The sequence below is a fragment of the Puma concolor genome, chromosome E3 (assembly GCF_028749965.1).
Source record: "Puma concolor isolate L17-30 chromosome E3, mPumCon1.1.hap2, whole genome shotgun sequence".
Lineage (NCBI taxonomy): Eukaryota > Metazoa > Chordata > Mammalia > Carnivora > Felidae > Puma > Puma concolor.
Window position 1 is genome coordinate 32,231,664 of NC_141682.1, and position 1,142,836 is coordinate 33,374,499.

The 1,142,836-nt window shown below is 50.5% G+C and overlaps 11 protein-coding genes, 11 long non-coding RNA genes, 3 other non-coding genes and 1 pseudogene across 34 annotated transcripts; 13 read left to right on the forward strand and 13 right to left on the reverse strand.

Annotated features, from left to right (window-relative positions):
- Positions 1-41,198: 41,198 nt before the first annotated feature.
- LOC147573109 (elongation factor 1-alpha 1-like) lies at positions 41,199-45,245 on the reverse strand (annotated as a pseudogene).
- A 5,068-nt stretch (positions 45,246-50,313) lies between these two features.
- SNX29 (sorting nexin 29) lies at positions 50,314-548,266 on the reverse strand. Of its 4 annotated transcripts, none has more exons than XM_086691206.1 (21): positions 548,136-548,227; positions 529,994-530,058; positions 528,223-528,275; positions 507,718-507,842; positions 486,943-487,123; positions 484,116-484,186; positions 482,702-482,950; positions 480,378-480,753; positions 473,194-473,312; positions 466,808-466,883; positions 465,518-465,600; positions 425,869-425,932; positions 423,676-423,804; positions 349,978-350,060; positions 288,796-288,902; positions 221,962-222,078; positions 187,807-187,862; positions 184,835-184,916; positions 128,402-128,542; positions 88,741-88,880; positions 50,314-50,641 (listed from the first exon to the last, which is right to left on the reverse strand). In XM_086691206.1, exons 1-21 carry the CDS (start codon positions 548,140-548,142, stop codon positions 50,512-50,514), a joined length of 2,454 nt encoding a protein of 817 aa, XP_086547332.1. In that variant the 5' UTR covers positions 548,143-548,227; the 3' UTR covers positions 50,314-50,511. The 4 variants fall into 4 exon arrangements, with proteins under 4 accessions (XP_086547332.1, XP_086547330.1, XP_086547331.1 ...); XM_086691203.1 differs by lacking the exon at positions 50,314-50,641 and adding an exon at positions 50,643-50,960 and having other exon boundaries at positions 548,136-548,266; XM_086691204.1 differs by lacking the exons at positions 184,835-184,916; positions 187,807-187,862 and having other exon boundaries at positions 548,136-548,266.
- LOC112853365 (U6 spliceosomal RNA) lies at positions 310,922-311,028 on the forward strand. Its single transcript, XR_003222904.2, has one exon. It is a non-coding gene; the product is annotated as a U6 spliceosomal RNA (small nuclear RNA).
- Positions 408,576-414,463, forward strand: LOC147573110 (uncharacterized). Its single transcript, XR_015245215.1, has 3 exons — positions 408,576-408,698; positions 409,498-409,583; positions 410,851-414,463. It is a non-coding gene; the product is annotated as an uncharacterized LOC147573110 (long non-coding RNA).
- LOC147573111 (uncharacterized) lies at positions 523,530-527,797 on the reverse strand. Its single transcript, XR_015245216.1, has 2 exons — positions 526,413-527,797; positions 523,530-523,965 (listed from the first exon to the last, which is right to left on the reverse strand). It is a non-coding gene; the product is annotated as an uncharacterized LOC147573111 (long non-coding RNA).
- Positions 548,267-552,257: 3,991 nt separating the features above from the next.
- TNFRSF17 (TNF receptor superfamily member 17) lies at positions 552,258-565,328 on the reverse strand. Of its 2 annotated transcripts, XM_086691207.1 has the most exons (4): positions 565,203-565,328; positions 562,386-562,440; positions 554,619-554,750; positions 552,258-552,772 (listed from the first exon to the last, which is right to left on the reverse strand). In XM_086691207.1, exons 1-4 carry the CDS (start codon positions 565,308-565,310, stop codon positions 552,492-552,494), a joined length of 576 nt encoding a protein of 191 aa, XP_086547333.1. In that variant the 5' UTR covers positions 565,311-565,328; the 3' UTR covers positions 552,258-552,491. The 2 variants fall into 2 exon arrangements, with proteins under 2 accessions (XP_086547333.1, XP_025772619.1); XM_025916834.2 differs by lacking the exons at positions 562,386-562,440; positions 565,203-565,328 and adding an exon at positions 555,104-555,410.
- LOC147573112 (uncharacterized) lies at positions 552,694-571,428 on the forward strand. Its single transcript, XR_015245217.1, has 3 exons — positions 552,694-552,824; positions 556,977-557,325; positions 571,065-571,428. It is a non-coding gene; the product is annotated as an uncharacterized LOC147573112 (long non-coding RNA).
- Positions 569,580-573,632, reverse strand: LOC147573113 (uncharacterized). The gene is made up of 3 exons (XR_015245218.1): positions 572,984-573,632; positions 570,231-570,615; positions 569,580-569,935 (listed from the first exon to the last, which is right to left on the reverse strand). It is a non-coding gene; the product is annotated as an uncharacterized LOC147573113 (long non-coding RNA).
- Positions 573,633-575,105: 1,473 nt separating this feature from the next.
- On the reverse strand, positions 575,106-583,786 carry LOC147573114 (uncharacterized). The gene is made up of 3 exons (XR_015245534.1): positions 583,374-583,786; positions 578,022-578,101; positions 575,106-575,218 (listed from the first exon to the last, which is right to left on the reverse strand). It is a non-coding gene; the product is annotated as an uncharacterized LOC147573114 (long non-coding RNA).
- A 40,631-nt stretch (positions 583,787-624,417) lies between these two features.
- On the forward strand, positions 624,418-658,901 carry GSPT1 (G1 to S phase transition 1). 2 transcript variants are annotated; one of them, XM_086691210.1, is made up of 15 exons: positions 624,418-624,442; positions 640,038-640,082; positions 640,197-640,238; positions 640,972-641,199; positions 642,436-642,469; positions 645,384-645,461; positions 647,688-647,868; positions 648,499-648,653; positions 649,052-649,192; positions 650,272-650,365; positions 651,371-651,451; positions 655,231-655,404; positions 656,280-656,369; positions 656,545-656,713; positions 658,407-658,901. In XM_086691210.1, exons 3-15 carry the CDS (start codon positions 640,217-640,219, stop codon positions 658,457-658,459), a joined length of 1,500 nt encoding a protein of 499 aa, XP_086547336.1. In that variant the 5' UTR covers positions 624,418-624,442; positions 640,038-640,082; positions 640,197-640,216; the 3' UTR covers positions 658,460-658,901. The 2 variants fall into 2 exon arrangements, with proteins under 2 accessions (XP_086547336.1, XP_086547335.1); XM_086691209.1 differs by lacking the exon at positions 624,418-624,442 and adding an exon at positions 625,263-625,889.
- LOC147573115 (uncharacterized) lies at positions 645,958-647,168 on the forward strand. The gene is made up of 2 exons (XR_015245219.1): positions 645,958-646,453; positions 646,692-647,168. It is a non-coding gene; the product is annotated as an uncharacterized LOC147573115 (long non-coding RNA).
- An 8,784-nt stretch (positions 658,902-667,685) lies between the features above and the next one.
- RSL1D1 (ribosomal L1 domain containing 1) lies at positions 667,686-676,408 on the forward strand. The gene is made up of 9 exons (XM_086691211.1): positions 667,686-667,847; positions 668,578-668,717; positions 669,987-670,125; positions 670,774-670,922; positions 671,012-671,113; positions 672,256-672,349; positions 672,437-672,562; positions 674,960-675,256; positions 675,787-676,408. Exons 1-9 carry the CDS (start codon positions 667,749-667,751, stop codon positions 676,111-676,113), a joined length of 1,473 nt encoding a protein of 490 aa, XP_086547337.1. The 5' UTR covers positions 667,686-667,748; the 3' UTR covers positions 676,114-676,408.
- Positions 676,409-687,707: 11,299 nt separating this feature from the next.
- Positions 687,708-687,792, reverse strand: TRNAP-UGG (transfer RNA proline (anticodon UGG)). Its single transcript has one exon. It is a non-coding gene; the product is annotated as a tRNA-Pro (tRNA).
- Positions 687,793-714,142: 26,350 nt separating this feature from the next.
- LOC147573117 (uncharacterized) lies at positions 714,143-717,806 on the reverse strand. Its single transcript, XR_015245220.1, has 2 exons — positions 715,157-717,806; positions 714,143-714,998 (listed from the first exon to the last, which is right to left on the reverse strand). It is a non-coding gene; the product is annotated as an uncharacterized LOC147573117 (long non-coding RNA).
- ZC3H7A (zinc finger CCCH-type containing 7A) lies at positions 717,625-753,827 on the forward strand. 4 transcript variants are annotated; one of them, XM_086691214.1, is made up of 24 exons: positions 718,397-718,816; positions 725,402-725,623; positions 727,823-727,924; positions 729,051-729,090; positions 731,280-731,477; positions 732,873-733,031; positions 733,280-733,360; positions 733,474-733,512; positions 734,170-734,203; positions 734,694-734,977; positions 737,459-737,663; positions 738,751-738,815; positions 739,389-739,575; positions 740,275-740,436; positions 742,020-742,216; positions 742,492-742,592; positions 743,049-743,230; positions 744,133-744,209; positions 744,828-744,961; positions 745,425-745,530; positions 747,925-748,033; positions 749,959-750,092; positions 751,927-752,090; positions 752,912-753,827. In XM_086691214.1, exons 3-24 carry the CDS (start codon positions 727,857-727,859, stop codon positions 753,099-753,101), a joined length of 2,916 nt encoding a protein of 971 aa, XP_086547340.1. In that variant the 5' UTR covers positions 718,397-718,816; positions 725,402-725,623; positions 727,823-727,856; the 3' UTR covers positions 753,102-753,827. The 4 variants fall into 4 exon arrangements, with proteins under 4 accessions (XP_086547338.1, XP_086547340.1, XP_086547341.1 ...); XM_086691212.1 differs by lacking the exons at positions 718,397-718,816; positions 725,402-725,623 and adding an exon at positions 717,625-717,777; XM_086691215.1 differs by lacking the exon at positions 725,402-725,623.
- Positions 753,828-757,785: 3,958 nt separating this feature from the next.
- On the forward strand, positions 757,786-817,995 carry TXNDC11 (thioredoxin domain containing 11). The gene is made up of 12 exons (XM_086691217.1): positions 757,786-758,178; positions 764,727-764,943; positions 768,456-768,553; positions 772,128-772,257; positions 782,045-782,138; positions 798,991-799,103; positions 801,175-801,375; positions 805,622-806,414; positions 808,882-809,024; positions 809,344-809,453; positions 812,619-812,699; positions 817,238-817,995. The coding sequence occupies exons 1-12, from the start codon at positions 757,922-757,924 to the stop codon at positions 817,878-817,880; spliced, it is 2,880 nt and encodes a 959-aa protein (XP_086547343.1). The 5' UTR covers positions 757,786-757,921; the 3' UTR covers positions 817,881-817,995.
- SNN (stannin) lies at positions 817,919-827,903 on the reverse strand. The gene is made up of 2 exons (XM_086691218.1): positions 827,750-827,903; positions 817,919-820,984 (listed from the first exon to the last, which is right to left on the reverse strand). Exon 2 carries the CDS (start codon positions 820,895-820,897, stop codon positions 820,634-820,636), a length of 264 nt encoding a protein of 87 aa, XP_086547344.1. The 5' UTR covers positions 820,898-820,984; positions 827,750-827,903; the 3' UTR covers positions 817,919-820,633.
- Positions 827,904-828,085: 182 nt separating this feature from the next.
- LOC147573118 (uncharacterized) lies at positions 828,086-894,521 on the forward strand. 2 transcript variants are annotated; one of them, XR_015245222.1, is made up of 5 exons: positions 828,086-828,207; positions 838,580-838,758; positions 890,540-890,817; positions 891,222-891,397; positions 894,152-894,521. It is a non-coding gene; the product is annotated as an uncharacterized LOC147573118 (long non-coding RNA). The 2 variants fall into 2 exon arrangements; XR_015245221.1 differs by having other exon boundaries at positions 890,540-891,397.
- On the reverse strand, positions 888,283-888,367 carry TRNAR-CCG (transfer RNA arginine (anticodon CCG)). Its single transcript has one exon. It is a non-coding gene; the product is annotated as a tRNA-Arg (tRNA).
- Positions 894,522-899,721: 5,200 nt separating the features above from the next.
- LOC147573120 (uncharacterized) lies at positions 899,722-900,591 on the forward strand. The gene is made up of 2 exons (XR_015245224.1): positions 899,722-899,951; positions 900,271-900,591. It is a non-coding gene; the product is annotated as an uncharacterized LOC147573120 (long non-coding RNA).
- A 5,036-nt stretch (positions 900,592-905,627) lies between these two features.
- Positions 905,628-933,093, forward strand: LITAF (lipopolysaccharide induced TNF factor). Its single transcript, XM_086691219.1, has 4 exons — positions 905,628-905,706; positions 925,697-925,921; positions 928,598-928,754; positions 931,462-933,093. Exons 2-4 carry the CDS (start codon positions 925,702-925,704, stop codon positions 931,568-931,570), a joined length of 486 nt encoding a protein of 161 aa, XP_086547345.1. The 5' UTR covers positions 905,628-905,706; positions 925,697-925,701; the 3' UTR covers positions 931,571-933,093.
- Positions 932,334-935,849, reverse strand: LOC147573121 (uncharacterized). The gene is made up of 2 exons (XR_015245223.1): positions 935,011-935,849; positions 932,334-934,337 (listed from the first exon to the last, which is right to left on the reverse strand). It is a non-coding gene; the product is annotated as an uncharacterized LOC147573121 (long non-coding RNA).
- Positions 935,850-954,024: 18,175 nt separating this feature from the next.
- LOC147573122 (protein APOLTP-like) lies at positions 954,025-967,428 on the forward strand. The gene is made up of 7 exons (XM_086691235.1): positions 954,025-954,161; positions 957,974-958,027; positions 959,156-959,316; positions 963,261-963,331; positions 965,110-965,275; positions 965,350-965,484; positions 966,240-967,428. The coding sequence occupies exons 1-7, from the start codon at positions 954,107-954,109 to the stop codon at positions 966,459-966,461; spliced, it is 864 nt and encodes a 287-aa protein (XP_086547361.1). The 5' UTR covers positions 954,025-954,106; the 3' UTR covers positions 966,462-967,428.
- Positions 967,429-968,309: 881 nt separating this feature from the next.
- Positions 968,310-1,098,075, forward strand: LOC147573123 (protein APOLTP-like). Its single transcript, XM_086691834.1, has 66 exons — positions 968,310-968,373; positions 968,460-968,605; positions 974,034-974,137; positions 976,465-976,630; positions 982,759-982,944; positions 983,060-983,212; positions 984,904-985,048; positions 987,163-987,321; positions 988,075-988,199; positions 991,099-991,272; positions 995,185-995,340; positions 996,108-996,292; positions 997,245-997,427; positions 998,394-998,485; positions 1,000,496-1,000,659; positions 1,002,659-1,002,818; positions 1,002,944-1,003,023; positions 1,004,083-1,004,269; positions 1,005,056-1,005,211; positions 1,005,579-1,005,712; positions 1,006,782-1,006,940; positions 1,012,366-1,012,546; positions 1,015,808-1,016,019; positions 1,017,744-1,017,932; positions 1,018,372-1,018,511; positions 1,019,482-1,019,644; positions 1,019,768-1,019,854; positions 1,023,529-1,023,666; positions 1,023,761-1,023,880; positions 1,024,805-1,024,897; positions 1,029,785-1,030,002; positions 1,031,814-1,032,007; positions 1,042,173-1,042,481; positions 1,043,250-1,043,479; positions 1,043,555-1,043,716; positions 1,044,688-1,044,765; positions 1,045,684-1,046,043; positions 1,046,921-1,047,277; positions 1,048,428-1,048,781; positions 1,050,693-1,050,824; positions 1,053,341-1,053,490; positions 1,053,595-1,053,711; positions 1,055,750-1,055,957; positions 1,058,598-1,058,764; positions 1,059,991-1,060,103; positions 1,061,173-1,061,248; positions 1,064,236-1,064,373; positions 1,065,674-1,065,836; positions 1,067,961-1,068,082; positions 1,068,713-1,068,853; positions 1,070,307-1,070,420; positions 1,070,517-1,070,645; positions 1,071,193-1,071,354; positions 1,073,398-1,073,562; positions 1,076,208-1,076,376; positions 1,076,750-1,076,934; positions 1,077,161-1,077,253; positions 1,077,428-1,077,632; positions 1,078,721-1,078,860; positions 1,078,942-1,079,039; positions 1,082,012-1,082,193; positions 1,083,629-1,083,834; positions 1,083,993-1,084,646; positions 1,084,836-1,084,949; positions 1,085,101-1,085,242; positions 1,097,864-1,098,075. Exons 1-66 carry the CDS (start codon positions 968,310-968,312, stop codon positions 1,097,878-1,097,880), a joined length of 10,965 nt encoding a protein of 3,654 aa, XP_086547960.1. The 3' UTR covers positions 1,097,881-1,098,075.
- LOC147573124 (uncharacterized) lies at positions 980,011-981,188 on the reverse strand. Its single transcript, XR_015245539.1, has 2 exons — positions 980,943-981,188; positions 980,011-980,454 (listed from the first exon to the last, which is right to left on the reverse strand). It is a non-coding gene; the product is annotated as an uncharacterized LOC147573124 (long non-coding RNA).
- Positions 1,098,076-1,122,428: 24,353 nt separating the features above from the next.
- Positions 1,122,429-1,126,806, reverse strand: RMI2 (RecQ mediated genome instability 2). Its single transcript, XM_025916920.2, has 2 exons — positions 1,126,444-1,126,806; positions 1,122,429-1,123,652 (listed from the first exon to the last, which is right to left on the reverse strand). Exons 1-2 carry the CDS (start codon positions 1,126,748-1,126,750, stop codon positions 1,123,504-1,123,506), a joined length of 456 nt encoding a protein of 151 aa, XP_025772705.1. The 5' UTR covers positions 1,126,751-1,126,806; the 3' UTR covers positions 1,122,429-1,123,503.
- Positions 1,126,807-1,142,836: the final 16,030 nt, after the last annotated feature.

The following is a 1,142,836-nucleotide window of genomic DNA, read 5'->3' on the forward strand; positions in this document are numbered from 1 at the left end:
TTTCCTTCTTTGCAACTGCTGTGCTGTACATGATGGTACAGATACACCAAGGTTGATCCAGCCATCCACCCAGCACTGAACCTTTGGGTTGTCCTCTGACTCACTTTTAAATTTTTTTTTTTTATGTTTATTTATTTTTGAGGCAGAGAGAGACAGAGCATGAACGGGGGAGGGTCAGAGAGAGGGAGACACAGAATCCGAAACAGGCTCCAGGCTCTGAGCTGTCAGCACAGAGCCCGACGCGGGGCTCCAACTCACAGACCACGAGATCATGACCTGAGCCAAAGTCGGCCACTCAACCGACTGAGCCACCCAGGCGCCCCTGACTCACTTTTATACGTGATACGATGACCACTGTGTTTCAGGCTTTCTGGGCTGATGTGGGCAAATGTTCTTCCACGGGAGACTGTGAAAAACAGAATGGCTCCATCCTAGGTAGGCGCATAGCATTACAGCTGACATGGTCTCCAGAGTGTTTCTAGCAATTGCCGGCCAGCCATGCGTGAAAGTACTGTATTTCAGGTTTTGGCAATGTAATGGGTAGAAATGTTACTTCGTTTAAATTTGCATTTCTCTGTCGGCTAAGTAGGGTGAATGCCTCTTCATGTGATGGCTGGGTTCTTGGATTTGCTCTTTGAACTGCTCATTCATCACTACTGCCCACTTCTATTTTGGCTCATTTTTGTACTTCTAATTTTTAAAATCTTTAAATCCAAGTTTACACGTAGTGTAGAAATGACTTCAGGAGTAGAATTTAGTGATTCATCACTCACCTCTAACACCCAGTGCTCATCCCAACAAGAGCACTCCTTAATGCCTGTCACCATTTAGCCCATTCCCACCCCCCATCTCCCCTCCCGGAACCCTCAGTTTGCTCTATTTGAAGAGTCATTTATGTGGGTACCTGGGTGGCTCAGTTGGCTGAGCGTCCGACTTGAGCTCAGGTCATGATCTCATGGTTCGTGAGTTCGGGCCCCACATTGGGCTCACTCCTGTCAGTGCAGAACCTGCTTTGCATCCTCTGTCACCCTCTCTCTGCCCCGACCTCTTCCTGCCCCTCCCCTTCTTGTGCACTCTCAAAAACAAATTAAAAAAAAAATAAAGATCTTAGGGTTTTCCTCCCTCTCTCCTTTTTTCCCTTTATTTATTTTATTTTATTTTATGTCATTTTATTTTATTTTATTTATTTTTCATAGGCACCTGAATTTTTTTTTAATTTAATTTTTTTTTAATTTACATCCAAATTAGTTAGCATATAGTGCAACAGTGATTTCAGGAATAGATTTCTTAATGCACCTTACCCATTTAGCCCATCCCCTCTCACGCACCCCCTCCAGTAGCCCTCTGTTTTCTCCCCATATTTAAGAGTCTCTTATGTTTTGTCCCCCTTCCTGTTTTTATATTATTTTTGCTTCCCTTCCCTTGTGTTCATCTGCTTTGTATCTTAAAGTCCTCCTATGAGTGCAGTCATATGGTATTTGTCTCTCTCTGACTTATTTTGCTTAGCATAATATCCTCCAGTTCCATCCACGTAGTTGCAAATGGCAAGATTTCATTCTTTTTGATTGCCGAGTAATACTCCATTGTCTATATATACCACGTCTTCTTTATCCATTCATCCATCGATGGACATTTGGGCTCTTCCCATACTTTGGCTATTGTTGATAGTGCTGCTATAAACATTGGGGTGCTTATGTCTCTTTGAAACAGCACACCTGCATCCCTTGGGTAAATACCTAATAGTGCCATTGCTGGGTCATAGGGTAGTTCTATTTTTAATTTTTTGAGGAACCTCCATACTGTTTTCCAGAGTGGCTGTGCCAGTTTGCGTTCCCACCAGCAATGCCAAAGAGATCCTCTCTCCACATCCTCGCCAACATCTGTTGTTGCCATTCTGACAGGTGTGAGGTGGTATCTCATTGTGATTTTGATTTGTATTTCCTTGATGAGTGATGTTGAGCATTTTTTCATGTGTCAGTTGGCCATCTGGATGTCATCTTTGGAGAAATATCTATTCATGTCTTTTGCAAATTTCTTCACTGGATTACTTGTTTTTTGGGCGTTGAGTTTGATAATTTCTTTATAGATTTTGGATACCAACCTTTCATCTGATATGTCATTTGCGAATATCTTCTCCCATTCCGTCGGTTGCCTTTTAGTTTTGCTGATTGTTTCCTTCACTGTGCAGAAGCTTTTTATCTTGATGAGGTCCCAATAGTTCCTTTTTGCTTTTGTTTCCTTTGCCTCCAGAGACGTGTTGAGTAAGAAGTTGCTGCGGGCAAAGAGGTTTTTGCCTGCTTTCTCCTCAAGGATTTTGATGGCTTCCTGTCTTACATTTAGGTCTTTCATCTGTTTTGAGTTTATTTTTGTGTATGGTGTAAGAAAGTGGTACAGGTTCATTTTTCTGCATGTTGTTGTCCAGTTTTCCCAGCATCATTTGCTGAAGAGACTGTCTTTATTCCATTGCATATTCTTTCCTGCTTTGTCAAAGATTAGTTGGCCATATGTTTGTGGGTCCAACTCTGGGTTCTCTATTCTGTTCCGTTGATGTGAGTGTCTGTTTTTGTGCCAGTACCATACTGTCTTGATGATTACAGCTTTGTAATATAGCTTGAAGTCTGGGATTGTGATGCCTCCTGCTTTGCTTTTCTTTTTCAAGATTGCTTTGGCTATTCAGGGTCTTTTCTGGTTCCATACAAATTTTAGGATTGTTTGTTCTAGCTCTGAAGAATGCTGGTGCTATTTTCATAGGGATTGCATTGAATATGTATATTGCTTTGGGTTGTATTGACATTATAACAATATTTGTTCTTCCTATCCAGGAGCATGGACTATTTTTCCATTTTTTTGTGTCTTCTTCAATTTCTTTCATAAGGTTTCTATAGTTTTCAGTGTATAGATTTTTCACCTCTTTGGTTAGGTTATTCCTAGGTATTTTATGGGTTTTGGTGCAATTGTAAATGGGATCAATTCCTTGATTTATCTTTCTGTTGCTTCATTGTTGGTGTATAGGGATGAAACTGATTTCTGAGCATTGATTTTATATCTTGCCACTTTGCTGAATTCATGGATCCGTTCTAGCAGTTTTTTGGTGGAATCTTTTGAGTTTTCCATATAGAGTATCATGTCATCTGCAAAGAATGAAAATTTGACCTCCTCCTGGCTGATTTGGATGCCTTTTATTTCTTTGTGTTGTCTGATTGCTGAGGCTAAGACTTCCAGTACTATGTTGAAAAGCAGTGGTGAGAGTGGACACCCCTGTCTTGTTCTTGACCTTAGGGGGAACGCTTTCAGTTTTTCCCGAGGATGATATTAGCGTTGGGTCTTTCATACATGGCTTTTATGATCTCAAAGTATGCTCCTTCTATCCCTTCTTTCTTGAGTGTTTTTATCAAGAAAGGATGCTGTATTTTGTCAAATGCTTTCTCTGCATCTATTGAGAGGATCATGTGGTTCTTGTCCTTTCTTTTATTTATTTTTTTTTACTTTTTTTTTAACATTTATTTATTTTTGAGACAGAGAGAGACAGAGCATGAGCGGGGGAGGGTCAGAGAGACGGAGACACAGAATCTGAAACAGGCTCCAGGCTCTGAGCTGTCAGCACAGAGCCCGACGCGGGGCTCGAACTCACAAACCGCGAGATCATGACCTGAGCCGAAGTCAGCAGCTTAACCGACTGAGCCACCCAGGCACCCCGTTTTTTATTTTTTATTTTTTAACATTGTCCCTTCTTTTATTGATCTGATGAATCACATTGATTGTTTTGCAGATATTGAACCAGCCCTGCATCCCAGGTATAAATCCCCTCACTCGTGGTGAATAATTTTTTCAATGTATTGTTGGATCAGGCACACTAATATCTTGTTGAGGATTTCTGCATCCATGTTCATCAGGGATATTTGTCTATAGTTCTTTTTCATGGGGTCTTTGCCTGGTTTTGGAATCAAGGTAATGCTGGCTTTATAGAAAGAGTTTGGAAGTTTTCCTTCCATTTCTATTTTTTGCAACAGCTTCAAGAGTATAGGTATTAACTCTTCCTTAAATGTTTGGTAGAATTCCCTTGGAAAGCCATCTGGCCCTGGACTCTAGTTTTTTGGGAGGTTTTTGGTTACTAAATCAATTTCTATATGGGTTATGGGTCTGTTGAAGTTTTCTATTTCTTCTTCTTTCAGTTTTGGTCATGTATACATTTCTAGGAATTTGTCCTTTTCTTCCAGATTGCCCATTTTATTGGTGTATAATTGCTCATAATATTCTCTTATTATTGTTTTTATTTCTTCTGTGTTGGTTGTGATCTCTTTCATTCTTGATTTTATTTATTTGGGTCCTTTCCTTTTTGATCAAACCAGCTAGGGGTTTATCAGTTTTGTTAATTCTTTCAAAGAACCAGCTGCTGGTTTCATTGACCTGTTCTGGGTTTTTTTGTTTGTCTGGTTTTTGGTTTTTGGTTTCAATAGGATTCATTTCTGCTCTAATCTTCATTATTTCCTGTCTTCTGCTGGTTTTGGGTTTTATTTGCTCTTCTTTTCCCAGCTCTTTAAGGTGTAAGGTTAGGTTGTGTACCTGAGACCTTTCTTCGTTCTTTAGGAAGGCCTGGATTGCTATATACTTCCCTCTTATGACCCCGTTTGCTGCATCCCAGAGGTTTTAGGCTGTGGTGTCATCATTTTCATTGGCTTCCATGTACTTTTAAATTTCCTCTTTAACTTCTTGGTTAGCCCATTCATTATTTAGTAGGATGTTCTTTAGTCTCCAAGTATTTGTTATTTTTCCAAATTTTTTCTTGTGGTTGATTTCGAGTTTCATAGTGTTGTGGTCTGAAAATATGCACGGTATGATCTTGATCTTTTTGTACTTGTTGAGGGTTGATTTGTGTCCCAGTATATGATATATTCTGGAGAATGTTCCACATGCACTGGAGAAGAATGTATATTCCTCTGCTTTAGCATGAAATGTTCTGAATGTATCTGTTAAGTCCATCTCTTCCAGTGTGTCATTCACACACTGGTGTTTCCTTGTTGATTTTCTGTTTAGATGATGTGTCCATTGTTGTAAGTGGGCTATTTAAGTCCCCTACTATTATGGTATTATTATCAATGAGTTTCTTTATGTTTGTGATTAATTGATTTATATATTTGGGTGCTTTCACATTTGGAGCATAAATGTTTACAATTGTTAGGTCTTGTTGATGGATATACTCCTTAATTATGATATAATGACCTTCTTCATCTCTTGTTACAGTCTTTATTTCAAAGTCTAGATTGTCTGATGTAGTATGGCTGCTCCGGCTTTCTTTTGTTGACCATTAGCATGATAGATGGTTCTCCATCCCCTTACTTTCAATCTGAAGGCATCTTTAGGTCTTAAGAAGGTCTTTTGTAAACAGCATATAGATAGATCTTGTTTTCTTAACCATTCTGTTACCCTATGTCTTTTGATTAGAGTTAGTCAGTTGATGTTTAGAGTGAGTACTAAAAGATATGAATTTGTAGCCATTATGTTTCTTATAGAGTTGGAGTTTCTGGTGGTGTTCTCTGGTCCTTTCTAGTCTTCGTTGCTTTTGGCCTTTTTTTTTTTTTTTTTTTTTTTTGTCTTTTCTCCCCCTCAGAGAGTCCCCCTTAAAATTTCTTGCAGGGCTAGTTTAGTGGTCATGAATGCCTTTAATTTTTGTTTGTCTGGAAAACTTTTAATCTCTCCTATTTTGAATAACAGCCTTGCTGGATAAAGAATTCTTGGCTTCATATTTTTCTGATTCAGCACCTTGAATACATCCTGCCACTCCTTTCTGGCCTGCCAAGTTTCTGTGGACAGGTCTGCTGCAACCTGATCTGTCTTCCCTTGTAGGTTAAGGACTTTTTTCCCTTGCTGCTTTCATGGTTCTCTCCTTGTCTGAGTATTTTGTGAATTTGACTATGATATACCTTGTTGATGGTCGGTTTTTGTCGTCTGTGCTTCCTGGATTTTGATGTCTGTGTCTTTCCCCAGGTTAGGAACGTTTTCCACTATGATTTGCTCACATAACCCTTCTACCCCTCTTTCTCTCTCTTCATCTTCTGGGACCCCTATCAGCCAGATGTTGTTCCTTTTTAATGAGTCACTGATTTCTCTAATTCTTAAATCATGCTCTTTTGCTTTAGCATTCCTCTTTTTTCTGCTTCATTATTCTCCAGAAGTTTGTGCTTTGTTATCGCTGTTCTGCCTCATCCATCGTTGCTGCCGTGGCATCCATTCGAGGTTGCAGCTCAGTTATAGAATTTTTTATTTCATCCTGACTAAGTTTTACTTTTTTTAATCTCCTCAGAGAGGGATTATAATCTATTTTTGACTCCAGCTAGTATTCTTACTATCATGATTCTAAATTCTGGTTCAGACCCCTTGCTTGTATCTGTGTTAAGTCCCTGGCTGTCATTTCTGCCTGCTCTTTCTTTTGGGGTAAATTCCTTCATTGCATTATTTTGAGGGAAGAAAAGGAATTAATAAGGTAAAAAAAATTAAAATTAAAACAATTAAAAAAACACACTGGCCCACAGGCACATGCACATGCGCGCGCGCACACACACACACACACACACACACAAATCAAATAAATGATGCTAGATCCTAGGTGCGTTTAGGTCTGGGTGTTGAAAGGAGCTTGACAGATGAGAGAAAAAAAGAAAAAAATATATATATATAAAAAGGAAAACGTTTGAAAAGTTGAAAAAATGAATACAGTGAAATAGAATAAAATGAAATGATGGAAGTAAAATAGAATTTGAAAATTTCACAATAAAGTAAAAAATATATTAGAAAAAATTTAAAATATTTTTAATAAAAATTGAAAATAAAAAATTTTTCTGTTTTCAAGAAAAAAGAAACAAAAAGAAAAAAAAATTGAATAGATGGTCCAGTGAACAGACTGAAATGTGATTGGAATTACATCATTTTCCCCTAGAAGTCTAACCAGGAAGCACTTTATAGTCCATAAACTAAGCAGATGGAGAGACTTGTGTTCTTGAAGAGCGAGGTTGGCCCAGTGGGTGGGGCTTAGTGTAATGACTTCATTCTCCACTAGATGGCGCTGCTCAGTTTATTGGACGGGACTGTTGTGGCATTTGCAGGTGTGTACGCTCATGCACGGGAGCAGTGAAAATGGCACCAACCAATTACCCAGTCTCTAGTATCAGAACTCTGTTCTCCCCGAGCAGCAATCGCATACCCGGCCTTCGTCTCTGCCTTTTTCCGCTCCTGCTTTTACACTGACTCTTACCAAGCCGTCAGGTTGCCAGGCGGCACCTCCTTCCTGAGTTTTATCTCCGTTGTGGCTGTGTTTCCCGACCCCTCACTTCTGAGGGACTGCGGCTCAGACCCCCTCAGATCCTCTGCCCCAGGGTCTCCCTGAGCAATGGCCGGGTGCCAGCCTCACCCAGAAACATTCTGGGGACCTGCTGATGCCCAGAGACTGCGGCTGGGCACCAGCTCGCCCCAGGAAAAGTTCATGCCGTTGTGTAGCATTGGTGTTTCAGGGATCATGGAAAATCACAACACGCATCTGGCCACAGTCTTCGCCTTTAATGACCTTGTTCCAGCACCCGAAAATGTGGTTGTTCTCCAGGGTCTGCTGGGACTGGGTGGCCACACAACCCCCACCAGATGTCCTCCAGCAGGGGCACCACCTCTCCCCATGTAGCCTGAGGATAACTGGCCTTCACTCTGCTCCTGGGGATCTGCCCTTCCCACCAGAGCCCCACCAGGTAACAAGCTGCAGAGTTTCAGACTCTGCCATCCCCTGTTTTTAGAGTCTTAATGGAATTTCTCCTTTCTTCCTTTTTAATTCGGTCCCTGCAGATGTTTCCACTTTTCCACTTTCTGTCCAGCTCCTTTTTCAGGGGGGAGGAGTGCTTTTCCAACACTGTTTTCTTTCTAAAATTCCATATATGCATGAAATTATTTGAAAAACTTTTTTTAATGTTTATTTTTTAGAGTGAGCAAGAGAGAATACAAATGGAGGAGGGGCAGATAGAAGGGGACAGAGGATTCAAAGAGGGCTCTGCAGTGACAGCAGATAGCCTGATGTGGAGCTCAAGCTCACAAACCATGAGATTATGACCTGAACCGAAATCACAAGTTGGGATGCTCAATCAACTGAGCCACCCAGGTGTACCTGAGTGAAATAATTTTTCAACATAAGAGGCTTTATCCCCTTTTCCCCTCAAATGAAATGTATATAATTATTTTGGATTGCTTGTCACATGTGTTAATATCTTCTGGGGAATGTTCCTTGCCTTTGAACTTTTCTTTTTTTCTTTTTTTTTTTTTAACTTTTTGAAGATTTTACTTTTGAGTAATCTCTATGCCAAATATGGGGCTTGAACCCACCACCTTGAGATCAAGATTCACACCTTGTACTGACTGAGCCAGCCAGGCACCCCTGAGCTGTGCTTTTCTTCTGTGGAACCCTAATGTCCTCATATGCTCACAAATACCAGTCTTGTCTTCCATGGCTTTTAAAACCTTTTATTTGTAAAGGGTTTTAAAACCCTAAAGTCCTCAACATTTGTTCATTTTATTGTAATAGTTTTCGTTTTTATTAAAACTTAGTTCTGTGGGTTATGAGGTAGGGCTCCAACCTTTTGTTTTGTTTTGTTTTTTAAATAAGTACACCCAATTGTCTCTACACAAGTTACAGAAGAATCTTTTTCTGCTTCTGTGAAATCCCTCCTTTAACACAATACCCCCCCCCCCCACACCTGGGTCTGTGTTGTCTTTCATAGTTACGTATATTTCTGCTTTGTAATCTCTTTTTGGTATCTGGTGAGAGCAGTCTCATTTGTTTATGTTTTCCCAAAACTGGTCCTGGGTCTTGTTTTGAATTTCAGAATAATCTTGTCAAACTCCATGAAAAATGTTCCTGGGACTTTAACAGGGACTGTATTACATTTATGAAATGACTTGGGAAGAAAGGACTTGCATTCTTGTGATCATCTTCTCCTTCATGAACACATACCATCCCATTAATGAGGCTTTTGGTAATCAGGAGACCTTGATCCTGGTCTCTTTAACCTCTTTTTTTAAGTTTCATTGCTACCCAATTCTTAAATTTTCTATCGTGTCTTTTTGGGTGTTTCTACCATCTGCCCACTTTGTTCTCATTTATAAATGGTATGTAAATTTCTTCCTAGGATTGTATTCTATGTTGTAGACTTTGTTTCTGATTCTTCGAGTTGTTATGTGTGTTACAGCCTCCAGTATAAGCCTGAAAAATAGTGATCCCATGAATCTGTGTACCTAACTTGTACAAAATTCTATTGGGGGCCCATTTTAAAGCTATTCAGCTTCATTGACTGGAGGGTTAATTCTTAGGTTGACCTCCCACTGCTCTATCTTTTGCAGCTTTATATTGTATTGTAATATGATGGTTTAGACCACACTTGTTAATGTTTTTCTTGACTATTGCCTTAATCTTCCAGTAATGCCTTTTCCTCTGCTTTATGTACAAATAACAGCTTGGCTGGGTGTAAATTGTTAACTCAAGGCTTCTCTCAAACTCCTTCAGATTTTGTGTTACTCTTAACTTTTCTTGGAGAAAAGTCTGTGGCCTATTGTGGTTAACCTTCATTTTATCTTCCTGGATGTTCTCAGAATTGCGCCTTCTAACCTAGAAACTTGGGGCTTTTCAGTTTCTTGGGAAAACCATCCATTCTAGGACCCATTCTTATTTCTTCTCTTCCTTGTCTGTTGCCTCCTTTGCTTTCTGGCCTTTGGCATCTTGCTCTTTGTTGGATAAATGAATTAACATCAACTCTGATGGTGACCACCATGCTGTGGTTTCACTGAACCCCATCAGCTCCCCTCTGCTGTAATGAGGGACTCTCCAGGCATGGCTGTATTTAGACAAGAAAGATTTAAGGTCTTTCTCAGTGCCACGAACCTTTAAAAACTAAGACTGAGGACTGACCGTGGCATCTATTTGCACATCTCTAATGGTTTGAGGGCCCTGTGCCACATCTGCCATGTCACCATGGTCCTGCATCGAAGGAGTCCCCTCCTCGTTCAATGCCTCGTTTACACAAGGCAAACTAAGGATTGTCTGTAGCATCTGGAGATGTGACGACTCCAAGAGAAGGCAGAGGCTAGGTTTCTTAACTCCTGGTTCTCAACTTGGCTGATCACTTAGAAAGGTTCCCAGATGATTCAAAATATCCTTGCCGGGGAATGTTCCTCCAGTGTGCTTACCGGAAGTGCACTGGTGTCCAGAGAAGGCAGGATCACCTGGTGGTCAGGAGCACAGGCTCTGGACCCCGAATGCCCACTGTGTACCTCGTGCCTCTATTTCTATGTGAGGTAATAGTACCTCCCCACGAGATGGTGAGGAGTAGATGAATCCATGTGCTGTGGACTGAATAGTCTTCTCCGTGACACAAATTCCTAGCCCCCAATGTGACCATATTTGGAGACAGACCTTTAAGGAGGTACTTAGAGTTACATGAGGTCCTGAAAGTGTGGCTCCAATCACTACAACTGGTGTCCTTCTAAGAAGAGACGAGGACCACACCACACAAGGGAAGGGCTGTGTGAGCTCACAGTGCTTCTCTAGGAAGCAGCTCTCTGGCACCTTGATCCTGGACTTCCAGCCTCCAGGTCAATGAGAACCTGCCCACTGTATGCACCCAATACATTTGGGCCACTTTTAGTTACTCTAGCTCTTGTTATTTATTCCATCTTTGGGGCCAGAAATAAATAAATTGCATTTGGACCACTTACCCCCTTTTGCCAGTCCTTCTCTGTTGAGTATCTGAGTATCTCCCATTGGATAACCTCCCACATGGACTGTGAAGTTACTTGTGTGTGTTAGATAACTTGGGTCATTGAAGATGCAGACCATGGTCATGGACTGTTTCCTGTTGGAAGGAGTCACACTTGACCAGGAAATGTGAACTGTGTCCCTGAGAAACTGGGTGTCATGCATGCCCAGATCCCAGTCCACACTGTGAAACATGCATGAGATTTCAGAATCGGGGTTCTTGCGCATCTGTGGTTACAGACTGGTATTTCATGAGCTTGCCACAACCCACATGTGTGCCTCAGAAGCAAACTGCTGAGTGTGGCTGCACCTTTGCTCCTGAGACACCAAGATGCTTTGAAGTTTCTCTGCAGATCATGTACACTAGACACAGCAGCCACAGGAAGTTTTCTGGTGAGCCAGCGGTGGTGTGGGGTGTAGAAAAACATGAGCAGCAGTCCCATATGTCTGTCCTTGAGGTCAAGGGCGCAGGCACCCAAGTGTGTGCTAGGTTACAGAACTAACCCCTCCTGGTCTACACTGTTCCCCTTGGAGTAATGACCTTCCTGATTTCCTGCCTCTCTGGCTTCCCTTGATCTTCACCAAAAGGCCCAGAAGTGATCTTGTCCTTCTGGCTTGAGGGTGATGTTCATTTAAGGTACAACTTGTACTCTAATGATCAAATCTTAAAGTTAAGAGATTTGAACCCCAAGCACCATCTAGCCAGGGACTTTTGGGGGAGCTCCTTGGGTCTTTCCATTCCCACCTCCACTACAGCAGCTCCCTTGTCAACTTTAAATATTGTGGTGTGGACCCTGAAGTCAGCTGGACGTCTTCTTGCCCTTAAGATGCAGACGAGGTGGATTTTTTTTGAACCCCTGTTCCACGTCTGGAAGTACCCTGCAAAGTCAAAATAAAGCTGGAGTGGCCATACTTATATCAGACTAGATTTTAAACTAAAGGCTGTAACAAGAGATGACGAAGGGCATTATATAATAATTATGGGGTCTATCCATCAAGAATACCTAACAGTCATAAATATTTGTGCACCAAATTTGGCGGCACCCAAATACGTAAAACAGTTACAAACATAACCAATCTTACTGATAAGAATACAGTAATTGCAAGGGACTTGAATACTTCACTTACAACAATGGACATATCATATAGACAAAATTTCAATAGAGAAACAGTAGCCCTGAATGATACATTGGACCAGATGGACTTGAAAGATATAGTCACAACTTGTCATCCTAAAGCAGCAGAACACACATTCTTCTCGAGTGTACATGGAACATTCTCCAAGATCACATACTAGGTCACAAAACAGCCCTCAATAAATATAAAAGAATTAACCATACCATGCACACTTTCAGATCATAACTCTATGAAACTTGAAATCAACCACAGGAAAAAGTCTGGAAAACCTCCAAAAGCATGGAGGTTAAAGAACATCCTACTAAAGAATGAATGTGTCAACCAGGCAATTAGAGAAGAATTTAAAAAATATATGGAAACAAATGAAAATGAAAACACAGCAACCCAAACCCTTTGGGACGCAGCAAAGGCAGTCCTAAGAGGAAAATGCATTGCCATCCAGACCTACCTCAAGAAACAAGAAAAATCCAAAACACAAAATCTGACAGCACACCTAAAGGAACTAGAAGTAGAACACCAAAGAAACCCCAGCAGAAGAAGAGAAATGATAAAGATCAGAGCAGAAACAAACTATTTAGAATCCAGAAAAAAAGAACAGATCAATGAAAGTAAGAGTTGTTTTTTTTTTTTGAAAAAATGAACAAAATTGATAACCCCCTAGCCAGACTTCTCAAAAAGCAAAGAGAGAGGATCCAAATAGATAAAGTCACAAATTAAAATGGATTTATCAGGGCACCTGGGTGGCTCAATCAGTTAAGTGTCCAACTTCAGCTCAGGTCATGATCTCACAGTCTGTGAGTTTGAGCCCCGCATCAGGCTCTGTGCTGACAGCACGGAGCCTGGAGCCTGCTTCAGATTCTGTGTCTCCCTCTGTCTCTGCCCCTCCCCTGCTCATGCTCTGTCTCTCTCTGTCTCAAAAATAAAAATGAAAACATTTTTTTAAAAATTAAAAAAAAATAAAATGGATTTATCATGATCAATTCCTTGGTGATCCAAGCATTTATCAGATAATACTCTGGAAAATTATATGCCAACAAACTGGATAACCTGAAGAAATGAACAAATGCCTAGACACCCACACACTACCCGAACTCAAACAGGATGAAATAGAAAATTTGAACAGACCCATAACTAGTGAAGAAATGGAATGAGTTATCAAAAATCTCCCAACAGATGAGAGTCCTGGGCCAGATGCTTCCCTGGGGAATTCTATCAGACATTTAAAGCAGAGTTAATACCTATTCTTTACAACCTGTTCCAAAAATAGAAATGGAAGGAGAACTTCTGGACTCATTCTACAAGGCCAACATTCCTTTGATTCCCAAACCAGACAGAGACCCCACAAAAAAGAATTATAGACCAATATTCCTGACGAACATAGATGCAAAAATTCTCAACAAGATACTAGCAAATCAAATTCAACAACATATAAAAAGAATTATTCACCATGATCAAGTGAGATTCATTCCTGGGCTGCAGGGCTGGTTCAATATTCGCAAATCAGTCAATGTGATACATCACATTAATAAAAGGAGAAGAACCATGTGATCCTGTCAATAGATGCAGAAAAAGCACTTGACAAAATACAACATTCTTTCTTGATAAAAACCCTCAAGAAAGTCAGGATACAAGGAACGTACTTAAACATCCTAAAAGCCATACATGAAAATCCCACAACTAATATAATCCTCAATGGGGAAGAACTGAGAGTTTTCCCCCTGAGATGGGAACAAGACAGGAATGTCCACTCTCACCGCTGTTGTTTAACATAGTGTTGAAGTCCTAGCATCAGCAGTCAGACAACAAAAGGAAATAAAAGGCATCAAAATGGGCAAAGAAGAAGTCAAACCTTCAGTTTTCACGGATGACATGATACTCCACATGGAAAACCTGAAAGACTGCACTAAAAGGCTGCTAAAACTGATACATGAATTCAGCGAGGTCACAGGGTAAAAAATGTACAGAAATCGGTTGCATTTTTATACACCAATAATGAAGCAACAGAAAGAGAAATAAGCTGATCCCATTCAAAATTGCACCAAGAACCATAAAATACCTAGGAATAAACCTATGAAAGATATAATAGACCTATATGCTGAAAACTATAGAAAGCTTATGAAGGAAACTGAAGAAGACACAAAGAAAAGGAAAAACACGGGCACCTGGGTGGCTCAGTTGGTTAAGCATCTGACTTCGGTTCAGGCCATGATCTAATGGTCCATGAGTTCAAGCCCCACATCAGACTCTGTTCTTACAGCTCAGAGCCTGGAGCTTGCTTTGGATTCTGTGTCTCCCTCTCTCTTAGTCCCTCCCCCACCCATGCTCTGTCTCTCTCTCTCTCAAAAAGAAACATTAAAAAATTGAAAAACATTCCAAGTTTATGGATTGAAAGAATATTGTTGATATGTCAATACTACCGAAAGCAATCTACACAGCCAATGCAATCCCAATCAAAATTCCATTGGCATTCTTCTCAAAGCTAGAAAAAACAGTCCTAAAATTTATATGGAACCACAAAAGACCCCGAATAGCCAAAGTAATATTGAAGAAAAAAACCAAAGTGGGAGGCATCACAGTCCCAGACTTTAGCCTCTACTACAAAGCTGTAATCATCAAGACAGTATGGTATTGGCACAAAAACAGACACACAGACCAATGGAATAGAATAGAGAATCCAGAATTGTACCCACAAATGTATGGCCAACTCATCTTTGACAAAGCAGGAAAGAGCATCCAATGGAAAAAAAGACAGTCTGTTTAGCAAATGGTGGTGGGGGAGACCTGGACAGCAACATGCAGAAGAATGAAACTAGACCACTTTCTTACACCAAACACAAAAATAAACTCAAAATGTATGAAAGACCTAAATGTGAGACAGGAAGCCATCAAAACCCTGGAGGAGAAATCAGGCAACAACCTCTTTGACCTCAGCCACAGCAATTTCTTGCTCGACATGTCTCCAAAGGCAAGGGAATTAAAAGCAAAAATGAACTATTGGGACCTCATGAAGATAAAAAGCTTCTCCACTGCAAAGGAAACAATCAACAAAACTAAAAGGCAACCGATGGAATGGAAAAAGATATTTGCAAATTACATATTGGATAAAGGGCTAGTATCCACAATCTGTATAGAACTTAAACTCAACACCCAAAAAAAAAAAAAAAAATAATCCAGTGAAGAAATGGGCAGAAAACATGAATAGACAGTTCTCTAAAGAAGACATCCACATGGCCAACAGGCACATGAAAAGATGCTCACTGTCACTCATCATCAGGGAACTACAAATCAAAACCACACTGAGATATCTCCTCACACTGGTCAGAGTGGATAAAATGAACAACTCAGGAGACTACAGATGCTGGCGAGAATGTGGAGAAATGGCAACCCTCTTGCACTGTTGGTGGGAATGCAAACTGGTACAGCTGCTCTGGAAGACAGTGTGGAGGTTCCTCAAAAAATTAAAAATAGATCTACCCTATGACCCAGCAATAGCACTACTAGGAATTTACCCAAGGGATACAGGAGTGCTGATGCCTAGGGGCACATGCACCCCAATGTTTATAGCAGCGCTTTCAACAATAGCCAAACTCTGGAAAGAGCTTAAATTTCCATCAACTGATGAATAGATACAGAAGATATGGTTTATAAATACAAAGGAATACTACTTGGCAATGAGAAAACATGAAACTATGCCATTTGCAGCAACATGGATGGAACTGGAAGGTATTATGGTGACTGAAATAAGTCAGTCAAAGGAAGACAGATAACCTATGTTTTCACTCATGTGTGGATCTTGAGAAATTGAACAGAAGACCATGGGGGAAGAGAAGGGGAACAAAAAGAGTTACAAATAGAGTGAGAGGGAGGCAAACCATAAGAGACTCTTAAATACAGAGAACAAACTGAGGGTAGAAGGAGGGGTGGGGGAGAAGGAAAATGGATGGTGGGCATTGAGGGCACTTGTTGGGATGAGCACTGGGTGTTATATGTAAAGCAACCTGACAATAAATTGTATTTAAAAACAGAAAATGTACCCTACAAAACTTCCCTGTATCTTCAGAGTTTTCCTCTGGGCTCATGATGACCTCTTCTGATTCTTGAGCCTCTATCCCAGTCTTACTGGGCTGACTTGTTCAGCAGGAAGCCTGGGCTACCTCATGTCTCATGCCAAGAACCTCAAACAAGTGAACTTCTGTGGTGTTGGAGATATACAAGCCCTTTCTTCCCAACTGTGGCTGGAAATAGCATCCATCGTCTAACGTGAAGGCTCCCCCTCCTGAATCCTTGTGTCCTGGGGCCAGCCTCCCCTTCTCCACCTCCCTGTATGGACCGTCTTCTCTAGGCAGCCGATCCCTTGTTGCACTGCTGTACCCCTCCTCAGTCAAGCTCCCCCACCCAAGCGCCCTGCCCGCGGCCTCCCAGTGTGGACCGGCCATGGCAGGTGGCCCCGCTTGGTGAGCAGGCCCAAGGCGGCTTTCCAGGTGGGGACCACAAACTGACAGCTAAGGGCATTGCCACGGATACCAGGGTCGCTTATGCTCCATCCTAAAGACTGTTCTTCCAACTAAACTGGGGTCACCAAGCCCGTGTCCTCGTCCTTGTCCTGCCCCTTCCCCCAAAGCGCCAGAGCAGATGGTGGTCATTTTCTCCCTCACCTGCACCCCTCCTAACTAACACACCTCTTCCCTCACTGGTGCCTCACCCCGCAGATGGTAAACGACAACCCCTGTGCCCTGGTACATGTGCCTCTGGGGACAGGGACATGCAGCAGCTTTAAGGAGTACAGAACAGCTTTTGGAGACTCCCAGTAGGACCCGGTGAAGCCCCTGCGGTAAAAGGGATGTGCCAAGAACCTCCAACAAGACCCCACCTGCCTCTTTCATCGCCCCGCCCACCCACAGTCCTTGCGAGCAGCCACCACGACTGTCCCCTTGGTCCATCCGTGAGTCTTGTCCTCTGCCAGCACCTGTCCTGGCCTGTCCCCTTCTGCATGGATGCTGTGGCAGCCTCCTCCATGGTCTGCTTGCCACCAGCACATGGGCTGGGTGACCCTGGTGCCACCAGCACTTCCATCGCTCCGTCTGGGGTCTTGTGTTCCCATAGCACCCAGCACCAGGGAGCCTGGGAAGGTTCTGGGCGCGTTCATGTCCTGTTGCTGTAGGAGCAGACTGCCACCTTTACAGCAGCTGAAAAACTCCGTGAACTTCTCTTTCAGTTCTGTTGGGCACAAGCTTGAAACGAGGTCCCGCTGTGCTCAAAACGAAGGTGTTGGCAGGGCCTCGTTCTCTTCTCAAGGTTCATTTCTTGGCCCTTTCCTGCTTCTGGAAGCCACCTGTATTTCTTGGCTCTGGTCTTTCCTCCCCCGTAGCCCGTAGCCCGTACCCGCAGGTAGAATCCTCCCTGGGCCTCTCTGTCCCCTTCAGCCTCCCCCTTCTGTTCTACGGGCCCCTGCGATTATGTTGGGCACAGTAATTCTATCTGCGTACTTCCTTCCCCCTCGCCACGTGCAGGACCTACCCACCACCCACCCCCGATTTGGGGATGGAGGCGCGGGTATCTTGAGGAGCTGTTTTTACACCTATCACAGTCTGTTGCTCGACTTAATTTTTGCCTGCGTGGCGTGCGTGAATGGGTCCTCTTACCTCGGATTTGCTGGAGGCATGTTTTGGGCTTAGAGGCAGCAATACCACACTCTTAAGAGTTGTTGATGTTGGGGGCGTCCTCCTGGCTTGGATCCCGCGTGGGGGAAGCATGTGGGAAAAACACCAGATGTGCAGTCGAAAGCCCTGCATTTGAGTTTGGATCGATTGGCTGTGTGGCCCCGGACCCACGCTTACTGAATCTCCCTTGTCCCCTCAGAGTGCTTTCAAGAAGCGTGTCTTTGCCTGATGTAGCCGAACCAGGGAACAGGGAGTCTTGTGTGTGAGAATGAGTGCAGAGGTCCCTGAGCTAAGCCATTGCACCTTTGAGAACTCTGCAGAACCAAGGCCCGGCTCTCTGCCTGGGCTTGGTGCTACGTTGATCCTCTGCCCAGAAAGGATGACGCACTGTGACCCTTGGAGCCGGGCCAGTTACGCATCACTAGTGTTCTCCACGCAGCAACAACCCCTTAGCCATCCTCCAGGAGTGGATTTTTTGTTGTCTCAATAGGGCTTTCATCCGAAGGACAGTTTCACAGAGGCAGGCTTGCCATAGCCAAGCTCTACATGGAAGGCAGAATTCTGAAGGCTTTTATTAGCTCCCCTCGGGTGGAAATCTGTGGCCTCTGTAAAGCCTGCCACATGTGGTTGGGGAGGTGACCTTCAGCTCTAGGATGCCTTGTCAGTGCGACAGGTGGGAGATGGCATCCAAGCCCTGTTTCTCTCGTCCTGGCGAGGGTCCTGCATGGGTGCATGGGGCTGCCTCTGCCCAGGGAAAGGCCGCCTTCTTTCTCCTTTGCACAAAGGCATGTTATGGGTGACTGAAGCTCTCCACGCATGTAGGGTAGCATGGCAAGGTTCCCCCCAGTCTCCAACAGAGACCTGGAAAGCAAGCCTGCCCTACATCTACACAGACAGGGACCGTAAAGCGCTGTGGTTCGTATTTTGGGCCACATGTAGAAATGGACACGGGCATTCGTGTGCTTCAAAATAATGGGCTCTGTTTATAATTGATTTCCAAAGAGCAATGGGAAATTTACATACCGATGTCCCCAGACCTGAGGGTTCTCCTCACTTCCTTCCACCATAGCCTGCTGGGTCAGGTTTGTTCCTCATGGGCTGGGTGGGGCTGTGGGAGGACTTGTTATGGCCCAAACATGTCCCCTGAGGTCCCTGGGCAAGGAGGAGCCTGTCTCACCAAGCATGGGGTCCTGCCACGTCCCTCTCCCTAGGGGAGCCACACAGCCTGGGCTCCACAAAAACCTGTGTTTCACTCTGGGCTTGTAAGTCCCGAACCTGATGTACAATACGAAGCGTGACATCACCTCGCCAGCGGCAAAGCCGTTCCTCCCAGGAGCTAGGGGTCACTGTCACTAACTGAATGCCTTCATTAAGTGACTCCCAGGTGAGGCCCTCAGTGTGAATGTGTGGGTCAGCTTTTTCCACCTGTTAAAGCAAAGTGAATGTCGCAGAGACTTCATCAGTCTTGGGTGGTTAATCTCTCTGAGGCACTTAGAATAGTGCCCGGGACATCGTGCTCCGTAAGGGTGACCTGCTGTGACGAGGATCCTAGGATCCGGTGCACTCTGCATAGGAATCTCTGCTCGAGATGATCTGAAATCGTACAGGTGGCAACAGTATGTTTTCTTCCACTGAAAAGTTTATTTTGAGGGTGAGCGAGCGCAAGTGGGGGAGGGGCAGACAGAGAGACTCCCAAGGAGGCCTCCTGCTGTCAGTGCAGAGTCCGATGCAGGGTCAGTCTCAGGAGATCATGACCTGAGCCAAAATCGGGAGTCAGATGCTCAACCCGACCGAGCCACCCAGGCGCCCCCTCTAATTGCCGAAGGGTATTGCAGTGTGAACATAATGTATTTACCGCTTCTTGGACATTTGGGTTGTGCTCAGCTTTGGGCTATTTGGACACAGCACCTTTATGCCTTTCTTGTACAAGACTGGTTTTGGATAGGGATCTTCATTTCTCGAGGGACTCTCTGGTCCTATTTTCGTTTTCCACACCTCCACTGGTGGTGGGGGAGGTGAATGGCTCCACATGTCTGCCCACATGTGATGTTTACGGTCCTAGACCCTCCTCTGTAAAGGGGTCTTCAGGTCTTTTGTTCCTTTCTTTCTTTCTTTTTATTCGTATGTAATATTTGTTTATATGCCATAGATGTAAGTCCTTTGTCTGGTATATGTGTTATGACTTTCTTTTCTAGTTAATGGCTTACTTTATTTTTTTAACCAGTGTCCTTTGATGCATGGATATGTATATACATTTTTGATGAGGTATAGTTAAACGTTTTACAACTTTAGTGATTAGTTCTTTTTGCCTCTTGGCGAAGAACTCTTTATCTCAAGATCATGAAGTTATGCTCCTATGTTTCTTTTTTTTTAATTTTTTTTAACGTTTATTTATTTTTGAGACAGAGAGAGACAGAGCATGAACGGGGGAGGGTCAGAGAGAGGGAGACACAGAATCCGAAATAGGCTTCAGGCTCCAAGCTGTCAGCACAGAGCTCGATGGGGGGCTCGAACTCACGGACCGCGAGATTGTGACCTGAGCCGAAGTCGGCCGCTCAACCGACTGAGCCACCCAGGTGCCCCTATGCTCCTATGTTTCTAGAATCTCTGTGGATGGCTTTGGTCCATCTTGTTCTAACCCTTGTGTGTGAAGTGATCTATGAATTCAAAGTTCCCTTCTGTTCTATAGAAATACCTAGTTGTTTCTGCACTGCTCATTAATTGTCCTTTCCGCGTTAAATTGTCCGGCAACTTCTTTTCGGAACTTTATTTTGTAAGTGTGGGTCTATTTCACAGCTTGTCATTCTGTTGGTCTATTGGTCCTTATGTCAAGACTCTGCTTTCCAAAACTGTTTGGGTTGCTTTAGGTCACCTGTCTTCTCCTATAAAACTTACATTCATCTTGTCAGTTTCTACCATAAAATCTTGCTGTACATTTTGAGATTGTTTTAGATCTACAGGGGAATTGGAGAAGAAATTGACCTCTTAACAGTGAATTCTCCAACCCATGACAGAAGAGAGATCTTCATTTAGATCTTCTCTAGGGATGGGACATAATTTTCAGTGAAGCTTCTTCTAGCTCTTGGAATTTATTTGAGTGGTTTTTTTTTTATGCTATTTTAAATGGTATTAAGTTTCATTTTTCAACTATTCACTGCTGATATCCTAGGAAAAAATGGATTTTTATCTTCTGACCTCCTTTCCTGCAGTATTGCTAAATTTGATTCTTATATCTAGTCAGGCTTTGTTCTGTTTTTGATAGAATGCTTAGGAGTTTTTACATACACAGTGATCATAATTTATAAATAAAGTTTTAGCTCTTGCTAACTTTTGTGACTTGCATGTACTTCTCTTTCTATTGCATTAGCTACGATCTCTAGTAAAATGTTAAATCCAGCTGGCCAGAACAGACCTCTTTTCCTTGTTCCCGATGTTAGGGGGGGAACACAGTCTTTTCACCAAATTATGATAGCTGTAGGTTTTTGTGGATACACTTTATCAGGTTTTCTGACAGTTGTCATAAGTGTATATTGATCGTTTTTCGAAGCTTTTTCTGCATCTATTGAAATAATTCTGTGGCCTTATTCCTTTATCTCTTAAGGTGATGAATTTTGTAATTTTCAGATGTTAAACCAATATTGTATTCCAGGATTAAACTTCACCTGATTGCAAGATTCAATTTTCTGAATATTTTGTTGAGAATGTTTGTGTATCTGTTCCCAAGCAATAGTGATCAGTAGCAGCTGTTTCTTGCAATGTCTCTGCTTGGTTTTGTGTTGGAATGATGCTGGCTTCTTAAAATGAGTTGGGAATATTCTTTCATGAAGGCGTTGGTATGGCATCCTTTTTGTCTGGTAAAATTCCTTAAATGATGGACAAAATTCACCAGTAGAGCCCTCTTGGCATGGAGTTTTCTTTGCGGGATGCTTTTAAATTATGGATTCAATTACTTTAATACATAAAAAAAAAAAAAAAAAAAAACTCTTGAGACTTTACATTTCTTCCTGGTCAGTTTTGGTAATTAGTTTAATTCCAGGAACATAGGGACTTAAAAAAAAAAAAACTTGTCAAACTTATTGAAACAAGTGTTCATAAAATTATTTTTAATGTCTATAAGACGGTAGTGATGTGTTTTCACTTGTAGTATTCCCTTTAGACTGTTAATCCTTCTAAGCTAGTAGCGTATTAATGTTAACTTTTTCAAAGAATCAACCTAAAAACTTTTCCCTGTTACGTTTCTTCTGTAACTGATTTCTATTCCCTGCTTTAGAAGGGAAGCTGCCCACGTCTTTGTTCTTCTGACGTTCCCATTGCACGGATGTTAGATGACTTGATTACCCCCCCCCCCCCCCAAGGGCCACCCAGGTGGCTGTTCTCTCTCTGCTTCAGTTTGGATCATTTCTTTTTTATTCGAGTGTAATTTACTTAGTGTTAGATTAGCGTCAGGTGTACAGTGACTCAGCATTGCTGTACGTGACTCAGCGCACACCGCGGTAAGTGTTCTCTTCATTCCCTTCACCTATTGTACCCCTGCCCCCACCCACCTCCCCTCTGGCGACCATCCCTTGTCTCTATTTATGAGTCTGTTTTGTTTCTCTTCTCGTCTCTGTTCATTTGTTTCGTTTCTCAAATTCCACATAGGAATGAAATCCTCTGCTATTTCTTTCTCTGACTTCTCTCACTTAACTTTAAACCTTATGGGTCTATCCATGTTGCAATTGGCAAGATTTCAGTTTTTTACGGCTGAGTGATGTTTCATCCTATACTTTACCCGTCTGTCTACGGATGGATGGATGCTTGGATCACTTCCGTATCTTGGCTGTTTTAAATAATGCTGCAGTAAACATAAGGGTGCCTGTATCTTTTTGAATTAGTGTTGTTTGTGTTCTTGGGGCACTCAGTAGGGGATTATTGGATCATAAGGTAGTTTTATTTGTACCTTTTTGAAGAACCTCCATACTGTCTTCCACGGTGGCTGTGCCAGCTTGCATTCCCACCAACAGTGAGTGTGTGGTTTCTCCACATCTTCCCAATAATTACTTGTGTGTTTAAAAATGTTTTATTACTTATTTATTTTGAGAGAGAGTGAGCCTGAGAAGGGGAGGAGCAGTCAGAGAGGGAGAGAGAATCCCAAGCAGGTTCCATGCTCAACATAGAGCCCAATGCAGGGTTTCATCCCATGACCATGAGACCATGACCTGAGCTGAAATCAAGAGTTGGACGCTTAACAAACTGAGCCACCCAGGCACCCCTTTGTTGTTTTTTTTGATAATAGACATTCTGACATATGTCAGGTACATCTATTAAAATGGTCATACTTTTTTTTTCATTCTTTCTCTTATTGATGTGATATATCACATTGATTTGTGAATATTGAATCACCCTTGCATCCTTGGAAGAAATCCCCCTTGATCATGGTGAATGGTGTTCTTTAATATATTTTCGGATTTGTTTGGCTAACATTTTGTTGAGGGTTTTCCCATCTATGATCATCAGAGATACTGGCCTATAGTTTTCTTTTTGTGTAGTGTCCTTATCTGGTCTTATTATCTGGGTAATGCTGGCCACCTACAATGAATTTGAAAGCTTTGCTTCCTCTGTTTTGGAATAGTTTGAGACTAACAGCATAAGGTGGTCAACCCATTCATTGTTTGGTAGCATGTTCTTTAGGCTTCATGTATTTGTGTTCTTGGTTTTTTTTTGGGGGGGGGAGTTGTTTGCTAGTTTTACACTGTTGTGCTCAGAAAAGATCCAGGATATGATTTCAGTGTTCTTGAATGAATTGAGATTTGTTTTGTGACCTAGCATGTGATCTATTCTGGAGAATGTTCCATGTGCACTCAAAAAGAATGTATGCCACTGTTTTGGGATGGAATGTTCTAAATGTGTCTGTTTCGTCCATCTGGTCCAGTGTGTTGTTCAAAGTCCTTGTTCCCTTGTTGAGTTTTCTATCTGGATGATCTAACCATTGATGTAAGTGGGGTGTTGAAGAGCCTTAGTATTATTGTATTATTTTTTTCTTTTGTTTGTTAATAGTCGCTTTATGTATTTAGGTGTTCCTATGTTGGGTGTATAGTTACGTTGTTATATTCTCTTGTTGGATTGTCCCGTTTGATTATGTAGTGTCTTTCTCTGTCTCGTGTGAAAGTCATTTTAAATGATAAAATATTGATATTTTATCAGATATCAGTATTGCTACCCCAGCTTTCTGTTTACTTAATAAATGGGTTTCCATTCCTTTACTTTCAATCAGCAGGAGTCTTTATTTCTGAAGTAGATCTCTTGTAGTCTGCATATAGATGGGTCTTTCTTTTTTATCCTTTCAGCCACCTTCTGTCTCTTGATTAGAACTTTCAGTCCCTTTACGTTTAGTTATTGATTGGCATATACTTACCGTCATTTTGTGACTTGTTTTATGGCTGTTTTGTAGTTCTTCTGTTCCTTTGCTTTTGCTCCTTTCCCTCATGGTTTGATGGCTTTCTTTAGTGATCTGCTTAGATGCCTTTTTATTTTTTGTGGAAGTATGACAGGTTTTTGATTTGTGGTTACCATTTGGTTCATATATAACATCTGCCTGTAACAGTCTGTGTTAAGTTGATGGGTGCTTAAGTTTGAACCCCTTCTAAAAGCACATTTTTACCACTGCCCCACTGCACATCGTATGTATATGATGTCCTACTTCACATACTTTTATTTGATAAATCCCGTGAGTGATTTTTACAGGTAAAGTTGCATTTTTGCTTTAACCTCCGTACTGGTTTCCTAAGTGATTAGTCTGTTGTGTTTGCATTTGTGTGTGAATTTTTTTCCCCCTCATTTCCTTACCCTGTAAAGCCTTTAATTTCCACACAAAGAATTCCCTTTAACGTTTCTTGTAAGGCTGGTTTAATGGTGATGAACTCCTTTCATTTTTGTCTGGGAAACTGTTGATCTCCACTTCTATTCTGAAGTTTGGCCTTGCTGCACAGAGTATTCTTGGTTGCAGGTGTTTCCCATTCAGCCCTTTGTATATATCCTGCCACTCTTCTCTCGCCTGCAAAGTTTTTGCTGAACAGTCATCAGATAGCCTTATAGGATTTCCCTTATATGTAACGGTTTTCTTTTGTTGCTCTTAAAATCCTCTATCACTATTTTGGGTGGGGGCATTTTAATGGGTATATTTCTTCTGTGGACTTTCTTAGGTTCATTTTGTTGGGGGTTCTCTGTGCTTCCTAGATCTTGATGTCTGCTTCCTTCCCCAGGTTAGGGAAGTTTACAGCTGCTATTTCCCACTTTTCTCTCTTCCCAGGATCTCTGTACTGTGAATGTTATCACACTTGAAGATTTCATGGAGTTCTCTTAACCAACTCTCATTTATTACTCCATTTTCTTTGTGATGTTCAGCTCTGTTACTTTCTGTTACTGTCTTCCACCTTGCTGATCTATTGTTCTGCTTCCTCTAGTCTACTACTGATTCCATCAAGTGTATTTTTAATTTCGGTCACTGAATTCTTCATCTGATTGGATCTTTTTAAAAATATTTTTGTTGAAGTTCTCACTGAGATCCTCCCCACCCTTAAGTCTATTATCTTTATGACCATAACTTTGGATTCTTCATCAGGTGTATTGTTAATCGGTTTCACTTAACTCACTTGCTGTGGGTTTGTCGTCTTCTGTCATTTGGGATCTATTCCTCTGTCTCCTCAATTTCCGTAACTCCATGTTTGCTTCTACGTGTGAGGAAAGTCAGCTACATCTCCTGATCTTGAAGGTAACAGCCTTATTAAGAAGAGATCCTGTGGTGTCCCTTAGCACAATGACCCTGCTCACCAGAACCAAGCACTTCAGGGCTTATGTGTGCCCTACTATTGTGGCTGAACCACATCCACCTTCAGTCCAGTCTTCTGCAGTGGCCCCTTTTGTTGACACATCAGGCAGACTTGGGCCCCTGTGCTGTTAAGGAGCCAGTGTGAGGCTGCCTTAGACTTGTAGTTGGGTGATGTGAGCACTCAGACCAGACACCTGGCCCCAGTCCACCTGCTGAGGCTGCAGTCCCTAGTTAGCAGTATGCTTTCTCTGTACTGCCAGCTCTCCAGTGTGGCTGCTAGGACTGTGGGTACCCTGGCATATGTGCTTATCTTCCCCTCTTCCTGGGGGCAAGAGTCTCTTTGGAGTGGGTGGTCCTTGCCAGGGATGCTTACAGGACGCAATGCACAAGGAGCCACTTTAGAGGGATTCCTCCTGAATGGTGTAGGTTGGATGGGACAGATCTGCAGGGAAATGTAGAGGTGGGGGGTCTGCAGTGTTAGCAAGGTCAGGGTTGGAGGTGTTCATGCTGGTTCCTGCAACTGTCAGGCTGTCTAGGTTGGGGGCAGGGTGGAGAACTGGGGCCTGCCAGCTCTTGTTGGAGAAATCTCAAGATCCTTGCCCCTTCAGGACATGCTCTGAGATTAATAAATAAATCTCCTTCTTACCCAAGGCACATGTTTCTATGTTGTATCTCAGCCCAGTTCTTGTAACTGGCTCTTAAAGGATGGGACTCAGTTTCCTATTGTCCTCCAGCTCTCCAAGAGCTAAGCTCACCAATTTATAAGTCCCCAGAGTTGTAAGCCCTCCTGATTAGAGAAATTCATCAAGTTAAGGCCCACTGGTTCTCAAAGCCAAATATTACAGGGACTTCCCTCCTCAGTCCAGGTCTCCATGTCTGGGATGCCTGGTATTGGATCTGTTTTCTCCCTTCTCTTTGCTTATGGTATCCTTCCTGTTCGTGGTTCATCTCCCCAGGGATTTAGGTCCCAAGTGTGTGTCTGCCCCCTCTACCTTTTTGACACGGCCTCCTGTCTGCACTTAACTGGGGAAGTTTGTTAATGCTGGTCCTCAAGTCATTTTGTGGGTTAGCTGCATTGACATGGGTGTTGTCTCAGTGTGTCCGTGGAATGAGTTGAACTTAGGATGCTCCTATTTTGCTATCTTCACAGAAACCTGTAAAATTTCATTAAAAAAAAATTAAGTGGCTTTAAAGGAAAATATTAGGTAAATAATGGTATACATGGATATAGCATTAGGCAGCAGGGCAGCTAAAGGATTAAAAAAAAACCCACTTTATTGAGAGATTTACATAACCTATAATTCACCTCTTTAACGTATATTTCAGTAGTTGGACACAATCTTTGTGATCTCTATCATCAGTATCTAATTTTAAAATGTTCCCTTCATTACTGCCCTTAGCAACCAACAATCTGTTTTCTGTCTCCATGAAACTGCCTCTTATGGACATTCCATGGAAATGGAATCGTACCGTATTTGTCCTTGAGCATCTGGCTTCTTCCACGTAGCTTGTTCTCAAGGTTCACCCATGTTGTATAGCGTGGCTGTGCTTTTTCTTCTCCTGGCCAACTAGTGTTCCACTGTATGGATGGACCACGTTTTGTTTAAACGTTCATCAGTTTATGGACATGTAAGTTGTTTCTACTTTTTATTTTGGCTCATGGGAATGTTACGTGCCTTTGTGTATAAATTTTGTACCAGTGTTTATTTTTAGTTTTCCTGGGTGTATTCCTAGGTGAGAATAGTTGGGTTGTATAGAGACTATGTTTAATCTTGTGAGGAACTTCCAGATTTTTCCAAGCAGCCTGTTTCACAACCCCACCAGCAATGCATGAGCTTTCTTAATTCTCGAAATCCTTGCCAACATTTGCTGTCGTCTCTTCTATTTTAGCCATCCTGGTAAGTGTGGAGTGGTGTTTCACTGTGATTTCAGTTTGCATTTCCCTAATGACGAATGCTGTTGAGAATCTTCTCATGTGCTTAATGACCCTTAGTCTACTTTGGAGAAAGGGAGGATTTTGAATTAAGGTGCACATGGTGAATGAATTTGTAGTTTGGACTTCATATTGGATGGGACGGCCTTGCAAGCAGGATGCTGAGCACCTAATGCCTTTCCTGGCATACAGTAGTTCCTCAATTAAACATTACATTCTTCCCCATTAGCCTCGCTTGTTCAAAGGGACTTTTCTTTGTGGAATCAAAATATGCCTTCCTGAAACTTGTACGTGTCAAGTTTTATCCACTCATTCATCAACCAATTCAACAAATACCTGGAACTCACCAGAGCAAGACCACCCTTTCCCTGGGGACAGCTGTCTGGGCGTCTGAAGCTAGCTGCCATGCTTTGCCTTAATCTTCTCTCCCCTGAGCTAAACCTCTGTTAATGCCTTCAGATATCAAGACATAGGCCCCCCAACCCCACATTATCTGGTGGACCTTTCCAGGATTTTCTCTAGCGTAATAATGTCTTGTTACATAATTTCACCTGCAAACAAGATCACCAAATAACAGGAGCCTAAGCCAGCTTGAGACCATCTCTGCTCTGCAGGTTGTTCGAGGGCCCGGGATCTTCCTGTCTTGTTCCTCTGCCATCCCTGATGTGTTGTTCTTGTCCTTGTGGCCCAAGAAAGTGTCCCCTACTGGCCACATTTTAGCCAGCACGATGGGGAAAGAGGAGGACAAGTAGCTCTCCCTTGAAAGAAATCGCAAACATGGGGTGCCTGGGTGGCTCATTCGGTTAAGTGTCACATTCTCGATCTCACCTCATGTCATGATTTCGTGGTTTATGAGTTCGAGCCTTGCATCAGGCTCTGTGCTGACAGCATGGAGCCTGCCTGGGATTCTCTCTCTCTCCCCATCTCTGCCCCTCCCTCATTTGCGTGTGCTTGCACTCCCTCTCTCTCTCTCTCTCTCTCAAAAATAAATAAATAAACTTAAAAACCGTAAACGTCACTGATGCTTATACCCTCTTGGCAAGAACCTAGAAAGCTCTAGAAGGGGGTGGAAGAAGAGGCCAAGGAGGTACAGATGAAAAGAAAGGATGGAAATGGTCCCAGATGCCTCCCGCCAGGTTCTCTTGTTCTTAGGTCCAGAGTCCCTGTCGTGACCGAATGTGGTTGGTGACAGCTGTGAGGCTGATGACCCTCTTAGGACACAACGTGGGTTGCTTGGGCTCCACATCATTTGCTGTGATTGCTCTTATGGTGCCAGTCGAAGAGAATCTCCATCTAATGCATCGGTTGCCAGGATGGAGTCCGCGTCCACAGAGGGCGGTTAAGACAATTCACTGGGAAGAACAACAAATAGAAAAGTTCCACTTCCGAAAATCTCATTCTTTGAAAATGCCTCTTCGGGGGTATGTATTAAAAATAGCACAGTATTTTTGAACACATCTCATCGCTTCTAAATTTAAGAAACTTTTGCAAGTTCATGCTCAGAAATCTGCAGACCATTCCCGTGAGCCAGGACATGGGGAAGCAAGCACTGCATCAAAGAGGCTGACGTCAGAGCCTTGCTCTTCAAGCTGAGGCCCCTCGTAGCCCCCCTCCCCGCGCTCCTGACCATCAGAGATGGCCCAGGTTCTCACCGAGACCCCTCCTGAAACTCGGATGTCACCATCACAGAGGGGGTGTGTCTTCCACACCAGTGTTAAAGTGCCCACTTGGCTACTTCAGGGAGTCCAGATCATTTAGCGTAAGAAACAGAAGCTCACCATCCCGCACCAAGTTTCTCTCTAGGCCTTCATGGGCTTTGCATCCAAAGAGTGCCGTCTGTTTCCTGAACGTGTGTGGTCTTTACCTCTGCCTTTCCCTCCCCCACCCCGAGTTTATGGGCAATAATCTGCCTGGAACAAAAACTACAGTCAGATTTCAGTCGTGAAGCACACAGACCTTGGAAGCAAACTACTTAGAACGAGTAGGATACAGGCAGAGGAGAGGCCTTCCTCTCAAAGACTTGGGTGGTTATTGGCATCTTAACAATATTCACGCACCTTTCAATTGAGAACGAATAAAAGTGCCAGGCACACGGTGAAGTTTGGTGACTTCCCTCCTCATTTACTGTTTCCTTCCATCCAACCGGTGTCGGTTGAGCACCTGTTGTAGGGGGCTAGGGATGTGGAGAGCAATCACAACTCACTGCCTTGTGAGTGTATATTCTAGTGGGTAAAGGGGAGACTGTAACAAGTAGAACAGTGTGTCAACTGATGGTAACTATTATAGAGAAACAAAGACGTGTGGGGAAGGTGTGCCCTCTTGAAGGCTCATGTAAAATCTTAACCAGGGTGGTTTGGGAAGGGCTCCCTGGGAGAGTGGCAGTCCAGCAGACTTGAAGGAAGTTGGGGACTGAGCCATTGTGATCCATGGGGTGGACTTAGTCACCTCGGCACTGTGGACGCTCTGTTGGGGGGGGGGGGACTGTCCTGTGCATCGTAGGATGTGTGGCGACATCCGTGGTCCCTGCTCGCCAGATGACAGCAGCAGATCGCCAGGCGTGGAAGTCAAAGCTTTTTCCTGACCTTCCCAAACTGTCCGCCAGGATGTCGAGAAGTGCTCTGGGGCAGGAGACTGCCATGTGGAGGACAGAGCAGGTGCCAGGTCAGGAGAGAGGAGGGTTCCTGCTGCGTTCAAGAAACAGCAGGGAAGCCAGTGGGGGTGCAGCCAAGGGAGGCGTGGGGACCAGGGAAGGTCGGAGAGACCTCGGACGGCCAGGCCATTGTACATCACTGTGAATGATGTGCGTGTGGCATATGGGATTGTGTAGCCGTGTCTGTTGAGTATACACATTCCGGAGCCTGACTGCTGGACCACAGGTTACCCATAGGTTCAAGTTCAGTAGATCGTTCGTCTTGAGAGTATGTTTGCCAAGCTGACCTCCTCCAGCAGTGTAGGAGGATCTCAGCTGTGCCTCATCCTGGCCAACGCTGGGTGTTTCTTCGCTTTGTCACTGGTGGGTTTTGGTGGGTGTGAGTCCTAACTTGTTTCAGTTTTCATCTTTTCCTGATGTTTGTTAGCCCCTTGGGTATCCTCTTTGGTAAAGTGTCTTTTCAGGTGTTGTGGTCCTTTTCTATGGAGTTGCCTGTATTTTTCTTTCTTTTTCTTTCTTTCTTTCTCTTTCTTTCTTTCTTTCTTTCTTTCTTTCTTTCTTTCTTTCTTTCTTTCTTTCTTTCTTTCTTTCTTTCTCTTTCTCTCTCTTTCTGTCTTTCTCTTTCTTTCTTTCTTTCTTTCTTTCTTTCTTTCTTTCTTTCTTTCTTTCTTTCTTTCTTTCTTTTTCTTTCTTTAGAATTTCTTTATATTCTGGATCTGAGCTTCTAGGGTCTATGAACTGAAAATATCTTCTCCCTCTCCAGAGGTTTGAAGATTATCTGTATTTTTTTTTTTTCTGTTGCTGCACATAGAATTAGCACAAACTATGGCAGCTTAAACCAGCACGCCTGTATTGGCTCAGTTGTACATCGGGAGTCTAGCATCGTCTGGCCGGGGTGTCTGCTCAGGGGATCCCACAGCCAAATCACTGTGTCCCATGGGTTGCATTCTCCTCTGGAAGATGGCAGGGGGCGAGAATCTCTTTCCTAGCTCCTCCTTGCCACTGGAGTAGCTCGGTCCCCTGTTGGCTGTAGGATTGGGGCACCCATTTCCTCGCTGGCTGTGATTAGGGAGCTGCTTGTGTACCCCTCCCACATGGCCACCACCACCTGCAAAGCCAGTGGATGGTACGTCAAATCCTGCTCATGCTTCAAGTTTCTGGCTTCCTCTGTCCCCCACCTCTAGAGCCAGATGTAAGAGGCTTATCTCATAAGGCCAGACCCACCCGATAATCTCCATTTTTAATTGACTCTAAGTCAACTAATTAGGAACCATAACTATATCCGAAAATCCCCTTTTGGCTTCATGTAACACGGGAGTGACAGCCCATCATTTCCTAGGTTCCGTCCACTCTAGAAGGTCACTGGGGTCTTAGCAGTCTGCCCACCACATTACTGAGACTGGTCAGATTGGGGTCAAAGCAACCTTAGCAGAATATACACCAATTGCAAAGGCCCTGAGGTATGACTGTGACCCCCCACCCCCACCCCAGGAGGTGAGTGTGGCTACGGGAATGAAGGGAGTGTCTCAGGAGACCAGGCCAGGGGGTTGTCAGGATGGATGTTTCCTGCATTATGCGCTTTAGTTAAGAATTTTGGATTTTACTCTGAGAGAAATGGAGGGAGCTAACCAGTGACGTTTTCCAATGGATTTTTTTAGGCTGCTGGGTTGAAAATGATCATCACTGGGTACGGGTGGAAGCAGGGCCAGTTAGGAGGCGAGACCACTAATCCGGGTGGGAGTCCACGTGGCTTGGAGCAAGCAGGTAACCAAGGAGATGGTGAGAAGGGAGGTACCTCGGCAGTGAATGCTCCCAACTAGGATACATGAGGCAGGAAAGGCAGGAAGGAGTGAGAGGTGATTCCAGCGTCTCTGGCCTCTGCTCGTCTTGAGGACTCGGGGACAGCGAGTGGGGACAGACCAGGGGTGGAGCCCATCTGAGGGGAAGATCAGAAGCTCTGTGTGGACGTGTTAAGTTTGCTATGTCGAGGGGCCACCAAGTGGAGTTGCCAAGTGAGCAGATGGAAACACAAGCTTGGGGGCCCCTGGGCGGCTCAGTCGGTTGAGCATCCGACTTTGGCTCAGGTCATGGCCTCACGGTTCGTGAGTTCGAGCCCCACCCCGGGCTCACTGATGGCAGCGTGGAGCCCTCTTTGGCTCCTCTGTCCCCTTCTTTCTGCCCCTCCCCCACTCACCATCTGTCTTTCTCACACATTCAAAAAAAGAAAACACAAGCCTGGCATTCAGTGGAGTGGGATGGGCTGTGCACATTAAACTGGGGCTGTGTGTCATTCATTCATCTGTGGATTTGTTTGCTTAACAAACATCTGAGTGTGTATGTCCCAGCGGTAGGGATGGAATGGCACCTCAAGCCAACATGCCCTCTTAAACCTCGCGGCACCTGATTCAGCATGTAAATGACAGACGCGATCATCTGGACCACTGAGGGGAGAAGGTCTTGAGGGGCAATGGCATGGGGACCAGCTGGCAGGCTGTTGGGGCTGTTCCATTCGAGGCTGATGGGAACTTGGAAGACAACACTGGCACAGGTGGATGGGTCTGGATACCGCCCCCCTTTCTCCTTAGGGCTGCTGTAACCACCACAGACCTGATGGCTTAAAAGAACAAATTCCTTCTCCAACAATTCTGGAAGCTGGAGGTCCCAAACTGAGGAATCTGCAAAGGCCCCGTGCTGCCTCTGAAGGCTCAGGGAAAGAAATCCCTCCCTTGTCCCCCTCCAGCTTCCGGAAGGTGGCTTCTGGCAGTTCTTGGGGCTCCCTGGCATGGGGCTGCCTCACTTGGACCTCTGCCTCTGTTTTCCTGTGCCTTCTCCGGGGGTCCTCTTCTCTCAGAAGGACAGCAACCCATTGGATTTAGACCCCCCTAGTCCGGTAGGACTTCATCTTCATTATATCTGCAAAGACCCTGTTTCCAAATGAGGCCACACTCTGCGCCTTGGGTGGACCCGGGTTTTAGGAGGACGCTGATCAACCCGTGTGGCTAGATTTTAGGAGGCCAGAGCTGAAGGGATTTGCTGATGCAGCAAATGCAATAGAAGTCAAGTGTGACTCAAATTCTAGCTTGAACAACTGGGGGAAGGCGCCTTTGACCATGCCATGGGACAACTGGAGGAGAAGCAAGGCTGGGGCAGGGGGAGGTGGTCCCCAGGGTTCTGTTTGGGGCACAATGAGTTTGAGATGGCTCTCAGACATTCCCATGGAAGGCTCTGAATGAGTCAACTGGGGAGTCACGAGAGTGTAGACGGTGTCCCAAGCACTGGATCAGATCCCCTGGGGAAGAGGCAGCCACCTGACCTTGGGTCTCTAATGCTGGGAGGGAAGAGGAGAAGAGAACCAGCAGAATTTGTGAGCCTTCAAATATACAGAAGCAGAAATGCGAGTGAGAGTCACCATAAATAAAAGGGGCATGGCGAGACCTTGCAGTTGCCCTGAGGTCAGTCAGAATTATGTTCCACGCGTTCATGTGCATTGACAAATCAACAATTCATCCAATTCATCTAATTCATTTCATGTGGGACCAGGAAACATGTCTGTTATTTCCAAGAACGGAAAAGCTATTCCGTTAGCCTCAGGAAATTTCCAGCCTCTGGTTAACGGAGGTTTTGTGTTCCTCGTCCAGCATCACTAGTCACCCCCTAGCTTCCCAGGAGAAGTTATTCTGCATCTGACACAGAATGCTCTTGGAACAAAATGCAGGGAGCCGTCTGGAGGAGTGTGGACATGAAGTTGAATGAGGGCTCGTGGTCCCATATCTCAAGGTCAACTATGTTCTAGCAACAGGGTTGCAATGGTGCATAACCCCAGCACAGTCCCTTCCTTCTAGAGCAGTGGTGGCCGCCATTACAAGTAAGCAGACTTGTTGGTGTCAAAGTACATATATGCTACAGGGTTTATAAGACAACGATGGAGAGGGGGCCGGGAAGTGGGGGAAGGCTTCTCTGGGAAAGTGATGTTGAAGATACAAAGGAGGAAGGGGCCAGGCAGGAAGAGCGATCCAGGCAGTGGGACTGACCTGTGCAGAGGGACTGGGGTAGGTGAGGGCTTGGCATACTTGAGTCATGAGAAGAAGAGGAGAAAAAGGCACAATTGTGTTTAGACAACTAGGCTGGGGCCAGAGTATGAACACAGGGGACTGAAGACGGGTGCGTGCACCAGGGAGGATTTGTAGGAACAGTGATCACAGGTTCAGAGGGTCCCCCGGATGCCAACATGGCTCTCGAGTTCCCAGGCCCAGGTTTCAGTCCTGGCCTCACCCCTTGCCATCTGCGCGACCTTGGGCAAGCCCCTAACCTGTTTGATCACAGGGATCTTGCCTGGGAGAGGGGATGTGGAGGTATTTGGAGATGAATGTGAGGGGCATAGCATGTGCCTAGCATGGAGAGATTGCTCTGTCCTTGTCACATGGGGCATGGCCGAGTCCTCAGAAAGGAAGGGGCAAGGGCAGAGGGGGGTTGGTCACCAGGCCCTAAAACCCGGGGTTCATTAGCTTCTGAGCCCAGCCCCTCCGTCACTTGCCTGAGAGCCAGCCAAATCCAAGTGCTGAACGTCTCTCCTCCCAGTCACCAGCTCTTCAGGCTCTCATCCTGGTGCTCCTGTTCCACCCTAGCCCCACGCAGCCCCTGACCCTGACCCGTTCACCCTCCCACCTTCTGAAACATCCGAAGAGTATCTGCTGGATACCTGCTCTGTCTAGGTGACTTGCCTACTGAACTTGGCGAGTTTCCAGCCACTTCGGCTGGGTATCTGCTCACCTGGAGACTCCTCCCAGTGGCCACCCCCATTCTGGCCCCTCAGGCCCTCTCCCCTCCCTACAGGTGGGTGTGGGGTGGAGGGTTGAGGCATCCCTTGTGACCACATGTGGAAGAAGTCTTTACTCCAAGCCTTGTGATGATGCAAGGATATGTTGAGGACCCCTGCACCTGCACAGGGGCATGCGAGACCTCGGGGATCAGAGTCTGGCTCCCTCCCCTCGTGGCTTAATCTTCCTGGGCTTGATTCGGTTTTTAGGCTGAGGATGCTGAGTCCCACCACACGGGGCTGCTCAGAGTGTTAAATGGGAAGGCACAGAGAAAGCCTTTGCTCAGAGCAGGAAACAGACCCTGCCTGCTGGTAAGGCAGGTTACAGCTGGGGTACAGTGATCTCTGCAATCGGGAAGACGAAGGCTGGAATCCCCAGTGACCCACTCACTAGCTGTGCGACCTTGGGACAGGTGCTCAAACCATCTGAGCCTCACGTGTTCGTCTGTAAAATGGGAATAATTGCGACTACCTCAGCTATTTTGGGGAGGATTAAATGAAACAGTCCACATTCGATCCTAAGAATGGGATGTGGCACACGGCACCCAAATATAGTACAATTACTAGAGTGAGCTAGACAAAAAAGCCAAGATCTTTTGAAGCCCTGAAGACCTTGCAGCTGGGGGGACAAAAGAATGGTCAGTTCAAACCTGCAAGCCGACTTGGTCCTTGTTGAGTTTTCGGCCTCTGGTTGTGCACATGCTGTTCCCTCGTCCTGACTACTCTTCCCCTCGTTTGTGCTAGATTAGCTGCTGCTTCTTCCCCTTTGGGCCTCAGCTTAAATACTGCCACCAAAGAGCCTTTCCGTGTCCTGGCTTAAATCCTCCCTGTGTCACGTGAGTGTAAAGCAACCACCTGGGGAGAAATGTGCAGGTTTGGGACCCAGCCGTGCACTAATCCTGCTTCCTATCCTAGCTGTTCAGCCCCAGTACCCGGGGGCCACCCCACCCAGGGAGCATGGCCTGTGGGCATTAAGGCAGCGCTTGGCCTTGGGGTGTTTTTCACCCCCACCCCTCCCCGTGCCAATCTCATGTAAATGGTGCTTGGATGGAGTTGTTCAGGTTCAAGACCAAATAGAATCCCTTTCCCATAACCCCCATTGCCCCTGCAGGGCCCCAGATGTCTTGCAACCTACTGGTTCCTGACCGGAAGAGCATGTGAATAGGGAAAAGAAACACACAGGACCTTTAGGAGGACCCCCCTCTAGGAAACGTGGCCACACAGCCTTGGAACAGGTGCCTCTGGGGGAGAAGGAGTCATGAGGGCCCTCCACCTCGCAGCCTCAGTCTCCCTGATGCAAATATTCTTAGACTCTGCAGCAGTGCTGCTTACTGTGGACTTAATCTCCTTGTGCCTCAGTTTGCCCATCGGCGAGATGGGGATAGTAATGGTGCCTGTCTTGCTGGGGCGTGGTGGGCACTGAATGGTTTACGCAGAGGCTCAATGCCCAGCCAGGATCTCACAGGCGTGCAGTGGATGTTGGTGCCCAAAGCCGGTCCTTCCCTCCCCACCGCTGGGATCTCTGCTGCCTGTGTTCTCCAGCGTGTGCCCAGGTCTGGGGAAGGGGTGTCGAGGGAGCTGGTCGGAGATGCACATGGTCAGGCTGGATCAGCCAGCCGGGGTCAGGGTGCTGGGGGCTGGCCTGGGCATCTGAGCGATGGTAATGCCCACTTAGGATGTCCCTCCAGCCCTGAGACCAGGGTGCTGGGGTTTCTGCACATGATGGATGGGGGACAGGAAGCTGAGGGCCTGATGCCCAGGACTGAAGGGTGAGACCCCTTGGGGCTGCTGCTGCTTCAAGGGGCCGGGAGCTGGACCCCCACTACTGGCAGGGTCTTCCCTGTCACAGCCTGGAGTGGATTGAGCTCCGGTGTCCCTTTAACGGATGAGGAAACAGAGGCTGGGGTGTGGGTGCCTGACCTGAGGCTCTACAGCTGATCTGTTGCAAACTCCCGTCTTTTTTATTTTAAAGCTCTTTACTTTTAACATGTGTTTTTACAGTGGTGAAACATAACAAAACTGTATTAGCCACTTTAGTTAATGCTTACTTTTTCGGCCAACAGAGTGCAAGTAGGGGAGGGGCAGAGGGAGGGGGAGACACAGAATCCGTAGCAGGCTTCAGGCTCTGAGCAGTCAGCACAGAGCCTGACCAGGGGCTCGAACTCACGAACCAGGACATCATGACCTGAGTCAAAGTGGGACGCTTAACCGTCTGAGCCACCCAGGCGCCCCTTAACCACTTTTAAGCATATCGTTCAGTAGTGTTAAATAGACCTGTTAGGTAAAAGTGTCCCACCCTTCCCCTCCAAAGGCTCCCCACCCTGCACAAAGTGTCCTCTGTGTTGTTAGAGGACGACTCCCATCCCTTCCCCCCAGCCCGGGGCAACCCTTGCGCTTCCTGTCTCTGATTTTTGACTACATGTCTCACCGTAGGTACAAGAAGCGCTAGTCAGAGCACTTCTGTGCGTAGGACCATGTTGAAGACAAGTGGCGAAATTAGGCACTTTTGTCTTGCTTCGCATCTTAGAGGGAAAGTGGTCAGTCTTTCACCATTAAGTAAATATGAGGGTTACTGTGGATTTCGCATATATGGCTTTTATTATGTGGAGGCAGTTTCCTTTATTTTCAGTTTATTGAGTTTTTAATGTTTATTTTTGGGAGAGGGCAAGTGGGGGAAGGGCGGAGAGAGACAGGGACAGAGGATCCAAAGTGGGCTCAGCATTGACAGCAGTGAGCCCGGTGTGGGGCTGGAACTCACAAACTGGGAGATCACGAGCTGAGCCTGACTCTCAAGGTCACGAGCCTGACTCTCTATCAAGAAAGGTGTGTTGAATTTTGTCAAACATTTTTTCTGCACCTGTTGAGATGATCCCGTGGTTTTTTTCCTTTCATTCTGTTGATGTGGCACATTACGTTGATCTGTTTTTATATGCTGAACCATTCCTGCATTCGAGGAATAAATACTATTTGGTCATGGTATATAGTTCTCTTAATATGCTGCTGAATGTTTGCTAGTATTTTCTTGAGGAATTTTACATCAATATTCACTAGGGATGATGGTCTGTAGTTTTGTTTTGTTTTATAGTGTCTTTATCTTGGTTTCACGGCAATGCTAGCCTCATAGAATGTGTTAGGAAGTGTTCTCAATTTTTGGGAAAAAGATGGAGATTTGGCATTATTCCTTAAAATTTCACCAGAATTCACTAGTGAAGCCATTGGGTACAGGCCTTTCCACTGTCAGACTTTCGGTCACTGATTCAGTCTCCTTACTGGTTATAGGTCTCTTCAGATTTGCTACTTGGGGGTTCAGTCTTCATAGGTTTTTTTTTTTTTCTTCCAAGTTTTTACTTAAATTCTAGTTAACATACACTGTAACATTAGTTTCAGGGGTAGAATTTAGTGATTCAGGGTTTTGTGTTTCTAAGAATTTGTCTGTTACATGTAGGTTATTCAGCATCTGGCATGCAGTTGTTCACAGCACTCTCATTGTCCTTTTTATTTCTAAGGAATCCATAATACCATCCCCATTTTCACTTCTGATTTGAGCAATTTGTGTCCCCCCACCCCCTTAGCTTTGGGTTCAGTTTGTCCTTTTTCTAGTTCCTGAAAGGTCTAAAGTTAGGTTGATTTTAGATTTTATTTTTTAATGTGAGCATATAGCTATGAATTTCCTCCATAGCACTGGTTTTGCTGCCCCGGAAGTTTAAGTATTTTGTATTTTCATTCGGCTCAAAGTAGTTCTTTTTAATATAACTTGTCAAATTGGCTAACATACAATGAGTACAGTGTGCTCTTGGTTTTGGGGGTAGATTCCCGTGATTCATTGCTTCCATACAACAGCCAATGCTCATCCCAACAGGTGCCCTCCTCAATGCCCAACCCCCATTATCCCTCTCCCCTACCCCCATCAATCCTCAGTTTGTTTTGTTTAAGAGTCTCTTATGTTTGCCTCCCTCCCTCTCTGTAACTTTTTTCCCCCTTCCCCTCCCCCATGGTCTTCTGTTAAGTTTCTCAAGTTCCACCTATGTGTGAAAACATGTATCTGTCTTCCTTTGACTGACTTATTTCACTCAGCATAATACCTTCCAGTTCCATCCACATTGCTGCAAATGGCATGATTTCATTCTTTCTCATTGCCAAGTAGTATTCCTTTGTATATATAAACCACATCTTCTTTATCCATTCATCAGTTGATGGACATTTAGGCTCTTTCCACCATTTGGCTATTGTTGAAAGCATTGCTATAAACATTGGGGCACATGTGCCCCCTAGGCATCAGCACTCCTGTATCCCTTGGGTAAATTCCTAGTAGTGCTATTGTTGGGTCACAGGGTAGATCTATTTTTAATTTTTTGAGGAACCTCCACGCTGTTTTCCAGAGCGGCTGCACCAGTTTGCATTCTCACCAACAGTGCAAGGGGGTTCTCATTTCTCTACATCCTTGCCAGCATCTATAGTCTCCTGATTTGCTCATTTTAGCCACTCTGACCTGTGTGAGGAGGTTATCTCAGTGTGGTTTTGATTTGCATTTCCCTGATGATGAGTGATGTTGAGCATCTTTTCATGTGTCTGTTGGCCATCTAGATGTCTTCTTTGGCAAAGTGGCTATTCATGTCTTCTGCCCATTTCTTCACTGGATTATTTGTTTTTTGGGTGTTGGATTTCCTAAGTTCTTTATAGATTTTGAATACTAACTTTTCATCTGATATGTCATTTGCAAGTATCTTTTCCCATACTGTCAGTTGCCTTTTAGTTTTGTTGGTTGTTTCCTTTGCAGTGCAGAAGCTTTTTATCTTCATGAGGTCCCAATAATTCACTTTTGCTTTTAATTCCCTTGCCTTTGGAGACGTGTCAGGCAAGAAATAGCTGCGGCTGAGGTCAAAGAGGTTGTTGCCTGTTTTCTCCTCCGGGGTTTTGATGGTTTCCTGTCTCACATTTAGGTCTTTCATCCATTTTGAGTTTATTTTTGTGAGTGGTGTAAGAAAGTGGTGTAGTTTCATTCTTCTGCATGTTGCTGTCCAGATCTCCCACCACCATTTGCTAAAGAGACTTTTTTCCATTGGATACTCTTTCCTGCTTTGTCAAAGATTAGTTGGCCATACTTTTGTGGGTCTAGTTCTGGGGTTTCTATTCTATTCCATTGGTCTATGTGTCTGTGTTTGTGCCAATACCATGCTATCTTGATGATTACAGCTTTGTAGTAGAGGCTAAAGTCTGGGATTGTGATGCCTCCTGCTTTGGTGTTCTTCTTTAATATTAATTTGGCTATTCAGGGTCTTTTGTGGTTCCATACAAAATTTAGGATTGTTTCTTCTAGCTTTGAGAAGAATGCTGATGGAATTTTGATTGGGATTTCATTGAATGTGTAGATTGCTTTGGGGAGTATTGACATTTTAACAATATTTATTCTTCCAATCCATGAGCATGGAATGTTTTTCCATTTTTTTGTGTTTTCTTCAATTTCCTTCATAAGGTTTCTATAGTTTTCAGCATACAGATCTTTTACATCATTGGTTAGGTTTATTCCTAGGTATTTTATGGTCTTGGTTGCAATTGTAAATGGGATAAGTTTCTTTATTTCTCTTTCTGTTGCTTCATTACTGGGTATATAAAAATGCAACCAAATTCTGTACAATGATTTTTACCCCATGACTTTGCTGAATTCATGTATCAGTTCTAGCAGCCTTTTCATGGAGTCTTTCAGGTTTTCCATGTAGAGTATCATGTCGTCCGTAAAAAGTGAAAGTTTGACTTCTTCTTTGCCCATTTTGATGCCTTTTATTTCCTTTTGCTGTCTGACTGCCGATGCTAGGACTTCCAACACTATGTTAAACAACTGCGGTGAGAGTGGACATCCCTGTCTTGTTCCCATCTCATGGGGAAAGCTCTCAGTATTTCCCCAGTGAGGATGATATTAGTTGTGAGCTTTTCATATATGGCTTTTATGATGTTTAAGTACGTTCCTTCTATCTCAACTTTCTTGAGGGTTTTTATCAAGAAACGGTGCCATATTTTGTCAAATGCTTTTTCTGCATCGATTGACAGGATCATACGGTTCTTCTCCTTTCTTTTTTAATGTGATGAATCACATTGATCGGTTTGGGAATAATGAACCAGCCCTGCAACCCGGGAATGAATCCCACTCGATCATGGTGAATAATTCTTTTTATATGTCATTGAATTCGATTTGCTAGTATCTTGTTGAGAATTTTTGCATCCATGTTCATCAGGGATATTGGCCTGTAGTTTTCCTTTTTTGTGGGGTCCCTGTCTGGTTTGGGAATCAAAGTAATGCTGGCTTCATAGAATGAATCCACAAGTTTTCTTTACAATTGGAACAGCATGAGAAGTATTGGTATTAACTGGTAGAATTCCCCTGGAAAGCCATCTGACCCAGGACTCTTATTTGTTGGGAGATTTTTGATAACGGATTTAATTTCTTCACTAGTTATGGGTCTGTTCAAATTTTCTATTTCCTCCAGTTTGAGTTTTGGTAGTGTGTGGCTGTTTAGGAATTTGTCCATTTCTTCCAGGTTGTCCAGTATGTTGGCATAAAATTTTTCATAGTATTCTTTGATAACCATATTTCTGAGGGGTTGTTTGTGATAAGTCCAATTTCATTCTTGATTTTATCTATATGGGTCCTCTCTCTTTTTGACAAGTCTGGCTAGGGGTTAATCAATTTTATTTTTCAAAAACCTAGCTCTTAGTTTCATTGATCTGTTTTACTGTTTTTTGGATTCTATATTGTTTCTTTCTGCTCTAATCTTTTCTTTTTTTCAAAAAATTTTTTACATTTATTTATTTTTTGATAGAGACAAAGCACAAGAGGGCGAGGGGCAGAGAGAGAAGGAGACACAGAATCTGAAGCAGGCTGCAGGCTCTGAGCTGTCAGCACAGAGCCTGACGTGGGGCTCGAACTCAGAAACTGCAAGATCATGACCTGAGCCAAAGTGAGACACTCAACTGACTGAGCCACCCGGACACCCCTCTGCTCTAATCTTTATTATTTCTCTTCTTCTGCTGGCCTTGGAGTTTCTTTGGTGTTCTGCTTCTAATCCTTTAGCTGTGCTGTTAGATTTTGTATTTGGGATTTTTCTTGAGACAGGTATGAACTGCAATGTATTTTCCTCTTAGGACTGCATTTTGTTGCATTCCAAAGGGTTTGAACTGTCATGTTTTCGGTTTCATTTCTTTTCACATATTTTTAAATTTCTTCTTTAATTGCCTGGTTGACCCATTCATTCTTTAGTAGGATGTTCTTAACCTCCATGCATTTGGAGGTTTTCTTGTCGTTGATTTCAAGTTTCATAGCATTGTGATCTCAAAATGTGCATAGTATGATTTCAGTTCTTTTATATTTATTGAGGGCTGTTTTGTGACCCAGTATGTGATCTTTCTTGGAGAATGTTCCATGTGCAGTCAAGAAGAATGTGTATTCTGCTGCTTTTGGATGAAAAGTTGTGAATATATCTGTCAAGTCCATCTGGTCCAGTGTATCATTCAGGGTCATTGTTTCCTTATTGATTTTCTGCCTAGATGATCTGTCCATTGTTGTAAGTGGAGTATTAAAGTCACCTGGCAATTACCACCTTTTTACCAATAAGATTGCTTATGTTTGTGATTATTTTATATATTTGGGTGCTACAAATTGGGTTCATAAACATTTATAATTGTTAGCTTTTCTTGATGGATAGACCCCATAATGATGATATAATACCTTTCTTCATTTCTTGTTACAGCCTTGAGTTTAAAATCTAGTTTGTATGATATAGGTATGGCTACTCTAGCTTTCTTTTGACTTCCAGTAGCATGATAGATGGTTCTCCATCCCCTCACTTTCAATCTGAAGGTGTCCTCAGGTCTAAAATGGGACAGAAAATAGATGGGTCTTTTTTTTTTTATGCATTCTGATAACCTGTGTCTTTTGATTGGAGCAATGAGTCCATTTACATTCAGGGTTATTATTGAAAGATACGGATTTAGTGTCACTGTGTTATCTGTAGGTTTCATGCTTGTAGCGATGTTTCTGGTCCTTTGTGGTCTTTGGAATATTGCACTCACAGAGTCCCCTTCGGATCTCTTATAGGGCTAGTTTAGTGGTGATGAACTCCTTCAGTTTTTTTGGTTGGGGGGGAAACCTGTGTATCTCCTTCTATTTTGAATGACAGCCTGCTGGATAAAGGATTCTTGGCTGCATATTTTTCCTATTCAGCACATTGAATATTTCCTGTCACTCCCTTCTGGCCTGCTAAGTTTCTGTGCATAGGTCTGCTACTACCCTTATGTGTCTTTCCTCGTAGGTGAATGCCCATTTGTCCCTAGTTGCTTTCAGAATTCTCTCCTTATCTTTGTATTTTGCTAGTTTCACTATGATATATCATGCAGAGGATGGATGCAAGTTACATCCAAAGGGAGTTCTCTGTGCCTCTTGGATTTCATTGTCTGTTTCCTTCCCCGCAGATAGCTTCACATTGAAGCTCACATTGTCACCAGGCAGGGCCTCAGCCAGGGCCCCATGGTGCATCTCTATAGACTTGACCTCCATGGTAGTGTTACAGGAGGCAGTGGTCACCACCGTGCCTAGCCTGAGGAAGCTCGTTTCTACCCGGCCCATGGGCATGGTGCCAATGCCCCCAATCTTATATATAACCACAGGGGCTTGTTCACAGGGAGGGCAGGGGGCATGATGGAGTCCAGCGCTTCTAGCAGGGTCATGCCCACCACGTTTCCTTCCTTCCTGGTGATCTTCCAGCCTCTGAACCAGGGCATCTTGTTGCTGGGTTCTATCATGCTGTCCCCATGCCAGCCCGAGATGGGCACGAAGGCGACAGCTTCAGAGTTGAAACTGATCTTCTTGACTTAGGCCTTCCTCTCCTTGCTGATCTCCTCAAAGCGTGCACGACTGTAAGGAGGTTCGTGATGTCTGTCATACTGACTGCCACAATGAGCTGCTTCACACCCAGTGTATAGACCAGCAGAACATGCTCACGGGTCAGCCCTTTATTGGAGATGCCAGGTTCAAACTCAGCTACACCACTTGCCACAATCAGCACAGCGCAGTCTGTGAGGTGACTGATCATGTTCTTGATAAAGTCATGGTGACCTGGGGTATCGATGACGGTGAGGCGTAGTATTTCTTGGTCTCAAACTTCCACAGGGAGATGTCAGTGCTTCCTGCTCTGCCTTCAGCTTGTCCAGCACCCAGGCATACTTGAAGAAAAGTAGAAAAAAATAGAAAACAAAAAGAAAAAAATATGTAAGAATTAAATCTCTGTATCACAGATATGGAGATGTAAGAATTAGTACCAAGTTGTTTGATAGAAACCGACCTGGATTGCTCTGGTCTGAACTCAGATCACACAGGACTGTAATTGTTGAACAAATGAAACTTTGCTGAACCATCGGGATGTTCTGATCCAACATCGAGGTCATAAACCGTATTGTCAATATTGACTCTAAAATAGGGTTGCACTATTATCTTTAGGGTAACTTGTTCTGTTGATTAAGTATTTTGGATCAATAAGTGATGTTGCACTTTTGACTGCTAAGTCTAAATCTAAGTCCCTCGGAGGTTATTTTATTCTCCGAGGTCACCCCAACCTAAATTGTTGGCCCATGGGGAGGTCTGTGGTCCCTATTGGTTGTACTGGTGTAGTCTCTTTGGGCCAGTGAATTAATGCTCTATAGGGTGCAGTTTCATGGATTGGAATTAAGAGACAGTAAAACCCTCATGTGGCCATTCATAGGAGTTCCTATTTAGGGAACAAGTGATTATGCGACCTTTGTACAGTCAGGATACCATGGCCGTGTAACGAATGTCCCTGGGCAGGCAGTGCCTCTAATACTAGAAATGTTAGAGGTGATGTTATTGGTAAACAGGCGGGGTCTGTGTTTGTGGAGTCCCTTTTACTTCTTTTAATCTTTCTTTGATTGCATATCTGTATTGGTTGACAACTGGTTTGATACTTATAGTTATTTTTATCTTCTTGTTAACTATCAGTGGTTATCAGCTCTGATAGAAGCTTATGCAAGGAGAAACATTTCTTGTTACTCATACTAGCATTATTGCTCCTATTGTTCAATTAACCCAGTATTAAGTTAGGAATTGGTTGCATATTTTTGGTATTAAGACCTTATGATTGTATACCAATGCCTGAGCCCAACTAATAGTTTTGATGGCCACATCCCTCAGAGCCGCCTACAGCACACGAATCATATTCTTCTCCCTTCTAGGACAGGCTCGTTTCAATTCCTTACTGGAACTGGCCTATCCGGCACAGCCTTCTCCAGCCCCCAGGGTCAGCAGCGCCACAGAGGAGACCCTACCCCCACCTGTGTGGTTCAGAGTAGGTCCCGGGTCCTGTTCTTGGCTCCCCAGGCCCAGCTATTACTTCGTGGTACCTAACACAGGCTGTACTTACCTGGATGGCTGACTTAGAAAATCTTCATTCTTCATGGTCTCACCTTGAATACAAATGCAAGATGGCGGGGGGGGGGGGGGTGGTGTGCCTCTGTCATGTCCTCTGCTCTTTGCCCACGCCTGGTATACATTGGGTGCCCAGTAATGGTCTAGGTGAATAGGAACATTCAATGAGGGATTTTGTGTATGGTATTTTGATTCTACAGGGCTAACGACTCAAAATGGGATTCTGCTCCATTTTGGCTGAGGTTGGTTTGAGCAAATTCTGGTTCCAGGCTCTCCTATGAAATGGGGGAATGACCTTTCTGGAAATATTCATGATGTGTATATTGAAAGTTGACCTAATCCCCAACTGCTGAAAAAGAACACAGAGAAGCCAACTGTAAGTGGGCCATCTAATTTATAAAACATGATCATTTTTATTGTCATTGTAAAGAGGTGTGTCTCAACCAGAGTGTAACAAAATTACCACAACTTATTCCAAAAGAAAACTTTAATATAAGAGATTTTAGAAAATTAAACACATTTGTTTAAAAATTCTATTGTGTAAACTTTAACATAAGAGGGCAGTTAACATAATATTACACGTTTCAGAGCCAACCTGTGACCTGCTAGCCCCACTCACGTCCAGACAGTGCACGAGGCTCTAGATACGTTGCCGTCTTACCCCCCTGCAGAGGGCTCACGGGGACCCAGACATTGGGGGTCCTTCCCCCAGGATGTGATGGCTCCTGCATTCCGAGATCTCCCTCCTCCGAGACATCCGTGTCTACTAAGGTAATCAGAGTGTTGTACCAAATGACTACACCGGGGATGGTGCCACTAAGGCTGTGGAGTAAAGCCATCCTTCCTAGGATGAATCCTTGATCATAAAAGCTCCTCAGGAGGTCCACACCCCCTCACTCCTGGAAACTCCTGCTCTCCAGCTGATTTCGGCCCCTCTGGGTGCAAATGTGCAATCTGCCATTTTGGATCCTTCCATGGCCCAGTCCCAGTTTTTGCAAGGGCCTCCCCCCTGCATGGCCTCTCTTGATGGTGATCAAGGATCTTCAAGGTGAAGGAGTGGCCACTCCACTTAATTCATCGAGGTGGGAAGCAGACCCTCCCTGGTTCCAAGGGGAAGGGTGGTACCTGGACAGGTCGGTAGTGGTTTTCCAGTTATGATGAAGCATTCATGTGCCCCCAAGAACTGACCCCCTGGGCCTCAGGACACTAGTTCAGCCTGTTCTACCAGTGGGTGTGCTCATCCACGCTGTAGGCTCAACCGTCTTGTAGAGAAAGCGGATTTCTTTTTTCCGCTAAGGAAACTGATTCAGGATGGGGATTGGGATTTAGACACAGAAGTAAAGACCTCTGGGCCTAACTTCCAGCTATCAAAAATCCAGCCCGTACCCAGCAATGGCTCAAGGCTGACGGCAAGGGGTGAAACCCGGAGGGGAATGGGCCAGGGGGCATCGGGGCAGCGGCAGGGTGAGCTTGTAGCTGGTCTTCTCTGAGCAGGGGCTGGGGGGACCGATGTTCCCCCCCTCTTGCCTCCTGAGCCCGTAGCTCAAGTTGTATTTAAGAAACCTAATCAAGACCACGTGTTACAGAAACATGGAAATGAACTTTCTGGCACAGAAGTGTTAGATAAAATATACGGTGCTACAATTGTGCAAAATTAGCACAGAAGCCAAACCGAACAGCAAATATTTAATGTTCGCTTTAATGAAACAATGCAAAATACTTGGAGGAATGATCGCCGTGCGAGACCTTGCTCAGGAGCAGATGCCTGCCTGCGGGCAGCCCCTCCGGGGTCCTCCACGCGTGGCAGGCCCCAGTGAAACGCTGAGGAAAGCTCAAGACAATTACTGCCTGGGGGGTTGAGAGGGAGCCTGAGGTGTGACCCTTCGGGGACACTTCCGGGCCAGCCTGCTGTTGCTGCGCAGGCGGGGCCCTCGCAGTGTCTTTCTCTGGTGGCTCCGGGCGGAAAAGGGAGCCTGTTCTCTGCGTCAGGTCCACACCCCGGCAAGGCGAGTTGTTCCCGGGGGAGCGGAGCCCCTCACGGGAACGGGCTCTGCCCCTGGTACAGAGGGGCCAGAGGCTGAAGCATAAAGGCTTCTGGAAGAGCCTGGTGGGGAGGGTGGCTGCCGGGACCTCAGAGAATAAGGCCTGGCTTCCGTGTGGGGGGCTGGCTGGTGCCCCACGTGAAGGGGAGCGGGTGGAGTGGGGGTGGGGTGCGGTTCAAGGCCTAGAGACCTGGGCCTCAGGCTTGCAAACTGTCCCCTGTGGAGCTGAGAGAAAAAGGGGACACTTAGTGTGACCCGGGTTCTGGGAGCTGGGCAATCAGGGTATTCTCTGAGCAACTGGCCTGGTGGCTCTTCGTTCCTGTTTCCTGCCTCTCGGCCGCAAAGTGGATCAATTACCAGGCCGGCCGTGCCTGTCAGCTCTCAGCATGGGCCGCTGCTGCTGTATCCAGCCTGCGGTGTGGACAGGTTGGGCCGCCTCTTGTTTTGAAAGGCAGAAGCCACACCTGCCGGTCGGTGCCAACTCTGAGTGGTTCTCCGAGAACTCCACAGGGCCAAGCCACGGAGCAGAGCCCGGCATGTGCAGTCACACCCCGTCCACAGACCATGGCCCGTACCCCTCTCTCTGTTCCCATCTCGTGCCAGGTGTCCTAATACGATGGGTTCTGTCTTTACACCTCAGTCAGGTGAGCCCTCTGTACCCAGAAAGCCCTCGCATGTGCCTTGTTATTGGTGCTAAAGGTAACGGGACAGAATGTCCTCTCCCAGGGGAACACTGCCGCCCCTTCCTCGGATGCCACCTTTGGAGGCACCAAACGATCTTACTGGATCCAGGAGACAGGAACGATTTCTGGTTCTTTCCTTCTGACAGGGCATGGGGCTGAGGGGGGCTTGTGCGTCCGATCCCAGCCTGCACCGGGCTGGACCTGGGTCTCTGGTTCTTTCTCCAGGAACCAGAATTCCACTGCTTCTCCATCCATCCCGCCTCACCAGACAGTAGGGCAGGGGGTCCTAAGCAGCTGGATAGACTGAACCACAGCCGAACATTCTCCGTGACTCCAGAGTTAAGGCTCGGAGGAGCTGCTGTTGTGTGTCACGTGCGTGTCTGAACTGAAATCAGAGGCGGTGGTCTGTGTGTAGGGCCCATGCTCCATGAAGAGTTAAGCTTTAAAAGACAGGGATTCTCTGTAAGTGTTTATCCAGGCCTGGCATCTGTCCGTACAGTTCAGGGCACTTGGATCCCTGCACAGAGTGTCAAAGCCTGTTCCTGGGAGGGGTTTCAGACAAGGTGAGGTCAGATTTACACGCAGACTGGTTTCAGGTCAGGTCCCCACCAGGCTGGGTGATCCGAACCCTTTGCCCGTGGGTGGGGATGGCGGCGTGGGGGGCAGGGCGGGGGGTGGTCAGACACAGGGGGCTCCACTCCGTATCTGATGCAAACAGGGGACAGCGCAGGGGTGGGTTCTGCTCCCAGGCCGGCAGTGCAGGACCGTCCCTCTGTGGGCACCACACACCTGCCTCCCACTGACCTAGGTGGAGGCAGGCCTGGGGCCGCTTGAGCTTTCAGATGGTCCCCGATTCAGTCGACGAGGACTACAATGGCACAGCAAGCGACGGGGGCCGCCTGGCACCGTGGGGCTGGAGCTGACAGCAAGGCATGTGCAGTGGGCACATTGGCCAACAACACCCCGTGGTGCCATTCGGGGACTTGGCGTCTCAGGGCCTCTGAACCCCCAGGAGCTGACGGCGGGGCCCCTCTGGCTTCCGACCGCCGTCAACAGGGCGTTCATTCTGGACCGGGGCCTGGCTCACCTGGCTGAACGTCCCCTCACAAGCAGCTCGGGCCCATCGGCTGCCCTGCAGAGCTGTGCGTCCGCGGTCTCCGCTTCCTTCTGGCGAGCAGGGGGTTGCACGCAGACCTTCCAGAGTTCCCCTCCACCGGGAAAAGGCTCGATGCTTACCGGGTGGCTTGCCAAGTCTCAGGCTGACTCGAGCAGCCCCAGGAGGCGGACGTCGTCAGCCTTCCACTGGCCATTTTTCACAAACACCTCAAGCCCCATCTTCCTCCTGCTCCGTCTCACATCTGATCTAGTATGTCAGCATTTCCCCCCGAAGGCGCAAGCTCCGCGTGACTATACGCACCAGCTGAGCATGACAGTTGTGTGATTCTGGGTGTTGACACTGTGAAAGGGCTCTGGTTCTCAGGTGATCTGATGCGGGAGCAGTGGAGCGTGAGCCGGGCAGAGCTGCTCCTTTTCAGCCCCTTCCCCACTCCGCCCCAGCCCACGGGGCCTGCTCTGAGATGGGGAATCAAAGAATCCGGGCCGGGGGCACCAAGAGCACGTGGGGGGTAGAGAGTCCAGCACGAGCATGTCTTTAGGGAAGGACCACGATCTGTTCAGAGTGGACACGGTCCAAGTTCGCAGGGAGCCACACTGAGCACCACAGGGCCCAGGTGCTAGGTGTGCAAGGCCCCGGGGCCACAGCCTCTTCCACGATGGTTCGCAGAACGGAATGTCTCTTATGACCTCGAGGCCTCTTGGCTAGTGAGGTCAAGGCCCTGGATTCTGGCCAGCCTAGGGTCCCTGGGTTGCTGCCGAGGGCTGGCCCAGATGGTGGAGGTGCCACCAAGCCCACGGAGGTGCGCGTGGGCCCGGGGCGGCCTCAGGTTTCCTACGTGGGCCGGTACGTCCAGAAGCCAACCCAGGAAGGCAGGGAAAGTGCTGCAAGCACCCCAGTTCAGCATCGCTAAGGGCTCCTTCACAAGGAGGCCGCGTCGGCCACTGCTGGCCACGGGGGCCACAGCAGGTTGTCTGATGACCACTGGTGGAGAGCGAAAAGGGAAGGGGGAAGACCTCCCGCTCTGCACCCCACGTGTCCAAAGGTTACAGCAGGCAGTGACATTAAAGGAAAAAGGGTAATAACAGTCCTTCTAATTCCCACGTGGGAAAGAGTCAAGACAAGGTTTCTGACCCAACGGAATCTCAGAGTTGTGCACGTCACCCAGCAGGCTGCGAGCTCGACCTGGCGCCCACCCTCCCGCTGCCCCGCGCCGGCCCTGGGAGAGTGTGCGTGTGACCGTCCAGCGAGGAGCCTCCTTGCCCTCTGAGACTGAGCAGTTTAATTAGGGTCCTGGAGCCGGTGGGGAGGGTGAGCTCCCTGGGGGGTCACCGGGTGGACATGGCTGTCACTCCAGGGAGTAAGGGACCAGCCGCTGCGGCCAGGCCGGACGCAGAGCTGCTGGGGAGAGGCAGCTGGCGCGGCACATAGGGCCCGAGTCTGGGATGCTGCTGAGGTCAGAGGTCGCCGCTCTGGGGCTCCACGTTGCGTGTCTCTCTGGGGTGACCTCGGGACAGCTTGGGGAAGCGGGAAGCCGCTTTGGGTCGGCTGTTCTTGGTCAGTGGTTCTCCGGGAGGAGTAATGTCGCTGTAAGACAGAGCAGGGGAGAATCTGATTAAGTCAGGGCTTCCAAATGCAAACGGCTCCAGGCGGGGCGTCCAACCAGCAGGGTGTGAGGACGGCAGGAGTGGTCTCAGAGGGGACAGTCGCTACCCAGCTCTGGTGAGTGCAACAGGGGAAATGGAAAACCCGGATCATGCGCATTTTCCGTCTTCAAAAGCCCCCGAGCGTTAGGTGTGCGTCCAACTAGCTTTGGGGGGGGTTAGCTCTGGCCCCAGTTTGAAGGCTGTGAAAGAACAGGCCGGCCGTGGCTTTCCTCCCCCGTCGTCACTGAAGCGTGCCCTGGCTGGGAGACGAGAGAAAAAGAAAATGCTTTGGAGAACATTGCATTTAACGTCAAGGAGGGTGTAGCAAAAATGGGCGCTTCTGGTGGAACTCATCCTGAGAGAATAACCCGGATTTAGACCAATGTCTAATTATGAGGACGCGCCTCACGGCGTTGTGTCAAAGAGCCAACGAGCCACCAGAGTCCAACTGGGACGATTACTTGGTTTCAAATGGTCTACGTGACAGCAGGACAGCAGAAGCGCTACAGACTGGGGAGGGCGGGTCATGAGGACCCAGGACGCAACGGGAAGGGCGTGCGACCTACCAGGCACAGGAAGAACCTGTGGGATGTGTCACTTTGTCCCTCTGTTCTGTGGTTGAGCACCCATGTGGGCGGGACCCTGTTCAAGCCCCTGCAGCTACAACAGTGGACAAAACCCCCAGGCCCCGGGGAAGGTGGACGTTACACGTAAGATAAGTCACAGAGGTGGCCAGAGCAGCAATGGGCAGGAGGCTGTGGCCCCCAGGAGGGCAGGAGCTGCCCGACAGGGTGTGCGGGCCCAGGCGGGAGGCTCTCGGCTCCCGGGGACAGGGTGGAGGGCTGTGAGGTGGCCCCGCCTGCAGGCTCTCGCCAGGGGAGGCCACGGTCCGGATGCACTTAAAGTGACCCCTGTCTGCCAGGTGGAGGGGGGACTTGAGAGGTCCAGGCTGTGGCCATGAACGCAGAGGTGGAGAACTCGGTCTTATTTCCTACGGTTCTTGTAACCTGTGACCCCCTACTTAGTGGCTTTAATGCACAATGTACCGTCTTATGGTTGTGGAGGCTGTACGTCCAAAACGGTCTCACAGAGCTCAGCAGAGAGTGGCGGCACTGCTGGCTCCTTCCGGAGGCCCCGGCCGAGAGTGCTTCCTCGGTGCTTCCAGTTCTTTCTCGCTGCTCAAAGGACCTTTGCGATCACACGAGGCCCACTTAGGCCCTCTGCCTTTTTCAAGACCCTTAACCACATCTGCAGAGTCCCCTGCACCGCGTAAGGGGACACAGTCCTAAGTTCTGGGCACTGGGACGTGGACATTCTTGGGGTCACCCTGTCTGTCAAAGACTGAGATCTGAATAGTGGAATCATTAAGATTTGGTACTTGAACAAGAGTGCTCTCTGAAGGGTGAGCTTAAGCTGGTCAAAAATGAGAAGAAAAACTTCTACGGTACACATCTTACTGGCACAAAATACCTGCAAAAAAACAGGCTGAGATGAAACTCAGGTCATGAGCCTCCCTGTGCCAGCACCTTTCCAGATGTGTGACCTGGGTCCCCCCAGACTCTGCAAGGGAAGACGGCCCATCTACTGAGGAGCACAGAGGCTCGGCAGGACCGAGGCCACCCAGGTGTAGGTGGCAGACCCGGTCAGCCGGGCCCCATCTAGATGACTTAGGGGATGGCTCACGTTCAAAAAGAATCTGCCTCTGCCCCCGGGGGTCCCAGTGAGTTCTGCGCAGTCTCCCAATTCCTTCCTGCCACTCGGCAGTGGTCGTGCTTACAATGATCTGATTGTCACGCCGGTTCGGGGACATAGGCGTTGTGCTCAGTGAGAAGTCCCTTGTTGAGGACAACATCTCCAGTACAAAATGGAAACTTCCTTCGAGTGTCTCCCTTCTCCCTCAGGAGTCGCGCGGGGGGGGTGGGGGGGGTGGTGCTCTGCTCTGTGTGCAGAGGGAGAGGACACACATGACCTTGAACAAGGGTGAGCTGTGGCTCCTCATTCCTGCGGCCTGGCCAGCTGCTTAGCCACACAACCCTCCTTCAGAAGGACATTTGGCCATAGGCCCAAGGGCACCCTGTCCTTCTCTGTCGGTATTACCTGAGTTACCAAAAGGCCTCTTTATCCCAGAAGGCGCCTTACATGATGGGTAGAAGATGCTGGAAGGAATCGTGGTGCTCACAGGAGGACTTGGATATAAATGTCATTTGAAACTACCCCTCCACCCCGCCCCTGTTCAAGATCCAGGGTCCAAGTGGCTGCCCCTCGCTCTGTGGCCACCCTTATTGGGCACGACATGCGAGGGAGGGGTGAGTCCTGCCAGAGCCTGTTGGCCCTGAGGTAAGTGACTCTTGGGAGGGAGAGTTACAAGTCAGTAGGAACATCATTCTGTCGAGAAATGGCATCCGCTGTGTGGGGACGCAACCTAGCCTTTGACATTAGGGCCGGGCTGGGAGGTCCCAATCCTGCGGCCCACGGGCAGGGCGCCTTGCTGTCTGAGCCTCGTTCCCCGACCTGTCACAGGGGGATGAGCATGTGGCCGTCAGGATGCTGTGGCCAGGAATGGGGAGTCGGCCACATGGAAAGCCACAGGCTGGCTGCATTTCTTCAGGCAAGTGCCTTGTTCTCGAACCTTAGCTCCCAGGACACACTAAAGGTGGAGCTATTTTGAGAGTTCCAGGGACAGTTAGCCACTCTGACCACGTGAGTTATGTTGCCAGATACTGTGCTAGGTAGAAAGGGGCCCCAGCCCCACGTGGGACAGGCAGGGCGGACCCCAGAGAAGTTGCCCCAGCAGGGATAAACACAGGGTGTTGTGAGCAGGGCACCAGACTGGGTCATCGCAGTGGGTAGAGGAGGAAGAGCTGAAAAGGATGAGAAGAGAGTTGTGTGATTCATGGTGCAAAGGGCCCTGGGCCAGGAGGGGTGGGGTGGGAGCCCGCCAGACACAGCCAGCTGCTTCTCCTCAGGAGGCAGGATTTTCCACAGGGCTGCAGTGAGGTATCACTGGGATGATGCGTGTGGCCTCTCAGAGTTGCCGCTGGGGCTGAGGGCCTGACCGTGAATGTAGGTGGGACAGGGGCCAGACTGGGGCCAGGGACAGCTCCATCCTCAAGGCCACGGCAAGCAGTGACCATGAGCTAAGCCGCACTGCTGGTTGCGATGGGCAGAAGCTTTTGCAGTGACTTCCGTAAACCCAGAGCCGTGGAGGCCACTGGAGGAGGGCGGCTGGCCTCATACTGAGTGTGTGACCTCCGGAGAAAGTCCGGGGGGCAGGAAGCTGTAGTAACAGCTGGGGAGACCGAGAAGCAGTTGGATAAGAGCTGGCAGCCCCTAAGGCCACAGTTTTTGTAGGTCAAAAACTGTCCCAAATAGTTTCCTATACCCGTTGGCCATTTGCACGTTGTCTCTGGAGAAACGTCCACTTTAATGCCGAGATGGTCCTGCCACTGGGGAAACGCAAATGAAAACCACAATAAGGTCTCGCCTCACACCTGTCAGAATGGCAGTTCTCACAAGACACCGAGTTTCACTGAGCAAGTGTGGGCCCGGAAGCCTTGCACGCTGTTGGTGGGAGTATCAAACGCTACGGCTGCTATGGGAGACGGCATGGAGCTTCCTCGAACGATTATAGAGGGAAGACCGCATAGTCCAGCCATCCCTCGGGGTGTGTACCTGAAAGAACTGAAATCGGGATCCTGAAAAGGTATCTGCACCCCCGGGCTCGCGGCAGCCTTACGCACAACAGCCAAGACCTGCAAACGAGCTAAGTGCCTGCGGCTGATGAATGGATGAAGAAAACGTGTACACGTATGACGGGATGTCACTCAGCCTTAAAGGAAATTCTGACCCATGCGACCCCACGGACGGACCCGGGGGACATTATGCTAAGTGAGGGGAGTCTGCAGAGAGTACAACTCCGTGGGATTCCACTTACAAGTGGTGTGGAAAACGGTCACAGTCCCGGAATCAAGAGTGGAACAGCAGTTTCCTGAGTGCGGAGTTAGGAAGCAAACCCAGATCCTTTCTAGAGCCCTTAGCTGCAACACTGTCCCTGTGAACCCCCAAGAACGTACTGTACTCTTAAAATGGAGCAGGGTAGATCACATGTTCTTACCACCGTACAATGATTTTTATGTCAAACACTGGCAATTGAATAGTATGGGAAGACCGGAGACAGTGGGTCTGTTTCACCCGGGAGAAGCAGGGGGTGCGGTGCCTGGAGCACAGCTGAGCTCCCTCTGAGAGGGAAGGAGAGCTGCCCACTCCCTGGGTCCTTTCCCTTGAGAGTGCTGGGGCCAAGGTTGTTGCACAGGCCAGTCCAGGGAGGCGGGAAGCCTCACACTGATGGAGACCCCCTGAAATAAGGCAGATTATTGCTGGTGCTACTGTTGTTTTTACTTTATTGATTTTGAGAGGGAGACAGAGCACATGAGCTGGGGGAGGAGCAGAGAGAGTGGAGCCTGATGCAGGGCTAGAACCTATGAACCATGAGATCTTGGCCTGAGCAGAAGTCAACAGCCAGATGCTTAACCGACTGAGCCACCCAGGTGCCCCAAGGTAATCTTTTTAGATCTACTTCAGCACGAAGGGGCGTCTCTCCTCTGTTCTGCGTCTCCTGGGAGACCATGACCTTGTCCCCTTGCCTGGGTAGAAAAAGCAGGGGACCTGAGGACAGAAATCTTGCACTGTATCATTTACCAGCTGGACTACCTGGACAGGTCACTGATGCACCCTGGGATTCCGAGTCCCCTCCATAAGCTGGATCATAGTAAAAACTGCCATTCAGACAAGTGAATTACAAAAAGAGCCAAAATCTGAAAAGACATTTCTCCAAGGACAATATCCAAATAACCCAGAAGCACGCGAAAAGATGCTCAACGTCATCGGCTTTCGGAACGCACACATCCAAACCGTAATGAAGTATCACTCTGCAGCCCCAAGGTGGCTGCAACAAATGTTGGGGAGGATGTGGAGAAAGCAGAACCCCACTACCCATTGGCGCGAATGCTAAGTGTGGTGGCTGCTTTGGAAGACGGTCCAGCTGTTCCTCAAGTGACTACAGTGACCACAGGACCTGGCGGCTCTCGACGCTTGCCGAAGAGAAATGAAAACACGTCCGATGCAGAAAGCTGGACGTTGAGCGTTAGTCAGAATGGCCAAAAAGCGTCAACAACCCAAACATCAGCAGGATGGAGGACGTGGCCTAGCCGTACAAGGCAGTGTTGTCACTCAGCTGCAGCAGTAATGAAACTCTGCTCCGAGTGACAAGTGGCAGAGAACTCCGCTCCAGAATACCGCTGTGGCCACGCGTTCGGAGAGCGGCAAATGCAAGGAAAGGACTCTGACCTTCCTTTTCCTTAAAAGCAGAAAATAAAACTCCCCCGTGAACGACGTCCCCTCTCTACTAGCAAGTAAAGTCACAGTGTGATCAAGGAGGAGAAGCTGAGGCCCGGAGTGTTCTGTACAAAAAGATCTTGTTAAAATTCTTCTCTTCCTTTCGCATCCCCACAGGACCCAGTTCACTCTCACACCTAACAGGAGAGCACATGGGTCTTGCCAGTGTGGGGTCTTTACTTCCTTATGCCCCTGTGTCACGGAACACCTAGGAATCCGTGTTCCCCCCCCCCACGCAGGGGGCACGTGCTAACTGACCTCTCAGGCCAAACAAAACCCCTCGGGGGGAAAGGGGAACGGGGCCTCCTCCATGCGGGATGCAGCAGGGCCAAACCTTGCAAACGCCTGCTGTAATGGATGCCAGCCTCCAAAGTCTGCATACTCGGTGACTCCATTCGTCCAGATAGCATGATCTGGAGAAACAGGAAGCATGTGGCTGCCGGGAGCCAGGGAGATACGGGGTTCCTTCAGGACGTGATAAAAATGTAATTTGTGCATGCTGGAAGTGCCTGAATTGCATGGAACATGAACTACATCTCAAGGCTGTTTTACAAAATGGCACAAAAGAGTTCAAGGAAGGACGCTGCAGGACCCTCTCTGGCAGGTCTGTGTGACAGAGCACGACACTGTTTTGGGTGCTTGATAAAAGTCCCCTCCTGCCACCTCCAGCAGGGCTCATCTCGCCTCGGACAAGATGGCTCCCAGGTCCAAGTGGAGTCCTGTCCTTCTGGTCCTGGTGGAGCCATCCTGGGGTTCACGCAGGGATGGAATGTTCCAACCAGTGGGCGGGAGGCCAGGGAAAACATGGTGGAGAAGCTTCCTGCCCCCGGCCCGCAAAACGTGGACTTCCTGGGCCAAAGGGATGCACTGTCATGGAGACGGGGAGCTCGGTGGGGACATCATGTCCCGGTGATGGACACTGTGCACCTAGCACTCAGCTGGAGCCTGGCCCAGGCCCTCAGCTGGAAGGGAGTATTGCTGGTCACCCAGGACACAGCCCAGATGTCCCCCACGTACGTACTCCTTGACCTGTAGGGTCTTCTGGACCTGACGTGTCCACTTGGCAAACCTTTCAGAAACTCCCTCTTCTGCTCCCACTGGCTACTGTCGCGGCACCAAAGGAATCCACGTCTGCGTGAGTAGTACATGCCGGGAGCCCTATGATTGCCTGTTCTTTTTAATAAGCCACTGGGGTGCTTCATCGTGGCATCCTAGGCCCCAGCACATGGGTGCCATCGATCCGATGGTCTCAGCCGCTCATCAGTGAAAAATGGCCACTGAGAGAGATTTGCTTTTCATTTCGCTTATAAACCAAGTGTAGAGACCCGGTCAATATTCCATTTGCTGGGAGCTGCCTTCCATAGCTGGGGGGTGGCTTCACATGGCTGCTGCCACGCTGGACCCTGGAGCACTTGTGGGACCGAGTTGTTTGCTGCTGAAGCTGTGGCCATTTATTCCATCTGGAGCATTTTTAATTTCACTTACTGTATTATCTGTGACTGGCTCTTTTTTTCTTTTTTTATCTCATTACGACTCTCACAGATATCCTCCAGTTTTTTCAAGTCTAATGAGCATTGTTATGACCATGAAATTCCCTACCGACATATGACTTGTATCCATCTCATCTGTGACTCTGTGCTGTGCTTTCCTCTGGGACATAGTCTTCTGTCTCCTCCGGTCCAACTCTGTGTCCCGTGTGTTGGAATGTCAGCTACATCTCGTGCTCTCGGAAGTAACGGTCTTAGGAATAAGGGGTGCTGTAGGCCTTGCAGTGCAGGGTCCCCTGGCCCCCAGAACCCGGCGCTCCGAGGGGTGTTTCCTCTGCGAGCTGCATGCACCCGGTTTTGTCCGGGCTGCTGCCTCCTTCAGTCCAGTCACCTGCAGAGGCTTTCCTGGCCTGCTGGGGGCGCTGTTCGGTCCCAGGGCATGGCGTGCACTGTCAAGGAAGTCTGCTTCCAGCCTCCACAGGGCCTGCCCCCACTGCCCCCCGGGTGAGGCCCCGCAGAGCGCGGTGTGGCAGACGTGGTGTTGGCAAGGTGTGCACCGGTCTTCTGGGGGAGGGGACCCGCAGCACGGGGACTGGGGGCAGGTGACCGGAAAGGGCCCATGTGCCAAAGCGCAGGGGGGTGAGGCTCGGCGTAAGCAAGTTGGGTGGTGGATGCTGGCCTCGCACTGGTCCCAGCAGATGGTCCCGTGTGGGGGTGGGGGACAGAGATGGCACCCGCCAGCTCCTTTGTTCCTGGTGGATCCTCCCTGGGATCTGCTTTGAGGTGAGTACATAACTGCCCCCCCACCCCCGGCAGGCCCCAGGCATTATTCAAACTGCTGCTTCTATGCCCTATTTCCGTGGGCTGTTTGTCCAGTTCTCTCTTTAGGGGTGGAGACTCCGTTTCCTGTCTCCCAGAAGCTGGTGATTTAAAAATTACGGGCTTTAAACCCCTCTGGTTTTAAAACTCCCAGAATTCAGCACATACCACTTTCAAAGCCAAAGGTTACGGGAATTCGTCTTCCTCCTTCAGGCTCCCTGGTTTGACTGTCCATTTCTTGCCCTTCTCCACAGCCGCTGCCCCCTCCTGACCGTGGACAGCAAGGGCCTGTTTCGTTCCCCACCACATCTCTGCCCTTTGCTGTCCTCTTTAATGCATCGTCTTCTCTGCCAGTACCTGCAGAGTCTGTGGGTTATTTATGCTGATGTACCGTCCAGTTGTACCCATGGGACAAGGTAAGCTTAGGGTTTTCTAACTCCACCACCTTCCCAGCGTCTCCTCCAACACCTCCCTCAAGCTGGGGTTCTCCACCCTGGGTACCCTTAAGAATCACCAGTGGGACACAGAAATAAGAAGTCCTATGGCACCGTGCAGGGCTTGACCTCTGTCTTACTAGACCCCTTCCGGGTGGATCCAGTGCGTGCGCCACGGCTGTGAGCCACAGATTGAAAGTAACCAAGTCACTTGGGGGTGATTCTGCAAACCGGAAGAGTGGCTAAAAGGAGAACTGTTCCATTTATCCTTGAGGTCAAGGGCAGGTATTGTGGTGAGATGGCAAAGTGGTTGAACGTCTGATTGTATCTGGACCTTCTGGAGAAAGAATTTTAAGCTCTCCTTGGAAGAGGGCAGATCTGAGCACGGTCCGTGAAGGCTGGCGGGTATGAGATCCACATGGCTGGTGAAGATTTTCTGGTGTTTTCCTGGCCGATGTGTGCCCTGTCTCACCATTCAAGACCAGATCAGGACTCATCCAAGGAACGAGACGACCATCAGAAGACGAAAAGGCTCTGTTCCCCTCACCAAAATGGCACTTTGCCTACAGGGATGCCTCGCGCAGCTCAAGAGGAAGACAGGCTTAGATCGTTCTCTACGGTGCCCCCAAGCCTTTCCACCTCGAGGGTTCAACTAAAAGTTTATGTGCATTTCAGTATAACCAGCCATTCCAAGTTTCTCTTACAGCTTTCTCTCAAGTCTTATGAAAATGCCATTCAAATAAGAAGCATCCCACGTATAAAGAGACAGTGACTACATCTTCCTGAAAAAGGCAAATAAGGCAAAAGATACTCCCTTCTCCAGGGAGTCTTCCTTATCTCCACTCTTCAGCTTCAGTGTACTTTGGGACTAAATTATTTTCTTGAGTAAGAAACACAAAAAGTGGTGCAAAATAAAAAAGCATGCAGAGATAAACGTACGAAGTGAGGCTTCCCACCCCCATCCTCCAGGCCACCAGTTATTTTTCGGTGTATCTTTCTAGAACGATCCATTGCATATAGAGCATGTACATAAAGACAGGTGAGGGTGTGTGCGCGTATATACTGTTTGTCTCTCCCTGTCTCAAAAATAAACATTAAAAAAAAAATAGCAGAGCATGAACGGGGGAGGGTCAGAGAGAGGGAGACACAGAATCTGAAACAGGCTCCAGGCTCTGAGCCATCAGCCCAGAGCCCGACGCGGGGCTCGAACTCACGGACCAAGAGATCATGACCTGAGCCGAAGTCGGACGCTTAACCGACTGAGCCACCCAGGCGCCCCTGTTTGCTATTTTTAAAAGTGGAAACGTGTGCACTGTGCTCCTGCTTTTTCCCCTGAAAGACGTACCGTGGCGAGTTTTCCATCCCACCCCAGGCAGGTCAGCCTCAAGAGTCTCGGGATCGGCAAACTTCTGAGTGAAGTCAACATTTCAGGCTCTGTGGGCCACTCCCGTGACAACTACTCAGCCCTTGGAGCGTAAAGACACCACAGACAGTCCGTGACTGAATGTGTGTGGCTGTGTTCCAGCACAATTTAGAGAAACGGGCAGTGGGTAGGATCCGGCCGGTGGACCACACTCTAGAGCCAGGGAGCAGCTGTATCCGTCCGTGGCTGCACGACACCAAGACGGCACGGCCTGCCGGCCCCAAGCACGAGGACCAGCAATGGGCTCTCTCCTTTAGGAGTATGTGACCGCCAACAAAATCACCACCCAACACGTCTCACGCTAAACGCTGGAACAGACTTTGCCTGGTGACTCTCCTGTCCCCCCTGAGCATCACCCAGGACACCAACATGCCAGCCCCCGGGATCACCTCAGGCTGATGCAAGCAGTTTTTGTTTTTAGAGACGGTTGTGGAGGTGGAGAGCTATGAAGATGCAGGAGGCAGGGGGTAGCGGACACACCGGCCTTAGGGCTGGGCTCCTGGGACAAGGAACGAAACCCTGCTCCAACCCCTTCCCAGCTATGTGGGACTCTTCTAGAAGACGCTAATGCTCAGTAGCTTCGGGGGGCCTGGCACCCAGACACTCCAATGGCACAGATGATGAAAAAAACTGTTTAGGTCAAGGTCCTACCCCAGGATTTTCCTATGTCCCCAAGAAACCATCATTTAACATAAAGCTGAATGCTATGATTAATACGCAGCTATAGGTGTGGCCATAAGTCCCAAGATATTACATGATCTGTCCGTGCTCGCCCCTCTGGGCCCTCCTCTCCTTGTCCTGGCTGCTCCTTGTTGAAATGCCTGCCCAGATGCCCTTAGAGGGCCCACTTCTCCCTTGTGAGAAGTCGGCCCTGACCCCTTGCCGGCAGGTACAATCGCCTGTTCAAGTTTCTGCCCCCAAGCAAACCAAGGCCCCAGGAGAGCAGGACTTCCCTGGTCCTACCGCTGGCTGTGCCCAAGCACCTGCTTGCCCACACTGCTGCTCCAGCGAGACCCGGCACCTTCCGGAAGCATACACGGCCAGAGACGAGTAAGAGCCGGACAGAACCAGGCCCACCCTGAGTCCCCCAGGGCTGAGCCAAGAGCGAGGCTCATATAGGGCGGTGGAGTCCAGGAACGCCACCTCTCCCCAGCAGCGCCCCGTGGCGCTGGGACCAGATGGGCGCTGGGCCCCGCCCACTGTCCTGGCAAGGTCATGGGGCTGGCTGGGTGGGTGGGTGGGGGCTTCAGTTCAAGCCACCTTGGAGAACTTCTCGTGGGCACCAGACAGAAGTAACTCCCAGAGGGCTCACCCTCAGGGCACACAGCTTGGAGGGGAGGGAAACTGCAACCAACCATCTGTACGCACCCACTGGAGCCAGGCGGCAATGGCACAGTCACTGCAGCATGAGGAGGTGCCAAGGCTGGGCGAGGGCCAGCCGGGCGCGGGGCCGTGGGCCTCGGAGCGCTCGCTGAAGGGAAGCAAACTTCTGAGCCTGCCGTGTGGCTGGCCACATGCCAGGCCTTAGGTCTTGTTTAACTGAGGAAGCAGACGGCCAAGGGCAGGTCTCCGCTCAGAGACGGAGGGACCCGGGCCAAGTTCCCCAGCCCTTTGTGCCCCCCCTCCGTTAGGTGACGGGAGGGGCAAGTGAGTTAACACACCTGAGGTGCTGAGAGCAGGCTCCGCCCCACAGAGGTTTAAGTGAGATGGTCCCGCTCCCACCTTTAATAAGTCCATTTCTAGAGGAGGGCCCTGAGGCTCAGAGAGGACCCACAGTGAGGGGTGGCCCATCTGGGCACAGTGCCCGCACTCCCCGCACAGTCTCCCCTGTACCGGCCGTTTTTCGGGACGCACCGACTCCACGCAGCCGGCCCCACGCGGCTCGAGGAAGAGGAGCCGCCAGCCTGGGTTCAAATCCTGAGGGACCAGGTGGGAGGGACTCCCGCACCCTGAGTGTCAGGCCCCTCGCTTCTTCAATGGGGCTTAAAAAGCAGAGCGCCCCGCGTGAGTGATTGTCCAGAAGGACTGAGAGCAAGGAGAGCAGCGGGCCTGGCCCTCGGCCGGCAGCACACCAGCCGTGTTTCGCCGGAAAGCAGCCGGGCAAGGTGCGTTCTGCCCCGGAGCCCGAGAAGGGGGTCTTTCCAGGTCAGGCAGAGAAGGAGGTCTCTGTGCCGCCCTCCTACGCATAGAGCGGGCAGAACATGCCGCAGCCACACTGCGCTTTTAGCCCTGGCGCGACAGGGCAGCCCTCGCTGCCTTCTGGGGGGTGGGGTGTGAAGAGGGGAGGTGGCCGGGGCCAAGAAGGCCCGGACGCTGGGGTCAGGGGTCAGGCCTGGAACCTCAGGCGAGTCCCTCCCCCCACAGACCCATGACTTGCTCCCCTGGGAGCCGGCAACGAGGGTAGCTACTTTCCGGGGCTGCGGCCGGACCAGAAGGGGCCAGGGCAGCGTCTCCTACGGGTCCACAGACGGGGGGGTGGGGACGGGCAGGAGGCCCCGGAGAACGGACAGCTCTGATGACCACGGTCCCTGCCCCAATTATTTTGTAACGGCCACGCATCCGTTCCGTGTTCAGCCCCACCCCTGCTCACACAGCCGTGGCTGCCCGGAGCCTGGGCCCGGAGCGCGGGCTCCCGTCCCCTCGGGCTCACCAGACCGGGGCGCTGCTGGCGGTGGGAGGAAGGGGCGGCCGCACGTGGCACGAGTCCCGCACCGTTGGACCTGGGGTGGGGGGAGGCTGCCTCCCCCGAGGTGAACCAAGTGAGGGACTGAGGCGCAGGTGAGGACACGGGGAGGTCTCCCTCCCGCTAAGGTCCAGCCCTCCCTTTGCTCCCTGGGCCATTTTCCTGCCGTCTGGACTCGGCCCAGCCCGGGGTCGTCCTCTGGCATCGGACAGCCTTTGGGAGCGCCGTTCCGTGGGCAAGCCCCGGGGAGGCCTGGTAGAGGACGGGACCTTTAAGGTCTCGGAGGCCCCAGCAGAGCCCCGTGTGGTGGTGACACGGCCTAGTCTGACAGATCCCGCTGCTGCGTTTTGAAAACCAAACGAGCCATTCTGAGAACGGTGGGCAGGCCCCGGGCCGGGGCAGACCAAGCTCCTCACGGAGGTGACGGAAGACGAGGCGCGCAGCTGTGCGGAAAGAGCTCCGGCCACACGTCAGACACTGTGTGCGGCATCGGCGGGAGGCCGCTGGCTCTCCCAGGGGTCCGAGATGGCACCTGTGAATGGGTCCTGGGCACGGAGGACCAAGGAAGTGGAAAGGAAGGTCGCCAGGGTCCCCCTTGAGAAGGGTGTCAGCATCCTGTGACGGAAGAGGCTCGCGGAGGGTGAGGACCTGTCCGGGACGCCCAAAACTGGAAAGGGCTGCCTGAGTCCCAGAGGCAATTCCCTTCCACACGTCGCTGCCTCCTGGACACAGTGCAGAGGATGCTCCCGTCAAGGGTGCCGAGATCCGGTTCCGTGTGCCCTCCTGCCTGGTGCACCTTCCCCTGGGGCTTCTGGGTGGGGGTTCGTCTTGAAACTCCCTGGATCTTCCTCCTCCGTCCTCCCTGCTGCTCCCTCTCAGGGCCCGACTTCTACAAGGCGGGCGGGCGGGGGTCCGTCCCCGTCTCTTTCCTCAGCCACTTTGCCCAGTCTCCTAGCATGACGTGCCACCAACACGCGGTGACCCCTGTAAGTCGGTTCCCAGCCCAGACCTCCATCCTGAAGGCCGGGCTCTTACGCTGAGGGCCCTTCACCATTTCCCCTGGGATATCTGACCAGCATCTCAGGTGTAACGTGTCCCGAGCCACCTCCTTGACTCCCCCATGGCCATCCCCACTTTATAAATGGCAACTGTCTCCTTCGTGTCCCCTACACCAGCAACCGTAGCACCGTCCTGACTCCTCTCTCTTCATGCCCCTATCGACCCAGTGGCAAATCCCATCCTCCCTACTGCCAGAGCACCTCCTGAATCAGTGCTGTCTGCCCACACCAGCCCGGCCCGGCCGCCCTCTCCCGACGCCCGAGTGGCCACATGACCCTCCACCTGGCCTCTCTGCTCCCTTCTCGATCCCACATCCTCATTCACAACAGAGCTCTTCCCTGTGGTGGCTCCCCTGTCACTCCACGTGGCAGCCAGCGTCTTCCCTGGACTGCGTGGCCCTATGTGACTGGGCCTCCTCCTTGCCCCCCTGACCGCCCTGCCTCTTCCCCCTTGTTCACTCTGCTCCTGATCCTGGCTGCCTGCTGTGGCCAAGAAAGCTCTGCCTCAGGGCCTTGGCACATGCTGTTTCCTCTGCCTGCCACATCCCTGAGGTCTCCACACAGTGTCAAACTCTCCTGGTGGCCTGCCACGGCCGTACGCAACGCCTCCCCACCAGGCCCCTTCCCCACGCACCCCCATGGGATGTCTCTGGCCATTTTATTTTTCTCCGTAGCAATTACCATCTGACATGTCCCCCTTTACTTCTTCATTTAACGTGTCTCTCCTCCACTAGAATATGCATGAGGGCAGGGACATTCATTCACTGCTAAGTAAATACTAGTATCTGAAATGGTCCCAAGTAGGCACACGGCAGTATTTGCTGAGGGACGGGGGGACGGATGGAGGACTCTTGCTCTGGTCCACACCTGCTCACGTGCTTCTAGGGCTGCAGGCTGCTCTCCCACCCCAGCCCCGGGTGCAGCGGCTGTGCCTGTCCCTGGAGCCCTGGCAGACCGGGGCGGGGGGGGGGGGGGGATCTGCCTTAGCCCGGTCTTACCTTTTAGAGTTTAGACTCATTATCTCTCTATATTTTACATATTTTAAGGCAATCTTAATCATTTATATTTAAAATTCCTGGGGCGCCTGGGTGGCGCAGTCGGTTAAGCGTCCGACTTCAGCCAGGTCACGATCTCGCGGTCCGTGAGTTCGAGCCCCGCGTCGGGCTCTGGGCTGATGGCTCGGAGCCTGGAGCCTGTTTCCGATTCTGTGTCTCCCTCTCTCTCTGCCCCTCCCCCGTTCATGCTCTGTCTCTCTCTGTCCCAAAAAATAAATAAATGTTGAAAAAAAAATTTATATTTAAAATTCCTGTAAAAAATTTACACGCACAGAAATAGGTGCTTAAATGCTTCGTTTCTCATTGAGTTTTCTTGGTTTTCCAGTCAAAAAGACCGCTTTAACGGCAGGGGTTCTACGTGTACTAACAAGTAAAGATTCCCCCCTTAGTTCTGTTTACAGTGACCCATCTGTATTTCTAGGCTGCTCGCATTATGCTGCTTGGGTTGAACCAAGGCTGGAAAGGGGGGCTTCATTTCTCCTCCACGGAGCTCCACACCGACTCCGGGCCGGGTGGTTCTGTGTCCCCTGCGTCAATCCCCACGGCCACGTTGTGAGGTCTGGGTGATTAGCAACTTTCTGTGGATGAAGAAATGGGAGGCACAGAGGGAACACTGCCCAGGGTCATGGAGCTGAGAGACTGACTGGGAAGTTGCCCCACTTTCCACTGTGCACGTGCAGATTGGAGGCCAAAACGACAAACTTGGGTCCCCACCAAAGCATAGGTCTCGCCCTTATTGTCAAATTCCCCCAAATACCTGGGCTGCTCAGGCTCCCCAAGGACTCGCCACTTCCTGATGTTTCTTTACTCAGAAGCGACTTGCACCCTAAGGTGGTCACAGACCTCCAACCTCTGCCTCCTGGCAACGAGCCAGACCCGAGACGGCCCGTGTCCTGCTGAGGCTGGAGGAGGCAGCCGGGGGACTAGAAGATGACCCGGCCTGGCACCTGCAGGGCTTTGGTGGCTCAGCTGGACACAGTGGGGGGCCTGTCTGTGTCTGATGAGGAAACCGGCCCAGGAGCCCCTATGCCCCGAAGGAGGAAGGGGGCTTACCTGCCCTGGCTAAGGGGCTCGGGGCCGCTCCCTGTATGCCGGCTGTGCCAGGGGGCCGCCCCCAGTGCCGTCACAGCAGGAGGCAGGCAGACCCCTCCCCCGACTGCTCCTCCTGCCCCTCCCCGAGCCTCCAGGCTGACCCACAACTCCCTGCGGCCAGAGACGGCTGGTTTGGTCTTAGAGCCTGGCTTGGTGCCTGGGGCCTGACGGGGGAGAGGAGTCGAGGTGAGGAGTTTTAAACGAAGGAATGAATCTCCAAGTAGAGGGACCGCAGGTCTCATTTTCACCCTGGCACCCCCGGCACGGCTGTACTGATGTATCACAAAAAAGACTTTACATCAAAAAAGGTACAAGAGACGAGGAAGGCCGTTACAGGTTAAGAAAAGGTTCAATATAGCAAAGAGACGGAACAGTTACAAACATTTACCCATCAATAACGGTCCACCAAAATACGCCAAAATGGACAAAAGTCAAAGGAGGAACCGTTCTACAATTATAGGTGAAGAATTCCGTATCCACTGTTAATCATGCACAGAATCACCAGACAGAAGTAGAGGCCCGAACAGCCAACTGACAGATGCACACAGGACCCCACCCAGCAACGGCCGATTCTTAAGTGCACGAGGGATGTTTTCCAGCGTAGACCGTATGTTAGCCCACAGAACAGATCTCAAGCGATTTAAGAATTATCTTCTCCGACTGCAACAGGATGAAGTCAGAAATCATGAACAGAAGGAAAACTGGAAAATTCACCTATCTGTGGAAATTCAAACGCTCTTAAACAACCTGATGGATCAAAGAAGAAATCCCAAGGGACATCAGAAACTGCTTCCAGCTGAATGGAAATGAAAACACACCATACCAAAACCTCTGGGATCCAGTGAAACCAGTGCTGAGGCGGAAGTTTACAGCTATGAACACTCGCCTTAAAAAAAACAGATCTAAAATCGACAACATAACTTTACACCTTCAGGAAGCAGAAAAGGAACAAACTGAACCCACAGTTCGCAGGAGGAAGAAAATGATAAAGGTGAGAGCAGAGACAGACAAAATAGGGCAGGGAAAAGAAGGAGAGAAAATTAATGAAACTAAAAAAGTTGGTTCTTTGAGAAGATCCACAAAATTGACAAACCTTTAGCAAGATGGACCAAAGGCGGGGAAGGCTCAAATGACCAAAACCTGAAATGAGGACATGATCACTGATGCTACAGAAACAAAAATGACCATGAGAATGCTGCGAATGACTGTGCCATACGTTGAATAACTGAGATGAAACGGACCAATTCTTAGAAACACAAAGCTTACCAAGACTGAATCCAAAAAATAAAAAATCCAAAGAGACCTGTCCTGGTAAGAGGATGGGATCAGTGATCCAGAGTCTGACCAAGGCCAGGCCTGCAGCTAATGGCTTCACTGGGGAATTCTGCCAAACATTTAAAGGACTAACGACAACCCTTCTCAAACTTTCCCCGAACATCAAAGAGGAGGGAGCACTTCCTAACTCCTTCTACGAGGCCAGCATTGCCCGGGTGACGAGCTGAAGACACTACAAGAAAACTGAAGACCAGTATCCCTGATGAACACTGATGCCAGATTCTTCAGCAAAATACCGGCAACCTAAATTCAGGAGCATATAAAAGGATTCTACGCCATGATCAAGTAGGATTTATTCCTGGAGTGCAAGGATAGTTCAACAGACAAAAATCACTCACAGTGTAATATACCACATTCCCAGAATGAAGGGGGGGAAGTGATCATCCCAACAGATGCAGAAAAAGGATTAAACAGAATGCGACACGTCTGCAGCAAAAACACCCTTGATTTCCGAAGCACAACCCGGTGCCTGGCCATGAGGTAACCCTCTTAGCAGCCCCGAGAGGGAGGATGTACAGTTGTGCCCACGTTTTGGAGCAGGTAACTGAGACCCAGTAAGGTCCAGTAACCTCCCCCTGCGCACAGGCCTGTTGAGCAACAGGACTTAGACCACGCGCAGGAAGCCATGCCTGTGTCGTGGACGGTAATTATCATGGAAGCAGCAACAGAGACGGCGGGAATGTGCACCACGTTCACGATGGGCCAGGCAGTGGCCCGAGGTCAGGCCTCACTCCAGCACAACCAGGCATGGGCTACTGATAACTGCATTTTACAGACAAGGGATCGGAGGCCAGAAGAAGGGAAGGAACTCGTTCTAGGGCGGGAGTCTCCCGGCCCTCGGTCACTGTCCTACACTGTCTGCCAAGGTGAGGACCAACCTCCCTCTTTAACGTACACATCTGAATCATAAAGCCGTCCTTCCTTGCGCAGATCACCCTGGAGGACGTTGCTGCCGACTGTTCAGTGCAGAAGTTGGCAAGCTTTTTCTCTACAGGGCCAGACAGTGAGGAGTTTAGGCTGCAAAAGTCATACGGGCTCTGATACTCATCTCTGCCACTGCCATGTCGCAGCGGCCATGGACGGTATATAGTGGACGGCCATGGCTGTGTTCCCATTAACCTTTTTCAAAATAAGTAGCAAGCCAGATCTGGCCCCCAGGCTGTAATCTGGGGACCCGTGGTTTAAATTTTTTTGTTAACATTCATTTATTTTTTGAGACACAGAGAGAGTCGGAGCGTGAGTGGGGCAGGGGCAGAGAGAGAGGGAGACACAGGATCGGAAGCAGGCTCCAGGCTCTGAGCTGTCAGCACACAGCCCGACGCGGGGCTTGAACTCATAAACTGTGAGGTCATGACCTGAGCCAAAGTCAGTCACTTAGCCGACTGAGCCACCCAGGTGCCCCATGTGGACCCGTGGGTTAGATAATAATGCGGCCAGTTTTGAACCATCTGATCTCCTTTATTGAGGCTATGAGCTGGGTGAGGGCCAGTCTGGGCTCAGAGAACAGAAGAAAACGGCCTGGTCTTTGCTTTCTTTATGTAAGGATTCTAGAGGAAGGGAGCTCCTCAGTCTGTTCGAAACTAGCTTCTCCAAAAACCCCTGCTGGCCAAGGCCCTCACCACCTCCAACTAGGAGCTGAGCGCTGCTCTCTCAAAACACGCCGCCTACAGGAGGGCACGGGCTCGCTCAAGGTCGCCGATCAGTCCCTGAGCTCCGGCAGCAAAAGTCCCAGCGAGAAGAAGCCAGGCAGGGCGCGCAGGGACGATGACTGTGCACCTGCCGTGTAACAGGGGTTGCCGCCACCTGTGCGCAGTGGGAGTCCCTGTCACGCCCTCCTTAGGGGGCTGCAGGCCCTCCGTGTTTAAAGGGATGCACTTGGTAAGCCAGTTACTCAAGGGAACTCTATGAAGCTACTTGAGAGCAGGGGCTGCCCCCTTGTCATCTGTCCCCACCGCCTCTTTTTCTGATCGTTTGTATTTCTCTGAAGGCTACCGACTGTCTGTGCTTAGTAACTCTTGGAGTAAGGGGGGAAGAGCGTGCCTGGGCCTTAGAGTCTCGGAGAGCTGGCTACTGAAAGCCAGTTGTGATGCTTCCAAGCTGTGCGAGCGGGGGCAAGTTGCTCAACTTTGCCGACTCTCTGTCTCGTCTGTGCATAACATCCAGAGGCTGGCCATGATAGTGTCTAACATCTGGTGACTCATGTGCCAGGGACTGTCCACACAAGTTGGGTGACATCTCGCTGACCCCAGGATTATCTGCGTAGGAACGATCTGTCGTGACCTTCCTCAGTTTCTTGATTTCTGAGCCTGCTCGGCACTCTCTACTCCACTAATCCTTGGGACTTGCGCAGCTCTGACGTTCTACAACAGGATTGCGAATGAGCTCGTTACCACCCTTCCCTTGGAAGCCGTGGGCATCTCACCAGGGAGGCCTTGCCAGATTCCCTGCCTGAGTCCCTGCTTTGGAGTCTCGGCTGGGCCACTCACCAGCTATGCGACCCGGAGCAAGTCGTTACGCCTCTCTGGGCTTCATTTTCACCGGAAGCAGGGTGAGGGAAGATGATGACCGAAACAGTCCTCTTAAAGCCGTTAATGGGGATCTCTCATGAACCGCTGACCCCAGGGTCAGTGAGGAACAAGGAATGGAAACTGATGAAAAAATTCCTGCTGGGGTCACCTGGGTGGTTAAGCGTGCAACTCGTGATTTCGGCTCAGGTCATGACCTCACAGTTCACAGGATCAAGCCCGGTGTCAGGCTCTTTGCTTGGGATTCTCTCTCCCCCTTTTTCTCTGTTCCTCCCTCTTATGCTCTCTCACTCTCCAATTAAGTAAATGAGTATTTAGAAAAATTCCTGTGGAACAAATGAATCCCTTAATGGAATTGCCTCTGCTGATGTGAGCAGTTCCTGTGGCTTTGGAATGTGGCAAGGCAGCTGGGTCTAGAGTCCAAGGCCTCCTCTGGGAACTCATGGTGTGCCCAGGGCTTAGCCCCTTCCCACCTGCCTTGACCCCGCCCCCTCTCCCCAGTGGGTCTGTTCCTCACCCTTAACGTGAAGGCCCTGGTTCTCCCTGCAGGGATGGGAGAGCTCCTGACAGGTGGTAAGAGGACCTTCGTCCCGGACGACTCTTCCACATTCAGAGTCTCTCCAGTGCCCAGCCCACGGGCTGGGAGAAAACTCTACAGCAGCAGTCACACCTGGGGTATCTACAACCCTAGGCAGCCCCCTGCAGCCCCCAAGTTCATTAATTCATCCTGGTGGATACAACCAGACTGCCTTGCCAGATAGAAGACGCCTGCTAAGGAGGGCTAAGGCACACTTCCCGCTCCGTGAGGAGTGATGAGCTGGGGACGTGCAGAAGATTCCATCCCCGAAGCAAGATCTCGGGGCTCCCTGGGCGTGGATGCCCGGCCCAGAGGCGTCACAGGCTTCTTACACAAATGCTTGCTGGGGTAGCTGGCTGTGGCTTGACTCACAGCTGGAGGACAGACCCCCAGAATGGACATGTGTGTCCACTCCCCTTCTCTCCTTTCAGGGGACGGCCCCCACTGAAACCACGTTCAGTCCAGAAGTTGAGGTGGCTGAATGCCCCACCCCTTCAGCCCACAGTTGGCAAATTTGGCTAATGGGATTCCATTCTCCAGGCCACAGTCAGACGGCTCAGAGACGAGCCGATGACACAAGGCTTGGCCCATCAGAAACTTCGCTGGAATCTCGGCTGGGCCTACTGGGAAGGACGTGATGACTAAGTCTTCTCTAGACTCTGGCTGGAGCCAGTGAGGGAGTGCACATTCTCAGGACCCGCATCTACAGGCTCCATAAGGGCCACAGTTCTGCCAGATGGAGGACACCTGCTTGAGAAACGAAGGTTGACAGTATGTGAACCTCTGGATCCAGCCACTGAAGCCACACTATCCCTGGGCTTTGCAGTTACGTGAATCAATCAATACTTCTCTTCAGCTTAGGCTAATTCAAAGTGGGTTTCAGAAATTTTGCAAACCAGAGTCCTTTGAGACACACAGCATGCTTCTGGGATCTTTAGAGATGCAGACAGCATCTTGAGTGCCTGGCATGGGTCAAGACACCTTACTAGATGCCTTTCTCCTATTTTGCCATTTAGCTAATAACTTATTTTTATTTATTGTTTTGAAGTGTTTTTTTTTTTAAAGTTCTTATTTATTTTTGAGAGAGAGAGAGACAGAGCACAAGTGGGGGAAGGGCAGAGAGAGGGGGAGACACCGAATTTGAAGCAGGCTCCAGGCTCTGAGCTGTCAGTACAGAGCCCGACGCAGGGCTGGAACTCACAAACCGTGAGATGATGACCTGACCCAAAGTTGGATGCTTAACCGACTGAGCCTCCCAGGTGCCCCCATTTTTTTGAAGTTTTTTTTTTTTAATGTTTATTTATTTTCAGAGAGGTAGGGAGAGACAGCGAGTGAGTGTGGGAGAGCGCTAGCAAGCTGGGGAGGGGCAGAGAGAGGATAGAGAGGATCCCAAGCAGTCTCTGCGCTGTCGAGGTGGGGTTCAAACTCTCACCTGATGGGAGCGGTAATGGGGTGTCAGGACAGCCAAAGGACACTCTGTGAATCCAGAGACGTGGCCAAGGTCTGCACTCAGGAGGGAGGTTTAAAACTGCAAGAGGGAACGGTTACAGCCTGGGGTCCCCCAAGTCACACTGATCTGGTGTGAGATACAGGCACCATCACTCACTCAGTATGGATCTTTGGCCAAGTTCATTAGCCTCTTTGAGCCTCAGTTTCTTAATCTGTAAAATGGGCCAAAACATGGTAATCACTCTCATAGGGAAAATTATAAAAACTAATGAGCACAAAGTGCTCAATAAATGCTGACCACCATAATAGTAATATCCCCGTTACTGAGCGTTCACTCCCTGACATAACGCATGTTCACAAAGCATATCCCTTGTTCGCATGCACAACTATCGCACAACACTTTGGTGGAGAAAACACTGGAGATTCCAGATCTGGGTAAGATGGGAGTAAATGCCACCAAATGCAGCTACGAAAACGTACAGAGTACATGAGGCAGCTACTGATGGGCTCTGGAAAGGAAATAATGGCGGTGGACTGGGGGGAGACGACCAGAATTTGAGGTACCATCGAAGCTGCAGCGAGTTTACCACCGTTTCCTTCAAGGACCGTCCAGCCTGGACTCGAGTCAGCCCGACATCTGGAAATGGCGCGGGGCACACACAGGCCTCCAGGCGAGCCCTCTGTTTCTGGCTCAAAGGGCAGGAACGTGGCCCTGAATGCTGGGTGTGGTGGGGAAGGGGAGCCTGTGTTTCTCTTGCTTTTCTCTGTTCTGTTGTGCCTCAGTCTGCAGCTGTCCTTGCATGCCCAGAACTCTGAGAGAGGGTGTGGTAAGAGGAACCAGGGCTCCCCCGAGGCGGCCATGTCCTCACTGCTGTTGTTCATATGACAAGAGGGACTTTGCAGATGTGATTAATTTAAGGCCTGGAGAGGAAGAGGTGATCTCAGATTTTCTGGGTGCGCCCAGGGTGGTCACAAGGGCCCGTAAATGAGGGAGGCACGGGAGCAGAGTCTCAGAGCAGCCGACAGAAGTGGTCATCCCTGGACAAAAGGAGGACGCATTGCGGTGGTTCTAGAAACTGGAAGGGGCAAGGAAACAGATTCTGCCCTGGAGCCCTGGGGAGGAGCCAGCCCTGCTGACACCTTGACTTCACACTGATCTTGGACTTCCGACCTCCAGGACTCTAAGAGAATAAATTCCTGAGTTTGTGGTGTTCAGTTTCAGTGGCCACAGGAAACTCACACAGGAGGAAACTTTCCTCTTGCATCAGAAGACCTTGGGCCTGGGACCCCTGGGTGTTTCAGTCGGGTGAGTGTCTGACTTTAGCTCCGCTCATGATCTCCTGGTTCATGGGTTCAAGCCCCACATTGGGCTCTGTGCTGATGGCTCAGAGCCTGGCGCCTGCTTCGGATTCGGTGTCTCCCTGTCTCTCTGCCCCTCCCCCGCTTGCACACTCTGTGTGTGTCTCTCTCTCAAAAACAAATAACCATTAAAAGAAGAACGGTGGTCCTTTTCCTCTCTGGGTCCCCTCCACTTGGCTCTGGGCACGAGAGCAGTCGTGGGGAGTATGTCAACCTGACCACATCCTCACACCTTACAGAGAAGTTAACGCAAAAGCAATCACAGATCTAAGTGTCATATTGTAAAATTTTTAGAAGGAAACCTGAGAGAAAAGTCTTTGTGACCCTGGTTTAATCAAAGAGTTCTCAGGACACCGAAAGCATGATCAAAAAAACCGAGGTCTGGATTTCATCAAAATTAGCGAGTCTTGTCACAAACAAGACACTGTTCAGAAATAGGAAAAGAAAAGCTACAGACTGGAGAAAATACGTGCAAATGACCTTCCGACGAAGCACTTACACAGAGAATATAGAAGGACCATCAAAACACAACAGGAAAAGAAAAACCACCTAAGTTTTAAAAATGGGGACAAGACACGAATAGACCTTTCCCAGAGAAAAGAGGCTGAAGAAAAATCAGCACACGAAAAGATGCTCAGTATCAGGAGGGAAATGGCGAGATCTCCACCCCCGGTGCACAGCGCCTGAAACCCTACGCCACGCGGGAACACGGGCTGGCCGTTTTCGTACACTTACCACATGACCCAGCCATCCCCCGCTGAGGTATTTACCCCAAAGACATGAGCATTTTAGTCCACATAAAAAGCACACGAGTGTTTGTATTCGCTCAAAACTGTCAACAACCGGAAACAACGCAGGCGCCTTGTGAATGGCTCCACGGTGGTCTCTCCACACACTGGGATGCTCCTCAGCCATCAGAGGACCAAACCTCAGGTACACCCAACTCGCGTGCATCGCAAAGAACGGTGGCGAGTGAGAGAAGCTGGTCTCCAGAGGGCACTGTGGATTCCACGCAGAGGACATCCTCGGGAGACAAAACCACAGCGATGGAACAGATCAGGGTTAGGGCTGGGGAGAGTGTGCGACCGTAAAGGGACAGCATGAGAGCGTACTGGTGGGCGACACAACTGTCCCGTATCCTGAGTGTGATGGTGTGGATACTCAACTGACTACACGTGCATTCAAGTTTACAGACCTCAACTCCAAGCCAAAAAAGCTCCTTTTACTGCGTGTTAATTTCATTTTTCTTTTGGCCACGTCAAGGCAGGCGGGACTCTGGTAGGTACATTGAAGGCCCTCGTGTGGCCCTTTCTGGAGCACAGTGGAGTGAGCCCCAGTGCAGGCGCAGTCGTCCCTGGCCTCCCTCTTCCTTCTCCCTCAGTGAAATCTCACTCACCCTAGAGACCCACCCTCGTGCGCCCTCCACCCCATCTCCCACACTCCCCTCTCCTCCCTAAAACAAGTTACTTGTCTGTGCTAGTTGTAAAATTGGCCCCAATTTTCCACCACTTGCTGCCTCGTCCTCTGCCCTGTGACTTTGCAGGGCCCTCCCACTCTGACTCTGGTCTCTACCTGGGGAACGCCGGGGCCAAGGGGAAAGTTAGCGAACGTGACACAGTCAGAGCTTGGAAAGTGCTACAGGGGGTGGGCCTTTCCCGCTCTCGCTCTGCCACGCATACCTGGCCAGCCCGAGGGCCCTGGCTGCCTCATCATTCACAGCCGAGGCCATCCTGGACCAGCAGACAGCCAGCCGATCCCCAGACCTGGAGGCAGACGAGGCCACGACCGGCCGGCCTCCCGGGCGGAAACCGGCCCACCGAGCGGGAAGTGACGGCGGATCGATCGCATTTTGTGGGAAGAGGCCACCTGGTTGGCAGAGGGCCAGCAACTTCCTGTGTGCCTCGCCTCCTTGGGACCAGAGAGCTTTTATTACTGTCACTTCTTTACTAACCCCAAAATAGGACGGGGGTTATTGTGCCCAAAATAACGTCATCTGCTTCCCTCGCTCCAGACTGAATTTTCAGATGCTCCGACGTTTAAAAATAAAAGACAGGAAGTAGGACAAGCCAACTGTAATACAAGACAAGCTGCCAACTCGACTCGTTCTGGGACTGGAAAGTCTGAACAAAGGGTTACCTGAAATGTGACCACAGTTGAAGCCCCTTGGAGAAGCCCCTACTGGGTGACGCCACATTTAATCCTCTTGTCAAACCCGAGAGGCCTGTGCTACTGGCCCCGTTTTACAGATGGGGAAACTGAGGCACAGAGCGGTCCAGGCCCCAAGCCCGGTGGTACAGCTGATGTTTGAACCCGGGTCCGACTCATCCAAGGTCTTGCTCTCTCGGTTACGTACCACACTGCTGTTGCACAGCCGGGAGAAACTCAAAGCTGAGCTTTGCCGTATCTACCACAAGGAAATCCACCCATGAAACAGAACCACTGACGGGGGTGAAAAGGTCTGCTGTCTGGGGGGAGCCTCGTACTTTACAGCCTGGATTCAGCAAGGGCGGGCTTGGCCACAAGGAGGCCATCTTCGTGGAGACGAGATCACAGAGCATTGGCTTCTCAGATCAACTGGACGATATTTGGAAAGTAAGGCAGGAACAGTGGTGGGGAGACACATCAAGACTCACATCCCCCCAAAGTCCTCAGTGAATGTCCTTGCTGGGTGTTCCTCTGAAAGCCCCAGCGCTCCAAGGCATGCGCTGGTTCTAAGAACGCAGATAGGAGCTGCGTGTACTCGGCCAGCAGCCGAAGCGGTGGCTGTCATTCCTGCGGCCACAGCCACGGGCCTACTTTGCACCTGGTGTTCATCACTGGGGGAGAGACTTGTTAAATCTCTGAATCAGCCTTTTGAGGGAGGAGGGCCTGTTACCAGTCCCCGTTTACAGATGGGGACATCAAGGCACAGAGTCCCTCAGAGGCCTCATTCAAGATGACTGGGCTGGTAAACAGCCTGGCCTCGAAACCCAGGCCTGTGGGACTGCACAGCCCTTTCTCTGAACGGTGACGCCACGCTGCTCATCCCTTCAACGTCAGACTCACAAAACGAGCTGCATCCCAAACCCCGACAGCATGGCTTGTTTCCTGGTGCATTAGTAATTTCCCAACCTGCCTTCCCAGGACAAGCTAGTGAGAAAAACATCCACAACTCTGTCACAGCAAGTTCCCACGTGTAAAAAAGAGAAATGAAAACAAGGAATTGTGTTTTCCCTCAGTAGGCCGTGACCTGCTTCATCCTCTGAGTGATGCTGGCTAAGCCACTGATTGCGCAAAGGATGGCATTCCTGGGGCCAAAACAGCACGTGGCTCTCTTCCAGTCCCAAGAAAACATCGCAGGTATATGAGATTCACAAGGACGGGAGGGGGCCACGGGACAGGAGCAGACAGGGAGGAAGGAGATGGCTGGAGAGCGTGTGTGGGTAGGTAGGTACACCCACTTCTCTGACCTGGGTCAAAACCCCCCCTTAGTGCTTTACCCCTTTCAGCCCCAACCTCCAGGCCTCTCCGCAACACCCACTTTGGGAATTAACCCCAAGTAGGGGGAGATGGGTTGGACCTTGGGCAGCACCAACCAGTGGCACTGTACTGAGATGTGTGCACTCAGAGGCCACGGGGGGGGGGGGCAGGTTTAAAGCCAGGGACATGAGCCCCACACTGGACACCCTGCAGAGGAGAGGCGGCTTGGCCACAGGCAGGTGCGACGGAGTCCAGGCTTCCCTTCCCAGGGATGCTAAGACCTACAACCCGGAGCTTCAAAATCACCGCCCATGAAGCTATTTACCAACACTCTGTTTCATTTGGACACAATGGCCACAGAGGCTGGACAGCCACGTGAACTCAGCCTGAGCTCCGCACCCTACCCCGTGGCAGCTGCAAGTCCCCGTCCCACGGCCAGGCCCCTTCGCCGTGGGAGGCTCCGTTTCCTCTCCGGGCAGCAGGGCACGGGAACGCCGACTTCCAGGGGGAGATGTGAGCACTTAACGTCAGAAGAGCTCGTGGCCTCACACCTGGTTCCTTCTCGGCCATGGGGCCACACAGGTTTGCAGCCGGTTTTACGAGAGTCAATGACAGACCAGCTTCTTGAACAAACCGGGGTTCTCACCGCTGGGACTCCTGATACCTTGGGTCAGAAAACTCTCTGTTGTGAGAGGCCTTCCTGTGCACTGTAGGACGTTCAGCAGCATCCCTGGCCTCCGCCCCGCTGGATTCTAGTAGCATGCCCCCCTCCCGTTGTTGTGACAATCAAAACTGTCTCCATTCACTGCCAACTGTCCCTGGGGCTGGGAGGAAGGTGACAGAGCTCCCAGTTGAGAACCTGGGGGTCAACAGAAACAGAAGGGCCCACTGTGGCTGCTCTGTGCGCAACCCCTCAAGGCAAGTTTTACTTGTGAACAAGAGTGGTTTCTTGCACTTCATAGGTGAAAATACCACACTTCCTTTTCAACCCCGGTAACTTGTGACCAATTCCCCGGAAAAGACACAACTGCCCTCCATGGACCCACGGCACGGTTCTTGGAGAGCTTCTAGAAGGAAAACCACATCATGACTGGCTGTGTTCCTTCTCTGTAGGTAAACAAGTGCCACCAAGAGGCACCGAAACATGGCAAGGAACAGGAAGAAGTGCCACAGAGAAGACGGAGACAGCTCGGGCAGGTGCTCTGCCCGCAAGAGACAGACATTTGGCCGGGCACTGAGCCCGCTCTGGGGATCCAGAAGCTGCCACACAGGTAGAGCGCAGGGCAGACAGGCTGCACTTGGATGCTGAGCAGACATCTCCTCCCTGTGGACTGTTCCGATGACCCACAGCTTGTCAGGCCCAGTGCTGGGGTACCTCGGTCAGGACCGCGGGCAGTGCTGTGTCTTGAGGGCTGGTTGTCAGTTACCCTGGTCGGTATCCAGTGGTCTTCGTCCCCTGGGATTGAGGGGGTTGCCGCCTCCTTCCACCCTACCCTGCATTTCTTCGTGTGCTGAGCAGATTCATCTAACGCATATCCCATTTGTCTGGCAAGCCCTGCGATATACCAGGGGCCACACGCAGCCCACGCACAAATCAGCAGACGCCTAATTTTCAAATCAGATTTTTTATTGAGATATAGGTTTCTGCCATGTGGAGAAAGAGAAAGTCTGGCCACCTGCAGATCCACATACAGGAAACTAACGGGGGGGGGGGGGCAGTGGCCGACCCTCTCCCACAGGATCCACACCCCTACCTGAGGTCACACGTCAGTGGCGTTACTCGCTTACACATGACCTGCCTGGCCCGACAGGCACCTGTACTTGCCGCCATGCCCCAGCTGACAGGGGTGGACTTGGAGACGTTTGCTCTCTTGCTCCCAGATGCGGGGAAGGTGCGAGGCTTCACTAAGCAAGAGGCTGTGAGATCACAGAAGCAAGTCAGGAGGGGACGTCCCACCGGGGCATTTATGTCCCAGGTAAGGGTGTCTGGCCGGGCGGTGCACTGCCTCCTCCTACGGATCGCACACCTGGTTAGGAATGACGTGGCAAGATGTGGAGGCTAAGGAACAGTGACCACGGCCGCCATGGGTAAGAGCTTCCCCTCCATACCAGCCTGCTCAAGGTCCCCTGTGAACTGGGGGTGGGGTGGGGTGGGCAGGGGGCACGTTAGTGCTTGACCCCTGGTGTGTCCCAACAAAGCACCAGCGTGTCAGAAAACGGGTCAAAGGTTCTGCAAGCCCCAACGGCTGCCAAGTTGCTCCAGGACCAAAGGGCACACACTCTGAGGAGGGGGCCGCAGCCACTGAACTTCCAGGCAGAAGCTATGAACTGTGTCAAGTGCCCTGCATAGAATACGCTGCTCCCTTGTGCAAAACCAGGCTGGACACAGCTGCCAGGTCCAGAAGCCGGCTCCTGCAGAGACAGGCCTGCCTGGCAAAAAGCCCGTCCCTGCCCGGAGGCGTGACAGGCAGGCTGCGGCCGGTGAAGGTGCTGCCTCCCCTGGGCTGCCCTGGATGACCTGTTCACCGCGTTCTCCCCAACGAGGGTGACAGGGGCGCCACCGTGGTTGTGCTGAGCCACCTGCTCTGAGAGTCAGCCAAGGTGGCAGCGGAGGCGGCGGCCAGCTGGCTGATCTTCCTGCTCGGGGACTCGGTGCTAACTTCACAGCTCTCGCATGCGGAGGACAGCTGCTTCAGAAGACACCCTGCCCTCGCGACCCCGCCCCAGCTTCCTCCCAGGGTCCTGCCTCCCCGTCCTGCTGCTTTGCTGGCTCCACGGGGCCTGCCCTGGCCCCGCTTCTATCCTCAGCCCTCTCCTCCTCTCCTCTCCCTTTTTCTTTCCCCACCTCCGTGGTTACCGGTGCCAAGCTTGTATCAGGAGACCGGATCCCAAGCAAGGAGTGTCTCCCCATTCCTGCAAGAGGGGACTCTCCAGGGTTCCAGAGCCACGAAGCAGGGTTCCGGGACATTCTTGGCAACTGCCCAAGTCACAACTTATTCTTCAAATATTCCCAATATTCTTCGTACTGTTTATTACTCTGGAGATCTAAAAAGATTTACCTCTTAAATAAGAAACAGGAAGTTTGGAGGTATATGCCAAGACCCGCAGCCGAACGAGCCCTGAACAACGGATGACACCTGCACGCGTAACCGGGGACTGTTCCCCTAACAGCGCGGTGCACGGATCTCCTGCCAAAGTGGACAGCATCGCACGGAATTGTGGGTCAAAATCAAAGTAACGACTTACTGCGCTTCCAAACTTATTTCTAGGAATACCATTCACATCAAGCATACTATGCACCTAAGCCGATTAGCATTTATTTCATTTGCAAGAAGGACTCATTGTTTGCCGCAGACACAACCACAAACATGCGCCAAAGACGCGGTGGCAGCTAAAAGCAAGACTGACTGATGAGACCGTGACCATTTCTCGCCTCTGAATTCCTGCCCTGGTTCCTGGAAATGTTACCCTTAACCACGTCCGTGTGTCGGGAATCTCCCTTTTGCCTCCTTGGTGTAGATTCCTTCAAACCACGAATGGTGATCGCTGCCCTTTAATTTCCATGAGAGAAATGCAATGCTTGCCCCCATCTCTTGACAGATTTTTCTTGGCATGTGAACAGGTACGTTTCCTGAGGAGCGCCAGGAGGGCATTTCCAGCTCATGTGAAGCTCGGCACACGCACTCCTTGGAGACGCTTATCCCTCCTTACCTGGCTCCCAACTCACGTTCAGGACCCAAGACCAGCTTCTAAACCCAATGCCTTGTTTTCACCTTGTCTGCTCCCAAACCAGCTTCTCTTCTGTCCCCTTGACCATCATTTGCCCAGACATTCGGCCTCAAACACTTGGCATCATCTGGTTCAGGCCCATCCCCACCATTTCTCTGGGTTACCGCGAAAGCACACGGCCACCCCCCACCACTCCACTCTCCCCCAGCTGCCACTTTGTTCCTCCTAAAACACAGACCTGAGCCCAAAGGCCTGCACGGGCAGCACTTCCAGAGACCAGGACAGAAACTCTCTCGAGACCTGCACACTCCCAGGTCCCAGCCTTCCCGTCTCCCCTCTTGACACCTATTGAAATTCTGCATATCAGATTGGTACAAGGGGGTGGGGTTTAGTGACATCTGTCAAAATTTTTAAATGCACCTGCCCTCTGAGCCAAACTGGCTTCTAAAGAAAGATCAATCCTCCCTACCTATCTGCCAAAATGTAGCTCTACTGCAGCATTCCTGCCAGCACTGTTTGAGGGAGAAAAATCTGGAAATCTCTTCAATCTTCCAGTAGAGCAATGGTGAAATAAATGACAAAACAGCCCCTGCACTGGATGCTGCGTGGCTTTCACAAGGAATGAGCCAGCTTTATTAAATTAAAAAGGCAAACTACGGAATGCGGTGTAGGATCCGGCTTGGACATACAAAGGATTAACAGTTTCTACAACGTTACATAAGCGGCTTCACGGCGGTCACGGGGGGTGGGGGCACAATACTCGGCAGTGATGTTTACTTCTCAATCTCCTCTCGTTCTGTAGTGTTTCATTTTTTTTTAATACCTTAAGTTTATCACTTCCTCCAAAACGTCTGCTCCCCAGACTCTCCTTCCCCCGTGCTTCCTTTCTGCTGGTAAAAATAGTGGCACACATACGTGCTTACTACGTGCAAAGGGCTGTTTGACGAGCCTGACATACGTGCGCTCGTGGAACCCGCGTGGCCCCCCGCGAGGCGGATGCTACGAATATGTCCATTGTACAGATGAAGACACTGAGGCCCGGGAGAGCTTCAGTGACTTGCTCAAGACCACACGGCCTGTCCATAGCAGAGCTGGGACCCGAACCCGGCACTGTGACACGTAACGAGGCACTCTGCAAGTTCCTAGTGAATGGATGAAAGACACATGGCCCGATGATATCAAGCCCCATATGTATGTGGGCCCCGGGTGCCAGGTCCACATATTAATCATCGGTTTAGTAGTCCTGCCAACCTCTCTGCTAACCCAAGAGCCTGGACACAGTTGGCGCTCAATCATGTCTGTTGACTTGAATACCGAGACTGTCCCCATTGAGCGGACGTGGGGGCGTCGCTGCATCTGCCCGGCCTGGCAACATGCTGGGTGCATCGTCACTTCTCCCCACCTGGACAGCCGGTCCTCAAACACAACGGGGTCCACTCACTGCTCACCTGCCCTTCTCATCACCTCCGCCAAGATGCCAACTCCTCCTGTGCACACCCTACAAAAGCCGTCCCACCTGCTCCTCTCCAGTTTCATTCTCTATCCCATATCCAGAGTGAAGTTTTAAAAATGCAAACCAGATCCTTATCACAGCCCTCCCCCAAGCCCTTCAGGGGCTTCCCAACTCACTGAGAATAAAGCCCAAAGTCATTGTTATGGATTTCAAGGCTCCAGATGATCTGTGATCTGGCCACCCTGGCCTTACTCTGACACACTCAGCTTGCTCCGGCCCCAGGGCCTCCGTACTTACTGTTCCCTCTAACTGCATACCCTTCCCCCAGAAATTTGCAAGATCCTTCCCTGACAGAGGCCTTTCCTGACCATCTGCTGGAAAATACCACTGTATGACTCTCTAGCCTCTGACTCTGCATGAACTTTCTTCAAAGACCTTATTATTTGGCAGTGTATGAGTTTGTCTATCTTTCCACTCCCCTACTCCATCAAAGCAGAAGGTGTTGTTGTTTTTTTTAATCTTCTTTGTTTTGCTCTTTACGATAAACCAGATGGGAAAGACGTCCGCTGAATGTAGGCTCCTTTGAGGGGTACTTTCCATGTGTCCAGTCAGCAGAGTTTCTGTCCTGGACGTGTGCCAGAGTCCCCCACTTTTTCTGGCACTCGTTACAGTCACACCATCCTCCTCCTCCCCGCTCTTGTCCCTCCTCTGTGGAGCTGACCTCTCCCCATTCCCCACCAAACAGAAAGAGACGGCAGTCAGACCCTAAGTACTGAGGGTAGGAAGCCTGGGGACATGAAGGCTCTCTGAATGTTAGACGAGAGCTGTTGTCCTTGTCACTTTCAAACAGAGGGACTCGTTCCCCTCTCCTTGGACTGGAGCCCTGGGATCTGGAGGGCCAGCACCCTGGGGGCGGCACTGCCTCCACGTACCCTAGCAGCAGCCCCAGAAATAGCCTGGCTGGGGGCGCCTGGGTGCCTCAGTCGGCTGAGCATCCGACTCTTGGTTTCCGCTCAGATCATGATCTCACGGTTGTGGGATTGAGCCTTGCGTCAAGATTCTCTGTCTTCCTCTCTCTCTCTGTTCCTCCCTCCCCTTCAAAATAAATAAACTTGAGGAAAAAAAAAAAAAAAGAAAAAGAAATAGCCAGGCTTGGCTGCAGGTGATTGGGTGGCATTTTATACTTCCTGTCTCCAGGTGACAGGGCGGTAGGTCGCTGGGGAGGAGCCTCTGGTGGTGGGCTTCCAAGAATTGGGGGTGCCTTCCCGTGGGAAGAACAATGTCCACGGGCCCAGGCCGACCTCTCGGGCACCCGGAAAGCCAGAGCTCAGCTCCTGCAGCCGCTTTCCCTGAGGCGGGCCCTGAGTTACTGTCTAGAGTGTGGGATCCCTAGTAGGGGGACGGGAATAATTCAGAATGATCTTGGGCAAATCATTTAAACTTCCTGGGCCTCCAGTATTTCACTTGTAGGGATGGATGCATATGTGGCTGGATGAAGAGACACCCAGAAATGTCCGTGGGGTTTTTATAAGGATTCTCTCCTCCTGTTTCTCACGAGCGGACATCTCAGACAAGACACTGTACTGGGCTCTCTCACGTGAGCTCACTTCACCCCCGACAGATCGGTGGTCCTGCCACTGTTCTTCCTGTTGTACACCTCACGACACGAGACACAGAGGCCAGACCCTTGCCTGAGGCCATCCTCCACCTTAGTGGGAGAGCTGGGGAACCTCAGACGCCACACTCCCCACCCTTTCTGTTTGGCTAGAGGGACCTCAGACCCATCTGCCTTTGAGGGCCTGGCAGCTGATGGAAATCAAGGAAGCCCGACTGGGTAGTTGGAAAGGTGCCAATGTGGGGCATAACCGTCCCATCAAAAGTCACTCACCTTCATGTTTTACTTTAAACACTGTCCACACCTAACCAGTCTCCCAGGTCTGGCCACACATTTGAGATCTGTCAAATAGGGTCTGCACTCCTCTGTGGCATCTGGGCCACGGTGAGGACTCTGGAGCCTGGAAGGTTTAGGCTCGTCCAGAGAAGCAGTGTGAGTTAAAAGTCCCTAGCAGGGAGCTAAGTAATTTCTATCAGCGGCAACTTGCAAAGTGAAAGGTCTCAGCTTGGGATTCAGGTGATCCTTTCGTGGTGAGCAGCGCAGCGGGGGGCATTTCATCCCCAGGCTACACCCCTGCTCACTGGGAGAAATGGCAGCTCCTATTTCGGCAAAAAATACATTCAACAAGCTTTCGGAGCAAGTGCAGCAGCAGAGGGGGTGGTGAGAGGGGCAAACATCGGCCACACTTTTTGCTGAAAATTCAGTTGGGAATTGGTGCTGTGACCTACATTACTCCAGCCCTCACCCCTGTAACTTTTCCCTCCCCTTCACAAACAGCCGACCGTGATGCAGTTCCCCAGGATGAATTGCTCTGCAGTAAACATTTTAATAATGCGCTAAATGCCAGCACAAGAAATCATGTGAGCCTTCACCAATGTGCGGTCCAGTTCCGCAGGATGAGTTCTTGGAATCCAAGCCTCCCTCATTAATGCACTTTCAAAAGAGCACCTGATGTCCCCGCGGCGTCTGCTAACCTCTGCCACGCGTCACGTCTTGGCGCCCACCTTTCCCTGAAATGCTGGGGGGTGCAAACGACACGAGGCTCCCGAGGAGGGGGCCAGAGGGGGCTGCTCTTCCCCTGCTCACCATCTTGGGGCGGGGGGGCGGGCAGACTCCGGTCCCCATCTGACACACAGAGTTCAAAATGGGAAAGAAACGGTCTGCTTCCCGCCGCCCGGCTTTCTGATTCGGCCTGCTGACGGCCCTGGCGGGGACGGCGGTGGGAGGCGGGGAGGTTTGGAGAACAGATCCGACCAGCCGATTCTTCAGCTCCCAGATCGGAGCAGATGGCAGATTACTTGGAGGTCGGGACGCCCCTTGCAGAACACAGAGCAATACTGACACCCGAAAGAAGAAAAACAAAGTGGAGACGTGTGTGCAAAAGCGAGTCCTGCTGGATGCTGGACCCCACAAGCCTAAAGGCTCTAAGGAAGATTTATGAAGAAAACGGAGCAAGTTCTACGCACAGGCTTTGAGTCCCCTGCCCTCCGCCCCTCGCCAACCCCAAATAGAGAGGGACCACCTTTCGGAAGTTTGGCAGTGGGGCAGCTCTCAGAACACGCGCAAGAGCAGCGTGCAAACCGAACGCATCTTGGGTGACACAGGGTCCGGTCTCCCATCCGGCCTGTATGGAGAGGCCATCTGAGCGGCGGGTGAGAGGCAGGACTGCGCGCCCGAGTGTCTGCTGGGGGCCAGGCAGGAAACGCAAACGAGCGTAGGAGAAAAGCAGCCAAAGGCCAACAGGGGAAGGGGAAGGCTCAGCTCGGCTCAGGGTCCAGGAGGCAACGGGGAGGGGGTCTCGGTGAGGGCAGGCAGCACTGCTCCGCGGCAGCCAAGGGTTGCGGGGCGCTGAATGGGGGCGTATGCGTCTGCCCCCTGCCGTGACACAATACCACGGACTGCGGTGGCTTACTTCAACAACAGACACTGATTTCTCACAGTTCTGGAGGCTAAGAGCCAAAGTGCTGGCAGATTTAGTTCCGGGTGAAGGCTCTCTTCCTGGCTTGCAGATGGCTGCCGCTCACGGTGTCCTCACGTGGCAGAGAGAGCGAGTGAGCGAGCAAACACCAGCGCCTCTTCCTCTCCTCGTAAGGGCGCTAATCCCATCGTATCGCCCTTACGACTTCCTGTCAACCTCATTACCTCCCCCAACCCCCACTTCCAAATACCATCACGCTGGGGTTAGGGCTTCCACACGTGACTTTGGGGAGGACACACATGTGCAGTCCCTAACACGCGAGGACCAAGTCTCAGTTTTCCAGAGAAGCCTGATACGTGATTTGACACTGCTATTCTGAGGTTGAGGACACTTCAGTAAAAGTAAACAAAAACCAAAACTCCACTGGACTGGTCAGATAAAAGATCGGGGGTGGGGGCGGGGCAGGCTCATTCCACAGGCTCCAAGTTTTACCCCGAAACACGGGATGTGGCACCGAACACCTGGGGCTCCCCGTGCGCTGGCTGGGTAACCTTGGGGTCAGCGGGGGACCTCTCTGGGCCTCGCTCTGCTCAGCAGTTTTGAGTGGAACCTTACAAAATTGCCACTTTTATCGGCAGGTTTATAGGGTGCCACCTAATAGGTTCTCAGGAAGACTGGGAAGATGAGTTCAAGTAGGGGACCCCTGAGCCGGTGCCTGTAGTCAGCAGTCAGCACATGGAAGGGGACCGGAGGCACCTTCCTTAGTAAACACGCCTACTTCTGTTCAGTAGCTGAAAGGGGCTTTTAGAATCCTGAGTCAGCATTTGAAAGAACCGAGGACGTCTGTCAAGCTTTATGACAATAATTATCCTTTGTAGGGTTTATGCCCTTAACCAAGAAAGATCTGGGTTTTTCAAATCAGAAATTCCTCAGGGTGAGATGTGAGCTGAGCGCCAGGCACGCACAAGCAGGAGATCATCGCAAGGAGACTTACCAGCAGCGACAAATCGGGCCGCTGCTCACCTTCTGTCTACCCCAAGATGAACCAATCTACACACTCCAACCTGGAATCCCCACCTCACTCACAAAAGACAGACATGGGCCGGGCAGCATCATCTGGACCCCGGGAAAGCCAAAGGGAGCAAGTGGTTTAATTCTGACCGGGGTCTAGGCTAGCGTTTCCGTGGAAGTTTGGCGTCAACATGGTGTCATCTGCCACAATCTCTGACTGAGATTCTTTGTGCTTTTCTGTTCTCTGTGCTAATTACACACAGAAGGTTTCTCCCTCAGCTCTGATGAACGTAGCCGCACGGCCGAGCTCCCCCAGCACACTGAGCTGCTCGGTGAACATACAGTTTCCACGATCCCGCAGGCCGCTGTTTGGTAAAAGCCCAATCAGAGAAACCCGGGCTGCCCACGGCAGGCAGGAGGGACGCCAGCCGGCCCGCGAGCAGTCTCTTCTCCTCAGACTGGGGCAGGCGGCCTGGCTTCGCATCAGGGTCTTAGGACCGCCTAACTTGGTTTTCAGTGGGGAATTTAGCCCAAACTCACAGGACTCAGGGACAGGTTAATTTCCAACACATATCGCAGGCCAGGTGGCTGCCTTTAAAAGAACGGGAACTCCCCTCACGAACCATTACGGCGCTTTCCAAACAGCGAGACTAAGCCCCAGCATCACCAGGGAATGACTGCAAAATGTGGTTTTCCATAGCGAGCGTTTAGAAAAAAAGGTGGCTTGTGGGGCGCCTGGGTGGCTCTGTCAGTTGAGCGTCTGACTTTGGCTCAGGTTATGGTCTTGTGGTTAGGGAGTTCGAGCCCCGGCGTCAGGCTTTCTGCTGTCAGTGGGGAGCCTGCTTTGGATCCTCTGCCCCCCTCTTTCTTCCCCTACCCCCCACTTGCACTCTCTCTCAAAAATATACCCTTAAAAAAATAAAAGAAAAAAAAGGTGCCTTTTACCAGATGCAGAATACAAATTTTGTCGTCTTACAAAAGCCCTGAAAAAATCAGGAAAACATGAGCAAGCTGCAATCGAGAGGGGCAGCTGGCCAACGTCGGCCTGGTCGGAAGTTCAAGCTGGAAATGCCGGGAGGTGGGACCCAAGGCAGACATAAACAGGGTAAGCCCAGCTGAGGTCACAGCATCACCGTTAATGAGGACAGACCCCTGGACCTTCAGCGGACTGTTCTCGAGAGCTACGCTGAAAAGAAACACTTACTTCACCCCAGCACGTCACACAGCCCCAACCAGCGCATCTCAACTAATGGGTCCCAATCCCGCTTTTGGGGATCCACAGGTTTGCCGTACAGAGTTTTACATCTTGAGTTTCCCTATGATGCTAACATTCTAGAAATGATACGATTATGTTCTATAGCATCTAAAGGCTCTAAAGAAAAACAACTATTCCATCATCTCTGTTCCAGTTCTATGGTATAGCGGACTCCTCAGCGATCAAGTAGTGACACCAAGGGACGGCCACTTGCCCCAAGGTGCTGCACAGACATGTCCCCAGCAATGTGACCAGAGAAGAGTGGGGGGCATGGAGCTGGCCCCCAGACACACGGGCGCCGCATGCGGCAAAGGAAGGAGTGTGCTCCAGGCCAACGTGAGCAAAGCTTCGGTTTCAAAACAACATCAGTATCTGTTGTGCTGACAGTTTTAAATTGTGATGATTTTGTAAGTGCTTGACACGTCAACAAACGTCTTTCAATTCCTGTTCACTTTTTTAAGAGATATATGAATAAGAAATGTATACCTAATTTTTTAAGTTAGCTCACACTTAAAGTTATTTTCATATTAGTATTACTTAAGTCAGCAGCAGTGGGAGTCTGAGAATTTTCCCTTGCATCCATTACCCGCTGAAGCAACCGTGACAGGCTGATTTGGTTCTGGAAGGTTCTGTGAGCTGCAGAGAAAATTACTCTCTGCTTTGATCGAAAGGTGGAAGGTAGAAAGCCACGCAGGCCTGCATTTATTTGCAAACCTCAGCTCAACAGCGCTCATCGGCTGACCCGCTGTCTTGAAGCCCTTTCGGAAGTGCACAGCGCCTCAGCTCATGCGGCTCGGGGAACAACACCTGGGCCCCGGTGTGTCAACGATGGCCACGCACTTTGCCTGCCAACCTCGGAGGAGGGGGAGGAGGAAGTGCTGGGCAGAGCGCCCATGTGAACAGTACTTACACAAAGAAGGGCATCAGCTGCACCAGGGTCTCCTTCTTGGGGCTGGCGGCAAACTCGGGGGCCACCTGGATGACCTTATTCATGACGCTGCGCAGGTAGTTCTGCAGCTGCTTCCTCCGCTCCTCCACAAACTTGGCATCCTGAGAAAACAGACACACAGGGCCGCTCAGGCGCTCACTCTTTCCTCTTCAGAAAACCACCCATAGAAGATACAGCGACCGGTCATCACCACCCAGACGGCTGAAGTCGACCTGAAAGATTGCCGCGAGCAAAGGGTGTACGTAAGGCTTCCCACGTGCGATCCTGTTGAATCAACAGGGAAGACGTTCGTGATATTATTACTAAGAGGGGGACAACAGATCCATGAAACCACCTACAGTGTGTTCCCATGAATAAATGAAGTCTTAGCAACTGTGTCTGTTGTTTACAGAGGACCTACAATGTGCCAAGGCGGTGAAGGGGCCAGGGGACCTAACAGTGAGCAAAGCCGGTCACTGCTGTGTTGCTGGTGGAGGTCACAGGCCAGTGTAGGACTCACAGATAAATCCAGGCACCACACAGGTCCAAGCTGCTTCCCAGAGACAGTGTTTGATTTACCATCATAGGAAGTTTCTAAAATATGAATCAGTCATCACTATTTAAGAAAGATTTTACTGATGGGGCACTTGGGTGGCTCAGCTGGTTCAGCGTCTGATTTCGGCCCAGGTCATGATCTCATGGTTTGTGAGATCAAGCCCCATGTCAGGCTCTGTGCTGACACATGTCTGCTCGGGATTCTCTCTCCCTCTCTCTGCCCCTCCCCCAATGGCACGTGCACATTCTCTCTCTCTCCAAATAAAATTTTTTTTTTTCAACGTTTATTTATTTTTGGGACAGAGAGAGACAGAGCATGAACGGGGGAGGGGCAGAGAGAGAGGGAGACACAGAATCGGAAGCAGGCTCCAGGCTCTGAGCCATCAGCCCAGAGCCCGACGCGGGGCTCGAACTCATGGACCGCGAGATCGTGACCTGGCTGAAGTCGGACGCTTAACCGACTGCGCCACCCAGGCGCCCCTCTCTCTCTCCAAATAAATAAGCACACACACACAAAAAAAGATTAAAAAAAGAAAGAAGAAAGATTGTTTTGAGAAGTTCCATCTTCCCTTGAAAAACCAGGATACCGGGCGGCACGGGACCATGCCAGGCTGGGGGCTGTGCAGCATGGCTCGGGAGGCAGGCACAGGGCCCCAGGTCTATGCAGTCTCTACCCTCGGTGTTCTGGAGCTCCGTCCTCTGACCCTCCACCGTCGTGTCTGCTTGGCCCTCGGCGGCGGGGCTGGTGGCCCAAGCATGCCTGCCAAGAACTACAACTGCGTGACCATCTGCCGTCCCAGGGTTGAAATCCTTAACGATATCGAAGCAAGGGTCCCCAGAGATTGTGTGGCCTGTCCTGCTCATGCAGATCTGCACTGGGGGGCCGTGGCTCATGACAAAGAAACCCTGGCCACCGTGAGGGGCAGGAGACTCCTTCTCTGTGAGAGTGATGCTCTTCCTAGATGGAAGAACCACATGAGGTAAGGGAAGGGGAGAGAGAGAGCAGGGGGAGGAATGAGGTCATCCGACCTCACAAGAACATGAGAAGAGAGGGGACTACTCTCATGTGACAAATGAGGAAGTGGCAGCCTAAGAGGGTCTGCGTGAATTGTGCACGAGGTCCCACGGATGGAGCATGGCCCTCAGCCCCGCCCTCTGCCCTGTGCCAGCATGGAGGTGACCTCAAAGAGGGGCTCAGTCAACAGTTAGCTGAATGAGGCCGTGCCCAGAGGCGCCCGATCCTGGTATGTGCCCGGATCTCGAGAGAAGAGTCCCCACAAGGCCCTGCCAAGGACCTGAGCACGGCAGGAGGATTCTTTTAGTGCTGCCCAATTTGGCAGATGAAAACACAGGATGCCTGGCGATATCTGAGTTTCAGATAAACAACGCATAATTTTTCAGTATTCATAACTCAATATTCAATAATTCATGATTCAAGAATTTTTCAGTATTCAACTCTACGCCACACACTGGAACTAAGAAATTACTCACTGTTTATCTGAGATTCATATTTCGCCGGGCATCCTGTATTTCACCCGGCAGCCCTTCCAGGACACGGGGTGGGAGGAAAGGTCACAGAGCTTCTGCGGCCGGCAGGCTCCCCAGATCCCTTCCAGGTCACAGCAAGGGGTTCCTGCCCAGGGCCACCCCCGCGAGCTGCCTCAGCACAGCCCTCCTCCAGAGGGTGAGAGCACTAAGGGCTGCCAAAGCCACTCCGAGTCCCGGCCCAGCGCGGCCCCAGACGGGGGCTCGGGGCTCCCGCGGCCTGGCGGGAGGCGCGCCAGGCCGGAGACCAGCGGCCAGTCATGGCACAAGCTGCAGCCACTTGTGCTGCGTTCCTGGTCTGATGGCCAGGTGCTGCTCTATGGCTTCTGAGTTTCGACCCATCGTTAGGCACTGAGATGCTCCTTCTGGGGAAGGGGGTTCACGTGGCCACGTAGTGCCAAACGGAGTCCATCGGGCCTAAGTTCTAAGGGGCGCGAGAAGCCCACAGGCCCGCCTGAGAGGCTGTCGGAGGACCACCAAGGAGCCTGTGAGGCCCAGAAGTCTCTCTGTTTTTGCAGCAGGGAATACTCAACACCCTCTCAAGCAATAAGGGGAGACGGGGGAAGGCTCCCCACTCTGCCTATGGGGCTGGGCTGGGCAACAGGATCCTAGGGAGGCCAGAACGCTCAAAATGAAGGTGGAAGGAAGCTACCCAGGGGTGGAAAGTGTCTATTTTCCCTGGTCTCAGTGCCTCTTCTCACCAAGGTCCCAGGGGCAGGAGTGACGTGGCGGAAAGATGATCACCCTGGAAGAATCCCAAATCCTTCCAAGAACTCATTGCTCCAGAGCACCGGGCCCTGGAACCCTAACCAGCCCCTGAGAAAACCCGACGTGGCAGCACCGAACTTGACATGTGGGCAAGTTTTACCTGAGCCATTCAGAGCAAGCGCGGGTATTTGCGGGATCTTTACTCACGCTGTGCACTGAGCTCTTTCCTTGGGCCGCACGCTCCCATCTGACGCTGGAGACGGAGGCTCAGAAAGAATAAGGCACATGCCCGAGGGCTCAGAATCGGGAGACAGATGGGCAGGGTCCCAGGTCTCCAACCAGTGCACAGTCAGAGCCAGCCCCAATCCAGAAGACATTCTCCAATTTATACCAGAGAAACCTACGGGTCCTGCAAACCACAGGCTTCCCTAAGACAGAACTCAGTTCAGAGAAATTCCACCTGGGGTCAGCTCTGGCTGAAGCCATGTATCGTGCAGAGGGAAGGAAGCCTGTCACCTCAACGCTGGTGCCCGACTGCCAACCTCTACCAGGGACATCGCTTCCCTCGGGTCTCAACCCGCTTCATGAGTCCTCGCCCGTGATTTTGGCAGAGCTCCGTGGGGCAGGGAAGAGGGCAGAACCGTTCACGAAAGACCTTTTTTTCCCGTGACTGTCCTTTCATTTTTACCTTTTTTTTTTTAATTCTGGAAATTGCATAAAGCGGAGCAAATGGTACCACAAATCCCCACAATCCTTTATCTAATAAAGTCTTAGCCCTTTTCCGCGTTTGCCTCACCGTTGCTTTTGGTGAAGGTATCTTACAGAAAATGATAACCACCGTGATACTTCACCACTAAGGGCTTTGGTAAGATTTCAGAGCTAAGCAGTCCTGCCCTCGTTGGCTGGAAGCACAGACCCAGCATGTCTGCCGGCCCGCTCTCCCTGCCCCTGGCCTCCGTGGGCCCCTAGAAAACCATCCAAGAGACCGCACTGCAGGATGATCACACCAGATGACAGTCCCTCAGGCGGGAAGCGCGACCCACACTGCCATCTACGGTCAGGTGGCTAAACCAGTAGGAGCCTCAGGCTTCCCATCCATAAAATGGTGGCAAGGATGGGCCCACCTCATTCAGGACAACCCAGGTTAAGCGCCTGGTAATCAGCATCTTCTGGAGGCTGTGACTGATGCCGATCCACCAGCAACTTCTATGTGGATGAGGTGATGACCCATGCTCCTGATGCTTTAGGCCTTTCCCAAGCCGTCCTCTTGGCCTGGAATACGTTGACATTTAAGTCTCTACTCTTGTGCCCCCACCACGGAGAGACCCTCCAGGATACCCCTGCTAACGATGTCCTGTTCTCTGTTCTTCAAGGTCCTCACCACTGCTTCATCATGTGCCTCTAGCTTCCCCACCTTCCTTGAACGATCTACGTCCCAGGGAGGCAGGGCCATTACCTGTCTGGTTCCCCCCAGTATCACAGAGCCCAATGCAGTGTGTGGAGATCATGAGAAGCCCCATAAGCATTCACTGCAAGATAATAGAATAAACATAGGGGATGAATTCAGGGACGGAGAAGCAGGCCACCAGGCAGAGTGGTTGGAAAGCTGTTGCCAAGTCCAAGGAGAGAGGACAAAGACCCCAGAGAGGGAGTGGTATGGAGGAAAGGAGGCTAGCCTCCAAATGCCCTCAGGCAGGGAGAAGACAGAAGGCCGGGAGCTGGTTCTTCAGAGACTCCAATTGTCACACGGGGGCGCCCTGGAGGAGATCACTGTCCTGTCAGAGCCTGTCCCCACAGGGTCGGTTCAGTGCTTAAGGGGACAGGACAGATTTCCATTCGTTGGCTGGGCTCCTGGGGCTGCAGTGTGAGAAGTGAAGGGAGGGGATGGAAGCCAGCTCAAGGAACCTGCCAGACTCCTCTGGGGGCCCCCTCCTGAGCTGTGGTGGCCCTGCTATTGTTTTGTGACCCTAGAGCCATTAGCAGCGCTGGGGCTGGGTCCTCGCCTCCGCCTCTGAAAAGAACACTCAGGGCTATCTTACTATGAGCATTTGCCTTCCTCCAGAAAGGTTCATTTCATTTTGAGCCTCGAGAAGACAAGGATACCGTCACATCAAGAGCAGCAATTTTAAAAACGATGGCACACTGTAAACAAGACAATAAGCCACGCTTCCTAGAGCAAATGCTCGGCCCCCCCAGCCCCTCCACTTTCTGGCATGGTCTTCCCTGGGCTGGCCTTCTCAGCCAAACGCCCCCCCCCCACCCCCTGAGGGGACCTGCCCTGGGGCCACCCTTCCTGGGAGCTGCCTGCCAGGTGGGCAGAAGTGACTGTGCATTTCCAGAGTCCGTTTTTATTTTCATCGAAGAATGTCATGGCATTTTATAAAATGAATTGGAGGTCTGGTTCCATCAGGAGGAGTGAGAAGCTCAGGCCTTGAGAGAAGCAGCTACTCCAGAGTCAGCTGATCTGACACTGTGTCACTGGATGGAGAATTCTGCAACACTGATTAGACTCCCAAGGCGCCCAGCATGAGGATCCTCTGGCTACGAGAGTCCCTCCCAGGCCCAATTCTGAGGGGAGTGGCTCACGTAGCCCATTTCTTCTTCCTGGGAACAAGACAAGATTCCTAGTGTCCTTGTGGAGAGGTGGGAGCCACAGACCAGGCCTGGTGGACGCCACGTGAGGCAACCATGTCCAGGGCTTGCCACAAAAAGGCAAGCACCCTGTGACCCTCCCCCCCTCTCGTCTTCCTCTGGGAGTGTGGAGGCCACACGGGCAAGTGGCAGAACCACCTGCAGGAAGGAGGGCCACCGGAGCCACCCTCTCTGCACCAGGTGTGCCCTGAATGAGAGATTAACTTCGCTGCCAAAGCCACAGGGTTCCAGATTTGCGCCACGTGCCGGGAGAGGTACTCGGGCCAATTCTGCGGATTCACGCATGACACGCTCACTGGTGTTCGGGGTATGCCTGCCTTTGTCCGAGGCGGCGTGCCTCGAAAGAATGTGCACCGGTTAACACACGGGGCCCCTGCCCTCGAGGAGCTTCGAGGCTCCTGGGGAAGGAGACCAGGAGCGGGCAGACGAACACATCCCAGTGAGTGCTCTGGGAGAGATGGGTGTGGGCTGGACAGGAGGAAAGAAGACAGACTGGCCCGGGTGGTGGGGGTGGTGGTGGTTACCACTCTCCCGGGGAGCGCCTCTTCCATAGGCGCTTTAATCCACAGAGGCCCACGGAGACGGCACTTTGGAGAGAGGAGGCGGAGGCAGAGGGCGAAGTCGGCACCTACGTGCTCACAACTCCTGCGCCGGCTTCCTGGGCCCGTGCGCATCCGTCTGCTCTCAGGCTGGGGGACAGAAAGGTGCCGGTCAGGGAACAGCCAGGGCGGGCCAAGGGCCGCGGCGGGATGGAGCCCAGATGCAGGAACGAGGGTGGGGGGGAGCCGGCAGGGGCGGGCCAGGAGGTCAAGTTAGAGAACGTGGACTCTACCCTCGGGACCATGGGTGTTTCCAAGCAAGAGAGTGACCATCAGCTACTCCTTCCCTGAGACAGAAAAGCAATTCTGACTCTCAGACTTGACGAGCTCTGTTTGGTCTCTGTCACTGGGTTGTATCTCAGGAGTACTGAAAACCTGCCTTTCTCCTTTCACGTATGGGTCAGCCGGGAGGTGCAGACGCCGCCGATGGAGGCCGCAGGCCCAGGCCCGCCCTCCTGGGACACGGGGACAGGCCTCAGCGCCCCCCGCAGCAGGCACAGCTCGCGGGCTGCAAAGCAGCAAGCTCTACTGTGTTCCGGGTGTGATGCCTGAGCACTTGTTTCCAGGGAGACTGTTATGCAATCGCTAATTGGGAAGGGAGGAGAGAAAATTCACGCAATTGCCACTTTCAACACTTTCCATGGAGGCAACCGAGAGCAATGAATTGTCGCACACGATGGACCCCCGTACAGCTTCCTGAACGCCACCGAGCCCCTTGTGTAAGCCTCTGACCGGGTATCTTTAGCGAAGCTACAGGAAGTATCTCTACTTGATTAACTCAGGGAAACAATAAGGGTGCAAACTTGAGAAGGTAACTGTGCTTCTCATCTTTACGCTGAGACCGGGCTCCAAGCAGCCATGGTGGGGCGTGGGGGGTGTCCCGAGGATCACACCGGGGCTGAACAGCCGGATGAGTGACCTGGCTGGTTCAAAGAGGCCTCGCTTAGGCTGTTTCCCAGGTGCTCCTGCACTGGAATGCAGAAGCCAAGAGGGGAAGGAGAAGGCTTCATCTGGAGAGTTCGGGCAGGGGAGGGAGAGGAAGGCTGCGATGTGTCTCTAAGGTGTCCCTGGGGAGGACCCCGTGCCCTCAGTCTCCACAGACACCCACAAATTCAGGAGTCAGAGTCACTGCCCTTCTGAAGGGACAAGGGGAGCAATGTCCTGGTGATTATAATTACTTTACCCCAGCAGCTCAAGCCCAGCATCAATCACTGAGCAAGTAGTCAGTGATGGGCCAGGAAGGACAGAGCAATCCAAGAGACAGGCGTAACCCTACAGACGTCACAGTCTCCCTCTCCGACAGCCCACGGCCAGGAGATGCTCTACACATCGTTCATACATCCAAGCAGCCGGCAGGCACCAGACACTGGACTCCCTTCGCCAGCCGCGCTCCCTAGACGCCAGGCTGCACCAGGGCCTGTGGGGAGAAGATGCCAGAAGAGGCCACCATGAGAGCGCCCCGAGAGATGCAACCTAGAATCCCTTTGTTCTTCTAATGTTTCCAGGAAGCCGATGGGCCCAGCGCTGAGCTGGGGGCCCACGAGACTCATGACAAGTCTCGGCACCAGCGCTCGGGCCCAGTGGTGGGCAACAGGCAGGAATTTCATCAACAAAACTCTGTGGCAAAACAGAAGAGCTTCTAGGGGAAGGTGGTGTTTCCTTCTAGCCAGCCTGGTGTGGGAGAGGGTTTGGGAAGCAGGAGGCACTCTGGGCCTTGGTCTGGGGAGGTGAGTGGGATTTCCATAGATGGAGGCAGGAGGGAGGCCCAGGGATGAGGGCCCAGGGGCGAGGGGAGCCTCCCGAGGGGGAGGCAGGGGGGAGGCCCAGGGGCAAGAGCCCAGGGGTGAGGGGAGCCTCCCGAGGGGGAGACAGGGGGGAGGCCCAGGGACCAGGGGAGCCTCCCGAGGGGGAGGGAGGAGGGAGACCCGAGGATGAGGGTCTGGGGGAGGTGGCAAGCAGGACTGAGAAAGCTGGGTAGAGGCGTGGACAGACTGAAGCAGGGCTGGAGCTGGGCTGTGGGGAGAGTCCCAGGTTAAGGCCGGAAGTCACTGAGGTGTGAAGGAGACAACAGGTGCACACGGGGGCTGGGGAACTCGGCAGGGGAGAGGAAGGGGGGACGGTTTGATGCTCCCATCTCACAGGAACCACTCTGAGAGCTTTCCATGAATTTACCCCTTACTCCTGGCTGCCTCCTGTGGGGCTGGGACCACCACCCCACCTCACGGCTGGGGAGACGGAGGCACAGAGAGATGAACGCCTGCTAGGCTCACAAAGAGTCCGGGCGGAGCTGGGATTTGAAACTGGACGGGGGTGGGGGGGGGCTGCGGAGCACACCCACCAGGTCCTGCGGCCCCAGAGTGCCTCTTGAGTCTGGTGGGCTGAGAATGGGCCAGTCGTGGAACATCAAGGGCAGACCCTAAACCCCTCTCGGCCTCCAGGATAAACGTCCCAGTGACTGGGCAGAGGTGCTTCGGCATCCGGTGCAAGGAGTCACCTCAAGCTCCGCTCCCGTCCGCTTCCTGGGCAGAAACCTCCAGGGGCTCCCCGGGGCCTCCGAGGTCAACCTCAAGGTCCCTCTCACGGCACCAAAGGCCCTTTGTCACCCAGCTGCCACGGGCCTGTCGGCCGCCCCCTCTCACCTGGGCAGGGCTCTGGTCCCACACCCCAGGAAGAGGCTGTCACCTCCCAACTCAAGCTCCGTTGTCTAACGTAAGCGCTTCCCCCAACCCCCTGGGACAGCTGGTTGCTACCTTTTGGCCACAGACCCCGGACCCAAGCGCACGGTGGCCTCACGTCACTCCACACGGAAGTCTCTCCTGTCGGCCAGGAGCTTCTCCAGGACATGGACTGGTTTGCTCACTGCCCTCTCCATCTGCAGTACCGAGCACCAGGCATGGCTCTTGGCAGACGAGGGGCCAGAACGCCTCCTGCCCCACCCAACGCCCCCCATCTAGAATATCCCCACGTCCTCATTGCGGCACCAAGGCCACCAGGCCCCAGCTCCTCCCATCTTCCTGGGTCCCATGTCCGCCCACTCCCCTCACTACTGGGGAACCGCGTGGACTCCACCCACTCTCATTACTGGGGAACCTCCCAGAACACGCCAAGCCTGCTTCTATCTCTGAGCCTTTGCACTTGCTGCTTCCGTCTGGATGCCCTCCATCCAGATACCTGCATGGCTCCTGTCAGCGTCTCCCCATCTCTTCCCAAAGTCCCTTATGCTCAAGTAAGAGGCCCTCTTATCCACTCTGGCGCCTTCCCTACCCCTTTATTTTTGTGCGGTGATGACAATAATGTCTCCGGTGCCTGGTGACAGTATCTGGCATCCAGCAGGTGCTTGGTAAGTGTGGACTGACCAGACTCTGCTGAACCTTTTGATGCATGTGCCGCTCCCTCCAAGGCCCCTTCGGCTCCTCTCCGGCTGCACAGTTAGGCACGGAGAAGCTAAGGAGTCGGCCTGAGCTCGCGGAGCTAGTGGGTGAGCGGTCTGGAGGTGGAACGCAGGCCCAGGTCACGGCTCGGTGTAGAGCCCACACCACAACCACTGAGCTGGGGCTCCAGTTCCCCGCAGCGGTGCCGCCAGAGTCCCCGCTAACATGCACTTCTGCTCCCGGAAGGGTAAGCCGTTCTCAACTGTCAGGTGACGGCCACGAACGAGAGCACGGCCCCTAGGCTACCTGGAAGAGCAGACTCCTGGGGCCCCGGTGGGGACGTCACCAGATGCAAACTGCATCTGCCCTTAGAGGGGTCCCAGGCTCTACTATCGCAGGCTTCTGGGTTGCCTTGTGGGTGAGCTCTGGTGTACCTCTTGTCCAGCCTGCATTTCCCCATGGATCCGTTCTGCAGACCCAGGCGGTTCCCAGAGAAGCCTCCTCCTACCCACTGCCCATCCCTTTCCCACCGCGTCTTCCCACGGCATGGAGCTGGCGTGAGCTCTAGAGGTGAGTGCGGGGCAAACCCTCCAAGCTCACGGGCATGAAAAACTAGCGACTAGAACTCTCCATTACGAGGTGACACCAGAGAGACCAGTGTCTTCACCTCAAGCCCGGGGTGACAACCTATCTCAGCTCCTTGTCTCATGCAGCTGAGGCTCCCTGTGCCTTGGGGCAGGTGAGGGGTCACATGCTGGGCACCCGGGTCCTGGTCTCATGCTGCCCCCCATGTTGTGCACGTCCCTGGGAATGCCGGGTTCCTTCTGAGCCTCAGCTTCCTCACGTGCGAAGGGAGCGGACAGGTCCAGGACCCCGCAGCCTCCTTCCCGGGCAGAGGGTGGAGACGTTACTCGCCGCACCCAAAGGCGACAAGCGGTACCGGGATCTGGACGGAGAAGGAGTGTCAGGTCTCAGAGACAGGGAGCTCGCAGAGTCTGCTGGACTGCTGAGCCTCTGCGCAGGTGGTAACGGACGACCTCCAAGGTGATCTCGCTTCCCGAATCCGTAGGAAACACGGAAGGCTGGAACTGAGAATCTGGACTTCCAGACCCAAACTGTACCCTGGTGTCTGCACTCGTTCAACTGCCCTCAACCGCCTCTCCCCATTTGGTGAAGCACCTGGGTGTGGGGAAGGCCAAGGAACCATGAACCCTGCCTGTCTAACGAGTAACAGGGCTCCCACGACCTGAAAACATCTGCACAGCAGAAGCACACAGAGTAACAGCAAGCATAGTAATATCGAACACAGGAGTACTTACTGCGTGATGTGTTTTACGTGCTTTGTACCTAACTATCAAGCAGAGTTTCCCCAAAATGAGTTTCCGAGGTAGGTCCTACCATGAGCCCATCTCACAAATGGGGAATCAGAGGTGCGGGGGGCAGAAGGGCCATGCCCAAGCTCTGGGATCCGGTCGATCACACAGGTGGAGTGCGAACCAGGTCGTCTGACCCTGTCAAAAGCGCATGCTGACACCCCCATGGAAAGGCCAAGGGGCTGCGGACAGCCGGACTGCCCCCCCCGTATCTGAATCAGGACTTTCCGCACGACGCGCAGGCAGATTTAAGACTCTGTCGGCGGCCCAAGGCTGTGTTCTGACGGTCTCGGGGTGAAATATTGCCTGTGGTGGCAAGAAAAGGGCAGACTCAAGAGGACTCTTGGACCCGGATCCTGTCCACGCTTCGTTCAGGGAAAAGACCACAGGCTTGGCACCCTCGCTCCTCCCCTTGGTCCCAGAGCCCCTCCTCCTCCTGCTCACACCGCTGAGCGTGCTGTGTTGAGCCCCACGGGTGATGAGACCTAACTAAACGGGGGAGGCAGATCGGACCCCCGGGGCTGGCATACAGCAGGTACAGCACGGCGGCTGGCCATCAGCACTCACCCGCTATCGGTGGACTTCGCCGAACGTCAGAACAGAAAGCACACCCTGACCCCGCCTGCATCAAAGGCGTACCCACGCGAGACGCCGACTGCATGTTCAGGAAACAAAGCAATTCGCTCTTTCGGAAAAGCAACAGAAAACCCACACAGGCCTGAGCTACGTGTACACCCTCCTCCCAGAAGCTTCTGAGAGCAACAGAAAGAGCAATACTTAGGTCACGGTTTACTGTGAGCTTCCTGTGTGCCACCCCTAGTTGAAGTGCCTCCTTGCATTATCTCACTGCAAGGGTTTTAGGAACTGGCTACTCACACCCCCATTTGGCAGATGAGGAAACTGAGGCTCTAAGAGATTAAGCGCCTTCTCTACAGTGAGGGGTTGGTGGGGAACAGAGCTGGGCTCAGCTCACAGCCACGATACTCTCCTGCCTCTCGGCATCAATGGATTCCCAACTGCAGGGGACCTACAGCTTTACTAAAGACAGAAATCCAAAAGAAACTGGTCCTATAGTTCGCACACAGGGAACCAAAGACCGTCATTCTACACACTCCCCCGGCCCCCGCTCCACACAGTGAGAAGTGGCTGTGGCTGGATGAATTCTCATCTTTGTATCAACAGAACCAGAGGCTTCGCCGCTTCCTCTTTTGCTGGAGACGGGTTGGGTATGGCGGCCTGTCTTCCCCCTCCCCCGCCACCCGCCCAATCCCCGTGCCACACAGGAGCGGCATCTCTTACCCCCTCCACGGTGCCGGGCACAGGCTGGGCCCTCGGCAGGACACGACAAATGATCTCCTGGCAGGCCAGGAGCAGGCTCCGCTGCAGCGAAGCACAATTTTTCTCCGTCACTGACTTTGCAGCCGAGGGACAGTGCGGGCCCAGCAGCTGGGGACGGGGGAAAGGCTGGTTCATGCATTTAACAGGAAGAACTCAGAAAGGAAAGAAGGGTGTTGCCCACAGACGAAAATCTCTTCCAGAACCACAAACTCGGCAGAACTGTGGGTGACACGAGCCACAGGATGGGCGACGGGGATGGGGCCAGCTGGGAAGGGGTACTACTCCTGTAATCCCAGAAACTTGGCCTTGCATAAACTCGGGCCCACTGTTGCCGGATCGCTGAGATTTTTATGTGAAACTTCAGATTTTAAAATGTTAAAAAATTATAAAAATATTTAAAGACTAGGCAGAGCAAACAAAACACAAAGAGCATGCCACACAAAGCCACTGGTGTGAGACAGATGAGCCCGTCAGAGGCTCCTGAACTCAGGACGCTCTCCTCAAATTCACAACAGCCAGCCCCAGGACCTGGGATTCTTTCGGGAAAGTCGCATCATGTGCCCACCAGAGCCACTCAGAGGCGGGCTCAGCTCCTACCACTGTTTAGCCGAGTAATCACGGCCAAGTCACTAGCTGTCCCTGGACCCCAGCTTCTCCAGCTGCACGATGCAGATATGGAGAATGCCAGACTCGGAGAATCGCTGCGTGACCGAGTGAGATCATGCTTGTAAAGCAGAAACTGGGGGTCCTCTCAGTACCCAGTGGACACTCCACAGGCAATGAATTTCCTCTTTTAGAATGAAGCTCAACTCAGGTTCCCTCTGCCTCTACGTTTTTTTTCAGCGACCTGGCATTATTTGGTCAAATTAAATATAGTAGACTACGCACCAGACTGACTCCATCCTGAGATCTATCCTGGAAGAACGCTCACGCAGGACCACAGGGGTCACACCCAGCGAGATTCACCGCTGCCTGGTTCTGGAGTCAGGGGCCACTGGGTGGCCCCTCCAGGCCACAGGGGGAGTGAGACGTGGCTCACGCTCCCCGCAAGACACAATCACCACGTACAGGAGCAAAGTGTAGGTAGAGGCAGCCCTGTGAATGGAGCTGAGAGAGAGTGCTGAGTACGCCAAGTAAAGGAACAGAGACTCACGCGCAACACCCGTGAAGGCAAATAAAAAAACACAGCAACTGCAACACAGTCTAGAAGGAAACCAACATGTCTGCAGCCACAGCCAAACCCGCTGGAGCAGCCGCTGGCGGCAGGCAGGGGGGAGAGCGGGAGGCGGACGGGCTAAGAGAGGAGAAACACAGAGCTGGGGGCCTCCGGGTGACCAGCGGGGTCAGGTTAGCGGAGCTGTAGAACAGCATTCACTTGCTTTTTCCTGTACCCGAGGTAAGGAGGAAACAGAAAGGAGAGCGGCAGTATTTTCCTGCCCGCGCCCGTTTACGGCCAGGCCCTGCCTCCATCAGACCCCAAGTCCCCAGCAGGATCTGGGGTGCACGTGTGTTCCGCCCTGAAAAAGCTCCGAGTCTGACGACCGCAGACACGGAGACCGAGCCGTGACGGTCCAGCTGGAGATTCGGAGTGCTCTCCCGTAGTTTATGTTCCAGCCTTGCCTGCGGGCCCCACGGGGCCCCGCTCTCCTCCTGTCCACAGTCCTCCATGCAGCCCTCGGGCAGAGATGGCACACAGAGCCGCTCCCTCGTGACAGACAGGCCGGTCCCCTCACGAGGCCCCAGACCATTTCACAGTCTGGTGGCTACAAGTGTGATGGTCGCACGGGGTCTGGTTTGGAGATTCTCAGAGGTTTTAAGAGCAGCGACAGCGGCATTATGGGGGACCATCTCTGCCTTAATTGCAGCCTCTATGATGACTATCAATTCTTAACTGCTCGTGCCACAGGCTGGGAGACGCATAATGAAGGCAAAATCTCTCAATTCTCAGATCAGTTGGCCGCTGACTCAAACGCCTAGAGATCATGGTGCAGACCAAAGAAAATACATCTGCAAGCCATCCAGAAACAACAGAAAAAAAATCGATAGGTCATCAAAAAGAGACCCCTGTAAGGCTGGTTCCGTGGCCCCCACCCCACCGGCGGCCATCAAGCTGGGCTTTGAGAGGGGCTGGTTCCAGGCTTCTGCAGGCCGAGCGGCTTTCTGGAGAAAGGCTCCAGACACCCTGGGAAGGGTTGGGGCCTGGCTCACCCACCGCAGCAGGCCTGGGGCTGTAACAGGGCCCTTGACCGTAACTGCTATAGACTCGACAGCAAGCACACCCACCTGAGGCCAGGTGTTCAGAATATGGCATTGCATTAACCCTCAAAAACACACTTCTGTGGTTGGCGGGGGGGAGGGTGTCTCTATTTTAGGGCGCTGAGACAGAGAGAGGAATTAACTTGTCTATGCTCATGCTAGAATGGTCCTTCTAACTTCCAGGCCCAGCCACTCTGCTGTCCCACACCATCCCCTTTCTCAAGAGGAGAAGTTTCCAAAAATTCCATTCAGTTCACAAAGCCTGTGCACTGGGCCTGCTACCGAGCTGGGCATTGGATGGGTGGGAGAGGTAGAGGGCAACAGCCTTACCTTTGAGGACATTTGAGTTTCATGCAAACCTGAACTGTGTTTCTCCACGATGCTTCTGATACCATATGGGGAGGGGTTTTTCCTCTTTTTTATTTTTTTCTACACCAACAATCAATTCTCCAGCTTTCCAGACACTAACTGGTTGTCGAATGATTCAACTCCCTTCTGACACTAATGGCCTCAAGTCTGCATAGGACCACACGGGTTAAGGGCTCTGTCCCGAGTCTGCCTTCACTTCTGACGCCAATCCCAAGTCCCAGGCTCCCGTACATCTGACCAACTGGCTACACATCAAGGATTCCCATAATTCATTCCTCGGGTTCAATAATTAGCTATAATGGCTCACAGAACTCAGGAAACCAATTTACTTAACATCACCTGTTTATTATAAAGCATACAGCTCAAAAACAGCCAAATGGGAGAGAAGCATAAGGCAAGGTACTGATGAGGAGGAGAGGTGTGGACTGTCCCTGCGTCCCCTGGGGGCACCGCCCACCCAGGTCCTCAATGTGTTCACCCACGTGAAGATCTCCCAACCTCACAGTTCAGGATTTTTAGGGAGATTCCAGTGCATGGGCACAACTGATTAAATCACCGACCGCTGGGGAATGACTTAATCTCCAGCCTTCTCCCTCCTCAGAGGTCAGGGGTCGGGGCTGAACGTTCTAACCCTCTAATCATGTCTTGGCCCTTCTGGAGGCCAGCCCCATTCCACAGGCTTCTAGGGGTCCCAGCCACCACTCATCTCATTAGCCTCAGGAGATCCCCAGGGTCTTAGAAGCTCTTGGGTCAGGACCCAAGACTGAGTCCAACACTGTATCAAAAGATTCTCCCCTCACCCCATCAGAAAATTCAAAGGATTTTAGGGGCTCTGTGCCAGGAACCAGGGACAAAGACTAAACATATATTTCTTATCGTATCACAATATCAAAAAAAAACAAATGGGGAAGATAAAGCAGGAAGGATAAAGGGATTATTTTCGAGTTTTACTTGGGAGTTTTATTTACCTTGGACAAGGACCCTGGAGTTTTCTTTTAAGAAGTAAAAATAAGATCAGAGTCAGATACGGACTCAACCTAGCTAGTCAAGACACGCCCCAGCTGGAGGTCTTCGCTCCTTTCTCTGTAAGAGAGTGGCAGCTGTCATCGTGCCTTGACTCAACCAACATGATGTGCCAAGCAGGTGCTAGGAGCTGGGGCACACCAGTGCATGAGACTGTAGCGTAGGAAGCTGATACACACAAAATACCTCTCTGCTCTACACGCTCTGCAGGGAGTTTGGGGTCAGGAGAGCAGCTCTAGCCAATGGGCAGCAAGCAGAAGGGACATACACTGGCTGGTGGGGTCCGAGGTCAGGGATGCTGTGTCTCTCCCGTTTCTCTGTCGGGCATGCTGCAGAGACCCGGGGGCACTGCGGCCCCTTCCTCTGGCTTCTCTCAAACCTCCTCCAAAAGATGCTCCCCTCCAACCTCAAATAACCTGCTAATGCCAAGACAGCCATTGCCAACCCCACTGCCAGAGGGGGCTGCCAAGGCACAGACCTGCCTGACAGCCAAGACTGAATGCGGGCTCCTCAACCTCGTCCCTTGAAACCAAAGGGACTTCTGACGTTCAGGAGTCTTCTAAGGAGGTCCCTGCAGGGGCGCCTGGCTGGCTCAGTTGGTGGGGCGTGTGACTCTTGACCTCGGGGTACTGAGCTCGAGCCCCACGATGGGTGTAGAGATCACTTTACAAAAATCATTTCCAAGGAGGTTCCTGCAGAGTTCCCTAGAAGTGTCTTGGGTGGGGGCTTTAACTGGGAGTTGAGGGGAGGGTCTAATTCAACAAAGCAGCTCCCCTTCCTCTGTTTAAACCACTGGAGGTGGTGACAATAGCAGCCATTTACTGAGAGCTGATTGGGTGTGAGGCTCGGTGTTAACACAGTTTTTCCACTTGTTTAATCCTACCTTTGGTGGTGGACACTATTATTAAACCCATTTTACAGATGAGGAAATCGAGGAAAACCCATTTTACATTGAGGTGAAAACATCCTTTCAACGACAGGAACCTCAAGTCAAACCCGGGCCCCTCTGACTTCAGAATCCACGTATCTAACCATGCCCTCTGGTCCCGTGAGGGTGCCAATGCCAAAACTAAGGGAGTTAAAAATGAAACGGTGGTGCCCACACCACCTCTTACAGAAGAGGAACTGAAAGCCCAGCGTGGTTTATCCTCCCAATCCGCAGCCTGGAACTCCTTAAACGAGATCGCACTGAATACATCTCAGGTGCTGAGTCAGCGGATGTCCAAGGAGCCACTCTACGAAAAGAACTTTTACTGCAGTCAGCAAGCGAGTAGGTGATGCAAACCAACTTAGAAAAATTCAAGCTATTTAATGAAAAGAGGCAAACCTCAAAGCTGGGCCCAGTGATATTCCAAGTCTACGCAGGGCCCTTGTATAAACCACTTGCTGACCACAAACGTCAGACGACAAGGTCAACAAGGAACAAACTCAGAGTCTGGGGTTGAAAGTCGTTGTGGCAGCTAGCCCTACCCCAGCTAATTCGAGCGGAGAAACGGAGGAGGCAGAGGGCTCGATTCTACACTGGTCATTGCCCACACCTGGGACAATGGGGCCAAGTGTCACCTGCTCTGCGCAGTAAAGATTCTTCTCTGACTGCAAACAGTAGCTATCATCTACTGAGGCCATACGCTGTGCTCAACTCCATGATTTGCCGGTAAAGAAACTGAGCTGGTGGTGGTTAGACCACCCGGGTTGGAATCCCGACTCTACCACTTACTGGATCTGTAGCCTTGGAAGAGGTGCTTGGTTTTATCATCTTTAAAAGAGGGATAACAACAGTAGCCGCAGTGCCTGCACAGAGTAAGTGCTCCGTCTGTGTTATTACCATTGCTGTTATCACTTTGCCAGGGCATTTCTATCTCAAAAAAACATGTGGGTTTAGTACAATCATCATCTCTACTAGCTGATGAGCGCATGAGACGTGGCGTTCACTATTTCACAGCTTTGTCAGACAAAAGAATGCAAAACTGAAGATTAGAAGGAACAGACATGTGTTGCATGAAGGAGAAGCTTCAGGAGCGGCACCTGAGGAAGGCGGAATGCGGTTTCAGTGAATGCACTGTTTGTTTGGGGGCGGAAGTGGGGGATGGTGTGGAATCAGCCTAGGCTGTCTGGGCAGGGAGATCCCACCTCCCCAGCTAAGCCTTCACTACCTCCATTCACTGACCAGAGTTGACATGCCCAAACCCACCCTACTTTAAATCCCTAATGTGCGGCCTTTGGTAAGTAGAAGATTCCACAATCTCACTTCTGTATCCTAAGATGCCACAGACCTCAGGGATTTCTCTTCATGTCTTCTTTTATGGAGGAAGCAAATGGACAAGAGCCTTTTAAACCCTGGATCCAGTGCCTCCATATCCCTTTAGGTGCCTTTACTGAAGCCTCGATTTTAAGATATTATGACCGACAGTTTCTTCTTTTTGCCTGCCCAGCAGCCATCCCCTCCATGCCACTGGTAAGAGCACTGTAACAATCCTCTCAAAGATCCCCTGCTCCCTATTCGCAGTCCACGTGGTGGGGGAGAGGCTGCCCCCCCCCCCCACTGCTGCCGCTCCCCATCTGTAGAAGCAGACATGACACCTGAGTCAGGTCCAGCTACTGGAATGTTCCATACCCCTGGCCACAGAGATTGGCTCAAGAATGTACATATGAGCCAAGGAACCACAAAACTCAGACTCTAAAAACTACAAAACATTGCTGAATGACTTAAAGATGACCTAAATAAATGGAAAAACATCCCACCTTGTTATAAAAATCACATCCCTCAAATTGATCACAGATTCAATGTAATGCCTTACCAAAATCTCAGTTGCTGTTTTTTTTTAAACAGTCTTTATAAGCTTATCCTAAAATTCATAGGGAAATTTAAGGGACCCAGAGTAGCCAAGCTAACCTTGGAAAAAGAACGAAGGTGGAGGGCTCACTTCTCAACTCCAAACCTACTACAGAGGCTCTAGTCATTAAGACATGATGGTGCTGAGGTAAGGATAGAGATTTAGATCAATGGAAAATAACTTCACTTCCAGAAATAAGCTCTCACATTCATGGCCAACAACTGATTTTCCACAAGAATGCCAGGACAATGCAGTGGGGGAAAGAATGGTCTTTTCAACAAACAGTCCTGTGACATGTGGATATCCACATGTAAAAGTTAAACTTGGACCTCTTCCTTGATAACATACAGAAAATACCTCCAAATGAGTCCCAGAACTAAATCGAAACATTGAAACTGTAAAGCTGTTAGAAGAAAACAGGAATAAATTGTAGTGACCCTGTTTTAGGCAAAGCTTTCTTAATAGACATCAGAAAGCCTAAGGAACAAAAGAAAAAATACATACATTAGATTTCATCAGTATTAATGAAACCTTAGGTTCTGCAAAGGACATCATCAAGAAAGGAGAAGACAACTCACAGAATGAGAAAAAAATATTTGTTTTTTTTTTTGTTTTTTTAAAATTTTTTAACCTTTATTGATTTTTGAGAGAGAGAGAGAGAGAGAGAGCATGAATGGGGGAGGTTCAGAGAGAGAGGGAGACACAGAATCTGAAACAGGCTCCAGGCTCTGAGCTGTCAGCACAGAGCCCGCCGTGCGGCTTGAACTCACGGACTGTGAGGTCATGACCTGAGCCGAAGTTGTACACTCAACCGACTGAGCTACCCAGGTGCCCCAATATTTGTTAATCATATACCTGATAAGGGACTTGTATCCAGAATAGACAAAAACCGCTTACAAGTCAACAATAAAAAGACAACCCAATTTTAAAACAGGCAAAGGATCTGAATAGATATTTCCCTAAAGATATACAAGTGGCCAATAAACACACAAAAAGATGTTCCATCAGTATCATTTGTCAATAGGGAAACACAAATGAAAACCACCACGTGACATCACTTCATACACACACACACACACACACCACACAGTAACAACCAAAGATAAGAATGTGACCAACTTAGAATCCTCATACCTTGCTGATGGCAATATAAAATGGTGCAGCTACTTTGGAAAACAGAGTACTTCAAAATGCTTAATACAGGGCTACCACATGACCGTACTTCACTCCTACGTGGAATAAAATCAACAGAAGAACGAAATTAAAGGAAAAGACAAGCGTGTGTCCACGCAGAAGAGTGCACACGAATGTCCATGTTAAAGACTCAATAACAGTCAAAACACGGAAACAACCTAAATGCCCGTCAACAGACCACTGGATAAATATGTGGTCTACCTATATAATGGAATAGTACTTGGCAGTAAAAAGAAACACAGTTCTGATGCATACTGCAACATGGACAAAACAGTACGCTTTTGTGAGGTCACATAAGACGAGCGCATGAATCCATTTATATGAAATTTTCAGAATAGGTCAATCTGTAGATACAAAAAGTAGATTATGGCTGTTTAAAACAACAACAAGAGGGCACACGGCCCAGGCAGACCAGTGAAATCTACTCCTGGACTCTGCTGGAACCACCAGGAAAGGCAGTGCTTTGTTCCTGAGCTGCCGGCGGGGTGATATAAACCTGGAACTGCCAGAGGCAGCTTCTCCGGAGAGAGCCTGTCTGAGAAAGCAGCCGGCAGAGAGGAAAACAAAGGAGAATGGGAAGGAGAGAGAGATCAAGTTCTGACAAGATCACGTGGGCCCTGGAGCCAGCTATGCCTGAAGCTGCAATGCATTCCTGGTCTTTTCAATCACGTAAATCAAGTTCCTCCCAGGATTTCAGTGTGGGAGGATGTTAGCTCAGCTCCTCACTGAAACTGTGATTCCTCCTTGGCATCCTCCACTCACTGTTCAGGTCACCCCCCCCCCTCACAGGACTTCCCACCCTGGAGCCCCCCTGCCCCATACTCCACCTTTCCCAGGGCACAGGCTTTCCTGAAAGTCCTCTCCCTCCTGCTGGCCGTGGCCTCCCATCCACCTCACAGAACCTCCTTTTCAGTCAGAGACACTTTCCCCACCTGGGACGCACCTGGAGCAGGGCTCTATAACTCAAATGCTTAAAAATAAATGCGAGCTGTGTTATTTCCAACAAGTTTTCCCACCCTATTAATTATTTATCTAGCACCTGCTTCACAAAAAAAGAACCTGGCAGAGAAGGAATAGGGAGAAGAGTCTGGAAAGAGCAAGGCAGCCAAAAACAGCAGAGGTGCCCTAGCTGGGAGTTACATGATGTGGGGGAGAGAGGGGTCCCCAGGGAGGGTCATCAGCAGGGTTCTCTGTATGGCCTTGATGAAGCCTACCAGCTCCTAATCAGAACTGTGTTTTGTTTTGTGTTTTTTAAATGTTTTTATTTAGTTTTGAGACAGAGAGAGACAGAGCATGAGCAGGGGAGGGGCAGAGAGAGGGGGAGACACAGAATCCGAAGCAGCCTCCAGGCCCTGAGCTGTCATCACAGGGCCCGACACGGGGCTTGAACTCACGGAGTGAGATCATGACCTGAGCCGAAGTCGGACGCTCAACCGACTGAGCCACCCGGGCACCCCCAGAACTGTTTTTAAATGCACGAAACAAGGTAACACAGGTTTAGACAGACAAGCACTTATAAAATGTTGATAAAGCAACACAAGAACTTCTTTGCTGAGGCCTTGGATAACAAGATGCAGGGGCAGGTCTTATCACCACTGTAACTTCAAGGATATTTGAAGTGAGCTTTGAGGATATTTGGGGCCATCTATGGCGACTGTCGTGTGATATGAAAATATGTAAGACTGATTTCTACCGCAGATAAAGCCACAGGTATTAGGGGTACTCTTACGGTTTGTGGCCCGAGTTCATGTTTTAATTAGATGTTAGGGAAAATAAAAGTGTGATTCTTGTCTGAGGATTTGTCTGAAGATAAATGCTCAGACCCTAGAATAAGAACTCGTGGGCTGGATCAGGCTGAGCCCCAAGCAGGCCTCTCTGGAACGGTGCACTGCCCATGTGGGGAGGCGAGGCGTTAACAGGAAGTGTGGCTGGGAGAGCCCTGTTACCACCAACTGTGGCTTCTGAGCACTTGGTGTGGACCAGGATGTGTTCTTGGCCTGTCCCCTGAACTTCCTCACTGAAGCCTCACAATAGCCTCGAGCAGGAGCCGCCAGAATTCTGTGTAAGTTATATTCACATAAGAGGGCAGCAAGGCGCAGAGACATGACAGGCTGATGTGCCCTGGTGTCGGGATTCAAACCCAAATACTCTGACCCCAGGACCCATACCCTTCTCCATTGCCTCTCACCCCCTGCTCCCCCACCCTCACTAGCGTCCCAAAGAGGTAAAAGCCCAGAGGAGACAAAGAAGAGCTGGGTCGCACTTAATTTTGAGCTAGAGGCCTCTGTTCCAAGCCTTGCATATCTGTGTGGAACATGTGTTCTGCCTGGGTCAGAGGCAGTCCTGAGCCCAGAGACAAAGCCGACTCCGAGTGTGCACCAAGAACACCTTTCCATTCCAGCAAGACGAAAGGCCGTATGAGCCAGGCAGAGAGAGAGCATGTGTCTGGCCCGACGTCCAGGGTGGAGCTGCATGCAGGCCTCCTTTTGCCTGGAACACACTTCCCAGGTTGTTTGCTAGCCAAACACCGCACAGCCTCTACATTTCAGTTTAAATGTCCCTACCTGGATTCCTTCACTACATCAGGTCTTCTGTGTTACATACAGCTTCCTGCAGTGTTCCTGCATAGAAACTTGGCACCATTTGAAGGTTACTTATGGTTTATTTGTTTAATGGTTGTCTCTGCTAAACCAGAAGTTCCAAGAGGGCAGGACCCATATCTGTCTTCCCCACCATCTTAAACACAACTGTGCAAACTGAGTAAATATGGTGAATATCATACAGGAAGAAAAGAAAAGAAAGCAACAAGACACTAGGCCAGCTGGCTGCTGGGAGCTTCCTGTTCCAACCCAGGAGGCTGAGACTGGACACGGGCGCATCCCGATGTACCAATTAAACACAGGGTGACTCTGCCCACTGACAGGTGTGGCTCAAAGCCTGATGACCCGATGACCTGAGCAGCGATCTTCACCCCTTGAGGGGATCGAGGTGAGCAGGACAGGAAGGAGATGGGCAAGTGTGCTGCTCCAAGGGTCCAGGTATAAACACAGAAATAATATGGAACAGTGCTTCTTGGACTTCTGGGTACACACAAATCACGTGCATATTAACATGCAGATTCCAACTCAGTAGGACTGGGGTGGGGCCTGAGATTCTGCATTCCTAAAACACTCTCAGGGGAGACTGATGCAGCCCACCCGAAGACAAGATCTGTAAAAGCTTTCTTGGAGGTCCTAACTGATACTGTTAACCTCAAGCCAGATTACCAATTCGTACAAATATCCACCCCTGTGTTCTTTGTTCCTCTGCCTAAGAGCACAAGATGGAGAGCGAATGAGCCTGTGGAGATAATAAGTGGAGATAATCAGAGCTCCAGTCCTGGCTCTCTGAACACCTCACCATGCAATCCCAGGCAAGTCATTTCCTCCTCCTGGGCCTCTGGTCCGCGTCCCTACTCATTGGTCTGCAGACTAGCTGTGCCAGCATTATCCAAGAATTTTTTTTTTAAATACATACTCCAGGGCTTCACCCATAGAGTTTCTAGTTCACCACATCTGGGGTGTGGTCTGAGCATCTCCATTTGTTTAAACCCTATGACTCAGATCTGCATCCAGAGTGGGAAACCATGAGACAAAAGGCAGCTGAGGTGGAACTGTCTGTGGTGCTGACCGGTGACTTGTAATGTGGCCTAAATACAGACTTAGGGGACCTGGGAGGCGATAATTTACCATATTGTTTGAGAATCCGGAAAAGATGCTGACATTTTTGCTCTGTTTAGGTACTGGCATTATTGGCATATCCATCAGTCACCTGTAGCACAGCAGTGAAGCCTAACCCATTGGAAAAGGGAAAACAGTTATGTCCAATTATTTCCAAAATCAATGCATCTGAGGCATCTGCAACGGTCCCCGAAGCCAGAGTGAAAGGCTTGATTTACAGCTCTCCAGACTTGCTTGCACACTAATGGTATGATTGAGGGGGAAGGCCCCACATAGCAAAACCATTTCTTATTTGTTGCTCTAGTTTGAAGAATGCCTACACGAAATTCCAGTTCGTGCATTCTATGGGGATTTCCTGCCATGGGAGGGAGGAACGAACAGAGGGAGAAGTCGGGGGTGGGGGGGGAGATAAAAGGTGGAAATGAAGATTAAGCAGAATGCCAGGTCTTCCTGGCTAGCTCATTTTTCTAGCTTCCCACAAAGATTTATGCACCTGTCCAAAACACACTACAGATCCATTACCCAGCACAAAGAGCCACTTCCAGCGTCAAGCAGAAGGTCAGGCACAAATGATGGTTCAGTGCTAGCTGAAAACCCACCATCTCTCTATCTTTACCCTTGTGTTGCAGAAGGAGCTGAGTAATTTTACTTTGGTTGGCAGCAGTGAGGAAAAAAAATATTATATATATATATATATATAATATATTATTTAATATATATTATATATAACATTATATATATACATGTTATATGTATACAACAATATATAATTGTTGTAGCAAACAATGAGCCCTAAATGCAATAGACAGATAGATAAGATAGATACATAAGTAAATAGATAAGCCCTAGATGCGACCAGGCCCTTATTTAGCTTCCTGCCATCTTATCAGTGGCTGGCACACAGTAGGTGTTCAAGAAGGAAGGAAGATTTCCTGAATGGAGATATGAGTGAATGATGTTCCTCTTGGTATGTTTGTAGCCCTCTGGGGATTTCTCTGGGCTATTCTCTCCTACTGACATTTATCCTCTATGTTGCTTTCCAAGTGAGCGTTTCTAAAAAATGCAAAACCATCTTTTAAAACCAAGTAATTTGCTTTCAGGATAAAAATCCAAACTCCTCAGCTGAGCATGCAAGGTAACTGCTGCTGCCTAGCTCTTTGGAGTGGTCCCTTCACATGCCACACAGTGTCACGTACATCTGGTACATGTAGTACCTGCCATTTGCTCAGGAGGCATCATGGGCCTGAGGGGGTAGCTGCTGCATAAACTCTGCCCCCCAAACTGTGGTCTCCTTTGCCTGGAGTTCCCCATGTCACTCAACAGCTGGATCCTGTTCACCCTTCAAGGCTTAATTCAGGTATTACCTCCATCCTGAAGTTTCTCTGAGTCTCTCCTTTCCTTCTCCACCCACCCTCTTGGCCCCCACTCCCACCCCAGGCTGGCTCCTCTGGTTTCTCCTACTCAGCACCCATGTCTTTTTCTCCTGGTGGCAGCACTATCATCTTACCCTGGGCAATCAATGTTTCTCACTGTCAAACCATGGTTTTGGGATGGGACTGATTCCACCCCTTGACCCAGGGCTCAGCACATGACCTGGCCCACCACAATCATTATTATTGGTGTTAAGGTAGGCATAGGACTCAAGCTGAGCCAGTGAGCATTGGCACTGAGACTGGAACTATTGGGAAAGAGATTTACTCTTTCTGCCAGGGCTACCACAGTAGTATGAAAGAAGTCAAGAGGTATGTGACCATTTCTGCTATGAAAGGGATGCCTGCCTGCCTGCCTGAGAACACAGCCAGCTCACGGAAAAAGGCAAGTAGAGAGAGAAAGAGACAGGGAGACAAGTAAGAAGCAAGAGAGTAAGTAAGCAAAGGCAAAAGCGAGTGGCTGAGCTAATTACATCATATGAGGTCATGGAACTCCTGGGTCCAGCCATTCCTGAAGTGAGACCTAAACTTCCCAGTTACACAAGACAATTCTCTTTTTAGAGTAAAAATAGTTTGATTCTGGTTTTTATAGTTGCAGCAGAAAGCATCGTAGATGATACACTGTTCCCTGTGCTCCCACAGAATCCTGATTTAATCTCCCCCAAAGCACCTACTGGGAGGTGATCTACCAATTGCCCTACTGGACTGTGAGCTCCCAGAGGGCAAGAAACATTTCATTTGCCTCAGTAGCCCCAAGACTTCTTGTATCATAAATACCCCAAAGGAATTTTTAAATTAAAAAACAAAAATTAAAGGTGGGGTGCCTGGGTGGCTCAGTCCGTTGAGCGTCTGATTTTGGCTCAGGTCATGATCTCACAACTCGTGAGTTTGAGCCCCGCGCTGGGCTCTGGGCTGACAGCTCAGAGCTTGGAGCCTGATTCAGATTCTGTGTCTCCCTCTCTCTCTGCCCCTCTCTGCTCCTGCTCTGTTTCTCTGTCTCTTTCTCTAAAAAAAATTAATAAACATTAAAAAAAATTAAAAAAATAGATTAAGGGTATGTCTAACTGGAAAGAAACATTTACCTGAAAGTTAATGAAGATTTCCATTTACTTCAGAATACTTTCATGGCCTTCCTGGTAAGAGCTCTGAGACTTCTCAGGTTCTTGACCATTGCTAGTATTCTCTACTCCCCCGAATGCTTGTTTTTCAGTTCTCCAAAGCTGGAGATCCTGGAGGTAACAAGTGGCAAGTCGAAGGTTGTGAGAAAGCACCCGGCCCAGAGCCCAACTACTGCTGCACCTTGCTCACCTGGACCTCAACTGAGGCTAAAGCCAGTGCTGCACCCCTATGCTTCCCCCGTGAGGGGCTGGAGCCCTGGGACATAAAAACTCCAACATGCACCCGAACGCAGCGATTTGTCATGCTTCTGTACCTCTGATGCTTGCCCTCTGATGGGAACATCCTTCCCTGTCTTCTCTACTCATTCTTCAAAGCTCAGATGAAAAACCATCCCCTCCAGTGAGTCTACCCTCAAGTTGAAGGGTGACAAATTCAAAAGCTTTCAGGGACTAGGAAATGAGAGAAACAGGGCAGACTGGTGACCCGGGGCACACACGCCCCTTGTTAAGGGCCAGCCCCCAGTCAGCTTCTGCCAGCTGCTGCCACAAGGAAATCTGAGATCAAGAGAAAGACCAGCCTCTCCTTGCTGGGGCATGGGTGGGCTCCAAGCTGCAGACAGGGGCTTACTATTATCACTATCATTGTTACTGTCCTCACCATTCGGCACCTATCTCAGGTGGAATATGGTCTTGTGGATTGCCAGCTGACCACCTCTGAGCTGGGGCTTTTGCCCATGGAGTGAGTACAGGACCATCACACCACAGGTTATAGTCACCTCTGCATGTATCTGTCTTTTCCGTAGGACCCTGTCTCTGGGAAGACGCCACATCTCCAGGTCTGCTAATTTCGCTCTCCCAGTCCTCAGGGGCTCTACACTGACCCAAACCTGTTGGCACCAGGTATAGACATTCTGCCCCTGCCCCAGCAAGGGTCTCCCTGCTTACCCCCCATCAAGCCATCCTCCACATGGCAGCAATGTCTCCAAAACACAAATCAAATCTTGTCACTGCTCTGCTTAGAATCCTTCAAGGGCTCCCCCTCCACCTGCCATGTTTAAATGAGTAACTATAGCTGATGCTTCAAAGGGAAAAAACAAGGGGCCAGGAAAGCCCACTGTGGGGAGGGGGCAGGGCCGGGGGTCATTTATGCGGGACAGCTGGGAAACGGTTCTCTGAGGAGGCAGAGTTTAAGCTGAAGCCTGACAGATGAGAAAGACCCAGGGGACAGGTGGAGGATGCAATATTCTAGAAAGAGTTGTGTGAGCAAAGCCCCAGAGGCAAGAAAGAGCTAGAGGGTTCAAGATCTAAGAGGGCGATCTTAGGCACAGTGGCAGGAGGGGAGGCAGGGATAATAATTCCTGGGCCCCCAGGATGCTGGCGGGATGAAATGAACGGTGCAAAGCCCTTGTCGCCCCACGGGGCATGTAGTTAGCACTCAATAAATAGTCACTATTCTTAGGAAGATGGCAGTGATGATGTGAAGAAGGGTTTGTTTACTTCCTGCTGCAGAGAAGAAGGCTGCCCAGTTCATGAGGGAGAGCTAAAAGCCAGCATCAAGGGTTCCTTTATAATATGAAATGGTTCCATTTCCATGAGCTTATGAGGATCTGGGACTTAACTCAAAAAAGCTTCTAAACTCATTACAAAAAAGAACTTCACTTTCCCTCAGAAAGGGGAAGAGCTGAGAAATTAAACAATGAGAAAGTTCCAAGGGAGCGGCCAAGCTTAACCTAGTTGTAACTGGCAGGGAACAGCCGCTCCTTGAAGTGGCAGAGGAAATTGTGCCCAACAGTCCGTGGATGGTCAAAGCTTTCGGGACCTCATCTGAGAGACAGGAGCCGGGAGTGGGTCTACTCTGGGTCCACATGAGAGAACACAATGCGGGGCCTAGTGTTCTCTCATGCAAATACCCGCCGATGCTGCCTTCCCCAATCGTGACACCACGCCGGCATCTTGCTGTGTGCAGGACGATGAGCGGTTTGTTGCTCGTGGAAAATCAGTCCAGCAAGGCAGCATTTAATGTGCGCACTAAAGCGTTAGGGGGGAGGGGGCACTGCGGAGGGAAGGGGAGACACATGGAAGGAGAGGCAGGCCAGCAAGAGGGGCTTCTTGGAGGAGGACGCAAGAGTCATGTCTTTTTAAAGGCAGGCACGGGGGCGCCTGGGTGGCGCAGTCGGTTAGGCGTCCGACTTCAGCCAGGTCACGATCTCGCGGTCCGTGAGTTCGAGCCCCGCGTCGGGCTCTGGGCTGATGGCTCAGAGCCTGGAGCCTGTTTCCGATTCTGTGTCTCCCTCTCTCTCTGCCCCTTCCCCGTTCATGCTCTGTCTTTGTCTGTCCCCAAAATAAATAAACGTTGAAAAAAAAAAAATTTTAAAGGCAGGCACGGAGGCTGGCGTCAGGAAAACAAAAGGAGACGCTAAAACCAGCCCGACAGAAACTCCAGCAGAGTAATACCCCCAAGGTACAAACAGGCAAGGAAGGGAAGGGGAAATCTGAATGGCCCGAACACATGAACGGATCGTCAACCTCTTCGGTGACCAGGCAAATGGGCATTACAACCACGAGGAGCTGACACTCTGTACACAGTGTGTTAGCAAAACATGAATCAGTTGTAAGTCTGATGATGCCGAGTGTCGCTGACATCGTGAAACATTGGGAATCTGATGCCCCTGGCTGGGAGCGAACAACTGGCACCATCCCGTTGGAGACCAACCTGCCCACAGCCAGGAAAGGTGAAGGTAGGCAGGCGCTGTGAGTATGCAGCCGCTTTCATCGGTGCGTACCCGGGAGAAACTGAACAGAAAACAACTGTGAACCGTCTAACTGCTCATCAAAGAGAGAAAAAATAAATACGACGGTGAATATTCATACAACAGAATGTCAGTAAGTACAGCAGCTAAAGTTCACGAATTAGAATGCTAGGCATCTGAACGCATCAACCTCAAAAAGGGAGTACTGGTGAAAAAGACAAGGAATGTATTTTTCATACAGGAAGGATACACAGACACTAAGGACACACAACAACTCCACCGACCCATTCCCTGTGGCAGGGGGAGGGTTCCGAGAGGATTCAGCTAGATCTGTAATGTTTAACTCCTAAACACTAACTTTATTAAATGAGGATGACGATACGTGTGTGTGTTCATGATATTTGGCTATGCATTCTGGGACACATTTGAAATACCCAGTGTATTTGAAAATACATTTTTAAAAGCTTAGAAGCAAATTGGAGAAAACGCGAACAGCGGTTAAATCTAGGTGGTGGGATATGGGTGCCTGTTACCTTATTCTTTGCATTTCCCCCCTCTTTCTGTAAGAAATCACCACTGTGTGACCCCTTCGGGAAACTCTTCAGCACTCTCTACTGATGTGGAGCGTAAGCGTCCCGTGATCCAGCAACTCCTTTCCCGTGTGTGGACCCACAGAAACCAGCACTTAACCACCACAAGAAGACATACACAGAGGTGTTAATTACAGCAGTATGTGTAACTGAGCCAAACTGGAAGCCACCCAACATCCATCAAAGGAGAGGATAAACTGTGATAAATCCGTACAATGGAAGTCTACACGGTAATGAAAAAAACCAGAACAATTGCTACCTGGAACAACACGGTTGAATGTCAACAGATGTAACGGTGACAGAAGCTAGACAAAAAGGAGTCCATGCCCTATGGTGCCATTTACATAAAGTCCTATAATGGGAAAAACCCACCTGTGGAATAGATAGGGGGATGGTGGCCACGCTGGCGGGGTGACAGAAGGAGGCTTGGAGTCCTGCCAATGATGTATTTCCCGGTGTCCGTGCTGTTCGTGCAGGTACGCTCATTTTGTGCAAATCTGTCATCTATACACGTTAAGACTGAAAGCATTTATAACTCAATCTTTAAAATAATTTTTAACAAGAGGAGAAAGAAAACACATACCCCACCGTATCAAGGAGAAGAATGAAGAGGGGAGGAAGGAGAGCCAAGCCTGGTCAGGTCAGAGCACGAATTACAAGAGAATGGAAACCCAATTAGCGAGCCTCCACTGAGACGTAGTTTTTTAAGCTAGCACTTGAGGGTTCAGGATGTGCTGGGTGGATCATCACAAGATCCCATGATGCAATACCTACAACCCACGTGACAGCCGAGACAGCTGCGTATCGTGGAGGCCGATGGCACGCGGAGGTCATGCAGCCAGTGCGTACCAGAGACCGCATCTGAAGTGAGGCCAGTGAGATGCCAAAGCCCAAACTCTTAACCCCTGTACCGTACGCCTTCTAAGAATGCAAATGGTCGAGGGGAAGGACGCAACTTCCTCCATACACGAGGCATTCCGGACTCTCACAGACCAATGGGGGCGACTTGAGAAACTAAACATGTTTTTCTCCGGCTTGCTGAGGATGAACCAAGACTGTAATACACAGTCCCCAAATATTAATGGCAGTCCTGAGCTGGGAGGTAGCAATTATTCTCAATTATTCAAGAAGCGAGTAAGAGCTCACAAGTACTCTTCTACGTTGTGATTTTAATCAGCTGTCCAAAAATGTGAGGGAAAATAACAGATAGAACATGGGTTAAATATATTCTGAAGGCCTTCAGAGCTAGGAGGAGGAGTAAGTAATGACCTACAAGTAATTTAACAGCCCCAGAAATATTTTGGACAACACTTCATGCTCAGTGGAGAATCAAGTGCCTTGTAATTCACGTCAGTTTCCAAACCAGTGGGTTCACCGCTGCTGCATCAGAGGCCTTGAGCTCGGCCTGAGATGGGCCAAGTCCAGGGAGGCGGCCCAGTCTGGCTGGTGACCTGGCAAGGCTGGACCCCAGATCTGTCACGGAGCTCTCATCTCTGTCACCAGGCGTGGACAATGCCAACATTCACGGTGCAGTGTTCATATCCAGCGGGCCGCTAAGGCCTGTGCATCCTTCATCCGAACGGTTACCAAAGACCTTGAAGTTAAGGGGAAGGAGGGAACAGGGGAGAAAGGGAACCAGTAACTGCACAACAATGGTCCGGCTCACCAGCTCTTACGTGGCTTGGGTTTTACGTTCATCAAACATGTTTCACTCAGCACCTACCACGGGCCACGCACTGTGTCAAATGCCGCAAGACTGAGACCCAACAGGCCAGGTGCTGTTCTAATTCCATGGGGCTGGTGGAGAGACAGAAGGGTGCATCAGGCAGCCATGAGGGAGTCTGGGGAAGGAACCTGAGGTGGGGCAGCCAACACTCTGAGTCTGGGGAAGGCTTCCGGGATGGGGAGGCGCCTGCAAGGTCTGTGGCCCGAGATCACCGAAAAGGTCAGCTTGGATTTGACCTCTCCACGTGTTACACACAGAAAACAGGCAGGATGCCAACAGAGCAGCAAATACACTCTAGTTGCCGGCTCTGGACTTTTGGTTTATCAATGGACCTTAATTTTTTTTATTGGATTTTAATTTGATATTACAGAGAAGCACTCCCCAGGAACCCCCCCTTATTAAATACCTATGCATATTTGCATACATATCCATATACACACTCCAAGCCTGAGGCTCCTCCGTGTCTCTCTCCCGAGACCGTTGCTCTGGCAAGATGGTTTTAGCAACTGCTCTCCTGGAAAATATCTTAAGAGGCTTTTGCTGTATTAAAGAGTAACACAAATGTGAGATGTATAATGAGCCCAATGTCATTCTTCTTCTCGCTTAATGCATTAAGTACCGGGACTGTTTACACAGCGGTTGGCAGAGTGTCAAATGAGAAACAAACTAGAGTTTATGGCTTCATTCAACTGGAGCTTCTTTTCTCCCCCCAGTTTGCATGGTCTTTGGGATGGGCGTGTGACTCAATTCCGATGGGGGCCACAGGACCCCGGGCAGGATGCTTACAGCCTGAGCCCAGCTTCCTCACCTCTAAGACCTCTTGCATGGGACTCGACAAGAAGGACACAGGGAAGGACTGAAGACACAGCTCCCACCGTGCACACGCCTGGCACGTGATGGCTGGTATTACTACACACAGAAACACAGGCTGTGAGGGTTCTGGAAGGACCACCTGTGTCAGGCTCACCCACTGCAAACTCTGCCATGAGGATGTGCTCCCGTGTCAGCTTCTTCGGCCTCACCGCCAGCCTCTGCACCCCTTCAGCAACACGTACACAGCACTGACCCTGTGTGGACGCTGTTGTGAGTATTTTAGCAATTTTACCACCGTAAGTCCTTATGACAACACTAGAGAGAAGCGGTATGTAGACGAGAAACTGAGGCAGGGACGATCAAGTACCTCGCCCGATGCCATCCATCTAGTGAAGCAGTAGGAGCCTTTTCCTTTCTGTGTCTGATTGTCACAGTTGGCAAAGTCCTGTTGAATGAATAAATGGACAAATGGACAAACGACCATCCCTCCAGACGCTTCAGTTTGCGAGGAAAGCTTATACAAGCTTCTATCAACCATGAGGGCGGCAGTTTCTAGTTGTACCAATGGCTCCTGAGTCAGACAGGGCGGGGGGGTGGGTGAGGGGGGTGGAGCCACAGAGGGAGAGGCAGATTTCCACATCGGCGGGGTTGAGGGAGTGACTTCCAGGAGTCAATGTCAATCTACATTCATCCACCCTCCACGGAGCTCTGTGGATCCCTGCGTGCCAGGGGCTCTGGAGACCATCTGCCTGGAGCCGCTTATCACCTTAAGTGGCCAGCTCAGCGAGATGGCCTTGGTTAAGTCACTTTACCTCCCCGTGCCTCCCCCTCCCCATGCGTAAATACCTATACCTCAGGCAAGGAAAGAGAGCTGTGAGGTAGGCAGAAAAATGTCCCCCTAGCCCCTGCCAAATTTCCCTGCCCCGATCGCTGTGAATGTGCTATCTTACATGGCAAAGGGGTCTCTGCAGAGGGGACTAAGGTGATAAAAGAGGTCACAAATTCAGATGGGGAGATTATCCTGGGTTATGTGGGTATGCCCAATCTGATCACGCTCCTTCAAAGCAGAGAACCTTTCCTGACTGTAGTCAAAAATTACTACGCAAGAATGGGCGTAGAGATGGGGCACCGAAGATGGAGGGAGACCCCAGGGATCTGGGAAGCCTCCAGAAGCTGGAAAAGGCGAGGAAAGGGATTCTCCTCTAGAGCCTTGAGAAAGAGACGCAACCCTTGCTGACACCGTGATTTCAACCCACTAATGCCCAATGTCTATTTTGGACCTCCTCAACTCGAAGGTACATGCAATACATGTGTACTGTTTAAAGCCACTAGATTTGGGGTGACTTCTTACAGCAGCAATATGAAGCTAATATGGGGCACAAAGAAGGAAAGAATACCCATGAATTGAGCCTGCTTTCCCACTGGTAAGCTCTGTCACCAGGATCCTGCTGGCCTGGTGCAGAAGGCAGCCCTGCTCACCGCCCCCCTCCAGACCGCCCCAGGGGCCCTGGTTCCCCTAGTTCGCAGGACTCTTCTGCGAGGACCTATTTACTAGTCTTTCTCCCCACAAAGTCATGAACTTTGTGAGGGCAGAGACCTTGCTTTGGACAACGTTTGTCCCCCTCACACCTAGCATGACAGCCCTACATTCCAGAAGCTTTTCTAAATGGAAAATTCGACCACCTTCAACACTGTTCCAGGTACCCACTTGTTCCCACCGCTGAAAGTCCCTTCCGCTGGGCGCTGGACACCCCCAGAGCTGCATTTAAATCTGCGCCTCTCAGCTGCAAAGGGGCTTCCATGGCTCCGTGAGTGCCAGCTGGTTCCTCCAGCACACACTGGTCTATGTGTTTTTAATGAGGATTTTGACGCATAATTCGTCCAACAAGTTGAATTATCTGCGGCTCCGGGGAAAGCGATTTGCCCTGCCTTAATGCCAAATGAACTTTCAGAGACTGACTCCATTACCCTAAGAAGGAATGACAGCCTCTCAAATCTATTTCTTGCTGAGCAATAAGGCAGACGTGCAGTAGCATCATCAGAAATGAGTCTTTTTCCTTAACCCCTCATGCTGGCCGAGTCTCCCTAGACAGGGAGGCTTGACGGCCAACTCCCCTGGACCACTGGAGAGCCACCTTTCTGCTCTGCAAAAGCTTGCCGGCCTCTGGCCCATTCTGCAAAAGCACCTCCCCAGTCACCCCCAAAGCTATTATACCCAGTGGGGCAATTCAGTTTTTTAAAAAATTTGTGCCAAGACCCAGAAACTTGAAGAAGAAAATAACAGGGAAACTTTTCCATTTAATGTGTGTTCCCTTATTCCTTAATTCAGGCCATAAGTCTCTCTGGGGGGCAGAAGCTATTCTAGGAGCTGGCGAGAGAGCAGTGAACAGACCAAGGCCCTGTTGTCATGAGCTTCCATTCCAGTGCAGAGAGACAATACTACTCAAGGTCATAAATCAATCACTTAGAGTGATGGTACGTGCTAGGGGACAATTACAGCAGACTAATGGATTGGAGAGTGACTCCAGGGGCAGCACTGATGAGGGCAATTGGAAGGGAGTTCTAATGACCTGCAGGGTCTGTCCATGCAGAGGTGGGGGAGCCAATCCATGCAGAGGGAACAGCAGATGCCAAGGCCACAAGGTAAGAACAGCATCGAAGTCTGAGGAGGGCAGTGTGGCTGGGTATAGAAGGGAGGACGGGGCATGAGATAAGGTACGGGAGGAGGTGGGGGACAGGTCAGGAGACATCTCGAAGGCCATAAGGAGTCCTGAATTTAACTGCCAAAGGTGATACTGGGAGGGGGGGTTTACGCAACAATGACATCGTCTGATTTGATGTCATACAAACCTCACTGTGGCTCAGCATGGGGGATGGATGGGAGCAGGCAAGAGTGAAAAGGGCAACCATTGCAAATGCCCACACCAGAGAGGACCAGGCTTGGGTGAGGATAACTGAAGCAGGGGTAGAGGGACGCACCTCAACTGGGACTCTGTGGAAGGAGACCCACAGGACCTGGCATGCCCATCTTGGGCTGGTGGGGTCAGCCTCTCCTCTTATCCCCACCCTGCTCAGAAATGTGGCTCGAGACAAGTGCCCCCCCACCTTGTAGGGGTCATGAGAGCTGATGGTAAAAACTCGAATTCTCCTGGGCACATGGGAGGACTGGACTCCTTCTCCCCGTTGGCATTACACAGGGCTGAGTAAGTGGCTTTGGCCAATGAAAAAGGAGTGGAATCGACACGTATCACGTCTGGGCAGAAGCTCTAATAGCCAGTGTATGATTTTCCCTTGTCCTTAGTTTCCTGATGTCATGATGGGCAGAGCTCCCAGCCAACCCATGATGGGCATAAAACACGAGCCAAAAATAAATCCTGGTTGGCTCAGGCTGCCAAGACTACAAAGTCATTACTTCAGCCTAATCCAGACTATCTCACAATGGATACAAGCCCCATGCCTGTGATATTTCAGATTTAATGAGTAACGTTAATACACAACTACTGCGGCTTGTTTGACTCAGCTACGAAGAAATGAACAGCAAGCGGTGGACTGATGTTCAGGAAACTGCCTCAACACAACTCAAGTTTGATGTGATACCTAAAGGCATGGGCGGCTCTAGTGAGTGCTGTGGGTATTTATGATTGAACACATGCATGGCATACTAAGGCAAAAGAATCTGTGCTAAAGACAAATCCTGCATCCGTGAACTACACAATGGGCTGTTTCACCAATTAAGAAAAGTTCAAACTGGGGCGCCTGGGTGGCTCAGGAGGTTAAGTGTCCAATTCTTCATCTCGGCTCGGGTCATGATCTCACGGTTCATGACTTTGAGCCCCAAGCTGGGCTCTGTGCTGGGGGCATGGAGCCTGCTTGGGATTCTCTCTCTCCTTTTCCTTCTGCCCTCTCCTGCCTTCTCTCTCTCAAAAAATAAATACACATAAAAAAAAAGTTCAAACTTGGGGTCAGATCACATTTTGATCCTGTAAGTGGCAATCGACAATGGTGGCACCATTGGGAAAATACCTAGAAATTCAGGCTAGGAAGATATTCATATGACGAATCTGAAAAAACTATAGTTAGTTTTTCCTATCCAGGCCCATGGATCCCAGATTGAATCACTTAATGGGTCCAAGACTTAACAGCAGCAACCTACTTGTAACTCAATCCACACAAAGAAGTCATGCCTGAGTACCTTAATGGTACAAGAGGCAAGGGAGACCTTCTTGAAGTGACCTGGTCAAGGGAAAGCTTCTGAGGTGGCTGACTTCTCTGGACCAATTTAGAAAGAAAACTCACCCTCAGGGTATCAAGGCAGGTATCTTGAGCCTGTAGGTCCTGGTGAGGCGAGTGCAGGCTTTGTCTCTTAACAGGATTCATCAGTAGCTTTTGTCGGATGTTGAAGTCCTGCGTGCTAACTCAATCTACTCCTGACAATCAGATAAACCCTCAGATCTGTCCTGGAGAGCAGCCAAAGTGTACTTCAGGGAAGTGGGTAAGTCTTAGTGAGCCAAATGTGCAGGGAGAGAGAGAATCAGAAGCCAACCAGCCAACTCTAAAGCAAAGGGCCACACAGACTGGACAAGAGGCAGAGGCCCTGTGACTGCAGGCAAGCTGTCAGGTCCACCCCTGAACATGGGAAGCAGGATCAAAAATGTAGTGAAGAACCAGGCCAGGCCCACCAGCATGGTATCTTTAATTCCCAAGTTCCTTTATTTGCAAATAGGGTCGCACTAGGGTCGGGGGTGGAGGGTGGACAGAGCCCTACTCACACAGATTTCACAGGGCAAAAGCCCACAGCTGCTGAGTCAGTTCCAGGATTGACAAGAATGGGACAGGGTGAAGCTAGGCTGGGGATGTCGCACGCAGAGGGGAAAGTCACTGCATCCCTGTCCCTGGGAGGGTGGTGTTGGTAAGTTTCTTAGGTCTGAAGTAAGTTTTGCATAACTATTAGGCTTGCCTGGAGATCCAGAGTGGGAGGGGTCACTTTGCTCTGCAGAGAAAGCCTGTGGCACCCAAAGATGCCTAATCCCAGAACCTGAGAGTATAAAATACTCTGTTTATTGAGCAAAAGGGACTTTGCAGATGTGATTAAGTTAAGGATCCTGAGACTGATTATGGTGGCTATCTGGGTGGACCCAGTGTCATCTCGAGGGTCCTATAAGAGGGAGAGGAGTCAGAAAAGATACTATGTGAGGTACTACACAGAGATACTATATGACAGAAAATGAGGTCAGCATTGCAAGGTTGCTGGCTTTGAAGACACAGGAGGCCTTGAGCTGAGGAATGCGGACAGGCTCCAGAAGCTAAAAAAGGAAAGGACTCTCCTCTGGAGCCTCCAGAAACAACCAGCTCCACTGACTCCTTGATTTTAGCCGCAGGAGATGGATTCTGGACCTAACCTCCAGAAGTGTAAGAAAATACATCTGTGTTTTTTAGACCCCTAAACAGGGGCCACGTTCGTACGGCAGCCACGGGAGGCAAAAAGAATGCAACACATCTCGCCACCTGAACGTCTCTGGTTCAGCCTTGTCCTAATTTCCCTTAGTGAGACACAGACAGGCCGAGCTCCCCGAGGGTCATGGAGTGGCTGCTATAGCAGAAGGCTTCCTGCAAATGACACTATCTTATCATGATAATAAGCTGCTTACACAGAATTCTGTTTTATGACATTCTCAGGCATTCTGGATGGGTCCCAAGATTTGTATGAGCCTGCAAGTCATTAGATTAAACCAGTATATAATTTTTCCCCCTTTTCATAAGAATTATTGTCCTCCTTGCTCTGCATAAGTGTAGAATTTCTAAGCCTTCTGTTTTTATGGGCTCAACTTCATTTATCTTCAGGAAAATAATGGAATGGCACATTTATTCTAGGCCTCAGATAAACTTGCTTTATAACTGTTTAAATTAAGATCTAACGGACCCTGACATGATAGGATTTCTAATCTAAAAGCAAAGAAATCCATGAACACGTAAACATCATAGACAGTAACAGTATTCCCAGCAGAATTCCCAAGTGTTCATAGTGGTTATCGAAACTTTTGCTCTGGTTTTCTGGGAGACAAACATCCAAGGAAAACTCTAGCAAGGTGGCCCTTCAAGAGAGAAACTAGGAAATTCATCACACACAGGATCTGCCACACGACTCTGTCAGTGCGACAGCATCGTGGTTCTTACGCTTGCTGAGGCATCACCACCACACAGCTCTAAACCCAGATTTCTGGGCCCCAAGCCCAGAGCTGGTATTTCAGTAGGTCTGGGGTGGGGCCTGGGAGTTGGTGTTTCTTTTTTTTTTTTTTTAATGTTTATTTATTTTTGAGAGCAAGTGAGCAAACCAAGGGCAGACAAGGGGAGGAGAGGGGAGGGGGGGGAGGGAGGGAGGGAGGGAGGGAGGGAGAGAGAGAGAGAGAGACAGAGAGGAGAAAGAATCCCAAGGAGGCTCTGTGCGGTTAGTGCAGAGCCCAAAGCAGGGCTTGACCCTACAAACCTCGAGATCCTGAGCCAAAATCAAGAGTTGGACTCTTAACCAAATGAGCCAGGCACCGGAAGGAATCGGTATTTCTAACGAGTTGCCGGGTGATGCTGATGGTCAGGGGCCACTCTCTGAGAACCACGGTAGGAGAGGGGTGCCTCGTGCAAGGCCCAGTTTCTCACCTGTCCTCATGAGGGTCATGATCTTACCTCCTCTGGCTCAACTGTCCCTGCCCAGCTCGTCACTATCCTGCGATTGCACAAGTGTCCCCGTCCCCTATCAGACACGAAGCCAGGCGTTCTCCAGCGTGGCTGCGTACTGCAGCCCTCTATGCCCCTGCCTCACTTTACCGGGAGTGAGGGACTAAGGTCTTAGGAGCTTTTAAAGGTACTCATGGGATTCCGAGTGTGGCCCAGACGGAGGAGTGCCGCTCTAAGCAAACGTGAAGGACGACAAAATGACACCAGTGGCCGAAGCGGGCGATGCGAGGTCCCCCGACAAGGCCCGGGCCCGTCTTCCCCGCCGCGATATGCGATGGTGCTCAGGAGACACTTCTGCACCAACGAGCACTCATTGGCTGGCAGGCCGTGGAGGGCTAGCACCTCCTTTCTCCAGGGTGGCTGGATGAACCCCCAGAAACACATGACGTCATTAAATCACTAACCTTCATAAGGAAAACAACCCTATACTGACACAAGTATTTGGGAAGTAACCCCACCCACATTCATGAGTCCAAATAACTAACCTGACAACTACGGATAAAAGCCAGAAAACATCTTTTTGGTCAAGAACAGGCATCAGAAAACAGACCCATCAGCTAAATCGAGCTGCCACCTTATGAATCAAGTTTTATTGGCACTCGGCCACGCCCATCCAGGTCAGAACAGCCTGTGGCTGCTTTCACACTCCAGTGGCACAGCTGAGTATTTGCAGCTAAGGGAGTATGGTCTGCAAAGCCAAAAACAATTCCTCTCTGGCCCTTTAGCGGAACATGCTTGCTGACCCCTGTCCTAGAGAAATAAGAGGGCGTGCACAAACAAAACATGACGCGCTGTGGAATTAAAGGTGTTTTCTCTGTCCCTGTTTCTTCTTCTATGTGCCAACCTCCGAGACCTCTGTCTAGAGGGGCACGTGCGTGTAGACCAGGCACTAGGGTGATCACCGGGGTGATCAGGCACCGGGGTGTCCCCGGTTCCCCGTGGCGACAGTACCTTGTTTCCAATGGCCTTCTTGGGTGGGAAACTGTAGCCCCTCACTTGAGGGTACTTGTTCTGTAACTTGTGGTGCAAACCCCTGAACTCTGTGTACCGCCGATACACGTTCCACTCATCGTCTTTTATCCGGATGTAGACCTGCGGAGAAAGGCACACAGAAGGAAAATGTCAACCTCTCTTAAAGCTCTCGTTACAAAGGGGTGGGGTTTCGGGGATGCTCCACCCATGAAAGCCAGCTCTGCGAGAAGCAGGGGCCGCGGCTGTCCCTCAGGCCACTGGACGCCCAGAGCCTGGCAGAGGAGGGCCTCAGTGGTACCACGTCAACAAAGGGGTCCACAAAAGAACAAAGCAGGCAGGTGACGGGAACAACACGCCGTGTACCAGTTCCCAGTATCAGCAGAGGTGAACAGTCCAGCTGATCTCTGAGATGGTCACATGCATGCTGTGGCGGTGACTGCTGCTGAGAATCCAACTCCCCCCAGGCGACACATGTCATCATCTAGGAGGTGGAACTGACTAACAGCACCTCCTCCCAAGGAGCATTCGGACACACAGGCAGGGCAGCTATGCCTGGGATGGCGTAGACCCCCACATAAAGGAGGGGGAAGCCAATGTGGGGCGGGAGGGAGGGAGGGGCCAGAGGTGACATCAACCCAACGGGACGGAAGGTCATGTCCAGAGGGGACAGGCACACTGGGAGCATAAAACTTCTTTATTTTCAATCAAGATGGGACTCTCAAGAGAACATTCTGGGGGGTGCACAATGTAAGGGCTGTTTCTTCAGCTTTTGATAGACTGTAACACCTTCTAGGGACACACACTAACCACATCTCGAGGGAAAACTGAAGCGGAAGAGGGAACGATGCATTTAAAAATATTACACAAGAACAGCCCAGAGAGCAAAGTTCCCAATGATAAACGGCTACTGTGACCGGTCATCAGCGAACGTCAATACGCATCTCAAAAACCTCTCATGTAACGGTAAACATAGGTATCCCTCATGTGAGCGACAGATTCCACCTCTACGTGGAAACCACCCAGTATTCCCAAATCAGACACGATACATCGGAACTTTGGTTAAGACAACCATTGAGGCCTCTTGTAATCCTCTTGTGAACAAGATGGACGAACGATATAAACCAAAGAACTTCAACTAATGGACCCAAGTTTCCAGCGCAATCAGATAGAGAAATGGAGGTCTATCAAATTCATTAGAAGCCCCCAAGCTAAGAGAGGCAGTAAATGCACTGGGGGGCAAACAAGGTGGTCTCAACTGGCCTGAGGGATGAGTCTAATCCAATGTGCTGAAATTCAAAAAGACCAATGTCGGGTTGTACACTAAAACTCCAAAAACCATCATCATAAGTAAAAGGGAAATAGGGCACAGGAGTGGCCTGTGGGACAAAGACTTACAGGTTTCGGTAAATTTGAGCTAAGTAAATAATGTGGGAGGGCCACCAAAAAACCTATGTAATCTTTAGGCCTCGTTAAAAAAGCTGTATGCTAACTTCTGGGATAAGCGACTTGAGAGTCTTGCTCTGTCCTAAATCGACCACAGCAACTTAGTTAGGTTTTGGCTGCCACCTATTAAAAGATGAACTATGTTCAGAAAGGCCCAGGTCACTTGCTACAAGGGCCGTCCCTGGGCCGGGAGCATCGGCATCACGTGGGAGATGTCAGGAATGGAGCGTCTCGGGCTCCACCCCAGATGTACTGCTCGGAACTAGAACCCAGGCGGATCACACCACACACTGACTCTGAGAAGCACGGGCCCCAGGAGAGGATCTGCAGCCACATTATAAGAAGACAGGCAGTGGAGGGCAACAACCCAAGCCTCAGGGTGGAGGGGGCAGAGGTCTCAAAGTTCCTGGAAAGGCTGTACGGAGAAAGAGGAAACCCAGGATGACGTGCTCTGGATGCTCACAACTGTGAGCAGGTACCACCTGGAGGAAGACAGATTCCATAGGGACAAAAAGCTGCCGAGAGGAAAGGCTTCTTGGGACTGAAGGTCCCCGCAGTGGTATGATGGTTACCCCGATTAGCCAGGTGTTTGATTTGCAGAAGTAAAGTATACATGAGACCCAAAAGTATCTGGAAGGGCCTGGCTAGTTGGGGGAGAAAAGGGACTTCAGGCTCTCCCAGTCTCTATAAGCTGAGACATGATGAATCTGCAAATAAACCCAGCAGAGCTCAGGGGAATTTCACACAGCACATTTAGGGCATTTGCTGGGTCCCCTCAGGTCCCAGCAAGTGCTAGTTGCCCACCCAGCATCCATTTCCCCTCACCATTTGGGGGGATAGCAATGTGTTCAGGGAGACTTAACTACATTTTTCTGTCTGCCTCGCAGGTAAGAGTAGCTCATGAGATGTAAGCAAAAATCACTGGGGCTTCTAAGAAAGTCCTTAGGAGAGATCTGCCTCAGCCTACGGTGCCTTTTTACCTTTCTCCCTCTCTTTTTCTTTCTTTCCTACAGATGTGATGACTGGAGCTCCAGGAGTCATTTTACGATCACGAGATCATCTTGATGATGGTAGAAGACAGAAGGGATTGTGGGGTCTCTGATGACACTATGGAGCCATGACGCCAATTACTAGACTATCTACTCGATTTTTTTTTTTTAACAAAAGAGAAATATTCACCTTGAATTTACTCAAGCTTAATGTTTTGCAGGTCTTTGTCCTGGTGGCTGAATGCAGTTCCAATCTGCCACATCTCAAATGGACTGTATCTGCTTGCATATTGTTACACAAATGCAGGTATCCCCTAGAGAGCGTCAAGTTCAGCTACTTGCCTGATCATCATGCACAAGGTTAATTACCTAGAGCAGGAGAGGCAAACTATGGCCCATGAGCCAAATCCAGCCACATCCATTTGTTTACCTATTGTTTATGGCTGCTTTTGAAATACAATGGCAGAACGGAATGGTTCCAACAAAGACCATATGGCCTGCAAAGCTGAAAATACTTATTTACAAAAACACTTTACAAAAAACACTTTGTCCTCCCTCTGATCTAGATACTCAGCACTCATTGTTGTTATTTTTCCACTGACATAGCCAAGATCTGGTGTGGAAAGGGGCAGGGCTTTCCAAATATTACCAGCCCCTGGGTGGGATGTATTACCCATCTGGGACCCAGGAATCTGTAGTGTTCCAAAGCTTCCCTAGTGATACTGATGTGTAGATGGTCTGAATGCTTGTGTCCCCCCAGAATTCACATGTTGAGATGCTAACCCCTGATGTGATGGTGTCAGGAGGTGGGGGCCTTTTCGAGGTGATTAGGTCATGAGGGTAGAACCCTCAAAAACAGGATCAGTGCCCTAAAAACAGAGATTCCCCCAACAGAGATCCCTCACCCCTCCTGCCATGGGAGAAGATGCTATCTATGATCCAGAGAGTGGGTTCTCACCAGACACCAAACCTACTTAATGCCTGGACCTTGGACTCCCCAGCATCCAGACCATGAGGAATAAAGGTTGTCTAAGGCCCTCAAGTCTACAGTAGACTGAATGGACTAAGGCAGCAGGCAACTTGGGTAACCCCTGAGGTCAAGCACAGACTTAGGTATCAGGCAAAGCATGTCTCCTCTCTATGGGTCTCCCCATCTATAAAATGGAATTTACCAACAGCACCTCCTCCCAGGAGTGTGGGGAATACTTGGACACACAAGCAGTGCAGCTATGCCCGGGATCGCGTCGACCCCCACACAGAGGAGGTGGAAACCAATCTGGGGCAGGAAGGAGAGGCCAGAGTTGACATCAGCTCAGCTGGATGGATGGTCACGTCCAGATGGGATAGGCACCACAGGGGCATAAAATTTATTTGCATCAGAATGGGACTCTCAAGAGGACATTCTGGGGGTACACAATGTAAGGGCTGTTTCTTCAGCTTTTTACGGGCCTTAACACCTTCCAGAAACACAGCAACTACACTGGAAGGGAAAACAGTAGGAGAGAGATTGACGCATTTTAAAAAATTACATGAGCTAAGAAGAGCCTAGAGTAAAACCTCCAGTGACAAACAGCTAGTATCATTTGCAAGCAGTCAACATCAACGCACATCTTGAAAACCTCTAACGTAATGATGAAAACAGTCATCTGTAGCATGAAGGACAAAGCATGACTCTATGTTTTTCGGAACACGTTCAAGAGCCAACTGCTTCATACCATGGAAATGTTGAGTCCCTCCCGTTTCTCTGATGGCCCCTTCTTGGCCTTCCACACGGATGCCTCCTCTTCTGCCCATGCCACAGGTGGAGATTTTCGCTCACCACCCTCTCTCCCCTACACGAGCACCCAACTCTCTGGTTTGCACATTTCACGTTAGGTCAAATCTGCGTCTCTAGTTTGGACTTCTGCTATCAATTCCAGGCCCAGACGTGGTCAAACTCATCATGTCTACATCTGATCCCCCAAACTGCACTGGAGATCCGCTCCTCCCTCTTCCTGGGATCTCGCTCTCTCAGCGAATGGACCACTCAGCTGCCTGAGTTAGAAACCTGGGCATCACCTTTGACCACTTCTGTTCTTTCACCCACATGTTCAAGTACTGAACAAGGCCTGCTGACCCACCCTGGAGTTGTCCCTTCCTCTGCCTGGGCCACTGTGAGAGGCCGCTAAATGGTCTTCTGGACCTGCATTTTCCCCTATGCGATTCGTTTTCATCTCGTTGTTCACACTCCTTCAGCGACTGTCCATGAGGGATGTCTGCGAGCCAAAGACAGGTCCAGAGCAGGTACGGCGGGCGGCCTCTCTGGACTTACACGGCTCCTGCTTAACCGCACTGTCCTCCTTCAAGCTCCACCACAGGCTGTGGCAAAGCAGGATGGCGCCAGTTTGCCTGCATTCTTTAAAACATTAAAAAAATGTTCGGATTAAAGGAAATGCCCTGACCTTCCAACCTTCCCTTGGTTGTATCTCCTGCCAGGGTGACAGGAGGCATTCAACAAAAAACCCATGAATGTCTCTGTGCCCTGCTTCCTCCCTGAGCAATGAAGATGGTAACATTACCACCCTTGCTGGGTCTTAGGAGATTTAAATATGTTCACACACGTAATAGGCTTAGAACAGAACCTGATACACAGAAGGTGCCAGGTGAGTGTTCGATAAACAAACAAAAATGTAAACTTATTGGTGAGGTCGCCACCAGGAAATGACAGAGATCTGGATTTTGGAAGTCTCTGACCTTGCAATCAGCTTTAACATGAATACCCCCCTCGTAGTCCGAGTGACGGAGACTGGGCTGCAGTGAGACATCAGCTAATCTGAGCCTGGCCCAGAAAATACGGCGGCCTCCCAGAAGCTCCGTACCTCCTCCCCCCCACCCGAAAATGGTTCCTTTCCGGGTCTCGGTTTACTCATCTGAGAAGCGGGTATCATCATCATAATAAAAAGATGTCTAAAAGCAAGCATAATAGCGCCTGGCGTCCACAAGTGTTAACTACAACTGCTGTCACTGTCGGTGTCATCACCATCAAAAGCATGACATTCTGCAAACTTTAAGAAGCACTGCTGTTGAAGTCAACACCTGTCTTGGCTTTATGCTCTCTACTGTAAGGGTTTTGCTCAGCAAATAACTGCGTAGATTACCACTAAGTCTTAGACCTAGGGCTTAGAACAAAGTATTCTGTGGGTCACTGAAAATTTTAAATAGAAACACAAATCAGAGTGCTCCTGACCTAAAGAGCTCCACAAATACACAATGCAAAACCTATTTCCTGGAAGTACCAGTGAGACCACATGTGGCCCCTCCTAGCCATCGTGTGCGCTCCTGGAGCATCCCTGCTTCTTCTGGGCCTTGTTTCCCAGTGCGCAAAGTGCGGGGGTGGGACCAGATGGTTCCTTTACTTTACAGTCCTCAAGTTCCTACCCTCTGAGTCCTCAGGTGATTTACAAACTCCACGTACTTCGACGGGCCTCTCCCCAGCCACATCCCACAGCCACCTCACGCTGGGGACCAAGGGCTTCCGAGAACCAGGCAGGGGGCCTGACCTGAGCTTGACTTAGGACGATCTCATACTCAAGGGAAAGGCCAATGCCCAACTATCCTTGGAGCCTCTTTCTTCAAAGCTCAGTTGTCTGAGACTCACTCCACCAAGCCCAGAGTGTGCTGCCTGTGAACACTGGGCACCGAGAACAGACAATCACCAGAGAACCACCTGCAGAGGGGGTTCTAGATGCTTCTGTCAAGACTGGTGACTGTCCTCACCTCTGCCTCTGCCAGCATTAGGCAAAGGTGAAAAATGGCCAATGGGTACTTTCAGCACCACCTTTATTATCTGGAGACCACAAGGTAGCGAGGGGAGAGGAGACAATCACCCACTCTCAGATTCTGCTGTCTGGACGCTCGTCAAATCCTAACCTCCTCGGTTGGCAGGCAAAGTTAGGAAGCTCCAGGAGAAAGTGAGCGAGAGTGGAGCTGCCCACCGCCAGACCCAAGAGAGTAAACTATTTTTCAGAGCTCCAATAAAACATAATTATCTTCAACACTCCCGCTTGGCTTGCCATTTACGAAGCACCTACTGTGTGGCAGGTACGATGCTGGGCACTCCCTCCGCCTCACCTGCTGTCCTCATCTCAATCTGCAAGGCAGAAGGTGCGACCGTGCCGCCTTCTACAGATAGGGTCATGGACTCCGAGGCGGATGTCACTTGCCCCGGGAGATGGGGAGATAGAGGATCTGGACTGGGTCTGCCTGACGCTAAGGCCTGGCATCTTCTATTGTAGCACGTTGCTGCGGTACTCAAGGCCCCTGAAGATCCAAGAACCCCAAGCCAGTAGTGCTGGCAGCTGGGAAGAGCAGCTGGCAAGGAAGATCCCTGCTCGATACCTCTGGGGCCCAAATGCCCCTTTTGTGGGCAGATCACACGTCCTCAACAGCAATGCTCTTAGCATCCACAACTGGGAAACTTTCTCTGTAAATTAAGTTGTCCTTGAATTACACTTAACCAAATTGTGCATTTATTTCACTGAAGAATTAAAAGCGCTCATGTCCAAAATCATTGGGATTTTAATTTTTATTTTAAGGGCTCCCCGCTCCGAATTAAGTTTGATAAGTCTCAATTCCTTCTGCTTGAGCTGTAAAGATAATTCCTTGGAGGAATAACAAGAATTGACCTCTTCCAGCAAAAGCAAGTTCCCTTTTAAAACAAGCAATAAAAAGCTACTTCAAGTCCAATCTCCTCCACTCAGCAGAAGCCAATAAAATAGGAGGGTAATATCTGTGATCAGGAATCAGGGCAAATGGTCTCTTCTCTGTTTTAAGAGGAAGTCTGAATCTTGAGGTTTCTCTTCCAGTGGGAAGAATGACCCTAGCGATGCCTGTAATAATGGGGGGTAAAGAGAGGTGGGGCGGGGGGAACCGCAGTCCCTCAATGAATTGAATCCAAAAAAACGCCTGTGTACACAGGGCCTCCTGAAACACTTTTTCTTTAGATTGGCAACATGCGATGGAGCAGTGCTCTCTGCCCGCTCTGTGCCCCTCTCAGCAGTCAATGCCATTTGGCTTCTCTGCTGGGCACCCCGCACCCTTCACCCTCTGGTTTCTTCACCTAGTTTTAAACTTCGTCTAAATGGACTCATACAGAGTGTATTCCTTTGTGTCTGGTTCCTTTCGTTCCAGACTGTGTTGGGGGGATACCTCCCTGCTATGGTGCATGGCACCCTTGTGTTCTCGTTCGCTGCCATCGAGGACGTTCTGCTGTAGGAACACACCCCGGTTTGTTGACCTGCTCTGCTGGAGTGGGCATTCGAGTCAATCCCAGGGAGGCTGTTGTAGGTGAGGCAGTTACGGGCATTCACGCGCCTGGCTTCTACACTCATGTCTCGTGGGATCATAGGTCTCAATGTGAAAGGTAAAATTGTAAAACTATGGGGAGAGGACATACGAGAGTACCTTTATGACCTTCAGGGTAGGAGAGGTTTCTTACACAGAGCCCCCACAAAGGCATGAAGAACCTTCTGGGTACTGGAAATGGCTTGTATCTCCGTGCAGTAGTTACACAGATATGTAGAGAAGTTAAGATTAACTCAACGATACACTTATGGCGTGTGCACCTGATTTTATAGTAAACCTGAATTTAAAACCAAAGCTTCACCCCCCCCCCTCAAAAGCCAGGTCTTCAGTATTCTCAGGAGATTGAGTTTTTACCCTAGTTTGTGTTCTCAGCAGGTTGTGAAGAGACTGTAGGAGGCGGGTGTCCACGAGGACCTGACATGCAACCAGATGTCAGAGTCGGGAGATGGGGTCCCGGGACCAGATCCAGGCCTAAGGCAGATGTGGGTTTGAATTCCAGCCCCACCTCTTGCTAGCCAGGTGACCCTGGGTAAGTTAACTCACCTCTTCAAGCCTCGATTATACATGGAGGGTCATATACACACACACATACACGCACACATACGTATACAGACATGTATACATATACATATATACACACACGTATGTATAATGTATACATATTTATTACAGTATATATAAAGGAGGAATAGGGAAGAGGGAGAATAAAGATTTAAAAACTTTTCAGGAGACTGAAGTTCCAGGTCTACTTTAAGGGTCTGCCAAGCAGAGGCCCTGTTGGGTCTTAGCCACACCTGAGGCCTCCTCTGCTAGAGGCAGAATGACAAGCAAAGGGCATGGGCTGGGCAAGGAAAGGGGCCTGGGTTCAAAATCCAGCTGTTCCCTTTGCTAGCTGTGACCATGAAGGTGATACTCCACCTCAAGACTCAGCTTCTCCATCTGTAAAATGGGGACAATAGCAATTGTGTTGGGGCGTTGTGAGATGCTGTGCCTGGCCTGTGCCTGGCAGGCAGTAAGCAGTGGCAGCTGTTAATACTCTAACACCGTCACCTCCGTCGTCATTTGCCTTTGTGTACATGAACTTCCCTATTACAGAATTAGGGGTAATTATAGGATGTGCAATCACAAAATTACAGCAGGTAATTACCATGCCTAATTAATTGTCAAATGCTAGGCAGGCGAGGAAACATAAACATAATGCACAGTCTGTGGGTTGGGCAGTTAAGCCTTCCCTGTGCTTCCAAAAATCTGTCAACAGAAACAGGAGAGTTCAGTGCGTGACCTTCTTGGGTGGGTTTTCGAGTATTGAAACAAAACCTGGGATGTGTTCTTGGGGCCTCTGACTCAGAATGAGCTCAGCATACCTCTCTGCTGGCTGCAGGCTGGCCTGGCAGTTATATAGCCCCTGCCACACCAGCACCAAGGATTCTGGACGAGAGTGCTATTTTAGGAGGAGGACCTCACAGGAGATACTTGATGGTTACAGCAAGGGTCAGACCCCACAGAGAAACTGCTGATGGGAAGGCAGCAAGACCTCGGACATGAACGCTCACTGACACTGACACACGGCTGGTTTTGCAAACAGAACGCCAGGTGGCCCGGCTTTCTTCGCAGCCTAAGTCAAATGCATGCCTCTCCATTTCAAACTACAGGCCACTTTTCAGTTATCCAAACTCCCCCACCAGGGCACCAAACACTTCTTTATGCATGTCGTGATACTCCATGGCATTCACGGTGAGAACTCCTCGGACTTCTACGAAATGATGTAACATTTAGTGGCCCCTGTCATGTGACAGGTATCTTCCCTACAATTTTCACCACAGCCCTCCAATTTTATATGCCCTCAAACAGAGACTCGGAACAACCCAGAAACATGCCCAATATGACCCAGGGAGGGAGGAGCAGAACAGGTGCTTAAACTGAGGTTACACCCAAGAGCGATGCCGTCTGTAACTGAAAGGAAAGAAAAGTTATGAACTCCCAGTTCCGATGCCCTTTCTGCACATGGCTGAACGCAAAGACAGTCCGATGACATCAGGATGACAAAGACTCTTTTAAAAATGCCTTTAGGTTCCTAATTCATCTTGCTTCCTTAATATCCAACGAATGATTTGTGTTTTGGTTGGTGGCCTGTGTTAATGTGTCCTAACAAAACTTCCCGTTTAATGAAATGGCTTCATGTGTTATTAACTCTAAGTGTCCTCGTTGCTAGAACAAAATGCCTGAATTACCGTATGACCACACTGATGGAGCGATATTACAGCAGCCCAATGCCAAGAATAGGATGAATAACTTCGCTGGAGAAACATGACTTTTCAGTTCACTGGGTTATGGAAATGCGGCAGGCTAGCAAAGCAGGAAATGCATTATTTACTAAGAATTGCCAGCACAACCCCGGCACATCTTTTAAAGGAGGAGAGAGAATGGACGCTTCCGAAGGAGAATGGACGCAGCCTAGTCTCGGCTCTACCTGGAACAGTGACCCCACGATCACGGGCACTGGCTGACCTGTGGACGGCTTCTTTCGCGGAGAGGATCGTGGCGCACCGGGGATGCCAACTGCACTCGGGCCCAGGCTCTGCCATCTTGGACACTGGACAGTGGTCTCAGTACTTCCGCCAAAGACCAGCCTTCCCACTGGACTGCACCCAAGTGGCTTCTGCGCTGAGGAGAACTGGACCCAGGGTTCAGGGCATTCGCTCTTCCTTTGAGACCCTGTCTCCCCAAGACCAAGGGATGCTAATGAAAAAGGTGGGGACTCTGGATCCCTTGACTATTGAGTTCATGACCCACCCCTCACACCGCGGCTCAAAATTAAAACCTGGCACTAGATATAATCATGGGCAAGACCACTTCCACTGACGGCCAGATGCAGAGGGGCTCTCACAGGGGACTGGTGGGCCCAGGCTCCACTCCCTGCCACACCTGCTAAGTGAATGCCCTTCCGGTCCCCTCAGAGCCCACCGAGGACCCTCCGTCAGAGACAAGGGAGAAGCTGCCAGTACTGTGGATTCCTAGCCCGCTGGCCCTGGGCTCCAGGCAGAGCCCTGCCCCGGGGCGGGGGGAGAAGCTGGCCCTTTCAAGAAAGTCAGACACCAGAGGCGAGGCAGGGAGACAGACTTGAGAGACTCCTGAACACCGGCCTGGACTTGAGGAGAGCGACGCCTAGCAGCAGGAACTCAGAGATCTCCCCAAGCTGTATTTCCTGGCACGATCCCTACACTGTTGGCACAGTTTTAATCAAAGTTCTGGCCTGGTCTTGCTTCTTGGCCTGGAAGGAGCATAAGGAACAGCCACAGAGGCCATATTTGGGTTGGAACAGCAGAGACGAGATAGCACGGTAATCCCTCCCCCGCCCCAAGCCGGAGGGGCAGCGATCACGGGTGGGCAGCTGGGCCCAGGGGCCTGGCCGCCTCACGATGGTCACCTTCAGCATGGCCGCAAGATCGGGGGCCACAGAGAAAATCACAAGGAGCGAGTCCCTAAGGGTGCGGGAGACAGTCCCTGGGGAACTCAGAAATAGCTGGAGCCATTTTGATGGGAGCTAATTTCCGGCAATCAAGCTGCTGGGGGCTCCAATGATCACATTTAGGGAATTTTAAAAGGAAATATGACTTCATCCAGTGGTCACATGTTGCCATCTGAATATTTGAGTCATGCATATTATATCCCCTTGGCCATGTGCTAAGAGACATTCTCTTGTTGAAAGCTGGTTACTCCGCAGCACAGAAATTACAAAATGGCATTTCAGACTCACTGAGAAAGTAGAAAAGTCTTCTGGCTTTTTCTTCCCAGATACTAATACTAGCTGAGTCTTCCTGGGGTAGGGGAAAGGGGGGAGCAGAAACTGGGTATCTGTTTATTCTGAAATAATTCAGGGCCTACTTATGATGTACTGAAATGGAACATTCCAATCACATGTACCAATATGTGCCATTATCTTGCTGAAAATAAGGCCAGAAGGATTCAAATCAAAACATTTACCGTGGTTATTTCATAATGTTGATGGGTTTTTATTATCTTTATGGCTTCTTCAATGTTTTCTGAGTTCCTCAGAAATTCATTCCTCTACTGAATATCAACTTTGGTAATAGAAAGCTTAAGTGACATTTTTCAAGTAAATGGGACTTCTGGTTGACCCTAAAGAGACAGCTGACCCTCGTTCTTTTCTCCAAATAAATTGGGTAAATTTTCAAACAGAGAGACCTTCTGAAATGCACGGCCTGGTCCCAAACCCAGAGGACTATCTCTGCCATTTAGGAGGAAAGAGGAGGAGCCTCCCGTCCCAGAGGGAGCTGGGCCACAGAGCCAGGCCAGGAACGCTCAGTGCAGCCTGGGGAGCGGCCGCCCGCCCGGGGCCAGGAGACCAGGCTGAGCAGCCTGTGCGAAGCCACAGCCGGGGCCCCGACGTCGGCCCTACTCACCCCCGTACGTGCCTGAATGCAGTACAGGGCAACTGGAAGTAAAACCCTCTTGGGAGATCTGAGGCTCCAAACTCGTCTGTGGCCCCCAAACAGCTAGCTGTGATATTGCTGTGATACATAGGAAGTTGCTTTTCCCTCTGTGGGCTCACCACTAAAGCCTGTAAGAAAGCTGCCGGCATGGGAAAGAAGTTCCTAAAACAGAGTAGGTCTCTGTGCCTTGCTGAGGGGAAGGGCCGGGGTGAGAACGTGCTCTCGGACAGCATGCATGCCTGTAGTGAAGTGGGCACCCAACCTGCCTCTAACTCCCGGTAATAAAAGCAGCAAAACCCCCTCGGATGCGGGCCTTCCCCATGGAGCAGGGCAGGCAGAGCACAGGCAGCTTGGGACCATCTCCTTCGGGTCACCCCGTGCTTAATGAGCACCTACTACCTGCCAGGACCTTCGCTGGCTGCAGGCACAGAGAAAGAGGTGGACTGACAGCTGGAGTGATGATGCTGAGCACAGTCTGGGGATAAGGAATGCCTCGAGTCAAATACTGACTTCACTTTATCTATTTAGCGATGTGACCTTACCCAATTTAGGAAGCCTCTCCACGTGCCCTGATTTCTTAATGCAAAATGAGGACGATTTTAGCACCCACCTTCTAGGATTGTGTCTGAGATCAATCACTCTGCTTGGCATGTAAACATTTCACAAAAGTTAGCTATTATTAGCAAAAGCTAGCGGCCTGCTCTCAAGAAGGTCACACGTTTGTGAGGCAGACGAACAGACAAAAACTACGGTCTAGTAGAAGAGGTGTCATGACAGAGGGAAGCACAGGAGGCCAGGAGACAAGGAGAAGTGGCAGATGATTTGGTGTGGAAGGCATCAAGGAGGGCTTCCAGGAGGTGGTGGTATCTAAGCAAAGTCTTGAAGGAAGAGGAAAAGCTGGCTGGAAGGAAGGGGGAATGGGAGGGGCTGTCCAGGCCAAAGCTACATACAGAAGGAGTTTTCTACTTTGCTGGAGTACACGATGACCTTCCCACATCGAATATTCTTGAGAATAGAAAATTAGAAAGAAACCGTTATAAAGGAACATGGCATCTGAACAAGCAGTGAACTCAACTCCGGAGGCAGCAGAGAAATAGCTACTACCCCCACTCCCCAAAGATGGTTTCAGGGCTTCTGAAGCGTTTCAGCCATGCGAGGACTATTCAACTGCACTGGCCTCTGAGATGTGGGCCGTGTGATCAAGGGTCAGGCAGGCAAGCAACTCTTGTATAAACGAATGGGGAAGGGAGGTCATAATTCACCAAGGAAAACACGGTCACTTTCTAACGTGATTAAGAATGACCCTGTTTCTCTTACTGCTGCTAATTATCCTTTAAGGAACGGAGAACTTCCCTCACACATACCCATGCCGGGCTCTGCTGGGTCTCATCGTGATTCTGCTATGGGCACCTCAATCTCCACCAGGACTAGGAGCCAGGAGCCTCTCTCCTGCAGAGAAACCCCAGGAGCTGGTCTAACAGTGTCCCTGGCCCTTGTCTTCTGAGTCATGGACTCTAGATCGCCAGGAAGAGAAACCAATTCATGATGCCTTCGAGGAAATGCAGACGTACCGGAAGGACACGAGGGCATCTCCGGGAGCCAAGGGATGGAGATGCTGCTGGGCCCTCTGAGGGGCTGGACCGGGAGCCACAACGCCGGGCACAACAGGGGCAGGGAGCTGCACATCCCACACTCTGCTGCTCTCTGTGCACCCACTCAGTTCTCTCTCCACACAGCTTGCTTTCACTACTTCTGAGCTCATGGTCCAAACATGACACCTCTCAAACCCAGCACCACATACATTCAGACCAACCCAGTCAAGGCTGCCCAATCTCAGAGGTCCAGGAGAGAACATCCACAGTGAACAGGGCTGTTTCTCTCTGCCTGACATCAGCTACTCTGCTCTCCTCCAGGGACCCGCTCTCCACCCAATCTCAGTCTCTGGGCTTCCTATGAATCCCAGGCCAACTCTGACCCTACAGGTAGGCGTGATATCAAGGCTTGGCCAGTTAAAGTCCTGCGTGCACTACAGTACAGGCATTTTGCCTAAGCAAGGCCAATCTGCAGCCTGGGTGACTGGGGAAGAAATGACAGTCTTTCATTATTCTTGCCCTGTGAGGTTATAAGCTCAGTACTGCTGATGACCACAGAAGGGGAATCTACCACAGAATAAAGCCAATGCAGAGGAAAGCAGAACTGTGGGCTAGGGAAACAGAGGGGGACAGCACCTGGATCAAGCCACACCTGAACGCTTCTGCTGCAGAAGCCCCTAAACTAACTGTTCTCTTTAAGCCAGTTTAAGATAAAGTTTTTGCCACCTACACTCAAAAGAACTCAGACCAAAAGAGAATGTGATAAGGCCAGTGTCCAGATCGGTTTTCCCCTAGTTGGGTGTCCACCACGAGCCAATGAGTGTGGGGAGTGTCTCCTCTGTGCCTCTGCTCAGTGTGTCTGCGGAAGGGAGGGGCAATTCTCAGAGAAGCAGATAGTAAAGCATTCTAAAGGACACCTACTCCTTTTTCCTCAAAGTATTCCCCTTTCTACGTTGAATGGGTCCTTTAACTCATTTGCATAACAATGCAAAGCTTTTTCAAGTACCCCTCCCTCCCTGGAGCCTGGCTACCAAGGCTGGGACTACCTTATCACCAACAGCAGGAGTACAAATACTTCCCTCCTCACTCAATACACAGGAAGAGCGGGACTCTCTACCAACCACCATAGTCTGTAGATAATGACTCTCTAACTAGATTCTCTAATTAGAACTGATCCTTGGGGCGCCCGCGTGGGTCAGTTGGTTGAGCGCTGATTCAGCTGATTTAGTTCTTGATTTAGGCTCAGGTCACGTTCTCGGGGTTCCTGGGTTCGAGCGCCGAGTCGGGTTCTATGCTCACAGTGCAGAACCTGCTGGGGATTCTGTGTCTCCCTCGCTTTCTGCCTCTCCCCCACTCATGCACGCTCGCACTCTCTCAAATGAATAAACCAAACAAATACAAAAAAAAAAAAAGAACTGAGCCTTAATCAAACAGCTACAGATTCTCAGGCAGGTGCTGAAGCAAGAGTACGTTTCAGCCTCCTGGTCTTGGCACCCGGAGGACCATTCCCCATGAAATGCAGTTCAATTATGCCACAAGGACGGCTGAGGAAAATGCCACAAGATGTCAACTTAGCTCCACGCAGGCTCCCGGAAGGAGCATGGCGGGCACACCCCCTGCACCTGGGGGGAGAGCCCAAGGTGAGGCCGCCACGGCTCTGCCCGGAGCGTCCCACAGGAACACAGATGCACGCTCCTTTTTACACAGCTGCAAGCCTGTGCTTATGGGCTTTAATCTTCTTCTCTGAAAAGCATCCAATTTAAGAATTTTTGCAGTAATCATTTCAGAGTAATGAAAAACAAACAGAACAATAGAACATTTCCGACGTGACGCGAGAACTCGGTGCACCTCTCTCTGATGCACGCTCAAGGAGACGTAGTAGTCATTAGCAAGAACCTCTTTTGTCTCCACACACGACCAAATTGTGCCGGCCTGGAGACCACAAACGCCATAACACGGTTAATTCGCTCCACGTACTCATGTCTCCCTCATCATGACATCCAGAAGGGAGCGTTTGTTCCTTTAAAAAGAAGATGCAGGGGCACCTGGGTGGCTCAGTCGGTTAAGCTTCCGACTTCGGCTCAGGTCATGATCTCATGGTCTGTGAGTTCGAGCCCCGCGTCGGGCTCTGTGCTGACAGCTCAGAGCCTGGAGCCTGTTTCAGATTCTGTGTCTCCCTCTCTCTGACCCTCCCCCGTTCATGCTCTGTCTCTCTCTGTCTCAAAAATACATAAACGTTAAAAAAAAAATTAAAAATAAATAAAAAGAAGATGCTGATGTCTAAGATGGGGCTGGGATGAATGTTTCTTCACATTTATTCACGTCTCGGGCTTGCAACACTGGGTGAGCCCTTCCTGACGGCCCAGAGTGAGGAGGGCCCTCTCCAGGGAACACAAGTCACAGCCCAGGGCTCATCCAGCTGGGGAACTCAGGCCAAGCAGCTTCCTAACCTTTCTGAACCTTGGTTTTAGCATCTGTACACCGGGGACACGCTAGCATCGACCTCACAGGATGGTGTCCCAGCCCAGTGACACAGTGCGGGACACATCTATCGTGTTATGAGTAATCCAATGAGGGACTGAATTCTTGTTGGATGTGAGAAAGACACGTGCAGGACTGGACTCTCCGTGAAGGCACTGGAGCTGGGGAGGGAGAAAAGGGGAGGCGGGCCTTGTCTGAGACCTACACTTACTGCCCAGAGAAGGTGGCATGGGGGCCAAGGATCTGTCACAGTGAACTCCAGCAACTTGAGCCAAACACTCCTTTGGCCCGGAGATACACAAAGCATCGTCTGGCGGCCTTCATCGCCTAGATGGTGAAGGCCCACCGCCTGCCAGGAGCTCATGTGCAGGGGGAGCCCCTGAGCAGCTGTCGTATCCTGCCATGTGTCCCTGCAGGCCACCATTTGGAATCTTTCCACGCTTCCTGGGGACTCCCCGAGAACACTCACAAGGCCTATGGATTCTCTTCTGAGAAGACACTTACACGCACACCCCCACTAGGTGCACACATTTCTACAAATCATCTCAGAGCATTTCAGAAGAGTCCTGGGGCCCGGCTGGCCACCACCACGAAGTCACAAAAACTAGGCCACGTCTGACAACTAGAGTTCCTGCTCAAACTCGCACAGCTGGAATGCGGCAGAGCAGAGATCCTACCTCTCTCTGTCCGGCCTTCAGAACCTGAGCTCTTGAGCCGCTGTGCTACGCTGACTTTCCTTTGGCCTCCACTATGTTGACTGTGAAAGGGGCAGAGAGGTGATGTCACCACAGGATCCTGGGTGAGAAGGACGAGAGGTGACGACCAACATTAACGATGTGAGCGTTGTGTATCCACAACCATGTGAGGTGCTGGAGAAGCAGCCGGAGAGGAATACACGGGAGAACCGAGCCTACAACTAGCATTTGCTGAGCATGGACCCTGGAACGGGCTCTCGTGCGAGTAAGCACCTCACTGTGTGCCCTGTTTAATCCTCACGAAAACTCAAAAAGGCAGCACTGCTGTTAGCCCTCTTTCACACACAAACGGAGGCCCAGAGAGCCAGATCCGAGGGCAAAAGCCCAGATGGCTAGTAACTACGCTCAACCCACAGACCTTCAAACGTCCCTCCCCACTCCCACTCTCTGCCTGGACCAGACACTTTGTGTAGATATGACTGATTTAAGAGACGAAGACAGAACAGCTATGGCAAGAACACGGGGGGTGGGGGTGGGGTAGGAGGGGAATCAGGCCCCCCCCACCCTGCCTCTCTTTACCCAGGGGGGGTCTGAGGCATTAGAACAGCTATGGCAAGAGCATGGGGAGAGTTAGGCCTCCCCCGCCCCGCCCCTCTTTACCCAGGGTTGGGGGGTGGGGGTCTGAGGCACGTCTATGCAGCACTAGGCCACCACAAACCCAGTGGAAGCCCCCTGGTTCTAAGATCAAGTCCACACCCCTGGACAAAGCACATGAGGTCCCTCCCCCATCTCCCTGCTGCCTGTCTCGGCAGCCCCATCCCCATTCATACTCCAAACTGCAGCCTGGGCCACCGCCACGCTGAGCTGTCACCAGAGACCCCTGAATTGTCCCTCCCCCACATGGGTGCTCCACTCCAAGTGGCCTTTTCTATGCCAGGACCTCTGCCTGCAATGCCTTTCCCGCTACGGTCTGCCTGGCAAAGCCCACACATCTCCCACGACTCAGGTCACACAACTCTGCTCCCTTCTCCTCAGGTGGTTGTCCCACTGGACTCTATAAAAGGTTTAATCATCTCCTTGCCCCCAATTCATCTACCACGGTATTCTGTTTCTTCCTAGCATGTGGCATCATTAATAATCATTATGCATGTTTATTTATTGACTGCTGTCTCCTCTCAACTAGCATAAAAATTCCTAAGTCTTACTCACTACACCGCAGGACCTAGTACCCACACTCAGTTCCCAGTGCCTGGAAAATAGCTGCCCAATAAACACGGTTCAGGGATTGAAGGGACAAAGGAATGTCACCCGAACATTTACCTGTATTTGTACCTGTACAAGTCTTTGTAGCTTTACCATGGGTACATTTTTTTGAGGTCAAGAGTCCATGATTTAGATGCTCCTAGGAATTCTCAGGGCCTCAAGGTACTCAAAGGCATCAAGGGCACAGGAGTGCGGGGATAGATGGATGTTTGGATGCAGGGATGAACACAAGGAAAAGGAGACAAGAACGAAGAAGGCAGGCAGGCACGTTGCTCATCCTCTGCATCCAGCCACCCACCTACACATAAAAATGCCCATCCTCATTGGTGACTGTCTGACAGTGAGCCAGGGATGGAAGTCTTTGATAGGAAGGACCAAAGTCTACGTATGCAGACTGTGTGATGCCCCATCCGGTCCGTGGTACAAATAAAGACTTTGTAAAGAAGATACACGACGCTAATAGCAGTGAAAAGTGCCAAGTCCAAAGGGACAGCATGTAAGACAGAGAGAGAAATAGGTGTCTGGATCCAAAATCCAGGGAGGAAAGAGAAGGAAGACTGGCTGATGGGGGGAAAGAGGACTTTCAGCTGCCATGGTATGGAGAGCGGGAGCGGCAGCAGGCAGCCACTGCCACCTAGAGGTCAGTTATAGACACAGCGGATGCCGACCAAACTTCCATTGTTTGCCCGGCCTGTGGCTGACCAAGAAAGGACAAGGTTCTCAATTAAAATGCCTTTGACAGGGGCAGACCTGGGACCAAGAAGGCCCAGCCCACAAGGTCAAGAGCTGTGGGGGTTTTAGAAAATGCCAGAAATATACTAAGGTCTGATTGGTCACCCATGTAAAATGTAAGACTTAGGGCTCTGGTGTAGAAGGTGGGTGGGTGGGGGGTCTCAGAGATGGCTAGCAGGCTCACATCTTCTAGGAGGGAGAAGGAATCCTCGCCAGCATGGATCAAGTCAGCTCTCTCCCGTCCTGCCCCTGCTCCATGCCACACCCAGAAGAGAGGTTCCAAATGATGCATTTAAGTCCTTCCGTCGCTCTCCATGGTGCTCAATTCCTGCACATGCCTTCAATTCCTGAATTCCTGCACATGCCTTCAAGGGTCCAGCAGGATATTCCCTTGCTCACCTCTCTTCCAGGGTTCTTCTTCGTTTTCCTTGGTAAACCCAGCAATGAGCCACAGTGCCCAGCAGCACCTGGTACACGTGGGAACTCATGAAGAGCTGTCAAATTAATTAAACTCCAGATCCCTAAATGTTCTGCGCCTAACATCTCTAGGGTGCTGGGCATACAATTCTCTCAACCTCTTTTGAAGAAATCTTTGTAGCTGTTAGGAATTGCATTTGGTTCCAAAATAGCAGAGGCCTATCATTTGGGGTTTATTTTCTCAAGTTCATAGGGAGGCAGGCCAGGATTGGTATGGCCGGTCCACCAAGTCCCTGAGATCAAGTGCCTTCTATCCTGCTCTGCCACCTGTAATGGTCTTCTCACGGGCGGAGACGGCTGCTGGAGCTCCAACTATCGTGTCTGAGTTTCAAGCAGCAGGAAGGAAAAAGAAGAGAAGGGCGAGGCACGTACCACCCAGATGAGGCTCCTCTCTTTGAGCCAATCTCCTGAGCAAGACCCACCACGAGTGTATCTGGTTGGCCAGGTTTCAGTCACCTGGTCAGCTGCAGCTGCAAGGGAGGCAGGGAAACTTAGGATCTTCCACTTGGGCACATTGCCCAGGGTTCTGTGACCAAGAGTAAGTGAGAAATGGGTGTTCCGGACAAGCCAACAGCAGTCTCTGCCACGTTCCTATAACCTGCTACCACATCTTAAGGGAATCCTGGAAGATGAAAAGGATTCTAAGCCAGCATCCTGTCCTGCCCAGGCCACATTCTGAGAAAAATGCAGCGGAGAAGATGAATGACAAGATCAGGTCGGAAGAAAACGGACCACGAGTCCCGCTGCAGTCTAGGAAGGGGAAGTTCTATGCACACAGGAAGGCAGTTGACAATTACTGGGCACTTACTGTATACTGGAGGGCTATGCTGGGCACTTTAACTCTCCAGTGTTCGTAACAAGCAGGCAAAGTAGGTAAGTATTCCCCACATTTTGCAGGAGAGGAAACAAACTTGGAGGGGTCATGTGATGTGCCCGGCGCCACAGGGTCAGGAAGGGTCTAGAATAAAGTTGGCAGGTCTGCCCAGTCTAGAGTCGCCCGCCTACTCTAACCCATTAGTGCAGCTGCCTGGGGCAGGGAGTGGCATGTGGAGGAGGATCAGCTCCCTGAACAAGGTCCTGATTGATTAGCGATGTCTGCCACAGACACAGTGGTGGGGTGGGGAGTGCCGTGTGTGGAGCACCCCGATCTGGGAGACTACTGGTGGTGGCTTTGCCTGTGGAAACACCGCATCTGAACGCTGCTGTCTGTCTGCAGAGGGCGGGAGGGGAGGCACAGGCTGCCATGCCGCGAGGTAGCCCCAGCTCTTGCTGCTAGGAATCCTTTCAGCATCTAGGGCCCCTGTGCCTTCAGAAAGTGGGTGCTTAGCAACTTGCCAAAATGAAGGCCACCTGCGAGGCCTAAATTATGCCTCTTATTAGCAAATAGCCTCAAAAGTAACAAAAGCAGCGACAGCTACAGTCAGAACAAGATGTTATTTTATTTTGCAACCCAAGCTTACGAGGACAGAGCCGTGATCTCAGACCGGAGCAGAGGTGACAGTTCCCGTCCTGGAGTGCCAGGCCTGCCAACACACTCGCCGCCCAGCCCCTCCCCCATGGGCCCAAGTGATAGACACACAGAGGGGTCCAGGAGTCACACACGAAAGCCGCCCGCCTCTCTACCCCAGCGCCTACGGCTGGTGCCCCTCCTGTGACATCGTTTGAGCTCTCTTCCTCCACCAAGTGGCCTGTGACCCCCTCCCCCACTCCCACTCCCCCACACGCCGGGTCAGGTGAGTCTGCTCTGAGCTCTGGCACTTTCATTCCGACCATCCAGGGGACGACCGTCTTTGCTCTCTGCCTGTCTAAATTTAGCGCAGTCGCTGACACTCAGCACCCACCACTGGATAGATGCCCTCTCCTGAAATACTTGCAGCCGGGCATTACACTAAGTATTTCCTGGGTGTGTGTGTGAGAGAGAGCTTCTCAGCCTCAGCCTTACTGACATCTGGGCCAGATGACTCTGTGCAGTGGGAGTCGCCCCGTGCGCTCTCGGATAGGCAGCCTCTCCAACCTCCACCCACTGGAGGCCAGCAGCAGCCCCCAGGTTCGGACGCCCAAAGGTGCCCCCAGGCATTGCCAAACGCTGCCTCAGGAACAAGATGGTTCCTGGTGGAGAATCGCTGAAGGACATCATCTCAGAGAAGTCCCGCGACGTGCCCGAGTCATACAACTAGTACCTGTGCCAAGCGCCTCTACAGCTGTTCTCGTGTCTCTTTTAAGCTTCACGATAATTTGACAGAGCGAGTACAGCTACCCCTGGCCTACAGATGACTAAACTGAGGTTCAGAGGGGCTCACCAGCTTGCCCACACAGCTGGAAACTGCCCTTTTGCAGAACTGGAGCCGAAAGGCCCGTGGGGCTCAAGCTGCTGGGACGCGGTCAGATAGATTATCCCGTTTTAGGACAGGGAGGGTGGGAGGCACTCAGCAAAGCAGTTGGCGTTGGAAACCAGCTGCTTGTTGAAGCGAGGCCATCACTGCATGAGGGCCTTTTGTTTGCCTCCGAGGGCCCAAAAGCTGCTGCAGGGGATAGCTCTTCGTTGGTAAATAAACAGAGAGGGTCACGGGTCACCCCGCACACCGGGCCACCACCAGATCGTTAAATGATGGCTTATAGGAGGCGGCTACCGCTCGGCGATTAGTTACTAATACTTCTAACCCGAGGGCGCCTTTCTGCCCCCCACCAAGAATGCTGCCGTCAAAGGAAATGAAGTCGCAACCCGCCGGAGCCGGCAGGGAAGCTCATTTTCTGTCACCGTGCATCTCCGTATTCTCACAGAGCCCTGAAATTGTGTTTATGAACCTAATGTGTACTTTAGAGCAATGCGCTGAGTAGTAATGAGAACATAAATCTCAAGAGTTTGGGGGCCAGTGGGCAGAGCATTGTGGACTACATAAAAATAACAGTAAGCCCCTCAGGAGATCTCCCATTCAAGGAGAGAGCGGCCGCTGTTTTGGCAATGCGTGGACTCTCTCCCTTGCTTGCAGAAGGTAAGCCTTTGGTCTAAATTCATGATCAAAAGCCTTGCCTCCCAGGGCTAGGTCCCCAGTGTGACTGCTCAGTGCAGCTCAAACTCTGTCTTCTGGCCGGCAGATGAGCACATGGAGTGTGGCCAATTCTACCTCCTCCTGTGTTTCGGGTTTACTCCCTCTTCTCCACTCCTGAGCTCAGTCCCTTCATCAACTCCTGCCAGGACTCTCAAAAACGGCCTGGAATTGACCCCACCTCTCCACTGCCACAGCGATCGGCCTCAGTCACCAGTCCCACATGTCACTCCCCTCTGTAACACTCCGCGGGGCCCTCATCATGTGCTGCGTAACGCCCAACCCGCTCGGCACAGCAGACGAGGCCCCCCTTGCCAGCCTGTACCGGACGTGTGTTGCTTTGGGCCACCTGGTTCAGCCGGTTCCCTCTGGTTACCGGGGCCTGCCAGCTCTTCCGGAAGCTGCCATCCTCTCCTCTCACACTGCATGCTCCGGGTGGTATCTGTGACCCAGGCATAAGCCCATCGGCTCATGCCTTCATTCCCCTGGCCACGGCAATTGGTTCAAGAATGGACATGTGACCACCTATGATGTGGTGAGGCTTTGGCTGCAATTAATGGGAAAGAGATTCTCTTTCCTCGCTGACTTGAAGGGGAGTGTATTTAGAGCTCCTACTGGCCACTTGTGCTGACGAGAAGAACCCCACAGAGAATGCCCGCAGAGAACACAGGACATGCTGAGAACAGGCCCACTTGTCTGTGCCCCTGGTCAACCCGGAAGCCAGCCCTACACCAAGGCTGTTTGCTTGCAGGGCTTCACACATTCCCTTTTGGCTGAAGCCAATTTCGGTTGAGCTTTCCGCCATTTCCACGTGAAAGGGCCAGATGGAAACCTCGCTGGCCACGCTACACCGCATCATCTAGCTGGCCCGACTCGTTCAAGCTCCCCACGTGTGCCATGCTCCCTTTCCTGTCTATGCCTCTTCTCAGCCTGAGCTCTTTACCCGTCCCCACGCTGCCTTCTTCGCCCGGTGAGTCCTACTCATCAAGCACCTTCTCCTCGGAATGCCCTTCCCTGCTCTCTCCTCCTCCCTGGGGTAGCCTACTTGCATTTCCCGATGGTGCCCTAAGCCAACCTCTGTCACCGGCTGCCGGGCCTGTCTTCTCTGTCTCCCCTAGACTGGGCACCATCTGAGGACAAGGAGCTGCGTGTCCTCATCTCTCTACCCCTGTTTTGAGCACCACACTTGGCACTGAGTGGGTCACTTGGACAACGTTTTTTGAATCTGAACTGAGTTTTGCTCCATTGGAAACCTCAGGGCAGCCGGTAAGCGTTTCAGTACCTTGAATAATTGACCACGGGGAATCAAACTCTGGGTAGGGTTCAGTGACTGTGAAAGCTAAGAAATCACTACTGTCCAAACGGGAAAGGAAAACACTTAATGAAGTGAGGAAAGGGACAGGGCTGGAGACGAGGGCCTCATATTCAAAGCAACTCATCAGAATGGCTTCCTGTGGTGGAGAAAGACAGACATACATGACTCCGAACCAGGCACATGGGAAGTCTCGGCTGTGTCTCTGGGTGTTGGGCAGCCACTGCTATAATTAGCACGATATACCAACATCTGAATGAACAGGATGAGGTCCTATGACGGAGTCAGGCTTTTCCAGGCAACAAGGTGGGCCAGAGGATTATCTGGAAAAATCACCTGCTTTCTCCCCCTCATTGGCTTAGAACCTGGAGTATTTCCCAGATGTTGAACTGCACATAAACAGGAGATGTCACAGTGAAAGATGATTATAAGTCAAGTGGGATCGCTGGCTGGTGGTTTAAGGACAAAAATGCCCAATTGACTTGAACAATTTTAAGAATCTGCAGTTTAAGAAAGATGTTCTGCAGCAACTGAAGTGTCACATAAAAACACGGTCAATACTCAGCTGGTGTCAGTGACAGTCGCCGTCACCTCTAAGAGAGGATTTCAGCTACAGGAACTGGGGTGGCCCGCTGTAGTTGGGGTGGGGGAGGGTGATTTTCAGGACATGCACAAGCTCTGAAATAAGACAGATTGGATCCAAGCCTGGGTTCTGTCACTTCCAAGCTGGGGGGGCTTCAGTCAGCTTGCTCCACCTCTCTGAACTTCGACGCCCTCCTCTTCAGCAGAGAGGTTCTCACTGCCGTTGCCCTGCAGGGCTGTTATGAGGCAGACGCACGTATACTCACGATGACCAGCACACTCTCACGAATAACATCTTAGTCGTCCCTGATCTCTCCAGGATCTCTCCCGGGCCCTGGGCTATGTGAGAGCAGTCTCAGCGATTATAACAGGATTTGGAGGGGTTTTTATCTTAGGTAACCACGTGAAGCACTTTCTCTGGAAGCCCCCCCCCCCCGCCCCATCTCTTCCTGACAACGGTGCTATCCCTGGAGACTTTCCAGCTCTGTGGAGTGGGGCAGGGAAGGAGGGGCTCTGTGAGTGGCAGGGCTATTTTAGCTTTTGTTCAGTAAAATGAAGCATTGTAATTAGTCACATCACAAAAACAATCTCCGGAATGAGCTTTGAAAAACAACACATGACTTGACAGCCTTGTCTGTTAACCTGCATTTCAACTCAGAATGGGGAATTTCCAAAACACATCCAATTAGGCCTCCTGACCAACCGGTTTTCATTTTCGATTTTTAGACTCCGCTAACAACAAACACCCACTAACGTGAACTTCTGTCCATTTATAGAAAAAGGCCAGGTAGAAAAGTACCTGAGGTTCATGCTAATGCCCTGTGGGCCTTCTTCACCTACTTAAATACTTCAGGAATCACAGTTATTATTTGAAGGAACGGCCCTAGTCTGTGGTACTTACCATGTTTATATCCTGCCCTGTTAAATAAAGAACTTAAGGCAACTTACAGGGATACATTTCATAAAGCAGGATACCCCAAACAGGCATTTTATACAGAAAGCTCGGTACATAGGGGCATCGGTTCGAAGTGCTTCCCCTGAGTTAACTCACTGAATCCTCACAACCTGAGGTACAGAGAGGTGACCTCACTTGTCCAAGGCTACACAGCTAGCACAGCCGGGCCATCAGGACCCAAAGCCCGACCCCCTGCCCTGGTACACACCCTAATCAGTGCCATTTAAAAGACTGATTGTGGATATGCTGTAAGGCAGGCCCAAACAGTCCCATGGGGATGGAGAAGAGGTGACATCTAGCCAGGTAAGAAGATTCCAGAGGAGTCACAGAGGGCAGGCGGGGAATGGAGAGGAAGACAGGGAGAGAAAATGCAGTCAGAGCGAACATCATCTGAATTCCACAGAGACCAGAGGAGTGAGAGAACGAACAACAGTGTGGCCACAATGCAGAGGAAGGAAGCGCTGATGCTTCAGACCTGACTTAGGGAGGACGTGTTCACATCAAGTCCACGTCAAGTCCACGGGGCCACCATGAATATCTGGCCTATCAAATGTCAGTGAAGTTGTCTTCAGTTGGCAGGTAAAGGTAACGGGAGACATCTTCCCCAAGAGCCTGGAGAGCTGGAGGCGGTGGCTGTCCCCGGAAGCTGCAAACAAGAGATCCAAGCACGGGATACCACCTTCCACAAAGGGAGATGCCACCAGCTTGCAGGATCAGCCTGGCACCTCCCTACAAGCAGGTGTTAGGCTGGGCCACATTCTGTAGGTGTGACACAAAACCACAATGATGATGTAATTCCACCTAACAGTTTTCTAAGAAGTACTGTGTCGAGCTTAAGGAAGTGGGAAATGGCACTGCCCCTGTCACCATTGTCCCGGGGAGACAGAATTTCTCCCAATGGTCATTCGGACTGCACTGGGAAGCCCTTCTCTACCGGGAGGTGAAACATGCATCCATCCTAGCTCAGCCCTAGCGACAGGCAATTCACCTAACGGGACCCGGCGTCTGAAATATGCAGCAACCTTCTACCTAGTGTCCGACCACCCGGGTCACAACCAGGTTTCCCATGAAAACAAAGGATGGGAGTGTTTCGCACTCAGCCCTGGACGCAGTTGATCAGCGTATTTACGGACCGAAAGAATGAATGAACAGAACAATAAGACTGCAGGCACGTGTAAATACACACCTTGCAGTAGTTCGGATCCCGTCCCCAAAACGAACGACAGGAGCCAGCCTTCTTGTTTGTGCGGTTTTGATTTTTCTTCCCAGGGTGTCCCCAGGCTTATGATCACAGCATCCTGGTTTTGCTTTGAGGGTCCTGTCCCTCGACCTTACTTTCAGCCAACCTGTTACTACACCTCCAGGAAGGGAAAACCAGGGCTCCTGGGGAAGCCATGAATGCTGCTCTGCCATGAAACCCTGCAAAGAACCTCCTCCACACAGCCAGCTCCTTCAGAGGAAAACATTTACTGCTCGCTATTTCGAGAAATGTTCTTGACAAGCTCTTTCAACTCTCTCTTCTGTTCATCGAGCACACAATGGGTGCCTCTTGGAGTGCTAGATCAATCCTGAATTACTCATTCAATTAAAGAAGGTTAACGCATTAAATACGCCACCAGATGATAAAGAACAATACCGACTGTGCTATGCTTTTAAGATTTGAAGGAGAGACTCTGAAAGGAGCTTCCTGGTCTTAAAACAAATGGAACAAGAAGCTACTGTTTCAGCTGCACATCCGGGCGGGGGACAGGGGGCTGCGCAAGAGGCAGGATGTGCACGGCAAGGGGCGTGTACTTGAACCCAACCGTGTGGGTCTGAATGCAGCCTCCTCCGCTCACACACGCATTTACTAGCTGGCTACTCTGGGGAAGCTGCTTAGCCTCCTGGTGTTTGACCTCCTCGTTGTAGAAGAGGACCAGTAACAGTACCTCCCTCCGAGGAGGGTCCCGAAGCTGGCGCTGGTAAACATCCAAGAGGCTCTCAGTAGACGGCCAGACACACAGTAGGTACCGCGGTGAGGGTCAGCCACTTTCATCGGTGACACCCACTGATTGTGAGGGTAGCTGAGACGGGGCGGGGTTGGGGGAGCTGACACACGGCAGATGGAGAATTTCTGGGCCAAGTCTACACGGAGGCCACGTTTCTGCAGATGAGAAAACTGAGCTTAGGTTCACCCAGGAAGCTTCCAGCTAAGGCGTCAGCTTTCCTCTGGGCCCTTCCCAGGTTGATGTCACCCTAGTCAACCATTCACTTAGCTTGTTCATGCATTCAGCCAGGCATCCAGCCATCTCACAGGCACTGAGCATCTCACAGGCTACGTGTCCGTGTTACGAGACATGGGGCCTGGGAAGAAAGCACCCTCAAGGGGCTCACACTTGATCGGGAGACATACACAGACTCGGCCTGGGAGGATACAGCTTGGAAAGTGCAGAACAGAGGAACAGAGCCCCAGTGTGTGAGCGCCCTGAAGGGGGACATCTAGCAGGGAGCAGTGTTTTCGGTAAAGGACCAGACAGTAAGTATCAGGCTTTCTGGCATATACAGGCCCAGTCACAAAGACTCGACTCTGCTGCTGTAGCAGAAAAGCAGCCAGAGACAATATGAAGTGGGCATGGTGCCCCCCTCGGCACACTATGGGGAGTCCACACTGGCACGGTTGTCAGGAAGGGACAAGGTAAAGGTTTCTAGAAAACGTGCTTCAAATGGTTACTGGAGATAAATACCACAGACTAGCAGCATCCTTCAAATAGAGTCTAGGATTCCCAAAGCATTCACGTAGTTCAAGGAGGCCCACGGGACATCTGCATGACCTTCGGGTACCTTTCTACCTGGCTTTTTTCTGTAAACAGACAGAAGTACACATCATTGGGTGCCTGTTGTTAGCGGAATTTTAAAAAATCGAAAACAAAAGCTTTCCAGTTGCGCAGCCTCGTCTCAGGTACCCTGCAGACTCAATCGATACTTTATGAATCAATTCTTACCTGCACGAACAACAAAAGAAAAAAAAAAACAGATAAACTGGACTTCATCAAAATTAAGATCTTTTGTGCTTCAAAGGACACCATCAACAAAGTGGAAAAACAACCACAGAAGGGAGAAAACGTCTGCCGGCCGTGTATCTGATCAGGGTCTTGCATCCAGGATATACAAGAGAACTCTTACGGCTCAAAAATCAAATTAAAATATAGCCGAGTTTGAAAATGAGCAAAGGACTGCAACAGACATTCCTCCAATGAAATTATACAAACAGCCAGTAAGCACACGAGAGGATGCTCCACACTGTTAGCCAGCAGGGAAAAGAAAATCCAAAGCTCAGCGAGACGCTACATGATACTGCCGGGATGGCTGCGACCAGAAAAAGTGATCCACGACCCGGCAACTCCAGCCCTGAGTGTAGACCCGAGAGGACAGAAACCCAGCACCCAGCAAACACAGCCCCGTTATTCACAGCAACCAAAAAGGAGGAACCCAAAAGTCTGTCAGTGGATGAACGGATACCCCAAACGAGCTATAGATCCCTACGATGTTTTTAGCTGTAGAACGGAACGAAGCGCGGACACAGTAAAAGCGTTATGCTGACTGAAAGAAGCCAGACACAAAAGGCACGTGATGTACGATTTAGATTATTCCACGGACACGCAATGTCACAAAAAAGGGAACCCGGTAAAGAAAGTCAATTCCTGGTTTCCAGGGGTTTGGGGGAGAGGGCCGGGATGGGGAGTGACATCTAATGTGCCCAGGGTTTCTTTTGAGGCTGAGGAAAATGTCCTGGGATCAGATAATGGGACTTTTTTTTTTTTTAATTTATTTTGAGAGAGAGACAGAGAGAATGCATGAGCATGAGGGGAGGATGGGCAGAGAGAGAGAGGGAGGGAGAGAATGAGAATCCCAAGCAGGCTCTGTGCTGTCAGTCTCAGCCCGACTCAGGACTCAGACCTATGAACTTCGAGATCACAATCTGAGCCGAAATCAAGAGTCAGACTCTCAGCCAACTTAGCCACCCAGGTGCCCCAGACAGTGGGACAGTTCTGCACAATCTTGTGAACCTACTAAAAAGTGAGTGACCTTACACTTCAAAAAGGTCAGTTTTATCGTACGTGATTTCTACCTCAATCTTTCAAGAGGGAGAGAAAAGAGAGATGGTCAGAGGCAAGGAGGGGATCACGGGAAATCGGCCCTGCTCTTTGCTGCGTTCTGACTTTGGCCTTCATGACCATCAGCTTGTCAGCCTCAAAACGCTCCAGGGAGGTGGTGACAGGGCCTTCTTACCCCTCGGGCTCTGAGAGGCGATGCCGCAAGGCCATGCAAGTGGGGAGGCAAAGTCGAGACGTCTGCCCGCGCCCCCTGCGCCACTACGAGCTGGACGGGACGGACGCTCTCCCCGGTGCTGTGTGCGGTCTGCCCACCAGGCACCAGGACGGAGCCGGAAAACCAGGACCAGGTGCTGGCGAGCATCAGCCAGAAAACGCACTGGGCAGTTTGGCGTTCTGACTCCCTCCAGTGGGGATGACCTATCGCTGCCTCTGGGCAAAAGGGGAGACTCAGGTTCTGGGAGGTAAAGTGACTAGAGTCAGAAAACCAGACTTCGGGGCCCAGCCAATAGGGGACCCGCCCCGACCGCACCCCTGCATACTGGGTGCTGCCGCTTCCTGTGGAAGACTTCAGAGGGCCTTTTAACTCAGTGCTCAGGCTGAGACCCATCTCTCAGCAGGTCAGACCCTCCTGCTCTGGGCCCACACTGGCTCCCATCCTCTTCCTGAGGTGGCTTCCCACCTCCTGCAGCAGCTTAATGACCCTGGAAAGACGGGCCACATTAATGAGAGCAGAGGGGAAGCCTTCCTCTGGACCTGGCCACCCCCCGGACGCTGGGGCTGCCGGCCTGCGGCCATGACAGAAAACAGGAGTCTACACGGCCAGCCAGGGGGGCCCCGCCGCCCTCTCCAGCCACACGGGCCTCCACACGGCGCCCCCGCACCTTCCAGGAGTCTAGGGCGCCCCTTGCACCCCTACACCTGGTGACCTGCCCCGCCTCTGCTGTGAAGGTGCTCATGGAGCTGTGGTCCTGGTGCTCTGAGCAGCCCCTCTGCTCCCTAATGGTGTGCATGTGACCGTGCGCGCCCGCAGAGAAACTAGCTCTTCCCCCGGTGCAGAAGCTCCCAAAGGTCCGTGAGTACGGGAACCGCGTTAGCTTTTCCTGTCTCCCACGTGCTCGGCCCCCGGCCCCCCTGGCACTCGGTGAGTCCGTGCTACCTTCACCTGAGGGGCCCTGGGGGCACACGGCTAACTGGGTGTAAGGTGAGATCAAACCATCACTTAAAATACAGAGTCCGTCGGAGCAACTGGGCCAGGTTAAAGCGAGAGGGGTTAACGGAAGGTAGACACAAAGTGCCCGGGGACGAGAAAAGGGGAAGGAACAACAGAAGGACAAGGGGGCACGGGGTCCAGCTGAACTTACGAAGCAGGTGCAGGGGCCCAGAGGAGGGATGATGCCTCCCCTGGAAGTCGGGTGGGGACAGGCGGGGATGGGCGGGGACGGGCAGGCCTGTACTGAGCCTGGGGGCCTCGCCACGCTGGTAGCCACCTTGGTCACCTGACGCCACTGAGCAGGTTGAGAATGAGCACAGCCAGAGGCCCCACAAGCCGGCCCAAAAGTTAAGTCCCCGGGGCCGTACGAGAGATCAGCAGTAAACTCCACTGTCCTGGCAGTCGCAGGCTCAGACTCTGTCATCTGTTGCTGAGCACAAGGCTCTGTGTCTGCCCGCCACGCACCCGCACGCCCAGAGGGCAAGCTTTGAGTCTCCTCCTGTAAAGGGAAGAGGGGCGGGGAGATCCAGGGTGCTGGTGTGCTCCTGGCATCTCCCGGAGCCTTTGGGCCTGGCTGGTCAGGAGGGTGGGGAAGGAGCCAGGGCGACACGGCAAAGAAGGATCGGCGCAGGGCGACAGACGTCATCCTCGCTCCCAGCCCCACCCTTCCCCCTTTTTTTTGCCAACCTATTTCAGACGTGCGGCCCCCAACTGGGCTCAGGTGACACGTGCCCTCCACAAAGACCTCCCTGACTCCCAGGTCTGGAAGAGGCCACCTACCCCTGCACTCCCACTGCCCCGGGACCCCCTCTCTCTCCATGCCTGACCCGCCACATCACAAGGACCTGATCACGTGATTCTCTCCCCCTCCGGAACAGGGATGCGATGCAGCAGGCCTGGGGCCCTCTGCCCCATCCTCAGCAGAGGGCACAGCAGGGGCCTGCTACGGTACTCGGAGGCTACGGAGAACGAATGAAAACAGGAGGAGCGAAGGAGAGAGAGAGGAACAGAACAGGAAGAGGCGGAGGGAGAAAGAAATACATCGCATTACATCTGGCTACGGTGAAACAATATAGGCTCTCAGCAACATCGTCCAGAACAATATTGTTTTTGTGTCTTTGCAGACACACTCTGTCATTCTAAGCCCGACAAGAAAGGTCTTTCAGAATCTTAGGTCCGATAACTTCTGTTCATATATTCCCAGATGCCACCCCCCACCCTTCCCCCCGCGCCGGGCCAACCCTCAAGTTCACAGTCCAGGAAAGCAAAGTGAGGCCTGCAGAAGTGAAAGGGCCAGGCCAAGGTCACCCAGGCAAGAAGCAGCATGGACCAACAGCCAGGGCACGGCGGCCAGGGGCCAAGGACCCACCAGAGACCCTTCAGGCCCAAGTGGGGTCAGAGAGGCCCCCTTGGCCTCCCGGAATCCTCAGCCAGGTCAGTGCCTGAGCAGTCGGGGGTGTGAACGCCTGTCTGAGCAACACACGTGCCTTCCTGAAACGGCATCTGGCGGCGAGGGAAGCAGCCAGGTGCTCGCTCCCCGCTCCAGCAGGCAGCCGCACACCTTACACGCTCAGATGTCACGCATCGTGCCGATGCCAAGCTGTCACGTCTCCTTGTACTAAAAATGGTGCCGTGTTCCTGTCTTCGTTCCTTTCCCGCTCTCTGAATAGAAACGTCTGTCTGTGAGCTCCCTAACCCGCTGCCTCCCGTCCCAAGCCTGAGGCCGGGGCCCAGACAGGGGATGTGGCCCCCGACTGTGCCTCCGCTGCTCATGCAGATCTCGGGCAGCACCCTCAGGCATTTCCCACAAAATGGCTCTAATTCCTCTGGAAAACGCATCTTGAGACACGGTTGCATCTCAGTCTAAGACTCCTGGGGTTGCGTGTGGGCCCCAAGCGAACACCACGGACCCCTTTTCCACCTGATCCCAGTAGCTGCCCAACGAATGAGGCTGATCTGAAACCGAGAGACTAGCCCAGGGCCCTTGATTGCACTCCAGGGGGGACATGCACTGTAGCAGGCGAGTCAGGCAGAGGCGATGGTCCTCGGAAAGGAAGCAGCTAGGGTTGGAATCTAAGTCCAGAGAGAGTGGGGAGTGGGGGCTGCTGAAGGTCGACCTCTGTTCTGCATCTGGGAATGTTCCCTTGCAATCACCAGGAGGCCAGACGGGATCGACAATTCTCATGACTTTCCTACCAGAAGACCCACTAAGGGATGTATTCCCGTTAGCGGACACGACAGCAGGGGTGAAGACTCATTACGTCTTCACTGCTATTTCCCCTCAGGACGTCCGCCCTGCACGGTTTCTGTTCTTAACTGACAAGAGCCGCCCAGAAGCCCGGCTAACCCAGACGGGACACTGGTCACCCCCCCACGGCAGGAGCAGACCTCTGCGACGGCCTAAGAGGAACGGGACATGCACGCTTTTCAGGAGAGCACGGTGGGTTCTGTCTGCCCGGCACCCCTTCCCCTGAGAACGCCCTCAACGCCATTCCGTGTGGCATTGCCAGAGCTCACCTCCACCCGCACCCTGGCCTCCAGGACATGGGCCCAGGCCCGGCAGACCCTGCCACCCCACGCCCTGTGTCCACAGGCTGGCCAAGTTCATGCAAGAGGAGGCCCTCTAAGTCCTTCCGGAAAGTAAAACCGTCACACCGTGGGTGGAAGTTCTCTGCCCGCTGGCCTGGCTAACCTGGAAGAACAAGTACAAACACACTCAAAGATCCGCAAGTAACAATGACCATCGGCTGAACCTCAGAGTGGGGAGGACCGATTCACTTGGTGGCCAGTAAGCTTAAAGGCCACGCCAGCCAATACAGAAAGCTGACCCCGCGTGCAGCAGCCTGTACTGGCCCACACCCCGGGGCTCCCCCCACGGCACCAACTTTATCTGCTTCCTACAACTAACTGCTGAATGGAACCACGGGGCTCATTTACTGAGTGGGCCTGTTCACTAGGATGTGGGCTCAGTGGCCACAGGGATCGTATCTAGTTGGCCTCGTTAGAGTATCCCCAGAGCATACAAGAGAAAGTGCTCGATAAATACTGTTGGCGGTTCCCTTGGTTGGTTAATTCAAAGAATGAAAGAATGCATGAATGAAGGAACAAACTTCCAGAAAGGAGCTTGTGAGCCGTCCGTACATGGTGAGCAGTAACTGATCTCATGGGGCCCAGCTAAGAGTTCAGGTAACAGCTCAGAAGGCACTGGGCACTAAATTCTCAACACTCTGAAGCAGAAAATATTTACGTCATTATTCTGTGATTTTGTTCAACTGAGGGAGAAAATAAGAGGGCACTGTATGGGATTCGTTTTCTGAAATTCTTGGCAAACCATCACATTTCTTTTTTTTCTGCTTTTATATGTTTGTTTTAGTATTATTTTTTTATTTTTAAAATTTTTTTAATGTTTTTATTATTTTTGATAGAGAGAGACAGAGCACAAGTGGGGGAGGGGCAGAGAGAGAAGGAGACACAGAATCCGAGGCAGGCTCCAGGCTCCGAGCTGTCAGCACAGAGACTGATGCGGGGCTCGAACTCACGGACTGTGAGATCATGACCTGAGCTCAAGTCGGATGCTAAACCAACTGAGCCACCCAGGTGCCCCTAGTATTATTTTTTAAAATCTACATCCAAGTTAGTTAACATGTAGCGTAATAATGACTTCAGGAACAAAACTTACTGATTCATTACTTACATATAACACCGAGGGCTCATCCCAACAAGTGTCCTCCTAAATGCCCTTCACTCATTCAAGCCCATCTCACCACCCAATATCCCTCCAACAACCCTCAGTTTGTTCTCTGTCTCTAAGAGTCTGTTACGGTTTTTCTCCCTCCCTGTTTTTAATTTTTTTTAATCTTTATTCATTTTTGAAGGAGACAGAGAGACAGTGTGCAAGTGGGGTAGGGACAGAGAGAGGGAGACACAGAATCCGAAGCAGCCTCCAGGCTCTGAGATATCAGCACAGGCCCAAAGCGGGGCTCCAACTCATGAACTGAAAGATGGTGACCTGAGCTGAAGTCGGACGCTTAACTGATTGAGCCAACCAGGAGCCCCTCCCTCCCTGTTTTTATATTATTTTTGCTTCCCTTCCTTTATGTTCATCTGTTTTGTATCTTAAGTTCCACATACGAATGAAATCATAGGATATCTGTCTTTCTCTGACTGACTTATTTCACTTAGCATAATACATTCTAGTTCCACCCACATTGTTGCAAATGGCAAGATTTCATTCTTTTTGATCGCTGAGTAATATCCCAATGTATTTTTAAGGGGGAAGGAGTACTTCACTTTTCAATGTGTTGCATCAAAGGTGAGTGTTTTCATCACAACCCAGAGCTGGAGAGCATCATCCATACACCGCAGATCGATTACAGCAACGGGAGAACCCAAGAAATGCTCCAGCCCCTGAAAACAAAACCATATGAATACTCTCCTCTTCCTCCAGAACCTTCTGAGCTCAGTCTGTTGGAGTCATGCCCTCAGGGCCTGCACAGATCTGACACTTGCTTGGGGGTCCTGGCCATTCACCTAAGGACCCCTTCTCACAGCCGTCCCATTTGGTCTCATCTGGGGGCTGAGAGCCTCTCTCACCCACCTGGCTCGTCCCAACTCAGAAGAAGGACTGGTTCAGGCATCACTTCCTCCTGGAAGCTTCTGTGACCTTCCACGACCCCTTTCAAAGAGAGTGAAGGGTCTGTCCTGATTCTCCCATGCCAGCATCTGTAGAGTTCGCCGACACCACTGGTAAGAATAAGGCTTAGAGAGCAGTACCAATGGCCGCCACGCAGCAAGTATGACCTATAGTCTGAGTACTATGCCAATTATACACATGATCTCATGTTGTCAGTCCCTCAATCCTCATGACCACTTGGGGAGCTTTGTGCCACTATTCCCATTTTACAAATAGATAAACTGAGCCTCAGGGAGATTCTATAACTTTCCCAAGGTTACAGCTCTCTCAGGGCAGAACTGCAATATGAATTCAGGAATGAATGGATTCTGAAGCCAGTGTGTCTGATCTGAAGGTCATGGCCAATCAAGTCTTCTGTTCCTTGTGGCTGATCACCTATCAAGTTACCTAAGTGTCCCTTAGATGTCGGGCACCTCACAGTCATTATTCGCAACTTCATAATGACCCTGCAAGCTGCTTGGTGATCCTGCCCCTGCTGTGCAGCTTCCAAAGTCACCTGTGGTCCCAGAACAAGAAAACAGTAGGCCAGGACTGGAATATGTATACACCTGAGCTACTCCAGAAGTCCTAAGCCCCTCCTCCAACCACAGACCTATTGAGAAAAAAAGAATCTAAAATCCCTAGTAGGCCCGAAGGATAATCTGTGACTGTTTACGGACAGGGAGAAATTGGAAAAAACCTGAATGTGGAACAAGAGGAATTGTTCAGTTAACAGAACAAGGGGGCCAGGACACTGAGGTGGCCGTGGCGCGTCAGGAGCCCACGTAAGGAAACGGAAAGCCATGCCAGAACCTGTCCTCGTAAATGCCAAGAGGTCAAGAAGAACCACCGATCTCTAGCGGCCAACCAGCGCCCCCCAAATAACGCAGCCACCAAATCTGCAGCCAAAGATTTCCCTGCTTTGCCTCTGCGTCCCGTCTGCTCAACCACTCAACCCAGGTCCGACAACCACTTCTGGTTTGGCACTGCTCACCGGACACCCATGTTCACCCCGATAAACTCTGGGAACTTTCTACAGGACAGAGTTTGCCTTTTCACGGAGGGATCTGAGAAAGTGTGTGACATCCCTGTGGTGGAATATTACATGGCTGTGAAACAGGACTCTGAGGTCGAGTGTAGGGTAGTGTGGGAAACATTTATGTTACATTAAAAAGCCGGACACATAAGCTCACGCATGGGATGATCTAGAGAGAAAATACAGAGAGGAAAGACGAAAAAGAGACATGAGTTGTAATTGTAACTACATATTGGAGTCATGAGTCAGTTGTTTTCCTTCTCACTATTTTCCAATTTTTCTGTAACGAGCATGTACTACTTTTAGCCTTTTTTAAAAGTTTTTTTTTTTTTTTTCTTTTTAAGCAACTGGCTATTATCAACTAGGGCTGAGTCCTAGCTTATTTTAATCCTTGGAATGGTTGCCATTCTGAGTTCTGATGAAGGGTAATTCAGTCCTTTCAAATGTCCAAATTGTCTCTGTTGATTTTTTTTGAGGCGAATAATCGCATTTTATACTAAACTTATTTGCGGCTCCCATACAGCTCAAAGCCTTGTTTTGATTACTTGTTTAGGGAGAGAGTAACATTAGAAAATGCACAAGAATCACATTTGCATGATGGGTGGTGAGGCAGGGAATTACAGTTGGGGAAGAAGAGAAATGAAAACCAGCCCTGAATATTCAGCAGCCTGAACCTCCAGCCTTCTCCCACACTCACATCCACACCCAACCTATCTCCCTTTCCCACTCTGCGCCATGTCGTTGAAGGTGACAGGTGCTTGGTAAATGGAGCCACTGCAGGGGGCCATGCTTCAAATTGCTCCCAAGCAGGAGCCCCAGGACGTCACCCGAGTTCCTTCAGCAAGCGCTCTGGGAGCTGGTCCGCACAACGGCTCGCCTTTCTCCCCTGAAGACAGCTGCTGGGGCTCCCCAAACTCAGAGTCACCTTCAGCAAGACACGCAGGGGGTTAACGGAAGCCAGCACGGAGAAACCTGATGCTGGAGGTCACCAAGTGACCTCCACTTGGTGGAGGTGATGCGAGTCCAACACAGAAGGACTCTGAGCTTCTCTTCCCTGTGGCCTCCTCCACCCTCAGAAAATCATTTTCGGTTCATTATCAGAGGCTGCAAAACTGGTAGCCCATGCAGGTTAAACATTTTAATGACTTGCCAACATTTCAAAACCAGAGTTTTTCACATCTAAATCCAGATTCCCGTGTCAAATAAACATCCTGGAAGATGGGGAGAAACGAGGCCCATATTCCTGCGTGGTGACAATCAGTTGGTGATGAGAGGCAGCTGGCCTGGTTCCCTTCCTGCCTGGACTCTGCAGACATGTAAATTTCCGGCAAAAGGTCTAGATCTTTCCACTTTATCCTCCCAAGCTAATGCACACACTTTTAATATTATTTCTTAATTTTTAGCGATGATTCATTTTGCAGACAGAACTTGAGCAAGGGAGGGGCAGAGAGAGAGGGAGACACAGAATCGGAAGCAGGCTCCAGGCTCTGAGCTGTCTGCACAGAGCCCAACGCGGGGCTTGAACCCACAAACTGTGAGATCATGACCTAACCAAAGTCAGATGCTTATCTGGCTGAACCACCCAGGCACCCCTAAAATTTCTTTTTAACAGCACTCTATGTTCTATTTAGTTACCCATTTCCCCCTCTTTTGTGAAAAATAACCTTTCAGGCTGCCATATAAAAGAATCTACATCATCATCTTTGATGGTTATACAGTATTTACCTACCTTTCCTGATTTCTCCCTAAGGAGGGAGCGTTTACTTCGCGAGGTCTATCATATTACTCCTGTACCAGACGGTCCAGCTGTCCTCTCTGCAGGGCCCTTTCCTGTAAGAGGATTACTCTTCCCGTCCCCGACCATCAGGCTTGACCAGGTGGTCTTGTGGAAGTGATGCCTGCCACTTGTGAGCGCAAGCTTCTAGAAGCAAACGTGGTCCGCTATCCTCTCATCTCCCTCTGCCGTGAGGAAAGAACGCCCCAGCTCAGGGCTGCTTCTTGGTTTTAGGTCCTGGCACAGAGACAACGTGGAGAAGATCCGCAGCTGACCGGCAGTCATGCAGCACGAAAGGGAAATAGGGATCCTCCCCAACTTACAACAGCGGTATGTCCCAATCAACCCATTCTCAGCTGAAAATATCGTAGGTGGGAAATGCATTTATCACATCTCGCCTGCTGGACATCACAGTTTAGCTCAGTCTACGTTAAATGTATTCAGAACGGTTCTAACAGCCTGCTGGTTGGGCAGAACCACCTACCACAAAATCAGTTTTATAATTAAGCGTTGAACGTGTCCTGTGATTTGTTGAACGCTGTACTCAAAGTGAGAAACACAACGGTTATATGGCTACAGGATGGTTTTCGGTGTGTTGGTCCTTCACCCTCATGATCGCGGGGCTGACCAGGGGCTGTGGGGAGTGCCGCCACCCCACATCGCCAGAGAGGACCCCTGCCACCTCTCACTAGCCCAAGGAAAGACCCAAGCACAAAAAGCAAAGTATGGTTTCTACTGAATGACTGAATGCCTATCACTTTCCCGCCGTCATAAAGTTAAAAAATGCTAAGTGAAAGCATCATAAATCAGCAACCCTATGCAGACAAGTAATAAACTAGGTATTATAAGCTGCTGAGATCTGGGGACTGTTTACTGTGACAGCATAGTACGTTAGCCTCAGCTGACTGATACGCTCCAGTATTAAAAGATTCTTTAAAATAACTTCAAATAAACCATTAACAAAGGTCTCTGGGGGTGCTTGGGTGGCTAAGTCAGTTGAGTATCCAACTCTTGCCAGCACAGAGCCTGCTTAGGATTCTCTCTCCCCGCCCCCCCCCAAATCAACTTAAAAACCAAAAACACAAAGGTCTCTGGCCAGTGCCCCAGCCTGGCCCTGATGGGGCTGGCAGCAGTGGGTCTGTGTGGTCTGCTGGCTGCAGGAGGGGACGGTCCAGCTGGCCTTGCAGAAAGCACACCGAGTGTCACAGCTGAGACAGAGGCAGTTGTGTCACCGGTCGTTCGTTACTGTGTCCAAAGGCTGAAGAAGGCAGAACCCCAAACAGGCAGCTTTAAGCGGCAAGATGCTCACAATATGAAAAGAACTCAGGAAGGAAGATGGACCAAGGGAAGAGGCGGTATCTGCCCTCACCCCCGTGTGGTTCTCGTACATTCCAGGGCACATGTTCTTGAGTAGAACAGGCCTCCCTCAGATTCAAACGAGGCCATATATCCGTCTCTCCACTGCACACCCCCTCCCATTTTCCATTCCTTAAAAAAACAAAACCATTGTGATCAATGAAGAAAGTGAACTTCATCTCAGTGAAACTGCACCGGGAACTACCTGTGCACCCAAGGATCCTGGTCGTTCTCCTCCTCCATGGGCCCTGCGATCTCAGAACCACAACGATTTGCTGTTCCCTTGACTCAATAATAAATATACGAGTGATAACCCGGGGGCTGGAGTCCTCAGGGGGACTCTGTAACTTATGACATTTGTTGAGCTAATGACCATCAACAGGTTGCCATCTGCTTAACCTCTCTGGAATGTGACACGCCCTGGCTCGGTCGTGGTCTCCAGGCATGTCTTGGGTGCTCCAGCTTGCTCCTTTCTCCTAGGCCTTCCACTTTTACCCTGAGCCCCCCACTTAACCTAAGTGACCCATACTAGCCACACCTTACCACCAGGATCCCAGAGGTCCTGCTTTGCTTTGGATTTAATGTTGAAAATGTGTATATTTAGAATTAGCCAGCTGGACTATTTATAGATGATCCCAATTTTGTTGGCAACGTCCAAAGCATCAGTCAAGAAACAACGGAGCAAAGGCCCTTCTTCTTCAAGCCATCAGGCTTGACCACAGCGCCGACCACAGCCAGGTCAGTGTCACAGAGCTCCTTCAGAGCCTGCGTGATCTGGGGCTTGTTGGCCTCGACAGCCACATGGAATGCAAGAACGGGGTTGTCTTCTGTCCTCTTCAGGACTGACTCCGTGGTCAGGGAGCTTGATGATGGCACAGGTGCCAAGCTGGTTTCTCCTGTTAACCACTGCACCACCAACAGCACAGAGTAGTCTCGCCTGCATATGTGTTCAGATAAATGCAATCACCTGATATACATTTTTTCATTCTTTGGTATCTGGCTTCTCATGCAACCGGGTTGCGAAATGTCTGTACTGTTGCATGCAATGATACATCTTCATTCTTGCTGTCCAGTCTTTTATCGTGTAAATACGCCACAGTCTATGTGCTCATTCTCCTGTGGATGGACAGGTCGTGCTCGTTATTTTGCACTTATTTACGTGGTTGATATGTTTTCCCCCCAGTAGACTGTGACTCTATGATGACAAGAAACTGGTCTATGCTTTCTCGTTACTGTAATTCAGCCCTCAGCACAGTGACTGACCCATAATGGGAGAGGAAGAAAGGAAGGGAGAGGAGGAGGGAAGCAGACGGGAAGGGAATACAAGTTATTAGTGTGCCCAACGATAGGACCCCACTCCCAGATACAAGGTCTGTTTTCAACAATCAAGATAATTTCCCAGTTTCTGCTTGCTATAAAAATTCTTCTCTCCCTACATATGTCACATGAAATTAACCCCCTAGGCTCTTACATGATTCCTGCCTCTTACTGCCAATAAAGATACTTAGTTGTTGTTAGTAATAATTTACTGATACCAGAAGAGTCCGGCTCTTGAAATAGGGTGCATATCAAGATCCGACTTGCCTGAGGACAGGCCCTGAGACAGAACATTATCATCCTCATGTTAACAGCACGTTCAAGAGATAAAACCAGTCACAATTCCATTATCTCTTTCATTTTCTTTGTAAATGCACAAAGGAAAATGAAAACAGAAAACACAACTCCTCTAACAGGTGGAAGATAGAAAGTGCTAGCAAGGCCTCCTCCGGGCCAGGGACTCAGGCCTTGGGCGACGGCCACGCCCCAACTGGATTCCACACTCAGATCTTGAAGGGTTCTCGCTTTTACCTCTGACAGAGGTTGACAGGAGGAAACCACGGCTCTGCCAAATGGAAACAGAAATGAGCTTCTGGAATCTGAAGAGCGCACGTCCATCATTCTCTGAAAACTCGTACCCGTGAGGCTCTAACTCGGATATGTGCATGGCGGAGGCTGCCCGCGGTCCTCAGACGTTCAGAAACACAGCTATTAACTTCACTTTGTGGGACTCACGCTCGAGAGTGAAAAATACGAACGGCCCAGACACAGGGCTCAAGCCCACCTCACTAGCTTCATCGTTCACCTCCACGCCTTGACTCCTGGTGCAAACACTGGTTTCCCCAGGCCATATGCTTGCCTATCCATTCATTCTAGAGACATTTCCCACAGGCGCTAGCCTACACGCCAGGATGCAGCAGAAAAGTAAGAGGGTGTGCAAGGACCAAGTGTGACAGACAACAAGCACATGAAGATAAGCAGTGCAGAGTGACGGCAAGATGGGAACACAGGTCTATGAAGCATCTACCATATGCCAAGAATGGTGGCTGGCACTTTTCCTCTAGATCTCACTCAATTCTCATGCCAATCCCATACCTGAGGCGGTTGGCAGCTACATTTTACAGACGAGGAACACGTGTGGTAAACACACAGCTGGTCAATAACAGAGGCAAGTAAATAACATCCCGATCCTGAGGGGTCGAAGGCCCAAGGCGTCTAAAAAGCAGACCGACGGCAGCCAAGCCAGCCACCTCTTTCTGGTGAGAAGAGCTGGAAGTCCAAAGCGTTTGAGCGCTACTCCTCAAGGCCAGAGGGCTGGAAACGAAGAGGGGCCTGCTTTGTGCTTTGGGCAAGTCCAGGCCAAAATCTAGCCAGGGAGGTTTGGAGACAAACCAGGGCTTTCAGCTCCCCAGGCTCCGCTAGGCCCCTGACGAGGACTACTTGAAAACCAGCTGTAGTGTGTAGAAAAATTTCTCTCGGCTGTGAAAAGATTCCGGATTCTTTCTTGATAAGCTTTTCCTTAACACAAATAGGGTATTCAGGGAAAACATGGGCCTCTTCTTGTTCCTGCCGCTATAATTAGAACGTTCCCATCAGAGTGTTGTGAGAGTTTAAGGAGATAAAACATGGAGAGAACTTGGCACAGTGTCGGGTGCACGGGAAACGCGGCTGCTGCCATGTTACCAACCACCCTCCTCACCAACCATCCCCCTCGTCAACCATCATCACCATCGTTGTCCTCACCAACCCTCATCGTCCACGTGGCCCGTCAGGACCAACCATCGATCGCCATCACATCACCAGCACCCTCGTCATTATCTTTATTCCACATTTACTTTGGGGGAAAGCCCGTCAATAAGAACACAGCAGCCTTCTTCTCTCAAAGAACGTAGGGCTGGAGGATCATCGCAACCTAGGCTTGCAGTGTGCCCCTGAGACCGAGCAGCTGTGCCACCCTGGGCAGTTTGCTTCACCTCTCTGACCTGTGAACAGAGGTGAAAACGCTTCCCCTCACAGGGTGGCGGCAAGGGTCAGAACTGTGTGTGGGAAAGGGTCAATAAATATCGGGGCTCACTATTCACACCGGCCTGATCTGTGTTTCGCCTATGTTGTGTCTCGCCCAGAGGTTAACGTAAAAGTGGGCAGGGGAGGGTCAGGCGTGATCCCACGACTCACTGACTTCTGCAGTCTAGCACGTAGCTTCCTCTCGATCACATGCTGCAAAATACAGCTCGTCTTCCTCTCCGTGATTCTGGCAACTGAGGTGTTAGAGACTGGTTTCCCTGTAAGTCTTCAAGGGGCCCTCTGCCGCCACACTGGCCCGGCACCCCCTGGGCCACCGTGGACCATCAGCCACATAGCGCCGGGGGGAGATACCCCTCCCCCTGTCTCCATCACGCTGCGCTCACAGTCCTAAGACCGTTATGAGCCTTCCTGAGACCCCAGTTAGCACCCACACACTTCTCACACACCCCTCTCCGCCGGCCCTGACACGCAGCCTCCACAAGGCCACCAACTTGAGCTGCTTCTTCCGACTGCAGACAGCCAGAGCAGTCTGACGGAATTTCACTTCGCTGGGAAGTCTGGCAGGGAGCTGGAATTCACAGTCTCTCGGGATGAGTCTGCCGGCGGCACAAGGAGATAACCTTTAAAGGTTGGATTCAAAACGCTTTTCTGTATCTGCAAGGAGTAGAAAAAGATCCAAGGCTTAAGCAACAGCCCCACCCTTCCTACTTCATTATGAGCCCCAGGCTTCTGAAAAAGCCCAGCTCAGGGGAAAAACCAGCGGCCTGGATGTGTGGGGGTGCATCCACTCAGGCGGAGGCTCAAGGGGGTGTGAAAGCCCTCCGACACCAGTATGGCTCAAGTCCTACAGATCCGAAGAGGGCTCACCCGGGCCAGGAAAGGCATGTACTCCCCAATGCAGAGGTACTTTTTTAAACACAGAAATACGGGAGTTATTCCACGCCCCAGGTCTCGGGAAAACACACATCACGTGAACATAAATGATCACAGTGGACATCTGGGCAGCTGCCTAGCTGCTCATCAACTGTTTCCATGTACTGCCTCCCTTCGACCTCAGGACGTGCATGGGGGGTGGGGGAGAGGGCCTGCGGGGTGGGGGAGAGGGCCGCTACCCGGTTCCCACTGAGGAGACGCAGCACAGCATCGCCCAGCCTGGCAGCTCCGGGCTGTCGTGCGGGTCTTCTAGCCTCAGCAAAGCAGGGACCAGCAGACCGCGTGTCGACGTGCTCAACCATGTGGAATGAAGGAGAGGGTCATACGGGTCTGGGTTCCCGCTGGAGAGGAACACATCTCTAAGGGTGCGGACCACTGTGTGTCTAGGAGGGCCTACTTGCGCGTGTAAAGACTCACACCACACACGTGTATCTCAAGTCACAGGTGCGTGTTAGGAGCGTGCCTGAGCTGCACACTGGTTTGGCTGAACAAAGCGGCTGCACCCTCTGGGCCCTTCCCATTCACCAAGTAGGCGCAGCACCGGGCCGAGGGCACTAAAGAAACACACTCATCGGGGGCTCTCAAGCATCTTATGAAGGACGCAGCATCCCCCATTCTGAAGGTGAGAACGTTGTGGCTTCAGCAGAACGATAAAGATGCTGTCATAAAAGGTCATCCAACTAGGAACCAAGAGGCAGATCGGGGATTGAAGCTGGGACTGAGGCTAGAGTCTACATGTGAACTGCTAGCTGTCCCAGGTACCCGAAACCCTGATGAACTCACACCTCAAGACATAACATCTGCTCTGCTGTCATGGCCATTTTGCACGTCTTAGCTACCATCTCCTTTCACCTAGGCTCCTGCAATGGTGATCAGGTCGGCAAGTGGATGGGTAAGTGGACGGGCGGACGTGTGGATGAACGGGTAGATGCCTGGACAGCTGGCTGGCTGCCTGGGTGGAGGGATGGCTGGCTCCGTGGATGGACAGGCAGGCAATCAGGCAGGCTTCACTACAAAGCCTTGGAAGATCCAGCTGGCTGAAGCACCCTGAGCTTCTGTCTTCTCCCCTCTGTCACTCCACCTCAGATGCAGCAGCCTTCCAACTCCTCTAATGCCCCAAGCTCTTTCCTACTTCAAGGAAATCCCCTCTGCCTGGGCTATTCCTCTTCTGTTGACTTAACTCCAAATTGTTGTGCAGGAATGAGCAGATGTTCTCAAAAACTCCATTCTTAATCCCGGTGTAACTGGGCCTTTCTTACAATCTCTGGAACCCTGTGCAGCATTTGTTCATAGCAACAGTTTGTAATTATAGATTTATCTGTATGTTATGCGTACATTAGTATGTTTAATGCTCTTTTCTGGTGGGATTATAAACTTCAGTGTGGGGGTACCTTGTACAGTGTTCACTGATGTATCACCAGGACCCAGCACAGTGCCTGATTCATAGGAGTTCAATGAATCCTTACTGTTGGACCTTGATAAGGCCTTGCCTGCCAATCCTGAACTCTTAGTCCCAGTACCTAAAATGTTGGGGCAGGTGCTGGGACTGGAGCCCCGAGTGTGCACAGGTGATTCTGGGAAAGTCCGCGGATTACAGTCAGCAGTACAGACCGCCCTGACCACTGAACTCTAGAGAAAACTAAAACCATTACTACACCATAAAACAGCTTATTACCTTCCTGAACCAGGGCGGGGCTAGTAATAAACAATGCGGGGAGTTGTTTTAATCAGTGAGGAAAGTGAGGCAAGGCTGAGAGTGAATAACAAGAGAAATGATCCAAGAGGACCAAGGAGTTTGGGGAAGAGTTTGATAACAAATCCAAAGTGAGAACTCTGAAGACAGGGGCCTATCAGAATCTACTGGAGAATCAGAGTCAACATGGTTTGTTGATCCATCCACCCATCCAACGTGTACTGAGCCTGCTCCCCAATTCTAGGCACTGGAGATACAGGTGTGAGTAAAAATGACACACAGCGGTGGCTTTGTGGGGCTGACCTCCTGCCAGAGGACCAGCAGGGATTCAGGAGAGCAGGGCCACACGAAGCTATAGGTTACAAACTGCACAGGGTGGTGCGCTACAAGCCTTGGGTCTAGACTTCAAGTATAAACATGGCAGCCAAGGCCATGATGACCACATGAGAACCATGGAGAGAAGCTGGGCTTCTGGCTTCTGCTGAGCCACCATGGCATGGAACGGGGCTCTGGCACACCCCTGCTCTGCAGCACCCGGCTCTCTGGCCAAGTCCTAGTCTACAGTCCTAACTCTGCTGGCTGTGAGGAGCCCAGAAGGTGCTTCCTCCAAGCAGTCCAAGGCTGGGGGCAGTCGGCATGTTGGCTGCTTCTCACGCTTGGGTCAGTCTCAAGATGGATGAGCACCTGTGTGTCTGCTTTTCAGGCTGTGAAATCAAAATCAGAAAAAAATTCCTTTTTTACCCATGCAGACCAGAAAGATCAGACAGTCAAGTTTTCACAAACTGATAAACTTGGAAAGGGGCCTCAGTGGTCATGTGGTCTCTCCCGCACAGTCGAGATCAGTAGTTGATAAGCCCACTCTGCCATTAAACAGCTCTCCACATTCAATCTTATATCAAGTCGTCAATGGCCAAGGCTCCGTCTCTATCTTTCACAATATCCCCAGCACCCAGCCCGCTGCAGGATGGATGGACACACAGAGAGATGAACACACAGTTGGAGAGATCAGTAGATGAGCCCAAACCTGTTTGTCTCCAACTTCCCCTCTCTGGTCTCCATTCTGTCCTCTGGGAGGCAGCTGCTAGTCCAGGTGAAAACCCCAGACTTGGGGTGGGGAGACCAACAGTGAATCTGGCTCTGATGCTTTTGCGCTGAGACCTCGGACAAGTTATTTCCTTACCATTGTGAACACGTCTTTGTCCACCTCTAAAATGGAAAGAACATCCACAATACCTCAGGGCTGGTGAAACCACACGTAGAATAAGTAAGGCGCAGTATGCTTCGGTAGGTCAACCAAGAAATTCCTGGTTTCCCGAGATGTGAAGACCAGGAAATAGAAGAACACTCAATAATCCTCATTATAAAGCTAAAAGACAAGCAAAAGCCTGAAACGTATAGTACAAAGGATTACTATGCAGAGCACTCTTACAAATGGGTAAGAGAGGGATGAACAGTACCATACAACGATAGGGAAGGACACCAGCAGGCAATTCACACACACGCGCAAAACACAAACGGCAGATTAAAGTACAGACGTATGCTCACCCTCCCTAGCAATAAGGAAAATGCAAATCCAGACAACGATGGAATGTCATTGTTCCCCCTATCAGAATGGTCATATTTAAAAGATTGATAACACCCAGTGACGGCAAGGACATGGGGACAAAAATATTCCTTTATGGCATTGGAAGGACTGAAAATTGGTTCAGCCTTTGGGAAAGCAATTTAGCTAGGCCTATTTAAAATAAAAAAGGTATACATCCTGCACCTTGACAAATCCACTTCTAGTCATTTATCCTAAAGACCTGCCTACGATATGGACAGAGAGGTCTGTACGAGAACAGTCTGGGAGGTTTGTCTGCAATGGCCAGGAAATGAAAACAGTCTAAAATGTCCGTCATCAGACCATTAAGTAAAGGCTCCCTCATACTGGGAAATAATGTGGCGAAGTTTAACAAGAGTAAGGAAGAGAGAGGTCTGAGTACTGAGAAAGAAGGCATGTATCACAGGATCCCATCTACGTTCAACAAAATAACACCGTAACAGCATTCGGGGGATCCGTGTGGAGCGGTACCTGTCAGCCTAGAGAAATTATGCCCCCAGGGGACAGATGCGGAGCCCCTGATCAAGTAGATGCTAAATAAAGCCTTTTTTCAACGTATGAACGTGCCCAGAGACGTCCAACTGACTGTGGGTTGTCACAACCGAAGAGATGGCGTGGGTGGTGAGTGGGTAGTGGCCACGGATGCTTCTCAACATCCTTTCATGCACAGGTGAGACCTCCTCCTCCCCCCGACACCAAGAATTATCCAATCCAAAATGTCAATTGTGCTGCAGCAGAGAAACCCTGGTGTGAAGATGTCTTCTAGCAAGCTGGCTCCTGAGAAGCCCAGGTGATGCACAGCCCAAGTCCCCCCACTGCCGGTCAGAGCATCCTCATTTTCCTTTGGGGAAACACCCTTATTCCACTGCCCTAAGCGGCAGGAGTAGGTATACAACCCAAAAGCACGCCATCCGCCTGGACAAGGCAATGAGCAGACAGGGGTATGGCCCATGCCACCGAGAGTCAGAACCAGGTCCGGGACTGCTGCCAGCGTCGAAAGGAACAGGGGCCTTTTCCACTGGGGTCAGCTGAGCCGAAGGGAGGTCAGCCTGTAGGTGCCCACCGACACTCGTGCCACTGCGGCCCGGCTGGGAACAAAGCCAACGCAAGGGAAAAATTACTTTCTCAAAAGATGGGAGACCAGCCCTCAGGACACAGAGTCCCTGAGATTCAAGCTGGGTCTGCCCTCGGTCTTTTCCATGAGGCAAGCCAATGAATCCCCTTTGTTAAGTTCTGTTAGTCAGGACTCAGTGCAGAGTTGCTGGGAGGACTGAAAGCTATCAGCAGGAGGGAGGAGGGGACAGAGACGAAGGCAGAAAAAGAATGTGTCTGGTTTGCAGAAGCTACAGCTCCTACCAAGGACACATATGGCCAAGTGTTCCACTGAAAACCCCCTGCGTGAGACCGTCTGAGCCGGAAGGGAGCTCAGGGCCTGCGCAGAAGCCCCCACGTTGCCCCAGTTACCTGTAGCTCGTTACAGTCTCAGCTCTCCTCCTACGGGCGGGGGTTTCCACCACTGGGTCGAACATACGATGTGCACACTAGCAGGCTGACGGGCATGACAGAAGCATGACAGGCGCAGGTGAACCTAAGCGTCTAAGTAACAGAAAACGTACCGATTGCTTATGTACCCAACTCCCTGCCCTTGCCTTGTGATGCGTTGAATAAAAGCTTCCAGCACTAACCCCAAGGAGAGACGGTGTGTTGAGACCCGTCTCCCCGTCTCCTTACCTGTGACAAGTGACACAAGTTCTTTGCTTTCAACACTTCCTTGCACTGCGTTCGATTTAATGTGCCCCAGGTGGCAAAGCCCTGGAGCTGGGTGTCGCTCTCCTATGACCAGGAGAGGGCAGGTGTTACCTCGGGAATTAGTATCCTGGTCAGAAGAGGGGTGGTCAGCTCGTTCCCACACTGTCCCGATTTGAGAAGCCCCGGCCTGGTTGCAAACGGGGGTGGGGGGGGGGTCACGTCAGAGGATCAGGCTGGGTTCTGCTGAGGTGATGGCTGGATCCTGAGGGCCCTGCCATCCAAGTACCCGGGACTGCCTCCACTCGTTCCCTCGGCCCAAGTCACGGCTCCCCACGTAAACATGCCCACGAGGGAACAAGCACAGGGGCCAGCAAATGGGAACATCGGAGTGGGGGGCGGTACCCATCTGGAAACTAGCCCCCAGCTGTAGTTCGGGCAGTGACAGGGACCGAGGACACACGTGCGTTTGGGTCTGCACGTTAGCCCCGCTCACAGCTCCTGACAAAGAAGCTGTATCAGGAAACCATCTCAGGAAAACCTCTCCAGGAAGGGCAGAGAAGGAATCACGAACAGGCACCTTGGAGATGCTGACAAATAATGTCACTGGTCCAATGCAACAAGGAATTTCGGTCCATACCAAGACTAAAGCCAGCACCACGTGGGCACGTCCCAGCTGGCCAAACTCTCAGGTACTGGGGCCTGGGCATTCAATACTTCAGGCCTCTATGCAATCCCATGTGATTTGGTATTTGTTGATATCAGGTATTTGGATATTAGATATCAGGTATCTGTTGGGCACTGGCGCCCCGGCTGGAAGAGCTCAGCCCTGGGCAAAGCCTCACAGAGTTTTGCACGGACACCGTCTTCCATTTCAGCTGCTTGAATGGCGGTCCCACCTCCTCGGCAGCCCCGGAAACGGAGGACGAAAGTATCTGGCTCTTGGTAGCTCCTCGGGTAGACGATGCAGAGGCCCTGATCAAGTAGATGCTAAATAAAGCCTTTTTTCAACGTATGAACGTGCCCAGAGACGTCCAACTGAATGTTCTTTTAATGTCTGCTTCCAGGTATAGTAGCTTATCACGGTCAAGCAGTTACCGGAGTGCTAAGGGTAGTCATCTCACAGGGGCGTGTCAGACACCGCACCCAACACGGGACCTGTCGCTGTGCGAGGTGAGTGGCCTTCCATCCCTCCCACCCGTACCTCTCTCCCGAGCCCTTACGACGAGAGGTACGTTTACTCCACAGCATGTGTCTCCCCCACAGACGGTCAGGTCGGGGAGGGCAGGAGGTTTCGCTCACCGCTGGCTCTGCTGAATTTAGCACAAGCCAGGCATACAGGAGACCCTCGATAAACAGCTTTCGGATGGATACAGGATTTATACTGTGAAGCGAAAAAGTAGTTCCTCCTGCTTGGGAAGACACAAGCAGTAACAGAGAGTAACAGGGACCTGTACGTCCAAAGGGATGTGCTTTTTCTTTTTGCCGGTCTCAGGCTCTCTCGGAAGCCCTGAGCATCCCAGAACAGTGGGAGGCCGACGTGCCGTGAACCGTAGAGGCGCTCAGGTGCTGCACTTGGTGGGACGGTTCGTTCTCAAGGAGAGGGACCGCAAGCACCAAGGCCAGCCATCCCAGGGCGCTGCCCACCATGCAGCACAAAGGCCGACGGGGCCAGAACGACACTGAGCAATCCCAGGGCCTGCCTCGGGCACAACAGGGGTGGCAGGAGGGAGCAGACGCGGACGAGAGAGATTCACCTCTGCCTCAGAGCCGGTCCGTTTCCCCCCAAATCCGGAACTGGGCAGAGGCTTCTCAGAGCCCATGTTACTGCAGCTGTGGGTCCTGTGTCTGTCTCATCCGTCTCCACTTAACGAATTCCTCCCTCTCTGCAGAGCGGCAGAGCGAGCCTCGAGACAGAGCCGCAGGGAAGAGAACTGGAGGGCCCGCGGGGTAAGCCTCTTAGGAAAGCAGATGAAAAGGAATGGCTGAGAAGCCTGCAGCCTCGAGTACAAACGCGTCACCCTCCTCCACACCCCGTGCAGCCCACCTGGACCGTGTGATGTGTTATTAACAGGGGAAAGAATGGATTCCCGGCCTCACATACAAAAACACGCCCCGATGGAATAAACCTGCAAAAGGACTGCCCAGGTGACACGGGGTCCTTCCGGGTGAGACCACAAATACTCACTGGGCCTTCCTGGGGCACCTTTAACCAACACCACACGCTGTGGCTTCTAGAAAAGGGGACCTCTTCCATCCAGAAGGGAAGAGCTTGGCTGAAACAAAGCAATGATTTTTTTTTTACATATGTACAAAGGAGACCTAATTAGCTGTGCTGTGCAAATGGAGTATTTCACAGTAGGCAGTGTTTCCGGTGGCTGAATTCAAAGTCTGAAATCAATCCCACACGGAGGACGGGTTTCGGCTGTACTTACACCAACAGTACTTTTCAAAGGCAAAGACTTAAGGGTTCTGAACGTAAGCACATGGATGGATTATTTCATTCCAATTTAGTGCCTGTAATATTTGCTTAAGAACAAAATAGGCAGGTTGTTTGAAGGTCTCCCATGCCTTCATGAACACTACAGCAGAATATTAAAGACGGCGGACCTCAATCTTCTTCGGAAGCGGGGGTACTTGGAGAAGAAGATCAAACAACTGCTAAGGTACAAACCAGGTGCTAAGTGACTAACAACAAATGATATGGAAGTGACAGAAAACCGAGCCCACAAGCACAATGCTGTGTAAACACAGAGAGAAGAAGGAGAGAGAAACTAAGAAAACCAGTTATTAAACAGTTTCTCCCATGGGACGCCTGGGGGGCTCAGTCCGTTGAGCGTCCGACTTTGGCTCAGGTCAGGGTCTCGCGGTCCGTGAGTTCGAGCCCCGCGTCGGGCTCTGTGCCAACGGCTCGAAGCCTGGAGCCTATTTCGGATTCTGTGTCTCCCTCTCTCTGACCCTCCCTCATTCATGCTCTGTCTCTCTCTGCCTCAAAAAGAAATGAACATTAAAAAAAATTGAAGATATAATGAAATAAATAGTTGCTCCCGGTCACGTGTTGCTGTTCAATCACTGTGTCTCTGGCTGGTGTCTGTTAGCAGCCCAGCATCAGCAGCGGCCAGAAGCATAAGAGACATTCACGGACACAAACCTTCCACTGGGAAGGTTCTGGACACCCGTTTTACCTCTGTCCTGAGGATTGCTCAAACGCGGCCATTTCCTGCTAGTGCCAGAACACCCCTCAGCCCCCGTTTCGGACTCGGGGACAGAGCGTGGAAATCCTGGCGCTCAAAGGCGCAAGCCGCTTTTTAAGACCTTGCATTCACCCCCGTCCGGGGATGGCCCGCCTGCCAGAACCCCGTGCGCAAAATAGAATTCCAGACCTCTTCCCGCCACACCAACGGTGAAAGCCATTGGTACCACGTGCATCAGGTGGGCTATCTCAGCGCGTCTGGCATTTAGGACTACCTTTGCCAGGCGTCCGGGCAGGCTCTCCAGGCCCTGACGCTGCCCAAACAGGAAGCTCTGAAGGAGCTTCCCTGAAACCCGCCCACGGCCAGAGCAGCCAACGCCAACACCTGCTCGGACAACTTCCCTAAGCAAGACCGTCTCGGCCCGGCCTGTGGAGGCGGGGGGCTCGATGGGTAACATGTCTGGGCCCTGCAGTGGCCACCGCAGTTCTGGAGAAAACTCCCTGCTGGGCTGCAGCGGTCCACCTTCTCAGAAACGCGGGCGGCCACCCAGGCAGGCCGGGCCCCTCCCTTCAGATTGAAGGCAACTGTCCCAATTGCCTCTTGGGTTTTTAAAGAGCTTCACCCTCAGTCTTAGAACCTCTGGAAACCAGCACCTTGTGAGAAAATGCTATCTGGGCTCCAAAAATGTTACTGAATGCCACGCTTCTCCGTGCCTTTGTTTTCTCATCTATAAAATGGGGAGAAGAAGAGTTTATTCACAGGGTGCTTTTGAGGACTCAATGAGCTATTTGACATAATGCACACACACCAGCGAGAGGCAGCGGCTGCTACGGCTTCTTGTTAGTATTCTCCCCATTACTGTTTTATTGCAAGCGGTCTGTTCCCTCAGCGCGGTGTTTCCCAAATACATAACACTGTCCCAAACTCTGGCTGCTTGCATTATCGTTTATTTAGCATTGTTCTTCAAGCAGAGTCTCTTTGTTTCTTCTTAAATTTATTTTAGAAGGAAAATGCAGGGTGCCTGGGTAGCTCAGTCAGTAAGCGTCTGACTGGATTTCTCCTCAGGTCACGATCTCACGGTTTGTAGGTTCGAGCCCCGCATCAGGCTCTGGGCTGACAACATGCAGGCTGCTTGGGATTCTCTCCCTCCCCCCACCACCTGACCTTTGCTCTTCCCCCATGCACCCCCTTGTCAAAAAAAAAAAAAAAACTTAAAAAAAATGCATCACTGTGGTAAATGGAAAACAGGATTCTGTGCCTTAACTAGAAGGGAAATGTAAAAACTAAACACAATTAAAACAAGACAACAAGTAAGATCAAGTTCAAGTCTGCTCCTTCCTGTCACCGCCGAACAGAAAGATTCAAGGGTGTGGACGGCACAAGGTCAACACTTGAAGACTTTCTCCCCCTGGTAATCCCAAACCGTGGAAGAGCTGAAAACGGAGTGGCTTTCTCCCAGCAGGATTTGTTAATGTCCAGCCTCTGTCTTTCTAGAACCTGGTTAAGCACACATAAAATTATCCTGCTTTCCGACACTCTTGGAGACACTGTTTTGCCCAAGAGGACTTTCTGCAATGATGGAAACTTTCTATAACTGTGCTGCCCCATAAAGTCGCCACTGGCAGCATATGGCTGTTAAGCACTTGAAATGTGGCTAGTGGACTTGAACTGAATTTCTAAGTTTACTGTATTTTAGTTCATTTAAATGTAAATGGCTATGTGTGGCTAGTGGCTGTCGTATTGGAAAGCACAGATCTACTGAGAAAACTACACACGATGATCCCTTGATCTTGGCTCTTCGAATGAACTGATATCTGTTTGGAGGTTACACGCTTGTCTTCCTTTGAGGGAGATGTGATGGAACCTGACAGGGACTTGTCACAGGCATGTAACTGGGGACTGTCTACTACATCCCTCAATATTGCTTAATCTACAGCTCTGTGTGGAAATTTCTTTTAGAGCTCCCTTTGAGGAGCTCATGTATTTTCTTCTCATTAGCAATGGTAGTATCCAAAATAGGCACATTTCCATTTTCACCCTGGCTGCCAGGAAGCCTAGAGGAAATACACAAAGCAACGAGAACATTGGTGTAGGATCTCATGACAGAGTTCCGTGATTTCCTTAATGGGAGTGTTACCAGTTTACGTTTTCCCAGGCCCTGACATTTCATTTTTTACGTCTATGTTATCATTCTTTTACAGGTGTTCCTCTAGAAATTATCTCAAATCTTTTGGGGAAATATACAGACGGCATTTTTTAAACTAAGAAAAATAATGTCCAATGGTACCAGCGTTTTCAGTGACTTGTTCTTTCGCTTATCGTTTACGGTAAGAACCCCGTAAAAAGCTTTCTCGAATGTCTCCAAACATGTTGTGTGGATTTTGCTTGTGAGATACTGACCAGAAGCACTGTTAGCTAAGAGGAGAAAGACAGCTGCATTCAAGAGGTGCTACCTCACACCCCCCATATCACAATTCAATTTTGGTCTAAGATAAAGCTCTCTGCTTCACTTTGTTCACCCCCTGGGCAACACCTCCCGGCTCTCGGATGGCCGCAAAGCAGAACTGAAAGGACACTCACCGAAGACGGTTTTTGGTTGGTGTGGCATCGAAAGAGAAAGAGAACCAAGGAGATGTATGGAAATCTGTCACGTCTAACTCTCTTCTTAAGCCAAAGGTGAGAGCATCCGGAGCACTCAGATTCTCCAACACTTACTGACGAGTTACTTACTAAGTGCCGTTGCCAAACAAGTAAACTCCAGTCGCTTTCTGGTGCAAGCTTCCTTGCCAAACCCTAGCTCACCTGTCTGTGAGATTTCAAGATGCGTGTCCCATACAGATGCCTGTTCCTATAAACCACACACCTGCCACCACGCCTGCCACCGAAGGCTACACAGGGCGAGCATTTGGGAACAGCAGAAATTCCAAGACGAGAATACAGAATGTGTCCCACCCGCCACACGCCCCTCACGTTGACAAGAGCTTTGCAAGGCAAGGAGTGGTAGTATTTCCGTCTTACTCGTGAGGAAATGGAGATTCACTTAAGGTTACAAAACTGAAACCAGGGCTCCTATCTTCAAGGTCAGTGTCTTTTTTTTTTTTTTTTTTTTTCCCTAACCATCCAGCGTCTGGAGAAAAATATCTTAATAGGTGAGAAGATGTCTTCTTTGATGGTCAATTCCCCACTTAAGAAAAAAAAAAAAAAGCAACAAAACTCAAGACTTTTCACAGAGCTGATGGGGAGTAAGAACAAAAACGTGGGGCACCTGGGTGGCTCAGTTAGGTGTCTGACTTCAGCTCAGGTCATGATCTCACGGTCCGTGGGTTCGAGCCCCGCGTCGGGCTCTGGGCTGACGGCTCGGAGCCCGGAGCCTGCTTCGGATTCTGTGTCTCCCTCTGTCTCTGACCCTCCCCCGTTCATGCTGTCTCTCTCTGTCTCGCTCTGTCTCTGTCTGTGTTGTCGTGACACAAGAAGACGGAAGCAGGAAGCAGCTAAGAGACAGTGGTGAAAACAGAGCAGTCCAGGACAGGTGAACACCACTGGCTGGAGATCAGAATCCAAGGTAAGAAAAGTAAAAGACAAGAGAGGAAAAGATGGTAGGAAGGCAGGACAGAAAGAGGCATCGGGAAATCAGGAAATATGGAAAACTGGGGTCCCACGTGTTGGGGATAAACCACCCCCAAAGCACGCACAGGCCCCTCAGTCCCCAACACCCAAGTCCCAGCCAGGAGCCGACCAGTTCTCCCCCGAGGAGGAGGAGACGTCTGCTCTTTGGGTTACGTCAAGTAACTGTTGCCCCTTCTGCTGAGAAGAGTACCCGGCTTTTCATTCAGAGAAGAACTCCTCTCCCTCCATCAGACACACCCCAGCACCAGCAGGGGTCCCATCCAAACCTGGCCCATCCCACGGGTCCATCACCCATCCCTGAGGATCAGGAAGGGGATCCTGGTCCAAGACAGGCCCGGGAGAGACACTGAAACACCCAGACAGGCTGAAAGCCACCCATCAACCCGCAGAGAGCACCAGCCCGAGAAGGACGCCTGAGCAAAGGACAGAGCGGATGGCAGCAGGTTTCCGGCCACGGGCCCGGTCATGCCTGGGCCGCACGTACACTCAGACTCTCTGGCTGCAACACAAGCCGACAAATCCCATCTTGGCTCCCGCTGTCCAAGCTCAGATCTGCAGCATCTGCACCAACGGGCCTGACCGACACGAGGAAGCTCCACCCCGGCCCCTCCTGTCTGCATGAAGGAAGGACCCCTTCCTCAGGGAGGCCCGGCAACTGGGAGGCTGGCATCGGGAGGCCGTGGCCAAGAGGCAGAGGCACCACAGTGCAACAAAAGGCTGTTGGTTCCACCCCAGCAGTGACATCTGGCCGAAAACCAGACGCTCACCTGATACACGTGGAAGGCATTCGCCGCTTTGCCCCGCAGAAACACTGACGGGATCCAGACGTTGATCAGCGCCCGGTTTGATCTGACCAAAACCAAAGATCAAAATTAGTCATTTCAATTTACAATGAGGATAGCAGGAAAACAGACTTCTCCTCTAAGAGGCATCACACACCAGAATTTAGGACAACATCGATCATGTCTACGAGTAAGACGAAGGGCCTGGGTAGGCGTGTTCGCCCAGCCCCCAGGATCATTCTTCAGGGACTTAGTTTAAGTCTATGTGTATTTTTTTGTTCAGACACACAGTGTGTACTTTGGAATAAGAAATGGACTTTAGCTTTACAACTGAGTCACCGTGACTCCTACTTTCTCTAAACCTGAGTTTATTCCTCTGAAAAGAGGGATAATAATTGGAGGCCCCCACGGCGGTGTGGAGGGTCATGTGACCTGATGACTGCAGGGTACCTGGGGCACCCAGAGGGGTCACACTGTCTCCTCGCTGTGCCCCTCTACACCCCGGCCCCCGTTTTAAGATCAGACTCCACCCAGGGGCTCAGGAGACCGACATCCATGGCGATGCAGGTAACGGCTCTTTGGGGTGGGGGTAGGGGAAAGAGAAAATGGCAGGCTGGGATACCAGGAAGCCAGGTGCAAATACCCGCCTTGCAACTCTCCAAAACCACTGTGTGTGGCTCCAGTGAATCAAGATTTAAATTCAAGGGCAAGTCATTTCCTGAGCACCTACAACGTATGATTTCATGATTTCCCTGGATTATCTCAGGGAATCCTCATGGGATATTTAAGGGGTCCTTCAAGGGTCCCCTGGGGTATGTGAGCTCTGCCTCACATGACGGCTGTCACCTAGCTGTGAGTCGCTGGGTACACGGGCCCACTCCAGTGATCTTCCACCAGGCTGAAGGCCAGACGTGCAGGCTGGAAACCCTGTCTCTAACACCTGAGGGTCAGTCCTGACGGGTATCACGAGGGCACCGCACAACTCTGGGAGGGGCCTCCACCTCGCATTGTGCCCGGGCTCAGGGCCCCCTCCTGAACTCTCCCTCTCTCTAAGGAGCAGCCCACAAAGATGTACCAGACTTCTGTGCTTACAACACAATCTGAGACGATGGGGGAAGAGCCCGGGACTCAGTGGTCTCCCCAACTCAGGCGTAGAGAGCATTTTAGTCTCACAGAGAGATGGTTCTCTCCTGAGGCGGCATCCTTCCAAGCTCCGAGCTGAGGTGCTGACTTCCTCCACGGGGCAAAAGCATCCATCAGCTCTCAGAGCTCCAAGTCCAAATGGCAATTCTGAGCCGTCAAGCTGGTTTGCACATTAATGGCACCCCTCCCATCCCTCCCCGTCCCTCCTGGAAAGGTCCTCCCAAGGGTCCTAGCGCCTAAAGTGTTCCCTTGCATCTCTGTCCGGGGGTGGGTCGGGCACCAGCGGACCCAACGATCTGCTTTGCATTCACCTTCCTGATCAGTGAGTGTGAGACATCCCCGACTGGCTTCAGCATTTCTCCGTCTCAGAACATTCACCCCACAGCATGAGAACTGTTTACAGGGCCATTTCCCTCCTTGATATTAACTCACTTGTTCCGTCTTTTGTTGGCTCACTCATGCATTAAATAAATGCTGAATGAGAACCTACTATGTGCCAGTGGCTACTCTAGGTCCTGGAGACACAGCATGGAAGCAAGATGACCCAGAGACAAATCCCTCTGGTTAGTAATTCACTGTGGTCCAAGAAGGTACTTTCTAGAATTTCCATCTTTTTTTTTTTTTTAATTTTTTTTTTCAACGTTTATTTATTTTTGGGACAGAGAGAGACAGAGCATGAACGGGGGAGGGGCAGAGAGAGAGGGAGACACAGAATCGGAAACAGGCTCCAGGCTCTGAGCCATCAGCCCAGAGCCTGACGCGGGGCTCGAACTCACAGACCGCGAGATCGTGACCTGGCTGAAGTCGGACGCTTAACCGACTGCGCCACCCAGGCGCCCCTAGAATTTCCATCTTTTTAAGGTGAGGGAGACTTGTTTTGTAGTGTAACATAGGATCTATCCTGGAGAACGTACCAGTACACTTGAGAAGAGGGGCTCCTGGGTGGCTCAGTCAGTTGAACATCTGACTCTCGATTTCAGCCCAGGACATGATCTCATGATTGGTGGGATCGAGCCCCAAGTCTGGCTCCGTGCTGAGAGCATGGAGCCTGCTTAGGATTCTCTCCTTCCCCCTCTCCCTCTGCCCATTCTCCCCACTGGTGCACACTCCCTCTCAATCAAAATAAACATTTAAAAATATGTATTTAAAAATAAGAAGTAAAGTATATACTGTTCTCATTGGGCTGAGGAACTACGCACGAGTACCCGAACCCCAAAGCAACCTGATTGTGAAACAGTCTGAAGACCAACTAAGTTCTTTAGGAGCTTATCATCAGGGGCACCAGCCAGAGTCACATCCAGTCACAAATCAGACCCATGCACCAAACCACTGCTGTTTCCATTAACTCAGGGGTTGCGAACTCATTCTTCCAGGAGACACACAGAGAAAGAAATGAGGGCAGCAGGCCAGAGTCAGGCAACAGGGAAAAGGGGGGACTGTGGTAAGTGAAAGAGTACTTGCCCTGTGTGAAGGAGGCGGCTGCTACTCGGCTCTGACTGTGGCCTGGTAGGGATCGGAGCCCCCCTTGTTTTCTTTTTAAAGCGAAATTTAAATTCTTATGTGATAGCTTCCAAGTCTAAAATGTCAGCCAAAAATATAACTGTTTTCTAATACCCAAGAAGAGAACCACGGCACATCTGAAGGCCAGACTTGGGCTGCAGGTGAACAGCCTCTCCCTCTATGATAACCAAATTGCCCTGCGCAGACTGAAACAGTGATCTTTGTTTCCCCCCACCGTGGTCTTCTGGGAGACAAGCCAAACCACTGAGTCCTACTTCTAAAGGGGCCCTCGTGAGTAGATGCCGTGGACTTACATTTCAAAATCCGACAAACTCTGGTCTTCGGATGTTTGGCTCAAATCTCCGGGCACCTGCCATCAGGAAAGGGGAGAAGGGAGAGAGAAAATGCATCCTGGTTACCGTGGTTGGCATAATCATGCAAGAATCCTGCCTCCCAATGAGGCTTACACATTTCCTGTTCAGAACAAGGTGAGAAAGCAGTTACTGGAAAACAAGAAGAGACTGTGTGGAAGGATGGTTAGGGATGGTGTTGGGGTAATAAAAATATGTCACCATGAGGAATCTTGATTACCTTCACAGAAAAAGGACTGTTAATCCTATCGGGATAATAGCAGGCCTATAAAATCGTGTAATTTTGGAGCTCTAAAGACCTGGTTAGGATCTGAGATACAAGATACCAGATGAGTAGTGGACAAAACAACCACTGCCACCATGATGAACACAGACGCACCGAGGACATAAACACAAAAGGTCAACGTCTGCCCCCAGACAGCTCCATCCTTCCCTGTCACGATACACCAGCACCTGGAAGGCACAGCACAGCTGCCGTTCCTGACCCAGAAGGGCCCCAGGAGAACACGATTCGGTCCAAGAAACTCCACTACCTGGCAGGATGGCAGGTACCCCGTAAAGCAGGTACTGAAATGGTCAGCACCAAATGTTCAATAAATGGCGGTATTACGGTCACGGCCACGGCATGAGCTTCTGATCGGATCTGAAGCGGCCAGAATTTAAGGATGTGGATCAAAACCAAGAGGAAAGAGTGCAAAGGGGGAGGGTGTGGGCAACTGAGGAAGAGAGCATTGACTTCACACACTACACCTGTCAGAGCTTTCCTGTTACCACAGTCTGCATCGTTCTTCATAACAATCTGCCCCCCCCCCAACCCCTTCATAGATGAGCAAACAGGCTCAGGGAGGCTGAGACCTTGCCAAGGCCACACATGCAGGAAGTGGGTCTGAATTCAGATCTGTCCGACCGCAAAGGCTTTTCTGCCAAACAACCCTCAGCAAACACAGGGAAAACCAGCTGTGGGGTGGAAGGAGGTGAGACCTGGACCCTTTCCTGGGGGCTGGAGATGCCAGAAGGCACTCCTTAAAGACACAGTGGGTTCTCTCCGAGGCAGGAGGATGCCGTGATTATGGAGCCTACACTCTGGGGCCACAAGGCTCAGGGTCAACCCCAGCCCCAGCTGTTCTTGACCCTGTAGCCACGAGCAAATCACTTGCCCCCTCTGGTCACACTGCCCTCACCTGTAAAACAGGCAGGACAGTCATAGCACTCAGAGTTCACCTACAGACAAAATGAGCTGATGCCTACAGAGTACCCAGAACAACACCTGGGAGGTAGGACGTTCACGGTAACTGCACTGTATTAACAGTATGGCCGTTACGGAGAAAAGCTCTATGTTCTGTTATCCTTGACACAGAGAATCTGTCCTGCCAACCCAAAGGCCGTCTCTCCCCACAGCCCAGGGGGAGGACACCCAACCTGAGCCCTGGACAGATGTGTGCAGCCAAGCAATTAAAATGGGCTCCATGAGCAGGTTTGGCTTAGAAGCTGCTATGGAGGGATTCCTTCAACCCCAACAAGGAGGTACATGCCTACCCCGCAACCTGAGAAAACTTCAGCTTAAAGGGACCAGGAACTCACTGGGCTGGTTGGTGTGGCCCTTCTGTTATGGCGTCCGTCATTTTTCCTGTGGACGGCTGGGAAGACGGTTTAATCTATTAGGGAAGCCATGACACTGTGTCCCCCAATCCCTAAGAACATCCACATGCTCTGACCCAGATACCTCATTCCTACGGTTTCTCTGGAGGAAATAACCAAAGACACAGACCAAAATTTACATCAAAGATCATTCCTCTTTCGATGGCTGAGATTTTTGCAAATCATCTAAAGGTCCAACTGTAGAGAAACCATTCAGGAAATGATGGCGTGTGTGTACGAGATGGCCAGATTGAACAAAAAATAGGTTACACGTGCACACTCATGAGGGTACAAAGCATGAAAATGATTCTGGAAAAATACAGAAGAACATTAACAGTGGCTATCATTGATAATACAGTAGGAGTGGGAGTGGGGAGAGAAACAGACCAAATTTGCATTGGCTGTATTTCCATAAGACTAAAATAATCTATCTTTCGAATGAACTGCTTTAGAAAAAAATTTTAAATGTGCTTTTGAAGAACAAAATAGCTTTCCGTGTGCGGTCATGAAAAGATCTCCAGGAAAGATCAAGAGAAAGCCTAAGCAGGGTGCAGGTGGTGGGTCTAACGTACTATCCTTAACGCACAAGTGCAGAGGTAACTATCAAGCTGTATTCGTCTGTTCCTGCATTGAGAAACACTAGCAGGGAAATTTAAGACACCCAGAAAAGGAGCACCCAGTGGGCACCGGGGTGTGGGAGTGGGGGCCTGGGCAGCCGGCAGAAGACACTGAAAATGAGGCTATTTGGAGGTGCCTGGGTGGCTCAGTCGGTTAGGCATCTGGCTCTTGATTTTGGCTCAGGTCATGATCTCACGGTTCATGGGATCAAACCCCGCGTCGGGCTCTCTGCTGTCAGCACAGAGCCCACTTTGGATCCTCTGTCCCCCTCTCTCTCTACGTATCTCCTGAGCGCTTTCACTTGTACTCTCAAAAATAAAGAATAAAATAAAACATTAAAAAAAGAAAACGAGTCTATTTACTAAATATCCTTTTACATCATTTGAGTTCTGAAATAACATACTGCCAATTGAACATTTAAATAAAAGTGTATTATCCCGCCAGAAGAGAGCTTCTGATAGATTTTTAATGGCATAGCCAACAGCTCCTTGCCTCTGTTTCACAAAACGCTGCTTGGAACTGTGAATTCTTAAGCACGACTTAAGACGTCCACCCATCAGTAAGGTCAGAATGAAACGAGGGGAAAGGGGACACCGGGGAGAGAGAGGTCACATGGATTGCACTTTTCTGGACTTTCTACACTGAAAGTGCATTGATCACGTAACCGTAAACAGACACATATTATGTGTTAAGTGTCTCTCGTGTAACTGTGTAAAGTAAATAAAATACTCTGCCTGATGCCCAGCCCGCCCCCTGCAAAATGCACTTGGCTGAAATGTAGAAAGCCGTGAAAAAAGTAGAGACTTTGCCTTCAAATGCTCTGGAGTCCGGGATGCAGAAAGACAAGGGGAGGCTCTGAAGGCCCAGCACCGCGCACACACCACGCTCCCCTTGGCTCTTCCACACGGAACCCCGTGGCACGGCCAGGACTCTAGCACCTTCTCTGGCATGGCCGTGGGGGCGGCCCTTGGCCTCTCTTTTCCGAGCTTCCCCCTTGACACCCGGGTCTGGGGAAGGTTCCTCGGGCACGACAGGAGAAGCAGGTACGCATACTGGAGAAGGGACTGCCAGACTGAAGACGGCTGCCACACCATTTCGTGCATGGTGACGCCATCTTTCCATCAGCCTGGTTTCACACTGGAAGCGAACAGAGTTCGGACCCAGGGAGCTGCACTCGCAAGAGGGAAGGTTCTGACTGGATCGACCCCACAAAGCTGAAGGAAAGGAGACCAGAAGGACTCAAGGAAAAGAGAAGGTGACGGTGTTAAGGACAGACATCACTTTACAAGGCTAAGAACAAAGAAAGCCGCTTCTAAAAAGGAATCGATTCTCAGAAGGCAGTATTTTCTTCACACATACGTTAACTCTCAGGGGTGCTGATTTTTAAGAATCATCTTGGGCAATGGATCTAAGTAGCCGGAAGGTGTTAAACCCTTCTGAATTAGGACATGGGCCACAACATCCCTTGTGACCGCCCGAAGCTACAAGGAAAGCCTGGAGGGACACGTCTCTAGGATATGGCCTGTGTTGGCGTCACCCTCAACAGGGGGCATAAAACAGGGATCAGCAACACGGATGTTCTCATTCACTTCTCTCAGGCCCTGGAGAAAAGGCGGGTCCCCGCCTGGCCTGTGGGCTGGGGACTCACGTGGCAGCATGTGGGTGCAGGAAAGGCAGAGCCCGTTTCTGGAGACACAGAGCAGCCAGCATTCCCGGATCCTCCTGGACAAACACCCCAGGTGCTGCACACACACGGCTGGGGGTGGGAGGCAGGCGAGGCTCACAGAAAACACTCTTCTAGGCTGCGTTAGCAAAGAAGCTTCCCCAGTCTTTCCAAACTCAGGATTTCACGAGCTGCTTGGGGACGGGGGAGCAGAGATAGGCCAGCTCACCGTAGCCCCTCACAACTGGGCCAAAATGGAATCCAGACGCTGGTTCACCCTGCTGTTCTGACCTAGAATTCCTCAGACCTGGGATAAGGGCTCAAAGAACTGAGACTTGGCCAAAAAGAGTAACAAACATACTAAGTAAGTGCTTATTTAAACAGGAAGGGAAGGCAGGAGGAAGAGAGGAAAGAACTAATTATATTATATATTATAATTATTATATTATATAATATAATTATTATATTATAACTATTATAATATTAGTTATCATAGTTAACTACTATTAACTATACTATTTAATAACATCAAGCTCAGCCCCTTCATCCCCACTCAAAGACAACTGTTCAAAATGTAAAAGAAAGGCAATCTTTAAGGTCTATGAAAAACAAGTCCATATATAGACTTTACTCATTCCAGTTCATTTTTTATAACTCAACAGGTGAACTAAAGTGACTTCGCAGTGAACAGTTCATTCTCAGTGAGCAGAGGGCAGAATTCAAAAAAAGGTAACAGAATGAAGACAAGGGCCAAGCCCAGCAAAGGGAGGTGGAGGTCCTGCAGAGCCAGCTACACTCCCATTTCTAGAAAGAGCCCTAGGGTCTCCCACAACTTGGAGAAAACTGCCTTGCTAGAAAACTGCCTTTTTCAAGCCAGGAATTCTACAAAGGAGAATGTAACATGGCCCAGTTTCAGAAAAACCACACCTTAAGCTCTGAGTTTATTATCTTGGGTTTTGGGGACCTGGGTGAACTGCAAATCTTCTTTTTTGGACTCTTTCTAATCATGCATCTTGTCACCCTAGCAGGGCACACAACTATTGTGCTCATCACCCTCGTTGACTCCTGCCTCCAGACCCCCATGTATTTCTTCCTTCGCAATCTGTCCACCATTGAAATTTGCTATAGAGCCACAGGAAAATCTCTTCCCTCCTCCCCCTTTCAGAATCAGGATGCAAGTAGGGGCAGCGAGAGTGGACAGAGAAACTTCCCTTTCCTTGGAGCTGTCTTGACTTCCAGTCCCGAGGGGCTGCAAACACAGACACATCACCACCAGGCATCATCAAAGGCTTCCTGCGTCACAAAGTGCTTTCACATCCAAATCATCCCAGATCCTCCCCATCCCAGCCCTGTGGGCACAGGGGTTCCCCGTCCACCCCATTCCGCAGGCAAGGACAAGGGGATTCAGCGTGAATAAACAAAAGCAACAGAGATGCCAGGAGGCCAGCACCAAATACCAGATGAATCAGCACGCCATCGTGGATGTCCAGCTCAGGTGAGCCCCAGACCGCAGCGTATGGTGGAGCAAAACCACTCAGTTACACCCAGAACCATGAAATCCAAGAAAATGGTTGTGTTTTGGTGTCATTAAGTTTTGGGGTGGCTTGACATGCAGCAATAGGTAGCCCAAAAAGTAACTTTCCCAGGGTCATTCGGCTGGTAAGTGATCGAGGAGGGAATGGCACTTTTTACCCCTAAAGCTACGCCGCCTCCCACTACAAAATCCCCGGTCTTTGCATTTTGCTTCTGCAAAAGGAGAAGCCCAGGAGATGAAGTAACCCAGATTCACCCAGAAGGGGCTCTGCTGGTACAGAGACCTCGGATGGAGTGAAGGAAGCCCGGAAGGACTCAATCGCTCAAGAGCAGATGTGCACAAGTGTCCACGTGAGTCTAAAATCCGAAGCCTTCCTTAACAAGCCTGTTTTCTTTGACGGGACAGGGTGATTTTTGGCAGATGCCCGGCCTGGAGGAACAAGGCGCGGGCCTGACCCAGTCCAAAGTGGCTGGCTCTCTCCCAAGGAAACCCCAGGTCCTTTCCCACCTTCGGATAATACACGCGTCAGCCTAGAGTCTGAGCAGAATGCGTCAAGTCTCAGTGGACTAACAAAAAATGGGATGTTCTGCGAGAGAAGTCACCTGGCTTCAATAAATCCCGGTTTCTTCCTCACCTACCCCGTGACAACCTGTCTCCGGGTGCCCTATTAGAGACAATCAACAAAGATGGGAAGGACCACCCAACATGTGTTGAACACCTACTGTGTGCCAGTGTGTTCCCACATGTAATCCTCAAATCGCGTGTGCAGCAAGTAACATCCTAAGTCACGTTCCCCTACCCCTTTCCCACAACCTGTTTGTACGCCCTTCCAGATTCAGCTAAAATGTGCGTTCCCGGGAGACACCCGCCTAGACCACAGAAACTAAACACATCTCCGCTGCCACCTCTATGGTTCACGCTGTGCGCCTGGCCATTAATCCATTCCGGTTAGTCTGTGTACCGGTCCCTCCTTGTGAGCTGGGGGACACGCGCACTGTATGTCACGGCAGCCTCGCCCGGCACCCGTCACACTGAGGACGCTGAATAAGTATTTGTGACTGCCAAGACGGAGAATGATGTGAGCTGTCTTTCCACGCTGAAATGTCTATTTTTAAACTGCTTCGGAGCAAATTTGCAATCCTCGTGCATGATAAGGATAACTTAGTTTGGAGTTAAGAAAAACCAGAGGAAGACAACTGTACTCTCTCTCTCTTCTAATTACACGGCTTTCAGATTTACCGCTCAGAAGAAAAGCAAAAGGCAGACGTTCTGGAGCAGCAAACCTGTGTCCCAATCACGAAATGACACCCATGGTTTACATTTTCCACAGTCACCTTCTCCATCATGGTTCTTGTCGAAAAGCCTTCCCTTAAGCAATTAGCTCTCACTTTGTGTTGCCAAACACAACTATTTCCCAGCCCAACTGTACCCCTGCTCTCTCGTCTTGTTTTTTTAATAAGGAACAAAATGTGCCATGGCACAGCTGTCTTCCAGCGTGGCTGGCCAAGCCAGAGAGCAGACAGACCCAGGGCTGTGCTCTGAGTACTAAGTTGGCCTGGGCTTCCCGGCCCCACAGGAGGCAACCAGCCCAGGGCTGGACCACTTTCAGGCTTCTGGGTTTATCTATTTATTTGTTCTTTTGTTTTACAAACAATTAGAGGCATTTGCATGGTTTAAAAAATCAGCTGAGGTCAAAGACCCTCCGTGGGGAGTAGAGAACTGGCAACGAAGAGCTTCGGAGAGTTTTTTATGCTGTCCTCCGGGAAACTCTGGAAGCCTGAACAAATGCGGACTATTACATTTCTGTGATGTGGGTTTTCATGTGTCTGCTTCTCCCCAAAGACCATGAGGATCTCAAGGACAATATTTCCAGAGCCCATCCTGGTCCCAGGCACTTAGTGATTGCTCAATGAATATTCCCATTGGCTAGAAAGATGAACACACACAGAAATGGATAGTGGCGCCTGGCTGGCTCAGTCAGTTAAGCCCCCAATTCTTGATTTCGGAACAGGTCATGATCTCACGGTTCGTGAGACTGAGCGCCCCCATCAGGCTCTGCGCTGACAGCATGGAGCCTGCTTGGAATTCCCGCCCCGGCTTCCCCTTCCCTGCCTGTGCTCACACGCTTGCTCTCTCTCTCTCTCTCTCTCTCTCTCAAAATAAATAAACAAATGTTAAAAAAGAAAAAAAGAAATGGGTAAATGGGTAAATGCATGGTTGGAGGAGAACAGGAATTTCAGGGAAGGGGCATGAGGAAAATACCCAGTTAACTAAGAACGGACAACCAGTTTCTCTCCAAGTAATAAAGATGCATGAATTACATAGGTACACTCACCTGTCCGAGAACATACATTGCAGCACCATTTACGGCGGTAAGAGCCAGGGAACTAGCAATGATACGCAATAAATGACCTCTAGGATGTAGTGTCAAATGACAACAAACACACAACACAACAGGCGACCTGAGGTACTGTTTTCATCAAGGACTTGGAAGACAGACACGCATGTGTGCTTTTGCATCTGCATTGACCATTTCTAGAAAGACACACAGAAAACTGGCAACAGTGAATGCCTTCAAAGGAAGGACACTGAAAAGCAAGGGTGTGAGGGGGACAGAATTATTTTTTACTGTACAACTTTATACCTTACCAATTACACGCAGGAGTAAGTTACCCTTTCAAAAAATAAATGTAACAACCTCGACATTTTGTCTTAGCTTTTATTTACTTATTTTTTGAGAGAGAGCGCGAGCGAGTGAGTGACGGAGGGGTAGATAGAAAGGGAGAGAGACCATCTTAAGCAGCTCAGTAAGGACCCTGACACAGGGCTCAATCCCATGACCTTGGGATCATGACCTCAGCCAAAATAAAGAGTTGGACGCTTAAACGACTGAGCCACCCAGGTGCCCCATAACCTTGAGATTTTAAATTAAAAATATTCTACGATGGGGGGAAACATGACAGTGACTATCTCTGAGGTAGAGGTGTAGGGAGTCACCAAGAAGGAGCATCAAAGAACATTCTGGGGAGACGGCAAAGTTCTGAGTTTTCTGCTACACAAGTGTGTTCAATTGTCAGAACTCAGTGAGCATACGGTCAAGATGTCTACATTTCACTCTATGCAAACTTTCCATCAAAAGCTTTTTTAAAAAAGTAAGAAACACTGAACTCCAGTCAATGATATCCTCACTAAAGTCATTAGGAAGAAACATATACTAATAACTGTAATTTAGTTTGAAATGCATTTTTTAAAAAAAATTGTTTTTAATGTTTATTTATTTTCAATAGACAGAGCACAAGTGGGGGGAAGGGCAGAGAGAGAGGGAGACACAGAATCTGAAGCAGGATCCAGCTTCACAAGCTGTGAGGTCATGACCTGAGCCAAAGTTAGAAGCTTAACCGACAGAGTCACCCAGGCACCCCGAAATGCATTTTTAAAAGATGAATCGATGGGATATAAAGGAAGAGAGCGAAAGGGATGGGTGGAGGGATGGAAGAGAAATGTATAGTCAACTGTTAATGGTGGACTCCATGCAATGAGTATACAGGTGCTTATGGCAAAATTTTTCAAGATAACTCTTTTAAAATTTTCTAATAGAATGTTAGGAAAAAACAAGTTTTGATCAACCACGTAGAACAATGGAATTACCTTTCTAGTCTCTGCAGAGAAAATGACAAGATATTGCTGTCTTACAAAGAAAATATCAGTTTATAGCTTAAAAATGTTGGAGAGAAAGTATTACAGAAGTGTGTCAGGTGGTTAATAAAACTACTTTGTTTCTCTGGATTCTGAGACATTAGTGGTATTTATCACGTGTTTAAAAATGAAAATGTGAGGGGCGCCTGGGTGGCGCAGTCGGTTGAGCGTCCGACTTCAGCCAGGTCACGATCTCGCGGTCCATGAGTTCGAGCCCCGCGTCAGGCTCTGGGCTGATGGCTCGGAGCCTGGAGCCTGTTTCCGATTCTGTGTCTCCCTCTCTCTCTGCCCCTCCCCTGTTCATGCTCTGTCTCTCTCTGTCCCAAAAATAAATAAAAAAACGTTGAAAAAAAATTTTTTAAAAAAATGAAAATGTGTTGTGATTGATCAAATTTGTTTTGTTTTTTTTTTTAAAGGAAGGGATTGGGGCACCTGGGTAGCTCAGTAGGTTAAGTGTCCGACTCTCGATTTCGGCTCAAGCATGATCTCACGGTTCATGGGATCAAACCCCACATCGGCTTCTGTGCCGATGGCACGGAGCCTGCTTGGGATTCTATCTATGCCTCCTCCCCGGCTCGAGTGTGTTTGGAGGTGGGGGAGGGGGCGCGCGCGCGTGTGTGTGTGCACGTGCACACAGGCACATGTGCTCTTTCAAAAACAAATCGCTGTAAAAGGTAAAAAAATGACTGGGTCGGGACATGGGTCAGCTGGGATGGAGCTGACTTCACTCGTGGCCAAGAACAAGACTCTACCCTTCTCTGAGCCCTCCTTCCTGCTGCAGAACAGGGCAAAAGCAGCTGCCCCATGGGGCTGCCGGGAGGGCTCAGAAGGCCCCCCCCAGGACCTACCCCACCGAGCATCTGGCGGAGAACAGACGCCCCCCGCTAAGCGGCAACCACTCCCATCATTCATGGGTGGAGTTCAAGGGTGCTGCACAGACAGAAGGTCAGGACCCAGCAGCCCTCACCCACGAGTGAAGGGCCAACTGCCCCATTCTACAGACGCACACACCTGCCAGTGCTAGATGTTTGGTCCACCAATCTATGCTAAGTTCCTCTTAAGGGCCAGACACTCTGGTACCAGGGAGGTGACAGCCAGCAGGGACAAAGCCCTGTGGCTCACATAGCCTACAATCCATAAGGAGAGACGTTCTCCAGATAAACCCATCAATGGCATCAAGTGTCCAGGTCCGCATAGAAGCAAAGGGTAAGTAAGGCTTCCAGGAGGGGGAAGGGCAAAGCGGCTGGAGAGAAGGCTGAAACATGAGGGAAAACAGCAGGACTCTGGTCCTCGCTTGGACAGTGAGAAGTCCCGACGGGAGGGAAGCGAGGGAAGCCTGGGCCAGCTGGAGTTTCGCTCAGTCTCTGCGGCCACAGAGCGGTGGCTGGAGGCCGGCAGGAGGGAACAGCCGGGGGCCCCCCGCACACGCTTCTCACACACACCCCTGATCGTGAGTGTGTACAGGGTCATTTGCCACCCTCTCTGCCTTTCCATCGACATACTGTTGTAAGCCTCGGCTGTAAGAGAGTACAAATCACCAACTGTCTACAGTTTCTCTGGGCTTAACTTACCAGGACATAAAGCAATTCTTCAGAATCCTCAGCAATCTCCAGTGAAAGGTGCAGGAGAGCTGGGAGCACCAGCTCATCTGAGCTCACTCCTGCTACAGAGGAGGGCCCTGAGGCCCGGCGGGGTGGGGGTGGGGGGGAGCTGGGACACACGGCCTCACCGGGGCTCCTCGCTGCAGGCTCCTATAACCTCACACCACGTGCGGGCGGTGGGAAGGTGCTTACCTGCTGCTGACAGGTTCCCAGCTTTCTACTAGCCGTGTCCCTCCCCCAGGCCCTCTTTAGCAGGAGAAGGTTCCTCTTTGATCGGACCCCCACTTTGCATATCTAAGGAAGAGATCCTCTTAAACAAAGAGTTAAAAAAGCGTGATGTTTTCAAGAAGAAAAACGTTCAGAGACCACTAGGGAACCACCTCATTCATTCTCATTTCACCCTTACCTCCCATGGAGCGGCACAGGGCAACCAGGAGGTGCAAACACGAGCATCCAAAGCCGGCCTCGCTAGGATCGTGGGGAAGTGGAGTGTGCGTGCAGGACTTCCCCAAGCACACGCAGACACAACAGTGATGGTCACTTACAGCCCAGCAGAGGCCACCAAGCAGCACTCAGGAGCAGTAACAGGTACTGTGGATGTTAGAGCACCAGGTCTGAGCAGCTCAGTATCGCCCAGCAGCGGATGAGGGTACATCTAGGTGAACCCATTGGAGACATCAGACTACAGGGACAACAGAAGGTTCCTGCCACGTCTATCACCTCTGATGCCGTCTCCTTGCAAACAGCACCCCCTTCTCCCCCCCCCCCCCTTCCACCGCCCAGCCCCTTGAGTGCACAAGGGTAAGCGTGTCGCTGGGGCAACCCTCCAGGGCAGAGACAGTTGCACATTCACATTGCCAATTCGAGCCTGAAACCCAGGGCTTCCCCATACGGCAGATCAGGGACCGGCACACCACGGCCCGTGGGCCAATCCCAGCCTGCTTTGGTAAATAAATTCTCGCTGGAACACAGGGATGCTTGTACAACCTTTATCATCTAGGGCGGCCTTCACATTACCTCCACAAGGTCGAGCAACTGTGACAGAAACAGTGTGGCCCGCCTTCCTAAAACACGTGCTATCTGGGCGTTTACAGAGAAACTTGGCCAACTCCTGATCCACTTGATGACGGAACAGCCAGAGAAAAATTACTGGTAATTTCAGGGTAACAGTCAACTCTTCTTGGCGGGGAGGAACCAATGATTTGATTTCCACAGCCCAATGAAATGATTCTCAGAGGCTAAAGAGCGAAAGGAGGGCCTGGATCGTGCCCGAGAGGACTGATGATATATGGCATTTAGAGATCCAGTCACTTACTCGCTTTTATTCATGAAATGCCCAGAGGGAGCTCTCAGTAGATGGTGCCCCACATCCTGCCAGAGGCTCAGAGAGGCTGAGTGATGCGCCCAGGGACACAGCGAGAATTCAAAGCCAGGTCTGGCTGAATTCCAGGCCACGTTCTTTCCACTACACCTGCTGCCTCTCCACCAAGAAACGCGGGTCCAAAACAAGCATACAGGCTCATCTGGGAAGGAAGGAACCCGGAAGACTGAGCGCCTCTGAAAGGCGGCTTCTTGTAACGAGCAAAGAAGGCGCTTGGGTGGTTAGAGCACGGCGCGCCCAGGCGGGTTGCCGCTAACGACACACAGGGACAGTATTTTTACCGTCGCGAGCGCAGTGATCCCATCAGCGCTGAGCAGGCGCTGCTCATGTTCAAGTAAAAGCCAGATGGCTCTGGAATGTCTCCTTCGGGGGTCTCACTTCTACTGCTTACAAACATGAAAGCCACACCCTGGACGCCGCTTCAGGCACCTGGGGGCAGGGGTAGAGAGGTCTGCTCCTCAGGAAGCTCTGTACTGATCACTTTGGGCTGCAGAGGTCCTCAGGGACACACACGGCCTGCTGTCCTAAGGTAAGGCAGACCTGGGTCTCGCCACTTACTAACCAAGAATCCTTGTGCCTTGGTCTCCTGGTCTGTAAATTGGAGCCAACACCCACGACCTCGTCATGTCTGCACGCTGCCCAGGGCACTGCCACTCTGCTTTCGTCACCCTCCCATCCCAAGCCGCCCTCCCACCTCCCTGCACAAGGACAACAGGAAAACCATCACAGGCGGCTCACAACCTCAGTCTTTCCCTTGGGCTCATGTTTGATCAGACCCCATTTTCCACTTTTCACAACGCACCCCATCTCCTCATCTGTCCGGGGCCCCTCGGGGCCCGCTCACCGGCCACGCCTGAGTGCGCCAGCCCCCGTGGGGAGGTCGGGACGCGACAGCAAGCTGTCGGCTTTTTCCCCGGCCCCTGCATTTTCTAGAGCCTGTCGGCCGCGCCGTGAGGAGTGGAGAACTGACACGGCCCGCCTTCCCCACGGGGCCAGAGACACGAGGACTGAACCCGGGCTCCACCTGTCAGAACAGAAACCCAGCTGCCGCACCTCTTCTTTGCTGTGTCCTCTCTTCTGGAATAAAGGCTTTTTATTCTCTTTCTCACCCTTCACCTCTTTTCCATTTACACTGAGCTCGCATCTGCATTTGCCACACGTGTGGGAACGATTTATCCCAGGCTACAAACGTACCCGTGGATTTTCCATTCCTTGTAGTTTCGAGGCTTCCAGTGGTTTTAAGGCAGACCCCTCCTCCTGAATGACATTTTACCAGGAACCCCAACCTTAGTGGCCACACCGCAGCTGCTCGACCGGACAGCCATCTGGCAGCCACAGGCTGGGGGGCTCAGGGCAGGGCAGGAGGAATGGCGGTCACGGATGGGATGGCCAGCAGCCGCCAGGGACATCAAGGAAGGATCCGCCCCTGGAGCCTCCAGATGGAGCCAGGCCCTGCTGGTGCCCGCGCTTGGATTTCAGGCTTCTGGCCTCCACGACCGAGAGACAACCAATGCGTGTTGTGCTGTCGTCAACCACCAGACCTGTGGTCGTTTGTTACGCTGACCCCCCTCTCATTCCAGACCAGGCCTTGTTATGCGTGCATTTTATGCACAGATGGGGACGAGGACTCAGGACTCCGAGAGGTGACCCGACTTGCTTAAGGGTGCAGGGTTCCTGGGAGAGGACCCAGGCAGCGTGGGGTCCAGGACCCACTCCAGGACAGGACACTGTCTCCACACAGCATGCCCAAAGTCCCGGCGTCCCCAGCCCCGCCCTTCCCAGTGGTGAAGCAGGCAGGCACTACTCCCCTGCTGGGCTTACTATGGATTAAGTCAAAGAAATTACATACCGGTGGGTTGTATCCCAGGGCCTGACACACAGGAGGCACTTGGAAAGTATCTCAACGCATGAGTAAGGGAGGGTCAAGGTGTCCCTCACTGGTAAAGATGGTCATTTCCAAAGACCAGGGGGTAGGGGCTGGCTGGAAGACGTGTTCTTCTATGAGGAACGTGGTGACTACAGAGGCAAATCGTGTCCTAAGTTCACCCACCTGACCTGTCCCACTGTGCTGTCAGCTCCTGGAAAGGCCAGAGGGGTGGGAGGGTAAATAAATACCACAGAACAGTTCACGCAGGTGATTAGCCTTAGGAGATCCAGTCTGCACGACTCAAAGATTATGGCAACGAGAGAAGAAATTGGGAAAGGATTCTTGAGCTGAGCGCTCTGTCCTCAAACACTAAAATGGCACATTCTGGAACACGCCTCCTGGACAACCTGCACCGCGATGCGCAACGCTGGAGACTGGCAATAACTCCAGGACAGCCACTTCCGGGAATACTCACCCATGAAAGTTAACTGCCCCACTCCCCCCACACCAGTGCCTCCCACAACCAGCTTGACAATGGCCTCGTCACCGCTGGGCAGTGCCCACTCGCTGGTACTGATGACCGAGGGAGCCAATCACCAAAACCCTCCATCAGAGCCCCAAACTGCCACCCACACAGACAGGACATAAGACATAGTCCTGCCAGGGAGAAATCTGCCTACTTTTCAATCTACTATAACCGGGCAATAAATAATGAAGTTTTGCTGATTAAAGACACCAGGCACAGTATCATTTAACATCTGTGGTATAATCACATCTCCCAACATGGGAAGTTTCCCCGACCCCTTGAAACGGGCAACTCTTCACGAAGATGTTTCTGGAACTAAGTCAAAGCAGCAGGAGCGCACAGTCCTAGACCACGGCCAGCTCCCGCTCTGTCTCTCATGTGCCAAGGGGCAGCAGGCAAGTCACTTCGCTGCTCTGAGCTTGTTTTCCCCCAAGGAAAGGGAGGGACAAGATACAGGTGTAGACCGTGGCTGTCCACAGCCTGGCACATTCCCCTCCTGGGAAATCACCTTACAAGAGATCTGGGTGGAAAAAACCCTACGCCTCGACCCCAGAAGAGGCACTAAATCTCTTAGGTCAAACAGCACATCCTGCCCACGTGGTCCTAGTGACCAGTTCAAGACTGGCCCACGACAAATCTGGTTTGATCGGAGACAATGTTGGGGATGTGCGGGGCAGCGCTGGACAGAGAGTTGTATTCTTTCTCTTGAGGACGACTGACAGGAGGAACAGCCAGGCACACTGCTCACCAAGCTCTAAACTTTTCAGTCATCCAGCAAAACCAATTCCTGGCTTTGCTGAACCTGCTTTAGCTTCGGTTCTGTGCTTCTGTCCCCGAAAACACCCTAAGTGGTACAGAAACAACGGCCCCTTCCAGCTCCAGCATTTCTTGTATTCTGTATGGTTCCCTACAAAGGTCAAGCCATGAAAATGAAAACCCAAAGGAAATCCTTCCATTTCCTGCTGCCAAGGACAGACTGTGAGCGATCTGAGGACACAGACCACGTCGGTCTCGCCTCCGATCCCCAGTTCAAAGCACAGTACTCGGAACTCAGGAACCCAAGGACCCCACGACACAGGCGCTGGAGGAAAAGATCACGAAGACAAAGGCTTGTCAGCCGGGCCCCTAGATAAGCCTGACCTGTCTGCTCAGCATCGTTACCACGGCCATAACCACAGCATCACTGCTCACGAGCGGGAACTGGACGCCAGGCTGTAGCGCTCTGCACGCGTCCTCTGACGGAACCCTCACCACCAGCCTGAGAAGGTGCCCCCTGCAGAAGTCACCAAGGCCACCCGCAACGCTCCTTCCTGATACTGGCAATGCCGTGCTCCCCCTCCCGCCTGCAGTGACATGCGTCCGTGGGCCGTGCTCTGCCAATGGAGAGGGAAGGGACGTGTGCCCTACCTGGGTGGAAGGTCTGAGACGGAGTGCGAGTGCCTGGCCAGACTCTTTCCCTCTCTGTGATGTGGGTCTGGGTGCGAAGACGGTGACGATGCAGCAGCCCAGCCAACCGTGAGGATGCGGAACGTGACTGAGAAGGAAACCTCTGTGTTTTCCGTACCGACCTTTTAGAGCTGTTTGTGACTACAACACAACACAGCCTCCTCTGACTGAAGGCCTACACCCCATTTTGTAGACGGGAAAAGTGGGGCTCAAAGAGGTAACACGCCTTGTCCAGAACCATGCTGTTACTGCAGCAGAGAGGCTTGCAGAACACGAGAAGCCGTGGCCACCGTTCCTCCGGTTGTGAGTGGTGATTCCGCGGCAAGCCAACTAGCGGGGGGCTTTCAACGCCAGCCTCGCCCGCTCGCTCCTGGTTGGAGTCCCCAGGCACCAGGACGGAGGTAATATGGTCAGCTCTGCGCCTGAGAAACCCACAGCCCACCCTAAACAGAACGCAACTCCCAGATCCCACGTTCTCTAAACCCCCAGACCCGTGAAGTTTCAGGCACGTGACAGTATCTGCAACGGGGTAGAATAAAGCAAGCCACAAGGAGACAGGGACGAGATAAAGACAGAAGTAGGACTTCCGGACTGGAGCGGAAGGCTCTGCACACAAAGTCCGGCCACGGGAGCTCCAGGTTGTCCATTTCTCCACAGCCGATCGCTTCTTTCTACACAGTCAACTGAACAGATGCCTTGCGACCAAAGAGTGAAATAAAACCAGCCCCAGGATCCTCTCAGTCCACAAAATCACCCACGATGGCTTCAAAGTGGCACATCTCCTGGCATCAGGACCTGCAAGAAGTCTCCCCCAGGGGCGCCCCTGCAGGTGACGGGGACACGAAGGAGCAGGTGTGTTCGGCAAGCTTCTTGTGCTGAGCAGCCTCCCCAAATGCATCCCGGTGGCTCCCGTCTCCTGACCTTCCTGCCCCAGCGTGGCCCCCTTTCCCTCAGTGTGGGGGCCCCGGCGACTGGCTCCTAATGAAGAGGGAGGGTAGAGGTGATGGGGTGCTACTTCCCCGAGTGGTTACAGGTAACCCCCGTCTTCCTCGTGTCCGCTGCTTTCTGGGCTTGCTGACTTCGGTGAGGCAAATGGCCACAATAAACCCGTGTGGGGAGGAAGGAGGGTGGCCTCCAGCCCACAGCCCAACAGGGACTGAGCCTCTGGGTCTGACAGGCCGTGAGAAACAGAGTCCTGCCAGCAACCACACTCGAGAGCCAGGAAGCAGACCCTTCCCGGCCCGGGGCCTTGCGAAGTCTGCAGCCGGGGAGGCTGAAGGCCAAGCGCACCCGGCTTCCTGTGAAACCATAAAGTACGGTTATTTCAAGATGCTGTTTCTGCCTCTAAGTTCTGGGACCACTTGCCACGCGGAGATGGATAACCAGCAGAATCCCCGAGGAGATGTGCTAACGAGCTGTGGGCGCTGTTTCCGGGCTACTCTTGAGGGGGAATCAGCCCCAGGGATCCTGTGGGAGCCAAAATACCGGGGCCTCAAATGCTGACACTGTGATCGACCCGAGCCCGTCAAGAGGCACCAACACGACTGCGCCACACTCGTGTACCATCTGCACTACTGTTTACTAATGTAGTTTCTCAAATCAACCCGCCTTTTTTCTTACAAAGTCTACTTATAAATGGAATCACTCTAGCAAAGAGCCGATCGATGTTACTTGCTATATATAGAAAGCCAAAGCCAACGAGTGCAACTTTCTGAAATTCAAAGCGTCAGTGGTTCTGACCCCTGCCTGCCTTAGAAGCACCTGAGTCACCAAGGGATGTCCTGGCCACGCTTCAGAGACACCCCTCCAGCTGACCTGGGGTTGAGCCACAGCATCTAGACTTCTAGACGCCACGGCTGACCAGCACCCTGCCCCTGAGGCCCCTGTTCACTGTGTGAGGGGGTCACGGAAGCAGTCAAGACACCAGCACTGCTGAAAGCCCCAGGCAAAGAAAACCACTCCCCTCCCTTGCAGGGCCCATGTTAGTTAACACTGGGCTCATGAGCCACTTGAAATGATCCCGCCTAAGAGCAGGACCACATGCCTCACACCTTGGGGAGCACGGATCCGAGGACCGGGCGTTCCTCCCTGCTGTGTCCTCTCAGAACACTGAGATGCAGAAGAGCAGACACCCCCAGGCTAGGGGCAGACCTCAGCGCACGTGGGGTGTCCTCCGCAATGCAGGCTGAGGGTCCAGGAGACAGTCTGGGACCTGTTCTCTGCATCGCCAGTGCCCTGCTCAGCCCCCAACTCACAGAGGGCGCTAACTAACGAGGCACCATCCACACTCGATCTGGGGGATGGACAAGACTGGGACCAGTATCCGGGGAGAGAAGCAATGTTCCAGAGGAGGGGCTGGGGGGCAGAAGGGGCATGTCTTCCCCAGCGAGCCCTTACTCTCCCAAGAGTTGTCTCTCCAATTAAGCTCTGGCTTATTCTGACGAGCCACCGAGGAAAGCACGAGTTCGCGCTGTGACTGATGGATAATTTCATACTCAAATTGGAAACCGTTTAAATCGAGACCATCAGGAAAATCAGGGGCGGGAGACATATGATAGCTCCTCACACATGACAGCAAACAAAAAAAGAAAACAGCAATGTTGATCGTCTTGTGACACATAAATCCACAGTCCCTTGCTGGCGTAGGCAACTGGCATAGAATGTTTAGCTTGAGGCAAATTCACCGAGTATTTCCTGGGCATCCAAACTTCAGACGCTACAGTGAGGAGCGGAAACTAATATGTATTCATTCAACAAATACTTAAAAGTCTCTACCCGGAGCTGGGGACACAGTGGAGTATAAAGGGATTAAGGGGAAGACGGCAATTAAACAACTCTACCCCGAGCAGGGTAAGTGCTATGTAGAAACATAAAGCACGGGGGTGCTATTTTATTAGGGTGATGACAAGGCGGTATCTGACCCCCTGCCGTGCATGATTGAGAACCGTTATCTCCTTTAACTCAAGCCTCATACAACTCTCTCTGGTGGGCATCCCCAGTCCTGCTTAACTTTTTGATTTTTAGTTTATTTGAGAGAAAGAGACAGAGCGCGAGCAGGGAGAGGGGCAGAGAGAGAGGGAGACGCAGAATCCCAAGCAGGCTCCAGGCTCTGAGCTGTCAGCACAGAGCCCGACGTGGGGCTCAAACCCACGAACTGTGATATCATGACATGAGCTGAAGTTGGATGCTTAACCGACTGAGCCATCCAGGTGCCTCCCAGTCCTCTTTACAGACTGTGCTGAAAAAAGCGGATACTTACCAGCTCGGTCCCTTACTCGTCACAAGGACTTAGGGACAGTATCTATTTCACTTGCACCTTCATTTCCTCATCCCTAAAAGGGATAGGAGAGCACTTACTCGGGCTTGCTGCTGGAAGTAAAATACTTGCGAAAGAATTGGGTATACAGTAAGTGCTCAAAAAATAGTAGTTGTAGGGAGGAACATAAATGCCCCTCCCATTTTTAAGGACCTCATTATCTGACACAGAAGCAAAAAGATAACCCCACCAAAGCAGCGGATAATATCCACACACAAACCGTGCTGACTTACACCGCTATTTCCTCTAACAGGCCCATCCTCCTGACCGATTTCTACTCATCCTTCAAAACCCAAGACAAACATGTCCCGTTTGAAGCCTTCCCAGTCAATCCCAGCGGTTAACTCACCCACCCCTGTGCCACCATTACACCCACTTCTACAGAAGTCTTTCCAGTTTGCTCATTCATTCAACAACCAGGTCTGGAGAGCCTACCACTTGTCACACACAATCACACGCCACTGCAGATACGTGTGAACGTATCTCTGGGCTCCCCCCATTGTACAACTAGCCTCTGTTGAGCGGCAGAAGCAATTACCTGAGTGTAATTCAAGAGAACAAATGAATCAACAAAGGAGGCCATAAGAAAAGTAGACAAAATGGGTGGCCCAGCGGAGAAAACAGGATTACAGAAATTCTGAGCAAGTTAAAAATACAAACCACTCACTACCGACAAAGCCACAAAAAGCGCTTGAGAACGAGCTGGTCTGTGAGGGACGGAAAAGATCTGGAAGACAGGGAAGGAAGGAAATGCCAACTCATGCTTATGAATGGAGAAAGCCAGTCCCAACTGGCTGTTAAAAATAGTAAAGTACAGGTACATACATCTGTCTTTATGTAGATGCATAAGTATATCTGGAAGGATAGATACCAAACCTCTTCACAGGAAAGATCTCTGGGAGGGGGACACCTGTATTTTGTATTCTGTCCAGTGTACATTTTATATATATGTATTATTTAATTTCTTTCAAGAATATATTCCTATTTATATAACTTAGGAAAAAAAAAAATGGAAGCAGGTCTTCCGAAATTCAGAAGGCAGAGGAGCAAGGCCCTGCCACTAGCATGGAGATCAAACGGAAGGGGCAGAGCTCCGTGACCCAAGGGCCATTAGTAAGAGGCGAGGAAGAAGGTGACAGCCAGGTCCTGCTTCAGCATCCACGAGATTCTTTGAGCAACAGAGCTAAAAAGACATCAGCACTGTATCAAGGTGTTGGGGCCAAGAGATGGCTGTGGACCTTCCTGTAACGGGAAAGAGGCGATTCCCATTAGAGGCTACACACCCCCATGCCGCCACAGGCAAGAATACCCCAGGACAGCAAGAAGAAAGCCACTTGCCCAGAACGGAAATAAAAGCCCAACGGGACCTGAGGTTTTTCCAACTTCATCAGAATTGTTGGCCAAGTCAGATCACAAATGCCCCGCTAGAAACACCACTCAAATCACAACCCCTCATTTTGGTGTGGACAAGCCCCTTGAGTATCTGGGAGAAAACCACTCGAATCCTGGTCAGTAAAATCATTTTCCTCAAAAATAAGCGCAGCAGCTCTGCAGTCCCCATTGGCAAGGGGGGCGCTCAGGCAAGGGGGGCGCTCAAGAACCCCATGGATTCCAAGATGACGCTGTATATCAAGAGGTCGTTTCCAAACGAACAGATCAAGGGAGGCAATGGCTTGGCTTTGTGCCAATTCATCAGGAATCCCTTTACCGAGATGCATCTGGTTCCAATCCAGTCGCATAATCTCCCAAAAGAAAGACAGCAACATATCCAGCCATCATCAACTCTGGATCCCACAAACCAACTAGCCAGAGACTCAACTTGCAAGAAACACAGAGCAAAAACACCATTTGTTTTTACGGGGAGATTACATAAATCTACTTCAAGAAGACGGGGAAAGCTTCCAGAGCCAACTGGAAGATCGTTTTGATGTCCAGATGCCACTCAGCTCAAAGTGTTCACTGCCCAACACAGCAGCCCTAAATTTATAACGGGCCAGGAAAGCAGGAAGTACAGATGGGCCTTTATTTTTTAAAAAAAGATTATAAAAATTAGGAAGAAACCTAAAAAATAAAAATGGAGAAAGTCACATGTAACTGGTAGGGAAGGGAACTCTATCATCACAAAGAAAAATTTATTAAATTAAGGCATAAGTACATCTAATATATCTAATTAGAGGGTTTGTACAAGTGTAATCATGTGGTTCTGTGTCCTCAGAAATACGGTGTTAATGTAACAGAAATAAAAGAAATTACATTAGGGTTTAATGTCTTGGTCAGAAAGATTTATAAGGCAGGGTGGGGACAGACTAGAGCAGGTTGGGGAGGTCTGCAAAAATGAGTCAAGGACAGTGCTTCATTCCCACCACAAGGGACAGAGGTCCTGGCCCAGAACAACCCATACAGGAGTCCCACTGGAGGCCCGAATCACAGGAGCCCCTTTTCTGTGCTAATGACATCGTACTGAGAAACTTACAGGCCGATAAAATACACAACAGTGGGGAGCAAAGCAACACAAGGTCCTTTTGTGGGAGGCAGGAGTGGAGTCCGGGAGCAGCTTCCGCAGAGGGCAGAGTGAGGTCACAGCCACCCCATTAGCCAAGTAAGAGCGGGCCTTGCTGGTGCCAATCACGTGTGTGTGTCGCCAGCGCAGGACTCCGCTTCATCCAAATGTGAACTTTCGGGTCAGGTGGAAACAAACAAGGAAGATAGGCTTGTTTCAGAAGGACTTGGTAGAGAATCCAATGGGGCACAGTGCCTGTCAGCACAGGAGCATCTTGGCTGCCAATTCTGCTGGTGGAGCTGTGGGCAGCAAAGTCAAACGAGCCATTCGCAAAGCTGTGCTGGGGAAGGGAGAAAAGGTAACAGGGGGGCCAAAAGCCGCCTTGTAATTGTGGCTTCTCTTTCTTCAGAAGCAGTGGCAGGAAAGGTGCCAGAGTCAGACCTCTGTCCGTGTAGACCTCTGTCTCCAAGCCAAGTCACAATGCACGTCACAGAGAACATATTCTCGTCTTTGACCTCGTCAAAGCCAGAGCCCCTTTCTTCCACGTCTGCCACCTCCCTGCAATGGGCCCACACTCTATGTAAGACAGACACACAAAACATGAGCGACCCACAGGCAGCCTCAGCCAGGGCAGCCAGTGCCTCTCTCAACGCACAGCTGAAATCACTGTGGAGCACTAGGTGTCTAAGTCTGGACTCTTCTGCACCTTGCCAGTGTTTCCTGGTTGCATCCATAGGAGACCGGCTTGGGGGCAAAGCTTGCACGTGCTGCATTTGCCAACAGACACAAAACCCTGATCGTCACGAAAATGTGCTTTCAAAGTTCCATACCCGTATGTCCCAGGTAGCCAGGTACTGCCCACCTGGACCCCAAACTGTAGCCCCTCGGGGCTCTCCTATGGAACTCAACTATCCATGGTGGTGAGCAAGCCAAGCTAAACCAGGGGCAAGAGTTTGACCTGGGCACATGTGGGAAGACAGACTGGCGATCCGAAGAACCCTTTGCTTTAAAGCCAAGGAGTGTGTGATCACTCAGGGTCTGTGCCCATGGGCAGAAAAAGATATTGGACTGAAAGAGGGGTTTTGATTCTGGGACACAGAGAGGTCTAAAGTGGGTTCTGCAATCATCCTTCTGGAGGATTCTGTGTCAAAAACTAACATTTCTAAGCTAAGCCTCTATGTGCGATATATTTTTAGTAGCCTCTCTTAAATGGCACTTTTAAAAATAATCTCCTTCAAGACGGTAGACGATTAAAACACCAATGTCCAAGTGCTGAATTTAAAAGCCTCTTATAATTTGGAACTCAACGTTTAGAGCTGCTGTGGGGCAGCAGACAATTTGGCACTTGATCATTAGATATTCTGCAAGTGCCGCCCAGCTGAAAAATATATTTCTTATTAAGCTTCTGTACTTAAATAGCATCAGCCCACAAATGAAAGCATTCCCTCTGAAGGTTTTAACGATCCCAAGCAAGTCCCAGGAAGCATTTCATTTCAAAGTGAGCCATATTAAAAAACTTGGGATGAGTTTCTTTTTTTTTCCGCCATCGATCTCAACCTTGAATTTTAAATTACTTGTCTTGCTCTCCCACCAGGCACGGTCATTTCCACAGTAGAGGAAGGGTGCCCTGTGGAAATGCCAAGCAGCTTAGAGCAAGGATTAACAGCAAGTCTGTTATCCTGCAGGATCCAGGAAAGCACCTTGGATAACCAAGTATGGTGGTTAAGAGAGTGTAACCATGGATCCTACAGGTACGTGGTCAGATTTACACATCGTACGCTCCGGGAGTGACTCCGGTGGCAGCCCAAGGAGAGGCACGTGAACACAGACCCGTCTCGAGAAAGCTACCAGTCTGCGTGGGAAATTAAGTTCAACACAAGAGAGGGGAACCGTGTTGCAGCAGGCAGGAAGGGACAGTCTGCAAAGGCTTTTGGGAGCTTGGTCCTAAGGTATACCACCACACAGGGGCCCTGTGCAGAGCACACAAGTCGGGCAACAAGGAAGAAACGGAAAGGCTGTGAGCTTGTCGAGCCGGCTGCAACGCACAGCAGGCATCTTCCCATCACCAGGCAACACGAACGCTCACCCAAGGAGAGAAAATGGGAAGGAGCGGGGAGGGGAGACACAGAGTGAGCCGGCTGCAGAGAAGGGTTCAGGCATGAGCAAGAGACAGACAGGCAGACGGAGACCAAGCACACGCAGGAAGTGGGGTTGGGAGGTCAGAGAGAGCCAGAGATCAAGACAGGCAGACGGAGAAAGAAAGGAGCAGAGAGAGAGAAAGAGAAGCAGGCAGGAGAACAGCAAGAGAGAAGCGCAATGGGACAGAAGAAACAGAGAAAGAGTTAATCAACCAGACAGAGCAGGAGAGAGAAGGTAATCTGAGCGAGAATAAGAAGTGCCAGCTCCTCGAGAGCACCTGTGCAAGAGGCCCCGAGCGCCAGGGTTCAGCGCTGCTCAGGTGACCGAGGCCCCGGCCAGCTGGGGTGAGCGGAGAGCCAGTCGGAGCCAGGACCGAAAGACCCCGCTGCACCCCACAGCCACACAGCGTCACTCCCTCCCCTCCAGCCCCTGCACCCTGCACGCCCAGACAGGCCCATGAGACAAACCGGGCTTCCCTGATCCCCTTGCCAGCTGGTGCGTGGGTAACGAAAACGGTGTGTAACTGGGCCCTAACTTTCCCAAATGCCTTCCTCCAAAGACATCTTAGAAAAGATGCTCCTTGGGGCGCCTGGGTGGTTCAGTTGGTTAAGCGTCCGACTTCGTCTCCGGTCACGATCTCACGGTTCAGGAGTTCAAGCCCCACATTGAGCTCTGTGCTGACAGCCTGGAGTCTGCTTTGAATTCTCTGTCTCCCCCTCCCTCTGCATCCCCCCCCCACCCCACTCTTTCTTTCTCTCTCTCTTTCTCTCAAAAATAAACAAAAGACCCCAAATAGCCAAAGGAATATTGGAGAAAAAAACCAAAATGGGAGGCATCACAATCCCAGACTTTAGCCTCTACTACAAAGCTGTGATCATCAAGACAGTACGGTACTGGCACAAAAACAGACACAGAGACCAATGGAATAGAATAGAGAACCCAGAAGTGGACCCACAGTGTATGGCCAACTAATCTTTGACAAAGCAGGAAAGAGTATCCAATGGAAAAAAGTCAGTCTCTTTAACAAATGGTGGTGGGAGACCTGGACAGCAACACGCAGAAGGATGAAACTAGACGACTTTCTTACACCATACACAAAAATAAACCCAAAATGGATGAAGGATCCAAATGTGGGACAGGAAACCATTAAAACCCTAAGAGGAGAAAGCGGGCAACAACCTCTTTGACCTCAGCCACAGCAATTTCTTGCTCGACACATCTCCAAAGGGAAGGGAATTAGAAGCAAAAATGAACTACTGGGACCTCATCAAGATAAAAAGCTTCTGCACTGCAAAGGAAACAATCAACAAAACTAGAAGGCAACCGACGGAATGGAAAAAGATATTTGCAAATTACATATCTGATAAAGGGCTAGTATCCACAATCTGTAAAGAACAAACTTCAACACCCGAAAAACAAATAATCCAGTGAAGAAATGGGTAGAAGACATGAGTAGACACTTTGCCAAAGAAGACATCCAGATGGCCGACAGACACATGAAAAGATGCTCAACGTCATTCATCATCAGGGAACTACAAATCAAAACCACACTAAGATACCACCTCATGCCGGTCTGAGTGGCTAAAATGAACAAATCAGGAAACCGTAGATGTTGGAGAGGATGTGGAGAAAGGGGAACCCTCTTGCACTGTTGGTGGGAAGGCAAACTGGTGCAGCCACTCTGGAAAACAGTGTGGAGGTTCCTCAAAAAATTAAAAATAGACCTACCCTATGACCCGGCAATAGCACTGCTAGGAATTTACCCAAGGGATACAGGAGTACTGATGCATACGGGCACCTGTACCCCAATGTGTATAGCAGCACTTTCAACAATAGCCAAATTAAGGAAAGAGCCTAAATGTCTATCAATTGACAAATGGATAAAGAAGATGTGGTTTATATATTCAACGGAATACTACTTGGCAATGAGAAAGAATGAAATTTGGCCATTTGCAGCAACGTGGCTGGAACTGGAGGGTATTATGCTAAGTGAAATAAGTCAGTGAGAGAAAGACAGATACCATATGTTTTCACTCATATGTGCATCCTGACAAACTTAAAAGAAGACCATGGGGGAGGGGAAGGCTAAAAACAGTTACAGACAGGGAGGGAGGCAAACCATAAGAGCCTCTTAAGGACTGAGAACAAACTAAGGGTAGATGGGGCGTGAGGGAGACGGGAAAGTGGGTGATGGGCAGGGAGGACAGCACTTGCTGGGATGAGCACTGGGTGTTGTATGGAAACTAATTTGAGAATAAATTATATTTAAAAAAATACACAAACATTAAAAAAATTTTCAAAAAGATGCTCCTTGGGGAAATGATCTTGGGAAATAATGCATGTAACGCATGCTGTACCTACCCCCTTTGGAGAGCGGGGAGGCACCATTGTGGGAAGTGCTACAGCAAGGAAGCCCAGTGAACACGCTCTGATCTAACATTTTCTGGATCCTTCCACCACTGCACTCCCGTCTTCTAAAGGCACCAGCTTTGCATGCCCTCTGAATCAGTGTTCTGTTTTTGGGAAACTGCCTTCTCTAGATTCCAAGTTTTCCAAAGAGCCCTTTCTGAGATGAAGATGAAGTGATTAGTATGCCTTAAAAACAAAACAAAACAAAAACTACTTTGATGTCCAGAATGAGCTGGAGACAAGAAAGGGACAGATTCATCTTGCAGGTAGGGAGTGGGCACCACAGAGGAATCTGGATCTTTAAAACCACCCAGTGTGTCGGGCCTAGAGCACATCAGACACTAAATTTTGCTTGAAATGAAAAAGCAAAAATGAAAGAGGCAGAGGCACGGTTTGAAAAAGGAGAAAGGCCCGGATTTGCATGGGGTGCCACCGCAAAGCCATGTGCCTCAGGCTGGGTCATAAGAGCTCCCTGCATCTCTGTCAGCTCGTGTGACCCCTGGACCTAAGACACACATTACACAGGGCTGCTGTCGCGGGGAGAGGATGTGAATGCCGCCTCAAGTCACACACACTGGGCCATTTCTGCCGCCTGGGTGGAGGGGGCAGACGCAATTAAAGGATGCTCAGGATGGAGAGACAGAGACCCAGCGCAGGAGCAGAAGAAAGAGAAGAGGAATCCAACTTCAACGACGTGAAGTGAGACCATGTCTGCTCCCCCAGGGGGAACGAACCCCCACGTGTTGACTAACTCAGCCCTAAGCTTTCCCCTCTAATGGACCCGCACGCCTCAAAATCTTACAAGGCTCTATTTCCCTGTCTCCATTTATTATTCAAAGCAGGAGCCGTTCTCCCAGAGAGCTCTCAGGGCTGTAATCAAATCCCACTAAAAGTGGAAGGAAAAAAAAAAAAAAAAAAGAGAGAAAAGCAAAAAGAAAAAGAAAAAACTCCGGCATTCATTCACATCTTATACCAGAGGGGGAGAAAAGAATAATGAGCAGAGTCCTAAAAATACCTACATTCAAAAAAAGAAAACGAAAAAACTTCAACCCCTAATCCCAAACTCATTCTTAAAATAAGCAACTTGGCTTCAAAGTCTGTAACATCACAAAAAGGTAGCAGTGGGAGCAAACTATGTCCCTGCTCCTATCTTTGAAAACACCCATCCGGGCCACACACCCCTCCTGAGCTCTGTGCAAACGAAGTTCTCACTCAGCAAACGCTCAGCAAGCACCTACTACGTGCACGTCGGTGCTAGGCACTGGCGATTCGGACATGAAAACGGGTCAGGCCACCGCCACGAGCCCACGACCGAGCGGTTTTACTGGCAGCCTCTCCACGAGCCGCCCAGGGGAGCCATGTTATCCCCGCTTGGTACAAGGGCCAGGTGGGGCTTCCAAATACAGCAAAACCAGGGCTGCCCTTGACACTCTGGCAGTGTAGGAGGAAGTCAAACCCAAGGTGAGCAGAGAGCCGGGCCGAGTGGAAATGAACGCAGGAGAGCCTGAGCTTCCCAAGGTAGACGCTTCTCACAAAGGCATAGAAGGCTCCAGAACTGAAGCTGAGCTTACAACTTCCTCCTTCCTTTTGCCCCAGTGGTCTGACTCTGGGGAGGTAAGCAGAGCAGACCCAGGGCAATGACAAGGTCAAGCGTGCCCTGGGGACCACTGCCCAAATGGCCAGCTCTTCCCACAGTCTTCAGGCCCTTAAATGACCTCTCTTCTCTCTCCTCCCTGTGTCCAGCACCACCTGCCTCCAGGAAAGGATCCCATGACAGTCAGAGCTACCTCTGTGTGAATCGATGCCACTGCCCTGAAGGACATTCAGACAAGAGACAAAAACATGGCAGGGCAGAGAGAAGGTGGGCTTACACGTCAAAGGTTCCAGGGAAGTCTGGACTCCAGCACTTCCTACTTGGGACTTTCATTCATTCATCTGATGATTCACTCAACGAGCCAACCCACATGAACTCAGCACCTACTGCATGAATCACTGGGCCCCAAGCAAGCAGGAGACATAGAATTTGCTCTTCCGGAGCAGGGAAGACAGATAACAATCAGTGACAGATCCACATAGAATTACATTAAGAGAAGAAGGGAGAGAGGCTTGTAAGCATCATACTCTACAGGGAAAATGTGACCTTGTCGCGGGCATCAGCATGGTTTCCTGAGGAAGTGAGGAGTTGATATTGATGGTTTGAGGCCTGAGCACAGAGCATTATTCAAGGCAGAGGGAACAGCAGGAGCAAAGGGTACATAGAACGAGGAAGCAAGGGCCATGGAGCTGAAGACGACCGACAGGCTGGAGGCCCACCACTGTGGGGCACCGTAACGAGGTGGCAGATGGGACCTAAACCCTTCTGTACTTCCGCTGCCAGATTTATAAAAGAGGGTGACACCCCAACTTGATTCACAGGCTTCTCTCCAAAATTAAGTGAGGATGACCACGAAGACCCAATGTGTGCCTGACACACTGTCAGAACTTGATACATCGTGAGCTGGTACATGGCTACATGGATGCTGGCCCCCCAGACGGGTTTCCTGCAATGAGGTCAGGGAGGATGGAAGAAGGGGGTGGTCCTCCCCAGTGCCTTGGAAATCTTCCAAGGCAAGGTTTCTGGGGATCAGCTGGCTGAGCTGAGTCCCATAGACTGCCCGACAATCTTCTAATCCAAAAGTAGGATTTCACAAGAATGTTATGCTAACATTGTCATGGAAGTAAAAACGAGAAACAACTCAATATCCATCAATAGGGGCCTGGTTAAATAAATTATGGTATTGCCACTTTAAGGGAACATGACATAGTTCTTCAACAGAAGAATGAGGTAGAGCTACATGTAAAATAAAAAGATCCCCCCCTGCTAAATGGGGCTGGGGGGAGTCCTATACGGAGTCGGCAGCTAGTTACGAAAGCATGGAGGACTGTGTGTGTGATGCCCCCAGGCATCCCTCATCTCTGAAAAGACAAACCCAACACTGGTCATTGTTAGTGACTCCAGGCAGAAAAACGAGGGGGCCAGCCACAGGAGGAAGATTCACTTTTCACTAAACGCTCTTACACTGCTTGACTTTTTAGCATGGGTGTAACGAGATTTGTCAAGAGTCCAAAAGTCTGCAAATTTCAATTGTTTAAAGCAAAATCCAGTCTTGCAAGGCAGACAGAGCCCCCACTTCTTGCTGTGGGGGCTTGGCTGAGTTACTTCATGTCTGAGCCTCAGGTGCTGCTTCTGCAAAATGGTGTCATAATGGTAATCACCACTGAGGTCGGTGAGGATTAAATGAAGGGCTAATACTTTAGAGGTATTTAAATTTGAGGTACACATCAATTAATAAATGTCACCTATTAAAATCAGAGTTGCTTATTTATAACAACTAGTTAGTAGTATTTGTCATTCACACAGAGAATAATGCACCAAAGGTGCACTCTGAAAATGCATCTGCGGCGACAAGAGCCACCTATCTTTCTTTCAGCATAAAGGACACATGACAACTCCTATAGGATCTGACCTACACTAAGGAACGGGAGCCTTCCTGGGTCTGCACCTGCTATCAAGCCCCCTCCAGTAAGGTGGGCCATGGAATATGCCAGGACCCCTTGCACTGGGCAGGGATATGGGAGACACTTGCCTGCACCCCACACCAGTTCCACCCACACTCTGAAACACAAGTCAACGCCGGGAGTTCTCCGTTACTACAACCCCACTGTCCTTTCTCAGCTACAACCCCACTGTCCTTTCTCAGCTCAAAGACCTCATTGCCGAGGTCTTTAACATGGGGCACAGCGGGAAGGACACGCAGAGGGACCTTGGGATCTTGCTTGGAAGGCTGATGGGTAACACAAGGGAAGCCCCCTTACTTGTTCCCCCGATTGCCCAGAGTTGGTGGAGCGTAAGAAAGAAAACAGACTTTGTGATTAAATCCAAGTTTGAATCCAGCTCCACAACATACTCAGAGATTCGGGGACCTCTCTGAGCCTCGGTCAACCTATAAAACAAGGATGATATCAACTGCCACAAAGGGTTCTTAGTGCACAATAGGTACTTACGAAATGTGTTTCCGTCTTAGGAAAATGTGCCTCTCCCTAATGAAAGAGCTCCACAGAGATCTCGTACAAATCTTGGACTTGTGAGGAGCGAGGGAAACAAACTCTATCAGGGATGCACCACAGGGCTTTAAGCACAGGAGGCAACATTCACACGCTGGCATCAGAGAAACAAAGAGGGTCTGGTGTGACGGTACCTCCAGTGGTGCCTTCCCACATTGATGCCTACGTGCACCCTGATTGGAAGGACAAACCGCCACCTGTGAAAGCAAGATGTCCAAAAGAAAAAAAAATCAAACCTGAAACTCATCAAGACTCTACAGTTAATGATCAATTCAAAGGAAAGGCAAAGGACAGAGGAACACGGTAAGGATCACCATAGGGTCGCAATCAACAAAATCCTAAACAGGAAAACCTAGAGTTCAAAGGGCCAAGTTTGTCAATAGTGGCAACACAAGGTGGGGAAGGGAGGACTATGGAAGGGAATATACAAATTAAGAGGCTTCAGAGACCTATCACCCAACTGCAACGTATGCACTGCATTAAGACCCTGATTACAGTAGATAAATCAAAAACATTTTTTTCAGATAACTGGAGAAAATTAACCACTGACTGGATATCTGAAGACACTAAGGAATTATCACTGATTTTTCAGGTACGATAATCGTACTGTAAATATCTTTTAGTGATAAATACTCAAATATTTATGTCTGAAATAGTATGATGACTTGGACATGCATCCAAATAATTTGAGCTGGGAAGGGATTGAATTGAGTAGGAATGAATCAAGAATGACCCAGAGCTGATTACTGGGAGAGCTGAGTGACGGGGTTTCATTAAATGATTCTCCCTTTCCCATAGGTTTGCAATTGCCATTTTATTAAAAGTTCGTGAGTAAGCCCGAGGCTGGTAGGGAATATTCACAACGTGCGTAACTGAAAAGATATGTGAAGTACTGTTAGAAATCAGCAAGAAAACACACACACAGCCCAGTAGAAAGTGGACAAAGACTACAAGTCACAGAAGGGGAAGCCAAAATAACCAGGCAGCAAATGTCAAGAAGGCCCACCCCGCTCGTGATCAGAAAAATCCCAGGGAAACCACCTCACACCCAGAAGCATTCGTAGAGACGTTCAAGTGTTGGCAGGAACTCCTACACACTGACAGAGGGATAATCAACAGGTGATAAACAACAACAATAACACGGATCTCAAGGAAACATTTGCGTAGTGGAGGCAGGAAGTGCTAATAAATGGCCACTAAGATAGTAAAGGGAGACAAGCAGAAGCTATCCATCTCCTGATAGAAAACACCACTCCAGCGACAGGCATGTTAGCGGGAAAATTAAACCAACATCCAAGTGCCCAGACCCAAGCGCCAAGTTAAGAAAATAGAGGCAACAGAGGGGCGTGCGGAGTAACACTGTAGAGGTGCGATCTGCGAGTCTCAGGTGGTGACACGACCCGGTCTTCAGCAGACACATGTTAAGGAAAAGAGAGTTGGAGGACTCCATAGATGAACAGAAATATAAGCGAGTGGTTCAATCCAGACACAAAGGGAGCACAACACTGGTTGCAGGGGATGCAGGAGGGAGGAATGGGGCGTCGGGGTAGAGTGGGGCAGAGGTTCAGCTGGGGAAGATGAACACGGTCAGGAGACAGACGGTGGTGTGGGCTGCACGACAACGTGAGTGTACCTAAAGCCACACAACTGCACACGTCAAACTGGCTAACATGGTAAATTTTATGTCGTATTTCACTAAATTCAAACAAGGGTTTTAAGAAGAAGAGAAACATAAAGGACATAACCAATTACAACATGTGGACCTCATGTGGATCCTAATTTTTAAAAAGCTATAAAAAGGTATGGAACAGTAAGAAGTATGAACACTGATATTTGATGGTATAAAGGAACTAATGGTCACACACAGGGGACGATGGTATATTCATGGTTTCCTATTTCTAAGATCTACACGGAGTTGTGTACAGATGAAGTCACACCCGGTATTTGATTCAAATTAATACAGAAGGGAGAAGCAGGTGCAGAACTTCAAACAAGCTGACCTCGACTGAGGACAGTTCTACTTCACAGGGATACAGGACGTGCTTTAAACTTACCTGCCTACCTATGGGCATTTGACATTTAACATGATAAAAGCTCTGAGATGAAGAAGCTATCATAAACGTGCACAGGAGGATGAAACACTCTCAGCATCTGGGTTTGTGACAGCTAAGTAAATGCAAACAACCCAAATGTCCAATAAAACACGACGGGATTACAAATACTGTGGTACTGGGGCACCTGGGTGGCTCAGCTGGTTAAGCGGCTGACTTCAGCTCAGTCATGATCTCACAGTTAGTGAGTTCGAGCCCCGCGTCGGGCTCTGTGCTGATGGCTCGGAGCCTGGAGCCTGCTTTGGATTCTGTGTCTCCCTCTCTCTCTGCTCCTTCCCCACTTGTGCGCTGTCTCGCTCTCTCTCAAAAATAAACACTAAAAAATGTTTTGAAAAAAAAAATAGTGCAATACATTGTTCAATAGAGAACTAGAGTCAAGAAAGTGAATGAACTAGACCAGGACTTCCTAACCAGGGTGGTTTGGCCCCTGCCCCTCAGGAAACGTCGGGCAATGTCTGCAGGCCTTCTTGGTCACTGTAACAGCCTGGAGTGCTGCTGGCCTCCAGTGGGTAGAAATCAGGGGTGCTGCTAAACACCCAGGATGCATAGGACAGCCCACAACAAGTAACTACCATCGCCCCCCCTTACGTATCTGCAGGGGATACATTCCAAGATCCTAAGTGGATGTCTGAAGCCATGGACAGCACTGAAGCATACACATACTGTGCTTTTTACTACATATGAATACCTATGACAAAGTTTAATTTATAAATCAGGCACAGTAAGGGGTTAGCAACAGAAAATAACTGAATAATTTTAGCAATATACTGTAATAAAAGATGTGAATGAGCCCCTCTCTCAAAATCTTACTGTCCTGTACTCCCCCTTCTTCTTGTGATGATGTGCGATGACCCAAGGCCTAAGTGACGGGATCAAGGGGGGTGAGTGATGCAGGCATCGTGATGTAGCATGAGGCCACCGCTGACCTTCTCACAATTCACCAGAAGGAGTGTGGGGTGCTTCCAGACCACGGGAAGCAGAACCACGGCTATGGGGGGACTACCGTAAGTGGCCCCAAGTATCGAGAGAGCCACAGTTTAAAGATCTTTGTGAGACAGTCCTCAAACCACAAAATTGAGTTAAAAACCAGCAAAAACAAGGGGCCACGGGATTTACACAGTGACATCATGCAGGTGAAAGTTAAACAGAACCAAGACTGCTTATGGCTAATTGAAACGTATGTATGTAGCAAAGTATAAAAATAGGAAGGAGAAGGCTACACGCCCATTTCAGAATACGGATTATGGGGTGCCGGGGCATGAAACATTACAAAGGGGGGCTTCAAATGGAACTGGTATCATCGTGTTTATTCTACCCCCTTCCATCCAAAGAAAACCAAGCGTAGTGAAGGTTAATGCACATGTAACAGCTGGACGGCGGGTACACGGAAGCTCACTCTGGCCATCTCTGTACTCTTCTTCTACACCCCTGACACAGTCAACAACGAACAAGCTGAGGAGCAGGGTTGGGGGCCACGGAGGCTGGGCAGACAGACCGACACAGCAGGCAGGAGGGCAGGGCTGGGACCTTCCCGGGGGGGAGCACTCACCGGCCCGCGCAGGTCGATGAGCTCCTGCCTCATCTGGGACACGAGGGCTTCCTTGGCCACCAGGGCCCTGTGCAGGCGCTCGTTGAACTCAATCAGCTCGCCATGCATCTCCGCCACCTGGAACACACAAGCACCGAACGGTGAGGCTCAGAGGGCAGACTCCCCTCACCCAAGTCACCTGTCCCACCTTCTCTGGGCCTGTCACTTGTCAGCAAGGCACCAGGAGGTTGTTTGGGCTGGAGACAGAACGCCATTCACCTGTGAGTCGTGCAAATCCACCTGTAAGGTGAACACGTCTTGCACTTGGTTCATTTTAACACTACAGAATCTACGGTCGACCGTTCACGGTCAGGACGGTGCTGTTATCGGGTTATTTGGGGCCTAAGGTTTTTCTCCTTTGTGGACACTTTTCTAGCGAAGGCTTTCTTGCTCATCTGAGTTGGGCCTGCCAAAAATCACGCTGCTGATGGTACAGCTGGACTGACTGACCATTTCTGTTCCTCAGGAACTTGGTTCTGAAACCCGAGAAAATAGAACCAGAGCTCAAAGCCATGAGAACAGTAATGATGACAGACAGAACTGCAATGGCACAGCTACCCCTCAGTCACTGCTTAGTCAACGCCAGGAAATCCTTTCCACGCGCTGCTAACATCTTTGCTATGCGGGCTCTATAAGGCAGGCATTGTCATTTCTGCCTTAAAGAAGGGAAAGGCTGTCACAGAGTGGAAGAAGCTAGCTCAAGGTCATACCGCTAATGAAGGACTGACTCCAGGACCCTGGCTCCCGACCACTGGGCTACCTGCCACGATTCTACCACTTCCACCGTGCCCCATGTGCAGCCCACTTGATGGTGGCCCACGGTGAGCCCTTGAATTTTTGCACATTTATTCAATGCCCCCAGCTCACCCCAAAGACACAGAAACAGAGGTTGCCATACGGTAGTCTATGATTGATGTACAGAATCAACAACAGACCTTTCCAGCTATTTGTTTACAAAGATGTCTTCCTGTAAGGCCAAAACATAAAGTAATTTCCCTGATTACATGAGCAATCTTGACCGGGCTTAAAATCAAATTCAACTATAATTTATTTAAACTTTTTAGAGAAATGTGAGACGTCCTCTTGCCATGCTCTTCAGGAACGTTCAAAGAAGAATCTTGCAAGTATCTTAAAGAGAACCCCTCTCCAGGGCACCCAGGTGGCTCAGTCAGTTAAGTGTCCAACTTGGGCTCATGATCTCATGGTTTGTGGGTTCACCCTACACTGGGGTCTGCACTGGCGGTGTGGAGCCTGCTTGGGTTTCTCTCTCTCTCTCTCTCTCTCTCTCTCTCCCCCTCCCTCCCTGCCTGTCCCTCTCCCTCCCTCCCTCTCTGTCCCCAGCACCACTTGCGCTCGCTCTCTCTCTCTCTCTCTCTCAAAAATAAATAAACAACAACCACAAAAGAGAATCCCTCGAGAATGCAGAGGTCAGGAGACCCTCACCTAACCCTGTCTCCCTGCTTTTCCCAAGAGATGACCCCCTCCTACATACCACAGACTGAAGCCAGGTACTTAGTATAAACACTAGTCAAGACAAAAATATTACCAGACCATTTGTAATAAGTATTATATATAAAATATAAAACATACCATCAGAATAAAGAAGGGATCTAAGGACGCCTTTGTGAGAAAAGAAAGGATCATTAACCTAAGTCCTGATGCCTCAGGAGGAGTAAAGAAGGGCCCCACTTTTTTTTCTATTTTTTTTGATACGTCGTTATATAAAAGGTAAAAGGCATAAAAGGAAATACACAAGATATTACCATTAGTCAAGGGACAGATTTTCTTTCCATTATTTCTACTTTTCCTTACTTTTTAGTTTCCTGATAATGAACACTGTTCCATTTACCAGCAGGTATAATCACTTGGGCTCTTTAAAAGAATTAAAATTCTTGGCCTGAAACTAAAGGCAGCCGTGGTACAATCAACATGAAATGTACCGAGCTCCTGATCAAATTCTGAGGCTTCCTTCGACTTGCTGTGTGAACCCCCACCCTGTCCACAGTGGCCCCCGTCTCTCAGGTGCCCACCTCTTTCAAACCAGTGCGACATGCACGGTGAGAAGGGCCGGAAAGACACTGCAAATCCCATGCAATTAACAACGGGAGAGTAAGTCAGGGAGCCCCTACCCAGGGTCCTTGTATATAGACCCAAAATTAATATTTCCCCGTTGTCTTATCCCTTTTGTATTTAAAAAAAAAAAAAAAAAAAAAAAAGCTTAGGATGGTCTTCTTGTGGCCTTTCACAAACACACACAGTATCGCTAATAATGCGTGTGTGGATCCTCCATACAGAAATCACGTAAATCCCCCATGAGCCTCCTCGGGCCTAAGAATCCGTTTACCACACAGTAAACAGGAAACTGTGACATAACTACCCATATCACTGCTAAATACCTGCCAACGTGCCCCCACAAAATAGAGCTTTAAATAAATGCCGCTGTCATTTCCAAAGCAAAGCAGGGCTTTCGCTTTGTTTTTGTTTTGCTTTGTTTTGCAGGGGCAGCCAGAGTGTTGAAACAAATTTTCCATAAATGCATAAAACATCGACACATCCCAGCTTCAAAGGGTATTTATCACGAGCTGTTCTCTTCTGCAGCCAGAAGAGTGAGTTGACCGTGTCAGATGAAGCTTTCATTTCACTAGGGAAGGAGGCAGGGGGAAGGGGTGGAGATCCAGGGGAACAGAGGAGACAAAATCTGATGCGCTCATTTCGAGCAGCCATGAAAACTACAAGGTTCCCTGCTATTCAGCCAGGCTCTGAAACTCTGAATTTCTGTACGAGAGATCCCTACACACAGGCACTGAGACACACAGCTTTCGTCTTCCACAAACCATGCCGAGCATGCTGTTCCGTGAGTACCTCCTTCCAAGTCCAGTATAACTAAAAATGGATTCAAGTCTCCCAGAGCCTCCAGACCAAGCGGAGATCATAAAAACGAAAGCAGGAAGCTCAAGCACTGCCTGCTGGAGTTTTTATTAGGCTCTGAGGGTGCTTACAGGTCCCACCTGACCAATCCTGACTTTCAGCAGCCACAGAAACTCGCAGGGAATGGGGAGGGAGGGACATTAAGTAGCTACCCTTCAAGTCCCTCCTCTACCGAGCAGACCCAGTGATCTTCCCAAAGCAACATCTGATGCTGTCACCTGCTGTTTAAAACCTTCAATGCTTCTTGCTGCCCTGAAGATAAATAAAACCCAAACACCTTTGAGATCTGGTGCCGGCTTCTCTCTAACCCCCCATCGCTTGCCCCCTACCTTTGGCATCTAAAGTCACTCAGACCCACAGATCTACATCCCATAAACGCGCTGAGCTCTAGGAGGATGCCCTGTAGACAGGGAGGAGAAAGGCACATTCAGCAGAGGAAACTTCAGGTGCAAAGGCCCCTAAGTTGCTGGGGTGGCGTGGGCAGCTGAGACAAGGCAGTTAAGGGCTCAGATTCCGGTGCAAGATAGGCTTGCACTTGATCACTTACAGTCAGCTCTAGGGCACATCACTTAACGACGAGGAGCCTAGAGCCATTCACCTACTAAATGAGGGTTCAAAACCATACCCACTGCATGGGGCCACGGAGCTGCTGCCTTGAGCGGGTGCACTGTGTCTGGGCATGGTGAGCGCTCAGTGAGGGAGAGCCGGCCTTCCAGGATGGGTGATGGCATGGAAGGGAAATAAAGGAAAAGGATGCCTGCTGAAGCTGGATACAAGGGGCCACACGTGCTCTACCAAGGAGCTCAGCTGTGGAGACAGACTCCTTGTCCCCCACTGAGGCAACGTCACCAACAGAATTGCTAACCACGTGTCAGGCCCTGTTCCACGTGTGGTGGGGGGAGGCAGGTATGTCATGGGGTTCACACCCTCCAGGTCAAACAAACTTACAGCTCAGGGAGAGAGAAAGACTGGGGAAGAGGACAGGGTGTCAGGGAAGGCCTCCCCCAGAGAGAACAAAGATGGAAGGTAGAAAGACTCAAGAAGTGTTAAGTCATGGGCGATCTGGCAACATCTATCCAACTTTTACATCACTCACCTGTGACCTGGCACATCTCTGTTTGGGAGTTATCTGGTGCCTCTACTTGCCCCTGTGCCCAAAGCACCAGTTTAACTCCAAACAGCTGGAACCCACCTAAATGCTCAACCACATGGCTTGGTAGACTTCACCAGGCTCACCTCCTATCTCCCACCTCCAGCCCCTGGCAGACATCACTAGCTGCTTGCTGCACTCCTTCCTCAAGAAAACACTCAGGCAGCCATTACCAACCGATCAGCATCTGGGTCCGTGGGGGACCCCTGCTTGGTATCCCTGGCCTAAGGGATGTGGGAAAGTGCCATCAGGAAGGTGACATTTGAGTCGGGCTTTGGAAGACGATGCCTTTGGAACGTCAGGGGACTGAGCAATCCATTCCAGCTGGAGCATCAGAGAAGATGATTTCCAAAAACAAAGTGGCTGTGAAAAAGCCTTTAAGTCTGTGAAAATCCCAGGAATTATCATAATTACCTGCCAAATCATGAAAGAATTATAAATTTTTTTTTAAAAAATGCCTCTGGCATTTCCTTTGATATCAGAATGTTCTATCTAATCACATTCAGAGCAAATCATGCTTCTCCCTCCCTCAGCTACCTGATTAGACACTTCCCTGATGAACGACACCAAGACACCCCCCAAAGGTTAACAGCAACTGAGGCTGTTCTGGTCACACCCCCCCAAGGATCCAAAAACATTCACTGAGAGGTCTCAGTGTCCTAAGTTTTATCAAACGCACAAGCTCTTCTTTGGTCCCATGTACACAGGCTGCAGGCAGGGTTCGAGAACCTCTCTCTGGGATGAGGACACTGCACCTGCTCAGTGAGGACCAAGCCCTGGCCAACGCCCACCTGTCTGCATCGGCTTTTGAGCACCAACTGCATGCCACGCCTCTTCCAGGCAGTTACATCCTTCGTTCACAGGATCCTCGCTCTGCCCACATGCCTCCTGGAGGCCGGGTGAGCCTTCCTAAAGATGAGCCTCGGGCTCAGAGAGGCGGGGCTAGGGGACTGAGTGTCAGAGTCAGAGTCTGGGGAAGCGGCAGGCGGGAAGGCCCCTGTCTGCGCTCTCTGCGCTCCATCTGGAGCTATGGTAGAAAGCTGTGCCCCTTGAGGGTGAAGGAGAGGAGCCTGCCCCACGGGGTAGAGGGAAGCAGGGCAGTGCGGGCCAGAGGCTCCCGAACCAAGCTGATCATTAGCCACTTGGAGGGTGTTTGAAAAATACAGATTTTGAGAGGGCGCCTGGGTGGCTCAGTTGGCTGGGTGGCCGACCTCAGCTCAGGTCATGATCTCACTGTCCATGAGATGGAGCCCCGCAGTGGGCTCTCTGCTGACAGCTCAGAGTCTGCAGCCTGCTTCAGATTCTGTGTCTCCTTCCCTGTCTGCCCCTCTCCCTATTTGCATTCTGTCTCTCTCTCTCTCAAAAATAAAATAAAATAAAATACAAAACATTAAAAAAGAGAAAAATACAGATTTGGGGGCCTCACCCTCAGAAATTTTGACTCACTGGGAGTACGAAATCCAACCAAGTACTTTTTGAAGGCCCCACCGGCCATGATGATCACTCAGTTCTGGGAGCTGCCTTCAAAGTCACACACAGCGTATCAACTGCAGTTGGGCTGGTCCTGACTTGCAGAAAACCTAGCTTTTCAGCTCCTATTTGCAAAACAGCGGTGTCATGGAAGCGTCTCCACTTGTCGGCTGTCCACTTCCAACTCCTTGCGGGGGTGAACCAGGCCACGAGCCAGAGAACAACTACCCCAGGGCGCTAAGAGCAGCAAGTGGCACGCGCAGTGTGGCGGGTGGAACGCTCAGAAACGGTGCAGTGAGCCTGCGGCAGGTGCTACCCAGAGGGGTCCGTGAACCGGGGCCGAGATGTGGAAGGGGGACCGTGGGCTACCAGAGTGGGACTAGGTAAGAACAGAAGTTCACAGTAAAGAGCTAAAAATATTTGACACAATTTCATATTGCAATGCAATCCAGGAATTCCATAGATTTTCTGGGGTTTTTTTTTTGGGGGGGGGGGTGTACATAGGTGTCAGTCTGCAAAGAATTGGAAGTTTAAGAAAAAAACCCAGTTCTGCCTTGCATTAATAATTATCAGAAACAATGATGAGTTAATGATGATAAATGAAGCCCAACTATGATCGTTTTTAGATGAGATTTGAATTCTTTAAAAAGAAAGAAAGAAAGAAAAGAAAAGAAAGGAAAAGAAAAGAAAAGAAAGAGAAATAAAGAAAGAGAAAGAGGAAGGAAGGAAGGAAGGAAGGAAGGAAGGAAGGAAGGAAGGAAGAAAGAAAGAAAGAAAGAAAGAAAGAAAGAAAGAAAGAAAGAAAGAAAGAAAGAAAGAAAGAAAGAAAAAGAACGAACGAACTGGGATGCCTGGGGCGCCTGGGTAGCTCAGCTGGTTAAGCATCTGACTCTTGATTTCAGCCGAGGTCACGATCTCACAGTTCTGTGAGTTTGAGCCCTGCATCAGGCTCCGGGTGCTGACTGCGAGGAACCTGCTTGGGATTCTCACTCTCTGTCTCTCTGCCCTTCCCCTGCTCGCACGGCCTCTCTCAAAATAAGTAAACTTTAAAAAAACAGAGACAGAACCAACACTATCAACTGTCAGTCCATCAGATGGATATGCGTTTTCTTTTTCAATTTTATTTTGCAGCAAGAGGGAAAGAGGGAGAATTTCAAGTATGCTCCCTGCCCACCTCGGAGCCTGATGTGCAGCCCAGTCCCACAATCCTGGGATCATGATCCGGACGGAAATCAAGAGTCGCACGGTCAACCGAACGATCCACTCAGGTACCTCTGTGTTGTTTTCTTGTACACTGTCACTCTGGGCTTGAAAACTAAACAAATTTAGGGAAGTTGACTAAAATAATGAGGATGCAGACCCAGCCCAGGACACGGGTCTCAGAAGTTCTGGGGAAAGTATAGCTGCCGTCACTTTCTTTGACCCCCGTGTGTTGAACTTTTCCTACCGTTGCCCGATCATGCCCATTCTCCAGGGGAGGGAGGTGGGGCTCAGGAACTAAGGAACAAACTGTCTCGGGTCACAGAGTTCACGAGTGACAGCCGAGACGAACCCAGTCATCCCGGCTCCACAGCCCACAGTCTTTCCATCACGCGGCCCTTCAGGCGACGGATAAATTAGCCAGCAAGAGCAATATTGAGACCGTGTGGGGACAGAGGAAGCCCGGGCTAAGAAAGGCTGAGAGCCCCGTGTAAGGGCACAGGGCTTATTCCTACCAGGGCCACAAGTCTAGACCCGGTCTCCTCCTCCTCTGCCGGGGCCATGAGACTCCCAAGGTGAGAAATGAGGGGGCATTTTGGACAGCGACCGTGGGGAAGGGGCGTCCGGCTCACAGGGCAATTCCTCGGCACAACAGCTGCTCTAGCAGCGCTTTAGGAAGCACCTCATCGATGCCATGGCTCCCTGGGAGGTGATGTTTTCATAGCTTGGGAGTTTCACAGCTAAGGAACCTGAGGCACAGAGAGGATAATCAGCACCTTGCCCATGACCACACAGCAAGCCGGCTGCGTCAGAACCAAGATTCAAAGTTCTGAGTCCTCCTTTTGGACTCTCCCCCCTGCCTCTCCCTCCACCATCACCAGGATGCTAGCGCAGTCTCAGCAGCACGGGGCCGCCAGGAGTGATGGACCCGGACCCAGGACGACAGCACCGGCACACTCACACCCCCCAGGGACAAGGTGCCGTCACACACGCACACACCCCCCTTGAAGAACAAGCACCACCAGACACACACCCTCCAGGAAAAGACACCATCAGTTCTACAGGGCACGCTGTCACCAGCATGGAGACCTCCTCCCACTGCCCTCGGAGCCTCCAGACACCCGGCCTCGGACCATTTTACAGACACCCACCCCGAGAGACCCTGGCAGTAAGGGAAAGAGCACCCAGAGGGAGTCAGAACCCCTGCTAAGGCAGACCCTCCTGGGGAACTCAGGGTCCAAGGGAGAAACTCAGAGAAGATTCCGGGAGCACTCCAGCACCAGGAGGTCAAACCCAGGCTCTGTCTACTCGCTGCTGTGTGACCGCGAGTAAATAATTTCACATCTCTGATTCTTGCTATGTTCTTGGTCAATTGAGGACACTGTCCCTTACTGTATAGGTTTGTCATGGGGAACAGAGAAAGAGAGTTCGGCCGCTGCCCAGTGCCGGCCCCAGGGAACGAGCCCTAAGTGATCACAACAAGTACTTTCTGGGGTCAGGCAGCGTTGCGGGGGCTTCATACATTAGCATATACAACCCGCCTGGGAAGTGTAGCTCTGCGCCCATTTTACAGACGAGGAAGCCAAGGTTCAGAAAGGGCAAGCGATTGTCTGCAAGAAGGGGTGTGTGAGTCCAGAGCTCACAGTACTGGGTCTCCTATCTTCCCAGTCTCTCCAGCTTCCTCCTTCCTTTGCTCCTTTCGCTTTGCTCCTGCTGGTGGGAAGGGGGGGCTGAGCCCAGGAGCCGTCCACACCCTCCCTTCTCGGCGAGGCAGCAGCTCTGCTACCTTGACACTGGGCCTCCTCGACAGTACGTCATGCTGTCAAGTGACACCCTCGGCCGAAGCCTGTGAGGCAGACCCACCTTCAGGTGCCACCGAGATAGGACCGTGTGGGCTCCGTCTGCAAAGTCACTGAGATAAGTAGTGACTGGGGAGGAATCCCTAGTGGTTAGTTCAGTTTGAAAGAGCTTGCCTTCACCTCCTCTGTAGCGAGCCCCGCTGTGCCTGCAGCTCCAAGCTTTCGAGAAGTAATACTTGGAAACATCTGGCTGGGATTACGATTTCATGGAGGGGGGAGGGGAAGAAACACCCAGAACTAACAACAGCTCAATTAATACCGGGATGTCGCTGAGAAACACATGTTCAGGTAGCTGTGACAGGTCCGCCACAGAGCTGCTGGGTCCCAGTCCCTAACACGTGGGTCCTCACTTCTCTTGACGCACGACTTTTCCGAGAATACACAGAGGCAAGCTGCGGAGAAAGGTCACAGGGAGCAGCAGCTGCGCACAGCCCAGATAACACCTTTTCTTCCCTGCCTTCGCTCATGGCCCTTCCAGAGCAAAGGCAGAATATTGAGAAACCGCGGTAATAAAGGAGCAGCCGACACCTTCACAGCGGTTGCTTGAGACAAATGAGGAGGAAGAGCAAAGCCCGACAAAACCACGAAAGATGCGCTCTCCCAGGAACAGCACAGACGCGCCATGTGGCCGCGAAGCTTTGAAACAGGTGCCGCCATCCGTCCCCCCTCCTGCTGGAGCATCAGCACAGAGGCTGGCCGGCAGGGTGTTCAGGGCGTGCTGCACCCAGAACCGGGAGACCTTTCCCCCTTCCTGGCAGAGGCTTCAGGCAAGTCGCTTTTCCCTCTCTGAGCTTCAGTTTCTCATCCATAAGATGAGGTTGATAACAGTGTAAATGTCACAGGGCTTCTGTGACATTTAAAGGACTTAACACGTGAGGAGTGATCAGCCTGGAGCTTGGCGTGCACTAAGTACTCCACACTGTTAGCCGCTGCTTGCTATTAACCAGGTGCTCCCAAAAGCAGCCAGTGCCAAAGGCCCTGCACGATGTACAGCTTGAACCCCTTCCAGATGCGTTTCCTCTCTTCCAGCCAGTCCCCCAAGCCTTGGGTCAGAAGCAGCCTCATATCCCACCTGGACAAACAGGGCAGCCCCTGCTGCCCGACTTGTTCTCCGCCCTGCGCGTGAGCTGATGCTCAAATAGTCCCCGTAAAACCCAAACCAGACCACACTCCTCTCTGCCTGACACCTGTCAATGAGGTGGACGAATACGACGACAAGATGCCTGCAATTTACCTCAAGATCATACGGAGGGGGTGGTCAAGGAGGGTCAGCAGGCAGCAGGACTGGCCAAAGAGAAGGTGCCGGGTGAGCAGGCAACGGGCATGGGGAGATATGTTATACCATTTTGTCTGCATTGAAATTTCTCCAGAACCCCAAATTTTATAGTAACTTTCAACAGCACCCCATTAATTTCCTTGGCATAGCATATAGCCAATAGAAGGAGCAGAGACGTGGGAAGGGGAGGGGAGAAAACATCTCAAGGGAAAGATGGCCACTGACCAAATGAGACTACATGCTCCCCCTCCAACAATCCTATCTACCCTTCAAACCTTGACTCAAATCTCTGTTGATCTCCTTCCCCCACTCTTCTGATCCATTCATCCACTGTCTCCATAAATGATTCATCAACAGTAGCAAAAGTGGCTACTGTTTTCCTAACACTTAATACAGATGAAGCATCTGCAGGGGCATAGATAAAGGATCTTTTGCAGAGGTAAGAAGAAGGTGTGTATTCTGAGTAGCTACAGTCTCATGAAGCCTAAGCTCGGTGAGCGTGGTATGGGCTACATATAGCTCCTACTGGTCCCCGAGCACATGCCCTTGTGCAGTATACAACCTGTACAGCTGTACACAATGGCCTGAGACATTCTGCCAGCTGCCACTGTTGCTCCCATTTCACAGGGGAGGAAAACGAGGTCCAAAGGGGCTAGAACGCTTCCCCATAAGCACAAAGTAGTTACTGCAATAGCTAACACCCGGATCCACACACTCTTTGTTACACAAAACTCCCACAGAAGGAGGTGCAGCAATGGTGTGACCAGTCTTCATGCACCCAGCAGACAATGCTGTCTCCCACGCAACTCACAGTGTCTGCATGGAGTGCAGATCTCCGTCTCCATACATCTGACTTGGGATCACTGCCAAGTGACCCAGAAACTCCCAGGGCTTATTTTTGCGGGATTAGGGGAGGGTCAGCGGTAGAGAAGAGGACAAAGTCTCCTTTCTGGTAACACAGGAGATAATGCAGTTCACCTGGCATCACACAACGGGTGCAATTATAACCCATTACAAGTACATAACCCTGGGGAAATGGATCCAGAATTACGTTGAACAGCTTTGCTGGTCTACCCTTTCAAAACTACCGCTGTTACAGCTCACAGAGGCCGACTACGGATTCCCAAGGACCCCACAGTTGGAAGGCAGCTCCACAGTGGCCTCATCCACCTCCGAGCACAGAACACCTTGTCCAGCCTGCAGGCCAGGCACGACAGGCAGTGGAGGAGGAATACGAAGGGGGCGCAGGGTGGGGCGGGGGGTTCCTTCCTCACTAAGAGCCAACAGGTCCTCGGCACGTACTCTGGGCCAGACCTGGTTCTTAGCATCACCCACTCATTAGCTCACACGCAGGCAACCTGTGAGGCCTGGTCACAGCATATTCCCTTCTTTGGAAACGCCTGAAAATGCGCACACTCATCCCTTCCACAAGTTTCTCTGGACCGTCTACTGTCCACGAGGCCCTGTTTTCAGTACTGTGGACAGCAGCCAACACGAGAGAGAAAGCCCTGCCCTGGTGGTTTCTGTGTTCTAGCTCCGTCTCCAGGGAAGAGACGAGGAAACCGAGGCTGACAGAGGTTAAGTCCTAATCAAGACGGATCCGCAGAGAACTTGGAATCCAAACCCGGAGCTCATGCTCCCAGCTACCGCGGGTACAATCTCTTGCGGCTCTGGGGTTGTTATTTTATACAGCTATTATTCCTGAGGCCAGATGCACCTCCCCGCACACTTCTAGAATTACTTCTTCATTTGCTCATTTAGCCACTCGCACTGTCCTGGGTGCCCCGCATCAGCGGTGACCCTCAGGGACCCCCGGTCTCCACAGGATTCAGCCTCTGACAGTCCTCACACCGTGTGGCCTGTGGTGCGGCAGGAACATGGAGGAGACGCCCCTGGGGGCCTGGTGAGGGGTCCGCAAGTTACATCACATGGAAGTTTGCAGGACAGGAGGCATGTGGAACAAGATGAGAGCCAGGCCCCCATCCCCAAGCCCCTGCTCTGAGCTCTGCCTGCTCAGCTGTGAGGTGGGGATCTGTCACAGGGAACAGCCTTCAGGGCACCCAGGCCAGCACACAGTAGGGCCTCAGCACAGGACAGCTGCTGCTTGCTCCGCAGAACTAGCTGCCAGACCCAGGAAGTTCTACAATATCACGGATCTAACACTCGCTCCCCATTCCAGAGGTTTCTTCAAAAAATATTTCACCCTGGAGTGTTGCTTTAACATTTATTGTGCAGGGTGCTGGAAAGCACAGAATTTCATATAAAGATGTAAATTCTGAAATTATATGGCTCTTTGTCATATTCCAATGTCTTCGAGAAATAAGGGGAGTCCAGCCTGCATTCTTAATCATGTTCCTTCAGAAGGACTACAGAGACCTCCTGAATATTTCAAACACGGCTCTATGTATTATGCCCAAGTTTCAAAACAAAGACAGTAAATGAAAAACATTAAATTTTATGAGCTTCAGAAAAAAGTCTGTCTCCCTGGAGAGTCCCCTTCTCATACCACATGGCACTCGCCTCAAGCTGAGAGAGGCCCCCTTCGGGTAATGACCGCCCAGTTTCTCCCTGCGTGGAGAAACCAAGTCACTATCCATGGGTGAGCTGGGGCCATGAACACCTGTACAGAAGGAAGGGCGTGCTCAAGTTTCAGCAGGCAGTGTAGGGTAGTGGTCTGGACGATGAACTTGGACCTGGAAGACCAGGGTTCAAACCCTTATCTGCCAGTGACTTGCTGGGTGACATTGGACAAATCATTCAGCCTCTCTGGGTCTCAGCTTCTGTATCTATGAGATGGTGGCAACAGAATCATGTAAAGTCATAGGGTTGCTATTAGGATTCAGAGTCCAGACACAACGAGGGCTCAATAAACAACGGGGCAATTAGGATTCAGATTCTCACAGCCTCTGGTCACACATGAAAATGTGTGCACCTGTAAGATTTCTTTATGCGCCAAGGTTCTCACAATGGAAAGACAAGACAGAATGGTTTAGAAAGCAAACAAACCAACAACATGGAGTTTCAAGGCAGACAGACTGGGTTTGACTCCACGGCCACACTCGGCCAGGTGTGTCCCATGAACAGGAGATGCTACTTCCTTACAGTTCTGAACATTTCTAAATCTCACTGTGGACACCATACCCTCTTCCCTCCAATGGGTGCTCGTGATGTAGCCAAGATCCTGTGTACTTTGAAATACCGAGAATATGGCCGGCTGGCAGCAGGCGCTCAGCAAACATCAGTTACCTCTCCCCCTTCTGCAGAGGCCCACAGGGGATGCAGCTTTTTTCTCTGGGTCCCTTAAGCCCATGACATATTTAGTGAAGATAAATGAAACAGTAACACAGTCCTTCTCCACAACTGACCCCAACAGAGGGCCTCAAACGTGACTTGTCCGGGTCTTCTATCACTTGAGCAACTGGTGACCAGGCGAAACCATGCCCCCTTCCCCAGAATCTGGTAGAAGCAAAAGGCAGTTCACCTGCTCAACACGGAGTACCAAGGTGGAAGGGTGGGAGTGAGGCCTAAATCTCTCTCGCTACCGGCAGAAAGCACTGGTCTGCAGGCGGCCTGAAGGCCCAAGCCCATGGCCGCTCTAGCCCCGAGGTGGCAATGACCGACCGAGGAGTCGTTGTGGCAGGGAGACCAGCGCTCACCTTCCCGCCCCGGGCTCAGCTGGGCACGGGCACCTGGCTACTCTGGCTAATGGACTCCAGGGAGAAGTCACACGGGTCCCTTCTGAGTCTCAGCCAAGGGCTGCTGCTCTGTGCCACTGCCACACTAAGTGAGGAGGCCACAGTCTCCACCCGGTGTGGCCGCACAACAGGAGAGCCTCCGGCGGCCCAGGTTCCTGAGTGAGTTCATGGGGCAGAACACTCCCACCCTTGGCCCTGGACAGCTCGTGCTGGACATCGGTGTCAATGGAAGTGCGCTTTTATTACATTAAACCCCTGAGACTGGGGAGTGCTCATTACTGCAGCAGAACCAGGCCTATCCTAACACAATCCTTTCAGGTCACAAGCTTGGATGTCCCGGACTTGTGGGCCTGCAAGTCTGCAGAAGGGCATAAAGCCTGGAGAAGCATGTGAGAGGCTGCCTTACAACAAACACCCATGGGAAGTAGGGATCACGTTCCCCCCCTCATGGCCGAGGAAGCTAGATGGGACAGGTTACATCAACCTCTCCATTCCACATGTGTGCAAACATCTCCTCAGATGTGTGCAAGCTTTCTGCTTCACAGACGGAGATTCTGAAAACCTCTTTCGATGCCCCCGGCCAGGCGTGTGGTTTTAAACACCATGTGTACACTGAGGACCAATCACTGTAAATCTTCGGGGGAAGCCCGGATGCCCATATCCCACTGCTCGCCCATTTCCTTCAAAGTAAACGGCCCGAGAACCAAAACTGACTTTCCTCCCCTTGCAGATGTCCCCGTTAGACCGGATGACGATTTACTGCCTTCCATTTGCGTGGGCCAGAAACTCTGGAATCCTCCTAGGCTCCTCCTTCTCTTGTGGCCCATATGCAACCCAGAGCAAACTCAGATAGCTCTCCTTCCAAACCAAGTCTAGAACCGGCCGCCCTCCCTCTCACCGCTCCCCACCAGCACGCTGGTCCAAGCCACCACGCTGTCTCACCGGGACTCCTGCAAGAGTCCCTAGGTGGTCTCACCGCCCTCTGCCCTGCCCACCATCCACCTGCTTTCAACAGAGTGGCCAGTGTACCCGCACCGTCACTGCTCAAAATCCACCAGCAGCTCCCACATCACTCAGAGCTAAAGGCATGTCCCAACAAGGGCCTAGGAGGCCTGACCTGACCAGGCCCTTCCATCTCTGCCCTTGTCTCCTACCATGGCCCCCGACACCGTTTCCAGCCTTATGGGCCTCGTTTCTGTTCTTTAAACACAAGGGCCATGGGGCGCCTGGGTGGCGCAGTCGGTTAAGCGTCCGACTTCAGCCAGGTCACGATCTCGCGGTCCGTGAGTTCGAGCCCCGCGTCGGGCTCTGGGCTGATGGCTCAGAGCCTGGAGCCTGTTTCCGATTCTGTGTCTCCCTCTCTCTCTGCCCCTCCCCCGTTCATGCTCTGTCTCTCTCTGTCCCCAAAATAAATAAACGTTGAAAAAAAAAAAAAATAAATAAACACAAGGGCCTTTGCATAGGACTTTCTTCCCCCAGATAATTAACCACCTGGCTCATTGTCTCTTCCACCCGTGGACCTTTATTCCTGGCTTATCTCAGTATGACCTTGAATGTCCACACTGTACAAACTATTTCCCCTTACCCCCATCACTCCCCACCCCCGGTCTGATTCCAGTACAACCCTGCCTATCAGCCAATTACGCATCTTCATGGTCACTTCATCCACACAAAAAGTAGGCAACAGGAGGGCAGGGATTCTGGTGGTGTTCACTGCCATACCCCCAGGGCCCCAAACAGTGCCTGGCACACAGCAAGTGCTCCACAAGTGTGTGGAACACGTGGAGAGAGAGGAATATAAATCACTTCTAAGCATTTTTTAGATGTGAGCAATGTTAAATGTTTAAGTGTTAGAAAAGCAAATACTAGGGGCACCTGGGTGGCTCAGTTGGCTGAGCATCCGACTCTTGTTTTCGGCTTAGGTATTGATCTCAGGGCTCACGGGATGGAGCCTGGCACCCGGCTCTGCACTCGCGGTGTGAAACCTGCTTGGGATTCTCTCTTTCCCTCTCTCTCTGCCCCTCCCCTGCTGGCACACACACACTCTCTCTCTCTTTCAACATAAACATTTTTTTTTAAAGGGAAAAAAAGAAAGGTGAATATGAGGCACCCGCACAGTTCCTTCCACAAAGAATGATCTGCACCCACCACCGCCAGCTGCAATGCAAGTTAGTGACGCAGACTGAATGTGTCCCCGGCCGAGAGTCCTGTGTCCAAGCTTACCGAGCATGTGACGTCGTTATGAGGTGGGCCTTTGGGAGGGGACCGGTCATGAGGATGGAATCCCATGAATGGAATTCGGGCCTGTCTTCCACCATTCAGGCTGCTAGAACAGTATTTGGGTAAATTCCAAAAAACAAAAACCAAAACGCATTCCTCAACTGTTCTAGAGGCTGCAGGTCCCAGAGCAGGGTGACAGCAGGGCTGGGCTCTGGTGACGGCACTTCTCCGGGCAGCAGACTGACACTGCTCGCAGTGTGTGCTCGCAGGTGGAAGGGGCTGGGGGCTCTTGGGCATCTTTCATTGGGGCGCTAGCCTCCCTGCTGAGGACTCGTCCTTATGATCTAACCGCCCCCCATAAGCCCCACTTCCGAATACCACCCCCGTGGGCACTAGGTTTTGGCGCAGGGGGACACAAACGTTCAGACCATAGCGGTGTCCTCAGAGGAAGGAGCAGCAGAGCTTGCCGTCTCTCTCCACCGTGTGAGGAAACAGGAAGACGGTGTCTGCAAAGCAGGAGGTGGGCCCTCACCAAGACATGGACCCGCTGGAGCCCTGACTGGGGACTTTCCAGCGCCCAAGGTCTGCGGCTCACACTGGGGTATCATTTCAGCAGCCTTAACAGACCCAGACAGCTCACTCAGGGGAAGAGGTGAGTCCCGTGTGGGGAGGGAACCATGAGCCTCAGGCCGTCGCCAGGATTCTCCTCTCTGGCTGGCGCAGCTCACACGGGTTCTGTCGATGGCGCCGGGACTCCTGGGTCCTATCCTGCGGGCAACATAGCTCAGCTCACCGAATCACCCACGGCAATGGGAAGGTGGCCCTCTCTTCCTTTGCCAGATCGTAGCGCTGAGCCTGCAACCTTACCTCTTCTGGTGCACTGGGGGCTCACGCTAGACCAGAGGTGGTACGGTTCAGGCAGGGACTGTGCTTTTGTTCACCGCTGTATCTCAGAGCCAAATCGTGGTGCCTGACACCGATGAGGCTCAGAAATCACCAATAAAGGGATGGGGGGGGGGGGAGGATCACCAAAAGAGTCCAGCAGGTGCAACCATCATGGCTGCCCTCATTCCTATCTGCTTACAGGACCTTCTTCCACATCAAAACGAAGCCTCTCTCTATGCCTGTTCCATGGGTTCTGGCACCTTCTGTGGTGATGTTTTACATGGACACCAGGGATGCTTTCTGACCCAAGACTTTTGAGGAGGGAAAGGAGGTGTGAGGTGAGCAGAAAGGGGGCAGGCTTGCAGGCAGGGGGGCCTCAGGGCGGACCCACCTCCACGGCCCCCAGTGTGAGATGTGGCAGGCTGACGGAGCTTCTGGGCCTGGGGCTCCGCCCTGAAGGAGGGCACTGATGCCTGATCGCTGGGGGGTGTCGACGGTCAGACCGTGTACACAGAGCTCCAAGGACAGTGCCTGGGGTATTACAAGTGTACCACACACAAGAGTGAGGAACAAAGAAGAAAATAAAACACAGGCCACCCGCTCCTGAATGCGGGCTTCCCAGAGGGCACACGCACTCACAGAGGCTGGTTCTGAAGCCAAAGGAAAGTTCTGGAGCCTTTTCGACAGAGGCAGCTGTGAATTTCCGAACGTGACATCATCTCTGGACCGTTCCCATGTCGGAGAAATCTCCCTGACACTCTGGGTCACCGACCCGGGCCCTCCCAGGCACAAACCACGTCCAGCCCCACCCCGTCTGTGCCAACAGCCCGTGCACTGCTTTCCTGAGGTCACGGCTCGCATCCTGCACAGGGAGGATCTCCGTCTGGCAGCCCACAAGGCAGACGCCCTCAGGGCTCTCTCGTCCAGAAGCCTCTACCCACCTGTCCACGGGGCGTGATCACTCTGCCTTCACACCTCAGCGGGCCACGCGTCTCCTACGGAGCGGCTCCTGCGGCCTCCACCTTGTGCCTGGATCCTTCTCTCCAGCCCCAGAAGCTCCCCCAGCTCAGGGACACTGTCAGGCTGACCTCACTATAAATCCCGTGATGCCCGGCCCTCTGCACTGCACACGGGAGGCCCTCCAAGTTCGTGTCTGTGACTCAGGTACAGAGGACCAGGGCCAGGCACCTGCAGCCAGTGCAAAGACGACCAGTCCCTGCCCAATGTGAGAGCAAAACTCCTGATGTCGACCTTTACCCCTCAACAGGACAGGCTGCTCTGTAAGGCGGTGAGCTCCCTGTGACCAAAAGATAGCTACAAGCAAAGGCTGGTCCCTGCCAACCCTCCCAGCCTATCCTCACACTTATTTTTGCTTTTAACTCACTACGCCCTGATACGATGGTCTCCCGGTCCCTCTGCTGAGCCCTGCCCCATTGCAGAGTCTCCCTCAAGCCTCCTTGCTCTTCCGTCCCATGACGGAGAACCCAGCGCACACGTTACCTCCTGGGAGTGGTGTTCCCTGACCACCCCGTCTACAGAGCCTCTTCCCAACAAGACGGGGTTCTGTGCCCCTCGGGCCTTCAGGTCGCCCCTTCCCCTTACGTGTGGGCTGCACCCAGGGACGACTTCCGAACAGCTCATGGCACAAGTTCTGTGACCCCACCGCTAAGGGAAGTTACAGAAGACTGACCCCGTCTCGCTCTCACCCTCTCCGCCTCCCAGCGGCGGACACGTGTGAGCTGTCCTAAGGGGACGCCCCAGTGACCAGGAACGGAGGGCTGTCTGTGGCCCCTGGCCAGCGAGGCCCTCAGGCCCAAAGGGGAACAGGCCGGCACATTCACATGCCGGATGGCAAACCTTGCCACAGAACAACAAAATGTCTAAAACCACTAAGCGTGGGAGGCATTTGTTTGGGTTTTTTTTGCACAGAAAAAAAAACCCTAGACTACCTTCTTGATTGACGACTTGTTTTTAGTGTCTTCCCTGTGCTACGACATAAGCTCCAGAGAGGCAGGACCCAGTGTGGCTGGCATGCCCGGCAAAGGGACTCGCCATCTGTGAAACGGAAACAACGCCAACGGAATTTCCGTGTCAGGTCAGAGCAGGACGTCTCTGGACTCCACTCCCTCCGGCGTCAGGGTTCTGGGACGTCGGCCACGCTTGGACGTGAGGCCCCGGCACAGTCCCCCGGGGGAGGCTCCTCACGGGGGCTCCGGCCATCGAAGCCAACACTCGAGCGAGCCCAGGAGACCGGTGGACACGGCTGACTGTGCCTGCCTTAGGTGAGCGGCGTCGCACAATCCTGTCACGAGCGGGGAGGACTCCTCCTCCCTCGTTTAACCGACAAGAAAACGGAGACCCACGCTGCTCAAGTAACGGACAGCCACCTGCTGGTCAGACTCGAAGCCAGGTCTGTCTGATTCCCCACGTGGGGCACCTCCCTCCACACCAACCTGAACTTCACGTTCCTGCTTCGGCAAAGTTACTCGGAAGGGCGGGGGCAGCTGTGCAGGCGTCCCCTGTCTCGGCGCCATTTGTCCTGGAGAAGGCACGGGCGTGTGACCTCAGCACCAATACACTGAGGCAGGCGCGTGTTGCTTTGTAAGTCAGGCCAGAAACCAACAACTAAAACGGGTCTTTCAACACGACCCGCTGCTCTCCCAGGGGCACGAACACACCAACTGTCACTGGCTTTGGTACGGGAAACAGCAATCCTCCCAGGAGGACCCTGGGGATGGGCCGGGGGTGGGGACGGGGCTGGACCCCATCAGGGCTCTGCCTGAGGGGGAGGTGTTCTAGGACCGGGACCACGTTGAGCCCGTGCCTGGCTGCAAAGGGAGGTAAGAGCTTCTCTCTACGGAAAGGATGCAGAGCCTCCACTCAGAGGAGCAGACTGGTCGACGCACTGACTGTGCCAAGGTAGGGTCTTCGGGGGAAAGCTGTGCCACTGCAACAGGCACGACTGAATCAATACAGTGGCGAGAGCCACCATCCCCGCATCTGCCCCATCCCTTGACAACACCTGACGCCCACACACACGGCCTCTGGCCTCCTGAAGGCGTCTCCCTGCCGTGAACTCTGCGAACGACCGCCCAGCACGGACTCCTCTTCCTCACGACGCAACCTGGACTTGCCTTTGCGGAATCCAGAAACTAAAACAAAAGGAGACCACGTGTCACTTGCTATGGAAATGACCGCAAACCAAGTCAACAGTCGAGGGCCGACTTCACGGGTAGGTGACCAGCAGGGTGGGCCCTTCACTCAGGGCTTGAAGCTCTGTGCTCAGCACCTTGAAATTCTTAGTAATTTCACCTGTGAACCGATGCTGAGTGAAGCGTGAGGGACAGTGGGGTGTGTGCACGAGCAGAGGGACACGCGGAGTCCTGGCTGCCTGCTTCCCGGCCCCCATCTAGGAAGGGCCGCCAGGCTCCACTCCCGACGGGGCCCGCGTATGGCACAGGCCCGCGCAGGTCACGCCATGGCACTGGGCTCCTGGTGCCTGCGAGGGTCCACAGCCACAAGGAGTCTGAGGGTCCCCAAGGGAACGCAACGTCCAAGGGCCAATAAAAACTTTAAAAACCACGCTGACAGGTCAAGAGAGAGAGAAAGGGTGGAAGGCAGGAAGACACTTTCATGCTACTTTTTCAACAAAGGCCTGCATTTTCATTCTGCACTGGGCCCTGCAGACCATGCAGCCGGCCGTGCCAGGGGCAAAGGACAGATCCAAAGGAGATATTTCTGTAACGCAGATGACGAGTTCTTATGAATCATCGAGTGAAACGGTCCCTGCCCCATTTCTCACCACAGGCATCTGGCAGGACTGAGGCCGCCCCTATCCCAAGTGACTGGCTCAGGGACAGCCACATCACAGTGCAGGAGAAGGCAGGAGACGGCTGCAGAGGCTTCTGGAAAGACTGGTGGGCTCCACCTCCCTGCGGATGGTATGACCCGAGGCTGGGAGCTCCAGAGCTGCGAGGAGGTGCCGTCCAGGGATGGAGGTGCACACCCTGGGAGCTCAGCGGACAGCAGCGAGGGACGTGAGTGCCTTGGTGACCACTCCCGAGCTGCCGGACTGTGCCTCACCTGCCGTGGCCTTTTCTAGGACATTCTGCAAAGACCGCTCTGTGCTGAAAGCAGAGTCAAAAATGGTGCCTTGGGAAAGGCAGACCCTCATTGGGAACCTTAAAAGATCTCCGGCTAGCAGCTCTGGGGACAACGTGGCACTGTGACGTGAATGGGGCTTTTGGAGGGAAGACAAACCTAGATCTGGATGCCAGCTCCATCACGTACTCGCTGACCCTGAACAGGTGACACAACTTACGTTCAATGTCATGTACTCAGGGTCCTTGTCTATAAAAGAGGCTACTGCTAACTGCTGCCTAGGGTGGTTAAGAAGGTAAAATTGAGAGAAAACCCTCAAGAGCCTGGCCAAGCCTGGTTTTCAGTTACTGTTCAGTCCCTTTGCCTTCCGTGGCTTCCGCTAATGCCCGCCTCAGGGTACGGCTACAGGAAAGAGCACTTCCTTGCACGGCGGTCCTCTTCGACTACAACGGGAGGATCGAGGATTTGTCATTTGCCACCCTTTCAAAATACCCTTTTTTTTTTTTTAACATTTATTTATTTTTGAGACAGAGAGAGACAGAGCATGAACGGGGGAGGGTCAGAGAGAGAGAGGGAGACACAGAATCTGAAACAGGCTCCAGGCTCTGAGCAGTCAGCACAGAGCCCGACGCAGGGCTCGAACTCACATACTGCGAGATCGTGACCTGAGCCAAAGTCGGACGCTCAACTGACTGAGCCACCCAGGCGCCCCTCAAAATACCCTTTAAGAAAATACACAAGTCACTCGTTTCAGCACAAACCCCGGAAACAAAGAAAACACAGGATCACAATCATTTTTCGATAAGAGAATAAAATTCTATGGTATTACAGTCAACACAATGAAAGGAACAGCCAGTGAGATGGGCCAACACGCCCAGGCCGATCTGAACAGATAAAGGGGAGAGCGAACAGAGCTTCACGTCCCCCACTGCAAGTTTTGGTTTCTGTTTTTTTGTTGTTTTTCCTGCCAAGAACGCTTCTGCAGTCAAATTCATTTCCGGCTCCCATGCCATCCTGGGATGCTGAGCAGAGACTGTGTTTTGAATACCGTGACTCTACCTGTGTTACAGTGAAATCCGAAACAAAACTTGCTCCCTAAGAGCTGAAAGACTGCAACACTAGGTAATCTCAACCTTCTGCTTCCTGCTCTATGAACAGCCAGTGCCTCTGGGACTCTGGTGATGGTCTCCTTTAACTTGATCTGAAACGTAAATATTGTTTTTCTACCTCACTGAACGCTAACCGGTTCTTCTTCGAATATAATGGTTCAGCAAAGACAAAGTGTCCTCGCCCCCAGACCCGCAATGTTTGTGAACGGAGGCAGGAGAGGGTGGAGGGGGCAGGTGCCATGGCCGCGTTAAAACCCCGATCCCACCAGCTGTGGGCTGTATGAGCTTGGGCATGACGGATGCTCACCGGGCCCTGACATCCCCGCAAGTGAGACCTGGATAACCGTGGTAGCCACAGGATGGGGCGACCATTCGAAGCAACAGATGCGATCTGAGTAAGGCACCGAGCGCTGACACTAGGACGCACACTCTCGCAGCACTAGCGGCTACTACTGGGACGAATGAACACCGCTGCACGGAACCTTCTTTGAGTGGCGAGCGAATTCTTCACCCAGCGACAGTTCCAAGTAAAACCGATTCTCCTCCATGTCTGTAAGAACCTTCCCACCACGCCCCAGGCCTGCCTGGAGTCCAAGGCTCTCAGAGACCTGTGACCTACGGCCCAGCCGTGTAAGACAAACATGACTGAGCCCAGACGGTCCACAGAAATCTTGCTTCCACGGGACATCACCGTGGGGATTGCTGCTGAGGGTCCTGCCGGCCTCTCCCCGTTACAATTTAAGTCATTTCCCACAGAAAGAGGCAGAAGACAGCAGTCCATCTCCCTAGAGGCACCTTGGCAGATTCCATTTTCTGGCACATAGTTGCTCAATCAATGTTGAGTGAATGACATATCTCCAAGTCTGTATATGAAATCAAACCTGAGAAACTCTTGCTTTAAAAGGGGTTGGGAGGCTGATTACTTAAAGCAAATGCCCACAGGGGCCGGGCAGGTAAACAGCTACACAATCAGGCCAGACAGGGGACCACCTCCTAGAGAAGGGGCAGCGGATACTTAGCCCCAAGCAAGCACAGACCCACTCCTGATGGATCTTTCCACGTTTTTTCAAGAGAAATTGGAATTCAAAGATTTCATGGGGAATGTCTTGGTTGCTGAACATTGTCAGTAAAATCAATTAAACATTTTTTAAGTTTAGGGCATCTGGGTGGCTCAGTCGGTTGAGCATCTGACTTCAGCTCAGGTCATGATCTCGTGGTCCTTGAGTTCAAGGCCCACGTCCGGCTCTGTGCTGACAGTTCAGAGCCCGGAGCCCGCTTTGGATTCTGTGTCTCCTTCTCTCTCTTCCCCTCCCTCGCTTGCACCCTCTCTCTCAAAAATAAACAAACATTTACAAAACTTCAAAACAAACAGGCCTGTGAACAAGCCCTTACACTGGAGCTGCCCCAAGTTAAGAAGGTTCATCTATGCTGTGCTTCCTTTTGAAACAGCCCATCCCAAAGATCTCCTGAGGGAGGGTTTTAAATCAACATACACATCCTGTCATGCCACTCTTCAGCCAAAACTTTAAAAAATGTGGAAGGGGGGTTTCAGAAGAGACACTCTCTTTGAAATACAATTTACTCCTTATTTCTTTTTGGCTGAAAGCAATGATCCCTTTGTTTTTATCTTTCCTAAAAGGGTCTCTGAAAAATGACCACCCCCCCCCCCCCCCCGCCAACGGTTAACCAACAGACCCACCAGCTACACGAGGAAAGAAGCACTCCCACGACACAGCATTACGGGCAGGGACATGACAGCGAAAGGCACGGGGCACAGGCAGGCCGGGTGCATCCAGTCCAGTGGCTGCTGTTAGGACTCTGCTGGGGCTCTCAGGACAACCCGACGACTCTAGTTAAACGTGCTCTTTCCGCAATCAACATGCAAGAGCCATGTGACATCACGGGAGCGCCCCACTCCTGCCCAGTCCCCCAAACGCAAGCTCTGTAGGGGGTGCGGGAAGCGGTCCAAGGAGGGCCTTACCACCTGCTCGGGAGGAAATCCTCATCAGAGGATACTGTGACAAAGACAGACAGAGATGTGAAGTCCGACAGGACTGGTCTGGACCTGGACCGTGAGCCCCCCAGGAGGGAAGTTCTCGTTCGCAGCAACAAGCCCAGCTCCTGCATTACTGCAGAGCCACCACGGGCACCTGACGAAAAGGTGTTGAATGAATGAAGGAATGAATGAATGAATGAATGAATGAATGTAGTCTGACCTCCTCACTTTGTCATCTCATGTCACTGGCGGAATAACATCACCTCTCTGAGCTTCAGGTTTCTTATCTCTCAAACAGGAAAAACACCACCACCATACACACAGCAGTCAGGGGACGATACAACAGGGCGCCCGGCACTCCCCAGGTGTCACACATTCGCCTGCCTCCTTCCTCCCGTTCCCTCTGTGTGAACTGCCAGAGGGAAAACTGGTGTAAGCAGGCACAGACACCTGCAGAAGTACAGCCGGGAGGGTCTCAGAGCCGGCCCAGGAGAGGAGCTGCACCGGCTGGAGGTGAAGCTTGAAGGACCAGAGCAGGTATCTCGAGGAAGAAGGAGGGTGGCTGAAGCCAAGAGAAAGTCAAAGAAAAGCAGACAGGACTGTGAGGGCTGAGGAAGAGTCTGCAGAAAAAGTGTGCAAAACGGCAAGTGACACAGGTCAGGCTGAGTGAGTGACGCAGAGACAGGGTGCCCATCCAGGGGCTGCCGGTGCTGGTGAACGTGAAAGGCAGGCCTAGAGTTGGTGCCCTCACGAGCCAGAAGCGTCTGCTGAAGGATCCCGGGGGAGCCCAGAGCCACCCCACCAAGCTCCAGGTCTTTCTCAAGTTTTTAGACCATGGCCTTCACTATGATCGGGACGGGAGAGGGTTTGAAGGCCTTATTCCAACAGGCAAAAGGGATACACAGAGAACAACACACATTTTTAAAATACCGCCAACGAAGCTGCTTTAACCAGACATTCCTGACAGGCGCGACCACTAAGGAGCTTCTCGGCTACAAGCAAATGTTAAATGTTAAATGTTAAATGTATTTAAATGTTAAATGTTCCCCAACTTCCGTAAAAGGAAAAGGATGGTGCTTCATGCAAGGAAAAACCAGAGGCAGTCATGTGGCAACGAGGCCAGGACAGGCACACCTGTGTGCGCCTGTTGGAGGCACACACGCACACACACACCCCTGGTTCTGAGCCAGACTACACGTTCATCCTCCTGGACCATCACATTTTATCCCAAGGGGAACGGTAACAATGTTGATGATAGCAGTAGCAACCAAAGTAACAAACGCTTATGCTACAAATGGCTTAATTACCATCGCGTCCTGAGAAAGGTCTTCCGTTGCTCCCGCTTCACAGACGGGGAAAGTGAGGCTCGGGGAAGCTAAAGAACATGCCCACAATGACCCAGCATAGGTGATATAACACCCACGCTGCTAGCACCTGTATGGAAGACAAGCTGCTTCCGATGCTTTTCAGAACAAGAATTAATCAGTTAGTTAGTTAATTCTGGGGCAGCCTCCAATCCTTTTTCGGCACACCCAAGTCAAAGCAATCTGTGCCCAAGGAGACCGACCTGGAGCACAGAGAGAAGGCACTAGTGTTTCTTCCGCCCCGTTATCTCCATGCAGGAGGTTCTGAGAACGAAGCCCGACCAAGTCCGGGAGCCTGGGAAGTCGGTCTCAAGAGCAGCTGAGGCCAAGACGCTGTTTCTGGAGAAGGCCGGGCAGGCCTGGCACGTGGGCCCTACCCGTACCCAGCTCCCGTGTGCCCGGGCCCAAGGTGGGAGGCTGTGGGGTGAAGCCACAGCCCTCTGCCAAGTACGGATGCAACTGTGGACCAAGAAGCTGAGGCTGGCTTCCCAGGCCTCAAGATCAACTGAACTGTTCTCAGCTTGTGGAAGGCGGATAAGGAATCCTCTGGTAGCTTGTAAGAAGAGGGAGCGGGCGTGGGGTGGACACCCATGTTCTGTATCCAAGACTTGGCCCGAATCTTAACAAAGGAAGGAAACGTGGGGAGCAAGCCTTTCTTTTCAAAGATAAAACTTCCCCCAAACTTACCCCACTGAGTAATGAGAACCCGTGGCTAGAAATATTTGACGTGACTTCCTGAGAGCCGGGGTGCTGACATCAGCTCCAGAGCCTGCCACAGGCACAGGCACGGAGAGCTGGAAATTGAGTGGTGGTGAAGAACCAGGGCTCTGGGATTCGGCCGCCCGGCCCGGCTACCTGCCTGGAGGTCACCTGAGGCCGCTATTTGAACTCTCCAAGACTCAGTTTCCGTAGTGGTGACAACAGTGCCCGCCTATCTCCCAGAGCGGTCGGATTACATGGTGCACGTCTTACAGAGAGTCTGGCTCTGAGATGCACTGTGGGGGCCTTAGCCATTATTGTCTGGAACCACCAAGCCCATTCCACAGATGAGGCACGTGAGGCCCAGGGAGGTTACGTCACTTGTTCAAGGCCCCGGCGGAGGGGGGGTGGGGGGTCACTGTTTCCTAGGCAACATCTGTGTACCAGCTCCCTCGTAAGTCCCAACACCGCCGCGAGGTCAGCACTACCGTCCCCGTTCTACGGACGCAGACCGGAGTCCGTGACAAACTACGGCAAACTACCACCCACGGGCCAGATCCAGTCTGTGGCCCGTGTCCCTACACAAAGTTTTATGGGGACACAGCCACGGCCATCCGTTTACATACTGTTTATGGTGTGCGTCACAATGACAGGGCCCACAGGGCCCGCAAAGCCTACCATACGTCCCATCTGGCTCCTCAGAGGAAAAGTCGACCCACCCCCGGCTGAGAGTAACGGTCAGGTGGTGGCTGGGAGGTTCACTAGTGCGCCCAGGCCAGCGCAGCAAGGAGAGCAGGAACTTGGCCATCAGGCCAACCCTGAGCGCCATCTGGACTCTACCACTCCCACTGCATGACCGGAGGTGAAAGACCAATCGTCTAGTCGTCCTGCACTGGTTTCTTCACGTGTGCGACAGGGATAAGACCGGCCAAGGGTGTCCCGGCCTCAGCACCGCTGACGTTTGCGGCTCGACAGTTCCTTGCCGTGAGGTGTCCTGTGCATCGTAGGATGTTAGCGGCATCCCTGGCCTCTACTCACGGGGCCAGTGGCACCCCCTCCCGACGTTGCCGCACGTCCCCTGGGGCACAGTCACCACCACCTGCCACCACCACACAAAGAATCCCCAGGCTGGCCGGTCACAGGCACGGGCGCGAGGTGGGCCGGGCGAACCGAGCCCTCTGCGTGGGCCCCGAGCCTGGAGTCCTCATCCGTGGTAGTGGGTGGCTAGGAAAGCTTAGCGAGGTGGCATCTGAGGACGAGAACCCAGGGCCACTGGAGGCATCCACTGGTGGCATTTTTTAGACGGAGCAGGGGTATATTCTCACGATTTTCTTCATGCTACTCAGTGACATCTACTTGGGTCAAAAGGGTGAGGTGGGCCAGCTGGGGACCAGATCACACGTTTACGTCTGCCTGTGGGAAAAGGCCCTGCATAACCCAACTCAGGACGGCACCTGGCACGCACCCCATTCTCAGACTGGAGCCCCGCAGGACACACAGGCACCCTCAAAGACACCAACATCTGAACCCCTCTGGGAAGAGAGCCCTTTGTCAAGGGTAAGAATGACGAAGGAACACGCTGAAAAACATGAGTTCCGTCTTTCCACGTTGGCTCAACAGGCAAGAGCCGCTCCGCAGGTGAGCACACGTCTCTAGACGGCCCTCTTGAGGGACATAAAGCAGGACTCGGTGCCAGGGAACCGTGAACTCGAGAAGGCCGACACCATCCAGGGAAGCGTGCTCCCCATTTGGCAAGCAGAGACGCTAAAATAATGTGTGTTCCTGTTTACTGCACAGGCCTGTGCTCGATACAAATCACTCGGGTCATTGTGCCACCGAAACACACCATCACAGAAGCCACCGGGATCCAAGTTATCTTCACGTGACAACTCTGTTCAGCGCGTGGGATTCATTGGCCAGGACTCCGCCAAGGGCCGGACCACATAATCCAGGCAGCCAGAGCTCCCCGCTCTTACGGCGTGTGAGCGGGCGTCAGCTGCCAGGGCAGCCTGACATCTCCATCCTGTCTACTGTCACAGCACGAAGGTTTTGGGGAACCGTCATCTGCCCACCTCCAATGTGCACGACGGCAGCCCCAGCCGGGGTCCCACCGGCCCCCTGCCCCCACCAAGGCCACCAAGACCCCATCCCACGCCTTCAGCTGGACTTATGGAGCTGCCAGGATGGAAGCCTGGAGCCCCTGCCACGTGAAGCCTGTTGAGAACAACACCAGGGTGAGGGAGCAAGCTAGGAGAGGCAGGGAGGTGGCGTCCTGGTCCGTCGCCGGGGCACCCGTATCCAGCGACCGCCCCTCCAAGACTTCTTTTTTTTTTTTTTTTTTCAACGTTTATTTATTTTTGGGACAGAGAGAGACAGAGCATGAACGGGGGAGGGGCAGAGAGAGAGGGAGACACAGAATCGGAAACAGGCTCCAGGCTCCGAGCCATTAGCCCAGAGCCTGACGTGGGGCTCGCACTCACGGACTGCGAGATCGTGACCTGGCTGAAGTCGGACGCTTAACCGACTGCGCCACCTAGGCGTCCCCCTCCAAGACTTCTTTATGGGCGCCAATCAACTTGGCTGCAAGAGCACCAACATCGTGTTAGGACAGGTCTCTGGCAACCGTAACAACAAGAAGCCGAGCGAGTGAGACGCATCCGTGAAGAGTAAGATCCAAGCACAGTCAGCAGAGCTGTGACAGAAGGGGAATCTGGTTTAGCGGACGCCCAAGGGAAGGGACCGACAAGCCTCCTCAGGAGAGGCTTGAACGTGGCGAGACAAGGGAGGGGGACCGAGGAGTCAGAGCGCCGGGTCCTCCAGGGACGCAGAACCACAAATCCCAAGCACACCGGAACCAGGCACACTCCACAAAGCCTTGCCGTCCGCAGTCTCCCCCAGGGCCGAGAGCGAAGAGCTTCGGGGCCGGGCTCACAGCCCGTACTTCTGCTTTCTGAGTGCTGCTGCCAGCACAGAAAATGGGGTCACTGGGGATACGAGGCGGCCAAAAGCTTGCTATTTCACTTGTAGAAGAACTCTCTTTACATTTGCTAAGCTGCTCGGAACCATCGTGGGGTCCATTTCGAGAGTAGCTGCTTTAACGAACGCTTTTTATCAGAAAGACCAAGGGATGCTAACAAGCCAGAAGCATCTATGGTGGAGAGAAATAATGCTAGTGGTAAAACGACAAAAGCCAATAGTCACAACGAAGCAGCTAACATTCACGGAGGAGTTCTCGGCGGGAGCTGCGGAGGTACACACACTGTAAGGTCGATGAGGAAAGGGAGGCTCGGCCAAGTGGCTGCCCGCTCCAGAGCATGCAGCGAGCACAGCCCGGCCAGTCTGACCCCACGACGCTCGCTGCTATGCCACCAGGTGGCGGTGTCTGGGTGGGGCTGAGCTTCCTCAGGGAGGTCCTGGAGGAGCCAAGAGGATGCTGCTGTGACCCGGGCTGGAGGCACAAAGGGCTCGACCTACCCGGCGTTCAGTGGAGTGTTGTTCAGACCTAATCCGGAAGGGTCGCCTCAATGGAGTGAGCCCAGCAGGTGGCCCAACTGGGGGCCCTTCCTCCCTGCCCTCCCTCCCTACATCAATGCACTCGAATTCGAAGGTTTCTGTGCACTCTGTCTCACAAAGAGTTTTTAGGCACTTAGAGATTCCTTCCACCTGTTGTGGGCTGAACTGCGTGTGCCCCAGCCCCACCACCCCAATCTTAGGTTGAAATCCTAACACTCCGGACCAGAGAAGGCAACTGCTACAGACAGTATCTTTAAAGAGGTGATTAAGGGGGCACCTGGGTGGCTCAGTCGGTTGAGTGGCCGACTTCAGCTCAGGTCATGATTTCGCGGTCCGTGAGTTAGAGCCCTGCGTCAGGCTCTGTGCTGACAGCTCAGAGCCTGGAGCCTGCTTCTGATTCTTTGTCTCCCTCTCTCTGACCCTCCCCTGTTCATGCTCTGTCTCTCCCTGTCTCAAAAATGAAAATAAAAAAACGTTAAATTGTTTTAAAAAAAAAGAGGTGATTAAGGTAAAAACGGGTCCCTGGGGTGGACCCTAATCCACCTGGTGAGAGATTAGGTGTCCTTGTGAGAGATTAGGACAGTGACACGCATGGAGGGATGACGAGGAGAAGGTGGCCGTCTGCAAGCCAAGCAAAGAGGCCTCAGAAGCAACGGGCACGGATGACACCTTGATCTTGGACTTCCTGGCCTCCAGAATCGGTAAAAAATAAATGCCAACTGTTTAAGCACCCTTTGTCACCCTTTGCTACTTTGTCACGGCAGCCCGAGCCAACAAATACATGGTCTCTTCTGCTCAACTGGAGGAGCTCCCATCCTGCTGCGAAGGCTAAAAGCCCCCAGAAGCCTGGGAGGACCCCATCATCTACACAGGCAGCTGGAGAGCAAGGGGACGTTCTGTCATGAACGCCGACCAAGGGTAAGTGCCACCAAGAGAGGAGCCTTGAAATCCCGCCCTGTGGGGAGAGACCTGCCTGGACAGGCCGACAGGATCACCCCTCCAGTTCTCTGTCGCAGCAGCCCAGCCTACAGGACCCCCACCCCCACAACCCCAGTTCTCTGTAGCAGCAGCCGGGAGCTCCCATCAGCCCAGCACAGAGCTGCAAGGCTTTGTCTCTCCCCACCTGCAGCAGCCGCTGCCACCCCCTAGCCCAGCATTTCCCAAATGTCCCTGACAGTGGCTCACAGTGACAAATACACTGGGTTCCACCTAACTAGGGCTGCCACATGGACCCCCGCTAGGCACACACGCACTCGCGCACATGCACACACACAAACAACACGCACACCCCCCACATGGCTTCAGGCCTCTGTGCCTCCCGTACCACATGCCCCACGTAGGTACTATAATATTATCCCCATTTCCGCCCAAGAAACCTGAAGCACTTCTCCAGGGTGGCAGACAAGGGAGTGACCTAGATTCCCCCCCAGGCCACAGAGTCCAGGCTCTGGGGGGGGGGGGGGGGGGTCGGCAAACTCTGGTCCGTGGGCCAAACCCAGCCCTGCTGTTTGTGCATGTAAAATTCTCCTGAAACACAGCCCGGCCCATCTGTTTCTGTGTGGTCTATAGGAGCCTGTGTACAGAGTAGATACATGCAGCAAAGACCTTCTGTCCGTTAGGCGGAACTTAGTTATTATCTGGCCCTTTTCAGAAAGTCTGCCGGCCTTGTCTAGACAAGGGACCCCACACCCTGTCCACCCAATTCAACCTTTCCAGGACTCTCCCCAACCCTCACATCCAGAGGGGGGTGGGAAAGAAGGAAAACACAAAAATTGTATTTAAATATAATCCAACTGATGAACTAAAGAGAAAGCAAATTTCTCTAGATTCTTTTGTTCTCAGAAATTGCCAAGATGTCAACGGCGCACAAGATAATAAATAAGAAGAACCAGCAAAGTGCCTCCCAAGTATTTAATTAAAGCATTTTATCTGCTTCGCCACCTGGGAACAATGGGCCACAGGTTGATAGATCAAGTCTAAACCTTAATGTTGAATTCTTGGTTTTATAAAGTGCTTGTCACAACCTTAATATTACTTAAGTGTAGCTTTTTTTCCCCGTTGTTATTAATTAGGTTTTCCCTAACAGTCAGTATCACAATTACCCTTCCAAGAAGAGCTACCAGAATGCATTTCACTAATTTTTGCAAAGCAAACCTTTTCCAAATCCCCTTACGAGGGCTCTCTAATGCCCCCTTCAGGCACAGTCTCCTTGCCAAATTGAAATCTGCCAGGACACTGAGCAAATACATGTCCTGTGACCTTCCAACAAGGCTGCTCCTTTTCACAAACGCCTTTCAGAAGGGGCGGACGGGAAGGGCTATGGTCAGAATGTAGGCATTTCAGACCTTTCTCCCCTCTTCCCAGAGAGGGGCCTGCAGACGTGCAGAAAGGGGACAGAGTGCCAGTCGATGACACATTTTTGCAAAGGAAACACAGTTAAAACTTTGGGGCAGTTGGATGTTTTCAGTACCTTTTCTGAGGTGGCTGTTCCACAACGTCGCTGTGATGTGCCTACCGTCACGGGGGATTATACGCAGGGCCAGGAGGAGAAAGAGAACCTTCTGGGCGAAGTCGCTCTGAGCTTGAGTCCTGGCTGAGACTCTGAGGCTGCCGTCTCTGCTGCTCTCATCTCCCTCGATGGCTGGCATTATCTGATGCTGTTACAGGGGCTTTAGGATGCTTGGGGGGCTTAGGTCATTTCCTAGATAGATAGATCACTAGGTCAGCAGGAGCACCTGCCAGCTCTGAGCTGTGTTCATGGCACTGGTTACCATCAAAGGGGCTAGGAGATGAGCAAGGAGCTAAGAATTGAACTCCAAGGTCAACGATGTGGCGACAACGAGGAGGATGAAATGGGTAAGAGATGGGCTCAGACAACAGAGTGCCCATAGCCTTGGCTCGCCCGGTCTATCTTCGAGAAAGAGAACAGCAGCCAGGTGCCAGCACTGAAATGCCAAAAACATACCCACAGAGCAAGAATCAGTTGGAGCTGGAGGAGGGTCAACCTCTTAGGACATTCCTCTCTCTCTCTGTTCTCCATCCCCGTGGAACGCCGCCAGCCTGGACCCTCTGCACTGCCAGGGCCTGCCTTCCCAGCTCCCTAGGACCAGCTGATGAGGGGCTACTGCTTCCTGAGGTTCCCAGGATGTCGTCCTCAGGTAAACTAAGGGCAGCCCAAAGAGCCCAGGGGAGGCTGGTTTCCCATGAGAAAGTCATACGGTGAGAAAACCAAATACACCTATGACGGCTCGATTTGGACCTCTGAAGACCAGCAGGATCTCAGTTCCCATGGGGAAACTGGCAAAGTTTGCTAGATTCTTCTATGGGGTCAGTTGGCTCAAAAAGCACTTAAAATCCATCTCTGTTTTAATATTTTTAAACTAAAAGTAGCTCTTAAAAAGCATGTTACAAACTCAAATAATTCAAACTAATAACAATAAAACCTTATATTTGTCAACAGCATACTACATGTGAAGAGATTTCAAAATAGGATTCCATTCAACCCAACAACCCTGTGAGGTAGACTCCTATTACAGATGGAGAAACTGAGGCACAGCAGTGAAGTAATAAAGTCAGTATTCAGACTCCTATCCACCCCTCTCGGGAGCCCAAGCTCTTAACTAGCCCACTGGTATTGCCTGCAAGCATGTATCTCACACACCAGAGAGATGCAAGACCAGAGACAAAGCTCTTCTTTTTACACTCCCAGGCTCTCTGAAGATTCCAGAACAAAATCTCGGTCCAGGGCTCATCTCCCTTTTTATCTTGGGGCAGCCAACAGGTTCTGGCTGGAAACAACCAGTTGTTTGGTATTCATCATGGTGCTTCTGCAGGCCTTTTTTCTTTGTGGCAAACGATACTGCTTTTCTTTATAAATAAAGTGACTTTGGGCAAAAAAAATAAAATAGGAGCCCATTTGAGGAGAATATTAAATCAGTACTGGTGGGCAGACAGCAGAAGTCATGACAGCAGCAGGGGAATGACTCAAGGTAGCAGCAGTGAACTCAAGGAGAGGAGAATGACTCAGCCTTAGGTAAGGGCATCACGACAGGGCCCCCCAGGGCAGGGTGCTCAGGGCAATCCGCTGGGACACTGAGAAGTATCAGAGCTCCAATCCAGAGTTACTTTTATTCATCATCTTTAGGTTGCCAGGTTTTGTTTTGTACGTTATAAGTTATCTAGCTACGTACAGTGCAAACAAACATGCATAGTAGTGAGGGGAAGGACGGGGGGGTGGGGAAACACATATACCGCAGTGGGGGGGGGGCACATACACTGCAGTGGGGGGTGAGGAAACATGTATACTGCAGCGTGTGTGGTGGGGGGGGGTGGGGAATACGGATACTGCAAGGGGGGCGGTGGGAAAACACATCCACTGCAGATTCCTTTTCTCAACGGGGATCCACGATCAACGGAGCCTGTTCACCCCAGGACAAGACTCCCCGCATCTTCCCACAGACAGAAACCCACCAGCGCAGTGAGTGGTCACTGGGCAGCCTCCCCAGCATCCATTCCTGGCCCCTCCCTGGGATGGCCTGTGATTTCCCCCGAGGACCCTGTGTAACTCCGGGCCTGTGACCTCACCCAGCTCCGGGGTGGAGTGCGGGATGAGGTTAAGCCAACGAGGGCAGCCTCCCTCACTGCTTCCACCAGCACGACTGGCCTTAGGAGTTCCATCTCAGGTCCTCTGCTGGGAATGCAGGCACAGACACGCGTCCTCTGTGTCCACCCCACTAGGAAGTATGCTCTACCCATCTGCTTTATTCACTGGTCGATCAACAAACATTTTGTTGAATACAAGAATGGTTTTCTCAATGAGTCAGCCTGGAGCCGCTGATTTAATTCACTGTCGACCCGGGGTCATATCCACTGTGCTGGGGTCATGTACTGACAAGAGGTAGCCGGTCCTGCAGAGCAAGGGAGGCCAGGGGACAGAGTCCTGGGGCCGGCAGGAGCGGGGACCTCCTCACGACACTCTGAGTTCTCTCTGTGTGGGAGGTTAAAGAAACCCACCACCAAGAAGCCAGTTATGGCTGAGCCCTAGCCATAGGGCTAGGCTATCACAGCAAGTTTCCTTGCTGTCCAGGAAACTGCCCAGAGAAAGAAGTTCCTCCCGACCTAAGTCCTCCACAGCTCACAAAGCAAGTGAGGACGCTCACCTCGCAGCTCTCTTGAAGGGATGTGAGCTAGCACACGCGAGGAGCAGGTGGCTGCCAACAGTATGTCCTCTCCTCCTGCGACATCGGTCTCCCCGTCTATAAAATGGGCACCTGATCGGTTCCTCTCTTGGCTCCCGGGATGGGTCAAAGCAGCACCACAGATGAAGTGTCGCCCTGATTCTCAGAACACTGTCACTCGACCCATGACAGCTAAAACGTTGCTGTTACTTTCGTGAGGGTCCCTCTGAAGTGGGGGGATGGGATCCCTCAACTTTTAAACTCTGACCTCTCTGCTGCCCTGGGAGAAACTGCACATCCTAAGAAAACAGATTCTAACTGCTGAGCCTGCATCTTCCCCACATCCTCTCGAACAAGTGACAAGAATAAAGCTGCACGGCTCTGCCTTCCCGGCTCGGTCTTCTCTGCCCTGGAAGCAGCTCTCCCCTCCCTCCAGGGAGTCTAAACCTAAGCCACACGCACTCTCCCACGTGAGGCAGACAGCAAGCTGAGGCTCTCCACCTGCTGGTTCCCTTCCCACCCGAGCAGATGATGCACCCGTGAGTGGGCAACACCCAGCACCCATGGGGTCTCTGTCATCCGGAGAAAACCTAGAGTAACGATGTCTAAGGAACGTCAGCAGCCTGATCCAAGGTCGCTGCTGCTTGCGGTCCAACAGGGGCCTGGCTGGCTGATTCTGGCCAGATCACAAAAGCTCTCCAAGCGTGTGCATCCCCCGAGCGAGATGTGAATTTCAATGCCGGCCCTGCCGTGTGGGACTGGCTTCCCGCCACGCTCGGAGGGCACTCTCTGGGAAAGCGGCTCACACTCTCATCTGTCAAACAGGCTGGCGACGCCTCCGTCGCAGAACTGGTGAGAGCCAAGGGTGTGAAGAGCCAGCAGCGGGCCTCGCTGGAGGTCAGAACTCCATACAGAGCGTGGCCGTACTGGGGATTTCTACTGCTGACCCAGCTGCTGTGACCACCGAAATCCAGTGTGGCTCCTCCCACAGCAGCTGGAAATACCAGTATGAGCAGGTCCTAGGCCAAGCGCCTCCTGGGCGGTATCTCACTTCAGCCCGGGGGGGAGCTGCTGATCTCCCCCACTAGATCGCCAACTCCACTCCCAGAGAACGTGCCTAATTTACCGCCTTCGATCCCAGAGCAGGGAGGGGTGTGCTGGGACCACCACCATCTTGCAGATGAAGCAGCTGAGGCTTAGAAAGGTTCAGTTACATGTCCAGGGTTGTGCAGTTAATAATGCTTATCTGATTCCTCTCATGTTCGTTCCACAAGTATTAGGTGTCTACTGTGCCCAAGTCACCACACATACAATGGTGACTACACACTTAGTCCCACACTTAGACCACATCAGGTATTAAATGAACACGGAGTTGCCCACTAGGTGAGGAAGTGAGCACATCACAGTGGAGAATGTAGGAGTGTAAACCCTGTGATTTGTTCTCTGTGGCTGTACAAGCAGCATGTTACCATCTTTAGGGGATGAGAGGCTGGCGGTTAGTACGGGCCTGCAGGCAGAACCCCAGAAAGGCCCCCAGGTCCTCAGAGCTCCTAGGATCTGTGGCCCCAATGCCCCAACCCCCACCTCTAGATGAGTCACTATGCCCTATCACAGAAGGAACGGGACAAGGAAATATGGGTTATTTGTGGGGGCTACAGAAAAGAACCAAGGACAGAAACCAGGAGAGGGGATGAGGGGATGGAGGAGAAGGGCCCCCATGAGCTCAGGGGACCGGACCCTGAGATGGGCAAGGAGGGGGAGCCTCATGTACTGGGGGCCTGTAGAAACGTCCCTGTGGCCAAGCGTGGCAGGGAGAAAGGATCAGCCCGCAGCAGAGGCTCCTGCCTGCACGTGGCCTGTGCACGGAGGCCCGGGACCAGCCGCCTCCGTGCAGGGCAGTCCAGAAGACCACCCACCAGCCCCCTCTCTGGAGAGGCCCTGGGTCCTTGCACAATGCCAAGGTGGAAAGAAAAACTTCTAGAGATAAAAGGAACAAAAATGACTGATGTGATATCCACCACACAGGGCAAGTACGAAGCAAGGCGCACACACAGAGTACAAGTCAAATTTCTTTAATAAAAATAACAATACTAATAATAAAATGTGAGGTTTCTAACTCCCAGAGACATGGGGCTTCTGTCCCTAGCCACCACTCCATAGTCCGCTTTCAACCCAACAGCCAGAATGAGCCTTTTAAAACCTGTCTCTGCTCCAAACACTCCAATGAAGCTCCCACGTGGCCTCGAAGATCTCACTTTCTGCCATCTTCCCAGCTCACTGGGCACAGCCCTGCCCTTACCTTCGTATCCACACGAGCGCTGGAGCCAGGAGCCAAAAGGGAACAGCAGGCAGCATAACAGGGAGGAGGAGGAGCAGGGGACAGAGGAGGAGATGGGCCCACTCTGTGCCCACAGTGAGCAGGGCCTCAAAGCGGGCAAGCGAGGACCTTGGGGCACAGAGACAGTCACCCAAGTGCGCAGGGACAGCCCCCGAGGTGGTGGAGAGTAACACCTGGATTCGGTCAAAAGGGCCTTTTGCAGCTGACGCTAGTCTAGACGCAGGTCAGCCCCCTCCCTAGGGAAGTTCCCCCAAATCCTTCCATTTGCGAGGGCACTGCCAGTCCCTTCAACTTACCAAGTTCGGTCCTGCTTCTGGCCTTTGACCTTTGCTGCCTCGCTGCCTGGGGCACTCTACTCCGGGACCTCTGCGCTTCAAGCATCACCTCCTCAGAGACCCCTGACCATCCTCCGTCCACCCCCGCCTCCACCTAGTCACCTGACCACACGTCACCCCTGTTTTCTCCAGAGTAGTCAGTTCTACTTGCTCTCAGCCAGCCTCGCTTCTGTGCATTTGTTGGCCGCCAGTCTCCCCGCGAGAGCGTCAACTCCATTCCAGCAGAGAACCTGTGCATCACCTATCACCCCCTTACGTCCCCAGCACCTTGCTCCGGATGGGTGCTCCAAACCTTCTTACTGACTTCTTTACTGCTGGCGATCGTCTAGAGCACGGTCAGCAAAGTACAGCTGGTGGGCCAAACCCAGCACGCCATCTGTTTTTGTAAATAAGGTTTTGCTGGCACTGTGGCAAGTGTCCCACCGCTGCCATAACCAAGCACTACAGACAGGGGTGGCTTCAACCACACCAATTTAGGGCTCACGGTTCTGACGGCCAGGAGCCCAAGAAGGAGGTGTTAGAAGGGGTGGTTCCTCTCCGGACTCCAGATGGCCACCTTCTTGCTGTGTCCTCACGGGGCCTTTCTTCCGTGAGCACACGGCCTTGATGTCTCTACTTGTACCCAAATTTCCTCTATGGTCACCAGTCCTAGTGACATAGGGCCCCACTCATGTAACCTTAATTACCTCCTTAGAGGCCCTATCTCCATTCACGGTCACATTGGGGGTTAGGGATCAACACAGGAGTTGGCGCGGGGCGGGGGGGGGGGGGCGCGTGGTGTATGTAATTGAGTCCCTCATGGAACACAGCCACGCTTGTTTGTTTACACACGGCCTCTGAACGAGGAACTGCTGCTGCACGAAGCATCAGACACACGAAGCATGAAAAATTTACTCCCCAGCCTTTCACAGAAGTCTGCAAACTCCTCTCCGGAACGCAGGCCCGTTACGTTTGGCATGTCACAACGGTCCTCATTTTCCCCACGGCTGGATCAGAAGATCCCACCTAAAATCCAAGCCACAGCACCCGGGCACTTTGCTTTACCATCAGCCACAGTTTTGTCCCTCCCAAGCCGGTTACCAAGTCTCTCGAGATTCTGGACCAGGAAACTAGAGATGACAAATGCAAGCCCACGAAGTCAGAACGGAGATAATACCCGGGGAATTGGCGAACAGAATCACCTGCCGAATGCTGGCCCCGGAGCGGTCTGGCAGGGCACGAGGTTTGCTAACGCCCCTTCCGTTGTAATTCAGAAACCAGTCAAGGACCGTTCCCAAGACAAGGGACTTGGGTGTTTCGGGCCTTCTGGTACGAGACAGGTTAACATCATGCGTGTCATTTTTTATCCACCAACATCTATTAAGGGCCACAGACACGACTGGCTTCTATTTCTCTCGTCTTTTTTTTTTTTTTTTTTTTCCCTTCTACTCAACCGCAATTTCAATTAGAGTCAAAGAGCCTTGGTTTCAAAGGCTCACAGGGACAATACTAAGACCTGATTTTAGAGGTCTTTCTTTTTCAAAAAACAAACACTTAAACCGTGCTTCCTGGGCACCAGGCAATGTTCGAGCCTCTTCATTTCCATTAACTCGTTTAACCCATGACGAAGCGATGAGAGGGGAGCTGTTGTGATCCTCATTTCACAGGTGAGGAAAGAGAGACTCAGGCAAACTAAGCAGCTCGGCCATGGTCTACACAGCTACGAATTCAAGGAGCGAAGATTCCAGCCCAGGCTGTCTGACTCTACGGTCTGCTCCCAACCACCATTTCCTTCCTCTTGGTCAGCGGCAAGCAGCACGGACAGGACCCGTTTGTGCTTCCTTTGCCCACCGCCTATTTCTAGAACACAGCCGTGATGTGTAAAAGAACAGTATCGCCCTGGACACCAAAGAGCTGGCTTGAGTCTGGGGTCTGCCACTGACGGCCTCTGAGCCTCAGCCACTGTAAAATAAGATCATCAATACTCTCTCTGTCACAGGAACTCACTGCTGTGGGACTCAATTCAAGCGGCTCCAATTTCCTGAGCATCCATTACTATCACGTCCGGACTCCTCTCTCAACCAGTAGTAACGGGACCATTACTCCAGGGCAGGGATTCAGGGAGGTGGGGCTTGTGGTCACGAGGTAACAGACCAAAAAACAAACGCTCACACAAACCGCCACAAATTAAGACCTGAGACGGCTCGCAAAGGGAAAGAAAGGACAGGACGCCAGCCAAGGTATGACGGGCCCTGTCCCAGTGTAGACTGTGGGTCACAGAAGGCGATCAGGAGATGCCCCCTGAGCCTTCAATTCCCGTCCCCCTCAGAACGGAACCTGGTGGATGACACCATGACACGTGTCCGGCAGTCTCTGGGAGGACTAACACTCGAGAGGAGGGAGGAAAGTTTCCTCTTCCAGGCGGATTTAGGAAAATGACTCCTCCAGGTCCCCAACCGCCTTCCAGATGAAGAGCTTGGTTCTCTAGCCACAGACCTTTGCCCCGAGGAGGTGATTATTAACGACCAGCGCTCGCTTATGACTCTCGAAAGCAAGCCTTGTTTACGTTCTTTTGACTGCAATTTGTCACTAGTTACGGGGCTCCCGGAGATACCTCGCCTCATGATCTCCTCCCTCCTCGCACAGTGGTTACTGACTGACAGCCTTTCCTCTGGGGGACGTGCCGCGTGCTCACTGATTTCTCCCCAAACCCTGGGGTTTGAGGAAGTCGCTCCTGCAGTGGAGCCAGTGTTCCTCCACCTTCCAGGGCAGCCTAGGTCGTTCTAGCCTCACCGTTTTTCCCCTAAGGCAGCTTTACTGAGGTACAACTGACATACGATAAGCACTTAATTAGCGTCACGGGTGAGCTCTGACACATGTTCACGTGCACAAAATCACCACCACAATCCAGGCAGTGAACAGACCCATCACCTCCGAGAGTTTCCTCGGGCCTTCCGGATAGCCCCTCCTTGCACCCCCTAGCCACGCCCTCACCTCCAGCAGCCGCTGTCTTCTCTCTGTCTCTGAGGCTAGACTGCATTTGCTAGAGTTTTCGATACACGGAATCACATAGTATACTCTGTTGGGGGGTCGGGCTGTTCTTCACTCAGCATACCCGAGATCCATCCGTGCTGTGGAGTATAGTGCTGGTTCATTCCCCTCTGTCCAGGCAGACAACCAGGGGGGACCTACCCACCAGTAACGTCCATGTGGGTGCTCACAGTGCGGGTCGATCACCAGTGAAGGTGCCCAGAGCGTTTGTGCACAAGTCTTTGTACAGATGTGTATTGCCTTTTCTCGTGGATAAACACCTCAGAGCACAAGGCCAACCTTGGCTTTGAAGGTGCAGTATTATCCCTGTGGTGCATCTTTCGTTTTCAGGCTCAAATACCAGGATCAGCGTTCAGCTGAGTCTCCAAGTACAGCACAACTACGATCTTGGACAGGAGAGGGAAGCTGCATCCGAGTGAGGGCAAAGGTAAACGTTTCATCCTGTTATTACCATTAACCTTTTGAACACTTGATGTATATCTCAGGCCATGATAAGCTCTTTCCAGTTGTTGAGCGAATTAATCCTCTCAAAGTCCTATGAAGCAGGTATCATTCTCATCACCACGCTGCGAACTAGGAGGGGCCAGACAGCTGCAGCGGGTACGGGTAGAGGCAGGATCTGAACCCACCGCCTGGCTAGTGGCTCCGCATGCTCAGTCAAGATGCTAGGCCGGCTCTCAGGGCTTTATTTTAATGTATTTTGTGCATATGCTCCTGCAAGACTCCACTTTCTGGGTCTACTTCTCTAGTGTGCAAACTTCCTCTGTGAGGGAGGGTCTGGCCGTTTCAGGGCGCCCGTGGCACCACGCCAGCCGTTTCAGGGCACCTGCGGCACCATGCTGGCTGTTTCAGGGAACCCACCTCAATACGCTGGCTGTTTCAGAACACCCAAGGCACCACGCTAGCTATTTCGGAACACCTGAAGCACCACGCTGGCTGTTTCAGGGAACCCAACCCAGTACGCTGGCTGTTTCAGGGCACCCGCAGCACCATGCTGGCCGTTTCAGGGCACCTGTGGCATCACGCTGGCTGTTTCAGGGAACACAGCCCAGTACGCTGGCCATTTCAGGGCACCCGTGGCACCACGCTGGCTGTTTCAGGACACCCAAAGAACCACGCTGGCTGTTTCAGGGAACCCAGCCCAATATGCTGGCTGTTTCAGGGCACCCAAAGCACCATGCTGGCTATTTCAGGACACCCACAGCACCACGGGTAATGAAATGAGAACTGCCCTGGGCCTTTGGCTCCAGTGTGGCTCCCAGGATGCTCTTGATGTCCCCAGCTTACATCGCGCTGCCCTCCCTGACGGCCTGCCCTTAGGACTTCATGCCCCGACATGAGAGTTCGACAGCAGCCCTACGAGTCTGCTTAACCGACTCCTGCCGAGTGTGTGAGGTCGAGTTCCCGTATCAAATTCCTTAATACATACACAGACAGATCTCTCAGTGGTTCTGCTTCTCTGACTGAACGCTGATCCCTGCATATTTGGCTCAAGAAGTCGGAGGACAAAACATCAAGTAGTTCTGAGTTGTGACTTAAGCCGTGGACTTGAAGGAGGTGCACATAAATTTCAGGCCAACACCGAGGAAGATCAGAGGCACTGCGTGACCTCTATGGGGCCCTCAACTGCCCTGTCCCTTCTAAGGCCAGTCTTCTGGTTTCTCCAAACCACACACCTCCAGCCCCGTAAAAACTGGCAGGAGAGACTGAAGTTGTGACTCAGCCCCAGGCCCCACAGTCCCTGAAGACAATGGAATCCACCCCCAGGAGTCCTTGGGAGCCTTGGTTTGTTCAATCCACATCTACCAAGTACCTACTATGTGCCGGGAACTGGAGCAGACTCCCAGAGAGCACTGTGCACAAAGCAGTCCTCGCTGTCACCAAGCGGACAAGCGAGATGATGAAGACAGATGGGCCACAAATAAACCAATGTGGCAGGTGCAGGGAAGAAAAATAAGTGTGCGGAGGGGGGCAGAGCACAATGGGTGGAGGCAGGTGATTCTGGAGGGAGCATGGAGGAAGAAGGACCTCCAGAGAGGCAGACATTTGAGCAGAGACCATGCGATGCCTGTAGCGCTGTGTACCCTCGCGGGTTGCGGGTTGCTGTTATCTTATCAGCCAGAAACGCACGTAATGGGGTGTGGCTGGCCGGACCTGAGCGAGTGTCTGTGCATCTCCCCCGTTCGAGCCCCTGGGAGGCAGGGGGAACCTCTCTGCTCGGGGCTCACACAGCCCTTGGTTCAGACCAAGGGCCGTGAGCCGAACACAACTCCAGTGGACCCTCAGCTCTTGGGGGACGTGCTGGTCTTCACCCCTCCGTCTCAGGTTACACAGGAATCACAGCAGGGCCTCGGAAACCAAAATCTCTCCCCAGCACACTGGGCGGATCATCCTCTCTTAGAGCAGCGTCTGCCAATGCTAAAGCCCTAAAGACTGACAAGCCTCCATCACAGGCTTCCTTTTGAATAGTCTGCTAGAAGCATTCATGTCGGTCCCATGAACCCTAGCCAACTGTGACCTGCATCGCCCTGATTTGCCCCTCTCCCCTCTCCCTGCAACAGGTTTCCGGGATTCCATAATCGACAGCTTACACAATCACGCGTACGATCGCCGTGCCTTGCAGGCATTGTTACTGCTTTTGCTTATTAGGTAAACAAATCCTTACGTGTTGTCAAGACCCTCCGGCTAAAAATCTGGCGGGATGGCCTGTCATTTGTACCCATCTAGAACGTCGTTTATGTGTAAATCGCAAGAGGCAGTATTACACACGCATTGCGACAATCTGCCTTCCACCTTCAAAGTCAAGGGTCCTCTCATGTTTTGCTCAGTTTATCCCAGACACCCAGAGCAGGGACTGGTGAGCCGCGAGCACGCGGTATTCGTATAGGAAGTCAACACACGCAAGGCAGACACGATGATGGTACCTTACTCGCGAGTGTTTGAGGTTGAAGAGGATCACGTGTACAGGGCCCAGAGCAGCGCTAGGCCACAGCACTCACCTAGCACATGGATAGTACACAACCTGGAGCCTGTTCCAAATCTGGGACAACCCCAGGCCCTGTGGGGAACAGTCACGATGGGACAGGGTCTGCAGGTCCCCAAGGTCCCACTGTGAAAAGAGGCTGGGTGGCCGGCCAGCTGGTGGTATGATAGATGAGTCCTGGGCTTTTGCCTGTCAGGTGCCACCACAGCCAGTGAAGCGTCACCCCTGCTGCCGGTGGTAAAAAACAAAACAAAAAAACCTCAGAGCACAGGTGGCTGGTGGGCTGAGAGTCCAGAGGGTCAAGGTCAGTGGGGAAGTAAAGGACGACATGGGAAGTTCATGACAGCACATCGCCGACAGGTGGGGGACGTAGTTCACCACTGTCACAACTGGCACAGCCACATGAGTGCTAATCCGGAGCCCTGACCAAAGGCGGCTGGGCACAGACCATCATGCGGATGGGCCTCCACCCTCCCCAGAGCCGCTCCAGGCTGGAACACACTCGAGACCATGCAGGAGACCAGGAAGCCTCCACGGATTCCACCAGTGATGGCTTCTTGTCCCTTCTTGGCCTAGATGTGCACATGGCAAGTGTGCACCCGCTGAGCTGCCCCACTCCGGGCCAGACTCACGGGATGAAACAGCGGACAGAAACGAGCCCCTCGCGACACAAGGACTTTGTGCATCCGTCCCCCCATCCGACATTCCAGCAACGTGGGTGTGGGGCCAACTCCACACGCCTGATGCTGCACACTGTTTGTGATATCATCCCGCGTGGGGACAGAAACCGTACCCATGGGGCCCATGAGAGCAAACAGCTCCCTCAGCCCCAGCAACAGAACACACCGGCCACCCCACATCCTGTCCGCCAGGCACCCGATACAAATCATCAGTCACACTCATGACAACACGCACTTGGGATCACTACTCCATTTGACGGAGGAGAAAAAGTAAGATTCCTAGCAGTGAAGCGTATCCAGAATTTGAACCCGTACCTGTCTGTTGGGGCTTCTGCAATCCTTTCGCAGAACAGCCTGTTTGGCCGACTAAGGACGAGGACACCGAGGCGCAGGGAAGGAGAGGGACCTGATTCTGGTCACCTACACACCCACCCTTGAAAACACCAGGCTCAGGATCCAGCCTGGACCCCTCTGAACGTCATGCTCTAAGACACCACTCTGCTTCCCCCCTGCCTTCCCCCCCATGGCACACGTGGCCCACAGCCATGTGCCCACAACCCCAGATGCGGTCTCAGGACGAAGCTTCAAGAGCAGCGATTCCACCCACCCCCAACCAAGACAAACATTCTGTTTCAACCAGGGGCTCCCGCCCCCAGTGAGTTCAACAGGACAGCTCGCCCAACAAGTCTGTCCTTTACTGTCACACCCAGAGTAACTTTTTTGAACAAGTTCCAAAGTGCTGGGGAAGCGAAATCGAACATTCTGCCATTATCCCCGAAGGCCAGGCCACTGCAGCAGGAGCTCTGCCATTAGCAGTGGGCTAACTCCCAGCAATCATCATCAAACACGGAAGCTGCCTTCAATTTCAGCCGGAGGGAACGTGGTTGTAAAGGCGGCGAAATATGCACTCAAAGACATTCACACACTCTGTCTTCGCAAGAACAGGACAAAGATTGGAAACGCTCTGTAATAATCTAATTCTCCAGCCAAAGATTTCAACAAATCACAAAATGTTATTTAAAGGCCTATTATGTGTCAGGATAGGTTATCGAGCTGGTTGGAACTCTGCCTTGCCACGTAAAAGGACAAGTGATTTGACAAAATTCTAGGTGGAAACACAGTCTCTTCCTCCTCAAAGCCCAGGGAGCCTTAATTGTAAAACTGGAATTGCACCATGTCAGAGGTTTCTGAGCCCAAATGGGCTCCAACGTCAAAAGCAATCCTCTTTTGCTTTTCGGGGTGGGACTGGGGTGACCAGGGGCCAGGTGCAAAAGTTAAGGGGACGCCAAAAAACTCCCCCATCATGATAATGTTTTCGTGCGATATTCTGAAACACCAAAATTAAGGCCTAAGGGTCTCTAACGAACAAAAGAGCAAAACTGTAAGGAAATATGGGACCAGTATTATGGTTTCCTCCTCCTGCCTGAGGCTCGGATATGGCTGGGCTCTGCGCTGCTCCTCTTTCTGGGGATGGTAAGACACACACAGAAAAGCAAAGTGACTTGTCACAGTCACACTGTCACTGGGAACTAAGATACCCTCCACCCTGTGCTGTCGGGAGTCCAGGCACCTGGGGCAGGGTTCCTGTACCAAGCGCCCTGTCCCCACTCCAGTCATGGCGTCACAGGGCTACCAGCAGGACGGGTCGGACACACCTCTGCTTCCAGTCGGCAGAGGCCACTCCCAGACTGACGGAGGGGTGCAGGCAGCGGGCGCAAGGTGAACCCAGCAACAACTGCATTTTGTTGGTGTCCCTGAGTGTTTCCAATTAAAATCGCTCCCACCATTTTGAAATGAAGATTTCAGAAAAAACCCAGATGTTCGACTCCTCTTAAAGAAGTGGTTCTGGGGGCGCCTGAGTGGCGCAGTCGGTTAAGCGTCCAACTTCAGCCAGGTCACGATCTCGCGGTCCGTGAGTTCGAGCCCCGCGTCGGGCTCTGGGCTGATGGCTCGGAGCCTGGAGCCTGTTTCCGATTCTGTGTCTCCCTCTCTCTCTGCCCCTCCCCCGTTCATGCTCTGTCTCTCTCTGTCCCAAAAATAAATAAACGTTGAAAAAAGAAAAAAAAAAAAAAACAAAGAAGTGGTTCTGGGACAATGAGCCCAACTTTCCCACGATGGGGGCAGGGAAACAAGAGCTCTCCATGAAGCGTCAGCCCCACCCCATGTGGGCACTCTTCGAGGCACTGGGCACACAACAGTGGACAAAGGGACCATGCACCGTTCACATGCCAGTGGGGACACACAGTCAGCAGAGCAGTGACACGGAGAACAAGCCAGAAAATAGCAGATATGGAAGAAAGCAAAGCAGGGTTAGGGGACAGGAAGAGTTGTCTGTGGGGAGCAGGAAGCAGTTGTGAATAGGGTGGTCATGAAAAGAAGGAAGTTCTGCCATTTGTGACACCAAGGATATACCTTGCGAGCATTATGCTAAGTGAAATGACTCCGAGAGCAGAAGACAAATTCCACAAGGTCTCACTCAGCTGCAGTGTCTCAAACAGCTGAACTCCCAGAAATAGGAAGTCGAGGTTGCCAGGGGCTCAGGAAAGCGGGGATATGCTGATCCAAGCGTACCAACTTCCAGCTGTTAAGATGCATCCTGACGATCGATGGACAGGACGGTGACTGTCATTGATGATACGTGCCACATACTTGAAAGTTGTTAGGGGAGCAGATCATCAACGTTCTCTCCGTGGACACACAAACGGTAATTATGGGAGAGGATGGAGGTGTTAAGTAACCTTTTGTGGCCAGCTTTTCATGCCACACACGTGTCAAATCATCCCCTTGTACCCCTCTTCCACGCACACAACTGATGCATGAGTAAGAACTCGATAAAGCTGAGTCAACAACGGGGTGTTGAGGGAGGGGCTCTGTGCGGGGTGGACCCCGGTGTGAGTGAACATCCAAGGACATGGGCAAGTGAACCCCTATCCGTCTCCTTTCGCTCCCGTCTCCTGAGAAGGTACTTAGCTTCCTCATCCGCAGAAGGGAGGATACCGAACACCTACCCCCACGCGGTTGCTATGGGGACTGAATTGCGATCACGTGTGCCGAGAGCACAGCACAGTTCCGGGCACATCTGAGCCCCCTAAACGCTGCAGCCAGCACCCCATCTCCCACACGGCCGCCTCCATCATTTCCGCCACCTCCTCTAGCACCATCAGGATAAGGATGAAAAAAGAGACAAGCGTCTAAAACAAACCAGGTTGTTTCAGGCCTCCCTCAATCCCCCCCCCCCCCATCCCAACCCACCCACACTCCGCCTCCCAGGGGGCGGCGCTCCTTCCCGTGAAAGCGACTTCTTTCAGCTACTCCCTTCGTGCTCAGGCCAGAGACCAGTCTGTGCTCTCGCCGCTTCTTCAAAACCTATCTATTTACCTTCTCATGTGCTGCTGTGAACCAAAAGGCGAGGCTTTTCCCAGCACTCAGGTAGGCACTGCCTAGTACGTGTTTGGAGAACGGAACCCTTTCTATGCACAACCCCTTTCCGGATACGCTTCTGCCCAAAATCAGGTAGAACGACTTCTAGGCGCTCATAAGACCTATGTATACACTGCACACAGACTCTCAACTCTGGTTCCTACAGACTGGAAATCATCAGAAAGCTGAAATAACCAGCCTTTTTTTTATAGTGTCACACTATCCTAACTGATGTTTGTAATTATGGCCTTGAGGCAAGGCAAGTTCCTTAACTGCCTTCCAAATTATCAAAGATCAAATTATGTTCAGTTGCGTTTTAGCGGTAAGTGTGTTTTAATTATATTCTCATTCTTGGGAAATTAGTAACCCACATGGCTGAAATAGATCACCAAGGCAGCTTTGTAAATAAAACATTCTGGATAAAACTCAGATTTCCAGAATGTTCTCGCAAACCCATATTCTGCCATCATTCTAAGTGAGAGGTTTCTAATTTATATCCTCTTTTTTCCCCAAAAGAATAATGGCCACTTATAAACGGGTATATTATGGAATAGTATTTTTAAATTAAGTGAGGACACAGAGGAGGAAGGAGAGGCAGGAAAATAGACAGAGCCAATAGTAAGGTCGGAATCAAAGACACATGCCTCAACACCTCCATTTTAGCTAGAGACGAGCCCACATTTGTCTCTGAGCTTCCTAGCAGCCAAGGTAAAGAAGCAAACACCAGTGACAACATCCATACCACACACAAGAACGGGCTACTTAGTCAAAAAAATCATTCCTGGTCCATCTACCAAACTCAAGTTTCTCTCACACAAGAATCACACACAATCTGACTGAACCACGACATCCTTACCTCCATGCTGCAGGAAAAACCACGATGATTTTCAGTAAGCCGTACTCCTCTATCAGCCCAAGGCCAGAGATCAAAATTCAAGTGCCAATGGAAATGGGGGAGGTACACTGAGCCAGGGGCACAGCAGAGGACAGGAGACAGTTAGGGGCTCTGACAAGCTGGGAAGTCTGCGTAGCACCTAACGCAGGAATCTGTACCTCAGCTCCAGCCAACGGCTACTGTGTGGGAATATGGGCCCCATGCTCCCGACAAATCCAATTTTTAAACTACGAAAGATTTCAAGCAACAAGAACACATACGACTAGGAAATAAGTAACCATAATAAAGCAAACATCTGTATACCTACTCACTTCCTATATCGCTTAAGATATAGAACCTTCTTGTACTCTTGAAACCCTCTCCCCATCTATTATCACTACCCTAATTTTTTTTTTACTTTTTAAAAATTTTGTAATGTTTATTTTTGAGAGAGAGAGACAGAGAGTGTGTGCAAGCAGGGGAGGGGCAGAGAGAGACAAAGACACACAATAGGAAGCAGGCTCCAGGCTCTGAGCTGTCAGCACAGAGCCCGACGCGGGGCTCGAACCCACGACCCGTGAGATCATGACCTGAGCTGATGTCGGACGCTTACCCGACTGAGCCACCCAGGCGCCCCAATCACTAGCCTGGTTTTTAAATGCGTCACCCCCTTGGGGATGTATGGTTCACCGCATGTGTGGACTCCTACCCTGTCTCCTGTTCCATTCTACACTATTCTGGTCTTTAATAGAAACAGGTTTCTACTACAACTTGCTTTCTTCAGGCCACACGTTCTTCATGAGACCTACTCTCATGATGCACCAGCTCAACAACATCCATTTTCACCGCTGCACTGATTTCTACATGACATTCCACTTCTTTTAACTCTAATCTGTTGCTGATGGAGGTGTGAGTTGTAGTGAATGTGTCACCTAATAAGCAATACAATGGATCTGACTGTACATGTCTTTCCTGGTGCACGTGGACAACGCTTCAAGGTAGGGCTAAATTCTAGAGTTCAGTCATGGCCAAACTAATTCCAACTCAGAAAGAAGAGGCCGACGGCTTCATGGTGAATTGTGAAATAATTCTCTAAGCAGTAAAGCAACTCAGACCACATTTGCTCCTGCCCGTGATCTAGCTTAATTCAAGGACAAAAGGGTCTCACATGGACAGACCAGAGGACCTTTGGGCAGGAGTTCGTGAATACCATTTCTTAAATGAAGACTTTTGGACAGCAGAAAGTTTCACCTTATACTCATCCCCACACACCCAGAGGGAAGACCTATGTGCTGCTGACCAAGGACAGGTCCCTACCCTTTCAAAGCCTACCAAGTCAGAGGGCAATCTGACAGCCTGTTGGAAGGTCACATTATGCACCCAGAAGTGGTGTTATTAAGCCACTAGCTACTGACAACGCCTCCAGAGTGGGAATCTGATTTCAATGATAAGTTACACACCTCTGCAGAGAGTAGGATTCCAAGTTTAAAAATTCAGTACATTGCCGTCAAAAATAAGTGTATTATGTGACAGATAATACCTCTATTTATATACCTATACAAGACATAGATAACCGTATCTATGCATAGAAATAAAATGTTGTCGTAACAAACCCCGACGTGATGATCTCCGCGATGAACAGCAAGTGTGTTTTCTTTCCTAAGTTTTACTTCTCTGTATTTTTTTCAGTGATAGGTTACTTCCCTCCTAGTGTCATGAGAATGTGACTAATCAAGTTACCTTTCATTTTCAATGGCTTTTCTCCTCAAGAGCCCAAAATGGATCCTCTCCAACTAAAAGTTCTTTTTTTTTTATGATGAGATTTCTTTCAAAACATATTCACCCTAAAATGTTGTCTCCAAGATAGTCCACTGTGCTTTGCAAAAGGTACCGCACCTAACACAGAGCTCCCAGAAAGCTGGCAGACAATACAATCGATAACAGAAAAGTCTATCAGTGCAAAACACACATAAGAGTAGGTGTCCTTTGAACTGTAGATTTTTCACGTTTTCACAGTTTTCATAAAGTTTTATGACAACGTAGCTGAACCCCACTTTATTCTTCTGTAAAGTGGCAATAATCACTCTCACCCTCCCTTCAAGCATGCAGGAGCGTGAAACATGCCTACTGCCTGGCCCATGACAGGCACTCAAAACGGTAGCCAATTCTAACACACAATGCCCCCCATCACCGCCATCGCCAGCATCAGGCAGCTGGAGAACCACCTAGATCAGGGACCGGCCCACGGCCACCTGATTTGGTAAAGAGTTTCCCCGATACAGCCACACCCATGTTGGCTTACTGTCTAGGGTTGTCGTGGGGCCTCCAGTGGCAGGGCTGAGAACCTGCAATGCAGACTGTGTGGCCTGCATGCCCCAGATATTTATTATTTGGCACTTTATAGAAGTCTACAGGCCCACCCTCTAGCAGCTGTCAAGTGCTACACGTGCACACACTCGTGCACAAAGTTACAATTCTGAGGTGTCAAAAAAAAATGGGGGGAAATTTACATTTCTTTCCCTACATACATAAAAGCTATTGGCAGAAAGTTTCAGACGCAAAATGGCATTTTAACGGCTGACAGCCGATTTAATCCACTCGATTTTATCAGTTTTCATCCAAATTGACCACCACCTTGCTTTAAAATATATGCCGCCGCAGCAATTCAAACCTCAAACCCCAGGAAGGCAGCAGTTACGTTACTGACAGAGAAACCAGTACCTTGTTCTCCTCCTGAGCTACAGCAAAGGGATAGAGGAATTTTCCATTAATTTTAAAAGCTTCTTCCACCGAAAGCAGAAAAGATCTTTCAAGAAAACAAAAGGGTAATGTTTCAGCATTTAAATTCAGTTCTCTTCCCCAAGGGAAAAGAATTTCTCCGTGTTGCAGAGCGGGAATTGGATCGTTCCCACCAAACACGTTTCATGTCGAGGAGGGGAAGGGAGTTTTAAAGACTCGTTTTCAAGAAGCGTGACTCTCAGGCACCTGGAAGTTAAAGAGCTGGTACACAGAAGGTGCAGTTTGTGGGAGAAAAAGTTTCTGTAAGGCTGGTCTCCCTCTTTTATCTTTAAAATGTAAAAAAAAAACAAAATCAATTTTCTTAAGCCACCTGGACAACGTGGAGGAGAAGAAAAATTCAGCAAAGCCCACTCTCAACCTCTTCTGCTCCAGTAACCGGCGACGGAGCTGCCTGCGTGGCCCAGGGACGTAAGTGAACCGGGGCAGTCCGAAGTTTCCGTGGAGGGGAGAAGGAACTTCGGGAAGCTCCTGTCACCACGTCAAAGTGGCGGACGGCCGGCGCCCGCGAAGCGCAGTCTGCGGCACCGGAACCAGAACGGGTGGCTCACGCCGAGGAGGAAGACGGAGCCGGGCTCGCTCAGCTCCTCCTTCACCCGCTGCAGGGGTGACCTTCACCTTCGTCAGCGGAAGCCGCGGAGAAAGCAGGGTGCCGGGGAGGGGGGGATCAGCCTGAAGCTGTGCGAGAGAGCTGTCTGGTGAACGGCAGAACCGACAAAGGGCCGGACAACTGCGCAAGCGAGCGCCCTTGGTTTGGCAGGAAGAGGGGCTCAGGCGCGTGGCCCAGAGCACGAGCGGCAAGCGCTCTAACACAGCAGGCTCGTGGAAAGCTCAACTAGCGGCTGGCGCAGGGGGACGAGCAGGCGTGGACCTCAGCGCCCCGTGGCGGGTGTGGGTGCCCTAGGGGGAACAGTGACCCCGACACACCCCCCTCCCCCGCAGTGCTCTTCATCCCCGTCTAGTCAATGCCCGGAGACGTGGACGATGAGCTGGTGGGAACGGACAGCCAGCTCCTCCCTGGCGCCCCGCCTGTCTGGGCCTGGATCCAGAGACCCAGAGAGACCCAGAGCGGTTCCGGGAGGGACGCGCAGTCCTCGGCCGTGTGATGGCAAGCCAGAAGGGAGGCAGGGGCCGGCCTGGGGACACCGCCCATGGAAAGGTCTGCATTTCCCCAGAGGGGAAGTGTGTCCTCATCCCCTAGAAGAGGACGGGGCAGGCAGTCAGGACCAGCTCTCAGGGAGCAGCGCAGTAGCTGTGGCGGGAGCCCAGAGCCTTCCAGATTCCCGCGCAGACTGCAGAGAAAGGAGGACCGGGGTCTTTCCCGGTCTCGGGTTGAGCGGTGCATCCACAGAAACCAGGGATGGCCCCCTGTCCCTGAGTAAGCACGCTGGGGCCACTCTCAGCCCATCAGCAGAGACAGGCCCGCGGCACGACTACACCCACAGCTGCTCTGTGACGGCTGGAGCTCAGGCTGCTCGTGCAGGAGGGACACAGTCTGTCCCCAGCAGGTAATGAGACGAGAGAGTCCTTCTCTCACCTATGGAGAAGAGGAAGAGCGTGAAGAGATGCCTATCCCCGTTCAACACTACGCCTCAGAAATGGTTCTTCCCAGGGGCATCCGGGTGGCTCAGTCGGTTGAGCGTCCAACTTCGGCTCAGGTCATGATCTCGCAGCTCCTGAGTTCAAGCCCCGCATCGGGCTCTGTGCCAATGGCGTGAAGCCTGGAGCCTGCTTCGGATTCTGTGTCTCCTTCTCTCTCTGCCCCTTCCCCACTCACGCTCTGTCTCTCAAAAAATGAATAAATGTTAAAAAAAAAAAAAATTAAAAAAAGAAAAAAGAAATGATTCTTCCCAGGCCATCAACAGGGGCAGCCAAGGCAGCCAGAGGCTAGGTAACACGGCCAGGGCACACGCCTCAGGCCATGTTGGAACCCTCACACTCTGGCCAACCTAGGGACAGACCACCTCCATCATCACTTGTAGTTCAAATTCAAAAATCAATTCTTTCCAGCAGGGATTGGAATGTAACTCCCAACTCTGCCACCAAGTACCCGTGGGACCTGAAATGGGAATAGTGTCACCACGCCTCAGTTTCCTCCCCCGTAAAATGCGGGGCCCAGTAACACCACCACAGGGAGTGATTTTAAGCATCAAATGACACAAAGGGCTCAGAAAAATGCCCAACACAGTATAAACGCTGAACACATGTAAGCTAGCCAGCCTGACAAGGACCTTAACAATTATGAAGAAAGACACCCGCCCAAAACAACAGGAAGGCTGAAAACTCATGGATAAAATGGATTCTCTGTGCTTTTATTTTTTTTTTTATCCACTCAACTACGCCCCCAAAGTGGATTAAATAAAAATGTTCCACTCATTCTTTCTACAGAGCTATTGGATCAAAGCGAGTTATTAGCTGAGCTACATAATTCATTTGATTAATTTGCACTGTAATGAGCAAGGAGGAGGCAAGAAACCTCAAAGCCGCTCCCGTTCCCGTCTTGGGGCTATTTCGAATTTTAGAAAGGTATTCCACTAGAGGACAGTCCTAAAATGTGTCAGGAAACGAATGCTAAGCTTAACCTCCAAAGACGGCCGTCCAATCCCAGGGGCACCTCCGTACACAAAGGCACCGTCTGAAGGGTGAGGTGGCAGGATCACAGCCTCCCCCCCCCCCCCCCCCCGCCCCACCGGCATGGGAACGGAGTTCCGATGTCAGCACTGCCACGTCCCAGAGGTGTGACTGGGGAGGGTCTGCTCAACCTCTCTGAGCCTGGGTCTCCTGACCGGCTATGCTGATTAAATGAGAGGGTGTGTGGGATGTCCCAGTGCAGCTGTTGACACACAGTAGGGGCCTATTAAGTGCCATCAACTGTATTCATTTGCACCTAACCATTCATTCATTTACGGCTCCATTTCCAGGTGCGTGAGGCACTTTGGGGGAAGGTTTCTACCTGTTCCACATGGGAAAGCGGTTGGCACGGACGTCCGCAGCAATTCTTACACAAAAGCTAAGACAGTCGAACCTCGGGCTGTTGCAAACCTATCCCCAGAGCCACGGTGCTGCACCAGCCTCTCCGTGGTGGAGAATGGGCAGGGGAGAGAGGGTTTTACTTCCTTTTAGATAAAGCAAACAATGACATCAAGCTGTTAGAAGCCGGGCCCCGCGTCTAAAATGACAGGGCCCCCTCAGACAACGCTTAGCACAAAATGTTGACCAATCACACCCGAGCCAGAGGGCCGCAACCCCCTCCAGCTGATCGTCTTCAGGCGTCGACCCCCAGGACCCAACTGCAGAGCGATGTTAAGAAACCAAAGTCTCTCGGCACCACCGCCCGAACCCGGAAAACGACATCTTCCTGCACGGTTGGAGACGGCCGGCCGGGCTCTGCGAGGGGCTTGCTGTCACGGGCCGAGAGCGGCGAGCAGGAGGGACGTGTGACAGCCCACGGATGCCCGTGTGAGGGGCAGGAGGAGAGGAGAAGGCCAAGGGAAGAGAACATTTTCCAATCGTACCACTTTTGGAAAAACAAATCTTAATCGGAGCCAGCGAAAAAGGCGCTAGCAGGTGTGTCCAATGGATACAGCGCTGATAAAGGACGCTCGGCTTCTGCCTCCGTCATCCGCCAGCCAGTGTCCTCCTGACAACCTGGTCAGACCCCTGTACACACTGCTCCCGCAGCCGGGACCGTCCTTCCTTTGTCTCTCTGGTGAATGCCTGCTCCGCCTGCAGGCCCCAGCTTAGAAATGGGAGAGTGCTGGCGTTATCTTGCCCGGGCTAGGCCAAACCATGTCCCCTCCACCACCAGACCTCGCAGCTAACCCTCTCTTCTCTATGGTACTCGTTTTGGTTCTCTGACCCCTTGCTGCTGGAAATCACGGTTTGACTCCGCCACTAGGCTGTGAGCCCCTAAGGCAAGGACGAGGGTCATTCATCTATGTACCGACTCGGCTGGCAACTCAAGACGTTGTTTGTTCTTTCATATACTCATTCAAACGTTCACTGAGCGCCGACGTGGACGCTGGCATCCACCTCTCTGGCACCCATTTCCCGTCTAGCAATGGTCTCAGTTTTCATGTGGGGCCCCCTCTCCCCAGCCTTCCGCCTGCGTGTGTGAACAGGGCCCTCCCTTAGCCTAGCACATGAGTGAGATCCTGGCTGGAAAGGGAGTGTGGGATCTAAGCCGGCTCTATCCGAGTCAGCTGAAGCCTCTTGCTGGGAACGGAAGGAAACTCTTGCTTTTTCCTCTGCATGGGAACCTCAAACAAGAACATTTGTCCAGGGGTTATCACAGCCATGTATGACCAGGCCGAGGAGAGGGGGACATCCACAGAAGATGATGCCAACTCAGAAATGGTAGAGGCGGGGGCCAGACAGAGGGCAACAGGCACCTGGTAACACAGCTCGCATCTCACAATTCAGCCACACCTCAAGCCGGTGTCTCCCTGGGATCAAGGAATACTCTTCCTGGGGACAGTCAGGGTAGGTGGTGCTCTGACACAGTAACAAGCAAAGCCTGGCAGATCCGGTCTGCTCCTGCTCTCACCCAGCCTGTAGGGGGCCCAGCGGCGTGCCCGTGCCGCACCGCGCCCTCCAAGCAGCGACTCGGGAACCCAGGCTAGTGTTGTCTGTAGCCACGCCACACAGAACACACAGCTTCCAGGGTCACCACAGGAGAAATGCGAAGAAAATCCACTCCAGCCTTCAGCTTTGGACGACACTCGCCACTTCTACTGACAGCCCAACGGCCAGCAGCCGTCACAGGGTCCTGACCAAACCAGGAGGGAGACAGGGAAGGCCCCAGTCGTCTTCGTCCTGGAGGACAGCAATGACACAGGCCAGGCCTGATAAACACACAGCAGAGTCCCCGCCACCTGCAACCAAAAGCCTCCTCTGTGAGACAAGCACCAGCACCGGCCAGGTGGCAGGGGTCACGGCAGGTGGCAGGACAAGCACTGTGAACAAGGCAACGGAAGAGGATGAGGGGGAGGGGAAACAAAGACACAGGCAGGCCAGCACACAACACGACACTCGCACGACAAGGATAGCAGACAGGGCTGCGACGAGACACCTGGCCAACCGAACCTGGCCTTGGGCAGGGCAGCCGGGTGACGGGGAAAGCTCCTGGGAGAAGATCTGAAGGATGCAAGGCAGCAGCCGGGGCAAATGGGGAGGGAGCACGGAGAAAGAACAGGGATTCGGGTGAAGAGCAGCCTGTGGGCAGGTCTGGAGAGGAGAACACACACATCTGGGAACTAAAACAAGCTGAGGGAGGGGAGACCTGTGTCTCAAAGAGAAGGCACGAGCTGTAACACACAGGGTCTTACGGTGTGAACATGTTAAAAACACGTTTCGTCTAAATCCGTCTAAAGGCAAAGGTGAGCCATTTTGAGTTTTACGCAGGGAAACAGACTGGACCAACCCGGCCTAGAGCCGTTTTTCACCATTCCATCCTCGAGCATTAAAGTCAACCCCTCCCTCCTCCACGTCTCAGCCTTTGGCCCCACCCCCACCTGCTATAGCTCCACTCTGCCAGGGATACCTCCTAGATGCTACTGGTGGGCTGGCTGGTGGCCTGGGGTGGGACACTTCTGTCCCTTCACCTGGCCTATTCTCAACACTGAGCCCAACCCCAACAGGACAATGCCTCCTGTACCCACTTCTGTAGAGACGATTCCTTCTGAGGACCCAGAAGTAGCTCCAAGAAGCCACTTCCCGCTTCAAGGAGGAAAGCAAATATAAAACAGGCCCAAAAGAGTGTGGGTCTGAAAAGCTCAAAACCAGCCACCCCAATTACAACTTTTTTTTATCTACGTCCCAAAAAGGAGGAGTGGATCATTTTCCCTGGTGTCTAAGAAAGTTTCATCCGTTCACTGTCAAGGACACCAGACTCCCAGATCAGAGACAAAACCAGAAATGAGACTTCAACAGAACGGGAAGGCAGCCAAATGGAGACAGTGAGCCAACCGCAGGGCTTGTCACCATCACCAGAGGGCAGTGACTCCACCAGGACATGGGAAATGAGAGGCCCGAAGGTCTCAGAGAAATCAGAAGATGGGCAAGGCCAGACGCTAACAAGACTGGGGCGTGCGCGTGCCACACAGGGACACCGATGTCACCTGCAGCTGGCGATGCCCTGCCTAGGGCAACGTGCCCCCGAAAGACCAGGGAGCCAGAGCGAAGAAAGCCGGCCCGCCCGGTGAAAAGGGGCGCTGAGAAGAGTGGAGCTCCTCCTTTGTCGCACTGGGTGGGGAGCGTGTGCACACAGGAGCAGGTTGTGGACATCTGCTGAGCACGACCGACACCAGGAGCCGCCCGCCGTGTGAGCAAGCACTCAGGTTTGTTTGTGGGTATGGAGCGTGTCAGTGAGAATTTATCTCTGTGACCCCTCCTCATCCCTGCCGTAACTCCCGGGTCTGACAAGCTGATGGCCGGCTCACTGGCCAGTGCCTTCACGGCCCAGGCTCTGAAAAAGCCAAGTGAGAGCCAGCCAGGAAGGCCCGGCTCCTCCTAGCTGGGCATCAGGAGGCCCTAAGAGCGAAAGCGCTGGTGTGGGAGTCAGACGGCCAGGGTCGCGTGCTGGCTCTTCGCACACAAGTCCTGTGACCTCGGACGGGGCTCTCTGCTCCAAGCCTTGGTTTCCTCATCTGTGAGGATGTACCAAACATTAAACAATCCAAGGTGCCACCATCAGCACACGCCTAGAAAGAGAGTAAGCCCTCAATTGATGCTAACTGCTGTCACCATCATTATCATAGATTATTGGCTGCTTTTCTTTACATAAATGTCACCAGAAGCCAAACAGATCACAGAGTGTTCTTACCAGCTTTATGCTTCAGCTTACTTCCCATTAATAGTAACCTGCCATCATAATGAGAATAAATGCTGCTAATATGCCATTTATTTCACCCATGAGCAAAATTCAGGGAATGACTACATTCATACGATAAACGATAAGCATCCTATAATTTGAAAAATCAAAGTACATAATAAGCCCTCAAAAACACTGGTGGGAGAAATTCTCCAGTTTCTTCAATAAATTACAAGTAAAACAAGGGGGCCAGGGAAGATACAGGTGGGAAACCTGTAGTTTGAGAGACCTTAGGGGTCTATGAACCAATCACAGTATGTGGATGGATCCTATCTGGACATGAGTCAAACATGTGTCTGGACTGGAAATCTGAACACTCACCAGAGACTTGATGATATTAAGGAACTATTGCTGACTTGTAGGTAGGATAGTGATATGCGTAGGCTGTTTTTCCTTTTTAAAAAAGGGGAAACCCTATGTTTTATAAGAGATTAAAATACTTTGGGATGAAATCAGGCCATCCTTTGGATTTGCTTCCAACACAAGGAGAAGATGGGGAAGTGGAAAGATACACGGACGAAGCAAGACTGGCCACGCGAGTTCACAAGGGTGGAGGTTCACGGACCGTACGCAGAAGCTCATGTGTTGTCCTGCCTACTCTTAAATACATGTGAAGAATCCACAGCACAAACACCCTTTTAACGACTACCGGCAGAGCCGCCTGTGGGAGACAGCCTGTCTCTTCTGAGGTCATCATCAGGGAATGAGCTCATTCATCAACACACGGGAGGCCGGGAGGCCCAGGGCGCTGGTGGAAACTTCGTAAGCCCCGGTCACTCCTCTCTGAACTCCTCAGTTCCCAGCGCTCCCAGCGCAGGGCCAGTGTGGCTGTGCTGGAGACACAGCCATGGTCAGTAGCAGCTGTAATCAATGTCTGACAGAAGCAAGGGGCACAGAGGAAGACAAGACCCAAGCTGGGCGGTCCTCAACGAACTAGAGGCTAAGCTTCCTCTCCCAGGCTCCTTCTGCCCCGAGGAGGGGGATCCGGAAGCAAGGGGCCCTCTGAAAGGTGCTCCGTTCACAGAAGTTCCTCTCTCCGATATTCCCATCTGAGATTCACCGGGACTGTGTGTGTGTGTGCATTTTAAAACCTCTTACCTTTTACAAATACATTCTGGAATAAGTGGGAATGAAGTTACATGAAATCTTGAGTTTGCTTCACAATACCGTGAAAGACTGCGCAGGAGACTGGGACAAAGAAGACGCGAGAGTGGTGAAGAGGTGGGTCACTATTGAAGCCAGGAGATGGGGACACACAGGCTCATGAGACTATTCTGGGTTTTGTACATGTTGCCACGTCTCCAAAATAAAAAGATTTAGAGAAGTCCTTAGAGGTTTAGTCTTGTCTGTCATTCACATTTTAGTGAGAATTACACCTACCCCTCCAGAAAAGAGAACTCCTTGCCAGGTTTCACTCATAGGTGACAACACTTCAACGGTCTTACTTTCTGAGAAAACATTTCCACGCCCCACCACGAGGGGAGAGCCTGGTCTTAATCACTCAGCACCTTGTGACTAAAATAACAAAAACAAACTCACACCCTATTTTTCATTAGGAGCAGAGGTCTCATGTAGATCTCAGCTCAGGGTTCTTCACCCTGAGTCCTTACATGGAATCTGGTACTCCACTGCAAACTTCATCATCCTTCTTTCGTATAAAAAGGACTCTCAGATCCATCAAGATGGCCTGATGCCACTAGGGCCAATTTATGAATCAAGTGCTGGCGGTCTGACCGTTCCCAAGGTCCAGGTCGCCTCAGGGAACTTTTCCATTATCTCCAGCATGTGGCTATGAATGTGTTTTTTTTTAGCCAGCTGCAGCTTACTTTTCCATTAATAGTAACCTGCCATTATAATGAGAATAAATGTTGCTAATATACCATTTATTTCACCCATGAGCAAAAATTCAGGGACCAACTACACTCACACAGTAAATGATAAGTATCCTATAATTTGAGAAATCAATCAAAAGCTAGCTGAGTCCTGACACACGGGAGGAAGTAAAAACCTGTTTGCAGAGAGGAGGGGCTGGCAGTTCTGAAGCAGGTGAACCGGCGATTTAACAGCAGGGATGCAGGGCCATACCTCAGAAGTTGGGTACGGAGGGGAGTGGGGGTGGCTCAGTTGGTTAAGTGTCTGACGCTGGCTCGGGTCACAATCTCACGGTCCGTGGGCTCGAGCTCCACGTCGGGCTCTGTGCTGACAGCTCGGAGCCTGGAGCCTGCTTCCGATTCTGTGTCTCCCTCTCTCTCTGCCCCTCCCCCGTTCACGCTCTGTCTCTGTCTCTCAAAAAAACGAATAAACGTTAAAAAAAATTTTTTTAAAAAAACCAACTTGGGTACAGAGAAGGGAGGTATAAAGGAGGCCTGGCAAGCAGAGACTGTAAGGGGAAATGAACGGAAATGTCATCTACTGCTAATACACACACACAGGTGACCTTGAACGACGTGGACATTACAGGCGTGACCTTCGCACAGTCAAAAATCTGCATGTAACTTCCGACTCCCCCAAAACTTAACTGCTAATGGCTGACTCTCGACCAGAAGCTTCACCGATAACATACCCAATTAACACGTACGGTGTATGTTATATCCTGTATTCTTACAATAAAGAATGTTAAAAGAAAACTCCATTTACAGTACTATACCGTATTTACTGGATAAAATCCCCATGTAAGTGGACCCACACGGCTGCTCAAGGGTCAACTGCATATATACAGCTCCTTATGAGCTGGGGTACTTTGAAGGTAAGTAACAGAAACAGACTCTAAACTACTGAGAAATCATCACTGTGAACAGAGAAGTGGGAGAAAACGGGCTCCGGTAAAGGACCGGACCCAGAATAGTGCTGCCAAGTTCAACGGGAATGCGGAGAGCACACAGGCAGCCGCTTCTGAATGAAGGGGCCTCCCACGCCCCGCTGCTGTTCACGCAAGAGTTAAAGCCCCTCTGCCTTGGCTCAGGCACCCTCCCGCCCCCGTGCCAAGGAAGGGCAGAGGACTTGGCTTTTCTCCCCTCCGTGAAAGCAAGCTGTGCCGAGGTCAACCCTCAAAACGAAACAAAACAAAACAAAAACCAGAAGGGAGAAAAGAAGGCCCGAAGATGCCTCCTCAAATTAGCCCTACCCGTTTGTATCACTGGCTGCATTTTACTGACAGAGAAATGAGGACTTAGAGAGGACAGGAGCGCCCCGGAACACACGGCAGGGAGTGACAACCTGTGCTCCGTCTCTCTGATGGGGGACAGGTGTGGTCTGCAGGCCACAAAGCTGGAGAAGGAGGGGCTGAAGGAATGCAGGAACAAAGTCAAATGCCACAGACATTTTACACTCTTCTTGACATACCTGGCGGAAAAGAACCGGGAAACCTCTACAAAGGACTCTAAACTGAAGGAACTGTCCTTAAAGGAGGTAAAGCAGACTTTTAGAACACATCTTCCTTGGACGCATCCATTGTCTTTTACCCTCAAGACCCTTGGTGAGCACAAATCAACTGCTCCTCATGGCTAGATCCTCAAGATAGATACGAAGTTTACAAAAGCAATTTCAAGCGTCCTTACTAACAGTAATGGAAAAAAAGGGAGGCACATTCTAGAAGCTCCCATAAGGTGCCTGAGCTCTTCCTCATCCTTGTGACCCAGGACCAAGCCCGGGGGCAATGAGGAACCAGTGGTACCCACCCGTGAGACATCAAAGACGCCACCAGGAAAGAAGGAAAATGCAATCCAGGGAAGTAAATGCCATTTGAGAGGCGTCTCTGCCTCAACTCACATCTTCTATGACCACCTCCTGGAACCATCAGCCATACGGCTCCCAGAGATGGGAAGGCCACGAGAGGAGGAGGAAGGAAGGAAGAAGGGGCTGGACACTTAGAAGGTCCTCAATAAACACGTGCTATAGGAGTTGGAACGGTCTGTCTGTCTGTCCCTCAGTGTCCTCTCCAGGCTCAAATTCCTCCTGAAATTGAGGGCCAGAAACAAGTCTGCCTCCCCTGAAGAACTCTTGTTTCCTCTCATCACATATCCCTCCTGAGCTATAGCAGTGCTCCGTATGACACCCTCGCAACCCAGGGCTTCATTAAGTCACATCTACCACTTTCTACAAACTTCGCAGTGAACGGCTGATTCCGCTCGAGAGACCGTCATTCGGCTTACTATTTAGGGAGCTCCTACTGTATGCTGGAAACACGTCCGGCAATTAACAAGCAGTTAAAAAGAAAACATCTACGGTTCCCTCGAGGAGCTCCCAGCCTGGGGCTCTATTCCACTCACTACAGAAGCAGGTAATTGCTGCCGCAACTAAGGAAGGGTGCGCGGTGTGCCCTCCCCGCAGCACCGCTGTGAACGGCGGGCGCCGTACCATCCCTGTTTTCTACCGCTTGTTTTCCTCCCTCCACACATTCTCTCCAACACGACCAGGGACCACCCCTTCTGTTCGGTCAGGCCCAGCCTCTGTTTCTCCCGTGAGAGCGGCCTTCCAGAGCGTGGCAGACAGATTACAGGTGTGCGCTCTCGTGCTGGGCGGCCTGGGTGATTGGAATCCAGCTCTGCTGCCTAGCAAGCCGAAAAATCTTGGGCACGTTCCTCAACTTCTCAAAGTTGAACAGCTGTGAACAGCTTCCTCCTTGACGAAGTCTGCTGAGGATCACATGAGTTCATCCACGTAAAGGCTTTCTTAGCGCGTGGCCCGGAAAGAAGCGTGCACCCAACAGCGAGCTGTGAGTATCACAGTGGCTGGCAAATAATCGGTGTTTTTATATTCGTGTTCTCCCTCCTCGCCAGGTGAGCCTACACCTGCCAGCATTCTCCCTTCCTTCTTGCTTTCAAAAGTTAACCATCACAGGGTGTCAAGAACCATCTCTCGATTGCCAGTCTTTGGTCCCTGATGCTCTCCAGCCATTAAAAGGCGACTCACGGTGTTGACTTTGGGTCCTGAGCTGCCAGGGGTGTGGGATCCAGGTCACTGAGCACTGATGTGTATGCAGTGTGCACGGGTGGACGAGGCGGCTTCAACGCTGAGAGACATCTAGGAAAAGAATGTTCAGGAACTCCCTTCTCACTGGAACGAATCACGAAAAAGTAACTCAGTTGTTGGGGTTCTTCAAACAGTCCTATTATTTAAAATGGAAGGTCGCTTCTCCCTCTGCTCCTGAAATTAAGGAAGTGCATCAACTCTTTCCCCACATGCTTTCATTACTTCACACAGACACGTGTTTAGAACCCCTTGGTAACAACCAACCATAATGAAATGACAGACAAGCATCACAAAGAACATTGAAAAGCACTCAATTACTGGTAACCTAAAGGGTTCGGCAAAAGTCTTGGGGTAAAGAGATGCCACGGACGAAAGATCACTGACACACGGACCTCCCTGTGCCATCAGAAACATAACGAAAAATCAGTCTGGGGGACCGAATGCCTTTGGAGGACCACCTCTGCTCCAAGCTCCCGTCCCTCCCCGCTCCTCCGCCATGGCCACCAACTCTATTACTGGTCCTGGAGTAAGGAGGTTGCAGACCACGAGACAGGAAGTTAAGGCTGACGAGACCAATTCTTAGCCCCCGACCACCACCCCCTCCGACGCAGCAGCTAACGAGAACGACAACGCAAGCGCACCCCACCGCCACCTTCCCTGCACGTCACTAACTCCGTTCAGGGAGATGGGGAGACTCTGTCACAGTCAAAGCAGGTGGTGGCACGGCCACACACAGCCTCCCAAGCACTGTCATCTGGCCCACCGACTTCAGCAGCCACAGCGCTACATCTCTCCACATGTCTGCTCTGTTCCAGACATGAGGGTCTCCTTTCTGGTCCTAGAACCTGCCTGTTCTCTCCCTGGGCAGGACCTTCGTCCTTGCCGTTTCCTATGCAGAAAGCAGGAACCCACCAAACACCAGATCAAGCAACTACTGTCCCACGGAACAAATGAACTACGGTGCTTCGCTCAGTGGGCCAAGCAGCCAGCCAAGGTCTTCTCGAGCCTTCACAGCCAGAGTTACCAAAAAGCAGGTCAGCTCTCCGGCCGGACGAACCTACAGGTGGATCGCTGCCTCAGGCCTGGGGCTGAGCATGCTCAAAGGAGTCAGGGGACAGGAGCACTAATCTCCGCAATGTGAGCAGGTCTGACCAAGTCCTTACAACTCAACACTCGGCCCTGGTTTTCCTGAAGGGACACAAGCTACCAACCCACTTCCACTCTGAGAAGAACCCTGCCACCGTTCTGAGCTCAAGAGCTCTTCATTCATTCAACGAACCAGAGACATGCCTGTCCTAGGAGAACTTAAAAATACTCGCATTACCACTTGCCGATAAACGGTAGCTGGGTATACACAGATGAGAACAGATGGTCTCTGCCTTCCGGGGACTCGAGGTCCTGGGGGAGACAAACACACAGGCTACCACAATCCTGAAGGAAGGGGGCCCATTCGCCTCTCCACCCAGGCTTTCTGGGAAGGCACTGATGGCCCAGCACCTGAGAGCACCAGCAGCCAACTCTGGTCAACGACCCCCCTGAATAGGGCTTCAAGGATAGGCGTTGGGGTGACGAGAGGCCCTGAGGGGACAGTCTCCTCAGGCCCTTCCATCCTGGTTTGGAACTCTTCCCCTATCAGCCTATTGTGCTAAGACCCCAGCTCTTTCCCCTTTGAGCTCCCTTGAGTTAGAATTCAAATTGTTTCTCACCTCCCTTCTTTAGATTTCATTAGCACCACAATGAAACAGACCACAAGGCTGTCAGCGGAAGCAGAGATGAGCCTAGGGGCTCCTCCTCAAAGACCCTGCCTCAAGGTCAGGCATGTCTCCAGGGTAACAATGGGTATTTTCCTGATTCCCAAAATAAAACACACCGTAGAATATTCACAAAGTACTACAAGTAGAGTTGTATACTTATAGGTGTATATGTGCATGACTTCTGATAAATACTATCACCATGTGACCACAACATATACAACATAGATATGCACTTATACAGTATATATTTTACATATGAGTTACCTAATTGAAAACTTAGCCCTCCAGCTTTACCACTGAGTACGGTGACAATTAATGGTTTCTTATTAAAAAAAAAAAAAAAAAAGTTTATCCTATCAGAGAAGTCCCTTTAATTTTTTTAAAGATTTCTTTTTTTTTTTTTTAATTTTTTTTTTCAACGTTTTTTATTTATTTTTGGGACAGAGAGAAACAGAGCATGAACGGGGGAGGGGCAGAGAGAGAGGGAGACACAGCATCGGAAACAGGCTCCAGGCTCCGAGCCATCAGCCCAGAGCCTGACGCGGGGCTCGAACTCACGGACCGCGAGATCGTGACCTGGCTGAAGTCGGACGCCCAACCGACTGCGCCACCCAGGCGCCCCTAAAGATTTCTTTTTAAGTTTATTTATTTTGAGAGAGACAGAGAGAGAGAGAGAGAGAGAGAAATCATGAGAGGGGGAAGGGCAGAGAGAGAGGAAGAGAAAGAATCCCAAGCAGGCTCCGCACAGTCAGTGCAGAGCCTGACATGGGGCTCAAACTCACGAACCGGGAGATCATGAGCAAAGCCAAGTCAAGAGTCAGAGGCTTAACCAACGAGCCACCCAGGTGCCCGCCTTTATTCTTTATCAGGAATATTTTTATCATAGAGCTGTCAACTCACTACTGAAAGGGCGGGCCTACGCCAGCCGACTCCATCTTGTTCTGTGTCCTTCACCTTGACCACACCTCCTCCCCTTGAGTAACCCCCCCCCCCACCTGCCTAACAGGACTCGGACCCTTCCCCAGGACCCTTCCCCAGCCAATCGGCTGAGGCCATAGCCATTACCTCACCAACTGCCCCCAGGCCCCAATAAAACCTTTGTCCTTTTGAAACTCGCTCTCTTTCCCTGGTATCTCACCGCTGCGTCGGTGCAGGTAGGGGATTGAGCTCGAGCTAGCTCGAATAAAGGCTCTTTGCTTTTGCATCGGACTCGGCTCCCTAGTGGTCTTTGGGGATCACGAATTCTGGGCATAACAACTACGTTGTACACTTGAAACATTATATATCAACTCTACATCAATGAAAAGTATTTTTGTTAGATATAGATAGAGATGATGAACATTATCAAATCACTTTTTAATACCAATCAAGATCACTATCTGGTGTTTCACCTTTAATTATTAATAAGCTGACTTGACTGATTTCCTAACATTAAGCCATCCTTGAAATTCTAAATAAGTCCCATTTTAATGTGGATTATAGATTTTTTATGCCGTCTTTGTGATTTTTTGATATTGGCATAATGCACATTTGAACCAAGATACAGACACGTGGACATAAAGACAGAGATGATGCTTTAAGGAAGCACAAAGAGCAAAATGGCCATAAAAGCATCCAGCTTTGCTATCTCCTAGGGACCCCCTCTATGTTCACAACTTTCTCCCGGTTGTTTGGTGCCCTGCAGGCAAGCTGGCCTCGTCTTCCATTCATGTGGATAATCCATGTTATCCTCGGAAAGAGACCATCTCATCCACGTGTGCGCACTGCTGAGCACAAAGTCGTTTGTCATATTCTCTCCTGTCTGTAATCTCCAAATCCAAGGGTCCATTTGTTTGCTTACTTTTAACATCACATTTTCGTTTTCTCTCCTTCCTTGCCACAGGCACCAAGACTTCCTAATTAAATATTTTCGAAGAACCCGCTCTAGGTTTTCTTCACCAAGCACAATGCTTTCACCATTTTGTGTTTTGCCTTGTTGGTGGGGAAGGGGGGGTAGGATCTGATTGCTCTGCTACCATCTGTGTGACAGGTTGGACCTGTTTCCGGGAAGTCCATGAAGCAGCCACCATGGGGGTAAACGCACAGGGACAGCCAGCCTTACCTCGATGAGCTTTCTCTCGTAGGAGCTCGCCAGCTCCTCGGCGACTTCTCCCGGCTTCTGCTCAGTGACTGCAACTTCTCCATCAACGTTCCAAAGGTTTGGGACAGCTTTAGGAAAACAAAGAAACCCCATAAATATTTTCACAGTAACCAAAAGTTATTCTCCCAGTGAAAAAATGTTTTGGTCTTTGCCAAATGGTTTCTCCACAGAGAGAGTGCTTTTGATGAGGCAGAAAAAAGATCCCAACTATTAATGACTTCACCCCTCCAACATTTTCACACAAGTACAGTGAAGTGAATGGTAAGAATGGAAGTGTCACAGGGACAGACGCACAGAAGTCTGGGGAACCGCCCGGTCACCACTCCCCATCCCAGAGCAAAACAGACGACGCACGGGCAAGACGTAGGAGCCTCCGTTTCCACCTGTTACGTTGGTCACATTTCTTTTTCTCCAACAGCACAGTTCCCCAGCGCAGGACCGCCCGCCTACAGCTGGACGTCAACGGCAGGGGTCAGGGCAGACGCAGAGCCGCTAAGAATGAACGTTTACCAACCGTGCTTAGGGCGGAAGCTAGGCAGCTTCGGGAAACACTCGACAACCGATGCAGAATCCCCAGAAAGGCCATCCAAACAAGAGACTGGCTCCCAGGCCAGCGCAGGAGTTAGGAGCACAGAAGACACTGGCGGGTGCCACTCCTCCTTTGAGAGTCGCATCCATGAATGCTTGCTTTGTAGAAAAGGACAAGAAGTGAGAACTGGGAACAAGCGGGCGAATTCCAAGAAAAACAAGGGAACACGGACAGGAAGGAAGTGCCCCACTGGCGTGGGTCAAGAATGTGGATTAGCCCCAAGCCCAGAAAGAAGCATCAGGTAAGCGGATTCCATCTCCTGCGTGTTCCAGGAGACGGAACTCCCGGACACCCCATCGGCTGAGGAGATGGTAGTGAAGGCCAGCCCCCCTCTGGCACCAGCAATTGGACAGACTGGGGGAGGATGAGAAAGTGGGCCAAGGCTAAGCAAAACTGGGGGTACTGAGTCTGCACCGACTGCGGCTCCGCCTTCAGCCCTCTCCCGGAGGCTCCATCAGGCCACGAGATAGAGGCCCAGAGGCAGCAGGGCCCTGAATGACGACACACATCCCACTGGAATGCGTCCTAAGCTGCTCCCATCCCAGGAGTGACCGCAGCCCAGCCAGTGCTGAGGACAGTGACCCAGGAACCCTCTGCAACCTGAAATAGGTACTGAGAAAACCTTTAAAGGGCTTCCACTTCAAGGTGACAGACTGAACACATTCATTTACGCTCGCATCCTCTGAGTCCCGTTGAAACACCAATTTTAAAAATTCTAGCAGCATCACCCTTGAGAAAGAAAGGGAGTGAGAGAGGGGACAAGACGACAAAATTCTAGAAGCCAAGAAGCAGGCCAATCACTGGCGAGCAACAAGACAGACCTGAGAGAGTTTCCTTCTGGGCTGCAGGTGCACAACACCAAAATACAATCTCATTCAAACGGGACAACTGGCCAACAGCTGACAAAGTGCTAATACAAGACATTTCTAGAAGTGGGGGGGAAGGGTAAACATGGGGCTGAATGTGAAGAGGAAAGATAAAAAAGTCTGTTTAAGAAGCAATTTGCAGAGGTGCCTGGGTGGCTCAGTCAGTTGAGTGTCAGACTTCGGCTCAGGTCATGATCTCACAGCTCGTGGGCTCGAGCCTTGCATCGGGCTCTGTGACGACAGCTCCCAGCCTGCTTTGGATTCTCTGTCTTCCTCTCCCTTTGCACCTCCCCCGCTCCTCTCTCTCTCAAAAATAAACAAACACTGGAGGGGGAGGGGAAGGGGGAGGAGGGAGAGGAGGGAGAGGAGGGGGAAGGGGGGGAAGGGGGGGAAGAGGGGGAGGAGAAGAAGAAGGAGGAACCATTTGCAGAAAATTAAGGGCTTATTCTCCAGAGAAGGTGAAAACAGTGGTGTGGACTGAGCTGAAGGCACGGGTACCCCAGAGGAAAGAGAGTGCGAAACAGTACTGCTGAACTTCTTCCATTCCTCCTTTCCCATTCCCCAGCAGCAAGAAGCCAACATAGTACAAAGGACTGTCCTGGAATTTTAACAGGCTGAGGAAAAGACCGGAAGGGGCTGATACGAGGGGCTCTGCAGTGACACAGCACAGCCAGATCACCCCACCAGGGCACGAGCACAGCTCCTACACAGAGAGCTCGGCTCTGTGGCACCCCACCCCTATCTCGGAGCACATGGCCAGAGATCGCCTCATGTCTGAGACAGGCACCTAAGACGGAAAACCCGGACCAGAATCTACAGACAGAAGAGAACATCTTGTAAGGGAGAGACACAAGTTAGGGAAAAATACACTCGAGAATCTGCAAACTGTCGGTCACAGTCCCAGAGACAGAAGATGACGGTATAGCTGAAAACAGGAACAGGGAGGAGTCTAAGAAGAAGAAAAAGAGGCACACACGCACAGAGTAAAAAGACAAACTCGTTTGGAAAGCCAAACTGGGACGGAAGTAAGGGAACACTAGATACAAAGGACAGACGGTAAGAGAATGTCCGGAAGACAGAGCCAAAGGATAACAAAAGGGAAAAAAAAAAATGAAACGGAGAATTACCATTTGAGAGAAACCAAGAAAGGGAAGGGGGGAAAGAAAGTTAACAGAGACCAGGAAATCAAAGACTTCATTCAAGTAATGTCCTAGAACCAGAGAGGCGGGTGTGGGGACAGGAGAGCCCAATGGGCACACAGCACGAGGGGTGAACCATGCTCAGGCACCTCACAGGGAAATTTCAGGTCAAGAGAGACAAACTGAAGAGGGTGCTAACTTCCGGAGCGGAGGCAGAACTTTTACAGATGACAGAAAGTTCTAGATGACCTTGGATTTCCGAACAACCCTGTAAGCTAGCAACCGATCAAGTGATAATGGCTGTCAACACCCTGAGGGCAATTGTTTCCACCCTGGAATTAGGCACCAAGCCAAACCCTGTGGTAAGAAAGTAAAAACGTTTTCAGACATGCAATCTTCCAAAAATCTTAACCCGCCCCCAACCAAAAAAAAAAAGACAAAAAAAAATCCAAGAAAAAGAACACAGTTTCTACGAAAGAGAAGATACGACACAAGAGCGAGATTGTTAATAACCAGGAAGTGGAAACCACGCACACAGCCGCCGTGGAGGACTGGTGGATCAACAGAAGCCGCTCGTCCCTGCAGCCGAAGACCACTCAGCCCACAAAAGGAGTAAAGCACCGACACCGCCTACAACACGGACGAACCCTGAGAACGTCACGCAAAGGGCGAGACGCCAAGAGAGACACAAAAGGTCACGGACGGCAGGATTCCATTTATACAAGACGCCAAGAACAGGTATGGGTTTCCAGGGGCCGGGAGGAGGAAGGGATAAGGGATGACCGCTAATGGGGATGGGGTTCGCCTTTGGGATGACGAAATCGCTCTGTATTTAGAGACAGGGGACGGTCACACGCCTTGTAAATGCACGGAAACCCACTGGACTGCACACCTTGTAAGGGTGAACTGTGTGGCCCGCGAACTACATCTGACCGAAGAAGCGGTAAGACCAGAGAGCTGGTGGGGACAAGCCCACGGAGCAGCCAGGCTCCCTCGGGCCACGGCGGGCAGAGGACTGCAGGAGAGACGGCCTCACAGGGGCCCGATTTTTCACATATTCACATTTCCGTAAGTGAGAGAGCACGTGCATTTTGATTAGTAGTAAGTTCACACAACACCAACCATGTTTGTTTGGTTTTGTTCCAGTAGGAACTCAAAAGAAATTTAGAAGTTGTGCCAAAATAACGATCCCGTACCTTGCAGCTCGGCTAGATAGCATTTTTGGGATCCTAGTAATGTATTCACCGAAGAGGGACCAAACTAAAAAGAGGGTATGTCTGTGCTAGAGGATGGGTGGGGAGAGGGGTCCCTGCAGGGAGAGGGACCCAAGAGCTATCCCCCCCCTCTCCACAGTGAAAAATCAGTCAAGAATACCTACAACTGAGAAACCAACAAGGAGCAGTAGATACGTATTATTGAGAGACATTAAGGTAAGTACCAGAACCGTAAGGTAAATGTTTGAAGCAGCTGCCTGTGGGGTGTGGGAAATGGGGGTGAGGGAGGGGTGGCGGCTAGAGGTACCAGGTCTTTTACGGTAAGGCCACGTGCCAGCGTGGGACTTAGAAAACAGAAGGGCGGAATTGATTTTAAGGAAAAGAATCTGAGAGGAAGCTGCATTTAGAAAAGTTCAGACACTAACAGTGCCCATCAAGGCAGGGCAGACGCCCCAGCACGAAGCTGGCTGTGGCTGATCAGCGCAGTCTGGGGCCAGTCCGCATCTAAGGTGTGACGGACGGGCTAACGGCACGGTCCGCAGGTGCTCTCCAAACGACCTGATCTTCGCCTGAGCGAGGGCGCTTTCCGCCACAAGGAGATCCCGCTGCTCAGAAAGACGTGGCCTTCCAACCCGCTTCAGGTCTGCACATCTCTTTAGAAATCCAGCCACTGGCCTTCCTTCCTCAGATACCAGCCCCTCTGTAGGTTCATGTGAGAGCAAGCCACAGTCCCCTGCACTGAAGGAGGCAGATGCATGAATAAGCTTGTTAGCCTTGAAGACTAGGAACCAGACCCTGGACAGTCGTGAATTTATATAAGGTCTCTGAGAAACAAACCAGCCAACCTTCCCCTGCAACTCTCTGACCTCCTGGTGCCCTGGTCCAGCCCCTGCAGCTTTAACAAGCATGTCAGAGACTTCTATTCCATGCACGAAATAATATATAGCAAATCCCAGCTACACCGCGATCTTCTCACTGGTCGGCAACCTCCAAGATGGCTCCCAGTGATCTCTCCCTCCTGGCACTCACGTCATTGGATCTCCACCCCTGCGTATAGGGCTGGACTTACTGACTCACCTCGAAGGAACACGATGTGGTGGAAGCGAAGGGATGTCACTGTGGAGATTAAGTTTTAGGAGACGGTGGCTTCTGTCTTGGGTGCCCACTCCCACTCACTCCCTCTGAGGAAAATCAGGTGCCGCCTTGTGAGCGGCCTTATGGAGAGAGCCATGATGCATCCCCCACACACAGCCAGTAAGGCCCCGGAGTCTGCCGGCAGCCACACGAGTCCTCCTCCCGTCAAGCCTGGAGAGGACAACCGCAGCTCCGTGAGAGACCCTGGGCCAGAGGACGCGGCTAAACCACGCCTGGATTGCTCCTCCCCACACACTCAAGGGAGTGAGTTGAGTGTTGTGTTAAGCTGCTGAATTTTGGGGTCATTTGTTACACACCAAGAGATCAACAATACAGTACCTTTAGTCACTCAACAGGTAGTTCCTAGAGAGCACTGTGGTGAGACTCTGACTTAGGCCCTGGAGTCCCAAGGACGATGGTGGTTCCCCACAGATGGCATTTACAGAAAGGACAACGATGGTGTGGTTCCCCGTGGATGACGTTTATGAAAAGGACAACGACAAAGTGAACTTGGCCGGTATATCTCTATGGCTTAAGGGTTACTAGGAAAGTGAAAGGAGCCATTTCTCGGTCAGACACGCTCCACCTCTCCGCTGGCAAGGAGCGCACACCGTGAGGCACGAGAAGCCAGCCATCCCGTTAGTTCACGTTTTACAGGGCCACGTCTCCTTTCTTTACTTTCCAGTCAGAAACACTTCATCTGCCTGGGGAGCAGGGGGATGTTTGGGTGTTCAAGGAAGGCAACGCCATCAAAGCCCGAGTAACATCAAGTTGTGGGAGAGCCAGAAATAGCACGCTACACCCCCATTCCGGACTTTCTGCACACTCCCCAATACACCAATCAACGTGGGGAGCATCAACGTGATTCATCTCTGAAAGTCACACCCACACGACAAACACAAACATTTGTGACAGATCCAACTAAAAGGGAGTGACAGGGTGTTTTAAAGACACGCATCTCCTGAATGATCTATGAGTTTGGAAGGGGGAGAAAGACAACTTAAGCCCAAGAGGAAAGCACAGTTTTCTATTCCTATCAAAAACAGCTCTTCCTGAATTCAAGAACACAAGGCTAGAAAAGAGGTTAGCAATGCAGTCTCTCTTTTTTAATGTTTATTTATTTTGAGATAAAGAGACTGCACGTGCACACACGAGTTGGGGAGGGGCAGAGAGACAGGAAGAGAGAGAGAATCCCAAGCAGTCTCTGTGCTGTCACTGCAGAGCCCAACTCGGGGCTCGAGCCTACAATGGTGAGATCATGACCTGAGCTGAAATCAAGAGTTGGACGCTTAACCGACCGAGTCACCCAGGCATCCCAGCAGTGCAGTCTCAAATCTACAATTTCATCATTCACATTTCCAGTCCGTGTTCTGAGTTACTTTGACAGCATTCAGAACTTCACGGCCTGCCCCAGTCAAGGACTGCAAGTCAAGTGCAGCTGCCAGGACCCAACAAGACAGAAACTTCCATCTATGTGGTTGGCTACTTCCACTGGGATGAGGAACTTAAGTTATACTGAAAAGGCCAAGGCACAGAGATAGGTCCAAAAGCAAAAGAAAGAACTGTATTTAATGTGCTAAAAAAATTTGAGAGCTACATCCTCGTACAGCAGGTGCCCATAAAAATGCGACAGTGACAGTGCTTCCTCTGACGCAGCACTTTATGACTTACCACGCACCTTCCAATGCGTCATCTCACTGCAGCCTCCAGGCACCGGGGGGTCTGGCCATCGTATGCTTGTGCCAGAGGGGGAGAGATCTATGTAATGTGCACGGTAGAGGAGACGCCCCATCAGCCCAGGCAACCCGGTTAACATCCACATCATTCACAGGACAACCTACACTTGGTTTACATGCGTCCACTCTGAGAGGTCCGCCATTTTCTCTTGTATTTCCACCATGGCCTAATTATAGAAGCGAGACTCCAAACGGGAATGTTTGGCCAAACCGGTAAGCCTTTTCTTTGTAAATCTAGTAGACAACTAAAATCGTGTTCGGTAGGAGCACAAACATATTTACTTTCAATCAGAACCATTTTTTCATGTTCCAGAAAAGCTGTGGGTTTGTGAGCACCCACAGGTCATTTAAACTTAGTGAACATGACGGAGTTTTCACCTCCTCGCAGCCTGCCATTACAGTCTGGAGGTGTCTGTGGTAAGTCATCTGAAAGAGGCAGCCGCTATGCGGGTCTCACTCGCGGGCATCGGGGAACACAGGAGGTTTTCTGCCTCAATTATTTTAAGCAAAAACTCCAAACGCCACGGAGAGCGGCACGGCAAACAGCACGATAAGGCCACCGTTTTACTTTCAAATGCAACAAGCTTAGCAGGACCCCAGATGCAAACAGCGTGTGACGCTGGTGGCAGAAGAGGGTAAGGAACCACTTTAAATTCAGAGACGGTTCCCCGGAACGTTCTGATGGACAAAAGGAAGGGTGCGGGTCCTGGAACAGCAGGCCAGGTTTGGGGTGATGGGAGATCTGGGACACTTGGAGGTTCCAAAGTAGAAAGGTCCCTCCTGGGTGAGCGACGATGATCCCTACAGGACAACAGGTACCCACCACTGTTCCAGCCAAGGAGACGGTCCTCATAAGGAAAGCATCCGCCATTTTCCAAGTGCCCGCTGTGGCAAGGGGAGAGCAGGTTGACGGTGAGAGTGCGGGCTCCGCAATCAGAGACCAGGGGCCAAGTCTAGCTCTGCCACTCCCCAGGCAGTGACCCTGGGCAAGTCTTTTATTTCTTCACGCAACAACTAGCTCCTGAAGATTCGTTACGTGCCAGGCACTAGACACTGGACCTGCAGGCACGTACTAAGGGGGGAAACTGAATGCCAACAAGAAGCTTACGCTGCAACGGTGGGCCTCGGCAAATGAAGAACTACGTAATGCATCAGGTCGTGAAAAGTGCTGCAGCCGGAGGTGGGGGGAGGTTAAGCATGAGAAAATGATGGTGTGAGTGCAAGGAAAGGCTCACCAAAGAGATGCCATCTGAGCAGAGACCAGAATAAAGTGAGGGAATGAGCCATACGAGGCCCTGGGAGAGAGCATTCCCAGGAAGAGCAAGGGTGACAGGACGGCTGAAGGATAACGGACGAGAGAGAGAACAGGAAGTGAGACCACAGAGAAGGGGGCAGGGGGATGGAGGGGAGGATAGTTTACTGTGAGCAAAAACAGGAAGCCCCCCAAAGATTCAGAACAAAAGGCAGGAAAATCAGACATTTTTTAAAACATCATTCTACCAGCCACACGAAGGGGCGAGTGGGGAAAATGGGAGGGCGTGTGCAGGGCCTGGGGGCGGGAGGCACGGCTCAGGTCGCCCTTCAGGGAAGAACCTGCCGTTCTGTTTCCAGGAGGGCGGTTAGCCGACAACCTCCAGCTACAGCACTCCCAGAGGTGTAGGGAAGACGCTAACATATCCGATGTGGGGTTAGAGCGAAGACAGGAGTCGCGCTCCCACCACTATCTTTGGCCTCAGGAACCTGAACGCATGAGGCCATCATTTCACCGAGCTGGGGAAAGGGCGGGTGTGACAGAGAAGAGGCGGGTGCCCACCAGGGGGCTGGTGTTCAGACAAGTCAGGTTTGGCACAACCACCGGCCATGTGAGAACAGGCGGCAGGAGCCCGGGAGCGTGTGAGTCCAGAGTTCCAGGGAGACGGGAGGCTGCGCATCTCAAGTCAGAAGTCAACGGTGTAGACACCGTAACACCACCGGACTGGACGAGATCGCCCATCCCCTGGAAGCGGAGTCTCCTCTGTTGTGAAACAGCAGGAGCCCAACCCCCGAGAGCCGCGGGAGGAGCCACCCCGACGCGGGCAAACACTCAGCTCAGCGGGGCTGGGAGCACCGATGCTCTCACTGCCGAGCTCGCCACTGATCCGTGACGCGTCCTTGCCGGCCATGCTACTCGGCACTTTACGGCATTTCCTGTTGTCACAACAGACACGCAAGGTGGGTACTAACAACCCCCAAAATGACCTTCCAGGGGGTTCCATGACTTGCCCAAGGTCAGACAGCTATCAAGCAATGGGATCAGAAAAAACTCAACCCGTGCCCTCCCCCTGCCACATGCTGCCTGTCCATCCCCGTCAGCAGCTGAGTAAGTGAGCATCTTGCTCACGTTCTCACTCAGTCCTCAGTCCAGCAGGCATTGATGGGATCCAAAGGCTAAGGAGAACTCGGGAAAGAAGGGGGCAGGGGACAGGGGGCACGGTGGTTCTCGCCCCGCCCCAGGGCTGTGACAGAGACGGAGGAAAGACGCTGCCACCGGCCCCCATGTGGCCCCAGGTTCACCAAATCAGTTGCCGCCTGCCCGGACAACAAGCCTGGAGTCTCTCAGGACAGATGCTCTGGGGGCCTGCTCATTCAGCACTCAACATGTCATGCCTTTCCAGGGACAGGGCAAAAGATGAACCATGGATGCCATTCAGCTACTTTTGATCTTGGAGTAGGAAGTCCCCAAAAGCTAAGACATCCTTATCCAACCTTGAACTTCTCGTGAGAAGCCAGGCCCTCATCCTTGGGAAAGAAGGTGGCTTTGAAAAGCCGGCTGTTCTCCTGGTGCGGGAACGGTTCGCTCACATTGACTCCGCCACACGCTCCAGCCCCAACACCACTGGCAGCAGTCAAGAGCCAGATGAGCTCCTGTTACCCGAGCCCTACACACCACACAACTCCCACGTTGAGTCGCAGCCTCTCATTTAAGGCTCAGAACATCGCTGCCCAAAATCTCCATTTCAGAGATGAGAAAATAGAGGTTTGGGTTTAATTACACACACACACACACACACAGGGTAAATGATCGGCCCTGTTATACAAACCCCAGTCGGTCTGGTCTCAAAACCCCGTGCTACACACCCCCCCTTCACCACACTTGCGTCCCTGCCATCTGCAGGAGCCTACTCACCAGGGCGGTCCCCATTCCACAGATGGCAGAATTCCAAGGCCATGCGCCACAACTCCAAGGGAGACCTACTTTCCTATGTGCACACACACCCCCTAATGGTTTTGGTTGCCTCATGGTGTAAGAATACTAAAAATTTCCAGTTCTCCTGAGAGTTGCAACCAAATTCTTCCAAAACTTCACATAAACCCACCCACCTCACAGAGGATTCTCTGGTTTAAAAAAAAAAAGAGTGAGAGATAAGCAAAAAAGCAGGGGGCTTGTGTGATAGTCAGGCCAAGAGAAAGTGATCTAAAGAATGCCCTAGGAGGGCACCTGGGTGGCGCAGTCAGTTAAGCGTCCGACTTCAGCCAGGTCACGATCTCGCGGTCCGTGAGTTCGAGCCACGCGTCAGGCTCTGGGCTGATGGCTCGGAGCCTGGAGCCTGTTTCCGATTCTGTGTCTCCCTCTCTCTCTGCCCCTCCCCCGTTCATGCTCTGTCTCTCTCTGTCCCAAAAAAATAAATAAACGTTGAAAAAAAAAAAAAAAAAAAAGAATGCCCTAGGGTGGGATATCCATGCCAGCATGATCTATCCAAAGAGTGCGGACTCATCTGTATCCCTGAAGATCAGAACCAGGAACCAAGGGATTGAGAGACATAGGTTTTTTTTTTTTTTAGTAACAGGCGACGCATTATGTATGACGGGAAGTGTGTGCAGACACACGGGCATCCCTAGGTTCACATCTTGGCCCTGCCACCAACTAGAGTGAGACCTTACACACATCACTTTATTTCTTTGAGCCTCGGTTCCTTCCTCTGTAAAACGGGGAGGGTACCTCTTGTGAGGATTTAACCAAGACAAGACTACAAAGCATCTTATATCCCCACTCCAAGCATTAAAGATAGGATAGGTTCTTAAAAACAAAGGCAAAGTAAGAGCCTGCCTTCTTTTTCAAAACAGAAAACCTCTTCATTAGAAACTTCCATCCCGCCTAGGTCTCTCCAGACAAAGATGCTCACCTGTTCAGACGCCGCATCTCTGTTCCAAGAGCTCATCTAAATATACAACACGGGCACAAGGGCAGCTGGGAACGACAGCAGCGTAAAACCAGAACTGTTTTCACACCCTCGCCGAACGCATTTTCACCTGCTCATGTGATGGAGCCTAGCAGAGGCTCTGAGAGAAACTTTCCCCTTCAGTGAAAAGCATCTGGACAGTGAGACAGGAGAAAAGCTGTCACCCTACTGATGCAGGTCTTCTGTGAAAGCCAAGGGCAAGACACGAACTTTCAGAAAGCAGGGATGCTCTCCACCTGAGATCATTTCAGCTGAAGGAAGCCCTCCTAGTAACACCCTACCTTTGGAGAGCAGGGAATTACACGAAATGTCCAGAACTGGCAAACTCACACAACCAGAAAGTGGTTTCACGGTTGTGACCACTAACGGGTTCAGGATTTCTTTTGGGGGTGATGAAAACGTTCTGGAGTTAGAGCGGTGATGGTCACCCATCCTGGTGAATATACTAGAAAACACTCAATAGTGTACTTAAAACACGCAAATTGTAGGTGATGTGAATTCTACCTCGATTTAAAAAAAAAATTCCAATGCCTAACTATAGAGCAAAGCAAGCACCACGGTCTCCCCTTCCAACCCAAGCCCGCCCCTCACTGTTGTTACATGATTCTATGTGCACATATGTACATGCTTGCGTGCTCTTACAGGTTGGGGCACACGCTGCATAACCCCCCGTCACTCCACAACCAGCCTTGGCGACCACCCCGAGCCAGCACAGGCAGACGGGCTTCGTCATTCATCACAGGGTGCAACCACAATCTTTTCCACCAGCGCCTGGAACGGATCCCAGTTCAATTGCCACAATCCACAGCCTTGTGCCTGTCTTTACGCACGGTTAGGAACCTTTCTCTGGACGCCTAGGAACACAGCCGCTTGGTCAAAGGGTATGTACAACTTAAATTGTAATAACTGACAAAAGGTTCCCACCGCCCAGATTTCCAGAGTGTTCTGTGACCCTGAACTGTCACCTCACTGCCGTGGGCCTCCGCATCATCGTGGATGAAACCAAGCAGAAGACTTTTGAGTCGATTTCAGTTCTGATGTTCATTTTGCAGTCCAGGAGATCCACAGGAAGCATGACAAGATAGGAGGGGCGCTGGGGCAAGTGGCAAACCAGAGCTCACGGCACGGCCACCGCAGCCAGGCACCCGAGAAAGGCCAAGGCAGCAGGCAGAAGGACAGAGATGCCAGAGGGCTGAAACGCATGTGCTCGGTGCCCCCAGACTGGAGAGCTGCAGGGCAGGGACACGCACCCCCGAGGTGAGGGACCGGAGCCTGGGCTCGGAGGAGCAACCTCTCCAGCCCACAGGGAACAGCAGCACGTACTTTAAGCAGCTACGGGACACTCACCACGCCTGAAGCCACAAGGACACAGCCAGTCAACAAAAGCCAGTAACACAAAAGATTTAAGGAAGGGACTTTTGTCAAGGGGAGGAGTTTTTTTGTTTGTTTTTTTAACGCTCACACAATTCATGTTGAAAACTCACAATCTGTCTCTGTTCCAGGCACCCACAGCAGGGCAATGTCAAGGCTGAAACAGGGACGCCCAGAACAGAGGCAGGAAAGAAAAATCCACATCCCTGAGACTCAAGGTCAGAGCTGATGTTTCAGACGGGGTGCGGGGGTGGGGGACTACTGATGGGTTTAGAAAAGAAATCCTTCTGAAAGCTCACCTCGCTTACAATTCTCAAGAATGCTACAAGGTCAAGTCACCGTGGAAAGAAAAGAGGGATCACAGAGAAGCACAGGAAGAGCCTCAACGTGGCAGCTGCCTCCTAAGGGGACAGAAGAACAGGGAACATCCATGTTCATGGGGAAGAGCAAAGGTCCAAGCGGGACAGAGGCCAATGCAGCTAGGGGGCAGGAGAGATGAGGGAGGGAGGGAGAAGGGAAGGGTGCTCGTGGACAAGGCGGTGACACCACAGGCAGGTCCATTAGATTGGTGGGACTCTAAGGGTGGACCGTGGGCCACCCTCATCAGAATCACCTGGCGAGGGATGGATGGGAGTGGCAAGTGGTAAAAGGCAGGTTCCAAGACCCAACTCCCAGAATTATTTCAATCAGTCTGAGGGGAGAGTCAGAAAGCTGCATTTTGACAAATACTCAGGTGATTTCAATGCATGAATTTTGAACCAGTGCAGTAAGCAATGAGAGAAGTCCTATGCACAGCAACTAGGAACTGAGAGAACAGGCATATCCCCACACTCACCCGTAGGGGCCACAAGGGACCCTCCAGGGCTAGCCTCAATCATCCGCTCCTCGGGGCTCCGCGGAGCTCACCAGGCACAGCACCTTCAGTCATGGCTCTTACCCAGGCTGCTGGGCCAGGGAAGCCAGAGACATACCTTGGCGGTGGCCACAGCACAATGCAACATAATGAGGGCTTGTTCTAGCTGATGGAAGGCAAAAAGAGGGAGGGCTCCAATCCACCAGTGACGTCACCAGTCCCACCCACACTGGGAAGGAGCCCATGCCACCTCCCCTCAAAGTTGGGGCAGACGGACCATGCGGCCTGGCCTTGACCGCTCTGTGTTCTCAACAATTCCCTGGATATCTAGAAGCTGACCGTTTCCTTCCCACGTGCGCAACAGACTTTGACATATTTGGAACATGATAATATATGACAAACCAGGAGGCTATTTCAAAAAGACCACAGAGATGTTCTGCAACCCTGACAACTTTCAAAAAATCTTAATTACATCTAAGAACCCAAAGCAAGGAAGATTTGGAGGAAGCCGACGATGGAAGGGACAAGAGGAGGAATCCGGGGAAGGAACTGGAACATTCTAAGCCAGAGGGCTGAATCTACCTCTCTCTGCATGGATGGGCTGTTTCTGGTCCGCATATGGTAGTGTCTTCATACATGACTATTACATTCAGATAATGATGGAAGAATAAAGTCCTCTTCATACTGAGAACCAAGGAAACTTCCTAAGGGAGGCTAGAAGTCCTCTAAGGTGTCTGACTGTGTATTAGATTAAAGTAAATAAAAAAATAACCACTCTCTCCATACTTGGCGCCCCTGAGGAGACGTTGGATGTGCGAACTGACTCCCAAACTATGACAAGTCCCATGGATCATGAGCAGATAGAAAGTGTTTCTTCCTCTTGGCCAGGAAGGTAGAAAGGCAGACAAACTGTGTAAGACATATAAACACTGGTCTTAAGCACCCCAGTTCCTGACACAGGGTTCCCAAGTCCCTTGGAATTTCCCGAGAGAAGTATCCTATGTTCCAACGAGGTAACTCTTGGTGGGCTGCAGGAAGGGGTCTGGTCACCAGAAACACCAAGCGGTGATTAGAAGCTTGGAACGTCCCGTCCCACCCCCGTCCTCATTCGAGGGGAGAAGGGTCAGAGGTTGAGTTCATCATGATCCATCATGCCTATGTGATCAAGTACCCACAAAAGTTCCTAATCTAGAAGGATCCGAGAACTTCAGCGCTGGTGAACACGTCCATGTGCTTGTAGGGTGGCACACCCCAACCCCATGGGGACAGAAGCTCCTGTGCTCGGGACCCAACCACACCTCACCTTGTCTACCTCTTCATCTGGCTGTTCACCTGTATCCTTTCTAATATTTTTTTACACCATTCAATGTAAATAAATATTTCCCTGAGTGCTTGGAGCCATTCTAGAAATTGCTGAACCCGAGGAAGGGGTGGTGGGAACTCCAATTTATAGCCAGTCACTCCAAAGTGCAGGTGGAGACCTCGGACTTGCGACTGGCATCTGAAACGGAGGCCACCTTCTGGGATGGGCCCCGAGGCTGTGGTGTCTGCACTAACTCTGGTTCATCAGAATTGAATTCAACTTCAGGACACCCGGTTGGTGTCCCCAGAGCTGGGGAATGGTTCGTGTGGGAAAAATCCCCACACGTTTGGTGTTGCAGTGTTGCGAGTCGAAGAAAGCATATTTTGCTGTTACAGACACAGCTCATTCTCCAAAAGCATTCTAGGATCCTCACGCCAGAAGCTCGTCTGTTCCCCTAGTACATGCACGTGGAGTGGTGGCCATGGGTCACATGCTCTGGACCCCACGGGGAGCAGGACACAGTAAGCTGCTGCCTTCCTAGAACTGGCACCTGATTGGTGGCAAACGAGCCAAAAAAGGGTATAATTTCCGGTGGTAACAATGGCCATGCAAAATATAAAAACCAGGAGGAAGTGCCATGGGGAAGAGCTCCTCAGACAAGGGGAGAATTCGGCTTCTCCGAGGAGACAAGACGGGTTAGAACTACCGCAGGGGACAACATTCTGGCAAAGGAACAGTGAAGGCTATGGCACGGGATAGAGGGGGCTTCTTCGAGGACATAAAGGAGGCTGGTGTGGCTGAGGCATGGTGAACAGGGTGTGTGGGGGGAGAGGAGCCCAGAGGGCAGGCATCAGGTGCATCACACGGGGCCTCAGGGACCATGAGGAGAATGTTCCACCTTATTCTCACGAGCAAAGCCAGGGGAGGGTTTCTAGAATGTCATTTGTTTGCTTATTTTTAAGTTGCTCTGATGGTTGTGTGAATTATGGATGACTAAACAACACAACTGGAAGAGAAGAGAGCAGTTAGGAGCTGCTACAACGTTCCAGACAAGACACAGTGGCAGCCTGAGCCAGGCTCATGGTGGTGAGATGGCAGAAGCTGCTGGCCCTCTTTGAGGTCGGCTGGGGGCGGGTTATGGAGGAGACAAGACCTCCTGACCACAATGGGAGAGGTGCAGTCTGTCGAGAATCTAAGGTTGACTCCCAGGTTTGAGCAACCAGTTAGCGGCACGCACGGAGACAAGTGTGGTAGGCAGTGTGGTTTCGGTGGTTTGGGTCTCCCTAAAGTGACCACACGCGAATCCCTGGAAGCTGGGAATGTGTCACCTTACATAGCACCTCCGTGACTCTGAGTTGGGAGATTATCTCGGGTTATGTGAGTGAGCCCCCTCTAGTCACCCAAACCCTTCGAAGAAGAGAACTTGCTCTGGCTGGAAGGCAGGGGATGCTGCAAAGGAGAAGTCAGACTCCGTGTGCGACAAGCAGTCAGTGTGCCACTGGTGGTGTGGGACGTAGAGGCTGCGTGCGGGGACTGGAAGAGGTCTGCGGGGGTGGGAATGCCCGTGACAGCCGGCAGAGAAACGGGGACCCAAGTTCTATGATCACTGGGAAATTATTTCCGCAACATCTGGACAAGCAAGGAAATGGGTTCTCCACCAGACCTTCCGGAGAAGAACCCAATCCTGCAAACACCTCAGTTTCAGTCCAGAGAGATCCACATCAGACTTGTGACCATCAGACATTTAATAACACGCTAACATGGCTTCAAAGGCTGTGACGTTTGTTACTGCAGCAAAAGCAAACTAATACAACCGGGAAGACAGAGGAGGAACCGGAGGCCAGGTGGCAAGACCAAACCCTCTGGCTCCGCCATCGCAGACCCGCGGAGCAGGCCAGAAGGCAGGGGGGCACGGACAGCTGGAACGACAGCGGAGAGGCCTCAAGTCACACCCGCCTCCTCCACCATCACCTGCAAGAGAGCTAAGACAGACGGCGGCACAGCGTGTCCTCCACAAATCCCGGCGGCGTGAATGTGGACCGTCACCCGCGGCCAACCTCCTCCAAGAGCCGCCTAACCAGGTCCTCGTGGCACTTCTCCTCCCACTGTCCGAACGCTCTCCCACCAGGCTCTCCCCGACCTGCTCCAGCCCACGTCACTGCTGGCGGGCGCTGGATTATTCCACAGGTCACCTGCCCCCATCTCATTTCGTCCATCAGCAACATCTGACACCGGCGTTCACAGTCTCCACCTTCAAGCATGTTCTTCACTGGGCTTCCAGGGCCGCACACTCTCCCTCGGTGTCCACCCCTCCTCCCAAGGCACTGCCTCTCCGTCACCCTAGCTGGCACGTCCTCCTCCTTCCTACAAGCTCTCAAGGTGGAAGGCCCCAGCGCTCAGTCCTGGCCCATCTACACTCTCTCTCCCAGGGATCTCATCCCATCTCGGGGCCCTAAGCATCTCGGTTTGTCCACACCTTCCACGTGTATTTCCAGCCCAGGATGCACACGTATCCTTCCCGTCTCCTCTCCCACACCCAGCCATCTCCAACACAGCACGTCTGCACCAGAACTCCCGTTTGGTTGCTCGAGGGCTGCTCTGCCCAAAGCCATCCCCGTCCTGCTCAACTGCAAGGAGAAGCTTCTGGTTGCTCAGGGCAAGCTCCTCCCAGCCATCCCGTGCTGCTCTCGCTCACACCTCACCGCCCAAGTTTCGGGAAATTCTTTCCTGGACACCCAACATCGACACCCAGCCAGAGCTCACCCAGGTCTCGGCCACCACCTCCCACCTGGATTCCTGTGGCCACCGCCTTGCTCTCCTCCCTGCTTTGGCCGTTCTCGCCTAGACACTCGTCTCTGGACAGCAGCCAAAGTGATCCTCAACAACTAAGTCAGGTGATACTCCTCTCTCAAAATCCTTCAGTGGCTTCCCCTCCCAGCCCCCCCCCGCGCCCCAGTTTCTGCACAGAAAAAAACACAACCTCCTCACAGCAGTGCACAAGGCTCTGCAGGAGGTGAGCCACTGGAAACTTCTGTGACTTCACTTCCTTCCTAGTCACTCCTTGCTGTCCCTGGGATGTGCCAGGCACACTCCCACCCTAGGCCGTTTCCAGGCCACCTCCCTCTGCCTCAAATGTTCTCCCACCTGCTGGCCACGGCTCCCTCGTTCAAGCTCGCGCTCCAGCAGCACCTTCTCAGCGAAGCTCCTCCTTGCGTGCCTCCAGTCAGACACTCCCCGTCCCCTCGGCCCGCTCCGTTTTTACTTTTCCCCCAGAGCAACTATCACCTTGCAACAGGACATACATTTTTTTTACCCTATTTGCTGATGACGGTGAGTCTCCCCCAACCAGAAGGTAAGCCCACCAAGACAGGGACCTTCACATGGCTCATTCACTGTGAGCCCAAATGGCAAGGAGAGTGGCCTATGATTGCCAGTTAACGAGTGTTTTTGAAAAGGAATTAATGGATGAAAAAATAAACAAATACTTCCAGGTGAATGCCCGGTCCCCAGAGGCTCACAGCCCCAAGGACTGTGTCCCACCCCATCTTTGAGCCCAGCGCGTGGGAGGGTTGGAGGGCACCAGCTGAACGGACAAATGACTACTTCCTGTGGGTCAGACCCACCGAGATGAGCCCCAGTACCACCAGCTTCTCCGTGTGGGTCTGAAAATTCCTAGAACCCCACACGCAAACCCTCCTCCACCCTCATCCCCAGCGGGCGGTCCAGATGGCGAGGACAAAGCCGGCCGGGGCTGAGGTTTGCTAAGCTGGCGCCCAAGTGGATCTGAGGAACAGTTACAATGGTGGAAGGGACAGGGGCTCCCCCGCGACGGGCGCCGTGCCACCTGGAGGAGCAGCCGGTGGTCCAAAGGCTCCGAGTGGCTGGGCGCCCGGGGCCCCTCAGGCAGCTGCTGCCTCTCAGAGGTGTGACCAGGGGACGCAGGGAGCTTTCCCAGAGACGCCCGAGGACTGAGGGGAGGCCGCCAGCACCAGGAGGAGGTTACCAGGCAGGTGTCGGGACAGGGGCGAGAAACCCAGGGCACGGGTTCCTCCAGGGCTGAGCCCATGTTCACGGAGAAGTAATAAGCGTGCACGAGAGTGTGATTACAGCACCTGATTTAATTCTCTTCTGCAGCCTATCAAGTTCATACAGCCCCCCGTTTTGGAGAGGGGAAGACCGGATTCCCGAGAAATCAAGGAGCCACTGGGTGGTGAAGCAGACCAAGGAGGTCTCATACTTTCAGAGGACACTGGATGAGGTCACCAAGGGGGAACCCCAACCCAGAATTTCTCAAGCAGGACCTCCCAGTTTTCCGGCTTACAGACAGGAAGTTCAAATGCTTTGGGACCTGGTAGGCGTGGGTGGAAGGAGGGGTAAAAAGCCCTCCTTTAAATCTGTCACTCTGAGGTTTGAGGATGGGGCTCGCGAACAGTCTTCTCTGTCATTTAATTCCGTTTCTGGAAGTCCTTATGGATCATTTGTGACAAGGGGGTCTGGAGGAGTGCGGCGATTTTCTTTAAAAATATTGGGGCGCCTGGGTGGCGCAGTCGGTTAAGCGTCCGACTTCAGCCAGGTCACGATCTCGCGGTCCGGGAGTTCGAGCCCCATGTCAGGCTCTGGGCTGATGGCTCGGAGCCTGGAGCCTGTTTCCGATTCTGTGTCTCCCTCTCTCTCTGCCCCTCCCCCGTTCATGCTCTGTCTCTCTCTGTCCCCAAAATAAATAAAAAACGTTGAAAAAAAAATTTATAAAAAGAAAAAAAAATATTTAGTTGGGGCACCGACTAATTACTAGTTGGTGTCTCGGTCGGTTGAGTGTCCAACTCTTGACTGTGGCTGAGGTCATGATCTCACGGTCTGTGGGTCTGAGCCCCACACTGGGCTCTGCACTGGCAGCACGGAGCTTGCTTGAGATCCTCCCTCCTCTCTCTCTGCCCCTCGACTGCTCTCACTCTCTCTCAAAATAAATAAAGAAACTTAAAAAAAAAGTAAAGTAAAAACTAAAAATATTAAGTTAATGGCTTCTGCATCACAAACTTCAGGCATTAAAAACCCTAAGAAGTCACAAACTGCAGGTCCGTGTCTGGGGGACTGTGCCCGGCCCTTCCTGACCCTAACTTTTCAGTCCCTCTATCGACCATGCTCCCTCATCCTCCTCTGGGCCTTTGCACATGCCCTTCCATGTGCCCTTTCCTAACTGGAAACTTCTGCCCACCAAAGCCCAGCTTATCCTTCAGGGATTGTCTTACGAGATTCTCCACAGGAAGTCTTCTCGGCCCGGCCCTGCCCCAGCCCAGGTGAGGGCGTTCACTCTAGGCTCCCCGAGCCCTCCAACCCGGCCCACGACACGCTTTGAGAAGACTTCTTGACCTCCCCACATGCCCTCCCCGGCCTCCCGCAAGCCCCACGAGGGACCTCCTGTATCCCAGAGCCCAGGCACAGGGCTGGCACCCAGCAGGTGCTTAAGCACCTGAGGTGGGCTCAGAGCTGTGGGTCTCACCTTTGTCCACCTTTCTCGGAGACGAAATGAGAGCGTCACTCTTGCACAACTGCAAGGCTGGAACACGAAACACACGTGGCCGCCATCACAGGTCGTTTGCTTTTGGAAGACACACACTAATGGTACCTCCCAAGCATGCCACCTAAGGAGCCCAATCGAAAGACAAGCAAACCTAGCCTGGAGACCGCCTGAAAGGGGGACTTTTTCAGCCTTCACTGAGCCTGAAAATAAACAATATTGTAATGCTCTGCTGGGTAAAGCCACTACGAAGTGCGGGTCCTGCTGCGCGTTTTGTAAATGGAACACTGAACCGACGGCTCTCCGGGAGGAAACGGTGCGCCTGTGTCAATCACGGACCATGGGCGCCTTCCTCGTTACGAGTCACTGCTCATTTCAGTCACTCACTTATTCGCTTCATCTGGAAGAGGAGCTGCTCTAAGCAGGAAGGTATTTATTTTTACCCAAAGAATCATTTTCAGGGAAAAGCAGGAGGAAAGAGACCGTGCGAGCCATAGGGAAATGAAGCAGAGGCAGAAAGACTGAACCAAGAATATAGTCTGAAAGGAAAGGGTTCGATCTAAAAACATAAGACACGGAGCCCTGGTCGTGTCCGTTTCCTCGGCCAAATCCTTGCATCTTCCCTTAATTCCCATCGTCCTCGCCCCAACTTCCAACCACTGCACCTGGCTTGCTGAAAGCTGCAGGGGCCAACAGCTCAAGTGGCACAGACCTTGGCCGTCACCAATTCTCTCTCCGCAGTTGGACAATGTAACAAGTTTAAAAGGCCAACTTGATCCCTGTTTAGGACTCTTGAAAGACACTCCATTCTTCTTAAAGCAAAGACCAAATCCTTTCCCGGAACCTGTGGGGCCTGGGGTGCTCTGGGCCGCCCCCCCATTCCTTCACCCTGGGCCCTGACAATACCAGCCTCTCCTCGGTCTTTCTGCCACCTGTTCCTCCTCCTGCTTTGGACTTTCTCCCCCTGCGAGGCAATGAGATAAACCTGGTGTGGAAGGGGAATGCCTTCCTCTTTCCGGTCTGAGCTCCAACTCCTCCTCACCGGAGCTAGACCTGACCCACACCCCAGTCCGCAAACCTGAGTAGATGCGTCACAGCTCTGGTCTTTGACGGTGACCACGGTGGGCCGGGGTCATCGGTCCCAGCACATCACAAACTGGCCCTTCCGTACTGCTGATACTGAAAGGTTCCTCTTTGACTCTAGAACTCAACTTAGCGCTGTTTTTGATCCAAAGACCCCCAAGCTGTGACACCCCCCCAAAAAACGGAGGAGGGACTAGCTCTAATGATAATTAGTTGTCTCCACCAGCATCCTGTCCCTTCCTCACACCATCCAAGGTCATACGTCACAACGTCTGCCAGCTCCACGTCCTTGGAGACCTCAAGAGCTGTGCGCTTCTCCGAAATCAGGCACCACGTGATTTCACACCAAACTTTTTTCAGTGTTAACCTGCAGCAGTCCAAATTACCAACTCCAAGGAACAAGATGACAAGATCAACACGTGGGGTGCCTCTCTCAGTCATCCTCAGAACTTTGCAAGGAAAGTAAGAACAGAAATAAAAACGCAACAGCTAACATTTATGGAGTGCTCTCTATGTGCCAGGCACTGTGTTCCTTATCTTTTGTGGGCTCCCTGAAGTTTCACAAAACTCTACAGAGTGAACACTGTGAGTAAGATCCTTATTTCACAGATGAGAAAGGGGAACCTTAAGGAAATGACTAACACTGTGCCCTCCCCCAACCAACTCATCTCTCTAGAACACACCATCGACCACCAAACCAGCCTGCCCCTAGAGCAGCTAACTCATTGTTTCCCATAAAAGAAACAGAAGCTGCTTCTGCAGGAAACAACTTTTATTTCAGAATTCATTGACCAAGGTCTCCGTCATCATCAGTCAGGAGAGGTGCAAGGGTTATAAGCTAACCTTCAACCACTGGTTTCGGTTTGGGCAGGAAAAAAATAAAAACAAAATTAAATGTCTTTAAGCGCTATACTTTTAACCATGTGGAAGAGAAATTTCCCTTACATATCTAGGAAAAGTCCACATGGCCTGTGCTAGGGGAAACACCTAAGTGGACACTGTCATTCAAAACACAAGCAGATGGAAAGAATTAAGACAAAGTCATCATAACATAGTCACAAGTAGTGCTCACTTCGGCAGCCCATGTACTAAGACTGGAACGATACAGAGAAGATTAGCATGGCCCCCGCACAAAGATGACAGGCAGATTCGCAAAGCTTCCGTATTTTTCTTAGTATCCAAAATCCACAGAAAACTTATCCAACTCAACACCCTAAAACAAATAATCCAGCAGAAGACAGGACTAGACACTCCTCCAAAGAAGACATCCAGATGGCCAACAGACACATGAAAACGTGCTCCACATCACTCATCATCCGGGAAGTACAAATCAAAACCACAATGAGATACCACCCCACACCGGTCAGAATGGCTAACATTAACAAGTCAGGCAACAATAGATGTTGGTGAGGATGCGGAGAAAGGGGAACCTCTTGCACTGCTGGTGGGAACGCACACTGGTGCAGCCACTCTGGAAAACAGTGTGGAGGTTCCTCAAAGCATTAAAAATAAAACTACCCTACGACCCAGCACTACTACGTATTTATCCAAGGGATACAGGTGTGCTGTTTTGAAGGGGCACATGCACCCCCATGTTTATAGCTGCACTATCAACAATAGCCAAAGTATGGAAAGAGCCCAAATGTCCATTAAGAGATAAGTGGATAAAGAAGATGTGGGACATATATACAATGGAGTATTACTTAGAAATCAGAAAGAATGAAATCTTGCCATTTGCAGCTACGTGGATGGAAATGGAGGGTATTATGCTAAGTGAAATTAGTCAGAGAAAGACAAATATCATGACTTAATTCATATGAGGACTTTAAGAGACAGAACAGATGAACACAAGGGAAGGGAAGCAAAAATAATATAAAAATTGGGAGGGGGGACAAAGCACAACAAACTCTTAAATATGGAGAACAAACAGAGGGTTACTGGAGGGGTTGTGGGAAGGGGGGTGGGCTAAATGGGTAAGGAGCATTAAGGACTCTACCTCTGAAATCACTGTTGCACTATAAACTAATTTGGATGTAAATTAAATAACTTTTTTTAATTTTAATGATAAAAAAGAATAGTAAGATTATCAACAATAAAAAAGCCATCTTTTTGCAATCATCAAAAAAAAAAAAAAAAAAGACAGTAGTCACACATATTGGGAGACGGGCACCACACTAGTCAGTGATTGACAGCTCGGTCACAGTCCGCCACAGACAAGGAAGTGTCCTATCAACCTTCTGAGGAGCTCCTCTTATCTCACCATTTGACAGGTGGTAAAACTGAGGCTGGGTCACATCACATCCCAGCCAAGGGCATGCAGCGAGTAAGGTAGAGCGTCAGGATTCGGCCTTAGACTGACCGATTCCATGGCCAAAGCTCTCAACCATCACATAAAGGATCCCCCAAAAAAGGGCAACATTTTTCAATTTAGCTTTACCATTTAGAAGCAATTTTTACACAGGGGGGAAATATCCAGTGCTCTATATCATAAGAAAAATGTGTGATTACCACTTAGGTGGGCCCTCCACCCGAGGCCCCACCAAACATTGTAATTAGATCCACTGGTAAATTGCCACAACAAATCTGGAAGGAGAAACGTGACTGTTCTTTTGGGAACACAAAACTGTCACTTCCAATTAAGTAACAGTAACAAATGGTGAGAAATGTGGCTCCTGGAGCTACGCGCATCTGTGTTTGCACATGAACCAGCCACCCTCCCGTGCGAGCGCGCCCGCATCGTTCCCTCCAGCCGCAGCCAATTCTCAGAGACGGGGGACGGGTTCTCAAAAATGGTAAAACCGTCTTTCATTTACACAATACTGTCCCAGTCAGTACTGAGAGGAAGATTTTTGCTTCTAGGAAGCACAAGAAACTCTGTTTAGCGCATGTGACTTATGTGATTGTATGAAGGAAAAAACAGAATCTTCTTCCACTCTCAGAGCTAGACCCACTTGATCACCCTGAGGGGGCAAGAGGAACCTCCAGGGTCATATTCAGGTTACCCAGCGACCTCCCATCCTGTGAGACCCTCAGCCCCATGTATTCTCAGCTACACATTCATCAACTCATCACAAGGCATCGGAGTTATTATCTGTCTGCAAAGGAGACGCCAGGCACGGGAGAGACACCAAGAGCCAGGCGGCAGAGTGGGAGAAGGCTGGGGCTCAGGGGTCGGCGGGGCCAGACGGGAACCCTGCCCCCAGCACTCGCTCTACCAGCTACGTGACCACCTGGGTGAGGGGACTGGGCTGTGGTTACGTGCAACACGCGTCCCAGAGTGACATCAAACGCGCAGTTCATGCACGTGCAGCTAGCTGCACGCACCGGTGTGTACATGATACACCAGACCCGCACCGAGAGAGAAAGGAGAAAGGAACACCACTACCGGGTGCCACCCCACGTTTCCGCTCGTCAAGCTCGGGCACCAGGACGTGTGCACAAGAGACGCGTGGCCTGCTGCTCCCCCGGAGTGTTGGCGGCCACGTGCCCCCACCGTTAGGAGGCTCCTACTCAACGAGAGGTTGTAGGGCTTGACATTGTGTGAGAGTGTGGGTGCTGGAACGACCCAGCTCTTAAGTGCCCGCCAGCCACCACGTGTGGGCTCTGACTTCAGAATCAACCATCCGTTCCGCTGCCGGAAGCACCAACACCCACAAAATGATACGTTCCCAAGGGATTTCCCAGAACAATTCTAACTACTGGGGGTTCCCACTGTCCACGCTGGTGAGAACCCAAGCCCTGCAAGAGCCACAAGGGACCCTGTGACACTGGGTGCAAAGTCTCAACAGGGATCCTCCGACGTCACCCACGTGACTCACGGAATGCCGTCCACGCACGGTAACGAGCAGGGCTTCCGGGGGCTGGCGATCCCACCCACATCCATGAGGACAGAGCCGACCCCGCCATCAACGCCCTCGGAGTTTTCTAAACGGACCCAAAACCCGACCGAACAACTGTTTAACCCAATTAAATGCCCAGGGGTGTCTGGGCCAGAACAAAGGCCCAAACAGGCCATCAGCATCCTTGAACAGACAAGAGGCATCTCTTGAGCCCACCAGTGACTTGACTACAGAGCCTCTTACTGAGAGGCCCGGCCAACCCTCTCTCAGGAACACAAAATGCTACCCCAGGTTGTGGAATCAGGTGCTGGAGAAACACGAATGACAGGGAAAAAAATCGTAAAAATTAACTCTGCGTTTTGACAGCGGGGCCTGTTTCCACTGAACCTCGTGCTTCAGCTGATACTGACCGGCCTCCTCGAAGCCTCTGTTTTTCCTCCTGCCTCGTGCACCCTTAACCTCTGAGGTCCTGACGGGATTTCATGCGGACCGACCAGCAGCACCTCGCTCGGCTCTGCTTGACCCTTACATGGAATCAGCCATCAGGAGAGCTGGAAGAAAGTGGCAAGATCTGGATTCTCTACCCGTAACGGAAGACAGCCAAGGCAGACGTAGGTCAACTCTGGGATCGATGCCCTTCTTTGTGAAACTCAGCGGCCCAGGGCTCCTCTAACCAGGGATGGGGGAGAGGCAGCTGCTTTCCAGAGAGAAGACCAGAGGACAGCAAACATCCGTGCTCACCGGATTTGAGGTCGGGACCAAGAGGAACCCCCTGTCCTGAAACGTCAGGGTGCTGCTGGCTTCCTCCGACAGGCACCTGGCCTGCCCTGGGCTCTCTCGAAGCACGCTGCTGGAGAGCGCTGAGCTGCTCGCAAGAGACTGTCATGGGCAGGTGCTACGTACTAGAAGCACAGACCCCATTTCCTCAACTTCTGGGGAAAGAACACCCAACTTTCCGGCACGTTCTAGGTACTGGAAGCCTGGATCCCATTTTCTCACCTTCTGGGAAAGAACACCCAACTTTTGTCTGGAAGGCCAGTTCTCCCCAACCTTCCCTCACCACGGATTCCACCCAGGGCCTGACTCTGGCCCTGGGCCAAGGCTGGCACGCAAACGGGGCTGGGCCAACCAAGGCGTGCGGTCTCCCAGCCAAGTGCTGGTTCCAAGACGCGCACGCTCGGGTCAGAGAAGCTCCAGGAAACTTGTGCGCAGCCGTGCGATGCCGATGCAGGGGCTCTCCCCCTAGGCCACACTGGACGTGAACTAAAATGGCCCAGGTCCCAGAACTGCTGCAATCATCTTATATTCAGGAGGGGAGCCTGGCCTGTCTGATGATGGAGCCAACGTGGAGCAGAAGCAGGGAAACGCTGAGACAGAGACAGAGACAGAGACAGAGAGACGGAGGCAAACAAGGAGAGAAACGAACACTTACAAATAGCCATACAAGCACACACAAATTAGGCCCTAATAATAGCCGGTCCTTGACCAAGCAGTGCCTAAACCCAGAAAACTTGTTACCTAAGTCATCAATAAATTCCCTCTTAATATAAAACAGTATTAGTAATTTTTAGGGTTTCTTGCCTTAATACAAAGTCAACTTCCCCCGCTCCACAACAATGACTTCCACAGGACCACCAGGCCAAGCCCAGGCAAGAATTTTAATCAATAATCATTAATCCTCTTAAAAGCCACCTAGGCATGTTATGAGATCACAACTGGAATCCTCATTATTTTTTTAATCTGACCAAATTTTAAAGCTTATCTTGACAAGGAGCAAATAAAAGGTTCTTTTTAAAAGAACACTGAATAGGGACTTGTTCCCACCCACGCACATACTACAAGACTATATTAACATGCTACGGTATGGCCTCAAGAGTCCATCAACAGATTCAAGGCAACAGAAAGATACCAGACACAGACCCTAGAATGTTTTTTTTTTTTTTTAAGTTATGAAAAAGACAGAAAGGAAGCATCACAAACCAAGGGAGACCAAGTGTTAGTGAACAGCGCAGAACGAAGTAACTGCTTAATTAGCGAGCTGGAGGGAGACAACGGGGACCAAGTCAGAATCTCTCTCTACTTCTAACACTAAAATAAACTCCCAATGTATTGCAGAGACTTGAAAATTTTAAGTAAGTCCAAGAAGTAAACACTCGTTCTCAGGAGCTGTAACAACCTTCCAAATCAACAGACAAAATCAGAAAGAAAAGTCCAACAATGTGATCAGGTGAAAAATTTTAAATGTTATATAGGTCAAAACACATGACACAGATGGGCGCCTGGGTGGCTCGGTCAGTTGACCATCCGACTTTGGCACAGGTCATGATCTCACGGTTTATGAGTTCGAGCCCCGTGTCGGGCTCTGCGCTGACAGCCCGGAGCCTGGAGCCTGCTTCCGATTCTGTGTCTCTTCCTCTCTCTGCCCCTCCCCCACTCTTGCTTTGTCTCTCTCTCCTTCAAAAATAAATAAACATTAAAAAGGGAGGGGAGGGGCGCCTGGGTAGCTCAGTCAGTTGAGCATCTGACTTCGGCTCAGGTCATGATCTTGCAGTTCGTGAGTTCGAGCCCCGCGTCGGGCTCTGTGCTGACGGCTAGGAGCCTGGAGCCTGCTTCTGATTCTCTGTCTCCCTCTCTCTCTGCCCCTCCCCCACTCACACTCTGTCTCCCTCTCCTTCAAAAATAAATAAACATTAAAAAAAAAAAAACACATGACACAGAAAAATGAAGGGAAAACAAGTATTTGCCACCAAAGTGGCCACGTGTTACCACAATTCTTATAAATATGAAGCACAACCAAATTATAAAGAGAAAAGCCTAAAGACGTGGTAAGAAAAAAACAATCAAGACCAGCAACAAACGGACTCTTCACACCAACAAAAACAACCATAAACGGTTAACACTTGGGGAAAATCCCATCGCCACAGACACCCAAGACGTGTCATCCGATTAGCAAAGTGGAAATGCTACCACCCCATGTGGGAGAGAGGGAAGCAGAGCAGGCGAGCACACGAAGCCCATGTCGACGCGCTCCTGCTGGAAAAGTGCTGGCCATCTCTGTCAAGGGCCTTGAATGGCCCAGGGACCCGCTTTGTAGGAGCTGACCCTAGAGAAATCATTGGAGTCACATACGAAAATGTGCACAGAAAGATGGTCACCATACGGGGCGTCTGGGTGGCCGAGTCGGTTCAGCGTCCAACTCTCGGTTTCGGCTCAAGTTGCGATCCCAAGGTCATGGGACTGAACAGCATGTCAGGCTGTGCACTGAGGGCGGAGCCTCCTTAAGACTCTCCCTCTCTGCTCCTCTCCCCCTTCTCATGCTCTTAAAAAAATATTACAAATGTATGTGTATATACATGTATGTATAAATGTATAATGTATAAATATATGTATAAATATGTGTGTATGTGTGCGTGTGGATAGATACAGATATAGAGACACAGATACAGAAACAGACGAGGGTCAGCGTAACAATAAAAAACAACTCCAATTCCAGGCCGTAGCAAGGAGGAGACGTGATGTGGCCACACAGACTGCTAAGGAAAAACATTTAACGACATGTAAAAATGCTCATGATGTAATCCCAAGTAAAGTGAGAGAATTCAAAATGATATACATAGAATGCCCCAAATTTGTTTCACACAGACACACAAAGATAAAAGACTGGAAATAAGCACTTCGAAAATGTGAACAGTGGCTCTAAACTAGTGATGAGATTAAAAGCGGTTTTTTTCCTCTCGTTGTTCTGGTGCCTGCTTTTAAAATTCTAATGAACGTACAGCTCTCGGCAATCAAAATACACACACACACACACACACACACACACACACACACACACACACACACTTTTCAGTACAAATAGCCTTGGTTTAGTAAGTCCACATTCGCTGGCTAGCTCCTGGGTACATAACACCGAGCTAGGTAAGCTCTGGGGGACAAAAGCGAATCCTCCAGTCTTCAAGGAGCTTCGAGTGCAGGGAGCTAGGTACAACCCAGGAAATGGGGTTGAACGATTATCAAGCCTGCTAGCCAACCACACACTAAATGCCGAGGCAGACGTCAGCTCCGTCTGGTTACCCACGTGCCACGCGCTTAACATGCTCGCTGTTCGTCTTGGTACACAGCGTCGCCCGATGAACGCTAGTTACCGCCAGCAACCCCTCTACGGCCAGGGCAGGCCAGCGTGCCTCCTTCTTCTGTCATGGCAGAAGCCCAGCCTTATTCAGGAAGGCCGTGCTCCAGGCCAGAAGATCGCGTCACACCTCCCTTACGTGAGTGGTGCCACTAAGAGACACCAGCCAGTGAGCTGTAAGCCCCGGTTGTTAGATGGGGCCTCCAGGAAAGCTCCTTAACCTGAGGATGGACAGCAGGCATCACCATCAGCCCTGTTCACGCAGACGCGCGTTCAGACGAAGACTTTTAAAGTCAATACTCGCCAACCGAAACGACTGCCTTTCTTTTTCCAGTCCGGTCTTTTGGACAAACCAACAACAAGCAGTAACTGCTGGAACACACCTGATGGATATTTATTTAACAAGATTTGTGTCGGATTGATGCGAAAAAAGCGGACATGTAAAATCAAAACCTATAGTACTGGGAAATATATATGTAAAGTAGTTCTGAGTTATCTCTGAGACCAGAGGTAGCTGTATTCAAGGGAGAGATCAGTTATTAAGTCACGCATATCCCTCCCTATCCCCCCCAGCGCAGACACAAGTCCTACGGAAAAAGAAAATTGTACTTTTCCAATAACCCCTAAATTGTTATTATTTCCAAATCCTTACCTGCTTCTCTTCAGTTCCCTGAGGCTTCTATACCCTGCCAAAAAGAACTGGGAACATAAATCAGAATCTATACTCCAAACATATACATATACACCCAGATCAAATTTACAACCTAGGTTTTCACCCACTCTCTATTATGTTTAAGTTTTTCTGTTCCAAACACTGATTACTTTTCCTTTCAATAAAAGAAGTGTGGAGTGCAAATCTGTTTTACCCAGAGGCTTTTCCATTCCTTTCCCGTGGGTTAATTTGAGGCTTGCCACTCAATCAGAAAGCAAGAACCCTGAAGAATATCCCAACATTGCTCAGGTGAAAATATATCAATACAGAAGAGTAACACGGGAAAATGCAAAGGCAGAAGCAGTCATTTCCATAATAAAGCTCCTAACGAACTCTGGCAGGGGTACACACAGGAAAACTTGCCCGCGCTGATCCCACCCGACATGCCAAAGATGTAGCTCAGAAAGTGCAAAGGCATCGCTGCGGCTTCGTAACTGAATCTCAAATTAAGTACCGGAGGCCTAGGGGACAGGCTCGCACACGGCAAGCTGCAAACCTGAGCACTGTGCCAGCTGGTTCCGGAGTGCCTCCTGCCAAGCCGGGGGCGTAGCAGGGACGAGGAATTCAACAGTTTGTGTCTAAGTTCCCCAAACTTCTAAAACACTAGAGACAACCAAAGAGAAGAAAGAAGGAAAGAAAGAAATGCAGAGAGAGGGTCACTTCCGGTCACCTGTTGTAGCCATCTGATGGGGTAAAGTGGAAGAAAAAGGTAAGGAATAATGAACAAAGAGGCACGGCAGAGAGAGAGAAATACTTCGAGAGAAATAAAAGAGACCAAGCCAGGGGCACCTAAAGAGAGGAAGACACAGAGGAGGAAGGGGAGGAATGAGAGAAAGACAGGTGCATGCACACACTCAGAGAGACCGGGGGCGGGGAGAGGGGGGAGAACAACAGTAACTGAAAAACAAAGAAGGGACACAGACATGCCACGTGAGGAATCGAGACCCAGAGGAAGCATTGCATCATTCGGTCATGTGGTCAACAGGTATGTTCCAGGCGCCCGCTACATTGCTCAGAAGGGAGACCGCTGTACCCGAAATAGCGTGTGTCCCCGGCACAAGAGGTATGTCCACGTAGCACAGTGGTGAGTCCAGAGGGGGAATGAACAATTCCCCAAATGAACCCCAAAATCATTGGGCCAGAGCCAGAGTATTTACTCTCCAAATAGTGAATCATTCTGAGGCGTAATACTGCAACACTGATTTTTAAAACAAACTCAATTAGGCAAGACACCAAAAATATGAGGGCTCAAATAACAACAACAAAAATAAGAATCAATGAACTCCATCCAAATCAAAAACCAGTGAGCTTCAAGGATACCAGCAAGAAAGTGAAACGAGAATGAGAGAAAATATTTGCACATCATGCATCTGGTACGGGCCTACTGTCCAGAATATACAAATAACACACAGTCAATAAAAAATACAGCTAATTGAAAACCAAAGGGCAAGGGTTTGAAGGAACAGCTCTCTAAAGACAATACACAAATAGCCAGAAAGCACGTGAGAAATCACCAACATCACTAGCCATCACGAAAATGCAAGTCAAAACCACAATGAGACAGCATTTCACTTCCACCAGGACATCTATAGTAAGAGGGACAGATGATAACACGAGCCGGCAGAGACGGGGAAGAACGGGAATCCTCATTCGCTGCTAGCGGGAGGTGCAGTTAGGAAGACAGGGGGGCAATTCCTCGACAAGTGAAATAGTTACCATGTGATCCAGCAACGCCACCCCTAAGGGCACACCCAAGAGAAATGACATGTCCACAAAACAACTTGTGCATGAACATTCAAAGCAACATTGTTCACGACAGCCAAAGACAGTACCAGAGTCCGCAAAGGAAGAATGGATAAAGAAAATTGCATACAGCCATGCAGTGGAATATTATTTAGTTGTAAAAAGGAACAGAGTACTAAAACGTGCTATGATTTTGGATCAATCTTGAAAACATGATGCTAAATCAAAGAAGACAGACACAGATCATACCATTCAATTCATAAGATAGGCCCAGAAAAAGCAAATCCATAGAGACAGAAAGTAGATTAGTGGTTGCCTGGGGCTGGAGGGAGGGGAAGGAGTGTCTGCTTCCAGTGAGAAGACAGAACTGGAGCAGAGAAGCACATAAATGACAACACAACTGCAATCCAGCTAAGGGTCACCAACAACCCACCCACGTGCTGGAGAAATCATCTGTCCCTGCGCCTTCTGACTGCCCCGACCCTCAAGCCTTGTACCGTCGGCTGGGGCCTACAGGCCAGTCAGAAAGGTGAAGGAGTTGGCTGGTTTTGATTTCCTGGGAGGTTCAAGCAAAGACTATGGTCAGTGCAAACGCCCTGAGAGGCAAAGTGGTGTGGTCCTGTAATGGGAGGAAGAGACCAGTCCAGGGGGCTAGAGCGGAGAGAGAAGGTGAACAGGTGTGTGGATGTGGGGAGGGGGCTGAAGAGACCACAGGCCGGCCTATGCTGAAGACAGCGGAGATCAGGAGCCATGACAGGGCAGTGAAGGGTAGGACTCAGGGACACGATGGTATATATCGATTTGCATGCTAAAAAGACCAGAACCCATCAAGTTATCTGAAAGAATCAAACAGGTGGTAGACATGAACGCACTTCATGGACTCTGGGCACCTCCGTGCGAGACGGGGAACCAAGGAGAAAAACTCAAGAGCAGAGTCCGCCCCAGGCAGTGCAGGGCTCGGCTTGAACTGGCTCAGCTCTTCGCATCTTCGCAAGGACAGTTCTCAGGGAACAGTGAACCATACCCGCTCTGCAGAGCGGGGCGATAAAGCTCAGCAGAGTGGCCTGCCCAAGGCACAGAGCTCAAAAACGGGCACGGCCTGGACCCAGCTGGCAGTCAGCCTGATCCCGGAACCTCTCCCCTCAATGCCTCTAGGGCTCACACAGCAAGCGCTCATTACGCGGCGGCGGTCAATCCGCACTCCTCCTGCTCCAAGCCCCTGCTTTGTTCCTACAGTCAAGGGTTTCACAAGGCAACTGGGGATCAGCACCCTGGGAGCTTAGGGAGAATGACGCTCCGGTCAGTAGCCAGATTTCCTTCAGTCTCAGCCACCCACCGTGAGGCTCAATGGGAGATTACGAACCAGAGCTGTTCTTTCGTTCACCAAAGGAAAAGTGAGCCCAGGATTCAAGGTTTTAAACCACATCCACTACGGAAGTAATTATACCATGAGAAAGACGGCAGGGGGATTTCAACATGGCTTTACACGTCCTTTCCCCCCTTAATGACCATAAGCCTTTGTAAGTCCCTTCAAACAAAGGCTTGAAGGTTTCGCTCTCAAAATCCTGACCGTCCGAGTGCCTACACCAGGCCAACTGCTGAACACCCAAACCGAGGACATTCCAGAAGGGGAGGAGAAGTTAGAACTATGCCAGACACTTGAACGGGGAACGGACTAAAACAGAGCCAGCTACTATTGTGCTATAGGGTTAATTCACAAAAGAGGCACAGCTGGTTAAAACACACAGCCAGCAACTTTACTGATGCCGAGCCCTCATATAACCCCTAGGAAAAATTCTTCTACATGCCAAGGAAATGAGCTGGCAATTCACCAAAAGGAAATTCAATTTATAAATACAGAGAAAAAAAAAAAGTATTCCATCTCCATAGCAACTCAGGAAATACAAATCAAATACAATCAGTTAGGTTTCTGCCTGATGGTGTTTAAATGGTAACCATTCATTAATGCGGCAGAGAGCGGCCAACTAGACCTGTTTCTGGGGACACTTTCAAATGGATAGATCGCCAAAGAGCAACATGGCAATCCATCACAGGAGCCAGAAAAAAACATGCCATTTCACCCAGCAGTTGTATTTATGGTACCACTCCTCCTAAGTAACTAGAAACATGGGAAAATTCTGTATACAAAAGACATTCTCTGCAGCATTTTTCAGTAAAATAACGTTTAAAAAAAAAAGGTCTAACACAATAGGAAACTGACTAAATAAACCCTGGTCTATCCTCTAGATCTAATAATATGCTGTTGTTAGGAATTGGGAGTTACACAGTCTATGAAAGACTTAAAAATTCTTGAGATGGACAATTACAGAGAAAAGCAATGTTCAAAACTGCATGCACGGTGTGAGTTCAATATCTTTTTCAAAGTGTTAGCGGGAGGAAAACTCTTCTGAAGGAAGTCCTGTTTTATTTTCTCTAATGAAGTGGCATAGTGTGGCAGCAGAAGACCAAGCTCTGGAGCCCAAGAGAGTCAACGTTGTACCCTATTTAATCAACCTGGTTAAAGAGTGTTGTCGTCAGCCAGTGTAACCTTTAAATGACTTGTTGCAAGGGAAAACTCAACCCTTATTCTTAAAAGCCGCTGACGTTACTCACAGCCCAAATCATTCCCAAGGGATAGAGTAATACTTTGGGTTTGGCTTTCTATTTTTCTCCAACCTAATTCAAAGATCAGCGTTTGGGGCATTCAACGCCTACCGACTGTTCATTTGTCAAAAACACAAACGCTGACATTGGTCCACGTGCAGGGTTTTTTTTTCCCCCAGTCTATCTCATAGGAGGTTGGCATTTCCAAGAAAGCTGAATGGGCCCTCCCAGCATTCAGGCAAGGATGATGGACCCATGTGCAAAGCAATCCAGTTTCCAAAACAGAGCTATCACTAAACAACGCAGGTTAGTTGGATTATGCGATCCTGCTACCATGTTTAAGGATGAATCTTTCCTCACACTGCTGATGGACTGGCAGGTGGGTTACTCATGAGAATGCGATTATTTGTTTGAAAAATCAAAACTATTTTTGCAAGTGATAAATCACTGCTTGACTCTTTGCCCACACAGAAAGTTGCCAAAAGCAACTCTGTTTCTTAAGTTTAAGAACAAGTTCCCCATCCAAAGAACAGCACCCTTGAAGTCATCTTTCAAGGTACGTTACAAACAAATTTGAACAAATGAAAGCTAACTTTTAAAGTTCTTTGGTTTCGATTTTTAATTTGGACATCCCAGAACAGGGGTCTGCAAACCATGGCACTCAGGCGAAATCTGGGCTGACAGTGTTTTCGTAAATAAAGTTTTATTGATATCCAACTATGACCACACATTTCTAGAAGGTCTAGGGTTGCTTCTGTGCCACAACAGCAGCGGTGAGTAGTTTTCATAGAGGTTTGTGTGGCCAACAAAGCTGAAAATGTGTACTAACTGGCCCTTTATATAAAACATTTGTTGATCCCTTTCCAAGAAAGAATCAAGGCAATTCACATGAGTCACCCTTATGGGTCCAAATAGACTTCGTAGGAGACAGGACTGGGCTACGGGTGGAGGTCTCAGCAAGAGACAGCAATAGCTACAGAAGTCAGAGGCAACACAATTCATCCGTTCGGATTTGGCTCAGGGCACACCCCATGGAGACTGACTGTTCACCCAAGAAAAGCAGACCCCCTACTTCAAATGCTAGGTAATTTACTGATAGGAGATCTCTGTGCAACACAGAAAGTATCTTACTTGATTGAGGAAAAGGTTATTTGAATGTCTCAAAAGATACCGTTGTTCAAAGGAAGTAAGATAAAAAAGGGTAAGAAGAATAGGGTATTTGGGGCTATTTGATGTGGCCCACTGGGAGTAGGTAACTTTAAAAAGTATCCTAGTATTGAAATAAAATCACTCTGGATCTGATGAGCCACTTGACCTCAGGAAGGTCAGACCTCTGTTTCTTGGCTTTATTGTGTACATAATGTGGAAACCACGTGAGACACGGTTCTGGGTCCAAACCAAGCCTAAATTTTAGGACTGTCCTCCACTCTCATGATCCATTCATGCCTAAGCCCAGATTACATTTACTAAATACTGACAATGTGCCAGGCACTGTGATGGTGCTGTGGGTACAGGGCCAATAACGCAAACAGAATTTCTGCCACCATGGACCTTAGACCCTAAGCAGAGAGACTGAGAACAAGTCAAACAATAGATATATAAAAACCAATTGTGAATTATGACAAGGGCTCTGAAGCAAACTACTGGGATGCTGAGATAGAACGATGGGGGCTGCCTGACGACGACAGCCAGAGAGGGCCTATCTGAGAAGGTGACAGGCCCAAAGCCAGCCCTGACAGATAAAGAGAAGCCAGCCACATAAGGCATTGGTTGGAGAGAGGGGGAGAGAGCAACATTCTCTTTATTTATGCATTTGTTTGTTTATTTATTTTTGAGAAAGAGAAACAGACAAAGAGAGAGAGAGAGCATGAGAGGGGTAGGGGCAGAGACAGAGACGGAGACGCAGAATCTGAAGCAGGCTCCAGGCTCTGAGCTGTCAGCACAGAGACAGATGAGGGGCAAGATCATGACCTGAGCCAAAGCTGGACGCTTAACTCACTGAGCCACCTAGGCGTCCCAAGAGAGGAGCATTCTTGACAGTGTGGATACAGGAAGCACAAGAAGACTCAAGGACCTGCTGTGGCTCCCTGGTGTGGCCACTGGAGGGGGTTAACTTCCACAAGCAGCTCAGGCTTGGAGACGAGCCTGCCGGGGCTCTGACCGCCATGTGGCCTCAGGCCAATCAAAACTCTGCCCTCCTCGGCTTTCTCACACGGACAGCGGAGACACCTAGGGAGACGGTGACTTCGGTATGTCCCAGCTCTGCAGCACACCGAGTGGGCGTGCTCCGAAGACAGATACAAACAAGGCCAGAGGGGCAGTGATGAGCAGGCAAGTGCGGGAAGAGACCCAAGACAGGGCTAGGAGGTGACCAGGGCCTGGTCAGGCACAGTTTTACTTTATTGGCAACGGCAGGTCACTAAAGGGTTCTAGGCAGGGCGGTTTTGTATGTTTCAAGGAGGACTCTAGGTTGTGGAGAGGAGGAAAGAGGGGAAGCAGGGGACCAGGATGCTGCTGTTGTCCAGTAAGAGAGAAGTGTGGACTGGGGTGAAGAGGCTGAACGTGACCTCACGGACCTGCTCTGAGCAGCTGGAAGCAGCCGCCTGGACCACTGCTCTGAGAAGAGCTGTGAGGTGCAGACAGGGCTCACTGGGAAGAAGTATCCAGTGTGATTAGTGATGCCTGCTCCAGGAACAGGAGGAGAAACAGCAACCTGTTTCCGTACCTGTCCTCCATTTACAGAAACTTCCAGTAGTGTTTCTCGCACGGTAACATGCTGGCAACTCACCTGGAGATCTTTACTCAGAGCACCGATCCTAAGAGAATGGGGCTGGGGTGGGGCTGGGGTAGGGCCCGAGGAGCTGCACTTGTGTGCTCCCAGTTGACGCCAGTCCTGCTGGCCCGGAGGCCTCACTCTGAATAGTGGGGATCTCGAGAACTTGCGCTCTTTTGTCCCCACAGATTTATCAGATTGAGCACCAGCTCCCAAAGCTTGACACAGAAGGACACTGGAGAGGTGTTGACTGAATGGAGCTGGGGTGTGTGCATGTGTGTGTGACTTTCAGCCCTCAACTGCTACGAAGATGAGTCCCAAAGATTCCAGGGATAGCTGAGCAAAAAAAAAAAAAAAAATCACCCTAGAATACGACAAACGTCATATGTATGTATCGTCCATTTTCTGCGGGCCTCTGTATCCTTATTGCATTGACGATCACTGCGGGGATGGGGGCGGTGGGGGGATGCTAGCTCTTACAGAAGCCCCCAAGGGTAGTTTACATCCTGTGTGTGGAACCCCCCAACACTCCTGGTCCATAATCCTAACTGTCATGGACATCAGCTAAGTCCAAATTTCCTTCCTAAAGACAGATGCAAATCAGCTCGGAATCCAGGGTGGGAGCCAGACCCAGCTGCCCGCACATAACATCAGATGGCCAATGGACTCCGTGTTAAATAAACATCCCCAAAACCTGGAGGCTCAGTCCACGGCACTGAGCTTCCCTGGAAACCAAAGCCCTTTTCTCAAAGAAACAGAGACCCAAGGCTCCAGGCCATCCCTGTCGGCCCCAAGAGCCGCGTCCCATGCATCAGTCTACAGATTCTCTCTCTCCCTCTCTCCCTTTTAAACTCACAGAATGTCAAAAGCCTTAATTTTTAAACAGTTTACCTTAATAGAGCACGTTCATTTCGGAGAGCCATTAAAAAATCATGAGAACATTCTCCTGCTGCAGAGAGGTGATTCATGCTTTCTCCCAGCACACACCTCACTTTCGAGCCTCTGCGGGTTACGGCAGCCCCAACTCCCGTGTACTCTGTACATCTCGGAGCGGCTGCGTATTAACATTAAACACACATAGCACTTTTCAGGTCTCCAGAGCGCTGAACAAGATTGCTTGTCAGATAACGTAAGGGTGAAAAGATTAATCATCACCAGAATTAATGGTTAGCAAGGGGTGGGACGACAAAGAAGTCATCTGTATGCGAGGGATTTCGCACCATGCATGACGCTGCCTCTGGCCAGGATGCTGGGGGAGAGGGCTGGATTCTGGCTGGTTTCCAAGTACAAAACACAGAGTTCAACTACTTCATCTGTCTAACTGGTGTTAGTTAAAAGGCACGAGGGTCTCATCATCAGCTCCAGGGTATTACCACAGGCTTAACTCAGATGAGGACAGCCACATAAACACAGGCGGGGTCGGATGCTGGAGAGGCAACACTTTCCTAACAGATCAAGGAAAGCCTGCCGAGTTCCGACCTAAGAACAACCCCTCTTCAGGTTTTGCTGAGATCTGGTCAGAACCTACGTCAGCTCCTCGAATCTTCCAACAGCTCGGGGGAAGAACTTCAACCTTCCATGCTGCATCTACCCTGCCTCCGGGTCTGCGTGGACCCAGATGCCTACTGTAACTCTACGACACATCGCCAGCCAAGTACGAAGGATGCAGACTTCAACCGTCTTGATCCCTGACCGCCAGCAAAGGTTTGTGAATGAGAATAATGGGTGTTAGTAAAGATTTTTCATGGAAGGAAGAGGAGTTCAAGGCTCACAGATTAGCTGGCAACATTGTGTAGAGACACTCGGTCCTGGGTTGCTTTGAGTACAACGTCCAGGAGCCCCCACAGCGTTCACCCTTTGGGAGGTACCCGGGCTGGATTCTGAACGGGCCCTGTGTTCAGGCCCGGATCTGAAGCCCGACTCGGTGTTGACTGCCCTAGAGCACCGTCACTGGCCCTGGGCTCATCCATGAGGTACCGGGGAGGAATCCAAGAGGACACAGAGCTGGGACCCATTCAGCTTGTCTGGCGCTCTGCCTGCTTGCGACATCAAAAGAAAAAGTCTTGGCTGGAGAAAGATCGGTTGGTCAGTTGCACTTAGCCTCCCGCTTGTGCCCAATCGGGTTCTTCAAAGTGCTCAGCATCTCACCCCTCCTCCTTCCACCTGGACAACTACTCACACTTCCACCCTCAAAGCAAACGGCACTTTCTCCAAGAACCCTTCTGGTCACACATGGCCTTTCCTCAGGGACACCTCAGGGGACACAGCCTGTGGTGCTGTGACCTCCCTACTCGTCTGCCTGCCCTTCTCGTCCATCAGCTCCAAGGACAGCGACCGTGTCTCGTGTCCACAGCGGGCCTGGTCTGCAGCAGGCCCTCCGTACGCGCGTCAGATAGCAGTGACGTGAGGAGAAGGGGCGAGGGAGGAGCAGGAAGGACGCAGGCGGTGGCCACGGGGGAGGAAGGGGCAACGGGAAGAGGGCGGGCCGCTCGCCCCATCTGCTCCGTCCACTCCGGTCTTCAAGTCTGACGCAGACGCCCCGATAACGTACCCCTCGAGGGGATGCGTACGTCACACGGTGAGAAAGGAGATGGGAACAAGTTCACCACAGCCGCCCAAGAACCAGCGACTGGGCGGCGAGGAGAAGCCACCAAAAGCAAAGCGAGTCCCAGTGCCAGGGTACAGAGCCGGCTCCGGGGTGGCCCTGGGTATCCACACCGGCTCTGCCCCTGCCAGCCACGGGACCCGGAGTCAGCTGCTCAGGCCCTCGGAGGGCCCGCACCTTCACACGCCATGTGGGCAGTGAGAACACACAGCAAACTCCCACGCCGAGGCTCGTGCCAGGCGTTCGCCATCAAGGGTTTGGCCCGCACCCCAGTGAGGAGCAAGCGCTTCATAAATGGAGGCGCCATGACAGCCAGGGAGGGACAGTCCCTTCTCCGTCGAAACGGCTTGGTCACAGGCCTCGTCCCAGAGCACGACCACTGGCCGCGGATGTCGGGTGCAGCGTTCAACAGCGTGACAGACATAAAGGAAAAGCACAGCAAAGACCCAGGTGGTGGGGAAGGAATGGGGAATTGTTGAACGGGTTTAGAGTTTCGGTTTTGCGAGAAAGAGAGAGTTCTGAAGATGGGGTGCACAACAGTGCGAATGTGTTGAACGCGCCCCGAGCGCACACATAAAAATGGTTACTCTGGTGAATTTTGTTCTGTGTATTTTCCTACTAATTGTAGCAAAAAACACAAACTACGGAACGATGTAGCGATGAGGGTTACTGTTTACAGAGCGTGCTCTCACCGATTTCGTTCTACAGTCATAACAATCCCGTAAGGGCAGTACTACCATTATCTCGATTTCAGGTGTAAGAAAGCCGGGGTCCCGGGAAGAGAAGTAGCTTCTCCGACGTCACACACAGCGGCTGAGCTGCAGATCTGGGTTCATCCCTTCAGAGTTGGACTCCAGAAACCCTACTCTCAGCCTCAACCCACAGTGGGAAAAAGCATTCCAGAACTACTGGGGTGTCAAGAAGGCAACAGCTGGAAGCCCCACTTTTGAATCCCAAGACCTGGACTCCATTTCCAGCTCTGCCCCCTGCTGGCTGCGGAACCCTGTGCCAAGTAAGGAAGCCTCAGCTTGCTCACATGCCAAGTCAGAGGAACATCGACACTGGTGACTGCGTGAGGTGACCACACCATCAGTCAGACGACGGCACTCTGTAACCCATAAAGCTTCACGCCCACATGAAGGGCCCGACCCAACTCCTCCTCTAGCCTACACGGGAAGCTCGGGGGAAAGCCGTCCCAAGCGAATATCCCTTTCACGTTGACACACAGGCTAGAGGTTATGTTTTAATCCAGTTACTTTCTGATGCAAGTAATGCCTGTCTATCATGGAAACGATAGCATGAAAAAGTAAGGAACACCCTTAACCCCACTACCTCCGTATCTCCGAGAAATTTCTAGAGCACCGGTGTGGCTGGAGTGACGGGAGATGAAAGGCGAATGGGAGAAAATACAAAGGTGGGTTGACAGCACTTGGGGACAAAAGAAGACATCATAAGAGAAGAAGAACCAGAGGCAAAAATCAGACCCCCAGGAACAAGGACAGTTAGATTTCTTAAGAGGCAGTTTAACACCAACAAATGTCTGTAACAAAGGCTGACAAACTACACCCTTTGGGTGAAATCCAGCCTGTGGTCTGTTATACTGTGAGTAGTGCACATTTCAGGGAGAGGAGCGGGAGGAGGGAGAGGAGGGATAAAGGCAGGAGAGGGCAAGGAGACAGACCATCCACCATGCCCCACATATGTGCTTCTGGGCCTTTACCTCTGGTCTGAGATACAACACACAGTGAACATTCACCTCCTGTCACCTGAAGGCAGAACGAGGTTTGTGCACATTTTGGAAGAAAACCCAACAGCAAGGAAGGCTGCTCAGGCACAAGGCAGGGAGGACACCAAGCCATCTCTGTCCTACAGGGACGTACAAGGGACGGCGGGACCAAACTCGGGCAGAGCTGTAGGCAGCACAGTGTGCGCTCAAAACCTGCCCAGGTAGCGGGAGATCCAGGATGAAATCTAAAGAGGTAAGAGAGAGGGGGGCCTGGGTGGCTCAGGTGATTAAGCATCCGACTTGGGCTCAGGTCATGAGCTTGCGTTGGTGAGTCCAAGCCCCACATCGGGCTCTGTGCTGACCACTCAGAGCCTGGAGCCTGCTTCCGATTCTGTGTCTCCCCCCTCTCTCCCTCTCCCTCTCTCTCTCTCTGGAATAAACAATAAATGAATGGAAGAAGAAAGCAAGCAAGCAAGCAATAGGTAACAGAAAGGAGAACTCTAGAAGAGCCGCCTCCACGAATAAACCCAAGCTTTTCTGCTAACCTCCTGGATGAGCACATCAGGGGTCTCTCCTTGTCCCCACCCCCCAACCCCATCAATGCGAATCCACCAGCGGTGCTTCCCCTTCCTAACTTGCTGTGTGACCTTGGGCAACTGACTTAAGCTATGTTCCTTATTTGCAGAACGAAGATCCACCATCTTGGTGGTAACAGCATCCACCATCTAAGATACGAGGATTAAGCGAGTAAGTGGACAGGTCTTCATGCAGTACCTGACAGAGTAAGCACCACTTAAATGTTAGCTCCCCCCCCCCCCAGCACCCTCCCTACCCAACGCTTTGCTGAACGGTGCTATTCAAAGACAAGGAATTAAGAGTCCACTCCGTTGGCCTTACTTGTGAGTAGAACTTAGACTGTAGAGTCCATGATGGCCCCCTGCCAACCACCCCCTCTCTCAGGGGTTCTGCCATACAGCCCCCAACGAGGGATGGGAGCGCCCAAGAGGTAGAGAGGTGGCATTAGTGACAGAGTCCTCAGAGAGGCAGGCAGGGCCAGGTCACAGGGGGCCACGGGCACCATGGTTCTAGACCAAACACGATGGGCTGCTCAGGGCTGCTCCTCCCAGCATCTCCCTACACAAGCACCAAGGCTAGTTCCAGGAAGCCGGGGGGCCCCTAGAGAAGCCAGGACCATCCCACTTGGCCATCCTCAGGACCGGAAGGAGAGCAGGTCCTGATTTCTCGGGCTCAGTTGGCCAGAGGACCACGCAGGGCGCCGGGATGAAGACTCGCTGCCCCCACCCCCCCCCATCTCTCCCCTCCCCGCTCAGCTGTCTCCGCGACAGGTCTGCCGTTCCGCAGGACCGTCAGATTACTACAGAGCGCCTTGCAGAAAATGCTGAGTGGAAGGAAGGAGGAAAGGGAAAAAAAATTCTCCTTCGTGCGATTCATATATGGGCAAGAGTGACAAACAATTGGGGGCGCTAAAATTAATTTGCTCCCTTGCCGATGAGGAAAAGGTAAGCATTGAGGCAGACGCTAATAAAAACGTACTTAATGTGTGCAGCACATATTTATTCATCTTTAGAAAATCTGCAAAGCCGCCACCCTCCCCGCTCCCATAAAATCTGACCATCCTACTCAGCTTCTATTCTTATCCCCTGCTCATTTGCGTAATTTTAACAGTGCAGAATATAGCTAGCCTAAGAATATTTTTTTATAATTACACCCATCACAGGACCTGTCAGTATCTAATGAAGGATAATTTCAGCTATTATAAGAAGCTTAAAAGATCATTTTCATGAATAATTCGTAATATGAATCATTAAATTCAAACAATGTCAGAAATTTCAAAAAAGGGGGGGGGGAAAAAAATATTTTCAGTGTCTAAAAGTAACCAGCCCTCTAAAGGCAGAATCATTTTTGTCGTGCACAGAAACAACACATGGGGCAGATCTTCGTCTGAGGGGAAGAAACATGCCAACTGGCTCATGTCCCTTCCTGCTTTTCTTTTCTCACCAGGCCCCCCGAGCCAGAGCATAAAATCCACACCGCTGGCAAGTCATATGGAGTGCTACTTGCTCTGACCCCCTGCTTTGCGCTCTTACCTCTCTCTCCCTCCAAGAAACAAGACCTGTCCGACAATGAAACAAACCTATATTGGAGACAGAACCAAGGGGCAGAGGGATACATGTTCCTGGTAAACTGTTTGCATGCCTAGATCGAGCCACACCTGCAACCGGGAGCCTACTTCCAGTTGCTGGGGTCAGAGGGTCTTCAGGATCTATGTAGGAAGGACTGGGCTGGATCCCAGAAAAGACAAATCACCTGTGAGGTGGCCTGGCTCACAGGTGCCCACAACGCATGGCAGTAAAGCTCCCACATCCACTCTCCCCCGGGAAATGTGAAGAGACCTAACAAGTCCTATTTCTAAAAGAAACTGGTCTGTTCCCGCCTTGCAACTATAAACACATCATGTACTAAAATCTGAGTGAGTTTTCGCTAAGAGAAATAATGTTTACACCTTAAATAAGGGAGGAGGGAGGAAACGTCTTAACCAACAGAAAAAATACTGAACGTATTAACTAGATTACAAGATTCTGGAATATTACCCCCTTCTATAAAATGATGTTTCTCAAACTACAGATTGCATCCCTTTAGTGGGGTGGTGAAAGTAATTCAGTGAGTCACAACTATTTGTTATGATGGAACAGAATGGAATATACAACATAAGAATGTTTTGCACACAGTAAAGGTTAAGTAAATAATGTTCTAGGAAGGCAGTGTCTCAATTCCTTAATGCATGAACGTGTGCACTTAAAAGCCTCTTTCTTATCGTGAGCCATAGTCAAAAAGGATCGAAAACCACTTTTGCTGTTAGGTTTTAAAGCAAAAGGCAACTGACGGGCACCGAACTCACGTCTACACAGAGTGACTGTGCTTCTGTACATCTTTATATTATAAAAGGTACCTTCTATAATTCATATTTAATTGGATGTCAAGAGCTCTCCGGCTACAACTTGCCAAAAAAGATGAGAAGAGAAAAGAAAGTCAGAGGAAACCAAGATGAATTTTATTTTCCTCTCCCCATGGGAGGCCAAATGATACACAAAGAGTAATTTAATACTTAAGCTCAGGGACGCCTGGGTGACTCAGTCAGTTGAGCATCCAACTCTTGATTTCGGCTCAGGTCACGATGCCAGGGTCATGGGATCAAGTCCCATGTTAAGTGTGGAGCCTGCTTGGGATTCTCTCTCTCTCCCCCTCTAGCACTTTCTTTCGAAGGAATGAAGGAATGAATCTTACCAGGTGGGCATTACAGGCGGAGTGGCTCAGTTTACATCATCCCAAAATGACAGCAGCGAGCCTTAAGTCAGGGTTTGCACCTGGGCCTCAGAATTCTAGTTCAAAGTCTTACAGTATTGACCAATAGCTGGTCAACAGGACAACTGTCCGTGGTAATTCCGATTCTGCACGCTACAAGGGCACCCTGGACTCACAGGGCAAATAAGCATGGGACACAAAGGGAACGGCTTAAACAAAGAGAAGGGGGACTCCCGTTTGTCCTGTTTCACACAAATGGGGAGAGTTTCAAAAGGGGTGAGCACAAAGCATCTTTCACATTTTAGTTTTCCCCATTTCTCCACTGAAACAGACCCCACTGCTGCCCTGCTGGCCAAGCCAGCACGGCCGCTCCCTCGGGTAAAAGCTGTGTACCTGCGAATTCCGAAGTGTGGCACAAAGGGCTCACGTCCCCTCCTAGCCATTCTTTCTTCCGTAGCAAGAAAAATGTTTTGCCAGGCACCTGACCATCTGGATGGAAAACAAAGACAATTTCCCAGCATCCCTTGCAGCCACGTGAGGCCACATGAACGTGTCATGGGCAAACTGCAGCAGAAAAAGTTCGTGAACGGGAAGACTCAGGAGGAGAAACTACACAAAATGAAATACACACACAGAAAACCAAAGGCCAGGTAACCTGCCCAAGGTCACGCTTCTGGCAGAGGGCAGACCTGGGACTTTCGGAGCCCGAGCCATGGTCTCATGTTCATGTTCTAACACTTTCGGGTAAAGGCTGCCTCCGTGAAGGCTGTCCCACCCTACTTTGGAAAAGAGGTGAGAAAGAAGGCAAGACAGCCAGCGGCAGCCAGCTTGCACCCCATCAAACCCTCTTTCCAGTCACTCAGCCCACATGTGACTGGTCGCCAACACTTGATGCACTTTGCAGGTACAGGTGTATTTCACCAATGCCTGACTTTACTATCATTAACTGTGGTTTTCTTCCATGCCATCAGCTTTTCTCTTCACCCATCAAGTCCACGTGTCAGAAGGGGAAGGGGGTCACAGATCACAAAGCCGTCTTCAGGTGGGGGTGCTTACCCCAGGAGGGGTCACACGGCAAAGCGCTGTACCTACCCGGAAAGGTGGGCTCCAGATGGTTAATGACACCCGAGGGTTTGTCAGTGACTTATTTTTTTGCCTTCCACCTCTCTGTATCGTCTTACATTCTCTACAGTAAATATGGCCTCTTTTTTAACAAGAAAACGCAAATTGTTGAACGTTCAACAATAAAGTTGCAGGAAAACTATTTTTAAGCAAGCTGCCAGTTCCGCAGACTGCTTTTGGCCCCTGGATGTACGTTTGCTTCCTGTCTATTCCAAATCCTTCATTTTACTCATCGGGAAGAAGCCAAGAGCACAGAAGCAAGGCCTCAAACTGCGCGGGCACCGCTCCTGGTTGCCCAGCAGCAGGGACCCCTGCACTCTGCTAATGGCATTATAATGAGACGAACCAGATGCAAACGAAGGCACAAGTAATTAAAGGTAGAGCCGACACTGGGTGTTGAACGGAAACCAATTTGACAACAAATTTCATGTGTTTGCAAAAAATAAAAATAAAAAAATGAAGGTAGAGCCGAGCTGGGCCTCATCGGCTCCACCTGGGGGAAGGAGGGTGTGTTTTTGGAGGGACCGGGTCCCAGGAAAAGTGTGAGGATGAGTCAGAGGGAAATGAAAAGGCCAACGGGGAGCCCGGCAAGATGAGGAGTCTCAGGTACAGCACGTACCTGGAAAGCCTCCCGGGTCCCGTGGTCGAGTGCACCCAGGACGCGTGTCACGTGGCTCAATGTCCGCATCCGGTCCTGTTCTGCCCACTGGCTTGGCTGCCCGGGAGAAATGTGGGTGCTCCGTCTCCTGGAGCCCACCAAGTGTACCCACCCAGTCACCCCTGCCTGCGGGCTCCAGAGGGGCACACATTGTGCGTCATTCCCCTCTGCATCGGGACACCATTCACCCACTGTGCACCTGGGCAAAGCACTCGGCCACGCCGATGACAGGAACAACAATCTAAAACACAGGGGATGGCAGGGGCCGTAAGCCAGTTCGTCCCCTCTCTATGTTCGGGCCTCTTAAGTCCCAGTTCCCCCACCTGCACAGCAGGGACAGTGAAGCAGTCAGCCCGCAGGAAGGGTGCCTATCAAGCAGTTAGAGCAGGGCCTGGCATATGAGGCTTAATCCACATGAGCTATTACCATAAGGGGCTCAACACATTTCATTCTGTCACTCATTCACCAAAAAGCGATTTGTCACCTCCCAGGGGTCAGGCATCTGTCTTTGCAAGGTGTCTGCCCAACAGTATGAAAACCAAGTCAGTGCTCCTCACAAGGAACCCGAATCCTGGTATAAACGCTTAGTGAATACGTCACTCAAGAAAGGAAGAAATAAAAAAGTACATATAAGTACAAAACAGGCAGCAATACTACAGAAGTGAGGGAAATCAAGGTGGGGCAGTGAGGTCTGTGAACAGGGGGTATGCTGGGCAGCAGGAAGATTCTAGACAGAGTCAACAGGAGGCACACGGGTAAGGACGCCTTCCAGGGCAGGGGAGGGGAGGGGAGAAGGAAGGGGATTTCCACCCAAACACAGTGTGAAATCGAGGCCGTAAACCCGTGAAACAACTCCAGATGGAGAGATGAGCTTTATCTCTTTACAGCATGTCTGTTTTTCTATTCGGTCCAAGAAAAACCATTTAGACAAGCAACTCTCACCTGAGGTACAAGGCGTCATTACCCACACAAGCAAAGCACAAAGACCCGATGCCTGATGAAAGCTCTGATTAGAAACTTAGAGCAGCTTTCAGAACTAGAGTGGCATTTAACAAAACAAGCCACCTGTCAGCTTCCTGGCAGGAGAGGAGCCGGACACCAAAGAAGACGCTGACTGACAAACTGCACAACAACCCAAGGCCAAGGCGGCCCTAAAAAGTAACAGCAACAATGATCCATGGACCTCTGGCCATGGCCTCCGCCTCCGAGGAGGGAGCTGAAGCCCTCCAAGTGCTCCTATTCTGTTTCTGGGCCTTCATCTCCCACCGAACAATAAAAAAGAAATGAACAGAAATCACGAATCGATACTTGGTATTTCCAGGCAATTGCTCTTGCAATGACTTAGCAGAGGAAAGCATCCTGCAGGGGATAAAATCAGGGCGAGTAAATAAAATGTTACCCTTTATGGCAGTCCCCGGAGAGACCAGGGACCAGATCCTCTTGCAATGATGACCCCTGTGCCTTTGATGAAGCTTTTCTTAATGCTGACAGCACTAAAGGCTGGTTGGGGATGGTGGGAAACGGGGGGGGGGGGGGGGGGGGGAGGAGCTGTGGCAACCCCCCACCCCTGCCACATAGTTTCCATCAGCCTGACCCTCCCCCAAGCCACCTGGGGCCAGGACTGCCGGCTGCCTACCCAATATCCATTATCCCTCCTTCTTGGTGTGCCAATGACGCCATCACATTTCCCAGGTTTCCTTGCCATCAGGGGAGCCCAAGAGCTAGAAGCAGAGGCCCTGGAGGAGGGGCGGTACTCTGAAAAATTCCTTAAAGATTGTCCCTGAAGCTTTAAATCCTTATACAATTCAGCTACAAAATGCAGGCTCGGCCATTCCCCACTTCCCACTTCCACCCGCCTGAAATACAGATGTAAGGGCTGGAACACCAGCTGCCTTCTAGGTGCCATGAGGCAATCAACACGATAAAAAGCCACGTACCGCAGATGGCAGAGCAAAAAGAAAAAACAGCCCGAGTTCCTGATGATCATAAAACCATCACACCAGCCCCAGACAAGACGATGTATTTCCGGACTTTTGGTAAGTAAGAGAAAAATCTTGTACAAGTCATTGTTTGGGTTGGTTTGGTTTTTTTAAGGCAGCCACAGGTTGCCACCTGATCCACTAGCCCAAATGAACATACAAAATTCAGAGTAACAGAGCCCATGTTATGCAGATGCAGTGTCAAGACAATGCCTCCAAACCCCTACCCAACAAAACCACCAAACCTCTCCTGAGTAAAAATTCTGGAGAGGTTACATTCCCCACGTCACTCGGGCTGCATGGCGGCCTGTGCTTCTGCTACCCAATGTGCCCTCTTCATTAGTCTCCCTTCTCATTTCAGGGGGTTGCCTCCCTCCCATTCTCAATCCAGTGTGCTGGGTAGAGCTGCTCCTACCTCACCTCCCCCCCACCCCACCAGGAGTGGGCACTCGAGGAGCCTGGAATGGCCCATCAGAGTTCTAACCCTCCTCTGAAATCCACAGGATTACCATAAGGGAGGCAGGCGACGCAAGCTGGGGCACAGGGTTCATCTGGGAACATATGGATGTCATCAGTAAGGACGTCCTACCTAAATGGCACTTGAAACTTAATTCTTTTCCTTGATCTGAAATAAATACGGAAAACTGTCCAGTGAATCTGGGGGGTGGGGGAGTGAATACACTGGGTATTGGGTACCTTATTCCCCAGGCTTTTCCAGTAAATTCTAATTAAAAAAAAAAAAAATCAGAGTTTGGGCCACTGTCCCACAAATGGCTCCCTGGGTGCTGCCAGTACTGATCCCTGTGTAAGGGGCCAGGTACTGAGCTACTGGTTTAGGTTATTTATTTGAAGGTCAGTAAACTAGCTCATCACACAAATCATTTACCAGGACTGCAAGGCTCTCAAGGAGATCGACTTTACGATTATCCCCACAATTATTCACCCACTTTCAGAAATTAACATACAGGTGTTCTGCTAATGTGCCTTGACCTTCCGCATACTAGACGCCCTGCAAAACGCACCTCCGATCCAAAATAACGTCAACAATTGCCTGGTGCTTTACACATGTCACCCGTTTGAGACTTCAAATAGCTGCACAAGTCAACACTACATTACTACCTCTGCCCCCCAAATGAACACACTGAAAGCTCTGAGTTAAAAACTTATTCTAAGAATTTGGAACTAATCGAGGAGAGTGTGGAGATTCATCCCAGACCCCACTGGCTGGAAAACCCAAGCCTGTCTTTGCCTCCGTGTTCTACTGTGGCCTCCTCAGGCACCTCCTCTCCTTTTACTGTGGGAGGAGGAGCCTTCGCTGAGGAAGAAAACAAGGCCAATAGCCCGCCTCGTCTCCACTGCTACTAGAAGTGGTTTCTCCCCAAGTCTGATGGCCAGTCCCGAAGCAGTCACGTTCTGACCCAGCAGCACACATTAGGTTTCAGTCGTCCAGGGAGAGGAGGGACAGGGAATGGACCTTTCTCAGGATAAAGTTAAGGGGTACATGCTACCCCGCTGAGCTACCCCACCCCAGGCTGCCCCACATAGGCAGGCAGCTCCTGGTCAGCAGCTACACCCCACCTCGGAGGTCCAGGGTGACACAACAGATTTTACCACCTAGGACACCATTCTCCCGCTAGCATAACGGACGTGGAGAAGCAGGAAACGCATGCACTCAGCCTAAACCTGGCTAAGACCCCGGCTTGGCCTCTGTCTAGGCAGAGGACTCTAATGGTTAATTTCACATGACAACGTGCCCGGGCCCTGGCACCCACGTGTGTGGTCAAACGTTCGTCCAACTGCCACTATAAAGGTACTTTTTAAAAGGAGATTAACATTTTAACAGTAGGCTTCGAGGCTAATTCCTCTCCATAATGTGGGTGTGCCTCATTCAATGCATGGAAGGGAAGCAGGCCTTAAGCTCTAAGAGGAAAGACGGAGCTCCCCCACAAGGAGGAATCCTGCCTCCAGATGGCCTCGGACTCAAGACTACCACATCGAGTCTTCCCTGGGTCTCCGGCCTGCCCGCCTACCCTGCAGATTTCGTAGCTCCCAGATTCTACAAGAGCATGAGCTAATTCCTTAAAAATCGATCAGTCACATCACACAGAGATAGAGAGGCATGTGCACACAACTGTATATGGACATAGACACAGCTCTATATACATGTGTTTGTACGTATAACCCGCGTGTGTACGTGTATATACACATATGTATGCATGCATACATGCGTGCTTATGTGCGTGTGTGTATATATGTAGCGGTTTCTCTGGAGACCCCTAGTACGGGGACCTTGAGCACACCCATCTCTCAGAGCCGCGGTCTCGTCACACGTGTCCAGTGGGAGTACCAACAGAAACGCTACAGGCCGAAGAACCCGCCACAGGTCCAGCACGTTACGGGTACCCACTGAATGGAGGCTTCTGCTTTCACCATCGACCGGGTATTTCTCGAGGTGATTCCAGGTCTCGTCAGAAAAGGCAGAGCTGTTTCATGGCCTGCATTTGTAGTTGTGTGTCTACTTTTCACTGTCCGTGCCCTCACTAAGCAGTCAGCTCAGGCGGACAGCTTGTACCTGTCAGTCACTGAAGCATTCCCACAACTGTGCCTGGCACACGCCCAATCTACTGAGAGAATCACAGGGGATCCTTTCTTCCCATCAATAAGCCAAGATTTGCAGGGGACACCAGAAACACCTTTCAACACGGGGCAGGTACAACATGGCCTTTCCACCCCAATTAATGACCGGCAAGGCCATCAGGCTTCCTCACAGACACGTCTCGGCCACATTCCTGGACGCTCTTTCTACTGCAGACCCTTACAAGTTACCAAGCACTCCTTCCAAGACTCTAAAGGCACAAGTCCCACAAAAAGCATACTGGGTTTGAGGTCCCTTTCTCAGGAGCCACCCAAGTGGCTTAGGAGACAGACCCCCACATGCATCCAAGCGAGTGCCCACTATGACTGGCATGAACCTCTGCTCCCCTTCCCTTGTACTGAACTCCTGCTGGGAAGCAGCCACCCAGCCAGAGAAGACAGTCCCCAGACCCGTCCGCATCCAGCTGGAACCCCAGGCCTAGTCCCCGGCCGTGGGCTGCGGGCAGAGTGGTGCGGGCCACTGCTGAAAGAAGGGGGAACAATGATTCTGTTCCTTTTCTTGAGTGACGCTGCTTCCCCCCAACTTCTCCTCCTCTCAGAGAATGCCGCTCCTGTCTCTGCCAACTTGCCCACTACTCCAAAATCACTGCTGAGAGTATGTGGATGGAATGTGGCAACGAGTTTTATCAAATACTTATTGTGCCCGTGGTCAACACACACACAAACTAAAGTGTCCTCTGTGCCGTCAGACAGACCACATACCCGAGACAGGGCCACAAAGTCCTGAGGGCGGGCAGGCAATCAAATGCCAGGGCTAGCTTACTGCTCCCCAGGGCAAGAGGAGTTTAGCAAACCGAAGACCAGTGTGATTACATTTCTTTATGGGGACAGAAGAGCTGGCTCTTATAATCAACGCAACATCTGGCCTGGCCACGGAGAAGGGAGTGGCGCTTCCAGAAGAGGAAAGTGGATAAGCCAACAGGAGGGATCAGAAAGCGGTCAGGATGGGGGCACATGGCCAGAATGCACTGAAGCTTCATGAGCGCCACCCAGAGGGGAAGGACGCTGGGCACGGAGGAGCAGGGCCACGCTCCTGGGGGGAAGGGAAAGGTCAGAGAAACAAGGGAGACGGGCTTGACGCCCCCTGTGGGTCCTTGGGAGGTGGGAGGTGGCAGGGCGGGCACAGTACAAGTACCGTGTTGACTCAGCAGTGGGGGCGAACACCTTCCATTACACACCCACCTCCCTAACCACCCACCCCCTTCATAATTGCTGGAACCTATCTGGAGACGAGTCCTGAGGTCACACCTGGACTGGAGATGAAAGACAGAGCTTTGATTGACCTGGGACGCCTGCCGCCGGCCAGGAGCCAGAAAGCGGTCACATTTGTAGCCTACCGGCTGGCCCTGAACTTCATTCGTGTGCAGGTGATAATCCGCCAAGGGAGTGGTTCCTGTGGGCAAGCACGGGCATTTTTACTCCCCAGGTGACTGAGTGTGGAGCCAAGGCTGGGAAGCACCAGTCTGCTCCACGTGGGGAAAGATGGCAGAGTGGTTTATATGGAAACTGCTGGGGAAGAGAAGCGCTCTCTTCCGCTCGTTTGCCGAAAAGATGAAACCCAGAGCTGCGGGCAGCCTCTTGCCGGCATGAGAAGGCCCGCTGAGAACGGGCCAGGGCCCACTGGGGCACGGGGGCTGGGCCTAGCAGTCACAGGAGCCCAGGCTGTGCATTCTTCTCTACGCGGCACTCAGCAACACAGGGTTGGCAGCCTGGGTTCCGCCATGGGGGGAGCATCAGCCAGCACCCTCAACCGGAGGACTTCTCCCCCAGAGGACTAGCGGTCTGACACGTAGCAGCACACACTGCCAACACTAGGGGGAGAAGGGTGGGGGGGAAACCAGACCTGAGAAATGGGCGGGGGGGCGGGGGTCCTGTTATTTGAACCCCTGGATCAAGACATCCCTGAAGACAGGCACTTCTAGACTTTTTTTTAGGCCAGATAAAATCGGACTGTAGGAGTCCTACCCTCAAGACCCCTGAACGATGAGACCAGAGCAGAGTCAAAATCGTGTGCTAACCATAGGCACAATAAACAAGCAACACGTGGTAAGAATCTGACTGGAGGCCAAGCATCAGAAGCGGTTACGTGGGGTCCAGCACACTGGCAGCGTGGCACTGACCCACCAACCCGCCCACGGCCGCGCCCTGCAGAGCGGCCACGGGTCTTCTGTCACCTAACCTGCCACGAGGTCCTACAACAGCCCCTCTGAAATTTCTACTCATTCATGTGAACACTCATGGAGCACGTACCTGAGTCCAGCACTGCTCAAGGCACTTTGAACACAGGGGAAGAAAGAACAGACAAGGTCCCCGCTCTTGTGGATTGCACAGAGGGGCACAGAGGGGCACAGACAGCAAGCACAGGACGGGGTGAAGCGTCAAGATACTCCGAGGTCCCGATACACTCTGTGATGAAGTAACATGATAAAAGAGGAGGGGGAAGACACAACATGAGATAGGGCGGTCAGGGGAGGGGACCCCTGAACAGAGACCTGCCTGACGGGGTGAGTCAGCCGTGCAGACACGGGTAAAGAGCATTCCAGCAGAGGAACAACCACAGAGGCACTGAGGCAGGAACGAGCCTGGTGCATCTGGGGAAGAGCCTGAACGCCAGTGTGGCTGGGGGAGAGTGCAGGGGCGGGGACAGGCCAGGAGGAGGTGGGGTTGGAAGGTGGGCGGGGAGGGCCGGGCCACAGCCAGCACTGGAGGCCAGCATCAAAAGGCCTGGAGCGGGTTTTAAAGAGCACAGTGATGGCATCTGGTGGATGCTTCCACGAGGTTCCACACCTGTCCCACTACACCCAGACACAAGCACAGGCAGAGTCAGGAGCCAGCCTTCCTCGTGACCAAAGCCGCCCGCCGCAGATCAAGACATCTGTGCACACGGGGGGCAGGACGCAAGGCCACCCAAGCAGAGACGGCCCAAACCTGCTGTGGTTTACACTACTGGACACAAAGTCAGGCCCCCCCACACCCAGGGACACACGCAGGCTCTAGCAATACCCCACCCATGGCCATCCATCTCCACAGAACCGGGGCCTCAACTGTCCTGCCCTATTTTCTGGGAGCCCAGAGACACACAGGTCCCTGAGAGTAAGAAGCACACACCATGTTCAACGGGGCATCAGCGAGCAGGCCACACGCAGGCAGACATGCAACAAATCAGAGAGGCTGAGGACTTTTTTCTTCTTCTTCCGTTTCTTAAATTTTTTAAATTGCTCCCAAACTTCCATCATCTGTCAAGTTCCTCCCACTGTACCTCCTGCCTCACCGCCAGTGACCATGATGGCCACTAGCAACAGAGCCCTCTGTCCCTGAGCCCATGACATGTTAATTAAATGGAGCCACCGACAAGAGCGTGCAGCCTTAAACCCATCACTACAGGAGAAGACGACGGTGGCCAAGGCAGGACAGTGGAGGGAGCCCAACGAGGGGAAGGCCAGGAGCAAGAGCCCCCGACACACCACAGACAGGGGTATTTGCAAAAACAGATTCCGAGAATTAAGAGCCCTGTCCCAGGACAGGAGGGATTCCGCATCCAGTAAAGAGCTGATCGTTCACACAAGCCTATGAGCTACCGAAACCCAACTCAAGCTTGAAAACGGGCCGGGGAGCGAGGGTGGGAACTCAGGGCTGCACTCTCCTGTCAAGTATGGCTGGATTCAGAGGCTCAAAGGACATGATCAGAACCCAGCTCTTCCCTGCCACCCAGCTCAGCTCCTCCCTGTGCGCGACGGCCTCACATGGAGATGAGAGAACTGTAGTGGCCCCAGCCCCCCAGGCCCCAACAGGAAAGAAGGCTGCCCCTGGCAGGAACACCGCTCCTCCTTGGCCCAGAGAGCCAGCTCCGATTCACAGGTAAATGCTCCTCAGGGGAGCCCGAGAGAAGGCCGCCACTGAGCAAGGTTCTGCTGAGCGGCAAAGAGCCCAGAAGAAATCCCACGGGATGCCGAGAAAGCAGCCTCGTTGACCGCACCCGCGGCCACCGCCCACATCTGAAGAGTAACACCAAGGGTCCTTCCAGCAGTGAGGTCCCAACCACACGGCGTGGGGGCTTCGCCTCCGGCGTCCGGGGCAGGCGGTGACGGGAACCATCCACAGGGGTCGGCACGGGTGACCCCAGGACACACGGTGCACAGGCACGCGCCGGGGCAGTGAGCTTTCCTGTCCCATGTGTGCCACCCAGCAAAGGCCACAGCTCTCCTTTGAGGTCTCATTGTGCCCACGGGGAAACTCTGACAAAAAACCCCACCTTCGAAACATCAGCACCCCGGCTCAAGCTCCATAAGACCGTGATGACGATGGGCCCAGGGCCTGTCCACGCTCGAGTCAGCACCTCGAGTCAGCTTAGTTAGTAGCTGTGCTCGTTTCCTGCAGCTGCTGTAACAACCACAAACTCGGGGGCTTAGAACACCCCAAAACTGTTACCTCACGGCTCAGGAGGTGAGAAGTCTCGAAGGTCCTACAGGCTCTGGTCAGGCCAAAGGCAGGTCCGTGCTCCCCCTAGAGGCTCCAGGGCAGAGCCCATTCCCTGGGTCTTCCCAGCTTCTGGAACCTCTCAGACCCTCCTCCTTCCTTTTGTGAGGACCCTTGTGAGCATGCTGGGGCCATCGGGAGAAACCAGGGTAATCTCCCCTCGTCAAGATCCTTCACCTACCCACAGCTGAAACGTCCCTTTTGCCAGAGCAGGTAGCATATTCACAGGTTCTGGGGATCGGGACACAGATGTCCCTGCAGGACCAGCATTCTGCCCGCCACAGTATCTTCCAGATGCCAGACTCTGATACGAGCGTGTGATCTCAACCCCCTCATCTAACACATAATCCTCACAAGGGCTTATCAGGTACATACTGTTTTCATTCTAACTTTAAGACTGTACCAAAGGGCTGTCAGAGGTATATAAGGAGTGACCATAATGTCAACTACTAACTCGTACTGAACGGTTACAAGTCAGAGAGGTTCTAAAGGCTTCGTACTGATCTATGTCTGCTTTCCCGCAAAGCCTGCGAGGAAGTTACTACGGCAATTCCCCTTTTACAGAAGAAGAAACGGAGTCACAGAAAGGCCACGTGGCCCGTGAGTCAGCTGTACAGGGGCGTCCTCAGTGTTCTTACACAGAAGTCACTCATCCACCCATGTCCATCGTGAGATGCCAGGACCAGGTGGGATGCCAGGTCTCCCCAACGCTGTGGCCGCAACTGTCTCGCTCCGGGGCCAAGGGCGGGATGAAGCGGCACCTTGGACAAAGACACCAGCCAAGGGCAGGACAAGCCTTCCTTCTTTCTCTGACGGCCAAAGCAGCAGAGCAGAAGCCCTGTCGCTACACTATGCTCCCGACCCAGCCCCGCTAGCATCTCCCCTCCGGAGGCCCCTCCGTGGCTGCGGCCCTCACAGCTCTTGGCAGGTGGACTCCATTCGGGGGCTGCGTTTCCCCATGGAGACTTCCATCAGCGAAATACCCTCAGCCTCACCCCCCACCCTGTGGCTGGGTGGGGAGATTCTCGATCGTGTGCAGGGCACTCAAAGGTCCCCCATGGACTCTCTTCCCTCCCGGCCCCCACTGGGGGAGAAGGAATTCTGCAGACCCGACAAGCCCTCACAAGGGGAGTCCCTGGGTCTACACGTGGGGCAGTGTGTGAGGGACGGTGACAATGGCTGCAGGTCACGCTGTTGTTTCCTAGAGAGTCCTGTGTCTGTGTCTTACAGGGAACTGGAGAGACAGGGAGAGGAGCCTTCGTTAAGTAGCATCTCGAAGCTGCAACAAAGTCATCTGCTGGCTACTGGTTAGGAGGCAAGTACAAAACATGTAAGTATCTCAGAAGATCACGTTCTCTTCTTCGCTCTCACCATCAACTACCATGTGACACAACTAGCACAGCACCCTGTTAAACCACAAGCTGAAAAGGAGAAAAAGGACCACGGAAAGACCAGCAGGTGACAGCGTCTCTCCAAGTAAAGGCTTACCCCGGTCGAGACCTTTCCCTCACCAGGTCTGGGACACATTAAGCCACTGAACAGCTGAAGTGCCCAACCAGTCCCCCCTTCTCTGACTCAGCAGGCCACCATCAGGGCAGACTCCAGCTCCCCAAGTTGAGAAGGCCAGAGGAATGAAGTACCTGAGCATCAGATCTGGGCCTTCCAGCTTCTCCCTACTGATGGATGAACTGCATCTGATTGTACATCATTCCCTGCAAGTTTGGCTAATGTGAGTCGACTCTTGAGAGAATGAGCCGGTCTTGCGGACACAACCTATCAGGGATCCGAATAGGTTCACCTGCTCCTCAGCCTCCTCGGGCAAGAGTCCAACTTGTCAGAGTACGCTTCAAAATTCAGTGAAGCCTGAGAGGAAAACATTCGTCTGGAGAGTGATCTCCTTGTGGCCCTCCCCTCCGTAAGTGCCAGCGCCCGGTGCTGGAGAGGAGAGGCGGTGCCTCGACTCCTTAACACAACTGCTCCCAGGCCCAGGGAGAGTCACGCTGTGAGCCTCACTGTCCAGCCAGTTCTCTGTGGATGTGGAAGCCCTTACGCCACAGCTCTAAGGCTGGAGGGGAACAGACGACACACCCGGGGATGACAAGAGATCCAAAACCTCAGGTGAAGGTGTTTTAAGCTGTTGGGAAAGCTGACCTCACTGAGGAAACCTAGCACTTGAGGGGAGGAACAACCCAACCTCACTTCTGGACATTAAGAAAAAACAAAAATTTTCCTTCAGTTATTTCATGAGGCCACCAAAATCCTAGTCCAGACTTTGCTGACTAAACCATGGTTTTCCTGGAGGAATTATACCATTCTTTTAAAAAAGGAAAAGGGTGCAAATCTGAAATCTAGATCCAGAAAATTAAAGGGTGTCAACAATCCATTCTCAAGGTTCGTTTTTTGCTTTTGTTTTAACTCCCAGAGGCATTTCCACAACAATGAAGGTGGGGGTCTCAACACAGCCCTCAGACTTCTCTTCAGCCCTGAAGGCATTTAGGGCTTAAAGTGGTTTTTCACTCTTTTCCCTACTGATGAGTGCTCACACTTTCATAAGGAAATTGTTGCCAAAAGACAAAAAGGATCCTTAGATCCTTGAACTAAAAGACTCATATTGTGGAAAATGCATTCTGAATCCCCACCTGGAATCTGGGAAGCTGGCACCCATCTCCAGCTCCAGCCCCGTAACACCAGGAGCCACGGCAATCAGAGATCAGAACGGACTCTCGGGCTCTCCTACTGCCCCTGCCCCTGCCCCTCCAACGCCCCACACACCCCACGCCATCCCAGCCTGGCCAAGACACCCCAAGCTGCCACAGCCTGATAAGGGTCCTCGCTCATCATTTCAGCGTGAGTCGGCAACTAGCTGGGCTTGAGCACGGAGTCCCACTTTGCTGGACTAACAGAGGGCATCACGTGAAAGTGAGGTAAAAGCTCTCTTTTGGGGTTTTTTTTAAGTTTATTATTTTGAGAGAAAGAAAGAGAATGAGCAGGGGAAGGACAGACGGAGGGGGACAGAGGATCCCAAGCGGGCTCTGTGCGGACAGCAGTGAGCCCGGAACTCACGAACCGTGAGATCGTGACCTGAGCTAAAGTCGGACACTTAACCTCCTGAGCCACCCAGGTACCCCCCCCCAGAGAGTAACTTGTAGTGAGGCTGCTTCGCGGTGCTGGGCACGGAGGAGGCACTCACTAGCATTTCTGACTGCAAACTACAGCACTTAATAAGCAACAGAGCCTTCGTGAGGGTATGCCGACGCCCAAGGGCTTTCATAAAAACCTTCTGCTGACAGAGGACCCACAGGTAAAGTAGATGGTCTTGAAGGGCATTCCCGGTAGTAACAGCAGTTAACAACTGCTACCACACGGAGTACAAAATACGCTACACGGTCTCAGCTCCAATCCGTTCCAGGGCTGTCTTGCCTGAAGGCACATACCCTGCTCTGGCTCAGAACTCTCAGCCTATGTCTTAGGACAGGGAACTTCAGCTGCAAACGAACAACAACAACCAAAAAAACTATGCTGCACACTGCAGGTTCCATGGACCCATTTGCCGGAGGAAGACTCCCAAAGTGCTCACACGCCAAAATGCATTTTACAGCGTTGAGGTTTTTAAATCCAACAAAAGCCCAGCAGGGGTCCTTTTTTCCTAGGTTTAATTTTCTTACTGCACCAAGTCAAAGTTCTGAGCAGGCAGAGTACAGATATCTCCAAAGGCAGTGGGGTGCAGACTACACATCACGGGCGTAAGAGTCACATATCTAGACAAGCAAACGTGCGGTCCATCCGAGATCCAATGCAACAGCTCCTGAAAGGAGGAGCCCTCTTCTCCCCTGAGAAGCGGCATAGTTACCAAGTTCCTCAGGTACTTCCCTTTGCACACAAGAGTTTAAGAACTCTGCAAGGCAGGGGCGCCTGGGTGGCTCAGTCGGTTAAGCGTATGAATTTGGCTCAAGTCATGGTCTCACGGTTCATGGGTTCAAGCCCCTCATCGGGCTCTGTGCTGACAACTTGGAGCCTGGAGCCTGCTTGGGATTCTTTCTCCCTCTCCCTCTGCCTCTCCTCTGCTTGTGCTCTGTCTCTCTCTCAAAAATAAATAAATCTTAAAAAAATTTTAAAACAAAGAACCCTATAAGCAAAGAACCAGGGATTTGGAGAAAATGCCCTGAGTTCATTTCCACCTGAGAATCACATACAAGCCCCTTAAGCTCTCCTGAGCCTCAAATAAGGAACTTTTTAAAGTAGAGCAAAAATACCCACTCCTCACAGGGTGATGGAGTCAAATGAAAAAGGACTTGAAGCTGCCTGGAAATGGTAAAGGACAGACAAATACTACTCATTGAGACACGTCATGGGTGGGCCAGGCAGCTACAAAGCTAGGTGCTGGGGACACAAAGATGGGGAGCGAAAAGTAAAAGACCCACACACACCTAACTGCACGAGGTGAAATGAATGCAGGGCTGTAACAGCAGTATCTGTTTGAGAAGGTGATGAGCCCTTGACAAGGTGAGGAGGCCTCAACTGACTCTGTAGTGATAACCCCCTAGACTGCTAACAGGCACAGACCAACTGGAAATGAAGCGAGGCATGTGATCAGAGGAAAAAAGAAAAACACACACACATTGAGGCCGATCAAACAGAGACCGTAATAAACACAAAAGCTTTAAACAAAACTCAAGCCTTTCTGTTATTAATATACAAACCACATCCCGATTCCAATCCTGTCTCCCTCTGTAACAAAGAAAAATAACTACCATTTACCGAACACTAATTACATGCCAGGTGCAATAATGGAAACTTCTTCACGTTCATTGTTTCAGGAAAACCCCACAACAACTTCTGTGATGTTGGTGGGATGTTTCCACTTATACATGGCAAAATAATTCCAAGACATCAAGTTATACTGGCTGAGCCTGGCTTCAAGTGTAGGTCTGGCTGACACCCAAGACCTGGGAGGCCGGAGGGTCTACCCCTTTGTTAAAATGTCTACACTCCAAGAGCTCACTTGCATGTAAGACAGTCTTTTAATGCTAAGTTGGCTGAAAGGCTGCAGGACGTTTCAGCCAAAGTTAAACACCCTTTCTTCCTGCTGAACTGAGAAATGTTCTGGTTGACTCATGACAGTTCAACTGTAGCCAAAATGCAGACAGGAAGCATAGGGTATCACCTCATTTAGTGAAATCTTGGTCAAGAGATCATTTTTCTATCCCCTTTTATTTCTGACTAGCTACAATTTACTCGGTACTTAGCCTATAGTAGGCAATATGCTAAGATGTCTATGTACCTACCTCATGAGGTAGGGACTGTCAACTAACCCTATTCTACCAATGAAGAAATTATCATACAGAGAGCTTGAAAACAAAACAAAACAAAGCCAGAATTGGAGCTAGAGCCTGGTCAGCCTAACTCCACAGATCTGATTCTCTACCACTTTGGGGTTCTGTTGCTTTCACCACTAGCCTGATGGGACTTAATCATTCTATAAGGTTTGCTATCTGGCAATTATCTCAAGACCCGAAACATATAAAATTCCTTAAGTATACAAACAGATACAATTGTTGCTAGTGATCTAGCAAGGATGTCTTACCGGATTCAGCAAGAAAACACAACAGGATGTTCCATCTGATTAGTTTTCTAGAATCCTGACCAGTACTGTGTTTGTGATTCACCTGCATATGCAGTCATCACATGTTGAGTGCCTACTGTGTGCCAGGCACAGAGGCTATAAAGATTAAAAAGCTTGGCCCGCTCCCCACCCAAGCTCAGTCTCCTCCTCACCTTCAGCTGTTTGACCTTCTCTTTTCAGCATCTGGACAGCTCCTACATATTTCTTCAGTTGGACTTTGAGCACCTCGTTTTCTCTGCAGGTACAAGAATGTTAAAAAATACGTTTTTAAAAAATGGTAATATAGACCGAAGTTGGGGGGAGGGGGAAAGTGTGTAAAGAAAAACACACAAGGTGCATCTTATAAATATTATTACATTTTTCTGTTTTAGCGATCACCACTGGAGAAGACTACACCACATAGGGCACATTTGAAGAATCCCTTCAAAAACCATTCACTCATAATGAAAATCAGTACTAACTGGTTCCAGTTCCCACAAAGTCAAGATGCTGACGTGTGTTGTGCTCTATTCTGTATCAGGCACTAGGTAATATTCTCTCCATTTATAGAAGCATGTACTAAACACCATGTACTCAACCTAGGGAATACTCATTATTTTTATTAACTGCTACATGCAACAAACATTTAGTATTTGCCAGGCATCATGTGAAGTCTTTATCATCTAACGCTTCCAATGTGTTGTCACAATGCTCATTTCACACACGAGGAAACTGAGGCATAAAGAGGAGAAGCAGCTAAGCCCACACCTACCTCCACATAAGACCATACTACGGAACACAGAACTCAGGCTGCAAGAAGACTCTACAGAATTCACTCCCCAGGTATACTGGCTAAGGAAAAGAACACGAGAACCAGGAGAAGAAAAATGCTGTTTATTATGTACCACATAGATCAGACTTTACCCAGGTCACTTCAGTGAATCAAGCATGCATGCATTCATTCATCCTTCATTTGTTTGAAAAATGTTTGAGTGTCTATCATGTATTAGGCACAATGATCCAATATTATGCTTCTCAGGTGACAGAGCGGAAATTCTCGGGGCACAGATACGGTCTGTGACTAAGGTCACATGGCCAAGGTCAAGGTCAGAAGTAAGGCACACTCCCAAGACACACACCCAGGTCGCTCTGCCCACAAGGCCCAGAGGATCTTTCCTCAGTCTCCTTTGGGAGTTGGACTTGGTTTCTCATAAGTACCACCACCCCCCTACCCTCCAGCCACAGTGAGAGGTGCCTTCTCCCACATTCTCTGCTTGTACTCCTCCCACCCAAAGGTCTGGAATCTGAGTGCCTTTTTTTTTTTTTTTTTTTGTAATGTTTATTTTTGAAGTGGGGAGGGGGACAGAGAGAGAGAGAGAAAGAGAGAGAGAGAGGAGGGCAGAAGATCTGAAGCAGGCTCCAAGCTGACAGCAGAGAGGCTAATGTGGGGCTCGAACTCACAAACCATGAAGATCATGACCAGAGCCAAAGTTGGACGCTTCACCGAATGAGCCACCCAGGCGTCCTGAACCTGAATGCCTTTATTTAATTTTTTTTTTTCAACGTTTATTTATTTTTGGGACAGAGAGAGACAGAGCATGAACGGGGGAAGGGCAGAGAGAGAGGGAGACACAGAATCGGAAACAGGCTCCAGGCTCTGAGCCATCAGCCCAGAGCCTGATGCGGGGCTCGAACTCACGGACCGCGAGATCGTGACCTGGCTGAAGTCGGACGCTTAACCGACTGCGCCACCCAGGCGCCCCCTGAATGCCTTTAAATACCAGAGACCATTTCCTCAGTATGACTGGGTTTCTTTTATAAATATAAAAATTTAAATGCTCACCACAAAATAATCAGAGGAGATTTAAGCAGGAATGTAAAAGTCACGTGAGAGCCCAATACCATGAAATCAACTCTGGTGACGTTTTTATAGCTGTCTGTATCACACCTCTCTCTAGGCACGCACCTATATACCAATTAAGTATCGTTTTTCCTGGATGAAGCATCTTTCACACTCTTTTCTTTCTGAAGTCTTTTTTCCTTTTTTTACCGCTCCACTCACCATCCTTCCTCATGACAATCAATGTGGAAACCCAGCAAACCAGCTGTTATAAATCTTGTCACAACTGGGTTGCCTTGTTTAACAATTCGCCACAGGAAGCTTCTAACTCAACTCAATCCATTTACGGATGGAAATGCCAGTCCTTGGTATGATGTGCACCACACATTTACGCAGTGTAAAAACTCTAGACTGCCCATCACCGGTTCTGTTTTCGATGCATCCGGCTACACCTGAGCCCTGCATTTGCTATTTCGTTTTCCTGCACTTTTGGTGGAAAGAACATCACCAAGTAGAGACTCTACCCCATACTCGGACAACCGCTGAGGACACTGCATTCACCCTGGAAGCTCTAGAGAGTACACCACAGAGGGTCCCTTAATCACCCCCTTCCCCTCGCAGACAGCGCCTCTCAGATGTTCCTCAAGGCGTCCACACTCTCCCCACCTGTGACATGAACAGCCAATGTCTGAAGCTAAGCACCAAGTCCTGGAAAGGCCTGTGGGAGGGAGACGTTCCCAACACACGTGGACTGTACCGCTTATTTTCTGGAATTGTCTCTGCAGGGTCTTGTCACTCATCCCGATCTGTTCCTCACCCCATGTGGGAATTCAAGTCACACAGGACCTGAAAAGTAGGGAACGCTATTTATCTGCATTTCTATATGGCCTCATTTGACAAGGGTTCGTGGCAGATCCATCCTCCACATGGGGGAACACGCAGGCTGGTTTGGGCTGACGGACAGGTGAACTGTGTCGAGTTCTGGCTGCTCAGGCTCCTGTCATGTGCTCACAGCACATGGCCCGACCCTCAGCCCCCTTGTTCCTCAGTGACACCGCAGCCAGCATGGAAACATCTCAGGTGCTCCCTTTTCTGGTTTGGATCTTTTACTAGTCTCTTAAGATTCCATGTAAAAATTAGATGTGAGAGATGAAAACCAAGGTTTTTAATATAGACGGATTTCCATCAAAATGATGAGAAACTGTGAGAGTACATCAAACCACTGGATGAATACCTTTGAGAGGCACAAATTCATCCCAGACAATTCTGCAGCAGTCAACTTATCTGCCTTTTGCAGGAAGTTAACACTTTCAGGTCACTAGGAATGAAGTCCTTTTCGTTCAATTTTTTTTCTTTATTTTTTTTATGTTTATTTTTGAGAGAGAGAGAAGAGACAGAGTGTGAGCAGGCGAGGGGCAGAGAGAGAGGGAGTCACAGAATCAAAGCAGGCTCCAGGCTCTGAGATGTCAGCACAGAGCCCGTCACGGGGCTTGAACCAACCAACTGTGAGATCATGACCTGAGCCGAAGTAGGACACTTAACCGACTGAGCCACCCAGGTGCCCCTTTTTTGTTCAATTTTTATTTTGAAAGAATTACAGAGATTCACATGAAGCTGCAAAGATAATACCAAGAGCTCCTATGCCCTTGGCCCAGTGTCCCCAGTGGTTACAGCTTACATCCTACCTACGAAGCAATAGTAAACCCAGGAGTCTGACACGGGCATGAAATGTGTGTGTGTGTGTGTGTGTGTGTGTGTGTGTGTGTGTGTGTGTGTTTCTGTCCAGCCCACTACCTTCATTGATGCCCCTAAGAATCCTCTCCCACAGTGTGTCTCTTAACGTGGAATACAGACTAAAATGGCACGACAGTCACACAGGCTACACCAACAAGTAAAGCAAAGCAGCTCTAAAAGGGAGTAGGGGGCAGGAGGCTATGAAAACCAGGGAGCTCCTGCCCCACTACAAAATTTTTTTAAAACTTAAAATATTACTGGGATGCCTGGCTGGCTCAGCCACTTGGAAGAACAAGCCCCACAGTGGGTACAGAGACCACTAAAAAAAAAAAAAAAATAGTAATAAACTTACACACACACACACACACACACACACACACACACACATTACCAGGCCAAGAAAATAAAAATAATTCCCAGGCTCTGGACGACTAATATGCAACTAGCTGACAGGACTTTAATTTGTAGCCAGAAGAGCCACAGAGAATCCATTATTCTTATTACACAGGTCTGTTATGATTATCAAATTAAAAATGCCTTTCTGTTTGACACCTCATGAGACAACGGAATGGGTTAGTCGATTAAATGAGCCCTAACTAGACAAGGGCTCCAAGATCCTCTGAGCGTGTGCAAGACGGGGGTGGCCATGTGGGGCCATTTTCACGAGGGCCTTCCAGCCACCCCATGCCCCACCGCCAGGGGCCGGTCAGCCTCAGCAGCGAAGGGGCAAGGGGAGGAGGGCAGACCAAAGCCTGGGGGCGGCTCCGGGTGCATCGGCTCACGGGCAAGGTGTCTTCAGAGCTGGGGGGACCTAGCCTCTCTGCTACACCCCACCCACTTCCACACAGCCCAGAAGGTTCTGCATGCAGGCAGTATTCCAACAGACTCCTCTGAAGGATGAGGCCACAGGGCTTTTACCTTTAACCCTTTCCTCCCTTGGTCGATCCCTGATTTTCTAGAGCTAAGTCATGTTTGCCAACGAAAAACACCCGCACCGCCTAGTCTCTTAAATTGGAGATGTAAAGAATCTGCTCAGAAAACGTAAACAAAATGCTAAACAGGAAGAGGAAGCTGCTAGGGAGCAGGCCACCGCTTCACCTTCTGGGTGTGGGGAGGCACCCCCACCCTGTCTACACTGGCGACATGTGGCTGGAGAGCCTGGGAGGAGGAGAGCTCTGATGGAGGAAGCACGGATGGTTGTCTCCGTGTCCAGTAAGACCGTAGAGCAAGCCCCTCCTCTCCCTTTCAGAGGACTCTCCCCTTCTTTGCTACCAGGGTGCACCTCACTCAGACGAACATCACCCCACCACATCTAGCTCTCTTTGTAACCAACGGAGTTGATTAAACCCTGAGGTGCCATCCAAAGAACCATCTACAAAAGTTTGGGGTGGGATGCTGTCGTTGCTAAGAACTGCCCACACCCAGACCTTCCAGGGGCACAGGCAGCTCCAGAGTCCTGAGGGTGTGACCACTTTCTCCCCATCCACCCGAGAAGTTACTGCTGCTGCAGTACAGCTGGGAGCTCCACACCCTGTATGGGACCAGTCAGTGACCCACTTGTTAACAGTTGGCCTCTTCCCAAGGATCTGGTCTTTCAGCTCTAACTCACCCTCTGCCTCAAATGGAGGGGGGGGGGTGGGGGGGGCGGCTCAGTCATCACAATGGCGACAATGAGAAAACCACTCAACAAGGACCAGGGCGGAGTAGGGGCTCCATCAGGCAGACCCACTCTTCGGGACCCAAGCAACTGTAGCGGGAATCTAACCTCACAAAGGTAAACTTACAGAAAGCCCCCTTCCTCACCCCTTGTCCAGTTCTCCCCCCGCCAGTGGGACCCAACTCCCTCAATCAACGAGCAAACACACAGAAAGAGAATGAACCAGAAATAATTTTCCAAATGTGGTACATTCCCAAGACAATTGAGCGATTCACCAAAGTTTTTTAAAAAAAATATTCAGTCTTCTATATTTTTTAAGAGCTGATTTTCCATATATTGCAGTGATATACAGAATATTTTGAAAACAAAACAAGTTTAAAGGTTTGCAAAAATCAGTGGAGTGAAAGAAAACTGAGAAGTATGCAGGGGGCATGCAGGCGTGGCCCAAACCATGAACCTGATACACAGTGACCAAAATCTGGAGAAGCAGATCCTTAATACAGAGCAGTATTTTAAGTGTACTTCCTAAATTGCACTCCAGGGGGTGACAAAGGGCGTGGAAAGAGGACCATGGGGATTACAGTTAGACACAGTCACGGAAAGATGTGCCGAACAACTTCCTTCTCTCACCACCCCCCACTGCCCACCCCTTCCCCCATCGCCTCAAAGCTCCTCAGAGGCCCCAATGTGTTTATGCACACTGGCCACCCAGTAACCCCTCCAACCCTGTGGTTTGTGAGATGCTGCTTTTTCAGATTGGACACAGCCCCTTAAGACCGGGAGACAAATTTTAGTGGCAAAGAACCAAGCCTCTGTTAGAAAAGTGTGGCCCGTGTGGACGGTGGCAAAGGTGGGCATTTGAGATCTTCAGGTCTTCCTTGAAATTCCTCCGTGCCAGCCAAGAAATGAGAAGCACCTCAGTGCCAAGTCCTCCCACAGGGAAGCCCTGCGCCTCACTCACAAGCGTCCCTCTCGTATCCACAACACAACAGGTTCTGCCTGTGTGAAGCACCCAATGGCAGAGACGCTGCAGACAGGCTCTTGGGGAGTCTGCACAGCAACCACGCAAGATGGGTCAGGATGATCCCCCAATTTTATCACCTTCATCGTACAGATGAAGAACCCGAGGCTCCAAGAGGTTCAGTCGCCAACCCAAAAAATCACACAGGAAGTTCCAGGCAGGGCCACAATTCACACAGAACCATCTCCAAGTCCTTGGTCTTTTACTGTGTCAACACTCAATCTCAGCGGATCACCTCAGGAGGCTGGTTTCACTGTGCCCATTTTACAGATGGGGACGCCAAGGCCCGGGGAGTCAAACCTGAGATGCAAACCGATGTCCCTTACCTCCCAAGTCTCATGTTGCTCCCTATACATTTAGGGAATTAAGCAAATGGGCAGAGCCAAAAACTTCAAGCCCTGAAGGATTCCACTGAACAAGGAGGGCTGAAGAGCACAGGTATGCACACGCCCTCGGTTGGTCAGGTCCCGGGCCAACATGAACAGGACAGGACTCTCCCCACCGCCAAGCTTCGTTCAGAGGTGGACTTTCCAAGAGTTGCACAGCAAAGCCTCTGCCATCCATCATCAGAAACCTCACGAATGGAAATGGCAGGTCAGAGGTGAGCTTTAGCAAACAGGAAATCGACAGCCTCAAGAATTGTACACCTTTTGACCCTACAATTCCAGGTCTGGGAATCCACGCTCCGGAAACGAGGAGAAGTCTCAAAACACACACAAGGGTGTGATGACTGTATCTGCAAGAAACTGGTTACAGACTCTATGCGTGAGTATGGGGGGTGGATAAATTACAGAGAAGTCATGTACAACAAGACACCGTGGAGCTGTTACATGTATGGTTTGGTACGTACCACAGAAATATGGAAACCACACGTCGGCAGCACTCATTTCTCAACGATGCTATCAGGAGACAAATTTAAGTTTTCCATCAATATACTTTACCAGGTGAACTGGGGGGGGCGACTTTAAAATAAGATTAGATCTAATTGGGGGGGGAGGGACCCTCCATCTAATGCATCCACTTCACAATGAAAGACTGAATGCCTTCCCAGAACAAGTCAAGGAAGTCACCCTCATCACCACTCCCACTGAGCACAGTGTTACATGTTCTAACCAGTGAAGGCAAGCCACAAAAGAGAGCATCCGGTTTGGAAAGGAGCAAGTGAAACAGCCCCTCCTGGCAGATGACCTCATTTTCTACACGGGAAATCCCCAAAATCAAGCACCTTTAAGTTGCGTGAGTTTTTAAAGGTCACGTGCAAAAAAATGCATTGCTATACGTTAGCAGTGAACAAATTAGAAGGCAAAATTCTAAGAGTCATTCATCATAGCTCCAGAAGAGGAAATGGATGGGTGTAAATTCAATAAAATACATGCATGAGATGGAGGCTGGAAACTACGCAGCACAAATGGAAGAAATAAAAACATAACTACAAGAAACATCAGGTTCATATGTTGGCAGACTCTGTATAGTTAAGATATCAATCAACAAACTGATCCATCAATTTCATGCAATCAAATACCTGATTTTTTTATAGATAGATATGCCCTCGCTGATTCTAAAATACATATGAAAAGGCACAGAAACTACAACAATCAAAATCATTTTGAAATCGAAGCACAGTTTTGGAGGACTCACATTACTGAATTTTAAGAGTTTCTATAAAGGTACAGCAATCAAGGAATATGGGAGACCAATAGAATAGAACCAAGAGTCCAGAAATAAACTCACAAATCTGGCCAGGTCATTTTTTTCTTTTTTTAAGATTTTACTTTTCAGAGGCACTTGGGTGGCTCAGTTGGTTAAGTGTCCGACTTTGGCTCAGGTCATGATCTCGCAGTTTGTGAGTTCAAGCCCCGCGCCAGGCTCTGTGCTGACAGCTTGCTCAGAGCCCGGAGGCTGCTCCAGATTCTGTCTCCCTTTCTCTCTGGCCCTCCCCCACTCACACTCTCTCTCAAAAATAAATAAACATTAAAAAAAATTAAAAAAATATTTCACTTTTCAGTAATCTGAGCACCCAACATTGGGCTCAAACTTACTACTCTGAGACCAAAGTTACACGCTCCACCGACTGGGCCAGCCAGGTGCCCATGGCCAAGTAATTTCTGACCATGGTACAAAGGGAACTCAGGAGAAATAATGGTCTTCTGGACACTTGGTTTTGGAACAACTACACATCCATTTGCGGAAAACTCACCTTCAACTAACACCTCACACCTTTTACAAATACTAACCTAAACTGGATGACAGATAAACATAAAACATACAACTCTAAAACTTGTTAGAAAATCTGCACGCCTAACCAGGATTAGGCACAGAGTTCTTCTATTTAACACCAAAAGCAGGATTTGTAATAGAAAAAAGATGTTAAACTGGATCTGCACTGCAAAAGACACTGTTAGCATGAAAAGACCAGCTACAGACTGGGAGAAAATACTTATAAATCATACAGATGACGAAGGACTTGTATCCAACATTTAATAAAGATCTCTCCAAACTCAAGGAAATACTACCACCCAATAAGAAAAGAGGAGAGGCAAACACATTTGAACAGACATTTCATCAAAGATATACAGACAGGGGCGCCTGGGTGGCTCAGTCGGTTGAGCGGCTGAGTTCAGCTCAGGTCATGATCTCGCGGCCCATGAGTTCGAGCCCCTTGTCAGGCTCTGTGCTAACAGCTCAGAGCCTGGAGCCTGTTTCAGATTCTGTGTCTCCCTCTCTCTGACCCTCCCCCCTTCATGCTCTTTCTCTGTCTCAAAAATAAATAAACGTTTAAAAAAAATTTAATAAAAAAAAAAGATATACAGACAATAAACAAGCACATGAAAAAATGCTAAGTATCATTAATCATTAAGGAAATACAAATTAAAGCCAGGGAGAGAGCACTACAAACTTACTAAAACACCTAAAAAACTTTCTAAGGACAGTAGTAAGTGTGGAGGAAGGGACACGGTCCTACACGGCCGGTGGAAATGGGGGAGAGCACAGCAGTGTTTTACCGGGTCAAACACATTTGTCAAATAACCCAGCAACGCCCTTCCTTGGATTTTTCCCAGAAAAATAAAAATTTATTGTTCATACAAAATTTCTACATGAATGTTGAGAACAGTACTATTCACAATCCCCAAAATTGGAACCAAGTATCCTTTGGGGGGTCAAGAGTTGAATAAACGAGGGCCCATCCACACAAAGGACCACCACTCATCATGCAAGGCCATGTACTACTGATGGGTAGCTCCTTGGGTCAATCTCAAAAGCGTTTGTTAAAACCAGTCTCAAAAGGCTATACACTCTATGATTCCATGTACAAGACATTCTAGAAAAGGCCCAACTACAGAGGTAGAAAACAGGTCAGCAGCAGACAAACTTGGCAGGGGCACCAATGACCACAAAGGGGAGGCAGGTGAGACCTTCTGGAGCTGATGAAACTATTCCGCGGCGGCAGGGAGGTGACACTCATCCACGCAGGTCTTACAACTCCCAACTATATGTCTTTAAGAAGTGAATTTCGCCGTATGTACATTAAACCCCAAAACCGGTTAATATAAAAGAGTAAGTTATAGAGGAAAAGAAGGTAAGACCATATTCACTACTGGCCCAGCCACGGGGCATCCCCCCACTGACCCCCATCCATCATATGGGCACCAAAAAAAGACACCGTAAAGCTGGCTGCTAATTGCGGGCAGGAAAATAAACTAAGAGTAACAAAGTCACCTCCTTTCCACTATCTCTGTACCTTTTCTGCATCTTTTCTTTTTTTTTTTTAATAAAATACACACAACATAGAATTTACCGCCTTCAGCTATTTTTTACATGTACAGTTCGGTGGTACCCAGTACATTCACAGTGTCGTGCGGCCATTTCCAGAACTTTTGTCATCCTGCATGGACACTGTACCCACTGAACAACTCCCCAGTCCCACCCCGACCGCACACCTCGCCAGCCCCTGGCACCCACATCCCACTGTCTGTCTCTGTGACTAATACCCTTTTAGCTTTTAAGGGGAGGACTGGCCCAGCGTCACCATCAACAGTGGTACACCTGTGAACAGAGCTTTGGGGAATGAGGCGGCCTGTCGCAATTCAAAACTCGGTTTGAAACGTAGCTCCCAAGACTCTGTGAGCCATGATCAAGAGCCATTTTAGGACCTCTCAACAAGACAAGCCCCCAGCCTAGCCGAGCTTGCTCAGGCTTCCAACGCACAGAGGTGCACATTCCCACGCTGGCTCAGCACCATCAAAATCGCTAGATTGGGTAGAAGCCTGAGGTCTCCTTCTGAGACCCTGACTTGACTTTAGAATCCAAGAAGAAGCTCAACTCTAGATTCGACTATTTTATTGCCACCTTTCAATTCTTTGAAAACTGACACCTCACATCCAGAACATAACTTGTCTTCAATTGCATGCAATACAAACCAGCGCGAGAACAGAGCCGGACGATTGGATTTAACCTCCACTCAACACTGCACAGTGTTACCCACAACCTTCAGTCCATCCTGACCAGGGAGCGGCCGGACTGTTTGCCACAAGGGGCTATCAATTCATTCTCGTTCATTCAGCAGGAATTGACTGAGGGCCAGGCACAATGTAAGGAGAAGGGAATGCATCAATAAACAAAAAAGACAATTCTCTGGCCTCCTGGAGCTGCATTTATTTCTCAATTTTATTTTTCCAATTCAATACGTAGAGGGTACAGTGCTGGTGGGTTCTGCTAACAAGGTTATCAAAAAGCATCTACTACACAGGGCTGGGTGCAGAAGGCCTGAGGTTGCACAAAACAGACAAGGACACTCTACCCTCCTGGGGTTCACAAGGCAGTGGGCCAGAGACACCAGCCCTGGCAACCACGAGCGGAGCAGAAGAGTCAACTCCAGCGGCCCGCATAGGAAACCAAGTATCTAGGGTCAGACACACCTGGATTCGACTCTCAGCTCCAGTTTTTTCTTTCTTTCTTTATCTTTCTTTTCCTTCATTCTTTTCTATCTTTACCTTTCTGTATCTTTATCTATCTTTATCTTTCCTTTCTTTATCTTTCTTTCTTTCTGTCTTTCTATCTTTATCTGAGGGGTGCCTGGGTAGCTCAGTCAGTTAGGCATCTGGCTTCGGCTCAGGTCATAATCTGGCAGTTCATGAGTTCAAGCCCTGCACCAGGCTCTGTGCTGACACCTCAGAGCCTGGAGCCTGCTTCAGATTCGGCGTCTCCCTTGCTCTCTGCCCCTCCCCCACTCACACTCGGTCTCTCTCAAAACAAACATTTTTATTATGCTTATTTGAGAGAGCAAAAGGGCCCATGTATGCACACAAGTCAGGGAGGGTCAGAAAGAGAAGGAGAGAGAGAATCCCAAGCAGGCTCTACACTGTCAGCGCAGAGCCCAGTGTGGAGCTCGAACTAATGAAACCATGAGATCACGATCTAAACAGAAATCAAGAAGCAGACACTTAACCAACGAAGCCACACGGGCAGCTCTCAGCTCCAGTTCTTACCAGTTCTGTGACGACACCTGAAGGGCAAGGGGGGGTGGCAGTGGTAGGTGACGACGGGCGGCAGCAGCAGGGACAGCGGCACCACCACCTGAATGCACCTAGTGCTCAACGGGCCTCAAGGTCTGTCCTCAACGCCTCCAGGTGGGCAATCCCTAAAGGGCAGCCGTGGAGAGGCCCATCCCGCGACGGAAGCAGTCTGCCAGCAGCCGAGTAAGCGAGCTCAGAAGATGGTCCGGGGCCGACTGGTGCCGTGAAATGACGGCAGCTTCCCCCAACACCTGACCGCAACCTCCCCACAGCCTGAGCCGCAAGAGTCCAGCTAAGTCGTGTCCAGATTCCTGACCCATATAAACGAGGAGACGAAACTGTTGTTTTCATGTGCTACGTTGTGGGGTCACTTTTTACAGAATTGATAACTAAGATGCTTTCCATATATTCATTCATTTAATCCCAACAATTCTCTGAGGTCCTTTTATCCCGGATCTCAGAACAGAGGTGAGGAGAACAGAGGACAAGTAACGTGCCCGAGGTGATGAGTTCCTCCGACCCATCTCTCATCTGTCCATGTCACGGTCTCACAGTCAGGGCGACGTCTCAGCAAATGTGTGCAGCATGGATGTCCCTCTCCGCGCTTCAGTTCACTTGCCTCAATAAGGTAAAGATACTGAGGACTTAACCAGGACGTTGTAGAAGGTACCCGATTTGTTCAACTCATTACCAGGCATGATCTCAGGAACAGAGACGGTGAGGGGAACAGGACAGACAAGGTCTCTACCCTCAGGAAGGAGACAATCACAGAGGGGAGGTATGCAAACCAGGAAACAAACAGCCTTTAGAAACAATGAGGACTATAACAGCTAACCCAAACCACACCGACAGAATGGCGGAAACCCAGAACACTGACAACACCAAATGCTGGCACAGACCTGGAGCATCAGGAACTCTCATTGCTGGTGTGAAGGCAAAATGGTACGGTCACTTTCGAACACAGTCTGGTAGTTTCTTACGCTCTAAACACACTCCTACCATACAATCCAGCCATCACACTCCTTGGCATTCATCCAAAGGAGTCGCAACTATGTCCACACAAAACCTTGCAGATAATATTCATAGCTGTCTTCCCCCTAACTGCCACAAGAGAGGAGCCATCACACATCTTTCCCTAAGTGACTACCTAAACAAACCAGCATATGCAGACAAGGAGTGTTACTCAGTGATGAAAAGAAAGGAGCCACAACCGCCAGGAGAAGACAGAGGAAACTGGACCGCATACTGCTAAGCAAAGGAAACCAATCTGAAAAGGCTACAGACTAGGATTCCAATGACATCATATCCGGGAAAAGGCAAAACTATGGAGACAGTAAAAAGATCAGTGACTAGGAGGGAGGGGTCAACAGGCAGAGCACAGGGGATTTTTAGGGCAGTGAAATTACTCTGTATGACACTACAATGGTGGACACGGGTCCCTGTACATTTGTCCAAACCCACAAAACATACACAAGCAAGAGCAAACACTGATGTCCACTATGGACTTGAGTTAATAATAACATATCAAGGGGTGCCGGGGTGGCTCAGTCACTTGAGCATTCGACTTCGGCTTGGGTCGTGATCTCGCAGTTCCTGAGTTCAAGCCCCATGTCGAGCTCCCTGCTGTCAGCGCAGAGCCCTCTTCAGATCCTCTGTTTCCCAACCCTTTTTCTGCCCCCCCCCCACTTGTACGCTCTAAAATAAATATTAAAAAAAAATAAACTATCAATATTGGTTCATCAATTCTAACAAACGTGCCACACAAATGCAGGATGTTAATAGGGGAAGTTGGGGACAAGGGCAGAGAAGGGTTATGTGGGAACTCACTACTTTCTGGTCACATTTCTGAAAATCTAAAACTGTTCCCCAATGTCTATTTATTAACAACGCAAGGAAGGAGGGGAAAAAGAGATAAGGTAAGTGAGCATTTCAGACAGGACAGTCTGAGATGACCTTTCACAAAGGGGACAAAGATGTACCACCTGTAGCAAGTAAGGAAGGGCGCAGTCTCGCTAAAATGCAGGTTCTGGTTCAGAGGGTCTGGAGTGGGGCCTGAGAGTCGGCACATCTACCAAGCCCCCAGGGGATGCCAGTACTCCCAAACAGTGGAGGAGAAAGTTCTGGGCAGAGGGACCAGCCAGGGGGTGGGGCGGGGGGGAAGCCCCCAGGCCGGCCTGCGTCTAGCCTGGACCTAGGACTCAGGGCAGCCAAGGCGGCCGAAGCAGGCGAGGAATCCTGATGGACCCCAAATTACGAATTTCATTCAGCCAATAAAAGGTGTTCAGCAGGGAAACGACATGGTGAGTGAGAAAAAGTAAAGCGAGTAGGCGACAGAAACGAGTTGGGCAGACCAGACGAAAGCGACTGTGGCCACTCATCCAGGCGAGAAAGGACAATGGTGGTGACAGAGGAGGCAGAAATATTCGGATATTCTTCTGCAGGATTGCAAAACGTCTGGCCAACTCCCACGCCAGCCCCGAAAACACCTGGCTGGCCACCCTGCAGTTTTCTTCAAAAGCATGAGTGAGGGAAGCCAATCACGGAGCAGGTGGTAAGCACCTCTCCAACAGCTCCCAGCGACGGCAGTGATTCATCTTTGTAAGTGAAAGCAATTACGCCTGCCCCAAAGTCAGAACCAACAACCAGCAACCCCGGACAGCGCTACTCAAAAGATAATTACCCCAAACAAAACCAAAGAACTTGCTAAGTGCATGTGGTAATTCACAGGCATCAAAACATCACAGTTAGAAACACCTACAGGAATTGCGCTTCCGCCAGCCTGAGGCTAGAGCGAGGCTACCTCACATCACCTATCTGCCGGGTACCAAGCAGGCACTCACCACAGCCACACCTGAATATTAAAAAGCATGTGGCTAAGTGTGGCCAGGCTACCCGAAAGGACAATGATTGTCCCAAGAAGCCACCGGTAAAAGGCAGGAAGGGTGGCGTCAATGGCTGGGCTTTGGGGTGTTAAACAGCCACTCCTCAGCATGCAAGGTCAAGCTCGCTGCAAAACCACTCAAAGCGGAAAAATCATTTTTTCCTAACTGTGTGCTCCCCTATGAGTCTCCTCACCAATTCTAGCGCCACCACCTTTTGGGGGCATTATGATCTCTCAAGCCTGTTGCTTGGGAAGGAGTTCAGGACAGGTCCCCCTCCTCCAAAAGGTACCACTTCGACGTTGACCTTATCTTGAACTGAAGGCGATCTAGAAAGTGTGGGCTCAAGAAAAACTTTAGCCACTCCCTTAACTACATAAAAGAATCTCAGTTCAAGGGTCCTTGCAGAGTAAGTGGTATTAGCAAAGTTAACTCTTGCCTGGATGACCCATCTGTATGGCAGGGCAAACATCGAATTACGAAACATCTTTTCATCTCATCGCCCTGTGAGTTCCATTCCTTTCCTCTGAAGTCCTAGACGCCCACCCCCTTCTCCTTGGTTCAGGATGACCACAGACACCTCATTATGCCTGTCTTTGGAACTTCCATCCTGTGTGGATTCCCTGTGCGCACACTATTAAATTGTATTTTCTCCTGCCCATCTGACTCAGATCAATTTGATTCTTAGTCCAGCTAGAAGAACCCTTGAAGTGGCAGGAATTCCTGCTCCCCGGAACGAGGATGCATACTTGGGCATTCACACCCTCTTCACTCTTCACCGTGATAATGACAACAGAAGCTAACACTTATCCAGCACTGACTGGGACAGCAGAGAAGGGGACCAGGGTCAGCCAGGGTTTTTAGATCTACAGAGAGACTCCGTCATTCTCCTGGTAGCTAACAAGCAGGCAAGCAGCAGAACCAGACCCCGGATAGGGGCCATGTGGCGGCAGAGCCAGAAGCCAAGCTCTCCCTACGCCGCCTTTGTAACACCATCAACGAGGCAAAGAGGTTCGGGGGGATAAACTGAGGTGGCCAGCCAGCACCCAGGCGGTAATGGGCTCAGAGGTGGCCATCGAAGGCCACTGTGGGAGCCTATTCTAGGCTTCCGTGCAGGCTTTTGACCCCTGCAACACACAGGGCTCTTCAGGCTGGACCTGTCCCCATCCCCTCTTGCAACTGCCCAGGGCTCCCAGAGTAGCTCAGATGACCGGCCACACAGAACCCTACCCTGACTCTGGGATTTGGCAATCAGCTCATCACTGCCACCCACAGCAGCCAGGCTACTCCTGACACCTGTGCCTTGCCAAGGCTGATCTGACCCTCTGTCTATAACACTCCCCACCCCGCCGCGCCCCCCCCCCCGGCTCCCTGGTGAACACTCCAGGTTTTGCAAGAGTCTCTTCAAAGGCATGTTCTCTCTGAAGCCCTTCCTCCCCCATCAGAGGTTTGAGACCACCCCTTCTTCAGTCTCCACCATATCCCAGAGAAGCTTCCCTCCTGACAAGGAAAACACATTAATACCCCTGGCCTGTGCTCATCACCTCAGTCTAGACTGTGAGACCTTGAGGAGAGTGGTCAGATCCTATCTCTCTTCTTTTAGCCCTTATAAAATAGTTAGTATTACTAATGCCCACATGAAAGGGGGGCTCAGCAGGGTCGGGGACTAGACAAGGTCACCCAGGAGTGGAGATAGGATTGTTATCTCGGCAACCCCCAAGTCTACACCTTCCAACAGGCCAGGGTTCTTCTGACATGCTCAAAGAATGGAGAATGCCCTAAAAGGGAATCAGCGGGAGGAGTTTATCCAAAAATAGGGATCTTCCAGCCCTGCTTTTCCTCAACCACTGGAGACCAGTGACATACAGGAGAAGTAACAAATTAACTAAACATAGCCTGATATGTTAAGGTGGCAGAGCAGGGGAACCCTGATCTCACTGTGTCCCACGTTTTCAAGTAGATATCATCCACATCCAAGTCATTAAACTGGAGAGCCACCTGAAGACTGGCAGAACAAACGCCATAACTAAATACAGAGAACAAGCTGCATCTGAAAAGTTAGGAAGATCACAAAGGTAGAAGGAGGCTGCCTGAAGGAGGGCAAGAAATGGGCCCTCACACAGAGAAGACTAATCCCCCTAACTTTTGGCTTTAAAAACCACAGGGGCTGAATTCTTTCGGTTTGTAAAACCAACAGGGTGTGGAACCTGGAGCTCTGGAGATCAGCTGACTCGGCACAGGGGGAGCCGGGAAGGCAAGTGACAGCCCTTAAAGAGATAGCAGCCTGGGCAGAGAAGCAAAATAAAAAGGGCAGTTTACACAACACCAGGGGCAAAGAGAAAACATCTGTTCATACTGATTTCTAAGCCTGTCGAGAACTTTTCCAAAAATGAGGGAAATGACAAGAGCCATTTTCCTGCCCCCACCCCAGAATAAGCACAGAGACCCATGCTGGAGGCAGGGCTGTGTATACACTTGCTACCTAACCCGCTAGCAGTGTGCACAACACCCTGAGTTCTCGGAGGACTCACCCACCCCAAACCTGCTGCCCTTCATCTTGGGCTCAGGCCAAACTTTGTGAAGGCCTTCCAGGCACCCTACCAAGCCAGCCAGGTAGACAGATGTCACCCCACACATCTGCTGCATCACACCGAGCTCTAAGCCCCTAGCCACCCTTGTGTGTCTTGCCCAGCCACACATCCCAGAGGAACCAGTTAATGACCTAGAAGATAAAGGAACAGAAAGTAATCAAGCAGAACAGAAGAGAAAATAATTATAAAAAATGAGAAGAGACTTAGGGAACTCAGTGATTCCATCAAATATAACAACACTCATATTATCAAAGTACCAGAAGAAGAGAAAGGAGGGCAGAACATTTATTAAAGAAATAATAGCTGAAAACTTCCCTAATCTGGGGAAGGGAACAGATCTAGGAATTCTCGAGAAAATCAACAAAAGCAGAGCCACGCTGAGACATAATTACATTTGCAAAATATAAAACAAAAATTTTCAAAGCAGCAAGACAAGTCATTAACTTACAAGGGAAAACCCATAAGGCTAGCAGGAGATTTCTCAACAGAAATCTGGCAAGCCAGAAGGAAGTGACAATATATTCAAAGTGCTGAATGGGAAAAACCTGCAGCCAAGAATACTCTATCCAGTAAGGCTACCATTGAAAATAGAAGGAGAGGGGCGCCTGGGTGGCGCAATCGGTTAAGCGTCCAACTTCAGCCAGGTCGCGATCTCGCGGTCCGTGAGTTCCGTGAGTTCGAGCCCCGCGTCGGGCTCTGGGCTGATGGCTCAGAGCCTGGAGCCTGTTTCGGATTCTGTGTCTCCCTCTCTCTCTGCCCCTCGCCCGTTCATGCTCTGTCTCTCTCTGTCCCAAAAATAAATAAACGTTGAAAAAAAAATTTTTTTTTTAAATAAAAAAAAAGAAAAAGAAAATAGAAGGAGAGACAGAGTTTCCCAGACAAACAAAAACTAAAGGAGTTTGTGACCACTAATCCAGACCAGCAAGAAATATTAAGAGGGACTCTGAGTAGAAAGGAGGGACAAAAAGTGACAACATAAAGACAGGAAACAAAGCAGTAAAAATGATTATTTCTGTAGAAGAAAAAAAATCAGTCAAGAAACTCTCAAACAAGGGATTAAAATATAGTTACCTATATCAAAAAATGTGGAGAACAGAAAAGAATAGGTTCAGACTTGAATGACCATCAACTTAATATAGACTAATTACACAGAAGAGGTCATGTATGAATTTAATGGTAACCATATGCCAAAAAACACTAAAAAACATGCAAGTAAAGAGAAAAAATCCAAATATATCACTAAAGAAAATCAGCAAAGCATGAAAGAGAAAGATAATAAACGTTCAAACAAAATCTTCAGAAACAACCACAAAGTACAAAATGGCAATAAATACATATCTATCAATAATTAGTTTGAATGTAAAGGGACTAAATGTTCTAATCCAGAAGACACAGGGTGACAGATTAAAAAAAAAAAAAATTAACAAGACCCAGCTACATATGTTGCCTACAAGAGACCCATTTTAGACCTACAGACACCTGCTGAGGGAAAGGCAAAGAATGAAGAAACATCTATAGTGCAAATGGATGTCACAAGAAAGCCAGAGTAGTAACACTTTAAAACAAAGACTATAACAAGAGATAAAGAAGAACACTACATAATAATAAGGCGGGGGGGGGGGGGGGACAGGTCACCTGGCTGGCTCAGTCGGTTGAGCATCCGACTTCGGCTCAGGTTCACGGGTTCACTCAGGTTCTCACGGTTCGTGGGTTCGAGCCCCGCATCGGGCTCTGTGCTGACAGCTCGGAGCCTGGAGCCCCCTTTGGATTCTGTTTCCCATGCTCTCTGCCCCTCTCCCATTCATGCTATCTCTATCTCTCATAAATAAACTTTAAAAATTAAAAAAAATAATAATAATAAAGGGGCCATCCAACAATAAAATGTAACAATTTTAAATATTTTTGCACACAACACAGAAGCAACTAAGTACATAAAACCATTAGTAACAAACATCAAGAAACCAATTGATAATAACACAATACTAGCAGAGGAATTCATCAAAATACAACATCAACAAGGAAACAATGGCTATGAATGACACACCAGAACAGATGGATTTAACAGACACATTCCAAACAATCTATCCTAACGTAGCAAAATATACATTCTTTTCAAGTGCATACAGAACATTCTCCAGAAAAGATGAGCTATTGCTCCATAAAACGCACCTCAGCAAATGCAAGATCAAAATCACCACGCCTAATGTCTGACCACAACTACTAGGAAACTTGAAGTCAACCGCGAGAGGAAATCTGGAAAGACCACAAATACGTGGAGGTGAAACATGCCACTCAAAAATGAATGGGTCAACTGGGAAATAAAAGAAATAAAGAAGAACATACAAACACGGAGATGAAAACAAGATGGCCCCTAATCTCTCGAATGCAGCAAAAGCAGCCCGAAGGGGGGGGGGGGGGGGGGTATAGCAATGTATTGCTCAGGAAGTAACAAATACCTCAGACAACTTAACCTTATACCTAAAGAAACTAGAAGAGGAACAAAATCTAAGACCAGCAGAAGGAAGTAAGTAATAAAGATGAAAGCACAAAGAAATGATATAAAAACTAAAAAAATAAAATAAAATAATGGAACAGATCAATGAAACCAGGAGCCGGTTCTTTGAAAAAAAAAAAAAAAATCAGTAAAATGGCTAAACCTCTATCCAGACTTATTGAGGGGGAAAAAAAAAAGAAAAGATTCAAAATCATCAATGAGAAAAAAGAAATAACAATCAACACTACAGAAATACAATCATAAGAGATTATGAAAAACTACATACCACCCAATTGGACAACCGAGAAGAAGTTGATCAATTCCTATAAACAAACAGAAGTGAAACAGAAGGAAATACTGATAACCAGCAAAGAAATTGAATCATAACTAAGTAAATAAATAAAACCTCCCAACAAACAAAAGTCCAAGACCAGATGGCTTCACAGGCAAATATTCTATCAAACATTTAAAGGATACCTATCTATATCCTTCTTTAAACTATTCCAAAAAATAGAAAAGGAAGGAAAATTTCTACATTCTTTCTACAAGGCCAGCATTACTCTGACACCAAAACCAGATAAAGACCCCACTAAAACACACACACACACACACACACACACACACACACACACACACGCCAATATCCCTGATGAACACAGAGGCAAAAATTCTCAATAAAATACTAGTGAAATGAATTCAACAATACATTTAAAAATATCATTCACCACAATTAAGTGGGATTTATTCTTGCGTTGCAAGGGTGGTTCAATATTCACAAATCAGTGTGATACATCACATCAGTAGGAAAGAGGGTAAGAACCAGATGATCATTTCATTGATGGAGAAAAAGGATTTGACACAATACGATATCCATTCATGATAAAAACCCTCAACAAAATAGGTTTAGAGGGAACATAATAAAGGCCACATATGAAATAAAGGCCTCGACATAATAAAGGCATACACGAAAAACCCATAGCAAACATCATCCCAAGGGAAAAACAGCTCTTCCTCTAAGGTCAGAACAAGACCGGGATGTCCACTCTCACCAACATATTCAACATAGCAGCCCACGTCCTAGTCATAGCAATCGGACAACAGAAAGAAATAAAAGGAATCCCAATCAGTGAGGAAGAAATCAAACTTTCACGATTTGCAGAGAACGTGATACTCTATACGGAAAACCATAAGGATTCCACTAGAAGACTGCTAGAACCAAGACACAAACTCCATAAAGTCACGGGATACAAAATCAATGTACCAAAATCTGTTGCATTTCTATGTGCCAAAAACGAAGCAGCAGCAAGAGAAATTAAAAAAAAAAAAAAATCTCATTTACAACTGCACCCAAAATAAGATACCTAGGAATAAACCTAACCAAAGAGGTCAAATACCTTTAACTCTGAAAACTATAAACTACTGATCAAAGAAATTCAAGACACAAAGAAATGTGAAGATATCCCATGCTCATGGATTGGAAGAATATATACTGTTAGCATCTTCACACTCACCAAAGCAACCTACACATTTAATGCAATTGCCATCAAAATACCAACAGCGTTTTTCATAAAACTAGAACAAACAATCCTAAAATTTGTATGGAACCACAAAAGACCCCAAATAGCCAAAGCAACTTTGAAAGAAAAAAAAAAAAAAAAACCAACAAAGCTGAGGGCAACACAATTCCACAGTTCAAAACCTACTCCAAAGCTGCAGTAATCAAGAGTATGGTACTGGTACAAAAATAGACACACAGATCAATGGAACAGAACAAAAAATTCAGAAATAAACCCACAATAACATGATCAATTAATCTTTGACAAAGCAGGAAAAGATAACCAAAGGAGAAAAAACATAGTCTTTTCGACAAATGGTGCTGGGAAAACCGGATATCAACATGCGAAACAATGAAATCGGACCACTTTCTTACACCACACACAAAAATAAATTCAAAATAGATGCAAGACTTAGATGTGAGACCTGAAACCATCAAAAATCCTAGGAGAGAGCACAGGCAGTAATTTCTCTGACACTGGCCAGAGCAACCTTTTTCTAGATAGGTTTCCTGAGGCAAGAGAAACCAAAGTGACAATCCACTACTGGATCTACATCAAAATAAAAGGTTCTGCACAGCAAAAGAAATAACAAAACTAAAAGGCAGCCTAGGGGCACCTGAGTGGCTCAGTCGGTTGAGCGTCCGACTTTGGCTCAGGTCATGATCTCAAAGCTTGTGAGTTCAAGCCCTGCGTCAAGCTCTGTGCTGACAGCTCAGAGCCTGAAGCCTGCTTCGGATTCAGTGTCTCCCTCCTCTCTCCCCCTAAGCCATTCGCATTCTGTCTCTGTCTCTCTCAAAAATAAGTAAACATTAAGAAAATTTTTTTAAATAAATAAAATAAAGGCAGCCTTACGAGAAGATGTTTGCAAATAACATACCTGATAAAGGCGTGGTATCCAAAATACATCAAGGGCTTACAAAACTCAACACCCAAAACCCAAATCATCTAAAAAATGGGCAGAAGACATGAACAGACATTTCTCTAAAGAAGACAGGCAGATGGCAAACAGACATATGAAAAGCTAACCAACATCGCTTATCATCAGGGAAATGCAAATCCGAACTACAATGAGGGACACCTGGGTGGCTCAGTCAGTTAAGCATCCAACTCTGGACTGTGGTTCAGGTCATGATCTCATGGTTTGTGAGATCCAAGAGCAGCATCAGGTGCCGGGCCCTGCTGGAGATTCTTTCTCTCCCTCTCTCTGTCCTTCCCCCATTCGTGCTCCCTCTCTCTCTCTCTCACCCTCAAAATAAATAAAATTTCAAAAAAATATATTTTTAAAAACTACAATGAGTTAACACCTCACACCCGTCAAAATGGCTAAGCTCAATAACACAAGAAACAACAAGGGTTGGCGAGACTGTGGAGGAAAAGGAACCCTCATGCACTACTGGTGGGAATTCAAACTGGTCCAGTCACTGTGGAAAACAGTATGGAGGTTTCCCAAAGAAGTTAAAAACCGAACTACCTTAAGATCCAGCGACTGCACTATTGGATATTCATACAGAGAATACAAAAACGCTAATTCAAAGAGACCCCTGATGTTTATAGAAGTATTACTTTTAATAGCCAAGATATGGAAGCAGCCCAAGTGTCCTGTGACTGATGAATGGATAAAGAAGATGTGGCGTATGAATACAATGGATTATCATCCAGCCATGAAAAACGATGAAATCTTGACATTTGCAATGACATGGATGAAGCTAGAGAGTATAATGCAAAGTGAAATGAGACAAATTTATGATTTCACTCATATGTTGAATTTAAGGAGCAAACAAGCAAATGGAAAAAAAATGAGACAGGAGGATAGAAAAACAAAGAGAAAACATCCTAAATTATACAGAATTACCCAATGGGTTACCAGAAGGGAGGTGGGGGCGGGGGAGGGGGGGAGGTGGGTGAAGTAGGTGACAGAGATTAAGAAATGCACTTGTCATGATGAGCACAGGATGATGTGTGCAACTATTGGATTATTACACCATACACCTCAAACTAGTATTACACTGTATGTTAAATGGAATTAAACCAAAAATTTACGGTAAAAAAAAAAACAACAAAAATAAACATAATGATAACTTTAAAACAAATCCCTAAACATACAGACAGCAGGAGCCGAGGTTCTCACTTCAAAGAAGGGAGTCACAACATAAACTGAGAAGACCAGAGGTTGACAGTATGGTGTTGGATTGGAATTCAGGGTGGGTGTCAGTGTAAGCTCATGAGGTCATTTCAAAAGGACACAGAAGCCAACTCATCAGCACTGCCACCAGACCAATCCAGGACGATCTGACCACCAAAATGTTGAGAGTAATGGATGATAAGCCACTGAACAAAAGAGACCTCCACGAACCCAAAAATGAATTCGTGGAAAGTTTAATGCCTCATCAGATATTTACATTGGCTCCAACTACCTCCCCACAAAATAGTGTGCAACTATAAAGGGGGGAATTGTTCACAGTGGGGAAGGAGGGCAGCCGCCATCAGATCCAGGGATCAAAGTCAACATGATCTCTCATGGAACAAATTGAAGGCGTGTGCCACCCGCGAGGATGCTCTCACAAGAGCATGCATCATGCTCTTGAGGTTAATAACAAAGATGCATAAACTGAAGCTAATCGTGGAAACAACCAACCAACCGAGGAACATTCTGCAAAATCAACTGGCCAATAACCTTCAAAAATGTCAAGGTCATGAAAGTCAACGGAAATGACTATTCAAAAAACAACTGTTCCACACCTAAGAAATTACATGTTAACAACTCATTCTGGACTCAATCGTTTTGCAAGAAAGGCCATTACTGGAACCACCAGTAAAGATTGAACATGAAAAAGGGACTGGATGGAAAAATCTAATGTTGATCTTCAGATTTTGACGAATTGTATGCATTATGGAGGAGAATGTTTTGTTCATGGCCAACACTAGTACAGTGAGGAGTTAAAAAATAATTCCAGGCCCCGCTGCACAGCTCAACATTTGCACTCTGGAGTAGATCTGAAATCTGCATTTTAACCAGCCCCCAGGTCACTTCCGGGCCACACGTGAACCCAAGAACCACGCACGGCCCTGTGCTCTCCCAGCACACCCCATCGGAACCAGAGTCCAGAGAGGCACAATATACCTCTCGTGACGTGGTTCAGGAAGCAGTGGTCCCTTACCATGCACAAGAAATCTGACCACTTCTTGCTTTCCAGCCATTTTCTCTAAAAAGACAGTGCAAAGGCAGCCAGGGGGGCTGAATTCTGGGCAGTCTGCATTTCTCCTTGAGCTGTATGGTGTCTCATCTGCCAGCTGGAGGGGGGGCGGGGAAGAGGGTCGTAAAAAGCTTGTTTGATTTTTAGTGCTTGCTCCCTATTCCCACCATTTCACTATTTCTTTTATAAACCCCATCTCATTAGCCACCTGGTAAATTCCACTCAGAATGGCACGATGGCCCCACATTTCATATCCAGAGCCAGGGAAACAGCCCAAACAACGCCAGCAACTCATGAAGGTAATTAATTGCAGATGATACACACCCAAAATATCCAGAGCACAACAGGAAAATCATAGGGTTCCAAACTTAATAGCTGCATCATACTTGACTGTCATTTATACTCAAAACTCTTTCAAGTTACCTCTTAGGGCACTGACTTTTCAAGTGAGCAGTAAGCTGCCTTCCCCAGTCCTCTGTGTCATCCCAGTGTTTGCTCTGAGGCCCAACAGGCATAACACGAACACTGTCTTTGCCTCTGTGTGACCTTGGGTAAGTCACCTGACCTCTCTGGGCCCTGGTTTTATCACCGTAAAATGGGAGACTAGTACCTACTTTAGAAACTGACAGGGACAATTAAAATAAGTGTGTGTGCGCACAAACACATGCACACAAATGCAAATATGTATCAAGCGACTGGAAAAAATCAAGTACTAAGTAAATGCTAGCTATTCTCTTCTGCTATCATTATTCATAAACTGTAAAATGGAAGCTCCACCATCATGGTCTTCTAACCTACAAAGGTCTGTTTTCTCCATGCAGCTGAAAGGCGAGGGATGACGCACAGCAATGCCCAAGTCCTCCCTCAAGTATTTCCAGGTCAGGCATCAACAGGCAGTGCTCTTCCGGAGCTCTCTGGCAAACACCAGTTCAACCTCCCCTGCTCGCCTGACTTCCCTAGGCTGCTGTAGGCAACACCCCCCGCCCCCCGGCTCGGGATGGAGCCTCTTCCACATTGAGTGAGGGCTTGAAGGAGCCTCTCCCTCAACCGGGCCTCCTTGGGAGCCAGTTTAGGACACCTGAAGGTCCTCCATGTGCAACCTACCTTTGGGAACAGTGAACACGAGCAGTTTCACTGCAGGGGGATGACAAATATAGCCAAAAAACCAACCTCTCAAAAGAGGCAAGAAGGAGCAGAAGGAGCTGTAATGCAATGGCCAATTATTCCCTCAAGAAGGATGTTCCCGAGAAGAACACAGGACTTGTGTACAAGAGCAGAATAGAGAGAGAGCTTAACTGCAAGCCTATTCTAGAGGTTTATTCTAGAGGTTTCAGAGTCGCAGACCCACGGAGGCCAGGCAACTAACATGCAGGAGTGAAGCAGGCAGGAGAAATGCACGTTGGGCATCGTGTGTGGGTAAGGGTCACAGAAGAGAGCACATGCCCGTCTCAGGGGCCATCCGTGACCCAAGAGCAGGCATGTGGGACTGTGACCCCAGGGATGCCAGATCTTCGAGAGCAGCTGGCAATCTGGATTTCTCTGTCAAGCTTTAAGGTCTTAAAACACTTTAATTCACAACTTTTTTAAAAAAGCAACTCACTTGCCCAGCAAGACCCACCTGTAAGCCCAATTCTAGCTGGGGCCCCAGGGCTCCCATGGCTTTTCACTCTCATGACCAGAAGTCTACTTGCTAGTTAGTGTCCCTTTATTAGACCAAGACGAAACGGATTTAAAACCCTTCAGGGCCTGTCAAAAATGCATCACCTGAATCTAATCATGAGGAAACAGCTGACAAACCCAGATTGAGGGATGGTCTACAAAGCAAATGGCCAGAAAGGAATAGAGACAGAAGGTCATGAAAAACACAGACGCTGTGGAAGGGCTCCAGATTACAGGGGATTTAACAGATGCAACAATTCAACGCAACGCCTGATTCTGGATCAAAGAAGATGGCCATAAAAGGCTTCAGTAGCCTCAGTGGTAAAATAGCTTTACACTCTATCACATCACTATCTCCTGGATCTTATCATCACACAATAGGTCTCTACGCAGGTGCCCTTGTTCTTAGGAAACATAAGCACTTAAAGGTTAAAGGTCATGATGTTTGCGACTCTTAAATGACCAGCAAAAAGGTTCTTATGGGCAGATATAGAGTCATTAACCTCAAAGATGGTAAAATACTAATGACCAGTTAATCTGGCAGAAAAGGGAGTCCTTATTATTCTTGCAATTCTTTAGCAATTTTTAAATCATTTCAAAATAAAGAGAAAAAAAATTTTAAAGGTTCTCAACCAACAATAGGGGTTTATAAAAACAACCCATAGAGTAAGGTTTGAAGGATTAAATAGCTTACAACTGGCACTGAAAAGTTTGCTTCGTCAAGTAAATACAGCACATCGAAGGATCTGAGAGTAACAAGGCCCAGGTAGTGCGTTACATGGATAAATGCCACGCAGTTCAGGGGGTGCGGTTCACGAAATGTCCCCACTTCCTTGGTGCCAAGAACCTGGCCAACACTTCTAGGGGCACCAGGGAGCAAGGGGCCACACTCACCATTGCTGTGCTGCCTGCGTACGAGGAAGGGTAGGAAAGGCCTGGAACGGTCCCCCTCCTTCCGGGTGGTGTGGCGTCTGGGAATGTGATGGACTGTGGAGGAGCCTTGGGAGACAGACGCATCCGGCACGTGAATGCCAAGTTGAACACTCGATTTGGCTCTTGAGTAGGTCACAATACCCTCACCCAATCCCAACCTCTTGAGACCACGAGCAGGAAATGTAGACTATGAAAAACGCAAAATTTAAAAGGCAGCCACAAAATAACAACAATGGAGGCCAAGTAGCAGAGAGAGAGAAAGACAAAGGTGACTGTAGAGGGCTGTGTGGCATGGAGACGTGCTCTGTTGAGCCTCAGGGGGTGTGGATGGCATGTGTGTGTGTGTGTGTGTGTGTGTGTGTGTGTGTGTGTGTGTAAGAGAGAGAGAGAGAGAGAAAGTGTGTGTGTGAGAGAGACAGAGAGAGAGATGCAGTTTTATTAGATACAAATCATTACAGATCGAGATCTCTCCCTTATCTTTTCAGCTTATGCTGAAAAAGCCCAGGGTCTGACCACACAGGGCGGCGGCCTGGTGGCCACTCGTGGGTGGTGCCGGGGGGTGGCAGCTCCTTCAGACAGGACAAGTGCTTTCCAGCTTCCCCAAGGCTCCCCCCGGTCCCTCTTCTCTCCTGGGGCCTGCTTCATTCACTTCCGTTACCCACTTGGCCCCTCTAGGAATTCCAGTTTGAGACCCCCGCCCCCCAGCCACCCAAGCCCATCAGCCCATAAACACGGCCACTCTGACCAATTTCAAAGACGGCTATGGGATGAAAATCTCAGCATCAAAGCAAAGACAGAATATAAAAATCAGGTTCCCCCAGGGTTGTAAATCCACGTTCACACACACGGCCCTCCATACGCGATGGCTTAGGGTTCAGTGGCCACAGCACAACTTGCTCAAAAAGGCACATTCGCAGGGATGCACAATCAGTCCCAGAGGATTTCACCAACTATAACGCATTCCTGAGGAAACACTTTTCTTTTCCCCTGAACAGCTAATGACTACAAGTTGACAAAGCAGAAGAGAAAAAAACAAAACCCAAAACCAGGCTCCTTCAAGCTGCCCGTCACTGTGGCTCGTCTGGACGTGATGCCAACAGTTTGCTGCTGTGTTCGATTCCGCCCCACACCTTGGGGATGAATTACTGAAGAATGACAGAAGATGCTCCTAAACGTAAGGAGTGTTCATTCTCTGGCCTCCAGGCTCCCTGAGAATTCTCAAGGGCCAGAACCCTGTGCCTGGAAAGCTCTTACGATGGCTTTAAAAAGCCAGTGCCCAAATGCGAATGAAATCCTATGCGTTCCAGGAAGCTGACGGCACACAGGGGTCTGGAAGTCTAGCAGGGACTGGATGGCCTTTGTTACCAAGGGGACTCAAATTCAGGAGCACAGCTACCAGCGGGAAGCTCTCGGAAGCCCGAATCTTCATAGCTTTTATTTGTAACGCAGCTGTTTCCAGGCAGAAGCTCCTGAGAAGCAGGACCCTGACCCTGTGCGACACGCAGCGAGGGCACAGCACAGAATCCAGGCTCAAAGACGGTCTGATGACAGCCCAACCAAAGCTAAGGAATGCAGCCATTTCACGGAGGTCCTGACTCTATGGGGGAAAATAACTAAAAAAAAAAAAAAAAAAAATTTTAGGAACAATGAGGGAATTAGGACGATGGACTGTATGTTAAATATTGTAGAACTCTCAATCTTCTCGGGCATCATACTACAGTGGTAATAGAAGAGACTGTTTTTATTCTTGGGAAATAAATGTGGAAGGACTTACGGGTAAAGAATCACAAGGTCTGAAACCATTTTTCCAATTGCTGAGGGGAAAAAATGTGTACACACACACACAATTTATTCATTTATTAAGAGTGGAAATAAAGACCAATGTGCCAAGTGGGAGCCACGGGTGAATCTAGGAAAAGGGCATGCCTACCCAAATCCATGGTACTAGCCTTACACCTCTTGGGAAGGCCTGGAATTTTTCGCAATAAAAAGTCATGCAATTCTCTTTTAATAAGGAGGGTTTAATGAACAAAGCGATCCATAACCAAGGCTCACTCAAAATGACTTTTCTATGCCCCACTCAGGGTGGAGGTGACTGGCCAGGGGCTCCTGCCACCTCGGTCCCGCTGGCAGCCCCTTGGGCTGAAGGCATCGCTATCCCTGCCTCCAGGAACCGTCTGCGTCACCCTGCGGGGGAAGCACTGCCGCGGATGACAGGCGGTGCTTGGGAGTCTAGAGAGGCATCGCTCGTGTGAAGGAAAATGAGCTCTGATCCACAGCAAAACCCATGAGGCTCTGACCAGCTGACCATTCAGCTGCAATTTCATGTTCACTGGCAACTTCCTTCTTTTGTGCTTGCTCTGGTGGAATCACTGTTAAGGGGGGATTTATTCGTGTTATTTTTTTTAATATTCACTTATTTGGGGCGAGCACAAGCGGGGGAGGGAGAGAGGGCAAACGAGGATGGGAAGCAGGCCGTGCGCTCACAGGCTGACCGCAGCAAGCCCAACGCGGGACTCAAACTCACAAACCAGGAGATCGTGTCCTGAGCTGAAGTCGGACACTCAAGCGACTGAGCCACCTAGGTACCCCTATTAGTGTTACTTTAAAGGTCTGCTCAGCAAGGGATTCTAGGAAAACAGCAGTGACAGCAGCCTAATTTGTTAATCTCTCTAAATATATCGATAGCTAAATGGCAAAACCGAAGCCTATCGATGAGGTGAAGGTGGGTGATGAGGCACCCCACAAACCCCCAAATATAAGCAGGAGAGGACAAACCAACTGACACCATGGCGTGAGCTTGTGTGCGTGCAGGCGAGTGCAGAGGGAAGCAGCGTGGGCATCTGAGAACATACCCTGCAAAATGAACCCCTCGGTCACCAGCGGATGCCCCCTGGAAAGGACAACCTGCTGAGCCGACAACAGAAGCGCTGGGGCAGGTTTCCTTTCTCCCCACAGCAGGGGGAGGGGAGCAAGGGACCTACCGTGACCCTGAGGGGCGCACGCAGGCTGGCCTCCGCTAATCCTGCACACTGGCCCAGAGGATGCCCTTCCCGGGGAGGGCCCTGTGGCAAGGGCACCATCCACTGGTGAGAATCGTAATGGAGGGGAGAGACACCAGAGGCAACCTAGGTACAAGCAGGGGAGCACAACACGGGCAGAAAGCTTCGGGAAAAAGTGTGCCACACGCCTGAGCGCACCGTCGGAACAGAAGAGGGAGCTCTACCAAGCTGGAAAATGCAGCCCTCAACCTCCCCTCCTTCCAGAAGTTTACTTTCCTGCGTCTACATAAAGAGCAACAGAGAAGGATCCAGATAAAATCCCAAGTTGTAAGAAGTTAAGTGGAACATACCCACAGGTAATGAAAGCATGCCAAAAATACCCATGTAACTGTGACCTTCTATTTCCGAAGAAGCTCAAAGACACGCGGAGATGCTACACCACAGCAAAGAACAACAGGAACTAAATTACAAAGACTCAGTCATGAGGTGACAAAACTGAGGCAATTAAAACATTTCACAAATGAAGACCATCCCAGAAGGAACACCTAGAAGGTCAAATAAATAAATAGACAAAAGCTTTAGAAAAATAGTAAGAAAATGGGGCACCTAGGTGGCTCAGTCGGTTAAGCATCCAACTCCCGATTTCAGCTCAGGTCATGGTCTCACGGTTCGTGGGGTCACGCCCCTCGTTGGGCTCTGCACTGACAGCACAGAGCCTGCTTGGGATTCTCTCTCCCTCTCCCTCTCTCAACATAAACATTTGAAAAAATGAAAAAGAAATAAAGGGAAATAAAAAAAAAGATTTGAGAGAAAGTGACAAATACGAACAACAAAGAAGATCCAGCAGAGAGAAAACAGAAGCCCCTGGAGGGCAAATAAACTTTGTTGCAAGAAATTTGAAATTACCTATTGCAAGAGCATACCACATACCTGGGAATACAAGTCCTGAGTGACGAACACCAAGATTCAGTCAGGAAAAATTATCGAACATCAGAAAAAGTGAAGAACACCCTGGGGCAAGGGACTTCTCAGAATAAGAAAATTAGATTATGATCCAGCTTTCAATGCAATACTTCCAAAAGACATAGTAACGTATTTAAGATAATTGAGAAACTGAGGGCTTTCGAGAAATCGAGATCTAAGGGCCTTCAGATCCACCAAATTTACTTTCAAATATAAAGAGCACAAACCAGTAACAGCACGCAACAACTCTGAGCCTGCTGTTCCCATAAGCGCCACCCCACCCGCCTGGCCCCCCACAAAATATCAGAGCCTAAGCTTGTGAGAGCCCAAAGGACTGGCAAGATAACCAAAGATCTGGGGAAAAACCTTACGACTTTACGTAAGCTTACGGAACGGAGACTAAACAAGGATTAAGGAGAAACAAGAGGTTACTGGCCATGTGCTCAGGGAATACAGATGCAGCAGGATTGTTTTTCAAGAACGGGGAAAGCATCTGTAAAAATGTTTCTGTTCTAAACCATTATACTGTAGCAGTAGCAAGGGTGTTACTCTGAGACTTTACAAATCATCTACACAAAGGAATATACACACGAGTATCTCTTCTTAAGATAAAATACCTCACTATTCTTATTGCTATTTCCGATTCAAATGCAGTTTTATGGAGTTTATTTCTTTGACGTTGCCACTTCTATATCCCGTGCTCCTCATACAGAGTATGGCAACGACACATAGCATGCTGGCTCTAGGGTATCCTGGGGCAACTCGTGGGCTTTGTACCACGATATATACACAACAGTCCCAGAATGCCACTATTACCAGAGCAGACACTCGAGGAGAAGTCCACGTGACCATTTGGCCAAATCAATCCTTCCAAATCACACCCGCTTACGTGACTGTACAGAAACGACACAACACCACTCAAGCTCGTTGGAACTTTTTGAATTCTGAGGACTCGGATAGGATTTCCGGACCCACAAAGACAAGTGACCATGGCCACAGAGCGGAGGGTGAAAAGGAGAGGAGACTGCGGTATACAATCCAAAGTTCTGTTTTGACTCATCTTTGGTCCATCTGATTACGTGCCCTTCCCCTCTACAAAATAAAGACAAAAAGACCTATTCAACGAGCTTCCTGATTGTTTAGGGTTCCATGTTGTTTCCATGACCACAAGGCCTTTTTCTGGGGGGGGGGGTTCGCCCTTTGTGGTCCTAGCTGACCTGAAAGATGATGAGAGCAGAGCCAAGACGGTTTGTGGAACCCTGGGATCTGGTTGATGTCCTGATGGAGCTCCACGTGCCACAGCATCACAGACAAGGGCTCCCTCCTAGGTCACTCTCACATGAGTGTGACTCAGCCTCCCGTCGCCCCCCACTGTAGTAAGAGCTCAGTGCAGCCCCCTTTCACCACCATAAGCAGCCACAGATCACGGCAAATGCAAGACAACGTGGTAAGAGACCAGAGCGGCCGACCCTCCACTGCAGCCATTCCCCGTAACCCAATGTTCATCCTGGGCGGTCCCCTCACATGTCCTCCTCGGAGCTCGCAGAAGCATGGAACCTCCACCCCGGTATTTCCTGCCCTCGGTCCCCTTCCCCACGTCCAGTGAATACTGATCAGATGAAAACTACAGTGACAGCCGACGTTAGCAACTTCTGGAACGGCAGAGACGATGAAATGTAAGGTAGAGTAGACTGAGTTATTGCTAGGCAGCTCTGTTCAATAGCTAGAGAGCAGTTCCATGACAGAGGGAAGGCCAAACACGACCAAATCCTGGCCTGTGTCGTCCCGAGTTCACAAGAACGTGAGCCCCACGAAGGCAGACCATCTCCTCCGACTGGGACACAGCTCGATCCCCAGGGTTGAACTAGCATTGGCCTTGCACAGAGCAGGGATACAGCAAACAATGACTGACCCAACGAAGGCTACACATGAAGCGCCGAAGAATTCACTCCTTCGTACTCAAACATCGAGAAAATAACCGAATGTTGCCGATGTACTCAAAACCACAAAACCACATTCTTGAGGTAAATGAATTCTGGGATGTGTGAAATGTGTATCAATAAAACTGAATAGAAATAAGTGGGCATCCACTTTATACCAGGCACCAAGGATGTGCAAGAATCTAAGCCAACCAGGTCCACCTCTAGAGAAGACTGATCAGTCTTTATTAAGACCTTCTATATAGGGGCATCTGGGTGGCTCCATCGGTTAAGCGCCAGACTCCCAATTTGGGCTTAGGTCATCATCTTGAGGTTCGAGGGACTGAGCCCCACATCGGGCTCTCTCTGCACTGACAGCATGGAGCCTGCCTGGGATTCTCTCTCTGCCCCTCCCCTGCTCACACTCTCTCCCTCTCAAAATAAACAAACTTTAAGAAAAGACTCTCTACCTAGTATCATCCCCCAAACAGGGGAGAAAAACCACAAGGACAGCCTCGAGGGATCTCGTCTCACGCAGATTAAAATGGAGTCACAGAACCATCGTCTGTACAACACGGAAGAATGCCAGCCCAGCTCCACTCTGGCCCCATTATACAGCTGAGCCAACTGCGGCCATGAGTAGGAAAGCAGCCAGCCGGAGGTCCCACCCAACAGAAGCCTGAAAATCCATGCAGCCTAACCCCAGAACTAGCTTATTTTCCCACTCTACTACTCCACTTTGGCCATAAATCCGAGGGAGAGGTTTGCCTCCGTCACTGACAAATGTGAGTCACTGAAAACCAGTCAAGATCCTGCGGGGACAGGGAACACCAGCACACAGGTCATCAGGAAGCAAGGCTCAGACCGAGTCAAACCCCTTCACGATTCACACTACAATACCACACAATCACAGAACATGCCATTTCTGGGACATACACTATCCCCCCCCCCATTCTACAGGAAAAGAAACTGAGGCACGAGATGTCCCAAGCACTCACAACTAGTAAGCCGTGAATCCAGGATTTGAACCTGCACCTGTCAAAAGCTGGGACAAGAGCCATCGGCTGGCAAGGTCTTAGCCTGCTTAGGGGCGGCCATAACCAAGCAGCACAAACCAGGGGGCTGAGACGAGAGCAATTTATTTCCCAGCGTGCTGGAGGCCGGAGGCCCAAGACCAAGGTATAGGAGGTTTGGTTTACTCCCGAGGCCTCTCTCCTCAGCTACCAGAAGGTCGCCTTCTCCCCGTGTCCTCAACACAGTCTATCCCCTGTGTGCCTGCATTTCGGCCAGTTCTTCATCTTCTCGTGAGAACCAAAGAACACCCATCGTATCGGATCAGGGCCCCACCTGGATGACCTCTTCTAACCTCAATTACTCCTCCAACACCCTATTTTCTGGGGCGCCTGGGTGGCTCAGTTAAGCGTCCGACTTCAGCTCAGCTCATGATCTCCCAGTTTGTGAGTCCGAGGCCCTCTTCGGGCTCTGTGCTGACAGCTCACAGCCTGCAGCCCGCTTCGGATTCTGTGCCTCCCTCTCTCTCTGCTCCTTCCTTGTTCTCATGCTCCCTCTCCCTCTCTCTCTTTCTCTCTCAAAAATAAACATTAAAAAAATTTTTTTAAGACTCTATCTCCAAATACAGTCACATCAAGGTTAGGGCTTCAACATATGCATTTTAGGAGGACATAATTCAGCCTGTAACAAATAGTGACCCACTTCTGACGGGGCCAATACCCACGTCAAGTTTATAAGACAGGCGGTGAAGAACATGCCGGCAAGTAACAGATTAGTAACAATTTAGTTAATCCCTGAATGTCAGCACTAAAAATAGAATAATCCCCAAATAATTATTCCCAAACCCAATCTCCCTTTGGAAGTTACCTAAGCGGTACACGAAATATAATTAAAGTTTTTTGTTACACTTCTGCTCAGGAGAGAACACTAAGCTAGGTCCCTCCTAGCTCAGGAACAAAAGAATTAAGATATGCAACAGATTCATATTTTCAACTCCTAGAACCATTTTCTTCCCCTCCAAAATCCCAAGAGCAACACCGCCAAACACACAATCTCCTTCAACATGCTGTTTATTACTCAGAGGGAGGACTTAGCAACTTTCAAGCAAGCCACCCAGCACAGATTCCATTTTCATCTCATTCTTAACCTCCTAATCGTTTTATTATTCGTATTTCTCAAGAACCAACAGTGTTATCTCATGGAAAATACACCTATTCCTTCGGCTTTTAAATGAGCCTCAAGGATTCTTTTGTGCCGGTTCCAGGTCTGCCCTGACAGTAGGCGAATGCCACACGAGGCGTTGTGCTGTCACCGTTCAATCCTCTCCCCGCCCAGCCCGGGTCACCTGGCACTAACTGGCCACGGAGGTGGAGTCAGCAGGAATCCAAGGAGAAATCCCTCTGCCTCCCGCCTCCCAGAGCAGACAGTGACAGCAACAAATGCATTCTTTCGCCCTTTCCTTGGAGCAGAGGTCAAGGCTGAAAGACTCTAATGACTTCTTCTTGCCCCGATGGGACCTTCTTCTTCTTGCCCTTTGAGCAGAGTGTTCACAAGATGACCGGGAGCCACCTGCTCTCCCGAACGGTTTCACTCCACCCCCCTTCCACAGGGATGTTCCAGCAGCTGAGGAGCACAAAGCCAGCCAGGGCCCCAGCTACCTCCCAGGAGAGGCCGCTGGAGCCTGCTGTGTGGCAGCGATGGGCCACCAGGGAGGTGCTGACCTGGTCTCAGCTGGCAGCTCGCGGGAGCCTGCCTGCCCATCCAGATGAAGACTTCAGTCCATCTCATTCACCTCTGCTGAACCATCAGCCAACAGCAGCAGGGCGGCAAAACCCACCTAAGTGTCGAAGGAATTAAAATACATGAGGGGCGTCTGGGTGGCTCAGTCGGTTAAGCGTCCGACTTCAGCTAGCTCAGGTCATGATCTCACGGTCTGTGAGTTCGAGCCCCACGTCCGGCTCTGTGCTGACAGCTCAGAGCCTGGAGCCTACTTCAGATTCCGCGTCCCCCTCTCTCTCTGCCCCTTCCCTGCTCATGCTCTGTCTCTCTCTGTCTCAAAAATAAATAAAAACATTTAAAAAATAAAATACATGAAGCTCTCAAGAGAGGAAACATCTCGCCAGCGTCTCACAAGTTGGGAAATGAAGCCCTTCCCTTCTCCCAAAGGCTCCCACCGGCTCCCAAAGCAGGTGTTGGCCCCTGGTGGCAGACAAGCTTCTCCTGATTCGCATGTAGAGGAAGCTGCATGTCACAGTGGGACGCAGCTAGAATCTCAAGTCTCAAGACCTACATGCAAGTGGCTAACTCAGCACCTGGCAACTTACCAGCTATGGGGGGCGTAGGGGGGTGGGGGGACAAAACGAGGCCCTCCGGCCAAATGCAGCCACAACCATCGTAAATTAAGTGTTGTTAGTAACAGTATCTTGCAAATAAACTTTTACTGACCCAGAGCCACAACCACTAGTTGATGTGTCACCTGTGGCGACTTTTACAGGACAATGGCATAGCTGAGTAGTTGCGACAGAGATCATGCGGCCCACAGATCCAGAAGTATTTACTATCTGGCCCTATACAGACGAAGTTTGCCAACTCATGAGCCACGCAAACACCTCACATAAGCTACTTTCAATCTTCCAATCTTCATGTCTATTTCCCTTAAAATGAGAATTGCACGGCCATCTGTCCCTCCTATCTAAAACTCACAGTCATTCGTTGTAACATTATACTCTCAATGACAATTCTTTGAGAGTTCTGAGCACATTGCCCAGATTTTATTTAGTCCATACGACAATGCTATGAGGAAAGTCATGTTATGAATCCATTTCACAGACGAGGACACGGAGGCTCAGAGAAGAAAGGTGACCAAGGCGACACCTCTAAGTTCACACCCCTAAGGTAACAGTGGAGCTGAGGTTCAGCCCAAGCTCCTAACCCACTTCTATTTCAGGCCCTGGGGACACAGGTGGAGGTGCTGACCACTGGAGCAGGCCAAGGACAGATCTCAGCCCCACCCAGGCACCTTGACACCCCCTGGCCTGTCCCCGTGCTCTCCCTCCAGCCTGGCCCCCTCTCCTTCCTGCCATTCCCTTCCCCCTTCAATAGCTAAGAACAGTTAGCCATCTTTTATTTTTTTTTTTTTTAATTTTTTTTTTTCAACGTTTATTTATTTTGGGACAGAGAGAGACAGAGCATGAACGGGGGAGGGGCAGAGAGAGAGGGAGACACAGAATCGGAAACAGGCTCCAGGCTCTGAGCCATCAGCCCAGAGCCCGACGCGGGGCTCGAACTCACGGACCGTGAGATCGTGACCTGGCTGAAGTCGGACGCTTAACCGACTGCGCCACCCAGGCGCCCCAGCCATCTTTTATTTTAAGACACATACGTAACCTACTTCTCCTCAACGGGTAAGCAAAGCCAAACCATCTGAGAGGCACCTGGGGGACGATTTGCATTTCCTTCTCGCGCAACACTTCACATTGTTAAGTAGATAAAAATAAGTACGATTTTACCACACACATACACACACAACTTGTCCGAGAGCGTAATACTTCCCAAACAAAGTTTCAAAACTTTTGGTGTAATTTAGGGAAAACAAAAACAAAAACCATGCGTGCCCCAGACCATCACCAGCAGGCAGCGGGAGTGGGAATGTCCTCTAGGAACTTCACAGTTAACCAAGTCTGGGTTCCCATCCGGTCCTCACAAAGCACCATGAGGCAGGTAGGCTGGGTATTCATTGGAAACTGAGGCAGAGATAGAGAACAAGAGACTTTCCCGAAGGTACACAGCCTGTAAGGAACGGGGCTGAGAACTGAAACAAAGTCCTAGACCAGATTTGACAACCTGCAGGCCCCAAGCCATGAGTCATGGATTCAGGAGACATGAGAGGCAGGTGTCAAAATTGAGCACCTGTAACAACTATCCTACAAACCTGAATTGGACCTAAATGCAGTATTGAGCCTAAAAGTAAGGCTTCCTACCCTTCAACCGGGTGAAGTCCCTCTACTCTTCAGAGACCTGAAATCCAGGATCCTGGGGTATTGGCATTTGCCAAGTTTCTGGTCGAAGAAGCTTTTCTGCCTTGGGGGTCATTCTCTTCCTTCTGGAGACTGCCCTTCATGAGACTCCAGTGGGCCTGTCAATCCATAGCCCCATCTTCCCTACCTACCAGGGGTGGGCATCTGACTCTGGCTAGCCCCTCTCTCTGGAATGGACGACCACACCAGGGGAGGGCCTACTGACCCATACAGCCTGAGCCAGGGGCCTTTTGTGCAGGAACAGGGTTACTCACTCTGTGGAAAACCTTCAGGAACCTAAGCCTGGAGCTGCTCAAGGTCACATGTGCCACCTTTTGAGAATCCCCACCTGAGTAAGACGTCACTCCAGAAACAAAGTCCAGGGGACAGACTCAGAGGCCAGGAACTTCATTACTGTTCTGGACCCACATCAGAAGCTGACACCACCCTTTCGGGCTTCCCATTACACTGACCAACGTTCCTTGGTTTTTTGTTGCTGTTTTTTTGTTTTGTTTTGTTTTGTCGTGTGGAAACTGACTTAAGTTCAGATTTTTTATCGGTAAGCCTCACACACAGTGCTTCCTCTATATCTGCCACTCCTAGAGAGAGCACCCACAGGCTACAGCCCTCAACGACTCTCTCCTCTTTGGCAAAGACAACCGCGTGGACTTCGGAACACGGCTGCAGTCAGAGCTGGGGGGCTCCCGCCTTCCCGCCCTCAGCAGTTGGTTTTCAACAGCACAGGCTCAAAATAAGAGAACCCACCCAAAGCACCTAAAAAACCTATGTTCTGGGAAAGATCTACCAAAAGTATACATCTCCACCTGACTCAGGATGATCACAAGATGGCAATAACCGAATGTTTTTATCCCCTCCTTTTATTTATTTTTGTTGTTGTTGTCGTTAATAAACCTCAGCCTTCTGGCAAGGCTTTAGTGATACAGAAGCTAACTGCAGAGCCAAGTTCAATGTGGTGCTCTCAGCCTTAACACAAAGATGACGTGGGCAGTTTTCTGAAACTGCCAATTAATGGCAGCAGTTATATGAGCCTGTAGCAAACCCAGAGACTAGCAGAGAGCCTTGGTGTTCTCCTGTGGGGTCTGTCCGGAGCTAGAGAAGGAATCAGACCACCAGCAGGCACCCTGGCCCCAGTGAAAGGTCCTCCTAGCCCTTCTCCAAACCACCCGAGTGATCTCAGATACGAAAATCCCCGAGACCTGAAAAGCACCTAAAAGCCGTGATTTTTCTCCTGAGCTCCAGAGCCATCAATAAATCCTACCACTGGCATTGAAGGTCTCCTGGATGTCTATCAAGTCCCTGGCTGGCATCACCAACACACATATGCACACACATGACCCACAGGCACATGCACGCGCGTGCGCACGCACGCACACACACACACACACACACAGGCACACACACCTCCAGAGCCCATCATCCTCCACTGCTCCCTGGTCATAACCCACCCATCTCACGGAGCCTGCCTCCCAAGCTCCTCCAACAGCACCTTCCACACCCGCCCCAGCACATCCTCAGGGCAGCCCATCTGACCCCCGGGATCACCACCACCCTCTCTGCCTCCACTCTGCCGTCCCGTCAGCCCTGCCCCCACCAAACAGCACAGCCCTACCGGCCACCTCCCTCACGCTGAACCAGAAGCAGCTGCTGGAACGTGCCGCCGTCTCTCTGGGCTCTGAGCACTCTTCACGGGACCCGCGTGCCGGAGAGGCCTTCCCTGGCCGCTCTGCCCAGCAGGAGGGGCGTACACACACCCGCCCGCACGCAAGTGCACGTGAGCACGTGAGCACACACCTGCACACAAGTGCACGCCACGCCCTCTCAGCCCAAGATTCCCAGCGATCAAAGGTCACGTCTTCCTAAGACCCTCCCAAGCCCTGGGCATGTCGTGGGCCCCCCTCACCCTGCACGTGCCTGCCTCAAGCACATGACATGGGCAGGCACCCTCGGGGCCACACACCCACAGCCCTTTCCTTCCCACGCCGGCGCAGGGGACAGCGTCCCCCCCACTCACAGCTGAAACCGGCTCGCAGGGCCCCGGAGAGAAGAGGCGGAGCCAGGGTTCCCCCAAGCGCCCCACTCCGGGGCTCTCACGTGTCGCGCCCGCCGCTGGCCTTCCCAGGGACCACCTCGCGTGCAGAGCGCCAGAGCTCACCGGGACCCTGCTGCCCTTCATCTGTGGGGCGCCTCCCGCACCCACGCACGGCCAGCTTCCTCCGGGGCAGGGGCGTGGTGCAAGGTGTCCCCCACCCCCCGAGCCCCAGAGCTAGTTCTCAACCAGGCCAATTCCAACCCGGGCACAGCGAGCTATGTTCGAAGACATTTGATTGTCACGATTAAGAGGAGGGTACTACTGGCATCTAGTGGGTAGAGACCAGAGTAGCTGCTCAACGTCCCGCAGGGCAGCGGACAGCCCCCAACACAGAATTTCAACCCCTGACGTCAGCAGAACGAGGGGGAGACACCTCCCCGTAAACTCAGCTCCCCTGGGGGGAGATCCTTCCTCCCTGTTCCACGACCTCCCCCAGTGCCCGGTGCACAGGTACCTGTACACCGAACGTGAATTCCTCAAGGCCCACCACGCTCCCCCATTCAGACTGTGTCCTGCCCAAAGGCAAAGGACTGTACCAAAGTCCCTCAGGTAGAAGGTGGGAGAAGCCTGACCCGACCCAGGCCCACCAAGCCTGTGCCCCACTGACCAGCCCCACAAGGCATCCCTGGGCTCCTTCCCGGGGAGAAATCCCTCAAGGGTTCCACATACAGTAGGTGCCTTCTGGCATGTTCCATGTCCGTGCGGGGCCACGAGAGGCCTGTGTACAGACCAGTCGGCCTTGTGCTCTGAGTCCACCATAGGAGCCTGTCAGGCTCTGTCTGCAACGGGGGTCCCATCGGCATTATCGACACGATGAGAGCCTCCTAGAATCAGACACCTCTTACACCTTCTGGCCAATCACCTGGTATGCCACTCACACTCGTGTTTTGAGCCTGGATGAGCTGCAGGAGGGGCTTTCTCCTTCCCGTCCAGTCCCTTTTCGTTAACTGACAGCTCTACGAAGATGCACTTCACATGCCAGGCAATTCACCTACTCCAAGCCAACAATAAATGATTTCTAGGGCCACCAGCCCCATCATCTGTCTTCAAGAACTTCCTCATCTTCCAAACCCACAGCCATTAGCAGAGGGCTGGTGCCGAGGTCACCCCTAAAGTCCTCCTTCAGTTAGGACACTGTCCCTGGAGACGCAGACCCTTTCCTGTGACCGTCCTCCCCAAGCGGTGCAGGGGGGAGGGCAGTGGCACGTCCCCACACAGCCTCCGGCCTGCCACGCTCAGCCTTTTCCAGCAACGATTCGGGGCAAGAATAAACCAGCCTTCCAGTAACCTGAACTCACTCACATCATTTTTCTGTGAATTCCTTTTATCTTCCAAAAGAGCTCTTCAGAGGGCAACCTACCAGAATGCATTGATAAGAATTTATGTTACAATCTAGTAACTCAAGGTGGTTCATTAAGAAAATTCTAGCAGTTGGGGCGCCTGGGTGGCGCAGTCGGTTAAGCGTCCGACTTCAGCCAGGTCACGATCTCGCAGTCTGTGAGTTCGAGCCCCGCGTCAGGCTCTGGGCTGATGGCTCAGAGCCTGGAGCCTGTTTCCGATTCTGTGCCTCCCTCTCTCTCTGCCCCTCCCCCGTTCATGCTCTGTCTCTCTCTGTCCCAAAAATAAATAAACGTTGAAAAAAAAAACAAAAAAAAAAAAAAAAAAAAAGAAAATTCTAGCAGCAAAGGTGAACTCAGGAATGCACTCTACTGGCCTCACTGTGATGCAGGATGAAAAGAAGACACGAGCGGTCGCTCTTGAGGAGGAGAGCGGGAGAGTGATGCAGGTCAGGCCCTAAAAGGCACTGGCAGGGCCTCGGAGACCCCGTTCACCTGTGCTGCTGTCAGCTCTGTGTCCGGGCTTCATCCCAGGGTCACTGGGAGACCCCTCGGCCTCACCCGTTCAAAGAGGATTCCAGCCAGGATAAGGCGTGTAAGGAAAGGGACACTTCACGTGCAGGAACACACAACACAAGGAACCACCTAGAGTTTAGAATCAAAGGGGGTTCAACTTCAGCTTCTGAGCCGCAGTTTCCGCATCTGAAGGGAGAGTTCTCTCCTCATCTGCTGCTGTCTCCCCCGAGGACCCCTCTCCCCACCGACTCTGTGTGCTTAGGCATGTCTTCCCCAAGAGCCTCCTCCCGGATCCCTCCACCTTATGTACAAGCACTATGCGTCTCTTCGTGGCCCTCACACAGCCCGCACGCTTCCTTCAGAGCGCGAGTCTGCTCGTAAGCAGACATTTGCTAAGGTGTATGTAAGGCAGGCAGGCACATGGCCTGCCTGCCCCACCGCGGCATGAGAAACGTCTGCCAGTTCATCACCGTCTCCCGGAGCCTGGCACCGCAGCTGGCACACCGGAGGAAATCAGGGACTTTATTTGTCGACGGAGAGGCGGTGCGCATGGTGGCTGACGGCCTGGACTCTACTGGAGAAATCCGCCGGCTTCCGCTCTACGGGGTGAGGCAGTCAATACCTCAGGCTCTGTGAGCCCGACGTTCTCTGCTGCCACCGCTCGGCTCTGCCGTGGCAATGCCAACACCACCGTGCACGATCCAGAAATGCATGTGTCACAGCAGCACCGTGGGCTGCGGTTCGCCAGCCCCCGGTCTAGAGGCAGGGTCTGCACTCAAACCCCAGTTCAGCCACCCCCCAGCAGAAACACCTTAGACAACTCACTCAAACCCTCTCGGCCTCAGTCCCCTGTCAGATGGGATGGATGCTAGTATTTACCGCACTGAGCTCCGGGAGGATTCAGTGAGCACCCAGAATATAGTAAGCACTCAATAAACTGAGCTATGAGAGTCATAGGAGTCATCGTCAACGGTGGTAGTGACAAGAGAATCCCACCCTAAGCAGCTGGCAAGTGGTGGCTGCCACGCTGGTGGCCGCAATGACAAGGATGACGAAGCCAGTCCCAACAAGGAAAGAGGCAACCGGGGGAGCCCGGGGAAGGAAGGTGATTCCAAGACATCTACTTGGGTGCACAGAACCTCCATGACATCTGACACCTGCACAGTCCGGATGGCCAGACGAGTGGGGCTCACCACAGTCACCTCTGTGCAACCGACCCGCCTGCTTTCCTGGCAGAGGTCAAACGAGCACCACCGGGTGACGCCCGCTCCGGACTGGCCAGGCAGCTGGTGCAGTCACGGGCCACCGCAACTGCATCTCTCAAGCGCCAGGGAGACCAGGAAAAAGGACAGGACGGTTTCCATTTCCAAATGAGGACAATGGCCAGGAAGTCAGTTTTCCTGGTCCAGCCAGCAAAGCTGAGACTTGATCACAGGGTCCCCACAATGTCAAAAATCCCTTTGGATGCAAATGAGACAGGCGTGGCACTAATGAGCCAAGGGGGAAGGTTCTAACACCAAGTAGCTGGTTCACCACCATCACAGATGACTGGCTGACCCCACAAACAGCAGGAGATCCATGCGGCAACCCCAAGCAAAGATGGAAACATTTTCATTGTTTAAAGTAAGGCTTTACCTAAATGTCCATCAACTGACGAATGCATAAAGAAATTGTGGTTTATATACACAATGGAGTACTATGTGGCAATGAGAAAGAATGAAATATGGCCCTTTGTAGCAACGTGGATGGAACTGGAGAGTGTGATGCTAAGTGAAATAAGCCATACAGAGAAAGACAGATACCATATGGTTTCACTCTTATGTGGATCCTGAGAAACTTAACAGAAACCCATGGGGGAGGGGAAGGAAAAAAAAAAAAAAAGAGGTTAGAGTGGGAGAGAGAACCAAAGCATAAGAGACTCTTAAAAACGGAGAACAAACTGAGGGTTGATGGGGGGTGGGAGGGAGGGGAGGGTAGGTGATGGGCACTGAAGAGGTCATTTTTGGGGATGAGCACTGGGTGTTGTATGGAAACTAATTTGACAATAAATTTCATATAATAAAAAATAAATAAATAAAAATAAAATAAAAAAATAAAAAAAATAAAGTAAGGCTTCAGTTCTGTTTTGCACAATAAATATGGAAGTTGCCCCAACAGACCAATAATTGCAATTATTAAATTCACAGTGCTCAGCTGGATCAGGGATTCCCTGTAATCTTCCAATAAAGCTGTATCACATCCTCCTGATTTTAAACACACACATACTCACATGTACACAGACACCACACTCTGGATGTCTGAACCTATTGGTGGCAATTCTGAAAAGAAATAGGTGGGTCTCCAAGGGAGGAAGGGCACACGGAATTTTCTCAGCTTTGGGGCACCTTGGGGGGCTCAGTCGACTGAGCATTCGACTCTTGATTTCGGCTCACGTTATGATCCCAGGGTCGTGGGAATGAGCCCCGCATCCACACTCCGCACAGAGCCTGCTTAAGATTCTCTCTTTCGGGGCGCCTGGGTGGCGCAGTCGGTTAAGCGTCTGACTTCAGCCAGGTCACGATCTCGCGGTCCGGGAGTTCGAGCCCCGCGTCAGGCTCTGGGCTGATGGCTCGGAGCCTGGAGCCTGTTTCCGATTCTGTGTCTCCCTCTCTCTCTGCCCCTCCCCCGTTCATGCTCTGTCTCTCTCTGTCCCAAAAATAAATAAACATTGAAAAAAAAAAATTAAAAAAAAAAAAAAAAAGATTCTCTCTTTCTCTCTCTGCCCCTCTCCCCTGCTCACACTCACCCTCTAAAAATAAAATTTTTAAAATAAAAGAATGTTCTGTTTCTGCGAATTGCACAACAATGTGCCCCCTTGCTAGGCCCCCAACAGACAGCAGTCCCCTGGGAAGCAGGTGGGAAAGACTGTGATGAAGAAATCTCCCAGACGACCTAGCTGCAAATGCACTGAGGGCCACACGCCTGCCCCCGGCACTCCAGTCTTGCCGGCAGGCTGCAAGATCGAGCTGTTGATGCCTTCAGCCTTGACACACGCCAGCCCTGCTGGGTAGATGGCCCTTCCCTCACCCTGTTTCCCTAGCCAGTTCCTCCACTTTCAAGGCAGAGCTCCAAAGCCCCCTCTGGCCTTTGCCCTCCGGGAAGGCTTCCTCCTCCGTGCTGGCACACACCCTCCCCTTAACGCCTGAGAACACTCCCAGCACGGCTTCTCCGCTGTTCTCTCCCGCTAGGCTAGATGCCCTTCCAACACCTATTCACCTCTGTATCCCAAGTACTCTGCTCATCGCCTGGCACACAGTAGGCGCTGAGTAAACATTTATTTCATGAACGAATTAACGTGTGTGTTTCACTGAACCTCCTCAACACATTTTTAACCTTGAGCCATATCTATACTGCCACTACTCTTATTAAAAATAGCTGCCATCCGCTCGACATTTACCGCGTTAACTGTGGTGATAAGCACTTTACGCATTTCTCCTACTCTTCTTCCAACAACCCTCCAGTTCACAGGGGGAAACAGGCCCCACACAGGCGAGGCAGCGAGCCCAAAGTCATATGGCTCGGGTGAGGCAGTCAGCTGACCCTAGGCAGTCGGCCTCAAAGACCCCCCACTCTTAACCATTACCGGGCCAGGCCTGCACACGCATGAGTCATAGCCTATGGCACCTGTGCTAGGATTCCCTTAACGGTTTTAAGTCAACCCACATTTTAACATCACCTTGTCCTAAGCAAGAGAATCTGCAACATCACACGTTTGGTGGGTTATGTTTTCTAAAAACCCAATATAATTACAGAAATAAAAAATATTTGTACAACTAGAGAAGCCCTCCTAGTTCCCCAACTGGAGGCCGCGGCCAGTGCCACAGCGCCCCCTCTGGCCGACCTGAGCACAGTCTAACTGGCAGTCTCAGGTGTAGAATTTGATTCTGGGGACACTCACTGAATCTAACCGGGACCGGCAGGGCACTGCGCTGGGCACATGGGGGCCAGGGAGAAGGGATACACACGTGAAGAGGATACAACTTCAGGGGGCAGTTCATGTTTCTGTTCACAGCAAGAACAGGACCTCCATAGATCTTCCTCCCACCCTATGCTCACCTGAGAGCTGACCCTACCTCACCTCCACAGACAGATAATTCGGAGCTGGCTAATCAGGCCTTCACTCTCCCCCAGTAACAGGGACTGACTCAGGGATGGGCACACATTTGGCCGGAGTATAAGCCAATGAGAGTCAAGCCTAAGAGTTCTGTTTGACTACAAAGAGCTAAAGCTCTAGCCTGCCTGTTGGATATAAAAGTAAGACCATGGGAAGTCTGGGGCCCACACAGAGAGGGGAACAGGGGTGGACTCTGGATCCAGCCATGCCTGAAGACAAAATCTACCTGGTTCATACAAGCCCACGAATCCCCTTTCTGCTCTAGCCAACGTGCATTAGATTTCCTGACACCGTCGAGAGCCCTAAATGACACAGAACCCCTCCAGAAGTGCTCAGGGCGTCCAAGTCTCTTTTTATCATTTGAATGATAAAAACAGGCCTATGAAAGCAGGCTTATAAAAGACGGTGAGCTGAGTAAGCACTCAGAAACTACAGCATGGGCAATTTTTACCACCTTCGTCACTTTCCCCCTTCCTTAGGCGTATGCAAGCTGAGCAGAAACAGAAAATGACAGGCAAGTGACCTTTTCATGCCACTCAACTGCCGAAGGGCTCGACAGGCCACACACGTGCCACCTAACAGCTAGAAAGCGCGGTGCAACAAGGAAAAAGGTGTTTGTGGAGATGAGCATCACTCAAGCTACTCTACCCTTCAGGAAGATTACCTAGAGAAACCACGTTTGCAGGGCCGACTAAATGACAATGACTCGAAAGCCAAAACACAGGCCGACATGGTTATACTCCCTTGCCTGTAAAACCATACACGTAAAAAGTTAACCTCTCCCTGAAAGTTGGGATCAATGTTCCTCAAAAGCCTCAACAGGACAGATTCTGGATTCATTCCACAGTGGCTGTGCAAATCCACGAATAGCCATGGGAGCAGGCAGTCAAGAAAGCATGAATAAACACATTCCGTACAAATCTCACTGCCCAAGGAAGAAAATTCCATGATTAAAAACAAGCCAAATGCTCAGACTGCTCCCACAGCTTTTCCCATGCCAGCCCATTTTCAAGTGAGAAGTTGAAAAAAGACACAGATCATCATCCAGAAAGGAACACAGCCGTAAACAGTAGTGAATCTTCTCAAAGTCGGGACACGGGGCCAGAAGGGCAAATGTACTGGCTCAACTTCTGAAAGCCTCCAACCCACACAGCCCAGGGTGCCCAGGCACATCTTATAAATCTGTTAACGCAACTCTTCACTACCATACAGGTTTTCTGAAGCTGGCCAAACTAGGATCCTGTCAAACCACAAGTCACCATTAACTGGAAATTCTACTTCCCAGACTCCTCACAGTGGCCTCTATCATGGGACTCCTGGAGTGTCGTCAGCCTAACTCTGCAGCTCACTCCCCTCCACATGGTCTATTCTGGTCCCATGGGCCTTTTTTACTTTCCTCGAATACTTTCCATGCATTATTACCTCAGGACCTTTGCATATGTCCATCCCTCTAAGTCAAATCGCCTGCCCCCAGATCTTGGGATAACTGGCTCCTTTTCTTCCTTCCAACCACCAAGAGGATTTCCTTAAGTAGGAAAGTGGTGGCCTTTTATCAGAGAATACTATGAAAAATTACATGCCACCAAACTGGACAACCTGGAAGAAATGGACCAATTCCTAGACACCCACCCACTTCCAAAACTCAAGCAGGAAGAAACAGAAAACTTGAACAGACCCATAACCAGTGAAGAAATTGAACCCGTTATCAAAAATCTCCCAACAAATAAGAGTCCTGGACCAGATGGCTTCCCAGGGGAACTCTACCAGACATTTAAAGCAGAGTTAATACCTATCTTTCTCAAGCTGTTCCAAAAAATAAAAACAGAAGGAAAGCTTCCAGACTCATTCTATGAAGCCAACATTACCTTGATTCCCAAACCAGACAGAGGGCCCACAAAAAAGGAGAATTATAGGCCAATATCCCTGATGAACATGGATGCAAAACTTCTCAACAAGATACTAGCAAATCAAATTCAACAGCATATCAGAAGAATTATTCACCACGATCAAGTGGGATTCATTCCTGGGCTGCAGGGCTGGTTCGATATTCACAAATCAATGTGATATATCACATTAATAAAAGAAAGGATAAGAACCATAAGATCCTGTCAATGGATGCAGAAAAAACACTTGACAAAATACAGGATCCTTTCTTAAGAAAAACATTCAAGAAAGTCGGGATAGAAGGAACATACCTAAACATTATAAAAGCCATATATGAAAAGCCCACAGCTAATATCATCCTCAATGGGGAAACACCGAGAGCTTTCCCCTCTGAGATCAGGAACACGACAGGGATGTTCACTCTCACTGCTGTTGTTTAACTAACGTAGTGTTGGAAGTGCTAGCATCGGCAATCAGACAACAAAAGGAAATAAAAGGTATCAAAATTGGCAAAGAACTTAAACTTTCACTTTTTGCAGACGACAGGATACTCTAAGTGGAAAACCGGAAAGACTCTACAAAGACGGTGCTAGAACTGATACATGAATTCAGCAAAGTCAAGGGGTACAAAATCAGTCCACAGAAATCAGCTGCATTTCTGTGCACCAATAATGAAACAAAAAGAACAAAGAGAAATCAAGAAATTGATCCCATTTACAAGTGCACTAAGAACCATAAAATACCTAGGAATAAACCTAACCAAGATGTAAAAGATCTATATTCTGAAAACTATAGAAAGCTTATGAAGGAAATTGAAGAAGACACAAAGAAATGGAAACACAGGGTCACCCGGGGGGCTCTGTCGGTTAAGCATCCAACTTCGGCTCAGGTCATGATCTCGCGGTCCGTGAGTTTGAGCGCCACATCAGACTCTGTGCTGACAGCTTAGAGCCTGGAGCCTGCTTCGGATTCTGTGTCTCCCTCTCTCCCAACCCCTCCCCCACTCAAGCTGTCTCTCTCAAAAACAAATACACATTTAAAAAAATATAACAACATTCCATGTTCACGGATTGAAAGAAAAATATTGTTAAAATGACAATACTACCCAAAGCAATCTACACATTCAATGCAGTCCCAATCAAAATTGCACCAGCATTCTTCTCCCAGCTAGAAAAAACAATCCTAAAATTTGTATGGAACCACAAAACACCCCAAATAGCCAAAGTAATATTGAAGAAGAAAACCAAAGCTGGAGGCATAACAATCCCAGACAGTATGGTACTGGCACAAAAAGAGACACACAGACCAATGGAATAGAATAGAGAACCCAGAATTGGACCCACAAACGTATGGCCAACTCATCTTTGACAAAGCAGGAAAGAGTATCCAGTGGAAAAAAGTCTCTTTAGCAAATGGTGGTGGGAGACCTGGATAGCAACATGCAGAAGAATGAAACTACACCACTTTCTTACACCACTCACAAAAATAAACTCAAAATGGATGAAAGACCTAAATGTGAGACAGGAAACCATCAAAACCCTGGAGGAGAAAGCGGGCAACAACCTCTTTGACCTCAGCCACAGCAATTTCTTGCCTGACACGTCTCCAAAAGCAAAGGAATTAAAAGCAAAAATGAACTATTGGGACCTCATGAAGATAAAAAGCTTCTGCACTGCAAAGGAAACAACCAACAAAACTAAAAGGCAACTGACAGGATGGGAAAAGATATTTGCAAAAGACATATCAGATAAAAAGTTAGTATTCAAAATCTATAAAGAACTTAGGAAATTCAACACCCAAAAAAACAAATTATCCAGTGAAGAAACGGGCATAAGACATGAATAGACACTTTTCCAAAGAAGACATCCAGATGGCCAACAGGCACATGAAAAGATGCTCAACATCACTCATCATCAGGGAAATGCAAATCAAAACCACACGGAGATACCTCCTCACACCGGTCAGAGTTGTTAAAATGAACAACTCAGGAAACAACAGATGCTGGTAAGGATGTGGAGAAACAGGAACCCTCTTGCACTGTTGGTGGGAATGCAAACTGGTGCAGCTGCTCTGGAAAACAGTGTGGAGGTTCCTCAAAACATTAAAAAATAAAACCACCCTACAACCCAGCAATAGCACTACTAGGAATTTATCCAAAGGATACAGGAGTGCTGACTCATAGGGGCACTTTTACCCCAATGTTTACAGCAGTACTTTCAACAATAGCCAAATTATGGAAAGAGCCTAAATGCCCATCCGTTGATGAATGGATACTACTTAGCAATGAAAAAGAATGAAATCATGCCATTTGCAGCAATGTGCATGGAACTGGAAGGTATTATGCTGAGTGAAATAAGTCAGTCAGAGAAAGATATCACCTTTTCACTCATATGTGGAACTTGAGACACTTAACAGAAGACCATGGGGGACGGGAGGAGGAAAAAAATAGTTACAAACAGAGAGGGAGGGAGGAAAACATAAGAGACTCTTAAATATAGAGAACAAACAGAGGGTTCATGGGTGAGGGGCAGCGGAGAGGGGAAATGGGTGATGGGCATTGAGGAGGGCACTTTTGGGATGAGCGCTGGGTGTTGAATGTAAGCGATGAACCACAGGAATCTACCCCCCAAACCAAGAGCACACTGTATACACTGTATGTTAGCCAATTCGGCAATAAATTATATTAAAAAACAAACAAAACAAAGAGGTGGCTTCTCCCCAGATGTCCCCAACAGCTTCATCTCAACCATCTTTTATTGTCTTCTCAATACTTACACTATCCAAAATCTTATATTTCCTATCATTCTTATTTCCCCTCTCCTCCCCATCCCAACCCGCTGCATCAACTCTGAACACATCTCTGCCTCATCCACACCCACCTGCCCTCCTGCTCCAGGGAACAGTACCTCCATCCACCAAGCTTGAAACAGTCTATATGAACCTATCGTCTATGTCCTCCCATATCCAAGTTCTAAGGCAGGGAACAGTCTCCAGACCTGGTGAAGCATAAACTTTAGCTTTAGGAAATCCACGTCCTCCTGAAACCCTGCCCCAGACTAATACCCACTCTCAGGCAAGAAGCTTCTCCTCTCCTGGTCTCCCGCTGCTACCAGCCCCCTCCAACCCAGTCTCCCTGCTGCTCTCAATGAAAAACTTCTCTGATCATGGGAACTTTTCAGTTCAGCCTCCTCCAGGGACCCTCCACAACCTATAACACAACGAGCGAACCAGAAAGCACAGCACAGCAGACTTTCCATGACCTGGCCTCTGCCCAGGCCCCCAGACACACACCTTGTCCACCTGCCAACCCAGTCATCATCCCTCTAGATGCACCCTCGAGGTTCCCTCCACATGGAGGCCAGTCCCGGACCCTCCCAGCAGAGTGAGCCGATTCACTTGGGGGCTCCCATCAGCCATTTCAATCTCTCAGAACCACCAAGTAAGTTGTACAATCAACATGTTTGTCTGTCTCCCTGGGACCCCAAGGACAAGGATTTGGTCTTTCTCTCCCGTTGGTATCACTGTCCAGCACAATAACCTGCACAGGGCAGGCATTTTTTACGTGTTTGCATGTGGTGAACACTTACCACCCATCTCCTATGGGACGGTCCACAGGCCAAGCACTGGGGACCAAAATCAACAAGACAAATAAGGTTCCAATGCTCATGGAGCTTTCGGTCCAGTTGAGGGTTCTCCAACTACGGCCCGCAGGCCAAATCCATCATGCAGCTTGTTTTGTTACTACCCTAATAGCTGTAGTAAGAGGGCATGTACCTACCGCAAGTTTTACTGGAACACGGACATGCTCCTTCATTTAATCTTTGTGACTGCTTTCTTGCTAGGACAGCAGACTTTACCGGCCACAGCAGAGACCATCTAGCCTGCTAAGCTGAAAGTATTTACTTTCTGGCCCTTTATGGGAAAGGTCTGCTAACCCCTGGTCTATTTAGCAGAGCCACGATGTCCTCGACAAGACCAACCAGCCAACCAAGGAAACGAGGATTTCAGGGGTCCAAGCGCTATAAAAAAAATAAATAAGTCGGGTCCTTGGATAGAATGAGTAGGAAGGTACACAGGTGAGGTTCCCCACCCCCTGCCTGAGGTGATACCATCTGCACGGAGCCTGGGTATCCACCGAGATCTGGGGAAAAGAGTATTCCAGGAGAGCAACAAGCAAGTGCAAAGCCAGATAACTGCATCGAGCCCGGCATTTCAGTCATGGCTCAGCAGAAAACAGAACACAAGGGGGAAACCACGGGGTTTCATCAAGAAACTCTTTACACAGGCAAAGTGAAGAGAAACCAACAAGGGACGGTGACTGACTCAGGAGCTGGCGATGGGAGGAAGCCACCCAGCCCACACTCCTCCAGGCCTGAAGGTCAGAGGGAGGCAGCAGTTACCAGAACCCAGCAGGACACAGGCCAACACCTAAGGTCCTGTGATCTCCAGGACAGGAACACGACCACCACCAACCTGAAGCCTGGCAGGGACGGGGCCAGAGGACTAAATGCTCGCCCCTCCCCCGCCTTCCTCGGGTCACGGCCTCCCATCCACCAAGCAGACCAAACCCTCCCTGCAAGGTGTGGGGAAAAGGAGCCCAGTGATGGAGTCCATCAAGGTGCATTTCCCGGGGTACAAAACGAGGTAGAGAAGGGAGGATGTTACATCCAGAGGAGAAGACGTCATCTCTATGGCATCGCCTTACCCACGTGAAGGTGAAAATGTGGCTCCACAGGCCATCGGTGGAGACAATGTCTCCAACATCACAGGATGTCGAGAGGTACCAGAGAGACATATTCTTCGGGAGGACGAAGGGTTAGGCGAACGAAAGATCAACTTTTTCCTACTGCTCTGTCAAAAAGGCCATCGGGTGTGTACCCTGCTCGGCTGGAATGTGTCCACCTTCCTGAGAGGGACCGGGAAAGCAGAGGACAGTTTGCCTTTCTCCAAATCACATGCACGTTAGCTGTTCTCTGTGCGAGGTCAGAGACAAAAGCATTCACCTCTCCGCCACGTGGGACCCGCAAGGGAAAGGCCACCATCTTCCTGTCCCCACAGTGACGTTCTGGAAAGAATAAACGGGGAGTGGCACAGCACTCGGATCACCAAGTCATCCTCTACGTGCTCAACAAAGAGTAGCCGTTAGTAAACCTGCACTGTTTTGCTTCAAATCCCCACGTAATCTTCCCACCTTTTTCCTTAGGATACGACCCACGACTCACTCTTTGAAAACGTGTACGTCTGTAATGTGTCAATATGCCCAAGTATATATACCACCAACTCGTATTCCCGAACATTTCCATCCACCCCCCAAAGAAACTCTGTATCCATTAGCGGTCATTCCCAACGGCCCCCCAACCCCCTCCCCAACAACCAGCCGTCTACTTTCTGTCTCTACCAATTTGCCTATTCTTGACATTATCTTTAAATGGAATTGTAATAGCTCTAAGTTATCGTTAAAGGCTTCGAGACATCTTGCTGGCTAGGACCCTTCAAAGTCGGTGGGCCGGGCAGGCCACGTGAACCCTCTGCTTGTGTATCTCAGGAGGCAGACACAGAGGCTGAAATAGGCTGTGAATCCAAACCAGGTGAAAGCCAAGCATACTCCACCCAGACAAGTTTCTTCATGTTAAGACTGGACACTTGTCCCTACCATGGCCACCTGCAGGGTGAACACAGTGAGGAAGGGACATGAGGCGGTCCTTGGGGGCTGATGGGACGGTCAACTCGACCAACGCCTTGGCATAAAGACCGGGCCTGCTCATCGTGACCACCTCGGCGCTCCTCCCAGCTCCGGTCAAGCTCATCATCCCCACGCGGCCTTAGAACCATTTGTCAGAGATGTTTGGCTAGCCTGCCCTTTCCGGAAAGGACCTGTCTCAGGGTTCAAAGAGACAGTAAAGGTAAAGAACCAACTCCGATCAGAAGTGGATACCTGGAGGTGGGATTACGAGGAATCTGGGGTTCATCCACGACTCCAGAGATGGAGGACTCAGGTCTGTCACGAGCGAGGGATGCGGGAGGAGTTGCAGACTCCGTGTACTTTCATCCCCCGGAGATGCGCATCAGGGGCAAGGAGGCCAGTGCCCGCGAGGAGTGAGCTCAGCATTCGGTGCAGACTTCCATTCTCCTCCCACCGGTGAGGTCATCTCCTCTAACACTCCACCGTGTCTCCAAAGAGATACAGTCTCCGGTTTGGCGAAAATTCGCCATCTTTGGGGATGTACGTTTCCTGAGAAACCTCGGAAGCCACAGCCCGGCACGTGAAGCGGCTGGGGGTCTCCAGGCCCTCTTGCATCTGCCCCACGCCGGGCCCTCAGATCGCCGGCCACTCGCTCTCGCCTCCTTTCCGAGAGGTGGCCAAACCCACCGCGAGCTGAGCTGCCGTCTCTGGACAGGCGGGGAACGCAGCCAGCTGCCCCATAATGCTCTGCAGGGTCCGCCAGGAACTGGGGTGTAGGCAGGACCGGGCCTTAACCTCGCAGGGGGTCTCCACACACTTGTAGACACGACAACCACCTCTGGGAGCCGAAAAGGCCTTCCGTTGGACCAGTGTCCCTGGGAGAGGCCACCCGCGGCTTCATTCGTCGTAGTCGCTGAGACAGGGAACAAGAAGGGCTCTCCACAGACACCCACGCATGAGTCTCCCTGCCGGAAGGATGGACAGGACCCAGCAGGTGCTGCCAACACGCCCTCCACCCACTCCCCGGGAAGAAGGGAACGACTCAACTGCACAAGCGGAGGACTTGTTTTCAGGGGAGAGTCAGTGTCAACAACTCACTGGGGAAGTAGGTCAAAGTTCACGATCTTGTGGCCAAGAACCACGCACTGAGCACAAGGCTAAGGGCTCCATTTCCTTTCATCCCCATACTCCGCCTTACAAAGAAGGAGCAGGCTCTGAGGGGCCCAAGGTCACACGGCAGGAAGTGAAGGAAGGGGGCTCCACACAGGTCAGTCGGACTCTCGAGCACACGTTACATCGTACCCGTGGGCACGGGTCCCTTCCTCGTAGCGGTGTCACCACGAGGGCAGGGGAGGCCACCGGGCTCACGATCACTCAGTGCCTTCATGCTGGTGTGGCCACTCCAGAAGGGCAACCAAAGTCCCGGGTCCACGTCGCTCTCAGCGCTCAACCAGCTCAGTCCACCCTTTCATTTTCCATCAAAGCACAGCGCCAATGTCTACACCAAGGCCACCGGAGAGGTCTGGTGTCCTCCACCCCGCCACCTGCCCCTCCCCTGTACCTGTGAGGGACAGTCCTTGGCTCACCTCGTTCTTCTGCTCCCAAGAAGATAAACACTCAGGAGCTCTTGGTGTCAGCGGTTCCCAGAGACTTGCTAAATCCTACGTGTTCTGAATTCACCGACTTAACACGATATTTTTCTCTCCACAGAATGTACAGAATATTCCAAGCACTCGCAGACACATAATTATACTGTCCCAACCTTTCTCACCAAAGTCCCTTCCTCCCGGCCGGAGTTTTCTCCTCTGATCGGCACTGTTACAGCAGGCACCAGAGTGGCTTGCAGGGGAGGGAGTGGTCAGACAGCAGCAAGAGGACAGGGGCATCCAGCGGGCTGTCATAGGTGAAAGGACAGGGGGATGGGGAGTAGGATGAAAGAAGACAAGCCTTAGTCGAACTTCATTCATTCACTCCTCAAATATTCAAGGTGCCCAGCATCTGCTGCGTGAGGTGTGGGGTTCAGGTCGGAAGAGTCAGAGCCGAGACAAAGAGCCAGGACCCTCCTTCTCATGGGAGTCTGAGTCCCACAGCAGACAGACCATCATCAGAGAGGCCCCACATATGTAATTAGAAGCTCACAGTCGGGGCTATGAACAAAAGCCTGCCAGATTCTACACAAGCACAGCCTGTTCCATCCTGAGGGTCTTGGCGGGGAGGGCACAGCTGCCCCAGCAAAGCCCCTCAGGTCTGGAGGTTTCCAACTCCAAAAGCCCACGTTTTTTCTCCTTCTCTGGGCGATTACAGGAAGGATGCCGCCAAACTCTCCCCTGAAATACATCTTCTTCCAGCGTTTTCCGAATTCTTTAAAGGAAGAGCAAAAGAGAGAGCCAAACTTCCAATTACTTAAGTGTCAAAACCTGCAAAAATAAAAAAGGACTCCGCATCTAATTGTTCTTAATGCTTTAATAGAACGTTCCCCAATAAAACACCGCCTAGCAGTTTAACCTCCGAAGCGAGAGGAAACTGTCTCCATAACTCAGACTCGAAGAAGGCAAAAGAACAGAACTGGAACGCATCAGACAAATTGCCGCCTGTTTTTCTTCAATTTACAGCCCCACGATCGGTCTTCCTGTCAACATGTCTTGCTATATAAAACTTTCCGGGAAAGCTGCATTCTCAAGTTCTCCGTGAAGATTCAGGGAAAAGCAATACAGGGGACAGTCACCAGAAAGAAGCTTTAAGCCTGCGTCACACGTAGCAGGAGAGTGGCCGAGGTGTTGAGAGGGGCAGCCAGACAGAAGCTTCAGAACCAGGCCCTATTTTGGGACTACGAAAATGCAGGAGGCGACCCCCTTTCAACCATCATTATCCTGGACTGCAAACAGCCAGGGTTGGGACAAAAACAAATCACAACGTTGCAAGAGACCTACTGTGACTCTCACACGATGCTAAAACCACCCTGATTACCATGAAGAGGGATGTCAAGGGCACCTGACAACAGAGTCGGGAGGCAGACACAGGTTCAAACCCCAGCCCCGCCTCTGTGTAGGTGTGTGAGTTTGGCCTCCCTCCTGTAAACGGAGAAGCACAGGACCCGACTCACTGGCTGCTGTGAGGAATAGCTGAGCTGATAGACCAAACAATCCCTGGGGCACAGAAAACACTTCGGAAAAGGGGGGGAAGAAAAGTAGTTAAAAAACACGTTTCAGCTCCGGTTAACGGACAGCATCTGTTCAGGGAGCTGTGGCCACGTTCGTTCATCTCCAGGCCGGACACAGTCAGCAGTTACAGCGGCCCTTGTGCAGCACAGAAAGAGCCCGGGGAAGGCCCTGCTGGCCGCTGCTCTGGAGGTGCTGGCTCGCCCCACCTTCTGCAGGAGCAACTTGAGGTCCTCAGAAGGGAGGCACCTGGGGCTTGCAGCACACAACCTGCAGGCTCCCCCAACAGTCCTCCTGTGAAGCCCGGGGTGCAACCCGTCAGGCCGCACGGTCTACTCTCCGGATACCGGGAGGCCAAACCTTGAAATGACCACCCGTCAGGGTCCTGACTTCCCAATCTGTAACCCGGTTTCCCAGCCCGAATGTGGGAGGGGAGGATTCAAAATCTCATTTGGGACCTCCTCTTAATGGGAGAGAGTTAGAGAAACCAATGATGCTACTCTGCGTGCCCTACAGAGTATTATTCTGTAAATAATAACTATGATATGTTATAAGGTAATTATGTTTATAATGTATAAAATTATATTGATATAAAAACAGTATTATGTAAATAGTAACTATAATATATTGCCAGATAAATATACTTATAATATATAAAATAATACACTATCATGTAAATAATAATTAGCATGGCTTTTTCTGAGGGCCTGACCTACCTGTGCCAACATTATGAGTACAAAAAAAAAAAAAAAAGACAAAGGGAAGGCCAACTCCCTTTATGAGTCCTCCCTACAAGACGTGAGTGCTCCTGGCTCCCAGGCCACACAGTGCAAAGGCGCTGTGCTCAATAATTGTCCACTCATGTAACAAGTGCTGGCTGAACGGCTCAAGTGCCAGGCACTGGGGGAACAGAACAGCCAAGCAGGCCTGGGCCGAGCCCTAGGTGGCAGACATCCGTGAGTGGAAGGAGGTCTACATCAAACAAGAACACTAAAGAAATGTCCAAGGACAGGCAGTGTGAAGAAGTTTAAAACCAGGAGGGATGGGCGCCTGGGTGGCACACTCGGTTAAGCGTCCGACTTCAGCCAGGTCACGATCTCGCGGTCCGTGAGTTCGAGCCCCGCATCGGGCTCTGGGCTGATGGCTCAGAGCCTGGAGCCTGTATCCAATTCTGTGTCTCCCTCTCTCTCTGACCCTCCCCCGTTCATGCTCTCTCTCTGTCCCAAAAATAAATAAACATTGAAAAAAAAAATTTTTTTTTAAAAAAATAAATAAAACCAGGAGGGAGTTTGACCTCAGCCATGGCAAATTCTTACTAGACACGTCACCAAAGGCCCGAAAACAAAAGCAAAATGAACGATTGCGACTTCATCAAAATAAAAAGCTTCTGCACAGGGAACAATCAACAAAAAAAAAGGCAGACTCGAGCATGGGAGAAGACATTTCAAAAAGACCTATATGATAAAGGGTTAGAACCCAAAATCTACAAATAATTTACCAAACTCGACACCCAAAAAACAAACAACCCAGTTAAGAAATGGGCAGAAGACATCAACAGACACTTTTGCAAAGACGACATCCAGATGGCTAATAGACACATGATAAAATGCTCAATGTCACTCACCATCAGGAAACACAAATCAAAACCATGATTAGATACCACCTCACACCTGTCAGAATGGCTAAAATTAACACAAAAAACAACAGGTGTTGGTGAGGCTATGAAGAAAGGGGAACCTCTTGCACGGCTGGGAGGAATGCAAACTGGCAAAGAGTGTGGAGGTTCTTCAAAAAAAACCTGAAAATAGAACTACCCTATAATCCAGCAACTACACCATCAGGTATTTGCCTAACGGATACAAAAATACAGAGTTGCACCCCGGTGTTTACAGCAGCGTGAACAATAGCCAAACTACGCACCGGGCCACCATGTCCATCAACTGAGGAAGGGATAAAGAAGATGCGGATGTATACATACACAGACTATACAGGGGAATATCACTCAGCCATCGAAAAGAATGAAATCTTGCCATCTGCAATGACGGAGCTAGAGTATACGATGTGAAGCAAAGTAAGTCTGTCAGACAAAGACAAATACCGCATGATTTCACTCTTACCTTGAACTTAAGAAACAAAACACGTGGACATACGGGAGGGCGTAGGAAACAAACCAGGAGAGACTTCAAGATGGAGAACAAAGGGAATTGAAGGATGGGGGTGCGTGGGGATGGGCTAGAAGGGGGAGGAGCTCTAAGGAGGCCCTTGTGGTGAGGAGCACTGGGTGTTGCGTGTAAATAATGAATCAATCAGTTCTACTCCTGAAACCAATATTACCCTTACATTAACTGTAGTTTAAATAAAATTTTGAAAAAAAAAAAAAAAAACAACAACAATAAGAAAGCATAAGACCAGGAGGGAGGGAGAGAAGAGGTTAGGAAAGGGAGATACGCCTGCTTAGATGAGGCTGCCCTCTCTTCAGAAACCAGGCAGAGCAGCGGCCGTGCCAAGACCTAGGGGGGCAACGTTCCAGGCAGAAGAAACAGCAAAGACCCCCAGCAGGCAGGCTCAGGCCAGATCGTGCAGGGTTTGCAGGCCACGGTAAGGAGGCAAGGTTTTTTTTTCCTGAGTGCACAGAGTTTGAATCAGGAGAATGGCGTGAGCAGATTTACACTTTTGAAAGTAAAATCAGAATAGATTCAACGAAGTCACTGTAAGAATTTGAGACAACCAGTATCTTTGAATTTAGAAACTAGAGGATACCAAGAGATCGCTGGTATTTGTATTAAATGCGACTAATTGCGCTGCATATGGTTATGTTTCTCCCTCCGAGTCCTTATCTGTTAGAGATTTATATATAACCCGTTTTACAGGTGACGTGGTATCTAGAATTTAAAGTACTCCAGCACAACCCCAAGCAGTCAGTGAGGAGGAACAGGCAAGACAAGAGTGACAGCATGTGAGTAACTGCTGGGCACCTGGGTGGTAGGTTTGACTCTTCTAAGTATTTGAAAAATGCCTCCATAAAAAAGTTAAGAAACATGAGCAAGCAGATATCCCAAGTTTCACCGTACAGCCTTGTGGCAGAGAAAGGCAGAGCCCTCTTGGTTCGGTTCAGGTCCTCTGAAAGCCAAGGCCACGTCCTGATGAGCAGCCCACCCGGGCAGAAAATCCCCGCCACATCTCCCCCCACCACCCCAACCCTGGCCACAACCGCAGTGCATCCCTCTGCAAAAAAAAAAAAAAACCAAAAACAAAAACAAAAACAAAAACAAACAAACAAAAAAAAAACCACATCTCTTGACCAGTTGAACAATTTCCAACTCAGATAAAAGAGTCAAAACAGAGGAGCCTCAACATGCACAAAGGGGCCCAAATCACAAGCTGTGACCGCCCTGGTGACCCAGGGGCAACCTCCTCCTTGTGGGCTTAGGGCCTGCTGACGTTGACGACCACCGTCATCACAAAGGGGTGCAGGACCGCACACCCGACTTCGGGATGTGATCACGGGGCAGTGATGAGCTCGGCAGCTGGGGCCTCACGCCATCACGGGCACAGGGCTGTAACGTTTCCATGCTACCTCACTCTCCCAAAGACCAGGCACTAGGAAGGGTGCTCAGGCAGGAAATGCACATCGCAGAGAAAACACTGGGGCAGCAATGACCCGGGTGGGAGATGGTCTTCTGCCTGGAGGAGCTCCTCAAGTCCTTCATCTACGGCTTTTTAGCCTCCCCTCACCCCCAGGAAATGGTGTCCACTGGACAGACAGACCCTAATCCAGTGCGGGGCAAGCAGCACCACACCCCTCAGTGCTGACCCACAATGGTCTCACCCACCGTGTCTTCTCTCTGGAAACGCCAGCCCTACCTAGACGTGGCCACTGCCACCTCTTGCCCGAATGGCTCCAGTCTACACTCAGACCTCTAAGACCGGCCTTGTCCCATCCAGTCCTCCACAGGGCCTGGGACAGGGAACGACGCACAAAACAGACCTGATCAATTACTCTCCTTCTTAAGGGCCTTGGCCAGTTCCCCACCGTTCACAGAACCAGGGCCAAACTCCTCACTGGGACCTTGGGAATCTGTCTACGGTTTGCTCTTCCAGAACCTTCCGTAGTCATTCCCCAAACACACGCGGGACTCTAGCAGTCCGCGCTGTGGCCATCCCAAGCTACCTGCAGCTTTCTTCAACCTAACAGCTGTGTCTGTGCCTCTCTCCCCTTACAGCGACTCTTCTCCCTGCCCAGCATGCCATTCTGTGAGCTTCTGGAACACAGAGACCACGTCTGTCACACTTGGATCCCTGGAATCTAGACACCACAAAACAAGCTAAGATGGTGATCAATATGATGGGGGAATACAGATTCCTTTGCCAAAGACACCCTGCCATGTTTCTTTATCCCATCATCTCCTTCAATCCTTGCCATCATGCGTGAAAATGCTCTAGATTATCACTGTTTTATAGACTTTTAAAAATTGAGGCTCAATGAGGTAAAGTGACTTTACCCAAGGTCACACGGCTAGTGCACTAAGCCGGTGCTTAGTACAAAGATTTGAGCCAAGGTCTGACTCAAAAGCCATTCTGCTCAGCACCTTGGGGGCAAGTGAATATACCACTGACCACAAAAAGCAACCTCACCGTTGTATGTAACAAAAGTGACCTTTTCCAACGCAGGAGGCCTACACGCAAGGCACTGAGCACAGACCACAATCTGCCCTCCAAAATATCAACTCTTCCCTTCCGCAGTCTGTCTGGGGTGACGAGGTACCCTATTAAAAACAAGTATTTTTCACCATCCCTAACAGAAATAGTTCAAGCCACTTAAATATAAGAAACTTTTCTGAGTGGTGGGTGACCTCCTTAAAACAAGTCAGAATGGTTTTGTTTTTTTCCCCCTTCCCCTGCTTCATCCTTCCTGCTGCACAGAACGCAGATATAACGGCTAGGGATCCAGCAGCCTTCTTAGACCATGACAGGACCTTAGAAAGGTAAGCCAAACTCAGCAGAGCAATATAAAGGAAACTGATACCCACTTGCTCTTTCAAGAAATTTCTGGGCTCTATCACGTGCCAGGCTTTGTGCAGGCCCCTAAGAAAGATCAGTCAACAAAGGAGACCAAGGTCCCTGCCCTCACGAGGCTTGCAACTTAAGGAAAAAAAAGGAGCCAGACTGCACATCGTAACAGGGCTAAGGGGGAAAAAAAAGCAAGTAAGGGGGACTGAGGAGACAGGGAAGGAGAGGGATCCCACTGGGAAATTTGACAGACAAATGTTTTTAGTCCATGAAGAGAAAAACACGATCCCAAAAGACGCCCTTAACTTAGAGCTCGGTGAAGCCCCCTGGGTCCACCGTCGAGTGGAGAAGAGGTGTAGAGGCCACGTGTGGTTTCAGCCCCACGAGGCAGCAGCAACAAGGCGCAACCGGACTGAAAGGCCAACCTCTTTCCACTCTAGGTAATCATTTACAACGTGCCTTTTCAGCATGGTTCACGATGGAGTTTTTATTAAAGCTCAGGAGGTGGTGTTCCGGGACCCCCGCCCTCCAACTGCGCGGCCCTGCTCTCCGTGAGGCTGCATTTGGAGCGCTGGAGACAGACCATGTTCGAAGAAACAGTTCTCCCGCTTGAAAGGTTTCTGCGAGGGTCATTGGGCCACAGGAGCCGTGTGGCGGGAGGGGAGTGTCTCACGCGTCTGTACGTTGTGTCTGGGACCCAGCACGAACTCAATTGACTGAGCAAATAAGCTCCGCCACCTTCCACAAGCCCTCGACTTGACGGCTGTCGCTCTTTAAACCGCATTCCTGCCGCTGCCAAGAATATCTCCCCTCTGCTGAGCTTCCTGTTGTTCCCCTCCCCGGCTCCAAAATAACAAGGCGCTGCTTGGCAGTGATGTCACTGTCACTGTCACCGCCTGCAGGGCATCCACATGCCAGCTATATTTAAGACCCAGGCTTCACGCGCGGGGACATGGAAATTGCCACCTCGTGAACCATACCGGAAAGGCAAGGCTTGAAAATTTCTCTACGGATAACCAGGTTACAAACTCTGCCTCTCCCCAGGCAAACAGGCCAGGGTGTTCAACTGAGCACCAGGCTCCAGGTTCTGGGGTCAGCCAGGTCCGACTGGGGCCTTTCAACCACTTCCCTCGAGTAGCACAGACGCTGACACTCGCTCGGGGGAGCCGCTCTCTCTTCCGATTGTTCTCCCTTCCCCGGCTCTGCTTCGGTTTCCCCTCAAAACCCTTCTGTTATTTTTATTGACTCCTCCAGACTTCTCTACTGACTTCTCATTAGAAAATACAGCAAATGGAATGTTAATGAACGGTAAACGCGTTCCCCTCCTCCATGGATAATCACCGTGACCTTTTAATCAGAGTTCTATCACAGTTACTGGTTTGGGTAATTTTTTTTTATCTCCGGCTCCTGTGCTCGGATGGGGAAAGTGATGGGCTGCAACAATGTTTCAGACACAACCTTCTCCCCGTTCCCTTGGCAGCTGCGGATTTTTTCTGCATCTTGATGAACCGCCCAAATCCATGTTTGGTGCACATTTTGCGGGGAACATCTGGCACCGACCGCTAATGGCGCTAACGCCTAGCCGTTCGACGTGGGCACGTGCTGCAAAATGCAGCTGTTCGTGCAAATATACCTTGCTGCTTCCTCCCCCTAAAAATTTTAGTTCATCAACAAAACCGGAGTCTTTGATTGGGTTCTAGAAGCTTTAGAGAAAATAAACAAGCACATGGCTTTCTCCCTTGTACGTGATTTTGCTCTAACAGATGCCACGATGCTCCAGTTCCTCTCTTCCGGTCCCTGATTTTCATACGGAAAAAGTGTCTAGGAAACTCACATGGGTCATGGCATTGTGAAAGGAGGATGAAAGAACCTTTAGGACCATCCACCTCACACGGTGTTTGAGAAGGTTGTCTCATCATTTTTGGTTCAGGTGTTAACACGTTTGGTTTCTTCATTTTTCTGTCTGGGGAAAGGATGATCCCCATGTCTCTACTTCCTAAAGAAAAACCAGCTGGAAAATCATCCGTGCCAAACACACCTTCAACTTCTGCACTCTGAGAAGCAGGAGCTGAGAGGAGAAGGTTACTAAACCGACTGAAGCTCTCTGGGTGGATCCTCCTGCCTCACCCTGGAGCCAGAGCAACCCAGGACTGGGGCCATTAACACATTCCTATCCTTTGCCCAGCGATCCTTTTCCTGCCCATACACACAGAGGAAAGATGTTGAGAGAGGCAAAAACAAATGAGACACGAGGCTATAATCTCAGAAAACCAGAAGCAGCCGAACACTGGCCCATGTGGAAACTATTTGGTCAGATATGGCGGCCTCCTTCACAGCCTTCACAAAGGACAAAGAGGCAGGCCCTCCACCTATCACCAAGGGGCTATCAGGTGACACCTCTTTCCCAGGAAGGACTTTGGCCCTATGGAGCAAGGGCCTTTACAGATACCTTCTAACATCGAAACTCAGCTTCTAGAAGTCTAGATTAAGGACTTTAAAGAGCTTTACCAAAAAATACATTAGTAGAAATCCTACTCCGACAGTGGAGGGGGGTGGTGTGGGTGTTGGAAAAGAGTGGAGAGAAATGGTTAAGGAAATAGTGTGAGAAACAAGGCCAAAGCCAAACAGACTTCCACACGGCCTCTGAAAGGGATGCCCACAGAAGTGAACAGCGTGAGGAAACCTGCATGATGGGATGCTAATTGCTTTTCAAAGCAGACCAACTTGCAGATTCAGAATGATCTGAATTATGTAAAATGAATACATACATAAGATGAATTGGGATAAAGGGCCTCATCAGTAATAAATAAAAGACATGAACGGTAATTGCGTCCAGAGGATTTTCTTCTTTAAACCTCTCTTAGTCTCAGACTTAAGGACTACAATTTGTACATTTTTATATTCTTGGGGGAGGGGGAGATCTCTAAACATAATTTGAAGTCTACAGAGGAGCGCAAGAAAATGTTATTTAAAAATGCACGCACACACTGATGGTGGTAGAACCAGGTACAAATCGTACTGAAATGGACTAAGTGGGGAGAACATCGTTAGGCTGGTGTTGGGAGATTTGGGATGCTCTCTTCCATTTCAGCATATGGTACTTTTACAATTTAAAGGTGATTTAAAAAAAAAAAAAGCATGGAAACCAGAGCTTTCTCAAGAACTCTCCAGCTGCCTAGTCACAGCAGAATCCTGCCCTGGCATCCCACCTGCATGCATCTGAACATGAAAGCATCCAATTCCACATCAAAGGAGCAAATCAAGCCGCAGGATGCTGGGCTCATGCTAAAAGCTCAAATGCAGATCCTTCAAAACCCACCAAAAGCAAACCTACATGGTATTCTCATCATTAGCTTAAAAATAAAAGCAAAAGCAAAAATGGCAAATGGGAATGGTAAATCATTCTTGTAGTGGATCAAAGTATTCTAGTTTTCAAACTGCAAACAAGAGGTGCCTGGGTGGCTCAGTCGGTTGAGCGGCTGACTTCGGCTCAGGTCATGATATCACGGTTCGTGAGTTCGAGCCCCGCGTGCGGCTCTGGGCTGACAGCTCAGAGCCTGGAGCCTGCTTCGGATTCTGTGTCTCCTTCTGTCTCCCCCTGCCCCTCCCCAACCCCTGCTCTGTCTCTCTCTCTCACTCTCTCTATCAAAATTAAATAAACATTAAAAAAAAAAACCTGCAAACAAAACTAACTCCCACTTTGGCACTGAAAGAAACAAAAAAACAATCACAAGAGACTTGAGCCTTCTACAAGCCCAGGTGGTTTCAGAGAACTACCCCTTTCACATCCCTACTGCTTAGAGTGTGGGTCAGGAACCCAAGGCATCAACAGCACCAGGAGCTTGTGAGAGACACCTGCTGACAGGCCCCACCCAGCCACGATCGCCATGGGCACTGGTGGAGACATTCGGGTTTGAGGAAGGCTGCTCTAAACCTCTACCACCACCAGCCACCTTGGCTACACCCTGGAATTACTTACTGGGGCAGGGTGGGTTTTGCTGCCAGTGATTTGGACGTAATTGGTCTGGAGGGGCAGCGTGGACAGGTTTTTCCTAGGGGACGGTGGTGGGGGGGGAGCTCTGGGAGGGTTGGGTAGACACAGTTTTCAAAGCTCCCCTGGTGAATGTTAATATACAGCCAAGTCTAAGCGAGGCATTTAGCACTTCAACCCCAAGAATTCTTTATTAGAAAGTTAGTTACATCTGAGCAACATCAGGCTAGATCAACTCCAGACAATGACTCTTTGCAAGCTTGGACGGAGGCATAATTTACTTCCACGAAAACACTAACGACCATGGCTGGCTTCTCCTAAGTACTTACTCAGGGTACTCACTGCGCTTAGCCCTCTTCATTCATTAGCTCTTGAATAGTATCTGTAAGAGTGAGAAGATTATCCCAGTTTTCTACATGAGAAACATTAGGGGTACAATTACCACCCGAAATCACACAATACAAGTGGCCAAAGTACTTGCATGACCTTCAGATGGAGTTTCTCACTCACCTTACCCTACTCTTGACCTTGAGAAGGAGGGCTCCAATGCAAGACTTGCCCCAGACCATTACACTACGCTTCCTGCTAAGAAGAGCCAAATCTACTGGAATACAAGCAAAAATGTCAGCCAAAAGTTTAAAATCTTTACATACATACGTATATATACATACACACATATATATGAAGATATCTATATATCTGCCCCTCCATTGTCACACCTACAGGTTACAGCCAGCTGCATCTGGTCTCTGACTCCATCCTTCACTGAATTTCGGAAGCATTAAACTTCAGGAAACCGGCTCCCCCGACCATCTTGTCTCCAGCCCCGACGTGTGCGTCTTCTACTCCTCCCTGCTCCACCCCATGCACTTAACTCTCCTTGGCTGCTCCGGGGTAAGTCATAAAGGACTGTCAGCCGCTGACAAGGGCTTGTGGAGAATGACGAAGAGCACACCTTATTCAGCTAATGCGACTCAGCCAAGTGTAAGAACCAGCGACCTTGGGGAAAGCAAGCTTCGTGTTCAAGGGGAAGTGAGGGACAAGAGCACCAGAGTAGGCTGGCACACACAGCGGGGGCTCCACAGAGAATTCAGTGTGGTCATGGTCTAGTTCTTGGCTAAGGACTCTCAAGGACTCAAGCAAGTGAAAATGGACCAGAAGGCTCTTCAACACCCAGTTGTGATGGCACATTTGCAAGTGGCATTGAAATGCCTCCTAGAGGTGTGGACGTTGGTGTTTCTAAAGCCCCCCTGGTGACTATGGTGGGCGGGCGGGGGGGGGGGGGGGGATTGGGCAGAGACACCAGCAGTCCTGGTGGCCAAGGCAGCCCCACACCCTAGAGCAACCTACATCCCATTGTCCTTTCAACTGTCCTAGGACCCTTCACATGGGTGCAACGTTCATCTACAGTCTGAGTCTACAATTCATTTCACATACACACAACATACTAGTTTTTACCCAAGAATCCACCCACGTACACTCTGCTCTGTCATTTTCTGTTCTTATCAAGAATGCCTGGTGATCTTCTTACTGTACTGCCTTTAAAACCAAATTCATGCGTTGTCAGTAGGTGCAAGCACTCAACCGCATCATGTTCTCCATCAAAGCCATGCCCGGCCAATAATATATTGAAATCTACCTTTTATTACATGTTACTTTCCTCAGCCTTCTCCTTCATAGTAGTTAGGGAGTTATACTCAATTTTAAATAATTAGCTCCCATCCATAGGTTATTGTAACTGTGCATTTCATTGCAGTAAAGGGAACCTTATCAAAAATTTTTTCCCAAATATTTATTTTTAAAAAAGAATTGAGATTCTTCTAGAGCCTGAGAACCCCAAGTCCACAAGATTCGGTGACTGCTGACGAGGTCAAATTATCACTGGACATTAAGATCCAACCAAGGAAAGACAGAAAAGAGGACGTAGGACCTGCGTGTGACCTTCTCAACGCTGAGTATTGGACTCTTGGGATTAAAAACATCATCAGTGTGGGTAGGGCAGCATCTATATGATGAGCACTGGGTGTTGTATGTAAGTGATGAATCACTGAATTCTACTCCCAAAACGACTATCGCACTGTATGTTAACTAGAATTAAAATAAAGACTTGCTAAGACAAAACAAAACCATCAATGCCTTCAGATGGACGTTGAAGACACATTGTGTCCTTTTCCACAAAAAGCATATTCATCTCATTTTTCTAATTTAACAACGAGAAAAAGGCAGAGACAGACTTAGGGCAGAAACAGATTTAAAGCCTTCATAGAAAGCCAATCAAAGTCTCCCAGGGGACAGCGAGTGGAATGACAGGATCGAGGCTCCCAAGATCCTCATCCAGCCCTTCCCTTACAGATGGTGTAGTACAGTTCTGGCCACCAACAGGACACTGTCACAGCAGGCAACTACTCAGCAGCCCCACAGGGACCAATAAAGGGACGCTGGGCAATAAAGGGACGGGGCGGCAAAAATCACACCGGGAGGAGCTGAAGGTCAAGTGAAGGCCAGTGAGAGGCCAAAGGCTCTGAGGTACTCACTGCAGGGAGAAGCTGGGATAAGGCAAGAACCCGCAAGCTCTTGTTCTAGCCTCGGCATCTGTAGCCACCCATGGCCAATGCGCCAGCTAAGAAGAAATTAGGGACGACGTAGTGAGCGTTTACAAGGAGCCTGGAACTCTGCTCAGGGCTTGAGGAGCAAAAAAGCTCATGTCCTTGTCCCCACCAACTTAGGCCAAAGTGCAACAGACAGGATTTATCTGCCCATCGCCGCATGGCAGTCAATCATGGCCTTCTGCTCGCTGCTGCCCACAACAGGCCCAGTGGAGTAGAAGATGTTCTACCTGGATATCAGGACAAAGTCTCTTCTCTTCAGAGCCCGCATGAGGCTTGGCGTTAGCAGAGGCCCTCTTTACTGCTACGTGCCAAGGCCCTGCCCAAGAACACTAACAGAGAGGACACGGGGCCAAGGGCAGAGCGAGGACCTCCCCAGAGAACCCGGGTCCTGAAGAGAGGGACCGGTCACATCAACATAAAATTGCCCTGTTGATCCAAGCTAGTTTGGTTCAGGTTCCTACAGCCAAAAGCTTAGTGACATTGGTTAAGATTATCATGCATCAGTTCACAGACAGGGAAAGGGAGACGTGAAGATGTGCGAGGTGGCCCAGCCAGGGGAAGGGTCGCTGCGCTGCTTCCCCAGCCAAGGGTCAGACACAGCCCTGGCACGCCAGCCATCACTACAACACATCACACAGCATCCTGCTTTTCGTCCTCCCACAGGAGGCAGGGAAAGGACCCAGGCACACCCACCACCTCTTCCATTTTCAATAGATGAGGAACCAGAGGCTCCGAAGTGTAAAGGGAATGGCTCCATCACACAACCAGCTACACGTTCTTGTTCGCACACCAAACGTCCGGAACAGGAGGTAAAGGTGTGACCAAGAGTAATAGTGGGGCTGGTGCTGACGGAACACAGGAAGACAAGGCCTCGAGCAGGGCTCCGTCAACCCACCGGGTTCTCCTCAGGACATGGCCTTCACAGTCATGACCAGATGCGCGTCCCTTCACGGACCTGACAGGTTCATGGTTAAGGCAGCGATTTTACTTAGGTATGGAGGAAACACAACTCACTCCAATCCGCTATTATCCAAAAAAAGAAGCCTGGTCAGATAGGACTCAGGATTGTTAACAGAGAAGACCAGTTACAAAGAGGCCCAAGTAACAGAAGGAATGTATTAGTTCATGTAACTGCCAAGTCCAGAAGAACAACAGCTTCCGGAAAGGCTGGATCCAGGAGCTCGAGGTCTATCATTACAACCTGCCAGGTTGTCTCCATTTTTCACTGTGTTGTTGCCATTTGGGGTCAGGATCTTCCCACATAGCAGCAAAGACTGCACCCAACAACTCCTGGCTTATAGTATAACCTTCTCAAGAAGGCCCTCAAGAAGACCTCATCAACCTGGCTACATGACCTTCTGTGAGCCACAGTGACCAGGAAACAGAACAAGCCGGCTGCCCAGGCCTGGTCCACCTACCCTGCTCTGGAACCCAGCTGGGCAGTGGTAGGGTCGTTTCCACCGAATCACACACAACGGGAACGAAGAACCACACCCACCAAGAAAGACTGGGATAGGGTCTACCCCAGGGGGTGAAAGAATCCTGGTGGGCATGGAGGGCAGCCTCCAAACTGACCTCCAACGACCCCTGCCTCGTGGTCATCACATTCATGTGTAGACTCCTCCCACACTCAACCAGGGTTGATCTTTGGGACCACAGAGAACAGTGAACCTGATAGGGTCTCACTCCCAACATTAGGTTGCAAGAGACACCGTGGCTTCCGGGTGGGGGAGGTGCTCTCGCTCTCTGCTTACTCACTCCGGGAAGCCAGCTGCTGTGTTGTGAGCAGTTCTACTCGAGAGGCCCTTGTGGCAGGAACACAGGCCTCTCACCAGCGGCCACACCAGTGAGCTCAGAAGCTGACCCTCGAGTCCCAGCCAAGCCATCAGAGGACTGCAGCCTTGTGATCGACTCTGACGGACCACCTCCCAGCTGAGCCATTCACAGATTCCCAACCCACGAGAATTGTAGAGGACCCTGGTTTTGCGTTTTAAACGGCCAAGCTTAGAAATAATTTTTTACACAGCAAAAGCTACCTAATAAAATGAGCCTAAACAGACAACAGGCCAGCAAGCGTCCAACAACCCAGGTCACTTGCTTCTCTCCCAGGCAGTTCTCACGGAAAGGTCTTCTTCCTGTGAACACCTGTCTCATCACTTGAGCATTCTTAATTCAGTAGGAAGGGAGGCAATCATTTAGGGAAGGAGATTCACATGCCCTGACGTGCTGCTGACTGTAAATACGTCCACCTCAGGACTGAGCAGCGGCTTGGGGCCCTAAAAGCACTGGGCTGGTTTAATGACCTTGTTCTTGGCTGAGCCACGACAGCACCAAGGAAAGCCATTAATTTTGAGCAAAAAGGAATGTGATAAAATGCTGGATTTGTTCTGGGGTTTTTCACTTGTGCAACCACACTCAGAGCCAGTAAAACACACATCCACACGAACACCCTGAGTACTCCAATATATACAGCAGAAATAATTTCACCTCTTAGGGTTTGAAAGAGCCTAGCATTTAATTCTTTCTGCACCACTGCCATTAAAATTTAGGTTTTGATTAGGTAAGGTTTCTTAGTAATGTAATTATTGTACTAAAGAAAAATGATGGTAACATTTACTGAGCATTTATGAGGCACATTTACTGAGCCGACATATGGGTTCTCATTTAATCCTGCAACAACAGTGAGGTACAGGATTTTCTTATCCTCATCTGACAGCTAAGAAAACAAAGAATTTAAGGAGCACCTGGGTGGCTCATTCAGTTAAGAGTTTGACCTTGAAGGGAGTCTGGGTGGCTCAGTAAAGCATCCGACTTCGGCTCAGGTCACCATCAGGTGGTTTGTGGGTTTGGGCTCCAAGTCGGGCTCTGTGCTGATGGCTCAGAGCCTGGAGCCTGCTTTGGATTCTGTGACTCCCTCTCTGTCTGCTCCTCCCCCACTCTCTCTCTCTCTCTCTCTCTCTCAAAGATAAATAAACATTAACAAAAAAAGAGTTTGATTCTTGAATTCAGCTCAAGTGATGATCCCGGGACTATAGGATCGAACCCCATGTGGGGCTCTGCACTGAGCATGGAACCTACTTAAGATCCTCCCTTCCTCTCCCCTTCCTTCCATTCACACCCTCTCTTTTTAAAAAAAATTTTTTTTTAGTGTTTATTTATTTCCGAGGCAGAGAGAGACAGAGCATGAGTCGGGGAGGGGCAGAGGGAGAGGGAGACACAGAACCCAAAGCAGGCTCCAGGCTCCGAGCCGTCAGCAGAGAGCCCGATGCGGGGCTTGAACTCACAAACCATGAGATCAGGACCTGAGCAGAAGTCGGTCGCTCAACCGACTGAGCCACCCAGGTGCCCCCACTCACACCCTCTCTTAAGTGAGGGGGAAAAAAAAAAAGTTTTTCTTTTCCACTCATGGGCTAAAATTCTCCCCAGAATTATCAGGTCCTGAAACACACTTACTGTAAAATACACCTAACCGCTTGTGTCTAGGGCCTCATGTCCTTTCAAATACAATCATTTTGTCCTTTCTGTTGCATACGACCATCCTAGTTCGCAAACGAGGAAATGCACACTCATTCCCACTAAGAAATCACCCAGAAACACACAATCTGCAAGCGATGCAGCGGGGACTCCAGGCTAAGCCGACTCCTGGCACAACCCAAGAACGACCGAGAACAGAAGTCTGTGGCTCAGAACCAGAGTCTCTATAGACGCCAACCTTTATTGTAAGCAAACACAATGATAACACGGTTTCCTGGCGTGGCCAGGCTAAATGGTGGTCCAGGGGAGAAAACCTAGGACTGGACTCATCATAGTCCTTTAACTGTCGGATGCTCTTGAGAGGTCACTGTAAAACATGAAGACGTTCTAATTAAAGTTAGATACGGGATCATGGCACCACCTCTCGAGGACATGTATGTAACAACTCCATTAGTGCCACATCACCCAGCAGCACCAGGGCAGTAAATGCTGCTATCGGTTACCGAGCTCTGGACTCCCCTACATACCCAGACAACCCACCTCCTGGTTTTATTTTTAATGTTTATTTATTTTGAGAGAGAGACAGAGAGAGCACGCACGCACAATCAGGGAAGGGGCAGAAAGAGTATGGGGAGAGAGAACCCCGAGCAGGCTCTGGGCTGTCAGGGCAGAGCTCGATGCAGGCCTCAAATTCAGGAACCGAACATGACCCTGAGCTGAAATCAAGAATCAGACGCTCAACCGACTGACCCACCCACGTGCCCCTGGTCTTATTTTCAAGTAGCTTTAAAGAACCACCAATGAACTGCTTATCTTACCTACAAAAGGCAACAAACCCAAACTCAAATGTCCAACAAATGGAAGTTATTTTAATGTGGGACATTAACTCAATGAAAGGCCACATCCGGGCATGTAAGTCATTAACATGAAATGGAAGTTGTTCAGAGAAGCAGACTGACAAAGCGGAGTACCTAACGATCTTTACACGTGAACAAATTCAGGAAAATCCACATTTTTATCCGACTGGAGATTATGAGTTTTCTTTAATGAAATATAAACTAAATCACAGCCAAGGAAATAAAATGGCTCTTTAACAAGAAGAGGCTTAACCTTACTCTTCATCAGGAAAACGCAGACGAAGATTCTGTCAGGGCCACTTTTTCCCGGTGATGTTGTCCGGGACCCACAGGGGGGGGACGCGGCCCCTTCGGGCCCAGATGGGCCGGAGCAGGCCTCTTGGCTGCTGTTCCAAGGTACACGTTGGCCCAGCCTCCGAGGAAAGGGGACAGGTGCCCTCCACTCACCTTAGAAAACTATGGCACCTGGACCCAGCAATTCTACTTCCGGCAGTTTTTCCAATAAATATAGTCATAGGAGAATCAAGTCACAAACGCAAATCACTGCGGCATTACTACAAACACCATCATCAGCAAAGGGTCACAAACCACCTCCAATGGCTGGCAGTCGGCACGTGGGTCGGATGAACTCTGGCGCAGACCGAGAAATGTCAAGAGCTTTCACACAGCCGGCAGGCCCCCGTGCACCCCCACAGAACAAGCTCCGTGAGGCCAAGTGAGTGCACTGTACAATACACGACCACTTTTCATGAAGGGGGGAGGGGGGAGGGGGGAGGGGGGAGGGAGGAGGAGGTGAAAAGAAGAAACAAAGTGGCCACATGGAGCTAAGGAGTGTCTCCAGAATCGCTCCCACGGCCCGCCTCCGGGGGGCCAGAGGGGCGGCTGGGGATCACTTAGCCCTACCTACTGCCCCTCGCGTTTTGAACTGTGGGCACACACATCATTCGGTACTTATGCAAAAAGTTACATGAAGGTTTCAAATGCGCTGATTTCCGTTGGTTTCTTCCTTTTCTTTTTTTTTTTCATTCCAAGCGCCAGTGAAGGCCGTGCCTGGGTTCTTACCCGGCCGCCGCCCACGCCCGCCTCTCGGGCCCTCCGCCCCCCTACCTTGCCAGCGCCTGGACCTTTGTGACGTGCCGCTCTTCCTGCTCAGCCACCTTCTTTTTCAACGCGTCAACCTCCTGCCGGAGTGCAGCGGAATGCTCCATCTCACCGTCGAGCAGGTTCCGCAAGGACCTGGGAAGAGGGGGCCCGATCCGTTCAGATGCCGTCGGCAGAGTCCACTGGGCCAGAACACAGCTGTTTACGCAAGTCCTAACCCCTCCGTTTTCTCCAGGGGCCCCCGCAAACTGGAATCTCGCATCAGGGTATTTACAGAGATCCCAAACTCGGCTTAAGGGCCTCAGAGTAAGGAGGAGGACGTGGCCCGGGATCTGTGTCCCCGACAGCCCATAGGATGGGCCCATCAAGGGGAGACAAAGAGTTCAGAGAATCCCAGGCAAGCCCCTTTCAAGGCATCCCACCCAAAGGGGCGGCACATTAAGGGAGACCATTTTGTGACAGTCACTCCAGAAAAGAGACAGGAGCGGGTACCAGGACAGGCCACACGCGTCCTCTGAGACGTCCGTGAGGAATACCGACAGAGGCCCACCCTCAACTCCAAAGCTGCCCCAACGTACGCTGTAACCCTGCCCCTTGCCATCTCCAGGTGAAAAAGACGGATACAACGTTCTATGGAGCGGTCTAGTTAGACATCGCGTGGATCCCGTTTCACACTATGTTTGGGAGCTCGCCCTCCAAAATACGTCCATTTGTTGGCCACCCTTGGTCTTGCAAAGCAAACAAGATGGCAGCTCTTCCAGAAATAACCACAGGTTGCCGCCAAGGAGTGAGCCATACATGGTTCTGATGGTCTCGTGGACCTCAAATGGCTATTTCTGGCAAACATGTACTGACTTTGGGGCACCTAACATCCTAAATCTGTACACATGCCAGCTGATACCAGGATAGATGCACAGGGATGGCGGTGAGCTTGGCACGCACCCAGCCCTGTCGCTCATTCAACTCTGAGGCCTGTGTTCCTTCAGGGTTTTGAGAAAATTCCCTTCCTGGGGCCCGGAACCCCCCAACACAAACATGGTGTGGTTCTTGTTTTTGTTTTCTGGAAAGGAGAAATTAACAGACAGGGACTATTTTTCTTCATAAGGTAAGACAAAACCTATGGCTTCTTGCAAGAGAACAGTTCCAGCTGCAGCAAGGAAAAACAATGCTCTAATATCTACAAGCCCCTCCTTTTAAAGCCCCTCCTTATTTTAGTTGGACAATCGTGCTGTCTAAAGATCTCTTTTTTAAAAAATTATCTTTTGTTTTTAGAAATCATGCTTGTTTGCTTTTATGGGTTTCCATACAGGATGGGGAAGAAGCTTGGGAAGCAGGGCCCAAGAGGAGGTTTAAAAAGGACAATTGTGATGGGTTGGCACCACGGACACCGAATTCCTACTCTGAGGGAAAGAGTGAGAAAGGCCCAGGAACCCGCACGTGCAGGCTCACGTGGGCACCTGCCCGAACGCCCCAGGACGCAGCACTGTCAGGCTCATAGAAGCCTCACCGACAACTGCGGGCAAATCCTTCCACCCACCGCCCTGTAGCCAAGACAAGGTCTTGGCGGTTGAGAAGTTCACGTTCAAGGCAGCCAGGTGGCAACGACGTGGCCATCTACCATTGGTTTCAACGGGAAACCACACACGAACAGAGCCCTGCTCCTTTCTCCATCTGCAGGGGGCCTTACTCTGATCAAGCAGCCGGATTCCAGCCTGCCCTGGGTACCCCCGATTCGAGAAAACTAAGTGTCTGAATGCTCAGAACACAGAAAGATAGGCTCTCAGTTTGAAGATCATTCTAAAGACTGCTCTAGGGGGGGAAGGAGGAAGACTTCAAGGAGGGGAGAACGTTCTCAAGCGGACCTTGGTGATGGCTGTGTATGTCCGCAAACACCGAAAACCACTCAACTGTACCCTTTAAGTGGGTCGATGATGTAATGTGTGAATTGTATCCCAGAGGCTCTTTTACAAGAGAAATTTTTTAAAAGACTGCTTTACCAAATTCTTAGTTTGTTCCAAGGTAGAGCCCGGATCGTAAGGTTTCCATCCTCTGCCAACAGTAAAGTGGCTCGTCTCACACTAAAAGGAACCACCGATCACAATTCTGTCACCCAAGCACGCTTCCCTCCGTCTGGGACCCCCCACGTTCCCCAGGTGGGACGTCGGAGAGACGACCCTCCAGGCCTGACGGTCAGGCTACCTGTTCTCTTCCTCCAGCTCGTCTTTCCGGGTCATCATGGCCACGATGGCTTGGCGCAGCTCGTCTGAGGGAAGAAAGCACGGTTGAGATTAACCAGCAGACCCCGCGTGTTACAGCTGTCCCCTCACAGACATGCATCGAGTGCTATGGAGGGCAAGCTGTCTAGACGAGCTCCCCTTTTCCCTTTCAAGATTAATTCCTGTACAGTCTGCAAGACCCAACGGGCCCAAGCTGATCACTTCTCAGCCCCACGAAAACGGGAGGGCGGGGCCGCACGAGGAGCCTGGAGGGCTCCCCTCGGTCGGCTGCTACGGGACGAGACGGCCTTGCAGCTCCTAAACTCGCTGTTCTGAGTCCCTGCTACTGGACAACATCCGCTCTGAACAAGGATCCCCCCCACCCCCAGTTATAGCTGTTTATCAACAGAGGAGAAAGAGCCGATTGAGAGACATAGGGCTCCACGCAGACCTACAAATACTTACCCGAGTTTACAAAGAGATCTGGTCTAGTCCTACATGGCTCTCTCTAGTTCGTACACAGGCGACAGTGTAAAGGGGTTGCCTGTCCAGTGCACAGTCCGTAATTATTTATGGGGGCTACTCTTCTGGACACCTTCAACTTAAGAAAGCATGGCTAGAACACCATGCTTTTAGATTAGCCTCCGAGTTTCTGATCTGCAAACATAACTGTTGTCTCAACCCATCCTCATGTCAAAGACGTCGTTCACCTATCCCTCAGATCTCAAGACCCAGACCTTCTGGATTTGTTTTGTTTTTCAACCCCTGACAAACCTTGTGAATGGTTTCCCCCCTTGGGACTGGCTGCTAGGAAGCTCCCAGCCAAAACTGCCCATCGGGGAAGTGCTCACATCCGTGTGGCAACCACAATGTGCCCTAACCCTCCCCCGCCCCTCTTCTCCAACCTGTATCTCCACCTCGGGCCAAAGTACTCACAACCTGTGGCACGTTGCAAAGGCTATCTTAAGACGCTACTTCAAATCCTCTTTTGGAAAGAGATAGGAGTTTTGGTTTCTTCCTTTTAGTTAAAATTGAAATCCTTCGACTTGCCAAGCTCTAGTTCAGGGCCCTTGGCACTATCTCATTTAATTCTTTATGCACATCTAAGAAATGCACGTCACCATCCCTGCTCCCGGGGTATGAAGAAACTGCAGGAGTGGAAAGAGAAGTGGGGGGGGGGGGAGACCAACAGGTGGGTCCTCTGGGTCCCCTCATACTCAGAATGCCCAGGGAGAAAGACGCCCGCCAAAGACCCCGAGGCAAGAAATGGGGCCACAGGACTAATGCTGTCCTCAGGCTGCAGGAGGGAAAAGGATATTCCACGGTCCGGGGCTCAGGGCAAGAAAAGGAAGGAAAGGTATTAGAGAGGCTCCTCCTCAGCCTCTAGAGGCTGCTCCATTTGGATGAGGTGGCAACAAAGAAAGAGACCGTCCTGTCTCTAAAAGCAGAGCAGTCCCCTGAGCACCACATGGACACAAGTAGGAGGTCATCACCCTGACTCCCCCATCAAGCTTCTGACGGTACGAAACCTGTGCATTGTACTGGGACAAAGTGGACCCTGTGAGGTGTCAGTGAGGAGGGAGGTCTGAGGTGTCCCTGTCCTGGGTCACTGAGGGGTCAGTGCGGAAGACCCCAAACAATCACTGGGTCGACACGTAGGCACTGAGCCCGTACAAGGTACAAGCACTCTTCTTGGTGAAGGGCAAGTGAGCAGAACAGACCCACGTCTCTGCCTGCAGGAGGCCTCCTCTCTAGCAGGGGAGACAATCCAGCCAACAGGCACACGGCACCGAGGGTGGTCAGGGATGCCAAGAGGAAAGGAAAGCAAGGCCAAGGGCAAATGAGGGGACAGCAGTGTCACTGCACACGAAGTGCTCCGGAAAGGACCCTCCGAGCAGAGCCGGCCACGCTGCTACATGGAGGAAAAACATGCAACATGGCAAAGAGCACATGCAAAGGCCCGGAGACCGGTATGAGCTTGGTCACTGGGCCAGGGGGGCGGGGGCACTCCTCCAAGGGACGGGGGTGGGGAGACGGAAGAAGCAGCACACCAGGAGGGCCGAATCCAGCAGACAGAGACCCTGCCAGAGTCCGGGGGCATGGAGGGAAGATGCAGCACGCCGCCCTGAGTTCTAGAAACTTCCCTTCTGGAGGACTGGATGAGAATGCCAGCACCCCCGGCAAAGCATTTGAGGCCCACGACCTCACCAGGGCCACAGAGCAACTTCATGGGTCCCTATCTTCCAGTCCTCTTACAGACACGCCAACGAGACGAAGGAGATTCAATGCCGAGAGCAGCGAATTCAAATCCAGATCCATCCAATTCCAAACTCTGTGTTTGACCCCAGAGAACAGTTAACTGTTACGAGTCACGTGCATAGATGTAAGAACTTGGATTTTATCGACGCCTCACAGGGACATTAATCCATCTTACAGTGGAAGTGCACACTTGGCAGGTTACGTCACACAAGCACACACGTGTGAACGTCAGAGCCCTGCCCTCGGAGACGGGAACCAGCACGCAAAGCAGATAAAGCCGAGGAGCTTGTACCTGCCTCAGCTGTGCCCTGCCTGGAGTTACAACAGCCCAGAGCTCACATATTCGTTCATTCATTCATCGGTCAGCACCTACTGGGCACCCAGTAGGCACAAGATACCTTCCGAAGAAGAGAGCCAGGCTCCCAACTGAACTAAGGAAGAAATGTCTTTAAAGGAGAATCTCTTAATGGAGAACAACACACATTCGCATATGCCCATCATGAAATGGTCTACAGGACTTTGTCTTCTGAACTTGACCAAGTGTCTACACTCCTGGCTCTCAGCCTCCTACCAGTGGCTCAGTGTCTCTGAGCCTTTCCCTTGTGTACAAGCAGCAAAAACAGCACCCACCTTCCCCAATTCCCTGGGGTGCTAGGATGTTCAGAGGAGCAAGGAGATGGGCAGGCCCTCGGTCGAGGCACCGACTCTTACACACTGCAGCAGGTGCATTCAGAACTCAGAAATCATCATGTTAAAAAAAAAATTATCTGGGAGTGCCTGGGAGTCTCAGTCGGTTAAGCGTCCAACTTCAGCTCAGGTCATGATCTCACAGTCCGTGAGTTCAAGCCCCACGTTGGGCTCTATGCTGACAGCTCAGAGCCTGGAGCCTCCTTCAGATTCTGTGTCTCCCCCTCTCTCTGCCCCTCCCCTGCTTGCACCCTGTCTCTGTCTCAAAAATAAAAAAAAATTTTTTAATGCTTTTATTTAATTATCTGAAAAAGCTCAAGAAAGAAAAAAAGCCACACATAAGCATAACCCAGTAATTTGTTCCATGATGTCATAGCCATGATAGGGGGCACCTGGGTGGCTCAGTCGGTTAAGCATGATGTCATAGCCATGAAAGGGGGGGGGAAAAAGAGACTTATTAAGACCAGGATAAGATCTGTCTTTCTCTTCAAGATGCCCAGCACAAGTGGCGAGCAGCTGTGGACTGTGGACACAGACCTGGGAATCATTCCTTTACTCCAACGACTGCTTGAATCCTGAATCTTCCTACAAAGCTGCCTTCCTGCTGAGGTTTTCTACTGGTCTCAGCTTTCTTACAGGGACAAAGGAAGAAGATATTCATTTGCAGGGAGTTGCCAGGAGGCTGCAAGAGTGAAATTTTTTCTTCAATAGACTTTTTAAAACCATCTCAGGTTCACAGCAGATTGCAAAGTACACAGATTTTCCAGGCACCCTCTGCCCCCCCCACAATCCCAGCCTCCCCCACTGTCAGCATCCCCACCACAGAGGGGCATTTGTTATGCTTCATGAACTCCCACAGACACATCATAACCACCCAAAGGGGACTTGTAGATCACAGGAGTTTGGAACATTGTAGGGACATGTATCCACCGTTATAGTAACACACAACATAGTTTTACTGCCTGGCCAAATCCCTTGGACTCCGCCCATTAATCCCTTTCTCCCCGAACCCCCGCTGAAATCTTCCGTGAATCAGAGAATCTCCACTCAACCCATCAGCCTTCCATTCGGAAGTTGCACATCACACACAGGTGGGACTGATGCTAACAAACCACTTGCTCTGGATCTAAGCTGAACTCTGCCGAGCCCATGTGCACAGCAGGGCCTCCCCACCGCCAGAGTGCTCAGCACAGGGTGCCCCCGACTGCTCAGTCCACCGGCTCTGCTCGCCTCTGCAGGAGGGAGCCCTTCACCACCCAGAAACATGATCCTTATGCTGAGCGGTTTGCATCAGGCCCCTCCTGGTGTCACCAGGCATCGCCAGCCTCTGTACCTGGCCTCACCTGCACGGACAGCAGCCTCTGACCAGGTTTCCTGAGAGACCCTCTCGATTTTAACTATTTTGACCCTATCCATGAACTGGTTCATGGATTTCATGGACGGAACCCGTCTTTTCTCAAGTTCATGCCCAACTTCCAGTCTGATAAAACCCAACTCCTTTATTCGGGTTCAGACGAAAAGGTGTCATGTCCAGGAAGCCCTCTGTGACTTCCCTAACCCTCAACAAGTTGCAGAGTGTGCAGTAAGTAACCACCTGTCTCCTGCACTTAACTCACAACTCCTTATAGACATACAACATGTCAGGCATCTTGGGTCCCCAGAGGCCCAACAAGTCGGGTGCTTGGTCAAGGTTCACGGAAAAGGAGTGATCCAGAGAGACTATTCACATCCAACGACAATACCCCTGAAACTAACAAGAGTATTAGCGGCTACGTGATGAGTACTTTCTACGTGCAAAGTCTCAGCACCTGACAAGCCTTGTTTCAGTTTTCACAGCCACCTATTGAGGGCGCTGAGTACAGAGCCGAAACACAAACCAGAACAAGGCCTGTAGGGTCTCAACTCACCTTCCCCACCCTAAGGCCAAGAATTATGGAAAATGCCCTTGGCAGGACCAAGAGCTGGAGAGGAGGTGCTTTCGTGGGGCGTGGGGAGTGGCAAGATGGTCAGGAATAGGTTCTAGCAGCTTCCACTCCAATAAGAGGAGTACCCAAGAAGAGCTGTTGTCAACAGGCTCCTGAGCTGAGAAGATCGGAGTTCAAACCCCAGCTCAGCCCCTAATTGCCTGGTAAACTTAAGTTGGGCTTGCATCTGTGCAAAATGCAGAATGGTGACCGCACCACACTCCCTGGAGACTGGCTCCAAGACTCACGGGAGTTCCCCACCTGGTGGACACACGGCGGCCAATGCAGAGAAGTGGTTCAGGATCCCGAATTCTAGAGCGTACGACCGGGTTCAAATTCTGACTCTGCAGTCAGGTGGCTCCGACCAAGTAACCCACCCTCTCCGAACACCGATTCCCTTATCTACAAAATGGGATCTCAATGGGCACCAGCTCATACAAATGCCATGAGAACTCAATAAGGTAATACGTAAATTAGGTGCTTAGAAAATGCTCAGCACCCCCTCCCCCACTCACGCTCTCTCAAAAAAATAAACATTTAAAAAAAGAAAAGAAAAGAAAATGCTCAGCAAATAGAAAACATACGATGCATTATCTATCCCTATAATTAGTGCCTTTTCATTCAACAGCAGGGGACAGAAAGACAAGGACAAGGTAGCAGAGACTGCCCAAGTAGGAGTTGGTGCATTTGAGCACATTTTCAGGAGTTAGGAGATTTCACTGAGTTCCTGTATACCTCGACCTTGGGAAATAAAAGATTTTTTTTTAAGTGGTCTATGCCCTAAAGCAGCAGACTAGATAATAGAATTTTCTAAAGTGTCAAACAAGATCACCGTGGGCCACGTGGGAAATCAAACCCAGAGAGGGAGGGGTCACTTAGAGGAGGCTGAGTGTCCAGGTTCTGGGGACATACGACGTGCAGGATCCCAGATACCGCACTCAGACTCTGCCCCTAAAAACTGCGTATTCGGTGGGGGAAAGACAACTCGGAACGAGAAGCAATCCTGACGAAGTCCCAACAAACATATGTGCTCTTCTGGCAAGAGGAACCACAGTAGCTGGAATGAGAGCTCGACCACAGGCTCGCCTCGGAGGGGCCCCGGTCCCACGAGGCCGGAGCCACCATGACAAACACCGGGATGACCAAGGCTGAGCTCCCCATCCCGCTGACATCACCTGCCCCACACACGGTGCATGCCGGCCTCCTGGACCATGCCCCTGCGTCTGCTTCAACATCAGGATGATGGAGGACAAAAACACAAGTCAAACAGTACTCAGATTCTGGGAATCACAAGAGAAAAGGGTGTCGTCAGACAGTCCCTCCCACCTTCCACACACCCACCCCCCCCCATTGCCATTCAGAGTCAGGGTTAAAAACAAAATGTCCCAAGAGAGTGGCATTCCCTGACAAACACTCTCAACAGGCTTTATACACGTTCACCTTGCTGATTTTTCTCAGGCAGTAAAGCCAGCAGGTAACGTTGGGGTTGGTTTGCACAGATCACAGAAATACAGTATTTCTCTGAGCAGCAGTGACACAGGCCGGCAGGGCCTCCTCCCAAACTGGTAATTTTTCTCCTCTCCCCAGCACCACGCATCCCATTATTGGTTTCAGGTCTAGCATCGTGGCCTTCCTCCTCTTCGTTACCTGCCACAACACACGTTTCAAGGGCCAACGGAGACGCCTCTCTACGGAGCGGGGGGTCCCCCCTCGCCTAGGGCTGAAAGGGGGAGGACCATCCACCTCAAAATCGCTTCCTTGCTCGGCTGCAGAGGACTGAATGGCAAATGCAACCCAGCACACAGGAGAATGTTCATTTTAACCGCAAGAAACTGATCTGGGCAAATGAGCGGCATTTCTAACCACTGTGGAAAGGGCGGATTCATCTGTAAATGTTACTGGGGCAGAGAACCATTCTGGGAGCAAGAAACAGGACTTCATCCCTGCCTCTGTTCTGTATCCAAATAAATGTCAGAACGCGTCATTTCAACGTGAGCTGCGGCAACCCAACAGTGTCACTATGCGAACACACGTTTACGCCACAGCAGCAGAGACCTTGACATGAAAGCAAACAAGCCCATTAAGCAAATTATGCTTTGTCTTGCTCGTGTTTTTTGGCTTTGTTTTCTTTTTAACTTCTGCCCATGGAGGGCCAATCTAACACAACACCGATCCACTATGGAAACTGGACACTCTTCAAGGCAGTCCCGGGCAGAGTAGAAAAACCAGGTCTTCCCGTCAAATCCCAGACCCCTCAAGTCTCTGTTCAGGGACCCTGGGCACCCTCTGGCGGTCAGGCCCCTCGGCTGGAAGAACGGTGCTCACACCGCCAGCCTCACGGGACAGGGCGGGGGTCGGGAGACGTTCTCCTGGAACTCAGCCACCCTCCTCTGTCCGGGTCTACGCCTGCTTCTGTGCCGCAAGGGCAGAGCTGAGCTGTCGTGACAGACACGGAGGGTCCTGCACGGCCTCACCTGGTTGCCATCTGGCCCCTTTCAGAAAAGGTCTGCCTGTCGTCGGAGGACGTCCAGGAACTCCCCCTCGCCTGTCCCATGGCCAGCCTCCTTCCATTCCGGGCTGGGGGCAGCGGTCTGCGGTGAGGAACGGGCCTGCCGGACGCTCAGGCTGGCCAGTGGAGCTCACTGGCTGGACCCCAGTAAGACGGTCGACCAGACTGAAACGGACGCGAGGCGGCAGGGGAGCGGCTCCTGCTTCAGATACTGCGGACCACTCCCCACCCCTCCAGAGGTCTCCTCAGCTTTGCCGCTGGTCCCTCCGACTGTCCTCATTCAGCCTCCTGCCCTAGATGTCCTCCGTGTGCCTTCACCGGCTCCCAGGACAGGCTGCATCTACACCCAGGGCTCAAACACCACCTGAACCCCATGGACACCCAAAGCTCCAGCACACGTGCCCCACAGCCCCTTGGACAGTTCGCACCTTGACCAACTCCACTCTGCCCTGCTTTGTCGGCCGCAGGGCGGACCCACTCCCCTTCTCTCATGCCTCTGCGTCTTGGCACAGGCAGCCCTGAAGGACTCAGAGCCTGCTCCAGGCTTGGGCCAGAGAGCACCTCTTCCATGAGGCCCTCCCCCACCAGCAGGGGGAACAACAAGTCTTACCCATACCCTCCTCAGGAGTCCGCCCCCACAGTCCTCCAACTACAGCCAGGGAAATCTGGGATGGCTGGTTACCCCAAACCGAGCCAATCACAGGGAGTCCTCCAGAAGTTTGGGATGGGCCAGTATTGGACTCGACCAGATGCATCTGGCCAAGAGAGAACCGTTCTAGTTTGCTCCACCAAGATCCACATGCCGGAAGCTGAGCAGAGGGGCCACTGGCCAGGCCAGGGACAAAGGAGCTAACAGACACAGGGGCAGAAGGCCCCCCAGGAGAGAAACCAGTATAACCCCTCCAGGCAAACCCAGCACTGAAAAAATATGGAGATTCACAAAGGGAGTGGTGTCTCAAGTGTCTAACGTGAGCCACAGAGTGCTGCTTAACACCGGGGCAAGGCCACAGGGAAACCCAAAGTCTACGAAGAATCCCTACCGACCTGGGAAAGGCAGCAGTGGCTGACCTGGTCTCTTACTGCACAGATGTACGAGCCAGCACAGCTCTCTGAGGGTCACTTTCTGAGACACAGAGCCACAAGAATGACACGGGGAGAGAGGAAGGGCCACCCCAACTCCTGCCAGGCTCCCGGAAGCCCCTACCGTTCTGCCCTCATGTCCGAAACCTCAGCTGTTCTAAGTCCTCACAGCCAATGAGGCCAACTGAGACCCGGCTCTCCCTAAGCCCCGCCGGCCCTCGTCTACACCTCCACGGAAGCAGCAAAGCCCGGAACGAGGGAGTGGGGGAGCAGAAGAGGAAGCCCCCCACCTGCCCCAGCCCCTGGCCACAGTATCCGCAAGACCTTAGGAATGAGTGAAGGGCGGGATGGATTAAGGAGTGAGCGACACCCACTGCCGAAGCCCGCTCTTCTTCAGGCGCAGAGCATACGATGGGCCAGGCGGAAATGTCAACTGCGTGTAATCAGAAGTTCACAGCCTCCCCAGAAAACACTAACCAGCAGATTCACAGCTATAATTTCCTGTCCCCATGACACAAGTTCAGGCTCGAGCACACCTTTTTCCTATGCATCTTGGGAATGGATACCCACAGAAGGGAGGGAACGAATTCTTTTATCATTACCAGGACCTAAAACTGGACCATTCCCCTCCTCCTTGGCACATGAATCCACCCACATGAATCCCTGATTTCAAACAGATCAGCAGAGCAGGGACCAACATAAACGCGGATGCACACCGTGGATAACCCCATTCACACGGTGATTATGGGGGTCGGGTTAGTATAGAAAGTACTGAGACAGCGATGTGGCAGGAAGGGGACAGCCCTCCCCTGTTCAGACATTGAAGGCCCTTCAATGAAGGGGGTAAATTATCTTGACAGTAATTTTGAAAAGGGAGTTAAAAGATCATTTGAAGAGGGAGTCCAGGAATAGGCGAACTAGATGTGGTCTATCAGGGTGTGCACGTGGGCGTGCACACTCACATATGCATAGATCTGTGTAATAGTTCTTTGCCTTTATAAAAAGCACCTCTTCCCAAAGACCTCAAAGAGCCTTTACAAATGCTCCCCTGGGGCCCATACTCCGTTCTATTTAAAGAGACCGCTCATGAGGGCACATGCACGGAAATAAATAATACGCTTCTATCACTATATACTTAACCTACACCGTCTTTTTTCAGACTTTACTGCTTTTTCTAACTTTGCCTGTCTACCCGCTCCTGCCCAACTCCAGGACAAAGGACCGACTGTATTGAGCTCCACTGTAATTTCTGAGATGCATCCAGGCCCTTGCTGCTTTCTCTTCCATTCCCAGCCTCCCCCTTCCCCTGCCCACCCAGGGTTTCCACTGTGCGATTTGGTTAAGTTGGGGATGAAACGGCCCCAGACCAGCTGCCTGAGCTCCGAGGGCCAGGAGCTACCCTGCAGAGAGTTTCCTACGGGCCCAGACAGGGGAACGCACTTTCTATCCACAATCTCCTTTAATTCTTGCTACCTCCAGAAGAGCAAGGCCTACTGCACCAATTCCGTGCACGGGGAAACAAAGGCCCAAAAAAGCAAAGGCACCTGCCGCAGGCCACAAAGCCAGGGGCCGGCCTCCCTGGGAAGCCTGTCCCCGACCTGCAGTGGCAGCACCAGGCCAAACCACCCCTGGGATGGGGCCCCCAGCCTGTGGCCTGCGCTCCCCCAGCCTCGGCTGGCGAGGGAAACGTGAGGAATCGATTCAAATCTCCACCCGCCCCACCCTTCACTCTACTGTTTCTACAAAATCTAGTAGAACAAAGGAAAAGATTTGAGAAACCCAAGGGAACAAAATGAGAAAGTCACAAGGGAAAGAAAAATACCTTGCAACAATCTGATCAAGTTCTAGACCTTTATCATCCTCTCCGTAGGTGTAATTTGGGGGTTCTCTCTCATCACACTCTCACACACACAGTGTATTCACAGCAACTGTAACACAAACTTTAAAGCAAGTGTCCAAAAAGCAAAGGCAGACCGGGCCCCACAAGTAACCGTAGTGGACACAACAGGGTCCTCAAAGGAACATGGGGAAGCTGGAGGAGGGGAGAGCATGCCCCCCACCCCCAACAAGGCAGTGGCCCCTGCCTCCAGTCCACTGTCCCACACAGGGCACATCCAGGGCTGCCACCGATTTGGATTTGTCAAGCGAAGCCAGCAACCACATTTTTAGGTAAATCAGATTTTAAACAGGGTTGACAAGGCCTCAACAAACAGGCCCAATGCATCATGGCCACGGGCCACCACTTTGAGAGCCGTGCCCTGAAGCTGGAACTCCTGACTGCCACCAGCCTGGAGACGCAAGATAAGCGGGGCACACAGGTGGAGCCATTGAGACACAAACAAAATGGCTTCCTAGAGAACATCCCAAGTGTGGAGTTGGAAGGGGCTGGCATGACTCAGCACCCCAGGAAAACTCCCCAGGAACCTCAAAGCGATGGACTTGGGGAGCAGCAAGGGTCCAAGCGCCCCCGCCCTCTCAGAGACACCTCGAAAAGCGGAACACACACACACACACACACACACACACACACACACAAAACCATCAGCTTAGAAGGAACGAGAGGGACTCGGGGGTGGGGGCCGGGGGAGGGCTCTTTCCACACATTTTTTTCCCTATCAACAAGTATAGTCTCTACATTTATTTTCTCAAGTTAAAAAGAAAAAGAGAGGTATCGGGATACCATCTACCTTTAAAGAGGCATCTGCCTTAAGAGCTAAAAGCAGTTTTAAAGGGTGCTTGAAGCAGAAAAAAATAGGATGTAGGGACTTACCTGGTGAGACAGTAGATGGGGGTGGGGGGTGGGCATAAGGTTGTGGTTTTGTTTTTTTTTTAATAATGCGCTGAGGTGAAACTTTTTAATGTTTATTTATTTTTGAGGGGAGGGGCAGAGAGAGAGGGAGACAGAGGATCCGAAGTGGGCTCTGTGCGGACAGGAGAGAGCTCGACGTGGGGCTCGAACTCACCAACCATGAGATCACGACCTGAGCCAAAGTCAGATACTCAACCGACTGAGCCACCCAGGCATCCCGAAATCAACTTTAAAGTGACGAATTCAGCGATGCCTAGCACACCGCACATCGTACAGCCACCACCCTGACCTAGCTGTCAAACACTTCTCCCCGGCCCCTTCCTGTGACGCACCCAGCAACCACCCATCTGCTTTCTGGTCCTCTGGAATTTCCTTCCCCAGACGGTCCACAAATCCAAGCCTCCAACATGTACTCTTTTGAGAAGGGTTTGTGCCACTCGGTTGCCGCGGCTCGCCCTGGTGTCAGGACCGCGTCCTTTGTAGGGTTGGACACCAGTGGGCCGCAGGGATAAACCACATCGGTTCGTCCGTTCACCCTTTGACGGACATGCGGGCTGTTTCTACCGCTGGGGGATCGTCAACGGTGCTGCCACGAACATTTGTGTACGCAAACTTGATGGAGTCTCTACTTTCAACTCTTCAGGGGTTGACACCTAGAGTGGAATTGTGGGGTCACAGGGGAATTCTGTCGCACTTTTAGAAAAACTGCCAAACCATTTTCCGCACTGAGGCAGGAACTGTTTAAAACCGCCACCCCTCACAGAAGAACTCAGATGCGTGTGGCAGCCACCCGGGCCCTCACCACCCAGGCTGGTCAATTCCTACCATTCTTATTTTCGTCCTCGTTCACTGCCAAGTATTTTTCCAACAAGAAACCACTTCGGACACAGTTCAGAAATGGATTCTGGAGAAGACGACAGGCAGTGGAGACGGAAGGGGCAGGAGGCCACTGCTCACCCAAGGGGATTCCGCAGGGAGGGGCAGGCGCTTTACTTCACCATCCTACCTGGAGCCTGGGCTCTTCCCCTTCAGTGTTACGGGCTCAAGCGTTTCATAAAGAAAAGCCCGGTGAGAAACACTGAGTAGAAACCAGGCCAGTGGCTGGTTTTAAGGTGACAAGGAGGATACAGGTGTTAATTGGATGGCATCGGATAAATGTGAAGCTGCGGAAAGCAGGGCCTACCTGCTCGTCAGTGCACGACAGCTGGGTCAGCAGGCGCCCAGAAGGAGGTGAACGTTCCACAGAGGAACTCGCCTGGCCCCACGGGTCACTCCGTCCTGCTGCTGGGCCGGTGGGATTCCACCTGGTTACCCCCCTGCCCTGCGCTGCAGGAGGCCCAACCAAAACTCATCTTAGAGCAGGTCCTGTCCCGCCGGGCCGGGCCCCGCCCCGGCCTGACCCCTGAAAGCACTCGGGTCTCTGAGCCCCAGGTAAATGGAGAAACCACTTTCTCCCTCTGCAGCTGTGGAGAACACGATCTCCACCAGAGGAAAGGATTCTCACCATAAGGAACACAACCCTGGCAGCACTGTGCCCTCCCCACTACTCCAGAGACACCACTGCCAGAATTGTCTGCTCCCACAACGTCACCAACATGCAGAAATCAGAAGTAGACCCGCTCTGGAAAACGGTCTCCTGGGACTGACCCAGATCCGGTCAGCATCCACAACGTTCGTGTACTGCCTTAATCAAGAGACAAAAGGACACCACCACCCCGTTCTGTTTGGTGTGGCTTTTCCACGGGTCCCAGAGTTGTGCTCTGGTGCTACATCATGGGTGTGGACAGAGAATAAAGTCTCTGCTGGCAGAGGTGGCTTCCCTGGCTTCAACCCCTGGGAAAAGCAAAGCCTCCCTCCCCAGATCTCACTCTCCAGGAGCTGGACCTGGCAGGGCTTAAACAGAGTGAGGGAGCACCCAGGTGCTGAGGGAAGGTGGGGTCAGCACCACCCTGGGACAGAGCAGGGGACAGCAGATGTTGGAGGGTAATGGCTCTCCAGCCTGGCTGGGCTGCACGCTGGGAACACCTAGGAAGCTATTAAAAATATGGGGCGCCCGGGTGGCTCCGTCAGTTAAGGGTCTGACCCTTGGTTCCGGCTCAGGTCATGATCTCACAGTTTCATGAGTTTGAGCCCCACGTCAGGCTCTGTGCTGGCAGTGCGGTGCCTGCTTCAGATTCTCTCTCTCCCTCGCTCTCTGCCCCTCCCCCGCTCATGCTGTCTCTCTCTCTCTCTCTCTCTCTGAAAAGTAAACTTTAAAAACACATTGTTAAAAAAGCATGCATACACACCCACACCACCCAGGCTCAGACTACGTCACAGAGCATGTAAGCCAGAATCTCCAGGGATGGGACAAGGGCATCAGCGTCAGTGTAAAGCTCAGCCGACGTCAACACGCAGCAGAGGGTGGCCAGGAGACCCCAGGCTGCAGACGACTCAGCACAGCAGCAGAGGGCCACATGCCGGTATTCAAGAGCCCCCATTGGGGGCCAGCCACTGTCCACAGAACTTCGCAGACGTTACCTCAGACGAGCCCCCCAGTAATCCCCAAAACTACAAGCTGCCGCTGTTCTTATTTTTCAGATGAGCCAACAAACGCTCAGGGAGGTTAAATGACCTGCTCAGGGTCACACAGCTAGGACACTGGGGAAGCCTGCCAGGCCAAGGGCCTGTGTTCCCCATCACCAGGTTGCATAGCCAGCTGGGGGTGGGGGGGGGTGGGGGGGGGCTCTGTCCTTTGTCATGAAGGAGGCCCCTTCAGGCAAAGGTGAAGGATGCATGTACCCCGACGCTCAGACAAGCCCAGTAGCCACTCCAGCCGCTCTCAGGTGTTCATGAAGAGCAAGCCGCCCGTGGCAGGGCTACAACTTAAAGGGGACACAGCGCCCCCAGAGGCGGCTTGGGGTTTCAGCGTGACCGGCGAGAGAGCCAGAAGGGCAGAGCCCACAGGGACGGACCAGGGCCCCGGGTTCTAGCACTTGTCCTGCACGCGATAATTTTGCCTCTACTGCTGACCTGGGAGTGAAGGTCAGGGCTCAGCTGTATTAAAGGAACCAAGAAGTTCCTTGTTTCCTGGGGCTGAGGGGGTCATCCCCCACTTTAGAGGTGGAAGAAACAAGAAGTCAAAGAGCTCTTCCAGTGACAGCAGCTAGCAGGATACTTGCCCGTACGCACCAGACGTCGGATCGGATGCAGCGGAAACGGTCTCATTAAGTGCTCCCAACAGCCTTATGAAGCAGGTTCTAGAAGCAAACCCACTTTATCGGTAAGGAAACAGGCATTGATCACAACCCAGGCGACCTGACAATGAGACACACACACAACTGCAACTACCATGCGATACCTACAGTCTCCCCAACCCCACAGCCCCACGGTGGGATCTCACGGAGGTCAGGGCTCCGTACCGGCGATATTTACCACGCCCCACACACACCCCCAAACAGGTCAACATTCCCGATTTTCATCGGGGACAAAGCCTCGGCAGGGTCTAGGCAGCCTCCTGGGCCAGGGGTCAGGGCACACCTTCCCCAGCTCCTCCTCATTATTCCTCTACGAACAGAGCCCTCAGCAGGGAGCCCCGGAGACCACCTGATCCCAGGGTGCCGCGGGAGACAGGAGAGGAGCGTTCCCTTACTTGACTGAAGCAGGTTCCCATCCCCTGCAAACAAACGGATCCGGCCCCACAAGCTGCACCTTGGAACCTACAAGGAGTGGGCACGGGAGCCAAAGGGTCCAGAGAGCCGAGAGACACGCAGGACGATTAAAGGCTGTCAGCAAAGATGGGAGATGTGACAAGTAACAAATTACTTGTTGGGCTGGATTCCCAGCCCTCGGCTGGCTCAGCCGCTAAATGGCAAGGTGCGTTAGGCATTTTACAGCCCCTTGGGGCTGGAGACGTCCCATCTGGAGAGTGAGCTGGTTAGACACGCTGGTCTTCTATAAGCCCCCTAGCTCTGCAACGCTGGGGCTCTCCGGGAACAGCAGAGGGGCCTGGCTAGTTTCTGCCTCCTGGAGGCAAACACAGACCGCCGGGCAGCCCCGTCATCCACTCTTACCTACCGGCTGTGTTCAGCGGGACCGCCAAAGGTGACCAGCGTAAACATGACCTCGACCTGTCGGAAGCACCCGGTCGGCCACGGCCCCGAGGGCTCCAACGCCAACATTGGCTGCAATTGGCCTCACGCTCAGCGGAGGGGTGGGGTTAACTGACGGCAGAGAGCAGATGAATTGCATGTGAAGTGCCCATAAATAATTAAGACATCAGCTGCACAGCTTCCTTTGGCCCTCAGGCTGTGCTAGCCTATGTATGGCCAGTTCTCAGAGAGATTCCCACACTTAATCTGCAATTAATTAGAAGCACACAGCTACTGAGGGGACACAGGCCAACCTCACACCAGACCGCGTCTGCCACCCTCTGCTGTTCTCCTCTATGCTCAGACACTTCGAGGTCTGGAACCCAGCACATGAGCTCCACATCGCCAGGACGGACCCGGCTCCAGTCCCAGCTCTACTGCAGATTTCCTGAGGCCGCCATGGGCCTCTCACTTGCCTGGAGTCTCAGTTTCCCCGACTCTGAAGTGGGAATGATGGCACCTACCCTCCCCCTCTAAAGTGAGAGGTGATCTGATGGGAAAGAGGACAGGAGGTGCTCTGTGAATGAACGACGGGATGCTAATGTCTGGCTAGGAAGTCACCCCCCAAGCTGCCTCCTCTCAGCCATGGACAGCGAGGAAGGGAAGCCTAATAACACTCCCAAGTTTTGGCAGGGAGGCCCGAAAAGGTGGAGGGACCAGAGACACTCAGAACACAAGAGGCTAACACACAGTGGCCATCTTTGTTTTGGGGTTTTTTTTTTGTTTGTTTTTTTTTTAATGTTTATTTATTTTTGACAGAGAGAGAGAGACAGAGACACAGAATCCGAAGCAGGCTCCAGGCTCCGAGCTGTCAGCACAGCCTGACGCAGGGTTCGAACCCACGAACCGCAAGATCATGACCCGAGCAGAAGTCGGACGCTCAACGGACTGAGCCACCCAGGAGTCCCAGAGTGGCCATCTTTGGACCCTTGTGACCCCACGTGTACCACACAGTCTCTGAGTAGCAGGGTTTTCAGTGGCTGCGCACCAGGCAGCCACGCTTTCAGGGCACCAAGGACTCCGCTGAAGGGCGGATGTCAAACATCAGGCAGAACACAGGCAGGAGATGGGAGTTACAGGTCAAGCTGCCCCCGGGGCAGGGAATGGAGACTCGTGAGCTAAGAGCAGGACAGGCAGAACCAGTCAGCTTGGAAGAAGAAAGCAACTGCACACGGAAAATCATTAGTGATTTGGACTCACTGTCCTTTCCCTTCTATTTCACCTGTAAAACCTGGCTCATATACCCTCTCCCGGAGGAAGCCTTCTGAACTCTCCAAGATGAAGCCAATTCCCCATCCTGGGGCAGCCCAAGGACCTCAGCCCTAACTCTAACAACCTCCCCTGCTGGAGGGGGAGATCTGTAGGAGCAGAAACAAGCCTATCCTCTCTCAACATCCAGCCTAGCACACGGCCTGATGGTTTTCCTTGTAGCTGGAGGGGACCACGTGGCTCAGTTCTGGTCACGGAGATACAAAAGCAAGTCTAGTAAGTAGACGGACTGGTGAGAGGGCTTTTATTTTCCCAGGAAGAAACAGCAGGGGCTACCCTCTCTCCCTGGCTTCCAGCTCGAACAGGGGTCTGGCAGCTTGCACCCAGGGAGCAGCAAACACGAGAATGGAAAACTAACAACCTAAGAAGTTTGGGGCAACTTCGGTATCCTGGTTGTTTTAAGTAATGCTGCAATCAACATTGGGGTGCATAGCTCTTTTCCAATTAGTGTTTTTATTTTCTCTGGATAAACACCCAGCAGTGGAATTACCAAAGCACGTTGGATTTCTATTTTTAATTTTTAGAAGATCCCCCATGAGGTTCTCCACAGTGGCTGCACCAATTTGCATGCGGAACTTAAGAAACACAAGACAGAAAGAAAGAGACTCTCAAATATAGAGAGCTGGGGGTGGCCAGAAGCAAAGTGGGTAAACAGATAAAAAGGATTAAGAGTACAATTATCTTGACGAGCACTGAGAAATGGAGTTGTTGAATCCTATCACATACCTGAAACTAATATTACACTCTGTTAATGACACTCCCATAAACATAACAAAGAGGGGTGTCTGAGTGGCTCAGTCGGTTAAGCACCCGACTTGGGCTCAGGTCTCGATCTCACGGTTCATGAGTTCAAGCCCCACATCGGGCTCTGTGCTGTTAGTGGGGAGCCTGCCTGGGATCCTCTGTCTCCGTCTCTCTGCCCCTCCCCCACTCATGCTCACCCCCGCTCGCTCTCTCTCTCTCAAAAATAAACATTTTTTAAATAAAATAAAGAAGATGGGGCAGAAGAAACTTGAGCCCTTAGGAGCACTGAGCGGCTGAACCATGCCAATGAGCACCCACCTCCCCACCGTCTGGTACAGGAAGAAAACAAGCTTACTTAAACCACCATGAAGGGGGCGCTCGGGTGCCTGCAGCTGACAGCGCCCCTGCCTGACTTCCCAGCTCCGCCCAGCACCCCCAGCAGGCCCACCTGGAACTCAGCAAGGACACGGGCCCTCTTGGCCTCTGAAGCTGTCTCAGCTCCACCCTGAGCCCAAATCCCGCTCAGAACCGAGATAGGGGTTCTCTCCGAGCCTTCGAGCTGCCATACTTTACAACGGGGACCGCCGCAGGTTGGCCTTGGGGACTAAGGGAAAAGAAATCCTTGGTAGAATGTGACCACCTCTCACACAGAGTAGGTTCTCAATAGTTACCGATTTCCCTGGAAGGCAGCACAACACAGCCAAAACAAATAAACACTCCTGCTTGATGCTCAGAAGAGCTCAGATCGGTTACCAGCTGTTCTACCTTGGGCAGGTGATTTAACCTCTCTGAAACCAATTCTCGCCCGTAAAATAGCAAGAATCTTCCCCCTCCTGCAGCAGTTATGGGGATTAAAGGAGACTACTGGAAGACACCAGGTGGCAGCAGGAGCTGGAAGGCCATTCCCCTCCCCTCTCCTACCCCTGCCTCCACCCGCTGCCCCAGCTCCCCCCCCCCCCCCCCCCGGGGCAGAATCGCCTCACAACAAATCCTCCAAAGGAAGCAAGAGGAGACCAGCACCTCCCCTCAGTGCAGCCCAATCTGTTGGCTCCCTTTCCCAGGAGCAGAGAGGTGGAAGGGGAAGGCACTGCACACAGTAAACAGGCAGAGAAACCGTCCCGGCAGAAATAGCCCCCCAGACTCAACAGGGGATCATGTACCCAAGACAAAGTGCAGCCCCAGAGAATGTACTCCCTTCTTTCATGCTAAATGCCCGTTTCCAACACCTAAAAGGAAGGCCATCGTACGTACCCTCAGATGGTGCAGAGGCCAGCAAGGAGACAGCGTGAGGAACACCACCACCATCATCTATTTCCTCCGGGAGGGGGGGAATGACCCCCTCCGTGGGAACCCGCGGTTTGGGCGTTCTCTGTGCGAGAGTTACACATGCTGAGCCCCGCCGATCACTCACGGAGACTCCTACAGGGAGATGCCACACCACCAAAGCCACCTGCAGGGGAGTTGGGGGGGCACACACCAGAGAAGCCAAAGGAGCACCCCAGGCTGCGAACCAAAACCAAAAGTCCGGCGTCCTCCCGGCTTGAGAACACGCAAGGAAGGGACCAGGTGCTGTGAACAGCCCGCAGGCACGAGGGCACGGGGCAGCACGCCCACTGACCCCAACAGCGCAGCACCCTGGTCGGGTGAGGCTGCCCCGACGCACCCACCTGGACCCTGGGGTCGGCCCAAGGTCGCAGGGCGAGCACCACACAGAACTGAGCTGCACCCTGAGCCCAAATCCAGGCTTCTGCCAAGCACGAGCCAACGGTTCCTAAAACCACGGAGGGGAGGGGAGCCGGGCAAAAGACGCCACTATGTTCACGGCCTCGGGAGGGACACCCTGGCCTCCACCCCCTGGCCCTGCCCCTCCTCGAAGGACAAGCTCACAGTCACCTGCTCCAAAAAGGGCAGCTCCTTGAGGATCAGGCAGCTCCAAACTCTCACTGCTGTCCTCCCTGGGCGGCCACGACACCACCAGGCTGGTGAGCACTGGCCCCTCCCGGGAACATTCATTCATTCATTCATTCGCCAGTCATTGCCAAGCCCCTGCTATGTGCCATCCATGGCGCCAGTCGAGGGGGGGAGGGGGGGCAGGGCAGGGTCCCCCTCAGAGCCTGCGGGGAGACAGATACTACACAGGCACAGAAGAAACTCACCACAGAGAGGCTGGGAAGGGAAAGATCAGGAAGGAGAGAATTCTGTGGGGGAGCAGGCAGGCGAGCCTGAGGGAAACAAGGCAATAACTGGAAGGTGATGGGGGGGGGAGGGGGCATCCAGGCAGAAGGAAGGGCCAGATTCAAGGCCCCCAGGCAAGAATGAACTCTGCACATCCAAGGAGCTGCCTGAAGGTCAGTGTGGGGGGAGAGTGACAGGCACGGCCTACGGGAGAAAAAGGCAGGGTTGTGTAGCGGCAGGAATGTGGATGTGGCCCCAAGTGCAGAAAAAAAGCTCCTGCCGGGTTCTGAGGGGGGCAGGGAGCCAGGGCAGGAGGGGCGGACATGCCCATCTGCCAGGGAAGGGGCCGTCTCCTAAGGAGGATGAGAGTGTGGTGGTCTTTCTAGGAGTCCCTGGGCCCCTAGAGGAACCACCAGCTCGTATTAATCATCTGCCTCCGGGGCCGCCAGCCTGTCTTAATGGGGCTGGAGCCACAGACCTCACAGAGGCGGCTGGCGGGACAGCTGACGGCAGCACGTGGGCTCTAGACACCAGGGCCTGTGAGGCCACCAGTGGGCAGGTCCGGCCCAGTCCTCTCTTCTTTTGGAAGCCACTAACCAAGTGTCCCTGTGGCTTGTCATGGCATGTCCCCTGAAGAGGGCATCAGCACTGGCATCCCAGCCCCAAGAGCCAGGTGGCATTCTCCCCGAGCCTCACGTGGACCCCTTCCTCATTTCCATCAGTGCTTCTCAAGGGGTGTTAGGCAAGGTTAGGAAAAGTCGAGTTGTCCTGCCACCGAGAGGGCTTCTCGCATCCTACGGATGGTCCAAGAAGATCCTGGCCTTCCGATGCCAAGCCCGCCTACCACCTCGGCTAGAATGTTGTGATTATCCTCTTGCGGAAAGCAAACGGCAACTCATATATCAATAGGACAATCTCTATGGTTTATCCCAACATTGCCCTTGCTCCTGTCTTTTTCTAGCAATTTCTAACACAGTTCTACACCTCATTCCAGGGCTGTCAATCAATTCTTGGCCTTAAAAAAATATCCACGCCAGAAGTCTCCATAGGTTCTCGGTAAGAAATGCTATCACTGCAAACAAGTTCTTTCATCTCTACGGACCGTGGATCGTTCACTTGTAAGATAGGTGACAAAAGAACACATGCCTGCAGCGTCAGGGTGCAGATGCGCAAGGGTGACGGTCAAGGTCAAGCAGAGGCCTGGCACCCGGTGAGCAGTCGACACCCGCTGATTGATTCGGCTGCGCTCACTGGGCCAACCACTCACCAGGTGCCAGACACAGTAAAGGTGCTGGAGACATGCAGGCAAATGAGAGAAGAGAGGGACTGAGTGGGAACCCGTGCTGGACCTGAGGGGCCCTGCCACCTCTCTGGCAGAAACCTAAATGTGATGGGCATGTGGACCAGGGCAACGCATGAGAAACAACGGAGCAGCCACATACAGGGGGATCCAGGTCCCAGACTCTGACGTGGGGAGGGGTGAAGCTCCATCTCGTTAAACCAGCTCTACCGCGGGTCTTTGTGACAGGAGCCGGAGTGACTTCCTGCCTCGCGTGCTACCATATGCATTTCTCGACAGGGCCACCAACGCACTAGCAAGGTGGCTTTTCAGTGGCATCCCACAGCCCACGCAAGCTGGGGATGAGCAAAGGAAATTTACAGAAGCCAAACTCCTCGGGTCCCTGGTGAAAGCAGTGCAGATTAAGCCGTGACAATCGTGCTTCCGCGTCTCTCCCTCCTCCCCAACGAGATTCAGATGGAGACGTAGGCCCTGTCTCTCCAGAGGAACCATCTTAGTGAGGATGGATGGTGGAGGGCCACCTCCGCAAAGCAATCACTCTTCTCACTCTTCACCTCCTCCCACGCTAGGCCAGGCAGCACGCCCACTGTGGAGCTCTGTTAAATACGGTTGGGGTCCCTGGGCCCCAACTCCTCAACTCAATCACCTGAACTTCATATCTGCACAAAGAGAACTCGGTAAAACTCTCCTCTCCACAGTACTCTCTCCACTTCAGGGACTGTGACTCATCTGTGTGACAGGACCACACTGGTGCATCTAAGGGCTTCTGGAAAGAGAGGGAGGAAGGACAGGAATCCCCAGACAGCCAGCCCCTGGCACCAGTTTGAGTTTTCCACGGCTCACGTGTTACCTGGAGAAAAATGAATCTACTCTAAGTTATCCATCCTACTCGGGAAAGAAAAAATTCTAATGTAGACTAAAGGGTCGAGTTTCATTAAAGATATGTTGGTGGATTTTTTTTCCCCAAAAAATGCTCTTTTCAAATCAAATTCTTAGAGCAGCCTGGCTTTGTATTTGAGTTAACTGTGGCCTTACCTGTGAACACCTGCCCAATGCGTTGTCCCAACACTCTGGGGAGATAGGCTGACTTCCTAGAAACTCTCAAAGCAAACCTCAACCTCCCTCCTGCAGCTATCCGCCAGGGAACAGGCAAAAAGAAGCATTGAACGGGGGCGCCTGGATGGCTCAGTCGGTTGAGCGTTCACTTCGGCTCAGGTCGTGATCTCACAGTCCGTGAGTTCGAGCCCCGTGTGGGGCTCTGTGCTGACGGCTCAGAGCCTGGAGCCCGTTTCAGATTCTGTGTCTCCCTCTCTCTGCCCCTCCCCAGCTCATGCGCCCTCGCGCTCTCTCTATCTCTCTCTCTCTCTCCCTCTCTCTCTCTCCCCCCTTCAAAAATAAATAAAAACATTTTAAAAAAAAGAAACATTGATCGGCGCAAGTGGGCCTGAGTTCAGAGCCAACTCCTCCCACCTGCGGAATTGGACCACGCCCACATTCCGGGCAGACATCCCCTTTTAGCAGAAACCACGGTCTCTTTCCGGTTCCTTTCCCCCAGGAGGTTTTTTCTTTTGGACCCATCTATGGAAGGCAGAGAATGCTCTGAATACAATATACAGCAATAAGGACAAGGGTCAGCAACTAATTTTAACAAAGACAGGCACAGAAAAATGCAGATTTCCAGTATTCCTGGGATCAGTGCCTCAACTATTTCGTGTGCTATAAAGAACACTTCGATTATAGCTCACCACATGCTGGCCTCAACCCAAAGCTAACCCTGGAACAATCCTGGATGAAGCCACACCACCAGGTAAATGTGGGTGACAAGAACTGTTTAGAAAGAACTGGCCCAAGAGAACTCTAGCAAGGGGTACCTCTGCATTTGGTTTCCCTTGAAGAGATTCTTCTGGCATCCAAGTGCCCATAAGCATCGAACTGTGCCTTGATTTTTCAAATAAGGCACATAACTGTCAGATGGCCTGAGACCAAGTCGTGGCCACAGTTCGAGAAAACCAATTCTGATTTTTTGCTGCCTCATCCTCATTAAAAAAGCCTCAGACGTGGTTTCCAATTCCAGGAAACTGAAGTAAGGAGAGGTGATTGGTTTTTTTCGAGCATAGTGCATCTTTTTATCAGTGAATTTCAGAAGGGCCCTAATCACACAGGCCCCTAGGGATAAACGAATAAATTAACGATTACAAGAATGCCACGGAGGAATGATAAATGAAAACAAGGACACGTTCAGAGACACTTTACTTTTTCATTATTATCAAGGGCAGCTGTGACGAAGGTTACCAATATAAAGTGATTAAAATTAATTAGGGGATCGATAAAACGCAGTTGTTGGAGAGAGGAACGTAACTCGAGGGCAGCTGAAGGCCCGCAAGGCAACTTGAGGCAGAAAGCTATCTGGGGGGGGGCTGGGGGTGGGATGCCTGAGCGGCTGCGTGGGTTAAACATCTGACTCCTGACTGGGGCTCAGCGCTGGATCTCACAGGTTCGTGAGTTCAAGCCCCGTGTCAGCCCCTGAGCTGATGGCGTGAAACTTGCTTGGATTCTCCCTCTCTCTCTGCCCCTTCCCGACGTGCATGCCCCTGAAAACAAATAAACTTTAAAAAAAGAAAAAGGAAAAAGCTATCTGAGGGCAACTGGATTTGAATGAGACAAAAAAAAAAAAAAAAAAAAAAAAAAAAAACGGTAACCTTAAGAAGCACAGAAGAAGATGCTTCCTTCAGCCCATCAGGGACCTCAGATCAGGAAACACAGTGCCTGCCCTTCCTAGCAGGAAGCTAACTGACCTTTTTTAAAAAGTGCTGGTTCAAGAAATGGGGTCAAAGAAAAGGACTGAACTGCAGAAGGAACAGCTCAAAGATTAAGAGGCACACTCTCAGCTCTGGAAGGGACAGGACTAGCCGGGGCTGGCCGGGGCTTTCAAACTGGGGCAGGGATCACAATGATTATCTGAATCTCAAAAGAGCCCACAGAGCATCCTTTCTCTTTTTTTTTTAGTGTTTATTTTTGAGACAGAGAGGGACAGAGCGTGAGAGGAGGAGACACAGGATCTGAAGCAGGCTCCAGGCTCTGAGCTGTCAGCACAGAGCCTGACGCGGGGCTCGAATGCACGGACAGGGAGATCGTGACCCTCAGGACGCTTAAGTGACTGAGCCACCCCGGCGCCTAGAGATCATCCTCTTAAGCAGAGAGCCCAAGAGTCGCCTCCGGTGTCTGGGTCTGCTGCCTCGACCCCGACCATCATCTGCCAGCGTCTCTCCTTTGCCCCCCAGTCGGCCCATCGTCGACTCTCCACCCAGGGGCTAGAGTGATCCTCCTAAACACAGGTCTGGGTCTCTCCCCTGCTCCAGAGCCCCGGTGGGTGTCCCATCCCATACAGACAGCTGAAGCCATGCCCACCCTCTCTGCCCTCCTCTCCCCCTGCCCCTGGCTCCATCTGCCTATGCCCCACTGGGCACTCTCCCACCCCAGGGCCTTAGCACTGGCTATCCCTCTGCTAGGAACAGTCTTCCTCCAATATACTCACGGCTCCCTTTCTCACTGCATCAGGCCTCTGCACAAAAGGTCCCTCACCCGGGACGCCTGGGTGGCTCAGTGGGTTCAGCATCCGACTTCGAGCAGGTCGTGATCTCACGGTTCCTGAGGTGGGGCCCTGTGCTGACAGCTCCGAGCCTGGAGCCTGCCTCGGATTCTGTGTCTCCCTCTCTCTCTGCCCCTCGCCCGCTTGCGCTTTGTCTCTCAAAAATAAATAAGTGTTAAAAAAAAAAAAATGTTAAAAAAAAAAAAAGGCCCCTCATCAGAAGGGCCTTCACAGACAGGAGGCCACAGCAGCCCCTCCAGTCAGCCTCCATCTGTGCTCCTGTTCTGCTTCATTTTGCTTCAGAGGACAGAGCATCCCCTGATAGATTTATTTACGTTTGTGGTCTCCGAAACTCTCCAATAAAAGGTAAGCTCCGTGTTTCCTGCTTTCCCCCCTAGAGCAGTGGTTTTCACCTGAGAGGGGGCGGGCTGCCCACCCCACAGGGCACCTGGCCATGTCCGGAGACATCTCTGACCGTCACAACTGGAGTGGAGGTGCTACGGCATCGAGGGGGAGAGGCCAGGGACGCTGGTCAGCATCCTACAGTGCACAGGGCAGCCCCCACAGCACGGGATGACCCGACCCAAAGGTCAGCAGTGCCGGCGCTGTGGGAACCTCTGCCCACGGCGGGTTCTCGGTACTTGCTGAATGAACGCCCGAGTGGATACACACGGCCGGAGGCGGCAGGGCACAGGGGGGGAACCCAGGCGCTCCCGACAAGCACTCAGCGCCTGTGTGAGGTGAGGCACGCCCCCTCATCTCCGAGACTCAGCCTCTGGCTGTCAGTAAGATGGGCAGGACAACACCTGCCCCGTGAGGCTGGTGGGAAGGGCAGAGGAGGGGGATAAATGGAACACACTTAGAGTGGAGCCTGGCACCGAGGACACACTGAGCACACACGTGCTCACACGCGGAGTCCCTGCGGCCCGGCCTTCACTGTCCCTAACGCACTCCGGAGGCACCGGTGTGTGTCCAGGGTCCCCTGCTCCCAGCCCCTTTCAGAACCAGGCCAGTGCAAGGGCCCGAGGTCCCAGAGAAGTGGACGGCAGGGCAGGATGTGCCGCCTCTGGGAGGCACAGGCACCCCTGGGCGCTCCGCTTTGTCCCCCAGAGAAGCCCCACTGGTACGCATTCCCCGCACCAGATGCGCACAGGGCACCCGTGCAATTCTCGCCAACAGCGGTGGACGTCTGAGAACAGGCGGCCAGTGATGGCCAAAGCAGGCTCCCTTCTTAAAGCCAGGAGTCCACCGGCAGCAGGAGCCAAGACCGGCAGAATCCTGTAGAAGGAGCCCAGGCCAGGGAACCACCACCCTAGAGAGGCTGTGTCTCCTGTTCCCTGCCACCTCCTGATTTCCCCTAAGCTCTGACTTCTTGGCTAAACCCATCGGAAACTCGGGAGAATGTGTGTGTATGGGGAGGGGAGAGGTCAAAACCCACCTGGGCCCTGGCCGAGTTCTCCCTCCCATCTCATCTAAGCCTCCCACAAACACCCAGCACGTGTGCTGCGGCCACAGAGGGCACTAGGGCAAGCGTCACTAGATACTGACTATGACCTGTCACCTGATGTCCCAGGACCGGAACCTAACTTCCCCTCTAGACGTAAGTGGGAACCCCATTCGGTAGCTGCCCTTCCCATCTCCGTGCTTCAGGGACAAGGGGAGGCGGGCCTTTCGGGAAGGATCGGGGGAAAAGGGTGGCACAACGAACCGAAGCCTGGACGCCAGTGAAAGGGGTCCTGGACCTCACACTCGGCCTGCACCCAGCAGATTCAGGTACTCGACAAGCTCTAGTTTGTCAGATGTTGCCAGCAAATCTGTGAGGGAGAGATTATGGATCCCGTTTTGCAGAAGAGAAAACAGAGCCTCGGGAAAGTCACCCACCCAAACCACAGACCTAAAAACAGCCTGAAATCTAAGTGCCTTCTCACGTGAGGTGCTCTGTGTTGGAGAGGTGCCACCACGCCTCCCACTGTCCACCTCCATGTGGGACAGATGTCCCCACCTTCCCACCCCGCTCTCTCTGCCCCTCACTCCCTGCTCCCCGGAGGGAGGGAGGCACGGGTGACGTGTCCCGCTCAGCAGCCTGCGAGGAGGGGCGGCACATGCTCAGCCCTCGCAGGTTCCCTCTCTCGGGGCTCACATGTAGCAGGATTCTCGCACAGAGTCCTCACAGCTACTCCTGCCAGCACCGCTCAGCTGGGTTCGTATCAAAGAGCTGAGCCCCAAAGGCCACGTGGCGTAGTTTTTTGTATATTTTTTTACTTCGTCGCCTCCCGTATGTGGTAACATACAAACACGTAGTCTGATTAAGGGGTCTCGGGTTACAAGGTCGCGAGGGATGTTGTCCCGTTTGTGTATGACCAGGTTGCCTTGGCGTTTTGTTGTTTTCTTCTCTCCCTAGGGAGGGACCCTCCCACACACCCACCCACCCACCCGTGGGGGACACTCAGGACCGACCCCAGCGGGGTCTCCACCTGAGCAGTGAGCGCAGGGTTGACATTTTGGCAAGCCTGAGTGCTCCCGGCTTTACTGATAACGAGGCGGCCATTTGTGATGTCTCTGCGTGTAGAAGAGGTGACACCGAAACTGAGTCTTAAAAATGAGCCAGCGCTCTCCAGGCCACCAGCTGGGAGGCAGAGGCGGTGGGCAGTGCTCCCAGCAGAAGGACCAGAGGGACGGCGTCATGGGCACCAGGAAGCTGAGTGGGTGCAGACGCCTGAGGCAGCTGGGTGTGCTCAGAAGAAAGCTGACACCCTGTCCCAGGGCAAGGGTCAAAGGCGAGGGCCAGCCCTGTCCCTGCAGGCCGGCAGCTGCACTCTTCCAGATGCTGCCTCCACAGAGGTTAGATTCGGGGGGGAGGCTGGGAAGAGGGGGAAGGCAAACCCTTACTGCGCCCTGTTAGTATCTTCAGTTTCTTCCGTGCAAATGTATTCACACACAAATAACAAACTTTCATGGTTGCCCTTGAGGCGCCCGCGTGGTTCACTGGGTTAAGCGGCTGACTCTAGATGTCGGCTCAGGTCATGATCTCGGGGTTCCTGAGTTCAAGCCCCACATCGGGCTCTGCACTGACCATGTAAAGCCTGCTTGGAATTCTCTCTCTCCCACTCTGTCTGTCCATCTCCTATTTGTGCATGTTTTCTCCCTGTCTGTCTCTCTCTCTCCCCCGACCCCATCAAAATAAATAAATAAAACTTAAAAAGGTAATATTGAAGATCCCGCAGAGAGGAAAGAGATGGAGGTAAAGGAAGAATTGTGCCAGAACCCCTGGCACGCCTCCCGTTACCCCCCTCCCATTATCGATCAGGCCGTCTCACGGGGGGGTGGGGGGGGGGACTCCCACCTTTAAGGACTGGAATCCCCGCTGGAGCCTGGGGCATTCTCCAGCCTCACTGCTCCAGGGACCCACCACTTCCACGGGATGCCTGCCCCAGCAGGCCACCTCCCCCGCCAAAGTCACACCTGGTAACTGCCCCTGTGATGTGACCACACACTGAGCTGCCCCGGCTCTTCTGGTGGCGCATTTCCAGCAAAGCTGGCATTTCAAACAAGTCTAACCGGTGCCTCACCCCCTGAGCAGGAAGCCTCTGGATCAGCTCAGAACTGCAACAAACGGTTACATTACCTAAGCTGCTGCCCACCAGGCTGAGAGCCCACTGGAGAGCTCAAGACCAAACAGTATTCCTGGCTGAGGGGCGATCAACACCCACCCCTGAGCACCCCTGTCCGTAAGCAAATCAGGAGTGTGCGTTGCTAAGGGAGCCGGCAGGAACACAACAGATCTGAGACTAGAAGCATGAAATCCCAAAAGGGGGTAAATCATGTTTGGCTCAAAAGAACCACGAGCACAGACATGATGCTGAGACCTGGGGAGGTGACGGTAGTTCACGGCAGCCGCGGTGATGAGGGTCAAGGGAGAGCTTCACGGGGGAGCGACCCCAGCCTAAAGCAAGAGGTCACCCTGGAAGAGAGACTCCTGGCAGTACCCCGGGGGACAGGCCAGCTCCAGCCAAGTCCCTTCCCCTCTCTGTAACATGAGGTGACAGCGGCTCCGCCCTTACGGGGGTGTTGCGAAGGGTGAGTGCACGTGGCAGGGGACCGAGGGCCTGGCAGCAGGAAGAGCTCCTCCAGACCCCAGGGGTGCGGGGCTGGGTGGACTCCTCCCTCAGGAGCCTTTGCACACAGCTGCCCTCTCCCTGGAGTGCCCCCCAACCCCCTACACCCACCGCTGAGCCCTTCCCCCCTGTTGGCCTGGACAGCAGCCTCCATCTCAAAGCAGCAACAGGGAAACAGCCATGCAGGTCAGTTCCAGGCGGCACCCCACGTGGGGCCGGAGGCCTCTCCGGTTCTGGGGGGGGGGGGCATTCAAGGTGGGGGTGAGGGAAGGTCACTGTGCCAGTCACTTGGTGCCCATAGGCAACAAGGAATACATCACCCCGCGTGACCCAACTGCCTTCCTTGCCCCGTGCAACCCTTCTGTGTTTATTTCTGGGCTTTCTCACCGTGGCTGCTTCCAAGAGACCCTGAACTTCTTGTGGGCCGGGTCCATGTAGCAAGAACTCACAGATGCTGAGCACACTGGCATAAGCACTTTAGATTAACTTAGTCCTCACCACGACAGAGGATGCTGCATTTTAATGATGGGGAAACTGAGGCACGGTGCTTCTGAGTGGCAGAGCTGAACCTCCTTTACCTTTGACTCCCCAGCACCTACAGCAGGGCCCAGCATGTGAGAGATGCTCAGTAAACGTTGTGGACTACATAAACACATCAATAAAGAAGTGAAGCATGTCTAAATTCCATCTGGAACATTCTAAGTACCAAGACAACAGCTGAAGGTCTAGCAGATAACATTCAGTGGGAAGTTTCCCCTTTAAAGAAACTTTCCCAATGTGTGTTGGCTGTACCAACCAGATGCACTCCATGTGCTTAAGGGAGTGGGCGAGGGGCTCAGAGTGCAACCAGGGCAATGGCCTGTTGGCCCGCCCTCCCCGCCTGAAGCCGAATCATCAAACGCTCAGCCAAGCAATGGGCCGGCTGTCGGGCCTCGCTGCCCCCTCTGAATTGCTACAAAGCACTCTTCAAGCTGCAGGATGTGTGGAATTGTGTTGCCAGGCGATGAGCCAGACCTCCGCGCTAGCACTGAGAACCCCTTCCAGGAAGAGCGGGACAGAAGAGGGCCCGCTCAACAAGGCCTATTGACAACCAAGGAGGTGTTTCTCACCCTCTGCCCCGGCTCATTCTCAAAAGTGAGGAGCCATCAAAAGGAAACAATCGAGTAGATTATCTGGGCTTACCTCTCTCTATGACCTATCAATCACTCCCCACCCCCCAAAAAAAGGAAAAAGGAGGCAACAGTTAGGATTCCAATGCCGAGTAACACTCCACCGATAATGAATTATACCTCGTGAAAAGCAGTGACAGAGGAGAACTGTTTTCTAATTAGCTGTATGATGCCTTTTCAAAACAGGGCCAGACACCTACCCCTCCTCAGAAAGCCGCCAGCAATGTACAACTGTAGTCACGCTAACAGCAAATACAACGTTCTGCGCGTGCCTGATGTTTGTCGACTAGAAAAGACCGCTGCTCCCACTGCCATCACCACCCCCACCTCACAGTTAAAATAGGGCACAAGCACGGGGCATCCAAAATTGAGACAGTAACACCCCACAGCTGCAGAAGGGAAGCGGTCTTGAGCAAAGCAGAGAAAGGGCCAGAGTGCCCCCTGGTGGCCGCAGGGCTGCCCTTCCTGCAATCAGCGGGAATCAAGGCTGAGCCACTTCAACTTCCTGTTTCCAAATAATCATATATTCAAACAAAGAAATTAATTCAGGAGTAGAAACTCATTTTTACAGGGGAAGTGAAGGAATGTAAGGCATGAATACCAACAAGGACCAACTGAAGGAATTGTGAATAAGTGGAGCCCCAAGGAGCTGCACGTTCTGAATGTGCATGTCTCTACAGCGATCAGATCCAGCTATCATTTATTCCAGCACAGTCTACAGGTGTTTATTCTTATGCATCTACAGCCCCCCCCAAATCATCCTCATTGCACTGATGGAACTCAATGGCTCCCAAGGTCATGCCCAAGAACAAATGCTCTCTGAGAACGATCATTTCATTTGGGTTCGTTTGGAGTCCATTTATCTCCCAAGTTTTAGTCCCTGGGCCATGCAGGAGGCACGTGGTGAAAAAAAAAAAAAAAAAAAAAAAAGGAAAAGGTTTACAATAAAACACGGATCCCGGAAAACAGCCCCACTGCCTCCCTCTCCGGCCTTAGGGTTTCGGGGCCCTGGGCACTGCTGTCTCCAGAGCTGGACCATTCTCTGCTGGGGGCCGTCCTGTGCACAGGAGGAAGCTGACAGCATCCCCACCCCAGTGTGACACCCAAAAACGTCTCCAGGTGTTGCCCAAGGTCCTCTGGGGATGAAAGCACCCCCAATTGAGAACCACCGTCCTTCCAATCACTTCTTTTCTCATGGCCCCCAGCCTCTCAGACCAACCACATTCTTCTCCTCTTAACTAGGAGGGAAGACTCAGGAGCAAAAGCCGCATAAAGGGAACTTTAGGGGCCTGTGCAGCAGGGAGGATTTCAGTAAACCAGGAAATCAGGCCTCTCCCTTTGCAGCTCAACAAGAAGGCCCAGATGCTGCCTTCAGGATGATTAGCCAGAAATGTACCCTTTGAGGATGTTAATAACAGAGCTACCAGTTACTGAACACTTAATATGCCAGGCGCTCTCCCAAACATGTTTTTTCCATTTTTTCCTACCAAGACGTAATTTACATAAAATATCTTCAGTAGTTTCCATGTATGTATTGATTTAATCCTCACAACCCTATTCGACAAGTACTTCTAATAGCCCCATTTTACAGATGAGAATACGGAGGCACAGACAGGCTAGATACCTTGCTCAAGCTCCCACTGCTACTCGGGGCAGGGATGTGGGTAAGAACACAGCGAGCCTACCGGTAGTAACATCAGAGCAGAATTGCGACAGCAAGGGTAACACCACCATACCCACTAGGGCTGCTGCAGATATCGTGTGTAATCGCCACACACTGAGCACCCACGTGTTTCTGACTTTCTTCCAAGGTCTGGAGCCCTCTGAAGCAGAATAACGAAAGCAAAGAAATTCTCCCCAGGAAAAATCCATGTACGAGCACAAACTCCCTAACACAGTTTTGCACACGGCGGCAAGGGCTTCTGCAGTCCGTGAAACTATCCCCGGGCTTCCAGTAAAACACCACACATAATATACTCGAAGCTCTGTGCTACACATTTCACACAGCTTGTTCAGAATCCTGTAAGCAGGTGGTATTTCACTTCGTTTCAGGGATGGGGAAACCGAGTTCAGAGAAGGTAAAGCATTTGCCCAAGGTCACACAGCTCTTCAACAGCAGCACTGTGGTCAGCTTGACCCCAGTGTTCTTCCCACCCCAAAAGGCTGCCTTCTCAACTCAATTCATCTGCGACCACCCACGCCAGAACACTATAAAAATAAAGGACGCGTAAAGTACAGAACGGATTTATATATCTCATCTTCCAGCAGCACTGGTGATAGAAACTTGGCAGTGACCATGTAAAAGGGGCTGCTGGCCACTCAGAATTAAAACCTGAAGGTGATATTTGCCTCTCACCAAGGTTAATTCACCTTGTACCAACTCTGTAAGGCAGTGTCTTTTCAAAGCAGTCCGCAGGCATCCGGGCACTCACACACATACCATCCTGCCTCTTTCCAAATGGCCATGCCTCCTACATCGGCCAGCACCTGGCCTAGAGGAGGAAAAGCTACGGGCCAGATGTCAACGTCAGTGTGCTTGTGCTTACGAGTGTACCAACCAAAGGTCGTGCAAAGTCAGCTCCACGGTCAGCACATTTGCAAGGGAGCCAGTCAGCATGGGGAAAATGACAAGGTCTGGCTTTGACCGCAGACCAACAAGCCCAACAAGACAAGACACTAGAAACATCCAGACTTCAACAACCTGGCTTTCACAGCTGCACAGAACACAGGGATCATGACTCCCTTCCCAGAATAGATGGGGAGAAGCATAAGGAATCCTTGAGCGCAGTCTCCTCCGAGTCAAAGCTGGGGAAACTGAGGCACGGGGACATCGAGGGACCCACTACTATCAGAGGCAGTCAGAGCCAAGGCTTCCTGACTCTCAAGCCAGTGCTGCCTCTACCACCACCAGCTGCCTCCTCCGTGACGGGGGCGGGGGGCACCGCTCACCCCCATGTGTACCTCACAGTCCCGGGCTCCTGCTGCATGACCGAGCTAGAGACGGAGGGGTGACGGGGGAACTGGCTTTCAGGTCACTCCAGCAGAACCCTTTCCAAAGTCTCCAGGTTTGTCAGAACTCGAATAAACACCATTCCGTTCCTTCATCCACTCCACGAAGGTCTCTTGAGCCACAACGACATGTCAGGCAGGATTACAGGCCCTGGGATGCAGGCCCTAAGCGAGCAGGCAAAGCGCCTGGCTTCAAGGAGCTCACATCCCCGTGGGGACACGCAAATCCAAGGAAAAGCATATTCAGGTTTCAGGTCAGGAAGGCTTTGAAAACCTGGAATCTGCAGACGTGAAAATAGCACGGGTGGTGCAGGAAAAGCTCTTCCAGACGAGTGCTCGGGAGGGAAGCCTCTTCAAGGGGGGACAACTCGGCAGACCCGAATGCTTTCCTCTGAGGGCGGAGCACTCCAGAAGCCCTGGGCTTCCAGGAACAGCAAGGAGGGAGAGAGGAAAGCCCGGTCCCACCGCATCCTGGCACTCAGGCCTCCCGCGGCGCCTCTCGGCCTGTTTCTTCAACTACGAACCGAGGCCCAGATGCCCGCCTGCAGGGATGCTGTGACAATTGGGCAACAGCGTAAATAAAGCCTGGGTCACAGGAGGCGAAACAAGCGAGGAGACAGCATACCATGAACCTCTTCGGGGCACTCCTCGAAGGAGACTGGAATTGCCCCAGAGACCGGTCTGAACCCGCGGGTGGGGTGTGCCATCTGAAGCCAGGCTGGCAGAGGTCACCTAGAAAGAACCAGGAGGGAACTAGCCAAGGACTAGGCTCACGACCCTAGGAGTTTGGGCTCCAACTAGGGTTCAGAGCTTGACCCCTGGGGCTACTGAATGGGTTCCAAACTGACCCCCACAGAGGGTCTCTGGAAATAACTCCAGAAAGAACTGGCATTCCTCCAGAGATGCCACCCAAACATCATGACATGATGCTGGACACTCATGGCGATTCTCTCACTGTCCTCAGTCTCGACCTGGTCCCCACGCCTTGCTGGGCGACGAGCAGACTCGGGAACCCAGAACGGCAAGGCTCACCACATGTGGGGCTTACAAGCACTCGGAGGGGCGCCCATCCCGTGTAATGCCTGGTTCAGCACTCGGGTTTCCTGCCGTGCTAGGTCAGTGCATTTAACACTCAGAACGGCCCTGAGAAGCCAGTGTAAGTGTCTTCATTTTACACATGAGGAAACGGGGCCCAGAGAGTCTGGGGGGAGAAAAAAGCAAGAGAAAGGGACGCCTAGTCAGGAAGCACTGGAGGGAGGGCCAGACCCCAGGCTGTGCCACCCCCCCCCAGCTCTCCGCAGCACCTAGCACCTTGCTGTATTGTGGGTGTCCGTGCACAGCGCTCAGGGCACCGACTGTGGATTGCTGGCAGCTTGAGAGAGTGGGGGCACGCACGCCAACTCAGGAGTCCCAGCCTGAGAGGCACAGGGGAGGCCTTCACGAACCACCAAGCAAGGAAGGGCCAGCGGGGACTTACGGGGAGGACTGGAGGCCTGGAGGGTGTACTACTGAGGGTGCCCTAGGTGGCAGACGAGCCTCCCAACCTGCCCTTTGCAAGAGCAAGCGGGAGCCATCACGTCACTCTGCTTAACACCCTGCCCCGGCTTCCCGCTGCTCTTGGCATAAAATCCGACTGAGGGCCGTCTCCAGCATCCTCCAGCTCAGGGCTCCCCACTTCCCGCTACCCAGCCATACCTCCGGCATCACCACCCACCAGCAGAGCCCCACCGTCCCCCTCACCCTGAAGGCCTCAGCTGCGCCATCACCCGAGACCAACCTGTCTTAATAATACACCCTGAAACAGCCCCCCTTCCAGCGCTTGAGATTCGCCAGCCAAGTTCACGTGTCTGTTAACGTCGCCACTGTGGGTCTTCCCCTCTGGCTGGCAACTCCTCGGACCAGGCTTTTTGGCTCCTTGCTCACTGACATACAGGCCAAGGTTACCACGGGGAGGTGGGGGCCGTCGGCCTGTCCTCTTGGCCTTCTCCCCGAGCCACACGGCCACCGCTGTGAGCAGCGAACAGCGTCCTGTGCCCCCCCCCCCACATTTCCTCTCCACGTCAGGCAGAAGAGCCAACGGGAGCACCAGAGTCCCCAACAAAAGGATAGAAACAAAAGGCGGGGGGAGGGGGGGGCTACAAATGTCATACAAAAGCATGGAGAGGGGCTGCCCCTCCAGGGAATGCACAGCCACCCAGCCTCAAAGCCCCATTTTTCCAGCTCTTCAAGTAGCAGACTGCATTAAACTATTCGCAAGTACTGCTGGTGAACTGACAAGAACCCGGCAGCTGTCACCAGCTGTCACCAGCTGTCACCCTACTGGCAATGCGGTTAACTGAGAACATACAAAGGCTACTGGTAACAGGCCCATAAATACAGGATTCACCTGTGGCCTGCTCACGCCCCAGCCCAGGCACTAACCAGGAAGGAACACATAAGCAGAAAAAAATAATTTACTACAAGCCTGGTGCTGCCCATTCTTTCCTTAAAATGAGTGAAGCCTGGGTGGCGCAGTCGGTTAAGCGTCCGACTTCGGCTCAGCTCATGATCTCACGGTCTGTAAGTTCGAGCCCCGCGTCGGGCTCTGTGCTGACAGCTCAGAGCCTGGAGCCTGCTTCCGATTCTGCGTCTTCCTCTCTCTCTGCCCCTCCCCTGCTCGTGCTCGCTCTTGCTCTCCCTCTCTCTCTCAAAAATAAATAAACATTAAAAAAAATTAAAAACTTTTTAACAGAAAAAATTTTTTTAACTGAGTGAAGACAGTCAGTGCAAAAACAAAAATACCTGGCTGGCGCACCCCAACTGCCCAAACAATCCAGTAAGTCGGAATATTACAGTCGTGCGGCAGGATGATCCGGGAGATGAAGGGGGTAAGGCCTCGGGAATAACGTTAAGGAAACAATACAAACAGGCTCACTGATAAGAGCTGCTGCTCACCGACTCTCAGCTCTGACCCAACTACTCTTCTCAGCAAAAGACGGGTGTTGGCAGCATCCTTGGGTTGGGATGACAGACCCCAAGAGGTTCCGTCCACCCAGGGGAGCCTGGGGAACCAGGCGGCCTGGTTTCAGAGTGTGGCCTCCTGGCTGGGACAGCACATCACCCGCCAAAGCAACAGGCGGGCCGCGGTTCCCACCCCTGCGCACCCGAAACACAAATACACACAAACTTAGCTGTGGAAATGGAAGTGCCTGGGCAGAACTGCGGCTGTTTTGGGGTGCTCCAGACTGCCTCTAGTACTTCACGAAATAACCGTTTCTTCCCAACAGGCCTTGTGTGCTCTCAAGTGCCAAAGGGCCTGCAGAAAGGTCAGCAATGTAGGCCTGGCCACAGCATCCTCTCTTGGGCCCTTAATAACGACAAGCCGACAAGCCAAAAAGCCAAGGACAAAACCCTCTGCCACATCGAGAGACATGTCTCGAGAGGAGAGACAGACACAGGAGAGAGAGAGAGAGAGAGAGAGAGAGAGAGAGAGAGAGAGAGAGAGAAGAGAGAGAGCTCTCGAGGAGAAGGCTGCTTGGCAGGGGACCTGTGAGTTATCCCCAAGCACCAAGGATTCAGGACTCCAGTTTTGTCACAGCACCGAGGCAGCCGCCTGTACTGACCAGTAAAGGAACTGGGGAAGCCGCTTGGCAGGATGTGAGGGAAATGCTCCCTGCTTCACAGAGCAGAGCTGGGGCCCCCCAGCCAGGCTCTTCGGGGTTTTAGAGAGGCAGGCATCTCCCCTGAGTGGAATCCTACGTGCTTCACATGCTGGGATGCAATCCTTGAACTGGAGGTGGGCAGCTCCTAGGACACCATTCTCGGGACTCCCCAGGACTGCAGGTGCCCCCCCCCCCCCCCCGCCAGCCAGGCAGAATTCATATGTGAAGCCCTAACCTTCAGTGGGACTATACTGGGAGGTAGAGCCTTTAAGGAGGTAATTAAGGTGAAATGGGGTCCTAAGGGTGGGACTCTAATTCAGCAGGACAGGGGTCCTTATCAGCAGAGGAGGAGACACCAGGGATGCACAGGCAGACAGAAAAGGCCAGCTGCAAGGCAAGGACGGCAGCCCTGCCAGGAGCCGTCACGGTCACCTGGACTCCCAGACTCCAGAACTGCAAGACAGAAGTTTGTTTTCAGGCCGCCCAGTCTGTGGGGCTCTGTTAGGGCCACCCCAGCTGACACCCAGCTGACACCCTGGACACCCGGACCGGCTCACGCTTCTCGTTTTTCTACAACGACACGGTGCCAGAGGCAGGATGAGGGGGCCACGAGTCAAACCCACCTTCCATCCGAAATTTCTAAGGATCCTGACCTCTCACCCGGAACACACACGGGCAATGCAGGGCTGCGTCCAGAAGGCTCGCTGAAATTTGCCGCCACCTCAGCAAACAGGGCCCCCACCCCCTGCCCCTGCCCCAGGAAGCACACGTTCACCACCACAAAGTACCGAGGGTCAAGATGCGGGTGTGCTGACATATCTCCTCCGAGACTCGAGTCACGAACTCTGGGTAAGTCCCTACTTGCCGAAGATCGCAAGTCATACAACCGGATTTACGTTTTCGGAAAACCGTCTGAGTCAAAACAAGGAAAACAGAGCCTAAATCTCAGCCGTCGGCGCAACTGCAGTCTGTCTGGACGGACGACCTTACTGCCGGTGGGCACGCAGGGCCAGCTACCTGCTCCGGCACAAAGTGGCTGAGGGAGACCCACAGGCCAGCCGGCAGCGCGGCCCGAGCTCGGCGGTGGTGGAGGGACTTCATCCGGGGAACACAGTGCTGGACAGCTGCTGGGGTGCACGGAGATGCCCGCACCCCAGTAAAGCACCCACGGCAAGGCCCCTATGAAGCATGGTACTCGGGTGCGCGATCTCGGGGTCGCCGTTCTCTGCAAAGCAAACGGAAACTCCTTGGAGGGGACACACCTCAGGGCCAGAGTGAAGTCTCGTCCCTCTATGTGAGGTGGGAGCCACACAAACAGAGAACACTGCAGATGCAGAAAGACGAGGCATGAAGTCACAGGGACTCGGACAAGACGCCTTCTGTCCCTTCTCAATCCTTCTGGTTACTTCCAGGAAAAAGATCGGAGTTTAGCACTAGGATATCCCCAACACCCTCCTTGTGCTGCTCACTTACTCGCCTCCTTTTAACAATGGGAGGGGGTCTCAGACAGAAGCTGGGACAGGCAAAGACATCCAGGCCGACTGAGCATTGGCTCCTTTCTGCTGCCTTTGTTTTCAGTTACCTGCTATTTAGGTCAACTAAGAGTGACTCTCCATTTACTACAATCATGGAAAGTTCCCTTTTTAAATAAAGGCACTCAACTTTTCCTAAGTGCACCCATTAAAAAAAAAAAAATTACAGGATAAATACTAGTACAGTGGTAAATAAATAACTGAAATTTGAAAGCCAGCGACTTCAGTGTTCTCCCAGCCCGTGCGCCCCACATGTACAGATGGACAAATATCTGCCCAGCCGAACTCAAGCCTGAGAAGCGCCGTAATGAACTGCACGCTTTCACTGCACAGAGGGAGACTGGTCATTCCCACCGACCAACCTCATTTCCTCCTTGATCCCTGACTCAGACAGTGCTGGCCGTCTCCCAGACCCCGCTCTTCCTCCCTAAGCAATGAAAACCCTAATGACGGGGTGGGGAGCACTGCCTCCCTAGCAGTCGGGGAGGCCATGGGACTGATGTTGGCCAAGTCAGTGGGATACTGTGTGCACTTCTAGGAAGGGTCCTCGCAGCTGGGGGGAGGCGTCACCTTTTTTGTACCCCGTGGACCCGTTCTGCAGTCTGGTGAAGCCCACGGACCTCTTCTCAGAAAAAGATTTTAAAATACAGAAAATAAAACACACAAGATTTCAAAGGAAACAGATTATACTGAAATAGGATTATCAAAATGTAAAAAATAAAAGTGACACAAAAATACACAGAATTCTTTATTATCACATTTTAAAAACTACCCTATTTTCCAGCAGAAACAATAATCTGAGATTTTTTTTTCATGTTGCAGCTCTCACGGGGGCCTGCGACTTCTATCGGCGATAAAGTCACCCATTTTGTTAACACGAATGTGGTTTCTATGGTTTGCCGGTACTTTCATAATTGAAGGAAATGTAAATTTCAGTCAGAGGCTAGAGGAAAAAGTTGAATCCTATCGATGGAGATGGAGGAAATGTCTCCTTTGCTCCCTCCTCTTTCCTGCTACCTGGGATGAGACTGGAATGGCTGGAGCTAAAACAGCCATTTTGGACTACGAGGCAAGATGGAAGGAGTCCCAGTCTCTTGACGAACATGGAGCCACATACCAGCCCCAGCCTGCCTACTTCTGGAAAGAGAGACGAATTTCTATCTCCTTAAGCTACAGCTGGCTTTCTCTTTATTATATAAAACCACACAAACCTAATCTTGTTATATCTCTAATACTTTTTCCCCAGCAGGAAGGTTCGAAACCATTTGAACCTGATCTTTAACAACCTTCGCACTTAAGAGATACACTCTTCCTTAATTATAAAAATGATTCCTCCAGACCTACCCAATCAGCACAGTTCCTCTGTGGCTGATGACCGTACAGGAGGCAAGCCCCCAAACCCCTCAAAACTCAGTGCCGCTCCAGCTCTGAAGCGTGTCCTTTAGAGCGGGCACACGCCCAAACTGGTCATTAACCACAGCTCAGGAAGCTTAGAAAGGCACAGCACACTCACACCATGGACACACACACCTGACTTTACCCCACATCTCGTGAAGTCCACAGTCACGCAGGGGCAAGCGCCACGGCACCCGCTGAGGCGCAGGCCCGAGAGTCACCCGGCCTTGGGGGAGGATACTCAGCAGGTACTTACTAATTGTCATCGACTCTGGCACCGAGGAGGAAGGTAGCAGGCTGCTGAGAGGGCCTCCCTGGCCAGGAGGACTGGCTTCCACACTGGGAAAAAGCAGACGGGAGCAAGTCACACTCGGCCACTCAAAATGAACACAGAACTAGCAGGGACTCAGCGTTTTCAGGTACAACCACCAGAAGGCGCAGGAGGCAGCCCTTCAAAACCCCGGTCAGCCCTCATCATTTGCAGACTCCCTCTTTGCAAATCTGCCTGCTCGCTGATGCTGATTCGTGTCCCTGAAATCAACACTCAGTATTCTTCTAAAACAAACAGCAGGGGTGCCTGGGTGGCTCAGTCCAACTTCAGCTCAGGTCATGATCTCACAGTCGGTGAGTTCGAGCCCCGCATCGGGCCATGTGCTGACAGCTCAGAGCCCGGAGCCTGCTTCGGATTCTGTGTCCCCCTCTCTCTCTGCTCTCCCTGCTAGCACTCTGTCTCTTTCTCTCAAAAATAAATAAAACATTAAAAACATTTTTTTAAGAAAGAGCAGAAAGGACTCTGCATCCTGGATGGACCTGGTGACACCCGTCTTCCCTGACAATGTACTGACCGTGCAGGAACCTACAGGTGGTGTCACTGTCACAGAGCAGAGCCCCGTCGACTCAGGGAGAGACAGTAACACCAAGCATGGTTTGATGTAACCAGTGACTCCCACCCTGGAGCTGAGGCTGAAAATGCAGGTGTGATCGACCCCTGGTTTGCGCCCAGTTAAAACCGTGAAGAGAGAAGAAGAAACAACTCTAAGAGCCGCAAAGATCGCGGTGGCATCAGGGAGACTTCGGTGTCCATCTGAGCTCTGCCACCAAATATCCAACGACTTTGAGCAACTCAGTTTCCCTTTGAGATACTTTTACTTGAAAATCAGAAACCCGACATGGTGCTTACTACTCTATTCGGGACGAAGCACTTCTCAAATACGTGAGAGCTAAGTGGCTCAAGTATTCCACAATATTAAAGTTGCCTAATATTGTGACCAAATGTTAAAACTCAGTAAATGACAGTAGACGAGGTACCCAGATATGCCCCCAAAATCATAACAAGTAAAGGAGGTCCACGAATGAAGTCTGGTAACACGCCGTTTCTCACGCGGACACCCTCGGGAAGTTCCCATCTAAACCTGAACAAAAGTGTGAAATAAGGCCTTGACCTTGAATCCCAGCAGGTGCGCTCCTACCTTCAAAAAAGCATCAAAGGCACAGCAGTCAACAGGACAACTCAATCCCAAAGGCGATCTGGCTTCTGAATACTAACCTGTACCGGGACCCAGGCTCCGGGAGAACATGGTCTTCTGGTCCGGTCCCATTCTCCAGGCTCCCAAGGGGGGCATCTGTGCACAGAGAGCAGTGGCGGAGAGAAAGTCAGCAGTCTGTTTTCATTTCGTTCTCTCCAGGAGGCACGGGCACGGTGCAGACACGGGCTCCCCTCTACATCAGTCGATTTACAAATGTTTCCTGGCCTGCACGCCGGATTTTAATCTGCTGCTTGTTTCGTCCTTTTGGCCAGAATCTCAGATTTACCACCAGGCACTGACACAAGGCAGGGGGCCCCAACATCCCACTTAACCTTTTTGACCTTGAGCCACCTGGAATGGTGCACCAAGTCCATATTCAGAGCCAGCCTCAGGATCAGAGAACAAAAATCAGCTTTCTGTTGGACAAAACCGCTTGCACTGTACTGGCTTATGACAGACACAAGGGGGCAGCACAGTCCCATCACCGACAGCGTCTACATCAAAACCCAGGGCCCTGTGGCCTTCTGAAAAGCTACCACCCAGCACAGAGAGTGGTGTGTGAGAAAGGCATTCGGAACAAGTGAGGCCACAAATCACCTCTAGAGGCACTGAAGATTTTCATAAATGTGTTAGTTGCTGTTCAAGTCTCTTTTCAGAAAAAAGTGCAAATCATGGCCCCCTGGGCTGGACGGTGACATTAAGGCCGGTATCACCCATGGCTAACACTTGCCCAGTGGAGAAATTTCTGGCTTTTCGACCCCCATTGCAGAACCAGGCCCGGATGCAGGCACGGGGCTGAGGCGGGAGGGAGCCCATCTCACTGCCCTAAGCTAGGCGGCCTCCTGCCTGTCCCCTCCTCCCGTTTTGGCCGGAGTTTCATCCTGCTGGAGATTCCCCAGCTCTTAAAGGGGTTGCACTTGGGGAGTCCTAAGGAGAGAATGTTTTGCCACCTTTTCTTCTACCCTGCCATCCCCATCAAGCTATTCCACTCGCTCCTACTTTTTTAAAGGAGTTTGAGGGGGAAACGTCACCCTACAGCCCAGCCTGCCTACCACAGGCTCCATCGCCACCACCAGCATCATCCCCGCCCTCCCACCTTCATCTTTTCTGATTCCTTTGTCACCGTGCCTCTGGATCCCGGCTCAGGGGCCCCCCTTGGCCACTCCAACAGGGTCTGGGCCCTGGCCCCTGGCTGTGTAAAGGGGACACGTCCCAAGCAAGCGCCTCTGGCTGAGACCTCAATCCGGAACCCGTGGCCCACGGTGCTAGCCGCCCGCCTGAAAGCTCTACCGGGCCACCCTGCAGGGCCCACCAACTGATCATAACGTCCAAACTGCTGCCTTCTGTCACCCTCTCCACTGGGCCTTCTCCCCTCAGAGCGAGGCGCCCTCCTCCCTCCACCATGGAGCCAGGGAGCCCCAGACCTGCCGGCTCCACCTCATTATCGCCCACTCCTTGTCCAGAGTCGTCTCCACTGCCACCCTAGTGCTGAGGCTCAATACCTTCCAGGGGTCTCCTGCAGGAGCCCCCACAGTTCTGCCTCACCCCTAATGGTCCAACCCACTCACGGCTATCAGATTCCCCTCCCTGGAGCGGAAACGGGGACTCCAACATACACAGCGGAAACCCACGGCTGGAGTAAAGGCCCACATCGTCCGCCAGCATTCCAGACACCCTCCATCCGACTCAGCCCAGCGATGTCCCACAGGAGCACAGGCCGCCCAGGCTGCCTCACTCGCCCTCAAGGCGCCCTCGGAGGTGCCCGCTACTATTATCTTAATTTTTCAGATGTGGAGACGGCCCTGGAGTTCAGTGACCTGTCCGAGATCACAAGCTAATGTGTGAGAGTCTGAACCTCACTCTGCCCAGAGCCAGAGCTAAGCCCTTTCCCCCTCCGTGATCTCTCAACACAGCTGATCTGGGCCGCGTGCCTCTCTCTCTAGGCGTCCTTGAACTCCCCACCCCATTCCTCTGTCTATACCGTGTCCCCACCTGGATATCCGTTTTCCAACTACCAGGTGTCCACTCCCGTCGGCAAGCCCCACCCCCAGGTACTCGGTCCGCCCACTGCGCCCCCACTCAGCACAGGCTTCCTGAGCCCACACTGTGGGCCCGGCTCTGACCAGGGTCAGGGTCACACCGGAACCAGGGCAGACACAGCCCCGCCCTCGAGGACCTCAAAGACTAGCAGGGGGATGGGCATCACCAAGTAATTACACAAATACACGGTTCCAAGCTGAGGTGAGGGCATGGGGACACACGAGGTTTATGGCAGTGTGAACAGGACGCCCGGCTTGCCTGGGAAGGGGGCGGAGGAGCCCTCTGCACGTGACACTTGGGCTGCCACCCGAAGGACGCGCACAGGCCGCAGGAGGCAGGAGGAGAGAGACGGCGGTGGGCTCGGCTCGAGGAAGCAGAAGCGGGCTGGTGTGGCTGGGGCATCGCGAGGGCATCAAGCTGTGGGGCAAGCCGGGGCCTCGGGGGCCACAGTGAGGGTTCCTGATCTTATCCTCAGGGCACCAGAAGAGCTTGAAGCAGGGGAATGAGGCGATCTGATTCAAGTTCTAAGACATTACTCCAGTTGCTGTGCGAAGAGTGGCCAGGGTGGGGGCAGGGGTGGCAGCAGAGGGAGCTGTCGATGTCCCTTGTCCCCTCCTTGCACGCAAAACTCCGGGGGCTGGGAGGGCTCATCTCCGGATCCCCCCAGAGCCCAGCACAGGGCCGGTAGAGAGCAGGACACCCACTGGTTGCGTAAAGAAAACCACGAGCCCTGAGTGGCACACGACCTTCATGAGCGGTGTGGGGACCACACATCATGCGGGTCCAGGGGCACCACAGGGTCCTGACATCCCCAACAGTAACACTACCCACTGGGAGCCAAGCCCCGGATCAACCGTCTCAGGTCAGTGCGGTGCTACAACAGAGCCTCCTAGATCCCAACAAGCAACCCCAAAGACCCAACGTGAGACAAGAAGTTGAAGAACCGGGGAAATGAAGGTTTGAGGACCCAAGGTCTCAAATGAATGAACAAGGCCTCAAACGGACCCTGGAGGGCAGCTGGGGGGCACCTGGGGGGGGGGCTCAGTCGGTTAAGTGTCCGACTCTTGATTTCGGCTCAGGTCATGATCTCACAGTTGGTGAGTTTGAGCCCCGCGTTGGGTTCTGCACTTACAGTAGGGAACCTGCTTGGGATTCTCGCTCTCTGCCCCTCCCCCACCTGTGTGCATGCTCTCTGTCTCTCTAACATAAATAAACAGAAAGAAAGAAAGAAAGAAAGAAAGAAAGAAAGAAAGAAAGAAAGAAAGAAAGAAAGAAGAAAAGAGAAAAGAAAATAAGAGAAAAGAAAGGAAAGGAAAGGAAAGGAAAGGAAAGGAAAAGAAAAGAAAAGAAAAGAAAAGAAGCTAACTAACTCTGAAGTTGCTAAGACCCACCACCAACCCCAGGACCCTCGATGAGGACAGGAGCAATAACAATTTCATGTGTGCAATGGGTAGAAATGGGTGTTCACCTCCGTTGAGTATTCTTGGTTGAAAGGAACTCTGGGGCTTCTTCTCCCATGCAGCTTCAAAGAAATGGTAAATGTGCTTTGCTATGTTGCAGGTGACAGACACGCCCAGAGGAATGACTGTATCTAATCCCACACCCTGGTCCCATGTGACCTGAATGGTGTCTTCCTTCTCTGAGCCTCCCACCCCAGCTCCAAAGCACGGCCCCCTAAGCCACAGAGCCTCCCCGTCCACGAATCAGGACAATACTTCTGTGTCCGGAGTCCCCTTCTCTGCCACCTTCTCTCTCTCCAGATGTGGCCACCAAAACACTCCTCCTCCACCACGTGCCTCCCTCCATCTTCCTCTAAATGTCCCCACGGGCAGTGACACTACAGATACCAACACTTTCAAAGATGATGGGAAGGTCTCCTAAGAGTAGAGCCATCTGGGTCCAAAACTGTCACTAAAGACACAAAATGGCTCCCTGGCCAGAATGAGAGACTATGTTAACCCTGCTCAAGTAGAAGGGTGTCACTCAGAAAGGAGAGCGGTCAGAAGTCACCAGGAGCAAAGGAGTCTGGGACAGAAATGCCGAGAGCATGCACTCAGAGCCGCCCAGGGAAAGGCCTCCCTGACAGGTGAGTCCTGACATCAGAGGTCCGCCCACCTCCCAGGGAAACGGGGGCCAGGCCGGGAGGGACTCGATGCCACCTGGCCTTCCAGTCGGGCAGCAGATCGACTCCGGTGCTGTCTCTCCTGTCTTCTGCAGCCTGAGCATAATTGTCTTCCTATGCAACTCCTACCCACGGCGAGTCTGCCCAAGGCTGTCACAGGCTCCCGGGACTCCTGGCGGCTTTGTTACCACAGTAAACTAACAAGCTGGCAGGCGGCTCACACACAGCATGTCTGATGAGGATAATGGAGATAAGCTGGAGCTCGGGGTCCCCCAACAGTGACAAGGTGAAGCCTCGGGTCTGGAAGGCTGACAAGCAGAGGCGGGACCAGGGGAAAGCTTCCCGAGAGGATGCTGGAGGCTGGCCAGAGGCCGCTTTCCCCGCAGACCCTGGAGGAAGCCCGCAGAGGGAGGAGGAGTGCTGGGTTCTGGAAGACTCCACCCCAGCACAGAGGGCAACAGGGCAGCGCCCCTGGAGCAGCCAGCCCCCAGCCCCAAGAGGAAGGGGCTGCCAGAAACGAGACAGCGTGCCTAGTGCGGGCACCTGGCAGCTGGGCAGAAAGGCCCCCTTGGTGGGGAGGGCGACAAGGTGAGTAGGGTGTTGGGTCACCAGCTGGAAGTCCCACACGGGTCCCACGTGGGCGTCAGGACCACCTGCTTTCTGTGAGCCCCCACGTGCACCGTGCTCAGTGGACAACGGCGAGGCACCCAACCCCACCGCTGGCCGCTGGGACCACGGACGGCCACCTGAGGGAAAGGAGAAGCCGGGCCCACCAGCCGGCCCCTCTCAGCGGTTTCAGCGGAGACCCCAGGAGAAGCGCTGGCTGGTAAGAAGGCCGCGCGGCTGAGGCCGAAAGGGGAGAGGGCAAGAGAGAGCAAGACTGTCAAAGGGCAGTGGAGACAGGACAGACCACATGAGGAAGTGCGGGGCGCGGGATGGGGGACACACACGAACGCCCTTCTTCGTTCCAAGTCCCCAGCACGAGATGCCCACGTGGACGGCAGGCTCTCTCGGGGCCGCGGCAGGTGCCTGGCGCCTCTCCCCACATTCACCTGGGAGTCCCCGCCACAAATCTAGAGGAAGGTGAGAGAACACGCCCAGCCCTTCCTCACGGGCCGTGGGCGAGAGGGGACGTGTTCATCCACACCGGCTGCCCTGCAGTCCCGGACTCGCTCCAAGGGCTTGGTACGCCTCAGCTGTCAGGATCACCACCGGCTGCACCTTCTGAAGAGGAGCCCGGCCCGGCGGACTGAGTCACTCAGCCACCACGCTCTGGAGCCTCAGTTTCCGCCAGGAGCACTGCCACCCGGAGAGGTGACCGGCTCACGCAGCTCCTGGAGCCAGGTTCCCTGACCCCCACTCTAGACTGCCAGCAGTGAGGGTCCCGCCCGCCCGCCCCTGCGCTCCAGCTACTTGGAGGGAGTTTCTGTCCCCGGCTGGTGACGAGAACAGTCCACCATCCGGTTCACAATGTCAACAGCCTCCTGAGCAGTTGGTGGGCCCTGTTACGTCCTCTCAGACCCGGCCCTGGGAGGGTGAGAAGGGGCCTATACGGGGGGTTGTGGGCAGGGGAGGGGATGAGGCTGGGGCGTCACTAACCCAGTGGTGTCGCGGGGCCGTGACAGCCGCCGGGCACCGTACCGGCTGCACCACACGCCCACCCCTCGACCAACCGGGCTCATCCGCGTCCCATTCGCCCCTCTCCCGCTGCTCCCTCCCATTCGCCCCTCTCCCGCTGCTCCCTGTGACCTGCTCTAGCTAAAGAAAAGAGTAACAAACCACACAAGAGCACACTCAACCAAATGGAAGGGGTCCAAAACGCTCATCCACTCTAAAGGCAGGTTTCAAGCAAGCTACTCTCCGACCCCAAGCACTTGGTTGCAAAGGGTGCTGTAACTTTTTCCCTAAGAGGCAACAATAACCGTCACCATTGGTGGTCTGCTTGTATATGACCAAGTTCCAAAACAGAATCACTGGGGAGGAAAAAACACAGGCTTGGGGGCTCCTTCATGACGTGTCAGCTGGTTTGGCCCAGCACTCGCTCAGGTGGGAGCAAGTCAAGCCCTCGGGTTCAGCAAGAAGAGAAGCCAAAGCCTCAGGCAGTCCCAACCTCAACAAGCCTCTGCAGCCCTGGGCCCCACACCCCTTCGTGCAGTCCTACTGCAGAGGGGACCCGGACCCTGCTGCTGGCTCCCGGGGCCCAAGCTCATGAATGGACGGAACACGTCATCGGGGAACACCCACCTGCAGGGCCATACGAGCCCACTCCGCTGACCGGAAAGAGGACATCGGCGTCACCTTGGAGCACCTGCAGTGGGGCCCAGCTGTGCATCTGGGCGAGGCGGGCGTTCGCATCCAGCGGCCTGAGGTGAGAGAGTACAAGCTGCGTGACAGACTGAAGAGCCTCTGAGGGCCACGAGCATCCGCCAGCCTCCCTCAAGTTCCCTCTGGGGAACCAACCAGACCATGACTGAGCTGAAGACAGGAGGCCCAGGCTGGGAGCAGGAGCGTGTGGTCCAGACCCAGGCCTCGTACATTCGTGCCTTCAACCAGTGTTTCCTGAGCCCCTACTATATGCCAGGCTCTGTGCTCACGTATATTTTGTGCTGGCCAAAGAGCCAGCAAATAGTGTTTATCCCGCCCTCCGGCAGCTTACAAGTCATAGGGGGACCAGGACATGAACCACACGATCCCACAAGTAGACATAAGACAGCAGCTCAGATCCATGGAGCTGGTCAGGAAGGCCATGGAAAGCTTCCTTGAAGAAGACAGGTGACAGATGAGAGCTGCAAGTGAGACCGCAAGGTCAGCCAAGTGAAGAGAAGGACGAGAGGAACGCAGGCAAGGGAAAAGCATGTGCAAAGTCCTGAAGCAGGAGGAAGGATAGAGTGTCCCAGGCTCTGGAGTGACGGCAGCCACGAGACCCGGGGCGAGTGTCCCTTTGCCTGGCTGGTTCTCGAGCCCTCATTAGTAAAATGGCAGAATCAGACCAGATCGTGTCTGGGTCCCTTCCAAGAAAGGGGGTCAGCTTAAACATAAAGCAGGCTCATAAGAGCTGTCATGCTGTCCCCTTATCCACAAAGTACAAGAGCAACCTGGACCATCTTTGTCACACCAGCTGGTTCAGTTCAGCGAGTCTGAAAAAGGATTTCCCCACTGCAGCAGTTGTCTCTGGGCAAGTAGGAGACATGAATAAATACCAGAATGTGTTTGCAGAGGCTTTAAAGTTCAAAGAATCCTCCTTCCATCCTTCCTTCCTTCCCTCCCTCCCTTCCTTCCTTCCTTCCTTTCCTTCCTTCCTTTCCTTCTGTAACTCAGTTTCTTTTCTGGGACACAGTTATAAAGAAATCCAAAGCAAACCATGGTCATGCCTACTTAACAGAGGGAGGGAGGGAGGGAGGGAGGGAGGGAGGAGGAGGAGGAGTAAGAGAATGGGAGAGGAAGAGGGGGAAGTGAGGGGCGGGAGAGAGGAAACCAGTTCCAGGAGGTTATGTCACTCGTGCAAGTTCAGTATCCTGGACAGAACCGAGGCTTCAAGGATCTGAGGCCACATCTTCCAAATCCAATCACATTGGGCCCCGTGGCTGCCGCCCACCATGTGGCATGATGTATGCAGTTTTTCTTTTGGTTCAGGGCAGGGATCAAGAATAATTTTTTGTAAAGGACCAAACGGGATACATTTTAGGCTTTGTGGCATAAGTATTCTTCTTTGTTGTTGTTGTCCTTAGCAATCCTTTAAAAAGTAACAACCAGGGAGGTGGGAGGGGTGGGTGGGGGCTGGGCTAGATGAGTGATGGGTACTAAGGAGGGCATGTGATGAGCACCGGGTGTTGTATGGAAGTGATGAATCCCTGAGTTCTACTCCTGAAACCGACAGTTAACTAACTAGAATTTAAATTTTAACAAGGGGTGAGGGGAGAGGGCCTGCCTCTGGGGGCAAGCCTGTGCTGCTTCCAGAGTCGGTTAGAGCTTTTCCTTTCAATCCTGTCTACCTCTTGGTCAAACATTTGGCTCAGAGCAACAAACGGGAAATAATCCTACCAGAATTTTGCAAAGTCCGTCATTTAACCATGCAGGTCACACCCACAACGAGACGCTCAGCAGACTGGGTGGGGTGCACCAGCAGAACCAAACTTGGGCCGGGCTCTGGGGTGAACTTGGCTGTGCCTCTAGAATCCGTACAGAGCCGCCCTCCTGGGGCTCCAATCTAGCAACTGGTGACCCAGGGGACTCCCAGACACCCAGAGGCGCTCAGGGGGGCCCTTCAGGAGGAGGCGGCAGAATCATTTGCTCCAGGCAGATGGGATTTTCTGCTCTTTCTAAGGGGAAATTTTGCCACTTCTCAGCAACACAGGCAGAGCACAGGTGAAGCCAGGTCCCCTTAGCTGAGATTCAGAACCCAAGCAAAAGGGCCCAAGGGCCACCACCTCCAAAATGACTTAATACTGAAGTGATTCCTAAGGCACAGACCCACTCAGAACGTGGTGCCACATCTGGCTTAAAACCAGTAATGGGTGTTGCTTTTCATCAAAAAAGTCAGACATTTCTTTTAAAAGCTAGAAAATGCCAAAAAGCGGGGGGTGGCGGGGGGGGGGAGGGGATACACCAAAAGCAAAACTGCATTAGACACCATTTCCGTAGCGGCTTCGTTCTACACGTATTTTTCTTTAAGAGGTCATAACGAAACTCAATGTAAGATTAATATTTTGCTCTTTCCCACTCCATATTAATTCATAAGTTTGTGTTCACACTACTAAGACACTCTTAAATGTCATTTAAGATGTTCCAGATCCCACTGGGTCCTGTATGGAACTGCTGACTCCCTATATTGTACACCTGAAACTAATGAAACACTACGTTAACTACTGGATTTAACGTTAAAAACTTAAAAAAAAAAAAAAGATGTCCAAGATCTGCATCATTAAGACGTTCGAGTTTAAACTACACAAGAGCTGAGGTCAGCTCCAGTGTTCTACTTCTGTGAGCAAGGACTTTGGAGTCAAGAGGCAGCAACGGGTTTTCCTTTCCGGAGGCTCATTCCTCAGGTAGATTCCCCGCAACAAAACTGCTGAATCAGGTGGGACAAACATTTTGGAGGCTCCTGAGGTCGTGTCAAACCGTCTTTCCACAAGGCGGTCAACATGAGGGACGTGATCTGTGAGGATCCAGCGGCCCTGTGCGCCAGACTCTCCCCATCATCCACTCCACAGTTAAGGCCTACTGTGTGCCTAGAAGGTACCAAGCAGCTGAGGACACGCGGAGAGCAAGCCCTCCCCACCAGGGCACTAACCTAGGGCTCTCCTTTTCTCCGGTTCTCAGTTTAAATTCCGGGGAAAATTCCAGCTGTCTGCTGCACTCTGCATTTGCTTAATTGCTAGCAAGATGTTAACAGTTTCCCCTATGTTTGTATTTCTTTTTGAATTATGCTTTCACCCCACTTCCCTACTGGTTGTCCAAGGACACACGTCAAGTGACAGAAAAACCCCTTTCTATAATAAAGATATTATCCTCTTGTAAGAAAAAAAAAAAAAAAGGCAAACCAAACACTTGTAAATATTGAGGCAGGAGGGACAAGATTTTTTTCCCTCGGTCATCAAAGAAGCGTTTTAACTGCCAGCAAACAGAAACATAAACCCAGCTTTTGGCCAACAGAGCATTTTAAAGACAATCAGGGCACTGACTGGCCAGAGGCTGTCACATCCACAGAGAGCTTCTCCAGAAAGGGCCACTTTTCCCTCACAAACCTGGCTGTGCTGCTCAACTGCTAAGACGCTGGCCCCTCCAGCTCCCAGACCTCTCCTATGAACGTGAGCTTAGAATCAAAACAAAAGTATTACTCAGTGGGCCATCTCATCATTCTCTGCTCTTCGCCAAGGGGCTCTGCAGAATGCTCAATCAAGATCCCCCGCCTTACGCCAGGGAGAGTCCGTCCAGAATGTGCAGGAGGCCCAATGGCCTAGAAGGGCCCGGGCCCCTGTAAAGGTCACCCTGCACTGTTTTGTGTCTTACACATCACAATGCCGGCGGTGGCTACCTTGGCTCGCAGGCTGCCCTCCCGCTCAGGCTGCCCTCAATGGCCCCAGGCTAATAGGAAGAAAAATGACTGTGTCTGGGGACAAAAAATACACAGGGTGAATCAACTCAGAGATGCACTCACCCACAGAGACACTGAATGCAAGTGGCACGTCCCAAAAGGCCCTGCTTAAGAACAAAGGGCTTATGTGGATGTTATGTGGCAACGTGGCTAGGCCACGGCACCAAGATATCTGATCAAACGTTGTTCCAGTTGCTTGAGGAAGTATGTTCAGATGAGATTAACACCTAAGACGGTGGACTCTGAGTAAAGCAGATCACCCTCCATGTTTGGCTGGGTCTCATCCAATCAGCTGATGGTCTTAACAGGAAAAACCGAGGTCCCCCAAAGAAGAAGGAATTCTGGGGGCGACTGGGTGGCTCAGTCGGTTGAGAGTCCGACTTCGGCTCAGGTCATGATCTCGCAGTGTGTGAGTTCGAGCCCCGCGTCGGGCTCTGTGCTAACAGCTCAGAGCCTGGAGCCTCCTTCAGATTCTGTGTCTCCCTCTCTCTCTGCCCCTTCTCTGCTCATGCTCTGTCTCTCTCTGTCTCAAAAATAAATAAAAACATTAAAAAAAAAATTTTTTTTTTTTTTAAAAAGAAGAAGGAATTCTGCCAGCAGCCTGCCCCTGGACTGGAAATGTAGCTCCTCCCTGGGTCTCCAGCCCACTGGCCTACGCCCTACAGATCCTGGACATGTCAGGCGTCCACAATCACATGAGCCCATTCCTTAAAATCTATCTAGACAGACAGATTCAGACAGACGGTAGCATCCCCCTCTCCTTATCCGCAGGGGATACGTCCCAAGACCCCCCAAGGAATTCCTAAGAGTACACACATTGCTGAGCCCTCTATAGATATACTGTGTTTTCCTATCCATACACACCTATAGTAAAGTTTAACTTATAAATGAGGCACGTTAGGAGATTAACAACAGTAACTTACAATGCAATATGACAACTGTAACCGTGATCTGCCACAAAAGTTTCGTGAATGTGGTCTCTCTCTCTCTCTCAAAATACCATACTGCACTGTAGTCACCCTTCTCGTGATGACGTGAGATGACCCACTGCCCACGTGATAAGGAGGCAGGGAAGCTGAAGGACTCCACAGAAATCAGCTTTTTGCTCCCCTTCCTGCTGCTTTTCCTGCTAGGACCCGCAACCCCACGTTACACGTGCCTCAAAATGCAAATAGCAGACGTCCTCCTTGTAAGGGACAAGGAGCGAACGATTTCTTTAGACCAGATCACATCCAAGGAAGGACCAGGCTAGAACAGCCGGAGGAAGGTCTCAGAGAGTATTCCAGACCACCGGCGCTAGACCCCTCGACGCCAAGACCCCCCTGGCTCCAAGGCGTAACACCTGGATCCTGGTCTTTGTTCTAAGCGGTTCCCAGACGCCCAAGAGGTAACATACCCCAGAGCACAATCCTCAGTAAAAAACCCCGGGCTCCAAGCAAGCACGTGACTCCGTCCTTCCCTTGCTGTGTCTCCCAAACACACCGTCCCTGTACTCCACGCCTTCAGCGAGTTCTGTCTTCCTCTGCTGCTGGCTCGAGTTTGATTTCTAGCCTGTGTGCAGCCAGGGTCGCTCGTGGCTGGTCCTGTGGGAGCCCTTCTGGGTCCTCAGACCCAGCCTGCCGGCATCAGTGAGATGAAGCAGAGTGAACGTGGGCGCTGTGATGCAGCGCAAGGCCACTGCGGACCTCGTGATGAGCCGGGAGAAGGAGCGCCACTGCTCCAGGACCACGGTTGGCTCCGGGGGAACGGAAACCGTGGAAAGGAAACCGTGGCAAGTGGAACCGCGGACAAGCAGGCAGGACTCCTGCCCACACGCAGACACACGCCGCCCCCATCGGTTCTGCTTCTCTGGAGACCCGGACTCATACAGCGGGTCACAGCACGTGGGTCCCAGGTGGCCAACGCTCATCCCTCTGGACAAGAGCAACACTCCGGGGGACCTACCCCAACACACCCTCCAGGAGTAGAAGAAACGCTCGTGCGTGAACACGTCCAGTTCAGAGTGGCTGATCACAAGAAAGGCAAAAACGGCAGCAACAACATCAAAGGCCAACAACCTAAATACTGAACGCGGGGGAAAGAGACGTTAGCAAATCGTGACAAGTTGATCCGACGGACTGTCAACCAAGCGATATCCCCACGTCATGTAGAAACGTGGAAAACAGCTGACAGTAAAAGCGTGGGAGCGTAACCGAACCTTAGGGCCCGCCCTGCCGCTGCTCTGACACAACTCTGCTGTCTGCCTTCATCCACCGAGCGAGCGTGGCACCCACCAACCTCCCAGGGCGGCTACGCGAGGAGCCCGCCGTGCCCGGCCTATCACAGGTGATCGATACGGTAGCGCTGCTCCGACGGGCACCCGTGTGAATGAGGGCAAAAGAGCAGAAATCAGAAACAGGCACCGTGTCATGAGACAGAACGAGGCGGGACATGAGAAGCTCACAGCCAGAGACGCTGTGCCCCCAATCCCACTGCGGGGTGTCGGCGTCTCCAGGTGATGCTGTCACGGGCTGGGTGTGAAGCCAGCGTGACGATGGCCCCGTGCACCGCAAGGCCCAAGTGAAGGGGCAGCTCGTTCATCTGGTGCTCAGAGCAAGACCAAGCACAGGAATGGGTACAGAGCAGCGAGAGCAGAAGCAGCTGACCTGTGTGCCTTCTTGCTGCCAAAGGCCCCACGCACGTCTGCCGCTAACTCAACGACTCCGAGAAGCAGGTGCTGTTTTGCTCCCAGGTCTCAGATGAGGCCTGAGGCTCTGGGAGGTAAACGTGTCCAAGCAAAGCCACGCAGCTAGGAAATGAGAAGCCAGGCTGTGTCGATTCCAGGATCCACGCTCTGCACTGTGCTGTTGTGCTTTTCTGCCCCCGTGTGCATCAGGGCCCTTCCAAACATCCACCTACCGCCAAGTCCACTGTTCAAGAGGCAAGTGCAGGCAAATTCCTGCTGTTCACGCCCCGGTACATAAACAGAGAAACTGGCAGCCTGCGACTGTGCTCTAGAAAAACCCTGCCTCTCTCCCGAGCTTCCTGTGCGAGGAGCAAGTTAGAGACACAAGCAACATCCAAGCAACAGGAATGAAGGACACGTACCTAAGGCGAGAATGTCAAGGCACGCGTCTTGATACCAACTTTAGAAGAAGGACCTTCAAATGCACTCCCTTCCCTCGAGTTCGTTCTCAGGAAGACAGTAAGCTAACGCTCCTTCCTCCTAACTCAAGATCAGAAAAGCGAATGATACCTCCTATAAACCGTGTGTGCGCTCACTTCACCCGAGGCTGCAGAAAGAGAAAGCCGTTAACGCGCCAACCCTATGCTAAAAGCTCCAAGTGGAACTTACTTCTCAGGCGACCCCGAGTGTCCCAGGCACTTCCTTCCGGACATGCTCCCTCCGTACACATCATCCTCGTTGTTATCCACATCCTCGTCATCGATGCTTTTCACGTCGAGCTTCTGGTACCCAAACTCCCCGTTCAAAGACAGAGAATCAATTTTCCATGAGTTGCTGCTCTGACTTCCGTTGGAATTTGGCCCGAAGGGGCTTTCAAAGGCCGACAAGATGTTGACCGAGGAGCGGTCGGAGTTCTCCTCTGAACTCTCCCCGGCCCCGGGTATCTTCTTAAAAACATCGCCAGAGTTCTCCTCTTCGTCATCGTCAAACGAGATGATGTTGGTCACCTTTTTCTTCTTCTTCCGCTCCTTTTTACATTTGGCATCTGGTAAAAGAACATACGGTGTCACAAGAAGTAGGCAAGATAAAGCCACAATTGAGCCATGTGGCGTCTACATCGTGGAAATTCCTCCGCTGGTCAACGGAAAAATACACTTCAGATACATTCAGATTTTTTTTAATCCTCGAGGGAGAAAAACCTGTCTACAGGAGACTGAACAAAATGGATGTGGGACTACACTTCCGGGGTAAACAAACACACCACAGAGCACACATTACAACTGTCCCTTCTGAGCACTTTGATTCAGAGGGTGCTCCCACTCCTGAGACAACTTTCACTTTGGAAAGCACTCTCCTGGCTGACTGATGAGACCAAGAACAGCCGTTTGGGGTGGTGGTCAATGGTCCCCTTTACAATGGGACTCGGCTGCTCCTCCTTCTGAGGGTGTGTCTATTTCCCCACCCCCTTGAGCACGGGCTGGCTCAGTGCTCACATCTTCCCGGCAGCATGTGGCACAAGTAACGGGGAACTCTGGAGGCCAGCCATCAGTAGGTGCTGCACCCCCTCGAATGCTGCCCTGAAACTACCGGGGAAAGAAGCCAGTCTAGCTTATCAGAGCAGAGGAGGCCACGTGTAGAAAAACAGATGCCCCAGCCAACAGTGGGCACTATTCCCCGGCACATGAGTGAGACCGTCTTAGATCTTCCGGCTCAGCCACCAGCTCGGGACAGCCCCATGAGGAAGCCCAAGCGACACCAGCAGAACTATCCCCATCAATGCACAGTCATCAAAAAAATAATAAATTGTGGTTGTTTCAAGCCACTACACTTTGGAGCTGTTTGTTACACAGCAAAGACTACCTGAAACAGAAATCAAGGCTGTCTTGGTGACTAGTACTTATGTGAACCGGTTTGTTCACCCATCTTAATCGTCCAACTTGGGTGTGAGACACTTCAAGCTGACTCCAGACACTCCTTCCCGTCTGAACCACATGGGGATGCTTCACCAGTGTATCAAACGCTGAGACAGTGTCAAAAGCAGAGTCCCCAAAATGGATGGAAAGAACGCTCCTTGGGGTATACAACTTCCAGGGTCTTTGCTTCACAAAGCCCCCAACGGTCCTATTTCCTGTCATTTGCTGGGGGTCTCTGCCAGAGAAGGGGAGGACCAGACAGATAAAGCCAATGTATACCAAAGACCCCATGGGTTCTGAATCTTCACCGTCAGTAATAATTCCAAAGAGATGCCCATGATCACTGCCTTGTTTAAGAGGTTTGAGAATACCAGGACTACGTACTTAAACCCCACATCTCCAACTTTGCTGTAGCAACATTCTGGACGCCCCGGAAGGCTCAAAGCGTATCACAGACTTCTCATAAAACTGATCTCAACTAAATCAACTTTGCCTCCCCACAGCCTAGAGTCAAAGCTGACCAACTCCTCCCTCCCCCTTGGCCTGCACCTGTCACCTCCCCCTCCCCCCCGGCAAGAGTACACATTCTCTTGATAGCACTCCCTGCTTGGCTTTTATCCCATTTATCAAGAGGATACTCACTTATTTGTATAATTTGCCATCAAATGGGTACCCCTACCCAGCCCAAAGGACACTGCGGTCTAAATGTTAGCAATCTTCCTAGTTCCCCACTGAGCACACAGAACGCAGTGAAACAACATGTGAACAAAGGAAGGAATAAATGCATGAAGTTCCAGCTCTTCTGTTTTCATGCGACTCACACACCCTCACGTTCAGTGTGCTCTCGGTGAGCTGTCTGCTCTCCCACCATATCATCTCCACAGCTCAGCAGGGCTCTCAGCCCCTTCCAGAGTGAGTTAGCGGAAGAAAAATAAACACAAACGTGAACTAAAAATGAAGGGAACATAGATTTCATTCCCCTTGGGACTTTCAGACCACCAGATGCATCCCTCTTGGCCGCGGCCAGTCGTCCTTTCACCCGAACCCCCTGTTCCACCGCACACGCCCCATCCTGCTCACCGGTGCTGACGTGCTTGGACACGACGGGCAGGGGCTCCGTGTCCTGCTCGGGTTTGATAAGGATGGAGACAGCAGAGGACGCTGTGATCTCCCTGAAAAGGCTGCTCACTCCTTGCGTGGATTCCTTCAGCAAGGAGGTCACGTTCTGCGTGGACTCCTTCAAGAGGTCTGAGACGGTAGGAGCAAACTTACTCTGCCCATTTAAGTCCTTGTTGTCGATGTTAATTGCGAAGAGGATAGAGTTCAGACCTGCCCCAAAAAAGGGAAAAGTCTGGAGTGTCTGCCATGGGAGAGTCACGCCCCCACCACGATGAACACGTGGGGCCTGGCAGAACACGCAAGAGGGGACCGGCTGATCTTAAACACGGATTTAAAAACCTCCCACAAAATGGGGTCAGTAGACACCAGCGATGGCAGGAGGGGACTCTTTCCAAATCCTCTCCCTATCTGTGGAAGACAAGAGGTCAGCCTGGGGGGAGGTTAAGATGTAAGCCCTGGGGTCAGAGGGCCTGCGGTGAATCCTACCACGTTCTAGGAGACCTTGGTCAGGCCATGCACCACCTGAGCTTCAGCTTCCTTATCTGTAAAACGGGGCCAACAGCATCGCTTTCACAGGGTGTCAAAGACAATCACCCACCAAGAACACTCAGCTCAGTACGCAACCAAAAATGTGCGCCAACCAGTATCATTACCACAATTACTTTAGGTAAAAGCTTGCAGAATTCTGGCCTACCCAGAATTCACGGTCAGAGCCTGACTTCTCCTCCTCAGTGGACACGACTAACATTAACTCTCAATATGTGGGCCTTAGTGTGAAACTTCAGGGGGAAAAAAAAAAAAAGGAGGGAGGCAAGGAAGGATTTTAAAGAAAGAAGCAAGTTACCCACTTCTGTTGGGCTCACCCTTTGAGTGAAAATCAAATGATAATCTAACGATTCACCAACTAACATCAATCCAGGGCTCTCACGATGATAAATCACATGTTACTCTCGTCACGTGTGATTCTCTCATGGCACTATGAAAACAATTCCCATGCTATCAAGACCCCTGCCTTGCAGAGGAGCAGGCAGTAAGGGTGACAGAGCTCACAGGATCTGCCCCAGGCCACCAGCCAGGTAGGGCCAGGCTTCAAAGGCAGGTCTCCTGCTTCCAAATCCCCAGGTCTTCATGTTATACTTGTAAAGCCATGGCCAAAGTCCCCACCCCCAGGCTTTCCCTACCAGGGTATCCAATTCAAGACAAATGGGCTCAGTAATCAATTCCACCAAAGGAAGGGCAGTGGCCAGTGACCCATTAAGTCAGCAAGGGACAGGGAAATGGCAGCATCCCCTGGAGTTATAAATTCCCTCCCAGGTAGCCGACTGTGCTCACCACACTTCAAGGACTCATCAATCCTGGCCTGAGCCAGGCTTACCAGCTGCCATGGTGGGAAGCATGCTAGATCTTTCTTCATCCATCACAAAAGACCAGTCTTCATAAAAAGTGCTGCAAATTGAAAGAGAAAGGGGAAAAGCTCTGAACAGCAGTTCTCTGCATCCATCAGCCAAATAAATTCCCTTACATGGCTCCCTGGAAAATCCATGCCCGGTCATCCCAGAGCGGAAATCCAAGGTCTCCATGGGGATGAAGCTTCTGGTTGTAAAGGACTGAAGGTATATATCCTACGACTTCCTCATTGGTGCCCTGAGCTCCAGTGTACCGAAATGGGCAACGTAAACAGGGTATTTATATCAAGAAGCAAAGGGGAAGGACACAAACAGAGAGGTAGGGCTCACTCAGGGAATGTCTGTAAGACACACAAGAAATCCAAGCTGGCCCCCTGACCAAGCTACCACAAGAAACAACTTCAGAAAGAAATTCTAGAATTCTGTGGCTCCAGCAACCACAACATTTGCATGAAATACTTCCTTGGGCTGCAGACCCAAAAGCCCGAGTTATCCCTGGAAAGGGCTGGGAAGCTAAAAGGGCCCCATGAATCTAAATGGCTGTAGCAAGAGGTCAGCAAGGCCTACAGGGATTGTCCAAGGTCGTTGGCAGTAATGGTACAGGCAGGGCTTGAAGCAGGTCTCCCAGCCCAGTGCCCTGGCTCTTTATCCAACCCCTGCTAAACCACAGCAAGCCAATATCCTCAACCCCTGACTAGGCCACCAGGTAGGAGAACTCTCAGTTAATTGCCTCAAAGCTCAAATCACTGAAGCACCATCAGTGGTGAGGGTCATGGGGTTCAGCAGGAGACGGGATGCATTCCCCGCTCGAGTGACTGAGGACAACTAACAGGAAAGAAGAAACGCCCCACTTTCAACAGACTCACCCAGCAGAACGTCAGCGGAAGCATAAACGTGTTTGAGCTGGCATGCCAACTGTACCTCCAATTCCCAAGACCGTGACTCTTTAAAAATCTAAGCCAGGTTCCACGTGTATAAGTGAATTTGGTTTTCCCACAGCTAGGTGGATAAGTGGCTAGTGATTCAGCTAAGTTCAACTGAGATTCGGCTGTTCGTTGTTAACAGTCCACCTTGAAATGGAGTGGGACAACTCGGAACTACTTGCAAATGATCTGCTGGGAGGAGCTTCCTGGAAATGTAAGAAACGGGGTGTGCTCTCCTCAACTAAAACCGCTTAATGCTCAGGGTGGGGTTGGGGGGGTGGTGCACGCAGACGTTCACAGCCTCCCAGCCCAGAGCTGAACAGCACACGGGTGCTGTCCAGCATGGCATTCCTGGCCCCCATGCCTCCCATTTCAGACCCACAGTCTGAGTGTCCAGCCAAGCGAGGTGCCAGGAGCATCATCACTGGGAGAACTTCAGGGGTATTTGTAAGGACCTGACTGGATCATCCCAGAACACATAACAAACTGCTGGTAGGGAGATGACCAGAAGCAGCACACACACACACACACATACACACACACAAAAAAAAAGAAACAGAAGGGGAGACAAGCCAGGGAGCACGTGGCAGCAGATAAAATCGTGGCCATGCATCACAACACTGAGGAAATGCCAGCTTACTGAATTAAATGAGATTAATTCACTGAAATCAAATCCTCACTACTGAGGATCTGGGCACTGCTAATGTGGAAGCTATTCAGGTCACCAGTGTGGGATGGATCACCGTCCCTTTGCATCATCAGGTGACACAAAACGACATGTCTCATCCACCATTCTCAGGTGGTAAATAACAGCCACTAACACAGAGATATCATTAACACCACGAGTATAAGAAAATGACAGCGCTGTCACACGGTTTTGAAAGGAACGTGGCTGACCGTACCACACTTGACCCATATTCGGTGCCCTCTCCCCACTGCTCTGTGACAGCCAGGCACCCCCACCTTGCCGAGCTAGGCCGCCGCCATGTGACTTGCTGGCCAATGAAATGTGAGTGGAAGTGAAGGTTCTCTCTGGGCAGAAGCTTTAAAAACCAACACTCAGTTCAACCCACATCCCTTCTTCCTACCTCAGCGACCGTGGAAGCAACGTTCACACGGAGCCTATGTCAGCCTGGAACCCTGAGATGGGAAACCCAGACTCATCCACGACAGACACGTAGCAGGGGGAGAGGTAAATGTGGCTATTATCTCAAGTCACTGAGGGTTTTATGATATTTGTTTTGGCAGCAAAAAATGACCTATACTAACTGATGGAGTGAGCTTTAAGTCTACAATCAAGGGGAAAACAAAAAGAGGAAACATCATAAAATGGCTAATTTTAAACTAACAATTGACTTCTATCCCCTACACAAAACTTCCCTATTTCTTTCAGTCAGTATGGGATTAACCTCAAAAAAAAAAAAAAAACAAAAAAACAAAAAACAAAAAACAAAAAAACAGAAGGAATTGTAAAGAACCGAGCACAAAGGAAAAACACACATGAAACTTATTCTGAACACCCAGTATCTGAAGAGAAAGAAATTCTGGATCTGAAAGAAGCCCAGATTAAACCACCAAAGGAAGAGCAGGCTATGTCCCGGGATGACAGCTCCCTCTGCGTCCCACACCTACATAATAATAAACATTTATGGAGTGCTTGCTGTCTACAGGTGCCATGCTGAGCCCTTTAGGAGCTTCCACTCTGGCACTAATTCTCCGACCAACCGTGCCCACAGCACAGCTGAATCAACAGGGACTATCGGAGGGGAACCCGCCCGCCCCGATGGGGAGACTGGGAGGCAAACCCGGGCAGTCAGATTCTGCAATTCCAAGCGCTCGGCTACCCCTCCCCGCAGGTGCCCATCCCGGGTACCTGAGCCTGCCGCGGTCGGCCAGGAGCATGTGCAGGTACCGCTCTAGGGAGTGTTCATTGAGGGCACAGCGGAGCCAGGCCCGGCCGCGGCCCACGTCTGAGGCGATGTGGCGCAGGGAGTAGAAGCGTGGCAGCTCGTGCTTGCTGAGGACCTCCTTCACGTAGAACCAGAACACGGGCTCTGCAGAGAGAGGGACGGACACTGTGGCACTCAGCCTGGGACGCGCGGCATTTTACAGTTCCCAGTCATTTCTGCAAAAGAGTTACTTCCTTAGCACAGAAAAAGAAAGGTACCAAAGAGTGTAATTTTGAATCCCGGTTTGTTTCCTTACTGATCTGGATCACAAAGTTTTCCTATAACATTTAAAAATCTTTGAAGACATTCGGGGCACCTGGGTGGCTCAGTTAACTGGGCGTCCAACTTCGGCTCAGGTCATGATCTAATGGTACGTGGGTTCAAGCCCCGTGTCGGACTCTGTGCTGACAGCTCCGAGCCTGCAGCCTGCTTCGGATTCTGTGTCTCCCACTCTCTCTGCCCCTCCCCTGCTCGTGCTGTCTCTCAAAAATAAATAAACATTGAAAAAAAAGTTTTTAAGGTCTTTGAAGACATGGTATTTGACAGCCTCCCAGTTAAACATAATTGAACTATTTCTCTTCTGCTGGAAACATGATATATTGCCAATTATCCCTACTTACTGCTTTGAACATTCTTGTACATAACTGTCCGCATTTCTACTTCCCTACAAAAGATTTCCATATGACTGAAGGAGAACAGACTTGAGGCTTTAAGGAAGAGCTAAGAAAGTTATTGTATCTCCTCACCTCCTGCCTTTTTCATCCACACACAACAGATTTTTTCATAATTCTAATTCTAGTATCTACCTAACCTTGTGATCAATTTTCTGCACATTGGCTCGCCAACACTTTTTCATGCTGCCAATAACAGCAGCAGCAACAACAGCAGCTGGAACTGTGGATGGACCCTTATGAGCTAAGTCCCAGCCACCGCACTGAAGACTTTACACCTGACCTCAGTCCTCTTAAGCACCAAGGCCATCTCTGTGTCAAAGACAAGGTCCAGGGGCGCCTGGGTGGCGCAGTCGGTTAAGCGTCCGACTTCAGCCAGGTCACGATCTCGCGGTCCGTGGGTTCGAGCCCCGCGTCGGGCTCTGGGCTGATGGCTCGGAGCCTGGAGCCTGTTTCCGATTCTGTGTCTCCCTCTCTCTCTGCCCCTCCCCCGTTCATGCTCTGTCTCTCTCTGTCCCAAAAATAAATAAACGTTGAAAAAAAAAAAAAAAGACAAGGTCCAAAGCCTGACCAATGTGTTAATTTCACCCAGGGATACACGATCAGTAAGTGGTACAGCAGAATGGGACCAGGGAGCCGCCTGACTGCAAACCGCTAAATCAGAGAGCCTTGCGCAATGAGGGAGGGTTCTACCTTCATCAAAACGGTCATGTTCACAACTGCTTACTATCCCAAAGGGGGAAATGCGGAGTCTCTGCGGACAGACGTCGATTCTACTCCTGGAGCCAAACAGGATCACAGACCCCTCTGAGAAGGAGACGTGATCTTTCCACCTTCCTTCTAGAAGAATGCAAAGACACGCATCTCCATAAACTGTATCCCAGGTTAGTAAGCTCGCTGGAAGCATTCAGTTCAGCTCAGTCAGCATGGACTGCATTTGTTTTCAAGTTTTCCTCTACTTACTTATTTTGAGAGACGGAGAGAGAGAGAGAGAGAACACAGGGGAGGAGCAGAGAAAGAGGGAGAGGATCCCAAGCAGGCTCCATGCTCTCAAGTGAGGGGCCCAATGCAGGGCTCGACCTCACAAACCGTGAGATTGTGACCTGAGCCAAAATCAAGAGTCAGACACTTTAACCAAATGGGCCACCCAGGTGCCCCTGTACTGCATTTTTTTTTTAATTTTTTAAGTTTATTTATTTTGAGAGAGAGAGAGAGAGAGAGAGAGAAAGAGGGAGCACAAGCAGAGGAGGGGCAGAGAGGGAGTGAATTCCAAGCAGGCTCAGCATGTCAGCACAGAGCCCGAAACAGGGCTCGAACCCACGAACTATGAGATCATGACTTAAGCCGAAATCAGAAGAAGGGCCCTTAACCAGCTGAGCCTCCCAGGCGCCCCTGGACTGCTTCGTGGGAGCTGCCACGGGCCGGGCAAGGCTGTGGGCTACCAGGTAGATAAGGATTCACGCCCGCCCAACAAGCTTCCAGTCCAGCAGGCCACACAACAGTGAAGAGACCAATCAACAGAATGGCCCTGGTCAGCTACCTCGGCCACGCTAAGCTTCAGATTCCTCTCCCTTCAAATAAGCCCCAAAGTGCAGAATCACTCAGAGATTTCAGGGAGACCGGAGAACAGGGAAGCAAAGCCTGAACACGACGCCCGGGCCATGATGGCCAACCACCATTTGCTCAATGACTACCTTCTCGAACCAAAGCAATTGTGTTGTTTCCTCTTCTCCTTTTTCTGGTAACAGCAACTGAATGCGTACGTAGGGGGACCTGTGGATCCAGCTAACCTCCAGGATCAGACGTAAACGAACACCTCGGGAATGACTGGAAAAACCAACGGAGCCACTCACTCAGGACTACCTCGTGTCTCAATCCCTAAATGCCACACAAATCCCCTTCCCGAGCCCGTGAGGTCAGCCCAGACCACACGTGTGCATCACGGCCTTTCTTCCGCTCAAAGCCTCCCTCGGAAACCAGGACTGGCGACGGTGAGAGCAAGAGCCCAGGCCGAAAGGCCCATCGCTTGTTTTGAAACATGCCGAACAACTGTCTGCATCTCTGTCATGACTCAAATCAGGTGACTCTCACCTGCATCCGGTCTTTCTCGAGAACTGCCGTGACCTACCTCTGACCTTGAATGTGTACGCAGCACCTGAACATGTGTTTTCACCTTTCAATTTCGTAAATTGCTTAGCGCTACAGAATCCTTCTAAAGCCTGCCAAAGTGATGCCGGCGATGATAAGAATTATCCCGGCAGGGTCCACCTGCACTGCCAGCATTAATACGGTCTATTTCCAGTGCCTCTCACCTCACCTGCCACTTAAGGCTTGCAGTGTCCATAACATAATTTCGGGATTAACATCGATCCCTTATGGCCCGAAACCAGGGGCTGATTCCAAAAGGGGGTGAGGGCTCCTGGTTCTCCAAACGCCGGAAAGCCGTCTGCCCACACAAACGAGAGCCATGCAGGGGGCGCTGCGGCGAGCTCCCTCCCGGGGCACCTTTCACAGAGGACCACGAACACCACAGGCCCTTTGGCAAAGTTTCTAACAGGACTCAACTTTAATAGATGCTGAGACGCTTTGTACAAGGACAAAAACCCTGACTCAAATTCTAGTTCAGGCACCGTGTGGCCTTGGGCAACTTATTCTGTCCTTCATGTTCCCGATCTGTAAAATGGGGATAACAGTACCCGCCTTTACGGTTTGTGACAAGGGGAAAAAGTGAGAAAATAAAGCTTAAAAAGCTTTGGGCCAAGGCACCACAGCAGGCAAGCAGTATCCCTTCCCCCCTTTCTTCCAGGAGCCGTGTCCCTCCTTCCTAGGAGAACCGCATTCCATCTGGTTGCCTGTGAAGCTCTCCTCCCACTGGGGTGGACAGGTAACCCAGCAGGGCAACCACCTGGAGGAGCAGGGTGTAGACCACAATTGGCCTCGCTCACCACTCTGTGCTCATCCCGGCCCTGATTACTATCTTGGGCGTCATTTTTTTTTTTTTCTGTATTAATTCTGACTTTTTAAAAATATTGCCCGAAGATGTCATTTCTCTTGGTTGCTAAATTTTTGGTGCCCCCATAAATTTTGAGGCTGCAGCAAATGCCTTACTGGCCTCACCCTAGTCCCAGCCTTGGACCACAGGCTTCTCCCCACAGCTTCTACACGAACCACTAGAGAAGAGACCTTGTCTCTTCCAGAACCGAAGTCAGCAAACAGTGGCCTAAGGGCCAAACCTGGCCCACGACTTGTCTATGTAAGTGAAGTTTTACTGGACCGCAGTCGTGCCCATGTGTAGACATACTGTCTGTGGCTGCTTTCCTGCTACACAGTCCTAGCTGGGGAGTTGCCCACAGACCCCCAAATACCTACTATGTGATCCCTCAAGGAAGAGGCTGCCATCCACTGTGCTAGAAGCAGGAGCTCTGATAATCCTGTAAACCTGGAGCCACCTGGGGCTCTTTTCCTCCCTCTCCTGTAGACTGCACCCACCTGGAAAGACACCCCCCCAGACAGAAGTAGGGCTGAGAGCCAGAGACGGGTGCGGTGGGTGCTGAGCCCCGGAACCCAGCTCGCCCTCACTTTCCTGTTACCTGAGTTAGAAGTGCCCTGTTTTGCTGACATCTAAGGGGCTTGCTGTCCCCTGCAAGCAGAAGCAGCTTGATGCTGTGACAGAGAGTATGCTCTTCGGTCACCTGACAATCATTTACAGGGGACAGGGGACACACCAGGCACCGAGCAATAGCCACATGCAGAAAACTGAAGAATGCATCCCTCAAAAATAGACAAAAACAAAAAAAGCCCTGCTCAACAAGAAACAGAAAGCCCAACAACAGGGGGCCAGGCTCCTTGTAGACGAAGAAAGGATTGTTCTTCTCACACACTTAGTCTGGAGGTAGGCAGCGGGTTCAAAGGCTCTGTCGCGGGGAGAATCTCCGAGCTCCTGACCTTCCCCTCACTGTCTCGGAGCGCTGCCACCACGCTGGGCATCACATCCACAATCAGAGCACAAAGAAAGAGGACAGGATAAAACCAGCCCCATCACCCCTTTTTTTTTTCCAGGCTGACGTAAGGAATCCCAGAAAACCAAAGGGAGCAGAGATACAGACTGTCAAGACTGGCTTAATCACTTAGGATCCATTGCCTAGAAGACATCCCACAGCCCCAGGCAAAATCAAGATCTGTGAAGCCAAAGAAGAAACGGGTCATGGATTTTAAGTAAAAAAACTAACAGGGGCACCTGGGTGGCTCAGTCGGTTGAGTGTCCGACTTCAGCTCAGGTTATGATCTCACGGTCTGTGGGTTCAAGCCCCACATTGGGCTCTGTCCTGATGGCTCGGAGCCTGGAGCCTGCTTCGGATCCTGTGTCTCCCGCTCTCTCTGCCTCTCCCCCACTCTCAATTTGTCTCACTCTGTCTCTCAAAAATAAATAAACGTAAAAAAATAAGTGTTAAAAAACTAACAGAGTCACACATACACGCTGTCAATGATTCCAGGGACAAAAGGCAACCAAGCACCCCCTTAGTCCAGCCTCAGGCTTAGGTGAGCACAGGTGCCCCCCAAACCCAGTCACATCCAAATCTGGATGAGCCTGACTATGAGACACCACTGGCTCAGCAAAGCGGAGTCCCCAGTAAGGGGCTGCACCCAGCCATCCCCCAAGCAGCCACAAGGCTGCCTCCTGAAAGCAGGACACAGGAAGTGTGGTTTAAACGTCACATCAAAAAGACTTGTAAAAAGTACGTAAACTTGATTTTTTTGCTTTTTTAAAAATCGTGGTGAAATATACATAATGAAATGTACCGCATTAACCATTCTTTTTAATTTTTTATGTTTATTTTTTTTATTTTTGAGACAGAGCACAAGTTGGGGAGGGGCAGAGAGAGAGGGAGACACAGAATCCCAAGCAGGCTCCAGGCTCCGAGCCGTCAGCACAGAGCCTGATGTGGAGCTCGAACCCTTGGAATGCGAGATCATGACCTCGCTCAACCTACTGACCCACCCAGGCGCCTCTAACACGTTAACCATTTTTAAGTTAGAATTCAGTAGCATTAAGTACAGTCACCATGTTGTACGACCATGACTACCATGTAACTTTTCCATCATCCCAAACAGAAACTCTGTACCCATTAAACACTAACTTCCCCATTGTCCCCTGTCCCCAGGGGCCTGTATTTTACTTTCCGTCTCTGGTAATGTGACTATTCCAGATACTTCTTCTGTGTGGAATCCATTCAACATACGACCTTCTGCGTCTGGCTACTCTCATTTAGCATCACGTTTCAAGGATCATCCACATTACAGTATTTATCTGTACTTCATTTCTTTTTGTCTGAGTAATATCCCCACTATATGGCCATACCACGTTGCATTCATCTATTCATCTGTCGACAGACATTTGCCTTTTTTGCATCTTTTGGCTCTTGTGAATAATGCTTTTAGGAACATTTTTGTATACAAGTGTCCATTTGAGTCCCTGCTTTCAATTCTTTTAGGTCTGTATTTAGGAGTGGAATTGCTGGATCGTACAATAATTCCGTTTACTTTTTTTTTTAAGTTCATTTACTTTTGAGGGAGAGAGAGAGTCTGAGTGGAAGAGGGGCAGAGAGGGAGGAAGACACAGAATCCGAACCAGGCTCCAGGCTCTGAGTTGTCAGCACAGAGCCTGACATGGGGCTCAAACTCACAAGTGGTGAGATCCTGACCTAAGCCGAAATCGGACACTTAACAGACTGAGCCACCTGGGTGCCGCTATTTACGTTTCTGAGCAGCTATACCATTTTACATTGATATATTTTTTATTAATAGAGATGGAATGGCCTTTATTTCTGTGCAACTGAAATTAACTCTGCTATTAAATTCTCTCTTGGGAAAAAAACCTTAAACTTGCCAATTAAAGGTAACTATAGCCACTTCCAGATTTTTTTTTAATTTTACAGAGAGAGTGTGTGCACACGAGTGGGGTAGAAGGGCAGAGAGAGAGAGAATCTCAATCAGACTCTCAACAGACTGCTCAATCCCACAACCCTGGGATCATGACCTGAGCTGAAATCCAGAATCAGATGCTCAATCGACGGAGCCACCCAGGCTCCACCCTAGGTTCCTTTTTTAACTGTGGTAAGACTTACTTAACATAAAATCTGCCAATTTAAAGCTTATAATTCAGAACTTGGTACATTTTTAAGAGTGAACAAATGCACAATAGTCACAGATACTGGATCACTTTTGAAGACTCCAGTCTATCTACATCTAAAACCTAAACATCCCGGGGTGCCTGGGTGGCTCATTTGGTTGAGCACCTGACTCCTGATTTCAGTTCAGGTCATGATCCCAGGGTCATGGGATCGAGCCCCGTATTGAGCTCTGCACTGAGCATGGGGCCTGCTTGAGATTCTCTCTCTTGCCCTGTCTCCCTCTGCCCCTCCCCACCCCCCCACCCCCCACCTCCCGCCATCGGCATCTCTCTAAAAATGAATTGATAGATGGATACACACTAAACATCCCTACTGACTCCAGAGAACAAGGGCCAATTATCTTGGTGGAGATGGGTGGAGATCAGAAAAACAAAGCAAGATAAGGAGGATAAACTGCCACCTACTGCCCGGCTGTGGCCTGGCTCCTCCCCCACCTGTGGGCTTCACCCTGTTCCGCTCTCCCCCCCCCGCCCCCCGACTGACCCTGCTGCAGCCTCGCTGATATGCCTGACACTCGTCCAACATGCCAAACACGCTCCACCTCGGGGCCTCCCCGGCCATGAACAGAAACCACACCAGGGAGTCCACTGAAGGAATTTCACACAGGCCATTTGTTACGAAGACTTGGCAAGAGCTACGAGGCCAAATAAGAGAATAGTGAGGCCACAGAAATTACTAATGGCAGAAAGCCAATCCATCCCTGAAGCGAGAAGAACAAAAGCAAGAGGTAGTGTTCAAAGTATAAGAACCAGGGTGTCTGGGTTGAGCGTCTGACTTCGGCTCAGGTCATGATCTCGCGGTCTGTGGGTTCGAGCCCCACATCAGGCTTTGTGCTGACAGCGTGGAGCCTGGAGCCTGCTTCGGATTCTGTGCCTCCCTCTCTCTCTGCCCCTTCCCAACTCGTGCTCTGTCTCTCTCTCTCAAAAATAAATAATAAACATTAAAATTTTTTTTGTTGTTTAAAAAAGTGTAAGAACTGAGGGGCACCTAGGTGGTTCAGTCACTTAAGCCTCCGACTTCGGCTCAGGTCATGATCTCACAGTTCGTGAGTTTGTGCCCCACGAGTTTGTGCTGACAGCACAGAGCCCGATTCGGATCCTCAGTCCCTCTCTCTCTGCGCCCCTCCTCCACTAGTTCTGTCTCTCTCTCTTTCAAAATAAACAAACTTTTTTAAAAACCTTGAAAAAAAAAGAGTATAAGAACTGAAAGGAGATTAGGGGCGCCTGGGTGGCGCAGTCGGTTAAGCGTCCGACTTCAGCCAGGTCATGATCTCGCGGTCCGTGAGTTCGAGCCCCGCGTCGGGCTCTGGGCTGATGGCTCGGAGCCTGGAGCCTGTTTCCGATTCTGTGTCTCCCTCTCTCTCTGCCCCTCCCCCGTTCATGCTCTGTCTCTCTCTGTCCCAAAAATAAATAAACGTTGAAAAAAAAAAAAAAAAAGAACTGAAAGGAGATTTAACAGCAGAGTTAAGTTCAATTGCAAAGAAATAAAGGCAATCCCATCTCTACTCAAAAAAAATTAATTATCAACATAAAACAGCACGGCCACTGTTGACAATAGTTCGGTGGTTCCTCAAAAAGTAAACACAGAATTACCGTATGGTCCAGCAATTCCACTCCTAAATACATGCCAGCCGGGCAACAGCTGGACTGTGGCAGTGGCACCAGAGAGGACGGTGAAACAGGAAGGCCAAGGCCTAACCAGCAGACCTCATGGGACCTCGACAGACCACAGAGGAAGCACGGCATTGCTACAGATGCCGTGTGAGGCCGGGAAGAAATGCTCTAGCTTCCCTTATTCCTACCACCTTCTAACCTCATCACTATCTCCCTCTGGACGAGTGTGAAGACAGCGGGCAAGGGAGCCTGGGAAACACAGTCTGCAGGGAAGGCCGACAATAAATTTGAGAGCAAACAGGCAAAGGACTACAGGCTTCTCAATGTGTTGAACTACCTAAGACGTCTTCCCCCAGGTAACAGTATGGCTCCCTCCCTCCCTCCCTCAGGTCTCTATTCAAAAGTCCATAGAGACGGTCTCTGACCGCTCTATGCAGAAGACGGAACCCCCACCCCATCCCAGGCTGCTAGCTGCTCATCGAAATCTCTCTTCGTCCTGAACCCCCAGACAACCCTTCCCAGCCTGCTCTGCAGCGGCCAGACAACTCAGTGGGCACCAACCCAGGTGCCTTTCACCGGCCTGACGCACTCATCTCTGTCGTCTGCCTGGCCCCCGCGCGCATCCGGGGTTGAAGTCCCGAGCTGTAACAACGCAGCAGAGAGCACTTGGCATTCACCCACAGAACATGCGAGTCTACACCACCTCCTTTACTAAAAAGGGGGGACGGGCCACACAAAGGGCTTCTAAGGCCTGTGCCTTGTTTCCATTTAGGGATGGACCCCATCCTCTGCTGAAGACTCGTGTTCATGCTGACAGGAATAAAGCAAAGGACTCATGGGTCCAACAGGCCAGGCAATTACGGATTGAAAACTGACAACTCTGAGGACAAATGTGAGTTAATTTACTAGACATTAAAATCAAACACTTTTAGGGGTACCTAGGTGGCTCAGTCAGTTAAGCATCTGACTCTTGAACTCAGCTCAGGGCCCTGAGTTCAAGCCCCACGCTGGGCTCCACACTGGGCATGAAGCCTCCTTTAAAAAATAATAATAAAATAAAATGAGACACCTTTCAAACAGCCAAAGGTTTGGCCCAGAGGCCTCAGTCCGGCTACAGCAGATCCTTATGTGCTGGGACGGTTTCGTGCCCTTTAGTAAGTAGCCACTGGCCCACGCCCTCAGCCACGCAGACTGTCAAGGACCCTCCCCAGGACACTGTGGACATCCCTGTAATCAAGGAGCTCGCAGGTGCACACCTGGCCCAAGGGGGCTAGCATTCTGGCTCTGGCTTCCCCCCAAGGCCAGCGTTCTCTACCAGCTGTTAAACATGTTTATCACCACCCCTGGACAGAGCTCAGTGTTTCCTTCACACCTTCCACAGACATCCTTCCAAGGCTCTTTGTGCCAGAACTAGCTGATTTGCAAGTTTATAAACATGACAGACAAACACAAAGAGGGAACTGAAAACCTTACAGGGGTGGGAGGGTGGGGAGTGGACTTCCCCTCATGATCAAAAGGATGGGCCCGGGCTTCTCCCGGCACATGAAGCTTCCTCCAAAAATACTCTTCTACAGAAATGAAATTGTTACCCAAGGTGACCCAATGAAGCAAAATATAAATTCTGCTTTGAGCTAAATGCAATCAACCATTTTCAAAAAGCCCCACTGAGGATCAAGGAAGTCGGTTTCTCTAATTTTACAGCTGGGTGTATATTAATACCACCTGCTTCCAGCTGACTGTGAAGAGATACAGACGGGGGGGGGGGGGGGGGGGGGGGGTCAGGCTTCCCAGGACCATGAGCCCCACGTCCTGAAGTCTGGGTCCTGGAGTCCTTGTTTTGAACATCCTTTTTGGTGGCCAGGCACCTTGCAATACACTGGGGCTACAAGAAAGAACAAAGGGCAAAAATAGATCCAGCCCTTGACCATCGAGAGAGAAAGTCAGGAAAAAACATAGCACCAGAAATAGGTTTGATGAGACAAGGACTCAAGACTATTGGGTGTGAGAGGTGGGGGGAGGGCAGAAAGGAGAAGAAGACACCTAGAGGATGGGCAGAGGCCAGGTGAACTGGGTGAGGAGCTCACGAATGACTTTCTGGGGGAGAAATCTGAAATTGCAAGAGAGAGCAGATCAAAACCACAATGAGATACCACTTCCCAGCCATTTGAATGGGTATCATCAAAAAATAAATTAATGGGTGCACCTGGGTGGCTCGGTTGGTTAAACACCTGAGTCCTGATATTGGCTCGGCCATGATCTCACGGCGGTGGGATCGAGCCCCACATTGGGCCCCACACTGAGCGTGGAGCCTGCTTGGGATTCTCTCTCTCCCGCTCTGACCCTCCCCCCCCCCCCCCCGCACATTCTCGTTCTCTGTCTCTCGCTCAAAATAAAATAAACTTAAAAAAAAATAAATAACATCTTTTTTAAATAATTACTTAATGAATGAAAATAACGAGCGTTGGCTAGGATGTGGACAAACTGGAACCCCTGCCTGTGGCCAGTAGGAATGAATGTACAATGAGGCAGCCGCTCCAGAAAACAGCATTACAGCGTCTCTTGAAAAAGTGAAACATAAAATTACCACCCGATCCAGCAATTCTACTTCTGGGTATTTATCCAAAAGAACGGAGAGCAGGGATGCAAATAGTTCTGTCGACACCCACGTTCATGGCAGCATTACTACAAATAGAAGCAACCCCGGTGTGCAGCCAGAGATGAGTAAAGTGGGGTGTGTGTGTGTGTGTGTGTGTGTGTACACAATGGAGTATTATTCAGCCTTAAAAAGGAAGGAAATTCTGACATACTGCAAAGGCGCAAACCCTGAAGACATTATGTTAAATGAAATAAGCCTTATCCACGTGGAGTATAAGTACACCTTACTTACAAGAAGTACTGAAGACACATCCATAGAGACGGAAAGGAGAATGGCGCGTGCCAGGGGCTGGGAGGAGGGAGAATGGAGAGTCCGTGTTTAATGGGGATGGACTGTGAACAAGGGGAAATGAAAAGGTTGTGAGGTGAATGGTGGTGATGGTCGTACAGCGAACGGTCATACTTAGAATGGTTACAATGGTCATCTTTAAGTTATATATGTTTTGCCACAATTTATTTTTTTTTAATTTTTTTTTTCAACGTTTATTTATTTTTGGGACAGAGAGAGACAGAGCATGAACAGGGGAGGGGCAGAGAGAGAGGGAGACACAGAATCGGAAACCGGCTCCAGGCTCCGAGCCATCAGCCCAGAGCCTGACGCGGGGCTCGAACTCACGGACCGCGAGATCGTGACCTGGCTGAAGTCGGACGCTTAACCGACTGCGCCACCCAGGCGCCCCTGTTTTGCCACAATTTAAAAGCGAAAGAGAAGTTTGAGTCGTTAGCGTTTGAGCGAGGGCTAGGGAGGAAGGAGGGTAATGGAAAGGTAAGAACAAAGTACACTTCCAGACTCGACAGCGTCAGGACTGCAGAGACCAGCAGTGCCGTTCAAAATTTAGGATTTAACCATCTAAAGCGATCACTGAGCAATGAAAAGACAGAGGTACTGAAGACCTTCTCCCCCAGAGAGTCTAGCATTAACACTTTAGGGGCTGAATCATGAAGAGGTCCAGGAGCCCCACCCCCGGCAGGGGCTGTGGCAGGGGGGAACTCACAAGGCTCGGGTCGTGGTTTATTGACTGGATCCGAGTGTTGCAATGTCTTACCTGCCGTCTCCATGTCAGCCCTGGGTGTGTGGCAGGGCTCAGAGGAAGGGCAGAGACAGACAAAGCAGGGAGGGGAGAGACCTCAGAAGCCATGACAAGGTGTGTGTCCTCAGGCCCCACTCTGAAAAGAACCGTGACAGAACTTCAAGTAGGAGGCAGGGGAGCAGGCTGGTCACTGAAGACACCCCCGCCCCCGCCTGGCACAACGTGCACAGTGGACTAGAGAAGATGGCAACGGATGGCAGAAGGACAAAACAGGGCAGAGGGGAAGGACAAGAAGGCTGCAAGGAAGCCCAGGGGCTGTCAGGAAAGCTGGGTGAAGGGCAGAGCCATTCGCTAAGCAAGGAATACAGGAGCAAATGGGGGAGGTCAGGAAGATTCCGTCCTGGAACCTGCGATGAGCCTGCGGTACATCCAAACAGAGACACGTAAAAGAGGGGGTCGGGGGAGGGAGAACTCTCAGTAATGAACACACGGACAGCAGTTTTCACCAAGGAATTCGGGCAGTACTTGTATGCGCAGAAACAAGAGTGAACAAAAGAATGAGAAGACGAACGATATTTAATATGTGAGGGTGTAGAAATGATAGAAGGATGCACAAAGCAGCAGTAAGTATGCCAGGACGTGGTGGCAGAGAGGGGGAAACTGTTTCAACGTCAGAGGGTCCTTGCCGCCCAAGGCTGCTGAACAGACGAGGAAGATCAGACTTACGCTCTACAGGACAGGCAGATCCGTAACAGCAGGTGCGACTCTGGTATGTCCTGAACCAAGCGTATGAGCTTGTCACAGACCGCCAACACATCACCTCATGACGATATGTTAGTGATTCACAAAAACAGCAAATTCCAAGCTTTTGCAGAGAAATGTCACCCATGCGGTCTGAACGTGTCCCTCCAAGACTCCTGCCCCTAAAGTGATGGTGTTAGGAGGTGGGGCCTCAGGGAGAACGCTTAGGCCAAGAAGGTGGAGGCCTCGTGGAATGGGATCATGGCCCTTAGGAAAGAGGTTCCAGGGCATCCCGTGCTCCTTCCACCCTGTAAGGACAGAGAGAGGCACCGGCTATGGAGCAGAGAAGGGGCCCTCACTCAACCATGCCGGCACCTTGATCCTGGACCTCCCAGCCTCTAGGACTGTGAGAAATAAACTGCTGTTGCTTCTAGGCTCCTCCGGCTGTGGTCTCTTGTTACGGCAGCCCAAGCAGACCAAGACAGGCACAAGCTGCAGTGGGTCCGTCTCCATTCTCCAGTACAATGAAAAATAATTCCTTTTTCCACACCGCATTCCACATTGACAACTTTGGGCAAAACCCTCCAATCCCAAGCCAAGCCTATGCAGAGCTCTCTGCCGCTTTTAATTCATCTTTAGTAACTTTATTATTTTTTTTTTTTATAAATTTTTTTTTTCGACGTTTATTTATTTTTGGGACAGAGAGAGACAGAGCATGAACGGGCGAGGGGCAGAGAGAGAGGGAGACACAGAATCGGAAACAGGCTCCAGGCTCTGAGCCATCAGCCCAGAGCCCGACGCGGGGCTCGAACTCACGGACCGCGAGATCGTGACCTGGCTGAAGTCGGACGCTTAACCGACTGCGCCACCCAGGCGCCCCTTTAGTAACTTTAAAAATGGATCTTTGCTCTCTTCCTTGGTAGCACTCTGGTACCTCAGAAATCACGAAAGATAGGACTGTGCAAATTGAAATATCGCATTTATGAATACATTTTTATTGAAGTACCTACATCTTTCCCAAAAACTCTGCTAGGAGCTGGAAAGTCAAGAGGAAGTAAGACGCACATGATACCCTGCAGTCCCAAAGCTTACCATCCAGTGGGGGTACACACATGTGAATATGGTGTGGTAAGGTAAAATGGAATCCCTGTCCTTTGTTCTCAAAGATGGGGATTAGCGAACTTGTTCTGCAAAGGGTCAAATACCAGATACTTTAGACTTTATGGGACCAACAGTCTCAGTCACAGCCGCCTAAAAGCCACCATGCAAACTAAGTAGATAAACGCATGTGGCTGTGTTCCAATAAAACTTTATCTATAAAAAGAAGTAGCAGGACGTAGTTTGCTGACCTCTGCCCTAAGTGATCACAACTTAATACTTGCTGCTTAATTTACTCATGAATTCAAATGGGGGAAGGGAAGGGATCAGGATCTCTCAGAGAGCCCTCTTTCTGGAAACATACCATCATGAATAAAAGAGTAGGAGCTACACAATCACAATCATGTAGACCTGAGTAAAAATCCCAGCTCTGCCACAATCATTAGTTCTGGAGCATTAAGAAAACGACTTCATCTCTTTGAGCCATATTTTCTTCACCTATAAAACGGGGACACTATCATTCACTATGCACAGACGTTTCAAGAATAAAATGAAATCAGGAACGGAGGGTCTAACGAATCCTCTGGCTCACGGGAGGTGCTCAGAATGAGTCACTAGCAAACAAGGAAGCCAGGCCTGTGGTCAGCCAATTGATTAAAAAGGAGAAAGCATCCCAGTGTTGTTTCCAAGATTAACGTGCTATGCACAACTTTCCTCTCATTTCTGGAACACAGGCCTTTGACTTTTTTTTTAAGTTGTCTTGCTTTTCTCTACTGTTTAAGTTAGGACGTGTTTGGATGCATGTCAACAGAGATCCAACTCAAGATGGCTTAAACCATTAGGAAACGTTTAGACATTTACACATCAAGTCCAGAGGTAAGGCAGGTCTGGAGTTGGTTAATTCAGAAGCTCAGTGACACTACCAAGGAACCAGGTACTTTCCATCTTTCTGAGCTGCTCTGTCCTCAGATCTCTCCCCCTTCGTCACAAGATCATTGCCAAAGTTCCAAACATCACAGTCTCAAGCAACAACCCAAGGCCACAAAGTAAGTCTTCTCTCCTATTTCCGTTCGGGTAGCAATGAATTTTCTCAGAAGCCCACAGCAGACTTCTCCTTCCTTAATGGCGTCTTGGGTCTGTACTAAAAGCAGCTACTGGCAAGCTGATCATCATTACGGCTGGCCTGATCTGGTCTGGATTCACTGCCCCTGCAGCTAGCTCCAGGCCTGAACCTCTTGGCCACCCAACATCTGAACAAAATCAGCACTCTCTCAGCAAGAAGGGACAGAACTGCTGGGGGAGGAATAACCAATGCCTGCTGTGATTATTCACACTGACCTGCCTCACTGCGAGGCACATAGACTGCAGGCCCGGACTCTGAAAATGCAGACTCCCCTCTCGCCATCCCCAAATCAATCTTTTGTGTAGATAAATCCAGCCACATATCAAAGAGGAAACAGTTCCCCCAGACACAAGCAGGCTCTCACATCTGGGGTTTAAATCCCAAAGACGACATACTGGGTAACCTCATCCCAAGCATCTCTGGGTCCCACACAACCCACATGTCTGCACGATCTATTCGAGGAGATCTCAGCGAGGCTTGGACACTGCTCCCACACCTGCAGACAATGCGCGACGAGACAAAGCTGAGCTGTAATCACGTCTGCCCTACCAACATTTCACAATTCAGGGATGTTTGGGTAAAAACTCCCCAAGTCAAAAAACAAACAAATGAACCCTGAATGCTAAGCCAAAAACAAATCAAAAATGCCTAACAGACAAGCAAACTAGGGACCGGGGGGCGGGGGGGAGGGGGGCAGAGAGGTGGATGCAGGTGCTGGCTAAAAACCTCACAAAACTGGAGGAAATCTGCCTGCACAACCCCTGTCTCAGACTACAGTTCATCACAGAAGGAAAACCTGACGCCTGACTTACAGGAAAGTAACCGAGACGGCCACACGTGAAGGGGGCGGGCGATCTAGCAACAGGAAAAGGCACACACTCCAAGTGTCACTTCAAGGGGCCACTTTCTCAGCTTTGAAAGAGGAGTCCAGACAGACCACCTCTCCCACAAAACAACTGAAAACACTAGGCAGTTATTTAACTGAAACAAAACGGAGGACCTGGGAGGTCCTGAGGACCTTGCTGCCCAGGCAAGACTTAAGGAACTCAGATCCCAAAGACAAGGGGAGTCCACGGACAGTCCTACGCCTGGGGCCTTGCTTCGCCCTTGAGGCTTCTTCCGGCTACGGAGTTTCTGACGAGAAGCTAAACAGAGCTTTCAGAATTTCCACAAGGTCTGAAAGGAAAAAATTAGAGCTCAGAACCAGCAGACGAGGATGGAAACTGGTAAACAGCTCAGGGATCCAATGTGGGTTGGACGAAACAGTGCCCCCCGAAAGTTCCTGTCCGTCTGAAACCACAGAATGTGACTTTACTTGGAAAAAGGATCTTGCAGATGTAACTGGTTAATTTGAGGTAATACTGGAGTAGGGTGGGGCTAAATCCCATTGGGCTGCTGTTCTAAGGAGAGAGAAGGACAAGGAGACAGAGACACAGAAGGAAGAGGCCACGGGAAGACACAGGCCCAGACTGGACTGAAGCAGCTACAACCAGGACCGCCAAGGACGGAAGACAACCACCGGAAGCTGGGCACGCATTCTCCCTCAGAGCATCCAGAAGGGACCAACCGTGCCAACACCCAGATTCTGGCCTCTACACCAGAATCTGGATTCCTGGCCTCTACACCGGGAGACAATAAATTTCTCTCTGCTGTTTTGAGCCACCCAGGGTGTGGAAGTTTGTTATGGCAGCTCTAGGAAACAGATATACGCTGGAAACCCCAAATAACTAGTCCTAGCAGTAAGGGAAAAGCAAAAATAGATCAGCCCTCGCAAATGCTGAAGCCCAGGCATGAAATGCTCAGTCCTCGACAGGAGAAAACTGATCTTCCTCTATTGTACTTGCCTGAGCAGCAAGAGTGAATTCTCTCTGAAGAAAGAGAACATCATCCCAAGCTTCCAACAACACCTGGGACTCAGTCACATACACAACATACACAACACCTGGGACTCAGTCAAAACTACCAAGCACATGCCAAAGACAAGAATGCACTCAATATCAAGACGACAACAAAAAAATAAGGGGCTTCTGGCGATAGCCAAGTGAGAAGTTAACAAATCCTCTCCCTAGAAAGCAAGTTTATAACTAGACAGAAATGAAAGAGACCACCATTCCGCACTCTGGAAACTGACTTCAGGGGTTTACCATCTGAGAAGTGTTTCTGTTCGAAAACTGCTAAATTTCAGGTAAGAACAGCAAGAATGCTAACAACACAACACTATCTCAGCTGTCAGGGGCATAGTCAACAGTAAATGTGGGCCCAGAGCCAGAGATCCTCAAGCTGAAGAAAAGCTAGAAATCCATCTTTCAGCACAAAATCTCATCATTTTTAAATGTTGAGAACTTAAAAAAAAATTTTTTTAAGCACACTGTACCAGGGCACCAGTTTCTAAACTCAGCCCAACGTGCACCCCAACCCCAGCTGAACAAACGCAGTCCTGACCGGCAGACCCTCAGTACTATCGACTGTATTGTGATTTTCGACAGTATCATTATGTTCAGTCATTACCTTGAACTCCGTTCTCCTCTCTTCAAAAGGTAATGTTCCTCATGTGTAAACAGAGCTACTGCAACAGCCTGTGGGTTAATTCACTGTTATCCTATTGTCCCCTGTCGCTTCCAGTCCAGTTAACTGAGCTACAGTGGTCTACAGAGGAGCAACAAAGGGCAGGGCACCAGGGTTCCTGCCTGAAGAGGGGGGAGCTGACAGCAGCCAGGAATCTGACATCAGTCTGACCTGGTTGGAAGCCTCAGTTCTGCCATTTACTAGCTATGCGAAAGTGAGCAACTTATTCACTTATCTGAGCCTCGGTGGCATCATCCGAAAAATAAGGGCATCATCACCCAGCCTGGAAGGCTGCTGCCAGGTTATCAAGCACCAGCTCTGGCAGCTCTGTGCCCAGGCCTGGGCTCTGCATGCGCTTTCTCATCAAGCCCCCACCACAAAACCGTGACCTTATTTTACGCACGAGGAAATGGAAGCTCAGAGAGAGGATGTCCCAGGGAGCTCACGTGTGACGAGTCACAGAGCGGGATTTCTAGGGTCACACGTCACCGGCTCTAGGGTCTGGTATTAACTGCAAAGCTACATAAAGGGCCCAGGCCAGCAGCCAGCAGGGACGAGGGAGCACAGTGACACTCATTCACATCCAACCCTCCTCTCAAGATTTCATTTTCTCCATTCCGCCTGCTACGGTCATTCCAATGGCTTTACGAACAGCTGTAAACAGCCACCAATCTGATTCCTCCTGACTCCTAGCAGCTGAAAACCCACCACCACCACCACCCCCCCATACGAGGATTTAATAAAACGTTCAATAAGAGGAAAGAGGCTCTAATCAGCCCAGGACCATGTGTACCAGTGACTGGTTAACTGCACCACGACAAGACTGAAGGAAGCCCTTGGCAGCCACTCGCGGGCTAAGCCAGTTCGGTCTTTCCCCCGCTCCTAATTGCCGGGAGGCCCGGAACCTCTTCCACGGCAGAAAGCAAAGCAGAGACCCTGCTCACCGGCCGGGGTCTGTTCCGGATGCAGGTGCGGAAAGGGCGCCGAGACACCGGGAAGCGGCATGAACGAACGGTGGCCACAGCCTCACACGTGTGCTGGTGCTCCTCTGGTCACCAGGCCCAAGTAAGAGAAAGACACGAATCCTAGTCCAGGTAGGGCCAGACAGAGCCATCCTGCACGGTCGAAGGTTGGAGCCCCCGTGGGAGGAGACAGAGGAAGAGTCTACGCGTTTAAAGGGTGTTGGGGAGAGGAGGGTAACTGGTTACATGGTGACTAGGCTCTAGGAACCGAGGCGGCCTCGGCGGAAGCCTCCGGACAGCCCCCCAGGGAGACGGAATGTACGTCAGCCTCACCGGTGAAAACAACGAAGGCGCAGCAAGGGCGCTGCCCTAGGGTCTACCAGCCTTACCCTCAGGGCCTGACTCCAAAGCCAACGTTGCCTCCCACTGGGCCAGCGGCTGCCCTCATCGGACGCAAGCAGACCCAAGGCCTCGTGGCCTACCCCACACTGGTTTCTCTCAAGTAGCTGCACACGGACAGGGAAGAAGGAAACGAGAAGAAACACGAGGGCCCATCATGGTGAGGAGGACCCTGGGAAAAGGTACGTCCTCCAGCAGCTCATCAACCAGCCCAGAGCACTGAGCCAGCTGCATGTGGAGGACAGAAGCCACCAAGACGGCAGAGGCCAACATCCTAGGCGACCAAGGCAGCAGGCGGTGGCTACCATGAGGAATGAGGCCCTTGCAGGCGGCTCCTGTCTGACCCGGCCCCGTATGTCCCCAAATCTTAAAGAAGGGACCCAAGAGCACAGAAGAAAAATCAACGGTGATGGGAATCCCTCTCGTGGCTGTCCCCTGACCCCAAGGGGAAGCACGTTCGCTTGTGAACAGGAGCAACTGGGGAGATGAACGACAGAGCTGAGAATCCAAGGAAGGCAGACACACAACACGAGGGAGAGGGAGGGGGAGAGGGAGAGGCAGAGAACTGTCTTGTCTGGCAGAGAATTCCCACAGACGCCCCGGCCAGACACGGCGAGGGCCAACGGTCAGCTGTGAGCGAGGGGCCCTCTGAGCATTTCGATCAGCAGTGACACGCACGTCGCCACAGTGACAAGATTCAGGAACTAAGAGCAGCACCCACAAGCAGGGTCTGAAAGAACCTACTCTTTAAAATGTCCTGGAGGGGGGCCCCAGGGTGGCTCGGTCGCTTAAGCGTCCGACTTCGGCTCAGGTCATGATCTCACGGTCCATGAGTTCGAGCCCCACGTCGGGCTCTGTGCTGACAGCTTGGAGCCTGGAGCCTGTTTCAGATTCTATGTCTCCCTCTCTCCCTGCCTCTCCCTGTTCATGCTCTGTCTCTCTCTGTCTCAAAAATAAATAAACGTTAAAAAAAATTTTTTTTAAATAAAATGTCCTGGAGGAAGGGCAGAGTACGTATCTTATAGGACATGAGATGCTTCTAGGTTCAGATCCAAAGCAAATCGCTTCGAACAGTTTCCTCATCTGCACAATGGAGAAAATAAGGTCCCTGCTACTCACAAGGCTGCCGAATGAGCTAATTGACATAAAAGACTGACGAGGTTCCAGGCTTGTGCAAACTGCTCCTATGTGTCGGTAGCCATTATTAACACTGGCCCCGTCGGTCAGACTCACAGGAGCAGGACACGCGGGAAATGCTCTGGCAACACGCATACGGACGGTAGCACAGGCGTAAGCTCAGAGACCTGCTGTCGCTGTTGCTGAAGACAGACTTGACCGCGGAATGGCATGCTATCCCCACGCACAAAATTAGAACACGTTGAGTTCCCAGCGATTGCCAGCCACGCTGGTCACATATGCACCTTGGCTGCAGCACCCCGAGCCCCCAGAGATGGCAACCCGCGGCTCCAAGGGGTCCGCAAAGGACAACGCCAATAGTAACCACGGGTAAGACTTTCTCACTCGTGGATTTCTGCACCACCACGCTCCCCCCACCCCCGTCCCACACGATTAAAAAATAAATGAAAACTTTTTAAAAGGAGGGCAACAGAAAAGACCTCATCCTCTGTGCTGCATCAGGCCAAGCAGTACCTGTTTCTGTTTTGCTGGCGAAGCCTGCTGCCTGTTTGATTGCGGCCGCCGTGAGCGCCAATCCCCGGCTCCTCTTCAGGCCATGCTGCAGGACGGCCTCAAACTGGGCGCACAGACAGGTCACCCTGCGAGAGAACCAGTGATTCATCAGTCCGTCTGTGAAGGGAGACAGACAACCAGGGCAGCCCCAGCACCTCCGGGGAGGGGGTGTGTCAGCGGTTGTAAAGCTCAGCGGGAAGGTACACACTGGACAGCTGGATTGGCAGTCAGGTAAGTGACACGGAATTGACTGGGGCCTCTCCACACACCTCTCCCCGTTTTTGTTCATTTCACATAAGTCCAGGAAGCCCCACAAAGTCTGGCCATATTCATCAGACTCCTGAACGCATAGTAACAATTCACAGGAAACAAGGGAAATGGAATTGGTGCCAGCCATCAGAGGAGAAAAGAATAAAATCCAATTTAAAAACAGATCAGTTAGGCTTAGGGAGGGGCTGGCTGCTAACTGTATCCAATTCACAAGTTCCAACTCTAATTCATATCACATGTACTTTAAAGAATTAGATTATCTTTGAAGAGATTGAATGCACCAGCCTGCCAAATTGGAAACATTGTATAATTTCATGGCCTGTTACATACACTAAAAAAATAATATGAATTCTGATTCTTGTTCTTTATTTTGTTGCAAGAATATTGTGAAGTCAGATCCAGAGTTAATGGAAAGAATTTTCAATTAAGTTACAACTACTGTGGATTCAATTAAATTTATTTCTCAATAACCAAGGAAATAGGAGTTTCAAGATCATGTTGGCAAAGAGAGGAGGTCACAGCTACTATGTCCTATTCTTAACAACCATCCCAGGGCTCTCGGGCCCCAAGGCCCATCGGGTCTGTGGACTTCAGAGACCCTTCCATTCACTCATACAACATATGTTAAGAAATCCTGAATTCCTCTGTGCCAGGCTCTATTAATCTAGGTTCTGAGGATACAAAGACATACCAAGGTCTCTGCCTCACCACATCTGCATGGTTCTAACAGAGGGAGATACACAAAGTGAGCAGACCATTTCAGTTATGAGAACTTTGAAGAAAATAAAACAAGACGAGGTGATAGGTGGAGACACGTCAGGAACAGGCTTAGATTCGGTGGCCCAAATGGAGGTAACCTTGGAGTTACGACCTGGATGTGACAAGACATAGCAGGCTGGGCAGGGGGACCCAGTGCAAAGGCCCGGAGGCCATCACCATCTGGCTCAACCTTGCCTAACTTCAGGCATTTCCTGATCCACTCACCTCCACACCTGTAGCAATAATACTCCAAGAGTTTATTGCTCTGTCGGTGGTAAAATATTTTCATAGCCATTATTTAATTAACTCTTTCCACCAACATTATGATACAGGTGGTATTACGTCCATTTTACACCTTAAAAAAAACAGGCTAAAGACATTTCAGAGACAGTAACATGAGTACATAATAAGCAGCAATATAAGACAGTACATAATTAACAACATCTGTACTCCAGTCCTGCCCAAGCCTGAACTGATCCAAGGTAGTTTCCAATACACCCCATACCAAGACAAACATGCTTATTCTAAGACAAATGTCCTCTCTCTCCCATACCCCACTTTTACTCGAGTCCTCTGCCCGCACCAGAAAACCCTAACAGAGCATCAAATACCCAGCATTCATACATTCACTCTCCAGCCTGTGCTCATGACAGACATCACTAATCCATCCCAGCATTCCAGGCGACCACTGCCAATGATCAAAGCTGGCCCTCCACAGGAAAGAAACCTATGTGGCATCCCAAACCAAACAAGTGTCCTCAACTATGCTGGTTTCCAGCTCCTACCTTGGCTCTCCTGCAACTGGCTCAATGTCTGGTACACAGGACGTGCTCCCTAAATCCTTTCTCAGCGGGCAGGAAAATCAGTAAATAATCTTGAACCGTGAGTCCCAGATTACTCCCCCACACTGGAACAACCCTCTTCGCTGGGCAGATGTCACCCTTAAAGATGAGCTGTGCCTATGCCAGTCTCTCTACAAGTTTACCCAGGCACACATTTAAGGGCTTCCTGAAAGCTGGGACACCTAGCAAAACTATCTAAATTCCACAGCAACCAAAAGACGTATGGCAAAATGGAGCCCAGCCAAAGCCCCATCCCGGGAGGAATACACCAGAATTATTATTCTCCATAATAAACCACAGCCTGTACCTTTAAACAAATTATCGGCAAATATGGTAATGAAATCAACAATCCCTGTTAGTTTGCTTGGTTCTAGTGCACAAGTCAGTAACTGCCCCGCCAACTCTAGATAATATCTGGCCCCTAAAGAGAATGGAATGCAGGTGAACAGCACAAACCCAGTCCCCAAGGCTCAGGTTACATCATCAGTATTACCTTGCAGATGCAGACATGTCACAATCAACCTAATACAGCAGAAAACCCACAGGGGGTACTAATCCTATAATTAATTCATTGCGATGACCACCTTGCCAAAGGCCATTCTGTTTATCACCCTCCCCATGTCCCCTTTTCACTTCCCATTCTACCTGACCTTGTACCTACTGGTCATTCAAGACTTGGCTCGAGGGTCCCCTCCACCAGGAAGCCTTCCTGAGTGCTTCCTCATTCTGAGCTTCTTTCTAGTACGGCACTTGACCAACCTCTCTGTTAATGAGCTGCTCCCTAGAGCTGTCCCCTCTCGCTAACTTGAGCTCCCAGACACCAGGGATCATGCCTCATGCATCTTCAGTGTCCCAGTGTGTAGCACATGCCTGTCCCAGTATGTAGCACAAGTGTGGTAACCGTGGCCAAAATGGTGCCTCCCCTGGGGGACTCAGAATACAGACTTGCACATTCAGGCGAGAGACGCGTCTCAGGAGATGTACAATTCGTATTTCGGGCCCAGGTCGGTTGAATCAGGCAGAACACACTTGTCCAACCACACGCCATCTCTACCTCGTTAACGCATGGCGGACACACTACAGGCGCTGATTTATGACCTCACACCCTAAGGCTTCCATTTCTTCTCATCTTTACTCATTTCTATGATAATTCCTGCAAAGCAAAGGGGCAGCTGCTTGAGCGGGGCTCTTCATTTTCTCAGCTTGGTCTCTCCTATTTCCCAGAATGCTCTCTGCTAAATGCTTTCTGGCATCACTGTGGTGGGCTGGCTGCCTCCATGGCATTTCATCACATCCAACTTCTAATGTAAGTCAGTGAATTGGGCATGTTTTTAATTAAGTGGGGGGACTTAAGTAAATGTTTTCATATTTTTAAAATTTTTTTAATGTTTATTTTTGAGAGGAAGAGCGCAAGTAGGGGCAGGGGGTGCAGAGAGAGAGGAAGACACAGAATCTGAAGCAGGTTCCAGGCTCTGAGCTGTCAGCACAGAACCCAACGTGGGGATTGAACTCACAAACTGTGATATCAAGACCTAAGCCAAAGTCAGACACTTAACTGGCTGAGCCACCCAGGCACCCCTGTTTTCATTTTTTTATTGATTTTTTTTAAATTTACATCCAAATTAGCACATAGTGCAACAATGGTTTCATGAGTAGATTCCTTAATGTCCCTTACCCATTTAGCCCATCCCCCCCCCCCAACAACCCCTCCAGTAACCCTCTGTTCTCCATATTTAAGAGTCTCCCTGTTTTCATATTTTTAAAATCACCAATCAAGAGGCACCTGAGTGACTCATTCGGTTGAGCATCCGACTTTTTTTTTTTTTTTTAACATTTATTTATTATTGAGAGACAGAGAGATACAGAGGGTGAGCAGGGGAGGCGCAGAGAGAGGAAGACACAGAATCTGAAACAGGCTTCAGGCTCTGAGCTGTCAGCACAGAGGCTGACATGGGGCTTGAACCCACAAAATGGTGAGATCATGCCCTGAGCCAAAGTCAGTCGCCCAACCAACTGAGCCACCCGAGTGCCCCAGCATCCAACTCTTGATTTCGGCTCAGGTCATGATCCCAGAGTCATGGAACTGAGCCCCACATCAGGCTACACACTAAGCATGGAACCCGCTTGGGATTCTCTCTCTCTCCATCTCTCTCCCTCTCTCTGCCTCTCTCCCCCACTCCCGCTCTCTCTTTAAGAAAAAAAAATTTTTTTTTAATTTAGGGGCACCTGGGTGGCTCAGTCGGTTAAGCATGCAACTTCGGCTCAGGTCATGATCTCATGGTTCGTGAGTTCAATCCCCACACTGGACTCTGTGCTGATGCTCAGGGCCCAGAGCCTGCTTCGGACTCTGTGTCTCCCTCTCTCTCTGCCCCTCCCCTGCTGATGCTCTATCTCTCTCTCTCAAAAATAAATAAAACATTAAAAGAAATTTAAATAAAAAGCACCAGTCAAAAAAAAATCACTTCAAGTTTTTACGCATACAACTGTTTACCAGATGAAGAGATACATCGACTGTGGTGTATCGATGCAGAACACTGCTCAGCACCCCCTACAAAGGGGTGAAAAACTGACACTACCACGAAGATGAGCCTTGGAAACACTATGCTAAGGGAAAGAAGTCAGACCCAAAAGGCTACACAGCGCAGGATTCCATGAAACGCTGAGAAAAGGTAAATATATACAAACCAAAAGTCAATCCGTGGTCGCCTAACGCTGGAATCAGGGGTTGACTATAAATTGGCACAGGAGGAAACTTTGGCATGATGAAAACGTCCTAAAACTATATTGTGGTTAATGGTTGCACAACTCTATAAAAGTACTGAAAAAAAAAAACCACTGCATTGTACCCTTACAAGAGGTAGATTTGTATGGTATGTATATTAGACTTAAAAAAAAGCTATTTAAGGGGCGCCTGGGTGGTGCAGTCGGTTAAGCGTCCGACTTCAGCCAGGTCACGATCTCGCGGTCCGTGAGTTCGAGCCCCGCGTCGGGCTCTGGGCTGATGGCTCAGAGCCTGGAGCCTGTTTCCGATTCTGTGTCTCCCTCTCTCTCTGCCCCTCCCCCGTTCATGCTCTGTCTCTCTCTGTCCCAAAAATAAAAATAAACGTTGAGAAAAAAAAAAAAATTTTAAAAAAGCTATTTAAAAAGAAAAAAAAACGGTCCTCAAGGTGCTCAGTAAAGCTTGATAAAGGAGTTCGTGTATGGAAAATCAAATAGCCTGCTCCGGCTGAATGTGAAAGTTATCTACCACCAGCACAGGGGGACAGGGCATGAGCTTAACTAGTTTACTGCTGAAATTCTGCAAGCTGCGACCTCTATTTCAAGACTCCTTAACCTGCCACATCAATCTACAGTAAGATTCTTAAGAAGCCTCTACTTTTTTATGGCAAACGTTAGAACAACAGACAGGATCAACAATGAAAGCAACCTTATGAAGGAGGGCACATTTCAAAGCGTTCCTTTCACGTGTTAGAGGAACCTCTTGGAGAAAACCAAGTACAGTTATGAAAATGGACTGGATTATCCTCATGTGGAAAGCTCCAATGTCACCTGGAGTGGAGTCAACTGTACCCCTAAAAATCAGGCAATTAACAGCATCAGCCCTGTGTCAGATTTAAGGCAGTACGATCACACCAGCCTTGCTAAGGCAAGGCCGTGACATGACAACCATTTGCAGCGGCTATGCTCTGTATTTGTGCCTTATGAACTAACTTTTCCAAAGGGCACATCCTGTAGCCTGTGAATTTCACTGGCAAAGACCAGTCCTCCGCTGCAATCTACAAGTCCGATAAAGATTTACAAATGAAAATATTCGAAACACATTATCTGCACCTGTGGAAAGTTAAAAAACACCTAAAGAGCTGACACTGGGAACTAGTTGAATGAACAGTAACAGAGCATATCGTCAAATGCTATTTAGCCCTTAAAACTCATACCAAGAGCTTCTAGTGAACACCCACAGGTTTAAAATATAAAATGAAAAGTAAGCGGGATATAAAACTACATACTGGGGCGCCTGGGTGGCTCAGTCAGTTAGGCGTCCGACTTCAGCTCGGGTCACGATCTCGCGGTCCGCGGGTTCGAGCCCCACGTCAGGCTCTGGGCTGATGGCTCAGAGCCTGGAGCCTGCTTCCAATTCTGTGTCTCCCTCTCTCTCTGCCCCTCCCCCATTCATGCTGTGTCTCTGTCTCAAAAATAAATATTAAAAAAACGTTAAAAAAAATTTTTTTTTAAAAACTACATACTAAGTATGCTCTCAAGCATGCTAAAAAAAAATCCTAAAGGGAATTAGGTGAAAAAAATTAAGAGCCACTTTGTAAAAGAATTACTGCTGATGTCTTTCTTGCCTTTATGCTTTCCTGAACTTAGCTCCTTTCCAAAATAAGCATTAAAGAAATATTCTTATCTCAAAAACCAGAAATATTGCTACCTTGAGCTACAACAAATGAAGAAATATGATTTAAAAGTTATGATGAGGAAAAAGTGTACAACTATTTTAAATGCTTATAGAGAACTTGAAATGCATTTCTTTTTAAGTTTAGATGATAATGTTAAGCAAAAAAAAGAAGATCTACAAAAAGATTTTAAAAAGTGTTTCTAACCCACAAATAAAAAATACTGCAGGGGCACCTGGGTGGCTCAGTCACTTAAGGATCCGAGTTTGGCTCAGGTCATGATCTCACGGTTCTTGAGTTCCAGCCCCACTTCAGGATTCATCATCCTCTGCCCTCCTGAGATTCTCTCTCTCTCTCCCTCTCTCTCTCTCAAAAGAAGAAAAAGAGGGGCACCTGGGTGGCTCAGTCGGTTAAGTGTCTGACTTTGGCTCAGGTCATTATCTTGTGGTTCACAAGCTCAAGCTCTGCTCAAGCTGAGCTGACAGCTCAGAGCCTGGAGCCTGCTTCAGATTCTGTGTCTCCCTCTCTCTCTGCCCCTTTCTGGCTCACGCTCTGTCTCTCTCTGTCCCTCAAAAGTACATAAATGTTAAAAAAAAAAAAATTTTTTTTTGTAAAAAAAGAAGAAAAAGAAAAGATGCTCAAGGGGAACCTGGGTGGCTCAGCTGGTGAAGCACCTGACTCTTGATTTCAGCTCAAGGTATTGATTTCAGCTCAAGGTATTCTCATGGTATAGGAGTTTGAGTCCTGCATCAGGCTCCACACTGACAGTGTGCAGCCTACTTGGGATTCTCTCTCCCTTTCTTTCTGCCCCTTCCCTGCTCGCTCACTCTCTCTCTTTCAAAAATAAATAAATAAACTTTAAAAAAAAATAAAAACTAGTAGAATTAAAAAACTAAAAATAATTAGAACGATTATTGGAACCATAACTTGGAAAGGTAACCATAACTTGGAAAGGGTTCGGCCAAGAGAGAAAATGCAGAAGCAGAACGTTACATATGATTCAATTTTCGTAAAACAATAGCAATAAAACCCGTGTTTTATTTGTAAAAATTCTGAGAACATGGAGAAAACCGCAGAACAAATAAATCTCGGTCATGAACACAAGGTACCCAGAGGGAGGGAAGGGAGTAAAAAAGAGAGCAAAAAAAAAGCTGACACAGAACCAGAAAAAAAAATGCAAGCCTGGTGAGGGCGAAAACTCACAAGGCGATAGTTTTCAAGACAGTGTCAAGTGTGAGCGTTTGAGGGTGTAAAAAGAAATTAAAAAAATCAAATGTATGTTCTACCAGAAGAGCGAGAAATCAAAACAATGAGCAATTCTTAAATGGGTTAAATCGTAATTTCTGACCATTTTCACAAGTTACTAACACCAACACAGGATCTGTCTTCTCTGGGGTGGACAGACCCCAGAAGCAAACACTGTCCCGGCTTCTCCTGGCAGAAGAGACGTTTCAAAATCAGGAACAGGGGCTGGCGGCTGGGAAGGAAATCAGCTGAAGGGGCTGGTGACATTAAAAGGGAAAAAGAACGGAGACAAGAGTCCCTAGATGTAGAAGGAGGGAATAAATGGGAAATGAGACACAGAAGGGACATTAAGCCAGTGGCCCACGGGTCTCCAAGCCTGGTGGGAACCCACAGTCTGGGAGAAAGAAAACTTCACGCCAAAGCCTGCTTTCAAACAGAAGGGAACAATTGAAAACCAGTTTGTTCTGATTTCTGGCCGCACCTTAGAGCCAGAGAACGGACGTCTCATCCTCCGTGTCCAGTCAGCACCTCAGGCTTATCAAGGCTCAGTCACAAAGCTTCTCGATCCTTCCGTCTCTCCTCCCAAGAGCACTCCCTCCACCCAGCCCCCCTGTCCCCTGCTCCCCGGACCCCATCACACCCCACCCATTCCCCCCACCTCCTCGGGAAATGCAGATCTGACTATATTGTCCTTTATTTCTCTCTCACCCATGCCACACTTTGCCATGGCATACAGAACATGACACAATTTCAGAAGGGACACAGATGGACATTTCTATGTTAATCACTTCAATGCATCAAGAAAATCTATAACCAGCCGTCCGTCTTTGATATCACTGATGCTGTTACTTAGGACAAGTCCAGAGTCATAAGACAGGGCCTTCAAATTCCACCACAAGCCAACACGTGGCTTAGACGGTATAGAGAAATGGCAAAAACTGTGAAAATGGTATGCAAATAGCCACAGCCTAGGAAATGACACCCTAACTGGGGTGCCTGGGGGGCTCAGTCAGTTAAGCATCCAACTCTTGATTTCAGCTCAGGTCGTGATCTCACAGTTCATGAATTCAAGCCCCATACTGGGCTCTCCGCTGACAGCGTGGAACCTGCTTGGGACTCTCTCTACTTCTCTCTGGCCCTCCCCTGCTCTCTCTCTCCCAAAATGAATTAAAAAAAAAAAAGAGGGGCACCAGGGTGGCTCAGTCAGTTGAGCGTCTGACTTCAGCTCAGGTCATGATCTAGTGGTTCATGAGTTCGAGCCCCACATCAGGCTCACTGCTGTCAGCCTGTCGGCACACAGCCCGCTTTGGATCCTCTGTCCCCCTTCTTTCTGCCCCTACCCTACTTATGCTCTCCCTCTCAATAAATAAATAAAACATTAAAAAAACAACAACTTAGGGGCACCTGGGTGGCTCATCAGTTAAGCAATGGACTCTTGGTTTCACGTCAGGTCATGATCTCACTGTACAGGAGTTCGAGCCCCGGGTCAGGCTCCGCACTAACAATGCTTGGGATTCTTCTCCCCCTCTCTTTCTGCCTCTCCCCAGGTCCTGCTCAATCGCTCGTTCTCTCTCTCTCTCTCTCTCTCTCTCTCTCTCAAAATAAATAAATAAGCTTAAAATAAAATAAAATTTAAAAAAAAATAAAGAAAAAGAAAAACAATGATACCCTAATGGATAAAGTTCAAACACCTAGTGACTTTCCAGATCACCTCCCAACACCTACAACACATCATCCACAATCCCCCCTTTTGCTCATGCCTGCCTCCACCTTCGCACTTGCTACTCCTACTGCTGGAATTCCCATTCTATCCATGTGACCACTAAAGACCCAGTACTCACCTCTCACATCTATACAATGTAATTGTTACTACAGGCCTCCTTGACTGTCCGCAATTTACATGCCCGTCTCCTGGACTCAATCAGAGAAACATCTCGTCCAGCCAACACAGTAGTCTACCAATAGGTAACTGTTGCACAGAGGAATTAATGAGCGGTCATTCTAGCCTTTCTGTTTCCAAATTGGCCCAAACACTGGTATGTCAAGTCATACGGAGACAATGTATTGAGTTTTAGTAAGTTCTTACTGGCTGCGCCAAGCAAACATTGTTATATACAAGGAAGCCGGGACCATGATTATCATCTGATGTTCCGGATGATACAATAGAGGCCTAGAGAAGATAATCAAGTCCAAAATTACACAGCTGGTAATTGGTGATTTGTGGCTGGGTGGGCCTCTCACCTCAGAGCTTAGACTTCAGGCTCATGGCCTCTCTCTGCTATCAGGACAGTGATGATGATGGTGATGGTGATGACAGTGCTTACATATTGTTTCCCCTGGGCCAAGCACTATTGTCAGTGGCTATAAACAATACAAATATTTATTGATATTCAGACATGGAAATGTGCTCAGACTTGCTAAATGCCCTAGAGTTCCCCTATAGCTAAAAATAATCTTTTTCCAAAAAGAAATCAATTCATTTGATCACTACAGTAAAATAAAAGAATATACAACATGAAAAAATATATATATACAGGGGCGCCTGGGTGGCTCAGTTGGTTAAGCATCCGACTCCGGCTCAGGTCATGATCTTGCGGTTCGTGGGTTTGAGCTCTGTGTTGGGCCCTGTGCTGACAGCTCAGAGCCTGGAGCCTGCTTTGGATTCTGTGTCTCCCTCTCTCTCTGCCCCTCCCCTTCTTGGGCATGCTCTCGCTCTCTCTCAAATAAATAAATGTTAAAAAAAAAATTATTTACACACACACACACACACACACACATAATGTGGAACCACCTACTACAGATCCTCAAAGTGGAAATGAAGTACTCAAGATAGGAGGATAGAAAATCCAATTAATGAACCCCAAGATTTTTTGCAGGATGAGAAGAATTAAAACATCCAGGCAACACCTCAAACTAATAGCTTGGGAAGAAACCCATGACAAACTGAAGACAAAAATCACATGATGAACAAGACCTTTAAAAGAAGAAAAGGAATGCCTGACAAAGCCATTTGGTTTCATAAGTGTCCAGAGGAATCCATAACGACAGTTTTCAACTGTGCTGAGAATAACATTAAGAAACAGCAAAGGTCAGCTGGTTTTGTTTTGTAACTTCCTGAAAAGTTCATGAATGTTTCTAACTCTTCACAGGTAAAGAAAAATCACCAAAACAAATCACTCTTCCCTGGCAAGCTTTCAAAGGAGAAGAAATGCTCCTTTATCCGACTTCTTCTGACAACATTCCCCGAAAGGATCACAAAAATGTACATTTCCTAAATGTTCTGAGACAAATACTCAAAGCCAACCCATTGCCACCCATCACGGCAAAGAGACCCAGTTGCGCAGAGAATATTTACCAAGTGCCCGGACACTTTACATAAAATTACAACGACAGTAACAATAGCTAACAATTTCTGGAAACATACTAGCTGTTCGGCTTCACATGAACTGACTCAGAGCTCTACTGAGTCGATAAAGTTACTGCTGTTCCCATTTACAGGTGAGGACGTTGAGGCACAAGAAAGTCAAAACTTGCCCACAGTCCAACATGACTGGGGACTGGCGACACGAGGATTCAAACTGAGCTCCAATTACCACACTCATCCTGCCGGCCCCAAGTTTGGGTCGCTGCCGATAATTCCAAGGGACACCTTCCAGACGGTGTTCTGTAATTCCACGGAGGAAGGAGACGCTTCTGAGGAACAATAACGTATCTGGCCCTTGAGGTGACTTCCAGTGCCTGCTGAGTCCTTGGGCCATTATTTCCGGAAGGCAAACTATTCAAAACACACATTACAGCCTCTCCCAAGGCCAGCGTGACTGACAGTACGTGGAATAATTTTCATGAAGCACAAGAATGGGTCTTTGTTCTGAGGGCCAAACAGAGCAGGACCGCAACTCCAACGGGAAGAGGTGAGGAGAAACGCTGCGCTCGGCAGCCTGCTGACTGCCCCACTTCCTCCTGGGGGGCTTTCGGAGGACAAAATCATGCAAGGAGCCTCGCCTGCCATTTCCTTTCATGTCCGTGGTGTCTGATGCTTTACATGAGGCCCGTGGCATCTTGCTGTGTCATCTCCGAAAGATCAAACACATCTGCCTCCCACACGCTCACACTTTGCGATTTCGGCTGTAACAGAATAACATTGTGTACAAAAGGCGCAGGGGCAGCGCTCTTTCCCAGACTTGAGCCATTCACAAACAGATGGGCAACTTTTGTTACATCGGAGCATGGGTAGCCTGGTTTACTTGTCCTGGGTTTGACTCCTGTTTTCCACGGGAGAGACGCCTGTTTGAAAAGGGAAAACTCTATTGCTGTCGCAGCACTGGGCCCCACAGAGCAAGCCCCTGTGCTGCTCTGCTGGAGGAAGGCTAAGCCCGAAGCCTCTGTTTAGACAGGAGGAAGGGGCTGTGCTGGACACACTTTGAACCGTAGGCTACTGTTGTCTTCGCAGGTCAAAAGGACCAAGTATCAGTAATTTCATTTCATTCAACCTCACATTAATACCAAACCAGGTCTCTCCCCCAGTATCGCTGAGACTGGAAAACAAAAGTCGAAACACTGAGCCACTAGGCAGCTGAGGGGAATTGAATGCCCTGACATTTAACACTTAACATTAAGTACTTTTTGGGGAAACGGTGTGTTAGGAAAACCACGAGGGGCTATAGTGTCAGAGAACAGGACCACAGTAGGAAAACAAAGTCTGTCTCCAATCCTGTTCACTACCTACAAACCACGTGACCCACCTAACCAAAGTGCATGCTCCAGCACCAATGGGTACTAGATACAAAGTCAAGGCTACAAAAATGACCAGCCTCCAAGGTTTTACAGCTGTAAGAGCAGGGAAATTACCCTGCTCCTGCTTGCCTACCCCTCAGGGTCATTGCAAGGATCAAAGGACACCGATCACATAGACATGAACATTTTTATTTTTTTGTTTATTTTTTAATGTTTATTTAATTTTTTGAGAGAGAGAGAGAGAGACCGAGCACAAGGAGGGGAGGGGCAGAGAGAGGGAGACACAGAATCCACAGCAGGCTCCAGGCTCTGAGCTGTCAGCACAGAGCCGGATACGGGGCTCCAACTTGTGAACTGCAAGATCATGACCCGAGCCCAAGTTTGCTGCTTAACCGACTGAGCCACACAGGTGCCCCTAGACACGAACATTTTTAAACCGCATGGTATTGTCACAAGAAAGCCTATCACTACAATACAGCAGCAACAGGGGACAACTGGTGGGCATTATGGCCACCCTGTGTTCATTCATAACAGCCACCTTCATAACAGCACCCAGATTTCACTTGAAAGTTTACTTCTGCCTCACTGGATCCTGTCTTGGGATGGTGACCCGAGGAAACACCTCGCACTACACAAGCCAGCGGGCTCCCAGGAAGCTCCTTCAGCCAAATCCTTCTGCTGGTGGCGAGCAGGTGGTCATGGGACCTGAGACTGAGACTGGCCAGTCAGGTGTTTCCTCCCTAGACCTTCAATCTTGACCAGAATGAGAGTCACTCTGGCAGCGGCACCTTAACTGGACCAGCATTCCTGCTAAGAGACATCTCTGGGCCCCTGTGTCCAGCACAGGAGCCTTCCAAAGTTGTCTTGACTCCTTCCCATCTCCAAACCCGGCCTTCCATCAATTCTACAAGCCCACAACATCCTTAGCTGGAGATTCCTGTTGCTTGTTGCCCAAGAGTCTTGGCAGATACAGCTGTGTGCCAGCCTTTCAAAAGTTCCTACTGGTGGGGCGCCTGGGTGGCTCGGTCAGTTGGGCGTCCGACTTCAGCTCAGGTCATGATCTCACGGTCCGTGAGTTCGAGCCCCGCGTCGGGCTCTGTGCTGACAGCTCCGAGCCTGGAGCCTGTTCCAGATTCTGTGTCTCTCTCTCTCTCTCTCTCTGACCCTCCCCTGTTCATGCTCTGTCTCTCTCTCTCTCAAAAATAAATAAACGTTAAAAAAAAAAAAAGTTCCTACTGGTGTTCATCCAACCAACTGGAATCTGGCTATGACCCTAAGCCAACACTCACAGTCATGCCCAGAACTTTACCTACGACAGTCAATTTTCAATGGCCTTCAAAGGTAACACTTGGCCTTTTAAGAGAAGATCCCTTCCAACTATCCATTATATCTTAGTAGTCACTTGTTCTCAGTTTTCTATAGGAGAATGACACAGAAGAGACACGTCTCAGGACGTGGGGTCTGAGAACTGTACCCAGAGTTATGTGGAAAGAAATCTTCCACCTTCGGGAACATCGAAAAGTCTCGCTAATACACATTTGCCCTTCCCTTCCATCTGCAGACTGGTGCCTGCATCAGTAGACAGCATGGCAGGAGTCCCAGCTGAGTGAGGACCGTCCCCACCAGACTTCACTCCGTATGGAGTGAAATTAACACTCTGACATGTCTGGCACTTTTACACACAGTATCTGACTTAATCCTCCCAAATGGCAGGGCAGCTCTGATTCTGACCACCTTTTCAGATGCGTGCATTTTCCCCACACCACCAAGCGATTCTCTGACACCAGCTGGGTGTCCTACACCTCAACTCAATTCTGACATTTTCCACCTGGAGACAACATTAGAGACCCCACAGGTGAAGGTCTGTTCTGCAAAGAAGCTGTTGGTGTGGCCCGTCGTGCATTTCCGCCCAGAGCCGCACACACACAGTCATGGGGGGCTTACTAGTCAGCTTGTGCTCCATATCCGGGCTCAGGATCAGAACTGGCCCTTCTGTCCCCGACGCCAAGAGGAATTAATTCGCCTCACCTCCTGGAAGGGATCAGGGAGGGATCAGGGAGGGCAGAGATATATGCACACACCCGGGCTCCAGAGATTGTGAGATACAATAAGAGAAACAGAGGAAAAAACGGCTTGCTCAGGACCGCACTCAGGCAGACTTAATAAATCACATATGGGTAAGTGTATATGTTGCCCCGGTGGGAAGACTTAGTCGGAAGTCCCACCTGAGGGGAGGGCGCTCTGCTCAGGATGCTCCATTGGGACTCCAACGGGGCTGCTCGCCGCTGGGCTCCCCCAGCCAGAAGGCTGGATGTTGTGAGTACCCGATTTGATGAATTTAGCCTTCTCTGTTCTTCTCTGTATTTTTCTCCCTCTTTATGTTTACTGGAATTGTTGAATTGCTTATATTCCCTTTCCCTCATAATTAATAGAGATTTCCTCCACGAAACCAAAAGTGTGGCTATCGTGAATTAGTACTATTCAGAACAAGTTCTATGAGACGCCACACATCCCCCCGCCCCCCCCAACCCCGGTCACAAGCCCAGGCTGTCACCTGTACTTCTGCCTGACCGGCTGTGTATCTCAAACATTCCCACGACCTCCTCCGTGGGTTAGATGAATTTGCCACAGCGACTCACAGAACTCAGAGAAACATTTTACTTACTAGATAACCGGCTTATTATAAGAGGATGATGTGAACTCAGGAACAGCCGGGGGGAGGGCTGCGTGGGGCCAGGTAAAGGAAGAGAACATGCAACTTCCGTGCCCTCCTCAGGAGCACCTCTCTCCCTGCACCCCTGTGTGCTCATCAACACAGGAGCTCTCGGGACCCCATCCTTTTGTGTTTATATGATTTCATGACATAGGCACAACTGATTAAATCACCAGGAGCTGGCAACTGAACTCCACCTCCAGCTCCTCACCTCTCCCTGGGGGGGGGGGGGGGGGCTGCTGGGAAAGAAAGTTCCAACCCTCTAATAGCGTGGCTGGTTCTCCTGGCCACCAGCCCCCAACCTTTGGGACTTTCTAAAAGTCACTGTATTCACATAACAGAAGACACCTTCATGGCTCTCATCGCTTTGGAAATTCCAGGGGTTTTACAGCTCAAGGCCAAGAACGGCAAAGAACAAATATGTTTCCTGTTTAAATCAAGATATCACAGTAGACCTAATTCTTGGGCTCTGAGAAGTTAGGCAGGTGGCTCAACCGCAAAGGGGAAGAGCCAGACTCGAAGCCAGGCAGTGAGAGCCAGAGCTCTCTCCCGCCAGCCTGCCCAGGGCACATCCCCAACCTCCTAGACATAGCCCTCAAGTCACGTTCTGTAATCACTGCCTCACTGGGCTATCTTCCCCAGTAGAAAGAAAGTAACCTGAAGGGTAGAAACACTCCTGAAATACTTGAGAAGGCCCCGTGTCCAGCTCAGAACCTGACACCAGCTAAGCATTCAGCAACTAACTGCTGAACAAATGAGTGATCCAATAAATATTTACTGAGCACTTACTATGTGCCAGGCACTGTGGACACAGTGTGCGCAAAATAGGTTTATTTCCAGCTTGTCATGCAGTTGAACAGATAAACGTAATCAATCCATCGTACCAACGCGTAATGTGAAACAGAGATTTCTAGACTCTGACAGTATTAAGCAGGGGTCACAAAGGACAACCCCTCGCAGAAAGTGTGCAGATCCATGGTACAGAGCAAGGAAAATAGCTCCAGATAATTGGGACTTCGGGGTCTGGTGGGGCAGGGGAAGAACTGCAGTCAGGGGACCTGAAGACTTCCCCGACAATTATTCAAAGACTTTGAAAACAAACAAAACAAAACAAAACAAAACCAGAAAAGGCCAGGCCAGAGTAGCTGGAGCAAAGAGCCAGACTGTATCAGGGATGCGAGTCTTTTTCCAAAGAGCGAAGGTTCTCTATGGCAGAGTGAAGGGACGGCAACTGCATTCTTCGTAAGTCTCTCTGTGCAGAGGAAGCAGGACAAAAAGGAAGGGAGTCAGTCGATGGCAGCCATCCTATGGGGGGTGTGGTGACCGGGACAGGGTGATAGCGGGGAGCTGGAAAGCAGTGAATACATGTGAGGTGACCTCTGGTGCTGGGCCATTTGTCAGGGGTGAAGAAGAAAGGGGACTCATCTATCTTTCCAGACCCCACAACAAAATGTTCTTAACTGCAAGGTTAAACTTTGTCACAATATAAGGACAATGATGTGGCCTTTCCTGTATGAAGGTGGTGCCACCTCTACCCAAACATATTGCAAAGATAAGACCAAGACTCTGAGTCTTGGGGGAAAAACAATTTTTTTAATGTTTATTGTTGAGAGACAGGCCGTGAGCAGCAAAGGGGCAGAGAAAGAGGGAGACACAGAATCCAAAGCAGGCTCCAGGCTCCAAGCTGTCAACACAGAGCCCGACGTGGGGCTAGAACTCACGAACTGTGAAATCATGACCTGAGCCACAGTCGGATGCTTAACCAACCGAGCCACTCAGGCGCCCCAAAACAATTTTTTTTATATATATATGAAATTTATTGTCAAATTGGTTTCCATACAACACCCAGTGCTCATCCCAAAAGGTGCCCTCCTCAATACCCATCACCCACCCTCCCCGCCCTCCCACCCCCCATCAACCCTCAGTTTGTTCTCAGTTTTTAAGAGTCTCTTATGCTTTGGCTCTCTCCCACTCTAACCTCTTTTTTTTTTTTTTTCCTTCCCCTCCCCCATGGGTTCCTGTTAAGTTTCTCAGGATCCACATAAGAGTGAAACCATATGGTATCTGTCTTTATCTGTATGGCTTATTTCACTTAGCATCACACTCTCCAGTTCCATCCACGTTGCTACAAAAGGCTATATTTCATTTTTTCTCATTGCCACGTAGTATTCCATTGTGTATATAAACCGCAATTTCTTTATCCATTCATCAGTTGACGGACATTTAGGCTCTTTCCATAATTTGGCTATTGTTGAGAGTGCTGCTATGAACATTGGGGTACAAGTGCCCCTATGCATCAGTACTCCTGTATCCCTTGGATAAATTCCTAGCAGTGCTATTGCTGGGTCATAGGGTAGGTCTATTTTTAATTTTCTGAGGAACCTCCACACTGCTTTCCAGAGCGGCTGCACCAATTTGCATTCCCACCAACAGTGCAAGAGGGTTCCCGTTTCTCCACATCCTCTCCAGCATCTATAGTCTCCTCCAAAACAATTTTTTTAAACACAGCTTCAAAATAAACATAATCACTAATTATAGCCTAACATGGGAAGAATAGACTTTGGAGCCCAAGAAACTAGGGTCCCACTTTCAACTCTAACTTTCTCAGATGTCTAACCTTGGCTGCATTACTCTACTTGACTGAGTCTGTTTTTTCGTCCGTGGAGAAGGAATAACACCACCACTCCAGACACTGTGTAGGAGACTAAGCGTCAACATGCACAAGAAGTGGCCAGAGACGTGAGAAGCAGTAACTATCGGGGCACCTGGATGGCGCAGTTGGTTAAGCATCTGACTCTTGATCTCAGCTCAGGTCACCATCTCACAGTTTGTGAGTTCAAGCCTCCCATCGGGCTCTGTGCTGATGGGGTGGAGCCTGCCAGGGATTCGGTCTCTACTTCTCTCTGCTCCTCTGCCATGTGTGTGCATGCAGGCACACGCTCTCTCTCTCTCTCTCTCTCTCTCTCTCTCTCTCTCTCTCTCTCTCTCCCCCTCTCAAAATAAATAAGCAGTAACCATTATTATTAACATAAAGCAGCACCCTCCTTTTAGCCATAAACCACAGCTCTCATTGAAGGAATTAACTTTCTAACTTCTATGAAATGTAATATTTTACCTACTAAAAACTTTAGGAGTATATTCTATTATATAAGAACACATTCATTTAACATTTAGAGATGGATTGTCTCTCTCAAGAAAAGAACAGGATAATTACGAAAATAAAAAAGTGATGGAGAAGTCCTGAGCACACACACCCTCACCCATCCACACACATGCATGCACACGCACTCACACACATATGTGCAGCTGGTCTAGGATGGGAGGGAGAATTGCATCATTAATGAATGAGCCTCCCAGATGATTCTGATGCAGGTGGACCTTGTGTCCTCAAATCAGGACCCCCGTGCTGACCAAGGCCAGGCCCCATAGTAGAGCCTCAAGAACAACTGTAAAATGCAAATCATAAAAAAAAAAAAAAGAATTATTCTATATTTACACTTATTAAAACTGTATGATACGGGGTGGAAGGACAGACAAAAAGATCAATGAAACAGAAACAGACACTGACAAGTAAGTAAATAAAAATCTCAGTAAGGATACAGCTTTTATACTCTTAAGGATAAAGCTTTTGCTCTGGCACTTTCCATGGCTATTTTATCTTCCAGCAAACACCTACAGATTTACGTCCGTTTTACTTACTGCTTATGAGTACTCCGCTGGGAAGGAGAGAGGTCAGGACCCAGGGCCTGCCTGCTGTCTCCATGTTCACAGTCAAGGCACAAAAGCATTCATAAACCAGTTATTACAATGCAACATGGCAAGTTCTGTAATAATAATAATTTCATCTACTGAAACAAAAGAGAACTGAAACAATAAATCAGTCTAATGATCTGATGCCACAACCACATACTAAGAACCAAATGTGCGACAGGCACAAAATGTCTGTGCAAAAGAAGAGAGATACACACTAGAGGAGTCGCCCCTCGGCCCTCAAAGCTCACAAGCCTCGTGGTGCCACAGATTAAACAGCTGACTACGATACGATGCCGTGCACGCGCTCACCCAGTCGCTCACCCTGACGGGTCTTTCCTAAGCACCTTCTACACGCTTCCAGGCACCAGACTTACATCAGTGATCAAGACAGCAAACATCCCTGTCTGCACAAAGCTGACATGACAACACCCAGAGACAGAAACCAACAAAATAAACAAGCCTAACATACAGGCTGTCAGCTGGTGGTAAGTGCCAGGGAGAAAAACCAGGTGAAGGAGAGACAGGATACGGGAGGGATACAGTGTTAAATCTGCACCAGTTTCAAATAGTCCCTGCAGCTCTATGACAATGTGGCGCTATGCGCTTTGCTCCGGCTGGTACAGTGTGTCACAGACATGGGTCTGAAAGGACAGACCAGGAACGGGCTCTGCTGGGCGGGCTGGGGTGAGTGGGCCGGGCCACGGCCAGTCTCCGGAATGACATGAGCACTGAGCAAGCGAGTTCCCTCATTTCCCTTCCTTTGCGGGGAATGTTCCTCCCGCCACCATGAATCACTGAATGACTTCACAAAGCAAATGCCTGTGTGTCTCTTACCTTTGCCAAAACATTCCCATCTCCTCCCAGGCAATGTGAGAAGCTTACACGATTATGTCAGTCCTTCCCAGGTCAGGAAAGTCAATGCCAATTTTGGGGCTTCTTTTTTATATACACATAAAGGAAACAAGCAATCACAGTATAAAATATGAAGACCAACAGAAAGTATAAAGATCCCCAATATTCTTAGACCCAGGATTACCTGTGTTCACATTCTGGTATGTTCTTCGCCAGAGTGGTGGTTTAACATAGCTAGCATCACTCTGCATCGACATAACTTTATATCCTGGTCTTTTTGTTTTAACTACATAAAATGTAAATTACTACATGTGCATTTCTCTGCTTCAAGTCAACGCTGTGTGGACGTCAATTTCATGGCTATGTGACATTCTGTTCTACTGATGCTCTGCTTAGATTTCTGACTTGCCATCATTATCAATTACCCTGAAGATAACCTTATGCAGAAAGGTATTTCAAACAATTCCCTCAGAACGGACTACCAGGGGCGCCTGGGTGGCGCAGTCGGTTAAGCGTCCGACTTCAGCCAGGTCACGATCTCGCGGTCCGTGAGTTCGAGCCCAGCGTCGGGCTCTGGGCTGATGGCTCAGAGCCTGGAGCCTGCTTCCGATTCTGTGTCTCCCTCTCTCTCTGCCCCTTCCCCGTTCATGCTCTGTCTCTCTCTGTCCCAAAAATAAATAAACGTTGAAAAAAAATTAAAAAAAAAAAAAAAAAAAGAACGGACTACCAGAAGTAGTACAGGAAGCCGCGAATACGCGACACGAGCCGTCACTGCGTAGGTGGTCCACAGCTTACCCAAGCTGAATCACCGCACCTCTCGGCTGCAGAGACAACACAGAAGCGACTCAGCCCTGGCCGCCTTTTTGGTCTTGACAGTAGATGGTTTTAGAAGCGACACGTTTACCTGCTGTCGGAATCCGAGGCGATCTCCTTTCTCCCTCCAAAGCGGATCTGGCACTGCACGGAAACAGAAGCCGCTGAGATTAGCGGCTGGGATGGGACACTCGAACGTCACTAACAGCCCACACAGGTCTTCGGGGTCATGGGACACACAGGGCCAGAAACTCCAGGTACCGAGTCGGGGTGTCCCCTTGTCCCAGGTGTCAAGCCGAGACGTGAGGCAGCCTTCCAGCCGCCACCTACTGAAGCCTTTATCTCCCACTTGCACAGAAGGAAGGCGTGTGGGAAAACAGTGCTAAGAGGAAAACTGAAGTACACAGCCTTGTGCAGATTTTCTAGGAAGCTTCTGTATGTCAGCAGCTGACTGTCTGAACACAGAGCTCCCCACGGGCGACAATTAATACTTACACAAATCTGTGGTGATGGGTGCCTTTGGAAAGGGCCCCAGAGTTGTTATGACTGGCTAGAAAATTATGGCAGCATGATTCAAGCCTCAAACATGTCATCTGGTTGTGCCGAATGACAATTCACCCAGGGTGGATACAGATGAAAGCAAACCATTCTTTCTTTTCTAATTGTGGTAAAATATAGATAACGTAAAATTCACCATCTTAACCATTTTTAGTTACACTATTCAATTCACAATATCGCCCAGCCATCAGCCACTCTCTCCCCTGTGGGGAACAGGCTCGCAAGATTCCGGAACTTATTCATCCAAAGAATGAATGCATTAATGAATTTAAATGATGTATTTGTCAAAACACGTGGGACCGCATACTTAAAATTAGTGTATTTTATTGCATGCCTCAATTATATGTCAGTAAGACTGATTTTTAAAAACCATATGTACACTTTCACCCACTAAAATATTTAACAACAATAATAATAACAGCAGCTCTGGGCATCAGCTCCAATTTATTTCTGTTCAACGGCTACACTTAAGGTGGTGCCAGGGGCGCCTGGGTGAATCAGTCGGCTGAGCGCTGAACGCTTGATTTCGGCTCAGGTCATGATCTCCAGGTCCGTGAGTTCAAGCCCTGCATTGGGCTCTGCACTGACAGGGCAAAGTCTGCTTGGGATTCTTTCTCCCCCTCTCTCTTCCCCTCTGCACCCTCCCCTCAAAATAAATACACTTAAATATATAGATATTTAAATATACGAATTAAAGATACTTAAATATACGAACTGCCTCAGAGGCTGGTGGGAAGGATTCAACGGGCAGCGCTTAGCAGGGGGCCTGGCACGTGACGAGCGTGCACTAAATGATGCACGTGTGACTCACGCAGGCCAGGCCGGCACGCTGATGCCAGCCTAAGCCAAAGCTTGCTTCCAGGCCCGACCAAAAGCCAGACGCCAAAAGCGGCACCGAGGAGAGCCCTCCGGGAGGGCCCTCCGGACCCTGGGCGAGGCTTCCTCCCTCCTGTCTGCCCTGCTCTTGTGCCCAGGAGGGGCTAACTCCAACCACGACCTCAGCTCCTGGAAGCGTTGCCATCAAACTGCCTGGAGGGAGACTTCGAAACCAACACCAACGCTCCTCCCACGGGGACGTCACGAAGGACGGGGGCCTCCAAAGGTATCAGAAAGGACGCGGGCGCCCCTCCCTCGCTGTTTCGGACTGCCTCACCTGCCCTATCGTTTCCTGGGGAACACCGCCAGCCTCACTGCTCCCAGAAAGTGGGAATAAGTCCGCGCACGTGGAAGGGCAGAGATGACCCCATGTGAATTGCCTGGCACCGTTACTCGACCTCAGAGGCAAATGCGAGCTTCCCTCTTACCTGTTTCACTGCATCCAGGAGTCGCTCCAGCAGAAACTGTCTTTTCAAGTCATTGTTCTGTGATCCTAAAATGCAACAAGGCGTCATTAGTTCTGTTGCACGTAAGCCTTTTATCGAGACTTTCTGCCACATGGTGTAGGGCTGTCCCCACCTAGCATCAGCCGCCTCTGCGAGGAGAACAACAAGACCAGGTACCAATAATCTACATCATTACAATGGAGTCTGGCCATCTGCCTGTTAGGCATCACAGGAAAGCAGCTAAACTAGTATTCCCCGAAGTTGAAGAACATGTCCAGCATAGTCTAACCCAGGGTTACCCCACCTTGGCGCTTTTAACATTTGGGCCGGATCATTCTCTGTGGTGGGGCTGCCCTGTGAACGGCAGGGTGTTTAGGAGCATCCCCGGCCTCTACCCACCAGATACCGAGTGCACACACATACACACACCCTGGCTGTGGCAACAAAAATGTCTCCGTATGTTACCAAATGTCCTCCGGGGGACAAACTGCCCCCCCAGGTGAGAACCCACAGTGTAACTATAACCGAGGTTCCCTAGTATGGCAGGCACTGCCCACTGGCTGACCTCACTCTCTCCAGCATCCTTTCCCCAGGCCACCTCCTGCGGTACAAGCTGCAAAACCAAATTACTCCTTTTCTCAGCCTCTTTTGGAAGGCTGGCCTTAGAGAGCAGAGGGCCCTGGGCATTGGGGAAACCACGCCTTCCTGATCAAAGAACAGATGGTAATCGCTTCATTCCTCCTTCCATCCTTCACGCCTTCATCATAAACACCCTGGGGAGAGCCAGAGCATCACCGGGCAGCCATGAAGCAACAAGCTTGGAAGGAAGGTTAAGGGAATCACAGAGACTCCAGCCCTGATGCCATTTCACTGCTGAACCAATACCAGAAATCTCCCACCTCTCACACAGCAAACAACCCTGTTTGCTCAAACCGCTGTATGCCGGGCCGTTACTTGCGGCCAAAAGCATTCCTAACCAATGCACGTAGCGTGTGCTCAACTTCCATTTATGAGGGTCAAAGGCAGGCACACTTTAAAGCACCAAGCAGAACCCTGTCAGAGCTACATCTGCGGTCCCTTGCGAGGCCCAGGGACCCCAATCAACAGAGACACGGCTACGTACTGTGACGCACCAAACACAGAACACAGTCATTCCAAACGAGACTCAAATTCAGAGGTACAAGAGCAGACGCCCCACGCCATAAGCCTGGAAGTGCCACCAAGCTGCTTCTCTCTTGGGCAACTAAACACGGGCTTCACCAGGGAGTACCAGCTGGGCATCACCCCACAGACAGTCAGCGACTCATCCAAATCATGCCAGGGCCACTGGGCTGACCACCACTGTGACCGCGTGTGGAGCACTTCCTGCGTGCCAGCCACTACACTCAGTGCTCGGCATGATCACACCCTGTAATTTCCACAACCACCCTGCAACCAAGGGATTGGGACCCCCCCCCCCCCCCGGCACCACACCGCAGACGGGGAAGGTGAAGCTCAGGGAGAACAGCATTGTGGGCGATGCACTCAGTATTAATCTAACTTCTACCGTGTGCCAGGCAGTGTCCCAAGTGCTGTGGACACAGGAGTTAAGTGGTAGACAAGAGCCATCTTCTCATGGAGCAAAACTTGTATTAGGGAAGAAACCCAGAGCACCTAAGTAAACCTACAATGGGAGGACGTGAGAGAGTCATAGTCGGAGGAAAAGCAGATGGGGTGATGAGACAGGGAGGAAGCAAGAGGCCCCGGCGGCCAGGGTGACGGTGGAAGGCCTCTCCACCCAGCCGACAGGTGAGCTGAGCCCTGTACGGGGACCAGGAACAAGCCTGGAGAGCTACGGCAGCCCAGCATTCCAGGCAGAGCAGGCAGCCAGGGTAGATGCCAGAGGCAGGAACAAGCTTGGTTTCTAGTCTTCCAGGATCAGAAGGAAATCAGCTGTGACTTGAGCAAAAAGCCAAAAGGAGGAAGTAAAGAGGAGACAGCAGGCAGGAGCCGGTTACAAAGGGCCTCTCGGACCAAAATCACAGGCTTGGGGTAGGTTTTGTTCTCATCTGAATACCACTTGGTGGAACTGTGATCCTCAGTCAAGACCATGCCCCTCCAGAGTCTATGTCCAGGCCACCACACAAGGCTGCTGCCTCACTCCAGACCCAGAGATGAAGCCAGTCACGGACACACGGTGATACAACTGACTTCCCGAACTGTGCCACTGTTATTTTTTCTGGAGGGCTCTGAGAAAGGATGGCCTCCATGTCATTCCCACCTCACAAGGCCATGATGAAGCATCATTCAGGACGCCTGAAGATGCCACCTGCCCAAGACCCCCCAAACAGCTCTCTTGATACCTGTGTCTGTCAACAAATCCTACTCTTTGTTTAACATGTTTGGCTCCCGCGCTTCTCTGTCTAACGCCAGGACGGACAAGTCGGGCTCTCCTTCTTCCTTCTTCCAAGTACTGCATCCAACAACGCTACCTGGCCTTGGGCACTGCCAGCCGGAAACTCGACAAGGCTTTCCACCCCGAAATGCCCTTGCCATTTTCTTTTATCACAAAAGTAATTTATGTGATAGAATTAGCATATGACCCATCTATTCCACCTCTGGGTCGACACCCAAAAGAATTGAAAGCAGGGTCTCGAAGAGATACTTGTACACCCATGTTCACAGCAGCATCACTCACAGTGGCTGAAATGTGAAACAGCCCAAGTGTCGATCGACAGATAAAGGGATAAGCGAAATGTGGCCTATCTACACAATGCATTATTATTCGGCTGCAAAAAGGAAGGAAATTCTGCAATCTGCTAGATGGATGAACCTCGGGGACATTATGCTAAGTCCCCAAAAAGATAAATACTGCAGGGTGCCTGGGTGGCTCCGTCGGTTGAGCGTCCAAATTCAGCTCAGGTCATGATCCCGCAGTTCATGGGTTGCAGCCCCGCATCAGGCTCTGTGCTGGCAGCTCAGACCCAGGAGCCTGCCTCGGGTTCTGTGTCTCCCTCTCTCTGCCCCTCCCCCACTCATGCATGCGCACGTGCTCACGCTCTTTCAAAAATCAATATTAAAAAGGGGCACCTAAGTGGCTCAGTCGGGTAAGTGTCCAACTTCGGCTCAGGTCATGATCTCGCGGTCCGTGACTTCAAGCCCCGCATCGGGCTCTGTGCTGACAGCTCAGATTCTGTGTCAGATTCTGTTTCAGATTCTGTGTCTCCCTCTCTCTCTGACCCTCCCCCACTCATGCTCTGTCTCTCTGTGTCTCAAAAATAAATAAACGTGAAAAAAAAATTTTTTTGAAAAAAGTGGTTACAATGGTGAATTTTGTTATGTGTATTTTACCACAGTAAAAAACAAATCAGGAGAAAAAAATGTGCCAAGAAAATAAAAATCTCCATCATCATGCTACTGGTCATTTTTAGCACAGTGATTCTCAAGTTTTTGGATTCACACAAATCTCCTGGGGTCTTGTTCAAAGGCAGGTTCTGATTCGGCAGTTCTGGGTGGGGCCTGGAATCTGGTATTTCTCACGAGCTCCCGGTGATGCTGAGGCCGCTGGTTCCTGACCCACACCTGAACAGCAAGGACGTCACAGCCTATGCTTCCTGACAGGCATGATGATCCCATATCTCTTCTACAGTGTCTTGAGCCACTGCTTTTCCTAGATGAGATGTCAGCAGCCTCCTCTGCCCTACCTTGCAAAGCCTCTCTTTGTGGTGCGAAAAAAGGTCTGTTCACTGCGGAGGACCGATCTGAGGTTGTGCGGGCCTCAGCCCTCCATTCACCCTTCCTGGCTGTAATCCCTCTGCGGGTAAGAAGTGCACTTGTGTGACACCATCCTGACCTCAGAAGAGGCACCCGTGGCCATCCTGGCCCTAACTGCGGACTCAGAGAAAGGAGTGTCGTAGGGCAAAGGGAGCCCAGGCGGCCTTGGGGGCATGCAGCCACTGCAGGGGGTGCCCGGGAGGCCACGGCCCTGAGGAGCAGTGGAAGGAGCACCAGTGGAAAGTCACAAGGCATCATGAGTTATCTCCATAGGAGTGCTTGCTGGCCATGTGACAGGGACACTCACTTCCCTTCTCTGGGCACTGGTTTCTGCATGAGATCATGTTCTCCTAGCTCTGCAGTCTGGAACACGGGGCCCTGGTGGAGACAAGGCAGGCAGAAGAATATATGCCACCAGGGTCCTTCCTGCCTTCTTCTGGTGAAGAAGGGCGGCGGGGGGTGCCATTAAGGGATGGACATTTAACCCTTGACACAGATAAAGTGGCTCCCTTCACCGGAGCCCTGAGGCTCAGTGGGGAGCACCCAAGGCTGGTCTCATGGGAAGTACTCAAGGAGAGATTCGGTTTCAAGTCCACTAGCTCCTGGCTCGGCCGTCTGCTGAATCTTGCTGGCTTCCAAGCCTTGTAACAAACCTGCAGTCACAGCCCCACTGCCGACTCAGCAAGGATTTCTCTGTGATTCTCTGTGAAGCAAGCTCCAGCCTTCCTGCTCTCTGCCTTTTCCAAGGGCAGCCCTCAGTCCACGCCCTTGACCACAAGGGCCAGAACAGGCTTCTTTTGAATTTCTTGGTAGATCACTATCAAAATGAAAATAGAAAATGGAAAGGTACCCCAGGGAACACCCCCAGGGGGCCACAAAACTGTCGGAGACATGCAGTGATCCCCTGAGGCTCTAACACAGATATGACATGTGTATGTGCATCTTTGTTGTTTTTAGTGTTTAGAGTCCTGAGGATCCCAAATCAATTTCTACCACAAACCTCCAGCCTTCAGTTACTTCCTAGGGACAAAGAGCAGGGGTTAAGAAGGCCCAGGGGCGCCTCAGTAACTCCCTCGGTTAAGACTTCAGCTCAGGTCATGATGTCGCGGTTCGTGGGTTCGAGCCCCGCATCAGGCTCTGTGCTGACAGCTCAGAGCCTGGAGCCTGCTTCCGATTCTGTATCTCCCTCTCTCTCTACCCCTCCCCTGCTTGCACTCAGTCTCGCTCTCCAAAATAAATAAACATTAAAAAAAAAAAAAAAAAAGGAAGAAAAGAAAAAGAATGGGATAGCTCAGATTCCTTACCACTGGCTATGTGACCATAGGTAAGTTACTTATCCTCTCTGCACCTCCTAGATCTATTCAATAAATAAGCATCCACATTGCACCTAAAACAGTGCCTAGTCTACACCAATCACTTTTTACATGTTAGCTATTATTATTGCTGTTGACAGCCCTATACCCCCCAGGGGTGTCAGACATCTGGCTCTAAGAAATGCTTTCAACTGGCTGCTTTCTCTCTGAAGCAAGGGGAAGCTACGCAATCCAGGCCTCTGTGCTCACTGCCCTGAGGGGGATAAAAGTGATAAAGTCCCCACGGACTCTAGGGAGGGGAAAACAATCAAGATATACCAGGAACTCTATGTACATTCCTTCTCTAATCCTTGCAAGGACCCTGGAGGTCAAGGTTAAATAAAGGTGCCACTCTCAGAGGAGGTAGGTCATTTGATCAAGGCCACATACACACTTAAACAGTAGTATTTCCCTGGCTCTCCATGCAGCGGCAGACGTAAAGTCACGCCAGGTATTTCTCTGGTTGAAGGCTAATCCTTGCAATGCACTGAACAGGTACTTGGAAGGCAAGAAAAGGACAATGTTCTTTGGGTGCCCGCTGCATGCCAGGAATTCTGCCCAGGGTCACGTGGCAAAATCAGTGGTGCAACAGAGGCTAAGCCCCTGGTCTGCCTGACTCCTGACTCCTGGACTAGTGCTCCCCGTACCATGCTGCACTGCCATTCTGCCAGGGCCCAGGGAGGCTTACTGAAAAAGTAGGAACTTGAGCTGTGCTTTAAAAGATGGAAAGAACTAGAATAGGTAAATCCACACAGACAGAACACAAGTGCTTAATGAGTCCGGGGTCTCCTTTGGGGTGATGAAAATCTTTTGGAACTAGACAGAGATGCTGGTTACACGACATCATTAATGTAGTAAATGCCAGTGAATTGTTCACTTTGAAATGGTTGGTTTAAGAATTGTTAAGGGGGGGGGGGGCAGGAGGGCAAAAGACTCCAGATAGCAGCACCCAGCCCCCGCCTCACTTCCCTTCCATATTTCTGGTTCCACTGAGGGGGTCTGACGCTAAGAGGTCCTTCACTTCTGCATCATCAGCCTAATAACGGGGAACAGGCACAGTCCAATAAAGCAAGTTCTGAGAGGTTTGGTTATGAGGGGCCCTACGAACGGTGGGTGGAGATACGTGGCTCTCAACCAGGGTGATTTTGCCTTCACCACGGGACATTGGGCAATGTCTGCAGATATTGTCGGCACAAGTCGGAGGGGGCACGGGGCAGGTGGAGGCCAGGGATGCTGTTAAACCTCCGACAGCACACAGGACGGCCCCCACGTCAGAGTTATCTGGCCTGTCAGCAATGCTGCAATTAGGAAATTCTTCCTGAAAGTACATGTGATTATCCCACTTCAGAGATGAAGAAACTGAGGCTCTGAGAGGCTAAATAACTGAAACCTCCACTTGTGCTCTGACTCCTGTCTCCTCTCATCTGCTCAAGGACATATCCAGCAACTGCCCCACCAAGTCAGTTTTTTCTTCTCATCTGTGCAATTCTTTTGTTGTAAAGTTTATTTATTTATTTTGAAAGAGACAGTAGGGGAGGAGCAGAGAGAGAGAGGGAAAGAGAATCCCAAGCAGGCTCCACACCTTCAGCGCACAACCTGACGTGGGGCTTGAACCCACAAAACTGTGAGATCCTCACCTGAGCGGAAACCAAGAGCCGGATGCTTAACCGACTGAGCCCCCCGGGTGCCCCTCATCTGTGCAATTCTTACAGCATGCGAGGATGTCAGAATATCTCCCCGCAAGTTTACCAAAAGCCACGCCTGCGCCTGCACATGCTTCCAGCTGCCAGCACAGCTCTTCCTTCACGGGAGAGCCAGCCCTGCTGTGACTGCTGCTCCGGGCTGTGGCTCTGTGCCCTTCTGTTCCCATGGCCTTCACCCTGCACCGATTACCTACACAGCGGCACAGGTGGCAGCAAATGACTGAGTGATCTTATACAACAAACACACGATACACTCAATGATATTATATGAGTTGTTCATGCAACGCACCCTGCAAAAGTGCAGCTAACAATGAGTTTCTATCAAGTCCTAAGCATGTGATGGGCTGTCTCAGATGATTTGTATTTCTGGTTTTCACTGAATAAACCTGCACCTTTAATGTGCCCCAGGACAGAGGGCAGCAAACTTTTTCCGTCAAGAGCCAGACAGTAAACATTTCAGGCTTTGTGGGTCATGGGGTCCCAACTCCTCAACTCTGCTCCGACATCTCAAAAGCAGCCAGAGATAATACATTACGGAACGAGCATAGCTGTTTACAAGAACAGGCCTTGGGCTGGATTTGCCCTACGGGCCATAGTTTGCCAACCACTGCCCTAGCAGAATTAATCAGATGGAGGTTTTAAAAATTAACACAACACTGTCTGTGTTTCTAGACGTTATGGCTACCCAGTAAGCAGTAAGACGGTTACACGTTAGGGATTTCCGGAAGACTACAGACCAGACCCACCCCTTAATCTTCCCTCACCCTATAACCAACGGCCCACATCAGAGCCTGGCAAGGGACGGGTACACCACCAACGCGTGGCCACCGCTGCAAGGCCGGCTCGCTCATGTTTGCAGGCATACAGGATGCTTGGCCCTCTCAGCCCAGTGGAGAGTTTAGTGCCGTTGTTTGTTTAGTTTCCACGATGCCCAAAAACCCACCACCACTCCAAAGCGGAAGCAAGAGAGAATGGGCACAAAGGGCGGCCTCGTATAGGCCAGAGAGGCATGTACCAGCCCCACATCAGACCTTCCCTCCCAACCCCCACGCCTCCAAGGTCAGGCGCAGGATGGAAATGAGTGCAGTGGGCAGGGAGGGCAGAAAAGAGAGACAGGAAGGGACTGAGGGGTGCCTCTGCAGAGACGGCAGCTGCTACCGGGCTCCGGAGGACAGCACCGCACAGGGGACAGCACCGCACAGCAACACCAACTGCACTTGTCCCATCTTGTGGTTTTTCAAAGGAGACAGAAACTCAGGTCTTCACGTCAATCAGTCGGCACCTAATTTTACAGCAGTGTTTCAGCCACCTCTGCCTGAACCAGACACAAGACACCCAGGGGCCAGATCTGCTACAAATCTTCTGTTCTGAGATACACATTAAACCTTTATATCCACCCATGAGATGTGTGCTCGTGACCCCTTCCTAACGGATAAAGGAACCGAGGTTTGGAGACATCGATCCCTTGTCCCAGGAAGAATGCCCCAACGCTGGACCCCAACACCCAGGCCTTCCAGCCTCCACAAGACCAGGCTAACCTCGGGCAGCCCAGCTTGCATGCAGGCAAAGGGACTCCACAAAGGGCCACTAAAGACAAACCAACCTCCCAGTGGCCGGCTCAAGTGTCACCTTCTGTGAGAAACCTCCCTGCCCCGGCACAATACACTGCCCTCTACAGGGTGTCCCCACGACCCTGCAGCCACACCACACCCCTGGTATAATCGCCACCACACAGAGGATTATGGGGAATCAGAAATCTCCTGGCACACGCCTATCCTTGACTGTGAGCCTGCTCGCTCAGGGGGGAGCCAGCGGCAATACGCCCCCACTCATGGAAGGAGCTCAACAGTGGTCGATGCAGGGCTCTGGGGTTAGGTTCTGTGGCTCCCCAAGTGGCTGCTTTAAATGGAGAAGACACAGCGAGCCAGGACACGGCAGCAGCCCCACGTGGGGGTAACGGGTGGAGTGAAGCAGCCGTTCTGTCTGCTCAGCGTTTGCGCACGAAGGGATAAAACAGCCTCCATTCTTCCCCAAAGTCCAGGCGCTAGCTCCCTGTACTGTGGGGTAAAGTGGCACAGCTGGGCCAGGACAAAAGGACAGAGTGTCGTCACCACACAATGGAAAGGGGCAGGCTCTGCTTCAAGGCAGAGAGATGGCCTCAGGCCATCCAAGTGGCCTTGTGATGTCTAAGACCAAAGACTAAGTCAACAGCATATTCATCAACAGGCAAAGAATTCACTCTAGAGCAGGGCTCAGCAAACATTTTCCGTAAAGAACAGATGGCGAATATTTTAGGCTTTGCAAGCCATAAGGTCTCTCTGTCACGGCCACTCAATTCTGCCACCGGACAGCGACAGCAGTTGTTATCGAGAGTCAATGAACGGATGTGCTTGTGTTCCAATAAAACTTTATTAATGTTAACACAGGTGCCCGGCACAGTTTGCCAGTCTCTGCTTACAAAAAAACACTATAATGGCACTGTGCAAGCACTCTGAAGGGAAAATGAATCTTCCCTCAAGGCTGGAGAAATGCAAATTATAAACCTACCAAATTAGCTGCCACATGTTGCCATTATATAACTACTCAATTCACCAAGGAACACTGAGGATGCAATTCTCCACTGCCGGTAAAGTGTGGGGAAGCAGGCACACACAGCACTCACTGCCAACAACGTATGGCGGCAGTAGGTTCTGAAGAGCAAGGGGGAAGTCCACACAAAAAGTTAACAAAACATCCAAATACCTTCCTGACACCCTGGAAACTAAGCTAAAGAGGAGGAAGAGGGGAAATGAGAAAAGGAAGAAGTGACTATTTCACCAGTTCCTCTATGCTCCAAATACTAAGGAACTACAGGTCCATCGCTTGCTTTAACTTGCATCTTCTGATGAGGGAATTAAGAGTCAGAGAAGTTCCAGAACATGCTCAGGTCCTTCCACAGGGAGTTCAATCCAGGACTGAGTCCCAACTTTATCCCACTAGGCCACAGTAACAGCCCAAGCACAGCATCAGGGGCACTCAGACTCCTCCCGGGGTATTCTGGAACGGGGGTCAGCAAACACAGCAAATCCAGCTGCTGCCTGTTCTTCTAAATAAAGTTTTATTGGAACACAGCCACATCCTTTCGTTTATTGATTGCCTCTGCTGCTTTTATACTCCAACAGGGATGAGTAGTTGGGATGGAGACCAGATGGCCCACAAAGCAGAAAATATTTATTATCTGGGTCTTTACAGAAAACGCTTGCCAATTCTATCCTTGAACATCATAAATGGAATCTACTCTCTTTTCCTACAATGGTACATCCATTTGGTGGAACGTTATGCAGCCTTTTTAAACAACGGTGACAGGAAGACACATGGATAAATGCTATAACGTAAGTGGAAACACTAATTCAGACGTAGACTCAAGGCAATTATGTAAAATGCATATGCACTGAGCAGAGACAGAAGTGCAATAACTAAAAATCTAAATATCCTAATGTTCTTGGAAGGTATGTCTATAGGGATATTTCCATGTATTCACAATCATCTTTAAAGTCATTTGGGGTTTTTTGCTTTTTTATTTTTTATGTATTTATTTTTTAAGATGAGGGAGAAAAGAGCAGATCCTAAAACATGCAGACAGGCAAGGAAAAATAAGATGCGATGGACAAGGTTCCCTCCAAGTAAAGCCTGGAGGGAGCACAGCCCAGCAGGGCGCTGCAGGGACGACGGGCAAAGCACCAGAGCCAGACCCCTGGAGGGCTCCCAGAGAGGCAAGCAGAAGTCAGGGCACAGGAAGAGTCCTCACTCCCCCTAAGGCTTCCGACTGCTACCGCCCACGCCCCAAACTGATGTTCCGCCACCCTCCCCACCTCAGTGAGAGGCAAGGCTTACCCCCCCTTCAGCTGCTCAAGAGCAAAACTCAGGAGCAACCCTTCCCCTCCCTCAGGTCTCTGCTCACAACCCACCTTCCTCACAGCCCTCTCCCGTCAGTTCCTCCTCTATCCAGACAACAAGTAGTCAGATGCCACCCTCGGGCTCTGGACTGGGCGTGCGACCCAGACCCGGCCAACAAGAGCCACAGTGATGGGTTCCAGGATGACCACATAGCCTGCCAGACTGCTGTGAGTCAGCCCCAGGACTTCTGCGGGAGCAACTGGGAAAGAGGCCCACCCTCTGCTTGGGTGTTGCTACACGGTAGGCTGTGACCCGAGAGCTGCGGGCAGGCATCTTGCCTCCACGGGGTAGACAGAGGCTGCTGGAGGAGAAGCCAACCAAGAGGAAAGTGGAGTTTCGAAACAGACAGAAAGGTCGTCCTGATGATGCTCTCAGCACCAGAATGCAACTGGGCCTGAGGACAGTCCTATCCCTAGACCTCTCCATTGCAAGATGTTTTAAACTCCAGCTTTTCCCAGATCAACTTCTGCCACAGGCAACTGAGGAGTCCTGGCTGACATGTCCGTTACTCCCACAAAACCTTTTGGTCCATTCATTCCATGTGCTTCCACAGACACCAACAGTGCAGCCCTCTGCTAAGTGACGGATGAAGCATCAAACTGTCATTCGGTAAATGTCTGCTGAATGTTGAACCCTGAATTTCCGGCCAGGCTCTGTGGCCACCCGAGCCCTCACGCCTCCCAGCAGCATTTCAAGTTACTGCAACCACTTCGAAAGCAAGAACAATTAAGAACTATCCACATTCCCATGTTACTGCTACTTCAGGGAAATCATCCTAAGGACATATCAATCAAAAGGAAAGAACACTACCTTGAACAAAAACGTTCACTGCATCATTATTTATAATAAGAACCAAAAAAAGAAAGAAAAGGGAAAATAACCTAAGTTTCCAAAAGTAGAATCAAATATTACGGTTTAAAAATTACGCTACATGTGGGGCACCTGGATGGCTTGGTCAGTTGAGCAGCCGACTTCAGCTCAGGTCATGATCTCACAGTTTGTGAGTTCAAGTCCCGCGTCCGGCCCTGCACTGACAGCTCAGAGCCTGGAGCCTGCTTCAGATTCTGTGTCTCTCTCTCTTTCTCTCTCTCTCTCTCTCTTTCTCGCTCTCTCTCTCTCTGCCTTTCCCCTGTTCATGCTCTCTCTCTCTCTCTCAAAAATAAATTTAAAAACACGTTTTTAAAAAATTGTACTACAAGCAGGTAGATGGATTGATGGATTATGAAGCCTATAAAAGTGATCAATACAAAGATCATGTAGCAATGTGGCAAAGCTTTACCCAAAAATGTTAAGGGTAAAAGCAAAATGCAAATTTCTACAGTAATGGTAAAATTACTTCAGTTCTTATCAGTGTTTCTCAACCCTTTATTCGTTACCTTCCCCCTTCAGATCTCGTTCAGACATTTTTTTAATCATCCCTTCACGAACTTTCAATACCGCAAATACAGTGTATATCTGTTTACATACTGCATACATATCTGTGTTTTCCACATAACATTAAAATTTCTTTCTCTCTCGAGAACCACTTTTCACCCCCATTGAGACAAGATGGCAGCGGGATGGAAGGCGCTTTATCCTTTATCTAGAATCATGTCTACATTTGCCAGAATTCAGAGAAGGCCATAGATTCTTAGATTTTAGTTCCCATATTTTAAGAACTCTAAGAACTTAATTTCCTATTGGTTACAACAAGGAAGCAGGAGAGGTGATGTCAATGGGTTTTAGTCCATTGCCACTTACTAGCACAGGACATGGTCAAATATTTGCTGACGGTAGAACACTTACTTCTTGCAATCTGCCATAACAGATCAACCCAATGCCTTCATTAGAGGGGAAAAAAGTTGATATCATCACTTTTTCTTTGAATGAAAACCACACACATTCTTTTTTTCCATTCACTCGCTTCAGCTGATTCTTCATCCCAAACACAAGCTACTGCTGAAAATAACCCAGTCAATGCCAAAGAGAAAACCATGAGCCTCAACATTCCAGAAAAACAAGATAAAGCTGCCAAAAATGTACATAAACATCAGGCAAGAAACAGCAGCAAATGACCCACGAAGCCCCAAACTCGGACATATGTGACCTCTCTAGGTTTAGCTTTCCCCACCCTTGAAACGGGGTTTTTAGCGTCTTAACTAACTTAAAGATCCTTGACAGACTAATTACTGATGGAAATGAGCATCAAGGTCCTTCAAACAGTCTTACAAAAAAAAAAAAAAAAAAAAAAAGCTTGAGAATCATGACTTTCTGGTCCTTCAAGTTCTACTTTCTAAATAAGAGCAGAAGAATTATCTGGCAATCATAATTCCTTAGCTCTCGCAGGCTGGTCATCAAGTAAGTATTCCTACCTACTGGATTCTTTAAAGAGAAACAAATAAATCATGACCAGCTATTAACCTCTGACAACCACCCACACGTAGCAGGCATCCTTCCTACTGGCTATGTTACCTCTACACACACATACGAATCCACAAACATTGTTTCATACACATGGTTTAATGTGCATCAAGGTATATATTTGAGTATATTTCTGCACTCTGCTTCTTTTTAGAGAACGTTAATGTTGAGATATAGCCACAGTGATATGTATAAATCCATTTTATTCCTTTTAACATCTTTGAGGTTTTCCATCATGTGACCATACCACATATATGTCTCATCTACCCTGTTAATGGTCATCAGGGTTGTTCGGCCTCACGACACCCATTTATCTTGTGTATGCATTACCTAGGCATTCCACTTCCTGGTTATTTGCACTTAATGCATTTGGCCTTGAAACCAGCTGACCTCTGACTCAAACGTTTTCAACTACAAAATACAGAAGACTCTAATTGCCAATTTACAGGAAATACAAGAGACTGAGAAACATGTCAAACCACACTAAAAGGATGCAATCAGCAAAATCCCACAAAGACATGAACTATTTCCTTCATCAAAAATTGCAAGGGGTAAAAACAGACAGATGAAACGGCAATCTATTAGTTTAAAAAAATAAAATAAAATAAAAATTTAATGTTTATTTATTTTTGAGAGAGAGAGACAGAGAGAGACAGAGCAGGAGTAGGGGAGGGGCAGAGAGAGATGCAGACACAGAATCCAAAGCAAGGTCCAGGCTGTGAACTGTCAGCACACAGCCCAACACGGGGCTTGAACTCACCAACTGTGAGATCGTGACCTGAGCTAAAGTCAGATGCTTAACCGACTGAGCCACCCAGGCACCCCTAAAAAAAAGATTTTTTGCTTCAAAGGACAATATCAAGAAAGTTAAAACACACACACAAAATGGGAGACATTTTTATAAATAATACATCTAAGGGACTTGTACCCAGAAACTATACAGAATTCTTACGGGTCAACAATAAAAACAACCCAATTTAAAAATGGACAAAGGAATCTGAGCAGACATTTCTCGAAAGAAGATACACACAAACAGCCAATAAGCTCATGAAAATATGCTCAATATCATTGATCATTAGGGAAATGCAAATCAAAACCACAAAAAGGCACCACTTCACACCCACTCAGAATGGCTATAATCAAAAGGCTGTTGGCAAAGGTGTGAAGAAACCAGAACCTTCATGCAGCGCTAGTGGGAATGGAAAATGGTGCAGCTGCTTTGGAAAACTGTCTGACCGTTCCTCAGACGAGGCAGGCAATTCTACTCTTAGATATCGACCCGAGAGAAATAAAAAGATATGCTCACACAAAAACTTGTACATGAATGTTCACAGCAGCATTATTCCTAAAGGGGCCAAAAAGTGGAAACAAGTCAAATGTCCATCAGCTGAAGACTGGCTAAACAAAACAGAGAACAATGAGATGTTATTCAAACACAAAATGGAATGAACCTGAGTTCCATGCTACACTGTGGCAAAGTTTAGAAGGATACTTTTAGTGAAAACAGCCAGACACAAAAGGCTACATATTGTATGACTCAATCTATATGAAATATTGGCAATAGGTAAATCCATAGGTAGAGTAGATTAGTGGTTGCTTGGGGCTAAGGGGAGGGAGAATGAGGAACCACAGTTAAGAGGTACAGCGTTTCTTTCTGGACTGATGAAAATGTTCTAAATCCGATTATGCTGATGCAGGCACAACTCTGTGAATATACTAAACACTAAAAAGATAGCAATTAAACTAAAAAAGAGAGAGAGAGAGATTTGAAGACTTAAAAAACACAACAATCTGCATTGTTTAAACCTTGTTTAGATCCTGAGTCTTAAAAAAAAACTCTAAAATCATAAGGCAATCATGAAAATTTGAATCTTGAATATCTGCTGTTAATGAATTACTGCTAATTTCTTACAGGTATGATAATGAAATTGAGCTATTTTTTTTTTTTAAAAGAGTCCCAATATGTTAGAGATACACATTAAAATAGTAACAGATGAAAGGATCCGGTCAGTGTCTGGGATTTGCTTCAAAATAAACTGGGGACAGAAGTAAGAAATAGATAGGTACAAAGGGGAAGTGATCATGAGATGGTAAGTGCTCATTAGACTATTCTCTCCACGTTAGAGATGTTTGAAATTTTCTATTAAAAAAAAAAAGGAAGGACAGAGGGAAGAGAAGACATACTTCCATGCAACATTATTTTATGGTGCCCAATCATCAACCCCAAGGGTGGGAAAACCTTGTTTTAACTGTATTCTCAAGAAACGTGAAGGGGGGCGGGGCACCTGGGTGGTTCAGTTGGTTAAGGGTCCTACTTTGGCTCAGGTCACCATCTCACAGTTCATGGGTTCAAGCCCCACATTGGGCTCTGTGCTGACAGCTCAGAGCCTGGATCCTCCTTCGGATTGTGTCTCGCTTTGTCTCTCCCCCGCTCGTGTTCTGTCTCTCCCTCTCTCTCTCAAAAATAAACATTAAAAAAAAATTAAAAAATAAAAAAAAAAGAAACGTGAAGGGGTAATTGGAGAATGGGGGTCAAAAGTTACAGAAGTCCGGTTATAAGATATGTAAGCATTAGAGATGTCAAGGACAACACATCGACACAGCTGTACGATATCTAGGAAAAGAGCTACGACAGGAAATCCTAAGAGCTCTAATCGCAAAGAGAAAAATGTTATTTTCTTATTGTATCCAAAGAAGATGGATGTTAGCTGAACCCATCAAGGTAATCATTTCACAATAAATGGCAATCACGCTGCTCGCCCTAAACTTACAGTGATGTATGTCAATTATTTGCCAATAAAACTAGGGGAAAGAAAAAAATTGAAAATACCTCGGACTTCCCTTCTGCCCTCAGCAACCATTTTTTCTGCCTCAATCACAATCTTTCCAAAAGAAGGCTGTCATCCATCCTGAACACTGCTTCCTTAAAAAGCCATCTGTTGGTTTCCTTTTGTAATGATTTTTTTTTAATAAATTTTAAAACGTCCTTATCTTTGGTATTAAGTTGGCTTTTGAAGGCTACCTTGATCAATTTCCCTTGGCTTGTCAATTTCACTGGCACCTGGGATCAAGGCCCGCGAATGGTCCAGAATTTGAGGCACAGTCTCCTTGGTTATATTAAAAGCAAGAGGTTTTCAAGGCGTACTTAGTCCCAGCCCTTGTCTCAGAGCTGGGTCAGAAAATCACCCCACCTGAACCTCGGCTGGGTCCTTACCTCCACAACAACCGCACTAAGTTCCCATCTACACACCACACGAAGCACAGTACCAATAACCCGGTAGAGTTATTTAGTCATCGCAACACAACTAGGTGACAGGTACTATTATCTACCCTCATTTTGCTGGGACTTCCAGAATGGTCAAATCACACAGCTTTTTATAGCAGAGTCAGGATTTGAACTCAGGCTGTCTAGCTCCATCCAGGGCCCACACTTAACACCAGGGTGTATTATCTCCTGGGTGGAAACCAGCTCATCACATCTTTGCTGCAGGATCACTGACATTCAGGGGCCAGAAACTTTAATTAGGCCAAAAATCATTTGCTCTGACAACAGAAGCTGGCCTATCTCCCAGGAAACCCCCTTCCCAGCTCCCTCACCAGGACCAACAATTTCACACATCTTGCTCTGAAAGGCAAAACAAAAGGCGCATGTCTTGTAAAAAAAAAAAAAAAAAAAAAAAAAGTGACCCATGGAGATAACTCAAACGTTAAAAACTAAGAGAGACACATCCTCACCTCTTTGCCCCCACCCCCCAAACTCCAGAAATGCCTGGGTGAAAGGCTAGGGCTACGGGCGCGGGGGGGGGGGGGGGGGGGGGGGAGGGGGGGAATGCAGGGACACTTCAGAGGCAATCCCACAGTTCAGAGGAAAACAGGCAGGGAGAGGGTAGGCGGATCCTCCTAAGAAAATGCAGATCCCAGTCAGGGCGGGCTGAGAGGCTTCCCGGAGTCACTGTGAACGTCCACCACCACCCAGGAATGACTTAGCACCAAAACACCGACAGACCGCTTCAGAGAAGGGCTGAGAACACGCGTCCAAGTCTAGGGACTAAACTTCAGAAACACGGAGGACAAGCGGTCCACACCCACCTCCCTCCCACTCCCGGCCTCCCCACCAAAACCACACCCCTCCCTGCGGGCGGGAGGGCGGTGGGCTGGGACCTGCGACGCGTTGGTCCCCAGATGGGTTCGGTGTGGAACCAGAAGGGAAGGGGGTGCAGGACAGGGCCAAGGAGACCTCAAAGGAGCTAGGAAAAGAAGTGAAAGGGGCGGGAGTATGAAACAAATAAAAATAATAATAATAATAACCAAAATGTAAGAAGCAAGGGCCAGTAGGGAAACTGAGCGAGTAACTGGGAACCACTGGGGACTGGGACAGCAAAGCACCGGGGGACAGGGCGCAAGGGAATGGGAGGCGCGGGGAAGACAAAGAGGCTGGAGCACTCACAGTCCTCTGGGGACCGACAGCCACGGGGGCTCGGGGCTCAGGGGCCAGCAAGCTAAGAGTGTCTGGAGACGACACCCTCCCTGCCTGCCTGGAGACTGGAGGGACCGCACACACGGGGCCTGGGAAGCGGGAATGATGAGGGAGCAGAGGGCCCTGGAGCTGAAGCTGGGACTGGGGGCGTCCAGGAGTTAGGAGGGACTGAGACCCGGGGGACTGAGGACGGGGAGAGTGGTGACTGGGCACGAGGGTCGGAGCGCTGGGAGAGACTGCAGGTCTGGAGACAGGTGTCCAGGAGCGGGCTAAGTGGTGGACGGGAGGCTGGGGGCTGGGAGTGCCTGGGCTCGGGTCGCCAGAGAAGTGCAGGTGACCAGGGTCCAGCCCCCGGGCGTACACAGGGGTCTGCGAGCGACGGGACAGGGGTCGGCCGGCGGGCGGGCGGGCGGGACGCGGGGGCTCGGGGGCCGGAGTGTGCAGCTGGAGCGGCGGGAGCCGGGGCGGCCCGGCCGGGTGACAGCGGCGAGGCCGCCACTCACCGCTCATGGTGCTGCTCCCGGGCCGGTGCCTGCGCCGCGCTGCCGCCGCTGCCGCCACTGCCGCCGCCGGGCTCCAGACAGGCCGGGAGACAGCGCGCCGCCCCGCCCGCCCGCCCCGCCCCGGAAGTGGGGCGCCGCCGCCGCCGACCCGCCCACCGACCCGGAAGGTAAACAGGAGAGCCGGCGGGGCGGTGGTGCGGCGGGGGCCGGGACGGGTCAGAGGCGCCCGCAGGGCCACGCGGTGGTGCGAGAGCAGCGCTTTCCTCCTGGGCCCACGTCCCCGTCGGGAGACCGTGGCCAGGCCACGAGAAATGGGCCAACACCTTTCCAGAGAGTAATAGGAGCTGAGAAGGGAAATAAAAAAGGGGAATGGGCCAAAGCGTGGGAACGGGGGAGGCGGACGGTTCTGGAGGGCGCCTCTAAGGAGACGACCTTTGAGCCCAGACCGGGATGATGGCTGGGAGACGGTCGGGGAAGATGGCGCAGGAAAAATGTTCCAGAAGGAACGGCAAACGCCAAGGCCCTGACTTGAAGGGTTGACTGGAGCCAGAGGGTGAGTGAGAAGAGAGTGTTCAAAGAGAAGAGATAGGAGAACTGGGCGGAGGGCCTTGAGGGCCGTGCTGAGGGGCCTGGACTCTTCTGTGTTCTGTGTAGCTCTTACGTAGGTAAGGGAACTAGAAGGATTGCAAGAATTGAAGCAGAAGAGTGACACGATCTGAATTAGGTGCTAAGACGATCGCTCTTCCTGGATTGAGAATGAGTTTTAGAGGAACAGGCTGGAAAGAAGGCAGCTGGTTAGGGAGCCATTTCAGTCAGTTGCCCAGCGAGAAATAATACGCCTGGGGCTACGGTGGTGACATTGGAGATGAAGTCGGATGAATGATGTGCCAACACGTGCGCATAATATAAAGCCCAGGTTACTGCCCATTTTACAGATTGGGGAGAAAGGACCCAGAAAGGCTAAAAGGGCATTTTTCCTCTTTGTCCTGTCCTCAACTGGGAGTAACAATGTATTTTACGTCACAACCCAGTACACGCATGCGTGGTTAAAGGAGACGTTTTAACAAAGTTCTGTGGGTAGTGTATTCTCTCCTGTTTTTTCTTTCTTTCTTTCTTTCTTTCTTTCTTTCTTTCTTTCTTTCTTTCTTTCTTTCTTTCTCTTTCTTTCTTTCTCTTTTCTTTCTTTCTTTTCTCTTTCTTTCCCTTCCTTCCTTCCTTCCTTCCTTCCTTCCTTCCTTCCTTCCTTCCTTCCTTCCTTACATGCTGACTGAGACCGTTGATTGATCCGCTGATATATCTTGACCCACAGTTAAGAACACTGAATTGAGGGACCAGACCCCACAGGGAAATGGAGCCGGAATTCCAGCCCAGTTCTGTGTGATACACAGCCGGCTGGTCTTCCTACTACACTGCCTCTCAACACAAAACCTCTGGCCCCTGGGAATTGATCTTTTGGGTTCAACAGAGGTCAAGGGCTCTTTGGAGAAGGTTGCCGGGCAGCATTATTTATGATAGTGGGGGGCACCTGGGTGGCTCAGTCCGGCAAGCATCCGACTCTTGGTTTCAGATCAGGTCATGATCTCACAGTTGCGTAAGTTCAAGCCGGATATCGGGATCTGCACTGACATTGCAGAGCCTGCTTGGGATTCATTTTCTCTCTCAATCTCTCTCTCTCTCTCTCTCTCTCTCTCTCTCTCTCTCTCTCTCTCTCCCTCCCTCTCCCTCCCTCCCTCCCTCTCCCTCCTTCCCCTGTTTACACTGTCTCTCTCAAAAATAAATAAACTTAAAAAAGTAATAATATGATAGCGGAAGAGGGGAAAGCACCAAAGCCCAGCTACAGAAGAGCTAAGCAGATCATGGCCCACTTCACAAGGAATCTCTTGGAGTAGTTGAAAATGCTAATTATAAAGTCGGAAACCCAGAGAAAAGCCAATGATAATACATTAAGTAAGAAAAAGCCCACGCAAATTAGTCTGTATGCCATGATTACAAACATGCAAAATATGGCTATGTGTAGGGACTGAGAGAACGTAAAGATGAAAATACTTTAAAAACAAAAAACAAAACAAAACAAAAAAAAAAAACCCACCAGACAAGAGGAGAGAGGGAAATAAGCCATAGGAGACTGTTAAGGATAGAGAACAAACTGAGGATTGATGGGAGAGAAGTGGGTGGGGGCTGGGTATTATGGAGGGCACGTATGATGAGCACTGAGTTGTGTGTAAGTGATGAATCACTGAATTCTACTGATAACCAATATTGCACTGTATGTTAACTACCTAGAATTTAAATAAAAATTTAAAGGAAAAAGAAGGGCACCTGGGTGGCTGAGTCCGTGAAGCATCCAACTTGATTTTGGCTCAGGGCACTGTCACATGATTTGTGAGATTGAGCCCTGTGCCGGGCTCCTTGCTTGGGATTCTCTCTCTCTTCTCCCTCTCTCTGTGCCCCTCCCCTGCTCCCTCTCTGTCGTTCTCTCTCTCCCTCAAAATAAATAAACTTGTTATTCTGAAGAGTCTGTGTACCCCCTGCACACCCCCACCCCTAATTAGGTCCACCTGCCTCTGGAACCTTCAGTAAGGCAATGCACACCTGCTTCATGGAGCTGTTGTGAGCCTAACTTGTTAGACCCCCTCGTAGCACTCTGTGCCTTTTCTTCTTGGCACTTGACGCAGGGTAAGTCATTGACGTTGCAGTCTGTGCTTTATGTGTTCTGCCTCCACTCACCCCCTTTAGATACTGTGATTCCTCTTTTCTGAGATTTTAGCCCAGTCCTCAAAAACCAAGAATCAAAAGCTTAAAGTCTACAACTCTTCTTGGCCTTGAAAAACTACTTATTGAAGAGATTGTACTGGGGGGGAGGGGAGAAGGAAAAGGGTCTGTGAGAAGCTAGGAGCCACGTTCCGTATATTAAAAGGGAACGTATGCCTGCTCTCAGAGATACTACAACTCAAAGGGACTAATCATTACAGCAGCATAACTGACTCAAAATATTATGAACCAGATAACTTTCATGGAAAAAATATATGTACACGTGTGTATACAACTGGGTGTGTCAGTGTGTTTTCATTCAATCCTTAAGACAATCTTATAAGGAGATACTATTATCATTCCCATTTTACAGATGGGGAAACTGAGGCATAAGTGTGTAAGTCACTTTCTCACAGTCACCCAACATTTATAACTTCTAGCAACAGAGCCAGGATTCAAACCCAGGCAGTCTGGCTCCGAGAGCCAATGCCTTAACCACTGTACTGTATTGTCTCCCGTAGCCCTCAAGAGCCTAGAATGGAACCACTATGGGCCCCAAATGGAAGCCCATATCCCAAACCTGACACAAAAGTCACAATGCCCCAAGAGATCTATGCTCAGTGTACCAGTGAGCATCTTAATGATCAAAGTCAACATTACCAGAAGGCATCACCTGTTGCATAACCTTGCCATAGCACCCCAGGACCTTTATAAACAACCCCGGGAGAGGAATGCTCCCCAGTAATGACTAAAACTGTAGCCCAAAAAGATTTCGGGGAATTCGAATGGACTTCAACTGATATGAAGAGAAAAGAGAAAAAGATCAGGATGCCTGGGTTTAAATCCTGGCTCTGCCATTTACTGGTTATGTTAAGTTGCTCTGACTTAACATCTGTAAAACGTCTTTGCCATCATCTATAACGTGGAGATAATAATCATCCACATACTTTGTGATTTGCTGTATGCATTAAGTGAGTTAGTACAGGTAAAGCATATAGAACATTCCTGGCACATTAGGCTAGGTTTTAGTTATAATTATTACTACCTGCATTCGGGTTCTGAAAGTGATACCTACTATGCCTTTGTCACAGTTTGCGGTTCCACGTTTATTTATACAATTATAATAATGCCTGATGTCTCCATTAAGCTGGAAGCTTACAAGGTCAGGAACCTTGCACTCCTGCCTCGCGCACTAAATTACTGTGGTTGACTCTAGGCTCCTCCCACCTACAGGAGTACGTAGAACAACCTTGCTTCCGTTTAATAATAAAGAGAAAATTCCAATCTGGCCTTAAATGTATGCGTGCAGGTCTAGGAGAGAAGGTGGCTACCAGAGAAATGTGTGACTATGCGATTTACACACTGCAGGGCTTTTTTTCAGTGAGTCAAGAATTTAATCATGAAACCAAGGAAATTTATGCAGTTAGGCTCCCAACAATGAAGTAGGGAAGTATAGCCAACATAACGATTGGCTGGAATTACAGGACCAAAAAAGCTCTATCGGCAACTGACACATACAATCATCCTAAAGAGATGGGATACATCGCCCTTCTGCCTTCTGACAAAAGATGCTCAAAGCAGCTCGATACCAGGCGACATGGTCAATTATCTGGTAAAAATGGATCTTTCCATCTCTGTGACACTAGCTACCAGGCTATTGCAGTAGTCATTTGTTTTCGTGGTGACGAGAATGGTTGCACCTTCCTCCATAGCCGGGAGCGGAAAGGAATGGTCAGAATCGACCGTGGATTTGTTCTTGACACAGTCTTCACAGGTACATTCTTCGACTGTGTACTCCAGGCCCCTCGAGAGGAGTACTTTCGCTCCAGTCCTGCTCTCACGGCTCTCGCGTTGGTCAGCTTCTGCCTCTTTCCGGAGAGCCGATCCTGGTGATGCGGAAACAGAACCGTTAACCTAAACTCCCCAGGTGGTTGACAGGTGGGTCACGACAGTCTCAGCAACATACATTAGGGCTCAAAGCAATGCAGACAGATCTACAAAACAAGTGAGTATGTTTGCACCAGAAGTCACGAACCGACAGGCCACAGCGGGTTTGGAGACAGAGTCTGTTTAGGCCACACAGTGTTTTCAAGTGTTTGCTTACATGTTCTGTTGGCCCACGTTTAGAAATCAAGAGATGTTTTTTACAAGGGGGGGGGGGGGGGGGCGCCAGGTGGCTGAGTCCGTTGAGTGTCCAAATTCGGCTCAGGCTATGATCTTACGGTTGGTGGGTTCGAGCCCCGCGTCGGGCTCTGGGCTGACAGCTCAGAGCCTGGAGCCTGCTTCCGATTCTGTGTCTCCCCCTATCTCTCTGCCCCTCGCCCGCTCATGTCCTCTCTCTCCCCGCCTCTCTCTCTCCCCCTCGCCTCTCTCTCTCTCTTCCTCCCCCCTCCCTCTCTCTCTCTCCCTCAACAATAAGTAAACATTAAAACCGTTTTTAATAAATAAATAATTTCTACAAGAGTTTAAAAAATTCCAGAGGTGTCCCATACAAATCTAGAGGACTGGTCTCTTTAAAACAACAACAACAATAAAACGTGGCAACTTGGAGCTAACATTCCTCCACGGAAACAAATGGCCAGAGTCAAGAGCACCAGTCTCCTTCAGAAGGGCATCCACGGCTGAAGTCTCCACCTGGCCCACTGCATTCACTGGGTACCCACTTGGCCCTTGGAGGCATTGAGGCCCCACTTGACACACGCAAGGTGACAAATTACCATATGTTCTAGCACACCAAACCCAGCCTTTGGGCCACACTTCAGAATTCAAAGTAAAGATGCTTCTCTTACAGAGCACTTGGTAGCATATCAAATTTTTTTGTCATGAATCTTTCATGATCACGTAAGGTAGGAGTTTCTATTATGTCCCCATTTATATGCCTGTGAAGGCAAGTTTCACTACTTCTCCAAGCTGCCACAGAATAACTCCATCTCCCAAAATGTTCTACTTAAAGTCACTCCCCACCTGTCTCTCAGACCCCGGCGGGAAGGGGGGGGAGGGGGGAAAATAAAAAATGAATAAATTATGTAAAACAGCCATCCAACTCTCTTCACTGCACTAGGAAGCAAATGAGGTGAGTGCTTTACAGGTTATGGACAGAAAATAAGTGCATAAGCAAATAAGCCAATGGCTGCAAAGTGTTTGGGGATCAGATCACAGACAAAGGTGCTACAGAAATATTTTTTTCTTAAAAAGCCCTTAAGTAGAGCATTCATTTCTCTGAGGCCGCTTCTCTACCGCCTAATAAAGATAATAATCTTTGAAATGACTCCTCAAACAATCTAACGACAACTGGTTATTATTCATTTCTAGCATCGTTTGGGCAGCAAAGTGTTCACCCAAGCAAATAGCACTTAACATTTGTATTAAAAATATGGCCAGGGATCTTGCCAAATACATTTTTCCTGATGGTCGTCAACCTGGCTAGCAGTTTCTGCACATCCAGTCAAGGTGCGAACTTTGGTCAAAGAGCTGGATGTTTGCCAAGAAAACCTTAGTACGTCAAAAGAGTAATTACCAAGGGAAGAATCTGGGGGAAGGCTGACATTGTAGGGTACCTCCAGAGAAGATACAAACACCGAAAACGCCAAAAGTTCGTTTAACATAACTGTCCTCTAACACACTCAAAAGGACTCTAACCAAATGAAATAACGTGAAAAAAAGGACAAGGAACTGAAACTCACAATAACCAGCTCTTGGAAATAGATTTCAAAGAGGGACCATCAAACCAACCTGTGTTTTTAAATGCGTCCTTTGATGGTTCAGAGCTCATCTTCCTTAGCAAGAACATCAACACGAAAACCGTCAAAGAAACTGTCAAGCTCAGGCCCAGACAGGTCCAGAGAATTGTATTTGTTCCTTTCACTGCATTAAAACAATATCAGAGAGATAATGAACTGACAACGGGATATCCACATCAAGCAAAGGTGATCTGTCCTCCAATCCCCCTAATTCATCAGCACGGATTTGTAGATTCTAAATAACACTTAATTAGAAGAGTCGGTAAAACCTATGTTGCTAACGGTGCCGAATAAAACTGAGTTCACTTCTGAATAATTACTTGGCTCCGCTTGGCAGTTAAACGCTCGCGTTGTTTCCTTGAACTTTTTGATTCAGAAGATCTCACCATCTTTCCTGTAACGTTTCTTTGAGTAAAGAGCCGACGTAGAGAAACTCCTTGACACGAATGAATTAATTGTTTAAGCGGAACTACTTACTTGCGTTGCAATATCGCTGACATGGTGAGGGAGGGGTATTAAGACATCGAAGGTGACAAGGTTTGCAAACATTAAGCAACCTGTCAAAATATTCATTTTGGAAGCACGGCTGAGCCATCCGGAACTGGATCGCAAAAAGAAAGAAGCAAACCTCAGAACGAACAGCATGGAAGGACAAGTAAAATCTCGTCAAGAAGTCCGCAGCAAACGTTAACGACAGCAGCTAGGGTGTCGAGGGTGAAAAAGAACTTCACCACGATGACTTAGTTCTTGCGGGGGCTATCTCCCCGTACTGTGGTGAAGGATTTGAATACCAGCTCCAATTCCAGATTCTAAGTTTGAGACCTAGGGGTGGGGCAAGAGGTAGAGTGGAAATACCAAGGACAAACCAGACCTGAAACAGAAACTGCTTATTTATAGAGGAAATGTCTATAAATAAGCCAGGTGACAGTTGCAAGACGCAGGCAAGCCTGAGGCGTCAGGCAGAAAGGTTTGAAAACCGTTTTGGGCCCATCTGTTGAAGAGCTGTGCTGTGTGATCGGCCCCAGGGAGATAGATGAGATGAGGCCTGTGCCCCTTAAGAACTTAAAATCTAACGGCGGGGTGGGGGGAATAGAAATCCACTCAACCACGAAGCGTAGTAAAAGCTGATGGCCTGTGAAAAAGGGAAAAAGGAGTCAAGCTCGGCTACCACATTTCCGACCCGTGAAGAATTCCAGAATTCCAACAGAAACAGGGACGTCTAGGCTAAAAGCGAAGTTGGGAAGAGGGTTGAGGGGAAGAAAAGTTTGGGGTATCAAGAGTAACGCGAGCGGTAGAGGTAACGTAGCCCACACAACGCTGTCGAAAACTTAGGAAATGCAAATGAGCAGACAGAAAAGTTATCCACAGTCCCAGCATCCAGAAAGAGTCAACGCGTTGATGTACCAGAGAGGTTGCAAACAGGCCTGCTGCCGTGTCGTTGGATCAACCGCTGATATAAATCTTTCTGGAAGGGTTTCTGAAGATCGATGATGGATAGGGCGCATTTTCCTCTTAATCTAAATGCATTTGCATTTGCTTTTAGCCATACTGAGTAGGATACCCATAGAGAGATATCCGGAGAGGTCAGCCAGAAATTCAGGACTCGATTAAAATGCAAGAAAATGACAAACTCCAGATCCAGTACAGTAATTATCTCTGGGGTACAGGGAGGATACAAAAGAGACTCACATTTTTATTAAGCCGAGTGGTGGATACATTGATAGCTGCTGTGGAATTCTTTTGTTGCATTATTTGTTATTCTTTTTTTTTTAATGTGTTTATTTTGAGAGAGACAGAGACAGAGCGAGTGGGGAAAGGGCAGAGAGAGAGGGAACAAGGGAGAGAATCCCAAGTAGGCTCCAAGCGGCCAGCGAAGTGCATCCCCCCACACCCCATGTGGAGCTCGAACCCACGAAACCGTGAGATCTTGACCTGAGCTGAAACCAAGAGTCAGATGCTTAACCGACTGAGCCACCCAGGTACCCTTATTCTTTGTTATTCTTAACACCTTTTCATATTTTTTTAAATGGTACATAATAAATATTAAAATAGTGATAATAGGGGCACCTGGTTGGCTCAGTCGGTTAAGCCTCCCACATCGGCTCAGGTCATGATCTCACAGTTCTTGAGTTCGAGCCCCACATTGGGCTCTGCGCTGACAGCTCGGAGCCTGGTGCCCGCTTCAGATTCTGTGTTTCCCTCTCTCTCTGCCCCTCCCCGTCTCGCACTCTGTCTCTTTCTCTTTCTCTCAAAAATAAATAAACATTAAAAAAATTAAAATAAATAAAAGAGTGATAATAACATAAAATGCAGGAATTAAGAACAACCCTTTTTTTTTTTTTTAATGAAGGGTTGGAGCCTAAAAGAGAGCGTGAATTCAGATACTGATCAAAACCCCATATTCCTGTGGGGTCCAGGCAGTGAGGTAAACACATGTGACGCCTGGGTGGGCCAAGGACTGACCCAGAAGGTTCCATTCCATCCAGCTCCCGCCAGACAATAAGGCAGACAAAGGTCACAGGAACAGCACACACGGAGAAGCTAGGAGGACAAAGATCATCTGCCGTAGGAGCCAAGCGAGGAGACTTTCAGAACGGGACGGGCAGTGAGGTCAAATCCTACAGAAAAGCCGGAGCTGACACACCAAGGCACGAGGTCACCGGTGTCCTCCGAGGATATCCATGGGCGGAAGTCATATGGTAAGTCTTCAACGAGTGGGGAGAAAGGGAAGCAGTCAGTGTGGGCGATGCCTCGGGGCGACCAAAGCTGTGATAACTCTGGGGAAGGAAGGCACTGTTGTTTGTGACAGATGGGCTCGCTCAGGGGCCTGACATCAGGTGCAGAAGGATGTTCGCTGCCATGTCATTCGTATTCACGAAAGCCTGTCCGTCGGTGGGGGCCTCACAGTGGAGTACTATGCAGCCGTCCAAAAGAATGCGCTAGATGCGTTCTGATACGAACACTACATCACTGAGTGGAAAATCCAAGTTACCGAGCAGGTGTGTAATGCGTTCTGCTGACAGCAGGTGGACAGAGTAAAATATAGAAGGTATATAGAGGTAGAGACACAAGATAAGTCTGGAAAGATACCCAGAAAACTGATCGCAATTACTGACAAGAGACAGGAAGTATAGGCTGGGAAAAAGACTTCGCTTTCGTTGAAAAATCGTTGGTACTGTTTGAATCATTCTTTTGGAAGAATCATTCTTTAAATAAGAATCGCTTTTTTAAAGGATGGTGTCTTAGTTCATTCAGGCCGCTCTGTGCAGAATACTACAGAATACAGTTCTGTTACGGAAAACAGAAATGCAGTTCTCACAGATTCAGCACCTGGTGAGCGCCCGCTTCCTGAACCTAGGGAGAATCCCAGAATTCAGGCAGAAATAGGGAAATCTAAGGGAAAAGCTAAACTGGCCACAATCCTCCAGCACGGAAGAAGCAAGAGATTTCTCTACAGTCTCTTTTACACGGACACTAATCAGGGGTGCCTGGGTGGCTCAGTCGATCAAGCATCTGACTCTTGGTTTCGGCTCAGGTCATGATCTCACAGTTCGTGAGTTCCAGCCCCGCATCGGGCTCTGTGTTGGGCAGTGCAGAGCCTGCTTGGAATTCTGTCTCTCTCCCTCTCTCTCTCGGCCTGTCCCCCACTCTCTCTCTGTCTCAAAATAAATAAACTTACCCCACCTCCCAGTACCATCACATTAATGATTAGGTTTCAACATGAACGGGGGGCCGGGGGGAGGGGAGACACAAACATTCAGTCTGTAGAAGGAGGAGCTTTTGGAAAAGGAAAGAAGGTAGAGCAAAAGGCATGAACAGCCTGGACCAAGGGAAAGGGGGTAAAGACTAAAGATGTCAGAGAGACCCCTGATGGGCAGCATCTGGGCCACCGTGAGTCCTGAAAGCCAAAAGCACCAAAGGAAGCATCTCCCAGCCCCCACTGGGCTCCCACTGAGCAGGGAAGGCCTGCACAGGTTGTTCTTAACCGCCTGCGAGCCTCTCGGCTTCGCTTCGAGAAGCCCAGGGACAGCTCCACCCGCAGAGAGATCTGGCAGACCCTTCCTGGCGGGCCACCAAGCTTCTCCGATGTGCAGGCTAGGCTCCTGGGAACCAGGGCCAAGAGGCTCATCTTGCGTCACGCCTTTGTCCTCAGAACATGTTCTCTCTCCCAGTCATTCCAAGCTTGAACAGAGAGAGCACCAAGGCGGTGGGTCAGCCCGGAAAGGGTTTTGATGGAAACCTGCTGAGACTCCCCAGGACGCGCACCACCCCCCCCCCCACTCCGCTTCCCCAAGGCTGCTGTGCAGTGTGTCCAGCTCTGCCTTTGATCCTGTGGGGGGAAGCCTGTGATCCTTCCAATAAACTCCCCTTGCGGCTTGGGTTCGCCAGAGTCAGTTTGGGTTGGCGGCTAGCAATCTAAAACTAAAACTAAAATCTTTAGCCACATTAACCGATTTTTAGCTGATCGCTCCACTTATGTCTGAAATGACAACAGACACAGACTGGGGGAAGGCGTGCCCTCTCCTTTGCTCCTCAAGAGGGGAGCGACGAGTTAATTCTGACATCTCAGGGTCAGTTGGTCCACCTGCGGGACAGGTAAGGAGATGGGGAAACAGAGACTAGGAGGAAACAGAGATAAGTGTGCAAAAGAGGTTGGGAGATGTCATACTAGTCAGGACACAGTGAAATCACATAAAATCACATAAAAACTCAAAAAGGAATTTATCGGCGTCCAGCTGAGAAATCCAGAGGTAGAATCGGTTCTAGTAGCTTGAGTTTTGTCTTAGTATCTGGTTTCTCTCTGTCACTTGGTTCAGCAATGCCATCTTCTGGGTCTTGCCTCAATTCTTGGGCCCTCACCTCATGGTCACAACAAAGCTGCAGCACCTCCAGACCTCACGCCTCCTATTCCTGCCAAACCCTCTCCAGGGTCATCTCATCTGCTTCTCTGTGAGTGGGTTTTTTTTTTTAATGTTTAAAATGTTTAATATTTATTTTTGAGAGAGAGAGAGAGGAGAGAGAGAATCTCGAGCAGGCACTACGTTATCAGAGCAGAGTCCGATATAGGGCTGAAACCCACCAACCGTGAAATCATGACCTGAGCCGAAACCAAGAGCTGGATGCTTAACCGACCGAGCCACCCAGGTGCCCTTGTTTCCATGGTTTTAAATGTGTTAACTTCCGAATCTACAAATGCAACAACTTTGCCCCTGAAATCCAGACCCATCTACTAACTGACTACTTGATATCTCTACTTCCAAGTTTCAGAAGCACCTCAAACTTTATTGAAGAGCATTTGGATTTGCGACAAGGGAGAGAGTGCACGCTGCCTTTACCAAACGTACCTGGTCACGGAATCCCTTTTTTCAAGGACCACCTATGAACATTTAGGAATGTATGCTTCATGGACCACAATTTGAGAAAAATGAGTCCGGATTAGCTCCACGATTCCCCCCAGGTCTCAAAGACTGTGACGTAGGGACTTAGCGGACCAACATTTAAAATAAGGATTTTTTAAAGTTTCACGATAGAGTTTGTTGATGTGATAACATCACCAAAAGACTGCTGGGTCTGACCTCACTCTACACAGGAGGAAAATACAGAAAAAAAAAGAAAACAAAACAGGTGGAAAACCAACCTCCCAAGTCAGCCCCAAGCTTCTGTGCTTCCTTACAGCTCTGAAAAAGCAGAGACGCTCCCTCAAACTTGAAAAGCCATTAGCACTCTCTGCAAGGAGAACTCCATCCAACCAGAAGATTCTTCTCCCTATATTATTAAACTATGATCAAGTTTGCACAGCAGAACACTTTGAACTTTAGCTCTTTTTTTTTTTTAATGCTTCTTTATTTTTGAGAGAGAGGCGGGGAGAGAGTGTGAGCGGGGGAGGGACAGAGAGAGAGGGAGACACACAATCCGAGGCAGGCTCCGGGCTCTGACCTGTCAGCACAGAGCCCAAGACGGGGCTCGAACTCACGAGCCATGAGATCATGACTTGAGCCAAAGTTTGACACTTAAACGACTAGGCCACCCAGGTGCCCCTTGACCTTTAGCTCTCAACTTCAAACCAAAAGTACACAATTTCTTCCAGGGACTTTAGTAGATTTTTCACCTGGAGAGAAAAATCTAAACCTGAATTAGGGTTCTCCAGAGAAACACCACCAACAGGATGTGTGTGTGTGTATGTGGGTGTATAACCAAACATATACATAAATATATACACAGAGACAGAGAGACTTTTTATAAGAAATTGACTTACAATTAGTGAGGCTTCTAAGTTCTAAGATCTACAGCTGTCCAGCTAGAGACCCAGGAGAATCAACAGTGTTAGTGTAAATTCCAGTCCAAGAACTGGCAGGCTTGAAACCACGAAAATCCAAGAGAGATAGATAGATAGTTTAAGGAATTGGCTTACACAGTTCGGGGGGCTGGCAAGTCCGAAATCCACAGGACAGGCAAGCAGGCTGAAAATTCACAAAAGACTCAAAGTCTTGAGTCAAAAATCCAGAGGCCAAGCCAGGCAGTCTGAAAACCCAAGCAGAGTTTCTAGGTTGCAGTCTTGAAGCCACATTCTTTCCTTGGGAAACTTCAGTCCTTGTGGTTAAGGCCTTCAACTGATTATATGAGGCCCACCCACATTATGGAGGGTGATCTGCTTCCTTCAAAGTGTGCTCATTTAAACGTTAGTCATACCTTAAAAACACCTTCACAGCAGGGCATCTGGGTGGCTCAGTCGATTAAGCATCTGACTTCTCGCTCGGGTCGTGATCTCGCGGCTCGTGGGTTCAAGCCCCGCATGGGGTTCTGTGCTGACGGCTCAAAGGCTGGAGCCTGCTTCAGATTCTGTGTCTCCCTTTCTCTCTGCTCCTCCCCATGTGCTCTGTCTCTCTCTCCCAAAAATAAATACACAAACTTAAAAAAAAAAAAACTACCCTCACAACAACACCTAGACTGTCACACTCTGGTGATCATTAGAGCTGTTACACAATATACTTCTTTCCTCTGAGTACAAGGCCAGACTGTACTTCCCATACCCCTGTTTGAAGGTACACGTGCATGTGTAACTTCCTTTGATTGAGGGAATGTAAACAGAAGACACAGAGGCTGTGCTTGATTCATCACATTCTCTTCCCTCTGCCACACAGAACGGCAAGGCCCCGATGGGCCCAAAATGTATTTGTAGGATCTCTAGCCACCAGGGTGATGGTATCTGGAGGGGGAGCCTTTGGGAAGTGGTTAAGTTTAGATGAAGTCTCTAGGAGGAGGCCCTCGTGATGGGATTAGTGTCCCTAAAAGAAGAGATACCAGAGAACGTTCTCTCAAGCAATCTCACACCCCGGGAGGACACAGTGAGAAGGCGGCCAGCTACAAGCCAGAAAGAGAGCTGTCACCAGAAGCCAAGTCAGTCGGCACCGTGATCTTGGATTCCCCAACCTCCAGAGAGAAATAAAGGTCTGTTGTTTAAGCCACCTCACCTATGATATTTTGTCACATCAGCCCGAGCTAAGACAGACACACGGCGTGAGTGAAATCTGGGTGTGTTTGTTACTGCGACATGACCTCACCTCTCCTGACTGATACAGAGCCCCAAAGCCATGGAATTAACCACCGCGCAGCGCAGTCTCCTCACTGCCACTAAAAACTGCTTCTGGAGACCTGCTCTTATTGAACAAGCCCTTTCCAGCACAGTGCAGTCCAAAACGAAAGAAATCCCAAAGAACACAAAGGAACAGCAAACACTTAGCCAGAACCATTGGCTCACCAGAGCGTCCCCAAACTCCAGACGGTTTCATTTCTTCTTCAACCTGAAACAGAGCCTGGGGGAAGCGGGCCTTCGCTGAGGGGAGCTGGAGGAGATCCCCCCCCACCCCCCCCCCACCCCCCAGCTCAGAGCCAGGATCTGAGGAAGCAGAGCCCAGAAGCCCCGCTGAGCAGCCCTGCACCAGAAGATTCCAATGCAAAGACGCTACTCCAGCCTTCTCTTCCCCTCACTTAGCTCTGGGCACATCACTCAGAAGCCTTGTTTGCTTGCGGACATGAAAAGGCTGATTTGATTCAGGGCCAAGCCTGCTCCTTCTCAGGGAAGATTCCCTTTGAAGAGGAGCACGTCTGAACTCCTGCTTTCCCTCTGGGCTATCAGAAGAGCCACATCCTGTCCGCTCTTTAGAACTTTTCCAAGTGGCTTCGCTCTGATTTCTCTGATTTCCAGAATGTCCTGCCTGCTTGCCGGTCTAAGGCTCACGGTGCGGGGGAAGGGTGATCTCTCGTTTTGCAAATCGCTGACGTCTCCCGGTGACAGTTTATGTCCCCACTTGAAACACCAACAGCCCCAGGCCCCGGAACATCCTGACCGGGGTGTCCACATCGCTGAGGGATTGGAGAGGCAGAGGAAAGCCTCCCAGTCGACAGATATGACAGATACGGACCGCCTGCCCACCATGTGCTAGGCTCTGTGCTGGGCACCAGCTAGAACAGTGAGTTCCTTGTAGACGAGCTCCTGCCCTAACGGAATTGATGGTCTGAGGAAGCATACCCGACCGTGCAAGTGCTTTCAAGGAAAAAGCACGCTACTGAGACCAAAAAAAGTGGGGCAGGGGTGGGTGCAGAGAAATTTCAGTGTTAGCTGGGGGTCTTCCCAGAAGCAGTAGCCATGATGGAATTAGACCATAACAGGTTCTGCGGGGGTCGTGCTCGTGAAGGATAAAGGGAGGAAACCAGAGGAAGGGGAGGAGCCAGGAGGGGGGAGGGAAGGGCACTCAGGTTAGGAAGGACCTCAGCCTGCCTGCAATGCAAGGGCCACAAAGGTTTGGCCAGTCTGATGGGGAGTTCTCTTTCTCTCTCTCTCTCTCTGTCTCTCTTTTTTATTTTTTATTTATTTTTTTTTCCCACGTTTTTATTTATTTTTGGGACAGAGAGAGACAGAGCATGAACGGGGGAGGGGCAGAGAGAGAGGGAGACACAGAATCGGAAACAGGCTCCAGGCTCCGAGCCTTCAGCCCAGAGCCTGACGCGGGGCTCGAACTCACGGACCGCGAGATCGTGACCTGGCTGAAGCCGGACGCTTAACCGACTGCGCCACCCAGGCGCCCCTGTCTCTCTTTTTTAAATAAGGGTTTATTCATTTTTGAGAGAGAGAGAGAGTGGGGGTGGGCAGAGAGAGGGAGAGACCCAGAATCCGACACAGGCTCCAGGCTCTGAGCCATCAGCACAAAGCCCGATGCAGGGTGCAAATGCATGAACCGTGAGATCGTGACCTGAGCCGAAGTCAGATGCTCAACCAACTTGAGCCACCCAGGTGCCCCTGTTGGAGAGTTCTTGAGCCAAAGTTGGCCATCAGAGGAATCCCATGTCTTGTAGAAATGGGCCCAGGGCACTAATGCGTTTACCGTGCTCAGGCCTGGCTGGAAGCAGGCACGGGAAGCTTGGTCTCAGTGTGAAAGTACTGGTGGGGCCACCTGGGTGGCTCCGTCAGTTAAGTGTCCAACTTCAGCTCAGGTCATGATCTCACAGTTGGTGAGTTCGAGCCCCACATAGGGCTCTCTGTTGTCAGCACAGAGCCCACTTTTGATCCTCTGTCTCCCTCTCTCTCTGTTCCCCTCAAAATAAATAAACATTAGAGAAAGAAAGAAAGAAAGAAAGAAAGAAAGAAAGAAAGAAAGAAAGAAAGAAAGAAAGAAAGAAAGAAAGAAAGAAAAAAGAAAAGAAAAAAGAAAAGAAAAGAAAAGAAAGGTGACTGACACAGCCAGGGCGGTCAGTCAGGCGTGCTCCCTTGGAGCACATCCCTGAGGTCATTTTCATGGCTGACACTTGGACTTCTCGGGTATGTTTGGGGAGCAGCCCACCATGACTTCCATGGGTCTTACTCCCTGAGGGAAGTTCATGGTTCAAACCAAGGTCTTTGTTGGGGTGCCTGGGTGGCTCAGGCGGTTGAGCATCTGAGTCCTGATTTAGACTCAGGTCATGATCTCAGGGTCATGGGATAGAGCCCTGCATCAGTCTCCACTCTAAGTGTGGAGCTTGCTTGAGATTCTCTCTCTCTCTCTCTTCCTCTGACCCTCCTACCTTCTCTCTCTCAAAAAATTAAAAAAAAAAAAAAGTCACACTAAGGCCTTTGTCACTGCAGTTGGTCTTGAGGTTGCACCTGCTGATGTGGCCCAAACCTTCGCTCCTAAGAGGTGTGAACTCCTAGCGAATCACACCTTTCTCGGGCCCACTTTACTGCACGTGTTCATTCACAGTTTCAGGGGGGCAGGGAAGTGCCAGGAGGCTCCCCAACTAGATGCCCTGGGTTTCACACATATTCCTCCCTTCCTCCATCACATACAAGCACCCGTGCCTCTTTCAAGGACCAGGCCAATCACCCCCAGGAAGATGGTGATTCCCCATCTCCCCACTGGTCTGGGCACGGGTGTCCAGAGTGACTGGGCACAGCTTGTGCGGACCTCTGCTGCGTTCCCAGTTGACAGTGCATGCCCTATGGGGACCAGGACCTACCACACTGCAGAACACCCAGACTGGCAGAGACAGGAAACAGAAAATCCCCCAGTGACTCATGCTGAGCAACACCGTCCCTTGGTACCTGCACCCGCATATGCTTCCGGTCAGGGACACAGCACCCTCGGGAGGTCTCCGATTTACTGCATTTGGAAGGATGACAGCCCATCTTGCAGAGGACTGCATATAACATGGCATTTCAGCCATGACTTCAGGTGGCCTTTCCAACTCTGTAGGCGACCGGCTGCTTCTGGATGGTACAGAATATAATATGACCGGTGGTCACAGGCCCCCTCCCGGGCCTCCTTCACTGTGAAGCAAGTCCTCTGGGTGAATGCCACGTTGTGTGGGATTCCATGCCCATGGATCAGGCATTCCACGAGACTCCAGGCAGTGGTGTTACCGCCTAAGCATCTGCCAGTTGGAAAGGCCATGCTGTATCCAGACTAACCCAGGGCAGGTACGGATCCCTGTAAGGATAAACCACTGGCAGCAGCTGAGACTGTTCAACCCCGCTCCCCACAGTGGGGATCTGGGGAGCACCTTTTTCATGGCCGTTCAAGCCCCCTATATAGAGTTAAGGAACACGTTTCTTCAGGACTTGTGCTCAGAGGAACCGTTATAAACAGGTGGTAGGGGCTGAACTGCGTCCCCCCAAAATACATGGAAGTCCTAACCTCTGGCACCTGTGAATGTGACCTTATCTGCAAATAGGGGCTATGCAGATAGGATCAAGTTAAGATGAGGTTATATTGGATGAGGGTAGGCACTAAATCCAGCAACCGGCGTCTTTCTAAGGTGAGACAGATACAGAGACACAAAGGAAAGAGGACATGTGAAAACAGAGGCAGAGATGGGACTAATGTGTCCACAAAGCAAGGAACACCAGGCGTTGCTGGCAGAGGAAAGGACGGAGTCACCCCCGGAGCCTTCAGAAGGAGCCTGGCCCTGCCAATACCTTGATTTTGGACTTCTGGCCTCGAGAATGGCAAGACCATCAATTTCCGTTGTTTTAAGCAATCACTTTTGAGGTACTTTGTCACAGAACCCGGAGGAAACGAATATAAAAGGTAATGTTTAGTTTGAGACCCACCAGATTGAGAGAAGGCAGTTGTGCAAGCCTCCTGGGGAGAGTGTTCCCGGGAACAGGAAGGCCAAAAGCAATGCCCCGAAGGTCAGGAAGGAGGCAGATGAGCTGGAGGACCTGGAAAAGGGCAGAGGGAGGTGAGCAGGGCACAGACCAGGCAGGACCCCCTGTAGGACGAGAGGCGGGGGTTTTACAACAGGTGTTGGCCACAGGGGATGGTGGGGGTTCATCCACATCTGAAAATTACAGGAGGAGCCAGAAACTACACTGCCAGCTGGTCGACCTGGCTGCAGGGGTGGGTCCAGGACTCCTAACGCAAGTGACTAGTCAGATGTAGCTAGCCGGTGAGGGTTCAGGAGAAGGGCATCGAGGTCCTCTGAGCAGGACGTACTTTGTGTTCATTACAGACACGTGTCTCTTGGGAGGTCTGTTGTAAGAATTAAATAAAAGTATGACTGCAATGGATGAACACAATGTGGTCTATCCATGCACTGAAATATCCCTCAGCCTTAAAAAGGAAGGACATTCTGACACGTGCTGCAACATTCGAACTTGGAGGACGTGATGCGAAGTGAAAGAGGCCAGTCACAAAAAGACAAGTACTGTATGATTCCCCGTATATGACTCACCTAGAGTTGTCAACCTCAGAGTCAGAAAGTAGAAGGGTGGTTGCCAGGGGCTGGGGGAAGGGGGAATGGCGAGTTAGCGTTTAATGGGTGCAGAGCATCAGTGTGGGAAGAAAAAAAGAGTGTGGAGATGGATAGTGGTAATAATTGTACAGCAACGTGAATGTACTCGATGCCACTAAACAGTACACTGAGAAATGGTTAAGATGGTAAATTTACATTATGTTTAATTTACCACAATTTTTAAAAATTCACAACCTGGGGCGCCTGGGTGGATCAGTCGGTTAAGCGTCTGACTTCGGCTCAGGTCATGATCTCACGGTTTGTGAGTTCGAACCCGCGTCAAGGCCGACAGCTTTGGATTCTGTGTCTCCTTCTCTCTGCCCTTCCCCTGCTCACTCTCTGTCCGTCTGTCTCTCTCTCTGTGTCAAAAATGAATACACGTTAAAAAAAATTTTTTTAAAGATTTGAATAATAACCAGTTCTGATTTAAGTTCTTCAAGATGTTCTCTAAAATTATATGAAGGGCTCTGCTTTCTAGCTAAGATGGAGTAAGGATACTCTTGTGTCTCCCACTGATTATTGCAATAAAACTGGATGGAATGTAGCTACTTGAGGACTCTGAAATGTAAATAACGGCCGTAAATGGAGATGAAAAGAAGATTAAGTACTAGCAAACCAGAGAGGAGCCCTCCAATGCTTTTACTGTTTGGGCCAGAACGTGGATGCAGCCAAAGAAGCACATGGCAGTGTGTGATAACTAAAATGTCGGATTGGGGCCCTAAGAGCAAAAAGGGGCCCTCAGAGGACTAGAAAGTACTGAGGATATTACAGAAAGGCAAAGTGACTCTATAAAGTCATTTATGACTTCCTGAACTTCTCTATGTTGAAGAGACTTTGAGAACATTAAGACTAATGCCTTGTCCAGATCCCATGCTGGCCATTTGGTGGCACACATATGAGACAGATCTGACTAGCATTACAAAGCTTGAAAGAATGAACTGATATTGGGACCACAACCTACAGAACATGGATAAAAATGTTTACCCTAAACCTAACTAGCTTGATTGCCGCCTAGAGCAATGTCATCTTGACATCCATTTATTTATTTATTTATTTTTTGAATACTAGCAAAGTGTTTAACCCAAGCTGAAAAGGGAAAACAGAGGAGTTAAAGACAAAGAGAACACATAGGAAACAAATAATAAAGTGGTAGACTTAAATCCAAACACGTTAATAATTATATTAAACGTAAATGGTCTAAAAAAATCAATTAAAGGCAGAAATTGAGAAAATGGGAAGATTGGTGTTGGTGGAGCATGACCCAATTATGCACTATCTATGAGAAAGTTACTTCAAATATAATAATGTAAGTACCTTAGAAAAGAAGGGCAAGAAAAATAAATAACAGGCATAATATACATTGGACAGGAAGAAATGAAACTCTCCCTATTCACACATGACATGATTGCCTGCAGAAAAAAACCAAGAAAACTACCCAAAAAAGCCTTATTTCAGAACGAATAACCGAGTTTAGCATGGGATACAGGGTCAACACGCAAAAATCCATTGTACTTCTATGTACTGAAAATATGTAACTGGAAACTGAAATTCAAAAAATGATACATTTACAACAGCCCCCCACCAAATAAATGAAATAATTTGGGGCGCCTGGCTGGCTCTACTGGAAGAGCATATAGCTCTTGATCTCTAGGTTGTAAGTTCAAGCCCCATGTTGGGTGTAGAGATTACATAAAAAAAAAATCCTTAAAAAAAGAAAAAGAAAATGAAATAATCACATAGAAAATTAACAGAACACATACAGATATGAGTGTTGAAAAACACCAAACACTGATGAGAGAAATCAAAGAAGACCTAAATAAATGAAGAGATATACCCTGTATGTGATTGACTTGCATAGTAAAAATGTCAGTTCTCTCCAAATTGATCTATCCATGCAATGCAATTCCAAGCAAATTCTCAGTGGAATTTCTGGTAGATAAAAACAAGCTGATCCCAAAAAATTATACGAAAAGGCAAAGGAACTAGAACAGCTAAAACAATCTTGACAAAGAAAAAAAAAGAAAAGAAAAAGAAAAATGGAAGACTCAAGCCATCCAATTTTAAGACTTACAATAGTTAAGGGGCGCCTGGGTGGCTCAGTCGGTTAAACGTCTGACTTTGGTTCAGGTCATGATCTCGCCATCCGTGGGTTTGAACCCCATGTTGGGTTCTGTGCTGACAGTTCAGAGCCTGGAGGCTGCTTCGGATTCTGTGTCTCCCTCTTTCTCTGCACCTCCCCAGTTCATGCCCTGTCTCTCCCTCTCTCTCAATAGAAAGAAACATTAAAAAGAAAAAAAAAAAAAAAAGACTCATGATAATTAAGACCATGGAGAGGTGAACACATATGTTAAGGAAACAGAATAGAGGGGTGCCTGGGTGGCGCAGTCGGTTAAGCCTCCGACTTCAGCCAGGTCACGATCTCGCGGTCCGTGAGTTCGAGCCCCGCGTCAGGCTCTGGGCTGATGGCTCGGAGCCTGGAGCCTGTTTCCGATTCTGTGTCTCCCTCTCTCTCTGCCCCTCCCCCGTTCATGCTCTGTCTCTCTCTGTCCCAAAAATAAATAAACGTTGAAAAAAAAATTTTTTTTAAATAAAAATAAAAAAAAAATAAAATATATAAGGAATAACCAAAACTCAACAGTAACAAAGGTGGTATGTAATAAAACAAACAACGCGGGGTGCCTGGGTGGCTCAGTTGGTTAAGCATCTGACTTTGGCTCAGGTCATGATCTCACAGTTCATGAGTTTGAGCCCTGCATAGGTCTCTGTGCTGACAAGTCAGAGCCTGGAGCCTGCTTCAGAATCTGTGTCTCCCTCTCTGCCCCTCCCCTGCTCACTTTCTGTCTCTCAAAAATAAATAAATATTAGGGGCGCCTGGATGGCTCAGTCTGTTGGGTGTCCAACTTCGGCTCAGGTCATGATCCGTACAGTTCATGGTTTCGAGCCCCACATCAGGCTCTGTGCTGACAGCTCAGAGCCTGCAGCCTGCTTCAGATTCTGTCTCTGGCTCTCTCTGCCCCTCCCCAGCTTGTGCTCTGTCTGTCTCTAAAATAAATAAACATCAAAAATTTTTCTAAATAATAAATAAACAAAACTTAAAAAAAAAAAAACCCATATAACCCAATTTTAAAATGGGCAAAGACTTGAAAAGACATTTCACCTAAGTAAAGAAGCCAATAAGTACATGGAAAGATACTTGGTATCCTGAGCCATTAGGGCAATGCAAATTAAAATCACAGTGAGCTATCATTACAAACATATTAGAATAGCTAAAGATAAAGGTATAGATATAGATACAGATCTAGATATCAGCGATACCAAGCCCTGGTGAGCAACTTACATCAACAAACCTCTTCTACGTTGCAAGTGGGAATGCAAAACCGTGTAGCCATTCCGGAAAACACTGTGGTACTTCCTTATAAAATCAAACCCAGGGCACCTGAACTGTCCCAGTAGGTAGAGCATCGGACTCTTGATCTCGGGGTTGTAAGCTGGAGACCCACGCTGGGTGCAAAGATTACTTAAAAAAATAATAATAATAACAACTGGGGTGCCTGGGTGGTTCAGTTGGTTGAATGTCTGACCCTTGATTTCGGTTCGGGTCATGATACCAGGCTCGCGGGATTGAGCCCTGCGTCTGGCTCCGTGCTGAGCATGGAGTCTGCTTAAGATTCTCTCCGCCTCTTCTTCTGCCCCTCTCCCTTGCTCTCGCGTGCTCTCTCTCTCTAAAGTAAGATAAGATAAAAATAAAACCTTTTTAAAAAACTAAAACACATGCTTACCATACAACACAGCCATCCCATTTCTGGATGTTTATCCTAAAGCAGTTTCTCACCCTCTGTACTACTGAAATCTGGGGCCAGATCATTCTGTTTGAGGGGCTGCCCTGGGCATCGTAGAACGTTTAGTGGATTCCCTGACCTCCACCCACCGGAGGCGGGCAACGTTCCCCAAGTAGCGGCTGCATCCTGTGATACAGTATGCATTGCTATTTTATCACAACCCTCTTCCATGAAGCTTCCTCTCCGGGGCACCGGCAGCCACAGAACCGATACTTGCGATGAAGTGTGAAGGGCGACACTCTGGCATGATTCAAGGTGTCACGGGACACAGAATGCAAAGTTGCATCATGCTTGTTTGCTTCACCTTCCAACCCATTTCTTTTCGTCCCGAGCTTTGCTCTCAGTTGAACGCAGGAGCCACTTCAAACCACAGGAAACATTCCTGCGTGGAGTCTCCCTGCCCTGGAGCCAGACCGCCTGATTTGAGATTCCGCCAAGTTGCCCGTTACCGGTCACGGGGCTTCGGTCAAATTTCTCTAACTTGTCAGAGAGAAACACTAAGGATAGCACCTAGCACCTGGGTCAGTGGGAAGATTAAGTGAGATTATATTTAAGACACCACCGCTGGGGACTGTCAGCTGGGCGTGGTCCCCCCAGAGGGGAAGGAGGCACCCACAGAAACTGTTGACTTGGGACACCGTTGTAGCTCGGTACCTGGCACTAAGTAAGGACTCAATAAACAGTCTTGGATGATGATGATTTGGTTTTCATTTTTGTATTATTATTTTTTTTTACCTTTTATTTATTTTTGAGAGAAAGAGAGAGACACAGCACAAGTGGGGGAGGGGCAGAGAGAGAGAGGGAGACACAGAATCCGAAGCAGGCTCCAGGCTCTGAGCTGTCAGCCCAGAGCCTGACGCGGGGCTCGAACTCACAGACCGAGAGATCATGACCCGAGCCACAGTCGGATGCTTAACTGACGGAGCCACCCAGGCTCCCCTGATGATGATTTGGTTTTTAAACTATGAGCAAGTACAACTTAGAATTTTAAAGGACACAAATGAGAAATCACATACTACCTTGGGAAACCTGGGTGAGCACCGGACTCTTGATTTTGGCCCAGGTAATGAGCTCACGGTTGTGGGATTGAACTCCATGTTGGGATTGAACTCCACTGTTTAAGATTCTCCCTTTCCCTCTGCCCCTCCCCAGCGCATGAGCACGCGTTCTCTCTCTCTCTCTCTCTCTCTCTCTCAAATAAATAAATAAACTTTAAAAAAACAACAATAATTTCCCAAATCAAACAAAAGCAGCTTCTGAAAAGCAGCTGACCACATCAGTTCAGTTCAATTCTACAGAAAGCCTGATTTCTTGAAAGGAAGCTTTTTTAAGAAAAAAAAGTTCCCGGGGCGCCTGGGTGGCGCAGTCGGTTAAGCGTCCGACTTCAGCCGGGTCACGATCTTGCGGTCCGTGAGTTCGAGCCCCGCGTCGGGCTCTGGTCTGATGGCTCGGAGCCTGGAGCCTGTTTCCGATTCTGTGTCTCCCTCTCTCTCTGCCCCTCCCCCGTTCATGCTCTGTCTCTCTCTGTCCCAAAAATAAATTTAAAACGTTGAAAAAAAATTTATAAAAAGAAAAAAAAGTTCTGGGGCCCCTGGGTGGCAGTCAGTTAAGCATCTGACCCTTGATCTTGGCTCAGGCGATGAGCTCATAGTCTGTGAATTCGAGCCCCACATCAGGTTCTGTGCTGATGTCACGGAACCTGCTTGAGATTCTGTCTCATCTTCTCTCTGCCCCTCCCTTGCTTGTTCTCTCTTTCTCTCTTTTTTTCTCTCAAAATAAATAAACTTAAAAATAATAATAAATAAATGAATAAGAAAAGTTCTCACCTTGCCTTTCAAATCAAGGAGAAATTCCAATCTTATTAAATGGCTAGTGCTTGGGCGAGAGTTCTGACTCAAGAGGAAGGAAGTTAGAGTACTTAAATTCATTTCACTTATGGACTTTTTTTTTAGCAGCTAATGGGTATTCTCTTTACCCTGCAGTTGATTCCCCAAATCTGATGTGCTATAATAAAATTATGAATATATGAATAATTTGCACACATTAGATTTTGGAATTGCTCTGAAATGTGTTACCATGCATTTTAAACATTTTTTTTTGAAATTTCCTGATTAAGAGGTTTTCATAGATGAAGAACATCAATTCTGAGTCATGATTAAGATGAATCCCTTTATTTCTATATTTATGATTATGCCTATGGTACAAATGATATGATTTTAATATACATGTGAGCCTATTTTAAGTTTTTCACTTACTGTCTCTGTGTTGTTGGTATAATGATATGCAGACTCACGCTCTCAAACTTCTTCTCCAAACTTCAACGGGCCAAAATGCTAGGCAAACTGCTTCTTCATTATTTTTGAACAGTCGTTGGGCAAGCCAGCCTTGAACATGTGATTTTTCAACTGCTTTTTTCCATCTTAACAAAGGACTCATTTTATATAGCCGTGGGCCTCTAGCCTCAGTCCAAAACAAATGCTGAAATTAATCGAGGGCTCTTGTGATGTGCAGGGCACTGCATTCCACGCTTTGCAATGATTCTCAGTTCCTGTGCATATCAATCTGGTCAGGTAGATGTCATTGTCACTCCTATTCCACAGATGGGAAGACTAAGGCTGAGGCTCAGAGTTTATGGAGCATGCCGGAGGTCCAATAGCTAGCGTAGGATAATAGGGAAAAAACAGAGTTTAAAGTAGAAAACTGAGATCAGGGGCACCTGGGTGGCTCAGGTGGCTGGGCATCCGACTTCAGCTGAGATCATGATCCTGCAGTTTGTGGGTTGGAGCCCCACACTGAGCCCTGCGCTGATAGCTCAGAGCCTGGAGCCTGCTTCGCATTCTGTATCTCCCTCTCTTTCCGGCCCTCCCCTGTTCCTGACACTCTGTCTTTCTCTCTCTCTCAAAACTAAACATTTAAAAAAAAATTTTTTTTAAAGAGAAGTGAGATATTTATGGTTTTTTTTTTTTTTAATGTTTCTTTATTTATTTCGAGAGAGAGGTTGAGAGAGAAAATTCCAAGCAGGCTCTGTGCTGTCAGCACAGAGCTCGACACAGGGCTGGATCTCCCAAACAGTAATAGCACGACCTCAGCCAAAATCAAGAGTCAGACGCTTACCTGAACCACCCAGACACCCTCAAATTTGTGTTAAAAAAGGGTGAGAATCTTAGATTGGGATTCTTTCTCTCCCTCTCTCTGCCCCTCCCCCACTCATGCTCGCTCTCTCCGCCTCAAAATAAATAAACGTTAAAAAAATCGTAAAGAGTAAAAGAGGGTGAAAGGTGAAGCAGCAAGGAGAAAGCATGGAAGGTTCTTGCAATAATTGAGAGAGAGATGATGAACCAGAGCAGAAGCAATACACGTAATCCAGAGCGATGAACAAAAGACAAGCTCAAGTTGGTACGACGCTGTGGCTGACTATGGGAGGGAATCGATTCATCCGAAACTACACGGTGGGCACTTACTCTGTGTTAGACACACAGCTGGACGCTAGGGATACGCAACAGAACAAAGACAGAAACTTCTTGTCGAGTGGAAGAAAAATCATAAGCAAATAAGCAAACAAAATAAAATTGCCACCAATTAGTTTCCTAGGTAACAAATCACCACAACTTGGTGGCTTCAAACCACAGAAATTGATGTTCTCACAGCTCCAGAGGCCAGAAGTCAGCAGTCAAGTGTCTGCAGGGTCATGCTCCTTCTAAAGGCTCTAGAAGAGAACCATCCCTTGTCTCTTCGAGCTTGTGGCGGCTGCCAGCAATTCTTGGCCCTCCTTGGTTTGTAGACACATCACTCCAGTCTCTGCTCCTATAGTCACATGGTGTCCTTGTGTCTGTCTGTCTCTTCTCATAAGGACACTAGCCAATGGATTAGTGCCCACCTTGATCCAGTATGACCTCATTTTAACTTGATTCTATCTGGAAAGACCCTATTTCCAAATAAGGCTGCTTTTCACAGGTCCCATTGGTTACAACTTAGACATACCTTTTTGGACAACATAATTTAACCCGGGGGTAAATTACAGGGGGAAAATGAATGCAAGTGTATCATTTAAAAAGGGGGGGGGGTGGAGAGGAGACCTGTTTAGATGATAGAGATTAAAGGGAAGCCTGCTCTGAGCAACTGTCACTTCAGCGACTGTCACTTCAGCAGCTCTGAGTGACTGGTCCTGAAGGATGAGAAGGACCAGGCTTATAAGTGGTATAGCTGAGAAAGCTACAAGTGCAAATGGCCTGGGGCTGGCTAGACGGTGATAATCATGGGAGCTGAAAGAAAGCAGACCCCAAAGAAGCCAGAAGTCATTGCTCACAGACTTCCCACCAGAAGGCTCCAGTGCCTGAACCCCACCTCTACCTGGAAAAGTGTCATATGCCAGTATTCATGTTACCTCTTAGCTGACATTAGTTCTCTTGAGTTCCCCAGGCTGAGCCTCAGAGGTAGGTTTTATCAGGTGGCGTCTCTACTATGACCTCTATCTGATTTATTCGTTCTAAAAAAAACCACAAATCAATAGGTAAGACAAAGCGCCTGGGGTCAGAATTCCAGCTTACGGACCTGGGTTCAAATTCCCAGTTCAGGACTTGCTCATCCTGTAACTTTCAGGGAGTTGCTTACTCTTCCTTTCTTTTTTTTTTTTTTTTTCTTTTTAATGTTTGTTTTTTGACACACAGAGAGAGAGACAGACAGACAGACAAAAACAGAGTGTGAGTGGGGGCGGGGCAGAGAGGGAGACACAGAATCCGAAGCGGGCACCAGGCTCCGAGCCATCAGCACAGAGCCCAACGCGGGGCTCGAACTCACGGATCAGGAGATCATGACCTGAGTCAAAGTTGGGTGCTTAACTGACTGAGCCACCCAGGCGCCCCGCTTACTCTTTCTGAGAGCCTCCTACTGTTGTTGAGTAAAACAAGAATAATTAAATGCTCGTCTACAGGGTACGGGAGGCTTCAGTGGTAAGGCCCCGGTGCCACGGTGGCTTGCCCAGGGTCGGAGTCTGGGCTCATGTTACTCATGTAGAGACAGTCAGGCTGTGGCTCACGTTTCCAGGCAGACAGCTGCAGCAATCTCCAGGCTTAAAAAAAAAAAAAGAAAAGAAAAACTCTGGATATTGCTTCAGTCTTAAGGATTCTCTGCTTCCCAAATCCTAAGGACCGGCAGCCACTTTGGCAATAATCGGTGCTGTGTAGACGAAGAGGCAGGGGTGGCCGTGAAGCCCTCCTGAGGACCTGGCTGGCCACGTGCCTGCCCTGCACCCCTCGGCACCCGGTACCCCTGTGGGGAAGCCACCCAAGGATGGAGACTGGGAACTTGTCCAGAGCAAGCAGAATTTTCAAAAACCAGCCTGGAAAGTCCAGGGAGGAGGCCGCCTGTGCAACCCCAGTAGGAGGTGCTGTCACTCGGTCATTTATTCACCCTCCCGAAGACTGTATTTGACATTGTTTCCCATCCAGGTGGCTACTGGGAGCAGTTCCACAGGGAGGAGCCGTTTAGGAGACGAGATATAGGTTAATGGAAAGAGCCCGCAGAGCCACGCTCGAACCCTGGTTCTCTGGCTGGCAAGGCTGGGAAACTGTTCCCTCCCTGGGTCTTAACGGCTCAGCCATGACATAGACAGAGCCCCCCACCGGCCAGATGTCAGTGCACATCCAGATGAGATGGCATGGGGCGGGGGGTGCCCATCAAAGTGGTATTGTTCAAGGAAGCAATATCCAAATGGCAGGGGGCAGAGCAAAGTCTCCTACGTGATTGACAACACTGCCAGCAATTTCCTGCTGGCCTCTGGGACCGGATGAATCAAAACTAAGTGAAAACTGATGGTCGAAGCAAAGCTTTTGGGTCCCTGGGGCTTCTGTACTGGACCAAAGTGGCCCGGGGCTGGCTGAGTCATCCACGTGGGCAATCGCTCTTTCCTGTCTGCAAAAGAAGAGTGGGGCTTCGCAGAAGGGGCCCTTGGGGTGGGAATGCACAGTCACCCCCTTGCATCCCCACCCCTCCCCCCACCGTGGAAGGTTTCCAAACAGCAGCGTTGGGTAATGGGTAACTTTCCCTTGCCACTCTCTGAAAGTACTGGGAGGGGAGGCGGGGAGTTTCTCATCCAAAGATAGCTTCTCTCTAAATCCTTCCATCTTGATGCGTGAAACGATTTGCTTTGATCCAACGAGAAAGAAGCTGAAGCGAGTGGGAGAACAGATTAGACCAGCCGGTCTGGGTGAATGGCGAGCACGTGGGGGATTTTCTTTTAAACCAATGAACATTTGCTGTTTTAAAATTTAACAGAAAGAAAGAAAGAAAGAAAGAAGTATAATATCCAAAGCCCAATACACATCAAAAGACTTTTTAAACATTCTGTAACCAAGCAATTGCACTTTTAGGAATTTAGCCTAGATTTAGAGATGCAATGCAGAGTGGTGGAAAGAGCTGTGCAGTTTATAAAAGCAAAAAGTTGCGCTCAGTAGGTAGGGCATGTCACTCTTGATCACAAGGTCGTGCCTCAGAGCCCCACATCAGGTACAGAGTTTAGTTAAAAAAATAAATGAGGGGCGCATGGGTGGCGCAGTCGGTTAAGCGTCCGACTTCGGCCAGGTCACGATCTCGCGGTCTGGGAGTTCGAGCCCCGCGTCGGGCTCTGGGCTGACGGCTCGGAGCCTGGAGCCTGTTTCCGATTCTGTGTCTCCCTCTCTCTCTGCCCCTCCCCCGTTCATGCTCTGTCTCTCTCTCTGTCCCAAAAATAAATAAAAAAACGTTGAAAAAAATTTTAAAAATAATAAATAAATAAATGAAATGTTTATAATAGCAAAAGGTTGGAAACAACCAAAATGTCTAGAAATGAGAGACTGCTTAAAATTACGGTAGGACCATTTAATGGAATACCAGCCAGCTGGTTAAAAAAATGATGTGAAAACAAACAATAAAGGTGCCAGGGTGGCTCATTCGGTAAAGCATCTGACTTCAGCTCAGATCATGATCTCAGGGCTCGTGGGCTGGAGCTGAGAGCCTAGAGCCTGGAGCCTGTTTCCGATCCTCTGTCTCCCTCTCTCTCTGTCCCTCCCTCGCTCCCGTGCTCTCTCTGTCTCAAAAATAAATTAACATTAAAAAAAAAGGAGAACAAATAATAAACTAAGAAAAGATATTTGCATTTCAAATCACAAAGGGATAATTCCCCTAAACGTATAAAAGCTTCTTCGAGATCAACAACTCATAAAAAAAAAAAGGGCAAAGGATATGAAAAAACAAGGTGTGAGTGTATGTGTGTATTTGCACAGGTAGGCTGTGGGGAAATAAGTTCTACTTACATAAGTGGGTTAGAAAGAAGCTTAGGGTGGAAAGCCTCCACCATGCCGCCAACCACGGAGCGAAAAGCACGCGAGGTTACCTAGTGAGATATTGTAATGCAATCGTGAGTAACTTGTTGTATCACCTGCAAGAAATTACTTTCCACCTGATGCCAATATACGATCGTGCTTTGATCACAAACTCCACTGCCCCCCCCCCAGACCCTTTGCTTCTTACACGTACAAGTTAATGATTACTGTCTGATTGTTTTCTCCATGTTCACGTGTGTAAGATCTTGGTTTCCTCACATTCACCACGCAGGTAACATCCTGTGAGCTCAATAAATACGGAGACTGTCTCCTCCTGGGCATTAGCCTCTCTCGTATTCAATTCTGCATCGGCACTCTTGCTGGACAAGAGAGAACTCCAGACTCACAGTATGCGACAGTAAGCAAAGATCATAATTTGCTAGCACATCTTATCAGGAATGAAAATTAGTACAAGCACTGTGGAGAGAATTTAGCAGCATCCATACATACTGCAGTATCTGTGTCTACAGCAGCATCTGTTGCTAAACTGACCTAGCAACGCGACTTCTAGCAATTTATTCAATGTGCATAAAACAAAGGATGAACAAGCTTATTCAGCGCAGCAGTGTTTATAGTAGCAAAAGACTGGAAACAACCTAAATGTCCATCAGTAGGAAACTGGTTCAATATATTGTGTGGAATACACAGCAGAAGCATGGAAAGACATCATAAATGACCATGAGAACACGAGCAATCCTAACCTGACCCTGAGAATCTACAGGGAATAGATTCAAGCCAGTCTTTTCTAGATTCCAAGGGGCAGAAAGACCCCGAATAGCAGTTGGGGACATGTAAACACTGAAGTCGAATTAAAAAAATTTTTTTTCATGTTTATTCATTTTTGAAAGAGAAAGAGAGAGACAGAGTGGGAGCTGGGGAGGGGAAGAGAAGGAGACACAGAATCTGAAGCAGGCTCCAGGCTCCAAGCTGTCAGCACAGAGCCCAACACGGGGCTCGAAATCTCAAACCATGAGAGCGTGACTTGATCCAAAGTTGGATGCTTAACCAACTGAGCCACTCAGGCACCCCTGAAGTCAATGTTTATGTTCTAACATAGAAACATGGCCAAAATACACTATTAAGTGGGGCGGGGAGGGGGGGGGGGAGTCACAGGATACCATTAAGGCGTGATCTTCTCTCCATCTAAAATTGAAATATCATGTATATGTGTTAGTCCATGCATAGGAAAAAACCTGGAAGAGCAGTGTATGCACCAAGCCACCAAAGCAGTTATTAAGTGCCTACTATGTCCTAGGTGCTGTGAACATACAGATAATTAAGAAATTAGAAGGTCAGTTCCATGGAGAAAGAGAACTTGGCTGTTTTGCCCCAGTGTTTGGCACATAACACAGATTCAGCAAACGTGTATGGAGTGGAAGGAACGAAGGAAAGGAGAAAGAGACAGGGAGAGAGTTCCTGTCCCCAAGTTGCTCGCAGTTGCTCACAGTGCCGCACAGACACAGTCGTTGGAGCAGACGAGCTTTTCTGGGAAGTAGAGAACTCTGGAAGTAAAGGGTTCTGAGCTACCGGGGCTTTGCCTAAACCATCTCTCATCACTCCCCCATGAACGGAAGAAAAACCAATTGCAAAGTCATGACTGTGGAGCCTGTTTTCAAACTCAAAGCTTATCCAGCTGCAGGGAGACTTCGTCCAGGACAGTGCTTTGGCCCCACAAATAAAAACCAGATTAGCCATGCTGTATTGGGGGCATGAGTACCGGTGATGGATACCTCCATATTGGATCCTACAGAGACAGAAACTCTGGGAAAACAATGCACTTTGTCAACGTCCAGGGGACGAGTGGCTTCAGACAACTCAGAGGTGACACCCAATGTCGCCAAGGGGAACTACAGGGAAATCGTAAATAGTGATTCCAGAAGAGGGGGCAAAGCGGGACCCTTGGCTTTCACTTCTCCAATTAGCTCCGTGAAGTTCTCAGAGGCCTTTGCCAAACGAGGCAAGCTCGCCAGGACTTTGTGCAAAATTCCATGACTCAGAAGCCTGCCCGGGGAGCGGAGCGAGATGAGCCCATTCTTCTCGGGGTTGCAGTGGCTTTTCTCTGCCTGAATAAGCCGTTAACGATTTCATTACTGGGTTCTTCTCCAGTTCCTTTCTGATGGCATTTGCTTAATTACAGCTGCATTTGAATAGCAGAAGCCACCAGAGGACGTGCCTATTCCGGCTGAAAACCTTCCCAAGATTAACACTTCCAGAGGGTCTCCAGAGTTACCCAAGGGGCATCTCTGCCCTGCATCTTACCAAGGATGGAGCCCTGCACACCTTCCTTCGCCTCCAGCAGCTTTCAGTTTTGTGCCTTGTAAAATGGAGGCGATGAGACCTATTTTGCAAGATTGCCAGGTACATTAAATAAGATCACCTACGTGCACATAATAAAATAGGAAAAGCTTAGTGAGTGTTGATGGCCTTACCATTGCAGGTAACATTCGAGTCCTTACTAAACCTTTGACACGCAGTGTTTTTTTGTGTTTTGTGTTTTTTTTTTTTGTTTGTTTGTTTTTTTGAGAGAGAGAGAGAGAGAGAGAGAGCATGCTACACAAGTTGGGGACGGGTCGGGGGAATGAGAGAGAGAGAATCTCAAGCAGAGTTTGCACCCAGCATAGATCCCGATGTGCAGCTCAATCTCACAACTGTGGGATCACGACCTGAGCCGAGATCAAGTGTCACTTAGCCAACTGAGCCACCAAGGCACCCTGGCCTTTTTCGATCCTTATGACAACCCTGTGAATTAGCTAACGTTTCTATCCCCATTGTGTCTGACACACTGAGATCCAGATGAGTGGCCGATGTCATGTACTATTAAGTGGCCAAGCTGGGATCCTAATCCAGGCCATCAGCTTCAGAGTGTCCACTGTGAACCACAAATCAATAGTGGTTCCAATGTGTAATTGTTATGGAGACTATTCAAGATTAAATGCACCCGGGACGCCTGGGTGGCTCGGGCGGTTAAGCGTCTGACTTCGGCTCAGGTCACGATCTCGTGGTTCATGGGTTCGCGCCCTGCCTTGGGCTCTGTGCTGACCGCTCAGCTCGGATTCTGTGTCTCCCTCACTCTCTGCCCCTCCCCCGTTCATACTCTGTCTCTCTCAAAAATAAATAAACATTAAAAAAATAAAAAAGGATTAAATGCACCCAGTGACAAAACGGGCAAAGGATCTGAATAGACATTTCTCTAAGAAAAGTATGCAAGTGGCCAATAAGCACATGAAAAAATGCTCGACACTGTTAGGGGGGTTACGTCGGGGAAATGCAAATCAAAACCACAATGAGATACCGCTTCAGATCCACTGGCATGGCCATACAGACGATCAAATAACCCTCACCACAACCACAAAATGGACAATGGCAAGTGCTGGGGAGGATATGGAGAAATTAAAGCCTCATACACTGCTGCTGGTAAGAGTGCTCAATGGTACAGCGGCTTTGAAAGACGAGAACAGTTCTTCACAAAGTTCAACCCAGAGTCACCATATGACCTAGCAATTCTACGAGTAGGCGTGGCCCCAAGAGCACTGAAAATATTCATTCATGCAAAACCTTGCCCATAAATATTCATAGCAACTTTACTCTCTACACCCACATTACTCTCTGCGCGTAGCCAAAAAGTGGAAAGAACGCAAACGTTCATCCACCGATGCGTGGATGTACAGAAGTGGTATATCCATACAAAGGAACATTATTCAAGACCACATATTATATGATTCCATGTATATGAAGGGTCCAGAACTGGAAACCCATGGTGACAGAAAATAAATTAGTTATTGCCAGGGCCGGGGGAGTGGGTACGAAAAGGAAATGACAAGTGACTGCTAAGAAGTTTGGAGTTCTTTTAGGGGATTAAGAAAATGTTCTAGGGCGCCTGGGTGGCGCAGTCGGTTAAGCGTCCGACTTCAGCCAGGTCACGATCTCGCGGTCCGTGAGTTCGAGCCCCGCGTCGGGCTCTGGGCTGATGGCTCAGAGCCTGGAGCCTGTTTCCGATTCTGTGTCTCCCTCTCTCTCTCTGCCCCTCCCCTGTTCATGCTCTGTCTCTCTCTGTCCCAAAAATAAATAAACGTTGAAAAAAAAATTTAAAAAAATAAAAAAAAATAAAAAAATAAAAAAAAAGAAAATGTTCTAAAATTGATCAAGGTAATGGTGGCTCAATTCTGAATATGCCCCCAAAATTGAATTCTTTAAACAGGTGGGGGCACCTGGGTGACTCATTCGGTTAAACATGCAACTTTGCCTCAGGTCGTGATCTCAGGGTTCAGGAGTCGGAGCCCCGCGTCGGGCTCTGTGCTGACAGGTGGGAGCCTGGAGCCTGCTTCGGATTCTGGGTCTCCCTCTCTGTCTGCCCCTCCCCTGCTAGTGCTCTGTCTCTTTCTGTCTCTCAAAAATAAATAAACGTTAAAAAATTTTTTAAAAAGAATTACTTTAAATGGGTGAATTGTAGGCTGCATGAACTTTACCTCAATCAAGATATTTTTATTTTTCCTTTTTTAAGATTTTATTGCTAAGGAATCTCTACATGCAACATGGGGCTCAAACCCACAACCCCGAGATCAAGAGTCACGTGCTCCAACTGAGCCATCTAGGCACCCCTCGGGAAAGGTTTTGTTTTGTTTTGTTTTTAACGTTTAGTTTTTAAGAAAGAGAGAGTGCAAAGCACGGGATGGGTAGAGAGATAGGGACTGAGGATATGACTCGTACTCTGGGCTGAAAGCAGAGAGCCCAACCCTCAGCTTGAACTCACAAACTGTGAGATCATGACCTACGTGGAAGTTAGACATTCAGCCGACTGAGCCACCCAGGCACCGGTCAATAAAGCTATTTTTATTTATTTATTAGCAGTTATTTATTTTTTGAGAGACAGAGCTTGAGTGGGGGAGGAGCAGAGGTGGGGGGTGGGACACAGAATCTGAAGCAGGGTTCAGGCTCCGAGCTGTCAGCATAGAGCCCGACATGGGGTTCAAACTCACGAACCGCGAGATCATGACCCGAGCCAAAGTCAGACGCTTAACTGACAGAGCCACCCATACGCCCCTTGATGAAGCTATTTTTAAAGGAAAGATTCAATGTGTAAATACGTTTTAGGGCTGCCATATCTGTCACGCAGCTGACACGCATCGAGTAATCCTTACTGAGTCACACACGTCACAATTTTTAGTCTGGGCAAGTAGAGTTGCTTGAACCAGGCCCCAGGACAGATACCGGTTGCAAAAGTAACTACCCACCCGTGAACGGCCCAGCGCATTCCGGCCACGGGCCAGACCCAGAGTCAGTTACCTGGAAACTGGACGCACGGTGGGCGGTCTCCCTTCCAGATAATTCAATTAAATTGCTCACAGCCTGTCTTTATTGCTGTTGGCAGCGGGTTTTACTATCTGGATCTGCAATGTTCTTGCTTTCACGGAGCCGCTCACACAGTGTATAATGCAGTAGCTGATTTCCTGTACTTTGGACTGGCGTGCCGTTTTCTCTTTCCTTTTTTTTTAATGTTTTATTTCTTTTTGAGAGAGAGGGGGAACAGGGGAGCTAAAGCGGGCTCTGTGCTGACGGCAGTCAGCCCGATGGAGGACTGGAACTCACGAACGGTGAGATCGTGACCTGGGCTGAGTCAAACGCTCAACCCACTGAGCCACCCAGGTGTCCCTCTTTTTTTTTTTTAAGTTGATTTATTTATTTTGAGAGAAAGACAGCTCATGAGCACAAGCGGGGGAGGGGTAGCGAGAGGGAGAGAGAGAATCCCAAGCAGCCTCCTCCGACTGCCAGCGCAGAGCCCAACTCGGGGCTCAGACTCACAAGCGTGGGATCACGACCTGAGCCGAAATCAAGAGTCGGACACTCAACCGACTGAACCACCCAGGCGCCCCACGTCCTGCCCCGTTCCTAAGGGATACAATTTCTCCAGGGCTCTGCGAGGCGAGAGGAGGAGGACAGGCCCTCACCCTTACCACACTCCGTTTTACCATCAACTTACCTTCCGGACTCTACGTCAGCGGAACGCTGAGAACCTTGTCCCCGGAGTCCAAACGAACAAAGCCTCAGTGTCTCGGTCCGTGTGGGCTGCTCTAACGACATACCACAGACCAGGCATCTTGTAAACAGCAGGAATCTGTCGCTCACAGCTCTGGAAGCTGGAAGTCTGAGAGCAGGGTGCGAGGTGTTCAGGTGAGGGCCCTTCTCTGGATTGCAGACTTCTTGTATCTTCTCCCGTGGCGGAAGAAGGGCGCCCTCTGAAGCCTCTCGTTGCAAAGGGCTCATCCCATTCCCAAGGACTCACCCTCAAGGCTTAAGGACCTCCCAAAGACCCCACCGCCTATTACCGTCCCGTTTGGGGATCAGGATTTCACCACGGGGATTTGGGGAGGGACGCGAACATTCAGACCATTGCAATCAATGCAAGTAGAAAGCCAAGGACTCTGCGGACCTAGTTAGGAGATGCCATCCCGCCTTTCCCAAAGCCAAGTCTTGCCCAACTTCTAGTCTTTCTCTTCCTATGAGAAGGAAGGGAGGCTGTGTCACATACCGCCAGGGGACAGCAGTCACGAGACCCGCGGTTCCCGGGAGGTGGGCCCCAGCTTGGGGTGGGGAGCACAGCGTTCAGGGCTGTAGCTGCAGCTCAGAGCAGAGGAGATACCGAGAGAAAGAACGGGTCCCTGCATTGACCTTAATCTCCTCAGCGTACCCGCCACCAGCCACGACAGCACTGACTGCACTGCCTGGGGCTTTGCGGACTCTCTCTGTGACACAGAAATATTCCATCTCCCCAGCAGGATTAGAAGCCACTGGAAGGCAGAAGAGATTATTTCTTTATCTTGGAACCTTCTGTGTAAATGGTTATAAACTGAAATTTGGGCACAGGGAGCAGTAGGTTGCAGAAGGACCCTCCAGAGACATCCACACCCTAATCCTCCAGAACCCGGGTATATTCACCTTACACAGCAGGAGGGACTTTGCAGATGAGTTTGCAGATGGGGCTAAGAATCTTCAGGTGGGGAGCTTGTCATGCATTATCCAGATGGCTCCAACGCAATCCCAGGGGTCCTCATCAGAGGGGGTCAGGGGGACGCGACCCCCGGACCCTTTAGAAAGAATACAGCCCTGGTGACCCGTTTTAGATTCCTGACCTACAGAGTTGTAAGAGAAGAAATTTGTCTGGTTTTTTTTGTTGATTTGTTTTTAGTAAAAAGCTCTCTTTTTAAAGTTAATTTATTTATTTTGAGAGAGAGGGTGCAAGCACACACAAGGCGGGGCGGGCAGAGAGAGGGAGAGAAAGAATCCCAAGCAGGCTCCGTGCTGTCAGCCACAGAGCCCTAGGCGGAGCTTGAACTCACGAACTGTGAGATCATGACCTGAGCCGAGATCAGGAGTCCGATGCTTAACTGACTGAGCCACCCGGGTGCCCCAAATTTGGTTGTTTAAAGCCAGTAAATTTGTGGTGATTTGTTACAGCAGCAACAGAAAATGTACATGGTACCTACTTCCCCTTCCTCCCTCTCCTTCCTCCTCATCGTGGACGATTTTTGCTCACGTGATGCGCGATGCTTACAGAAGACACATGAATCGATCCATCACCCTAAAGGCTGACACAGTGCGACGCCACTGAGCGCCATGAATGTGACCGGGAGTGCCAGGGAGAGGGAGCCACAGGTGAGCCAACGTGTGAGGAACGAGCACGAGTTATTACATATCAAGAGTTGGAAGGGAAGGGTCACCCGCCCTCTCCCTGGTGTCTTAGATGACAACAGAACTTTTTTTAAAATTTTACTTCCTTGGGGCGCCTGGGCGGCTCAGTCGGTTAAGCATCCAACTCTTTTTTTTTTTTTTTTTTTTTAATTTTTTTTCAACTTTTTTTTTTTTATTTATTTTGGGGACAGAGAGAGACAGAGCATGAACGGGGGAGGGGCAGAGAGAGAGGGAGACACAGAATCGGAAACAGGCTCCAGGCTCTGAGCCATCAGCCCAGAGCCCGACGCGGGGCTCGAACTCCCAGACCGCGAGATCGTGACCTGGCTGAAGTCGGACGCTTAACCGACTGCGCCGCCCAGGCGCCCCAGCATCCAACTCTTGATTTCAACTCAGGCCACGCATGATCTCACGGTTTGTGTGATCGAGCCCCGTGTCGGGCTCCACGCTGAGCGTGAAGCCTACTGGGGATGCTCTCTCTCCCTCTCTCTCGCTCTCTCTCCCCAAATAAATAAATAAGCTTAAAGCGTAAATAAGTAATCAGATGTGCCATTTTAAGCCTTTTTAAGGGAACGGTTCAGTGGCATTACTTACATTCACAGTATTATGCAACCATCATCCGTATTTCCAAAATCGTTCATCCCCTCGAACAGAAGCTCTGTACTCATGCCATCCTCCGCCCCTCCCAGCCGCTGGTAACCTCTATTTGACTTTCTGTCTCTCTGAGTTTGCCTCTTCTACGCACCTCGCACGAGTCGTACGAAATGTGCCCTTTCGTAACTGGTTTATTTCACTTCGCAAAACGTTTCCAGGACCATCCGTGTTGTGGCACGTATCAGAACCTGGTTCCTTTTTGTGGCTGAATATGTTCCGTTGCACGGAGGACACCCCTCTATGCCCGCAACCGCTCGGACACCACGCTAGGCTTCAAGTGCGTTTCTTCTTCAGAACATCCCCGTGTTTGTGTCCCCTGGAGCTTCTCCATCTGTAAAATGGGGCAAGTTCTTAAAGGCAAGGCACCACAGAGAAGCGAAATCTGTAGGCAAAGCTAGCCCCGGGGTATCTCGGGGCCACGGTGTGGGCGGAACAGAAAAGGCTGAGATACACACAGATCCAGATGTGTGTACTGTGCAAAATCTGTTCCAGCCGGCCACTGAAATGCCACCTAGGAAAAATGTACAGAGACCCCGTGGTCTCCAGCCCAGGGCCAAAGCCGGGGGAGGGGGGACAGAGGTTGGGGTGGGGGGTGTCAATCCTTAGGAAGGAGGCAATAGAAACGAATAAAGCAGGAGTGTTAGAAAAACAGCACAGGCCTAGGGCTACATGGGAGGCAGTGGGGAGCAGTGGGGAGCACGGAGAACCAGACAGAGCACACCCCCATCCGCTCCCTGTCACCACGGTCCAGGAATGTGGCTTCAATGCTGCCAGAGCTCCTGTTTCTCAGAAGATGCTGGGAATCTGGATTTTTAGCCGCCTGTGCCCAATGTTAAATGCTGGCAATTAATCTGAGAGTATTAAACACAGTGCAGCCAAAGAAAACACGTCTGGTGGCCTTCGTGAAGTGAGGGTGGCCAGATGCAAGAACCCATTACTCTGAAAGAAGATGAGGCCAACGCGCCTCTCCCGTAGCAGGACTGAAAGTTCAGCACAGAGCCCGATGCGGGGCTCGAACTCACAAGCAGTGAGATCGTGACCTGAGCCGAAGTCAGACGCTTAACCGACTGAACCACCCGGGTGCCCCCAACAATTTCTTAACATCCTGTTTATATCCAAATATCCTGTTAAGGTTCAAATTTCAATTTCAAATTTTTCTGCCTAATTTGTTAAAATCAGGATCCAAACGAGACCCGTGCATTGCAATTAGTTGATATTAAGTGCCTTTATAGGTTCCCTTCTGCCTCTGTTTTTTCCCCTTTCCAACTTATTTGTTGAAGAACTATGGCATTTGTCAGGGCACCTGGCTGGCTCAGTAGGTAGACCATGTGACCCTTGATCTTGGGGTCATGAGTTCGAGCCCCATGTTGGGTGTGGAGATTACGCAAATAAATAAACAAACAGAAAATTTCAAAAGAGGTGTTGAATACACTTTCACGAGAGGCACGCAATGACCAGTTGTCTTTCTGTGCTGTTAGCAGCCTGACGCCAGGATTCACCAATCCACTAGGACTGCTTCTGTATTTCTGGGACGCCTGGGTGGCTCAGTCGGGCTAAGTGTCCAACTCTTGAACTCGGCTCAAGTCATGGTCTCGTCGTTCATGGCACTGAGCTCTGCACTGACAATGAGGATCCTGCTTGGGATTCTCTCTCTCTCTCAAAATAAATAAACTTGAAAAATAAAAAGAACCATAGTTACTTTATTTTAAAAAAAAAAAAGGCATGCTTCTATCTATCTACCTAGTGAGGTCATTGGGTGACCAGCCCCTCCCATCTTGCCTGGGACTTCCTCAATGTTGGTACCTTCATTCCTGCATCCCGGGAAGCCACTCCAACCCAAACTCCCCAGGACGGTCAGTGACCCTAACCAAGGCTCCACATTTTCAAGAAGCGGTTCTTCTCATGACCCGTGCCTCCCTTTTCTGTCCTGGACAGAGCCTGGAGACAGAATGTGGGTAACGGATGGGACAATGCAGGGACAGAGCCGCGGTGTTCAGCAGCCAGTCTGGGTGTCGTCGATACCTTGCTGGTGACCCACCAATCTTCCATTGCCACGTTCCTTGTGTACCCTGTTTTTGTTTAGGTAGTGACAGTGATCCCTGTCCATAGTCTGTGTGCTACAGGGGCTGACCACAGCCCCGATCCCAGGGATGGGCTTTCCCTTGCCAGAACTGGGACCCAGACCAGTCGGGACACGCCATTCCCCGAGCCACAGCTTGGGCCGGTGAGTCACAGGGGGAGCTTCTGAAACAAACACTTCCTCATTTCTCCCCCTTTAACATACAATAAACCGCTTGAAGCGTACAACTCGGTGATTTTTTAAAAAATTTAGTTGTGCAACTATCAATACAATAGAGTGTTAGGATAGTCTCATCACCCCAGTAAGATCCCTCATGGCCATTTATTGTCATCTTTATTCTTTTCTTTTTTTTAATTAAAAAAATTTTTTTTTTTTTATTTTGAGGGAGAGAGAGACAGAGCATGAGTCGGGGAGGGACAGACAGAGACACACACACACACACACACACACACACACACACAGAATCCCAAGAGGGCTCCAGCCTCTGAGCTGTCAGTGGAGAGCCTGAGTCGGGGCTCGAACTCACAAAACTGGGAGATCATGATCCGAGCTGAAAGGGAGAGTCTGGTGCTTAACTGACTGAGCCACCCAGCCTCCCCATCTTTCCCACTTTTACTTTGGGCCCCAAGCAATGACTAATCTCCTTTCCTCTTTCTTTCTTCCTTTCTTCCTTTCTTCCTTTCTTTCTTTCTTTCCTTCTACTAGGCTACACACCCAACATGGGTGTTGAACTCACAACTCATGAGATCAAGAGTCACATGCTCTAACAACTGAGCCAGCCAGGTGCCCACTCTCCTTTCCATCCTAATGGATTTGCCTTTTCTGAACATTTCATAGGGATGGAATCATATAATACATGGTCTTTTGTGACTAGCTTCTTTTCTTAGCATGTTTCCAAGCCTCACCCATGTTGTAGCATGTACGAGTGACTTATTCCTTTTTGTTGTTCAACATTTCATGGATAGCTCATACTTTGTTTATCCATTTATTACTTCCTGGGTATTTGTGTTGTTTCTACATTTGACTATTGTGAATAACGCTGCTATGGATGTTTCTGTGTAAGTCATTACGTGGACATAGGTTTTCCTTTCTCTCAGTTATGAATACCTAAGAAATTGACGGATCATATGGTAAATTTCTGTTTACACTATTTTTAAATGTTTATTTATTTTGAGAGAGAGAGAGGCAGAGTATGAGCGGGGAGGGGCAGAGAGAGGGAGACCCAGAATCCGAAGCGGGCTCCGGGCTCCGAGCTGTCGGCACAAAACCCGACACGAAGCTCCAACTCAAAGTCCATCCAATCTCCAGACTTCTTCAGTGACAGGAACCGATAAGTCCTTCGTGTGGTTGAAGCCACGTTGAGTTGGATTTTCTGCTACTTGCATTTTGTTAAGTATGATGGAAAGACAGTTTCCTGTTTCACCTACACTTTCTGTGGCAGGAGGGCCTCCAGCTGGTGTCTAAGTTACACACATGTAGATGGACTAGATGAACTCCTATTCAACCGTTACCATCAATGACTTGGGAAATAGATGAAGTTGTAGAAATAGACATGAAAACAAGATAGAGCGCTAAAATAAATGAATGAGTATTAGGAAAGCTGAAGAGTCACCAAGACCTCCATTGCCCCCAAAATTCCATGTCGGTTCTTTTTTTCTTTTAAGTTTTTATTCAAATTCCAGGTAGTTAACATACAGTGTAATATTAGTTTCAGGTGTACAATATAGGGATTCAACACCAACATACATCAACTGGTGCTCATGACAGCAAATGCCCTCCTTAATCCCTGTCCCCTAGTTCACCCTTCCCCTCTGGTAACCATCAGTGTGTCCTTAGAGTTAGGGGTCTGTTTCTTGGTTTTCTGAGTAGATTTTACCAAACTGCCAAGAAACAATTTGAGACAGAGAGAGAGAGAGAGAGAGAGAGAGAAAGGAAGAGAAAGCTTCCCAGATAACATGAAACTGGTGTGGTCCTGAGTCTAAAACCAGAGATCAATTTTCTAATGAAAATTATTATTTTTTTTTTAATTTTTTTTTTCAACGTTTATTTATTTTTGGGACAGAGAGAGACAGAGCATGAACGGGGGAGGGGCAGAGAGAGAGGGAGACACAGAATCGGAAACAGGCTCCAGGCTCTGAGCCATCAGCCCAGAGCCCGACGCGGGGCTCGAACTCACAGACCCCAAGATCGTGACCTGGCTGAAGTCGGACGCTTAACCGACTGCGCCACCCAGGCGCCCCTCTAATGAAAATTAGATGCCCATTTCACTTATGAATGTAGATGTCTAAATCCTACCTAGTGTTGAACTATCCTTGCATTCCAGGGATAAATCCCACTTGGCCATGGTACATCGTCCTCTTAATGTACTGCTAAATGCAGTTTACCTCTTTGGTCTTGGCTGCGGAAACAAGATGATGAAGGGGACATCATCATTTGGAAAGCACTGCAACAAGACACATGTGTTGTGCCACTGCCCTAAGGCCTGCCACCTTCAGAAGTCAACCTGTGCCAGGGGCGCCTAGGTGGCTCAGTCGGTTAAGTGTCCAACTTCGGCTCAGGTCATGATCTCTCGGTTCATAGGTTCAAGCCCCACTTTGGGCTCTGTGCTGACAGCTCAGGGTCTGGAGCCTGCTTAGGATTCTCTGTCTCCCTCTCTCTCTTTCTCTCTGCCCCTCCCCCACTTGCACACATGCACGCACGTGCTCTCTCTCTCGCTCTCCCTCAAAAACAAATAAACATTAAAAAAGCAAAAAGAAAGAAATCAACCTGTGGCAAATGTGACTATTCTGCCGAGCAGAAGAGTGCCAAGGCTCAAAGACGAAAAATCACCAGGACCAGTCGAACCAGGCATGTAAAAATTGTGTACCGTGGAGTCAGGCGTGGATGCTGTGAAGGAGCAACGCCTAAACCCAAGAGGGCAGCTGTTGCAGCATCGGTTCTTCTTAAGGATTTCAACAATTCGTCACAGATAATAGATGGTCTGGTTTTAAAAAATAAAATATAAATGCAGCTTTCCAGGATCATATTGAGGCTTTTGCACCTGTGATCATCAGGAATACTGACCTCGAGTTTTTTTTTCTTGCAATCTCTTTGGTTTTGGTATCAGGTGATGGTGGCCTCATAAAATGAGTTTGGAGGTGTTCCCTCGTCTACTTTAGGAAGAGTTTAAGAAGGATTTGTGTTAGTTCTTGGAATGTTTGGTAGAATTCAGCCATGAAATCATCTCGTCCTGGGCTTTTCTTTGTTAAGAGGTTTTTGATTACTGACCAATCTCCCTATTTGTTACTGATCTGTTCAGGCTTTCTACTTCCTCTTGATTTAGAAAATGTGGGATATATCTATACAGTGGAATATTATTTATACTTTATAATAAGTGAAAAAAGCCATGGGGTGCCTGGTGGCTCAGTTGGTTAAGCACCCGACTCTTGATTTCAGCTCAGGTCATGATCTCATGGTCGTGATTTTGAACCCCGCCCTGGACTCTGCTCTGATGGCTCAGAGCCTGCTTGGGATTCTCTACTTCTCTCTCTGCCACTCTCCCATTCACTCACTCATGCATGCATGTGCCCTGTCTCTCTCAAAATAAATAAATAAACTTTTTTTAAAAAGTTGGGTTTGGGGCGCCTGGGTGGCGCAATCGGTTAAGCGTCCGACTTCAGCCAGGTCACGATCTCGCGGTCCGTGAGTTCGATCCCCGCGTCAGGCTCTGGGCAGATGGCTCGGAGCCTGGAGCCTGTTTCCGATTCTGTGTCTCCCTCTCTCTCTGCCCCTCCCCCGTTCATGCTCTGTCTCTCTCTGTCCCAAAAATAAATAAAAACGTTGAAAAAAAAATTTTTAAAAAAAAAGGTTGGGTTTAGGGGCGCCTGGGTGGCTCAGCCAGTTAAGCGGCCGACTTCGGCTCAGGTCATGATCTCGGGGTCCGTGAGTTCGAGCCCGCATCAGGCTCTGTGCTGACAGCTCGGAGCATGGAGCCTGTTTCAGATTCTGTGTCTCCTTCTCTCTGACCCTCCCCCATTCAGGCTCTGTCTCTCTCTGTCTCAAAAATAAATAAACTTTAAAAAAATAAAAATCTAAAAAAATACATAAAAATAAATAAATAAAAAGTAGGGTGTATCACAGGAATGCAAGGAGAGCTCAAACTAAGAAAACCTATCATTGTTAATACATTATTTTACCAGGCTAAGCAGAGTAAATCATATGATTAACACAATTCATGTAGAGAAAGCATTTGATATCATTCAATCAAGAATATCATACAGCAGGGGGCCTGGGTGGCTCAGTCAGTTAAGCATCCAACTTCGGTTCAGATGATGATCTCGCACTCCATGAGTTCAAGCCCCACATCAGGCTCTGTGCTGACAGCTCAGAACCCAGAGCCTGCTTCAGAATCTGCATCTCCCTCTCCCTCTGTCCTCCTCTGTGCTCTCTCTGTCTCTCTCTTTCAAAAATAAATAAACATTTAACATTTTTAAAACATAAAGAATGTCATACAGAGAAGTCAAAATAACAAAGTAGTGTCCCTTCAGGAATTATAAGGGGAGGCATTTTCATTCATTGCTTAGTGAGTGACTACTATGTACTAAGCACCATGCTAGATGCCCTTCTTAGGTGGTACCGTTTAGCCCTTATTACCTGCCTTATGCAGTTCTATTGTGGGTTCTGTTATGATCCCCATCTTATGGACGTTCACGGTGAAGGATGCTTCCCCGCTGTGAATCATGTGGTCCCAGAGCCAGTATCTCCCTCTCTAAAAAACAAGACTCCAAGCTCTGCCATGGGCCACAGGCACCAAGAGTTTGCTGACCGGTGTGGGAGGACCCTGGAGAGCATCATTCCCATTCAATATGCCAAGATACACAGAGGAGCAGAAACCAAGTCTGGAAGCCAGCAAAGAGGAAGAGTGACGGATCTTGGCCGTCACCAGTGTTCTCTTCCCGTGAGACTCTGGGTCCAGGCAGAACCCCAAACTTATTATGTAGAGCTCTCTTTTCCCCAGCTGGAGGGGGAGCTCTGTCTGTGTATTTAGCTGCCGGAAGATTCGGCCAGAGACTGAAAAGCCCACGGAGACTGGTGAACCATCAGGAAGAACTGAAACTGATGACCTCAGCTGATCTGGAAGTCAGCAAAGCCCATGCATCTGTACGCGGGGAGAGACTCCAGCAAACTGGGTCCCACTCTTGGAGAGGCTTCCTCCTGGGGATTCTGTTCTTTTTAGAGCAACTCCCTACGCCCTCCTGACTCTTCACTGCAAGACTCTCCCGGTTCCAGGCTTCCAGACTATACCAATCCATCGCAGGGGCCTGGGTGCAAATCCCAGCTCTGCGAGTTACTAGTGTGACCTCCAGAAAGTTACTGAAACCCTTTCTGAGCTTCATTTACTCATCTACAAAATGGAATCAGTAAAAGCAGCTACCTGGTAGCATTGTTATGAGGAAGAAATAAAGGTGAACCCTGCAAATGGCTTAGCACCGCCCCCCCCAACCGCGCGCGCCCATTACCCCATTACGTGTTAATTACATGACAGCAGCCATGTTGCCAGTGGTGATGGTTGTTAATACTATTATTATTATGTAACTACCATTGCCATTACTATCACTGCTGTCTCATCTAAGGATAAAGGAGAAGGGCAGCTGGGGGCTGGAGGTATCACAAAAGCGTTTACTCTTTTGAAGTCCTTGGTAAAGGACTTGAGTGGTCACGTATTCCTGTCTTCCGGGTGGGTGGTGGCTGACCCCACTAGGATGTCTATAAACACCATGCACTCCCATCCAGTGGCTCACTCCATCTTTTGGAGAGTTAGAAAGTTCTGCCTTATTGCAGAGGACAATCATTCCATTTACCTCTCCATATCTACTCTCTACCTCCTCTGCCGGCTTTCTGTCCCAGGGGGCTGATGAGTAGGATCTACATCAACACTAGTTGATCCTTGCCCTCTTGCTTAGAGTTGGGGTCGGCCAGTAGGAGATCCCGGCGTGACAGCACTGGGGAAAAGAGCCTGGGGTATTAATACCCCCGTCTCCCTCTTATTCAGACACACCCTGCTCGGGATATTCCTCCAGCAGATGCCACAGCTCTTGCCAGGCCGTGTTCTCCTACGTCTCGAGTTCCCCTGGGTTCTGGTAACTGGCCTCTGTGCTTACACATTCAAGCAGGAAGATAAGGGCTGTGATCAGGGAAGTAGAGAATGCAGCCGGAACAAAGAGAGGGGCATCCAACCCAGACTGGGGGGTGGGGGGAAGGGGGTGATAAGAGGCCCAGCAGAAGGTTTCCCTACAGATTCCCCAAAGTGTAAGACTTCAGTTCGTGATTAAGACTATTTTTTTAAATGGATTTTTAATGTTTATTTATTTCTGAGCGAGACAGAGCAGAGCGGGGGAAGGGCAGGGAGAGAGGGAGACACAGAATCCAAAGCAGGCTCCAGGCTCTGAGCTGTCAGCACAGAGCCAGATGCGGGGCTCCAAATCATGAACCGTGAGATCGTGACCTGAGCCAAAGTCAGATGCTTAGCCGAGTCAGCCACCCAGGTGCCCCAGTTTGTGATCAAGACTATTAATTTTCCTTATGTTTAGGCCAGAGGCATCTGAAGCTGGGGAACTGGTTGGCTTTCCAGCATTTTGCAACAGGTCCAGGTGAGCTCCAGCGGGCAAGAAGCGATCGGATCGGTTCAGTCAGATATGTCCCCAGAGCCCAGCACACAGCCAGGACCTAACATAACAGGCACGGGGTTGCCAAGCCACACAGCTCTGGGGGCTCCCGAGTCCCATGTGTTCTCTGTGCATCTCACCGGCAAGAAGTGCGCAACATAAGGGACTGTATTAGTCCGTACACATCTGCTCAACAAAGGGATGGATGAATGCGCTCCACTCCCCGAATTAAACCAGCCACAGACTCATTTCACTGGGAAGATTTCTCTGTGGATTGTGACCGCCGAAAAGAGGGGAATTTTTCAATTACGGGAAAGTGGTTGCATGCATCAGGGCTCTCTGGAGAACAGACGTTTTCTACAAGGAATTGGCTCACGGGGTTCTGGGGGCTGAGAAGCCCCAGTGTCTGCAGGTGACGAACCGGAGACTCAAGAGAGCTGATGGCAGAATTTCCAGTGTGAGTCCAGGTCTGAAAGCAGGAAAGACAGACGACCCAGCTCGAAAAATCGAAAATCGTCTCCATTACCGCTCCTTTTTGTTTTACTCGGTCCCCCCACTGAGTGGAAGAACCCGCCCACACTGGGGAGGGCAGTGCAATGTCCTCGGTCTACCTGTTCAAACGTTTACCTCCTTGGCGTGCCTGGGTGGCTCAGTTCCTTAAGCATCCAACTTCGGCTCAGGTCATGATCTTGCAGTTTGTGGGTTCGAGCCCCACATCAAGCTCTGTGCTGACAGCTCCGAGCCCGGAGCCTGCTTCGGATTCTCCGTATCCCTTTCTCTCTGCCCCTCCCCTGCTCATGCTCTGTCGCTCTGTTTCTCTCTCTCTCTCAAAAATGAATAAAACATTAAAAATAAATAAATAATAAATAAACAAACAAATAAAAAAAGCTTCCCCCCCCCCCAATGTTTATCTCCTCCAGAAAGAAACACTTCCACAGACACAGAGTAATGTTTAACCAAATATCCGGGCACCCTGTACCCTCTCAAGTTGACAAATGAAACTGACCATACCATGGATCAAGCTTTCAGAGGGTGTTAGAGCCCCGAGCTCCTAATGCCCAAAAAGCACTTAACGTCCAACTTCTTGCCATTTTTGCAGTTGGGCCTCCGGGTTCCTCTCCCCACACCTTGAAGCCCACTCAGGGACAGAACACACACACACACACACACACACACACACACATACACAGCTATAGTCACAGCCCAGGACTCATCCAGACAGAAAAGCAGGAATAACTGGCATCTATCCCACAATCCCACCCGGGGAACGGTTGGTTTTCGTGTGCCCACCAGGCGAACCGCTGGGACCACCGCCAGTTCTCTGGGAAAACAAGGCAAGTGGCTGGGAACTGTCGACAAATCCTCCAGCAGCTTCTGCCCAGGTGTGCCGGTCCCCGAGGTGGTCCCTCCATGCCTCTCTCGGGATGCTGAGAAACCCCCTACGGCTGGGCTGGGTGGGCTTGTGTGAAGAGGAGAGGACAGAGGACCGTAAGAACTGACTTTTTTTTTAATGTTTTATTTTTATTTTTGAGAGAGAGAGAGAGCGTGCACGCACAAGCAGGGAAGGGGCAGCGAGAAGGGGACAGACAGTCCTAAGCACTCTCCTAAGACAGATGGCATTGACAGTAACAAGGTCAATGTGGGGCTCGAACTCATAAACCGTGAGATCATGACCTGAGCTGAAGTCGGACGCTTAACCGACTAAGCCACCCAGGCGCCCCAAGATTCCAGACTTCTGAAGAGAAAGGAAAGCAGAGGAGACCACTGGTCAAGGAGGAAGGGGGAAGGGAGATACCTCAGTCCACATTTTGACTGGTCCTTTATTTTTTATTCCTAGTCTGCCTCCAAAACCTTTTCTGAGATGCCATCCCTGACTACCCTCCTTCCTCCCACTCCATCCGGCAAACGGACAACTTCCAGTGAATTTTGTTTCAATGTGAATTTCTCATTAGCATTTAAATGGGAGATCTGGAGCACCTGGGTGGCTCAGTCAGTTAAATGTTCAACTCTTAGTTTCGGCTCAGGTGATGATCTCACGGTTTCATGAGTTCGAGCCTCATGTCAGGCTCTGTGCTGACAGTGTGGAGCCTGCTTGGGATTCTCTCTCTCTCCTTCTCTCTCTGGCCCTCTCCTACTCACATTGTCTCCCCCCACCTCTCTCTCTGAAAAATAAATAAATGTTAAAAAAATTTTAAAGACGAGGTTATTAAGGTGAGCCCTGGTCCAATACTGTTGTCCTTTTAAGAAGAGGAAATTTGAGGGGGGCCTGGGTGGCTCAGTCGGCTGACCGTCGGACTTTGGCTCAGGTCATGATCTCACAGTCTGTGAATTCAATCCCCGCATCGGGCTCTGTGCTGACAGCTCGGAGCCTGGAGCCCGCTTCAGATTCTGTGTCTCCCTCTCTCTCTGCCCCTTCTCTGCTCGTGCTCTGTTTCTCTCTGTCTCAAAAATAAATAAAAACATTAAAAAAAATTTTTTTTAATTAAAAAAAAAAAGGAAATTTGAACACAGTCACACAGGGAGAAGGCCGTGGGAAGACAGAGGCAGAGACTCAAGGCGGCAGTGGGGCGGGGGGGGCGCTCTATGAGCCAAGGGACAGCAAGAGTTGCCCTCTGTCACCAGAAGCTAGCAAAAGCAAGGGAGGATTCTTCCCTAGAAACATGACAGTTTCTGAGCCACGGGCCCACCTTCACTCAATCATTGGTGGCAAGTAGGTGGAAGAAAAAAACTAGTACGAATATGCCACCTAGGGCCATCCCTTCAGAATCATAGTGGGGTACTTCCAAAGAAGGGGGAAGTCACCCCACACAGAGAAGAAGAAAAGCAATCATGAAATGGGGAATAGGGAACCACCCAATGGCGAGATCCCTGGGCAGTCGTCGACAGCACCTGTTCTGTGAACACACTGGCGTATAAATTCCGTGTAAGTGCCCAGCTATCCGTCTTTAACCCACGTAAACACTGAGTTGATGAGGTACCTCCTTTACAAGAACTGAGAGCCCTGATTATGGTGAAAAGAAACATTCAACGGTCCCTCACCCAGGGAGGCTAGAACCCAAAGTCGCTTTAAGGGACTGAAACCGATGTTCTCACTGCGGACGTAGCGCCTGTCATTTTCTGCTTCGTTCTCAGATGTTCTACTGCAAATTTCCACCGGAAGATCCTGAAGGCGACAACAGTGACGGTAACGGTGGCAACCAGAATACAAGTGAATGTTCACCGAGGGGCTGGTCTTACATTCTCACTGCACGCTGAGCATTTTTACATTCATTTTGCCATTTGCAGGGAGGCTATTATTTTTAAGCCTCTTTATTTAATGTTTGAAATATTTTATCTATTTATTTTAAATTTTTTTCTATGTTTATTTCCTTTTTTTTAATGTTTATTTATTTTTGAGAGAGAGAGAGAGAGAGAGACAGAGAGTGAGACGGGGAGGGGCAAAGAGAGAGGGAGACACAGAATCTGAAGCAGGCTCCAGGCTCCGAGCTGTCAGCACAGAGCCTGATGTGGGCTTGAACTTGTGAACCTGGGCTGAAGTCAGACACCGACTGAGGCACCCAGGCGCCCCAAAATGTTAATTTACTTTTGAGAGAGAGCACGTGCATGGGCGGGGGAGGGGCAGAGAGAGAGAGGGAGATGCGAAATCTGAAGCAGGCTCAGACTTGTCAGCACAGAGCCTGATGCCGGGCTCAAACTCAGGAACCGTGAGATCATGACTAGAGCTGAAGTCAGATGTTTAACCGACTGAACTACCCAGGCGCCCCTATTTTTATTTTTTAGAGAGAGAGAGAGAGAGAGAGAGAGAGTGTGTGTGTGTGTGTATGCACGCAAGCAGGGGAGGGGCAGAGGAGGAGAGAGAGAGAGAGAGAGAGAATTTTAAGCATCACCATGGGGCTCAATCCCATGACTCTGGGATCATGACCTGAGGCAAAATCAAGACCAAGATGTTCAAATGGCTGAACCACCCAGGCGCCCCTTTATGCCTCTTTAAACATGACCCTGAGGCACAGAGAGATTCAATGACTTGTCCATGGTCACACGGCTGATACGTGATAGATCCAAACGTCTCCGAGTCTGGGGCTTTGGATGGCTATTTTTTATGCTGTCTTCCTAGAACTCTGTTCATGGCCGGTGACATAACAAAACAACGTAACCACCATGCCGACAGAAGAAGAGTGAGAGCCAGCGCGCGGTGACAAAGCCTTTTTCATTTGAACATCATTTCCCAGCTGGGTCTTTGGTGCCGCTGCTGTATCTAACGCTGCAAGGCTGAAAGACCACGGGCACGTGGAGACAAAAACCAAATGCGTTTTCAGGAACCATCATCAAATAACAAGAACGCTACCACTATATTATCTGAAATCATGAAAAGCCCTACCGTGAGAAATTGGTTTAATCAAATGTAGAACGGCTCTGTGACAGAGTACTATGCAACTATGTAAAAGGTGGTACATAGCTAGATACCCTGACACAAAAGGAAGGTGGGGAGGGTGGCTACTTGGAATCAGGACCTGGGGCACCTGGGTGACTCGCTGAAGCGTCCCACTCTTGATTTTTGCTCAGGTCATGATCTCACAGTCATGAGATCAAACCCCACGTCGGGTTCCTCCCTGGGTGTGGGGCCTGCTTGAGGCTGTCTTTCTCCCTCTGCCCCTCCCTGCAATGCTCACCCTCTCTCTCTCTCTCTCTCTGTCAAGAAAAAAAAAAGAAAAGAAAAGAAATCAGGACTTGAAGAGACCTTTTTCCTAAGAAGATATGCAAATGAACAACAAACACGTGAAAAGATGCTCAACGCCAGTAATCATTAGAGAAAAACAAATGACAACCACAATGAGATACCACCTCACACTCGTAAGGATGGTGAGTGTGAAAACAACAACAACGGGACGGCTGAGTGGCTCCGTCGGTTAAGCGTCCAACTTCTGCTCAGGTCACCATCTTGCAGTGAGTTCGAGCCCCGTGTCAGGCTCAGGGCTGACAGCTCAGAGCCTGGAGCCCGCTTCGGATTCTGTGTCTCCCTCTCTCTCTGCCCCTCCCCCACTCACATTCTCTCCCTATCTGTCTCAAAAATAAACGTTAAAAAATTGTTTCAAAAAAAGCAACAAATGTTGATGAAGATGTGGAGATATGGGGATCCTTGGGCACCGTTGGTGGGAATGTAAAATGGCGCCACTGCTGTGGAAAACGGTATAGCAGTTCCTCCAACCATTGAACTTACAATTACTACAGGATTCAGCAGTCCCGTTTTCAAAACAGGGACTCCAACAGACATTCGCCACCATGCAGAGCAATAGCCAAAGATTCATTCACGATGGTCAGAATGTGGCAACAACCCAAGTGTCCATCGACAGACAAGTAGCGAAGCAAAATGTGGTCTATCCATACAGTGGAATATTCCTTCACCTTAAAAAGGAAGGACATGCTGACACGCTACAATGTGGACGAGCTTGAGGACATCACACTAAGGGAAATAAGAAAAAGACAAACACTGTATGGCTCCGCTTTGGGGCTCGAACTTACAACCCCAGGATCAAGAGTCACATGCTTTAATGACTGAGCCAGCCAGGCAACCCTCGTGGATATTTTACCACAGTTTATTTTCAACTTGAGACTTTTGCTTCTAGTTTTTCTTTTCTTTTTTTAAACTTTAAAAAAAATAGTTTTTTAAGGTTTATTTATTTTTGAGAGAGAGAGAGAGAGAGAGAGAGACAGTGTGAGCAGGGGAGGGGCAGAGAGAGGGGGAGACACAGACTCCAAAGCGGGCTCCACGCTGAGCGGTTGGCAGAGAACCTGATGTGGGGCTCGAACCCACAGACCGCGAGATCACTACCTGAGCCGAAGTCTGACCCTTAACCGACTGAGTCCCCCAGGTGCCCCTGCTTCTCCTTTTACTATAATGGACACATATTTGTGCGACTTTTGTCATTGTTAAAAAATACAGGCATAACACACAAAATTAGCCAGATCTAAAATAAACTCTCAGCACATAGTTTATCAATGTGTTACTGACAAAGACTTGAGGAATAACAAGTCCATTCAAAGTGATGAGGGAATAGCACGTCCCTGCGAATAAAGAAACCTAATTATCTGTTCATCTAATATGTATGGAGTGTCTTCTGTGTGCTAGGAACATTTCAGACCCTGGGGGTGCTGCGGGAACACGATAGAAACCATACCTGCTGTCGGGGATTAGTGGGCGCCGTATCACAGAAAATAAAGCAGTGATTGTTGCACACGGCGAAAGTGCTGTAGAAAATAAGAGAGTGATTAGGTAGACAGTATCTTTGGGGAGAGACAAGCCTTCTCCAGAAAGTATTTTCAAGGGTGTCTCTGAGGAAGTGATATTTGAGCTGAGGCCAAAGTTGCCATGGCAGGAAGATCCCAGGCTTTGAGAAGAGCGGGCGTGAAACCACGTTCCTTCAAACTGTGGTTCTCAACCCTGACCCCGCTTCAGAATCATCTCCTTTCCAATCACATCAATGCCAAGGTGCCTGGGTGGCCCTGTTGGTTACGGGTCCAACTCTTGATTTCAGCTCAGGTCATGATCTCGTGGTTCGTGAGATCGAGCTCCGAGTAGGGCTCTGAGCTGACAGGAGCCTGCTTCAGATTCTGTGTCTCCCTCTCTCTCTGCCTCTCCCCACTCTCTCCCTCTCAAAAATAAACATTAAAAAAAACAGGATCCTGAAAAGATGCTTTTTTTTTTTTTAAGATTTTATTTTTGAGTATCTCTACACCAAACATGGGGCTTGAACTTACAACCTCAAGATCAAGAGTCACATGTTCTACCGACTGAGCCAGCAGGCGCTCCATGAAGGGATGCTTTGACAAGCCCCACAGTGGAGTCATATTATACGTGTCTTTAATTTGGAAAATCCAACTGTATGTGCGAGAGAGAGAAAATTGCTCTTTGAGTAATGCAGGACTTTCTGCCCTCCGCTCCCTCCAAAGAACACAGAACCCAGAGGGTGAGCCCAAGAGGAGGAACATGCACCTGCTGGTCCCCAAAGCTGTGTCAGTCCCTGAGACCTTCCCAGCGTGTGTGCTCTCTGTGCTCAGCACAGTTCCAGGGCTTAGAAGCCCCTGGTTCACAGTGGTAACCACGAGGGACTATTTAAACCCATTTAAATTAATTAAAATAAAATGTTCAGCACATCGATCACTGCAGCCACATTTCAAGTGCTGGATACTCACAGTACAGATATGGAACATTTGCATCATCGCAGAAACTTCTAGTTTCTAAATCACACTGGTTTAGAAATACGTTTGTTTGTTTGTTTTATATCATGGGCCCCTAATACAAGCCAAGTCCAGAAGCAAGGAAACAGCAACAGCATTTCCAATGCTGAAGGTTAAAAGTGTGCTCAGAGTTACAGCCGGTAGATAGATCCAAAGGAATGGTTCTCAGGAGATAGTCAAAGCCAATTTTGATTATATGCCATTTTCTCCTACTCAGGGGCTCAGGTGTAATCTCTGTCTACATTATAGAGCTAGGCAAGAAGCTTTCTTAAAAAAAAAAAAAAAAAGTAAGGTGTTTATTTATTTTTGAGAGAGAGAGAGCTAACAGAGGAGGGACGGAGAGAGAGGGAGAGAGAGAATCCCAAGCAGGCTCCACACTGTCAGCGCAGAGCCTGATGCGGGGCTTGAACCCACAAACCACGAGATCATGACCTGAGCCGAAATCAAGTCAGACGCTTCACCGACTGAGGCACCCAGGCGCCCCTTGGCAGGTATCTTTCAAACTGAGAGTTGAAACCCTAGGATAGAGTTTCCCGAAGTGTAGGGGGGCGGGGAGGGACCACTGGCAACAGAATGACTCAGGATGCTTATTTGAAAAACAGAGTCCTGGGCCTCCCATCGGGTCAGCTGAGCCAGAATCTCCAGGATGGGGGCCCGTGCCTCTGCATTATTCACGAAGGCCTCCAGCGAATTCTCTTGTAGACAAACAAGGGAGAATGCTGTTTAGTAAACGGGAGCTGGGGTGGGTGGGAGAAGAGCCTGGGCGGTGTTCGGTCAATGGAGTGTGTGACTCTTGATCTCGGGGTTGTGAGTTCGAGCCCCGTGTTGTGGGTAGGGATTACTTAAAAAATAAAATCTTAAGAAAGAAAGAAAGAAAGAAAGAAAGAAAGAAAGAAAGAAAGAAAGAAAGAAAGAAAGAAAAATGAGAACTAGTAAGTTGAAGAAGTCATGCGCCTCCACATGCTATAAGTATGAAACACCGCAGGTTATATGAACCAATTTAAACAGTCCATTTGGTGTCCCTGGCTCACCACTTTGTGTGTCCTTCCTGGCTTCTAATAAAGGAGTAGGCAGGGGCGCCTGGGTGGCTCAGTCGGTTAAGCGTCCGACTTCATGACCTCACGGTTCATGAGTTCGAGTCCCGCATGCGGCTTCCTAGTCATTCTTTACAGCTCACTTTAGAAACCATCACCTCTTCCAGGAAGCCTCCCCAACTGCTCAGATAGTTATTCCCTCCTCCACCGATTAAAATACCAATAATAATAGTTTTGCCTTATGTAGCTCTTACAGTATCCCAGGCTCTGGGCAAGTGCTACTTGGATCAATTCATCCCAGCCTCACAAATAGCCCGTGAAATGGGCACGACGGATATCCCCATTTTACAGATGAGGAAACTGAGACGCACAGAAGTAAAGCAACACACACAACCGGGAAGAAGCAGGAACCAAACTCAGGCAGGTCTGTTTAAAGTCCGTTGTCTTAACTATTATACTGTATTTTCTGGTCATCTAGTTATCACTAACATCTCCCTGTGGAGACCACGCAGCCCTTGCGATCATGGACGGTCTCATTCATCTGTGGCTGCCCAGGGCCAGCACAGTGACTGGCACATAGCAAGTGCTGAGTACTTCTTGCTGAATAATTGAATATTAATGGAGTGCAGAGAAAGACCTTTTATCCCACCTTTTAATTGAGGAAACATTCATTCTAATGTAATTTTTGCTTAATGTTTATTTATTTTTGAGACTGAGGGAGACAGAGCACGAGTGGGGGAGGGGCAGAGAGAGACGGAGACACAGAATAGGAAGCAGGCTCCAGGCTCCAAGCTGTCAGCACAGAGCCCGACGCGGGGCTCAAACCCACAAACCGTGAGATCCTGACCTGAGCTAAAGTTGGATGCTCAACTGACTAAGCCACCCAGGCGCCCCTGAGGGTACATTCATTCTAAAATGAGTAAGGATGAGGGGCACCTGGGTGGCTCAGTTGGTTAAGCATCCGACTCTTGATTTCGGCTCAGGTCACGATCTCACGGTTTGTGAGTTCAAGCCTCGCCCTGGGCTCTGCTCTGAAGGCTGAGAACCTGCTTGGGATTCCCTCTCTCTCCCTCTGTCTCTGCCCCTACCCACCCCCCTCAAAAATAAAAAACATATAAAAATAAAATGACTAGAGATGAAAAGCACAGGAGGAAGACAGAAAGCCCCTCTAGCAGCCTCTCCCCCAACCATCCAGCTACCTTCCCGTTCTAGATCCTTCAAGATCTCATAGGCTTTAAACCCCAGGCTGGTGCACGTACATTACAGCATCTGATCTGATATCACTTCTGACAATCAGGCCCTGTAACTTAAGCAATCCCATAGCTTCTCCACCATGACGTCCCCTCCCCTCTGCTTTTGTCTGTTTCAGTATGTCTTCAATCCCTCTTTAGGCATTAAGTGATGGACTTGTTTTCCGGAAGGCCTGCAGAGGAAGGCAGAGACTGGAAGACGGAGATCTTATGTCAGTCTTCTAAACTGGCTCTCCACCTGCTAAGGACTGTGAGCCGCTCCTCAATACCCAGTGCCCCTACTCCGCCCTTATCATGAATTTTTATTTCTGCCCATGATCCTTACCACCGTTCTCAAAGCCATACATCATGACTGATGCATTCTTAGAAAGTCAACACAGCAGGATACTCGTTGTCTGGGACGACTGATCCCTCGGCCTGTCCTCCGAGACTGGATCGAAGTCGGCTCAAGGACATTCTGGCTCCTTAAATTCCCTCTACAACTTTCCATAACATAAACTCTGCCTCCCTATGCTGGTCAGACATCACATGACTTGATTTTAGGACTACGGGGAGATCATGTATGGTGGAGAGGCATGGCAGTAAATAATAGCGAGCCACCCAGTGATGCTTCCAGAAGACAGCATCAGGTGAATTCTCCTCTGTCTGTAACACCCCTCCAAGGCCTGCTAACCTCCACTGTGAACAAGAGAGTGAGCCTCAAGCCCCCAGAGCCGTGTCTGGCCAGAATGTAATGCTATATTGTTTCCTTTATGTGTATTGTCAAAATGGGGCGCCTGGGTGGCTCTGTCGGTTGAGCTTCCGACTCCGGCTCAGGTCATGATCTCACAGTTCATGAGTTCGAGCCCCACATCGGGCTCTGTGCTGACAGCTCAGGGCCTGGAGCCTGCTTTGGATTCTGGGTCTCCCTCTCTCTCTGCTCCTCCCCTGCTCACATTCTGTCTCTCTCTCAAAAATAAATAAAGATTAAAAAAAATTTTTTTAAATTTATATGTATTGCCAAAATGATACCCTTTCTGTAAGAAGGGACACCTGTTTTCCACTGATTGTAGTTCTAAAGTCTCCTTTTAACATACGCTCAGTGAAAAAAAGGGTGGCAGTTTAAAGAAAAGACATGAAGTAGGGGCGCCTGGGTGGCGCAGTCGGTTAAGCATCCGACTTCAGCCAGGTCACGATCTCGCGGTCCGGGAGTTCGAGCCCCGCGTCAGGCTCTGGGCGGATGGCTCGGAGCCTGGAGCCTGTTTCCGATTCTGTGTCTCCCTCTCTCTCTGCCCCTCCCCCGTTCATGCTCTGTCTCTCTCTGTCCCAAAAATAAATAAAAACGTTGAAAAAAAAATTAAAAAAAAAAAAAGGTTGGGTTTAGGGGCGCCTGGGTGGCTCAGCCAGTTAAGCGGCCGACTTCGGCTCAGGTCATGATCTCGGGGTCCGTGAGTTCGAGCCCACATCAGGCTCTGTGCCGACAGCTCAGAGCCTGGAGCCTGTTTCCGATTCTGTGTCTCCCTCTCTCTCTGCCCCTCCCCCGTTCATGCTCTGTCTCTCTCTGTCCCAAAAATAAATAAACGTTAAAAAAAAAAAAAAAAGTTTAAAAAAAAAAAGAAAAGACATGAAGTAAATAAAAGCACAGGTGGTAGGTGCAGACAGCAGAAACGTGAAGGCTCAAGCTTGAGAAACAGATCGTGGTGGCCAAGGCGTCCCGGGTTGGGATCAGACTGGCCTGGGTTTGAATTTCAGCTTGGCCCCTTGGTGGCTCCGTGACCCTCAGGGAGTGAGTCCACCTGTTCAAGGAGATGGTCCCATCCCTGCAGAGTCCTTGTGTGGTTTAGAGAGATGTATGTAAGCCAAACACCAGCACACCAACTGGCTCATAAAACCAGCTCGCTCTGCGGATGGCATTGACGTGACTGTCCTGCCCGGTGTGGCCACCCATCGACGGAGCCACCTGGCTCCTGACCCTTCCTCCCCAACGCGGACAGCCCAATCTTTTCTTTTACTCACTGATGTGACACATACTCATTAAGTGCCTGCTAGGCAAGGGTTTGGGGGAGGACAGTAAGGAACGTGGAGGACAAGGCTGCCGCTCTCAGAACACTTACATTCCCAAAGCAGAGACGGGCAATAGGAACCACATATAACAACAATAATAATGGGGCGCCTGGGTGGCTCAGTCGGTTAAGCGTCCGACTTCGGCTCAGGTCATGATCTCACAGTTTGTGAGTTTGAGCCCCGCGTCAGGCTCTGTGCTGACAGCTCAGAGCCTGGAGCCTGCTTCACATTCTGTGTCTCCCTCTCTCTCTGCCCCTTCCCTGCTCATGCTGTGTCTCTCTCTGTCTCAAAAATAAAATAAACATTTAAAAAAAAAACAATAATAATAATAATCAAGAAGACCCATAGACATGAGTCAATTTCAGATCATCTGTGCCCCGTCTTCTCCAGAACAGGACATTTGCTTGGAGGGGCACCTGGGTGGCTCAGTTGGTTCAGCATCCGACTCTTGGTTTTGGCTCAGGTCATGATCTTCTGGTTTGAGTTCAAGCCCCGCGTTGGGGACCATGCTGACAGCATGGAGCCTGCTTAGGAATCCCTCTCTCCCTCTCACTCTCTGCCCCTCCCCACCCATGCTATCTCCGTCTCTCTCAAAGTAAATAAATGAACTTTAAAAAAAAAAAAAAACCTTTAAAAAAGATGACAGCAGAAAGGATGTAAATTAAAAAAATAAAATTGGGGCGCCTGGGTGGCTCAGTCGGTTGAGCGTCCGACTTGGGCTCAGGTCACGATCTCGCGGTCCGTGAGTTCAAGCCCCGCGTCAGGCTCTGGGCTGATGGCTCGGAGCCTGGAGCCTGCTTCCGATTCTGTGTCTCCCTCTCTCTCTGCCCCTCCCCCGTTCATGCTCTGTCTCTCTCTGTCTCAAAAATAAATAAATGTTAAAAAAAATTTTTTTAAATAAAATTAAAATAATAATGATAAAGGAAGAAGGAAGGATGTAAATTAAAAAAATAAAATTAAAAAAATAATAATAATAAAGGAGGATGTATATTAAAAAAATAAAATTTAAAAAATAATAACAATAAAGGGGGAAGGAAGGATGTAAATTAAAAAAATAAAATTAAAAAAAATAACAATAAAAGAGGATGTATATTTAAAAAAATAAAATTAAAAAAATAATAACAATAAAGGAGGAAGCATGTAAATTAAAAAATAAAATTAAAAACATAATAATAATAAAGGAGGATGTAAATTTAAAAAACTAAAATTAAAAAAAAATAATAATAAAGATGACAGCAGAAACAATGAGGCAGAACACGGCCTTGCTCCAATCCAGCAGGGAATGTGCACGAGGGGTGACTGAAATTTTTTGCCACTCTGCGTGCCTCGGCCGATGGTTGTGAAAACGCTATGAGTATTGATTTGGGGGGTTACAAATACATTCTAGCGAGTAGGCAGATTCGCAAATACCAAATCTACGTGCAAATGATGGGACCGACCATAAGTCAGTGTGATGTGGTCAAGGCTGGGGGGCAGGGAGGGGGGGATAGTTTGCAGTTGGGAGCCTCTCTCAGGAGGGGGTAACACCTGAGCTGACACTTGAATGATGAGAAGTTACCAGCCGTGTGAGATTCAGGCATCGCAGCACGCCTGGCAGAAAGAGCCTCCAGAACACAGGACTTGAGGAAGAAACCCCCGTGGAGAATTGGGGAATCAGAAAGGAGGTCTGAGCTGCTGAAGTGTAGAGAGAGCCATGGGGAGAGAGGCAGGAAATAAAGCTAGAAAAGGAGCACGGGGGTGGGTTGGTCCTGAGGGTCCACATGGATCCTGGCCCACCGTCTACACAAAACCCAGATCCAGGGCCAGCTGGGTGGCTCAGCTGGTTAGGCATCTGACTCTTGATTTCAACTCAAATCGTGCATGATCTCGAGGAGTGTGGGATTGAGCCCCGCCTCAGGCTCCGTGCTGATAGCACAGAGCCTGCTTGGGATTCTCTCCTTCCCTCTCTCTCTGTCCCTCAAAATAAATACATAAACATTAAAAAAAAAAAAAAATGGATCTGTCTCTAGGCAAATATTTCCCTTCAGGCCACCCTCATGGTCCCACCCTCAGCCGCTACCTTTGCTGTCCCCGCCTGGATCCTCTAACAGCCCAGGCCCTGTCCTTTCACTTGGGTCCCAGGGCTTAAGTCCCATACATTTACACGCTAACAAGTGTAATTTATCATGCCTGACTGAAATCAGTCTTGCTACAATCTAAGCTCATTTTCTTTTCTTTTCTTTTTAAAGTTTTATTTGTTTAGTTTGAGAGTGAGAAAGAGAGAGTGTGAGAGCAGGGAAGGGCAGAAAAAGGGGGACAGAGGATCAGAAGCGGGCTCTTCACTGAGAGCAGAGAGCCCGATGTGGGGCTCGAACCCATGAACCATGATACCATGACCTGAGCCGAAGTCGGACGCTTAACCACCTGAGCCACTCAGGTGCCCCCTGAGTCCGTTTTCTGTCGCCTTGACTTCAGTAATAATATAGAGGGGTTAGCAGAGCAATCTTGTCCGTTAACATATTCTAATAATTTCCGAGCACAAGCGATATATTTTAAGGAAAAGGGCTCAGAGAGATTAAGTAACTTGTCAAAAGTCACACAGCTAGATGCTCTGAGAAGATTCAGGCTCAGGTATATCTGACTCCAAGTTGGGCTCTTTCTATTACGTTCTATTTCTCCCCTGGCTCTTCTTAAACCTATAGACTCTCAGCGCTTCTCTCTACGGATGGTCCACAGTGTTCTCTGATTTATCTTGCTCACCATACGTTGCCCTGTGCAGGGCGAATCAAAAGTCAGTCTCAATGGCTTACTATTACTTGCAAGGCTTATAATCAGCAAAACTGGATTCAGCGCATGACCAAAGGTACACTGATCCTATTTAAGTCTTGAATACCGTAGATTTGACTTAAACATTTGTTAAATGAATAGCCAAGCAGGAAGGATCACATTCCGCCACTTTGGCAGAATGGGCCAATGCCCGGGCGTTTGTCACGCTGTGCCCGTGTTGTGAGTGTCTGTCACACAGTATTTGTCCTGGCGTTTGTTATTTTTGGTTATTCCATATTCACTCCCTCTTTTTAATAACACACCAATTTCAGGTTGAGGAAATACCTTGGTGGGTAAACTTTCTCTTGCTGGGAAGCGGTCCCGCATGAGCGCCTTCCGCGGTCCCCTTGGGCAGGGAAAGAATGTGACAACAGCTTGGCCGGGGGGCAGCCGTGACCCTGGACTCTGAGTTGAGCAGAGGTGAGAGGGACATCGGTGTGCTGGCCGGACTGTGCTAGCAGCTAGCGGCTACATTTGTCACCAATGCCCTTGAGCATAAGTAAGGCAGAGGTAGATATTATAGCTCTCAGACTAGATCCACAGTCAATACCCGGACCTGTTCTAGAAGAAAGGGTCTGTCCCACCTCAAGGGATTGACAAATGAAAGCATATTTATAGATTTGAAGCATGCAGGTGTTGTTTGTGTTTTTGGTTTTAGAGAGAGAGCATGCGTGGGCAGGGGAGAGAGGCAGAGGGGGAGAGAGAGCAAGAGTGAGGGAAAGAGAGAGACAGAGAGAGAGAGAATCCTAAACAGGTTCCATGCCTAGTGCCGAGCCCAACATGGGGCTTGATCCCATAATCCTGGGATCATGACCTGAGCTGAAATCAAGAGTTGGACACTCAACCGACAGTCATCCAGGGGCACCAGCTGTTGTTGGAAAAAGACAAAACAAAACAACCCAAAACCCACAAAACCACAATTCTGGAACACCTGGTTGGCTCAGTCGGTAAAGCACACAACTGGATCTTGGGGTCATGAGTTCAAGCCCAACGTTGGGCCTCGAGAGTGCTTAAAATATACATATATATTTATATAACAATTCCTAAACAAACGAACAAAATACAATTCCTTGTTTTAAACTGCTTTTTCAGGGAAGCTCTCTATTACATCATGCTACTGGGACATGATATAAAATCTCTGCCTTCGCGGAGTGGACGATGATGAAATTAAATCTGTAAAACAAGATGTATGTCAGGTAGTAATGAATACTGTGGAGAAGACCTTTCTGCCAAGGGATCACTTGAGGGACCTGTAAGCGCATAAGTCCTCCAAGCAGCAGAAACAGCAAGTGCAAAGGCCCTGAGGTGGGTGTACCCTTGGCATGGTGAAGGTCCAGCGAGGTCAGTGTGGCCGAGCGGAGCGATCAGAGAGGCAGCAGGGAGCCGAGTGATGCAGGGCCTGGCAGGCCGTGATGAAGACTTTGACCTTCATCGCTGGGAGATGGGAAATGATCTCCCATAGCATTTTGAGTACAAGAGTAACACATGACAGCAGTGTGGGGAGCGAGCTCTGCCGGACAACCCACTGCTCTGCAAACCACTGAGGCTCTACAGGAACTCGCTTTGCCTCTATCTCCTTTTATTCCACACCCCACCCTCCCGCCGCTCCCCCTTCCTGACATTCTTTCCCTTCCTGGAGTGGGCCACCTGACGCCAGTGTCTTTGGGAGCCCGAGTCTGCAGTCCTGGCAAGCCCGCAGGTGAATCAGATAGCATTAAAACCCGAGAACCACCGCCGCCAGGTACGTTGGGAACCCAAGCCTTGAGCCCCAGAGACGGAAACTCTGTTCCAGAGTTCCCAGGGTGACGAATGACACATCCGGGAGGATCAAACCGGTCCGAGGTAATTCACCGAGCTAATCCCTCATTTCCTTCCCGTTTCCCCCTTCACCCATCACTCTGGATCACATGATGGGTCTGCCCTGGCCGCTGCTTGATAGTGGAGGGGAGGAAAAAAAGCCTTTTTCCTCAACCCATCTTGGGTTCTCCGGCTGGGGCCCGGGAAATTGAACTAACAAAAGACAGGCGAGACGGACAAGGGCAAAACAGACAGAAGTTTATTAAGTGTGCGAGCGGAAGCCCTCACGCAAGTGAGACCGGGGCTTCTTAACAAAAGAACAACATTTGGGGAGAAGTGACAACTTAAAGGAAAAGGACTTTGAGCTTCTACAGGCAGCAAATGATGGGAAGGTAACTATATGGGGACACTAGTGGTAGGTGGAGGCTAGTCTTAATTTTTTTAATGTTTGTTTATTTTGAGAGAGAGAGAGAGAGAGTGCAAGCTTGAGCAGGGGAGGGGGACAGAGGTGGGGGGGGGACAAAGGATTCAAAGTGGGCTCCACGCTGACAGCAGGGAGCCCGACCTGGGGCTTGAACTCACAGGAACTGGGAGATCTTGAACTCATGGGAACTGGGAGATCGTGACCTGAGCGGAATCGGATACTTAACCAACTGAACCACGCAGGTGCCCCCGAGGGCTAGTGTTTACCTGGGTTCGTTATGCAAATGTCTCCTTGGTGATAAGGGTCTAGAGTTGTCTTCAGTGATTAACTTCTGTGCTTCCTGGCATCAGGGGAGGGGAGACGCCTTTGCAAATTTCTGTCTTACTTGTTAAGCAAGTAGGGAAAAGGCAGAGAGTTTTTCTCTAATCTGTTTCTTCTCAGTTGCCCTCAGGTCGAAATAGTCCTTATGCCAAAGTGGCATATTTTGGGATGACACATTCTGCTACCTTCAATAATCAGGCCATTTTAAATAAGTGTAACCTTATTCTGCTATAAGAATTATGGCCAGGAAGGGGGACAAAACATAAGAGACTCTTTACTTTTATTATTATTTTTTTAATTCTTTTTTTTTTTAATTTTTTTTAATGTTTATTTTTGAGACACGGAGAGACAGAACATGAACGGGGGAGGGTCAGAGAGAGAGGTAGACACAGAATCCGAATGGGCTCCAGGCTCTGAGCTGTCAGCACAGAGCCCCCCACAGGGCTCGAACTCACAGACTGTGAGATCATGACCTGAGCCGGAGTTGGAAGCTTAAACCGACTGAGCCACCCAGGCGCCCCAATAAGAGTCTCTTAAATTTAGGAAACAGAGGGTTGCTGGAGGGGTTGTGGGAAGGGGGATGGGCTAAAGGGGGATGGGCTTAATGGGTAAGGGGCATTAAGGAACCTACTCCTGAAATCATTGTTGCACTAACTTGGATGTAAATTTTAAAATAAATTAATTATTTTTAAAAATTAAACATAAAAAAAGAATTATAGCCATACATTTCCCCCAAAGTCTCTAGTAATTGGATATGCATATCACGCAAGTTAATGTTGAGTATCATTTCCCTTGGTGAACCCCTAACCATCTTTCACAACCCAGCTGAGGGGTCACAACCAAGCTAAGAAATTAAGTATTCCCTGCCCTTAAACTTGGCAAAGAGCATTTTCACCAAAGCAAACAAATGAACAATGACAACAAAAACCACAGTAACTATGTGGAGTGTTAATTACCTTGAGTATAATTTCGTAGTGTATATAGATATCAAATCATCACACTATATACTTTAAACATATTACTTGTCAAAAATGAGGTACAGGGGCACCTGGGTGGCCTAGTTGGTTAAGCGTTCCACTCTTGATCTCAGGTCAGGTCATGATCTCATGGTTCGTGAGTTCAAGCCCCGCATCGGGCTCCACACTGACCTTGCAAAGCCTGCTTGGGATTCTCTCTCTCCCTCTCTCTCTCTCCGCCCCTCCTCTCTCTCTCTCTCTCTCAAAATAAATAAATAAAATTTTTTAAGATAAACCTTTAAAAAATGGCATATAGTTAGCACACTCTGTTCCAATGGTTTCAGGTATACCCCGTAGTGATTTGACAGGTGTATATGTGATGTTATGCTCACAAGCATATCCACCATCCGTCTCCATACAACACCATTGCAACACCATGGACCGTATTACCTGTGCGGTACTTTCCATAACTGTAAGCCTGTACCTCCTTCTCCCCTTCACCCATTTTGCCTATCTCCCCACCCCCCAGACATACTATGGTTTTACTTGCCTGTGATACCTCAATACAGCCGAAAAGTAAAATAACAATAAACAGCTAAAGAATGCCTTGTCTAGGTTCCTTTTGCCATAGAAGTCGCACTTTTAAAACTTTTGAAACACTTGGGGGCGCGTGGGTGGCTCAGTTAAGCATTAGGATTCTCTCTCTCTCTCTGTCCCCACTCACGCTCTCTCTCTCCCTCTCTCTCTCTCTCTCTCTCAAATAAAAAAGAATTATGAAAATCCCATGACAGAAGGTGCAAGAGAACTAGATGGCTGTTGATGAATCAGTAAGGATATAAGGAAGAATTATGGTGAAATGAACAGAGGACGGACACAGTCTTCAATGCCACCCATGTCCTGAAAACCGCGTAGTCGGCTTATGTAGCATCACACGCTGGTAAATGTCTTCTGCCTTCCCGAGTGTGCTCCAGTGCTTGTCAGGACCCGGACAAAGGTGGCGTCAATGATGGATGCCAGTCACATCTGGGGAGGTCAGAGGTCAGGGAGGGAAGGGGGGGTGGGGCCCAACATCCCAGGTTGTGTTGTGTTGTGCTAACCTCAATTTCCAGGAAATGACTTCAGGATGAGTAAAAAGTTTCTTGGCCCTCAGTAGAGTCACAATGAATTGAAATAAAATGAATGAATGAACGAACAAACTAGTGTATTCTCTACTACCGAAGAGGGGTACACAATCCACCCATCTCTCTCCTCCCTGTGGGCTGAGGAACTTGGAGTTAAGTATTGTGACCAGTCCCTGTAGCCTTCCTCACTCAATAAATCTTGATACACAAGGGCACCTGGGTGGCTCAGTTAGACGTCCGGCTTCAGCTCAGGTCATGATCTCACAGTTTGTGAGTTCAAGCCCCACGTCAAGCTCTGTGCTGACAGCTCAGAGCCTGGAGCCTGCTTCGGATTCTGGGTCTCCCCCTCTCTCTGCCCCTCCCCTGCTCATGCTCTGACTCTCTCTCTCAAAAATAAATAAAAAAACATTAAAAAAAAACCCAAAACCCCACCAAAATGGTGTACATTTGCACATTGGAATATTATTTAGCCTTACAAAGGATTTAGCCTTACAAAGGATTTAGCCTTACAAAGGAATGAGATTCTGATACAGGTTACAACACGGATGAACCCTGAAAACATGCTAGTGAGATCACCCAGACACAAACGGAATGTGTGATTCCACGTCTATGAGACACCCGGAGTAGGCAAATTAACAGAAACAGAAAACAAAATAGAGGTTACCAGAAACTGGAGAAAGAGAGAATGAGGAACTATTGTGGCTTTGTTTTGTTTTGTTTTTTAATATTTATTTTTGGGGCGCCTGGGTGGCTCAGTTGGTTGAGCGTCCAACTTCAGCTCAGGTCATGATCTCACATTCCGTGAGTTCGAGCCCCACGTCAGGCTCTGTGCTGACAGCTCAGATCCTGGAGCTGTTATGCCCAGAATTCGTGATCCCCAAAGACCACTAGGGAGCCGAGTCCGATGCAAAAGCAAAGAGCCTTTATTCGAGCTAGCTTGAGCTCAATCCCCTACCTGCACCGACGCAGCGGTGAGATACCAGGGAAAGAGAGCGAGTTTCAAAAGGACAAAGGTTTTATTGGGGCCTGGGGGCAGTTGGTGAGGTAATGGCTATGGCCTCAGCCGATTGGCTGGGGAAGGGTCCTGGGGAAGGGTCCGAGTCCTGTTAGGCAGGTGAGGGGGGGTTACTCAAGGGGAGGAGGTGTGGTCAAGGTGAAGGACACAGAACAAGATGGAGTCGGCTGGCGTAGGCCCGCCCTTTCAGAGCCTGCTTTGGATTCTGGGTCTCCCTTTCTCTCTGCCCCTCCACTGCTCATGCTCTGTCTCCTTCTGTCTCAAAGAAAAAAAAAAAATCAAAATAAATAAATTAAATAAAATATTTATTTTTGAGAGAATGAGTGTGAGCAGGGAAGGGGCAGAGGGAGGGAGACAGAGGATCCTAAGCGGGCTCTGCGCTGACAGCAGAGAGCCCGATGTAGGGTTCCAACTCTGGAAATGTGAGATCATGACCCAAGCTGGACTCCGGGACGTTAACCTTAATGGACTGAGCCAGCCAGGAGCCCCGAGGAGCTATTGTTCACAAAGTTTCCGTTAGAAAAAAGGCAAATTTCTGGAGATAAATGGTGGTGATGTTTACAGAACAATGGAGATGTATTTAATGCCACTGAATGGTTCAATGAAAACTATGAAATAATAATTGCTGTTATTACGTATTGGTAAAATATATACATTATTTAATAGGCAAGCTGCGCAGCTTAAAGCGACTGATTTTAGTTGTTTTTCCTCTTCCCACCTATGAATCCCCTTCCCCGACATGGAGTCTGTAAAAACATGCCGGGGACCCTGGAATGAAATTAGCCAGGCTTTTAGATGTAAAACATAATTAGCAATCTGTTACTCCCTCGGAAATAATGAACCCTGATTTCTGCCGACTGAATCAACTTTTCATCTGAGTTAACTGATCATTATCAGAGTTTCTCTGTGCTCTCCATTCTGGGTCTTTTACATTCACAAAGGGGATGTAATGCGATAATCATTAGCCACGAGACAGCCCGTTTCAAATGTAAATCAATAGGCCCGTGGAACCTGGAGACTGCTGTCTTTTAGACACCTTTCTACCGGCCAAGCTCTGCTAGCTCTGGGAGCAGAGCCGGGCCAGGCTGGCTGAGGAAACAGGCAGGTCTCAGGGGGGTTCCTGGTAGCTTCCTTCTGCTTCGTGGGGACAAACCATTGGCAGGGAAAGCCAGCAGGGGTCAGCAATCATTAAACCTCCCGGACTGTAGTCACGGAGGGCACCCAGGATGATGTTGGCTAAGATCTCTGAATACAAGCATTCCCTCCGGGCAGATGGTCTTGGAAAGCGAAGGCTGCAACTTGACGTAGGAAACTTACTCGTGGAAGCGTCTCCGAGTCCCGGGGAGACCAGAACAACTGGTTTTCGTGGCAGTTTCATTGGACAGGTGGTTAACCCAGAGGAGCTAGTTGAGGAAGCCAGTTTGGCACAGGAACTGGGTGACTGACTCCTTTAGACGGAGCTCTGGGGCCCAAGGTCATGGTGCTCAGGTTGGCCTTAGCAAATTCAATATCTCTGTTATCCGCTATCGATTCAGTCTTTCATTACCTTTCTTTTTTTAATCTTTATTTATTTATTAAAAATGTGTTTAATGTGTATTTACTTATTTTTGAAAGAGAAAGTGTCAGCGGGGGCAGGGCAGGGAGAGAGGGGGAACAGAGTTTCCGAAGCAGGATCCACGCAGTCAGCAGTGAGCCCGATGTGGGGCTTGAACTCACGAACTGGGAGATCACGACCTGAGCCGAAGTCAGAGGCTCAACCCACAGAGCCAACCAGGTGCCCTTAATGTTTTTTTATTTTTGAGGGAGAGAGCAAGAGCGGGGGAGGGGCAGAGAGAGAGAGAGGGAGACAGAGGATGCCAAGGGGACTCTGTCCGGACAGCATCCAGCCCGCCGCTGGGGCTTGAACTCAGGAACCGTGAGATCATGACCTGAGCCTGGTGCTCAAATCCCTGAGCCACTCAGGTGCCCCTCCCCCCCTTTCATTACCTTTCTGGCCTTGCTCCGTGCGGTCTTCTTTGTAAAGAATTGCTTACATATTTTGCGACTTACCGCCCTTTTTCTGCTCGAGGTCAGCCATTGGGTCATTTCATTCCAAACTGCGTTTCCGTTAATCCAGGCTTCAAACACTAACAAACGCCATGATGTTTGGGGACAGTTGCACAGCAACAGTGACTACACTAAAAAACCATTGAGCTGTACGCTCTAAATGGGGGAATTGTATGGCACGTGAATGGAATCTCCAAATGCTGTTACAAACAAACAAACCGCATGAAAGGAGAGAGTCTAGCCAAAGTGCAGCACCAGTCAACTTACCATAGCTTGTGTTGCCAATGGTGACTAAATGTTTGCTGGGTGAAGAAATTTCGCAGCAGATGGCATGTTTTATATCCATTATGGTTACCTGGGCTGATGTGCTACCCTGGTTCCAAATTTCTATGAATAATTTAGAGTTAGAAACCCAACTGAGGACTCTGTACTTTCAATTCTGAGATGTATTTCACGCGGTAATTGATTCCCCAATATCCTTCCTTCCTTCCTTCCCTCTTTCCTTCCTTCCTTCCTTCCTTCTAGATGATTTGTCTTTAGACCAGTGGTTCTCAAGCTTGGCCTCACACAGAGACCTCATATTTAAAATGTATTAATGCCGGGGCTCCTGGGTGGCTCAGTCAGTTGAGCCTCCAACTTCAGGTCAGGTCATGATCTCACAGCTTGTGAGTTCGAGCCCCACGTCAGTCTCTGTGCTGACAGCTCAGAGCCTGGAGCCTGCTTCAGATTCTGTGTTTCCCTCTCTCTTTTCCCCTCCCCCGCTCATGCTCGCTCGCTCGCTCTCTCTCTCAAAAATAAATAAACATTAAAAAAAAATTAAAGAAAAAGAATAACATGTCTCGGTGCCCAGGTGGGTTAGGTTCAAAGTTCCCCCAGGTGATTTTAACGTGCCACCAACAGTGCAAACCCCGATTGTGAGATAAAATTTCACACTCACTAGGATGGCTATGATTACAACAAACAAAACGGGAAGTAATGCACGCTGGTGAGCAGGGGGAGAAATTGGAACTCTTGTGCCCCTGCTGGTAAGAATGCAAAATGGTGTAGCCTTGTGGAAAACAGTATGGAGGTTCCTCAGAAAATGAAACGTAGGATTGCCCTATGATTTGGCAATTCTACTCGTAGGCATATAACTGAAAGCAGCAGAAGCAGAGACTTGAGCAGGTGTTTGTCCACTCATACCAATAGCCAAAAGGTGGAAGAAACCCAAGCGTCCACCGATAGATGAATGAACAAAATACACACATACACACACACACACACACACACACACACACACACGCGCGCACACAACAGAATATTATTCAACGCTAAAAAGGAAGACAATTTTGACAACAGGGATGAACCTTGAGGATATTATGCTAAGTAATACAATGTTTCTCACTGTAGGATTCCACTTACACGAGGCACCTGCACGGAAACAGGAAGCAGAATGGTGGTTACCAGGAACGGGGGAGAGGAGAATGGGGAGTTGGTGTTTAGTAGGGATGGAATTTGAGGTTGGAAAAATGAAAAAGGTCTGGAGCTGGATGGTGGTGGTGGATGCACAACAATGTGAAATACACTTTTTTAATGTTTATTTCTTTATTTTGAGGGGGGCGGGGAGAGGCAGAGAGAGAGAGAGAGAGAGAGAGAGAATCCCAAGCAGGCTCCATGCTTAGTGCGGAGCCCAATGTGCGGCTCGATCTCAAGACCATGAGATCACGACCTGAGCCAGGCTCTCAACTGACTGAGCCACCCAGGCGCTCTGACAATGTGAACTGTACTTAATGCCACTGAAGTATCCACTTACAATGGTGAAAGTGGTAAATCTTAGTATTTTTGTGTGTGTATTTCACCACAGTAAAAAGAGATGTCCTTTTCAAGAATGGGTATCCAGTATGGAAACCAATTTGACAATAAATTTCATATATTGAAAAAAAAAAAAAAAAAAAAGAATGGGTATCTGGCCCAATTCCTGCCAATGACATGGGAGGAGATACCTCCTGGAGGGCTTCTGGGAGAAACTTCTCATTCTTGGAAGGAAGATACCGGTCGAGATGCTCTCTACTATTTCTCTGGACTTGGCCTCTGGGACTCTGCAGCTGTCTTGGGACCAGACTGGAGAGGAAGCCAACACCCAGGCCAGCAGACGGATGGAAAGGTAGGGGCCCCTGATGTCATTAAGCTCCCGAGCCAATGAAATAACAAGAAAGTCCTATCTTAGGGTTTCTTTTTCTTTTTATGTATTTTTAAAAATGTTTGTTTGTTTGTTTGTTTGTTTGTTTAGAGCGCGTGTGAGTGGGAGCGGGGGAAGGGCAGAGAGAGGGGGAGAGAAAGAGAGAACCCCAGACAGGCTTTGCACTGTCAGCACAGAGGCCAATGAGGGGCTTGATATCACCGACCTCCAGACCGTGACCTGAGCCAAAATCAAGAGTCGCATGCTTTTTAAAATTTTTTTATTTTTATTCTTCACTTTTTAAATTAATTAATTAATTTTTAAGTTTACATCCAAGTTAGTTAGCTTATCCTGCAACAATGATTTCAGGGGTAGATTCCACTGACTAATCGCCTACGTGTAACACCCAGTGCTCATCCCGGCAAGTGTCCTCCTTAATGCCCCTCACCCATGTAGCCCATGCCCCTGCCCACAACCCCTCCAGCAATGCTCAGTTTGTTCTCTGTATTTAAAAAAGATTTTTTTTAACATTTATTTATTTTTGAGAGACTGAGAGACAGGGTATGAGTGGGGAAGGGGCAGGGAGAGCGGGAGACACAGCATCCGAAGCAGTTTCCAGGCTTTGAGCTGTCAGCACAGAGCCCGACATGGACTCGAATCCACAAACCGTGAGATTATGACCTGAGCTGAAGTCGGATGCTTGACCAACTGAGCCACCCAGGTGCCCCTGTTCTCTGTATTTAGGAGTCTTTTATATTTTGTCCCCCCCCCATTTTTGTATTATTTTTGCTTCCCTTCCCTTATATTCATCAGTTTTGTCTCTTAAATTCCACATATGCGTGAAATCATATGATATTTGTCTTTCTCTGACCAATTTCACTTAGCCTAATACCCTCCAGTTTTATCCACGTAGTTGCAAATGGCAAGATTTCATTCTTTTTGATCGCCGAGTAATACTCCATCATAAATATATACCCCATCTTCTCTATCTATTCATCTGTCAATGGACAGTTGAGCTCTTTCCATACATGATGGTTATTTTTATAAATAAGGCAACAGCCCAAGCATAGAGTCACATGCTAAGCCCATGTCACCAAAATGAGTCTTAATTCTAGTGTTGGTCTCTCCCAGAAATGGAATCTTAATAATCAGTCAATCAAGAATCACCGGGTCAGCACTAATGAGGTCCTCTGCCTAACAGACCCCTGCCATCCGCCCAAGGAAAGGGACCTTGCCACAACCAATCTGCCTTTTTGCTAATATCGTTTCCTTGTTCCTGCTCCCTCCTGCCTATAAAAGCCTTCTTTTTATTTATTTTTTATTTTTGTGAAGGTTTATTTTTGAGAGAGAGAGAGAGAGAGAAAGAGACCTGAGCACAAGTGGGGGAAGGGCAGACAGAGAGGGAGACACAGAATCTGAAGCAGGCTCCAGGCTCTGAGCTGTCAGCGCAGAGCCTAACTTGGAGCTTGAACTCACAAGCTGTGTGATCGTGACCTGAGCCGAAGTCAGAAGCCCAACCCACTGAGCCACGCAGGCGCCCCAATAAAAGAATTTTTTTAAAGCCATTTGCTTCCTGCAGGGAAACCCAAACATAAAACAGAAGTAAAAAATTACAATTTCTTCTTCTGGCTGCTTTCCTTTCCACATCCAATCCCACCTCACAAATACACCTTCCATGAACTGTTTAATATGTAACTGTCCACACTTTTAAAAATGTTTACAACATACAAAGAGATACATAGGTCTCATTCTCTCTCCAATGTCTACTGATCACTTTCTCCATGCCTGGCATCGTTGTCGGTGATAGGAATGCAGTAGCAAGTAAGACAGTCACGGAATTAACTTTCCGGAAGGAGGAGATGGGCAGTAAGCATGGGAACCAATAAAGAATTTCAGCTTGTGATAAGGCATCTGAAAAAAATAAAACTGTGTATGAGGGTAGAGAGTGATGTGAGTTGGTGGAGAGCCAGGGTGGGTAGGAGAGGACATCTGGGAGCTGAACGACAATGAGCTGGAGAGGGGAAGATCTGGGGAAAGAACATTTCAGGGAGAGGAAAAATCTAGATGCTTTTAAAGACATAGATTGTACTAGATACACTGATCTACTACATATTCCACATACAACACAAAGCGTTCCTCCTCTACTTCACCATATACTAGAAGTGAATTTCCACGTTGACACCTAGTCTGTCACTCTTTTTGATAGCTGCATATTACTCCATGGTATTGATATACCATCACTCATTTAATCATAATTTCCCTGTTGATGGATAGTTAGGTTGTTCCTGCTTTGGAGCTACTGCAAAAAAATGCTGGAAAGGACAGGCTTTTACCCTCGCGTTGGTATTTCTGCAGAAAACATTTGGTGGGATGCCCACGTCACCTCAAGTGTCCAGCTGTGTGCACACGTTTCCATCTGCTAAAACCCTGGGATGGCCGTGAGGTTTTCATATCAGCCTCGTGTTTGGAAGCAAAGAAGGATAAACTTTCAGATTAAAGAAACAAAACAACGTACTGGGTGGGAAACTCAAAGGTGCAGGTGCTGAGATCCTGATTCATTTTATTTGTTTTTATTTTTAAGTTTATTTATTTATTTATTCATTCATTCATTCATTTACAGAGTAAGGGAGAGGGGCAGAGAGAGAGAGAGGGAGAGAGAGAATCCTAAGCAGGCTCAGCGCTTGGGGCAGAGCCCAAGAGGGGCTTGATCTCACAACCGTGAGATCACGACCTGAGAGGAAACCAAGAGTGTGATTCTTAATGCACTGAGCCACCTGGGTGCCCCATTTTTATTTTTATTTTTATTTTTATTTTTATTTTAGAGAGAGAAAGAGTGCGAGCCGGGGAGAGGGACAGAGGAGAGAGAGAGAGAGAAAGAATCCCAAGGCGGCTCGATCCCACAACCCTGGGATCATGACCTGAGCCGAAATTGAGTCAGACACTCAAGTGACTGAATCACCCAGGCACCCCAAGACTCTGATTCATTTTATTTTATTATTTTATTTTACTTATTAAAGCATTTTTTTACTTAAAAATATTTATTTCTTTCGTTTTGAAAGGGGGTGGGGAGGGTCACAGAGAGAGAGAAACAGACAATCCCAAGCAGGCCCTGCACTGTCAGTGCAGAGTCCGACGTGGGGCTCGAACCCACGAACCGTCAGATCATGACCTGAGCTGATCGACGGAGCCCCCCAGGTGCCCCCACCCTGATTCATTTTAAAGGCAGAATAACCAAGGGAGGATAGGAGAAATGCAGAGAGCGAAAGAGAGAGAACACTAGAAACGCCAGCTGGTGGGGCTTGCATTGGAAGACAGGAATTCTCTGTCCCGGAACGACTCAGACCTTGAACAAGCATGGCGTGAAGTAAAGAGGTTGTTAAGCACATTTTCTATGCCGCGCATCATACGGGGCATGCGATTATCAAGAAGAGCCTCCCACTTGCCCGCTAGAGCAGTGCCTCAACCCTGGCAGGTCAAAGCTTCTGAAAACCAACGGAGTGGATTCTTTCCTGAATTTCCAATGATGATCCTATTCAGGGACATGGCAGCTAACGACATCAACTGCTTTTCTAAGCTGCGGTCTCAGCAGTTTTTGTCTTTGTCTCTAGAAAAAGCCGCAGCCACAAAGACGCTGCTAATTTAATTAGCGTGAAGAACTAACCTAAGAGGGACCCGTCCTCTGGTGCCCTGTGGCTGGTCCACGGTGAAGTATAGTGTCCAATGACAAAGTGGTTGAAGGACAGTACGGTTCACTCTTTGAGCCAGACGCTTGTGTTGACGTTTTTTAAGGAGTAGGTTAGGGAGTGCCAATCTTGAGTGAGAAGGCATTTTATTTTGGACACAGTGTTTTCTTCTTGTTGTGACTAGAAAATAAAAATATTTATCTCACTCAGTAGCAATTCAAGTCTCCCTTATATGAAGGACGGTCTGAGTTTTTATATCAATTGTTAACAACTTCTCAGTAAACCTGAGGGCAATCACTTAATACCAACTTTAAAGTGGGACACGCTTTTTTTTTTTTTTTTAAGTTTATTTTTGAGAGAGAGAGACAGAAGTGTGAGTGGGTGAGGGGACAGAGAGAGAGGGAGAAAGAGAATCCCAAGCAGGCCCAATGCTGTCAGCGCAAAGCCTGAGGTGGGGCTCCGTCTCAGGAGCCAATTGTGAGATCCAGACCTGAGCCGAGATAAGACCCCGAGGCTTAACCAACTGAGCCACCCAGGTAGGTATCCCTGAAGGGGGATGCTCTTAAGAAAGATTCAAACAGGTCTTCAGAAAACTGTATTAATAGGCTGTAACCTGAACTTTGTGTTAATTAGGGGATTACATCATCTGTCGTGGGGGAAAAAAGAAATCAATGTCCAGAAGATTTCAGGCAGTATGGACCACAGATCTAAAGATAAACTTAAAGCCAGCCTTGTTATAATGGAGGTCTCTGGTTTCTTTACGTTTACAGCAGTTGATATTCCAAGTGTTATGAGTTAAAGAAAAAAAAAAGGCATTGATAAAATTTGCTAGTTTAATATTAAACACAATTTCAAACCACTTTAGCATAGGATTTGTTTTGAAAGGTAACTGACAGGTTTGTTTTTGAGCTGTCTCATTAGGCTGGATCCTCTTTTATCTTTAAGGTACAGATATTTGAATTTTAAATTCATATCTAGATGTAGATTTGGGACCTTAACTTAAGGTTGTTAAGAATCATCTATTCTGTGTGCGTCTACGCCTTTACTCTGTAATTTTTGGCAGATTAGTTGCAAGCTGTCTAGACTCCTCTGAGAAAAATATCAACAATAGGTCTCCCTCCCCCCCCCCCCCCCCCGCCACAGTCTTGGGTTCCACGTGGGTGAATTACAGGAAATTAACAGGTACTCAGAACAGCGTTATTTTCCTACTTCATGTAATTGACCTAAGGGTTTGCTTCTCCTCTTCTCCGTGTTTACCTAAACGCACAGTGTCCGGGTGAGTGAGAGGCAGTCAATAAAGCACTACGGAATACTGGAGGAAATCCCATCATTCAGAAGAAAACCACTTCACCTAATGGTGCATAAAGAAGCTGGACGCACCGGAAAAAATCTTAACTAGGTGGGTACAACTGGATACAACATGGAATATGGCAATCCTCTGTTTGATTTGCAAAGCCCTTGGCCGGGAGGAGGGGAGGAATGGAAAAGTTTGGGTGAAGGCTTTAAATGACTAGTCAAACAGACGGTGAGTCATTCAAAGTTTCCAGTTAATAATCCCCTCTGCCGGGGCAGAGGCTGGGCCCGAGCGCTTTACGAGCCACATTGCAGTTCAAGTTGTACTGTCTCACGGTTTTATTCTCTTCCACCAAATGAATACATAAAACGCCAAGACGCGCAGCGTCGGCTTCGAAATGTAGGGCAGATTCTTGCTGGGGGCGGGGAGAAGGAAGGTGGAAAGAAAGAGCAGAAGGTAGGGAGACTTGGGGAGGCAGAGAACGCAGAAACCGGTGATGCGAGAAGGCGGGGATTCCAGGAGCCGAGAGCTTTGCTTTGCGCGTTAGAACTGTTATCCGTTTCCCCGCAGCCTGTGCCCCACAGGGCAGCGTGGACCAACCCCGCGGCTGAAGAGTCAGGCAAGGACTCGCCCTCACCCCTACCCCCACCCGGTGACAGGTGGGGCCGCGCGGCTGCGACCAGACCTCTGCCTCCCCGCGCTGCCTGCCGGGAGCCGGAGTCGCTTCCGGTTGCTCCGGAGCCCCGAACTCCCACTCCCATCGGCCCACGGGAAAACCGCAGCGGGGTCGCGCGGGCGCTGCCGGAACTGGTAGTTCCGTCTGCAGCCGTGGTTCATAGCCAGAAACGGGGACGGACAGGGCCAGGAACTACCGAGGCGAAGGTACGGGTGGCGGGGAGGGGTCAATCCCCGCCGGCGTGGGGCCGGAGCTGAGGCGGTCCGAGGTGGTTGGGGTTGGGTGGGAGGAGATCCGCTCGCACACACGAGGAGGGTTGAGCTGGTGCCGCCGTTGTCGTCGCGAGTGCGGAGTTGCGACCGGAGCCTTCGCCGCGACGACGCCGGGGACTGTGTCGCTAGCCCCCGGCCCCTCTGCCTCGTCGCTTCGCCGGGTCAGCGCGGCCTGCTCCTGCCCGGCCCGTCGCCCCCGCCTCCATTTCCCGCCCTCTCTTCACCACACACACGGCCCCCCCGATCATGGATCCGGGCAGTGGTGGCGGCGGCGGCGGCGGCGGCGGCGGGAGCAGCAGCGGCAGCAGCAGCAGCGACTCGGCGCCCGACTGCTGGGACCAAGCGGACATGGAAGCTCCCGGGCCGGGCCCGTGCGGTGGCGCCGGCGTCCCCTTGGCGGCGGCGGCGACCGAGGCCCAGCGTGAGCACCTCAGCGCGGCCTTCAGCCGGCAACTCAACGTCAACGCCAAGCCCTTCGTGCCCAACGTCCACGCTGCCGAGTTCGTGCCGTCCTTCCTGCGGGGCCCGACCCAGCAGCCGCTGTCCCCAGCTGGCGCCGCCGCCCCCAACCACGGAGCCGGCAGCGGCGCTGGAGGTCCTCCGGGTAAAAGGCCGGGACGCGCGGGGCAGCCGCGGGGGGGCGGGGGGGAGCCGGGCTGCGGGGGCGGGAGCAGCTGGCCTGGGTCCGGAGGGCGCCCCCCTCCGCCAGGGATGGGGACGGGGGTGGGGTGGGGTGGGCTCGGGCGGCGCGTCCCGCGGGGCCCGGCGGCACGTGGGGCGCTGACAGCGGCGCCGGGGCGAGAGCAGCCCTGGGTGGGGCGGCCCGTGGCCCGGGAGGCGGCCTGCGCGGGCCGGGCGCGGCGGAGAGCCGGGCGGGGCGGGGGCGGCGTGCGGGGGGGACACCGGCGGGACCAGGGGCCGCCGCTCCCCCGGGGGGCCGCAGTCACCCGCTGGGAGTGGGGACCGTATGGGACGGAGTGGGGGGGGGTGGCCCGCGGCCGGTCAGTGCCACGAGGCCTAGAAGTGAGGACAGATGGGGCCAGGAGTGGGTCAGAGGGGACGTTGAGAGATCCGAGGAGCTGGGGAGGGCGAATGAATGCTCGAGTTCTCGCTTCACCTTAGGGCGAGGCGAGAGAGCGTCTCTTGCTGCAGTTTCTATTATTGAGACAGTAATTACGTTTTAAATATCTGTGACACGGAACCGTCCTGAAGGAATCCCAAGATGCATTGCAGTCTTGTGATCCGGCAGAAACTGTTGGCTATCAATACAAAGATCTTTTCCACCCTCAGCATTTGTAAGCCTGTAAAGTTCACAAAGTGTCACAAAGTCAGAGTTCCTCCCTTAAGCCTTCATGTGTTAGGCAACTGCCTTGATTGGTGTGGCCTTTTTCTCAAAGCGGGGCTCGGACTTTCCTCTTTAGTGACACGTTTAGAATGTTCGTTGCGTTACGATCGGATACCTTATTCAGGCTGCTAGGTGTAAGTCGCTCTTTCTGTTCACGTGTCAGTAACGAATCCGTGCATACACTTGCGCTTTTGTTAGAACGAATAGTTGTCCTGTGCCGTTTTCATCATCGCTAGTAGACATTGTTTCTGTGGTTTCAAGTTGAGTCGGGTCTTTAAGATCTTCCTGTATCCTGCTGCAGGGCAGCATGCTTTCAGAAGCTGATTGTATAGCAACGTGAAGTGAGTGAACTCTATGCGTGCCATATAAAGGCGCTTACTTTAGGAACTGCCCGTATCTGTTGGAAGAGAGAGAGAGAGTAAAAGGGGCATTGTCCTTCCAATTCTTTAACCGGGGTGTTGGGAACTGGGTCTTCGAGGTTCCCAGCAATTTGCCAGTGAGAGTAGATTGTTGATTTCTCTTCAGAGTTCTGTGTTGTGGCATGTCGTAGGTAAGTGGACATCATAAAAGTGCTCTCGGAAGTTCGTTTTTTCAGCAGCTTTTGCTATAGTTTTGTCTTTAGAAGCAGAAAGTTTGGAGAAATAGTTTCACAAAGTTTGTGTGTGAGCACGCAGTTTGGATTTGGGTTGCTTCGTTGACTGCTGTTTATTTGTGTGAGCGGGTGATGTTTTCCTTTTGAATAAGGGAATTCAGCCATTATTACTATTTATTATCACTGTTATCTTTATTTCATTTTATTTTGTTGCTTAGACCAAGCCATTTTGGCTGCCTAAACTAGTTCATTACCAGCTCCGTATTTGTTTCCGCATGCTTTACCGCGCAGATTGCCTTTATCCATCCATTTTCTCTTTCTGGCCCTCCCTCCTCCCTCTGGAGCCACCACCACCACTTTGGCTTCACCTAGAGCTCCTTTTCCAGACTACGTAGTCATCAGCCGTCAGAGAACAGGCATCCTTGAGCAGTGGTCAGTAATGATGGTTATTGTTGAGTGACCTCTTATGCTGGGGACTGTCTTTTCTCTTCCCGGTAGTTGCCACTTTCCGCCTTACTCTTAACCCTTTCTCTGTGGCACTGCTAGAAGTTGGAGATGTAAAAGTATGTGGGGAAGTTGGTGGAAAACTCCCTACGTTGTGGTCAGTTTTTTCTTTTCTTTTCTTTTTTTTAATCAGAAACCTATTTTGGTGTTACTGACTTTACCAGCTGCTTCTACAAAATGCCCATTAATGTCAAAACATAATCTTCCATAGGACGTCAGTTTAGAAAAGAATGGATTTTTTTTTTAAATAATTTTTTTAATGTTTATTTTTGAGACAGTGAGAGACAGAGCATGAGCGGGGAAGGGGCAGAGAGAGAGGGAGACCCAGAATCCCAAGCAGGCTCCAGGCTCTGAACTGTCAGCACAGAGCCAGATGCGGGACTCGAACTCATGGACAAGATCGTGACCTGTGCTGAAGTCAGACGCTCCACCTACTGAGCCACCCAAGCGCTCCAAGAATGGTTTTTCTAAACTGAGGTCCATACTTCCGTGGGACTGTTGGATTACATGTTCCAGCCCATTCAGGTCCATAAAAGACCTCCATCAGAGCAGGGAACTGTGCTTGGAAGAAGCAGGAAAAAAGTTGAAACTAGGCCTTGGATTGAAATTTATAAAGTGGGAGCCATAAAATTCGCAAGTTTTTTGTAGTGAGGAAATAGTCAGGAGGGTAAGCCTGTTTTCTTTTGTTGTTAAGCCATAGCTGAAATTTGTGGCGGGTGTGTTTTTAGACTAAATATCAGGAGAACTCCTGACAGAGTCTAGAGGGAGAGCACTAGGATGACTGACTTGTAAAATATATGTGTGTAGAATGGATATCTGTCATTTCTCCCCAAAACAGGCAAGTTCATTTTTTCTTCCTTTGTCTCTTTTTTTTAAAATACTTTCATTGGTGGCTTGAGCAGGAGGAAGAAGATGCTTTTGCCCAAAGTGCCATTCACCTTTCTGGAAGGCTCATTCATATGTATGCCTGTTTCTAGCCATCCCAGGTCAGAACTGGGGATTCAGTACTGACCTTAGTTAGATCTCTTTGAAAATTTAATACAAGTTTCCAAAGAAATCATTAAGTGGAACCCATTTAAGTGTAATTAAGTATAATTCACTTAAGTTCATTAAATTCATTTAATTCCCTACGGATCCAAGTAAGTGCATTGGCTAAGTGATGCCCTTTAAAGTGGAGGCCCTGAAATGAATTAACATGTAGAAGACGGGGGTTACTTGGATTAAAACTTAACATTTTTCTCCCATAGAATGTACTCACAGTTCTGCTTTGCACCCAGGTCGGTCTTTTCTTTGTTAAATGACAAACAGATTCAGCGGTGGTGATGAGGGTTACTTGGTGTGTTCGGGCTGCTGTAGCAAAGTAGTACAGACCTGGTGGCTTGTAAGCCGCAGAAGTCTGTTGGTGTCAGGTCTGCGGGCTTCAAGTTCGAGATCCGGGTTCCGGCCTGGTCAGAGAGCCCTCTTCTGGATAGCCAACTGCTGACATTTGTGGACGCTGCGCAAGGGGCAAGAGAGCTCTCTGGGACTTTTTTTTTTTTTTTTTTAAATAAAAGCACTAATCCCTTTATGAGAGGGCTCCACCCTCATGACCTCTCAGGCATCCCAAAGGCCCCACCTAATTCTGTCACATTGGGCACTGGGAGTTCAGCATAGGAATTTGCTGGGGGGGGGGGGGGGGGGACAGGTATTCAGACCATACATAGCACTGGGACCTTTTAGAAGGGCCAGAGCTTCTAAAATGGGGGGGGGGGGGTAGTGTTCTTTCCACCAACCCGTTCTCAGCACCTCTCAAAACTCTGCCGGTGAAAACAGTATGGAACAAAACCAGCAGTCCTCAGTAGGCCCTCAGAGGAGGAATTGTCTCCAAGATGTTGCACGTTGTGTCGTGGAACTGGAATTTTAAAGAGAAATGTTCTATTTTGTAGTGTTTGGGTTTCACTCAGTATCTTTTTTTTTTTTTTAACATTTATTCATTTTTGAGAGTGAGAGAGACAGAGCATGCGTGGGGGAGGGGCAGAGAACGGGGAAGACAGAATCCGAAGCAGGCTCCAGGCTCTGAGCTGTCAGCACAGAATCCAACGGGGGTCTCAAACTCAGAGTGGGAGATCATGACCTGAACCGAAGTTGGAGAAGTCAGACGCTCAACCGCCTGAGCCACCCGGGCACCCCACTGAGTATCTTTTTGTAGGGGAAGGATTTTCTTTTTTTTTTTTTTTTTTTTTTAACGATTGAGCTCTAACTCATCATAAAATTCATCTTTTAATTTTCTGTTAATGTTTATTTCTTTTTGAGAGAGAGACAGTGTGAGGAGGGGAGGGGCAAAGAGGGAGGGAGACAGAGAATCTGAAGCAGGCTTCAGGCTCTGAGCTGTCAGCACAGAGCCCGAAGTGGGGTCTTGAACCCATGAACCTCTAGGTCATGACTTGAGCCGAAGTCAGACGCTTAACTGACTGAGCCACCCAAGTGCCCCTAAAACTCACCACTTGGTGGATGCTCATTAATCCCTAGTCTCTCAAAGGTGACCTGTTCAGAGCCACCAGAGTGGAGAAGATCCAGAATCAAAGTAATAGTGTTTCGCCCAGAAGAGCTCTTACATTAAACAGTGCCTGTCGAAACTGATAGATATGTTTATATAGATGATAGATAAGGTTCTTATGATCTGTTTTTCTTTTTCTTTAAGACTGAAATGCCTTCCTTTCAATAACAATTCCAATGTTAAGGCTTTTTTAGGCTTTGATGGGCTAGTAAATGGCGTCCAGTAAGCAGAGGAAATCGGGGAAGAGTATTGTTACTGGGGTGTTACTTTTGCTACGGAGTGTTGTACCTGGTTATTTCTTTTCTTGACTTGCTGATTTCTAGACTACCAGATTTGGGCTCTTGTTTTATGATTTCACATGCTGGGTTGGCTGGCGCGTGGGGGTTTAGGGAACAAGTAAGGTGTCAATAGTCCTGTGCCGGGCCCAGCAGCTTTTGAAACTGTGGAATGTTTGGGAAGAAACCCTCTTTGGGGCAGGTTTTCTTTAGCGTAGATAGTACATCACTTTTTGCATTCTTTTGTCCTTTGCTTATTTCTCACCTTTTCTGGAATTGTACTGCGTGAAAAGACAGCAATTAAAATCTGTCATGTGAGTTAGGGAAACGTAGAGGACAGATTTTTAAGCCTCGTTTCCCTTGCTTTTGTTTAGTGGGGAGGAAAAAGGCTTAAAGTGTTAACAGTAGTGTCCTGGTTGAAAAAGAGAGGAGTGAAAAAGAGGTTGGGTATCCTTTTGGCCGTGAGTTAGCAGAATTGGAATGGAATGTTTGGAGCCGGGAATCCGTTTTGCTTAGATATACATCTATGTGGCAGTGAAGGAGCAAACGTTTGCCTGCCTACAGAACACAGGATCCTGGGCTAGGCACTTGAAGGGATGCCGCCAAGACGATTCAGTTGTGATCCTCAAGGAGCCCAGTAAGTGATCAAATACCCGTTTTCCTCTCCTGGGAGACACAAGGTGGTAAGAGGGCCGCGCAGCGGGGCTGGAGGGCTTTCAAAGCTAAGAGGGGGAGCTGTTCTTAGATTGCCGTGTGTGATGATTTCAGTCTTGTCACCCTAATCCTAAAACTAAAGCTCTGTTTTCTGCTAAGTGTTCTGTGTGAATACCTGGGTGTTTTTTGGATCGAGCCGTAATTCACATGTACAGTCCCCCTTTCTCGTGTTTCTGTATTCTGTTAAGTTTGTTAGGAATTGGCTGGCGTAGAGCATCGGTTACCTTTTATTAATCGAAGGGTGGTTGACACCACGGCGTGACTAGTTACAGGTGCACAGCGTCGTGGTCCCCCTCGCGGTGGGTAGCTCCACCGGTCACCACACTGCAGTTGTGATGCCATTGACCACGTTCCCGTGCTGTGCCTCTCATCCCCGTGAGCGACACTTTTCTTTTCCCACCGCGCGCCGTGGCTTTCATGTCAAACAGCAGCGAGACCCGCAGCTCCGGTGGTGTCTTGGGGTCGGTCGATGTCGGATCGCACGGTCTGTGCCCAGTTCTTAACAAATCCTTGGGAAGCAAGAATTGGGCCACTAGTCGAAGGTTCTTGATAGTTCTGAGATCCTTAGCCTCCTTTTTTAGCTGCAATCATTGATTCGTACCAAAGCTGCTTAAAAATTTCGTCTTTGTTTTCAGATTTTAACCAAGCAGGGCTGGGCTGTAGATGTATTTGGTTTTTTTCGTAAATGGCTTTGTTCTAAGGAAACCTCATTGTTTCATTGCTCCGGTTTAAACCAGATCCCCATCGTAATGCTACTTTCAAGGTGACAGGAACACTTAGTAAGGATTTTCTGAGCATCTTTCAGTAGCCTGGCCTAAGAGTGGTGACACCAAATTCCAAACGACATACCGACTAGGTAATTGTGTCCCTTCACTTGAAACAAAGTGCATACCTTAAATGTCACTGGGGTGTTTCCTGCTTGACCGGCGCTGTAGAACTCCGGTGGGTTACCGTGCTGTTAAGCGGTCTGTGGCCGCCTCCTTTGGGTAGTGATTTGGGTTGTGCATAGCTGTTTTCTCTTTGTACCTTATTGGGGCTGTCTGAAATGGTTTCACTGTGTGTATTTTAAGTATGCCTCTAGTTTTTTGTTTTTTTTAACGTTTATTTATTTTTGAGACACAGACAGAACATGAGTGGGGCAGGGGCAGAGAGACAAAGGGAGACACAGAATCCAAAGCAGGTTCCAGGCTCTGAGCGGTCAGCACAGAGCCCGATGCGGGGCTCGAGCCCAGGGACCGAGAGATCCTGACCTGCGTCGAAGTCAGACACCTGACTGATTGAGCCACCCAGGCGCCCCCCCCAAGTTGTTTTTGAAGTGGGTGGGATATGACTCCCAGACGTATGTTTGAGGGGTGTTTGGAAAATGTAGTGGAATTTTACTCTTTGAGAAAGCCTGCTCACGTTGGTATGTGGCATTGCTTTAGGGACTGAATAAATAGGACCTTGGAATGTTAGGGCCAGACAGGACCCTAGCAGTAATACAGCTGCCTCTGGATAAAGTAATAACCTGTTTATGGATAAAGAAACTGAAGCCTAGAGATGCTAAGGGAACGCAAAAGGTCTCTGGCGGCTTTAATGACATGGTTGGTTCTGGAATCCACATTTGCTAACTGCTAGTTCAGTGCTCTCTGCACGCACCCCACTGTTTAATGATGGGGAGGAGGGTGTTCCCAGAGGTGGTGCTCCAACCAGCATGGATCTTCTCGCTCGCGAACTTGCCTTGTATTTCATTCTTAAATTCCTGTGATTATTATGGGGCTTTGACACGCTCGTTGTAGTAATGAATTTACTGAGCAGTTACCACTTGCTTAATGTGCCCGTACCTTCACTATACCCTCCTGAGGCATAGGTCCTGTTAAAAGCATTTGACAGATGCGAAAATTCAGCCTCAGAGAAGCTAAGTAAATGAGCAAAGTGACATCCAGGAATAAACGAAGGAGCTAGGATTAGAATCTAGGTCTGATTTCACAGTTTATTCTAGCGGCGCCTGGATGGCTCAGTTGGTTGAGCATCTGACTCTTGGTTTCAGCTCAGGTCGTGATCCCCCTGAGGGTGGAGCCTGCTTGGGATTCTCTCTCTCTCCCTGTGCCCCTCCCCCTGCTCACCCTCCCTCTCTCAAAAAAATAAAAAATAAAAGCTTATTCTAGTAACAGTTATCCTACTCGCCCTTTTCTTGTGGTTTGATATTAAAAGATCTTTTTAGCTGCGATACTTTTTCCGAAATGGAGCCCAAGAGTTCGTGGGCTGTGGCACAGTCTCTGTGTGCCGGCTCAGTGGTAGCAGAGCGGCCTTCTGAGAAGGATCGAGGCTCTCGTTTAAAGGAATAGTTTGAGGGGCGCCTGGGGGTTCAGGCGGGTAAGCACCCAACTTCGGCTCAGGTCATGATCTCACGGCTCTTGAGTTCGAGCCCCGCGTCGGGCTCTGTGCTGACGGCTCGGAGCCTGGAGCTTGTTTCAGATTCTGTGTCTCCCTCTCTCTGACCCTCCCCCGTTCATGCTCTGTCTCCCTCTGTCTCAAAAATAAATAAACGTTAAAAAAATAAAGTAATACTTTGAAATTGCTTCTTCGTACATTTTAGGAAACGATGACTTAAATGATTTCAGTGGTTCTGGTCACTGCTGTCTGTGACATCGTGCCTTGTAATTTTAGAGTGTTCGGTATTAAGGCAAAACCACGGACCTGTGTGTGTGTCCTGTGGCCTCTCGTTTCTGATGTCTGCCTTTACTGGTTTCCGGTGTTGTGTCTGGGAGACAGATCCCCCCCGCGTGCAGTTTGGGTGACACTATGTGGCCGCCCGAGCGCTGGCGAATTCTGAGTTCCTCACTCAGACCGTACTTGAGCATCTCTTGAGTATTGTGTCTCTGAGCCCTTGTTCCAAAGTGGGCGTGGAGAAGGTGGGCCTTCCCCGGGCCTTCCTGGGAGAGCGGTGAGGCAGGCGGGCCGGGACCACCTCACAGACTCCGTGTACGTGACCCTGTACGTGACCGGGCTGGGGAAGCAGCCCCCTGGAGACCAAAGGGAAGCCGGCGTTAACTCGGGAGAATCGGCCAGCGGTGCCTCTGGGCCCTACAGGACGGGCTCTGTACCAGCCTGTGGGGACTGCAGGGGTAGAGAACGGAGGGAGGCTCGGTCACTCCGGAAGTCTGTCCTGTCCTTGGGAACCAGACTGACGTGTGTGCACCTGTACTTGAAGGCAGGGTCCTAGCCGGAGGGGTTCTGCCGAGGGATCCTTAGCCTTCAGGTGGTGGGCCGGCCGGGGAGTGTGATAAAAGTGCAGGATCGGGGCTCCTGGGTCACTCGGTGGGTTAAGTGTCCACTCTTGATTTCGGCTCGGGTCATGAACTCATGGTCCTGAGATCGAGCCCCGCGCCGGGCTCTGCGTGGACCTTGTGGAGGCTGCTTGGGATTTTCTCTCTCTCTCCTTCTCTCTCTGCCCCTCCCCTGTTCCCTCCCTTTCTCTCTCTCAAAATAAATAAACATTAAAAAAAAAGTGGAAGATCAGGTGTGGCAAGTTTGTGCCAGAATTGAGGAGAATGTGTATGCGAGGCTCAAACTGCCCGTGAGGCTGTTCAGTTAAAATTAGATAAAGTTTAAAGTCCAGTTCCTCGGTTGCGGTTGCGGTACCACCTCTCAAGCGCTTAATAGCCACCTGTGGCTAGTGACTCTCCTGTCACAGCACTGGGAATATTTCCATCATTGCAGCAACTTTGTATGGGGCAGAATTCTGTCACACTGTTTCTCATTTCTGTTCAGTGTAAGACACTTGGGGCGTCTGTGACAGCACTGAAGTTGTTTATTTTTTTCCTGAATGAGCACACCATTTAGCGAATAGGACTAAGGAATTTTAGGTAGGGTAGCTATTTTAAATATTGCTGTTTAGGGGCGCCTGGGTGGCTCAGTCGGTTAAGCGTCCGACTTCAGCTCAGGTCACGATCTCGCGGTCCGTGAGTTTGAGCCCCGCGTCGGGCTCTGGGCTGATGGCTCAGAGCCTGGAGCCTGCTTCCGATTCTGTGTCTCCCTCTCTCTCTGCCCCTCCCCCGTTCATGCTCTGTCTCTCTCTGTCTCAAAAATAAATGTTAAAAAAAATAAAAAAAAATTAATATTGCTGTTTAGTGTATAAGGCAGATTAAAAATCAATTTTATATCTACAGCAGTACAAATTTAAATTACTAATTTATGAACTATACAGAATAAGCACTTTTCAAGAATCGGCCAAACATTTGTGTTGGAAACATGTAGCTTGAGTGAAAGCGTGGCTTTCAACCTACCGCCTCTCAGGGCCTTGACTGACTTGTGCCGTATGATGAGCTAGCATAGTAGAAGTCTGCATGGTGAAGTCCTTTTGATCCATGAACACAGCTTTTCTTTAGTTAGTTATTCAGTTATTTTATTGTATTTGTTTTATTGATTGATTGATGAATGAGTTCCATGCCCAATGTGGGGCTTTGAACTTACAACCCTGAGAACAGAGTCTCACACTCTGTTGACTGAGGCTCCCCCTTATGATCAGATCTTTTAAAAATATTTGTATTTTTGAAAATTAAGGTAAAATCTTAAAATTAACCATTTATTTATTATTTTTTTTAAATACCTTAAAAAAAATTTTTTTAACGTTTATTTATTACTGAGAGACAGAGGGACACAGAGTATGAACAGGGGAGGGGTAGAGAGAGGGGGAGACACAGAATCTGAAACAGGCTCCAGGCTCTGAGCTGTCAGCACAGAGCCGGACGCGGGGCTCGAACTCACAAACTGTGAGATCATGACCTGAGCCGAAGTCGGTTGCCCAACCGAGCCACCCAGGCGCCCCTTAAAATTAACCATTTAAAAAAATGTTTATTTATTTTGAGAGAGGAGAGAGGAGAGAGAGAATGAATCCCAAGCAGGTTCTATGCTGTCAGCGTAGAGCCAAATGCGGGGCTCGAACTCACAAGCCATGAGATCATGACCTGAGCTGAAATCAAGAGTCACATGCTTAATCAACTGAGCTACCCAGGCACCCCTAGAATTCACCATTTTAGAGTGAATAATTTAGCCAGTGTTGTACCACCATCCTCTCCAGTTCCAAAGCATTTTCATCACCCCAAAAGGAGTTCCGTACTCATTAAGCAGTCACTTCCTAGTCCCCTGTCTTCCTCCCAGCGTCTGACAACCACCAGCCTGCTTTCTGTCTCTGTGGATTTACCTATTGTGAACATTTTACGTAAGTGAAATCTTACAACAGGAGACCCTTTGTGTCTGACTTACTTCACCATGGTCAAATTTTCTCTCATAATTTGAAGATTCGGATTTTCATCTTTGTTAAACCACAGGCAGTGCTTCTCGCTTGACAGTGTTCTGGTGAATTCTTTCACTTCCTGTTTTAAAATTTGTGATAATGTACCTAGTATCACAGCCGGTTCATTAATCTTCCTTTATCGTAAATTATAGTATTAGTTTTCCTTTTAATTTGGGGTATCGCAGTTTTACTCACTGATACACTCTGATAACTCTCCCCCTTGATGAGATTTGTTCTGTTTTCCAATACTTGACCAGGGTGTATTTCTGAACATGGAAACACCTTTGGAAAATCTGAAACCGTGATTTTGCTCCTCACTCCTTGGGAGGTTTACTGTTCTTTTGCTATTGGGTATGACCTGTGCAGGACTTGAGAAATCACATCATCTGTTTGCTAACCACGAACAAATGAATGACTCTGGGCCCAGACTCCTCAGTAGCCAGTAACATCAGGATGTGATCTGCATCATGAATATGACCTGAGTAGAAGGAGCTGGAAAAGGTTGTCTGTACATGTGTGCGCATGAGAAGACTGGGTACAACTATATTGAGAAGTTAACCTATTTTTTCAAATGTTTATTTATTTTGGGGGTGGGGGAGAGAGAGAGAGAGAACGAGTTGGGGGAGGGACAGAGAAAGAGGGAAACAGAGGATCCGAAGCAGGCTCCGCACTGACAGCAGGATCATGACCTGAGCCGAAGTTGGACACCCGACTGACTGAGCCACCCAGGCGCCCCGAGAAGTTTAAATTTAAAAGAACATCTTGGCTATATCTGATTTTTCTGGTTCATTTTTCCAAAAATAACAGTTCACGAATGTCACTAGCATTGCCATTAGATTTATAATGTGATTCATGTCTGAATGTATGGAAAGCTTTTTTCCATCTTGGGAAAGTATGGTCAACTTATTTTGGGGGGGCTCTTTAATATCATCATTGTGTGATACTATAATTTTTTTAAAAGTTTTATTTTGGGGGGGGTAGAGCACGAATGGGGGAGGGGCAGAGCGAGAGAGGGACACAGAATCCGAAGCAGGCTCCAGGCTCTGAGCCGTCAGCACAGAGTCCAGTGCGGGGCTCGAACCCACAAGCTGCGAGATCATGACCTGAGCCGAAGTTGGACGCTTAATCAACTGAGTCACTCAGGCGCCCCTTCATTGTGTATATATTAAGCACTTGATTGTGTTTGGTACTTGACTCTCTCTGTATCAGCCGTACAGACTTAAGGCAAATGTATTATACATGGAAGGTGTTTTGAAAAATAAAACCTTGAACAGATGTTCAGTATGCCGCATTCTGCAGCCACGGAGGTGGTCTCGTGACGGGTGTCACTATCCGGAGACATGCCTTGCGGTCTTCTGCAGTATTGTGTATTTGTTAGCCCGCGAGCCGGTTCTGGAACGGGGTGGTCAGGGGTACGTACTGTTTGGTTTTGTAAAGGTCGGCTGCACTTCAGGGTGTCTTACTGCGCGATGGGGGAGCCCACCGTGCCAGTTGTCTTTTTCCTGCCTTAAAACAAACACTACCTCCTCGCCGACTCCGTGTACTTGTGCTGAGTGATTTCTCAGCAGACGCTGTCTGACGAAGGGCGAGTTGCTGCTTGTCTACCTTGGAAAAGCCTAGTGGGTTGGATTTGTCTGAGCGTCAGATGGGAGCGGTGGCAGCCGTCCCTTGCACGGCGCTTGTGGGGGGATCAAGTGAGTCAGAGCCTCAGGGCTTGTTAGAAATCATTGGGAGGTACTGGGCCCCCACCTCCAGCACCGTGTAGATTTGTGAGCCTTTCTGTCCGGTCTGGCCCGCATTTCGTAGTCCGTTGTGCTGGTTGAGAGGGTTGAGTTTATTCCCAGCGCGTGTTAGGGGGTCGAGACTCACGTGTTGAGTATCTGCATGGTGCCAGGAGTTACTTCACAGACACCGGCGAACAAGTGTATTCCCTCCTTTAATCCTGTCGGCAGTCCTGTCGGGTGGGTGGTATGTCGTGTCTGTAATTGCAGCGAAATAACTGCGTCGCACGACGTCAGGCGACAAGCCAGCACGGAGAGCGGGGGTCAGCTCGGTGCTGGCCCCTCACCGCTACCCATTGCCGCCCCCTCTGGCCCTCGGGAGGCATGTGGACTTGATGCCCTTGGCACTGGCTGGCTTTCTCTGAAAATGGAGCAGTTTCTCTTTACCCTGCCCATGAACTTTCCTTTGAAATGGAAAACGAGGAAAGGTTAACCTCAGTTCTGTCTGAAGTATGATTCCTGTCCCCTTCCAAACCTCGTTCAAATGATTTTTTTCTTCTCTTCTGTTAATATGCTGCTAATCACGTAGGCCGGGGTCACTCAGACCTTTCGCTCCTCCCCCTCCCGTCCGATGATGCCTCTGTTATCTTTGCGATTAACCCCTCCTCTCTAGTTGTACTGCTCACTTGTTCCCATGACCTGCCTTCCTGCAGTGAAGATGTTGGTCTTTCTGCCAGTGGTGTTCTTTCCCTCCCCGATGAACGCTGCGCTACCCTTACCTTCCCAGGTGACGCTCAGCCTGTCACTTCCCTCCTCGGAAAAAGCTGGTTGCTCTTTTCCCTTTCAGGAACAGGAAATGACCCTCTTCCGCACTTCACGTTATTGAAGGTTGGGCCCCAAACTTTTTCTTGGCTTACAGGTGTTTCTGGGCAGTGATTTTAAATATGAGCTGTGCAGTTTGTGAATTCATTATTCTTCATTAATTCGTGCGTAGGATTCAGGTGACTTCAAATTCTCTGATACCTTTTGCGTTTTGGAGATTTTTTTTGAAGCCAGGGCGCTTTCATGTTGGAGTATCATTTAGATATGAAAAATAAACTTATGCGATTGGGTGTCTGTATATATTTGTCCTACATCTCTTCCAGCGGGGTCATAAGTAGACTTGAAGTGTGACAGCTGTGGAAACAGGATTGTTGCTTGATCTCAGAATTCTGCTATAGGACAAAACTGGCGTCATCGTCATCACCTTTTCTGAGATGTTGTAAGGGGTCGTTTGCATTTCGAGGACTCTATGTGACTTTCCTTCTTAGTTTATTGATATCAGATAGAATTTATTCAAGCACCTTGATGAGAACATATGTGATTATAGAATCTTAAAAAGAGCTTAATCATAGCCTTCTCAGGCTGGAGCTACCAAGAGAGAATCTAGAGAAGCACTGGGAATCGGTTAGGCAGTCTGGTTAATTTGATCAGCACTGGGTTGCGGCTTGCTTTTACAGTATCTTTGAAGGAAGAGTTTTATGAAGCAAATTAAGAGAATAACTGTGCCTTTATGAATACATTTCAGTTGACAAAAATGTTTTAAAATTGGCTGTATCAGTAGATTTTTTAAAAGGATTTTTTTAAACAGAGACTTCTAATTTGAACACCTGAGTTAGTTCCTGTTGGTTTACATTATTGAGGTTTTTGTTGTGTTATTGAAATCCTGTTTTTACTGTGTCTTAAAAGATACACACAAACGGATGCACAGGACTTAATTTTTAATAGAACTTATTTCTATTAAACAGCACCTGCGGAACCTTCCCAAGAGGAACAGTCGTTGCTATGCGAAGGTAATTTTCTATGCTATGACCCTTCGAATGCTTAATGGAGAAAACATTAAGTTGTCTCTGTGTAAAGCCTAGGTATTGTTTCGTAAATGTATTATATCTCACTTTCTTGTCTAGGTTCAAATTCAGCTGTTAGCATGGAACTTTCAGAACCTGTTGGTAAGAAAATTTCTGACTGTATTAATACAGTAATATGAAACCCTTTCACTCTCAAGATAGAAGGTACAAATGTAAGTGTTATGGTTATTGGAATGCCTACATTTAAACCTGACATTGAGTCTTGGCTGTTGGGATTTAGAAAGCACTAGCTGGACGTCAGCGCTGCCGCGATAAACCGAGCGACGGCAGATAGAGACGAGCGGAGGGCAAGAGTGCGAAAGTCAGTTTAAGGGCTTGGGCTTGTTCCATTTCCTTGGTGAAAGGTTTCCTTCCTTTTTGTCATTTGCTTGCTGTTAAGGGTGTCCTGTTCCCAAGGTGATTGATGAAGTTGATGCCAAAGTACTTGCAGAGGAAAAAGCAGAGATCTCGTAAATCCTGTGTTCTGATTTTAAACTTTGCTGCTTGCCCTCTGTCAGGGCATCCTGACCCTGGGACAACTGGGCTGTTAGGAATGGTACATCTCCTGTTTACATCTTGTGTGGCCTCATGGAAATGAAGCTTCGTGAGGATGGCAATCGCCCATAGTCTCTGTGTCAGCTCTGATACCAGAGTGGGGCCGGGCTTGAAAGCCATAATCCATTTCTGTTGTGAAAGATTTTCTTGCTTATGTTCCACTAGACATTAGGAAATGGAACTAAATATGCAAAATATGTTAGTTGTTTGAAGGCATCTGTGTTTTAGAGTACAGACTGTGATTCTTTTTCAGAGTACTAAGTTAAGTGTCTTATTTCAGTAGAAAATGGGGAGACAGAAATGTCCCCAGAAGAATCATGGGAGCACAAAGAAGAAATAAGTGACGCAGAGCCAGGGGGTGGTTCCTTGGGAGATGGGAGACCCCCAGAGGAGAGCGCCCAAGAAATGATGGAGGAGGAAGAGGAAATACCAAAACCTAAATCCGTGGTTGCACCGCCAGGGGCTCCTAAAAAAGAACACGTAAACGTAGTATTCATTGGGCACGTAGGTAAGTTGCACTCATAGCGGTGAAAGAAATGACCCGTCATTGGGGTACATCAAACAGCTACTTGGAGATGTTTAGTGAAACTGAACTGAATTAATCTGAAAGGTTTCTGATTTTTAACTCGATAGGTTTTTTTTTTTAATTTTTTTTTTTTTTTCAACGTTTATTTATTTTTGGGACAGAGAGAGACAGAGCATGAACGGGGGAGGGGCAGAGAAAGAGGAAGACACAGAATCGGAAACAGGCTCCAGGCTCTGAGCCATCAGCCCAGAGCCTGACGCGGGGCTCGAACTCACGGACCGCGAGATCGTGACCTGGCTGAAGTCGGACGCTTAACCGACTGCGCCACCCAGGCGCCCCTCGATAGGTTTTTTTTAAGCTGGCAAAAAATTGCCAATGCTTTGATTTTGAAGGTGGGACAGAGAAATAATTTTGTGATGGCACAGAAGCAGGAAGAAAATTAGCTTCAGTATATTTGTATGTGATCCACACTGATGGCAGCTAAACATCTTAAGACATTTATGAATTAATATCCTAGATAATGTGCTTCCTTTTTGGGGTGACTTCAGTTAATTTGTTTATTTTATGGGCTTCATCTAACCTAGATAGTTTCATTTTGTCTGACCTAGGAAATTAATTTGTTGTGACTTCTAGATGCTTGTCAAGTTGCTGGTTAGCACAAAACAAAACCCTGTTTAACAGACTCACACATTCCCTGACCATCTGACTTATCCCCCAAATTGTGAGAAAACACAGAATTATGTGTTCTTTTTTCCTTCCCTTTGTCTCTGCTTCCTCCTGAATATAATGCTATACCACACTATTTTAGTAGCAAGGACTCCCTCTGAAATTTATAAAGGAATGCCTGTATTTGCTAAAATTAGGGAAAGGCACACGACCTAAATGTAGTTCATAGCTCTTCGGGTGCTTTCGCTCTCCCCTGAGGATGCCCTTGGGTAATTGATATTCTGTTGCTGCTGTGCTCTTAGCTGAAGGTCAGAGAGCAGTCTGTTCAAGAATCTTCTTTATCAGTAAAGTAGTTCTCCATTCTTCTCTACCACGAGTACGAGTTCGTCATTGTTGAGCTGGGAGGGGTCTTAGCAGCTTCTTTTGCAACGACATCATGTAATTGTATGTGCTAAGTGGTACCTTTAGTTGTATTAGTGTATATAGTGGGTTTTGTTTTATTTTTTTGTACACCCGTGGTTTGCCTATTATTGATGATGTTGTTACTTTCAGATGCTGGCAAGTCAACCATTGGAGGACAGATAATGTAAGTCTGTATTTTTTGTTAAATAATAGAGTTAATTTGACTGAATAAATTTTGGGCATTGTGAACATACAGTCATACAAACGAAGTCAAACAGGTCACCTGAAAAAGTTACAAAGACATTACCTGTAAGGAAAGCTGATGTTAATTAAGAAGGAATTTCTGCAGTGTGATCAGTTAGTATTTTCTACATTTTTTTTAATGTTTATTTATATTTGAGAGAGATACAGACATAGCTTGAGCTGGGGAGGGGCAGACAGACGCAGACAGTCTGAAGCAGGCTTCAGGCTCCAAGCTGCAAGCTGTCAGCACAGAGCCCAGCTCGCGGCCCGAACCCATGAGCAGTGAGATCATGACCTGAGCCGAAGTCGACCATTTAACTGACTGGGCCACTCAGGTGTCCCAATCGTTAGTATTTTCTGATGGATTTTAGGCATTCCCTAGAATTCTTTTATCACTGTCCCACTCTCATAGAACATTAACTAAGTGTGTTTCTGAATGCTGTCTTTCACATTTTTTAAAATAAAAACTAAAATAGAACCCTAGATTATAGGCAGTCTTAGTTTGCTTTGAATATCATTTTCTTGGGAATAATGAAAACCAGCACTTAAATCGGGTACTTGGGCAGGGGGATCTCATTTTTCCATATTCATCAGCTCTTAAATCCTAGGTGGATTAATCAACCACAGGTAGTCTGGCTCACATGCTAAGATAACTTTTTATCATATGTAGAAGCTATGTAAGTATGCAAACATCATGGTTGACCTTTACAATATATCCTAGTATTGAAAATTTTATTTTTAAAGTTTATTCATTTTGAGAGAGAGAGAGAGAGAGAGAGAGAGAGCACACAAGTGGGGAAGGGGCAAACAGAGGAGAGAGAGAATCCTAAGCAGGTTCTGTGCTGTCAGTGCAGAGCCTGACATGGGGCTCTCTCTCACTAACCTGGATCGCATGACGTGAGTCGAGACCAAGAGTTCAGACACTTAACTGATTGAGCCACCCAGGCACCCCTGAAAAATTGTTTTAAGTAACAGGTCTTAGAATTTGGGGGCACCTGGCTGGCTCTGTTGGTGGAGCATGTGACTCCTTTTTTTTTTTTTTTTTTTTTTAGAGCATTTGATTCTTGAACTCAGGGTTTGGGATAGAGATTATTATTGTTGTTGTTTTTAATTATATTAAAATTTTTTTAATGTTTATTCATTTTTGAGAGGAGACAGAGTGTGAGCCGAGGAAGGAGAGGCAGAGAGAGACACAGAATCCGAAGCAGGATCCAGGCTCTGAGCTGTCAGCACAGAGCCCAATGAGGGGCTCTAACCCACAGACTATGAGATCATGACCTGAGCTGAAGTCGGACGCTTTACCGACTGAGCCACCCAGGCGCCCCCCGTTTTTCAAAAAGGTTTTACAGTTTTAATCCCTCCTACATTAGACCCCTTTTCTTTAAACCGTGTCATCCATCAGAGGATCTCAAGGGCATATCTTCATTATTTAGTAATCTTATTGGTAATCTTGGCCAACTTCTGAAAATGTCTACAACACGCCTTAAAATAGGGTAATAAAGAGATCCTTCCATCAGTGGATGGAAGTGTTGGGCCCGTTTGATTTTGTGTCTTAGGAGAATGTATATTTCTTGCTTATGGGCTGTAATTTTCACGGGTATTTCACTAGGCTTCTGTGCTCAACTGGTTAGGAGCGTGCACTGTAGATGACTGCAGAGAACACAGAGATGAGAGCTCAGAGGAAGGCTTTGGTTTGGATTGAGTCCAGGGAAGCAGTTCAGTATTACTAAGGAATTGTTTTAAAATTATAATCTTACTTTGACAATATTTTTAAGTATTGAATGTTGAAATGTATTAATAAGACTGAATTGCCTGAGCAACACTGTTAGAATTATTTTCTTTTATGTAGTATTTCTATTTGCCCTTGAAAAAATGTTTATTCTGAAATAAGTTTAGACTTAGAAGTTTACAAAGGAATAGTACCGAGTTCCCATATAACTTTCTTTCAGCCTGCCCTACGTGAACATTGTTAAATAACCATGGTACAGTCGTTAAACTTGGAAGTTCGCATTGGTACAATAATCCTATTAACTAAACTCTGGCTCTTGAATTTTACCGGTTTCTCCACACATGGCGTTTTTCGGTTCTAGAATTCCACGTTGCGTTTAGTTGTTCTGTCCTCCAGTTTCCCATCTTTGTCTCCTCCAGCTTGTGACATTGCCTCGTTCTGTCTCCCATGACTTCATCATTTGAAGGGTGCTGTTTAGGACGGTCTTCAGTATGGGTTCAACTGATACTTTTTCACATTTAGATTGTGGCCGTACATTTGGGCAAGAATCTCACACGGGATGTTGTGCTCTTCTCAGCATCCTGTCGAGGGTGCCTCATGTCAGTATTCAATGGGTTTTCTTTTTTTAATTTTGTTTTATTCTTTTTTTTTTTTTTTTTTTAACTTTAGAGAGCATGAAGGGTAGAGAGAGAGAGAAAATCCCAAGCAGGCTTCACGCTCAGTGTGGAGCCTGATAGGGGGCTCGATCCCACCACCCTGGGATTATGACCTGAGCCGAAATCGAGTTGGACACCTAACCGACTGAGCCACCCAGGCACCCTTTAGTGTGTTTTCTCTACTACTGGTCATATTAGCCAGGATTACTTGGTTCATGTGTTGTCTGCCTGGATTCTCCACTGTAAAGTTATTATTTTTCCCCTTTAAGTGTAGGGAGATAATTTGAGACTATGTAAATATCTTTTCCTCTGAAACATTCCACGGCTTGAGCATCCATCAGTGGTTCCTTTATTTTAAAATAGCTGTTTTCTCGGGTTGAAATTCCCCTAAAGACCTTTAGAGTTTTCCTAAACTTCTCTGAGTAATTTATGAGCACTGGAATGTTTACTTTTGTTTTCTTTGATTGCAGGTATTTGACTGGAATGGTTGACAAAAGGACACTTGAGAAATATGAAAGAGAAGCTAAAGAAAAAAACAGAGAAACCTGGTATAGTATACCTTGACAGCACGATAAATGCCTTTGAAGGAGACCCTGCCTGCTGCTTCTCTAGTCTCCTGTGATATAAGCGCATGAGGTCTGAGATGGTGTCATAATACAGGAGAGGTGTCCTTTGCCCTCATACTGCACAGTATATTGGCTCCGGATGACTTCGGAGCCTACACAGGGAGCCTGGGAACATCCAAGTGTCAGTAATAGACTCGTGGGATAAATTCTAAACCATCCATTTGACGGGGTCATTACCTAACCACTAAAAAAACTGCATTTATAGAATTTGTGATAACCAGAAATAGAACTCAAGTTACAGTGGAATTTGGGGAGAAAGCAGGTGACGTGATCTTACTTAGAATGTGATCAGTAACGACATAAATTAAACCCTGGAAAGAAAAAAAGAGTGGACAGAAATATTGACAGTGCTTGCCTTTGAGTGGTGAGAGAAAGGGTCAGTTTTTTTTTCCTTCTAATTTTACCTTTCTTTTAAAAGTTCAGATTTACCTGGGACATTCATGGTTTTTGTTTTGTTTTTTAATTGTTCTGTATTAAGGGAAAAGATCTTTATCAATGTACTAAGAATGGATTATCTACTATGAAATACAGATGATGAGTTATCTAAATTAATACGTACTATTATGAATGCTTTGAACTTACATAAATTGTTTTCACATGGCAAAGAAATACCAGAATAATTTTTAGCAGGTAACCATTGCTCCCAGATGGTTGTTCACGTCTTTCACTTTTGAAAAATATCCCTAGATAGCGTTACTTGTATTATACTTGGTGCCAGGCGATTATAAGAACTCACAGTGATATTGGCATTGGTACTAAGTAGCCTTTCTGTGTAGTCAGCTTGTTTCCATAAATACTCTTTGCTTATAGAATATATATATACGGGTTTTCCCCCTGTATATCCAAAAGTAGAACGTTCCTTTCAAATCTTTTGTAAGCCAAAATGGCATGAAGCAAAGAAGCAATTGTCATCGGTTTACCTGGAAAACATTTTTTTTTTTTTTTTAATTTTTTTTCAACGTTTATTTATTTTTGGGACAGAGAGAGACCGAGCATGAACGGGGGAGGGGCAGAGAGAGAAGGAGACACAGAATCGGAAACAGGCTCCAGGCTCTGAGCCATCAGCCCAGAGCCTGACGCGGGGCTCGAACTCACGGACCGCGAGATCGTGACCTGGCTGAAGTCGGACGCTTAACCGACTGCTCCACCCAGGCGCCCCAGGAAAACATTTTTTGAGCATTCCCAGACCCGGAGAATAATCTCTCGGGCTTTTCTGATACCTCAGGACTCATCTGTGCTAACGGATACACACAATAAATGGCGATACGGCCCAGATGCGCAGGCACAGTTCAAAGCTGCGACAGCTTGACGCAGAGATGCTGAGAGGCTCCTGGGGCAGAAGTGTGTGGTGTCGCCCTGGCCGCTCAGTGCGGTGTCTCGCCCTTCGCTGCAGAACAAACGCTGAACGCTAGTTTTGCTTTTCACTTTTTTTCGTTAAAAAAAAAAAAAAAAAAAAAATCCTCTTTGAGTATCTTTCAGTTTGTAAGAACAGGTACTAAGGTAGGTTGTTTGTAAAAGCAAAGTGGCATAACATGAACTTTCAAAAATCATGGGATACCTGTAATTGCCTGGATATTTGTAAAAGCTCTAAATGTTTGAATCGCAATAATAAAAGTTTTATTCTATCAATTTTCATTTCTACCCAGTCCTATTCTTTCTTTTTTTTTTGAGAGAATGCGAGCAAGCGCACAAGTAAGCCAGAGGCAGAGACAGAAAGAGAGAATCCCAGGACAGGCAGAAGGAGAGACAGAGAGACAGAGAAAAAAGCAGGGCTCACCCAAGCGGGGCTTGAGTTCACCCTGTGTGGGTCTCAGACTCATAAATAATGAGATCGTGACCTGAGCTAAAGTCAGATGTCGAATGACTGAGCCACCCAGGCGCCCCGTGATTTTTTTTTTTTTTTTTTTTGATTTTTAAAATTTTTAAGTAATCTCCATACCCAACGTGGGGCTCCAGTTCACAACCCCGAGATCAAGAGTCGCACAATCCACTAACTGAGCCAGCCGGGCGCTGCTGTCCTGTTCACGATTTAAATGTTGTATTCTGGACATAAAGCTGGATGTCCTCATTATACCTTTAGCGGTAGAAGAATATCTTAAAAACTCGTATGTTCTTAGTGACATTACTCCTATTTCTAAATTACTTCAGGTACTTGTCTTGGGCCTTAGACACAAATCAGGAAGAACGAGACAAGGGTAAAACAGTCGAAGTGGGCCGTGCCTATTTTGAAACGGAAAAGAAGCATTTCACGATCCTGGACGCCCCTGGCCACAAGAGTTTTGTCCCAAACATGATTGGTGGCGCTTCTCAAGCTGATTTGGCTGTTCTGGTAAGAACGACCTTTCTGGTCCACCTGTGTATTTGGTAGCAGCCCTGCTTCGTGGTGAAGTGTTTTGATTTTACCCTCGAATAGCTAGAACTCAGGTTGCAGCGAGCTGTAGCCTCCGGTCACAGACGTCACTTTTGTTTCACCTGCTCTCAAGCAATCTTTGTAATCGGATTCACGTAGGAAAACAGCGTTTCATCTTTTCTCTGCCGTCACTCCTATCTATGACCGTGTCAGAACTTAGTGTCTGCTCAGTCTCATGCCTGATCCGTTTTGCACATTTCCCATGTACAGTGGGTACAAAACTGAGTAAGAAATGATCTGTTTTCTCATGGCCTTCGGGCATTTTGCAGGGTCGTTCGCTTTGTCCGTGTGCCGGCACTAAGTCACGTGCAGGTGTGAATTGTCAATTATAAAGGCGTGCTAGATTTTGGAAAATTAGGGGATCGGTACAAACATGTACCAAAATCTTCAGCCATTTAGATATCGGGATGTTCAAAAGCATGCATGTTATAACTCACTTATTTTTATTTTCTTGCAAAAAGCTTCAATAAAACTGAAAGGAAAGATACCCCGTTACTCGGAGGGTAGACATGAATGTGTAAGAGTAAACTCTCGGATTTCTTGGAATAGGTCATCTCTGCTAGGAAGGGAGAGTTTGAAACTGGATTTGAGAAGGGCGGACAGACGAGGGAACACGCGATGTTGGCAAAGACGGCAGGTGTGAAGCACTTGATCGTGCTCATTAATAAGATGGATGACCCAACAGTGAACTGGAGCAGCGAGAGGTGAGCTTTGCCGTCTTCCTGGTCTGTACGGGCATCTTAGTGGGACAGAGGGTGGCTTTGCGACCGAGTGCTGTTTGCCCCTGCGGTTTTTCTGAAACCTTAATTTGTCGGGGGCGCCTGGGTGGCTCGGTGGGTTTAAATGTCTGGCTTTGGCTCAGGTCACGATGTCGCGGTTCGTGAGTTCAAGTCCCGCCTCGGGCTCTGTGCTGACAGCTCAGAGCCCGGAACCCGCTTTGGATTCTGTCTTCCTTTTGCCTCTCCCCCTCTCATGCTCTGTCTCTGTCTCTCTCAAAAGTATAAATAAACATTAAAAAATTTTTTAACCTTAATGTGTTTAATAATGAAACTGGAGTTCACTTGTTTCATATTATAATGGAGTTATTCATAAATATTCATAGATATGAAGAGTGCAAAGAGAAACTAGTGCCATTTTTGAAGAAAGTTGGGTTCAATCCCAAAAAGGACATCCACTTTATGCCCTGCTCGGGACTGACCGGAGCAAATCTTAAAGAGCAATCAGATTTCTGCCCTTGGTACACGTAAGTAACCTTTGCTTCCGTTTAGAAAAAATTTATGTCTTTATAAGTAATCTCAGTAAATACTTTCTCTGACTTCGGCTTCAAAAATACCGTGACCTTTGCCCATTTGGTAATTGTGTTGTCTTTTTGTTAATTGAGTTGGGAGAGTTCTTTATGTACCGAGTAGAAGTCCTTTATCAGATAAATGATGTGCAGATATTTTCTCCTCGGGGACACCTTTCTGGACGGTGTCCTTTGAAGCACAAAAGGTTTTAATTTTGATGAAATCCAGTCTGTGTTTTCTTTTGTTGGTTGTGCTTGTGGGGACATACTTGGGAAAACGTTGCCTAACTCAGGCATGAAGACTGAGCCACACTATTTTCTTCGAAACCCGTTGTGGTTTTAGCTCTTACAGTTAGATGTCTGCTGCATTTTGGGTTCGTTTTTTTTGTTAAAGTCTTGATTACTGAGCTTTTGTGAGTTGTTCAAATTGGGAAGTGTCTCTGAATTTTATTAGTATTACTATTATTATTTTTTTTTTCCAAGGTGGTTTTGGCTCTTCTGGGTCCCCTGAATATCTTCACGAACATTAACATCAACTTGTCACCTTGTTCCAAAAGGCAGCTGGGATGTTCATGGGGATTGTGCTGAATCTGTAGATCGCTTTGGGGAGCATTGCTGTCTTGGCAGTATTAAGCCTCCCAATTCATACACTGTAGCGTTACAGAGGAACTGATTTTATAGAATCCTGATTTTAGAGCTGGAAAAGTCCATAAAAATTAAGTAGCAGAATGTAGCCAATTTATGTAGGCCATTTGCTATAAAATATTTTCTAAATCTTAAGTTTATGAGGAAGCTTTATTATATTTATATAATATTTATTGTAATATATTGTATATTATAGAACTATTTTGTTATTTTTTGCGTTTTCTGAAGAATGAAGGAAATGAACTGGATAATAAATTGGTTGAATGAGCGAGTACGTGGGTAGAATGGAAGTATTATTAGAACTGTTTTTTGTATAAAGTTACAGTCCTGTAATTTCTTAAAATTTTAATACTTCTGTTGATGCTCTTTAATGGATATTATTATGTTTTCAGTGGTTTGCCATTTATTCCGTATTTGGATAATCTGCCAAACTTCAATAGATCAGTTGATGGACCAATCAGGCTGCCAATTGTGGATAAGTACAAGGTACCCTGAATGTTCAAGAAATTGGGTTTTATGGGAGGTGAAGTCATTGTTTTGTGTTTTACATTATGAAACAGTCCTGATAATTAACAACATAGCATAGATGTCTCTCTTTTTTATTGTTTTTAATGTTTATTTCTTTTTTTTGAGAGGGAGTGAGAGAAGGGCAGAGAGAGAGAGGCAGACACCGAATCCAAAGCGGGATCCAGGCTCCGAGCTGGGAGCATAGAGCCCAACATGGGACTCGAACCCATGAACTGTGAGATCATGACCTGAGCCGAGGTCGGAGGCTTAACTGACTGAGCCACCCAGGCGCCCCTGGAGGTCTTCCTTAGTGGCCATATGTTGTTTAGTGATATAGATGGATCGCTATTTAATCAGCCAGCCTACTTCATTTAAGCTGTTCCCCACTAAGCCAATAATCATTTTTTAGAGAGAAAGTCACACAGGGAAAAACTGCTGGAGGCAGAGGATTTACACGTTACGGTTGATGGATACTGACCAGTAGCCTTCCAGATACTGGGAGCAGAGTATGTGAGTGTTGGTCGGACCGCAGCCTCAGCAGCGCACTTTGGAAGTTTTATCGATGTCATGCTTTGCCCTCCTCAAATACTTCATCCTGTCAGTAGCTCCATGCTACATTTTTGAACAAGTATTTTTCTAATTTTTTGTATGAGGAAGCAGGCTCAGATTTTCAGAGAATCAGAGTGAATTGAAACAAATAATTCAGATCTTCATATGTAAAATTCTGTGCTGTTTCCAGTAGCATGCCTTTTTAGATGTCAGGCATCCTTCTTAGTGTTACAACTGTACATGTGCTGATGACAAACAATATGGAATATTTGTTACTTGTCCCGTGTTTAAGATTAGTCCTAAGCATTCTGCCACTTGAGCTATAGATTTTCTTTTATGAGTAAGCCCCATAAGATTTCACTTGGGGTTGTTGAACTGTTGTAGAATAGTAATAAAAGTCTGCAACTCCGTGTTTTTAATTTCGAATTTAAACAGGATATGGGCACCGTGGTCCTGGGAAAGCTGGAATCAGGATCTATTTGTAAAGGCCAGCAGCTTGTGATGATGCCAAACAAGGTAAGAATTAGTAATGGTCTTATTTGGATTTCGTCTTGAAAACAGTAGCAAGGAGCTGGAACTTTTAAAAAAAATTAGGGATTTCCGTTAAAAGAAAACTTTTAAAATCCATGATTACATTTTATTAACATCATGTGCACAGTTTACTACAGAGTAAGTGGTATTACAGTGACCCAGTGACAGATGGGGAGGGGCCGGCACCATGTTAGAGCTAAAAGGTTTATCAAGACAGCTCTGCCTCTGTTCTTTCACAAGAGGCAGGTAGGGGTCTGGAGTGGTTAAGTGACCTGTTGCTCTTAACACATTGGGTTATCAAGCAAGCCAGGGACAAAGAGTCAGGTTTAACCATGGTATCATTGGCCTTTTTTTTTTCTTCTTCTTGTACATAATTACATTGGATACTATAAAATAATGTATCCCATCTGTGTTCCTTATCTGTTTTTAGAGAAGAGGGTTTGCCTTAATCGTAAATGAGTCTCGTGTGAATTCTTTCTTCCTATCATTTTGTAAGTTGTTTACTGTTGGAGAGGGTTTCATTCAAACACGCAGAACCCCCATGAATTCTTCCTTTGTGTTACGTCTGACTGCTCAGTTGCTGATAATGACAGATATGTAACTAAGGAACTGTTACCTGCCTCCCAAAGCGGCCTTCTCTCCCAGCTCCTAAGATGTTTGTGTAGGAAAGTAGGCCTGAGCCATCAGAACCTCCAAATAGAGATTTTGTTGGGTTTAAGGGAGAATTTCTTCACCATGCTTATTCTAGGCACAGTGAATTAGGAAAAGTATCCCTTGCCACTGTAACGTTTAGGTATAATTGGCGCCTTACAAATTGTACTTTGAGGTTTCTTGATACCTTATGCATTGGAGACTGGAGTAGCCTCTCCTGGTCTCTTTTTACCAAGGTATTTATCGCTGCAGTTGAATGTCAGGGACAGCAAATGAAAATAGTGCTCATTGTAAATCCGTAGAGCAGTCACACGAGTAGTTTGGTCGTGGTGATGGAAGGCAGATTGGTGGTTCCAAGAGGTGAGGGGACAGAGAATGGGGAGTGACTGGTTAATGAAAGGCACAGTTTCCTTTTGGGGTGATGAAGATGTTCTGGAGCTAGATAACTGGTGATGGTTGTACAACATTGTGAAATGACAAGTGGCTGCCCCTGAATTGTACAATGGAAAGTGGCTGAAAAAGGTAAACTTCATGAGTGTGCCACCACAACAGAAAGAAAAGTACAGTCTGCTGTGAGCAAGTGACCTAGTACCAGGCCCTAGCCATAGGGGAGGCGTCCTCGTAGGCCCGTTACAGCTGCTTGCTGGGCAGGTCGCTGTAGCAGGGCTGTGGCCGTTAGGGAAGCCTTAAAAACTCCGTTCGCTTTAGTCCTGCTGAGTCTCCGTGGAACACAGTTCAATATTTTAAAAGACACAGATGCCTATCTTATGTTAAAAATTAATGGGGAGGTAACCTATGAAATGGGAGAAAGTAATTGTATATCATTAATCTGCGAAGGGGTTAAATCCAGAATATATCAAGAACTACGGGGTGCCTGCCTGGTTGGCTCAGTTGGTTGAGTGTCCAACTCTTGATTTTGGCTCAGGCCCTGATCCCAGGATCATGGGATCGAGCTCCAGGTTGGGTTCCTCACTGAGCTTGGAGCCTGCAGAAGATTCTCTCCATCTCCCTCTGTCCCCTCCCCTGCTCACGTCTGCTGTCTCTCAAAATTAAAAAAAAAAAAATACAAGTCTGCAAAAAAAAAAAGAAAACAATCGACTAAACAATGAGCAGGGGTCTTACACCTGTCTCCGAAGTTGTGCAGCTGGTCAGCAGGCACCTGAAAAAGATGTCCGCGTCCCTGATCATCAGGGGAATGCAAATCGGAACCACAGCGAGACGGCGCCTTGCACCCATCAGGATGGCTACCGTCACAATCACAACCCCAAATAGCAGATGTCGGTGAGGGTGTGCAGAAATTGGAAAACCCTCGTACGCTGTTGGCGAGAATGTAAGCGTGCACAGCGGCTATGCCAAAACGTAACGATGTTTGCTCCACATTTTAAAAATAGAATAATTACACGATTCAGCAGTTCCACGTCAGGACATGTGCCCGAAAGAATGGAAGGCAGACCTCGAAGAACCAAGAACCGATATCCACAGCACCACTTACAAAAGATGAAATGGAGAAGCAGCCGATCGTGGCCATTGACCGATGAGACAAACGAAACGTCTGTACGTACAGTGGACTGTCATTCAGCTTTTCTGACATAGGCTTACAGCATGGATGAGCCTCAGGGGCCTTGTGCCAAGTGAATGGAGCCGGTCACAAGAAGATAAATGATGTATGATTCCACTTAGGTGAGGTATTTAGAGCAGACAATCCTTAGTGCCTTTTTTTTTTTTTTTCCTTACTTTTTGAGAGAGTCCGTGCAAGCAAGGGAGGGGCAGGGAGAGGGGGGCAGAGGATCCCAAGCAGCCTTTGTGCTGACAGGTAGACAGCAGCAAGCCCGATGTGGGGCCCGAACTCAGGAACCATGAGATCGTGGCTATGACTGAAGTCGGGTACTTAACCGACTGAGCCGCCCAGGTGCCCCTTACCTTTCATAAACCAAGAGAATTTGTTGGCCTCTGTCTTAATTTTTGAAACTGGATTAATTTAAAGATTGGACTGGCAGCGTTGCGTTAAGCCGTAGAAGAGTGTGTTCGGGAGAGGGACTGTCCCGCTGGATCATTGGACAGAAAGTAGCAGACAGTACTTGTTAGTTTGTGTGCGGTGGGACTGCTGGTTTCTGCCCCTTTGTCCTGTTACGGTAAAGACTTTAGCTAACAAATCTGGCTCCATCTCACTTCTTGGAAGGAATTTCGACAGCTGTCAAAAAGGTCTAAGCTGCCTTCTGGGAAAGGAGAGCGTTTTGGGTCGGGGAGGGGAGAGGCTGGAGTTGAGCCCGCCGCGGCGGGGGGAAGAGTGCATTCTGGATTCGCCGCCCCTCACCTGCCGTCACCAGGTTGTTTTGTTTTGGGGTGTGTGTTTTAAAAAGACGAATTCTCTCCAGGGGCAGAGACGGAGTAAAGTAAGGCAACGCTTGTGGGTATTGCTTTTCACACTTTTTCCCACCGGTATGCTCTTTTTTAAGTAACTGGTAAGAGATGGCAGTTTTACCATTCGTGACGTTCGGTACATTCACAGCTGTCACCACTGTCAAGTTCCAGAACGTTTTCAACATCCCAGAAGGAAATTCTGTACCCATTAGTCGGTATTCTTTTTTTTAATGTATATAGTTTTAATGTTTATTGTCGAGATAGAGCAGGGGAGGGGCAGAGAGAGAGCAAGACAGAAGACCCAGACAGACTCTGCGTTGAGACCGCAGCCCGATGCGGGGCTCCTCGAACTCCTGAATCGTGAGCTCATGACCTGAGCCGAAGTCAGACGCTTAACTGACTGAGCCTCCCAGGTGCCCCTAGTGACTGTTCTTTCAAAGCTTAATTGTTCAGAAAACTTTGGAGACGTACACTCTTCGGATATCTGGGGTTGAGAGGTAGTAGAAACGGTGTCCTTTGGAATCCTAGAATGTAATCATCGTAATAAAAATGACGTTCATCAAATTCAAATCCAGATGTTAGATTCAGTGTTAATAAACGTTCTGGCTCATCCACGATTTGCAGGAAAATGTGGCTTGAAGGGACCATTCGGATCACGTTACATTCTGCCATGCAGCGTGTGTGTCCAAAAACCTCCAGTTTGGGGTTTATTTGCATGTGGTTTTTTTTGTTTTTTGTTTTTTGTTTTCAAGCACAACGTGGAAGTTCTTGGAATCCTTTCCGATGATGTAGAAACTGATTCTGTAGCCCCAGGTGAAAACCTCAAAATCCGACTGAAAGGAATTGAAGAGGAAGAGATTCTCCCAGGATTCATCCTTTGTGACCCTAATAATCTTTGTCATTCTGGACGCACATTTGATGCCCAGGTAGACTAGTCATTGTAATTGCCTTAGCGGTCTTCACCCTCCACGTGCAATCAGAATGTAAATGCTCTTTGCCTGATCACTGGTGCCCCTCCATCGTGTGTAGCAGGGGAATGAGATAGGGGAGGTCATACATACATATCACGGCCACCGCGATGTCTCACACACACCCGGTCTTCAAGAGGTGGTATTCTTCGGAAGTTCCTTTTTATTTTTGGTCACCTGTTGGTAAGAAGTATTACGACTTAACATTTTGCTCAGAGCGTCCTTCCCTTGAGGAGAGCACAGCCACCTTGGAAATGAGGCTGTGTCTGTTTCTTCAGAGTAAGTCCCCTTCCAGACATGAAGACACAGGGTGTCCGTGGTCTTAGCTACGTGACCTCCCCACAGGGATGACGGAGCACGACTGGCGTAGCTCACAGAATTTTCGAGTTCTGTCACGAGCTCCTATGACTAGGCAGGATAGGTTTTGATGCTGGGTACGAGGCTGTTTACTTCTGCTGGGCCTTAGTCATTGAGAATTGGATAAAACTGTGAAGCTCACAGCTGGAACAAAACAAATGAGAACCAGCTGCAGTGCCAGTGAGTTCCTTCACTCCTCGGGGTGGAGATGGCTTGGAGAGACAGGCTTCTTCGGGTAGTCTGCCTGCTGGGTTTCTAAAGTCGGGCTGTGGCCTAGAAGATGGGTAGGGGAAACATCTCCGCGGTCACGCTTGGACATCAGGCCGCTTGACCCAGCACTTCTAACTCAAAAATAAGTTCAGTTGGTGTCCTGCCGAGATGGTGAGTTCCGCATTCCGGTGGTACGAAGCGGCTCTGCAGGACGGTCAGGTCTGTTTCACCCCAGGGATAAAGATGTGCATTGTTTTGTTTGACAGATAGTGATCATAGAGCACAAGTCCATCATCTGCCCAGGCTATAACGCGGTGCTGCACATTCACACCTGCATTGAGGAAGTCGAAATAACAGTGAGTCGAAATTCTTTGATCATTAAGGGCACCGGGGGCTTTGTGTATGGGTTCGGAGACCGTCTCATCTTGATCATGTCGGATCGGCACCAGTGAGGCACTTGTATCTGCACTCCTTGTCTTAAAGGTTCTTTCACTCGGCACTGTTGTGACCTCCTCCTTCTTTCTTGGACAGGCCTTAATTTGCTTGGTAGACAAAAAATCAGGAGAGAAAAGTAAGACCCGACCCCGTTTCGTGAAACAAGATCAAGTATGCATTGCTCGCTTAAGGACGGCGGGAACCATCTGCCTTGAGACCTTCAAAGACTTCCCTCAGATGGGGCGCTTTACCTTAAGGGATGAGGGTAAGAGTACCGCACGCATCACGAGTTTGTAGAAAACTTGGGTGCGTGTTTTGTGACAGATTCCTGTAACGTTTTGTGAGTGGAGGGAATTGAACAGCAGACAGAATCGGCCGTGCGTTTTAGCAGTATGTGCTGTAGTTGTAAGAATCTTAATTTTGATCTCTTGCAAGGAGCGGGCGTTGAGAGTTAGTTTATTTACTAAGCAAGACCTTCTCTGAGGAAATCCTTTGTACCGTGAGTGATTAAAGCCCATCCTGGAGGGCTTAACCCTGGAAGGCACGTTTTTTGCCATACGAGCCTCTGCAGTAAAACCTTGTCATTTCTGTGGTCAGAAGACATTTGAAAATGAAGTCTGATAAAACATTCACTACATGGATATTGGGGGGGGGGGATAAAAGGGATACAGAAGCTGATGGTCTTTTAGCACCTAATTTTTACAGAGGTTTAGTAGCGTTTTTATGTGAGTGTGGGTGTCCTTCTGCCTACTTCTCAGTGAATCTGAACAACTGTGCTTTTCCTGTCTTGTGGCCGTGAAAGTCTTTGGTAGCATGAAAACACAGCGGCTCTTAGTAAATGGCTCCCTGTGGCTGATTAGTATTTCTGACTTAGGTAACTAAGTTTAAGACGGTGGAAAACCTTACATAAAACACTGTGGCTCAGCTGAGATACAGAATCGGCAGCTCAGTTAGTCCCGGTTCTGTTGGACAAAAAACGATGTGTCTCCTGCGTGTCAGCAGCTGTGCAGAGCATGGGGAACACAATGTGTCCAGTTCCTGAACCTTCCTTCAGAGAAATCTGTACGGAGACTGGCTCCATTTTATTTTAAAGTCTGTATCTAGTACTAGTGAAGCTGGTCACTGGGTTTGTCCTGTTCACATAACAAAATGAGAACCTTAGTTGCCGGTTAGAACCTGATAAAAATCAGTCGGCCAGAAGAAAGTAACCTAGCAAAAGTGTTTAACCCCAGAGTTACTTGTTTTCCTAAGGAGGTGCTTGGCTTTTAAGTTCTTCACGTGACCTGATGGGATTCGTTCCTCTTGAAATAGGACTGAGAACCCTTCTTAACAGCTTTATTGAGAGAATTTATATACGTTGAAATTGACTTGTTTTCAGTGTACGATTTCATGAATTTTTGCAGGTTTACAGGGTGTACAGTCATGACCACATTCTGATTGTGGAATATTCACAACATCTTAAAAAAAACAAAAACAGCCCTTACACCTGTTTACGGTCGCTTGGTATTCCGCTTCCCGGCCAACCACAAATCTTTCCCTCTCTGCCTTTTTTGGACGTGCCGTATAAATAGAACCATACGCTTTGTGGTCGTTAGTATCTAGTTTATTTTGCTTGGCACGTTTTTGAGGTTCGGCTCTGTTAGGACACGTATGTAATTCACTCCTTTTTATTGCCAAATAGTATGCCATGGTACAGGCGCTCCACGATTTACTTGTCCACACACAAGTTTGTGATAACAGGAAATGTAGTTTCTTTTCGGCTCCCCCCACCCTCCAAAGATCCACTTACTGAGACGACCTGATGAGAAATCACACCTTTGGTGGTAAAGCCAGTCAGTAATTTGCATTGTGAAAAATAGTTTTATGTTTTACAGTAATCAGCTTTAATACCTCACGTAGCTTTGCTGTTAACTACTGAAAAGGGTTTTTGTTTGTGTTTCTTTAAATTTCATTTCTAGGTAAAACCATTGCAATTGGAAAAGTTCTGAAACTGGTTCCAGAGAAAGACTAAGCATTTTCTTGATGATCCTGCACAGTACTGTGAGGAAAATTGACTGCAAAAGCCTACTTCACACCGCCTTCTCTCATTTTCTGCCCATTGACAAACTTCTCCCCATATTTTGCAAAGACGAAATTCACAGCAAAAGTCCACATAATGTCAGCTTTCTCATATTGAGAGCTCTGCTATGCCACTGTTGAATTTTCCCCCAGGTTTTTTTCCCCTCCCCTCCCAAACTCTGCTTCCTTGGACAGATTTGGCAATAGCTTTGTAAGTGATGTGGACATAATTGCCTACAATAATGAAAACTTACCGGAATTTTTTTTATTTTTCATCTTCCCCTTAGACCTACTTAGTCTTTTTCCCCGAGGCAGATCATTCTGAGTGTGCGAGTGTGTGTGCACATGTTACAGAGACAACTACCATGTTAATAAAATATTCAATTTGAAATCCTTTTCGGTATTTGAATTGCTTTTGAATAATATTTTTTACCTGGATGTAACATTGTTGCATTAGCTTTTTAACTTACCAAGTAACTGAGTACATTTTATTGCTTGGACTTTTCTAAACTCCTTCCCCTATCCACTACTTTAAATGAGGCATTTACAAACGAAGTTCGTGTTTGTATTAAAGGAAAGAACTCGTTGGACCCCTCCTTTTGATGGCTGATGCATACATACAGTTAAACGCCTTTATGCGACGGTGACACTGCTTTCGTAGGTCTGTCCCTTACGTTCCGCCAGTTTGTATTTTAACACGACTTCTTAGACACAGTAAGTTGTCTTAAAGTTAAAGAACAGCATACTGTCGTTTTTATAAGTAAAGCATAATGAAATTGTACCCCTACGGAAAATTCCATTCACTCGTTAAATTAGTGGAATTTGCAATAAAGACAGCATGTTGAGACCTGGCAAAAAATGCCTCCTTTAGTATTTATAAGAGCTGCATGCATCTAGTATGAAAACCCGTATCAGTCGCAAGTGCCACTTCTACAAACGACACCGTTTACTATCTGTGTCGGTAATTTTAAAGGCTGGATGATCCTTGCTGGCGAAAGCTGCATCTCGTCCAGCAACTATAAACGAACACCTATTTAGAGCCACCCGAATCTGCACGGACGGAAGTTAGCAGTGATCAGTGGATCAAGCACAGTATCGACGTTTTTCTATTATTTGAAACTGACTGTTTTCTTAAATACAAAGCTGAAATTTGCTAACCTGTAATTTGGAAGAGCCACACTGGAGCATTGTGGGGGGTTTTAGATGGAAGGCTGACTTTCGACTGCAGCTGTCGTGACTTTGAAATTTTTAACGAGAGTTAAGTGGGAAATGGAAGAGCCGCTTTCTGCGTTTCCTGGGAAGCCCCCCACCCCACCCCCCCGCCGCCCTTGATTTTCAGTGTTGCCGTTTGTCAAAGACCTGACCTCTTTTTAGACTGTGGTTTATCTCGAAATAAGATACTTTGTAATTGTGTATTTAATGTAGTGTGCCCTGTAATCTTCCTCAGAAAAGAAAAGCCTAGTCAGACTGTATTTCCAGTCACAAAATATAAACCTTAATCTAATCCTGTTCTCTTAACTTTCGCATTACCATGCATTTCATGAACGAGGCTGTACCTTAGGGACGGAGCAAAGCTCTTGCCCTAAAGCTCCCTAGAACCATACTCGTGGCTATTAAAGTGCATGAAATTTAGCTAAATTTTACTATGTCTGCAAATCTCTGGGCTTTTATTTTTCGGGGAAATAGGGGAGGTCTAATCCGTACTTAACGCTTCTTTTTTGTACTTCCAAGGTAATAGGAACAGAATAGCAGTTGCCTAGATTTTAATGAATCTTTAAACGCGTAAGAGTTGTTGAAATTACTTCCAAAACTAGATTTCCATTTTTAAACTGAACTCATTTTTGAAAACCAGTTCTGTTTGCTATTACAACATTTACACTTCTAGAATATCAGGCACACGTTGCCAAGACTCTGCCGCAAGACGAACGGATGCCGGCTGTGGAGGGCCTACGTCTCAAAAAGAAAACATCACGAAGATAAGTAAAATGACGAAAGAAAGATCTCACCGGATTCGTTTTACATTTGTGCAAATAATCAGATGCTTTAAAAGAAACCTCACTGTTTAATTTAACCACCACCTTACGTTCTGTGGGCTTTGAAGTTCTTCGGGAAGTGCGCGCGCGTCGAAGAGCGCTGATGGATTTTAAACTCCTGGTGACCCTGGCCGGTGACCTGGTTGGGGAAATGCAGCGTGTGAAGGGAGCTGGCCGTGGGCGATGCCGGGCCCTTCCAAAGCAGTTCGGGTTCCTGTGCTGCCGTTCTGTTCTCTGCAAGCGCACGTGTGCTGCTGTGGCTGACGGTGCAAACACAGGGTAGCTGACCGCAGATGAGGGTGATACAGACCGAAACAGTTTGTTCTCTGGCTTTGGCGTAGATACGTTAGAATCACAACTTTCTTTGCATCTCTTTGCATTCGTGTTCTGGATACAACTTTCATGCTTGATTATTCATAGTTTTTTAAATTAATGAATTTAAGACAAGAAAGCTATCCTTGAAATGAACATCTTAAGTAACTGCCATTTTCCACCCTTGACTGCGGGAGAGGGGTAAAGCTAGCATCTGTTTCTTGTCTTTAATTTGCCAAAAAGGACTTGTCCAGCGAAAGTCCACGTAAAACCAAACCCAAAGAGTCGGACCGAGCAGCTGTCGCCATGAAACGAGGTGACAGAGAGTAAAGTGTTCGTGAATAATGAAGCCCGTGCGTATTTCTTTGTTTGGAACTGAAAGTCTTGAAATCTGTGATACCCGGATATCAGACCTTTGTAAGTTGTGAAAGTACAGGCGGTTCGCCATAACGAGTGGTAATTCACACTGGTCACGAGAACGGCTTTTCCGGGATGCGATGGACTTTGAAGGGGCCGATGCGCTTGGACCGTGACGGAAGTGCTGCGGGATATTTGGGGTCATACTTTCCATCAGATGTGGTTTTGCAACCCAAGAACAAGGTGAGCCTGCGGTCAAACGCTGCTTCCGTGATGAACTCTTGACAAAAGCCCGCTAGACTCCCTGGCATCTTCGGGAACACTAGTCCCCGGCTGTCACCGCTCCGCGGTCTGTGAGGACGGTCCCACGGGGCAGCGTTTCAGCTGCCTTCCTTGCTGTCAGCCTTCCTCACGGCCTCGCCACTGCGTCCCTGATGGCTTCGCTGCCTTGGGGAGGGACTTCAGGTAGTCGAGGGGCAGATCGTTCTTAGGACCGCTCTGACCATCCGGCGACTTTGAAACCTTTAAAACCCTTTGTGATGAAACCTTTAAAACCCTTTGTGAACATTCTGGTTTGCTGCACTAGAGCGGACTGTTGAACGATCTGATGTTCTGGACAGGGTTGGCCTACCTTCTCAGAGAAACTGTGCTAGTAATCCTCTCACAGACGTGCGTGAGGCAGACGGCAGTCAGAAGGATTTAGGGGACGATATTCTGTCTCCAAATGCCATGGCTTCTATTTCCTCCACCTCCTTTCTCAGTGACCCTAGCACGATGCCGTCTAATACGTCCACGCTTTGCTTCTTCAGAGATCGCCGTGGCAGCCGCTTGGTAAATAAATAAATGTAATTTCACATGCACAACTCAGACGACTTCTTGGTAGGTTTCAATTTAGCCGTCAGTTGGTTAGATTAGATTTCCTAGTGAGTGGAATCGGAACTGTTTTTATTTGCCTCGCGACAGTTGAGTGGATTCCATTTGAACCAATTTACTGCCAGAATTCAGATCGGGGAGGTTTGGTTCAACCTGTGATGGTTTGGGCTCTAGGGTACTGTTGACTTTTGGTATCCTAGAACATACTGAGACTTCCCTTCAGTCAATACGCTATTTCACATACCTCTAATCCGATGCTTCCTTGAAACAGTAATATGCTAGCCGAGCCAATTACTAAGGAATGTTCTCAGCGCCTGGAGGTGGGGGAGTGGACAGGAGAACCTGGTACGTTCTCCAGCATCAGGGAAAAGCGGATAGGCACCACGTCCGATGAGGCGGAATTTTGCAAGCAGCCGTCGGAATGGGAACTGTCTTTTCTACCTTGCCACACACGCCACTGTGCCCTTTCAAACCTACCACTGGAAACCTCAGGTCTGTGGCCAGCCAAGGTGGAAGGACGTTTCGTGCTTCCCGAGGCTCCGCACGTCCCCCCGAGTCCCTGCTGCCTCCTTCCCGCTGCCCGGGGCTCCCGCGCTCCTCAGGGGACCATCCACATGCTTGAGGTGCACCTGCGCTCTGAGCCCAAGGTCTGCGTTTTAGGGACCCCCCTGGGCTCTCAGAAATGGACTCCCCTGAGTTGACAAGTTTCTTCTGTTCTAAAGGAAATGGGGATCTCTCTCAGGCCAGGATTTAGCGACTAGGTTTTACTAGACAGCATAGGACAATACCTAGCTCTCATTTTTTAAAAAAAAAAGCCAGAGAATTCAAGGGAACGGAGTAGGTCTGCTGGGGTTTTTAACCTGATTCCAAAGCGTGGCAGAATGCTCTCTAGGTAGGAACGGTGGGAATCCAAGGTAGAGAAACCTTTTTCTTACGATTTGTAGCTACCTACTGTGCCTGACTTGATGCCTGTGTGAGGATTAAGCCCCTAGTCGCTCTTGCAATTATTCAAATGACTGAAGTTAAAAAAAAAAAAATTGCTTTTGTAATAACAATAAAGATTGTCATCTTCCCTTTTGAAGGATTTGTCTGTGTGTTTACAGTTGCCTATCCTGTCATACCCTGTGTGTTTCTGTCCCTTCTTCACATCATTTCTTCCTGCCTCAGGGCCTGGAACTATCTAGCAGCGGATGTGGACGGGTCCCCTCAGCTCTTTGACCGAGGAACTTGCACATGTGTGGTCTGCTCGCACATGGTAAGCAAAGGCCTCCGTATGGCCCACCTGACTGAGTCTTAACAACAGCCATGTAGGAAGTCCGAGGTGCCTAATCATAAATATCACAGTACATGGTTTTTACATGAACAGAGTTGGGGAGCCATCAGGGATTCCGTCACAAGTACGAACCTCTATGTTCAGGATGTTTAGTAACATTCAAGAAAGGAAGGGCCCAGAGAGAAGAAATTAATGGTAGAGAGGCAGTAAACACAGTGGTTCGGGGGATGGCAACAGTATGTTCCTGCATATTCCTTTGTCTCTGTGAGACAATGAGTTCTTGCTTAAACAATCTTAGGTGACAGGTTTTGGGAATCGGTCTGCAGTACAGGTGTTTGGCATGAATGAGTCTTAAAGGCTTGCTATTAAAGCTTGCTCTTAAAGCAGGGGTTCATATTAGGAAAGTTCTAAGTGGCTTGTGAGTAACCACAGGGGTCAACACGTTTCTGCTCTTTAGGGACAGGATCACCATCCCCGCACGGCAAACCCCGTGGCCTAAATGTGTCTGGGCATCCAACCACTCATGGGCACTGGACTGCGGCGTGTAAAGGCTGACTGGAGAGAATTCTAGATCTCCTGGCCCATGGAAGTGGTTTCAGAGACACCCGTTCTATCGATGCGTCTTAAAGCAGAAAAAGAGCATCAATACCTTGGACTCGGTAGCTTTGTAATGAAGAAGTAGAGAGATCTAGGATAAATGATGGCCAGGTTACAATAAAAGACGTTTAAAGTTTTCCGAATTTAAAAAGACCTGAAAAAAAACCACAAAACGGCAGTTTCTTTGACCGTGGGAAAAACCAGGTTCTGGAAGATACTTTGTCTTTAACCTCTTTAGTGACAAGCTCATCTATTTTAAGTCTCTGACCATTTATGGCCATTGTGACCATACATGACGAATTTGAAAAGTCCTGTACTGCAGTGGCACGTGTTTTTGTTTCCTTATATTCATCCTGTAAATCCAGTCTAGAAAGTGAAATTTCTGTTACCATGAATATGTATTTCCTTTAAATTGTTTCTGAAGGCTCTTTGTGCCCAAATTCCTTGCATGAAATATTTTCCTGTTTTCTGCTAGAAATAGTTAAAACAAGGAAACAAAAACCTCGGAACTGACAAGTGTGCTGTTGCTCAATTAGTAATTTTTTATAAGACCGTATATATTTTTTTAAAGTAGGCTCCACACCCAACTGGGGTTGGTCTCATGAACCAGAGATTAAGAGTCGCATGCTCTCCCGACTGAGCCAGCCAGGCGCCCCATCAAGTACTATTTTTTATGATATGATCCTTCTGTTAAGGGTGCCTGGGTCGCTCAGTCAGTTGAGCATCTGACTCGATTTCAGCTCAGGTCATGATCCCAGGGTCGTGGGATCAAGCTCCATGTTGGGCTCTGTGCTGAGCATGTATACTGCTGGGGATTCTGTCTCCCCTCCTCTGCCCCCTTCCCCCTCTCTTGCTCGAAGATAAAAAAAAAATGCAAAAACTTTTCCCCCTCTCACTGTGCACTGGGTCCCATTTAATGTTCGTTGCACATTTTCGTAACCCATCTTACCTTTGATCTCTTAAACATTTCACTTCAGTGCCCAAATAAAGAAGCAGTAAAAGTAGTTCAAACTTAATGATATGAGTTTTAATTTTAAAGCATTTTTACGAAAAAAGTTTCATTCTCTGGTTTAAGAGTGAGGCTACTGATTATCTAAGTCTACTGGTAAAAGTTTAGCTAGAGAGGGAATGGGAAAAATTACATATTCAACCTATTTTGCATTCTATTGTGTGATTATATTGAGATTTACTATGGTGATTTAACCCCTTTTAATTGAAGTAGTCAAGTCTTTATGTTTATTTTTGAGGCAGAGAGAGACTGTATGAGCAGGGGAGGGGAGAGAGGGAGACACAGAATCTGAAGCAGGCTCCAGGCTGTAGGCTGTCAGCACAGAGCCCAACATGGGGCTCAAACCCACAAACTGCAAGATCATGACCTGAGCTGAAGTCAGATGCTTAACCGACTGAGCCACCTAGGTGCCCCGAAGTATTCGAGTATTTTGTGTTGGCTTGTAGATTTCACAAATTACTTAGAATAAAAGCAATCTCTCCATTACCAAGCTTTATTTCCCCGGGAAATACACTAAATTTTCAGAAAAAGAAATTTTTGAAAGAATTAGATTCTTAGGAGTTAATTACTATTTGTAAAGAATGTCCAGCAGACAGAACTTGTGTACAAGAGGAATTTTTTATTAAGGTAAAATGTATATCCAGTGGAATACATATAACTTTACAATGAGTTTGTCCAGTCTATACAATTATGTAGACACCCACATCAACACAGAGAACATTTCCATCACTGAAGTTCCTTTCACCCCCTTCCAGTTCATTCCTCCTGCCAAGGGGGATCACTGTTCTGCCGTGTTAGTTTTGCCTGGTTTTGAACTCCACATAAATGGAAATCACGAGGCCCTCAACTGTCTTCTTTGAAGCAACATCATGTTTTAGAGATGAATCATGTTGTATCAGTAGTTTATTCCCTATTGCCGACCAACATTTTATATTATGAATATCCCAGAATTTTTTATCCTTCCTTGAAAGGAGGTTTAATTTTGTTTCCCAATTAAGATTCTGTCATGGTTGCAAATACAGCCTTCTCTGAATTATCATTAGAAATGCAAATAAGTAAATAAACCAGAGAAGTTTCATCTTTTCTGTTTATCTGATTTTATTAAAGCTATTATCAAACACAGACCATTTAGTATTCCTAAAAGGTGGTGAAATAACATGAGCTCCCTTCTGATCTCTCTGTCAATCTTTTAAAATGTTTGTTTATTTTAGAGAGAGAGAGAGACCGAGCATAAGTGGGGGAGGGGCAGAGAAACAGGGAGGCACAAAATCTGAAGCAGGCTCTAGGCTCTGAGCTGTCAGTACAGAACCCGACTTCGGGCTGGAACTCACCACCATGAGATCATGACCTGGGCCAAAGTCGGATGGTTAACGGACTGAGCCACCCAGGTGCCCCCGTGAATCATTTTTTAAATCACAATCCGGCAATTCAACAATCTTGTATGTATAGTTTTCTCCAAGGTACAGACAAGCCATCAGCCTTGGAAATGCATTAGTTCCCTAACCTACCATTCTAGCCCCATCTCCCATCCCTCCCCTCTGCATGGCCCTTCTCCAGCCTCTTAATACCACCTGCAAACATCACTCTGCTCTTGTACCTGAATTCATGCCTTTCCTTTGGTCTAGAAATCTGGCTCGCAAACTTGAATTCAAATGACACATGTGACATCCCTAATGCTCCTCTCAGAATACCAGAAAACGCTGATACACGAGGCCTAACGTAACAACTCAATACTGTGCTAAAACGAATTCCATCTTACACAACATTCTAGAATAGACAAATAACAGTGGGTATCAATGATTTAAGAACATTTCCTCTACAAGCTGATGCCGGACAAAGTCACTATCAGGGACCAGCAGCAGAACATGCCTTCTTCCAGCTTTGCAATATGGAAGGCGGGTTTTTTGGGAAGCAAGAGACATGGAAAGCCCCCTACTCCCATTCTTTCATCTCTCAAAAATGCCCAAAGCTGGTTGCAAAAAGACTAGAACCATCCCGCACGTTCACCAAAACCTCCGAAATAAACTGTTTATTCACATGATGGAAGGCCAGTGGGCAGTTTTTAAAAATGAGGCAGGGCATGAGGTAGCGGCACAGACAACTTCCAAGAAATAAGCATTCGGAGGGAAAGGCAACGTGCAGAACAAAGAATGGGTCTACGAGGCTACGATTTGCCTAAAAAAAAAAAAAAAAAAAAGATTAAGTTTAAACCCATCATCCATAAAGAAGAAAAAGAAGAGTCGTTTCTAGACGTGCCTAGGAACATCCCCGCAAGGCTCCAGGGGAACAGGGAACAGCGGCCACCACTGGGGCTGCGGAGAGGCGGGGGACTCTACCTTCTGCGGCCGCAGGTGGTCCAGCCTGCACGCTTCCGCGTACCTGCGCTGACCTCCCGCCTTTCTGGGAGCCGAGGCCCAGGAGAGACCGGCGCTGGCTCACGACTCGCGCCCCTACCGCGTCGGCCTCCCAAGGGGCGGCGGCGGCGGGGCAGGTGGGCGGCGGGCCAGGCCTCCTCCCCCAGTTCCAGGCGCTCGCTCGAGTCGCTCGGTACAGAATGAGAGCCAGGTGTCACCGAGGCCGCTCCCGCGCCTGACGACGGAGACTCGGACAGCCGGCGCAGCCGCCAAACCTCGCCGGTGCCACATCCCCTGGCCTGATTCCCGCGCTCCCGGACGTGACATCAGGGCCCGGTCCCGCCCCCCAACTTCCGGCTGCGGGCCTGGGCTCGCGCGTGCGCACAGGGAACCCTGCCGGTACCGCGCGACCGTCTGCACGAGGTGGGAACGAAATGGAGGGTTCGGCTTCCACCCCACCCTCCTCCTCAACCGCGGCCTCCGCCACCGCTCCAGAGACCCCTGCCTCCCTGGATCAGCTGGACCAAGGGCAGGTGAGTGGTCCCGTGGGGAGGGGGGCTGGGAGGCGGGGTGGCCACGGCCGTGCGAGACGCGGGGGGCCGGGCCGGGCCCCTGGCCCTCGCCGACGTCCCCGGAGCTTTGGGAAGAGGGTCGCCGTGTCGCGTCGCGCTCAGCCTGCCCGCTCCTCCTGCGCTCGGGGGGGGGGGGGGGGAGCGCTCGCCGCCCCCAGCCCTGCGGCCTGGCCCTCCAGGTGGATGCAGGTACAGCCTGGGCTTCCGGCGTGAGATCCACCCGGCTCTGTTCCCCTACCCTTTGACTTTGGCAGATCGGGTAATTTTGCAAGCCTCCGTGACCTTGGGTTTAAAGAAAGTGTCTCTGCTGGTCTCGGTCAGGTCCCTGGCATAGAGTAATGGCCCCAGTATACGCTAGCTGCGTGTTGCCCTTTTCCTGGCGTTGCCGCCTTCGCCACCCAGTTCCCGGGAAGCATGTTCCCACCTGGCGCGATAGTCGCCTTAACGTGGAAGAAAGAGGCTCTTTTCTGTAGACGGGTGCTGAGTGGATCCTTAGGTGGTTTCTGATGAGTCTGACATTCCTCTGATCCCAAATGGCAGGATCCTGATAGAGATGGTTATGGAGGTTGCCCATTAAAATAGAATTTGAGGAGGAAAAAAAAAAAAAGGAAAAATAGACGCGAGGAGGGGACAAATGCTAAATCATAAATCAGATTGAGAATGAATTTGTTCGTGTATCTCCACGTTGCAGATAAGAAAGGCAGTGGAAGCTCTGTTGGCACATTCCAAGTCCAGGAAAAACGCGAATGGATTGCTTCTGAATGAGAATGAAAATTTCTTTTTAATGGTGGTGTTATGGAAGATTCCAAGTAAAGAACTGAGGGTCAGATTGTAAGTTCTGATTTTCTGCCTTTGCCTCTGTTACCGGCTTGGTCGTTCTGTGTGTCTGTAACCATCGCCCTTTTGTTTCTAGTGCACATTTTGCAAATTCAAAATAAAAATATGAGTTGAAATGTGTAATTGCGCCTTAAAAAAAAAAAAGAATTCACACATGCTTAAATTTTCTAAAAATGTCACCAGTTTTCTGGGGATTAATGTACAGTTCTGTTGAATCTGAAACCTGGGTTTAGAATAAATTAGTACAGCTTTTGTATTTGTATACATTCTGTTATCTTTCCATGTCATGTTAGTTTCAAGCTAAACTCGTGAGGTCCCCGACTCGCTCCTACATGCAGAGATGGTTACAGACGGCAGTGAGCTCCTTCTGGAAAACAAATCTATGGTGATCACACATTCTTCTTGCTCTAGGACTTTTAGGTCAGAGATCCCTTCTCTGCAGAGTTGCCAGACTTAGCAAATAAAAATAGAAGTAATTTTTTCGTATAAGTAGGTCCATGTAATATTTGGGACATAATTATACTAAAATATACATATATATATATATAACATGTCCTGTGTTCTCTCTGGCACCCCTGCCTCTGTGGGGTCCTTTTGTCTCCTGTCAAAAAAAAACATAAGTTTTCTGGTCCTTGTTGGTTTGTTCAGCCTTTTTTTTTTTTTTTTTTTTTTTAAGTTTATTTCAGGGGAAGGGCAGAGAGGGAGAGAGAATCCCAAGCAGGCTCCTGTGCTGAGGTTGACAAGGGGCTCAGTCTCACGAATCATGAGATCAGGACCTGAGCTGAAATCAAAAGTCAGTTGCTCAACCGACTGAGCCACCCAGGCGCCTCTTCTGCTCAGCTCTTAAGGGTTATGTTGTTTATGGAATCCAGGGTTTTCTGCAGGGTAAAGTTCTGAAGCAGAACTATCCTCATGAAACCAGGTTGTTCACATTTTAGAACACATGCATTTGTAGCATCGTATAAAATGATAACTGCGTGTGCGCTGTCTTGGGTATCTTTGATTATATGTTAAGTCTGGTTATATCTCAAATATTAATTGATATTTTGGATGCTGGGTATTTGTGATCATTTACTTGAATCTTAAATCTGTCAAGACTGCTGAAAACTAGATGTATTTTTAAATGTTCTTGGTAGAGTATTTGCTTAGCATGAATGAAGTTTGTTGAAGTGACTGAATTTATTGTATATTCTGTGGAGTAGAAACGTATATTTTGTCTGTTATAATGCTTTATCCCTCACTTCCTTCTCATGTATTTTGCAGGTCCTTGCCTCATGGTATTCGATCAGATTTAACAGATATTTGTTTACTTACCAAGGATGAACCCAATTTAACTCCTGAAAAGACAGAACGGTTTTACAAGAAGCTTTTGAACAAACATGGAATTAAAACCATTTCTCAGGTCAGGAGTGGTTAATATTTTCAGGGCAATGAAAAGATCTGATTCACTCTTTTGACTAAAGTGCTAAATCACATATTCCTGCACTACCTTATAATCTAGTATTTCTTTCCTAGGGATTTTAGTTTTTGTTTTTTTTAGTTTTTAAGGATTTTGTTCTTCAGCAATCTCTGTACCCAACGTGGGGCTTGAACCTATAACCCCGAGATCAGGAGTTGCCCGCTTCACTGACTGAGCCAGTCAGGTGCCCCTGGGAATTTAAGTTTTAATTTAATTTTTTCTTTTCGGTTCTCGCTGGCTTTGGTAGGACGGCTTCATCTTCTCTGTGATGGATGAGCCGTTGAGGTTTCTTGACCCCAGAGCTCACAGGTACAGCAGTACCTTTATTATCTTGAAGACTTCACAAAAGACTTCTCCGTTAGGTCACTGTCGTGGCTTATAGTCACCGGTGTCCTTTCTTGATGTGGGTCCCAGCCCATTTGTGCCTCCGTCGGTGAGCCCAGCTCCCGGCACATCGCGGGTTCTCGCCGCAGGTTGACTGAACTGTGTGGCTCTATGACGATTTAAGATCCAGACCCAAGTTACCGCTTGAGTGTTTCTCCTTCTTGGTCAAGTCCTTAACTTTTGGGGTTTTTCCTCTTATGTTTCTAGATCATCCCTCTGCGAACTTTAAAGACGGAATACAAACCCTATGAAGCCAAGCTTCGCCTGCTGGGCAGCTTTGACTTCTTCCTCACTGATGCGAGAATCCGGCGGCTCCTGCCGTCGCACCTGGGGAGACACTTCTATCACAGAAAGAAGTAGGTTGCCTCGCAGTGGCTGCGTCTGAGCCCCGTGGACGTCACCCGTGCGCGTGCACTGTGCTCCAAGCGCCTGCGTGTCGTTACAGGGTTCCCGTTCCTGTAAACCTTCTGGCCAAGAATTTATCCAAGGAGATCGACACCTGTATAGGCGGGACTGTCTTGAACATCTCAAAAAGTGGTTCTTGCAGGTAGGGAAAAAGGTGCTCGTGTGTGCCTGTTTAGTCTCCTGTTCATTCGGTAATAATTTTGTAAGCTGTCTCTTACAAGATCGTGTGAATGAAAACCAGATCTTTCTATTAAAACTAAAGTCCATCCCTACCAAGCATGTCATTCCCTGGAAGCAGCTACCCCTTAGAGCTTTCCACAGTGATGTAAATGGTCTCTATCAGTGTTCTCTATATAGGACTGAGGGTATACAGAATATGGATAGAGAGAGAATCACAAGCAGGCCTCACACTGACAGCACAGAGCTCAGAGCTCAGCACAGAGCCCGACACCGAGCTCAAACTCCTGAACCGTGTGCTCATGAACTGAAATCCAGAGTCAGAGGCTTAACTGACTGAGCCACCCAGGCGCGCCCCCCTCCCCCCCCCCCCCGCCTTTTAAAAATGTTTATTTATTTTTATTTTTAGAAGTATTTAGTTTTTGAGAGAGAGTGAGCGAGCGCCCATGCACACAAGCCGGGAAGGGTCAGACAGAGGGGGAGAGAGAATCCCAAGCAGCCTCTGCACTGTCAGTGCAGAGCCTGGCACGGGGCTCGAGCTCACCATGACCTGAGCCCAAGCCAAAAGTCAGACCCTTAACCGACTGAGGCACCCAGGTGACCTTAAATAAACATTTGTTTATTCATTTTGAGAGCATGCCCGTGTGCGCACAAGCATGGGGTGGGGCAGAGAGAGAGCAAGAGAGAGAATCTAAAATCTGTTGAAACCTAAAGATTATAATGTTTCTACCTTACATTTCTTTTTAGGATTGTGTATTTAGATTTCTCACATACCTGCCTGTGCTGCATTTTGAAAAACAAAAAATTTTTTTCATATATTTTTCTAATGTTCATTTATTATTGAGAGAGTGAGAGAGAGAGCGCACACAAGCAGGGAGGGAAAGGTGGGGGGGGCAGGGAGGAATCCGAAGCAGGCTCCAGGCGCTGAGCTGTCGGCACAGAGCCTGACACGGGGCCCGAACTCAAGGACTGTGGGATCATGACCTGAGTCCAAGTCGGACACTTAACCGACTGAGCCACCCAGGCTCCCCGAGAAACAAATCATTATTATTGCTTAAACAACTTATTCTTCAAAACCTTCTTGTCTGCTGCCGTGTTACATTTCAGTACCATCCGCGTTGGTCACACGGGAATGGAGGTCCAGCACATCATTGATAACATCATCGCGGTCACGAAGAGGCTTTCCCAGAAGCTGCCAGAGGTGCGGTCTTAACAGGTGCAGCAGTCGGTGGTTCGCGCAGGAGAAACGGGACGTGGACCGACAGTGTCGTTCTTGTCTCTGTTGCAGAAGTGGGAGAGCGTGAAGCTCCTGTATGTGAAAACCGAGAGGTCCGCTTCGCTTCCCATCTTTTCCTCGTTTGTCAGCTGTCAGGGCGAAGCCAAAGGAGTGCGCACTCCTAGTCAGAAGAAGAAGGTGAGTCGAACTTGAAACACCAGGTGGGCTTCCTCGCAGGCGTGATCGTGGCCCAAGGAGAGCGGGTTCCGTTCCTGCCTGACCTTCCGCGGGTTCCAGGGCTCGTGCTTTTAGGTGCCTTGTTCCCGCTTTCCTCCGAGATCACTTCATGGTGGTGTGAATGAAGTATATTGAGGTATGATGTAAATATCTTGTGTTTGTTGATCATTTTTGGTTTCCCTTGAGCGGGGTGAGTCAGCTCGGTAGGGGCCTGTGTAGCGGCAGGAGGAGCTGAAAGAAAACCAAAATCGAGCGTGTTAAGAACTTTCCTGTGGACAGCTTTGATGATTGCATGAGGCTAACAGATAGCCGTCAGTTTGGGTCTGTAGGCTTTTAGTGCTATTGGTAGAACGAGAGAAAATTATTTTGCTATTTTTTGCTCTGTTTTGGACCAGTCTCCTAGTTTGGTGACGCTTTTTTTTTTTTTTTTTTAATGTTTATTTATGTTAGAGACCGCGTGAGCGGTGGAGGGCAGAGAGAGAGAGGGAGACACGGAATCTGAAGCAGGCTCTGGGCTCTGAGCTGTCAGCACAGAGCCCGACGCGGGGCTCGAACTCAGAAACCACGAAATCATGACCTGAGCCGAAGTCAGATGCTTAACCGACTAAGCCACCCAGGCACCCCCCACCTTTTTTTTTTTTTTTTAGCCATGTTAATCATGTTCAGTGGGTTTTTAATTTTGGTATTTTAATTACACCCCCCTACCCCCCCCCCCCACCCCCTGCTTCTGGAAGTTGTATGTTTGTTCTTTTTCACACTGGCTTTACTTCTTTTAATTTCCTGTTACCTGTCAGTCCTCCTGTTCACCTTCATTGTTGGAACACTTTAAGCACAGTTGCTTCACTGTCTGGTCATTGGAGTAGTGGAGATCCTGGTATCCCAGCCTGTTCTCTGTGCCCTTTGGTTCCTTGTGGACTCGGTCATCTTTGACAATGTCGTGGTTGTCGCATTGGAACATTATTTGTAGAACTAATTTGAGGTGTAGGGTGAAGATCTTTCTCTAGAAGATTTCCATTTAAGTCTCTGGGCCTTGGCCTGGGACTCCCTGAAGGCAGATCAAAGGCTTGAGATTCCCTGAGTGATTCGGAGCAAACCATGCCGAGAATCTGCACTCCTCCACTTCTGTTCATCTTTGCCCTGAGAGCATGACTCAATAGGGTCCCAGCTTATTGGTGGGGGGGGGGTCCTCCTAGGACCCCTGCCTGGTGTGGACACTGGAGTTTGATATCTTTCCACCCACCCCACCCCCTGTTAAAACAAAAATTATTGATTAGCCAGTACTCACAGCAAAATTTGCTTCTGGACTCACTTACCCATGGGGTCCTTATTTTAGATGTCTCACAGGTAGTTGGTTCATTTATGCCTTTAAGAAAAAAAATTTTTAAGTATTTCATCCCACTTTTACTTGTTTTCATTGGGAGAATGACCCAAAATAAAAGACTGCCATTATCAGAAGCCGGACATGTGAATTTTTTTGCCATCTGTCAGCACATTGATTTGAGGAGTTTGCAAAAATGTTGGAATTGTTGGCTAACATGGAATTTACACACTATTATGGGGGTCATTTAACAGTGGTCTATGGTAAGGACAGTGGACCCCTGGTTCTATAAACTTCTTAATCTAACTGCTGCCCCAGTCTGAAGTAGGGAAAAATTATCAGTTTTTTTTCTTAAAACTGTTTTGAGATGTAATTCACATCAGAATACTCTACAATTTAGGATAATTCTTTTTTTTTTTTCCTTTTAGGTTTTTTTTTTTTTTTTTGAGAGAGAGAGAGAGTGTGTGTGTGTGTGTGTGTGTGCGTGCGTGTGTGCGTGCGTGTGTGTGCGCGCACGCGTGCCCGTTCACGGGCCAGGGAGGGACAGAGAGAGAGAGAGAGAGCGGGAGAGGGAGGGAGGGAGGGATGGAGAGGGAGAACGAACCTTAAGCACAGTCCGCACAAAGCACAGAGCCCAATGTAGGGCTTGATCCCACAACCCTAGGATCACAACCTGAGCCGAATTCAAGAGTTGGACACTCAACCGACTGAGCCACCCAGGCATCCCTAGGATAACTCTTGACTCACCTATAAATCAGATCACCTTGCAGAAGCTCTGACTGCACACCTCATTGCTTCCAAGTCCCCATATGTAGTTCTGTGAGAGCCAAGTGCAATTGAGGTTCCAGTGCTGGTGTTGTGGTTTGTTTGCTTAGAGTTGCCACAGATCAAGGCACTTTCCAGAAGCTTATGAATAATGAGAATTGCAAGTTCTAAGTCTATGACATTTATTGACCAACAAGTGTATTCCCTACTAAAGTTAGGCTTGGAGTTTGGTGTGGCTTTTTTGTTACTGGGTTTTTTGTTTGGTGTTTTGGTAGGAATTAAAGAAAAAAGAAAAACAAAAAGAGTATCGTGAAAAACAAAAGGAGAAGAAAAGAAGCAAAAGGCTTACGAAGCAGGCCAGAAAGGCCTCGTCGGCCCCGAAGAAAGAGGAGGCAGGCCCTGGGACTGGTGGTGCTCCGGTGAAGGACCCCGCACCCCCGAAGGAGGCCCGAGCGTGTGGGAAGAAAGAGAGCAGTCGAGTAAAAGCCCAGAATAAAGTGCAGGACGAATCCGAAGAGGAGCTTCCTCAACTGGTACCAATAGAGAGGACTCCAGCGAAAGAAAACGGAGAGGTATTTCTATTGGTGCTAGTGGCCGATGGCTTCAGTGCCCCCGTGTGTCAGGCAGGCCCCGCTGAGCCATGCGTGTAAGAGGCATTGCAAGGACGGGGGCATTGTTTGTCCCTAGTGTATTTCCAGCAGAATCTGTCGTAGCAAAGATCCCGAGGTCATAGATGAAACTTACCAAGTAGACCCAGAAGCCTGGGAGGGGCTTCCTTTGCCCTGTATTGGAGTGATGTGCAGTGAACACATTTGTCTGTGTATCTAGGATTCAGGGGAGGGGTGGTCATGTTAATAATTCTGGGACACATCACCTGTGGTTTTCAAAAGCAGGCCGGGGCAGACATTTGGGCACTGGTTCAGTTTCTGACAGTGAGTCCCGGATCACCACATGATTAATCTTTGGAAATGTACCAGGGCAAGGGCAAGCTTGGGTGCTGGGTCCTGCCTGTAAAACCTTTCAGACCTGGTGAAGACAGTCACTCTCGGAGTTCCATTGTCAGGGGCTGTTTTTCCCTGCACTTAACTCTTATTTTTCTTAGATGCAAAAACAAGCCGCAGGAAAGAAGTCTCCAAAAAAGAGTCCCAATCCCAGCGCACCTCGTGGGAAGAAGAGAAAGGCCCTTCCCAGTTTCGAGACCCGGAAGGCTGCGGAGCCGAAGACCCCAGGTAGCAGCCCGGGCAAGAAGCCAAGAATCAAAGAAGAGGCGGGAAAAGAACCAAACTCTTCACTGGGCAAAAAAGACCCAAGACAGGTGACCAAAAAGCCAGGGGCCAAGTTCTTCACTACTCCTAGTAAGTCTGCGAAAAAAGCCCCCCACGCCCCCAAACAGTGGCCCAAAAAGTCCAGAGTGCCCCAGTCGACCTAAAAATCAGAGACTCAAGCAGAAGGAATCCTCCAGACTCCCTAAAGAGCTTTTTAAAAAATGCCTGGATCCCGCCCCTGCCCGGCGCAGTCTCCTCGAGGAGTGAGGCCCAGACTTAAATACTTGTTAAAACCTCCGCAAGCAATTCTGACGGATGTTGGTGGGCGTGGGAAAGAGTAGTTGTGAAGGAGACCCATTTTTTAAGTTGCTTTTCCATGTATTTGCTAATGTAACAGAGGGAAAATACAGTGCTTCTGTGTGGTTGCTTGTTATTAAAGTGTAACGGCTTCTGAGGAAACTCTTGGTGCTCCCTATCTTGTTGGTTTTCCTTGAATCCCTGCGATGTGACCCCTGTCCCCGTCTGCTGTCACCGTGGGTTTTGCCTAGGCTCCATTACCCCAGTTTGTGCGAACCTTCCCAGCCCTTGTCCGCCGGCAGGGAGGGGCTCGCTGCCTGGCACTCAGCTGTGCAACTTACAAGAAGCCCTCGGCGGGTTTCGGAATCAAATAGTCGATGTTGGTGGTAGTCGGCCCGGGCCGGGGCCGCCGAGGGGGCGTGCACTTGATGAGACTGGTTAACAGGGAGCCGTTTTCAGAGACACGGAGTTGAATCCCGCCTGCTAGAGACCAGAAATCCTTCTAGCTTTGTCATCTTTCTCCAGACCCTTCCTCGGCCTGTGTGGATTCGCTCGCGTGTGCCGACTCTAGGCCAGGAAGCTGGAGAGGGTGGACTGTGGATTTGGGGTGACTCAAATGTGTTCTGAGGTAGTCAGTGACTTTTCAGGTGCTTGGCCTTTCCCTCGATTTGAATCAGGGTCCCCATCCCTGGTGGTAAGCGATGGGTCCCTGTCCTAAAGGGACGAATGTGAGGCACGCTTTCAGGGATCACGTGGCTCGGGAAGCAGTCAACTTGCAGACCGTCTTCCATCAAATTAGAGGAGGGAGAGCTTTTGCTTTTCAGACGTTAACTTACAATCCTCAAATCCTCTCAAATAACACTACTTTGTAATTCCGCTGTCCTTGTAGGCTTTCAAGTACACATTTCACATAGAGGATTAGCACAGTCGCTTTGAATTTCCCGCAGAAACGTCCCACGGCAACAGGCCAGCCTTGTTTCACATCTTGAGACGTGAAGGTGAAGTCCTCTTTGGCGTGGGTCATCGCGTACACAGTGCTGCTCCTCTCTACGTGACCTGATGGGGGGAGGGGACAGCATTCGGTCTTTTACCCACCCTCCACCCAACCAATAAGGATTCTGTGACACAAGTGATCTCTTTGGTCTGTGGCTTCCTCCTAATGGAAATGTGGGGCAGCTGCTTACCTTCCTGTCCTTTGTACATCAGGGGTCACTCAAGTTATGTTGAAAACAGCAGATTTATTTTAAACTTCTTAAGCAGGAGGCTCATTTTCTGACAACTGGAAACCACGGGTCGGGAATGGGTCAAAATTCTGAATTGCAACAACAAGGCACAAATCCAGCTGCTAGGTCTCTAAGGCTCAGGCGTGTCCCCAGCTGGCCGATAGGGCTGCGACCTGGGGCCGAGAGGAGCGGGAAACCGCTGCTACGGTGAGTCACGCTCTTGGGGTTAAAAGGCTGGGTGTGTGGCTGACACTATACTGGGAGTCAGTGCTGGGTTTCTGGACCCATCTGCCATGCCATGGAGATTCAAGGGACAAAACCGGGTCTGGTGGGAGAAATGTCATGCAACCTTTCTGAAGAAATACTTGAATTTTGGTTCTTTTTCTTTCTTTCTTTTTTTTTTTTTTTTTTAAGGGACCATAATAACCATCAAAAAAACTTTTGAAGTTTATTTATTTTGAGAGGCAGAATCTCAGGCAGGCTCCGTGCTGTCAGCGCAGAGCCCGACGTGGGGCTCGAACTCACAAACCGGTGAGATCGTGACCTGACCTGAGCCGAAATCAAGAGTCAGATACTCAACTGACTGAGCCACCCCCCCTGCAAAAATATTTTTAAATGTTTTGTATTTAAATCAGCCTCACTGTTTAGTGAAGATCACATCGTATTTCGTAGTCTCCTTGAGAAATAATAAAAATGAGGGACCAAAGGAATTGGTTGAGTCCTGCTATCTTATTACCGACCCCAGACCCTTGCCCTGGCCCCTTCCAGTTCACAGGCGTTGAAGGGTTTAACCAGCCAAGAAATATTTGGCCGTTTTACTAGATGTTTGAAGGTTCTGTACCACCCACATTTCTTTCTCCTCAAATTGCTACGGTTTTCCCTGTGTTCACATGTACAGCACCAAGATTCTCAGCAGGACTTTACGAACCATCAGAAGCCCTCGTCAAGCCTTGGGTCTTGAAGGAATTCATGCGTGTGATGAAGGACCACAGATATAATTTGGGTTATAGTGATGACTTCAGGATGATGGTCTCGGAGAGAAAATGGCAAACTGGGTGCTTATGTTTAACCACAGACTGACGTCTTAGTCCAATGCTGTCTTAAAAGGATCAACATCCGGGGGCGCCTGAGTGGCCCAGTTGGTTAAGCTTGGTTGTGCCTCAGGTCGTGACCTCACGGTTTCACGGGTTCAAGTCCTCCGTCGGGCTCTGTGGTGACAGTGGGGCGTCAGCTTGGAATTCTTCCTCTGTCTCTCTCTCCCTCTCTCTCTGCCCCTCCCCTGTTTGAGCTGTCTCTGTGTCTCTCTAAAAATAAATACATAAGCTTAAAAAAAGGGGGATTAACATCTGTTTGACTCAGTTGGGGGCATTTTCTATACTTGAAATACCCAGGAAGTAATCGGGCCATATGTATTCTTTTGAGTCTCCTAAAAACCTGGCTCTTAAGCCTTTCAGAAGAAACTAGCTGATGATGTGAATTCGATACCCAACTTTTCTGTACAGATTTTCCCATAAAATCGTTTCCTCAGGGTCCTCAGCCTCACGGTGGCACAGAGTCAGAAACTTCGCTGAACTAGCCATTCAGCCGCTGGGTTACATCAGTGTTCATTTCCTTCGTTTGGCCACTCATCTACCTGCCGTTTAACCACCAAGTTCCTACAACCTGCCGGGTGTGGGGCTGGGCTTGAGAAACTAATGCATACAGCACAGCTTTGAACTTCAAGAGAGCCCCGGTCTAGTTTGTGATGGCGCCAGAATTTTGGAATAGGGGCTCTGTTCGGTCCCGAGGAGGAGGGGGTCCAGAGGCTCGGGAACTTGCCATCTGCCGATAACTGAGTGTTAAGCTTAGAATGTGTGTGTTTGGAGGGAAATGCTAATGGAAACCACGGGAGGGGGCTAGAAGGAGAACTACACATACAGACCCGTGGCATAGAATAGAGAGTCCAGAAAATAACCCCTTACTTGTATGCTGATTGACAAGTCTATCAAGACAATGGGAAAAGGGGTCTTCAACTAATGGCATTAGGGCATCTGGATATCTAGATGTAAAAGAAAGATCCCTATCTAACACCGGACACGAAAAAATAATTCAAAATGGGACCCTGGAAGAGAACACAGGTGTAAATCTTCATTACCTTGGTTAAGGCACTAGTTTCTGGAGCCATGACACCTTAACACAAGTGAAAAAAAAAAAAAAAAAGAAAAACGAGTTCATCCATACTGAAAACTTTGTGTAGGGGCACCTGGGTGGCTCAGTCGTTTAGACGTCTGACTTTGGTTTGGGTCATGATCTTACGGTCCGTGAGTTCGAGCCCCACGTCGGGCTGTGTGCTGACAGCTCAGAGCCTGGAGTCTGCTTCAGATTCAGTGTCTCCCTCTGTCTCTGCCCCTTCCCTGCTCACACTCTTTCTCTCTCTCAAAAATAAACATTAAAAAAAGATTTTTAAACAAACTTTGTGCTTCGCAAAAAAGTGAAAAGACAACCTACTGAATGGGGGGATATTCAAAAATCTCTTACCTGATGGGGAACTTGTATTAAGAATGTATTAGCAACTCTTAACAAGGGGCACCTGTCTGGCTCAGTGGGTAGAGCATGTGACTCCTGATGTTGGGGTCATGAGTTCAAGCCCCATTTTGGGTGTAGAGCTTACAAAAAAAAAAAAAAAAACCCCAAATGAGCAAAACTCTTAAAAGTCAACAATGAAAAGACAATCCAGTTTTTAAAATGAGCAAAGTGGAGGGTACTGGGTGGCTCAGTGGTTAAACTCTTGATTTAGGCTCAGGTCATGATCTCACGGTTCATGGGATCGAGCCACAGGCTGGGCTCCGCGCTAACAGCTGGGAGCCTGCTTGGGATTCTCTCTCTCTCTCTCTCTCTCTCTCTCTCTCCTCTTCCCCCACTTGCTCTCTCTCTCTCAAAATAAACTTTAAAAAGAACACAAAAGACAGTAACAAGATGGATGTGGAAAAACTGGGGCCTGAGGGGCGGGGAGATGGGCAAACTAGGCGAAGGGGGATTAAGAGATACGAACTTCCCAGTTGTAAAATAAATCAGGGGGATGAAAAGTACAGTGTAGCGATAGAGTCAGTAACACTGTAGTAATGGCGTATGGTGGCAGATGGGAACCACAGTTATCTAATGCTCACAGCTTAGCGTGTAGAATTGTCAGATCGCTACGTTAGACACCTGAAGCGAACACAACGTCAGCTACAATTTTTTTTAAAGAGACTTAATCCACGCTTGTTAGAACAGTGCCTGCTGCCTACAAAATGCTTAGTAAACACAGATCAATTCATTGAGAAACTATGCAATCATTACAAACGATACGGAGCAACAAACACAGGAGTAAATAAACATTTAAATCAATAAACATGGTGGGATGTTCGCTATGTATTATCAGTGGGACAAAGAAAGTTACGGTACACACGATCTCTTTCGAATTTTGTCTCAAAGTCCCAATGGGCCTCAAAAGATGGGAAGATACCCACAAAATGCTAATAATGGTTATTTCTGGGTAAGGACCTCAGATTGTTTTTATTAAGATTTTTATTTTAAGGGGTGCAGGGGTGGCTCAGTCAAGTGTCCAGCTTCGGCTCAGGTCATGATCTCATAATTGATGGGATCAAGCCCTGCATCGGGCTCAGCACTGACAGCTTGAAGCCTGCTTGGGATTCTCTGTCTTCCTCTCTCTCTGCCCCACCCCTACTTGCTCCCTCTCTCTCTCAAAAATGAGTAAGTAAACTTGAAAAAGTAATTTTAAAAAATTAAAAGAAAAATTAAAAGAAAATTTTAAAAAATAAAAGAAAAATGATTGAGTTTCTCTCTTTATCCTCACGCCTTACGGAAAGATCCCAAGAAATGAAAATAGATTCTCAACTTGTCAAAGGGCACTTGTAACCCCCACATGGCACAGTATGGGTTGATGGTCAGCAAAGGCATCTGGTTTTCCCGTCATTGTCATTTCTTGCTAGTCTTACATGCAGGTGTTCTGTTGTTTCCTCAGACTTCATTTTATTTTATTGTATTTTATAGATTTTTTTAAATATTTCTTTTTAAAAAAATTTTTAATGTTTATTTATTTTTGGCAGAGAGAGAGAGAGAGAGACAGAGCATGCGCAGGGGAGGGGTAGAGAGGGAGACACAGAATCCGAAACAGGGTCCAGGTTCCAAGCTGTCAGCATAGAGCCGACGTGGGGCTCGAACTCACGAACCATGAGATCATGACCTGAGCCAGAGTCGGACGCTTAACTGACTGAGCCACCCAGGTGCCCTCTAAGACTTCATTTTAAAAGACCAATTTTAGGTTCACAGTCAAACTGAGAGGGAGGTACAGAGATTTCCCATATACCTCTGCCCCGCGCATGCATGGGCCACCCCCCTTATCAATATCCCCATACATTTGTTATAACCCATAAACCTCCACGGACACGTCATCATCACCAAGAGTCTAGTAGTTTCCAAGGGTTCGCTCTTGGTGGTGTGCATTCTGTGGGTTTGGACAGATGTATAATGATACGTCTCACCATTTTACTATCCTACAGAGTAATTTTACTGATGTGAAAATCCCGCATTCTCTACCTGTTCCTCCCTCTCCCCTACCCACTGGGTAACTTGGCAGCCACTGATTTTTTTTTTAAACGTTTTATTTATTTTTGAGAGACAGAGAAAGAGAGAGACAATGGGGGAGGGGGAGAGAGAGACACGCACACACAAAATCCGAAGCAGGCTCCAGGCTCCGAGCCATCAGCACAGAGCCCGATGCGGGGCCCGAACCCACAAACCGCGAGATCGTGACCTGAGCTGAAGTCGGACGCCCAACCCACCGAGCCCACGCAGGCGCCCCTGGGCCATTTTTTTTAATCGGCTTGTTTTCTTGGTGCATTTTAAGGGTTCTTTATATTATTTTATTTTATTTTAAGTTTCTTATTTATTTTGAGAGAGAGATAGAGAGCAAGTAGGGGAGGGGCAGAGAGGGAGGGAGAGAGAAATCCTAAGCAGGCTCCACACTGTCAGCACAGAGCCCGATGTGGGGCTCTAACTCACGAACTGTGAGATCACGACCTGAGCCGAAACTGACTCAGACGCTTAACCGACCGAGCCACCCAGGCGCCCCAAGGTATTGTTTTGAAACGTCTGCAAATAAGCTTCTGTGCTTGTTTTTTCCATCTCTGAAGTGGGACTACTGCCACGAAATCTTTTTAATGTGCTCTGTCCTCTTTAGCCTGAGAATCCGTAAGTAATATCCATAGATCTATCTTCCAAAGATAAACACAGTTAATATTTTAATATCTGGTATGTTTTTGACAATATTTTTTTCCTGGGCATAAGTGTTTTTTTTTTTCCAATCTATATTTTCCAAATTATACGTTCCTAAAAAAATAAGTAAAAATAAAAAATATACACTCCGGTCCCACTGCAGACCTACTTGATTAGATAACACATGGCAGCCTGCAGAATCTATATGTTTCACAAGAGGGCAGGCGATTCCTTTTTTTGTTTGTTTGTTTATTTTGAGAGAGAGAGCGCGCGAGCATGGGGCAGAGAGAGAGGGAGAGAGAGAGAATCCCAAGCAGGCTCTGTTCTATCAGCACAGAGCCAGATGCGGGGCTCGAATTCACAAACCGACAATGACCTGAACTGAAATCAAGGGTCCGGTTGATGGTTAACCGACTGAGCCACCCAGGCGCCCCAAGAGCAGGTGATTCCTATCCTCAGAGAGGTTTGGGAAACACTGGTACAACGCGAGTGGTAGCTAGAAGTTTCCTACACTTAGTAACATCTGTAGCAAATTCTCTGCAGGTGAAACCAAATGAGACGGCCAAGTGTAAGACAACCTGAGGAAAATATCTTGTCTTTCCTCTTTTTATTACAAACTGTGTCTTAGGACATTCAAGTAAGCTACTTAGCATGTGCATTTGGCCCCAGTCTCTCCTTGTTAGGCGTTTCTTCCAAATCTATAGGACCGAGGCGTGTATATTATTGCATTAATTAAGAAAAAAACCGATCTGATGCATGAGAATTGCTTCTCTTGAGAATCCATGTTATTTCAATAATCCAATCAAGAGCCTAATTCATACAGAAGAAACGCTGAGACCGCTTTACTCGCCTTTCATCTAAAATCATTTCATCTTGAGTGTTATCGGACCGTTCGCAGGAAATTATTTCCGAGATATATATAATTTTTGACTAAAAAGCTGCCTCTCGGACCAGGTGAGAGAAACTTACCATTTCTTGTATAAAATTGGTAGCTTGCTTTTGTTTTGTGTGCTTGGAAGTGCCTTAAAAATGCTTTTTACAATATTGTTTTTGGTTGAGCTGCCGAAGCAGGCTCCAGGCTCCGAGCTGTCAGCACAGAGCCTGACACGGGGCTTGAACTCACAGACCGTGAGATCGTGACCTGAGCCAAAGTCGGACGCTTAACTGATGGAGCCACCCAGACGCTCCTAAATATAATACTTTTTAATGTTTATTTTATTTTTGAGAGAGAGAGAGAGAGAGTGTGAGTGGGGGAGGGTCAGGGAGAGAAGGAAACACAGAATCGGAAGCAGGCTCCGGGCTCTGAATGCTCAGCACAGAGCCTGACGCGGGGCTCGAACCCACAGACGTGAGGTCATGACCTGAGCCAAAGTCGGACCCTCAACCGACTGAGCCATCCAGGCGCCCGTATACTACGTATTTTCATAAGATTTCATTTTTCATGATCTGTTGTTACGAGCAGCGCCTCTCTCAGTGAGCTGGGTCTTTCTTTCCCTTTGTGCACATTTCCATGAATGGCTCTTCCTTCTGGTTACAAGGAGACACGGTTCCGCCTCCTGTGTTTCTTTATCACAGATTTAAGTGCAGAAAACCTCACACCGCCGGATAGAAATGGAACGAGGCTTCTAGCAACGTGGCTCCCTTCTTTGGCTTTGTTCAGAGTTGCTTAGACACGCACATCCATTACAGTGACGTGCCACTGAATTATTTTTTCCAAGCTGGAGGGTCTATTTCTCCTTCCATTTGAGGGCGAAGAAGGGTTGAAAGCAAAAACGGGCAAACGCCCGGTCACTTGAACAATACTGCCAGTCACTAGTCATTCATTTTCTTAGCACAGATAGCATATATTTTGAACTTTTCCGAGGTTTCCTGTCCTGGAGGTTTAACAAAAACAAATGAAAACAAAGCCTCTGTCCACTGCTTTTCTTCCCTTAAATAGGAGAAGGGCAATTTCAAAAGGGGACACCTTGCAGGTTGTTGGGTATTGCTGCTGGCTGGCTCAGTCGGAAGAGCGTGTGACTCTGGATCTCGGGGTCGTGAGTTCAAGCCCTGTGTTGGGTGTAGGCATTACTAAAACTAAACGGAAAACAACAACAAAGCTCGAGCACATACAGAAGGGAGGACCTGGAAATTATTCCCTTAAAGCTGTCACGCCTGTGTGGTACCTGGAAAGTGCCTGGATCCTCCCCAGGGACTGTGTGGCTCATTCTGAAGACCACAGTGATAGGGGATGTACCAGAACAAGAAAGGAGGAAGCAAATAAATACGGTTAGACATAAGGTAAGGTCAGGTAGCTTTCCTTCCTGGGAGTAAAGACCAATTATAACTGGAACTGATAAAAAACAAAACAAAACAAAACTCCCATTTACAACCGCAAGTAGATGGAGAAAATACATACAAATAAATCGAGTGCGATCGAGAAGTCTCTTGCAGAAAAAAAAAAAAAGTTTGGCCATGTGCCGAAGGACAGAGTCGACCCTCCGCAAGAGGACACGCTCCCTCTTCCCAAGGTCCCTTTGGACTCAGAAGATGTAACTCTTCCCTAGGTGCTCTATTTCAAATCTGATAAAACCCCAAACTTGAATAGGCGTGTTGAGGATGACGTTGGCAAATTGAAGTCAATGCTGCTAGAAAAGGAAGCATATGGAACTAGATGGGAAAAGTCCCGAAGGCTGTTGAGGAGAAAACATTTCCAACCAGGTTCCAAAAGCTCCAAAGGTCTGCTCTATGGTGCGGGAAAACACACACACACACACACACACACACACACACACACACACACACACGAAGAAGAAATAGGAGTGGTAACGTCACACAGGTCTGTTTTGGGGGAATTTACTATAATAGTGGTTTTTCACAGTAGGGAGAACAAACAACATTTTCCAAATGAATTAGGGATTCTTGGTTATTCATTTGGGGGAAAACATAGACCCATACTTCAGGCAATGGACAGATTCTGGAAAACCCAGGATTTGGCCATTTGTGTTGGCCCAAGATCATGAGTGGTAATTTTGTATCAAGATGCGCTCATTCAGGAAATGGCTTTTGTCTCCGTACGCTAAGAAAAACCATCGATGGGCGAGTTGGCCGATAACCCCACTGATGAGAAGGCGTTATTCTGCACGTGGGTCCTGGTGTGTTTGGAAGATGCCAAGTGACACATTTATCTGTTAAAATACCCATCAAGACTTGGGTTAGTTTGGTGGCCATTTAATTCTGCGATTCACAAGTGATGCTTTCTAGTTTGCTCAGTAGTGTGCCTAAGGCCAGGGCAATACCAACAGCGGGAAACATTTGGGAACCCTTGTCCCCGCTCAACTTCGTGCTTGTTAAATTTGGCCCTGGGTTCCCTACTGACAATTAGTATGGAAAATACAATTTCCCTTTTGGGGAATTGTCCAAAGGTTCCTTCCTCTTATCTTATTTTATTTTATTTTTTATTTCATTTTAATTTCTTATTTTATTTTAATTGCTTATTTTATTTTAATTTCTTATTTAATTTTAATTTTTAATTTAATTTAATTTTTTATTTTATTTTAATATTTTATTTCAATATTTTATTTTAATTTAATATTTTAATATTTTATTTTAATTGAATAATTTAATATTTTATTTTATTTTAATATTTTATTTTATTTTAATATTTTTATTTTATTTTATTTTATTCTATTTTATTCTATTCTATTCTATTTTGAGAGCATGAGCAGAGGAGAGGGGCAGAGAGAGAGAAAGAGAAAGAATCCAAGCAGGCTCCAAGGTCAGTGTAGAGCCCAGCTCGGGGCTCGACCCCACGATCCCAGGACCATGACCTGAGCTGAAATCAGGAGTTGGATGCTCAACTGACTGAGCCGCTGAGGGGCCCCCAGTCCTTCCTCTTAAATTAGCCTTTCATCTTGAATGTGATCGCTTGTATCTAACACGTAGGAATCTAAATGCACCATCAAGTAGTGGTCGTGCTTCAGGAAGATGTCAAGTCTACCTGACACAGAACTTGATTTTCAGAAGCAGCGTCTGGATGTCATGAGATAGTTTCATGAAATGTGTGGGAAGGTGTCCTTTAAACTACCAAAATTAAGCACTTCCCATGACCGCAATGAACGTGGGGACGTAGCATGCCGGCTGCTCCCCCTGAAACAGTCCACAAGCCCCAGCCAACAGCCCCCCAAACATCTCCCTTCGCTTCTTCAGATGAATGGAGAGCCCTGAAACTAGACCCCTTAGCAGCGCCTCTGTTACGACCCCAGACTCAAAGCAATGGACGGGACCTGAAGACGGAACAGGGAGCAGTCGGCGGGAAAAAACGTCTTGCTCCCGGTAACTGACGTTGTCCACGTGTACAGAAATCGTACAAATGAAGTCAGAATAGGGTATCGTCAGCAAAAGGATCAAGAATGCTTAGAAATGAAAAAGCAAGCAGATAGGGAACCTGGGTGGTTCTGTCGGTGAAGCGTCTGACTTCGGCTCACGTCGGGATCTACTTTGTTTTTTAAACAAAACAAAATGGCTTTATCTGTGTCAAGTTGAAGATTACAGGAAAAGGAAATGCCTTCCTCAAATGAGAGACTTCCTGCACCCTCCAGTGATAATGAACTTGAAGCTGGCACGTGGGTACCTAGAAGTTCTCCTGCCAATCTGTCCTGTTGGCACTTCGTTGGTATTATTTTAATAACAGCTGCAAATGCTTTGCCTTGGCTTCTCCATCCCTGAAGTAGTGATACGTGTTTTTGAAGTGACTGAAATCTGTAAGATTCTAAACAGAACATCGTGTCCTTTCTGTCTTTATCCCCTGTGTCTAGAGTTTTCCATGTCCCTTCTTTTTCGCCAGTTATATTTTCAAGCTTTTGTTCATCAGATTGCCTTTCTTTTCTTTTTAAGTGTTTATTTTCGAGAAAGAGAGAGACACAGCATGAGTGGGGGAGGGGCAGAGAGAGAGGGAGACACAGACTCCCAAGCAGGCTTCGGGCTCCGAGCCGTCAGCTCAGAGCCCGGCGCGGGGCTCGAACCCACGAACCGTGAGATCATGACCTGAGCCCAAGTCGGACGCTCAACCGACTGAGCCACCCGGGCGCCCCTTAACTAACAGAGATTTAAATAAAAGTAAGAAAAAATTCACTTCTTTATTAATCTGCAAGAAACAGATTAGTGGTTGCCTGGGCCAAGGGGAGAGAGAGAGGTGTGAGTTACCAGGAGGCACAAGGAAACTTCTGGGAACAACGGATGTGTTTTTCGTGTGCTAATGCTTTCACATGAAGGCCAGTGCGGGGCTTGAACTCAGGACCTTGAAGTCAAGACCTGATGTGAGGTCAAGAGTCAGAGGCTCAACTGACTGACCCCCCCAGGTGCCCCTCGATTGGATACTTTAACTGTGTGCAGTTTTTTCCTTCATTATTACCTCCGTGAAGCTGTGAATAAAGAAGCAGAGAGTGGACGGTTCCAAGCAGTATTCCCCAGTCTTTGCAGATCGTAAGCCCCGGGTGCTGGGGAAAGTCTACTTTCCTGGATCCCCGTGAAGCACCAGGTGAACTGTGCTTTCAACAAGGGACGTGGGAATTCTGGAGCTGAGGGACGATGGGAAACATGGGTATACCGTGGGCCTAGAAGGAGGCCTCCCTCATCTCGACCAAACCCTCATCAGGAGCAACCACATGAAGTTACCTCCATCCACAGCCAGGGGGAGACAAATGATGATTTCCTGATTTTTTTCTCCCAGATCCATCACTATAGCAGGACAGTGTCCCAACAGCCTCTCCTGGAAGTTTTCCCAGCTCCTCGGCATCTTCTGTGATGGGCTGAATGGCGAGGAGGCTAAGCTGATGGGTGAAGTGACTTCCGTGAGAACCCACATTACCGCAATTACCCAATCCAGATCCTACCTCCTACAAGAGACACTCCAAGAGCCGCATTTGGTGTTTCCCTGGAAGCGAGTTGGCTGTTGGTTGTCAAGGAGATTCACTTCATCAGGTACAGGAAACTGTGTTTTTGAAAAACACGAGTCGCCGTGTGTTTGGAAGTCGTGAAGATTTTTTTGTTGTGGCTACCAGGTGAGGTCAGGGATGTTTCTCGTAGGAACGGAAAACGTCTGTTCACATTCCTAAAAGTACGGGAACAGAGCCTCGTTCATGCTGTCACTGAGTTCTGTGAATTTCTTCAGGGCGACGCGCAAAAATCACGTAATCTTTTATCAAGTTATCCTTTTCTTCATGTTTGTTTGTTTTTTAAATTTATTTACTTATTTTGAGAGAGAGGGGGACAGCCTGAGTGAGCAGGGGAGGGGCAGAAAGGGGGGGGGAGAGAGGACCCCAAGCAGGCTCCCGCACTGTCGGAGTGGAGCCGGATGTGGGGCTGGAACTCACGAACTGTGAGATCATGACCTGAGTCGAGACTGGGAGTCAGACGCTTAACCGAAGGGGCTACCTGGGTGCTCCTTTATCAAGTTTCTCTCACTGAGCTGGCAATCCATTAATTTTCCCATTTTTTGTTAAGAAGAGTAAGAGACATCTGCTTGCAAAAGTACTTGTTTCGGTGACTCCCATTCTTAAAAAGTCACTGACTTCAGTTTCTTCATATTCCCTTAATATCAGCACCGATTGGGGCGCCTGGGTGGCGCAGTCGGTTAAGCATCCGACTTCAGCTCAGGTCACGATCTCACGGTCCGTGAGTTCGAGCCCCGCGTCGGGCTCTGGGCTGATGGCTCGGAGCCTGGAGCCTGTTTCCGATTCTGTGTCTCCCTCTCTCTCTGCCCCTCCCCCGTTCATGCTCTGTCTCTCTCTGTCTCAAAAATAAATAAAAACGTTGAAAAAAAAAAATATCAGCACCGATTGGTATGAGGGAAAACATAGACTCCCATGTGAGCAATGTACAAAAATTCCCTATGGATTAGAATGAATACGGTGGGGGCGCCGGGGTGGCTCCGTCAGTTAAGTGTCTGATTTCAGCTCAGCTCATGATCTCACGGTTCGTGGGTTCGAGCCCCGCGTCGGGCTCTGCGCTGACGGCTCGGAGCCTGGAGCCTGCTTCAGAGTCTGTCTCCTCTCTCCGCCCCTCCCCTACTTGCCCTCTGTCTCTCTGTCAAAAAAAAAAAAATTAACATTAGAAAAAAATAAAATGAGTAAGGTAGTTATCAAAACAGAAGACCCCTAACTGTGACGTGCCTCTTAAAAATGTCTTCAAATGTCACAGATCGTGCCCAGCACCAGGATTTGCTGCTGGCTTATGTGCCTGGAAAAAGGAAGATGAATAATGAGAAAGAGGACAAGTCGATTGAGTTGATTGAATCAGCCCCTTGATTGAGTTGAGATCGTCGCTGTTAACCACAGGGATGAGACACGACGTCTGTCTTCACTTGGGTCCTTCACGGTCCTCAGGCAGCGGGCAGCCCGTCTATCTGCTGAAATGCCAACAACAGCGGGGTTTCCCCGTGGCTCTGGCCTTAACTCTGCCCCTCACCAGTGGCCCTTTGAAGTCTGGGGAACTTGAGAAACCCCTTCAGTTCACTCAGGCCAGGACAAGAGCATCAGTGGGAAACTTCTACAAGCTTTCTTCCCTCCTGCACGTCAAACGCGGCACCCGGGTCTCCCCACTGGCAGAGGAGGGGAGAACGGACCCCTGTACTGAGTTCAAAGTTCCCCGTTCTGCCTCGTCTGAGGCACATATGGCTTTTAGCACCTATTCTATGATCTCTCAGCGTCTCCGTTCGATAACACAACTCCTGTTTTGTGCTCCGTTCCACGGGTGTCCGGTTTAGTACCACAATCTTAAATACGCCACCAGACAGGATTGCTATTCCCATAAAATGCAACGTATGTTCCGAGTCTCGACGTGTTTGTTAGCAAAGCTCAGGGCTTCCTAGCTGGGGCACCCAATTCGGTAGTGGGCTCTCTATAGAATCCAGAAGTTTGTGACCGTTCCACGAAGGTTGTTGAAAGAAATGTCCAAAGCAAATCAAGAATATGTACTAAGACCCCCTGATTTTCCAGCAAATCCTGACTCCACGGAAGTCCGTCTCCAGGCTGTCCTGACCGCTGGCCCTTTGAACCGTACCATGGTTCTTGGGTAACTTGTAATTCACAGAATTTGAAGCGTCATCTAAAAGCGATGTCACCCCATACAGGGAAAACAGTTTCCTAGGACACCTGTCGATGTATCTGACCTTGATTTCGTTCTTCCCTGATCCCGGCAGCTAAGATTCATCATGATCTCAGCACCTCGGGTTTATTGTCAGCATGCTTGGTTGCAGACAATATCCACATTCATCCAAAAAGTTGTGTTCGGGTAGATTCTGCTGACACTTCATTTTTATTCTTCACCGGATTAATGGCTTTGGTTTTTGGAATTGCCAAGGCAGCTGTCTCCTTGGATCCTAGAAGGTTCTTCTTGGCAGTGATGGTGATTGCCACCGCCATGGTTTATGTCGTCATTCTTGGAGCGCTTGCCTTTGGAGCACGTTGCCAGTTGGCGGAAATCGGCGCTCCCCGCGTAGAAGAATCGTGGAAGTACAGGATGGAACAGGTTGAAATTTAGACTTAGCGACCGGGAAACCCACGGTCAGCGCTGGCCTGTAAACTTGCCCTAAACCTGGCTATCTTTAGACCCTTGGGCCTTTTTAAAGCTTCCGGAGCGTTTAGAAAGACACAAACGTTGGTTTCTGAAAAGCTTGTCTGATCTCAGAATGTTCTTGTTCCCTATTGCTTCTGTGAAGTTTCTTCGTGGGGAAGCCCTCTGTCAAGTTCATGACAGACAAGGGAACCCGTTCTCTCTCACCTGCTGCCGCCCCTCCTGACCTTCTTGTCATCTTCCTACCGTCGCCGAGGATCTACTTGTGCCTCTCGTTCTGTCTCTTCACGTCACCTCCTGCAGGTTTTCACATGCACATCAGGGACCTGCCTGAGACTGAAGGTTCCCAGCTCATGCCCTCGTCACTTGCCTTGGGATGAGATGCCCCAATCTTACCTCTGCGAGCAGTTTCCTGCTTCCATGGTCCTGTCCTGTCCTGTCATCACTGCCACCTGTGAGCCCCTTCAGATACCCATTCTGTCACCACACAGCCCGTCTCATTCTTGGTCAGGTGCCCTGGCTTCCCTGACTTGCCCTTCTTCTTGTCTGATTTGTGCTCCCTCTAGAAATACCTGTGAGTCCTCCCTCCCTTCTAATTCTATGTGCCTGGTCCTGTATAAACTTACCCCCACCAAACCACCACCAGGGCACATGAAATCAAAGGGGCAAACATCTTGGAGCAAATCCAAGGTTGACCGGATTAAGGTTGACTGGCTGCCTTTCAAATCGTGATCACTAACCTTAAAAGGCAGTCCCCACTCTGTCCGATCATGCTTTCAACTCTGCCTAGAGTCTGAGAGAGTCTTTTGTAGGACAGATGGCCAATGAAAAGTCTTTCCTTGTCCCTTGACGGGCATTTGGGGGTCCCACAATGATAGGAATGGCTCACCATTTCACCTCCTGTCCTGGGAGTCCTACCGGTCCCCAAGCCCTATCCAACAGCCCCCGAGCCCCTCTCTCTGAAATATGAAGGAAGACAAACTTTTAAGGAGCATCTCTGCCTGCCACGATCTGCAAACTCAAAGGACTTTAGAAGACACAGAGCCAGGGCAGGGAACAGGAAACAGAAAAAATATATTGGTATTGATAGTTCATACTGGTATTTTCAGACGTATAGGGGAACAAATTACGTAAGAGACATAAGAATAGTGTGTTATAAAGGATCAATAAAGAAAAAAGCAAGAGCTCTTGGGAATTAAAAACAGGGAGAGAGGGGCACCTGGGTGACTCGGTTGAGTGTCCAACTCTTGATTTCAGCTTAGGTCATGATCCCAGGTCGTGGGATCGAGCCCCACGTTGGGCTCCACACGGAGCGTGGAGCCTGTTAAGATTGGCTCTCCTGCTCCCTCTGCCCCTCTCTGCCACTTGCACATGCTCTCTCTCCCTCTCTCTCTCTCTCTCTCAAAAAAAAATGAGGATAGAACTTAATAATTGAAAAATTTTGGGGGCACCTGGGTGGCTCAGTTGGTTGAGCATCTGACTTCGACTCAGGTCATGGTCTCACAGTTTGTGAGTTCAAGCCTCGCGTTGGCCTCTGTGCTGACAACTCAGAGCCCGGAGCCTGCTTTGGATTTTGTGTCTCCGTCGCTCTCTGCCCCTCCCCAACTTGCACTCTGTCGGTCTCCCTCAAAAATAAATTTAAAAATATTAATTTTTTTTTTAAAAACTGAAAATTTTTTGTATGATAAAGGTGTAGGGCTATATTGAAGGACAACCATTTGCAATGTGGAAAATTGAAAACAATGTCCAAAAATAGTGATTAAGCACATACAAACACTCACACACACATACAATGGGGCATGATCTTGAAACATTTTATTGTCCCTAAAGTGAATGTCAAAAAAATCTAGGGGCGCCTGGGTGGCTCAGTCAGTTAAGCGTCCGACTTGGGCTCAGGTCATGATCTCACGGTTCGTGGGTTCGAGCCCCGCATCGGGCTCTGTGCTGACAGCTCAGAGCCTGGAGCCTGTTTCAGATTCTGTGTCTCCCTCTCTCTGTCTCTCCCCCATCCATGCTCTGTGTTTCTCTGTCGCAAAAATAAATAAAAACATTAAAAAAAAAATCCAAACATTACAGGGCGCCGGGCTGGCTCAGTCAGTGTAATATGTGGCTCTTGATCTTGGGGTTTAAGCCCCATGTTGGGCGTAAAGATTACTTAAAAAATCCAAACATAATGGCATTGCACACTTAAAAACTTAAATTTGGGGCACCCGGTGGCTCAGTTGGTTAAGCATTCAACTTGGTTTCGGCTCAGGTCATGATCTTGGGGTTTCATGGGTTTGAGCCCAGGGTTGGGTTCTGTGCTGACAGCTCAGAGCCTGCTTGGGATTCTCTGTCTCGTCTCTTTCTCTGTCCCTCCCCCAGTCACGCTGTCTCTGTCTCTCTCAAAAATAAATACACTTAAAAAAATTTTTTTTACCCTTAAATTTATAAGATCTCTTCTTAAGCGTTCTTACCAAAAAAGAAGACAAGGAAAAAAAAAAAAAAAAAGCAAGAGAACACAAGCAATCTCGCGGAGATGATGGGTTCATTTATTACCTTGACTGCAGGGATAGTATCATGAGTATATGCATACGTCCATAAATTCATCAAAATATATACATTAAATATGTATGATTTTTTGCCTATTAAGTATACCTCAGTAAAGCTGGAAACAGAAATACATTGGATATCATTAATAGTGATTTTTTCTGAGTGGTGGAATACTCAATGACCTTTATTTCTACACGAATCTTCTATTTTCCAGAATTTTCCAAGGAACATATGTACTACTTTTTTTTTTTTTTTTTTGAAAGAGAGAGAGTGTGAGCAGGGGAGGGGCAGAGAGAGAGGGAGACACAGCATCCGAAGCAGGCTCCAGGCTCCCAGCTGTCGGCACAGAGCCGGATGCAGGGCTCAAAGTCAGGAATGGTGAGATCGTGACCTGAGCGGAAGACTGAGCCTCTGAATCACCCCCACGTTGGGCTCTGCGCTGCCTGTGTGCAGCCTGTTTGGGATTCTCTCTCTCACCCTCTCCCTCTCACCCTCCCCTTCTTGCGCTCTCTCTCTCTCTCAAAAAAAAAAAACAAAAAACTTTAATAAATAAACAGACTCCTAAAAGGAGACAGTAGGATGGTCGTTGCCAGGGGCTGGCGAGGAGGGACAAATGGGGAGTTGGTCAAAGGGTACAGAGTTTCGGTCGTGCAAAATGAGATAAGACCCAGGGATGTAAAATTCGGTATGGTGACTGTATTAAGGATACTTAAAAATAACCATAATAAGCTCACTATATATTAAAAAACAATACTGTGTTGTATACATGAAATTTGCAAAGAGGGTAGATCTTACGCGTTCTCATAGCAACAGTAAAAAAGAAAGAAGGTGGTAATTCTGGGAAGCGATAGGTATGTTTTTTTTGTTTTTTGTTTTTGTTTTTAAATATTTTTTTTCAACGTTTATTTATTTTTGGGACAGAGAGAGACAGAGCATGAACGGGGGAGGAGCAGAGAGAGAGGGAGACACAGAATCGGAAACAGGCTCCAGGCTCTGAGCCATCAGCCCAGAGCCTGATGCGGGGCTCAAACTCACGGACCGCGAGATCGTGACCTGGCTGAAGTCGGACGCTTAACCGACTGCGCCACCCAGGCGCCCCGCGATAGGTATGTTAATTAGCTTGATTATGGCGATCATTTCACAACATAGATAGATAGATAGATAGATAGATAGATAGATAGATATATCTATATATATCTCAAATCATCCAGTTGTATACCTTAAATATATGCAATTTTTAGTTGCCAATTGTACCTCAACAAAGCTGGAAAAAAAGAACAAACTATTGATGCCCAAAACAACAGGGATGAATCTCACAATATTTATGCCGAGGGAAGGAATGTAGACGAGTCTATACTGGATGGTACTATTTAAAATTTTTTTTTCAACATTTATTTATTTTTGGGACAGAGAGAGACAGAGCATGAATGGGGGAGGGGCAGAGAGAGAGGGAGACACAGAATTGGAAACAGGCTCCAGGCTCTGAGCCATCAGCCCAGAGCCCGACGCGGGGCTCGAACTCACGGACCGCGAGATCGTGACCTGGCTGAAGTCGGACGCTTAACCGACTGCGCCACCCAGGCGCCCCCTGGATGGTACTATTTATATAAAATGCAAAATAATTCATAGCAGTAGAAAGCGGATATTGGGCCGCTCTTTCTGCCCACGGGGTCCTGTCCCCATGCTTTAATAAAAACACCTTTTCTGCACAAGAAAGAAAAGAGAAAGAAAGAAAGAAAGAAAGAAAGAAAGAAAGAAAGAAAGAGAAAAAGAAAGAAAGAGAAAAAGAAAGAAAGAGAAAAAGAAAGAAAGAAAGAGAGAGAAAGAAAGAAAGAAAGAAAGAAAAAGAAAGAAAGAAAGAAAGAAAGAAAGAAAGAAAGAAAGAAAGAAAGAAAGAAAGAAAGAAAGAAAGAAAGAGAAAGCAAGCAGATCAGTGGTTGAATGCAGGCGGGACAGAGGAAGGCATGATTTACAAAAGGGGACTTTCAGGGGTGACGGATGTGTTCATGATCTTAATGGTGCCGATCCTCGTACCTTATTGTATTTCTTTGAAGCAGTGAGGAAGTAGAGAGTGAATAATTTTAGAGCATTGTCTCGCTAGTTCTCTTCAGCATTAAGAGTCCCTGTGGGGCTTGCGGAAAGCTGGTCCTCTGTGAACCAATCTGGAGGATTGTGCCTTTGCTGGGATGAGCACTGGGTGTTATATTTAGGGGATGAGTCCCTGGAATCTACTCCTGAAATCACTGTTGCACTATATGCTAACTAACTTGGTGGTAAATTTAAAAATTAGTTAATTTTTGGGGCGCCTGGGTGGCGCAGTCGGTTAAGCGTCCGACTTCGGCCAGGTCACGATCTCGCGGTCTGTGAGTTCGAGCCCCGCGTCGGGCTCTGGGCTGATGGCTCAGAGCCTGGAGCCTGTTTCCGATTCTGTGTCTCCCTCTCTCTGCCCCTCCCCCGTTCATGCTCTGTCTCTCTCTGTCCCAAAAATAATAAACGTTGAAAAAAAAAATTAAAAAAAAAAATTAGTTAATTTTTTTTTAATGTCATGCCCAATGGGGAGATAGGTTCCTAGTCAACTTCTGACTTGGTAACCTTAATTTTTTCCTCCTAATCTCTGCAGACGAGACTCCTCATGACCTCAGCTTTTGAGGTGATACCCAGGGGAGCTGGTTGCTGAGAAGATGGCAGGAAGGGTTTCCACAGAATTTTTATAAATGTATCCTTTTTTTTGGAGTACTCATTTTGCTTCTGGAACTTTCTGCAGTGGCTTTCTTGTCTGATCACATAACTCTTTCTCTTGCAATGATGATGTTTCTGAAACATTTTTAAGTTTATTGACTTATTTTAAGAGAGAGAGAGAGAGAGTGGGGGAGATACACAGAGAGAGAAAATCTCAGGCAGACTCCACACTGTCAGCATAGAGCCCGATATGGGGGTCAAATTCACAAAACCATGAGATCATGACCTGAGCTGAAATCAAGAGTCAGATGCTTAACTGACTGAGGGACCCAGATGCCTCTGGAATTGTTTTTATTGTTATTGCTTCAATGTTCACTTTGTATGGAGCATGTCAAAATTCCAGAAAATTCATCTTTCAGCCTAGAAGAATTAGCAAATCTTAGAAGTGCCCAGAGGCTTAGAATAACTACTCCTGGTATTGTAAAATGGAAGCGTCCAGAGCAAGCACCTGACTATAATTTTATGTTAAACCCAGATATCTTTGGGCCTTTGGACCCCCTTAAACCTCTTTGAGCATTGTTTTGAGTAGAAATAAACTCTGGCTTCTAAAAAGCTTGTTACCTGAATTTCGGAATGTTCTCGTTCCCTGTATTGCCTCTGTGAAATCTCTATTTCTTCCTGCAGAAATCCTTGGCTCTCAAAGTCGTGTCAGGTGAAGAAATCAGTTTCCTCTTGCTTATTGCTGGCCTCTCAGCATCACCGGAGACCCAGAGGCTGCCTGTCCCCTGGCTCTTCCCGTAACCCCCTCGTTAGTGAGGATGGAACATCACAGCATGTGTTGCTTTACCGTTTGCCTGTCCTCACTTGTGTTTCTGGCTTGGAACTTGGTCTGTTTGTCTGTTGGGTTTTGGCTTTCTCCTCATTGGCCCTTCCCTCCAGTGGCTCAAGTGTAGTTTCTTGTCTGTTACAACTTGTAGAACCATCCTCCTGCTCTGTCCCTGCCTTTGACTTGGCGTCTGCTCTGTTTTCCTCTACATTTGTTCTTTTTTTGTTGAGTGAAAATAATCCATTTGTGTTGTATTACTGTTTTCAGTTTCATTCCTGAAAACAAAATTAGGACCTTAAATTCTTTTATTAAACAAAGCTGGAGAACCAAAACAAAACAAAACAAAACAAAACAAAACAAAAAAACACCATCAAGCTGGAAAAGAGAGATAAATTGACTCTTAGAAATGGGGGCTTGGGCGCCTGCGTGGCTCAGTTGGTTAAGCGTCCGACTTCAGATCAGGTCATGATCTCATGGGTTTGTGAGTTTGAGCCCCGCGTCGGGCTCTGTGCTGACAGCTCAGAGCTTGTAGCCTGCTTCTGATTCTGTGTCTACCTCTCTGTCTGCCCCTCCCCTTCTCTCTCTCTCTCTCTCTCTCTGTCTCAAAAATAAATTAACATTAAAAAAAATGTGGACTGTATCAGGGCACCTTGGTGGTTCAGTCAGTTAAGTGTGGGACTCTTGGTTTCAGCTCAGGTCATGATCTTGTGGTTCGTGAAATTGAGCCCAGGTTAGGGCTCTGTGCTGACTGTGTAAAGCCCGTGTGGGATTCTGTTTCCCTCTCTCTCTCTCTCTCTCTCTGCCTCTCCTCCACTTCTCGCTCTCTCTCTCTCAAAATAAATAAATAAAATAAAATAAAATAAAAAAAAATAAAAGGAATGAGTCCAGACACCTGCTACAACATGGATGAACCTTGAAACCATTATGCCAAGGGAATGAGGCCAGGTGCAAAGACTGCATGTTGTAAGATCTCATTCGCACGCAACGTGCCGAAAGCAAACCTAAAGAGACAGAAAGTAGATTAGTGGTTGCCTGGAGCGGAAGCTGAGAAAAGGGCTTGACTCTAAAGGGACATAGCAGATCATCTGAGCGATGAAATGTCAGAAAAATGATTGTAGTGATATTACGAACTCTATAGATGTAAGAAGTATCATTGAATTGCACACTTGAAATAGGTAAACTTTATAGTTTGTAAAGTATACCTCAAAAAGCTATTGAAAAGAAACACGACAAATTTAAAAATACTCAGAGATACATAGTTTAGACTTTGAAGTCCACGAGTTCAAGGAAACTGTTATGGGAACATCTCTCTGTAGTGAGTGTTTTTTGTAAGGTGAACGCAGTGGAGTCACTCCAGAGGTCATGTCCTGACTTGAATGCAAAATGAAAAAGTCTGGAAGTTTCTAGAAAAGAGGTGAGCCCTCTTGTTTAGTGAAAGAAGAGAATGTGGGAGTATGGATCAGGGAGTGAAGTCTTTCCGTAAAAAGGATGCTACTGAGACAGACTTCTCTTGTAGAATTCCATGCGTCCACCAACCTCCGAAGATTCGTGACCTGCAGATTTATTTGGGGCACTTTGCATTGGCCTCACACTTGGCAGCTGATGAATTGTGAGCCTGGAATTCATACCATGGCCTGCTAGGCTCAAGCCTCAGTCCTCACGTGGACCCAGGGACACAGAACATAAATATAATCCCGGCAGCTGATTTGCCCAGCAAAAATGGCGCCGGACACGAGATATCTTAATCGTTCTTGTACTTAGTGCTTCAATCACGGCTGACCCTTCCCAAGGCAATGTGAGCTCCCCCTTCCCGGGAGCTTGACCCCAAGTCAACAGCAGTGACAGGAAACATCTGGGAGTGTTTCCCCCCTCTGAAAGTTTTCCTTCCCTATCTTTCTATCCATACGTTGGATTGGTGGGAGAGAGTCACCCAGTTTTCCAGGGGGGAAGAATAAAGTTCCCCTCTTTTTCCTGCTCTTCTTAAATTTGAAAGAGTGTTCATCCTATCCTAACATTTATATAGGTTTACTTATACGAAGTTTCTCGAACCCGTGTTCTCTGTTCTCCCTGGGGTTCCTTGTGCTTCACGTGAATCTCAGGAGTACTGACTAAACCATTTTTTTTTTGGAGGCAACTCACTGGATTTGAAGATCAAGACAGATGGCTTCCTGAGGTCACCTAAAAAGGTATCGCAGACAAAAAACACTTGCAAAGATTGTTTAGGGAGGACAAGAGTACCGTGTAAGAGGTCAGCCCTTCTTGCACCCTGAGAAGATCAGATTCAATCAACTATTAGTCTATCCTGTCATACTCATGAGAGTAGATTTCAGATTCTATCTAAATCTAATGTGCCTCCAAATGGAAAAAGGAGGGTTATGATTCATCTTTCGCCTGCCTAACCCATGACTTTTTTTTTTTTTTTTTTTTTTTTTTTAAGCTTCTCCCACAAGGACGCGGTCTGTTTGAGTATCTGGAGGATAAGGTTACCAAAGAGCGCCCTGCGAAAGCCTTTTCACACTCGCTACTGGGCTCCATCATCCTCACCAGCCTGGGATCGGTGATTCCAGTTATGGGCATTGCCGTCACGATCGGAGCTTAAGACAACATATATAGTGGTCATCGTCGGGATCGGACTCGTTTTTCTGACTATCTCTGGAAGTATCAACATGCTTCCAGAGATCATTTGGAGCACAAGAAGCAGCTGAGAACATCCACCTTGTCTTGTATCAGGTTCCACCTCAAGGCCAGTACCTGCTTGGAATCTTTTTTTTTTTTTTTAATATTTATTTATTTTTGAGAGAGATACAGACAGAGTATGAGTGGGGGAGGGGCAGTGAGCGAGGGAGACAGAATCGGAAGCAGGCTCCAGGCTCCGAGCTGTCAGCACAGAGCCCAATGTGAGGCTCGAACTCAAGAACTGTGAGATCATGACCTGAGCCGAAGTCAGACGCTCAACTGACTGAGCCACCCAGGCGCCCCATCCTGCTTGTAATCTTATATGGAACCTGACTGTCTCTACACCTCCAATTTTGTATTAGGCACCATTCTCAAACTTGAAATAAGACCCTGAAAACTAAAGTGAAAGAGATTTTTAACATCTCCACCTTACTTGGAACTGATTATTCCTTCTGGAGTTTTCTAAAGCTCATGCTATCTGGTTCCAGCCCCTCTCTCCTTCCTATGGCTGACCTGTTAGTGTCCGTCGGCCCATGTGCTGCCCCCTCCCCATTGGTCGCTGAAACCTGCCAGAGAATCCCAAGTAGACTCCACGCTACCAGCACAGAGCTCGACATGGGGCTCAAGCTCACGAACCATGAGATCGTGACACGAGCCGAAATCAAGAGTCAGACGCTCAACCAGCTGAGCCAACCAGACACCCCTCGTTGGTATTTTTTTAAACGACTTTATTGAGACAAAAATCACATAGTATCCAATTGATCCACCTATGGGAATAAGGGGTGTCTAGTATATTCAGAGTTGTGCAACCATCATGACAATTGATCATAGAACATTTTTATTGCCCCCCCCAAATCTCATCCAGATTAGCAGTCACTTCCTGCTGCCCCCCTACCGTAGGTAACTACTGATCTACTTTCTGGCTCTATAGCTCTGCTCACTCTGCACCTTTCATGTAAATGGAATTGCACAATATATGGGTTTTTGCAACTTACCATCATGCCTTCTAGGTTCATCCGCTTTTATTTTTATTGCCAAACAATATTCCACTGTTATGGTTAGACTGCCTGTTATGCATCCGGTCATCACTTGATGGACAGCCACTGGTTTTTGGCCGTGTCTCTCTGCAACAGCCTTTTTGCCATACCCCAGACACTGTCACCCGCAACACAGGAGCCTGGATCCCCACCTTCAGTCATTCTAGTCTCTGACCACAGCTTCCCAATCTTTTAGATCATTTACACTACTGTTCCCACTGTGGAAATGCTTATCTCCGAAGACCCCCAGCACGACACTGCCAAATTGCTTATTTTCCACGAGTCCCGTAGGGTCTTTACTGCTCCCATTATCTGACTTGGAGTCCATATTCCACCATCACTGTTTTCCACGTGCCCTCAAACCCCTCTTCCTCTCTCTCCTGCTCCGCCGCTCTTCTTAAAATACACAAACGTTGGTCAACTTTACGAATGACCTCTTGGGTGTCTGTACTGACATAGCTAAACATTGTGTTCCAACTGACTCTTTCTTATTGGTCTAAGACCAAGGTCAACCATGTCAACTGGGCAGTCAGCCCTCTCGTCCACATTTATTGCCAGCCCCCATCTTCCCATAGGAGAGGAGGAGAATTCATTCTCGGGCAGTTTACCACCTTAAGAAAGGAGACCTTGGCTCAGTGAAAAGTTGGCTGGCTTCTTTATGACCCTTCTGTGAGTTCCTCATGGTCTTTAAAGGACCTCAACGATACTTTAGACCCAGCTCTCTATTTGGTATCCCTTCACATCATACCTTCTAAGAGTTGTTATTGGGCTCAGTTGTGTCCCTTCAAAAACCCCTGTTGAAGCCCTGACCCTCAATGTGACCGTATTTGGAGATGGAATCTGTAAAGAGGTAATTAAGGTCAAACGAGGTCATATGGTTGGAACCCTAATCCAACAGGACCACTGCTGGATTGTCCTATTGGATCGTTCTCTTGGAAGAGAATCAAGTGTGCGTGGGCACAGAGAAAAGGCCACCTGAGGATACAGGGGAAAGGTGGTTATCCACGAGCCAAGAGAGAGGACTCAGGAGAAGCCAAATCTGCCCACACCTTGATCTTGGATTTCCAGCCTCCAGGGCTGTGAAAAAATAAATTTCTGTTGCTTAAGCCATTCAATCTCTGTTGTTTTGTTATAACAGTCTTAGCAGACCAATGTACTAGTCATATAATTTTTCTACTTGGAAGAAAAAGTAGATGCTCGTATTATCAATGAGGAATAGAGGTATCAGTCATGGAAGCAAATGAACCAGGATCCTGTCCAGAACTCTATAAAGTATATCAGACCGTCTCCCCTTTAAGGAAACTAACACTTCATGTTAAATGGTCTATCCTTCCAGGAGAGGAGTGACTTTACTAAATTGGAGGTGTAGAAATCATATTTGGAAGAAGTCACATATTAGGAAAGCACTGTTTGAAGATTATCATATGACTCCAGGCTTGACTGTTGATTAGGCATTTCAAGTTCGTTTGTCATAAAAATGTTTAAGGGATGCCTGGGTGGCTCAGTCAGTTAAACATCCAACTCTTGATTTTGGCTCAGGTCATGATCTCACGGTCGTAAGATGAAGCCCCAGGTCAGGCTCTGCACGGAGCGTGGAGCCTGCTTGGGATTCTCTCTCTGTCTCTGTCTCTGTCTCTGTCTCTCTCTCTCTCTCTCTCTCTCTCTCTCTGCCCCTCCCCTGCTCACAAGTACGCACACACACACACACACACACACATTCTCTCTCTCTCTCTCTCTCTCTCTCAAAATAAATAAATGAACGTTTAAGGGTGGCTGAGTGGCTCAGCCAGATAGGTGTCTGACTTCTGCTCAGGTCATGATCTCTCAGTTCGTGAGTTCAAGCCTCACGTCAGGCTCTGTGCTGACAGCTCAGAGCCTGGAGCCTGCTTCAGATTCTGTGTCTCCCTCTCTCTCTGTCCCTCCTCTGCTCATGCTCTGTCTCTCCCTCAAAAATAAATAAACATTTTAAAAAAATAAAAATAAACATTTAAAAGTGTTTAAGCACATACAAAAATAGTACAAGTATAATCAATACCCAGGTACCACAGGCTTTGAGAAATCTTTATAATTTTTTATATGTCAACTATGTCTCAATAAAATAAACTATCTTGTTATCTAGGGCAAGATCTTAACAATTTGCCTACGTACTTTAGACTTAAAAAAAAACTAAGACATTAGGGGCACCTGGGTGGCTCAGTCGGTTGAGCGTCCGACTTTGGCTCAGGTCATGATCTCACGGTTTGTGGGTTCGAGCCCCGCGTCAGGCTCTGTGCTGATGGCTCGGAGCCTGGAACCTACTTTGGATTCCGTGTCTTCCTCTCTGTCCCTCACCCACTCTTGCTCTGTCCCTCGCTCTCTCAAAAATAAATAAACTTTAAAAAAATAAAATAAACAAGATGTTATAGTTACATTGAAGTCTGCTGTGAAGTCCTTGCCTGACTTACCGCTTTTCTCCTCTTTTCTTAGACGTAACCCGTGGAAGGAATAATCACGGCCTCCTGAGGTATCCACGTTCTAATCGCTGGACCCTGTGGCTATGTTACCCTCCATGGAAAAGGGGACTTTCCAGGTGTGACTAAGTGAAGGACTTTGAAATTGAGAAATTATCTTAGATTAGCCAGGTGGGCCTACTGTAATCTCGAAGGTCTTTATAGAAGGGGAAGCAGGAAGGTCAGAGGGAAGGAGGTGCAAACGCGGGAACAGAACCCACAGGCACCAGAAATTGGGAAAAGCAAGGAGACAGACTCTCCCCTCGGGGCTCCAGGAGGAACACGACCCTGCTGACACCTTGATCTTGGCCCCGTGAGACCCATTTGGGACTTCTGGCGCCTCCAGAACCGTAAGAGAATAAACGTGTGTTGCTTGAAGCTGGTAGGTCTGTGGGGGTCGGTTACAGCGGTAACAGGAAATCAGTCTCCAGGGCACGGATCTCTTCTGCTGCGTCTGCTTTGCTGTAAACTCCTGTGCAGCGTGGTTTTCATCTCACATGCAACTGATAGGGTTCGTCCCTAGCAGTTTAAATTGGGCATTTTATTATTATTATTATTATTATTATTATTATTTTAATGTTTATTTATTTTTTTTTAATTTTTTTTTTCAACGTTTTTTATTTATTTTTGGGACAGAGAGAGACAGAGCATGAACGGGCGAGGGGCAGAGAGAGAGGGAGACACAGAATCGGAAACAGGCTCCAGGCTCTGAGCCATCAGCCCAGAGCCCGATGCGGGGCTCGAACTCACAGACCGCGAGATCGTGACCTGGCTGAAGTCGGACGCTTAACCGACTGCGCCACCCAGGCGCCCCATGTTTATTTATTTTTGAGAGAGAGAGAGACAGAGACAGAGTGTGAGCAGGGGAGGGACAGGGAACGAGGGAGACACGGAATCCGAAACAGGCTCCAGGCTCCGAGCTGTCGGCACAGAGCCCGACGCGGGGCTCGAACTCACAGACCGTGAGATAATGACCTGAGCCAAAGTTGGACGCTCAGCCGACCGAGCCACCCAGGCGCCCCTGGGTCTTTTTTTTTTTTTTTTTTAACACCTCTTCCATATCTCTACTAAGCATATTTAGGCTTTCCTCCACTTTCTGGAACACGTGGGATGCAGTTGTAATAACTATTTGCTGCGTCGTTCCTGGATCGGCTAGAACTGGGTCACTCCGTTCTACTTCCTGCCTGCCTTGTAGGTTTTCACTGGCTGCCCCGCATTGCCGTTGTCAAGTGGTGGCGTGTCCGATATTTTTCTGGATGCTTCTAACTGTTCTTGCGCTCTGTTCGGAACGCAGCTACGTTACTTGAAATCGTTGGCTCTCAGGTCTAGCTTTTAAGGCTTGTTAAGCAGGACCAGAGGATAAGGCTGAGACTTCCTGCCACGGAAAAATGTTCTACCCAGTGCTCCCTCCCCTCCCCCCGCCCCGGGGAATCACGAAGTTTCCTCTGGCTGGTGGAACTGGCAGTCACCAGGCCTGCTTGAGTCCTAGGTGTTGCACCTTGCACCCCGTGGAGTGGCTCTTCCCTGGCCCCAGCTCCCCCGCACACAGTGTCCCCCTGAATACTTGAAGGGCCCCTTGGAGGACTTTGGGGCTCTCTCTGGACAGCCCTCTCTTCTCTGGTGCTCTGCCCCAAGAAGTGTACTTTTGGCGGCCTCCCCACCCTCTCGGCTGGGTCCCTCCGCCTCAGGGAGCCCGTGGGGCTGTGCCTCTGTCCCCTCCCTGTGCTGTGGCCTGCAATCTCTCTCTAGGCAGTGAGCTGGGGACAAATGTGGGGCTCTGTCTGCGTCCATCTGGGCTGCTGCAACAAAAGACCACAGTCGGGGTTGGGGGCGCCTATGAGCTGCAGGAATCCACTCCTCGAAGTTCTGGAGGGCCTCTGCAGGCTGCAGACTTCTGGTGGGTCACGTGGCAAGAAGAGGGGCATCCCATTCTGGATGAGTCGCCCTCATGATCCACTCACCTTAGGTAGGCCTCGCCTCTTATGGCCTCACGCTGGGGGTCAGGGCTCCAACATACGCATCTGTAGGGGGGACACTAAGAGTTCATAGGAGGCTCGTCTTGCTTGTTTACTTCCTGTCCCCCTGGGATCGCTGGCCAGCCTGGTCCGTGGTCCAGCAACTTGAAAACCATTGTTTTCTATACCTTCTAGGGCTCCCATGCAGGGGGGTGTCTCTGATCCCTGTTGCTCCTTTCTGACCAAAGCAGAAGTCTTGATTTTATGTAATCTTAACTAATTTATTATTAAAAAATTTTAATGTTTATTTATATTTGAGAGAGAGAGAGAGAGAGAGCATGAGGTGGCGAGGGGCAGAGACAGAGAGAGAGGGAGACAGAATCTGAAGCAGGCTCCAGGCTCTGAGCTGTCAGCGTAGAGCCCGATGTGGGGCTCGAACTCATGAACTGTGACATCATGACCTGAGCCGAAGTTGGACGCTCATCCGACTGAGCCACCCAGGGCGCCCCACTAATTTACTATGGTTTAAAAAATGTTTATTCATTTCTGAGAGAGACAGAGTGGGAACGGGGCGGGGGGCAGAGAGTGGAGGGGACAGAGGATCCCAAGTAGGCTCCACGCTGACAGCAGAGAGCCTGACCCGGGGCTCGAACTCATGAACTTAGAGATCATGACCTGAGCAGAAGTCAGACGCTCAACTGACTGAGCCACCCAGGTGCCCGTTAACATAAATAGTCACATGTGGCGGGGGGTCTCTGCACCAAACAGCGGGGGTATAGACTGGTCACCACGCAGGACATCTGCACTTACAGATCTATGGCCCTATGCGAGGCTGCCTGCTCCTTGAAGAAAAATACTGTTGTTCATTGATGTATCTCACCACCAAGCTCCCCATAGACATTTAAACCACTGTTCAATGAAAAAGTGAAGAATACACTTTTTATCATTGGCTTTGAATAAATCTTAGAAGTCAGCTAGTCCAATGCCCCCATTTTGCAGACAGGGAAAATATGGCCCAGGGAGATGACACAGTCGGCCCGAGGTTGTTCAGCTAAGCGGAGCCCAACCGAGCACTAGAACTTGAACTTCCTGGTTCCCAGTCTGGCGCTTACTTAACCATTTCACGCCTTTTACAACATTTGACTCAGTAAAATTGTGGGTTGTGAGTATCAGATTTGTTTTACTTTGTTACGACCCTTAAGGATTTCCAGTTTTTGGTATTGAATTTAATATTACTTAACCACCCAAGTAAAAGAATCTTCTAGGTCTGTTGTGGTTGACATGTCAAAATGCTATGACCAGAAATGAGTCCACGTCTAACTGGCACAATCTGAACGTCAATTTCTTGCCTTCAAAAGTAGAACACGTGAACATCGGGAGAAGCTGGGAGAAGGGCACATGGGACTTCCCTATACATGTTTTAGGAATATTTGGTGAATCTGTAATTATTTCAAAACGAAAAGTTAAAAGTTTAAATAGTACTAATCCGCAGACTGTTGTAATGAAAAAAAAATCGACGTCAGTTTTTCCACTGGTTACATTTGGGGCCAGAAATGCCATTGTAATTATAAGAACTGGCCACAAGGTGTCAGTAGTGGTCTGCCAAAGCCCTTTCAAACTTGCTTTTTGTTGTTGGGTTCCCCCCCCCCCTTTTCCCTAAAGGAGAGTTGTCATTCTTTTTTTTTCTTTTTTTCATGTATTACTTAATTTATTTTTTAAAATTTACATCCAGGTTAATTAGCATATAGTGCAATGATGATTTCAGGAGTAGAATCCCGTGATTCATCCCCTATGTATAACACCCAGTGCTCATCCCGGCAAGTGTCCTCCTTAATTCTCCTTGCCCATTTAGCCCATCCCCCACCCACAGCCCCTCCAGCAACCCTCAGTTTGTTCTCCGTATTTAAGAGTCGCTTATGTTTGGTTCCCTCCCTGTTTTTACATTGTTTTTTGCTTCCCTTCCCTTATGTTCACCTGTTCTGTCTCTTAAAATCCTCGTATGAGTGAAGTCATATGATATTTGTCTTTCTCTGACTAATTCCGCTTAGCACAGTACGCTCAAGTTCCATCCATGTTGTTGCAAACGGCAAGACTTCATTCTTTTTCATTGCCAAGTAATACTCCATTGTATGTGTAGACCACATCTTTATCCATTCATCCATCGATGGACATCTGGGCTCTTTCCATACTTTGGCTATTGCCGATAGTGCTGCTATAAACATGGGGTGCATGTGTCCCTTCGAAACAGCACACCTGTATCCCGTGGCTAAATGCCTAGTAGTGTGATTGCTGGGTCGTAGGGTAGTTCTATTTTTAATTTTTTGAGGAACCTCCATACTGTTTCCCGGAGTGGCCGCACCAGCTTGCATTCCCACCGGTAGTGCAAAAGGGTTCCTCTTTGAGAGTTGTCATTCTTGAAACGACTTGACTTATGAGCATAAAACTGCCATATGGATTTTTTGACTTTTACTTATTAAGTAATCTCTACCCCCAAGGTGGGGCTCACACTCACGATCCCAAGATCAAGTGTCACGTGTTGATGCCGACTGAGCCAGCCAGGTGCCCCAAAACTTCTGTATTCAAACGTAACTTTTTTCTAAAAATTTTTTTTTTACATTTAAGTTTATTTTGAGAGACAGAGCAAGCAGGAGAGGGGCAGATAGAGAGGGAGAGAGAGAGAATCCCAAGCAGGCTCCACATTGTTCCCACGGAATCTGATGGGGGGGCTCGAACTCATAAACAGTGAGATCATGACCTGAGGGGAAACCAAGAGTCAGATGCTCAACAAACTGACCCACCCAGGCACCCCAAACAAAGTTTTTTTTTTCTGATTGGGAGCATTGTGAAATCCCAGTATCCCACTATTTTTTAGGTGAAAACACAGAAAAACCCTAAGGAAAGGAATGGAGTTTGAAAAAGGCAAATTGCCTGGGGTGGGGGATGGAGGGTGGGGGGCGCCTGGTGGCTCTGTCTGTTAAGCATCCAGCTCTGGATCTCGACTCAGGTCACGATCTCAGTCTTCATGAGTTCGAGCCCCACGTCGGGCTCTGCGCGGACAGCACGGAGCCTGCTTGGAGATCTCTCTCTCTCTTTCTCTCTCTCTGCGCCTCTGAAAATAAATAATTTTTTTTTTTTAAAGGCAAATGGGACATTGTCTAGAGGAACCTCCCTCTCCAAAGTGTGGTCCACAGACTGGCAGCACTGAGAGTTGGTAAGAAACGCCAGACCTCAGGTCCTACCCCAGACCTACTGAGCCGGATTCCCAACAAGCTCAAAGGGCTGATGCCACTGGCCCAGCAGTGGCTCTGATTATACTCACAAAATAATGTCTGTAGGGGTAGGTGTAGACACATAAAACATAGGCCTTGTATTAAATATTACACATCAAACTTTGGTTCTGATCTTGCAACAACAGAACTTTAGTGATAACGCCTTGTAGAAACTCAAACCAAAACATTAGTCATGTTTTTAATAATTTAGTGATAATGGTTTACCCCGATCTGTTAGTTTTACAGTGAAATAATATATTCTATTATCACTTAATAATTACTGATTTCCAAGAGTGTGTCAGATGTCCCCTCCTTTCTTCAGACTGGGGTTGTTACGGAAGTATAAATGTTCCCAGGATTCTCTCGGAAGGTTCTGTGATAAAGCTTTCAGAGTTTCATAGTTCACTTTTCCACAATAATGCTTCCACTTTTTAATCTTCTGATACGGATGTTTTCTAGACCCACTACATTCTCTTAGAGCACTTGATGAGTGCAGTTCACTTTTCCATATCCTTCCTCCTAACTTCTGTATTTGCTCTAGAACATTCTAGTGCTCCTCTTGGGTCTTCTGCCTTCCAAAATGGATTCTTCATGTGAATGGCTTTTGTAATATTAACATTTCTTCACTGTATTAAAGCTATTCTATGCGGCGACCGGGTGGGTTAGTCAGTGAAGCATCTGGCTTCGGCTCAGGTCACGATCTCGCGGTCCGTGAGTTCGAGCCCTGCATCGGACTCTGTGCTGACAGCTCGGAGCCTGGAGTCTGCTTCGGATTCTGTGTCTCCCTCTCTATTCCTCCCCTGCCCATGCTGTCTCTTTCTTTCTCAAAAATAATAAACAAACATTAAAACAAATTTTTTTAAAGCTATTTTACTTCACAGCCTTTTTCAGAATTCTGACTTAATTGCCTTCGTGAGGCAAATCCTTGCCAGCGCTGAATTTTTCGGTTGTAAAAAGCACAGATTCAAAACCCTCACGCTTTGCTGCTTCTGTTGGTAAACACCCTGAACTTTGTTCAGAAAGCTTTGGCTTTCCTGAAGGACAGTTTGCTCCTTGGTTCATCACATCTCATTGTTGACTTTTCCTTCCTTGTTTTTGCATTTTGTTCCTGGGCCTTTGCTGATCTCATCAGTTTCTGCTTTATTTCCTCCCGGGGAGCATCGCCTCTCTCTCGCGCTGACCTGTCCATCAGTCCAGCTGTACCGCGATCTCCCACTTGCTGGATTTTCCCCAACTAAATACAAAATGCTACACTCACCCTTGGGATGGCCTTTTACTTAGTTATTTAATTTTGTAAAAAAATTTTTTTTTATTACTGAAGTACAGGTGACATCAGGATGGCCTTTTAAATTGTGGCTCAGGCGGTTAAGCGCCGACTCTTGGTTTCTGGTGTTGACTCGGGGCTTCGTGAGTTCGAGCCCCCGCTCTGGGCTCTGCACTGTCTCTGTCTCTCTCAAACAAATAAAACTGAAAAAAAAAAAAAATCCCCTTAGAATCCCTGTTGCAGACCAGTGGTCATCAAGGAGCATATATTCACAACCAGCTTTTTTTGTTTTGTTTTGGGACAGAGAGTGTTCAAGTGAGCGAGGGGCAGAGAGAGAATCCCATAAGGGGCAGAGAGAGAGAGGGAGAGAGAGGAGAGGAAGTAGGGCCACCTGATTCGGGGCTTGAACTCACAAACCGTGGGCTCATGACCTGAACTGAAGTCAGATGTTGTTTTTCTTTTTTTGAAGTTTATCTATTTATTTTGAGAGGGAGAAAGCACGCGCAAGTGGGGAGGGGCAGACAGGAGGAGGGAGAGAGAGGATCCCAAGCAGGCTCTACGCAGCCAGCACAGACCCCAACAGCGGGGCTCAAACCCACGCACCTCCAGATGGTGACCTGAGCCGAAGTCAGGCACTTAACCAACTGAGCCACCCAGGCGCCCCCACCGTGACTTAGATTTAGAATGCGTTCACATTTATGCCTTTTGGCAAATGTCTTTTAAATGTTGACTTCAATTTTGCTGTAAGTCAGTCTAGAACAGCAGATGGAGGTCTGTGCTCAGTGCATTTTATAACTTCGCAGAAGGGAAAAATGGCTTTGGACATATTTTTGGAAACATTCATGGGTTTACTCAAGGGGGAAGGTGTGCCCTCTTTATATTTATGGTTTCTGTGAATTTCCTAATAAGCCTTGGCACCCTGCCAAGGGATATAAATGACTGAGTAAAATTTATGATCCTTGAGTATGTTAAAAAAACAAAACAAAAAAAAGTCAGCCCTCTCTTGTCGATCTGTTGCATTCATGGAGCCTGACGGCACTTCCCTTTCATTGAGGGCAGTGTTTTTTCAACTGCAGTGTTGGTGGTGAGTTACCTTCTGATGTCACATTAATTTTCGTCATTTATACGCATCCCAACAACCTCGCATCCCCAAAGAAAATTTTTTTGTGTTAATGCTTACTTATTTTGGAGACAGAGAAACAGAGCACAAGCAGGGCAGGACAGAGAGAGAGAGGAAGACCCAGAATCCGAAGCAGGCTCCAGGCTGTCAGCACAGAGCCCATCGCGGGGCTCGAACTCACAAACCGACCTGAGTCAGTGTTGGATGCTTACCAGGCGGAGCCACCCAGGCGCCCCTGCCCCCCCCCCCCCCCCAACCTCACATCTTGAAAGACAAAGATCCTGGCCTCTACATTCAAACAGATGAGGTTTTTGCTTCGTCACAGGGTCCTGGTGTTCCTGCTGGTTCCATACTCCGTTTTCCAAACCCACGTCCCGGAGGGCCTTCGAATGGAATGTTTTATTCTAAGTATCTGGAGTGTGGGAACCGTGACTGGGGGACTTGGCTTCTGGCAAACTGCTCTGAATGTAGTTGGCGCTTGTATTTGTTGAAAAGGTGAATGAAGTTCCCTAGGTTCTATCCACAGTTCTGGAAGGACCAGTTCCCAGTGGCCTGAGCTCCAGAGCCTGAAGGCAGTTGAAAGTAACGGCAGGATTAACTCCATAATCACACGGTAGGGGAGGAAAAATCAGCTGGGAATAGGTATTGAGGGGAGACAACACAGGGGAAAGGGATCCTCTGTGCCCATACTGGGGCAAAAAAAAAAAAAAAAAAAAAGTAGGGGCAAGAACTGAGCCTGGGTCTCCGAAGGGAGGGCCCCTCATTTCTCATGCTTCTCCGTTCTCAGAAGCTACTACGATTTAATGGGGTCCTTTTTTCTGGTAAATGTGTTGTCTCCCCCAATACGAGCAGGGAACTGTGATACACTGTGACATTAAACTAGGTGTCAAATCCAGAAAGACTAAATGTCCTTCAGAAGCAAAGATCTGCTTTCCTGTTTTTTTTGTTTGTTTTTTTTCAACGTTTATTTATTTTTGGGACAGAGAGAGACAGAGCATGAACGGGGGAGGGGCAGAGAGAGAGGGAGACACAGAATCGGAAACAGGCTCCAGGCTCTGAGCCATCAGCCCAGAGCCTGACGTGGGGCTCGAACTCACGGACTGCGAGATCGCGACCTGGCTGAAGTCGGACGCCCAACCGACTGCGCCACCCAGGCGCCCGTTTTTTTTTTTTAACGTTTGTTTATTTTGACAGAGAGAGTGTATGAGCGGCTGAGGGGCAGAGAGAGCAAATCCCGAGCAGGCTCTGCACTGTCAGCATGGAGCCCGATGTGGGGCTCGAACTCACCAACTGCAAGGTCTTGACTGCGAGATCGTGACCTGAGCCGAAGTCAGAAGCCCGGCCGACTGAGCCACCCAGGTGCCCCAAGGATCTGCTTTCCTATCACTGTGCAGGGCGTCCTTCTGGAGAGCTCCTGAAAAGTTACTGGAAAAAAAGTGCTGACAGGTAAAATACAAAGGCTGTCTTATTGGCCCCCAAATCCACTTACGTAACTGCTTTTTTCCCCCCTTTGAATACTTAGGGTTCTCTTCCCTTATCTCATGTTGAGGAGCCAGCTTTGCAGTTAGTTACGTATTCAACTTAATGTCCAAGCCACCAGCCTACGGGACATAAAGGAATCCAGACAATATTTTTGTAGGTTTCTGACCCTTCAGGATTTTGACAGAGCTTAACTTGGAAGAAGTATAGCCCAGGTGATTCGCAGATATTGTTCAGTTCACTTGATGATTCAAGAAGGAATGGAATAATATTAAACTTTTTTTATGCTGTGCACAGAGTTCCATATGATTAACTGACAAATGTCAATGCATGTCGCTTGTACGCTTATCATATGGTTGCTGGGCAAAACATTTAGCATATGTCTTTCACATCCTGAGTGCTACCAAATTTCCTTTTCTGGTACAGGTATGTAATGTGAGAAAACAGATCATTTTCGTTCTTCTCCTTGTTCTTTTTTTTTTTTTAAGTTTATTTATTTGGGGGAGAAGGGGCAGAGAGAGAGGGAGACACAGAATCCGAGGCAGCGTCCAGGCTCTGAGCAAGCGGGTCAGCACAGAGCCCAACGCGGGGCTCAAACCCATGAACCGTGAGATCACGACCCAAGCCGAGATCGAGAGTCAGACACTTAACTGAGCCACGTGGGCGCCTCCATTATTCTTTTTTATTTGACGTTGTGCCTCTGGTCAGTCCATTTCCGTAAGTAGTGATAATGGTCCCAAGATTGAGGCTCCATTTTTAAGGCAGTGAGTCTCAAGGATTTCCCTGCTGCAGTGCACCGAAGAGATAGGTCACCCCTCCGTCGTGCCCCTCAGGAACAGTTTCTCCAAAGTCATTAACTCCAGGGCAGTGGGGGGGGGGGGGGGGAGGAACGGACCAGGGAACATGCTTCCCCATGTCTGGGAGGTGGTATAGCATTGCAAGTGCCCCATCCCACCCCCAAGATTATGCTGGAAAGCTTACTCTGTTCATTAGCTCCTCTAGGGAAAGGTAACTGAACACCCCCTCTGAGACAGGTGCCTTACCTACACACACTTTATTCCGTCCTCACCACGCCCGAGGGGTCGTTATCCACAATTTCCAGGAGATCGAAGCAAGCCTCTGAGCTGTGAGATGCTGGCTGGGGCCACCCACATGGTAGGGAACAACTTGACAATTAGCCCGTGTTTCCCAGGCCCCAGAGCCCCTCTCCTCTCACCACTAAGCTCCCTCCTAGATCTCAGATGTTCACTGTCTTAGTCCGTTTGGCTGCTCTAGCAGAGTATCATAGACTCAAGGGCTTAAAGACCCTGATTTCTCAGGGGCGCCTGGGTAGCTCAGTCGGTTAAGCATCTGGCTGCGGCTCATGTCATGATCTCACAGTTTGTGGGTTCGAGTCCCACATTGGGCTCTATGCTGACAGCTCAGAGCCTGGAGCCTGCTTCAGATTGTCTGGTTCAGCTTATGTGTATCTCTCTCTCTGCCCCTCCCCTGCTTATCTTCTCTCTCTCTCTCTCAGAAGTAAGTAAACATTAGAAAAATTTAAAAAGAAATACACATTTATTTCTCACAGCTCTGGAGGCTGGGAAATCCAAGAACAAGGTGCCAGCTGGTCTGGTGTCTGGTGAGACCCTCTTCCGGCTTGCAGACGGCCACCTTCACATGGTGGAGACAGACGTCATCTCTCTGGGGCCTCTTGTAGGAGGGCAACAGTCCCCATTCAGAAGGACTCTGCTCTTGTGACCAAATTACTCCCCAAAGGCCCCAGATCCTAACACCATCACCTTGGGGATTACGATTCCGACCTAGGCATTCAGGGGGATGCACAAATTCATTCCACAACATTCACCTTGTATTTATTTGGAGGAGCTTGAGTGAGAGTGTGGTATTTATCACAATACAGAACATTCTTGTTTTTTCCTTTAGAGGCAACTTAGGATGTAAATAGGTAAAACAAAAACCATTCTCATCGTGTGGTGCAGGCCACCTTCAGCTGAGAATCTTGGAGAACTTTATTTTCTTTAAACATTTTTTTAACAGTTATTTTTGAGAGAGAGAGAGAGTGAGCGAGCGAACAGGGAAGGGGCAGAGAGAGAGGGAGACACAGAATCCGAAGCAGGCTCCGGGCTCCGCGCTGTCGGCACAGAGCCTGACGCAGGCTTGAACTGACGAACCGTGAGATCATGAGCTGAGCCGAGGCTGGATGCTTAACCGACTGAACCACCTGGGCGCCACGAATCTTGGAGAACTCTATACCTGAAACAGAGCTGACACTGCCATCCCTGCCAGGGTGTGGGAGCTGGGTCCTGAGACGGCCCAGGGGGCAGTCACTCCCGCATTTCCAGATGAGCACTGGAGATGACCTTCCTTCACTGAGATGTCCACTTTAGTGCCCAGCTGAAAAGAAAACCAAGGAGACCAGAAAGAGTCCTATATACTGACTCCTAATACAGGCAAGTAAGGAGGGCAAACCCCCCACCCCACCCCGTCATATCCAAGGGAAGTAAGGAGACTGAAAGCACAGACTGACGGAACACACCCTGGGAAAAACAAACCTATGGAAAAGGAATGGTGTCTCTTGAGAATCCAGATCGTCGGGTCACAGGATGAAGTCCGACGGCTGGGCATTTGGGTTACCTGGATGGGCTCCGTGTCACCGAGAGGGTACTTCTGAGAGGAAGAAGAGAGCCGGAGAGGAGTCTGAGTCAGGCGTCCAGTTGGGGGGAGGCACGGGGGGCCCAGGAACTCGGGCGGCGGCTCGAAGCTGGGAAGAGCGAGAGAATTCTCTCCTGCAGCCTCCCGAAGGAAACCAGGCCTGTCGGCACCTTGACGTTAGCCCGGGGAAGCCCATTTCGGTCTCCGGATTGTCAGATAATGAATGCGTCAAGCCGTTGAGTTTGTGGTGATTCGGTAGCAGCAGGTGCAGACGACTGACGCGAGCCCATCGAGTTCTTCCTCGTACTGGCAGAATAGCGTGCAACTTCCCGTGGCTTTTCGATGTCCTTCAGGGCCTGGCCCTTGCTCGGGTCGTCGCCCTGGTGCCCCGCCCGGCTGGCCGTGGTTTGGCCACCTGGCGATTTCAGGATCTTCCCACTTAAATGTTTCCTTTTCTCTCCGTGCAGCCCGGCAGCTCGTGACTTCTTGTACAGCCTTGTTGGAACGGAGACCTGACAGGCTGCTGGCCCGGAGAAGAGCCTCCTTCTTAGAGGACCCTTCACTGAAGTCCCAGCCCCGGTCAGCACTCCTTGCTTGTTTCTGTCACGGCGCTTCCCTGGACGGATTTGCGTCCCCTCCGAATTCGTATGTCTCTGTATCTGGGGATTAAGGCCTTTGCCGAGGTGATTAAGGTTAGGGTACAAGAGTGAGCCCTACACCAGCAGGAGGGGCATCCTTATGACTCACCAGGGACGTGTGTGCATGCAAGAAAGGCTACAAGGGGACACGGCGAGAAGGTGGATACCTGCAAGCCACGGGGAGTGCTCACAAAACCAACTGTGCCATCACCTTTATTTTTAAATATTTTGAGAGAGGGAGAGAGAGAGAGAGAGAGAGAGAGAGAGACGGAGTGTGCAACTGGAAGAGGAGCAGAGAGAGAGAGAGAGAGAGAGGATCTGAAGGAGGCTCCGCGCTGACGGCAGAGAGCCTGACGTGGGGCTTGAACTCACTAACGGGGAGATCATGACCTGAGCATAAGTTGGACGCTTAAGGGACGGGAGCCCCCCAGGCGCCCCCTCCCCCATACTATCTTCTTTATCTTGGACTTCCAACCTCCAGGACTGTGAGAAAATTAATTCTTGTTTTAAAGCCTCCAGGTCTGTGGCCATTTTGTTAGGACAGCCCGCCAGGCTAACACATCTGGTTTGTAAATCTATGTCCCCTTGGCGACCGTGAGAGCCACCTAGCTAGTCCGTCTGCTCTCTGCTCTGTCTTGTCCCTCCTTCGGCCTAGTCTCTGCACAGTAGCCCAAGAGAACTTTCCAGAATGTAAACCAAGGTTAGGCCCTCTGGATTCTGATTTGTCAAGGAACTCCCACACCACACAGAACGCCACATTCCCAATCACGGCCCCTCTCTTCTTTCAGACCTTTCTCCCCTTACACCCACTCACCATATGTGCCTTTCCCGCTCCCCAGACACCAAGCTCCAGCCTCAGGGCCTTTGCACTTGTTCTTCCCTCCGCCTGGGGCATGCTCCCCATCTCCGCACACGGCTGTCACCTTCTGAGGCCTTTCCTCACTCAGCTCCCACCTTCCGTGTAGCCTTCCATCACGGTCACGTCACCTGGCCTCAGTGTCTTTGGTTTTCACTGGTCTAAACGGTCGACACCCCGCTCCCCATCCCATTCCTGGGTGGTAACTCTGCCTTGCCCGCGGTTGAGCCCCAGAGCACAGGGCAGGGCCTGGCCCCCAGGGGCACCTGGCTGTTACAAGTGGGGTGGGTGACGTGGCATTTGTTTGGCACCTGCAGGGCAGGGAGCCAGGCCCTCGGAGAGCCAGCACACGGAATGCGGCCTAGGCGGGCCTGGCATCCACAGCTGCCCCCTAGCGCTCCGCCTCTGGAAGACGGGGCGGGGGGCGGGGGTCGGGGGGGGGGTACAATATGGCTGCTCCGCGGCCCTCCAGTTTCCATTCGCAGAGTAGGAAGCACCGGAGGCGGGCTTGCCAAGGGTGTCGGGGAGTCCTCGCGATCCCCGAAAGTGGGTCAGTTCCTGGCCGGGCGCCGCGCTATGTCCCCGCTGCTCTGCACACGCGGCGCCCGGAAATGTGAACGTGCGTCAGCCAGCGGTCGGCTCTCGGGCCCAGCGAGCGCTCCACCGGCTCCGGCCGCGGCCGCAGCCCGCCGCGCCCCGCGCGTCCCTCCCCGGGGCCGCCGGGGCCGCCGGGGCCACCGCCGCCGCCGCCGCCGCCCGGCCCGACGTGGCGCCGCCGCCCCCGGCAACGACGCTCGCGGGCGCAGCCAATGGCGGCTTGTGCCGGGAGCCGGGCGCGGCCTCCCGCCGCCAGAGGGCGCCGCGCGGGCGCAGCGGAGCCGCCGCTGCCGCCGCCGCCGGTCGCGGAGGGAAGCTGCGAGCGAGCGAGCGCCCAGGCCTCCGTCGCCGCCGCCGCCGTCGTCGCCGCCGCCGCCCGCTCCGCCGCGCGCCGCTGTCCGCCCGCCGGCCGGCGCGGCCGTCCCCGCAGGTAGGGGGGCGCCTCCGGGCCCTCGCGCGCCCCCGGCCCGGCCCGCGCCGCCGCCCCTCCCCCGCCGGGCGCCCCCGCCCGGCGCGCGCCCGCCGCCGCCTCGTGCTCGCGCGCGGCCGTTAACGGACGCCGGGCGGGGGAGGGGCGGCGGCGCGGAGGGGCGCTGGGCAGCGGCGGCGGAGCGGGGGTGCGGGAAGCGGGGTGGGGATCGCGGCCCCCCGGGGTGGGAAGGGCGGAGCGTGCGCCGCCAACCGGGCCCGGCTGCTCGCGGCGGACGCGGGCGGGCCCGGTCCCGGGGTCCCTTCCTCCCCCCTTCCCCTCCACTTGCCCTCGGGGCGGCGGGGGGACCCCCCCCGGGGGCGCGTCTGCGGGACGGGGGCGCGAAGGGCTGCGGCTCGCTGCCCTCCGCGCCCGCATGCGTTTCCGCTGGCTCCGCACCTCCTCTCGCCTTGCTTACCCCCCTCCCCCACCAGAAGTGTGTTTTCATCATTTGTGTGTGTCTGCTGACCGTGGGTCCCCTAATTGAGGATTTCGGGTTTGGGGGGCGGGAAGGATGCGCGCAAAGTGCGTGGCTCGTTGATTTCATCCCCCACCCCACCCCCCCGCGCGCCGTCCCTCTTTTCTTTTGCGCCGGGCGCACATCTAGGACCCGCGGCGAATGGTTTCCTGTCTTTACCGGGGATGCGGCCACCGCCGGGCTTTAGGTTTCTTTCCCCCACCCTTAAGGAATGGAGACCTGTCAGTTCTCATTAGCGCGCATTCACGGTTGGGGACGGTCATCGCAGGGGTGTGGTCAAGCAGCGAAGCGCCGGCTGGGCCCGAGAGTTTGCGCCTGCGCCCGGGTTGGGGAATTTGTCGTGCTCCGGCATTCCACCCCCCCCCCCCCCCCGCCGTCCCCCAGTGTTTAGAGATCAGAGGGGGCACCCTCGCTTAGGGATTGAGAGAGCGGGGATCTGCTTGACATTAGACCTGCACGGCCCTGGAGGGTGGCCGCTGGCCTCTCGGGACTGTGGAGCACTTGGTGTGTGGCTAGACCCAGGTGAGATATGCTCAGGGTGAAAAATACATACGTGGTTTTTTAAACACTTGGTATGGCGGGGGGGGGGGGGGAAGGTTATCACATTTATAATTTTTGTGTGTGTGTAAGTAATACACATCAAGATGATATTTTGAACACAGTTGGGTTAATTAAAAGCGTTAAAATAATTCCCTCCAGTATCCTTCTACTTTTGTTTAACGTGGCACCTTGGAAATTTGAAATTACATATGTGGCTCACATTGTATTTCTATTGGACCGCGCTCAAACAGAGCATCTGAGTGGGGGCAGGTTGGCTGGGAGCCTGTGCCCTCTGCCTATCTTTCCCTGCTTCTCTGATGGCATGTGGCCTCCTGTCCCCTAGGCTCGCAAGGAGGCCCTTGCCTCTTCCTTCTTCCCCTGAGCTGAACTGAACCGTGGAGCTGATTGCAAATGAGGATCTTGTCCTAATTTGCAGAATAGTTCAAGTTATTAGAATTTTCTTTGTTGAAAAATGTTCACTCTGTGCTGTCTCTTGGAGTCTGGAAATGGTTATGTTAGGTTCGAATCAGAATTAGATGGTGAGTTGTCGAGGCTCAGTATTACCAGTATTTATGTGCATACTGTAGAGAGCATGTTAATTTTCAGGGCCTCTGCCCCTGAAATGAACTGGAAAGCCCATGCCTTCCTTTGAGTTATTGTGACTTTTGCCTGGGGGCTCATCATTGCTCTCCTGAAGTATCCAGTAGAATAGTCACTTCCAAGAAGATGGTAGAACATCTGTGATGTTGCCCTATCTGGGTCTGTAGTCTGAAGGTTACAATGGAGCCGTATGCTTTTATAAGTTTACCAGAGTAAACAAGACAGGCTTGACAGTAATGTTACTTTGAAACTACTTTTTGTTTGTGTATGCCCTTACACACCGGAGTCGGGAGTCTGAGGATAGAATTTAATCCAGAGTGGTATTACAATCTTTCACTTGAAATTTAGGAATACCTTTTTAGGCAAAAATACCAGCACTGTGCCGTATACCGTCGGACCACTTTCTCTTCCTGTGTGTGTCTTGTAGGACTGTTTAATATTCAGTCTTTGCGTATAAAGATATTATGGTGTGGGTGGAGCATATTTCCATATGCAAAGTTTCCCTGGACTGGTATTTTAACCCTCTGTGTCCACTGCATTCCCCCGGAAACCCTCTGCTTTGTCTAAGTTTCTTCAAATGATGTTCTTTGAGCATGTCGGGGTGTGTGTGTGTGTGTACAAGGGTGTGTTTATTCTGTTCGCCTTGAGTGGCTTTGAAATGCCCACCTGTCTGTCAGAGCTGTGTTTGTTTTTCAGAGCCCAGCCCAGGGCTGACTTAGACTGCTCGCCCTCCTCCTGGCGTCCCTGGCACTTACAGTGCAGAATAGGGTGCTGGATCAGGATTCGGGCTTGGAGCCAGACTGTCTGGCTCTGAAATCCAGCTCAGCCACTTCCTAGCCATGATCGTGCACTGCTTGCGTCACTTGTCTGTGCTTCGGTTTCCTCCTAGTACCTATCCCTTAAGACTATCACGGGATTAAATGATTTAATACATGCCAAGCGCTTAGGACGATGCTTGGCATCCAGTAAGAGCGCTAAGTGTTAGCTATTGTATCTGTCTATACAACATGTTGCAATCAAATTTCACTTGCCTCCGTGTCTTGTGCTAATGGGAGCTAGTTTCTTAAGTTACCTTGTGTCATGGGCAGGAATACACAGCCGGTTGCTAGCCTGGAACATGGTGAGTATAATCAGTTTCAGGTAAAGCAGGCACTGAGTATGTACTTAAGGAATTATAATGAAGATCAGGGGTACCTTTCCTCCTTACATAAAAGGTCAGAATGAGTAACATTTAAGACCAGCTGATAAGCAAAAGATAATGTTCCAGCTGCAAAATTTTAGATGATTTAATGAAATTTACATTTAATTGGGCTTCTTGCTTTGCAGTGTACTCTTCAGAGCCCTCCCACTCCATTTCCCTTTCGCGTAGGGAGAAGACAGCACGTCTGACTTGCTCCCCACCCCGGTTGGTGATGAAGGAAACCCATCCCTGCACTACTTCCTGGGTCGCTTGTGGTCTTTCTCTGTGGCTGTCTCAGGTCGATCCCCGCCTTGTCGATTGTCTCCCCACCTTGTGCCCCTAAAGGGTCCAGGCAGAGTGCACCAGAGCCCAGTCTGCCCGCCTGGTCATTTCCTCCCTGGGACCCCCCCCCCCCCCCCCCCCCGTCGTGCTTGCCTTTTCATGAACAGTTGTATCAGGCGTTAACTCTTGCGCCTCTGAACTTTGTGTGAAGCATTCTCTCCACGCTTGGCCACTTCATTCGTTCTTCCATTCAAATATGTATCGACCTGGACCCAGATGTTGGAATGCGGTCAGGACTAAGACGAGGTAGCTGTGGAAGTCAAGAGCACAGTGAGAGTGAGGTGGGGCAACCACTTAGGGGGCACGGCAGGGAAGGTCTCGAAAGGTGATATTTAAACCAAGATTCCAGGAAGGAAGGACCAGCTCTGGGTCCCTCTGGGAAGTGTGTTATGGGCGGGGGGAGGGGCTAGCGCGCAGTGCCCAGGGGCGGAGCCCCGCACTCCTGCACACCCCTGGCGGGCGGCGGGGCGGGGCGGAGGGGCGGGAGCACAGCCAGCCTGCTGCGCCTGCGTGGGGGCGGGGCCGAGGAAAGAGCTTGGGACTGTCCTCCTCGGTCTGAGAGGTCAGGGTGAGGACTCTGGGTTTTACTCTAAGTGCTGGGATTTAGAGCGTGGCTGTAATAGCTGTTGGACGTTTTCAGTTTAGTGTGGGAAGTGGGTGGGGGAGGGACAGGGGGAGGACCGGAAGCTTAGAGGGGAGGCAGGGACAGGAGGCCGCTGCCACATCGCGTCACTCGAGATGGTGTGACCGGGCCAGGGGGTGCGGGGGAGCTCGTGGGAAGTGGTCAGAGTCGGGGTGCCCTGTGCATAGTCTGCAGTGTCGCCGGTGGGCTTCATCAGCAGGGTGATGGATGTGGGTGTGGGGGAAAGAAGGGCGTGATGCCAGATCTCTGGGTCTGGTTTGAGCAGGTGGCTAGCGGGTGGTTTCAGGACTTTGGAAAAGGTAAGAGCGGGCAGAGGGATAGGATTGGCAGGAGAGCCTGGGGTTAGGACCCTTTAAGTTGGAAATGCTGAGTAAAAATCACGGGCAGCCCAGAATTTTGTATGCATAGCAGTGTAGACCGGATGGCCTTTTTGTAAACAGTGAAGGAATATATATATATCCCTACATCACTCCTTACAGTCACCTGGTAGATCCCATTAAAATGTTTGTTTACTTTTTTTAACTTTTAAAAAATCGAAAACAATTTTTAAATTTTTAAAAATGTTTATTTTTGAGAGAACACGAGCCGGGGGGAGGGACAGAGAGAGAGGGAGACACGGAATCCGAAGCGGGCCCCAGGCTCCGAGCTGTCAGCACAGAGCCCGACGCGGGGCTCGAACCCACAAAGCGCGAGATCATGGCCTGAGCTGAAGTCAGATGCTCAACCAGCCGAGCCACCCAGGCGCCCCCTCCCCAAATGAAAACCAAACCAAACCAAACCAAGAGTACTAGGAGAGCACCCAGAAGACTGCTTTCGTCAACATCTGAAGCGCCTTCCTGAATGAGAAAAGCTCAGCCTGGAAGGAAAATGGGCGAAGGGCACGAACAGACAGTTCGCGGAGAAGGACGACCCGGCGACTCTGAAACTTGAAGGGCTGTGCAGCCTCACGGGTGACAGAAGGGCCCGGACACAACCTCGTCGCGTTGTCTCCCCGTTGTCGCGTGCTCGTCCCTTCCCCGGTTGGCACGAGTGGAGTGAACCGCGAGGGAACCGCGTGCCGAAATGGGGGCCCTCAGGCCTCGTTGGTGGCAGGGTGGTGTCACACGTGGGCAGGAGCAGGCACAGTAGACAGGAGACACGCTCCCTTGAGCCCGTGGACGTCCTCGGAAGACGGACTTCTGTGAAATGCCCTGGGTCCCTGGTGAGCTTCAGAGACTGGAAGCCGCCAGAACGTGCGTCTCTGGTGGCCTGCAGCCGTATCGCGGATCGCGGCCGGTCAAGCCGCTTCACGTGTCCGGTCGGGGAGTGACCTTTGAGGTCAGGTACTGGGAGAAAAAAAGCAGGGTGCAGACACGTCAGGAGCCTCAGTTTGTACAAAAGATAACATAGGCACAGGATGCTTGTAACTTTTTATTTTGAAATGAGTATAAGCTCGCAGGAAATTGCCCGATGGGTATGTAGAGCCTCCCACAAAGCCTCCCTTCGTCCACTTCCCCCAGTGGTGCCAGGAAGCTGGTGTTAGTGGAGTACTGTTAACCAGACTGCGGGCGCTTACTCTTGCCGGGTTTTTTGACATGCACCTGTGTGTGCGTGTGTGCGCGTGCGCACGATGTCATCCCAGGTGTAGATTCACGTAATCACCACCGCAGTCAACACAGTTGAGACACACTATTCCGCAGAGTTCCTCTGGCAGGACACAGAAGAGCCCAGTAACACAATGGGTGGTTGTCCTCGGGAAGGGCGGGTGGGTGCTGAGTGACAGGAGAGGAGACCATCCTTTTTTTCCTCCGTCCTGATATTAAAATCTTGCCTTTTAAACTATGCGATGTAGGGGCCCCTGGGTGGCTCAGTCGGTTAAGCGCCCGACTTCTGGTGTCAGCTCAGGTCATGGTCTTGTGGTTGGTGGGTTCGAGCCCCGTGTTGGGCTCTGTGCTGACAGTGCAGTGTGCTTGAGATTCTCTTTCTTTCTCTGTCCCTCCCTGCTCGCTCTCAAAAAATAAAACATTAAACACTATTAAATAAAGAGTCTGTGATGACTGTGAGCTGTCTGGTAGAACCATCAGAACGGCAGGTAGGCGGTCTCCAGCCTTGGGCCATGTGGGATGTCCCAGAGCTGAGCGTGTGGCTGGGGGAGGGAAGGAGCTCCAGTGAAGCCCCGGGACTCGCACGTTTAGAGACCAGCTGGACAGAGCCCCAGGCTCAAGGACGGAGTGTGCACCTGTTGTGTGCTGCTGAGTTAGGATGAGATAGGGGGCTGTTGGGTGAACTTTATCACGTTCTTCCTCACTTTAAAATTGCTGCCAGATTTTAACTGGGTCCCCAAATAAGATGATGTATCAAGTGTTTATCTTTTCTTTCTTTCAAAGTGGGAAGTGGGAGGGTGAAATTAATCTGTGGTGGAAGAAAGAACAGTGATTGCCGGGGGGGGGGGGGGGGGGGGGGGGGGTAAGGGTGGGGCAGGGATTGGCTGAGGGAACTATCTGGACTGACCGTAATGGTGAACTCAAGACTGGGGTCTGGGTTACAGGAGTGTGATGTTTGTCAAATCCTCCCTTACAATTTGTGCATTTTATGGGGAAAAAGTTTTCGTGCATATGGCCTTAAGAAAACCCATAAATCTTGAAACCTAAGTAATGCTACGTATTCTGAAGCGTTTATCGATGAATTGTAATTGATGTCTGCCACTTTGCAGTTCAGCAAAATAATAAGGCGCGTTGATGGATGGACAGAGGGATGGGCGGATGGATAAAGAGGGGTCGATGTACTAGGTGTTTATCCAAGGGGGACAGGAGTGGTGATTCTAAGGGCCACATGCACCCCAGTGTTTATAGCCAATAGCCAAAGTATGGAAAGAGCCCCAATGTCCATCGATGGATGAATGGATAAAGAAGATGTGATATATGTATACAATGGAGTATTACTCGGCATTCAAAAAGAATGAAATCTTGCCATTTGCAACTACGTGGATGGAACTGGAGGGAATTATGCTAAGCGAAATTAGTCAGAGAAGCCACATATCCTATGACTTCACTCATATGAGGACTTTAAGACACAGAACAGATGAACACAAGGGAAGGGAGGTAAAAATAATATAAAAACAAGGAGGGGGACAAAACAGAAGAGACTCTTAAACATGGAGAACAAACAGAGGATTACTGGAGGGGTGGTGGGAAGGGGGATGGGGTAAATGGGTAAGGGGCATTAAGGAATCTACTCCTGAAATCATTGTGGAAATAAATAAATAATTAAAAATAAATAAAATCCATTAATAAATATTTTCAAATTAAAAGAGAAAGGTGGGCAGATGTGATAAACAGCAAAACATTAATTGTAGACCATAGGTAGGTATACAGTGTTCACTGAAAAAGATTTTTAACTTGGGGGCAAAACTACAAGAACATGAAATTCTCCTTCCTACTGTATTTGACTCTCCCCTGATTATCCGTTCGCAAATCTTTAAACATGGAAAGGAGAGGTGGTTCATGCTATTAAAAGAGCCTGCGTCTTATTTCCTCTTAATCACCTACTTGAGTTGTCAGCTCTTTGCCACATGCCCTTTGTCCTTAAGAGGTTGAGGTTCAAGGTTTTCTGGCACTTTCTGGGGAAATGGCTCTAAGGCTATTAACTTAGTGGATTATCATTACCTGGGAGTCCCTTCTGTGCCAGCAGATTTGCCTTTTGAGTGAACCTCAAACTAATTCCTCACCTTGCCTGTGCAGGGGTTGGGAGAAAGGTGACTCATCATTGAGGACAGGCAAGAATTCTTGCTTTGGGTAACCCTTTCCTTGTCCCCGTCTTTCAGGCCTGACTGCCGTGACACCCCCAAGTGCCCTTCTGGGTGCCTTTGGGCAGTCGGTTCTGGCTCTACGTCGGCCCCATCTTACATAAAATAGGAAGAAGGCTTGGTGGTCCCTTAAGTTGTCTTTCCAAGGAAGGGGTCAGAGGCTATGTGGATGTCTAAAAAATACTTCAAATTTTTTCTCAGCGGTAATTCACGTTCAGCGTTCAGGAAGAAGTTTTAAAGGTAGGTATGCAGTGCAAAGGCCCTTCTCACCGCGCCCTGAGCCCCCAGGTTTCTGCCATTGCTGTGGTTTTCTGAGATTCCCTCTGGAGCTGTTGCGAGGATGTACAAGGAAATATGAATAGACAGCCTCCCCCGACCCTTTCTCTAAACAGAACAGGGTCCTATTGGGGATACAGCACCTTTACTTGGTCTTTTTTCCCAACACAGTCCATGTCCTTCTTGATAGACATTGGGTACGTTTTTGGTCTTTTTCTCTTACAAATAGCACCTCCTTAAATACCTTTGTACATCCAAGTATGATTTAACTTTTTTTTGTTGTTGTTAAGGAAATGGTCGGATGAGTTCAAATGGAAGATTAGAAAGACCCCGCCCCCCTCCCCCCACCCCCCACCCCCGCCCTCACACCTCCCCATCACATGTTAGGACAGTGGTCCATGTTTTTGGCGGTCTTGTTTCATTTCTACCCATTCATCCCCCTCTAAGCTAGACTGTCTGAAACACAAATTCCAGAAATAATGACATCTCGCTTCAGCATCCTGGGCTTTGTACCCTTTTTATTTTGAAACATTTCAGACGTTGACAAAGTACAGAGATTCCCTGTATTTGTCACTAGTTTTGGGAACATTCAGCTGTTTCACCCCCTCCAGCCCCCTTTTGTTTTTGTTTGCTGGAATATTTCGTGGCAAATCTTGGATAGATCATTTCACAAGTAAACACTTCAGTAAAGTAACAACTTTTATTATTAAACATTTTTTAAGAATTATTTTATTTTTGTGAGAGAGAGAGGGATCGAGCATGAGCGTGAGTGGGGGAGGAGCAGAGAGAGAGAGAGAGAGAGAGAGAGAGAGAGAGAGAGAGTCCACAGCAGGCTCTCTGCACTGTCAGCGCAGAGCCCGACACGGGGCTCGAACTCACAAACTGTGAGATCAGGACTTGAGCTGCAGTCAAGAGTTGGACGTTCAACCGAGTCACCCAGGTGTCCCAGGAAAGTCAACAACTTTGAGATTAGAAGATCGAAACATGTAGAACTACAGTGTTTAAAAGATGGAAAAAAATGATCACCAGTTACCAGCCTTCGGGGCCTTTCAACCCTTGTCCCCACCTCTACACTTTGAAAAAGGTAGATTCTATAATAAAACTATGAACGTCAAGCAATAATGAAACTAGAACATTTGAGCTTGAAACGTGGGTGCAAGTTCCCCGTCCGTCATGCGCATTCAAAGACACGGTTTGTGTGGTAAGATGTCCTCTTAGGTTTAGAGCCCAGCGCTCATCTTGGAGGGATGATGTGCCCCCTCCCCGTCCCTGCCAGGGGACACACAACAAAGCCTGGAGGAATTTTTGGTTGTCACAACTGGGGGAAGGGGCGTTACTGGCATCTTGTGGGTGGAGGCCAGGGGCGTATCGTGCACAGCACGGGCCCCTAGAGTCAAGGACTGTCTGGCCCGAGCTGCTGAGGTCGTCAAACCCTGGTTGAGGACACTGGGAGATGGTGTTTTATCATGGATCTCTTCCCTGTGGTTTTCCTTTAACTTGCTGGGAATTGCTTAATGAACATTGATGGGGGCGGGCCAGTGGGGGGGGGGGGTGCAGATCCCAATGGCACTGTTTTGTGTTGACATTTGCCACTGTTATGTGGAAGGTGAACCCTTACCTTCTCGAGAATTCCAACCGAATGACTTCATTTAGATTTTTCATTCTATCAGTTGAATCAGCAAGGATTATTTCAGAAGTTTGTGTAACAAAACGTGTGTGAGGTTTCAGCTCTGCTCACCAGGAAGTCAGACTCCCTCGGAGGCGAGCGGATGTGAAAACTTTTTACTTCTGGAGCGCTTCCAGAAGCGAAACAAGGCCAGGACTGTTCCAGTGCAGCATACGCGTGCGTGCGTGCGTGCGTGCATATAGACACGGAAGAAACGAAACCTGTAGCCCAAGGGGTGGGGGGAGATGACTTAGGAGGGAGCAAAGTCTGCATGGCTGTGCAGCCTTAAGGGAGAGTGAAAACCAGATGCTTTCGTGTGCTGGGCAGCGGGGACCGTGCGGATGAGCCAGGGTTCCTGGTGTCCAGCAGCCCAGAGTCAAGTCAGCAGAGAGGGACGTGCCCACAGCTGATAGCGTGGCAAGACGGTGGACTGTGGGTGTTTTAGTTGGGGTCCAGAGCTCTGCGCCTCATGTGACTTTGTGCCTCGTTTTTTCCAGGTCGATCGTTTAGAAAGTGGATGTGCGGGGTAACATGTCCAGTGTGTCCGAGGAGAGAAGAAAAAGGCAGCAGAACATTAAGGAAGGACTGCAGTTTATCCAGTAAGGGCCCGACTCGTGTGTGTTCACGTCACGTATACAACTGGCCCTTGTGCACCGCGGGGTCAGGGGTGCAGACCCTTGCACAGTTGCACATCCACGTGTAACTTTTGACTTCCCAAAACAGGGCTACGAGCAGGCTACGACTGTTGACCGGATGCCTTGCCAATAGTGTAAACAGTCGATGAACACGTTTTGTGCGTTATGCGTATTATTTACCGTATTAAAATAAAGTAAGCTGGAGAAAAGAAAAAGTTAAGAAATTCGTTAGGAAGAGGAAATGCATTTACAGCACCGTCCTAGGTTTATTGAAAAAGATAACATTGTAAGTGGACCCGCGCAGTTCAAACCCGTGTTGTTCAAGAGTCGACTGTACTTTTTTATATTAGATTAAGAAACCTCTAGTCCTGTTTATAAGCCCTCTTAATCTGGGTTAGAAATTAGATATTTTTGTCTAGCAATATTTTTGGCTCGGGCACTTTTGACTTCCCATGTGTTCTGAAGTCTACCTTCCTGTCCCTGATTTTTAGAGCTAAAATCCTGTAGCGTCTCGGAAAATATTAGACCCAGAAGGATCAGAACCTAATCCCATCAGAGCGCTTCTGATGACTGAAAAGTGATGAAATCACCATGCACATAGGGCTTTTGTAATCAGACATTTCTCTTAAGAAGCTCAGTCTCTAACCGGCCTCCATGAAGCAGGATAGTGACAAGGCAGCCCAGGCCTTCCTTGGGCAGACACGAGCAGGCAGAAGTCCCTCTCTGTTTGTCCTGGGAGGAGACATTCTCCTCTGTACTGCAGCGAATTGAATCAAAAAGTATTAGTGGTTCTGTGCTGTAGTAAAAGTTTTTTGGTATTTGAAGAATTAGGCCTTCTTTTAGTAGAAGTAGGTTTAGGGGAAAAAGTGTTATACTTAAGAAAATATAAGGGAATAGTTACAGATCCCCCCCCCCCCATGTTGTGTGTGAATATGGCATATGTGAATAATAGTCGTAAAGGAAGGTAGGTCTTTAAAATGTGCTTTGAACCCGTAGCAAGCTGATAGAACCTTAGCTTTACAATGACGTCTGGATGAAGAAATCCTGATAAGAGTCTGATAATTAAAATTCATTGGTTTCTTTTTCTTAGGTCACCGCTGTCATATCCAGGGACACAGGAACAATATGCGGTAATGATTGGGAACATCTACTTAAAAGCTGTGCAAGTAACTTGTGAACCATAATGAATAGTGGGGGTTGGCAGACTCCAGCTTTGTGGGCCAAATGTGGTCTGTTGTCTGTTTCTGTAAATAAAGTTTTATTGGAATGCAGCCGCACCTATTTGGTGATGTATTTATGATCTGTGGCCGTTTTCACGACATACGGTAGTTGAGACAGAGACCATATGGCCCACAAAGCCTAAAGTATTTACTCTCTGGGCACCTACAGAAAGAATTAGTCGATCTCCTCCATATACAGGACAACATTGCTTTTGGCACATGGGGACAGTTGTCCTCCATTTTCTTTCCTCCATGAGTGTAGTTTGCCTAAGTTTTCTTCCGAGCCCCGTGAAAATTACTTTTTTTTTTAAGTAAAGTTTTCTTTATGTTTATTTATTTTGCGAGAGAAGAGAGAGACAGAATGAAGGAGGGTCAGAGAGGGAGGGAGGGCATCCCGGGCAAGCTCCACACTGTCCACGCAGAGCCTGATTCGGGGCTTGATCTCACCAGCTGTGAGAGCATGACCTGAGCCGAGATCGGGAGTCAGACGCTTACCCGCTTACCCGACCGAGCCACCCAGGCGCCTCCTTCGAAAATTACTTTTAGCCTCCCTCTCGTTTACCGAAGACAAGTTGGACAGAATATGTTGTGAAGGAGAGAGCCCAGTGTCTTCTATTTTTATTTAGGAGAAAAGAGGTTCTCATAGGAGCAAAGGATACCTGGATCCTAGCAGAGAGCAGCCGGAGGTGAAACTAGTTAGAAACCCAGAGAAAGCCCAGTTCACCGGGCCTCGTGTGTGCAGGCTGTTAGTTCACCTGCGGCTTTTGGTGTCCAAGGGTTTTGATGCTTGCCAATGTTCCTTCTTTTTCTCCGCCTCTCCCCCTCCCTCTTCCCTGTTTCCTTCTCTGTCTTCTTCCTTGCCCCTGCCCTCTCTCTCTCCAAACAGATGTAGAATCATAGAGTATTATGGCTAGAAAGCACTGGGAACAATCCGTTCATTGTACAGTTCATTTTACATTCCTGACTTTTATAACTGGAACCGGGATCTCGAGAGGTTAAGTGGCCTGTCCCGAGCCACCGCCCTTGTTAAAGGTTGATCTGTCCAGTTTGCTTTACTAATTCTGTCAGCTTAGACACGAATTTCAAAAAATGAGACCCAGAACCTGAGTATTTACCTGATCTCGTAATACGTGTCTGATCTTGACTTGTGAAACATTAGCACAGTGATAGGAAATCATGAAGGAACCTCCAGAACTTTTAAAATTTTTTTTTTTCAACGTTTATTTATTTTTGGGACAGAGAGAGACAGAGCATGAACGGGGGAGGGGCAGAGAGAGAGGGAGATACAGAATCGGAAACAGGCTCCAGGCTCTGAGCCATCAGCCCAGAGCCTGACGCGGGGCTCGAACCCACGGACCGCGAGATCATGACCTGGCTGAAGTCGGACGCTTAACCGACTGCGCCACCCAGGCGCCCCTCCAGAACTTTTATATGTACCAAAAGAACCTTGTATACTGTACTTGCTCGGCGAGAAAAAGGTTTAACATCCCCTCTCCCCGGACCAGTCCTGAGCGGACATTTACCAGAGAGGAAAGACAATGGTCCGTAAAAATGTGAGAGATCCTTGGTCATCAGGCACAGGGATAAGAAAGGGTACAGGCTTTCACCTAGAAATTAGTAGGGGTTTTGTGTCTTCCCACACAGGCACACGCACGCTGCCCGGCGTTGGTGGGGGTGCCGTGAGCTGGGGACCGGACCGCTGGATGCGTCCACTGTTCTCGCCGCTTCGGAAGGCAGTTTAGAAATACTGGTCCAAGGCCCAAGATGCTCCTTCCTTCAGACCTAGGCTTTGCACTCGTAGGAATTTGTTGTAGGCACAGAGTTGGGGACGCGAACAGGTTTTTACGAGGTGCTTTTGCCGCACTTTTCCTCCTGATGGGAAATTGCATCTTCTCTTGAGAAAGCACGCGAGGTGAAGGCCTCGCTGAGACGGTAGCGAGGTGGCCTGGGTTCCCCGTTTCTTACAGCAGCGCTCACTGCTGCGTCACATCTAAGACCAGAAGTCTCCAGTACAAAAACTGAAGTTTCCCTATACCCTGTCCTGTTTCATAAAGGGCTTCGAGTGGTCACTTTCTTTCTTCTTTTCTTTTTTTTTAAAGGTATATTTACGTGCTCTTGTGAGAAATCTTTTTAACGAAGGAAATGATGTTTATCGGGAACACGATTGGAACAACTCGATAAGCCAGTACACAGAAGCTCTGAATATAGCTGGTTATGCAAAGTCGGAAGAAATTGTCATCCCTAAAGAAATAATTGAAAAACTGCATATAAATCGTATTGCTTGCTATTCTAATATGGTGAGTGGTGATTTTTGTTTAGAACAGAACAGGGCTCCTAGAGGGAAAAAATGTTTTTGATAACAAAAGTACATTGTAAGTCAGTTTTCTAATTTCAATTAAAAAAAATTATTTTGTGCGGGAGAGAGGGGCAGAGAGCGAGAGAGGGAGAGAGAGAATCCCAATCAAGCTCTGCACTGTCAGCGCTGACTCAGGGCTCGAACTCACGAACCATGAGATCATGACCTGAGCCGAAATCAAGAGTCGCATGCTTAACCGACTGAGCCACCCAGGTACCCCTCTAATTTCAGTTTTTAAGAGAATCGTATTACTGCTTTACAACATTTTTTAAAAATATGTATTTATTATTTTAAGAGCTAGAGAGATAGAACACGAGCAGGGGAGGGCCAGAGAGAGAGAGAGAGACACAGAATCTGAAGCAGGCTCCAGGCTCTGAGCTGCTCATTACAGAGCCCGACGCGGGGCTCAAACTCACAAATCATGACATTCATGACCTGAGCCAAAGACACACCTTTAACCAACTGAGCCACCCAGGTGCCCCTCTAACTGCCTGCTTTTAGAGTGGTCTGGAGTTTGGAAAAGCCAGCTTTGGATAAATGTTGAGTTAAAAATAAAATTTGTTTCTTGGTGACCGGTCCTTGGAGTTGCCACGTGAGTCTGGTTTCTGGGGTGTGTCCGCTTATAACAAAAATCAGCCCAGGAGGACGCAGGTCCCTGTCCCATGCATCAGTCAAGTCCCTGTCCCGACAGCGCACTTGGTCAAGAGTGCGTTAGTCCTCTTTGGAGCCCTGTTAGCGCAGCGTGGTGTTTAACCTTGAAGAGATTTAACATGAGTTTTTCACATGTCTGAGCTGAGAAGAGCAATATTTTGGTGCACTTTGAATTGTCACCGTGGACATTCAGTAACATTTAACTGAATTTAAGCAAGGTGCCCATGTTGTCACCCGATTCTTACTGAGTGAAGGTTCACTGATGGCTCATTTTGTTTTTTCTAATGGACTCTTCTCGGGCTAGCTAGCTGTTTGGGAGTTAACTTCCAGTCGACATTTTAATGATCTCCAACAAAGGGTGGCTAGTGGAGGAAGCAGGAAGGGAGAGTGCCGCCTGGGGCATCAACTGCGTCTGGGAAGCTTTCTTTCTTGGAGACCTGGGGCCTTTACAGCCAAAGGTTAACATTTGTCTGGTCTGGATGATGGTTACGTGGGAGTTCATGATATTTGTACTTTTTCCATTTGGGAGTTTCATGATGAAAATATTTTTTTTCAAAGAAAAATAATACCGCTAACAGAGTTTGAAAGGAGGGCATTAGTCCAGGGTCTTAATTTGTCTGCATCGACAGGAAGACATGTGTGCCAGAAGGAATTGTTGCTAACCTTGTTTGCTCTTACACCCCAGGGTTTGCACGATAAAGTTTTAGAAGACTGTGACACAGTGCTCAGTTTAAATGCCAGTAACTGCAAAGCTCTGTACCGGAAATCTAAGGCTCTCAGTGACTTAGGAAGATACAGAGAGGCTTATGACTCCGTAGCAAAGTGCTCCTTGGCGGTGCCTCAGGTACGGAATTTATATTTGAGTTCACTGGTTGACATGGTAACCATTTCGTTGCTTCCTTGTGGAGAAGGGGCCTCTAAAGAGTTCCATTTTCCAGTTCGCGGCCCACCCGCTGTATTTGGGATTAACTGCCCACCAAGCAAGTGTCTGCACGGAATATGAGTTCTAGCTGTTTTGCGATTTGCCTCCACAGTTGGTAAATATAACCCTCCGTTAGTCATATTTTCATTTTTTTTTTTTTTTTTTTTCAGGATGAACATGTGATCAAACTAACGCAAGAACTAGCTCAGAAATTGGGATTTAAAATAAGAAAAGCGTATGTTAGGGCTGAGGTAAGCTGGAGTTCTCCCCACGGGGTATTTTCGTTTTCTTTGGTTGTAACTTGGTTACAGTTCTGTTTTTCACGTAATTTTTTTTTTTAATGAGCATCTTTGTTTTCTTTCAGCTTGCGTTAAAATCCGTTCCTGGGGACGGGGCTACCAAGGTAAAGTTATTGCTCCTGTAAGACGCGTAACTTTTTGGGAAAAAGGAGCAGATGGCCACGTTAGCAGTTCTGCTTTTAATATTTTTGGTTTGTGTCTATTTTTGAGAACTTTTTGTTTCTCAGACACATAATTGGCCAGAGCTTCCTGTCCTATAAAAAGAAACAAACAACTCAAGTAGTATCTTTCAACCAGCATTTCCTCAAGTCCAATGGCGCATTTTACAGGACGTTCATAGATGTTAGGTTTTATTAGAAAATTGGCCCGGGGCCAGATATTAATGTTGGGAGCCATTGGGTTGAACACAGGTCCCAAGCGGTTGGTTTTTAAAAGGTGAGTCTTCATGGAGCTGTTAGGATGCCTTTGTGAGTTGGGGAGTGAGCGGTGGCTAGACGAGGCCCTCCAGAACTTGAACGCTCCTGAACGGCCTTGGGGAAGCACCGTCCACGAGGGCCCAGCGGTCACGCCGCTGGGCCCGCCCTGCCTAACCACTCGTTCCCGAGGTGTGCCCACCCCGTTTATCTCTTGGATCTCCATTGGAAGGAAGTAAAATTTCTGCGAGAACTCGCATTGCTGTCTCGGAGTGAGATTTACAGACTCCTCATAGACTGGAATCCTGACCGTACGCACGATGATCGGTTGTTTGGTTTCATTTCCAGGCTTTGAGCTGTTCTGTGGAAGATATTGAGCCAGGTACGTTTTCTCGCGTCATGTTGGTCTAGAAAGTGGCGGCGTTAGACGCTCTAGATGTGATAGCGTTGTCAAATACGATTACCATGCGGCCGTTGGTATGAAAGCAAGAATAATTCTGAAAACCACTTTAGCGCTTCTGGACGTGCTGGCAGTGATTGGTAATTCTGCGTGTCAGTAAGCGGTCAGTGAGCGCCCCGGGTGGCTTTACCAGCGTCTCGTAGCTCTGCCCGGCAGGCGCCCGGGCATTTTGAGACACAAGGATAAGTTTTCACAAGCTGCTATGTCTATCCCTGGGTAAAACCAACGACTTCGACAATTATTTTTACCCTTGTCTCTGACCTGCTTCTGCTACTGTCTCGTCTATTTATTTTTATCGTTGCTTTCGTACCCTCACCTGGCTCTTCCGTTTCTCTCTTATTGGCTCTTGACGCTAGTCTTCGGTGAGTAAGTACACCGAAGATGAGTGGGTACGTTTTGATCCGTGTTACAGATTTGTTAACTCCGAGGCAGGAAGCAGTTCCTGTCGTCTCTGTGCCCGCGTCCAGTTTCTCCCACCAAGTCGGAAGTGAGCTGGCCTCAGTTCCTATCATGCCCTTACCCTCTATGCTGCCCCTGCAAGTGGACGAGAGCCCCCTGCCATCGGTGGTGTTGGCAAATGGAGGAAAGGCCCCCTTCACCATGCCGGAACCTTTTCTGGATGACGGAGATATGGTCCTCGGCGACGAAATAGATGACCTTCTTGATTCGGCACCTGAGGCCAATGAAACTGTTATGGTAAATGTCAGCGTCACTCCTCTCTTCTGAAGCCAGGCTTAATTTTGTAAAAAAAAAAAAAAAAAAAAAAAATTGCCGTATGACCTCCTCGGTATTTTCAGCATTTCCTGTAGGTTAAACTTAGCTTAAAAGGTACTTTTGTCCTTCTCTGGGAGTACCATGCCCGTGTGGTTATTTTTTAAATAAAACAAAACACCAGTCTAGTAATGAGCCAGTTTTCCTCAACACCTGTTGGAATCACATAGTATGGAAAGGGTAAACTTAAAATTCTGAAAAAGAACTGGCATTTGGTATTTACAGAAAAATAATTTCTTTATTTTTATTTTTATTTAAAGAAAAAGAATTTGTTTGTTTGTTTTGGATTAAAGGCTTAAAGGATAAATGCCTCAGGGTAACTGTGTAGCCAAGGTCCGGCCATATCTGAAATGCTGCAAAATAAGAATGGCTTTTACGTTTTTAAATGGCTGGAAGGGGGAAAAACAGACCAGTATTTTGTGACACATGGAAATTATATGAAATTCATATTTCGGTGTCATCAATAAAGTTTTATTGGAACACAGCCATGACCATTCACTTCTGCATTGTGTGTGGCTGCTTTTGCACTGAAGCAACACAGCTGAGTAGTTGAAACAGACCGCGTGGCTAAAATACTGAATATCTAGTCCTTCACAGGAAAAGTTTACTGACCCCTGCCACACAGTATATTAAACTAGCAGCAAGAGCAGCAACACTGTCATGAGGAGGATGGGGAGCAATTCAGGGCTGGTTCCAGCGTGGCTGAGATAGATGATGTCTGTGGGCAGTTAACTGCTCCTGTTTGGGTTTGATTCTTACCATCTCTGTGGTCTTGGGCGGCTTTACCTCACCTCTCAGGACGTCAGTTTCCTTGTCTGTACAATGGCGATCACAGTAGGTAGGACGCATCTTGGAAAGTTGAAGAATTCAACAGATAGCGTGGAACTTGCTTCAGTACTTAGAAGGCACAGGGAAACCCTCAGTAAGTTGTCGCTGTGATGGGGGAAGAGAGGGGCAGCATTCCGTGTGTCCTTGTGAGATCGTAAATTCACATCCCCAGAGAGATGGTCCAGCGTTTCTGCCTTCTCCGGCTCCCTTCTCTTGAGGACCTTCCATTTCCCCCTGCCCCTACGCTATTGCTCCTTAATAAAGCCAGTTCTTCTGAGCCTCGTGTAAGGAATCGGAAGGAAATGAAACGTGAATGTAACATTGGGTTTGAGACAATATTGGATGGACATCACACCCTGACCCCCACAGAGTATTCACGGGCATTTATTTGGGATTCTGAAGTCTATTCTAGTCCATTTGCCTTTTTCTTTTTTCCTCCTAATTTTTTTATTCTCAAGTTAGTTAACATGCAGTGTAGTCTTGCCTTCAGGAGTAGAACCCAGTGATTCATCGCTTACATATGATGCCCAGTGCTGATGCCCCTAAAGTGCCCTCCTCATTGCCCATCACCCGTTTACCCCATCCCCCCACCCACCTCCCCTCCAGCAACCCGAAGTCTGTCCTCTGTATTTAAGTCTTTTATGGATTGCCTCCCTCTCTGTTTTCATCTTATTTTTCCTTCTTTCCCCTGTGTTCATCTGTTAAATTTCTCAAATTACACATATGAATGAAATCGTATCTTTCTCTGACTGACATATTTCACTCAGCGTAAGACCCTCCAGTTCCATCCATGTTGTTGCAAATGGCAGGAGTTCATTCTTTCTCATTGCCGAGTAGTATTCCATTGTGTATATAAACCATATCTTCTTTATCCGTTTGTCAGTTGATGGACACTTGGGCTCTTGCCATCATTTGGCTATTGTTGATAGCGCTGCTGTAAACATTGGGGTACATGTGCCCCTTCGAATCAGCATTTTTTTGTAGCCTTTGGCTAAATTTCTAGTAGTGCAAATTGCTGGGTCGTAGGGTAGTTCTATTTTTAAGTTTTGAGGAACCTCTTCACTGTTTACCAGAGCGGCTGCACAGTTCGCATTCCCACCAACAGTGCAAGACGGTTCGTTTCCTGAGACCTTGATCCTTTTTTGAAAGTGGGCTTGGAAAGAAAGAAGCTCCATACCCTAGATTCTTCTTCTTTTTTGTTTTGTTTTGTTTTTAACATTTATTTATTTTTGAGAGACAAAGTGAGATAGAGCACACGCAGGGGAGGGGCAGAGAGAGAGGGAGAGACAGAATCCGAAGCAGGCTCGAGGCTCTGAGCTGGCAGCACAGAGTCCGACGTGGGGCTCGAACCCACAGACTGTGAGATCGTGACCTGAGCCAAAGTCGCAGGCTTAACCGACTGAGCCACCTAGGCGCCCCCGTAGCCTAGATTCTTCTCTTGAGTCTTGATACTGATTTCAGCTTTGTTACGTAATTACCCAGTGCAGTAATTTGTTTCTGTACGCTGATGTTCAAAGCAGGTTGGCCCACTTGTAATCAAGTTTCCTGGGGTTTAACAAAATCTTTTTTCTTTTTTAGCCGTCAGCTTTAGTCCGAGGAGCCCTTCCCGCAGCCAGTGTCCCCCCTAGCATGCCTTTCTCGGCATCTCTGTTGGGCACCTTGCCCATTGGTGCGAGGTATGCCCCTCCGCCCTCCTTCTCAGAACTGTATCCACCTTTGACCTCATCCTTGGAAGATTTCTGCTCTTCTTTGAGTTCATTTTCAATGAGTGATTCCAAGCGAGGTAAGAATCGAGCCGCTTGTGTAAATAACCGCAGTTCGTTTTCTAAAGAAGGCAGTCTGTTTGGCAATTACGTAACTCACTTTAGGTAGTTGGTGCTTGAGTTACTTTCGTTGTAGCTGTAAAAATGAAAACTAAATCTGCAGTTTTAATTTGCCTGGGCGTAACCGTGCCATTCAGGAGATGAAGGAGCAGGGGAATACACAGGAATGTGTGTGGTACTTATTTTGGTGTTTTGAGTTTTTAAACAAGATAGTTTGCTAAGCCGGGTGTCTATTGTTTTGGGGAAAAAATGGCTTAAATGTTTTCTCCAAGAAAGGCGTACCCCATCCTCACGGGTCTTAAAGGCAGGCTATCCTTGTAAAATTCTGAACGAAGCAAATAGTTAAAAAAGACTAATTTAAGGCGGAATTATTCAGAATTAAACCCATAGAATGAGATCTGTCTGCTTTAGGCTTCATCCCCAGAGGGCCCCAAACTGTGTGTGGTGCCTTAGTTTTGCAAGAGATTGCTGAGTTTTTGGTCTGGCCCCTGCCTCTGTAATTCTTTAATATCTGCTTTCAACAACATTGATCAAAATCTTCCAATTTTCCCAAGGTATTGTTAGGTGGTTAAAGGGAGAAAAATCAGAACGATTGATTTAAAGACTGACACCTGAAAAAACTAAAATTTGTGGGAAGCAGAGGGCAGAGAGAAGGTAATCGAGGGGCAGCCTGAGAAAAAGAAAGTCACTGCACCTTATTTTCCTAATGTTGTGGTGAATTCCTGCTTTGTAGTTTGAGGAGGCTGTTTTTCCCATTTCGGACAGGAGTTATTTTCTTGGTCTTTTTAACAGCCCCACTCGGCAGGCCCTCCTTCAGCCAATGTCTCCGAAAACAGTTTGCCTGAGGGTTATGTATGCCCCTGGAAATTTCCAGAGGGAAGGAGACCATCCACTGCCCTCTGCGAGTGTCCTTGATGAGCAAGAAAGCTCCTTGGAAGCGGGAGCGGGAGGGAAAGTAACACGGGGGAAGCGTAGTCAGCCACTGAGCCCTGATGTTGTTGTGACATGATTAGAATGAGGTCTGTTGAAGTGTTTTTATTATTTTAGATGTGCCCACCTCAACTTCTAGAGAGGGAACAGCGCTTAGCGGCAGTAATTCCTCCCTTTTACTTGTAAGTGCCACTTCCTCTTTTGTAAATAACGTCGCTTAAATTGAACGTAGGTCTTTTACTTAAGTAACGGAATTACCCGAATGGACGTGATGGTCTCCCTTACATCTCGCGTGTGCCGGGGGAGATGGTGGTGAGACAGGACCCTCGAGCAGCAGCCAGGGACGAACGCCGCGTGCGTAAGACCGCGCCTGTCACGGCACAGTCCTCGCGGTGGCACGGGGCGCAAGAGGCTTTAGCACCGCAGAACCCACACAGGCAAGATGAGATCAGGGCATAGGAAGAGTGTGTGCCGTAGGAGCAGAACGATGACCTGTTACTTCTGTCAACTCGCGAGAAGCCAGGAAGGTGGGGGAGGGGCCCAGAGACCCAAAGAGTGGAAAACCCAGAAAGAACCAGCTTTTCCATAGAAGCACAGCAACGGCAGACTAGTACCGATTTCAGTACGTGAAGAAATGTCTTGTTTGTCACAAATTTGTTTCCTTCTTTAGTGAGAGTGCAATATTTGTTGGCTGTTTGTTTTTTTTTTTTTTGGTTTTTTTTTTTTTTGGTTTTTTTTTTTTTTCCTTCTTGCAGATGAATGGACCAGGCAACTTGTTTGCTTCTGAGAGTTTCCTGGGAATTTCAAGCCACCCTAGAAATGACTTTGGAAACTTCTTTGGAAGCGCAGTTACTAAACCACCTTCATCCGTGACCCCAAGACACCCCCTTGAAGGAACCCATGAACTGAGACAAGCTTGTCAGATGTGTTTTGTAAAATCAGGTCAGGACCAAACAGGGGAGCTTAGTCGATAGTCTGAGAGTTCCGGACTCATAAATACGCGTGGAGAACACCAGCTACCGTGGTTTTTCCGTCCCTGTTTGAGTTCTGGACAGGATAAGTCTGTTCTTATTTGATATAATTTCATTTATACAATCATATGGATTAGAATACCTTACCTGATGATGAAGTCTTACTGAAATTTTTTATGAAATTCTTTACTTTTCTATATATATATTCAAAAATGTGATCGTTTTCAAATAAAGCAAGAACTAGAAAAAAAGCATTTTAAGACCAGTGTTTATAAAGGTAAAGTCTTTTCTGCTGGTTTGTTTCATACCTTTACCCCCAAGTCAGGTGATATAAACACAACTTATCCTAAACCAAAGCCTAAATTCATTTTCTTTCTTAGTTATGTATATTTCAGGGTGTTTTTTCCCTTTAGAAGCCATCAGAATTCCTGTCCTCATAGTTAAATAAGTATGTTTTCAGGGCACTGGTGTTGAATAAAACTTCATGTTCTCTGACAAATAGCATATAAAAGGCACAAATTACTTCAGTAGCTTATTTACATTTGGGGGTTATAAAAACAGGGTTTTTGTGGGAATTTAATAATCAATATCCGTCTGCTTGTAAATGTGCCTGTAAAATGAAATGTCGCTCTTTGTGCCTATGAGCAATCCTTTTTTACATCTTTTTCAGGCCCTAAGTTAATGGATTTCACTTACCATGCTAATATAGATCATAAATGTAAGAAAGATATTTTAATTGGTAGAATAAAGAATGTTGAAGATAAATCATGGAAAAAAATACGCCCAAGACCAACAAAAACAAATTATGAAGGACCTTATTATATATGTAAAGGTATGTACTATAATTAATTGGTGTGCATGACATAAGTGATAAATGATTTGTTACATTTATTATAATGGTCCCAGTATTACTGTTATTAAAAACGTGTAGGTAGAGTTAATTTTTTTTTTTTTAATGTCTGTTTTTGAGAGAGAGACAGAGAGCGCGTGGAGGAGGGGCAGAGAGAGAGGGAGACACAGAATCCGAAACAGGCTCTAGGCTCTGAGCTGTCAGTACAGAGCCCGACGTGGGGCTTGAACTCACAAACTGTGAGATCATGCCGTGAGCTGAAGTCACACGCTTAATCAACTGAGCCACTCAGGTGCCCCTAAAAATGTGTAGGTAGAATTAAAAGTTCCTTGGGTTGAGACATTTGTATCTTTTGTATTATTTTTACCTTTGTTTTTAACTTCTTTCAGTGCTTGTGTGTGTGTGTGTGGATTTTTTAATGTTTATTTATTTTTGAGAGAGAGACAGCATGATCATGGGAGGGGCAGAGAGAGAGGGAGACACGGAATCTGAAGCAGGCTCCAGCCTCTGAGCTGTCAGCACAGACCCCGACGTGTGGCCCGAACTCACGAACCGTGAGATCATGACCTGAGCCAAAGTCAGAGGCTTAACCGACTGAGCCAACCAGGCACCCCAGTGCCTGTGTGTATTGATGGTTATGGAAACCGGGCTTTGGCCGATTTTAAACAGGTTTTAAACAGAAAACCGTCTTACGCTTTAGGTTCCCTGGCTGAGTCTAAACAGAATCAGAATACTGAACTGAGGCTTTGAAAATGTTCTTTTAAGTTGCTTTTGAGAGAACTTTATGTATTCAAATTTTTTTTTTTAATTTTAATCTTTATTTATTTCTGAGAGAGACAGAGACAGAGCACAAGCAGGGGAGGAACAGAAAGAGAGGGAGACACAGAATCTGAAGCAGGCTCCAGGCTCTGAGCTGTCCGCACAGAGCCTGATGTGGGGCTTGAACCCACGAACCATGAGATCATGACCTAAGCCAAAGTCAGATGCTTAACTGACTGAGCCACCCAGGCACCCCTGTATTCATTTTTGTCAGATTGCTTCATCTGAATGTGCTTTGAATGTCTCTTAAGTGATTTTTTAAACTTAGGTGGAGTATGTGAGAGCCTTTTCCCCATCAAAAATAAAAACAATCCAGACCCGTGGTGCTATCGTTCTAGAGTGAGTTCCATCCCTGCATAGTAAAATGTGTATCATTGCTTGAAGCTATCTGTGAGCTACAGAGGTTCAGCTGGTACCCTAAAAATGGTTCATAATCATTGGCTTTGAAGAAACAACGGCTAAGAGCACCTGGGTGGGTCAGTCGGTTAAGCGTCCAACTTGGGCTCGGGTGATGATCTCATGGTTCGTGCGTTTGAGCCCTGCATCGTTCTCTCTACTGTCAGCACAGAGCCTCCTTCGGATCCTCTGTCTCCCTCTCTCTCTGCCCCTCCCCGGCTTGAGCACTTGCTGTTTTTTTCTGTCTCTCAAAAAGAAAGAAAACACTAAAAAAAAAAAAAATCAAAAACCAAAAAAAACCAAAACCAATGGCTGTGTTTTAAATGTCTTTTGATGGTCTGTCTTTCTAGATGTTGCTGCTGAGGAGGAATGTAGATATTCAGGCCACTGCACATTTGCTTATTGCCAAGAAGAGATAGATATCTGGACACTGGAGCGGAAAGGGGCGTTCAGCAGAGAGGCTTTCTTTGGTGGCAATGGAAAGATCAACCTCACTGTATTCAAACTTCTCCAAGAGCATCTTGGAGAGTTTATATTCCTCTGTGAGGTACTATCTCCAAACCTTATTTTCTGACGTAAAATTGGTGATCGTTCCTGACTTGCAAGCCCAGAAATATAAAACACTTAGCACACGTCCTGCTACCTGGTGAGCGTTCACTCAGTCAATAGTTGCACCTCCCAGTATCCAAGAGAATGCAAAAACTTCCTATGAGACATTAGTTGGCATCAGTTTGTAATGTATAAGTATGTGCATAAGTATGGTACAAAAGTTCTAATTTGTGTGATGTTGTTGTGGTAATTCTTTTTCTCTGTCTGTTCCAGAAATGTTTTGATCATAAACCTAGAATGATAAGTAAAAGAAATAAAGATAATTCTACTTCTTGTTCTCACCCGGTTACAAAGCATGAGTTTGAAGACAATAAGTATGTTGGTAGTTTCTAATTTTTCTAGTGACGCAATAGATTCTGTCTTTAGACCCAAATAGAACCAGAGTAGTGTTTGCCCAGGCATTTTACCCCCTGTGCTTTTTCCTTGTTGCTGTTTTGAAAGATGATGACTATTTAAAAATGTCTGTTAGTATATTTTGCTGGGAATTTTTAAGTGGTTTATGAAATTTATGTTTAATACAAAAAGGCATTATTGATGTGTAGCTTCTCATGACATGGATTTCAGTATTTTATGGCTTAATTTATGGTGTAATTATCCTCCCCCCCCCACCCCCCGTTAATCCAACAATTGTGTAAAGGGACTTGTTTTTTCTGGTAAAGATTTAGCATGTATTTTCAGTCTAGAACTTGACGTTATATACATTTACTTATTTGTTTTCCTTTGAAAAAGCTAGGGTAGAACAATAATGTGTCACTCCGTTTTTGTCTTAGGTGCCTTGTCCACATCTTGCGAGAGACAACGGTAAAATACTCCAAAATACGTTCTTTTCATGGTCAGTGTCAGCTTGACTTATGTCGCCATGAGGTCCGGTATGGCTGCTTAAGGGAAGATGAGTGCTTTTATGCGCATAGTCTTGTAGAACTGAAAGTCTGGATACTGCAAAATGAAACCGGTAGGTCGGTGCATGATTAGGAAATGGCTCCTCACCGGGCGCCTGGGCGGCTCAGTCGGTTAAGCGTCCGACTTCGGCTCAGGTCATGGTTTCACTTCTGGGGTTTGAGCGCCGGGTCGGGCTCTGTGCTGACAGCTCAGAGCCTGGAGCTTGCTTCGGATTCGGTGTCTCCCCCTCTCTCTGCCCCACCCCCCCCCCCACTCCCCCCCACTCATGCCCTGTCTTTCTCTCTAAGATAACTAAACATTGCAAAAAAAAAAAAAAAAGGCTCCTCAAACCAAGCAAGAGACTCTTAAGTCATAGAACAAACATAGTTACCAGAGGGGAGGGGGGCTGGCGGGGGGGGGGGGGGTAGTAAAACAGGAGATGGGGGTTAAGGAGTGAGTGGGCAGGATGTATGATGGGAATAAGCGCCAGGATGTATAGAAGTGCTCAATGAGTTGTTGTACCCCTGAAACTAATATAACACTGGATGTTAACTGTACCGGAATGAAGACTAAAAACAATTTAAAAAAAAGTTTCCTCAGGAGCCGTCAGGGTTTGACAAAACACTATCAGACAACTTTCTCCATCATCCCGATACGGCAACACCGTTCATTTTATCCTCGGCTATAAACCGTTATTTTTAGAGTGGCTTATTTTCAGAATCGCCTCATGCACTTAATTGCTGGAACCCGTTCACGCACGTAGTATGCTTTTGGGAGGTCGAGAGACACCCTAGAAGGCACCAAAAGCTGTATTTGTAAATATCCTGTTGCGAAAAAGAGGGACGTGACGAGCATTCACCTTTGGTGATGGATTATGCTGCGTAGGGGATGGCGGGGGAGTTGAGGCTGTGATCGGGCTGGTGGACTGTTGATATGTAGAGGGTGAGCCTAACGGAAGGCTTGTACGTTTCACAGGTATCTCACACGATGCCATCGCTCAAGAATCTAAACGATACTGGCAAAATCTGGAAGTCAGCGTACCTGGGGCTCAGGTATGTTCTCTCAGAGACTCGCTGCGTTTGGTGTCCTTTCTTGGAGCGGCCTAACGGAGGTCATTTGGCAGATGTGGTTTCCACTTGCAGTCAGCTTCCTTCCTTACTGTTCAGTGACTTGAGTTATTGTTTAATGTGAAAACGGATTCCAGATTTTAGGTGATCATCATAAAAAAAAAAAAAAAAATCAGCCAGCCCATGATACCTGTCAAGATTGCAGGATACAGTTTCCTTACTCAGTTTAATCGGCAAAACAATTGGGTGCTTGGACCATGGGGACCCCGGGAGTAAGGGAGGTAGACTGTTTGTGGTTCTGCGTCCCAGCTGCCAGAAGTGCTTTCTCCCCTCCACCCCCGATTTCTAGTCGTCTCCCTTCAGAGCTGGCTTTCACAAATTGAGGCGTGGCATCGATAATCTGCTTCTATCATACTCTCTTGTGTTTGGGTGGGAACTGGAGATTTCGTTATCAGATAATGTATATAATGGTCAACTCATCAAACCAGACAGTACCAGAAATTGTATGCTATTATGAAAAAGTAAATACGTGGCAATTGAGAATTTTGTTGTCAGAAAACTGGTATTCTGTTAAAAGTAAAACTTCGGTTTTAATTGTTTAAGGTACTTGGCAATCAGCTAATGCCTGGATCTCTTAATATGAAGATAAAATTTGTGTGTGCTCAGTGTCTGAGAAATGGTCAAGTCATTGAACCAGACAAGAACAGAAAATATTGTAGTGCAAAAGCAAGGCACTCGTAAGTAGTGTGTATGTCTTTGTGTGTGTGTGTGCATGTGCACACTTTTGTGTGTGTGTGTGTGTGAGTGTGTGTAAACATTGCCTGTTTCATGATTCTCTGTTACTTGGATATAAAATCATACATATAAGAAAAAACGATTGACTTTGAAGAGAGCAGAGCAAAGTAGATAATGTAGGAGTGATTGCAAAGCAAAGGGAAGAGATTTTTACGATTTCATAGATAAGAATTCAGTCAGATTCCTGATCTTTCCTTATTGGTTCTTTGTTCAGGGTTCAAAGGGAATGTTTGTTAACAAATATCAATAGGAAGTGAAATGAGAGAATCATAAGGCATTTCTTTGAGAAGGGTTGAGAAAAATCTCTGGTCCTTCAGGTACGAACGTTGTACCTGTTCCTTTATATTCCTTATATGCTGCCTGTGCCAGTGTGTCTTTGTTTTTTCTGAACTCCATGTTTCTTAGGTGGACCAGAGATCGCCGCGCGATGAGAGTGATGTCCATCGAACGTAAGAAGTGGATGAACATTCGTCCTCTCCCCACAAAGAAACAAATGCCTTTACAGTTTGATGTACATACGTAATTTTTAAGCCACTTTTTTTTTTATTAGGCATTTCAAATCATTAGAAAGTAGTAGTGATTGAGAACGAAACTTGGAGACCTTTAAACGCTCGTTGAAATGACACAATTTTCCAATGGTCCCGTTGCTTTCCTTCCCCTTTTGTGCGTGCGGCTCTGTGACAGTTTTCGGATTGACTGGGATTGGAGGAGTTACTCAGAAAAAGGAAATAGACAGTGGACTCAAGAAAGAATTATGGGCATGACCTAACTTATTTTTCAGATGAATTACTTGGGGAGTGAGTGGGGGAGAATTTCATTGAGATCTGATTCCTTGGCTTTGACATCAAACTTGTGTTACTACGAATACTATTGACAAGTTTCTTTGACTCAAGTCATGGATATGAGCTAAAAGATACCCCCCTTTGTAGGCTTTTCTAAAAGTAACCCCCAGGGAAAATGTTGAGAGTGTGAGAGGCACGTGATCGTCAAAAACCCGGAGAACGAAAATAGCAGACCCAGCTGACCGTTAGGGTAGTATTTCATTCAGGAGGTGGCACATTTCATCTCGCTACCCTCTGGTGCCTTACGTGATTTTAAAGATGACCGTCTGAGCAAAGCCCTTGAGTTGGCTCTGGACTTCGCCCTTCATGAGACAGCGGAGGGTTCCACTGTGTGAGTGAACGGGGACACTTAGAGCATTGACAGGTAGTAAACTGTCTGTCCCGATGGCAGACAGGAAGAGAGATTTTCCCAGAGAAGCAGTGGGATGTATCACAGACCCGCCTCGTAAATGAGGCCCCACCCCCTCTGAATTGCCCAACAGAGTGAAGGAAGAGGAAGAGGCACGTTGATTCCCCATCACCCAGAGTGCCTTGCGTTTTGTAAACTTACGCAGGTCCCCAGGTCAGTGTCTGAAGGAGGCGGTACATTTGTGTTTCATCCACCGTGGTTTTAGACCCCTCCATCCAAGTGATGTCATCAGTGGGCCTCCGAGGAGGGGAAGAAGGCTTACTGGAACCATTGGCATCTGATGCTTTAAAAGACGAGGTGGTGCGTGTGCTCCTCATTCTTTGTTAACACGAAGGCGACTGAGAACGGTTTTAGTCCAGCCGCCAGGACTTCTCATGATTCCTTATTAATCTTGGACGTGCCGTACTGCTGTGCGATGCTACGGTGGCTTATTTCCTCTTTTTTTTTCTTTTTTTTTTTTCTCTTTTTATTGCTAAGGGATCCTTTTCCTAAAAGAAGAAATAATACTCTGTGTGTGCATGTGTGTAGACAGTATGGTGAGGTGGAAAGAGAATGGGCCTCAGGGTCTGCCAGAAGGGCCCTGGTCAAGTTACTCAGCCTCAGTTTGCTCATTTGCAAATGGGAATATTTACGTCACAGGGAAGATTACATGAGATGGTGTTATGTAAAAACCCAGCACAGTGGCCGGCCTCTTCTCCTTTATCTTCTCTTTTCCCTGTTCCTTGTCGTTGAACTTTCAAAGACTGTGGTAAATGTCTCCCTAGTAGTGCCCGCCTAAGTACTTACTGGGGTTTCGCTTTATGCGGAAGATTGGAAGGCTGGGCCAGCATCTGTTGAAGCACACACTAAGCCGAAGGTTCGTTGTACTGGAATGTGTGCTCTGTGAAGACAAGCACACTGATGCTATTTAAGAATGAGCTGTCTCAGTGATGGAGGTTTTCTTGATAGTTGTGGTCCTTAGAGACGTCTGTGTCCTGCTGATCGCTCTCCCTTCATTTTCCTACCAATTTCCCTGTGTTTACTTTGTAAAAGCACAACGCAAATAACCAGAGGGGTATTATTTGAACGCTGTGTAGCTGGATGGCCTGGCCACTGTCATAATCGTCTCCAGACAGTGCATAGCGAACGCGCGAGGGCTGAGATTCGCTGCCAGTGTTGGTGATGGGTCAGCTGAGTGGCCGAGATTTTTCCCGAGACTCTTTAGTACCTGCAGCTTCTCCACTGCCTCCCAGGAGCTGACAAGGAGGCTTGGTGGGCATTAGGCAGGGAGAGCGTGGGAGCTGTCAGACCACGGGGGCCGGAGAGCTGCGCTGTGGAGGTCAAATGCTCTGCTGTGTTAAAAGCGGATACTCTGAACAAGGGAGATTGTCGACATTTTCTTGTATGAAAATGTTCCATCTCCCAGTTCCTTACTTTTTTTCCGTTGGAGATACTGTTTTGAAAAATTTGAAGATAGAAAGCTTAATCTCATCTCCTGTATGATGGGCTTAGAGTCCATTTGAATATAAAGTAATCTTATTTAATAATTATGTTACTCAGCACTAGCACAGAGAATAATGCTTATTTGGCCTCAGTAAAAACTAGGCAGTTTTAGTGAACGTACTCTTGTCTTAAAGCATATTCTTTTTTTTTTTTTTTTTTTTTTTTGGTACAGCTGTGCAATCATATTGCTTCCGGGAAGAAGTGTCAGTATGTTGGGAACTGCTCGTTTGCTCATAGCCCCGAGGAGCGGGAAGTGTGGACGTACATGAAGGAGAACGGCAGTAAGTTGCTGTCTTGACTGTGGCCTGTCGACCGTGAAGTCTAGCTTGCGGGGAAGTCTCCTTCCTCCCTGGAAACATGCGAGCTCACTGCGAACACAGAGAGCGGCTCGCATCCCGCACAGTCGTGCCGTTGAGTCAGGGGAGCGGAGCCTGACCTCTGATCTGTGTTTGCTCAGGGCAGAGCTGGGTGCGGATCCGTAGGGTTGCATGTGACACAGATGTGTTCCTGAAAGGTGGTCTGGGAAGTTCAGTCCTTCCTGACCACCTGCGCCAGACCGTCTGCTCCTATTGTGAATAGCCAAGCCCCCCCACCCACCCACCCCCAAATCGGGCTAGAATCGAAAGTTTCTTCAAGGAGGCCTCACCGGGAGAACAGGGTCAGATTCAGAGGCCCGCAGAATGTGTGCCTTGGTCACACCGCATGTTCATTGTGGGAGTCTTTGAGAGGAGCCTCAGGCAGCCTTTGACTTTTGATCAGAAAGATTGGCTGCAAAGGCAGGAATTGGTGTTGTTTAGTCTCTAGCAGAGTGATGGAAATTGACCAACTGCTGAAGATCCGTGATCTCTGAATTACGTGAACCATTCAGATTTAAGCGTGTCACCTACCATGTTTAACCAGTGTTCCCATTTGGGGACGTGTGGAGGGGACTCCTTCCCGCTGTCTTGTTTGGAGGAGGGACATGCGGTCGGGCCTTACTGAAGGTGTTCTTGCACACCAGGGTTCTGGCGGTGATTCCTGTTACCAGTGGTCCGAACGAAGGATTTCTGGGTTATCTCTCCTCCTAGTCTGATGATGTATTGTAAGAAACACTTGGGTAGGCAACAAAGCCCATTTAAAAAAAGTTTTTTTTTACATTTTATTTTATATTTGAGAGAGAGAGAGGGAGCATGAGCGAGGGAGGGGCAGAGAGATGGACACAGAACACGAAGCAGGCTCCAGGCTTTGAGCTGTCAGCACAGAGCCCAACGCGGGGATCGAACTCACGAGCAGTGAGATCATGACCTGAGCCAAAGTCGGACTTAGGCGCCCCCTCAAAGCCAGTTTTTGGATCGTAACCTCATTCCCAGATTTCCCAGCCGGGGATGAATTTGGCCAGACTTCCCCTCTCCCCCGGGGACGTTTGGCAACGTCTGGAGACGTTATTATTGTTGTGACTTAGGTGGGTTGTCCTACTGGCATCCAGCAGGTAGAGTCCGGGAATGCCGTTGAATATCCCACAGTGCCCAGGACAGCCCCCTACAGCAAAGAATTATCTGGCCCAGAATGTCACCAGCGCTGAGGTTGAGAAACCTGGCGTTAGCACTCGCCAGTACTGCTGAATGCACTTGCTCGTACTTTAGGAAGCAGCTTGTGGCCACTGCCCAAGACCTGGTCACAGTTGTGCTGTTGTAAATTGCACCCCAGCGTGTGAATCCTCAGGGATGGCGGCTTCATTCGATGGGCTCCCGTCGGGGTCAGAATCATGGTCCCAGTGGTAGTGCGTTTCTCGTCTTTTTCAGTAGACAGTGAGGAGCATATCTGTTCGGGCCCCGAGCCGTGTAAGTGGCTATGTGGTTATGGCAGTGATCATGAGTATTTATCTGGGGGCAGTGTGAAGCATTGTGAGGCTTTCTTTTTAGCAATATCCTTATAATAGTTACTGAATTTTCAGCACCCCCAAGGTGTCTTGCAAACGTAGGGAGGAGTTAATTCATCTTGAAGACTAGTGCTTGTGGTCTAACAGTCCGGAATTTGGTTCAGACCCACCAGAGTTTACCCGTTGCATGGATGTGGCCCCTCTCCACGCCTACTGTAATCCGTCTCTGTTCCACCGTCTCGCTTTCCTCTTGAAAACGTACGCCCCCTGATACAAAAGGTCTGCATGATCTTGTGTGTATTTCAATGGTGTATTCAAATCTGCTGAAATCGATTCATTTTTCTTTAGTACAAGATATGGAGCAGTTTTATGAGCTCTGGCTAAAGAGTCAAAAAAATGAAAAAAGCGATGATGTAGCCAGTCAATCAAACAAGGAGAACGGAAAACAAATCCACATGCCGACAGATTACGCTGAAGTTACTGTGAGTCCCCAGGGGTCCTTCTATCTTCATCCTTCTTTTCTCCTTCCCACAGCCTGGCTCCCTGCTGCCCACGCTCCTCCCTCAGGTGGCCTTGGGCCCCAAGCTTACGCCTCCTGATTCTAGAAAATGCTTTTCCTGACTTTGGAGGCAGAGAATTTTGAGCCTAAGTGCTTGTGTCCCCTCTTACTAGCCTGTAGCCTGGGCGAGTAATCGAGCGCCCCTGAGTGGGGTTGTGATGGGTAAGCGAAGCAGGATGGGTCCTGGAGCATTTACCCCAGTGCCGGGCCCCAGAAGATGTTTGGGAAATGTGGGTGCTATGCCCGCATTCCCGCCTTACGCGCCAGCGTCTGGCCTCTGGCTCCAAGGTTCACTGGAGACATTAAGTCATCTGTGGTTTTGTACTATTTTGGTTTTCTTTTACATTTTTTTTTTTTTTTTTATAAAAGTAAAGGATAATATAATGAATACCTTGAAGCTACCATGTTAGCAGTTTGTTGTATTTTCTTCTGTGAAATTAATAAAATGTTACAGAGTTAGAACCCCGTTTGTCCCCCTTCCCAGACGGACCAGATCCAGTGTGTATTTGCCAGGCTATGTTTACATATCTTTGACATATTTCTTTCTCATCCATAGTTCTGTCTGGCTTTTGTTTGTGTATGTTTGAGAGAGAGAAAAAGAGCACAAGCACATGTGCGAGCGGGGCAGGGGCAGAGAGAGAGGGAGACACAGAATCCAAAGCAGGATCCAGGCTCTGAGCTGTCAGCACAGAGCCCGACTCGGGGCTTGAAATCACAGACCGCGAGATCATGACCTGAGCCGAAGTCAGATGCTTAACCGACTGAGCCACCCAGGCGCCCCTGCCTGGCTTGTTTTTTAAAGATGACATGGGCGTGTGCATTATCCCGTTTCCTATTTCCCGTAATTGATTCAGCTGGATTGGCTCACGTCTGGGGCCTGGCCTTGCGCCACGTGTGTGCCTGGGGATGTGCCCTGTGAACTCTCCCTCCTGTGCCAGGGTGCAGCACTCACTCCCTTGACACCTTGTTCCTGTGTTCCCAAAGCAGGGTCACCTGGACTTCCTGGGTCATGAGATTTACCTGGGCTGTTCAGTCAGGTGGATCTTCATCTGTCCCCCAGACATAGTGACGATCTCGCAGGAAGCCTTCAGGAATCTGTTCTTACCTGTGTGCACATGATTCTTAGCCAGTTGGGAACCACTGCTCAGACCTTACAGCTTGCGTCTGTGGTCGTACCTACAGCGACCTGAGCACAGTTCCTTCTGTGCGGTCTGTGCCCCAGGGGCAGTGTCTTCTCAGCATCTGGACTTCCCTGGTCCCTGGCACGAGTGTGGCCCGTAGTAGGAGGCTCACTTCACGTGCCCTGGATGGAGCAGCTGCTGCTCCCTACGCAGCTGCAGAGCCCCGGGCTTTCACGTCCTCTCTGCTGTTCCTTAAGAGTTCCTCCTCCCCAGGGTCCTCTCATGAACCCTCGTCCTCCCCACAGACATCCTTGTTTGCACACCAGTCCGTCACCTCCCTGCCAGAGATCTCCCGGAACCTGGCCGAATCCATCACCCCCGCTCTCTGCTGCCGGTGTCCTGGCCCGCCTCCTGGTGTCGGGATCCCTTTCTTGGTCCTGTTTCTGACCCAGAGCTTGAGCTTGATCTTCCTGCCTGGTTCCCCCCTCTCCCACCCCGGCCAGACAGGTTCCCCGAGAGTGGAGGCGGGGTTGTAGGTCAAGTGGTGCCCAGTCTGGGTGCCCTCCCTGAGCAGCGTGTGGCCTGTCAGGGGCACACGGCACCCCTGATGGCACGCGTGTCTCTCGTGCACTCCAGGCCGACTTTCACTGCTGGATGTGTGGGAAGAACTGCAACAGTGAGAAGCAGTGGCAAGGCCACATCTCCTCGGAGAAGCACAAGGAGAAGGTGTTCCACACCGAGGACGACCAGTACTGCTGGCAGCACCGCTTTCCGACAGGGTATTTTAGTGTTTGCGATAGGTAGGTAGCGCCGCCCCCACCCCCCCGCGGGGACGGCGGGTCTCACGCCGTTTTCCTGGCCATTACGTCGTCGTTAGGCCAGGTCGTTGGGTCAGCGCGGGGATCATCCGGGGGTGGAGTCCTCCAACACTGGATGCTCGGATCGGGGCTCAAAGTGGTGGTTGCTCCTTGGACGCTCGTTCGCTCTTCTGTGGTCATGCGACAAGAGTCACTGGTCTGCTGATACGGGTCCGAAGTGTCTTGAGATAACGGAAGAGAGAAGTACGTGTGTTCGCATTTGCCCCAACCCCCTTCCCGTCGTCCAGGGCGGGTCGCTAAGCACGACCTGCCCTGTAGCTGGCGTGTGTGAGTGCTGAAACTGCCTTTGAATGACTGACTGTTCAAGTGCACGTGTGGAACTTAGGTCAGAGGAGAACGTGACTCTCGCTCCTTTGTTTTCAGTGGACCTAGAACATCTTTTAGCCACCAGCCACGATTTTGAATTGCTCCTCATATTGTTAAATCACTCTTCATATTTAGTTTCCCCGTTCAGATGCACGTGATACCCCACACCATGGAAGGTGTCTTTTCCTCGCTGCCAGTTCAGATTTCCTTCCACTGCATCAGGAAGGACTGTAGTCTTTTCCGCCCCATCAATCGGTATTTCTCATTAATACATTTAAAAGTACTAATTTTCCCATTGTGGATGTCACGGCTGTGTCATAGTCACTCCCGTAGGGTTAAGGTTTTGAACTAAGGGGTTTTTTTTGCTGGTGAAGCAGGTGCTCCTCAGGTTTGTGTGAATCACTTGCGGGCACTCACCGCACTGACTTGCCCCACAGGTATATGAACGGCACCTGCACAGAAGGAAGCGGCTGTAAGTTTGCACACGGCAACGCCGAGCTCCACGAGTGGGAAGAGCGGAGGGACGCCCTAAAGATGAAGCTCAACAAAGCAAGAAAAGATCACTTAATCGCCCCAAATGATAATGACTTTGGAAAATATAGTTTTTTGTTTAAAGATTTAAACTAATATGCTGGCTTTTATGTACGTTACCTAATCAGAGCATCGACCGGAAAAAAATGGAAAGTGTTCTCAGGCACGTGGCGGAGAAGCCGCAGACTTTCTGCTTGTATTGGCGTCTATCGTACCTCCTGAGCAGCAACCCACAGTAGGTAGGAAAGCGAGCTGTTTGACAGGTCTGGCCATGCTCTCGTGGCACCATTGGCACCGCATGGCGAAGTGACCGCTACCCGGTTGCCATCTGCCGAACAGACTTTTGGATGAAGCGTGTTGGGGAAGAGGATGAGGTTGTGTCTGAGACGACTCCTTGAGTTGGTCCTTTGGATCAGAACCACGGCGGTGAGAGAGTAGACCCTAGGGCCAGAATACATGATGGATGAAATTCTTCACAGGTTTGAAACGGAACGACTTTGTTTAATACAATAAAGTTTGCTACTTATCTGTACGTAGGTTGCTAAAAAGGATTTTCTTAACTCAGATTTTAAGCCAAATAACCATTTAACACTAGTACATGTTAAATGGGGTATTTTTCTGTATTTGTATGTTTCACTATAATAAGGGAACTAAGGATAATGTGCATTGAGAATATTTTGAAAAATAATCAGTCGACTCAAATTTTATTTCTTGGTCTTTTGCTGTTTAAACGATGATTTTGAAAGATTACACTTGTACTGTTGGTATTGTGTAGTGTATGGACCAATATTGCCTGTAATAAACATTTTATATATAGAGGTCTTTCATTTTTCACTGTCATCCTTTGCCCACAAAGAATTATTGAAACTGGGACCTAACGTCACAAGGTTTGATTTTTCTCAACACTTTTATTTAAGCAGTTAGTGGCAGGATGCAAATTAGACACGAAAGCGACTTTTCACTCTGTCCTGCGCTCCCTCAGATGTGGCGTGAGAAGCAGCTTCTCTGGTTCAGGGATGTGTGAACCCTTGTGGGGCTCTTCTTTGTTTCATTCAGGTGTGGGCTGCGGGCTTCTGCAGATGACTGGTGTTGTTGGTTGCTGGAGAGCACCGAAGGCATGGTCAGGACGGCCGGCAGAGACAGAGACAGAGCTAAGCTGTCCTGTGGGACCCTGACCTGCTTCCGAGGCTGAGACCCAGCGAGCTAGAAGAGAAGGGCCGACAGTCGGGCTTGGGGCTGCTACATCCTGAGGATATTACCAGTGCCGAGTCCTTGCTGGGGACAGGGGTCAGGGGGCGCGGTGGACGGACTTGGAAGACAGAGATCTGCTGGGCCGTGATGTAACCAGCCTCCAAACAGTCGGGCAAAGCCACTCCCTTGTGACAGACAGCCTTGACTAAGCGGGTTTAGGGGGTAACAGAGAAGGGTCTTTTTTCTGCATGTGAGTCCAGCCAGGGTGGAGTGGAGGGCACAGTTGGTGGTGGTGAGACGAGACAAATAGAGCATTTAGAAGAACCAGAGGCTGCAGACGGACAAGCAAGCCCCATGACTCCTTCAAGGACAGACTGGTTTCCCTCCATGTGTGACAAGGCAGTTGGGACCCACTTGACTTGGTGGATGTGTCAGGAGTGCCTCTTATTTGCCAAATAGATAATCTGCTACAAGTGACCTTTTCTGGAGAGTAGACCAGTAGTGTTAGTTTTGTACGAGGTCTCTCTAGGCAGAAGGCCTTCACTCCGTTTTTTCTTTGTACTTGCTTCCCAACTCCTTTTTCCAGGGAGAGTAGCAGGTGTTCAAAAGTTGTCTCTGGTGTTCTGCTTCGGTTTACAGATTAAAAAGTTGGTTGTCTTGGGGCGCCTGGGTGGCTCAGTGGTTAAGCGTCTGACTCCTGATTTCCTCTCAGGTCATAATCTCCCGGTGGTGAGATTGAGCCCCGAGTCGGGCTCTGCACTGGGCTGGAGCCTGCTTAAGGTTCTCTTCCTCTACCCGTCTCCCACTTAGGTGCACATGGGCTCTCCCTCTCTCTCTTTAAAAAAAAAAAAAAAGAAAGAAAAAAAAGTTGGTTGTCATCGTGTTCAGAATCCAGGCTAGAAACTTAAAGTTTGAGATCCTGTGAGTGTCCAAGATGAGAATGGAAACGCTCTTCAGTTGGCCTCGAGAGATTAGAATTTAGACTTCTTGTGGGTGTTTGTTGCAAGGAAAGAACGCTAATTTCTGGAAAGCCAATTCTGGGGTCTTGACACAAAGTCTCCAGGAAGCATAGCCACCACTGCCTGGACCACTCAGGCTCAGGGGTCGGCTTCCCTCCCGAAATACCTGCCAACCTGGACCTCGTCAGGCACATCCTGTTGGCTGGGTAAATGCTTAGAAGCTTTAAAAGCTAATGAGCATACTTGTCTCTGGTTCTAAGAAAGCGTTTATATATGGTATATAATCTCCCTGCGCCCTTCTCCAACTCCACCAACTTGAGTATGGTATAAAAAGTGACCATGAAAACTCACATGCAGGTTGATGTGGACAAGTTAGGGCTGACTTAGCCCTGTAGAGCAGTGCAGCCTGATCCTGACTGCCTGGGATATTCAGAACTGAATTTGTCAGTTTCAGAAGTACATTCTGGTGTCAGAGAAGCAGCCACATGTCTACACAGAGAAAAGGAAATCAATCGCCTTTTTTAATCCAGGGTGGTTTCCTGGCCTATAAGACATCACGTTGTATTGCCACAAGGTATTGTGGGTCTTAAGAGACAACCCACAGGCAGCAAAAGTTCTTTGAACCTTATACAGGCCTGTGCAAATGACAGGTGTCTTATAGAAGTGTAGGGTGGATTCTGTCCTAGCAACCTACAGTGAATGGGGACCGGGTGACTTTTGACCATATTAGTAATACACTGTTGAATTCAGATCTACACGGACAAATTGAGGACTAGAAATGGTAAATAAGGTTAATATCAAAAATGTATTTCTAAATACATTTTTTTCCCGGCGTCTATAAAAACAAGATTATAAAAAACAGTAATAGAACACGGTATTACCGGGTTTGTAATCGAAGAGGTGGAAAAGTAATAATAGCACAAGAACAGGAAGAGGTAAAAGCTAGTTTGGAGAAGTTTCCAGATCTTCCTGGAATTAAGCTAGTAGAAATCTCAAGTAGAAATTCTGAAATTCTGAAAAAAATGTATACAGCGATCCCCAGAGCAACTGCTAAGGATAGAACAACAACAAAAAGGTTTAAAATCATTAAAGGAAGGGCGCCCGGGTGACATTTGACTCTTGATTTTGGCTCAGGTCATCATCTCACAGTTCATAGGATGGAGACCAGAGTCTTGGGATTCTCTCTCTCTCCGCCTCTCTCAAAATAAATAAACATTAAAAGAAAATCATTAAAGGAATTAATATACTAGCAAACATCCGCTTAATACAAAAGGAAGAGCGAACAAAAGGAGAGATACAAGACAAATAGTAAAATGGTACATGTAAATAAGTTACCAACGTTTTGGGCCTCAGTGGTGGACACGCTGAATGTCCTGGGCCCCTAGCAAGGTAGCCACTGGTGGCCACGTTTTATATCCCTGGAAACCAGACTCAAGGCTCACACAGCTGCCCTGTGGCAGAGGGGAGGTCTCACCCTAACTTCTGGGTCTGAGCCATGCTTTTTGTTTGTTTTTTGCCTGCAATCATAACTGCTTTCTTTGTTCCCTCTGCGTTTTATTTGCCTAGTTTGTAGTCATTTACAGAGATCTACGGCCCCCAGAGCTGTTTAATGATTAGTGCCAGATGGAGTTGTCCCTCTCTCTCATGGAAACGACTCCATCCCATCTCATCCCCTGGCTTGTCCTTTATAATCACAAAACGTATTCAGAAAGGACCTAACCTTCAGAGTCAGGGAAGTGTTGAGAGTCAGCAGTGGGTCGCTGGAGCAGCTTCTTGGGGGTGGGGGTGGGGGCTGCCTCTGAGTCTGAATTTCTCACCTAGTAGCTTTGCCGCCTCAGGCAAGTGACTTTTCCAAGCCTCAGTTCTTCTTCCCATCTGTGAAGCTAGTACAGGCGGCACGCACCCTCCCCCAAGGGCTGTGGTGGAAGGGATAATAGTAGGCTTAATTGAGGCAGGTCATGGACACTGGGAGACTACAGTAACTAAGAATAAGACCTCACTATGGGCCTGCCATTTTCCATAAATTCCATTGATCCTCAAAACAACCCTGTCAGAAAGGCACTCCTATTACCCCCATTTTACAGACGTGCAAACCCAGGCCGAGTGACCTCTCCTGCCCGCCTCACTCCTGGGTCCTTGGACACTTCTCATCTCTGCCCGTATTTTCCTTCAATACGGCGGAGATAATGAACGGTACCTATGTCCCCGGAGCCTGTACGGACTCGCGGGCACGAATGCCGTCGTCATTATGGCACCTAAAATGCGGCAGGCCAAGCTGGGAGCCCCGACGGCCGGTGGCTGCCTGCACGCGCACTGAGCGGATCCCGGTGAGGACTGGAAAGACGCTCGACCCGCGACTGCGCAGACTCCGCGGACGGAGGGCGGGGCCTGTGGGAAGACCGCTGGGCCGCAGGTGGCACTTGCGGGGAGGCCGTCTGCGCAGGCTCCGCGGGCGAGGGGCGTGGCTCGATCGGGGGCGGGGCTGTCAGGCGGGGCCGGCGTGCGCGCAGACTCCGTCAGCGGGGGGGGCGGGGTCCGCCGGGGGGGCGGGGTCCGCCGGGAGGTGCCGGCGTCCGCGCAGGCTCCGCGGGCGGGGGCGGAGCCGCCTGCGCGGGGGCGGGCTTCGCGACGGCTGCGGGGCTGACGTGGAGGGTCCGGGTTAGCGGGCGCGGCGAACTGCGGGATTGGGGAGCGACGGGCCGGGCCGGGCCCTGTGGCCCGAAGCGGCGGCGGCGGCGGTATAAAGCCGGCGACAGGGAGCATGTAATGTCGGAATGCGGAGGCCGCGGCGGCGGCAACAGCAGCAGCAGCAGCGACGACGCCGAGGACGAGGGTGGCGGCGGCGGCGGCGGCTCCGCGGGCTCCGGCTCCTTCAGCCCGGCCCCGGCCGGAGCGTCCTCGGCGGGCCGGCTCCGCCGCGGGCTGCGCGGCGCCTCCCTCATGGCGCGCCGGCGGCCCGAGCTGCTCTGCGGGGCCGTGGCGCTCGGCTGCGCGCTGCTCGTCGCCCTCAAGTTTACCTGCAGGTGAGGCGGCCCGCGTCCCCGGGGCCCCGGCCCGGCGGCGGCGCAGGACCCGCTCCGGGCCCGCAGGGTCGGGGGTCGTCGCGGCCTTCGCGTGCAGCGACGGGCTCGACTCTCCCCAGCCTGCAGCCGAGCCCGCCACCTGGCCCGCCCGCCAGCCAGCCAGCCAGCCACCGGGAGAGGTTTTCGGGCGCTGCCCGGGGCCCCTTCCTCCCGTTTTAGCAGCGAGGGAAGTGCGCCAGCTTCTGAGCTGCTCGTCACCTGTTGGGGTTTCTTGGGGGTGCACCTGTCACTTCTGCCCAGGCTGTAGGGCCCTCATTTAACACGCATTTTGTTGCCCTTGTGCGTCGCGTGTGATGATTCACAGCTGTTGGAGCCCTTGGAGAATTCGTGCATCCATCGATCTAAAGATTATTTATCCATACGTGCCGTGCGGGGAGCGCTCATCCGGGGGAGCGTCGACGATAAAAAATCACCCGCTCCTTTCCAGTGGGTGGGACAGGCAGAAAACAACTTCATGTCATTTTGAGGGACTTTTGGAAGTGCTGTGCAGGCAATAATAGAAGAGATACGAGGGTGGGGCAGATAGGCCTTCGCGACGGAGCGACCAGGAAGCTCATACAGGAAGGAGGAAGGGGCCAGCATTGGGAAGATTTGGGGGAAGAGTGTCCGAGGCAGAGGGAGCGCAAGTGCAAAGCGTGGGCAAGCTGGTGTTTTCCTGGAACTGGAAGGAAAGCCCGAGTAGGCTGGAGCACAGTGAACAGGAAAAATTAAAAGTTTATGTGCTGCTTTTGGGGGAAGGGACGCAGGTACAAATGTTAATTCAAGTTTCAGGAGTGTTGGGGACGTCTGGGTGGCTCAGTCAGTTAAGTATCTGCTTTCGGCTCAAGTCATGACCTCAGGGTTCCTGATTCCTGAGTTCGAGCCCCACATCCGTGCTGACAGCGCAGAGCCTGCTTGGGATTCTCTGTCCCTTTCTCAGCCCTCCCCCGCTTGGGCACTCGCTCGCTCTCAAAAAAGTAAACTTAAAGAAAAATAAAATAAGACAAATTTCAGGAGTACTTTTGGTCTCCCAAGTCTTCAGTATTATCTCCCGGGACTTCCATTGTAGAAGTCTCGGTTGCAACTGACTGGCATATTAGCTAAGAGGAAGATTTCCCCTTGGAGCATTTGTACTGAATATGTTCTGCATAGTATGTGGCCCCCGTTGTCAGAGAGGCATCAGAGGCTTGGGAATTTTAGTGGAAAGAGAACAGATTATAACCGCCCTTGAACATTTGCCAAGTGCCAGGTGCTATGCTGCCCGCTGGGCGAAGGGGGCTGTCCTGTCCATGTTAGTGCCCAGCAGTAGCCTGGCTTGTAGCTACTAAATGCCAGTAGCACGCAGCCCTAGATATGATAACCGGCACTGTCTCCTGGGAACAAAATTGCCTCCTCGAGAACTATAGCGAACATCAGTGCATGTATCCATTCAACGCATAATCTGAGAGCCTGGTCTGGACCCTTTAAATCTCAATCCCCAGTAAAGCCTGGGTATATTTTTATGCTTCCAACTGATAGATGAAGAAATTGAGCTTTGGTCCGGTTACAGACTTGCCCGAAATCTCCCCCCCTCCCCCCCCCCCATTAAGTGGCTGATCTGGAATTTGAATCCTTCATTGTCAGTGCTAGACTCTTAACCTTGCTCTTCATCACAAGCTGCGCAAAGGAAAATGGATGAAGTATTTTACATCGTGAAGTGACAAGGTGTCACGTGGGTTCAAAGTAGGAAGAGAGGTTCCCCCTCTTCAGGGTGGGAAGTTTACCGCTTGTTCATCTGTAGAAATACTGCTTAGTGTTTGTTCTGAAAGAACCTGACTTTAAATGGCTAAGAAGGTCCTTTGAGATTTGGGGAAGCAGGAATTGTGTAAATCGAGTTACTGGAGCAGGCAGAGCAAGGTCCCTTCCTGCTTCAGGCTAGGAGGGAGCGGTGAATGGCTGCTTGCCTGTCCAGCTTTGCTCGCTGCTGGCAAATCTGGACCGTCATTCAGTAGGCTGAGATTGATTTTGGAGAGTCTCGTTTGATTGAAGGGTGTCATCATCTGTTACATACACTAACATGCCTGGTCCCCTTTTTCTATTTTACTTTTAAGATTTTTGCATTAATGAAGACAGAGGTTTCCGGGAGAGTAGGATTTTAAAAAATTTTATTTTCATTAATAGCTCCAGGCTTAAGATCAGTGACAGCCCTTGTCAGTATTGGTGGCTTAGCTGAGTTCAAACCAGATCACATAAAAAAGGTTGATTTAAGGGCACGTGGGTGTCTCAGTCAGTTGAGCGTCCGACTTTGGCTCAGGTCATGATCTCACAGTTTGTGAGCTGGAGACTCACATCGGGCTTGCCCCTGTCCGCGCGGAGCCTGCTTGGGATTCTCTGTACCCCTCTTTCTCTGTCCCTTGCTCGCTGTCTTTCTCAACGTTTAAAAAAAAAAAAAAGGTTGGGCATTGAAACACAATAATTTTGCATTTTGGGGGGCCTTAAATCTTTTTTTTTTTTTTAAGAGGAAGAGAGAGAGCACACTTGAACGGGGGAGAGGGGCAGAGAGAGAGAGAGAGAGAGAAAGAAAGAATCTTAAGCAGGCTCCACCCCATGACCCTGGGATCATGACCTGAGCTGAAACCAAGAATCAGATTCTCAAACCAACTGAGTCCCCTAGGCACCCCTTTAATCTTTATTTACCTGCCTTTCTCTGCAGTGGATCTCCATAGTTTCATCCTGCTCTCTTTCCTTTCACCCTGGTTTTGGAGGGAAAAAAGTTGTGTGTCTGTATCTATATATGTACTTGTGCGTATATTCATTTTGCTTTATCGCATTTTCTAATTTCAAAGCTGCTTCAGGTCCTCTTTGGATGGAGGTATAGGGGTGTGTGTATTTCTTATAAAACTTGGGAGCTGCAGCCTGCCTGTTTTGTTTGCAAGCAGCTCTGGAGTCTTTTGTACCTGAGACTACTTACTAGCCTTCAAAGCTGCAGGAAATCTTTGATCTAGATACAGTGTCTCAAAAATGTGTAGCGAACTTAAGAGTTAAATGGAAGCTTGTCAACCTTTCTGGTGGAGCAGAGGCAGATGTTTCTCTTCCCTGGTTAATGTTTCCCTTTTGATGGGCCACGTGTTTACCTGGCTGACTTAGTCTAGGACCTGCTCTGAGCACGCCGGGCAGTAATACTGAGTTCGTCAGTGCCCTTTGTCTGGCTGTCACAGACCTACGTTTTTCCTCAGATTGCGTCATTTCACACTCTGCACCCAGTTTGAATAGTAGAAAAGGACTTCCAAGGAGGGGAACTTGGGGGCTTTTAATAATGTGTCACACGCAGGGCCTCCGTCATCTCTTTGCATGACTGCCTGTCTTTCGGGTCTCAGCTTAAAAGATGCCCTGTCACCTGCCAAATCACCCTGTTCCATTTTCCACGCAGCTGTGATCTTTTTGTCTGTTGCTTACGTGTTTGGTTGTCGGCCCGTCTCCTTCCTCGAGAAAGTAAGTCCCTTGAGGACGTTATTACGCCCTCTGCTATAGCCTTGGTACCTGTAGTGCAGTTTCTGAAGCGTAAACAACATGTGCTTGATGAGCATTTTTTGAATTACTGTGTAAGTGACCGAGTTTTTCAGGTTATAAAGACATTTTGCCTAAGCTCCCTGACTGCTGGGTCGAAACGTTAGTTTGAGTGAGTAAATAGGGGATTTGCTCTTTGGTACTACCACTCCTTTAGGATATTGATAGTTTTTGGCTAAAATAGGGAAGTAGTAATTTTAAATCTGTCTTCTTAATTCAGGAAGCTAACACCTTCTCGATGCAGAGGAAGGTGTGGGTTCCTTCCCTTGTGCTATATGACCCAAGACTCTTAGAGGAGTCTGGGTCTTGGGTGTTGCCACTTTCTTTTTTGGTTCTAAATACCTGTCTGTCTGCTGCATGTCTCCGAGCTGGCAGCGCTTCCCTCCTCGTTCTTCCTTCCTGCTCCTCTGCTGTGTTCTGAGAAACCAGATCATCAGGTTCCTTTGGACACATCTGTGAAGTTAGAACATAAGGATGTGGCCCTTAGGATCATCCCTAGTAAAACACATGGGCCTCTGGTACTTGGGTTCTGAGTGTTCTTCATAATGTCTATCTGTATGGGTTTATATTTAATTTCCTTTTGTGTATGTTCAGGTGAGGTGAGTAGGGTGGGTTTGTTCATTTCACAAATTATTGAACTTCAGAGTACCAGGCACTATAAATCGTGAGGATCTACCAGTGGAAAAGATAGGGTTCTTGCCCTCATGCAGTTAATGACGTGGTAGAGTAGATAAATAATCGGTAAAAGAAGTAAGTTACCAATTGTGGTGAGAGGTATAAAGACAACGAATAGGGAGCTGAGAGAAGAAGTCAGGGCTCCCGCTTCAGTTGTCAGAGCAAGCCTTGCTGACGAGGGGCACAGCGGCCAAGCTTTTTTCCTCATCAGCTTCATTGTGGTGTATGTTACACTCAGTGGAATTACACATGTGACACGTACAGGTTGATGACATAAGTTTAACCACCTCCGTGCTTTCAGTTGAGACGCGTAAGATTTCCTTCTCCCCAGAAGGTGTCCTTTCTGGAAACGTATAAATGCATTAATGTTGTTCGTATTCTTTAGTGTCTTGCTTCTTTCATTTGGTGTACTTATTTTGAGACTCATCCAATTATAGTATGTTTCAGTTCTTTTTTTTTTTCTTTTTAAGTTTTGCTTATTTATTTTTTAGAGAGAGAGCGTGTGTGTGCACGTGTGTGTGAGGGAGAGAACCCCAAGCAGTCTCTGCACTGTCCCTCTGGAGCCGGATGCATGGGGCTCGAACCCTCAAACTGTGCTATCATGGCCTGAGCTGAAGTTGGACACAACCAACTGAGCCACCCAGGCGCCCCTGTTTCAGTTCTTACGGTGGGTCGTGCTTCATTATCCAGTCTGGCATTCTCCTCCTCTTAACTGGATGGTTTAGTCCTTTTATGTTTAATGGAATGATTGATATTGTTGGAAATAAGTCTACTTTCTGGCTATTTGTTTTCCATTTTTGTTCGTTTCTTGATCCTTCTGCTTTTTGGGTTAATGGAGTATTTTCTCGGGTCCCATTTTTATTCTCTTGGTTTCTTGGCTACACCACCATTATGGTTTTATGCCATGTTAGTGCAGATGTGTGAACAGCTCAAGGTGTTCATAGGCTCCTTTCACATGGTGGGATATGCAGCCTCAGCCAAGACCGTTTTTGTCTTGATGGGAAAAGTCGTGGCGGCTCTGTGACTTCAGATCACTCACTTTTTCCTGTCTCCTCTTGATCTCTCCCTTTTGAGAACCTCAGGGATTCAGGAAGCCTGGTGTCCAGTTAAAATGGGCTGTTACTTTGTTGTTCATCATTACTAGCCTTGGGGTCATGATACTGTGGTGGCTCAGTCAGTTAAGTGTTTGACTTCAGCTCAGGTCATGATCATCGTGGTTTGTGAGTTCAGGCCCCGCGTCGGGCTCTATGCTGACAGCTTGGAGCCTGGAGCCTGCTTCAGATTCTGTGTCTCCCTCTCTCTCTCTGCCCCTCCCCCACTCACCCTCTGTCTCTCTCAAGAATAAATAAGCATTAAAAAAAAATTTTTTTTTAAGTTACTTTACCAGAAAACTGGGTTTATTCAGGAACAGCAGAGAATTGTAATCTGGGACATACAAGCTATGGCAAGCCACAGGCAAGTCCCACATACAAAGGAGAGGAACATTATTTTATGGAGAAGGAGGAAATTGGGAGGGGTTGTTGTGAATGAAAGTAAATTGGAGAGAAGCAAGAGTTCAGGGGGATGACAGTTTTTCATTGGCTCATCGCTGATGAAGCGGTCAGTTTTGGGTAGGAGGTGTTCTGTCTTTTCCTCTTGGGGCCCCTATTTCTTTTCCTGTTGAGGATTCTCCTGCTGGAGTCTGTAATTGATCATTTTCCCTGTAATTGACCTGGAGAGGTGCTGGCTCCCCCCATATGGCCCCCCAACTCCATTATAGTGATGCTTCCCAATATGTATTACTTCTGCCAGAATGCCCTGGATAAGTACAGGCCAACTCCAGCTAAGAAACTTAATGCTTTCTCGAAGTTCAGTTGATGTAAGAATTTGCCATACAAATCTTAGTAGCGGTAGCCCGCGTGTGCTCCCTCCCCTTAGTTCTGAGCCAGCTCGCTGGTTGTTCTGACATTGTGGCTCCTGCCACAGAGAGCCGAGGATGGAGTGTTTGGGGTGTGGGAGGGAAGAATATAGGTTATTCCAAGACATCCTCCTTGTCTGCTGCCTTTCCATCCCACATCTGGGGAGACAATATTAGAAAGGCATTTTCAGCTTATCGTTTATGTCTTGCTTGCTTTCTCTCAGCTAAATATCGCCTTAGCACAGAATATTTTTTACTCCAGGACAATGTTTTGGGAACTCCTTTTCCTTACGCCAGAGATTTGTCTTTTAAGCTCTGTTCTCCTTCCACACGAAGCTGTCCTCAGAAGAAGATAAATTTAGCGATCTTGTCTGTGTTTGCTCTTTTTTAGTCGAGCAAAAGATGTGATAATACCAGCAAAGCCACCTGTCAGCTTTTTCTCCTCGAGGTCTCCGGTTCTTGACCTCTTCCAGGGGCAGCTGGACTACGCAGAGCACGTTCGCCGGGATTCAGAGGTGGTGCTGCTGTTTTTCTACGCTCCGTGGTGTGGACAGTCCATTGCTGCCAGGTCAGAGATTGAACAAGCAGCGAGTCAGCTGTCGGACCAGGTAATGCTGACGTTGAACCCGAGAATCGAATCGAGTGACCGTGTGCTGGGCGGGTCGTTCCCACAGAGGCACACGTTGCCCCGCTGGCTGAGTTAGCCCGGGTGAAGGCCCGGAGCCTCGCTTCATCCATCGTGAAGGCTTCTGTAAACAAACAGGATTTCTGGCTGGGAGGGTCATAGGTGGGTAGCGGCCGGAGAGGAAGCCGAAGGTGCATTTCCCTGTAGCACAGCTCAGTGCTCACCGAAGGGGCCCGTGCTGTTTGGTTTCAGTGCTGGAAGACGTAGTTGACTCTCCTTTTGGTATTTGATTAGTTGTTTACCGTAAGACAAATTTATGTGTCACAAGTACTACGTAGCAGTATTTAAAAATACTTGAAAAAAAATAAAAATACTTGGACCAGAGAGCCATATGCAACAGATACTTAATGAAGGTCACCTTTGTGCTAGACACGAGGGATATATGGGCCCGTGGGTCCTCTTTGTGGCAGTGGTTTTCAACTCAGTGGGTCCCCGTTGCCATTTATTCCACAAGTATTTTGTGATGTGCCATTTTTTTTCTGTCCTGAAAAGGAATTCATAGGTGATAAAATTTCCCTACACATATGATTTCAAGATACTCAATCCAATACACTAATTACCGCATAAAGGTGGGGGAGACCAAAATAATGTATAACTAGACCATGTGTGTTTCCATATGTAAATGCTCAGGCAAGGTAGTTTCTGTCTGTTTATGTGGAACGACTGCGGGTGGGCGATTGCAAATGCAGACTCATAAAGGTGTGGTGTGTCAGAAACTCAGTTACCGGAGGGGCTCTGCTTAACGGTGATTCGAGTTTCCTAAGTGGTGAACAACTCTTGGTAAGGTCCGGAACCAGTCTTTTCTGCCCTGTATTTATATAGGCGTTGCCTTCCGGAGAAATTCGGTGAATACAAAAGCCATAATGTGGATTCACATGTAAAAAGGAGTTCGGTCCTAGGCTTGAGTGATAAACGGGTTTTCCCCCCACATCGTTTGGACATTTAAAGCTGCTCTGGGATGACGCAACATCATCCCAGATGTACCCCTAGGGCAGCCCCTGCCCACACATGCCCCGCAGCATCTGGGTCATTGCAGCCCCTGCCCACACATGCCCTGCAGCAGCTGGGTCATTGCAACAAGCCAGAGAGCGAGCCTCCCACAGATTTCTGAGAGGCGGCTGCTGGGATCCACTGATCTGAGGTAACTCATGCAGGCAGCTGGGGTCCCAAGTTTCTTTGGAACTCTGGGTTGGTTCTTCTTAGTAACAATGTTATAAATGCTGGTGAGGCTTTTTGCCCCGCCTGGCAAAGCCTTTCAAACCGTTATATATATCCCTGAATGTGGTGCAAAGCACTGTTTAAATCTAGCTCTTCGTTATACCTCTGTTTCCAATGACATGGATTCTCAGGGGTGTGATTCTGTGCTCTGACTTGGGACCCAGCGGATCAGTCAATTCCCTGTGCTCCCTTTACTCTCCTCCCCCTTGAAAAATGGCTGGTAAGAGCTGCACCTGGCTGGCTCAGTTGGCAAAGCAAGTGACTCTTATGCTTAGGGTCATGAGTTCAAGCCCCACATTGGGCAGTAGAGCTCACTTCAAAAAAAAAAAAAAAAAAAAAAAAATGCAAATAACCTGGTAGACCCTTCCAGGGAGGAAACAGGAACTCTACTGGAGCCCTGGGAGGCAGGCGTTCCCCAGGCCTTCCCCAAGTTTTCTGAAATTAGAGAACGTGTGGGGAACACGGGGAGAATGTACTGTGTTCCAGGGTGTCGGTTATTTGCCGTCTAACCGTCCTTCCGAGTGACGGTGGGCACGGCGTTCTGGTGTGCCGGGCTCTGTGCTTTCTCCCGGCAGCTCTGGGGCTGGCACTCACGTCCCTGTTGTCGGAAGCGGGACCTCACACCTCCACGGTGGCCCGCTCGGCTAGAGATCACATGACAAGTGGCGGAGGTGATGGTGCCATCCACAACTAACGGGCACTGCTTTTTTCACATTTTTTTTTTTTTTTTCCAGCTCCTTCCAAATGGAGAGCTTAGGTTATTCTGTGTTCTCACTAGGGAGAAGGAGGGGGTTTATTCTTGGAAACAGGCAAAAAATCTTTTAAGCCATACCGCTTAGTAAAATTAGCAAATGTGGTAGAGTGTGCCCTATTTTTGAGTAAAAAAGTGAGATGTCCCCTTAAGTAAAGATTTTGTTGCTTTTCTTTTTCGTAAATGGCTCCATAGAGCCTCTACAGAGTTTAGAGCAATGCTGCTACTCAGTAAGTACAAGGAAGGCATTTGAAAGTGATTTTTCATTTGTACTTTTCATATTTTTTCAATGTTCTTATGAAAATTTCTTCACGTAGCAAAGATGAAGGAGTTTATATATACCTGCCATGAGAGTTTTGCTATTCACATTTTATTGTGCTTGTTTTATCATGTATTTATTCATCTTATTACTCCTCTAGTCAGTGGTTCTCAACTGGAGGAAGTTTTCTCCCCCAGAGAACCGTGAGCAGGGTTTGGGGCCATTTTTGATTACCGCTGCTCTGGAGGGGGAGCTGCTGGCCTGGGGTGGGTAGAGGCCAGGTTACTCCCGGACATGGCGCCCCCAGCGTGGGGGACGGCCCCGCACCACAGAAATGCACGTAACGCAGACCCTCCTGACGACAGAAGGCCAAAATAGCCGTAGTGCAAAAGCTGAGAAACTCTGCTCTCATCTATTAACTCATCTTGGTTTGGGGACATTTCAAAGTAGATTGGAGATTTAAATACTGCAGCATCTACCTATAAATATGTATTTAACTCATACTTTTGCTGTGTAATATTCCATTTCAGAGCAAGCCTTAATCATCTGTTATCCTTATTCGTGTTTAATATAGTCATTAATAACGGTCCTTTGGCTTTAGTGATGTTTTATTTGCAGGTATTTCTTTTTTTTCCTTCTCATACCCTCAGTTTGACTATCAAAAGACCTGTCTTTCTTTCTACTGAGTTTTAGTGTAATGCTTGCTCATTCACTTTAGAATTCAAAGCAAATCCAGGCTCCTGGGTGGCTCAGTCAGCTAAGCGACTGACTTCGGCCCAGGTTATGATCTCAAGGCTTGTGAGTTCGAGCCCTGTGTCCAGCGCTGTGCTGACAGCTCAGAGCCTGCAGCCTGCTTCGGATTCTGTCTCCCTCCTTCTCTCGCTCACCTTCTGTCTCTCTCTGTCTCTCCCTCTCTCAATAATAAACATGAAAAATATTTTTTAGGTTTCAAATGAAACCATTTCCCTCTTGGGCTAAACTATAAAACGCTACTAAAATGCTAGTGTCCGAGCTAGACACATAGAGGAGAGTCTTTCTTTTTAATTGCAGAGGTAAATGATGATCTTCTTTGAATACTCAAAATAATTTTTTTTCATACTTTGTGTTTCAGAGAGGAATAGTTCCATTTCTATAATTTTATCTTTAAAATCTTGGTAATTTTTCAGTTGTTATTCATAGTCATTTGAAACCTTTTTTGGCTCTGCAGGTGTTGTTTGTGGCAATTAACTGTTGGTGGAACCAGGGGAAATGCAGAAGACAGAAGCACTTCTTTCATTTCCCTGTAATACATCTGTATCATCGGAGGTAAGAACTGTTAACTAGTTTTCAGATTTTGATTTCTAATGCCAGTTAAGTTCCAAAGCAAATTCTTTTTTCTGTTTAAAAGTATTAGATATTCACTGTGGGGAATTGAGAAAATACAGAGAAGCAAAACTACATCAGTTAAAGGGTCTGGATATTTTATCAACCTTAGATAACCTCTGTGTGTTTTGATTTATATCTTCTTGTATCTTATATCTACCCACCCTCTTTTTTTTTTAATAAAAAAAAGGGGGGTCATGTAGTGATAGTATTCTCTCAACTGCTTTTTCTTGCTTTTGTGAAAATCTTGTCATGCCATTACATAGTCTACAGCATTGCTTTTGATAATTCTGGCACCCCATTGTGTGGCTGTGTATTGCGGATAACCTACAAGTATTTTATTGTGTGAGAATACACAGAAGTCCTTACCCTGCTACCTGGCAACGTAGCCTAGTCAGGAGGGAGTCGTAGCATCTTTTCTGCTGGGACGAAAATTACTACGAGTCCTCAATCCCGTGCCCATAATACTGAAACCCAGAGAGCTTTGAAGCCCTGAAAGGTTTTCATAAATTTTGTCCCCCAGTGCATTCATCTAGCCCGAAGTAACAAGAGGCTGCCTTTAGTCTGTATCCCACTTCGGGAGTCCGTTTATTATGCTGCACAAATACTGGTGTTTGAGTTTGGAGTACTGCCCAGACCTTGCTGTGTGTGTTAAATAATGTCTGAAATGTGACTTGAAGAAGTTTGAAGAAAGGGGACGGCTTCAGTGTAATTGGCTTGAAGTTTGTTAATGAAGGTAAAATGGACACGGAAGCTTTCATTAGTAAGAGCTTTACTTTTTATGCTGCGTTTTTCCCTCCTGTGTCTGAACTTCTTGGGTTTCCGTCAGTGGGGATTTATGACAGACATCATCAAAGTATCACTTGCGGACTGTCATGCTCCATCACACTTCACGTTTCCAGTACAAAATGTTGTGTGGCTCGTAGAACTGTTTGTTAGGAGCTGGTAAATAATACTTGAGCAAAAATGCACTTTTTTACCCCGTCTCCACCTTCAAAGTCTATTCTAGATAGAAGAATCCTTCTCATATCGTAATGTTAGATTTGAAGATGTAAAAGCTCTGTGCTCTGTAATGGGATCAATAAGTTTGCCCTGCGAAGGTCCCTGCATTTCTTTTTCGGGGGGCTAGGAAATAGGGCACAGGTGCCTAGCAAGGAGGATAGGCCTTGCAACTCTAGGTAAGCACGCCAGCTGCCCAGAGGTGGGCTTAGCTTGATGTGATATTGCAATCAGGAGAGTTCCCTTGAACACAGTGCAAAATACCATTTTGGGCCGTATGGCTGTGCAGTATATTGTCTTACCCTGTTTTCTTAGATTTATAGAAAGAGTGCAAGGCCACGCAGAGAACCTTAGAAGCATCTAGTCCAGCCTTCTCATTTTCCTGATGAGGGATTTGAGGTTGCTGCTGCCCTCGAAGTGTGGCCCCTCCTCTTCGCCTGTTGAGTGTTACTTGTTTAAATTAGTTCAGACCTCGTCCTACTCATTTCAGTATCCACCATGCCCAGTGTACCTGAAACAGAAGAAAGTGCTCAGGCACAGAAATACCTAAAAAGCCCTCTGTTTTATACATAATGCATGTGAACGAATGCGTTTCTTCACCCAAGCTCTCTTGTGACCAGTCAGTAGACTTGAGGTTGTTTTGGTTAATAGCGCTTGCACACGTGGCACTTAGGCCCCGTCACTGGGCAGGATGTTGCAGTTTGTATTTTTGTTGTTGCTGTTTTTGTAGGCTAAACTAGTGTCGTAGTAGCTGCTTGAAGAAATTAGTAGATTTTCTGTTTTGCTTAAGTGGATTTCATTTTTTGGCGTGTGATGATACCAGTGAGGAGGAAAGTTTTTTAAGGGCTCTGAAGCAGGGAGTCGTTTCTTAAAACGCTCTCCCCAAGGCCCTGCAGCCGTAGACCAGCTTGTCCTGTGGTCGTGGCAGTGGTGGCGTGTTGGTAAAATGCACTGTGCATCCTGCATTCCGAGGTTCCCTCCGCTTTCACAAGTCACTGGGATCCTTATAGCAACACTCCCGGAGCCTGTTTGCCTGAGTAGATGAGGTTTCCAGATTTTTGACCCCTGTTTGCGGAAGAAAATAAATTGTCAGATGATTTTTCGATTTCTTCCTTTAAATTAAGCATTGTTGGCAGCCGACGGGGTCGTGGCGGTGGTAATTTTTGAGCTTAAGTTAGTTACAAGTCTTGAATTGATAGAACTGTTAACTCTGTCTCCCAGCTGTGCACGTAGAATGTTGTTTTTACCTTTTTCATGCTAACATTCTTTTGTTTGGGCTCATCTTTTGCAGTACACACTGAGGAATTGTGGTCATCGCATCACATTATGTGTGTGTGTTCGTTTACATAACCATTTACTACTGGGATCTCGCAGCATTTATGTAATTCTTGACTGTTTATTGCTGCAATGAACAGGAAGCATAATGTCAGTGTCTGTGTGGACAGAAGAATGGTTATGGAGTTGTTGAATTTCACCTTACTCCACTTCTCCGCCACATACCCTTCAGTTATATTTGAGGAATGTCTGTATTGTGCAAGATTGAAGAAAGCCATGTGAGGACTCTGATTAGCTTAGAAGGATAACTGAATGTTGGTATTATTGCTTAGCAATGCTAAATCCAATTCCTGGGCATCAGCACAGCTGGAAAGGAAAATAAGACCATTTTTGCAGGTCCCTGGCTTTGTCCCTTCACATAATCTTATTTTGTTGCGATAAAACTTTAAATAGGCTTAAGATGATTTAGTGATCCCTTGTGTAAGTGCCTGTGGGAATATTTAATAAGTCCATTTTAGTAGGTCAAGGGCCAACTGCTTACCTTGTTTCTTATTTAAGAGTGATGTGTATGGGGTGCCTGGGTGGTTCATTCGATTGAGCCTCTGTCTTGCGCTCAGCTCTTGGTGTCATGGCTCATGGGCTCAAGCCCCACTTCGGGCTCTGTGCTGACGGCTCAGAGCCTGGAGCCTGCTTTGGATTCTCTTGTCTCCCTCTGTCTCTGCCCCTCCCCTACTCATGCTCTCGCGCGCGCTCTCTCTCTCTCTCTCTCTCTGTCTTTCTCTCAAAAATAAATAAACAATAAAAAAAATAAGAGTGATGTGTAAAAGTAAATTCTGCTTGTTGAATTACGTACTTAAGATCCTGGAATCCTTTAGCAGTTTTGGTCAGTTTCCAGGATTGCCTCTCTGTTTGGTTTTGTTTTTTTAGACATGTTGTTTGGGGATTTTTTTTTTCTTTTCTAGAGGCTAGAATGAATGAATGTTCTCTGCTTTGAAATTCCATTTGCAGTTGAATTAAGCTCATAGAAGGGCAGTGGCTGTTTGTACCTCTCCTCACATGAAATGCTTAGTTCGCCCTCCTTTCACCTGCTGGGACACAGAAGGCTACTTCCCTGTGAAGCAGTCAGGATCCTAAAGCGAGACATTTTCGTTTTGTGGTGTTGATGATTTCAGTTACACGTAACAGGTCTAATGCATGGTGTATTATTTTTATTTGTTATTTTTTTTTATTTTTTTGGTACTAGTTTTGGACCAATCGAATACAAAGGCCCCATGAGTGCTGTTTACATTGAGAAGTTTGTCCGCCGGGTGATGAAACCACTTCTCTACATCCCATCTCAATCAGAGTTACTAGATTTTCTCTCAAACTACGAGGTACTTGTCTTTCATATCTCCTCCCGTCCCCAAGGCTTCACCGGGTGGTGTTGGATTGTGTACATTGGAAGGGTTTTTTATACCTCCTGATTTTCAGCATTGAAAAGATCGCATTATAGATAAGCTCCACTTAAATGCTTTTTGAGATACTTGATTATAGGGATGGTTTGGCCAAGTGAGTTTTAAGGGAATAGAACACTTGTAAAACCTTGTGAATTTTTCATTTGGGAATTTCCAGCAATTTTCAATTTGTCTTGTGATGAATTTAGAGGATATAAGAATTAAATTACAATTTTTACGCACTGCAAATGTCTAAACATTTTATTTGACTCTCATGGCATGTTACTGTGAACTCCTTGTTTTTTTGTGTTAGTTGTAGTTTAGCTTTAAAAAAACCTACGAATATGTGCCTTTCTGTTTTATAAAGTGCATAACTGTTTCAAGGCCTTGTTAACAGAAAGTTTCCTAACATGGTTCTCTGCTGCTTTCCCATTGCCAGCTTCATCCCGTGGTAAATCATTTTCGTTGGATCTTCAGTGTGTGTTCAGGACAGCTTATTATTTCAGAGGCCGGTACAAAGCTTAAAATAATCTCAGTAGATTATGAGAATAGTTCCACAAAAATATTCACTGGAACAAGTGTAAATCACATTTGGGTATAGAAAGTAAAAATGATCCTTAGATAAAACAAAATCAGGACCATAAGTACCTGAGCGATAAACCCTATGAATCCAGACCTCACTGAGGGATTTACTAATTGTGACTGGGTTGGATTTTACCTTTTGCGTTAGGGAGGTTTTCTGTAGACTGGACATGAATTTCTTTTACTGGGACCTCACAGCTTTTTCAGTCATGTTAGCAACACTCTTTGATGTGTTGTTAACTGTGGGTAGATTTCCTGGGCGGCGGTGTTAATATCTAGGTACTGAGCCTGTAAGTTCCCAGATGTGAATTAGTGCGAATGTGCCCTTGACCTTACATGGACACTGGATAGATTTCTGTGCCCTTGGTGGGCTTGGCTCTCGTTCTTCCCAGGCACGCTGGTGGGCGGGAACCATACCAGGAGGCAGGGCACCTGGGCCTAGTCCTTTGGTGTAACAAGGACAATTAGGTGTAAGAATTGTGTGGGAAGTGGGTTTTCATGTAGATTTGCAGTGGATGACAGAGGCACGGAGGCAGCACAGCCAAATGGTGACTTAGGACACCAAGCTCTGTCGCTTGTTAGCTGTGTGGCCTGTGGGCTACTTAACTTCTTTAAGTCTCCATGTTTTCATCTATAAACCGGACTTACGTAAGACATGAAAATGCCTGGTGGATGTAGTCCCAAGAAACAAAAATTTAGCAGTAGAAATGACATCATGGAAAAATCCTGGATATTCAGCACTATTGAGAGAACCCCCCATGTGCATGGTATTTGCTGGAACTCCCTACTTACATAAGAAATCTTTTGTTTGCAGGGGCAAAGAGGTTTTCCTTCAGGTAGGCTCTGTAGGGATTTTACAGAACACAACCTTCTTTTTTTTCTTTACATTTTCATTCAGTCTCTCCTCACAAGTAAAGCAGAATGCCAGAGGAGCTATGGCATACACACACACACACACACACACACACACAAAATATGGAAAAAGTTGGTATCATTTAGCCTTGTAATAAGAGCACCAAGAGGCGGCTTCATTATCTTCAAATGCCCTGTTGGAGATTTGTATCCGGAAAGTTCTGAGCCAGTTCTTAGCAGGAATCGCATGATAAGGAGGGGTTGCTAGAGGCCTGCGTTGTAGCCCTGACATTTGCGGTCTCTGATTTCTGAGTTTTACGCAGATTTCTCATCTCTGAGTTAAGTGAATTGGCTCAGATAATCCCTCCGGTCTTGGCCGGGTGAAGTTTAGAGGCTGGAAAGAGGCAGGCAGAAGAAGGTTCATCCATTATTGGTTGGGAAGTATTTTTCAGACCATGCCTTTGAACATCTGTATCAGTGTTCTTTCTCATCTTGTTGTATTTATTACCTCTCTAATGTCTCTGTGGTTGGCTCTGCAGGAGAGAGACAAGTCCCTCATAGTGACAGCAGCAAGGCTGATTCCTTAACCTTTAGCCTCCGCGTTCTCTGAATCTGCTTTTCAGCGGTGCTTTCAGAGATGACGCTCCGAGTTTGACAGAGTCCACATCAGATGCACTGACGTGCCGGCGACATTACTCAAGGCTGTGTTCCAGCAGCCCACTTAGTTAGAATGATGTCCAACGATGATTAGCCTGTCGTTCAAACAGGGCCAGGATGGGGCCCTGTGTGGTTTCTGCCGGCCTTGAAAACGCTTCCTCCCGAAGTGGTAGATTGCTTTTATTATGTTGGTCTCGTCTTTGTCACTGGGCTGCTTCTCACTGAGGTGAAATTGTCTGGTTGGCAAGAGACAATATTTGATCAATGGTGGAAGAATTCAGGAGTCAGGCTCAGCACAGGGCTCGTGAAACCATTCAACTTGTGAGACGTACCAACACTGCATAGATGTGGTCTGGGTTTCATACGCGCTGTCTATAAGATAGCACAACGGCACAATTCTAGATCCAGAAATGAAGCCACTGTCATGGCTTTGAGAGTTGAGTAGAGAGAGGAAGGATACAGGGATTTTTGGAGGCCCCACTCCAGAGCACCATATACTTTTGGATGTTCCTCTCAGTTAAGGTTTCTCAACCTCAGCTTGATTGACGCTTGGAGTCAGGTGATTCTGTGTTTGGGGGTGGGGGCTATCCCATGATTTCCAGAATGTTTAGCAGCATTCTTGGCCTCCACCTGCTAGATACCAGTAGCTCTCCCTTCCCCCCTTAGCTGTGACAACCAAAAATAGCCAGGCATTGCTATATGTCCCCTGGGGTGGGGACAAATCGCCTCAGTTGAGAACCTCTGTTTTCAATTACTGTTTTTCCGAAGAAGGCCTTCAGTGTCTCACAGGTATTAGTAAAAACACATCTTTTTTTTCATGTAGCACACAGAATGCCACCATCTGATTGTTCCAAGTTTATCCGCGTATAACAGGGCAGAGAGCATATGAAAATAAAGCAGTGCCTTGACTAGAAAATTCTGGAGTGTTATCTGTGGAAGATTAGAGACAGAAATTATATATATGTATATATATACCTATACATACATACGTATACACGTACACACACACATATACATACATATGTATACATACATACACACATGTATACATACATACGTACGTATATGTATGTGTGTGTGTGTATATATATATGGTGGTTTTTTTGTTTTTTTAAATTTTAGAGCACACATGAGCAGGGGAGACAGGTGGGGGGCGGGGAGAGAGAATCTTTGAGCAGGCTCCACGCTCAGTGCAGAGCCTGACACAGGGTCACTCTCATGACCCTGGGATCATGATTTGAGCCAAAATCGAGAGTCAGATGCCCAACCGACTGAGACACCCAGGTGCCCCAGGAATGACTTGTATTGTCATCAGTAGAGCTTTCCCTGATACTCGACCTTTTATTCACATTGTTGGTGCACCTCCCCCAAAAGCATGCCTCCTAAATATCTTAAGGATCTTGCTAATTTAAAGAAATCTTACTAATATAAGATAATTTTATCAAAACCCTTATCTCCTAATTTATATTTTTTATTAATAGGGATTTCAGTATCAAGTACGTTTAAATTTGAGTATATCCGAATTAGGCTGAATCATGAATGTTTCTGTGGTACTTCTGGGGTTTGTTTGCTTTTTGCTTATGTCTCTAGGTGTGTTCGTGACATCTTGTAGGAATGCATTTGGTAGTTTCCCCTCTTTAGAAAAACGATATTGATTAATTGTAAGTTTGTCTCTAATCCAGATATTCGTGAGTAGTTTGGACCGACACAGAATTGTGCCATTAGTATTTATTCCTTGGGAAGTGATGATATTCTGAAGTTAACAACTTTGAATGTAAACTTTTATTATATTGTACGCATCCTGACCGTATGTGTATATGCTTATGTCGCTCTGATGTCTCAAACCTGTGTGAATCCGTTTGTCACTAACCCCGGTTTTCTGCTTGTAGAGTGGGACTCTGAGCCCAGATGCAATGTTGAGGAAAATAATTTTGCCTTTAACTTATGGAACATGACAGAAAGACATTGGAGGGTGAATATTGTAAATATTCTGTAAATTCCAAAATACTTAGCTCATTATTAGCAACCGAGAGTGTGTAAACTAGCCCTGGTAAGTGCCCTCCAGTGTTCACGTGCTTTTACTTCTGATCCTCCTAATAGCCGTGTAAGACAGAAATGATAAGATCCTTCTGAACAGATTGAGAAGATGGGGTACAGAGGGTGTAATTTAACCCTAAGTGGAGACTGGACCATGGCTTAGAGTTTCTTGCTCCCCAGATTCTCCCTTGTATACGAAGAAATGTTTGAGGTCCCGGAGTTGAAACTTGACTATGTATCTAGAGGTCAAAACTTGGGATATTTAACTATTTTATGTCATTTTTGAGCCTTTCTCTTTCAGGATAGAAAAATTTTGAAGGTGTCGGCCTCTTAATTTGACTTCAACTTTCTTACCTTCATTTTTAGGAGTGTTTTTTAAGAATGCTGATTAAGGATGGGGCCATGGCTATTGACCTGTTAAAGCAGCAGAGTTTTACCATTTCCTGTTATTAATTGGCCCATTTGCATTTATTCTGCAGGGTTGGGAGTGTTCTTTGGTAACCCCAACATTGAAGCAGGGTATGGTCTAGAATTTCTTCCCGGATGTGCACTAAAGTCATACCTACCTTGGGGCAATTGGCTGACTCACTTGGTGGAGCGCACGGCTCTTGATCTTGGTTGGGATTGTGAGTTTGACCCTCATGTCCAGTGTAGAGATTCCTTCAAAAAAATAAAGTAAAATAAAATAAATCATACCAGCCTCATAAATAATGAATGTAGCTAAAAACTGAAGTAAACTCGCCAACGAGGGAGAAGAGCTGGAAGTCCTCTCATTGACAAACCATGTTAAGACGTTTTCCTTTCTGCATTCACTCCAACTAACTGGAATCCCTCTTCCTGGAGGGTTCTTCCTGCCCATTTGAGATGCAGACAGGAGAGTCTAGTTGATGACTTGTGGACAGCATGGACACACATATGACATGGTCATTTTGGTAGCTCTTGAGTTCAGTGGTTAGGGAATAGGATTCAGTGATGGTAATGTCACTTGCAAAGAGACTAGATCTAACACGGTTCTAATTTTAGTCTTTCTTAAGGTATCATTTGATTTTGGTATCACGAGCTTCTACATCAGTAATGCTTTCTTTTTTGTTTTTTAAAACCCTTGACAGAATCATCTGATTTGTGCCTTATAATCTACCCACCAGTGCCAACAGTTTATTTAGAACTCTTTCCTTGTAATTTTTAATGAATTTCTATAATTTATCCATTTAGGATGAGTGATTTAGCATATATCCTGTCATTCATTCTTAGCAGTTTTGGCAAACCACCATTGTTTTAAGTTTAAGTGGCATGGGGAGAATCTTAGGAATCTTTTGGTGGGGGAAGCAGGTGTTAGGAAAATTGCCAGGTGAGAGAGAAAACCCGGGTATTTTGGAAGAAAATGTAGTAGAATGCCTGGCACCTGCCGTCCTATTGTTTGTTAGTAAAAGTCAACTCTGAATGTTGAGCGAATTAACAGATACTGCCTCTATCAATTCATAGTTTGACAGCACTGAGCGAAACGGTTTTAAATTTTCAGGGTGTGATAATAACATTAGTACAGAAATATTTCAATTGCCTTGGACTAGAAGCACTCTGAAGTAACTAGTGTTACGGCCACTAGAGGGTGTGTGCACCATTTGCTGAAATTTATGCCACCCTGCAAATGGTGTTCACTTAGTAGAGAACTCTTGTATGCTGACAAGGATATGCTGGCCTCCTATAAATAGCCTGTTTCCAACCTCATTATAGCAGGTGCTGAATATACTCTACCCCCATGGAATGGAATTAAAAACATGCAAACTGGGTCAGGTTAGAGTCTGGTATTCATCATATTTTATTCTTTGCTGAATTGTCAACTTAATGGGGGAGCTTTGTCTCCCTTATCTTTTTGTCTCCATTCTTTCACTCGTTCACAAGTGTTTATTTTGTGCCTGCTCCGTGCCAGGTACTGTCTGAGCTGGGTATGTAGTGATGAACGACAGAGTCCCTCTGTTTCATGGGGGTAAACACGGAGATAACAAACAGGAACACAGACAAAGTGCAGGGAGTTGAGTAGTGTCCACCCCTAATCCCTACCGCCCCCCCCCCCCCCCCCCCCCCCCGCCGCGGAACATCAGAACGTGGCCTTATTTGGAAATAGGGACTTTACAGGTGTCATTAGTTAAGGATCACGAGATGAAATCATCTTGGACTTAGAGTGGAGCCTAACCCCGCTAATCGGTGTCTTTATAAGAGGACGCAGAGACACAGGCAAGAAGGCCGGGTGAAGACCCAGGCAGACTTGGGAGGGGTGTGGCCACGTTCCGTCTGGAGCCACCCAGAAGCTAGGAGAGAGACAAGGAAGGATTCTTAGAGTTTCCAGGGAGGGCACGGTCCTGCTACCCCCTCGATTTTGGACTGCCAGCCTCTAGAACTGTGAGAATGCATTTCTCTTGTTTTAAGCCACCAGGTGGGTGGTAATTTGTTACCTGAGCTCTAGGAAGCTAACACACGAGGTCATTTCAGATAAGTGCCCCCAGACAAAGAAAGAAGAGGGATAGGATAGACACGAGGGCGGGGAGGTAGGGTGTAGCTGTTTCGGAAGGAAGAGGAGACCTCTCTGAGGAAATGAGGTTTGAGCAGAAAGTCACAGTGAAGCCTGTGTGTGGCCCAGCCCTGAGGAAACTTGGCGAAAGTGCTCCAGAGGGCGGGCGCGGTAAGTCGGAGGTCCTGAGGCAGAAATCGGGCTGGTGGAGCCAGAGCAGAGGGGAGATTGGTAGGAGACGAGGTCCCAGAGGGGTCTTGCTGCTTTGCTGCCCTGTGTCCTGATTAAACCTGTGATGAGTTGCACACGTGAAGGAAGAACAACGCTGGCATCTGAGTTCCTCTGACTGTTTGCGTGGTGGCTGCTTAAGCATCCCGGGAGCGGACTCACGGGACACTGGGGTGGGAACCTGGGGTCGGAAGACCTTTACACGTGGGTCAGCGTCCAGTGAGAAGGGACAGCCTGTGTCCCAGCGCCTGGTTTATGTGCTCGCCCAGCTCATCCGAAAGGGCCTTGAAGGTGTGGGGGGGCGCGGGATAGGGTTGTCTGCTCTGTAGCGCCCCCTGGGTTTATTTGCGGCTGAGCAGACAAGGGGCCTGGATCTGGAAAGGTCCTGGTATGTGAATGTGCATATGTTGTGTTCCCCAAAGTCCCCCTTTTGCAGATTTAAGAAAGGACCATGGAGGAACCTAATTATGGCTCAGAGACAGCTGTTGGGAGACATGGAAGTTCTAGGGACGTGGTCGGTATATTTGTCTTACTTAAAGCACAACCAGAGCCGGTTTAGTAACGTTTAAGTGATAATTGGCAGTAGAAATAAACAGGTAATTATCACCTCACTTCTTTGCTTTTTTTATTTTGAAATATTTCAAGTTACATTCTGAAACATGCCAGTTTTCAAAATTTAATACAGACCGTTAATGGTACTGTGAATACTTGAAAAGTAACACTTGAAATCGACTTTGCCCATTTCTCGTGTTTGAAGTGGCTACTTTTTTTTACAGTTTCTGTAGCCTTTTATCATCTCCTGTAGCTGTTGAATCTTAGGATTTTCATTTCTTTGGCAATGAGAAGTGAAAATAGTTTTTCTTACGGGGTTGTGTGCTTCGTATTGTTGATGGAATTACTTTGGTCAAACTGCTTGAAAATTTCATTACAAGTTCTTCTGCAAAGAGAGTCTCCTTCATCTGAACTATGTAGCTCCTCAGAAAACAGCAGCAGTGACACCATCAGCAAGAGAAAACCTTTACGCTGTCAAGGTGTCTACACAGGACCCCTGCGAATGGTCCAACCATTACTCGTGTTTAAAGGCTTAATTTGGGTTTCCCCTGAAGACTCAGAATTCACATTTTTCTTATTTGCATTGCTGTGTGCACACGTGTGCATGTGTGTGCAGAACCACGTGTGCAGCTGTGTCGTGCACGTAGGTATGCGCATGCTCACAGGCCACACGAGTGAGCAGTGAATTTGATTTTTAGCCACGAAACTTTTAATAGGCAGAATGGAGTTATTCCATTTGATTTGGGTTTGGAACATTGGTCAGAATTTAAAGTAACTTAAATGAGTCTGTTTTCTATCAGTTTACATTTTTGTTAACCTTTGTGCCCAGTTTTAACTAAGTGCCTAGAATTTCTCAGGATTTTGTCTTCCTTTGTGCGTGGTAGAAAGCCTTGTTACACCGTCCTAGCCTTGCTTGGAACATTCGGAACCCAAACGCTGTAATTCTCCTTTAAGCCAGTTCTGGGTTGGCTTGTTAAACACATTTTGACGGAGTTAAGCAAAAGAAAATCCTGTTTTCAATAACTTTGCTTTTTGATTTCCTCAGATGTTGGAAAAATAAATTATTTTTATGATTTTTTTTTTAGGTGTTAGAAGTAAACATTCTGACTATCTCAGCTTCTAAAACCAGTTCATTTGTTAAGAGACTAAGCAAGTGATTTAGATTGGAAAGATCGTGTGTTCCACTACAGATGAGAAATTTCCTCTTTTATACCATGTGCTGATGTAAACTTTTACCAACAGATAAAGTTTCTCCTTTAGGTTTGGGATATGGTTTTGTCCCAGTGATCAAATGAGCTCCAGTTATGTATTAAGAGCATGCTTTCGGGCCAAAAAGGAGTCTACATTTGCCTAGTGCTCTCTCAGGCCCATTCTTCTCAGTAACCCCATGATGCGTTGTCCCCGTTTGCCCGAGAAGGAAGCCAGGGCCTCCCGTTGAATGGTCCACCCAAGACCCTTCAGTGTCAGACTGGAGCTTAGGTCTTCTGACTCCAGGCCTGGCACTCTTTCCCCCTTTGGCTCTTAACTGTTAGATACTGCTAGAACAACACCAGACAGAATGGGTGCCACAGAGCATTCAGACAAGGAAGAAATTATCCTGACCTGGAAGGCAGAATACGTCTGGACAATTAGCTGGCTTGGCAGGATGCAGGGGTGCCCTGTGGTGAAGCTTAAGAGAAATGGGATGAGCAGGTGGCAATACATGTATAGGAAGGAGGGGAGGAGCAACAGAGCAAGAGACGAGCCCTCTGCAGACCGACCTGATGAGCCAGGAGGATTGCCGTTGTGTGGGCGGCGGGCTTCTGGGGTGGGGTGGGGGGTTAGGAAAGAGCCCCTGGAAGGATGACCTTGAAAGATACAACCTGATGTCCAGTAAGTGGGAAGCATGTTTGGAGTGAATGAGAGGAAGTGCTTGAGGACGAAGTCAGAGAGAGGTTACAAAGAAATCATTGATACGACATGCCTGGAGATGCTAAACAAAAGCCGTGAGTACTTGAACTTGATGATGAGGTTTCTCGCCAGGTACCTAGGAGAACTGTCCGCAGAGCCTGGAGAGACCTTGGGGAGAGGGAAGGAAGTGTCAGCTCTGACACCCCCCCCACCCCCCCGTAAGCTGCACCTCCATCCTTTCCCCGCTTGTTGCCGAAATGGAGGGAAAGCCGAGTCCTATCCCCAGCTTTCCCCACGTGTTTAGGGTTTTTAAGAACTGAGGCACGACAGGTGGCACTTGCCAAATCATGATGTCCTAAAATATTCGCGTCACGCCATGGCCAACCGTACGTCAGTCACCCAATTCTGTTCTTGTTCCCACAGCCTGGAGTCCTCGGGTACTTTGAGTTCAGTGGCTCACCCCAGCCTCCTGGTTATTTGACCTTCTTCACTTCAGCGTTACTTTCATTAAAGAAAGGTAAACACGATTCGTATCTAGATGTCAGTACTTGTAGCAAATGCGTGTATATTGATACCTTCTTTTGTGTACGTTGTCTTCATGTTTATATGTTTAAAATGTTCTGATTCCTTTTCTCTGTATTTTTTATTAAATGGTTACACTGTTTTGTGTTGTATTGGCAAACAAAATACCATGCTGTTTCAAATAGAGTCTCCTAGATGTTTAGCTTTTTAAAAATGTGGCTTGGTCATCCTGTGTCTGCAAGTCCGTGTTTTGTACTTGAGAGTTGATAGCATAACATTTTTTTGAGTGTGTAGGTACAAGGTTTGGTCAGAGTTTTGGGTGGTTGTATTATTGCCAGTTGGATGTAGCATGATTTAGGAATATGTTTCCTTCAGGAAGTGTTTTTACAAGTAGGAAGGTCATACCACATTGTAGCGTAAGCCTGCTGACAGTTTCACTATTCTCAAATTTATTTATCTACCTACCTACCTGCTTACCTACCTATCTATTCTTTTACTTGGTGGAATCCTCTCTTATTTGAGGTCCCTATTTGTAAAGTTAAACATTGTATCCTGGCCATCTTTTCACATTGCCCATGTTCTTCCTCTGTTACAGTCACAGCCTCCTTTCAGTTCTCTGTCCGGTACACTTTGTTCTGCTCCCTTGTCTCTGTCTCCTTTGTTACCACTCTGGTGCAGGCCCCTTCCCCCGCCCCCTGGACTAGACCATTGGGCCCTTAACTGGTCTCCGCTCTTGCCCTCTCTTCCTCACATGGGAGTCTGTTCTCCCCGGCCTCTCGGGCCCAGCTCCCCACACAGCAGACCCCCTGTTCACCCTTCGGGGTCCAGTTCAAACACCCCACACTTTCCCCCCATCTCATTGGGCTACCCGCTTGGTTCCTTTCATAGTGCCGGACATGGTTTGTGTTTATGTATGAAGTTGTGAGATTTGTGTAACGTCTGTCTTCCTCCCCAGACCGTGAGACTTCTGAGGGTAGGGCCTGTGTGTCTTCGGTTTAGTGTTCTTTCTTCAGCATCTGGCACATCGTGGGGTTTCAGTTGCTTTTTGCTGAGTGACCAGACTGATAGTTATGTCATCTTTCCCCCAGTAAATCAACCGAAAACACATAACTGTCCTTCTGTTACTGGGGTATTAAATTGCCTCAACATTTTTGGGGGGGGTGGGAATTAGAATAGTAGAGTATTAATACTTTGAACAATCGTATGACTGGCCATTTTAAAATACACACTGCCTTAAGGTTTTGTGCACAGAGAATGTACTGTTTTCATGTTTTTCATCTTGGGCGACACTGCAAGAGGAAATTAAGCCGTCACATGAGTATGTGTCTGTCCACTTGAAAGATTCCGAGCTGCACAGATTCAGGTGACTGAGAAGACTTAGTGAGTGAAAGTTTGAATTTTGGAAGCAACATACTGCCAAAATAAAAAAGCTTAAGAAGCAGATCCTCAAAAATGTTCTTAGAATTGAAAGCTCTTCAGAGGTCCCCACTGAAAATTGTACGTGTAAGGCTAATCTGCAGTCATTCCCGGAAATGATGGTAGCATCCAAGTTCTGAGTTGAAGAGGGTGTTTCTAGATCATGGATGGATGTTTTATTATCCAGTTAGCTTATATTATGTGCTAATGATTCATCTTAAGTTAGTTTGTCATTCAGAGGTTTCCAAAATAGGACTTCTTTTTTGGAAAAACCTTTCTAAGTAAAGAGAGTAACTTTTCGCCTGTGTTTTCTTTTTGTTTTCTAAGCCAAGGAGGGTGATACATGGCTAAAAACTACTCAAAGGGACAAAAACGAACCTCTTTGGCCAAATCACTAATATTGACAAATGATTACATGACGTTTCTTCTCAGAATAAATCCAGTCAGATTACCTTTACTTGCGACTCTAGTTGGGTCTGGTAAAACCCTCTTGCGTGTGAACTTTGCGAGAGGTGAGATTCATTCTAATTCATCGTTTTTCACCTCTCACTTAAGGTGAACGAACCATTTTTAGAAGCAAAAGACAAATTTGGAATGATCCCTTTCCATAATCTGTGCCCTAAAAGAAATCTTGCCTTGAGCGTCTGGTTTGTTTTCTATGTTGCTTTCTCATACCCAGCGGTTACATGGTGTTTTACTTTTAATAGTAGGTGTTCGGTAAGAGAGACATGGGCCCGCTGGTTGTGTGTTTTGTTGTCGTTGTTGTTTTATGTTATAGTTTGAAATGTAAATTTTAGGGCAGGGCTGTGTTTTGTGTCCACAGATTGAGGCCTAACACACATTTGCCACACTCAACGCTTGATTGTAGAGAGCTCAACCAAAGAAGCGTTTAGACTGTTGCGGTAGAAAGCACATGTCCGGGCGCAGTGCACGGGTGTTCCCGAAATGCACACACCTTTCCTTTGCCTCAGTCTTTTTGTAACTGTCTTAGAAACAGCCAGGACTCTGACATTTGTCTCGAAGCTAGCCGGCCGACCATCACTGTCCAAGGATTTGGAGAATGTCCTGTATGTGAAGCCTCATGCCTCGGTGCTGGGAGAGTGCTAAGAGTACACGCCTGCCTCAGGAATGTAGGCGTTCAGTTGTGAGATGTGGTTCCGTGGTACTTTGCTGTTTTCTTAAGTTGTGTTTTTTTTTTTTTTTAATGTTTTTATTTACGTTTGAGAGAGAGACAGAGAGCACGAGCTGGGGAGGGGCAGACACAGAATCGGAAGCAGTCTCCAGGCTCCGAGCTGTCAGCACAGAGCCCGACATGGGGCTCGATCCCACGAACCCCACGGTCATGACCCGAGCTGAAGTGTGATGCTTAACCGACTGAGCCACCCAGGCGCCCCTTTGCTGTTCTCTTAAAACCGTTTGTCTAACGTTTGATAGTTTTACGCGTTATTATAAGGGAAATAGGGAATACTGGCTTTCCACCTGACCACTTAAGATTGACTGCTTTCTCTTGTCGTTTTAACTGTTTCCACTCGTCTCAATTATCCAGGCCTTTGCTTCACCGGCTAGTCTCAAGTCTTGGTGTTGATTCCGGTTTTCCTCATCCTGACGATGCCTGGCTTTACCACAGAGGGTTTTCTTCTGTGTCCCTGGGTCTATTTCTTTGTTTTCTCTTGGTCTGGATCCCTCTTTTTGTATGAGTAAATACAATTTCATTTCTTGCTTTGTAAGTTACTACCTGGTAAAGTCAGGACTTCACTTCCTCTGGTTCTGGTGTCCCTTGGAATCTTCTTCCTGTTCTTTTTTTTTTTTCTTTAATTTATTTTTATTTATTTTGAGAGAGAGAGAGAGACAGTGCAAGTTGGGTAGGGGCAGAGAGCGAGGCAGACACAGAATCCCAAGCAGGCTTCCTGCTGCCAGCGCAGAGTGCGACATAGAGCTTGAACTCCCGAAACTGTGAGATTGTGACCTGAGCCAAAACCAAGAATGGACGCTTAACAGACTGAGCCATGGTTCAGGTGTCCCTAGAATCTTCTTTTAAATTCATCCGTGCATCTCGCTGGATTTTGGTTGTAATTGTATAAAGGTATAAATTGACTTAGAGGCGAAGGCCACGTTCACAATATTTGGCTTCCCTTTTTCTAAAAGGATCACAGCATGATTATTCATTTATTCAAACCTTTTTGTTTTTTTATAATAGGCCTTAGGCATTCCTCATTAATGTTTAATCATTTCTGAGTGCTGAGTGATTGATGACTTGTGGGCCAGCAGTCTGTGTGTGTGTCAGGATTTGGAGGGAAACCAGTCTCATACAGTTCTCCACGCTCCCCAGACCGCAAAGCCTCTTCGAACCATTTCACACTTGATCTTGGCAGGCAGGCTTTCTTCTTTTGCCCAAAGAAAATTTGGTAGAAGGGTCAGTGTTTTTAAGTTGCTTACTTGATTTGTTTCCCATCTTATGATTATTTCATTATTTGCTATAAGACTGTTCTGGTACGATGTTGTTATAGTTTGCTTTGATTCAGTGACTTTCTGAAAGGAAAATTAGCAACCAGTTTCGATCCTGGTTTTCATTTGGCCTCTACAAAAGGGCTGCGGTGTCGGTGAGTGAGGGAAGCCGTGGCCTGGGCGCCCACACTGCCTGGTCCTTACCTTTTGTCCGCCACGGACGGGATCTGTAAACTTGAACGAAACATTTAACTTTTCTTTGAGTTTGTCTGATATTGGAGAAGGTGAGGAGAAGAGTAAAGCATGCTTTATAAGGCCACGTCATGTGTGCAATAAGTAAGTAAGTGTGAGTAAGATCTTGTGAGTAAGATCATAGCCCTAATGTCTGTCGTAGCTTCATGAGAAAGCCAGCTGGTGGAAAGGGCTTAAAATAAGTATTGGGTCTGTTTCCTTGGCTGATCCCTCCACCAGGTATCGTGTACCCTGACTGACTAATGAATGGACAGGCCTTCCTTTGCTTGTAGCTTCTCCTTGAGCGGCCTGGTGTTCTCCCTGTGGGAGCGACAGCCCTCTCCCACCAGGATTTGAGTTGCTTTGTTCAGATAGTATTTCGATCGAGTGTCTTGAGGCCAGGGTTTTGTCCTCCCCTCCTCCAGCTTCAGCACCCTGCTTGACCAGTGTTGTCGTGGAAAGGTTGAACGAATGGCTCTAATACAGGGCACTGTACCTTGAAATTGCTCAAGTGAGTGATTGGAACAATGAGATGTAAAGTCACCTTGGGCCCCTCCCCCCACCTCTCCTCATGCCTAGACTTTTGGGTTCCTGAGCCCAGGGTGTAGGCAGTGGTTACAGCTGGACTGGGTGCACCCCTGCCTGATGCATTCTTCTTAACGCTTTCTTTCCACTGACTTTTCACAGTCCCCTGACACATGAATTGAACTGAAATTCACATGGTACTTAAATGTTACCTTGAGAATACACTAAACCATGAATTTAGGATGTCCTTTCTACTTTCTTCTGCCACCGTTCGGAATTCCTAAACATATATGACTAGGGAACCTTTGGGAAATAACTGTTGTAATGAATTTTTTTACAGAGGAATTTATTAAAGGAAGGGGTTTTTTTGTTTATTTTTCAGAGAGAGAGAGAGAGAGAGAGCGCACGAATGCACAAGCAGGGGAGGGGCAGAGAGAGAGGGAGACACAGAATCTGAAGCAGGCTCCAGGCTCTGAGCTGTCAGCATAGAGTCTGATGGGGGATTCAAACCCAAAAACCATGAGATCGTGACCTGAGCTGAAGTCGGACGCTTAATGCAACTGAACCACCCAGGTGCTCCATATTAGAGTAAGGACTTCAAATTCCAGTGTAGGGTCCCTCTACTCCACCAGGGGGCGCCAGATTAAGCTGTGATTTGCTGGTTGAATTGGGTCAAGGCACAAAAAAAATGGTCTCCTCCATATCCTTATTCATGAATAAAGCTAATTTTTTTGGAGCACTTTTCTGTTAGATTCTGAAATTTTATACAACATCAAGAAGTCTGAAGGGTAGGGTTTTCTTGTTCTGTGACAGATATTCTCAAAGGTATAGAAAAAACGAGGGACTGATTTCTTAGGCAGCGTTGATTCTGAGGTTCCTTTTTTTTCCTGGGTTCCTGGGTCTGACTCTTGGGAGTTTGGATCAGGCATTGGGTTTAACGATTCTCGCTCGTGAATGAAACAGGTTCTAGGGTCAGTTGGATTTCTTGGATGATCTCACTCATTGTCACTGTACTCACTCATAGAGGGAAATCTTTTCCTAAGTATCGCCCTGTGTTCTGAGGCCCTCTGGGTACTGATCAGTGCACGTTAGAATAAGCGTGTTAGAAATTCCATACTTTTTGTTCCTGTACTTAAAACTGCTTTTTTTCTTTGGTGCCGTTATTTTAGCAAGGATGTCATTATATTTCACAGGAGATGCTTTTATTCCCATTCTGACTTCTCTCTTAAGCCTTGTGAATGCTGCTAGGTAAGAATTAAGGCCAAAAGCAGACCTCCCCGCACTCTAAGGTTCAGAAGCTTGACTAACTCAACAAACATTTGAGATCTGTGCTCCAAGCGTAAAGATGAATAAATCCAGTACCTGTCAGTACCGCCAGATAGTGTGGTGGGCAGGTAGGGTCGCCTGCAGTGTGAGTCCAGGGATGGGTCTGTGACAGGTTGTTGGAGCGTGGAGGCGGGACATCAACATCAGGTCGCGGAAAGCTGCTCAGAGGGGATGGTGCTGGGGCGGGAAGGGTTTCCCAGGAGAGTGCGTTGTCAGCCTTCAGGTGAGCGTGTTGGAAACTAGAGAGAAGATGGAGGGGTGGGGGAAAGCAGAAGGTGTGCAGGAAGCTGAGGAGCAAATTTGGTCGTCTGTAGTTATTTTGATTCCTTGAACCCATATAGGAATATAGATATTTTGGTTTTTTGAATTCCTTGTGTTTTAAAAATAGCATCATCTTCATTTTCTAATTGTTTTCTGATGTTTTCTACCTTTTTTTTTTTTAAATTTTTTTTTTTCAACGTTTATTTATTTTTGGGACAGAGAGAGACAGAGCATGAACGGGGGAGGGGCAGAGAGAGAGGGAGACACAGAATCGGAAACAGGCTCCAGGCTCCGAGCCATCAGCCCAGAGCCCGACGCGGGGCTCGAACTCACGGACCGCGAGATCGTGACCTGGCTGAAGTTGGACGCTTAACCGACTGCGCCACCCAGGCGCCCCTGATGTTTTCTACCTTTTGAAGGTTGTCCTATTTCTACCTATTTGAAGGTGTGGGGGGGGGGGGGGAAGAGAGAGAGAATCCTATTTCTTCAAGGTTTTGGTTTGCTTGTCTGATGTTTTTTGTTTTTGAAGTTGGAGTAAGACTCCAAAGAACCAAAAACATTAAAATCTTGAAAAACTCTCAGGGATCCTCTATAATGAAGTCACAAGCTTATAGTGAAATAACTCAGTGCAGACAGACCCATTTGCAGTCTCTACTTGACCACTTTTGATGTAAAGTTGAGTAGGTAAGCTGATGCTGGGCTGAGCCCTTCCCTGAGTCAAGCCCTTTCTCTGGATGAGCCAGTCTTCACTGCCAGTCTCTGAAGGAGGAGCTGTGACTGTCTCAGGTGGGGAACAGGCTCTCAGGAGGTTGTTAACGCCCTGGAGGCCACTGCGGTGGGCAGAATAATGCCCCCCCAAAGATACCCACGCCGTAATCACCACCGCGTGTGAGTATGGTACCTTACATGGCAAGCAGGAGCCCAAGTTGCTAATCAGCTGACCTTGATTATCTGGATTATCTGAGTGGGCCCAGTGTAATCAGGAGGATCCTTGAAATTGGAATTGAGAAGCAGGGGCACCTGGGTGGCTCAGTCGGTTAAGTGTCTGACTCTTAGTTTCGGGTCAGGTCCTGAACTTGCAGTTTGTGAGTTTGAGCCCCACGTCGGACTCTGTGCTGACAGTGCAGAGCCTGCTTGGCATTCTCTCCCTCCCCGCGCTGCCCCCCCCCCCCACCCCCCGCCTGCCCGCCCTAAACCACTCTCTCTCAAATAAATGAACTTAAAAAAAAGTTGGAATTGAGAGCCAAAGAATAGTGTCAAAGTGATGCAATTTGAGAAGGACTTGTCCTGCCACCCCTGACTTTGAAGCTGGGAGGGGCCACGAGCCAAGGAGCGCAGGGGGTCTGCCGGAAGCTGGAAAGGGCAGGACCTGGGTTCTCCTCCCCTGGAGCCTCCCGAAGGGGCATGCCCTGCTGACCCCGTGATGTTAGGCCAGTGAGGCCCGTTTTGGGCTTCTGGCCTCCAGAACCGTGAGATTAATTTGTGTCCTTTTATGTCTTTTAATCTCCTGAATCTGTGCAACTTTGTTACGGTGGAGGGAGCTGACTCAGTCACGAAGCAGTGCACGGGGAGCTGAGGTAGGAAGCCAGGATCCCGTTCCTCCCATTTACTGTCGTGCTGTCCTGGGATGAGGAGGATGACCCAGTATGGTGTTTCCCGCCTCCTGGCCTTTGCCCCTGACGCTGCTTTACTGGAAGCCCTTTCCCTAGTTAACATCCGCCTTTCTGGTTTCTCCAGGCCTACCTCAAGGCCTGTGGCATTTATAAACACTGCCTTGCTAGCATTACGTCTGGCACGTTAGGGACATGAAGTGGAGACGTGCATCCCACCAGCCCCCTTCCTGGACCTCGTGCTGCACTAGTTGGCCGTGTTCCCACTCAGCAGCTGGCATTGTTTTCTAATGTTCCCTTGAGCTTTCTTAGTGTCTTCCCAGCACAAAGTTCCCATAGGCCCAGACTGAGTCTCCTCATAAGTCATTTTAGTGGCAGGTGCCCTGTGGGACCACAGACTACCCAGTCCTTCCTTCCAGCTGGTCTTCCATCTGTAAGATGCCCTGGTTGCATTGAGCCTTGGCCTGTTTTTGGAAGCTTGGGAGCTAAGAATTGTTTTTATATCGGGGAAGGGTTGTTGGTGAGAAAAAAAATAAAAGGAGGTGTGACCCCTAAGAGCAGCCTAAATGGGGTTGGAGGAGGGATTTGTAACCGAGTGGGTTTCTTTTGTGAAGTCTTTTCTTCTCTGAAGGTGTAAAAACAGAAAGGAATTTAAGTGCAGTACGCACAAGGAAGGTATTTGAATTGATCGTTGTAATGTGCTTTGGTTAAGTGGGGACGGAGGGGGTGCGGGTGTCAGTTCACGGTCATGTCAGTGCACATGACGTGTGTATCGCTGCATTTTGTGTTCCCCTGAATGCATTTGGAGGTACGTTTCTGTCCTCCCTAATTCAAGAGAAAGAAGTCACAGTGAAAGAGTTCCGTATTTACTTAGTACTCAGCAGTGTCATGGCAAGCCCTGGAATGCGCGTGTTGTCATCTCGGGCACCCAGTGCCAGATTAATTTCTAGATGATTGCTTTGTGCCTTATATTGACTTTTGAAAATACATCTCAAAGTGACATTTCTAGGGACAAAATGCAAGTAATAGCTTTAGTTCGTTATGTTGAAAACAAACATTTCTGTGATCTATTACATTTCTTTGAAGGTTTTTTGCATTTGCATGAATGTTTTATTGGAAATGTGGGAAATCATCCGTTGAAAAATTATGAATCACTGTGTAAATGCTGAATAACGGGAGGGGAGTGGTTTTTCCTTTTAATATAATCCCATTTCCCTTTTTTGTGCCTTGTCTAAAACCTTGGAAAGCAGAAGGTAATAGAAATGGCAAAGTATGGAGTAAAACGAGAATCGTTCCCAGGGTGGAAGGTCCCGTGATGCAGGTTTGCCTTTTGGGATGTCACAGTTGCCCAGAATACAGACTGGAGAGCTGTTTTCCCAGGGGGTCCGTGGCCTCCTAACTATGCTGATGAAAAGACTTGATCCAGTGGGATTAAAGTAGCATGCTTTATTTGTTAGCAGTTCTCTTTAGGAGAATTTTTCTTGACCTGATACTGTTTTGCTCCACGATCCCTGAGAGATTAGTTCACACAGATGTCTCCTGGATAGCACATGGCCCGTCCTGATGTCAAAGTTTCTGCACTGCTCAGCTCCAGTGTTTCTGCACGTTCTTTCAGTGTATCTTTGGAGGCCTTACTCTGCAGTGCACCAGGTGCTGTTAGCTCTAGGCTTCTGAGAGAATTTCACAAGCTCAGTGGTTTTATACCTAGAGTCAAGATCTGGAGACCCACCTTTTCCTTCCTGAAGGAGAGATAGGGACACACACTACTAAAAATGAAAATAATTGGGGCATCTGGGTGACTCGGTGAAATGTCCGATTCTTGATTTCGGCTCAGGTTTGTGGGTTCAAGCCATGCATCGGGTTCTGCCCTGACAGTGTGGAGCCTTCTTGGGCTTCTCTCTCTGCCTCTGATTCTCTCTCACTCACTCAAGAATAAATAAACTTAACAAAGTTTAAAAGTAATCATTCTCTGCTGTTGAAGGGGTTTTTGTGGGGAAAAAAGTGTGAGAAATATTCTTAGGTCTCCTTCCCAGATCATTGCCCATCATTAAAACTTACTGGCGCCAGGGTGGCTCAGTCGGTTGAGCGTCTGACTCTTGATTTTGACTCAGGTCATGATCCCAGGGTCATTGGGATAGAGCCCTGTGTCGGGCTTCGTGCTGAGCGTAGACCCTGCTTAAGATTCTCTCTCTCCCCCTCCCCCCGTCTCCCCCACTTACATGCATGCGCTCACTCTCTCAAAAAAAAAAAAAAAAAAAAAGACTTACTGGCTGCTAGATTTATTATCTCAGCCTAATTTTCTTCCTGAGTTTATATGAATCTCACTTTTTCATGATTACCACTGTGGCATAGTCCAATAGAAATGTAACATAAACCACATAGATATTTTTAAATTTACCTGTGGCTGCATTAAAAGTTGAAAAGAGGGGCACCTAGGTGGCTCAGTCAGTTAAGTTAGGTGGCCAGCTTCTGCTCAGGTCATGATCTCCCCGTTAATGGGTTTGAGCCCCGTCAGGCTCTGTGCAGACAGCTTGGAGTCTGGAGCCTGCCTTGAATTTTGTGTCTCTGCCCTTCTCCCCCTCATGCTCTGTTTCTCAAAAAATGAAGAAAAACATTAAAAAAAATTTTTTTAAGTTAAGAAACTGGTAAAAATAACTTCTATCTATAAAATAATACATTTTGTTTAGCCCAGTGTATTCAGGTTATTGCCATTTCAACAGGCGGTCAGTATAAAAACTATTGAGATATTTTATAGATACTTTTTGAACCAAGTCTCTTATGCTTTTACACTTAACAGCATGTCTCAATTCAGGTGCTGAATTTTCATTGGAAACACCTGATCTTTGTTTAGATTACATAAAAATTACAGTGGAAAAAGAGGTATACCCTCAAGTTGTTTTATATATACTTCAGAGTTGTCCAGGGACTGAGTTGAGTGTCGCTTTAAAATTAATTAAGATCAAGTAGAGATAAAAATTGAGTCCCTTACTTGCTCATGTTTCAAGTGCTTGTTAGTGTAGCGGCTCCCATATAAGACTGTGCAGCTGTGGACAGAGGCCTCTGACCCTAGTGTCCCAGCGTGACGCAAATTTTTCTTGAGCTACTGAGTCCCCTGCGAGCACATCCCCGAGGTAAATGTGTCAGATTTGTGCTCCCGGCTACCTGTCATTGCTGAGTGTGAGTTGTATAATGTTCCTTCAGGCAAATGTACTATTAATTTTGAAACCGTCAAAACTTTGTCCTCTTTGCTAACAAAAGAAACTATTGTTACTCTTTCTGGAATGGTTGAGAATTTTAACATTTTTGCCTCCACGAGGTAGTTCTTGCCTCGGTGTGTATGTGCTTTACCCCAGTACCAAACTGAAGCTTTAATATTAAAAATTGAATTTAAGTCATGTGGTTTTAAGTAAAATAAAGTACTTTGATGTTAAAACAGTATGCAAAAGCCCCAAAACAAAAATCTTGATGTAAACCAGAGATCCCAAATGAGCCAGATGGATCCGAGTAGAAACCAGACGGACTTTCAGATTCTCGCATCCTCAGCGCGTCCTTGGTGGCTGACGCGAGGTAAATGGTGACCGTGGAAGGTGGAAGGCACAAGAAGGTCAGCAGAAGCCATTCTAGGGGGGAGTAGTGGGGGAAGCAGGGGTGGAGCTTTCCATCAGCGGCACAGAAGCAGCCCAGCCCCAGAAGATCGCAAGGGCGGTTTGCCTAAGCGCCAAAAGTAGAGGCCCAATGATCGGATCCAAGTGAGACCATTTGTTACTGAGTGCACGCCAACCGTGATGTGGCGCAGGGGGCCCAGATGGTGGCCGTGTGTGCTGTGGGCCTCGCAGCCGAGGGACCCGGGGCCAGGGGCTCAGCGCCTTTTGTAGCAAGCGATGGATGCGTATCGCCAGTCTTCACGCGGTGGTCACCTTGACCCGCGTAGTTGCCTGAGGGACTGGCTGCAGCAGCTGCTCAGCGACCACTGCTTTTGCCCAGACGTTCTTTCCTGGTCTTGCTGTATCTTGCAGTGGTCTCTGTGACCCCTTTCACTGGGTGGTGAAGAGACTTTACATTTTTAAAAATTAATTGAATATGATCATGTTATGTCATTGTTTGACCTTTCGGTGGAGGAGGGGAGAGCATTATTGTGAACTTATTTACTTAATTAAGTTTTTTTATGTTTATTTATTTTGAGAGAGAGCGTGCATGTGTGCAAGCAAGCAGGGGACGGGCAGGGAGAGAGGGAGAGAGAATCCCAAGCAGGCTCCATGCTGTCATCACAGAGCCCAACTTTGGGCTCGATCCCCTCAACTGTGAGATATGACCTGGGCCAAAGTCAGACATTTCACCGACTGAACCACCTCGGAACCCCTGAAATTACTCACTTTATTTTTTTATTTATTTATTTTTTTTTTAATTTTTTTTTTTTCAACGTTTATTTATTTTTGGGACAGAGAGAGACAGAGCATGAACGGGCGAGGGGCAGAGAGAGAGGGAGACACAGAATCGGAAACAGGCTCCAGGCTCTGAGCCATCAGCCCAGAGCCCGACGCGGGGCTCGAACTCACGGACCGCGAGATCGTGACCTGGCTGAAGTCGGACGCTTAACCGACTGCGCCACCCAGGCGCCCCTGAAATTACTCACTTTATAAATGACAGAGATTCCCTACTGTAGAAAGCCTTGGGGCCCTGCTTAACGGAAAATGTTCTGGGCATAGAGATAAGAAGTGTTATTTTTTTGTGTCTTTCTTCCGCTGTAAACTTCCCCTGCTAATTCAAGTACTCCTTGTACACATGAGAGTGCAAATTTAAGCTGCTTCTTCTAGCAAGATTTCCGCTATATGCAGGAACTTAAAATAGACGTGTGATTTTCGTAGATCTCTCTATGTGTGAAAAATAAAATTTTGAAATTGTGATATGTTTGGACGTGCGAGAATCTGCTGTGTGCAGGCAGGCAGGCTGTCCTTTCTTTTTAGTGCAGTTAAACAGGTTTTTGAATGGGCCTTTTCAACTTACGGGGCAGGCTGTCCCTTACGATTCCTCTGCTCCAATAAACCATGTTGCTGACATTGGCAGACTTTCAAATGAACTTCGTCACTGGCTGCCTCCTTCCTTTCCTTCTTGTCTTCTTAGCTGTGGGCATCCACCAAGATTTAGCCTTCTCCTAGAGGGTGGCATCTTCCATCAGTTCATACCCTCTCTTATGTCCTGCTTTTTCTTCTGACAGATTGGCATCTGAACTTATCTGCTGTGCCATTTTTTAAAATTCTGATTTTGAGCCAATTTTGTACTTGTAGAAAAGTTGCAGAAATAGGACAGGGAGTTCCTCAAATTTCTACCTTCACCTCGCTTCCCCCATTGTTCACATATTATGTAACCATTTGTTATAAAGGTGCTTGGGCCAGAATTAAGAACGTAACGTTGGTATGGTTATTATTATTATTATTATTATTATTATTATTATGTTTTTTTATTCAAAAAAATTTTTTAATGTTTATTTTTGAGAAAGAGAACGCGCGCAAGCAGGGGAGGAGCAGAGACAGAGGGAGACACAGACTCCGAAAGTAGGCTCCAGGCTCTGAGCTGTCAGCGTAGAGCCCGACACGGGGATCGAGCCCACAAACCATGAGATCCTGACCTGAGCCGAAGTCCAACACTTAACCAACTGAGCCACCCAGGCCACCCAGTATCATTGACTGAAGCGCAGAGCTCATTTGCATTTTTCCCATGTTTTCACTGATGCTTCTTTTCTGTTCCAGTATCCAATCTTGGATCCCACATCACTTTTAATTCTTTTTTCTCCGTCTCCTCCAACCTGTGACATCTCCTTAGTCTTTCCTTGTCTTGTATGACCTTGACACTTTTCAGGGATAGTGGTCATTGTTTATTTTTTTGCTCAGATAGTTGCAGGTTCCACCTTTAGGAGTGTCTTGGGTTCGCTCCTGTGTCCTTTGAACAAGTTTCATTCTTTTTATGAGCACATCTTTATTGTGACACAAAACGTTTCAATCTGCTTTTGTAGTCTCCTTGCCTCAGCTCTGGAATTAGCTTCTTCTCCAGGGAGCCCTGGTTTCTTTTATTGAAGAATGGCATTTAGAAACCAAGATCTAGGGACGCCTGGGTGGCGCAGTCAGTTAAGCGTCCGACTTCAGCCAGGTCACGATCTTGCGGTCCGTGAGTTCGAGCCCCGCGTCAGGCTCTGGGCTGATGGCTCAGAGCCTGGAGCCTGTTTCCGATTCTGTGTCTCCCTCTCTCTCTGCCCCTTCCCCGTTCATGCTCTGTCTCTCTCTGTCCCAAAAATAAATAAACGTTGAAACCAAGATCTGGGCATTGGGTGTGCTCTTTGGTATGAGGTGTCATAACTTTTAGGGCTTTTGAGCAGGTAGAGCTAGGACGTCTATGTATTTATACCCACATGTATGTATATGTTTGTAGTTCTGTTTCTGTTACGTGTGTGTGCGCGCACATGTATGTGTGAAAAGCTGTAAGTTTATCAAAATTCCTTCTGATTCCAGTCTCACACCAGAGTAGAGTGCTCTTCCGTTAATGTCGAACTTCGTCCACCCACCCTGAGAATCCTGGCTCTCAGTCGTCTTTAGATTTACAGTGCTTGGTCAGGACACTGTGTCAGTGACTCACTTCTTAACTCTCCACCCCTACCCCCTCCACCATGGAGTGGCAGTTACGTTTATTTGTTAGTGCTTGTATTCCACATTGGGCTCCCGCACGTAGTGGTCGATTTAATGATTTTCGTTTCTGAGGATGTGAAGGGTGAACCATGCTCTGGTTCCAAGGGTCCGATACACAAAGGTCTCTGAGCAGGACCAGGCTGCCTCACCCCTGTTCTCCGGAACCCATTTCCTTTCCTTTCCCGTCCTGGCCCCCCTTCCTTCCACACATAACCAATCTCTGTCACTTGTGACTTATTCTTCTGGTGTTTCTTTGGTTTTGTGCCGTTTTATGTTTTTGTTATTATTTTTTAATGTTGGTTTATTTTTTAGAGAGAGTGCACGTGCAAGTGGGGGAGGGGCAGAGAGGGAGGGACAGGATCTGAAGCAGGCTCTGCACCCACAGCAGAGAGCCTGGCGTGGGGCTCGAACTCACGGGCCATGAGATCATGACCTGAGCTGAAGTCGGACGCTCAACCGACTGAGCCACCCAGGCGCCCCGGTTTTGTGCTATTTTAAACTCCTCAGATTTGGGGGAAAGATAGATGGTCCAACGTGGCCTCAGAGATTGCTGTTCCTGCTTCCTCCCTGCTGGTCGCACCTTGTCTGAGGGGAAGAGGGCACCTCTGCCAGGGAGTGGGGTTAAGCTGGAAGCTTGGTGTGGTCAGTACCTTAATATTTTTATATTTTGGCTGCTTGGGTATAACTTGGTAACATTTAAAGTTAAACCAATGTCTTACTTCACATCTAATAAAGCAGAAAGGGGATAGGAAAGAATGTACCTTTTCCTACATCGTCTTATCCGCTAGCTCTCCACGAATACTAGATATTGTAGTCAATTTTAGGCACACAAATGCTGTGTGTACTCCTTGAGGGAAAGAAAGCTTATACTTTCTTTGATCTCTTCCCCCCCCCCACCCCCCACCCCCTACCCCCTGGCCACAACTATTTTTCTTACTTTTTGGAGGCTTTATACTTTTCTGAACACATGTGCCTGTAAGAAACAAATGTATATTGTTCCATCAGGTGTGAGTTATTTTTTGTATTCTGAGAGAGAGACAGCACAAGTGGGGGAGGGGCAGAGAAGGAGGGAGAGAATCCCCAGGAGGCTCCGCGCTGCCAGCGCCGAGCCCAAAGTGGGGCTCGATCTCACGAATCATGAGATCATGACCTGAGCCGAAACCAAGAGTCAGACGCTTAACCAACCGAGCCAACCTTTTAAATGAAGAGGTACACTTTATCTTTCTTCAGCTTGCTTTTTCATTCACATATGGCTTTAAAAAATGTTCGCATTGTGTGGACAGCCCTGCCCCATTGTTTTTCACATCTGCAGAGTACTTCCTGGTGACTGTCCTTCATGTGCCTCTTGGTGCACGTGTGCGGAGAGGCAGTAGGGCTGCAGCCTGTGTCCGCACCTCCCTGTGACAGGTGCCGCTGCTTGTGCTCCCGAGCAGCTGCCGTGTCACCGTTTCCCACCAGCGTTGTATCCGAGTATCATCTCTCTTCTGCTCACCGTGCTTGGTACTTCCCGTTGTCTCAAGTTTGGGGCAGTTGGAGGGGAAAAGGGGGTATGTTGTTCTAATGGGCTTTCCTCTGAAATAGGGAAGTTGAGTGTGTCTTCATGTACTTCTAAGCCTTTTACATTTTTTCCTTTGGTTTGCCCATTTTTAATTGCTTTCTTCTTCTTATTAATTTGTATGAGTTCTTTGTTCATGCTAGGTTCATTCATTTAACCCATATGTTTTGAGCTCTTAATATGCCTAGGCACCACTACAGGTACTGGGGTAATAGCTATAAACAGGATTCCTAATTTCACATAAGTTCCGAGGAAGCTGGACTGAAGAAGAGAAAAATAAATCAACCAGTTTCTGTAGATGTTAATAAGTGCTATAAAAAAATGGAGTACTGGTAGAGCATCTACGTGAGTCGGGGAGGAAGCCCCAGTTTTCCGTTACGGACTTCATCCTCTAAATGTTTGCATTGAGGCGGGGTGGTCAGGGAAGGCTTCTCGGAGCAGGTGGGGCTGGAGTTGACATCTGAATGACGAGAGGCCAGCCGTGGAAGTATCCAGACAGAGCATCATGTGCCTGGGCTCTCCAGTGGGGCTAATGAGTGAGGGGAACCAGGTAGCCGGCCATGAGATCAGGTCGTCGCAGGGAGACAGCGTGCGGGTGAAGATCAGAGACGTTACTCAGGAGTAGACGTGAGGTCTGTTTCTGGAGGAGATTTCTCCAGCTCCTCCTTCTCCTCTTCTAGGCTAGGTGACCAGAAAGAGCTTTGCTCTGGGGAATTTGTGCGTCAAGACTTGATGATTGGGTTTTGTGGTGGTTTTAAGGCATAGGCTTTTTCTTTAATAAAGGAAAATTTTCTGTTTCAGATTACCTAGGAACAGTACGATTTGGGGTTATCACAAATAAACATCTTGCGAAACTGGTATCCTTAGTACACTCTGGAAGTGTGTATTTACATAGACATTTCAACACATCACTTGTAAGTATTTTGAAATCACATTTATATTAGTGCAGTGGTTCTTAACCTTATTTAGGTCACAGACTTCTTTGAGAATTGGATAAAATCTCTGGGCACTCTCCCTAGGAAAGCGAACATGATTTTATATGCAGATTTAGGGTTTCTGCAACCCCACTCTGGAGCCCTTGTCCCCACTTACGAACCCAGGCATTAGAGGGCTCTCGAATGTAACATCGAGAAATTCTTTGTTTATATTCTTTGGTTTGGGCCTGGCCTCATTAGTTTTCCTCCTTGGATGCAACCGCAGGCGTAATCTGTTGGAGAACTGTTGCTCTGGGCCCATGTCCTCAGAGGTTAAGCTTCCATCAGGCGACGATGTTGGTTGTTCATTTGTGCCATTGGTCAGGAGTAGTAACATGATACGCTTTTCTCCTTAGCTGATGAAATGGGTTTTGAAGTTCTTGTTAAGTCACAGTGAAAAGTTGATGGCTTCTCACCCGAGAGCGCCTCAGTTCTCCATTGTCGTCTTTGTTCCCTGATTTCACTTGCTTTTTTGCTGGACCAGCCCCAACTCAGCTATTTCTAAGCTTTTGACCTGTATGTATCCTGCTTAGTCATGTGCCTCTGCTTAATTTATTGTCGCATCCTCAGTCCCATCACCGAGAGTTTATTTTTCTTAAGTATTTTCTGTCTCTGACTGCATTGACAGTGTCACTGATTGACAGGTGGAGTGAAGGCCAGTGTCTCTGTACCCTCCATACGCAGCCCGTTGAACCTGCGCTCCCCTTAGCCCAGCGTGCAAGTCTTATGCCTCTGGGGGCGCCTTTAGGCCCTCTCCAGGGTGCCCCCTTGGTGGCCAGTCCCCCTGGCTTCTGCAGGTCCCTCATAGCCCAGACGCTGTGCTTTATTTCTTGTAGTTCCTGTTCCCAAAGTCCAATGTATTTTTGTGTTTTCCAAATAGAAATGCGTATGTGACGTTTGGATATGTTTTTTCAACCTCCCGCCGTCCCACTTGGAGAGTCACTGTGGTGGTGGTTTCTCTCCCGCTCTCCTCGTGCCTCTGTCTAAGCTTCTGACTTGCTCTGCTTTCGCTGTGTGCCCTTCTTCTCCATCCTCCTCGTAGAGCCAGCACAGGGCGGGTACATTCACAGGGGAGGGCGCTGAGCAAGGAACTTAAAATAGAGAAGAGAAGGTAGGGCTGTGAGAACGGCGCTGGCAGATCCAGTGGGTTTTACTGATCAGGTTTGTAGTCTCTAAGGTTGGTTGGTTGGTTGAACAGCAGAATTCCTCTTATCAAATGAAGTATTCCTGGGACACCGGTTTTCTAAAATAGCCGTGGACGTCTTTGTCACGAGGCAATTTAAGTCTCTGCTTTGGAGAGTACAAAATATCTAGTTTCGTGGAGCCCTCCAAAGCACTTTTGGGGGGGGGCAGTTTTGTTTGAAACCCAGTGATTCATCTCGTTGGAATTTCAGAAATAATTTTACGTTGATGTTCTTTGGTTGTTTCAGAAAAAAAAAAGCAAAAAATCTAAGCGTCTCTTTGCTTCATTCCATACACGTTAAGTGTGATCTGTGGCCCAATACAAGTTCTAGGTCATTCACAGATTCATTCAAGTATTTGTTCTTCTAGTCCCTGGGGGGTACAGGTGACCAGAACAGATGCAAGCCTCTGCCCGAGTGGAGGGTCTGCTCCCGCCCTACGAGCCGATTTTCGAGGAAGCAGTGTAAAAATCTAAAGGCTCCTTGACTTGATAATTTCTCTGATTCATCCATTGATGCTTCTATAAGAACCCAGTCAAATGAAATAGGTCCCCTTGGCCAGGGCAGAAGAGGTCCTTGTTGCCAGAGGCAGACAGGGAGAGTTCTTTGCTCATGGCTGGGTCTGTCTGAAGGGAGCAGGAGGCATCTGTGATGGGAGTCACTTCTCGCAGCCACTTTTTGCTTTTCCCAAGCACTTGGTAGGCGCCGCTGCGTCTGGAGGAGCGGGGGCAGGTCCCATCCCCGCATCTCCCGTCTGCCCCCGGGCAGTGGTGGGGCGGTGGGGGCCACCGGGGGCCGGCCCCGTGTCTACCCTGTGTCGCCCTCCGCAGGTCTTTCCCAGGGAGGCCGTCAACTACACGGCGGAGAACATCCACAAGTGGGCCCTGGAGAACCGAGAGGCGCTCCTCCGCTGGTTGCGTCCACACGGCGGCAAGAGCCTCCTGCTGAACAACGAGCTGAAGAAGGGCCCGGCGCTGCTTGTGTTTCTGCCTTTCAATCCTTTAGCTGAAAGCCACCCTTTAATAGATGAGGTAAGAGTCGTCATGTTCAAAGATACCCTGTAAGGAGCAGGAGAACCTCGTGAACTTGGACGTCTCGCTCCACGTTCCACGTTCTGAGGGTTCTCCGCGTTTCCGTGGCGATACTCCCTCCGTCCGTCTGTGCCCAGGACAGGGTCCGCCGCAGCGTCTGTGGCCACACCGACAGCTGCTCGGGTCTGGGGGAGTCGGCGGGGACAGCCACACCGAACCGCGCCTGGCCGGGGAAGGACCAGGTGTCGCTCTTCTGTGATGACCGGTTCAGGGAGTGGGATAGAGGGGCTGGCCAGCGGCACGGGCGGGTGTGGCCTCGGGGATGCCCGACCGCAAGCCCTGGCTGTCCTCAGCCGGCAGCCCGAATGGAGTGGTGACACTGGCCCCCTTGTTTCTCTGAGCCTTTCCTGTCGCGTGGGTAACCAGAGCGGTTCCCAGAGACAGCCTCTGTCAGGAGTCCCTGCCCCTCCTCCTGCCTCTCTGGTTTCGTCTCGAGCTCTCACTCTCTCCGGATGTCAGTTTATTTTCTACATGGGTCATTTGGAGGCACTTAGAGTAATGACAATAACCGGGGAGCGCCTGGGATTGCTAAATTGGATTTACTGGGGGGTTTTATTTTTTCCTTCCCTCAAGGATCCCTTCATTGGCCAGAACCAATTTCAGACAGCCAGTGTGGCCCTGGCGGGGCTAACCAGACACCGCCTCTCCCTGAGCCCTTCCACGTGAGCCTGATGGTCTGCCTGGAGGCGACGGCGAGATGGGGTTCTTGCCCAGCCAGACCCCTGACTTTGCCACTCTGGGGGCCTCTTTATGAACATTGTTATTCCTGCTGCTACCCTGGCTTAGTGGAAGAGAGGAGAGAAATGAAATCAGTTTGTTTCTTCTCCTCTGATTAGGGAGGACTTGATGTAATAAGACTTAATTCTTCAGAAAACCTTCACTGGCTCAGATATTTTATGGACTGAGACTTTCTCCCAAATTACTCGGCCTTCACTGCATCTAATAAGAGCCTTAAGGCTCTTTGTAGGAGAGATGGGATTTTTAACCAAGATGTTAGCTCTGGTTTTGGATCTTTGCTTCAGCTTTTAAAATTTCTTTCTGGAGAATTCTATTCTTGTCTGGTTTGGGCAAACCAGGGTCCTGGATGGGGTGGTGGTCTGTGACCAGAGCCCATTTCCTCTGTTCAGGGGGTCGTGGTTGGATTTTGGCCCTTGGTGGGAAGGCACTTGGTTTTCTGCCTTTTTCCCTTCTCTCCCCCACTTCCTCCATCTGCGGCCAGGCCGCCTTGTATTATCAGAGTTTGCCTGTGGCTCCTTTCCTCAAGGCTCACAGTGTCCCCGCAAGGTGAGTGGATTCCCGTAACATCAGCGTATGGCTGAGGGGTTGTTGAAAACGAGATGGCATCCTAGCAGTATTATGGACTCCTTAGCCAAGCAGAGTGCTCTGTGCAGTACATTTCCCTCTTTGTTTTAGATCGATTTAGCAAATGTTTATTGAGCACTATGTCAGGGAGCCGTGGGGAGAAGGATGGAGAAGACACAGCCTTGCTCTCATGGTCCCAGAGGCTTGTGCCGTAGGGCAGCACGAGCTTGCTCTTTGTAATTCAAGGCACAGGAAGGTCAGCCCCAGGTTTGGATTGGGGGGAATTGGAGGAGACAGGGCTCCGTCCCAGGAAGCTGGGGGCTGGGCTGGGCGGGGCTGAGGCTGGGAGAGGCTTCGGAGGGGGCAGGCATTTGGGACAGAGTTTCTGGGTGAGTGGAGGTAGGGAAGTTGCTGCGGGTCCAGTGTTCGGATGTGGTGCGGGTGGTGACCCCCATAAAGGGCTGGCTGGAGAGACACAGAGTTAAAGCCTGACGGGGAGAGGCCCTTGGGGGCTGCTTTGAGGACTTCAGGATTAATCGTGGCCATCGGAGCCTCACTGACCAAGGAGAGGTGTCAGCAGAACCGTGTGTTACCATTATCGACGTTTTCCAGGAAAGTGGGAAGATGTAAAATGCTCGACTTGGACGGTGGTGGGGATGGGATGTGGCAGACGGTTGAGGAAGCTTACGGGCTGTTGAGCGCAGGGAGGCAGCATACGGCGAGGGCGGTAGAGTCGGGGCTTTGGGGTGGGGGGCGTGGCGGGGGGTTCACGGGCGGGTGGCCGTGTGGTCGTTGCACTGCGAGGCCCGGTCCAGGACCAGCAGCTGCTCGCACACGCTCCCGGCTCCGGAGGACATGGCATGGGCCGCACACGGCGTCAGGCCGCTGACCCCCTTGTGTGTCTAGAGAGAGTCCTAGAGGGGTCCTGAGACATCTCAGTGTGCTTGTCAAAAGACCCGGTGACTTGTTTTCAGCTTGAACAGCACTGCTTTGAGGCATTCACGGCACGGGAGTCCGATAAGCAAAGTCACGGTTGTCTTATTGGGACTTGAACATTTATCTGATTAAAGAAAATGGAGGCAGGCATTTAGAGCACAGACATTTCAGGTTATTTGTCACATTTTCCTTATTCGTTCATGCAAAATTAAATAGGACATGAAGCGATTCACGTGTAAAGCCGCCTGTTGTGTCAAAGTAATAGAAGAGTAAAAACCAGTTCAGTATACAGGAGAAAAGTAAGAATTCCTCACTTTTTAAGAGCATTACTCTACACAGAATATTTTCTTTCTTTTATTTTCATTGTTTGTTTTTGAGAGAGACAGAGCAAGCAGGGGAGGGGCAGACAGAGGGGGACAGAGGATCTCAAGCAGGTTCCCAGCTGATAGCAGTGAGCACAACACGGGGCTCGAACTCAGGAATTGTGAGATCATGACCTGAGCCAAAGTCAGACACTCAACTGACTGAGCCACCCAGGTGCCCCCAAGATATTTTCTTCAATTGGAAGAAATTGGGGCACCTGGCGGCTCTGACTTTGGCTCAGGTCATGATCTCGAGGTTCGTGGGTTTGAGCCCCGCATCAGCCTCTGGTGCTGACAGCTCAGTGCCTGGAGCCTGCTTTGGATTCTCTGTCTTCCTTCCCTCTGCCCCTCCCCGACTTGCACTCTGTCTCTTTCTCTCAAAAATGAATAAGTGTCAAAAAATATTTTTTTAATGAAATAATAAATAATATAAAAGCATCCTTTACGTGGCTGCTTTGCTTATGAGCAATGTCGTGAAAAGAGAGGAGGAAAAATGCGTTTTCAGGAATCTTGCCCTTAGTATGCTCCTACGTGGACTTTGTAAATACTTGAATTTTTGTGGGGTTTTTCTGGGGGCTGGGGGCATGGCTAGGAGTAGTGATCTGTTGTGTCTTTGAGTGCAAAGCAGTCCTCAGATGGGGCCGGCGGGTCACTGGGCCCTTTATGGATCATGTAGGCTTGACTTGGTTAGTCCCGTGTGCTCTCAGAGCCTTATCCAGAAAGGGTTGAGAGGTTTTTGTATGGGGAAGAAAGTGAAACACTGGTTTATCATCTAAAATGATCTTTTTTTTATGCCCAAGAATTATTCAGGGTATTTTTCTGTATGAATGCCTATGTCTTGAGTTAACATTGTCTGTAAATACCATATATAAAATTTGTAGATTTTTTTGAAATTGGAAAAGCACTCATTAAATAGTTCTACACACGTCCGTGTACACACACACACACACACACACACACACACACACACACACACCCCTACCTTAATGAAACAAAGTCCTGAGTGACTTTACACCTTTTAACTAACTGGCAAATTTGATCCAAATTCAAATTTGATCCAAACCTGGTGAATGGTTTGGAGCAGGTTGAATTCGGAGCCTCCTGTGAGGTGTGGGTTTATTTGGAAACCCCTATGCCGTGAAATACTTTGATCTACTCAGGTATTTGGGAAGTTTTTAGACTTAGTGGAGGTGAAGTAGGAAGACATCGTTTGTATGGAGAGGGGCAGAGGTGTGAAGGAAAAGGCGCTCCCCTGGGCGTTGAGATTTAAAACCTGTTGCTGGTCCCTCGACGGCCCGGACGCACGTCAAGGGGCGAGCTTCACTCTGGTCCTGTGCTGGACGGAGACGTCTGCCTCTCCGGCCCCTTCTCTGCACGGGTGGTTCCCTGTCGATAGAGGCGCGTGTTCTGAAAGAGACCCCGAGCCTCTTGATTCAGGCTTTTGGTGTGGCAGCTTCCTGTTTGGGGTGACGCGTCCGGCCGGGGCTCCTTGTGACTCACACTCCGATGCTTTCCAGGCCTGACGGCTGCGGGGTCGCCCCCTCGGCCCTCGCTGCGCCTCTCACGAGCTCCGCCCTATGTTTCAGATCACCGAAGTGGCCTTGGAGTACAACAACTGTCACGGGGACCAGGTGGTCGAGCGGCTCCTTCAGCACCTGCGGCGAGCAGACGCCCCGCTGTTCCGGTCTCTGGCGCCCGAGCCCCCCGCCCAGCTGCCGGACCCGTCGCCGATAGTGGCGTCCCCCTGCTGCAACACCGTGGTGCTGCCCCAGTGGCGCCCCGTCTCCAGGACCCACAACGTCTGTGAGCTGTGCGTCAACCAGACCACGGCGGGCCTCAGGCCCAGCTCGGCCGGCGTGCCGCAGTGCAGCTTTTTTGAGATGGCGGCGGCTCTGGATTCTTTCTACCTCAAGGAACAGACCTTTTATCACGTGGTGTCCCACAGTGTGGAGTGCAGCAACTTCCTGAGCTCCTACAGCCCTTTCAGCTACTACACTGCATGTTGCAGGACCATAAACAGGGCCGCGACGGGCTTCGTGGATTCTGTGCAAGGTGTCTTTGAAACCCCGGCCGTTGCGTTTTCTTCCCTGGAGGAGAAATGCCATGTTGAGACCCCGGGCTCCCTTCCTCACATTGAGGAGAACCGCTATCTCTTTCCTGAGGTGGACGTGAGCAGCACGAACTTCACAGGCCTGAGCTGCAGAACCAACAAGACCCTGAACATCTACCTTTTGGATTCGAATTTATTTTGGTTGTATGCAGAGAGGCTAGGGGCTCCGAGCGCCACCCGGGTGAAGGAATTTGCCACGATTGTCGATGTGAGAGAAGAGTCTCACTACGTCCTGGATCCAAAAGAAGCTCTTAGGAAGTTCACCCTAGGTACCGTGGGCGCCTCCCTTCCCCAGGCGTAAAAAGGATCCCTTAACCTCACACTGGGAACTTTCCTCCGGGGATGGCAGTACCCTTGGTCATGGGTGATGTCAGCTCTTTAGCTCATTTGAATTCTTTAGACTGCACTTGGTCATAGTTTTAAGAGAAGCTGGTTTTGTCTGTTAAGTGGACCGGAAACTTCCTGACTGCAAATTGTGGCTAAGTTTCTCATGCAGCCCCTTGGGGGGTGGGTAGAAGTCCGCGTTGCAAATTGGCGGTCCCTGTCCTGTTTGGAGGTGGGATGAGCTGCATGGGGTGGGAGCATCCTGGGGGCTGAGGAATTTGAGCCCTGACAGCGGGGTCCCTTCTAGAGGAGCTGAGACAGAAGGCACTGAACCCGCACAGCAGCCTGTCCTCCTTTTTGGCCCACAGGTTTGGATGTAGAAATTTCCAGGCCGCCAGACCTAATTTGTTCTGCCGCTGTTTGTACCTCCTTGAGAAATGCTGCTGTGACCTTGGGTGCCTAGACTGTCACAAACACGTGTCACGTTGCAGACCAGCAGAAACCACTTTTGGGGGTGGGGTGGGTAAGGCCCATTCTGGGAAAGCGTCCGGGAGCTCGACCTCGGGGCTCTGCGGTGGCAGCGGCTGTAAGGAACACCAGCTGTCCTGTTCCCGGGGCTCTGCTGACATCCTTGATGTCCACACGAGGAAGTGAGAATTCAAAAGCTGTGTTAGTTCAGCCTCACTGGAAATGTGGGGGAAGCCAGCGTTTGCCAGATGGAGGCAGGAGCAATTTGGTAGAGAGGGAAACCTTTCTTATCCAAATTTTAGAGGGTATGAAGGCAAAAGGAAACTCCAAGCCCCCTAAATAACAGTCCTTTTAGCTGTCTTCTTTTAAGCCCAGGTGAAGCTTGTTTTTTACAATGGCCACCTTTGGAAAGGCTCATGTAAATGTTGATTCTTGTCCTGTGTCAAGGTCTACATTATAAACATGAAGCTCCCGAGTGTTTAAAGGAACCTGTGACCTATCGCTTTATGAATTGCATTCTCTATCGTTACTGTAAATTACTCCTGATTGGTGTTTTCTAAAGTTACGTTTTGGTGTTCTGAGTTTTTCTAAAGTGAAACAACCCTGTATTTTTGAAGTGTTTATTGGACTTTCCCGAATTATGTTCAGTAACACACAAGCATTCAATGAGCTCATAATGTGTTCAATTTGAACTTGAGGGTAATCTGAAAGAAGCCTTCTTCAGATTTATTTTCCTCTCCCCTCCCTCCCTCCCTCCCTCCTTCCTTTCTTCCTTTCAGAGATAGAGTGCACAAGCAGGGGAGGGGCAGGGAGAAAGGGGGACAGAAGATCTGAAGCGGGCTCTGCACACACAGCAGAGAGCCCTCTGTGGGGCTTGAACCCGCGAACCATGAGATCATGACCTGAGCCGAAGGCAGACGCTTGACCGACTGAGCCACCCAGGCGCCCCGTAATTTCTTTTCCTCTTCTGTATCTGCTCTGAAATGTACATGTAGCTCAGCTCTTTGTCCTGGAGTTGGTGACAAAATTTGTAAGGGTCCTTGTGAAAAAGTACCTGTGTCTCGCTGGTTTGGAGAGTTGACTGTTAAGTCGGCTGTCTCTGGGGCAGTTTCAGAATTGAGGCTTCATTCACATTAGGAGATAATTTTTGGTTTTATGTTTCAGAAACATAGCCAAGTAAGTTATTCAGATGCAGATAATGAGTTCTCTTTAGTATGCACAGGACATCCTTCACTTCCTCCTCCCTCTGTGGAAAGTGTCACTCACTATTCGTTAGGACCTCAAAATGGAGAGAGGAGAGAGAGAAAGAAGGGACCCGCCGATCAGTGCTGCTCTAGACAGGTGCCAAGGAGTCTGAAGGCAGTGGGAGGGGAAAGCTGTTGGTTCGAGTTAGGTTTTTGGATTATTTGTGAGCCTTATGGGATTTTCCATGAAATGTAATTGAGTTTATTTTTCCTACACTTTCAAGAAAGAAACTTGAAGGACTTGAACAAAGCAAACAAAAACCACAGCTCCCCGCCTCAAGTATTAAACGCCTGTCACCTTCCAGTACCTTGTGGAGTTAGCCACATCTGTAGTGCTGTCTAAAGGTCTGAGCGTTGTAGGTTGAAGTCTCTTCGGGGTGGTGGCATGTCGATCGGGTGTCTGTTTGGGGACCAGCCCCATTAGGAAAAAAGAGAACTCCTGGCCTGTAAATCCTAGAGCCTGTGACTCCGCGTGGTGTTTTGGTAGCTAGATTACTGTCTGCCGAGGTCGCACTCAGAGCTGAACCTGGTGCCCCCCCCCCCGCCCCGGGCAGCCTCGTTCAGGGCGCTCCCTGTGGGCGAGGTGTTCAGAGTGCCAGCCTGTGAAGCCATCCCAGCTTTTACATGCAGAGTGTAAAGTAGGCCAGCTACTCCCTCTGTACTTCGCCAAGAGCTGATCTCATTTTCTCTTTATTTTTAGAGTCTTTTATTCAAAACTTCAGCGTTCTCTACAGTCCCTTGAAAAGGCACCTTATTGGAAGTGATTCTGCCCAGTTCCCTCCTCAACATTTAATCACTGAAGTGACAACTGATACCTTTTGGGAAGTGGTCCTTCAAAAACAGGTACGGAGTCGGAGGGGCACAAATCCAGCCACCTCCCCCTGGTGAGGTAGCTGCCGAAGCTGCGGGCGTCGGGGCGAAGGCTGGGTTTTGATAAGGCCCAGGTCAGTCGCGGGACGGTCTCCCTGCACGACATACGCGTTACCCGACGCTTCTCTCACCGCAGAAAGTCCTTAAGAAAGCACAGAATTGGAACGATGTGAAGCTGGAGATATTCCCTGGCAGGGGAGCAGTAAGCAGCAGCTCCTGAATGCCCGCTGGGTTCCGAGCGCGGTCGGGACACGCGTGCGCCCTTTGTAACCACCGTCTTCCCTTCCCCCAGGACGTGTTGCTGCTCTATTACGCACAGTGGTGCGGCTTCTGTCCATCCCTCAATCACGTCTTCATCCAGCTAGCTCGCCTCCTGCCGGCGGACGCTCTCACCGTGGCCCGGTAAGGAAGCCCCTCTGCCCGTCTTCGCTCTCTCAGCGTAGCCGTGTGGCTGGCGAGGGCCTGCCCGCTTTTCATAAACCTTGGGTGAGACTGGGTGCAGTTTGATTGTCAGCTTGAAGCCAGAGCAGAACCTCCTCGAAACCCGCATGCTCCCAGTGAGTTCTGAGTGTTGCTTCCGTGGTGCCAAGTGTGTGTAGCCCCGACCGAATTCCCGGGAGGGCGAGTGTGGGGGCGGCGCTGACCCCTCCCCGCCAGCGGCCGGCTCCCCGGAACCCCATGGGAAGGGTGCCCACGGAGCTCCGTGGCACGGTGGCCTCGGCCCGGTGAAAGGGGGCGGTCCTGACGTGCCACCCGCCAGCCCCGGGACCCAGAGCACATCCGTCCACCAGGTCTGGCCTCCCTCCTCACTCCTCACATTAGGAAGAAACACTGGTTGGTACCTTTGTGTTCTGGTTTTGTGATTCCGTGGGTACCGGATGTGGGCTCCGTAGTCAGCAAAACCGTTTTTAAATCACTGTTTTGTAGAGACAAGTCTGAAATGAAGACTGTTTGGATAGGTACTAAGCTGTTGGGCCGGGGGGGGGGGGGGTGCGGGGGGGCAGGTGGTGTTTAGATTTCAGCCTTCCAGACAGATTAGAATTCAGTACAAAGATTAAATCATAGGAAAAACAACAGAACATAGAATATTGAGTTTGCTAGTTTGAGAGATGGAAACTTCCCAAAGTGAAGCAGTTAAAAAAAAATAAAGAAAGATGGACAGATTGCACTAGAAAAGTGTGCAGTGAAAGACACCAGGAAAATAGGCTTAAGAAAGAAAGAAAAATAGGTACATTTTACAGCATCTCTGTTTCACCCGCTGGGTCTGCTCTGAGCAGCATAGAGCCAAACTGCGCCGTGAGAGTTTTCTTTGTACGTATCCTCTGACCTAATTGTCGCCGCACTCGGTGAAGCAGGCGCGGCTGTCACTCTCTTTTTACCGAGGAGGAGCCCGAGGCACAGAGAGATGGCGGTAATTTTCCCAGAGTCGCACAGACTGTAAGTGAGGGTCCGGGCTTCCTGGTCAGGCGCTCCTACTCTAGACCCTGAGAAATGACAAAGGTTTAAGGAGCTGCTGAGAAGAAAATGCGGTCAGTCCACACAGTGGAATGTTACTCGGCCTTAAAAAGGAGGCACATTCTGAAACCCGTTACGAGGTGGACAGACCTTGAGGGCGTCAGTGCAAAGTGAGATACAGAGATACGAAAGGACACGTCCTTTGCGATCGCACATATGCAGGGCACCCAGGGCAGTCACATTCGCAGAGACAGAGAGGAGATGGTGGGTGCCCGGGGGAGCGGGGGTGGGGGCTGTGCAGCAGGTAGAGATTCCCCAGTTTTTCAGGATGACAGAACGCTTCTGCAGTTGGGTGGTGGGGACGGCTGCACGGCATTATGAATGCACTTTGCACGACCAGACTGTGTGCTCAGGAGTGGTTCGGATGGCACGTTGTGTGTGTATTTTACCGCAGTGACAAATTGGGGGTCCGGGGAGAAACAGCCGAGAGGGACTCCTGTGTGAAGAAAAGACACGAATAGGCTTTTTCACGGCCGGAGGAGGAGAGTATAAGTAAGCAAGTGTGGAAGTTACAGCCTGATAAATGTAAATGGAAACAATAACAAAGTATCATTTACACTTATTAACAGATGCTTTGACGTGACAGAATCTTGTGTTAATAAAATGGAGTGAAATTGGCACAGAGAGATGGAGCTAATAGCAGAAGTGAATTGGCGTCACCTTTTTGGAAGGCATTTTAGCAACATTTGTAAGAAAGCACAAAAATTGTTATACATTTTTGACCCAGTTAATTTTACTTTGGGGAATTAAGGAACTAGGACTGGCAGAGAAGCATGAGCTAGTCACTCCCTGTAGCATTATTTGTATCTAATGGTAGAAGCACATCTAAGTAAATTACAGTTGGGCGTTTGATGGGATTTTTGCCCATTTATTAGAACAATGCTTTTTGTAGAATTATTGAAAAGAATTGCATTTGAAATATATGAATACTGCTCTTAACAACATGTGGGTATATACACCAAGCCTGAATGCGAATCCCAGAAAGAAGGCCCGATTGGCCCAATGGAATTCTGAGTGATATTTACAACAGTGTTTTTCTTTCAATTTTACATGATTTTGGAGTGAAAATCGGGAGGAAAAACAGTATTTGATGATAGGCTAGGGCGTGCCCTACCACTTGTTTAAAAAACGGAACTCTGACGTTTCAGGTAGGCTCGCCCAGGCAGAGACGGCAGTGCCGTTGAGTTGTTTAAAACCATTCTAAAGTGGTCACCCTTTTGGGCGAATGCGTGGCGCTGGTTGACGCCCAATGGCCACGATTCTCGGAGAACTACTATCAAGTTAACGATTCAGAAAGTCCCCACTTTTGTATGCATTATTTGTGATGGTTGATGTCCGAACCACCTGTCCGAATGGCCCTCCAAGGTCTGCGCCCTTCTTCGAGGACTACTATTTGTTTGTTTGTTTGTTTGTGTTTTTCGTTCCATCTGAGCAGTGCCTGCCAGCTGAGGTTGGGGGGGGAGCTGAGTGCCGGCTGCAGGAGGGGCCACTACCTGCTTCACCAGTAATGAACCCGAGGTTGGGTAATTCAGCACACGTGGCATTTTCCAGATTAGAAAATTAACCTAAAATCTGCTAAGAAAATGCGTGTTTTGTGGCCTCCGTCCGGAGTTACAAAATATAAAATAGAGATCACCTTTACTCTCCAGTTTTCTTACATCTTCAGAGGCTTGATGTATTTTGCACAATGATTTCCTTTTTCCAGAACTAGTCCAGGGATTTCCCTGCTTGCCCAGACCCCGTGAGGGGAGCGTGGACTGCTCCTGAGGTGTCAGTGAGGTGTTTTTCTTTTGAAAGTTCATTTTTACTCTCAGGACATGTCCCTTCTGCTCCGTAAGTTAAAGTGGAGAAAGTTGCATGTTCTGGAAGCATTGGTTCTTGTCCCCTGAGCTGCACCCAACCTGGAATAGTAGTACATTTACTCAGAGGGCCTGACCAGTATGGCCACGGAATATGCTCCAGGATCTTCATTTATTGGAGAAAGTTCTTTGAGGTCGGAGTGTCTTGGGCTGATCTTTTACTTACTCTCATCTTTCCCTCTGCCTTTGTCAGGATTGATGTATCTCAGAATGACCTTCCTTGGGAATTCATGGTTGACCGTCTCCCTACTATCTTATTTTTCCCCTGCAGCAGGTAAGTTTTTTCACTATTTTCGATCTTTACTCAATATTTGGGCAGATGGGATTCTTTTGAAAATGAAAAGGGTTTAAGGTGCCTCACAGAAATGAAATGCAAATCATTAGCTGTTACTAAACTATTTTGAATAAAATGTATTGTTAAAAAAATGTTCTATTGAGGGGAAAAAAAAAGAAAAAAAAATGCGCCATCAGGGACCCGGGGTAAAAGGGCTTTCGTGTCACGAGGTCAGAGGTGGTTTTTGGTAAGAACTTCACCCCTCCCACAGTGTTTTCACGAGCGTGCATGTGGCCGTCAGAACTCGTTTGCCTTCTGGGTCTTATGAGCCTCCAGTGGATGCCGAGATGGATGGCAAAGAGCCACGTTCACCTGGGCCAGACAGCAGCTCATCTCTTGAGCCCCCCCGGGAGTCAGGCCCTGGCTGACCCAGGCTTTCATGTGCGTCATTTTCCATCGAGTTCTCCTGATGCCCGGCTTGTCCCTCCTGTGCAAGCTGGAAATGGAGACGACTCCTCACTGTACCCCGTTCATGGGATTCAAGGAGCCTTCTCCCCACGTGTGCAGACTTCCGTGAACGTCTGCCACGGGGCTCTCCCCTTGATCTCTTCACATCGTGCAGGCGGACTCCAAGTCCAGTGATGACAGCAACTTCCCTGAAAGCCCGGCAGGCGGGGACGGGACCTAAGCAAGGAGGACGAACGGCCTAACTTGGCAATTAGTAAATGTTGGGTGCGGATGTTTTGCTAAAAGGGAAATGAACTCTTGGCCTTTAAAAGCCTGATAAACGAGATGTTCTGACCCCTTTTTAAAAAAAAAGATTCTCTTTTGTTTTCAAAAGGGTCCTCAGGGACCTAGTCACACGACTCTGATGGTATCTTTTTAGGGAAAAAGCATTTGCAGGTTACTCTAACGAGGTCCTTAATTCATGTATGTGGTGTCTCCTGTTTTAATTTCCTGCCCTCAGTTTTACTGTTCATGGCAGCCACTGCCATACTTTTTATTTCTCTTTTTATTTCTCATAGATACCTAATCATTTCCTTGTTGTTTCCTCTTTATCTCAAGGAATTTTTGCTGGAATACTTCCTGGGGTAGTAGGGTCCTGTCACATCATGTACTAAAAACAGAGCGTGACTCATCCTGTTGTGCTGACTGTTGTCATGAGCTTCTTTCCTTCTAAGAAATAAAGTGCTGCACAGTCAAGGAATCATGGACCATAAAGCAGTTTCATCTGTGTGGGATGGATGTTGGGCAGGAAGTTTAATGAAGCATGGTTTTCGAATTTCAAACATAGTTTGGAAAAGTATTAAAGTCCTAACACCCAGCAGGTGCCAGCAGCTAGAATGCATGAGTATGTCTTGAGCGAGACCGAAAGAGATACACCGAGAATTGGTGACGGGGTGTGTGTTGGGGGACTGAGTCAGGCTGGAGTGCCTTGCAGTAGAAAGTTGCCTGATTGTCCATGTGAGGATGTGCATTGGTGATCCCTGCAGCCCCTTAGTGTTTTGTTTTTAGCTTTTTTAATGTTTGTTTATTTTTGAGACAGCACTAGTGAGAGAAGAGCAGAGAGAGAGGGAGTCACAGAATCCGCAGCAGGCTCCAGGCTCTGAGCTGTCAGCACAGAGCCCGATGCGGGGCTGGAACCCACGAACCGTGAGATCGTGACCTGAGCCGAAGTCAGACGCTCAACTGACTGAGCTGCCCAGGCGCCCCTGCGGCCCCTTAGTATTGGAAAGTCAAGAATGTAAATACTGAACGTGAGAAGAGTGTCCAGCTCTTTGTTTTATTCTTTTTTTTTTTTTGGGGGGGGGGGGGCAGAGAGAGACAGAGCATGAACGGGGGAGGGGCAGAGAGAGAGGGAGACACAGAATCGGAAACAGGCTCCAGTCTCCGAGCCATCAGCCCAGAGCCCGACGCGGGGCTCGAACTCACAGACCGCGAGAGCGTGACCTGGCTGAAGTCGGACGCTTAACCGACTGCGCCACCCAGGCGCCCCATGTCAAGCTCTTTGTTAACGCAGAGAGCTTGGTAAACCAAAAAAACCTCATTACTGCTCTGGAATGGAATTTTCCTTATTTCCTAAAAGTAAAGAGTAGTCGCAAGAGAAGCGAGCTCCCCGTTAGCTGGTCCAGATTGAATGAGTGCTCAGGTTACTCAGAGGGTGTGAACAGGCAAAGGGTGTGAGCTGACCGCTGGCAAGAGAGGAAAGGAGAGATCCCTTTTTCACGGTGACTGTGCTTACGTCATCTTCAGTGAAAAGAATGCAAACGCATATGTGCGTTTTGCTAAGAGCAGCCTGCCCACACACTAGGTTACGTGCGCAGTAAGTAGGGGAGTGTCAAGATGTCGACAGTTACTTTGGAGGAGGATTCCAGGTGATGGGGGAGGGGGTGCCTCGTTTGCCGTGCACATTGCCTCCAGCCAGCACGTGTTTCACGGTCCTGGAACAGAAGCCACATGCGAGGGCTTGTCCTCTGCCACAGGGCGCGCCCTGGGCCGCCTCCTGCGCCCGCTGGCTTTCCTGTGCAGGTGCATCAGAGAGCCGCTCTTCCTGCCACCACCGCGTGTGACGTTTCAGAATCGAGGCGCCCTGGCACGCGCCTGGGTGAAGACGTCACAAGGATGGGCTGGTTCATTCTAGCCTGTGCCCTGGCAAGGACCGGGCCTCTTGAGAGGAGCAGCCCGCCCGGCCGCAGTAGCAAGGCCCCGTCTTTGGAGAAGATGCCTTACACCCTCGGTCAGGTTTTTATTTGGCCCTTTAGGTGCTAGAGCTGCGTGAACACACGCCTAGGGAATTCCGAAGGGAGTCGGACCGCGGGGCCATTTCCGAAATGATTCTTTCCTGGGGAGTTTGTTCACACCTGTGTCCTTGCTACTTGTAAGAAGTGGGAAAGCACTTCAGCACGCGTGTTAGGCAGACTCACGGGGATGGCGCCCCGAACTCTGCTCTGAAATAGCGTGCTTACAGAGGTCGTTTTCAGTCACGTGAAGGTCTCCCACCCACGCTCCGGTCCCTCGGCAGCCCCCTCCCGGGGCAGTTCGGGTACTCTGCCCTGTAAGACCGGGTTTGCGCCGCCTAGGCGGGTCTCGGCGCCGATCCGGCCTCTGCTCATCCTTCCCCACCTGCACCCCACAGACACCAGGTGGTTTGTAGTCGTCGAATGGCTGGGAGGGCGCAGTCGAAGAAAGCTTCTGGAGGTTAAGGAAACCGTGTTTTAAAGTAGGGTGTGGTTATATATTTACTCTGAATATTTGACTTTTCCATTTCCCTGAGTGTGCTATAAAATGGGGCATATGCGATTTTAATTTTCCTGGGATACTTATTTCATTGGGAAAGAGCTCCCCATCAGCAGAACACCTTTTGTCTTAGGTATTTGGCCCCTGGCTTTGTGTGTGGCGAGGGCTCGTGAGCTTGTAATGAGTGGTTTCTGGTTGGGCTTTGAAAGAACAGTATGATCGATTTTAGGCTAACGCTCAGCTTTCAGGTAACTCGTGCCCTCCTTCCAACAGTCCCGTGAGGGCAACAACACTCTCGTCACCCCTTCCACGGGTCAGGGGGTGCAGGGGCGCAGAGAGGCCGCCGGGCTGGGCACTCACGACGGTGGGCGGCAGCCTTACAGGTCTGCCTGGCAGGTGGCCCTGCCTCACCCCCGTTGCTTTAGGACAACGTAGCTGCTCTTTGCCCACCTTGTGCGTCAAGCTGGTGGCTCTGATGTAGTGCGGCCGGATTGTGCATACACAGGTCACTACACACGCCGGACATTTTGGTCATCAGGCAGTTAAATGATAACTTCTCAAAAGGAATTTTCTGCATCAGGGCTTGCAACAGAGTTTTGGGGAAAACCCCCTTCCTACCTCACTTTGCTTCCTTATTCTGTGCTCTCAGGGCGGGGCAGCCTTCCTTTCTCACAGTCCCTTGGTGGGTCTGTTTGACCGGAGTCAGGGCCTGAGTGACACTTCGCCCATTTTGCTAATAACAATGTCTCCAGATGTTGCCAGATGCCCGTGGCAGGGGGCGGGTTATAGTCTCCCCCAGGTAAGAACTCCTGCTCTGAATAACGTGTCCTACCGGCTGGCTGAAGAAATCTGGCTGAGTGTTCAGTCTTCATTTCACCAAGCACTTTGACGGCCACGGGGTGACACAGGTGACGTCCTGCCTGGGGACGCCCTTCGTTACCGGCCACTGGGCCTCCCAGAGCTCGAAGAGGCCCCTCTGCCCACACGCTGCCGGTGCCCTCTTGGGCCTGGGAGCTCCTTGTCTTGCTTAGAAGGTTGTTAACAGAAACTGAGCTCTTTGTCCTGGGAACAGACACGCAGTTGAGATAAGCGGCCTTAATTACAGAACAAGCACAGGCGACAGGCTCCACCTTGTAGAAACATTTTTGTCCAGATAACATTTTCCTTGCTGACTTCTGGTAAGTAAAATCCTCAGAATGTCTCCTGGTGGGAAGCCAGCGGCCTGGCCTCCGGTGGCAGTGCCGTCCGGACGGAGCGTGTTGCAGGGCTGTCCCCTCTGACTCCTTTCCCTCTCTCTCCAGGAAGGACCGCAGTGTGAAGTACCCCGAAGACCTTCCCATCACCCTTCCCAATCTGCTGAGGTTCATCCTGCATCACTCGGACCCGGCTTCTTCCCCTCGGAGCCGGGCTGATCCTCCCACCAAAGAGTGTGTTCAGAGCGAGGCCGTCTTCCAGCAGGGGCACATCTCCCACTTGGAGAGAGAGATCCGGAAGCTGAGGGCGGAGATCGGCGCCCTGCAGCGGGCGCAGGGGCAGGTGGAGGCCCAGCTCTCGAGCGCGCGCAGGGACGGGCACCGGCTGCTGCGGCAGAAGCAGAGCCTGGAGGCGCGGCACGGGCTGCTCCGGCTGCACAGCGAGCAGCTGCGGGCGCTGGCCGAGCGCAAGGCCCGCGAGCTCGAGGAGCTGGCCCGCAGGCTGCAGGAGCTGGCCGACGCCTCGCAGGACCTCCTCACGGAGAACGCGTGGCTCAAGATCCTGGTGGCCACCATGGGGCGGAAGCTGGAGGGCCGGGACGGAGCGGAAGAGCTCGCTCCCCCGCGAGAGGCCCGCCCCGACCACCCCGAGCCTTCAGGTCCCCCCCGGCTCCCGGGCAGCGCCCCTCCGCCTCCCAACGTCAGCTCCGCGCCGGCGTCCGAAAGGAGTGATGAGAACAGGACGGGCTGACTTGTAAAACGACACGAAGAAATCTGAGGAGAAAGCTGTACGTTGGGAATATATTTATGCAAATTTTATTGAAATTTATTGTAAATAAAGATTTTCTCAGTGGTCTAGAAAATCACGTTGAGTGTCATTCAGCTTTTCTTGAACAGGGATGACATCCCTCCGCTCATGGCACAGATTTGGGAGCTTTGAGACGGAAGCAGTAGCCCAGCCCGTTTGAAGATGCGGCTGAAACGTCGGTCGGCGTCTCCGCGGCTCAGCCACAGGGTTCCCTCCCCACCCCCCCTGTTGCTTCTGTGAGGACTCGCGGGATGAAAGGCTGATTTCCTGACCGGCCCGTTGGAAGACCTCAGCACAACAGTCGGTCTCCTGAGAGAGAACCGAATGAGAGGCCGTGACTAAGCCGTGTGGTTCGTGGCTCTGGCCTCTATGCTAAAAAAAAAAAAAAAGTAGCTGTCGATCCAGGAACAATGAGCGCTATTATGTGGTGGTTCTCGGCCTCTCCAGGCACTCCCAATGGCCCCACAGAGACCCCCCTCCCCGCCACTGGTGCCCCACTGTGCCTGTGACCGTGACCGGGCACCCACCCACCACCACGGCAGGGATGTCACCCCTGGCAACCGGGGCATCGTGGGACCGAGGACCCGCCAGGAGCGGAACCCAGGACAAAGTGGCGGTTCATGGTTTCAAAACCCAAACCTCCCTGGGACCACCCCGGTCGGGGTCAGCCCCGGGGTCCTCGGCTCCCCAAGGGGACGCAACCTGGGCGTGTGCTGCTGGCTGGCTGCGGGAAGGTGAGGTAGAAAGCCTGGAAGTTCTGAAATGCGGGGAGAACGGATCAGACACCCCAACGCCTTCCACGTTTGTCTGGAGGGCCCTTCAGCAAGCCAGCCATCTCCCTGATCTCCTGCCCAGCATCTTGGAACGAGCTGGCCCCCTCCGGCCCCCCGGGGCTCCGAGGGGGTCTTGCCTGACTTCTCAGGCTCGGCCATCCCCATATAGGGGCCCACATCTCTCCTGGGCTAAATAAGGCCCAGCCGCCTGTCTTGCCTGGGCTCCTGGGTAGCCCCCTGGGGCATCTCATTCCTGCCTTCAGCTCACCCGGCTGAAGAGCTACCCTCCTCCCTCCCCCCGAGCTGATACTTCACGTTTGACCCCCAGTTTAAGTGCCGCCAAAATGAAGTGTTCCCTAAGCTCCTTCCTTGGGGGTTCCAGAAAGTAGATGAGTTCAACATGCTTTGTTGAAGAGACTTGGTGAGGCCAGAGGAGCCTCGGCCAGCCTGAGCAGGAGGCCAGAGCGTGGGAGGGGGAAGGGGTGGGCTGGGAGTGGGGTGGAAGCCGCCAGGGCTCCCAGGTGAAGCCCGGGCCGGCCCCCAGTTTACTACGAAGGATGCCTACACAAGCCACATTTTAATCACCATAGCTGAGGATGTGCTTCGGGATTGGGATTCACAATCTTAGCGAGTTCACCCAAGAGGGACGCCTTGGGGATGCAGGCTTTGGGGGTGCCGGCCTCACCGAGACAGCCACCAACTCACCTTCGTGGAAACCCGGTCCTGAACCTGACACTCTCTCCCCTCCCCCCCACCGCACCCTCCCCCAGGCGCCCTGTACCAGGGGGCCGTCAGGCAGGTGATGTGCTCACAACCCTGGGCCGCACTCGGGGCTCTCCGAGGCAGGTCGGGGTACTCTCCCAGGTGGCCCGCCAGGGAAGGAGGGGCCCCGGACCCAGCAGGTGGGTGGTACTCTGAGAAGAAAGGAAACTAATGTGTGAACGGGGGAGGGAAAAACCCCCCGAACCTCCCCCCACCCTCCAGTGCAGAAAATACTAAATACAACAAACAAAAAAGCACGAGTTCCTCTTTCCCGGGTGGGCTGGGTTTCAGATGAAGGTCGGGGCATTGGGCTCTGGTGTTTCCAGCGAAGCCTGCGCTAAGTGACGCCGGGGAGGGGGACAGCACGGGGTGGGGGCAGGGGGGAGAGCATTCGGCCTGCTCGAGAAACTGCTCCGCCGCCAGGCCGCCCGGCAGCCCTCGGGACGCATGCCCTGACTCGTCCTTCACTGGCTCACCAGCGGCAGCAGCCTCCTTGCAGTAACTCTGCTCTCAACAGGAACTGGTCTCCGGCGACCGAAGCAGGGGCGTGTGGTTCCTCCATCCGTTGCCAGCCAAGCAGAAATCCCCACAGCACCCCAGCTGCTGAGCCACGACGCTGAGAACGGACGGGTCACATCCTCTGCCTGCACACGCCCGTGTGGAGACCCCTGCGCCGTGCACCGCAGGCCCTCCCGTGTCCCAGGCCCCCGCCCCCGGCGGAGCCTTGCGTCGGCTCATCATCGCTACGGTCGGTCCCACGTGCTCTACACGGGATCGTTAAAAATCAGCAAACGAGGCTCTAAGCACATGCTTCCGGGGCCTATTTACACTTCGGAGGGTTGTGAGTCCCCGCGTTACAGAAGTAGCTCCGTCCGGAACAGGCTCAGCTAAACATTCAAGTAACAAGAGCACTACGGGGTCGAGAGCCCCGGCGAGGTCAGGCCTGCCCACTGCCTGCAATGGGCAGTCCCACCAGGAGGCCGAGGGGACGCCCGGGGCCACCGGGTCCTGGCTCAGGACGGCCGGGACGTCGGGAGTCCGTGCATGCGGTGACGAAGCCCGGCGAGGCCGTGCCAGCAAGCGTCAGCCCCGCCTCTCAGTGGCCCCCGCCCGCGCCTCCACGCTGGCTGCAAGCGGGCCTGGGGGCCTCGGCATCCCGCCTCAGCCATGGACTTCTGGGCCGCTGGGGGTCAGCTTGGCCTTCCTCTCCACGCACGGTCCCTTGGCGGAGTACTGCACCAGCAGGAAGGGCTCCTTGGTCTCGCCATCCCCCACGATGCTCTCCTCGTCTTCCGACTGGCTGATGCGCTGCAGCCGCAGGTAGCACCAGCAGCCCAGGATCAAGGCCCCCAGGGCCGCGATGGCGATGAGGATGACGATGACCGTGACCACGCCCGTGGTGGGGCTGTGGTCCATAATAGACATGGTCAGCGCCTGGGGATGCTTCCGCGGGAGGAAGCTCGCAGGGCGGTCGGCTCAGCGAGGCTGGAACTCAGGCTGGACGCAAGGGCCCTGGAAGACAAAGCAGGGGTGAGGCGCCAGCGGGACCCCGACAGCTCACGGGCTCGGGGTGGGGGACAGGGGCTCTCCCACGGGGTCTCTCTGTAATCAGATCTCAGGCCTGACCACCCTGCCCTCATCCCAGTGAAAGACACTGGGAAATGACATCAGTCCCTCTCTCAAACAGGCGGCATGGGGAAGTCACCCAGTCTTCTGGAACACCTGGGAGAGGGAGCTGCAGCCGGCCTGGGAAGAGCCCGAAGCAGCCCGGTCCTGGACCGTGGAGGCACTCAGGACGGCTCTGGGGAGGGCAGGGAAGGGCGGGACAGAGCGGACCCCACGGGCTCCAAGCTCAGCGGCAGGCACAGGACCCAGACTGCACACGGGTCAGTACACCAGTGCCTGTCACTACAGATGCATCAGGGCCACACCAGGGACACAGGGGACCTGGTGTCCGGATGCTACGTTGGGCGGGGTGGGTGAGACCCAGGGAGGCGAGGCGGAGGCTGAGCTGGCAAGAGGGGCCGGCCCTTGGGGAGGAGCGTTCCTGGCAGGGGAGTGGCGTCTTTGAAGGCTCTGAGGCAGGAGAGGGCCTGCTGCTGAGAGGGCACAGGAGCCGCAGGCGGTGGGCAGCTGGACCCGAGGCATCAGCTGGTGCCGGTGGGCGGCCGGACCACCGTCGGGACGCTGCAGGCTCAGACCAGCCCCTCCGCCTCGCGGGGCCTCGGGGTCCTCCTCTGTTAACGGGGCTGGGGACTGGCACAGGCGGCCGGCAGCGGGAGGCACAGCACATACAAAACACCCAGACTCTTCCAGTGATGGTGGGCGAGGCTGGAGGTGCTGAAGCCAGCGGGCTCCCCTGGGTCCCAAGACCCTGCACTTTCTGGCTTCTCCTCCTCACCATACACGAACCAAATGATAGTGACTCGCACCCGACTGGTGTGAGGGTGGGGAAAAGCCCGCGCCCGCCGGGCACGCGGTAAGAGCCAGCGGCGGGATCCATTTCTCTGGTAAGAGGGACGTCAATGCAAGGACGCAGCACTGGACGGGGAGGTTTTCCCTCCAGACAGGATGGAACTTGACGTCCTTGAGCAGTCACCGCCTTAATTAGAAATGGTTCTCACCCACACCAGGGAGACTCCCCGCCCGCCCAAGGCCAGGCTAGCCTGAAGGTCAGAGGCAGCTAAGTCCACGCCCCTGGGGTCTGTCCTGGGACCGGGGCCCCCCGAGTACGGCCCTGCCACCGGTGCTCACATTTGCAGAGGCGTCCTGGGCAGGGGGGGTGGCACTGTCCCTGCAGTCTGCCCCCTTCTTCCCACCTGCAGGGTCAGGCTGCTGTGGTCACGGTCAACAGGCTCCCTGGCCCACCTGTACGGGTCCACTGTAGCCAATGCCCGGTCCCCCAGAGGAAAAGCCCCGAGTCCTTACAGTGACCTACAGGGCCTGACGGGACGCATCCCTACCTGCTGCTTCTCCCTAGCCACAGTGACCCCACCGCCTCTGACCTCCAGGCCTTTGGCCCCGCAGGTCCTCCTCTGCCCCAACGCTCTGCTCCCCTCGCCCTTGTCCAGTGGCTCTCAGCTGGGGTGACTGGGCCTCCCAAGGGACATTTGGCAATGTCTGGAGACATTTTTGCCGTCACCACTGGCTGTGGGGGTGCTATTGCTATGGAGTGGGCAGAGGCCAAGGATGTGCTAAACATCCCACAGTGCCCTCCACGAACAGAGATCGGGCCCCAAACATCAACAGTGTGGATGGAGGGTGAGAAGCCCTGATGCTGTTGACGCCAGCTCGGGGGGCAGGGGGGACGCCTTCCAGGCTCCGCAGTCCAGCAGGGAGAGTCCAGGAGGGTCTCCCTGTTCCTCAACTGCACCTGCTCTCCACCCCCCCCCCCCCCCACTCCCTCCAGGGTGCTTGCTTCAGTGCGCAACCCTGGCTCCCACAGCACGGCCATCTGGTTAGCACTCGCCTCCCCCATCGGGCTGTGTGCTCCAGGAGGGGCCCTGCACACTTCTGTGCTGCCAAGTGCACAGGCTTATCCTGGCTTGTCCCCCGTCCTCGGCAGGGCTGCCATTGGCTCCCACAAGCCCTCTCAGCCTGTCCCCCCAGGCCTCCAGACGGGACAGGTAGCCCCCCGCCCCCTCCGCACACCCTGAGATGGCCTGCCAGCTGGGCCAGGGAACCTGTCCCCACCCCCAGGCTCTCCTCCTGCTAGGGAGGACAACCACGTGCCTTGTCCCTCTCCCCGGACCTCTTGTGTCCAGGGCCTGCTGGGGCACCTGCCTTCCCACCAGGCCCCCGGACAGGAAGACAGCGCGGTGTATCAATTCAGAAGGGGAAGTGTGTGTGTGTTTGGGGAGTGGGGGTGGTTTGGGGGCAGGAAGTGGGAAATCAAACAGTGGCAGCAAGGTGGAGGGTGGGGGGACCCCAGGGGCCGAACCTGCCGGGGGGCCTAGGAGGCACCTACAAGTCCAGGGGGAAGCCAAGTGGCCCCTGGACTGATGAGGAAACGGAGACAGCAGCAGCCCCAGTTTAAAGAGACCCTACGAGAGCAGTGGTGACCTCCAAGACGTGTCTGCTGCACCTGCCCCAGGCCAGGAGGACTGGGCAGAGCCAGGTATGGGCCTCTCCCCACCATGAGCATAGAGCCGGGTGACCAGGCCATGGTCATGACCGGCCTGTGCTCCCTGGCACCCCCCCGGAATGCGTTTGCTTATTCCCTCATTCACTCGGCAACATTTACTGGGAACTGATTAAAAAACAAAAAATCTCACCGCGTCATCCGCTGCTCAGAATCCTCCCTGGCATCAGCAGAGAATCAAAAACCCCTGCCCCCCGCCCCCCCCCCCCCGCCTTCCCACCTCAAGGCCTCTGAACTTTCTGTTCCTTGTGCCTGGAATGTTCTTCCTGGATTGTCCCATGACTGGCCCCTTCCTATTATATGGGACTTCCTCTGCAGGTGCCTCTGGGAAGATATCTTCCCAGACCACCCTGGCTCCAGATGCCCCGCAACCCCATGCCTGCCACCGCCTTGCACAACTTTGTGTTATTCCCTAGGGCTCCCTGCTACCTGAAGTTCTCTTGGGTCAGAGAACGTGCCGCCTTGGCAGACTCTGAGTCTGTAAGCAGAGGGCATTGTCCATCTTGCCCACGGCTGATCCCCAGCCCTATTCTCAGCACACAGCAGGCGCTCAATAAATGTCTGCTGAGAGTTCCGAGCCTGGGGACAGAGTGATGAGATAGAGGGGCCCCTGCCCTCATGGGGATCATGGTCAGCAGCATCCCCCCCCCCCCCGCCCCGAGCCAGCTCTCCAACCCAAAGCCACTACTGGGACCCTACGCGTGGGTCCCCGCACCTGTCCCAACCGACTCCTGCCAAAGGCTGGCAGCCTGAGAGTGAGGGCAGAGGCATCGTGTGCAGGTGGATCCACAGCAGGCCTGAGCCCATGAAGGGCAGCTGCCTCCACGTGCTGGGGGGCAGGGAGAGGAGGGGGCCACCGAGAATCAGAGCCCAGAGGAAACCTGAAGCATGAGGGCGGCTGGCTGGTTCCCCCTGCACCCCCTTTGGCCCGGGCTGGACCCCACCTCTCCTGGACTTCCCTCATGCCCTTCTGAACCAAAGTAGCTCCTGCAATCAGCAGACGCCTCACCCTGATCCAGGAAAGCCCACGGGGTGGGATCAGGAGGGCCACAGCTTGGGCCGGGTGGATGCCCGGGATGGCGTGTGGGAGACCCGGACCCCTGAGAACGATCATCAAGGAGTTAACATTCATTCCATATGTTTAATCCTCCTAACGACCCTGCTCACCGGTCTCAACCCCCCCTTTACAGATAAGGAAACTGAGGCACAGAGAGTTCGAGTAGATTGCTCAAGGGTGAAGAGCCAGAAAGCAGGATGTGCCCCCAGAAGTGGAAGCCCAGGCGACCAAAGGAAGGGGTCTTCCAAATGCAGAGGATGGGGCCAGACTGGTGAGGGGGTGGGGGCGGGGGTGGGGGAGGGGGGGTGGGCAACAGAACGTATTCCCTCGTCCCCCACCTCAGCAGCACGTCCTCACGAGCTCCCTCGGTCAGGACAAAGATCAGCACTGGAAACCTGAGGCCATCTGGATTCCCTGGAACATACAGGACCAACCCTCCACCCTCCCCACTCTGCGGACCCCCGGCCCTGCCTCCTTCGACCAGGGTGGCCTGTCCCTCAGGTCTCCCCCACAGCTCCTGCAAAAACAGGCTCTGAAGCCCCGCCTCCCAGTCTACTGAGGCCGCCCCCCTGAGCCCCCCATTCCCTGCCCCCTCTGCCCACCAGCAGGTTCAAAAGGACAGTCCCCACCTCGGCCACCAGCAAGCTGAGGGCAGATGCCTTTCACTGTCCTGCTCTCCCTCAAAGGCCCACAACTGAGGTCTTCCCCAATGTAGCACTGGGGTCCAGTTACCTGCCTCTTCATGGGACCCCAAAACGGAGCCTTAACCCCAGTCCACGGGTGACCTTACACGCTCAGGCCCAGGGGGGCCATGGCTAGCAACAGGATTCACACCCCCACCGCCCCCGCCGCCTTCCCCCCTCTACTGGGAGCTGTTCTGACCTAGCCACGCAAACTGCCCCGCATGGCCTCAGTTTCTCAGGGTGCAAAGTGGGAATGAGGCCCTGACCTCACCCCCCAGGCTGTGGGGAGGATGAGCGGTGATAAGCAATGGGAAAACGGAAGGGCCATGGGGCCATGGGGTTTGCATGTCACCAGGCACCACGCCTTCCTGGTGCCACAGGGAAGACAGTGAGCCCTTGGGACCACCTCCGCCTCCTGTCCCCAAGGACCTGCCTCCCAGGAGGGTACAGAGCCCGGTCCGGGCCTGTAACCACACACAGCCTCTTCCTCAAGGGCACCTGCCACCTTCTCGCCTAACTGGGCATATCACGAGTGTCACCCCGCCCAGCAGGACACCAGCTCGCCACCCCAACCCTGCAGCCTCCATCTCTGGGACGACCCTGCTTACATGGGCCCCTGTTTACAGTGCTTGTGGCACTGCCCCTAGGGGTTACGCCATACCCTGCGACAACAAAGCCATCTATCTGCCAGGTGTGCCAAGAAACCAGACTCTGCCCCTTGGGGGGGACCCCAGTTCACAAGCCAGAAACATCTCCTGCCTGGTTTTCCGATTAGGAACACAGGATTGCAGGGAGGACGCAGCTGAAACATCTACTCCGTGCCAGGCCCAAGCAGGCGCGGGGACCCAAGGGTGCATCCCGTGAGGTTCCTGCACTCCAAAACCCAGGATCGAGAGCAGCAGGGATGCCGATGGGAAACTAACCATCACGGGGCTGTGCCCAGCCACGTAGCCAGTGTCCCCTCAGCCTCCGTCACCCACCCAACCATACCCCAGCCCCCCCGAAGAGGAAGCTGGCACCAGAACCCCCTAGGTTCCCCGCGGGCAGAAGAGGAAGCTGGTACAGACTGAGCCGAGGGACTGCCCCAAGGTCAGTCTTGGTCTTGCGTGGCCCAGGCCTGAGGCTCATGCCCCCACCCTGTGAATCAGCCACTGGTCATTCTCACAGGGTCAGCCACTTGGCCCAACGACTCTGGCAATAACAGTAGATGCTGAACAAAAGTTGGCAATGATTACTTTGTGCTAGACGCTGAGATGCTGAACGCTTCACACGGATCAGCTCTCCTTTCAGCCTCAAAACAACCCTAGTGTTATCACTATGCCCACTTTGCAGATAATATGCGGCTCAGAGAAGTTCAGTCAATTGCCCAAGGTCACACAGCTCAGAAGTAGCCGCAGAGGGATTCAAACCCAGGCAATCTGCATCTGGAATCCCAGATTTCAACCCTAACAGGGAAATATCATATTCTTGACCCCCACCTCCCCACTCCCCTGCCTCAGGCCCAGGTGAACCCCTGTCCCACCGGGGCAGGCAGAGTGAGGAGGGCTCGATGCTGGGGACACAGGGATGACAGGCGCCCAGCAGCTACCGCGTGCCTAGCGCGGTCGACGTGCAGGCGCGGTGCCAGACGAGCTCCACGCACCCTCTCATTTAACCCTGCCAGGCGACGCCATCTCCACCCCTCCACCAAGGAGCTGAGTGAGGCTAGAGGGACGAAGGGGCTCAGCCTACTGGGGGACAGCTGGAGGGGGAGAGACAGCTGGAGAAGCGACTCCAGTCTGCCCGCCCGGGGGGACGGAGGGGGGGGCCCACTATACCCAGTCATGCCCACGCCGCGCAGTCATTGCCGATGGAACCCGGCACCAAATGCTGCGGCCCGTCCTCAGTTTCCCCACTTGCGAAATGGGCGCCAGACGTCGCCAGCAGCCGCACTCCCACCCCTAACCCCCGGAGCCCTCCGGACCACCCTGGGGGATGCCAGGACGCCCGCCTTCTCCGTTAATTTTAAATATCCCGAGGAGCCCGGCGGCCGGCATGGGGCGCGGAACTGCGGGCCGCGGTGGCGGGCATGCAATGGGGGTGAGGGGAAACACCCGCTCCCCGCAAAGCGGCCGCCGCCCCCCGCCGCCTCCTTTGTCCCGATCTCGCCGCAGCGCAGCGGACAAAGAACCCCCGCCCGCGGGCGCGGGCCCCCCGGAACAGACCCTCCGCTCCCCCCCGCAGCCGCGCCCCCGCCCAGGCCGTCCCTCCCCCGCCGCGGCGACCCCCACCCCCACCCCCACCCCGGCCCGCGGCCAAGCCGCCCCTCGCAAGCCCCCAGCCCATCGGGGGCCGCCCCTTCCCCTCCCGCACGTCCCCGCCCGGTCCCAGCGCCCGGCCCGTCGGGCTCCGCTCACCATGGCGCCGCCCGCAGCCCGGCCCGATCGCCCCGCGGCAGCCCCGCGGGCCCGGCTCCGCCCGCCAGCTAGCCCGGTCCGGCCGCCGCGCACCGTCGGGACGCTGGAGCCCCCGCTCTGCGGCGGGCGGAGCATCTGCGGCTCCGCCCCGGCGGGAGGCGTGGCCCGCTGGGAGCGGCCAATGGAAGCCCGCGCTGGGACGGCGGGGCGGGGCGGACCGGGGCGGGGTCACGTGCGCGCGGGGCCGGGGCGGCCCGGGAGGGGCGGGGGCTGAGCGCAGCTGGCAGCCCTGGGGGCGGGGGCCGGGGGGCGGGGGCGGGGGCGGGGGGGCGGGCTCGGCGCGCGCGGATTGGGCGCCTGGGGCTGTGCGGGACGCCGGCGGCAGCTCTCCCTCCAGCGCCCCGACGCTGCCCCTATTCCCGCCCACTCACGGAGAGGGAAACTGAGGCGCGCCGCAGGTAAGGGTGTAGCCTGGAAACGGGGAGCGGCGGAACCCCGGGCCGGGGCAGCAGAGAGGCGGGACCTTGGAGTTGAACCTGCTAGTCTGGGGAGGGAGCAGGTCATTCACTCGTCCCTTCATTCGTTCATTCATTCATTCATTCATTCATCGTTCGTGCTTCCGTTGCCTCCACACTACGGAACACCCACGGGTGCCGGGCTCGCCGGTGGCCACGCGAACAGACACGAACACGACAGACAACGCCCCTGCCCGCACGGAGCTCTCATTCAGGTGCGGGCTGAGGCCGCGGGGCATTTGGCCGCTTGTAGTCACGGAATTTAACGTACGAACCCTGGGATTAGCCCCCACCAGGTGCCACGACCTGTACTAACCGCTCAACACACTTCTTCGACCCGACCTGGGACGGAAGAACCAACCCAGGCTCCAAAGTACTGAAGTACCCCCAGCCCTCTCGTGATAGAGGTGGGATTCGAGGCCGGGCCTTGTCTGCCTGTAAACCCCAAGGTGCCAGTTAGTAATCTCCATTTGTCCACCCAAAAAGGCAGTCCAGCGAGATGACACTCCCTTTGTGGCCAGCTGGGGCCTACAGGAGAGGTGAGAGTGGGTCCTCCAAAGCCTCTGTGGCCCAAGTTTCCAGCGCCCCTCGGTTTGGAAGGCAGGAGGGGGGCAGGGGGAGCCCCTCATCCTGGGAGCTGGGAGGCTTGTCTCCTGTAACAGTCTTTCCCAGCCTCCAGCAAAGCCTCTGGGAGAAGATGGGAGGACCCAGCTCACCAGGCCTGGTGGCCAAGCCCTCCTTACTCCCCCCACTCCAGCACAGCTGGCCTCTTTCCAGGTTGGCACGCACCCAGCTGTTTCCCCGCTCTGGGCCTTTGGCAGTGCTGTTTCCTCCTGCTGCAGCATTCTTGCCCTTCACCTTTCAGATCTCCACAGCAGTCCCCTTCATTATTCTCCCTGGTCTGTCTCTCCCCCTCAGGACTGGGTCTGTCCTTCTCGTTGCCAAGTCTGCAGAATCGCACCTGGCACCCAGTAGGTGCCGAATATGGGGATGATGCGTGAATGAATGAATGAACGATCACACTGCAGGATTCCGGGCCTGGCCCCACTACACCCTAGCCCAGGAGATCCAGATGGTGAACTGGGGGGGGGGGGGGGGGGAGGGGGGGGCGGGTGGCTGGAGGGGGTGTAATTAAGCGGGAACAGGGGACAGAGAGGCACAGGGAAGCCCAGCTCGAGGTCAGGTACCCCTGAGGCCAGATCAAGCATCTCAGAGCAGCTCCTGGCCCCTGCCCAGAGGAGCCACACCTGGGAGCCCAGAGCAGGAGGAAACAGGTTCTTCCCAAGGAGCCAGTTCTAGCGGGTCTGGACAGCCCCATCCTTAGTTGGCACAGACCTCATTAGTGGTGAGGACATGGCAGGGGTGAGCTCAGAACCCCAGTGCCAGGACTGGCAGATGAGTGAGGAGGCCAGGGACACTCTGGGGAGAAAGATTCTGGGAAAATGCCCCATGACTTAAAAGTTGAGAGACCGCTGGGTTCAAATCCAGCCTTTCCTGCTGGCTAGCTTTGGAAAAGCAGCCTACCCTCTCTGTCCTTCATGTGAAAATGGGGGTGGGAGTTAGGTCACCATCACAAGGTCATTGTGAGCCCGTCAAATGCTTGGTTCCGATGCAGAGGAAGCAATCCTACCCATTCACTCTTACAAAAATTTTTTTTAATGTTTGTTTTAGAGAGAGAGACAGAGAGGATGAGCAGAGGATGGCGAGAGAGAGAGGGAGACACAGAATCTGAAGCAGCTTCAGGCTTTGAGCTGTTGGCACAGAGCCCGATGTGGGGCACGAACTCACAAACTGAGATCATGACCTGAGCTGAAGTCGGAGGCTCAACCAACTGAGCCACCTGGGCGCCCCGGCTCTTAACATTAGTAACAGGGGCAGACAGGTGTAGAGTGAACTTGGGCTTCACCATGTGGAATTGGGGCAAGTCACCGCACCTCTCTGAGCCTCAGCCTCCTCCTCTTCACAGGGGGTCCCATGAAACCCACCCGTGGGAATGCTCAGAGGTGGGGGGCTGGTCGTAGGCGACCTGGGACCAGGCTTCCTCTTGTCCAGAGTGAGTTGTTTCAATAACAAGAACACGAGTAACAGTAGCAACAGACAGCAAGCACCACATATGCATAAGCACATTTTAACTCCATTTGAGGGATGGGGAAACTGAGGCACAGAAATCACCTGGAAGTCGTGATAAAATGCATATTCTGACTCAGTAGGTCTGGGCCTGAAGTTCTGCTTTTCTCACGAGCTCCCAGGGGGTGGTGATGGTTTGTGAACTGTGCTTGGAGCAGTGAGAGGTGAGGCCCTTGGCTAGAGGTCACACAAGTGGGGGGCCCCCCGAGCCTGTTTCGTCCTCACATCGTAGGCTGCCGAGTGCCCTTAACCGTGGCTGTAACTTCCTGCCTGGCCCCGGCCTTCTCCCCTACAGAGAAGAAGCAGGAAGCGTAGGTCCCCTCCCCAAGCCCATTTCCTCTGTCAGGGCCCCTGCCACCTTCCTCCAGGGTGACATCTGGCCCTTAGAACCTCCCAGCCCCCAGCATCTCCCAGGGGGGTCCTCTCTGTTGATGGCGTGGAGCTTCTCAGATGCTCATTAGCCAGGAAGATAATTAAGGGCGAGCGATGAGTTCACCCTGGCTCCCTGGGGCTTGCTGAGACCCAGCTGGGCCTGCCCTGTGCCAGCCTGGCCCTGTGCCCGCTTCCCTGGGGTGCTGGAGGGGCCGGAACCAGGGAGGGGCTTTCTGGGGAGCAGAGAGGTGTCAGCCAGCTAACTCCAGCTGGGCTTCCCTGCTTAGCCACAGCTATCAGGCTGGGTCTCCTCCCAAAAGGGTTTCAGGCCTAAATACAACTGGAAACGGCTGGGCCTTCGGGCCGTTTCCCAAAGGGAAAGGTGACCCATTGGTGAGGTCTGCAGGGTGGGGTTAGGTAGGGCACAGAGAAGCCGTGTCACGTAGCTCTGAATCACACAGCCATTGTCTGGTTCAAGGGGAAGAAGCTTCACCTCCTGTTACACAGCTGTAACATCCCCTGAAGGCTGGCTCAGCCCCTTGTCACCCGGAGAGAGCAGACCCTGGGCTCAGAATCTTGCTCTGTCTACACCCTTGACCTAGAACTTAATAGCGTGTCTCTCTCTGCCTATGTATGTTTGCAGTTACTTTCTCTTTGTGGCACAGGCATTGCTTTGCCATTGATGATAGTGATATACCCATAGCTTATTACATCACCCTAATATTTAGTGGGGTGGGAAGAGTGAGTCACCTTGAAGCAGAATGTAACGGAAGATAAGTGTAGAGGTGACACGGGAACAGGGAAGCAAGGGGACGGTGGCAGATGGTTGGATGAGGTGGGGAAACTGTCCAGCCGGCCAGAACTCAGGTTAGGAACCCCAGGTGCACAGAATTGCGGGCACATCATAATCCAGATCATGGTGTATTCTCTTTGGTCCTTGCAGGACCTGCTCTCGTTTTCTTGAATATTTTTTAAGGGTTTATTTATTTTTGAGAGAGAGAAAGAGAGCGCACGAGCAGGGAGGGGCAGAGAGACGGGGAGACAGAATCCGAAGCAGGCTCCAGGCTCTGAGCTGTCAGCACAGAGCCCGACGCGGGGCTGAACCCACAAACCGTGAGATCACAACCTGAGCTGAAGTTGGATGTTTAACCGACTGAGCTACCCAAGCCCCCTTAAAAATTGCCATAATTATTTTAGTCACATACTACGCCCATCCATCAAAAGCTAGGACCCTAACAACGGCCAACATCTAATCCCAAGGCAGCCCTCCCATCCCTGCCTTGTATCCTGTCTGTCTCTCAGCCTGCTTTCCCTTTTGATTGGTTTTATCATACCCACATCCTAAAAAATATACAGGCACACGGTGGAGATATTGTCGATTTTTTCCAGACCGATGTAGTAAAGCAAATACCGCAATAAAGCGAGTCAGATTCATTTTTTTTTTTTTGGCTTCCCAGGGCATGTAAGAGTTATGTCTACAACACACTGGAGCCTATTAAGTGCGCAGTAATATTAGGTCTAAAAAAAACGATGCACATGCCTTTAGCAATTCTAAAAACACACTAGCCATCGTCTGAGCTTTCAGTGCGTCATAACCTTTCTGCTGGTGGAGGGTCTTGCCTCGATGTTGATGGCTGGTGGCTGCTGAAGGTGGGGGTGGTGGCTCTGGTAGTTTCTTAAAATGAGACAACAGTGAAGTTTGCCGCATCGATGGCTTTCCTTTCAAGAACAATTTCTCTGTAGCACGTGACGCTCCTCGCGAGCATGTCACCCACATTGTAGAGCTTCTGTCCAAACTGGAGTCAGTCCTCCAAACCCCGCTGCTCTTTCCTCCACTCGGTCTCTGGAATATTCTCGATCCCTTGTTGTCGTTTCAACCATCTGCACGGCATCTTCACCAGGAGTAGATTCCATCTCAAGGAACCACTTTCTTTGGTCCTTCATAGGAAGCAGCTCCTCATCCGTTAAAGTTTTATCATGACACTGCCGCAATCCAAACAGAACAATAATGAAAAGGTGCGGAACATTGCAAGAATTACCAGAATGTGACACAGAGACACAGAGCGAGCAGATGCTGCTGGGGAGAAAGGCACCCATAGACTTGCTCAGCACAGGGTTGCCACGAACTTTCAGTTTGTAAAAAAAAAAAAAACCACAGTGTCCGTGATGCACAGTGAAGCGAAGCGTGAGAAAACAAGTTCTCCCTGTGTTTTTAATTTTAGTTTCTTCTCGCTAACTTTATTAGAAGAGTGTATTAGCTTCTTGGGGCCGCTGGGACGCATAACCACAAACCTGGCGGCTTAAGACCATAGAAATTTATTCTCTCTCAGCCCAGGAGGCCAGAGATCTGATATCAAGGTGTCGGCAGGGCCGTGCTCCCTCTGAAGGTTCCAGGGAAGGATCTGTTGTTCCCTGTCGCTCCTGGTGGCTGGTGGCCAGGCTTGGCAGTCCTTGGCCTGTGGACGCGTCACCCCAGTCTCTGCCACCGTTGTCACAAGTCATCTCCCCTGTGTGTCATTGTCTCTCCCTCCCACCCCCCAACATTATTGAAGAGTAATCGACAAATATAACTATATATTTAAAGGGTACAGGGATGCCTGGGTGGCTCAGTCGGTTGAGCGTCTGACTTCGGCTCAGGTCATGATCTCTCATTTTGTGAGTTCAAACCCCGCATTGGGCTCTGTGCTGACAGTTCAGAGCCTGAGCTTGCTTTGGATTCTGTGTCACCCTCTGTCTTTGCTCCTTGTGAATATCGCTGCAGAGACATAAGGGTACAGGTGTTTCTTCAAGATCTTGATTTCCTTTCCTTCAGATCTATACCCAGAAGTGGGATTGCTGGATCGTAGGGTAGTTCTACTTTTAATATTTTGAGGAGCGTCCATACTGTTTTCCCTCCTGGCTGCACCAGTTTCCATCCTCACCCGCAGTGCACCAAGGCTCCCCTTCCCCACTTCCTCCTCAACACTTGTCTCTTGTCTTTGTGATGACAGCCATGCTAACGGATATGAGGCGGTATCACCTTGTGGTTTGGATTTGCGTTTCCCTGGTGGTGAGTGATGTTGGGCACCTTTTTCATCTACCTGTTGGCCATTCATGTATCTTCTTCGGGAAGATGTCTGTTCAGGTCCTTAGCCCATTTTTTCATTGGATTGTTTCCTGTTTTGGCTATTGAGTTGTATCAGCTCTTTATATATTTGGGATCCCATTCTATAGATTGCCTTTTCGCTTCATGGATGGTTTCCTTTGCTTTTCATAAGCTCTTTGGTTTTATATCGTCCCACTTGTTTGTTTTAGCTTTTGTTGCCTGTGCTTTTGGTATCTTATATAAGAAATCATTGCCAAGACTAACGTTAAGACTAACATCAATGTTTTCTTCTAGAAGTTTTATGAGTTGAGGTCTTACGTGTAAGTCTTTGATCCATTTTGAGTTAAATGTTATGAGTGATATAAGACAGGGGTCTGGTTTCATACTTTTGCATGTGGATATCCAGTTTTCCCAATACCACTTATTGAAGAGACTTATTTTTCACCTCTGTGTGTTCTTGGTACGCTTGTCAAAAAAATTAGTCGACCACGTATGGGTGAGGCCCATTCTAACCCAGTATGACCTCATCTAAACTTAATTAATCACATCTGCAAAGACCCTGTTTCCAAATAAGTTCATATTTACAGGTTCCAAGGATTAGGACTTGAGTATGTTTTGGAGGAGGGGGAACACAATTCAATCCACAACAAAGGGCATCCAGGCCACCAAAAAATGGTATCAGGGCATATGAATCTTCTGGGACTTAGTTTCTTCATGTAATAGTATGTAGCTAGGATTGACCCATAATAGTTCACTTGTTTTAGCTGTTCTGTCCTAGTCCACCAGGTCACTGGACCCCTGATCCATCACCTCTCCTGCGGATGGCCTTTTGGGCCGTGTCCCATTTGGGTCGTGTCCCACTTGGTTTTTGTGGGTTTTTTTTAAATTTTTTTTTTGATGTTTATTTATTTTTGAGAGAGAGGGGGAGACAGCACCAGCGGGGGAGGGGCAGAGAGAGAGGGAGACACAGAATCCGAAACAGGCTCTGGGCTCCGAGCTGTCAACACAGAGCCCGACGTGGGGCTCAAACCCACGAGCCGTGAGATCATGACCCGAGTCAAAGTTGGACACCTAACTGACTGAGCCACCCAGGCGTCCCTCAAGTGGTTGTGCTAATTACATTCCTACCCTCAGCATGTGCCACCCATGTCCTTTCTGACACTTGGTATTTTTAGATTTGAAAACGTTTGCCAATTGAGTATAAAATTATTTCCAGTTGAGATCTTGATCTGTATTTCCTTGATCACTAATGATATGAAGCATCCTTCTCAACCCTACGGACTAAAACATCTTCACATATACTTTCTACTAAGGTTCTGCAGCTTTGTTTTAGACATTTGAGTTCATAATCTGTCATCCTTCCCAACACTGAGTTCTAAAGGAGATTTACCTATAATTTCTATTAAAGACTTTTAAGAGTTTTTTGTTGATCGTTGGCATTAAGTCTTCAATCTAGAGTTGAGCTTTGTATAGATGGTACGAGGTAGGGATTAGTCGTATAATCTCAGGGGCCTTTGTAGGGTAGCAGGTGTATTTGGGGAACAGTGGGACAGGACATTCGACTGGAACTCTGGAGTGTACTGGAAATTGCTCACCGGATTTTCTCAAAATCTGCTTTTTCAAGTTCTGCTTCTCACATGGACTGTCGCCTGTGAAATCTTAAGCTTCATGTCTGTGAGCCTCAGTTTCCTCATCTGTACGACAGTGGATACTGCCCTGGGTATGGAGATTATATGAGTTAAAATAGGCAGAATGCTCCCCACGTTGCCTGGTACACAGCATAAGGACACTGACTAGCATTTATTGAGCACTTACTGTGTGCCAGGTCACTTGCCGAGTACTTGATATGTGCTATTAAGTCAGTGGGCCCCTGGCAACTCCATGAAATAGATGTTATTCCTTACCGTTTACAGATGAGGAAACTGAGTCTCAGTGGGGGTGAGTAAATCCCCTGAGGGCACACAGCTAGCATGCAGTAGAGGACTCGGACCCTAGCAGTCTTGCTGTAGACCCCCTCATCCATCACCACGACCCATCAAATCCATTTCCCTTCCTTTCCTCCGTAATCCAGAGTCCAGCCCCTGGGCCTGGGGAGTGGAATGGCTGCCTCTCCAGGAGGAAGCATCTGAAGGTTGAAATGGAGGAGCGGTAGGCAGTGAGGTGGACCCCCCTCCCCCGATTCCCCTGGGGCCCCTGCCTTTGACTCTGAACTCATGAGAGGCTGTTGGGGAAGTCCATCCAGCCTCTCCCTCCACAGGCCATAGACCAGATGAATCACGGGCCATAATGTTCCCCCAGGGTCATCCATTATTCACAGCTGCCATCCTGGGCCTGGGGTGGCTTTGGGGTCAGGCAGGAATTACTCCCAAGGCCCGGCTCCCCGAGGCTTTTATCCACAGCTGAGCCTGAGCACACAGCCCCTTTGTGTACATCAGAGGGCTGGGGGCTTCCCACCGAGAGAACACGGAGACTCCAGCACGTGCTGTAGGCCTGTGGCCGCCAGTAGACAAGGGGCTCGGAGCTGCCTTTGAACCCAGCTTTGTCACTTTCCAGTTACTGATCGCTGGAGGTGCTGTTACTACATTTGCTCCTCCAGGGACGGTGTCCCAGCCCCGCTTAGAGTATAAAGGCAGAGTGACCCTCAGGGAGTTGCAGCCTCCTGCAGGAGACAGACCCCTGATGTGCTGCATGCAAAAAAGGGCTTCTAATCAGCCAACACGTCCCCCCGAAGAAGCTGGTTCAAGGGAATGATTCATGAAACAGCTGTTTATTGAACACCTACTATGTGCCCCATAAGCTTCTGTGGTGACCACCAGTCATGTCCCCACCTCCGTGGCCCTTACAGTCCAGTGCCCCAGGAAACACGGGGCCCTGCTAGGGGAGACCTCCTGGGGTCAGTCCGCGGCCACGCTGGGACATGGGCTGGGGGCAGAGGGCTCCCAGGTCTGCGCATGTGTGGGGTAGGGACTCATGAACACCCATCCCTGAAACTACAAAGCCCATGTCCCCCACACCTGCCTGTTGGAAGACTCTGCCTGAGGGGCCGGAGTAAGAGTGGAGTCCCCCGGAACCACTCAGACCTGAGATTGTCTTTTGGCATGTATGAGTTTATCGTTGCACAACAAACTCCCCAACCCTTAGCAGGCATGTTTTTGCTTGGAGGTTCTATGGGTCAGGTATTCCCGAGTGGCTCAGCTGGTTGGTTCCGGCTCAGAGTCCCTCATGAGGCTGCGAACAAGAGGCCATCCAGAGCTGCAGTCACATGAAGGCTTCACGGTCGGAGAACCCACCTCCACGCGGCTCTCACTCACCTGGCTGTAGGCAGGAGGCCTCCGTTCTTCACGGAGAGGGCTTCTCCACAGGGCTTCTTGAGTGGCCTTGCAATATGGCGGACAGCTTCCCCAGCCTGAGTGATTCCAGGTAGGGAGCAAGCAGAATGCTCGTCACGGAAGTCACCCCCCGTCACTCCTACCATATTCTGTTCCCTAGAAGTGGTCACTAAGTCCAGCTCACAGCTCCACTTTTTGAGGGAAGGGGTGTCAAGGAATTTATTTGAAAATCCCCTGTGGAATGTACTTGAAAATCCCCACACTGGGTGACCTCGGGGAAGTCCCTTCTGTGTCAGCCTCATTCTTGTCATCTGTGAGACGGGGGTAATGAGCCATCACACCTGCCTCGCAATTGCCGTGGTGACAATGAGACAAGAAGATACGAGTGCAGGGCTTGTCATGTGAGAGACACCCCAATAAACCCCAGTCATTGAGAACACTGTGAGAATTTAAAGGGACTTACCCAGGGTTAGCCCCCATTCTCTTTGCCCAGTGGGTCTCAACCCTGCCTGGCTGCACAGGAGGATCACACACAGAGTTTTAAAAATAGAAACACCCATTTGGGCACCTGGGTGGCTCAGTTGGTTGAGTGACCGACTTCGGCTCAGGTCATGATCTCGCGGTTTGTGAGTTCCAGCCCCGCGTCGGGCTCTGTGCTGACAGCTCAGAGCCTGGAGCCTGCTTCAGATTCTGTGTCTCCCCCTCTCTCTACCCCTCCCCTGCTCACGCTCTGTGTCTCTCTGTCTGCCAATAATAAATAAACGTTAAAAAGAAATAGAAACCCATCTCTGAAACTCCCACCCCATTTTCTGATTCAGTAGGTCTTGAATGGGGCCTCTAAGTCCCCATCATTTTTAAAGCGTCCCGAGTAATTCTTATTCGCCACCAGGGCTGAAATCAGTGGCCTGACCTGGGAATTCTTAAGTCACCCACCAACAGATAAAATGTAAGGAAGAAATTAAAACCGAAGGAAGGGAGGTCCCTATAATTCAGTACTTCTCAAAGCATGGTCCTCTGCGTCACCTGGGAACTTGTTAGAAATGCACATTCTGGGGCTCCTTGGGAGGCTCAGTCGGTTAAGTGTCTGACTCTTGATTTCAGCTCCGGTCATGATCTCATGCTTCATGTGTGCTAACAGCACAGAGCCTGCTTGGGATTCTCTCTCCTTCTCTCTCCCTCGCTAGATAGATAGATAGATAGATAGATAGATAGATAGATAGATGGGGAAAAAAAAAGAAATCCACATTCTTGGACCCCACCCAAGCCTACTGAGTCAGGAGCCCCATCAAGCTGTGTTTCAGCAGCTTCTCCAGGTGCACAAGCCAGAGACCCACGACTCACTGCTCGCACTCTCTCTCTCTCTCTCTCTCTCTCTCTCCTTGGCTCCCTTTGGTGAAACAAGTTGCCACGCTGGAGGGGACCAAACGGCAAGGAACCGAATGCTGCCAACATCTAGTGAGTGAGCTTAGACGCAAATCCTTCCCCAGCCAGCCTGCGAATGAGACCACAGCCCAGGCCGACAGCCTGTGAGAGACCCTGAGCTGGAGGAGGCCACGCCCAGACTCCTGCCCCACAACAACCGTGAGATAACTTTTGCTGTTTTAACCCGCTAAGCTATGGGGCCATTTGTTGTGCAACAGATAGATAACTGATAGCAGGGGGGATACTGGCAGGACCGAAGGAACTGCAGGAGTAATCTAGAATCTGTGTTAAAGGAGATTTGAGAAAAGTTCAAGGCGTAGACCTTGTTTGGATCCCGATTTGAACACACTCATTTGAACAACATATTGTGTTTTTTTCATGGTTATTTGGGGAAATGTGAATACCACAGGGATCCTGTTTGATATTAGGGTATTATTGTTCTCTTTTATTTGGTATAATAATACCACAGTGGTGTTATTATTTGGTATAATAATACCACAGTTGGAGATAAGCTTTCAGATAATCAGGTGGAGGGGTGCCCAGGTGGCTCAGTCGGTTGAGTGCCCGACTCTCGGTTTCAGCTCAGGTCGTGATCTTACGGTTTTGAGTTCAAGCCCCGTGTCGGGCTCCGTGCTGACAGGGCGGAGCCTGCTTGGGATCCTCTCTCTCTCCCTCTCTCTCTGTCCCCCTGTCCTGCTCGCACGCTCTCAAAATAAATAAATAAACGTCAACAACTAAAATCATCAGGTGGAGGGATGCCTGGTTGGCTCTGTCCGAAGAGCGTGCAACTCAGGATCTTGGGGGCGTGAGTTTGAGCCCCACCTGGGATGTAGAGATTACTTAAATAAATACAAAACTTAAAAAAAAATCAGGTGGAGAGGGGGTGTATATGTCAAACAAAATGATTGGCCACGAGTTGACGGTCGTTGAGGGTAAGTGTGGTGTTTAGAGGCTCCCTTTCTATTTCCTATGCCTTTGCCAATGTTTGAAATTTTCCATAATAAGAAATTTTTTTTATTTTTTAACGGTGTGAGCCGAATGTGCCCATTTTACAGATGGACAAAGCAAACCCCAGAAGCAGACAGGAGGATCGGAGGGAGTTTGGGATGGGTGGTACTTAGGTCATTGACCCTGAGGACTATACCTGGGCCCCACCTGTGTTTTGTTCATCCTGGGGAAGGGGCTTGTGCACGGACTCTGGGGTCTGCTTCCCCCCCTGAGGCTGGGTATGGGGAGGGATGCCCCTGCCCTCTGAATCACAACTCTCCGGCACTCCATCCGAAGCACCTGCTGGCTGGCTATTATGTCTATACCCATGAGGGGCATCTTTTAAGTGCATGAGTGTTAATGTCACTTATGTTGTAATATATTAAGTCATCGCAAGGAGTATATTATCATGTTTTAATTTAGATCTTTTTTTTTTTAACAAGATACTTAACCAAAGGGACGAGCCAGGCTCCCTCCCTTCTGACCTCCAGTCATTTCCCAAAGCCAGCGATCTCATTCATTCATCCATCAGATGTTTGTTGAGTGCCTACTATGTTCCAGACACCGTGCTAGGCTGTGAGGTCCGATAGGAATATGATAACGAGCCTCAAATGAGAGCCTCAGGTGAAATTTTAACTTTTCAAGGAGGTGCGTTTGAAAAAAAAAAGTAGAAAGAAACCGGTGAAATTAATTTTTATAATATGTTTCTTTAGTTTACTATATCCAAACCCAGGATGTGGAACCAATTTAAGAATTATTAATGAGATAGCTTACATTGTTTTCTCATCCTGGACTAGCCTGCGGGGGCTGCATAACAAAGTCCCACAGGCTGGGTGGCTTACAGACCTGAAATGTACTTGCTCACAGCTCTGGAGGCGGGAAGTTCAAGACCAAAGCGTGGGAGGAACTGGTTTGTCCTGAGGCTTCTCTCCTTGGCTTGTAGATGGTCTGCTTCTGGCCGAGTCCTTACGTTGTGTTGTCTCTGTGCCTATGTCCCTGTTTTCTAATCTCCTCTTATAAGGACGCCAGTCACATCATATTAGGGCCCCTCTTAACTGCCTCATTTTATCTTCATCACCTCTTTAAAGGCCCTGTGTCCACATACAGTCACATTCAGGTGCGCCTGGGTGGCTCAGTCCGTTAAGTGCCTGACTTTGGCTCAGGTCGTGATCTCACAGTTCGTGAGTTCAAGCCCCGCGTCGGGCTCTGTGCTGACAGCTCTGAGCCTGGAGCCTGCTTCCGAATCTGTGTCTCCCTCTCTCTCCGCCCCTCTCCCGCTTGTGCTCGCACGCGCTCTCTCTCTCTGTCAAAAATAAAAAAACATTAAAAAAATTCAAATACAGTCACTTTCTGACCAAGTGAGCATCAGGGCTTGAGCATATGAGTTTTGGAGGGAGACACAGTTGAGTCATAGCACACACGGAGCCTTCAAAACCCAGTGTGTATTTGACTCATGTCACATCTCTGTCCCAAGCAGCCCCATTGCAAGTGCTCAGTCGTCGCCTGTGCCTGCTGGTTACCCCCTGGGACAGCGCCACTCTGGCTCAGGGGTCACAGCGGCCAACATGGCGGACAAACACCCCTGCCCTCATGGGGCTCTTCTCTGGAAGAGACAGACGACAAATAAGGAGGTAAAATGTATAGTATGCCATGTACGTTCTAGGGAGAGTGACAAGAGAGAGAAAAGCGTGAGGGGTGGGGGTCCAGGGGTACATTTTATGTCACCTGTGCACCCTTCCAGACATATCCTGTGTGAACACAGGAGACAGATGGATGAGTGGATGGACAGATTAGATATGTCCCCATTCTTTTGGTATATATATTTTACGTTTATTTATTTTGAGAGAGACAGAGAGAGAACACGAGTTGGGGATGGGCAGCTAAAGAGGGAGAGAGAGAATCCAAAGCAGGCCCCATGCTGTCGGCACAGAGCCCTACATGGGGCTCGAACTCACATACAGCATGATCATGACCTGAGCCGAACCAAGAGGCAGATCCTTAACCAGCTGAGCTGCCCGGGGCCCTGCTCCTTTTTATTTATTTATCTTTTTGAGACATAGTCAGCATATTAACTTCAGGTATACAACATAATAATTCGATATTTGCATATATTGCAAAAAGATCACCACAGTAAGTGGCCTTAATATCGGTCACCGCACAGAGTTACAGAGGTGCTTTTCTTGTGATGAGAACGTTTAAGATCTACTCTCTCAGCAACTTTCACGTACACAATACAGTATTATTAACTGTCGTCGCCACGCTGTATGCGACAGCCCCAGGACTGACTTCTCTTGTAACTGGGGATTTGAACCTTTTGACCGCCTTCACCGTGTCCACCCCCGGCCCCATCCCTCGCCCTGGTGCCTGACCACCACCAACCTGTTCTCTTTCCATGATGCGGCTTTTTCAGATTCCGCATGTAAATGAGATCACACAACATTTAACTTTCTGTCTGACTGATTTCGCTTCGCGGGAAGCCCTCAGAGTTCCATCCACGCTGTTGAAAATGGCAGCATTTCCTTCTCTCTTTATGGCCGGATGGGATTCCGCTGTATACGTATCCACCGTATTTTCTTTATCCATTCATCCATCGATGGACACGTAGGTCGTTTCCATGTCTTGGCTGTTGGAAATAGTGCTGCAGTGAATCCATATCGTTTAGCGACGGTGATGTCATTTCCTGGATCTATACCCAGAAGTGGAATTACTGATCATATGGTAGTTCTATTTTTATTTATTTACTTTTTGAGAACTGCACCAATTTACATTCCCACCAGCAGCGCGCAAGGGTTCCTTCCCTTTTCTCCGCATCTTCGCCGACACTGGTTTCCTCTTTGGTTTGTTTTTTGGTTTTTAATTTTTTTTATTAGTTTTTTTTATTTTTGAGAGGCAGAGAGAGACAGAGCGCGTGTGGGGGAAGGGCAGAGAGAGAGAGAGGAGACCCAGCATCCGAAACAGGCTCCAGGCTCTGAGCTGTCAGCACAGAGCCCGACGCGGGGCTCGAACTCACGAACCGTGAGATCACAACCTGAGCCGAAGTTGGACGCCCAACCGACTGAGCCACCCAGGCGCCCCTTGTTTGTTTTTTAATGGCCCTTGTACATGTGTGAGGTAGCACCTCGTCTTGGTTTTGATTTGCGTTTTCCTGGCGATCCGTGACACTGAGCCCCTTGTCACGTACCTTGTACACGTACTTGGCAAGTACATTCACGTACTTGGCCATCTGTATGTCTTCTTTGGAAAAATGTCTACTCAGATCCCCCTGCCCATTTTTAAATGAGATGTTTGTTTTCTGCTCTTGAGTTGCATGGATGAGATATCCCCGTTTTTAAAAATACAGATGGTGATCTTCTATGCATGCTGTTCTTTGCGCTTCTTACTTGAAAATATATCTCAGAACTCACTTCCCATCACCACACATGGATAGGCCTTATTCTGTTTGATTTCTTGATTTTAAAGAATAATTTGGAACATACGCAAACATGGTGCTGCCGAGCTAGAGAAACGGAACCTGGCGTTGGTTGAGCGCCGACATCCCCACCCCACCCCCCCCCCCCCCCCCCGCCGATCGCCGGCCCAGTCATCCGATCGTCCTCACAACCCCGCAGTGTGGGTGCTGTTCCCAAAAAACAGTTCAGGTTCATGAGCAGCTTTTATAAACAGGTGGAAAATAAAAACTACTAACTTCGGGGAAATTTTAAGTCCCAGATGGCAATATTACTAGACGGTAGGGTCCGAGAGACCTCCCTGCCAAAGTTACCAGGATAATAGAATAGTCCTGTATAGTGATATCATATTTCATTCATATGGGGTCATTACAATTTAGCACTATAGTGACAAGAACATAACGTAATCAGGGAGAGCTGAGAAGGTACCCTGCAGGGATTGAGACCCTGTGCTTGGGGATGAGGCTGTGGTTGGGATACCGGGGCACAGGGACGGGACTCTGCCCCCTCGGATCTCCCTCCAGGCAGGAAGAAGCTTCCAGAAGGGAAGATGGTGCCAGGAGTCAAGATGGAACTGGCCTGCTGGCCTCCACGTGTGAGATGAGAGATGGGTAGAGGGCACGTTCCTATAGCACAACCCACCTTCCAAGCCCCAGAACCTTCTGTGCCCAGCCAGCTAGCTGCTCCTTCCTGTTCAGGGCGATCCAGAGCCGGCAGGCTCCTCAGGGTCTCTACAAACGCTGCGATTTCAGGCAGTGTGCCTGTCCTGTCAGGAAATGCCTGTGATTCTGGAATGGGCCAATGGGCTGACCATAGTACCCGCCTCTGGGGTATGGTGAGGTCCGTGCCTTCGTGTGCACAGAACGCTCAGAGCCGGACCTAGAAGCACTGAAGCTGTTGTGATCACCTTGAGCCCCAACACGCCCCGTGTGACTCAGGGGAGGGGATTTGCCTGGGACCAGACTGCCCCACACGGAACCGGCTCCTGAGAGAGCGTTGTTCTGCGCTCGAAGCCACGCGGGCTGTGGGTTCAGGCCTGACTGTGCCCCATCCCAGCTCTGAGACCCCCCACACCTCCCCAAGCCCCACTTTCTCCATCTGTAGCTTGGGCTTGGTCCACGGGCGGCCTGAGCACTCGGTGAGAGCCCTGGCCGACTGGGGTGTGCCCGAAAATGAGGATCGTTTCTGAGCAGAGCTGGTGCCCCTCAGGGCTCCCTGCTTGCTGATGCACTGAGGAAAACCCGCGCACACTGCCCTGGGCCCCAGCCAGGCCCTGTCCCTGCTGCTAGGGGCCCCCGAGGGAAGGGGCTGGAGCCAGCGAGCATGTCTCCTGCGGGCCCTGAGCTGCCGGGCTGGGAGGCCAGAGGGAAGTGAGCTGCTGAGGCAGGAAGGTGGCCCTAGGCCCTGAGTTTCTGCTCTGACTCCTGGGGCCTCAGCCTTTCCGTCTGTCCTTGTTTTCTCTGCCCCCTTCCTCCCTCCCTGCATCGCAGCCCCACATACCCACAACCGTGCGTGTCTTTCCCGGTCTCCAGATCTTTGCATGGGCTGTTGCCGAGCAAGTGGTCCCCTCCCCAGCCTTTCAGACCCCCTGCCCACTGTCTAAGACTCTCAGGAGGAAGCCCTCCCTGCGTCCCCGCTCTGTGGGCCCCACAGGGCTGGGGTCAGGTCTCTGCCAACTTTGTAGCCCGGCCACAGTGGATTCTCAGTAAGCGCTTACTGGAAGCAAACGCACGAGTGCGTGAAGGAATGAACCTGTCTTCCCAGTCCCTAAACTTTGAGATACCAGGTGCGGTCCTGAGGGAAGCTGGGTAGAGAGGGTTCCCACGCCCCAGGCACTCGAGGTCTAAGGGGAGGCAGATGTTAAACAAATAGTTATATAATTACCCCATACAGTCCCTGAAGGCAAATACGGTGCCCCTCGAGTGTGTAGCAGGGGGATGTGACCTGGTCGGGGGTCTGAGAAGGTCTCCTGGAGGAAATGACATTTGAGGGGCCCCTGGGTGGCTCAGTCGGTTAAGCGTCCGACTTCGGCTCAGGTCATGATCTCGCGGTTTGTGAGTTCCAGCCCCGCGTCGGGCTCTGTGCTGACAGCTCAGAGCCTGGAGCCTGCTTCGGATTCTGTGTCTCCCTCTCTCTGTGCCCCTCCCCCAATCTCCCTCTGTCTGTCTGTGTCTCTCTCAAAAATAATTAAAACATTAAAAGAAGAAGAAGTGACATTTGAGGCCTGATCTGCAAGCTGAGAATCAACAACGGACCAGGCAGAGGAAACCGCATGTGCAAAGGCCCAGTGGTCAAGGAAAACGTAGAGGGGAGCATGTGAGACACCATAGCACAGAGACCAGGGTGGGAGGGTCGGGGCTGAGGGGAGGGTGGCTGAACTTTTACCCTCAGAGAAATGCCAGGACGTTCAAGGATTTGGCATCCCTGGGGTGGGACTCCAGTCAAATTTTAGAACATGGCCGTGCTGTTCTGCCACATGGAAAACAGATCAAAGGGGCTGAGAGAACAGGAAGGAGGCTCCTACAGCCCCTGAGCCCCTGGGACTGAGGCAGGGATGGAAGGATGAGGAGTTCAGAGGGTTTTGAGCAAAGAGCTACCCCCACCCCTGGCCGGGTGGGGACTGGCTCTGCGGCGAGAAGAGCAGGCAGACCCAGGCTGAGGCCTGGTCCTGCCTAAGCAGGGGCCAGGCCAGCCAGGAGCAGCCCCTTGTCAGGAACAAGGTCTAATAAGCCCGGAGTCCCTGGCCGCCCACCAGTCACCAAACAGACAGGAGTCCCCCCAGAGCCAGGGGCCTGGGGACAAGGGGTGCTGACCCTGTCCCCATGGAAAACATATTCCAGGAGCCAACACCCTTCTCCCTCCCAGAATCCCAGCACTTGGTGCCCTGGGGAGGAGACCTTTGAGCCCCACCCTGCCGTCCCTCCTGGAAGCTGCTGGGTGACCCTCGCTGGGCAGGGAACCTCACCTGCCTTCTGGGCTGAGAGCCCGCTGCCATCCCCAGTCTTCCTTGGGAACCCGGGGCTCCTTCCCAGGAAGCCCCTGTCCTGCTTAGCCCAGCCCCACGCGGGGAGTGTCCCTTCAGCCATTCGGGAAGCACATGCCAAGTCCTGGGGACAGGTCGCCACAGGAAGAGCTGACATCCTAGAGAAGGAGGCAGGGCACATGCAAGTTAATAAGGTAATTGTATGAGAGATTTCAGAGAGGGGTCACTACTGGAACAGTGATGTGATGGGGGCCAAGCAGAGGTGGGGGGAGGGGAGAGTGGAGACTATCGTCACCGTGACCCTGGAGGTGTGGCAGGTTTCTCTCCTCTCAGCCACCAGAATCTCCCTTCCACTTGAGCATGGAAAGCCCCTCACCTGCAGTGCCCTGTGTCAGTCCTTTCCCAGGGTCTTTCCAGCATCACCCCTTCCCCCATTACAGGTGTTCCCTCGGGTGAGATTTCCCCAGGAGCTGAACCAGAGAGGGGAGCTAGTGCTCAGGGTGAAGGCCACAGCGTGGACCTCCTTCCACCTGCCGGGTCTGAGCCCCCCAGAGCCTCACAGCTGTTGCATTTTGCAGATCAGGAGACCCAGGCAGCCAGCGAGGCTTCTCCAGGCCACGTGACTCAGAAGGCAGGAGTCAGGATTTGAACTCAGCTCGGTCGCATCCCAAAGGCCTGTCAAACCCCATCAGAGCCTCAGGACAGTTTTGGGTGTGTGTGTGTGTGTGTGTGTGTGTGTGTGTGTGTGTGTGTGTATGTTTAATGGTTATGTATTTATTTTGAGAAAGAGAGAGAGTGTGTGCTTGTGAACCGGGAGGGGCAGAGAGAGAGAGAGAGAGAGAGAGAGAGAGAATCCCATGTGTGGAGCCCTACTCGGGGCTCGAGCCCATGAACCGTGAAATCATGACCTGAGCAGAAATCAGGAGTCCCGTGCTTAACCGGCTGAGCCACCCAGGTGCCCCCGCAGGACAGTTTTATGATGGCAGGAGTTACAGATTCTTCTGTCCCTTTCCTACCCCTCCCTTCACTGTCCCACTTTCCCATGGTGGTAAATGTCGCTACCAGCTCCCCAGTGGCTCAGTCAGACACCCCAGAGCCGTGCGACTCCTCCCTCACTGCCCTTCTTCCAGGGGCCTGTCATTAAATGCCCCTCAATGGGCCTCGTAGCAGCTCGAACCCCCCCTATGTAGGTAGAGGTTCTCTCTCCCTCCCTCTTGGGAAATTGTGGCAGGTTATCACTGATCTCGAGAAAGCCGCACTGGGGTCTGTGGGCACCTTTCTCTAAAGATACAGCTCACGTGATTGCTGTACATGCGACGTATCTCTAAGCCGGGCCAGCGGACAGTTCCCCGGGGTCCCTAAAGAACACCCCAGGCCCTGCCCGCTGGCAGTTCCCCCAGAAGCTCCTGAGGTCGTGGTCCTCACAGCCCGCCCCTTCTGCCATGAGAGAAGTCAGAAGAGGGCTCAGACTCACCACCCTACCTTGGAGCAGTGCCCTGATGTGGGGTAATATTCCAAAACTGATTGTGGTGCTCGCTACGTGAATGCACTGAAGTCCACAGCGGTGTGTGCTTGAAATGAGCGAATTGCATGGTATATGAATTACATCCCCATCTGTTGAAAAAGCCCTCAGGTTGAGGGAGCCTGGGTGGCTCAGTCGGTGAGGGTCCGCCTTCGGCTCAGCTCATGATCTCATGGGTCGTGAGTTCGAATCATTAAAAAAATAGATTAAAAAAAAAAACCCTTCAGGCTGTCCTGTGTCCTCCTCCACAGAGGTGGGGTCCAGATCGGCTCAGACACATGAAAAGTAAAAAATACCGCGTAAACGCTCAAATGCTACCTCGTAGCAGTGATCAGAGCTAGGATTTCTTTTTCACGGGTGACATGCTAGGCTCTGTTCTCAGTGTGGACTCCTGTGGCTCACAACGGCCCCGTCAGGCTGACATTATCATCCCCTGCTTGACAGATGGGGAAACTGAGGCACTGAGTGGCACTGTGACTCGCCCAGGTCACAGAAGTGTCAGAGGCAGGGTTTGAACCACACAGGGTAACCCAAACCCTCATTACCCACTCCCCCCACCACACTCACAAAAGTACAGAGGATTATAGTATAAAAATCAACAAGTGTCACCACACAGTGGGCCAGTGGGCGGGTCCCGCCGTGTTCTCCTCCGCCACCGGTAAACCGCAGGCTGGCCCCGTTCCTGACACAGGGCGTTGACTGCAATCATGTGAAGTAGGTCTTCTGGGAAAGGTGCAACTTCCTCCACGTTTCTTTCTTTTCTTTCTTTTTTTTCTTTTCAGGTGCAGCTTCCTCTAGATGATCTTGATTCGGGGCCAGCCCCGCCCACTTGCCGGCCTGGGGAGGGTACGGGGCCCTCCCCACGGCTGCTGGCTTATCCTGTCCTAAATCATATCGTTAGGTCATTTCATCCATAAATCCTTCAGAACGTATCTCTAGAAGATAAGGACTCTCCCTTCAGTAACCACCTTTTCATGGAATTACCTTCTCACACCTACCCGAAGTTCGTGATCCCTTAATATCCTCGAAAATCCCACCTTCCTGTCATTGTTTCCTGAGTGTATTTTGATGGGTGCTTGGTTCACCCTGGGAGACAAAGTCCTACATTGCTTTTGGCTGGTAGATCTCCTAAATCCCTTTTAAGCTATAATGATTCTCTCCTCTTTATTTCCTCGCGTTTTGATCATTGCACACAGTGTGGAGTCCTTGATTGATTTGCTGCCTCTTTAATGGCCTCCAGCAGAAGTGGGGGGTGGGGTGGGGGATGGGTGGGGTAGGGGATGTTTGAGGGGAGGGTTTGGCCCAGCCTCCAGGCCTTGTGGAGAGCCTGGGATTTCCACTTCAGTGGTTGTCTGCAAAGAAAGAAAATTAGGTCTGGGCAGAAAACCGGAGGCACGTTGACGTTGGCAGCAGCTAAATATATTCATTTGTGCATCTCCTGAAGGTGTTGTCAATCCCACCTTCAAAGCATATCTACAATCTGCCGGCTTCTCAGAGAGAGGGCTGATGGTGGCCTGGGTCAGGGTGAAGACAGAACAGTGCCCAGGAATATTCTGGAGGTAGACTTGGTCAGGTGCTGTATGGATGAGGAGGGCGGGAGTCATGCCAGGCTCACTGCTCCTTTTTTGCTGGGAAGAGCAGCCTCCTTGCCTGGAGCTCATGTGCCCAGACTCCTCTCCCCAGCTCACAGCTGCAGCTGGGGAAATCTCAAACACACACACACACACACACACACACACACGAGATGAGGGTGATTCACGCTCAGCATGGGCCACCAGCACCCCACTCTCAGCCTTCCAAAGAGCCAACAAGAGGAAAGCGGGGTGGGCAAGGGGAATGACCAGAATCAGCTGCTTCCCAGTGGCCTGACCTCAGTCAGCGTAGTGCCTCTCTGAGCCTCAGTTTCCCCATCTGGGCAGTGAGAATGCCTCTTCTCTGGGCACCGTGAGGAATTCAGTGGTGATCCCTGCTCTTAAGGTGGTGGTCTTGGAGAGAGCCTGGTTGGCCCCAAGCACATCAGGAGGGTGTGACAAGCGGCCAGTAGAAAGGCTGGCATAATGACACCTGGGTCTGCACCTCCCAGCCAGTCCCTGATCAAGCCTGAGCACCCTGGGTATAGGCACAGCTGAACCCATGAGGGGGATACTGATTGGGGGTGCTGTCCGTGGTTCTGAACGCTCCTCCTCCTCCTCCCCCCCTCCCCCCTCCCCGACTGGCCTCTGCCAAGCTTGGGGCTGTTATCCTCATTTTCCTTTTTTACTTTGATGCTGAACATCCAACATTAATGAAGAGGCAACTGAGAAGATGGTTAAGGGCATGAACTCCAGTTCAGATCCTCATACAGCCCCCTACCCGTTGCATGACCTTGGGCAGCTCGCTGAATCTCCCTGGCAGTCGCTTTCCTTATCTGTAAAATGAACATAACATATGGCCCTCCTAGGATCATCTTACACACTTTGTACCTGGAATCAGCTGTTTCTCATGGGAGTCCTGTTCCTTTGGGTGATCACTGGGAATTAGGGACCACAGTCTGGACATTCAGGGGTGCTCACTGCCGCTGGGTTTTCACGGAGTCGGGGCTTCAAGCAGGAGGAAGTGAGAACTCATTCACCTTCAAGATGACAGGGTTGTCATTTAACTCCTTCGATTCTGCCTTTGTATCTCTTTTTCTCTTCAGCCTATATTATAAAGCTAATAGTTTCAACATAATGATACCACTATAATCACTACCTATAAAATGATGGAGGGCAGTTGAAGATTGCCTTGTGGTTCTGTTTCTTTGTGGTTCTCTGGTCCTTAGGATAAAGCCCATTAGGGATGTACAACCAAAGTGCTGTTTTAAAATCGCTTCCAGGGGCGCCTGGGTGGTGCAGTCGGTTAAGCGTCCGACTTCAGCCAGGTCACGATCTCGCGGTCCGTGAGTTCGAGCCCCGCGTCGGGCTCTGGGCTGATGGCTCAGAGCCTGGAGCCTGTTTCGGATTCTGTGTCTCCCTCTCTCTCTGCCCCTCCCCCGTTCATGCTCTGTCTCTCTCTGTCCCAAAAATAAATAAATGTTGAAAAAAAAAATTTTAAAATCGCTTCCAATCATCCTTTTTAGTGTGGTTGCCAAGTTGACTTTCAGCCAGGTTTACTCGTTTTTTTTTTTTTTTTTAATTTATTTTAAGGGATTCCTTTCTTGTCTTTGCTTTACACTCTTGTAAGCTGTTTACATGTATAAAATAAGGAACAAGGTACACTCGGGGAGGACTAACTTCCACTCCCCTTCCCTTTACTCTTTGCCTCCCCCCTCCACAGGTGACCATTTTTGTTCGTTTATGCTTTATTCTTCCATTGTGTATTTTTTGAAAAAAGAAGCAAGGGTGTATATACCCCACGCACATATTCAGAAGATGGCGAACACACTTCTGTCCCGTGGATTTTGTTTTTTTATTTTCTCACATGAATCCCACATCCCGAAGATCACTCCAGGGCAGTGGCAGAAAAACTTCCCTGCTCCTTGTCACAGCTGTAGAGTGCTCTCCTATGTGGCAGTCCACGGTTTATTCAACCAGTTCCCTCTCAGTGGATGTCTGGTTTCCAGTTTTCTGCTGTTTCTAGCAGTGCAGCAACAAAGGCCTGGTGCATGCATAATTTCATACTTTGGGCAGTGCATTTTGAAGATAGATTTCTAGATGCTCTCATGGAATTTTTGGTTTTGTTAACTCTCCTAAGACTGTTGTTTTAGAGCAGTTTTAGATTCCCAGCAAAATTGAGGGGACCTCATGGGATTTTTAATTGTAACTGTGGCACATGTTATGTAGGAATTCATGATGCTATCGGGGGTGGGGGGGGTGTCACAAGGGCTCTGCCCTAGTCAGGGCAGTCACTGAGGACTTCCCTGAGTCCTCAGTCACTGAGGAAGAAGTGGTGGTCATGCTGAGATCTGAAGGAAAAGTGGGAAATGGTTAGATGACGAGAGGAGGAAGAAGTGTTCCAGGCAGCAGCATGTGTTAAGGTCCTGTGGCAGGTGCGAGCGTGATATATGTAAGCAATTGACAGAAGGCCCATGAGGCTGGAGCTCAGAAAGGGAGGGGAGTGAGGGGGCCATGCCTTTGCGGTGAAGTTGGTGGAGATTTGAAAGAAGAAGATGAACGTGGGTGGTAATTGGGAGATAAAACGCACAGAACCTGGTCATTCTATTCGTTGGCACCTAGATTCACCTGCCACTTCAGAGACCCAAAGTGCTGGTTTAAACAAGATAGAACTCTATGTCCCCTCTTTCGTATAGTCCTGGTGTAAGTGTTCTCGTTCTGGTTTGGCTGGTCCAGGGCGTTAAGGCCCCGGGCTCCTTCTACCTTGTTGCCCTGCCATTCCCATGCTACTGCCTTTGCTCTTGTGGTCCAAATGGATCACACCATGTCCTGCACTATGACGAGTGGGAAGGGAAAGCAGAAGGGAGAGCAGGGAAGGGGGAGGACCTCCCGGGGAGTTGCGTGCCTCTCTTCTGCTCACATCCCCGTTTGGCAGAATTTAATCGCTTGAGGACACCTGCCTAGCTACAAGAGAGGCTGGGAAATGTAGTTTAATTCTGAGTGGCCCTACCCAGCTCCACATGAGAGGTTCTATCACTCCGGGAGAAGGGACGGCGGAGGCTGGGGCTCAGCCGGCAGTCTCTGCCACTGGGAGGGTTTGGAGGTGGGGGAGGGGAGCAGAGGGAGGTGGTAAGGAGGCCTCCTCGCTCTCTGGCTTGTGCACACGTGTGGGTGGAAGTGCCACTTGCTGAGACAGGAAGCAGAGGGGGGCGGCTCTTTCTAACCTCGCACCCCGTAGGGTAGCACATGAGCTAGCTTTGTGCACAGCGGCGGGAGCAGGATCCCGGTGTTGGGGGAACAGAGGCCGAGGTAGGGAGGAGCATCCCTGCAGCAGAATGCTCCGGTCGCAGCTGATCGGGAAGTCCCGGTGTCCCCAGACTGGTCTTGGAGCAGGGGGCCACCTCCAGCTCCCCGTGAAAGCACTGCCTGTGTCCCTGGGCAGGGAGCGGGTGGGGGCCGAGGGACCAGTATCCACTGTTGCCGACTGCTTGCAGTCCCCTCTGGGCTCTGGCCAGGATAAGAAGGACTGCCGCCCCTGCAAGCCGGGGGAAGGCAGCCCGACTCTGTCCCGGGACTAGGAGACACGCTGAGCTCAGTTCAAACTGCAGCTCTGCCCTGTTGACCTTCGGTGAGTTGCTTAACCTCTCTGAGGCTCGGTCCTCTCCTCTGTCCAATGCCAGTGAGGCAGGACCTGCCTAACGATGGTGAGGACACGGAGTGGTGTGTGAAGTACCCGGGTGGCACTGGCACACGGTCATCGTACTCGGAGTGGCTGTGTCCCTGCGGACCTGCAGAGGGACAGCGTCCCCCAGCTGCTCCGGGCCAGTGCTGGCGCTCAGCCCGTGGCAGCCCCGGGGCGAGTAGGATGCGCTGGGCCCTGCTCTGGGATGGAGTCTGAGAGGAAGTCGGGCTGGAGAGGAGGTGGGCACACACCGGCATCACAGTGCGCCCCTCGGTCCCACCCGGGACGATCCCAGGTGCCCGGTTCCCAGAGGTTGACGGGAAAATCACGACACGCAAACAGGATCCTTCACAACCGGACTTAATTTCTGCCTGCACCAGGTCTGAGGGGGAGGAGGGTCCCACAAACCCTCTTGCCTGTAGACAGTGGAGGAAACTGCACACGCAGAAGTCAGGCTGCTGAGCTGCAAAGCCTGGCCTCACCACTTCCTCTCTAGCTCTCTCACAGGCTCTGAGCCTCAGTTTCCCCACCTGTCAAGCGGGGGTAGTAAGACCGCCTGCCCCACAGGAGCATGGGATGATGTTTAAATAGCTCAGACACGGGGCGCCTGGGTGGCGCAGTCGGTTAAGCGTCCGACTTCAGCCAGGTCACGATCTCGCGGTCCGTGAGTTCGAGCCCCGCGTCAGGCTCTGGGCTGATGGCTCGGAGCCTGGAGCCTGTTTCGGATTCTGTGTCTCCCTCTCTCTCTGCCCCTCCCCCGTTCATGCTCTGTCTCTCTCTGTCCCAAAAATAAATAAAAAACGTTGAAAAAAAAAATTAATAAATAGCTCAGACATTTAAGTAGCTCGGTCCAGAGCTGGGCACGCGGAGAGTGCTGCCAAACGTCACAATTGGCGTCCGCGCCCAAGGGGGATGTTGTGTGCGGTCAGCTGGACAGGCCAGAGGCGGTGAGGGGCGCGAGGGCAGGGGGTGGCTTGTACGCAGCTTTGCAGCCCCTGAGAGGGCGGGCACATGAGCATAATCAAAGGATCCGCTTTTTGCAAAGGGAAACCCACCACTCCCGTGCAAACATAAGATCCTTGAGCGTGTGTCAAAGATTTTCTTTAATGCCTCCATTAATGAGGGAACTAATACGACGTAACGACCGACCTCAAGGAGAATTAAAAAGCACACACACGTGGGCGATCAGGACCGCTGCCGGGGATGTACAAACAGGGGCAAAGCTGGTCCTTACCCACAGGGCAGTAAAGTGTATCCGGGCACAATCTGCCTTACCATTGGCTTGCTACAACGTAAGAGTTGTAAGATGCCTTAAAGTTGAGAGAGGCCGCGATAACCACAAACGACGCACCGAGAAGGCGCCGGTTGTCTATTTTGCCTGTTTCAAAATGTTGCATCTTTCCTGACGGTATTCACACACTGACACATGTGCACACGCACGTATGTGTCTGTGCACACACAGTCATGCTAACGCGTGCCCCGATCACATAGACAGGTCTCACGCTCGCACTGTGTGTGTGTGTGTATGCGCGCGCGCGCACGTGCGTGTTTCTGGGTGTCTTTCTCAGTCTCTCAGACACTTTCCCTCTCGGACGTGACACTGACATTGACTCAGCCCCCCACTTTCAAGCCTTTACTCGGGCTGCCTCCCCTGCTAAGCACACCTCCTCGGGCATCTCTGCCCCCTGACACCCTCTGGAGCATCTCTCAGAGCTTCCCGTGACCGCCTCTCTGGTCTAGAATCCCTCCAAGCCTCGGTCTTTATGTCCCTCCGCCTTCCCTGTGCCTCCACCGGGGGCCGTGTCCGGTGGACCGAGACATGGGCTGCAGAGTCGTTCAGTCTGGGTGTGGATCCCAGGTCTGCCGCTTGCCCGCGCGAGACCGTGCGCAAGTCACGGCATCTCCCTGAGCCTCAGTCTTCCCACCTAGAAGGTGGGAGAATAGAACCAACCTCCTGGGGATCTTGCTTTGTTTTTTGTTTTTTTTTTTTTTTTTATATAAAGATTAAATTAGCAGAGGAGGGGCGGGCTCTTGGCAGAGGGTCTGACATACATTAAGTGCTCAGTAGATGTCGGCTGTCATTGCTGCTGTGAAAACAGGCCTCGAGTTTGCATTTCCTGGGTGGCTGTGACGCCCCCTGAAGACAATGCCCACGAAAGGGCTCTGTCAACTTGTCTGCGGGGAAGGGGTTGCCTATTAACAGCGGGGTGTGTGGGGGTCTCCTTGGCTCCTGGGACCTGCCCCTGCCCAGTTGCTGTCAGGAGGGGGGTGTGTAGGGTGTGGGATGGGGAGGTAGGGGGTGGGGGGATGGGGGAGTGGGGGGGGACCTGGGGCCAGATGGCTGTGACACCGATGGATGGGACAGGATGCGGGCAGCCCTGGGAAGTCTGGGGGGTGAGAAAAGCTCACGCCAGATCCAGGCAAAACCCGGGTGCTCGGCTAGAGGAAGAGCCTGGTGCCGGTGTTAGGCAAGGGGCCTGGAGGATTGAGGACAGGGAGCGCAGGCCTCCGGGCTGGGTGACCTTGGATGACCTCAGACGCAATGTGCCCTAGACACTCTTTCCTCGTATCCCGTCCTGAGCCCCCACATCAGGCGCTCGGGTCCAGGCGGTGACAGCTTGGCAGGTAGAACCAACGATGTGACCCCCTTCAGTCCTCACAACCACCTGGGAAGTGTATTACTATTATCCCAAGTTGGCATCTGGAGAAACCGAGGCTCCGATCGGGTGAAAGGAGCCAAGCCCTTTCCACGTCCCACGAGGCCAAGAGGCCCCTCTCAGTGGCGCTCAGTCGCCGTTCCTGTGCTCCCAAGCCCTGGCTCCCTCATCCAGATTCGTGCGTTCAACCGTTCATTTGTTCCTTTGTCCACGCACCAACCCCCAACTGATTTTCTTGCTCTATGCCAGGCCCTGGGAAGGTGTGGGAGACACCCGCGTGCTCAGACACGGCCCCTGACCTCACAGAGCTCACGGTCCCCAAAGGCAGAGAGACCAAAAATAACCCGGTACATCCCCACCCAGCATACCCCCAGTATATCCCAACCCAGCGTGCACAAGTGCCGAGACTAAAGGAAGGATTCTGGGGGCGTGGGGGTAGTCAGGAATGGCTTCCCGGAGGAGGCGGAGACTGGGCAGAGGCTTGAAGGACAAGTTGAAGGAGGGACCCACTCTTCTCTGGGCAGCGCAAGGAGTGGGGAGGAGAGGTCTTTTCGCCTGCGCCCTGGAAGACGAGTTGTGGACAGAGGCAAAGGTGAGGTCTTTCAGGCAGCAGGAACAGCAGGTGCAAAGGCCCAGATGCAGGAATCACACGGGAGGAGGGGGTACAGAGCGAATTTAGCATGCAGGAAGCGAGGATGGAAAAGAAAACGGTAAATGATTGGATTAGAGACAGGACAGGGCCTTGCACTACAAGATTTTTCTCTCCAGTTTTACGGAGATATAATTGGCCTGACACGGTAGTAATTTTCGTTGTCTGACATAATGATTTGATATACGTATATAAATATTAATTTTTTAAATATTTATTCATTTTTGAGAGAGAGAGAGAGAGTGGGGGAGGGGTAGAGAGAGAGGGAGACACAGACTCCCAAAGCATGCTCCAGGCTCCGAGCTGTCAGCACAGAGCCTGATGCGGGGCTCGAACTCACGGACCGTGAGATCATGACCTGAGCCGAAGTCGGACGCTCAACCGACTGAGCCTCCCAGGTGCCCCTGTATATATATTTTAATATCTATTTATTTTTCGGAGAGGGGTAGAGGGGCAGCGGGGGGGGGGGGGGGGGCGGTTCCGAGGATCTGAAGCAGGCTCTGTGCTGACAGCACAGAGCCCAAAGTGGGGCTCGAACTCACAAACTGTAAGATGGTGCCCCGAGTTGAAGTCAAAGGCTTAACCAGCTGAGTCACCAGGTGCCCCGAGATAGGTCTACATTGTAAAACGATCGCCACAGTAACTCTAGTTAACGTCCTTCACCACACAGAGTTACAACTGATTTTTCTCGCGATGAGAACCCTTAAGATCTACGCTTGGCAACTTTCTTTTTTTTAAAAATTTTTTTTTTTAATTTTTTTTTTTCAACGTTTATTTATTTTTGCGACAGAGAGAGACAGAGCATGAACGGGGTAGGGGCAGAGAGAGAGGGAGACACAGAATCGGAAACAGGCTCCAGGCTCCGAGCCATCAGCCCAGAGCCTGACGCGGGGCTCGAACTCCCGGACCGCGAGATCGTGACCCGGCTGAAGTCAGACGCTTAACCGACTGCGCCACCCAGGCGCCCCAACGCTTGGCAACTTTCAAATATACGACACGGTATTGTTAACCGCAGTGGCCATGCTGTACGCGACATGCCCGGGACTTACCCGTCTCGTAACTGGAAGTTTCTACCTGTGGACCACCTTCACCCCTTCCGCTCCCTAGCCCTACCCCCGCTTCTCACAACCGCCGACCTGTTCTCTGCGTCTACAAGTTCAGCTTTTTTAGATTCCGCATATGAGATCATACCGCGTTTGTCTTTCTCTGTCTGACTTGTGTCCCTGAGCATAAAGCCCTCGTGTCGTCACAAATGGTAGGGCTTCCTTCTTTTTTAATGGCCAAATGGTATTGCATTGCATATACACATCTTCTTTATCCAGTCGTCTGCTGACGGACACTGAGGCTGTTTCCGTGTCTTGGCCATTGGAATAATGTCGCTGTGAACCTGGGGGCGCAGATATCTTTCCAAGGGAGTGATTTCGTGTCTTGGGATAAACACCCAGCAGTAGAATCGCCGGACCCTAGGGTAGTTCTGTGTTTAATTTTTTGAGGAACCTCCATACTGTTTAACACAGCAGCTGCACCAGTCTGCATTCCCACCGATGGTGCAAGGGGGTCCCCTTTTCTCCACATCGTTGTCAATGCTTGTTATCTCTGTCTCTCTCTCTCCCTCATAGCCATTCAAACAGATGTGAAGTGAAATATTTTGAATGCTGGGCAGGGCGTGACTTTATCTTTAGGGTGCTGGGGAGCCTTGGAGTGTTGTGGGCAGTGGAATGGCTCATGAGATCTGTTGTTTTAGAAAAAGAACCTTGGCTGCAGTTCCGAGGGCAGATGGAAGCGGAGCCTGGGGGCCATTTGGAGGATGAGGCAGGAATCCGAGAGAGAGAGAGAGAGAGAGAGAGAGAGAGAGAGAGAGAGAGGCTAGCCCGGGCAGGGACCCAGGGCTGGGCGGGTGGAAATGGCAGCATTGAGGATGCAGACTGGACCGGGCTCCGGGGCAGTCATTTCTTGGGCAGATGTTAGCCCAGAGAGGCACAGATGTTCTGCTCACTGGCCATTCAGCCGGCCGTTCTGTCGCGCTCAGCGTGGGCTAGAAAAACAGCCCTGAGGGAGGGACTCTGCCCCTGCTGACCGGGGCGTGGGGAGCGTGGGACAGAAAGGGAGCCACGCATGGGGCGCTTTCGTACACGCTCAATGGTTTGTGGCTCACATTTCCTGTATCCGGTCCTCATCACAATCCTGCAGGGGGTTGGGGGGTGTTAGTGTTAATACACCTGGCAGGCAGTGTTGGGATTTAGGCTGGTGGCTGCATGTGGGGGGGACGAAGCAAGGCGGCAGTGATTGGGGATGAGAAGGATGGGGTTTTCTGGGATGCTGACAGTGTTTCGGTTCTTGCCCTGGGTAGTTCCCGAGTGTGTTTTCTTTTATTTGATGTTTATTTATTTATCTTGAGAGAGAGAAAGAGAGCGCGCGCGGGGGGACGGGCAGAGAGAGGCAATCCCAGGTAGGCTCCGCGCTGTCAGCAAGGGACCGTGACATGGGGCTCAGTCTCACAACCATGAGATCATGACCTGAGCCGAAATCAAGAGTCAGACGCTTAACCAGTTGAGCACCCAGGCACCCCGCCCCCCCCCAGTGTGTTTTCTTTATGAGGGTCCGTTGAGCCAGGACTTAAGTAAGATTCGTGTCTTTATTTCTGTAAGGGTTTTATGCCTCAACCCAAAATAAAGATATAAAAAATATGTCATATGCATTTTACAAATGACAGAGCATCGGGTTAAGTTTTGATGGGGTCAGGGGCACACTTAAGTTTCCATTAGTAGGTGGAAGAGCCCAGGTCTGAAGCCGGGAGTGCCCCAAATCTGGAAAACTGGGCTCTGGTCTCTCTCGGGGTGATTTTCAACGGACCTGCCCTTCCCCGAATGACCTGCAGGGGGAAGCAGAGAGCAAGGCATGCGCCACGGGGGCCAGGACGCACCCGGCCAGAAGGGGGCGCTGCTGTCACAGGAGGCGGGCGCGGGGGCGGGGTTGCTGGGCCCGCCGGCCCCGGAGTGGGATGGAGGGAAGGGAACGCAGGACTGGGCAGTCCGCAGGGGGCCAGCTCTCACCCCGTTTTACAAAGAACGACCCCCCCCCGAGGGCCTGGGAGCCCGAGTCTCCCAAGGGGCACATTACAACCTGAGGGTTCTCCCATTCTGGTGCTCTGCCAGGGAACACTTGGAGATCAAGAGTGGGGTTCAGGACCCCCAGGTCCCCCCTTAGGAGTAAGCCTTTCTGGTTTCACCGATGCTCAGCCCTGCTCTGCTAGGGGGGCAGGGGGATGATGGCGATGAGCCTCGGGGCATGATCCAGGGAGCAGTCAAGCCTCCCTGAATGAAATGCAGGGGCTTTTCCCTGCGGGTGGGTACCCATTATGCCACCAAGCCCTGTATAAAGGGGAGGGGGAGGGACGGTGCCAGGTGGCGCCTTCAGGCGGGGCGTCCTGCAGCTCCTCTCTTGACCTTTTTAATTTCCTAACTGGAGTTTCCGGAGCGGTAGGGGGGGAGGCCTCTGAAGGTGCACACACGTGGGCACCCGTGGTGCCCCATGAACAGAGGGCAGAGGACCCAGGCTGGTATAATGGCCCCCCTTCCGTGGCCTGGGTTTCTTCCTGCTCGCCCGCAGGTGGCTTTAGCAAGCACAGCCTGCAAAGAGACGGGTGGGAAGCCGGTGTGTTCAAACGGGACAGCTGCCCCCCTGTGGCCCCGCGGCTCTGCGGTCCCCTCTCTGAGCCTCATCTAGTAAGTGGAGGAGGCCGGGCCCCATTCTGCCAGCAAGCAGCCTCATGTGGGAAATGAAAATGCCTCACGCAGGCCTGGTGCACAGAGGGGGCTCTCTCTCCTCTGGCAGACCCCGTTTAGCTGGCTGGAGTCTGCAGCCTTGGGAGCCAAGAATTTGGGGCTTTGCTGATAACTGGTTGTTGTTTTTTTTTTTCCTTAACTGGGAGAGGGGCAAATCTCCCGTGCAGAATTCCAAATAATTTGCCTCCATCAGCCTGGTGAGAAGGTTAACACCAGCGGTGATCGGTCATCTTGAACGCATCTACCCTTTAAATTAAAAAAAAAAATTTTTTTTTTTAATCTTCCTTTATTTTTGAGAATGGGAGAGAGTGCGAGCAGGGGAGGAACAAAGAGAGACAGAGAGAGAGACACAGAATCTGAAGCAGGTTCCAGGCTCAGAGCTGTCAGCACAGAGCCCAACACGGGGCTCGAACCCACAGACCGTGAGAGCATAACCTGAGCCGAAGTCGGACGCCCAACCGACTGAGCCACCCGGGCGCCCCAAAGGCATATACCCTTTATACGACTGTGACAAAATGGCCCTTGTTTGCTGTGGTCTCCTTCCCCAAACGCACAACCCTGTTCTGATCGCAAGGAAAACATCAGACAAATCCCCATGGACGGACATTCTACAAAGTACGGGACAAATACTTCTCAAAACCGTCAAGGGGATCCAACCAGGGAAACTGTCCCCAGCCCAGAGGAGCCTAGGGACTCGTGATGGCTACACATAATGTGGGGTCCTGACTGGGATCCTGGAAAAGAAAAAGGACATTAGGAAAAACAAAGGAACTCCAAAGAAAGCACAGACTGCCGTTGATAAGAACGTATTTGTGTTGGTTCATTACCTGTGGCCAGTGCCCCGGAAGGCGTTAATGATACAGGAAGTGCATGTGAGTGTCCCGGGAACATGCTGAACCACCTTCACAGACTCTGAGAGTCTATTAAAATACGAAGGTTATTAAGAAAATTTTTGAGGGGCACCTGGGGGGCTCAGTCAGTTAAGCATCCAACTCTCGGTTTGAGCTCAGGTCACGGTCTCAGGGTTTCATGAGTTTGAGCCCCGTGTCGGGTTCTGTGCTGACAGTGCAGAGCCTGCTTGGGATTCTCTCTCTTCTCCCTCTCTCTCTCCCCCTCCCCCGCTCACACTGCCTCTGTCTCTCTCCAACTACATAAATAAACTTAAAAAAATTTTTTTAAAAAGCAAGTTTTTGCAGGTGGCCATGAGTTTGCTAACTTTTTGTTTTTAGTAATGAACACGTTAAAAAATCTCACCAGCCCATTACCCCCGCCCCCCCCCCCCCCCCCGCCCTTGAGCTGTTTCAGAAAAGGAAGGATGTTCGCAACGTGAGTCCAGGTTAGCAAAGAATTCAGACTCTTCCTTTTTCTCATCTCGCCAAGGACCCGTGGGAAGCGGGGGCTGGTGTTAGCCCTGGAGGATGTGGGCGGAATGAGAAATGGTTACAGACCGTGGCCAAGAACAGCAGCAACCCCACAAAAGCAGGGGTGAGGTTCTGTAGTGCAAGATGCTAGGGGAAAAGGGACAGCGGGTGATGAGGCCCCCGGGCCCAGCAGGGTGACCGACCGTCACCAGTTTGCCTGGGACCGAAGGGGTTTCCCGGGTCCTGGACCTTCAGTTTAAAACTAGGACAGAGTTGGGGCGCCTGGGTGGCTCAGCCGGTTTAAGTGTCCGACTCCTGATTTCGGCTCCGGTCATGATCTCACAGTTGTGAGACTGAGCCCTGTGTCGGGCTCTGCACGGACAGCGCCGAGCCTACTTGGGCTCCTCTCTCTCCCTCTCTCTGCCCCTCCCCGTCTCACGCACGCTCACACACGCACGCTCTCTCTCTCAAAATAAATAAACTGAAAAAAAAAAAAAAACCTGGGGCGGTGCTAAAAGAATAAAATAAAATTTAGAATACTGGGATGGTCTTGGGCAAACCGTGTTGGGTAGGCACCCTAACCCAGCAGGTGAACTGGGGTGGGGGGTGGGTAGGAGAGAGCACGGGCTTGTCCAAAGGGGGTGGCGTTAGTCTTCAGCAGCTGTCCCCAGCCTCCTAGAAGGGGAGAAGCAGGGTCCGTGTGGCCAGATCTCATGATTTCTATTTTTTGTTTCAAAAGACGCTTAGAAAGTTGTTTTTTTTTTTAAAAAACACGACAACTGCCAAGTTTCAAATGTGGGCAGCTCATCAAACAACTGTGAAATGCTTTTCAGGCCAAAGCAAACCACGCATCCCGTGTTGGCCCCCAGGGCTCCAGTTTGAGACCTCTGGGGGAGGGGGGTAGCTCTGACTCGGATACTTGAGCCGGGCCTGTGGCTCTTCTGAGTTTCCATGATTGTGACACGGGAACAGCTTTGCCTCCTGGAGGGCTGTGTGGTCTGTCCGCACCGCACGTGGTCAGGCTGACCCGTAGGAAGCTGTCGGTCCACAGGGGTTAACAAGAAAGCACCCAACACCAGTGCAACCACAGGATTGGTCGCAGACGCGTGGATAGATAGTGTGTGGTCTGTCCATACGGGGGAGCGTCGTTCAGCCTTACGGAGGAATGGAGGGCTTATTCCTGCCACAACAAGGGTGGGGGGGCCTTGCAGTCGTGGTGCTAAGGGAAAGAAGCTGATCGCTGCAGATCGTGTGCTGTGCCATTCCGTGTACACGGCGCGTTCAGAATAGGCGAATCCACGAAGACGGAAATTAGCTCGTGGTTGCCGGGGCGGGGGAGGGGGAATTCGGGGAAAACCGGAGTCGGGGCAACTGCTCACGGGTATGGATTTGGGGGAAGAGGGATGCCAATGGTCTGCGGTTGACCCTGGTGACAGAGACACGGCGCTGTGAATAGACCGCAGAGCCTGTAAATGGGAGGCCGGTGTGGTCTGTGAATTACATGCCCATAAAGCTATTAAAGTAAAGCAAACGAGCAGCAAGCACCCTAGTCCCCCTTGTAGCCCAGCTCTAGCTCTCTGGGCAGCCTAGAGCAGGGGGCTCCCCCCCCCAGCCCCCGCCCCGGGCCTCAGTTTCCCCCTTGGGAAACCCCGGTACACGCTGAGTGTGTGCCCATCTCTTACTATCACAGATGGTCACACGCTCACCAGGGCCGCCTGCCCACCGAGACCCGCGATAATGTGGGCCGTGGGTGGCCCGTCAGCTTAGAAGCACGGAGGTCCGGCTTGGGAGCCCACCCTTGTCCGACAGACGGCAGAGACCGGCGGGAGCCAGCCGGATGGCAGCAGAAACACACAGATGTTTGCGGCTGACAACAGACATGTCAGCAGATGGGAGTGAAGGATTTGCCGGCCTTTGTCGCCTATTTGCCAAAAGTCCCTTGGTGAAGTTGCCCTTCAGCCCACGGAGCGGGTAGAGGGGATGCTGCTTGGCTTGGAGTCAGGGATGCCTGGTCTGACGTCCACTTAGCTGCTGCGTGGCCCCGGGCACGTCGCTCGTAAGCCTCTCTGAGCTTCAGATTTTGCGAGTCTGAAAGGGAGGTGGCAATACCTACCTCCCAGGGCGGTGGCCTGGGTTCAGGATGGTCGCGTGCAGGGCTTGGGCCTGGATCACCTCCTTACCAGGCCGGGAGGAGCCCGCTCAGCCCGCGCCAGCCTGTTGCCTCGTGGGGGATGCTTTCCCCGTTTCAAACCCCACGTGCGTTCCTTGTCCTGCCCAAGCGCATGCGGACGTCACACGGCACCTGGCCACCCCGGCCGCTATATCTGTCCCCTGTGGGGAGGGCACAGGATCCTTCACTCTGTGACACAGGGAGGGTGTGTGCGGCCCACAGGCCCTCCATCGGCTGCCGCGAGGGCCTCCCAGGCCGCGGGGGACCAAAGCCTGCTGCTGAAGCTGCGTCTTGTCCCTCCTCCAGGCACACGGAGCGTTGTTCCATCCGGCGCTTGACGGGGTTGTGTTTTCCTTGGCGACCACAAGACCACCGTGCAGCGGGCACAAGCGTGGGGCCTCCCCCTCGGTGATAGGCAACAGATGTGACCCGATCACCAGCCTGGGTTGTTCTCGGCGCCTGAAGGCAGTTTCCAGAAAGTTACCGTCTGATGATTCTTGGCTTCCCCAGAACACAGAGCTCTCCCTCACTTTCCTCCCCTGCAGGGGGGCAGGGGGGAGACTACCCGCCTCCCAGGCTGCTCCGGGGACCATAGGAATACCAGCCATGACAGTGACGACGAGGAACACGTGTGTGTCACTTGCCGTGGGCCGCACGTTGTGCCGAGCGTTTTATATGTGTTCGGTCACCACTTAGGGGGAGGTTCGATTATTCCTCCTCCTTCACAGATGAGAAAACAGAGACACTGAGTCACTCGTCCAGATCATACCGTGACTAGGTGCTCCCCCGGATGGGGGTGGCTTTTTAACTCGCCCCCTGTGTGCCCATGTGGCCTTCTGCACACAGGCCAGTGCCCCGGCTGCGTTAGAACCTGGTGGGGCAAAGGCCCGCGTGGCAGGCCTGGAATTCTGGGCTCTTCTGCGCTCTCAGCCCAGTCAGACCCTTCCCTGGAGGCCTGGGCTGCAGCGTGGAGGTCCGAGGGGAGAATCCTACAGCCCCGGGACATTGGAGCGGGCAGGCAGGGCCCTGTGGTGGGCGCTATACTGTTTTACCCACCCAGGTCCCCCAGCCCCTTCTGGGACCAGCACCCAAATTGCATGACTCCATTTGTAAGAAATGACCAGAATAGGTAAATGCATAGAGACGGAAAGTCAGATTAGTGGTTGCTAAGGCTGGAGCCAGCAGGGGTAAGGGATAGGGAGGTGACAGTTAAAGGGTTTCTTTTTGGGGGCGTTGAAGGTGTTGTGAAACTGACAGTGGCGATGGTCGCACAACTCTGTGACTAGACTAAAAACCCCTGTGATGTACATTCAAAAGGGTGAGTCGTGGGGCATCCAGTGGCTCAGCCGGTTGAGCGTCCCACTTCGGCTCAGGTCACAATCTCTAAGTTCAAGGGTTCGAGCCCCGCGTCGGGCTCTGTGCCGACAGCTCGGAGCCTGGAGCCTGCTTTGGATTCCACGTCTCCCTCTCGCTCTGCCCCTCTCCCGCTCACTCGCTGGCTCTCAAAAGTAAAGAAGCATTAAAAAAATAAAAGGGTGAGTTGTATGTGAATTGCACCCTGATAAAACTGTAAGAAAGAAAGAAAGAAAGAAAGAAAGAAAGAAAGAAAGAAAGAAAGAAAAGAAAGGAAAGAAAGGAAGGAAGGAAGGAAGGAAGGAAGGAAGGAAGGAAGGAAAAAGGAAGGACGAAGGAAAGAAAGAAAGAAAGAAAGAAAGAAAGAAAGAAAGAAAAGGAAGGAAGGAAGGAAGAAAGGAAGGAAGGAAGGAAGAAAGGAAAGAAAAGAAAAGAAAAAGATTCCAAGGCTCCTGGCTGAGCCGAGCCCAGTTTTCAGGGTATTTCCTCAAACAGCGCACGCTTGGCCTCCAGGGGGCCGTGTTCGGCTGATGAAAAATCAGGGCATTTTTATTCCTGGATCTGCCTCGCTCACATCTGGCACCAGCATTTCACCTGTACATTGCCTGCTTGTCTGCGTCCCCTGGCTGTGTCCCCATCTGCCTCCAAGACTGTCCTTCTGTCTTTCCCTTAGCATACGCCCCAGCTGTTTCATTCTTTAAAAGGGGCTCCCGGGCCAGCAGATCAGGTGGGGTCATGGCCGGGGACCAGAGGGACCAGTTATCCCCATGCTGGGAGAGCCAGAGTTCTGGAAGGCAGCCTGGGGCCAGAGGGACAGGAGGAGGTGGGGTGGTGACCGAAGCCCTGAGGCCTGGGTTCTGACCTCAGAGGAGACAGGAGACTCAGAGAGTGGGAGAAATACCCCGGCTTCTTCCACTGGGTCTGGAAAGGGAGGCGGGCTCTGTGGGTTGATGGAGCATAGAGTGGGGAATGTCCTGAGAGGCCGGCTTGACCAGATGGCCTCTTGGGGACAGTGAGAGGTGCCCCAGCATGTGATGGGGCAAGGGGGAGGGGACCGTCACCAACTTCTCTGTCCAATCTCCTAAATGGGAAGGTCACCAACTCCTCAGCCCCTCCCTAGCTGTGACTTCCTCCTTGGGTGTCAGTGACAAACATCCTTCAAGTCTGTCCCTCCCCTACTGTGTGCAGACTCAGATCACTGCTGTTCGGGCTTGTCTGCTCCAGGGGCCCCGGCAGTAGGAGGGAGGCGGGCAGGGGTGGCCATGGTCCCAGGTCCTTGGCTTGGAAGTCATGGCATGAGTCACTTTTCTGCCTCGGCCTGACTATGCAGAAGCCAAGAGTCCCGTGACCCGTGAGATGAGGAAGGAGGCAGCCGGGTGCAGAGGAAACGCGGGGGCTCTGGAGACGCACTGGGTTCGAATCCTACATCTGCCAGTCCCTGACTGTGGACTCTGGGCGCGTGGTCTCCCCTGCCAAGCCTCAGTTTCCTCATCTGGAAAATGGAGCCAACAACAGCCCATCCCTTGCAGGTTTGTTGTAAAAAATGAAAGGCCGTGACATGTCCTAAGCACCTGGCAGTGTGGCGGGTGCGCGAGTGGTTTATGCTCAGTGGGAACGCTGTGGGCGAGGCTCTGGAGTTTCCAGCCCCGGGGGAATTCTGGCCAGCTGTGTGACCACGGGCAAGGCCCTCAACCTCTCTGAGTCCTCTTTCTGCACCTGTGAGATGGCAGGAACCATTCTGCCTGTTTCCCAGGGGGGGCCAGCAAGGATTCAGCGGCACCCAGCACCCTGCAGGCACTCAGTGCGCCTTAGCTGTTCTTGGAGTCGTGACTGCGTCCTGCCCCCCACGCTCCCCTGCACACGGGACGTCCGTCCAGGCTGCCCACCGCAAATCGGTCCTCCCCCCTCTCCAGCTTGCTTCCTTCCTTCCTCCCGGGCAGCTCTTGCCAGTGAGCAGACTTAAAGACAGCTGAGCTGAGGGGGGCAGGGACGGTGGGGGCGGGGGGGGGGGATGGGCTGGGTTTGGAATGCATGTCATGGTGTTGTGGTGTCATGGTTGTGAATGAGGTGCTCTGCCCGCCTGGCTATGACTCAGCAGTGAGGATGCTACTTCCTGTGCCATGGGGGGGGGGGGGCAGGGGGGGCGTGCCCCGTGACCTGCCAGCGGGGCCATCAGGACCCCCCATCCCAGCATCAGTGAAGGCGACCTAGCAGCTGGTCCGTGTCTTGGTGCCACACCCAGGGTGACTGTCCTTCCAAAGCGGGAACCTTTCGCTGCCTGCACCCCCAGGTCTGGGAGGCAAATCAAAGAGGGAATCTTCTAGAGCCGTGTCCGCCTTGCGTATTTCCCTTTGTCCTTCCACAAGATTTCATAATGATGACCTCGGTCGTGCAGGTGACGCTGGCTCTGTCACCCACAACATGTGTGACCTGTGAGGTCACCTCATCCTCGCTTTGGTTTCCCGGACTGCAAAACAAGCATCGGGACCAGGCCACATTGGCTGATACTTCAGCCCAGGTCATGATCTCACGGTTCATGGGCTCGAACCCCGCGTCGGGCTCTGTGCTGACAGCTCAGGGCCTGGAGCCTGCTTCCGATCCTGTGTCTCCCTCTCTTTCTGCCCTTCACCCACTCTCACTCTGTCTCTCTGTCTCTCAAAAATGAAAAGTAAAACCATTAAAAGAATTTTTTTTAATTTTTAATGTTCATTAAGTTTTGAGAGAGAGACTGACCGTGAGTGGGGGAGGGACAGAGAGAGAGAGGGAGACACAGAATCCGAAGCAGGCTCCAGGCTCCGAGCTGTCAGCACAGAGCCTGATACGGGGCTCGAACCCACGAACTGCAAGATCGTGACTCGAGGTGAAGTCGGGTGCTTAACCCACTGAGCCACATAGGCACCCATCGTATGTGTCTATTTTAATTAAAAAAAACCAAAACCAAAAACACTTCAACCTCATGATGACTCTGAGACAGGCCTATCATTATCCCCGTTCTAAAGGTGGGAAAACTGAGGCACAGAGAGGTCAAGCGGCTTGCCCCAGCTCTCTCGGTAATAGGAGGAGGGATTGGAGAACGAGGCTGAGTACTGTCAGGGTTGGGGGTGGCTGGAGGCGACTCCCGGGTGTCTGACTGGGTGACCAGTGGGTGGCAATGCCCACAGGATGCGGGGCGCATGGGGACGAGCAGTTCTGTCCGCACGGTGCCCTCCCTGAGGTTGTTACCGGGGCGGAGCAGGGTCCCTTTGCCGCACCTGGGTTTCTGGCCCTTCTTCCAAGAGGCAGCACGGAGTTGTTGTGAAGAATTCAGGCCAGGAGGAGCCCGGCTGGCTCAGTCAGTGGAGCATGTGACTCTTGATCTCGGGGTCCTGAGTTCGAGCGCCACGCTGGGTGTAGAGATTACTTAAAAATAAAGTCTTGAAAAAAGAAAAAAGAAAAGGCCCGGAGCTGTGTGACTCGGGGCCATTCACATAACCTCTCTGTGCTTCAGTTTCCTTGTTGGTGAGATAGGAAATGGGATGATAGCTCCTCCCTCCAGGGTCTGCAGGGATGAAATGAGATAATGTCTGTCTGGGGCCAGGACCTGGGACACGGTCAAAATAAGGAAAGAAAAGCTTCAGGCGTGAAGAGGTGGGCAGCAGAGGGACCCGATGGCAGGAACTACCTCCCGATGAGTTGTGTCGATGTGACCGCTACCCACGGCCCAGAGCTCAGGTATCCCCACTGGCCAGGCTCCCTTTGGGGTAAATATCGGGGTGCAGGGGCCTGACTTAGCCCCATGCCAGGCTCCGGCCGGGGGAAGGGGTCACTGGCACTTGGGCCTGGTGCCTCCCACGGTTTCCTTAATCTGAAGCAGGGACCAGAAGGCCAAATCCTCGCGGGCTCCGGCCGCTGCCCACGCAGCAGGGTCAGGCGACTGTCACATGCTGCCCCGTGTTTACATGGTGACCATCTCTGTGTGGTAGAGTCATCTAAAAATACGAAACCTCGGTCAGAAACCACATGACCCTCAAAGGGCAGGAGAGCAGGGAACTGAGCTGAGATGTCCCCGAATCCCTAGGGCTCCTTTGGCGGCCTGGAGAAGCCCAGGGACCCCTTCCAAATTTAGGCTTGTTTTGTGTTTCTTTTTTAATGTTTCTTTCTTTCTGAGAGAGAGAGAGAGAGAGAGAGACAGAGCGCGAGCCTGGGAGGGGCAGAGAGAGAGGGAGACACGGAACCCGAAGCGGGCTCCAGGCTCCGAGCCGTCAGCACAGAGCCCGGCGCGGGGTTCGAACCCCTGAACCATGAGATCATGACCTGCCCTGAAGTTGGCCACTGAACCGATTGAGCCACTGGGGCAGCCCTTGTGTCATGTTTCACGATGTACCTGGATTTTATTTCTGTTGATTTATGGGTGGACAGTTCATCGAAAAAATATTTAACACATACACTTTTTACCCTATTTGTAAACATCCTAGGTTCTAGTTTGACACTGTCTCCCAGAAGTACTGACCACTAGAAGAATGAAAAAAATAAAATAAAATAAAATAAAATAAAATAAAATAAAATAAAGCCATGTACACGAAGGTAAGCAGAGGGCAGCGATTACACTCTCTCTGGCACATCCACATCTGACTGGCCTTTGAAAGAACAAATCTGCGTGCCGTGAGAAACGCGTGTATCAGAATTTTCACGGTGGACGCTTCCTTTAGGCCGGTCTTCCCCCGTAGAAATATAACTAACGCAAGCCACACATGCCATTTAAATTTTCTTGTACCTGTGTTGAAAAACGCGAAAAAGAAGCAGAGGAAATTTGGGGCGCCTGGGCGGCTCAGTCGGTTCAGCGTCTGACTTCAGCTCAGGTCACGATCTCGCGGTCCGTGAGTTTGAGCCCCGCGTCGGGCTCTGGGCTGACGGCTCGGAGCCTGGAGCCTCCTTCGGATTCTGTGTCTCCCTCTCTCTCTGACCCTCCCCCGTTCATGCTCTGTCTCCCTGTGTCTCAAAAATAAATAAACGTTAAAAAAAAATTCTTTGCCCATGCTTTGCACGTTCTCTTCATCCTTTTCTCTCTTTAAAAAATCTTTTCCTCCAATATTTTATTGTGAAAATGTTCAAACATATAGAGGAGTTGAAGGAATTGTCCGGCAAAGAGCCAAGTACCGATTACCCAGAGAACATTTTGTTATATTTGTTTTATCACTTACCCGTCAACTCATCCATCCACCCATCCATCCCACCCATCCATCCGTCCATCCACCCACCCACCCATCCATCCACCCACCCATCCATCCATCCATCTATCCTTCCATCCACCCATCCACCCTCCATCTCTCCATGTACCTTTTTGATGCATTTCTTTTTTTTTTTTTTTTAATTTTTTTTTAACGTTTATTTTTGAGACAGGGAGAGACAGAGCATGAACGGGGGAGGGTCAGAGAGAGGGAGACACAGAATATGAAGCAGGCTCCAGGCTCCGAGCTGTCAGCACAGAGCCCGACGCGGGGCTAGAACCCACGGACCGCAAGACCATGACCTGAGCCGAAGTCGGCCACCCAACCGACTGAGCCACCCAGGCGCCCCTTGATGCATTTCAAAGTAAGTTGCTGACATCCGTACCCTCTCCTTAGACACTTGGGCATGTTTTTTTGTTTTTGTTTTTGGCATGTATTTCAATAACTAGTGTTGAATGTTCAGGATCTTTTTCAATGCCACCGCCCCGCCCCCTCCCCCTGCAAAATACACAGCTTACAAAAGAAGCTAGCTAAGTATATCTACAGTGACAGGCATGGGATAAAAAAAGTCCCTGTGATTCCTGATGATGACAGAGTCACAGGTCTGTGGGTGTCGCTACATGAGGAATTGAAATTACATACTAAATTCCAGCTGTAGGGGCGCCTGGGAGGCTCACTCGGTTGAGCGTCCGGCTTCAGCGTAGGTCACGATCTCCCGGTTTGCGTGCTCGAGCCCCCCGTCAGGCTCTGTGCTGACAGTTCGGAGCCTGGAGCCTGCTTCAGACTCTGTGTCTCCACCTCTCTCTGCCCCTGCCCCACTCACGCTCTGTCTGTCTCTCTCTCAAAAATAAATAAACACTAAAAAATAATAATAAATAAATAAATTTCAGTTGTAGGCTAGTGAAATGAAGAAGTGATTTTTTTTCCTCTCCAAATCCACAGACCCTCTGAATTTGAGGACCCACCCTTCATTCTTGCGTTAGGAAGCCCAAGGAAAACATGCCGTTACCATGCTACTGGCAAGTGCTACCAAGGAAGAAATTCTGACCATTGTTATGTGTATTATCTTACCTAATCCTTGCAACGTTCCCATGAGGACAAACGAAAACTGTTTCTCCACTCACAACACTTCTGACATCAAATGTTAGGGACTGCCCCAACCAGTTCTCGAACTTTCCGCACGCCATCCCGGCGTCCCATAGTTCAATTTCATTCTGACCGTAACTACCCGGAGTTAACCCCACAGGTGAAGGGCTCAGTCCCACAAGACTACCCCACTTCAGACGTCGGTCACAAATAGCCGGTCCCCACAGAGTCCCCCACTTCTGTCTGACTTGGCTGCAGTGGAGGATTCTCATTCCCCACACCACCCAGGTTTGATAATTTTGTGGCACAGCTCGCAACAGAGATGCTGATGTGTATTGTTTTGTCGTAGAGGATGTGATAAAGGAAACATAGGGACAACCCGTGAGGAGATACGTAGGGTGAAGTCTGGGAGGGTCCCGAGCGCAGGGGCTCTGTCTCCGTGGAGTTGGGGTGTGCCACCCTCCCAGCCCATAGATGTGTTCAACTCGGAAGCTGGCCAACGCCTACAGTTTAGGGATTTTTATAGAAGCCTCATCACGTTAGGCATGATGGATCATTACCTCAGGCTCCAGCCCCTCTCCCCTCCCTGAGGGGGGAAGATGGGGCTGAGAATCCCAAGCTTCTAATCACGGCTTGATCTTTCTAGAGAGCAACTCACATCCAGGAGCCCACCAAGAGTCACCTCAGAGAAGCAGGAGACACTCCCATCACCCAGGAAATTCCAAGGAGCTCTGTAGACGGTGATCTAGACTGACTGAGGGAAGCCAGCTGGGGTTCAGATCCCTCCTCTGCAACCTCGGGGGAGTCGCTCACCCTCTCTGTGCCTAGTTTCCTCTTCTGCAAGTCAAGATGATAGTACCCGCCTCCAAGGGTTGCCAAGAGGGCTGGCTGGGAAGCCTGGTGCACAGGAAGTGCCATCTAAGGGCTGTGATTATGGTCTAGAAAGTGCATTCTTGGCAGGAGCATTTCAGGCGGGGTTCCTTCTGTCCCCAGGGCTGCGGGCCTGGCCCCAGAAGGTGGCTGTCCCTGCCACCTACACTGGAGCCCCCCCCGCCCATCCCTGCTTCTTTGTGGCACCGGTACCTGCTCTGTCTGGCGCCTGTGGACCCAGTAGCCCAGCTTGGGTCACATGTCCACATCCTAGCTGCCAGGAGGCCGGTGAAGTGCAGGACCCATCATCCACGGTCTTCCCAGGGGGAAGCAGACCTTCGCCTCCTTGAGACCCAGAGGGTGGGCATTTCTGCACGTGTGGGAAGGGCACAGTCTGGGCAGCCCCCACACAACGCCCACCGCCCAAACAGATGGTTCGCTTCTTGCCCAGCGTGCGGATGAGCAGACCGAGGCTCGGGGGCGGGGGTGAGGGGCACGGGCCCCACTGTCTTGCACTTTCCTACCTCCTGCCTCCCCCAGAAACACTCAGGGGCTTTGTGCCACTCTCGCCCAGCCTCAGAGGGGCATGCCTGAGGCGAAGGCCAAGGTCAGGGTCCTGGATCAGAAATGCCCTTTGTGGTTTCAGTCCACGGCGTCAGGGGTGGGGCGCTGATGGCAAAAGGGGTCCCGCTGGAGATGCTGATCCCTGATCCAAGGAGGGAGGCTGGAGGAGCCCCTGGGCTGCGGCTTGGGTCCCTCTTCTGTTCCCTGGCCCAGCCTCATTTCCCACTTCGGGGCGCTGCAGTGGGGGCGGGGGTCAGCTTATGCCCCGGGTGGGGGGGGGGGAGGGCAGGGCAGGGGGCTGTGGGATGTCCGTGGTCAGACAGACAGAAACCACCTTGTGTGGGACGGCGTGTTGTAACCGGGAAGATGCCACAAGCGCCTCTCTGAAAACGGGGAGGCCTCCTGGGCCCCGTGGCCACACCCAGATGTGTCCTGGGCACAGTGGGGGGGGTTGGGGGAGGGGAAGCGCTGGAAAGGAGTGAACCACATGGGGGGCTGGCCAGGGGGGCCGCGCGCACGCGCGTGGGCACCCGTGTGGACGCGTGTGTGCCCACCTCTGCACACGCCTGTGCCCGTGGCCCCTGTGCAACCGTGTTTATGTTCTGAACGCGTCTGTGTGCATCCGTGTGCGTGTGCACGTAAGGTTTCCTCTGCGGCTGCATCTGTCCCCCTGCGTGTGTCTCTGCATGTCAGTAGATAGCCTCACGCTTGCCTGTTGTTCATGCTTCCATGGCGTGTCCTGTGTGCCTGGCTCCCAGGAGCTCCCGCGTATGACCTCGGTTAGCCACCTCAACGACCCTTTGAGGTCGGGGCTCTTATCCCGATGTTTGGACGAGGGGAGCGAGGCCCAGAGAGGTCGAGTGACTTCCAGAGGTGGGGTCCCCGGGCTGCCCATGTCCACACAGACGGGCACCCCCCTGGAAATGTGTCCACCCGTGTTCCATCCCAGCGATCCCCAGGGACCGGGGCGTGTGGTCAGGCACACATGTGGACGGGTGTGGGGGTCACGTACATGTGTGGGCCCTGCACGTGTGCTGGGCCCTGAGTGGGGGCTCCAAGAGGGGCCCGTGGGCGCTGGCTTGGCCGCCCTTGCTCTCTGAGAGCAAATCTCAGGGCAAGGCAGCCCCGGGCCACCCCCAGGCCCTCCACCCCCCACCAGGCCCAGAGCCCGCCTTTGTCTCCTCTCTTGGGGCCCCGCTGCCACTGCCGTGGGATCCCATGGAATTCTAGGCATTTGCCTTTGGAGGCCGGGTGAGGGCTGAGGGCACGCGGCCCGGTCACTTGTGGGGGCTGGAGTCTGTCCTCCGAGGGCACAGGACGGTGATGTTTGCAGAGCCAAAGCAGGGTCTGGGTGACAGCTCGCTGGGGCCTGGAGCCCGGCTGGTCGCAGCCTCCACCTGGCACTGCGCGGCCTCCTCCGCGAGGGCCCCGCCAAGGGACCCCACGTGCCAGGCCACAGGGCCAGAGAGGGAGGTGTCACAAGAGGCTCTGGGTCACAGGGTCAGGGGCAGCTGACACTGCACCTGTAGTGGGTCGATGGTGACACCCCCCCCCAAAAGATATGACCCCCCGGGACCTGTCGCTGTGACCTTATTTGGAAACAGGGTCTCTGCAGGGGCCCAGGCCAAGGAGCCCCCGGGGACCCTGGAACCTGGGAGAGGCCAGCGTCCATCCCCAAGGCCTCCCAAAGGCCTGCTGTCACCTCGATTTCAAACTTCTGTCCTCCGGACTGTGAGTGAAAGAGGAAGTCTCTGTTGTTTCGAGGCACGGGGCCTGTGGCAGTCTGTTACAGCCCCCCGGGAACCTGCTCAGCCACCCACAGCCGCCTCCGCGTGGGTGCCCCTCGCCCGCTGCAGCCTGGTTATTTATTTTCTGCAGATCTGCTCCTAGTCTCTTTCACCACGTTAAGCCTCAGTTTCCACAAGTGTAAAACCAGGGACGGTAATAACGAAACTGCTCAGACATTGCCCAGCTGAGCCGGATCCGTCGAGGGCAGCACGGATCTCAGGGGACTGCTGCTCACAGGCTCTACCTGTCGCCCACTCATCAGAGGCAATGGGAAATTGTAATTTGATGGGGAGGGTGTACGTTACAGATGAACGTATCTTGGAACGATTTGGCCATCACAAACCATGGGCAACATCGGCCTGGAGGATAGTATGACTGGCCGCCCACCCCACTTACCAGCTTCGTTCATTCACGCCACACCTACTTCCTGAGCATCTATGTGCCTTGTGTCTGCACCGTGGACCCTGAGGCAGTCAAGCCCGCGGGCTATCCCTCAGGGCATTCAGTCTTGTTGGGGAGGCAAGTGAACAGGGACAGCGACAGCACAAGATGGGGAGGAGGGTGGGGGACGGGAAGGAGAGCTAAGTCAGGAAAGGCCTTCTGGAGTCAGGGGAGGCCCGAGGCCAGAGCAGAGGACAAATAGGCCAGGAGTAGGCAGGGGAAGGCATTCTAGGCAGCGAGCCCAGCAGGTGCAAAGGCCCAGGGGCAGGAGCGTGTGGAAAAATAGTGACTCCTCAGTATTCCAAGCAGCCAGGAGGTGGGTGGTGGTGAGCGATGAGGCCCAAGAGGTCTCCCCTAGAAGCCTGGCCTGTGAGGGTCTGGGCTTGTCCTGGGGGCCTTAAGGATCACTGAAGCAATTCCGGTTCAAGGCCAAGGCCAGACTTCCTATGTCTCTTCCTGAGTTCCTCCTCTGCCAGTACCCCCCAGCTTTATGGTCCAGACCTGATTCTCATGCCAATGCTTTTCCATCCGGAGGGACCAACGGTGGGAGGGAAAGTGGGGAGCCGGGGTTCCCAACACAGACAGGTTTCGGACACCCCAAAGACTAGGGCTCTGGTAACGTCTGGCACATAAGGAAGGTCAGTGTCTGCAGGTGCTGGGAAGGGCCCAGGAAGACGCTATGCACACACACACACACACACACACACATGCACACACACACCCCTGATGACTGATTCCAAACCTTGCACCACAGACCCCCCAGGCCCAGAATACTCAGAGATGTGCGCAAAGCCAACACTTTGGGGGCACCTCCCACACGTTGGGCTCTGGGTGCTCAACCACGGTGCCACACTGTCCCTGGTGAATCCCTCCCAGCCCAGCTGCAGCCACTGGATGAGTCCCTTCCCTGAAAAGCTGGCATGGGGTTCCGAGGAGGAAGGAAGCGCACCAGGCTGCACTGGGCCGGCTGCTGGAAGCAGAGGCTCCAGCCGCTCAGCTGCCTCCCTTACCCCCTTACCCCCCTCTGCAGCCCAAAGGGAAAGACAGCCTCCTCCTCCTGAGAACCTCCCCCTGCAAAAGCCACGTGCACCTTAAATCCCCATCTCGGGCGCTGTTTCTAGGGGACCTAGCCTAGATGAGATCATGTCTCATTTCCCCAGCCTAGAATCTTCCCACATGGTCTCCGTCCTTCCAGGAAGAGTCTCATTTCCGTGGCTCAGCCTTCGATACCATTCCTCCTCTGTCCCCAGCTGACCCCCACCCCCACCCCCTGGCTTCTGAGGTCCTGGGCTAGCCCACCGCTCAGTAAGAAGGGGCAGGACCAGCTTCTTGGGACCCTCTCCAAAGAGATGTGAGTTCCAGAGCCCCCCCCCCCCACCGGGTGCATCACAAGCATTTGTTGGCTGGACATTCTACAAAGTGTTTTCTTGGAGCTTTAGAAAACCCAGCTCCCAGGATTCTGAGCTGGAGGAGAAAGGACCAATGGCACAGACATTCTTTTCACACGGACGTGGAAAATCTGGGGCGGCTCTGAGGGTAGCAGGTTCTTTGGGGCCACAGCAACCTCAGGGCTGGCTGGGCCTGGATGATTAATCGTTGTTAGGCAGAGTAACCTGCTTGAGAAACGGGCCGGGGCCGGTCTTTGTTTGGCTGTTGATTCATCACGAAAGAATGAGAGGTATTTTCCCCTCCCTCCACATCTCCTTCAAAGAACAACCGGGTCTCTGTGTTCTGAAGGGCTGTGTTTGCCTTGGGCTAGAGTCAGCAGGCCTTGGTACCTTCGTACAAAGCCTAGTACCTGAGTCAGGACTCATCCAGCTGCAAATAATGGAATCCCACTGAAATTAGCTTGTGTTTTGTGTCACTGGCAAGTTGGGAGTGCAACAGCTTCAGGCATGGCTGAATCCAGGGGCTCAGGCAGAGTCGCCAGGGATCTGTCTCCCTTTCTTGGCCCTGCTTTCCTTCATTCGCTCGTGGGCCTTCTCCACGTGCTGGCGGGGATGCTGCCTCACAGCCCCAGGCTTTTAGCTCACTGGCCTCGTTGAGATGTCCCCTTCAAAACTTCTAGTCAGAGTCTGGAGGTTGAGTCTCATTGGCTCAGCTTGGGTCACGTGCCCATTACTGAAGGCATCGCCATGGCCAGCCTTGGTCACGTGCACAACTCAGCCCTGGGAGCCTGGGGCGGGGCTAGGAAGAAGGGGAGTTTGGGCAGCAATGATGAGACGTGCTGTCTATACCCAGAATCATAGGTGGTGGAGACTGGCTGTCTGCAAGAGACTTGTAGGGGGTTTTCTAGGGAGGCAGGCAGGGAGGGTCAGATCCCAATGTCATCAGCCTCAGAAAAGTAAAGTCATGAGATCTTTCTCAGAAGTATTATGGAATAAATTCATACCATTTACCGGGAGCAAATCCTAAATTCTGGAGCTTTCCTCGGTAGGCTCAGTCTCCAGAACTTTTAAGGAAGTGGCTGAGAACTTAGGATCTCGGGGAGTCGACCCCTAGGGAGGAATCCTGGCTCTGCCACTGACTAGCTGTGTGACCTTGGGGCAGTCACTCAACCTCTCTGTGCCTCCACTCCCTCACCTGAAAAATGGAACCCTTACATTTCCTATCTCATGGGACCTTCGTGAGGATTAAATGAAGCTCGGCGAGGTTGGGTGTCTTGCCCGGATCTCGGGGTAGGGTTAGCACCAACTTGGTTAACCCCAGTTCTGGGCTCTTTCTGTCCCCAGTGCTGAGCCACAGCAAGAGATCGTTGACTGTTGGATGAATGGAGAAAAATTAATGGAGGGCAGATTTCCCTCTTCCTTTTTTTCTTTCTTTATTTTCAAATATTTATTTATGTTGAGAGGAAGAGAGAGAGGCAGAGAGAGAGGGGGAGAGAGAGAGAGAGAGAGAGAGAGAGAGAGAGAGAATCCCAAGCAGGCTCCGTGCTGTCAGCGCAGAGCCTGATGTGGGGCTCGAACTCACGAATCGTGAGATCATGACCTGAGCCGAAATCATGAGCTGAACGCTTAACCCACTGAGCCACCCAGGCACCCCCAGGCTTCCCTCTTTGTGCCCTGAGCTCCCTCACTGGGTTCCCTCGGCACTCAACACAGCGTGGGCGGGGGGGGGGGGGGGGGGTTGGCTCAGGCTCCCCCAGAAACAAGGATTTGGGTGGACGTCATCCCCGGGCACGGCCTCATCTCATCAGACGACGCCTGCCTTCCCAGAGTCTCATCCACTGCTTTGCTTCCACTCTCCAAGCCTCTCGCGTGTTCCTCTTCCGGCAAATTCTGACCTGGGGCCACGTGGGAAGAACGTCCCGGGAAACCGAGTTTCCAGCTGACATGAGTGGACAAGGCACACTTGTCCTGTCTCCTCACGACTTCCAGTCCAGAGCCGGGCAGCTGGGTAGCCCGGCTCTCCCTCACAGGACCGCGCCTCTGCACGGAGGCCGCCTTACGCGCTGGCCTCAGGCAGGACTCCAAGAGGGTGACTGTGGAAACCCCCCAAGGCCTAGCCCCAAAATCTGGAGGGTCACTTCTACTGCCTTGTGTTAGTCAAAGCCAGTCACGAGGCCAGCCCAGATCTGAGGGGTGAGGAAGCAGATTCCTTCTCTCGATGGGAAGAATTACAAAGTGCCGTGGCTGTTTTTCAATCACGAGACACCCAACTGCCATTGTTGGAAGTCTGTTTCGATAAAATGTATTTGTGTACGATGACAGTGAATGTAAATGGAGCCCGCGGGGGATGTGCAGTGCGCAATGTGTGCAACTGTGAGGACGACACTGCTGTTTTCACACACCTCGCCGTGGTAAGCAGCTGTTTTGTTTTTTTAAATTTTTTGCAAATGTCTATTTTTGAGAGAGAGAGAGAGAGAGAGAGAGAGACCTGGGGAAGGGCAGAGAGAGAGGGAAACATAGAATCTGAAGCAGGCTCCAGGCTCTGACTGTCAGCACAGAGTCTGACGCGGGGCTGGAACCCACGAACCGTGAGATCTTGACCTGAGCCAAAGTCGGACGCTCGACCGACTGAGCCACCCAGGCGCCCTAGCAGTTGTTATTTTTGAATGCCCGGTGTCCAGCATTCCTTTTGGGGTGTGGTAGCTAGCCATCCATCCCTACCTGATTTTAGTGGGGCTGACACTCTCAGACTCCAGGTATGGGCGTGTGATCAGGAATCCTACCATAGGGCTTGGTCACAGGATGGGCACATGATCCACGCTGGACCAGTGAGATTGGGTCATGGGGCTTTTGCTCAAACTGTTGGGAAAAAGGTGTTCTCTTTCCACCCTTTTGGATTGCTTGGCCGATTGGAAGCCTGGAACTGCTGGGGACCATCTTTGCACTCAGAAGAGAAGGGACTGCCTGAGAATGAGACAGGCACAGAGGAGAGCAGAGCCAAAAGATAGAGGGGGAGAGAGATTTCTGATGACAGCATTTGAACTCCTGGATCCAGCCATGCCTGAAGCCCTTACCGTGGGTTTTCCATTTATGTAAGTCGATAAATTGCCTTCGATGTAAGTTTCCACCCCTTGCAACCGAAAGACATCTTAATGACACAATGCGATACAGCTATTTGGGTCACAATCAGGATTAAATGAGCTAAGGATATGTATAGAATACGTGGCTCATAGGGGGCCCGTTAAAGGTAAGCTGTCAGGAATTTCTCTTCCGCCGCTCACCCCCCCCCCACCCCCGCCCTCCAGTGAATATAGTTCCAAGTTAAAATCTTCTAAACGTATTATAAAACAGTTTATGACAGGCATGGATGGGCCTGGCTGGTCGTAGTAGAATAAACACGCAACACCAAACTTTGACATTAACGCCTGTACCCTTGACACCCTGTATTCTTGACACCGCAGAAGAGCGGTGGCTTGGAATAACCCTGGGAAATGGTGCCGAAACAACCTCAAGAGACACCCTCTGTGTTTGCTCTGCGAGAGGAGGGAAGCGGGGCAGCGTGGAGAGATGGAAATCTGTAAAGACAGTCTTCTCCATCTGCACAGAATTAAAAAGCAGTTCACAAGTGTGAGGTCTAGAAGTGCTGCTCTCGTGACGGCCACCTCCTCCCTCCCTCCCTCCGTCCCTCCCTCCTCCTCCTCCTCCTCCTTGGCTGCCCTGAGTTTATCCTGGGACTGAGCTTAGATGTGGGGCCGGGTGGAGGGTGTCCTGGGATTTCTCCCCACCCGGCGAGCCAGGGGGAGGCCGCAGGCGGCTCGGGGTCTGCGTGTTTGGAAAAGCATCCCAGCCGATTATTTACTCTGCGTCTGTCTACTGCCGGCCCACGGTGGCCACACCGGGCCCTCCAGATGCTTCCAGCTGGCCGTGCCGCCTGGCCCACCGTGGGGCCTCGCCTGCCTTCCCCACTCAGGCTGCTGGCGTGGGTTGCCAAGGCGACTCCCCCTGTCCCCCCAACCTAGTCCCCCACCGCTTAGAACTTTCTGTACCCCTCCCCGCCCGCCCACCACCAACCGCTTTGAACTGGCAGGTCAAGGACCAGAGCAAGCCCACAGATGCGTTCTGTTTTGTCCTGTTTTCTTTTGTGTTGTGTTGTTTAATCTGAGCTGGCAGTTAAGACTCAGGAGGCTTCCTGGGGAACTCTGGATTCTGGTCTGTCTTGAACAGATCGGAAGGTCCTGCAATATGGGGTCTGCCTTGCCCCCAGCGGCGAAAATTGGCCCCCGTTAGGCAGCATTTGGGCCCTTATCTGAGTTTCGGTGACCCCCGGACCTGGGTGCAAGTTAATTATTAGGGAGGGGATCCCTGGAAGCTTCGAGGCGGGGGTGGGGAGGAGAGGATGCGGGGAGACCGGGCATCAGTGGGCAGGCGCTGCTGCGGGCCCGCTGGGCACCTCTGGGAGACGATACGGAACACGCCTCAGAGTCCTGCTGCCCGATGGGCACGGATGGGGAGCCACCATCATGTACACACTGTTGACGTACCTGACGGTCAGCTGCAGGGGGGTGTGGGCAGGGCCACCCCAGCGCCCGCTGCACCCTTTAGATGGGGCCTTGTTCGGCCCTTTGCTGCAGTCCCCCCCACCCTCCGTGGGGTCTGTCTCCCCAGCAGGGGGCCGTGGATTCCTTCCCTGAGTCCTCATTCGCGTATGGCTGATTTTCATACCGAAAACAAACATCCCTCTCTGTTCACATCCCCTTCAAGGGTGGGAAAGAGGACTATAGGCCAAGGATGCTCTGTGGCTAGCTCCCATTCAGGTTCCATGATTTTCTAGAAGGACTCACAGAACTCAGGAAAGTGCCGTTGTTGCTCTGACAAAGGGTACAGAGGAACAGCCCGATGAAGAGGGAGGTAGGGTCCGGCAGGGTCCCGATCACAGGGTCCTCAGTCCCTGTGGACTTGGGGTACATCACATGTTTGTGTTCACCAGCCCGGAAGCCCCTTGAACCCGTCATCTAGGGGTTCGTCTTGAGATTTCATGATTCCATAGGCAAGATGGGCCACTGGGGAGTGAACCCAGTCTCTGGCCCCTCTCCCCTCCTGGGACCTTCCCATCTTGATCTCAGTCACTTGGCTGGTTTTTCTGGTGACCAGCCCCCATCCTGAAACTGTCTAGGCTCCCTGCCTGGAGTCATGTCATTAACACACGAAAGACCTTCTATCCCTCAGGAAATCCCAAGGGTTCTAGGGGCTCTGCGTAGGAACCCAGGACAAAGACCAAATACATACTTTTTAAAAAATGTTTTATGTATTTTCGGGAGGGGACACAGAGAGAGAGGGACGGAAGATCCGAAGCAGACTGTGTGCTGACAGCACAGAGCCCGACGTGGGGCTCGAACTCACCAACCGAGAGGCAATGACCTGAGCTGAAGTCAGACTCTCAACTGACTGAGTCACCTAGGGTCCCCCCCCCGCCCCCCGCGGCCAACACACCAGATACATACGTTTTAAGATGCCCTTCCTGCTTCTACTGTTTTCCCAGCCTCCTTCAGCTTAAAGATGTTTCATCCTTACTGGAGAGGATCACCTGGGGCCCTGGGCCCTGGAACAACTTTCTTTCCTTTTTTTTACTTTTTTATTTTTTTTAACGTTATTTTTGAAGGAGAGAGAGACAGAGCATGAGTGGGGGAGAGGCAGAGAGAGAGGGAGACCCAGAATCCGAAGCCGGCTCCAGGCTCTGAGCCATCAGCACAGAGCCCGAGGCAGGGCTCGAGCTCACGAATTATGAGATCATGACCTGGGCCGAAGTCGGACGCCCAGCCGACTGTCCCTGTGGGACACCTTTCTAAACCTGAACCTCAGCTGCCTCTCTGCACGTGGGGATCCCCATGGGAGTGGATGAGATGAGCAGGGACATGTGTGAATGGCCTGGCGGGGGGCCAAGGGGCCACACAGAACAGCGGTGACCTCCATTACTGTTCCCATCTTAGAGATGAGGAAACTGAGGTGAAGGTGGCTTTGCCCAGCGACACCTGGCTCGTGGCAGGGCGAGGCTGGCTCTCTGAGTCCCCATCCCTTGTTCCAGGATGTTCTTTCTGTTCAGCCGCATGTTTCTAGTTCCACCAGCCTGACCTGCCCCGGGGGGCACTGTGCGCATGCCACACCTTGCATATCTCAACTCTGCCCCCCGCCCCACCCCCACCAGACAATGCCCTTCCCACTCTTCTCCCAATGAACCCTGGCTTCACTCGGAGCTGCTTCCTCCTGGAAGCCTCCCCTGACTGCCCTTTCCCTGGAAGCCTTCCCTGACTGCCCTTTCCCTCTGGGGCCTCTCCCAGGAGCCCAGTCTGAATCATCAGGGGCCCTACCCTCCCGGAGTTGGCACTGTGCGGAATCACTGATGCCTCCACAGTGAGGCAGGTCTAAACAGGCAGAAGAACAGAGTCTGACACCTCAAACCCAGCTGTGAAGGAATTACCCGGATAATTCGGGGAATGCAGCCCCAGGGACCTGGCTTCTGGCTGCCTTGACTGTCTCCCCACCCGCCCCAGGTGATACAGGAGCTCTGGTCCCTCTGCCCCGGTGAGTGTCCTTCCTTCTCTCCCGCCACGGGGATCAGACGTGGAAACATAAACCAGAGTCAAGAACCCGACTGGCTGGCCCTCTCGTGGGAAGAGGGCGCCTTCTGGTTGCGCCCCACGTGGGACAGCTTTTGCAGGGAACACGTGCCCCTGTGCCTCTCCGGGGAACAGGACTCTGGGGTGAAGGGGAGGGGACCCGCAGCCGTCAGGAGCCACAGGGGAGGCTACGACTGTGCCCAATCACCTCCGACCTAACCAGGTGGAATTTATTCCCAGAGAGGGCTGATTCACCCCTCACATGTCATTTCAGCCCCTCCTGGCCTCCCTGCCCTTCCCAGGGACTCAGACAAACAGAGGAGTGGGGAAGGGGGGTAAGGCAGTCAGTGGCCGGTTGTGAGCTGGGGCAGGGGAGCCGAGAGACCCTCTTTCTCTCTGCCAGGGCCCTTTGGGGGCTCAGGGTCCAGGCCTTTCCTGCTCCGTCCTTGGATATCTTTCTGTGCAGATTCCCCGTACATGGACGTGTCCTGCCTGCTGGATAGGCTCCACCGACCGCTGGCCACATGCAGTTTGCTCTGGCCACAGGTGGCCCCCCAAGAGGTCGGCCAGTCGTTCCTGTGGAGGCCGCCTGGGAGACGACTAAGGCCTCTCCTTCCTCACTCTCTGCCCGCCTTCCAGAAAACCGGCCTGGCTTGGACTTGAGCACCAACCCCCCACCCCCACCCCAGGCTGACCCGGCTGTGGCCCCACTGCCAACAAAGAGGAGACACTGGAGCCCAAGACCGCCACGGCTTGAGGAAGCCACGGCGTCACGGTCCTGGGGAACCACCTGGAGAGGCCCGCTGGTAACTCTGGGCCCAGCCAGCCTTGTTTGTGCAAGATCCACTCCTCCAGTTTCGGTGGCGTGGGCGGTGAGGCTGTGTTTCCAGTCTTCCCCACGGGGCGTGTGGCCACACCGGGCACCTACATGCAGATGAACCTCTTAGCCAGGCTGGGTGGCAAGGTGGTCATGTCAGATCCCCCAGGGGAGGAGGGAGAGGGAGCGGGAGATGGGGGTGCTCACGCTCCTCTGTCCTGCCTACAGAACAGCGGCCAAAAAGGCTTGGGGGAACATGCTCTAATTAGCTGCTGCTTTAATGGCTATTTCCAGGCGGTGGTGGGTGGGAGAGTTTTTATAGGCATGTCCTCTGGAGGTAGGGTTGCTAGATTTAGCAACTAAAACCAGAGAATGTCCGGCTAAATTGGAAGGTCAGATAAACAACAGATAATTTTTAATGTAAATATAGCCCATGAAACATTTGGGACATAATTCTGCAAAAAAAAAATATTCATTGTTAATCCAACATTCAAATTTAACTGACTATCCTCTGTTTTTTTTTTCTGGTAACCATATCTGGGAGGTAGGGTAACCCACAGATTTTGAGGCTCCTACCCCTTGGCTTTTCCTTCCCGCTGCCTTATATTCAGTTGTGCGTATTGGGGGAGAGGGGCTCAAAGTATTTCAATCTGTATTGACATTGGTGATGTATGTCTTGCTGTGTCAACTTTGCTCACATACAAACTGGCCTCCAATTCACGTCCTCCCAGCTCCACCCAAGAGTGAGACCCCGGCCACAGGAGCCAGCTGTTCCTCCTTCTGGGACATCATGGGCCACTTCAAATGGTCGTACGGGTTGTACACAGTCCAACGCCATATTTGAAAATACGTCCCTCGGCAATTGTGCAGTGCACGACCTGCACAACCTGCACAACCCCATATAGCAACCCAGTTTGTATGTCTAGATTTTGACCACCAGGAGCTTGCTTTCTCTCATTTACTCCTCAAATTAGGCCGCCCAAGGGACACCGTCCCATTATCCCTAACTCTCTCCAACCAAGGACAACTCGGGCAATCTGGGAAGGCACTGTAGCAGTGTTTAAAAACAGTCGAGTGCCCAGGCTGTGCACAGAAGGGCTTTTGATTCTCAGCGCCGACCTGACATCTGCTGGAGGGGCACTCCCTTCCCGCTGCCCGGAGCGCGCAAAGAGCGGGATTAAAGATTTCCTGCCCGCCTGCCCTCCCTCCACATCCTTTCCCGCTCCTGGGCCTGGCCAACCCCCCAACCTAGGCATAATTTTAGAAACTTAATAGATGCTGTGCCGCACATTCTTGGCCTGGAGCCTGTGGGGGCAGTTCCTAAAAGAATACAGACATTTCTTTCTTAGGCCATGCCAATAGAGATCCTCTGTTTTCCCTGGGGACAGGTTTCTGAGGGGCCATTGTACACGGACAGGCCCCTCACACACTTGCTCCTTTGTGGGGTCCCCCACCACCCCATCCCACCCGGGCTGGATTATTTTGCAGGGCTTGTGCCAGCTTCTCTTCGCCTTTCCTGCGGCCCCCAAAGCTCCCAGGAGCAGTGGGGACGGGGGAGGGGATATGGATTCCAGGGCCCCAAGTGGCGATGGCTATGAAGATCCCTTCGCGCGTCGCTGAGGTCATTTGGTGTCTTGAAACTAAGTGACGGATCAGGGCCTCTGGGCCTGGGCAGGATTTTAGGATCCGGAGCTTGGACGACAGTGAAGGCTTTTGTTTCCTCCCCGAGCCGGGAAAGCCTTACGTGGTCTTTTCAGATTTCAAGGAATTGCCTCGTTCCTGGAACGGGCGTTCTCCAGGCTTCTGGAGCTCAAGGGAGCAGCGGGCAGGACGAGGCACAGCCGGAGGCTAGTGTCCTGTGACTGATGTCACTTGTGTGCCAGCCTCTGGCTGCAAGCTTCTCCCTTTGTCTTGTCTTCCCTCAACCGTAGCAGATGGGCGACCTCTGATACACCCATTTTACAGATAAGGAAGCTGAGGCTCCAGGAGATAAAGTGCCCGTGGTCACGTGGCGAGAGAGCGGCATAGCCAACACCGAAGCCCGAATCCTCAACCGTGAGCGTGCCCCCACCTACCCAAGTCTTTTGTCGCTTGTTTAAAGAAGAGCGTCGCTGAGATACCGTTCATGTGCCATGCAATTCCCCCGTTCAAGTGCACAGTGCCCTCCGTGGCTTTCAGTATCTCGAGCTGTGCAGCTCTCAGCGGTCAGTAGAGCCAGGTTGAGAATGCTCTCGTCATCTCGAAAAGCACCCCTTCCCCCTTCTCTGTCACCTCCAGTCCCCCTGCCCCCTCCCCTCCCCTGCCTTCTGTCCCTATGGATCTGCCCCTCCCGGACACCGCATGTAAATGGAATCAGACAAAATGCGGCCCGTTGTGTGTCCGGCTTCTTTCACGGAACATCGTCCGCATCGGGGCGTGTGTCAAGCTTTATTCCTTTTACGGCCGAGTAATGTCCCTAATGTGGACGGACCGCATAGTCATGGGTTTGTCCGTGGATGGACCCTTGAGTTGTTTCCACCTTTCGGTTACTGTTAATAGTGCTGCCATGAACGTTCCGGGCAGGTTTTCAGTTCTCTGGGGAGTCCCCGTTCCTAAGAAAGCTGTTCTGGTGCCTGCCGCTGTGCCTTTCTCTTGCCGGGACTTCCCTCCCTGGGCTTCCCCCCTGCCCAGTCAGGTCTGACCTGTGCCTCCGGCCCCAGCGCACATCCCTTTTCTCACAGTGGTCACTCTCTGTTCTTCTCAGCTTCCGTCAGAGGCAGGGAGGTTGCTCGGCCCTTGCGTCCTTTGCCCCGTTACCCTCTTGCTGTGTGATGTCGGGCTGCTCACTCAGCCTCTCTGGACCCCAGTGCCTTTATCTGTGAAATGGGGACCTAAGCCTGACCCCGTGGGGCTGCCGTGGGGGAGGAGACGGTAAGAGCTCTGTGTGCTGGGAGCCTGGAGCGTTGAAGACGTGCCCTCTCCAGCCGGGGGTTCTTACCCGGCCCAAGTTCCAGCCCCAAGCAGGCCTTGGTTGTTGTCCTAAACCACCCTCGGCCTGCCTTCAAGGAGCAGTGCGAGAGTGCAGGTTTTCAACCGCGTGCAAGTTTACCGCCGAGACACATTTAGCAATGGGCCTCTTCCGTTGTCACAGCGGGGCGGGGGCTGCTCCTGGCATCTGGCGGATGGAGGCCAGGCTGGCTGCCAAGCGTCCTTCAGGGCACAGGACGGCCCCCAACGGAGAAATATCCACCCAGCTCCACCTGCTAACAGCGCCTGATCGAACGATAGTATCGTCACTCCTTTTTCGTGTGCGCATTTATTTCTCGATCAAAATGCTTTTCGTTGACGCAGACGGACGCAGAACATTGCGTCCGTTTCAGGTTCTAGCCTGTGGAGGCGATACTTGTATATGTTGTGAAATGATCCCCACGATAATTGCTACTGTGTAATTACTGTCACGCCACAGTCACAGAAACTTTTTCTTTTCTTTTGATGAATGCTCCGGATCTGCTCTCTTAGCAGTTGTCAAATACACACCTCGATAGTATTACTTAAACAGTTTTCTTTAATGTTTATTTATTTTTGAGAGACAGAGAGAGAGCACGAGTGGGGATGGAGCAGAGAGAGAGTGGGAGACACAGAATCCGAAGCAGGCTCCAGGCTCCGAGCCATCAGCACAGAGCCCGACGCGGGGCTCGAACTCACGGACCGCGAGATCATGCCCTGAGCCGAAGTCGGACGCTTAACATGACATTCTCGTGACTCATTCATTTTACAACTAGATGTTTGTACCTCTTGATCGTTTTCATCCATTCGGCCTCCTACCCGGCCCGCGGCCAGCCACCGCCAAGCTGTTCTCCATTATCTGTGCGTTTTGTTTGGTTTTATTTGTTTGTCCTGTCTTTCTCTGTCTGACTTACGTCACTTCGTGTGATGCCTTCAAGGTCCATCTGCGCTGTCGGAAATGGCCAGATTTCCTTCTGGGTAATGGCCGAGCAGTATTACTCTGTATCTATTCACTGCGTATTCTCTACCCATATATCCATCCGTGGACACTGAGGCTGTTTCCGTATCTTGGCTGTTGCGAATAACGCTGCAGTGGGCATGAGAGTGCAGATATCTTCCCAAAGTAGTGTTTGTGTTTTCTTTGGGTCAATATCCAAGAACGGAATTGCAGGATTGGATGGCAGGTCTGGTTTTAATATTTTGAGGAAACCTCCACACCGTTTTCCATGGTGGCTGTGCCGGTGTGCGTTCCCCCCAGCAGGGCACGAGGGTCCCCTTTCCTCCACGTCCTGGCCAACACCTGCTGGCTCTTGTCTTTTTGATTCTAGCCACTCTGACAGGTGTGAAGTGGTATCTCCTGGTGGTTTTGATTTGCATTTCCCTGGTGATGGGTGGTGATGAGCCTCTTTTCGTGGGCCCGTTGCCCACCTGTCTGTTTTCTTTGGGAAAAAAAAGTTCCGATCCTCTGCCCATTTTAAAATTGGATTGTTTGTTGTTTTGATATTGACTTGTATGAATTCTTATCTTTCTCTGCTTTGGATATTAATCCTTTACTGGGTATATGGTTTATAAATAGCTTCCTCCATTCCGTAGGCTGCCTTTTCGTTTTGTTAATTTTTTTTATTCTTTTTTTTTTTTTTTACATTTATTCATTTTTGAGAGACAGAGAGAGACAGAGCACAAGTGGGGAAGGAGCAGAGAGAGAGAGGGAGACACAGAATCCGAAGCAGGCTCCAGGCTCTGAGCTGTCAGCACAGAGCCTGATGCGGGGCTCGAACCCACGGACCGCGAGATCATGACCCGAGCCGGAGTCGGATGCTCAACCAACTGAGCCACCCAGGCGCCCCAATTTTTTTTTTCTATGCAGAAGACTTATAGTTAGATGTGGTCCCATCTGTTTGTTTTTGCTTTTGTTCACCTCGCCTTTGGGGTCGGCTCCAGGAAAAAATCATCATCCAGAGCTATGTCAAGGAGTTCACCACCTGTTTTCTTCTAGGAGTTTTATGGTTTCAGGTCTTATAGTTAAGTCTTGAATACGTTTGGAGTTAATTTTTGTGCACGGTGTAAGAAAGCGGTCCAGTTTCACTCTTTTGCATGTGGCCGTCCAGTTTTCCCAGCACTGTTTATTGAAGAGACTGTCCTTTACCCACTGTAAGTTCTTGCCTCCTTTTGTCGTAAATTAACTGACCTTGTATGCGTGGGTGTTTTTCTGGGTTCTCCGTTCTGCTCTATTGATACTGCTGTCTGTCTCGATGCCAAGACCACAGTCCTGATTACTGTAGCTTTGTAGCATAATTTCAAATCAGGGAGTTTGATGCCTCTGGCTTTGATCTCAAGATTGCTTTGGCTGTTTGTGATCTTCCGCGGTTCCATACAAATGTTAGGGTTGTTTGTTCTATTTCCACGAAACATGCCGTTGGAATTTTGACAGGCATTGCATTGAATCTGTAGATTGCTTTGGGTAGTCTAGACATTTTAACAACATTAATTCTTCCAACCTGTAAGCATGGAATATCGTTCTGTTTATTTGTGTCTTCTTCCATTTCTTTCATCAATATCTTTCAGTTTTCAGTGTACCGGCCTTTCATCTCTTTGGTTATATTTTTTCCTAGGTATTTTATTCTTTTTTTTTAACGTTTATGTACTATTAAGAGACAGAGAGAGACAGAGCATGAGCCTCGGAGGGGCAGAGAGAGAAGGAGACGCAGAATCTGAAGCAGAGTTCAGGCTCTGAGCTGTCAGCACAGAGCCCGACGTGGGGCTTGAACCCATGGACTGTGAGATCATGACCTGAGCCAAAGTCAGATGCTTAACCAACTGAGCCACCCAGGCACCCTGGTATGTTATTCTTTTTGATGCCATTCTAAATGGGATTGTTTTCTTAGTCCCTCTTTCTGATAGGTTGTCATTACTATATAAAAATGCAGCCAATCTTTGCATATTGACTTTGTACCCTGTAACTTTTTTGAATTTATTAGTTCTAATGGTTTTTTGTGGCGTCTTTAGGGTTTTCTGTGTATAAAATCATGTTGTCTACCAATAGTACAGGTTTACTTCTTCCTTTCCAAGTTGAATGCCCTTTATTTCTTTTACCTGCCTAATTGCTGTGGCTAGCATTTCTAATACTTTGTTGAATAAGTGTTGTGAGAGTGGCTATCCTTGTCTCTTTCCTGATTTTAAAGGAAGATCACCACTTCCTTTTCACCACTGAGTATGATATTAGCTGTGGGCTTTTCAGACATGCCTTTATTGTATTGCAGTATGTTCTGTTCATACCCACTTTGTTGAGAGTGTTTATCATAAACGGATGTTGAATTTTGTCAAGTGCTTTTTCTGCATCTATTGAGATGATACATGATTGTTCTCTTTCCTTTTGTTAACGTGGTGCATCACGTTGATTGATTTGTGGATGTTGAACCATCTTTGCATCCTTGGAGTAAATCTCTGTATATATTTATTTATAAACTTGCCCTTCACCGAAATGGATTAGAAATAACTAGGGGTGCCTGGGTGGCTTACTCAGTTAAGCATCAGACTCTTGATTTCGGCTCAGGTCATGATCTCACGGTTTGTGAGTTCAAGCCCCATATCAGGCTCTGTGTTGACAGCTGTGGAGCCTGCTTGGGATCCTCTCCCTCTCTCTCTCTCTCTGCCCCTCCCTCGTTCCCTCTGTCTCTCTGTCTCTCTCTCTCTCAGAAAATAATAAATAAACTTAAAAAAGTAACTAACAAAGATAGCAACAAAACAATAGGATTTTTTTTTAATGAGGAAACGGTCATGAAAAAATAGGAGAAAAGGAAAATAAAACATCACCCATGTTAAAGCACACTACTGCTTACAGAGCTGGGATGTACATGTGGTCTGAGCTTCCCAGTGGCCAGAGCAAAAAGGGAAACAATCAATTTCAAGATGTTCACCATTCCAAAATTGAAAGCAAATTAAGAGCGCAAGGGAAGTCTGGCTTTTCTGGATCTGAAGAACTCAAGGCTTTTCTCTTGTCTGCCTTTTATACAGGGGCCACAGCAACGTGCTCAAGCTGACAGCACTGTCCTCAACAGCAGCCCTACACAGTATTGAGTGCCACATTCTCCAAAGCAGGTCTGTGACCTAAGGCTGAGGCCAGCTCGGCAAAGGCAGCCCTTTTCTAAGCATCTAACCTGAGTCTGGTGGTTTACTTTCCCGACAAGATGGCAGAAGGCAAAGCCCCGTGCTTTAAGCAGTTCAGAACACTGATGGGAACAGGGGCTCTGGATCCAGACCGCCTGGGGTCAGGATCCGGATTTTCTCCCCAGGTAACTGTGGGACCCTGGGCCTTTCACTGAAGCTTTCTGAATTCAGTTTCCTTATCCATCACGTGGGGTAGAGCTCCTACTTACTTTACAGGGCTGATGGCAGAATGACATGAAATAATACGTACCCAAGGCTGAGCCCAGTGCTGGCAAATGTAGATGCTTAATGCATATCAACTCTTGTTCTCTTCACGGAGGGTGCTTGGTAAATACTTTCGGAACCCCTGCATTTGGTACGCGTCGTGAAGGATTCAGCCTTCGGGGTGGGCCACGTGCTATGGGATCCAGACCCGCCCTGGAAAGCAGTGCAAGGAAGGTTTTGGGCTGTGGGACACCTGCAGCGAGACACGGTCAGTTATGATCCTGCTGTGTTCCTGCTGAAAACCTTCTCTGATTCCTCGTCGCAGGAGAGCAGCCTTCAAATGCTGTATCCCAGGCACGTGGCACTCGTCCCTGACTCACCACCAACCTTTCCACTCTACACCCACCTGCATCCTATAGTAATTCCGGATGCCAGCCCATCGTCAACTCACCAGGCCTTGCTCGTGCCGTGTCCTCTTCCCACGTCTGCCTCGCTCACGTAGTAAGACTTGCTCGAAGCATTGACCGCTTTATTGTTTTAAAGTGTTTAAAAGTTGATTTACTTATTTTGAGAGAGAGTGAGAGAGAGAGAATGAGTGGAGGAGGGACAGAGGATCTGAAGCAGGCTCTGTGCTGCCAGCCCCGATGTGGGGCTCGAACTCACAGACTGCGAGATCATGACCTGAGCAGAAGTCGGACAAGTCGGACGCTTAACCGACTGAGCCACCCAGGCGCCCCTCAGCCCCTTTAAAAAGTGTTGAATTTCCTACCCACTAGGGAACAGTGGTTTCTTCCTTGTATCCTCCCCAGGTATTCCCCTAAGTCTGCTGTCAGAATGCATATTCACTCATTCATTCATTCACTGATTCGTTCACTCACTCATTCATTCATTCATTCATTCACTCATTCATTCATTCACAAATTCTTTCACTCTTTCATTCACTCATTCATTCACTCACTCACTCATTCATTCGTTCATTCGCTCATTCATTCACTCACTTATTCTTTCATTCACTCACTCATTCATTCATTCATTCATTCACTCACTCACTCACTCACTTATTGATGCAATCCATCATTCATTCACCCATCGAGGACTGGGGAGCTACCATGTGGCAGCCATTGTTCTAGGCACTGGGGTTGTAGCAGCGAGCAAAACAGACAAAATCCCTACCCTTGGGTTTCCGTGTCTCCAGTCCTCATACCAAGTAAGTGCTCAGTCACCCGCCCTAACAGAGTTCTCCAGCTCTGTCCCCTGTCTCCCTACCCCATGCCCTGGGTCCCAGGGCATATTGGTCCCCAAATATATGTCCCACAGGCCCCCACCTCCTTGCCCTCGTTCCTCCGGCCTCGGAAGCCCCCCCCGCCAAGGTCATCCCCATTGTCATCCCTGCTTTTCAGAGAGGCCGCTGAAGAACCTATCTTGGGTCCCACAGCCAGTATGCCCCAGAGGAAGGACTCAGATCCTTCCCGCTGCAGAGCTGGTGCGGGCAGTGGCCAGGCTCTCAGTGCTGCTGGGGCCTCTGACTCTGAAGGCCGCCCATGCTCCAACCCCTCGTGAGGGACCTAGGGTCACATTTGCAGAAGGGAGACAACTTTGAATGATTCCATGAAGCCCCAGGGCGGGGCTCAGCCAGCAGTCTGTCAGGGAAGCGGGACATCTTAACAGAAAGGAAGGCGCTCGATGATCTAGCGGGCCTGGGTTCAAATCCCAGCGTCACCACCTGCTGAGTTCTGTGACTTGGCTAAATCACTTCACCATTCTGAGGCTCAGTTTGCTCTTCTCTAGAATGGGCTTTACCTTTACGGTCTCTACCTGTTGGGTTATTATAAAGACTAAGGGAGATGCCATCGGTAAACCAACACACCAACAGAATCCAGGGATTGTCACCCATCGCGATTCTTGTTCATGATTATTATTGTTAATAGTACTTTGCTCATCGGCATTGTTCAAAATAATAAGAGGGCTCAGCCACTAGCTTCAGGAGTTTACATTCAGCACTCTTGGCCTCACCTCCTCCAGGAAGCCCTCACTGACCACTCCCCGCCCATGCCCCTAGAACCTCTACATCCTTCCTTTGTACCCTTTTCCCACTGACCCTTACAAATACATTTCATGGCTTCTTTAAGTCCTCCACCGGACTCAGACTTGCTCTTGGCTCTCACTTGTTCTCCAGGGCCTGCGATTAGTGACTGGCATCTTGTAACGATCAGTATTTATTTGTTGCGTGACCAAACGGAGAGAGGACAGTCTCAGATGTCCTTGTTCCTCCTTCTGGGGCCCAGAGGAGGACATTCCTGGGGTCCTCCTAGAGGAGACAGAGGTCAGGAATACCCCTGCAGGGCACCGATGTGGCTGAGGGTGCCCACGTGGGTGTCGGTCCATAAGAGGGATTGACTCCTGGCCTCAGAAGCTGTGCCACTAGCCCATGTGTCTTCATGCTGCTAGGGAGCTTCTGGGAGTGGGTGAGGCCGGCCCGGCACAGCCTCCCCTACAGATCACAGCCTCTGGCACAGTGAGCTTATGTCCTGGGCCCTCTTTACTTGCTCCTACGGGCATTACTCCTTGCTGTGCAGCCTGGGGCAGGTCGTTTCACCTCCCTGTGCCTCAGCTGTGTCTTCTGTAAAATGGGCTCACAGGGGCGCCTGGGTGGCTCAGTCGGTTAAGCGTCCGACTTCACCCGGGTCACGGTCTCGCGGTCTGTGAGTTCGAGCCCCGCGTCGGGCTCTGGGCTGATGGCTCGGAGCCTGGAGCCTGTTTCCGATTCTGTGTCTCCCCCTCTCTCTGCCCCTCCCCCATTCATGCTCTGTCTCTCTCTGTCTCAAAAATAAATAAACGTTAAAAAAAAATTTTAAAAAAAAAAAAAAAAAAAATAAAATAAAATGGGCTCACAGAAAGCGTTTCCCCCTCAGCACGACTGTCAGGATTAGATGGGAACATCCGAGTTGCCCAGCTTGAGAACCGCTCCGAAAACGGGAGCTGCCCCTGGAAAATTCTTTAGCCTTATTTGTTCAACCCAGCGAGGATTTACAGAGCACCTACTATGTGCCAGACGAGCCGAATGCCAGGTCCTGGAGGCCCAGGGGGCAGGATCCTGTTTCAAAGAAGCCAGATTAAAAAAAAAAAAAATGTTTATGAGACAGCTGGGGAAATGTAAACCCAGACTGGATGACATTGGATGGAATTCAGCAATGTGTTCCTTTCTTTCTTTCTTTCTTTCTTTCTTTCTTTCTTTCTTTCTTTTTCTTTTTGCAGCGCATTGTAGTTTCGTGGTTGTGTTTTGAAAAGGAATCCTCATCTTTTGAGAGCCTCAAACCAGCCTGTTTGCAGATGAAATGATCCGATGTCGGGGATTTGCTTCAAAGTCATGGCAGTCTCTAAGACGACAGTGATTCCCCGGGACCAGCTGATTAAAAGCAAAAAAAAAATCCAGTGGCAGAGGGGACGTGGGAGACCTGGATGAGATCTGTGAAGCCTCGGTGGATGCTGTGTGGGATTTGAGTTTTGCAAGGTTGCAATCCCTTAACTAAGTGGGTAATGGCACACCTTGCTTGAGCGAGGCCTTAAGGAGAAGGTGGGGAACAGGCGTCTGGGTCACAGGTCACGGGGTCGTCTGGTCTTGATGCTAACCGGTGGGAAAGCAGCAGCTTTTCATCTTTTTTTTAGCTATGAGAACCCCAGGCCCCGTGGAGGTCCGTGGGGGTCCCCGAAGGCAGAGCTGGTGCTGAGCTGTACCCCCATCTGGACAACGGATGGCCCTGATCCTCTCTGCTCAGAAATGCCCAGTGCGACGGACAGATGTGTGTGTCCCCACCGCCCCCCCCAGCAGGTCCACAAGGTGAAACCTCACCCCCAGTGGGATGGTGTGAGAAGGTGGGGCTTTGGGGAGGCGACTGGGGGATGGGGGCGGAGCCCTCATGAATGGGATCAGTGCCCTGATGAAAGCGACCCCACGGAGCTCCCTGCGGGCTTGCACCGTATGATGACATCCGGGTCATCGGCCACTGAATCGGCTGGCCCCCTGACCTGGGACATCCCAGTCTCCGGAACTGTGAGAAATACATCTGCGTTGTCTCTGAGCCGGTCCTACTGGGGCCTTCTGTCCTAGGAGCCCAAACCCTCCAAGACATGCAGCGTGACGTGCTCTGGGCCACATTCTTCATGCTCGCAACCTCCCGATGGGGCCCGCGGTGCACAAAGCGGCCCAGTGAGAGAACACACCCGCCTTCCCAGCCCTGGCTTCCAGATGGTGCCGGCCTGGCCTCCAGGTTTCCACGGTGGGGAAGGGATGCCCTCCCCGCCCTCTGGAGTCCTCGAGACCCGCCGGTTCCAGGCTCTGGCCTGGTGGCGGAGTGGGGAATGCTTTTTCCCGCCTTCCTGCGGGCTCCGTGACACAGGCACCTGGGTCACAGATGTGTCCCGCAGGGAGACAAAGGTGGCGATGACCTAACCACCCCCACAGCGGGCAGTTCCTTGAAAAGGCGTGAGTCCCCAGCTCTTTCGGAAAGCAGCTCGGCAGAGTGTATCAGGGGCCTGGAAAGGTGGACGCTTCCCTCTCCAGCGATCACACTTCTGGGAATTTGCCCGAAGGAACTAATCCTAAAAAAAAGAGAAAAGAAAGACCACACACCCAGGGATATCTACCAAGGTGACAAGTACAATAGGAAATCATTGGGTGCGACCGGTAGGTTGTCACCCTTGTAGGCATTTTAAAAATGAAGTCAGGGAGGCTCTTTATGGAAAATATGGTCTCTGTAATGCCAAACAGAAAACAGAAAACACAATGGCCATTGCGGGGTGGGGGGCGCCTGTTCCGTTTTCGAAAATGAAGACTGACGTCTTAAGGCGTGTTTCCTTTTTGGATGGTCCCGTGGCTTTCTGGAGGGGAAGAGAAGGATGAGTGGAAAAAACCCGGGGAGGCCCTGGAAACCCTCTGGGAGGGAGCGCCCCTCGGGACAGGGCTTTGGGCTTTTCCACATCAAAAACTAGTTGACAGTTCAGACAGCCCAGCCTCTTTCCTGGAGACTGAGGCAGGCATGTTTATGTTTTCTAAAAGGTTTTAAAAGTTCTTTATGTTATTGCAAAAGCCCAGCAATGCGTGCTCGTTGTTTAAAAAAAAAAAAAAAAAAAAAAGCACGGAATTGTATAAAGTAAGGCTGCTTCCCGTGGCCTCCTTCTCTTCAGAGGGGGCCACCTTGAGTCCTTTCTTTCTTTTCATTTTTTTCCGTTTCCAGGGTTTTCAAACTTTTTTTTTTTTTTTTTAGCTCCCAGCCGCAGTGAAAAAATAGATTCTGCATCGTAACCCAGTATACGCGGATGCTGGCGTATAACTAAATAGAAAACTTATGCAATGCTACTTATTATAAGAAATGCCATCTGGGGTTGTCTCTTGGATGCTGTCCTTCCCCGTCCTGTCCTGTCTGTCCTGTCCTGTCTCATCCCATCCCGTTCTGTTTAAAAGGCAAGGTGGCTGGTCATGACCCAGTCATATGGCTTCATGTCCCACCGCTTGGCGTGACCTTCGAGGAAGCAGGTACCACACATGTTCCCGTTCGGTGTCCATTGCCCAGCCCCACCCCACCCCCTCCCTGCTCTACAGCTTGTCTTTCCCCCTGGAGGATTTCACAGCCCGATCTCTGTAACTGGACAGACGGGGCTGGGGCCATTTTGTCCTCCTAAATGGTGGCAGAGGAGTTTCCGCACTGATTTTTCATGATGGGTTTGTCCGGCTCCCTTTTAATAGCCATTTGCATCGTCTCCACTCTGGGCTGTGGAGGCTCCGTGGGGTGACCCATCTGTGCCCAGCCACCGGGACATCTGTGCAGTGAGTGAGTTCTCAGTGCGGATCGCCCACAGGTCTACAAGCAAGCGCCTCTCCAACATCTCCACGGCCGCCGGGATTGGCCCAGAGAGGGGCTCAGGGAGATACGGTAGGATCATTTCCTCCCCACAGCCCCCCAACCCCGGATGCCCTGAGTCCGATGACTCTACAGGATTTCACTTCTGTTTCGTTCTCGCGATGCTGGGAACTACCTATGTGGGTCTGAGAAATGAGGCAGGGCTGCAGTCCGCTTCTCCTTTCTGCTTCTTCGCTTCCTCTTTTGTCACTCGAGGGGACCCTCTTCAGCCCTGATGCCACAGCTGTTCCCTGCTGCTGGGGATTTCTGTCCAGGGGCCTTAGGGCCTTCGTGCTCTACTGACTTGGCTTGTCAGCTCCCAGGCGGGACAAGTTGGCTCCCTGCACAGAGGCGCACGATTTGGAATGGGCGGGGGCTTGGCTGCAGTGAATTAGAGTGAGAATTCGAGCAGTTCACATTAGAATTTATTCGTAGTCCTACCTTAGGTTCAAATCCCAGTTCTGACACCAGTGGCAAAAACCTTGAGTCTTGATTGCTTCCTCATTTATAGCATTTTAGAGAGGGGACAGCCAGTGCAAAGGCCCTGAGGCAGGGCTGTGCTAGAACAGCAGGGAGGCCTATTTGGCCGGAGCAGAGTGAGGTCGAGGGTGTCTGGAAATTGAGGGCAGAGAAGAACAGAGCTCAGATCGTATAGCATTCTGGAGGCCTTAGGGAGGGTCCTGACAGCACTCTGGATTGTGGGGAAACCGAGTCAGGAGCTCAGGTAGGGGGTGTTTGGTGATCTGTGTCCAGAGTTCATTTGTTTGAGCGGGACCATTTTCTTATCACGGAGCTGTGTCTGAGGCCAGCGGATCAAAACTGATTCGAGAACAAGGGGTGGCACTCTCATGGGACTTGTGGGTTTTTTTTGTTTTGTTTTGTTTTGTTTTAAATTTTTTTTTTAATGCTTATTTATTTTTGAGAGACAGAGAGAGACAGAGCACGAGCAGGGGAGGGGCAGAGAGACAGGCAGACACAGAATCCAAAGCGGGCTCCAGGCTCTGAGCTGGCAGCACAGAGCCCGACGCAGGGCTCGAACTCACAGACCGCGAGATCATGACCTGAGCCGAAGCCGGACGCTCAACCGACCGAGCCACCCGGGCGCCCCATGTGGTTTTTGTGTTTGCTGGAAGGGGCGCTTAAGAACAATAGCAGGTCAGTAATAGCAGCTCTGAACCCCCCCGAAGCCTTCCTTTGTGCCGGCACCTTGCCATGCTGCTTCCCTTCGTGACTTCTTCTCACTGTCATGGCCACACTGGGAGCTGGCAGGACAGCTGAGAGAGCGGGGGAGTCTGCAGGGAGGGGCCGGCTGAGGCCTTGCTCCTGGGAAGGAGCCAACAAGGAAACTTTGGCCCAGGCCTCGTGCCGGACTCAAGGCATCACCACTGCTCCGTTTCCTCAAACCGCCCACCAGCCCCCCCAACCCACCCCTGAGCCCTGGTCAGACCCTCTGGAGGTGGGGCAATTCCAGGCTTCTCCGGACCCACAAGCCCAGCCCCCGGCCTGCCCGTCTCCTTCTGGCCGGTGGGGAAACCAGCCTTGAACCAAGTTCTGCAGTTGAGGTCAGGCGCCCCAGAGCTGATGGATGAAAACTCGTGTTCAGGTTCAAATTCCCCAAAACGCAGAAAGAGCCCAGCGATGGTGAAAGTCGCAGACAAGGACGTCCCTTTGAAAGCCAGGTGGGGAGCCGTGGACAGACACATCCATTGCGTAGCTCTGGACTGGAGGCCGGCAGAGGGGGCGGGGGCGGGCCGTGCAGGGGTGAGTGGAAGATAAATCCCAGAATCCCATTTATTTGACACATGGTCACATGGTGCACCCACAGCAGAGTTTTCAGTGGGAACAGAAACAACTCTATGAGCAAGTATTACCATTTCCACTTGATACAGGTGACAGCTGAGGCCCAGAGAGGTTAAGCGAGTTGCCAAAGGCCACCCAGCTGGTCACGGTGGCAGTGGCGTTTGAAACCCAGGCTGCCTGGCTCCATGCCTGTGTTTAGCCCCCATGTTGTGGAGAGCTTCTTGGAGCTTAGAGCCTTCCAGATCACTGAGAGCTTTCAGGCCAGGGCCTCAGAGCCTTTCCCCCCAGTATATTCTCCTACAGAGCCCCAACCCACAAAAGAGAAATAGGCAGTTCTGTATGAGTGGAAGCCAGCCCGTGCCCTCTCCCGTGTGAAAAGACAGTTCTGCCGACTTCCTCCAGCCCAGCCCAGGTCCCCCTGCCTGTTCTTCCCGCACCATGGGCACCCACGGAAGCCCTGTGCCTCTTACGCCTCTGTCTCCACAGGTGGCCCAGATGCTAGAACCTCTCCGGACCTCAATCTCCCCATCTCGAGAATATGAGGGTTTTTGCAAGGAGACAATGAGATGACGAATGTACGGGTGTTTTGCCCGGGGCCTTGCAGCCAGCGGGGGCACAGTTGGTGTTTCCCACCACCACCACCACCGCCACCACGGGCAAGCTTCTGGTCCCCTGGCCTCATTTCCCCATCTGCGTGTCTTAGCAGTAAGACTCGCTACTCCAAAGGGCTTCTTCAAGGATGAGTCATGTGATGTGTGCCGCAACCATGTTTTGAAAATGGAAAAGGTGTTATGGAAACATTAGTTACCAGAACTTGTTGTTATGAATAGCACAAACCAGCCAGTGGAGGCTATTTCTGACTACTGAGTTCCTTCTTTGAAGATTAGCTTTTTTAAACAAGCAATTTGTATGTGTCCTGTAAATATCAGAAAAATGGCCGGGAACAAAAGGAGACAAAGAATCCCTACTCAGAGGCTCCCGTTGGCGGTGTTCTTTATCCCTGAGAAAGTGTCAAGGCATTTTCCCAGGGTGTGTGTGTGTGTGTGTGTGTATCTTTTCCCCCCTCTTTTAACAACAACAAAAAAATGGGATCGTTCTCTGCATTCTCCAAGCAGCTCGTTCTTCTCTCCTGGCTGCTGTCATTTCTGATGTCTCAGAGCACAGCCCGAGGGTGGCTCTCCCTTTCTGTCTGCCCGTGTGATTCCGGGGTATCGGCGCATGTGTCTTCACGGCCCGGATCTCGTGCCGAGACTTTTTGGGTTGAGCACAACAGCAGACTCTTCAGTGGGAACAGAAACAACCACAGATGTCGTGAAAAGCCATGTGGCACCCTTTGGCTGTGTCCTAACAGGGCATAGGTGAGTCCCTGCTTTACTTTTTTTTTTTTTTAATTGAAATAAAATGCACACAATACAGAATTTAACATTTCATCTATTTAAATTTTTTTTCTTTTTTTACAAAATGTTTATGTATTTATTTTTTTGGGGGGGGCGGTTAGCGCACAAGTGAGGGAGAGGCAGAGAGAGAGAGGGAGACACGGAATCTGAAGTCAGCACAGAGCCTGATTCAGGGCTCGAACCCATGAACTGTGAGATCATGACCTGAGCTGATGTCAGACATTCAACTGACCGAGCCACCCAGGTGCCCCCCCCCCATTTTTTTTTTTTTTTATTTTAGAGAGAGAGTGCAAGTGAAGGAGAGGTGCAGGGGGATGGCCCTGGCATCACGACCTGAGCCAAAATCAAGAGTTGGATGTTCAACTGACTGAGCCACCCAGGAGCCCTAGTGTTTCAACTGTTTTAAACTCTATGATTTCGTGGCATTTAGTACATCAAAATAGTGTGACCATCACCACAACCAGCTCCCAGAACATGTGTAGACAAACCCCATACCCATTAGAAGTCACTCCCCACTCCTCCCAGCCCCAGGCCCCCACGAATCAGCCTTCTGCCACTGTAGATTTGCCTATTCTCGAAATAACCTACACATGGAATCCTATGATATGGGACCTCCTATGTCAGTCTTCTTTCAATGAGCACAATGTTTTCCTTTTTTTTTTTAATTTTTTTAACGTTTATTTAGTTTTGAGACAGAGCGTGAACAGGGGAGGGGCAGAGAGAGAGGGAGACATAGAATCTGAAACAGGCTCCAGGCTCTGAGCTGTCAGCACAGAGCCCGACGCGGGGCTCGAACTCACAGACCGTGAGATCATGACCTGAGCCGAAGTCGGACGCTTAACCAACTGAGCCACCCAGGCGCCCGGAGCACAATGTTTTCAAGGGTCACCCACATTGTAGCGTGGGCCTGTGCTTTCTTCCACTGTGTGCCCGAACGGTATTCCGCCGTGTGGATGCACAACGTCTCATTCACCCACTTATCAGTTGGTGGACATTTGGTCATTTCCACATTCTGACGGGGGGCGAATATTGCTGATAAGAACATTCCTCTGTACCTTTTTGTTTGAATGCCTGGTTTCAATCATTCTGTGTATATATTTGGGGCCGGAACAGCAGCTGCGGTGTTTTACATGGCCCCTAGCAACGTGTGAGAGTTTCAATTTCTTGACGTCCCTCCCAACCCTTGTTATTTTCCATTGAAAAAAAAGAAAAAAATTTTTTTTATGGCCACCACAGCGGGTACGAAGCGGTATCTCATTGTGGTTTTGATTTGCATTTCCCCGATGACTAACGATGTGGAGCATTTTTTTTTTCAGCTGATTCTTGGCCGCTCGTGTATCTTCTTTGCAGAAATGTCTACTCAGGTCCTTTGCCTACTTTTACTATAGCTTACTTTTAGTTTTCATGAGAAAATGTGCATGATGGTAAAACGTACCCTTTTAACCATTTCTTAGCATACAGTTCAGTGGCACAAAGTGCTCACAGTGTTGGGCAACTGTTAGCACCATCCAGCTCCAGAATATTAAAAAAAAAAAGACTCTTTTAAAAAGGCACCGAGACTCCCCCCCATACACCCCCAGCCCCCCGAAAGGCACAGCCCTCCCCCGTTATCAACAGTCCGCACCAGAGTGGGACATAACACTTGCCTGAAAAGGCAGCTGAGATTTTAAAAGACATCACACCGATCTGTACCTCAGTTTGGGGAGTCTTGCCGCCTGGGATGGTTGTTAGCCTCAATGTCAAGTTGGCTAGGCCATAGTGGCCGGTAATTCAAGTACACACTAATCTAGGTCTTGCTGTGAAGGTATTTTTGGAAGGGGTTAACTTCTACAACACGTTTTTGTTGTTTTTTTTTAAAGGGAAGTGCAGGTTAGTTTATTTTTCTGTACATTTCTCATTTTCTTTATTATTTTGCATTATATTACAGTATTGTAATCATTTTTATATGAATATTTTTGGGTTGTGGAATGAATCATCCGAGTTTCCATTATTTCTTGTGGGGAAATTCACTTTGATATACACGTGCTTTGGATTACAAGCGTGTTTCAGGAATGAATTATGCTCGCAATCCAAAGTCTTACTGTACTTGAAACAGTGCGATGAGTGAGTCATGTTCCATACAACGAGTTTTAAGTAAAGGAGATTATTTTGGTAATTTGGGCCTCATCCAATCAGTTAAAAGGCCTTAAGAGCAAAACTTAAGTTTTCTGGAGAAAGGATTACACCTGTGGACCAAAGCTTCTACTCCTGCCTGAGGGCTTCACCTCTCTCTCTCTCTCTCTCTCTCTCTCTCTCTCTCCACATTCATTCATCCTATCCTTCCTACCTACCTACCTACTTATCCATCCCATCTATCTGTCCATCTATCTACCTTCCTATCTATTCCTTCCTTCCTTCCTTCCTTCCTTCCTTCCTTCCTTCCTTCCTTCCTTCCTTCCCATCTTGTCTATCTACCTACCTACCTATGCTATCTATCTATCTATCTATCTATCATCTATCACTGTTTATCCGTCCATCAACCACACCCACCCATCCTATCTGTCTGTCTGTCCATCTAGCCTATCCTTTCCTTCCTTCCTACCTACCTACTTATCCATCCCATCTATCTGTCCATCCTATCTATCTTTCTATCTACCTATCTTTTCCTTCCTTCCTTCCTTCCTTCCTTCCTTCCTTCCTTCCTTCCTTCCCATCCCATCTATCTACCTACCTACCTATTCTATCTATCTATCTATCTATCTATCTATCATCTATCTGTCTCTTTATCCATCCATCAGCCACACCCACCCATCCTGTCTATCCATCCAGCCTATCCTTTCGTTCCTTCCTACCTACCTACTTGTCCATCCCATCTATCTATCTATCTATCTATCTGTCCATCCTATCTATCTATTCCTTCCTTCCTTCCTTCCTTCCTTCCTTCCTTCCTTCCTTCCTTCCTTCCTTCTTTCCCATCCTATCTATCTATCCATCCACCCATCTATCATCTCCTTCCAGTACTGTTTCTCTGAGAGAACTCTGACTGATATACTACACGAATGTCTTTCCATTTCGTTTAGGTCTTTAATTTCTTCAACAGTATTTTGTAGTTTTCACCGTATAAGTCAGACTTTCTTAAATTATTTTCTGATTTTCATTGTTGTGTCATTCCTTACTAGTGTACAGAAATGCAACTGATTTTTGTATGTTGATCTGGTACCCTGCCACCTCGCTGACCTTGTTGATTCGCACTGATGATGTTTTGTGGATTCCTTAAGATGTTCTCTGTGTAAGATCATGTTGTCTGTGAACTGAGATAGTTCCTACTTCTTCCTTTCCATTCTGGATGCTTTTTCCTTCTTTTTCTCGTGTTATTGTCTTGGCTAGCACTTCTGGTACAATGTTGAGTAGAAGTGTCAAAAGTGCTTGTTCCTGATCTCGGGGGGTGGGGGGGGGAACATCCAGTCTTTCACCATGGAGGATGTTGGTCACAGTAGATGCTCTTTATCAGGCTGTGGAATGTTTCCTTCTGTTTCTACCCTGTTGAGTATTTTTCTCATGAAAAGATGTTGGAGTTTTGTCAAATGCTTTTTCTGTGTCTATTGAGATGATCGTGTGTCTGGGTTACTTTCCTTCGCTTCTCAGAAGCACTGGGTTAGAAATTCAATCTCTATGGTTTCTTGGGGATTGAAAAAAAGAGTCACAGTTTTACAGCTCTCCCCATAAATAATCGCTAGCTCACAGGCGCAGTTAAGTGTTTAGGACATCTGAAAAAAAAAACAAACAAAGCCAGCTCCCGTGATGCTCAGCTGTTGAAGGAGAAAAAGGAATGACGTGGTAGCATTGAGTAAAAGACAGAAGTAATTCAGATGTGCGATTACTTTTCCCTCTGCAGAAAAAGAAGGAAAGAAAGAGGTGGGGGATAGGGGAAAGGAAAGGAAAGGAGAGGAGAGGAGAGGGGAGGGGAGGGGAGGGGAGGGGAGGGGGAAAGCATTCACACAGGCTGTTTCTTGAACATTTTGCTCTGACAGAGTTTCTGTAGGGCTTGTATCTTGCTAGTGACAGTCCGTGATACTCTGGTTTTATGTCAGGACAACATGCCTCTTTGCCCACCTTGAAAATGGAGAATGGCAGAGGCTGGGCTTATTCCAGCTTCCTCAATAGTTTTAAAATAAAAGATTGGCCTCACTAATAACCTTTCCCTGGCGATTACTCACAGTTGGGAGGACTTTGAAATCCCCTCCCCCAATTGAGTAATACCTTTCATGGCTGGTAGTGGCTGGGTCCATATGGTAAAAGGTGGTGAGAGCTTTGAACAGGGGCAGAGAGGACAGTTTGCTCTGGGACTTTGGACAAGTCATTCTACCTGTCTGGGTCTCAGTGTCTCTGGGGTCTTCGTGTGAAGGCAGAGGATCCCATCACCGGAAGAGTCTTAGGATCCAGTAGGATCCAAATCTATGAATCCCTGGAGGGACTCAGAGGCTCTCCGCCCAAGTGGCATTTCTCTAGATGGCCGCATCAGGGTTCCTCCCATTTCCAAGACTGTGTACTCTGAAAGCCACACAAGCTCCTTAATGGCTTGTAATGACTTCTCCCAGAACCCTGCTGGATCAGGGCTGTGGTTACGACCTTACCAGGCAAATGGGGCTCTTATCGGATAGGCAGGCAGCACCCATTTAGGGGCAGAGGACTGAGTGGATGTTGAAACAGGAGATATTGATTTGCAGATTCTAGGGGCAGGGGCACCTGGGTGTTTCAGGCCATGATCTCATGGTTCATGAGTCTGAGCCCCTGATAGGCCTCCATGCTGTCAGCACAGAGCCCACTTCAGATCCTTTGTCTTCCTCTTCTTGCTCACGCGCATGCTCTCTCTCTCTCTCTCTCTCAAAAATAAATTTCAAAATTAAAAAAAAAGAGAGAGAGAGAGATTTTAGTGATGGAATAAGAAAGTACCTGGGGGGCGTGGACCTCCCTGGGGACATAGAAGGTGATAAGACAGGACATTGGTTTCATTTAACACCTAACCTGTACTAAACCCTTTGCTTGCAAGATCTCAATGCATTCTTAGATATATGCGACAGGTACTGTTAATGTCTATTTTACAGACAGGAAACTGAGGCCCAGAGTGGGTGACTTTTCCAAAGGCACACCGTGTATCTCGGGCTATCCGGATGCGTCTGAAGGTACGGAACTGTTACGGGTAGAGTAAGGGCTGCTCTACTGAGAGCAGGGAACCCTGAACCTGGGACTCAGAAGTTGGTGGTCCACCTTGTCTGAGGGTGGGAGGGGTTAGGAATGCCAGAGATATGGGACCTAGGGGAATGGGGAGAGCAGGATGCAGAAATCAGGAGGGGAGGGGGATCGACGTGCAGGGGCAGAATCCGCAGTGGGGGGAGGGGGACAGGATGGGGAGTCTGGGGGCCCCCCAGGTCATCGCGAGGAGCCTCGGCAGAACCTAGGGGATCCAGGGAGTGAGCGGGGTCGGGGTGCACTCTGTGGATGTTCCGCGGGACGGAAGGGACGGGCAGAACCCGGAGGGGGGGGACAGCCTCGGGCACGTTCCAGGCCGCACTGGGCGTGGTGGGTCCGCGCGCGGGCTGAAGGGGGAGCCGGAAGCCTGAGCCGCCCCGCCCCGGCCCCGCCCCCGGCCCCGGCCCGGCCCCGCCCCACCCCGGCCCGGCCGCCCGCCTGCGCGGCTCGCTCAGACCTCCCGGCTCGACTGGCTGCGCGGGCGGCGGTGAGTGTGGCGCGGGCGCGGGCGCGGGCGGGGGGCGCGGCGGCCCGGGAGGGAGCGGGGCTCGGCGGCGCGAGCACTGGTCCCGGGCTCGGGAGCAGCCGAGGCCGGGAGACCCGGGGCATCGCGCCGGTCGCGGGACGGCGGGGGCTCCGGCGGGCCCCGGGGGTCGAGGCGGGGTGGAGGGCGTAGGGGACCGGCCGAGATCTGGCGCGCGGGGCCCTCCCGGGGCCGGGTGTCCAGCCTCCCGGCGCTTGTCCCGGCCGTGGGACAGGCCGGGTTCCGTCCCTGCCCCGACGAGTGGGCCCAGCGCCAGCGCTGGGGTCGTCCGAAACAATTTGCGGACGCCGGTCCCGGAAAGTCGGCTTTTAGGGGCCGCGGCATCGGCGCTTTTTGCCTCTGCCACTGTCAGCGCGTGCCTTTGTGGACACCTGGGGGCCGAGGGAGCCCCCGAGAGGCGAAAATCCGGACACAGTGAGAAGAGAGCCTTGGCCCTGGCCAAACCCCTTCCCCGCGGGTTAAGGTGGGCACCCGGTGAGCTCAGGGATGAGCCCCGACAGACCCACCTACTGGCGGTGCCCGATGCGTGCTGGTGGCTCCGGCTGGGGAACTTGTGGCGGAGGTGGACATCACCCCTCTCGACCAAGCTAGGCAGGTGGCCTCTTCCCCTCTGCTCTCCAGGTCAGTATGGATCTGGGCAGTGGTGTTGGTCAAGGTCAGGGGATGGGGAAATGGGCCCATTGTAGAAAGGCCGAGCATTCCAGGGCTCAGGCCAGTTGGACCTTCACTAGTTTTCTGATCACTTTTGTGCTTCCGATTCGTGGGGCTGATGTCATTACCTGTTGGACTGAGCTTGCTGGTTGGGAAATCCAGTTTCTGGAAGTCAAGGGCCTTCCCTTACCCCATCATGTTAGACTGTCCCACCAGCCCTCCCCAGGGTGGTACCAACCCTGGCCTTGGCCTGGGGGGCTGGTGCTGATTCAGGGGCAGCCTGGAAGGGCGGTTGGCCCTGCAGTTTCCCCGGGGGGCCCTTTTTAAGCAAGGGCATGGTTTGCATGATTGTATGCTTGACTGCCTCGCTTGCTTGCTTACCTTCCTGTCCCCACCCGCAGCCTTCTAGGGTGGTTCTTTTAAAGTAGGACTAACCTGGATTCCATTGTAAAGAGAGGCATGAGCTGGTATCTGGGACTCCACGACCGTGTTTGGTTTTCTCATAGTTGGATCAGACTCTGGAGAGCAGGTGACCTGTTCTACCTGCATGAAGTAACACCCATGCTGTACTTGGCTTACCGCTCAGCCAGCCTTTGTGTGGGATCAAAAAGTGCACCAGCCTCTCTAAGAAACATTAATTGTAGAATCTACTAGAGAGAGGCCCGTCTTCTCTCTTTCCTGTTACTTTAAGGCATTAATAATAGATGCTTTTGTTCACATTTGAAAAAGTATCCTTGTAATGTTTTTGCGGATTACGTGACTGGGTGATTGATCTGAAACAGGATCAATTTCTTAGGTCTCTAAAATACTAGATACTTTGGTGAGTATACCTCCCCTTACCCCTTCAGTCTCTTTTATGGGCTGGTTGTGAAGAAACAAAGTGCTGCCCTTGCCCTTTAAAGGACTTGGAAGCAATGGCTCCTGGTCCTGAAGGATTTACGCTGTGGGTTAAAAGTGGAAACACATGCAGGTGAAAAAGTCAGTGCTCTCTAATGCTTGGAAGGAGCTTGAGGGGAGTGGAAAGGAGGGAGGTGTGAGCAAGAGGCGAATAGCCACTGTGGGTTTAGTAGCAAAGCCAAGGCCTGAGCATATGTGGACACGTGGGGGGACATGTGGAAGCAGCAGAAGGATCTCAGCAAAGTTTCAGAGGAGGCACAGACAAGACAAGGGTTGGGTCGGAGAAGGGGAACCACTGGGAGGGAAGGAGCCAGAAGGCATTTCCGGCCCAAGTTAATTTTCAAGGAGCTAAGCAGCACATCCTCTTGCTGTTAATTAACCACAATACCACTGTGAGAATGGGCTGGTGCCCATCTGGGACTTAAAATTCTGCTGCCAACCATGAATCAACCCGGAGCTACAGTGATGGTTGGAAGAAAGGAGAGTCATGAGAGGGAGTCCTAGAGTCCGGGCACTGCAACTTGTGTTGTATTTGTTTTTGCTTTTATTGCAATGAAAACAGCCCAGTGGGTGAGGGGGTCCGTCTCATCAGGCAAAGAGACCCCCTTGACTCTGCATTTCTCTAGTGCGGACGTGTTTATGATGTCCTTGGTGCCCATTTGGCCTGCCATAGTCCGTTCTGAGCTCGACGGGTGTTTGCTTAACCTTAAAATTGTTACTTGAGCTCCAAGTGGTACTTTCCTGGGTCCACACAATGTCTTATTATTCGAATCTTTGTATTCTGGGCCGCCGTGATAACACTCCCTTGGCTAATGTAGTCGTCCCTGTGTGCAAGAATTTCAGTAGAAGAACTGTGCGTGATTTCACAGGCTTTAAGATACAGACAGAGGGGCGCCTGGCTGGCTCAGCCGGTGGAGCCTGCGACTCTTGATCTCGGAGTTGTGAGTTCGAGGCCCATGTTGGGTGTAGAGATTACTTAAAAATAAAATCTTAAAAAAAAAAAAAAAGACAGAAGAAAGGAAATATAGAGGGTATCTGCTTGGTGGTTCCCTGCTTCCCTGTAGTGGGTGGGAAATTAATTCACCAGGATCCTAAAGGCTCAAGGCACTGTGTCCTTTATGTCTTCCTTCCTTATAGGCGTTAACTTTCGAGAAAGGAACAGCCAAAGAATTTCAGCTGCCTAGTTCAGGGAACTTTAGAATTGTCAGTGTTCCTGGAATAAATTTAAGAGCTTATCATTCACTTTTGCCATAACCTTGAGTGCAGGGAGGTTATTTGTAGAGGATGCAGTGATATTTCTGAAAGCTATGTAAAAAATAACAATATTGCAGAAAGTGTGGAAGTTAAAGAAGATGGGGGACGATCTCAGCCTGTGAACCAAACGGCTAGCCTCAGTTTACCTGGTTGCACGGCTTGGTCTGTTATCATGGAGCCTGTTCGTTTTTTGTTTTTTGTTTTTTGTTTTTTTCTGAAGCTGTAATCAGGGTCCGTTACAATTTTGTATCCCGATGCAGTCGTGTTTGTGTTCTCATGCCGTTTCATCAAAACTCATCATTCCTGTGGAAACTTGGGGATGTGGTTTCACCAGGAATCCAGAGGGAAGTTCCCCTCTCCCGATTGCGGGGGTGGGGGGGGCGGGGAGGGAGGAGAAGCCCACCTCCCCAGTGGAAGGATTTTTCCATCCCGCGAATCACTGTAATTTGTACTTATGCCATATTTGAACCTGGCCTTCAGATTGTAGTAACTTTATCTTTGATCTGTGGGACGTGTCCCCCTGTAGAAACAGACTGAGTCCAGATGATGGCAGTTGAAAATATTTCTCTGAAATCTTTCCTATGAGCCTGAATTTGTTTGAGGTCACATAGCCTAAGAACTGTCGTACAGGGTTCCCGCTTCGTCTTCCGAAGAAGGCAGGAGATCCTGTTTTCTCCTTTTGTCGAAATTCCTCCCCTGTGGTAATTTAGAGTTTAGGAAGTCCCGTTCACCTTGGACATTTTTTCCGGAACCGTGGGCAGGTTAAATTCCACTCTAACAAAACCGGCCTTTTGCAGAATCTGTGTGTTTTCAAGACTGCTAACTAGTCTCAGTTTAAGCATCTGGAGCACTATTCGATTCACTACATGAACGAGTCCGGTAGTTCCTTAGAGTTTTTATAATCAGGTTTCACTTAATGTTTGCCTTCTTGTTAGAGAACATTTTTCTCCAGAGATCGCAAAAGACCCGATCTTTTTGGCCTTGCCAGCTGGCTCTCCACCTGTGTACCAACAGGGGCTGTTTTCTTAGATGTCTGTCCTGACATGAGTGCCCCCCCGCTTTTATTTTTTGGCTTAAGGAATCCCCCCCCCCCCCATCATTTCAGTGTTGCGAATATTCCAATCGGAGCTGGTCTCTGGGTTCCTTTTCTGGGGCTGGACGGTGGGGACAGGCTGTAGGATTGAATAATCTTCCTCTTCTCTCCTTGAAAGAACTGATTTTAGAAGGAGGATTCGGTTGGTGATTAAAAAAAAAACAAACAAACTGCTTTATCTTCTCCCTGAAGGCCTTGCCCTTTTCCGTGTTGATCTGATGTATTTTTAGAAGAGTTTATCGCCCACATGTGTTTAAAACCGCTTTGTGAGAGTTTGGAAATCTGATGTTTTAAGGGAGGGGTACAGATGTGTGGCCAGGCGTCCTTGTACATGCGACTGAGGGGTTTTGGAGAGTCCCCAAACCTCGGGGACATTTGCTTACATTTGGGCATCTCCCTCTCTCTCTCTCTGTCTACCTCCCTCCCTCTGTCTTTTCTCTTTCCTCCTTTTGCCTTCTTTCTTTCTTTCTTTCTTTCTTTCTTTCCTCCTCTCCCTCTCCCTCTCCCTCTCCCTCTCCCTCTCCCTCCCCCTCCTTCCCTCCCTCCCTCTCTCTCCCTCCCTTCCTTCCTTCCTTCCTTCCTTCCTTCCTCCCTCCCTCCCTTCCCTTCCCTTCCCTTCCCTTCCCTTCCCTTCCCTTCCCTTCCCTTCCCTTCCCTTCCCTTCCCTTCCCTCCTCTCTCCCTCTCCCTCTCTTCTCTTCCACCCCCTTCCTTTCTTCTTTTTTTTTTTCTTTTCCTCTCTTTCTCTTTCTTTCCTTTCTCCTCCCCATTTAGAAATATTAGAAACCCTGGTCACAGAAACCGGCTCCCACGTAATGTTTTGCATTTCACCAAAATACACTTTGAAAAATTACTTTCTTTTTTTTTTTTTTTTAATTTTTTTAATGTTTATTTACTTTTGACAGAGAGAGACAGAGCAAAAGAGTGGGGGAGGGGCAGAGAGAGAGGGAGACACAGAATCCTAAGCAGGCTCCAGGCTCTGAGCTGTCAGCACAGAGCACCACGCGGGACTCGAACTCAGGGACCGTGAGATCATGACCTGAGCCAAAGCTGGACGCTCAACCGACTGAGCCACCCAGGCGCCCCCCAAAATTACTTTCTTTAAAAAAAAAACACACAGAACCCTTTTTTAAAAAAAAAACTTGTTTTTTAAAATTTGAATTGAATGCCTTTGGGCAAGGCCTGCCTGCCCCAGTTCACCCTATGGTTCAGTTTTAGGCTTATAGGAGAGTTGCAGTTAGTATAGGGGGTTCCCCGGGGACCCCTCGCCTGGTTTCCCCCATTGTTTACAATGTCCTTTGTCATCCCCACAGTACCTCTGTCAAACCAAGGAAATGACATTGGTGCTTCACCATTAACAAAACTCCAGACACTCTGTTTGGAGTTGTTTTCCCACTGACATTCTCTTTCTGTCCCGAGGTCCCATCCCTGGGACCCCATGCCGTTTATTCCCTTTTCTATCATCCTCTGGTCATACGGTGCCTCAGTCTTGTTTCTCTGACCTCTTGAGGCGTACCCATCAGGGATTTTGTAGAATTTCCCTCAGATTGGGTTTGTCTGGGGTTTTTCTTCTGGTCACACTGGGGTTAGTGGGGAAGAATTGGCATGGATGTGTCTCATGACCTCAGGGGGTCCTAATAACGTGAACCTTCACCACTAGACTGAGGTGGTGGTTGCCAGGTTTTTCCATTGCAAAATTCCTGTCTTTGTCTGGTGGACTATCCCCTAAAAGCGAGATACAAAATGCAGCCCACACCCAGGAGGGGGATGGAGGGACTAAGCTCCACCCCCTCGAGGGAGGGGCGTCTGCACACACTATTTGGAATTCTTCTGGAAGGAAGACTTTTCTTTTCTTCTGTATTGAAAAAATGCACAGTTCTAAAGAGCTTGCACAATAGACTTGGCTTTCCTATGTGGAGGATACATACTGTTCTATGCATGTAAAATCTCCCTTCTACGAGGACGCAGTGTGGGCATCGCCTTCCCAAAACCCTGTGGGGACCCCGGAGAAATGTAGCACACAGCCCTTGCCCTGGAGGGGTGCAATGTGGTCCAGTTAGGGAGACGCAATCTAACTTGCAGACCGGAAGCAATTAGGACACTGAAGGAGGGCATATGTCGCAGAGGGCTGGATTGTATGAGATGGGGGGGGGGGGGGGGGCGGGGCCCAAGTACTTAAGAGAGCTCAGTGGGGAACGTTTCCCACCCTCTTCTCACCTTAAGTCTTGCTAAAGGCAAGGCGGATATTTCCCTTAACTTTCAAAGACGGGACAGTTATAATCCCCGTCAACTGGAATATAGCCAGAGTTGAGGAAATAAGCAAATAGGAGACTCCCGAGTAACACAGATATTTATCATCAAGACAGACGCCCAAGCGTGTTTACCTTACTCCTAGGAGGCACCTGAGGAAGGTAGTAACTCTTTCTTCCTCTGCACAGAGTTCTTACCCAGTGGGTGCTGGTTTCCCAGGCTCGAGGCTTTGGCACAGCAGGGGTGGGGGTGGATGGGAGCTGCCAGCAGCCCCAGGCTGGGCCTTCCACAGTGTGGGATAGCGCGGAACCTCCGCCTGCCGACCCAGGTATGTCTTTCTTACTTTTTGCAGACTTTAAGGAAGCAGAGAGAAACGCAGAATCGATGTTAGAAAATGGTTCAGATACTCTTGGGGGAGGGATGCTGAAAGAAGGAAGCAGCACCGGAAGTTACGAGGCTGGAGTTTTCCTTGCCTGCGGACAGGATTTGGGGAGAGGGACGCCCCCTTGGCCTGTCTGATGCTGTCTGTGCTGATGGGCCGCCGCTGCCCGCGTGGCTTGTGCTGGGGCTGGTTTCTCTTCGTGTTCTAAGTTTTGAGGCTTATTTTTAGAGACTAACTCTCATTGGCAGGAGTTGAATACTTTTAGGGGGTTTTCTAGTTCCTCTTGGGCTGCTGGTTCATTAAGCAGAACCCTTACGTGTGGGGTCCCTCCCTGGAAGGTCCAGCCTGGTGCCCACCTCGCCTGGGCCCGGCTTTTTGGTGGGATGGCCCCCGTGACCGGACCGCACGCTCCTGGCCAAGCGCTGCTCGCCTCCCCCCAGGACACAAGTCTATGTCCGCTTCTGCATGTCTAACCATGCTGTCCCCCACCCCCTGGCCTGCCCTCGCCTGTGTCCCCGAGACCTGCCACTTGCCTTAGAATCTGGACTCAGTTTCCCCTTTGGGTCCGCTCCCCTGTCTCCCTTATGTTGCTGGACTTTGCCTCCTCAAAGGGATTCCTTAAGGCTGGTGAGGGAGGGCCCATTCTCCCTGGTCTGATATAAACCATCAGGCTTCAGAACTGGGTCAGAGCACAAAATTCAAAGAAAAGAACTTTATTCTGGTAAATAGGAGATTGTTGTATGGCTTTGGGGATGATATAGTGAAAACAGCAGTTTATACGTTTTCTCACCAAATAGAGGTAATCAGAAGCTTTAATCACTCTGCAAACACTCAGGGAGGGGCTAAGGCCAGGTGCCCGCCAGCAACCTGAGACAGTTGGCGGGACAAAGGACTGTGATGACATCATTTCGCCCACGGGTGGGAGGACCCAGGAGGCTGGCCTGGGGAGGACAGATTCGGGTTTGCAGAGGCTCTTTCTCCCCACTAAAAAAAAAAAAAAAAAAGTTTTATTTTAAATTAAATTACTTAATTATAAATATATTATAATTAATAAACATTAAACGATGTCTGCTTAATAAGTTATAATTTACTGCATTGACTTTTTTCTTGATTTGGTTTTTGATCATGCAGTATTGCTATGGCTCAGTACACAGAAGATCAGCAAAGGTGTAGGCGAAGGATTGTCCTTCCCACAGTCCACCTCCCTCCCCTGCTCACAGCCACTTTACCAGTTTCTTTCTTTTTTTTTTTATTTTTAAAATACTTATTTATTTTTGAAAGAGATTGTGTGCAAGCGGAGGAGGGGCAGAGAGAGAGAGGGAGACACAGGATCGGAAGCAGGCTCCAGGCTCTGAGCCATCAGCACAGAGCCCGACACGGGGCTGGAACTCTTGAACCTCGAGATAGTGACCTGAGCCGAAGTCGGCCGCTCAACCAACTGAACCACCCAGGCGCCCCTTACAGTTTCTTATATACCCTTTCGGAGACATTTTATGCACGTTATACAAGGAGATATATATATATATATATCCTTCTTCCGTGTACCCAAATGATGGTCTGTTTGGACTTTCTTTAATGCAGTGATCTATCCAAGAGATGCATTTCCACACATAAAACTCTTGCTTGTTCTGTTTTGATGGTTGCTGTACTGTTGTTCTCTTGTGCGGTTGGCCCATCACCGATGTGCACCGTCTCCTGCTGATGGAGAGTTAGGTGGTTTCTAGCCACATTACAGTGAATGCCCCTGTGGGCTCATCATTTGTCTCTTCGCCCACGCGTGAGACATCTCTCCCCTGCATGCCTAGAGGAGGAACTGTTGGGTCGAAGCGTTCGTGCATGTTACAGTTTGATAGGTGCCTCCGTTGCACATTTACAGAAAAAGTTGCAAAGTGTTCAGGAGTTGCATACACCCCGTTCAGTTCCCCCCGTTGTAAGATAGACATCGCACGGCATCAGGGTGTATTTGTCACAAGTAAGAAACTGACATTGGTGTGCCTTGCTCTTAGCCAACTCCAGACTATTTGAATTCAGAGGAGGAACTTTCTTCTACTGGATTCTGTTCCGGGATCCAGTCCAGGATCCTGCATTGTATTTAGCTGTTAGGTCTCATTCTCTGGTCTGTGACAGTTTCTCGGACTTAGTTTCTGCGACCTTGAGGCAGTTTGTGAAGGAGTACTGTCCTGGTCCTCTGTAGAAAGTCTGGGTTTGTCTGATGCTTTCTCCTGATGAGCCTGGGTCAAGGGTCTGGGGGAGGAAGACCACAGAACTGACGGGCACTTGTCACCCCATCCTGCCAGCAGGTGCGTGATGTCCGCAGGACTTCTCACCGATACTGGGCTTGACTGTCTGTCTCTGCCGCATTTTAACTGCGTCTCCCGGAGCGAGATGAGCATCTTTTCGTGTGTGAATACCCCCAGGGGAGTTGTCCAGGGTGGGTGGCCCAGGATCAGCTTGAAGGGTATGGGGTTAAGGAGTGGGTGTAGACCCAAGTCCCTGGGGATCTTCTGGGGGACGGCTGGTGGGGAAAGAGCAGCCCCTGAAGGAGACAGAGGTGCAGGCCTCGGCCAAATGAGGAAAGCCCTCCAGCCTGGGAAGAGGAGGACAAGAAGTGGGAAGCGGGCTTAGTGGGGTTGTGGCTGAGGGAGGAGTGAGGCCGGGGCAGGGGGGTGGAGAGGAGGCGGGGGCTGTACCTGGGCACTTAGAAGAGAAGCAGGGGGACGGAGGGTCTGAGCACCCAGGCAAAGGGAAGAGAGGTGTTCATTTTGACATGTTGATAAGGAAAGATTTGAGGGGACACTGTTGGAGCACAGTCCCCGGGGAGATGGCCGGGCATGCAGACGCCAGGGTGGCCACACTCAGAGGGTTAAATGAAGTTGAGCCAGAGAAGGCCTCCTTCGGAACTGAGGGCAGGCGGACGGACGCCTGGGAGTTCGGATGGGAGGTTCAGGGAGTCAGGTCAGCGGGGGGAGGGGGGTGGTCAGAGGTGCAGGGGGCCCCCACTGTGGGAAGGAGGGGAGTCCCCTCGAGAATCCACAGGTGGGGAATCTGGGCCGCCCAGCTGGGAGGTGGGTGTATTCATTTCCTATGGCTGCTGTAACAAAGTACCCTAAGCTGGGGCGGGGGGTGGGGAGGGGGGTGCTGAAAGAACACAAACCCATTATCTGCCAGCTCTGGAGATCAGAAGTCCAAAATGGATGTCACTGGGTTAAAATCAAGGTGTAGCGTTCCCTCTGGAGGCTCTAGAGGACACTCCATGCTTGCTTTTCCCAGCTTCCAGAGACACCTGCGTTTCTTGGCTCGTGGCCCCTTGCTCCTGTTCCGAAGCCAGTGGGGGAGCAGCCCCTGTCTCCTCAGGCCCTCCTGCCTCCCTCTTCTGGGAGCCTTGTCTATGCTTGAATCTTCCTGCCTTCTGGCAGTGACACGTCTGTGTCACTGTGGGCAAGCGACCCCTCCCTGTTCCTTACTCCGCTTCCCTGTACGTCATTAGAATGAGCGCTTGTATTGTAATGGTCGTGCCCGGTGCTCTGAGCACATCCGCGTGCACCCCTCTGAGGGCTGGGTACTGTCAGCCCATTTTCCAGATGAGGACACCGAGGCACAGAGCGGTGAAGCAACTCACCCGGGTTCAGCAAGCCTAGAAGGGGCAGAGTTGGGGGTTTGAGCCACGGGAGCTTAGTTCCAGAGTTTTTGGCTCTCGCACATCCCACGTGCCTTTAAATTCCATCATCTGGATTTTCTTTTGGGCTTTGACGTTCCCCTCTCCATGCCGCACGCACCTGCTTACGTCATTCCGAGTCAGCAAGCCAGGCCGCAGTCCGTGCCGTGCCGTTCCTAGTGACCCGCGGGAGATGGCTGGTGCCTCCCCACTCTTGTGAATGACTTGGGGGGTACATGCAGGCGTTTCTGGAAACCGTGTGATGGTATCTTGGGCGCGAGGCCCACTGCACCATCTCTGAGCTCGGTGGTCACGGCCTCAGATTCTCCACCAGGTCAGTTCCTGGTTGGAGTCTGCGGTGAAGCCTGTTATGTCCTGTACTCTTGCGCCACGAGACCTCTGAACGTCGGGCATCGTCTCTCTGTCCTCCTCCCCTGCTTCTGGACCTGCCTGTTGGTCCTCTCAGCAGAAAGGGATGGGGGTGGGAAGGGCAAATGACCCGAGACTCCTTCAGCCCCTCATCTGCCAAGAGTGCCCATCCCTTCGGTCCTCCCTGGTTATAAACGAGCCCCGAGGAGGGAGGTGCCAGCCAGGGTGTGACTTGTCCTGTGCCCACGCGTCCCCTTTCCTGTCCCCTTTCCTGTCCCCACGCGTCAGCACTAGTTGCTGACATTTATGGTCTCTTGGGGGTACAGGATGGAGCCTCTGAGTTTTCCTGACACCATGAAAAAAAGAGAGATGGTCATTTCTGGAGAGTCGATGAGTCATCATCCGGTTACCCCGTAGTGAGCATGGAGTGACAGGTGTTTCTGAGTGGGGGGTGGTGGCAGTGCGGAGCCTGCTCACGAGTCCTCCAGATGTCGGACGGGTGCTACAGTCACAGGACGAACCCCTCCCTCTCTTCGGTAACCCCAGCCAGAACCAGGAGTGGGCGTTGGCACAAACCAGGGGCACCTTCGCAGAGCAGGTCAGCCCTGACCTTCATCAGTGGCATCAGCTTCCATCAAGGAATAGAAATGAGCCCGTCTTGACGTTCAGAGACCGTGGCTTCTTTTTTTTCCTCTCTGATTCAATCTTGTTCGTGTCTGCCCGCCTCCACACTTCCTTTGCCACCCACGTCTTGACTCGATCTCCTGCCTTGACATCCCCGGGGTGCCCCGTTGAGAAACACCACCCTCCCCAGGAATCCTGGAGGAAATGAAGGGTTTCAGACCCAGTCGAGTGATTCCAATTCTGGGGTGTGTTTGGTGCCACTTTGGCCAAAGCCTCATGTTAACCTTGAGCTGAACCAGGATACCATCTGTTACCGAGGCTTGTCATTAGATCAGCATCTTCCTGCAAAAAACGTCCTCAGCTTCCGGTGGAGGTGTTAGGGTAAGACCCTCAATGATGTCTGCTTCCAAATGTTGATGCCGGGATGGGATCTTATTTTCCCTTTTTCCTGGATGGGTCTTATTTTCTCTCCCCATTTGTTGTTGAAGTGTCAGGATGACCAGCTTGTCCTGTGCTCCCCGTGTGAGCACCAGAATCCCGTATCCAGAGGAACCCCTCCATCTCAGGCGCACTGGCGTGGAGGGTCACCCCGCAGAGCACCCGTGACCTTGTGAGCCTAGTTCTAGATGCTAGGGATGCAGATTTGAAGGCATTTCAGTGCTTGCCCTTACAAGGCCCACAGACTGATCAGGAAGAGAGACCAGTAAAGAGAAGCGCTCTGTGACAAATAGAGCAGAGTGCTTCTGTGTCCCTCATTGTTCTGGGTGCTTTTCACAAGTGGATTCATTCAGGGGCACCTGGGTGGCTCGGTCGGTTGAGCGTCCGACTTCGGCTCAGATGTTGATATCATAGGTCATGAGTTCGAGCCCCACGTCCGGCTCTGTGCTGACCGCTCAGAACCGGGAGCCTGCTTCGGATTCTGTGTCTCCCCGCCTCTCTCTGCCCCTCCCCCACTCATTCTCTTGTCTCTCCCGGTCTCAAAAATAAATAAACATTAAAAAAAAAATTTTTTTTTAAGTGGATTCATTTAATCTTCCCAAGAGCCTTAAGAAACTACCAGTGTCCCCATTTTACGGATGGGATCGTTGAGGCACTCAAGTCGTGCCCTGAGGCATGCCATTTGGCCAGAGGCAGTCCGGCTATGGACCCTGCGCCCTTGATTTCTGCACTGTGTAGGTTTAATTCTCCCCTCGGAAGGCCAGAGATCGCTTCTTGGGGGAAGTGATGCACAAGCTGGGATGTGACAGATGGGAGGAATTTGCAGCTCATCGGGAAGGAAGGAAACCGAGGGTAGTGAAAAGAGCATGCCCAGGGCATGTCTGGGGATATCTAAGCGAGGCTGCAGACGCATAAAAATGTGCAGGGGCGCCTGGGTGGCTCAGTCGGTTGAGTGTCTGACTTTGGCTCAGGTCGTGATCTCCCAGTTCATGAGTTCAAGCCCCGCATGGGGCTCTGGGCTGACAGCGTGGAGGCTGCCTCAGATCCTCTGTACCCCCGCCTCTGCCCTTCCCCCCGCTCATTAGCAGTCACCCCTGTTTCCTCCCAGCACCCTCCTTCCAGCTCCTGGCCTGCCCTGACTTTCTGGGTCCGGATATACCTGTTCTGGGCGTTTCATGTCAATGGACTCCTACCCTACGTGGTCTTTGCGCCTGGCTTTCCCCCCCACCCCGCGGCATCGCATTGTCGAGATTCACCCGGCGATCTCTTGGGGCCAGCTTTGCGGTGGGAAGGCCTGTCTGCCGGTCGTCTCCAGACTTCCCGGGGTCAGCCCTTACCCTTGGACTTGAGGATGCCGCGCGGACCGCGGCCGGGCTCAGCTCCGCCAACACCGAACGCGCGGCTCTGCGGGAACAGAGCGAGGAGGACCTGAAGGCCCGAAGTAGGTCCCACCAGGGTGTTCCAGAGAGTTCTGAGCCCAGTCAGGCCGAACGTTTTAGGAGCAGGAGGTCTCTCTGGGTTTGTTCCCGTGTCCCGAGGCTTCAGGACCGGTTCATTATCAGCTCAGGATGTGAGGATCGCTGGGTTCAGCGGGCCTGGCTTCTCTCCAGGATGCTGAGGGCCTTTTCCTTCTCTTTCAACAGAGCAGGTATTAAAGAGCCGAGGCTGAGCTGCTCTGAGACTCCTCGGGGAAGGGCCCTTTGCCTTTCCCCGAGCGGGTGTGGAGGCGGCTGGCCGACCCGGCCCCGTGATGTCCCGTACATATGAAGCTGCAGAACAACACTGTATCTTGGGGAGGTTCTGACCTCTTCCCGTCACAAGAAGGAAGAGCTTCCTGGAGATCTGCCTTTGGCTGATATTAAGGTCCTCAATCCCGCCCCTCCATCCTTATTAAAGAAGCAGATCGCTTTGCATGGCAAAGTCGCCAGTGACAAAATGAGTTGGAATCCGTAATAGGCAGGCCTTTTGTCACCTCGTCCTGAGTGTGTGGTGCGAGCGTCTGCAGAAAATGCATCTTTTTACACATGTGAGGGAGGCAGAGCGTTCAAATAATGTCGCCCCCCTGTTTTTCTTTTCACGTGTCATTTGGGGGTCAGGTGTGCAAAACAAGGCTGCTGATTGTGTCTGTGTCTCCCTGGGAGGTGTTGGGTGAGGTCAGAAGCATTCCAGGGTCTAGGGGCGTCTGGGGGGGCTCAGTCGGTTGAGCGTCCGACTTCAGATCAGGTCATGATCTGGTGTGTGAGTTCGAGCCCCACATCAGGCTCTGTGCCTGCAGCTCAGAGCCTGGAGCCTGCTTCGGATTCTCTGTCTCCCTCTCTCTCTACCCGTCTTCCGCGATTGCTGTGTCTCTCTCTCTCTCTGTCAAAAATGAACAATAATAATAATAATAATAATAAAGAAGTCCTCCGCAGTCTGATGGGTGCAGGTTCAAACCATAGTCCGATGCACTCTGTCTGTGTGACTTTGGACAAGCAGCTTCGCCTCTGTGGGCCCCAGTTTATTTCGTGTGTGAGTTGGGATGACAACAGTAATTCCTGAGTCAGCGGGTGTGAATTAGAGTAAGGGTGTGAATTACGGAGGCGGCTGCAGTACCGAGAGCCCCTTATAGTTCCCGTTATAGGTGCTGGGTGAATGCGAATTCACATCTTAGTGTGAACGTGGGGTGGGGGGGTGGGGAGTAGGTGACAGATAGCAGGTTTTGCTCAGACCAGGACCTCTGGGTTCAGAGATTCCCAAATAGGGTTCAAACAGCCTGGTTATCTGGTACCCTTAGCATCGTTCACTTGCTGGCTGGGGGAGAATCCTGCAGGTTCAAGACTCCAGTGCCGGAGGGAGTGGGCGCCAGCCAGTCCAATCCTGGTTGGCCCCTTTAGGCAGAGGGGAGGGCTCCCTGGGCTGATCACTTTCCCTCTGCCCACCTCCCTTGGTTGTGACTCACCAGATGAAACCATGAGAGGCTGGGCATAATACGGACCTAAGGGACCCCAGGACTCAGTAAAAGGTTAAAATTCGTTCAGACAGTCGTGTTCATGACAGCAAGGAGAGGGGAAACACATTTTGGGACTACTGAATGAATGAATGTCAGTGGTTTGGAAAACTCATTGGCCCCCAAATACCTCCTTGCCCACCTCTCTCTCCCTTTCTCAGTGGGGACTTAGGGGAGTGAAAATTGGTTTGGGGGGTGGGGGAGAGGTTAAAAAAAAAAGTCTTCGATAGTACGGTGCTGTGTGGCCCTCCAAAACTCAGCCCTATCCAACGAAATCTTATTTCTTAGTATTTAATTTCTCTTGTTAGGTAGAAATTAAATTACATTTAAATTCATTAATTAAATTTAAATGTAATTTAATTTTTTCCTTGGGGGTGAGGAGGGGGTTAGGCAGCTATAATGAAAACAAGATTGAGAAATCATGTTCTAAACCAGGGTTTGATGAATGAGCTACTCCCGGACTCCTTCCTGTAAGCCCAGGAATACGTATCCGTTATATACCCCTCCCTGCCCATTTAAGAGAGAATCTCTCATTGAGGAAATCCGTTGAGACTGCGAACAAGGGGAACTTTCAGCTAGGGACCCCAAAATTCCAAGTGGCACATTTACAGGTGATAAAGTGGGGGCTGGGATGGTGCAGCCACTCACGGGCCAATTTCTAGGTTCAAGTCCAGGCCTTTTTGTGTTAGAAATGCCTCTGTGTGCATCAGACACGCGTCCTTTTCCTTTTCTGTGACCCGTGGCCACACTGGGCTGCGTGACATTGGGCCCCAGTGCAGTATGGAAACCCAGGGCCCCGCTTCCCAAAGTCTTCAGAATTTCAAGTTGGGGACAGCAGAGGATCGGGCTGAGCCTGGGTCCCCCCCCCCCCCCCCCCCCCGTGTTGGGCCCCCCGGGGCTGCCACACTCCGGTGACATTTTCCGGGTCTGAACAATGGGTTTGGAATGCCTTTGTGGATTCAAAGTCGCTGATGACGGAGCCCTTCTGAGGTGGGGAAAACAGAGCTCCCCAGCCCCGAGCGTTTCCTGGATGCGTGGAAGGTGGTGGAAGGTGGATGGAGAATTGCCTTCAACGTGTCCTTTTCAATGGGCGGTCAAGAGAAGCCACTCTCAGGGGCCTAATCACAAAGTTAAACAAGTGGGGAGGCAGGGAGGAGACCCCCTCGTCTTTTCCTTTATTCCCTCCCCCGCCCAGGCTCCCGGTAACGATGGTAACCTGGGATCCGCAGCTGCCTCCCTGGCCTCCCTGGCCGCCAAAGGGATTCTCAAGGCTGTGCTTTTATGTGGCAGCACTGTGGCTTTGCTCTCCTGTGAAACTCAGAGATGCCTTCCTGTGGGTCCCAGAGGGAGGAGTGCCGGAGTCAGAGATGACTGTGGTAGCACCTCAGCACGTAGGGGGCCTTACTTACCTGGAGGGACGGGAGGGACGAAGGGTTCTCTGGTGACCGTGCAGTGCGTATGTGTGTGTGTGGTCTGTGTATCTGTCTTGTAGGTGTGTGTGTGTGTGTGTGTACGTGTGTGTTGGAGTGAGAGAAGACTGGCTGCCTTTTCAGAGTTTCACGTTGCGGGGTGAGGACCAGGAGGCGGAGGCCGGTTGAGCAGAGCTTTCTGGAGGGGCGGCTAGGTGGGCCTGCTGCCCCCCACCCCCACCCCCACCCCTGGGGGGAAACCAAATTACAAAGAAACAGGGGAATGTGGAGAGAAAAAGAAAAAGAAATAGGACTGAAGTGGCATTTCCTGGCCTGGGGCCTGGGGAGGGGAGGCCCTGGAATTTATTTAGAAAGCCTTCAAACCAGCTGGCTATGTTTTTGGATGTTTTTTTTTTCCCCCCACTATTCTAGCCTGTTCTTGTACGTTTTCACGATTATAAGTGTTTATCATGTGGCTGTTTGACACAAAGTCAGTGTTCCCAAGAGACGCTGTCCCGAAGTTCAGAAACTAGGATGTGGCCACCAGACCCACGATGCCTGGACAATTAAGCCGCCCGGCCTTGATTTCCAGAAGCGTTTTCTAGAAGCGCAGGCCCTTCTTCCTTCCTTTAGGGGAAAGAAGGCCCCCCCAACACCCCCACGTTCACCCTTGACCACACAGTTTCTGGCTGCCTTTTGTCACTTTGGGAGGAAGGGGCAGTGGTTTTGAAGCGGAGGGATTTGGCCTTCCGAGTTGAGTCATTGTTTCCCGGCCGTTTGACCCAAACCTTTTCTGCACAATTTAGGGCCCCCCAAGGCCTCCCCAGACCATAGTTTTCCCTCCCAGAGCAGCTCCCTTGCAGCCGGAGTGCTCGGTGCTATTTTAGGCTCTCTGTACAACCTGTGTTTTCGGCTCTTGTGGTTTTCTTCTATGACTCAGTTTTTAGAATAAACTGTGGAGGCAGCTCGGGGTCTGCCTTTGCTGAGATGAGAAGGGACAGCGAGTCCTTGACCTTCAGCGAGGTCGGGAATTTCTCCAGAGCGCCCCCCAGCCTCAGTCCCCTGGAGCCCATGCCCGGCCGGGAGCAGCTGCCGGCTGATCCTGGGGCCGATGTTTGTGTTCTGTCTCCCTTCTTCTGCTTTTCTGTTTCCCTGTGTCAGAGGAAACTGACAACATACCGTGACCACTTTTCACAAGGTTCCCATTTTTAAACCCTGGACCTGTTTCACAGATGCCCCTGCCTTCCTGACTAGCTGTCCCCCCGCCCCTGCCCCCCCCCCCCACCAATAGACTTGAATGTAGCCACCACCCACCGTCCCCTCCATCCACATGTAGGGGCCTTCCACGGTTTGTTTCTTCTGTTACACACCAGCTTCAGCTACACTTCCTAGGGTTGGACCACTCCTCTGTAACCTTCCATGGCTCCCCGTGTTCCATAGTCCTGCCGTCCTGGAGAAGCAGAAAGTGAGCCACATAGATAGTTGAAAATTTTTCGGCTGTTACATCTAAAAAAGTGCAAAGACACAGGTGAAATGACTTGCAAGGACACATTTTACTTAACTCCACCTAGCTAAAATATTATTTCAACATAACTGTCCGTTTGAAAAATTAGGAATGAAATCTTTCACGTCAGTGTTTTAAAATTTTTTGAAATCCGGGGTGTGTTTTATGTTGACATCATATCCTAAGTTGGATGCTAATATTTTGTCAAAAATGTTTGATCTAGATTCGGAGCTCCTTAAATTTGCTGTAGATAAAGTCGATTCACATAGCCGAGGGGTCCTTCGGAAAGGTGGAAGAGCTTCCATAAGTTTTCCAATAATTGCATTGCGTATTAGATGGTTTTTTTTAAGTTTATTTACTTATTTTGAGAGAGACAGCATGTGTGGGAGGGGCAGAGAGAGAGAGAGAGAGAAGGAGAGAGAGAGAGAGAGAGAGAGAAGGAGAGAGAGAACCCCAAGCAGTTTCCACACTGTCACTGCAAGGAGCTCGAACCCATGAAACCATGAGATCATGACCTGAGCCGAAATCAAGAGCTGGACGCCTAACCGACTGAGCCACCCAGGTGCTCCTGCCTATTAGATTCTAAATTTAAAGCTCTTAAACTTGAAATGCAATTTAAAAATTCAGCTCCCAGTCACACCAGCCACATTCTGAGAGTCCAGCAGCTGGGGGGGGGGGGGGAGGTGGGGGGCGTGGTACGTGGGGAGCTGCTGGATGGCCATATTGGACAACCCAGATGGAGAACATTTCCATTCTTCCAGAGGGTTCCATCGGGCAGACATCTACAGTTAAGCCCCAACACCTCCATAGGACTTTCAAATTTTCAACAATCCGGCCCCAACCTGTCTAGCTTTATTCACTGGCTTTGTTTTACACGGATTCACTTTCCCTTGCCTCTGTCTCTGCTTTGGAACCCCCTCCCCTCTCTTCCCCCAGAGAAATGTCCTCTTTTGGTCGCAGCTTAAAGGCTGAGCTTCCTCGAAGGAGTCTCCCCTTCTCCCCGCGGCAGAGTTAATTGCTGCTTCTGCTTCCCACGGGTTCTAGAAGACAAGGCAGAGTGCAGGGGATCTCGTGCACACCGCCCTCCAGCCCATTTCCCCATTTCTCCTGAGACAGGTTTCAATGGATCTTCTAAGGCTGCCTTAGCCCTGCCCCTTTAGAAAAACAGAGCCACACAAAGGGCGGCACTGTGTCCTTCTCCAGCTGCCCTGGGGCCGCTGAGCACGGGGCTTCAGACAGGAATGCACTCTGGGTACAGGCCACGTAATTCTAGGCGGGCATCAGCTCTGCGAGGTGGCGGCGGGGGTGGGGGCACCCTTTCTTTGCCCTCACAAAAGGAAATATGTGCCTGGCTTCTCTGATTACTCCTTTCTCAAAATGGGAGCCGTGTGTGTGTGTGTGTGTGTGTGTGTGTGTGTGTGTGTGTTTACTTTTTAAAAACCGTAACAGGGCCCCTGCGTGGCTCAGTCGGTTAAGCGTTCCACTCTTGATTTCAGCTCAGGTCATGATCTCACTCACCGTTTTGTGAGTTCGAGCCCCGTGTGGGGCTCTGCATGCTGCCCGCACACCGAACCTGCTTGGGATTCTTTCTCTCCCTTTCACTCTCTCTCTCTCTCTCTCTGTCCCTCCCCTGCTCTCTCTCGCTCCCTCTGTCTCTCTCAAAATAAATAAACTGAAAAAGAGAAACCTGTAACTTACCAACAGACAAGCGCACACACCTTAATTGTATCGCTTGGATTTTCACATAGTGTTCATACCACGTGATCACCCCCCAGCATGAAGAACAAGACCAGCCCCTTAGAAGACTCCCCCCACCCGGCCCACCCCTTCCAGCCTCCACCCCCCCTCACCCCTGCAGGATTCACGGCTTTCCTGACTTCTGGCCCCTGTGACTCCTCTCGCCTGCTTCTGAACTGTATTAAAATGGTATCACACGGTGTGCATTTCTGGCTTCCTTCACGCAGACACTCCATTGGTGATAGGTTGTGGTTGAGTTTGAACGCCTGGGTCTTTTCTGGCTCCTGAAACCCCATCCGTAAAAACCACAGTGGGTAAAAAAAGAAGGCGCTAGATGTGAAAGGCGGGCCACCGCAGGGCAGGAGTTTGAAGGGTGAAGAAAAAAGCTTCGGCTCCATTTGGGGGTGATGTGTGCTTGGAGTTTTCTAGGTGCTAATGATTTGGCGTGGTGATTTTTTCCCCTTGTAGCCTTATTTGGGGAATCCCTCGTTCAGGTGATAGTTCTTGGGTCGTGGAGGGACGTTAATTAACTCCCTTTCTGGCTTTTGGACGCGGCTGGACACAAGCCATTTCCTCATTTTCTGTCTGGTAGCGATTGGAAGATTCGGGTGGAGGGGGGTGGGGGAGAGAGAGAGGGAGAGGTGTCACTCACATTTCTGATCTGGTGTCTTCTGTTTTGCTTTAGATAACATGTCTGTTCCGGGATCCTATCAGGCGGCCGCGGGGCCTTCCTCAGTGCCGTCCGCACCCCCGTCCTATGAAGAGACAGTGGCGGTTAACAGTTACTTCCCCGTGCCTCCTGCACCTGTGCCAGGGCCGACCACGGGGCTGGTGACGGGCCCAGACGGGAAGGGCATGAATCCCCCCGCGTACTACACCCAGCCAGTGCCTGTCCCCAACGCCAACGCAAGTACGTGCCGCCTCCCGCGCCCCCTTCCCCTCTCCTTGGCCCTCCGCCCTGGCTTTGGGGGACTCTGCAGGAATCAGGGGAGCCACCGGAGTCCCTCGGCCTGAGTCTGAGTGAAATGCCGGCCAGTCCGCCTCTACCCTGTCCTGGAATTTTCCATCTAGTCCTCTGGGTTCCACATCTGTGGGGCTCCTGTCGTTTCCCTGATAAAGTACCGTTTATGAACTTTCCCACGTCCGCCACAAACCAGTCCTTTGGCGCTGACCGCAGAGGCACACAGCAATCCCAGGGAAAGTGGGGCGGGGGGGGGGGGCGGTTTGCTTGTAAGGGTCCCCTCCCTGCCCGCTGAGGCTCAAACCTCTGCCCCGAGGCCGGGGCTGGAGTAGGAGAGGGAGCAGAAAGCCAGGAGTTAGGAACCGGTGAGCCGACCCTGTCCCAGCCCACCCGCCCGCCAGCCTGCCCGCCTGGCTTCCCGGCCTTCCAGCAATTTCTTCATGGCCTTGCCCTCTGGGCCTTCCTGCTGCCCAGGTGTGCCCAGGCACACAGCTGATTCAGTATCGCAAGCCACTCGGGAGGAGATCACCAGCTCGGAGAAAGGGCTGTGAGTCAGACTGCCTGGGCTCACCCGATGGCCTCGGGCCTCAGTTTCCCCACCTGTAAAACTGGGCTCATCAAGTGCCTACATCAGTGGTTGTTAAGATAAAAATAAAATTCTATGAGTAATCATTTGATAAAAGGGAGCCAGTGTTGACGTGCTCGAGCAACTTTGACCCCTTCAGCTGGAAGAGAGCGAGGTGACTTTAGACAGTTTCACATCACGCTCTGATCAATAATTCATTCTTGCACCAAGTTAAAAAAAAAAAAAAAAAGATTTTTAACACAGCTCACATGTGAGCGTTAGCAGATGCTTACATACTCCTTTTCTGGAAGGAGAGGCTTTCTGGGCCTTTCGAGGAGTATTAGGTTCTGTGAGCTTGGACGACAGTTAATTTCCCCTCCTGCCTGGATTACAGAAATGGCGTTCCAGCTGGAACAGAAGGTAGTCACTTTGAGAGGAATACGAGCTTGCACAGCTTTGCCAAAAACCAAAACCATTTTGAGTGCTAAGGCCTTCACGATTTATGTCACTCGAGGCTCACCTCTGGTGACTGTGAACGCCTGTACGTGTTCTTTACATGGTTTCCTCGTTTTAGCACGAGTTTACGTACTTGGGCCACGGGCGCCTCGATTCCCTGGACTTGCCCCAGAGTCTGGGCCGGCGTTCCCAGCCCAGCGATGAGGCGGGAAACTCCTGCCTTATCGCTGGCCGTTGGACTTCGTCAGGAGCCCCGTGTGAAAAGACGAAACTATTTATCGAGGGTTCACCGCGCCCGCGACACGGCGTGGGGTTCCTTACCCCCTTCCCCCCTGCCCCCCCTTATCTCGCGTAACCCTGGCAACAACTGTTACTTCATGTTTTCAGATAAAAGCGTTGCTGAGATACGATTCCCGTACCGTAAAGCTCACTCTTTTTAAAGTGTACAGAACTCAGGGGTTTCAGTAAAGTCGCAGACTTGTGCGACCCTCAGCGCTAATTCCAGAACATTTCCAGAAAGAAAGCCCGTACCCGTGAGCCGTCCCTCCCCGTCCCCCAGCCCCTGGCAACCACTAATCCGTGGATGAAGAAAATTGAGGTGAAACCCCAGCGTATCACTGTTTCTGGAATTAACCATCCGCAGACCACCTTCGTAGAGCTACTTAGGGAGCTTAAAGAGCCTTTTGGGGACCCTGCCCCAGTCTTGCTGAATCAGCCTGTGTTGGGCAAGGTGGGAAATGCTGGGGAGTAGGCAGCAAGCTTGCTACATGTTTCCAAGTTTGAAAGCTCGGTCGGGGCTGAGCCGCAAACGGCTGCAGGAACTTCTCCCCACCCCCCCCCTTGTGGGGGTGAGGGGGGTCGAGAGCCTGTCGCAGGATGATGCTGGAAAGACGCCACGTGTTGTAAAACACACATAACGTACAATTCGTCTTCGTAAAGCGCTTCTCAGCGTGAGGTTGAGTGGCGTTAAGCAAGTTCACGTTCTCATTCGGCATCACCGCCGTCCCTTTCTAGAACTTTGAAACCTCACAAAACTTGAAACCCTAAACTTGTCAAACAGCTGCTTCGAGTGTCCTTCCCCCACCCCTGTCCCAGCCCCCGGCGTCCATGGCCTTCCACCGTGAGGTGGATGGTTCTAGGTGCCTTGTCCATGAGAAATCACGCGGTATTTGTCCCGTGGCTGGTTGATTTCACTCCGTGTGATGGCCTTAAAGTTCATCCGTGTTCTAGTGCGGGTCAGAATGTCCTTTTTTTCCTGTTTTTTTTTTTTTTTTTTTTTTTTTTTTAAATTTTTCATTTATTTTTGAGAGAGAGAGACAGGGTGAGTTGGGGAGGGGCAGAGAGAGAGAGAAAGAGAGAGAGAGAGAGAGAGAGAATCCCAAGCAGCAGCACAGAGCCTGACACGGGGCTCGCACTCACAAAACAAAACCAGGATGTCGCTCGAAGGCCGAGTGAGGCTCTACTGTCTGGAGAGGTCCCTTCGTGCTTATCCACTTGCTCACTGGGGACGCTCGGGTGGCTCTGGTGTCCAAGCCCCTGCCCCCACCACCCGGTTGTCCCAGTGGCCCCCCGCGTTCACCGGTCGCCTGTTCCTGTTCCCTCAGTTGCTGTGCAGACCGTCTACGTGCAGCAGCCAGTGTCCTTTTTCGACCGTCCAGTCCAGATGTGCTGTCCTTCCTGCAACAAGATGATCGTGACCCAGCTGTCATATAACGCCGGTGCCCTCACCTGGCTCTCCTGTGGGAGCTTGTGCCTGCTGGGGTAAGTCAGGCGTGCTCAGCCCCCAGGCTCTCCCCCGGGGGTCCACCGCAGGAGGTTCAGCGGCACCCCTGCCCTCCGCACCCCCTCCCCCGACAGAAGTCGTCCCCAATGGGGGACCACCGCTCTCCAGCACATCACAGCTGGAAACTGCTGTCCCATCCGCCACGTCTGGCCCGCCTGCTCACACCCCTCCCGGGCAGACACAGCAGCCCCCTGCGTCTGGGCGGGGTGATATCCTTAGACATTTCTTTTTCTTTTCTTTTTTTTGTTTTAACGTTTATTTTGAGAGAGACCGAGACAGAGCGGGAGGGGTAGGGGAGGGTCAGAGAGAGGGAGACACAGATTCCAAAGCAGGCTGTCAGCACAGAGCCCGACGCGGGGCTTGAACTCGCAAACCGCGAGATCACGACCTGGGCCGAAGTCCGATGCTTAACCGACTGACTGCGCCGCCCAGGCGCCCCCAGAAAGGGAATTTCTGATGAGTGTCAGACTCTGCTGATCTTAGCTTTCAGATTGGGGCAGCTTTTCTGTCCCTCCCTCCTTTTCTGATTACATGCAGGGTTGTAGGGTTGTGGGGTCAAGTCCTGCCTCAGTACTGTGTGCCTGTGGGTGAGTGACTTCACCTCTCTTCTGAAAACTGGAGGTGATAAGGCTCCCCGCCCCTGCCCCCAGGGGTTGTTGGGGATAGAATAAGTGAATGTGTGCATCCCGCAGCTTGGAGCTGTGTCTGTATGCGTAAGACCCTGGCGAGGGTGGTGAGGGTTAGCTCCAAGGCACTGGCTGACCCTATTTGAACTTGGGTAACCTTAGACCATAGGGGGAATTTTTTTTCATGAGATTATTTCCTCACCAGGCGGTATCCTGTTTCTGCTTTGTGTAAGCCGGTGTCTTCCTGTAAATTGTTGATTTTTTTTTATTGAATGATAATTGACAGACATTATTAGATCAGTTTCAGGCATACAAGATAGTGATTCAGTGTTTTCATATATTATGAAATGATCACCACGGTAGGTCTAGTTCCCGACCATCTGTCACCGACCAAAGTGATTACAATAATGTCGATCACGCTCCCTGTCCTGTGCATTGTGAAATGCTGATTTTTAACTACATTTGGGCAAACATTGCCTGTGGGGGTGTTTTCTGTTACCAACCAGCTCTCCAACCCCAGCTGTGATTCAGTTCAGTTCTGACACTTGAGTACCTGCAGTTAGCACAGACCCCACAGCTTAAGGACCCAGTCCCATAGACTGCACCCCAGTAGAGATGCGAGTCACAAATCTCGGGCCATCCATCCTTCTGACCCCGACCAGCTATAAATGGGGTGTCCCACTATCCCTTTAGATTTGATAATTTGCTAGAACTCACAGAACTCTTTGCTGTTGGCTCACAGAACTCAGGAAGGCACTGTACTTAACATTTACCAGTTTGTCATGAAGGGTACGTACAAATGAACAGCAGGTACGTGAAGAGATACCTAGAGTGAGGTCCAGAAGGGTCCCGGGCGCAGGAGCCGCTGTCCCCGTGGAGTTGGGGTGCACCACTCCCCTGGCCCATGGATGTGTTCAATCCGGAAGCTCTCCAAATAGATTGTTCAAGGGTTTTTACAGCCCCAGCCCCTATCTATCCCCTCCTGAGTTCTAATCTAGGAAGCCCAGCAGCCCCATCCTGAGGCAGGAACCCTGCCCCGGTCGCCTGGTTAGCAGAAAAGCAGGTGTGACTGAAAGGGGATTGTTTTGCATGACAGAAGGCACTCCGGTCTCTCCGGAAATTCCTAGAGTTTTGGAGCTCCTTGCCAGGAACTGGGGACAAAGACCAACTGTAGTTCTTATTATCCCACAGGCTATCTGAAGGTCCTGCCTGTGTGCACTGATAACAGATGACGTAGGTTAAGAGCTGTTCTTTGGGGGATTCTGATTGGTTGCAGCCTCTCCGTATGGAAGAGTGATCAGTCTGGACAGGGGTCAGCAAACTTTAGCCTTGGGGCCGAATCCAGCCCGTTTTAAGTTCTAGTGGGACAAACACCCCCCCCCCCCATTTGTTTACAGATTGTATCTATGGCTGTTTTCAGGCTATGATGGCAGGATGGCCCAAAATATGTGCTGTCGGGCCCTTTACAAAACAAGTTTGCTGGCCCCAGCCTGAGACTTTGAAAGATGCCCAGATGAGCCAGGATTTGAAGATACACCCAGGACAGTCTGTCTGAGATAGCAGCCTTGGCGTTGGGTGGTGTATTAGTGCCCTGGGGCCGCCATTGCCAACAACCACAAACCCGTTTGCTTAAAACAATAAAAACGTGTCCTCTCACAATTTTGGCGGCCGGAGGTTCAACATCAAGTGTCGTGCTCCCTCTGAGGACTCTCAGGGCAGAATCCTTCCTTGTCCGGTGGCCCAGGTGGCCCTCGGCTCCTGGCCGCACGACGTCGGTCTCTGCCTGCGTCTTCACCCTGTCCCTCCCCGCGTCTCTGTGTCCCTCTCCTCTGTCTTCTTGCAAGGACGTCGGTCATTGAGTTTAGGGAGCCCACCTCGATAATCGGGGATGATCCCATCTTGAGATCATCACTGACACCTGCGAAGGCCCTTGTTCCGAGGAAGGTGACAGCCGTAGGTTCTGGGGGGGTTAGGACGTCGACGGATCCCCCCCACGTCCCGAACCGAAACCCTGACGGAGGATGGCATGCTCCGCGTGTGGCTCTTTGTGTTCTTCCAGGTGCGTGGCAGGCTGCTGCTTCATTCCCTTCTGCGTGGACGCCCTACAGGACGTGGACCACTACTGCCCCAACTGCAAAGCTCTCCTGGGGACCTACAAGCGCTTGTAGGACTCGGCCAGACCCGGAGGGAGCCGCGCGCCGCAGGAAGTGCTCTCCGACTCGTACCCAGTCCTGCCCCTGGTGGGGGTTCCACCTTGCCGGCCTCGTCTCCCCAGGGGCTTCACCTTCGTGTCTTCTTTTGGGGGCAAAAAAATACATCGCCAACACACCCCACCTCCAGAACCCCAGACGTTGCTGCTTGGCGTCGTGCACAGGACACGCAAAGACGTTCACCTTGAGTGCTGGTTCAAGGGCCTCCCGCCTACCGTGACCCCAAGTCACCCCGTCCAACTGTGACCGTTGCCCCGTCCAAGTATCTTCTGGTGATTGGCCGGTGGCCGGCTGCCTCGGGGCCCTTTTCTTGCCTCGGGGGCCTTTCCGGGGGACAGTCTCAAACCGAGAAGCCGCACGTTGCCTTATTTTTTGAGACCGTTCTGGCCCAGATACCGAATACGGCTGACCCAGCCTTTTGAGTGCTTGCCTTCAGGCTCATCTGTGTCCCCCCGCCCCCACCGCCCCCCTTGTGGCGACAAAAAATCTTGCCTTATAAACTAAGGGCTTGGCTCTCAGAGTCTGTAACGGCGGGCTTTTCATTAGCACACCGATTCACTTTAATTTCTTCATTCCTTCTTAAGTGCAAGGAGGACCTACTCACACCCTCCAGACACACGTCCGTGAGGTCAGAAATGCATGCTGAAAACGTAGGGCCGGATCCACCCATGGATCTGGTTTCCCTCAACTGCTTTCCATGAAGGGCTTTTTTTTTTTATTCTTGGAGAGGAATTGTTTGTATTAACCGCTCTTATGACCCCCTTTTGGTCTTAAACACCTTGGGACCTCATTTTGAAAGGAGGGATTTATAGAACCATTTTTCTTAACCGTATGACTGTCACCACGTTCCCATTTGCCAGTGCACTTTCTCTCTCTCTTTTTTTGTTTGTGGTCCTTAACGGAAAAAGTAATGGATAATTTCATCCACTGCTTCTCCTTGGGTTTAGCATGGTTCTTAAAAACCTCTATAATGGCGCTCTTAAAGAGGGACCCCATTTGGGTTCCCAGTGGTTAGAAAGGCCAAGGAAGAGCAGTTTCAGCACATCCCGGTACCGCGGTGCTGGAGAGCTTGGGGACCTGACTGTTGCAAGGGAATCTAAATTCTGATTTTATTTTTCAGAGATACAGTTTGTTGTAGGACGTCGGAAGACATGATTTCTGGGACTCAATCGGCAAACCAGAGTCCTCGGTTGGCTGTTGTGTCATCTTCGAAATCAAGATAAAGCTGGGGTCCGGCTTTCAAGAGTCCCCGTTTTGATACTGAATATGCACAGGGCGTGCATGTGAATGATATGTAGAAATCAAGCCTAGGGCTTGAACAAAAATCTGTATATTGGCTGAAAATCCTAGCTGTAACCATTGATTCAGCTTATACATTGGATGTTCTGAAAGTAATTATTTTTGCAACGATTTATGGATACTACATAGTACTTTGGTGTTATCTGCTTTTACAAAATAAAGTCTTTGGTTTACTCGGTGAACTATTTGTCCATTCTTAACGGTGTAAAGAAAGGTCTCGTGTTGCGTTTCCAGCCGTTGCCATAAAGAACCTTTATTTGGTCCCTAACGGTAGAAAAATCCTTCATGATAAACAAACGTCAGGCTTGCTGAATATCCCTCCACTTCAGGACGACCAGGGCGGAGCTGGGCGCATTGGTAGTGAGTCAGAATTGAATGTTAGGCTGTTGCAACTCACTAGGCATCATCTCTGGCAGGAAACCATAGCTTTCAGGTTTTAATGAAATGCACAGAAGAGAGCTGTCCTCATTCATTCTCCAAACAACACATGCTTTGTTCATTGATCAGGGTGGTTGTGAGTTGCGAGAAAAGAGGGGCATTGTAACTCGCCAGGAATATGAATGTCCTCCCCCCTTGTCCTACCTGGTCACAGAGCCTCGTTTCGGAAGGCACGGGAAAATGATGGCATCTTGGCATGGCTTACGTTGTCGTTTAAACCCTAACCTAAACGGTCCTGAAAAATCGCCACCGACCTCCTCTCGATCGCATGGTCTCATTGGGCAAGATGGGGGCCGGGCGGATGGTGGTACAGAACTGATCTCAAGCTGGGATTAATTACATATGCAGGGTCCACAAGACAAGAGCCCTGTTTCAGGGACCAGAAGACGTACACTCTGTGGAACTGAAACTGACATCAGATGCCTGGAGTAGGAAGCATTCATGGGTCACTCCTTTGTGTTGGTCCGAGCGCGGGCGCACTCATACATGTTTACAAATTACAAGGCTCTTTTGTGTGGCCAGTGTTTGTCGGGGATGTTGGGAGTTGAGTGTGTCGCCAACGCTGAACCACATCCAATGAACGAAAGAGCTTTATGTCTACTAGGACCTCAAGAATTTTACCGATTTCAGACGCTGTCAGGCTGTCTGTCTCATATACCGTTCGTCCATCTGGGAGAGGTGGCCTAATACATCAGTGTTGGTTGGCGTCTTGTAAACAAAAAAGTATTCAGGGATGGCACCTATTTAAGCCAGCTGGAAGCCCATGACTTTTCCTGGCCGCCCGCTGCACCGCCCACAAAAATGTTTTCCTTTGGATAACTGGTTTCCCAATTTGTACTGTGAGAGCACCTCTCCGGGGCGCCGAATGATTCGTAAATGTGGCTTCATACACTCATGTGCAGTTTGGCCTCGGTTTTCTCCCTGGCGGCAGCCTCTTTCGTGTTCAGGTTGTTAAAATCCTTCTCTGACTCTCTGGGCTCGAGGATCTCTGTTAGGAGTAAATGTCGACGTTGGAATTTTACTTGCAAAGTTCTGATTTGCATTTGGGATCCTATTAAAATTATCTCCTACATTTATGACTCAACTGTTCTCCAAAGAGTCGTCTGTTTTTTATAGATGCAGGAGAGGATTGTAACTAGATCCAGCAAGGTGATGAAAGAGAAACCAGTTTGTGTGTGTGTGTTTCCAGCCTAAGAATTTTAAAGAAACAAGATTCTGAGGGTCAGATTTAAACACACACACACACACACACACACACACACAGAAAACCACAGCTCACAGCCAAGTGTATCGCCTAGTGCATTTAACTAACTTTGGGGACTATTCTCTGCGGTATTAGGAAAATGTTCACGCGTTTACTTTATTTCCCTTTTAAATAAGCTACTTGAGATCAGTTTTAGGTTCACGGCCAAACAGCGGAGAGGACAGAGCTCTCTCATACACCCCTGCCCTCACCACAGCCTCTCCTCCTCCCCCCACCCCCCCGCAGGGGCTATATTTGTTAGAACTGATGAACTTAGGGGTTTGGACACACGTGTAATGATAGGTATCCACCGTGATAGCATCACACTGAGTAGTTTGCTCTGCCCTAAAAATCCTCCGTGTTCTGTCTGTTCTTCCCTCCCTCCCCGTTAACCCCTGGCAACCACTAAGCCTTCTACCGTCTCCATAGTTTTGGCTTTTCCAGAATGTCTCAGAGTGGGAGCCGTCCAGCATGGAGCCTTTTCAGATTGGCTTCCTCCACTTAGCATGACGCATTTAAGGTTCCTCCGCATCTCCCCGTAGCTTGAGAGCTCATTTGGCTTTGAGTGCTGAGTGGTATTCCATTGTGCGGATGTACTACGCAGCCAAGGAGATCCAAACAAGCCTCTTAGGGCGCCGCGGCGTCTCCCAGGTGATGCGCCTTTTCCCAGATAGGCCGTATCGGCGTAGGGGTCTTGGATCCGGGGCCTCGTGCAGCTCGGTACCAAGCACAGCCCAGCCTGGGAAGAGGGAGCAGTGGGCCCAGCACGGCCCTGCCAACATTGCTTGGCGGCGACTGTTTTTTAAGCTAAAATCCACCTGCCATTAAGGTGTCTGATGCGGCAACATTTGGCACACCCACGGTGCCGCGCAAACGTCACCGCTAGCAAATTCTGAAACTTCGGCGGCGGCCCAACGCAAAACACCACGCCCTCTGCCTCTTCTCCCGGCACCCGGCAGCCTCCCATTTGCCTTCCGTTTCTCTGGATTTACCTAGTTTGGATAGTTCGTGCAAAGGCGCCTCCATGATCCGCGGCCTCCCGTGGCTGGCTGCTTTCACCCGGCGGCCCGATTTTGAGGTTCGTCCGCGTTGTCGCGTGAATCCGTGCTTCATCCCTTTTAGCGGCTCAAAGATATGCCACGGTGTGGCCATATTCCACATTTTGGCAGTCCGGTAGTCTGTTGACAGACATTCGAGTCGTTTCCGCCTTTTGGCCCTTACGAGTAATGAACGCTGCTGTGCACGTACGTGTGCAGGTTTTTGTGGGACGTCTGCGGTTGGTTTTCCGGAGAATTTGCCTCGGAGCGGATTTGCTGAGTCATCCGGTGGTTCAGTTTAACTTTTTGAGGAACCTCCTAGTTGCTTCTTAAAGAAACGTTTCCTGGGGCGCCTGGGTGGCTCAGGCGGTTAAGCGTCTGACTTCGGCCCAGGTCATGATCTCGCCGTCTGTGAGTTCGAGCGCCGCGTCGGGCTCTGTGCTGACACCTCGGAGCCTGGAACCTGCCTCGGATTCTGTGTCTCCTTCTCTCTGTCCCTCCGCAACATGTGCTCTGTCTCTCTACGTCTCTCAAAAAATAAATAAATGTAAAAAAAAAATGTTCCCTATTGCGAAGCCACATCTAGCAAGGTCTCCCCATTCCGAATATGCTCTTGGAGCAGCCCCGTGGCCACAGGGATTTGCCCTGACTCCTCAGCTGATCTGAACCCCATTCAGCCCCTCTGTGTGGACCTTCTTTCGAGAAGGTGCTATGAACCCCAAAATAGAGTCCTCCGGTGCTGTCAGTCACTTGTTTATCTGTGCGCTCTGATTGGGGGTACAGCTGGGGTTCTGCTGTCCCCTCCCTTGTGCAATTGACTGTAGAAGGGAAGAGACATCAAGAAAGGCTCAGTCGGTTGAGCGTCTGGCCTCGGATCAGGTCACGATCTCACGGTTCGTGGGCTTGAGCCCCGCGTCGGGCTCTGTGCTGACAGTTTAGAGCCTGGAGCCTGCTTTGGATTCTGTGTCTCTCTCTCTCTCTCTCTCTCTCTCTCTCTGCCCCTCCCCCACTCTCTCTTGTTCTCGCTCTCTCCCTCTCAAAAATGAATAAACATTTACAAAAAAAAAAAAAGAAAAAGAAAACTTAACATTACAAAACTGTTGATGTGCTTTTGGGGGGTGATGGTGGGGTTTGTGGGGTTCAGAGCCGATGCCCAAGAAAGAATTCTTGAAGACATCTTTGGTGCAAAAAGTTGATTTAAAAAGACTTTTTTTAATGTTTATTTATTTCTGAGACAGAGACAGAGCATGAGTGGGGCAGGGGCAGAGAGAGAGGGAGACACAGAATCCGAGGCAGGACTCCAGGCTCTGAGCTGTCAGCACAGAGCCCGACGCGGGGCTTGAACTCCTGAACCGGGAAATCATGACCTGAATCGAAGTCGGTCGCTCAACCGACTGAGCCACCCAGGCGCCAGAAAAAAAAAAAAATGTGATTTTATTAAAGCACTAGGGACAGGGACCCTGAGCAGGAGACTTTCATATGCTAAAGACTCACAGATTACTGAAGGCCTAGCTATTGTGGAGCTAAAGTGGTTTTTCCCTCCAGCAAAACATTAGCATTAAGATTTAGGGAGTTCCTGGAGAAAGTTCTACTCTGCCTGCCTCAAGTATCTGTCCACGGACTGCAGGTGAATAAGGAAATTCAATTTTATCTGCCGTTTCCTTCTGCCTTTGTTTCCCCACATCACCGTGGAGGGAGGGTGATGTTGGGGCTCCAGGAAACTGAGCCTGTAGGTTTCTGGAGATGAGGCTATGGGTAGGATTGCCTTTTTCTTGTAATTTACAAAGACATTTGTAAACTGATGGAGACTGTGATCGCTATCAGTTACTGTCGGGTTTTCTTTCCTTTCCTTTGTTCTTGGGCAGCCAGGAGAGCCCAAGGAATGTCATCCATATCCCACCTGTGCTTGACCTCAGCTTGCCTTATGGCCCCTCATCACTGTTACAAAGTACAGGCCAACAGCGTTAAGGGCAGTGATGGCTTTTGCAGGGAGGGGTGCCTTATCCTTTAGACGATCAAGTCCTTCTGCCTTAGGAGGGCAGCCCTTGGGCTTCTAGGCCGCAGTCTGCAAGTGTGTTTGTTGTTCTGTGCCTTTGTGTGATTCAATTTGCTGTTTCTTCCTCCCTGGGTGCAATCACCGGATTCTTGCCATTTTCTGTGGAAGAGCGGTAGTCCTTGAAACATAATCCTTTCCCCTAGCTCTTGTCTCCTGATTTCCTGTCGATAAGCAGGAAGCCTGGGGCTGGCTTCCAGTAAGTGGGTGGCTGCGGGCGGGGTATGGCTCTGCCTACCTACCTGCCTGTGACCACTGGAAAACGTGACCTCTGCCCACGGGGCTGCAGTGTTCTCCCAGGTGTGTGCCCCTGAGGATGGGGGCGCCCCCTCTTGAAGCTGGCTCACCCGAGCAGACTTTGCCGTCCCCAGTGAGGACATTGCGGGAAACATTTGACGACCGCTTACAATTCCCAGTGGGGATGTTTTTGTTGCTTTGTTCCCAGTGGGCTCCCAGGCCGAGAGAGTGGGGAAAGCACGTATGGTACAAATACAAGCTTCTTCGGCTATAATTTCCTTATAACCTGCAGCCCGTGGACAGATGCTGGAGGCGGGCAGAGTAGAACTTTCTCCAGGAACTCCCTATGTCTTCATGCTGATGCTTTGCTAGAGGGCAAACGACCCTAGTCTGGCAACAGCTAGGCCTCCCCTATCCTGGGAGTGTTCTTTAGCATATGCAAATCTCACTGGAAACTTCCCTGGGCTTTACCCCCCAACCCCATAGTATATAACTAGTCTCTCCTCATGGTCCTGGGGCAGCTCTTCCTGCCCACGGGTCCCGTCTAATGAGAATCACCTTTTTGCACCAAAGATGCCTTCAAGAATTCTTTCTTGGTCATTATCTCCAGATCCCCCACCATCACCCCAAAACCTCACCCGTGGGTTCCTTTCGTCTTGGCTTTCTGCACATTCTCAAACCCGAAGCTGTTAGCCCAGCAGGAAACTCTGTGTGTGTGTGTGTGTGTGTGTGTGTGTGTGTGTGTGTGATCTTGGCGTGGTTGGTGTGGGCATCTTGACCACGTAATTACAGGATTCTTGCCCCGTTTCACTGAGAGCCTTTCTCTGTGGCCGGCCCGGGGAACTGTCCCTGCTTTGTCGCTTTTCTAACTAGGAAACCTTCCCTCCTTGTTTTATGTTGAGCCTGCCCGCTTACATCAGCGAAGTGGTTTATCAGTGAGACCACATGTGTGTGCATGCGTGTGAGTGCAAGTGAGAGTGTGCGTGCCTCTTGTGAGGGTGTGTGGGGTCTGGCTATGTGTGAGTGGGTCGGTGCACGGGTGGGTGTTTCTGTGAGCGTTTCGGGGGGCTCTGGGAGCCTCCCTAGCTGCTGTGTCTAGCTCTGCGTGTATGTGTCTCTGGGTGTGTGCAGGCAAAGGGCAGCCACATGGCTGTACCTCCTGGAAGCCACGTCCTGCACGTGGCCACGTGGCTTCCTGGCTGTGCCCTCAGTCCTCCAGCTGGGGGGGGCCCTGCAAGGACATCCGGGTCAACCACCCCAGCGGGGGGGGATCTTGAGGACTAAAGGGCCCGAATGATTGTCTTCGTTCCTGCGTTTAAGCTGTTTGGATACAGCGTAGGTGTGGACGCACTTGGCCTCCTGGCCTCGGGCTTTGACAGTCACCGCCCTCGTCAGGCTTTGGGCTGGTGATTCCGGGGTGGGGGGCCCCTCTGAGGCTCCTGTGGTGGGACCAGCCTAGGCCGTTGCGCTCCCCCTGGGCCGCACCTGTGAATCCCGGCCGCAGCCACAGCCCAGACCCCCTGAATCAGAAGCTCTAAGGTGCAGCCAGGCCTCGGGTGACCTCTCCCCTGGGCACCGTGGGCACAGTGCCGGGGGCCCACGATACTTCTGGGGCTCAAGGAAATGCTCTGATTTTATTTTTCTGTAATCAGAAGGGAAAAGCCTGAAAATAGCAATAAGGAATCCAACCTGGATTACATTCCTCTTTCTACCAATGCTGTCGTAAACTACACTTTTTTGGGGAGGGAGGGAGAGAGAGGGAGAGAGAGAGCAAGAGCGAGCTGGAGCAGGGGAGGGGTAGAGGGAGAGGGAGAGAGAGAATCCCAAGCAAGCTCCGTGATCAGTGTGGAGCCTGATCTCATGGACTGGGAGATCATGACCTGAGCTGAGACCAAGAGTTGGACATTGCTGGGGCGCCTGGGTGGCTCAGTCAGTTAAGCTTCCGACTTTGGCTCAGGCCATGATCTCACCGTTCGTGAGTTCGAGCCCCAGGTCGGGCTCTGTGCTGCTGGCACGGAGCCTGCTTGGGATCCTCTCTCCCTCTCTCTGCCCCTCCCCTACTCACACTCCGTCTCTCTCTCTCTCTCTCTCTTGCTCACTCAAAAATAAATAAACATTAAAAACATTAAAAAAAAAGAGAGAGAGAGAGAGTTGGACATTACTGCGGAAGGAGGAGCCCAGGGATGTCTGCCAATCCTTGTCTGGGGTTTGGTGTTGCTTTCAAAGCCCTTCTCATTGACGTGACGGTCTTCTTCATGCCTCTTTCATCCAGTAGGTGCTCATCGGGTGTGTGACACCTTCCTGAAAGCACAGGGGCCGGATGCCTGGGTGGCTGTCAGTCGGTGAAGCATCTGACTCAACTTTGGCTCAGGCCATGATCTCACGGTTTCGTGAGTTTGAGCCCCGTATCGGGCTCTGCACTGACCTCACAGAGCTTGCTTGGGATTCCCTCTCTCTCTCTGCCCTCTCCCCTCGCGCCCCATAGCGCTCACCCCAGTCGTGACAACCAAAAATGCCTCTAGGGGCGCCTGGGTGTCTCAGTCGGTTGAGCGTCTGACTTCAGCTCAGGTCATGATCTCACTGATCATGAGTTCAAGGCCCGTGTCCGTCTCTGCCTTGCTAACAGCAGAGCCTGCTTGGGACTCTCTCTCTCTGCCCCTTCCCTGCTCCTGCTCACATGCTCTCTCTCTCAAAATAAATAGTTAAAAAATAATAAAAAAGAGTTTTAAAAATTAATAACAATAGAAGAAGATCAAGTCAAATCATTCGTTTTGGGGCGCCTGGGTGGCTCAGTCGGTTAAGTATCCAACTTCAGCTCAGGTCATGGTCTTGCAGTTTGTGAGTTCAATCCCCGCATCGGGCTCTGTGCTGCCAGCACGGAACCCACCTCGGATCGTCTGTCTCCCCGTTTCCTTCTGCCTCTCCCCAACTCGTGCTGTCTCTCCATCTCAAAAATAAAATAAACATTAACAAATAAACACAATGGTTCGTTTTCTGTTAGGTGAGTTTTACCTTCATGCCAAATGTGCCAATTTGGGTGATTTACTGTGACAGTGTGTCGAATGGGGCCAGAGTGAATTAATTGTGCGTCCAGTGTAATCAGAAGGGGTACGTAAACGAGGTGGTAACCATTCACAAGTGTAATAAGAGTGTAGCGTATAATGAAATAATTTTGGAGAGCAAAGGGTAGAATTTGAGGGCAGGGCCTCCGTACTACCGTCTGGGAAGCCAGGACAGCACGGCGGAAGGGGGCGGTGTGTGCTTGTCGACCTCGAGAAGGAAAAAGAGTGGAGAGGGTCTCCACCAATACCTGTGTCTGAGCCCCCACAACCTGCTGTGTGGTTGGGGCAAGTCATTTTAACTTCCCTGGGCCACGTTCGTCTCCTCTCTAAAAAGAGGCAGGCGGATCCTTCCAGCTCTAAAAGTCTGCGCTGGGCAATGGGGGTGGGGGGGTGTGGGGCTCTAGGGAAAGGCCGTGGCACGTGCTGGAACTTGCCGGTGGCTGGCAAGCTAGGAAACTTCTCAAGACGCAGGCCGGGCACCGAGAAGTCAGTCTCAATTAGGACCAGGCAGCGTTCAGCTTTGACTAGCAGGATCAGCCTGGCCCAGCGGGTGAAAGTAATCACGAGAACTGGCTGCCCGTGTCCCCTTCCCCACCATCTGCTGCCAGGTACAGTGTGTGCCTCAGCACGCGGGGCTCCCTGTGGGGACGGAGCCCGTGGCCACCTCTGCACGTCCCTCTAAAAGCCTTCACATTCCTTTACCGGTGGGTCGTGGGGGCCGCCTTCCTTTCTAGTCTGCGAACGCCACCATCGGTGCGTCTCTTTTGCGTTCTCGGACCTCAGGCCAGGCGTTTCTTCCCGGGGTCGTGGTTCCCGGAGCCCGGGGCGCGGAAGCAGGACCGAATAAATGCCTGGACGTGAGTCACGGTCCTCGCAGGAGCTCACGTGGGACCCTGCAGGCCCCGCAGCTGGAGTGAATGGGATGCGGACAGGTGTACTTTCGTTTGGAAGAGGCGGGCTGGCAAGCAGGTGTAGACGATAGAGCTGAGGCCCAGGCGAGGTGGCTGCTGGGGTAAAAGTGGGCGAGGAGGGGCGGGGGAGGCCGGTTTCCCACTCCGCCGCCTAGAATTTCCTCTGTAAACGGCCACTGACAAAGGGCTTCAAGGTAAGAGCTTTTTCTAAGGCGGGGAAGGGTAATAGCTTTATTTTATGGAGATATTCTGCCCCCATTTAAAGTGTGTGATCAGGGAGGATTTTTTTTTTTTGGTCTGTTCTTTCATAGGGTTTTGCCACTATCACCACCATCAATCTTACATTGCCATCACCCCGAAAAGAGACCCCGAAGCCGACAGTTATCAACCCCCCATCTCTCCCCAGCAACCCCCCACCCCCACCAGCCCTAAGCAACGGCTAATCTCCATCTCTATGGGGTTGCTCATTCGGGACATTTCAGACAGTGTGTGGTTTCTCGCGTCTGGCTCTTTTTTCCCTTAGCCTGGCCTTTTCAGGGTCCGTCCGTGTTGTTGCCTATCCGTCAGTCTTTCGTCGTGTGGGCGCACCGCCTCTGGTTTCTCTGTCGATGGCTTCCTTTTACCACGAGGGAATTCATGGTTCCAAAATTGCCGCTCCCTGTGTCGGCTGTGGACAAAAGGAATAGCTGTGTCCTCTTTCTAAGACGATGGCTTGTTAGACGGTTTTTCTGAGAACGAAGAGGGAGTGCTGTTGATGAGGATACGAGACGGCAGGTGCGAGAGGGGGCCGTCCTAGGCAAACCTGAGGTGTGGACGCCTCCCCCCTCCCCGCTCCTGGGGCAGGTGGGGGCAGGCAGCTGTGTCGTTCCAGCAGGCCCTGGATCCGGGAGCTGAGGAGGCCAGGCCTTAGCAAAGCCCCTCCGTGTGCCTTTTCCGGCCCGACCCCAGGCAGACCTCGCAGGAGAGCTGCCCTCCCCGCAGCAGGCTTGGTAACAGCACCGCGTGGCAGGCCGAGGGGGTCCCCAAAGGGCTCAGGCCCCCGGCCTGCCATGCTCTTGGCAAAGCGACGTTCTTGGTCTTGGTGCCTTTCTTCCTAAGTCTCGTTCTCTTTCCCTTTTTAAGTTATTGATTTATTTTGGGGGGCGGGGGCGACAGAGGACCCGACATGGGAGCCGTGCTGACAACAGAGCCCAATGCGGGGCTCAAACCACAAAGTCATGACCTGAGTCGAAGTCGGACCCTCAACCGACTGAGCCCCCCAGGTGTCCCTTCCTAAGTCTATTTATCTGAGGCTGGAGGGGGCGTCTCCTTCAGGTGGTTGTTTATGGTGAGTACAGAGGGGCGGGCCTTAAACGCTTTTCCCACTTGGACTCGGAGCTCAGTGCTCCCCACACACCCCACATCCCCCTCCAGCTCAAGGTCCACAAAGCACCCAGAGCCTTTTATTTTGGGAAGACCCCCCCCCCCCCCCGCACAGGGCGGTTCCCTGGGGAGAGTAGAACCGGAGAGGGGAGTCCCACTTCCCCCATCACAGTGGGTGAGCAAAGGCTTAAGGTGTCATCTTGGCCTTGTGGCTTGAACTGGCTGCTCCCCAGCTGACAGCAGCTGAAGTGGGTCCTTGGTCCTTGCCAGCAAAGCGGTGTCTGTACTTGGGAGGGGGGGGTGCTGGAACTGATGTGTTAAATTCACGGTATGCGGGGGCACCTGGGTGGCTCAGTTGGTTAAGCAACCCACTCCTGATCTCAGCTCACATCTTGATCTCACGGTCGTGAGTTCCAGCCCTGGGTGTAAAGCTTGGGTTTAAAACCCCACCATCAACAATATGCAGATGATGACCAGCTGAATACGGAGGCACAAGGCTGCCCACGTGGGGTCCCTGGGCAGGCAGCTCCCATGGTGTGGGAGCTCCCACCTTGGGGAAGTGACACCCATGGGGTCGTTCTGATTGGAGGTGCAGTTTCAATTTACCGACGCACAGGAAGTAGAGTCCCAAGATTTATGATGTGAAGAATTGGGGGGGGCACTATGAGCCGGGGGATGGCCAATCCTCTATCCCAGGTCAAGGGGGAGCAGGAGAGGGAGAGCAGGTGGCCTGCACCTGTTACTTGGAAGGTGATGGGGGCGGAGGGCACTAACTTTAGAGTGCTCAACCCTAAGTGATTTTTGTAAGAGGTGCCCCCAGAGAGGCGCCTGGGTGGCGCAGTCGGTTAAGCGTCCGACTTCAGCCAGGTCACGATCTCGCGGTCCGTGAGTTCGAGCCCCACGTCAGGCTCTGGGCTGACGGCTCAGAGCCTGGAGCCTGCTTAGGATTCTGTGTCTTCCTCTCTCTCTGCCCCTCCCCTGCTCATGTTCGCTCAAAAATAAACATTAAAAATTTTTTTTCAAACAGTTAATTTTTCTTAAAATGTTCCCAGTATTTCTTTTATAGTATTTTTTTTTAAGTTTGTTTATTTTGGGGGGCACCTGGGTGCCTCAATCCGTTGAGCCTCTTTTAATTTTGGCTTAGCTTGTGATCCCAGCGTCGTGGGATCGAGCCCTGAGTCGAACTCTGCCCTGAGCTTAATATTCTCTCTCTCTCTCTCTCTCTCTCTCTCTCAAAAAAAAAAAAAAAAAAAGTTTATTTTTTAAAAATAATCTCTTCACCCAACATGGGGCTCCAACCATCAACCCCAAGATCAAGAATCTCATGCTTTTCCAAATGACCCTGCCAGGCGCCCCCATAAACAGTTATTTTTTGACTAAGCAGAATAGGTCCCCGAGCAAAACTCAAATGGTGCAGTGAGAATGGCCTCTCACCTCTGGCTCCCCACGCCCACCCGAGACAAAGCCGCAGTTAACAGTTCCTGGTAGGTCCTTGCCCACAGAGTTCTAGACAGTAGCAAGCAAACACACACACATAGTGTCTCTGGCTTCAGCCTTTTAACACTTGACGGTGGCCTAAAACCTCCAAGCCTCCGCATCTTGCTTCTCTGCATGGTGGAAATCTGGTGAGCAGGGCAGCTGTTAGAGTACAAGGCCAGAGGGATGTGGCAGTTCGATGAAGCTTGCAGACCTTCCCGTAGGGAGACTCTTTCTGGCTTGCCTGGGTGGGCCCCACCTGTTGAGCTGATTATGGCCCCCTAAATAGGTTCGCCTCCTCATCCCCAGCCCCTCTGAATGTTACCCTTAGGTGACCAAAGGGACTTTGGATAAAGGTATGGACCTTGAGATGGGGAGATGATCCCGGATAATCCTTTAGATAGGGGCAGGGGCCATAAGCCAATGAGTTTAGGAAGGTTCCAGAAGCTGGAAAAGCCAAGAACATGGGTTCTCTCCACTCAGAGGTTCCAAAAGAAATCAGCCCTCCCAATACCTTGATTTTTGGCTCCTTAAGACCCACATCTCCCTCCCGCCGCCCCCCCCCGCCCCCAGATTTTGAGAATAATTTTCTTTCTTTATTTTTTAAGTTTATTTATTTATTTTTTGAGAGAGAGACTGTGAGCAGGGGAGGGGCAGAGAGAGAAGGAGAGAATCCCAACCAGGCTCCACACTGTCAGTGCAGGGCCTGACACAGGGCTCGAACTCATGAAACTGTGAGGTCATGACCTGAGCCACAATCGAGAACTGGATGCTTAATTGAATGAGCCCCCCAGGCGCCCCGCCAAGACTTTATTTTTAAGTAATCTCTACACATAACGTGGGGCTCAAACTTAAAAGTCCAAGATCACCAGCCACAGGTTCTACCGGCTGAGCCAGCCAGGCGCCCCCACATCAGACTTCTGACCTCCAGCGCTGTAAGAAAAAAAATTTTGTATTATTGTAAGTCACTAAGTTTGTGGTAACTTCTATAGCAGCAACAGGAAACTACTACTGCCCTCTGTCTTGTGAGCCTTTGAAAGCGGAGAACCTGGGTGGCTCAGTCGGCTGAGCGTCCGACTTCAGCTCAGGTCACGATCTCATGGTTGGTGAGTTGGAGCCCCGCGTCGGGTTCTCTGCCGTCAGCGCGAAGCCCGCTTGGGGTCCCCTGTCTCCCTGTACCCCTCCCCTCCTCACTCTCTTTCTCTCAAAAATAAATAAAAATGAACATATTAAAAAAAACCCAGAACTTTCAGGGGCACCTGGGTGGCTCAGTCGGTTGAGTGCCCAATTTTGGCTCAGGTCACGATCTTGTGGTTCGTGATTTCGAGCCCCACGTGGGGCTCGCTGTTGTCAGTGCAGAGCCCGCTTCGCATCCTCTGTCTCTCTCGCTCTCTCTGCCCCTCCTCTGCCCGTGCTCTCAATCAAAACACAAATAAAAATAAACATTAAACAAATCAATGAGAAAAACAAGAGAATTTCTCTGGCTGGTGGCAGAAAGATAAAGTGGAAGGAAACATTGGAAGAATGGTGGGGGCTGCAAGGAAAGCCTGAGAAGGCGTGAGGTCAGCCCCTGGGAGCTAAGCCTTGCTTTTTTAATGTTTGTTTATTTTTGAGAGAGAGAGAGAGAGAGAGAGAGAGAGAGAGAGAGAGAGAGAGAGCGTGAGTGGGGGAGGAAGAGAGAGGGAGACAGAAATCCGAAGCAGGCTCCGGCTCTGAGCTGTCAGCCCAGAGCCCGACGCCACGAACCGCAAGATCATGACCCGAGCCAAAGTCGGAGGCTTAACCAACGGAGCCACCCAGGTGCCCCTAGACCATGTGATAAATTGTGACATATGGCCATCCCCATGAAATTGTCACAGGTTTCAAGATACGGAAGCGGAGGTAGGAAGCCCACTTGTTACCCACAAAAGTTGCCTCATTCCTGACTGTAGCGTCAATTCCCTGTCCCCTCCGCTCCCCACCTCCGCACCAAGCAGCCATTGATCTGCTGTCTAGAATTTTTAGTTTTCAGAATTTTAGATAAATGGAGACGTACAGGATGTACACCTGCACTTTCCCCACAACTCCAGCATCGTTCAGAATAATTGTCGTAAGGTTCGCATGTATCAGTCATTCGTTTCTCTTCGTGGCTGAGGGGTATTCTCTTGTTGGGATCTTCTACGCTATGTGTGTCCGGTCACCTATTGGCGGACATTTGGGTTGTTCCCAGGTTTGCACCTGAGAAACAGAGCTGTATGAATATTTGTGTCTGAGTCTTTGTGTGGACATAAGGCTTTCTTTTAGGTAGATAGCTCAGAGTGGAGAGGTTGGGGCATATGGTTGATGGATGTGTGGCTTTCAGTGATGCACACATCCTAGGTTTATTCTGTGTTTTCAGTCTGATGTTGAGTCTCTTGCAGTTGGATGAGAATCTATTGATGGGTTATTTTCTGTGAACGTGTTGCTCCCATACCTCGTTCGTTTATTGAATAATCTGTCTCTACTATGTGGTGCTGTTTTCATCATGTGGTAACTCCTATGTGTACTTGATTCCTTTCGGGTCTCTCTCTTCCCCACTTGAACACGACATGAAGGCAGAAGACACTCAACCAGTAATTTCCAAGCCCTGTATTAGGCCATTGAATGTGTAAATCCACAGAGGTCACATGACTTTTCTAAGATCATGCCGCTAATTGCACAAGTCAAGAGGTTCCCCACCTCCAACCCCAGCCTTTCTGAACTTCCTCATCAACAGGGAGTATGCTTTATTTCCAAAATAAAAGATTCAGCAAAAAAAAAAAAAAAAAAAAAAAAAAAGCCTGCAACGCCTGCCCTAAGATTACAATGAAATTTGGGGCGCCTGGGTGGCTCAGTCGGTTGAGCATCCAACTTCAGCTCAGGTCATGATCTCACAGTTGGTGAGTTCGAGCCCCGTGTCGGGCTCTGTGCTGACAGCTTGGAGCCTGGAACCTGCTTTGGATTCTGTGTCTCCCTCTCTCTCTGCCCCTCCCCCACTCACACTCTATCTCTCTCTCTCAAGAAATAAATAAACGTTAAAAAAAACTAAAGAAAAGATTACAATGAAATTAAACTGGAGATTAATAACAGATAGCAGGAAAATCCCAAAATACTTGGTGATAAACAATACACTTCTTGTTTGAGGCAGCATGAGCAGGGGAGGGGCAGAGAGAGAGAGGGAGACACAGAATTCAAAAAAGGCTCCAGGCTGTAAGCAGTGAGCACAGACCCTGATGTGGGGCTGTAACTCAGGAACGGTGAGATCATAACCTGAGCCAAAGCCGAACACTTAACTGACTCAGCCACCCCGGCGCCCCATAAACAATACGCTTCTAAATAACACATGGGGCAAAGAAGCAATCTCCGGAGAAACTAAAAAATATTTTGACCTAAGTGAAAATGAAAACACAACTTCTCCAAATTTGTGGGATTCAGCAGAAGCAGTGTTTACAGGGAGAGTGATAGCATTGAATGCCTAAATCAGAGAAGAAGACAGATCTAAAATCAATCAGCTTCCACCTTAAGAGAATGATACTAGAAAAAGATGAGCAAATCAAAGAACGCAGAAGAAATCCTGAAAATCAGAGGAGAAACCAATGAAGCGGAAAACAGGAAACCACAGAGTCTATAAAACCCAAAGCTGGTTCTTTGAAAAGATCAATACAGTTTACAAGCCTAGAGCCAGGTTAACTAAGAAAAAAGAGAAAAAGTATACCCATTACTACTGTCAAAAAGAGAATGTATCATTATAGATCCTGTGACGTTACACAATGCAAAAACAAAACAAAAAACCCAAATACACAAAAAAACAAGCTACGGTCCGATAGCTTTCGTGAACGTCAGTGTGAAGATCCTCCACAAAATATTAGCAAGTCGAATCCAACAGTGTGTAAATAGAATTATACACCATGACAAAAACTCTTGGTAAGCTAGAAATAGAAGGGAAATACATTGTTCTGGATGTTCTAGCTAATGTAATAGGACAAGGAAAGGAAATACAAGATATACGGGTTGGGAAGGAAGAAATAAAACTGTCTTTCTTCCCAGATGACATGAGTGTCTATGCATTAAATTTGAAAGAACTGACTAAAAAACTCCTGGAACTATCAAGCTATTATAGCTAGGTTGCGGGATTCAAGGTTAACATACAAAAGTCTATCGGAGTGCTTGGGTGGCTCAGTCAGTTAAGCATTTCAGTTTGGCTTAGATCATGATCTCATGGTTCTAGAGTTGGAGCTCCACACTGGGCTCTCTGCTGTCAGAGCCCCCTTCAGATCCTCTGTCCCCCTCTCTGTCTGCCCCTCCCCTGCTTGCATATACACACACACACTGTCTCTCAATAATAAACATTTACACACACACACACGTCCATCACTTTTCTATCAGCAGCAAACATGTGGAATTTGAAAATAAAAACAGCACCCCCCAAATGAAATACCTATAAACCTAACAGAATGTGAGGAAAATGACAAAACTCTGATGACAGAAATAAAAGAACTAAATAAATGGGAAGTTGTTCCCTCTTCCTATGTAGGAACCGCCAGTATTGTCAAGATATTAGTTCTTTACAACTTGATGTACAGATTCAGTGCAATCCCAATAAAAAATCCCAGCAAGTTATTTTGTGGATATCAGCAAATTGATTCTAAAATTTACATGGTGAAGCACAAGACCCAGAATAGCGGATACAGCACTGAGGAGGAGAAAAAAGTTGGAAGACTGACAATCCGTTACTTCAAGATGTACTGTAAAGGTATTGGTGAAAAAACAGACAACTAGATCAATGGAACAGAGTAGAAAGCTCAGAAATAATCCCACAGAGTCAACTGGTTTTTGGCAAAGGAGCAAAGACAGTACCATGGAGCAAAGATAGTCTTTTCAACAAATGGTTTTGGGACAACTGAACACCACATGGCACAAAAAATATAGACCGAGGTCTTAAACCATTCACATAAACTAACTCAAAATGGATCACAGACCTAAATGCAAAACACAACGACATTCTTGGGTTTGCTGATGACTTTTTAGAAGGGATGCCAAATGCATGATTCCATGAGAGAAGAAATTGATAAGCTGGGCTCCATTAAAATTGAAAATGTCTGTTCTGTGAAAGACAGTTCCAAGAGAATGAAAGCCACAGACTGGGAGAAAGTATTTGCGAGTGACACATCTGGTAAAGGACTGTTATCCAAAATGTGGAAAGAACCTTTGACACGCAACAAGAAAACAGCCTGATTCACCGATGGGCAGAAGATCCTAACAGACACCTCACCCATGATCTATGGATGGCATCTTTTCGCCATTGATTTCGTCATCAGGGAAATGCAAATTAAAATAATGAATACCACTCCGTACCTATTTTGATGGCTAAGATCTGAAACACACATCAAATGTGGGTAAGGATGTGGAGCAACCAGAACTCTCCTACATTGCCAGTGGGAACGCAAAATGGCGCAGCCACTCTGGAAGAGAGTTTGGTGGTCTCTCAGAACATTAAATATACGCTTACCACGAGATCCAGCAGTCGTGCTTTTTGGTACTTACCCAAAGAATTTAAGAACTTACAGCCATATAGAGGCCCCTTTAGTAGAGCTTGTGACTCTTGACCATGGGGTTGTGGGTTCAAGCCCACAGTGAGCGTAGAGTCATCTTAAAACAAGCTACCTATGTCCATACAGAACCCTGCACACAGATGTTTATAGCACCATGATCCATAATTGTCCAAACGTGGAAGCATCAAGGTGTAGGGTCACCTCAGTTGCTGAGTGGATAAAAAAATGTACATCCAGGCAATGCAATATTATTATTATTATTGATATAATATTATTGGGTTCTAAAGAGAAGTGTCCTATTGAGCCATGAAAAGATAGGAGGAACCTTAAAAGCATATTCCTAAGTGAAGCTGTCATCAGAAGGCTACGTCCTATGTGATTCCAACTATATGACATTCTGGAAAGGGCAAAACTATGGAGACTATAAAAAGATCAGTGATTTCCAGGGACTGGGGGAGGGAAGAATGAATAGGTGATTTGCAGAGGATTTCTACGGCAATGAAAATACTCCGTCTGATCCCCCAATAGCAGATATAGGTCATTATACAGGTGTCCAAACCCATAGAATGTTCAACACCAAGAGTGAGCCCTAAGGTAAATGACGAACTTTGGGTGATAACGATGTGTCAATGTAGGCTCTTCACTTGCGTCAACTGGACCAGTGTGGTGGGGAATTTTGATGATGGGGGAGGCTGTGCCTGTGTGAGGGCAGGGGGTGTATGGGAAATTTCTAGGCCTTCCTCTCAGTTTTACTATGAACCTAAAACTGCTCTAAAAAATGATGTCTTGGGACACCTGGGTGGCTCAGTTGGTTAAGCGTCTGACTTCAGCTCAGCTCATGAACTCGTGGCTCAGGAGTTCGAGCCCTCTGTTGGGCTCTGTGCTGGCAACTCAGAGCCTCTTTCTCTGTGTCTCCCTGTCTCTCTGCTCCTCTCTCTCTCTCAAAAATAAACGTTAAAAAATTAAAAAGCAAAAATAAAGTCTTCAAAAAATATGGTGGTCGTGGTTCATAAAGGACAAAATCTTTGGTGAGATCGTCCACCGAGGTAAGAACTCACTGCGCCCCCTACTGGTTGGTTGTCTACCATGGACTATCTGTTGCCCTACCTGCTCAAAAAAGTGCCATCATTTGATGGGTTACACCGAAGTCTGGCTAATTTTTGTGACTCTGGCTTGGGTGTGATGGGCCTTAAATCATTCTCTGTCTTAATTTAGAACTGGAAGCTCCATCCGCACGTACTGATAAGCCCAGCCCTGCATTTTTTTTTTTTTTTTTTTTTTTTTTTTTTTAAGAGGAGGAAGCTGAACTTAGTTTTGGTGGGAGGCTGAGGGGTGGGAAGGCTTGTCTAGGAGGGTCTTTCTGGGAATCAAGTCCTGGAGTCCTGTGCTCCATCCATCCAGTTCACCCGCGTTGTGTCCAGTAATGGAAGAAAAATGGGAAGCGAGGCCAGAGATGCTGGGAGACTACTCTGGCCAGCTCTGGGAGAAGGGGGTGATGGGTGATGGCGCACCCAGAGTGGCCTGGAGGGACCCCCTCCCACCCCGGCCCCAGTCCTCCTGGCGGTTCTGAGCATCCAGGCCTGGAATGTGATGCCGCTGTGTGGACTGGGAACCACCGCGCGAAACATGGCGGGGTTGTGTCTCAGATTCCTGACCGTGAACAGGGCGGGATTCTAGGGCCATGGGCAGAGGCCAGAGTCTCCTGGAGGAAAAGACGGAGGAAGTGATAACCATTGATCTCAGCTGCGGAGTTGAGAGAGAGGAGACTCTGGAGCCAGATGGGGTCGTGCCGTGTGACCTTGGGCAAGATTTAAGGCAGTGGGAAACGGAGGGCTTGTCTGTAACAACGGAATGATGGCATTTCCACCTTGCTGACCATTTTTAGGGGTGGGGTTTGGGGGGAGGTTTGACTGAATGACTGACTTAATATTCTGTGAGCGCTTTGCCCACTGCCTGATACAGGTTTTTAATTTTTTTTTTTTCTTTTCAATGTTTTTTTTATTTTTTATTTTTGGGACAGAGAGAGACAGAGCATGAACGGGGGAGGGGCAGAGAGAGAGGGAGACACAGAATCGGAAACAGGCTCCAGGCTCTGAGCCATCAGCCCAGAGCCTGACGCGGGGCTCGAACTCACGGACCGCGAGATCGTGACCTGGCTGAAGTCGGACGCTTAACCGACTGCGCCACCCAGGCGCCCCTTTAATTTTTTTTTTTTTGATTAAAAAATTTTTTTGTTTCTTTTTTTTAGAGAGACATACACAGAGTGCGAGCGGGGAGGGGCAGCGAGAGGGGGAGATGCAGAATCCCCAGCAGGCTCCAGGCTCGGAGCTGTCAGCCCAGAGCCCGACGTAGGGCTCAAACCCACACGCTGTGAGATGATGAGGTGAAGTTGGACGCTTAACGGACGGAGCCACCCAGGCACCCCCGCGGTTGTTTTTTTTCTAATTGTGATATACTTGACATACAGCCCTGTGTAAGTTGAAGGTGTAGAACGTATTGACCGCATACATTTATATAGCAATGTGGTTGTCATTATAGCATCAGCTAATACCTCTATGGTGTCATATAACTATCATTTCTTCTAGTATTGGCGACACCCAAGTTCTGATCTCTTAGCCACTTTAATATTTATAATCCAGTTTTCTTTTAGCTCCCAGAGGCCAGCCCCATGGGTGGGACTTGGTTTTCTCCTTTGCTTTACCATGTTTGGCATCGCCCAGAACATGTTGTGGGTCCTAGGGAGCTTTTAAACGTTTAGCCCTGAAGCACCCGGGGTGGGGGGGGGGGGAGCGCAGTTGGTTAAGCGTCCAAATTTGGATCACATCACGATCGCGAGGTTTATGAGTTCGAGCCCCGTGTCGGGCTCTGTGCTGACAGCTCGGAGCCTGGAGCCTGCTTCGGATTCTGTGTCTCCCTCCCTCTCTGCCCCTCCGCTGCTCACGCTCTGTCTCTCTCTCTCTCTCTAAAAAATAAACATTCAAAAAAAAATTTTAAAAAATCAGTTTCATGAAAGTTGTACAGCAGTGAACGAACTGAAGACCACAGTTCAGTGCACTTCGAATGGGAGAATCGTGTGATCTGTATTATACCTCCATAAAGCGGTTTATAAAAAGCGTCTTTAATGTGGGAAGTAGGTGTATGTGATGAGAGGCCCACAGGGCCCAAGGAGGCGGTGCACCCGGAGATTGGCTGCCCGCAGCCTCAAAACCAAAGATACAGGTGGAGGTGACTTTGAGGTGAGGAGAAGGAGGAGGTGAGGTCTGGGGGAAAAAAAACAGGATGGTGGCCTTGGGTCAGGGCATGGGAAGAGCCTGCAGCCGTCCACTGTTGGGTGAGAGCCATCGCTGGCGCCTGGGTTTGCCTATGTTGGGCAGTGGGGCGGACAAGCCAGACCTCACAGCGGTGATGGTTTTGCAATATTGTGAATGCCCTCGGTGCCACCAAACTGCCATTTAAAAATGGTTGAAATGGTAAATTTGATTTCAGACCACACACACACACACACACACACACACATCAAGGTCGTGTTTGCCTTCTGCCCCAGAAGCTCCATTTACAAGGCTTGAAGAGGCAAACCTTTCTTTGCTTCTCCTGAAAAGGGATTTTCCCCCTCAGTAGTCAGAAGCCCCCCTCCTCCTGGGTAGAGCGCTAAGAACTTGATCGGAGGCTTCTGATTGGCTGGGTCTTTGCCCTGGAAGCCCCCTCCTCCCCTCTCCACCGGCTGTGCCTACCCCTTTGGGAAAGAAAGTCCTTTTCAGGGTTCTCTGTGCCATCGAGAGAGGCTGACGGTGTGGGGCTCCTTTGGGCTGGTGGCGGTGCAGGTGCCCATGGGGCTCTTCCGTCTGGTCCTGCTCGGGGCGCTGGTGGCAGTGACTTCGGGGAGTAAGTAAAGCTGCTGTGGTCCTGGTTCTGTGTGGGGTGAAGCCTGGACAGCAACTCCTTCCCCTGGGACAGTATTTATGTAGCCAGGTGCCTGTTGACCTGCTCCTCCCCTGACTCTCGTGGTTTTGCCTTTCATGGGGAGAAGGAAAGAGATTCCAGGTGGATCCTTATCTCTTGCCTCTGTCTTCCACCAACCTCCTCTGAAAACTTGAGACCAGATCTGTAATGCTGAGGGATGAAATGCTAAGTTGAGGGCTCTGAGCTTGTGCGCAGGGATGCTTAGCTGTTTGCAGGGGTATGAGGTGGTGGGCATGAAGATTCGAAGCAGCTCTCTCTCGGATGCAGCGTAACTTGGTGAAGTGTGCTTTTTATCTGTTGTCTGTTTCCTACGGAAGAGTTTAGGGCAGCGAGATTCAATAAAAACATAATGGGAGACAATATGTAATTTCAAAGTTGCTAGCAGCCCTGTGTAAAGAAATGCTAAAAAGGAACGGGTGAAATTAATTTGGGGGATATAATTGACTCGACCCAATATTTCCAGAATGTCATTAGAGAATGTGGTCGCTGTAAAAAGGTATTAATGAGACATATTTTCCGTTCTCTGAAATCCGGTGTGTGCTTTATACTGGGAGAAAATTTCCAATTTTTTTTTTAGCGTATTTCCATTCTAAGATTGTATTTTTTAAATAATCTCTATACTCAACTTGGGGCTCGAACTTAAAACCCTGAGACAAGAGTCGCACGCTCCATCGACGGAACCGGCCAGGTGCTCCCATATTTCAATTTGGAGGCTAAATTTTCATTGCAAGGACTTGATCTGTATTTATTTATTTATTATTATTTTTTTTCAACGTTTATTTATTTTTGGAACAGAGAGAGACAGAGCATGAACGGGGGAGGGGCAGAGAGAGAGGGAGACACAGAATCGGAAACAGGCTCCAGGCTCTGAGCCATCAGCCCAGAGCCCGACGCGGGGCTCGAACTCACAGACCGTGAGATCGTGACCTGGCTGAAGTCGGACGCTTAACCGACTGCACCACCCAGGCGCCCCTTGATCTGTATTTAGATCTCCTAAGATTTAGAGTTGAAAAGGGGGGTTTGTATACTAAGTGGTTTTAAACCTACTTAAGTTTTCCAGTAGCTGACTTGAGTTACTGGTTTTTAATTGAAACACAAAATTGAAAGTTCCTCCATAACACCAGCCACATTTCAGATGCCCAATAGCCACACGTGGCTGGTGGCTACTGTCCTGGACAGTGCAGGTCAGATTGTAGCTGGCTTTTTGATTTTGTTTTGCTATATTTTCAGCACCTATTTGCCTGGTGCACAGCAGGTACTCAGTAAATCTGGGCTGAATAAATGAATGCATAGGGACCAGAACTGACATCCGAGAAGGCTGAAAGGAGACCCGGTTTCATTTCCAGGCTGTAGAGATCACATCCATTTCAGTCCCTTTCGGATCTCTCCCTTGAAATGAGTAGGATCCGATAGAGAGATGTATTACCTTTCCAAGTTCAATGTTTCCCCTCTTTGGCTGATCTACTTGGTAGGAATATTGAATCGTTTTGGAAGTTTTTTAATTTAAATACTATTTTTTTAATACTTAGAATATGTATTAAAATTTTTTAATATAATTTTTCATCAAATTGGCTAACAGTGTGCTGTTGGTTTGGGGGCTAGATTCCTCTGGTTCATTGCTTACATTCAACACCCAGTGATCATCCCAACAAGTGCCCTCCTCAATGCCCATCACCCATTTCCCCTCCCCCTACCATCAACCCTTAGTTTGTTTTCAGTATCCAAGAGTCTCTTATGGTTTGCCTCCCTCCCTTGCTGTTTCTAACAATTTTACCCCCCCCCCCCGCCCCGTCTTCTGTTAAGTTTCTCAAGATCCACATATGAGTGAAAACAGATGCTATCTGTCTTTCTCTGACTTCTTTCACTTAGCATAATACCCTCCGGTTGCATCCACGTTGCTGCAAATGACAGGATTTCATTCTTATTGCCAAATAGTATTCCATTGTATAAATATTGTTTTTTCTAAGTGCTTGAGAAAGGAAGAGAACACGATTTAGTTCGAGCACAATACTCTTTGAACACACCTCGTTTCTGGAGCTCGTGGTGGATGGGGGCTCGCGGGCTGGGCTGCTTTGCAGCGTAGTTGGTGGGCAAAACAGATGTACAGGTTGTTGGAAGGGCAAACAAGCCGAATGCTGGGTCTGTGCACAATTGGGAGTCAAACGATTATGCATAAACAGGTTTAATTTGGTGCCCAGAGTATGTGCTGTCAGAGGCTTGGAGGAAAGTGGGAAGGGAAATCCATCAGGCTAATGTGGTTTTATCCAGTGTTAATGTACTTGAGTGCGAAAAGCGATTTGTGAGACGACATAAAACATTTGGGAGGCGGGGATGTCTTCTCACGTTCTATTGTTTCCAAGGGTCTAACCAAAATGGCGTAAAATGCACTTTGCCCCATCTTGGGGAAATGTTTCATCTCTCAAGGGATTAGGCAGGCTCCTATGGGAAATGGTTAGCCGTCGAGGCACGGTGGGGTAGTTTTAAGGATGGAAACGGTATTCTAGAAAATCTGTTGTCTGAACATGGTTGCAGACAGATTCCTGGCTGAGGTTGTTCCAGGAGAGCGGCATGGGTGGTGCCTGGGAAAGATCCAGGCAGGTGGCTGGAAGGAAGGACAAAGGGTTGACAGAAGGTGAAAGTGGGCAGCACTCGGGCTGGGACAAGTGAGGGAGAGAAGCTGACCCTTTCCCGGGAAGGAGGTGGGGGCGGATTCCCTGCCGAGGGACCTCCGTCGCCTGGGGTAGGGGCTAGGAGGTCGGGAGCCCGTGCTGTTCATTCTGTGGTTGGCTTCTGCTGCTGAGAAGGCGGCCGTGGTGGTGAGGGGTGGAGGAGGTGTTCCAGAGGCTCTGGAGACCACCACTCATGGCTGCAGCCCCCTGGTCTGGCTTTGTCGGTTCACAGTGGTCAGGGAGGACCCTGCTGGGGTGAGACCCGGAGGAGCCTGGGGTGTGGGGAACAGGAGGAAGAGTGTTCAGGGAGGAGGGAACAGCATGTGCGAAGAGCTTAAGCTGAAGTAGAGGACCCATGCGTCCAGAGGGTGAGGGCCAGGTGAGAAGTGGCCAGAGGGCAGACAGCGGCCAGCCCTTGTGGTAAAGGATGTCCTTAGGAGTGCATGTGGCTTGAGGGGGGCGGGGAGGGGACTTGGGAGCTGTTAAACCAGGAGCGATGTGATCAGATTGAGCTTTTTGTTCTTCCTACACTTTATTTTTGAGAGCGAGAGAAAGAGAGTGTGAGCTGGGGAGGCACAGAGAGAAGAGGGAGAGACAGAATCCGAAGCAGGTGCCGGGCTCTGAGCTGGACTGAGCCGTCCAGGTGCCCCCAGATTTTGGTTTTTAAGACAACTCCAGCTGCGGACGAGGAGTTGTGGACACGGGGGATAGTTACGAGGCGGGGCAGGGAGAGGAGGGAGGGAGACTTGCGTTTGTTGATGGACTCGACAGAGCTTTGGGGGCGGCCATCAGGAAGAGAGTAAGAACGCAAATGACTCCCAGGTTACCAGCTCGGGCAATGAGGACAGTGGTGCCACATCCACGATGGGGGAGAGCAGGTTGGATAAGGGGTGGGGAGGTCATTCCCAGCCCTCTGACAGACAGGAGTACTGGCATCATCTCTTCTTGTCCCCTCGGACGTTTAAGCGTCCCCCCCCCTCCACAAGCAGGTCAGTGGCAGGTGGGTGGGGCCGTCCCGTGCCTCCTCCTGGCCCTGCCCTCGTTCCATCCGATCTGTGATTTCAGAACCTCAAGATGTGCTGAAGAGCCGGGCAGCCTCCTGCTTGAAGACAGGTGCAGGTGAGCAAGGGTCTCCGGAGACAGGAGGCAGGGCTGGGGGTGGGAGCAAAGCGGACCAGCTGCCTGGTGTGAGCGGGGACAGCCTCCTCGGAGCACATGTCCCCATTCCCAGAGCGGCCGGTGCAGAGGAGAGAGGCCAATTCTGGAAAGGCCATCTGGTCATCAGCAGTTGGCGGAGTAAACAGCACGCCTGGGGCTCTGGCCTTACACCTTGTGGTCCCCAGATGGAGTAAACATCTGTGCCGGGCGATTCTATTTGCGTTTTGGGGTGGAGTAGATGAGAGAGCTTTAGGGCGAATTCTTTGGAGGGAGAGAAACATCCGGGAGTGTGAGGTGTGGCTGTTTGAGCACCTGAAAATGTTAATTCACTGACAAGCCCCAGAGAAGGGTGGGGTGTCATAGTTAGCTGGGTTTCGCAATTGGTCCCCTGGCCTAAATGGGAGGTTAGGGAAGTATAGAGCTGCCTCCTCCCTAAGTCAGCCCTTCCCGCCACCTCATTGTCCCCTGAGGCTGGCCAGCTTCCCGGCCTGTTTCCATCAAGAACCAGGACAACCCTCTCCTAGCGCACATGACGCACATGACGTCCTCAAGGCCACAGGTGAGGACTCAAACTCCCGAGGTTGGCATCCCAGCTGTGTGACGCTGGGTAAGTGAGTTAACCTCTCTGCGCCTCAGTTTCCACCTCTGTAAAATGGAGACAGAAGAGCCACCCAGAGTTGGTTGAGGCCTAAATGAGTTCACGTAAGTGTAGATCAGTGGTTCTGAACCAGGACGGTACCCCTCAGGGTGTTTTGCAGTGTCTAGAGAGAGTTTGGGTTAGCATAGCTGGTGGTCACATCTGGCGGGTAGGGGCCAAAGATGACGTATAAAGGTGTCAGAAGGAGGCCTTAGCGTAAGAAAACGCTGGACACCCTTTGCTCAACACGTACTGTTCCTGTCTTTATTTTCTTCTTCACCCTCAGAGGAGGGTGCCGTCTGCTGGGCTTACCCTGCACCGGGAACAGGCAGCTCATGGACCAGTGGAGGCAGGGAGGTGGGAACCCAGACGTCTAAATAGTCTAGGTGGAGTTGAGTCGCAGAGGTTGATGGGTTGTCAAGGTGACATTCTATCCTCTGTCTGCTCTCCAGGGTCAGCTGAGCCCCACCTTCCTGTGGGCACCAGATACACCTATCGATTTTCCACCAACACCAGTACGGGCCTGCAGGGGGCCCCGGCGGAGGGGAGTGGCCTTGGCCTCCGAGGATTGGTCATCCTAGACGTGCTCGGCCCGTGCCAGATGGCCTTATGGGTGAGCGTCTTTGGGCAACCAGGAGATCCCAAGGATGCTGGGGAGGGCCCAGGGGAAGTTACAGCCCCCTCTCTACCCCCGGCTTTCCATTATACATAAATGGAGAGGAGATTTCTGAACAATCTCAAGTTCATCAGGTCAAGACTCTAGAGGGTGACATCGGAATGTGGCACCATTTTGGTTGTAGGAGGTACCCTGTGTGGGAATAGCGGGGGTTAAAAAAAAAAAAGAGGGAAAGGGAAAGTATTCCTCGGAGCGAGTAAAGCCATGGTGTTGGGTGTTGGGGGGCAAGCTGTGTCCTTGGTAGGAATGAGGGTCCAAGCTGGGGAACCTGAGCGAACAGAGCTTAGGGTCCACGGCTCGGGTTAAAGGCACATGGTAAAGCTCCCTCGTGGTCTCACAAGTGGAAAGGCCTGCTCCTTCTTTCCTGTCTCCGTTCTGATGATTCTCCTGCGGTTCCTGGACAGACCCTCCCACCCCACATCAACGGCGGCCTTTTGCTTTCCCAGAAGTCTTTTAAAAAAAAAATTTTTTTTTAATGTTTATTTTTGAGAGACAGAGAGAGAGAGACAGAGCGTGAGCAGGGGAGGAGCAAAAAAAGAGAGGGAGACATAGAATCTGAAGCAGGCCGCAGGCTCTGAGCTGTCAGCACAGAGCCCAATGCGGGACTCGAACTCACGGACCACGAGATCATGACCTGAGCCGAAGGTGGACGCTCAGCCGACTGAGCCACCCAGGCGCCCCTCCCAGAAGTCTTATCTCCTGCTTGAGAAGCATTTCTGAACTGGCCAGAATGCTTGCTCACAAGCGTTTCTCAAAACTTTTTTTTTTTTAATGTTTTCACGTAGACCACTGGATGTGGTCTCTCGAGGGGTGGCTGTGAGCTGCCTCTAGATTCTTCAACCGCCCAAAATGTCCGCTCTGGTCCCAAACTTCATCTGGAATCTGTTGTCCGCTCACGTCCATCAAAATACTGGCAGCTGTTGGTTGGTTTTCTGTAAGACCAGTTTTCACAAAGCACGTTGTGTGCCGCTGTAGATTCATTCGTTTGCTTTAAGCATTTAAAAAAAAAAAATTGGTAATGTCAAATGTTGGCCAGAAAAGAAAAACTGGCTTCTATCAAAGGCGTTTGGGAAAAAATGGAAACTTTACAGCCGCCCAGGAGGCAATCCGTTACACACATTTTTGTGTCAAAGGTGTGAAAACGGATCTTCAGAGCAACGTGTTTTCACAAACGGAACGTGTGGGTCTAGTGACCACCAGATCAAGAAGTGAAACACAGCCCCCGTCACCTGCCCCGTTCTCTCTTCTGGTCACTGTTCCAGAGGCCTTCCGGAGTTCTAATGCCATGGATTAGTTTTGTCTGTCTTTGCACTTGGCTCCCGTGGAATTATTCAGGATGTTCTCTTTTGCGTCTGCCTTCTGTCTTTTCTTTGTGTGTGTGTGTGTGTGTGTGTGTAATTTTTTAAATGTTGATTTTTGAGAGAGAGAGAACAAGTGGGGGAGGGGCAGAGAGAGAGAGAGGGAGACACAGAATCGGAAGCAGGCTCCGGGCTCTGAGCTGTCAGCACAGAGCCGGACGCGGGGCTTGAACTCATGAACTGTGAGATCATGGCCTGAGCTGAAGTCAGATGCCACACTGACTGAGCCACCCAGGTGCCCCATATTCTTTTTTTTTTTAATTGTAAAATATGCAAAAAAAAAATTACTATTTTAACTATTCTATGTGTATAATTCAGTGGTAATACATACATTTATCATGATGTGTTACCATCACCACTATCCCGCTCCAGATGATTCATCACCCCGAACAGAAGCCCTCTACCTGTTATACAGTAACGCCCCCTGCCTCTGTCCCCCCACCCCCCGCATCCCTATTCGACTTCCTGCCTCCATGAACTTCCTAGTGAGGTACGTCCAAGAAGTGGGATCCCTTATCGCAATCAATATGCAAACTGTGTCTGGCTTCTTTCATTGAATATAATGTTTTCAAGGTTCATCCACATCATAGCATGTATCAGAACTTTGTTTTCTTTTGTAATTTAATTTAATTTTTTTACGGTTTATTTATTTTGAGAGAGAGAGAGAGTGTGTGTGTGAGCACGGAAGGGGCAGAGAGAGAGGGAGAGAGAGAATCCCAAGCAGGTTCCACGCTCTCAGTGCAGAGCCTGATGTGGGGCTTGATCTCACGAGCCAGGAAATCACAGCCTGAGGCAAAACCAAGAGTCGGGTGCTTAACCGACTAAGCCACCCAGGCGCCCCCTAATTTTACTTTATTTTATTATTAAAAAATTTTTTTTTAACGTTTTATTTATTTTTGAGACAGAGAGAGACAGAGCATGAGCGGGGAAGGCACAGAGAGAGAGGGAGACACAGAATCTCAAGCAGGCTCCAGGCTCCGAGCTGTCAGCACAGAGCCCGACGCGGGGCTCGAACTCACGAACTGCGAGATCACGACCTGAGCCGAAGTCGGACGCTCAACCGACTGAGCCACCCAGGCGCCCCCTAATTTTATTTTTAATTGTAAAAAAGCATATAATATAAATTCTTGCCTTTTAACCATTTTTAAATGTACAGTTCAGTAGTGTGTTACAAAACTATGTTGTGCTTCTCTATGTAAAAGTTGCACATACGGAATATAGCTAGAATGGATGGCTTTCAATCAAGTGGTCAGAAAGCAAGCGCTATCAGTTACATGGCTGAGGGATTCATTGTCCAGGACAACGTCTCAGTGCCAAGGGGGACCGTATCTCACCCCAAGATTGAAAGCCTGGGTGACTGGGGGCACGACAGACCCTCTGTTGGGGGAGGGGAGCTGGTTTTCAGGGGAGAGAGCAAATGGGTTTCAGGCAAGATGAAGATGAGTCACTTTGAAACAAAAATCCTCAGACAGTGAAACGACCCTGTAAGATGCTATCCTGGTGGACACGTGTCATGATGGGTCTGTCCAAACCCATAAAAATGCGCGACACCAAGAGGGACCCCTGATGTAAACTCTGGGCTTTCGGGTGATGATGATGATGTCTCGATGCGGGTTCGTGTATTGTGACAAATGTACCACCCTGGCGGGGTGTGGGTAATGGGGGAGGTTGTGGGTGTGGGCATATATGGGGTATGTGGGAAATCTCTGCACCTTCTCAGTATTGCTGTAAACGTAAACCTGCTCTAAAAACAGTCTGTTTTTTGGGCGCCTGGGTGACTGCATTGGCTGAGCGTCCAACCTCGGCTCAGGTCGTGCTCCTGTGGTTTGTGGGTTCGAGCCCTTCATCGGGCTCTGTGCTGACAGCTCGGAGCCTGGAGCCTGCTTCGGATTCTGTGTCTCCCTCTCTCTCTGTCCCTCCCCGCTCATGCTGTCTCTCTCTGTCTCTCAAAAATAAATAAACATTAAAAAAATAATTAAAAAATTTAAAAAAGTAGTCTTTTGTAAAAAGTGACATCAGTCACACGAGGAAGGCAGTTTTTAGGGGTGATTTTATTTTTCAAGTTTAGAAAGTCCATCTTTTGTGATAAGTGCACACACGGGCACATGCACATATCCACAGGGGCATTGGGACATCCAGGTTTTTTAAATGCATGGTGAGCAAAGTCTTGGTTGGCTTTGCAATTCTCACATATTTTGTTGATACCCTATATTATAGATACACATCTCTTCCCCACACTGCTCGGGCCTTTTAGGCAAAATGAGAAACCAGTGAGAACTTTCTGGACATTGACCAGGGAGCCGTAGATTCTGAGTATTTCAACTCTTTATCCCCTGGAGCTAGTTGGCCTCTACCACCCAGGAGCTAGAACCTTCCCTCAAGGGAAGGATCTCTCTGCCTGGCTCCTGACACGGGGGTCTTATTACCATGCTGGGCCCCAGAACTGCTCGATGGGTGGGGGTGCCAGTGGGGTCCTGGGATATCCCCGGAGAGGTCACCAACTCACGGTCCTTTCTGCTTTAGCTCCAAGGCTTCCAGGTGACCTCCATCTTGGGGTCCAAGGTGACAGTTCTGAAGGATTCCGAGGGTTTGAGGTAAGACGCTAGCCTTACTCGTGGTAGGACCGCACCTACAAGCCCCGTACCCCCTTCTGTTAGCCACCAGGTGTCAGGTGCACCGAGTTAGATTGCAAGAACGGTGAGGGTGACCCCACCTTAGGTTTTGACCTTGGGAAGCGCCCAGGCCAGACCATTGATGAAAACGACTGAGAGTTAGGGCATAGGAGACTTGAGTGAGTCTAAGTAGCCTCAGATGGCCTTCCCTTACCTGGTGGGAGAAGCTGGTCTCCTATTTCCCTGTCCATCACCCTCCACATGTCCAGGGTTTGTGTTTGTCAAACACCCACTGGGCATTGTCCATGAGTACATTCTGGGAGACCCTGGGTACCCATTAAAGCCCACCCCTCTCCCCTCCCTGTCTCTGCTGAGATGGGGGTTTTCTTGGACACCCATGGCCTCTCCCTTCCCGAGCTAAGCCTCCCTTTTGTGACCCGGCCAAGCCTGGAATTCTCTTTCAGGCTTGTTTCCCAGGACTCCCTGACAGTGGCCTCCGTGGCCTCAAAGCTCAATCCAGCCGCCAGACTGAAGACAAGCCCATCCCTGCAGATTCCTCTTCCTTTTTTATTGCAAATTCATTTGTTGAAAAATAAAGCCTTTGTGCTGGGGTCCAGGGTTAGGGGACGCTGCCCAGGGGCAGATGGGTCCCTGCTGAAAGGCTTAGGGTGGTCTCCTCTGAGGGGGCAGTGAGGGCTATTGTCCCTGGGCTCCTCATCAGAAATGCTAAGTCACAGGGCTGGGGGTTTTCAGCTCCTTGAGGCCAGACTGACATTTGCTATTCTGGAAGGGGCGGGCAACATTTGCATTTCTCTAGCACAAGGCCTGAGACCCAGGGGGCTGCCTCCAGAGGGCCCCTGACTCCCAGGGTCTGAGCTGGAGAGGGACAGTGACCTCCTGGGGAGGTGAAAGTAAGGACTTCAAGGTTCTGCTTTGCTGGCTGGCTGCTGGACTTGAAGCACCTCTCTCTTCTACACCCACACACAAGTGTGGCGACTTCACGGCCCATCACCTCCCCCCACCCCATCCCCCCACCTGGCAGGTGCAGGAGTGGTCCCATCACCTCCTCCCACCCCATCCCCCAACTTGGCAGGTGCAGGAGTGGCGGGGAACAGAGGTGAGGGGTGGCGGGAGGAGCCCTGGGCTCAATTCTGCTCCCACCTCCTTCCTGACTTGCTGTGTGAGCCCCTCCCCCAGTAGCTCCCAGTCTCTGGGCCTCTTGTCATCTGTACGGTGATGGGGTCTGAAGTTTCTGAGACCCATGGCCCTGGAGCCAGCCTGCCTTGGTTTGAATCCTGGCTGCTGCCCTAGTCCCTTTCTGGTTCTGAGCCTCAGTTTCCTCATCTGTTTGTGCGCACGTGCGCGTGCCTTTCCCGGTGTGGGGGGGGCGGGGTTGGGGGGATGCTAGATACCTCCCAGTGGGCTGGGAAAATGAGAATCTCTGGAATTCAGGAAGCTCTTGGAAGTTGAGCTTTTGGTTACTTGACACTGGGCGCACCCGGGTGCTTTAGTCCAAGTGTTAGGAAGGCTGGACTCGCTTTGGAGCCGAGTTGGCTGCCCCTTGTGGTCCGTTCAGAAGTTGCTGGAGACCCCAGCGAAGAGAAAGCAAGGTCATTTGGGAAGATGGGGAGGGGGGGAGGGGGAGGGCGTTCCCTAGGGGCTTCCTATGGGGAGTGACCTGTAGCAGGAGGGGCAAAGGCACTGTGGCCCCAGCAGTGCCCTGGAGGCTCCCCTCCTGACTCGCACCCACCGGTCCCCAGCGCTGCCCTGGGCCGCTATCCTCTGCGCTTCGTCCTGCACGCCGGCCGCGTGGCCCGCCTGTGTCCTCGGAGCGCAGAGCCACGCTGGGTGCTGAACGTGAAGCGCGCGGCGCTGAGCCTCCTGCAGGGGCGCCCGGGCGCCTCCGGCCCCCAGACCCTCGAGGAGGTGAGGCCGGGAGCCTGGTTTGGGGGGGCGGGGGCAGGGGAGGAGCAGAGGCTGACGGGGTCCCGCTCGCCCAGGTGGATGTCCTGGGCAGGTGTCCTACCACTTACCAGCCACAAGGTGCCTGGCTGCTCAAGACCAAGGACCTAGGCCGCTGCTCCCTGCGCAGAGCGCGCTCCTCGCTGCGCTCCCAGGCCCTGCCGGGGGAGGAGGTGAGTGCCCCCCTCGCCCCCTCCCCCCCAGCCCTCCTGGACCCACCTTTCTTCCCCTCCTCCCTCCCCAGCTCGCCCTGCCCTTTCCTGTCTACACCTCATTCCCCTCCATTCCCTCTCCCTAGTTCTCCTTCCCTCCAGACTTCTCTACCCCACACCCCCATCTCGTCCCCTTCGCCCTTCCCCCTTCCCCCCTGCTCCCTGGCCCCACTTCCTCTCCTCCCGTCCACAGCTCCCTGCTGAGAAAGTGTTTGGTCAATAGCACTTTTCTGGGTAAGGGTGAAAGGTGATCACTGTTAATGTTAACAATTACACAAAGTCTTCTTTTAAGTTTATTTACCTCTTTTGAGAGAGGGAGGGAGGGGCGGGCCAGGAGAAGAGTGCTGTCAGCGCAGAGCAGAGCCTGATGCGGGGCTGGAACTCATGAACCGTGAGATCATGACCTGAGCCAAAACCTAGAGTTGGACGCTTAACCTAAGACTGAGCCACTCAGGCGCCCCTGTACAAAGTCTTAATATCTGGCAGCCTCAGGTTCAAAGTGAGGTTTTAGTACCTGCCCTGGGGTTCCTTTGTGTGGGAACCCCCTTGTCCTTTCCCTCTCTGACAGCCTTTGCTCCGGCTGCTGGTACTACAACCCAGGTTGGGGGGAGGCTGAGGTCGGGCTTTGAGGCCCCCAGCGTTCCCCACCTTACCCCTTCACAGCCGGGGCCTTGCCTGAGCCCCTGCCTGTCTCCCCCACCCCCATGGTCCAGCAGCCTGGCCTGGCGTCCCGCCTGACCTGCCATCAGAGTTTCCAGGCTGGCATACTGAGGGAGGCCTCCTGCACGGAGCTGGACACCGTGGGGCCCCTCTCTGAGAAGGCAAGTGCCGTGCACATGCGGACCCTTTCCTCGCTCATCCTGCTGCGTGAGATGCCCTTGGATCCGGCTGTCACAGGTGACCAAGGGTGGATGTGGGGACCCTCAGAGCAGACTTGAGACCTCCTGTGGCAGAGCGGCTCAGGCAGGCCTAGGCTCTATCACTCTTTCCCTGTTTGGCACCCTATCTGTCTTGAGCAGTTTCTGAAAATGGCTGTTGACACGGGAGTCTGTCTCTTTTTCTAGAAGTTTCTGCTGGCTCCCATGCTTAGGTTTGGTCTTGTCCTTTTCCCTGGGTTGTCTTCAGTGGAGATAGAATCTTCTGGTTCTCAGCTTTTGTGGGAGAATTCCACCTTCCATCTGATGACCTGAACATTTTGGGGGCACGCTGACTCGGGTTTCCTGATTTTCTGGAAAGTTCCTGCCAACACATAGCGTTGCCTGGAGCTTGGCTCCCTTCTAGAATTTTGCACGGAAGGAAAGAAGCAAGGCATGCATCTGAGGGAAAAAGATACATATTTTTTGGTGGTTGAAAAACTGCTCTTTCCCTGAATAATCAAATAAAAAGATTGTTATTGCTGACCTTAGGGAAGGATTTACTGGGGGCCAGGAGCCGTGCTGAGCGTTTTATGTGGATTGTTTCATTTGGTTCTTATCATGACCCCAGTGGGAAGGTACTGTTGTTAGTTACTTTTTCAAATGAGGAAACTATACCTCGAAGAGGTAAGAGGACTTGTCTGAGGTCACACAGCGGGCAAGAGACAGAGCCGGGACTTGAACCCCCAGCTCTGTTCTGTAACCTTCATGCCTCTGAGCCCAGGCTCACTGCACCACCTGAGCAAGAACCTGGCAGGTGGGACTGAAGTCCTGGAGCTTCCCAGCATCCCCTCTGGTTCCACAGAACACTGGCTGGGGTCCCAGCCTGCCCTGCCTTCTGAGCTCTGCCTCGGGCACCATGTAGGCAGAAAGGGGTCATCTAGTCATGTAAGACCTGGATGTTCCCCAACGGAATTGAATGAACTGTCCGTGTTTTTTTTTTTTTTCATCTTTCATTAAGATAGAAGTGGTTTTATTTTTATTTTTTATTTTTAAATATAAAAACTTTAAAAGTTCACATTGCACACTTCATTTTTTTTTTTTAAGTATTTATTTATTTTGAGAGCAGGAAGGAGCAGAGAGAGAAGGAGAGAAAGAGAGAATTCCAAGCAGGTCCTGTGTTGTGTGCTGAGTTGGACGTGGGGCTCGATCATGACCTGAGCCGGGATCAGGAGTTGGATGCTTAGCCCCTTAACCGACTGAGCCCCCCCCCCCAGGTGCCCCACAGTAATCCATTTAAAGTGAACGATTCAGTGGCTTCCAGTATAGTCACAGAGTTGTGCGTCTATCATCGCAGCTAACTGTAATATTTTCGTCACTCCAAAAAGAAATTTCACACCCAGGACACCTGCGTGGCTCAGTTGGTTGAGTGTCTGACTCTTGATTTTGGCTCAGGTCATGATCCCAGGGTCGTGGGATCTCAGGAGTGAGCCCTGTGTCGGGCTCTGCTCTAAGTGTGGAGCCTGCTTGAGGTATTCTTCCCCCTGCTTGTGCTCTCTCTCTCTTTCTCTCTTTAAAATTAAAAAAAAAAAATAAAATTCACACCCGTCTGCCATCATTCTCTATCCCCCTGGCCCCAGACAACCTCTCTGCTTTCTGGATTTGCCCATTCCGGGAGTAGCATGTAGATAGAATCATACGGTATGTGACCTTCCATGGCTGGCCTCTTTCACTTCCGATAATGTCTCAAGGTGTCTCCACGTTGTACCGGGTGTCTGACCTTTTTATTGCTGAGTCATCTTCTGCACGGAGGGACTTTGCATGTTTTCTCTGTCACTCCCAAGAGCGCTTTGGAGGTAGCCTGTTTGACTGGCCCTCATGGATGGGTGTGAACGTTGTTTCCCATCTTTTGCTGGGGGTCGCAACTCGGCCATGATTTTCCTCGTGCCTGTGTGCCCCACCCCCTTTGCCGGAAACATGCGGAAGTATTGGCAGGGTTGGTGGGCGGCTCCCAGGGGGCCTTCTTCTCAATCTGGCCTAACCCCCCCCCCCCCCCCCCACCGTGTGGTCCTCCCCATCTAGCGCTTCCCATATCAGATCCAGACGACGGGGAAGTCACTCCAAGCAGCCTGTTGTACGAGTGGGAGGAAACGCGGTCTCAGGCTTCGGTGGTCACAGTGGCCGTGTCCGTAAGGAAGCTGTGCCAGGCTCAGACCACCAGCTTCGAGGTAAGTGCCTTTGGCAGCCTTAGGCCAGAGTCTGGCCTGGGTCCCTGGGACACCCTCTTCTTTTTTTTTGCCAAATCCTTCTTGGTGTTTAGTATCAGGGCTGCTACGTACAGTTGAGCAGGGTGTGTACTGCACAGCTGTGCCGGTTACAAAAGCAACAGAAGGGGAAGAAATCGAGCTGGTGTGTGCCGAGCCTTGTGGCCCAGTGCGGGGAGAAGATGAACAAAGCGGAGGCCTTTCTTTCACTTGCCCGTCTGGGGCCAGACCGTCCTGTTGGGCCCTCGGGCTAACTTTCTGAACCTGGCTTATCCTGGAGATCTCTCTGGAGATCTCTAGCCATACCCAGATCTGACCACTGGAGACTTCCCACCGAGTCCCAACCCATTCAGCCTTCCTTGGAACTGCTGGTCATTTAAAGTGGAGGAGTGGACTTGAGAGGAGTGGTTTCATGGCCCAGAGAGATTTAGAAGGCTCGAGACATCTGGCTGGTTCCCTGCTTTGTGACTAAATGACAGGATTTGTGGGAATACGTGATGCTGTGTCTTCCCCCTGCCTGTCTTGTTCTGAGATAGAGCCCCGCACCCACACGCAGGAGGAGAGGCGGACAGGCTGTCCCTGGGGAAGGAAAAACGACGTGTCTGGGTCCTGTGTCGAGGCTGCCCTCCCACGTTGCCTTCCTATAAGAACCTTCCATGTTCCCAGGAATGGTGTTCCCATCAGCGGGGCCCAAACTGGCCGGTTTGCTCAATTGGGGAACTGTTTAGTTTGTTCAGCAAGATGAGACCCTTATTACTACGTACTGGGCACTGTTCTCGGCCCTTAGAATGAAGGAGACAGGTACCGTCCTGGCTTTCACGTAGCATGAAATCCAGGGTGACGGGAGAGGGACCGTACCTACCACTGGTGATGAGGATTTCAGCTGTTGATGAGCGCTGGGAAGAGAACAGAGTAGGGATGTGGCTGAGTGACCGCTTGGGACCAGGGTCTAAAGCAGAGGTCATTGAAGTGGAGCCCTGGGGTGGTCCCTTGACAATCTAGGGGCGAAAGTGCTCTGAAAAGAGCTTGAAAGAACCAGGGTCTGGAGTCTGAGCCCTGGGGACGTGTTTGGGGAGCTGGCCGTCCAGCCTCGTGGGAGTGGGATGGTGAGGACCGGTGGGGCCGCCTCCTGCAGAGCCTCATGGTCAGGATAATTTCCGGAACATTCTAGACACATCTCGATCTTTGTCCCACCACCCCTGCCATTCACCACTCTGGGCTGGGTGTCACCAGTGACATTTGGGAGACTTTGTCTGCCTCCGCGCCTGGGATAATGAGTGAGGACACCCACAAACCTGTGAACTGAATGTCCTGGACCTCTAGGGGCTGCGGGGGGCACATAGAGCAGGAAAGGGGGGTCAGAGGTGCTGGCATGGGGTATAATTTTAAGTGATGATGGAGGTGACGTTGAGTAGGGGTCGGAAGAGCTGTGGATGTGGGTGGCCGGTGGCGGTGGAGGGGAGCCACAGCACATACTCCAGGGTAGGAGCTGCTCGGGGAGTCTGAGTGGCAGGGTGGTTGGTGGGGGCCTGTGGCTGGCGCCCAGTGGGAAGCACGAGAGGGGACGAGGGTCCCCTCGGTGGAGCTCACAAATCCCTTTCTCTTGGGGTAGTGGGGAGCCTTGGAGGGTGTCGTACAGAGGAGGGAGGTCACGATCTGATGTGCATTTTAACGTTCCCCCTGTGGCTAAGGCTGGAGAACAGACCGAGCGCCAGGTGGGATGCAGGGAGCCCAGGCGAGAAGCTCTTGTGGTAACTTAGGGGGACATACAGGAAGGGGGTCTGGGAGACGAAGGGAGAAGGGTCAGATTCAGATGGACGCTGAGAAAATAGATATTTTTATAATACATTGAGGATGTAGAGACTGTGTTTATACCTACTGATTACATTTATTGACGATGAAACAGAGTAGAATATGTTGAATAAACAGACCGTGTGTTATATCTGTGTATACTGGATGCATGTTGAACACACACACACACACACACACACACATACATTTTGTACATGTGTGTATAATATGGCGGAGACACATGGGGGAACCAGGAGCCAGTCTCCAGCTTGCTGATCCCGTGTACCTCACCCTGGGGGTTTCGTGGGAGCCAGAAAGAAAAGGGCCATCTGCCTCGCAAGGTGGTGCTACAAGCCACCAGCTGGTTAGGAAGTGACCAGGCCAGCTGTCAACCCAGGCAGCCTGTCCCCCCCAGCAGGGTTCTTACCTTGACATTCCTGGCACCTTGGGCCAGATCGTTCTTGAGTGGGGAGGGGCTGTCCTGTGCATCTCGGATGTTCAGCAGCGTCCCTGGCCTCTGCTCACCAGAGGCCAGCCTCACCCCTATCCCAGCTGTGACAGAAGTGTCCCCAGGTGGTGCCACATAGCGCCAGGGGAGTAAGGTCGCCCTCGCCGAGAACAGCCACTTTGTAGCCTACGTTCTAACTGTCATGTGGCTCACCCTCAGGAAGTGCTTGGAAACCACAGGACAGGCCCGCTTCCCTCGTCTGGCCCCCAGAGCATCCTCTGACTCCCTGGCCGGGACCTTCCCCAGGAGGGGTGGCTCAGAGCGAGGCGTACCCGGGGCCTCCGTCTTGCTTCCTGGAGACTGGCAGTGCGGGCCCCCGAGGGCACAGGGCGGCTGTTCTGTATTTATAGCCCAAGAAAGGAAATAAATTGTTCTCCCTGGGGAGGTCCCCCCCCCCCCCCCCCGGCTGGCGGGTTGCTGCTGAGGACCTTGTTTCTGAAAGTGGCTTTTCAGGGATGCCTCAGTGCCCACGGAGCAGCTCCTCGGCCCCCTGAAGGCCTGGGGGGCCCGCCTGGTTGCCCTGGGGACCAGCTTTGCGGGCTTCGGCTTGGGATGCCCTTGCTTGTCATTGTCGCTGGGCAGGAGACAAGATTGGTTTTTTCAGTCGGGAAACAAAACCAGGACTCCTGCTCAATAGAGAGCAAATTCTGCGGGCCTGACCCTCGCCAGAGAGGCCCTGGAGTTTCGACGTGGGGGGCAGGGGGCTGTGATGGCCAGAATCATCCGTAGATGATGCAGGAGGAGGTGAGAAGTGAGGCAGGGTGGCACAGCCCCACCCCCACTGCCAGGGAGGACTCCAGGCAGAGGGCTCGGCTCTTGGTTACCATCTGGTATTCTAAGAATATGGAGCCCAGGTCCTGGGCCTTTATTAAACACTGACTGTGTACAGCCAAGGGTTTTAGGGGCCGTGTAGACCGTGGTATGTCAGAGGTGATGGTCCAAACCCTGCAGGGCGGTTGTTAAACACAGCCGTTCTTATTAACGATCGTGTTAGAAATAAGTCCATGGTAAGGGCACCTGGGTGGCTCAGTTGAGTGTCTGACCGTTGATTTCGGCTCAGGTCGTGATCTCATGATTCGTGAGATCGAGCTCCGCTTTGGGCTCTGCGTTGACAGGGTGGAGCCTGCTTGGGCTTCTTTCTCTCTCCCTGTCTCTTTGCCCCTCCTGCACGTGTGTTCTCTCTCGCTCTTAAACATCAAGAAAAAAAAAGAGAAGTCACATTAGAAACAAAGGTAATCAGTGTTCAAAACCATCACTTGCCTGCCTGTGACCTTGACACCTGTGACCAGTTTGTTTGCACCTGCTGTAGGCGTGGGTGGTGACATGATCTGCTCTCGCGCCTCCGTGCTGCTTTTTCCAAGTCTGCGTCCAGTGACAGCACGTGGGTACACGGGCAGCTGGAAAGGGGCCACAGTGGGAGTATTGACATCATGGGACTTGGAAGCTGCCAGAAGTCCGGGCTCTCTTTTTTCTTGTTTGTTTGCCCACCCCCACCCCATGCCCTCAGGCAGGGGACACCGGTGAAGAGTGTGGGTTTAGGAGCTAGGTGGCCAGGGTTCAGTGCTCGACTCTGCCACTTAGGGGTGAGGCCACCGGCACCTGAGTAAAGCCCTCAGAGTGTCCCTGATCTTCTCTGTTAAGGGGGGATAACGACACCCACTCCCCGTAGGCTGTCGCGCGCGGGTCAAACGAGACGGTGCGTGCACGCGACCTAGAACAGTGCCTGACACGCAGCAGAGGCTCCGTACAAAGTGACCAGTGGTGGTCCTGGTGGTGTTCGCGTTAGGATCGTGCGTGCTTGTTAGCAGCGGACGGGCTTCTCCCTTGTCTCGCTGCTGGAGGGGAGAACCGGAGGCGGTGCTGTGATCCTTCCTGCTGTGGCTGACCCTGGAAGGCTAGTCCTGATGCCCACACTCGGGGCCAGAGGCCTCCCCGGAGGAGGCGGCATACTCCAGGGTGGATACCCGGCCTTCCCCAGGTGGCCAGGTGCTCAGCCAGGCACAGCAGTTGTTGGAGGGCTTCAAAGCGTGAGTGTCTCAGCCCAGAGAATCTCGGGTGATGCCGAGCTGAGCCCATCCAGAAGGCAGGCAGCAGGCCTGGAGTTGAGAGTCCCCGGGGGTGGCTGCCCCGAGCTGGGCTGACAGTCTTGAAGGCCAATAGCAGTCAGGGCCTGCCGTGGTGGTGACAGTCGTCCCACCCAAGGGGTGGCTTGTGTGTCCAGCACGAGAAAGTAAAGGCAAAGCTAAGGGTAGCCTGCGGCTCCACAAAGAGAAGGCACATCATAGGAACGCTGTCCGGACCCCAGGGGCCAGATGTGCTGTCCGGAGGGGTGGGTGGGCCGAGCTGGCCAGTGAGGGGCCTGTTGTGCAGCCTGCGTCTTGCCCGGCCAAGCTGTGTGCACGGGAACTGGGTGCCTGCCACTCAGCACGGGAGGCCAGAGGCCGGGTGAGTGGGTCCCAGCCCCAGCAGAGCCCTGGCTGGCCAGGCGTGGGTTGGGGAGCCTCGGTCCTGGCCTTGGCCAAGCCCGGGGGAGGCGTGGGGACTGCCAGCAGGAAGCTGGGACCAAATCACCTATCTCCGGAAACCTGAGGGGTGTGTGGTCTGAATACGCCCTTTTATTCTATATTTTTTTCGTTAAAAATATCAGAAACGATTGCCATCTCACCGACTCTATGAAAGAGGCTGAGACTCAGCCTAGATCGTGGTCGTGTGAACATTTAGTGAGCTTTTGTTAGAGCGTAAAGCCCACAAAGGCAGATATCATGTCTGTTCCCCCCACCGCCTCCCGCTTATCCCCAGCCCCTAGGTGTAGTGGCTGGCACACAGTAGGTGCCCAATAAATGCTGGTTAAGCTAAAGAATAGAAATGGACCAGGCTGTGTGCCAGGAATTTGGGAGAGAGAAGCCCAGACACGTGGCCTCATTTCTTTGGATCTTAGGACACTTCAGGTGGAGGTTGCCAATACATGTCCCACTTTCTTTGCCGTCCTGTCTGAAGACAGGGGAATGGAGTAGGTGACCCTGTGCCCTCCACCACCCCCCGAGGCTGCCAGGGGAGGAGGTGTTGCTCATGCTTCCCCGCTCTGATTCCCAGGCCGCAGAACTGTTCCTGACGCTGGTATTAGAGCTCCAGGGACTCTCCCCAGATGAGCTGCTGGAACTCTGGAGACAATCTTCTTTTAAATGCCGGGACAACTGGTAAGGGCCTTGCTGCGGGGGAGGGGGGGACCGGCCGGGGAGCTGGCTGGCGGTCCTGGTGGGGCTGGGCCATCTTGGCCCCGTCCCGGGTCCCCCCTCTGAGGGCTGCATGGTGCTATCTCGTCTCGCCTCGTCTCATCCCTGTGATACTGACTCGTCCTTCGTTCTGGGATGTCTGCCAAGAAGGTGATTAAGCGGGGAGTCTGGAGGTTCCCACGGGCTGGCGGGGGTGGGGGGGCCTTCTTGTGACTTAATCTGAAGGGCCTGGCAGTATAAATACAGGCATTGTTCTCTCCCCCAGACTGGGACCCTCTTGCAGAGAGCTGGAATTAGCATTCCAATGTGCCTTGGGTACCCTTCTGGCCGTGGGTGGGGGTGCGGGCCGGGCTGGGGTCCCACCCCCTGGACCCTACTGATGTGGGGCCAGCAAGGGGTAAACAGAGACCCCGGGTGCCGAGTGTCTGAGGAACTCTGGGCTCCGGGCTGTCCTGGGGAAGCCTGGGGCTCCTTCCCCAAGTCCTGCTGCTCTCCAAGCTCCTGAGCTCCAGACATCTGGGAGTTTCTCCACAGCCTTTCAAAAAGATCTCAAAAAGCCTGCTTCAGATCCTGTGTCTGCCTCTCTCTCTGCCCCTCCCCCGCCCATGTTCTGTCTCTCTCCCTCTCTCAAAAATAAATAGAGGGGCGCCTGGGTGGCGCAGTCGGTTAAGCATCCGACTTCAGCCAGGTCACGATCTCGCGGTCCGTGAGTTCAAGCCCCGCGTCAGGCTCTGGGCTGATGGCTCAGAGCCTGGAGCCTGTTTCCGATTCTGTGTCTCCCTCTCTCTCTGCCCCTCCCCCGTTCATGCTCTGTCTCTCTCTGTCCCAAAAATAAATGAAAAACGTTGAAAAAAAAATTAAAAAAAATGAATAAATAGAAAACATTTTTTGAAAAGATCTCATAAAGGTTATCAGTCCAAAATATGAAAGAAAAAAAAAAAACCTGCAAAATCAACACGACCAAATGTCTCAGTGACTGCACAGCCTAATAGCTAATGGAGAGGCACCTCCTGAAACCCTTTCTCTGTATCCTCTCGTTGAACCCTCACTAGGACCTCGTGGGGTAGGTGGCTTTTTTTTTTTTTTTTAATCCCTACTTCATGTTTGCGCAGGGAAGCCAAGGCACAGAGCAGTTAGGAAACTGACCCAGAGTCACACAGCAGAGTTGGGAGTTTGAACCCAGGCGGTCTGTGCTTCTCCATCTAGTACTTACGGGCTTGAATAGAAGTGATGTTTGACTTAGGCGTGTTTTAATTCTGTGTGACCAAGGCAAGGGCCCTCAGGTCCTCAGGAGGAACGAAGTGCCCGTTTCCCTGGTGACCTCCCCCGTCTGCTGCTCTGCATTTTCCTACAAGACCCTGGGTCTCATCGGTCCATGTACGTGTTGGGAGTCAGGGAGGCGGGAGGACCCATCCCAAATCTAGGACTTTCTGAGAGGACAGATGCTCTTCAGAGAGTTTTGGTGTACATGAGGCTGCCTTCACTTCTGGCCCAAGTGTGGTTCCCCAGGGCCCAGATTTATGGAGGAAAGAGGAGGTGTGAGGGTGAGAGGTGGGAAGAAGAGGGAGGACGTCGCTCAGAGGAAGTGACCTGTGTATTCCGAGGACTCTCAGGCATGTTGGGGCTGGTCCATCAGCATTCCCATTTTCGAGATGAGCAAATCGAGGCCAGAGACTATTGACAGGCAGATGATGAGGGTGGGGGTGGGGCGTCTGGTCGTGGGCAGGCGTGGGCTGGCTTGTGGGGCCTCCAGCTCTGGGAGCCTCCCGTTTCTGCAGTGATGCTGGGGATCTGCCTCCCATTCGGTCACATCCCTACTCAGAGCCACCATTGTATCAAGGTTGAAAACCTTTTCTGAGCTTCGGAACCTTTCTGCCATCTCAGAAAAGAAAAGAAAAATGCTGATGTTGGCCCAGGACTGAACATCAGAGGCAACCTGCCAGTTGTTGGTTCCTGTTCGATGCCGGGGGTCCTCGCCCCTGCTTGGTGACCGAGGCAGGTTTTAGCAGAGCAGTGGGCGGTTCTAATGTGGCCCCAAACCGCTGTTTCCTGGGTGGGCGGACTGGCCAGGGTTGGGACTGGGCTGCTGTTATCCTTGTGAACCCAGGCTGCTTGGGTCCCAAGCCCAGCTCGACCCCTTCCGGGGTGTGTGATCCCAGACACGTCCCCATCGTACTTCTCGGAGCCTCAGAGTGTCCCGGGATGACCCGAGGCCACCTCGAGATGAGTCCGAAGGCGCTCAGGATGTGCGGGCCACCTCTGTGACATCCCTCTGTCTCTCTCGATCTCAGGCAGCCGCTGGTGGACGCCCTGCCCTCCTGTGGCACCGAGCCCTGTGTGGGCCTCATGAAGGACCTCATCATGTCCGGAGAGGTAGAGGTGGACGAGATAGAGGCGTGGCTCTGGTCGCTGGCCTTCATCCCACAGCCCACAGATGCCATGGTCCACACGCTGCTGGTGAGCCCCTGCTCCCCACCCGGCCCCCTGGCATCCCTCCCTGACTTAGCAACCGATTGGACACAGGGGGTAACCCGCTTTCGTCAGGGCTCTGAGCCAGCCCCTCGTGCTGCCAGTGGGGACAGAGCAGCGAGATCTGGGTTTGAGTCTCAGCAGCGTGCCTCCCAGCTGTGTGACTGTGGGCAAGTGGCTTAACCTCTCTGAGCCTGTTTTCTGATCCGGAAGATGGGGATGGAATAAGAACCTTCCTCCGGGGCTGGTGGTAAGAGATGGGGAGATGCATGTAAATGGATTCTCCCCGTGTCTGGCACAGAGTCTGAGCCCTTTAGGTGAGAGCTGTTCTTGTTATTGTACACAAATACGTTTATTGAGTCTTGAAACTAGGAAGCCTGTGTGAAGCTAGGCCAAGGATTTCTGATCACCTGGAGGTCTTAGTTAATCCTGACGATGCCTCTGTGAAGTAGGTGCTTTGATTATGCCCATACTGCAAATGGGGAAACTGAGGCCCGAGGAGGCTGGGAAGCTTGCCTAAGGTGGCCTGTGTGCCCTTCCTTTCTCCGAAGGATGTGTCCTCACTTGCCTGCGGGCACCGTCACTTGTTGTTCCTCACCCTGCTGTGCCAGGCGGGTAGTGGGCGAGGATTCAGGGGCCACCAGCAGGGAGCAGGGGTGAGAGCTGGTGACAGGCAGCCAGGGTCCCCGGGAGCGGCAGAGACCCCTGCCTCGCCATTGGGGGAGGACGTCTCCAGCAGGATCTTTTAGTCCCTCGTGCTGGTCAGGCTCTGGCTGACTCTCTGGGCAGAATATAGGGAGCACTCACCCCTGACCCCTGACCACGGACTCCAGGGTTGGCTGTGGGGCCGGTCCAGGCAGGCTATGTGGTTGGCTCTGCTCAGCAGACACAAATCAGGCCCTGATTCAGAGCCAGGCTCAGGCTGGCCCCCGCTGGGGGCATCCCCCACGGCTTGTGGCCCGACAGGTGACAGTCTGGCCACCAGGGGCACTAGCGCTGTCCAGGAGCCACCAGGGCTCAGTCAGTGCCTGCAGGGTCAGTGTCCTCGAGACCGTTTGTTCGGCACAAGTGAGGTGGTTAAAAGGGCAGGCTCCGGTTCTAGACCTCCAGCTCCGGATCGCAGCTCTGTCTCTTACCAGGATGACCTACAGCCGGGCGCTTGCCTTTTCTGTGCCTCAGTTTCCCCCTCTGTGCAGTGGGGTGATGCATAATGAGACTCTGTGGATCAAGGGGCTGTCGTGATGTGCACCAAGTGTCACGCGTGCGGCTGGTGTCGCTGCTGGGACCACTTGTTAGGGATACGGGGTGGGCGGGGTCCCTCGGCTGACAGAGCCCAGGGTCTCGACCGCCTACTTGGCTTGTCCTCTACGCCAGAGCTGGCTCCTCTCTGGACTGGTTTGCTCGTTCTCTCGTCCAGTCCACAAGGACACAGTGTGCCGGGCGCTTGTGGGGCATGTGTCCGAGATGCAGACTTGCTTTTAGCAGCCTGGAAGGGGTGGAGAGAAGGAAGAGGGGAAGGGGGAGGGGGAAGAGAAAGAGGGGGAAGGGGGTAGGCAAGAGAGTTAAAAAAAATTTTTTTTACTGTTTGTTTATTTTTGAGAGAGAAAGAAGCGAGAGAGAGCGAGTGAGAGGGTGAGGGGCAGAGAGAGACAGGGAGACACAGAATCTGAAACAGGCTCCAGGCTCTAAGCTGTCAGCACAGAGCTCGACGCGGGGCTCAAACTCACGCACCATGATATCATGACCTGAACGGAGGTCAGATGCTTAACTGACTAAACCACCAGGCGCCCTGAGAGTATTTTAATATACTTTTTCTAGTGGAGTAATTTTCGGTGTGCAGAAGGGTTGCAAGGCTAGTACAGAGTTCCTGTGTATCCGGGCCTGGTTTCTCCCATTACTAATGTCTGACGTCACCAGGGCATATTTGTCACATCTAAGGAACTGACCTTAGTACGTTACTTACTAAACTTCAGCTGTTCAAATCCCACCACCTTCCCCACGGTGTCCTCTGTCTGGCCCACTGTCCCAGGGGGCCGCATTGCACTTAGGGGTGTGTTTTTAGTTACATGTCAAAGTACCCAATCAGGAGACTGTGCTACTCCTAAGTGTCCTGTGTGACATTTGTCCACCTGGGCAAGCAGCAAAAGATGGAGGACATGTCCTGCTCCCCTCCCCCACCCTGTGTCCTTCCTGGTCAGTGACGTCAAAGATCATGGGGATTCTGACCTTTCCGGCCGTCCCTCACTCTTGCCCGCTCTTGACATTGTCCCATGAGCTCATGTGCACCTGGAGTCGGGCTTCTTTCTCCCATATTCTCTGTGAGACTTGTCCGTGCTGTGTGCGTGTGTGCGTGTGTGTGTGTGTGTGTGTGTGTGGACTCCGTTCCATTGCTGGGCCCTATGCCTCTTTGCCATTTCCTCTCTTAGTGGTGTCTCTTGATGAATGTAACTTAGAAGTTCTTGGTTTGGGAAATGCAGGCTGTTTGTCTTTTCCAGCTCGTGTTTCATCTCCCCAATGCATCTTCTGTTGTTTTCTATCAGGTTACCTGTCTGGCCTCTGGGGGAGGCTTGATTTGGGGGCAAGACGAGTGGGTTTTCAAGTCCCGTTGGAAAAGGGAAATCAGTTGTATGAGGGTCATAGGCCTGGGGAATATTTTATCTTTTTTTTATATAATTTAAAAAAAAAATTTTTTTTTTTCAACGTTTATTTATTTTTGGGACAGAGAGAGACAGAGCATGAACGGGGGAGGGGCAGAGAGAGAGGGAGACACAGAATCGGAAACAGTCTCCAGGCTCCGAGCCATCAGCCCAGAGCCTGACGCGGGGCTCGAACTCACAGACCGCGAGATCGTGACCTGGCTGAAGTCGGCCGCTTAACCGACTGCGCCACCCAGGCGCCCCTATATAATTTTTTTAAATGTTTTTATTTATTTTGACACTGAGACAGAGCGTGAGCAGGGGAGGGGCAGAGAGAGAGGGAGACACAGGATCCGAGGCAGGCTCCAGGTTCCGAGCTGTCGGCACAGAGCCCGATGTGGGGCTCGAACTCACAGACTGGGAGATCATGACCTGAGCCGAAGTCGGACGCTCAACCGACTGAGCCACCCAGGCGCCCCGGGAAAATTTTATCTTTAAAAATTAAAGTGGGGGGGGGCACCTGAGTGGCTCATTCAGTTAAGCGTCCGATTTCAGCTCAGGTCACGATCTCACGGTCCATGAGTTCTAGCTGCTCATCGGGCTGTGCTGACAGCTCAGAGCCTGGAGCCTCTTTCAGATTCTGTGTCTCTGTCTCCCTCTGCCTCTCCCCTGCTCATGCCGTGTCTGTCTCAAAAATAAACAAACATAAAAAAATTAAAATTAAAAGAGAGAACCTTCTAAGCAGACTTTTAATCGAAGTGTCACCAAAGCTTTTTTTAAGTTAGAGATTTTTGTATTAGGAGCCAGTGTTCTGATTCTCGTGAAGTCAAGGAGGGCTGGCCGTTCTGGGCAGACATCTCCTGCCCCCCTGTCCCTCGGGCAGCCAGTGATCCCACAGGGTCCTTGCTGCTCTGGGAGCCCTGACCTCATGCTGGCCCCGCTGTCCTGCAGCTCCCAGCCGGCCAAGGGGCCCCAGCCACTTGGCCTCCCCCGCTGGCCCCTACCTCGCTTCTTGTTCCATCTTTGGTCCCTGGAGGGCCCAGTCTGCCCTTGCCTATCCCTGGCGGCCTTCCTGGGGCAAAGCCAGTAGAGAGCGAGACCTCTGACAGGGGGGAACCGTCCTCCACAAGCCTGGCTGTCTTCTCTCCACGGTTCATGTCCCCTGCTCTCCCTCCTCTGTATGGAGGAAACAGGGAAGACTGTTCTCAGTTGATAGATCTCGAATAACATTGAATGTGCTTTTCCAAGCCACACATCCCTTTCCTTTCACAAACAAAACACACACACGGAGACATACATACCAAAACACACACATATGTGAAAGCAGAGGTGCCTATACACAGACATGTCATGGGCACACACACAAAGATACTCACAGGGACAAGTGCGGACATCCACCCATACCTGGGTGCACACACACACACCAGGCTATACTGGGGCGTGCACACACACACACATTAGGGCAGGCATGTATACACACAGGGCACCCACCCATGTTGGTACGTGTGCACACGCACGCACTGGGACATGTGCACCCCGACCCACATGTATACTGGGAAAAACATACACTCCCATAAGGGAACACAACACGCGTGTTTACACATACCACATACGAGAGCACACATGCAGACACACGCACGACACCCTGCTGTGGACGCACAAACCTGGTGGACAGCAGGAGTCTAAGAGAAGAACAGAGTTGGTATAGACATTGCATTTTCCCAGGCTGCCAGGCTGTCGCTGCTCTCGGTGGGGTAATAGAAGCCACTGCCCGATGCCCATGCCCAGACCTGGTTTCCGCAAGTTGAGAATATGTATTTAAGGAGCAGTGAGCGTGGGGTAACGTCCTGCCCGGGAGCCAGACCCTTCAGGGTTACGTCTTGGCTCCACCTCTTTGTGGGCTGGGTGACCGTGGGCAAATTACTTAATCTCTCTGTGTCTCACGATTCAATCATGTGATCTGTGTGACATGTGAACAGCAGAACTGGGCACACAGGGCCTGCCATGTCAGTGTTTTTTATTAAAATCCATCTTCCTAAGGTCGCCTGGGTGGCTTAGTTAAGCGTCCAACTTCTGCTCGGGTCATGATCTTGCGGTTCATGAGTTCGAGTCCTGCCTCCGGCTCCGTGCTGACAGCTCCGAGCCTGCAGCCTGCTTTGGATTCTGGGTCTCCCTCTCCTTCTGCCCCTCCCCTGCTCGCATCTGTCTCTTTCTCTCTCAAACATAAACATTAAAAAACTTTATAAATAAAATCTATCTTTCTGGCTTTTCCCCCAAGAGGCCTAGAACCAGCGCTCCCCTATCCCCCACTCACCCCACCCCCCTTTGCTTTCCTCTGATTTGAAGGCTCCAGGGCCCTGGTGTAGGGGTGGCTGAGCGTCTGGGTGGGACCCTGTCGCACAGCTGGAACGGGCCGGGGTCTGACTCAGCCTGGGCTCAGTTGCTGCTGCTGCTGGGAGGCCCCTGGAGAGATGAGCCTGCTTGATGTGGGTGGGTAGGGCAGTGTAGCCCCCACGGCGGGGACTGGGGTCTCCTGACCCTCAGGGAGCGAGACCCAAGAGGCCCCAGCATGTGTTGGAGGGTGGGGCTGGCGGCAGGAAAGTCTCAATTTCCACGCTGTTGGGAAACTGGCGGAAAAACACAGATGTCATTTAAACATTCAGCTTGCAGGTAGAGAAGTTAGGTTAAAAGCCAAGGTCATAGAGACTGCACGCCTCATCCCGTTACGGCACAGGACCGCCTCCCTTTCCTCGGGTTTATTTAGGCGAGGTGGGTGTGCGCGTGCGCATGTGCGTGCGCACGCGCTTGCTGGCGTGAGCGGGCGCGCGCATGCGCGCGCTCGCCACATGCCAGCCGCTCCCCGCTGATGTCTGCGCGTCTGGCCCCGCTGCGGTGAGCCGCCGGGAGCGCTGTGACAGGAGCATTTACACCGTGGAAATTGGCCAGCGCTACCCACGAGGGGCTGCGGTGTCTCCGGGTGGTTGCTAAGCATTAACCCGGATGCCCCCGCCCCCCCCCCCCCCCCCCCCCGTGTTGTGCCCGCCTTCCTCCTCCAAACTGGTGACTGAGCCCGGGGTTTCCCAGCCTCGCACTGTCGACCTCTGGGGTGGACAGTTCCTCCTGGGTGCGAGAGGACCTTCAGCGGCATCCCCGGTCTCTGCCCCCGGGATGCTGGCGTGTCTGCTTCTCAGTTGTGACAGCTGAAACCGTCTTGAGACATCAGCGACAGTCCCCTGCCCTGCGTCCCCCTAACGGCCTTCTCCCTCCTTGCTGCACCTAAGCGTCACCTAGGTCCTTTGGCGGGTGCTCCGTGGACAGGCCCAACCACACGCCAGTTTATTCAGACTCCCGGGGTAGGGGACCCAGGTCTCTAGGAGTCTGTGTGCAGCCAGGGCGGGGGCCCATCTGTACGCGGCCGGGCCTGTGAAGGGCCACTTAGCAGCCTTCTCGGCTGGGGTGGGGGCCGGTTTCTGTCCCCAGCCGCTCCTGCAGACCCCGGGGGCCAGCCCCAGCGCCTTTCTGGGCATCTCGGCCCTGGCGCACAACCTCTGTGCCTCTCTGGACGGGCCCTGCGGACGCCTGCCTGGTGTCGGCTCCCTCGTGAGGATCCTGGGAGAGGCCTTGGATGCCAACTGCACCCTCCAGGAGCCCTCGGACGCTGACCAGGTGAGGGAGACCGGCATCCTGGGCACAGCCTGTGCCACGCAGGTGAGCCCTCAGCTGTGCGGGTGAGGTGAGCACCCCCACCAGGCCTCAAGGCCCCACCGACGTCTTGTTTCAGCTCCAGCTCGTGCTGAAGGCGATTGGCAACGCGGGCCTGGCGGCCGCCGCTCTCACCCCTGCTCTGAGCACTTGTGCGTCTGAGAGGAGCTGCCCCCCTGAAGTCCGGCTGGGGGCCATCCAGGCCTTCCGGAGAGTTCCCTGCTCTGCAGACGTGAGCTCCCGTGTGTCGTTCCCTGGGGTTGCGATTGGGCGGCGGTGGGTCTCGAACCACTGTTTGCGAACTCATTTTCTTCATGTGTTCATCCGTCGCGTATTTACTGGGTACCTACTGTGCACCGGGCACCTGCGTGAATAGGCGTCCGGGTCTCTGTTGACACGGAGCCTGCATCTGGTGTGGGAGGCGAGGACTGATCAAAGAAACACACAAATAAGCAATATGATCACAAACCATATAGAAGCCGTCCTGTGCTGCAAACCCTCTAGTTCGGGGGTCGGCGAGCTCTGGTCCACAGGCCCCACGCTCCCTTGCTGCCTATTTTGCACGAAATACTTTGCTGGAATGCAGCCGTGCCTGTTCATTTGTGTGTTGTCTAGGACTGCTTTTTTTTTTTTTTTTGCTACAGCTGCAGAGTAGAGTCATTGCAAGAGACTGCATGGCCCGCAAAGCCAGAAAAATGTACTGTCTGTCCCTTTGCAAAAAAGTTGGCTGACCCCTGTTCTAGAGGCTTCTCTCGCCCTCAAGCCAGAGTCTTGACAGACCTGGCAGGCCCTGTGTGCCCTGACCACTGACTTGCTTATAGCTTTGTCTATTTTCCTCACCCCTACGGCTCTCCAGCCACGCTGGGCTCCTGATTGTCCTCCCTCTGGGCGCGCTTCTGCCGCAGGCCCTTTGCATGGGCTATTCTCCCTTCCCAGAATGCCTTTCCCCTGGATATCCTGAGGCTTCACTTCTCACTTCCTCTAAGTCTTTGTGTATAAATCACTTTGCAGGGGTCCTCCTTGGCTCTTGCACCTGAAATTACTTACACATTAAAAAAATTTTTTTTTTAATGTTCCCTTTTGAGAGGGAGAGAGAGGCAGAGTGTGAGCTGGGGAGGGGAAGAGGGAGGTGGAGACACAGGATCCGAAGGCTGTCAGCACAGAGCACACGTGGGGCTTAAACTCACGAATCCAGAGATGATGACACAAGCTGAAGTCAGACGCTTAGCTGACTGAGCCACCCAGGCGCCCTTGAAATTGCTTCCCCGTTTAAGTTTTCCCTTTTTGGCATTTATCACCTAATACACATTTCACAGACGAACCACGTTTATTGTCAGTCTTCCTGCACTAGAAAATCACCTTCAGGGGACAGGAGCTGGGTTTATCTTGCTTGTCACTGTCACCTGGCGCTTAACACAGTGCCGGGCACATAGTAGGTGCTCAGTAAATACTGCTGCAAGAGTGGACGGATGGAGGGCTGTGCTCTGAAGGAAACCGGCAGGTGCCGAGGGAGAAAGTCACAGGGTGAGGGAGGTTGCTTGCTTAGGAAAGGGGCCTGGGCAAGCCAAGCCCTTGAGAGAATACCTCCTTTGTGTCGCACACTGTGCTGCTTCTATAAATAAAGTTTTATTAGAATGCAGCCACACCCATCTATCTACCTGCTGTTACCTGTGGAAAGTGGGGAGCCTTCGGGCTGGGGGATGACGGGGCTCAGCAGTGACCCTACCACCTCCCGTAAATGGGCCGCAGGTGACAGCATCAGGGAGGCCTCCTATGGCGGAGATATTATCAGAGCCGGGGGGGCGGGGGGCAACAGGGCCACCTGCTGGAGCCAGAGCAGCTCGGGGGACATGGAGCCCCGGGGTGGAGAGGGGTGGAAGGTGGATGGACCCAGGGTGATGGCCTCCCCTCTGCCCGGGCCAGCGATCTGTGCTCTCCCGCCTGTACCAAAGCCCCGAGGAGGACGCTGAGATCCGCATCAATGCCTACCTGGCCCTGATGAGGTGTCCTGGCGAGGAGGTGTTCGCCCAGGTGCGGCGCACCCAGGCCGGCGAGCGGTCTACCCAGGGTGAGCAGTGGGAGCTGGGGGTGGGGGCGGGGCTGGCACGGGGCCTCCCGCTGGGTGCGAGGGTTTGGAAGCGGGTTCACCTCTGCGCATCAGGTGCTCTCCTAACCCCTTCCTGTTCTCCTTTTCTTGCCACACCCCCTGAACAAGTAGCCTCGTGTGCCCGCACGTCCCGTGTATGGCACCTAGACAATCTTGGACAAGTTGCTTCTCTTTCTGGATCTCTGTTTCCTCATCTGTGAAAAGGGATGAAAGCCGCTGACTTCCCTTGTAGTTCTGGCCAGCTCGTGACCTAGTGCCTGGAAGGGAGACCTGAGACAGAGGAGGAACAGTATCTCCAAATCTCCGATCCCTTCTAGGGTCAGAGAGTACCCTTTAAACAGGGGCCTCTGGGGCTCCTGGCCGGCTCGGTCAGTTAGGTTTCTGACTCTTGGTTTTTGCTCAGGTCGTGATCTCATGGTTCGTGGGTTCGAGCCCCACGTCGGGCTCTGTGCTGACAGTGTGGAGCCTGCTTGGGATTCTCTCTCTCACTCTCTCTGCCCCTCCACTTCTCCTGTTTCCTGTCTCTTTCTTGCTCTGAAAATAACTAAATAAACAGGGGCCTCTGGCCATAGTTCCTAAACCCAAAAGTGAAACTTCAAAGAAAAATAAGTTGAACTAATTTTCAAAAATCTTGTGCATGCTACACAGTGAGGTGAGCCCCTGGAGCCCCACAGCCCGGGTTCAAATCCCAGCTCAGCGGCTCCCTGCCTGTGTGCCTTTGGACAAGTTACTAAACCTTGCTGAGCCTCTGTTTGTACATCTGGGAAATGGGGATGATCGTACTTGCGCTACCTCCCTCATAGAGGGAGCATAAACCGAGTCAATATACAAAGGCATTTAGAACGGTTTATCTTTTAAAAATTTAAAGTTTCTTTATTTTGAGAGAGAGAGAGTGAATGCATGTACCTGTGCACGAGAGAGGGAGACACAGAATCCCAAGCAGGCTCCTCACTGTCAGCGTAGAGCCCAACATGGGGCTTGAACTCACGAACCGCCAGATAATGACCTGAGCCAAGACCAAGAGGCAGAATCTTAACCGACTGAGCCACCCAGGTGCCCCTTTCCACCCCCCCTCTTTTTTGAAGGGTGTACACATTTAAAAGTCTGTCATGCTGTTAGATTACCTTCTAAAGAAGTGACATCCCTCCGAAAGGAATACAAACGGTACTGCTAGAAGATGTAACTGTTCGTTGGTGGTATCGGGTGGGATGGGATGGGATGGGATGTGAGTGGGAGGTGGGGAGAGGCGGCAGTTTTGGTCAAGTAGGCCATTAACCCAAGCCCCCTCACCGAGGAATCAGGGAAGGGGCTCAGCCTTGATGGAGACCCTGGGGTAGCAGGCCTGTGTATTGCCCCCTGGGAAGAAAAGCCAGCCTCCACTCTGATCCATGGCGGATTGTTCTAGAAGCTCTCTGCCGGGTATTCTGAGAGCCTGGGACAACAAGCGGATTGGGGGCTCCCATTTAGACTCTAATATCCCTCATCAGAATCTTTCCCCTGGGTGATCTCATTTGATCTTTACTCCTCCAGAGAGCCTGGGGATCCCTATCCCGAAATGCACGTCACCCCTTTCCCAACCCTGAAAGATACTCATTTCTCTGGGCCCAGGCTTCCTCTTGACTGGTCTGCACCAGCAGCCCTGGGAGATGGGTTGTGATGCTTCGTTTTGCAGATGAGGAAACTGGGCCTCAGAGAGGTAGAGTAACCAGCCTGAGGTCACACAGCTCGTGAGTGGTGGACGTGAGATTCAGACTTGGGTCTGACTGTCAACCCAGAGCTTTCCCCACAGTGTCCCCCTCTCCCTCCCGGAAGGCACGTCAGGATGCTGTGCGCGGGCTGGATTGACAAGTTCCATGAAAGCACCACTGTTGGCCGTGATTTCTTGAAATAAAATACAGATAGCTGGGCTCCTGAGAAGCCCCTTGGCTTGTGGAAGTGGCAGGACTTGGGTTACACGCTCCGGTGGGGTGGGGGGAGGGAGTCTGTTCTCTGGGCTGAGCCAGCTCCAGATCCATCCCTCCCCTCCCCTCCCCTCCCCTCCCCTCCCCTCCCTGTTGGCTGTGACTGGACTCCAGTGGGTTCCTTTGTGTGGAGTCACCTGCTGCAGCTGCTGGAGACCGATGACCCTCTAAAGCGCGCTCTCCGGGAGACCCTCCCTGAGGACATCCTCAGCCAGGAGTTCCATCCGGAGGCCTGGAAACACTCATCCTATTCTGACGTCACGTTTCGCTCAGGTATGGCCATCCTGGGCAGCCGCTGCCCCGCTCTGGGGCCATGAAGCCCTGGGGGACCTGGGAGCTCTAACCCTCGAGGACACGTGGATCGAAGACACTCTTTCCCAGTTGTCACCTGTTTATATGCCACCTGCTTGATTTTTTTGCTCTGTTCCCACCCACCTGCCATTTTTGTTGGAAGAAGTCTAAACTCATCAACTATCAGCCAGTTCATAGCATGCAATGGAGTATTTCTGTCTTTTCTCTAAACTGGTTCTTTTTTAACTTGCATTTATTTCAAAAGGAATCTGTCTATTACTACCGTTAATAAAAAAAAAATCAGTTTAACTCTGTAAACGCAAGGTAATCCGGAAAAGGAATACAGTGCTGACGAAATAATGGTGGAAGATTGGCTCTGTTGCCTGCCTGTGAATTGGGGACCTGTTTTCCCCTGTGTTAAAAGGCACTAAACGGAGGTTGTCACCATCTTGTCGTAATTAAACAAAGCATCCAAAAGGAAACCCCGTTCTAGCTTGGGTACCTCTACTCCCTCGGCCGCTCCCGAAGTCTCTGGGTAGAAAGTGGGGTGCCCACTTGTCAGCAGGGGTGTCCTGATCTTTTCTGGGGCTTTGATGAGGCTAAAGGCAGAGACACCTGTCCTGCTGGAGAGGACGTGCCCCATCTTGCCTTGTCTTAGGCTGTGGCCCCTCGGTGGCCAGACTCTACTCTGTGACAGGTACAGAGTGTGCTGATCCTCTCTCTTGGTTCTCCTAGTGTCTGGCAGCCTGGGAGCCAACCTGGAGCGGACCCTTCTCTTTTCTCCAGCCTCCTTCCTCCCCCGTTCCGCCATGACCAACCTGACCATCCACGCCCTAGGTCATGCCTTCAACTTCCTGGAGGTGAGAGGGGGCCCACTCTAGTCGCCTTGGGGCCTCTTCTAGAAGGCCAGGAGTTCTCCCATCCATCCATTTTTCCGTATATCACCTCTTGAATCTATTGATCCACTCCTCAGTCTTGTACCCCCTGGTCCTTACATCCATCCACCCACACGTACATACATCTGTCCGTCCACTCGATCCCTCCCTCTCACCCATCTCTCTCCTCCCTCTCATCTCTGTACCTTCCCACCCATCTGTCCATCCACCCTCTCACCTACCCATCTAGTCACCTGTTCTCCCAGTCAGCCACCTGCCCACCCATCCATGTATCCATCCACACACCTACCCGTTCCTACCTCTGTATGTTCGTCTACCTTCATCCGTCGTCCATCCATCTATCTATCTGTTTATGTAGCCTCTCACCCATTTCTCCACCAACTTCTCACCCCTGCATCTATTCACCCAGCCTCCTAGTCATCCACATACACTCCTGTGCACCCGTTCACACACCTGTCCACGTATTCACGCTTATATACATCTGTATATCTGTCATCAGTCCAGCCTCCCATCCAATCCATCCATCCATCCATCCATCCATCCATTCATTCTTCTCCTCCATCTGTTCTATCCCCATCTCTCCATCTACCCTCTTTCCCATCCATCCATCCATCCGTTCTTCTCTCTCTTACCCACCCATCTGTCTATTCACCTACCTACCTACCCACAGCTTCATTTTTCTCACTCATCTATCCATCCTTCCATCCAATCTGTCCATCTTCCATTTCCATCTACGCCCATTCGTCTGTCCGTCCATCCATATATTCATATTTATCTACCCGCCTGTCATCCATTGCACAAATATCTCTCTTCTACGTGACTTGTGCCAGGTGCTGTACTAGGCTCTGAGAATCTGATGATCAACAGGTAAGATAAGATCCCTGCCCACAGAGGTAAACAGATAAAAAATGAGTAAACATATTGATAAAACAGTGACATCTTTTAAGTATTGTGTTCGGGAAGGCGAAGTTTGAGCTGTGACCTAAAGGGGGAGCTTGAGCAGCCTGGTGAAGAGCTGGGGTAAGAGCGTCCCAGGCAGAGGCACCAGTATGTGCAAAGGTCCTGAGACAAGAAAGGACTTGGTATGTTCAAGGAGCAGAAGTAGACCAGTATAGTGAGAGAGACGTAAGACGGGTGTGCAGAGAGGAGCAGGGCCACATCATGGAAGAGTTCTTTAAAAAAATTCATTTTATGTTTTTATATTTTTGAGAGAGAGACAGAGCGCCAGTGGAGGAGGGGCAGACAGAGAGGGAGGCAGAATCCGAAGCAGGCTCCAGGCTCTGTGCTGTCAGCACAGAGCCCGACGTGGGGCTCGAACTTGTGAGTGGTGAGATCGTGACCTGAGCTGAAATCGGACGCTTAACCGACTGAGCCATTCAGGTGCCCCTCACATCCATCACATTTTAAGAACCAACTAAGCCAGGCGTATTAGCGTTCTCTCGAGAAACAGAACCAGTAGCACATAGGTACCTCTAGAAAGAGATTTATTGTAAGGAATTGGCCCACACGATTATGGAGGCTGACACTTCCCAAGGTCTGCGGTCAGCAAGCTTTAAAGCCGATGGTGTTGTTCTAGTCGGAGTCTGAGGGCCTGAGAGCCTTTTAGTTTAGAGGCTTGAGACCTGGGAAAAGCCAATGTTTGAGGTTAGGCTGAAGGCGGGGAAAAGGTGATGTCCCAGCTTGAGGCAGCCAGGCAGAATTACCCTGTAGTTGTTGATTGCCTTTTGTTTCATTCATGCCTTTGACTGATGGGATGTGGCCCACCTACATTATCGGGGCACTCTGCTTGGCTCAGTCTATTGATTTAAATGTTAGGGGCGCCTGGGTGGTTCATTCAGTTGAGTGTCTGACTCTTGGTTTGGGCTCAGATCATAATCCCAGGGCTGTGGGATTGAGCCCCGCATCAGGCTCTAAGCTGAGAGTGGAGCCTGCTTAAGAGTCTCCTTCTCCCTCTGCCCCTCTCCCCCTGCTCTTGTGTGCACATGTGCTCGCTCTCTCTCTCTCGTCCTGTCTCTTTAATATATCTATGTATATAATATCTATATTTATCTATCAATCTAGATATACATAGTTATAGATACTATATAGATAGATAGATATAGATGAATGTTAAATCCATCTAAAACCACTCTCACGGAAACACCCCAAGTTGTGTGTGACCAAATACTTCAGCACCCCATGGCTCAGTCAAATCAACACAAAATTACCCATCACACCAGGCCTTCAGCATGCCTAGTGCATGAGACATGGGACCCTGCTCTCACGGAGCTCAGGATCTTGCAAGGGTGACACACAGATTACAGCATCTGAGAGTGACCTGGAGGTTTCGGGCTGGACATTGAGGGGAAGGAGAGCTAGATTTGGTCAGGGGATGGGGAATGTGGGAAGAGAGTGATGTGGGAATTCAAGGAGGACTTCCCAGAGGCGGTACCATTTGAACCAGGCCTGAAAGAATCGGTAAGAATTTTTCCTGTGCAGCTTTTGCCCAGCAGATGTGGAACTTGATTTGGAAACGTGGTGCCCCGGGGCACTTGGGTGGCTCAGTTGGTTGAGTATCTGATTCTTGATTTCAGCTCAAGTCATGAACTCCTGGTTCATGAGTTTGAGCCCTGTGTTGAGTTCTGCGGTGACAGCATGGGGCCTCCTTGGGATTCTCTCTCTCATCCTCTCTGCCCTTACCCTGCTCAATCTCTCTAAATAAATAAATAAGCTTAAAAAATAAAAAAAGAAAGGGAGATCCTAGGGAGCCCAGAGAGCCCTGCCCAAGCCTGCTGGGCACCCCAGTTCGAGCCCCCTGCCCTGCAGCTCTGATCATCCATGTGACTGAGCAGCTCCTCATGGAGTCCTGGCTTTTTCTTCCCAGCTTTGCCTCCGGCTGGAAAATGCAGAGAAAACGGTCCATAGGCTGTTCGGCGGGAAGTCCTTCTGGGGGCAGGAAGAGGAGGGAGAGGCTCAAGCAGAGAAGTCCCCAGAGCCAGAAGAAGGGTCCACCCCACATGCCAGCAGCCCTGACTGTCTGGGAGAAAGGTACAGAAAGGTGAGAGGCATGCAAGCAGAAGGTAAGGGGGGGTACCTGCTCCCACCCTGCTCCCACCACCCGCCAGCTGAGCTTTTGGCCTGGGGTCCCAGCTGTCGATGACCTTCAGACCCTGCCTTCCCTCCCCCCACCGCCACAGAAACAAGTAGCTGGTTCCGAGCTGAGTAGCAGAGATTAGCCTGCCTGGTGGTGAAAAAGCGTTTATCAAAGCATCACATACAATTAGAAAACTGCCCAAGATTGTTGGCGCTTTTCCGCCAGTAGAAAACATCCTTATAATCAATGCCCAGACCATTGTCAGCACCCCAGGGGTCCCCTGCTCCTTCCTCTTCTAGTCTACCCCCTCCTAACCAAGGGTAATCACTAATCCCACCTCCTAACTGCACTGATTAATTCTACTTAAAAACAAAAATCAACTTTGTAGAGGTATAGTTGGCCAGTAACAAACGGCGTGTATTTGCAGTATAGTTTGTTGAGTTTTGACATAGGTATGGGCTATGAAACCATCACCATAGTAAAGTCAGTGAACACATCCATCACCCCCAAAAGTTTCCTCGTGCTCCATAATATCCCCTCCTTCCATCCACCCCTGTCCCCAGGAACCAGTGGAAGGTTTTCTGTCCCTGTAGATCACTTTGCATTTTCTAGAGTTACATAAATGGAATCACGTGACACAAACTTGATTTTCAAAGCGTATAACCTTGGGGTGCCCGGGGGGCTCAGTTGGTTGAGCTTCTGGCTTCGGCTCAGGTCATGATCTCACGTTTCATGGGTTCGAGCCCCACGTCGGACTCTGTGCTGACAGCTCAGAGCCTGGAGCCTGCTTCGGATTCTGTGTCTCCTTCTCTCTCTGCCCCTCCCCTGCTTGCACTCTGTCTCTCAGAAGTAAATAAATGTTTAAAAAAATTTTTTTAAATAAATAAAAGCGTGTAATCTTTTTGCCCAGCTTCCTGCATGCAGGACATTATTCTGTGATTCACCCATATGGCAGGCTATACTGGTAGGTTATTTCTTTTTATTGCTGAATAGCATTCCATTGTATGGATGTGCCAGTTTGCTTATCCAAAGGTGGATGGACCTTTGTGTTGTTTCCATCTTGGGGGCTGCTATGAACATTCATGTACAAGTCTTCACATGATCACGTTTCTTGGGTGGATGTCCAAGAACGGGCATGACTGGGTCAGATGGTAGTTACAGGTTTAATCTTTGAGACCTTCCTGAACTGTTTTCCCAAGTGGTTGTACCATTTTGCACTCCACCAGCAGGGTGGGAGAGTTCTGGTCTCCCCCTCATCCTCGCCAGCACTTGGTATGATTAGACCTTTTAACTGTTGTCATTCTGTTAGTGGTGGCATCTTCCATCTTTAATGTGTGACTCCCCAGTGACTAATGATGTTGAACTTATTTTCATGCTTGTTTGTCCGTAGGTCTTCTTTGGTGTATGTTCAGATATAGTGTCTGTTGTTATTTTTTTTAATATTGGATTGGTTTCTTATTACTGAGTTTTGAGAATTCTTTGGATTTTGGAAACAAGTCTTTTATCTGATATGTCGCTTGCAAATATTTCCTCCCAGTGTGTGGTATGATCTTTAATTTTCTTAAAAATTTTTGTCTGTAATGTTTATTTATTTTTGAGTGGGGGAAGGGGCATAGAGCGAGGGAGACACAGAATCCGAAACAGGCTCCAGGCTCTGAGCTGTCAGCACAGAGCCTGATGCGGGGCTCGAACCCACGAACCGTGAGATCACGACCTGAGCCGAAGTCGGACGCTTAACCAACTGAGCCACCCGGGTGCCCCTAAAATGAACCATCTTAACGCAGACAATTCAGTGACATTAGTACATTCTCAGTGATGTGCACCCCCCACTTCTATCCAGTTCCAGAATACCCTCACCACCCCAAAGGTGACCCATACCCATTACAAGTCACTCCCCAGCCCCTGGCAACCACTAATCTGCTTTGGGTCTCTATAAATTCAACTATTTGGGATATTTCCTATGAATGGAATCAGACAACCTGGGACCTGTTGCGTCTGGCTTCTTTCACCTCCCATCGTGTTGTGAGATTCATCTGTGTTGCACGGGTCAGTACTCCCTCCCTTTCTGCGGCTAATATTCCTCTGTGTGGAGAGACTATACTGTTGGTCCACCCGCCTGCTGAAGGACCTTCAGGCTGCAGGTTGCTTCCACTTCTTGGCGAGCGTGAATGATGTTCCTCATGTCCCTGTGTGTGTGTGTGTGTGTGTGTGTGGTTTCTTTGGCTTAAAGTTGGTTTGTGAGATCATCTGTGTAGCTGTGTATACTTACGGCTTGTTCGTGCTCTTTGCTGTGTCGCGTTCCACGGTACGTAGACACCACCGTTTGTTTATCCGTCCTGCTTCTGGTGGGCTTCTGGGTGGTTTCCGGTTTCTGGCTTATTGCAGGTGGTGCTGTGAACATCCTTGTACGTGTCTTTTTGGTGAACGCACGTGCGCGTTTCTGCGGGGCGTGTAGCCAGGAACGGATTTGGTGGGTCGCCGGGTGCTTTAACATCCGTTCTGTGGGTGAGGACTGTGCCTTCCGTGACTCTTCTCCCACTGAAGGCCACTTCGGTGGTTGGCAGCTTTTTGCTCTCATAAGAAGCTACTGCTGCATACATCTGATGGTGATCAGGGAGAGTGGCTGGGGCATTTATCGTGGGACATGGTCACACAGTTACCAGTCGTCAAGTGTGAACCCAGGGCCCAAGGACACAAAGATGGTCAGGACATGGTCCCTGCCCTTTAGAGCCTCTTGGACTAGATCTGGGGCCAGCAAGTCACGTGAATGAGGCTGGTGGGCTAGGCATAAACATTTTTTCTTAGAATCTATAATCCTTGGGGTGGCTGGGGGGCTCAGTCGGTTAAGCATCCGACTCTTGATTTTGGTTCAGGTCGTGATCTCACCATTATGGGATCAAGCTCTGCGTCGGGTTCCATGCTGAGTGTGGAGCCTGCTTGAGATTCTCTCTCTCTCTCTCTCTCTCTCTCTCTCTCTCTCTCTCTCTCAAAGAAAAAAAAAATCTACAATCGTTTTTGTCTGTTATTTTCACACTCTTGATGGAGAGTCGTAACCAAAGATCTCTTTTGCACAAGCACAGCAATAATGGCCACAATACTTGGCCTCCGTGTTGGAGAGTCAACAGGGAGAGGTGGGGTCTGTGGCAGGTTCCGGGAGCATGTGCCTCCATTAAAAGTGGCAGCTATTGTTCACCTCTTTCTGCCCCTTGTCGTGGTGGAGGAGGGGGGGGAGGCAGGCCAATACTTGTATCTTTCGAGAAGCAAGAGAATCTGGATTTTGCATGTCATTTCTTAAATGTTTAAATGTTGGAAACAGATCCAATTTTCAAAAGGTCCACACTGCGTGAAATACACAGGAAGACAGTGTGTCAGAGACTAGTGTGCAGATGGGAGAGGTGGGGCAGGTAAATGCAGTGTGGTGCCTGGATGGCGTCCTGGAACGGAGAGAACAGGGCTGTGAAAAGTGGTGGAATCAGAGTAGTGTCTGCAGTTTTGATGGTAGTCCGTGTCTGTGTCAGCCTCTCAGCTCTCGCCCTGACCCTGGCAGTGAAAGACACTGAGCACGGAAACAGGGCGAGGGGTGTATGGGAGCTGCTCGTACCATCTTGGCAGCACTTCTGTAAATCTAAGGTTATTCCAGAACAAAAGGATTGTTAGAACACTCACACGCACACACACCATACTGGGCTCTGGGCAGGTCAAGGAAAACACATGTCTGGATTCTGCTTTGTGGGCCATGAGTTTGGCAAGCCACGTTCCAGACACCAAAAGCCCTTGACCTTGCCCTCTGGACCACCCCGACCCCCCCCTCCCCCCGCCGCCCCCACCACTGTCCAGGCACCAGACCTGATGCTGGTCACCTGGCTTCTCCCTCAGATGACCCAGAGGCGCACGGAGAGGCGGGCGCTGCGCTGTGAGCTGAGCGTGAAGGTGTTCGGGCACGAGCTGAGCGTCATGAACTGCGGGGTGATGGGGAGCCGCTTGGGTCGCCAGTCCTTGAGCCTGGCCGAGCTGGCAGTCAAGCTCCTGAAGGTACCTCAGGCTGGGCTCGCCCCCTCCCCGCCCTGCTGGCCCCGTGGCATTTGCTTTGGTGCTTTAAAAGTATTACGGTACTTCTCAGACTTAAGATAGTGGGATTTCAAGCCAGGCTGCCCAAGTTCAAATCCCAGCTCCACCTCTTACCTCCTGGGGAGTGTTAACTAGTCATGGCCTCAGTTTCTGCATCTGTGAAATGGGAATGATATTATAACAATAATAGTGGGATGCCTGGGTGGTTTAGTCGGTTAAGCATCCGACTTTGGCTCGGGTCATGATCTCACGGTTCATGGGTTCGAGCCCCACATCAGGCTCTGTGCTGACAGCTCAGAGCCTGGGGCCTGCTTCGGGTTCTGTGTCTCCCTCTCTCTGCCCCACCTCCACTCGCACTCTGTCTCTCTTTCTGAAAAATAAATTTAAAAAAAAGTGAAAAACCAGTAAGTGCTCTGCATCGTGGGCGGCGCCCGCACTCCTTACCTGACTGACCCTGGGTCCCTGACCTCTGACCCTGATCCTTTTCCACAGTAAACTGTCTGGGTTAGAACTCGGCTTCACCTGGTTCTACGTACGTGGGTTTGGCCAGATGATTTCATGTGTTGATGGGCCCGGTTTTCTCCTCTGTAAACAGGGGATGATGATAATATCCCTTCCTTCCCCCCAACCCCGCCCCTTGTGTGAGGATCAAATAAGGTCGTGTGTGCTCCGTGCACGCCTGGCCCGCTCCGGGGGCTGTCACCTGCATCAATACGGTTCTGTGACTGCAGGGGCAGGAGGTACAGGTGAACCGGAGGCTGAACCTGGCCTTGGAGGAGCTCACCTTTCCCACCATGTCTGGCCTTCCAGCCCGGCTGACCCTAAATGCCTCGGCTGCCATCAGCGTCCGAGTGCGAGGCACTGCCAGCTTCCAGCAGCCCCTGGATTTCTCTGTGAATGGTTACGTCAAGCCCAGGTAGCTGGCTCCTTGGAGCTGGGGGAGGGAGGGGGGCGAGGAGGGGCCTCCCCTTGCAGAGAGCGTGGGCACCACTCTGGGCTGGACGGGGTCCCTGCTCTGCAGACCATCCGTCACACCAGCTCCTGTGATTTCGTGGGTTTTGTTTTGTTTTGTTTTGTTTTGTTTTGTTTTGTTTTGTTTTGTTTTTGTGCCAAGAGACTGTGAGGAGGTCCCGGGCAGCTATGCCCGCTTTATAGATGAGAACACTGAGGTTCAGTGAGGTGACAGCACGGGCCCAAGGAAGCACAGCGGTGCAGTCTCCTGCCACAGCCCACGCTTCCCCCTGCTCCACGCTGCCTCTGAGGGGAGGGGAGGAGGGAGAGCGGGAGGGCCATTTAAGATGTGTGGGCACCAAGTCTGGTGACACCGCATAATCACCCACGAGGTGGGCACTGTCCTCATTCCCGCCAATGGTGGAGGAGATGGGCTCCAGGCAGGTGCGCTCTGGGTCCGGGGCCACACAGCATGGGCCGAGTTTGCTCAGTGCTCTGTCTCATTCTGCAGCGGGACTGACTCGGCTGGCCTGTCTGTGCTTTCTGGGTCTGACGGGGGCAGTGCGGGCGTCCTCTGCGGGCTGCTCTTTGGCACGAAGACCCCGACTGGGGCTCAGACAGCCCGGGTCGCCATCCTGCTACCCTTCATCCCAGCCATGGGCCCCAAGCGGGTGGTCTCGCCTGTCCCGTCCTGTGTCTGCGCCTATGAGTTGAGGCCGATGATGGTGAGGACTGGGAGGACGGTGTGTGAAGGGCTCGGTGCCCCTGGAGTGTGGCCAGCGATGACCCCGGCGCACAGGCCGCTCTGGCTCGAGATTCGGAGAACAGCCGGGGCTGGTGGGCGAGTGGGCGCTGGGCTTACGGCCGCCCCCACCCCGGGTCTGCGGGACACAGCTAACGTCTGCCTCTCCCCTCAGTGCCCTGCTCCGGATCTCAGCGCAGATGGGCACGGTGGGTGCCCTGGGGCAGGCCGGGCTGAGGTGGGTGACCGGCATCCGGGGCACCGCCAGCCTGGATGGCGGGATCCAGGCGAGGAAGAGTCGAGACCTCAAGGTGCATCTGAACACGCCCGAGGAGCCTGTGGAGCTGCTCAGCCTCAGGTGGGCGGTCTGCCCCAGTGGGCGGGGCCGTGAGCGCCTGCCCCTGCGAGCGAGGGCGTGGGCAGGCGTGGGCGGGGCCTGAGGGCTCATGCACGCGTGTCTGTGAGCACCCGTGAGCGTGTGCACGTGATCGTCAGTGTGTGCGCCTGTGTGTGTGTGTGTGTGTGTGTTCACATGTGTCTGAGAGTAGAAGTGCGTGAGGTGAGCCTGTGTGTGTGCAGAAGGGGGTGCGTGTGAGTCTGTTAGGTGAATATGCATGTGTGTGGGAGTGTGTGTGAGAGTGTGCCTGTCTGATGGTGTGTGTGTTTGCATGTGCCTGTGTTAGTGAGTGTCCTGTGTGGGAGTGTGTGACGCACTGCGGGGGCCAAGGAGTGGAGGTGGGAGCTCTTACAGGGCTCTCTCCTGGGACCAGCTTGTTCCCAGCCTCCTGGAGAGGTGACAGTTGGACAATGTTTAAAACCCCCCACTTGCTCCTAGGCTAACCCAGGTCTTACGTGATTGTCCTTCTTCATGGGGGTCCTACCCACCTCTTACCTGTTTCCTTCCACTACCTCCTGCCTTTCACTCAGTCCCTCTCCCTCCACCCTGACGCCCTTCAGCCACCCTTTATGTGCTTCTAAAGAGGCCTCTTTATTCCCACCCCAGGACCTTTGCACTTGCTATTCCCGCTGTCTAGAATGCCGGCTCCTTCTCATCCTTTAAGTCTCTGCTCACATGTCAACATCTGCAGATACCCACACACTCCCAGCTAACGGAGGCCTTGCCCTGTCCCCAAGACAGACCCCATGCTGCCCCCATTCAGGTTTATCATGGCACTTGTCACCAGTGCTGTGGGTGAGTTCTCCAGAGGCCTGTCCTGCTCCTGGTGGCATTTGCCCTGGTGTCAAACTGTGGCAGCTCAAGGAGTATTTGTCCGGAGAATGAATGAAAATGACTCGTTTGGGACTTTCCTCTTTCCCCACCCAGCTCTAAGCTGTACCTCGTCACCGGGGATGGCGTGAGGAGCCTCAGTAACGCCCGCAGCCCTTCTGAGGCCCAGTCCTGTACTGACAAAGAAGGTAGGCAGTAGGGTCCTTGCCATTGCTGTCCCCAGTTGGGCATCTGGGAGCCGAAGGGACCAAGGACAACTCCAAATGCTAGAGTTGCTCTCCTGCCCAAGAAGGATTTATACCCCTTAACTCTTTGATTCTGCTTCTAGAACTCTACCCTGTGAAAACAAGCCAATAAAATGTGCTATGCCCAAAGATGTTCACAGCGTCCTTATTTACAAGGGCAGAAAACAGGATACAACTCAGCGATCCAGTCCTGGGTGATTGGCTCATTATGAAGGCTTGCCAGCTAAGAATAGGTTGTTACATTTCCAAATGGGTGAAAAGTAATCAGAGGAAGAATATTTCAAAGTGTGGAAAATTTGTGCAGCGCCTATTTCAGTGGCCAGAAATAAAGTTTTATTGGTACATGGCCGTGCCCATTTGTTGACCTATTGTCTGTGGCTGCCTTTGTCCTTCAATGGCAGAAGTGAGTAGGAGTGACAGACCATCTCTATGATCAGCCAAGCCTCAAGTGTTTACTCTCTGGCCATTTGTACGAAAAGTAAAACCCTCCAACTTCCGGTTTAGTGAGTTACTGAGATATCCTATGACTTTACATTTTTTAAAAAAGTTTGTTTTTTTGGGGCGCCTGGGTGGCGCAGTCGGTTAAGCGTCCGACTTCAGCCAGGTCACGATCTCGCGGTCCGTGAGTTCGAGCCCCGCGTCGGGCTCTGGGCTGATGGCTCAGAGCCTGGAGCCTGTTTCCGATTCTGTGTCTCCCTCTCTCTCTGCCCCTCCCCCGTTCATGCTCTGTCTCTCTCTGTCCCAAAAATAAATAAACGTTGAAAAAAAAATTTTTAAAAAGTTTGTTTTTGAGAGACAGAGAGAGCATGTGCAAGTGGGGGAGGGGCAGAGAGAGAGGGAGACACAGAATCCGAAGCAGGCTCCAGGCTCCGAGCGGTCAGCACAGAGCCTGATGTGGGGCTTGAACTCACGAGTTGCGAGATCGTGAGCTGAGCCAAAGTTGAATGATGAACCAACTGAGCCATCCAGGTGCCCCTAAGTTACTTCCCTTTTATTTGTTTTTTTTAGGTTTTTTTTTTTTTTTAATGTTTATTTACTTTTGACAGAGAGGGAAACAGAGCATGAGCGGGAGAGGGGCAGAGAGAGGGGGAGACACAGAATCCCAAGCAGGCTCCAGGCTCCGAGCTGTCAGCACAGAGCCCGACGCGGGGCTCGAACTCACAAACCGTGAGATCATTACCTGTGCTGAAGTCGGACATTTACCGAGCCACCCGAGCAACCCAACCTGTAACTTTCAAACCCTGTAATGAAGGAGATATTTTAACAACATTAGAAAATTATCTGGTAATAACATCACGTTATTTTTCAGCAAAGCTGAAAAAAAAAAAAGGGGGGGGGCGGAAATTCTCCAAACGGGAGCGGATCTTTGTAGTCGTTTTAGGAGTAAAGTCGGGGAGGGGTCCATCTAAACGAACTGACCACTTTAGGCCGGGCGCTGTCCTGAACACTGACGGGCTCTCTCAGTCCCCACAGTAACACCAAGAGGCAGGAACTGTTCTCAGTTCCAGTCCACCGATGAGCAACACTGAGGCACAGAGATGTTTAGCAACTTGCCCAAGGTCACGCAGCTGAGAACTGGCAGAGCTGGAATTCGGACCCAGGCAGTCTTGCTCGGGAGCCTGTGTTCCTCTACACACAACTGCCCACGCTCTTCATGTCTGCACTGGGGTCCTCAAGCCAGGGTGATTTTGCCACCCTCCCCCCCCCCCCAGGGGACATCTGGCGATGTCTGAGACAGTTGGGTTGTTGTAGCTAGCACAGCTCCTGCAACAGAGGCTTGACTAGCCCAGTACGTCAGTAGTGCCGAGGGTTGAGGGACCCTGGTCTACATGGCACTGGTTCCCAGAAGCAAGTGGAGAAGCTTTTTCTTTGCTGTGTGAGCAGCCGTGGGCTCCCGCCTGGAATTCTCTAGCTCTCTGCTGCCCAGTGCTGCCCACTCCCCTTTCTCCACAGGGTCCCGCACCTGGGGCTGGCAGCTGTGCACAGAAGTCACCTGGCCACCAGCTGGTCAGCCCTCCCTGCTCTCGCTGCCTGTGTTGGCGGCTGTGACACTGAAGAAGCAGGACCAGGGCCTTCAGCAGTACCTTCTGGAAGCTGCTTATACCTTCCACCCCCAGGTAGGCCCTCTGGAACGGTCCCCCCTTCCCCAGCCAAGTTGTGGGTCTCCCTAGGTCTTCTACTCTGGGATCAGCCTCATGAGGACATGGGGCTCCTCTCTGGAGCGGCTGGGCTGGCCTGGTCCAACTGTGGTCTGCCTCCTGCCTCAGGACCCTTGCACAGGCTGATCCTCTGTCTCTGGCTGTCTGACTTGTTAACTCTGAATCTTCCAGTCTCAGTTCACACGTCCCCTGCTCAGCAAAGCCTGCCTTGATGACCCCAATGCAGTCATGTTCTTTTGTTACTTGCTCTAATAGGACCATGCTCTTTCCCTTTAGATCGTTTTCATGTTTGTTACTAAAGCTCCTTGGCTGCTGCCTGTCTTCCCCACTGGCTACTCAGTTCCCGGGAAGAGCTTCACTGCCTGTTTCTCTCTCCTGTGTCCCCATCATCTGGCACAGAATGGGCATTCAACAGCCTCCTCCTATCTGATCTCCCAGTGTCTGCTCTGGTATCCTTACCATCTGTTCTCTCCTAGCAGCCAGATAGGTCTTCTGAAACCCCAGAAGGTTCTTGTCCCTCCTCTGCTCAGAGCTCTCCAGTGGCTTCTGTCACTCTGAGTAGGAGCCAAACACCCTGAACCACTGGCCTGTCCTTCTCGTCTCCCAAATTCTTTACCAGATTCACCACTGTCCACACACTGGTCTCCTTTTTTTTTTTTTTTTTTTTAAACACCAAGCACATTGCTACCCCAGGGCCTTTGCACTGGCTGTTTCTTCTAGCTGGAATACTCTTTTCCAGGCATCCACTTGGCTCTCTCTCTTGCTTCCTTTGTTTTCTCAAATGCCCCCTCCTCAGAGGCAGCCTTCTCTGACTACCCTGTCTGGCCCCAAACACTGAATTTGTCAGCAGAGTACCCCTTACCAGGTGCCGTCCTGTGTAGATTTGTGTCTGGTGGTCCCTCCCCTCTAGAATATAGGTGCCATGAGAATACGGCTCTTTGGGTGTCTAATGCTCAGTCACACTCCCTGTGCCTACAACTAGCCTCATACACAGTAGTGAACCTTTACAGGTAGCGAAAGAACGTACGATGATGCGGGGTCTGAAAGGGTGCTCTTGTCTTATGCTGTGTTCTCCTAGAAGCAGGCCTGAGTCAAGGATTTGGGTCAAAGTGATTAAGAAAAGGCTCCAGGACGACCTAGTAAGAGTGTGGAAGTTCGAATAGGGAAGGAAGAGGGGCGCCTGGGTGGCTCAGTCGGTTAAGTATCCAGCTTCGGCTCAGGTCATGATCTCGCGGTTTGTGAGTTTGAGCCCCGCATGGGGCTGTGTGCTGACAGCTCAGAGCCTGGAGCCCGCTTCTGATTCTGTGTCTCCCTCTCTCTCTGCCCCTCCCCAACTTGTGCTCTGTCTCTCTATGTCTCTCAAAAAATAAATAAATGTAAAAAAAATTTTTTTTTTAAAGAATAGGGAAGGAGAAGAAGGTGAGTGGGGAGTGACATCAGGTGAAGCAGCAACTTCTTCCTGATCCTGGGGGAGCCCTGGAGCATGGGTTCCAGGTCAGAGTGGGGTCCTCGTGTGGCTGGGAAGCTGCAATTTTTTGTTTTTTGTTTTTAACTCCTGTAAAAACGCACAGGAGGGCAACATTCTGGAGGCCCAGGTGCCAGGTGTTAGCACACTGTGCAGAGACTCATAGATAAGTGCGCTGAGCTGGATAAGGGATCTGAGGGGATCTGCTCAGGGTGCCCCTGGTGGGTGCCATGCCTTGATCCTCCCCAGGCTATTTGCCGGACAAACCAAGTCCCTGTAGACGTTGTCCTGAGTTTCCTGTAGGACTTTGCTCTTCCCCAGGTACTGCTCGAGATCTCCAAATTTGCGATTTGGTTCTTGCCTTGCAAGGTCAAGGAGGAGCCTAAGAACTCAAGTTTTTGACTGGTGGGGATGCGGGTCTTCTCTCGGGAAGAGGGAGAACCTTCTGACTGGATGAGATTCTGGAGCCTGAGCAGTCTCCTGTGTTTCCAGAAGGACGGCTGGCTCCCTCGGGAAGCTTCGGCTCATGTCTTCATGGGCACGCCCAAGTCACACGTGCCCAGGGACGTCGGGGTGGACGTCAGCTACAGCTTGCCCCAGGGGAGGTTCCGGCTCAAGCTTCTGCATCTCAGGAAGAAATTGGAGCTAGACGGTAATGACCGCGTCCCCTCCGTGTTCCCGGGGCCCAGAGATAAGAAAACTGGCAGGATGTTGTCCTGGGGGAATGCAGGGGCAGAATGGCCAACCCTGGTCCCTAAACTCTTGTGTTGTCCCCAGGAAAGATCGAGACTCTCCAGAGCGGCCGCGTGGGTCACCTGGAGCTGATAATGGACGACCGAGACGTCTACTACATCAAGGTTTGCTCCATATCTCCATATCCTCAGGCCTCCCACGTTGGCACCTGCCACCTTCCGGGCATATCCGGCCTGAGTCCCAGGGTCCCTGCTTACTAGTTGACGTCACCATTGCTGTGTCCTCCTCCCATAACATTTGTGACCTCTTGGTACTCAGAGACGTATAAAGGAGAGAAACGTGGGCTCGCATCTTACCACTTAGGTAAAAAAATCAGTCATATTAGTAATTCAGGAGCATGCTTTAAGGTCAGTAGAGAGAGGCAAGTTAAAGCATGCCGCTCCCCAGATTTCCAGAAGAAATAGCAGTGTGCACCCCAAGCAGTCTGTATTAGTTCCCCAGGGCAGCTCTAACAAAATACACCCCCCCCCCAAATTAGGTGGCTGAAACACCAGAAATTTCTCATGGCTCTGGAGGCCGCAGGTCCAAAATCAAGGTGTTGGAGCCTCCGTGGCTCTTGGGACGCTGGGAGGCAGGATGTCCTCCATGCTTCCCTCCCAGCCTCCGGTGGCCTCAGGCATCCCTTGCCTGGTGGCATCTTTTCTCTGTCTTCACGCTGTCTTCCTCTGTCTGGGTCCAAATTTCCTCTTTTTATAAGGACATCTGTCATTCCAGAGTAGGGCCCAGCCTCGTGACCTTATAACCCGCTCATATGCAAAGCCTCTATTTCCAAAGAAGGTCCAGAGGGAGATGGGGAGACCAAGGAGGGGATTGAAACCCGTAGGTTTGAGCGTCTTCGTTTTTTCTATTTATCAAGCACCCATAGTGTGCCGGGTACTTGGAAGACAGCTCAGTGAAAGAGACACACACAATTTTCTCCTCTTGGCGCTTCCATTGTAACAGACAAAAATCAATAAGTAAATTGTACAGTGATAGGTGGGTATCAATGCAATAGGAAAAGGGAATCCTTGAGCTGGGCATAGGAGTCTGAAGGATCAGCCGCGAAGGCTATTGGCTAAGCTCCGTCCTCCGTCCCCTGTCCAGTCTGTCTCAGTTCTTGTGGGCAGAGCTGGGCTTGCTGGCCAAGCCCAGCCCTGCCCCCGGTGATGCTGGGGCCTTTTTAGGGCCGGAGTGACCTGTGGCCAGCAGCTGGCGGTGAGCCCCAGCGGTTTGAGGCCCAGCTGGAGGCAAAGCTGGTGACGGCGGGCCGCCCTGTGGTCCTCACCGGGCACTTCAGCCGGCAGGCAGGCAGCCGGTTGGCCTTCTCCGTGTTGCTGAGCAACGTGCTGAGTGACCAGGCCCACCTGTCAGGTAGGAAGAGGGGCCTACTGCCCACTCCCTCTCTTCAGGGCGCCAGGCTACAGGAGGGGGAGGGCTGAGCACCCCACGTGGAGTCTCCATGCCCTCGAAACCTGCCAGTATTAACATCCCCCCCAAGGGAAAATCCAGGTTCCGTACCTGCTCATGCCTTCCCTTCGATGCCCCCCCCAGAGGCTCCCCTCGACGCCAACTACCTTCCATGAACCCCAGAACAGCAGCTTTTGGACCCTCTTGATTCTGGCCCATATTCCACCATGTGTAAAATGCACATTTTGCATTGTGACCCAAATTGCACGGGGCACGGCTTCAACCTTGAGCACGTGGCCTGGCCTGGGCACAGGCCAGCCTGGCAGGTGCCTGTCCTGATGCCAGAGCTGGGGTGCAGCCCTGTGGCTATGCTCCTTGTGGGTGTTCTGGGAGATTCTGGGGGGATGACGGCAGGTCCTGCTGGCTCTCTGGCGTGGGTATTCCGGGTGTTGTCACTGGCTGAACGTTGGGGTCGCAGAAACAGGTTTCCGAAGGCCTCCCCAGATGGCGTCCGAGGCATTGTTTTTCTCCTCTGATCTGTCTTGTTTTCTACTTGAAGACTTTTGGCCTGGACCCACAAAAGTGACTTTCGGGGTCGCCCCCGAGTAGTAGGGTCAGTGCTCTGACATCGGTGTTCCTCGGCAGACACCAGGGCATCCTTTCCACCAGCACCCCTGTCCCTGGGGCCCCCGGGGAGGGAGCCCTGGCCACACCAGGCCTGCCGCTCTCACTGCCCGCTCCCCCCCGCAGTGCTGCTGGAGAAGAAGGCGGAGGACGGGCTGCAGGTCGTGGTCCTGGGCGGCGAGCTCTCTGTGCCGGGTTTTGTGGGGCTGCGCGTCCTGGGTCTGGTGCAGCAGCGGGGCCGCCTCTGGACCAGCTCCCTGAGGATCAAGTACGGCCTCCAGGGTATGGACCTCGAGCGGGGCGGGGGCCGACGTGGCGGGACCCTCGCCCTCTCCTGGGGCTCTGGCTCTGGGGGCCGAAGTGCCGTCTTGCCTTTTGTCCTTTCATCACCCTGTTCCTTAGCCATCTGGTCACTTTGATGGCCCTGAATAGACCTGAGTACCCACCAGTTACAACAAAAAAAGATACTTAAGTCTGTCCCTTAAACCCTCTCTCCCCTTCAGTAGGTTCCAGCGAGTGACGGGAAGTGGAGCGGATCCGGGGCAGGGGTGGGGGTGGCCGAGACTGGGCTGCGTGCTCCCGTGTCCCGGGAACGGGGATGGAGGGCTGCTGGCGGACGACGGGCAGGCATCTCCGGTTGCCCGCGCAGGTCAGGCGAGGCAGCCGGCGCAAGAATGCGGCACCAGCCAGAAGCTGCAGACGCGCAGTGGCTCAGAGGCAGCTTATGAGCTAGAGCTGGACCACGAGCTCCACTGCACGCAGGCCCCAGCGCTCAGCCACAAGGTGAGTGCCCTGCGTGGGTGGGCGGGGGCGTCTGGAGAGGGCCCAGAGCTCATCCCCGCGGAGAGATTTGGTCAAGGTCACGTATGGGAACGGGGCTGGAGTTGGAGCTGCAGTCTCAGGCTTCCGTCCATTGGTTCACTTGGTCTTTAGTGAGTATCTACTATGTGCCTAGCACTCGGGAGAGCTGTGCACAAGGCAGTGCCTGGCCTGTGCCATGCTGTTGCTGGGTGGGGAGAGAGAGAGAGAGAGAGAGAGAGAGAGAGAGAGAGACCCCCAAACCAAGGGAGCCGTAGGGGACATGAATGGTAAACAGGGCGGAGACTGAGGAAGCATAACAGTGGGGAATTTAGTTTGGTTGGGGTGGTAGGGAAGGCTTCTTTGGGAAAAGTACATCTTAAGGTGAAAATGAAACCATGAAATGGCTCTGTTCCTATGGAAGCATGCTTCAGGAAGGTGACATGGCAAGTGCAAAGGTCCTGGGGCAGGAGAGCTGGAGCGATAGGAACTCGCAGTTCGCCATAGTGGCTGGCAGCGTGAGCAGAAGGGAGAAGCCGATGTTCCCTTGTTAGTTGACTTATTTCACATTTTCCTCTCCCACTGGATTCTTGCCCCCATGAGTGCGGGATCTCCTTGAGTCTTCCTTGTTGGGTATCTGATGCCCAGTGCTGGGCATAGTACCTACTTGGTACTTGGGGGAAAATGTGTTCAGTGAATGAATACATGAACGAACCTGGTGTGGAGATGTGAGAGGGGGTGGCAGGATGCCAGGTTCGAAACCCTGATCCACTGAGGATCTATCAGAGAGCCAGAGGCTGCCGTAGAGAGTGGGGGGCAAAGGGCGTGGATTTCACTCAGTCCACGCTCAGGATTTAAGGGGTACTGACCACATAGTCTCAAAGGTGGACCATATTCTAATGCATTGTTTTACGAAATCAAAGTCAGTGCGAAAAGACATTCACCTCCTATGGAACTGTCTGCCCAGAGGAGCCACGGTGGGTGGCAGCGAGGAGGCCCAGGGACTGGGCAGACCAGGCTTCCTCGCGGATCTCCTTGGGGGGGGGGTCCCCAGCTTCAGCTCCGGCACGAGGAGGGCTCGGGCCACCTGCACTCCCACCTGGAGGTGAGCTATGGGAAGCACTGGAACGAGAGCAGCGGTAAGAGGCAGTTCCGCATCAGCCAGACCTTCCAGAATGACTCCGGCCCGGCCCTGAGCAATTACTTCGTGGAGGTAAGCACAGGCTGCACAGAACCGCAGCATTGCCTGGTGGCAGCTGGGCATCCCCCCTCCCCCCACCCCCAGTCACCACATCCCTTCAGGCCTTGGTTGCAGGGTCACCGCCAGCTTCGGCTTCACGTTCAGGTTTTACCGGAGGGCTAGCACTTTTCTATAAGTAAAGTGTAACTGAGCGCTTAGCCCCTGAACAGGCGATGGCAAGGCACACACTTTGGGTGTGTGTTTTTAAGTTGTTTAAAAATGTTTTTAATCGGGGGCGCTTGGGTGGCTCAGTCGGTTGAGCGTCCGACTTCGGCTCAGGTCATGATCTCACGGTTCGTGAGTTCGAGCCCCGCGTCGGGCTCTGTGCTGACAGCTAGGAGCCTGGAGCCTACTTCGGATTCTGTGTCTGCCTCCCTCTCTGCTCCTCCCCTGCTCGCACGCTGTCTCTCTCTCCAAAATAAATAAAGATTAAAAAAAATATTAAAAATGTTTTTAATCGTAACAAAATACATACAACATAAAATTGACCTTTTTTTTGTTTTTGCGATCTTTAGATGTACTGGTTAGTGTCATTAAGGACACTCACGCTGTGGTACAACCATCACCACCAGCCTCCCCCAGAACTTTTTGTCTTGTACAATGGAAACTCTGTCCCCAGTAAAGAATAACTCGCCACTCCCCACACCCCCGGCCCCTGCAACCACCTTTTTACTCTCCACGCCTCTTGCTGCCCAGGGTCCCTCATATAAGTGGCATTTTATGGTATTTGTATCGTTTTGACTGGCTTCTTTCATTTAGCGTAACATCCTCCAAGTTCGTCCAGACTGTAGCTGGTGTCAGAATGGGTTCCCTTTCAAGCCCGAATAATGTGCCGTCGGATACGTGCATCACATTGTCCTCTGTTCCTCTGTTGATGGACCCTTAGGTTGCTTCCGTGTTTTAGCTGCTGTGAAACATGCTGTTGTGAATGTGGGTGTATGAATATCGGTTCGAGTCCCTGTTTCTAATTCTTTGAGGTAGATAATTCCAAAAGTGGAGTGATGGATCAGATGGTAATTGTATTTTTAATTTTTTTCGAGCGACAGCCATATGGATGCCCACAGCGGCTGCGTATCTTACACTCCCCCCCCCCCCCACCCTGCCCCAGCAGCACACGAAGGTTCCAGGGTCCCTGCGTGTGCACTGAAACTTGTCGTTTCCTGTTGTTTTTGATAGTAGCCACGCTAATGGGTGTGAGGTGTTACCTCATTGTGATTTTGATTGACATTTCCTTAACGATGAGGGATATTGAGATTTTCTCATGCCCTTGGCGGCCATTGGTCTGTTTCTTTGGAGAAATGTCTCTTTGAGTCCTTCACCCCTTTTTGCTTGTTGACACTGAGTTGTAAGAGTTCCTTGTACCTTCTAGACAGTAACTGTGTATCAGATACATAGTTTGCAAATACGTTCTCCCGGTCTGTGGATTGCCTTTTCCATCTGTTGATACCAGCCTTCGATACACACAAGTTTTAAACTCACAGAGGGTCCAATTGATCCCTTTTTACTTTCCTGGCCTGTGCTTTGGGGGTCCTATCCAAGAAATTCTCGCCAAATGTAATGTTGTCGTTTCTCCTTGATGCTTTCTTCTAGGGATCTTCTAGTTTAAGCTGTCAACTGGGTGTTTGATCCCTTTTGAATTAACTTTCGTGTGTGGTGTAAGGTAAGCGTCCCATTGTGTTCTTTTGTGTGTGGCTATCCAGAGGTCCCAGCCCTGGAGTGTTGAACAGACAGGGATTTCCCCCCACCGAATGGGCTCACTGTGCTTGTTGGAAATCATGTGACCACAAATGTGAGAGTTGACTTCTGGGCGCGCCATTCTGGTCCACTGGTCTGTATGTCGCTGCCTTTCTGTCTGCCATACTGTTTTGATTACCATAGCTTTGTGAGGCCTCCAACCTCGTGCTGCTTTTTCAAGACTGTTTGGACTGTTTGGGGTCCCTTGAGATTCCATATGAATTTTAGGATGGATTTTTCTATTTCTGCCACACACACACCAAAATGTGATTGCAGTTTTTGATGGGGATTGAGTTACACCTATAGGTTGCTCTGGGTTGTATTCGTGAAGACTGGATGTCTCTCCATGTATTTATATCTTCTCTAACTCCTTCCACCAACATTTTGTGATTTCTAGTATACAAGTCTTTGGTCTTCTTGATGAACTTTATTCTCAAGTATTAAATTGCTTTTATATATACCAACACTCTGTGAATAAATTCCCCTTGTGAAAAAAAAAAAGTAATATTCAGAATGAAGCTAAAAACTTTGTTCTTAGTTCTTTCTTCCATCCTGGCCCCTTCTAGAAGGAACAGCAGTTATATTCCCAGGCGCTGGAAAGGAGATCTCTTTCTTTTGTTTGCTCTGTGGGCCTGTCACAAGCATTTAGTTTTGTTTGGTGAGTCTTGCTTTGTGAGACCTTCAGCTACCCGTGTAGGAGGAATTTGTTACTTTGTAGACATCTCATCCATTCTTTTAAACACGTTCATCATGTTCCCTATGCTGCTGTATTGTATCTTATTCCACCGTGTAACTAGCGGAGCGAGTCTGAACATCCTTGGGCATGCCTCCCTGGGCACGTGTGTATCTCTGGGTCGCAGGTCATAATGCACAACTGGGATTTGTATATTTTTAACTGGCTGCCTTTTGACAGTCTGCCCTCTAAAACGCTTGAATCAATCCCCCACCCCTCCAGCCACGTCCAAGAGGAGCAATTTCCTTTCACCCATATGTGACTTTTACCACTGGAAAAATACTGCTGATATGGGTGGAAAGGATATCTTGTAGTTTGAATTTGCATTTCCCTGGTCACTCAGGAAGGCTGAGCACCATCTTTTCTGTATTTATTCTACTGCAGATGGCTTTTTTATATTGTTGGACATTCGAAAAAATTAGAACTCTGACGTGATTGACAGCTCTTTCCACGACTGCAGTACATGCATTACGTTACTCTTCTAAATTGTGAAAACATCTTCTTTCTGGACAGCGTCTGGCCCCCAGGGTTTTGGGAAAGACATGAAAGCTCGGCGATGTTTCTGCAGTCTTCTGAATATGGCGGACACCCTGCTAGGTTCTGGGGGGACAAGTATGAATAAGATACTATTTATTCTTTTTAAAAAATTTTTTTAAACTTTATTTTTGAGAGACAGTGCAAGCAGGGGAGGGGCAGAGAGAGAGGGAGACACAGAATCCGAAGCAGGCTCCGGGCTCCGAGCTGTCAGCACAGAGCCTGACGTGAGGCTCGAACTCACGAACCGTGAGATCAGCCGAAGTCGGACAGTCAACCGACTGAGCCACCCAGGCGCCCCAAGATACTGTTTATTCTTAAGACGCTGACAGGGAACAGAAGAGGGAAGGACAGAGGGAGTAGTGATGAGCCATTTATTATTACCAGGCCACACGTCACCTGTGTTGTTGGTAGCCTCTCATTCAAGCCCAGTGAAGTAACCACTATCTATCCTCATTCTTTGGAATGGAAATTGTGTCAACACGCTGGTCTGAGGTGTCCCTGACCACAGGTCTACCATGTGGCAGAATTGAAATAGAAACGCCAGGATGTCTCATTGCAAACCTTAGGCTCTTAGCCTCTTGGTTGGACTGGATCGTGCCAGAATTAATTTACTGTAAAATAATTTACTGAATGATTAGTCAAGAGGAGAAATCATTTCCCGGGCTATTCTCTGAGGCCAGTATCATCCTGGTGCCCAAACCAGACCGAGACCTCAGGAGAAAAGAAAAACCCAAGACCTCTTATAAATATAGATGCAAAATCCTCAAGAAGGTACTCAAGCTAAATTCAGCACTATGTAAATAGAATTACATAGCACAGCCAAACGGGTTGTATCCCAGGCATGCGAGGTTGGTTTCACATTGGAAAATCAAGGTAATACACCCTATTGATAAAGGATGCATCAGTAGAAGATGAGATGATCAGTAGAAGCAGCAAAAAGTATTGGGCAAATCCCCGTATCCTTTCATGGTAAAAACACCCAACAGATGAGCAATGGAAGAGTGCTTCCTCAACCTGACAAAGGCCATCTATGAAACATCCACAGCCAACATCATACTTCATGGTGAAAGACTAAATGCTTTCCCTCTAAGATCAGGAACAAGACAGAATGTCTGTTCTTACCACTTCTATTCAACATTGAACTGGAGGTTTTAGCCAGGGCAGTGAGGCAAGAAAAATAAAAGATGTTCAGATCAGAGAGGAAGAAGTGAAACTATTTCTGTTTGCAGATGACATTATGTCCTCTGTAGAAGACCCTAATGAATCCACACAAAAAAATCTATTGAAGCTAATACATGAGTTCCTCAAAGTTGCAGGAGACAAGATAAATATACAAAAGTCAGTTGTGTTTCGCTACACTAGTGATGAAAACCCTGAAAATGAAATTAAGGAAATAATTCCTTATGTAATAGTGTCAGAAAAGGTGAATACTTCAGCATAAAAGTAACAACAGAATGTAAAACGAATACTCTGAAAACCACAGAATGTTGTTGAAAGAAATTAAAGAAACTGAAATAAATGGGGAGACATCCCATGTTCCTGGATTGAAAAATGAATGTTAACATGGCAAGGCTCCTGCAGCGCCTGGGTGGCTCGGTAGGTTAAGTGTCTAACTTCAGCTGAGATCATGATCTCACGGTCCGTGAGTTCGAGCCCCGCGTCAGGCTCTATGCTAACATCTCTGAGCCTGGAGCCTGCTTCCGATTCTCTGTCTCCCTCTCTCTCTGCTCCTCCCTTGCTTACACTCTTTCCCTCTCTCTCTCTCCCTCAAAAATAAATAAACATAGGGGCGCCTGGGTGGCTCAGTCAGTTGAGCGTCTGACTTTGGCTCAGGTCATGATCTTACGGTCTGTGGGTTCGAGCCCCGCATCGGGCTCTGTGCTGACAGCTCGGAGCCTGGAGCCTGCTTCGGATTCTGCGTCCCCCTCTCTCTCCACCCCACCTCTGCTTGTGCTCTGTCTCTCTCTGTCTTTCAAAAATGAATAAACATGAAAAAAAATAAACATTAAAAAAAGAAAAAAAAAAGAATATTGTTCAGCAATAAAAAGGAATAAAGTTCTGATACATGCTACAATGCAACATGGGTGAATCTTGAAATTGTCATGCTAAATAAAACAAGCCAGACACCAAAGGCTGTATATTATATGATTCCATGGATACGAAATGTCCACAATAGGCAAATCCATGGAAACAGAAATTGGATTAATGGTTTCCAGGGGCAGTGGGGAGTGACTGCTGATGGGTACAGGGTTTCCTTAGGGGTGGCCTGGGCTGGGCAGTTCCTGATAACTGGGGAACTCAGGCTGACCCGTGGCTGTCCTGGTGAGCCAGTGGAATGTTGTACGTTGGGAGTGGAGTGCTCTGACCAGCATGTTGACGGTGGGTCTTCTCCAGTTTGCGCTCCAGGTGCCTGAGAGGCAGGTGGATTACCGTACGCAGCTGTACCACTTGAGCCTTCTGCAGCCCCACGTGGAGAGCAGCACACACCTGAAGGTTCAGGACAACGGACAGCTGCCCTTTGCGGCCGGCTTGCGGTGGAAAGACACCTCTAGAGCTACTCTGTGGAAATGGGAAGGTGAGTGTCATTTAGGGAGGCTCTGGCTAGCGGTTGAGATTTCTGGCCCCCAGGTCTCTGCTCGGGCTATGCCCCTTACCTGGAATACCTTTCCTTTTTGTTTGCCTGGATGTCAAGATTGATACACTAATTATCCAGTTTCACCCCGCCCCACTTCACCTGTTGTCCGTTACCCTGCAGTCCCCCTGGCTTCTTTTCTGTTCCCCCAGAGACCTCAGAGCCTTTGCACATGCTGTTGCTGCTCCTTGGAACACTCTCTCGCCTTGAAAAACTGGATTTACCATGGTTTATCCTTGAATTAATTTTATTCTTATTGTAGTCATACATAGTTTGAAAAGTAAAGTAGAAACTTTGAGTTGGTAATTGTTGAAGGTGGTTCAACATAGTATTACATAGGGGCCCATCAGATGTTCTCTACTGACGTATGTACCTGAAATATTTCTTTAAATGTTTTTTAAAGATTTTTTTAATGTTTATTTTTGAGAGAGAGAGAGCGAGCAAGAGAGAGTGCGCATGCACGTGAGGGAGGGGCAGAGAAAGAGAGACAGAGACACAGAATCTGAAGCAGGCTCCAGGCTCGGAGCTGTCAGCACATAGCCTGAAGTGGGGCTCGAACCCACGAACCAGGAGATCATCACCTGAGCCAAAGTTGGACGCTTAACCAACTGAGCCACCCAGGCATCCCTAAACGAAAAAGCTAGTTTATAACAATTACTGTAATTGTCTGCTTCATATTTTTCTATCCAGAGTTTTTACTGAATACAGCAACCATTATAAATTCTTGTATCTGTTTCTTATTAAACTCTCCAGCTCTTAATATAATTATACTGCTATTTCTTGATTTTTCTATTTTAGACATTCTTCATATATTTTTTACCAGACAAGATGATAATGTAACTCTTTAACCAGACTTTTTCGAATATCTGTTTTTCTTTGTCCCCCTAAAAGAGTTGGTCTGTGAATATCCACTGTTTACTTAATTGTGACTCTATAAATGTCCTTCTTAGCTGAGACACAAAGCTGACTTTTTGTTTTTCCTGGAGTTATAATGGGCTTTCCCCCTGTTGGTTAGTTTCCTATTTTCCTCTTACTAATTATCCCCAGTTTTTTAAGCATAAGTGCAAAACTCTTCTCCCGATGGCCAAACATATGAGATTATGCATCAGCTTCAATTAGTTCCCATATTTTTCTTGGAGACCTTCTTCTTGGAACTACTGTCCCTCTCCAGTGTAGACCAGTTGCACAGCTGTGGTTCTGGGGTGTCCCTTCCCCATCATTCTGAGAATTCTTTCTACTTCTCTGGGTCACAGCCCTGTTTCTTGCACTTATGTCCTCTTTTTTCTTGATTTACTCTTTTGTTTTGATGGAGCACATCTTCCAGTAGCTTCCTGAGAGAGGTATTAGATTCCTAAAGCTGCTTTAACAAATGACCACAAACTGAGCGGCTTAAAAGAACAGGGATGAATTCTCTCACCAGTTCTGGAAACTAGAATTCTGCATTCAAGGTGTTGTCTGGGCCGTGCTCCCTCTGTGACCCTGGGTAGAATCCTTACCTGACTCTTCCTAGCTTGTGGTGGTGGCCATCACTACTTGGAGTTTGTTGGCTTGCAGCCACACTGCTCTCATCTCTGTCTCTGTTGTCACATTGCTTTCTCCTGGTGTGTATGCCTGGGTTCAGACTTCCCTCCTCTTACAAGGACACCAGTCCTATTGGTTTTAGGGCTCACCCTACTCTAGTGTGACCTCATCATAACTACTTACATTTGCGATGACCTCACTCCCAAATAAGGTCACGTTGTGAGATACACTGAGGGGGTGAGATTTGGTATATTTTTGAGAGACACAGTTCAGCTCATAATAGGATGTAAATGTTTTGCTCCCCCAATGTTTAAACTGGCTTCATTCTACCTGGGTAACTTGGCTGAGTAGAGAATTTTCGTTTTCCCCTTGGGATTTTGAGGACTTTGCTCTACTGTCCTTTCATGCGGTTGAGATACTATTTTTGGTCCATCAGCCTTTGTATGTGACCACTTTCTTACGCTCTGGAAGCTTTTTGGAATGTCTCTGTATTCTCAGCATCTTCGGATCTTATGATGTGCCCTGACATGCATCTTCTTTCATCCATTGTATTGGGCACTTTGCGTAGACCCTTTCAACTTGGAAGTGTCCTTCAGGTCTGGTAGTTTTCTTGTACAGTTTCTTTGATAATCTCTTTCCCTCTGTGTTCTGGTCAGATAGGCTCCAGAAACTGAGGTTCTAATTTTCTTTCTTTGCTTTCCTTTGTTCCTTCTGTTTATCTTTCTGTTCTGTTTTGATGACCTGTTTCCTCAAGTTCTGCCAGCCCTTCGACTACGTTTAAATTTTGGCTCTCTTCTGTTTTCTAGAGCTCTTTTTGTTGTTGTTGTTCCTGAATTTCTATGAGTGGCTTTCCTCGAATGCCACGCAAGGCTTAGGTGTGTGCTTATGTTTAAGAATTGACCACTCAGAACTACTCTGGAAGGAGTTCTACATGTGTTTGGAGGTTTGGGGGTGCACTTGTTGACTGGGAAGCTTCCATGTTGAGCATTTGGATGGGGAGCCCTGGGACCTGTATCTGTGGACCTTTCTTTTTCTTTTTGATGTTTATTTATTTATTTTGAGGAGGGGAGGGGCAGAGAGAGAGAAAGAGAATCCCAAGCAGGCTGTCAGCATCAGTCTCCCGACCACGAGATCATAACCTGGGCTAAAATCAAGAGTCAGACGCTCAACCGACTGAGCCACCCAGGTGCCCATCTGCATATATACCTTTTGCCCAACATGTCACTGTGACAAAACTTCCAACCTACGGAAAAGTACCGTGGATTGTATCATCGATACCAACGTACCCTTAACCCAGATTCTACGATTCCATTTTTATTCCCCTTGTGTTATCGCATATCCGTCCCCTTACCACGTCCAGGTTATTCGTTGGTGCACTTCCAAGTGAGCTGGCGACATCCATACATTCCCCTCCTAAGTATTCCAGTATGTGCGGTGTTAACTAGGGTGGAATGCACACCTCTCCAGGGTGCCACTTAATGAGTTTTGACAGGTGCACACACCTGTGTAGCCCCTGCAAGATTCAGAGCATCACCAGCCTTCTGCAAAGTTCCCTTCTGCCCCTTCTCACCCATTCCCAGGTGTGAAACCTGCCCATAGTGGATGTGATGAGGCACCTCTCGAGGCCTGCCGGTAGCTCTTTTCATACTGGGTGTCCACCTTCTGTCTGTTTACTTCTTGCAGGAGCCTTGAACCTGGATAGTCCCTGGCTGATGGTCTCGATGGCTCACAGGCTGTACTGGCCCCACCGGCCCACTTTCCAGGCTGTCCTGGAGCTGACGCTGGGCAAAGCTCGGACCCTCAAGAACCTGGTGATAAAAGTGGCCGGCAGGCGTCGGGGCCGCGACACGGAGGGCAAGATCCACATCTACACCCCGTCTACCACTTACCTCCGGGTGCGCATGCCCAGCCACGCCCCCTGCTCCCCTCCCGCAGGTGGACTCCGGGCCCAGGAGCCTGGTTCCCTGCCATTTAGAAAGTCTCCCACGCAGAGGGAGAACACGCAGACCTGAGATCAGGTCACAGATGTGGGCGGTTTGGATGACCCAATGTGTACAGTCTTGAGAATTAGTCGCTAAGTGAATTTGGGAGAGGGAACCACCCCATCCCCCCATCCCATCTCGATTTCCCATATTCTTTTTTTTTTTTTTTTTTTAATGATTGATTTTGAGGGAGGGGGCAGAGAGAGGGGGCCAGAGGACCCAAAGCAGGCTCTGTGCTAACAAATGAGCCCAGTGTGGAGCTCAAACTCACAGACTCTGAGATCGGACGCTCAGCCAGCTAGCCACCTGGGCGTCCCTCACTTTGCCATATTCTTGCTTAGCAGCTGATAAAAATAGGAAGGCAGGTTGGAGGGTAACTCAGCAATAAGCAGACCTCAGGCTTTTGCCGAAAACCAGATTAAAAACTCCTTCAAGGTCATAGGTGACTTTTGTACCAGCTGCTGGATGTAATTAAGTATGCAGCACCTGTTTGATCTCAGAAGCCAAGAGATTTGAAAGAAACCCAGTCAGTGGAAGATGCCCTGGGTGTCCCACGAGGGAGCCGGGCACATCCATCCCCTCCCCGCGTTGGGATGATGGGTGGACCCAGCAGGAGGTCCAGGCCTGATTTGGACCCAGAAGGAGGCAGCTCCATGGGCCCATGTGGGGACAGTGCAGCCCCCTCTGAGTCAGGGGCAGAGTGGGAGCAGGATGGAGGCGTGAGGAGTCGGGCATCACTGGCAAGCTTGGAGACTCAGGAGGGACTAGCACGTGGCAGCCAGAGCCACGTTTGAATCTGGAGCTGACAGATGAGCTGGTGGATTGTCAATGGGGAGGAGGGAGCGCGAGACACAACGTAAATGACCCCAAGGCTCTGGCCGAGCAGCTGTGTGGGTAGGAGGTGCCTTTCACTGAAATGGACGGCTGGCGTTTGCGGGGGGGTGGTGGGCATGGTTCTGGGGGGAGACCCGAGGGTCAGTGACCTACGGGACAAGGTGTCACGGATTTCTAGTATTTGGCAGTGGGTTCAGTAATCCCTAAACCCCATTTTGACCCCATCACCCCCTCTCCTGAGGCTTGGAGCTGTGTGAACAGCGGACAGTGGCCTGTAGGGTATAGACACCGTGCTATTCCTCGTGGGGCCTGTGCCGGGGGCCGTGGGCTGGGGTGCACAGCCGTGTGTGGGGCTACAGTGTCCTCCCTCCCCCAGCTCCAGGACAAGCCAGAACAACACCCAGTCTTCCCAGGCCTTTGAAGACCACAGCGATGATGCAGGGAAAGAAGGCCACCCGCATGTGTGTGTCCCTTGGGACACACAGACCCTGCCTGCTGATAATGGTGGCCCCGTGAGGTCATATTCCCTTTCCAAGCTGAAGAGGAGAGAGGGGGAAGGGAGTTATCTTCTCTGATAACTCAGATTCTCCCTCTGTTCAGGGCTGAGAGATGGAGGGAAGTTTTTCCTCTTTCCACAAGACCCTGTGGGAAACAACCAATTCTCCGGGGACCAGACGGGAAAGGCCTCCCGGAGGTGGTATCGGAGGGGTTTTGAAGGATGGGTAGGAGTTCACCAAGTGGTAATGGGGAGAAAGGGCGTCCCAGGGGAGAACATAGGGTCACCCTCCACATCCTCGATGTAGGTGTCCACGGCGATGGCCTTGGCACAGAGCCTCTTCCGCAGCCAGACTGAAGTAGAATCAGCATGGGGTGCGACTTTGAAGAGTGAGATCCACGCAGAGAACAGCCAGGAGCTTAAGATACTGCATGGCTGGTTGAAGGGCCCCCTGCAGGAGGTGAACTTAACGGCAGCTTACAGGCACATGGAGCAGGTATGTCCCGGTAGCCCTTGCTGGAGGCGCCGCTCTTCAGAGACCTCAGATCTCTCCCCTGGGGTGGGAGAGGGCTCAGTGCCACTAGCTTGGTCTATGACCTTGGGCTTCCCTGAGCCCAGTTTCTCTGTTTGTAAATGGAAACTAGCCATATTAGCACAGATCCGTGCTAGCAAAGCCCTTCCTCGTGGAGCTAGAAGCCTGAGAAGCTCGTTTCCCCGCTGGGCGCCTGGGGAGGTGCAGGCATGGTGGTGATACCATGCGACGTTGCGGTCTGATCCAGGGTGAGGCTGCCATGCAGTTCAGCAGCCCTTGTCAGATGCCATACCCAGGGCAGTGGACGGGCAGGGGGAGGAGCCCCTTGGACCCCCGGGTGGGAGGTTGAAGGAGCTCGGTTTCCGCTGGCCATCCGTCCCCATCAGCCTGGTCTTTGTTGCAGCCTCGGAAGACCCACGTGTCACTGGTGGCTCTGGTGACCAGCATGAGTGGCCAGCCTCAGGGCCTGGAGCTGGAGGGCAAGCTGGAGGAGGTGACGCGTGACGGGAGGTTGTACCAGAAGCGGGGAACCTTCCTCCTCAGGTACATGCACTCCCTTCCCCTTACGAGCATTGTCTGCCCAGGCCTCTGCTTCTGCAGCGTGGAGGGTCACGGGGGACAGGGTGAGCTGTGCTCCTGGGAGGTCCACGCTGGCCTGCAGGGCCCAGACAGAGCCCGGAGCTCAGAGACAAGCCATCTGTGTCCCTTGGAAGCCCCCGCATCCCTAGTCCCCCTTCCATTCGGATGCTAAGAAACCTGGGAGCAGAAATCTGTCCCCACCGCAGCCTGAAAGTCGTTCTGGGGAATGTTTTCAGTTCCTGGAGGCACAGCTGGTTGCAAAGCTGGCTCTTGTGGTTGGGGATGGAAGAGGGGGGATTTCATGAACTCCAGGCCATGTCCAGACCCTCTGCGTGACCTTGGTCATCTCGTGTCCAAACAGCAGTAACAGAAGAGTACCAGCAGCTGTTATCTGCATAGATCTCTTTCGTTCGTTTGTTTTGTTTCTATTTGTTGAGTACCTACTATGTGCCATGTACTTTTCTGGGTGTCTGGAAAACAGAGAATAAAAAAGACAGAAGTCCTGGCCCTCAGGGAGCCTGTACTCTTTGTGTAGACTTTCTGTCCAATGGTCCCAACCACCGTGTGACATGGGTGGGGGGCTAGTATTTTAGCTCCCATTTCACAGGTGGGAACACCGAGGCACCGAGGCGTCAACCAAGGTAACAGACCCCAGGTGCTGCCTGTGCTTGGGTCTCTGCTGCCAAGGGGCGAGGATGACCCCTGCCGTGCCCCGGTCCCTGGGTGAGGCGAGGCGAGGCGAGACGGGGAATGGGTGTCGGTTGGCAGATTATAATGCACAGGGCCGGGGTATGTCCTCATGTTCTCTCTGTGACGGTCTTCGCTCTGGTGCTTGCGACAGGCCCCGTCTGAGCTCACGGGGCCCTGTGGCCCCCCGCCCCTGCCAGCTGTTTTAATAGCCATTCTTTGGCCCGTTATCCTCTCTCTACGCCAGGCACCCCTTGCCTCTGCCCATCCCGCGGAGTCTGCTCCTGCAGGAGACCTTCACGGTGGACAGGCCACACCAGCGATGCTCCCTGGAAACCAGGCTGGTCCTGAACGGCCGAGAGGAGACCCTGCAGACGATAGTCCTGGGCTACCAGGCAGGACACCCCTACGTAAGTGGGCTCCGGGGTGCAGCTGGAGAGGAGGCTGGGCCCAGGGGGAGGCCCCTTGTCTGCTTCTGACCTGTCCTTGTGTGTGTGTGTGTGTGTGTGTGTGTGCGTGCTCTTCCCTCCCAGGTGTGTGTGGGCCTGACCCACCCGTACAGCAGCAAGGCCATCCCTGGGAACGCGGAGGGTTGTGCTGCTGCTTGGAGTCAGCACGCCGTAAGTGAGAAGGCCCCGGAGGCCCCAGGCACCTTGCACCCCAGCGGCCTGCGATCCAAGTGCCGTCATCTCCACTCTGGGCGAGCAGAATGCTCTCCTACCCGGGTTTTCTGTTCCACTCTGTCCCCATTCTTCTACCCTGCGTGGCTGCCAGAGGGGGCTTTTCAATATGCCCGCTTAAAGTCATGCCCCTCGTCACAGTTCTCTCTGGACACAGACCCCAGCTCTGCCCCGCTGGTCTCGCTGACCCTCCAGGCCACCTGAGACCACTCTCTCCCTTTTGTTGCCTCCTTTCCCTTCCTCACCTGGCTCTTTCCTGCCCCAGGACCCTTGTATGTTCTGTGCCTGGAGCTGTTCCTCTCTCCTTCAGCTTTACCTTCATCCCTTTACTCATTGTTGGGGGTTCAGCTCATACGTCACATCTTCTGGGAAGCTTTATCGCGACCCCAGACCACCTTCCATCCCCCAGCTACCCCTCCTGCACCACCCCCCACCTCTGCTTCTGGCTCCTGTTGGAGATCTCGGTTCTCTTTTGATAGGATTCTTTGACCAATTCCTTTCTCCCCTACTAGTCTGTAAGACTCGTGTTCAGTACCGTATCTGTTTTACAGGCATACCTCATCCGATGGCACTCTATTACGCTTGGCAGATTTTGCTTTTTTTTTTTTTTTTTTTTTTAAATACAAATTGAAGGTTTGTGGCCACCTTGTATCCAGCCGGGCTGTTGGTGGGGTTTTACCAACAGCGTTTGCTCACTTCGGGTCTCCGTGTCACATTTTGTTAACTCTTGAAGCAGTTCGCGGTTTCATTATTGTATTTGTTACAGTAACGTGTGACCGGTGATTACCACTGGCTCAGACGATGGTTAGCAGTTTTTAGCAATAAGGTATCTTTAAGGTATATGCATTGGTTTTTTAGACACGATGCTCTTCTGCACATTCAGTTGACTGCAGTGTCAACATAACTTGTGTGTGCACTGGGACAGCAAGCATTTTATCTGACTTGCTCATTACGAAAATCACTTCATTAGGGTGGTCCCGGCACCACACCTGCAGTATCTCCAGAGTGCACGTCGATTTACCTTTAGAGCCTCAGGGCCTGGCGCGTCGTCAGTGCTTAATGAATAGTCATCTCAGTGCCATTGAACATCTGTCGTGTCCCTGACCCAGAGCAGGGGTTGACCACCTATTTCTGTGAGGGAGCAGACAGTAACTCTTTTTCCCTGTGTAGACCATACGGTCTCCGCCCCCTCGTTGCACAAAAAAAACACCCTGGAAAACACAAATGAACAGGCACAACTGTGTTCTGATAAAACTTTTGCTAATGGACTGAATGTGTCCCCCCCCCCCCCAGATTTGCACATTGAAGGCCTAATGTGAAGGTATTGGGAGGCGTGGGGTTAGCTCATGAGGTAGAGCCCCCGTGAAGAGATGAGGGCCGCCCGACACCCCCCCTCCCTGCCGTGAGGGCACAGTAAGGAGACAGCCACGTGTAAGCCAGAACCCAGCCACGCCGGCGCGCCCTGATCTCAGATTTCCAGCCTCCAGAACTGGCAGAAATAAGTTCCAGTTGCTTAAACCACCCGGTCTCTGGGATTGTTGTTACAGCAGCCCCCACTGACAAACACAGCCGTATACACGGAAAACGAGCCCGGCCTGACCCTCTGGCCGTAGCTTCCTGGACCCCTGCCTCAGAATGTGTTCGCATTCGTCTTCCTAGGCATGAGACTCGTGTTTGCGATGTGCCCTTGGCAAACGATTCCACAACCCTGGACCCCCGTCTTCCCGTCTGTAAAATGGAGACAGTATGCATCTCTTGACGCAGTGGTTGTGAGAACCAAGATGTAACGTAATCCTCTCCCTCAGGGACCTGACGGGTGCCTCCTCGGCCCTCCTCCCGGACTCCTTCCTGATCCCTCTAGGGCAGAAGCCCCGGGAGGTAACCCCGTTCTCCAGCAAGCATTTATTGAGCACCTACTATGTGCCAGGCCCTGGACGAAGAACTTAGTGGTGGTTTCTCCCTTGCGGGATATACAGAGGCCTGCTGAAGGGTGAAGTGGGACCAGCTATTGAGCACAGAGACGTCTCCTTCCGGAGCCCCGCATCCGTACCAGTTAAACAGGGCTGTAGATGGCTGCCAGAGGCTTGAGGCTGAAGTCCTTGGAGCTCCTGACAGGAAACAGAGGGCATAATGACGACCCCAAACACCTGCAGAAATACCTCCCCATGGTGTTCAGTGTTGTTTAAACCGGAGATTGCAGAATGGCGCCGTGGGCCAGATCCAGCCTCCAGATGTGTTTTGTTTGGCCTGCTTAGCACTTAACATTTTTAAAACATCGTCAACATCGAACATCGGAAGATTTGGGGGTAAAAATCAGATTTCTGCTTCTAATTAAAAAGGAATCAGAAGATCTGACACATGGGGTCCCAAATCCCACCTGGTAACAAGAAACGAGAACCAAGGAGGTGGGAGCCTTTGAATCTAGCTGAGTATGGCTGCCCGTTCTTCTTTAATGTTTATCTTTGAGAGAGAGAGACAGAGCACTAGCGGGGCAGGGGCAGAGAGAGAGGGACACACAGAATCCGAAGCAGGCTCCAGGCTCTGAGCTGTCAGCACAGAGCCTGACGTGGGGCTCGAACCCACGAACTGGGAGATCATGACCTGAGCCGAAGTCCGACGCTTAACCGACTGAGCCACCCACGGGCACCCTGGCTGCCCGTTCTTTTCAAAACCCTCTCTGTGTTTAATGGCACGCTTTCCTTTTCTTCTCTTGGAAGAATTTATTCCTATTCCCTGTTGTTTCTAAATTAAAGCCGTGTATTCTTCTAAAGTTATACACTAGCGATAAAATTCTGTGGCAAGGCGTTTGTAACTTCTCAGTGAACCCAGATGGGCACAGATGGCGCCCTGCTCCTGGGTGCTTGGCATGTGGCAGAGACTAGTGGCTGCTAAGTGAACAGATGATCCCCCCACGGGTGGTAGGATCCTATGGCTGCCGCACAAAGTACCACACCCTTCGTGGCTTAAAACAGCACACTCTTACCTTGGAGATCTGGAGATGAGAAATCCCAAATGGGTTTCACCTGGCTAAAATCAGGTGTTGCTGGAGTTACATGCCTTCCAGAAGCTTCAGGAGAGAATCCGTTTCCTCGTCTTTGCTAACTTGTTAAAACCACCCATGGTTCTTGGGTTGTGGTTCCTTCTCTGTCTTCAAAGCCAGCAGAAGTAGCAACTTCCCCTCCTTCCTCCCTCCCTCCCCCCCCCCCCTCTTTTCCAGCCTGTCTTTGGCCTTGGGGTTGCAGGCTATCACTGGTGATTCTGGATTCTTCTAGATATTTCTTGAGCACCTACTATGCATCAGGTCCTGCGTTAAATACGAGGCATACAGCAGTGAACAAAACAGACTAATACCAGGACACTCCTTTGGAATGAGACACAGACCCTCAAGTTTGCCCCCTCAGGCCCACCCCACAAACTCTGCCTGTGGGCACCGGACTTGACCATCCCTGTTGGAAAGACCCTGGTGCGCTTGGTCCCACTCCCTGCCCTGTGAGTGGGTGGGTAGACATCTTGGGACCACTTTGTTCTCACCGCTGGGTTCCCGGGGTGGCTTCTGCAGGCCCTTGGAAATGGGAGGTCACGTCTCTGAATGCTACTGGTTCTTGCTCACCCAGGCTAAGGGCAGGGAGGTGGAGGCCACCTTGAAAGTCAACCAGAACGTCGTGCTGCACTTAAGGGGTCTGCACCATGACAGATCTCAGGGTGAGGAAATCTGGCACCGCCTGGCCCTGAACGCAGCTCATTCCTCCCAGGTACCCGTCCCCAGGTTGGGCAGACACTGTTTGGTGGCCCCTGAGCAGAGCTCTCAACCGTTGGGAGAGAGTAAACGGTACCGTTGCTTTCCAGCTGAGGCTCCCCCAGGCCCTGAGTTTGGATGGGGACGTTGTCTTCAGACGGGGTCCCCCGGGACTGTTTGACTTCAGTGTGGACGCAAGGGCTACCGCCAGCCCCAACGTCCCATCCCAGGTCAGTTCTGCCTCTTTGGTGGGGGAGGAGCGGCATTCGTGTTAGAGTGCAGGTGTCTAGTGGGGGTGGGGGTTGGGGGCTGAAGAGGGGGCAGGTGGCCCTGGAGCGCTTACTTTGGGAGTATGCGTGGGAAAGGGACGGTGAGGATTATGCAGAAGGTTTCCGTGGGCCAGTCCCTTCAGTGGGCCCTGCCACTCCTGCCCACATCCCATTGGCTGGAACTTATCACCTGGCCCACCCAGCTGCAAGGGAGGCTGGGAAATGTAGTTCTCGCTGCGTGTCCAGAAAATGCAGCTCGGTGACCATCTAGCAGCTGCTAGAGGTATCTTTGTTCAATCATTTGCTCTACACGGGTTGGGTCTCTGCTGCACTATGTGCTGGGGACGCACAGGTGACTGTTTCTGTCTTCACCTCCAGAGAGCTTTCAAGTTCAAATCTTAGCTACCCTGTGGACTTGCTGTGTGACCTTGGGGAAATTGCTCAACCCCACTGAATATCATTTTTTTTCACCTGTGAAATGGAGTTCGACATACCAGCGTGTGAGAGGAGCGGTGACGATTAAATGAGGCGACGGTTGTAAAGCCAGTTGTCCAGTGCCTACTTCCTGGTCAGGGTCAGATAGAATGCAGCCGTGGACATGGGAGACATGAGCAGGCACCGTGGCAGGGGACGTAGGAGTTCCAGGGTCCCAGAGTTATCTTCCCAGCCCCATGTCTGGGGCTGTACTTCTCACGCTTGCGAGTAACAGAGCCTGAGTAACATCTGGGGCCAAGAAGCATCACAGAAGGTGCTGTTGGCCTGGGCTTTGGGCAAACTCTGGGATGACCGTCCGCCTTGGAGCGCCCAGCCAGCTACCTTCTGGGGTTCTCCTTCTCCCTCCTCTGCTCCCTCTGACCCTCCCCCTCCCCCTCGGCCTCTCAACAGGTCTCAGTCCAGCTGAACGGATCTGACTCCCACTTGGTGTTCCTCTTCCAGCTCAGGCATCCCCACAGACCCCCATTTCCTCCAAACTTGCAGGTACGGACGTGGGCCCTCTGGGATGACCTTGAATTGCCTGCCAAGTGCTGTCTCGGAGCCGCCAGCTTGCTGGGAGATGGGGCGGAAGGAAGGGACGATGGAGGCCCTGGTGTGGGGCGGGGGGAGGCCACCCCAGGATGTTAAGCTGAGCCAGACAGCCAGTCCAGAATCAAGAACAGATGGCAGGGAGGTTTCCAAATCCATCATTTGGAAGTGATTGTCCAGGCCAGAAGGGGTTTTGGCTCCCTGGGGGGTAGAACGATCACATTTCACCCTTGAAAATGGAGAGAAGCAGAATTGTCCTCTAAACCCTGTCCTGTGTTGGGGGGAGGCCATCTGATCATTTTTGACCCCAGAGTATTTTGCCTGGTGTGGGGTGGAAACACGAAGGGGTTCACTTGACAAGGAAATAAAGGGCGGAGAGAAGGAGCCAGGCAGGAAGGCTGAGCTCTGTCCACGCAGCACTGGGTGCTCAGAAAGCCCCCGCACGTTGGTTGCTTCGTGGAGCAAGCTGTATGCCCCACGTACACAGGAATCAGGCCATGGGCTAGGGAGACGGAGGTGTAGATGGGTGGTCCCACCTGTGATGAGGCTCAGAACTCGATGGCAGTTTTTAAATGCCTGCTGCGTGCTCATCCCTGTGCTGGTGGCTTTGGGAACTCTATAAAGGAGCCTGAGAAGAGCTTTCGATTATGAAAGCTGGTCCTTCTCAGAGGCACCTGTTACAATGTGTCAACAGCTCTGAAATCAGGATGTGTTTTCAGACCCACATAGCTTCATTGTTTTGTTACCAGCTTTTTTGCTCTCCCCGGGGTCCATAAAGTCATGGCACATCTCGGGGGCGCTGGCATCCCGTATTTGAGGCTATGCTTTCACCGTAATCCCTTGTGATGGGAGCTGCTGTCTGTTGAGTGTTACCGCGTGCCGGGCTCTGTTCTCAGCCCTTCACGTGGCTCCTCTCATGGCTACCCCATGACTCTGCTGTTGGAGCATCTTGCACGTGAGAGTCTGAGACAGAGAGGTGATGTGACTTGTACAAGGTCACTGAGCGTGTAGGTAGAGGATCCCGGATGGGCACCCGGCTGGTCCGGCTGCAGAGCCCATGTCCCCATCAAGCGGACGTAGCTGATGATGGGGATGCTGGGTCATCTCACGGGCTCAGACTTCGTCGTCACTTTTTAAAACAGCAGCACACTTTGTTTACGTTATCTCTGTGGGTGAAGTGGGGTTCGGGAGCCCAGCCTTGTCAGCCTCTGTCCCCCTCCCGGAGCCCCCCAAAGCATCTGCTGCGGGACTCTGTGCACAGCAAGCTTCTGTAGGGTCTCAAGTAGCCTAGCAAATATCTGCAGTCCTCCCCCTCGTCGCCTGACCAGCGCTCCAAGGAGATCAAGGCCTGTCATCCGGGCATTCTTTGTTATCAAGGAGGCGCACCAGGCTGGCCGCCCCCCGAGCCCTTGACCTTGAACACTGAACATGTTTTTTTCTGCATATCCTGCTTGATGGGAATACAGAGGGAGCGCAGGATGTGGACATCCTCGAGACAGTGACGGACAGGGGTGTTCGGGGTGTGCGTGCGCAAAGCAGCCAGCAGCACGTCCCGTACGCTCCACCCCTGTGCACCCTGGACGGCCCACACGTTCTTCTCACGCCTCTCATCCGCGGCGTCGCTGGAGCCGGTATGCCGAGGTGCACTGTAACCAAATCCCAGAGCCACGGTGCAAGCCGCAGCATCCTGGGGCTAGGGAAACACAAACGTTTGTGAGACTCTGGAAAGCATTTTGCTAGGAAGAAGGCGAGCGATTGAACCCAGCTGGGTCAGTGGCCAGGGAATCAGCAGGTTTACCCTGTGTGCTTGAACTAGCCGTGGCTTGGGAGGCGTCGTGGGAACGTTCAGGTGTATGTGAGCAGCATTCGGTTTTGATGAGAGCATGTGTCCCTCGTGTTACGGTTAACACATCACGAGCTCTCCCACTTTGCAGAACGACTTGCCTTGTACGGGAACTCTCCTAGGTAAGGAGGGGGATTGCCTTACAGGAGGAATTAAAGATGGCAGCCGTGTGTCTTGCCCCCTTGCATCCATGGCGGCCGCAGAGGGGAAGACCACGGCCAGGGGACAGAGCCACTAAGATGTGTTTTTGGTTCTACGTCGGGCCCCGACCACCTTCCAGCTGGTAGGTTTCTCCTGTAAGCGAGTGAGTAGACGGCCCGGCAGGCAGGGATGTAGCGTCCCAGGTGTAGCGTCCAGTGCAGTCCAGGGTAAGTAGGGCCAGCCCTGGGCACCGCATGCCCGTAGCCGTCCCCACGGAGAGGGGAACGACCTGCGGGAATGGATGCGCGTCGATACTGAGCCAGGTGTCAGCAGTGATGAGCACAGTGCGATTGCATCGTTGTGTGGGTGCCTGCCTGACATGAGGCCCTCTAGCATCTGTGCTTTCATTGTCCTGCGAACTCCTGCAGCCCGTCCCAGACAGCACAGTCTCTTGGCCGAGTCTTATTCAACCCTTTGAATTATGTTTGTATCCTCTGGGTAAATACCTGTTAGTCAGGTGCTGCGTCTTAATTGCTGGCCTCCTGTGGCCTCCGAGCTTCGCCGGACGGCACGCTGAGTTCTCTCGCTTGCTGTCCTGCTCTGGCTTCCCTCCCCTGCCCCTGTGTGTGGCATCCCCAACAAGTGCATTGGACTGGCTGGCGTTTTCAGGGAGTCCCTGTCCTCGTGCGGCGCTCCACAAGCATCTGACGTATGGGCCATCCATACAGAGGTCACTGGCCGACTTGACATATCCCCCTGTGGATTTTTTTTCCCTTTTCCCCTTTCCAACCCCTTACCACTCGTGGAGATTTCTCTCCAGCCTCATGGCTCGCCCGCCAATTAGGCAACTGCTCCCGGGCAGACTCTAAGGTGAGGGTGGGTGATGGCCCAGCGAGACGGAAGAAATGACCCGGATACGGCAAAGAAAACAGGATTATTGGGGGAAACTTACGTACAGGGAGTTCAGGAACAGCAGACTGGACAAAACATCCGCTGCTGGGATCTACCCGCGGCATCTAGCCCAGCCAGCTCTCTGTTGCCTTTTCCCTCCTTGCATGGCCAGCTCCAAGGAGATCACGGTCTGCCATACAGACATTCTTTGTTACAAAGGAGATGCTCCCCCTTGGCCACCTCTGGAGTCCCTGACCTTGAACGCTGAACATGTTTTTCCTACATATCCTGCTTGATGGGAACATAGACGGAGCACGGGATCCGTACATTCTCAAGGGAGCGATAAACAGCATTCAGGGTGCGCGTGTACAAACCAGCCAGTGGCCCCTACCACACACCCCCTAATTGAAATTTTAATAACACAGACGTCCTGTGTTTGTTTGCGTGCAGAATGCACATCTACGATTTACACATAAGAAGTTTTTTTCTTTTAATCCACCTCTCCACAAATCAGGTTTTGCATTTTGGGGGCGATATTGCCCCTCTTGAGGGCGCATGCTTTATGGGAGTCCTTGGGCCCACAGAGGCCCAGTCGGAGAAGACATGGGTGTGACTTAAAAGTTCTCAGCCCAAGCCATGTTGGAATCACCTATGGAGGTTTTAGAACATTCCTGGACCCCAGCCCTGGAGGCGCTGAGTTGATTGGTCAGGGGGTCCCGGGCATACTTGAAAAAGAATTAATAAACTTCATTTTCCAGAGTGGTTTGTAGGTTTGCAGAATAGATGCATGGAAAGTACGGAGAGTTCCCTTTTCCTCATAGTTTCCCCTGTTAGGAGTATCTTGCGTTAATGTAGTACATTCTAACTGGCGAGCCAGTATTAATATATTATTATTAAACAAAGTCTGTAGTTTACATCCGTGTTCCCTCTGGGGGATGTATGGTTGTGGGGGGTTTTGCCAAACAAAGAATGTCATGTATCCTTCTTTACTGTATCACACGGAGTGGTTTCCCTGCCCTAGAAATCCCCCATGTTCCATCTGCAGATTCCTTCTTCCCCTTAACCCCCTATCTACCTCTGAGCCCTTGACGTCTGGTTCTACCTTTTTCCAGAATGTCATACGGTTGAAATCTTCCGGTGTATAGCCTTTCAGACTGGCTTCTTGCGCTTTGTGAGCTGCATTTAAGGTCCCTCCATGTCTTTCTGGAGCTTCTTATCACTAATATTCCATTGCATGGATGGGCCACTTGATCAGTTCGTCCATGGAGGGACCAGGCATAGTTTTACAAGCTTCCCACATCACTGCACTGCACCTACCAGGCTGGACCAGTGGGGAAACTGAGGCCTGGATTAGGAAAGGGGCTTCAGCTCCTGCGGAGTTGGCACAAGATGGAACTCCCTGTTGGGGCGCCTAGGTGGCGCAGTCGGTTAAGCGTCCGACTTCAGCCAGGTCACGATCTCGCGGTCCGTGAGTTCGAGCCCCGCGTCAGGCTCTGGGCTGATGGCTCAGAGCCTGGAGCCTGTTTCCGATTCTGTGTCTCTCTCTCTGCCCCTCCCCTGTTCATGCTCTGTCTCTCTCTGTCCCAAAAATAAATAAACGTTGAAAAAAAAAATTAAAAAAAAAAAAAAAGATGGAACTCCCTGCTCCCACCCCCACCCCTGGGAGCCTGGCCAAGCCTTTGCCTCTGCCTGTACCCTCCCCTCCGCCCCCCAGTATGGCTCCTCCTGCTACACCGCACACTCCCCACTTTGAGCCCTGGAGCTTCTGGAGGTCTTCTGGGGTCAGGGAAGGCCATCCACCCTTCTTCCCTCTGCCTCCTCTCTTTTCCTGTGTGCCTGCTTGGTGGTTCTCACAGCTGGAGTGGCTCAGGAAAGCTTCCAGGAGGAAGGGCCTTCCCACATAGCTGGCTCCCACAGACCCTTCCTGAACTCCCTCTACTTCGGAATCCTCTCCTGCCTCCCTTCAGGTGCAGGCGACTGCCCGGCGATACAAAGACCACAGCGTCGGCGGCTCCCTGTCTGTGCACGCCTCCGACCGTGAGCTGCTTCTGCTGGAGGCCGACACCAGCCAGGACACCCGGAGAAGCAGCAGGGCCTGGGGCGCCAGTGTCCTCCTCCGCCAGGCAGTCCTCCGCGCCCCCAGGGCTGTTCAGCTGCAGCTGTCCAGCAAGGTGGCCCCAGCCAGGTGAGGGGCCCCAGGGGCCCTGTGAGCGGGGAGGGACCTCGGAGGGCAAAGGGCTGGTGTCCCGGAGAGATGGGAAATCATGGCTCAGAGGCGCCCCCTTGCGTCCTTCGGGGACCAGGCCTAAATCCTCCCTACTTAGACCATTCTTTTTTTTTCTTTTCTTTCTTTCTTTTTTTTTTTTTTTTTTTAGTTTATTCGTTTTGAGAGAGACAGAAAGCACGAGTGGGGGAGGGGCAGAGAGAGGAAAGAGAGAGAGAATCCCAAGCAGTCTCCCACTGTCAGCACGGAGCCCGGTATGGGGCTGGAACTCACCAACCGCGAGCTCATGACCTTCACTGCGCATGCCCGTTTATCCGCCGCGATCCGGCCATTAGGATCCTGGGCTCTGGAGCCAGCTGCTCGGGTTCAAATCCCAGCGCAGCCTCTGGGTTACCGGCCAGCCACTGTGCCCTTTCTCAGCTTGCTTCTTAGGGCTGTCCTCGGGTTAATGGAGCAGCGCACGTGAACGCCACACCAGCACTGGCCCGCGAGAATATTCACTCCCCAGCTGCCATTAGCATTGCTCTTCTCAGTGTGATACCTTTTGGCACAGATTGGGTCTCCGTTAAGTATTAGTGCCCTGTTTCCCCTGCGGCCCCAGCGTTGGCAGCTTTTGTGAATTTGAGGAGACCCAAGGTTTCAGGTATAGTTCTGGATGATTTTGTCCCCAGAATTACCCTCTGTAGCTGTCCATCCATCCATCCATCCATCCATCCATCCACCCACCTGTCCAAACGTCCTTCCTTATCTCCAGTCCAAAATGGGTTTGAGGCAGATGATAAAAATGGATGTTGTTCTAGGTCAGGAATTGACAAACTTTCAGCAAAGGGCTAGGTGGTAAATATTTTTGGATCTATGGACTATATGGTCCTGGTGGGAACCACCCTGCTCTTGTAGCCCAGAGGTATCTTAGCTGATATGGGGATGAATGGGTGCGGCTGTGTTCCAATAAAACTTTATTTACAAAACAGGTGGTGGGCTGGTTTTGGCCCACAGGCCCATAGTTTCCCAACTTTTGTCCTAGATTTTTCAAAACACATGAGGAAATTAGCAGGAAGGGAAAAGAAAACTGGGGAAAATAGGAAGGTGCTCAAAGTGGCTTTAGGAAACAAAATGCAGGCCACGAGATCTACACTGGTTGGAGCCCAGCTTAAGATTTGGCTTTAAGCATCCTCGTAGCCAATGCAAAAAGAGAAACCAACCGGTGGCATTACTTGCAAAGGCTATAGGGAAACACACACACTCAAAACTGTGTGGTTTGCACCAGGGAAAGGATGCCTGATCTTGTTTCTGGTGTTGATCGCCAAGAGAGGTGCCTCCCATGGTGTGTTATAATAGAGCATCCTATGTGGACAGTAGGGATCACGTCCCCTGTGCCAGCTCTCTAGGAGGTTTAACACCAGGCTTCTTGAAGCTGTTTATTTCCTCATCGTTCAGTATCATATGATGCATAGAGAAAATATCAGCAATATCCACTCAATGTCAGTGGTTCTTTTTTATCCGCCACTTGGCAATAGAAGAAACTGAGGCTCCGAGAGGTTCTGTCGTTGTCCAAGGCCACAGTTAGTGAGTAGCAGCACTGAGATTCAGATCCAGGTTTGGCTGACCGCAAAGCCTATGATGTTAGCCGCTGTTAGACTGCGTCTCCATGGGCTGAGAGCCCGATAGAAGCAGTCCTGTGGGGGGTCTGGACAGTGGGGTGCAGGGACCCGCCTTTCACGGTCTGCCTGCAGTGTAGGTACTGCCTTTATTCCCATCACGTTCCTTTCTAGGGTTTGGCTGTTGTACAAGGTGCTGGTGGACCAGAGCACAGCACAGCTTGTCCTCAAGGCTTCCGCGGAGCAGAGGGGAGGCCAGGTCCTGACCCTGCAGAGCCAAGCGCAGCACACGGTGGCTGGTTGGCCAGCTGTGCCCCACCTCCTGACCCTCAAGGGCGTGTTGAAGCAGAAGGAGACATTCAGAGAGGGTGAGCCTGGGGAACGCCATGGGGCAGGGGCAGTGGGGGTCTTGGAGAAAAGCCCTTTCTGTGGAACTACATACAGGGTAGATTAGATCCTACAGGTTTTGAAGCCCACGTATTCTCTGTTTCAGCATCTCACATACTGACAACACCCCTTTGTCAGAAATTAACACCTCGTCGACAAAGTGAATCTTGTAACGAAACACCAAATAGGTTTCCTTATGCAGGACTTGTCACAGCCTTTTATGTACTAATGGATATTAGAAAAATCCAGGAGGAAGGGTTGGGAGCAGTGTTCCCCAAGCATATTTTTTTTCTCATACTTTTAATTTTGACGTAATTTCGGACTTGCAGAAAAGTGGCAAGAATAGCACAAATAATGCCCTACACCCTTTACCCAGCTTCACCAATTACTGACATTTACCACAATTACTTTATCATTCTTCTTTACCTCTTTGTCTCTCTCTCTATACACACATATATAAGTGTGTCTGTGACATTTTTATTTGTGTATAAGAATACACTTGATTCCTGAGCTGTGTTTGACTAAGTTGCAGATGTGACAATTCTTTACTCCTAAATAGTGCAGTGTTTTTTTCCTTACACGTAAAGATACTCTCCTACCTCCTACAATGCAACTATCACAATCAGAAAACATAGAGTATTCCTTTCCCTTTCGTGGTATTTACATTTTTGAAGAATATAGGGAAGTCATTTTGGGGCTTATCTGATGCTTCCTCGTGACTACTTTCAAGCAAGCTACAGTAGTGATGTGCTGTCATATCTGGAGGTACCTAATATCAGTATGTCCCAGAATTTTTTAAAGTTATTCATTTATTTATTTATTTATTTATTTAGAGAGGGAGGGAGGGGGAGAGAGGGAGAGCGCAAGAGCGAGCAGGGCAGAGAGAGCAGGAGAGAGAGAGAATCCCAAGCAGGCTCCATAATGTCAGCACAGAGCCCGATGTGGAACTGAAACTCACGAATTCTGAGATCACAACCTGAGGCTGAAATCAAGAGCAGGACGCTTAACCCACTGTGCCACCCAGACACTGCACTATGTCCCAGTATTGGTGGCATTAGCTTTGGTCATTTGATGAACACAGTGTCTGCCAAGTTTCTCTGCTGTTAAGCTGTTATTTTTTTCCTTTGTGTGCTGAGCTCATAAAACAGGTCAGGGGAGCATTTCCTCCTTTTATTATCCAGAAGAGTTTGTATAAGGTTGGTATTCATGCTCCTCTAAGTGTCTGATGGACTCTACCCATGATCTGGAATTTTCTTTGTGGAAAAGTTTTTTGGAAAATGGATAGATGTAAAGCTATTGAGATTTTCTATTTCATCTTGTGTCAGTTTGAAAGTTACCCTTGTCAGGGGATTCGTCCATCTCAACTAAGTTGTCAAGTTTATTGGCATAAAGTTATTCATTGTATCTATTATTATCCTTTTAATATACGTAGCATCTATATATAGTATGTTCCTTCTTTCATTCCTGATAGTCGTTACTTGTTTTCTTCTCCTTTGTCAGTCTAGCTAGGATTAGGTCAATTTTTATCTCCGCAAGCAGCGTTTGGTTTTGTTTTCTCTCTGGTTGTCTCCTTCCGATTTCATTGATTCCAGCTCTTGTCTGTGCCCTTTCTTTTCTTACACTCAATTCGGATTTGCTCTATTTTATTAAGGTGGACTTCCAAGCCATTGATTTTTAGATTCTTTTCTTTTCTAATGGAAGTATATAAAACGATATATTTGCCTCTCAGGATTCTGTGAGCTGCTTGCCACAAATTTTGGTGTTGTGTGTTTTCATTATTATTCATTTTGAAATATTTTCACGTTTCTCTTATGATTTCTTCTTTTGACCCGTGGACTATTTAGAAGTATGTTGCTTAATTTCCAAATATTTGAAAATTTTCTAGGTAGCTTTTTAATATTTCTTTTCATTGTGGTCCAAGGGTCAGTCTTTTAAAATTTGTTGTGACTTGTTTTACAAGCTAATATATAATCTGTCTTGTAACATACCTTATGCACTGAACAGGAATTTGTATCCTGCTGTTGTCGGATGTAATGTTCTACAACGGTCAGTTAGGTCAAATGCTTGGTTGTGTTCTCCTGATCTATAGCCTTACTGATTTTCTTTAAAATTATTTTTAAAGGTTTATTTATTTTTGAGAGACAGAGCACGAGCAGGGAGGGGCAGAGAAAGAGGGGGACACAGAATCTGAAGCAGGCTCCAGGCTCAGAGCTGTCAGCACAGAGCCCATTGCCGGGCTTGACCTCACAAACCATGAGATCATGACCTCAGCCAAAGTAGTATGCTTTACTCACTGAGCCACCCAGGTGCCGCTCACTGATTTTCTTTTTGTCCTGTTACTGTATCATTAATGAGAGGAGGGTGTTAAAGTCTACAGCTGTGATGATGGATTTCTCTATTTCTTCCTTCGATTCTGCCCATTTTTCTTCATGCACGTTGATATGCTGGTATTAGGTGCATGAGCATTTATGATTATTATCCTTTCTTGACAAATCAACCCATTTATTGTGACATATGCTGTCTCTCTCTCATCTGACTCTCTTTTTGGAAGTCTGTTTTGTCTGCCATTAAGGTAGCCACTCTTTCTTATTAGCGTTTACGTTGTATGTATTTTGTCACCTTTTTACTTTAAACATATCTGTTTCCTTATATTTGAGGTAAATTTCTTGTAGGCCACATATAGTTGGATTTTGCTTTTTTTTTTTTTTTGAGAGCGAGAGAGAGCACAAACAGGAGGGGCAGAGGGAGAGAATCTAAACAGGCTCCACAGTCAGTGCAGAGCCTGACATAGGGCTCAGTCTCATGACCCTGAGATCATGACCTGAGCTGAAATCAGTTGGATGCTTAATCACCTGAGCCACCCAGGCGCCCCTGGAGTTTGCTTTTATGTCTAGTTTGACGATCTCTGCCTTTTAATTATACTAGTTAGTCAGTTGATGTTTAGTGTGATTATAGCTATAGTTGAATTTATGTTTACTCTTTTGCTACTTGTTTCCTTTTTTCTCATATTTATTGTTCCTCTGTTCTTTTCTTGCCTTCTTTTGGAAAAATTAAAAAAAAAATAGAACTCAGGTTTAATTTATCTACTGCCCTTTAAACTTCTGTTTCTTTATATTATTTAACATTCTGCTTAGCATTTGTTTTGGAGCACGTCACGTAAATTTTAAGAACCTAGACTTTGATCCCCCCCCACCCTTTCTGCCATAGTTGCCCTCTCTGTTAGATCTGCATACGCTATAAATCGACAACACAGTATTATAATTTTTGCTTCAGTCGTGTTGACTTGAAAGGCGTTAAGAGAAATAAAATGGCTTTTGTATTTGCACACGTGTTCATCATTTTTAGCATTCTTCCTTCCTTCCTAAAGATCAAAACCTTTTCCTGGTATCATTTCCTGTCATTTTAAAGAACCACCTTTGGGGGCACCCAGGTGGCTCAGTCCGTCAAGCGTCTGACTCTTGATTTCAGCTCAGGTCATGATCTCGTGGTTTGTGGGTTCGAGCCCCACATCAGGCTCTTCATCGACACTCTGGAGCCTGCTTGAGATTTTCTATCCCTCTTTCTCTGCCCCTCCCCACTCGTGAAAGGGCGAGAGGGGTAGAGGGGCAGAGAGAGAGAATCTTAAGCAGGCTCCACACTCAAGCGTGGAACCTGACGCAGGGCTCGATTCAATGACCCTGGGATAATGACCTTAGCTGAGATCAAGAGTTGGATGGTCAGCCAACTGAGCCACCCAGGGCCGCTGAGCACCCCTGTATGCATATCTCTGAACACATCTAGGAAATCTTCACATTTGGAAAATTATTTCTTCAGAGATTTTTCCTGTCCCATTTTCTCTTTCCTCTCCTCTTTGGGATTTCCAATTGATATATTTTAGAACTTTTGATACTGTTTCTAGGTCTCTGAAGCTCTCCTGATTTTTTTTTAGTCATTTTTCCTTTTTTTTTTTCTTCAGATGTCTGTTGATCTGTCTTCCAGCTAAATGACTTTTTCTTCTGTCTTCTCCAAACGCCACATGACAAAAATTGTAAGAGGCTCCAATACATTTTTTAATCTCATATTTTGCATTTTTTGTTCTAGAGTCACCATCAGGATTTAAAAAAGAAAATTTCCATTTTACAGCTGAGATTTCCTATCAGTTCATTTGATACAAGAATATTTTCCTTACATTCTTTTTAAAATTTTCTTTATATTCTTGAGCATAGTTATAAGATCTGTTCAAAAATCCTTGTCTGCTAAAATCCTTGTCCTGCTTCTTTGTATGTGTAGCAACTTGAGATTGTATTCTGGACATTTTCAATGATATAGAGACATGAATTCTTTTTTATTTCTCTGAAGAGTGTTTTTGTTTGTGGGCTTTGTTTTTTTTTCTTACTATATTTTATTTTATTTTATTTATTTTATTTTTTTAATGTTTATTTTTGAGAGAGAGACAAAGAGTGAGTGGGGTAGGCACAGAGAGAGAGGGAGACAGTGAGTCTGAAGCAGGCTCCAGGTTCTGTGCCAATAGCTGAGAACTCATGTGGGGCTTGAAGTCATGAACCACGAGATCATGCCCTGAGCTGAAGTTGGACCCTCAACTGACTGAGCCACCCAGGCACCCCTGCTTTTTTCTTATTTTAGCTGACAGTTAAGTTGGGTAGATTCAGAACCCAAACTGTCTCCCCTCTGGTGGGATGCAGCTGAAATCAGTTCAGTTCTCTTATTTTTGCTGGGCTGCTTGGAGTCTTTTCTGCTCCTGTGAAATTCAGGGGCTCAGCAAAGATAGGAAGTTTGCAGGTAGAATTTAGGGTTTCCCCTAGGTGGCTTCCTCCAGAATTTCCCACTTTACTTGCCATTTGTTGTTGCCGGTTGGACCTCTGTTCTCAGATTCCCTAATCACTTAGAGTGCAGATTGCTGTTCAAATGTTGTCCACCTTCATGGTGTTGGAGTGAAAACATACAGCCCGTTTAGTGCTGGTGATTTCCTCCAGTGTTAAGTCCCACCCAGGGTCTGCCTATTTGTGGCTACTCTCCTGTCACTTTAAGATAACTGCCGTTTTCTCATTTTGCCCAGAGTTTGCAATTGTTACCTTGGGAGTGCTGGTCCGGTTAAGCTCCCCACCGTTAATAGAAATGATACTACTCATTTGTCTTTTATTTAAATGTTTATTTATTTATTTTGAGAGGGAGAGAGAGAGAGAGAGAGCGAGCGAGCGAGCATTGGCACAAGTAGGGGAGGGGTAGAGAGAGGGAGAGACAGAATCTCAAGCAGGCTCCACACTGTCAGCATACAGCCCATTACACGGTTTGATCTTATGAGCTGTGAGATCATGACCTGAGCTGAAATTAAGAGTCAACTCTTGGGGCGCCTGGGTGGCTCAGTCGGTTGAGCACCCCATTTCAGCTCAGGTCATGGTCTCCCAGTTCGTGGGTTCGAGCCCCACGTCAGGCTGTGTACTGACAATTCAGAGCCTGGAGCCTGCTTCAGATTCTGTGTTTCCTTCTTTCTCTCTACCCCTCCCCCACTGGCACTTTCTTTCTCTGTCTCTCTCTGTTTCAAAAATAAATAAACATTAAAACAAATTTAAAAATTGGACTCTTAACCAGCTGTGCTACCCCAGTGCCCCATCATATATCTTTTTTTCTTTTTTTTTTTTAATGTATATTTTTGAGAGAGAGAGATAGAACATGAGCGGGGGAGGGGCAGAGAGAGAGAGAAACACAGAATCTGAAGCGGGCTCCAGGCTCAGCTGTCAGCACAGAGCCTGACACAGAACTTGAACTCATGGACCGTGAGATCGTGACCTGAGCCGAAGTCAGACGGTTAACTGACTGAGCCACCCATGTGCCCCATCGTGTGTCTTTTTGACGTGTTTCCATATTCTTTGAGCACTCCCTTCCTTTATGACCCAAAAGATGTTTGTCTCATTTTACATATTCCCTCACGTGAAATAAGCCATTTCTCCAAGAATCCTTGGTTCCTTTTAACGCAAAATAATATGTAGAAACTAAGAGCTGGGTGCTAGGTGTGTTTATTCCTACTGAACTATCAGTCCTAGACTTTCTCAATGGATGGACCTGGAAAATAGACGTGTGTGCGCACACGCGCGCGCGCACACACACACATACACACACATTTCTGTATCTTTCTACAGATAGATAAGTTTAAAACCATTCATTCACATTGATGTCCTCAATTTCAATTTATCATCAAAAGGCTCATTCTCATGCTTTCCCTTTTCACGCTTCTCATCCTTTCTCCAACAGAAAGAAACCTGGCTGTAACCATCCACAGCGGATTACTCATTTGCTCAGCCCTACGATACACAGAAAGTAGTTTCAGAGTCACTAACCTGTACCTCTGTGAAAGGAAACCCTATTAACTAGAATTCAGTATTTGATGAGATTTTTTTTTTTTGTCTTTGGCCTGAACATAATGTGGTTGGAGTTCATCCAAGTAGTTATTGCAGGCCTAAATCCAACCACGGTGTTCCCATGTTAGTTAGGGTTAATCCCCCTGCCACCCCCGTGTGATTCTGTTAATCATTTGAAATACAGTGGGGTTTGCTGGTTCCTGTTTGTATTCCATTTTTAGGTTTCCCCTATCCTTATTGATTTTATGTGTTTGGTTTTTGATCGTGTGAAACATTAACAAGGTTCCCAAAGCCAGAATGACACAAAAAGGGACCCTTTGCCCAAGCATCCTTGACCACAGCGCCCTAGCTGGACATCTGTCCAGGGCCCAGTGTTTCAGAACCTGAAGATTCTGCCCTGACCCCTAAGACGTGGATGCATTCTCTAGTCTGGTAGTAACATTAGCACCGACCCCCCTAATCCCAAATTGGCTAAATGTGCCCAAACCAAATTTCATAATACAATGACATAGGTCGAGACAATTTTTAAACACACGGGTCGCCTGGGTGGCTCAGTTGGTTAAGCGTCCGACTCTGGCTCAGGTCGTGATCTCATTCATGGTTGATGAGTTTGATCCCTGCGTCGGGCTCTGTGCTGATAGCTCAGAGCCTGGAGCCTGCTTTGGATCTGTGTCTCCCTATCTCTGTGCCCCTCCCCTGCTCGCAGTCTATCTCTGTCTCTGTCTCTCTGTCTCAAAAATAAACATAAAATTAAAAAAAATTTTTTTTAAACACAATCAAATAAAACATGTCCCAGAGAACTATTTGTGTTGAGTTTACTTTGAGTTACACCGATGATCTCTCCATCCCTTAACATGTAACACGTGTTACTTCATTTTTGAAGGCAACTATTGACGGATAATTTCTTGGAGTGTAATTTACATATAGGGGAAAACCTTTTACGTGTTGATAAGCTCACAAAGTTATGTACCTACCAACACAGTCTGGGTACAGAACAGTTAACATCTCCCCTCAAAGGTCCACTGTGGTCAGCCTCTTCCCTAACCATCCCCCCACCCCCACCCCGGCAACCCCTGAGCTGCTGTCTGTCCCTTATAGTCTTGGCTTTTGTATAATGTGACATGAATTGAAACAGTATGTGAACTTTTGATTATGGCGTCTTCCGCCCAACATGATGTGGTCGAGATTCATCCAAGTTGTTGCACATATCAGCAGTTTATTCCTTTTCTTTGCCGAGTAGTATTCCGTGGTGCTGATATCCAGCAGATTATCTATTCACAGTCGAAGGGCATTTGGATTGGTTTCGGTATTGTCCAATTTTTTTTTTTTTTGGATTTTCCAATTATGAATAAAGCCACTATAATCATTGGCCTACAGGTTTTTGAGGGACCATGTGGTTTCATTTGTCTTGAGTGGGCTTGCTGGATTGTAAGGCAAGTACGTGTCGAACTCTGGAGGAGAACGCCGGACCGCTTCCAGCGTGGGTGTGCCATTTCACATTCCCGCCAGCGCTGTGACGGTCCTAGCTGCTCTGTGTCCTTGCTTTTGCAGTTGGTGTCGCACATTTTTGGTTTGGGGGTTTTCAGTGTTGATTGGTGATGGAATCTCATTGTGGTTGAAATTGGCATTTTCTGGGGGAATCTGGGTAGCTCGGTTGAGCATCTGACTCTTGATCCCAGCTCAGGTCTTAATCCCAGGGTCGTGGGATCGAGCCCCGTGTTGGGCTCTGCACTGAGTGTGGAGCCTGCTTGGGACTTTCTTACTCTCTTTCTCCACCCCTCTCCCCTGCTTATGCCCGCACACGTTCTCTCTCTTTCTCCCTCAAATTGATAGATAGATAGATAGATAGATAGATAGATAGATAGATAGATAAATAAATTTGCATTTGCATTTTCCTAAGTACTGATTTTGTTGAATATCTTTTCATAGGTTTATGCACTACTTACGAATTTTTGTAAGCGAAGTGTCTATTTAAACCTTTGGTCCATTTAAAACATTGAGTTGTTGGGGCACCTGGGTGGCTAAGTCACTTAAGTGTCTGACTTTGGCTCAGGTCATGATCTCACAACTGGTGGGTTCAAGCCCCACTGTGCTGACAGCTCAGAGCCTGGAGCCTGCTTTGAATTCTGTATCTCCCTCTCTCTCTCTCTCTCTGCCCCTTCCCCACCTAGACTGTCTGTCTCTTAAAAATAAATATTAAAAAATTTTTTTTTTGAAATTGAGTTGTTTTCTTGAATTCCCAAATTGAATTTGGGAGTTATTTACACAAGTCCTATGTAAGATGAGTGTTTTGAAAATAACTTCTCCCAGTCTGTGGCTTGCCTTTTCATTCTTTGATTCATTAATTCTTGTCTTTTAAAGAGCACAAGTTTTGAATTTTGATCAATTCCAGTTGATTATTTTTTTTTCTTTTATGGATAATGCTTTTGCGGTTGTGTACAAAATCTTTATTTACTAAACCTGAGGCCACATCATTTTTATTTGTTCTTAGAAGCTTTATGGTTTTAGTGTTTAAATTCGGGTTTGTGGTTAATTTTGAATTAATTTGTGTATATGATCAGGTAAGGGTTGAGGTAGTTTTTTACTTGTGGATTTTCAGTCATTTCACATTTATTAAAAAGACCATCCTGGGGTGCCTGGGTGGCTCAGTCGATTGAGCTTCCAATGCTTGATTTTGCCTCAGGTCATGATCCTGGGATCGTGAGGTCGAGCCCCACATCAGGCTCTGTGCCAGGCGTGGAGCCTGCCTGGTATTCTTTCTTTCCCTCTATCCCTCCTCCACTCATGCATGCCCTCTCTCTCTCTTTCTCTCTGTCTCTATAAAGAATAAATAAAAAAATAAAAAGATCATCCTTTCTCTGTTGAATTAGCTTTGTACCTTTGTTGAAAATCAATCCACTCTGTGTGGGGGTCCATTCCTGTCTCATCAACAATATTTCATTATAGCTTCATCATAATCTAGCGAAGTTTTACTCTGGTTATCCATGATTAACTGGTTAATACCCTGTAGGATATGGTAACATAGGACCCTACAACATAAGGAATTTATGAGCATAATTGGCAGTTTATGTCAGAAAGTTCTGTCTGTGTGGAAAATGTTGTGTACTCTGTAATCTGATTGAGATTTGCATGAGCTCTCTGTCTGGAAGCACAGAACAGGGGTGTTTAAACCAGCCCAGGGGTGAAGAAGGGCCTCCTTCCTGGAGGTGGTAACGTGTGAGTCCAACTTTGAATGACGGGAGGGGAGGTGTTATGGGCATTTGGACCATGAAACCGGGCGGGGGCAGTAGATGTAAATGGTTCTGATAACAGCAAGATTCCCCTCTTGTGTGAGTTATGTATGGGCACGGACTGGCCCAAAGGTGTGGAGTCTTCTCGGGATGGAAGAGATCTCTGAGCTGTTTTTCTATCACTGGAATTCAAGGTTGGATCCCTCAAGCCTTGCTGGATCTCAGTTTTGTTGTCTCTAGAATGGGGCTGTTCTTTCACTGTGGTCTGTGGTTCTGTAGAACAGGAATTGAGCCCTGGTACTAACTGACGTCCCTGCTTGTTTTTGTTTGTTTTTGCCAAAGCCCTTTTGTTTGTGAATTAGCTCGTAGCTTGCTTGGTCCTCAGAGCCTCCTGGGAGGGAGCGGTTTTAATTTGGTCTGTTTCCCAGATGTTCCCCCTGTGGCAAGAGTTAGAATTACATCATGGATCTAGGAACTTGTCCTACCCCCGGATTCTCTTCCCTCCTGCCCAGAGCAGCCCAGTCCCCTGCTCTGTACAACTTCTCTGCCATGCTCTGCAGGTACCATCAGGGTCACTGCTGACTCAGCTGTGCTGGGTTTCCTCCTGCGGGACAAGCATGAGAACGCAGGGAACAGCACCAGCATGCACAGCGTCACCTGCATCCTCGCCCAGAACGGCACCCGCGCCTTGCCAAGAGAGCTCTGGCTGAGAGGGCGGCTGCAGGCCCAGACGGGGAGCCTGGGGGGCCAGGCCAACCTCCGTGCCGATGCAGCCAGCCTGGCTCTGGGTGGGGTCTGCGCCTGGGGCCCTGGGCATGGCCGGCTCTCAGGCAGCCTGAGTCACAACATCAGCACCCTGAGTGAAGCAGGTAGGAGGGGTGGACAGGGCCAGATGCCCCCCTCCCTCCCCAGAGACTTCCAGGCCCTGAAGCCAAGGGGTAGGAGACAGAATGGAGCCTCCAGTCCTCACATCCACCTTCCAGCTGTATTTCCTCCCCCTGCCAGCTTCTCCCAATGCTGCTGTCTTCCTTGGGCTGTGTGTTATTCACCCAGAACACACAGTGCAGGGACATTAGTTGCTACTGAGTATTGACGTCCTTCCCAATCCGGTGGCCCCTCCCCCAGGACTCCCCATCCTACCCCCTCCCCTCCAGCTTCTCCCTCTTGAAGGCTGGTCTAGCGGGGCCTCAAGGATGTGCTCCTGTACCACAGTTAGGAAATAGGACACCCCCAGCTCTAGCTTCTTGGGGACACTTGAGTAAGGCCTAGAGGGGCTCAGAGTGTGGCAGCTAGGGGAGAATGCGAGATCAGACCCCCTCTGTTCTCCTCCTGCTTTGTGAGGGCCAGTCCCTGTCCCTGAAGGGGACACCAGGCCTGTCACTTGCTGAGTGTGGCGGAGGTGGTCCTTAGTGAAATCACCACTTGTATGGATCAGAAAGTGTTGAATGTTGACACTTTCATATGGTTCCACCTGGTATATTGGGGGAAGTGGGACCTGAGAGGCCCGAGGTTGCCCCAGGGCCTGGGGACGCTGCAGACAGAAGCTGGGCCGACAGCAGCCCACTCCCTTACCCCCTTCGGGCTCCTGGGGAGTGTAGACTGGGCTCAGTCATCTCTGTGGCTCCTTCCGCCTCCAGGACTCCCCTCGGAGGCGGAAATGCTCCTGTCACACACCCACGTGGCTTCCAACCTCTCCACGAGCTTTATGGCACGGAGCGCGCAGGCTCAGCTGGACGCAGCGCTTGGCCTGGACGGCCTGGCCCCCGGCGCCCCGGGTCACCTGCTCCGCGCCAGCCTGGCCCACACGGTGCCCGGCCTCAGGCGCTGGGGCCTCCCATTCTCCGTGGACGGCCGCGGACACTTCCAGGTGGGTGGGGGGCTGGGCGCGGGGGCCCCGCGGGTAGCGGGTCCCAGGGACACACACGGCTTCGCTTCTGCCCAGAGCGCGGGACACCGTGTGGCGGCTGGGCTGACGGCGAGTGTGGACGGCGAGCAGCTCCACTTGGCCCTGGAGGCGAGGCGACAGCCTGGCCACGGGGGCCTGGCCTTCGAGATGCACCATGGCCTCTCGGCACTCCTGGGCACCGTGCCCGCGTGGCTCCAGGTGAGCGACCAGCCCGAGGGCGTATCCCAGCCGCCTCTCCTCACCCACTTCTTAGGTCACCAGCGGGACTCCTGCCACCTGCCGGGCCCCTCCCCGGATCCCGCCCCGCTGCCCCGCCCCTGCCACCTTGGCCCCTCCTCTTGCCCCCCCATCTTCCCTTCCAGCAACTCCGCATTCGCCCTTCCGTCCTCCACACCCCGTGTTGAACTCTTCCTCTCCTGTCCACCCGTCCTCTCCTCCACCTGTCCTGTGGTCCTGTTGGCCCCCCTGCGCCCCCACCGTAATTGGAAGTGCCCCAATTGAGGGAGCCACTTTGGAGGCACTCTGGTCCCCTCTAGTAAAGTTCAGACCGCCCACATCCTGGCCACCAGCGAGTCTTTTGGGCGCGCACCTGCCCCTCCAGGAAAGACCTTGAACACTGGAGAAGGGGCAGCAAACGTAGCTCACCTCTGCGTTATTCTCAAGGATGAGAAGCAGGAAGCCTTGTCTGTGGCGGCACAGGGGTGGCTAAACCATCCACAGTGTGCGGGAGGTGGGGCCGGGGATCAGGGTGAGTGGCTAAAGCCACACCGTTTCCTCACCCCCCCTTTGTGTGACTTGGGGCAACTTGCTTACTCTCTGTGTCTCAGTGTCCTAATCTGCACAGTGGGACTGCTGACCATTCCCGCCTCTTGTGGTTTTCTTGAGGATCAGATGAGGAACCAGGTAGAACCTGGCACACGGAGGCCGTGTGAGGACCTGAGTTCTGGTTCCTTTGGTTTAATGGTGATGCTGTGGGGTAGGGCCGGGTTGCTGCACAAACCTCTCTATCGGGGTTATTTTCCCAGAGAGGCTTCCATGAAGGGTGATGGGGTTGGGCTGGATCTCTGTGCTCCGTCTGGGGCCCGGGTTGGGTAAAGACGACTCCCGTTGCCGTCTTCCGGGCAGCAGCCGTCGGCGTGCTCCCCTCCCGACCCTCCTGGTCTCTGCAGGTCAACTGTAGTGGAGACGCCTCGTCTGCCCAGCTGTCAGGGCTCTGCTGGGGGCACTTCGCCCAGCAGCCTCTGGAGGTACCTGGGTCTCTGTTGTTTGCCGGGTAGTGGTGGCAAAGGGTGGTCTGCATCCGGGGGGCTGGCACAGCCTGAGCACTGAGGACTGGCCACAGCATGGCCCAGGGGCCTGTGGCCACTGCCAGGCTGACCCACATGGTCCCCTCCTCTGAGCCCTCCATGTCCCCCACAATGCACAGCTGGACTGGGGCACAGCCCAGCTTAGGTGGCTCCAAGCTCTCCTGGGCTGGGGCACTGGTGGACGGTGGGTCCTCTCCGTCGCAGGCACATTGTGGCAGGGAGTCCTGAGCCACAGGGCCCTATGGTTCCTGGACCCAGGGTGAACTGGAGGCAACCAGGGGGCTGCCTGCAGACCTGGTCAGTGCTGCCCTGTGGGCCCCTGAGTGGGCAGCTGGTAGCCTGGCCTGGCTGAGCTCCGTGCCTGCTGGCAGGGGAGGGGTGGGTGTGTAGCCCCAAGGACTGTCTGGGGGAGGAGGACAGAGGTGTTTCTGCTCCCAAGGCCCGCCACCCCGGCCTGACTGCGTGCTGGCATATCCCACAGGAGCTGGTCACTTTGCCAAGGTCACACAGCGGCCTGGATGGCGAGAGGGTTAACTAAGGGAATAAGGGGTCAGGACTGAAGGGGTCTGAACAGGCTGGACAGATGGGCTGCCTTCCCTACTCTGTGTCATGGGGAGGGGGACATCAGGGAGGGGAACCCTAAAATGCTCTTAGAGGCCGAACTTGACTCCACGGGTGGCCATTTTCAGCTGTTAGAGAGAAGCACTTTGCAGGAGTAGAGCCTGTTAGCTGGGGATGGGGGTGGCCCAGGGGATGGGGGTTCCCTTGATCCCCCAGGCCAGGCAGAGGGTGAACCACCGCTTGGTGGGGTATTGTAGGGACACCTGCTGGGTCTCTCCTTGCCTTTCTTGGGGGTAGGATCTGGCTGTGTTGTCTTTGAACGGCTCCCTCCTGGTCCACACCCACACGGCCAGTCTGGAGGCTCAGATATCTTCTGGGGACACCTTCGCCCGGGCCCACGTCCACACAGCCTGCGGCCACCGCCATATCCATCTGGACACCGGCCTCCAGCACGCATGGCCTCCACTTGAGGCTCTGGGGGTTGCCCCCGACAACCACATCCAAGTGTCCGTGGCGGGAGATGAACCCACCGGGGCTGGGCTGGCGGTGGCCCTGGGCCAGTGCGCCCTGACTGCCCGTGGGGACATCAGCCCCGAGGCCAACACCACACACACCAACTGGACCCTGTCACTGGTGAATCGCTGCCCCTTGCTGGAGGTAAGCCACCTCTCCACCTGTCAGTGCGGGGCCCTGGCGGGGCTCCCACCTCCCTCCATAAATTATTAGCTGCTTACTGTATGCCCGGCTCTGCCCTCAGCCTAAGAAATTTCCGTCTTTTTGCCATTGTCCTCTGCCTTTGGGGTTTCATGGACTACAAAGGTTTGAGCCAAAAAATGGGGCCCAAAATGAACTGTCTCCCCTTTCACAAAGGGCCCTACTGATTGCCTTTCTTTCTGGGGCTGGAGTTGATTCTTTTCTCATGAGCTCACTTATCCTACCCCTAGGCTTAAGGGTCTGAGAGTAATCATAAGAATATTAAGAAATAACAGACGAAGTTTATTGAGCATTGTGTGCTGAGTGCTCCTTAAATCCTCACCCCCACCAGGAAGGGCCGCTTGTATCCCTAGTCCCAGGCTCTGGGGCCCAGAGAAGAATGAGCCCAGTTACTCCCCTCTCGTTCCCATCTTGGGTCGGTGCCCCCGTGTGGGGCATGTTGTCTGCCCCAGTGGAACTCGTTACTGAGGCCCTCTGCCCTCCAGCCAGCGATCACTGATGCTGATGCTGAATTTCCAATAGCCAGGCTTTCCGGGCACCTGGCTCTGGCCAGCAACTCACAAGTATTAACTCATTTACATTCAGAGATGGGTAAACCGAGGTTCCAAGTTCGGAAAGATGGAGCCATTGGTGGAGCCAGAACTCAAGCCCATGTCCGTTGATGGGGTACAGAGGGTATCGGTCACTTGGCAGGGGGAGGTGCTGGTGGACTTGAGGCTGTAGGGTCAACGCTGCCCTTTCCCACCCAGGCCCATCGTCAGCTCCCCCATCTGGGCTTCTGAAGCTGCCCTTAAGTCCAGCCACTTCCCCATATTTCCAGGCCACAGGCCTCCCACAGGCCCTGCACGCCGAGGGCAGCCTGAGCTGGAGCCCTTGTGAGGTCAATCTGGCCTCAAGCCTGCAAAGTGACCCTGGAGACGCCCACCTGCTGCTGGCCCTCACCTGCGGGCCCCAGACCTTGGTCGTCGGGCGCCTGGCCCACTCCCTGCCCCTGCTGGGCCGCCTGGGTCTGCCACCCAGCAGCGCCATCAGCCTGGCCGCCCAGCCCTGGCCCCCTGCCCGCAGCTCCCTGGCCCTCCAGCTGGGGCCGTGCCAGCTGCAGGGCTCGCTGGAGCAGCACGTGGAGAACCAGAGCACGTGGACACTGGCCGCCGAGCCGGGCTGCCCGTTGCTGGAGGTGCGTATGGCGGGCCCACGAGGTGACTGGAGGGACCTCTAGACCCCCTGCCGGCGTGAGGCGTGAGCCTGGCTGTCTTCATGCCCCGGGCGCCTCCCAAGACCCCAGCCACTATTTCCCAGATGCTCTCTCTGACCCTTGGTTCCTCTTTAATCTCACCTTCCCCCCCGGCAGATGGGGAGATCAAGGCACAGGGTGGGGGGACTCAGCGCTGTGCGACAGAAGGGCCACCGACTTGGAATTGACCAATTTGTCTTTTTTAGTGAAATTCTGAGTGCAGGAAGGAAATGGGGGGCACTCCCCTTAGCTAACAGTGGGGACAGGCACATCTTGGTTTCATAACCTGTTAGAGGCCACCGGCTGGGCATTCTCTGGGCCAGGAGATGATGTGAGAATGGTCCTATGATATTTGGGGGAGGGGAGCCCGACTCTCAGGAAAGGGAGACGCTGAGTCAGGACTGGCGTCCTTGTCTGCGGGGGGGCAGGCCCCTCTGCCTGTCTCCGTGTCTCTTACCTCCCGATGGAGCTTCCTGGGCATAGGGATGGGGTCCAGTCCTCTCAGCATCCCTGTCTGTCTATGCTCTGTCTCTATTAATTGAGTTGCCCACGACGGAGAGGTTGAAGCATCATGGGAACCAGCAGGCCCAGCCCTTGAACTCTGGGATGATGAAAGAGTTCTGTCCTTCGTTTCCAGAACAGTAGCCACTCGCTGCAGGCCCTGAGCGCTTCAACTGTGCTCACCAGTATGACCGAGAAACTAAATTTCTCCTTTTACTTCATATTAATTTGAATGGAAGCAGCCCCATGCGGCTAGTGACTATCCTATTAGACCGGCCTAAAGACAGACCGCATGCAAACCTCAGTGCTGTTACGTACCAGCTGTATGATCCCAGGCGTGTGCTCTGCCTCCGAGCCTCACTTTCCCCGTCTGTCATTTGGGGATAGTGACTACCCAACTCAGGGCTGGGAATAGATGAAAAGAGGCTGTCCTTGGGGAGCACGTAGCAGCAGGCTAGTTGTGTACTGTTTCTCCAGGGGATACTTGTCTGTTGTGATTTTGCTGTTGCTGGAAAGGGGGACGCGGGAAGCACGGGTTGGTCAGATTCCCCCCTGACATGGGACCTCCCTCTGACCCCCTCTGGTCTGGCAGGGCCTGGGCCTCCCAGCACGGACACAGCTCAGCGGCTCTCTGCGCGCTGCAGATGGGGAAGCAGACGTATCGGGGTCCCTCGTGTCGGCCAGCCACACTGCCTCCCTGACCTTGGCGGCCGCCTTGCACCGGTCCGAGGCCACGCTCCGAGTGAAGCTGAGTCACACGCTGCCTGCGCTGCGGGCTGTCCCCCCAGAGGCCCTGCTGACCACCCAGCTTGGGTGGGAGTCCGGGCGCCGGCTGGATCTGCGGCTGCGGGCGGGGGCCTGTGAGCTGCAGGGCAGTGGGGAGCTGCACCTGGGCCCCAGGCTGCAGTGGCGGGTGCTGGCCCAGAGCTCCTGCGAGGCCCTGCAGGTAGGTGGCACTGCGGCGTGGGAGGCGTGGACCTCAGGGTCACGTGGGGTGGGGCAGGGGCTGCCTCCCCCCTCCCCGCCCCCCCTGCGTGCGAAACAAGGGAGAGGAAATGAATCCCAGAGGGAGGGACTCATCACATACTTGTCGAGCCCACTCTGTGCCCTGGAAATGTGGCCACGCACCCAGAAGAGGTAAATGCCTACCTGGGGAGACAGGCAGTCCCCAGCCTAAACGAGCGAATTACAGAGTATATTACTTAGTGATAAGGGCTACAGAGAGGCAGAAAGTGGCAACGGGGGAGTGGAGGACGACAGGACACATACTGCAGTTTGGTCAAGGTCGGCCCTGAAGACCAGATGACTTTTGAGCACAGACTTAAAGGGGAAGAGGGAGGAGCCATGTGGATATCTGGGGAATGAGTGTTCTAGGCATGGCCAGTGCAAAGGCCCTGAGGCAGAACCAGAGAGGAAAGGGCATTTGCTAGGACCAGGGTCAGCAAACCATTTCTCTGAAAGTCCAGACAGTAAATATCTTCAGCTTTGCTGGCTGTGCAGCCTCTGTAGCAACCACTCAGCCTTGTGGTTGTCACACAAAACACCATAGAACATATATATACAAGCGGGCGCTGTATTCCAATAAAGCTTTATTTACAGTAGCAAGTTGTGGGCTAGATATGGCCCATGGGCCACATAGTGTGCTGACTCCTGTTTTATAAAAAGTACGCTCAGATTCAGGATCCTTTGTAGAGGCTGTGAGAGGACTGGGTGGGGGTCTGGGTGTGTGAGAGAGGGGGTCGGGGAGCAGGGTGCCTCCTGTGCTTGTGTCCTGTGTGACAAGAGCTCTGGGGCTACTGTTTCCTATGATGGGGAGCACAGTGGGAGGAGTCCCTGACAGTCACATCTTGGACGTATTGAATTTGTTGGAGCTGTTGGACACCCAAGTGAAGATGTTGGGCACAGCTCTTGGAGTCAGGAGGTTGGCTGTGGTCTGGACTGGAGGTCCGTGGCTCTCGGTGGTCCCACTGAAGGCCACGAGACTGACTCAGGTGGCCGTGGGGAGGGTGTAGAAGGAGCCGTAGCATAAGAAGCAGCCACGGGTGCCGCAAACAAGCCAGGGGGGAGGAGAAACCCAAGGGAGAAGGGGTCCCTGGGGCCTGGGAGGAAGACCTTCCCAAGAGGAGGGAGGGGTTGACAGGGCCCATGCTGGGGAGGCCACCTTTGACGTCAGGAAGCACCAGACTGAATCGTGGCTCTGTTCCCTTGTCTCTGGGTGGCCTTGAGCAAATCATGGCTCCTCTCTGAGCCTCAGTTTTATCAAAATGGGGTTAAAGACCCCTGCTCTCAGGATCAGATAAAAAGCAGACATTGGCTGCCCAGCCCTGCCTGGGGCCCAGTGCAGGCCCGGGGAATGGCGGTGTCTTTTTCTGTCGTGCGCTAAGGTGAGGAGCCCAGAAACACTCTGTGTTCCTGCTTGCAGCCAGTTTTCTGGAAGGTTCCTCTGTCAGGAGCAGATGTTTGGGTCCACGCGGGAGGATGGCAAGGGGAAGAGGGGGAGAGCTGCTGAAAAGTCAGTTCTCCAGCTCCTGTGGTTGCCAGACTCTTGGGCAGGTTGACTTGTAAGACTTGGTTCCGTTCCTGCAAAAAAATAGGATCCCTGGTCGTTTGGGGAGGAGGGAGGCCCAAGAGAGAATTTCATCGGATGGCCGAGAGCTACAGACCTGGGACCTTTGAGATGTGTCTGCAGACATGGGACCTTTGAGAACTTGATCAAAGTCACAAACCCTCTCCTAGGAAGGCGTTCCCACCCCATTTTGCAGCCGGTTCGTGGGAGAGGCATTAGGACTCCCGATGCCTGCTTTGAGCCGTGTCTTGGTGAAGAGCCCTGCTTCTGTGTCTCTTTAAACCCCTCCAGGCCTTGGGGGTCCTGGGCCGAGTCAACAGCTCCGGCTACGTCGAAGTGAGCTCTGTAGCTGTGGACGCCCGAGCACTGGTCGCAGTGGACAACAGCACTTTGCGGGGGCTGCTCATCTTCAAGACTGCCGAGGTGAGGGCACGGGGATAGCGGGTGCCTGGGGCAGCCTGGGAAGGGGTCCTGGGGCCCGAGGAGAAGCACCGGCCACCCTCCTAGCTCCACAGAGGCCCCAGGGGATGAGAGCATCAGGACCCATAATTGGAGGAAAGCCTTCAGTTCCCCTGGCCTCGTGGCCCCCCACTTTTCTCTTGCTTGTTTGCTTTAAAAAAGAGTTTTGGGGCATCTGGGTGGCTCAGTCGGTGAAGTGGCTTGACTCTTCATTGTGGTTCAGTTCGTGATCTCACGGTTCATGAGTTCAAGCCCCGCATCGGGCTCTGTGCTGATAGTGCAGAGCCTGCTTGGGATTCTCTCTCTCTCTCTCTCTCTCTCTCTCTCTCTCTCTCTCTCTCTCTCTCTGCCCCTCCCCTGCTCGCACACTCTCTCACTTCCTCTCTCTCTCAAATTAATAAATAAGTTTTTCACAAGTTTTCTTGAAGTACAACATAAGGACTGTAGGAAAGCACAGAGATGAAAATGCTCAGCTTGGTGAAATTTTCACAAACCAGCCACCACCTACCTCGAAGCACAGAATGTGAGTAGAGCCCAGAAGCCGCCTTGGGCCCCATTCCTCTTACCCGCCACCAAGAGTCCCCACAAACATGAGTTCTTGAATGTCACATCCGCGGAAGCACACGCATGTTCCTCTTCACGTCCGCCCCCTTTGGTTCAACGTTAAGCTTGTGGGATTCGCCCATGCTGCACTTGTTGATTTTTCCTTTTTCACTGCTCAGTAGTATTCCCTGGTGCACACAAATCACGATTCATCCGTCCGTCCTACTGATTAGCTTTTGGGTGGTGTCCTCTTTTGACTGCCCATCGTATCCATCAATCATGTCCTTATTTTTATTTTGTCTTAAAATTTTTTTATTGTGGTAACATTTACATAAAATGTACCATCTTGGGGCACTTGGGTGGCTCAGTGACTTGGGCATCTGACTTCAGCTTAAGTCATGAGCTCACAGTTTGTGGGTTCGAGCCCCACGTTGGGCTCTATGCCGACAGCTCAGAGCCTGGAGCCTGTTTCAGGTTCTGTGTTTCTCTCTGTCCCTTCCCCACGCTCACACACTCTCAAAAATAAGTGAATAAACATTAAAAAAATTTTTTTTAATTTACCTTCTTAACCATTTTTAAGTACACATTTCAGTGATTTTCAAAACGCTCACACTGTTGCCAACCTGTCTCTATTACACACGAACTCCCCTGCCAGCCCCTGGCAACATACTTTCTGTCTCTGAGGACCCCACCTACCTCGTCTAGGTGGAATCATACAGTACGTCTCTTTGTGACCGGCTCTTTTCACTGAGCATCATGTTCTCAGGGTTGATCCATGGTATTGCAGGTGACAGAATGCCCTTCTCTGTTGGGTGCCTGGGTGGCTCAGTCTGATAAGCGTCCGACTCCTGATCTCGGCTCAGGTCGTGATCTTACACTTCTTGAGATTGAGCCCTGTGTCAGGCTCTGCACTCTCAATGCGGAGCCTGCGTGGAATTCTCTCTCTCTCTCTCTCTCTCTCTCTCTCTCTCTCTCTCTCTCTCTCTCAATCTCTCTCTCAATCTCTCTCTCTCTCTCTCTCAATCTCTCTCTCTCCCCTGCTTGCTTTCTCTCTCTCTCAAAATAAATAAATAAGCTTAAAAAAGAAAAAAAAGAATTTCCTTCCTTTCTAAGGCTACGTAATTACCCCATGGTGTGCATAGACCACATTTTGTCTGTCCTTCATCCGTCAGCTGACCCTCGGTTTGGTCCCACCCTTTGGCTAATGTGCATCTGCTAGTGTGAATGTGGATGTGCAAGTGTCCTTTCAAGACCCTGCTTTCCATCCTTACGGACGCGAGTGTCCAATTTTAGCCTCTTACGAGTAGTGCTGCTTCACGCACACTCGTGCTTGTGTTTTGGTGAGCACGCACGGGGTGGAATTGGCGGACCGCGGGCTGTGTGCAGGTAAAATCAGCTGTTGGGTTGCAGTGCGAACCAGCTGGCCTTCCCAGAGCTCCCGGGGAGAGCCGCTAACCGCTCCTTAACTTAAAAGTCCGTGCTGTCCTCAGCCCGGGCACGTTGTGCGCGCTCGCCCATGTGAGCAGCTCCCTCGCCGGTCCTCCAGTGAGCACCATTCTGGATGTCTCGGGAGTTTCCTTCGGGCCCCTGATGTTTTTTCTTTCTGCTGCCTCCCAGCCTGCAAGGCGTGTCCTCCCCAAACATCCTGCGGGTCCTTCCCTGTGCCTCATGGAAGCCCTTTCTCAGGTTCCTCTCCCGGGTCCACCCCTCGCCACGGGATTTTTTTTTTTCCTTGCCACTTTATGTCAGGCATCCCAGATGTACAGACTGCTTTTGGTGTAAATCCCCCCAACTTTTTCTACAGTGCCCCGGCCACCAGGGAGGGGGACAGAAGAGGCTTGGTGTAACGTCAGAGTGGTTTGTTCCCCCCCCACCCCCCCGTGAGAGAGTCTGGCCACCTCCCAGGCGGCGAGTCTCTTTCTCTTGCTCTGCTGCAGAACCAGCGGGAGGTGGAGGTTTCGCTCACACACGACCTGCCCCAGCCCGGCCCCTCGGGTCTCCCAGCCCACGTCCTGCTGCAGCTGGCCACCGAGAGGCAGGGGCCCCGCTACAGAGGCACTCTGAGGGTCGGAGTGGACGGCAGACAGGTGTGGGGCTCTGCTGGCGGGGCCTCCGAGAGCCGGCGGCGGGAAGGGGGGTGGTGGGGACAGCCCGGTGCGGTGGCCCAGCTCACAGCCATCCATGCCGACAGGTGTCCGAGGAGCTGACGTTCACTCGGCAGCCGGAGCGCATCTCCCTGGAGTACACCCTCCAGCACAACGTCCCCATGCTGCGGACGCTGCGGGTAGAGGACACACTGGGCCTGCGGGTAAGCCTCGGTGCTCGTGGAAACCCACAGCCGTGTGCCCTCCTTCATGCAGCAAATGTCCTTGGACGCGTGGTGGAGGGCAGGGGCGTGGAATAGACTCAGACTTCCCTCCGAGTCTCGGTCTTCTCATCTGGGAAGTGGGGACAGCCCCCTCTGCCCTAGCCCAGCCGCAGCCCCGGGACCATTACACGTTCTCGTTTTCCAAAGCTTCCCTGGGACCCAGCGCTTGTCCTTGACCCCCTTGTCACCCGTGTCCACTCGCACTGCCTGGGGCGGGGGGGGGGGGGGGGCTGGCCCGGTGTCTCACGTGAGCGCTGTCTCTGAGTCTCTCTCCCTCCTCTGGATTCACATGCGTGTGTAGCTCCAATTGGCGGCCGGGCGGGCACCACCCGCCCCTCCCGTTTGCCCCTCTCGGCCAGCGGCCCCTTGTCCCTCCGGCGGCAGTCAGACCCTTGGCGTCATCCTTCATCCCCTGCCACTCACACACCAGACGCACCTCTCGCGGGAACTGCCGGCGTATCCCCCCCAGTATACCCGGAGCCCGGCCCCTTCTCCCCACCTCCAGCTTTGTCACCTGCTCCAGGCCCCCTCAGGTCACACCTGGGTTCTAGCCACCGAGCTGGGCTCCCTGCTCCCACCGTGGCCCCCGTGGTCTCCACCTAGAGCCCTTCTAAGTCAGACACCAGCCCGGCGCCAGAAAGCTTCGTGCCAGGATCTGGCCTGTCCCCTCTCTGGGCTCACCCGCTATGGCTGCCCTCGCGGACTTTCTTCGGGCCACGCTGTCCGCGCCCTCTACTCAAACTGGCAGGTCCTCCTTCCCTTCCGTGCCCCCTGCCCGCCTCTGGCTTCCCCGGGTCTTTGCGCACATGTCCTTTCTCCAGGCTTCCCTGCACAGACCTGCCCTGGTTGATGTCACCCCCACCCTGGCTGCGTAGACCCGCCGTGGTCGACGTCACCTCCCTGCGTAGACCACGCGGGTCCACGTCACCCCCCTTTCCCTCCCCGCCTAGACCTGCCCTGATCGATGTCAACACCCCCCCCCCCCCCGCCCCCGCATAGACCGCCCTGGTCGACATCACCTTCCCCACCCTCCTCACGTAGACCTGCCCTGGTCGACGTCACCCCGCCACCCTCACCCTCTGCCCAGAACGTGCTCTTGTTTTCCCTCTGGTGCACAGAACGTGTGTAGCCAGATGGGTCGGGTTTCCCTGCACAATTTGCTGGCTAGCTTTCCCTGCACATGGATGTGTCCACGCCCCCGAGCCCCACAGTTGGGTTTTCATGGAGGCTTCATCACATAGGCATGTTGGGTCATTAACTCAATCTCCAGCTCCTCCGCCCCTCCTCAAGGATGGAGGCCGGGGCTGAAGGTTCCAGCTTCTAACCAAGGCTCGGTCTTTCTGGTGGCTGGCCCTCTCCAGGAGCCCCCCAGAGGTCACCTTGTTAGAACACAAGGCGCTTCTCTTGCTCAAGAGATCACAAGGGATCGGGGCGCCCGGGTGGCTCAGCCAGTTAAGCCTCTGACTCTTGATTTCGGCTCAGGTCATGATCTCGTGGTTCGTGAGATCGAGTCCCACGTCAGGCTCCATGCTGACGGTGCAGAACCTGCTTGGGATTTTCTCTGTCTCTGTCAATCTCTCTCTCTGCCCCTTCCCTACTCATGCTCTCTCTCAAATAAATAAGCGTTTAAAAAGTAGACTTCAAATGGTGAGTGTTACGTGTATTTTACCACAGTAAAAAGTTTACAAAGTATACGTACCTTTGGAAGGTCTTAGGCAGGGCGGGAGCTCTGTGCCCATGTGGCCTACCTGAGCCATCGCAGTTCTAAGAGCCCCTCCTCTTAATAGACACTCTTCAGCCAGCAAGCCCCACCCGGCAAAACAGCCCCTGCAACCCTGCTCCTCCTTAGACCTGCTCCTGCAGGGGGGGCCTCTGCTCCTCCCAGTCCGGCGCTGTGGGTTTCCCGAATCCAGGGGGAGCTGGGCCGGGCTGTCTTCCCGGCACAGGGTGAGGCGGCCTCTCCTCCGTGTCATTCCAGGCCGCTGTGGAGGTTCCTGGCCGCGGCTCCAGCTTCGAGCATTCCGGACGCATCTTGGTGGGGCCCACCTCCCTGAGCTACTCCGTGAGCTGCTGTCGCCGTGCTGGGCACCTGGAACTCGCTGGCTGGAGCGAACACAACAGCGTGACCCTGCTGCGGGCCGGACTCCCGCGCAAGGCCCGCCTTAGCGCCAGGCTGCAGACGCTCGGTAAGGCGCCCAGGGCCCTGCCCCGAGGCCCAAGAGCCGGCTTCCCCTGGCCCGGAGCCTGCCCGCCAGTCTCGGGTGCGCTGAGACCCCCTCGGGCCCAGAGTGGTCCTGAGCTCCAGAACCAACCGGGACATCCTTGCCCGATTCCCTGCGAGCATGTGCTCCTTTCCCAGACCTGCCAAGGCAAAGCGCCACAGACTGTGTGGCGTGAAACCACAGATGCTTGTTCACTGATGGTCCTGGAGGTCAGAGGTCAGAGCTCAGGTGTCAGCAGGGCCACCCTCCTGCCCAAGGCTCTCTGGGGACAGTCCTTCCTTGCCTCTCCACCCAGCCGTTCCCCGGCTTGTGGCCACATCCCTCCCATCTGTCTGTGCCTCTTTTCTTGGGGACACCAGATGCTGGATTCGGCCCCCCCCCTACTCCAGCACGACCTCATGTCAGCACGATGACCTCTGCAGAGACCTTGTTTCCAAATAAGGTCACGCTCATTGGCACTAGTGGTTGCGACTTCAACATAATTTTTAGGGGGAAACGGTTTAACTTCTAATGGAGGGGGAAGGGAAGGTAATGGTAATAAGAGCCAGTGTTGATCGAGTGCTTACCGCATACACACCAGGCAAGCTCTCCACACACAGGAGCTCGCCGAGTCTGCTCAGCCATCCAGTCACACCAGGGAAAGTTGTAGCCCACAGTGGGGCCTCTGAGCCCTCAGGATCCGCACACTCATCTCACTGACCACAAACTTCTGGCCCCTACTTACTTCACTCCTCGTTATTCTTCAGACACGTCAGGCTTGCTCCTGCCTCAGGACCTTTGCACAGGCTGTTCCTCTGCCTCGAAGGCTCTTCCCCTGCATATGTGCTTGACTCAGTCCCTCACCTCCTTTGGTTATTTTTCATAAGTCATCTCCTCCATGAGTCCTTTCCCACCCACCCTGTTTATTTGTACCCCCACCTCTCTCTAGCTCATTCCCTCCTTTTCCTGGCTTGGTAGCTCTAACATACCATATAACATACTTACTAAACACCTTCATTTCTCATTGCCTGTCTTCTGCCCACCCACACTAGGATGTGCACTCCACAAGGACCCAGGGATGATTTTTACCTGTTCTGCAGAGTGGAGTGTAGTGAGTGTTCAGTTAAACATCTGTTGAATGAAGTCATGAACATATGAGGTAGAGATTAGTCACTGCCCCCATTCTGCAGAGAAGGATGCAAACTCAGGTTGAGTCATGTGTCCCAGGCCACACAGCTGTTGAACAATGAGATCAGGACTTGAATCCGGGCAGTGTGACTCCAGAGCCACCCTCTGACCACTATGTAGATTGCAGAGAATGGGACCCTTGGTGGCTGCCCTGTCATTTGGGCCATCTTCTTTTCCGTCCTTGGCTCTCAGCCTGCTATGGGCTGAGTGGGAACCTGGAACAGACAGAGAGGGACTGACCTCACAGACTGCTCTGAGGAAGGGCTTACTGGGGTCGTGGCGGGTAAATGACGGGACAGTCGTTCCAGGATGACCGGTTCCTGGCCCTTGAGAAACCTGGTGTGGCCGCCTGTAGCCGCGGAAACTTCTCACCTGTGCACTGCTGTCCATGTTTAACTGTCCCAACCCCTTAGGGGGTATTTTCTGCCTGGTATTAACATTGTTGGTGTCCCCGAGGGTCTGAAACATGCTCGGGCGTGGAGATGGGGGCCCCTTCAGGTGTGTGTCCCCTCCTCTTCGGGCCCCCTACACAGCAGGTGCATGTGGTTGAACACTGCGTCAGGCGAGGACAGGAACGCTTCCTGAGGTCTGTGTGCCCCCCGGGTGTTTTCAGGTGTGTTACCTCCACGAATCTTGGCATCGTCGCTCCAGGTGGGCAGGCTGTGCCCACTTAATTGATGAGGAAACCGAGGCTTAGGGCCACCTTGTCCACATCTGCCAAAAGCGCCACCTGCGCTGATGGGCCCACGAGGCTGGCGATGGCCTGGGCCAGGGGTCACAGGCTGGGGCTGTGGGGTACACGCCCCGGGAAGCTGGCCTCTGATGTAGACTAGGCTTCATGCACTTACCCTGGGTGAGTATTTTCTAAGGGAACAGGAGGAGTCTGAGCTCAAAAAGAAGAAGAAGAAAGCTTCTGGATTCTCCTTGCCCAGAGGGGTTTTTTTTCCCCCTGCTTGCTAAGATGAGGCGTGGTCCAACTGGGCACCACGAGAGGTTCCTGGATGGGTGGAAAGAGCGGGGCCCCTCCAGTCTGGGCCGGGCAGGCTGCAGGTCGGAATCATTTGCTAGTGATTGGATGTTTGATAAACCTGGAGAGGAGTATTCATCTGTTCCCTTGACAAGCCCTGGACCCCTGGGGTGTGTCCAGGGGTGCTAAGTGCTGGGGATGGGCCCGGGGGGGAAAGTAAAGGCCCTGCCCTCGAGGGGCTGACCCTCCCTAGGCGGGGAGCACGAAGGGTTGGGAGGGACAGTGCGAAGTGTCAGTTTGGCAGCCAGCCCAGGAGGAGGAGAAGCCAGGCCGAGATCCCCGGGGGCAGGTGGGGGCCGCCTCCCGACGTCCCGGTGGCTCAAAGCAAGAAGCCTTGCCTGGGGTTCATGCCCCCTGAGAGAGGAGGCAAACCGAGCCCCTCAGCAGCCTGTGCCCTTCTCTGCCCTTAGAGACCCAGACCGAGGCCAGCGTGGCCCTCCACGGAGGGGATGGTGGGGTCAGCGTGGACGTGGCAGCGTTGGTGGCCTGGCCGATGGACGGCACTCTGGAGCTGATGGTGAATGCCAGCCACGCGGTACCCGCTCTCCGGGGGCTGGGCCTGCCCTTTGCCAGCCAGGTGAGACGTGGGTCCCCCCACCTCCACGCTGGGCCGGTCTCCCCCCCGGTTCTACCCGCTCCATCCGGTTCCCAGCCTGCGCCAGGCCCGCTGTGTGCACGACCGACCGCGCTCCCTCTCTCTCTGTGTCTCTCTGGCACTTTCCAGTCGGTGAAGGCTGCTAGTGACACTGACCGCTGGAACCCGTGTCTGCTCAGCCGTCTTTGTGTTTGCAGCCCTGGGGCGTGTGGACGGGCCTCCTGCGGCCCAAGTTCCAGCTCCCCGCCCTGCGTGCTTTTTTGCCCGTTCCAGTCTTGTGTTCAAGCGAAAGCCCAGCTTTGGTCTGTGGAGCACCGGGGTGCTCAGCGCCGGGGTTTTCTGTGCCGTGACTCCTTTCCTCCTCCTAACACCCCGTGAGAGGCGGGCGGCAGAGTCCTTAGGAATCTCGGCTCTGGGAGTCAGATCCCAGCTCTGATGCCTGCGGGCTGTGTGGCCCGGGGCAGGTTCCTTAGCCTCTCTGTGCCCTCAGTCTCATGAAATGGGGGTGATACTTGTGCTGATAGCACGGGGTTGGGGAGCACGGGGAGAGTTCGCATCCGTTACACCCGGTGGAGCAGGTGTTCAGAAGCTTTGGCTGCCGCTGGGATGGTAAGTCGCCGTCATCACTGTCTCCGGGTCGCACGTGAGAGGGTATGCCACCTGCCCAAGGTCATGTGGCAGGCGGGCAGCCAAAGGGGCTCTGGCTGGCAGCTGGGCCCCTTGCCATGCTGCCCTCCCACATCTGGGAAGAAGAAGCTGCTGTGGCCCCGTGAATGGGGTCAGGCTCCGGCCACTGCCCCTTGGCACAGAGTCGCCTTTCCCGGCTGGGCCCTCTGGCTGCCTGGCGAGTCACTGGCACATTCCAGGAGCCTCTTGTTTTCGATGAGCAGCACGTCCCCGCCCCCACTCCACTCTGCCCTGAGGAGAGGCTGTTCCCAGAGGCCCTGTCACCCCTCATGCAGGGGGTCTCTGTCACTGGACCCCCCCCAACTGAGGGAACCTGGTTCCTGCTCCCCCTGACTTCATCTAAACCCCCTTTTCTTGGTCGCGGGCCCCGTGGTGGGGAGACGTGGTGGGGCCCATGCTCTGCTGGCGTCCGGGGATGCAGGCCTGATGGGGTACACTCTGGGCTGCAGAGCGGGGCCTGGCTTGGGAGGGTCCTCGGGCCCCCCGTGCCCCCCATACCTCACAGCCTGCTGCTCCCTCAGCTCGTGTTCCAGAAGCTCTGGGCAGACGGACAGATGCACTTGTCCCTGCAGCTGACCTGTGATTCTCAAGCCGGCCTGGCCCTTGACGTGCGTGGCCAGAACCAGGTGCTCAGGTGAGGGGCTCCCTGCCACTCTGCCCGCCCCCCTCCCCCCCCCCGAGAAGAGAGGGATGGGTGAGGGGGAGAGATCAGCTGGGACCCTGCCACGTGCTGACCTCTAACCCCCAGCGCCTCCTTGAACCCTCCCCACAGCCCCACTGCACAGATGCGGAAAGAAAGGCTCAGAGAAGCATGGCAACCTGCCCAAGGCCACACAGCTCGTAAAATAGCCTTGGCCTTTGGGGGGCAGGACACAGATGAGGAGTTCCTGGTCCCACAAACTAAATGCATCTTAGGCCTCAAATTCAAATTACTCATTGTTAGAGCTCTTCAGTCTGGGGACCTGCCGGTGGCTGGCCCGGTGCCCGGTGGCCTCACACATGTATGAAGTCGGGGGGCCACCAGGCTCCAGCCCCCGTACCAGGTCGCCAAAGGGTGACTGTGCCCGCCCAGGGTCATGGGGCCACGTCTGGGGAAATTTCTGGTTGTTGTAGCTGGGGAGCTACTGGCTTCTAGCGGGCAGAGGCCAGAGATGCTGCTACATGCACACGTCAGCCCACAGCCGCGAGTGACACCACGGTGTGGCCGAGCCACCAGGAAGGGGCAGCAGCCTGGAGCTCACAGCACTGGGCCGCCATGAGCACCTTGGTCTGGAGGGGCCAGGGGAAAGCGTGCCGTGTGCACTCGGCTGCCAGGAGCGAGCCCATGTTTGAAATGCTGCCGTCTAGACCCTGCTGAGGCTTCCACTGGCCAAACCCGAGAGGGCCTATTGATGGGCCCTCCAGAGACACTCAGCCCGGCACCGCTATAGCTCTTTATGCTGAGGGGGAAACTGAGGCTCAGAGAGGGTAATTGGGGAACTTTCCCCGGCCAGCACCCAACGCAGGCCGGGCGGGGATGGAAACGCGTGTCACCTGACCCCGCACCACGCGGCCCTTGGGCCTGGGGCGTGCGAACGCCCCCCCACCGGCCCCCGGCCAGGTTCCTGGATCTCCTGCCCTCTGCTGGGGAGGTTGGCCTGGTCCCTGACCAGCCGTGGGCGCCCTCGTGCCCGGCCTCAGGCACACTCTGTCCTTCCTTCCAGCAAAGAGCTGCAGCTCTCCGGCCGGCACCACCTCCCTGGCCTTCTGGGCCGCTGCCCCCGCACAGCCTCAGCCAAGGTAACTGTGGCCAGCCGCCCCTGAGCCCTGACTGCTTCCAGATGCCCTGCCAAGGTGGGAGGGGGCCCTGCCGGGGACCGTAACCTGTCCACATGTGTCTGCAGGCCCACAGCAGGCCCCTGTGGGCTGCCCTCGGAAACCCCTGGCTCCAGCTTTCCCAGACACCTCCAGGCTCACATTCCTGGGCCACGCCCGCAGCCCCCCGCTGAGCCCACGAGACCCTGGGGAGGGGGGGAGGCCCCCCTGCCGGGGGCCTGGCACCAGGACCACCTCACTGGCCTGGCAGGCTCCCAGCAGCTGGGTCGAGTGGCACAGGCCTTGGAGCTGAGGCAGCAGTGCCACCCGGGTGCCGTCTTGTTCCCACGGCCCAGGCTCTCTGTCTCTTCCTGCCCTTGTCCGTGAATCCCCTTTTCACCCGGGACCCCCAGGACAGCCCCTGGTCACGCATCTGGCCTGCGCGTGGCATTTGGGGGTCCTGGGGGTAGACAGCAGGCCCAGGCTGGCGTGCCCCCCTCCCTCCGTTACCGTTACCATTACCATTACCTGTTTCCCTGTCTGCAACTCTTTCCCAAATCAGAAGCTTCTGGAGGGCATACCCGGCCCAGGGCCCAGCACACAGTAGGTGCTGCAGGAAAGATGTTGACTGATGGAATGAGTGACCGTTGTTACATTTGCCGACTGGTCACTTCGCCATCCTGCCAGCCACCCGGTTTTGTTAAGTGCCCTCCCTGCCCGGGGCTCGGCCGCCTCTGTTTGCAGAGCCCCTACCGCGTGCCGGGCCCCGTCCTGGTGCGCTCACACGATGTCAGTGCTCCCCAAGCTTCGTTGCAGCTGTACGATCCATCAGGGAACCTCTTGCTCCCCCGACCCCAGTCTTTGTTTTGTGTACTTTCCAATCTATAGAAAAGTTACTGTGGGACAGTGAACATTCCCCAGTTGTTAATATCCTGCCAAAACTTTCTGTTTATACTTACGTGTTATATATATTTGTATATTCACACACACGCATACATTTTCTTCTGTGCCATTAAGAGATGATACAGACATGTTTCTGGACACATCATACCTCTTTACTTCTAAATACTTCAGTGAGTGTTTCCTATTAAAAGTCTATTTTCTTGTATAACACAGTGTAAGTACAAAACTCAGGAAATCTAACATGATGTAGTAATATTATGATTTAATATGTAGTCTGTAATAAAATTTCCTGGTTACTCCAATAATGTTCTTTCAAGCTGGGTTTTTTAAAAATTTGTTTTTAGTTTCCTTTAAATCTAGGACCTTCTGCAGGATCACCAGGGGTGCTTAGTTGTTCTTTTGTGATTTCTTAATCTGGAACAGAGGTCTGCAGACCTTAGGAGCCAGATAGTAAATATTTTCGCCTTTACACCCAATATGGTCTCTGTTGCAATGCTCAGTGCTGTCACTGTAACAAAAAAGCAGCCATGGACAATATGTAAATAAATGGGTGTGGCTGCGTTACAATAAAACTTTATTTACACAATCAAGTGGTGAGCCAAATTTGGCCCAAAGCGGACCCCTGATCTAGAAATTTTTCTCCTGCCCAGTACCTATTCCCCCCGCCAATATTTTTACTATTAACCTTTTCAGACACTGGAAAATGAAAGCAATTTTGTAGTGAACATCCACATACCCAGTGCCTAGATTTCCTTACTCCTGGTTCACTCCTCTTGCTTTATCAGATAGCTCCCCATCCAGCTGAGTTTTTGACACATTTCAAAGTAAGTTGCAGAGGTTGATATGCTTCCCCCTAAGCAGGAAAAGCCCTGCACTGACAGTTGTGAAGTTTCCAGGCAGTTATTTTGCAAAACCCCTCCGTCGGGATTTGTCAGATTCTTTGTTCAAGATGAGATCTGGGTTGAATGTTTTGACAGGGGTACTGCTAATCTGCAGAGCTCTTCAAAAATACCAGTTTGGGGGCACCTGGGTAGCTCAGTCATTTGAGCATCCAACTCTTCATTTCAGCTCAGGTCATGATCCTGGGGTCATGGCATCAGGCCCCACATCGGGCTCTGCCCTGAATGTGGAGCCTGCTTAGGATTCTCTCTCTCTGTCTGCCCTCCACCCCTGCTTGCATGCAGGCTTTCTCTCTCTCGCTCTCTCTCTGTGTCTCTCTCAAAGAAAATACATTTTAAAATACCAGTCTTTCCACCCTGTTCCCAGAGGTTCTGTTTTTACAAGCGGCGGGTAGGAACCCAGAATCTCTATCTGTGGCTAATGCCCTAAGTGATTCTGTGGTGTAGCCAGTCTGGAAGATGGCACATTATTTCATACACTTTTTGCAGCACATTAATAAAAAGTTTCATCCTCCCGGTTATTATCTCCGGTTAGAAAGCAGAGACTCGAGTGGTTAAGGAACTAGCCAGGGGTCATCCACCCCATGTGACAGCCGTGGAGCCAGAATGGGCATCTGCTGTCCCTGCCTGTGCCCAGTTCCCTGCGCTAGACTGCCCCCTGCTGTCCACAACACTAATGCAACCACAATTCTTGCCCGATGGCCCCGGGATAGTAGCTGCCTTCAAGTGCGTGTTACAGCACGAAGGGCTTAGAGAGGTGGTTGTCATGGGCACACCTGGTAGCCTCGGCCGGGGCTCAGGACCCTCATCTCCTGAGACTTCGTCCAGCCCAGGAAGCTGCGGGTGTCTTGGGCCCAACCCTACAGCCTGGAGCCGGGATCCACCTGAACGTTCCATCAGAAACCAATGGGGCGGGCACCTGGGTGGCTCAGTGGTTAGGCGTCCAACTTTGGCTCAGGTCATGTTCTCACAGTTGGTGGGTTCAAGTCCTGCGTTAGGCTCTGTGCGGACAGCTCGTAGCCTGGAGCCTGCTTTGGCTTCTGGGCCTCCCCCTCTCTCTCTGCCCCTTTCCCACTCATGGTCTGTCACTCAAAAATAAATATTAAAAAAAATTTTTTAAAAAATAAAGGAAACTAATGAGGAAATCTCTCCCCTGCTTCTCTGACCCAGCTACAGTACTCCGAGCATGAGGCCGAGAGCGCGATTTTTGTGGCGGTAGAAGGGCATCGTTTCCACGTGGGCACCAGGGTGGTGACTGCGAAGGCCAGTGTCACCAACATCATCAGGCTGGAACAGACCTTCCCCCAGGTGCATGGAGGGCAGCCGGGGCCGGCTGGGGGGGGGGGGGGCTCTTGGGGCGGCCCTTTGAGAAAAGAGGAATTGTCACGGGCTGTGAAGTAGGCGAGACTCGCTGGAATGGATCGGCAGCTGGTCTCTGTGTCTGTCCCTTCCTCCCTGTCTCCTTCCCTTGCATGTTATTTATTGAGCCCCTACTAGGGTCCAGGACAGGCAGGTCCTAGAAGCAGAGGACATCGCCTGGAATAGGATTGGTGGATCCTTCCTCTCATCCAGTGTCCATCCGGTGGGGCGACTGACCCCCCCAAAATTGCATAAATAAGTAAGAAAATACTCCAGATGGTGATCCATACTATAGAGAAAAGAAAATGGGGTGATAGCGGGGGAGCTCTTTAGGGGGCCAGGAAACCCTCACAAAGAAGCTGACATTTGAGCTAGCCCCAGATGACAAGCAAGTGTTGGCTGTCTGAAAATCTGGTGGAAAGGCCTTCCAGGCAGAGGGAAGAGCACATACAAAGGTCCTGGGGGCAGGAATGAGTTGGGATGTTTGAGGAGTGGCCACCGGGCTGGAGCAGAGTGGGGCAGTATGGATGCGGTAGGAGGTCGTAGGGGTCCGATCGCGTAGGCTCCTGGCGAGCCTCAGGGAGGAGTTTGGATTTAGTTCTCTGTGAAATTGGAAGCCTTTGAGGATGTGGTCCAAGCGATGATTTCAGATCCTTCCGGCTGCTGCGTGGGGAGGGACCTACAGGGGGCAGCAGAGACAGCAGGGAGGAAGCGGCTGTCCTCCGCAGGGCAGGGAGTAAGGGGGGTCTTGCATCAGGGTGGGGCAGTTAACTTCCTCCCCCGATGCTCAGCACTGGGTCTGGAACATGATGCCTGCTCACTGAGTGTTTGAGGAACCCTTGCTGCAAACCACAGCAGCTCCCATGTGGCAGTGCCCGCAGGTCAGCCCCGGGCTGGCAGAGGTTGGCCTTGGGACTCTCATCCCATCTCATAGACGGGGAAACTGAAGCTCAGAGAAGTTAGGGGACTGACCCAGGGCCACACAGCTTGGAAGGGGAGCTGAGAGGAGGTGTCCTTTTTACGGGGCCATGCGGCATCTTGTGTTATGCTCCACCCCTCCACCGCGTTGTCTGCCCATCCTCCGGGAGCCTTTGGCTTTCTCGCTTCCTGATGTCTCTGGCAGCCCCGTGAACTGTTCATGCCCCATGAATGTTCCCTGTCTTTCTTCTTCCGAAAGTGCTTCTTTTCTACCCCAAGCAGCAACGCTGACCAGGTTGTCCAGTGACCCAGTGCTGTCTTTCTCTTCCAGTTCAGCACCCTTCCTGCGGAGCTGGTCCTGCAGACCTCGTACGAGAGAGCCCATGGGACCCGCACCCTGCACCAGACACTTCTGTGGGATGACCAGGTGGTGACCCTCCACGGGAGCCTCTCTGGGTCCTTCCCCAGACCCCCAGGGAACCTCAGCCTCCAGGGTGAGTGTCTGAGAGGCCGCTGACGGGGATGGCCGGTTCACTCGCTCCACGAACCATCCTCGAATGCTTGCTTTAACCCAGATGCTGTTCCAGGCACTGGGGGATCCGTCAGGAAATAAGATGGCCCAGGTCCCTGCCCGCAGGGAGAGAGGTGGTGTGCAGGGATGCAAATGTGAGGAAAAGCCTATCAGAGTGTGTCTGAGAGCGAGAAGGGTTTGATTTGGGGGTGTGGGGTTCCTGTGGATGGGGCAGCCTAGGAAGGCCCGTGTGACAAGGTAATGTCCAAGCTGAGCCCTGAATGATGAAAAGGAGCTGGCTGTGGTGAAGATCTGAGGAGAGGCATTGAGAGGAAAAGGAAAAGCATGTGCAAAGGCCCTGAGGTGGAAATAAGACTGGAGTGCTAGAGCAACAGCAGTGAGGCCAGAGTGGCCCGAGTGCACTGAAGGGGGAGCAGACAGGCGGGCGGCCCCAGGGACCCCAGCCACGCAGGGTCCCAGCCCCGAGCCCGGAGTTACGGTTCCCGAGTGTGATAAGACAGGATGTGCGGAAAGTGGGGCAGCCCCGAGCATTCCCAGGGGGTTCAGAGCTGAGGCTGAGAGTTGGCAGGGGAGGTGAGTGCTGTCCCACAGAAGCCCCAGTGACGGCACCTGCGTCCCCGAGGTCCTCCAGCAAACAGCCCCCTGGAAGGGACTGTGAGGTCACACAGGCTGTCAGTTTACACAGAGCAGAGCCCGACCTGCAGGCCTGCCAAGCGGGCAACACAATGCAGACCCCGGTCCCGGGGCCACCGCCTGCTGGGTGGTCTGATGGAATCTCCCCAGGGTCACAGTTGCCACACGTGTGCCCTGCAAGGCAGAAGAAATGCATAGATCCTCAATAAGCTGAGGCAGCGTGTGTGTGTGTGTGTGTGCGTGTGTGTGTGTGTGTGCATGCGCGCGCGCGCGCACAGGGGGTGTGTGGGTACATGCAGGGGGTGTGTGGTTGGGCTGGGCAGCCTGAGGACCCTGCCGTGTGGGTACAGAGCATGGGAGTCGGGGTCAGAGTGTGGGAAGAAGGAGGGTTAGGGCTCTGAGTGCGGGGCACATGAACGTGGTCGGCGTTCTCTAGACTAATGACCTGATGGCTCCTTGAGAAGCACCTAGTGGCACCGTCTCCGGGCACAGCTCCCAGGAGCCTGTGTAGGAACAGGTGGCACCCTTCCAGAGAGTTTAGAGGGCCACTGTCTCCCATGGAGTCTCAGGTGACTCTTGCTCATGGGTCTGAGAAGACAGGGCCAACCGGTGACCTCACAAGATGGGGTCAAGTGTTGCAAGAGGTCCGGGCAGCTAGACTTAGCCTAGGGGGTGAAGGAAGAAAGTCTAGGGCAGGGAGACTGCCTGGTGTGAGGCCTCAGCTATGGAGATGCCTCCATGTCTCACCCTAGAACAGAATGCGAGTAGAGGCCAGCTGACCGTGGGCCGGGTGGGTGGGTGCGGGGCATTCAAAAGGGGCACAGGTCACCCCTGAGTGAGAAGAATGTTGGGTGGCAGGTGGCCCAGGCAGCCTTTGGTGGGTGACAACCGTCCCCAAACTCACTGGTTTCTACCAGAAAGCATCAGGTTGGGCACAGGCTGCTGCTGACCTGGGCTGGGCTCTCCAACTCTCTCAGGGGGCTGGCTCCCGGCAGATCTAGGACCGCCTCGGCTGGGAGACCCAGGTGCTGCCTATGTGCGGTCACCATCCAGCAGGCCAGCCTGGGTTCCCTCTTGTGGTGCCTGGGCAGGTTCCCAGGGAGCGAGTGGGAGCTGAGGCCTCTCGAAGCCTGGGCTGGGATGTGGCAGCATCCCCTTCCCCAACTCCTATTAATAAGTCTCAAGGCCCAGGTTCGAGGGCTCCACCTCTTGATGCAGGAGGTGCTGAGTCTCCCTGCAAAGCGGGGAGGGGAGATTTGGGGCTCTCACGGGGACGGGGGGGTGGGGGGCGGGTGCGCTGAGTGGTTGGTGACCCAGTGAAGGTGTGGCTCCTGAATTTTGTGCGGATTACCTGAACACGTGGCCCCCAAGTGGCCACCTTGCCCGAGGTGGTCGCTGTGTCTGCTGAGATCCCCCCGGGCCCTCTCCGCCCCTCCCTGTGCCCCCCACCCAGTGGAGCTCACGCACCAGCTGCCCCTCTCCCTGCCGCGACACTGCAGTCTCAGCCTGTCCTCCGAGCATTCACGACGTGGACGCCGGGACCACCTGGCCGTGGGCTGGGATGGCAAGGACCAGGTGGGTGTCTGGGTTGGAAGGAGACCCCGGGAACTCTACCAGGCCTGTAGGCCGAGCAGGACCCTCGGGGCCCAGGCCTGCCCAAGGAGCCTTACTCGGGCCAACCCAGCTGGTTCCAGGCCCCAAGAGACCGTGGGAAGGGCACGGGGTGGGGAGTGGAACCTGGGTTCCAGCCACACCTGAGCGACAACAGGGAAACCAGTGGTGAATGCACAGGGAAGGCTTATCATGTGCCGGGCACGGCAGCCCCACGTTCCGATGGTGACACTGAACCTCAAGGAGGTATAGTGACTTGTCCGGAGTCACGGAGCTAGTGGAAGGCAGGGCTGTGATTCTAAGTCCTTGATGCCCCTGGCCCGTGTCTTCGTCACCATGTGTACCATTCTCTGCCCCATCTCTGTCCGCACTGTCCCTGCCTGCTCCTCCCCGGGCCTCAACTTTGTCCTCTGCAAAATGGGCTGGATCTCTCCAAGGGCCCCCCCCCCCCCCCCCCCCCGCAGTCCTGGGAGTTTTGTGCTCAGAGCCAGCTGCTCTCAGGCCCTTTGACCTTGGAGAAGGTTGTCTGTACAGGGTGGGGAGGGGGATGCCCTTGTGGGCGAGGCCTCGGGCTCAGCCTGTCCCCCTCCCCAGGTGGTGGTCTCCTCCTCTCTGCAGTTGGGGAGGGACAAGCTGGCCGCCCGCCTGGCCCTGGCTCAGCCCTTCAACCTCTCCTGGTGGTGCATGGAGGCCAGCGGCCTTGCTGAGAGCAGGGGTGGCAAGGAGAGCTGGCAGGTGAGTGGGGAGCATCTGAGGTGGCTGTCATGTCGTCTTGGTGGTTGGCGAGCTGCATGGCTGAGCTGGGGGGGGGTGGTGGGCAGGGGGAGAAGGTTCTGCCTGTCTACCGGTGTGAAGGACTCCTCCAGAATCACAGATTCCTGAAATTTGGGACCCTGAGAGGTCCTTTGGTCATTCATTCCTTTATCAGTACTTTATTAAACACCTACTACATGCCAGGTAGTGTGTGAGACCTACAGTGCTGCATTTAAAGAGCTTACAAGCGTGTCTGACTCATCATTTATATGCTTGCTTGTTTAATCAGAAACTGCAGGGGGATATGGGCAGGGCAGCTCGACTCCTCAACCAGCTGGGTGGCCTTGGGCAGCTCATGGGCCCTCTCTGAGCCTCAGTTGTTTCAGCTGTGAAACGGAAAATGGTAGACCAGTGTGTGTAGACAGTAGACAGCATGTTGCAGGCCGAAGACCCTGTCTAAAATTCAAACAAATGAATGAGGAAAATTTAAGAGTTGTGACAAGCACTCTGAAGAAAGCAGAGAGGAGGCTGAGATAGAGACTAATTAGATGGGGTGGTCAGTGAGGGCCTCCTGGAGGAAGTGGTTTGTCAGCTGAGGACTCACAAGTGAGAGGGAGCCACCTTGTGGCAAGCTGGAGGAATAGCATTTTGGGTATAGAGGGGGGGGACAGCAAGTGCAAAGGTCCTGAGGTGGGAACAGGCTGGGGTGCTTCGGAAAGGGCCAGAGGCAATTGGGCTGGAACAGAGTAAGTGACGGGACAGGTGCCGGGAGATAGCAGCTGAGGACCCCTGCCTTGGGCGGCCTCCGCTGCCATAACAAAACACTGCAGGTAGATAGTGTCTGTCGCTTAAAACAAAAATGTACGTCTCCCACTTCCAGAGGCTAGAAGTCCACGATCAAGGGTCCAGCTTGGTCAGGTCCCGGTGAGACCTCTCTTGCTGGCTTGCAGCCTTCCGTGTCGTCACGTGCCAGGGAGAGAGCTCTCTGGAGTCTGTGGTTACAGGAGCGCTGGTTCCACCATGAGGCCCGCCTCACGACCTCCCGTCAGCCCCGCTTCCTCCTGCCATCACAGGGGGACGAGGGCTTCAGTGGGAAGATTAGGGGAGCGGGGCGCACACTGAGTCCAGAGCAGCCCCAGAGGCCCTGAGTCGGGGGGCTCCGATTTCCTTCTGGAAAGGGCAAGTCTGGGTGTTGGCACTGAGGTGTCTTCCACTGAAATACTTGCAGCTTCCTCGTCTGGGCGTGGCTCTGAGCTCTTGCAGCCGGGGTGGGATGGGCGGGGGCAGGACTTTGTCTCCAGTTCCCTGCTTCATCCCCTAGAGTGGTGGGGAAGGGGGCCACCCTCCCTCTCCCCGCCCCCCGCCCCTGCAGCATACACACACAGAACATCCTCTTCCCCTTCCCACCCCCCTCACCGGCCTCCATCTGATGCAGGTGCAGCTGGCCTTGGACAGAGGGCAGCCCGTGACCTTGCACCTCACCTGGGCTGACAGGTCCTCGGGGTACGATACCATCTGGGACGGCTGCCTGGCCGCCTCCCCGGGGCAGGTAGGCCTTGGTGGGACTGCCACGTCGAGCGCGGGCCTTTCCCTGACTCTGGGCCCCTGTGCTGGCCCTGAGTCACATACTCCATCCTCTTGTCAGTTCCGGGCCACCTGGGGCCTGGGCGCCCTCAGGGCCTGTGGGGCCTTGACACAGACCACGGCCGTGTTCAGCGAGCAGCTCGACCTGTCCTGGGACCGACGCCGGGTGCGGCAGAACCTGACCTATGAGGTGAGGCCTAGAAAGCCGGGTCCCAGGCAGGTACCCACAGGGCGGCCCCGTCTGCCATAGAAAGTGCCCGGCTCTGAAGCCATGTGGTCCTGGGTGCCAGGGCCAGCTGTGCTGTGGGACCATGAGTGCCCATGTCTCCACAGTGAGCCTTGGTGTTCCCAGCTGGAAAGTGGGTGCAGTAGTCCTTCCCTGACTGGGGTATAGTGACAGCTCTGGGAGGTGAGGAAAGCAAGGCACCCAGCATGAGGTGAGCCCTTGGAGCAGACACCGGGCCGTGGAGAAATGGGGACACCCGGCCCTGGAAGCCCACCATGCTCCTTCTGGGGTCTCGCACCCGCGTTCTGGCACCCCTAGGTCCAGCTCCCTTGGTGCCTCCAGCAGCCCTCCTGCCCAGAGTATACATGGCTGCTGTGGCTGACCGGGGCCATCATAGCGGAACTCAGGGCACCTGCTCCCCTCTTGTCAGGGTCTCCCGTCTGCAGCCGGCCGGGGCCTTTCCCTCCTCTACTGGGATGAGCCCCTGCCTCACGGGGCCGTGTCATTCCAGAGGCACTGGCCGTCCCAGCCAGACCAGATCCATGCGGGCGTCGTGCTAGAGCATATCTTCACTGCCTCCTGCGCCACCCAGAGCTTCCGGGGAGAAGTGGAGACCGACTACGGCCACTGGCTACACCATTCCCTGCACCTGGGGCTCTGTGACCTGCCCAGGGTGAGTCCGTCCCAGGGAAGGGGCCCAGGGACCCATGGAGGGAGGGTGAGGACAGCATCTGCAGAGTGCAGGGGTGTGTGTGAGGGCGCTGGGTGCCAGCGTCACCGCTGTGCCATTTGTCGGCCGGTTGACCACAGGCAGGGTCCATACCTTGAATGTTCGGTGATTCACCTGGGGAGCAGAAGTACTGGGTTCCGGTGTGGAGGGTGATTGTGAGGTTTAACACGTGACACAGGAAGAGGGTTTACACGTAAATGAAAGCTATGCTTAGTCTCATCGTTGTTAGAGGTAGGGTGCTGGGACCCCTTTCTCCCAACATTCTGCCTGAGTTTGTCAGCTGGTTGATTGGTCCTTCCTCCCATCCACCCACCCACCCTCCCATCCAGCCACCTACGTCTTCACTCACCCTGCTGTCCGTCCGTTGTCCATCCGTCCACCCATCCACCTACCCACTCAGCCACCTACCCAACCACCCAGCCGTCTACCCACCCACCCACTCACCTACTCTGCTATCCATCCCTCCATCCCTCCATCCCTCCACCCATCCATTCACCAACCCTCCTGTCCATCTGTCCATCTGTCCATCCATCCATCCATCCATCCATCCACCCACCCACCCACCTACCCACCCACCTACCCTCTTGTCTGTCCATCCGTCTACTCACCCACCTACCCTCCTGTCCATCCGTCTGTCCATCCATCCATCCACCCACCCACCCCCCTACTCACCTACCCTCCTGTCCGTCTGTCCGTCCACCCACCCACCTACCTACCCTCCTGTCCGTCCGTCTGTGCATCCATCCATCCACCCACCCACCCACCCACCTACTCACCTAGTCTCCTGTCCATCTGTCCATCCATCCATCCATCCACCCACTCACCCACCCACCTACCCTCCTGTCCGTCCATCTGTCCATCCACCCTCCCTCCCACCCATCTCCTCACCTACCCTCCCATCCATCCATCCATCTTCTCATCCATCCCAGGGTCAGGCTTTTTCATAACTGGCCAAATAGCAACATTTTAGCTTTTCAAGCCATATGGTCTCTGTTACAGTTACTTAACTTTGCTGTCATAAATACGTGTAAACAAAAGAGCTCATTCTCTGCCGGTGTCTGGGGATGCGGGCCTGGTGGGGTACACTCTGGGCTGCAGAGTGGGGCCCACGTCTCCCCGCTGCTGGGCCCAAGACCAAGAAAAGGGGGTTTAGATGAAGTCAGGGGGAGCAGGAACTAGGTCAGCTCAGTTGTCCAGTGACACAGACCTCCTGCCTGAGGGGTGACAGGGATTCTGGGAACAGCCTCTCCTCAGGGCAGAGTAGGGGTGGGGACGTGCTGGTAATCTGAAAAAGAGGTTTCCGAAATGTGCCAGCGACTCGCCGGGCAGGCCAAATTTGGCCCTTGAGCCAGTTTCCCAACCCCACCCATCCGTTCATTCAGAGAGCATTGTGGGGTTCACTTACTCAAAGCCCTGTTCTAGGTACAGGCACAAGGATGGTGAAAGGGGCAGACCGGATGCCCTACCCGCTGGAGCTCACATGCCCCTGGGTGGAAAAAGTTAAACAAGAGGCATGATAAGTACTCAGGGATGATGAACGCTCTGAAGGAAGGAAGCAGGGAGAGAGGACACGGGATTGCAGAGGGGCCTCACTGAGAAGCAAACTCTGTACAGGGAACAGCTAGTGCAAAGGCCCTGTGGCCAGATATGCTTAAGGTATTTGAGGAACATGGGGCAGCCCTTAGCAAGGAGGTGCGGTTAAGAAGATAATGCTGTCCCATGGGTCAGGCCCAGGAGACCAGCTTTTCTTCTCAGGACAGTGGGAAGGCAGAGAGTTGTGAGCAAGGGGGTACTGACTGATTTGCATTTTTATAGGGAGGTCTGGCTGTCAAGTGGAGGAGGGACTGGGGGCTGGCGCTGAACTGGAGGAAGGGAGACCCAATAGGCTACTGCGACAGCCCTGGTCATCTGGACCGGGGCTTGGTGGGGAGAGGAGACTGCTGCCCTTGTGCCCCCCGACCGCTAACACCCACCCTCTCGTCCCAGGCTCTCTCGGTCTCTGGGGAGCACACCCTGGGCCACGGTGAGCTCCTGCTTCGTTCCCACTGTCGGCTGGGCCTTGCCCCGGACCCAGACCATGGCCTACACCTCAGCCTGACCCTGCGCAACCACAGCAGGCGTCGGACACCAGACTTCTCCGGGGAGCTGGAGGTGGGTGGCCAGGTCAGGGCTGGCCGGCCCCGGGGTGGGGGGAGGAGGGTGCTCTTTATCCCTCTCTGGCTGGCGAGGCCACCACCGCTCCAACGGCCCTGCCACCTAGTGGCCATTGTCGGAACTGCAGGCTGACACCCTGGTGGGGACCAGAGCTTCGCTGGGGGGTGGGACCCTCCAGCCTGTCCCCAGCCCTGGGACAAAGCGGCTCCTCCCTTGCTCCGGCATCTGGCCCTCGCTATAACTCAGAGGCAGTGGCTGGACTGTCTGGGTTTGAATCCCAGCCTACCCCTTTCCTCACAACTTGCTCCCCGTCTGTGCCTCAATCTCCCCCCTGTAAAGTAGAGAGTAATAATTGCACCTACCCTGCCTCCCATGGGGTTAACGCTGCAAGGACTGGAAACGTTAATACGCGTAGATCACTTAGAGCAGCACCTGGAAGGAAGCAGTCGCTAAGTACTAGCGATTGTTACATCGGCCCAGCGTCCTTGCCCTCCTTCGGCCAGCGACACGGGAAGGGAGGAAGGAGCAGAGGTGTGGCCGATGCCCGCTGTGCCCCCACAGGCTGAGCGGTCTCGGGAGGGGACCTCTCTGAGCCCTGTCTCCTCGTCTGTAAGCGGGGCGCAGACACACGTCACAGGGTAGTTGGTCGGGTTGCGGGCACCCCCTCCCTCTGCCCACTTAGCACAGGCACACAGTAGGTGCTCAGTCCCTGCTGCCAGCTGCCCGCCTCTGCGTCTCCCTGGCCGAGCGAACTCGACTCCGTGACCTTCCTTCTTCTGACCTCGTTGCCTCCTCTGCCCACTGGGAGCAAATCCCACCCCCTCTGCCGAGTGGGGTGCACAGTGCGTGCGCCCAGTAGGTGCTCGTGAGATGGGTGTTTCCTTCCGGCATCCGGAGCCGGACGAGGAAGGCATTTCTGCTTCTGGAGCTCGGTCGGCCTCTGTGTGAACCAGCCGCACGGCTGGTTCAGGAGAGCTTTGCTTTCTGAGGTTGTCCGAGCTGACTCCTTGTTTCCCTGCTCCCCAGCCAGGCCCCTGGCTGCTCCCGTGTCTGTAATCCCGGTGCTCCAAGGCCTGCCTCTCACAGCTGGAGGTCGGGGAGTGAGCCACTTGCCCCATTTGGGGGTCCATGGGGAAGATAGAGGCCTTTTCCAGCCTTGTGTGGTTCTCATGCCAACACAGAGGCCCCTGTGCAGAGGGGGGACAGATTGAGGAGGTCGGGTACTCACCCCGGCAGCATCGGAGGGGCCCTCACCAGCCAGTGACAGCGACAGGGACAGTGGCAGGGTGGAGCTCGGCAGGAGGCCATCTGGCACAGAGGCCCCAAGTACAGTCTACAGATTTCCCGCCCCCACCCCCAGCCCCCTCGTGCACTCTGAAACCTCGTCAGGATTCTGGGCCCTGCCCCACCCGCTTGGAATCCTCAGGGACAGATTCTCTGGAACCTGCCCGTTAGTGAGCCCCTGATTCCTCGGCCTGCCCGACAGCTTACCCCCAGCTCGGTGACCGAACACAACAGAAATGGTTTCTCTCATGGTTCTAGAAGCTAGAAGTCTAAAATGAAGGCATCCACGAGGCCTTGCCCCCACCAGAAGCTCCAGGGAACTACCCCTCCTGGCCTCTTCCAGCTTCCGGAGGCTTCTGGCGGCTTCTGGCAATCCTTGGCATTCCTGCCTCACGGCTGGGTCACTCCAAGCTCTGTCTCTTCACACGGCTGTCTTCTCAGGACCTCAGTCGTTGGGTTCAGGGCCCGACTTAATGCAGTACAACCTCGTCTTACTTTAGCACATCTGTGGAGACCCGATTGCCAAATGATCGCACATCCACGGGGTGAGACCTTGCACCCGTCTTTTTGAGGAACACGACTCAGCCAGTAACACACCTCCTGAACCCACATACACAGAGTAATTGCTGTTCCCACTAAGTTGAGAGAGCCCCCGTCCTACGTCATTTTACAGATTCTGACACCGAGGCACCATCCTCAGGGATGTGTGGCTTGCCGGAGGCAGGGTCTCGACTAGAACACAGGGCAGCCACGTCCAGGCCAGAGGTGCCTCCCCTCCTCCCAACCGGCCTCCCCCCTGCGGCTGTCCTCCCGGTCTGAGGGCCTCAGAGGCCTTGCCTGACGTTGCCACCCCCCACCCCCCACCCATTCAAAACTCACCTGTCCCGAATTCCCCTCCCTCAAGACTTGGTGTCTCCAAGGGTCGGGATACACGGTCAGTGACTTCATCTTGTGCCACGGGCTCCCCACAACGTCTCCTTGATCGTGTGGAGACACTTGCGTGGTTCTCAGGCAATTTTGGAAAACATGGCCTGCAGGTGGAAACACCCAGGAAATGTCCAAAATGCCAAGCCCAGGGCCACCCGGGTCAGTTAGGGCAGCGTCTCTGGGGTGAGACCTGGCACCGGGAATTTGTAAACCTCGGGGATGGCGGGTGCCCCTGGCCTGTTAGGTCCCAGATGTGGGTTGAATAGGTACTTTCTGCACTTGGTAGGGATTGGGAACCTCGTGGCGGGGGGGGGGGGATGTACGTGGGGGTCCCAATGTCCCTGGAGGTGTGGGGCAGGGGTGGCCACTGTCTTTGCCCTCCCTGGGCCCGGGGCCGGGCTGCACGCTGCTCTGTGCCTTCCCGCCCCCAGATCCTCAGCCCCGAGGCTCAGCGGCTCGGCCTCTGGGGCCGGGTTTCCGCCCCGGCTTCTCGGTGTGTGGTCCAGCTGGAGGGAACCGTGGACGATGGCAACGCGAAAGCGAGGCTGTCGGTGTCCCGGGCCCGGGGCTGCCTCCAGGCCTCTGTGGCCCACGAGGAAGGTGAGTAGAGGCTGAGAGTGTCTGTCAGGTGGGCCCCCGAGAGCACTGAGATTGGGGTGGTGAGAGCTCAGGAGTCAAGGAAAACCCTGTTAGGACTTTGTGGCACCCCCCCCCCCCCCCGGCAGAGGTAATGACGAGCTTCCTGCGGCCACCTGTATGACATCAGGAGGGGCTGGGAGAAGGGTCCAGATGGGCAGGACCCAGGTGGGTATGGGCTGGGGGATGAGAAAGAGACCAGGCCTCGGGAGGACTGGGAACTCTAGGGCCTGTGGGTGACGGAAAGCTCCAGAAGGCTGTGGGGAGGTGGAGTAGACAGCAGGGTGGCCGCCGGCTGAGTCCTGGGGAGCAACAGCAGGCCCCTTCCCGGCTCCAGGGAGCCGACAGGAGAGCGTGGTGCTGCGGGCGTGTGCCCACGGGCGGATGGCTGAGGCCGAGGTGCTGCTCCAGGACAGCGGGCGGCCCGTCCAGCCGCTGGGACGCCTGACCCTGCAGGCTGCCAACCAGAGTGTCCGCCTGGAGGTGCACGGCTGCCCGGGGACCCTGCTGGGCCGCGTGGAGGTGAGACGGCCGGGCGGCGGGGGGCGTGAGGGATGCTGTTGTCTCTGGGACCGAGGACACAGAGCCGCTGGACCCTGAAAGGGTCCAACAGTGCCGAGGAAGTCAGAGGAGGCCCCGTAGCGTGTGGATGCATCCTGGGGCCCCGTCACAGGCCCTGAGAACCTCCTACGCGCCCCTGTCCTGCGGAGCCCCCTGGAGCCCCCAGCCCGTCCCTCTGTGCCCGCAGTCTAGTGTGGCAGCCATTGGGTCCCAAGTGCAAGCCCAGCTGGAGAAGAGGATGCGAGGCTTGGAAGCCTATGTGGAAACGTTCCGGCGCCTGGTGGGTAGACTGCTGGGGTGTCGGGGACACGGAGAACAGGAGGCTCCGTGCAGAGACAGCCCCCCCTCCCCCCCGCGCCCATCCCCTGCCCTCCGCTCACCAGACGTGAGAATCTCCTGGAGTGCTGCGTGCCCCAGACCCTTGCCCTGATCCTGCCCCAATTTCCCCACACAGGTGAAGCCGGCGGGCCCCCTGGACGGTGTGGCGGGCCCCCTCCTGCAGTTGTCACGTGCGGGGCTGGGAGCCGTGCGGGAAGGTGGCCGGGCCGTGGCCGCCCTGTGGGGCCAGAGCCGGGCCCGGCAGGCGCTGACCCACCACTTGCCGCTCTACCTGGAGAGGCTGCAGGCGGGGCTGGAGCAGCTGCGGAAGGAGGTGGAACGTGAGTGCAGGAGGGGGGGCCTGACCCCGGAGCCCTCCCGGCCTGCTCGGTCTCCGGGACCTGCAGCCTTCACGTTCCCCGGGTGCGGCCTCCGTGCTGTAGGTCTCCACGCTAATAGCCCTTATGCCCGCTGCCTGATTTCTTTCGGGGACCGCTGCCCCCGTGTCTCCCGTCCCCGCTGATTTCTTTGGAATATGCAGCTTTGTTTCTAGCAGGCCCACGGCTGTATGATTCCAGAGCCGGTTCCTGGTTCTGTGATAAGTGCCCGCGGGGTGTGTGGTTGAGGGTTCCATCCTGGTTACTAAGCAGCTGCTGCCCCGATCACCCTCCGGGTTGATGCGGGGAACCTCTGGCCCCTCCTCGGGGAGCATCAGGGCTCACAGCCGGCCTTCTCTCCCACCCCGCTTACATCTGTATCAGAATCCCCACGGCCACCCCTAGGTTCGGTGGCTTGCTAGGCCTCAGTTGTCAGCGTGTTGTTACGGCGAAAGCATGCAGACCAAGATGGAGGAAGAGGTGCAGGGGCCAAGGCCCAGTGGGGGGGGAGGGGAGGGGAGGGGCAACGAGGCACAAGCTTCCAGAATCTTCTCCCCGGGAGGTCACCCGGGCTGCCCTCAATTCCGCCAGCTTCGAGCTGTGCTAACATGTGTCTAACATTGTCCATCAGGAGAGCTCATTGGAGACCTCGTACCCAGGGTTTTCCTTGGGGGCTGGTCACGTGGGTAGCCTTCTCTGGCACTTACCCTGCTTTGGGGCTGGGAGAAGCAAAGGGATATTCAGCACGAGCCACTTGTGTGCACAGCTGGGGCACAGCACGAGGCCCTCTTCCCGGTTCTGGGGATGATGGCACCTCCCTAAAATCTGGGATCCCAGGTGCCTGCCAGGGGCTGACCTTGTGAGTGGGACTCTCAGAGGGGAAGTCTCAGGCCCACTAAGCCGGCTCTTGTCCGGGGTCCCTGGTGCCATCACCTAGTTTGCTGGAACAGGCCCTATTTCCCACAGACCTGGGTCTGGGCTGTGGGCAATGGCATCTTGCCTGCCGTCGGGACTCCGGGGGCCTCACGGTGGGCGCTGGCTGCCTGTTGCAGGGCCCCTGGCCACGCTGAAGGAGGCTTACCTGGAGGTCACGCTGCGGCCCCTGGACGAGGTGTGGCAGGAGCGGGCCGAGTCCGCCATGCGGTGGTTGCGGGCCCTGGGGCCCAGGCCCATCGCGGCCACCTTGGAGCTGGTGAGGTGGGGCGAGGGGGTGGGAGGTGGCCCTGCTAGGTGGCGGGAACCCTGATGGCTCTCGCCGCCCGCCTCCCTGCAGGCCACACGCCAGATGCTGTCTTGGGCCGAAGCCACTTTGTCACAGGCTCTGAGGAGGCTCTGCAAGCCTTTGCTGGATGTGTACAGCTTCTCGGCCAGGTACCTGGGCGTCTGTCCGTCCCTGCCTTCCTGCCCCGGGCTGGACACTGGGCTGAAACACCCCGGGTCTCGTTTTTCCCTCAGGACGACCCTCCCAGGGACACGTTTGCGGTCCTGGTTTTACAGATGAGGAGATGGGCTGCTTCTTCATTCCATAGATGTTTCAGGAACGCTTTCTCTGAGCAGGAGCTGTTCTAGGTGCTGCGTTCTAGTGAACGACCCCGATCCCTCCACAGTCTACCCTGGGGGGCTAGACTGAACACATAACTAGGTTATCTACACCAGGGGTCGGCAAACCTTTCCTATCAAGGGCCCTGGAGTGAAGTGTTCAGGCTTCGTGGGCCAGATGGTCTCTTGCTTAGTCTTTGTTTTGTGTTTCAAGAATCCTTTAAAACCTAAAAGCCCTTGTTAGCTTGCAGGCTGTTCAGAAATGGAACACAGACTGGATCTGACCCCTGACCCGTGGTTTCCCAGCCTCTGATTTGGTGTGTTAGGTGGTAAATGCTAGAGGCGGGGGGAAATAAAAAGGCTTGACAAGTGGGTTGGGCGTGCATTTGAAGTGGTGTAGCCATCGTCTGCTTCAAGGAGAAGGTAGCATTTGGACAAGGGCTGGAAGGAGCCGGGGTAGTGAGCCATGGACATCATGGGAAGAGTTCCAGGCAGAGGGCACAGTCAGTGCAAACGCCCGGGGGTGGGAATGTGCCCTGCCTGTTGGAGGAATATGGAGGAAGCCAGGCTGGAGTAGAGGGTGTAAGAGCCCGAGAGGTGACAGGGACCCAGGCAGCCTGGGGCCTTTGTGAGGACTTGGGCGTCTCCTCTGAGATGGGAACGCACAGAAGATTTTGAGCTGAGGAAAGATATGATCTGTGTCCCCTTTCGAAAGATCCCTGTGGTCCTGGTGTTGAGACTAAAGATATGGGGGCAGGGGAGTGGTGTGGATACGGGTGGGGAGCCCAGTAAAGAGTCGTCACTTAGGGGCGCCTGGGGGGACTCGGTTGAGCGTCCGACTCTTGATCTCAGGGTTGTGAGTTCAAGTCCCGCGTGAGGCTCCGTGCTGTTCGTGAGGCCTACTTAAAAAAGAGAAAAAAAGTGGTTGTTTCTTGGTGGCTGCCCAGGAGAGACAGGACTGTGGCTCCGCTGAGCAGTGGTAGCCGTGGAGGGCTGGGACGTGTCAGAGTCTGGATGTGGGTTAAGGTCAGGTCTGTAGATTGGAGGACGAGATTGCATCCGGGCTGGAACAGTGCTGAGGGTTTTGGCCTTGGTTTGGCAAGATGGAGAGTCCGTTTATGGAGCAATGGGGCATGAGCGGTGGAAAGCCCATCGGGGCTTTTTTCGTTTCCTGTTGCTGCTGTAGCACATCACCCACCAATTGGGTGGCTTGAGACAACACAGCTTTGGGGCACCTGGGTGGCTCAGTCAGTTGAGCGTCCGACTTCATGGCCTCAGCTGCTCTTGCGGTTTGTGAGTCCGAGCCCCGTGTCGGGCTTCCTGCTGTCAGCTCAGAGCCTCTGCCCCCCTCTGTGTGCCCCTCCCCTGCTTACGATCTCCCCGAAGATAAATAGAACAACATGGATTTATGCTTGTACGGTTCTGGAAGTCTGAAGCCCGGAATCAGTTTAACCCGCAGTCAGAATATGCTGACCCTGCCGGTTCCCCCCGTGGAGCCCCCGTGTCCTTGACCTCCTCCGGCAGCTGGAGGCCCCTGCACTGTGTGGCTCACTGCCCCTCCCTCCTGCTTTCTGACCTTTGTCCTCGTAGCTGCTGCTTCTGAGCCCCCTGCCTCCATTTTTGTGGTTCTGTCGTGGTCCTCGGCTCCCCTGGATAATCCTTAACCCTGTCACACCTGCAAACTGTGTTTGGCCACATAAGTTACCGCAGTCCTAGGTCTCGGGCACTTGGATGTCTTTGGGGGCCTTTATTCAGTGTACTCCTCCAGAGCGGGGATAGGGGGCCATTCTGGACTGTTGAGCTTGAGACCCCGTGGGGACTCCCAGCTGGAGGTGTCCAGCAGGCAGCTGATGGCCTGGGTCGTGCATCCAAGTTTGGGAATCATCAGAGAGGGACCTAGCCCGGGAGCAGCAGCAGAGGCCCGGCGTGTGCGTCCCTTCCCCTCACAGGCCGGCGGTGGGGGGGGCCCATCTGTGGGGGGGGGGTTTAGGGTGGCAGTGGCGCCCTTCTCCCAAGGCCAGCGGCCACACAGAGCATCCGGACCAGGGGAATGCTTGGGCTTGAATGCATCTCTAACTTGGGCAGTGCTGGATCAGTCACTGCTTTGTGCCTTGGTTTCCCCTCCTGGGAACGCATGACCTTCCCGCTGCCCTGGCTGTCAGTGCTGTTGCAATGCAAGCTGGCAGACGGAAGCTGCAAACCAGGGAGGGTGTCAGGTCGCGGGAGGAACGATGTCCCCAGTTGGGGCTGTTTGCACGGGGAAGGGGCTGTCTGGGGAGGTCCTGGCAACGGGTCACCCCTGGGTGCTTGTGCTGTAAAAAGGACTTTGGGGGTAGAAGATCTTTGAGGCTGCTCCCTGTGTCAGGTCCCCTGGGCCCCGTGGGGGAGGGAAAAGTCCTGCACCCACAGTAGAGGGTGTGAAGTTGTCCTTGTCCATGTCTAGCCCCAGTGCGATGAGACTTCAGGCCCCACAAGGTCGACCTGACCCCCTCTTTTCCATCCTGAGACAGTTTCAGGGTCTGCCCTTTCCTGTGTAATTCCCAAGGTCCCCGGGGCTCTGATCCCCTGCTTCTCCAGTGCTCTTGCTGCCCCTGCCCCCCCCCCCGGCACCTTGCAGGGCCCCAGTGGTGGGCCCATCTATCCCTTGGGGTTCACACAGAGGTGCCCCCACCTGACCCAAGGCCACGTACGTCCTTCCGGTGAGGCCATCGTGTCTCTCCCGAGCCTGTCCTGCCCACCTCCACCTCCTTAAGCTGCTTCCAGAAGCAAAGGCCCAACCGTCCGGCTGGGACTGCTCTTTCCAGGAACTGCTCGTTGCTGGTGACGCTGCCACTGTTGCCTGCAGGGGACGAGCCCCTGGCTGTGGCCCGGGTGACCGGCTACCTGGTGGAGAAGCTGGTGCTGCCCTTCCGCGAGCTGTACGGGACCAACGTGCTGGCCGCGTACTACCGGCTCAAACACCGCCTGCTGCAGAGCCCCCATGAGTGTGAGTCTCGCGCCCCCCCTCCTCCCCGCTCAGCCCCGTGCCCCTTGGGGTGCAGTGGCCGGACCCTGCAGGCGCAGACACGGGGGCGGGGTCCGGGGTGAGCGGAGCCATAGCTTGGTACTGCTGAGCCCGGAGGTTCCTGCGCTTCCCGAGGTCATCCTGGCCTCGAGCTGGGCTGCAGAGCCGGGCTTCTAGCCAGAGTTTGAAAGCCCGAGTCTGGACCCAAGGTGCAAGTGGGCCAAGTGGCTTGGGGCTTGAGGCCAGCTCCCTCCCACTGCACTGGGCTGGAGCCGCAGAAGGCAGACCTCCAGTTGGAATCGGAAGGCGGCTAATTGAGTCCAGACTGGGTCAGGCATTGCCTGCAGTCGTGGGCGGTGCCGGCATCGGATGTGGTTGCGAGGGCTCCGGGCCCCTGGAGGGTTTGCGTCCGGCTCGTGCCCCCGTGTGGCCCTGGCTGGTCTCCCCGCCTCTCTGGGACTTGGTTTCTCCCTCCCTCTGCCAAAGGGCGGTGACAGCTTGGCTCCCTCCTGTGGGTCACAGGCCCGGGTGCCGTTTGGGTGCACAATTCCTTGGTGACAGGGCGGATCTGAAGTCCAGGGGCAGGCGTGGCACCCAGGGCCTGGCGGGACTGGGATTTCGGTGCGGGTTCTTGTCACCACACAGGTCGGGGGGGGGGGGGGAGGGGGCCGGGGGCTCGCCTTCCTGCGCACAGGGGTACTTCCTCTGCAAGGCATAGGTGAGGGAGGAGCTGCTGGGTCTCAGAGCTCCACCTGTGTGTGACCTTGGGCTGGTCTGTGACCTTCAGCTCAGAGAGCTGACAATGGGGCTTTCGTCCCCTCCTTGTGCGGCCGGGTGAGCCAGCAGCTGCCAGGCCTGGGTCACCCTTCCTGCCGCACACGGCCCAGGCCCCTGCCCCAGGGCGGTTTGGGCTGGATGAGTCAAGCTGTCTACCGCCCCCCTCCCCGCCTCAGCCGCCTTTGAAGAGGGCGGAGCCAGGCCCCGTGGTACCTGCCTTGTGTTGGATGGACCTTTGGCCACAGTCGTGTGTGCGTCGTTTTTTTAATGTAATTCTGTTTTACAGTAGCTTCATGGACACACAATTCACTTACTAAAGCATATGATTCTGGGGCTTTGAGTATATTCATAGGGATACATATCTGTCCCCACAGTTGATTTTAGAACATTTTTGTTCCCTCAACCGACCCCACCCGTCATCTCTCAGCCATCACCTCCCCGCCCCAGCTTTACAAGGCTCGTGCACGTGTCAGTCCTTTGTTTCTTTTTACTGCTGACTGGGCTGTAGCTGGCTCAGTTCGGGGTGCGGGGCTGGGGAGAAGAGCTGGGGACAGACCCCCTCTCTCCGCACGTGGGCTGCCCCAGAGGACACCGGCCCGAACTGGCCGTCCTCACCTACCTGGCGACCTCTTCTTCCCAGACCATGCTGTGGTGGCCGGGGCCAGGCACATGGTGACCTTCGATGGCCAGGTATGGAGCCTGGGTGTCCACTGTGGGAGCCTGCTGCTGGCCAAGGACTTTGCTCACAACACGTTCTCGTTGACGCTGAACCGGGCCAGTTCAGGGCTCACGTCCGTGTCAGTGCAGCTGAACCACACTTCCCTGGTGTTCTACCCCCGCCTGAAGGTGAGCCGTGCGAGCGTGGGAGGGGCAGGGGCCCAGGGGGAGGACAGTCTCCTGCCGGCCGTCCCATCCACACACCTGTGTCCTGGGCCCCACGCCCTTCCCACCCGGTGCCCCGCGGGCCTGCTGCCTGTCCCCCTCAGCCCGTGTCTGGCCCCCAGACCTACAGGCTGTACGAGTCCTCTGAGCCCAGGCAGAGCTGTCTGCACCCAGATCTGCCCCCTCCCGCGACGAGGAGGGATGTGCCCAGGGTCAAGCTGGCCAGTGAGGATGGCGTCTCAATCACCTGTGACGTTCGGGCTGGCCTCTGCAGCGTCACTCTGGGCCTCTGGCTCCACGGTGGGTCTGGGCCCCAGCTGGGGGCCTCCGGGCCCGTGGGGTCGGCCATGCGGCGACCACAGCAGGTGTCCGAGGCCAATGCGGCCAATCCCTGGCCAGGGGTGCACTCGCTGTCCTTGAGAGGCTGGGGGCCAGGTTCCCCAGGACCCCTTCCCGCTGCTGCTTCCTGGGGGGCTCCCAACCTGAGCAGGCACGAGAGGAGCCGTTGCGGTGGCTCGGCACATGAGGGCTTCCCTCCCTCCGTTTCCTTTCTCCTCTCCCTCTGGGGAAGGGTCAGAGCCAGGGTGTGGCGTGGGAGTCAGGGGTGGAGGGTCCGGCCCCCCCGGGAACCCTGGCCAGGCTCGCCCACGTCCCCCTTTCCCATAGGCGTGTCTGCCGGCCTCCTGGGCACCAACGACAACGAGGCCGCCAACGAGCTGATGCTGCCGGACGGCACCCTGGCCCACGGCCTGGAGGAGCTCGGCCTCACCTGGCAGGTGAGCCGCTGGGCCGCACCAGGGCTCCGTGGCTGTGGGTAGAGCTTGGCCCCCTGCATGCAAACTCTGCAGACAACTGCTCACACCCAGGAGGTGGCCACCCGCTCCGGAAGCTGATGCACCTGTTTTAGATGCCCGGGAGAAGAGAGGTCCGGGGGGGAGGCCTGAGTCTTGGGTTTGTCTCACCAGCTGGGTGGCGACTGTAGGGCCGTGGAGAAAACTCACGAGTGCCCCCAACAGAGCCCCACCTGCCGGGCCTTCTTCCAGGACCCCCGTTCCTGCCTGGGGAACTGCTTCAGTGTGGTGAGTGTGAGGCTGGGTCTGGACCCCAGGGGAAGCCCTGCAGCGGGTAGACCAAAGAACTCCCCTGCCCTGATCCAGCCTCTGCCCCTCCTTGGTGCTCCTCCCAAGGGTGCAGTGGGCAAGGACCCTGACTCTGATGGCTGGCTTTCAGGTGGACCCCACCCCATTTCTCAGCCTGTGCACCCAGGACACCTGTGGCACCCAGGAGCTCTTTCCTGCCTGCAACCTGGCTGCCGCCTACATCCACCTGTGTGCCCGGGGCTTCGTGCCCCTGGACCCTCCTCCACAGTGTGGTAAGCTGCCCCAGCCAGCAATGAGTCTGACTCCTGCCCCATTGACCTGTGTCTTCCCTCCCAGAGGGAAAACCAGTTCCTTCCTTTTGCTTAGCTCCCTTGGGGTGGACAGGCACTCCATCTTCTTACAGTGAGCTCTGTTTTGACTCTGAGTTATGGGCAAAGGGTTACTGACTGAGAAAAAGAAGCCCAAAGACTCCCCCTGTCCAAGCCAGGTCTTGAAAATCCGGGGACCTCTGGCACAGGAGATAATAGCTCTGGGAGGTCAGACAACTATAAACTCAGCTTCCGAAAATTTGTAACCACAGATCTGCTCGTCAGGGATTTTAACGGACACTCTTTCCCCTGTCTGGAAAGCCCTCGGTCAACCAATATTATCCTTCACTCTGATTCCTGTGGCTAAAGTCCACGATGTAGGGTTGAAAGTCAGCAACTGCACCAAGCATGGGGAGTAGAATCCCTGTTAAAGGGAAAATTATTCCTGATGCTTGTAAAAGAGCTCTAAGGTGGGCTGTATTCAGGGGGACTATCACAGTGGTGCGGGAACCACTGCAATGGGGTTTGGCCATAGGGGTGAGAGATGGGGCTCAACTCAACAGGGAGAATTGGGGACTGAGTGCTGAGCAGGGTTGGGGTCTGTGGATGGAAAATTACCAAGATGAACCGTGAGAGATAGGCGAGTTCTTGCTCAATCAAGCTGGCAGGATTCTTGTTGGAGGCAGGCCAGACTGATGAGAGGAACCCTGTCCGATGTCGAGGTAACCAGTCATGCAGGCTAAACCGACTTACCAGAATTCTTGCTAAACCTGGCTCATGGAGAGGTGGAGTCCCCAGAAGCCGGGGCCTCCTTGCTGAGACTTCTGACGCCCCAGGGTAGAATATGGTCCAAACAGAGATTCTTTCCCACTCACTAAGACCTTCAGATGCTAGCATTTGAGAAGATGGAATACATGGAAGAAACTGAAAATGGTAAGTGGGATTCCAGAAGTAATTTCCAGAATTGATAAATATTTACTGAAATTTAAAACATAACACATTTGACAGAAGAAAAAAAATTAATGAACTGGAAAATATAAAACAGAGGGTGAAGTGAGGTGCTAACAGAAACTTCAGAATGAGAACACAAAGAGGTTTGAGAGTGTGATGCCTCAGATTCAGGAAGCACAAGGCAGCCCAAATACCAGAAACCTCTATTAAGACATTTCAGCTTGGGTAAGAGGTCATCTTTCAAGGGAACAGGTAGACAACCAATCTCCCACCAGCAAGAGTCCAGTCTCTTAAGAGAGTAATTGCTGAGTTAGATTTTATACCCAGGTCTACTATGATATGAGGTTAAAAATGAAACATTATTAGCACTGAACTATCTGAAAATATCTTTCCCACTGGGAGACAGTCACTAAAGGAACAGAGCAAGCCACACAAATTTATTCACACTCCATCTGTGGCTCTGTATTTGCAACACAGGCTGCAGATCCGGCTGCAGAGTCTAAAGTATTTACTGTTTGATTCTTTACAGAAAGCGTTGGCTGACCCTTTGTAGAAACCAGGGAAAGCAGAAGGGAGGAATTTAATGAAACAGGAAGAGATGAACAATAGAAGGGATCCAGAGGGGGAAAAAAGACAGTGACTAGGAATGACCGAGAAGTCAAAACCACAGATCCAGGAGAGACTGAAAGGTCATTCAACAACTCTGGACAGATTGCTGATAACTTTCAAGACCTAGCTTGAATACAAATTGATTTTTTAACCTGAAGAATCTCATAGCTATTAAATCAACTGAATCTATAGACTATAATGTTGTCTAAAAGACAGCAGGCAAAGCTTACTTATTAGGACACCAAAAGCCTGATTCACAAAAGAAAAAAATAGACCTCGTTCATACAAGACAAAATGTTTACAAACCACTTATCTGACAAAGGACTTCTATCTAGAATATATAAACTCAAATTTAACAGTAAAAAAAAAAAATCTAAGTAGAAAATGAGGAATCACATGAAGACATGTCACCTAAGAGGACATACAGGTGGCAAACAGGCCCAGGAAAGAAAGGTGTTCAGCAGTATTAGTCATTAGGGAAGTGAGAACACTACATACTTACTAGAACAGTTTAGAAAAAAACAGCAACACCAAAGCCTGGCAAAAATGTAGAGAAACTCATTCCCTCATCTGTTGCTGGTGGGGAAATATAGAATGGTACAGCCACCCTGGAGAAAAAGCTAAGAACACACTTAAAATATAATCCAGCAATTGCATTCCTGGGTATTTATCCCAGAGAAATGAAAACCTGTGTTTCACACAGAAGCCTGGACGTGATTATTCATAGCACTATTATCTGTAAGAGCCCAAACCTTGAAACAGCCCAAAGTGCCTACCTTTGGTGCACAGCTAAACAATGTGGGTATGCCCCTACCATGGGATATATTCGGCAATAAAAAGGAACACCCTACTGGTACAGGTAACAACTTGGATGAATCTCAAAAGCATTATGCTCAGTGGGGAAAAAAACCCCAAACTCCTAAGGTCAAGCGCCATATGATTTTATTTACCTAACATTCTCAGAATGACCAGTTATAAAGATGAAGAACAACTCAGCTGCTGTCTGGGTCTGGGACGATGGAGGAGGGAGAGGTAGCCCAAGGGAGGTGTTTCTGGTGGTCGAACAGTTGTGTATTTTGGTGGTGGTGGTGGTAACACAAACCTACAGCTTCAAGGAGATGTCCGAACTAGATACATGCCTTCGACCACTGTCAACGTCTGGGTTTGGATATTGTGCTCTCGTTACTGAAGATGTGGCCACTGGAAGAAACCGAATGTAAGATACACGGGACCTCCCGGCCCTATCTTTGAACCTTCTTCTGAAAATCTGTCATTAGTTCAAAACAAAAACTTTTAAATGGTACACACCAAGCCCAGATCATGTTAGAGGCAAGTTGAAATAATTTACTGTAACACTTCCAGAATAGGAAAATGAAACCTTTCTATCCCCAACTCATGTTAATGAAGTAGTAAGATATGAACACACGGCAAGGACAAGGACAATACAGGAAGAGAAAGAAAAGCCCAACTTCGCACTTGAATATAGAGGTTACTAATGTATTAATAAACTAAACAATCTCTGGAATCCAAGGATGGTCTTTAAGAATAATGTACTAAAGAAATTTAGGTGATTCAGGACTCTTCTAGTGAGATAGCTAATAATGCATTGGAAACATCTTTTTTAATGTTTCACAGAGAGAGAATCCCAAGCAGATGCCACCCTCAGCACAGAGCCTGATGCAGGGCTCGATTTCATGACTCTGGGATCGTGACCTGAGCCACAATCAGAAGTCAGACGCTCACCCAACTGGGCTACCTAGGCACCCCTGGAAACATCCTGATCAAAATGCAGAGGAAAACATGGCCCAAGAACACTCAGATCAACAGAACAGAAAAGAGAACCCAGAAATGGACCCACAAACGTATGGCCAACTCATCTTTGACAAAGCAGGAAAGAATATCCAGTGGAATAAAGACAGTCTCTCCAGCAAGTGGTGCTGGGAAAACTGGACAGCGACATGCAGAAGAATGAACCTGGACCACTTTCTTACACCAGACACAAAAATCAACTCGAAATGGATGAAAGACCTCAATGTAAGACAGGATGGCATCAAAATCCTCGAGGAGAAAGCAGGCAAAAACCTCTTTGATGTTGGCCGCAGCAACTTCTTACTCAACACATCTCCGGAGACAAGGGAAACAAAAGCAAAAATGAACTACTGGGACCTCATCAAAATAAAACCTTCTGCACAGCTAAGGAAACAGTCAGCAAAACTAAAAGGCAACCGACGGAATGGGAGAAGATATGTGCAAATGACATATCAGACAAAGGGGTTAGTATGCAATATCTATAAAGAACTTATCAAAGTCAATGCCCAAAAAAACAAATAATCCAGTGAAGAAATGAGCAAAAGACATGAATAGACACTTCTCCAAGGAAGACATCCAGATGGCCAACCGACACATGAAAAATTCTTTAACATCACTCATCCCCAGGGAAATGCAAACCAAAACCACAATGGGATACCACCTCACACCTGTCAGAAGGGCTCACATCAACAACTCAGGCAACAAGAGATGTTGGCGAGGATGCGGAGAAAGAGGATCTCTTTTGCGCTGCTGGTAAGAATACAAGCTGGTGCAGCCACGCCGGAAAACAGTATGGAGGGTCCTCCAAACGCTAAAAAGAGAACTACCCTACCACCCAGCAATGGCACTACTAGGCATTTACCCACGGGATACAGGTGTGCTGTTTCGAAGGGACACGTGCACCCCCATGTTTATAGCAGCACTGTCCACAATAGCCGAAGGATGGAGAGACCCCAAATGTCCACCGATGGATGGATGGATAAAGCAAATGTGGTATATATGTACAACAGAGTATTATCCGGCAATCAAAAAGTGTAAAATGGGGGCGCCTGGGTGGCGCAGTCGGTTAAGCGTCCGACTTCAGCCAGGTCACGATCTCGCGGTCCGTGAGTTCGAGCCCCGCGTCGGGCTCTGGGCTGATGGCTCGGAGCCTGGAGCCTGTTTCCGATTCTGTGTCTCCCTCTCTCTGCCCCTCCCCCATTCATGCTCTGTCTCTCTCTGTCCCAAAAAAAAAAAAACAAAAACAAAAACGAAAAAAAGTGTAAAATCTTGCCATTTGCAACTACGTGGATGGAACTGGAGGGTATTATGCTAAGGGAAATTAGAGAAAGACAAATACCATATGACTTCACTCATATGAGGACTTTAAGGGACAAAACAGATGAACATAAGGGAAGGGAAACAATAATATAAAAACAGGGACGGGGACAAAACACGAGACTCTTAAATATGGAGAACAAACAGAGGGTTACTGGAGGAGTTGTGGGAGGGGGGCTGGGCCAAATGGGTAAGGGGCACCAAGGAAACTACTCCTGAAATCATTGTTTCACTATACGCTAATTTGGATGTAAATTTTTAAAAATAAAAAATAAAATTAAAAAAGAACGTGGAGGAAAACAGACGGCACACTGGCAAGACGGCAGGCCAGGGAGTCAAGACCTTCAGTCCCCCAGGAGAACACCAGAAGTATAATAAAATGGCCCCAAGTAGCTTTGTGGGAACTCTAGAAGCAGCAGCAACCACAGGAGTGCCTGAGCAAGAAAAAGCTCAACTCAGAACCGTAGGGAACCCCATGCATGGTGTTTTTGCTTGCCTGTCACAGTAAGGTTTCAAGTAAAGCCAACCAATTCATCCCTCAGGATGCAAGAGAAAGTGTGGAACTTGCTGACAACGTTCTGACTTGCCTGGGGGCTGCCAGAGGCACAGGCCTCGGTCTCTTCCGGCTCAGAGTGCTGATGACCGTAATGGCAGAGTCTGGGTGTGGGGTTGGAGGTTGCTGAGAGCAGTCACGGCTGCGTATGTGAGAGTCCACAGACCGGCGGGTGGCCAGGGGCCAGATTACAGGCAGAGGAATTCAATGTATCTAGACCCCTGAGAAGAAGCAGGGGGGAGGCTGCTGGGGAAATTTAGACCTTTAAAGGCAGCTGTGTATATTGGGGATGGGAACTTAAGATACCCACAGGCCCAGAGAAGATAAAGCCCCCCCTAAAAATGTTTGAGAGAACCCTGAGCCTTTCTATCCGGCTGGTTCGTGAAGGTCTTCCCCGGCCCAGGGACAGTCTGCCAAGACTGGGAGAGGTGGACGCCTTTTCAAAGGCCCAGTTTCAACAAAAGATGACAAGAGACACACAAAGAAACGGGGAGGCAGGGCCCATTCACAGGAATACCGTCAACCGCCAGGAACCAACTCTCAAGAAAAACTGGCCTCAGACTTGAAAACAACAGTCCTGGACCTGCTGTCAGCTGAGGAAAAGAGGAGCAGACGACTAAACGGAATTACGAAAACAACATCTAAGCAAAAGGAGAATGTCGACAAAGACAGATTGTAATAAGGAACCAAATTGTGGAGCTGAAAAATCCAGTAATTGACTTCATGCCATCTGCCAGACAGTCACTCTACATTTAAAGACACCCATAGGTTGAAAGCCAAAGAATAGAAAAAGATAGTCTATATAAATAATGACCAAAATAGAGCAGGGATGGCTATGCGGGTATCAGACAAGTAGAATTTAAGGGGGAAAAAAAAAAAAAGCTGTTGCAAGGGATAGGAGAGGCCATTAATCCTTATATCGACGCATAATTCACCAAGAGAATCTAACAATTCCAAGTATATATGCACCAGACATCAGAGCTTCTAAAAATCTGAAGCAAACATGGACAGAAGTGAAGGGAGAAAACAGCAACTCTGAGGAGTCCTTCAACCCTCCCCCATCCACCCACTTTCAACTCACACATAGAACATTAGAACACACATGGAACACAGAGAAGATTCTCCAGAATAGACCATTAAGCCACAAAATACGTGCAGTCTTAATACAGTTTTGAAAACTGAAACCACACAACATATCTTTTACCAATCACAGTGAAAACAAATTCCTGAGAAACACAACTAAAAATAGGTGGAAAATAGGAAAAATCAAAAATTGTGCAAAATTCAACAACACACTGTGAAACAATGGGTCCAAGAAACCGCAAGGCAAATTAGCAAATATATTTTTATTTTTTAAGTTTGTTTATTTTGAGAGAGAGCAGGACACAGGCAGAGAGAAAGGGAGAGAGAGCCTGTGCAGAGCTTGATGTGAGGCTTAAACCCACGAATGGCGAGATCATAACACGAGCCAAAGTCAGATGCTTAAATGACTGAGCCACCCAGGTGCCGCAAATTAGCAAATCTCTTGAGACAAGTGAAAAGTAAAATACACCAAAACCATCAGATTTAGAGAAAGCAGTGCCAAAAAGAAAATGTACATTCTTTTCCTGTAAATGCTTAAATGAAAAAAGATGCTAAATCAACAACTAACTTACTCTTTTCCTGTAAATGCTTAAATGAAAAAAGATGCTAAATCAACAACTAACTTTATACCTTAAGCAAGTAAAAATAAATAAATAAAATAAACTGAACCCAAAACTAACAGTAGGAAATCGCAAATGTTAGAACAGAGATAAACCAAACAGAGAATACAGAGAAAATTAATGTAACAAAACGTTTTTTAAAGATCAACAAAACTGACAACACTTTAGCCAGATTGGCTAAAAAAAAAAAAAAAAAAAGTACTGAACTAAAATCAGAAATGAAATACAGAACATTGCAACCAATTTTTACAAAAATCAAAGGGATTTTAGGAATATGAACAATTGTATGACAAACTGGACAACAAAGATGAATAAATTCCTCGAAGTATATGGTTTGCCAAGATTGAATCATGAAGGAATAGAAATCTGAACAGACCGGGAGCCTGAGTGGCTCAGTTGGTTAAGCATCCAACTTTAGCTCAGGTCATGATCTCATGGTTTGTGAGTTTGAGCCCAGCATCTGGCTCCGTGCTGACAGCTCAGAGCCTGGAGTCTGCTTCTGATTCTGTGTCTCCCTCTCTCTCTCTGCCCCTCCCCTGATCATGCTCTGTCTCTGTCTCAAAAATAAAAAAGCATTAAAACAAATTAAAAAAAAAAGTCTGAACAGACCTATAACTAGCAAGAATATTGAAATAGTAATCAAAAACCTCCTCACAAAGAAGGAAAAAAAGGCCCAGGACCAGATGGCTTCACTGGTGAATTCTACCAAACATTCAAGAATTAAAAACAGTCCTCCTCAAGCTCTCCAAAAATTGAAGGGGGAACATCTCCACATCCATTCTATGAGGTCAGCATTACTTCTACACCAAAACCAGATAAAGACACTTCAAGAAACAAACTACAGGGGTGTCTGGGTGGCTCAACTGGGTTAAGTGTCCAACTTCTGCTCAGGTCATGATCTCACGGTTTGTGAATTTGAGCTCCATGTTGGGCTACTTGATGACAGCTCAGAGCCTGCAGTTCAGATTTGGAGTCTCCCTCTCTCTCAAAATAAATAAATATTTAAAAAATTAAAAAAAAAACAAGTGACAGACCAATATCCCTGATGAATATAAATGCAAAATCCTCCAAAATAAATAAATAAATAAAAATACTACCAAACAGAATTCAAGAGTGTATCGAAAGGACTATACACCCAACCAAGTGGGATTTATTCCTGAAATACAAGAAAGGTTCAACATAGAAAAATTATTCAATACACCACAGTAACAGAATGAAGGACAGAAACCACATGAACATCTCAGCTGATGCAGAAAAAACATATGAACAAAAATTTAATATCCTTTCACGACAAAAACAGCAAACAGACTAAAAGGAAACTACTTCAACTATTAAAGGGTATACATGAAAAGCCCATAGATTACATATTTTTTTTTTTAATGTTTCTATTTGAGAGAGAGGGAGACTGTGAGCAGGGGAGAGACAGGGAGACAGAGGATCCAAAGCAGCCTCTGCACCGACATCAGAGGTCCCAATGTGGGGCTCAAACCCACAAACTGCAAGATCACAACCTGAGCCGAAATTGGAAGCCCACCAACTGAGCCACCCAAGTGCCCCCATAGATAACATATTCAATGGTGAAAGACTAAAAACTTCTCTTCTGAAAGCAAGGATAAGACAGCGATGTCTATATTGGCCTCTTCTATTTAATACAGTAATAGAAGTGCTAGCCAGAGCAATTAGGCAAGAAAAAGAAACCAAAGACATCCAAATTGGAAAGGAAGAAACCATCTCTGTCCTCAGACAAAATGACCATATATATTATATACACACACCTATCTATACATATATCCTATGTACCTGTAGAAAACCCTGTAGATGGCACACACACACACAGTCCCTATTAGAACTAATAAACTTGGCCAAGTGGCAGAATACAAAATCGATACAAAACAATCAGTTATGTTTCTACACACTAAACAAAAGGATATTAAGAAAAGGAAATTTAAAAAATAATTCCATTTACAATAGTATGAAAACAAATCAAATACTCAGGAATAAACTCAACCAAGGAGTTGAAAGACCTGTACACTGAAAACTGTAAAACATCACTGAAAGAAATTGAAGAAGATACAAATAAATGGCCAAATACCCCATGTTAGTGGGTTGGAATACTTAATAACATTAAGTATAATAACATATTAAATTAATAACATTAAGTATAATAACATTAAGATACTACTCAGTGATCTACAGATTTAAAGGAACCCCATCAAAATCGCAATGCCTTTTTTTACAGAAAAGAAGTCCATCCTAAAGTTCATACGGAATCTCAAGGGCCCCCAAATAGCCAAAGCAATCTTGACAAAGAGCCAAGTTAGAGGTCTTGCACTTCCAGGTTTGAAAACAATCTACAGTAATCACAACAGCGTGGTATTAATCGGTTGAGCGTCCACTTCAGCTCAGGTCATGGTCTCATGGTTTGTGAGTTCAAGCCCCACATCGGGTTTGCTGCTGTCAGCCAGGAGCCTGCTTCTGTCCCCCTTTCTCTCTGCCCCTCCCCTGCTCATTCTCTTTCTCTCAAAAACAAACCAAACAAAAACAAAACAAAACAAAAAAAACCAACCCAGTATGATGTTAACACAAAGATAGATATACAGTGCAATGTAATTGAATAAAGAGCCCAGAAGTAAACCCTTGTATAGGTGGTCAAAGGCCTTTTTACAAGAGGGTCCAGACCATTCAGCAGACAAAGTACCGACTTTACATCAAATTGTGGGAGGGGAAATGGCAGAAAGGGCTGTCTAAATCCCAAAGAATGAAGGTGGACCCTTACCTTATACCATATACAGACATTAGCTCAAAATGGATCAAAAGCCTAAACATAAAAACTGAAACCAGAAAACCCGCAAAACACAGGGGGAAAGCTTCTCAACATTGGATTCGTCAGATTTCTTGAATAGGACACCAAAGGCACATGCAATTAAAGACAGCAGGCAAATCAGGCTTCATTAAAATTAAAAACTTTTGTGCACAAAAGGACACCGTCAGCAGAATATAAAGGCAACCTATGGAATGGGAGGAAATGTTTGCAAATTTTACCTGATAAGGGGTGACTATCCCGAATATATCAAGAATTCCTGCAAACTCACCAACAACAGAACAACTTGATTTAAAAATGGTCCAGGGCGCCTGGGTGGCTCAGTGAGTTAAGCGTCCGCCTTCAGGTCATGATTTCAGGGCTCGTGGGCTGGAGCCCCACATCGGGCTCTGTGCTGACAGCTCGGAGCCTGTTTTGGATTCTGTGTCTCCCTCTCTCTCTGCGCCTCCCCTGCTCATGCTCTGTCTCTAAGATAAATAAATAAAAACATTTTAAAAAAATTAAAAAGGATCAAAGGAGGGGCACCTGTTTGGCTCAGTCAGTAGGGCATGCCACTCTTGATCTTGGGGTTGTGAGTTTGAGCCCCACCTGGGTGTAGAGATCACTAAAAGTAAATTACAAAACATTAAAAAATGGTCAAGGGACCTGAACAGACATTTCTCCAAAGAAGACACCCAGACGGCCAACAAGCATGTGAGAAGATACACAATGTTACTCGTCTTCAGGGAAATGTGAGTCAAAAGCAGAATGACCTATCACCGGACACCCATTTGGATGGCTACTATTAAAAAAAAAAAAACAACAGAAAATAAGTGTTAGCGAGGATGCCGAGAGACACCGGAACCCTCGTGCACAGTTGGGAGAAATGTCAAAGTGACACAGCCACTAGGGAAAACATGACGGTGGTTCCTCAGAAAATGAAACATAGCATCACCACATGATGATACTCCTGGGGTATACACCCCAAAGAATTGCAAGTGGGGACTCCTACAGCTGTCGGTACGTCCGTTATTTGCAGCAGCTTCATTCACAGTAGCCGGAAGGTAGAAACAACCCAGATGTCCACGGACAGATGAGCGGATGAGAAAAGGGTGATCCGCTGTCCTTACAAAGGAAGGCAATTCTACCACCTCCCACACTTGAACCTGGAGGCCATGAGGCTAAGTGAAAGAAGGGAGTCACCGAGAGACCAAGGCCGTGCGATTCCACTTCTAGGAAGCACCTAACATAGTCCAAAGCACAGGGACAAAATCGAATCGCGGTTGCCACGGGCTGCTGGGAGGCGGAGTGGGGCGCCGTCTAATGGGGACAGAGATGCAGTTTCGCAGGAAGAAAAAAAAATCCTGGAAGTGGAGGGTGGTGATGGCCACACAGCAAGGTGAATGTACCTAACAGGGCTTCACTGTGTACTTGTACGTGGTGATTAAGAAGTTCCTAATTCAAGAACATTTCCTAAGCACCTACTTCATGCTAGACACGGTGACACAACAATAAACAGTGTACTTATAAGCACCGCAATTATAAAAACAACAACAACAACAAAACACACACACACACACACACACACACACACACACACACACACACACACTTGGGGAGTGTGAGTGGCTCAGTCGGTTAAGCACCCAACTCTTCAATTTCGGCTCAGGTCGTGATCTCAGGGTTCGTGAGATCGAGCCCCACGTCGGGCTCTGTGCTGACAGCACAGAGCCTGCTTGGGATTCTCTCTCTCCCTCTGTCTCTGCCCCTCCGACACTTGTCTGAGTGTGCGCGCACGCTCTCTCTCTCTTTCTCTCTCCCTCAAAATAAATGAAGCAACAAAGGATAAAAAAGAACACACTTAAGGAGATAAACTTCTAAAAGCCAGCAGCCACGAACCCACATGAATTGCCGTGGGTTTATGTGACACAGACTGCATGCTTTGGCAGGAAACTAGAAAGTATTCGAAGTATATCCTATTTGGAACAGAACCAAAAATGTAATCTCAATAGAGAACCAAAAAGGCATTTAATAGAATTCTTTAATGTTGGTGTTTTTAAAAAATTCAACAAACGGCGGATAGGCGGGACCTTCCCTGAAGCGGACACTTTGAGGTGTCGGCCATCCAGCCTTTCAACATCACAGTGGGTGGGGACACATCAGAAGCCCTTTGAAGCCAGCAGCCCGCTAAAGATACATTGTTTCTGCCTCTACTGCGTGCTGTATCCACAACCCCATCCTGCTCAGACCACGAGAAGAAATGAAGTACAAGAGATCCGCAAGAAACACTTAAAACGCACCTGCTAATGGCCACTTGCCTCGAGAGGGCGCTGCGTGTCTGTCACTCCTAAGTTGAAGAGACCCGCTCTTTGGTGGCAGCCGGAGATTCAGGGGGTGAGGCTGCATTTCTCTGCAAGCAGAGGGAAGTCACCCTGAGGTCACCAAATATTGTGGAACCATCCAAAGGCCCCTGCTGCTTTCGTGACCTAGAAACCGCTCTACCCGGGAGTCAGCTCGGGTATCACCCCTTGAACTTCCCCTTGCTCCCCCTTTGGGTTTTAGGTGCATCCCCTGTGCTCCCAAAGCCTAGGGTACTGGGGTTCAGCCCTCCCCCTCTTGGCTGGGAACTTTGGGGTGGGGGTGGGGTGACCAGGTCTTGGTTGTCTGTCACACAGGCGCAGGAGATCACCTAACCACACCTGGTGCTCTTCTCCAAAGGGGTGAGATGTCCTTTTAAAGAAGGCCACTCTGGGCCTGTGACAGGGGCTCCAGCATGACTCCAGGCAACAGAAGGGGCCCCTTGTCCTCTGGGCCCACAGAACAGCCTCCTCTTCTCTTTACAGTTGGAGAGTTTGCCTAAGCCAACACTAGGCTGCCAAAGATTTCACACCCGTCACCCGCTCAGCTCAGCCAAGATTCTTGGCTGAACAGAACCATCACAACGAAATGCCAGGAGGCACAGAGATCACACTGGGTCCAGATACAGCCAAGGGGGGCTCATCGTCCATGATTTCAGAATCCTTCCACGGACAATAAAGTTCACAATTGGTCTGGACAGTTCTCTACCTTCCTTGACACCTGCACGGCCTTCTAGGAGACAGCCTGGGCCCCTGCCCCACCCCTGCGGGGCCGGGGCGGGGGGGGGGGGTCCTTTCCAGCCACTGTTGTTGCCCAAGTTCTTTTTTCACTTGCTTTGTTGCTTGGTCTGAGGCCTCCACCGTGTGAGCCCAGGGCTGCCCTGGGGTCTTCCTACTTTGGGACAAGCATGAGGCTCCTTGAGGTATACAGATGGTCCCAAATCCCTTCATCGCAAGCCTGGGGGGAGAGTGTCCCTCTTTGGGGTAGATCCTGAATCTGGAACTGAATGTTTCAGGGGACACTTGAGAAGGCCTCCCTTTTTGGGGGACTGGTTTCCACAGACATGTGCGAGGGGCACCCAGGCCCCAAAGATACAGCCTCCAAAGCTGTTGACCTTTGGGAAGGCTGATCTGTCCCTTGAATTTTTGACTGAAAAATAAATCTGGCACGATCCCAGAACACATCCATTGGATGGATGGGGCTAATCGTCCACTGGAATGATGGGGGAACTTGGGTGGCTATGAAATCGACCCACCACTGGGAGGCCCCCTCAAGTCTTCTATCCAAAGGCCTGAGGTCCAGATTCCAAAGCAAAGGGCAAAGCGTCAGACACGAGCTGGGGGGCAACCAGGTCAGATGCCAGATTCCGTTGCCCCAGCCTCCCCTCCCGTAAATCCCCAGCACACAGCAGGCGCTCAATAAAGTCCAGAAGAAAAAATACTAGAGGGCTTGAGAGTTTTTCGAAGAACGCGTGAATGGGGCCAGTCCTGCACATTCCCACACACTGGAGGGAAAGGGGAAGGGGCTTCTGATTTGTTGAGCGTGTTGTCATGGGTTACAACGAAAAGACCCCAGAGTCCAGGCACTGCTCTTTGAAAGATGTTCGATCTTTTCTTAGACCTCCCAACAGCCCAGTGACCAATGCACAATCCCACATAAGGGAAGAAGCAGGCTCAGAGAGCCCAGGGGACTTACATGAGGTCATCCAAGCAGCAGGTGGCCAGGCTGGTGCAGGTCTGGGCCCGCTGGACCCTCAAGGCTGCCCAGCTTCAGTCATCACCTCCTATGCTTGCAAGAGTGCCTTATTGCCTACTTTGAGAGAGTCAATTGAACACTGGCTCCATCCCAAGCCAGATACGTGATGCTTACTCTCCATTTCCTAGTCCACATTAAAATGCTCAATGAGGGGCGCCTGGGTGGCGCAGTCGGTTAAGCGTCCGACTTCAACCAGGTCACAATGTTGCGGTCCGTGAGTTCGAGCCCCGCGTCGGGCTTTGGGCTGATGGCTCAGAGCCTGGAGCCTGTTTCCGATTCTGTGTCTCCCTCTCTCTCTGCCCCTCCCCCGTTCATGCTCTCTCTCTGTCCCCAAAAAAATAAATAAACGTTGAAAAAAAAAAATTAAAAAAAAAAATGCCCAATGAGCCGTGTCACACACGATCAGAAACACATCCACGACCGTCAGAGGCGCTATGCTAGGCCCTGTCACGGGGATCTCGGCCCAAGAGAAGGAAGGAAAGCAGGAAGGAAGGAGACAGTTCACAGCGGAAAGCCAACTGGTGGAATATGGGGAGTGGAGGGGGGGGGCGGGGAGCAGGTCAGAGTCTGCGGCACCGATTATTTGTCACCACGCAAGCTCTTGGTTTCTCCATCTGCTCACAGGATGAGTTACTTTCGGTCCAGGCAGGAAAGCGCAGAAGGTTCCCAACCTGCCTCCCACGCTCTGTCCGCAAAGCGCTTACCAGGAAAACAAGAGTGGTAGGTTGGGCACCAGCCTTGACCTCAAGAGGGAAGCACAGTTCTCCTTTCTCAAGACGGATTTAACGACACCAACACTTTGCCATTTGGGGGGTTGGGCTGGGTGTGCACACAATGCCGTAGAATTTAAAGAAAAAAATGGATGAGACAGGGAATGAGTCCATTAAAGATACAAATAAATAAGGGCACCTGGGTGGTTCAGTCGGTTGAGCATCCAACTTCGGCTCAGGTCATGATCTCGCATTCGTGGGTTTGAGCCCCACGTCGGGTTCTGTGCTGACAGCTCAGAGCTTGGAGTCTGCTTCGGATTCCGTGCCTCCCTCTCTCTGCCCCTCCCCCTGCTCGTATGCTGTCTCTCGGAAAATAAAACATCTAAAAAATTAAAAAAAAATTTAAAACTGATAAAGATTTGTGCCCTCAAGCACATAAAACCCAAGTCCAGATAAGTCTTTAAAAAACTCAGTCTCGGTGAAGTGATTTGGTAAAGGGCAGAGCAGGCAAAAGAGAGAAGTAAACGGTGTGGAGAACATTCAATTTTGCTGGTGACTAAAGGCAAAAGAGAGTAACGCGTATAACTTCTTAAAAATTTTCTTAACATTTATTTTGGGAGAGAACAGGGGAAGGGAGCGAAGGGGAGAGAGAGAATCCCAGGCAGGCTCTCGCTGTCCGGGAAGAGCCCAACATGGGGCTTGAACTCCTGAACCTTCAGATCACGACCTGGGCCGCAATCAAAAGTCAGACACTCTACCGACTGAACCAGCCAGGCGCCCCATCATTACAGCTTCATTAGGCTGCAGGGTCGGTATTTAAAGAATAACGTCCAGAACTAGTGAGGCTGTGGACAAAAACAAAGCCCTCAAATCTGGTAACTGGCGGTTTCAACTGGTACCTCAGTAGTGGGCTTCTAACATCCTTCTGAAACCATTCACTCCTGGGGCACCTGGATGGCTCAGTCAGTTAAGCGTCAGGCTCTTGACTTTGGCTCAGGTAATGATCTCACAGTGTGGGATCGAGCCCTGTGTCAGGCTCCACGCTAACAGCACGGAGCCTGCTTAATATCCTCTCTCCCTCTCTCTCTGCCTCTCCCCTACTTGTTCTCTCTCAAAATGAACAGATCAACTTAAAAAAAAAATCAGTAACTAAAACCACTCACTCCTTTGACCTGATGAGCGCCACTCCCGGGACTTTATCCAAAACCAGGGAGGGAAGGGAAAGGAGAATGATTCCCAAGATTCCAAAATAACTTTGTTGTTCAAAATGATGAAAACTTATACACCACTAACAGGGCAATGGTCTTTGAAAGTTGTGGTCTGTGACTCTGATACCCTATCTCGAACTCATCTGTCAAGAGGTCCAACGTGACGCAATATATGAACATGAAAAAAAAGATTAGCTTCCAAGTACAGCAGGAGGCTGCCTAAGAATCTGCACCAAGAATGACTGCATTTGGACAAGAAGTGGTCAAGGATACAGGAACACGGAAACAGTTCATATAGGAAGAGTGATCACACTGTAGGCGATTGTTTTTTCTTTTAAAGATTCCTTTTGGGGCGCCTGGCTGGTTCAGTCAGAAGGGGGTGTAACTCTTGACCTCAGGGTCGTGAGTTCGAGCCCCGCACTGGGCGTAGGGATTACCAAAAAGTAAATAATAACCTGTAAGAAACAAAACAAAAATGCCTTTTGTAATTGGTCTAACGCTGATCGTCCTAGGGACGTTTCAAAATTAAAAGGAAGCGAGAGGAGAATGGAGAGGTAACGTTTGAGGCGTATCGGGTCTCGGCAAAGATGAAAACGTTCTGGAAACGGATGGTGGCGACGGCCGTACAACATTGTGAATGCACCTGACGCCACTGACTTATGCACTTAAAAATGGTAAAAATGCGAAGCTTTAGGAATATGTATCTTACTATCGTAGGAAAGCGGTAAGAAGGAATGAAGAGGGTTGAAGGAATTTTTTCGTTTTCTCCAAGCAGAGGGGTTGGGGGTAGTGGCCACGAGTGACACTTTATAGGGACAGAAGCCTAGCGGAGGCCGGGAAGGTGGAGAGCAAGTGGCCCGAGGAAGAGGAGGGCGGTGGCCGGTGGCGGCATGTGACCCCCTTGCTACTTGAGGCCGCTCCCTGTCTTCAGGGAGAATCCCAGGCAAGTCCTTTCTTGGAAGAAACTTCCGTAAGGGAGGGGGGAAAAGTCTGTCGGCTCTATCCATCTTGGGTCCTGAGGCTGGGGCCCCGTAACTTATGCTGGCGAGGGAGACCGGCAAGACGAAAAGGGACAGAAGTTTAGCACCAAGACCATGAAGCTTGCACGGGGGAGGGGGCGGGGCACTGGCGTCAGTAACCCAATCTGCATGCGTGTAATATACATGGGTGGCAGTGTATACATACATCAAGAGTGGTCACAGAGGGACACATTGTTAGAGAGATGACCAAGTCAAATGAGGAGGACTGGGAGCTTCCACAGGCGGAAAATTGAGGGAGGGGAAGTCGACGTGGAAACTAATGGTCGCTAAGGGCTGGTGTTTAGTGGGGTTTATTCCGCAGACGCCTCCAGCCCTGTTAGAGAACCAGAGTTCTCCGATTAACCTGCGCCCTTCCCGGCAGGCGGCTGGAGGGGAGGGAGACGCCTTTACAGACTGAGTCCTGCTCTCAGGCCAAGAGGGGAGGGCAGAGAGCTTCTCCTGTAGCTGCTGCTTCTCAAGGGCCTTCGGCTCCAAAGTCCTTATCCCCATGGGGCGGATTTTCAGGTGCCACGTTCCACTACCTTTCACCTCTGTTAGTGCCATCCTCGCCATCTGCAGGGGTTATGACCGAACGAAAGCATAGAAGGAACAAGTACAGGTAATTTTTTTTTTTTTTTAAGTCCAGTCTCCATGACATGATCTGAGTGAAGTCTGAGTTTTATAACCTAAGGGGGAGAGGAAACACTGCTTATGTTCGACCACCGTCTAGGCAAGGGGCAAAGTGAGCCGGTCCACACACCTCCCGGGAAAGGCCGCGTGACCTTTTGTTACCCAACCTCACTTCTCGATTATTCTTTAAAGACAGGGAAGGGGGTAGAAGTGAGGTCACGCTGAAGCACTCTGGCCAATGCTCCCACCCCCAGGAGAGGAAATGAGCCGATCCTTGGCTGCTGAATGCAAAGGATGCTTTCCAGGGGCTTCTGCTGCCCCGGGGGCTCCGGGAGATGACGTATCTCTCAGCCTATTTCTCCAAGAACAACTTGGAAGAATGTAGCAGTTCCTGAATGTAAAACTTTTCAAAAATTCATAGAAAAATGGCAACCTTAAGTCAATCTAAGACTTGTTTCACTTGGGGGTGGGGAAGGGGGATTTAAGGGAGTCAAGACAAGAAAAGGGGGCTGTCGAGGCCACGGTCTCTACACAAGTAAACTCGAAAGCCCAGAGGCAACATTTTCCGAGGGGACCAAGTACCAATAAGAAAGAACCTGAAGGGGGTTCACAACAAGTCTTCCCAAAACATGCAACTTGGCACACGGGCTATTTTGAGCCGAAGGCAACTGAGCCCATGCGGGCTGAAGAGGATTTTGCCCCTCCCTTAAAGACCTAGAAGAATCTACACTGAAGGGTCTTTCCCAACATAAGAGTTATTACCAAAGATCAAATTTATCTGAGTGACCCAACTGTACCGCAGGACAAAGATCTAACTAGGCCACAGCCTTTCTTCCCATCGCCCTGTCGAGGCCCTCCTCCCGCTTTGAAGCCCCAGACCCCATCCCATTCCTTAGCTCAGGAAAACATATACAGCTCATTTTCCTTTTGTTTTAAAAAATATTCATTTGGGTGAGAAGCGGCAGGGGGGCGGGGCTGCCGGGGAGGGGCGGAGAGAGAGAATCCCAAGCAGGCTCCACGCTGCCAGTACAGAGCCTCATACGGAGCTCGACCCCACGAACCGTGACATCGTGACCTGAGCCCAAATCGCGTCAGACTCTCAACTGAGCCACCCGGACGCCCCTCACTTTCCCCTTCTGTCTTTGACCCTCTCATGTACGTGGGATGCCCATACATACAAAATTAAATGTGGGTTTCGCCCGTTCATCTGTCTCCTGTCACTTTAATTCTTAGACCAGCCGGAAGAACCTTTGAAAGGTGGAGGAAAACGTTTCCCCCCGCAAAATACCAAAAAGAGAAAGTGTCTGTACCAGAAGGAACCGAGAAGGTTTTGCAGAAATACCAACGCCTCCCAAGCCCCAGAGCAGGGAGGGGAAGGGAGAAAGCTCAGGCTGGGTTGTTTCCCAGGAGAAGTCAACCCATGCCTTTAGGAATCCTAATTCCAATGAGATTTAAAGTGATCTAGGGCCCACAGGAGGAAGAAACACTTCCAAGTTCTTTATCAGAGACATTCATATAAAAAGCCAACAGTGAGGGAAAACCACACACTGACTTCACTTATGTAAAAATCAGCGCAAAAATCCCAAATAAAATTTTAGCAAATACAATCCACCGTGATCCTTAAAGGGGTTCACCAAAACCAAGTGGGACTTGTACAATACGACAAGGACATCTTTTAATTTCTAATAATGTATTAAAAGGGAAAGATCACGATCATGGATGCTGAAGGGCATTTGGCAACGTTAACCATTTGTAACAAAATCTCTTATCAGATAAGAAAGAGGGATGCTTTCTTAACATGATAAAATTATACACACAGACACACACATCCACCCAGCCCCAAATCAGCATCATTTGTAATGGTTGGAAGCAACAGAAGTTTCCATGAGGCTCTGGAATGAAAACATGCCCCTATCACTACTATTTTGTTTGGAAGGTTCTAGTTGGTGAAAGTAGTCAAGAGGGAAAACGAAATTTGAGGAGAAAGAAGTGAAATAACTGTGTTTACTCTGGAAAGTCCAAGAGAAGCGACGGAAAAACGCGGCCGACACTAAGAGATTTCACCAAGGGATGGGGTGCAGACGTACCACACCGAAACACCTAGCCTTTCGGGGCGCCTGGGTGGCGCAGTCGGTTAAGCGTCCGACTTCAGCCAGGTCACGATCTCGCGGTCCGTGAGTTTGAGCCCCGCATCAGGCTCTGGGCTGATGGCTCAGAGCCTGGAGCCTGTTTCCGATTCTGTGTCTCCCTCTCTCTCTGCCCCTCCCCCGTTCATGCTCTGTCTCTCTCTGTCCCAAAAATAAATAAACGTTGAAAAAAAAAATTTAAAAAATAAAAAATAAAAAAAAAGAAACACCTAGCCTTTCTAGGTACAAACAGGAAGCAGTTAGAAACGTTAACAAGAGAAAATATTCCATTTGCAACAGGACCCCCCCCCCAAACACACACACACAAAAGAAAACTCCCAGAAACAAATGCGCTAAAATGTATACAATCCAGACGGAGAAATATTTTCAAAGACCCCGGAGGATATAAAATACTTTAAATGTCAAGAAAGCTGTGCTGCTTATTCTCCTACGTAGAGAGACTCAACACTGGAAAGATGGGACCATCTTTTGTGTTCGGAAGGATGCGGAACTGGAGCCCTCACAGGCGCTGGCAGGAGGGGTGAGAGGACGTGGCCGCTCTGGAAGACAGGTTGGCACTTTCTTAACAAGTTGGGAATCCTTTTCCCATGTGGCTCAGCAATTCTACTCCTAGGTTGCCCCCGACGAGAAATGAAGACACGTGCTTGCACACCAAGACTCGTACACAAATACCCCCCAATGACGAATAAATACACAAACCAGCTCAGCAACGACAAGAAAGTACTGGGACCTAACACACGAGGCATGAATCTCAAAAACGTGCTGAGTGACGGAAGCCAGATGCTGAAGACCACAGGTCGCGTGGTGTCATTTATATGCCATTTCCAGAAAAGGAAATCTGGTAGAGACAGAGAGCAGGACAGCGATTGCCTGGGGCTGGTGGTAGGAACACACATGTCATGTTTCAACTAAACGAGCTGATTCTAGAGTTCATGAAAAAAATTTTTTTTATTTTTTTTATTTTTTTTTCAACGTTTTTATTTTTATTTTTGGGACAGAGAGAGACAGAGCATGAACGGGGGAGGGGCAGAGAGAGAGGGAGACACAGAATTGGAAACAGGCTCCATGCTCCGAGCCATCAGCCCAGAGCCCGACGCGGGGCTCGAACTCACGGACCGCGAGATCGTGACCTGGCTGAAGTCGGACGCTTAACCGACTGCGCCACCCAGGCGCCCCTGAAAAAATTTTTTTAATGTTTGTTTTTGAGAGAGAGAGACAGACACAGCATGAGTGGGGGAGGGGCAGAGAGAGAGGGAGACACAGAATCCCCAGCGGGCTCCAGGCTCTGAGCTGTCAGCACAGAGCCCGACGCGGGGCTTGAACCCACCAACTGTGAGAACATGACCTGAGCCGAAGTTGGGTGCCTAACCGACTGAGCCACCCAGGTGCCCCTCAGGTTCATGACATTTTTAAACAACAACGATAACCAGGACATTTCTGAAAATAAGAATGAAGAACAGCTAACCCTATCAGATATTGAATCAGATGATCCTGCAGTCATTAAAACAATTTCACAGGGTGCCTGGGTGGCTAAGTCGGTTGAGTGTCCGGCTCTTGGCTTTGGCTTAGGTCTTGATCTCCTGGTTCGTGGCTTAAGGCCCCCACGTGGGTTTCATGCTGATGTCATAGAGCCTGCTCAGGATTCTCTCCTTCTCTCTCTCTCTCTGCCCTTCCCCTGCTTTCTCTGTCTCTCAAAATAAATAAACTTAAAAACAAATTTCATACCAACAAATATGCGTATGAAAATGTACATAAAACATGTCAATGGGACATATGTCAAAAATACACACAATCCATTCAAAGTGTAACATAAAATGAGAGACTTCATTTCAGATAAGCGGGGGAGGGAAGTACTCTCTAGTTATTGGTATTCAAACAACTTGCTAGCTTCTGGGAAAAACACCGTTAGACCCCTCTACCTTTTTCTTCCAAGTAAATGAAGTATGGATGAGTCAGATTTAAACATAAGAAATGAAACTGTAAAAGTAGAAGAAAGCCCAAAGAAACTTTAACCATCTCTTGGTAGGACAGTCCTTTCTAAGCAGGACTCAAAACCCAGAAGTCCAGAATATACATTTCGTAATCTAATAAAAAGTTTTAGGGGTGCGTGGGTGGGTCAGTTGGTCGAGTGTCCCACTACAGCTCAGGTCATGATCTCACAGTTTGTGAGTTCGAGCCCCACATCGGGCTCTGTGCTGACAGCTCAGAGCCTGCAGCCTGCTTGGGATTCTGTGTCTCCCTCTCTCTCTGCCCCTCCCCTGCTCGTGTGCTCTCTCAAAAGTAAATAAACGTTAAAAAAATTTTTTTTTAAGTTTTAAAAAAGTCTGCCAGCCTCAGTGAATTACTCCCACTCCTGCCAAAAAGGACTCTGAAACTAAGCAGAATACGTAAAATAATCATTTGCAGGAAGTGGACACTGCAGCACAGAGCTGTTGTTCTTGAGAAAAGAGGAGCACTTGAGATGAAGCCACCACATTCACCATGGCTTTCTTTGGAAAGGCGAAAAAGACAGTATTGACATTGAGCAGGGATTTTTAGCCCAAACGGAGAACAGTGGTCTTGTTAACTGGAGGTAACGGAGATCAGAGTTCAAGGATGCTAAGGCACTTGAGACGCACAGGGCAAACACAGGAGGGGAAGGAGCCACACAGAGGGAGCCCCAGAAATCTGCACAGAGGTTCACCTTAGCTCCTTGACCAAATCCTAAACTGTGCACGTAAGGAGGAGACACTAGGAGGCCTAGTGGAAAATAGCTCAGGGGTGGAGGAGGGGTAGGTAAACTGAAAAAAAGTATTAGAAGTCATATAGTTCCAACCCTAGGAGGCAAGATTCTGATTGACTGTCCTAGGCACTCAGTTGACACCCCAGAAAAGCCTGGCCTCAAGAGTGCAGACTATACCCCAAGAATAGGGGCCACACACTAGAACGTGAGGGGTGGGTGTGGGACCTGAAATATACTCATTCTAACAAAGCTAAAACCAAGCCTTGATATGCTCAAGGTCAATTTTACTGTCTTCAAGAAAAAAAGCTCAACATTGTTTAGATGAAGATCATATAATCCAGACTCTTCATAACATGTCACCCACAATGTTCAACATACAATCAAAAATTACTAGCTACATGAAACAGGAAAACACAGTTAATGAAAGCAGATTCGGGCATGACCCAGATGCTGGAAGAGGCAAAGACCTGAAGATATGTTAAAGGATTGAGGGGTCAAACAAGACAATGAAGAGATGGAAAATTAAGAGAAAAAATGTAAACTCTATAAAAGAACCAAATAGAAGTTTCAGAACTGGAAAATACAAATATTGGAAATGAAAAATCTACCAGAGTAATTTAACCACAGACAGGACACAGCCCAAGAAAGAACTCAGTGAATTTGAAGACAGGTCAATAGTAGTTATCCAGAGTGAAGCACAGAAAGAAACAAGAATTGAAAATGAAATGGGGGCGGGGGGGGGGGGGTGGCGTGCCTGGGTGGCTCAGTTGATTGAGCATCCGACATCAGCTCAGGTCACGATCTCACAGTTGGTTTTGAGCCCCGCATTGGGCTTGCTGCTGTCAGTGCAGAGCCCCCTTCGGATCTTCTGTTCCCCTCTCTCTCTGGCCCTCCCCTGCTTGCACTTTCACACTCAAAAATAAACAAAACGTTGAGAAAAAGTAAAATGGAAAGAGAGCAGCAGGGCGGGGGGAGGAAGAGACAAAGAACACATGTCTGAGACCTGCAGGAAAGCGTCAAGTTGTCTGATATCAGTGTCATGGGAGGCCCACAAGGAGAAGAGAGAGAGAACAGGGAAGAATATATGGGATAATAGCCAGTAATTAATCAAAATTGATGAAAGATATCAATCCACAGATCCAAGCAGCTCAGCAAATCCCAAATAGGATTTACACAAAAAGGACCACACCTAGGCACATCATAAACAAACAGAAACCCAAGAAAAGGAGAAAATCTTAAAAGCAGCTTGGGGATGTAAGAGACATGACATTTGTGGGAACAGCAATAAGAAAGACAGCCGAATTCACTAGAAACAGTGGAAGCCAGAAGAAAATGGGATAAACTGGCAGGAAATGCAGCACAAACATCTGTCAAAAATGAAGGTAAAATAAAATTTCCAGCAAAGAAGAAAGAATCTGTCACCACACCACGGAAGCCCAAACGTGCAGACGTGAGAAATGATCCAAAGAACGCATTTTTACAGATCTTCCCCTGCCACCAATCCCTACTTGTCAAGCCAAGGGTGAGAAAGTCTTACCTTCGTTTGTCAATGAGGCATTCCAGACGGAGATCTGGGGGAGTCGACTTTGGTAAGAATTCTTCCCCTTCCCTGGCTTCTGTAAGTTTTCCCACGACCCTACCTGCAGGCTCCAGAGCAAGTAGGGTGTCCCAGTGGGTCCCATCCGGGAGACCAGAAACCACAGGGGAGGAGAAAGAATTTTCCCTCTACCCTTCTGAGTTCCTGGCTGACACATCCCCAGCCATAATGAAAGACAGATCAACAAGACAGAAACGAACAACTCGTTGACATGCGTACCTCGTAGAAGTATGGGATATACCCCGCGAGACAGGAGTTAGACTCCTGAGGTTGCCAAAGCTACCAGCTTAAATAACATCGTCAGCTAAAGACCCAACAAAGGTGTCAGGAAGCCTGTTTTGGGGAGGTTACCAGGAAAGGCGCGGTCAAAAAGGCTACGGTTTGTTGAATAGACTTAAGCACCTTGTCCACTGATAGGAGTTTCTAGAGATTTCAATTTCAGGTACAGAGAGGGAGACACCTTTACAAATGGAGATTGTTATAAATGTAAATCTCCCGGGGCGCCTGGGTGGCTCATTCGGTTGAGCATCTGACTTCGGCTCAGGTCATGATCTCGTGGGTCATGAGTTCGAGCCCCACGTCAGGCTCTGTGCGGACACTGTGGAGCCTCCTTGGGCTTCTCGCTCTCTCTCTCTCTCTCTCTCTCTCTCTCTCTCTCTCTCTCTGCCCTCCGCCAAAATAAACATAAAAAAAACTAAAAGTTCACAACCCAGAAAGGTTTAGTTTTTCACACAACTTGGCCCAGGGCAATGAGCTTGCCGGAATGCCCGGGGGCCACAGGCCAAAAAGCAAATAAACAAGGAGCCAGGGTCACATTTTGGGTGACCCTTCCATGCTCACAGGTAGTAAGGTCTCCCGGCAGGGATGGATTTGCTTTTGAAGCAATCAACTTGGTCGGTTTTCTCTATAGAACAAGAGATGTTTAACCCGAATGCACAGATATGACAAATTAGAAAAAAAAATGGTTTTAGATCATGTTGACTTGGGAAGTGACCACTTAAAAAAAAAATTTTTTTTTTAATATTTATTCCTTTTTGAGAAAGACACAGAGTGGGGAGGAACAGAGAGGGAGGGAGACACAGAACCTGAAATAGGCTCCAGGCTCCGAGCTGTCAGCACAGAGCCCGACGCGGGACTTGAACTCACAGACTGTGAGATCACGACCTGAGCCGAAGTCGTACGCTTACCGACTGAGCCACCCAGATGCCCCAAGGGAGTGACCGTTTTAATGCATCATTTTCTGGTCTTCCGTGGTTGGCTTGAAGCCTTGTGACAGAGGAGGAGGTCGGGTGTCCACACTAGAGACAAGATGCGGCCTGGAGCCCCGCCCCAAACTTTCGGCCACTGCGGGCCACACTCAGCCAGCCTCCCAGCCTCGACTCACTGCACTCGTCCCAGGTGACCCGGGAGGGACGGTGGGGTGATGAAATCCACCTACGTGCCCAGACCGGCTACCCGCCCTCCACTCACTCCCCAGAGCAGGGCTGGCTTTGCAGCAGGGGCACCGCACAATCAGGGCCCTGCGCTCAGAGGCATCCCCGCACTTGCCTGAATGCCCAGCTGATCCAACAGCCCTGCGTTTTCACTTTAGGCTGGGCCCTGCGAGTTATGTACCTGGTTGTGCTCCAGAGCCACCAATCTGAGGATCTCAGGCGCCTGGAACAGGTCAAAGTTGCCACAAAACAAGGGGCTGGCCAGCCACGGAGCCCCTCCAAACAGGAACCCCATCCCTGGTTCTAGAGTAACCGTCCTTGCCCACTTCCTAATGGAGCCTCAAACAGCTTGACTACTCTAAGGGTTAGCAACCTACTTCCACCGAGAGCGGGTCCAGTTTACCTAACTGTGGAATTATCAAGAACAAGAAGGGCCAATACTCAAGGACTGGGGCCCTTTATACACATGCATCCTAACCGAAAATCTCCTGGGAGGTACAGGACCCAGTGTGGTCTTATGGGGTCACCGGAAGTGGCCTGTCCCGAGCAGGACAAGACTCAACAACCCTTCTTCTCAATGTCAGAGCCGCTCCGAGGGAGGCACGAAGGTGGCGTTTGCAGGATGCCGGGCCCAGCTCAACAGTGAGTAGACCCACTGTGCCTCAGTGGCCCCAGTGGATCCAACCCACATCCAGGCCTCGGCACCCTGGCCTCCAGCCGGCCAGCCTAACTGGGAACAGCCATTCCCAGCCAGGCTCCTGCACCTGAAAGGCCCTTCCTTTCCCGAGAAGCCTCTTCTGGGGTTTCAGGAAGGAAGTGGAGACAGAGAGAGGAAACCACAAAGCCTTATAACTCTAATTACAGTATCACCTCTTGGTCCGCACCCCCCGCCCCTTCGGCGTGGACAGCACTGTGCTGAGAGGGGACGGAGGGCCACAGCCCGCGTTTCTTCTTCAAACCACCCAGCGGCTCTGAGAGAGGAGGCCCCGGGGACTGAGACGAGCTGGCAAAGCTGGGTCACGGACGCACGGGGTCCCTCTGACCTGGGAGGCGGGGGGGGGGGGGGGGGGGGAGGGGGGCGGGGCTGAGTCAGTCACACGTTTGCATCTCCAGAAGGCAAAGACCAAGACCAGAAGAGTGGTGATGTTGGCCACGGCTGAGCTTTACTCTGCTGACGGAGGTTTCTCTTGAAGGACACTGGTGAGGCTGGGGCCCAGCCAGCTCATCTGCCCCTGGGAACACAGAACCCCAATTAGGAAGCGAAAGTAGCACTGTGAGCTTCTGTATTTCTGAAGAGAACCTTGTAGAAGGATGCAAGGACCCAACACCGGGCTTCTAAGCAAAGGGTGAGGGGTTCCTCGGCTCCACGAGGGCTCAAAGGTCGCCTGTTTCCTTTCCCTGCCTGGGCCCCATGCTCTGCCTCCAGAACCTTTTTGTTCTGAGGGCTAAATTTAAAGCCAGAGGACGAATCCCTCCTCTCTGCCATCCTGGACACCTACCCCTGTGCCACAGCTGAGAAGGCTGGTGACAGACGGGGGCCCTTGCTCCCCCAGACCCGGCAGGCCGGATCGGACTCTCCGACACAGGCACGAGCTCTTCGCCCCTTTTGTAACTGTGGTGACCACCCTGGGCGCCAATTACGCCCCCTTAAGCCTCCGGGGAACACTTAAGGCCCAGGCAACTGCAAGAAGGATTAGGTCAACAGAAGAGGCATGTTTTTCCAATTAGTTACAAACCACCCATGTTGGAACTTGCGCAAAACTGGCCGCTCACTTTCACATTACCCAAGATGCCTCGTTTGTTCTTTCTCCGTCAAGAAGTTCACAAGGCTTTCAAGCAAATTTGGTTCTAAAGGCCCATGACCGTGGAATAAACAGGATGCTCCAAGAGCAAGGCCTCCACCGGAAAGCTAACGCCAGAAGTCTCTTCCACGGGCAGCGAGGGAACAGACGGAAATTCACTTGGACCTGCCGAACATTTCCTACCTGGGGCTCATTAACACACAGCAACGTGTGCGACTCTGTTTATGTTGGAACTGGATACGCGTTTCACTACATGCATACATTTTTTAACAGATTTTTTTCCCCCCACTGACATTTCTCTCCCATGCCAAGTCTGGTCCAGCCTGCCAGACCGGGGAGATCGAGAGCCCAAGCCAGTGAGCTCATTCTTGAAGAGCCTCGTCACAAGCCAGAAGGGCGAAGAATGTGGGAAAAGCAGCGAAGACGCCATTCTCACGCCTACAAAGACCAGGCAAGTCTTGGCAACAGTCAGGACACCCTCACTCGCGTTTTGCCGACGAGGAAACAGAGGCTCATAGTGTCCCGGGTGCCACACACAGCCTCACGGTGGTGGGGAGCTGGGATCTGAAGCACGTTGTCTGGCTTGGAACCCTCTTTACCCCTCACGTGGTCCCTATCGTGGCCAGAATTCCAAGATGGCTTCCCTAGATCCCCAGCCCTGGTGTATACACACAATATTCCCATTCAATCCAACACGAATCTGGGGATCACAGTGAAGGGAATTTGGAGAGGTCACTGGAGTCCCAAATCGCCTGACCTTGAGACAGACAAGCCTGACCTTCTCATACATGCCCTGTATCATTTTTTTTTTAAGTTTATTTATGAGATAAAAATAAACAGGACACGGCAGGGTTCGCACTGTCAGTGCAGAGCCCGACATGGGGCTCGAACTCACCAAACCATCAGATCAGGACCTGAGCTGAAACCCAGAGTCAGACGCTCAAGGGACCGAGCCACCCAGGTGCTCCTCATACGTGTCTTTTAAATTGCAGCCTAGGGGCACCTGGGTGGCTCAGTCCATTAAGCGTCTCACTTAGGCTCAAGCGAGCCTCACAAAGCTCATGATCTCACGGTTCATGAGTTCAAGCCCCGTGTCGGGTTCGGTGCTGACAGTGTGGAACCTGCTTCAGATCCTCTGTCCTCCTCTCTCTGTCCAGCCCCCCCCCCCACCTGTTTGTTCACACACTGGCTCTCAAAAATACTAAAACATTTAAAAAAAAATTAAAAATTAAAAAAATAAACTGCAGCCTAGAGGGCAGAGGAGGAAATCAGGGATTGGAAACTCAAGAGGAATTCGACACTGTTCCTGGCTTGAAGACGGAGGGGAATACATGGCCAGGAACGGGGGTGTCGTCTTTACGAGCTAAGAGCAGCCCTCCAACTTGCAGCCAGTTGAGGCAAGGGGGGGCCACAGTCCTGCGACCACAAGGAACTGGACTCTGCCAACGATCTGTCTTGAAAACAGATTCTCCCCTGAGCCTCCTGCAAATAGCTCGGCCAGCCACCACCTTGACTTCTGCCTGGTGAGGTCTGAAACAGAAAGCCCAAGCGGGCGGGGCCAGACGGGCTGCTGCGTCCATAGCACTTTGTTATGCGCCATGATGGTCCCTAACCAAGGGTCTCAAGCACCCGCCCCAGCTGTCACACCGAGGGGAGACTTGGAGACCTCCGCTGCCTCTCCAGGGCTCCTGGGGGGCCCCACGCTGCCCACTGGGCTCCCAGCAGATCCTCCAGAGCACCGTTCCTTCTCTACAGGAACCAGCCAAGCACAGTGGGAAGAGGGCCAGCCTCGGAATTAGAAGATGCTTCCACGGCCTCACCTGCCTTCTTACTGCTGACCTCCGGGCAAGCCACATGACCTACACTTGTGTTGCCCAGGACCTCCCAGGGCCACAGGCCACGCGGGACTGCTCACATTCAAATTCATAGGAATTAAGAATTCAGTTTGATAAAGATTGCCAGAAGAGGAAATGTGGGACACCCAGTTAAATTTGAATGGCAGGGAAATAGGTAAATTTTTTAGTGTAACTACATCCCCAATACTGCATGGGACATACTTATACTTAAAAAGTATTAGTTTATCTGACATTCCAATTTAACTGAGCAGCCTGTATTTCTTTTTTTTAATAAAAGCCTGGGGGGGGGGGAGGGGAAGAAGGAACAGTTTTAGATCTACAGAAAAATTGTGACAGAGAAATACAGTTCCCAGCTGCCTGATGCCCAGATTCCCTGATTACTAGCATCTTCCATTAGGATGGTTTTTTTTAAGTTGGCTCCGTGCTAATGCACGACTTGAACTCATGACCCTGAGATCATGACCTGAGCGGAGATCAAGAGCCCAATGCCTGGGGCACCCGGGTGGCTCCGCCAGTTAGGCGTCTGACTTCGGCTCAGGTCGTGATCTCGCGGTTTTTGAGTTCGAGTCCCGCGTCCGGCTCTGTGCTGACAGCTCGGAGCCCAGAGCCTGCATCGGATTCTGTGTCTCCCTCTCTCTCTCTGCCCTCCTCTCACGCTGACTCTCTCTCTCAAAAATAAACATGGAAGAAAAAAAAAAAGAGAGAGAAGCTCAACCGACTAAGCCACCCAGGCGCCCCAGTATGGTACATTCGTTGCCAACAATAGACCGCTGTAAAAATGTCATTAACTATGGGGCGCCTGGGTGGCTCAATTGGTTAAGCTTTCAACTTTGGCTCACGTCAGGATCTGGCAGTTTGTAAGTTTGAGCCCCGAGGCAGGCTCTGTGCTGACAGCTCGCTGGGGCCTACGTCGGATTCTGTGCCTCACTCTCACTCTCTCTCTCTCTCTCTCTCTCTCTCTCTCGCTGCCGCTCCCCCACTCACGCTCCTTATCTCTCTAAAATAAACATCAAAAAAGATTAAAAAAAAAAAAAAAAACAAAACCTAGCTCAGAGCCTTGAGCCTGCTTCAGATTCTGTGCCTCCCTCTCTCTCTCTCTCTGCCCCTCTCCAGCTCACGCCGTTTCTCTCTCAAAAATAAACTTAAAAAGTTATTAACTCAAGTGCACACCCCACTGGGACCTCCTCTCGTCCCGCATTCTTTCTGTTGCAACATCCCACCGTACATGGAGCTGTCCGGTCTCCTTAGGCGGCCCCCCGACCCCCATTTCAAAAGTCACACGTGGCTGTGGTATCGGTCAACACAGGTCAATCCAGCTCCCCTCCCCCCCGCAGCTGTGACAATTTCTCAGGCATTCCTTGATTTTGAGGACCTGGACAGTTCTGAGGAGTACCGGTCAGGGACTTTGTCGAATGTCCATCAAGTAGGACTGATCTCGTGTTTTTCTCACGGTGGAGGGTAGCCGTGGGGAGCGAGATCGGGGAGGGAAGATGCCCTCCTCATCACATCCTACCAAAGGGCATACCCCAGTATCAAGGGGACTTCACACGACTAATGTTCGCCCTGGCCACCTGCGTGGGTCAGGCTTCTCCTTGTAGAGCTACCCTCCCAGCCCACCTTCTCCACAGGGACCTCTTTGGAAGGAAGTCACCATGCACAGCCCACACTGAAGGGACGGGAGGGGGCCCGTGTTTCTGTTTACTAAATTGGGCAACCCTACCAGTGGCAGAAGGTGCCTATCAGGGCTCAACAGCCTCACGAGGTGAGCGGCTACTATACTGGACTGGGCAGCTCTGTTCTAGGTCAAGTCAAAGCAGGCAGGCTGCCCGACCCCAGGCCATTCCCATACCGCGGGTACCACCGCTCCCCTAATGGTTTCCTCCAAACGGACTCACTTTTTAAAAGGGAGACCCCGCAGGGGTGCCTGCGGGGCTCAGTCGATGAAGCGTCTGACTTCGGCTCAGGTCGGGATCTCACCGCTCGTGGGTTCGAACCCCGTGTAGGGCTCTGGGCTGACAGCCTGGAGCCTGCGGGGCATTTTGTGTGTGTCTCTCTCTGTCCCTCCCCGGCTGGCGCTCTGTCTCTCTCTGTCTCAAAGATAAACCTTTAAAAAATAAATAAGAAAATATAAAAGGAGACCTGATGTCACAACCTTACGACAGACAACCTCGCAGCAGCCCAGCACCGAGGATGGTCCGGGGTGCCCGGGAGGGAGAAGTAGGTGGTCCAGCCCAGGTCCCCCGTGGGAGTTTGCCCCATCCTCCGCTCCTCCTCCTCGGAGAAGCTGGGGGACGAGTGCCCCCCCCAGTCCTGGTCCAAGGAGTTTCTGAGTTTTTTACTTGCCCTGCCTCTGGACTCCAGGGTCCCCGTCTGAGGAGGCCAAGGGCTCAGCGGTCAACCAGCACCACAGCAGCTCTGACCCCCACCAGGGACTCCAGGCCAGAAGCTAGAGATCTGCGTGGTCGCGACCCCAGGACGGTTACAAAACTTACCCAGAGCGCTTTCTAGATGCTTAGGTTTTCCTCAGCCCCGCCCACACGAGTTCTAATTAAACAGGGGGGTAGGGACAAGGCTACACATGGCCCAGGTGGGGCTGATAATCAGCCAGGTGCCACAGTCCTGAGGTCTCCGCGCAGGACGCCCAGGCTGGAGCGGGGGTACAGGGGGACGGTCCCTGTACCCGAGGGCGGCACAGCCGTGCACCAGAAGACCCCAGGGCAGGGGCCTGGGTCTGAGTGACTTTCCAAAACAGGAACCACCTATTTGATGAAAACTCCCGCTTCTGCTTGTTCCTCCATGGACACAGGTGGGAACAGAGCCTTCTGAGAAGCTCCTTTCCTTTTCCTATTTGCCCAGGGGGAAGGGAAGCCTAGTGGTTTGGTACTTCCACGGGCTAGTGCCTGTTTCTTGTTTCTGTCTTCTTCATCATTCTTGCCTCGATCACGTCTCTGGTCCCCGCGATCAGGGGCACAACCAGGATGCAGGCCCTCTGGGTTGCCATCCATGCAGTTTGGGGGCTGAGTTGTTCCCTGGGCCCCACGGGTCACCGAGGGGAGGCGCCCGGGATGGATTACACCCAAGGACCGCCCACACCACACTCAGATTTCGATGAGGAGACTCAGAGATGTAGGGCCCCGGGACCAGGTGAATGCACCTTTGCATTGGCAAGACGTGCATTTTGCGGGCGCAGAAGGCCTCCCCCCGATGTCCGTATCCTAATCCCCGAAACCTGTGAACGTGACCTTTGCAGACTTTGTAGATGTGATTAGGTCAAGGGCCTTGTGATGGGGGAGGAGAGCCTGGTGAGCCTAACGTAATCACAGAAGTTTCTTGAGCTAGAAGCGGGAGAAGGGAGGCAGGGTGGGAAGTCACACATGTAAAACATGAGAGGATAACGGTGCTTCTTGTCACTGTGTGTGTGTCCCCAGAGCCTCGAACCCAGCGGGGGCCCAGTAAGTGCTTGGCCGTAGAGCAGTGAGGTGAACATTTTTTGCGCACCTGCTACGAATCCCTGGATTCCAGTTCACAGTCCAGTGGACAAGCTACTTCACTTCTCTGATCCCAAGCCATCCATTCTGTACCTATGACAGAAACAGGGCTCAGAGAAGTGAGGCCACTTGCCCAGGGCCACCCAGTTACTAGGCAGTGGGGGCTTCAAAAGCAGAACCATCGGAGCCCATCCAACACCATCCCCCATCCCCCATATGGCTTGGCCATTACGGGCGAAACTCCCAGGGCGGACAGCTGTGGAGCGTCTCACGGCCCCACTTTATTCCTCTGCTTCCTTCTGTGGCTTTTCATTCCGGTCTCGGGCGGTCATCCCATTTCTGACGGCACAGGGCAGCAGTGTCTGTGGCCGGCCAGCAGGGGGAGCTAGCACCTAAGTGGAAAGAGCAATTGCTCCCAGAGTGGGTCCCGGGACCTTCTCCGGAAAGAGCGATTCTGTCTCTCAGTGAAGGCCCTGGCCACCTCCCCTACAGCGTGGGACATCACCTGGCCTGACACCTGTCTCTGCCACAGCCTGCTGGCCAGATGCGCTTGGGCAAAGGACCGCATCCCTTTGGGGGTTGGGGAGGGAGAAGAACGTCCCAGAGGCATTGACACAATAAAATGAAGTAACAGGGTAAATGTTCTAGCCCGGTCCCTGGCATGTAATTCTTGGTTGAATTTGCATTTTTTATCAAGAGATGTTCACTGATTCTCACAGGACTAAAATTTCAGACTCTGCCCAAACTGCATAAATTGTCGTGGGGGGAGGCGGGGGCTCAACCGGCTCTCTGGTCTTTTCCTCCAGCCTTTCTTTCTTAATCAACTTGTCCCTGTTTGCACTTCAGAACGCTCTCAAACATTCTAGCAAGCACCCTCAGGCTGGTTACAAATTACCCAGGGTGCTTGATTCAAAGGGTGCTTTTAGTGAGGCACGGCCTGTGGGGGCTCCTTTCATTTGAAAAGTGTGGTTCCGTGTGGATTTCCAAAGCACCGTTCCCTGTGGATTTCCTCAGTCTTCCCCCCTAAAAACCAGCCATTCCCCCAACATTTACCGACAGCCCGTGTGGGTTTTGCAAGGCCCTGCACGGGGCAGAGATAAGTAAGCCACGATCGCATCACTGGAGGCTTCTCCGATGGGAACAGAGATACTAACAGTTGATTTCAGAACACTGTATGTGCCCGAGATCCCCAGTGAGAAGGCACACCCACGCCGGTTCCCACGGACGTGCATCGAGGGTCGCATCCCGTCTGAGGGAAGACCCATCCCGACTTCGGAGACTGACCTCCAAGCCCAAGGTCAGACAGGAAAGGCCAGAACCGGGCCTGCAACCCGAGTGGGGCTAAGCCACTCTCTCCCTTCCCCTAAGCAGGCAGGGGCTCCTTGAAGACGCCTTCTTGAACGGGTTCCAAAATGCCTGCTAAATGTAGGTCACTGTGGCTCCAAGTGCATTTTTTCTCCTTACCCTTGCAAACGGGCAGCTGTCGGGTGAGTTTGGACTGTGGCCTGAGGTTTAGCAACACCAGCCCCAGCCCCTTTGGTGGCCTGACATGTCTCAGGGCCACAGCAGTCATGCCTGAGAGCCTGGGGATCTGAATGTGACCCCACAGTGCGACGCCCCAGCTCCTCGTCTCCTCCAGCGTCAAATCATGCACGAACAGGCCAGGACACAAAACGCTCGACCATTTCACGGGGTCACTGCTTTCCCTTCCTGCTTCACCTGATGCAGAATTTTGCGGTAAAGCTTCAGCTTTACAAGAATATACAGAAGAAATGACTAGGGAACTCAGCGATCCAAAACCAGCTAAATGAAGGTTGCTTTTTTTTTTTTTTCTTCTTCTAATGTAAAGCAGTTCCAAGAAAAGTGAAGTCACGGCCTAGGGTGCTTATTTTCAGTTCTTAGAAAAGAGCCAATTTCAAAAGGGAAGCTGGGCGGCCCGGAGCACACAGCCTGCCCTTGTCTGGCGGGGAAGTGGCGGGGGGTGGGGTGGGTGCTTGCTGATAAACCAACTGTGATTTGGCACCAGAAAACTAAAACCCCCAACCGAGCTGCGTTTTCATTTAGTGATGTCAAGGCGGAAACGCCAGCCGAAACAGTGAGATCTATTAATATTCAGGAGAACCACCAGAGCCCGGCTAGCCTGCTGAGACGGCACACTTCCAGCACCGTGAGCCCCTGGAAAGCCACCAGCAGCCTCCGGGGACTGTCGGAAAAACACCGGCACCTCCTGGGGCCGCCTCCCACACTCCTGACACAGGTCATTGCCCAGGCAACACTATCGGGCTAATGGGCCTTTTTCAATAGGGCATTATTTACCAAAAAGTTAGGGGAGGGCAAACGAGGCAGGATATGGTGGACAAGGTTCTCAGCAGGCTGGGTCAATTTTCGAGCAGAAAGCAGACTTCAGAGAAGGGGAAAGCTCGGGAGGGCAGACTTCTATGTCGCGTAGCCTGGTGCAAGGGCTCTCAGGGGAACCCAGGACAACTGTGAAATTCGGTTTTAGGCTGAGAATCCTAGAGCAGAGATCCCATGGACCAGGTCAGGATTAAGTGTCCATCTAATCAAAGCTGGCCAACAGTGCCAGCCAAGAGGAGCCCTAAGGAGACGTGACAGCTAAATACAAGGGGGTATCCTGGATGGGATCCTGGAACAGGAAAAGGACATTGGGGCGGGGGCGGGAAACAAAGGAAGTCTGAATAAAGTACAGACTTTAGTTAATAATGGCAGCTCGGGGCACCCGGGTGGCTCAGCCGGTTGGGCGTCCGACTTCAGCTCAGGTCATGATCTCACGGTTTGTGAGTTCGAGCCCGGCCTTGTGCTCTGTGCTGACAGCTCGGAGCCTGGAGCCTGCTGCGGATTCTGTGTCTCCCTCTCTCTCTGCCCTTACCCAGATCACGCTCTTTCCCTCTCTAAAAAATATATAAACCTTAAAAAAAAAATTGTTTTAAATAAGAGCATCTCACTGTTGGTGCATTAATTGTAACAAACATACCACGCTAACATAAGATGTTAATAATAAAGGCGACTGGCTGGGTATATGGAAACTCTTGGTACCGTCTCTACAATTTTTCTATAAACCTAAAATTATTCTTAAAAAAACATTTCTCTAAAGGCAGTTGTTGGATGTAAGTTAAGAACTCACAAATTCCTCCCAGAAACGATCATTTTGGTGCCTGCCATGTGCCAGGTGCACGAACAAGTGATTTATTTGTGCTTCTTCTTTCATTCCCCTTGTCCGTGCCAGGAGCTGGGTAAGATCTGCATTTTATAGATGAGGAGCCTAAAGCACAGAGACGTCAGATAACGTGCTCACAGTCACACAGCAAGTTTAATGACACACGAACGACTCACGTTCAGGTCTCTCCGCCGCGAAGTTCGTGACGGAGCTCGGCAACATTGCCTGAAAAATCCCCAAACTTTGAGCAGAACCTGGCCTGACACAAACTTCAAGCAGTCCACGAGCCCAGATCAGTGATAAAAACATGTACTTTCCAATTTGCCCTACCTTTAGAAGTTAAAAAAAAAAAAAAAAAAATCCATAAAATATCAGGGAAAAAACCCCAAGTTGAAAACCATAGGAAATCCCAAACGCGGACAACACCGAATGCTGGTGCGGATATGGGATAACGGGGGCTCGTGGACGTGGACGTGGCCGATGGAAAGGCAAAGTGGGGCAGTCACTCTGGAAGACAGGGCGGTAGACTGAATATGCGTCCCCTCCGTCAAATTCGTGTGCTAGAACCTAACCCCCAGTGTGATGGTATTTGGAGGTGGGGTCTTTGGGAGGTGAGGAGGTCCAAGAGCGAGCCCTCATGAAGGTATTACGCCCTGATAAAAGAGGCCCCAGAGAGCTCCCTCACCCCTTGTGCCACACGAGGACAGCCATCTAGGAACAGGAAACAGTACCCTGATTCTGCTGGCACCTTAATCTTGGACTTCCCAGCTTCCAGAACTGTCAACAATAGATTTCCGTTGTTTTTAAGCCCCTGCCACCGCCGCCCCCCCCCCCCCCCAATCTATGGCATTTTGTTATAGCAGCCACATAGGACTGAGACAGTCTGGCGGTTTCTCACAAGGCTAACACGGGCTCACGTATGACCCCAGGCATTTACCCCAGCGAACTGAAAACTTGTGTCCACGCAAAACCTGCACATGAATGTTTATAGCAGCTCCATTAATAACCAGCAAAAACTGGAACCAGACAAATGTCCTTCAATAAACAAGTAAACAAACCAGGATACATCTATACGAGGGAGTGTTATGCGACGATCAAAAGAAATGAGCAAGCAAGTTACAAAAACCCACGGAGGAACCTTAGATGCGTTTTGCTAAGCGAAAGAAGCCGGTCTGAAAGTACGACATACTGTAGGATTCCGACTAACTGGGACATTACGGAGAAGGCAAACTATGGAGACGGTAGAAAGATCCGTGGTTGCCAGGGGTTGAGGGAGGGGGAAGGGTCAGAAGGTGGGACAGAGGTTTTTCCGGGTGGTGAAACTATTCCGTATGATACCATCATGGTAGACAAGTGATATTATGCCTTTGTAAAACTTGCAGAACTGCCTACCACAAAGAGAGACCCCTACTGTCAACTACGGACTTTAGTTAGTAATATCATTGTGGGTCATCAAAGAGTCACATGTGCTACTGACGGAGCCAGCTAGGAACCCCCGAAATAGTCCATTTTTTAAAAGATACAGAATATAATTTATTAGTGGTAGATGATCCATAGTCCGACAAAACTCTACAGCAACGTACGAATATCATGTGACTCCCTTGATATTTACAATCTCAGGAAAAATAAGGCATGGTAAGTAGCAGAGAGCAGAAACCCACACTGAATTTGATCATGAGAAAGTCATTCCATCCAGAAAACGTAAGAACTCTAAAATCATCATGCTGTGCACCTTACACTTCTACAGTGCTGTATGTCAATTATATCTCAATAAAACTGAGAATGGGGGGGGGGCGGGGGTAGCTTCCACACCAGAAGGTCGCTCCCTTACGGTGTCTCACTAAAAGTTATGATGCAGAAGTTTAGTTGATGCCTAAAAGTCATTCTCAACCTTGATTTTAGTTTCAACAAGAAACTTTCCGAGTGTTTCAACATCTCCAAGTGAGGAAGAATGACAGGTGTTACCATCCATATCTCCAAGGAATGTACCTTAAATGGTTCAGAGACGAGAACTGTCTACTGTCTCTGAGAGGCTGCTGGTGTCCACAGCAGGAAAACGCTGTCTGACTTGCAAACTGGATATGGAAGTTGTCGACGGGAGAAGAGGTGGGCCACGAGGTCATTCCCATTTCCGGAAGTCTGTTTCCCTGCCCACAACCACAATTAAATCACCACCGGCAAGGAGTGACATTCAGATTCTGCATCGTAAAAACAGGGTCACAGCAGCAACAGAAAAAGTTATCAGCACTCGTAAAATGTGGAAAACGTAACATGAGATTTCTGTGGGCTTTAACGGGAATTAGCACACGCAAACCAAAAGGGAACAAAAGCAAAAAAACAAAAACAGAGCACACATCTGCTTTTCATCTGCAAACAGTCGTCAAAGCAAGGAGCACGAGGGCCGAGTTAAGTGGAGTGTCCCAGCGTTTAGAAATCCTACCTCCGGAGTCCTTGGTCAACCGAAGCTAAGCTCTTTGAGAAACTTTTAAGAAATAGACATAGGACGGTACCCGTGAAAGCCACATGGTGTCGGAACCTAAAATGTTTCAGGATTTCTGTTTTTAGCAGTGGTTCCAATGTCATCTAAGGAATATTCCTGTGTAAATCCTCCACTTCCAGTTCCCACATGCTTTCATGGATGGGGTTGTCGGAAAGATCGGTCATCTTCACGGCCTGAAGGCAGGGCTCAGGGCTGCACGCCTGGACCACTCCCATCACCATCACATACTTTCCTGGAAGAAGAAAAGCCCATGGTGATGTTTACACTGATAAAAAAACAAAAGCAAAACGGAGACCCCATCCTTCAGAGAGCTTAATTTTATCAGAGAAGCAAATTAGAGACAAAAAAGGTGGGGGGGAGAGTAGAAATCAAAATGCCAAGGCAGTCAGTGATCGATCGATCTAATATACACATAGACAATAGATGTATATCTATTTACATACATATATACATACATAGACAGTAAGTTCAACATTTAACACGGACGATGACACCTGTATCTTCTTTGGCTCCTGGGTTAAAAATGTTGTAACAAAATTCAAGCGAGCTACCATCACGCGCAAAAACAATTACGCCCAAAGGATGGAAGAGACTCCCATCCCAGGATGTTCTGAGGCAGGGGCAATCGACCCCTCCCCCACCCAGCTTTTCTCTTATGTCTGTTTCTTGCCCAAACGCTACAGGGTATGTGGCTGGTCTCCGTGCACAGGGCCAGTCCAGTCCTCTTTCTGCAAAGACACCCCCCCGACAGCCACAAAGTAAATCCAACGGTCCGATGATGCCAGAAGAGCTCAGCTGGCCGCAGTACCCTTCCGTGCCACCCTGTTGTTCCAACTGCCCAGGACCAATCCCTGCCACCGGCCGGGCACATCCCAGCAAATCAACAAGAGAGCAAATGAACAAGAGAGTGGGTCGCCATCAGGACGATCTAATGACATGTGAACCACAACTCTTCCCATTCCCTTGGGGGAAGTGGCTCTCCTTGAAAGCAAAACTTGGCCAGTCCGAACCACACACAACTCAATCGTGTAAAAAACCCCAAACACAGCAGGAAGGGCAGGCTCTCTGCCAGCCCCCAATGCGTGCCCCTGCGAGGCTGCTTTGATCGCAGGGCTTCTGAGTTTGCAGGCAGGCCCCAGGGCTCTGGCTGAAGGAAGCCTGGCAAGCAGACGCCTGCCTCTCTGGGTTTCTACCCCTTGCACGATGGGTTTAGGTTTCTCTGAACCCACCTCCAGATGCCACCGGAGCGAGCCATGTGGGGATCCTCGGTGACAGGGGCCAGTTCTAAAACTACACTTTGCCGATACCCTCTGAATAATTCTAACGCGCTGGGAGTCACAGAACCCTCAGAAAAAGAATGACTGAAGACCCGAGGCAAGATGACCATGCCCAAGCAGATCCCAACCAGGGAGGTTAAGAGGAAATCTACACGAAGGAACACACAACTAAGTGGACGAGCTCACTGGTGTGAGCCCTCTCCCCCTGAGTTGAGACAATCCGGTTCGTAGTGTTCATTCTACCCACACCCCCCTCCTCTCCCCTTCCGGCGGCGTCTCTCCACTGTCTCCTTACTCCTTCGCCACCATGCGCGCCCCCTCCTTTCCATTAGGCCTTCATCCTCCGCCCTGGACCCCTTCGATGGCTTCTACTCCAGACTCTCTCCAGCCACTTCCTCTTCACAACCACCCCCACCCTGCTGGTGCCAAGACTGTTTTTCTCAAACAAAGCTCCAGCCTCCACACACTTCCATCTCTTATACTTGTCACATGTCGTGAAACCTTCTGATTGTTTTCCCGTTTGAAAATGCTAAAAAAAAAAAAAAAAAAAAAAAGCCCAAACATTTTCAGCTCACAGCCCTCTGAAGAGGCAGCAGCCTGTAGTTTGCGGACCCTGTGCTAGAGTAATGCTACAGCGAGGAGGGCAGATCGAGTCTGAAGGATGGGGCAAGGTCAGGTGAGGGGAGAAGGGAAAAAGAGCACTTCATAGTAACAATAATCGCATTTTTTTGAAACCTCACGATGAGCCAGGCACGACGGTAAGGCCTTCCTTTTTTTTTTTTTTTTTTTCAACTGGATCCACACAACAGGCCCCTTTTTGACAAAAGCAGGACAGATCCAGAAAGGTTAGGCACTCCAGGCAGCTCAGCTGGAAAAGAGCAGAGCCAAGAATTCAACCTAAGTATAAAGATACAGTGGTCCAAAAGACCCATCCCGGCCCTCCAGTAGTCAGGCCTACTGGTTCTCAGGAGTGTGGCCCCAAGGCCATCCATATCGGCAACACCTGGGAGCTAGTTAGAAGTGCAAATTCTCAGTCGCGGGGGCGGGGGGTTCTGTCGGTTAAGGTTACGCATCTGACTCAGGCTCAGGTCCGGATCTGTTCTGAGTTCGAGCCCCGCCTCCGGCTCTGTGCTGACAGCCCAGGGCCTGGAGTCCGCTTCGGATTCTGTGTCTCCTCTCTCTGTCCGCCCCTACTCCCCCACCCCCCCCCCCCCCCCCCCCCCCCCCGCTAGCGCGCTCTCTCAAAAATAAACAAATTAAAAAAAAAAAAGAAATGCAAATTCTCAGCCTCACCCAGACGTATAAAAAAGCTCTAAGGGTGGAGGCCAGATATGAGTCCGAACAAGCCTTCGGGGTGCGTTTGAGCTGATTTAAGAGGCAAACATTAAAGAACGACAGCCTAAGGCAGATCCGCGAAGGAGGCGCAGCAGAAAGCTCTCCAAGAGTGTAGACTTTAGGGATGAACAGAGGCTGCCCGGTACAGGGTTTTCCAAAACCTGATGGGGGAGAAAAATCACCTGTGGGCAAGGGCCTTGTTACAAACACTGACGCCGGGGTCCCTCCACCGCAGATTCCGACTAGGGGAGTCCCTGGATCCGAGCGTCTACGCGGGGTGCGGGCGAAGGTTACCAGCAGGTCAGCTTGACTGCGGGGGTGGGGGGAGGGGGGCGGGGCGGGGGACCGGTCAGGCCCCGCCCCCAGCGGCCCCCCACCGGGACCCGCCCCGCGTTCCAGTCTTGCCGTTACCTGGGGCCAGGCAGGGCCGCCCGCGCGGGACCCGCTCTAGGCCGCGCACCACGAAGGCCCCGCTCGGGTCCCGCAGCCGCGCCTCGCCGCCGCCCGCCGCCAGCACCGAGCCCTGCATCCACACGGTCACCAGCTCCAGCGGCTCGCGGCCCGCCGCCACCCGCGACAGCCGCCACGCGCCCGGGCCGCCCTCCGCGTCGCGCCGCAGCTGCTCGGCCAGCACCTTGAGCGGCGGCGACCGCGGCAGCCGCACAGCCGCTGGGCCGCCGCGGGCTAAGGAGTCCGCTGCCCCCACAGCCGCCGCCATGCTTCCCCACCTCCGCTTTCCCGCCAACTTTGATAGGCAGCGGGGCCGGGGCCGTGGCCACCAATCAGGGGGTGTTCTGGCGGAACGGAGCAATCCTCGGCGTCGGGAGGCGGGGCTTCCCAGCCCGGCGGCCTCCACCGGTCTCCAGGAGTGCGCATGCGTACGTCAAGTAAATAAACGTCCCCAGGCAGGTGGGTGGAGGGATGAAGCGAATCACAAGAGAATAAATACTTGGAGGTAGGTAAACAGCTTCTTGTTTCGACGCATCTCAAAACTTGATGTCTATGCCTGTCACCCGAGAATGTTTTCATCTTTACATCACCTTGCGTGGTAGGATTACTCCGAAGTTAAGCAATACTAGTTAATCCTGGAAGGAATAGTAGCATGATGAGGCCATGTTTATTGAGAGTGATAAAGAATCGAGTCACGAGAGAAGGCTGGGAAGAGGGACAGGGACAGCTGGTAAAAGTGACACTTTTATTACTATTTTCATGATATTTTAATAACAATAATTTAAAACTTAAAATACGTTGTTCACAAAATAAATGAACATTCATTGTAGAAAACTTGCAGAAGAAAATCTGGATAATAAAAAAAATTGTAAAAATCACTTCGAGATATCCACTGTTAACTTTTGGGTGTATTAGCATCCATATGTTGGACCTACAAATAATGTTTTCTGTATTTTTTTCACTTAATAATGACATTTCCCCATATCAACAAATACCCTTTGCGGCCTCGCGAATGACTTCATGATGTTTCATTTGTCAGACCACCTGGTTAACCAGTATTCTACAGTTGGACTTTAAGACCATTTCCAACTTGTCATTGTGTAAACTCACTACTGTGAGCCTACTTAGAGCTGAATCTTTGTACGCATTTCAGATAAATTCTTAGAAACGGAATTCCTCCCTAAAAAAGGGTAGGTCCCCAGTGAGCAAAATCCACAAATCCTTAACCAGGAAAATCCTTAAAGTCAAGACTAGTCCTTAGGAGACTTTGTACTCCCAGGGCTCCTGCAGTAGAGAGGGTACTGTATATTCAGCAAGAGCTCGATCTTTCTAAAGCAGTTAAGATGTGCTGAGCCAGGCCCTGTCCTAAGAGCTTTGCAGGGAGAGTTCCATGGACTCCCACACCCTGTAAAGACTGTGTTCTACACAGATAAGGAAACAGACTCATGAAAGCTATGTGACTTGCCCTTGGCCTCTCTGCTTGTAGCCTCTGTGGGATCCTGGCCTCTACACCTCCACGCTGAGCTGTAATATAACCAGGCTGCTGGGCTGAGGAGGGAGCAGGCACATTAGCCAATAGAGAATCCAACCCTTCCCGTCTGGTGGGTCCCCGGTGCCTTCCCCTGGGCACCTGAACACCACAGAAGTGATGGTAAAGGGAGCTGGGGTAAAGGGAAAGGCCCCTAGGCAGCAGGCACTACACGTGCAGGGCCCAGAGAGGAGACAGCAGGAAGCAATGGAAACACTGCCAGCATTTCAGAACGGCTGGGATACAGAGTGCAAAGGCAGGAGTGGGCATAAACGAGGCTGTACCCACATAACCTCATTCCTTACGCTCGTTTCTCAGGAGACAAAAAGGAGGTTCAGGCCAATGACAGGCCTGTGAGGGGGAGAGCCAGGATTCAAATCCAAGTCCATCCAATCCCAAACTTCATGCTCTTGAACCACTCGTGTCATCTCACCGTCCTTCCTGGTGCCCACCACCCCCCCCCATCCCACCCCGCATCAAAGATGCCTCGTCACCTTTGCTTGTGCTGTCCTCGGCCTGACGTGCGTTCCCCCGAACTCTCCCAGTTGAAACCTGGCCCAGTCACCAAGTGCCTGCCCCCACCAAACCACTTTTATTCCGGGAGACGTTGTGGAGCTAATTTTTCAAGTCAGTTTCTCCCTTCAAGATCCGTTTGCGATCCTAATCTGGGGTGTCCTTTGACATTTGGGGCTGGGTAAGTGTGTATTGAGGAGGCTCTCCTATGTGCACTGTAGGACGTGGGGCAGCATCCCTGGCCTCCACCCACTAGATCCCAGTATGCCCTCCTATAGTTGTGACAACTGGAAATGGTTTCGGACATTGCTGATGCCCGCCCCTGCCCACCCCCCAGAAGAGCGACTTCCTCGAATCTACACGATTCACCACACTCTGTCTTGACTCAGAAGTACTTGAATCTGTGTCCATCTCAGCAGCTCTGCCAGGGACCCAAGCACAGATGCCAGCAGCGGCCAGGCAGGGAACCTGCTAGAGCAGTGAAAACCTGGCCTCCGTGTGGCCCAATAAATGGGCTGATCAAACTCAGCCCGTGGCTGCCACGCAGGAATGTGGGCCCACTGTTGCCAGATGTGATTTCTCAAGACACCGTAACGTATGATCGCCATATTAAAAAAAAAAAAAAATGTTGACAATGTATTCGGTGCTTAACAAATAAAAGCTGTCTGTGGTGGACTCTGGTCCGGGGGCAGCCAGTCTGCAAACTTGGCCTCTGCAATGCAAGCGTTTCTCCTTAGTACCCAGGTGGCTGGCGTGGTAACTGATGGGCAGGCAGCCCCTTGGAACCTACTGAAAAAGATCTAAGGCGCTGCTGCATTCTGCCAGCTTCCGGGGTTGCAAAAGCCATGTCTGAAATCACCATCGTGAGCAGGCCGACGGGTCTGGTAACACACACCGGGTGAGCCTGCCCTCCATGGAAGATTATCTCCCTCTCTACCCGTCACCCTCTCACCTGGGGCCTTGAGCAATCCCCTGTGCCTTTAGCAAATAAAGCAAGATCAAAGACCCTTGGAAGGGAATTTCCTGCCACCTAAGGACAAAGGTAAGACAAGGGGAATTCTAGGCCTTGACCTCGCATTCAGCCTACCCATTCACCAGTTCTCAGGCAGATCGGTCTAAAATGCTTCTGGTTGCCAGGAACAAAGACCGAACCCTCCCGCCCCCAGAAAAGAAGTTTATTCTGGAAGGATGTCCACGCAGTAACATCTTCAAAACAGCCATAGTTGTTAGCTGAGCGTTTCCCATGTGCTAAGCACCATGCCAGGTACTTCATGGGCAGAGTCTCAGCGAGGGAGTCGCCTCACGACAGCGCTAAGAAGTAAGTGCGTTTCTTACGTCCGTTTTACAGATGAAGAAACTGAGGCTTGGAGAGGTGATGTGACCTCCCCCACCCCCACCCCAAAGACCACACAGCTAGTAAGAGGTGCAGCCCTCTCAGGTGCCTTAATAATCAGGTCCCCAGATGAGGGAGACTTTTACCCACTATCCGGGGTCATCCGGGGAGCAATTCCCTGGGGGATTAAAAAAAAACCAAACAAACCAAAAATGAAAAAACAGTTCTATCAAACAAATCTTGGGGGCGCCTGGGTGGCTCAATCGGTTAAGCACGCAACTTCAGCTCAGGTCATGATCTCACAGTTCGTGAGTTTGCGCCCCGTGTCCGGCTCTGTGCGGACAGCTCAGAGCTTGGAGCCTGCTTCGGATTCTGTGTCCTCTCTCTCTCTCTCTCTCTCTTTCTCCCTCTCAAAAATAAAACCATTAAAAACTACAAAAAGCTTTTTAAAAACCCAAATCTTGTAGTTAAAGAGACGCACGCCAAAGGAAGCAGGTGAGGGGGGCAGTGTCTAGATGTCTCCAGCTTACTGTGAAACGTAACAAAGGGGAAGGTGGTTTGCGGGGCAGGTAGAGGGGACGACAGGTGGACAGACACGCAGTAAGGTGAGTAAACTCCAGAAGTTCTGGTGCTGGGCCAGCCCTGCAGAAGGGTCCTACCGGGGTGGGGGGGGGGGGGGCAGGGGACTGGGCCTTTGTGCTCCGTACTGACCAGTCGCCGGAGGCGGGGGTGTAACTGAGGGCCATTCCCACAGAGGGACTCGGCTGGCCACCAGCAGCTGCCGGTTCTGCCAGCCTCTGGGGAGGGAGCCCTTCAGTGCAGAGGGCAGGCCTGACCCCTCCCGCCTGCCCAGTTCAGCCCAGCTGCCTTCAGTTCCCACCGACAAGCATGTATCCATTCAACAAGCAAGAAACAGGCACCCCCTCTATGGCAGGCTCCGTGCTGCCCCTGGGGCTGTCGGGACTTACAAGGAAGACCCGACCCCTGCCCCAAAGGGGCGAATACACTAGGAGGACAGACCTAGAAAGAGACACCACTAGATGTCCTCTCCCCCTCACTTCCTCCACTGCAACCCCGCTTGCCTCCCTTGGACACACCAGGCGCCCTCCCACGGCAGGACCTTTGCAGGTACCATAGTCTGTGAAGTTGGGAAATTCGAAATTCATTGTGTATTTGACACTAACAGCCCATCCTGGCACACTAGCCACAGTTCAAGGACTCAGTCGCCTCATGCGGCTAGTGGCGACCACGTTAGAGCAGCTCTGAGCAGTGGAGGGTGGGGCCCCCTTAGCTGCTGGCTGCAGCTAAGGTCCTGGGTGCAAGGGACCCACATTTTCCTTGACTTTTCAAGAAATCCCAAACCACTGAGAAGGAGATCTATGCTGTCTCTGGCAGATCCGTGAATGCCCCGAAGTCTGTCTGTAATCCTGCCAGCTTCCTGTCGTTAATTCCTTCCTTAAGAAAGTTAGCTCTCGGGGCGCCTGACTGGCTCCGTTAGTGGAGCACGCGACTCTCAATACAATCTTAAATTTAGAAAAAAGAAAACAAAGTTAGCTTTTATCAAGCACTTGCCGTGTGCCCGGCGCTATTACAAGCCTTTGCACACTTTGTCTCATTTAAGCCTCTTGATGGCCCTATAGGGTGGACAAAATCATTGTGCCCGTCTTAGAGATCAGAGAGGTCAAAGAAGGCACTGGGGAATCAGGAGCCCTGAGTTCAGGTCTTTCGCTACCACTGCCTGGCTGGGTGGCCTTGGGCAAGACTGACCTCTGAGCTTCAGCTTCCCTTTCTGTGGAATTTAGGGGCTGGGTCATCCTAACTCACGGCTTCCCTGCATATATAGGACCTCTGTCTGCAGCCAGACTTGATAACGAATTCCCCAGGACTTCAACCTCTGGCCCCTGAAAGGAAATCCTCTGATCCCCAAGGAAATCCTCACCTGTCATGCCAATCCTGGCTGGTGAGCCCCTCACTGTGGGCAAAAACACAGCCAAAGACATAGATGAACCTCCTCCCCCCAAAAAATAAAGAGTGAGAGGCAACAATTATTGAGCCCGGATTCCGCCTTAACGTACATCGTCTCCTTTCATCCCCACAATAATCCATGAGGTAGGTACTGTGGGTGTATCCATTTTACCCATGCAGAAGACCGAGACCCAAAGAGGTTTAACTCACCCAGGAGCAGGATCACATATGCTCGCCATACCTAACCCAGCATTCCCACCCCTGGGTTCCTACCCTACGGAAATGAAAACTTAGGTCCACGCCGAAAGCACGGATGTTTGCAGCAGCTCGTTTGTGTTTGCCCCAGACAGAGAAAGGTCAGATGTCATTCAGCAGGTGAACGGAGAAACAAACTGGTACATCCACACGCTGAAATACCACTCAGCGAGAAAAAGGAATAGACAGTGGGTAGATATGGAAAGTTGGATAAATCTCAAAAACATTCTGTTGGGTACAAAAGAAAGCAGACCCAGGGGCGCCTGGCGGGGCTCAGTCGGTTAAGCGTCCAACTTCAGCTCAGGTCATGACCTCACGGTTCGGGGGTTCGAGCCCCGCGTCGGGCTCTGTGCTGACAGCTTGGAGCCTGCTTCGGATTCTGCATCTCCCTCTCTCTCTTCCCCTCCCCCACTCACACTGTCTCTCTCTGTTTCGAAAATAAACATTAAAAAAAAAAAAGAAAGAAAGCAGACCCAAAAGTTCTCATCCTGTGGGATTCCACTTATATGACATTCTGGAATATTCTGGAATGGCTAAAACTAGGGGGACAGAAAACAGATCAGTGGTTGCCAGGGGCTGGGGGAGGCAGAGAGGACTGAATGGAAAAGGGGCTGCAGGAGGGCACCTTTTGGGGTGATGGAATTATTTTGTGTCCTGGGTGTGGTGGTGGTCATTACACAAATATCTACCTGTGTTACAACTCATAGAACTGTATGCTCACACACACACACACACACACCCCCAGAGCAGAAGCCCAGCCCCAGGCTAAGGTGGCTCCAGGCCTGCCTGTGGTGATGGTTCCGGCCCAGCCAGGAAACACCATTGCCTCTTTCCCTCTTTGGCGGACTCAGCCCAGGGACGAAGCAAGTTCAACCACGTATAAGTTAATGCTTATAGAGTCTGGGGTTGGGGGAGAGGAGGAGGAGGAAGGAGTGGGGAGTGACTGCAAAACAGGTACATGCCTCCTTTTGGGCTCGTGAGAATGTTCTGGAAATAGGTTGAGACACTGGTTGTACACTTGTGAATGTGCCGAATGCCACTCTGTGTTTTGGTTTTTTATTTGAGAGAGAAAGAGTGTGAGTGGGGGAGAGGGGCAGAGAGAGAGAGGGAGAGAGAAAGAGACTCTCAAGCAGGCTCCGTGCTAAGCTCAGAGCCCAACGCGGGGCTCGATCCCACGATCCCACGATCCCACGATCCTACGACCCTGGGATCATGACCTGAGCCGAAATCAGGAGTTGGCTGCTCAACCAACTCAGCCAACCCAGGTGCCCCTGAATCGTACGTTTTGAAATGGCTGATTTTAGATGATATAAATTTCACCTTTATTTTTAAACAGGGGGAAAAAAAAGAAAAAAAGCTCAAACCAGAAAACAAAAACCTATCCAGGCGTAACCATGCCCTACCTCTACCCTCAAGAACCAGGTTTCAGAGGAAGTCCAGGGACTCACCCAAAGCCACACAGCCAGTGTGAGGCTGCCCCTGAATCAGTAGCTTTCGAAGCCTGAATCCTTTCCCCTGGACGTATGTGATAAGATGGGTTAAATATTACCCCCCAAAAAAGTGACTTTTTATCATCTGGAAGCCCGGGCTGGTTGTTTCTCTTTTGCCATGGATGACCTCGGATCAGTGTAGGTGGGGCTTGGAAAAACATTTTCCAAACCAAAAATGGGGACAGAAGCCAGTCCAGGGTTCCTTCTCCCCTGAGTAGTGTGACCTGATTTATGTGAACATTCGCCCAGATGTTTAAAGAAACACCCAGGCCAAGATATACTCGTAACAGACCCCCTTTCCCAAAATGATCACAGTTCTGTGAAAGCGGAACTGTTTTAGACCGTCAAGAGCGGGCTCCACACGCACGCTTGTACAGAAAGAAAAAACCTTCCGAGCCAAGGGGTGAATAGGCACGCCTTATCTCATCGGGCGGGAAGGAAAAGTGGGGCACTAGGGATGTCCAAGTGGCCCCCCAAGGGCAGCAAGTGCTTGGGTTTAGTCTGAGGGCAGAGGGATGGACAGGATCCCCTCCCCTCCCTCCCCCCTGCAGCCCACCAAAGCCTCAAAGCAGTGTCTCCAAACCCGAATGCCTCAACCGTCAGAAAGGGGTAGTTTCCCAACAGTGCCGGGACTGTGGTTTTGTGGGGGGCCGTGACCCTCATTATAGGTTCACCGAGGCATACGGCCGGGTGCTCACCTCTGAGGGACTCAGACTTCAGCCTTGCAAAACAGCGACACTCCTGAGCGAGCCCAGCTGGAAACAAAGGAAGTATGAGTCAACCCTGACAGGTTCTTAAAACGGCTGCATTTAGGTGCTGCAGGCGGGCCAGAGACGGGTCTGTGTGAGCCTGGGCTGGGAGCCAGGTGCCAACACCCCCCACCTCCCAGCCATCCTCGGGGACCTGTGGGCAGCGGGCTAGCTAGAGGAGGCCGGGTAGCACCAGCCGGGGAACTGGCGGGGAGACACTTCCACCCAGGCACCTGCTGCAGGGGAGTGGGCTTGGGGAGCGGGAGGGAGCCAGGCTCCAGGAGGGACAGCCCGGGGAGCCCTTGGACAAGGGGAGAAGGACCCCGGTTGCGTGCGAGCGCAACCTCTGAGCCGTATTGCCGACCGGCCAAAGAGACGTGATGTGGCCCCATTTCACAGAAGAAGACCGAGTCTGATCCCTTTAGTCATTTCTTCTTTCGACAAGCCTTCACCCAATGCCTGCTACGTGCCAGATGCCAGAATGTGGTAGCGAGCAAAACAGACAAGGACTGTGATTTTATGAAGTTTGCAGTTAGGTGAGAGGTGAGGAGGAGGAAGGAGAGACTGGCTTCTGGTGATGGGCGTGCACGTGAAGGAGCTCAACCAGGAGCAGGGAGGGAAGACCTTTCCCCGGAAAGGCTCTGCCCACCGCCAATGCTTAGTTTGAGACCCGAATGATGAGTGATCCAGGGAAGGGCACTGCAGGCAGACGGGGCAGCAGATGCAAAGGCCCTGAGGTGGGAATGACTGTCTGAGGGCCAGACAGCCCAGGGTTGGGTGCAGTGAGTGAGGGGGTAATGGGCAGGGGTAGGGGGACTGTCAAGAGGGGTGCACGGCGGGGGGACCTGATCAGGGAGAGACTCACGTTTTGTTCTAAATGCAGCAGGGCTTGTCTAGGGTTGGGGGGTGACGTGGAGACAGGTGTGCTCTGATTTTCATTTTTGTAGCTGCTCCTGGCTGCAGTGTGGAAAACGGACCTTGGGGGCAGGGAGGCGGGGACAGCCAGGAGGCTGTCACTGCAGTGACTGTAGGTGTCTGATGCTTAGAGCAAGGAGGCATCGGAGAGGTGAAGAGAAGTGGCTGGTCTCAGCAACCCCCCAAGCCCCCGGACCATGGCCTGATAAGGGGTAACAAAGAAAGGAGTCAAGGATAACACCCTGCTTGGGGGGCTTGAGCATCTGGGCTCAGGCAGGTGCCCCTGACTGAGACACAGACGGTTGGAGCAAGGTCCCCCGGCAGGAACTGACAGTCCCCCCTTCTCCCTGTAACCCCCAGCACCCCCAAAGAGAAGCCCAGAGTGCCCTGCCTTCCCGCCTCTCCTGGCCTCCTCCTGTCTATCCTCACCTCAGGCTACTCCCCACGCACAGAGCCCTTCCCACGCTGTCCCCTGACGTAGCATCTCTGTCCCACCTCCACGTCTCCGCCGCTCGGGCCCTCCTGCCACAGGGCCCTTTCTCCCTTGGGCTGAGAGGGAGCCCCCCCGTCCCCCGCACCTCCCCCACCCCGTGTTAGGACACCTCTGATGGGCTGGGGAGGGCAGCGGCTCTAAAGGCACGGCCTACTGGATTTGAATTCCACCTTGACCACCTCCTAGCACGTGCTCCTGAGCAAGTTCCTTGACAGGACTGCATCTCTACATCTGCACCGTGGGGTTGAAAACACAGGTCGCTACCACAGTGGGGCAGGTGCAGGTTTAAAGAAGGAGCACTCACTCCTTCGGCTCCTGGACCGTGAGAAGCGTCGCCAAGGGCCGGATGGTGTTTTCCCTGACGCAGGGAAGCAACCACTCGTGGGTATTTCTGCGCTCGGACCCCCACGCTAATTTGGGGAAGCGCGTACGGGGGTACGAAGAGGCCGGCACCCGCCAGGAGGACCATTTCATGTGAGTCTTCAGAGGGTCACCCGACGGATGCACGAATGGCTGCGTGAATGCACCCCACACCCCTGCACGGAGGATGTCCTCTCCTGCTTTTCCAGGAGGGGAAACTGAGGCCTGGGCCCACACAGCTGGATACGCTATGCGTGGGGGCGGGCTCCTTCGCGAGTCTTTCTCTGGCCCGCGGGGACCCCGAGACGGGTCCCCAAGAACGCTGCGTAGGGCACGCCTTCCCTGCGGCCCCTGCGCTCGGTTTCACACCACAGCTGCCACCGGGGCCAGATGTCCTGCCCTCATTTACATCCCTTCTACACCCTGCAGCCAGAGGAGCGAGAAGGGGAAGCCACAGGTCGGACCCAGCCCAGGTCACAGTGCCTGCTGCCTTGGCCATACAGAGTCTGCTGGAAACCAGACCATGGGGTTTACAGGAATCAGGGCCTCTGAGCAGCACCAAATGTGAAAGCAAAACCCACACCGGCACACACACGCACGTGCACACGGAGGAACACGCGTGCGCGGGCACGCACACATGCACACACGCGTGCAGGCACACGCAGATGCCGACGGTGCGCCTGTGCCCCGGCACACGCGCGCCGCTCCCTACAGACCACCCCCATCCCGAGTGGCGAACTCTGGCCACCCCACCCCCCAGCAAGCCCCCCACCCCAGCAATCGCAGCTGCCAGGAAAACGGGCGGGGAGCCCTGGGCTGGGGCGGGGGCTCCTTCGCTGCTAGCTTGGTGCCTTCCATCAAGGGGTTAGCCCTCCCGGACCTCGGTCTCTGTCATTACTAGAGCAGAGACGATCACAATAAAAAAACAACAACAACAACCCGCTTCCTTGAGAAGGGGGCTCGTGGCCAGCCGAAGCACAAAGTACGTGCTCAGGAAAAGCCTGTCAAAGGACTCAAAACAATACTAACGACAGATGGAGGACCTTCCATGTCTATAGGTGGACCCCGTGAGTGCTCACAGCTCATCCAGGAGGCAAGAGGGCTCTCACCTTACAGAAGAGGAAAACTGAGGCCCCAAAGGTAATGGCGTCTCGTCCAGGGCACCAAGGTCTACGCATCTCCTGACCCCAGCCCCCCAGCACGTCTGTATAGACAGACACAGACCTGCCGGGCCCACCCAGTGCTGTCCCCGGGGAGTCTCCCTGGCCCTCCATGCCCCACAGGTCCTGGAAGGGTCCCTGGCCGGCTGGCATCCGGGGCCAGTGAGCAGGGGCCCCGGCAGCCGCGTGGAGGGGGCTGAAAAGGAGAGGACTTGTCCGGGGTCACCCAGTATATAGGGTCTCTGGGGCCACCGTAACAAATTACCATGAACTAGGCGGCTTAAAACAATAGATACTGATTCTCTCACCTTTCTGCAGGCCAGAAGTTCAAAATCAAGGTGGCAGCAGGACTGCGCTCCCTCTGGAGGCTCTGGGGTACAAGCCTTCCTTCCAACTTCTGGCTCTGGGGCTGCGTGATTCCGATCTCTACCTGAACCTTCACCCGGCCTCCACCCCTCTGGGTCTGTGTGTCCAAATCTCCTGACCTTCTCTGAAAAGGACACACGCCACTGGGTTGGGGACCCAACCTAAATCCAGATGTTCTCACTGAAAGATCCTAATTATACCTGCAAAGACCTTTTTTTCCCCCAAATAAGACCCCATTCATAGATTCTGCATCTCTTTGAGGGACACGATTCAACCCACTGTACTCGATGAGTCAGGGGCAATACAAGGCAGAGCCCTTCCTGCAGCCCAGCTCTTAACTGAGGTGTCATTAACATGACCAGAGTGGGGACAAGAGACAGATTTTGGAGACCCTCAGCCTGGCTCGGAATCCTGACCTTTATGAGCTCTTTATGAGCTGTGGGACCACAAGAAAGGGACGCGCCCTCTCTGCGCCTTGGTTTCTTTACCCATAAAATGAGGATAAGACAGACCTTGCCTCCTAATGGAAATTAAATGAGTTGATACATGTAAAGCCTCAGAAAGGTGCCTGTCTGGAACCTAGAAAGCTCTCAATAAATGTCCGATGAATAAATACATAAAATCACGTCTGGAATAATCTGAATGCTCCGTACATGCTAACTACTGGCTGAGGGAGGTGCTGGGGAGGAAAAATTTTCCTCTTCCCCTGAAGGTTCTTTTTGCTGGTCTAAGAATTAAATTGACATGAGACAGACGAAGAGGAGAAAATCAGATTTAATTACATACAGACAGAGGCCCCACAAGGATTAGGAGGCCCATGGGCAGTCAGGCTTCTATGGCATCCAGAGCTAAGGACAAGGGGTAGGGCTCTGGGAGGGCGCAGGAAGAGGAAAAAGAGTAAATGTTTGGTAAGCAAATGTTTGCTGGGACACTTAGAAGCAGTGGGACACAGAGAAGAATTTTAGCCGACCGACTTTGCCAGCTATCTCCCTGCCCTCGTTCATACTATGTTGGGATTGTCTGTGCGGACAGCTCCCTTCCCGCAACAGGCCCTCTGTCTAAATAAGTTCAAGCAGTTAGGAGGATGGTCAAAGGTTCTTCCTGAGCCCTCTGTTTCTTTTCTTTGTTCTTTTTTAACGTTTGTTTATTTTTGAGACAGGGAAAGAGACAGAGCATGAATCCGAAGCAGGCTCCAGGCTCCGAGCTGTCAGCACGAGCCCGACACGGGGCTCGAACTCGCAGACTGTGAGATCATGACCTGAGCCGAAGTTGGACACTCAACCAGCCGAGCCACCCAGGCGCTCCCAGAGCCCTCTGTTTCTAAAAAATAATCAACCTAAAATAATCTACACGCCAAAGAGACACATTTTGGGGTGGCAAAGTTTGCTCCCCTAAAGTGGCTGGTAATTATTCCAAAGGATTCTTCACCAAGCGTCTCCCTGGGTTCCCTGGTTCAATGCCCCCACCCCAAGAGAGGTGGAGAATGTCACGCCTGGCCCACTTGTCAGATGAGAACACTGAGTCTCAGTGGGGTTCGGGGACGGCCGCTAGCCTGGTATCCTGGCCGCGGGGGATGGTTCCAGACTACGTCTGACCCCTAACAATGGCTTCAAAGCAGAAAGCGAAAAGCAGGACAATTGCAAACTTGTGTCATGAAGCTAATGCTGCTCCTGGCAGGCAGTACGACGAAGAACCGCGGGTCTCCGATGGCGGTCCCCAGGCCGACGGCATCAGCGTCACCCATGGATTTGCTAGCAATGCACATTCTCGGGCCCACCCCCAGAGCCCTGTAGGCAGGGCTTTTCCAGGGGCCGCTAACGCATGCGGAAGTTTGAGGACCCCTGGCCTGGGGGTGCAAAGTGCAGATGGAGAGCGGGCCACCCTGGGCTGGAATCCGGGATCTGCCACCTCATCAGTGGGTGTCCCCACCTCCCAGCCGGAAACGGATCGAGTCTGGTGCCGCGGGCCGCACTGAGGCCTCGTCGAGTTCACACCCGGCACTGTGTAGGTGCTGGCTGATCACCGTAATTCTTCGATTTAGGGACCAACTTTCACCGGACATGACGAGTGCACACAGGTGTGTGCACATTCCTTTCAGGAAGGGGTGAAAACTGGAGATGTTAATTGGTCTCTTCAAAACCGTACTTGGTGAGTTTTTAAGGTTGGTGGTTAACTTCCCAATGGAGTCTGCTGATCCTTGAGACCCTAAAATCAGCGAACCAGTGCTTGAAGACGGGAGGTCACTGGCCCTTTCACAGGTGGGTAAACCGAGGCTCCCCGACAGCCCCCCGGGAACTGAGACAGCGGTAGCAGCTGGCTCTCGGGCCCTGCTGGGAGTGCCAACCCCCCAGGAATAGCAGTTGGCTTCCGTGGAAATTCCACTGAACTGCCCTTGGCGGGCAATCGGGAACAGGGAATTCCGGGAGATGGGGCCCGTCCCCAGGTGCCCGAATATCTTTACAACCTCGCCTGGGCAGAAGGAACCCAGAGGGAGCCACGACACTGCTAGGCTTGGGTCTGAGAAATCAGCAGCTCAGGGATGATGCCAATGACCACAGCAAAAATCCCAGGTGCCATTTACGGTCACCTGTCCTACAAAGGGAGAACACTCCTACCTTACAGCTGAGGACGCAAAGGCCCAGAGTTGAAGCTGTGAGCCCAAGGTCACAGAGCTGCTGAGGGGCAGAGGAAGGATTTGAACCAAGGTGTGTTGAGCCTCAGGGTCTGGGAGATTTGCAGGTCTGGGGGGCCTCCGGGCACTGCTGCCCAGCACTCTCAAAGCCCAGCCTGGCCTGACCGAGGCTGAGGAGGAGGGAGGTTATGGCTCCCAACACCCATCTCTGTCCCTCTCTACCTGCCAAGGAAGAGGAACCTGGACAGAGGGGGGTTGGGGGGGGGTGGCAGATCCACAGAAGATTCATCACCAGTCACAGGGGAGATTTGGGGTCCCCCCACCTCACTCGATTTCCAGGCAGGCCACCCAGACAGCAGCGTCAGACATGGGGTCAAGTAGGACCCAGAGGCTGGGGGGTGTGCCCCTCGGCCTCAGCTTCTGCATCCAAAGAATGGCGTCACATCCCCGACCCCCGGGGATCTCTGAACTCTCAGAAGCCACAGGAGAGGCAACACCGGCCCACTGTTTCTGGTCTCTGCCTGTCGTCCCCAGAGAGCACAGTGGTGGGACTCGGGAGTCTGAATGCAGGGAGGCTGGGACCAATGCGGAAGGGAGGGTGGGACGCTGGGCTTTACAGCAAGGAGACTAAGCCTCAGAGAAGTTGAGTAGCAGCCCATGGTCACACAGCAGGTCGGTAAAGAGCCGATGCTGACCTCGCACACCGGTTCTGGAGCCCACGCTGCACCACTCAGCCCCGCGGCCCTGGGGGACTGGGGACTCCATGAGGAAATAATGGAATGAGTGAGGCAGGGACAAGGTGCGACATGGTGGCGGGGGAAGGCGGTGAGGAGGGGACCGCGAAGGGCTCTGCTGTGCCTTAGCAGCGACCTTACTTCTTGGAACCTGTCCTGTGGAAATGCTCCCCTGCCTCCTCCTGGGGGCTAAGCAACAGTGCAGCTGGCTTTGTCTCCCCATCCAGGGACCACACACATTCCCTGAAAAAGGCTCTCTGTCCTCTGGCCCCTGAAGGACGGGGAGGGGCACAGACAGCACTGTGGGTGGCCAGGCCCAGGGGTGGTCCCTTACCCATCACAAGTCCCTCATGAGACCATTCTTGGGCTGGGAAATTTCCTCAGTGGTACTGAATGCTGTTTTATTCCCCAGCCATAGGGCACCCCAAACCGTCTGTGCGCGTGTGATTCTTTTCATTGAGGTACACCCTACGTCCAGTACAGTGCGCTCATCTCAAGCCTGTGGCTCGATCAGGTTTCACACGCACTCTTGAAAGTCACTGCCCTTGGGGCGCCTGGGTGGCGCAGTCGGTTAAGCGTCCGACTTCAGCCAGGTCACGATCTCGCGGTCCGGGAGTTCGAGCCCCGCGTCAGGCTCTGGGCTGATGGCTCGGAGCCTGGAGCCTGTTTCCGATTCTGTGTCTCCCTCTCTCTCTGCCCCTCCCCCGTTCATGCTCTGTCTCTCTCTGTCCCAAAAAAAAAAATAAATAAACGTTGAAAAAAAAAAAATTAAAAAAAAAGAAAGTCACTGCCCAGATCAACATTCCAGCCACCTCTCCAGGGAGCTTTTGGAAATGCAGCATCTACCCCATGAGCATCTACCTAGTGGGTCAGAATCTGTCTTACACCGAATGAGACCTCAGGGGAATAATGGGCCCATAGCGGTGGGAGCCCTCGGTGGGGCTCATGAAACCCCCCGCACTTTCTCAAGCATGTCTGTGCGCTGCCTCGTTCAAGCTGTACAAGCCTAGGAGGCAGGAACTGTTATTATCGTATTAATATCAATACCATGTCGATATAAATGTGAACAGCTTATCTACAGCGTGCCATTTTACAGGGGAGAAAGCAAATCTTGGAGAGGTTTGACAACTTGCCCAAGAGTGCTACAAAGCGGGCCCATCCAGATGTGAACGCCCACTGCCTGAGTCCAAAGCCCTCAGAGAGTGAGCATCACAGGACGGCCGTCCAACAAGCTGGTTTAAGAAAGAAAGCTTCCTTCTTTTCTTTCCTCCTTTGAAAAAAAAATTTTTATTGCTTATTTATCTTTGAGAGACAGACAGAGACAGAGCGTGAGTGGGGGAGGGTCAGAGAGAGAGGGAGACAGAATCCGAAGCAGGCCCCAGGCTCTGAGCTGTCAGCACAGAGCCCGACGCGGGGCTTGAACTCACAAGCTGTGAGATCATGACCTGTGCTGAAGTTGGATGCTTAACCGACTGAGCCACCCAGGCGCCCCATCTTTCCTCCTTTGAAAAAGAACCCCACAATAACAACGCATGTGTACAATTTAAACAGAAATTCAAAGCATCCAAAGGCTTCCAGAAAACAGTCAGCATCCTTCTCGGCCAGCCCCAGCCTCCCAGCTGCCCCTTTCTGGGGGCAACTGTTCTGATCAATTTCCTGTGCTCTACAGGTACCAGCACACGGAAATAAGTCGTGTTTTCTCTCACGCAAATGCGAGCCTTTCCTACATCCAGACCTGCCCCTTGCTTTTATCACCCTGTACTTTGTCACCCTATCGGCACATAAAACCCGGGTTACAATGTGGATGCACCATAATTCACCCTGCCGCTTCCCGACTGCGGGGCAAACAGGTTGTTTCCGG

What these genes read in the sequence shown, in the direction of transcription:
- LOC147573123 (XM_086691834.1), top strand. Translation starts at nt 968,310, where the DNA reads ATGATTTTCCTCGTGCCTGTGTGCCCCACCCCCTTTGCCGGAAACATG. An exon ending in ACTTCTCCGGGGAGCTGGAG is followed by an intron (nt 1,073,563 to 1,076,207) that starts GTGGGTGGCCAG and finishes TCCCGCCCCCAG; the next exon opens with ATCCTCAGCCCCGAGGCTCA. An exon ending in TGTTCTACCCCCGCCTGAAG is followed by an intron (nt 1,083,835 to 1,083,992) that starts GTGAGCCGTGCG and finishes TCTGGCCCCCAG; the next exon opens with ACCTACAGGCTGTACGAGTC.
- LITAF (XM_086691219.1), top strand. Translation starts at nt 925,702, where the DNA reads ATGTCTGTTCCGGGATCCTATCAGGCGGCCGCGGGGCCTTCCTCAGTG. An exon ending in TGTCCCCAACGCCAACGCAA is followed by an intron (nt 925,922 to 928,597) that starts GTACGTGCCGCC and finishes CTGTTCCCTCAG; the next exon opens with TTGCTGTGCAGACCGTCTAC. An exon ending in GGGAGCTTGTGCCTGCTGGG is followed by an intron (nt 928,755 to 931,461) that starts GTAAGTCAGGCG and finishes GTGTTCTTCCAG; the next exon opens with GTGCGTGGCAGGCTGCTGCT.
- TNFRSF17 (XM_086691207.1), bottom strand. Translation starts at nt 565,310, where the DNA reads ATGTTATATGCAGTCCTCTGCAAGATGGGCTGTCATCCTTCCAAATGC. An exon ending in GGAAGCATATGCGGGTGCAG is followed by an intron (nt 562,441 to 565,202) that starts GTACCAAGGGAC and finishes CGCTTCCCCCAG; the next exon opens with GCTCTGTTTCAGGTTGAAGA. An exon ending in GGACGCATTTAAAAACACAG is followed by an intron (nt 552,773 to 554,618) that starts GTTGGTTTGATG and finishes CCGCATCACCAG; the next exon opens with GATCGGCTCTCCGGAAAGAG.
- SNN (XM_086691218.1), bottom strand. Translation starts at nt 820,897, where the DNA reads ATGTCTATTATGGACCACAGCCCCACCACGGGCGTGGTCACGGTCATC.
- RSL1D1 (XM_086691211.1), top strand. Translation starts at nt 667,749, where the DNA reads ATGGAGGGTTCGGCTTCCACCCCACCCTCCTCCTCAACCGCGGCCTCC. An exon ending in AAAGAACTGAGGGTCAGATT is followed by an intron (nt 668,718 to 669,986) that starts GTAAGTTCTGAT and finishes TGTATTTTGCAG; the next exon opens with GTCCTTGCCTCATGGTATTC. An exon ending in TTTCCCAGAAGCTGCCAGAG is followed by an intron (nt 672,350 to 672,436) that starts GTGCGGTCTTAA and finishes TCTCTGTTGCAG; the next exon opens with AAGTGGGAGAGCGTGAAGCT.
- GSPT1 (XM_086691209.1), top strand. Translation starts at nt 625,532, where the DNA reads ATGGATCCGGGCAGTGGTGGCGGCGGCGGCGGCGGCGGCGGCGGGAGC. An exon ending in AGTATTCATTGGGCACGTAG is followed by an intron (nt 641,200 to 642,435) that starts GTAAGTTGCACT and finishes TGTTACTTTCAG; the next exon opens with ATGCTGGCAAGTCAACCATT. An exon ending in CAATTGTGGATAAGTACAAG is followed by an intron (nt 650,366 to 651,370) that starts GTACCCTGAATG and finishes GAATTTAAACAG; the next exon opens with GATATGGGCACCGTGGTCCT.
- LOC147573122 (XM_086691235.1), top strand. Translation starts at nt 954,107, where the DNA reads ATGGGGCTCTTCCGTCTGGTCCTGCTCGGGGCGCTGGTGGCAGTGACT. An exon ending in AAGGATTCCGAGGGTTTGAG is followed by an intron (nt 963,332 to 965,109) that starts GTAAGACGCTAG and finishes ACCGGTCCCCAG; the next exon opens with CGCTGCCCTGGGCCGCTATC. An exon ending in AGGCCCTGCCGGGGGAGGAG is followed by an intron (nt 965,485 to 966,239) that starts GTGAGTGCCCCC and finishes ATGGTCCAGCAG; the next exon opens with CCTGGCCTGGCGTCCCGCCT.
- SNX29 (XM_086691206.1), bottom strand. An exon ending in GCCGACCGCGGCAGGCTCAG is followed by an intron (nt 484,187 to 486,942) that starts GTACCCGGGATG and finishes TTCAATTTGCAG; the next exon opens with CACTTTTTATGAAGACTGGT. An exon ending in GTCCAAGCACGTCAGCACCG is followed by an intron (nt 480,754 to 482,701) that starts GTGAGCAGGATG and finishes TTCTTTTACCAG; the next exon opens with ATGCCAAATGTAAAAAGGAG.
- ZC3H7A (XM_086691212.1), top strand. Translation starts at nt 727,857, where the DNA reads ATGTCCAGTGTGTCCGAGGAGAGAAGAAAAAGGCAGCAGAACATTAAG. An exon ending in GAAGGACTGCAGTTTATCCA is followed by an intron (nt 727,925 to 729,050) that starts GTAAGGGCCCGA and finishes TCTTTTTCTTAG; the next exon opens with GTCACCGCTGTCATATCCAG. An exon ending in AGTGCAAAAGCAAGGCACTC is followed by an intron (nt 744,962 to 745,424) that starts GTAAGTAGTGTG and finishes CATGTTTCTTAG; the next exon opens with GTGGACCAGAGATCGCCGCG.
- RMI2 (XM_025916920.2), bottom strand. Translation starts at nt 1,126,750, where the DNA reads ATGGCGGCGGCTGTGGGGGCAGCGGACTCCTTAGCCCGCGGCGGCCCA. An exon ending in GCGGCCCTGCCTGGCCCCAG is followed by an intron (nt 1,123,653 to 1,126,443) that starts GTAACGGCAAGA and finishes TTCTTCTTCCAG; the next exon opens with GAAAGTATGTGATGGTGATG.
- TXNDC11 (XM_086691217.1), top strand. Translation starts at nt 757,922, where the DNA reads ATGTCGGAATGCGGAGGCCGCGGCGGCGGCAACAGCAGCAGCAGCAGC. An exon ending in GTTACTTTCATTAAAGAAAG is followed by an intron (nt 782,139 to 798,990) that starts GTAAACACGATT and finishes TTTCTGTTTCAG; the next exon opens with ATTACCTAGGAACAGTACGA. An exon ending in TTATTTTTCCCCTGCAGCAG is followed by an intron (nt 812,700 to 817,237) that starts GTAAGTTTTTTC and finishes CTCTCTCTCCAG; the next exon opens with GAAGGACCGCAGTGTGAAGT.